Source organism: Rattus norvegicus, chromosome 7 (genome assembly GCF_036323735.1).
Source record: "Rattus norvegicus strain BN/NHsdMcwi chromosome 7, GRCr8, whole genome shotgun sequence".
Classification (NCBI taxonomy): domain Eukaryota; kingdom Metazoa; phylum Chordata; class Mammalia; order Rodentia; family Muridae; genus Rattus; species Rattus norvegicus.
Window position 1 is genome coordinate 97,090,723 of NC_086025.1, and position 1,153,433 is coordinate 98,244,155.

At 42.4% G+C, this 1,153,433-nt stretch overlaps 4 protein-coding genes, 4 long non-coding RNA genes and 2 pseudogenes across 47 annotated transcripts; 6 read left to right on the forward strand and 4 right to left on the reverse strand.

The window, feature by feature from the left end:
• Positions 1–4,936: 4,936 nt before the first annotated feature.
• LOC102548624 (uncharacterized) lies at positions 4,937–28,929 on the reverse strand. Its single transcript, XR_005487610.2, has 4 exons — positions 28,888–28,929; positions 11,070–11,230; positions 9,988–10,049; positions 4,937–8,825 (listed from the first exon to the last, which is right to left on the reverse strand). It is a non-coding gene; the product is annotated as an uncharacterized LOC102548624 (long non-coding RNA).
• A 70,856-nt stretch (positions 28,930–99,785) lies between these two features.
• Positions 99,786–100,921, forward strand: Idh3b-ps1 (isocitrate dehydrogenase (NAD(+)) 3 non-catalytic subunit beta, pseudogene 1; annotated as a pseudogene).
• Positions 100,922–249,236: 148,315 nt separating this feature from the next.
• LOC103692910 (glyceraldehyde-3-phosphate dehydrogenase pseudogene) lies at positions 249,237–250,126 on the forward strand (annotated as a pseudogene).
• Positions 250,127–391,990: 141,864 nt separating this feature from the next.
• Gsdmc (gasdermin C) lies at positions 391,991–419,263 on the reverse strand. Of its 2 annotated transcripts, XM_063263247.1 has the most exons (14): positions 409,553–419,263; positions 406,612–406,674; positions 404,416–404,630; positions 403,616–403,802; positions 402,204–402,366; positions 398,923–399,034; positions 396,329–396,418; positions 396,128–396,151; positions 395,884–395,913; positions 395,643–395,669; positions 394,534–394,673; positions 393,931–394,060; positions 393,426–393,499; positions 391,991–392,899 (listed from the first exon to the last, which is right to left on the reverse strand). In XM_063263247.1, the coding sequence occupies exons 3-14, from the start codon at positions 404,624–404,626 to the stop codon at positions 392,660–392,662; spliced, it is 1,428 nt and encodes a 475-aa protein (XP_063119317.1). In that variant the 5' UTR covers positions 404,627–404,630; positions 406,612–406,674; positions 409,553–419,263; the 3' UTR covers positions 391,991–392,659. The 2 variants fall into 2 exon arrangements, with proteins under 2 accessions (XP_063119317.1, NP_001127967.1); NM_001134495.1 differs by lacking the exons at positions 396,128–396,151; positions 406,612–406,674; positions 409,553–419,263 and having other exon boundaries at positions 392,535–392,899; positions 404,416–404,626.
• On the forward strand, positions 418,566–429,066 carry Gsdmdl1 (gasdermin D like 1). Of its 17 annotated transcripts, none has more exons than XM_063263521.1 (12): positions 418,566–418,632; positions 418,845–418,874; positions 419,261–419,405; positions 419,847–420,144; positions 421,406–421,592; positions 422,116–422,290; positions 424,979–425,084; positions 425,752–425,799; positions 426,362–426,537; positions 426,918–427,059; positions 427,502–427,575; positions 428,209–429,066. In XM_063263521.1, exons 4-12 carry the CDS (start codon positions 419,925–419,927, stop codon positions 428,497–428,499), a joined length of 1,419 nt encoding a protein of 472 aa, XP_063119591.1. In that variant the 5' UTR covers positions 418,566–418,632; positions 418,845–418,874; positions 419,261–419,405; positions 419,847–419,924; the 3' UTR covers positions 428,500–429,066. The 17 variants fall into 17 exon arrangements, 15 of the variants coding, with proteins under 15 accessions (XP_063119591.1, XP_006241704.1, XP_063119587.1 ...); XM_006241642.5 differs by having other exon boundaries at positions 418,568–418,632; positions 428,782–429,066; XM_063263517.1 differs by having other exon boundaries at positions 418,568–418,592.
• Positions 429,067–434,218: 5,152 nt separating this feature from the next.
• Positions 434,219–559,124, reverse strand: Cyrib (CYFIP related Rac1 interactor B). 10 transcript variants are annotated; one of them, XM_039078771.2, is made up of 14 exons: positions 558,948–559,043; positions 520,124–520,176; positions 473,617–473,655; positions 459,681–459,763; positions 458,689–458,771; positions 451,992–452,113; positions 446,915–447,020; positions 446,207–446,343; positions 444,920–444,997; positions 442,767–442,883; positions 441,780–441,859; positions 440,623–440,749; positions 439,289–439,359; positions 434,219–434,956 (listed from the first exon to the last, which is right to left on the reverse strand). In XM_039078771.2, the coding sequence occupies exons 5-14, from the start codon at positions 458,759–458,761 to the stop codon at positions 434,893–434,895; spliced, it is 975 nt and encodes a 324-aa protein (XP_038934699.1). In that variant the 5' UTR covers positions 458,762–458,771; positions 459,681–459,763; positions 473,617–473,655; positions 520,124–520,176; positions 558,948–559,043; the 3' UTR covers positions 434,219–434,892. The 10 variants fall into 10 exon arrangements, with proteins under 10 accessions (XP_038934699.1, XP_017450240.1, NP_001119739.1 ...); XM_017594751.3 differs by lacking the exon at positions 459,681–459,763 and adding an exon at positions 471,406–471,468; NM_001126267.2 differs by lacking the exon at positions 459,681–459,763 and having other exon boundaries at positions 558,948–559,090.
• LOC120093676 (uncharacterized) lies at positions 495,861–510,733 on the forward strand. 2 transcript variants are annotated; one of them, XR_005487217.2, is made up of 4 exons: positions 495,861–496,138; positions 496,354–496,471; positions 497,001–502,117; positions 503,176–510,733. It is a non-coding gene; the product is annotated as an uncharacterized LOC120093676 (long non-coding RNA). The 2 variants fall into 2 exon arrangements; XR_005487218.2 differs by lacking the exon at positions 503,176–510,733 and having other exon boundaries at positions 495,910–496,046; positions 497,001–497,164.
• On the forward strand, positions 519,975–527,542 carry LOC134479920 (uncharacterized). The gene is made up of 3 exons (XR_010053835.1): positions 519,975–521,713; positions 525,160–526,445; positions 526,569–527,542. It is a non-coding gene; the product is annotated as an uncharacterized LOC134479920 (long non-coding RNA).
• Positions 559,125–584,631: 25,507 nt separating the features above from the next.
• Asap1 (ArfGAP with SH3 domain, ankyrin repeat and PH domain 1) lies at positions 584,632–891,801 on the reverse strand. 13 transcript variants are annotated; one of them, XM_039079174.2, is made up of 30 exons: positions 891,141–891,801; positions 856,799–856,877; positions 819,176–819,302; positions 718,192–718,264; positions 693,848–693,993; positions 672,041–672,115; positions 671,439–671,488; positions 666,445–666,574; positions 665,207–665,292; positions 659,905–659,980; positions 658,674–658,760; positions 651,644–651,744; positions 648,473–648,542; positions 635,745–635,832; positions 633,567–633,615; positions 628,110–628,273; positions 627,181–627,314; positions 625,338–625,429; positions 622,135–622,321; positions 621,731–621,816; positions 621,281–621,396; positions 621,091–621,158; positions 619,207–619,314; positions 617,145–617,373; positions 607,796–607,966; positions 599,063–599,132; positions 596,333–596,391; positions 591,121–591,620; positions 589,419–589,541; positions 584,632–587,297 (listed from the first exon to the last, which is right to left on the reverse strand). In XM_039079174.2, the coding sequence occupies exons 2-30, from the start codon at positions 856,855–856,857 to the stop codon at positions 587,223–587,225; spliced, it is 3,399 nt and encodes a 1,132-aa protein (XP_038935102.1). In that variant the 5' UTR covers positions 856,858–856,877; positions 891,141–891,801; the 3' UTR covers positions 584,632–587,222. The 13 variants fall into 13 exon arrangements, 12 of the variants coding, with proteins under 12 accessions (XP_038935102.1, NP_001037710.2, XP_063119599.1 ...); NM_001044245.2 differs by having other exon boundaries at positions 658,638–658,760; positions 891,141–891,228; XM_063263529.1 differs by lacking the exon at positions 891,141–891,801 and adding an exon at positions 890,465–890,910 and having other exon boundaries at positions 658,638–658,760.
• LOC134479921 (uncharacterized) lies at positions 736,452–743,368 on the forward strand. The gene is made up of 2 exons (XR_010053836.1): positions 736,452–736,625; positions 743,051–743,368. It is a non-coding gene; the product is annotated as an uncharacterized LOC134479921 (long non-coding RNA).
• Positions 891,802–1,153,433: the final 261,632 nt, after the last annotated feature.

The following is a 1,153,433-nucleotide window of genomic DNA, read 5'->3' on the forward strand; positions in this document are numbered from 1 at the left end:
CATAGAGCAGGGAAAACTGAACCACAGCATTGCTGAGCCTTAACTCAGGGAGTCATGAAACAAATACAAGAGTTCAAAGACAAGAATATCTGTTATTCCAGAAATAAAGGGGAACTGTATTCATCATTCTAGGATTCATCTGAATAATTTCAGGATAGTTTCTTCAAATGCAAGAGTTATTGTTAATGCTGAATTCCTTATAGAGTGAACAATGAAGATCTTCCACTTCTCTTCAAACAATTCTGCCAATTTCATATTCAAGCTGCCTATATGTATATGCACACATATACATATATATGTGTATATGCCATGTGTGCATATATACAATATATTATATATAAAATATATAAAATCCATAATAAACTAGATAAAAATAATTCTTCATGTTTTAGTAGCATGCATTCATAGAAGATAGATAGATAGATAGATAGATAGATAGATAGATAGATAGATGATAGATAGACTACAGAGATAGAGTGAACAATAAAAATCTTTGTGTTCTTCATGCATATTAACAGATCATTTGTTAATTTCATATCCAAACTGCCAAAGAAAATCAAGGTCTCATAAATGCCACTGATTGCCTGGCTAGCCATGACTCAGACTAGCAGATTCCATTAAATATTTTAATGAAATATTTATGTAAATTTTGACATAATATAATGTAGCCAAACTCCTCTTTTCCCTCCATGACATTAACCAATCTATCTTAGGGTGATTATGATACTCAATCTGCTAGCTAATTAGGGACTAATTAGTCAACTTGTATATTTATGAATGTTTCCAGTTTCTTAATTGCAGGCCTGTGGAGTCCTGGGAAATATTTGTGATTGTCAATGGGTTGAAAAATACCAGGACTTTGGGTTACAAAGAAATGATATTAAAGATTGGATAATAATAATCCTTCAAGTCTTAATAGCATGCCAAAGCATAGACATAACTTTTCCATCCACATTAGTTTATTTTTACAATATCTCATGGAGACGTTATACATTGGAACTTTTCTGAGTCTGCCATTACTGCTTTTGATATGCTTATAACAAATGTTACCTCAAGGAATCAAAGTAATAAGTATTACATTCTCAATAAATGTTGGAAACGTGAGTAGAAAAAGTGAAGATGGAAGTAGGAAGGAAGGAAGGAAGGAAGGAAGGAAGGAAGGAAGGAAGGAAGGAAGGAAAGAAGGCAGGCAGGCAGGCAGGCAGGCAGGCAGGCAGGCAGGAAGGAAGGAAGGAAGGAAGGAAGGAAGGAAGGAAGGAAGGAAGGAAGGGAAGAACAAAGGTCATTGCCAATTGACTGGATTTAACATTCACCTATGAAAGATATCTCTGGAGATATAGATAGATAGATAGATAGATAGATAGATAGATAGATAGATAGATAGATAGATGATAGATAGATAGATAGATAGATAGATAGATAGATAGATAGATAGATAGATAGATAGAATGAAGGCATTTTCAAAGAGGTTGTACTGAGGAAGGAAGACCCATACTAAATGTGGGCTATACCATACCATTATGTCATATACTAAATATAAGGAAGAAAACTAAGCACCATCATTTATCTCTTTTGGCTTCTTGACCATAAACATAATGTGATGTGATTGTTCCACCACAAACAGAGCTGCTTACATTGCCAGGTCTTCTCTACCATGATAAATGTTATTCGTAAACTGTGTGACAAAATAAACACTTCCTTCCTTAAGTTACTCTTTCAAGGATTTTGTCACAGCAATGAGAAAAGTAATTGGTTAATGTAGAAAGCTGGTACAGTTTTGAGGTTAATGTCATAATAAATCTGACCATGCTATCCATATCTTTGGATGACACAGAACCTGTTTCTAGGAAGAAAGTAGATGACTTCAGAGATGCAAAGTAGAGAATTAGAAGGCTATGAGTGGAGTGTTATATTCATTTGATTACACTTCCACATCAGAGTTCATCACTGAAAGGAGTCAGGGCAGGAGCCTGAAGGCAGGAGCTAAAATAGAAGCTATGCTCAACTGTTACATACTAGCTTGTCCCTTGTGGCATGTTCAGCCTGCTTTCTTACAGCACTCAGAATCACCTGTCCAGGGCTGTTTCCACCCACAGATAGATGTAGCCTTGGATATAAAAAAAAAGTGCAATATTCTCAAAACAAAGTTTTTCTCATTTGAAAAAGGAAAATAAGTAAATGTAGGTTTGCTTCATCAGTTTAAAACATCTTTATATTTTTCAACAGTACAATAGAGCAAAAGGTTGAGAAGTCAGTTTCCATATATCCTTCCTTCTTTCCTTCCTTCCTTCCTTCCTAATAGTCTCTTTGGTCATATTTCATGATGGACTTTTGAGGGAGATTTCAAAGAATTTTGGGTATGGGAATGGTAAATACATGAACTGAGAAAAAAGTGAACTTTGGTTCTTTGTCTCTCTTAAAATTTGAATAGTTGTAAATCTGTAGTGTTTGCTAGTATTATTTAATGTATTCATATGCCCATACACCCTGCTTAATTGTAGCTTCCCAAGTTCTTGGAATGGCTAGCATATATTCCAGAAACAAATAGCCTAAACAAGTAAAGGTCTTTTGGGGATCAAAAAGGCAGCTCAGAAAAAAATTTTTTAAAAAAGCATTTGCTGTCAAGTCTAGAGACCTTAGTTCAGTTTCTGGAACCCACATAAAGATGGAAAGAAAGAACTAACTCACAAAAGCTGAATTCTGACTTCTCTCTACATATGATTAGTTTGTGTGTATGTTTGTGTGTTTGCAGGCACACACACACACACACACACATACACACACATACACACACACACACACACACACACACACACAAACCACCACCACCACCATAATCATGCAATCACATGCATGTAACAAGAGTAATAATGAATAAAAGTTCTTTTGAAAAACTACAACCTTTAAAACTTTATCCTAAAAATAAGAGAAGCAAGTGAGTTCTGGCCACACAATCATCTGAGGGGTAGCACTCACACATTCAGAACTCTACAGGGTTCAAGGAACACAGCATAGTACACACTGGGACCCAGCATTACCAATCTGCCACAAGCCACCTGCTCTCACGTTTCTTTGGGTAATCCATATAACATCTTTAATACACATTGTCTTCATCTAGAGAACAGTTCTTACTTTACTTTGTTGCATTAGTAACATAATCAAAGTACATAATTTAAAAAAGAATATGTAATGAAGTCTAAACCATAATATTGTTTAGATAGCACTTTGTTGGAGGTAAAATTCTGTTGTGTAATTCAGGTTTATACTATATTACATGAATTTTATAAGAGAAGTAAACTGATGGGCTGGTGAGATGCCACTGCAAATGAGAGTGCTTGCCATCAAGCCTAACAGCTTGAGTCCAACCTCTGAAACCCACAATGTGAGAGATCTACCATGAGTTGTCCTCTGATCTCCAAACCTGAGCTGTGGTGTACACGTGCATGAGGGTACATATGTACATGTTAACACATACAAACACACACACACACACACACACACACAAGGTAAGTAGGTAGGTAGATGATAGGTAGATAAATGATAGATAGATAGATAGATAGATAGATAGATAGATAGATAGATAGATAGATGGTAGATATAAAAAATTTAAAATAAACAAGCACTTTACTAAAAAATGTTATGAAAACGTGATTTACTCAAGATCACGCATCTTGTAATTATCTGCTTCTGAAGTTACTGTATGTTGTCTAAATTTTCCTGACTTTCGCAAAGAGAATTGGTAATGGTATATGATGAAACAAAGCAAAAAAGAATACATACATACATACATACATACATACATACATACATACGTGTGTATATAAAATCTTAACATTCATATGTAATACATACCTATTTTCCTATTTTAGACCACCATTCTATGTATCCCTACAATATTATAAGCCTCAAATGAAATCAGTTTTGAGAACAGACTAGGCCCATAACAAGTTACTCGTCTTGAATAGGATGTCAGCTTTCAGAGTGGAGCTTGCCTTGCATTATTCCACCCATAAAACAACAGCCTTGACCTGAATTATTCCATTCTAAATACAAGTGCCAAGACAGAATAACTCCACATCTTGTTTATACAAGTAAATAATCACCATCTGGCAGCACACCAGGAGAGACAACTGATAAATCATTCATTCCAGCAAATAATTACCTCTGTAATAAATCTAATCATATCAGAAACAACAGATACATGAGATTATCAATCATATCATGTGAACCCCCCAACATGTATTCATAAAAGGAGGTGAACCCCAACACTGAAAGATAGCACTGACCTATCACCCAGTCAGTCCTTACAAGCCTCATCAAAAAAAACATCCACAGCAAAAGACCCTTTATTTCCATCCCTAGGCTTTAACTTGGGGTTTCTGATACACAGCACACTCAGAACTATCCTCCCCCTGTACATTCATTTAATAACTCTGCTCTATGAACACCCCTGCATCTGTAGACTTTTCCTGTAATCAGGGTTAATTCTCTGCCAGGCTTCAGGTCCACATCTTTGAACTCTGAAATCTTCTTAACAATTTCTTTAACATTCTGAAACACCATACATGCATACACACATACCTTTCTATATATACATATTGTAAGTGAAATGTAATGTGTGATGTTTGCATTAATATTACTGATCAATATTAGAGTAAAAAAATGTAATCTCCTTGTGAATTAAGAGTTGAAGTAACTTGTAAGTCTATTGTTATTTGATAAATCCCAACATCATAGAAAGGCAAAATCATGACTATCTCTGCTTCTGACACAACATACTTACAAATCACCATCCTTATTATTGTTACTACATTACTGTTTTATATTAATGCACATGTATGTCATCATGCAAATAAGTCAACAAGTCCATGCATTTACATAGGTGTGTGTCAACATAGGAATGTGTCAAAAAGTTCATAAAGCTCTTGAGGGAATTTATTAGGCAAACAGCAACACTTTCATTCTTTTCTGCATTTTTAAAGTTTTCATAATACACATGTATTTTATAATAAAGATATATATGAATTTGTTTATGTAATGAGCAGGGATAAGAAAGAGGATACAAAGGGCAGGAGACATAACACAGTGACGGAACTTTTATCAAGCACACACAAGGCCCCATGGGTTCAGTACCTAGTGACTCAAAATAGGAGGGAAAAATAAAAAGGAAAGACATAACAATATCACATGCATTTTAACTGTGAGTCCAAATAACTTCTTTACCCCTTAAGCTGCATTTGTCAGAGTAATCAATCACAGCAGAATGAAAAGAACTCAAAATTAGTATGATTTATGAACACTATTTCTGATATTACTTCATTGAAAATTTAAGAAGATAGTTTAAATTATGTAAGTATTTAAAAAATAAAAACATGGTTTTAATTCTTGAGGTATGCTGGCTTCTGTAAATTTCCTAAATTTCAGTCACTTTGTCTATTGAAGCTCTCTCTTTCATATTCATTTCACATTTTATCCATCATGCCAGAGTCCCTTGTCACTCAGAACTCCAGCTTATCCCATCTCTTGCCTCATTGATCATTAAAATATGCTTCCCAAGTTTATTACATATGGAAAGGTATTTCCTGGTTGTTGACAGATAGTAATGTTCAAATTTCATTGATTAGAACTGATTATATCATCCTTATCTGTAGACCAAGGTCTGCAATCCTCTCTACCCAGGGTTGGTGAGTATTTGCCTTGTCTTTTCATGGTCATTAAAACACAAAAGTCTGTTAACTAGGACTTTAAGGAAGGAGTGCCCAACCAGAAGCAAATTTCCTCCAGGTAGACACCTCACCATATCTGAAGACATTCCTGGTTATCACCATTGGAAGGTACTCTGGCATCTAATAGATAAAGATGATGGCGTTTTATCCACTAAATTTGAGATATCTATTCTCCCTTGCAAAATAGAAGCACTTAGCCAAAACTGTCAAAGCTTCTGAGGCTGAGATACCTTGTGTCCTTTCCCATTTCATGAGCTTCTGAAACACAGAAAGTAAGTAGCCCCTTCTTAATCAAGGAGTTCTACCAAAGAGCCAGTTATCACGGCTCTGACTAATTCACTTTCTAATACTCAGGATCTTCCTTAATTTTAGAGAAATAGCATGGTTTGTTCCATTGTCCCCATAATTCTAATAAGATTGGGTATAGATAACTGAAGTCTATTTGAAAAGTCAAGAAGCCATTAATGTAATTCCAGAGTTTGCTGGGTTCACTGGCAAGGAAAAATGATATGAAAGGAAATCAGTCATAGCTACATGTGTGATTAGTACACCATGTTTCCTATTGTCCAGAGCAAGATCATGATACATAATAAGCCTCTGTGTCATTGTACAGTCTGGAAACTATATTAATTTTGATTCAGAAGATACAATCCAAATGGACTTTCATGACAGATGCTGCCTAGATGTCTTTTGTTGGAATCTGATAGTATTTTTAGTTCAAATCAGGTTCAATCAGGTATTCAAAAGAAATATGTCTATTCTTTCAAATTAGGTAACTATTTTGCTTGGTATGTAATAATTGTTGGTTAAATAACTAGATTAATGTAAAGAGAAAACACATATACACAACCAAGAATTGAACCAAGATATAAAACTTCAGATAGGAATTCAAGTCTTTATATTGCATTTGTGCATTCATGATAACTGGCTTATAAGTTAAATGCAAAATATGCTGAATTAACTAATTATAATTACTGAAATCAGGCCTTAAATAAATTGGGTCAATCATCACTTCTAAGTTTAGAAGTTCATATAGGAGATAGATTTATGAAAATCACAAAATTACCAACTTCCCTGAACTAAAAATAGATAATATTTAATACTTAACACATTAAATTAACAATATAAAAATAATACAAAGTTTATAATAATCATATATATAATTGTTCACATATGGCAAAAATTACTCCAGCTCATCAAAAGATAAGTATTGTCTGTGATCATCTATAAGGTTCTATGAAACAAGTAGTACCTGTGAGATTTCTATGATTTTAATGTCCTGCCTACATAAGAGGACAGGGCTGAACAGTACCTAAAATCTGCTGTGTGTCATTAGCAGGGACACTAAATATTTCTGCATGGTTATACATCTGTCACTCACAAACAAATCTCAGAAACTACATTTTTGTTTTACTTTATTTCAATAAAATATTCCAAATGAGAAAAGGCAAGTGATGGTTAGTATTCTTGGCTTGAAAAGCATCTTAAATCACCTAGGAGACAAGGTCCTGGTATGATTGGTAAGAAATGAAAATGAGAAAGTAAGCAAAACTAATCCCTCCTCCTCCTCCTCCTCCTCCTCCTCCTCCTCCTCTTTCTTCTTCTTCTTCTTCTTCTTCTTCTTCTTCTTCTTCTTCTTCTTCTTCTTCTTCTTCTTCTTCTTCTTCTTCTTCTTCTCCTCTCTCTCTCTCATCTCTTCCTGTCTCTGTCTCTCTTTCTCACTATTTATGTGTATCTCTCTCTCTCTCCTCCCCTTCCCTCCTCCTCTCCTCCCCCCCCCCCGACCTTCCTATGTTCCCCTGTCTATCCTTCTCCTTCCCTGCTCCTTCCTGACTATACATGTTATGTGACCAGCTTCCTCATTCTTGGACTGCATGATTTCCCTGTAATGATGGACTGTACCCTCAAAGCATGAACTAAGTCTGTCCTATCTTAAATTTATTCAATTATTTTGTTATAACAACAAGAAAGGTAACTTGCACAAGGCTGAAAGAAAACCATCGAATCTTTAAATCTTGCACACCAGATAAAGCATATTTTCTTACATCTGTATCAGAATTGTAGTGCTTTAAATGATGAAAACAACCCTCATACATTTGAAACCTACATCTCTTCTAACTCTGACATGATAAGACTTCCTAAATTCCAACCCAATGTCTTATAAGGCCAGGACTGACGTCTAGATGTATTCATTTATGATGTTTGTAAGCATCATTTTAAAAATGCATAGGGATACTCTGAACTGAACAAAGGAATGGGATCACTGATTATGTCCCTCTGTTCTTTATTATGCTTACAAATTTCCCATATTGATCTATATCATGCTAATTCATATAATTTTTGAGCTTTCTAATATTCAGTCCACAGACACACTACCCTTATTTCATTCATTTTCCTGGCAATGAATGGTATAATTGTTTTCAAGTTTTGTTAGTTTATTTTGGTTCTTGTTCTGTATATAAATGTGACAGATTTTGGAACATGGGCAACAAGTATGGGTGAAATATTCTTAGAACTATAATTAATCAATTATAATATATGAATATCCTTAATCATGCATGATATTGAATAATTTATGTCTAAAATTATGGCTGGGGAAACTAAGGAAATCTCTGTCATGGAGTATGTGTATTTGTATTGCTTCACATTTTTTCCAGCACTAATATTATTAGATGTTTTCATTTTGTTATGGAATGGTTCAACATGTCATGGTTTCCTACTTTAGGTATGTATTGACCATTATAATTTCCTCTTCTGTGAATCTCAAGACCATCTCCTCCATTTTGTCCATATGTTTTTAATTTTATATAGTTCTTTATACTGAACACAAATACATTGTTTGCATGGTAAATAATGCCACCAAATTCATTGCTCACCCTTTTCCTAAGGATCTTTCTCAACTTTGTGTAAGTTTAGAGTAACATTCTAGCAGGGAAACCAAATGAAGAACTCAGGAACAATTGCTGGAAAAAAGTGAGGATGAGATTTGACCTAAGACTTCGGAGATATTGCCTCTGGACGGCACTTTACAAATTCTGGATCAAGTTGCTTGCATGAAGAGCCTGAGAGGAGGATTCAAAATCTTTTTGACAGGGACTCCTATAAGCAAGAAAATCAGAATGAAGGTAAGCTGAGTGGAGGGTCAACCTCTGTTTGCCCTCATGTAGAGTTTGCCTGACACACCAACCTTGCCAGAAAGCAAGAGTTAGGTTCCACTGAAGGCTTCTGCAAACATACTGTAAGAAATATCCCATCAGGAATTCCCAAGTTGGGTTATCCTCAGCAAAGTATGGAGCTATGTATCTGTGGATTGTTTGCCATCAAATTGTAGGGTATAGAATGGGCTTCTATCTACCCATTACACAGGAATCAAGTACTGAGGTTATTGCCAGATGCATGGATAACATCATATTTATTTTCAATGGAAGGCAATACTTGCATGCTGACAGAGTTGATGACCACCCTTAATAAGCAGAGAAACACAATGTTCAAACTGTTTTTTGCTGAGTCAAGAACCTGTGCTCTGTGTAATTAATTCCTCTACAAATGGTCCTGTTTAATACCTGCACCAGTAGATAACAGAAGATTCTTTTCTACTCAGTAAGACTCCAGTTGCTCTCTCCCTTTAGCAGAGAACATGGAGGGAAGGCAGGTAGGTAAGTGTCTTCATTCTCCTCCATAGAGCATCTTATTAGCACTATAGAACACCTATCAAAATAGAAAGTGTATCTCTTCCCTGCAAAGAGCCCAGGATCCCAGAGGAGTCCAGCTCACTTTAAATAGTTACCTGTGACAAAAGTGCCCAGCTTCACATCTTTACATTGGGAAAAGCCTCTCACTGCATATGTGACTATTTTGCTAATATCAAGAGATGAGGCTAGAAAGAAATGGTGTCACATACCTGCCTTTATAAACTGAAGGTAACATCAGCAAGAATTTAATCCTGTTACCGTGCCAACATCAGAAGTTGTCATAGAATTTTGACTATGAATTGTTACAGGGAAGATCTGCACAGTTCAGGGAAAAACTGTTTGTCTCTGAGATTAATCTTACAAAGATTCATAGATGCTGCCCATCCATCCCACCACTAATTCCACTACCTGCTCCACCAGGCTTCCAGTTAGGTACTTTCACATATGTTATCTGGTTTAATGCAGCAAGGGATCTAAAAGTCCTTTAAGTACTGTCAGTTGCTTTCTCCCAGGACAATTTGCTCACCAGCCAGCCTGCCATTTGTAAAAGCAATAGACAAAAGACTCACCAGATGGCTTGGGGATCTGAGAGAAGGGAAAGTGTTTTCACACAATATGTTCTGTTGGGTTACTGTAGACAGAAGCATTAAAGCAAGGTGACTGTGATTGTAGAGTTTCAAGGTGTTCCATTTGCTCCTGGCAAACAATGACTCCCAAACCACAACCATGACCCTGAGAGTCAGAACTACTCCTCCCTCACTGAATGACACTCTGTTCTATAAAGCATAAAGGTATGCAATGAGGCTGTGTGCTGATTATATAAACTGTGCTGTTCTGCTTTGAGCCTGGTATTGAGAGCTCCAAGTGAACACTGCAACATTGTGGTTGTAAAATTAAAACAGAACAGCAGAATGGATGGGAAATCTCAATCTAGGTGCTATTACATACATTTGTATATCCATTTCTTAAATTTTAATGTCCTTTATGGTTCCCTGGATAAATAGATTACCTAAGATGAGCAAAGATTGAACAACAATTAAAAAACCCACAGCCTCACTGAAATGAATCAGTGGTCAAGAGCCTAGACTTGAAAAGTGAGTGACTCTGAAGACAATAATAATATAAATTGCTACATATATAGAAAAGTTGTAACAGCCCAAGCTGGTCAGGAAGATAAGAGTAATTTAACACATCAGCTTTTATTGACCATTAGAGTTTTCTTTCTGATGTTCATAAGAACACCTCTGCCTAAGAAATTCCCAGCTCTGATGCCCTCTAACATTTACATTTTAGGTAACTCTTTTGTTTCAGCCTATCTGTATCCTATCAACTTCGCAACTACTTGGCTTCTGGTGTCATACATGAGATTTTTTTTTCATTTGTTCAATTACTCCTTTTTTTTCTATCTTATACTGGAATATGGACTCTTTGACATTCCATAACTTGACCTCTCTATTTTTCAGTTTCTTTATCCACAAAAGATAGAAATAATCTTGTTAATCAATTATGATGTTATTATGAGGGAGGTTTAGCTGTCACCTACAAGTTATGCTTGCCTAATACACCTAATACCCTATTATTTGAGTGTTAGTACTACATAAAGCACCAGAATGTGTAGGCAAGTAGATCAGAAACTCAGGGCCATACTTACCTGCATAGAGGCCAGAATAAGATGTAGGAGACCCTGTTGTGCTAAGAACCACCTTGGCTTGGAGAGGGATTCTGAGGAAAGATGTTTAGGAGTGGCAAAAACTTGACTCAAAGTCAATTGTGGGTACAAGCTGAAGGCCTTTTGTTCTGCTCACAACAGCTCTGAAAGAATAAAAAATGCAGCTAAGAAGTCAGAAGTTTAAAAATGCTATCTCACCCCTAAGAAGCCCTAAATACCTCAAATTCTAGACCCTGCCCTCTACCTGAAAGTAAGTAAAAGGTCACATTTCTTGAGCCTGCTCTCCCAGGAACTAGGTAAAAGGACTTAAGATAAGGCCCTTACATATTCGATTCCCGACTTAGTAAAGATAACAGAAAACTTCCTCCAGGAAGTTAAAATCTTAGAGAACAACCTTGAGAAGCAGGAAGCTTCTAGGAACTAGCAGACCATAAAGTTAAGCAATCTTGAGACAAGAAGCTTCTCCTTGTGTTTTCCAATGATGCCATCCCTGCCCCCTTGGGTTGTGGCTTCTTCCTTTAAATACCCTTTATCCCAGCCTCTAAGGGTCAAACTCCACTGCCCCTGCGTGGGATATGAGTCTCAACCCTAGTGCACTGGTTCCTATCGATAAACCTCATGTGATTACAGCAAGGACGGTCTTGTGTGAGTTCTTGGGGGGTCACGTCATCCCGAGACTTGAGTGAGAGCCTCCCCACTTGGGGGTCTTTCAGCTCTACAGAGATCTTTGTAGATAGCTCTAGGCTCTGTAGTCTGCTCAAGACAGCTCTCCCGCTAGGGAAAAAAAATATTCTAAGAGTTCTTTGGATGAAATAGTTTTTCATGTGTTTTCTGACCAAAGTTAGAAAAGCTTCTAGAAAAGATTTTTAGATTTTTCCAACCAGAGACAGAAATCCTGCTAGAAAAACCGCCAAAAGAGCTGTATTCATTCTCCGAACAGTTCTCCTGGGTAGCTCTCTTTTTGCAGACCGAAGCCCAGTCTTATTTACATATCAATTCAATCATTCACACAGGTTCCTGTTTTATTATCCTATGAATCAGTACTATATGACCTTAGCCCCTTGATTCTTAGAAGGTAGCAAGTACATTTTTATATAAAAAAAAATTAGCAATGAATTCAGAGATCTGCCTGCCTGCCTTTGTAAACACAGAAAATAAGCTAGCTGGGTAGGATCTAACTGAGATTTCCATTCCCACCATACCTGACCCTAAATTCACCCTGTCCCAAGCTGACCTTGAACTCAGGAATCTGCCTGCCTTTGTAAACACAAACAATAAACTTAGCTGGGTGTCATCTTGCCCCAATATCACTAGTCCGCTAATCTTTTCACCCCCTTCTTTTTTTTTTTTTTTTCTTTATTAACTTGAGTATTTCTTATTTACATTTCGATTGTTATTCCCTTTCCCCTGGTTTCCGGGCCAACATCCCCCTAACCCCTCCTCCTCCCTTTCTATATGGGTGTTCCCCTCCCCACTATATGGGTGTTCCCCTCCCCGTACCTCCTTCTTTAGTATCTTTCTGACCAGCTAACTCATAGTGAAGCTGCCTCTGTTTTTTACATCTATGAAGGACCTTATATAATTCATATTTCATAATTATATTTTGCATAGTTGAAATTATACTTTCTTGAACTCAAGTTTTCAAGGTTCTTTCTTACAACCTTAAGGGCTGTCCTGAAGGTCACATCATTTACCATTTTGCTAAGGCCATTAAACACACCCTTGCCTCTGAGACTCATGTTATCTCTGATTATCAGGAAGTCACTAACCTTGGCAAAGAGGACATCCCCCCTCCGCAGGAGGAATATAAAATAAAATATACAAACAAGCATTATAGATAGCAACCACCAACACTCATAGAGGCCCCTTCCCTGCTAGTTCTGTTCCATGGGTGAGAACTGTGTCACTACATCCCTTCCACATGGGTATGCAGGACTCAGCACTGGCTTAGACAAACAAAGGATACTGTCAGAATTAAATATAAGTAGCAATATGAACTCTGAACACAATATCTGCTACACAGTGGCCATGTGCCTTAAGCCAACATTATTATTTAACAGCTATTTTTAAAGATCTACCAGGTATTAGTGAAGTCATCTAGTAGAAAGTCATAAGGATAACTTGGACAGGATTGTCTTTGTCTTTTCCTTGACTCACAGATAGTTAGGTAACAAAAATAAATGCAATGGTAATATTTTTATATTATTATTCTCCTCAAACAATTGACAGAACAAATATATGTGTGTCTATTGATGTGGTTGGTGGTCATTATAAATATTAATCCTTCAGAGAAAATCCTGACATTGTTCTTCTTGACTTAAGCTGTATCTGTACTCTGCTAATGATTGGGTGGTTGTTTGTTTGTTTGTTTTGGGAGGCATTGTTTGTATGCTTGTTTGCTATCTGCATATTTTTATCCTTTCTCCCCTTATACTCATGGTCTCAGAATCACAAGTAGATTTTGTTTTATTGTGCAGCATTAGTATCTCACCTATGTTTTTAACAGGGGCAAGCAGTAGTCAAATCAAGACTGGTCATAGGTGGGAGACTGACACCCTTCTATTCTACCTAGTCATTGAAAGGAGTATGAAGTAATTAATGCTTTGACTGTTGAACTCGTCACCTTTCAACAATACTCATTTGACAGCTCCTAACTTTTATTATCTCTGTTGTTTATTGCCGATCTCATCCAGGTGAAGAGTGGGGTACAGAAAGAACTCTCAAAGCCTTCTTAATGCTACACAGCAGACATGGCAAAGCTATGACTTAAATATTGTTCTACAACTCCAATATCAGTTCTTTTCTATTTCTAGCACTTCAGCTGTATCAGTATTCTGTTGATGATAGCTCTTTTTGCTATCTTCATATTTTTTCCTCTCTTTCCCTATACCCATGGTTTAAGGATCACAAGTAGATTTTGTTTCATTGTGTACTTGGGTACTAGTTATTTTCTCAAGACTTTATGCTGAGCACTAAAAGGTATGTTTGTCATCATACCTAGTGAGTTGACATAAGAACAGAGGTGAGCACAGGCTTTAACAACATAACTTTGAGGTATGAGGTCCTCAGATTAGTCATCCTTTCTGAACTTGCTTTTATTCAGCCCTAACAAGGGAAGGATAATAAGATTTTTATGAAAATAAGACTCAATGTTCACAAAGTGTCTCAAATATAATAAGACATCCAGTAAATGGAAACAGCTGTAATTATCATAATGATCACATTTGACCATATCAGAATTTAGAACAGAATGTCCCCCACAAGGTTCATGTATCTACATATGTGGTCCCCATTTGGTGGTGCTTTGTGGGCAGGTTTAAGAGTTATAGACTTGTTGGAAGTAGTATGCCATTGGAGGTTGTATAATGGGTTTAAAATCCCATGCCAGCTGCAGTTGCTTTCTTTCTGTTTGTGCTTTCTTTTAATGATGTAAGCTCTCAATTTCCTGACTCAGCTTCCATCCTTCCACTCTACCATCATGGACTCTCATTTCTCTGGAACGGTAAGAACAAGTAAATTCTTTCTTCTATAACTTGCCTTGCTTGTGGTGTTTTATCATAGGAAGAGGAAAGTAACTAATACAGTTGTGCAGAGAGTTGGTACTTTTCCAGAAAATCTCTTTAAAAACCCAACGGAATGTGGAAACATTTTGAAGAGAAAGAGAGGTGGGCAAAGAGAGAAGAAAGTGTATACACACACACACACACACACACACACACACACACACACACAAAACCATCAACTAAGATCTGAAACATTTACTTACTTATTGCATAACAACTTATATCCCGACAACTCAATATAAAAGATCTACATTTGTTCCTCAAAAGTTAAAATGACTAGTTTGTTGTAATTTACCAGATAGTATAAAACAGGTCTACAAGATCCCAAACCCAACAAATAGGCACATCCCATATCCGTGGCAATCAGGTGAATATTCACAGGTATTTGAATGGATTGTCTCTATTTTTAAAATAGCATAAGATATACTGGTCAAGTAGATTCCATTGAGACCTCAAAAGAACAAATAGGTGAGAAGCTGATTCTGCCCCAGTTACTGGCTCTCACGAGCTGGGTCCACCAGCACTATCCTGTTCTCAGTCACTCCACTTTAGAAGTGTAACAGCCAAGTCTCCATGATTTCTAAAGTTCTTTTCAGCTCAAACATTTAATGATGATTCTTCTCCCCTCCCCCAAAGAACTCTGCTGGCAATACAGAGCAAAGACAGAGCACATATGTAAGAGTCACTCCGTTTATATTAAATTCCACATTCCTGCAGGGCTACGTAATGTCTGCTGCCCTTCAGTCCACTCCACACACCAGTGTTTGTTTACCGTCACCGGGCCATGAAAGGCTATTTTTAAACCTGGCTTTTCATGTAAGAAGGTTAAAACTCAAACTGAATTTGATTTGTTGAAGAACTCAAATCCACAGGATTATAGCAGGAAGAAAGAGAAATGTTAAGTCACTTTAATTACACTTTGACTCGTCTCTCCCAACTCCCACCCCCATAATTCTCCTAACAAAGATACCATTGGTTAAGCTGACTGTATCCAGGGCAGAAAAGCCTTCACATTGGCTGCTGATAACCAAGGGTCCTTGGGTTGTTTACTTTACATTTTCTTTGGAAACAACAGGAAAACTCTTTCAGAAAGCAGCTGACTGGGAAGGCAGTAAATCCAGAGATTTGCACAGCTGGCTAGAGTGAAGCATCCAGAAGTTTTATTCAGCTGAGATTTTATGTCATGCTCTCCTTTAGCAAATACAGACCTTGAAGTCACACACATGTCAATCCCCAACTTACTAGTAACATGACAGAAAGCCTGAGTCGCTGTCACTAGCATGGATTTTTTTTTTCTTTTCATTTGCTTTCACATGGAATCCATCTGTGGACTCCAGCAGACAACACCAGTTCCCAGAGAGATGGGATTGGTTGGCCATCTCTCGTGGTTCTCCCCCTATTGTTAGTGCCTGGGAAAATGCTTCACTCATAATAGTTTACATATTGCATAGCTCACTGAGGTGTCCAGTCCTAGAGCATTTACTACATAGAGATTTCAACAAGCATGGCAGAGGGTACTGCACTATGTTAGGCAAGACTACTGATGAAAGTGGAGTCTGTTTGAGATGATAAAAACACTCTAGAAGTGACCATACAACTGTGAATATAATAAAACTATTTGGTTGTGTTCTTTAAGTGTTTGTCCTAGTAAGTTAATCACCTCTCTGCATGGCTATTTTTTTAAGAACCTTCTTTACCACCCCAAGTTTAACACAGTGATAAATACCCATAGTTAAACTAGAAATGGACATTCGTGATTTGAGTAAGTGGTGAAAAACTGGTAACTGAGTGAATGGGAGAAAGTAGTGATGAACAAGGAATACCATGTCCCATTCAGGAAAGAAATGGTTACACTGTTGTCTTCTACTTAATTCATAACTTTCCTCCCCCTGTACTCTCAAGTCAGCCTAGTACAGAAGGTGGATATATGGACAGCCAGCAAGTCACAAACCTGAGTATTTCCCTAACATCCTGGCTCATTCTGCACTATCTCAAGGCAAATGCTCAAGGGAAAAACTTGACCTTCAACTCAACATAGCTTCAAAAAGTTTCACCTCTGCTAAAAATTCCCAGACCCCAGCTATCTGGTGAACATGTTGTGTACACCTCACATGCTTGCTACCAGAATATCTTAAAATAACAATGCATGTTCTAAAAACTTCTTACCTTCTAGTGTTCACCAGATACTGGACTGTGAAAAGGTTGAGAGGACAAAGCTCAAAACTAAGATAAGTTGCAGTACGCCATGTGCACTATAAATATTGGCCAAGGTAGTTATCCTAACAGCCATTTAAAGGGAAATCTAATGTTATCATTTGATGAGAAAACTGAAAGAGAATAGTCAAGGAAGTTGTGTAGGGAGTGAAACATGTAACAGTGAGCTTGTTCATTCCAAAGCCAATGCTGTTAGCCCCGCTCCAAATAGTGTGCTTTTCTCTGTGAAGCATTAATCATTGAATAAATTATGGTCAGGATCATGGCTGTATACAGGAACTGTGCTAGATAAAATAATTTTTCATGTTCCCAGACCTACCTACCTACATATATACAAATATAAAAATGTCATCTTTTTTTTTTTAACTTGGGGAGGAAAAGGTTTATTTCACCACACCATTCTACGTCATTCATTGTCCATCATGGAAGTTGAAGCAGAAACTCAAGGCAAGAACCTAGAGGCAGGAACTGAAGCAGAAGTCATGTAGGAAAGCGGATTGCTGGCTTTCTCTTAGTGACCTCCTTGGCCTGTTTGCTTATAAATCCCAGTACCACCTGCCCAGGGTTGGTAGCAGTCACTTGGGCTCAGTCTTCCCACATAAGTCACTGATTAAGAAAATACCCCACAGGCTTACATACAGACCAATGTTAAGGAAGCATCTCCTCAGTTCACACTCCTCTACTCAGATAATTCTAACATATAAAATAAAGAAGAATATAACCAGGAAACCACTCTTGTATAAATATATTTTTCTAAGTTTTGAAACCTTTTTCTAAGTAGCATGTTTCATTGTCTTTGATCATTATTATTATTGAAAGAGACATATTGTCATTCTGCAGCTCAGATTTTTGTAGTCAGTTTTATTCTATTCCAAAATATGTTCCTGATTTTTTTATCATTGGATATGTTTCTTTATTTACATTTCAAATGTTATTCCCTTTCCTGGTTTCCTATCCATAAGCCCCCTATTCCCTTCCCCTCCACCATAAGAGTGTTCCCCCTCCCATCCACCCTCCCTTACCACCTCCCCTGACATTCTCTTGCACTGGGCGTCCAACCTCGGCAATACCAAGGGCTCTCTCTTCCGCTGGTGCCCCAACAAGGCTATTCTCTGCTACATATGGAGCCATGGGTCAGTCCATGTATAGTCTTTGGGTAGTGGTTTAGTCCCTGGAAGCTCTTGTTGGTTGGCACTGTTGTTCTTATGGGGCTTCAAGCCCCTTCAGCTCCCTCAATCCCTCCTCCAATTCCCCCAAAGGGAGTCTCATTCTCAGTTCAGTAGTTTGCCGCTAGCATTAACCTCTGTATTTGACATGTTCTGGCTGTGTCTTTCAGGAGAGATCTATATCCGGTCCCTCTCAGCATGCACTTTTTAGCTTCATCAATCTTATCTAGTTCTGGTGGCTGTATAATATGGGCCACATGTGGGGCAAGCTCTGAATGGATGTTCCTTCTGTCTCTGCTCTAAACTTTGCCTCTATATCATCTCCTACGTTTATTTTTACTCCCTCTTTTAAGAAGGAGTAGAAGCATTCTCATTTTTGTCATCCTTCTTCTTGAGCTTCCTGTGGTCTGTGGATTGTATCTTGGGTAATTCGAGCTTTTGGGCTAATATCCACTTATCAATGAGTGCATCCTGTGTGTGCTTTTCTTTTGGGTTACCTCACTTAGGATGATATTTTCTAGTTCATTCCATTTGCCTACGAATTTCATGAAGTCATTGTTTTTTGATTGCTGAGTAGTACTCCATTGTGTAGTTGTACCACATTTTTGGATTCCAAAATGTCACCTTCTAATTTCTGTCTCTATCTCTCTATCTCTGTCTCTCTGTCTCTCTGTATTGTTCCATGTCTAGGTCTGTCTATGTCTCTGTCTCTGTCTCTCTGTCTTTCTCTCTGCCTCTCTGTCTATCTCCTGTCTGTCTCTCTGTCTCGGTCTATTTCTATGACCCTCTCTCTGTTTCTGTCTCTCTCTGTGTCTTTTGTATCTCTGTCTGTCTTTCTTTGTCTCTATATCTGTCTCTCTGTCTCTCTCTTTCTCTCCCCACCCCACACAAACACAAATTTAAAATATCTTTCCTGCCCAACCAGCTACCATGGAGAGTTGAAAGCAGATGACCCAGCCAAGAGATCTTATCAAGTCATTTTTAATGAAGGTTTCTTTGCTGAATACCAAGCATAAAGACAGAGTCTAAAATGGGCATGGGAAATCAGACATCCTGAGTCACTTAAATTTCTCAGCAGATTCCTTCTTTGTCCAGGCCAAAGGTCACCCTGAATGAAAGCTCCTTCATTGAGAGACATTATATTTCAGTGGCTCAAGGTTTCTTACAGACTTGTACTTGCCTCTCTTTAGTATTTTTTTCAGTCACAATATGCAAAGGTGAGATATATATATGTATATATGCATATATGTATGTATGTGTGTGTATATATATATATATACATATATATATATATATATAAATGATGGTTAGTTATAATTGTCAATCTGACACAGCCTATAACCATTTGGAAAGAAGGCCTCAGTGAAGGATTGTCTCCATTAGGTTGGCATGTGAGCATGTTTATAAAGTATTATCTTAATTAGCTTAATGGATGTGGGGAAAGACCTAACCTATTTTGGGACCACCATCCCTAGGCAATAGGTCCTAAACTATGTAAAACATAGAGAAAGTGAGCAGGAAGAAAACTGCATTCCTTTCTTTCTGTTCTTAACTGTAGATGTGCTGGGCCTAGCTGTTTGAAGTTCCTGCCTTGACATCACCACAATGATGGACTATAGAGAACTTCAGACCAATTTCCCTTATGAATATCGACACAAAAATACTCAATAAAATTCTGGCAAACCGAATCCAAGAGCACATCAAAACAATCATCCACCATGATCAAGTAGGCTTCAGCCCAACATGCAGGGATGGTTTAATATACGGAAAACCATCAAAGTGATCCATTATATAAACAAACTGAAAGAACAAAACCACATGATCATTTCATTAGATGCTGAGAAAGAATTTGACAAAATTCAACACCCCTTCATGATAAAAGTCCTGGAAAGAATAGGAATTCAAGGCCCATACCTAAACATAGTAAAAGCCATATACAGCAAACCAGTTGCTAACATTAAACTAAATGGAGAGAAACTTGAAGCAATCCCACTAAAATCAGGGACTAGACAAGGCTGCCCACTCTCTCCCTACTTATTCAATATAGTTCTTGAAGTTCTAGCCAGAGCAATCAGACAACAAAAGGAGGTCAAGGGGATACAGATCGGAAAAGAAGAAGTCAAAATATCACTATTTGCAGATGATATGATAGTATATTTAAGTGATCCCAAAAGTTCCACCAGAGAACTACTAAAGCTGATAAACAACTTCAGCAAAGTGGCTGGGTATAAAATTAACTCAAATAAATCAGTAGTCTTCCTCTACACAAAAGAGAAACAAGCCGAGAAAGATATTAGGGAAACGACACCCTTCATAATAGACCCAAATAATATAAAGTACCTCGGTGTGACTTTAACCAAGCAAATAAAAGATTTGTACAATAAGAACTTCAAGACTCTGAAGAAAGAAATTGAAGAAGACCTCAGAAGATGGAAAGATCTCCCATGCTCATGGATTGGCAGGATTAATATAGTAAAAATGGCCATTTTACCAAAAGCGATCTACAGATTCAATGCAATTCCCATCAAAATACCAATCCAATTCTTCAAAGAGTTAGACAGAACAATTTGAAAATTCATCTGGAATAACAAAAAACCCAGGATAGCTAAAACTATCCTCAACAATAAAAGGACTTCAGGGGGAATCACTATCCCTGAACTCAAGCAGTATTACAGAGCAATAGTGATAAAAACTGCACGGTATTGGTACAGAGACAGACAGATAGACCAATGGAACAGAATTGAAGACCCAGAAATGAACCCACACAGCTATGGGCACTTGATCTTTGACAAAGGAGCCAAAACCATCAAATGGAAAAAAGACAGCATTTTCAGCAAATGGTGCTGGTTCAACTGGAGGTCAACATGTAGAAGAATGCAGATCGATCCATGCTTATCACCCTATACAAAGCTTAAGTCCAAGTGGATAAAGGACCTCCACATCAAACCAAATACACTCAAACTAATAGAAGAAAAACTAGGGAAGCATCTGGAACACATGGGCACTGGAAAAAATTTCCTGAACAAAACACCAATGGCTTATGCTCTAAGATCAAGAATCGACAAATGGGATCTCATAAAACTGCAAAGCTTCTGTAAGGCAAAGGACACTGTTGTTACACTGTTGTTAGGACAAAACGGCAACCAACAGATTGGGAAAAGATCTTTACCAATCCTACAACAGATAGAGGCCTTATATCCAAAATATACAAAGAACTCAAGAAGTTAGACCCCAGGGAGACAAATAACCCTATTAAAAAATGGGGTTCAGAGCTAAACAAAGAATTCACAGCTGAGGAATGCCGAATGGCTGAGAAACACCTAAAGAAATGTTCAACATCTTTAATCATAAGGGAAATGCAAATCAAAACAACCCTGAGATTTCACCTCACACCAGTGCGATTGGCTAAGATCAAAAACTCAGATGACAGCAGATGCTGGCGAGGATGCGGAGAAAAAGGAACACTACTCCATTGTTGGTGGGATTGCAGACTGGTACAACCATTCTGGAAATCAGTCTGGAGTTTCCTCAGAAATTTGGACATTGAACTGCCTGAGGATCCAGCTATACCTCTCTTGGGCATATACCCAAAAGATGCCCCAACATATAAAAAAGACACGTGCTCCACTATGTTCATCGCAGCCTTATTTATAATAGCCAGAAGCTGGAAAGAACCCAGATGCCCTTCAACAGAGGAATGGATACAGAAAATGTGGTACTTCTACACAATGGAATATTACTCAGCTATCAAAAACAATGACTTTATGAAATTCGTAGGCAAATGGTTGGAACTGGAAAATATCATCCTGAGTGAGGTAACCCAATCACAGAAAAACACACATGGTATGCACTCATTGATAAGTGGCTATTAGCCCAAATGCTTGAATTACCCTAGATGCCTAGAACACATGAAACTCAAGACAGATGATCAAAATGTGAATGGTTCACTCCTTCTTTAAAAGGGGAACAAGAATACCCTTGGCAGGGAATAGAGAGGCAAAGATTAAAGCAGACACAGAAGGAACACCAATTCAGAGCCTGCCCCACATGTGGCCCATACATATACAGCCACCCAATTAGACAAGATGGATGAAGCAAAGAAGTGCAGACCGACAGGAGCCGGATGTAGATCGCTCCTGAGAGACACAGCCAGAATACAGCAAATACAGAGGCGAATGCCAGCAGTAAACCACTGAACTGAGAATAGGACCCCCGTTGAAGGAATCAACGAAAGTACTGGAAGAGCTTGAAGGGGCTCGAGACCCCATATGTACAACAATGTCAAGCAACCAGAGCTTCCAGGGACTAAGCCACTACCTAAAGACTATACATGGACTGATCCTGGACTCTGACCTCATAGGTAGCAATGAATATCCTAGTAAGAGCACCAGTGGAAGGGGAAGGCCTGGGTCCTGCTAAGACTGAACCCCCAGTGAACTAGATTGTTGGGGGGAGGGCGGCAATGGGGGGAGGATGGGGAGGGGAACACCCATAAAGGAGGGGAGGGGAGGGATCAGGGGGATGTTTGCCCGGAAACCGGGAAAGGGAATAACACTCGAAATGTATATAAGAAATACTCAAGTTAATAAAAAAAAAAAAAAAAAGATTTGTTTTGAAGTCTCCTAAAAAAAAAAAGAAATTGAAAACTGAAATATTCCCTCTCCTCCCCAGGTTGTTTTTACTTGGAGGGGGGCACTTTATGACAGCAGCAGAATATAATCCTCGTTATAAAAATTTTAGCAAGACAGGTAGCAAGGTGACTCAATGGGTAAAAGCACTTAGCACCGAGTCTAACTACCTGGGCTTGATCTTAGGATGTGCATGATGTAACAAACTGACTTCAGCGAGTTGTCCTCTGCTCTCCACAAATGCTCCATAGCATTTGCATGTACATACACAGGCACATAAGTAAGTAAGTAAGTAAGTAAATAAATAAATAAATAAATAAATAAATTATTCATTGTTACAAAAAGTGTTCTGATTAAATATTTAGTGGTAATAGTAGTTATCTCTTTTAGTCATTTGTTGAATATTTGATGTATTTACATTTCAAATGTTATCCTGTTTGCTGCCTCTCCTACCCACCCCATTCCCCTTCTCCTGATTCTATGAAGATGATCCCACTCCCACACAACCACTCCAATCTCAATACCTGTCATTCCCCTACACTGGAGAAATTAGCATTCACAGGACCAAGGACTTTCCCTCCTATTAATGGCCAGACAATGCCATCCTCTGCTACATATGCGACTGGAGCCATGGGTCCCTCCATATGTACTCACTGATTGGTCGTCTAGTTCATGGGAGCTCTGGGGGCAGGGGTGGGGAGTGGGGGTGGTTGATATTGTTGTTTTTCCTATGGGGTTGCAAACTCCTTTAGCTCCCAGTCCTTTCTCTAACTCCTCCATTGTAGTCCCCGTGCTCAGTCTGATGGTTAGCTGCAAGCATCCTTATTTTACCATTGGGCCCTGGCACAGCTTCTCAGTAGACACCCATATCTGGCTCCTGTCAGCAAGCACTTCTTGGCATCATCAATAGTGACTGGGTTTGGTAGCTGCATGTGGAATGAATCCCCAGATAGGGCAGTCTCTGATGACCTTTGCTTCAGTCCCTGCTATACTCTTTGAACCTGTATTTCCTGCCATGACTATTTTGTTCCCCCTTCTAAGAAGAACTGAAGCATCCACATTTTGGTCTTCTTTCTTCTCAAGCTACATATGTCCGTGAATTGTTTCTTGGGTATTCCGAGCTTTTGGGCTAGTAGACATTTATCAGTGAGTGCAAGCCGTGTGTGTTCTTTCGTGATTGGGTTACCTCACTCAGGATGATATTTCTTAATTCCATCCATTTACCTGAGAATTCTATGTAGTCATTGTTTTTATTACCTGAGTAGTATTTATTTGTTGAATATTTTATGTATTTACATTTCAAATGTTATTAATGTCTAAATGTACCACGTTTTCTATATCCATTCCTCTATGAAAGGCATCTGGGTTCTTTCCAGCTTCTGGCTATTATAAATAAGGCTGCTATGAACATAGTGTTATTGTGAACATAACACTATGAACATAGTGAACATTGTTATACGTTGGAGCATCTTTTGGGTATATGCCCAGGAATGGTATAGCTGGGTTCTCAGGTAGTACTATGGCTAATTTTCTGAGGAGCAGTTAGATTGATTTCTAGAGTAGTTGTACTACCCCGTGATCCCACCAACAAAGGAGGAGTATTCCTCTTTCTCCACATTCCCACCAGCATCTACTGTCAAACTGAGTATTTGACCTTAGCCATTCTGACTGGTGTGAGGTAGATTTGCATTGTTTTGTTGTCTTGATTTGCATTTCCCTGATAACTAAGGAGGTTGAACATTTCTTAGGTCCTTCTCAGCCTTTCAGTATTCCTCAGTTGAGAATTCTTTGTTTAGCTCTGTAGCCCATTTTTAATAGTATTGTTTGTTTCTCTAGAGTGTAATTCTTTGAGTTCTTTGTATATATTGGATATTAGCCCTCTATCAGATGTAGGATTGCTAAATATCTTTGCCCCATCTGTTTGTTGCCATTTTGTCCTATTGACAGTGTCCTTTGCCTTACAGAAGCTTTACAATTTTATGAGGTCCCATTTGTCCATTCTTGATCTTAGAACCTAGGCCACTGGTGTTCAGTTCAGGAAATTTCCCCTGTGCCTGACGCTTTTCCCCAGATTCTGCTCTATTAGTTTCAGTGTATCTGGTTTTATGTGGGGGTCTTTGATCCACTTGGATCTGAGTTTGGACAATGAGATAAGAATGGGTCAATTAGCATTCTTCTACATGCTGACCTCCAGTTGAACCAGCACCATATGTTCAAAATGCTGTCTTTTTTCTACTGGATGGTTTTAGCCCCTATCAAGTGACCTTTGGTGTGTAGGTTCATTTCTGGGTCTTCAATTCTATTCCATTGATCTACCTTCCTGTCTCTGTACCAATATCATGCAGTTTTTATCATTATTGCTCTGTAATACAGGTTAAGGTCAGGGGTGGTGATTCCCCCTGAAGTTCTTTTATTGTTAAGGATATTTTTCACCATCATGGGTATACTGTTATTCCAAATGAATTTGCAAATTGCTGTTTCTAACTTTATGAAGAATTGAGTTGGTATTTTGATGGTGATTGCATTGAATCTGTAGATTGCTTTTGGTAAGATATGGTCAATTTTAAAGAAGGTACCAGGAGGTGATGAGAAGATGGTATATTCTTTTGTTTTAGGATGAAATGTTTCATAGATATCTGTTAAATCCATTTGGCTCATAACTGCTGTTAGGTTCCCTATGTCTTTGCTTAGTTTCTGTTTCTATGATCTGTCCATTGATGAGACTGAGTTGTTACAGTCTCTCACTATTACTGTGTGTGGTGCAATGTATGCTTTGAGCTTTAGTAAAATTTATTTTATGAATGTGTGTGCACTTGCATTTGGGGCATAATAGTTAAAATTGAGAGCTCATCTTGGTAGATTTTTCCTTTAATGAGTATGACATGTCCTTCCTTATCTTTTTGATAACTTTTAGTTGAAAGTTGACTTTATTCGATATTTGAATGGCTACTTCAGTTTGGTTCTTGTGACCATTTTCATGGAAAACTTTTTTCCATTCTTTTACTCTGAGGTAGTGTTTGTCTTTGTCACTGAAGTGTGTTTCCTGTATGCAGCAAAATGCTGGATCCTGTTTATGTATCCAGTCTGATAGTCTATGTCTTTTTATTGGAGAATTCAGTCTATTGATGTTAAGAGTTGTTAATGACCAGTGATTGTTGCTTCCTGTTATTTTTGTTGTTAGAGGTGGAATTATGTTTGTGTGGCTATTGTCTTTGGGTTTGTTGCAAGGAGATTACTTTTTGCTTTTTCTAGGGTATAGTTTCCTTCCTTGTGTTAGAGTTTTCCATCTGTTATCCTTTGCAACGCTGGATTTGTAGAACAATATTGTGTAAATTTGGTTTTGTCCTGGAATATCTTGGTTTCTCCATCTATGGTAATTGAGAGTTTTGCTTGATATAGTAGCCTGGGCTGGCATTTGTGTTCTTTTAGGGTTTGTATGACATCTGCCCAGAATCTTCTAGCTTTCTTAGTCCCTGTTGAGAAGTCTGGTACAATTCTGATAGGTCTGCCTTTATGTGTTACTTGACCTTTTTTCCTTACTGCTTTTAATAGTCTTTCTTTGTTTTGTGCATTTGGTGTTTTGACTATTATATGATGGGAGAAATTTCTTTTCCAGTCCAATCTATTTGGAGGTCTGTAGGGTTCTTGTATGTTCATAAGCACCTCTTCTTTAGATTAGGGAAGTTTTCTTATACAATGTTGTTGAAGATATTTATTGGCCCTTTAAGTTGGGACTCTTCCCTCTTTTCTGTACCTATTATCCTTGGTCTTCTCATTGTGTCCTTGATTTCCTGGATGCTTTGGGTTAGAGCTTTATGCTTTTTGCATTTTCTTTGACTATTTTGTCAATGTTTCCTATGGTATCTTCTGTCCCTGAGATTCTGCCTTTAATCTCTTTTATTCTCTAGGTGATGCTAAAATCTATGACTCCTGATCTCTTTCCTAGGTTTTCTATCTCCAGGACTGTCTTTGTGATTTCTTTATTGTTTCTATATCCATGCTTAGATAATGGATGGTTTTGTTCAATTTCTTCACCCATTTGGTCGTGTTTTCCTGTAATTCTTTAAGAGAATTTTGTTTTTCCTCCTTTAGGGCTTCTACCTGTTTGCCTATGTTCTCCTGTATTTCTTTATGAGAGTTATTCATGTCCTTCCTAAAGTTCTCTATCATCATCATGAGATGTATTTTTAAATCCAAATCTTGCCTTTCCAGTATGTTGGGGTATCCTGGACTTGCTGCGATGGAAGAACTGGGTTCTGATGATGCCAAGTAGTCTTGGTTTCTCTTGCTTAGGTCCTTGTGCTTGTCTCTTGACATCTGGTTATCTCTGATATTAGTTGTTCTTGCTGTTTCTGACTGGAACTTGTCCCTCCTGTGTGCTTGTGAGCATGTGATCTTAGGAGTGAGAGAGCTCCTGGGAGACCAGCTCACTGTGGGCAGGTTTTGGGTCTGGATGGCTGTGGGATGGCTCCAGCTCTGGGTGCAGAAGGGTCCCTCCCAGACTGCTTCATGTTTCCTGTGACCTGTGCGGTCCTGGCGGGTCTATCTTTTGACAGTCAGCGGAGAGAAAGAGAGGTCTCGCCTGTGATTTTAGGAGTGAGAGCACTCCTGGCAGACCAGGTCTCTGCGGGCAGGTTTTGGGTCTGGAGGGCTGTCGAACAGCCTTAGCTCTGGGAGCAAGTGGAGACCAGAAGGGCGGGTTATTTATTTCAATTTATATTTTTTAATTTAGTGATTTCTCTGTGCCATAAACTCAGTGCTAGAGCACTATTCCCATAGAGGCTTATTGAAACAGTCTGAGCTTTCCTGAGCTCTTTACAAATCTACTCCAGATGCCACTAATACATAGCCAAGTTCAGGATCTTTGGCAATATTTATCTCACCAGAAAATAATTATACAATTTTAGAAAAAGAGTAATCTAGCCCTTTGTTCTTCATGGCGGCTTGATTACTACTACTGACTAATCATCCAAAGACAAGCCAAACAGGAAGAATAAGAGGTGCTTGGTCCACTTTGATGAATCTAGCACCAGCGAGAAAATTTGTCTAATCTTACCAGGGAATATCAGTGTTGGCATATGTTTGGTATGCAACTGTGATTATATGGGTACTTATGAGAATTAAAGTACCCTAGCACTACGTCTTTTAGCTTTCTTTTCTCAGACGGAGGTCAGTGATAGTCATAAGTGGATAGTTAGTAATTCTATTTTCTCTCTCTTCCATTCATTCTGTCTGGATAAGAGGGTATTTTGATTGAGAGATTTTTATGAGACCTGACTTTTGTCTGTTATCTGTATATGCAAATAAAGACTACCTTTGTACTTGTATTAGCATGTGAGTGGCAGAAAACCTGGGCTACTGAGTATAAGAAGTTCTATACCAACTGCAATCCTAAATCTCCAACTTCATTCTAGCCTTGACCAGATGACCTTCGCCTGAGGCCAGTCAAGCACTTATCAATTATATTCAGTATGGTTTCAATTGCTATTTGTTCCCTATGCAGAGTCCTATGGGTGAAATGAAAATTGGTTGGTGTGATTTTTCAAACAGTTGGGTTAATGACCGTTGGAGAATTGAAATTTCACCCTTCAACTATACTGCAAATATTGGATAGCATTTACAAATGCTTGTGAGAGCTGAATTAGATGCCCATGACTTACTAAGAACCAGCAGAGTTCTCCGCTATAATGAAATATAAAATAGAAGATACAAGTAAGTGATCAAAAACCCTAATTTTGGTTGTTCTTTTAAAAGAAATTCAGGAATTTCAGTATATTTATATTTGGTGGTAGCATCAAATATCCAACTTTTGAACTGAGTGATGAAAGCTAAATTTCAACAACAGCTTTATTTGAAGAATATTCTAGAAAATACAAAGACTACCATGTGTAACCTTTTAAAATATCAGCTTCAAAAGAAAGTAAGAACTTTTCCCTTCCATCTATCACTATATTCCTGAAAATCTTTGTAAGATGGAGTTGAACTTTGATCATTAATTTAGATTAGTAAATCTGAATAAATGTCCAAATTGAAGAACAAAAGAAGAATGGAACTATGCCAGAAGTAAATGCCCAGAGAAAACACATTCGGACCAGGATCTCCTAGAATTTTGAATTCCAGGTTCCTAAAGACAGAATTTCAATAAAGTCTTCCAATGACTCCACTGAGAAGATACTATAGTCTGTACTAATACCTCCAAGTACTAAGGCTAGCACCCTTGTAAACATACCGTGGCTCAGGCTCCACTGCTTAACTTTGTAGATTGTCTAAAAAGGAAGAAAAAAGAGAAAGAAAATCCGTCACTCAAATGCTACATGAGCAGAGATTGTTAAAATGCTAGAATGAAGATAGTTGATTAATTTAGGAGAAATTTCTATTACAAAACTACAATAGCCACTTCTCATGGCCAGTCTGTTCTACTTTAGCAATTTAGCACTTTACGGTTACTAATAACTGTCATGGTGACCAGAACATTCATATCCCCATCATGAGACTATTTCTCTTGGCACAAGAAATCATAGTTATAGAGTCTGGTAAGCCTGCAATAGGATTTTCAAAAACTACGGGTGAAATGATTAATGGAATGCCATGAAGAATGCCAGGCTCATCCTCTCTTGTGGGACATTTACAACAATGGGAACAAAATGGCCAACATACTTTACCACCTTACCAATAGACTCATAGAAACAACCAAAATAATCAAAGGCCATTAACTACATATTATCTCCTGGACAGCATTTCCCGCTTCATTTCCAGTGTCTCTTCAAATAAGTCATGATCACATCTTGTTCGGCTAGTAGTTGGAACTAAACATTCACCAAGCTTGTAAAAGTATGAAAATGACCATTGGATAATTTGTAAAAAAAAAAAAAAATTACCATTGCAGAAATTACAGCATTCTTTTTTTATTCCTTTTCTCTTTTAAATTTTTCATTACATATACTTGCTTTACAGGGCACTAAGTTGTATAAGGACATTTTCATAAAAATACATAGAGTATGTGGGGCATGTTATTCCCACACCTGCTTCCCTCAACTTTCTCACCCCTTCCACTTCCTATTAGTTCCCCTTGTTCCTCTAGACCAGTGGTTCTCACCCTTCCTAATGCTGCAACACTTTGATACAGTTCCTCATGTTGTGGTGACCCCCAACCATAAAATTATTTTGTTGCTACTTCATAACGGTAATTTTGCTACTGTTATGAACCATAATATAAATATCTGATATTCAGGATATCTAGTATGCAACCCCCAAAGGGTTCATGACCCACAGGCAGAGAACCACTGTTCTAGAGTCTAGACAATTGCACAATAATCATTTCTCATGACCAGCCTCTCCTGTCTCATATGGCTTACTACATTATTTCAAAGGGATCATGCAATTTTCTTTTTACAGCCTACTATAGACTCAACACTTAGATAATCTGATTTAGCCATCACACAAGAATTTGAGACTAGTTTTGTTTATTTCTCCGCTTATTTGTACATAGGGTCTTAAGGATAGAAAATGATCCAGCCCAGTGAAGACAGCATTAAACGATAACATGAAGATTCTATCAACTTAAGTCATTTGAAGCACATTTAAGACAGCCATTGATAATTCATTCTCAATACCATCAACTGGCGAGGAACAATTACTCATAATTAGGCTGTGAATGGTTGTACACACCTTTAATGCTAGCACTAGGGAAAGATACGCATATTTGTGTTGGTTTGAGTTTAGCTTGATCTATATCAGTGAGTTTCAAGACAGTCAGAGCTACATAGTAAGACTATGTCTCAAAAAAACCAACAACAACAACAAACAAACAAATAAAAACTTAATTATATTTTACCAGCTTACTAAAAATTCTAAGAAGCTTGGACTGGGTATGTCAGACAGTATGAGCCACATGGTTTCTCAAAAAAGTGGCATCATGTGAGACAGGGTAAGCCAAAAGATTAAGAAAAGGGTAGAGTTGAATGGGGAAATACTTCCTTTCCTCAAATGCTAGAGCACAAAGGTCAAACAGTCATATGACACATAACTCACACCCTGCTCAACATACATAATAGAACAGTGTTTTTTATAAGCCCAGATATAACACAAATACCTTTCAAAACAGATCAATGAATAATGATTTACAATCAGTCATATTTAACAGCAAGGGAGACTATATTCACCATGCCTAGATTGAAAGTTGAATCTATAGGGCATTGAAGAGACTCAATGTATTGATCTTTCTCATAGGAAAAAAATGATAAATGAAATGAAGTAAAGTTACTGCCTGATGAAAATCATCTGAACCCAATTTAAGTACTATATCTTTCTATGTCTGTACCTCCTTTTTCCTTTCTTTTCTTCTTCCATCTCCCTTTCCTTTCTCTCTTCATAGGCATGTGATTTAGAGATGATAGATAAATAGATACATAGGTAGGTTGTAGATAGATAGATAGATAGATAGATAGATAGATAGATAGATAGATGATACATGATAGATATATGCTAAATACATGATAGATGATAGATAAACAAATAATAGATTGGTGTAGATAACTAGATAGCTATAGATAGATAAATAGATAGACATGATAGATAGATAGATAGATAGATAGATAGATAGATAGATAGATAGATAGTAGATAGATAGATAGATTGATTGATAGAGTGATACATGAGAGATCCACAATATTGGCACTGGAAAAATCATTATCCAGTAATCTTCACAAACATTGAGAAAATGTCTTTTCAGAACTCCCCATAGATGATTCCTCCTAAAAACCAACAAACATTCCCAGGTATTAGCAAGTAAGATCTGCAAGTAAGATATTTAAGAAATAGTCCATATTTGACTCGACCTCTAGACCCACAGTTCCTGAGAATTATGTGAAGGAAGTATTCTTGCTCAATCATGTTTCTACCATACCATCAATCCCACAAATAAAGAGAGGAACTCAGCCAGCTCATTCTACCCACATATGCCTCAATTCTGAACCCAGGGAACGAGAAGTTGGGCTTCAGACTCATTTAGTGCTTCCATGGGATGCTGGAAGCAACCCCATGGAGGCATGACTACCTGGTCATTTGCTCAACATGTAACAAAAATTAGTGGATGTGTATGCATCCATCTGTACACGTGGAAACTGGTAGCTCGTTTAGCAGGCATTTGCAGGCATTAGCAGGTCCAGTGTTTTCCCAGGCATCCTGCTAGCAACTCCGGACATAGAGAGTAAGAAAACAGTCTCTGTCCTCAGGGAGGTCAGTGGCAAGTTGAGCAGATGATGGTTAAAACAGTGATTGATGGCAAAAAAAAAAAAAAAAAACCCTGCAAGACCATGTGGAAGTCTAATGACAGAATTATGCAAAGCCACAGCAGGAAGGGGAACACCAAGTAAAGATATCACAGCTCTTGCCAAAGGTGTTGTGTATGTGGAACACTCTAAGACATGCAAACTTTCCAAACTGTTGGACTATTTAGCTCCAAACTCTTAAAGCCTTGGGAGAAATGCTATCTCCCCCCACCCAATCCCCCAGTTCAAAATGGAGTCAAGCTCTGCTTCACAACCCTTCCCACAGTTACACTTCTTTGGTACTACTCTGCCCAACTGCTTCGCTCGGGTAAGGACATCATTGACAGAAGGAAAAACTGCAGACTTCAAAGTAAAGCAGCAAGATTAACACTATTTGCCTAGATTGCAACTATGTCCATGTGTCCAGAAAACTTCAAAATAACCTCTAAAGTGCTCTACTGTTAAAATGAGAGACTACAGAGAGACTGAAGGTTTTCCTACATTCCGACAGCAACCAGAACATAATATAAGATGCTGCTATTTATAATATAGTAGCAAAAATTGAACAAGAGATGTCAGATTTACATTCTGATACTTCTGATGGTAACAATAAGTTCAGTGATGTTGAACAAGCAGGCCCTGTGTGGGGGTAAAAAATAGCACTCTGCCCCATATAACTCCAAGCAGACAGTGCCATCTCAAAGAGATATGTAGATAAAGTCTTGTCTTAAATAAATTACATTTTTAAACCAGGGTTTACTTAAATGTATTTATATTTCAACTTGGTGAACAGCCTCCAATTATCATTGTTATTAAAACCAACATTATACTTTCAGTTTTTTAAATATTTATTGTTTTTTAATCTATATTTCAAATATTATCCCCCTTCCTGATATCCCCTCAGAAAAAAAACCCTATCCCCTCCCTTCTCCCCCCTCCTTCTATGAGAGTATTCCTCCACCCAAGGAGTTCTTACATCTGGGACAGACAGAGATAGTTCAAAACGAAAAGAAGCCATTCAAGCCTTCAATGGGAAATGAATCTAACTCCTTTGCAGAGAATGCAGGCCGTGACTTGTGGAATATAAATGATGACATGCCATATGACAATAAAGACCCCAATGTGTGAAAAGAAATATAGGCATGGTAAACACAGCATGGTCTATGGTGACAAGAAACAAACAAAAGAAAATGTTTTTTTCCCACCAGTAATGCAAAGGTTAATTGAATTGTAATGCATAAGTACAATGGAATCCTCTGTGACTATGTAACACATGGTTGGTCTTTGTCTTAATATGAAAGAAAACATTAATAAGTGTAATGTTTTATCTTATTTACCAATTTATACATATGACAGGTTGGATTTCTGAGCAATACACACAATGATAATAGAGATGCTCATCTCTCGTCTCTCTATCTATCTATCTATCATCTATCATCTCTCTCCCTTCTATTTCTCTCTTTGTTCTCACCGCTGTATCCTCAGCATGCTGAACAATGCCTGGGAGGAAGTCCATGCATAGTAAGTATATCTTCAGTGAATGAATCAATTTAGAATGCTACCTTGTGTCCAGTGCGTACTAAATTCTTAATGTTACAGGTCACTACGGAGATGGCAAGAAAAAGAAGAAAAGCCTTACAAGGAGAAGAGATAGATCGTGCAGCCTGTGCTGTCACAATCTGCCAGAGAAAACTGCTTTCCAAACCTACAGCTGAAATGCTTCAGGGCCCGGGTTGAACTTCCCCACTCTAATGCTCTTTCCTAGAATATGGCTCTATTAAAAGACTTAGCGAGTCAGCAGCACAGAGGATACTCCATTTCCTCCCTGGGTCCCCATTCTTGAAAGGTCAGGCCCCACTGACTTCCCATTTCCCATCTATTGTCACAGTTCATTGTTCTTCCCCCATCACAAGGGGTAAGCAGGACAATTACATTACTGGCCTCGTACAACCAGCTTTTCAACAGAGAAAGATCAGCCTGTCTTCTCATGTGTGACTCTGTCACATAACCAGCCGGGTGCAAAGAAATTGCTCTAGGTTTTTGGTGGTGTTTCTTTGTTTATAGATAAATTGTAGGCTTACCTAAAGCTGCAGATTCCTCATAACAGCCCTGTAAAATGGACAGCACAAAAAGTGAGCCCTACTTTTGCCTGCCAGCAGCCCTGGAAGATAGAAAGCTTAGAGCAAGACAGACCATGACTCGAATCCCAGCCATGCTAACTCCAAAGTACAGTCTTTAAACTTGAGCCCACCTGGGGTTGGGGATTTAGCTCAGCAGTAGAGTGCTTGCCTAGCAAGCGCAAGGCCCTGGGTTTGGTCCCCAGCTCCGAAAAAAAAAAAAAAAAAGGAAAAAAAAAAAAAAAGAAAACTTGAGCCCACCTTTATTCTAGATTTGCAGTCTCAGTGCAGTTCTTCTCCTATCGCTGATGGTAACATGGAAAATCTCCTTTCTGGAGACAGCAAGAAGAGAATGTAAGACTTGGTGGACATGAGTTTTCACATGTAACAGAGACAATTGCAACTGCCTGGTCAGGACAGACTTCTACAGACTTAACCCTGGGAGCCTATGTAAAAAAGAAGATGTCTAGGTAAATCTCATATGGTCAAACCACAATGTAATAAGAAAAGTCCCTTTATTCCCTTTCTGGGGTAGAATAGCAAGGCTGATTAATGACGTAGAAGAAAGAATGAGACATGACCCAGGAAAGAAACTGACTAAGGTCATCGGTGCCTTGAAACTTCAGCTAGCCTCTGGAAACCAACACTCATTGCATTAATTTTGTTTCTTCCTAGTTTTGATCCCCTGTAACATTTAAATTATCTTGGATTTTCAGTCTAAACTATATTCTAGGAGGAAAGGTTTAAATTACTACAACTAACAAAGTCTCCATAGGTTCATATATAAAAAGCAGCTTAGAATCAATCAAGTAAACCCATAAAGACTTAGTAGCTAAATAAATATAAATTTCAAATTCACAAAATTTTTAAAAGTTCTCACCCAAACACACAGAGACTAAGACACCAACTAAAGAGCATACATTGGCATACAGGTGCTGGGCATGATGTGGAGCACCCTCTCAGAGGCAAAGAGGTCGGGAGAGAAGGTGACAAACTCTTGGAGGACCAGGGAAGGGGGCAGCATTTAGACTGTAAATAAGTAAAGCAATTAAAAAAAATAAATAAAAACAATGAAAAATGTTCTCTCCCTTTTGTATTCAGAAGGATGCAAGTTAAAATCAAAATGGCATTGCTTTGTCCAATTAGATTAGTTTAAAAGCAGTGTAAAAGCCACAGTGCTATTCAGAACACAAAACTCATAAAATGGCCTTTATTGGGTGCTAACTATGTGTTATGAGCTCCCATAAATGCTCTGCATATATTCTCACAGCTTAATCTCCTCACAGCCGTGTGATACAGCTGCAGTTGTCAAGGCTAACTTTAAGATGAAGAGAAAATTACCTATGGGCTAAGGGCTGAGTTTTAAAATACAAGTGACCTTTGGCCCATTAACTGTAATTTTAATGTTTATATACTACATACATAAGCCATAGATAAGGCTTACATCAAAATACCCTCTAATTAGCAGTTTATAGTAGTAAATGTTATAAAGTACTCCAAACAAATTTTAAAATTGCTAATATTTATTCAACAAAATTTTATGAAAATTCTAAAATGCTGTTAAGAAACAGTTTTAATAACACCAAAAGAGGATGGCTTTATCTAACATCGGTGAAAGGGGAGGGAGGCTTAATGCCCCAGCATAGGGAGATCCTAGAAGGGAATGGTGAATGGGTAAAGAAGCACCCTCATAGAGGCAAAAGGGAGGAGGGAGAGGAGGGATGGGATGGGGGGTTGTTGAGGTGTAACCAGGAAGGGGGAATATCATTTGAAATGTAAGTGAATAAAATGATTAATTAAAAAAGACAAAAAGGAAAATAAATTAAAAAAAAAAACAAATTCAAGGGGAATAAACAAAATACCCATCCTTCATCTACCACACCATGTTACACAAACATGCCACACTGTCTATAGTCTACAGTATTTATATGCTTGCATATGTTAATCAATGTTTAGTTTTTCAGTCTATGCAATGAATGGTAACATAATTGAAACTATGAAGTGATAAGGAAGTTGATAAATACTTGTTAAACTATGCGGGCCTCTACCAAGATCTGTGTGATTCCGGGAATAAACCTATATACTGAAAATGATTAGAAAATATAGCTAACCTATAGCTAACCATCAAAAAAGCCCAACCCAATCAAAAATGGAACATAGAACTAAACAGGTTTCAAAACAAAGGAATCTCAAGTAGCTGAGAAGCACTTAAAGGAATCTTCCAAGTTCCTAGTGATCAGAGAAATGCAAATCAAAACAACCCTGAGATTCCACCTTATATAAATCAGAATGGCCAAGATCAAAACCTCAGATGACAGCACATGTGAGGATGTGGAGAGAGAGGAACACTCCTCCATTGCTGGTGGGATTGCAAACTGGTATAGCCACTCTGAAAATCAATCTAGAGGTTCATCAGAAAATTGGAAATAGATCTACCTGAACATCCAGCTATACCACTCTTGAGCATATACCAAAAAAGATGCCCCAAAATGCCACAAGGGTGCAAGTTCCATTTTGTTCATAGTGGCCTTATCTATGATAACCAGAACCTGGAAACAACCAGATGTCTCACAACAGAAGAATAGATACAGAAAATGTGGTTCATTTACACAATCAAACAATGGAATACCACTCAGCTATGAAGAACAAAGGCATCCTGAGTTTTGCAGGCAAATGGACAGAACTAGAAAATATCATCCTGAGTGAAATAATTAAGACCCAAAAGGACATACATGGTATGTACTCACTAATAAGTGGTTATTAGTCAAAAAAGTTCAGAATACCCAAGATACAACCCACAGAACTCAAGATTAACAAGCTGAAGGGCCCAAGTGGGGACACCTCAATCTCACTTGGGAGGGAGAAGAAAGCAATTACAGGAGGGGGAAGGAAGGGGAGAGCCATAGGTGAGAAAGGAGACAGGGAGGGGAGAAGGAGAATATGGTCAGGTTTGTGGAGGAGAGGGGAACAGTACTGAAGCCATGAGAGCCAGCGGAAAGAATGGAAACAGGCAACCTCAGAAAGTAGGGGGTGGAGGGACCCTCCAGAATTTACCAGAGACCTATGAGGTGAGAGACTTGGATGAAGTGCTCTACAGTAGAAAGGGGGAACTTGTAGAGTTCCTCCAGTGGAGGGTCAAGACATCAAGTGGAGAGATGGAGTTGCCATCCCACAGTCAAAAACTCTGACCCAGAATTGTTCCTGTCTAAAGGAACTGCAAGGAGAAAAACTGAGAAAAGCCTGAGAGAAAGGAGGTCCAGTGATCAGCCCAAATTAGGATCCAACTCAAGGGGAGGCCCCTGGGCCTGACACTGTTGATGATGCTGTGGTGTGCTTGCAGACAGGAGCCTAGCATGGATGTCCTCTGAGAGGCCCAACAAGCAACTGAAAGAGTCAGATGCAGATACTAACACCTAACCAGTGGACCCAAGCCTGGGACCCCTGTGGTTCTAAAGGGAAAAACTGGAAGAAGCTGAGGAAGAGCAGCAGTCTCAACTAACCTGGACCCTCAAGTTGTCCCAGACACTGAGCCACCAACCAGGCAGCATATACCAGCTGATATGAGGCCCTCCACACATATACAGCCAAGGACTACCTGGTCTGCCCTCAGTGAGAGAAGATGCACTTAACCCTAGAGAGACTTGGGCCCCAGGGAGTGGGGAGGTCTGGTTGGGTAGGAGTAGGGGACATCCTCTTGGAAATGGGGAAGAAGGAAGTATGGGATGGGGTCAGGAGGCAGACCAGACTAGGAGAGGGATGAAGACTGGGCTGTAAAAAAGGACTAAAGAATAAAAAAAAATTTAAAGAAAGAAAATATAACTATAAACTACAAAAGTATTGATCCAGATGTAACTAGAGTTGCCTTCAAGTAACAGTGGAAAAGAGGATAAGTATGTTAAGAATAATTTTATTTTGTCAGTATGTGTGTGTGTATGTGTGTGTGAGAAAGGGGGCAGAGAGAGAGAACAAGATACACATGTGCTCACGTGTGGAGGTCCACAGACCTATGTGTGTGGGCATCAGAGTTCAACATCAGTAATCTTTCTCAGTCACTGTCCACCTTCTTTCTTGTGGCACTCAATTAACTCAGAGCACAGTATACTATATTGGCTGGCCTGCAAGTTCAGGGAATTCACCTTTCTTTACCACTACCATATCCCCACGCTGCACCTATTGCTGAGGATTTAGAGGTGCGATGTCCCCCAGGCCCTCATTCTTATCCTGCAAACACATGAGCAACTGAGCTGTCTCCCCAGCCCTACAGGATTCATGTTTAAAGTGTGAAATGTTTGAAGTGGTGCCATGTAGATATCACTCACTCTATCACTGTAACACTGTGGTATATTTGTTCCTTGTATTTCTAAAATGAAGTATAATTAGCATATTAATGCATCTTCCTATTCTTATAGCGGGCGCGAGGTCTTTGTACTAACAGATAGCACTAGGGAGATCTGGAACATTAAATTAGCAGGTTTTTTTTCTCATTGGAAGGGATTTACACCTGTTTCTGCCTGGAAGGTTGGGAGTGGATGCTGTTAATAACCTTGTGATCTTAGCTATCGGTAGAGTCAAGTTTCATTTGAATCTCCCAGGCTGTTATATTTATCTTAGACTCCTGAGTATTCTGTCTCAGCCATTAGAACTCATTCTTATGAAAGAGGTCCCATGTACCTTACAAAAGAGTCTACTCTATGCTTATTCCAGATTCTCCTCCCTAGACACTAATACTGAGATCATTCCTCAGTCACTAAAACTGGTTCTTACGGAAGAGGTCACAGGTACTTCGCAAAAGGCACATACTTTGCAAAGAAGTTTCCATGTAGTCATGCCTTAAGCTTTGCTGTGATAATTTTCTGGCAAGGCAGAAGCTTTCAGAACACATTATTTGCTTTTTCCTGTGCTTAAATATGTCAAGAATAAAGTGCTTGGGGTCAGACTCTAGAAGTTTGAATAAATACCAGCTAGTTGAGTTGTGTGGAACTTTATTTCCTTATTGTTTTATGCAGATCATTCCTCTACAGGCCATAGTGCTATCAAAGTCCTGCATGTCCTATAATTATTTCCAAAATTATACATGTCATATGAATGTATGTTAATAGAGTTCCTTTTGGATAACTTTACTGCCTCATGGTAATCCAACAACATGACAATTTAAGTATTCATTTCTTTTTATTTCATTCATTTTACAAATTTTACAAATTTTTACCATTGAATACATAGCTAAATTTGGAGTTGTTGGGTTATAAATAAAAATATGCTAACCACATGGTGGCATATTTCTGTAATCTTAGCAGTAACTAGTAGAGGCAGAAGAATCAGAGTTCATGAACATTCTTGTATATACAGATAGTTCAAGTCTACCGTGAGATGCATGAGAAGATTTCCTCTATCTGCATTACAGAATATATACTCACGGCATCTACATAAGAAGTACATTGACTATTCTCTACGCTAATCAGCTTTCTGTACTTCTTCACACTAAAAGAAGGCAGATGGCTCACAGCTTCTCCTCTCAAGCAATCTGTAAAGACTAACTACTGCTTTGACTCCCAAGGCATCAAAAGTTCCCAGGAAAAGACCTGGAAAGGTCATCCCAAGTCAATAACCTATCTCTAATCTGGGTAGCTAGGACTGCAAACATGGGTCATGGGTGGCTGAGATGGGTTTAGTGCGTAAAATGCTTGGCACACAAGTTTAATTGCCTGAATTTGGATCTCCAGAATCCACATAAAATCCAGAGGATGTTGCATAAGTGAGCCTGTAATCCTAGCACCCTTTGCATGGAGATGGGAGGCTGAGACAAGAGAATAAAATGATGTTATTGGGACAGCTCACCTCACTTGTTCAGGGAGTAGAACCCTTGTCTCATACAATGTGGAAGGTGAGAACTCAAATCTCAACATTGTACTTGGACCTTTACAAATGCTGTGGTAGACCCCACCCTCACACAAATCACAAAGACACGCTAAGAAGAAAAGTGAGTCAGATACTCATAAGGAACTCTGAGGGGCTCATTTTATTATGGGATGGCAAGGCAGAAGCCTTCAGAGCACAGCTGTTTGGATGCCAATAGAAACATCCATTTAGGGCACAAAAATTCTCTCCATCCTCCTCATTACTGAAGATGACCCAGCCTTCCATTTTGGCTTTCCCTAATGATCAACATCAAAATCCCCCAATTGAAGGCTCTGCTTCTTGGTTTTTACTTGGTAAGACCCCCTCCACCTGAAACTTTCTTGGTATCATAAATTATGGCAGAGATCACTGAGTCCCAGATCCACAGAGAAGAAGGAAAAATAAAGTTCAAACAAAGCCATAGTAATACATCTAACCTGAAAACCTCTTTCACCAGCTAAGCAATTGTAGACAGATGGCCTTTTCTGGGTGATATATAACGTGAAAGATTTTATCTTGGAATAAGGAAAAATAGGAAGTTGTTGACATGTGGCCTTTTCTAAGCCTGGTAGCCTATGTTCTAGTTTCAGTGAGGGCATGTAACAATTATGGTACTTGTCACTTTAACTGCCAACCAGCCACAAACAGAAACTTTATTTTTCTGAGTATATTTCATAATCTAAGCTTCCAGTTGAGGATACATATTAAAATAAATACAGTAATTTGTGGCCTCAGCACGACCTCAGCACTTAGACTCAGCTAAGCCACAGATTCACAAAGTGACCTTAGCTAAATTAATTTTTAGCTTCTCTTTCTATATCTGCACAAGGCCAATGTTTAATATATTATTTATAGAGATTGATAAAGCTTAAATATTTTTGAATTATTGACGCTCATCAATACATGTTTCGGGATAGAAATAACCATCGCCATATCTACAGATGATGATGTTAAGCACAGTATTGACTGGCAATGAAGACAAGTATATATTTCATAATAATGCCATTCTGTGTAGTTACATGTCTGTGTATCTATTATTTCATTTGTTCAATCAATCAACCACCATGAAAGGTAAATACACTATCGCATTCATTTAATGATTCAGGAAGCAAACATGGAGAATAATGGAAGAGGAAGGATCAGGAGCCTGGTATAAGGTATCTGAACAATTTTCATCAGTCTAACAGAGCTGCAGGATACAAGCTGTAGAATAGCTTTAACATGTTACTCTCTGTTATAAACATGACCATTTTAAAAACATGTCTCATAATAGATGTTAATTCCCTTTTTTAAGTAAGTAAAAAATAGGGCTTTTAAGGCACATGAAAAAGTCATAAGTACAATGTATGTGTCTGTTTTTTTACCCATCCATTAAAAGGTCATAGTAGAGCAAAGAGAAAGACTTTCTTCCCACTGATACTACATGCAGATTATCATGCAGGGAAAAAAATCTCAGATGACACATTCAGAAGACAGCTTGAGTAAATTCTAGCTCTGTTACTTTAAAAGTGGTTTATGCATGTCTATATTATCTTACATTATTTTGCTGAGCAGACTCTGCAAGCAGCAAGCTTTTCCATTGCTACAAGTATGATATATTCTCATTCAGCATCTTACTCTTGGTCCACATTAATAATGTGGGCTTGTAAACAAAATGGTTTCAAAATTGAAAGCATCCTATTATTTTGGAGTTATATTAAAGTATTTCAATTTATCTTATCTAGTAAAGTATTTCAATTTATCTTATCTAGTAGCTTTAGATTTTCACTAAAATACTATTTTTCAGATGGTTGGGTTTATTTTTAATTAGGCATAGATAAGACAGATGCCAAGCAAATTGTTTACATTCAGCACTGATATACCCAGCCTTTTCTGGGTCTCTTTTTCTGCTTTGGGTCCCTTCTGAACTATAAAAAAATTAATGGCTAATTGTCAATGACTTTGTTATTTATTGTTCGAGTGGTCTGTTGTTGTTGCTATCGTTGTTGTTGTCATTATTTTGGATGGTTGGTTGGTTGATTGGTTGGTTGGTTGGTTGGTTGGTTGGTTGGTTGGTTAGTTGGTTTTGATTTTGCTTGTGTATTAGGTCCTTCATGGCCTTGGTAGGATCAAAATTCCCCTGGGACATAGCCAACAAGCATGGGCCTCCATGAGTGGTCAATGGCAGCTGTGGGCATAACAAGCTGTGGGCTTGTTTGTATAATAATGTACATATTTTATGTTCCTCCTTCAAAAAATGTTCCCCCTGTTAATGTTAATGAGTCTATGCATTAATCAGAGATGGCCCAAGTCCAGGAGGCAAAGGTGAAGCTAATGGTTCATCAAAATAGTAAACTCTGTCAAGACCTTCTTGACAGCCCTTAAGGCTGTGGAAAATAACTCTAAAAACATGAGTTTAAATAGATATAATTTCTTAATTATGCAAAATATAAGGATGCAATATGTATTATGAGGGTCTTCATGAATCTAAAGGAACAAAAATAGCTGCAGTGTGAGTCAACTTATCAGAAAGGTAATAAGGAAGGAGATAGAGATTAGAAGTGGTGATCACAGGAGATCCTACCCAGCTAAGCTTTTCTTTGTTTCTTCCTAAAAAGTCAGACAGATTCCTTAGTTTGGGGTCAGCCTGGAACAGAGCAAGGTTAGGCCCAGATATGGTAAAAATGGTAATTTCAGGGCAGGGTACCCCCCAGCTAGCTCATTATCTGTGCTTAACAGAGTCAGGCAGATCTCTGAATTCTTTTGCAATGTTGAAAGAAAATGTGTGCTTGCTGTCTACTAAGAATTTAGGGGCTGGTGTCACATTATGCTGATTCATAGGATTCAAAAGAAAACCTGGACTAAGTGACTGGATTGATATGTAAAATAAAAGACTGAGAGTTTTTAAGAATAAAAGGAGAACTGCTTGGGGAAGGGTCAGGGGTAGAAAATAGAGAAAGATCTATCTAAAGATCTCTAAATAAAACAGAACTTAGAAAAATCAATCTACAGAACTGTCTTAAGTGAGACATAGGTCATCAGTTTGGACCCACAATTTGACTTTTGAGTCATTTGTTTTCACCAATCTCAGACACCCCTTCTGTCAGAACTCCTCTCCAAGCCAAGACTTGTTCTTTGTACTTGTGGTGTGATAGTTTGGCAAGTTTAATAGGATTTACCTGAGTTAGCTCACCTTAGCTTCACATGAGGTTAACCTGCTTACATGTGCACTAGTAGTACTTTGGCCACTGATAATCTTACTTGGATGTCTAACAAGTAGCTGCCTGTTGGCAGAGGTGAAGATCCTAGTTTTTCCAAGAGCAGTAAAATAGGGAATCATCCCTACACCATCACTTACAAAATATCTCCATTTATCACATTGGATACTGCAAATTGTTCACAGTATGTCATGATATCTGCAATAAATGGAGGTCTGATGAAACTGGTTTTTTCCTTTCTTTTCTCATGGAGAAAAATGTTGATTCTGCAAATAGGAATATTTTTATTATCTTCTCTCCCATTTATATCCCCTTTTATTTGTTTCTTTTCTCTTATTACTCTAGCTAAAACTTTGAGGACTATATTAAATAAGAGTGGAGAGAGTTGGACACCCTATCTCATGATAGACTTTTAGAGGAATACACTCAGTTGTTTCTCATTTACTATAATGTTGGCTATCAGTTGTTCACACAGCCATTATTTTGTTGAAATATTGTGATGGTTTATATTGTCAAATTGACAAGACCTAAAGATAACTTTGAGACAAACCTCTGAGCATGTTTGTAAGGGAGTTACTAGATTCAATAAATTAAGCTGAGATACCCACCCTAAGTATAAATGGTGAGTGGCACCATTCCACAGGTTTACAGACCAAATTATTAAAAAAAGACTGAACACAAGCACTCATTATTCTTTGCATGCTGACTGTGTATATATTGTACTGATTGTGGGCTGAAGATGCAGCTAGTGAGATTGGGGGGCAGGATAGATTTTGTGGAGAAATGAAGTAAAGGCCAGATGCATATAGATAAAAGAACTCCAAATACAGGAGGCCAGAAAAGAAACTCAAGAAACATTATACTTAAAACACTACATATTCAAAACAAAGAGAAGGTAGTGAAAGCAGCAAGAAAAATATAATATTACACATCACATATAAAGGGAAATCCATCAGAATAACAACTAGTTTCTCAATAGAAACTGTGAAAGACAGAAGAGAGAGCCTCTTCAAATGCTAAGAGACAAATCTTGCTACATTATGGAAAGGAATCCAACTTTATTTCCCCCATGCCTAGGGAACTTGCGTGAGCCATAATTCAACAGTAACGGATTAAATTTTGGTGGGGGAAATTTCAAGACAATATAGCATTCAAGCTCTGTCATAGCTATGGCTCATTTTCTTCATTCCAATCTAGAGAGAGGGGGAGAGAGAGAGAGAGAGAGACAGAGACAGAGACAGAGACAGAGACAGAGACAGAGACAGAGAAACAGAGAGATAGAGCAAAAATCTATAAAGAAGACCTCAGAAGATGGAAAGATCTCCCATGCTCATGGATTGGCAGGATTAATATAGTAAAAATGGCCATTTTACCAAAAGCAATCTACAGATTCAATGCAATCCCCATCAAAATACCAATCCAATTCTTCAAAGAGTTAGACAGAACAATTTGCAAATTCATCTGGAATAACAAAAAACCCAGGATAGCTAAAGCTATCCTCAACAATAAAAGGACTTCAGGGGGAATCACTATCCCTGAACTCAAGCAGTATTACAGAGCAATAGTGATAAAAACTGCATGGTATTGGTACAGAGACAGACAGATAGACCAGTGGAATAGAATTGAAGACCCAGAAATGAACCCACACACCTATGGTCACTTGATTTTTGACAAAGGAGCCAAAACCATCCAATGGAAAAAAGATAGCATTTTCAGCAAATGGTGCTGGTTCAACTGGAGGGCAACATGTAGAAGAATGCAGATCGATCCATCCTTATCACCCTGTACAAAGCTTAAGTCCAAGTGGATCAAGGACCTCCACATCAAACCAGACACACTCAAACTAATAGAAGAAAAACTAGGGAAGCATCTGGAACACATGGGCACTGGAAAAAATTTCCTAAACAAAACACCAATGGCTTACGCTCTAAGATCAAGAATCGACAAATGGGATCTCATAAAACTACAAAGCTTCTGTAAGGCAAAGGACACTGTGGTTAGGACAAAACGGCAACCAACAGATTGGGAAAAGATCTTTACCAATCCTACAACAGATAGAGGCCTTATATCCAAAATATACAAAGAACTCAAGAAGTTAGACCCCAGGGAGACAAATAACCCTATTAAAAAATGGGGTTCAGAGCTAAACAAAGAATTCACAGCTGAGGAATGCCGAATGGCTGAGAAACACCTAAAGAAATGTTCAACATCTTTAGTCATAAGGGAAATGCAAATCAAAACAACCCTGAGATTTCACCTCACACCAGTGAGAATGGCTAAGATCAAAAACTCAGGGGACAACAGATGCTGGCGAGGATGTGGAGGAAGAGGAACACTCCTCCATTGTTGGTGGGATTGCAAACTGGTACAACCATTCTGGAAATCAGTCTGGAGAATCCTCAGAAAATTGGACATTGAACTGCCTGAGGATCCAGCTATACCTCTCTTGGGCATATACCCAAAAGATGCCCCAACATATAAAAAAGACACGTGCTCCACTATGTTCATTGCAGCCTTATTTATTATAGCCAGAAGCTGGAAAGAACCCAGATGCCCTTCAACAGAGGAATGAATACAGAAAATGTGGTACATCTACACAATGGAATATTACTCAGCTATCAAAAACAATGACTTTATGAAATTCGTAGGCAAATGGTTGGAACTGGAAAACATCATCCTGAGTGAGCTAACCCAAACACAGAAAGACATACATGGTATGCACTCATTGATAAGTGGCTATTAGCCCAAATGCTTGAATTACCCTAGATGCCTAGAGCAAATGAAACTCAAGACGGATGATCAAAATGTGAATGCTTCACTCCTTCTTTAAAAGGGGAACAAGAATACCCTTGGCAGGGAAGAGAGAGGCAAAGATTAAAACAGAGACTGAAGGAACACCCATTCAGAGTCTGCCCCACATGTGGCCCATACATATATAGCCACCCAATTAGACAAGATGGATGAAGCAAAGAAGTGCAGACCGAGAGGAGCCGGATGTAGATCGCTCCTAAGAGACACAGCCAGAATACAGCAAATACAGAGGCGAATGCCAGCAGCAAACCACTGAACTGAGAATAGGACCCCCGTTGAAGGAATCAGAGAAAGAACTGGAAGAGCTTGAAGGGGCTCGAGACTCCATATGTACAACAATGCCAAGCAACCAGAGCTTCCAGGGACTAAGCCCCTACCCAAAGACTATACATGGACTGACCCTGGACTCTGACCTCATAGGTAGCAATGCATATCCTAGTAAGAGCACCAGTGGAAGGGGAAGCCCTGGGTCCTGCTAAGACTGAACCCCCAGTGAACTAGACTGGTGGGGGGGGGCGGCAATGGGGGGAGGGTTGGGAGGGGAACACCCATGAGGAAGGGGAGGGGGGAGGGGGATGTTTGCCCGGATACCGGGAAAGGGAATAACACTTGAAATGTATATAAGAAATACTCAAGTTAATAAAAAAAAAAAAAAAAGGGTGATACTTGGCAAGAAAGTGTGCTTGGACTAGTTTAAAGTTGTAAATAATAACAAATAAAGAGCAAGACCACAACACATTAAAGACTGTAAATTGTGAAAAAAAAATCTATCCAAAAGCAAACAGTCTGAAAGAGTTCTCTCCTTCAAAATAACTATTTGGGTAGACAAAAGCCATGGAAAGTGAGTTCCAAGGATTCTTGCCCTGGCAGGAGATCTTAGTAGCTGCATCTACATGGACTAGTTTTATAGGCACAAAACATACAAGAGTGAAGTAAGTAGACACAGACTCTTGTGACAGGTACCAGAAGCTGTTGAAACCAGACAATGTAAGGTATAGTTAGAGTCCCTACAAGGAAGCTGTAAAGGGTCATTTCATGAAGTCACACAGGTGAAAGATAAGTTTCAATAGAGACTCCAAGATTTGGTAGATTTTGAAGCCATGGAGCAGATGCTGAGGAAAACTGCCTACAAGAAGTGGAGCTATACTAAGAGGTGTTATATGTGTGATGGGTAGCTTCCGTAGCTCTTGGAGTCCAGGTAATTCCATCATGGGTCCCTGAAGTCCAAATAGACCTATGAGAATGTATACTTGTTCTGCTAGGTTTCAGTTTTCCTTTGGACCCATCTTTCCTTGTTATGGCTTTGTTTTTCCATTTGGGAGTTGGAATGTTTACTATGGGTCACTGAATATTGAAAGTATATGATTTGCTTTTTTTTTTATACAGGGATACACCACCAAGAGGTTGCTTTCAGTCTAAAAGGAGACCTTGGACTTTTGAACAGTTCTGGAATTGATAGAGACTAAGAGGACTTGAGAGGTTGAATTGAATACATTTGGCATTTTGAGATAGTGATGAGCAAATGTGAACAAAAGGTAGAAATTCATGACTTGAAAATTATTTCCTTAGATACAAAGTTGACAGAGAGTGGACAGGTCATAGCTAATATGGCTTGTCAATTTGATAGACTTAGAGTGACCATGGAGACAAATCTACAGGCAGATCTGTGAGGAATTTTGTAATTAGATTATCTTAGATGGGAGACCCATGCTGAATGGGAAATGTGTCAAAGGTCTTCTCTACCTTGATTATCTTTTGTGGTTTCTACCCTTCAATCTATTGTTGTGCTGCATTTCAAAGAGTGTATTAGTTTACATGTATGGGACCAACCTTGTAGACCTGGAATGAAACCAGATTCATCTTGGTATATAATTGTCAAAGTATGTTCTTTAATTTGGATTGCAAATGTTTTAGTGAGAACTTTTTATACAATTTCTTGAGTATTCTTCCATTTCACACAATTATTTGTCCAAGAATTAACCTAAGTTATGGACAAAAGAACTATCAGAAAAACTAGAAAAAAAATAAAAGGGAAGGCACTTCGAATCACTCCCTCAAAAATCATCTTGAAAAATACCACAGACAACCAGATAAAGTTTTGAATATCTATGGAAGAGGTAACTCAGTATCTACTTTATGAAACAGTATTTAATTCACTTTGGAATCAATCAAAAATACTTTAAAAAAAGCATCTGCTAAAAGTATGACACTCTTGGATATCACAGAAGAAAACATAAACTATCCAGAGTCTCTGCCCTCACAAACTTGTATTCTGGTATGTGACACACATGATGAGCAGATCAGTTGATAAATATGTAACAAGAAGAAAAGAGAAATAAGACCTGCAGCTGTGAATGAGCACTTACAACCCCACCTCTCAGATCCACCTGCCTCCCAGGAGGTCTGCTCTAACCTGGAGCAGAGAGGAGATCCCTGCCCAACCTCCTTTCCTTCTAGGATCCCACCAAACCCAGCAGCCTAGGTTCTGCACTGCCCCAGCTGGAACTCCATCTTCCTCCTGATCTACACCTCCACCTGCAGTCCAGGTTCAACTTGTTGCCCTCCAACATCACCTTGAAGAAACTTCTGCAAAAGTGACCATGTAATTAGATATAGAACACACCTCAACACCTACAAAAAGAATGAAATAAATTCCTTCATTCTATCAGGTCGCCATGGAATAAGGTTGGACTTCAACACAACAAAAGCAACAAAAAGCCCACACACTCTTGGAAACTGAACAACTCTCTACTCAATGAGAACTTGGTCAAGGGAGAAATAAGAAAGAAATTAAAGAACTTCTAGAATTCAATGAAAATAAAGGTGTGACATACCCAAGCTTATGAAACACAATGAAAGCAGTACTAAAAGGAAAATACATAGCAGTAAGTGCCTTCATAAAGAAATTGGAGAAATCTCATACTAGCAATTTAAGAGTACACCTGAAAGCTGGAGAACAAAGAAAAGCAAACACACCCAAGATGAGTAGACAACAGGAAGTAGTCAAACTCCAGGCTGAAATGAATCAATTAGAAACAGAGAAAACAATATAGAGCATCAACAAAACCGAGAGTTGGTTCTTTGAGAAAATTAACAAAATAGACAAATCCTTGGCCAAACTAACTAAAAGGCAGAGAGACAGTATCCAAATTAACAAAATCAGAAATGAATAGGGAGACATAGCAACAGAAATTGAGGAAATTTCAAACATTATTAGCCTATACTCCACAAAACTGGAAAATCTAATTGAAATGGAGGACTTTCTAGATAGATACCACTTACTGAAGTTAAATCAAGATCAGGTAAACTATCTAAATAGTCACACATCTCCTAAAGGCTAATATCCAAAATATATAAAGAACTCAAGAAAGTAAGGAAGTGCAGATTTCTCATTTCTTTGGAAAATCAGTTTGGTCAAATGATGTTTTGCTGGGGCACACAGGTGAAAGAATGTCTTGCTAAAGGACACATGTGAAAGAATATTTTCCTGAAGCTGATACAGGTGAAAGGATCTTTTGCTGTAGAGGACACAAGAAAGGACACTTGAAGAGGGAGTATAAATATGACCCCCCACAGACATTGGGAGAGGAGCATTGGTTTGGTTTGCTCTGCATTGCTAATCTTCCCTAAGGACACACATGTGTTGGTTCACCTTACATAGTGTGGTTGAGCTCAGCTTGTGGTAATGCCAACATTAAGAGAAACTCTCCAAAGAACTTCTGCTGACATTCCTGTGGCTTCTTGCCACTTCCATGGCCTTGCCTCAGGCCAATGGTCAAGCCTGGCAGTCTCTTCAGGATTGAATTTTAGTTGCTGGTTTGTGCATGGTGTCTGCCTACCGAGAGGACTGGACTAAAGCTGCTGATTCATATTTTGGTGTTTACTATGGTACTGAACTGCTGACAAAAAGATTGAGCTCCCCCCAAAGAACTATTGCTAAACAGGTCCACTTCCCCCCATATCCTAATAACCTTTATTTTCCACTGCCTCTGATGGGTGGTGGGCAAGAGGAGAGGTTGAACATTTACCAAAAAGACTACAAAAAATTTAGGCCTACAAGTTAGTTTCCAACAAACCAATGAACCCAATTAAAAATGGGGCACAGAGCTAAACAGAGAATTTTCAACAGAGGAATCTAGAGTGGCTAAGAAGTACTTAAAAGAATGTTCCACCAGGGGAAGGGGAAGCCCTTGGTCCTGCCGAGGTTGGACCCCCAGTGCAGGGGAATATGGGGGGGGGGCAATAAGGGGGATGTATAGGGAGAATACTCATACTGGGGAGGGAAGGGGAGGGAATGGGGGCTTATGGACAGGAAACTGGGAAGGGGAATAACATTTGAAATATAAGTAAAGAAATATATCTAATAAAAAATTTTTTAAAGTATTTTAAAAAAGAATGTTCAACATTCTTAATCATGGGGAAATGCAAATCAAAACAACCTTGAGATTTTACCTTATACCAACCAGAATGTCTAAGATCAAAAACTCAAGGGATAGCAATGCTGGCAAGGGCGTGGAGAAAAAGGAACTCTCCTCCATTGCTGGTGGGATTGCAAACTTGTACAACCACTCTGGAAATCAATCTGGCTGTTTCTCAGAAAATTGGAAATAGTTCTACCTGAAGACCCAGCTATACTGCTCCTGAGTATATACCCAAAAGATGCTCCACCATACCACAAAGACAAGTGCACCACAATGTTCACAGCAGCCTTATTTGTAATAGTCAGGAAGTGGAAACAACCCAGATGTCCCTCATCGAATGGATACAGAAAATGTGGTTCATTTACACAATGGAGTGCTTATCCAGCTTTTAAAAACAAGAAATCGGGGTTGGGGATTTAGCTCAGTGGTAGAGCGCTTGCCTAGCAAGCACAAGGCCCTGGGTTCAGACCCCAGCTCCAAAAAAAAGAAAAAGAAAAAAAAAGAGTTTATAAAAACAAGAAATCATAAATTTTACAGGCAAATGGATGAAACTAAAAAATATCGTCCCAAGTTAGAAAACCCGTAACCATAAGGACATGTATGGTCTGTATCCACTGATAAATAAATAATACCCATAAAGTACAGAATTCCCATGATATGGCCCATAAACCCAAAAAAGTTAAAGAAGGAAGGCCTAAATGTGGATGCTTGAATCCCACTTTGAAAGGGGAACAAAAGTTCTGGGAGGTAAAGAATGTGAAGGACTTGGGTAGGAACTGGGAGAGAAATAGAGGGGCAAGATCAGGTGTGGAATGAGACAGAGGGGAGGCCCATAGGGACAGGAGAATGAATGGAAAATGCAGCTGCTTGGGGTGAGGGATTGGGAGGACTCTCTATGCAGTTCTAGAGACCTAGGAGAGGGAGGCTCCCAGGAATCAATGCAGGTGACCTTAGCAGAGATGCCTAATCGTAGGGACATAGATCCTGAAGAGACCATGTCCTGTAGCCAGGCAGAACCCCCAGTGGAGGATTGAGGACACCATCCCACCCACAAAACCACAAGGAATTGTCAACCAATAACCAGCCCAACTTGAGACCCATCCCATGGGTAAGTACTGCTCCCTGACAATATTAATGATACTCCATTATGCTTACAGACAGGAGCCTAGTATAATTGTCTTCTGAGAGGCTCTACCCAGCTGACTGAAACAGATACAGATACCCACAGCCAAACAGTGGATGAAGGTCATAGACCCATATGCAAGAGTAGAGGGAATGATTGAAGGCCCTAAAGGGAATAGGAACCCCACAGGAAGGCCAATAAATCAATTAACCTGGAGCCCTCAGAGCTCTCAGAGACTGAGCTACCAACCAAAGAGCATATAGGGGCTGGAACAAGGTCATGGGCAATAAGTAGCAGAGGGCTGCCTTATTCTGCCTGAATGGGAGATGTTCCTAATCCTGCTTGATGCTTGAGGGTGGGGAGATACAGGGGGCACCCTCTCAGAGGCAAAGGGGCAATGGAGGAGAGGTTTGGGAGGGGGCAGCATTTGAGATGTAAATAAATATTTTTTAAAAAAAAGAGAGAGAGAGAGAGAAATAAGTCGTTATACGAAAGGATAAGGGCTTTCATGGGTTAGTCAAGAAATACCCCCTGCCAAGAAATTTAAGTAGAAATGTCAACTTCAGAGAAGGAATAAACTATACTTAATCTTGGAGAGAAGCACATTTCAAATGGAATGTAAAACAGACATTAAAATCTAAAATGAGAACTAGTTTGGATTTATTCAGTGGGGAAAAAAGAAATCTGGTGTAGACAGAGTTGCAGGGATTTGTTAGATGGGCTTTAGTTGAATCAAAGACAAACTTCTCGTGACCCCTAAGGGTCTGGTATCTAATGTCACTTGCATACCTCACTCGCCCAGGAGATCTACTGAATAAATGAACTGGTGCATGAGCACTTAACCCCCAGGCTGATTGGCTGAGTGTTTTCATTCCTGGAGGTAAGCAACGCAAACTAGAAGAATGATCGAACCCCAGGTTCCCAGAGCCTTCCCCACTAAGCCCAGTGCTCACCCTCTATCAATAACCCACACACACCAATAACCCATCTTGCTCCTCAGATCAGTGTCATGCAGAAACATTGAACACGGTTTTTATTCCTCTCACATACCTCCATTGTGGACACTATAACTACATCAACATATTCAGGGCATCCTCTATGACCTTCCTGCCTTGTTGGAGCCTGGCTGTCCTCTGAGTGCATCATTTCTACAGTTGTTCCATGGACATTTTTTTTCACAGTTGTGAAGCATGTAAATAATCGTTTACATTCCCTTTGTGCTTGTCTTAAGGCTGAAAATATTTGCTTTGATTACTCTCTACTAGTTTCTGGCTTCTGTCAAACTCATAATTGTTGCATGTCATTGGCAAACAATTTGATACACAACAGTATTTTTACTCAAATTCCAACCCCTGCCCTCACTTGATACCTCCAATAACATCATAAGTAAATTCCCAAGAAACTGGCTTCTCAAATGGTTAAAGTCCCATTTCAAGTTGCTTCCTGTGATGCCCACTGGCTGCTAACACTTAACCATCCTTCTATTATGTAACTCTATGACCGCAACATCTCTTACTTCTTGATGAAACTTCTTATTAACCTTACAATATTGAAATTTGTTATAAGCTCATGCCAGTTCTTCCAGTTGTGTGCCATTTCTCCTCACTAATTCCCTACACAACTCATATTTGCCACCATTTAAATACACTTTGGGTGAACCAATGTCCCCACACCCATGTCTCTTTCTTTTTTCACTAGAAAAAAACATTCATTTTAAACTTATTTCCTTGTCCATAAATGTACAGGTGAACGTTTCTGAACTTAGAGAAAGATTAATAATTAAAATCTCTGTAAGAAAAATAATTCCAAATGAGCAACTTAGAAAAATTTTAATACAGGTAATTTTTAAAAAGCTTTGAGGAGCACATTGGAAACACACAAATAATCAAGAAGTATTAGCAACATCCAAGATGGTTTTACTATCACAAGGCCTAAGAGGAGATAAAAGACAAGTAGTTACACAAAGTCAAGATTTCCTTTAAACACACGATCTGAGCTTAGCTAGAGTGAACCCAATATGGATATACTTCCAACTAAGGGGTCAATTGAATAATACTGTAAACAAAAGAGATAGTTAACATAGTCTCAAAGTCAGTAACTAGAAACTTGAAAATGGGCCATTAGGGGCATAGTACCAAGCAGACCTAACAGAAAAAAAAAACAAAAAAACAAAACTCTAAATTATCAACTAATCAACTACTCAACTGAACCTTGGAAATACCTGTACATTGCACTGATTAATACTTTCTCCAACTTCCTCCTGCTTTCCAGTATGAATTCAAACTTTCACTATTGTCTTTAAAATCCCACTCCCTGTCCTTTTCCCCACTTTATCATTAGCAGGGGCTAGCAAAAGCTGTAAGAGCATTTTCAGCTTCCTTTATCTGAATCTGCAAAAGCTTTGTAAGCCTCCCCTTCAACTCTACCAGCCACCTTAACAATGTGTTCCTCTCGTCGAAGACCATTTCCTATCCTGATCTTCTGGATTTTCCTTCTTCTCCACTGGGAATTTTTACACTGTCAACAACAAGCTTTCCCTGTACATGTAATCTCATTCCCTGGGACCTTTCCCATTAGTATTTGAAGATATACTGAAATAGCCCATCTTTGAAAAGTAGTATTGCAACCCCATTCACCCTTCCAAGAAAGACCTATTATCATTCCTATTCATAAATGACCTTTTCAAAGATTTGTGTAAATTTCATATGCACATGACCAAGGACATGATGCCATCCATGCTTCTGAGATGGACACATTTGGGAAGAGGCATAGAGTGAAGAAACAACCATAGCTTCACCAGTGGGGGAAAGAATATGTGAATTATATGAATGGAACACAAATAGTTTGATCTGGAAATCCACTTTTCTTCATACTTCTAAAGATAAGAAAGGAATAATATTTCTGCCATGACTAGTAGCTTTGAAAGTCACTCAGTTATATATATATATATATATATATATATATATATATATATATATAACTGAGTTATATAATATTATATATATTTCCATCACCCTGTCCAAGTTGCTTTTCTCATCCCAAAGGGAGCAGAAATTTCAGAATTCTTCAGGCTTTCTGCAACTGAAGAGTAGTGGTTTTGTTGCATTCCAGGGTATAAATTTCATTTGCCTAATACCTCACATTTTAACAAGACAAAACCAGGAATTCCTTTCTACAATTAGACATCCCTACAACTAGTGACAGTTTCTGGGCAAGAGAGCATCAGCTACCCAGCTTGGCAACTAACCTGCTAGCCATTCCTGCAAGAACCCAGGTGCATACCACTTTGCTGATTTGTAAAGGGAAGAATTAACTATAGTCCCAAAAGACTTCTGTTAATGTAGATGCTATTACAGTAAAGTTCCTATGGTAACATGCATCATGACCTAGAGTGCTATCTAATGTATATAGACTTTACAGGTAGCAGGCAGATATTCAGAGATATACATTGAACAGTGAGAGTATGGGTCAGCCCACTGACTGCTTCCTAATATCAATCATTTCCCCATACAAATCCTAAGCAATGTAATTTTCCCTTCTCGTGTGTGTGTGTGTGTGTGTGTGTGTGTGTGTGTGTGTGTGTGTACAGAAAACTTAAGTCTCCTGTTTGCATTCAGATTGTATAGGGAGTTGAATAGGAAACAGTGTTATAGGACCCTTTCATTTTAAAGATAAAGATTATAGAAAAGCAATGACTTGATCAAGGTCACATGGTAGTTTTAGGATTGATATTATAGACTCATCAGCCAGGGCTTTCTCCTCTGCCTCAAGCTACCACCTTCATTTGACCCACCCCAACAGTTGTAAATGTGCTCACATTTAGAATGTATTCTTCATTCTCATAAATTATATTTAATAGCTTTTATAAAATGGAAAAGGTAGTCAGGAAAATGACCCAGGTACCATAAATCTGGGACACATCTCAGGTGCCAGGGGCACAGCAGGCAGGTTAGCAAAATGTGCAGGCATCATTCGAGCTTAGTGTTTAAAGGGCAGTGCTTGCCTTCAAAATTTTAGGTTCTTCTCTTAATGTCTTAAGATCTGCCATCATTTTAACCATTCCTGTCTAAGCCTCTTCAATCTTATTAAAATATTTGGCCATATTAAAGTCACATGATAGTAGCCCATGATAAATATTTCTATTCCTCTGGCCTGATTTATGAGAACCAGCTAGTAAATAGTCTCTGATTCAAACAGTGATTAACCATTATTCATGAAGCAAAATGAGCCTGTCCTGTCACATAATAAATTTTATGTAATCTTATCTTGCTTCATTTTTATACCAAGTTCCATCTTCTTCTATCCCAGCACAGACTCAGAAGTGGTGTTCAGAGAAACTGAAAAAGAGACAGGCCTTTGCTGCCAAACATATCTCTCTGCAAAATGGTGAGGATGACTCAGAAAAATGCAGTGACTAGCCGACATTCTCATCAGAACACTCTTGGAAATGGTCATCAGGGAAAGGATGGAGGTTTGCCATTGATTCCCTGAATCAATTCAAAGCAAGCCCTTAAAAGGCAAAGACTGGCAATTATGGAAACAGAGGAATTTGACTGTGATGTGAGCCCCATGTTTTTGAAACATTGGTGGTCATTTGTAACACTTTCTAACCGTACCCATGGCAAATCCAAGAAGAGAATCATCCCCTGCAATGATGGCTATTAAGAGTCGTATAGTAATTCTTCTTTTGCCATGGATTTCCAGTCACTGATGTCATCAGATTAGCCTGAAGACTCCTCAAAATAAAGTGCTAAAAATGTCTCCTGTTGTGACTCTCTCTCTCTCTCTCTCTCTCCCTCTCTCTCTCTCTCTCTCTCTCTCTCTCTCTCAAACACACACACCACAACCTTTCATCTCATCTTACTGAACCTCATCCCATTGCCCTCTGCTATTGTTGTATGCAAAGCTCCTAGTACACTGACCCCTACTCTCACAGCCCTTCCTTCTGCTTCCATAATTCTTAGCATACCTCAAAATGCATCTTTGATATCACCTTTTATGGAAAGGTGGCCCTAAGGCTATCCTTCCCTATGTCCTTTCATCAGCTCTTCCCATAGCACACTGATAAACACATTACCTAAGTAATTTGTACACATGTAGGTTCACATTTAATGGGGCCAAGGTGAAGGTCTGCATCTTCAGGTGCTGACCAATATGTTCATACTTTGAGTACCCTGCAGGGAAAGACACTTCTGCTGAGGTTTGATTGCACTCCTTGACTTTAGCTGCTCCAGAATCCCTTTGCAAATGTTTAATTACAGGGCTAAATAGGTCTCCCTGAAGTCAGAAACAAGAAGTCTTTCACTTACAAGTAACAGAAATTCAGTTGAATCTCGAGAATGAACCAAAAAGAAGAGGGTGGGTTGGACTCAGTTAATCAAAACAAGAAGTTCAGAGCTTCAGACACAGCTGGACCCAGGTATTCAAACAATGCTGCTAATACTTTTCCTCCATTGACCCTGTGTTGTTCAGTCTCATTATTAAAAAATGAAAGCAGTAACCCTAACTACGTCAAGGAAAGACATATCTTCTTTCCCAAATGAGCACATAGGGTAAACGCACAATTACTCACGTGGCCATGGAAAGGATTCAGACCACCAGGCCCCATATGATAGGAGACAAAAACTGATTCTTAGAAGATGTCCTCTGATCTCCACATGCACAGCAGACCATGTGCTCCCAATCTCCCAAAATGTGCACACACACACACACACACACACACACACACACACACACACGCACAAATAGATCAATGGCAGATAGATAGATGGTAGATAGGTAGGTAAGTAGGTAGGTAGATGATAGATAGATAGATAGATAGATAGATAGATAGATAGATAGATAGATAGATAGATGATAGATAGATAGATAGATAGACAGACAGACAGATAGATAGTGTAAATTTTAAAATATCAGTAATCAAAAAACATGAATCCAACAACACAGACATATCTATGAAGCACGGACACCTGAAGTGATAGAAAACCTATTACAGGGAAAAAATTCAGTGATGGGTTCATTGATTTAAAGAATGAACAATATGAGAGATTTCCAAATCAGAGGACATAAGACCTGGGTGTAGAAGAATGACCATTAGTCCTCATCCAGGCAGAAATCACATTGGATGCCTCCTTCAAAGGAAACTTTATTAATAAAGCAAGTGAATAATAGGAAAAGCCTATTCCATATCCAAATAGCTAAGCTTCATGGTACCAAAACTGGGTGTGACTGAAAGATCTATATGAACTGAGATCATGAAAACGTAATGATAGTAAGTTAAGTGTCATCTCATCTAAAGATCTTATTTTCCTAATGAGAAAGTAAAGTGAGACCCAAGAATATTAAATAATGATTTATTTAATTTTTCTGACTATATTAATAATTCATCTGCTTATTCCAAAATAGCCTATGCTATCCAGAGATACCAATACCAGTCAGAGATCAGTTAGATATCTGTTCTAAGAGAGACTGGCTTCCTTCGAACCAAGCTTGCTACCAACAATGGAAGCCCCTCCGAAATATATCTGTGAACTTTCTGTAATGACTGAGGGAGGAGTTGAGAGTAGAAAAACAATGTCAGAAGTTCTGGAATTGACAGGATTGCAGAAGTAAATAAGAGGTCACTTCAGCCCTGTAGTGGAAATTGCTATACAGAATTATTATACTTTCCTTCGGAGATAATCAAAGATCCCAAAAACTATGGTTTGAATTGGAAAATAAGGGGATAGATGATAAAATTATGTAAGTATATTAAATTTGTTGGATTCAAACACATTAAGAACACTCAATCATACACAACTGCATATAGGCATCCATCCATGCACAATGGTTATGTATTATAACCCTGAATCCAGATGTTTTGGATTCAAATGCAGCCTGAGTGCTAATTATGTGACAAACACTTAACCTCTTCTGCCTTAACCCTTCATGTAAACAATTAAATAGATGCATTTTCAAGTGATTGTGATAATTGAGACCCTGCATGCAGACTTGTTTAGAGCTGGTCCTATAACACAATAGGACCTCTAAGTGTTTGCTGTCATAATGGCTCTGCCTTTCATTCACTTCAAAAATTCATTTCCCTTGAGTGAAGGTGATGTAGGTTTCAAGAAACTGCAGTTTTCTAAGCCATTCAGCTTTAGCTTGTCTCCTGGTTTGAGGATGCAAACCCCTGGGGCTGCAATCTTCTAGTCCAAAGATAAACTGTAAATGAAAACTCAGGAAAATCAAGGTTACTTCAGATACATATGACTTCTAGGTAAAGGAATGTTTCACTTTCAAAGCATTACTTCCATAAACTGTCTGTGAAGTAGGATGATTACTGAGAAGGACCCTGGATCAGGAGTCAGAGATTTATAGTCTTGTTCCAAACTGGCCATGGTCACTTTCTATGATCTGAGGCGAATCACTCATTTCTGTGCCTCATTTTCTTCTCCTGTAGAAATGAAGATAATGTCAGTACAATTTCTCCCTACTGGGGATGTCACTAGGGCCAAATTAATGTAAAATTATGTTGAAAATAAAGAAAGAAAAGAGAGACAAGAGAATGAAGATAGGGGGAAAAGAAGGAAGGGTTCAAAAAGAGGAGGAAAGGCAGGAAGAGAAAGAAGAATGGAGAAAGGGTAGAGGTGTCAAGGACAAGGACGGAATGTTGTCCAGAGCCAGTTATCAAGGCTGATGTGAGTTCTAATTACCCATGAAATCATTTCCAAAGATGATTATTGTAATGTAAACAGAAGAGTTTTTTTTAACTGTTGATCTAACACTGGTGGGGTTGCAGGAGCATTCCAAGCTCTAGTTCTCTGTGTCCTTCAATGAGAAAGTTGTGAGGGTTATGTTCTCTGTCTACTCTTCCCACCACTCCCACCATTCCAATAAAAGGAGCAAGTGCAGGAAAATCAGGCTTACATTTTCCCCTCACAGAAGCACTGTTTGTCACTGTTTTGGAGCCTATAAGGAAAACCCTCCCCAAGTTAGGGGTGGTGTGAGATAGCCCAATCCTGCACAGGCAGATAATACTTTCCAGCACCCTCACCTTCCATTTCAAGGGCAAAGTGTCCAGAGTTAAGGCAACTTTCTCTTTCTGGAGCCAGAGACACCTACCTGAAAGGAATGCTGGGAAATACTAACTAGAAGGGAGAATGCTATAATCCTCTGCTCTCTTATATGAAAAGGAATGATTAATATCAGTTAACATTCATGATTGTAGTCTTCTATCACATTGCTATTAGTTAATAATAACATCACTGTTTTATTATGTACAATTTGTAATTTTAATTATCACTAAAACACAAAAGTGGATTTTAAGTTATTACTTTAATATTACAAAATGACCCCGATTCATTAATTTATCCAAATCTCAAAATGTCCTGGCGTTTGGTTTGATTATTAGAGAAGTTAGATGCTCAAAGAAGAGGATGTTGATGTTCAGAGAGGTAAAATAATCTTTGAGACCTGTTTAACTTTAAAGAAGTTAAATATGAGCTCAGTATTTGTTTTAAATGTTTTCCCCCAAATGGCAAACTAGTTAGATTATCTCTGTCTGCCATGAACCAACCCCATGCCATAATAAATCACCCTTACTCCATAGAAATATACTTTGAAGGTTTTGGATGTGTTAAAGGTTATTTACAACCTTACAATGCTGAGTACATGTAAGAGAATATGCCTCCCAATCCTTTCAGATGTCTATGTTCTCAGGATACAGCACAAGTCTGACTAAAGGTGAACTAATTATTGCCTGTTGGTAGAGATCGCATTTATCCAGTAGATAAAAGGCCAGATTTGATAGGAAAATTAAGTTATCACAGGCTGGTCAGAAAAGTAGCCTTGCTGAGGTCAACAGGAAAGAGACACACCGAGCTCTGTGTAAATTATCATTGTGCTTACTTTAGGGTCTGCACCATAACCTTTGTCTGTTGGGCTTGACTTTTACCCTCAGACTTTGCTTTTCTTGGCCCAATGGCCCCCACATCCATCATCCTCACTTCGGAACAACATGGCCATTCCCTATTACTGTCCAAGGGTCTGGTCCTCTTGACCTGGGTGAATCCATTGGCTGAAGTTTATTTAAAGGTCTATCCTTGGTCTCCTTCAACAACAAAAAGAACTAGCCTGTGGAAAGCCCTCAGCAATCAGAGGATTACACTCTACTAAGTTGGAAAAAATAAAATTGTAGGACTCAAACTTCTGATTAGAAAATACAAATAATGAACTGCGGTAAAAAAGAAAACAGTTTCTTGAACCAGAGAAAGCAGGTTTACTAATTTAATTATGCACTTTCATTTTGTATATGTAAGAGCTACTTTTGTTGAATGCTGTTTCATAGACAACCCTTTTACCCATCTCATTTTCAAATGACCCACATCTAACTACACATTCACTCAGTAAATATGTTCTGAGTAACTACTATGCTATAAGCACTGAGCCTGGGGTGTGTAATCCATTTAGTTCAGTGACTATCGGGAAGGAAAACTTCAGAACACAAAAAAAGTTGGGGAAGATGCTCTAACATGTAGGAATTAAGATGAGATCTGAGACATGAATAGAATTTAGTTAGGAGGGAGGAAAGGAGGAGGAGGAAGATGGAGAGAGCATTCTGTGTAGATAAAAAAGAAAATGTGGCCATTATATGGTAAGGAAGAGTAAATGCCCCAATTATGACACAGGAAGGACACCAGGATACCTTAAACATGCAAAGTAAAGGATACAGGGCTGTAGAAGCAAGCAACAGGTTTATGGCAAAATGAGAAAGATTTCATTTTATCCTTAATAATCAAAGTATAAAAAAGATTATGCTTAAGATGCTAGTATTAAGTTAGAATTTCAGAAAGGTCCCTCTGGTTAAATCTATATATTGTTTTTTGAAACAAAATAGACAGATAATGACACAAAGAGCTGAGAAGTAAGAAGACAGACAGATCATGCTAGAAGGGATGGAGATAGATTGAAGGGAGCATATTTGAATCTCATTGGGCAAAAATAGAGCAAGATTTGATGAAAAAGATATCATGAAAAAGTTAGAAAAAAATCCAGAGAGAAGGCAAAAGGGACATCTGAGGACTAGAGCTAAGCAACTGGGCTATTGGTGACTTCATTTACTAACTTTGAATATACTAGATAAATATGAAAGTTGCCAGGGACTAAACCACCAACCAAAGAGAATACAGTGGGGGACCCATGGCTCCAGTTGGATATGTAGCAGAAGAGTGCCTTATCTGACATCACTGAGAGGGGAGCCCCTTAGTCATGAGGAGGCTTGAGGACCTCGGGGTAGGGAAATGCTAGGGTGCTGAGGCAGGAATGGGTGGACAGGTGGGCAATCACCCTCCTAGAGCAGGGGCAAGGGATGGGGGCGTTGTGGGGGAAACTTAGGAAGGGGGATAACATTTGAAATAAATAAAATAACCAGTAAAAAAGAAAAAATAAAAACTAAAAAAGGATGCTTCAGAAAGGGTAGATGGAGGACTGTGGACAGGAGGAAAAATGATCCAAGTTAAGCTAAGTGCAAATGACCTGGAGTAATAGATATAGTCACAATTACCCAGAAGTGACAGGTATGAGTTTTCAGTTACTGGGAGTTCAGATCCCAGAGACCCTGGCTTCTTGCTTGCTGTCTGTCACTTTACGGCTGAACCATTTTTCTGCCTCTGCCTTCCCTTAGTACACTTGATCAGCCATTTTCCCACTCTGCCAACTGCCTGCTCATCATTATGAGAAACTTCTTACCCTTTCTTCTGCCTATATCTGCTTCCACTGACATCCATTCCCTGGGCTCCTGTCCTCCTCTCTTCTCAAAGAATCATTACCCATAAGGAATGTACCCAGACATTTTGGCACGAAATAGTGACGGTTAAATCTGAACATTTTCTCTTACTCTCCAAGCTCCACCAGCCTCCTAGAAACCGGCTTATGGTTTTAAAATGTTTACAGGGCATGGTGTTTTGCCTACTAGGCTTTATGGTCTTCTCCTACTCAAGGGCAGAGGAACTTTGCTTCCCTGTGAATCCCCATAGCCTAACATGCAAGCTATCAAGTAAAAATCACCTAAAAAGACTTATCTATGGGCTAGAGTGGTAGTTAAGCGAATGAAATGTCTTGCAAGCATGAGGACCTGAATTTAATCCTCTAAACTCATGTTTTTAAAAGAAATGGGTCAGGTGATACATTTATAATCCTAGAAGAAGAGAGGCAGAGATAGGTAGATCTGTGGTTCTCACTAGACTGTCAGTCTAGTTTATTTGGCAAGTTCTAGACCAATGAGAGCCCTATCTCAAGGACAATATGGGCAGCTCCTGAGAAACAACACCCAAGGTTGACTTCTGGTCTCAACATACACATATCTACCTGAGCATACAACACACACACACACACACACACACACACACACACACACACACACACACACACAGAGAGAGAGAGAGAGAGAGAGAGAGAGAGAGAGAGACTTGACTGAGACTTATCTAAATCCAATCCTGCAAGACCCCAGACTATCTTTGAATTTCAAAACTCATGTCATATTATCTTGTATTATTTGGTATGGCATCATAAAATACTGAATTATATTACATAGAAGGCAAGAATTAGAACTTTTAGAACTTATGTCCATTAGTAGTGTCAATTATTTGTCCTTGATGTAGTCTTCAAAACATTGAGACACTCATTTGTTCATTTGGATCCACCAGAGTCAATAAAAAGATGCTACAGGCACTACTGTATCTAAAAAAGATTGGATGGCTTTCAGAATACAACTCCTGCCTTTTCACTTCCTCCCAAGAACAATCATTTCCACGACTAGATTCAAAATAGCAAGGGATTGTATTATATATTTCAAACAGATAAATCGCTTTTCATCATACCATTGCCTCAGCACTCTTGCATCCAGCTCTCATTTCAGAGTGGAAAGAAAAGAGTAGAGAGATATAGGAAGCTACATGTTTCTTAGAAGATGACAGGTTCTTGGTAATTGCAAATTCAACAGATAAATCATAGATTACTCTAAGACATCTCTCAATCCAATGTCATTGTAATCATGATTGATGCACACCATTACAGAGGCACCGATTTTGTGCCTTTAAAGGCTAAGAACAGCCAGGATCTGGCTTTCCAACTTTGTTCTGATTTCTGACCAGCTCCACATCTCTAGAAGCTTAATTTCCTTGCACACCAGCTTATAAAACACAGCTGCTGCTTCTCCCTTCCACCACTCTAGATCTCTCATTCGTTTAATACTTTCTAACCCGCCTAGTGCTGAACACAGTTACATAACACAAAGAAGACAGGCTTTGGCTAGATGGGGCAAGTCCTTTTTCCGACTGTGCATCCCCTGGGATAGGTACATTAATCTCACAACCTCTGTTTCTTCAAAGACTATAAAGATATGATGACCTCTTCTCTCTTGACCTCATACAGATTGATGAAAGTCATATGGGACCACATTTAGCTTCACAAATATTATTGCTACATATTTAAACACTCTGAGGTTGTACAATATTAAGGTGTTAGAAATATTTACATATCAGGAGTAATAAGAGCATAGACCAAAAGCCAAAGGCTGGCGACTCGTGGGAACCACCCAGCCAGAAGATGTGTTTAATTTGGCCTGTATGGTGTTTTCATGTATTGGAGCCAGTACTTAAAAATAAATATATTTTATATTTTTGAAGAAAGAAATGAAAAAGAAAAATAGAATTCCAGTGTCTCTTGGAACTTAAGAGTTTTTGCAACAGAAGTTTATTCTCCTAAGCAGAAACACTTGGCTAGAGTGGAGTAACACCTGCCCTTTCAGATGAGAAATGAACTATACAGTTTGTTATAGTCCTTGCCTCTCACAGCTTAGTGTGCCTTCACACATGCCCAGTCACTCATTTCAATTTCTTGGTGTGGGTCCAGACACTAGCATTCTTGTGACATTCCTGCTGTAGCTGGAATAGTCAAAGTGAGAGAAATCCTAGCTTGGAATTATGCCATTTCCATAAGATGCCCATGTAACTGTGGATACACAGTTAGCCTTTCAGTCTTCACACTTCTTGATATAAATACAAAATAATCTGACATATAGATTCTAGTGAGTTAAATGTAATATTTATACAACTTTAGATATATGTATTAGATATATATTAGTCATTTAAAGATGCCATATTGTTTGAATTGGTATTCATATCATAAAACTGTTAAAAGGAAGGTAGCAGCTAACAGTAGAAAAGTAGGAAGTGGGGGAAAGCCATTTCAGTACAGACATTATCTATATGGAATATTACTTACTTGCTGCTGGAGTTGAAATGTGTAATAAAATAAAATTAATTAGCAGCACATCACAATAGCCAGGCTATTTCTGGAAACTTTCAAACTTTGATCTGTGATTATAGTGCACATGTGTGTGCATGTGTGTGCATGAGCATGTGTGCATTGCGTATGCATGTGCATGCATGCATGTGTGACAGAGAAAGAAAGAGAGTTTCCCATCCGCTCTTTTTGTTTTCTCCATATGTCATGGGGTTTTGTTTTTATTAATCTGACAATGACTGTCTGTGCTTCCGTCATTGAGGATCAATTTAGATATCTATGTTCTATGAAATCTGCTCTCTGTCGTCCTCACGTTAGATTATCTGCTTCCTCTTCCTCACCCCCACCCCAAAATTCTCCAAAATCCTTAGCAGCAATCACAGAAGGCAGTAAGCTATCCTATCTTCCATGTCTCATTCTACATGGTGAGGCTTGGAGGAGCAAGGACAGTGGCCGGAAGTGTTTTTATGCCTAGGTCATAGTAACAAGATTTCAGTCAATAATTATTTTACTAAAGTGGTTTTCAGGTGATCCAGAATTAACATATTTGGATGAAGCAGCCTATTTTCCAAGTTATAGGCAGACTCTGTCCAATCAGCTGAGGATAAAAAAAGATCCATCTCCCCTTAGGAACAAGGCTGATAGGATGCCCTGCTAACTGGGTTTCCCCCACAACTGTGACCTACAATGAGGACTCACAGAGAAAAAAAGCAAACAAGTAATTGGGTCATGAAATTGGAAATGAATCTTGTTATGGAACAAAATTCTGATTGCATGAAAGGTTAAGTGGAAACACTTGTAAAGTTTCCTCCATATTAACAACCTGAGACTAGACACCCCACTGAGAAGTAGACCCCTTCATATTCTGCCTTCATTTTAGCTATACATGCAACTCTCTAATCTTGCTCTGGAGCTGAGCATAACTGTGAAGAGAGAATATAAGCATAGTGTCTCCTACGCTCCTATACTGGCATAGGCCCTGATACTTTACAAATCCATAAATACGTATTTCAGCCACACTGGTTCACATTGCACTGAATTACCCATTTTGTTCATCTCTAAGTATATCAAAGGACCCTCCATAACTCCTAGGTCTTCTAATAAATAGTTAGCTGTTTTTCTCATTTGTCATATTTTTCATAATTGTTTTTAATGCAATGTATTGATTTTTGCAAAGCATTTTTCATAAAAATCTTTTCTGGAGACTCTAAATGCCAGCCCCAAGTAACATTAAAATATTATAAATGGGGCTTGGTTTGAGAGTGATTTTTTTTAACTAATTGAATTGTGATTAAATTAGTGGAAAAAATCAGAACATCTAAATTGAAATTTTCAAACTTTAAAAAATTACATAGGCTAAATTAATTTCCATTTGCTCATTGTATCACTATTCAGAAAATACTACACTATCTCAGGGCATTGAACAGTATGGACTCTGTAAGATATTAGCATTAATCAATCTCTTTCCTTGAGGAAAAAATTAAGATCCAGGGTTAGTAAGAGTCCACCCTTACATAATGTTAGTCACTGCTATGTGCTTTAAATAGATGAACTCATTAACCTTAAAACCAGCCCCAGGAGCTCACCAGGTACTATAACTTTCCTTATTAAGGAGAGTAGATAAAGACACCCAACTTAGACAGCCTGTGTGAAGTCAGACAGCTCAGCCACCTAGCCAGCAAATCCAAAGCTAGAACACTAAAGGAACCTGGTCCCAAAATCTATGTCCCTTGCACCTAGTTCTCCATTTTCTCCATTTGCACAAGAAACCCCCATGCAAAGGTCTGCTGTCATGAGTAGATTTGAATGTCATTTGTCCCTAACTTAAGCACCTTGGGATCAGCAAATAAAAATCCCCTTCACCCTTTGCTTAACATCCAATGTAGTCTTTCTCTCTTCACCTGCCATGCATGTGTAAATTGTATTGCCTTTGCAGCCACAGGTGAAGTCCCAAGCCCAGTTAGCATGACCACACTGAAATGGCAGGAAACTCCGAGGGAGGCCAAGCTGGATTTCTAACAAGACACACCAACATGTGGCCTCCGGTCCTCCTCTCACTAGGAGCCTCTGATCCTCAGGCATTCCAAAGCTCAATTTCAAATGATTCGGCAATTTTAATTGAAAGGCATTTTTATCCTCTTTCAAAAAGAACTAAAAGTTAATAATGAAGAGAAGCCTGTGGGTTCAAGGACTGTTCTATCTCTGTGAGACCATTGAAAGTCTAAAATGTTTCCCAGAAAGACCCATTTGCTCGGCTATTAATATACTTTATTATTTTTCCACTATGGCAAGAGTCTAGCATTCCTCTCACTGGTATTTCTCTTAAGTGGAAAAAAGAGAAGTCATTATCATTTTAGCCATCAAAAATTCTGCTTTTCCTAAGATGAGCATCTTTAAAAAGAAAGCAAAGGGAGGCTTGGCTGAATTAAAAAAAAAAATCTAACTGGTATATGAGAGTTAAATCATGGGCCTGTTGTCGCACCTATAAAACTGAATTAAAATCATAAAAGACAAATTTATAAACTTCCCCTATGAAATGGTGCTGAATAACAGAAGTGTATGAAGTACTTAGGGTGGGTGGTCTTTGTTTAATTTTAAAGCTTCATAGAAATGAGGAGCTGAAATCTTATTATAATAAGGACTTTTAAAAGTCTTCCTAGCCAAGATTGGCAAAAAGGTTCAGTAGGTGGCAAGCACGTGTGCCCAGGACACACACACACACACCCCACCACCACCACCAACAACAACAACAACAACCAACAGCTATCTAATTGGACTTAATGACCACTCAACAGAAGAGAAATCATGTCTAGTACTGGCAACCTAGTCAGCTTCCCAGGGCTAGTGAGATCATACAATTTGAGAAGAATCTGCTCCTGCCACTTTGCTAGGCCAGCATAATTGCTTATGCATTCTAAATCTTATCGTTATTGCCCACAGATAAGCACAGCTACTACCCCTCATCGAAGAAGCCTGTCTTTACAGAACTGAAGGCCATTCCAGAGAACCACAACTGGAAACAAGGCAGAGATCAACTAATGGTGAGAAACTCCGACCAAATGGGTAAAGCTACAGCACAGCTCCTGTGCCCATGGCTTGGGAAACGTTGAAGAAGATTGTCAGAGCCAGAATACCAGGAAGTCTGCTGTGAAATAGTCTCTCCTAGATATAGCTGCATTAAAAAAAAAAGAGGGAGAGAGTAATATCAGGGGAAATGATAGCACACGAAGGGAAAATTTTTGCAGAATTGCACCCCTAGACAAAGGAATACAGGCAACTCTTGAAGAGAATACAATCTCTTCCAGGGACAAGTTCCCTATTGTCTGTCTGATGCCTAACAGTCATCCCTTAGGCCATATAGACACAAACAACAAAAATGGGCTCAGTAGTTGTATTTATAAGTATTTGTGCGTGTACACACATATGCTCACACACAAATATGTATTATATAAGAATAATAAAAGAGCCTATCGGGAAGTCCCACACCCGCGGATCCCGGACCGCAGCAGCTCTCTGCTCCCAAACCCCGTGGGAGAGAGACCTCACCGCCTGATCAGGTGGGCACTCCTGAGGCTGCAGAGCGGAGGAGACCACCAACACTGCCCACCCCTGCCCACATCCCTGGCCCAAGAGGCAACTGTATAAGGCCTCTGGGCTCCCATAGGGGAGGGCCCAGGGGCGGCAGGACCCCTGCGCCTGAGACACCGCCGGAACCTGAAGGAAACAGACCGGATAAACAGTTCTCTGCACCCAAATCCCGTGGGAGGGAGAGCTAAACCTTCAGAGAGGCGGACACGCCTGGGAAACCAGAAGAGACTGCACTCTATGCACATCCAGACGCCAGAGGAAAACACCAAACGCCATCTGGAACCCTGGTGCACGGAGGCTCCCGGAAAGAGCGGCGCAGATCTTCCCGGTTGCTGCCGCCGCGGAGAGGACTTAGGCAGTACCCCACGAGCAAACTTGAGCCTTGGAAACGCAGGTAGGACCAACTTTTCCCCTGCAAGAAACCTGCCTGGTGAACTCAGGACACACAGAGGCAAAATTCCTCTAGGACCGGGCACTTCCTGTGTTTACCGGAAGTCCCACACCCGCGGATCCCGGCCCGCAGCAGCTCTCTGCTCCCAAACCCAGTGGGAGAGAGATCTCACCGCCTGATCAGGTGGGCACTCCTGAGGCTGCAGAGCGGAGGAGACCACCAACACTGCCCACCCCTGCCCACATCCCTGGCCCAAGAGGCAACTGTATAAGGCCTCTGGGCTCCCGTAGGGGAGGGCCCAGGGGCGGCAGGACCCCTGCGCCTGAGACACCGCCGAAACCTGAAGGAAACAGACCGGATAAACAGTTCTCTGCACCCAAATCCCGTGGGAGGGAGAGCTAAACCTTCAGAGAGGCGGACACGCCTGGGAAACCAGAAGAGACTGCACTCTATGCAAATCCAGTCGCCAGAGGAAAACACCAAACGCCATCTGGAACCCTGGTGCACGGAGGCTCCCGGAAAGAGCGGCGCAGATCTTCCCGGTTGCTGCCGCCGCGGAGAGGACTTAGGCAGTACCCCACGAGCAAACTTGAGCCTTGGAACCACAGGTAGGACCAACTTTTCCCCTGCAAGAAACCTGCCTGGTGAACTCAAGACACAGGCCCACAGGAACAGCTGAAGACCTGTACAGAGGAAAAACTACACGCCCGAAAGCAGAACACTCTGTCCCCATAACTGGCTGAAAGAAAACAGGAAAACAGGTCTACAGCACTCCTGACACACAGGCTTATACGACAGTCTAGCCACGGTCAGAAATAGCAGAACAAAGTAACACTAGAGATAATCTGATGGCGAGAGGCAAGCGCAGGAACCCAAGCAACAGAAACCAAGACTACATGGCATCATCGGAGCCCAATTCTCCCACCAAAGCAAACACGGAATATCCAAACACACCAGAAAAGCAAGATCTAGTTTCAAAATCATATTTGATCATGATGCTGGAGGACTTCAAGAAAGACATAAAGAACTCCCTTAGAGAACAAGTAGAAGCCTACAGAGAGGAATCGCAAAAATCCCTGAAAGAATTCCAGGAAAACACAACCAAACAGTTGAAGGAATTAAAAATGGAAATAGAAGCAATCAAGAAAGAACACATGGAAACAACCCTGGACATAGAAAATCAAAAGAAAAGACAAGGAGCTGTAGATACAAGCTTCACCAACAGAATACAAGAGATGGAAGAGAGAATCTCGGGAGCAGAAGATTCCATAGAAATCATTGACTCAACTGTCAAAGATAATGTAAAGCGGAAAAAGCTACTGGTCCAAAACATACAGGAAATCCAGGACTCAATGAGAAGATCAAACCTAAGGATAATAGGTATAGAAGAGAGTGAAGACTCCCAGCTCAAAGGACCAGTAAATATCTTCAACAAAATCATAGAAGAAAACTTCCCTAACCTAAAAAAAGAGATACCCATAGGCATACAAGAAGCCTACAGAACTCCAAATAGATTGGACCAGAAAAGAAACACCTCCCGTCACATAATTGTCAAAACACCAAACGCACAAAATAAAGAAAGAATATTAAAAGCAGTAAGGGAAAAAGGTCAAGTAACATATAAAGGCAGACCTATCAGAATCACACCAGACTTTTCGCCAGAAACTATGAAGGCCAGAAGATCCTGGACAGATGTCATACAGACCCTAAGAGAACACAAATGCCAGCCCACGTTACTGTATCCTGCAAAACTCTCAATTAACATAGATGGAGAAACCAAGATATTCCATGACAAAACCAAATTTACACAATATCTTTCTACAAATCCAGCACTACAAAGGATAATAAAGGGTAAAGCCCAACATAAGGAGGCAAGCTATACCCTAGAAGAAGCAAGAAACTAATCGTCTTGGCAACAAAACAAAGAGAATGAAAGCACACAAACATAACCTCACATCCAAATATGAATATAACAGGAAGCAATAATCACTATTCCTTAATATCTCTCAACATCAATGGCCTCAACTCCCCAATAAAAAGACATAGATTAACAAACTGGATACGCAACGAGGACCCTGCATTCTGCTGCCTACAGGAAACACACCTCAGAGACAAAGACAGACACTACCTCAGAGTGAAAGGCTGGAAAACAACTTTCCAAGCAAATGGTCAGAAGAAGCAAGCTGGAGTAGCCATTCTAATATCAAATAAAATCAATTTTCAATTAAAAGTCATCAAAAAAGATAAGGAAGGACACTTCATATTCATCAAAGGAAAAATCCACCAAGATGAACTCTCAATCCTCATCTTCGATTGGTTTATATACAAGTGTGCAATTTCTAGGCTTGAAAGTAAAATGATGCTATCTGGTGCTGGATAGAGGAGCCTTATTTTTTATTATGGCAGCTTGCTATTTTTGTAACATGGTGATTTGGTTGAACACAATAAAGTACAGTAGTAACTGATCTCCCCCTCTTCCTGGATGAGTGAGGAGATGATTAAATGTTGATGTCAGCATCCATGAGCATATTCAGATGAGCTTCTGCTTCTGTTGAAAAGGATGCTGTGTTTGATTGTGGTCCGAAGCTTTGAAGCACTACTTGGCATCTCCTTCCTTGGAGGTCTCACTGTTTTAACATAACAGATTTGATAGCTTGTTGGTAAGGTGAGGTCCAGCTTGTCTCCACTAGGTCATCTTCATGTGAATCCGGTGGTTATACGGTTTTGTTCTAGGGATATTTCATTTTTTTAATAACGGTTTTAGCTGACATTCATGGAGAGAATGAACCCTTAGAAGTGTGCCACTAGTGAAAGGAAATCCTGTCTAGAGTATGTTTCTTTACAAAGCTGTATCACACCATCCTTTGGGCCCTCTGCTGGAAAAGTAGAATCAAGTCTCAAATAATGCCTTTTAAATTGTATCCTCTAGTATTATAGATGTAGGACAGTACTGTATCATACCTCTGTGGATGTAAAATAGCTTGTACCTGCTTTATGATACGTAGTAGTGACCGTGCTTTATCAGAGCTGTTTTTAATGATGTTGCTCAGAATGTTTTCTTTCCAGATGATGATTGAGAAGCTAATTTAAAAAAAAATGGTGCCAGGTACCACAAGAGTAACAGAACTGTGCTGTTTTCTCGGGTTTTGTTTTTTTTTACTTTTTTTTTTTTTTTTAATGGAGTGTGCTGGATGTCTCTACAGTTTTGTTCAGATGACTGCAGAACCTGGAAAAGCTGTTGCTGCTGTTGTTGCATAACACACTGCTATTATTGGTCTTTTTATATAAATATAAATATATATATACAGATATATAATTTGAATTTTTTGAAACTTTACCTGTGCTGTCAACTTTCGAAAAAAGTATCCCCGTTTACTGTGTTGAGTTGGCACTGTACAGAAATTAACAGCCATATTGGTCTAGAAATGTTGAACTTAAGTTTTTTCCATTTGTACAGGGGTAACACACTGTATTAAATATGTAAGGTCTTATATACGTGGGTTTGATTACAAAAACTAATAAAGTATTCTCTAAATTAAAAAAAAAAAGAGCCTATCAGCCTATCATTTGGGAGATGTGGAGAGACTCAAAGGAGGGTATCTGGTAGGGGCAGGGGGGAAAAAAATGAAGGGAGAGTGTAATATAACTTATCTCAGTTAAAAACATTTAAGAAACAAGAAACTGAAAACAATTAATCTTCCTAGCATACAATATCTCACATGGATTCTCATAGCTGCTCTCTCTTTTCTGGGGTGCAAATTCCATTAAGTCAGCAAAAACACTACCAACTCCACGGAGCCTAGAAGTTTATAGTAATCGATCCTTAAGCTGAATGAATAATGAATGATTTCCTTTCTTTTAAAGGCTTCCCTGCCCTCTGCCTCTCCTCATATATCCAGGATATAGTAGGGCGGGTGTGGGTGTTGCTATCCCAATTAGGAAATTCTCCCCCGATCCATGTGACCTGATCGGTGCTATCAGTCTCTTCGGGTTCCCATTGTGGGCAGAGCACTTAGGAGATGTTAGTGGGTATCCTGATGAGACATGAGGCCTTTCCAACTCTAAAGCCTAAGGAGGATCACTGCAAGTCTGAGATCGAAAGGGTGAAAGGTAGGGCAACAGGGAAGGTACAAGAGAGTAGAGAGAAAGTACATCCATTTCCCCTTTTCCCCAACTAAAGCCCTAAGTTCTTGTCACAGTTGCCATTTATTTCCCTTTCCAAGAGCAGTTCAATTTTGTTTGCTAAGACTTGCTGTCATCTCGAGAGACAGAGGTCTACACATTCCTGCTGCGTTGGACATGCATCAGAGACCCACTAATGGAGCACAACCTCAGGGCAAACTATGATTCTCCATGGATAGCCACTACCACTTCATCCCCAAAGAGGATCCTTGACATGAGTGACCCAGGTTCTTCTCAAAGTCAGGCAAACTCAGCTTGTAAAAATCTCAAGTGTCCCTTGCAAGACTCATTTGCCCTTTCCCTGACCCCCTGGTCTGCATTTGCCCTTTGATACTTGGCCTTGGCTGGGTCTTCAACTGGGTTATGTGTCAGGGCATCCTGACCTAGTAGTCATCACAGCATCCCAAGAACTCTGTCTGAACCATCTGGGAGCATCTCAGGGTAATGAGCTTTTAACTGAGTATCCATGAGCTAGATGAAACACCTAACTCACAAGCAAAGCTGCAGGTACAGTGGAAGGGCAAGACCCCACCCCGAACACCCTGGAGACAATCGGCTTCCATACACACCTTTGCCTGGCTCCCAACGAAACCTCACCCTTGAGGTCAGGGAGAAGATGATTGTAAGGGTAGTATGGGGAAACCAGGCAGTAGTGAGACAAACTGGTGGCAGGGAGATAGAACGTTTATTTAAAGACAAGAATTCAAAAGAAGAAAAGGCAGAAAGAAAGACTGTAGCCTCTGAGTTCAACCAGATGATTCTAATTCCCACTGTGCTTATCTCTGTCTCCATCTTTTTCCACCGTTGCGTCCCAGAGCACAGTATCCAACTCCTTGCTCCCTTCCCCCACAGTTTACACCCTTCCACTGCCAAGTCGCATCTCTGGGCCAAGTAGCATGCCCAACATAAGCTCCTTCCAGGAAAACTCCATGCAGGTCCAGACCTTGGGAGCTCTTACCGATAATAAGAACCGTTAGCAGGCAAAGGCGCGTGCCCAATTAAAAGATGGCTTTAGTTCCAAGAGGAATACTCTGGCAAAGTCCCAAGTGCTTCAGAAGCCCCTCCCTTCCCTCTCCCACCTCAGCTTTGATGCTCTGATTATCCTATTGTCAGATCAATAGCCCATCTGCTCCTTGGAGTAGTCTAAGGCGTCCTGTGTTAAATTAAAACAGATAGGATCAATCCGCGGTTAATTTCTCCCAACCAAACAATTTATCTCTCTTTTGGATGCTTGTGGAGGGTGAATTATATAATCCTGACACACCATTAGAGCTCTCTGACCAAAGAAAGCCCACCACAATGCCTGCCTGCTCTCTTTATTAGCGACTCAACAGTGTGACAAAGGCAGAGATTTATCTTAGTGTTATTCAGAACCAGCTTGAACCTTGCAAAGTCTGCCAGGGCCCTGCCAGGGGAACAGAATCAGGAATATCATTGCATGTTAATTATCATGGAGGAGGAGCTGGATCCAAATTTGATAAGCTAAACATAAGCTCCTATTTCTGAAGACTCAATTGCCCCACTGAAGAGCAATTCTTTTCTGTTTAAGGTAAAACCTCAGACATCTGGCACAAGAACGTCAAGGGAAACAGGATTTAAGCCCAAGCTGAAATACAGTGAGGATAGGGAGCGAGGACTTATTTTAACAATAGGCAGTTTTTACTGGTACTTATACATAATAACCTCTTTAATGCTGAGCGAAGTAAAACATATACATGGGGAATAAAAGAATAAGGGACCCTTGGAGATGACATAATAAATGAACACTCAGGATTAATAACCATGAGGCATATGGAGTGAGACTATGAGCAGCAAAGCTGTTACCCTTGAACCTCTGTTTTCTGTGCAAACCAACTAGGCAGACATGTACTTAGCTCCCTAAACCAGAAGGCCTAGACATTCCCATGACACGCTGAGTCAAAGGCAAACTCCTGGTGCAGCAAAGAAGCTAGAAGTTTCTGCTTCATGGCTTGGGCCAATGTCCATACACTTGATTAGCTATTTTAATATTGTTTTTGATATGGATTGAGTCCAAGGAATACCTGACTCCTGACTGATCTTACCTTCTTTCCCTATATTGGGTTTGTTGGGTTTCAGACCCACATGGGCTGCTGAAGTGCTGATTTAACATAGCAAAGCAGACCTAGATCCAGGTTATCCAGGCCTTTCTCAGGCTCTATTTAGACAGGGCATGTCTAGCAGACTATGAAACCCATTTTTTTCCCCAGAGCTGAGGACTAAACCCATGGCCTTGCTAGGCAAGGCCTCTACCACTGAACTAAATCCCCGACCCTGAAACCCATCTTTTAATTGGGCACAATGCCTTTTGCCTGCTAACAGTTCCTTCCATCCCAGGGCTGGGCTTCACCTCTCCAGGAAGTTCCTCCTTATATAGTCCGAACATTGTTGTCTCCTGAACACCTCTGCATTTTCTCTCTCTCCCTGCTTGCAAAAGCTCTTTCTTGCCTTCTCTTGCCCCTCCCTTCTGTCTCCACACTCCCCCACAGGGCAACTTCTTTGGCCTTGTTCCTTGGGACCAGTGAACCTGCCCAAGATCTGCTTCCCAATAAACCTGTGTTTGTACTTTAATTTGGCTTGAATTGGCTCATTTCACCAGCAGAGAATAGCATCAGTATTTATTTATTTGTTTATTTATTTATGATAGTTTGATATTAATTTTCACTATATACTACATACTATATTCAGACTCAGGATCCTTCTGGTTCACTTTTGCACATGTTGAGATTAGGGGTTTGTGCCACCATGCCCAGCCTAAACTCCTTAGACTCTTTTTTTCTTAATTGAAAAAAAATTACATGCCATATATTCTGATCATGCTTTCCCCTCTCCCAACTCTGTCTAGATCCTCCCATCTTCCAAGCCTCCCAATTCCATGCCCTTTCACCTTTTGTCTCCTGAATTTACACTCTTGACTCATTCCTGAAAGAAAAGAGGAACACTGAGAGACAATTTAGAAGATTTAGAGAAAGGAAGACAGATCTAGTCTGTCGTTTGTAAGATAAATCTAGTGCACAGTGGTTATTCTCTTTGGAAATCATCTCTGCCATGGGGTGAGAGTGATAATAACCAACCAAAGTCCTCTAGTGACTTACAGTATGTCGGGCACTATTTTAGAACTTCAAATTCCAATATTTTACCATGGGAAAAACATGACTATAAAACCTGATGAAGAAGGTAGGTAATAGAAGATGGATGAAGGAAGGTATCCTTGGCCAGATACACACAGAAGGCAAACCACTTTCTCAAAATTCCAGAGTGGAGGGATTGGAGGGAATGTTCAAACCTAAGTCAGAGTCAACACTGGTGCTCAGTTAGTCTCTGTATTATATGCCAGAAATGAGACTAGAAGACAAGAATCTTGCTGAGAAAAAAATACAAGTGAGGTCTCTTTAGGAGTTATTGCTAATACTACAGTCCCCATCCTGGAGAGCAAAGCATCCTGTCTTGCAAGCAAAGTCTCCAAGATGCTGGGCTGATACTCAAATTCTCCGGATAGTATAACCAATCGAGACATTTACAGTTACTACCTTGCCTTCCCCAGAATGTACCCCCTCTTTATTCTGAATTCACTTTAATGAAGCACCCTTTTATAATCTAAGTATTATAGGCAAGGAATAGCCAATCACAGTGTTTCTGTTCAGTTTAGGGCAAGGGCATAAGATGAGGACCTCTAGAAACATTTGGAGTTTGTCTGTGCTTCAATCAAATGCACTAGACTTTTCTGTTTTAAAGAATCTCCCTTTCAGGGAAGGATTTTGTTACTTAGAGCAGCAAGAGTTTTATGAGGTAAAACTATATAATTCATAGATGGGAGAATTAAGAATAGTTAAGATCAATCTGCTGTGATCTTGAAGCCAAGCAAAAGCAAGCTGGTAGTGAGCAGGATTCATCTCATGAAACATCACAAAAAAATTGTCACCTCATTCTACTCATCTTTAATACAAGAAAACACTTCAGAACTGTCTGAAATTGTTGTGTTGTATATGTGTGTGTACATATACACATATATATGTATATATATATATATATATATATGCTTAAATGATCAACTCTGGCAAAAGCTCAGCAGTAAAAGTGGCAGCAACCTTGGTAAGGAAAGAAGAGTCACAGAGAAGGATGTCATGGATTATAGCCAGAAAACAACAGAATGCCAAAGCCTGATTAACACATCTGTTAAAGGATGCCTTCCAGGTATGCCTTTTTTTCCTAAGAAGTTAGGTCACTAGGAAAACACACCCATACTAGTGATTTTTTTAAGAGAGAAAATTTAATGTGGGTGATTACTTTTAAAGTTTCCAGAACCCAGTGTGGTCTGATCCATAACCTATAATTATAACTTATAACCCCAGCATTTAGAGCCTAACACAGTGGGTCTAACCTATAACCCAGCATTTAGGAAGCAAAAACAGGGGGATTATGAATTAAGATTCTACCCAGAATTTGTAGCAGGCCTTATCTCAATATAAAGTGAAATATACTTAAATAAACACATAGGGCTGATCATATAATACAATGAAAATATGACAGGAAAAAATCTACCCTTGGGCTGGACAGAGGCAAGAATCTGGGACTATTGGAAAAAGGTTATTGAGAAACCCAAGATAAAATTCACAGACCACATGAAGCTAAAGAAGAAGGACAACCAAAGTGCAGATGCTTCAGTCCTTCTTAAAAGAGGGACCAAAAATATTCATAGGAGGAGATATGGAGATGAAGTTTGGAGCAGAGACTGAAGGAATGGCCATTCAGAGCCTGCCCCACTTGGGGATCCAGCACATGTTCACATAGCCACCAAACCCAGACAATATTGCTGATGCCAAGAAGTGAATGCTGACAGGAGTCTGATATAGCTGTCTCCTGAGAGGCTTGGCCAGAGCATGACAAATACAGAGGTGAATGCTAGCAGCAAAGCATTGAACTGAGAATGAGGTCCCCATTGAAAGAGTTAGAGATAGGATTGAAGGAGCTGAAGGGGCTTGCAACCCCATAAGAACAACAATACCAACCAACTAGACTTTCCAGGAACTAAATGGCTACCCAAAGAGTACACATGGACAGACCCATGGCTCCAGCTGCATACATATACATATACAGCTGCATACAGCAGAGGATGACCTTGGTGGTCACCAATGGAAGAAGCCCTTGGTCCTGCAAAGGCTAGACCCCCCAGTGTAGGCAAATATCAGGGCAGGAAAGCAGGAAGGGGTGGGTGGTTGGAGAGGGGAAACCCTTATAGAAGAAGAGGGAGGGGGGATGAGATAGGTGGCTTATGGATGGGAAACCGGAAAAGGGGATAACATTTGAAATGTAAATTTAAAAATCCAATTAAGGGGAGGGGGAGGGGGATGTTTGCCCGGAAACCGGGAAAGGGAATAACACTCGAAATGTATATAAGAAATACTCAAGTTAATAAAAAATAAAAAAATAAAAAAAAATCCAATTAAAAAAAAGTCATTGAGAAGTGACTCTAAGAGGTAAGATCTTTGTGAGAAAGGGAATATGTTAAGTTTTGGAATCTTAGAGGAAGGGTTCAGAACTGGACTCCACTCCTCTAAGGAAGGACAAGCCCAGGCTTCCTCTGGTAATGGAAAACAGAAGTCTGGAAAAAACTAGAAACTGTGACTTAGTGCTGCTAAGGTCATTGTCACCAACAGGCACAGCAGCACACTGAAGGCAAAGTACACCTAAGTCTTGTGTTCTTGCCCTTTGGTCCCTCTCTCATGCCCTCATGAGTAGAAACTGACAGAAGGTTATTAGCAGAGGAGTGCGGCCAACAGAATACCAACTTGTGGCTTTGGAGCTAAGAAGCAATCCTTTCAAAATCAGAGTACACCTTCCCACCCAACGTAGCACGCCTGCGAAGCCATGTCATTATTCCAAAAGCCATCACACAGGGCAAAATAATACTGTCGACAGCTGACAATTATTGAATACGTGAGCTTTGCACAGTACAGTTCATTCCTTCTCACGGCACTAAATGCAAAGAGCAACAGCATCTCCATTTGTGGACATGAGAAAACTGAGGTCACAATAGCTTCAAAGTTACACAGGTTTCAATCTCTTTGGCTTTGTCCTGTACATGTAATTGTCGCATACAACTATTCTAATTTGCCTCTATAGTCATTGATTGAAAATCCAGGTCCTTCAGTCTCCCTCCTGAAAGCCTATATATTTGTGTGCACAAACTATCTCAGTAATGCCTTTCAAGTCTTTATTTCATGAAGGTTCCTTTTCCTCATTGCTAGTCACTGCATACTGGGTGGTCTGAAGGACATGTGGCTTATGATCAATGACCATACATATTTGAAGATGTTAAAGAGTAACACACATCTCTTCTTCATGAGGTGCTAAGAAAGCCAATGACCCTGGGTTCTTTAAACCATTATGTCTATCTGGATGGAATGCTCTCAGATACACCAAAGCACACACACACACACATATATATATATATATATATATATATATATATATATATATATATATATATATATATATGTATATGTATATATATGTGTGTGTGTGTATATATATATATATATATATATATATATATATATATATATATATATGGTCATTCCAACCCTATGACCAGTGAAGGATCATAGATCAGTTCTATCCAAATCCCAAAGTCCTTTAATTCTGCTGTTTCTTTTTTAGCCATATCATCAAGCATGATTTCACTAAGATCATAACTAGATGGCTGAGGGGCTTGAGTGGCCAATGTCAGGAATACTAGCTCTGTAGACTTGGGCTGCAGTATATAGTACACATGCATATAAAGACCAGCTCAGCCTGAGAAGCATAGGTTTTGGGTTATTTCCAATGGTTTGTACAATGGATACATGTCAAGTAGACATGAGCTGACCCCATGATAAGCCATCAGATGGCCATAGGAGAAAAAAAGACCAATAGGTCACAACCTACAACCAATTCATTCCAGGTCACAGAGACCAATACATCATTTAGACAAGCCATCTGACCTCTGTGCACCTCACTTTGACCCTTTCCAGGACAATGCCCTTGTTATTCATAGGGGATTGGAAGAGTGAGTTTTAGGCCTACACCCATATAACCCATAACTTGATGCAACCAATGTTAACTTTTTTGCTTAACTTTTCCATAAAAATAAAGTCCTTGGGTTAGTTCTATTGATGTGAATCATCAAGTCTATCACCACAGGAGATGTAAATGTGACTGTAAATGTTTCCATTCCTTTAAAATAATACACACACACACACACACACACACACACACACACACACACATATCACCACCACCACTACCACCACCAGGTTAATATCCTTGGTGATAGTAGAAAAGTTATTAACTTTTCCCAGCTCTCTTTAATCCATATGTGAATTCAATTTTAAATATTCTTCAGAAACCTGTTAGGTAATTATGTAGTCTATGTGGACTAATAGACAAAAACAGAGTCTGTCTAGTCATTAAATCAACCTCTGTTCTTTGCAATTAGGACAGAACTGCATATGAAAGCACTTGATGATCTCATGGCCCACACAGTACATTGTAATTATTCAACTTAATGGATTCCCATAACACCTTGTTTGGCTGTTTTTTATTTTTTCAAATCAAAACCATTTTTAAAATTTTTAATTAGATATATTTCTTTACTTACATTTCAAATGTTATTCCCCTTCCCAGTTTCCCATCCATAAGCCCCTCCCCCTCCCCCATATAGGTAATCCTCCCATACATACCCCTTACTGCCCCCCATATTCCCCTGCACTGGGGGTCCATCTTTGGCAGGACCAAGGACTTCCCCTACCACTGGTGCCCCAACAAGGCCATTCTCTGCTACATATGCAGTTGGAGCCCTGAGTCAGTCCATGTACAGTCATCAAAGCCATTTATATATTTATTTATTTTACAAATGTTGAGAACCTCTTTCATGCCAAGACACAGATTTTTGATTGGGCAGATGAAATGCTGTGTGGCATCAAGACACTATCTCCCATGCCCATGGACTTTATGTCTTCACGTTATAGAACAATACTCTAGAAAGCCCCACATCTCAGTAAAGAGCCATCCTTCCTGGTATGTGACATTTACTGGAAAGGCATAAATAAGTGTATATTTTCTCCACATATCTATTCAAGTCTAACTTCCAATTAATTTATTAGGATTACTTTTAGGATCATGGGTGAGGAGTTATTTACAGGAGGATTGAATATTCAATGGCAGCTTAATCAATAAGAACCACCATAGTATAGGCGATAACTCAAAACTCTGCATCCCTGGAGTGCATGGCCTAACTTGTATGTATCTTCATTGAATAACCTCCTGATTTCTAGGAATTGTTTCCAGATCGTAGAATCTTGAGGAGGAACCTTGTGAATCTTAGACTGTCTGAGTTTCCCACATCTAATGAATTTCATGATCTTCCTAAGCGTTGAGTGTCAGTCAAGGTAGCTTCCTGAGTCTCATGTACCTCATTTCTTTCCCTGGTAGATAATTTCTTTAATGACAAAGATGTCACTGCTTAGGCCCCTTATAGCATTGTGGTCCATACTTTGAACAGTTCTTCCCATGTCTCACTTCCATTATTTCTGCTACATATAGTCTTTCCAAATGGGGAAACCCCACTATCCAACAAGAACATGTAGCATCATGAATTTTCTCCCCACCCCCATGACTAGCATAAAGTCTCCTACATAACACATTTCTTGCATGGTTTATATATTAATCTGATTTTCACTCTTCCAGCCATGATCAAACTGACTTACATATTTAATATCACCCCCAAGTGCCCTCAGAGCCTGGAATTTCACCATGAAGCAGAAAAATTAATTTTGTAGCAGCATACAGACCAGTTTATATGTCCAATCCACATTTCTTATTTTGCTCTACCTTCTTAGAACATACAAAGGACAATTGGACAGAGAAAAATATGTAAGACTCAGTGGGGACAGGATGCTTGCTACTCTTCAATTAAAGTGAGAAGAGAGGGGAGCAGGCTAGCTGTATGTAGCATATGAAAGTCACCCCACCCCTTCCAATGGACTTTTATGGTAGTTTATCTGCCTAGATAGAAACAACTGTTTATGTCACGGTAAAAAAACAAAATACCATGGCATTAGCTATGTAAGAAGGAGAGATAAAACAAAGGTGAAAATGATCTGGTCAATGATTTCTCAAAAGAGAAATATAGGAGACTAAAGGTATCTGTAGAATTCACATTGGTTGGGCTCACATCCCTCTTAGAAGAAGGAAAGATGTCATGACTGAGGTTGTGTTAATGAACTTGACATGTATGAGATAGCCAAGTATTCATGGTCCAAATGGAATCAGTCTACAAAGTATTGAATATAAGAATTATGTAGAATTCTAGAGAAATATATTGTTATGTCAATAAAGCACTTATGTGTCTACATACATATATACTTTATTTCAGATAGTTCTAGCTAGGCTAATGTATTAGTCATCTCTCCATCCATTATGGCAACCAGCTGATATAGACAACTTAAAAGGCAGAAGTCACTACTTAGGCTCCTGGTTTCAGTGGTTTGATTCTGTACCTGGCTGGTTCTATTGATTTGAGGAATATATGGAGACAGAACATCATATCAGGTGCTTATGGCAGAAGACTTACTCAATGTCTGGAGGCAAGAAATCAAAGAAAGAGGAGAAGGTCCTGTGTTCCCAATATCTGTCCCCAATAACTCAAAGTCCTCCAACCAGACCCTATATCCCAGTAGCATAATAGTACAGGGACCAAGGCTTTATAACATGTCGAACTTTGAAGAACACTGAACATTCAAATCATAGAGCTGACAGAAAACTTAATCTTAGTTTAACTTAGTGGCTTGAAAAATAAGAAACAAGCAAAAAAGTATTAGAAGAGGGGGGCCTGACAAGGGCTGGAGAAGTGAGAGAGGAGTAAGAGAGTGGATGATATAGGGGGAGTGGAGATATTGTATACTTATATGAAATTTCCAAAGAATACATTAGTTAAAAATATACAAATAAAAATGAAAATAAAGCAAATATGTTAGCAACTTGTCCACATGAGTACAGTCTGTAAACAACAAGGCTAAGAAAAAAACAGCACAGACAAGACAGACAAAATTCTCATCTAACCCTTCTCTCTATCATTGTCCCAGGGAAATCTGTATTAACTCCTGTATTCAATGACCATTTATCAAGACATACCTTTATGAAACTTTGAGCTTGGGGAGCTTAAGAGGAAAGACAAAGCCATGGCTGCCCCTGCCTACTTGATAAGTTAACACATACAGGATATAATCCTGTCCTTCCCTAATGATTAAACTCCCCAGGCAGGGACATTCACAGACATAGAAAGATTGATATGATACATCCAAAAAATAAAAAAGGCTTCAATTGGCTGTCAGAACTTTAATTAAAACACTTATAGATCAACTTCACTGCAGCAAATTGTCTGTGCCACTATTACTATAGCAAGATGGATGATCACTGAGAAAACAGACAAGAACTCTCCCCTGGACTAATGTGTAATTTCATAGCCATTGATTTTTTTTACTTTAAAAATTCTTCCCTGGCTCTTGGGAATTGGAACTTGTTCTGGGTGACCTGGCAGCAATGTTACTTTTTTTTTTCTTTTGCAAAAGAAGAAAGCTATTTCCTAAACCCATTCATATTTTATCTTCATTGCCTTGATTCAAGACAAAGCTTAAGTTGTACGTAGGAATATTGAGGGTCTCAGAAAGTAGCTACTGTAGGCAATAAACAGTGAGGAGAGGGTGGAGTAGGGAGAAGGGAAACATACAATGAGAAGGAAAGGTCAGAGGATAGGAATGAAAAAGAAATGAGCAGGAGAAATGGGGAATATAACTTAAATACTTTTATGATCACCAGGAAAATCCAAAAACAGACCAAATTACAATTTCAAATAAAAATTACAAATTCATTGAAGGTATTATTTTTAATCATGTATTTTATTCACTGAACAAAATTTTATTTAATGTTTCTGATGTGCTATATACTAAGGTCATATCATAAACCCAAGGATAGATGTATCTTTTGACTACAACAGACCAATTACCCATACCAATTTATAACAATTTTCACAGCATGCACAGGACATGTGCAAACCTAAACCACACCAGAGCCCAGCATGCAGAAGGAATTGGGCATGAGTTCAGTACTACTGGCAATTCTTAATTGCTGGGAGATGAAAGGTCAATTTTCTCTTCTTAGAGCTGCTGACAAGTCATCCAGAAAAAGACTATACATCCAAGAATACTTGGGCAGCACAGATTGGCCTTGATGGTGGAAAAAAAATAGTTGGGAGAGATGAGAAGAGGGTGTGGCTAGGAGAAGAGTTGGGGGCATGAGTATGATCAAAACATGTTGTTCACCTTTCCAAAATGACTAATAAAATAATAAATAAACTAGTAGGCAAATTTTGTCCACAAACTCATGTTCTGTGTATGACATTTTATCACTGCATAAAATATCTTTAAAATGATCCTAACTCCTAATTTCAGAGCTTTGAGTCTGTGGTACTTGACACCATTGACTACAGCCATGGAGGCGGGAGCACGGCAAGGGCTGCTACTTGTTGCATGACAGTCAGAAAGCAGAGAAAAGAAAAACAGAGAAAATGAGGCAAAGTACTTAAGGTCCAGCCCCTAGTGACCCACAACGGGGTTCCACAGCCTAAAGCCTTCAGAACTACCCAACATTGCATCACTAATTGGGAACCAACCACTCGCAATACATAAGAGTTATAATAGGACACCTATTATTCAAAACCTAATAACCCACAGTACAGATTTTTAAAAAAGTTTATAAAAGCTGTTCAAGTTTGTGAAGTAGATATATCACTCTAGCGTTGACTATAGTCAAAGATGTATAGATGTAGTTACAAATAAATGTAGTTGTCATAAATAATGTAAGCAAAAGCATTGGCTTCAAGGTAGAATAAAAGAATTTCTCTTCACTCTTGCTCATGTGCACGTATCAACAGTTCCTCATCACTATGTCCTAAGATGACTTATCCTGGTACAGCCCAAGTAATAGTACCATATTTCAAAGTATATAAGATACATCACTTTTACACTATCCAGTTAAAAAATGTATGAGATATGAAGAAGTAGGCCAACTCAAGCATTGACAAAATAAGAGAAAGAATTAGAATTGATGTCATACAATGGTAATCTTTGAATATTAAATGTGTTTCAGATACTTTTGGTCAGATGTATTTATGTGCAACATTGACGCATCACAGATATCTTCTCTGTTAGGTGATATTGTAGTCACCATTTTATAAATAAGCAAACTGAAGCACACAATAATAATCTCATAATAATCATAGTAATAATAATATTAATAATAATAATATACTGTATCATAGGTATAGCCAGCAGAATAATGTCCCTTTTTCTAAAGATTTGCTCAACCTAATACTCAGAAGATATTGATCTTTTAGAGAAATGACATAAGAAATTATGATTTCAAATAGACTAAAATTTTTTTGTAAAATTTTTTAATTAGCTGACTTTAAGATAAATTTGAGCTGGGGAGATGACTTAGTATGCCAAGTGCTTGTTGCACAAGTATAGGGACCTGAGTTCAGATCCCTAGAACCCACATAAAAACTAGGCATGAAGAATGCTGGGAGGTGACCCAAGAGGATCCTGGGATCTTGCTGGAGAGTCAGGGTAGCCAATCAGTCAGTGAGAGCCACTATCTTAATAAGTAAGGTAGAGAAGCATTTGAAGAAGACTCCAGCCTCTATACATGCCATCTTGTACAGTGGGCATCTTAGCAGAGATTAGATTTTCTTGAAATATCCAGGTGAAATATCATTGTAAACTATGTGACCTTTAAGACATGGAGAAGATGACAGAGAGATAGAATATGAGAAAGAATCACTGTTAGTGACATGAAAATGATGAAAGGGGTATATGAGGAAAGGGATGTAAAGACCTTTAGAAGGTAGGAAACTCAAAAATTCAGGCTCTTGATCATGTGTTGAAGACTTGATCCAGAATTCACCAGTAGTCAAAAGTAGTCTTGGAGCATGAGGGCTCTGGTGCCTAGAATGGACTAGTCCATTTATAGATTCTCAGTTTACTAAAATCTTAGGGGCAGGGTTTGTTATGAGAGAGATATTCCTCTTTAAGTGTGGCTACCATGTGGTGGGTAAAATACTTATTGCCACAGATAGATGTTTGCCTCCATCTAGGCCCATGAAGAGTAGATCTATGTAATGATGGTCTAAAACCATGAGTCACAACTAATCCTCCATCAATATCTCTTCTTCTTGGGTATCTGGTCAAATGAACAGAAAGCATATCTGGGAAGATCTACCTCAGATTTCTAGCTTACAGGATGGAAGGTGAAAATTCCAGGTTGTTTTGACATCAATAAAGTTGTGGTAATTTATACCATCAGTCATAAAAACCTAACATAGTAATGTCTGACCATTGGGGAAACTAACCCCAGCCATTCATAGACCCAAAGTGGCATCTACTTACTGAAGAGTGAAATAAACCAGTGACTGGACTATCTAAGAAGCCAGAAGTCTTGGAACAAGTGGGACCAAGCCCAAGGCCTGGAAACCCTGTTACTGCAAATCTGTATTTAAAGTCAAAAATTGAGAGTCTAGCGTCCTTACCAATAGAAGCCCCACAAAACCAACCTAGGAATAATTGAACAGGTAGACCAAAACAACTTTCATTTTCTTCCCACTTTTGTTCAATCTACCCCACCCTATGACAGATAGAGCTTCACCAATAAAATTGCTAACACACATGCCAATTATCTCTGAACACGTTCTCCCAGACACATCCGAAAGTATACTTTATGAGTTTTATATATATATATCTCTTAAATCAGTCCGTCTGATAAGATACATCAGCCACTACTCTCTAACCTAAATTTAAGCAATAATCTGCTATGTGATGCTTACCCCTGCACCATCTCTTCTTTAGGCTGTCCTTTTCACAGCACCTAAAGGAAATCAAATCATTTTACTATTTGATCCAACCCTCCTCTGTGACCTCACCATCCATCCCTGATCAGTGTGCAAGCTTTCTTAGCCACTCTGATCACCTGATGAGTCTTTGATGGGACACATACACCTGAAGCCCTGTGCTTTTCATTGTTTTTCTGGTGGTGGGCACATGTTTTTTCTGTTTCACTGTAGGCTTTTATTTTTCTACACTTACTTTATTTATGGTTCTTTAGTGCTTCAACCTCACTTTTAGGGCACTAGCCAAAGGTAGAGAAGAAAGAAGGTTAATAGGACAAGGGGCTTTTGAACCTGTTTAGAAGTAGTTCTTTGGGGTGATTCCAATCTTTGTTTTCAGGATGCCAGCAGTCCAGTCTAATAGCAAACACCAAAAACAAATCAGTAGCAGCACTCAATACAGCTGAACCTACGAAGTTTGACAAAATTGTCATGAGTCAGCAGAAATGACCAGAATCAGAAAGAATACCATGGGAAGTTCTTGGGCACGTTTCTCGCCACTAAGTCACAACATGTGAAGATCATCAAAGCATTGCATAACAGAGCAATGCAAGCGCATTCTCTCACTGTTTTATTGGGTCCCATTTATACTCTTTCCAAAGATTGCACGCCTTCTCAAACATCCAGTCCAACAAAATTTCACATGCCCTCTCACGTGTCTGTTTCAGCAAAACATCCTCTCACAGCTTCCAGGAAGACACCACATGATACAACCGAGTTTCCAAAGAAACCAGAAATTTCCACTTCATTTCACAACTCTTACCTTTTTTAATCTAGATTTCTGCTTCAAAATCACTCAACCTAAAAGCCCTTTTCAGGGTTATCCTGTCTAAGGAATTAATTTCTTTCATCCAATCGTTCTGCCTTGTTTACCTTCATCTCATTTTGGTGCCATGGACATCAACACACAAATATAAACAAACATGGAGAGAGATAGAGACACAGAGAGATAGACTGGTTTATTTAGGAAATTGACAGGTCACTGTGAATGGGGGAAATCTAGAAGGCCCTACCACTTAGATGAAGGGCTTCAGGCAATCAATGGCCCCTGAGAGAAAAATTGGGCTTCTTTGGTGATCAGCTTTCTGGTAAGTTATTCAATCCCAAGTAGTTAGCCCTAAACATATGGGCATGCAAACAATATTTAAAAAAAACTCAGTAAAATAATTAATGAAAAGTCAAGAATCTAAGAGGAAATAGGAGAAGTCATTGGAAGGGGAAAGAAGAATAATTTAAATACAGTACACACATATAAAATTCTCTAAGAATGAATTTTTACTTTTAAAACAAAAATATTAGAAGACACAATGGTGAGGACTGAGTCACAAGTGTTGGGCTTGCTGGCAGGCTAGAGATTCAGAAAAGTAGTATAGTTTAAACATCATCTCCCTTTAGCAACCTGCCTTTTTCCTTAAGGCCTTTAAACTATTGGATTGGATCTACCCAAGTTGTGGAGGCAATCTGCTCCTCTGAAATTCTAATTCTTTGGAGGGTACTCACAGCTGAAGAAAATACCTTCAATACATGTAGACTATTAATTTACTGAAGCCTAGACACCATGGTCTAGCCATATTGACACATAGCCTTAGCTATCTCAGGGCATTTTATGTATTTATTTCCAGCCTCTCCATCAGAAGATAAGCTCTATAGGAACAGGAATTTATCTGTCATAGCCACTGTGATTTCTCTATTACCTGTAAAAGTGTCTGCATAAAAACCTGTACTCAGCTGGTTGCTGCTGCCGCAGACAGCTCATGGGCAGAACCCCACGAGCAAACTTGAGCCTCGGGACCACAGGTAAGACCAACTTTTCTGCTGCAAGAGACCTGCCTGGTGAACTCAGGACACACAGAGGCAGAATTCCTCTAGGACCGGGCACTTCCTGTGTTTACCTGGAGTCCCACAACCGCGGATCCCGGCCCGCAGCAGCTCTCTGCTCCCAGACGCCGTGGGAGAGAGACCTCACTGCCTGGTCAGGTGGGCACTCCTGAGGCTGCAGAGCTGAAGAGACCACCAACACTGCCCATCCCTGCCCACATCCCTGGCCCAAGAGGAAATTGTATAAGGCCTCTGGGTTCCCGTGGGGGAGGGCCCAGGAGCAGCAGGACCCCTGCACCTGAGACACCGCCGGAACCTGAAGGAACAGACCGGATAAACAGTTCTCTGCACCCAAATCCCATGGGAGGGAGAGCTAAACCTTCACAGAAGCAGACACGCCTGGGAAACCAGAAGAGACTGCACTCTGCATACACATCTCGGACGCCAGAGGAAAACACCAAACGCCATCTCGAACCCTGGTGCACTGAAGCTCAGGGAAACGGCGGCGCAGATCTTCCTGGTTGCTGCCACTGCAGAGAGCTCGAGGGCAGCACCCCGAGAGCGAACTTGAGCCTCAGGACCACAGGTAAGACCAACTTTTCTGCTGCAAGTGACCTGCCTGGTGAACTCAAGACACAGGCCCACAGGAACAGCTGAAGACCTGTACAGAGGAAAAACTACACGACCGAAAACAGAACACTCTGTCCCCATAACTGGCTGAAAGAAAACAGGAAAACAGGTCTACAGCACTCCTGACACACAGACTTATAGGACAGTCTAGCCACTGTCAGAAATAGCAGAACAAAGTAACACTAGAGATAATCTGATGGCGAGAGGCAAGCCCAGGAACCCAAGCAACAGAAACCAAGACTACATGGCACCATCGGAGGCCAATTCTCCCATCAAAACAAACACGGAATATCCAAACACACAAGAAAAGCAAGATCTACTTTCAAAATCATTTTTGATCATGATGCTGGAGGACTTCAAGAAAGACGTGAAGAACTCCCTTAGAGAACAAGAAGAAGCCTACAGAGAGGAATCACAAAAATCCCTGAAAGAGTTCCAGGAAATCATAAATAAACAAGTAGAAGCCCATAGAGAGGAGTCACAAAAATCCCTGAAAGAATTCCAGGAAAACACAATCAAACAGTTGAAGGAATTAAAAATGGAAATAGAAGCAATCAAGAAAGAACACATGGAAACAACCCTGGATATAGAAGACCAAAAGAAGAGACAAGGAGCTGTACATACGAGCGTCACCAACAGTATACAAGAGATGGAAGAGAGAATCTCAGGAGCAGAAGATTCCATAGAAATCATTGACTCAACTGTCAAAGATAATGTAAAGCAGAAAAAGCTACTGGTCCAAAACATACAGGAAATCCAGGACACAATGAGAAGATCAAACCTAAGGATAATAGATATAGAAGAGAGTGAAGACTCCAGGCTCAAAGGACCAGTAAATGTCTTCAACAAAATCATAGAAGAAAACTTCCCTAACTTAAAAAAAGAGATACCCATAGGCATACAAGAAGCCTACAGAACTCCAAATAGATTGGACCAGAAAAGAAACACCACCCGTCACATAATAGTCAAAACAGCAAACGCACAAAATAAAGAAAGAATATTGAAAGCAGTAAGGGAAAAAGGTCAAGTAACATATAAAAGCAGACCTATCAGAATCACACCAGACTTTTCGCCAGAAACTATGAAGGCCAGAAGATCCTGGACTGATGTCATACAGACCCTAAGAGAACACAAATGCCAGCCCAGGTTACTGTATCCTGCACAACTCTCAATTAACATAGATGGAGAAACCAAGATATTCCATGACAAAACCAAATTTACACAATATCTTTCTACAAATCCAGCACTACAAAGGATAATAAATGGTAAAGCCCAACATAAGGAGGCAAGCTATACCCTAGAAGAAGCAAGAAACTAATCGTCTTGGCAACAAAACAAAGAGAAGAAAAGCACACAAACATAACCTCACATCCAAATATGAATATAACAGGAAGCAATAATCACTATTCCTTAATATCTCTCAACATCAATGGCCTCAACTCCCCAATAAAAAGACATAGATTAACAAACTGGATATGCAACGAGGACCCTGCATTCTGCTGCCTACAGGAAACACACCTCAGAGACAAAGACAGACACTACCTCAGAGTGAAAGGCTGGAAAACAACTTTCCAAGCAAATGGTCGGAAAAAGAAAGCTGGAGTAGCTATTCTAATATCAAATAAAATCAATTTTCAACTAAAAGTCATCAAAAAAGATAAGGAAGGGCACTTTGTATTCATCAAAGGAAAAATCCACCAAGATGAACTCTCAATCCTAAATAACTATGCCGCAAATACAAGGGCACCTACATAGGTAAAAGAAACCTTACTAAACCTCAAAACACACATTGCACCTCACACAATAATAGTAGGAGATTTCAACACCCCACTCTCATCAATGGACTGATCATGGAAACAGAAATTAAACAGAGACGTAGATAGACTAAGAGAAGTCATGAGCCAAATGGACTTAACAGATATTTATAGAACATTCTATCCTAAAGCAAAAGGATATACCTTCTTCTCAGCTCCTCATGGTACTTTCTCCAAAATTGACCATATAATTGATCAAAAAACAGGCCTCAACAGGTACAGAAAGATAGAAATAATTCCATGCGTGCTATCGGACCACCACGGCCTAAAACTGGTCTTCAATAACAATAAGGGAAGAATGCCCACATATACTTGGAAATTGAACAATGCTCTACTCAATGATAACCTGGTCAAGGAAGAAATAAAGAAAGAAATTAAACACTTTTTAGAATTTAATGAAAATGAAGGTACAACATACCCAAACTTATGGGACACAATGAAAGCTATGCTAAGAGGAAAACTCATAGCGCTGAGTGCCTGCAGAAAGAAACAGGAAAGAGCATATGTCAGCAGCTTGACAGCACACCTAAAAGCTCTAGAACAAAAAGAAGCAAATACACACAGGAGGATTAGAAGGCAGGAAATAATCAAACTCAGAGCTGAAATCAACCAAGTAGAAACAAAAAGGACCATAGAAAGAAACAACAGAACCAAAAGTTGGTTCTTTGAGAAAATCAACAAGATAAATAAACCAAGATAGATAGCCAGACTAACGAGAGGACACAGAGAGTGTGTCCAAACTAACAAAATCAGAAAGGAAAAGGGAGACATAACTACAGATTCAGAGGAAATTCAAAAAATCATCAGATCTTACTATAAAAGCCTATATTCAACAAAACTTGAAAATCTGCAGGAAATGGACAATTTCCTACACAGATACCAGGTACAGAAGTTAAATCAGGAACAGATAAACCAGTTAAACAACCCCATAACTCCTAAAGAAATAGAAGCAGTCATTAAAAGTCTCCCAACCAAAAAGAGCCCAGGTCCGGACGGGTTTAGTGCAGAATTCTATCAGACCTTCATAGAAGACCTCATACCAATATTATCCAAACTATTCCACAAAATTGAAACAGATGGAGCACTACCGAATACCTTCTATAAAGCCACATTACTCTTATACCTAAACCACACAAAGACCCAACAAAGAAAGAGAACTTCAGACCAATTTCCCTTATGAATATCGATGCAAAAATACTCAATAAAATTCTGGCAAACCGAATCCAAGAGCACATCAAAACAATCATCCACCATGATCAAGTACGCTTCATCCCAGGCATGCAGGGATGGTTTAATATACGGAAAACCATCAACGTGATCCATTATATAAACAAACTGAAAGAACACAACCACATGATCATTTCATTAGATGCTGAGAAAGCATTTGACAAAATTCAACACCCCTTCATGATTAAAGTCCTGGAAAGAATAGGAATTCAAGGCCCATACCTAAACATAGTAAAAGCCATATACAGCAAACCAGTTGCTAACATTAAACTAAATGGAGAGAAACAAGAAGCAATGCCACTAAAATCAGGGACTAGACAAGGCTGCCCACTCTCTCCCTACTTATTCAATATAGTTCTTGAGATCTAGCCAGAGCAATCAGACAACAAAAGGAGGTCAAGGGGATACAGATCAGAAAAGAAGAAGTCAAAATATCACTATTTGCAGATGATATGATAGTATATTTAAGTGATCCCCAAATTTCCACCAGAGAACTACTAAAGCTGATAAACAACTTCAGCAAAGTGGCTGGGTATAAAATTAAATCAAATAAATCCATAGACTTCCTCTACACAAAAGAGACACAAGATGAGAAAGAAATTATGGAAACAACACCCTTCATAATAGACCCAAATAATATAAAGTACCTCGGTGTGACTTTAACCAAGCAAGTAAAAGATTTGTACAATAAGAACTTCAAGACACTGAAGAAAGAAATTGAAGAAGACCTCAGAAGATGGAAAGATCTCCCATGCTCATAGATTGGCAGGATTAATATAGTAAAAATGGCCATTTTACCAAAAGCGATCTACAGATTCAATGCAATCCCCATCAAAATACCAATCCAATTCTTCAAAGAGTTAGACAGAACAATTTGCAAATTCATCTGGAATAACAAAAAACCCAGGATAGCTAAAGCTATCCTCAACAATAAAAGGACTTCAGGGGGAATCACTATCCCTGAACTCAAGCAGTATTACAGAGCAATAGTGATAAAAACTGCATGGTATTGGTACAGAGACAGACAGATAGACCAGTGGAATAGAATTGAAGACCCAGAAATGAACCCACACACCTATGGTCACTTGATTTTTGACAAAGGAGCCAAAACCATCCAATGGAAAAAAGATAGCATTTTCAGCAAATGGTGCTGGTTCAACTGGAGGGCAACATGTAGAAGAATGCAGATCGATCCATCCTTATCACCCTGTACAAAGCTTAAGTCCAAGTGGATCAAGGACCTCCACATCAAACCAGACACACTCAAACTAATAGAAGAAAAACTAGGGAAGCATCTGGAACACATGGGCACTGGAAAAAATTTCCTGAACAAAACACCAATGGCTTATGCTCTAAGATCAAGAATCGACAATTGGGATCTCATAAAACTGCAAAGCTTCTGTAAGGCAAAGGACACTGTGGTTAGGACAAATCGGCAACCAACAGATTGGGAAAACATCTTTACCAATCCCACAACAGATAGAGGCCTTATATCCAAAAAATACAAAGAACTCAAGAAGTTAGACCGCAGGGAGACAAATAACCCTATTAAAAAATGGGGTTCAGAGCTAAACAAAGAATTCACAGCTGAGGAATGCTGAATGGCTGAGAAACACCTAAAGAAATGTACAACATCTTTAGTCATAAGGGAAATGCAAATCAAAACAACCCTGAGATTTCACCTCACACCAGTGAGAATGGCTAAGATCAAAAACTCAGGTGACAGCAGATGCTGGCGAGGATGCGGAGAAAGAGGAACACTCCTCCATTGTTGGTGGGATTGCAAACTGGTACAACCATTCTGGAAATCAGTCTGGAGGTTCCTCAGAAAATTGGACATTGAACTGCCTGAGCATCCAGCTATACCTCTCTTGGGCATATACCCAAGAGATGCCCCAACATATAAAAAAGACACGTGCTCCACTATGTTCATCGCAGCCTTATTTATAATAGCCAGAAGCTGGAAAGAACCCAGATGCCCTTCAACAGAGGAATGGATACAGAAAATGTGGTACATCTACACAATGGAATATTACTCACCTATCAAAACCAACGGCTTTATGAAATTCGAAGGCAAATGGTTGGAACTGGAAAATATCATCCTGAGTGAGGTAACCCAATCACAGAAAGACATACATGGTATGCACTCATTGATAAGTGGCTATTACCCTAGATGCCTAGAACAAATGAAACTCAAGACGGATGATCAAAATGTGAATGCTTCACTCCTTCTCTAAAAGGGGAACAAGAATACCCTTGGCAGGGAAGGGAGAGGCAAAGATTAAAACAGAGACTGAAGGAACACCCATTCAGAGCCTGCCCCACATGTGGCCCATACATATACAGCCACCCAATTAGACAAGATGGATGAAGCAAAGAAGTGCAGACCGACAGGTGCCGGATGTAGATCGCTCCTGAGAGACACAGCCAGAATACAGCAAATACAGAGGTGAATGCCAGCAGCAAACCACTGAACTGAGAATAGGACCCCCGTTGAAGGAATCAGAGAAAGAACTGGAAGAGCTTGAAGGGGCTCGAGACCCCATATGTACAACAATGCCAAGCAACCAGAGCTTCCAGGGACTAAGCCACTACCTAAAGACTATACATGGACTGACCCTGGATTCTGACCTCATAGGTAGCAATTAATATCCTAGTAAGAGCACCAGTGGAAGTGGAAGCCCTGGGTCCTGCTAAGACTGAACCCCCAGTGAACTAGACTGTTGCAGGGAGGGCGGCAATGGGGGGAGGGTTGGGAGGGGGACACCCATAAGGAAGGGGAGAGGGGAGGGGGATGTTTGCCCAGAAACCAAAGAATTATTATTAAGTATTAAATAAATTTAAAAAACAAAAAGACACGTGCTCCACTATGTTCATCGCAGCCTTATTTATAATAGCCAGAAGCTGGAAAGAACCCAGATGCCCTTCAACAGAGGAATGGATACAGAAAATGTGGTACATCTACACAATGGAATATTACTCAGCTATCAAAAACAATGACTTTATGAAATTCGTGGGCAAATGGTTGGAACTGGAAAATATCATCCTGAGTGAGCTAACCCAATCACAGAAAGACATACATGGTATGCACTCATTGATAAGTGGCTATTAGCCCAAATGCTTGAATTACCCTAGATGCCTAGAACAAATGAAACTCAAGATGGATGATCAAAATGTGAATGCGGGGTTGGGGATTTAGCTTAGCGGTAGAGCGCTTGCCTAGCGAGCGCAAGGCCCTGGGTTCGGTCCCCAGCTCCGGAAAAAAAGAAAAAAAAGAAAGAAAGAAGAAAAAAAATGTGAATGCTTCACTCTTTCTTTAAAAGGGGAACAAGAATACCCTTGGCAGGGAAGAGAGAGGCAAAGATTACAACAGAGACTGAAGGAACACCCATTCAGAGCCTGCCCCACATGTGGCCCATACATATACAGCCACCCAATTAGACAAGATGGATGAAGCAAAGAAGTGCAGACCGACAGGTGCCGGATGTAGATCGCTCCTGAGAGACACAGCCAGAATACAGCAAATACAGAGGTGAATGCCAGCAGCAAACCACTGAACTGAGAATAGGACCCCCGTTGAAGGAATCAGAGAAAGAACTGGAAGAGCTTGAAGGGGCTCAAGACCCCATATGTACAACAATGCCAAGCAACCAGAGCTTCCAGGGACTAAGCCACTACCTAAAGACTATACATGGACTGACCCTGGATTCTGACCTCATAGGTAGCAATGCATATCCTAGTAAGAGCACCAGTGGAAGGGGAAGCCCTGGGTCCTGCTAAGACTGAACCCCCAGTGAACTATACTGTTGTGGGGAGGGCGGCAATGGGGGGAGGGTTGGCAGGGGAACACCCATAAGGAAGGGGGGGAGGGGGATGTTTGCCCGGAAACCGGGAAAGGGAATAACACTCGAAATGTATATAAGAAATACTCAAGTTACATTGAACTGCCTGAGGATCCAGCTATACCTCTCTTGGGCATATACCCAAAAGATGCCTCAACATATAAAAGAGACACGTGCTCCACTATGTTCATCGCAGCCTTATTTATAATAGCCAGAAAATGGAAAGAACCCAGATGCCCTTCAACAGAGGAATGGATACAGAAAATGTGGTACATCTACACAATGGAATATTACTCAGCTATCAAAAACAACGAGTTTATGAAATTCGTAGGCAAATGGTTGGAACTGGAAAATATCATCCTGAGTGAGCTAACCCAATCACAGAAAGACATACATGGTATGCACTCATTGATAAGTGGCTATTAGCCCAAATGCTTGAATTACCCTAGATCCCTAGAACAAACGAAACTCAAGACGGATGATCAAAATGTGAATGCTTCACTCCTTCTTTAAATGAGGAAAAAGAATACCCTTGGCAGGGAAGGGAGAGGCAAAGATTAAAACAGAGACTGAAGGAACACCCATTCAGAGCCTGCCCCACATGTGGCCCATACATATACAGCCACCCAATTAGACAAGATGGATGAAGCAAAGAAGTGCAGACCGACAGGAGCCGGATGTAGATCGCTCCTGAGAGACACAGCCAGAATACAGCAAATACAGAGGCGAATGCCAGCAGCAAACCACTGAACTGAGAATAGGTCCCCTATTGAAGGAATCAGAGAAAGAACTGGAAGAGCTTGAAGGGGCTCGAGACCCCAAAAGTACAACAATGCCAAGCAACCAGAGCTTCCAGGGACTAAGCCACTACCTAAAGACTATACATGGACTGACCCTGGACTCTGACCCCATAGGTAGCAATGAATATCCTAGTAAGAGCACCAGTGGAAGGGGAAGCCCTGGGTCCTGCTAAGACTGAACCCCCAGTGAACTAGTCTATGGGGGGAGGGCGGCAATGGGGGGAGGGTTGGGAGGGGAACACCCATAAGGAAGGGGAGGGGGGAGAGGGATGTTTGCCCGGAAACCGGGAAAGGGAATAACACTCGAAATGTATATAAGAAATACTCAAGTTAATAAAAATAAAAATAAAATAAAATAAAGCAAAAAAAAAGAAATACTCAAGTTAATAAATAAAAAAAAAAACCTGTACTCAATAAATGTGTTGAATACATAGTGACACACTGCTTATCCTCAGAAAGCCAACTTCCCTGATAGATTGGGGAATCAACTAAGGTGGTACGTAAGCTAAGCTGGAGTCATGGAGCTGGCTCATTCTTCCTAAGTGGAGAGGCATAATTGAAAACCCCACCTTCACCATGCTCATGTCCTCCAAAGCTACAGCAATTGGCTCACTGTTACAGGTGCTAGAGAGACTGGGCCACAGTGGACCCCTGGGTGCTTGAATACTTGGAGCAGTGAAGAGCTGAAACATGTGTTGAGGACAATGAAGAGGAGTTCACAGTCCCTGAGAAAGGTTTCACAGAGGAAGAACATAGAGCAAACCCACTGAGTACACTGAAAATTCTGCCACTCGTCAGAGATAGCTCAGAGCTTTCCTGACAGCCCAAGGGCACTGTCCATAGAGGTATATATGTTGTGTATTGACAAATACAACCACCAGAAAAGCACAAAAACCTGTAAAAGCATAAAAATCTCCTGCATAAAGGGGATTTATAAAGGCCATCCAACTCAATGTCCAAAAGTGCATATACCACATAAAACCATCATAACACATTACAGTGTGAAATCTGTTATATGCCTAACTGGCAAACCACCCTTAAACCAGTGCTTTAAGTAGACAGCTAATGAGAAAAATGCCTGGAGCTTCTCTCTTCACCTTTGCTCTCCTTTCCAATATCTGAAATAATTCTCCTTTAACAGCCTACTACACATTTGACTGTGGATTGTACTTTATTTATAAATCCTGTTTTCCTAACAGCCATAATTTCTCTGTTTCCATTTTGATCCTAAGGTTGGAATCAAGTATCATGTATGAAAGTGTATGACCTAGGGTCTAATATGTAGTGAGGGCCTCAAATAGTATGCATCTTCAATTTACCCAGACCTCTCTAATCCCATAATACAGATTGTATGACAGGAGCAGTAATGATTCAAGCCTACTCTATGACATCCTTTCTACATACTTCAGTCCTATTCAGAGTGTCACCAGTTATGGCTGAGAAGTCTAGCAAGCATCTCACGCTGCTCTGAAACAAGTGAGTCTCCATCACACACACGCCATCTCTGAAATCACCCATCTCATTCAGGTGTTCTTGCCCAAGCTATAGGAGTAGAACACCGCTAGGAAGATCGCTGTCACATCTGTAGTCAGTGTTTTAGGAAAGAGGGGTGTTATCCACAATCAGTGGCTCCCTGAAACTTCCAGAGTTCAGGGACTGGAGGAAACACTGTGTTCCATCCACTAATGGATCACCAGGCCAAAAAGATGTCATCACCAGACTTAGATCACATCTCCTACCACTGCTGGGAGCTTCAAAGGGTTATTTCATGTCTCACATATTTCATAATTAAAATGAGGTTTAAAAAATATGTTTCATTGCATCAAAATGAGGGAAGAAAGTAAAAGTATGCACAAATAATCTAGAGAAGAGATGGCAACCAATCTCTATGCACTTTCTGCTCCAGGCAGGACAAAACTGAGCAAACTGAAACCCAAGTCCCCAGTGTCAGCAGATAGAAGGTGTAGGCGTTGGGTCATGTAACTGATGCTCTTCTAAGAACTTCAAAAGAACGATAACCTGTCTGTTGGCCACACAGCAAAAGTCAAGGATGTGGCCAGTAGGAGACTCTTAAGTAGAACACAATTATGTCATCATCTAACCCTAGTGATAAGAAGCACACGGTGTTGGCTTAAGTCATTAGCCCATAGTAGTCTGCTATAGGAACCTATGCTAATTTACCATGCTGTTCCTCCATGGGACTCAGTGATAGAACAGAGACTGGTTCTCACAGATCTGTCTTGTCCCAAGTCTCCCACAGTCAGGCAGAGAAAGTTCACAGGCACATACATGCACCAGTTTGCTCTTTTATTCCACATAAAGAAAAAAAGAATGCAATATAACTAAAGCAAACTGGGCTAATTACTCACCCATCTATAAAACAGACACCCAGAATTTCCCATTCAGTTCAGGTTTGCCAGTTCTTGCTGCACAATTGAACTTTCTTCCCACTCACCATCACTGCACCCATCAAGCTAGAGCCAGGCTGCACCTCTGTGGATCTCTAAGGCAAAACCAGTTTCACATATGTAGCCCCTCATTGAATCACGGGTAAGAAAGTTGACTAACACCAACCCTATACATTTTACTCATGGACACCCAGCACAAAGTTATACTAGAGTGGATCCAAAGCAAACAACCACGCACACACACACTGGGAGGAATATCAACCTGGAAGCCAAACAAAATAGGGGAGAAGTCAGCACCGGATGCTAAGTTAACGATGAAAGACCTGAGCTATGGCTCACACCACTTCACGGCCCAAGATGTGAGGGTGGAGGGTGCCTTTCCTGGGACCATGCTGCCTGGAGACAGTGTTGGACCAGACCTCATGCACACCCTCAAGGAAATGTTCAAGGCTGCTGCTGTCCCTGTAGAATTCAAGGAGCACCACCTGAGCGAGATGAAGAATATGGCTTCTGAGGAGAAGCTGGAGCAGGTGCTGAGTTCCATAAAGGAGAACAAAGTTGCCATCATTGGAAAGATCTATACCCCAATGGAGTACATGGGTGAACTCACCTCCTATGATATGCAACTGAGGTGAAAGTTAGATTTGTTTGCCAACATAGTCCATGTGAAGTCACTTCCTGGATACAAGACTCAGCACAACAATCTAGACCTGAGATTTGAGAACAGACAGAAGGGGTGTATAGCTCTCTGGAATATGAGAGCACAAAGGGTGTCATTGAGTACCTGAAGATTGTCTCTTGAACCAAATCTCAGAGGAATGCAAAATTTGCATTTGACTATGCTACCAAGAAAGGGCAGGAAAGGTCACAGCTGTCCACAAAGCCAACATCATGAAACTTGGGAATGGGTTGTTCTTGCAGTGCTATAAGGAAGTTGCTGAACTGTACCATAAAATTAAGTTTGAAACAATGAACATAGCATGCAGCTGGTGCAGAATCCTTACCAGTTAGATGTACTACTGATGCCCAATTTCTATGGGAACATTATTGACAATCTAGCTGCTGGCCTTGTTGGAGGAGCTGGTGTGGTTCCTGGTGAGAGCTACAGTACAGAGTTTCTGAGATGGGTGTTCGGCAACCATTTGCCCAGGCAGTGGGCAGGAATATAGCTAATCTCACAGCCGTGCTGCTGTCAACTTCCAACATGCTGCGGCATCTCAATCTTGAGTATCACTCCAGCATGATTGCTGATGCAGTGAAGAAGGTAATCAAAGTTGGCAAGGTATGGACTTGAGACATGGGAAGCTACAGGACCACAACTGACTTTATCGAGTCCGTCATTGGTCATCTGCACCCCCCGTGTCGGCTAGAGCCCTTTCTCCCTTCAACTTCAAAGAACCATGCTTTGTACTCATCTCCTCAGTCCAATAGATCAGAAGAGAACATCTAGACATTAATTTCTAGACTATAATTTCTTTCCTGAGAGAGGCTGGGTTGTGCTGGGGGCTAGCTTTAAGGGCACCTCACAGGATAGGTTGTTGGGACAAGGCCTAGACTGCAAGATGATGATAACTTTTCCCCACAGGAAAAGTTCACTGAAGCTGTCATTGCTGCCCTGTCATAAATCCTACATATGCCCATATAAAAATACTCAATAAATACACATTTTAAAAAGGTGAAAAAACCAAGGTACATGTATTTATTCAGACAAGGTCACATAGAATTAAGAAGTAAGTGCAAACCTTGACCCCAAGGTCATAATTCTCAGAGAAAAAGAGATCTAGAGAGAATTTAGAGTAGTGGTTCTCAACCTTCCTAATGCTGCAACACTTTAACACAGTTCCTCATGTTGTGGTGACTCCAGCCATAAAATGATTTTTATTACAACTTTATAACTATAATTTTGCTGCTGTTACAATTCTTAATGTAAATATCTGTGTTTTCTGATGGTCTTAGGCAATCCCTGTAAAAAGGGTCATTTAACACCTCCAAAAGGGGTTGCAACCCACAGGTTAAGAATTTCTGATTTAGAAGCTTTCTGCTCTTGACTGGTAGATAATTGCATTTCTGTTTCATTCACTTATCACTGAACATTAGTTTTTCTTTTAGGTTATACTGGAACCAAAGTCATGTTATCAGTGATTGTAACTATCATCAGTGGAAATCACACTGCATTGCTCCCTTTTCCATTGTCATAGTAAAATACTTGATCCTAGGCAACATACAGAAAAGGAGTACATTCACCCCACAGGTTAAGAGGCTGAGAGTTCAAACAGAATAATGGTCCTTTGCCAAGGTTCTCCCAGCTTCATGGCCTCATGATAAGTGGCTTCAGAGTAGGGGAGCCATGGCAAGATAAGGAGCCAGAGAGACAAGGATGTGGCTTTTCCTTTTCTAATGTTCCTTTCACAACAACAGGGGTAACACAAGAGTTATCTTACTTTCTTCCAAGGCCAGCACCCCCACTCAAATCTAAGAACCTATGACATTCCAACAAATGTCCCACTTTACCATGTCACCACAGTAAGGACCATGTTTCCAAAACTTCTGCAAACCAGATGGATCCATGACATAATGTACAGGTATTGTCACATCCAGCTATAGTTCCAAATTATCACAAAATACCTTTCATATTCAGAACTACAATAATGACTAAACTCGTTGTTAAATTACCTGATAAATCTACATATTTCTGTCACGAGTGTTCTCTCTTAAAAACTGTTAATTTTATTTAAATATGAAATGATTTGCATTGTATTTAAAGTAGATAGGTAACAGTAGGAGATGTGTTATAATGCATAAAATCTCATATTTGTTACAAAGTAATTGATATTGCTGGGTAAAAATATTAGTCTTCAGTCTTAGTCTTCACCTGACCTCCAACTTGTTCCAGTGTTCAAACTTGTAACGCAGAGAATTTTTGTAAAGGGGGAGGCTGTGAGAAGCATACTGATCTATGGAAAACATAAGGAAGTTTGGAGGTGGGAGGCTAACGCATTTGTATTTAGGCTAATGTCTATATGGTCAGGATTAATGGCTTTTTCCGAATCCCTGAATAGAATTCCGACATGAAGATAATGCAAATTATTTTCTTGCTGAGCCTAGGCTGACACAGTATGTGCTACTTGCTGCTGCTGCTGCTGCTGCTGCTGCTGCTGCTGCTGCTGCTGCTGCTGCTGCTGCTGCTTGGAATGCAGAGAAGACCACTGACAAGTTCTCCCACTTCAACCCATTAGCCAAGTAGAAACTGGGCTTTCCATTCTATTCAGTGCCTATGACTACCTAGGCAAACTGAGCAGTCATTGTAGATAATGGATTCAACAACAGTGACCATGCATCACAATTACACGGTGTTTTAGTATTACCCTCAAGCATTAGTATCTCGAGGCCTTCTAGTATACCTTAAAGCAGGAGTCAAAACATCAAATGCCCTCATGGTCTAAACAGATGATGCAAGTGAATGAGGATGACATCAGAGGCTTATGACTCCTGGTAAATTGCAGTGCAACTTGGGAATTCCAAAGTCCTTGCCACATTGCCCACCAGCCAGGATTTTGCAGACACGCCAGCCTGACTCTGGCACACCAAGTAAACATCGTTCTACAAAGACCTTCCTTTTGAATGCACAGTCTTTACAGGTATTAAGAATTGCATCTACAGATGAAAATCGGGTTCAGAGAGGTGACTCATTAATCTCAGCCTCACACAGCTGGTGAAGCGTAGAGTCAGTCAGACTGTACTGCAGATCTCAGCTGGTCTCACACAAGTATGATCTATCTGTCTTTGGGTCTCACTTGCTAAAATGTTCCTCAGCAGTCTGTTGAGAACCATTGCTGGCTTGATCTGGTTATCTCCAGCCTCTAACTTTCTCACTGAGATGTGTTTAACAGCTTTAAAATAGAACCAGGGTAGCACTGAGTCTGGGTACCTGCCCCAGCTGCTTAGCTTGCCTCTGGGATTTGAGGCCCTAATCAATTGATTTCATGCTCTTCCAATGCCCAGAAGCATATACTCTGACATACACCAAAGAGCATCGCAGAGCAACATTGATTTGTTTTTGCATTTGCCCAAAGATTTTAACAGGTTGATCTTAGTAAGCTGAGGTCCCCCTCCTTCTCCTCGCTCATGGAAACATCATCATGACTTGCCGGTTCTTCTGGAAATAGCCACTTGCCATAGTGATAAATCTTGGGTTTGCTCTATAACCTCTGATGCATTTCGCATTTTCCCACCAAATTCCACTGTCCAAATTTGGAGTCGCAACTTGACCACAAACAGATACGATTTCAGTTTGTGGGATTTTCCCAGCTTTTCTCTGCATTATGGCTGCAAAGCCTGTACCACCAGCTGTGTAGGAGCCAGCCCTCCAAAAAAGGCAATTGTACTCTGTGATAGAATCGCTGCCTGCTCTGCTCCAGTGCTGCTGCCAGCTCTGCTCCTCCTGCAGCCTTTTCAGGATTCTGTGGCTGCTTCCAGCCCCTCCGCCCACTCACCAGCTAATGATGTAGGCCCCTGGAGCAGCTCACAATCCTTTAAAAGCCCCAAGGAACAAAAGGGAGGAAATGAGGCTTTCCCTTCTTCCCTACTTCCCTGAGACTCTGCTCTTACTTTCATCACACAGACCCCATTCCTCTCCACTCATTCAATCCAGAGCTGTTTTCAAATGATCTATCATGTCCCAGGCATTTATTTTAGATCTTGGAGAAAATGAACTAAGTAAGACAGGTGTCTTCTGCAAGATCTCCTCAAATAGCAGAGAAATAGATAAAGGGACGACATGGAAATTCAGCAGTTTTCAGAGCATAGAGACATTGCAGAATATCATGATGCATATGTACATGTGTATGTATATGTGTGTATACGTTATGTGTTTGTATATATAATGTATTTGAATGTGTATATGCATATGTATATATGTTACAAAGATCCAAAGTCAAGTCTAACTTGTAAATTACATGAGTATCAACTCAAATAATTCTGAGTCAAAAATTTATTCTGGCAGTAAACATTCAATCTCAGGGATTGTAGAATTCTCTTATTTTTCATTTATTGGCCCCTATATCCCATGCAGTTGACATGTCACAGCCCCTTTACCTTCCAGAATGCCTTTCAAAGCAAACTATTATTTCATCACTGAAGACCTTATACTTTCTTCATGCACCACTTTAAATAGCCTTGCAGTGTTGCAGCAGTGTGCTGGTCTCTCTATTTTAAGGAAAGGAAGCTGAAGTTCACGGAGGTTAAGTGACTCTCACAAGGTTGTAGAGAAAGTCAATGGGCCAGGCTAAACTGCCTCTCTCAGTTCCAAAAGTTGTGTTGTTTCCATGATGTAGCACTTCTGCCTTCCCTGGGAGACACTTTTACTCCATACATACCCTTCCACCCTTTCTGCTCTTGGTCATGAGTCTTTCTATTTGCCATGGGAGATTTCCTGCCTGTCTTAGGGCTTCTATTGCCGTGAGGAAACATCATGACCAAAAAGGAAGTTATGAAGAAAAAGGTTTATTTGGTTTACACTTCTGTACAGCTCTTCGCCATTGAAGGAAGTCAGGACAGGAACTCTAACAGCATCCTGGAGGCAGAAACAAATGTAGAGACCATGGAGGGTGCTGCTTACTGGCTTGCTTCACATGGTTTGCTCAGCCTGCTGTCTTATAGAACCCAGGACTACCACCCAGAATGGCACCACCTACAATAGACTAGGCCCTCCCTCATTGATCACTAATTGAGAAAATGCCTTCAGCTGGATCTCACGGAGACATTTCCTCAACTGGGAGTCCTTTCTCTCTGATGATTTTAGCTTGTGTCAAGTACACACACAAAAACAGCCTGGACAATAACCTACCCTACCGATGTATACCAGCAGTCCTCAAATTGTTCTGTTTCACAGGGAAAAGAAGGTTCAGGATCAGGCTTGTCTAGGCTAAGATTTACCCTGATTCTAAGACAGGCTTAAAGATGTCATTCAACCTTTCCAATCTTACCTGTTGGAGTCTACAAGGTCACATTCATTTTAGAAATAAAATAATCTCTTTGTTTAGAGTGTTGAATAGTTATCCTGAAAAACAATAAGTCCTGGACAAAACGTAGCCATTGATGTTGATATAGAATTATCACAAACATGTCGTTTCTGAATATTCTGTATCCAGCAGTAAACAAGAGAATGAAATGCAGTAGATTAGAGAAATCTCCTGTGCTGTGAGCACCTTTTCTGAAGAAGGCTAGTGGTCACATGGTCGGCACTCAGAGCTACCCTGTGGTCTGTTCCCTCGATGGCTTCTGGATTCTGAGTCATCTTTATACCAAAAATATACACAGAAGGAATAACGTGATAAGTTATTGGCTCTACCAGAAAGCCTTTTGAAAGAGAGTTTGGAGTTTAAAGAAGGAATGGAGTTCTGAAGCCAAAGTTCATGCCAGATAAGAAGCAAGCCTGTAGGTCAGCAGTGCCAGAATCTGAACCAGAGATCCAAATAGACAACAGTAGAGGAGGACAGTTACAGAGAGAGGAGGAGGAGGAGGAGGAGGAGGAGGAGGAGGAGGAGGAAGAGGAGGAAGAGGAAGAAGAGGAAGAGTGGGAAGAAGATATGGAGGAAAAGAAGAATTAATAAACAGGACATGGGAGAATGAGGGGGGAGTATCTATGACATCTGGAGCAATAATTGCAGACAAAAGAACTACAGTGCAATTGCTGTGCTGGGATTTGAACCACTCTAATCATGACCATTGGCAGCCATAGATCCCTCTGCCTTCTGGGACTGAGCAAGTAATAGAAATGAAATTTTGGTGGACAGAGAGCCAGTATCAAGGTAGATAGCATATAGTCATTAAAAAGGCTCAGCTGCTAATGTATTTTAGACAAATGATATTGTGTGGGAACATGAGCCAAACATGTCTGATCTTCTGACTTTTCAAGAGAAGCCAGAAATCCAGTTATCCATGGGAAAATTCCAGTGGTTTAATGTTGAGAACTAACAAACACACACACACACACACACACACACAGAGAGAGAGAGAGAGAGAGAGAGAGAGAGAGAGAGAGACTCAACTATGGGGCAGATTTAGCCTCCAGGCCTCCCAGTTTGAAACAATGGGGGAGAAGGGGTGTTTTTAGTGCAATGTCAAAAACTCTGTTTTTGAGCAGAGACAGGAAAGCAGAGAGATGTATTATCAGTGTTCCAGTGATGAGAGCACTTAGAGGCAATTTCTAGGAGCAAACTCCAAAGGAAAGAACTCATCAGGGGATATAAACCACTTTATGAATCCAAGGAAGAGACATGTATACCTCTGATTAAAATGGAGTAAGAGCAGCCAGGTTTCCTGTCCCAGCTGAAACAACTGAAAAAACAATAAATGGATTGGAGGTAGAAAGAGATACAGGGGAGACCAAGAGGGAAGGGAAACAAATAGAGACAAAGGTAATGATACATACATATCTACATACATATGTACGTACATACATACATACATACATACATACATACATACATACATAAGCAGATGCCATGGTGAAACATCATTTTATGTGGCAATGTGATAGGTTTATTTTTAAAGTAATAGATTATAAACACCCTGTCTTATTGTCTGTTTCCTGCTCAGGTGTGAACTGAGCACCTCTGCCCCAGGTGTCTCTACTGTCATAGTGATTTGCCCAAGTACTTGGGACCAGGTGACTACAGACCAACTCATCTGAAACCAAGAGTCAAATAGCCCTTCTTCCCCCTTAAATGAGTTCTGTTCGGTATTTTGTCATTGAGATGCGGGAGTAGTGAACACATGAGATGGATGGAGTTTCTGCTATGGATACACAGACATGAAAGTAGAGAATGGCAGCACATGCTCCCCATATTCCCTGTTCTTTCTAAAAGGATTCTCCATGTGGAAGCTGAGGAAATATAGGTATCCCTCCTCTGGACCTGGGCATCCTTCTGAAAACAAACCCGATCTTTGCTGCTGTTTCTCAGTGCCTCTCCCATCTCTGAAGACCTGGGGCTTGTTCTAGGGAATAATAGAGCAACTAAGCATGATGCATCCTGTAGAAGCTTTCTCTCTGCCTTCCATTTCCTTTACTCAGGTTTCTACATGATGGTCATATTAAACCATCTAAAGCTGATAACAAAATTACCAGTGTTGTACATAGCACAGTCTGACCTCGAAGTAGTTATGTAGTCGAGGTTGACCTTTAAATTCTGATACTCTATCTGCTGCCTCTAGCTTCCGAGTATGACGTTACAGGTATGTACCACTGTTGGAATGCAGTCCAAGAACGGAGTTGTGTGAGAATTCCGAGGGCTTATGAAAAAACTCCGGGAATACAAGACAAAAGAGTCTTGTGATCTCAGTTTCTTTAAAACACAGAATTGTTCTTGGAATGTGTTTTCGTGCTCCTCCCAGGTGTAGGAGACAGGAGTGAGTTTACCTCAGCCATTGTTATTTATATGCCTCTATCTATGGAAAACCATGCATGGGCCATGTGGCTTGTCATTGTGATTGAACACCTTACTCCCATGATTCTTTTGAACCCTCAGAGTATAAATTGCCTGACACTCTGAATAAAGTTGGCTATTGCATGAGACTTTAGTCTGACTAATTTTTAGGCCCCACTCTCCCAGGCTCACATTGCCAACTGGGTCGGTAAACATACCACCACATGCAGTGTTCGCAGTACTAGGGATCAGAATATTGGGAATCTAAGGCCATCACTCTGACAATTGAGCTACATTCCCAGGCCAAACAAATAACACTGAGTTAAAAAAAATGGATTTTTTTCTCTCATGATGTTTCTTGTAGAAAACGTCGAGGAACTCTTAAAGTCACTGATTTAATAATTCACAGTTCATAAGGATTACCCTTCAGCCATATTAGTTCTGATCTGTACAAGGTGATTAAACACATTGCAAGGACAAGAAAAATTGTTTTTGACCTTTGAGAAATGAAATTTAGAATTCATTGTTCTGAATCGCCCAGGTAAATAATTATTACACAGTAGTAAATTATGTGATTGCATTTAATCTGGGCCTAAGGTCAGGAAATACTGGAAAACAGAAGCTTCTGAGTACGACGATGGCAAGTGAGAAGCAGCAGGAAGAGCCAGCAAGGAACAGTTCTCAGGAAAGAACTGAACGTGGTGCAGAGGCCTTGAATTCGGTCCACTTTCAGCTATTACTTGGAGTGATGGTGAAGATACAGCACATTACTCGAGGCTTCCAAGTAGAAGACCAGAGAATTCCCAACTGTATCCAAGGAATGTGCTCTCAAATCTATCTAACAGAATGAGGTAAGTGAAGTTCACATTTAGTGAGAATAAATGAACGTGGCTAGGTGGTGCTCCATTTTGCAGCTTCCGGTTAGAGTTGTACCTTCAGTGAGGCATTGCCCTTGCTGGATTCAAGAAAACAGAGTCAGATTGCCTGCACTTAAATCTAAACTATAGGCTATCCTCTGCCCTTGACCTTGAGTTCTCCCACCCTTAGTCATAGTGCCTTCCTAACGAGGTTATATGAAATTCATAAAAAGACACACTGAAAGTACTATAATGGCATTAATTACAATACCACATTTCAAGACCAGAAGTTAGGTCATCCGCATAAATGAGCTTCTCAGAAAACAAAAGGTAATCTTCATACTTTTGTAACAGTTTTCAAAAACACACCATATGTTAAATACTCCACAGACTGAAACTGGATGTAATAATACAATATTTAAGATAAGAAAGTACAGGGATTTGTCTAACTTTGCTTCGCAGTAGCCAGGGTCCCTGAAGAAATCTCAGGAAGCCTCTGGGTACAGTTCGATGCCACGTTAAATTATGCATACACTTCTCAAAGCTGACAGAGGAAATATTTGTGAAATATGCTCTGCAAACCTATCTACCAACAAAAATCACTATTGTTAATTTTTCTTGATGATTTAAAACTATTATGTAAGTAGAGTGGTATACCGTAATACGATAAAATTTTACCACATGGGTAAATGTGAAAAATAACATTACCCTTCACCTGGAGGGGAGGCTTCATGCCCACCTCCTCTCTTCAATGCTGGGGTTTTAGCTGCCTGGAACTTGAACAGGAAGTGTTTTGCTTTGTTTTGTTTTAAATCATCCAACCATACACCATCCAAAAATAAGCCTTGTTTATTATTTGGGTCTTTGTGTTTTGCAATGATAGAATGGTCAGGTCTTAAACATGTTCAGCAAGTACTCTGTCCCAGAACTATACCCTCAGCCCCTAAAAAGGTTTTGTTTATTTTGGTTTTGGTTTTGTTATTGAAAAATGAAAGAGAATTCCAGAAGACAACCTAACTTACTGCTACCCCTTTTCAAAATCAGTACAGCCTCTAACTTCATTCCAAACACCAACAGATAATTGTAGCTTTCACCATCATCAAAGAAGCTTCTTATTGGAATGGCTGAAGACCGTCAAAGAAATTCACATCTGGTCACATATATCATGATTGGTCAAAATGGACAGAGCAATAGTAAGGCCCCAACTCTATAGCAAACGCTAGTACCTAAGGCTCAAGGAATATCAGGGAAGAGGGAGTGGAAACATAGTAAGAACCAAAGGACCAGGACTCAAACTGTGATGGTGTATTGTTTATAGATAACAGACAGGCTCCAAACAAGAAAACTCAACAATATGGTCAACAATATGGTAAACAAGACCAAAGCAATGGCAACACTAGGTGACTTGCCAACTGAATGGATGCAAAGCTACAAACAATGGCTGCTGAGAAAGGCTATCTTCTTTCCACAGTTGAATCCTCTAACAGGTTATTCAGTCCTAAACAATTTTTCTCATTACACACATACATATACAAACACACACACATACATACATACATACATACATACATACACACACATATGTACATGCATGTAGATGAGCAACGCTAAAAGACTGATCAGGTTGTATCTAAATATACATTTGTTTGTATGTCTGTGTGTGTGTGAGAGAGTATATATGTGTGTATTTGTGTAAGTGTGCATGTGTGCATATGTGTATGTGTGTATGTATGTATATGTGTATGTCTGTATTTATGTGTGTATATGTGTGTATGTATGTATATGTGTATGTCTGTATTTATGTGTGTGTATATGTGTGTATGTATATGTGTGTCTGTGTGTATGTAAAAGAAGAAGAGGTCATAAATTTTTAGGGGGGACAAAGTTGGAATAAAGAGAGAAAGGAAGCAGCAGCTCTCTGCTCCCAGACCCGGTGAGAGAGAGACCCAACCGCCTAGTCAGGTGGGCACTCCTGAGGCTGCAGAGCAGAAGAGACCACCAACACTGCTCACCCCTGCCCACATCCCTGGCCCAAGAGGAAACTGTATAAGGCCTCTGGGCTCCCGTGGGGGAGGGCCCAGGAGCGGCAGGACCCCTGCCACAGACACCGCCGGACCCTGAAGGAAACAGACCAGATAAACAGTTCTCTGCACCCAAATCCCGTGGGAGGGAGAGCTAAACCTTCAGAGAGGCAGACAGGCCTGGGAAACCAGAAGAGACTGCTCCCTGCACACACATCTCGGACGCCAGAGGAAAAAGCCAAAGACCATCTGGAACCCTGGTGCACTGAAGCCCCCGGAAGGGGCGGCACAGGTCTTCCTGGTTGCTGCCGCTGCAGAGAGCCCCTGGACAGCACCCCACGAGCAAACCTGAGCCTCGGGACCACAGGTAAGACCAAATTTTCTGCTGCAAGAAAGCTGCCTGGTGAACTCAAGACACAGGCCCACAGGAACAGCTGAAGACCTGTAGAGAGGAAAAACTACACGCCCGAAAGCAGAACACTCTGTCCCCATAACTGACTGAAAGAGAGGAAAACAGGACTACAGCACTCCTGACACACAGGCTTATAGGACAGTCTAGCCACTGTCAGAAATAGCAAAACAAAGTAACACTAGAGATAATCTGATGGCGAGAGGCAAGCGCAGGAACCCAAGCAACAGAAACCAAGACTACATGCCATCATCGGAGCCCAATTCTCCCACCAAAACAAACATGGAATATCCAAACACACCAGAAAAGCAAGATCTAGTTTCAAAATCATATTTGATCATGATGCTGGAGGACTTCAAGAAAGACTTGAACACACTTAGGGAAGCACAGGAAAACATTAATAAACAAGTAAAAGCCTACAGAGAGGAATCGCAAAAATCCCTGAAAGAATTCCAGGAAAACACAATCAAACAGTTGAAGGAATTAAAAATGGAAATAGAAGCAATCAAGAAAGAACACATGGAAACAACCCTGGATATAGAAAACCAAAATAAGAGACAAGGAGCTGTAGATACAAGCTTCACCAACAGAATACAAGAGATGGAAGAGAGAATCTCAGGAGCAGAAGATTCCATAGAAATCATTGACTCAACTGTCAAAGATAATGTAAAGCGGAAAAAGCTACTGGTCCAAAACATACAGGAAATCCAGGACTCAATGAGAAGATCAAACCTAAGGATAATAGGTATAGAAGAGAGTGAAGACTCCCAGCTCAAAGGACCAGTAAATATCTTCAACAAAATCATAGAAGAAAACTTCCCTAACCTAAAAAAAGAGATACCCATAGACATACAAGAAGCCTACAGAACTCCAAATAGATTGGAGCAGAAAAGAAACACCTCCCGTCACATAATTGTCAAAACACCAAACGCACAAAATAAAGAAAGAATATTAAAAGCAGTAAGGGAAAAAGGTCAAGTAACATATAAAGGGAGACCTATCAGAATCACACCAGACTTCTCGCCAGAAACTATGAAGGCCAGAAGATCCTGGACTGATGTTATACAGACCCTAAGGGAACACAAATGCCAGCCCAGATTACTGTATCCAGCAAAACTCTCAATTAACATTGATGGAGAAACCAAGATATTCCATGACAAAACCAAATTTACACAATATCTTTCTACAAATCCAGCACTACAAAGGATAATAAATGGTAAAGCCCAACATAAGGAGGCAAGCTATACCCTAGAAGAAGCAAGAAACTAATCGTCTTGGCAACAAAACAAAGAGAATGAAAGCACACAAACATAACCTCACATCCAAATATGAATATAACGGGAAGCAATAATCACTATTCTTTAATATCTCTCAATATCAATGGCCTCAACTCCCCAATAAAAAGACATAGATTAACAAACTGGATACGCAACGAGGACCCTGCATTCTGCTGCCTACAGGAAACACACCTCAGAGACAAAGACAGACACTACCTCAGAGTGAAAGGCTGGAAAACAACTTTCCAAGCAAATGGTCAGAAGAAGCAAGCTGGAGTAGCCATTCTAATATCAAATAAAATCAATTTCCAACTAAAAGTCATCAAAAAAGATAAGGAAGGACACTTCATATTCATCAAAGGAAAAATCAACCAAGATGAACTCTCAATCCTAAATATCTATGCCCCAAATGCAAGGGCACCTACATATGTAAAAGAAACCTTACTAAAGCTCAAAACACACATTGCACCTCACACAATAATAGTGGGAGATTTCAACACCCCACTCTCATCAATGGACAGATCATGGAAACAGAAATTAAACAGTGATGTAGACAGACTAAGAGAAGTCATGAGCCAAACGGACTTAACGGATATTTATAGAACATTCTATCCTAAAGCAAAAGGATATACCTTCTTCTCAGCTTCTCATGGTACTTTCTCCAAAATTGACCATATAATTGGTCAAAAAACGGGCCTCAACAGGTACAGAAAGATAGAAATAATCCCATGCGTGCTATCGGACCACCACGGCCTAAAACTGGTCTTCAATAACAATAAGGGAAGAATGCCCACATATACGTGGAAATTGAACAATGCTCTACTCAATGATAACCTGGTCAAGGAAGAAATAAAGAAAGAAATTAAAAACTTTTTAGAATTTAATGAAAATGAAGATACAACATACTCAAACTTATGGGACACAATGAAAGCTGTGCTAAGAGGAAAACTCATAGCGCTGAGTGCCTGCAGAAAGAAACAGGAAAGAGCATATGTCAGCAGCTTGACAGCACACCTAAAAGCTCTAGAACAAAAAGAAGCAAATACACCCAGGAGGAGTAGAAGGCAGGAAATAATCAAACTCAGAGCTGAAATCAACCAAGTAGAAACAAAAAGGACCATAGAAAGAATCAACAGAACCAAAACTTGGTTCTTTGAGAAAATCAACAAGATAGATAAACCCTTAGCCAGACTAACGAGAGGACACAGAGAGTGCGTCCAAATTAACAAAATCAGAAATGAAAAGGGAGACATAACTACAGATTCGGAGGAAATTCAAAAAATCATCAGATCTTACTATAAAAACCTATATTCAACAAAACTTGAAAATCTTCAGGAAATGGACAATTTCCTAGACAGATACCAGGTATCGAAGTTAAATCAGGAACAGATAAACCAGTTAAACAACCCCATAACTCCTAAGGAAATAGAAGCAGTCATTAAAGGTCTCCCAACCAAAAAGAGCCCAGGTCCAGACGGGTTTAGTGCAGAATTCTATCAAACCTTCATAGAAGACCTCATACCAATATTATCCAAACTATTCCACAAAATTGAAACAGATGGAGCCCTACCGAATTCCTTCTATGAAGCCACAATTACTCTTATACCTAAACCACACAAAGACACAACAAAGAAAGAGAACTTCAAGCCAATTTCCCTTATGAATATCGACGCAAAAATACTCAATAAAATTCTGGCAAACCGAATTCAAGAGCACATCAAAACAATCATCCACCATGATCAAGTAGGCTTCATCCCAGGCATGCAGGGATGGTTTAATATACGGAAAACCATCAACGTGATCCATTATATAAACAAACTGAAAGAACAGAACCACATGATCATTTCATTAGATGCTGAGAAAGCATTTGACAAAATTCAACACCCCTTCATGATAAAAGTCCTGGAAAGAATAGGAATTCAAGGCCCATACCTAAACATAGTAAAAGCCATATACAGCAAACCAGTTGCTAACATTAAACTAAATGGAGAGAAACTTGAAGCAATCCCACTAAAATCAGGGACTAGACAAGGCTGCCCACTCTCTCCCTACTTATTCAATATAGTTCTTGAAGTTCTAGCCAGAGCAATCAGACAACAAAAGGAGATCAAAGGGATACAGATCGGAAAAGAAGAGGTCAAAATATCACTATTTGCAGATGACATGATAGTATATTTAAGTGATCCCAAAAGTTCCACCAGAGAACTACTAAAGCTGATAAACAACTTCAGCAAAGTGGCTGGGTATAAAATTAACTCAAATAAATCAGTTGCCTTCCTCTATACAAAAGAGAAACAAGCCGAGAAAGAAATTAGGGAAACGACACCCTTCATAATAGACCCAAATAATATAAAGTACCTCGGTGTGACTTTAACCAAGCAAGTAAAAGATCTGTACAATAAGAACTTCAAGACACTGAGGAAAGAAATTGAAGAAGACCTCAGAAGATGGAAAGATCTCCCATGCTCATGGATTGGCAGGATTAATATGGTAAAAATGGCCATTTTACCAAAAGCAATCTACAGATTCAATGCAATCCCCATCAAAATACCAATCCAATTCTTCAAAGAGTTAGACAGAACAATTTGCAAATTCATCTGGAATAACAAAAAACCCAGGATAGCTAAAGCTATCCTCAACAATAAAAGGACTTCAGGGGGAATCACTATCCCTGAACTCAAGCAGTATTACAGAGCAATAGTGATAAAAAACTGCATGGTATTGGTACAGAGACAGACAGATAGACCAATGGAATAGAATTGAAGACCCAGAAATGAACCCACACACCTATGGTCACTTGATTTTTGACAAAGGAGCCAAAACCATCCAATGGAAAAAAGATAGCATTTTCAGCAAATGGTGCTGGTTCAACTGGAGGGCAACATGTAGAAGAATGCAGATCGATCCATCCTTATCACCCTGTACAAAGCTTAAGTCCAAGTGGATCAAGGACCTCCACATCAAACCAGACACACTCAAACTAATAGAAGAAAAACTAGGGAAGCATCTGGAACACATGGGCACTGGAAAAAATTTCCTGAACAAAACACCAATGGCTTATGCTCTAAGATCAAGAATCGACAAATGGGATCTCATAAAACTGCAAAGCTTCTGTAAGGCAAAGGACACTGTGGTTAGGACAAAACGGCAACCAACAGATTGGGAAAAGATCTTTACCAATCCTACAACAGATAGAGGCCTTATTTCCAAAATATACAAAGAACTCAAGAAGTTAGACCGCAGGGAAACAAATAACCCTATTAAAAAATGGGGTTCAGAGCTAAACAAAGAATTCACAGCTGAGGAATGCCGAATGGCTGAGAAACACCTAAAGAAATGTTCAACATCTTTAGTCATAAGGGAAATGCAAATCAAAACAACCCTGAGATTTCACCTCACACCAGTGCGATTGGCTAAGATCAAAAACTCAGGTGACAGCAGATGCTGGCGAGGATGTGGAGAAAGAGGAACACTCCTCCATTGTTGGTGGGATTGCAGACTGGTAAAACCATTCTGGAAATCAGTCTGGAGGTTCCTCAGAAAATTGGACATTGAACTGCCTGAGGATCCAGCTATACCTCTCTTGGGCATATACCCAAAAGATGCCTCAACATATAAAAGAGACACGTGCTCCACTATGTTCATCGCAGCCTTATTTATAATAGCCAGAAGCTGGAAAGAACCCAGATGCCCTTCAACAGAGGAATGGATACAGAAAATGTGGTACATCTACACAATGGAATATTACTCAGCTATCAAAAACAACGAGTTTATGAAATTCGTAGGCAAATGGTTGGAACTGGAAAATATCATCCTGAGTGAGCTAACCCAATCACAGAAAGACATACATGGTATGCACTCATTGATAAGTGGCTATTAGCCCAAATGCTTGAATTACCCTAGATCCCTAGAACAAACGAAACTCAAGACGGATGATCAAAATGTGAATGCTTCACTCCTTCTTTAAATGAGGAAAAAGAATACTCTTGGCAGGGAAGGGAGAGGCAAAGATTAAAACAGAGACTGAAGGAACACCCATTCAGAGCCTGCCCCACATGTGGCCCATACATATACAGCCACCCAATTAGACAAGATGGATGAAGCAAAGAAGTGCAGACCGACAGGAGCCGAATGAAGATCGCTCCTGAGAGACACAGCCAGAATACAGCAAATACAGAGGCGAATGCCAGCAGCAAACCACTGAACTGAGAATAGGTCCCCTATTGAAGGAATCAGAGAAAGAACTGGAAGAGCTTGAAGGGGCTCGAGACCCCAAAAGTACAACAATGCCAAGCAACCAGAGCTTCCAGGGACTAAGCCACTACCTAAAGACTATACATGGACTGACCCTGGACTCTGACCCCATAGGTAGCAATGAATATCCTAGTAAGAGCACCAGTGGAAGGGGAAGCCCTGGGTCCTGCTAAGACTGAACCCCCAGTGAACTAGTCTATGGGGGGAGGGCGGCAATGGGGGGAGGGTTGGGAGGGGAACACCCATAAGGAAGGGGAGGGGGGAGGGGGATGTTTGCCCGGAAACCGGGAAAGGGAATAACACTCGAAATGTATATAAGAAATACTCAAGTTAATTAAAAAAAAAAAATCAAAAAAAAAAAAAAAGATTGGCAAAGGTAGACACTAAAAAAAAAAAAAACAAAAACAAAAAAAAAAAAGAGAGAAAGGAATGGAAGTAATGTAATATACTACTCAAAATTCTCAAATGTATAACATTTTTTATTTAAAATGATAAATAAACAGACAATAAAAGTGATATCTGGCTCATAAGGATAGAAAGTAATTAAGATATCATAAAATTGGGTAGAAAAAAACATTATATTTAAATTATGTAAATTTAGTACAATAAACTAAGCAGAATGGAAATAAACAGTTGAAACTAGATTTTCCTTACCTGCAAATTTTGCTAATCCATGAGAGACTTGTCTAAAGTTTGAAAAATGGATTACAAAATACACTGAAAGAAACCCTTTTAAACATTATGCCATCCTTTGTCAGACAGATTAGCGTAATTACTTTTTTCTCAACCCACAACCTCCTTATTCTAATACCTCCTACCTGCATTGTTATGACATTTGAACTTGCCACTGTTTAGAGATTTTGTGTGTTCTAGTAAAACAATGATTACAGTCATGCATGATATTAATACTGTAAAGCATCTCTGACCAATATCTTTTTACATGTGCATACAGGTATGTATATCTGCGTGTGGGGGAGGCACATAAGTGTATGCAAGTTACCTACTGTGTTTGCATGTATCTGTGTGTCTGTGTCTGTATGTATGTCTGTGTGTCTGTGTGTCTGTGTCTGTATGCATGTCTGTGTGTCTGTATCTGTGAGTGTTTATGGGTAAGCATCAGGCTGCCCTCAGGAGTCTTCCTCCATCATTATTTATGATATTCATAGAGCTTGCAGACATAGGCTATTCTTGGCAGCCAGCTTATTCTGGAGATCCCGTCTCTGCCTTCAGGGTGCTAGAATAAGAGGTGACGTGGGTTGTCATACTCATGAACCATTTTTGTAGGTTCTTCAAATCTGAATTTGTGTCCTGCATGCTTGTGAGGCTAGCTAGCACTGAAGAATAGTCCTAGGCCCTGAGAAATATCTTAAATACTCACTGTGCGTGAGTGACCAGTCACTCAACATGCTGATGAATGAAACAGAAAGCAGGGAGGAATATCAGAGCGAAGCCAGTATTTCACAAAAGGTGGTCTGTGATCTTTTCAGCTTTCTAGGAAATAAGAACAACTACAAATGTGCGTGTTTCCCTGCGTCTTGCTAGCTGAAAACTTTCTGTTTGGATTTTCATCAGGGAGCAAACCTTCGCCATGCCTTTTCAAGAAATTCGCCTTGATATTGCCTTCTAAGCATTTCTAGTCCTGAGGGTTTCTGCCTCTTGTTATGAAAAGGGCAAATTGGCTGATTATCATCTTCTTGCTTTGATATTCATTTGCTCAGACTTCGTTACCGAATCATCTGGCACTCACTGTTGTTGAACAAAGAGTGGAAAATGGTATGCCTGGAGACAGGAAAATCAGGAAATATAAACTTATTTTATAAAGCTGTATTATCCCTGATGTGAGACAGAAAAGGAGGAAGAAAGAGTGAATGGCGTTAAGAATCAGGAAAATGTAGATCCCAATCCAGTGTCTGCCCTGACTCACAGGAGACTTGCCTTTTTATTTTTTTTAACATTAAGATTTATTTAAAAAACAGAAGTTAGCATCTTAAAGCTTCTAATAAACAAACAACCAAGAGTTTACATAGGCAATACACTCTAAGGATTTGGCAACATTGTTGAGATTTGTTCTAAAGCATTTCGGATACTGAAAGATCATATGGAAATCTATAATGAACACTTTTGTGTCTGAGGTGCTCTAAGAAAGTATAGACAGAAACAGTCCTCAAGAGGCACCAAGAAGTTGATTCTACTCCAGCTCCACCATAAAATGCAGCATGGGCTCAGAGGGAAGCAGATTTAGTCATCACAAAATTCTTGATCATATCCTGAAATAGTAGGACTCCTAGATCACATGTTGATGGACTAAACATGGGACCAAATATCTTTATTACCACATGGAAATATTTTAGCAATGGTAGTTCTTAGACTCAAACAAAAATGGGTATTCAATGATAAACATAATGAGATATATCTGATCATATCTATAGAGTTTACTCACTTTGTAGGTTGTGGGGTTGGGAATATTCACACAGATGATCATTCATGCCTATGTGGAGGTCTGAGAAAATATCTGATGTCTGGATGTCTGGCTTTACCATTCTCCTCCTCATTGGTTTTTTAGACATGAGACTTGCCTTTTTAACCCTCTGTTTATTCATCTGTAAAATAGCAATCCTAGTTACACTGGCAGGGTCTATAAAACTGAGGTTTTTGTTTGTTTTTTTGTTTTTGTTTTTGTTTTTGTTTTTGTTTTTCGGAGCTGAGGACCAAACCCAGGGCCTTGTGCTTGCTAGGCAAGCACTCTTCCACTGAGCTAAATCCCCAACCCCTAAAACTGAGTTAATATACATGAAGTTTGTGGGTCACTGCTGAGTGCCAAACAAGGGGTACTTGCTAAATAAGGACAACAATTATTTCTACTTACCTAGGTTTTAGCCTTGTTGCATTATCCAGGTTGGTTTACCAGTAACAGATTAAAAGCAATTCCTCTAAAAATAAACTTCTTTGAATATTCTAGTTCAGGACAATAGGAGTATACATATAGAAACTAAATAGGTCATCTACTTTACATGAGTGGCATTCACATGGGAGAGACTGTTATGAGACATATTCACTTTTAAACTGGAAGGACCTTGAGGACTCATCCAGTGATCTCTAATGTGGTTCCCAATTTTTGACACCACCATATTCAATTAGCACCTTCATAAGCATATACTTGGGGCCCCAATTCAGAGTGTCTACTTAATATATCCAAAGACACATGTGATTTTTTTTCATTAATTACAAGTTAGTGCTGATGCCTTTGGCTGGAGAACATAGCATGAGAGTCACTGATCTTGGTGGATGCTTCATAACATTTGCTATATATTAGAACCATCTAGAGACAAAGTTATAGAACCTAAAGGATGCCTTGCCCCAATTAAATCAAAACTTCTACATGTACATTTAACAAAAAGCCAGCTCATTTTCTAAATGAAACATCAAGACTTTCTCATTGATTAAGGACAATGTCTACATTCTGAGTCTCCTGTCTTCCACTGACGGTTTTTGTTGAACACTGACTCTCAGAAAAAGTGAACTAAAATGTAGATGATGTGATAAGTTTCTTTATTTGGAGAAACATCAATAGCATATGTCATGAACATACTAGTTACATTTGAACACACATATTATATATGTAATAAATCATTAGCAATGTTGATGGCTTAAAGCAACAGTTACTATCTCCCAGCTTTTTGAGTCTGAAGTTATATCCAGACTACCTTAGAGTTTGGCTAGAAGAATGTGCACTTATAAATCCATTCTGATTTCTGTTAGGACGGGTCACATCTTCATTTGCTGTCATTAAAGTCATAATGTCTTTTTCACACATACTTCTTTATAGAGCAGCTCTCAACATAATACCTGACTTCCTTTAGAAGGACCTGAGTGCAACATAGTGGGGAAGAAAAACCTAACCCACCTTTATATTTGGAAGTAATATTTCATCTCCCTTGTTCATCAGAAACACCTCACAAAGTCCAGCCCACATTCAAGAAAAGAGGATTATACAAGGCATGTGAACCAAAGGCCAAGAATCTCAGTAGGATTTTGATGGCTATCTGTCACAGCAGAACTACAGGAATTTAAAAGAAAATACTCATAGTAAACCACAGTGCTCTCAGAATACAGAAAATAATATAGAAGCATTAAAGTGAACTCAAACCTTCAGAGGAATGAGTTCCCCCTCGGTTATCCATGTCAGTATAGAAACGAAGGAACCAGAAGGGGCAGAAAGGCAAAGAGCTGAACAAGAAGAGAAGCCAGAAATAAAGATTTTCCTGTGTATTTCCCAGGGGCTTAAAGGAAAAGAACTTCTGAAAAATCATTACAAAGGTGTAACATGATGCTTTACTGGTATGGAAGGAGCGAGTAGAATATTGAACAGACAGAGGGCAACTGTACTATTCTTATTAAAGACATTAGAGAAATATGTAAATATTTAATCTTATCCAGATGACGAGGCTGGCTGAATAAATGGAATACATATAAATTCAGTCTTAAATCTTGATGAAATTATACCATACCTAGATATTAAAATAATATGCTACACAAGAACAAAGAGACCATTTTCATATAAGTGAGTTATTTAGTTGGTCCAGGACAAGTTCACAACTAGAACATGGTTGTCCTCTGTTTGAGCTCAATATTTTCTATCTATAACTGTACCTATTACCCAATAATACACAAACAGTCTCAGAATAGATCACAAGCACTCTAGACAATGGACTCCCTCTATTTTAATCTTATCTCCCAGAAGCATAACAACTGAGTAGATCAATGGATCAAAAGAAGCAGTGGGCAGCTGAATTTTTTAAAATATGAATAGAAGATGAGGTTTTAAGCCAAAGAAAAGGCTTGGAAATTGAGAAGAGGAATTGATATGATGGATTTTAGCTTTAAATCAAGAAGACATTAAGTCTGAAGTCTTCAGACTGTTATAATCTAGGGGATAAATGGCATAGACATCTGAAAGAACTCACAATAGCTGGAGTAATTGGCCAATGATGAACATATTGATGTATCTCTTTGATGCAATCTTCAAGAGAAGGTCAGTTTTAAGGCCAGCTGTTAGAACATTGGAAGAGGAAAAGAAGTTGAAGATATTTATTCTCACATCTACCCATTGTGTTTTAAATGTCTGAAAAATATCTCATGAAAATAATTATTTTCAAAGTCTGAAATTAATGATAAAACTCTGGTGCTTAGAAAGGAGATCTGCCCAGAGAACTTAATCTTAATGATATTAACACATGAGAATATTGGCTATATAAGTTACCATTAATGGTGTCTTTCTGAAAGATTTGTAGAGGCTGCAAATGAATTCCTGGGGGGATTACAATACACAAAAGTGTTGGACACTTCCAAGGTTAAAACAGAGAAAGATTTTTAGGGGAAATGGCTGGCGAAAGAGTCAGGAAATCAGAAAAACGTGGTATTTCGAAGTTGAAAAAAGGTCAGTGGAAGGGCTTATGGTCTCTGTGAGAGAAACAAATTAGTTTGAGTTAGAAAATCATACACAAACATAACAATCTGAATTCAGCTACCAGATGCTCATGTGAGACACTGTGAGCTCACACATGTACAAGGTTGGGTTTTGTTAAAAAGATGAAGAAGATAGAATGTCGATTTATGAAAGTAAGAATGAAATGTTAGCTGAGCAAGTTGGTAAGGATGATGAAAACAGGTGAAGCTTTGGAAGGAAATGATAGAGACCAAGAATAAAAACTGGAGCATGGAATCCAGAGTTCTCAATTTAAGAAGAAAAAAAAATGGCCATAAGTATGAATGGTGGGGAAAGAGCACAGAGGGAAATTAGAGTGAAGAACACTATAGAGCGGTAGATTAAAACATTAACTTATCCTGTCTTTAACCTGGGCTCTGTGTTTATATCTGTAGGGTCTCTCCTCGGAGTAAAACTTCCAAGACTTGGTAGAGATTCCTGACTTAATCACCTCCCCCAAAGAACAGTTGATAGTGAGATGAAGAACATTTATCTAGTGGAATTTACAATACATAGTCTTTCAGGATTTTGATATTGTACAACAATTTCCTTTGAGACTGAAGCATCCCATCCTGCAGGGAAGCTCTTTATAGCTACAGGAAGTCCTGACTCTGACTATATTCATTAGGTCCCTCCCTTCCAGAGTACCCAATAAAAGCTCAGAGTCCCTCTCAGACTAGTAGAGATATACAATGTCCCAGAGAGTAAAATCTGCAAAGAAGGCTCTAAGGCCAGATCATCTGCCTAAAAGAAGCAGCTAAGCTACCTGGAAGAGATTTAGACCAACTGAGCCACCTGGACAGGACATTCTCCAACCTGCTGAGCTGCCTGCAAGTTTCCCAGATTTTGTGAGCTGCCACCCATGCTGAAGTGGACTTTAGTGATGCAGTTGTCTTTGAGATATTCCTGCTCTTGTAAGTAACCCCTCATTCATATTCCTATAAGTAACCACAATAAAATACACTGGTTCACCAAGTTGGACTTTGGTGGTATCTATACTTTATCTGTCAATGGGCTCCCTATATGCGGTGAATTGATGTGTGTGTTGAGTCTTCCCAGGAAAAGCCTTGTCTCAGTCTTTCCATCTGGCAAGATTTATCATAGAGAAATGGTTTCCTGTGGAATGAGTGCCAGGGATGGTGGTGGTGCACTTTGCCCTGGTTTGACCCTCTGCTAATTTCTATATTTATTTATGGCTAAAATGCCCTGATGCACAATAGAATTGAGTTAGAGAATCTATCCCATGTGTACAAATGTCAGAATCCTTATAAGTATAATCATCTACAGGAGAGAACAATGGCAAATCATTTTTTGATTAGACCACTCTGGCAACATCTCCTGAGTATTGTTTATGGAATATGGGTGAAGTTCTATAGCTGGAAGGTAGGAGGAAAGTGCTTCCATATTTTTGGCTAGAGCTTGAATTATCTCTTTTACCTCTGGAAAATTAGAGACCAGAAAGTTAAAACTGACTTACACAAATATTCAAAACACATCATGCTTAACAAGCTTACACATCATGAGTCTTCTGAATTCATTGAGACCAGGGATCATTGTCGACCAGGCAAGCCTAGAAAACTTAATTGACTATATCAAATATAAAGGCAAAACTGCAAGACAGTATCCCCCCATGAAATAAACTAGAATCTTTAATCCTAGAAGCCCAAACCCTTCACATTCCTTGTCTTCATGAATATTACACAGGTGATTCTCCCCCTCCCCCTCCACGGACATACATGGGAACAAGATGAGTATCAGTTGACTCTCATCATGGCTTCCTCCTTTCTGAACTTCTTTCTACCCACTCTCTTATCAGTTTGCCTCAGTCCACCTATCCAAGCATGGCTTACATAAAAGTACCTTATGTACTTTTATGGGATGTATAATCTACCATTTTCCTCCTCAAATCATCTCTGGGTATATAATCATGATAAAATATAAGGAATTTTCCAACATCTTTCATCACCTCTGTAAGTTGACTGATACCTATTGCCAGGCAGAACTCCTAATCCAACACAAAAGTAATGAGGGGGCCATCTTCATTCAGTGCTAATAGGGCCCATGGGGTATGAATAAGAATATTCCCCCATAGACTCAGAGACTTAAACACTTGGTCCTCCACTAGGATAAGGATAGGGAGATGTAAGAAGTATGGCTTTGCCTGGAGTAGGCTTTGAGAGTCGAACTATGTGCCAAATGAAGATTGCATTCTCTCTGCTTCCTGCTTTCAGTGAGAGATGTGGGCTCTTATCTTCCTGCTGCGGCCACCATGGCAGGTTTAGCTGCTTTCATGGTGCCTATGCCAATACCAACTGTAACCCCTTATAACAATAAGCTCAAATAAACAGTTCCTTCTATAAGTTGCCTTGATCATGTTTTCTTTTCCTTTTATTACAGTATCAGCAAAGTAACTAAAAAAGAGGCCAAGTCAGGCACTTGGATTTCCACTACTACCTGGCAATTATTTGGTGGCTGAGAGTGTAAGAGGGGTGTAAGACAGGTGTGGACCCAGTAGCATGTGTTGCCCCATGTTTAATTCTGGAGGAGAAAATTAGCAAGAACAATGGCTTCCAGGAATAAGACAGTTCACATTTCCTTCATTATGAAGCAATTTTCAGGGCCAGAGAGATGACTCCACAAATGAAGGTGTTAGCCTTGCAACTCAAATCAAGTTTGATCCCCAGAACTGACGAGAGAAAAAAAAAGTTTAAGTGGATTCCTGAATCTGTACTTCAGCAATCTGGGAGAAATGATGTGAATTGCCCAGAAGCTCATGGACCAGCTAGTAGCAGAACAGAGGTGGAAGTCATGAACTGACCTTTGAAAATTTTCCTCTGACCTCTTACAAGCATTGCGTGTAAATTCCTTTGAGTCAGATACTGGGAGAAAAGCAAAAATGTGAAAGGATACAGAGGTAACTAAGCCACTGCATATATCATGTGTGTTTCATTCCTGACTTCCTCCAGCCAAGTGTCACATCTGCATTTTCCTCTGAATGAAGGGATTGCTACTACATGTATCCAAGCTATATGTCAGAAGATCAGGTAACAGCTCCGTTGTGATTGGCAGCTCATATTTGGACCCTTAGTCATGTGTTTAGCCTTTCCCAGGGCTTAGTAGCAAGTTGAGAGTGGTTGGTGTCAAAGAATAGTTGTTAGCAAATGCTTTGTGATTCTTCGCTGGGGCCTTCTAGACCATCCATGCTACATCCCTATTTGTTACCAACATTCTCTTTTCATTTAGATTCTATTCTTGCATTTAAACTAACCAACCATACTAGCCCATTGCTCCTTCACAGGGAAGGTAATGGGGAATGGAAGAAACCTAGAATTGTCATGTTAATGAAATTCTCCACATGTCATAAGAAATTAGTAACAATGAAAGGACTCTCCTGCCTACCAACCTTAAGTCTGATATATAATAAGCAAGCAGTCTACATTAGAACAAATGAGTGTATAAATGAACATATCATTATTATCATTACAAAATATTGAACATTAATGCCATAGAGATATTGTATAGCTGGTTATTCAGTTAATTCTCATGCATTTTAGGCAATATAGAATTCTACTCAATAAAGGCATATAGAATAGCTAAACTTTAGAATCAATCTATATGTCCATTATCAGGTGATTGTCATACAGTCATACTGCATGTGGCATGTACGCATATATACATAGTGGAAAATGAAATATTATTTGGTCCTAAATAATTAAATCATGTCATTTATATAAAAAATTGATAGAACTAGAAAAATAAGTAAACCAAGTTAGACTCAGAAAGACAAATATCATATCTTTCACATGTGTTACCCATTAAAAAAAATGAACGTAGAGGGAACTATTAGAGAAAAGGGGGGAAGATGGTAGAAAATAATGAGGCTGACCGTGGCTTTGAAATGCTTCATTACAATGTCCCAACAAAACCCACTATTGTCTAAAATTAATATCTACATATTTTTTGATCACTTGGCACTGAGCCCTTATCAAGTTCCCAACATGCATTTAAATGCCATTTGTCCATTCATTCGGACATCATAGGAAATTCTACAGAGGTGAAAGTGAATATTAACCAAGGCTTCAAGAGACCAATAGTCTGGGGAACAGAACATCTTGGGCTTGTTTGGCCACACAAGCAAAACTACACTCTGAGCTCTGCCCTGCTTCGCCATACATCATCTCTCTCCCTGACTCAGTAGAAGTCTTCATCCTTGCTAACCTTGCTAACCTTGTCACCAGTCCTCTAACACAACCCAAAATCCAGAAGGAGGCAAACTGATATTAGAGTGCTCGTTTGAAGGAGAAAAATGTCACTTTATGTGACTCTCAGAATCAATATTAATAACAAAACCAAACAACAAGAATAATGGATATATGGATGTGAAAAATATTAGTATCTTTATTTCCATATATTCAGGGCATGGCAGTGACACTTACGATAAGATAAATGTGAAATGAACAGGAAGAATAGTGACACCATGTCCAATCACACATTAAATACAAATAAGGCCTAGTGTGTGTTAGCATAGGAAATCCTTGAACATCTCACTTTTCCCTTTTTTTGCTTGGCAAAGAGAGAGATTAGGGTATAGTAGGGGAGTGAGAGACAGAGGAAGAGCAGAATGGGTAATAATTTAATTGACACAATTAGATTTTATCACTTTTTTTCCTCAGTAGATTTGGCTTTGTATGGCAAGCTTGGCAGTTACTATTGGAGTCACAATGACAACTACAAATTCTGTGTCCCTGACTTCCCCTCCTCTGAGTTCAATGAGCATCCTTGTTTTTAAGCATCATGGACCAGAAAACTCGCATTCATTCATTCTTCCCATTTGAAACACAACCTCACAGTTAGTGGTGCTTTGTTAATTTATGCTAAGTGGTAGTCTGAAAACAAAAAGTCTGTTAGCATTATAGACTCCCTGTAAAAACTGTAGAATAAAAACTGTGTATAATTTCAAAAATATTCAAAAGAAGAAGACAGTAAAAGCAACCACAGACTCAATTACCTTCCCTGTGAAACCAAGGCAACTTGCCACGTGTATTTGTTATTGCTTTGACACTTATGTTTCTTGATTTGCAATAATATTAAATATATAATTTTACAATCTTTTATCAACTATTCCAACTGGGCATCTTCCAATTTAATTATAAGTCATTCTGTTTTTTTAGAGATAGTGTGGTTTTACACTAACAGAATGCTACTGCTTATAACCAACCATTAAACTGAATAGATATTTCCATGCTTCAACTATTAGAAATGAGCTGTGATTTTACCTTTGCTCATAAACTCTTCTGCATATGGGGCAATTCCAAAGCTCATTACACACCAAGTTACATGTCTACTATTTATCTGTTGAGTCTTGAGGGCAGACATTCATTTTCCACATCTGTTCGCTGGTGTTCGGAATAAAGCCTCAGCAAGCAAGCAAGAGATACTCATGGAGACAATAAAATAGCTGTCAGTTCCAGTGCCATGCAGTATCCTGCTGCTCTTAATAAAAATGTAAAAAGTAGTACTTGCTCATGCTAAGGATGCAGAACAAACATGTCAATGGTTATCAGGGACTTTAAGGACATCAACTGCTGAGGCAGGCTTCTGAGCTGATAATGAAATGATCCAGTAAAGACATCTCACATGTCCCTGACAGTGTGTTACTATCCATTCCTAAGAAGTTATTATTCTAGGAATGCCTTTCTAGAGCACAGTCACTCGAATTCTACTAAGGCTTTTGTCAGTGTTTCTTATTCAAGCCAATGAGCCAGCAAAGGAAGTTTGTTAACATGTCCACACACCCCCATGGCCTGACCCACAGATCTGGAGATCTGTTTGCATACCTGTCACCTGGCTTACCTACTCATGTCCTCATCTCTACTGTGAATGCATTAAAGAAATGAACCAAGTCTAGCTGGTCTCTATTTTTACACTACTTAGATAGAACCTAGAACATAGTGCATACATTTCTTTTTTTTTTAACTTGAGTATTTCTTATTTACATTTCGAATGTTATTCCCTTTCCCGGTTTCCGGGCAAACATCCCCCTAATCCCTCCCCATCCCCTTCTTTATGTGTGTTCCCCTCCCCATCCTCCCCCCCATTGCCACCCTCCCCCCAACAATCTAGTTCACTGGGAGTTCAGTCTTAGCAGGACCAAGGGCTTCCCCTTCCACTGGTGATCTTACTAGGATATTCATTGCTACCTATGAGGTCAGAGTCCAGAATCCAGGGTCAGTCCATGTATAGTCTTTAGGTAGTGGAAGCTCTGGTTGCTTGTCATTGTTGTTCATACGGGGTCTCGAGCTCCTTCAAGCTCTTCGAGTTCTTTCTCTGATTCCTTCAACAGGGATCCCGTTCTCAGTTCAGTGGTTTGCTGCTGACATTTGCCTCTGTATTTGCTGTATTCTGGCTGTGTCTCTCAGGAGCGATCTACATCCGGCTCCTGTCGGTCTGCACTTCTTTGCTTCATCCATCTTGTCTAATTGGATGGCTGTATATGTATGGGCCACATGTGGGGCAGGCTCTGAATGGGTGTTCCTTCTGTGTCTGTTTTAATCTTAGTGCATACATTTCAAAACTGAACTCAACTTATAGGATTCCAGAATCTTTCATCTGGTCAACAATTATTTCCTGAGCCTCTGCCAATTACATAGCTTTATGCTACCTTGATACAGTTATATCAGGACAGAAGAAGAAATTAAGAAATGGCCATCACAGGATACCATTATATGCACATGTTCATACATACATATACACACATACATACATGTATGTATACTGTATGTATATATGTATATGTATATATATATGTGTGTGTATATATATATAATGGAAATTAAAATTTAGATTCCATCTGGATGAAATGGTGAAATTCTTCAAAAAAATTTCTGGGATAAACTGCCTCCCAGATTCCTCTACAGATGATGCCCATAAGACCACATGCTTCGTTCCTTTATTTCACTTGGGCACTTGAAGCTCAGCATGCACTACCAGGAATCAACAGCTGTGATTGCCCCTTGTTCTGTGGGACTGTGTCCTGTTAGCCTGATTCACTGGTCAGTGTAACCGATTGAATTTGGATCCCACAGGTTGCCTGTTTGCTTTTGAGCTGGCTTCTCAAATTGCTCTCATTTGGATAAGTAGCTCCAATTTCTTTTCACAAAGAAAAACCCCAGAAATACACTAACGCATACATTTGTGACCTGAAAGGGGTAAAATAATGCCATAAGTAAACAGCAATGCTGGGATCAGCTGGGATTTAATCAGCCACGTAGAGACAGGCAAATACTCAAGTACTATTTCCTCCAGGGACCATCCCTTCCACAAGTTTTCATTTCTTCTCTTTCCTGCCCTATCATCACAATGTCCAACTATGAAGAACTTCTATCTGAGGGACCTGAAAGACTATGTGCCAACCTAGGGTTTCTTATTCAAAAGTCACACCAAAGCAGCACAGAAACACAGAGGAATAATAGAAATGTGCAAAGAGGAAAGAAGCTTCTTTCCCTGGAGCCTGGTTGCGGCCTCTCAAAAGCTGAAAGTCAGGATCCCAGAAGGACTGACCACTGGACCAGGCCTTTCTCTCTTCCCTGCTCACAAACTGTCACTTTCTAAGAATCTCACCAGAAACTTCTTTCACATCCCTAGTGGCTCCAGGTTTTACCTTATTAGATTCTAATCCTGTCCAAGTTACCTCAGAAGAAACCTATCCTCTTACTTTCCAAAAATAGAGAAAAGAAAAAGAACAAGCGTATCGGTAACACTTTGAAATAGAACTTGTATCAAAATAGTACATAGATCTATTGGTAAGACATTTAATTATGACTCTTCCTTAAGAAGTCTTTGTCCATACTTGGGTATTCATACTTAGTTTTTCCTAGAGAGACTCTTTATTTTAATTTTATTGCTTGAAAACCATACTAAAGATACCTTTTAATAAACTGTGAGTCATCTTTGAGCCCATACCCATGCTCTCAAGTGTGCTTTTAAATTTTGCTCAAATGCTTTTGTTCCTATTTTATAATAAAGCCCTAATTTTGTTTTATTCTACATAATCCTAAAATTATTTTCTGAATGAAATCCTGCTTTGTCTGAATCAAGCTCCCTACAGGCTACTATGATGATAGTGTTCAACAATGTGTCTGTCCCCTGAACCCCTGAAAACACTACTTTGATTTAACCTTAATTAAAGTATGTGGGAAATGGAAATCAAAATGTCAGTCCATCATTTCTTGAGCTTCCATAAGAAAGTGCCTCAAATGGCAACAATTATTTTGTAGTTCTACAGATTAGAAATCTCTATGATTAAAGTATTAGCATTATCTCTTCCTTTCATGGATGGTGAAATATTTTTCTTCTTGCATAAGCACACTACTCTCCTCTTCCAGCTTGCAGCCACCTCAGTCACCTTTTGGTGTGGAGACCATGTCTTCTTCACATCGCCTTCCCTTTATTCTTGTGTACATCCAAACTCTTGTTATAAAGACACCTGTCATACTTCTCCTTGTTGAAAAAGACTCTAGTGACACCATTTGCATCTGACTCTCTCTACAAATTCCTGTTTATAAATAAGGGCATATTCTCAGGTGCTGAGGATTAGAACTTCAATGTAACATTTTAAATAGAAAAACCACAACCTGGCCTAGCCAAAATTCACAGCACAATTCTGAGGATGTATAAGAAGATATAAAATGGCAAGTGTCTGAGGTGTTTGTAAATTTCACGTTAATATGATATGTACCTGAGACAAATAGCTTGAAAAGAGGAGATATTTATTTTAGCTAATGGTTTTAGTGATTCCTGTCCATAATTACTTCACCCTATTTCTGTGGAGAGATGAGGTGACAATGAAACTTGACAGAATGATGTGTCAGATAAAGTTGGTTCACTTCATGGCAAACAATAAGATAAGGAGGAGGGAGAAAGAACATAGTATGGCCATCAAGGACATGACTTCTTTTTTTTTTTTTTTTATTAACTTGAGTATTTCTTATATACATTTCGAGTGTTATTCCCTTTCCCGGTTTCCGGGCAAACATCCCCCTCCCCCCTCCCCTTCCTTATGGGTGTTCCCCTCCCAACCCTCCCCCCATTGCCGCCCTCCCCCCATAGACTAGTTCACTGGGGGTTCAGTCTTAGCAGGACCCAGGGCTTCCCCTTCCACTGGTGCTCTTACTAGGATATTCATTGCTACCTATGGGGTCAGAGTCCAGGGTCAGTCCATGTATAGTCTTTAGGTAGTGGCTTAGTCCCTGGAAGCTCTGGTTGCTTGGCATTGTTGTACTTTTGGGGTCTCGAGCCCCTTCATGATCTTCCAGTTCTTTCTCTGATTCCTTCAATAGGGGACCTATTCTCAGTTCAGTGGTTTGCTGCTGGCATTCGCCTCTGTATTTGCTGTATTCTGGCTGTGTCTCTCAGGAGCGATCTACATCCGGCTCCTGTCGGTCTGCACTTCTTTGCTTCATCCATCTTGTCTAATTGGGTGGCTGTATATGTATGGGCCACATGTGGGGCAGGCTCTGAATGGGTGTTCCTTCAGTCTCTGTTTTAATCTTTGCCTCTCCCTTCCCTGCCAAGGGTATTCTTTTTCCTCATTTAAAGAAGGAGTGAAGCATTCACATTTTGATCATCCGTCTTGAGTTTCGTTTGTTCTAGAGATCTAGGGTAATTCAAGCATTTGGGCTAATAGCCACTTATCAATGAGTGCATACCATGTATGTCTTTCTGTGATTGGGTTAGCTCACTCAGGATGATATTTTCCAGTTCCAACCATTTGCCTACGAATTTCATAAACTCGTTGTTTTTGATAGCTGAGTAATATTCCATTGTGTAGATGTACCACATTTTCTGTATCCATTCCTCTGTTGAAGGGCATCTGGGTTCTTTCCAGCTTCTGGCTATTATAAATAAGGCTGCGATGAACATAGTGGAGCACGTGTCTCTTTTATATGTTGAGGCATCTTTTGGGTATATGCCCAAGAGAGGTATAGCTGGATCCTCAGGCAGTTCAATGTCCAATTTTCTGAGGAACCTCCAGACTGATTTCCAGAATGGTTTTACCAGTCTGCAATCCCACCAACAATGGAGGAGTGTTCCTCTTTCTCCACATCCTCGCCAGCATCTGCTGTCACCTGAGTTTTTGATCTTAGCCAATCGCACTGGTGTGAGGTGAAATCTCAGGGTTGTTTTGATTTGCATTTCCCTTATGACTAAAGATGTTGAACATTTCTTTAGGTGTTTCTCAGCCATTCAGCATTCCTCAGCTGTGAATTCTTTGTTTAGCTCTGAACCCCATTTTTTAATAGGGTTATTTGTTTCCCTGCGGTCTAACTTCTTGAGTTCTTTGTATATTTTGGAAATAAGGCCTCTATCTGTTGTAGGATTGGTAAAGATCTTTTCCCAATCTGTTGGTTGCCGTTTTGTCCTAACCACAGTGTCCTTTGCCTTACAGAAGCTTTGCAGTTTTATGAGATCCCATTTGTCGATTCTTGATCTTAGAGCATAAGCCATTGGTGTTTTGTTCAGGAAATTTTTTCCAGTGCCCATGTGTTCCAGATGCTTCCCTAGTTTTTCTTCTATTAGTTTGAGTGTGTCTGGTTTGATGTGGAGGTCCTTGATCCACTTGGACTTAAGCTTTGTACAGGGTGATAAGGATGGATCGATCTGCATTCTTCTACATGTTGCCCTCCAGTTCAACCAGCACCATTTGCTGAAAATACTATCTTTTTTCCATTGGATGGTTTTGGCTCCTTTGTCAAAAATCAAGTGACCATAGGTGTGTGGGTTCATTTCTGGGTCTTCAATTCTATTCCATTGGTCTATCTGTCTGTCTCTGTACCAATACCATGCAGTTTTTATCACTATTGCTCTGTTATACTGCTTGAGTTCAGGGATAGTGATTCCCCCTGAAGTCCTTTTATTGTTGAGGATAGCTTTAGCTATCCTAGGTTTTTTGTTATTCCAGATGAATTTGCAAATTGTTCTGTCTAACTCTTTGAAGAATTGGATTGGTATTTTGATGGGGATTGCATTGAATCTGTAGATTGCTTTTGGTAAAATGGCCATTTTTACCATATTAATCCTGCCAATCCATGAGCATGGGAGATCTTTCCATCTTCTGAGGTCTTCTTCAATTTCTTTCCTCAGTGTCTTGAAGTTCTTATTGTACAGATCTTTTACTTGCTTGGTTAAAGTCACACCGAGGTACTTTATATTATTTGGGTCTATTATGAAGGGTGTCGTTTCCCTAATTTCTTTCTCGGCTTGTTTCTCTTTTGTATAGAGGAAGGCAACTGATTTATTTGAGTTAATTTTATACCCAGCCACTTTGCTGAAGTTGTTTATCAGCTTTAGTAGTTCTCTGGTGGAACTTTTGGGATCACTTAAATATACTATCATGTCATCTGCAAATAGTGATATTTTGACCTCTTCTTTTCCGATCTGTATCCCTTTGATCTCCTTTTGTTGTCTGATTGCTCTGGCTAGAACTTCAAGAACTATATTGAATAAGTAGGGAGAGAGTGGGCAACCTTGTCTAGTCCCTGATTTTAGTGGGATTGCTTCAAGTTTCTCTCCATTTAGTTTAATGTTAGCAACTGGTTTGCTGTATATGGCTTTTACTATGTTTAGGTATGGGCCTTGAATTCCTATTCTTTCCAGGACTTTTATCATGAAGGGGTGTTGAATTTTGTCAAATGCTTTCTCAGCATCTAATGAAATGATCATGTGGTTCTGTTCTTTCAGTTTGTTTATATAATGGATCACGTTGATGGTTTTCCGTATATTAAACCATCCCTGCATGCCTGGGATGAAGCCTACTTGATCATGGTGGATGATTGTTTTGATGTGCTCTTGAATTCGGTTTGCCAGAATTTTATTGAGTATTTTTGCGTCGATATTCATAAGGGAAATTGGTCTGAAGTTCTCTTTCTTTGTTGTGTCTTTGTGTGGTTTAGGTATAAGAGTAATTGTGGCTTCATAGAAGGAATTCGGTAGGGCTCCATCTGTTTCAATTTTGTGGAATAGTTTGGATAATATTGGTATGAGGTCTTCTATGAAGGTTTGATAGAATTCTGCACTAAACCCGTCTGGACCTGGGCTCTTTTTGGTTGGGAGACCTTTAATGACTGCTTCTATTTCCTTAGGAGTTATGGGGTTGTTTAACTGGTTTATCTGTTCCTGATTTAACTTCGATACCTGGTATCTGTCTAGGAAATTGTCCATTTCCTGAAGATTTTCAAATTTTGTTGAATATAGGTTTTTATAGTAAGATCTGATGATTTTTTGAATTTCCTCCGAATCTGTAGTTATGTCTCCCTTTTCATTTCTGATTTTGTTAATTTGGACACACTCTCTGTGTCCTCTCGTTAGTCTGGCTAAGGGTTTATCTATCTTGTTGATTTTCTCAAAGAACCAACTTTTGGTTCTGTTGATTCTTTCTATGGTCCTTTTTGTTTCTACTTGGTTGATTTCAGCTCTGAGTTTGATTATTTCCTGCCTTCTACTCCTCCTGGGTGTATTTGCCTCTTTTTGTTCTAGAGCTTTTAGGTGTGCTGTCAAGCTGCTGACATATGCTCTTTCCTGTTTCTTTCTGCAGGAACTCAGCGCTATGAGTTTTCCTCTTAGCACAGCTTTCATTGTGTCCCATAAGTTTGAGTATGTTGTATCTTCATTTTCATTAAATTCTAAAAAGTTTTTAATTTCTTTCTTTATTTCTTCCTTGACCAGGTTATCATTGAGTAGAGCATTGTTCAATTTCCACGTATATGTGGGCATTCTTCCCTTATTGTTATTGAAGACCAGTTTTAGGCCGTGGTGGTCCGATAGCACGCATGGGATTATTTCTATCTTTCTGTACCTGTTGAGGCCCGTTTTTTGACCAATTATATGGTCAATTTTGGAGAAAGTACCATGAGGAGCTGAGAAGAAGGTATATCCTTTTGCTTTAGGATAGAATGTTCTATAAATATCCGTTAAGTCCGTTTGGCTCATGACTTCTCTTAGTCTGTCTACATCACTGTTTAATTTCTGTTTCCATGATCTGTCCATTGATGAGAGTGGGGTGTTGAAATCTCCCACTATTATTGTGTGAGGTGCAATGTGTGTTTTGAGCTTTAGTAAGGTTTCTTTTACATATGTAGGTGCCCTTGCATTTGGGGCATAGATATTTAGGATTGAGAGTTCATCTTGGTTGATTTTTCCTTTGATGAATATGAAGTGTCCTTCCTTATCTTTTTTGATGACTTTTAGTTGGAAATTGATTTTATTTGATATTAGAATGGCTACTCCAGCTTGCTTCTTCTGACCATTTGCTTGGAAAGTTGTTTTCCAGCCTTTCACTCTGAGGTAGTGTCTGTCTTTGTCTCTGAGGTGTGTTTCCTGTAGGCAGCAGAATGCAGGGTCCTCGTTGCGTATCCAGTTTGTTAATCTATGTCTTTTTATTGGGGAGTTGAGGCCATTGATATTGAGAGATATTAAGGAATAGTGATTATTGCTTCCCGTTATATTCATATTTGATGTGAGGTTATGTTTGTGTGCTTTCATTCTCTTTGTTTTGTTGCCAAGACGATTAGTTTCTTGCTTCTTCTAGGGTATAGCTTGCCTCCTTATGTTGGGCTTTACCATTTATTATCCTTTGTAGTGCTGGATTTGTAGAAAGATATTGTGTAAATTTGGTTTTGTCATGGAATATCTTGGTTTCTCCATCAATGTTAATTGAGAGTTTTGCTGGATACAGTAATCTGGGCTGGCATTTGTGTTCTCTTAGGGTCTGTATAACATCAGTCCAGGATCTTCTGGCCTTCATAGTTTCTGGCGAGAAGTCTGGTGTGATTCTGATAGGTCTCCCTTTATATGTTACTTGACCTTTTTCCCTTACTGCTTTTAATATTCTTTCTTTATTTTGTGCGTTTGGTGTTTTGACAATTATGTGACGGGAGGTGTTTCTTTTCTGGTCCAATCTATTTGGAGTTCTGTAGGCTTCCTGTATGTCTATGGGTATCTCTTTTTTTAGGTTAGGGAAGTTTTCTTCTATGATTTTGTTGAAGATATTTACTGGTCCTTTGAGCTGGGAGTCTTCACTCTCTTCTATACCTATTATCCTTAGGTTTGATCTTCTCATTGAGTCCTGGATTTCTTGTATGTTTTGGACCAGTAGCTTTTTCCGCTTTACATTATCTTTGACAGTTGAGTCAATGATTTCTATGGAATCTTCTGCTCCTGAGATTCTCTCTTCCATCTCTTGTATTCTGTTGGTGAAGCTTGTATCTACAGCTCCTTGTCTCTTCTTTTGGTTTTCTATATCCAGGGTTGTTTCCATGTGTTCTTTCTTGATTGCTTCTATTTCCATTTTTAGTTCCTTCAACTGTTTGATTGTGTTTTCCTGGAATTCTTTCAGGGATTTTTGCGATTCCTCTCTGTAGGCTTTTACTTGTTTATTAATGTTTTCCTGTGCTTCCCTAAGTGTGTTCAGGTCTTTCTTGAAGTCCTCCAGCATCATGATCAAATATGATTTTGAAACTAGATCTTGCTTTTCTGGTGTGTTTGGATATTCCATGTTTGTTTTGGTGGGAGAATTGGGCTCCGATGATGGCATGTAGTCTTGGTTTCTGTTGCTTGGGTTCCTGCGCTTGCCTCTCGCCATCAGATTATCTCTAGTGTTACTTTGTTCTGCTATTTCTGACAGTGGCTAGACTGTCCTATAAGCCTGTGTGTCAGGAGTGCTGTAGACCTGTTTTCCTCTCTTTCAGTCAGTTATGGGGACAGAGTGTTCTGCTTTCGGGCGTGTAGTTTTTCCTCTGTACAGGTCTTCAGCTGTTCCTGTGGGCCTGTGTCTTGAGTTCACCAGGCAGCTTTCTTGCAGCAGAAAATTTGGCCTTACCTGTGGTCCCGAGGCTCAGGTTTGCTCGTGGGGTGCTGTCCAGGGGCTCTCTGCAGCGGCAGCAACCAGGAAGACCTGTGCCGCCGTTTCCGGGAGCTTCAGTGCACCAGGGTTCCAGATGGTCTTTGGCTTTTTCCTCTGGCGTCCGAGATGTGTGTGTAGAGAGCAGTCTCTTCTGGTTTCCCAGGCTTGTCTGCCTCTCTGAAGGTTCAGCTCTCCCTCCCACGGGATTTGGGTGCAGAGAACTGTTTATCCGGTCTGTTTCCTTCTGGTTCTGGTGGTGTCTTAGGCACAGGGGTCCTGCCGCTCCTGGGCCCTCCCCCACGGGAGCCCAGAGGCCTTATACAGTTTCCTCTTGGGCCAGGGATGTGGGCAGGGGTGAGCAGTGTTGGTGGTCTCTTCCGCTCTGCAGCCTCAGGAGTGCTCACCTGACCAGGCGGTTGGGTCTCTCTCTCACCGGGTCTGGGAGCAGAGAGCTGCTGCGGGCCGGGATCCGCGGGTGTGGGACTTCCGGTAAACACAGAACGTGCCCGGTTCTAGAGAAATTCTGCTTCCGTGTGTCCCAAGCTCACCAGGCAGCTTTCTTGCAGCAGAAAATTTGGTCTTACCTGTGGTCTCAAGGCTCAAGTTCGCTCGTGGGGTGCTGCCCAGGGGCTCTCTGCAGCGGCAGCAACCAGGAAGACCTGTGCCGCCCCTTCCGGGAGCTTCAGTGCACCAGGGTTCCAGATGGTCTTTGGCTTTTTCCTCTGGCGTCCGAGATGTGTGTGCAGGGAGCAGTCTCTTCTGGTTTCCCAGGCCTGTCTGCCTCTCTGAAGGTTTAGCTCTCCCTCCCACGGGATTTGGGTGCAGAGAACTGTTTATCCGGTCTGTTTCCTTCAGGGTCCGGCGGTGTCTGTGGCAGGGGTCCTGCCGCTCCTGGGCCCTCCCCCACGGGAGCCCAGAGGCCTTATACAGTTTCCTCTTGGGCCAGGGATGTGGGCAGGGGTGAGCAGTGTTGGTGGTCTCTTCCGCTCTGCAGCCTCAGGAGTGCCCACCTGACCAGGCGGTTGGGTCTCTCTCTCACCGGGTCTGGGAGCAGAGAGCTGCTGCGGGCCGGGATCCGCGGGTGTGGGACTTCCGGTAAACACAGAACGTGCCCGGTTCTAGAGAAATTCTGCTTCCGTGTGTCCCAAGCTCACCAGGCAGCTTTCTTGCAGCAGAAAATTTGGTCTTACCTGTGGTCTCGAGGCTCAAGTTCGCTCGTGGGGTGCTGCCCAGGGGCTCTCTGCAGCGGCAGCAACCAGGAAGACCTGTGCCGCCCCTTCCGGGAGCTTCAGTGCACCAGGGTTCCAGATGGTCTTTGGCTTTTTCCTCTGGCGTCCGAGATGTGTGTGCAGGGAGCAGTCTCTTCTGGTTTCCCAGGCCTGTCTGCCTCTCTGAAGGTTTAGCTCTCCCTCCCACGGGATTTGGGTGCAGAGAACTGTTTATCCGGTCTGTTTCCTTCAGGGTCCGGCGATGTCTGTGGCAGGGGTCCTGCCGCTCCTGGGCCCTCCCCCACGGGAGCCCAGAGGCCTTATACAGTTTCCTCTTGGGCCAGGGATGTGGGCAGGGGTGAGCAGTGTTGGTGGTCTCTTCTGCTCTGCAGCCTCAGGAGTGCCCACCTGACCAGGCGGTTGGGTCTCTCTCTCACCGGGTCTGGGAGCAGAGAGCTGCTGCTCAGGACATGACTTCTAATGAGCTGATTTTCCTCCACTAGGCTTTTCCTTACAGGCTCAATCACCTTTGCATATTTCCAAAGACTTGAACCAAAACCATGAACACATGGACCCATGTTGACATTTACTATCCAAATTGGAAGGAATAATGTTTAACTTTAAGGATTGATTTCTGCCTTATCCTGCTTTTTTCTTGCCCTCTCTCTCATCAACATTAATAGCTTCTTCTCAGTTATACACTGCACAATATTTTCCTCAAGAATATCTTGTTGTGAAATAATGTAGATTCATACTACTTCATGCATAAGCACACTGCTACTTACATTTTATCAACATATTTATCAGTAGAACACATAAAGATGTAATAGTATAATGTATATGCAAAAATTTTAAATCACATTGCATTTTGAATCTGTAAATTTAGTAATCTAAATCAGTATGGGGCTTAGAGTTAGTACATGATAAAGGTAGATATATAGAACTCACTTCAAGAGAAAAAGATGAAACCTTGTGGCAGCCTTAGCTCTTTGTAGATACTGCATAAATATATTTCATATTGATTATGTTGTCAAGTTCAAGAACCTTTCTTCAGCTAATTCTGTTGAAAGCTGTGACATATACTAACATAGGTAATGATCAAGATTCACAGAAGAAAAAGCCCATGGAAAACTGCGGAAGTGGAGAATTCTTCAAGTCTAAAAACATTCCCAAGATCTAATGAGTTCATCAACCCAACATGAAAAGAAAGGGAACCTAAAGGCCACAGTTAATAAAGACAGAAATTAACAAATGCTTTGGGTTCTGAGAATTGATTGCTCATTGCTGGAACATAGAACTGGAATATCAGTATGGATAATCAATTAGAAAGTAGAACAGGATGAGTCAACTATGCAGAATGAGCAGATTGTATTTCTATACATATATAACAAAAAGAGGTTATAAATTTGAAGTTGAGCAAGCTTGTGTGCATGGAGTAAAATGAAAAGAAGAAAACATTGTAGTTATATTATAATTTCACAGTATCAAAAAATTTAAGTCACAGCCAGGCAATAGTAGTGTGCACCTTTAATCCCAGTACTTGGGAGGCAGAGACAGGTGGATCTCTCAGTTTGAGTTCATACTGGTCTACAGAGAGAGTTCCAGAGCAGCCAGGGAAAAGAGAAACCCTTTCTTAGAAAACAAAATAAAACAGTGAGAATTTATCCCAGAGATAACAGGGAATTACTCAAGAAATAGAAATCAGATATAGATTCATCCACTTGTTCCTCGAGCATTCATTTATTCATACAATAAATACCTCTATTCATTGAATAGTTATTTTAGTTTTAGGTGTTAAAAGTGGAAAAACATAGTCTTTATTCAGCATAAGGTTATAAGTGTAATACAGGCTTCTTCATTGTTCTGAATGGATTAGTTCAAACTCTCTGGACTTTAGATCCTTCCTTTACAAAAACAGCAGTAGATGCTAAAACTCCTTCCTGGGAAAGTCTGACAGATCTGTGAGAATTGATTCTATGGGTGCTTGACAGGAAGCTTTATCATGCAGTGCTTAAAAGGAGGAACTCTGAAGGTAAAGGCACAGTTGTTCAAAGGCGAGCTTCACCACCAATCATTATTATCTTTCACCAAAAACTTAACTTTCCTTAACTTCAATACCTTTGTCTCTAAAGAAAGATTATCAATATCTACTTTGAGGGAATGCTGTATATATTCAGCATGAAAATTATGTGAACTATTCAAAGCAAAGTGTATTCTAAATAGTACAAGACAGTAAGGGCTGATAACCCACATATGTGTATGGATTCTATACATGCACCATTCATATGTGTATGTCTGTGTTTATATATCACATATAGTATACTATAGTTCATTTATACACATGTGAAATTTTATCTTTCATACATATTGACTAATATTTGGGTTAGGTCATTAACATTTAAGATGCATATTAGGAAATTTTTAAAAATCTAAGATTACTGATGTGCACCAAGAGGCCAAAATCACCTTGAAAGAGGATAATTTGTTTTTCTCAAAGAGCACCCTGGGTATATCTTGTTATGTATTGAGAAATGGTTTAGAATGATTTATAAATGGCTGATTATTCAATGAATATATTGCAAATATCCCACGATTGCAAATTGGATTTGCTAGATGCATGCTTAAATTGATATTTTAATGTAATTTAATGTAAATGTTAATATAATAAATATTAATCCAAGACAAACATTGACTAATTTATGAAACTCGACTTTCCAGAAAGATGCAATGATTTGCAATTGCTTAGTACATATGAAATATTTATGCATCATGTTCTACCTGGAGAAATTAAAGTACTCTGTGCCCCTGAGCGATCTTTTCAGCTGAAGACATGGTAATAGCACTGTAGTTGTTGAGAAGACTAGGCAAAATAGAGGCAGAGAAATCTCTCTTATGTGCTACGTGGCCTCAGATCTTCCTTTAGCCAAGAGGAGACAAACATAGGTTTCATAAGCCTATGGAAAAGACTTACACTGGCTGACATAAGAGGCTGATACAACCACATAGCAGTACCAGTTACTTTCCTGGTGCTGTGATGAAATGCAACAGGTGGAAGTACATTAACTCAGGCTTAGTGTTTTAGAGGGATAAGGGTCCATCACTGCAGAAAACCATGAAAAGTGGCAAGCAAGCAGCAAGAACAGAAAAATGAGAGCTCACATCTTCAGCCACAACCACAAAGCAAAGAGAGTGAGCTGGTGACATGGGACTTTAAACTCTCAAAACCCAACCAAAGTGTGGATGCTTCAATCCTTCTTAGAAGGGGGAACAAAAATATTCATAGGAGGAGATACAGAGACAAAATTTGGATCAGAGTCTGAAAGAATGGTCATTCAGAGCCTGCCTCTAATCCTTTTTTATCTCACTTCAGAATGCTTTCTCTCTTGATGACTGCAAAACCTGGAAACAGTATTTATTGACCCAATTTCTGTATCGCCAACCAGCAACAAGACTTGGCTTTAAATCTCATTCCTCCAGACACTATGTTGACCTATGATAAGAAAACTGGACAGCCAGGCCTTTTTTACAGTATTAACAGAAGAAGAAGAAAAAAGGGAAGACTCATACCAACTCTCAGTAAAGTAGACCTTACTGTATACCACGCTTTTATGCACATCACTTACAAAGTGAATTTGCCTACAGCAAAATCTTATTAAACAATGGTATATTTTTTGAATAAGGTACTATGACAATGTGTGTGTATATATATAATATATACTGTATATTATATATATGGTTGATAGCAGTGTGTCTTTTAGAAACCACAATTCAATTCATGATATGGATAAAAGGTTCTGACTGAAAAAGATGAGCAAAAATAACACATATTTTTGGCTGTCAAGAGCAATTCACCATTTCTACAAGAGGGTATGCAATGTCTGTGTGTTTTTTGCATGTTCCCTCTAACATTCTAAAAGCATGTTATTTGCTAGCCTAGACAATGTGCTGAAAACATGGGGTTTATTCTTAATATTCAATGTGAGCAAACATTGTTTTTATTGTATCGTTGCAGTTTGGAAGTCCTTAGTTACTATAGCATATCTGTGCTGTCCATGACTGATACGTGGTTACAATAGAAGTGGAGGCTCAAGATAGAACAGACTGAGAATAAAACAAAAGATGCTTGGCGGCATCCAGGTTAATCTAACTTAAGGAAACTAACCTTTATACAAGGCAAATATAAACAGCTGAGTCTGGGAGAAATTTAAAGTCAAAAAATGTATGTAGAGCAAATGAAAGAATCGGTTCAGTATGAAGAATGATTTCTTTTTATACTACTGGGAAGACCACCATTCAGTTCAATGTACATTGTGACCTGGGCTCATTTAATGCTCACAATAAGCACCATAGAACAAGTGCTTCTTCTAACAGCCACAAATCTTCCAACCTTAACCATAAGAGACACTCTCTCAATGTGTTCGCATGCCCTGGAAATTTATGGAGAATAGAACTATGGCCAAGAAATTCAAGCTGGAAGAAGACTGTGAGGGAACAGAGGAGACATAGAGTGACAAAACAGGATGGAGTATGGAACTGGGGATACTGTACAAAAGAGGGGCCCCTATGCACAGGGAACCAGAAGTAGGGGAATGCCCTTCTGGTAGCTGCCCTCACAGTGAGCTGAAACAGTCTGAAGAAGCAACTTCAGGCCTGAGACCAGAGGTAAAACCAACTTTTCTGCTCCAAGTGACCTGCTTGGTGGACGCAGGACACACGCCCACAGGAACAGCTGAAAGCCAGAGGACAGGAATGACTACACGCCAAAAAACAGAACACTCTGTTCCCATAACTGGCTGAAAGAAAACAGTAAAACAGATCTACAGCACTCCTGACACACAGGCCTGTAGGATGGTCAAGTCACTGTCAAGAATAGCAGAACAAGGTAACACTGAAGACATCCTGATGGTGAGAGGAAAGCACAGGAACCCAAGCAACAGAAACCAAGACTACATGGCATCATCGGAGCCCAATTCTCCCACCAAAGCAAACACTGAATATCCAAAAACAACAGAAAAGCAATATCTACATTTAAAATCACATTGGATAGTGATGATAGACGACTTTAAGAAAGACATAAAGAACTCCCTTAGAGAAATACAGGAAAACACAAGTAAACAAGTAGAAGCCCTTAGAGAGGAAACAGAAAAATCCCTGGAAGAATTACAGGAAAACACAATCAAACAGGAGAAGGAATTGAAAATGGAAATAGAAACAATAAAGAAAGCACAAAGGGAGACAATCCTGGATATAGAAAACCAAAGGAAAAGACAAAGAGCTGTAGATACAAGCATCACCAAGAGAATACAAGCAATAGAAGAGAGAATCTCAGGAGGAGAAGATTCCATAGAAATCATCAATACAACTGTCAAAAATAATGGAAAATGGAAAAAGTTACTGTCCCAAAACATACAGGAAATCCAGGACACAATGACAAGATCAAGAATCACCAACAGAATACAAGAGATAGAAGAGAGAATCTCAGGAGCAGAAGATTCCATAGAAATCATCAACACAACTGTCAAAGATAATGTAAAATGGAATAAGCTACTGGCCCAAAACATACAGGAAATCCAGGACACAATGAGAACATCAAACCTAAGGATAATAGGTATAGAAGAGAGTGAAGACTCCCAACCAAAAAGACCAGTAAATGTCTTCAGCAAAATCATAGAAGAAAACTTCCCTAACCTAAAGAAAGAGATGCCCATAAACATACAAAAAGCCTACAGAACTCTAAATACTCCTCCCGACATAATAAACAAAGTACCAAATGCAAAAAAACAAAGAAAGAATATTAAAAGCAGTAAGGGAAAAAGGTCAAGTAACATATAAAGGCAAACCTATCAGAATTAAACCAGACTTCTCATCAGATACTATGAAAGCCAGAAGATCCAGGACATATGTCATATAGACCTTAAGAAAACACAAATGCCAGTCCAGGTTACTCTATCCAGCAAAAATGTCAATTAACATAGTTGGAGAAACCAAGATATTCCACGGCAAAACCAAATTTACACAATATCTTTCTAAAAATCCAGCCCTACAAAGGATAATAAATGGTAAAGCCCAACAGAAGGAGGCAAGCTACACCCTAGAAAAAGTAAGAAATTAATTGTTTTGCAACAAAACATAGAGAAGACAAGCACACAAACATAATCTCACCTCCAAATATGAAGAAAACAGAAAACAATAATCACTATTCCTTAATATCCCTAAACATCAATGAACTCAATTCCCCAATAGAAAGACACAGATTAAAAAACTGGATACCTAATGTGGACCCAGCATTTTGCTGCATGCAGGAAACACACCTCAGAGACAATGACAGACACTACCTCACGGTAAAAGGCTGGAAAACAACTTTCCAAGCAAATGGTCTGAAGAAGCAAGCTGCAGTAGCCATTCTAATATCAAAAAAAATCGATTTTCAACCAAAAGTCATCAAAAAAGATAAGGAAGGACACTTCATATTCATCAAAGGAAAAATCCACCAAGATGAACTCAATCCTAAATATCTATGCTCCAAAACGAGGGCACCGACATATATAAAAGAAACCTTACTAAAGCTCAAAGCACACATTGTGCCTCACACAATAATAGTAGGAGATTTCAACACCCCACTCTCATCAATGGACAGATCATGGAAACAGAAATTAAACAGAGACATAGACAGACTAAGAGCAGTCATGAACCAAATGGAAAAAACAGATATCTATAGAACAATTTATTCTAATACAAAAAGATATACATTTTTTTCTCACCACCTCATGGTATGTTCTCCAAAATTGACCATATAATCGGGCACTAAACAGGCCTCAAAAGATACAGAAAGATAGAAATAACCCCATGCATGCATCCTATCAGACAACCATGGCTAAAATTGATCTTCGATAACAATAAGGAAAGAACGCCCACCTATACATGGAAGTTGAACAATGCTCTACTAAATGAAAATCTGGTCAATGAAGAAATAAAGAAAGAAATAAAAGAGCTCTTAGAATTTAATGAAAAGGAAGGTACGGGGAGGGAGAGCTAAACTTACAGAGAGGCAGACACACCTGGGAAACCAGAAGAGACTGCACTATGCACACATCTCTGATGCCAGAGGAAAACACCAAATGCCATCTGGAATGCTGGTACACGGAGGCTCCCGGAAAGGGCGGCGCAGATCTTCCTGGTTGCTGCCTCCGCAAAGAGCCCGGAGGCAGCACCCCATGAGACAACTTGAGCCTCGGGACCACAGGTAAGACCAACTTTTCTGCTGCAAGTGACCTGCCTGGTGAACACCAGACACAGGCCCACAGGAACAACTGAAGGCCTGTAGATAGGAAAAACTACACGCCCGAAAGCAGAACACTCTGTCCCCATAACTGGCTGAAAGAAAACAGGAAAACAGGTCTACAGCACTCCTGACACACAGGCTTATAGGACAGTCTAGCCACTGTCAGAAATAGTAGAACAAAGTAACACTAGAGATAATCTGATGGCAAGAGGCAAGCGCAGGAACCCAAGCAACAGAAACCAAGACTACATGGCATCATTGGAGCCCAATTCTCCCACCAAAGCAAACACGGAATATGCAAACACACCAGAAAAGCAAGATCTAGTTTCAAAATCGTATTTGATCATGATGCTGGAGGACTTCAAGAAAGATGTGGAGACCTCCCTTAGAGAACAAGTAGAAGCCTACAGAAAGGAATCGCAAAAATCCCTGAAAGAATTCCAGGAAATCATAAATAAACAAGTAGAAGCCCATAGAGAGGAGTCACAAAAATCCCTGAAAGAATTCCAGGAAATCATAAACAAACAAGTAGAAGCCCATAGAGAGGAGTCACAAAAATCCATGAAAGAATTCCAGGAAAACACAATCAAACAGTTGAAGGAATGAAAAATGGAAATAGAAGGAATCAAGGAAGAACACACAGAAACAACCCTGGATATAGAAGACCAAAAGAAGAGACAAGGAGCTGTACATACGAGCTTCACCAACAGAATAAAAGAGATGGAAGAGAGAATCTCAGGAGCAGAAGATTCCATAGAAATCATTGACTCAACTGTCAAAGATAATGTAAAGCAGAAAAAGCTACTGGTCCAAAACGTACAGGAAATCCAGGACTCAATGAGAAGATCAAATCTAAGGATAATAGGTATAGAAGAGAGTGAAGAATCCCAGCTCAAAGGACCAGTAAATATCTTCAACAAAATCATAGAAGAAAACTTCCCTAACCTAAAAAAAGAGATACCAATAGGCATACAAGAAGCCTACAGAACTCCAAATAGATTGGACCAGAAAAGAAACACCTCCTGTCACATAATAGTCAAAACACCAAACAAACAAAATAAAGAAAGAATATTGAAAGCAGTAAGGGAAAAAGGTCAAGTAACATATAAAGGCAGAATTACACCAGACTTTTCGCCAGAAACTCTGAAAGCCAGAAGATCCTGGACAGATGTCATACAGACCCTAAGACAACACAAAAGCCAGCCCAGGTTACTGTATCCTGCAAAACTCTCAATTAACATAGATGGAGAAACCAAGATATTCCATGACAAAACCAAATTTACACAATATCTTTCTACAAATCCAGCACTACAAAGAATGATAAATGGTAAAACCCAACATAAGGAGGCAAGCTATACCCTAGAAGAAGCAAGAAACTAATCGTCTTGGCAACAAAACAAAGAGAAGAAAAGCACACAAACATAACCTCACATCCAAACATGAATATAACAGGAAGCAATAATCACTATTCCTTAATATCTCTCAAAATCAATGGCCTCAACTCCCCAATAAAAAGACATAGATTAACAAACTGGATACGCAACGAGGACCCTGCATTCTGCTGCATACAGCAAACACACCTCAGAGACAAAGACAGATACTACCTCAGAGTAAAAGGCTGGAAAACAACTTTGGAAGCAAATGGTTGGACGAAGCAAGCCGGAGTAGTCATTCTAATACCAAATAAAATCAATTTTCAACTAAAATTCATCAAAAAAGATAAGGAAGGACACCTCATATTCATCGAAGGAAAAATCCACCAAGATGAACTCTCAATCCTAAATATCTATGCTCCAAATACAGGGGCACCTACATACGTAAAAGAAACCTTACTAAAGCTCAAAACACACATTGCACCTCACACAATAATAGTAGGAGACTTCAACACCCCACTCTCATCAATGGACAGATCATGGAAACAGAAATTGAACAGAGACATAGACAGACTAAGAGAAGTCATGAGCCAAATGGACTTAACAGATATTTATAGAACATTCTATCCTAAAGCAAAAGGATATGCCTTCTTCTCAGCTCCTCATTGTACTTTCTCCAAAATTGACCATATACTTGGCGAAAAAAGGGGCCTCAACAGGTACAGAAAGATAGAAATAATCCCATGCGAGCTATCGGACCACCACAGCCTAAAACTGGTCTTCAATAACAATAAGGGAAGAATGCCCACATATACGTGGAAATTGAACAATGCTCTACTCAATGATAACCTGGTCAAGGAAGAAAGAAAGAAAGAAATTAAAGACTTTTTAGAATTTAATGAAAATGAAGGTACAATATACCCAAACTTATGGGACACAATGAAAGCTGTGCTAAGAGGAAAACTCATAGCGCTGAGTGCCTGCAGAAAGAAACAGGAAAGAGCATATGTCAGCAGCTTGACAGCACACCTAAAATCTCTAGAACAAAAAGAAGCAAATACACCCAGGAGGAGTAGAAGGCAGGAAATAATCAAACTCAGAGCTGAAATCAACCAAGTAGAAACAAAAAGGACCATAGAAAGAATCAACAGAACCAAAAGTTGGTTCTTTGAGAAAATCAACAAGATAGATAAACCCTTAGCCAGACTAACGAGAGGACACAGAGAGTGTATCCAAATTAACAAAATCAGAAATGAAAAGGGAGACATAACTACAGATTCAGAGGAAATTCAAAAAGTCATCAGATCTTACTATAAGAGCCTATATTCAACAAAACTTGAAAATCTACAGGAAATGGACAATTTCCTAGACAGATACCAGGTACAGAAGTTAAATCAGGAACAGATAAACCAGTTAAACAACCCCATAATTCCTAAGGAAATAGAAGCAGTCATTAAAGGTCTCCCAACCAAAAAGAGCCCAGGTCCAGACAGGCTTAGTGCAGAATTCTATCAGACCTTCATAGAAGACCTCATACCAATATTATCCAAACTATTCCACAAAATTGAAACAGATGGAGCACTACCGAATACCTTCTATGAAGCCACAATTGTTCTTATACCTAAACCACACAAAGACCCAACAAAGAAAGAGAACTTCAGACCAATTTCCCTTATGAATATCGACGCAAAAATACTCAATAAATTTCTGGCAAACCGAATCCAAGAGCACATCAAAACAATCATCCACCATGATCAAGTAGGCTTCATCCCAGGCATGCAGGGATGGTTTAATATATTTGAAAACCATCAATGTGATCCATTATATAAACAAACTGAAAGAACAAAACCACATGATCATTTCATTAGATGCTGAGAAAGCATTTGACAAAATTCAACACCCCTTCATGATAAAAGTCCTGGAAAGAATAGGAATTCAAGGCCCATACCTAAACATAGTAAAAGCCATATACAGCAAACCAGTTGCTAACATTAAACTAAATGGAGAGAAACTTGAAGCAATACCACTAAAATCAGGGACTTGACAAGTCTGCCCACTCTCTCCCTACTTATTCAATATAGTTCTTGAAGTTCTAGCCAGAGCAATCAGACAACAAAAGGAGGTCAAGGGGATACAAATCGGAAAAGAAGAAGTCAAAATATCACTATTTGCAGATGATATGATAGTATATTTAAGTGATCCCAAAAGTTCCACCAGAGAACTACTAAAGCTGATAGACAACTTCAGCAAAGTGGCTGGGTATAAAATTAACTCAAATAAATCAGTAGCCTTCCTCTACACAAAAGAGAAACAAGCCGCGAAAGAAATTGGGGAAACGACACCCTTCATAATAGACCCAAATAATATAAAGTACCTCGGTGTGACTTTAACCAAGCAAGTAAAAGATCTGTACAATAAGAACTTCAAGATACTGAAGAAAGAAACTGAAGAAGACCTCAGAAGATGGAAAGATCTCCCATGCTCAGGAATTGGCAGGATTAATATAGTAAAAATGGCCATTTTACCAAAAGCGATCTACAGATTCAATGCAATCGCCATCAAAATACCAATCCAATTCTTCAAAGAGCTAGACAGAACAATTTGCAAATTCATCTGGAATAACAAAAAACCCAGGATACCTAAAACTATCCTCAACAATAAAAGGACTTCAGGGGGAATCACTATCCCTGAACTCAAGCAGTATTACAGAGCAATAGTGAGAAAAACTGCATGGTATTGGTACAGAGACTGACAAATAGACCAATGGAACAGAATTGAAGACCCAGAAATGAACCCACACACTATGGGCACTTGATTTTTGACAAAGGAGCCAAAACCATCCAATGGAAAAAAGATAGCATTTTCAGCAAATGGTGCTGGTTCAACTGGAGGTCAACATGTAGAAGAATGCAGATCGATCCATGCTTATCACCCTGTACAAAGCTTAAGTCCAAGTGGATCAAGGACCTCCACATCAAACCAGATATACTCAAACTAATAGAAGAAAAACTAGGGAAGCATCTGGAACACATGGGCACTGGAAAAAATTTCCTGAAAAAAAACACCAATGGCTTATGCTCTAAGATCAAGAATCGGCAAATGGGATGTCATAAAACTGCAAAGCTTCTGTAAGGCAAAGGACACTGTGGTTAGGACAAAACGGCAACCAACAGATTGGGAAAAGATCTTTACCAATCCTACAACAGATAGAGGCCTTATATCCAAAATATGCAAAGAACTCAAGAAGGTAGACTGCAGAGAGACAAATAACCTTATTAAAAATGGGGTTCAGAGCTAAACAAAGAATTCACAGCTGAGGAATGCCGAATGGTGAGAAACACCTAAAGAAATGTTCAACATCTTTAGTCATAAGGTTAATGCAAATCAAAACAACCCTGAGATTTCACCTCACACCAGTGAGAATGGCTAAGATCAAAAACTCCAGTGACAGCAGATGCTGGTGAGGATGTGGAGAAAGAGGAACACTCCTCCATTGTTGGTGGGATTGCAGACTGGTACAACCATTCTGGAAATCAGTCTGGAGGTTCCTCAGAAAATTGGACATTGAACTGCCTGAGGATCCAGCTATACTTCTCTTGGGCATATACCCAAAAGATGCCCCAACATATCAAAAAGACACGTGCTCCACTATTTTCATCGCAGCCTTATTTATAATAGCCAGAAGCTGGAAAGAACCCAGATGCCCTTCAACAGAGGAATGGATACAGAAAATGTGGTACATCTACACAATGGAATATTACTCAGCTATCAAAAACAGTGACTTCATGAAATTCGTAGGCAAATGGTCAGAAGTGGAAAATATCATCCTGAATGAGGTAACCCAATCACAGAAAAGCACACATGGTATACACTCATTGATAAGTGGCTATTAGCTCAAATGCTTGAATTACCCTAGATGCCTAGAACAAATGAAACTCAAGACAGATGATCAAAATGTGAATGCTTCACTCCTTCTTTAAAAGGGGAACGAGAATACCCTTGGCAGGGAATAGAGAGGCAAAGATTAAAACAGACACAGCAGGAACACCCATTCAGAGCCTGCCCCACATGTGGCCCATACATATACAGCCACCCAATTAGACAAGATGGATGAAGCAAAGAAGTGCAGACCGACAGGAGCCGGATGTAGATCTCTCCCGAGAGACACAGCCAGAATACTGCAAACACAGAGGCGTATGCCAGCAGCAAACCACTGAATTGAGAATAGGACCCCCGTTGAAGGAATCAGAGAAAGAACTGGAAGAGCTTGAAGGGGCTCGAGACCCCATATGTACAACAATGCCAAGCAACCAGAGTTTCCAGGGACTAAGCCACTACCTAAAGACTATACATGGACTGACCCTGGACTCTGACCTCATAGGTAGCAATGCATATCCTAGTAAGAGCACCAGTGGAAGGGGAAGCCCTGGGTCCTGCCAAGATTGAACCCACAGTGAACTAGATTGTTGGGGGGAGGGCGGCAAAGGGGGGAGGATGGGGAGGGGAACACCCATAAAGAAGGGGAGTGGGAGGGGGATGTTTGCTCAGAAACCGGGAAAGGGAATAACACTCGAAATGTATATAAGAAATACTCAAGTTAATAAAAAAAAAAGAAAAGAAAAGAAAATGAAGGTACAACATACCCAAATTTATGGGACACAATGAAAGCTGTGCTAAGAGGAAAACTCATAGCTCTGAGTGCCTGCAGAAAGAAACAGGGGAAAGCCTATATCAGCAGCTTGACAGCATATCTAAAAGCTCTAGAACAAAAAGAAGCAAATATACCCAGGAGGAGTAGAAGGCAGGACATAACCAAACACAGAGCTGAAATCAACCAAGTAGAAATAAAAAGGACTATACAAAGAATCAACAGAACCAAAACCTGGTTCTTTGAGGAAATCAACAAGATAGATAAACCCTTAGCCAGACTAACCAGAGGACACAGGGAGTCTATCCAAATTAACAAAATCAGAAATGAAAAGGGAGACATAACCAGAGAGCCAGAGTAAATTAAAAAAAATCATCAGATCCTACTACAAAAGCCTATATTCAACAAAACTTGAAAATCTGGAGGAAATGGACAATTTCCTAGAGATACAGGGTACCGAACCTAAATCAGGAAAGATAAACCATTTAAACTACCCCATAACTCCTAAAGAATTAGAAGCAGTCATTAAAAGTCTCCCAATCAAAAAGGGCCCAGGTCCAGACGGGTTTAGTGCAGAATTCTATCAGACCTTCATAGAAGACCTCATACTAATACTATCCTAACTATTCCACAAAATTGAAACAGATGGATCAGTCCCAAATTCCTTCTGTGAAGCCACAATTACTCTTATACATAAACCACAAAGACCCAACAAAGAAAGAGAACTTCAGACCAATTTCCCTTGTGACTATCAACACAAAGATATTCAATAAAATTCTTGCAAACCGAATCCAAGAGCACATCAAAACAATCATCCACCATGATCAAGTAGGCTTCATTCCAGGTATGCAGGGATGATTTAATATATTGAAAACCATCAACGTAATCCATTATATAAACAAACTGAAAGAACAAAACCACATGATCATTTCATTAGATGCTGAGAAATCATTTGACAAAGTTCCACACCCCTTCATGATAAAAGTCCTGGAAAAACAGGAATTCAAGGCTCATACCTAAACATAGTAAAAGCCATATACAGCTAACCAATAGCTAACATTAAACTAAATGAAGAGAAACTTGAAGCAATCCCACTAAAATCAGGGACTAGATAATGCTGCCCACTCCCCCCTACTTATTCAATATAGTTCTCAAAGTCCTAGACAGAGCAATCAGACAAAAAAAGAGATCAAATGGATACAGGTTGGAAAGGAAGAAGTCAAAATATCACTATTTGCAGATGATATGATAGTATATTTAAGTGATCCCCAAAGTTCCACCAGAGAACTACTAAAGCTGATAAACAACTTCAGCAAAGTGGCTGGGTATAAAATTAAATCAAATAAATCCATAGCCTTCCTCTACACAAAAGAGACACAAGATGAGAAAGAAATTATGGAAATGACACCCTTCATAATAGTCCCAAATACTATAAAATACAGCAGTGTGACTTTAACCATGCAAGTGAAAGATCTGTACAATCAGAACTTCAAGCCTTTGAATAAAGAAACTAAGGAAGATCTCAGAAGATGGAAAGATCTCCCATGCTCGTGGATTGGCAGGATTAATATAGTAAAAATGGCCATTTTACCAAAAGCGATCTACAGATTCAATGCAATCTCCATCAAAATTCCAATCCAATTCTTCAGAGAGTTAGACAGAACAACTTGCAAATTCATCTGGAATAACAAAAAACCCAGGATAGCTAAAACTATCCTCAACAATAGAAGGACATCCAGGGGAATCACTACCCCTGAACTCAAGCAGTATTACAGAGCAATAGTGATAAAAAAAAAAAAAAACCCAAAACCTGTATGGTATTGGAAAAGAGACAGGCAGATAAACCAGTGGAATAGAATTGAAGACCCAGAAATGAACCCACACACCTATGGGCACTTGATTTTTGACAAAGGAGCCAAAACCACCCAATGGAAAAAAGAAAGCATTTTCAGCAAATGGTGCTGGTTCAACTGGAGGTCAGCATGTAGAAGAATGCAGATCAATCCATTCTTATCACCCTGTACAGAGCTTAAGTCCAAGTGGATCAAGGACCTCCACATCAAACCAGATATACTCAAACTAATAGAAGAAAAAGTGGGGAAGAATATCAAACACATGGGCACTGGAGAAAACTTTCTGAACAAAACACCAATAGCTTATGCTCTAAGATCAAGAATCGGCAAATGGGATCTCATAAAACTGCAAAGCTTCTGTAAGGCAAAGGACACTCTCATTAGGACAAAACGTCAACCAACACATCAGGAAAAGATCTTTACCAATTCTACAACTGATAGAGGCCTTATATCTAAAATATACAAAGAACCCACCAAGTTAGACTGCAGGGAGACAAATAACCCTATTATAAAGTGGGGTTCAGAGCTAAACAAAGAATTCACAGCTGAGGAATGTCAAATGACTAAGAAGCACCTAAAGAAATGTTCAACATCTTTAGTCATAAGGGAAATGCAAATCAAAATAACCCTGAGATTTCACCTCACACCAATGAGAATGGCTAAGATCAAAAACTCCAGTGACAGCAGATGCTGGTGAGGATGTGGAGAAAGAGGAACACTCCTCCATTGTTGGTGGGATTGCAGACTGGTACAACCATTCTGGAAATCAGTCTGGAGGTTCCTCAGAAAATTGGACATTGAACTGCCTGAGGATCCAGCTATACTTCTCTTGGGCATATACCCAAAAGATGCCCCAACATATAAAAAAGACACGTGCTCCACTATGTTCATCGCAGCCTTATTTATAATAGCCAGAAGCTGGAAAGAACCCAGATGCCCTTCAACAGAGGAATGGATACAGAAAATGTGGTACATCTACACAATGGAATATTACTCAGCTATCAAAAACAATGCCTTAATGAAATTCATAGGCAAATGGTTGGAACTGGAAAATATCATCCTGAGTGAGGTAACCCAATCACAGAAAAACACACATGGTATGTACTCATTGATAAGTGGAGATTAGCCCAAATGCTTGAATTACCCTAGATGTACAGAACACATGAAACTCAAGAAGGATGACCAAAATGTGAATGCTTCACTCCTTCTTTAAAAGGGGAACAAGAATACCCTTGGGAGGGGATAGGGAGGCAAAGTTTAGAACAGAGACTGAAGGGATGCCCATTCAGAGCCTGCCCCACATGTGGCCCATACATATACGGCCAACAAACTAGATAAGATGGATGAAGCAAGAAGTACAGGCTGACAGGAACCGGATGTAGATCTCTCCTGAGAGACACAGCCCAAATACGGCAAATACATAGGCAAATGCCAGCAGCAAACCACTGAACTGAAAACGGGACCCCATTAAAGGAATCAGAGAAAGGACTGAAAGAGCTGAAGGGGCTCAAGACCCCATATGAACAACAATGCCACCCAACCAGAGCTTCCAGGGACTAAACCACTACCCAAAGACTATACATGGACTGACCCTGGGCTCCGACTGCATAGGTAGCAATGAATAGCCTAGTAAGGGCACCAGTGGAAGGGGAAGCCCTTGGTCCTGCCAAGGCTGGACCCCCAGTGAAAGGGATTCTTGGGCAGAGGGCGGTAATGGGGGAAGGATGGAGAGGGGAACACCTATATAGAAGGGGAGGGGGAGGGGCTGGGGGATGTTGGCCTGGAAACCAGGAAAGGGAATAACATTTGAAATGTAAATAAGAAATGCCCAATTTAATAAAGATGGGAAAAATGGAAGAAGGGGGAGGAGGAGGAGGAAGAGGAGGAGGAGGAAAGAGGAGGAGGAGAAGGAGTAGGATGAGGAGGAGGAGGGGAGGAGGACGAGGAGGAGGAGGGGAGGAGGACGAGGAGGCTGAGGAGGAGGAGGGGGGAGGAGGAGGAGTGGAGGAGGAGGAGGAAGAACTCACAAATGGAAGTGGTGTCAGAACAAAATCGTAGAAGTGAGAAACCTCTGAGAACATCCAGAATAAAATGCTATCACTGTGATCTGGGCATCTATCTGTGTTGGAAATTTTCAATTGATAATGGACAAGTTACTTACATTTCTTTAAGGATTAAAAAATATTTGCGAGAAACAGACATTGGTTGGTTACTCCCATAAGCTTTGTGCCACTGTTGCTCTAGCATATTTTTTTTTGCAGACGGGACAACATTGTAAATCAAAGGGTTGGTATTTACAGTTCTGCCTAATATTCTGCCTGTACTACAGAAACTAGAATGTTGGGATGAAGGTTCTATGTAGACACTAGCTAGACCTCTTCATATTCAATGAGTTTTGTGGATGTGTTCTCCAACAATAGGGAACTGTCAATTTGTGGAGAGGAACCTATTATTTTAGCAAAGCAGTCTGGGTTGTTTCGGGATTTCTATGGTACCCCTTTAGTCAATGACAATTGAATGTAATCTCATTCCAACACTGAAAGTTTTGTTTGGTACAACGAGGACTCTGTCTCCTCCATGATTTCTCTTTATTAGGATCACCTTCAGATAATGTTAATACTATAAGAAATGGCTAAGAAATTTAATTTACAGAGGGAAAGTGATTAGTTTGTTCCACAGTTTCAAGGATTGCATGTCATTGGCCTTGATGCTATGACTTTTACAGAAAAGCCTGATCAGAATACATGGCAGGGTAGTAGGTGCCTCACAATCTCTCTAAAAGCACTTCCTTAAATACCTGAAGACCTCCCAGTTGGCACTACTCTTGAACAAATCAAACAAATGAGAGAGGTGAGTTAGGAAGTTAACTCCATAACTTCACAATCATGCCTTTAAGCCAATGAGAGACATTGAACTCAAGATTAAAATCTTGAGCCAGATAAGCTATACCCTGATTCCTCACTCAAATATGGTGAAACAAGTGTTTTAGTTTGGTTTGGTTAAAATATTATTACTTCTGTGAGAATTTCATATATATATATATATGAAATATAAAATTATTTAATTTAACCTAAAAATGCAACTACTGACAGAACTAAAATCAGTACCTTCAAAGGATTTTTCTACTCCTGTGGTTATCGCACCATCATTTGAATTAACCAAGATATGGAATTATCGTAAGTATCCATTATGTTCATGATGGGAACAACAGATATGTTAATTGCCATAAACCAGGCATAGACAAATACCACATGATGCTATTTAGATTGGAATCTAAATGTTGAGCTCTTACAAGTAAGGAGTGAAATTGTGCTAAATGCTATGGGAAGAGGGGAGAAAGAGAATGAGAAGATTTATCAAAGGGCACACTTCTGGGTAGACAGGAAGAATAGGTGTGACAATTTGTTACATAGTAGGGTACTCTAGTCATTAATACTTTACTACATAGCTCAAAATAACTGAGAGTAGATTGCAGGTTTTTTTACCATTAAAATGTGATGAGGCAGAGACATTGATCTGATTTTTTTTTTATTAACTTGAATATTTCTTATATACATTTCGAGTGTTATTCCCTTTCCCAGTATCCGGGCAAACATCCCCCTCCCCCCTCCCCTTCCTTATGGGTGTTCCCCTCCCAACCCTCCCCCCATTGCCGCCCTCTCCCCACCAGTCTAGTTCACTGGGGGTTCAGTCTTAGCAGGACCCAGGGCTTCTCCTTCCACTGGTGCTCTTACTAGGATATTCATTGCTACCTATGAGGTCAGAGTCCAGGGTCAGTCCATGTATAGTCTTTAGGTAGTGGCTTAGTCCCTGGAAGCTCTGGTTGCTTAGCATTGTTGTACATATGGGGTCTCGAGCCCCTTCAAGATCTTCCAGTTCTTTCTCTGATTCCTTCAACGGGGGTCCTATTCTCAGTTCAGTGGTTTGCTGCTGGCATTCGCCTCTGTATTTGCTGTATTCTGGCTGTGTCTCTCAGGAGCGATCTACATCCGGCTCCTGTCGGTCTGCACTTCTTTGCTTCATCCATCTTGTCTAATTGGGTGGCTGTATATGTATGGGCCACATGTGGGGCAGGCTCTGAATGGGTGTTCCTTCAGTCTCTGTTTTAAATTGATCTGATTTTTAACTAGGACCTTCACCCCTAGTGAATAGAATTCGTGATACTAAGAGAACCTCTGTATGCTACGAGAGAAGAACAGTAATCACTGGCATCCCCCAGATACAAACCCTGTTACCTACAACATCGATCTACCTACAACCTACAGGTATAATTGGGGCACAGAGTATAGGAGTAACCAACCAATTTTGATTGAATTTAAAGCCCATTTCATGATATTCCTGACACTGATAAAGTGACCAAGAACCTAAGACTAGATAGGTCATGGGCCTAGGGGAAAACATAATACTATTGCTCTGCTAAAGAAACATAGCAATAGCAATAAAATGATACCCTACTATCCCCACAGATAAGTACATAGCTCAGCTCTTATCAGAGAAGGTTCTGCTTACAGCAGATGAGAATTAAACAAGAGATCCACAGCTAAACAGTGTGTAGAAAGTGAAAGAGTTAGGAGCACTCAGTCCTAAAGAGATGTCTTTATTAAATCCCTGCCCTTCAAGACTCAGAAGGCAAAAATATTTTAAGAGCCAGAGATGGTAGATGACTCTAAGGAAACAGTATCTTCCAGACATAACAGAATTAATGTACATATGAACACAGAGACTGGCAGCAAACACAAGACTTGCACAAGTTCATGCCAGATGTGGTCTGAACACTGAGAGAGGGGAGATCAGGGGTCCCACCTTAACAGAAAGCTCCATGTTCTCTAACATACCTGTGTGGGTCAATAGGGTCTCGTTGTCAGGTTGTATAGGGTCACCGGTAGCATTGGCAATTGCTCTCCACTGTAAAGAAAATCAGCCTCTCTGTCTGGGAGTAGATAGCCAACAAAAAATAAACTAGTTTGTCTGTTTGTTTGTAGGCTTTCTGTTTTATTCTATTCTGTTTTCAATTTTTATCTTATTTATTTCTTGTTGTATTGATTACAGTTTGCTTTTATTTTCTGTGAAATTTTCCTGAAGAGAGAGAGAGACAGAGAGACAGAGAGAGAGACAGACAGAGAGAGAGAGAGAGAGAGAGAGAGAGAAAATGAACGAGAGAAAGAAAGAGACAGAACATGATGAAGTTGGATGGGTAAGAACTTGGGAAGAGTTGAGGAAAAGGAAAAAATGTGGTCAAAATGAAAAATATTTTAAAGTGATAATGACACAAGACAAGTATGAAGATCAAGCCACACTAGACTACATAAGCACGTCCCAGGCCAGCCAGCATCTCCCAGGCATCTTCCAAAAAGGGTAAGTGGGAAAATACCTATTAACTTAGCAATTGTGTCTTAATGAAAACAATTGTTTTACCAAAGTGAGGAAATTATGAAATCAGACCCCAAAAACTAGAAATAGAAAGATAAAATTATGAGAGAAGCCAAGCACAGAAGCAGGGGCTGTAATCCCATACTGTAAAGGCAGAAGCAGCAGGATCCTTGGAGCTCACTGGCCAACAAGTCAAACCAAACGAACAAGCTCCAGGTCAGTGAAAGATCCTTCTCAAAATATAAAGTTGAGAGTAACAGAAGACACAATCGTCAACCTCTGGTACCCACAGTATTGGTCTATGCATGTATGTATGCACATAAATGGACATATTCACATAAGCCATGCAAAAATAAAGTAAAATTATTCAAAAAATATATTTACACACCATAAACAGAATACCTTATTTGTTCTGTTAATTGCCAGATGCTGGGCCATCATTTCATGCTTTCTACTATAAATAATTCTATATATCATTAATTTTTTTACAGGCCTTTCAAGATTTTGTGTCCCTTGTTCCCTGGGCCTTGAAGAATTTTCATAATTATTTGTATTGCAGATTATTTTTCCTACACACTTTATGGTGAAAAGCAATTGACAGTGCTCTCGGTGACCTTATACAACCTGACAATGAGACTCTATTGATAAAGATACCACACACTGGTGTCAGAGAACATGGAGCTTTCCATTCAACTGAAAATATAGCATTCCCAAGTCATCTGTAACATCCCATACTTACATTTAACTACATTCTAAATATCAGATATTCTAAATATTTAGAGACAATCCACAGATAAGTGTAGTCCTCACCACTTATCAGGGAAATCATAAATATAAATAACATTATGTATGCTGAGCAGGCTATAATTATATATTTAGAAATACATTTATATGTATGTAAAAAACAAACATATGTATATATGTATTATGTAATAATGACTAACGTAAAAGAGATCATGAATTTGAAAGAGAACTAGGAGGGGTATATGGGAAGATTTGGAGGGAGGAAAGAGAATAGAGAAATGATGTAATCATATTCTAAGCTCAAAAAAAACTTTAAAAGACTTTTAAAAATTAAAAAATATCATATTTACAAGAAATATATCAGAATATATGTGTATGTGTTTAGCTTATTATCTACTACACTTATTAAGAAAAACATTGTGTAATTTTTCTCTCTTTTACTGTGTGTAGGGCAGTCTTGCCAAAGAGTGGAAGCATTAATGTGTTTACAAATGAGTGGATGAGTCAATTAATTGACTAAGACATAGCAGTCAACAAAATGAGTTGCTGCCCCTGTCCTGGAGCTTTAAATCCCATGAGTTGTGAAGTAGACACCATGGGCCACAGGCCATGTGCATAGGACCTTCTACACAGTGAGTTCAACTTCACTAAATTAAATTAATCAGTTAATTAATTAATTAATTGCATCTTGGAAATTCCCACAAACCTTTCTTCTGTTAAATAAACAAAAAATTAAAGCATATGAAAATTAAAGCCACGGTGCTGAGCAATCTAGAAGGATCTTCCTGCATTTTCCACTTCCTTTTAAGAATGCTTTCTCTTCAACTTCTACTTGGTTTCCTTCTGAATGTTGGTCCTATTTTAATCCCTACTTCTGTCTCTATTTGACCATAAGTGACAGTTTCTGCGGAAGAGAGGAAATGGTACTGTGTAGAAACCCTGTGACTGACAATGTTCTCATGCCCAGTTCTGAATGGAGACTAGATGGCTGTGTATGCTGACTGCAAATAGCTGTCTATTGTACTTACTGCTCACTTGCAATCTAGAGCAAGATCTGAAAAACTGGCATGGCCTAAATGGCTTCCAGTACCCAAGGAAATAGAGTTAAAAGTAGAAGGTGGGTCCATAGAATGAGGAAAATAGTTAGATTAACACACACTCGTGCACACACACACACACACACACACACACACGCACAAGCACACATGCCTATGCACACATATTGTCCTCTGTAAAAGGCATAAGCATTTACATGTGGCCAAAATAGGAAAAAATCCTGAGAGCTTAACCATCACCCCTGTTTCAATGTTGAAGTCACATCTAATGCTATTCATTCTGACTACTAAGTCTATGTTTCCCTTGTGAGACAGAATAATGTATACAGTTAACCATTCTATTCATTTATTCCATCTTAAAATAACATAAAAAGTCCTTCCAGAGTAGGGAAGACAGTATATGAGTAAGAGGTAGATAAAAGCACATTTTGTGAAAGCAAGAATACCTGAGTTCCATGCCCCCAACCTAGGTAAAAAGCTATTATACATGGCCACATGAGCCTGTAACCCCAGTGTTTGGAGGGGCAGAAATAGGTAGGTCCCAGAAGCTCACAGGCCAGCCAGACTACTAAATTTCATGTTCTTCATATTCTTCTATAAAAGACCCTGTCTCACAAAATATAGTGAAGAACCATAGATAAGATTCTCAATGTCATCCTTCAGCCTCTACATGCGCATTCATATGTACACACACAAATAATATAACATGCAACACACATACCCACACACACACACACACACACACACAGTCACAGAATTCTGCCAACTTCAGGCACAATTATGGATTGTGACCTTTAAGTATCAAATTAGAAACAAGTTGTCTTAACAGTTTGTCTTCCACTAAATTACAGTTAAACATCTCTTGTCTAAAACATACACTTCTTTTCAAAATTACCTGAAAGCCATCAGAGAAGCAAATTACAGGCATGTGACTCTATCCAGAGGTTGTAGTGATGGAATGCTGGGCACCCCCATGACACTCTGATCTGCTACACTCCTTACTCAGAACATGACCATTTCATTTTTATTGGCTTGTTGTCTTTTTCACTTAGAAGTAGGGTCTCACTCTGTATGCCGAGCTGCTCTAGAGCTCAAACAATCACCCAGACTGCCCTCAAACTTGCAATAATCCTGCACGCACACACTTCTGCATCCCAGTGCTGGAATTACAGCTGTGTACTACTACAACTAGCTAACAATTCTTCAACAGGGAATAATGCTACAAAATAAGCCAAAGATGCCAGGCTGGACTGGAATTCAGCTATTCTTTTGCTCCGCCCCCTGATTCAACATTATTATGAAGGGGCTAAGTCTGGAAGAGATACTGGCATCACACTCAGTGTGAAGCATCTAACGGCGCCTAGATCTTTCCATGTGTAAGGACAAATTGATCTGATGTCTTCTGGCCTTTTCCTTCAAACAGACCATCAGCAGTTCTGCCTAGCTCCATTCTAACAATCTATCCCTTAAGGAGAATCTCATGGAGAGAGAATCTGCTTACTGTCTATTCGTGCAAATACTTTCAGTTAGCTTTCTACAAAAATCAATATTGCTTGCCATTGGTCTGGTTATGCTTTGGGAGTAGTACCCAAAAGCTATAAAAATTTACTATGTAATATCTCAACATGATGGGTGAGTTATTCTCACTATATATTCAGATAGGTAGGTGGCTAATTCAAATAAATTTTCACCATTAACACTTTAAAACAAACAAACAAAAAAGCAAGCGTCTACTTTGACATAGATCAGTAAACACTTCAGTATTAGTCAGGAAACCCTTGTGCAACATCAGGCATTGCCTATGATAGCCAGTTCTAACCTCTTAAACTCAGATATCAATATGTGGATAAGTAACGAGAGTTTATAAAAAAAAACATAGTAAATGTTACAATTCCAAGATATATGAGAGGTTAAGGAAATGACTAAGTTGGTAAAAGGCTTGCATTGCAAGAACAAAGGCCTGAGTTTGATACCCAGGACCTATGATTAAAAAGACAGACATAGTAGTGTTCATAATACCAAGTGCTGGGGAGACAGAGATAGCCAGTCTAGCTTATTTAATGAGTTCCAGTCCAATAAGACACATGGTCTCAAAAATAAATAAAAAGTAGACAGTGCCTGAGGAACAATACCCAATTCCTCTGGCCTAAAACACTCACACACATACATACATGCATGCATGCAGACAGACAGAGAGAGAGAGAGAGAGAGAGAGAGAGAGAGAGAGAATGTGAAAATGTGGAACACTATAGAAATAGCAAAGAGAAAGTAACTGACCTTCTATAATATATGGAAGAGTCAGAATCAAGAGGTTAAGATCCTCCTTCCAGCAGAATAACAAACATGCATTATTTTCAAAGTTCACTGAGGATCCTTTGGATGGATCGATTAGACTAGCCTGTAGTGCTGCTCTTCAAAAAAAAAAAAAAAGCATTAATCCATGCGTTGCTATAACAGCATTTTATAGATGTTATTGAAGTCCATAATCAGTTAACTTTAAGTAAGAAATATTTCCAATATAATTTTTACAGGCAGAACTCTGTAGATTGAAAGAAACCTGGTACTCAGGCTTCCTTCAGAAAAAGGAAATTTTCAACTATGGGCACTTCAGCCAACGTCTAAAAGCTCCAATCCTTTCTATCTACTACAAATTCAGATAATTAATTCTAATGATGTGCATTCATCTATACAATACCTACAGATTCATAAGCCAAAAAAATTGCAATGGACTCTTTGTATTTATTCCTCATAGTCCTGCTCCTCTTAGAAATGGAGTGTTTGTGAAATGGGACTCAAAAACTGTAGAACTAGCTTAGAAAGTGGGCAATGGGCAGGGACAGGAATAATTGTAAGGACATGGGGGCATAGACCTATACAGCTTTTAAATGGGTGTGAATAGGCATGTGGATCTTACTATAAATACTCCTGGTGCAAACTTGGAAAGAACTGAAAATATTTCCTACAAACAGGAGAAAAATCTAAGTCAATAATCCACTCCAGAGCATAGCCATGTTTTCATGATACAGAAATTCAGAAGTACAGGACCTGTTTTAAGAGAAGGCTCTCTGATTCAGAGGGGGAACCTACACCTAAAAGTGGACACAAATTCAAGTCAGATATAGTCAACAGAATTGCAACCTAATCTGAGATGGGTCCATCTCTTGGTGTGATGGTGACCACTGTCTCAACCTAGATGCTTACTAAGGAGCAGAGCCAATATTCACTAGAAGGGATCATTCCAGGCTCCTATAGTTGTTCACGTAATCATGTAGGCTACCAGTATAACACAAAACAAGATAGACAACAACAAAACCCACCAAAGTCGGTACACAGTGTTCTGTATTAATGTCCTAGTACAACACACTTCTGAAAACAGGAAACACTGAGTAACCATTATATTATAGCTTCTGAAGATGAGTTCACGCGCAGTATAAGTAGATTCTCTGCTCAGTATCTCACAAGGCTGAAATCAGTAAGGCTGTTTTCTTAGGTGGGGTTTGAGTTTTCTTCCATACTCATTCTGTCTCACGGTTGTAGATTACAAGGATCAATCTTCTACCTGGCTACTCATCTCTTAGAGACCATGCCTAAGCCCTCCACGTGATACTCTCACAAATTGGCATCTTATTTCTCCAAAGTCAGCAATAGAATCTCTATTCAGTCTGCTATACAAGATTTTTGCCATAAGGAGTAGCTATCTTATCCTTATTGTTAAGTATCCCCGATACAACTAGAGCTCATACTATGAAAGGAGAGATTATACAGAGAATATATAGTTGATGGATATGAAGAAAAAATTTTAGGGAACAATTTACAAATCCTGCTTATCAAATGACCCAACCATTGATTTTTTAATTCTACAAATAACTTAAAAAATAAAATGTATAACAAAATAAACAATTTAATGAAAGAAAATCTAATAGAAATTTCAAATAGGACTGGAGAAATGGTTCAATGAGTAAAATATTTGCTGCATACACAGGAGGACCTGAACTCAGATCCCCAGGATCCTTGAAGCAAAAGAATTAGACAGAGTATTGATGAAAAGCAGAGAATAAAACAAAAAGAAAGTAAGATATATATTGCAAACTAATAAACTGAAGATACACATTGTCAGAATGAATTTAAACTATATAAAGAGTATAAGGAATATTTTAAGAGAAATTAAGGTTAAGTAGATTTGAACTACTTAAAGATCTAGCATTGTTGAGAAGGTGATAAGCCTATGAATTTATATTAAATGTCATAAATATAAGACTGATATAATATAAGGCTTTCCCAGTTACTTTTCTCCAAAAAAAAACAGCCAACTCTCAACTATGTGGGAGAGAGAAAGAGAGTAGTAGGCTGTTTCTGGAGAAATTGCAGACAAGCATTTCGCAAGCCAGAAAGCATCTATAATGTCTGCAGTGGACTGTGTCTTGTGAACCAGACACTCTGGAAGCTGAGACAGAATTCCATTGACACATAAAACCCCATTCTGCTAAAACTTTCAGGCTCTGGTCCTTGCTGCTCAGACTAGTGCAGCCCCACTGACTCGAGCTGACTTTTCTCTCCATATTATACCCCATGTGAAAAAAATTAAGATGATCATATTCCCCCTTGACCTTTTGACCTTTGCTCTGTTTGAGTAGAACAATAAGAATGCAGAAACAGTCTGAGACAGGAGACTTACATTTTTGTGAGTGTGGCATAGCAAGCCAGCTGTGTAGAAATAGCTGCTTGATCAGGTACATTAATGTGACTGCTATAGGGAAAATAGTACCATGAGTTGTTTTGTAGACTGTGTGGTGAGACTTAACTGAGAAAATCCATGTGAGGCTGTCATCAATGTCTTTGACCCAACCTGTCTCTTACAAAGCCAGCAGATTCCTTCCCCGTGTTCCAGATATCTCTATCAGGTAGGTGAGAAGTTTACAGAGCCACACCCATCATCTCCCTGCAAAGGAAGGAATCCAATCAGCATATCTAAAATTTGTAGAGCCTTGAAGCCATTCTGAAGACTGTTGGTGCATTGGGTGAAACTGGATTTCCAGTAAAGACCTCCGTGACAGAGTACTGCCCACTCTGAGACACTAACTACTCCAAAATTGGACTGAGCTTGCCATCTAGAGGACACCAGGGGACAGACAGGCCCTGCAGGGTCTTCAGTAGACCTGGCACCGAAGACAGACAAAGCTCCCTCTCTAAAGGACATTCGGTGAGGGTTTGTCTGTCCAAGCATCATAAGGGCAGAGCAAAATGCAGCCTCTGCCCTTGGTGGTCTAACATGAAAATGAGACCCACTTTCTAGAAGGATGAAGAAATTTTCGCTCACAGTAAATGAATTTGTCCACTAATAAATCACAGTGCCAGCTAAGGTTTCTCTCTGAATTTAATCCCAATTTTCTAGAAGTTCAAGATGAAGGGGACATCGGAAGTCCCCACCCCTTCATCTCGTAGTCACCGGAAGGTAACGCCAGCCAGCTGAGACCACACAGCTAGCAAGTAGCAGAGACAGACATTGGAGTAATTCTGGCAATGCCTGTGTCAAGAGACTGACCTGTGCCTGATGCAGCCAGATGCTGCTATGGGAAGTGTGAGAAGAAAACAGAGCAGGCAGAGTCCCTGGCTGTGTGAGTTTCAAGGGCTGAGTTTTAGAAGTCAGAAGTATTCGTAGCTTGTGAAGGCCCTCATTTGCCAATGATGGAACAAATGAGGAACTTTGGCCTCTGGCCTGGATTCACATAGCTCTTCTCACCCTATAAATCCAGTGAGGCTGGAGAAAGTTTCTCTGACTGTATATACGCTTACAAAATATGAATCCTTTACCTTTTGAAAGGTGCCAAGGTGGCTACATACAATTTGGGGCATTTAAACTCAAAAGAAAATCTCTTTTCCAGAAGCAAGTCTGTAAGCCAGAATCCTAAACATTCAACCAATGTGTATCCTATTCAGATCAGTGCTATAGCCTGCCATTGCATTCACAGTTAGTTTACAGCTAGATTCACAGTCGGAAAGCAAGTGTGAATTCTGCATGTGCCGCAGTTAAGCAAAGCACCAAAGAGACAGTGATGGACAGGAAATTCACAGCTGCTATCCTCATGCATCTTACATAGTTAGGAGACTTTGAGAAATGTACCAAAATGGCGTCTCTGAGTAGACACCTAGGATTAATTAATTAATTAATAACGAACTGAAACTAAATTTGTGATTGGCTTTTCTACTCACTCCCTATGTGGTCACAGCACCTTTGGTATTATTTTCTTAGAGTCTCCCTCAATGTATTCTTTTCATTGGTTTTTTCCCATCTTTTTTAAATTTTAAATTTTGATTAAAAAAATTATCTATACACATGGACAATCTCCCACATTTTCTAGAGTCTAGGCAGTGGGTTTCAAATTTTTTCATCAATCTGTCAGTTTTAAATATGACTGACGAAAGCACATTTAGAAAGTCTTTAATTTGTAATGCACGAGGGCCTAAGTATAGTTAGTTGAGATCAATAAAAATTTTGAAGTTACATGCTTCCATCCAAGCACATCATTGCAAGTCATTTGTCATGTGTTGCACAAGAAGTCTTGTCAGAAGTGATGCAGGGTGTCGGTTAAGACAGAAGAGCCTTTCCATAAATAACCATAAGACACTTGTGGGTTCTGAGGAAGGGGCGCATCTCACACTAGCTGAAAGAATCAATGAGGCCGGTCTTCACTGAAAACTGAAGTCTGGCTGCGTTTATTAGAAATAGCTCTCCTCTGTGGAGGCAGAACTGGCAGGCAGGCAGGGAAGGATCCAAAGATTGTGTCACAGCTGAGAAGGAACCTGCCAGAGTACATTCAGTTTCCATATACATACATGAAGCATTGAGTAATTGCTTCGCTCTCCAACTTCATTTAAAATGAATCCAGTTTTAGACTCCAAGCCATAAAAGTTGCACCAAACCTTTTTGAACCCATATACTCAGAGTACTTTACATCACTCCGTAAAACTTCAGCCGACTCACATTTTGAGCTTGACAGAACTCCTCAAGTCCTGAAATATTAGCTACCCCATATTGGGAGGGGCCCATATTTCTACTTTTTTGTACACTAGTTAATGCAACCAAACGTTTAGATGTCATGAGCTCCTTTGATGTATTCAACACTGAGCTATGCACTGTTTCCCAACGATCTCTTTGACTTAGTATGAAGACATTATTAAATCGCTCCCTTTCAGTCATTGAGAGGAACGTTAACTAGGTCATTTGGTTAGGAGAACCCAAGTAAGGGGCAGTAGAGCCAAGCATTCATTGCTTTCACAATGCAGTGCCTGACAGAAACTGCTTAAAGGAGGGAGGATTGTTTGAGCTCTTCCTTTCTGAAAGTTTAAGTCCACAGTGATTGTTAAAAGCATGGCAATGCCACCCATGGTAGCAAAACTCCACAGAGATCTCTAGCATTTCTATGGCTAGAGGGGACAAGGATCACGAGATGGGGGAAAATCCAATGCAGAATTACTGAGACTCTCAGAGGCGTACAGCTTATCTATCGCTCTGTTTGTAAAGCCTTCTGTTTTCTTTCATGCATTCCTATCTAAGTTGTTACTTTTTTGAAGGAGGTTGTGGGTAGGGGTTGCCACAGAAGCCTTTTTTTTCACAGAAGCCTTTTATGTCCCTCTTTCTCAACCGTAAGTCTGTAGTCATCGATACCACTGCAAAAGTGGGTTTCTTGCCCTTTGTAGTCAGCGGCACCATGGATCCTGGACTTCCACATGGTTTCCAGCCTACCCAGCACGTGCCATGATCCTCAGCATGGTCTCTGGTGGCAGTGCAAACCACGGACAGGGCCCTCTGCCAAAGGGAACTCTTAAAAATTATGATAGGGATATTAAAATGTAGCTCTCCACAATTGATGGCTTCTGGTGGGGGTGCAAGTGGGTAAGGACTTTTTTTTTTTTTTGGTTTTGGGTTTTGGTTTTTGTTTAGTTTTTAAGGGCCTGGCTGCCGGGAGTTTGACTCTGCTACAGTGAATATATGGGCAACACTTTTCTTTTTGATGGGGGTTAGAGGTGTCACAAAGCTGGGGAGATGGACTTGGGAGCACTGGAAAGTGAGTGTGATCTGGGTACATGATGTGAAATTCCCAGATATTCAATAAAAATATCACACTGGGACAAAAATAAAGGCCTCCTGTTTTGAGACAATACATCCATTTTTCCACCCTTAAAGAGTTCATGTTTTGTCCTCTCCTCAAAGAAAGATGGTCTTAACAAGAAGATCCTTCAAGGCTGAGAAATGTATGTCACTTTACTGAGATCGTTTTAGGATACAAACGGATGTGAACAATAATTTGACATTGTTTTGTATTACTTGGGAAGGAATCAAATGCTGAAGACTGGGTTTTGTTAGTATTTTTAAAACAAAGCATGAGAAAGAGCTACTTTCTATAGCGAAATCTAGGTTTTCAAATGTTCCCAGAGGACTAAAGGAAATGGCTCCCTGGACCCTTATTACACTGAGAACTCAAAGCATCTCCAACAGAGAAGTACTTCTTCCAAATCCTTCAAATAGCCAGAGTTAAGCCTCTAGACCCTTTTCTCATTATCTGCATACAAGAAAGATCCTTTCTTATGTTTTTGAATGAATACATGTTGATTTTCTGCTAGGTGCATCATACCATTAAAACCAACAAGAATTTGTCATATTTGTCGTATGAATACTCTCCCATCTTAAGCATTTCCTCTTTTAATCGCCCTATGTTTAGCACGTGACAGTCTTTATGTAATCAACTTACATATATTCTACCATGATCTTTACCATGAAACTCTGTTAAATAATTTCTAGGCCCCTCCTTCAAGCCAGTCCTCCCATCGGCCATCAAAAACACACATCCTTAACTCTTAAGTGACAAAGACAATGCTTAGAGAAAAGAATAAGATCACATAAGCAAACAAGTAAGAAGGCTTGGACTGGGAACTGTCTAGATTTGCCTATAGCAAATTCTGTGCCTTCTCTAGCTAAACTCAGGGACCATGAGCACTCAATTCTGAGACAGTCTTTCATGATGCATGGAGTAGAAGAGCAGATATAGATATATAGATAGATATAGATAGATAGACAGACAGACAGACAGACAGACAGACAGACAGATAGATAGATAGATAGATAGATAGATAGATAGATAGATAGATAGATATGAGAGAGAAAGAGAGAGAGAGAGAGTGATTTTTTACACAGAAAAAAATGTGTTGTGGTTGCACATGCACGTAATCCCTCAAATGGCAAGTAGGAGCAGAAGAATCAATGACTTCGAGGCCAACCTCAGCAACCTACTGAGCTCAAGGACAACCTCGGCTACATAAAAACCTGCTAAAAAGAAAAGAAGAATAAAAGCAGATTTTCATGTACACATTCACTCACTGTGTGAGCTTGCTTAAATGTAAACCCTGCTACAAAGATTCTTTATTTTTTTCTATCTAAAATATGAAGTATTATGGGAGTTATGGCTGCAAGGATCCTAAAAGAGTCCATCTCTGGGTGCTGTGATAAGGAAGGAAGCATAGGGACTGACATCTCAGTGTGGTTATGAGTGAAACTATGAGCAGAACTTTGGACTCCAACCTGTTTCAGCATTTCTCCAGAGTGTCTCATCCTAAAGATACAATGCTATTTCTGTCTTACACTTGACATTTAGAGTCATCTTAGCTGGTCTGCTTATGATAAATTATGTAAAATAAAGCGTTAAAAGTCAATCAGTATGTGATTATCCCAGGATGAACTCAAATGGAGAAAGGGGAGGGGGAGAGACATTTCTGGATAAAGCAACATCAGTATGCAGGGTCAAGAAAAACCTCCAGACTGGTATCCTCACAGAAAGGACATCTATCAGTATGCCTTGGACTAACACCACAAGGGAAGAAGAGAAAGAATAAATTATTTCTAGCATCTGTGAAGTGGCCCTTGCTAGAGTAGTAGTCCTATAGTGGTGACTGTGATATGATTCTCATTTCAGTGAACTTATAGTCTAATGATGAAACTACAAAGGGAAAAGGTCCAAATGCTACACAATAAGTATTGTGATGTACATGAGTACACAGTGGTTTGAAAGTCACAGAGAATGGGTTTATAATCCATAGAAAGATAGCTGCTAAGCTGTCTTTCTGGTGGTTGAGTAAGGCTGGTAAAAGACCTAAGAACAAGAACAACATTAAACACATTAGGACAAGGAGATGTCTCAGAGAATAATGGTTCCTAGATCTAAGCCTGATCACCTGAATTCAGCACCAGTGGCCCACATGATTAAAGGAAAGAACCAACTCTCATAGGTTGTCTTCTGACTTCCACAAAAACATTGTGGTACATGCATAGGATCACACACACACACACACTTTTAAGTAAATAAATAAATAAATAAATAAATAAATAAATAAATAAATAAATAAATAAAATTTTAAAATAAAGACATAGTACCTTAAGACAACAGAATGGCTTGCCTTGGATACAGCCCAGAGTTCTACGTGGTAGAACTCTGAGAGAAAAGATGATGGTACAAAGCCAACTGGAGTAAACACAATGTCCAGGTTGTGTCAAACCTTGTAGTTCTGTCTGTTATTTGGAGTTTTAGCCTGAGGATGAAGAGGGTTATTGTCTAAGAGAATAACAAGATAAGTTAAATGCTTGAGGGAGGTCAGTATGGTTAAAATGAAATGGTATGTATTAGAAATTGATTAGACATCTAATGGTAAGCCTGGAATAATAGGAATAATAACTTTTAAGTTCCTGATGTGGGCCATTAGTACCAGAATAGGATAAGCAAGAAGGTCAGATCTCTCCACTTCTAATACACGTCCCAGCAAGTGTAAAAGCCCAAGGTTCATAACAGTGTCTTTGTTGATGCTATTACAATAAAATTCTACTGCATGAGCCTAATGGGAAGAGCTCATTTGAATAACTAGACTAGGTTGTCACATTACTCTTGCTAAGTTTAGATGGTATCATATTGACTTCGAATACTTAAACGCAAATCATGACGTGTCAAACTCAAGCACTATATCCTGACCAAGTCTATCAAGAGAAGGCCATAAAAGGGTAGGGGTAACTTGTTCCACAAGAACTATTACATTTTATGGACCCTTATATGAAACCCTCTTCTGATGACACAGTCAGATTTTTTTTTTAACACAGTCAGTTATTAAGGGACCCTGAGAGCAAGGACTTCCCAAAACACAGTAACAAGCCAATTTAACTGCATGCAGAACGTGTCTGGCTACAAGAGCTCTGACACTTGCCAAACCTCTAGAGTATATTGGAACCATCTTAAAGACTTCTGCATTCCTGCAGGACTCCATACCCTAGTAATGCTGAGTTTCTCCAGGGGATGATAGCTTTGGGGTCTTGGGTTTGACTCAATTTATTCCAGGACTTGGATTCATTTTAAACAAGTTAGAATCCACGTGCCATGTTCAATTAAAGGTTTTGTGAGGCAAAAGAAGACGAGCTCAGCCACCAAATATTTGGGTCTGGGGAAGCTTCTTCAGTGTTTCCAACAGGCCAAGTGTGATGTGGTGAGACTGGCTCCTGTCAAAAGCAATGAGGGAGGCAGCAATGGACATTGGGAAAATTAGGCCTGGCACCAGCCTAAGCCACTGAATATCCAAATACACGGCATGTAAAGTGTGGTTTGAATATCATGGTCTGGGGAGCAATGAGAATTCTGGGTAGATTTTGGGTAAGTATGAAAAGTGCTTGAAAAGACCAATCAAAGTAAAAATGAATAATGGTAAAATGCTCAGATAGAGGACAGGAATAAGCACAGAAACCACAAGACAGTTTTATTGGTTTTCTTATTAAATGTATCCATTCAATGACTATCTACCCAGACCCCAAACTTTAAAAGCACAAAGATCCTGATGCTGGTGAGCAAAAATAATCAGAAATTTCCTGAAAACATTTATTTTCAGGATTACTGTTAGATAAGAAAAACAAAGTTTGGAATGTCCCATGCATCTGATTTTCAACTTTGCTTGGTTATTGGCAACATTTTTATAACTGTGGTTATTATCATTAACAAACAGTTCTTGACACCCTGAAGATTCCTGGTCCATACTTGGTAGGAAAACAAATGAATGTCTGCTTACCGTGGGATGCACAATGTGTTAAGAGTATAAATATTCCCTTATAAATTGCAAACAAGGGGTTGGGGATTTAGCTCAGTGGTAGAGCGCTTGCCTAGCAAGCACAAGGCCCTGGGTTCGGTCCTCAGCTCCAGGAAAAAAAAAAAGCATTTAAAAAATAAATTGCAAACAACCTCCATTGAAAATAGGGATTTAGAGGGTTAATACACAATACATTGATCTTGAAGCTAGTGAGTAGAAAAGCTAAAACTAAATTCTACCTTAACATTGCAAAAAAATAGAATCTCAAACATCTCTCATGGAATAATGTGTTCTTAGTTGAGATAAAGATAGAAAAAACAGAAGACAGAAGAAAGTCAAGATGATACTAAATGGAAGATCACAAAAACTCCTAATATTGGACTGTGACAAAAGAGGGGATGCTGGCCAGAAGGCGAGGCAGGGTCAGCTCAGAAAGCAACAGGTAACCCTCGAGGCAGACTCACAAACGTGAAGAAGTTGGGTTATGGCTGTAATGATCAACTTCCTTGCTGTTCATTCCTATCCAAAAGGCAGACAAATCACTTGAAGGCTAATGATGCTTTGGGATAAATGTGCTATATGCTCCATACTATACTAAGACTGGGCCACAAACATTCACCTAAAAGGAGAGTTGGCCTGTAGGCCAATTTTAGATTACTAAATATTTTGTTAAAAAAAAAGTATTAGAACACACCTAAGACTATTCATTTACATGTCACTCATGGGTGATTTCAAACTATAAAAAAGTAATTGAATAGAATGATAACAACAATGAGGTCTCTGGAGCTGAAATATTGACTGTGTCTTTTACAGATATTTGCCAAATCCCATAGTAAAGTTATAGAAATATATGAACATCTACATGGAAAACATAAGTCCAGTTTTCTTTCTACCGTGTATAAAATCTATGAATGATTTGACTTGGATTCAAAGTAATAGACGTTTTCCATAGCATGCAGCATACAATTAGTATGCTAATTCAAGATGTCTTCATTTGGCATCTCTGTTATTATAAGAAATAATTTGTGAACCTTGATTATGAGAAGTTCATAGATCGGTGGAAAGACAAAGATCCAGAAGGTTCCTAACAAAGTGAGAAGGGATAGAACCACCCTATGCCTACAGTGTTGTAATGGACAAATGGAGTTTCTACTTCAGGTTACGGACTCAGGGACAGTCTTAAGATTGAGACAAGACTTGGATGAGTTTGAAATGTAAGTAGGAAAGGATTTAGAAGAAAAGACAGGAACACAGAGAAGGGGGAACCGACCAATATTGCTGTAGCTTAGAGAGTAAGTAGAAAGTACCAGTAGGCAGAGACTAAATCAGCAAGCAATCTCACATGTCACACTAAGGAATATACACTTTCTCTAGTGGACAACATTGAACCATAAAAGGCCATGGTCATTCCCATCTAGGATAAGCTGGACAGGGCCCAGGAGAAGAGAAAGAGAGATGACTGAGCAGCTCTTCTGACGATCGGGTCTATCTAAGATGAATGAATGAATAGATGAATGAATGATCACACAGATGACTGGTTCTGATAACTCCTGCTGGGGTTTTTTACTCACATGAGAAAAGGGAAGTGGCTTTCATATCCCTTTCAACTGCTATCCTCACCCCAGCCCCCAGCCTTCATGAATGGTTTCTCTCTTGCACGCATGTGTATCTCTTCCTCAATTGCCGAGATCTCAGAACTGAGCCTTGCTAACTAGTTAACGAATTTACCATGCAAGGCAAGTACTGAGCAGACTAAATCAGAATCCCCAAGAAGCTCAGGCAGAGAACGAAAATCAAGAAAATATATTTTAGACCAAAAGAGAAAAAAGAAAGAAAAAAACCCATCAATTAGAACTATTCTGAGATTGCTCTGACCATAGAAGATTGAAAATGAGGGTGGGGACAAGCAGAGACCTGCAAAGAGGACACAAATGCTTACCCTATGAAGAAAATGATAGTGATTTCAGATAGATCACAGTAACTTGGACAGCAGTATTCATTTTCAATTCACTCACTTGCTAGATGTTAATATACTAAGTCATAATTCAATGCATTCCTTCAAAAACCCTTGGCTTAATAGAGATAGGTAGAAACCACTTACACACACTGCATTCTAACAGCTGCAGGGACATGAACTATGGAGAACATGGCACCATACTCAAAAGCACAGGAAGCCTTGACATATAAGGTAATACTCAAGAAGAATCTAGAAGAGAGATCAAAACCACGAAATAAACAGCTGATGAAAACACAGGTATATGATGTGAACCTGGCCTTGCAAAGAAACTTGATCAAACATGCTTTCCCCAGCCTCACCTCACCTCGAGCTGATGTCTTCAGTTAAAGATCACTTTGCCTTCCCTCTGTGATCAGAAAAAAGCCTCAAGAGGTACCTAAAGGCTAGTGAGCATATGCCATCTTCAGACAGAAGAAAGTCCCCATTAATCAGCATATCAGAAGACCTGTAACCTGAATCTTATTAAAATCAAAAGCAAAGGGACAGGGTCACTCTCTGAAAACTTTCTCAATCCCCATTCTGACATTACAAGCTTGGTCACTTAATGTGATCAACTACAGGGGAAGCTAAAATCCCTTTCTTAGGTTTGACACTTAACTTTGCTCTGTGACCTTAGGGAAGAAAGAAACTCCATGACCCTAGATTGCTTAACCGTAAAGGGATAAAATCTGCAATAGCTCGGGCACATAATTCCCAGACTCCGGAGGGGAAATCCAGAAAGGGTATAACATTTGACATGTAAATAAAAAAATATCCAACTAAAAAAAACAACCTATATACTTATCAGAAAGAAATTAAATACAACATTTGTAAGAAGATGGGACCAGAGTCTAACAGATGATGAATGAACATGAGCTACCCTTTCACGTCTCCTGTCCGCTAATGGCCTTGGAGGAGTTCAATACATATATACCTTGCACAGAACCAATGCTCGGCCTCCACATAACCTCACTGTCTCTACTGAAAGTTGATAGACTGATAATCACAATGTTACTGGGTCTGGAGTATTTGGCCTGTTTCCTCATTTAACTTTCACAACTCAGCAGCAAGGCAGCTACAAGTTATGTCTCCCCATTTAAGAGCTGAAACCTCTACAGCCCAGAGAGCATCAGGAATGTTCAAGGTCACATAGCTATTTAAATGCAAAGTGCTGTGTCTACTATGACACCAAGACCTCCCATAGACAGCCACTTGCAAAGAGAAGCCGGTGGTGATTCTAATCCTCTCAATAAAACGGACCTGAATGAAGCCCTCAAATCACACTAGGTTACATCTGCCACTCTCTCCCAGGCCTTAAGCGCTTTGCATATGGAATGTCTTTATTCAAAATGGTTTGACAAATCAAAAGAGGAATTTTCTCACAATGTAAAAATAGAATTTTTAAAAGAGAGAACACAACTTCAATTTTAACAATAGGCTTTCTTCGTTTTATTTACACTGAAAAAGAACAAAGTCAAAGAACAAAATTCACTAATTAAAAAGAAAATCAACTAAATGAAATGTGGGGCAGTTAAAGTCATCAAAATGTCCTGTTTTCTTAGAATTGGCCACTTTGGGGAGGTTTTGCACCTTTTTTTAAACTTCCAGATTTCATACTTTCTGTTCAGCTTTTGCAACTTCCTAAGAGTACAGCTTGAAAAAAAAAAATAGAACCTTGGTCCCCATGTATCATTTCAAGCCATAAGGCCTCTTGCAGGCTGGTTTCAGCTCTTCCATTGGATATTGCTGCTTCTGGCTTCTGAGTGGTCTTTGGATGGCCAGTGTTGTGCATCCTTAAAACCCATGCCAGTTTAGTCCAATCATAATGGCTATTATCATCAACCTACAGTGTTTCCAAGAAACTCCCCAACAACAAGAAGGGAGAGGAGAGAGGAAAGAAGGAAAAGAAGGAGGAGGAACAGAGAAAGATATATACTCTAACTTTAACATTGAAAATTACCAATTAGAATAAAGATTTTAAGACAAGGTCTTACTAGTAGCTCTGAATAGATGGCCTAGAACTATTTAATCCATACTGGCCTTAAATTCATAGAGGTCTACCTACATCTCTTCCACCATGTCCAGACATTTGAAAACATTTTAACTTAAAGATGAACATACGTACTCACAAGACAGCATGGCGTCAGCACAAGCCTGAAAGACAATCCAAAGAACACAGTATATAATCCTCACTGACTGTTTCCGTCCAACTAGATTCTTAGTTCCCATGGATATAAGCCTGGGGAGTTTTATGGTATACTTTTTCGTGGTGGTCTTTCTCCTGGAAAGGAGATTGCTTATCTTCTTAAACTTACTCTTATTTCTGGAAAATGATGTATTTATTCATGATTCTCCTGTATGAGTACATTGTTTGGGGTGTGTGCACATGAGTGCAGTCATACGCATGCCATGTCAGACATACGGAAGCCAGAAGACAGCTTTCAGAAGTTGGTTATCCTGTTTCACTTCATGTTTATAGTGATGTGTCTCTTGTTTCTGTGGTCCTGTGCACTCCATGCTAGCTGACCTGCAAGCTTCTGGTGAGTCTATTCTCTCTCTCTCCCATGTCAACACTGAATTCTAGAATTACAGATGTGAACAACTGCATCTAAACATTTTCCATAGGTTTCCAGAATCATACGTAAGTTGTCAGGCAAATCAGCAAGCACTCATCTACAGAGTCATCATCCTAAGCATCTACTGAGTGTTACCCACTATGGTACAGAACAAAAGACATTATTTCTACCAAGAGGTTTTGTGGCACTTTCTACAATGGTGCTTCCTAACCAATACAAGGACACAACTTGAGACAGCTGTGCCAAGATGCCAAGTCACTTAGTGTTGGGGAAGAGTAGACACACTGACCTGGAGAAACCTCATGGATGGTCAAATCTGTAGTGAGCAATTTCCTGTTGATTGGTCTCCTCCATGAATGCTTTGCTTTGGGAAAGGTGGGAAGAACTATACAAAGATTTTGCCATGCATGGGGATACTTGCCCCAACATCAGAAACCCAACTTTCATGCTTTTGAAATCTTCCGTCTATTTTTACAGTCTTTTTTTTTCCCCCCTATTTCCTTCCAGTTTATTGCCACATCTTGCTGTCTCGGGTGTTCCTCTCTTCTTGCTGTCTGTTTCTAGTCTTGTTTCAGCCATAAAAAGAAAGCAGTTAAGCAAAATTCTCGATTTACTTAGCAAACATTCCTTGTGTACCAGTTCAACACGAGGTAGTCTTGGCTCTTGCGGAAGAAAAGAAAACTAAAGAGACAGAACGTTGCTGCATTCTTCCACGAGATCAAAGCCAAAAGCCTGTAAGTAAAATTAGAGTGAGTGGGTCCTAGCGTTTGAAACTATTGCTTCACGGATGTTAACACAAAGCCCAGTGGAGACATCCCAGGATTTAAGCTGAGCAATGAGCATCTTCCACACATCTGGAAGTAGACTGCAATGACTGACGTCACACAAACCCTAAAACAGGACTGACAGGCTCAGCTCCATCAGCCACTGATTCTAAGTTGTTTTGTCTTCCTCAGTCTGGAATTCCTCCCTTTAAAAATACCTCCCCACTGGGTTACTGAAAAATTAGCAGTGTAAACACAGTCTTGGTTCCAAGTTTAGGTTTGATAAATGGTAATTTTATATACACAGGATGCCCCTCGTCTTATGCTTGGAAATTGGACCATTGGCAATAAGGAAAGAAAGTTTTACAAAAACATGGGTTTGAATACCAATACTGAAGTGTTTGGAGACCTGACGGAAGCTCATCAAGTTTATCATCTCATAGTCAGCCGCTCCTACTTGCACCTATCTTGCCTCTGTAGTGCTTCTAAAATGGCATGAGCTTCTTATTTGCCTCTGCAAACATATATGTATTTTCTGTCACATAAAACTGAAATCATTGTTTGAACATTAGTCCCTTCCCAAGCTTCATACTCAGAATAACTTCATGGTTTCCTAAGCAACTGACAACATTGAGCAGAGTCTCTGACACAGGTTGAGAGCTTGTACAAAGTCAGTTCTGGTCTGTTTCCCTTCTCTGATCATATATTGACAAACTTCTGAATATTCTCTGACTCTCTGGGGTTCCTGTTCCCAGAGGTGGAACCAAAAGGAAGGCAGCGTGAGTGGACACAAGCAGAGTTCCAATCCAGACTGTCCCTCTGTGACAAGACACAACTCTATCTTTCCTGGGTACTCTCATTTTTTATCTAGAAATGAAGATAAGATTGCTTATCATACAAAGACATTCTGCAGATTGAGGAAGGAAATGTCTATGGCCGGCTTAATAGTATGCCTAACATATAATGGCTATTCAATTAGTATTGGCTTCTTGATACATCATTTTGGTCAGACATTCTGAGTCTCAGTTTCCCCTTCATTCAGTAAAATAAGGATGACATCACCTGCCCTATAGGTTTGATATGGATTCGATAAGATCATGTTTCTGAAGCATCTATCAGAGGATCTGTACCATGCTAAATCCTCATATCCTGCTGCTTTTCTTTCACCCACAAAACTGGATTTACACATCATGATCTAATCTGTCTCTCTCTGTCTCTCTCTGTCTCTCTCTGTCTCTCTCTGTCTCTCTGTCTCTCTCTCTCTCTCTCTCTCTCTCTCTCTCTCTCTCTCTCTCTCTCTCTCTCTGAATGTGTGTGTCTGTGTGTGAGGGAGAGAAAGAGAGATGTACTTCCCAAAAAGCCACTGAATATTTAAAAACCATGAGAAAAGTCCTTTGTAACACAAACGCCCTCTGGAACTATTTCCCACGTCAAAAGGTTTGAGGGCCACATGGCTGTGGTCATTTTGAGAAGCTGAATATCCAATCAAGGGTTGAGAATCTGCAGAATGCTAGGCAGTCAGTCGTCACTCACTGGCAAGGAGGCCATGCATCACTGAGTCATGTGGGAGATGAGCAAATGCTGGCCAGCAGAAAATAGCAGCATCAGATAACGCCCAGAGGCATTCTTGACAATGGAGTTTATTATCAGGCATGTGAATGAAATGGGGAGTGCTGTCATCTCTTCCTGCCATTTACTGAATTTTCATTGACAAAAAAAATTAGAGAGAGGACTTTTGTTGCCAACACACTGCCCTTTGCAAGCCTGCTAGGACCCAAGCCCTGTGAAGTTGCACTTCATGTTTCAATGAAGCAAATCTCTCCCAATGAGAGGAAAGGTTACTTCCTCCATCATGCTCCCCTGACCACTACAGTTCTGCCAGATCCTGTCATGTGCTACAGAGAGAATTCAAAGCAGAAAGCAGAGCTGCCGGGGGAGGGGGGGGAGCCACTTCTCCCTCTTACCAGCTTCTGAATCTAAATGCAAGACCAGAGTCTTATCCAGCATCATGATCAAGACCCTGACTCTGGTTCTGACTCATGAATGAGGCTAGTGATGGAAGTCTATATAAGGTCCTGATACAGTCATGCTTGCTGTGGTGTCTTGACGGCATTATCTCAAGCCTGTTCTGCAAACAGTGTTAGCAGACAACACAATGAATGATGGGATTGCAACTCTGCCTAATTACAGTCCATCCGAAGCTACCCTCTGATCACCACAGTGAAATCTGGAGGCCTATCTTAAATAGCCAAGTAAGAAAACTGAAGTCCTTTTCCCTGGACTAAGATCTGCCTCTCCCTAGAAAAAGAAGATCTATCTGCCTAGAATCACCCAGTAAAAAGCAGAGCTGAGGGTATAGCCACCAGGGTTGGCAAAGTCTGTCTGGAATCACCAGTGAACTGAAATATACTAAGTAGCAGAGTAGAAGCACATAGAAATTATTTCTTCTGCTCCATGGAAGAGGAAACATTCTGGTTCATCAGTGGTTTCCCCACACTGCAGGCTTTTTCACAGCAAATATCTTTATCCCCATCGATGATGGTGACATGCATAATGTCAGCAATAACAATACTTCCCACTCTTTGTTGGACTGTCATTGTCCAACTGAACATCATTCTCAAGGATTTACATGCAGTGTAAATGCCAGCAGATCAAAAAGAAGGAATCTAACCTTAAAATGTATATCTCTGAACCCCAGGCTGATAACCAGCTGGGGCAAGATCTCATACCGACATGAAGCCCCTGACAACTTTCAGAATGAAAGCGTTGTGTGAATAATCTATCTTGTATCACATACATACAGCAGTACTGCTCTGCACGAAACTACACATAAGGTCACTCTAGTAACTCACCAATGGTGTTTCATTTGGGTAAAACAGTACAGTTAACCATATGTGGAGATTTGTCTATGCATGGCCCAGGGTGTGGCACCATTAGGAGGTATGGCCTCTTTGGAGTACATGTGTCACCGTAGGCGTGGACTGTAAGAGACCCTTGTTTAAGCTGCCTGGGAGCCAGTGTTCTCCTGTTTGCTTGGAGGTTGTTATGTTCAGATCCCAAGTCTTAAGGAGCCAATTCCTTATTTTGGGGATAGTAAGCATGGATGAATAGAAAGTCATGCATCTTCAGTAAGATCCCCTCAGTAAAGGGATATTGTGTTACACTTATGGCAAGGGTATATTTAGATTTAAATCTCCCCAAGCTCACTGAGCCTCCTAAACCCATGTTTATCCTCTGCAGCCAATAAATCCCTTCCTGTTTTTAAAACTCTGGATGCTTTTTAAATTCTCTTTTCCACTCTGGAAAAAAATTTTTGCCTGATTAATTCCTACTTATCTCCAATTACCTGCTTACATTTCGCTATTCTTCAAAGGCCTTTACACACACTACTCTAAAAATAATCTGTTGATATACCAATCATTGCATCTTTCTTGACGCTAATAAAATAGCTCATGTGTGCATTTCTTTGAATGGCTTATTTTAGTTGATGTAGAATGTTATGTGAAAAAATCAAAGCAGAGACTACAGTTCTTTGATTCATATCTACATCGTCATGTGCCATTGAAAGAAGTTGAGCTAAATAAGCATTTATTATATGCCACCTAACCTTTATATCAACCCTGGGACATAAATGTACAATTATAATTACAGGCAGGTAAACTGTGATCTTCAAAGCCTGCGCAGGGTGCATCAGATCTGAGGGCAATGCTCTTTGTGCTACATAAAAACCACCTCCCAAAGACTTTTAAGTGTGAGCTAGGTTTTCTCTGAATCCTGCCAGGTATATCCCAGCAAAAGTGGCTATTAGCAATGGTTCTCAACCTATGGGCTGTGACCCCTGAGTGAACCTCTCACAGGAGTCACATATCAGATATTTTATATAGCAGATATTTACATTATGATTCATAACAGTCGTACAATCTTAGTTATAAAGTAGCAGTGAAAATAATTTTATAGTTGGGGGTCACCACAATATGAGAAACTCCATTAAAGGGTAGAAGCATTAGGAAGGTTGAGAACCACTCTCCTAGTGTAAGAGCAGTGTCAGGTCCCTCAAGTTTTAAGGCTATGAGCAATCTCTAGATGCTTAGATGGACTTGGATGGATGACAAAACCTTTGGCATAGAATCCACACTGCCAATAGACCCAAAAACAGACCCTGATCTCTCTATTTGCCTCTCTTAAATTTGTGACAGAATATCTATAGGTATTACTAAAGATTACACATATTTACCTTGAAACCATTTCTTAAAATTTTGCCCTAACACAAGGTCAGGTTTGTGATACATATGAAAGAAATAATAGGTATTTTTATGATGGTCTACATTGCCACTGACACTGTATGGAAAACTTGGCACCATAAATAAATATATAAAGGAAATGTATTTCCCATGGCTAGATGGCTTGAGTGGACTCTTCAAAAGCTCAATCCCATCAGAATGGAAATTTCTGAGATAGAATTTAGCAATAAGAAAGTAGTTTGATACAGAATTAATCATAGCTGTGACTGTAAACTTAGAGTAATCCATGGGTAAGGATTTGACATTGAATTCATACCAAGCCTGGTTCCGAGAAGCCATTTCCTGACCTTCTGTAGCATGGGTCCCTGTACACCTCCACTGGGTTTCCTCCTGCTTTCTCTGAACAGCCTTTTTTCCACTGGTTAATTTCTTCCCAGGTGTGCTCCTTGTTGGGAGGTCAAGGGAAGCTTACCACCTACCCCTGGGACAGCCAAAGACGGAAGAATCTTTCCAGAGAGTGCGTCTTAGAGGAAGGAAGAACAGATGTGAGGCCTGGCATGGACTACTTTGGGTGCAGAAGAATCAGGTGTCCCTGACACCTGTTGTGGTGGGCAGAATCTATCAGCTATTATTGTACAGTGATCACATGTCAGGAATGACAGAGGACCCAGTTAGCTTAGAAGATATTTTGCCCATTCTATCACCTAGATAAAGTGGTCTAGACACAAGGATCCTCTTGACACTAAAAATAGTGATCCAGGAGTTGTGCTCAGTATTTTCAAAAGCCAAATATGTTTTAATCCTGGTACCTTTCTTTTGCCATATGTGGGTTGTTGGTATACACATATATATGCACATGTTTATATGTGTACAGATGCAGGTGTGTGTCGTATACATGTGTGTGAAAGTAAATAAGTTCATACATGTGGGAACCACAGGTAGATGTCAGTGTCTTCTTCCGCTCTTTTGCAGCTTATATGTTGATGCAGGATCTCTCACTTGAATCCAGAGCTTGCTGGGTGACAGAGTCTACAGAGACAGCTTGCTCTGGGGATCCTATCTCCACATCCTGAGTTCTGAGACTATAGGTGGGCATTACATCACAATGCACATCTGGCATTTCTTGTGAGCAGTGGGAATCAGATTTTTGGTTCCCGGACATGTACAGGAAGCTCTTATGACTAAAGATGTTGAACATTTCTTTAGGTGTTTCTCAGCCATTCGGCATTCCTCAGCTGTGAATTCTTTGTTTAGCTCTGAACCCCATTTTTTAATAGGGTTATTTGTTTCCCTGCGGTCTAACTTCTTGAGTTCTTTGTATATTTTGGATATAAGGCCTCTATCTGTTGTAGGATTGGTAAAGATCTTTTCCCAATCTGTTGGTTGCCGTTTTGTCCTAACCACAGTGTCCTTTGCCTTACAGAAGCTTTGCAGTTTTATGAGATCCCATTTGTCGATTCTTTTTTTTTGGGGGGGGGGGTCTCGAGCCCCTTCAAGCTCTTTCAGTGTTTTCTAAGATTCCTTCAACCAAGATCCTGTTCTCAGTTCAGTGGTTTAATGATGGCATTCACCTATGTATTTGCTGTATTCTGGCTGTGTCTCTCAAAGAGATCTACATCTGGTGCCTGTCGGCCTGCACTTCTTTGCTTCATCCATCTTATCTAGTTTGGTGGCTGTATATAATGGGCCACATGTAAGGCAGGCTCTGAATGTGTGTTCCTTCTGCCTCTGTTCTAAACTTTGCCTCCCTATTCCTTTCCAAGGGTATTCTTATTCCCCTTTTATTTTTTTTTTTATTAACTTGAGTATTTCTTATATACATTTCGAGTGTTATTCCCTTTCCCGGTTTCCGGGCTAACATCCCCCTCCCCCCTCCCCTTCCTTATGGGTGTTCCCCTCCCAACCCTCCCCCCATTGCCGCCCTCCCCCCATAGACTAGTTCACTGGGGGTTCAGTCTTAGCAGGACCCAGGGCTTCCCCTTCCACTGGTGCTCTTACTAGGATATTCATTGCTACCTATGGGGTCAGAGTCCAGGGTCAGTCCATGTATAGTCTTTAGGTAGTGGCTTAGTCCCTGGAAGCTCTGGTTGCTTGGCATTGTTGTACTTTTGGGGTCTCGAGCCCCTTCAAGCTCTTCCAGTTCTTTCTCTGATTCCTTCAATAGGGGACCTATTCTCAGTTCAGTGGTTTGCTGCTGGCATTCGCCTCTGTATTTGCTGTATTCTGGCTGTGTCTCTCAGGAGCGATCTACATCCGGCTCCTGTCGGTCTGCTCTTATTTGCTTCATCCATCTTGTCTAATTGGGTGGCTGTATATGTATGGGCCACATGTGGGGCAGGCTCTGAATGGGTGTTCCTTCAGTCTCTGTTTTAATCTTTGCCTCTCCCTTCCCTGCCAAGGGTATTCTTTTTCCTCATTTAAAGAAGGAGTGAAGCATTCACATTTTGATAATCCGTCTTGAGTTTCGTTTGTTCTAGGGATCTAGGGTAATTCAAGCATTTGGGCTAATAGCCACTTATCAATGAGTGCATACTATGTATGTCTTTCTGTGTTTGGGTTAGCTCACTCAGGATGATATTTTCCAGTTCCAACCATTTGCCTACGAATTTCATAAACTCGTTGTTTTTGATAGCTGAGTAATATTCCATTGTGTAGATGTACCACATTTTCTGTATCCATTCCTCTGTTGAAGGGCATCTGGGTTCTTTCCATTTTCTGGCTATTATAAATAAGGCTGCGATGAACATAGTGGAGCACGTGTCTCTTTTATATGTTGAGGCATCTTTTGGGTATATGCCCAAGAGAGGTATAGCTGGATCCTCAGGCAGTTCAATGTCCAATTTTCTGAGGAACCTCCAGACTGATTTCCAGAATGGTTTTACCAGTCTGCAATCCCACCAACAATGGAGGAGTGTTCCTCTTTCTCCACATCCTCGCCAGCATCTGCTGTCACCTGAGTTTTTGATCTTAGCCAATCGCACTGGTGTGAGGTGAAATCTCAGGGTTGTTTTGATTTGCATTTTCCTTATGACTAATGATGTTGAACATTTCTTTAGGTGTTTCTCAGCCATTCGGCATTCCTCAGCTGTGAATTCTTTGTTTAGCTCTGAACCCCATTTTTTAATAGGGTTATTTGTTTCCCTGCGGTCTAACTTCTTGAGTTCTTTGTATTTTTTGGATATAAGGCCTCTATCTGTTGTGGGATTGGTAAAGATCTTTTCCCAATCTGTTGGTTGCCGTTTTGTCCTAACCACAGTGTCCTTTGCCTTACAGAAGCTTTGCAGTTTTATGAGATCCCATTTGTCGATTCTTGATCTTAGAGCATAAGCCATTGGTGTTTTGTTCAGGAAATTTTTTCCAGTGCCCATGTATTCCAGATGCTTCCCTAGTTTTTCTTCTATTAGTTTGAGTGTGTCTGGTTTGATGTGGAGGTCCTTGATCCACTTGGACTTAAGCTTTGTACAGGGTGATAAGCATGGATCGATCTGCATTCTTCTATATGTTGCCCTCCAGTTGAACCAGCACCATTTGCTGAAAATGCTATCTTTTTTCCATTTGATGGTTTTGGCTCCTTTGTCAAAAATCAAGTGATCATAGGTGTGTGGGTTCATTTCTGGGTCTTCAATTCTATTCCATTGGTCTATCTGTCTGTCTCTGTACCAATACCATGCAGTTTTTATCACTATTGCTCTGTTATACTGCTTGAGTTCAGGGATAGTGATTCCCCCTGAAGTCCTTTTATTGTTGAGGATAGTTTTAGCTATCCTGGGTTTTTTGTTATTCCAGATGAATTTTCAAATTGTTCTGTCTAACTCTTTGAAGAATTGGATTGGTATTTTGATGGGGATTGCATTGAATCTGTAGATTGCTTTTGGTAAAATGGCCGTATTTACTATATTAATCCTGCCAATCCATGAGCATGGGAGATCTTTCCATCTTCTGAGGTCTTCTTCAATTTCTTTCCTCAGTGTCTTGAAGTTCTTATTGTACAGATCTTTTACTTGCTTGGTTAAAGTCACACCGAGGTACTTTATATTATTTGGGTCTATTATGAAGGGTGTCGTTTCCCTAATTTCTTTCTCGGCTTGTTTCTCTTTTGTATAGAGGAAGGCAACTGATTTATTTGAGTTAATTTTATACCCAGCCACTTTGCTGAAGTTGTTTATCAGCTTTAGTAGTTCTCTGGTGGAACTTTTGGGATCACTTAAATATACTATCATGTCATCTGCAAATAGTGATATTTTGACCTCTTCTTTTCCGATCTTTATCCCCTTGATCTCCTTTTGTTGTCTGATTGCTCTGGCTAGAACTTCAAGAACTATATTGAATAAGTAGGGAGAGAGTGGGCAGCCTTGTCTAGTCCCTGATTTTAGTGGGATTGCTTCAAGTTTCTCTCCATTTAGTTTAATGTTAGCAACTGGTTTGCTGTATATGGCTTTTACTATGTTTAGGTATGGGCCTTGAATTCCTATTCTTTCCAGGACTTTTATCATGAAGGGGTGTTGAATTTTGTCAAATGCTTTCTCAGCATCTAATGAAATGATCATGTGGTTCTGTTCTTTCAGTTTGTTTATATAATGGATCACGTTGATGGTTTTCTGTATATTAAACCATCCCTGCATGCCTGGGATGAAGTCTACTTGATCATGGTGGATGATTGTTTTGATGTGCTCTTGAATTCGGTTTGCCAGAATTTTATTGAGTATTTTTGCGTCGATATTCATAAGGGAAATTGGTCTGAAGTTCTCTTTCTTTGTTGTGTCTTTGTGTGGTTTAGGTATAAGAGTAATTGTGGCTTCGTAGAAGGAATTCGGTAGGGCTCCATCTGTTTCAATTTTGTGGAATAGTTTGGATAATATTGGTATGAGGTCTTCTATGAAGGTCTGATAGAATTCTGCACTAAACCCGTCTGGACCTGGGCTCTTTTTGGTTGGGAGACCTTTAATGACTGCTTCTATTTCCTTAGGAGTTATGGGGTTGTTTAACTGGTTTATCTGTTCCTGATTTAACTTCGATAGCTGGTATCTGTCTAGGAAATTGTCCATTTCCTGCAGATTTTCAAATTTTGTTGAATATAGGTTTTTATAGTAAGATCTGATGATTTTTTGAATTTCCTCTGAATCTGTAGTTATGTCTCCCTTTTCATTTCTGATTTTGTTAATTTGGACGCACTCTCTGTGTCCTCTCGTTAGTCTGGCTAAGGGTTTATCTATCTTGTTGATTTTCTCAAAGAACCAACTTTTGGTTCTGTTGATTCTTTCTATGGTCCTTTTTGTTTCTACTTGGTTGATTTCAGCTCTGAGTTTGATTATTTCCTGCCTTCTACTCCTCCTGGGTGTATTTGCTTCTTTTTGTTCTAGAGATTTTAGGTGTGCTGTCAAGCTGCTGACATATGCTCTTTCCTGTTTCTTTCTGCAGGCACTCAGCGCTATGAGTTTTCCTCTTAGCACAGCTTTCATTGTGTCCCATAAGTTTGGGTATGTTGTACCTTCATTTTCATTAAATTCTAAAAAGTTTTTAATTTCTTTCTTTATTTCTTCCTTGACCAGGTTATCATTGAGTAGAGCATTGTTCAATTTCCACGTATATGTGGGCATTCTTCCCTTATTGTTATTGAAGACCAGTTTTAGGCCGTGGTGGTCCGATAGCACGCATGGGATTATTTCTATCTTTCTGTACCTGTTGAGGCCCGTTTTTTGACCAATTATATGGTCAATTTTGGAGAAAGTGCCATGAGGAGCTGAGAAGAAGGTATATCCTTTTGCTTTAGGATAGAATGTTCTATAAATATCCGTTAAGTCCATTTGGCTCATGACTTCTCTTAGTCTGTCGACATCACTGTTTAATTTCTGTTTCCATGATCTGTCCATTGATGAGAGTGGGGTGTTGAAATCTCCCACTATTATTGTGTGAGGTGCAATGTGTGTTTTGAGCTTTAGTAAGGTTTCTTTTACGTATGTAGGTGCCCTTGTATTTGGGGCATAGATATTTAGGATTGAGAGTTCATCTTGGTTGATTTTTCCTTTGATGAATATGAAGTGTCCTTCCTTATCTTTTTTGATGACTTTTAGTTGGAAATTGATTTTATTTGATATTAGAATGGCTACTCCAGCTTGCTTCTTCTGACCATTTGCTTGGAAAGTTGTTTTCCAGCCTTTCACTCTGAGGTAGTGTCTGTCTTTGTCTCTGAGGTGTGTTTCCTGTAGGCAGCAGAATGCAGGGTCCTCGTTGTGTATCCAGTTTGTTAATCTATGTCTTTTTATTGGGGAGTTGAGGCCATTGATATTGAGAGATATTAAGGAATAGTGATTATTGCTTCCCGTTATATTCATATTTGATGTGAGGTTATGTTTGTGTGCTTTCATTCTCTTTGTTTTGTTGCCAAGACGATTAGTTTCTTGCTTCTTCTAGGGTATAGCTTGCCTCCTTATGTTGGGCTTTACCATTTATTATCCTTTGTAGTGCTGGATTTGTAGAAAGATATTGTGTAAATTTGGTTTTGTCATGGAATATCTTGGTTTCTCCATCAATGTTAATTGAGAGTTTTGCTGGATACAGTAACCTGGGCTGGCATTTGTGTTCTCTTAGGGTCTGTATGACATCAGTCCAGGATCTTCTGGCCTTCATAGTTTCTGGCGAGAAGTCTGGTGTGATTCTGATAGGTCTCCCTTTATATGTTACTTGACCTTTTTCCCTTACTGCTTTTAATATTCTTTCTTTATTTTGTGCGTTTGGTGTTTTGACAATTATGTAACGGGAGGTGTTTCTTTTCTGGTCCAATCTATTTGGAGTTCTGTAGGCTTCTTGTATGTCTATGGGTATCTCTTTTTTTAGGTTAGGGAAGTTTTCTTCTATGATTTTGTTGAAGATATTTACTGGTCCTTTGAGCTGGGAGTCTTCACTCTCTTCTATACCTATTATCCTTAGGTTTGATCTTCTCATTGAGTCCTGGATTTCCTGTATGTTTTGGACCAGTAGCTTTTTCCGCTTTACATTATCTTTGACAGTTGAGTCAATGATTTCTATGGAATCTTCTGCTCCTGAGATTCTCTCTTCCATCTCTTGTATTCTGTTGGTGAAGCTTGTATCTACAGCTCCTTGTCTCTTCTTTTGGTTTTCTATATCCAGGGTTGTTTCCATGTGTTCTTTCTTGATTGCTTCTATTTCCATTTTTAATTCCTTCAACTGTTTGATTGTGTTTTCCTGGAATTCTTTCAGGGATTTTTGTGTCTCCTCTCTATGGGCTTCTACTTGTTTATTTATGTTTTCCTGGAATTCTTTCAGGGATTTTTGCGATTCTTTCAGGCATTTTTGCGATTCCTCTCTGTAGGCTTCTACTTGTTCTCTAAGGGAGTTCTTCATGTCTTTCTTGAAGTCCTCCAGCATCATGATCAAAAATGATTTTGAAACGAGATCTTGCTTTTCTGGTGTGTTTGGATATTCTATGTTTGTTTTGATGGGAGAATTGGGCTCCGATGGTGCCATGTAGTCTTGGTTTCTGTTGCTTGTGTTCCTGCGCTTGCCTCTCGCCATCAGATTATCTCTAGTGTTACTTTGTTCTGCTATTTCTGACAGTGGCTAGACTGTCCTATAAGCCTGTGTGTCAGGAGTGCTATAGACCTGTTTTCCTCTCTTTCAGTCAGTTATGGGGACAGAGTGTTCTGCTTTCGGGCGTGTAGTTTTTCCTCTCTACAGGTCTTCAGTTGTTCCTGTGGGCCTGTGTCTTGAGTTCACCAGGCAGCTTTCTTGCAGCAGAAAATTTGGTCTTACCTGTTGTCCTGAGGCTCAATTTCGCTCATGGGGTGCTGCCCACGGGCTCTCTGCAGCGGCAGCAACCAGGAAGACCTGTGCCGCCCCTTCCGGGAGCTTCAGTGCACCAGGGTTCCAGATGGTCTTTGGCTTTTTCCTCTGGCGTCCGAGATGTGTGTGCAGGGAGCAGTCTCTTCTGGTTTCCCAGGCTTGTCTGCCTCTCTGAAGGTTCAGCTCTCCCTCCCACGGGATTTGGGTGCAGAGAACTGTTTATCCGGTCTGTTTCTTTCAGGTTCCAGAGGTGTCTCAGGCAGGGGTCCTGCCGCTCCTGGGCCCTCCCCCACGGGAGCCCAGAGGCCTTATACAGTTTCCTCTTGGGCCAGGGATGTGGGCAGGGGTGAGCAGTGTTGGTGGTCTCTTCCGCTCTGCAGCCTCAGGAGTGCCCACCTGACCAGGCGGTTGGGTCTCTCTCTCACCGGGTCTGGGGGCAGAGAGCTGCTGCGGGCTGGGGTCCGCGGGTCCAGGAAGCTCTTTATCCACTGAGCCATCTCCCCAGCCCCTCCCTCCTGGTGTGGTGTGGTGTGTGTGTGTGTGTGTGTGTGTGTGTGTGTGTGGTTTTAATTTTGCAAATGTCTCTTCAATTATTATATATTACTTTCCTACTTGTATATCTTCATAATTATTAATCTAAATTAAAAGATGTTTGCCTCCTGATAAGGCAATTAAAATGTCACAATTAGTAATAATAATTTGAGGGAGAAAATGAGAATGGAACTCTCATGGGGAAAGAAACAAATCCATTCTCTAGTCTATGCCGGCTGATGGCACCTTACTGTATAAACCGGCAATCCGCTCTCATGGCTTGTAGAGTAAAAATTTAGTTCGTGCCTATAGCCTAAAAAGCCCAACGTAATCTGTTCCCACCAGCCATTCAATCACACGTCCAGCCGTTCACCTCCTTACTTATGGCAATAGGCTTCTAGAATGGGACAGCTTATTTCTTTGTGGCAGATTTACAGAGCCGTCTCCTCTTCCTAGAACAATCTCCCTCTCCTCTACGTGTGAGTAATGTCTTTATCCAATCAAGTCTCAACTCCAATACCAACTCCTCTGGAAGCTTTCCTTTGTCACCTGATGGACTCTGCCCATAGTTTCCAGCTTCTCTAAGATATTTAATACTCTCTGAAATTATTATTCTTGTTTATTTTTCCAAACTGCTAATGACTGCATTAAAAAAAACAACTAACATAGTTCTCTTATGCATATATTAGGCTATCATACATCAAAGATTTTTTTTAAGTCAGCGAGGCAACCATGAAATGTATAACCAATGCTTACATACGGATACTGAGATGAAACTAAAAATGCATGCAAGATAGGCAGAAATGCTCAATATCCACAGTGTGAAAAATCAATTGCATCCCACCAGATACAGTTTGCATTCTGTAGACGTGATTTAATTATATAACTACTGACTTTTTACAAGTCAAATTATCTGTCGTTATCAAATTAAGCCATAAAAAATAAACAAAGATCCATTCAAATAACCTCCAAAGTCTCCATGTTCGAGGAAGGATATTCATTTATCTCTCCTGTCTGTTCTCAAATCACACACAACTAACTCTGTATTATTTATAGGAATAATACCTGCAATTTGTTTATTTTCTCTTTTTCCTACTCTGTGTACTCTGGACTACAGATTTCATAAAGGAGACTTTGCCTTTAGCATTCATCAAGGTTACCCACAAAGTCTCAAGCATTCTGGATATTTAAGAATATTTGGGGGGGAGGATGGGGAGGGGAACACCGATAAGAAAGGGGAGGGGGAGGGGGATGTTTGCCTGGAAACCGGGAAAGGGAATAACACTAGAAATGTATATAAGAAATACTCAAGTTAATAATAATAAAAAAAAGAATATTTGTTGGTCCTGAACAACTGGAGCAGCGGCTATCCCAAAAGTTGTTGCCTGTCTGTGGGATATGATCTTCTAGTTGGGCTGCTTTGTCTGGCCTCAGTGGGAAAGGAAGCACTTAGCCCCTCAGAGACTCAATGAAAGTAGGGGGATGCCCAAGAGGGCCTCCACCGTCTCAGAGGAGAAGGAAAAGGGGGCGTCAGAGGGACTGATTATGGGAGGGTGTGACTGGGTAAGAGGCAGCAAGTATGATGTAAAGTATATATAATATATGAGATATATATGGGATGAAATGGGTTGACCTACAGGAACAATAAAGTACAAGAAATGTCACACTTGGAATCAAAATGTACAAAGAAGAAAGTAAGAAATGGCATCTTCCCCTTCTACGTGGCGGAATAATTAAAGGTTCTATTAGAGTCTTCTAAAAGCATAAAGCAGAGTGGGGTCCTGGGTTACCAGTGAGAAGCTCAGCTCTGTCACCTCTCCTTTTTATAGGGGGTCTGTGTGTTGTAGAAGCATCACCTAATTCACTAAGAGCTTACAAAAGAGAAGAATTTACAGACAATCTGGATAGTAGAATTGAAGAAGTCAGTACTTGGCTGAGAGTTGGAGGCATTTTAGAACTCACTATGAATGCCTGGCTAGCAATTGTGAGAGCCCCTGTGGTGGCTTGTGGGATATCACCATGAGCGCTGGCTTCTTCAGAAGCTTTGGTGTATTGGGTTTGAGCTGTTTGTGTCATCCTGATGTCACCTCCAGTGCCCTTCCTCCCAAGTGCACATTAGGCCTAATGCCTGAACAACATTCATTTTCCTAAAATACTCGGAATGGTTCTGTTTTCTTGACCAAATCAAACCAAATGGATCCAAAAGAATTTTATGTACATTAAGAAAAAAATGCCGTTCTCTTCTGTCCATCATCATCTGCTTAACACCAATAGTCACAAAAACAAACAGGTTTTTAAGTACAGGTTTTTCCTCTATTGTATACATTGATAGCAAACTCACCAACTCAAGTAATCATCCCCTCTCAGACTCCCAAGTTACTGGGACTATAGCATATACCAGCACACAAGGCTTACAAATATAAATTTTGATATTAATTTTTGCATCTTGAATATTTTATGTCAACACCCTACAGTTATTGGGCATTGTTATCCAAACCCTACATATGAGGCACCTAAATCAATGAAAACTTATTTGCCTAAAGGCATAGGGCTTTAAAAACTGGAAAAATAGAGATGGCAACCACACGAAGTTAGCCCCTCCTAGAACTCTCTCATTAGACTATAAAATATAAGCTATGTTTAATTCCATTACATTCTACCTTCCCCCTATGTCATGGGATCTTTTTCCCCTAGATCTCAAGGACTGGCTCTTAAGTAACATCTCTGTATTATCCCATGTCTCCTATGGAGCTGACCTACTAGGAAGCCTCAATAAATCAATGTCAAGTGAGTAAAGAAATGTATGCATGCTCAAATAATGAGGAAAGGAAGAACAAATGTCTCCTATGTAGTAAGACTACATTTAACTAAAATAAACCCTGAGAGAAAGCAATGAAAACAGTTAATTTTCAGCTTCTCAGAAACTGCCTTGGTATTCTAAGCAAGTGTCCTCTCAACTTTATCCAACGGTACAAATCTGTGGCACATTAGGTAGTAAATTTGATCCCAAAGAAACTATCAGCATGCATGGACCATTGTTCTGATTAAACACAGTCTGCCAGAATTAAAACACCATAGGCTGTTTGCAGAACTCCTTGGTTTTAATTAGAAGAACCTCATTTTAATAGCAAAGATACAATGTTTTCAGCAGGCTCCTAGGAGTGACAAATGTAATTAGGCCATAATACAGTGTGGCTAATCTGCACCCACTTGTGGAAATTGCACGCTGATCAATTAAAACTGCCCAAGTTAATTCCTCAAAGCCTCATTTGGTGAACTGAGGCAGGCAGTTTTCATCATGCTAGCCTTAGGGAGCAATCGTCTCACCAGATCCTGACAGAAAGGCAAAGAACATTTCTTACCAGCTGATTATACAAGAGCTGTAAGTGCAGACATTCCTACAAAGCTACCTCCCTCCCTCCCCCCATCAACCATATTTCTCCTACTGTTTTACAGACAGGCAAACTAAGCTTAAACTAAAACCTTCTTCCGACACATATCTGGTATACAGCAAAGTTAGACTAAATTCTATACTTGTCTAATTTCCAAGATTCTGCTGTCAGTGAGTACGGGTCAGGTCTACATAAGCGCATGGCCTTGGTGTTGTGTGTAGTAAGATATAGCTTTGACTTTTTTTTAATTAATTAACTCACTTTACATCCTGATTCTCTCCAACTCCTTCCAGTCTCACCCTTATAAATCTCATACGTATTACCTCCTCTTCTCCCCAGAGAATGGTATCACCGACCCTAGGACATCACTGTACGACTAAGTACATCCTCTCCCACTGAAGTCCAACCAGGCAGTCCAATTATAGGAAGGGGATCCAGTGGTAGGCAAGAGAGTCAAAGAGACAGTTTCCACTCCAATCATTAGGGGACTCATATGAAGACCAGACTGCATATCTGCTACATAGGTGTAGGGGGCCAATGTCCAGCCACTGTGTGCTCTTTGATGGGTGGTTCAGTCTCTGTGAGCCCCCATGAGCCCAGGTTTGTTGACTCTGTAGGTCTTCTTGTGGTGTTCTTGACTCCTCACTTCTATCCCCAACTCTTTCACAAAATTCCCCAAGCTCCATCTGATGTTTGGCTATGGGTCTCTGCAAGTGTTTCTATCTGCTGCTGGATGGAACCTCTGAAGAGGCAGTTAGCTAGATTCCTAATAGTGTCAGGGACTGGCTTCTTACATGGGATATGTCTCAGGTTGGGTCAGTCATTGTTTGGCCATTCCCTGAATCTCTGCACCATCACATCTGATTAGCCTTGTTGATAGATACCGTAGATCCACCCACTTTGTCCATAGGAAATGAAAAATAAGTAAGACTCTAGAAGGAAAAGAGGAGCTATAAGATGCTAACTCAGGCTATGTAGTGGTCATTACTGAAGTATCAGAAATAAGCAAGTAGCACCAAAAGTGTCTTAGTGTTAATATGAGTCATATAAAGAGCAAGTGTCATACCAAGACAAAGCCAGCATGGGATCTGTGAAACATGTACAAATGTTACAGGTTTTCATTATATCCCAGATCTCCAGAACAAAAAAGCCATGTGTGGAACACAAGATTTCTAAAAAAAATTAGAATCGAGGCATTCCCACACTGAATACAGGCAAACACTACCTCCCCTCAGCTTACAGTGTTACAAGACCATTGCTATGAAGAACCCACTCTCCAGCCCCATAACTTGTTGATAGCTGGTGAGAACCAGCTCCTTTCTGAGTAGAACAGAAGACACTCTTACTTACACTGCTCTGTGTCGTCACATGCACTGCATAATGTAAGTTCATGATTTCATAATAGTAAATCTAAATACAAAAAGGACTTTTCTACAATTGAAAATAAGCTTAGACAAATCAACTTAACTCTATGCTATTAGATTCATAATCACACAAAGAAGTCTTCCTGGGTGCATCCTACATCCACAGTCCTTGGTACATCCTTGCTGGGATCTACTACATGGCTAAGAAGAGCTATACAAAAATTTGAACTAAATCTCATTGCTTACATTAATTCTCACATTGCCCTTTTGAAACTATCTTCCTGGGAAAAGATCTTTACCAATCCTACAACAGATAGAGGCCTTATTTCCAAAATATACAAAGAACTCAAGAAGTTAGACCGCAGGGAAACAAATAACCCTATTAAAAAATGGGGTTCAGAGCTAAACAAAGAATTCACAGCTGAGGAATGCCGAATGGCGGAGAAACACCTAAAGAAATGTTCAACATCTTTAGTCATAAGGGAAATGCAAATCAAAACAACCCTGAGATTTCACCTCACACCAGTGCGATTGGCTAAGATCAAAAACTCAGGTGACAGCAGATGCTGGCGAGGATGTGGAGAAAGAGGAACACTCCTCCATTGTTGGTGGGATTGCAGACTGGTAAAACCATTCTGGAAATCAGTCTGGAGGTTCCTCAGAAAATTGGACATTGAACTGCCTGAGGATCCAGCTATACCTCTCTTGGGCATATACCCAAAAGATGCCTCAACATATAAAAGAGACACGTGCTCCACTATGTTCATCGCAGCCTTATTTATAATAGCCAGAAGCTGGAAAGAACCCAGATGCCCTTCAACAGAGGAATGGATACAGAAAATGTGGTACATCTACACAATGGAATATTACTCAGCTATCAAAAACAACGAGTTTATGAAATTCGTAGGCAAATGGTTGGAACTGGAAAATATCATCCTGAGTGAGCTAACCCAATCACAGAAAGACATACATGGTATGCACTCATTGATAAGTGGCTATTAGCCCAAATGCTTGAATTACCCTAGATCCCTAGAACAAACGAAACTCAAGATGGATGATCAAAATGTGAATGCTTCACTCCTTCTTTAAATGAGGAAAAAGAATACCCTTGGCAGGGAAGGGAGAGGCAAAGATTAAAACAGAGACTGAAGGAACACCCATTCAGAGCCTGCCCCACATGTGGCCCATACATATACAGCCACCCAATTAGACAAGATGGATGAAGCAAAGAAGTGCAGACCGACAGGAGCCGGATGTAGATCGCTCCTGAGAGACACAGCCAGAATACAGCAAATACAGAGGCGAATGCCAGCAGCAAACCACTGAACTGAGAATAGGTCCCCTATTGAAGGAATCAGAGAAAGAACTGGAAGAGCTTGAAGGGGCTCGAGACCCCAAAAGTACAACAATGCCAAGCAACCAGAGCTTCCAGGGACTAAGCCACTACCTAAAGACTATACATGGACTGACCCTGGACTCTGACCCCATAGGTAGCAATGAATATCCTAGTAAGAGCACCAGTGGAAGGGGAAGCCCTGGGTCCTGCTAAGACTGAACCCCCAGTGAACTAGTCTATGGGGGGAGGGCGGCAATGGGGGGAGGGTTGGGAGGGGAACACCCATAAGGAAGGGGAGGGGGGAGGGGGATGTTTGCCCGGAAACCGGGAAAGGGAATAACACTCGAAATGTATATAAGAAATACTCAAGTTAATAAAAAAAAAATAAAAAAAAAATAAAAAAAAAGAAACTATCTTCCTCTGCACAATAAATAGCAAGGCTGTGTCTATTCCAACACACTGCTGATGTTTTAAGAGACTAGGAGATCTGATCATAAAGTTAATATTGAAGAAGTAATAGTAAGTGAACATGTATTTTTATTACTTGTATATTTTCTCTTGTTCAAAAGAAATAGCATATTAGCAACATGATTGCAATTAACAACTAACCCTAACCCTAACCCTAACCCTAACCCTAACCTTAACCACAACCATAAGCTTAATCCTAACCCTAACCTTAACCCTGAGCACTATTGACTAGCACCTGGGTTTTCTGAAAGGCTGGATTGAAGAAGATTCAAGATGGGCCGAAAACATATTGTCAGGCTCAGAAGAAAAACAGATTTTTGGGTTTTAATGGGTATATCCTATGGACACATGAATTAGCTAGATGGGGCATGTGCTGCTAAAACCCATAACAGTAACAGGCTAAGAAAGAGTTGTAGATACTGTAGATTAGACTGCTCTGGCTCAGCTCTGCCATGAACCATAATGAAGGTCTAGAAAGAGAAAAGCAAAGCAAGAGTTGAGGCAGTTATTAATGCAATTTTGTCTTTTGCAAAATGATAATTGAGAAGTAGTCACTATGCTCTTTTCAATCGAAACTGCATTTCAAAGCAAAGACTCCCTTAGGATGGAGATGTATGTCTTATGGAAGAATGGAATGCAATAAAGGTTGAAGGTTAGAGTCACAAAGGAGACTTCAAAGGAGATCTTTGTTCCAGACCTATAGGGTAGTTCTAGTGGCACAGAAAGTAAACAGTAGGCTGGGGGATAACTGATAATGTGTCCAAAATGAGGCAATGTAGACTGGACCTGAAGGATGGACAGAATGGGCCAATAGAAGGATGTGGGAGAAGAATTTGTCGTTTAGAAAATTTATGCAAAGAAGTCCACAAAAGTCTGACAAATCAGCATATTGGCAGGAACTGACATCCACTAACCAGGGTCCACACAAAAACTAGAAATTGATCCAGGAAGATGGATTGTTGTATAATGATGTTTTCTGTGCAAGCAGGAAAACCTGTGTTCGAACCCTAGGACACCTGTAAAGGTGAAAAGAGAGTACTGATTCTGCTAAGTCATCTTCTGACCTCACATGCGTGCCTATACATACCCACCATACATGTGCAGACACACACACACACACACTTAATATAATTTTTAAGTTGAACAAAGTCAGATCTATCCATAGAAAATCCCCTTGGTGGGAGTGCCGGGTCCGAAGTGATGGCTCGTTAGTTAAGAGATTAATTTCTGCTCTTACAAAGAACCTAAAGTCTGCTCCCAGCACCCACATGGTGGCTCACAAACATCTGTAATTCCAGTTACAGGGATTCTGATGTCCTCTTTTGATCTTCATAGACATCAGGCATGAAGGTGGTATACAAAGAAACACATAGACAAAACATACATACTCATAAAATAAATATTTTTTTAAACAAAAGAAAGAAAACGTCTCTGGAAGGCAGCTAATAACTTATATTTTACAGTAAGCCTATCAGAGTCAGCTCCCTATAACTATGATTAGATAATTGTAAGAACAATGCGCATCTGCAGTCAAGGTTATTCACCGTATGCTCTGAGATGCTCCCACTCGGAAAGACCCTGGAAACTGCAGTAACTATGAGAGAAAGAACAGTCCTCTGCACCATGCAGCTCCCAGAGAATCACATAGCACATTCAGTAGTCAAGTTGCCATTGTTAACATTGACATTAAATTTATTACTCTCTTCAATGGTGCCCCTTCTCGTATAAAACATTTATGTGGTTGGCATGTGTTACAGGGTACATGTGAAGATGTGCATGACAAGGAGTGGAGGACCATATGAGCGCATAGAGGAGAAGGCAAGGCTCATCCTGGAAAATGTTTACTCTAAACAAAGAAATGTCAACTTTGAGGTGAAGCAAAGCCATTGGATGAAGTTACAAGTCATTCACAGCATAAGAACTTTGCCTTCATGGTGAAGAATACCCTGGTGGCTATGGAGTTTTAGATGGACATAAGGATGTACTCAAGCAAGGAAACTGTTGCCATCTTTTGTTTAAATCTGGCCTCTTTTACAGTTTCTCCATGAGAGAACAAGTATCGCATGGTATTTTAGATATGAAGGGGGAAATTATGTCATCTTTCAAATGTTGTGCACAAAAGGTGGCCTTGCATGATTTAGATTATCCAACCACAGAAAGCTGGTGGGTGAGAAGTAGCTGGACTCCCCTGGGCAAATTAAGGAACAATGTGGTATTTCTTCCCTGTGACTGACTATAATAGTTGAAATTATAAATGGAGTCAGGAAGTGGTCATTCACTCCGACCCACCTGCAGTTCATTCAAAATAGCCAGTGCTTGCTAAAATAAACCTCTACATTCTATTCTGTCTATTTAGCACTATTTACTCAACAAATTTTATTAATCTTCTAATTGTGTCAGAGAGAGAATGTATGATAGGTGCAATTTCTTAGCCATAGAAGTGCTTAATATATTTTGACTGATAATAATTCTATTGGTATAGCAAAGGCTCACTAATAGAAATTTAATATGCAATAGAGAGGAGGATGAAGGATAAGAATAAATAAAGGAAAATGGAAATTAAAAAGTTCTTCAAGTCCCTGCACCCAAATCCCGTGGGGAGGAGAGCTGACCACCCAGGAGTACAGACATCCTGAGACCTCAGGACAAACTGCCATCTCCACACACCTCTGTCCAAATCCCTGGTCCAAGGGGAAACTGCACAGTGCCTCTGGACACAGGGATATAGAAACAGACAGCCGCTGGTAACCACAACAGTTCTGGTTTGCACCCAGGACCGAACTGAACCGGCCAAACAGCTCCCTGCACCCAAATCCCATGGGGGAGAGAGCTGGACCCTCAGAAGTGTGGATACTCCTGAGAAGTCAGAGAATACCCTCTGCCCACAGTCCAGACCCAACAGAGAATCACATAGTGCCAACTGAGCCCACTGGGTGCAAAGAACCTACAGGAAATCAGGGGCAGGACATTTTGATTCCTGCCCACGCCTAGAGCTGGAAGACAGTCTCCAGAAGCACTGCCGCACCTGAGAGCAGAGGTAAGACCCACTTTTCTTTTACCAAGTGACCTGCCTGGTGGATTCAGGATACACAGAGGCAGAAGTCCTCTGGGTCAGGGCACTTCCTGTTTCTGGCTCTGCCTGGAAGTGAACTGATACCATCCCACAGTTCCCTGCACCCAAATCCTGTGTGGAAGAGAGCTGACCACACAGGAGTGCGGACATCGTGAGACCACAGTACAGACTGCCACCTCTGCACATCTTGGCCCACATCCCTGGTCCAAGGGGAAACTGCACAGTGCCTTGGAACAGAGGGATATAGGAATAGACAGCCACCGGTACCTGCGGTTCTAGTCTGTGCCCAGGAACTAACTGAACAGGCCAAACAGCTCCCTGTACCCAAATCCCGCAGGGAGAGAGCTGGACCCTCAGAAGGGTGGATATTCCTGAGAATTCAAAGGAGACTACCTTCTGCCCACAGTCCAGACCCAAGAGGGAATCACATAGTGCCAATTGTGCCCGCTGGGTGCAAGGACATAGGAACAATCAAGGGGCAGGACGCTTTGATTCCTGCCCATGCCTAGAGCTGGAAGACAGTCTCCAGGAGCGCCGACACACCTGAAATCAGAGCACCTGTTCTCAGGAAAGGCTGAAAGAAAACAGGAAAACAGTTCTACAGGAGTGGTGACACAGAGGACTACAGCAAGGGCAGGGCACTCCCGGAAACAGAAAGACAAGCAAACACCAGAGACAACCCAATGGCTAGAGGCAAACACAGGAACCTAATCAACAGAAACCAAGACTACTTGGCATCATCAGATCCCAGTTCTCCCACCAAAGAAAATACTGGATATCCAAACACACCAGAAAAGCAAGATTTAGATTTAAAATCAAAATCACATTTTTTGATAATGATGGAAGACTTTAAGAAATACATAAAGAACCCCCTTAAAGAAATGCAGGAAAACACAAATAAACCAGTAGAAGTCCTTAGAAAGAATTATAGCAAAACACAACTGTACAAAGCTTAAGTCCAAGTGGATCAAGGACCTCCACATCAAAGCAGACACACTCAAACTAATAGAAGAAAAACTAGGGAAGCATCTGGAACACATGGGCACTGGAAAAAATTTCCTGAACAAAACACCAATGGCTTACGCTCTAAGATCAAGAATCGACAAATGGGATCTCATAAAACTGCAAAGCTTCTGTAAGGCAAAGGACACTGTGGTTAGGACAAAACGGCAACCAACAGATTGGGAAAAGATCTTTACCACTCCTACAACAGATAGAGGCCTTATATCCAAAATATACAAAGAACTCAAGAAGTTAGACCGCAGGGAAACAAATAACCCTATTAAAAAATGGGGCTCAGAGCTAAACAAAGAATTCACAGCTGAGGAATCCCGAATGGCGGAAAAACACCTAAAGAAATGTTCAACATCTTTAGTCATAAGGGAAATGCAAATCAAAACAACCCTGAGATTTCACCTCACACCAGTGAGAATGGCTAAGATCAAAAACTCAGGGGACAACAGATGCTGGCGAGGATGTGGAGAAAGAGGAACACTCCTCCATTGATGGTGGGATTGCAAACTGGTACAACCATTCTGGAAATCAGTCTGAAGGATCCTCAGAAAATTGGACATTGAACTACCTGAGGATCCAGCTATACCTCTCTTGGGCATATACCCAAAAGATGCCCCAACATATAAAAAAGACACGTGCTCCACTATGTTCATCGCAGCCTTATTTATAATAGCCAGAAGCTGGAAAGAACCCAGATGCTCTTCAAAAGAGGAATGGATACAGAAAATGAGGTACATCTACACAATGGAATATTACTCAGCTATCAAAAACAATGACTTTATGAAATTCGTAGGCAAATGGTCGGAACTGGAAAATATCATCCTGAGTGAGCTAACCCAATCACAGAAAGACATACATGGTATGCACTCATTGATAAGTGGCTATTAGCCCAAATGCTTGAATTACCCTAGATGCCTAGAACAAATGAAACTCAAGACAGATGATCAAAATGTGAATGCTTCACTCCTTCTTTAAAAGGGGAACAAGAATACCCTTGGCAGGGAATAGAGAGGCAAAGATTAAAACAGACACAGAAGGAACACCATTCAGAGCCTGCCCCACATGTGGCCCATATATATACAGCCACCCAATTAGACAAGATGAATGCAGCAAAGAAGTGCAGGCCGACAGGAGCCGGATGTATATCGCTCCTGAGAGACACAGCCAGAATACAGCAAATACAGAGGCGAATGCCAGCAGCAAACCACTGAACTGAGAACGGGACCCCCATTGAAGGAATCAGAGAAAGAACTGGAAGAGCTTGAAGGAGCTCGATACCCCTTATGAACAACAATGCCAATCAACCAGAGCTTCCAGGGACTGAGCCACTACCTAAAGACTATACATGGACTGACCCTGGACTCTGACCTCATAGGTAGCAATGAATATTCTAGTAAGATCACCAGTGGAAGGGGAAGCCCTTGGTCCTGCTAAGACTGAACCCCCAGTGAACGTGATTGTTGGGGGGAGGGCAGTAATGGGGAGAGGGTGGGGAGGGGAACACCCATAAAGAAGGGGAGGGGGCGGGATTAGGGGGATGTTTGCCTGGAAACCGGGAAAGGGAATAACACTCGAAATGTAAATAAGAAACACTCAAGTTAATAAAAAAAAAAAAGAATGTTAAAAAAAAAAAGCAAAACACAACCAAAGAGGTGAACGAATTGAAAATGGAAATAGTAACAACAAGAAAGCACTAAGGGAGACAAACCTGGATATAGAAAACCTAAGGAAGAGACAAGAATCTGTAGATACGAGCATCACCAATGGAATACAAGAGATAGGAGAGAGAATCTCAGGGGCAGGAGATACCATAGAAAACATTGACACAACAGTCAAAGAAAATGTAAAATGCAACAAGCTCCTAGATCAAAACATACAGGAAATCCAGGACACAATGAGAAGATCAAAGCTAAGGATAATAGGTATAGAAGAGAGTGAAGACTCCCAACTTAAAGAGCCAGTAAATATAGTCAAAAAAATTATAGAAGAAAACTTGCCTAACCTAAAGAAAGAGATGCCTATGAACATACAAGAAGCCTACAGAACTCCAAATAGATTGGACCAGAAGAGAAATTCCTCCCATCAGATTATAGTTAAAACACCAAATGCACAAAACAAAGAAAGAAAAAGGTAAAGTGACATATAAAGGCAGACCTATAAGAATTCCCAGACTTCTCGCCAGAGACTATGAAAACCAGAAGATCCTAGACAAATGTCATACAGACCCTAAGAGAAAACAAATGCCAGCCCAGGCTACTGTATCCAGCAAAACTCTCAATTAACATAGATGGAGAAACCAAGATATTCATGACAAAACCAAATTTACACAATATCTTTCTACAAATACAGTCCTACAAAGGATAGTATATGGAAAACTCCAACACAAGGAGAGAAACTGCACCGTACAGAAACCAAGAATATAATTTCCTTGCAATGAAACAAAAAGAGAGACAAACAAACACAATTCCACCTATAACAGTGAAAATAACAGGAAGTGACAATCACTATTCTTTAATATCGCTCAACATCAATGGACTCAATTCCACAATAAAAAGAGATAGACTAACAGAATGGATACATAAAGAGGACCCAGCATCTTGCTACATGCAGAGAACATACCTCAGAGACAAAGACAGACACTATCTCAGAGTAAATGGCTGGAAAACAACTTTCCAAGCAAATGGCCCAAAGAAACAAGCTAGAGTTGCCATTCTAGTATCAAATAAAATTGACTTTCAACCAAGAGTCATTAAAAAAGATAAGGAAAAACACTTCATATTCATCAAAGGAAAAATCCACCAAGATGAACTCTCAATCCTAAATATCTGTGCTCCAAATGCAAGGACACCTACATTCATAAAAGAAACCTTACTAAAGCTCAAAGCACACATTACACCTCACACAATAATAGTAGGAGATTTCAACACCTGACTTTCATCAATGAACAGATCATAGAAACAGAAATTAAACAGAGACATAGAGAAACTAACAGAAGTTATGAACCAAATGGATTTAACAGACATTTATATAACATTCCATCCTAAATAAAGAGGATATACTTTCTTCTTAACACCTCATGGAACCTTCTCCAAAATTGACCATATAATCAGTCACAAAACAGGCCTCAACAGATACAGGAAGATAGAAATAATCCCATGCACCCTATCAGATCACCAGGCACTAAGACTGGTCTTCAATAACAACAATGACAGAAAGCCCACATATACATGGAGGTTGAACAATGCTCTACTCAATGACACCTTGGTCAAGGAAGAAATAAAGAAATTAAAGACTTCTTAGAATTTAATGAAAATGAAGGTATCTTCACTCCCAAACGTATGGGACACAATGAAAGCTGTACTAAGAGGAAAACTCACAGCTCTGAGTGCCTACAAAAAGAAAAAGGAAATAGCATATGTCACCAGCTTGACAGCACACCTAAAAGCTCTAGAACAAAAAGAAATAAATAAACCCAAGAGGAGTAGAAGGCAGGAAATAATCAAACCCAGGGCTGAAAACATCCAAGAAGAAACAAAAAGGACTATACAAAGAATCAACAAAACCAGGAGCTGGTTCTAAGAGAAAATCAACAAGATAAATAAACCCTTAGCCAGACTAACCAAAGGACACAGAGAGTGTCTCCAAATTAACAAAATCAGAAATGAAAAAGGAGACATAACAAAAGAATCTGAAGAAATTTAAAAAAGCATCAGATTCTACTACAAAAGCCTATAGTCAACAAAACTTGAAAATCTTGAGGAAATGATCAATTTCCTAGGCAGATACCAGGTACTGAAGTTAAATCAGGAACAGATAAACCATTTAAACAACCCCATAACTCCTAACGAAATAGAAGCAGTCATTAAAGGTCTCCCAACCAAAAAGAGCCCAGGTCCAGACAGGCTTAGTGCAGAATTCTATCAGACCTTCATAAAAGACCAATACTATCCAAACTATTCCACAAAATTGAAACAGATGGAGCACTACCGAATTCCTTCTATGAAGCCACAATTACTCTTATACCTAAACCACACAAAGACCCAACAAAGAAAGAGAACTTCAGACTAATTTCCCTTATGAATATCGACGCAAAAATACTCAATAAAATTCTGGCAAACGGAATCCAAGAGCACATCAAAACAATCATCCACCATGATCAAGTAGGCTTCATCCCAGGGATGCAGGGATGGTTTAATATACAAAAATCCAACAATGTAATCTACTGTATAAACAAACTCAAAGATAAGAACCACATGATCATTACATTACATGCTGAGAAAGCATTTGGCAAAATTCAACACCCCTTCATGATAAATGTCCTAGAAAGATCAGGAATTCAAGGCCCACATCTAAACATAGTAAAAGTCATATACAGCAAACTAGTAGCTAACATCAAACTAAATGGAGAGAAACTTGAAGCAATCCCACTAAAATCAGGGACTAGACAAGGCTGCCCACTCTCTCCCTACTTACTCAATATTCAAAGTCCTAGCCAGAACAATCAAACAGTGAAAGGAGGTCAAAGGGATACAAATTAGAAGTTAAAAAAATCAATATATCATTATTTGCAGATGATATGATAGTGTACTTTAGTGATCCCAAAAGTTCCACCAGAGAACTACTTAACCTGATAAACACCTTCAGCAAAGTGTCAGGGTATAAAATTAACTTAAACAAATCTGTAGCCTTCCTCTATTCGAAAGATAAACAGACTGAGAAAGGAATTAAGGAAATGACATACTTCACAATAGTCCAAATAATATAAAATATTATTATGTGACTTTAACCAAGCAAGTGAAAGATCTGTATGACAAGAACTTCAAGTCTCTGAAGAAAGAAATTGAGGAAGATCTCAGAAGATGGAAAGATCTTTCATGCTCATGGATTGGCAGGATTAATATAGTAAAGATGGCCATTTTGCCAAAAGCAATCTACAGATTCAGTGCAATCCCCATCAAAATTCCTACTCAATTCTTTATAGAGATAAAAAGAGCAATTTGCAAATTCATTTGGAATAACAAAAAACCCAGGATAGCGAACACTGTACTCAACAATAAAAGAACTTCTGGGGGAATCACCATCCCTTACTTCAAGCACTATTACAGAGCAATAGTGATAAAAAGTGTATGGTATTGGTACAGAGACAGGCAGATAGATCAGTGGAACAGAATTGAAGATCCAGAAATGAACCCACACACCTATGGTCACTTGATCTTTGACAAAGGAGCTAAAACCATCCAATGGAAGAAAGATAGCATTTTCAACAAATGGTGCTGGTTTGACTGGAGGTCAACATGTAGAAGAATGCAAATCAATCCATTCTTATCACCACATCAAACCAGATACACTCAAACTAATAGAAGAAAAAGTAGGGAAGAGTCTCCAAAACATGGGCCCTGGAGAAAATATCCTGAATAAAACATCAATGGCTCATGCTCTAAGATCAAGAATCAACAAATGGGAACTCAAAAAACTGCAAAGCTTCTGTAAGGAAAAAGACAGTCATTAGGACAAAACAACAACCAACAGATTGGGAAAAGATCTTTACCAATCCTACATCTGATAAAGGGCTAATATCCAAAATATATAAAGAACTCAAGAAGTTATACTCAAGAGAGCCAAGTAACCCTATTAAAAAATGGGGCACAGGGGCTGGGGATTTAGCTCAGTGGTAGAGCGCTTACCTAGGAAGCTCAAGGCCCTGGGTTCAGTCCCCAGCTCCAAAAAAATAGAACCAAAAAAAAAAAATGGGGCACAGAGCTAAACAAAACATTCTCAGCTGAGGATTATCAAATGGCCAAAAAGCACCTAAAGAAATGTTCAACATCCTTAACCATCAGGGAAATGCAAATGTGAGATTCTATCTCACACCAGTCAGAATAGCTAAGATCAAAAATTCAGGTGACAGCAGATGCTGACGAGGATGTGGAGAAAGAGGAACACTCCTCCATTGTTGGTGGGATTGCAGACTGGTACAACCATTCTGGAAATCAATCTGGAGGTTCCTCAGACAATTGGACATTGAACTACCTGAGGACCCAGCTATACCTCTCTTGGGCATATACCCAAAAGATGCCCCAACATATAAAAAGACACGTGCTCCACTATGTTCATCGCAGATTATTTATAATAGCCAGAAGCTGGAACGAACCCAGATGCCCTTCAACAGAGCAATGGATTCAAAAAATATGGTGCATCTACACAATGGAATACTACTCAGCTATCAAAAACAATGACTTTATGAAATTCATAGGCAAATGGAATGAACTAGAAAATATCATCCTGAGTGAGGTAACTCATTCACAGAAAAACACACTTGGTATGCACTCATTGATAAGTGTATATTAGCCAAAAATCTTGAATTACCCAAGATGCAATCCACAGACCACAAGAAGCTCAAGAAGAAGGATGACCAAAATGCCAATGCTCTACTCCTTCTTAAAAGGGGGAAAAATATCCATAGGAGGGGATATGGAAGCAAAGTTTAGAGCAGCGACTCAAGGAATGGCCATTCAGAGCCTGACCCACATGTGGCCCATATATATACAGCCATCAATATTAGTTAAGATTGATGAAGCTAAAAAACGCATGCTGAAACGGACCAGATATAGATCTCTCCTGAGAGACACATCCAGAACATGTCCAATACAGAGGTCAATGCGAATAGCAAACCGCTGAACTGAGAACAAGACCCCCTTGGGGGAATTAGAGGAAGTATTGAAAGAGTTGAAGAAGCCAACCAACCAGAGCTTCCAGGGACAAACCACTACTGAAAGACTATACATGGACTGACCCAGGGCTCCAACTGCATATGTAGCAGAGAATAGCCTTGTTGGGGCCCCAGTGGAAGCGGAAGCCCTTGGTCCTGCCAAGATTGGACCCCCAGTGCAGGGGAATGTGGGGGGAGCAGTGCAGGAGATGTATGGGGGGAATACCCATATGAGGAGGAGGAGGGGAGGGGATGGGGGCTTATGGACAGGAAACGGGAAGGGGAATAACATTTGAAATGTAAGTAAAGAAATATATCTAATAAAAAAAATTTAAGAAAAGTTCTTCAAAGTATGAATTCACAATAAGCTCAATCAATACTGCCACTCTTGATCCTTTGACAACTCTTGGCCAGTCAAATAATTACATAAAGGTTAATGTTTTAAGGTGAAAGAAAGTGTTCTCTAGGACAGTATCTAAGGGCTTAGAAAAAGTTGCAATGATGAAGAAGAAAAGTGACTTAATTTTAGTTGAAAGGAAAATTTCTTCTGCTTACTGTTGCTCATTTATTCTTAGGTCAAATTTACCTAAGTGCTTTAACAACTGGACCCCAGTAAGCTAACTATAGATCTTGACTTCTTCCTCTATTCCTCCAAATCCAATCCCCTAGTCTCACCCTCACATCTATAGCAGACCTTCTTATGCAGCCTCTCTTCACTCTCTGCCCTCATTCCCAGGGTACTAAGCAGATCCTATGGAACACCCTGCTCTCCTCCCTCCTGTGGACAATCTCAGGCTCCTTTCCAAGCCCATCTCCATTCTGAAATGTCAGCTCCCAATATGTAGGAATACGTTTTACTTTTAAACCACTAGTGTCCACACCTATCAGGACCCCAGAAGAAGTTCCTACTAGGTAACACACAGTCATGACACCATCCAACATATTGGAGTGGGAAAAAGAAACCAAGGAACAAAACACTTACCCAAAAATATAAGATCAGAGATCAGCACCTAGAGTTACAATCTTCCCAAATCGAGATGCCTAGACACTAGAATAAAATACAATCAATGATGGCCAAGACAATATGTCTCCCTAGAGGCCAGCAACCCCACCATAGCAGGCCCTGAGTACTGCAAAGGAGCTAAAGCAAAAGACAAGTATGATAGACATAAATGTGACAGAGGTTCATGAAAAGAATATTAATAATTCCATTAAAGAAATCTATAAAAACACATAGAGAGGAAGGAAATAAATATAATAGTTTATGACCTGAACATGTAAATAGAATTAATAAAGAAAACACAAGCTGAGGAAAACATGGAATTGAAAGACTTGGGAAATCTAACAAGAACCTCATAGACAAGCCTCACCACAGAATAGAATCAATGGAAGAGAGAATCTCAGGCGTTGAAGGCACAATCAAAGAAAGGGATAGCTTAGCCAAGGGAAATAATAAATCTAAAAATGTCCTGGCACAAAATATCCAGAAAATCTGGGAAATGATGAAAAAACTAAATCTCTTGTTTTGTCCTGTTTAGCTGTCATCTCTTGGAGGCCTGGTCTTTACTGAAGAAGAAATAGAGAGAGGAGCGGATCCAGGGAAAAGGAGATATAGGAGCTGCTAGGAGGAATGGAGGGAGGGGAAACTGTAGTCAGGATACATTGTATGAGAGAAGAATCTATTTCTAATAATAATAGTAACATTTAAAAGAAAAAAGAATAATAGTAATAGAGGAAGGAGAACACAGGTCAAAGGCACCAAAAATATTTCCAACAAAATCATAGGGAAAAAAAGCATTCCTTAACCAATAAAAGGAGGTGCCTATGAAGGTTTAAGAAGCAAACAGAATTCCAAAGAGACTGGAACAGAAAAAAAGTTCCCTCAACACAAAATAATCAAAACATTAAACATACAGAACAATAGAAAAAATAAACTTTGAAAAGCTAAATACAAAACAATGAATAACATCTAAAGGAAGATTTATTATTAGAATTATACCGGTCTTCTCAGTGGAGACTCTCAAAGCCAGAAGGGCCTGGAGAGATGTTCTACAAACTCTAAGAGACCCATATTACTCTACCGAGAAAAACTTCAAATCACAACAGATGGAAAAACAATATATTACACTAATAAACAAAATTTAAGCAATATTTGTCTATAAATCCAGGCTTACAGTAGAAAAATCACCACCCATGATTAAGGAGGCTTCATCCCAGAGACACAGGATGTTCAACATGCATAAATAAATGTAACTCATCATATAAACAAACTGAAAGAAAAACCACATGATCATCTCATTAAATACAGAAAAGGCCTTTGATAAAATCCAATACCCCATCAGGATAAAAGTTCTGGAAAGATTAGGCATCTAAGGGACATATCTAAACATAATATAGGCAATTTACAGCAAGCCTGTGACCAACATCAATTTAAATGAAGAGAAATTCAAGCTAATTCCACTAAAAAAAGAAAGAAAAGAAAAACAAGAAAAACAAGATAAAGGTTGCGCACTCTCCCCTTATCAATTCAATATTTGAAGTCTCAGCTAGAGCAATGCAACAACTAAAGAAGATCAAAGGGATTAAAAATTAAAAAGACAGTGAACTAGATTGTTGGGGGGAGGGCAGCAAGGGGGGGAGGATGGGGAGGGGAACACCCATAAAGAAGAGGAGGGGGGAGGGGGATGTTTGCCCAGAAACCGGGAAAGGGAATAACACTCGAAATGTATATAAGAAATACTCAAGTTAATAAAAAAAATTAAAAAGAAAGCAGTGAAGGTATGTTTATTTGCAGATGATACAATAGTATACATAAGTGACCCTAACATGTCCACCATGAAAAGCCTATAGTTGATAAACCTTTTCAGAAAAGTAGCTGAATACAAAATTAACTCATGAAAATCAGTAGCCCCCTGACATAGAAATGACAGACTGAGAAAGAAATCATGGAAACAACTGCTTTCACAATAGCCTCAAGAAAAACTATATAACTTGGAGTAATTCTAACCAAGCAAGTTAAAGATTTGTGTGTGATTAAAAAAAAACATTGAGGAACTGAAAAATGTATTAGAAAATGAAAATATCCTCCATGCTCATGGATTAGTAAGATTAATACAGTAAAAATGGCCGTCCTACCAAAAGCAGTCTATAGAGTCAATGAAATTCCCATCAAAATACCAGCAAAATTCTTCACAAATCTAGAAAGGAAAATTTTTAGTTTCATATGGGAACACAAAAGTCCCAGGATACTTAAAACAAGCCTAAATAATAAAAGAACTGCGAGATATATAACTATCGTTGATTTCAAGGTGTACTACAGAGCTGTAGTAATAAAAACAGCATGTTGTTGCCATGAAAAGAGACACATTGATCAATGAAATTTAGTTGTAGTCACAAACCCACATGCTTATGGACACCTGTTTTTTATGAAGAAAAAAAGGCCAGAAAGACACATTGGAAACGAAGACAACATCTTCAACAAATGATGTTGGTCCAACTGGATGGCAGCATATGAAAACTAATCCACACTTTTCAACCTGCACAAAAAAAATCTTGTTGATCAAAAACCTTAACATAAAACCAGTTACAGGATACACACGAAACCTGATAGAAGAGAAAGTAGGGGAGAGCAGTGAACTCATTGACACAGGAGAAGACTTTCTGAACAGAATACAATAAGCATAGGCGCTAAGATCAACAATTAATTAATTAAAGCTAAAGCCTACAGACTGGGAAAAATAACTTTTACCAACTACATATCCAATAGAGGGCCAATATCCAAAATATATAAAGAGCTCAAAAAACTAAACATCAAGATATTAAGGAACCCAGTTAAAAACTGAAGTATGCATAGCTAAACATTAGGTGGAGAACAAGCCTAAATTGCAGATTTATATCACACCTCTACCCTCAGGGAACTCAAGGAAGACAAAAATAATTGCAGGAACCAGAGGGGTCAAGGACACTAGGAGAGCACAGCACAGAGAATCAACTAAGCAGGGTTCATAGGGGCTTACAGAGACTGGAGCAGCAACCTACATGGGTCTGTGCTAGGTTCTCTGCAAACATGTGTGGTTGTTAACTTACTGTTCTTGTGGAACTCCCAACAGTGGAGTGTGGGTTTCTCTGACTCCTTGGTCTTTTCTTGGGACTCTTGGGTTGCCTTACCCAGACCTGAATAGAAGGGGTTGTGCCTAGTCTTATTGCAAACTATTATACCATATTCTTTTCTGAAAGGAAGCAGAGAAGGAGTGGCTCTGGGGAAAGGTGGGAGTGGAGGGTACTGCAAGAAGTAGAGGAAAGGAAAAGTGAGGTTTGGATATATTCTGTGAGAGAAGAATAAAATTAAGTTAAAATTAGAAATGTGTACATACCTAAACAGAGAATTCACAAAGGAGAAAACTTAACTGCCTGAGAACACTTAGCAATCAGGAAAATGCAAACCCTATTTTGAGATTTCTTCTTAGCCCATCAGGATGTATAAGATCAACAAAACTAATGACAGCTTATTATGGCAAGGATGTGGAGTAAGCAGAACATTCATCCACTGCTGTAGAATTGAAAACTTGTACAGCAACCACGGAACTCAGTGTGATGGTTCTTCAGAAAGATGGGAATCAATCTACCTGAAGACCTAGCTATACTACTGTTGGACTTGTGCCCAGAGGATGATTTTTAGTACCACAGAGGCTCTTGCTCAATTGTGTTCATTGACCCTCTATTCATAAATAGCCAGAACTTGGAGACAATCTGGAAGTCGCTCAACAGAGAATGGATAAAGAAAATGTAGTATGTTTATATAAGGAAACATTCTAAGTTGTAAATGAAATGATGACGTTCATAGCTAAATGGATAAAATTTTTTGAAAGTTGTAAGGTATAACCCAGCCCCAAAAAGATAAATATAGTATGTATTCACTTATATGTGAATATTCGCTGTTAAGAAATGATAACCCTGCTGAAAATCATAGGACCACAGAGTTTAGATATAAAATAAGGGACCATGGGGTACATTTTCCTAGGAAAGGGAAGTAAAATTGATATTGAGGAATAGATGGAACAGTGCTGGAAAGGGAGGATCAAGTTAGGAGTGGGAGAGAAGATGGAGACAAAGGAGGGATATATAGGGATATATATATAATATTCTTCATATATATATTTGCATACCCACACACACAGTTTAATCTAATTGACAAATACTGATTGAGACAAATTCCCAACTGAACATTTCTTGTCACCAAATGAATCTTCCAGTACTGGAACTGGGTTACACACAATTGTATTGTTAGCCAAAGTAGTCCCATGAGCGTCTGCAAATAGCCAGGCTGTTGCCAAGACTATAGGTTGTTCTCCACAAACTGAGGCCACATTGGTAAAGACAACACCCACACAACTCCCTGAACATGAAGAAGTAGAGCCAATATAGAGCCTTCTATATGGTGATAATGTCTTTGGTACAGGCAGATACCAAAGGAGAAATATAAACACTAACTATAAACACTAAATATAAACACTAAGTATAGCCACAAACCCTCTGACCTACAATGGTATCCTGCTTATAAGATATGCTGATGCAATGGTGGCACAAGGCTTATGGGAAAATAACCAAATTAAGATTTGACTTAAAGCCCACTCCATGAGATGGACCTCATACTTGACCCTGCCCAGTTGACTAGGCATGAAAGTGGATGACAGCCCAGAGACATAGGTTAAAACCAAATGCTAATGTTATTTTACAAAAGATTCCAAGTAACAATAAGATTCTCATAATGATCTCTTGCTATAGTCATAGATCAGTGCCTTGCTCAGCCATCATCAGAGAAGCTTCCTCTTGCACCAGATGGGAACAAGTACAGAAACCCACAGACAGACATTATACAAAGTCAGAGATCTTGGAAGACTCAGTCCTAAACAGGATGTCTCCATCAAGTCCCATCACAGAGAAGAGAAAAGAGAAAGTGTGAGAGTCAGAGGGGATGGAAGACACCAGAAACAAGGCCCCTAAATCAACAGGGCTGACAAGTACATGAACTCATGGAGACTGAAAAGGCCTGTCTCAGGTCCTCTGTGTATATATCACAGCTTTCAATTTAGTTTTTTATGGGATTCCTGAGTGTGCACACAAGGGGGTCTCTGATTCTTGTGCCTTTTCATGGGCCCTTTTCCTTCTCTTCTTTTTTTTTAATCCAATCCTGATTTGCTCATTTTTTGTTTTATCTTATTATATTGGATTATATTTTATTTTATTAATAAAAAAGAAAAATAAGAATGGGGGTAGAGTTTTATTCAGAAACAAAAAAAGACTGAAATTCTGTTGATAGCAAGAAAACTGGAGTTCATATTAAGAGATATCAGACTAAGAAAAAAAGTAGTTGCATGTTTTATATTACTTATGAATTCTAGATATTTTACAAACACATGAAATCATGTATGTGTATATATAAGATATGATATGATATGATATTATATGATATGATATGAAAGTGGCACCAAGATTGGGGAATTAACTGGAATAGAGGGAAGGAAGGAAAAGGATAATGAGGATATATATGGCTCCAGTACATGATATTATTGTATGAAAATGTCTTATGAAGCTCATTACTACAGCAATGAACATATGCCCATTGAAACTTTTAGACAATAAAACACTGACATGGATATTGAATATGTGGACATAGGTTAATAACTGATTGTTAGTAAAATCTAAAATGATACCTAGCTTCTTTAAATGTTAAACAACTTACAATATGACCAAACAATTCCACTTATGGGTCTCTACCCAAGAGAAATTAAAATGTGTATGTAGAAAAAAAAGAAAGAAAGAAAAAGGAAAACTATGTATGTGTGCTCGTGACAGCATCATTCAAATATCTAAAAATCGTAAGTCAACAACAGCAGTATACAGTTTTTATTTGGATTTGTTCTTCTGGCTGATTTGAATACCAGTCTCTCTTAAATTGTGCACTTGTCTCAACAATATCTCATTCAAGACAGTATATCAAAAACCTACAGTAGGCTGGGACATAACTCATTCTCAGAGCACTTACCTTAAATGCACAAAGCCCTGGGTTATGCATTTAATCCACAAAACTATTGAAAACACAGACTTTCTTGTCACTGATATTATTTTATAGATACCTGTCCTGCAATGCCCCTGTCCTTAGCCTCTGCCCTGGTTCTTCAGCAAAGTTTGTTGGCCTTGACTAGGAAACCACAGCAACAGCATCTCCTCAATCTGGTTTAAAATATTTGCTTGGCGGTTTTCCTGGAAATTGTCAGTTGATCTTTGGTGAATTGATTTTCACCAACTACGTGTTCAGTTGATGTTTTTTGGTGAACTGCTTTTCAACAGATTGCTTTTCAGTAAGCTGAGAGCCACTAAATAGCTATGACTCTCCTCATGTGTTCTCTCCCTCCTCTGAGCTTCATTCTCAGTCATGGAAACCTGAGTCCATTGACCGCCATGTGTCATTAGCATGTGAAGCTCTCAATAGGTTCCAGACTTTGAGACCTGACCTTTGTCTGTTCAGAGTTCTTGGCGGCTGGGTCACAAGAAGAAGGACATAAGCTAGATAGCATGAGGTTTCTGTAGAGTAGTGTCCTTTTCTTCTCAAAGTTATCCAGAAGGGTGATGTACAAATGCACACACACACACACACACACACGCACGCACACATAAAATTTTGCTAACACAGGAGCCACATGGGGCCGTCCCAAATTGCTTGGCAGACATTCCTTGTAGTGCCTTCCAAGTTCTTCAGTGCCAACAGGCATCCTGCATATCACAGTCCAAAGGAAATGATTTTTTTAAATGATGGAATATCAACTACCCCCTGAAATGTGAATAATTATAAAGAATCCCATCACTTGGTATAGGAATTTTTTACTCTTACATCCAAATGGCTCTTCCAATTTGACTATGGAAAGAAAATGAATTTCTATTTTAAACAGACCCCAGATCAAATTCCCCTTCTGTTTCTTCCTTTTAATATTACTTGGGCTGCCTCTTAACCTTTCTGAACATCAGTGTTCACTAGTCACTAATGAATGTATGAAAACGTCTAGGTTTACAGATTCCTGTGATATTCAAGCAAGCTAATGTATGCAAAGTTTTCTAATATCTGTAGGCATACAACATGTATTTTCCTTTCTCCTTCAACTCCTGCCTTTGCTCTGCAGTACATGGGACCTAAAGGTTTGAATGTGATGTGTCTGCCTTCAAATGCAACCCCTTTCAAAGGAGCTACCAACACTGAAAATAATCTGTGACCACAGGCTCAAATAAGGTTCACATTGATCAGTCACTGAGAACCCACGAAGAAAGCATATACCACAGGGGGCAATAAGCAACGCTGAAAATAGTTAAAAACCCAAATGAATTTGCATCTGAAATATCATTTCCCTTTGACATTTTTTGAAACTCTATTTCCCTTGTGGCTATATACATTCCTCCAGAATTCTACTGGAAATTTCCTTTCTAGACCTTGCTATTCTTACCATGCAGTCTCTCGGGGGAAATAGCATTGATCAACTGCTTTACTGACTCTGTTCTCTAACTCCCAAGACAAGGAATTTACAAAAGGCAAAATAGTGTCCCAGGTAAAGAAACTTAGGTGAGAAATACTGAGTACGACTGAGATTCTCAGGATTTACCCTGGAATTCTCTAAAGTGTGTATCTGAGGGAAGAGAACCTAAAGAATAGAAACATTTAGATTGAAAATGTCAAGATAGTACAGTTCGTAAAGAGCTTGCCTTGAACTAAAACTAGTTCAGTCCTCAGAATCCACGGAGCTATGTGTTAAGGCATGTGCTTATAATCCCAACACTAGGCAGGAGACTGGGAGCAGGCTGCCTCACCTAGTTGGTGGGTTCAAGGCTAATGAGCACCACATCTTAACAAAAGGTAGACAGCAACTGAGGAATGACACCTAATGTACTTTGGCCTAGACACACACAGAGACAGACAGACAGACAGACAGACACACACACACACACACACACACACACGTACACACACACACACACACGCACACACACACGTGATGTCAGGGAACAGAAGACCAATGGGAAATATATAAAATATAGTTTGTACTGCCTACCTGGGGGATAAACCTTGCTAGAACACACAGACAGTAAAGCCCAGATACCTTCCATGTGCTTGTTTGAGTTTAGTTAATACCTTCTGCTGAAAGACACTTAAGGACAAGCACTGAGCCCCATACCTTGCTTTTTATATTACCATATTTTATTTTACATGATTTTGTTTAGACCTTAGATTTCATCCAAGACTTCCTGATTCTTAACTTCAGCGTGAAGAAGCAAACATTAAACTGGGACCCAAAAGATGAAAATGTTCATCCCTATTTTAAAATATAAAAGTAGCGGGGCTGGAGAGATGGCTCAGTGGTTAAGAGCTCTTCCAGAGGTCCTGAATTCAATTCCCAGCAACCACGTGGTGGCTCACAACCATCTGTAATGGGATCTGATGCCCTTTTCTGGTGTGTCTGAAGACAGCTACAGTGTACTCATATAAATACAATAAATAAATATTTTAAAAAATATATAAAAGTTGCATTATTCTCTATAAGGCACAATGCTCTGGGGTGTGTGATAATGATGCTGAAAACCCACTAGGGGTTCACCACATTCTAACATGGTGATAAGTACTTTTAACATAAATTAAGTTATATGCATTGATCATGTACAAGTAAGCCAGAAGGCGGCCAAGGTAAATTAAATCAATCAAGCACAGATAGACAAATGCACTAAGATCGTGTTTATCTGTAGCATTTTTAAAAGCTAACCTCATACAAATAGAGGGCAGAGTATGTTAAGCAGACACAGTAAGCACCAGACAAATGATATGAAATGTCAGGTAAACCAGAGGAATACACTCAAGAAAACTATTATGCAACCTGGTAACTAACTGCATTGGTCACAAGAGCTGACAGTAGATATGAACTCTTATACAAAGATAATGCCTACATAGGGTAAAGCATATTAACACTTATATGATGCCATCATGCAATTATATATATATACACAAATGTAGTATTCTACATAATTATATCAGATATATAACCTACATAACTCATTCTCAGATCTTACCATCTCAGATCTCACCATTGCCATAGTTGGAAAACCTTCCCAAGCACACTAGGCAATCTCACAAGGTTCTGTGCTGTCCTGGCTTTGGACAAAGCACTGCAGCAAAATATCTGACACATTCTGGGCCAGTGTGACCCTGAGCTCCCTAAAGCAAAGGACATCAGTTTCACCTGTCACTTGCTACATCTCAGCTCATGAAGGAAGAAGGAGAACAGGAGTAATGGCAACAGGAAGGAGGGAATAAGGAAAGGGAGGTCAGAAGTGGATATATTTTTAAAAGATGAGAGTTCTTTAGACTGCCAGCTTTTGCTTCTGCCTATTTCATGGATATATTTTGTTCTGTTTTGAATGTGTGAGCTATGATGTTTGTGAGTGGGGCAGGGCATGGGTGTAGGGCAGAAGTCAACAATTATTTTTCTTTTGCTCTCCACCTTATTTTCTGAGACAGGAACTCCCACAGAATCTGGGGCTCACCAGCTGTTTAGTCAGCTGGTTAAAAAGCCTTTGGGAATTCTCCTGCCTCCACCTCAAAGTGTAGTCTCTGCACATCTGGCACATGGATTCTGGTGATCAGAACTTACTGAGTCATTTCTCTAAGCCTTTCATTGATATTAGCAAATCTAAGGTCCCAGTGCTTGTAGTAATAAGCTCGTAACTCTTCAGAAAAAATATGTTGATGGGCAATGCAGTCCTAGACACCACACACACACACACACACACACACACACACACACACACACACACTCCTCTCTTCCATTACACCAATCCATTTACTGCCCAGGAAAGTTGCTGATGAGATATTTCTCATCGAGTCATGCATAATTGGTTTAATGTTTCAGTCTCCCCAAAGCATTTGCATTTTAATAGGGGACAACATTTTATTAGCATTAATGTTAATTATTAAGTAAAATAGCTTCATTTTTATAGCACCTTAGACTTTACAAGGCACATTTACATATAGCATCAAATTTATGTCCACAAAGGTGAGAAGAGGAGCAAGTTCCTATAAAGAGAAAGAAAGTTACCTTGAATTACATCTTTTCTCTGTGGCAAAACCCATCCCTTTTACATGAGGGGGGGGAGGAGAGACATTTAAAATGAGATATCATTGGCAAACGAAGAAAAATTCTCAACTCTATATCATCTGTAGATTATTAAACATCCCTATACTTTAATGTAGAATTATACATCATTATTATTAAGAGTAAATAGTGGTCATTGTATCAATTTTACCTCCAAGGGGAAATCCTGATATAATTTTCTTATTGGAAGAACAAACAAATCACTAAACAAATCCCATTCATGACTGCTGAACTTTGGGACTTTGTCCAACTTGTGATTTTTGCCCCCTACCCCTTTTTTTCTCTTAGTTATAGTAGTGATTCCCTGGAGACGAGAAAAATGAGATTTGGCTCTTGTCTTGATTCTCTGGGTCCAGTCATTAAAAGCATTAAACAAACAAACAAAAAAATATGATGTTACCTGTGGAGACTCTTGCAGAGTTTACCAATGGCTATGGAGAAATTGCAATATGTTGAGAGCTTAAAGATAGGAAATGCCAACCAGAAGACAGATAAGATATAATCAAGTTTCCATCTAGGGGAGCCAACAATTACCATATATAAAAGTAAAATAAATCTGACAGTCTGTGCCTTGTGTCACCTTCCAGCCATGACACGGCATTTCCAAGCTCATGATTAGCATTGCCAAGCAGTTCGAGCAAAGAAACATGCCATTAAAATTGCTTTGTAGTATTTTTAACTATGTGAATGTGTATAGGGTGGGCAGATAGGAATTTGTATGTGGACGGAAATACTCACTAAATCCAGAGAAGGGTGTCAGGTCCCCTAGAGCTGGAGTTAGCCATGTGAGCCCTGGGAACTAAACCCTAGTCCTTTGAAAGAGCTGCAAGTGCTCTAAACTGCTGAGCCATCTCTCTAGCCCCGCAATTAGAATCATTTTGAATAAAATGTTCAGTATTCATTCACTAGGTAGTCTGAAGAATAAGAAAGAGAAATAACAAAGGAAGAAATCAACAATAGAAACTAATACAGAGGTGGTTCGTTTACTAAATTTAACATAGAATTTTTAAAGTTGAGTTAATGTGCTCAAAAACATCAAGAGCAGGCTACAGAACACTATCAGAAAGAGAAATCTATAATAAAGACTCAAACAGAAATTAAAGAACTGAAAATACAATAACTAAATTCCACAATGATTAGATATAGTAAATTAAGGACAGCTCATACAAAGACTGGTGGTCGGAGGTACATCAATAGAAAACTTCCACTCTGGTGCCTGGGGGTGGAAATAGCAGAGTACTGAAAATCCAAACAAAAGGATAGAGGGGAAAATCTATAATGAAGAATTACTATACAACAGATAATATATCTCTAATACTATAATAAAGTTTCTTAAAGGAAAGAAGTAGTCTTAGAGATAAGACAGCTTCTTTGCAATGACAAAAAAGAGGATGCATACCTAAAAGACCAAATACTCTCCATGTACATGCACAGAAGGGCATAGGATTGAATTGTAGGAAATGATGGAACTATCAAGAAATAGACAAAATAATAACCATGGCGGAAAGTTTACCAAACTTCTCTGTAATCATCGAACACACACAAAAGCCCAGTTTCCAGTTTCTTTGCCTAAACTCCTTGACTATGTTAGTAATGAATTTACCAGTACCGTGCGTGTCTGAAAGGGGACAGTTATCTACACTAATAAATAGATATTTATTTAACTCCACATATAGCAAATATCATTCTATCTTCACTTGATTAAACTTTTTGCATTTTACCTACTCGGTATTTCCCATTCACAACCTCTTAAAGATCAGAAACATACCCTGAGATTACTAGAACAATAGCTACAGTAACAATCTTTGTTCTTTTTTTTTAATTGGATATTTTTCATTTACATTTCAAATGTTATTATCCTTTCCAGTTTCCAGTCCATCCCCCTCCCCTTCTTCTTTAAGTATGTTCCCCTCCCAACCCATCCACTTCACACCTCCCCACCCTGACATTTCCCACACTGGTGGGTCCAGCCTTGGCAGGACCAAGGGCTTCTCCTCTCATTGGTCCCCAACAAGGCCATCTTCTGCCACATATACAGGTGGAGCCATGGGTCTGCCAATGTGTAATCTTTGGGTAGTGGTTTAGTCCCTGGGAGCTCTAGTTAGTTGGTATTGTTCTTACGGGGTTACAAGCCCCTTCAGCTCCTTCAATGCTTTCTCTAATTCCTCCAACAGGGACCTCAGTTCAATGGTTTGCTGCTAGTGTTTGCCTCTGTATTTGTCATTCTCTGCCTGAGCCTCTCAGGAGACAGCTATGTGAGGCTCCTGTCACCATGCACTTCTTAGCTTCATCAAATTTGTCTAGTTTTGGTGGCTGTATATATATATATGGACTGAATCCCCAGGTGGGGCTGGCTCTGAATGGCCATTCCTTCAGTGTCTGTTCCAATCTTTGTCTGTTTATCCCCTCCTAGGAATATTTTTGTTCCCCCATTTAAGAAGGACTGAAGCATCCACACTTTGATCGTGCTTCTTGAGTTTCATGTTGTCTGTGGATTGATTCTTGGGTAATTGGAGCTTTTGGGCTAATATCCACTTATCAGTGAGTAAATACCAGATGTAGGTTTTTTTTGTTCGGTTGGGGTTTTTTTTGTTGTTGTTGTTGTTTTGTTTGTTTGTTGTTTGTTTTTTGTCTTTTGTGAATGGGTTACCTCACTCAGGATGATATTGAGGTTTTCAAAGTACTCCATCGTGTAGACGTACCACATTTTCGGTATCCATTCCTTGGGTTAAAGGGCATCTGGGTTTTTTCCAGCTTCTGGCTATTATAAATAAGGCTGCTATGAACACAGTAGAGTATGTGTCTTTGTTATATATTGGAGCATCATTTGGGTATATGCCCAGGAGTGGTATAGCTGGATCCTCAGGCAGTTCAATGTCCAATTTTCTGAGGAACCGCCAGACTGATTTCTAGAGTAGATGTACCAGCTTGCAATCCCACCAACAATGGAGGAGTGTTCCTCTTTCTCCACATACTCGACACCATTTGTTGTCACCTGAGTTTTTGAACTTAGCCATTTTGACTGGTGTAAGGTGGTAATCTCAGGGTTGTTTCGATTTGCATTTCCCTGATAACTAAGGATATGGAACATTTCTTTAGGTACTTCTCAGCCATTTGATATTCCTCAACTGGAAATTCTTTTGCTTTGCTCTGTAACCCATTTTTTAATAGAGTTATTTGGCTCTCTGGAGTCTACCTTCGTGAGTACTTTGTATATATTGGATATTAGCCCTCTATCAGATGTAGGATTCTTTTCTGAATCTGTTGGTTGCCGTTTTGTCCTAATGACAGGGTACTTGGCTGTACAGAAGCTTTGCAGTTTTAGAAGGTTCCATTTGTCAATTCTTGATCTTAGAGCATAAGCCATTGCTGTTCTGTCCAGGAAATTTTCCCCAGTGCCCATGTGTTTGAGGCTCTTCCCCACTTTTTCTTCTATTAGTTTGAGTGTATCTGATTTTATGTGGAGATCCATGATCCACTTGGATTTAAGCTTTGTACAGGGTGATAAGAATGTGTCGGTTTGCATTCTTCTACATGCTGACCTCCAGTGGAACCAGCACCATTTGTTGAAAATGTTCTTTTTTTCCCCACTGGAGAGTTTTAGCTCCTTTGTCAAAGATCAAGTGACCATAGGTGTGTGGGTTCATTTCTGGGTCTTCAATTCTATTCCATTAACCTACCTGCCTATTTTTATCACTATTGTTCTGTAATAGAGCTTGAGGTCAGGGATGGTGATTCTCCCAGTTCTTTTAGTGTTGAAAAGAGTTTTAGCTATCCTGGGTTTTTTGTTATTCCAAATGAATTTGCAAATTGCTCTTTCTAACTCTATGAAGAATGGAGGTGGAATTTTGATGGGGATTGCACTGAATCTATAGATTGCTTTTGGCAAAATGGCCATTTTTACTGTATTAATCCTGCCAATCCATGAGCATGAGAGATCTTTCCATCTTCTGAAATCTTCAATTTCTTTCTTCAGAGACTTAAAATTCTTGTCATACAGACCTTTCACTTGCTTGGTTAGAGTCACACCAAGGTATTTTATGTTATTTGTGACTATTGTGAAGGGTGTCATTTCCCTAATTTCTTTCTCAGCCTGTTTATCCTTTGAGTAGAGGAAGGCTACTGATTTATTTGAGTTAATTTTATACCCACCCACTTTGCTAAAGGTGTTTATCAGGTTTAGTAGTTCTCTGGTGGAACTTTTGGGGTCACTTAAGTATACTATCATATCATCTGTCAATAGTGATATTTTGACTTCTTCCTTTCCCATTTGTATCCCTTTGACCACCTTTGGTTGTCTGATTGCTCTGGCTAGGATTTCAGGTGCTATATTGAATAGGTAGGGAGCGAGTGGGCAGCCTTCTCTAGTCCTTGATTTTAGTGGGATTGCTTCAAGTTTCTCTCCATTTAGTTTGATGTTGGTTACTGGTTTGCCGTATATGGCTTTCACTATGTTTAGGTACAGGCCTTGAATTGCTGATCTTTCCAAGACTTTTATCATGGAGGGATATAGAATTTTGTCAAATACCTTCTCAGCATCTAATGTGATGATCATGCACTTTTTTCTTTCAGTTTGTTTATATAGTGGATTACATTGATGGATTTCCATATATTGAACCAGCCCTGCATCCCTGGGATGAAGCCGACCTGATCATGATGAATGATCCTTTTGATCTCTTCTTGGATTCACTTTGTGAGAATTTTATTGAGTATTTTTGCACTGATAGTCATAATGGAAATTGGTCTGAAGTTCTCCTTCTTTGATTGGTCTTTGTGTGGTTTAGGTATAAGCATAGTTGTGTCTTCACAGAACACATTGGGTAGTGTTCCCTGTTCCTATTTTGTGGAATAATTTGGAGAGTAGTGGTATTAGGTCTTCTATGAAGATCTGATAGAATTCTGGACTAAACCCATCTTGTGCTAGGCTTTTTTGGTTGGGAGACATTTAAAAACTGCTTCTATTTTTTAGAGGTTATGGGACTGTTTAGATGGTTTATCTGATCCTGATTTAACTTTGGTACCTGGTATCTGTCTAGAAAATTGTCCATTTCATCCAGATTTTCCAGTTCTGTTAAATATAGGCTTTATTAATTGGATCTGATAATTTCTTGAAATTCCTCAGTTTCTGTTGTTATGTCTCCCTTTTCATTTCTGATTTTGTTAATTGGGATACTCTCTCTGTGCCCTCTGGTTAATCTGGCTAAGGGATTATCTATACTGGTGATTTTCTCAAAGAACCACCTCCTGGTTTTGTTGATTCTTTGTATAGTCCTTTTCATTTCTACTTGGTTGATTTCAGCCCTGAGTTTGATTATTTCCTGCCATCTACTCCTCTTGGATGTATTTGCTTCTTTTTGTTCTAGAGCTTTTAGGTGTGCTGTCAAGCTGCTAGTGTATCCTCTTTCTAGTTTCTTTTTGGAGGCACTCAGAGCTATGAATTTTCCTCTTAGCACTGCTTCCATTGTGTCCCATAAGTTTGGGTATGCTTTGCCTTCATTTTCATTAAATTCTAAAAAGTCTTTAATTTCTTTCTTTAGTACTTCCTTGATCAAGTTGTAATTGAGTAGAGTGTTGTTCAGCTTCTATGTGTATGTGGGCTTTCTGTTGTTTTTGTTGTTATTGAAGTCCAACCTTAGTCTGTGGTGATCTGATAGGATGCATGATTATTTCAATCTTCTTATAACTGTTGAGGCCTGTTTTGTGACCAACTATATGGTCAATTTTGGAGAAGGTACCATGAGGTGCTAAGAAGAAGGTATATTCTTTTGTTTTAGGATGAAATGTTCTATAGATATACATTAAATCCATTTGGTTCATAACTTCTGTTAGTTTCTCTATGTCTCTATTTAGTTTCTGTTTCTATTATCTGTCCATTGATGACAGTGGGGTATTGAAGTCTCCCACTATTTTTGTGTGAATTTTCATCAGTGTTTTGAGCTTTAGTAAAGTTTCTTTCATGAACATAGTTGCCCTTGCATTTGGGGCATAGATGTTCATCTTCGTAGATTTTTCCTTTGATGAGTATAAAGTATCCTTCCTTGTCTTTTTTGATAACTTTTGGTTGAAAGTCAATTTTATTTGAAATTACTACTACTCCAGCTTGTTCCATCAGACCATTTGCTTGGAAATTTGTTGTCTAGCCTTTTGTTCTGAGTCTTTGTCTCTCAGTTGTGTTTCCTGCATGCAGCAAAATACTGGGTTCTCTTTACATATCCAGTCTGTTAGTCTATGTCTTTTTATTTGGGGAATTGAGTCCATTGATATTAAGAGATATTAAAGAATAGTGATTGTTGCTTTCTGTTATTTTCATTGTTACAGGTATAATTATGTTTTTGTGACTATCTTCTTTTGGATTTGTTGAAAGATTACTTTCTTGCTTCTTCTAGGGTATAGTTTCCCTCCTTGTGTTGGAGTTTTCCATCTATTATCCTTTGTAGGGCTGGATTTGTGTACAGATATTGTATAAATTTGGTTTTGTCATGGAATATCTTGGTTTCTCCATCTATGGTAATTGAGAGTTTTGCTGTGTATAGTTGTCTGTGCTGACTTTTGTGTTCTCTTAGGGTCTGTATGACATCTGCCCAGGATCTTCTGGCTTTCATAGTCTCTGGTGAGAAGTCTGGTGTAATTCTGATAGATCTGCCTTTATATGTTACTTGACCTTTTTCCTTTACTGTTTTTAATATTTTCTTTGTTTTGTGCATTGGGTGTTTTGATTATTATATGAGGGAAGGAGTTTCTTTTCTGATCCAGTCTATTTGGAGTTCTGTAGGCTTCTTGTATGTTTATGGGCATCTCTTTCTTTAGGTTAGGGAAATTTACTTCTATCATTTTGTTGAAGGTATTTACTGACTCAGTAAATACCTATATCTATTATCCTTAAGTTTGGTCTTCTCATTGTGTCCTGGATTTCCTGGATGTTTTGGGTTAGGAGTTTTTGGCATTTTGAAATTTCTTTGACTTGTGTCAATGTTTTCTATGGTATCTTCTGTACCTGAGATTCTCTCTTCTATCTCTTGTATTTGGTCGGTGATGCTTGTATCTGTGACCCCTGATCTCTTTCCTAGGTTATCTCCCTTTATGATTTGCTTATTGTTTCTATTTCCATTTTTAGATCCTGGATGGTTTTGTTCAATTCCTTTACCTGTTTGGTTGTGTTTTTCTGTAATTCTTTAAGGAATTTTTATGTTTCTTCTTTAAGGGTTTCTACCTGTTTACCTGTGTTTTCCTATATTTCTTTAAGGGAATTATCTATGCCCTTTCTAAAGTCCTCTATCATCATCATGAGATGTGATTTTAAGTCCAAATCTTGCTTTTTCAGTGTGATGGGGTATCCAGGTCTTGGTGTAGTGGGAATACTGGGTTCTGATGATGCTAAGTAGTCTTGGTTTCTGTTGCTTATGTTTTTGTGCTTGCCTCTCAAAATCTGGTTATCTCTCGTGTTACCTGCTCTTGATGTCTCTGCAGCCTGTCCCTCCTATGATCCTTGTTGTGTCAGAACTCCTCAGAGTCCAACTCTTTCTGTAATCCTATGATTCCAGGATCCTGTAGTCTTGAGAACCTGATTGTTCCCAATCTCCTGGGAGTCCAGCGTCTTCTGCAATCCTGTGATCCTGGGCCTTTCAGAACACCTGGGAGTTGGACTTTCTCTGGGTATTATGGGAGTGGGTACAGAGCCTGCACCCAAGGTCTGCACAGGGCACTGGTTGAGACCGGAAGGGACCCATGCACCTGGCTGGGCAGGGGTTCCTGTATCCCTGGATCCTGGGTAACCCAGTTACTCTGGGTATTAGGCCAGATGTTGTAGCCTTCTCACCTCTGATCCCTGGGCATGTTAAGAGGACCTGGGAGTTGGGCTTACTCTGGGTATTGTGGAACTGGGTGCAGAGCCAGTGGCCAATGTCTGCTAAGGGCACTGGTTCAGGCCAGAAAGCTAAAATGTTTTTAAAGGACTATGACACATAATAAATAATATTTAGAAATTAAGGACAATATACAGGAACCACTAAAATGGTTCAGTGTGTAGGACATTTTCCACTATGGCTGAAGACCTGAGTTCCATCCTTAGCATTCACATAGTAGAAGGAGAAAAACCCACTTCTATAAGTTGTCACCTGGCGTACAAACACATTCACTCACATATTCACATATACTCTCACATACTCACACATATGTAGTCATACACACTTGCACGCACATACACACACATATACACACAGTCACAGTCATACACACTCAAACATATATACACATTCACACGGTCAGCCACACAGAGTCACTCACAAACATACACACAGTCACTCAAACACACACACACACACACACACACACACGCACGCACGCACGCACACTTACATAGTCACGCACAGTAACACACAAGTCGCACACATATGCACATTCACATAGTCACACACGGTTACATACACAGTCACTCAAACACACACACAACTAATGATGAGAAAGAGAAAAAATGGAGAAAGAAATGCACTTTTAGAGAACAACACATAGAAAACGCCATGACTACAATGCTCGTAGCTCTTTAGTTACTTGAGGAAGCCCACACATTCTGTTCTGATCTAACTCAGGACACCTCGTTGAATACTTAAAAAGAAGCAGAACGTGAAGTGAAGGGATATTCTGCTTTGTCCTTTAACTCGACTGTTGCTGCCTCCTGGCAGTTGGGGAGCATGAAGGAGTCAGTGCCCACCCAGAGCAAGAGCCCCAGTTTTCCCTTCATCAGAATCCTGCTGCTCCTTCTGCGGACAAGCTCCCCACCCCCACCTCCATCCCTACCGCCACCCTCTGCACAATTGTTTGACTGACAGAGAGATGCGGAGGAGCACGGGCTGCTCGGCAGGATGAGTCCACATGCACGGCTGCCTTCAACTCCCAGCCCCCAAGACTATCTCCTTGCAACAGTACCCAGTCTGGAAACAAGACAATTATTTTTTTCTAGGAGGCTTGCAGAGAGTAGAGGAAGAGATCTGGAAAGGGGAAGGGGAGTCAGGCGACAGGAGACCCACATAGTGTGGTTCCTTTTCAGGAAGCAGCCCGGCTGGATCTCCAAGGGCAACTCATGTTTTCTCAAGATGCATTTTCTTTGAGGTCCCCCACTCCGGATACCCCAGTGCCCTCCTTTCAGCCCTGGCCTTTGCATCACCACCAGCCAGGGGAAGGAGCCGTGGCACAGCAGTGGTCACAGTTCGCTTGGATAAACTCTACCATAATCTTCAGAAACCTCAATGCACAAGGTGCAGGGGAAGATTGGAGGAAACTTGTTTTTCCGTTGGTTTCTCTGTGACTGCTGTGGTTGGTCATTCCTAGAACAGGAAGCTGGGGAAATTTGGGTAGGAGACATTATTCTGACCAGTCAGGTTTCTTAACCAGTCTAGGGTACAACTGATTAGGAAAAGCTTCACACTTGCATAACCTCCTTCCTGGAGGGCAGCTTCCCATGAAAAGGTGAATGGACTTCTGGCTTGCTTGGAGACACAGAAGGCTCTCTTCAGCTGCCGGGCTCCAGCCCACCCCCACCCCACTTGTAGCTCTTAGGGCCGGAAATGGGACCTATCCATTCACTCACCAAGTGTTTATAGACTGTCTTTCCTACTAGGTGTTTGGGAAACCTCAATAAACAAAATGAAGGACTCTGTGCCAAGGGATTTATATTTTAGTACAGTGAGAGAGTAAATGGAAATAAATAAGTCGATTCGATGCCGTATTAGAAGGTGCTAAGAGAAACTTTTTAAAAGGCAAATGGCCAGGGTGAGAGGCATTGAAGTGGGGATGGGGAAGGAGCTAGGCAGCCATTCTGGACCCAGTACAGGGTCAGGCTCCAAGGAAAGGGAGCCTGAGCCGAGTGGGCGAGGACAACTTATGAAGGGCCGATACAGGCTGGATGCAGAAGCAGCCTCTGTGTGCCAGGTAAAAGCACTGTGAGCACCAGAAAACACAAGGATAATGTGTGGATAGAGATTAAGGAAAAAGGGGGTGTGGTTTCACCGGGTACTGTGAATACGTAGCTTTTTGATTATGTAAAACAGTGGCCATTGCTGTTCTCTAAGCAGAGTGGATGGTGTTCATCCTAGAACCTGCTCTGAAGCGGGAAGGGAGCAGAGAAAACTGCCATGTGCGATTAACAGCTGTTCACACTGGAGACCCCTGATGTTTCCCAGTACAGCCGGACAGCCTACAGATTAACCCCACCCTCGATGGTCTGGAAAGGTATATGGAGGAGAAGAGAAAACATGGCAGGAATCACTCTACAGACTCAGAAAAACTTCAGTATTCGACCTTGAGAGGTTTGCCCTGGGAATAGTTTTATGGTAAACTGTTCCCCTTCCCTTTCCTCTCTGTATTTGTCTTGTGACCAAAGAGACAGATTCCAAAGACCTCTAGAAGGGTGCACTCTATACCCACCAAATATGGCCCCTCTAAGCTGGTGGTTATGCTCGCACACTCCAGCTCTCTGCCCAGGCCACCCACACTGCCTTATGGGGTAAAATTCCTCGTTTAAAAACACAGACACAGAGCACTATTTTAGGGGAATTCTTCCAAGGCTGTCCGTTCATTTTGAGCAAGACCCATAAGCTTCTGAAAGAGGAGGGATCTTGTTCTCAAACTCTGAAAGTGACAGGGAAGATAAGGTAAGCACACACACAGGAAAGTCACCAAGAGAGCTGTTGTCTCTTTCCCCAAATTGCAAACAAATGAAAGCAAGACCATGAGGTTGGAAAAAAATGTACTGACTTGACCCTCCCCGCCCCTCCAAAAAAAAAAACAATCATTGGCCATTTAATTCTAGAGAAAGAAAGCTATTTAGAGATAGGTCAGTCCCGAAGTCAACCTGTGTCCCACATGTACAAGCGTCTAGCACTCAATCTCATCACAGCCACTTGCGGGGAAGAATAAGCCCGGAATTGCAAGTCTCGTGCAAATGACGCTAGTCCAGGGAAGCTCCTTCTGTTAGCATAGCCTGATGTAAGTACTAAAGCTTCTAGAGCATCCTGGGGTCAGGTGCTGGCTACAACTCACTGTCTAATCATCATCCACTCTATCTCTTATGGAGCTGCAGCCAGGAACTTTAACAAAGGTTGGACCCTGAGCCCTGCCAGAGTTTGAGAGAAAAATCTAACACCCAATCTGGCTTCCATGAGAATCTACAGGATACCTCCTGCCCAGCCCAACCAGGGGCACTCAGATATCAAACTGGAGTGAGAGTGAGGGGTGGATCTACCATCTGTTAGAAAGACTTGTCTTTGGGACATGGGCGTACCATCCTTTATTCCCTAACCACTTGTTAGATGCTCCCACTGGCCTAAAGGATGCAGGAACACCCAGGATGTTCAGTCATTTGCACACCCCCACCCTCCTCAGCAGGGTTCTCCATCTCAGTACATAATAAGTACCTTTCCTGGGGGAAGCTCCAGCATTTGCAATGATCAGAGATGAATAGAGCTCCCTGGACCCAGAAGGAAGTAAAGGAGCAATTCACTAGATCAAGCTGCTTTTGTCCTCGTTTGTTCATCCGTGCGTTCATTCACAGAAAAGGACAGAATTTGGCATCTATGAGGCTAAGTGTTTAGAAGATCTAAATGCAGCTAACTTACCTGACGTGCCCGGAGGGCACTCGCAAAATCAAATTCTGATCATATTGAGGGAGCGTGTGTGGTGAGGAGATGCATTTTTCTGAGCCTCAGTTTCCTTGTTTGCAATAGGAGGACAAAATACCTTTGTGTTATCTGGTACACCACACAAATGTCAAAAATGCTATCAGTGTTTAAGGCTACAAAGCATGATTTTAAGACCTGACTACCAGCTCCTATCATATGCTCTCAAGGATGTGAACCATTTTACAGAGGACTTTTTCGGGGGTTGGAGGGGGAAAAAGGAAAAGTCTTTCCTTGCCCTGTACAACTCAGAACAACGGTAGGAAGAAGGCAAGAAGCAGGATGGTGGACTGTTCACCATCAATGCAGACAAGAACCATCAAGATGAGAACAAACAGGCCCTGATGTGGGAAGGGAGGCAGAAGTCAGCCTTGGGTCAAGTCTTCCAATAGACTGCTCATTAGCTGCAGAGGGAAATTCAGAACCTTTGCAGCAGAGGAGCCTGGCAGAAACTACCTTAAGCAAATAGCTTACCTCACCAGTACTGAGGGAAGCTGGCATTCTGTGTATCCACTGTAATGCTTGAAAACCCATAGCAGCCCTCCCACGATGCTGGGGCTGGAAAGGCAAGAGCTGAATCTAATCACAAGGAGCCATTGGGGAAATTTGGCTTGAGGAAGAGTCTCTAACATACCTCGACCTGTATGCTTCCAATGTAGTACTGTCACAAAAGACAGGAGGCTCTTCTGGGCTTAAGGAGGCTAACGATGCTCAAGTTCAATGTGGGACACAATTCCTCATTTTGCTGTGTAACAAGCACACATTAGTAAAACTCACATGAAATTCACAGATCAAAAGAAGAATTTTTACCTCACTTTAATAGTTGAATTTGTTACAGCCCAAGACGTGAATATATATAATTATATATAAATATATATTATATAATTTATATATATATAATTAAACCATTTGGCATTATGTTTAAAATGTATTTTATATTATATATGACATTTATGTATATGATATGCATTTAAGCAGACTTGGTCAGTTGCATTGGGAGAATTATTTATGTTCTCCTCTTGGTTTTATATTGTCAGTATCAGCAAAAGGAGTATGATGTAATCCCCATCCTGACACACACACACACACACACACACACACACACACACACACACACACACAGGACCAGCATGAAGCATACCAGAGTGAGTGACCTGGGTTGAGTTTCTGCAAACCCATATGTCATATGGTCGCACACGCCTTTCTCATTTACCTTCAAGGTTTCCAGGCTCCGTGGTAAGATGAAAACGATGCTAAATGGACCCAGTTACTCACTGATGACTTCCCATAACTACCCGTCCACACATATCTCTTAGGACCCACATTATTCATGGGCCAGCAGAGTATCTCCTCTGCTATTATACATCATGCTACCACAGGTCAGTCATGAATAAGCCAGGGTACGGTTTGACCCCTCAAACTGTCTGTTCCCTTTGTTGACCTGGACTACTCTTGTGAAATTTAGGTCATGTGGTCAGAACCTATCTGTCCTACAGGAAATAAAGACTAAAATAAAAATCAGTCTAGATCAGACTCCTGCCCTTTTTGGAAATTCATGGCTGGACCATCCCAGTGAATGGACACAACATTGTCCTCCACACCCAAACGGACCCAGGAACTAAATTAGAAAATGGAGAAAAAAAGTTGTTTCCTCCTGTTAGCTGACTAGGACAATCTAAAGAAAGTGCAAGAGCGCCTCCTTCTGCCAGGATTTGGAATTGTTTGACTCACCCTAAACAGTTCAGCTTCAAGATGTGCAGCCTGAAGGCTTGAAATCAAGCCTCCTGCTCCAGAGCACACATTTTTTTCAGACACTATACCACGGCTTCCCTTAAGCCAGTTCTTAAAACTTCACCTGCATTGCCTCGCTTCATCCCTTGAACAGTCTCAATAGCCTGGCAGAACAGCCATCCCTGTACCCTCTAAAAGACGATTTAAAATCAGCCATATAAAATGGTGTATGGTGGAGTGACTTACTCAAGGTCAGAAAGACTCTCCTTTAAAGTGGCGCCATCTTTAAAATATGACATTCCCCAAAGGATCTCTTCTAAATCCCCTTGTACACATAACAACATAAGCTGTATGCTGTATCTCCTGGTGGACTGGAGAATGAGAACGAGGTATGGAAACAATCCAATGTGTGTCTTTGTAAGCCCATCCATTCATGAATGCTGTCACTTGGGTCCCATGAATTAACAGTTCTTCCTCTTCTCTTGCTGACAGGTGCCAGGATGGAAATGGCTATCATATCTGAATAAAATCCTCTGGATCATAAAGAACATAGATCCTCCATCAAGGTGTCAAGGTTCTCAGGTGGGAAACATAGAAATCCAATGGGATGTAAGAGCTGCTGGTTCAGGAACCAGTGGCTATGAAGACTTAGATATAAAGCCCCAGAAGCACTTGTACCAACTGAATGGTGGCTTCCTCAGAGAAACTATTAAAGTGTCCTCAGCTTTATACATATGAGTGTGTTTGTCTGTTGGACATACAATCAAATACTGTTTCTTCACATTTGTGTTCTTTCATCTGGATTCTCAAATGACAACTGAGTAGTGGAGACAGATTTTGGTTTTCCCAAGTCGGCCTGGTATGATGACCAAAACGGGACATTTTGTCCTTTGACCAGTTGAGAGGATCATACAAAGAAATCAGCCAGAGAATAAGACCAGAAAATGGAACCAAAGTACCTGTCAGTCTAAGGATGTGGTGGTGCTACGTGTACTCCAACTGGAAGTGTTATGGTCCCACAGGAATTAATATGAGAACCTATAAATACACGCACATGGCTCTTTTCAAAGAGGGGCTCTGGGGTTGATGGGGGACAATGGGTTTTCATGTCTAACAATCTGAGTTCACAGTGGGAACCAGCTATTTTCCTAAACTTCCTGAGTTTGTCTATCTGCCTAAGGATCATCTTTCTAGGGCAGATGATGGCACAACTCGTCATTCCTTCAACATATAGTTTCAAAGGGTAAATTACTGGGAGAAAAGGAAAAGTCAGGAAGGCCAAAGTAGGACAATCAGGAGCTTGTATTCCACAGGAGGAAGATGGTGGGTACCTTCAGCCCCACATGTTTCTCAAATCCAGACTATTCAATATCAAATTGTTGAAAGGCAATTTGCATGGACTCTGCTCTGTGATGGCTGGGTGCAACTTGAAAGAAAATGTAACTCTGCTGTGGTAGGTTTGGTCATTATGAACGTTTAAAATACAGGGACTCCAGAGAATCTAAAACTATTAGGTACTGGCACTAGAACAAGAGAACTTCTGAGTATCTTAGGAAAAGAAATCTATTGATCAGTTCAGTTTTAAAAGTAAATTTGGGGGGGCTGGGGATTTAGCTCAGTGGTAGAGTGCTTACCTAGGAAGCGCAAGGCCCTGGGTTCGGTCCCCAGCTCCGAAAAAAAGAACCAAAAAAAAAAAAATTAAATTTGGAAGAAATAGAGAAAGCAACATTCTTGCCATTTGAACATCAAGATTCAGCCTCAAGTCTACTACCGTTCATGAGTATGATCTTGAGCAAATGTCTCAGGCTCAAAACTGTCATCAGTAAAGTATGCGCAATGTTACATGCAACTGGTCACAGCTTGTCATAGAGACCTGGTAAGACAGCCGTCATTACCCCTAGTTCACAACAGAGGAAACTGATGTTCAACAGGTTAAATGAGGTTCCACACCAATAAGCCAGAACCCAACTATAAACACAGGTACTGTCTTGAGTCTATCACATCCCTTGTTCATACTGATTATTAGTTTTGATACTATTGCCTGAGGACACTGGAGAGACAAAGCAGTGGTTGAGAGCAGGTACTGATATGGAAGGTGGTCTGAGTTCAGTTCTTAGTAACGGGGTCAGGTGTCTCACAACTGCTTCCTGTGCCATCATCTCTGGGTGATACAATAACTCTTCTATCTGTACACTCACATGAACACATACACATGTTGATGTATACATGTACACACCGGCACATGCACAGACACACACACACACACACACACAATAGATGTAAACCTTTAAAAAATTGTAGAACTCAACCCATTCCCTATCTCCCACTCACTAGCACTTAGCACAGAGTTTAGCATATAGTAAGTCTGAAGGACAAGTTTGTTGAATGAGCCAATCCAGGAGCTAATGAATGGTGGAGCTAGTAAACAGCTTCACTGCAAATCCTAGTGAGCAATTATATGCCTTATGCTTGGAGTATGATTATCTTCTGTTCCTAAGGTCACAAATCTATTCCTCCAAGCTGTCTGTGGATGTTGATTCAGACACTGATGTTGGGAGTGTGGGAGGGGGGCAGTGGAACTATAATACACGCACGTGTGCAAAGCAGAGGGCACACGAAGATAAGACACAGACAAAACCCATGGTCATCACATTAACAGCCATCTAGATGGATGCCAAGCACCTGTCTCTGGAAACCCTGAGAGCTTTCTGGGCAGTAGCCTCTCCACTTGTCAGCTGACAACTCTTATTTTGAATTGCCTGTGGGAATACCCTTGAAATGCAATTCTAGCCTTTTGACCTTCAGCCTTAGATGCAGAAAAACCACCAAGCTGGCAATTGGGTCTATTCTCTGCATTTCCAAGGCTCTGGCTTAAAGGGAAACATCAGAAAACTTTGGGATCAAATAACCAATGTGATCAGATAACCCTTCATTACCCAAGAAATGCCACCAATGGCCTGTCCCCACCTCCGCATGCTGCAGAAGGGCTGTCTACACAACTCAGGCCTCCCAGACAGCACCCAGATGCTGTCTGTATTCTGCTTATCCTTTAAAGGCCTTTATGCTCTGCCCAGCGACGGCTTTCATTCTAGACTACATTCTAGACTTTCACTCTGGCTGTGAAAGTGCAAGAATAGTTAGGCCCTCCCCGTCTCATTCTTATGTCACCCCTCTCTAGATCCCTGCCTGGGCAGAGACACTCTGCGACTCAACCTCTGTAAAATAGGAATAATAGCCCAGAGGGGCTCAGATGAGTACCCCAAGTGTAATGGCAGAATGCTAACCACGGAGTTTATTATGTTGGGGTTGGCAAACAGTGGCATAGTTAAAAAATAAGTTTAATTGTAGACTATGTATAGGGAAGCGAGATTAAGTTCCACAGAAAATATAAGGTCATTTAATTATATTTCTTTTTCAAGACCCAGCTAAAACATCCTTCTTCAGAGCCCCTGAACCTCCTTCTGTATAACCTGTCAGACTCTCCTCTGAGCCTACGCACTCCATAGTTCCACAGAACACACTCGTTATCAGCTGTTCATCAAGCCATTGTACAATCCCAAGGAAGATATAGATCAAAGCAAGGGCCAAGTCTCACCAATCCTTCCAGCTCTGCCAATGAGTATAAATGAACGGCCTGTGCTAACCAAAACTGTTGATGTGAACTCCTAAGTAACCCACACGAAGTGGTTGTTGAGTTCTACCTGGCACTCCAGGTTGGTTGGTTTGTTTATTTGTTTGTTTGTTTTGTCAAAATAATAATATTGAGGCTTAGAAATGAGTATTAACTCTCCTAAGGGAAATAGTGTCAGAACAGAGAACAAATTAAGATTCATCTGACCCAAGGCCAGTCCTCTTTCCATGGAGTACAAGATATGAAGTATCTTCTCTGGGGAAGGTTCCTTGGTTGAATTTGAATTTCTTTGGGTTTTAGAACTCTGGTCATCAGGCTTGGCACTGAGGGTCCTTACCTACTGAACTATCTTACCAGCCCTCGAATCTAAAAAGAAGCCAAAATAATTTCACAGCAAAAACATGACCCATCCAGTGTCAGGACAGATGTGTTTGTTATAGTATACATGTATTTACTTTTATCTGAAACTCACATTTAACCGGATGTCCTAGAGGAACAGATAACCAGACCTCTGTGAGATAGAGCAACCCAGGTGAACGGCAGAAGCGTCTTGCTTGCTGGCCAGATGACCTCCACATCTGGAGGTAGTACAAGTACCACTAGATAAGGCACGTGCAGCACTAAGGCCTGCCATCAGGCCCAGCCCAGCCCTGAAATTAGAATCACATGACCATCGTCTTTTAAAGTGTTCACATCCAACTTCTAGGATGGATACTGTTGTTCATCAGTTATTAGGGCACACAGAAATGACACCCAGCCACATCCTTGTAGTTACAAAGTTTTAGAAACAAGATGTGAAAAAAACCCAGTTCTTCTGTTAGCGTCTGTCTTTCTTCTGAGTCAACTGCTTAAGGTTCCTCTGGGGATCTTCATCATGATAACTGGTATCAATACCACAAGGAGATATAAAGCCATGGGCTTTGTGCTAATTCCTGAAACAGCTTCCTGACACCATGTTGGAGGAGGGGTTGTCCATGGGAGCAGGAAAGACTATCCCACATGGCCTTTCATTGCATCTGAAGTATCTAGGTTGCATGAAACTTTCCAGACAGGGCCCTGCCCCTCTTCCAGTCCCTCTGGGTAGTTAACCCCTGGACATAAACTTGAACAACCTGTGACCTCACATTTGACCTACTCCAGGGACCACTGTTGGCTCCATCTCTCTTGGGCCCAAGCCAGAAGTAGTCTGTGGAAAGACAAGAGGGTTGGACAAGTTCGAATAGAGGCCCCCTCCAATGGTCACACCCTCACACGCCCCCCTCCCCAGCCTCAATTCAGTTAAAGATTGCAGGAAGTGGTTTGTCCGTTTAGAAGTCATCGCAGCCCTGAGGCCCTTCTGAGAAATGAACTTGCAGTTCTCTAAAGATAGATTGTGCAAAACAGAAGGTGGTAGCCCCCAAGGACCCTCCAACAGCAGCTCTCTGGAGACTGAAGAAACCATCTTGGGGCCTCCAGGCCCACCCCACCCCTTGGAGCAGCTGTCATCCCTGAATGGTCCAAATCAACACCTCAGTCTTGGGCAAAGCTCAGGTTTCTGAATACCCAGCTAACAAATTTTGTTCTGAGGAGGCAGCATTTAAAAAAAAAAGAGGGGGGGTAGAGTAGTTGAAGACTGTGGGGAGGAGGGTTCTCAGCTGCACCTGTCATTCATTTTCCATGGATTCCAACTGTAATTTCAAACGGCCCCTGGGTTGTCTGAAGCCATGTGATTTGACACGAGGTTAACAGAGAGTTTAGGCCCTACTCCAAACACCATGGTTTTCACACCCAGAACAGGTGACAGGATCCAGAAGAGTGAGGTGAAGTGAAGAAGGAGACATAGCTCCCTGACAGACAGGTCAATGAGCAAGTAAATAAGTGTTTGGGTTAGCCTCTGGGTAGTGTGAGAATCAGAGGCGATCCACTCAGAAATTGAAATTTTCTAGCAATCAGATAGGGCTGCCCTTGGGAAGAGCAAAGTGGGCCATGTTTCATTATACTGTTGTTGTCTTACTGTGGACAATGAGTAATTGCTTCAGAAAGAGAGTAAATACGTCAAGAAGGGCTAAAACGGCTGGAGTCAGCCATGTTCCCAGTCTATTATTATAAGCTCTCTGCTAAGAACTGTTCCTTTTCTTTAAAATCCCTCTGTATTTCTTCCTGGCTGGTGTGTTTTCTCAGTACTGGGAATACAGAGCTCAGTGCCTAGGGTGGAGAGGAAAGGAAAGATGGGGGCAGAAATTATATATTGATTGCATAGCATGAGTCTGCAAGGAGTCTGCAAAGTCGCCTGGAGAGCAGGAAACTGAGAATTTGAACCTAGAAGGCAGCTAAGCTGGGTTTAGAAAGGCAAATTCACCGGGCAAAGTGAACAAGGCTGCTTCCACTGTAAGAACGCAATGCACACAAAAGGCCTACTGGCCTAACATAGTTCAGATGAGCTCTGTAGTTTCTCAGAAGCAAGGAATGTGGGCCACAGTGGCATCGAAGACACCTAAAGCAATGAGGTTCCAGTGGACAAAGATCTAACACGAGTTCCACATACCCAAGTGGGCAGTGTGATTCCACCTGGAACCCTGTGGCAAGCGGGCACCATGCTGGGTTGTTGGGAGCTTGGAGTCCCACCAATCAAATTTCTTCTAGCCAAACAGAGCATCAGCATCATTGCTTCGCCCCACCCCCTGGAGTTCATGATTACTTAATTCATCCTGCCCACCCCAAAGCCCAACCCCAGGTAACCAAATGGAAGTGCAGGACATGCTATAAATCTCAGCTGTGTCCTATCTGTCTCATGCCTACCACCTAAGGTATCGTCAGCCCTTGAAGCCTACAGCTGCTCCTGTTCACTCAGCCCTGCCAGTTCACATCAGACACTCTGATTTCTATCTACAGTGATTCTCAACCATCATACGGCGGTGACCCCTTCATACAATTCTTCATGTTGTGGTGACCCCCAACCATAAAATTATTATGTTGCTATTTCATAACGGCAATTTTGCTACTGTTACAAATTAAAATGTAAATATTTTTGGAGATAGAGGTTTGCCCAGGGGATTGTGACCCACAGGTTAAGAAACACTAGTCTAGAAGCTCACGTTGGCTTCTCCGCTCTTCATTCATCCATCCTATGACGTACCCTAGCTTCCTAATCCAAAACATTAAGCACACACATGTTCAATTCTTGCCTACCCAGACCCCAAATTAACTATTTCCATCTATTCTCCCTCTCTATGTCAGAAGATGTATTAATTTCTGTTGTTGCCATGAATAATTCCTCTGAAGCTAGTGACTTAAAAAGGCACTAATTACTCTCCTACAATCCTGATGAACAGAAATCCCAAATGAGGGGGGTGTGAGAGATGGGTCAGCAGTTAAAAGCACTTGCCCTGCAATTGCGAGAACCAAAGTGTGGATCCTTATTTCCATGGAACAAGGTGAGCATCCCAAGCGTGCCATAACTCCTCTTCCAAAGACAGCAAAGACAGGAGGAGTCCTTAGACCTGTTGGCTTCTAGACTAGAAAGGTTCAGGAAGAGATCCTGTCTCAAAAATGGGTGGAGAGCTTGAACACCTCTCCAGACTTCCACACGTGTGCACAGCACGTGAATCTGCAACCACACAGACACAGATACATAAAAACATACAAATAGGGGTTGGGGATTTAGCTCAGTGGTAGAGCATTTGCCTAGCAAGTGCAAGGCCCTGGGTTCTGTCCCCAGCTCCAAAAAGAAAAAAGAAAAAGAAAAAAACACACAAATAATATGTATTTCTGAAATAAATCAATTGGAGATGAATCATATGAACCTAACAACCAGTGCCAGCAGGGGTGGGTGCTCCCCTAGGAGGATCTGGTAGAAAACCAATATCTTACTTTGGGCCTCTGGTGGTTTCCAGCTTTCCTTGGCTGATGGTTACATGTCTTCAGGCTTTTTGTTCATTGATCTACTACCTTCTGCTCCCTTACCAAGTCTCCTTCTGTGTCTTCCTTTCTTAAGGAAACTTGCAATGACATTTAAGGCTTGGTCTCATAATCTAGAGTATCAGTCCTTTAAGATCCTTAATTTAATCTTATCTCCAATGCCCTTTTTACCCATAGGTTCAGAGGTTTTGGAGATGAAGACCTAAGCATGCTTGGGCAGCCATCTCAGCCTTCCTTGGAAATGGAGCACCCTTCTTCATGACTATCCTCCACAACCTAGCTTCAAGATCCCTGCTGGTTTTGGCTCTGCATTTTTTCCCATTCCCTATAGATTCTTTGCCTTGAGCCTAAAATATTTTAAGTCTATTCTATATTAAAATTTAACCACTAGGATTCTAACAGTACCTCCAAAAAAATCACCTATTTCTACTCTGTTTTTTTCTTCTAGAACATAGGGAAATTTTTTCCTTCACTTCTTGTCTGCATTTCTCATTTCCTATTCTCAGGCCAGACCATTACAATCTCCCTTTTTTTCCACGTCCCTCTCTGCATGGACTGTTTGAACATAATCTCCAGAGACTACAATGCTAGCAAGACAGTGACCACCTTTCAGTCATATTTGAACTGGACTACACAGCATCAGACTGTGTTGAAAATCTTTTTTCCCACTTCTGATCATGTTTTGCTAATAGACCCTTTCATTTGTATTCACAGGCTCCTTTCCCTCCTTTCGCTTTCTCAATACTTGAATTAGTTTCTTGGCTTTTCTTCTTCCCACTGACACTATGCTTGGGTGATATAATCTACCCTGAAGGATTAATTTCATTTTGTGGCGGAGTGTGAGTGGGTGCTTATATGTCTCATAATCTAGAATTAACCAAGAGGTCTCCACCTTATTGTTTTAGAACAGAGTCTCATTACCAATACCTTACCAACCAGCTAGACTGGCTGACTAGTGGGTTCCAGGGATCCATCTGCACCTCGCCCTCCCGGGTGCTAAAGTCATAGGTGCACAGCATAACACCCTGCTTTTCTGTGGGATGCTGTGGGTCCGAACCCAGGTCCTCATGCAAGCACTTTATCTGCTGTGCCATCTTCCCAGACCCATACTCTCATCTTGTAACAGCTACCTATATTCTGGTTTCTCCACCTTTCCAACTCTAATGGGAAACACACGCTTTTTTCTTTTCTGCTAAATCTATATGTGTGTGTATACATCATATATGTACATATATATAGTGCATTGCACTTACTCACTGACTCACCTCTCACATCTCTCTCCTAACTTGTACTCAATTTTCCACTCGACATCTCCAGCATGATACACCGCAGGAACATCTTACGCTTCCGTCCTCCTGCACTTCTCATCCCTGTCAAATCAACCCAGCCGTCACTCCTCCTTCCCAATCTCTAAGTCTTTCCAGTTGTTTTCCTTAGTTGACTATCCTATTGACCTGATTGAGGGCATCCTACAAAAGCCCCAAACAAAGCTAGCTTTATTCTGCTCACCTCAGCCCACTGCTGGCCAATCATCCTCAGCCCTGAGAGCCGTTTGTTTGATCTCTCTGCTTGAGAAAACCTGACTGTCTCACATTATTTTTGGGTTGCAACCAGACTGTAAGTTCTGCATGCAAGACTACAATCCACGCCAACCTTCCTTTAATCCCTGCAAAGGACGGATGCTCTCTGCTTCAGACCATGGTACAGGATGTTTTCTCATACTTCTTTGATGGTAACTCTCTCTGAACCTTAAACATCAGCCTCAGGCATCACCTCTTCTAGGAAACTGTCTCAAATCCCCAGACTTTACCCTGAATGCCCACTACACAGTGTACATTTTTTCTGTTGATACCTAACACACACTTTCTTTTCTGCTAAATCTCTTCTGTGACACATATACATATATGTATGTATGTATGTATATATATGTATATATGTGTATATATATATTTTTGGAGGAATGATGAATGACTGGGTTGATTTGACAACCATTTGGGAGGACGGGCAAGTATAAGAGAAGTGTAAGATGATCCTGTGTATCATGCTGGAGATGTCGAATGGACAACTGCACATATATATAGTGCACTGCACTTACTGTCTCACCTCTCACATCTCTCTCTCCCATTTCTTTTATCCCCATCCTCCCAACAGGCCCCTTTCCCACATCCATGCCTTTTTTTTTTTGTGGCCCTTCTGTGTGGCCACTGGTTTGGAACTATCCATTGGAGCCTGCTGAGCTCCCAGTTGAATATACAGCTAAAGACAATGACTATCCCTCCTGCACAATCCATCAGCTCAGCACACTGTTGAACTGAGAAAGCCAAAAATCATTTAGACAAGGACATCCACACATACCTTTCTCTCAAGTCTCTGCCCTTTCTTCTTCTGCAGAAAAAAAAAGCAAAAGAGCATCTACTCTACCCCAGTTTTTAAAACTTTTTCTTTAGCAGTTTCATGAGTCAATACACTTTCTTAGTGAGTTTTCTGTTGCTAATAACACAGTTCTACTCATTTGATGAGCTACAAAAGAAGAGAGATTGGTTTGAGCTCACGGTTCTGGTCCAGGTTTAAAAAGCAACATCTAGTGGTTGTCCTCTTGCTGGGCAGTCTCAAGACACTGCAGAGGATCAGTGGGTCACAGACAAAAAATACACAGAGCACGTTTAAACAGCAGTTCTCAGTCTACGAGTTGCAACCTAGTTGGGGGTGGGGGCAAACAAGTTTTTCATAGGGATTGCATGCCAGAGATCCTGCATATCAGATATTTACATTATGACTCATAATGGTATGAATCATAATTATGAAGTTGCAAAAAAATAATTTATGGTTGGGTGTCACCACATCATGAGGAACTGTACTAAAGGACCACAACATTAGAAAGGCTGAGAACCACTGGTCTTAACCAAATTACCTTCTGTAGCAGACCCACTCTTAAGATGGCCCATTAACTCAATTCATCCTGTGGATGGCTAACTTTTGTTGTAATGTTGACTGGACCTGGAATCAACCGAAACCATGGCCACTCCTAAAAGGAAATAAATTGATCAGGTTATATAAAACAGGAAGACCCATCCTGAATGAGGATGGGACCTTCTAGTGGTAGCCCAGACAAAAGTACATAGAAGAAGGAAATTTTTGCAGCATTTTTTGTAGCACAGAAGTGTGCAAAATGCCTATGTTTCCTACATTTTTTTATTGAGGTAAAGTACACATTATATAAAGGGTGTCATGTTATCTACTCTTACGTGCAGCTTAGTGATATTAAATGCATCCTATTACATTGCAACCATCACGAGATCTTCAAGACTCTTCATTTCACCAAACTCAAGCTCTATGGCCTTAAACAATAATTACCCTGTCTCTCTCACTAGATGCCTGACAAACTGCTTTCTACTTTCTGTCTTTATGATTTGGACTGCTTCTGGGTCCTATCTTTACATTTAAGGACATAACACATGTTTTTTTTTTTTTTTTTTTTTTTTGGTTCTTTTTTTCGGAGCTGGGGATCGAACCCAGGGCCTTGCGCTTCCTAGGTAAGCGCTCTACCACTGAGCTAAATCCCCAGCCCCATAACACATGTTTTTCTGAGGCTGGCTTGCTCCACTCAGCAGGATGTCCTCAAGGACCATCAGTACCATATACATCAGCATTTTTCCCAGTTCCTTCCCGGCTATAGGCTTCAGACACAGACCGACTTGCTCATTTACCCTTTGCTGCTTGGGCTCTCGGCACCAAAGCTAAGAGTTCAAACTTGAGTCATTAGTCAGGGCTATGACTTGAGTACCTTCTCTTCTCAGAGTTTTAGACCTGCATCTCCTACAGTCCATGCTCTCACCCACTTTGAGTTAAGATTTTGAGGATGACCCTGGACTTGAACTCATCTGTGTATTGTCTCTATTGAAGAACAGACAGTGGCCAGCATATAGAGGTTCAAGTAATACTTTTGTTTTGCTTTATAGTGATCCAGAACCGATACACACACTTAGTAGTCTTGTCTTGAATTTCAGTATGCCCTTGTACTAACTAACATATACACTAAGTGGTAGGTGATTGTGGTACAATCCTCTTTGTGTGCTGGGCAATGACAATGAATGGCAACTTGAAGTTCACCTGGCCTTGGAAGATTAACAGCTGCTTCCAGTGCCCAAGGTTGTTAAGCTATAATGCTTAGTGACTTTGATTGCTAAATTCACTTTAACTTACTGTATTTTCAACTTATGGTGGATTTTTAAGTTTAAGAACATCAATAAACCCTCCTGGACAGAGAGTGGAATCCTCTGTTGCATGGGCTAGTTTGCCCCTGTTCAAAATTTCTGAGTCAATATGGGGTTCCAATTTGGGAGCCATGGTATGCTCTAAACATCTCTTTTACCTCGTGCAGCAGCCATTGCCCTCTTTGACTTGCATCTCTTAACATGCAAACTATATTCCAGGGCTGGAGTAAGGGGAAATTAATGCCATGTTTCCTAAGTGGTGCTGCTCCCAGGTTGATGCTCCATCCCACAAAGAGGAGCTAGGTAGAAGGGAGCTCCCAGTTCTAGAAGCACGTGCCCTTAACTTGGCCTCAGCAACAGATATCCAGGATCAGAATGAGAGCTGTTGTTGCCGTGTACCCATGCCAACCTGAGCCATACACACATCCTGAGGAACATAGTCCTCTAATTTAAAGTAAAGAGGAACGAGAACACTGGCTCTGGGTGGTACCAAACTGTGTCATACCCCACTTTTCAGAGCAGGGATGAGAAAAGGTGTAGGCCTTGCTTCAACAAACAGACTCTGAGCAGTTTTAAAATGTTTTCTTGAATAAATAGTTCTTCATTTGCTGTTTCCCCTCTGAGTCATTTCTTTTTTTTTTTTTTTTTTTTTGGTTCTTTTTTTTTCGGAGCTGGGGACCGAACCCAGGGCCTTGCGCTTCCTAGGTAAGCGCTCTATCACTGAGCTAAATCCCCAGCCCCTGAGTCATTTCTAATACTTCAGCCGTATGGAAGACTGTCCGCATAACTTCAGATGGATAAGGTCCCTGGAGCTCGTTCCTGCGTCTTTCTAGCATCTCTTCTTTTTTTCCTCTCAATACTCACTACCTCGACTGTCTCATCTAAGCACGTGGCTTGGTATCGCCTATACTTAGATGCAAATCTCAAGCCTGACAGCCTCTCCTGAATGGCTGGCTCCCTTGTCAACTGTCTCCTCTCCACTTGGATGTGAATGAGCATCAAATGAATAAATTCTCTACACTATTCTGCTACTTTGCACAGATTTCTAGACTGTGTCTCTATCTTGCAAGAGTGCCATTGGCAATTCCAAAAATCAAATTTACCTGGCTGGAAAAAAAATCCTTGGCCTGATTCCACAGTTTACAAAGGCCTGTCAAGCCTATTGCTACATTTGAATCTCTCCAAACACTTTAGGAGGTTAACACTCCTGGAATTACTGAGCTCTCACAGGGCTACACTCATAGACAAGAGTAATGGAGAGGCCACTGCCCTACAAACTCCTACTCTAGTCCTTGCACAGACATAAACAACATCTCAGCATATGAGTGACACCCAGCAAGCCATGAACTCTTCCAGCAGGAAAAGCCAGCAATTGCCAGTATGCAAATTGGTTTTGTCTTCTAGGTTTATGCTTTGACTTGCAGAGTCATCTAACCTTCCAGAATCATGACACCGTGCAACTGGCCACACTTAGCATTAAGAGATCAGTAGTGTCACCCATCGCTCCAGGGCAAGTGCTCCAGAGGCATTTCCTCCTTCTGCTTCTTCTTTCCCCATTCTCGATATTCAAGGGTCATTTTGTTATTAAGACTAATTTTCCAAGAGGTCACTTCTTTCCTGAAGGCCACTGGGATTCCTTCCATTTGAACTATAATTGATCTTGCTGTCTGACTACTTTAGGGACTAAAAACAATAATGTGTTTTTGTTGTTTTTCTTACTGACCTCATATTAAAACATATCATCCTCCAAAAAAAAGTGATAATATAAACAAGGCCAAAAAATGTGGCAGAAAAATTAAGCAATTGCTTTCAAATCATGTAATCACCCTGAGTATTTATATTCTACATGTAAGCACATATATATATATATATATGCATATACATAGCATGTAGCTAACAGGGTCTGCTATACAAGCATGAACACCTGAGTTCCAACTTCTAGCACACACACAAGAACCTGGGTTTGGCAGACCACGCCCCTGTCACTCCGGCTTTGGGGAGCCTGGGGATTACAGAAGCTCACCAGCAGCATTCCTCCAGGTCCAATGAGAGATGAAGTTTCAAAGGAATTATACCGAATTATACCAAATGAGAGAACAGGACACCAGCCCTATGGCCTCTGTATTCACACATGTACACCCTGGGATAAACATATGTACAAATAGTATACACAGAGAAAGTTAATATACTTTGCATCATCTATAGCACCCATTACACAGATGGGCCCTATTGTTTTCTTTTTTTTTTTTTTTGGTTCTTTTTTTCAGAGCTGGGGACCGAACCCAGGGCCTTGCGCTTCCTAGGCAAGTGCTCTACCACTGAGCTAAATCCCCAACCCCCCTATTGTTTTCTTAATCTTCATGATTAACATTTTTTACACTGTAAGTAAGAAGAATTAAAGTGAGTGTCTATCCAAAAAAATCCATTTTTTGTTTCCACATCTTGATTTTTTTCCCTTAGTATTTATTGAATTTTTTTAACCTTAAGCCTTATCCAGGTCATAGGTTCAATTAAGTTAGAGTCCATTAGTCTGATACTACTTAAATTTTTCTGTCATACAAAGTGATCCCTTGAAAACTGTAACCAGATCTCTAAGTTTCCACTGATAGTCTACATTAGAAGTCAACTCTCCGAAAGGGCTAAAGCTATCTGAGCACAGTATGGTGTGGGACAGTGAAAGGCACCCTGGTTCTGGGATTGAGGAGGCTTGAACCCTGGAGACTCTGAAGGAACAGTAGGCGTTTCGCCTGACTCCCAAGAAACCAGGCCGGTCACTACCCATAGCCCTCCATAGATTTGTGACCATCAGTGAGGGTAATGCCCCAAGCCCCTCCACAGGTAGAGGATGTGACCACAGGTCAGTAGGCTCAAAACAGATCTCCATTATAATGAGGTACCTCAAGGCCTGGAGGCTTAGCCAACGAATTTCCCTTCCCAGACGCTCTTCCCTGCAAAAGATACTTAATCTCAGGCCCATTCTGAGAAATGGGGTATGGTTCTACTCATCTACTTTCCATTATGACAATAAACGCCTTGAAACCATAGACTGCCTCTTTTCATCGTGATACACCGTGGGGAGCCACAGAGAAGGCCTTCACCTACAAAACTGCCATCTCATCTCCCGAAAAAGGCCTCCCTGTGCCCCAGCAGCAGCAGCCACCAAGCTCAAACCTACCATGGCAAGCCAAGAACTACCCCTGTGGGACCACCCAGAACATCCCCCTCTTCCCCTTTGGGCCTGGGCTAGACCCAGCCCTGTGGGCCCCCACTTCATTCTCAGCTCTTCCATGGCATCCTGGCGGTGCCCAGACGTCCAAGAGCCCTGGAACCAGACGACCCTGGCCTCCATGAAGGCCCAGGGATCCCCGAGCCAGCTCTGTGTTCCCCATGCCACAGACTGCACTTCCCCATCCCAGGGATGCCCTACAGCCTGACACCCACCCAGCAGTAGTGTGGGGTAAGCGTGGTCAAATTTCCCACGTCCAGCCTGCCTGAGCCCTGTGGCAGAGCAGACACAGGACCCCACTAACCTACAGTATGGCATGACTTTAAGCCCAGCAATCAGGAGGCAGGGGCAAAATGTATCTTCATGAGTTAAAAGTAAGCCTGGTCTACATAGTGAACTCTAAGAGAGTCAGGGATATGTAGAGACCCTGTCTCAATTTGATAGACACTAGTCATATGTATGTCTACTTAAATATTTTTTTAATTCATTCTCTCATATATTACATCCCCTCCCTCCACTACCACCATCAGGCCCTGCCTTCTCCCTCACCATCCACCCCTACTCCATTTCCCTTCAGAAAAGGGTAGGTCCCCAGGGATATCAAGCAAACATGGCATATCAAGTTGCAATAAGATTAGTCATCTCCCCTCGTGTCATGGCTGGATGAGGCAACCCAGGAGGAGGACAAGAGTCCAAAAGGCAGGCAAAAGCATCAGAAATAGCCCTCTGTTAGGAGCCCCACCAAAACACAACTGTAACGTATATACAGAGGCCTAGGTTCGACCCACACAGTCTCCCCGATTGTTGGTTCAGTCCCAGCGAGCACCTAAGAGTCTAGATTTGTTGATTCTGTGGGTTTGCTTGTGTTATCCTTGACCCTTCTGACTCCTACCAGCTTTCCTTCCCTCTTCACCAGGATTCCCAAACTCTACCTAGTGCTTGGCTGTGGTTCTCTGCATCTGTTCCCATCAAGTTTCTAGATGAAGCCTCTCTGATGACAATTGGGCTGGGCACCAATCTGTAGTATAGCAGGATATTGTTTGGCATCATTTCATTGACTTTATTTTCCAGTCATGTTTGGTTCTCTCTTAGATCTCTGGACCATCCAGGCCCTGGTTTCAGAACCTCTATGCATTGCCAGGGGTAACATTAAATAAAGTGAAAATTCAGCACCTCACTCAAACCTATCTTAAAGGCAATTAGCTATAATAATTCTTTATCAAATTAATTGTAAGCAAAGCAATCATAAAGTATGGGGGAGTGTTAGAAGAAGTCTGAAACAAAATTGCTTCAAAACTAACTACCTTTAAGTTGCTGATCCATTTAAAGAAAATGGAACAAGAAACAGATGATTCTTTATAGACATTGCTCTGTTTGTTTTTACAAGAAAGATAGAACCAATACAAACGTGGCCTTAAGTCAACAGATGAGTAAGTAACCCCCATATAGATATGCACTTAAAATTCTAAAATAGGGCTCTCTGCTCCTTCCTGTTCCAGAGACAGCCGCATCTTATCATGCAGTGCCAACCTCATCTCATAGACAAGATGGTGAAGGTCATGGATGGACAAGGATGGTGAACGGATTTGGCCGTATTGTGCGCCTGGTTACCAGGGCTGCCTTGTCCTCTGCATCTGGCAAAGTGGAGACTGTTGCCATCAACGACCCCTTCATTGACCTCAACTACATGGTCTACATGTTCCAGTATGACTCTACCCACGGCAAGTTCAACGGCACAGTCAAGGCTGAGAATGGAAGCTTGTCATCAACAGGAAGCCCATCACCGTCTTCCAGGAGTGAGATCCCGCTAACATCAAATGGGGTGACGCTGGTGCTGAGTATGTCGTGTAGTCTACTGGTATCTTCACCACCATGGAGAAGGTTCACTTGAAGGGTGGGGCCAAAAGGGTCATCATCTGTGCCCCTTCAGCCGATGCCCCCATGTTTGTGATGGGTGTGAACCACAAGAAATATGACAACTCCCTCAAGATTGTCAGCAATGCATCCTGCACCACCAACTGCTTAGCCCCCCTGGCCAAGGTCATCCATGACAACTTTGGCATCGTGGAAGGGCTCATGACCACAGTCCATGCCATCACTGCCACTCAGAAGACTGTGGATGGCCCCTCTGGAAAGCTGTGGCGTGATGACCATGGGGCAACCCAGAACATCATCCCTGCATCCACTGGTGCTGCCAAAGCTGTGGGCAAGGTCATCCCAGAGCTGAATGGGAAGCTCACTGGCATGGCCTTCCATGTTCCTACCCCCAGTGTATCTGTTGTGGATCTGACGTGCTGCCTGGAGAAATCTGCCAAGTATGATGACATCAAGAAGGTGGTGAAGCAGGCATCCGAGGTACCACTGAAGGGCATCCTGGACTACACTGAGGACCAGGTTGTCTCCTGTGACTTCAACAGCAACTCCCACTCTTCCACCTTTGATGCTGGAGCTGGCATTGCTCTCAATGACAACTTTGTAAAGCTCACTTCCTGGTATGACAATGAATATGACTATAGCAACAGGGTGGGGGACCTCATGGCCTACAGGGCCTCCAAGGAGTAAGAAACCCTGGACCACCCACCCCAGCCGAGCAAGAATACTGAGAACAAGAGAGAGGCCCTCAGTTGCTGAGGAGTCCCCATCCCAATTCAGCCCCCAACACTGAGCATCTCCCTCACAATTCCATCCCAGACCCCCATAATAACAGGAGGGGCCTGGGGAGCCCTCCCTTCTCTCTTGAATACCATCAATAAAGTTCGCTGCACCCTCAAAAAATCTAAAATAAATAAACAAATAAACACACAAACAAACAAACTGTGCATTTCCTGTTAAGTGGGTATGTTTTAATACGTTTTGATTGATCTATCAAATACATGTTATGTTCATTCTAAAGGCAGGTTTCTCATTTCGAATATTTTCTCATTCAATTGAATGACTTGAACAACTGAGTGAATGAAAAAGTGAATGTTGATTCACAAACTATTGAGAAAATGAATAGATAAATAAAATAGGAAATTCTCCTAATATACATCCAATTTTATATCCCACAGCACTGATCAGGGAAAGCAGTGTTTGCTCTTTTGTTATTGGTCCTATAACTTGCTAAACCATATAATAAACAAATTCAGAGATGGGTTCTTTTAGTTTTTTCTTTCTTCTAAAGCTCCTGAAGTTCTTTTCTCATCTCCCTATTTGTTTCACCTGTGTGCATGGATGAAAGACTCTGAGTGAAAAAGCCCAATGAGGTGAGAATATATCCCATGGAACTCCCATTGAGGACTTTGCTGAATGGGCTTACACCCTCCACACTCAGATGGCCATCTTTGTTCCTCCCAAGGAAACTGGACACCCTTAATCCAAAAAGAATGCAATGCTGATCAAAACAGGAGAGGCAGGATAGGGCTGCAATCCTTTATTTTTCAAAGAGCATTCAGAAGAGAGGAGAGGAAATCTGTAAGTAGCTTGCCCAGATCTCCTGAATGCAGAAGTGAAATCACACTAACACCTGCCTCACTTACTCACCATCACCCTGATGAACACAGCAAGAGTCTGTTGGGAAGAGAAACCTGTGCAAAACTGCAAGCGAAAGAGCTGGGGTAGAAGCAATGAAGTTTTGATATTGCCTTACAAAAAATAAATATGCTTTTTAATAAACCTCGAAGCAGTGCAGCAAAAGAGGACTTGTGATTGGACAGAACGAGGCTTAAATCGCAGATGAGATGCCTGGTGTTCTAGGTCCCCGAGCATCTTTGAAATTCTGTTTCATTCTGTATTAAATGTATATAGGAAGACCTTTGTGGTAAGCATTATAGAAAATATAGATATGATATGCAGAGCCCCACCCCACAATTCCACAGAAGTTAACATTTCTTGATTTGCAGCTAAGACTTTTATTTCAGTCTGGACTCCAAGTGCTACCAATTGTTATCCTGGGGTTATGATAACCAAAGTGGATAGATCTTCCAAAAGTTTAAAAACTACTATCCAAAAATATACAAGAAACTCTTCAAGAGAGTGGCACTGGCAAAGATTCTCTGAATAGAACAGGAAATACTACCAAGAACTGACAAACAGGATGGCATTAAACCAAAAGGCACAGTGAAGGAAGCAAAAAAGGATAAGATAGAGCCTGAAAATAGGAGGAATCTCTGGAGGAATTCATCCAGAGGAAAACGACTATCCAGAATATATGAAGAATTCAAAAACTATAAAATATAAGGAATAAACAATTCAATCAATTAGTGGGCACATTAATTGAACTACTTCCTAACAGAAGTACAAATGGCCAATAAGGTCATAAGCAAATGTTCAGCAGGTTTAATCATCGGGAAAGTGAAAACTACAGTATGCTGAGATTCCAACTCACTCCAGTCAGAAGGGTCATCAAGAAAATAAAGCCCACAAATTCTGGTGATGATGTGGAGAGGGGAGACCACTAGTTGCTGTTGGTGAGAATGGAAGGACAGCCATTATGGAAATTAGTATGGAGACTCTTCAACTAAAAATATAAACTGTATATAGTCCTGCTATCCCACTCCTGGGAATACATTCAAAACACTCAAAGGAATATGTAAACTGAAATGACAAGGGACAACTTCACCTGCATCAAGTTCTACAAGGTTGATTGATGGTTAGAGTTTCAGTGAACATTTTGTAGGCCATGAGCCAGATCACCTTAGGCTATCATTTGCCTCCCTTCGGAGCTTCGGGCATCTTTTAAGAAGAATAAAATCATGTCCTTCGCAGGAAATGGATGAAACTAACAAGCATCATTTGAAGCAAAATGAGACAGACTTGAAAAGATAAGCATTGCATGAATTATCTCACCTCTGGAATCTACAGAAAGAAAATAGTAAAGATGCCATGAAACCAGAATAGTAAGTACACTGAAAACAAAGAGAACCAGGAGGAGAGCATAGCATTAGGGAGATAGTGAATAGGAGTGGGTGCATTTATTAAAGTACGCATATGCATTTTTGAATCTGAAACCCATAATTTTGTTCAAGTCAATGGTTCTATTTTTTAAAGACATAGATAGGTCTCTTCCCTTGAAAGATACATTTAATCTCTTTTAATAGGTACATGTATGTGGTGCTGCGTGTTGCTTGTCTACTCAGTCGACTGCCAACTAGACCACAAGCAACAGGAGGAAAGAGTCTCATCTGAGATGATGTGCTGTTGGTTGTCATCTGGGGTACCCCTCACTTACCAGTGCCACCTTCTGTCCCTTTGTCTTCATGACAAACTGGGAACAGAGCCCTACCTGAGAAGGGTCTAGAAAGCAAGGAAGATAGAAGCCACCATCTTTATATTACTCAATTTCAGAAGAGCGAACCATCATTTCGTAGCATTGAATTTACTGCAAGTCAGTCCATCCTATGGAGATGCATAAGATGACTGTCAAAACTCAGGGCCAACAAACCCCATCTGAAAATTGTGCATGCCACAGACACATAGTTCAAAACCAATTTTTTCAGCTTTTGATATCCTCTTTTATTCTGATAGGGGGGTAAATTTTTAATTAATATTTTAAGAATTTCATACATTGTATTGAGATCATATTTGTGCCATTTTTTACTTCAGTCCATTGAGTTCTATCAGTACTGCTTCTACACTCTCAGGTATGTGACCATCAACTACAGCATGGTAGACTTACCAGGAGCCACACCCTTTCTCTCACTTCTGAAGAAAAAAAAAACCTGACTCAAATGGATCAATGACCTCAACATAAGACCTATTACTTCAAACCCAATAGAGGAGAAAGTAGGACATGTACTTGAACTTATGGACATAGGAAGACCTTCTTAACAGGGTCCCACCGGTGTAGGCATTAAGACCAACAATGAACAAATGGGATATCATGAAACATAAAAAGCTTTGGTGCAGCAAAGGACACCTTTATTAGCAAGAAGAATTAGAAAAAATTTTCCTACAGAATCAGGAAGATCTTCCCTGCTAAACATCTGCATATACCAAGAACTATTTAAAAAAAAAAAACTAAACAACATGAAAACAACTCAGTTTAAAGATGGTGCATGGAAATTAACAGAGAGTTGCTCAAAGAAATATAACCAAGAAACAGTCAAACAAATGTTCGTCATCCTTAGCCATTAGGGAAATGCCCATCAAAATCACTTTGAGATTTCATCCTAAGCCAGTCAGAATGGCTATGGTTTAAAAGAAAGGCAATGGCAAATTCCAGTGTGGCCATGGGGAAAAAGGAACACTTACCCACTGCTGATGGGAGTGCAAACTGCTGCGGCCACTGTGGAAATAAACATGGGATGGCCTCAGAAAGCTAGAAATAGTTCTACCACAAGATCCAGCTATATCACTGCCAGGTATCTACCCAAAAGCATCTACATTCTACTACTAAGATACTTACTCGACCATGCCCATTGTGGCTCTGTTCACAATAACCAGAAACTGTCCAATTTGACTCATATCAAGTATACCATAAGGAAGAGGGGAGAAGGAGGGGTTCTGATTTATTGGTTCCCCAGACATCCCTTACTACCTCTCCTAGGCTCCTCCCACATGGAATCACATGCATGCAAAGCTGCCTTCCTCACTCTTGTCTTCCCTACCTCTTTTCTCACTGAAATGAAAGAATGTCCAGTCAATCTAGAGGCTGAGATTGCAATGTTAATTTCATTATTCTTTATAGGCAAAAATGTCTTAAAATAATAAGGGGAAAGGGGAATTGTGAGCTCCAAACCAGCCTAGGTAATTTGTTCCATCACCTCTACTCCATAAGCATGCTCAGAAAACTGGATTCTTCATGGGCAGGAAGCAAGAATCATCCAATATGGTGGTGGTGGTGGTGGTGGTGGTGGTGGTGGTGGTGGTGGTGGTGGTGGTGGTGGTGGTTGTCAGCTATCATACCTCATTCCCTACCAGAGGACATTGCCTCTGGCTTTGGACTGCCCAGACCAAGACCTTTCCTTCCAGTCAACAGATGTTGCCTAGGTTTACAGTAATAGGCATATCACATGCCTCAGTTAATTACTGTTCTGGGTGAAATGGCTCAGGCCTCTCAGTCCAGCTACTTAGGAAGCTAAAAAGGAAATCACTGGAGGGCAGGAGGCAGAAGACAGATTAGGTAACACCAGAGAAGAGTAGAAAGGGAAAAGAGGAGGAAAAAATGAAGGGAAAAAATGCTGGCAGTAAAACAGTGGGACTCAGCTGATTTAGTTCCCATCACCTCCACACACACGCACCTCCCTCAGAATCCCTCTCAGCATCCTCTCAGAAACATAAAAAGTGCCAAGGTAGAGACTGCATCATCACCTCCACTGACTTTACTGAAAACCAACCACTCCTTTCTCAATTTGCAATTGTCATCTGCCACCCTGTTCCCAATCCTTTGATATGGACTATTAGGTATGTGAAAAACTATGGGATAATGTGTGCAGAGTCAAGAAGAGTCTCTGATCCCTTTCCTCTCTCTTTACTACCATTGTGATGGTTTGAATAGGAATGGACATCATAGACTCATGTGTTTGAATGTCAGACAATAGGGAATAATGCTGTTAGGAGGTATAGCTTTGTTGAAAGTCATGTGTCTCTAGGGGGTGGACATTGAGGTCTCAGAAACTCAATCTATACTCAATGTGGCATTCTTTCCCTACTATCTGTGGATCCAGAAGTAGAACTCTCAGCTATTCTCCTGAACCACGTCTGCCTGCATGCCACCATGCTCCCTGCCATGATGATAATGGACTAAATCTGTCCTTTAAGCCAGCCCCAATTAAATGCTTTCTGTTCCAAAAGTTGCAATAGTCATGGTGTCTCTTCACAGCAATAAAGTCCTGACTAAGACATAGAGACCCTCTCTTCATTCTTTACCTAGAAACACTTCTGATTCCAGGTCACAGGGATCACAGGTACCAAGAACCATTTTGGATATGTTGACTCTGAGATGCCCTGAGCTATGCCCGGAGAATGTATTAAGTGTTCAGCAATACTGAGAGTGAGAGATCACCCAGGACCAAGCCATGACACATGACACAGTGACAGCTGCCTTGACTTCCATTTGGTACAAATGATAATGGTGCCAAGGACCCCGGAGTGCAGCCAGGGAAGGACTCCCCACACTGTCTTCTCTGCCGTGGAGACACCAGGTTGATTTGAATCCCTAGCTCCGTTTTGTCAACACCACAGGCTTTTCATTTGACAGCCACTGTTCATACAACACGTATGCTCTTCCCTCTGACATAAATCCTTGCTTAAAGAAGCAAAATAAGAAAAGCCCCCATCATCCAGGCTCTGGAGCTCTAGACAATAACAGGAGCGTGGCTGCCAGTGTCCAGTGAAGGACCCACTGTGCCTCTGTGGCCTCCTTATCTTCTATCTCCTGCCCGCACCATGGTGCTTGATTTTCCTGCATGTTTTCATGACTTCTCCCCTACAGCTGCTTTGACAGAATTTGCCGGCTGCCGGCTCATGCAAACAACCCTCTTCTTGTACTGGATGCCTCTTGTCTTCACTCCAGGCCGCAGGGGAGAGAGCAAGTCTTTGTGGCTTACCTTCAATAGCTCTCTGAGTCCAAAGCCCTCGTGGGCGCTGGCAGGCCAGCCGGCCAGCCTGTGAATAGAAGATGTTGTTCTGCTTCTCTTTGCAAAGCCGGCCTCTGGGCAACAGAAATGGATCCACATCCTCAGCCTGGTAGCTCAGAGAAAGATTCATGGGTGAGCTGGCAGATGGCCAACTATGAAGATTTTTTTTCCTTGGTGTGTGGGCACACATTCAAGTCCCTTACAAAATGCTTCTAGAAACCCTGGCCCCACTGGGGTAATATTGGCATCCCTGCCGTCCCTGACTCCTTCAACACCACCTTTAACTCCCTGTAAGTATTATTGTGGCTCATTCTGCAGTAGAGGAAGCAGTATACAAACAGACAAGTGATTTCCACGTGGCCACTTAGCTGCAAAATTACAACTAAGTGTAGGGCCACAGACAGTTTTAGGGATGCTCAGAGCCCCTAGAAAAGACACTTAATTAATGTATAAACCACAGAGAAGACAATGCACTCCCTCCAGCCTGGACACTAGGGGTTATGTCTTCATCACCTAAGGAAATAGGGGGAAATAACTGTGTCCCCTTTTCAGGCACAGGTCCCTCCTCTGAGCATCTGATAATCTTCTAGAAGAAAAAGGAGTTGGTCATGATGCTGATATGTTAAGGTGAATTGGCCCTGCCCCTTTAAACCATACTTTCTGTACCTAAGCATTTCTAAAATGTTCAACTTGGCCTTCACTGTACAATGTAAAGCAGACCCAGGACGTTACCCCAGGAACAGGTAAGAAAGGCTCAAGAACTACATGACTTCATTAAGCCAATTCTCACTGTCTGCTTTCCCTCTGGCAATATGGGGTTACCAACATCACCACCTAGGGTATCAAAATGATTAAATGAAAGAAAGCAAGGGTTGTGGGAATAATATCAGCCTTTTACATTGTCTCTGTCGCACTGTTGCTATCAGAGTCCTGGTAGAAGGCTCAGTAGTATAGGAGAAACTATCATACAAAGCACCCTGGTGGCCCAAAGTAGTCATTGTCAACTCCCATTAGTCATATAATAAGAACTTTATGCTCCCTAAGAGGAATGTCATGTTCCAGAAACCCACACAGCTTCCTCATGTGCAAAGAGACTGGCGATGATGAGAGACCAAGAGAGGCCTGGTTGACAGTTATTGGTGAATGCTGTCAGCATAATGGATGAGTCACATTGATGTGTTTTATTTGATACATAAGTTAAAAGCATTAAGGATTTTAAAGTTGGAGCCCTGTATAGAGGCAATGATCGAGGAGACTGGAGTTCCCCTCCCTATGCATGACAGGCACTGTCTGCTGCCTCATCAACCCTGCAGCTCATGGTCAGCTGCATGTGCTATTATGATTTGACTGCTGTGGTCCTTTTAGGAAGTAGTGTGTTCATGTATCTTAGGAGAACACTAACAGCTACAAATAGCAGATCTCAAGCATCTGCAGTGTGGAATTTCATATCAGAGAAAATGATGGTGGTTTTCTCCAGCATGGTTACTCAAGAGCTCATGTTTCTCCTGTCTTGTGGTTTTGCCAATGTTTAGGCCTTTGACATCCATTCTCTCCTTCAACTAGAGACTCAGGAAAGGAGTGACTTTTTTGAAAGGAGCTGTTTCTTTAAAAGCATGATCCTGTGGCTGAGAGACAGCTCAGTCAGTAAAATGCTCACCTTGCAAACATGAAGACATCTGTTCAATCCCCAGAATGTAAGTGAAAGAAGGACGGAAGGAAGGAAGGAAGGAAGGAAGGAAGGAAGGAAGGAAGGAAGGAAGGAAGAAACAGCCAGGAATGATAGTGTGTACTATAGCCCCAGAGTTGGGGAAGCAGAGAGAGACAAGTGGATTCCCAGGGCTCACTGGCTGATCAGTCTGGCATACTTGATGAGTTTTGGGTTAGTAAGAGACCTGATCTCAAAAGAAAAGATGAATGGCACCTGAGGAATGATGCCCACAGTTGTTCTCTCTCTCTCTCTCTCTCTCTCTCTCTCTCTCTCTCTCTCTCTCTCACACACACACACACACACACACACACACACACACACATACACACACACACTGCACCATAGCCAAGAGAAGACATTACTCATATCCATCCTCTGCACCCTTCAGTTTAAAGAACAAGCCCCATGGATCCTAGAGATACAACATGCTTGGGAAGACACAGACTCCAGCAGCTAGCCACCTCTGCACACACCGTAAGCGTGAAAGGAGGATGTTTAGTTCTGGGTTCCATCAATCTCTGCCACAACCCTGTTCTATGGAAAGCACGTAGCTAAGCAACACACTGAGACCTATGAGTTCCTTACACTCACCAGCTGTCCACATTTATAGCCCATTCTTACTTTCCAATATCAGAACTGTAATCCCAGGAACAGTTGGTCTTGGGAATGATGCTACCAAGTGAGCAGGTCTTCACACCTCTATCAATGTAATCAGGAAAAAAAAATCCCACAGGTAGGAAGAAGCCCATCTCCCAGGTGACTCTAGATACGATCAAGTTGACAACTGAGATTCACCATCACATAGTCTCAAGGGACTTTCGATCTAATCAAGGCCATGAAAGTGGGATACAACTTAACCCAAACCAAAACTAGGGGAAGAGCTAAATACCTCCTTGCAAGCCACCTACTCAGAAGTGTGGAGAAAAGAGAGTGAGTGACAACGTACTGCACATTGATTTTTTTGGTGTATAGAATCTTTCAGGCTTCTACCTTGCTCTTCTCCTCCCCCAACCACAGATCTTTAGCAAGGTAACTAAACTGAAAATCAATCAGTAGAATGGTCCTCAATCTAGTATACCTAATATCATCATTAAAAAAAAGGACTCGAGACATACACCAAAGAAAAACACGGGGTTATCTGCAAACTCAGACAGGCTACTTATAAGAAGATGAACCAGGGACTAAAAAAGACACTTGGTGGCCAAGAGCAATCACTGTTTGTACAGAATACTAGGGTTGGGTTCCCAGGACTTGTATCGCTCAGCTGGTAACCAACTGTAACTCCAGTTCCAAAGGTTTGACTCCTTCTTTTGGTCACTATGGGCACTTGCAGCCACATGGTAATACAGACAAGCAGGCATGCACATACAAATAAATACATATAAACATTTTAAATATATATTTAAAAAAATGAAAACAGCAACCGCAACCTTGCCAATGCCTTGGTCTTGGATTTCCAGCCTGCAGAATTAGAAATGTCATTTGTCTATGCCACGTCGAGTGTGGTGCTTTATTATAGTCCAACCTTAACAAGCAATTCAATTCACGTGTCCACCTCTTAGCCATCCTGGGTGCTCATCTATCCCGGAACTAAAGGCAGAAGAAAGAGGAACACATGCTTGTGAAGTACTTGGACTGGGATTCTTCTGGGATTATGATTCTCACTTTGTGCAGGGGGAAAGGGAGATTCAGAAAGACAAGGGGAGAGACAGGTCTGAGAGTTAGGCCATTTTCCATAAACACCACCTTTCTAAGCTACCCTCAAATTTGGCCAACAGGCTTATTAGGGGAAAAAAATCAAAATGTAGACTGTGTGTAGGTGCCATGGAAAATCCTTTTTAAACATCATACTTCTCAGTGGCATCGAAGTTACTGTAACAAACACGATACTATTCCTGAACAAAGAGAACGTAAGAAAAACTGTTGGGAATAGGACTGCAGACTAAATAACCACGTTCCTAACCTTTTTAAAGCCAAACAGCCTACAGAGATATCAAATTCTACTCATGTTTCTACTTTTTCCACCCAAGTTGGCTTTGTAAGTTGTTGGTTTTATCAAAATTGAGTCAGGGTGTGTTCAATACAATGTTGAATTCATTGGGGAAGGGGGGGGAGCAAAAGAAAGCCCTGGCTTCTTCAATACTGGGAGCTTACAAAGACACACAAACCATGAGGAATTCCAAGGACTTAACTCAGAAGCCGCTCTGCAAATGCATGGCTTGAACAAAGAGCCAATGTTCCTTTCAGAAAAGAGTGCGGGACTGATTTCCGGCATTTTCTTTAAGTCATTAGGACCGTGCCAACAAACAAACATATACTGGTCCCCAGAGAAAGACTCTCATTCAGCACAACTTACAAGAGTTTGATTATTGGGACAGGGGTGCTCCATGGCACGTGCCTCGCCAGCCTGCCCCCAAATGTACAGATTTGCTTAAAGGGCTTTATTGATGGTGGCTACAGACAGATAGAGCCTGTGGGGGAGCTGACAGCCCCTGGACACTAATGGATTAGTGTCATCCAAACCAACACACTGTCCTATCAGAGACAGCTGAAGACTCAGCCTTGTTCCTCAGGAATCTGTTTCTTTAAACATGCAAAATATAGAACAGCACACTTGTGTTTAGTAGGCTTGAAATTCCCTTCACCAGGACAGTCAAAGGGTTTTGAAGACTTGGAATGAAATGTCACTGAGTGATCTTAGATGATGTAATGTTTGGATCTTTACCCGGATACATGTTTCAGCTTTTAACAAACATGAAAATGAACAGTGTCCCCAAAACACTAGGGCATTGGATGAAGGATGAAGCCCTTTCCAAACTCCAGCTCTCCACACATCATCTAGGTGGCTTTGATAACCTCTTGGCTATAGACCCTCCATCTTTCTGTCAACAGTAAAAATAGCATAAATGTACAACAGCATAAAGTAGCATTGTGTATGGCTCATTCAGAGTTAGCCCAGTTGTTTTCAACCTTTCTAATGCTGCAAACCGTTAATACAGTTCCTCATGCCCTCATGTCCTCATGTTGTGGTCACCCCCAACCATAAAATCATTTTTGTTGCTACTTCACAATGGTAATTTTGCTACTATTATTAGTCGTAATGTAAATGTCTAATGTGCAGGCTATCTGAGATGAGACTCCTATGCGGGTTGTTACCAACAGGTTGAGAATTGCTGTGCTAAAATTTGAAGGTGAGGTATCTCCTCAGACATGTCTACATACTTGAGCCTTCACTGATCTGGAGAGGTAATGAAACCTTTAGAACATAGGCTGTAGCCAGTAGATGGAGACTGCAAAAGGCAGGCCTTTAGAGTTATAGCCCAACCCCGATTTCAGCCTGAGGTCTTGGCATCCCAGTCAGTGCCATGGGACAAGCTGTTACTGTAAGTTCTTCCAGCATGAGCACCAGTAACTGTGCTTTCCCCACCACAGTCAGTAGGCAAAGGGATGCTAAGCTATGCTTGAGAAATCAGCATTTTGCAAGTAGAAACCTGCATGGGCGAATGGTTTGACCTGAAGGCTGTGGGATAGGCTTCGAGGAAGTAGTATTTGAATTGAAATGTGAGGACATAAAAGATGATGAAATTCACGTGGAGAAAGGGGTGGCAAAACTCCCCTGAGCATGAAGAAGGGTTCATCAGAGGCAGATGTTTATGGGGATATGGGAAAGAGCAATTATCTGTCTCCTCTGGGAAGCAGGCCAACCCCAACTCACACTTCTTCCAAGTACCCCACCTTCACCTCTATCATAACAACAGTTCCACAATACACACACACACACACACACACACACACACACAACATACCATCGTAGGCTTGGAGGCAGCTGAGGGTTAGAACCTCATTTTTCTGCTTTTAAACCAGCACATAGAATATTAGGCACTTATACACCCTGAAACAAAAGAGACCATGAGATAAGACAATCAGCTGCTTTGGTGAGTTGAGTTAGGCTGGAAGAAGACACTGTGTTTAGAGTGGCGCTATTATCTGAAGTTAGGAATGTGGGAGTAGAGGGCTTCCCTGGAGAGATTCAGATAGTGACGTTGGGCATCTTCATGAGTGGGACAGATGGTGTGCCAGGGGCACACATAGCTTGGAGGTCTAGATCCGGGATCACTTAAATGAGATGGTAGTCACATGCAAGTGCAGTGTGTATCCAGAAAGGGCTAGAAATAATAAGAACAAGCATCAGAGCCAACGGACAAAGAAACGTTTCCCAGAGAGTCTGCAAAGAGATCTCAAAAGATGACAAGACTCTGCCATTGCTGAGGCAGAGCTGAGAGAAGAAGGAAAAGCTGGCCCACAACCATTCCAGAAATGTTAACGGAAAAGGCAGTCTTTGGGAGGCCTATGTTTCCCAGGCTCCCAGCCCTGGTTCAAAACGTTATCTTCAAACCACCATTTACTCCCAAGACCCTTCTCCGACCCTCGTCCTTCCTCTGCTATTTATGTTGCTGCTGTGGTTTTCCTTTCTGACCCTTCTCATTGAAACTTTGAAAGAAAAGGGGAAGAAAGCCAGGAAGCCTCTCACTGAGTCAGGGTTAGCAGTAGGTGACAGCTTTGGCCCTGTGTGTTCTCTGGGGAGACAGCATGAGACCATAGGAAGACCAGAGGGTTCACTTCCTACCCATGACGTAAACAAGTCCGTAACTTCTTAGTGCCCTTGTTTCTCATTTATTTGTATCAAATGTATACACACACACACACACACACACACACACACACACACACACACACCACGTAAACATACAAATTTCCATTCAGTGTTGTGCCCGGTGCAGTAAGATTGTGAACATGAAAATCTCCCGTCATACCTAGTGCATACTACATACGCCATAGATTTGTGTTTCTGCCCCTTTGAGCAAGGTGTACAGCTGTCCAAAGCTACAACTGTTCCAGAGCTCTGTGCTTTCACAAGAAAAAGAGGACAGAATCAAATGTCACTCATCTTACATGTTTATTGGGAGTATGAAAAAAAAAAGGCTCCTTCCTGGGCATTTTTAATGTAAAAATCTCTCAACTTCTGGGTTTTTTTTTCCTCCTTGCTTGATTCTCTTACTGGAGAAATCAAAAGCAAAAGAGCTAGAATTCCTGTGTTGTGATATGCCTAGGAGATATTGTTGTTGTTGTTGTTGTTGTTGTTGTTGTTGTTGTTGTTGTTGATGTTGTTGTTGTTGTTTTATAACCAACCAGCTTCCCCTTCCTCCTCTATCCCAGCCCCTCCTCCACTTTCCATCTACCTGCCCCCTACACATCCACTCCTCTTCAATTTCCCTTCAGAAAAGACCAGGCCTCCCAAGTGTATCATCCAAACATGTCATACCAAGTTGCAGAAAGACTAGGCACCCCCACACACACACCTCCTCTCAGGGCTGAACAAAGCAACCGGTGTGAGGAAAAAGATCCCAAAAGCAGGCAACAGGATCAGAGACAGTCCCTTGCTCTCACTGTTAGGTGTCCCACAGGAAGACCAAGTCACACAACCTTAACATATATGCAGAGAGCCTATGTCAGTCCCATGCCGGCCAGGAGATGTCTTTTAATGAATGCATGAATGGATGGATGATGGGAAGTCAGGAGGATGGATATTGTCCTAGTTAGGGTTTCTATTTGTATGATAAAACACCATGAACAAAAGCAACATAGGGAGAAAAGGGTTTGTTCATTTTGTTCCCAGATGCACATTAGAGTGTCTCACTGAGGAAAGTCAGGGCAGGAGCCTGGAAGCAGAGACTGAAGCAGAAGCTTGATGGAGTACTGGTTTGCTTCCCACAGCAAGCTCAGCTTGCTTTCTTGTATAGAACCAGGGGGTGGGGGAGCAGAGCCCTGGACCCTCCCATGTCAATCACTAATCAAGAAAATGTACCATAAGACAATCTACTACAGGCATTTCTTTTCCAATGGAGGATCCCAAATGACTTTAGCCTGTGTCAAACTGACATAACATTAACCAGCACAGATGTGACATGACTAGATTCCTGCACACACAGAATCGCCATTACTCAAACGGCTTCAAATACACCATGATCTCCTGAGAAACTAGAGCCACAAAAATAGAATCTCAGGGGTCTGAAGACTTCGAAAAATCTTTGCTCCTTGTTTTGTGCACTCACAAACTAGACATTCTTGGCCAAGTCCTGTTTAGAAATGGTTGTGTAGCCTGAGAAAATTGGATTTGACTTGCCATGTAGAATTCTGTTAACACAGTTATATAAACATAGCTCTTTATTAATCTAAATTACTGGCCTTCAGGCTGAGTTTATTTTATTTGCACACAAGATCTTCCGCCCCTGGGAATCCTGGAGAACAAGTGTGTCCCAATGAGAACAAGACTTTTGTGAACCACTTAGGAACAGGCCCTCAGGAGGTGCTACATAAACAAAATGTAATGAATTGCCCCAGCACCCGTCGAAAATGAACAATTCATAATGTGCCCCTGAATGGAACCAACAGGCTCTCTTGTCAAACACTGGACTTTGATGTCCTTTTCATTGGTAAGGAAAGAAAGAAAGAAAATAACATTCTTCTTAATGACTTTTTTTTCCATAAAGAAGAGAGAGAATGTACGTATCCACTACCAAGCCAAGAGCACCCTCCCCGAACACTTTTGATAAGACACCATGGACATCTAAATAAAACTTTCTTGGCTGAAGAAACACTCAATTGATACAATTATAGTATTCTCTGACAATGTTGGAAATCATAAGCAATTTAAAACAATAGTTCTAAATACCCAGTAGATGTTGTAGACGTAATAACAGAACATAATAAAAAGGTGTCACCAGCATCTATTTCTCTCCAGAAAAACACTACATTGCAATGTCCTATAGGCCCACCTCACGACCCACAGTGCAAGTGCTGGTGTCACCCTCATTTTCCAAGTGAGAGAATTGAATCTGAAAGAGACAAATTCCCCATCCCAAAATTACACAGGAAAACGAGTGGTGAAAGCAAGTGTTCACAGGATGGGATTCTGAGCCAGTGACATACCATGCTGCTATATAGGGCACTAGACAAGAAGTGCCGGAGGATCCTTTGGGTGCATATTCTGCCACTAACTAGCTATACGGTCCAGTGCAAGTGACCAAGAGACCAGTTCTCCCATCTCCCAAGCAAAGCCTTTTCGTTTTCATTCACCTGCTCCTGTTGAGGTTCTGTGGTTGCAGAAACAAATCTGTGTCAACAAACATAAGCAAAAGAGAGATGGAGAGGAGGTCGGAAGAGAGGAAAAGCCATGAAGGGAAGAGTAGGAAGAAGGATGTATTAGTGTGATACTTGAGTGCCTCACATACTAGACAGAAGGCTGGGGACTGGAGATCTAGGTTTAGAACAATATATGTCAGGACAGGAGTCACAGAAGATCCGCATGCAAAATCTGCTAACCCACTGTGTTCGGGTGCTACACTGGGGTGTGTGGTAAGCCTGTCTTAGTAACTTTAGTGACTAAGTAACAGCTGCAGCTGTGCTAAAATGCCTGGAGCAGAGCAAGTTAAAGATATGCCTTGTTTTGACTCACAGTAATAGTCATGACAGGATGGTCACAGCGCAGAACAAAGCAGCAGGTACCATTGCGTTCTCCATGCAGAATCAGAAGGTAACCAATGCTGGGGCTATCACACTTCCTGAATCCAGGATCTCAGCCGTGAAGCTACCTGGGTATTCCTACCTCAGTTAAAGCTAATCAAGACAACTGCTCACAGACATGCCAAGGAGTGAGTCTAATCTAGATAACCCCTCCCTCACAGGTGTGCCTGGGGACTTGCCTTCTAAGTGACTACAGAATCAATTGATAATTAACGCTAACCATCACAGTTTTCCTCCCTTTTTATGCTTCATTTACTTAGTGTGTGTGCATGTGCATGTGTGTGCACATGTGTACATGTGTGCACCACAACACAAGTATGGGTTGCAAGGATGGAACCCGAGTTATCAAGCTTAGTAGTAAGCACCTTTACCTCCAGCCAGCCCCTTCTTTTTTTTAAGATAGGGTTTCTTTGTGTAGCCTTGGCTCTCCTAGAACTCACTCTGTACAGCAGGCTAGCCTCAAACTCATTTGCCTGTGCCTCTCAAGTGCTGGGATTAATAGCGTATGCTACCACTTCCTAGTCCCTGAGATGTAAAGTCCCAGATGGGCACAGTGGTGTGGTTCTTCAATCCCAGCACTCAGGAAACAGAGGCAGTCAAACTTCTGTGAGTCTGAGGCCAGCCTTGTCCACACAGTGAGTCCTCAAACAGCCAGAGCTTACATACTGAGACCTTGTATTAATTAATTAATTAATACCCAGTAAAAATTCCATTTGACCCTGCATGAGTTCACTGGGCAGAGCAAGGCACATGAGTTATAATCCAACTGATGCTAGGCAAATAAGGAGTGGACTTCCCAAGAAGTGCATACTGACAGGAGCCTATATATAGCTGTCTCCTGAGAGGCTCAGTCAGAGCGTGACAAACACAGGGGCAAATGCTTACAGCCAACCACTGAACTGAGAATGGGGTCCCCATTGGAGGAATTAGAAAAAGGATTGAAGGAGCTAAAGGGGTTTGCAACCCCATAAGAACAACAATACCAACCAACCAGAGCTCCCAGGGACTAAACCACTACCCTAAGACTACACATGGACAGACCCATGGCTCCAGCTGCATATGTAGCAGAGGATGACCTTGTTGGGCACCAAAGGGAAAAGAAGCCATTGGTCCTGCCAAGGCTGGATCCCACCCAGTGTAGGGGAATGACAGGATGGGGAGGCAGGAAGGAATGGGTGGTTGCGTGGGGAACACCCTCATAGAAGAAGGGGGAGGGAAGGGGTTAAGGGGTCTATGGACAGAAAACCAGGAAAGGGGATAACATTTGAAATGTAAATTAAAAAATATTCAATAAAAAAATTGTAAAAAGAAAAAAAATGAGTGGGCTTCCAAAGAGAGGAAGGTGAGTCCTGTTAGGAAGTTATAGATTTTTGTTTACAGATCCACTATGACCTCAAAGACCAATTTCAAATGAATGTGTTGGTTTTCAAAATATATAGGAAAGTTTGAATTACAACTAATTTATAGCATCCTACATTCTGGAAGTGACTGTAAGAAAGGGCAGTGGAGGCTACAGACACTGCTGGTTTTCCTTCCATTGTCCCTCACAGTACAGCTGTGCTGGGTCTCATTACAGCAGCTCAGCCTAGGTCAGGAGAATTTACACCCACAGAACCCCAAAAGCATGTCAACCTCAGTTCCACTTCAGCAGAATGCCAAACTCTTAGATAAATTAATCACACTCCATGGACTCCTTGACTTGGTTCCTCCTATTGAAGGGAATATGGAGACAGAGACATAAGGTAAATCATTCAGATGGCTTCAGCAATATTTCATGTGACTGATGATATCAGTCTGAATCAGGTCAAAAAATAATAGGACTAGAGGAAACAGAGCTTATAAGAAGGATCTGGAAGGGGCTGACATGACAGGACCCAATGAGCTGGTGAGTAAAGCAGAAACTCTGGAGATGACCTTGAAACTTGTGATGCAGGTGCTCCTTGGAGAATGAAATGTCCATTAACCATGGAAGTTCACACACAGTTGCTAGCCTACAAGAGCAGATAATGGCGCCGGATTAAACACACTGAATTCAAGTCTTTGGACATATCTCCAGAAGAGACATCAAGAAGCCAAATGGATATAAGAATATGAAAGTAGTCCTGGAGAGATAAATCAGTAGGTAAGAATGCTTGTGATCACATCATGGAGATCAGAGTTCTAATCCCCAGTACCCACGTAAAAAGCCAAGCATGGCCACACACACCTTACCCCCTGTGCTGGGGTAGCAGACATGACAGGCTAACTGGCCACCAGCCTAACTCCAGGTTCAGTGAGATACCCTGTGTAAAGGGATTAAGACTGAGGCAACCGAAGTTTAATCAGGAACAGATAAACCATTTAAACAACCTCATAACTCCTAACGAAATAGAAGCAGTCATTAAAGCTCTCCCAACCAAGAAGAGCCCAGGTCCAGACGGGTTTAGTGCAGAATTCTATCAGACCTTCATAGAAGACCTCATACCAATATTATCCAAACTATGCCACAAAATTGAAATAGATGGATCACTACCGAATTCCTTCTATGAAGCCACAATTACTCTTATACCTAAATCACACAAAAACCCAACAAAGAAAAGAACTTCAGACCAATTTCCCTTATGAATATCGACGCAAAAATATTCAATAAAATTCTGGCAAACCGAGTCCAAGAGCACATAAAAACAATCATCCACCATGATCGAGTAGGCTTCATCCCAGGCATGCAGGGATGGTTTAATATACGGAAAACCATCAACGTGATCCATTATATAAACAAACTAAAAGAACAAAACGACATGATCATTTCATTAGATGCTGAGAAAGCATTTGACAAAATTCAACACCCCTTCGTGATAAAGGTCCTAGAAAGAATAGGAATTCAAGGCCCATACCTAAACATAGTAAAAGCCATATACAGCAAACCAGTAGCTAACATTAAACTGAATGGAGAGAAACATGAAGCAATCCCACTAAAATCAGGGACTAGATAAGGCTGCCCACTCTCTCACTGCTTATTCAATATAGTTCTTGAAGTTCTAGCCAGAGCAATCAGACAACAAAAGGAGATCAAGGAGATACAGATTGGAAAAGAAGTCAAAACATCACTATTTTCAGATGATATGATAGTATATTTAATTGATCTCAAAAGTTCCAACAGAGAACAATTAAAACTGATAAACAACTTCAGCAAAGTGGCTGGGTATAAAATTAACTCAAATAATTCAGTAGCCTTCCTCTACACAAAAGAGAAACAAGCTGAGAAAGAAATTAGGGAAACGACACCCTTCATAATAGACGCAAATAATATAAAGTACCTCGGTGTGACTTTAACCAAGCAAGTAAAAGATCTGTATGATAAGAACTTCAAGCCTCTGAAGAAAGAAATTGAAGAAGACCTCAGAAGATGGAAAGATCTCCCATGCTCATGGATTGGCAGGATTAATATAGTAAAAATGGCCATTTTACCAAAAGCGATCTACAGATTCAATGCAATCCCTAACAAAATACCAATCCAATTCTTCAAAGAGTTAGACAGAACAATTTGCAAATTCATCTGGAATAATAAAAAACCCAGGATAGCTAAAACTATCCTCAACAATAAAAGGACTTTTGGGGGAATCACTATTCCTGAACTCAAGCAGTATTACAGAGCAATAGTGATAAAAACTGCATGGTATTGGTACAGAGACAGACAGATAGACCAGTGGAATAGAATTGAAGGCCCAGAAATGAACCCACACACCTATGGTCACTTGATTTTTGACAAAGGAGCCAAAACCATCCAATGGAAAAAAGATAGCATTTTCAGCAAATGGTGCTGGTTCAACTGGAGGGCAACATGTAGAAGAATGCAGATCGATCCATGCTTATCACCCTGTACAAAGCTTAAGTCCAAGTGGATCAAGGACTTCCACATCAAACCAGAACACTCAAACTAATAGAAGAAAAAGTGGGGAAGCATCTCAAACACATGGGCACTGGAGAAAATTTCCTGAACAAAACACCAATGGCTTGTGCTCTAAGATCAAGAATCGACAAATGGGATCTCATAAAACTGCAAAGCTTCTTTAAGGCAAAGGACACTGTGGTTAGGGCAAAACAACAACCAACAGATTGGGAAAAGATCTTTACCAATCCTACAACAGATAGAGGGCTTATATCCAAAATATACAAAGAACTGAAGAAGTTAGACCACAGCGAGACAAATAACCCTATTAAAAAATGGAGTTCAGAGCTAAACAAAGAATTCACAGCTGAGGAATGCCGAATGGCTGAGAAACATTTAAAGAAATGTTCAACATCTTTAGTCATAAGGGAAATGCAAATCAAAACAACCCTGAGATTTCACCTCACACCAGTGAGAATGGTTAAGATCAAAAACTCAGGTGACAGCAAATGCTGGCAAGGATGTGGAGAAAGAGAAACACTCCTCCATTGTTGGTGGGATTGCATACTGGTACAACCATTCTGGAAATCAGTCTGGAGGTTGCTCAGAAAATTGGACATTGCACTACCTGAGGACACAGCTATACTTCTCTTGGGCATATACCCAAAAGATGCCCCAACATATCAAAAAGACACGTGCTCCACTATGTTCATAGCAGCCTTATTTATAATAGCCAGAAGCTGGAAAGAACCCAGATTCCCTTCAACAGAGGAATGGATACAGAAAATGAGGTACATCTACACAATGGAATATTACTCAGCTATCAAAAACAATGACTTTATGAAATTCATAGGCAAATGGATGGAACTGGAAAATATCATCCTGAGTGAGGTAACCCAATCACAGAAAAACACACATGGTATGCACTCATTGATAAGTGGATATTAGCCCAAATGCTTGAATTGCCCTGTCCCGCGCTATCTTCTCATCAGCAAGAACACGCGCAGACACCAGGATCCTTCTACAGCAAAGCGTTTATTACATCTTGAAGAGGAGAGACCCGGGGCCCAGAAAGGCGCTGCTTATAAAACCCTAGCACGGAGCGTCCACGCCTGATTGGTTGCTTACCCATGATCTCACTGGCACGCCCCAGGGTGGGCAAAGACTTGGCTTGAACACACTCTTGCACATGCGCACACAGCTAGCTTCCTGAAACGAAGTCGGGCTGGCGCAGCGGAAGCCAGCGCCATCTTGTGATGGCGAATGTTATTGCGGCTTTCCACATTGCCCTAGATGCACAGAACACATGAAACTCAAGAGGGATGACCAAAATGTGAATGTTTCACTCCTTCTTTAAAAGGGGAACAAGCTTGAAGGGGCTCGAGACACCTTATGAACAACAATGCCAAGCAACCAGAGCTTCCAGGGACTAAGCCACTACCTAAAGACTATACATGGACTGACCCTGGACTCTGACCTCATAGGTAGCAATGAATATCCTAGTAAGATCACCAGTGGAAGGGGAAGCCCTTGGTCCTGCTAAGACTGAACCCCCAGTGAACGTGATTGTTGGGGGGAGGGCGGCAATGGGGGGAGGATGGGGAGGGGGACACCTATAAAGAAGGGGAGGGGGAGGGATTAGGGGGATGTTGGCCAGGAAACCGGGAAAGGGAATAACAATCGAAATGTAAATAAGAAATACTCAAGTTAATTTAAAAAAAGTGGGGGGGGACAAGAATACCCTTGGCAGGGAATAGGGAGGCAAAGTTTAAAACAGAGGCAGAAGAAACACCCATTCAGAGCCTGCCCCCACATGTGGCCCATACATATACAGCCACCCAATTAGATAAGATGGATGAAGCAAAGAAGTGCAGGCCAACAGGAGCCGGATGTAGATCTCTTCTGAGAGACACAGCCAGAATACAGCAAATACAGAGGCGAATGCCAGCAGCAATCCACTGAACTGAGAACAAGACCCCCGTTGAAGGAATCAGAGAAAGGACTGGAAGAGCTTGAGGGGGCTTGAGACCCCATATGTACAACAATGCCAAGCAACCAGAGTTTCAAGGGACTAAACCACTACCTAAAGACTATACATGGACTGACCCTGGACTCTGACCTCATAGGTAGCAATGAATAGCCTAGTAAGATCACCAGTGGAAGGGGAAGCCCTTGATCCTGCCAAGACTCAACCCCCAGTGAATGTGATTGTTGGGGGGAGGGCGGTAATGGAGGGAGGATGGGGAGGGGAACACCCATATAAAAGGGGAGGGAGAGGGGTTAGGGGGATGTTGACCCGGAAACCGGGAAAGGGAATAACAATCGAAATGTAAATAAGAAATACTCAAGTTAATAAAGATAAAAAAAATTCAAAAGATTAAAAAAAAAGATTTTAAGAAACACACACACAAAAAAAAAAAAAAGACAGAGGCAACCAAGGAGGTCACATGACACTTTCTCCAGCCTCCCTACAGGTCCACATGGGTATGCATCCCTGCAGGCACACACACACACACACACACACACACACACACACACACACACACACCAACAATATGAAGACTAGCATGGAGTTTAAGGGTGAGATTTGGTAGAATCCCTAGGAGCATTGGTTTATGCCATAGTTTTCTTTCACTATGGAAGGAAAATGGAAATTGGCAGTGGATCCCAAAAGTAAATAGGAAAAGAAACCCGCAATGCATATGGAAAGGAAGAATGAAGAAGGTCTGAATGGAAGAAAGAGAAAAGAACCACTGACACCCAGTATTAGGAGAGAGTCATCGGCCTTGTTATCTGGGACCCAGGGTAAGGAGGAGAGTCAGTGAGCAATCCAGGTGGCATGTTCACTACATAGTCAGATACCGGGGGTGCCAACAGCATACGGGGCAAGAATGACCACAGAAAAATGAGGTGAAAAGTTGGATATAACCTTGCTTGAAAATAAGGAATAAAGAGTTTATGCTTATGGATAAGGAACTGGGATCAGGGTGAAATAGTCAGAATGCTTTATTGCACATATTTAGGGTACACGACATGTTGTTTGCTATGATACACAAGGTGAAATTATTACAGTGTTCAAGCAGTTTTCTCACCTTTTATAGCCACTGTTTTGCTGTTACTATAAAACACCTTTAAAAAGTCTACTCTTGGCGCATAGGAAAGAGGAGGAAACAGGAAGAAAGAGGTCAGAGGAGACGAACTCTCATTTATACGTGATGAGGAAGGTCCAGAGGTCTAAAAGTCCTGTCGAAAAAAGTGCTTAGGAAGGAACTTAGCGGAAGATGCTTGCCCAGCCTACCCAATTACATCTTCAGTATAATCCCCGGTGCTGCAAAGCAAAGCTGTGTGCATACAGAATAACTGAGCAGACTGCAAGACTGAAGGCTTCTTAGAAAGTCAAGAACAAATTCAGGGGAAGCAGCTGGGAGGATTCTCCAGTCACCTGGAAGCATCGACTGTGGCCATCTCAGCCAAGGGCTCTGCAAGTCAGGCAGACAGGGTTGAAGTCTGACCTCGAAACCGCTTGTCTATAAAACAAAATTTCAAATTCTTGGTGCCTCAGTTTCTATCTGAAGATGAGTGTGCAAATGCTTTCTCCCTCCAAAGACGGGATTAGGACTAAATGCAAATTATATCCATAAAGAAACAAACCGTGCCTGGCTAAGTACACCTCCCTTTGCTGCAACAGTGCAGGGGGGTATAAAAGTTGGGATGACTAAAACTGTGCAGAGAAAACAGGATTGAATTAATTTAGAAGATAGTCGTAGGCTTCACAAGTCATAGAATTCTGCAGTCGGCTAAATTCACGGAGTTTGTCCTATTAGCGCGAAAGTAGATAATTGTGTTGTAATGGGGATTTAAGAAAGATGGGATCGCGGGAGCAGAGACCTTTTTCAGTATTTGTTACAAATTCAGATTTTGCATAACGAACGTGGATGTGGACTGAGGAAGAATGAAAAGGCAACCAAAGCCCTGCTTTTCTCAGAACGACTGTGAGAAACAAACTGAAACTTCATCTGCAAGTCGGGCCATTATGTGTGGGGCCTTAGCAACCTCTATGCCTGGCTCTGCGGGGAGATGTCCCACAGCTGCTGAAGCACCGGCCACAAAACAGAAGAGCCTCTGGGAGCAAAGGGATAGCTCACGTCTCACTCTTCTCTCCACAAGAAGGTCCAAGAATCCTTGGTATTTTATTAGGGAGGATCAGAATGTGGTGTTTGTGTGCATGTGGTATGTGGGTGTGTATGTGTGTGTGTGTGTGTGTGTGTGTGTGTGTGTGTGTGTGTGGTGTGGGGTGGTGTGTGTGTGTGTGTGTGTGTGGTGTGGTATTGGGTGTGTGTGTGTGTGTGTGTGTGTGTGTGTGTGTGTGTAAACAGAATGCACATTGCATTTTCCCTAACTCACTGGGGCTGCTGAATACATGTTTCCTTCTGTTACATTAGATGACAATAGCAATTTCTCCATGTGTCTGTCATTACAAACTGGGGGTCGTGAACTAGGATGCTGAGAGCCTCATTAGCAGGAAGTGCTCAAAATATGTCACTTTGTTTGAAAAGATAATAGCTCATCATTTGCCATATTCATTTTCAGGGCAATGTACTTGATTAATGATAAAAATGTATAGGGCGCATATGTATTTAAAAGCTACAGCGTAATTTATATCACAAGTTAAGTAGCTACATCTAAAACATGCTAGAAGGGAACCTCGAGTGTGCTCACACTCCAGGGCGAAGCTCCATTCTTATCAAGAAAGAAGATTCTTTTAGTCAAAAATAATAAGAAATAAGTAAAAAACTAAACAACAACAAAAAAAAGAAGATACACAAATTCTTCTCAACCTATGCTCGTGCTCAACACCTACAACTCCATTGCAAGATGAAGGTACTGTTAAAGATTCAAAATGAATTTAATAGGATGAGAGGTACGGCTCAATGGTAAAGCAATTAGCTGGCATGCACAAGGTTCTGGGTTCGATCCCCAGAACTGTATAAAAGGAAGAAAGAAAAGCAGAAAGGCGGGAAGGAGGGAGGGAGGGATGAAGTAGGGAGTATACATTAGGTTACTAGCCCAAGAAAAGACCAAAATTGTTTCCTACCAAATGCAGTATAAATTCTATGTAATTAAGGTTGAAAAGAGATGTCAAATTGCAGTAAGTCAGAAACTGTCTGTTAGAGGCAAAAGGTGAGACGTCTTGTGAAGGCAGGAAGACGTAGAGGATGGAGGAGCAGCTGTTTGTGTGGTAACCTTGGGACTGAAGCTTGGTCTCTGAACTCTTTGTGTCCTTCTTGTTTAAAATAGTGTGCACCCTAATGGTTACTGTCAAGTATCCTATTAAGAGCCTATCTGGAGCCATGGTGGGAGCCAGTCCTAAATGATCCTTAACAGCAAATGGTGGCCATACTTGCCTTTTCAAGGTGTTCTGCTCTCTTTGGGATGTTCCTCCTGGATGGAGAGTCTGGCAGACTCAAGCACAAAACTTCTAGATACACTGGAGATGACTATTTTTCATCAGAAGGTAAATCCAGATGAGAATCTTTTCCACTGCTCTTTCCTAAAGATGTCTCCCTTGATTAAAATAGAGACCTTGCAAGTAGGTGTTCCTCTTTCCGCCCTTAATGGCAGCTGCAGCGAAGGCAATTACGGGGTAAAAGTGGGGGATTTAGGAATTGGGGAAATGAGAAAAGCTCTTAAGTAGCTATCATTAATATTTTTTAATTTAAAAATCTAAGAGCATAGCAGAGGCTGGGGGCAGAAGGAGGCCTGGCAACAGCTGTCAGCTGGGAATCTGATATAAGGTAATGTAATCAGGTCAGATTTACAAAGTCCATTCTGTTTACAGCAGGGGATAGGACTTTCTGAGCCCCCATATCCAAGTTCAGAAATATATAATCTTCTGGACAGGAACCTGAGATCTCAGCCACAGCCACTTCATTCAGCAAGCTTTGACATGGATCTGACTGTTTAGGGCGTTCTCTTTGGTGGGCCAGAGCAAGGAAGATCATTGTTCAGAGTACACACTGAGCCGCTGCCAGCCCGCACCATGTAATCATCATGCTACGAAAGCAGGGGGATGATGCAATGGAATTCCAGCAGGATGGGGTAGCAAACAAGAAAGGAAAACACTCCAACACCCCAAATCTTTCTAAGTCAGTACAGCAACTGGAGGATTTAGCACAAAATTCCTACCCATGGGATGATGGCCAAGCCAGGAGATAGTGTAATTACAGGAGATAAGATGTGGAAAGAACGAACGAAAGGAAAGAGGCCAAAGCTACAGATGGCAGGAAACAAAGAAAAGCACACAATGATGTTTCTGTGGTGGGGAGAATGTCAGGATTTAAGTGGAGATATTTGTAAAGACCTGTACTCCTGTGTGTTTCAATTCGCATGGATGTGCGTACAGATGGCATTTGGTTGTTTTACTTAAATCAGCAAACATGTAGATTGAGCCTGTTCTGTGCCAGGCTCTGAGCCACAGCAGGACATAGAAGAAAGGTTTTCAGCTCACCGGTATTGACATTTTGAACCAGATAATTTTTTTCTTATTAAAATAGTCGAAGTAGACACTTCTCCATGAACTGGTAAGATATTAATCAAGCAGTATTCCTGAATCTGCCTAATAATACCAGTACCAACACGCATGTCCTAACGAAGCCATCTGTGGGAATTGTCTAATCTCCCTGGGTAGGGAACACAACATCACACTGATTGAGAATCACAGGAGACTAGTAACTAAGCCACAAGCAAAACAGTCCCACATTTGCCCTTTAGGGTTGAACTTACGTTTTGTAGCTGATTCTGACACTCACTGCTTTGTAACCATGGTAAAATAATTTAAACAATTCTATCTTCAGCACCCTCCTCCATAAAAATGAAAATAACTGTTAAAGGACTAATGAGAAGCTATATCTAAAACATTTATTATAGGTCCTGGGCCAGATTAGGAATATAATAAAAAGTGATATTTCTAAGGAGCACATAACAAGTATAGTTTTCACAGGTTTCTCTTGTAGATATATTCAATATTCATTCTCTATTACTAAATCCTATTCTACCACTGATATTCAAATCAGTTAACCCTCTGTTGCAGCTTGAATGAGAATGTCTCCATGGGCTCTTATTTCAAAACTTGGTCCCCAGCCAATGACATTGTTTGAGAAGGTTATAGAAACCTTAGGAGGTGAAGACTTAATGGAGGAAATAAATCCTAGGGATGGGCTTTGAGGGGTTAGAGTTCCCTCTGCTTCCTGTGTACTGTTGGAATGTGATCTCTTAACTTCCTGCTGCCGCACCAGACATCTAACCTTCTGGACCTGTAAGCCAAAATAAACTCTTCTCCCAATGGCTTTGGGTCACTTTATTTTATCACAGCAACATAAACGTAATTAATACAACTTTGAAATCCCATACCCACAGGCTAATGTCAATCGTCTCATCGTGATCATCTGCCTTCAACACATCTTCCTTCCTCTTACCAGTGTTTATTTCTTGAATAAAAACTGAGCCTTTCCCTCGATGCATGGCTCTCCAATACTTTGCCATTCAGTCCTCCACAATTCAAGATCACCACAGTTGCTTGAAATTAGCTCAATTCAAACCTCCAGCCACCAGTTGCTTGAAGCTTAGTTCAATTCCAACATCATCCCCAAAGGTTTTCAAGATCTTCACAAATAGAGTTGATTCCTTCCTCGGATGCAATCAATGCTCCCTTTTGTACTTGTACAAGTCCACAAAGCAATTCATAACAATCCATCCCTTCCAAGAGTTCTTCATGACTGCCTGTCTTCTTTATTGTGAGAGAACGACTAGGCTGGAGTTCAACCTTATTATTTCTCAGTGCCCTACTCTGCCTTGGTAGAGTAATTACACATCATATGTAAGGAAAAACAGACAGGACTTGCATGGCACAAGGAAGATGACTACAGGATAAGAACTGATCAAAGTAGACACACAGACAAAGGAGACAGATAAGCCATGGTTGTTACCATGTCAGAGCCATAGTTAACCAGAATCTCTGGAAAAGGGCACCAAGACCCACTTTCATTTTAGTTCCTCAGATAATTTTAATATCAGAAAACTATAACCCTACATAATATGTGAGAAGGTTTATTTCATTTGGGATATCCAAGTCTCATTTGTTAGGCCAAGTCAATGCCTGGAGCATTGCCTTGAGAAGGCTTCTGAGGCTCCCTTGGGTCTCAACAGAAGAGAGCACAGTGATTGATTGGCAAGGTCTGCCAAGAATAAGTAAGCAGGAAGCTGCAAGAAATCATGCTGCTAATTGACATGCTGAGATGGATGCATTAATCAGAAGGAACTAGCTGGATATAATGCCTATGCTATACATAATATATGCACTATATATGCATGTGCAGCTATCATTTCTATTTTTCTTTTTTTTATTTTTTATTATTATTTTTTTTATTAACTTGAGTATTTCTTATATACATTTCAAGTGTTATTCCCTTTCCCGGTTTCCGGGCAAACATCCCCCTCCCCCCTCCCCTTCCTTATGGGTGCCCCCCTCCCAACCCTCCCCCCATTGCCGCCCTCCCCCCATAGTCTAGTTCACTGGGGGTTCAGTCTTAGCAGGACCCAGGGCTTCCCCTTCCACTGCTGCTCTTACTAGGATATTCATTGCTACCTATGGGGTCAGAGTCCAGGGTCAGTCCATGTATAGTCTTTAGGTAGTGGCTTAGTCCCTGGAAGCTCTGGTTGCTTGACATTGTTGTACTTTTGGGGTCTCGAGCCCCTTCAAGCTCTTCCAGTTCTTTCTCTGATTCCTTCAACGGGGGACCTATTCTCAGTTCAGTGGTTTGCTGCTGGCATTCGCCTCTGTATTTGCTGTATTCTGGCTGTGTCTCTCAGGAGCGATCTACATCCGGCTCCTGTCGGTCTGCACTTCTTTGCTTCATCCATCTTGTCTAATTGGGTGGCTGTATATGTATGGGCCACCTGTGGGGCAGGCTCTGAATGGGTGTTCCTTCAGTCTCTGTTTTAATCTTTGCCTCTCCCTTCCCAGCCAAGGGTATTCTTTTTCCTCATTTAAAGAAGGAGTGAAGCATTCACATTTTGATCATCCGTCTTGAGTTTCGTTTGTTCTAGGGATCTAGGGTAATTCAAGCATTTGGGCTAATAGCCACTTATCAATGAGTGCATACCATGTATGTCTTTCTGTGATTGGGTTAGCTCACTCAGGATGATATTTTCCAGTTCCAACCATTTGCCTACGAATTTCATAAACTCGTTGTTTTTGATAGCTGAGTAATATTCCATTGTGTAGATGTACCACATTTTCTGTATCCATTCCTCTGTTGAAGGGCATCTGGGTTCTTTCCATTTTCTGGCTATTATAAATAAGGCTGCGATGAACATAGTGGAGCACGTGTCTCTTTTATATGTTGAGGCATCTTTTGGGTATATGCCCAAGAGAGGTATAGCTGGATCCTCAGGCAGTTCAATGTCCAATTTTCTGAGGAACCTCCAGACTGATTTCCAGAATGGTTTTACCAGTCTGCAATCCCACCAACAATGGAGGAGTGTTCCTCTTTCTCCACATCCTCGCCAGCATCTGCTGTCACCTGAGTTTTTGATCTTAGCCATTCTCACTGGTGTGAGGTGAAATCTCAGGGTTGTTTTGATTTGCATTTCCCTTATGACTAAAGATGTTGAACATTTCTTTAGGTGTTTCTCAGCCATTCGGCATTCCTCAGCTGTGAATTCTTTGTTTAGCTCTGAACCCCATTTTTAATAGGGTTATTTGTTTCCCTGCGGTCTAACTTTTTGAGTTCTTTGTATATTTTGGATATAAGGCCTCTATCTGTTGTAGGATTGGTAAAGATCTTTTCCCAATCTGTTGGTTGCCGTTTTGTCCTAACCACAGTGTCCTTTGCCTTACAGAAGCTTTGCAGTTTTATGAGATCCCATTTGTCGATTCTTGATCTTAGAGCATAAGCCATTGGTGTTTTGTTCAGGAAAGTTTTTCCAGTGCCCATGTGTTCCAGATGCTTCCCTAGTTTTTCTTCTATTAGTTTGAGTGTATCTGGTTTGATGTGGAGGTCCTTGATCCACTTGAACTTAAGCTTTGTACAGGGTGATAAGCATGGATCGATCTGCATTCTTCTACATGTTGACCTCCAGTTGAACCAGCACCATTTGCAGCTATCATTTCTAAATGCATGCATATGTATTTACCATTACTAGGACCTATCATTTTAAAGTCTGCATCGAACTCTAAGCACTTGTGCAGGCAGCTAATGAATATCCCTGACATGGGATCTGGCCTCAGAGTATGGACAACTGAGAGAACACAGACATTAACAATAATAATCACACAGATAGATCATCATTTAAAAGTAAAAAAGAAAATTAAAGGATGTCCCATAAATCTTGACAGAGGAACATTAAGCCCATTTGGAGAATCAGAGATAGTCCCCCCAAGGAAGCAACATTTGGGTTAAGATCTGACTGATGAGCGGGATTTACCAAGAGGAAGAGTGGGGGACAAATGTTCTTTTTAGGCTAGTGGCCAACAGGAGGGGGAAGGGTGGGAACTGAGGCTCCCACACAAATTGCTGTATACGCTGGGAAAGTTACTTTAACTCTGTGAGATATGAATGCAGGGTAAATGAGCTGTGGCTGAAACTAGATCCCTCATGCCACATGCTTCATCTAGTACCATAGCAGGTAGGAGTCCTGGTACAAGGAAAAGAATAAATATTTTGGAATTAAAAACAAACCCAGGATCCAATCTTGACTCTGCCATCCACTAGCTATGTGGCTTGGTCAAATAAGTTTATTGTTCTATACCTCTATGTTCATATATGAAACTAAAGGTCGAAATCTACTGTGGTGGGAAGACCGAGGTAGTTAAGAGCTGGCCCTCTGGGGTTTGACTGCCCACATCCAAATTTTGATTCCACACTTTATAAGTGTAGCTTCAGGAAATCAACTTCCGTCTGCCTCTGTTTCTTCATTTGTCCGATGGAGGGGATAAATGAGTCATTGGTAAAGATTCTCTGAGGCAATATAAGTAAGAGGTTTATCATAAAGCCTCTCATTTAAAAAAACGGACTTGGAAAATACAGATTCTCCTGGGGACTGCTAGCTTGAAGTTTGCTCCACAGTATGGTTCACACGGAGCAGAAAAACAAGGAGGAAGTGGACATGAACTCCCCCTCCTAACCAAGAAGTGATCTGCAAGTGACACTTACTTACAAAGGAAAATTAATCTTCTGCAGTGGGGTTTCACTGGTTATCTGAGCCACACTTCAAGGAAAGCCATGCCCAGGAGTAGATGGCCAGCACAAAACAAACTCATTTTTGCCTTTTACTAGGGGTTGTGTGTCCTGGGGCTACTTTGCAAGTTCCAGGTCAGTGAGAGACCCTTCTTCCAAAACAGGTGGACAGGGCTTGAGAAACAATACCCTAAATTAACCTCTGACCTCCTTGTGTACACACACACACACACACACACACACACACACACACACACAAACAACTGCCGAACCTTAAGAACAGACAGCTTCATCCCCCCCATCACTTGAGCTTTCTTCCCACCCATATTATCTTTTCCAGAAACAAAGCCAGTCTCCAGACCACTCCACCCCCTACACAAGCACAGTGATGCACTATGTCAGCTCTCTGGTTTGAAAATGATGGGTTTTTTTTTTCATTTCTACTCTAAAGAAAACACCATCTAGAATTATAGTCACAATACTCCTAAGTGAAGATGTGATCACTTTTCAAAGTGTGCATGAGTCTCCCAGTCTACATAGCCAGCAGATACAGCTTCTGAAAGAAAGAGAACAGGACTTTAGTGGCACTCCTCTTCTGAGGGAGCTTGATTTGGATAGCAAGAGTGTAGTATTTTCAGCCTTACTATACAACTGTCTCCAAATCACTTCCCTTCTCTGAAATTCATAGCCTTCACCTAACAAAGACTTGAGCTGGGTGATTACTCAAAAAACACTTGTATATCTACCATCTATACTGGGCTTGAAAAGTTTGCTGCAAATTCTCACTACAAACTACTAAGCTTCTATCTCTGTTGTGCATGGTAAGTCTGAGTTCCAATCCCCTTCTGTGTGGCAATGCACCAACTCCTAAATGAACTGCCTGTCCTGAAATGGCCACCCATTTTCAATTTTATTACTTTTCAACTTTTCCACACACTGCTCATTTCTGACTCTGTCTCCAGATCATATAAGTGCTTCGCTGTCTAAGTGTTAGTACACGTGACTTCCTGCAAAGGATGAGGTGGGGGGGTACCACTTGGGGAGCTAGGGCTAACCTGAAACTCCTGCCTCTGCCCCCACAGCCACCACCACTATTGACTTTACCTCCTCCACTCCCCTCCTCCTCTTCCTACTCTTCCTCCTCTCCCTTCTCCTCCACCACCACCCCCTCCTCCTTCTCTTCAATCTGATTTCCTGACAGACAGTTGCTCAGAGGTTAAAATGTGTCCTCTCCTTACTTAGTCATTACAAGGCAACTCAAGCTCCCCAGAACCGTGGGTAAGATGGGCATGGCCCCTCAAAGCCCAACCTGTTTTCATCTCTTCACAAGGACTCTTAACACAGGTCATTACAGGGGATTAGACCTCAGGGTTCAGGGATTCTCCAAGCTGGGTCACCTCCCGCTAGGCCCTCCTCTTTATCATTTCCCAAGATTGGTGGGCGGCTGCCTTCTCCCCTTCTGGTCTGATCTCCTACAACAAAGAGTCTGATTAAAAGGGAAAAGGAGGGGAGATGATATTTAAAGGGGAAAAATGCCCTTTCTCAGCTCAGACAAAAGATGAGATTAAATGATTCAGGCGGAGGCCCCTCTAGGTTGCTGAGAGTGCTTCTGTGAAATTAATATACTTCCCTATGCCTGCTGAGAGAACGGCTCCCCTCTTGCTTCACATGCATGAGAACGTCAACCCAGGATGCTGGGTTGACATGTGCTTGGTGTCAGTGAGAGAAAAGACTACAGAAAAGAAAGGCTCTAAGCCCTTTGTCCTGCTCCAGTCACCCATGGGGCTTGCTTGGGGCACAGGTACTCACCAAGCAAGCTGATTTGACCATTCTTGACAACTTGGGAATGGAGGCAGTCACCTAGGAATCTGGATGCTAGCTTTGTCATCTGCCACTGGAGCAGAAACTCCACCACATACCGTCTGTGTGACCCTCAGCAAGTCACTTAGCCTCTCTAAGCCTCAGGGTTCTTCATCAGTACCTCTCTTACCCAGTTACTAAGGGAAATAAGCCTCACAAGGGATGGGAAGTGATCAGTTTTTAACTAGGGCATTTGCTCTTCCTTCCTGTTTCCTCTGTTCATTTCCACTTGGCATTGGCTTTTCTCTGTCTACAGAATACCTAATGGTACCTGCTCTGACAGGAGGTGTACTGTGCCTGGTTGTGTATCCATTTGCCAAGAGCAAAAGTATCAAGGTAAGCATTGTCCAAGGCAAGGAAATTTTAACTGTGGCAAGCTCAATGGGAACTGGGGACTTATCAGGGAGAAGGAGGGGGTTCAGCAGGAGAGGAAAGTTGGCTGAGAGAGGGTGAATATGTTCAAAATGTGAGTGTACATATATGCAATTATCAAAAAATTCAATTAAATGTCTAATGAGTAAAGAGCCTGGAATGGTGAAGCTGTAAACACAATGTGCCCTCCCCTGAGTGTTTAGACCATGCCTTGGACTGTCCTAGAGTGAAACAGTCTTTATTCAGACAAGTTTTGCATGCTACGATGGCAAAGCTGGGATCAGGATAAATGGCAGGTGACTGCTGCTACTCCAAGCTCTATCAACACTAGCCTGGTGACAAAGAACCAGATGGTCATAAATCATTACATTAAAATATGCAGTTTTTAAAAAACTGTTTAATATGAGCTGTTTAATTTGAGCTGTTTAGTTTGAGCTGTTTAATTCATCCTCAAACAGGTACAGGTATATCCTCGTGCACGTGTGTACATGTGTGTTTATATGTGTGTGTGTGAGAGAGAGAGAGACAGAGAGAGAGAGAGAGAGAGAGAGAGAGAGAGAGAGAGAGAGAAAGAGATATGCTGGGTCACATGGGTACAGAGGACAGAGAAGAACATATAGTGTCCTGTCACTCTCTACTTTATTCAAGACCAGGATCTCTCCATGAACCTGGATCTAGGTTGGAGGCTAGCAAGACTCAGTCCTGACTCCACCTCCACCATTTATTGCTGGGAGTTATAGGGGCACACTAGCTTGTTAAATGGTCTTCATGCTTGAGCAGCAAATGCTCTTATCCACTGAGTTATCTCTCTAGCCTCTGTATCATATATTTAACTAATAAATATAAAAGGTATCTGGAAGGGATTGCCATTCAAAGCAAGATAACAACTACTCAATGAGATTTCTGGGACACTTGGGAATGAAATATTAAAGTACAAATATTCTGAAAAATAGATTTTTCCCTTTTTGTTAATGTCTCTATGTAGATCAGGCTATCACAAAACTTGAGATCCATCTGCTTCTGCCTCTGCCTCTGCCTCTGCCTCTGCCTCTGCCTCTGCCTCTGCCTCTGCCTCTGCCTCTGCCTCTGCCTCTGCCTCTGCCTCTGCCTCTGCCTCTGCCTCTGCCTCTGCCTCTGCCTCTGCCTCTACTGCCTCTAGAGTACTGGGATTAAGGCATGTAACCCAGCTATGCCTTATGTTTTATTAAGACATTTTAAAATATATACCTAAATGGTATGGCTATGTTTCTCAGTAAGAGGGTCAGAGATGCTCTTGGCAAAAATAAATGACCTCAGGTTAGTTTGTTAGCCGGGTATATCCCTCTCCTTAAACTCCCCCTCCCATGTTTCTCTTGGTAAGGGGACCACACCCAGATTTGTACACCACACTTTCCCTGCCTGACTTCCTAAAGGGATGATGAGGAAGAGGAAGAAATAGCCTAAGGTAAAAGATCATGGTACAGAGCATCTCTAGTGGATAACTGGCTGTATATAACCTGAGTAGTCAAATATATATGTGTTTCAATATATCTTTATTCATTGGATTTTGACTGTTATAACAGTTATAGTTACATACTCATTGAGTAGCTGTTATCTTGCTTTGAATGGCAAGATAACAGCTATTAACAGTTATAATTTAATTACATCCTGGAAAAATAATTAAAAGCAATATAAACAGGAAAACTCATGAATGAGTTCCAATACTGAACCATCATTAAAAGTCCTGCTATTGAAGAATATTTGAGATGGAAACACATTGGTGATATTGTTAAGAGGAAAACATCAGGGTCAGAAGAAAGATACCTGCCCCAGCCTGTAGCCCATAGGAAGACACACCCAAGTAGCACACATGACTACAGTGAACAAACATGTGAGGGGGAGATGGGAGAGATGGAATATACAGTGCCAAGCAATTCCTCCATTGTGGAGAGAGGTGGTGGGACTAGAGGCATGATGACAGCAAGGAACAGGCAGGTATGAGGAGCCCAGGTAAGCACCCGAGCCATGGTGACATCCAGGTCCATGATGCATGGGGAGGCATGCCTGGGCTCATGGTCATACTGAAATCAGGGTCTGTGTCGATGCCTGAGGCCCATGTTACCACTAAAGGCCATACAGATGTTCCTATTCTGGGCTGCTGCCTGAGGTCCTGTTGATGTCTGAGCACTCTTCTGAGTTGGCCCCAACCCTCACCTGGGCAGCATGGGAGAGATGTCTCTGATGTCATGAGTGAGGGAGAGTTGACTTTACCCCTTACCAACCCCAACAATGGCACTTAGGAGATCTGGGCCCACCCCACATCTAGGAAGCACAGTAAAGCTTGTCCCAGTGGCAGTCATGGTAAAGCTTGTCCAGAGGGTGTGTGAGAGAGCGCAGGAGAGCTGGCCCCACCTCACACCTGGGCCAGTCACCTGGACAAAGTAGGAGAGCTGGCTTTGGTGGCACAGGCACAAGAGAGCTGGTAGGCTGGCCAACTCAGTTTCTACCCAGGCCAAGATCCAGGGCTTTCAGTTGGCCCACCCCAACATCTAACCCACCTATGAACTGCTGAAACACACAAAGGGCTGGTCCTACAGAACCAAAGCTGCATGGTCTCCATGACACAGAGCAACAAAAGGATGTCCAAGAGTCCTAGTGAGGATCCAGTATTGAGAGTAGCAGAAGCCAGAGGCCTGCAACTAGACCAATGACCAATGAACTACACCGCAATGAATATTTGTAAGTAAAACTATTTGGGCAAAAGTGTATACCGTGTGACACACCACAATTTCCATAGTGAGACCTTTGTTTGTTCATTTGTTTGTTGTTTATTTTATTTTTTTTTGTTTTCTTTTGCAGGGGAGGTTTCAAGAGGGGAGGGTGGATAGGAAGGGATGGGGTTATGAGAAATATTGGGTTGCATAATAGGAAATTCAGAAGAAATCAATAAGAAGGTTTTTTAAGAGAAAAATAACAGATAACAGAACAACACATATTCTATTGGTGAAGAAAAGTCTATACTTTGCTAATGTAAATGGATCCTCCAATCTAGTGTGTGGAGCTTAACTACCCTCACTCTTGAACAAGCTGGGTTTAGTTGTTTATTTCCAGTGATTAAGGTTTGAAAAGTGAAGTGTGGTTTTAGGGTTGTTTGTAATTAAGTTAGGGTGGAAAACTAACAACCAAGAATAAGTCATGGTAACTCAATGTGCCCCTTCCATGACAGGGCTCAAAGGACAGGCCCCCTCTGAGGATTCTGCCTCAAGACTCCTAACACCAGTTGAATCATGAGACAACAGCTCAGACATTCCAAACTAAGGGACATTCTATCAAACATGTAACTCATACTGCTCAAATCTGGCATGGCTGTTAAAAAGGCAAGAAAGAATGAGAAGCTGTCAGAGAACAAAGGAGACTAAAAAAAAATTTTAAAAATTAAAAAAAAAAAAACTAGCAAGATCAGTAAGATTGGATCCTCAAAAAGAATTTTGGCATTCACCAAAAGCTAGTCTCATTAATTAATGATTTTAACTCCTTAGTTTGACAAATTAACCTTGAGGACACAAGATGGGAACAACAGAGAAAGTTGCATAGAGGGTAAACAGAAATGTCACCTTAACATTTTCCTAATAATGTAAAATATTCTAAAAATCTATTTTAACCAACTTTCCAATTATTTCTAGATACTACACTCATCTATCCTTCGAAATTTTTTCTTTATTTTCTGGAGTACATGTGAATTTTTTGAACTATGGAAGCAATTCATTAACCAGATCTTAGCTGGGAAACCCTCTGCTGCATTTCAAAGAATTCTGTGAATGCTGGCAGGAATCTACAAGGTAATTGTACAACAATGGAAATTCCGTACTTTTATTAATTAAACAGTGGGTACAGGTGATCAAAGTTCTCTTCAATATTTTATCAATAAAAAGCTAATAAGTTAGTTGCTTCCCAATGAAAGAAAGTAGAACTCCAGTGCCAAATACCTCTACCAGTTGGAACTCCAAGCTGAATTAATGAGGTTAGTTTGCAGGAGAAAAACCAAGGTTTGGGAGCTAGTTGAGTGTTTAGAGTGTTTGCTTTTAAGGTAACATAGGACCTGAGTTCAGATTTCAGCAACTAAGTAACACCAGGAGTGGCCGCACATCCTCCAGCAACCCTAGCAATGGAAGGACTAGAAAGACAAAAGAATTGCTAAGGCTTGCTTCCCAGTTGCCGCCTATCTGGAAATTGTGAACCAGGTTCAGAAATCCACCCTGTTTCAAATGAATAAAGCAAAGAGTGATAGAATAGGACATCTCCCATCATCCTCTGGCCTCCAGGTACACACACACATCTGCATACACACACACACACACACACACACACACACACACACACACAATTTAAGTCGGTCCCAAAAATCTAAAACGATAGCTTAGCAGTCAGAACACTTATTGCTCTTGCAGATAAGAAGCACGCACATAAAGAGCTCATAACCTCCAGTAACTCTAGTTTCAGAAGACCTGATACCCTCTGTCCTCTTGGGCATTTTCATGCACAGATTCTCATACAAGCAGGAATAGAGAGATGGCTTGGCAATTAAGGGCCCTGCCTGTTCTTTCAGGGTACCTAAGTTTTATTCCCAGCACCCAAATGGTGTTCACAACCATCAATGTCTTCAGTTCCAGAGTATCCAACCTTCTCTTAACTTCCAAAAATACCAGGCATGCAAACTGATGCATAGGCATACGTGCAGGCAGAAGATCAATACACATAAATAATAAAAATAAACAAAATAGAATAAAAATAACTCACACTAGTACACACAGATATGCATAAGTTAAAGAACAAATACTGGTGATGTCCTGCTCAGCTTTAATTGGAATACACAATGCCTTTCTGTCACTCACACAAGGCATTTTTGAACCTCCATTTTAGCCTAAATTGTTGAAGTTGAGTTTCTGCCACTTCTTACTCCAAAGCTCCAACATTGGTTCTCATGTAGGGAAATTCTTCCTCCAGATTCAAGGTATGGGGAGGCCTGTGAAGGTACATTTTCCTTGTCTTTAACAGGGTCATGTTCAATGCAGATAAGGTTGTACTTTCATTAACTGATGACTTAACTTGATCTGAAAGGGGATGCATTGAATTGAATGGAGTCAAGCAGACAAATAATGAGTTCAACATAAGAGACATTAAATTATCATTAGTTGACATATTGCTATACCTACAGATCACTGCACTACTCAACACTCGTAAGAGATGCTTCTTCTTCAGTATATGATAATGAACACAAAGACCTACAACTGGACAATGTGTAGAAAGTGAGAGACATTGGATCAGTCATTCCTAAATATAATATCTTTATCAGACTCCTCCCCTCAAAGCTCGAGGATCTGTACAGAAGAGGAGACCAAATGATTTTAAGAGCCAGAGTAGTAGATGACATTAAGAAAATAATTCTTTACAATCACAAGATTGGTGCATTTATATTCTCAAAGCGACTGTAACAGCATGCAAAAGACCTGCACAGGTTCAAACCAGACAAAATCCCAGCACTAAGAAGGGAAAATGAACACAAAGATCCTCCCACCCCTAACCAAGAAGCTATTTGCAATTGATATATGCTGGGAAGTAAAAAATCAGTTTTCTCTAATGGACTATCACTGGGTAGGTCAACCAGTCTTAGTCAGAGTTTTACTGCTGTGACAGATACAATGACCAAAGCAACTAGCATAAGGACAACATTTTAATTGGGGCTGACTTATAGGGTCAGAGGTTCAGTCTATTATCATCAAGGTGGCAGCCTCCAGGCAGGCATGGTGCAGAAGGAACTGAAAGTTCTACATCTTCATCTGAGAAGACTGGCTTCCAGGCAACTAGGATAAGGTTCCTAAAGCCCATATGCACAATGACACTTCCTCCAACAAGGCCACACCTCCAAATAGTGCCACTCTCTGGGCCAAGCATATTCAAACCACCACACAACCATATTTCAGAGTAGGCCTCTTAACACAAAATAGGCAGTGTATGTGTGTGTTGTTGTTGTTGTTGTTGCTGTTGCTGTTGCTGTTGTTGTTGTTGTTATTGTCATTGAAGAGAAAAAGAACATAAAATTGTGTGGGTAGGAAAGAATGGAGGATCTGGAAAGAATTTGGGGAGGGAAAACATTGTGATCAAAATATACTGTATGAGACCCGCGGATCCCGGCCCGCATCAGCTCTCTGCTCCCAGACCCGGTGAGAGAGAGACCCAACCGCCTGGTCAGGTGGGCACTCCTGAGGCTGCAGAGCGGAAGAGACCACCAACACTGCTCACCCCTGCCCACATCCCTGGCCCAAGAGGAAACTGTATAAGGCCTCTGGGCTCCCGTGGGGGAGGGCCCAGGAGCAGCAGGACCCCTGCCTGAGACACCCCTGGAACCTGAAAGAAACAGACCGGATAAACAGTTCTCTGCACCCAAATCCCGTGGGAGGGAGAGCTAAACCTTCAGAGAGGCAGACAAGCCTGGGAAACCAGAAGAGACTGCTCCCTGCACACACATCTCGGACGCCAGAGGAAAAAGCCAAAGACCATCTGGAACCCTGGTGCACTGAAGCTCCCGGAAGGGGCGGCACAGGTCTTCCTGGTTGCTGCCGCTGCAGAGAGCCCCTGGGCAGCACCCCACGAGCAAACCTGAGCCTCAGGACCACAGGTAAGACCAAATTTTCTGCTGTAAGAAAGCTGCCTGGTGAACTCAAGACACAGGCCCACAGGAACAGCTGAAGACCTGTAGAGAGGAAAAACTACACGCCCGAAAGCAGAACACTCCGTCCCCATAACTGACTGAAAGAGAGGAAAACAGGTCTACAGCACTCCTGACACACAGGCTTATAGGACAGTCTAACCACTGTCAGAAATAGCAGAACAAAGTAACACTAGAGATAATCTGATGGCGAGAGGCAAGCGCAGGAACCCAAGCAACAGAAACCAAGACTACATGGCATCATCGGAGCCCAATTCTCCCACCAAAGCAAACACGGAATATCCAAACACACCAGAAAAGCAAGATCTAGTTTCAAAATCATATTTGATCATGATGCTGGAGGACTTCAAGAAAGACATGAAGAACTCCCTTAGAGAACAAGTAGAAGCCTACAGAGAGGAATCGCAAAAATGCCTGAAAGAATTCCAGGAAAACACAATCAAACAGTTGAAGGAATTAAAAATGGAAATAGAAGCAATCAAGAAAGAACACATGGAAACAACCCTGGATATAGAAAACCAAAAGAAGAGACAAGGAGCTGTAGATACAAGCTTCACCAACAGAATACAAGAGATGGAAGAGAGAATCTCAGGAGCAGAAGATTCCATAGAAATCATTGACTCAACTGTCAAAGATAATGTAAAGCGGAAAAAGCTACTGGTCCAAAACATACAGGAAATCCAGGACTCAATGAGAAGATCAAACCTAAGGATAATAGGTATAGAAGAGAGTGAAGACTCCCAGCTCAAAGGACCAGTAAATATCTTCAACAAAATCATAGAAGAAGACTTCCCTAACCTAAAAAAAGAGATACCCATAGACATACAAGAAGCCTACAGAACTCCAAATAGATTGGACCAGAAAAGAAACACCTCCCGTCACATAATTGTCAAAACACTAAACGCACAAAATAAAGAAAGAATATTAAAAGCAGTAAGGGAAAAAGGTCAAGTAACATATAAAGGGAGACCTATCAAAATCACACCAGACTTCTCGCCAGAAACTATGAAGGTCAGAAGATCCTGGACTGATGTCATACAGACCCTAAGAGAACACAAATGCCAGCCCAGGTTACTGTATCCAGCAAAACTCTCAATTAACATTGATGGAGAAACCAAGATATTCCATGACAAAACCAAATTTACACAATATCTTTCTACAAATCCAGCACTACAAAGGATAATAAATGGTAAAGCCCAACATAAGGAGGCAAGCTATACCCTAGAAGAAGCAAGAAACTAATCGTCTTGGCAACAAAACAAAGAGAATGAAAGCACACAAACATAACCTCACATCCAAATATGAATATAAAGGGAAACAATAATCACTATTCCTTAATATCTTTCAATATCAATGGCCTCAACTCCCCAATAAAAAGACATAGATTAACAAACTGGATACGCAACGAGGACCCTGCATTCTGATGCCTACAGGAAACACACCTCAGAGACAAAGACAGACACTACCTCAGAGTGAAAGGCTGGAAAACAACTTTCCAAGCAAATGATCAGAAGAAGCAAGCTGGAGTAGCCATTCTAATATCAAATAAAATCAATTTTCAACTAAAAGTCATCAAAAAAGATAAGGAAGGACACTTCATATTCATCAAAGGAAAAATCCACCAAGATGAACTCTCAATCCTAAATATCTATGCCCCAAATACAAGGGCACCTACATACGTAAAAGAAACCTTACTAAAGCTCAAAACACACATTGCACCTCACACAATAATAGTGGGAGATTTCAACACCCCACTCTCATCAATGGACAGATCATGGAAACAGAAATTAAACAGTGATGTCGACAGACTAAGAGAAGTCATGAGCCAAATGGACTTAACGGATATTTATAGAACATTCTATCCTAAAGCAAAAGGATATACCTTCTTCTCAGCTCCTCATGGTACTTTCTCCAAAATTGACCATATAATTGGTCAAAAAACGGGACTCAACAGGTACAGAAAGATAGAAATAATCCCATGCATGCTATCGGACCACCACGGCCTAAAACTGGTCTTCAATAACAATAAGGGAAGAATGCCCACATATACGTGGAAATTGAACAATGCTCTACTCAATGATAACCTGGTCAAGGAAGAAATAAAGAAAGAAATTAAAAACTTTTTAGAATTTAATGAAAATGAAGATACAACATACTCAAACTTATGGGACACAATGAAAGCTGTGCTAAGAGGAAAACTCATAGCGCTGAGTGCCTGCAGAAAGAAACAGGAAAGAGCATATGTCAGCAGCTTGACAGCACACCTAAAAGCTCTAGAACAAAAAGAAGCAAATACACCCAGGAGGAGTAGAAGGCAGGAAATAATCAAACTCAGAGCTGAAATCAACCAAGTAGAAACAAAAAGGACCATAGAAAGAATCAACAGAACCAAAAGTTGGTTCTTTGAGAAAATCAACAAGATAGATAAACCCTTAGCCAGACTAACGAGAGGACACAGAGAGTGTGTCCAAATTAACAAAATCAGAAATGAAAAGGGAGACATAACTACAGATTCAGAGGAAATTCAAAAAATCATCAGATCTTACTATAAAAACCTATATTCAACAAAATTTGAAAATCTTCAGGAAATGGACAATTTCCTAGACAGATACCAGGTACCGAAGTTAAATCAGGAACAGATAAACCAGTTAAACAACCCCATAACTCCTAAGGAAATAGAAGCAGTCATTAAAGGTCTCCCAACCAAAAAGAGCCCAGGTCCAGACGGGTTTAGTGCAGAATTCTATCAAACCTTCATAGAAGACCTCATACCAATATTATCCAAACTATTCCACAAAATTGAAACAGATGGAGCCCTACCGAATTCCTTCTACGAAGCCACAATTACTCTTATACCTAAACCACACAAAGACACAACAAAGAAAGAGAACTTCAGACCAATTTCCCTTATGAATATCGACGCAAAAATACTCAATAAAATTCTGGCAATCCGAATTCAAGAGCACATCAAAACAATCATCCACCATGATCAAGTAGGCTTCATCCCAGGCATGCAGGGATGGTTTAATATACAGAAAACCATCAACGTGATCCATTATATAAACAAACTGAAAGAACAGAACCACATGATCATTTCATTAGATGCTGAGAAAGCATTTGACAAAATTCAACACCCCTTCATGATAAAAGTCCTGGAAAGAATAGGAATTCAAGGCCCATACCTAAACATAGTAAAAGCCATATACAGCAAACCAGTTGCTAACATTAAACTAAATGGAGAGAAACTTGTAGCAATCCCATTAAAATCAGGGACTAGACAAGGCTGCCCACTCTCTCCCTACTTATTCAATATAGTTCTTGAAGTTCTAGCCAGAGCAATCAGACAACAAAAGGAGATCAAGGGGATACAGATCGGAAAAGAAGAGGTCAAAATATCACTATTTGCAGATGACATGATAGTATATTTAAGTGATCCCAAAAGTTCCACCAGAGAACTACTAAAGCTGATAGACAACTTCAGCAAAGTGGCTGGGTATAAAATTAACTCAAATAAATCAGTTGCCTTCCTCTATACAAAAGAGAAACGAGCCGAGAAAGAAATTAGGGAAACGACACCCTTCATAATAGACCCAAATAATATAAAGTACCTCGGTGTGACTTTAACCAAGCAAGTAAAAGATCAGTACAATAAGAACTTCAAGACACTGAGGAAAGAAATTGAAGAAGACCTCAGAAGATGGAAAGATCTCCCATGCTCATGGATTGGCAGGATTAATATAGTAAAAATGGCCATTTTACCAAAAGCAATCTACAGATTCAATGCAATCCCCATCAAAATACCAATCCAATTCTTCAAAGAGTTAGACAGAACAATTTGCAAATTCATCTGGAATAACAAAAAACCCAGGATAGCTAAAGCTATCCTCAACAATAAAAGGACTTCAGGGGGAATCACTATCCCTGAACTCAAGCAGTATTACAGAGCAATAGTGATAAAAACTGCATGGTATTGGTACAGAGACAGACAGATAGACTAATGGAATATAATTGAAGACCCAGAAATGAACCCACACACCTATGGTCACTTGATTTTTGACAAAGGAGCCAAAACCATCCAATGGAAAAAAGATAGCATTTTCAGCAAATGGTGCTGGTTCAACTGGAGGGCAACATGTAGAAGAATGCAGATCGATCCATGCTTATCACCCTGTACAAAGCTTAAGTCCAAGTGGATCAAGGACCTCCACATCAAACCAGACACACTCAAACTAATAGAAGAAAAACTAGGGAAGCATCTGGAACACATGGGCACTGGAAAAAATTTCCTGAACAAAACACCAATGGCTTATGCTCTAAGATCAAGAATCGACAAATGGGATCTCATAAAACTGCAAAGCTTCTGTAAGGCAAAGGACACTGTGGTTAGGACAAAACGGCAACCAACAGATTGGGAAAAGATCTTTACCAATCCTACAACAGATAGAGGCCTTATATCCAAAATATACAAAGAACTCAAGAAGTTAGACCGCAGGGAAACAAATAACCCTATTAAAAATGGGGTTCAGAGCTAAACAAAGAATTCACAGCTGAGGAATGCCGAATGGCTGAGAAACACCTAAAGAAATGTTCAACATCTTTAGTCATAAGGGAAATGCAAATCAAAACAACCCTGAGATTTCACCTCACACCAGTGAGAATGGCTAAGATCAAAAACTCAGGGGACAGCAGATGCTGGCGAGGATGTGGAGAAAGAGGAACACTCCTCCATTGTTGGTGGGATTGCATACTGGTACAACCATTCTGGAAATCAGTCTGGAGGTTCCTCAGAAAATTGGACATTGAACTGCCTGAGGATCCAGCTATACCTCTCTTGGGCATATACCCAAAAGATGCCCCAACATATAAAAAAGACACGTGCTCCACTATGTTCATTGCAGCCTTATTTATAATAGCCAGAAGCTGGAAAGAACCCAGATGCCCTTCAACAGAGGAATGGATCCAGAAAATGTGGTACATCTACACAATGGAATATTACTCAGCTATCAAAAACAACGAGTTTATGAAATTCGTAGGCAAATGGTTGGAACTGGAAAATATCATCCTGAGTGAGCTAACCCAATCACAGAAAGACATACATGGTATGCACTCATTGATAGGTGGCTATTAGCCCAAATGCTTGAATTACCCTAGATGCCTAGAACAAACGAAACTCAAGACGGATGATCAAAATGTGAATGCTTCACTCCTTCTTTAAATGAGGAAAAAGAATACCCTTGGCAGGGAAGAGAGAGGCAAAGATTAAAACAGAGACTGAAGGAACACCCATTCAGAGCCTGCCCCACGTGTGGCCCATACATATACAGCCACCCAATTAGACAAGATGGATGAAGCAAAGAAGTGCAGACCGACAGGAGCCGGATGTAGATCGCTCCTGAGAGACACAGCCAGAATACAGCAAATACAGAGGCGAATGCCAGCAGCAAACCACTGAACTGAGAATAGGTCCCCTATTGAAGGAATCAGAGAAAGAACTGGAAGAGCTTGAAGGGGCTCGAGACCCCAAAAGTACAACAATGCCAAGCAACCAGAGCTTCCAGGGACTAAGCCACTACCTAAAGACTATACATGGACTGACCCTGGACTCTGACCCCATAGGTAGCAATGAATATCCTAGTAAGAGCACCAGTGGAAGGGGAAGCCCTGGGTCCTGCTAAGACTGAACCCCAGTGAACTAGACTGGTGGGGGGAGGGCGGCAATGGGGGGAGGGTTGGGAGGGGAACACCCATAAGGAAGGGGAGGGGGGAGGGGGATGTTTGCCCGGAAACCAGGAAAGGGAATAACACTCGAAATGTATATAAGAAATACTCAAGTTAATAAAAAAAAATATACTGTATGAAAAAAAATTAAGTAACATTAGTTGAAGAATTTTTTTGCCCCCCACCAAAAAATAGGGACTAGACATCTGTCCATATTACCATGAGGTAGGAGTGTCAGTTGCTTCATTATTCTTGGTGTCTGCCATATGGTTGGCCGAGAGATGCAACCAGCAATCTGGTGATCAAAGAATGAAAGAATACCTGTAGCTTGCAACAAATATATTATAGGTTGTTGGGCGTGTGAGAGTCACTGGCATCCCAACTGTAACTAAAGCCAAGAACACATCCCAGTGTTCTCCTTCAGCTCCTCTTAGCTGACAGGTAGAGTGACTCATTAACTCCCTACCCCCTCCCTCATCTAAGATAGCATTAGATTCACCTGACCCCATTAATGGTATGTGAGTGACTATTGTGGTTTGAATATGCTTGACCCATGGAAAATTAGGAGGTGTGGCCTTGTTGGAATAGGTGTGGCCTTATTGGAGGAAGTATATCACTCTGTAGGCAGACTTTGAGGGTGTCTAGGTTCAAGTTCTGCCCAATGAGGAAGAGATCTGCTGCCGTACTGGCTGTTTGTGGAATAGACCCTCCTCTTAAATGCCTTTGGAACAAGATGTAGAACTCTTGACTCCTCTAGACCTAGTCAGTCTGCATGTCACAATTCCCAACATAATGATAATGGACCAAATCTCTGAAAGTGTAAGCCAGCCCCACTTAAATGTTTGCCTTTATAGGACTTGTCTTCATCATAGTGTCACTGCACAGCAATAAAACCCTATCTAAGACAGTGACATAATGGTATTTAACTGTATAAAGAGCCACAATCAGTGCTATAGATGCCTGCCATTAGGCAAAAAACAGAATGATGTTGGACTCACTGAGAAATCCATGAGGGGAGGGGAGCAGCCAGAGTGAGTAAATAGATGGTATGGAGGATCAATCTAATACACACAATAACACCATTCGTCTGAGGTCACAGAGACATTCTTAAGAAGTCTCCTTCTAGAAAGCACAATAATCTAGAGTTAAGCAGTCTACATTGTGTTTCCATCCACTACGCACAATACTGTCTGGTTAATGCTTATTGATCAACTGATGTTAGCTAAGTATTATGTTCCCACGCAAGCCTCTCAACCACACTATGAATCAGACACTGCCATTCCCATATTCTAAAGAAGAAACTGAAGTACTGACTAGTTTGCCTGTGGCCAACAAGATGTTGAGTGGGTAGACCTGAGATTGGAATTCAGAAATTACAGTAAGTATACATACTCTCTGATATAAAAAAAAAAAAACATAAGCATTAAAATCTTCTGCGGTAGTTGACAATTCACCAATCAATACTCTTTCCTCACAAAGCTACAGGCTCTTTTGCTTAAATGAGCAACAACTAGTGTCTCGTGAACAGCATGTGCTCAATGAGCAGTTGGGAGATGTAAGCTGCTTAACTTATACGTTTTAATTTCTTATTCATGAAAAATCAACATAGCACTGATAGAACTTAAAGCAATAAAACAACTCAAGCTTAAATTGCTTATTTTAGCATGTAGATTGTTTATCTCTATGTTGTGGAGTCCTAGAACTCTATCTATACCTTACTGGGGGTGGGGGTGTTGGTTTAGTTGGTAGATTGCATGCAAAGGGCCTTAGTTTAAACCTCAGTACTATAAAAACAAGGTGTGGCAGCACATGCCTAGCACTTGGGGAGAAGGAGAGGGATAGAGGCAGGAAGATCAGAAAATTAAAATCATCTTAAATTATAGTGTGAGAGGGAAGCAAGCCTGGGCTGCATGAAACCCTGCCTCAAAAAAGACAAGTTATGTGATATGTCATCAAGACAAAGAGACAGGATAAAAAGGTTCCTTCCTACTTCAGCTAATACATGAAACCTAGAGATGAGCCTGCCTAATCGAATCATGTATCGATAATCACTGACCATGCTAACATTCATAGCCAATTTTTCATTTTTACTATGTTTCAACTTACAATCCAAAATATTTTTTGTGCAATATATTTTGATTACATTCTTTCCCCTCCATCGACTCCTTCCAGATCCTCCCAACCTCCTAGGTCATCCAACTTGCTGATCTTTCTCTGTCACTTTCTCAAAAGAAATCAAAATCAGAACTGAAGAAACAACCAAAAACAGTAATATCGAAAAACAACAAATTAAAACAAAAAGGACACAAAAATAGAGTTCTCCTTGTATTCATAGAATATATGTTGATCAGATTCTTTCCCCTTCTACATAAAAAGAAATTGTCCGGCATGGAGATATGGCATAATGGTTAAGAAAGATGGCGGCTCTCCAGAGGACCCATGTTCAATTCCCAGCACCCACAGGTGGTTCACAATCATCTGTAACTTCAGTTCTGGAGAGTCAGACTCTGTCTTCCAACCTTCTTAGGTACCAGGCACACACAAAAGTAAAGCACCCACTGGGTGCAGGCAAAGCACCCAGGCATGTAAGAAAGAAAATTATAATGGGAAAAAGAAAGGGTTGCTAATGCTACAGTAAAATTGGACCTTTGTAATATCCCTTTAATTTATTCTGATTAATTCAGTTGCTTAGGAAAAATGAGTATTTGGCATGCCAAAAGTAGGTAATATATAAATGAAATACATATAAAATAAAGTTGGCTGTGACAGAAGTTGGATGAAGAGGCTGAGCGTGCTGCAGCTCTCTCCACACAAACCTCCTAAGGAGAAGGTCAAGAACTGTCTGACAATCTGCCTCCCTCTCTCTTCTTTTTTTTTTTTTTATTAACTTGAGTATTTCTTATATACATTTCGAGTGTTATTCCCTTTCCTGGTATCCGGGCAAACATCCCCCTCCCCCCTCCCCTTCCTTATGGGTGTTCCCCTCCCAACCCTCCCCCCATTGCCGCCCTCCCCCCACCAGTCTAGTTCACTGGGGGTTCAGTCTTAGCAGGACCCAGGGCTTCCCCTTCCACTGGTGCTCTTACTAGGATATTCATTGCTACCTATGAGGTCAGAGTCCAGGGTCAGTCCATGTATAGTCTTTAGGTAGTGGCTTAGTCCCTGGAAGCTCTGGTTGCTTGGCATTGTTGTACATATGGGGTCTCGAGCCCCTTCAAGCTCTTCCAGTTCTTTCTCTGATTCCTTCAACGGGGGTCCTATTCTCAGTTCAGTGGTTTGCTGCTGGCATTCGCCTCTGTATTTGCTGTATTCTGGCTGTGTCTCTCAGGAGCGATCTACATCCGGCTCCTGTCGGTCTGCACTTCTTTGCTTCATCCATCTTGTCTAATTGGGTGGCTGTATATGTATGGGCCACATGTGGGGCAGGCTCTGAATGGGTGATCCTTCAGTCTCTGTTTTAATCTTTGCCTCTCTCTTCCCTGCCAAGGGTATTCTTTTTCCTCATTTAAAGAAGGAGTGAAGCATTCACATTTTGATCATCCGTCTTGAGTTTCATTTGTTCTAGGCATCTAGGGTAATTCAAGCATTTGGGCTAATAGCCACTTATCAATGAGTGCATACCATGTATGTCTTTCTGTGATTGGGTTAGCTCACTCAGGATGATATTTTCCAGTTCCAACCATTTGCCTACGAATTTCATAAACTCGTTGTTTTTGATAGCTGAGTAATATTCCATTGTGTAGATGTACCACATTTTCTGGATCCATTCCTCTGTTGAAGGGCATCTGGGTTCTTTCCAGCTTCTGGCTATTATAAATAAGGCTGCAATGAACATAGTGGAGCACGTGTCTTTTCTATATGTTGGGGCATCTTTTGGGTATATGCCCAAGAGAGGTATAGCTGGATCCTCAGGCAGTTCAATGTCCAATTTTCTGAGGAACCTCCAGACTGATTTCCAGAATGGTTGTACCAGTATGCAATCCCACCAACAATGGAGGAGTGTTCCTCTTTCTCCACATCCTCGCCAGCATCTGCTGTCCCCTGAGTTTTTGATCTTAGCCATTCTCACTGGTGTGAGGTGAAATCTCAGGGTTGTTTTGATTTGCATTTCCCTTATGACTAAAGATGTTGAACATTTCTTTAGGTGTTTCTCAGCCATTCGGCATTCCTCAGCTGTGAATTCTTTGTTTAGCTCTGAACCCCATTTTTAATAGGGTTATTTGTTTCCCTGCGGTCTAACTTCTTGAGTTCTTTGTATATTTTGGATATAAGGCCTCTATCTGTTGTAGGATTGGTAAAGATCTTTTCCCAATCTGTTGGTTGCCGTTTTGTCCTAACCACAGTGTCCTTTGCCTTACAGAAGCTTTGCAGTTTTATGAGATCCCATTTGTCGATTCTTGATCTTAGAGCATAAGCCATTGGTGTTTTGTTCAGGAAATTTTTTCCAGTGCCCATGTGTTCCAGATGCTTCCCTAGTTTTTCTTCTATTAGTTTGAGTGTGTCTGGTTTGATGTGGAGGTCCTTGATCCACTTGGACTTAAGCTTTGTACAGGGTGATAAGCATGGATCGATCTGCATTCTTCTACATGTTGCCCTCCAGTTGAACCAGCACCATTTGCTGAAAATGCTATCTTTTTTCCATTGGATGGTTTTGGCTCCTTTGTCAAAAATCAAGTGACCATAGGTGTGTGGATTCATTTCTGGGTCTTCAATTATATTCCATTAGTCTATCTGTCTGTCTCTGCACCAATACCATGCAGTTTTTATCACTATTGCTCTGTAATACTGCTTGAGTTCAGGGATAGTGATTCCCCCTGAAGTCCTTTTATTGTTGAGGATAGCTTTAGCTATCCTGGGTTTTTTGTTATTCCAGATGAATTTGCAAATTGTTCTGTCTAACTCTTTGAAGAATTGGATTGGTATTTTGATGGGGATTGCATTGAATCTGTAGATTGCTTTTGGTAAAATGGCCATTTTTACTATATTAATCCTGCCAATCCATGAGCATGGGAGATCTTTCCATCTTCTGAGGTCTTCTTCAATTTCCTTCTTCAGTGTCTTGAAGTTCTTATTGTACAGATCTTTTACTTGCTTGGTTAAAGTCACACCGAGGTACTTTATATTATTTGGGTCTATTATGAAGGGTGTCGTTTCCCTAATTTCTTTCTCGGCTCGTTTCTCTTTTGTATAGAGGAAGGCAACTGATTTATTTGAGTTAATTTTATACCCAGCCACTTTGCTGAAGTTGTCTATCAGCTTTAGTAGTTCTCTGGTGGAACTTTTGGGATCACTTAAATATACTATCATGTCATCTGCAAATAGTGATATTTTGACTTCTTCTTTTCCGATCTGTATCACCTTGACCTCCTTTTGTTGTCTGATTGCTCTGGCTAGAACTTCAAGAACTATATTGAATAAGTAGGGAGAGAGTGGGCAGCCTTGTCTAGCCCTGATTTTAGTGGGATTGCTTCAAGTTTCTCTCCATTTAGTTTAATGTTAGCAACTGGCTTGCTGTATATGGCTTTTACTATGTTCAGGTATGGGCCTTGAATTCCTATTCTTTCCAGGACTTTTATCATGAAGGGGTGTTGAATTTTGTCAAATGCTTTCTCAGCATCTAATGAAATGATCATGTGGTTGTGTTCTTTCAGTTTGTTTATATAATGGATCACGTTGATGGTTTTCCGTATATTAAACCATCCCTGCATGCCTGGGATGAAGCCTACTTGGTCATGGTGGATGATTGTTTTGATGTGCTCTTGGATTCGGTTTGCCAGAATTTTGTTGAGTATTTTTGCGTCGATATTCATAAGGGAAATTGGTCTGAAGTTCTCTTTCTTTGTTGTGTCTTTGTGTGGTTTAGGTATAAGAGTAATTGTGGCTCCGTAGAAGGTATTCGGTAGTGATCCATCTGTTTCAATTTTGTGGAATAGTTTGGATAATATTGGTATGAGGTCTTCTATGAAGGTTTGATAGAATTCTGCACTAAACCCGTCTGGACCTGGGCTCTTTTTGGTTGGGAGACCTTTAATGACTGCTTCTATTTCCTTAGGAGTTATGGGGTTGTTTAACTGGTTTATCTGTTCCTGATTTAACTTCGGTACCTGGTATCTGTCTAGGAAATTGTCCATTTCCTGAAGATTTTCAAGTTTTGTTGAATATAGGTTTTTATAGTAAGATCTGATGATTTTTTGAATTTCCTCTGAATCTGTAGTTATGTCTCCCTTTTCATTTCTGATTTTGTTAATTTGGACGCACTCTCTGTGTCCTCTCGTTAGTCTGGCTAAGGGTTTATCTATCTTGTTGATTTTCTCAAAGAACCAACTTTTGGTTCTGTTGATTCTTTCTGTGGTCCTTTTTGTTTCTACTTGGTTGATTTCCGCTCTGAGTTTATAATTTCCTGCCTTGTACTCCTCCTGGGTGTATTTGCTTCCTTTTGTTCTAGAGCTTTTAGGTGTGCTGTCAAGCTGCTGACACATGCTCTTTCCTGTTTCTTTCTGCAGGCACTCAACGCTATGAGTTTTCCTCTTAGCACAGCTTTCATTGTGTCCCATAAGTTTGGGTATGTTGTACCTTCATTTTCATTAAATTCTAAAAAGTTTTTAATTTCTTTCTTTATTTCTTCCTTGACCAGGTTATCATTGAGTAGAGCATTGTTCAATTTCCAAGTATATGTAGGCATTCTTCCTTGATTGTTATTGAAGACCAGTTTTAGGCCGTGGTGGTCTGATAGCACGCATGGGATTATTTCTATCTTTCTGTACATGTTGAGGCCCGTTTTTTGACCAATTATATGGTCAATTTTGGAGAAAGTACCATGAGGAGCTGAGAAGAAGGTATATCCTTTTGCTTTAGGATAGAATGTTCTATAAATATCTGTTAAGTCCATTTGGCTCATGACTTCTCTTAGTCTGTCTACATCTCTGTTTAATTTCTGTTTCCATGATCTGTCCATTGATGAGAGTGGGGTGTTGAAATCTCCCACTATTATTGTGTGAGGTGCAATGTGTGTTTTGAGCTTTAGTAAGGTTTCTTTTACATATGTAGGTGCCCTTGCATTTGGGGCATAGATATTTAGGATTGAGAGTTCATCTTGGTGGATTTTTCCTTTGATGAATATGAAGTGTCCTTCCTTATCTTTTTTGATGACTTTTAGTTGAAAATTGATTTTATTTGATATTAGAATGGCTACTCCAGCTTGCTTCTTTTGACCATTTGCTTGGAAAATTGTTTTCCAGCCTTTCACTCTGAGGTAATGTCTGTTTTTGTCTATGAGGTGTGTTTCCTGTAGGCATCAGAATGCAGGGTCCTCGTTGTATATCCAGTTTGTTAATCTATGTCTTTTTATTGGGGAGTTGAGGCCATTGATGTTGAGAGATATTAAGGAATAGTGATTATTGCTTCCCTTTATATTCATATTTGGATGTGAGGTTATGTTTGTGTGCTTTCATTCTCTTTGTTTTGTTGCCAAGACGATTAGTTTCTTGCTTCTTCTAAGGTATAGCTTGCCTCCTTATGTTGGGCTTTACCATTTATTATCCTTTGTAGTGCTGGATTTTTAGAAAGATATTGTGTAAATTTGGTTTTGTCATGGAATATCTTGGTTTCTCCATCTATGTTAATTGAGAGTTTTGCAGGATACAGTAACCTGGGCTGGCATTTGTGTTCTCTTAGGGTCTGTATGACATCAGTCCAGGATCTTCTGGCCTTCATAGTTTCTGGTGAGAAGTCTGGTGTGATTCTGATAGGTCTGCCTTTATATGTTACTTGACCTTTTTCCCTTACTGCTTTTAATATTCTTTCTTTATTTTGTGCGTTTGGTGTTTTGACAATTATGTGACGGGAGGTGTTTCTTTTCTGGTCCAATCTATTTGGAGTTCTGTAGGCTTCTTTTATGCCTATGGGTATCTCTTTTTTTAGGTTAGGGAAGTTTTCTTCTATGATTTTGTTGAAGATATTTACTGGTCCTTTGAGCTGGTAGTCTTCACTCTCTTCTATACCTATTATCCTTAGGTTTGATCTTCTCATTGAGTCCTGGATTTCCTGTATGTTTTGGACCAGTAGCTTTTTCCGCTTTACATTATCTTTGACAGTTGAGTCAATGATTTCTATGGAATCTTCTGCTCCTGAGATTCTCTCTTCCATCTCTTGTATTCTGTTGGTGAAGCTCGTATCTACAGCGCCTTGTCTCTTCTTTTGGTTTTCTATATCCAGGGTTGTTTCTATGTGTTCTTTCTTGATTGCTTCTATTTCCATTTTTAATTCCTTCAACTGTTTGATTGTGTTTTCCTGGAATTCTTTCAGGGATTTTTGTGTCTCCTCTCTATGGGCTTCTACTTGTTTATTTATGTTTTCCTGGAATTCTTTCAGGCATTTTTGCAATTCCTCTCTGTAGGCTTCTACTTGTTTATTAATGTTTTCCTGTGTTTCTCTAAGGGAGTTCTTCACGTCTTTCTTGAAGTCCTCCAGCATCATGATCAAATATGATTTTGAAACTAGATCTTGCTTTTCTGGTGTGTTTGGACATTCCATGTTTGTTCTGGTGGGAGAATTGGGCTCCGATGATGCCATGTAGTCTTGGTTTCTGTTGCTTGGGTTCCTGCGCTTGCCTCTCGCCATCAGATTATCTCTAGTGTTACTTTTTTCTGCTATTTCTGACAGTGGCTAGACTGTCCTATAAGCCTGTGTGTCAGGAGTGCTGTAGACCTGTTTTACTGTTTTCTTTCAGCCAGTTATGGGGACAGAGTGTTCTGCTTTCATGCGTGTAGTATTTCCTCTGTACAGGTCTTCAGCTGTTCCTGTGGGCCTGTGTCTTGAGTTCACCAGGCAGGTCACTTGCAGCAGAAAAGTTGGTCTTACCTGTGGTCCCGAGGCTCAAGTTCGCTCACGGGGTGCTGCCCATGGGCTCTCTGCGTCGGCAGCAACCAGGAAGACCTGCGCCGCCCCTTCTAGGAGCTTCTGTGCACCAGGGTTCCAGATGGCCTTTGGTGTTTTCCTCTGGCGTCCGAGATGTGTGTGCAGAGAGCAGTCTCTTCTGGTTTCCCAGGCTTGTCTGCCTCTCTGAAGGTTTAGCTCTCCCTCCCCCGGGATTTGGGTGCAGAGAACTGTTTATCCGGTCTGTTTCCTTCAGGTTCTGGCGGTGTCTCAGGCAGGGGTCCTGCCGCTCCTGGGCCCTCCCCCACGGGAGCCCAGAGGCCTTATACAGTTTCCTCTTGGGCCACTCCCTCTCTCTTCTAATCTTCCAGTTAGGTGAAGCAGATAAACTGATCTTTTCTAGAAGATCAGAAGACCTACCAGGCAGGCTGTATCTTGTTTGTCTCTGCATTCCACAGCACATAGCGCTCTGTCATGTTCGTACTGACTCCCTGAGAATTTAAAGCATTTGCTCTCTTTTTATATACTTTCTAGATTCCTGAAACATCACATCGTACCTAGAACATGAGACATACTTAACAAATGTCCGTTTGATTAAATTAAATTGACTCACCAAAAGGACCGTGTCGACGCTGGATTTATGTCTAGTATTTTTCCTTCAAATTTCTTAAAGAAAAAAAAGGCTAAACAGGGCTTGCCTAACATTCCACACCTGAACTGGGTGTAAACAAATCAACCAGGGCTAACTCTAAAATGTTCATGAGAACCACAAGTAATGAGTATCAGCCTCCCTACTTAGAGAATGAAGAGAAGGCAGAGGAGGTTAAATATGTTTTCCAAGGTTATAGAGACACTAAATGACAGAGACAGATTTGGAATGATGGTCTGGGTAGCTGCAGAATCTGCATACTATCCCTTCCAACTAACTTATCTTCTCTCTCCAATGTGCAAATGCATGTAGGCATAGGATTACTCACATGGCACTGAACCCCTTTTACCTATAAGAAGTCGAGGCTCAAAGATACCACCCAGGGTCAAAATCAGTCATGCCGTGTTTACTCATTCATTAAACCAATTTGACTATCATTAATTACCATTGTGATCCTGTGCTGGAGGTTAGAGGAGGGAGATGGCATAAGGGCTGACAAATGTTCTTGTGAGAAACTAGATAGTACCTAGTTTAGGCTTTAGGCTTTGCAGTCCAAATGGTCTTTTTCACAACCACACAGCATCCCCTGTGTGAGCTGAAGTGGGCCCTGATACTTTGCAATGAGATCAACCAGGCCATGTGCCAGTAAGACTTGATTTACAAAACAGGTACGCTTGATTTGACCCTCAGTGGTTTACCAACCCCAGAGATAAGACTCTTGGAATGAGTAGAGATAGACAGAAGTACAGAAATAACTGTATGCAGTGTGAAGGAAATAAAAGAGTGTAGCAGGGTAAAGAAAGACTAAAAGGTAGCTTTAGATAGGACAAGGGAGGACATGATGCTTGAGATGGAAACTGAACAATAATGAACTGGGGGAGCATATCAGAATGCTGAGAAAATGCTCGTTCAGTAGTTGGAAGAATTAGACCAAAGTGCCTAAGGTGGGGTGTGTGTAAGGAACAAAAACAAGGCCACTCCATCTTAAACAAGAATGGTACAAGGCCAGTTCAGGTTGCATCTGACTTGAAGGGCACCAAGAAGAGGTTGGTTCTTCTCCATGCAGCAGAAAGCACTGGGAGAGTCTAACAGCACAGTTTCATGTAGTACATTTGAATACATTAACTCCAGCAACTGCAAGGTGAAGGGATATCAGAGACGCAAAGCAAATGGAGAGACAATAGAAAGGTTCTATGCATAGGGACACAGTAAAAGAAGGCTAAGATTTGACAGTAACTGAACCACAGGGAGTTGCTGGGGCCTGTATATAGAACGAATAATGACTGAGGACCCCAGGCTGTGTTTGGTTTCATGTATGGATCCAGAGCAACTGCTGAACGTTGGCAAGCATCCATCATCAAAGAGAGTGACACCAACAGAAAGCACTAGTGACAGGGATGACCCTAAATGCCCTACAAGGTGGTTCGGGAGAAGCACGGTGGTGCCTGACAGGTAGCTCTTGCTTTGACACACAAACCAGTCAAGCAAGAACTATTCTAAGTCAACTCTAACTTCAAATCACCAAGACGACAAACTGCAGGGAAGCTAAAGTTAACACAACCTAGCAAACACTAGAAATCCCTCCATAACGACCACAAATGTAGATTTTTAAAAAAAAATGTTTGTAATGAAAGTGAATATAAGACACTTCCTTTTCGAGAAATGTGGAGACACAGGACAGAGAGGCAGCCTGAGGCTGTCTGAGGAAATCAGTCAGCACTCTAACGCTCCAAACGGCTGATGCCCAGGCCTTGCCTGCAAGGGGCTTGAAGACTTTCACCCAAGAGAGAGGCATACTTTCTGTTCTCACTATCAGAAATGCTGTCAGGCACATAGTAAGAGTTATGTAATAGGAAGCAATAGTTTCCGGCCATTTCTCCATCCTTCTGTTATATAAGAATCATGCCAAGATGAAGTGGCCAACGTCTAAGCCACAGAGATGCAACCCTGTCAAGTAAATTTATAGTTCAGACTTCCTTTTCTTCTTCTTGTTCTTCTTCTTCTTCTTTTTTTTTAAGCAAGTACTCCCCCACCCCTGGGTTCCCTTCCTTCAGGCTTTCCCAATATGCCAGTTTCCAAGCTGGCTTTTATTTTCCTCATTAGATGGACCTGTTCCATTCATAAAAAAAAACTTTCATTCATTCACAAATGTACTCATCCATGCGTTTATTCATCCTACCCACCAGTCATCAAAAAATTATTTGATTCACCAGGCAACAATCATTTCTTACCATATACAAGATGTACAACTATGTGGTTGAAGAAAATAAGCTTCAGATGGTGAATCTAGGTCTTCTAACTAGGTAGCCTGGGACAAAGGGCTTAAATCTTCTGAGCGTCATTGGTGATGCGAGCTAGGAAAAACACCCTAATCGGCAATTGTGGGAGGGTTAGAGACAATGAAGGCAACACATCTCCAGAACTCGTGTTGGGTTTTTTTTAAATGTGAGCATACATTTGATGTCAAGATAGCCGAAATGAAAAGGACAAAAGTCTCAGCTCTTAGGGGACTGCAGTGGTGGCTCAAGGCTTAAGAGCATTCACTGGTCTTCTCGAGGGCCCAGGTTTGATCCTCCATGCTCACCTGACAGCTAACAAGCATTTCTAACCTCAGTCTCAGGGGATCTGATGCCTTTGGCTGGCCTCCCTGGGCACCAGACACAATGGCATACACTCATACATGAAGCAAAAGACCCGGGAACATACACACACACCAAAAAATAAATTTAAAAAATGTTTTATATCTATCAACAAACTAAGTACCAATAAGCATCTAAGAAAAAAACTGATCTCAAACATGATAATAAAAGACTACCTCTAAGTTGGAGGAGAAGAAGGCAAATAGATTCCCCTCATCATTTTTATTCTGCACTTCACTAGAGGCCATAGACTGTGTGTACCATTAGGTAAGAAGAGAACTAAAGAGTAAGTATATTTAAAATGAAAAAAATTACAATTTCTTTACAGATGACTGGGTCATACGTGAAGGGTGCTTACACAACTGCTAAGCTGAGAAACTTTTGAATTAAGGAATGGGTTTACTGGGGGTAGAGGAGAGCAAAGTGTTTTAAATCTTGTAACAAATTGTACCTCTGTATGTCAGCAACAAACAGCTACAGGTGGCATTTTTACATCAATAATTGCATAACATAGAACATGAGGGACCCAGAGCACTGGGTACAAACTGTACATCAAAATTGCCATTAAAAATATCTAAATGAGTCCACAACTAATGTTTATGGACTGAAAGACTCAATAGTCTTAAGATGACCGTTTCTTTGAAACTGATGAACAGAGCAGCACAATTCCAACATGAATTTGGTGGAATTCTTTTACTAATCATTCCATTTGTTTACATCTCAAATGATATCCCCCTTCCCAGTTACCCCTCATCAAGCCCCCCATCCCACATCTGCCCTCTCCCCCTCCCTTTTGCCTCATGAGGCTGCTCTACCACCCCAACGCTCCAGCATTCCCCCTACTCTGGGGCATCAAATCTCCACAGGACCAAGGGGCTCCCCTCCCATTAATGTCAGACACGGCTACATATGTATCTAGAGCCATGGATCCCTTCCTGTACACTCCTTGGTTGGTGGTCTAGTCCCTGGGAGCACTGGGTGCTTCCACCAGTCGACATTGTTCTTCCTATGGGGTTACAATCCCTCTCTGCTCCTCCAGTCCTTTCCCCAAGCTCAGTCTGATGGTTGGTTCCAAGCATTCACATCTGGTGCTGGCAGAACCCCCCTGAGGAACAGCCACCCCAGGTTCCTGTCAGCAAGAGCCTCTTGGTAACAGCAACAGTGTTGGGTTTGGTGTCTGCAGACAGGATGGATCACCAGGTAGGCCCCGTATGGCCCTTCTTTCAGTCTCGGCTCCAATTTTTGTCCCTGTCTTTCCTTTGGACAGAAACATTTCTGGGTTAAAAGCTTTGAGATAGGTGGGTGGCTTCATCCTATCATGCCTATCTACTGGAAGTGGTCTCTACAGGTTCTATCTCCCCCTTATCTGCAAATTTTGGCTAAAGTCATCCCTGTATTTTTAACTAGAGGTGGTTTGTTAAAACAGGGAAAACATGACTGAAATGGGAATGGATTAGCAACTTGGAAAAAGGCCTGTGTTCAAAATGTCCCTGGGAGGGGCCTAGGCAGATGGTTCCGAAGTTAAGAGCATTTGCTACTTGTAGAGAATCAGAGTTCAGTTCCCAGCACCCACATGCTACCTCCCAACAGTCTATAACTCCAGTTCTCAGAAACACAATGCCCTCCTCTGACCTCCATGGGAAGTGCATACACATGGTGTACTTACACGCATGCAGAAAAAATTTTCACACACTAAAAACTAAAAGTAAACAAATATCTTTAATCCTCCTCCTGGGATTATTTGTCATGCAAATTGACAAATCTATTCTAAAACGTTTTTTGGGAAAGTCAAAGTGCCTAGAATAGCAAAAGCAATATTGTCAAACAGAACATAGTTGAATGTGAATATAAACAATACCTGAATTAAAGGATGGTGGGAAATTACAATAACACGGTATTAGGTGAACATAAGGATAAACATAAAAATCTATGCAATAAGACAGGTTATCCCCTCATAAAACTGCAAAGCTTCTGTAAGGCAAAGGACACTGTGATTAGGACAAAACGGCAACCAACAGATTGGGAAAAGATCTTTACCAATCCTACAACAGATAGAGGCCTTATATCCAAAATATACAAAGAACTCAAGAAGTTAGACCGCAGGGAAACAAATAACCCTATTAAAAATGGGGTTCAGAGCTAAACAAAGAATTCACAGCTGAGGAATGCCGAATGGCTGAGAAACACCTAAAGAAATGTTCAACATCTTTAGTCATAAGGGAAATGCAAATCAAAACAACCCTGAGATTTCACCTCACACCAGTGAGAATGGCTAAGATCAAAAACTCAGGTGACAGCAGATGCTGGCGAGGATGTGGAGAAAGAGGAACACTCCTCCATTGTTGGTGGGATTGCAGACTGGTACAACCATTCTGGAAATCAGTCTGGAGGATCCTCAGAAAATTGGACATTGAACTGCCTGAGGATCCAGCTATACCTCTCTTGGGCATATACCCAAAAGATGCCTCAACATATAAAAGAGACACGTGCTCCACTATGTTCATCGCAGCCTTATTTATAATAGCCAGAAGCTGGAAAGAACCCAGATGCCCTTCAACAGAGGAATGGATACAGAAAATGTGGTACATCTACACAATGGAATATTACTCAGCTATCAAAAACAACGAGTTTATGAAATTCGTAGGCAAATGGTTGGAACTGGAAAATATCATCCTGAGTGAGCTAACCCAATCACAGAAAGACATACATGGTATGCACTCATTGATAAGTGGCTATTAGCCCAAATGCTTGAATTACCGTAGATGCCTAGAACAAATGAAACTAAAGACGGATGATCAAAATGTGAATGCTTCACTCCTTCTTTAAAAGGGGAACAAGAATACCCTTGGCAGGGAAGAGAGAGGCAAAGATTAAAACAGAGACTGAAGGAACACCCATTCAGAGCCTGCCCCCACATGTGGCCCATACATATACAGCCACCCAATTAGACAAGATGGATGAAGCAAAGAAGTGCAGACCGACAGGAGCCGGATGTAGATCGCTCCTGAGAGACACAGCCAGAATACAGCAAATACAGAGGCGAATGCCAGCAGCAAACCACTGAACTGAGAATAGGACCCCCGTTGAAGGAATCAGAGAAAGAACTGGAAGAGCTTGAAGGGGCTCGAGACCCCATATGTACAACAATGCCAAGCAACCAGAGCTTCCAGGGACTAAGCCACTACCTAAAGACTATACATGGACTGACCCTGGACTCTGACCTCATAGGTAGCAATGAATATCCTAGTAAGAGCACCAGTGGAAGGGGAAGCCCTGGGTCCTGCTAAGACTGAACCCCCAGTGAACTAGACTGGCGGGGGGAGGGCGGCAATGGGGGGAGAGTTGGGAGGGGAACACCCATAAGGAAGGGGAGGGGGGAGGGGGATGTTTGCCCAGATACCGGGAAAGGGAATAACACTCGAAATGTATATAAGAAATACTCAAGTTAATAAAAAAAAATAAAATGTAAAAAAAAAAAAGACAGGTTATCCCAAGGTAGATATTTGATATTTAACCAACATGCATTGTAAAACCCAATAACAAGAGAATAGCCTTTTTCAACATTGGTGCTAGAATAACTGGATGTTTTTAAGAAAAATAAAATAACATGCTGAATTTATAGGAGTCTTAGAAGAGTATACATGAGACATTTTTATAGCATTAGGCTACAAAAAGATTTTCAGGAACAAGAAAAACATAACATCAAGAAAAGTTGCATTGATGTTAGATCTCATCCGAATGAGAACGCTTACTTTCCAAGGTATCAGCCTACAAATGAAATAGCAAGTCTGTTAAAACAAACAAACAAACAAACAAAACACCCTCCTACATCTGACAATGAACTTGAATGCAAAACATGCAAACAACTTTGCAGGTCAACACTGCACCAAACCCCACAAAAGAATGAGCAGAGCATTTGCATTGCCACTTCACAAATTAAAACCTACAAATGGCCAATATGAGGGGATGGGACTTTAGCTCAGTGGTAGAGCGTTTGCCTATCAAGCCCAAGGCCCTGGGTTCAGTCCTCAGCTCTAGAAAGGGAAAAAAAAAAGACAAAAATCACAAAAATGAATGGCCAATATGCACCTGTAAATGTACTCAGAAATAAGGTAGCATGCTTATATTAAAATAACAATGAGACACTATTATAGATCCATTAGAGCGCCTGAAATTAACAATATTAACTGGTGCCAAGGAAGTAAACTGCAACCTCACGCATTTCTGGTCAAAGCGTAAAATGACATTGATACCTTGGAGCACCGTCTGACACCATAAAGTTTTGTGCATGGTCCTATAAGCTCCACTTATAATAGACAGGAAAACACGTGTCCTTCCTCAAGTGAGGAAGCCGAACCAGAGCCATAATGAGGAATGAACTATGAGTCAGGCAGTGGGAAGGATCTGCACAGCGGGAGAAGTCAAGCATGAAGAAGCAATGCCTCACAACTTTATTAGGATAAATCACTGACGAGGTTAATCTGTAGAGACAGATGAGTGATCAAACAAGACGGAATGACTAGGAAGGGAACAAGGGATCTTCTGAAGTGATGGAAAAACTCATTGGATGATACCATTAAAAAAAAAAAAAACAGATGAATTCTTACATGAAAATTTCCCTGAAGGAAAAAAAAGTAGGTTTTAAAAGAAGGGAAAGGATGTTTGGTATGTTAGGGCATTGAGCCCAGGTTCTATAAATTTCTAATCCCACAGCTTCAAGAAGAACTGAAAGGCCTATACGAAAAATTTAATCTGGTTGAAAGTTCAACCACAAAAGTCCTCTAAATAGACCCCAAGAACATGAACTGTGATAAAGCACTGAACTCCACAACGTCTGCCACAAAACAGCTCACTCAGGAGGAAGTTTTGGGAAAGAAAACTTCATAACATTAAAGGCAGAGGTAAGACAAGAAAAGGATGATGTGAAGTCAAGGGCCAGTCATAGCAAGCAGCTACCATCACACTAAGCAGATGCTCAACAGAAACTTTAGTTGCAGGTGGTGGGAAAAGAGCTGCTTTGAGCCATGGCCTGTCAGACCAACAGCAAGTGGACCAAATGCCCTGACTTCTCTCCCCGATCTGTCCTCCTCTGACCTCTAAAGCAACTCGAAGCCAGAGAGCTTGAAACTCAGATGACACAGCAGCTAGACTCAGCATCCTAAGGCAGAGCAGGTGACAGAGGGCAGAAAATAGATCTTGGAGACAAACCAAGATTCTCCGACACAGATCCAAGACGTTTGTCAGAATTCAGTGGGCTGAGCACTGGCTTACATTTTATTAGTACATATGCCTGTATTACTGGGGAGAGTAATACAATATTTTAATAAAGCAATTGTCCATCTTTTGTTTATTGACTCTGTCACAAAAGCCCCATGAGCGAGGAAGATTGAGGATTGTGGCCTCAAAATAAAGCTTATGGAACATGTTGGAAATCCCAGTACTTGGGAATCGAGTAGACCATATCTCTCAAAACTTAAAGCAGAAAGAGAAATGAGAGGAGAAGGAAGGGGAGGAGAAAAAAAGAAAGGAGAAAAGGAGAGAGGGAGGAAAAAGAAAGCTCAGAGAAAGGAATGGCCAAGACCAAATACCAACAGCCAACAATGGAAGGAGCCACACATCCTGATGCCCACAGAGCTATCCAACCTGATCGATTTCCTCCTGATCAGACTAAAACGAAGAGCTGAGTATCCCACAATCATCCTGCTGTGTCTGTTTGCTCAGTGACACCAGAGAATCTCTAAGAATGGACAAAATAGTCAAATGTCTAATCTGCTCATACTACCCTACATCTTGACCTACATGATGATCAGCATGCTAACTGTAAAACATACATCTGACTAGTTCACACCTCTAACCCTCCTCTGTGCCCCCACTGACATAGAAGGCCCTCTGTGGTTTAACCTCTGTTAGCACCTCCAAATATGTTGATCCCAACATTCTCTGGAAACTATGAGGAAGCCAGAACTCATGACCCAGAACTGCCCTACCTACTGTCCTTTCCATAACTCTTGTCTCTTGGCTGCTCTTTTCTTTCTCAGGTGCTATGCCCCTCAAACTAGAGGGTTCTGCTCCACCTCTTGAAAGCAGCTACCTTCGGAGACAGTAGTATTAACTATACTTCACTAACATAGTTCTATCAAGAGAAATATATTTCAACCCCAGTTTACTGATGCATACCTGTTATCATGATACTTGTGAAGCTGAGGCAAGAGGGTTGTCATAAGCTTGAATCTAACTTGGGCTGTCAAATGAGACCACATCTCAAAAACAAAAGAGAGGAAGAAAAGGAGAAAGGGATGGAGGGAGGGAAAGAAGAAAGGAAGCAAGGAAGAAGGAAGGAAAGAAAGGAAGAAGGGAAGAAAGAGGAATGACAACATCCAATTTCTTATTTCTTTTTTAAAGTGTAATTAAATACCTTATCTATTTTGGCAGAAAAGGTGGTATTATCTCTTTTAGCTTTGTAGACTGAGACTGTTAGGTGTACTGTAGACTGAGTCATTGATAAGGGACATCATTCATTTTGTTCTAACAGCCACACTCATTTTCTGGGACTATAATGCACCAATACCCATGCTCAAAATCTCAGGAGGCTGCTCCTGACTGAGGCTTCCCTATGCACAACTAACTGCTTCTGTCAGTATTGGGTCCAGTCTGATCTTACAGACCTCATGCCCTCATCCTTTTGACTTTCAGCATTTAATCTTCTATGTCTTTGGAAACCAGGTTGCCAAGTTAGAATTGTCTTAAGGAAGAATGAAATTCTGTGCCACAGCCATAAAATAGTTTTACTCTGTAGGTTTTTTCACAAAGGTGACTTTGGCAAGGGTTTTTTTTCTGTCCATTTCCTCATCCTTAGTTATTTTTCACACAGCTGATAAGTAACTTCTGTACAGGGAAGGTCTTATCGATGCTCCAGTAAATTACTGGGTGGGATCCTAAGTGCTGTATCACTAAGCTCCTGGGACTAATGTTCGAATCTGCTCACATAACTTAGGGGCACTTTCCAGAAGGCCTTAGCCTCTGGGCCTCTCTCTTTCTCTTTCCCTTCCTTCCCTCCTCCCTCCCCCTGCTCTTCCTCTCCCTCTTTGCCTTCTTAGCAAAACTGAATTATTTCAAGACAGTAACAACTTTGGCATCCTTCAAGAAGGAGCCGTTCTTAATCAGAATCTGCCCTACCTCTGAGATTTGTCTGAGTTTGTTCTCTCTGATAGCCCAAAAGTGACATCCATCGATCTATACTCCAGAGACCCCACATTAGACAGCACAAAGGTATCTTCCCTGGAAATAGTAGGCGTGGGCCTTCAGTAAAACTTGTTAGTAGTGATTAATTCTACCGGGAATGAAGAAGCATTGGGACTCAGTTCACTGGAAGAACACTTGTCTACCATAGGCAAGGCCCTGGGTTCAGTCCTCGGCATTTCATCTAGTGATATTGGTTGCTTTGAGTCTTAAAAGAGCAAGTAGGCAGATGTCTTCCAGGTAAGGGTTTTTATTCCAAATGAAAGCATCTCCATGAAGAACACCACAGACCATTTTAAAGATAAGCACAGTAGAGTTCTTCATACGGGACCATGCAGACCCACGTGAAGGGGTGAACTGTTTTCAGAATTTGAACTTTTTTTTTAACATGAGCTACAAAATGTATTTCAAAAGTCATGTACAAAGTGTTGTAAACTTCAAATATAAATTATGGGTCACACCAACTGCAAAGATGTTCAGCGCACACATGAACAAATAACGTGGTACTCACATCTTCTGTTTTAAACAGTTTTATTCTTGCCTTCTATTTTCTAATTCTAAAAAAACTCTTTCTATAATTTTCAGCATATATGTGTGTATTAGTAGAGCCTGTGTGTGCGTATGTGTATGTGTATGTGTATGTGTATGTGTATGTGTATGTGTATGTGTATGTGTATGTGTATTAGTGGAGTCTAAAACTTTCAAAGGGTCAGAAAACAGAAAAGCCAAATAACTTTAGAGGAAAAAAAATTGATTTGCCTGAATTCTCAAAATTGTAGGAGCATCATTATCTAGGAAATAAAGATTAAAGATATACTCCCTAATCTTAAAAAATTGAGAGAATCTAGGCTGACAGTTCTCCCTCCAAGAACCAAAACCATCTAACAAAAAAAAAAAAAAAACCCCACTGGGCACGAGAAGCTTTGTTTGTGAGTTGTTAGTCAGGGTTGTCCGAGAGACTCCCAAAACATTACAGACTATTGCACTTGCCTTTGATTACACTCCAGAGGTCCCTATTGCTAAAGAAACCATGTACTTCCGACACAGAGCCCAGAGGCTCTTGAACTAGAATTAACCTGAATGCTTCCAAAGGAGGGAAATAACTAACCATCCGACGGAAATATGTTGCCTATGAACCACTACAAATGCCACCATGGTACAAAACCCTAAGAGCACAGTAGTGGCATGATTATCTTGGTAGTAACCAACAGCTCTCTAATGGGAAAGCCCAATCAACAAGAATGAAACCATACCTGGTCTGAAAATTTAACCAACTACCGAGAAAGCTAGTAAAGTCATGAATCTTGAAGACAAACCTACAACTACTAATCTGCTAAACCAGCATAATCCCTAACAACATTTCAAAGCTTTATCCTTATATACTCAGATAAGTACAGTCCTCCCCCCTCTCACTAAGGACTTTCTCTTTGCAACAAATGAGACAGAAAACTACAACAAATCGAATTCAGACATGCGGAGCCCAGTCCCAATGGATACATCTGGAAAATAACTAGCATACCTAAGGCTCAATAGCATTGCAAAAGGAGGGGTTGGAAAGATTGTAAGAGCCAAAGGATCAGAGAATTTGCTGTGAGAGTGTGTCTTCTAGTAACAACTGAAGTTACTTCCATAAAATCTCACCGATATAACTACCTTAAAACGAACTGAACAAAGACAACAACAATAAACTTGTCAAAGTGGATGGGTGTTGGGGGGGAGCTGAGGAGGCCTCAACATACACAAATAACTATGGGCAAATAAGGAAGCAGAAGGTAGGAGAAATAGTCTTACCCAAGGAAGAGCACATCAATTGATTGTCCAGTGTCAAATAGTCAGCCTAAAAACATATACATACATATATGCATGTAACAACAATTAATGGGGAAAGGGGGCATGGATTTGAAGAAAGCAAGAAAAGGGTATGTGGAAGGGTTTGGAGACAAGAAAGAGAGAGGGAGAAATGATGCAATTATAATCTCAAAAATGTAAATAACAAAAACAAAAACAATTGAGAGTATCATATCTACCTAGTAAGTGTTAAAGCTATCCGCTCTAGCAAATCTGATAAAAAGAGACTTTATAAGTCATGAAAAAGGCCAAAAAGATCGGTTATTTGCTCAAAGTTATGAAAAATGGCAGAATAAAACTTTTAACTTTAATTCTCAGTTCTGTTTTCTCACCTGGAGGCCATTTGGGCTGGGAAAGAATGGAAATAGGAGAAATATAAAGAAAAGAAGGGGGTTGGGGATTTAGCTCAGTGGTAGAGCGCTTGCCTAGGAAGCGCAAGGCCCTGGGTTCGGTCCCCAGCTCCGAAAAAAAGAACCAAAAAAAAAAAAAAGAAAAGAAAAGAAAAGAAGGGCTCCGAATCTCATGCTGCTTATCTTACAACTGCCTTGATCTCTCCACTCTCCAGCTGGCTTCTCAGAGAACCATAGCATGCAACCATCAGTGACCACACCTAAGTATCTTCCCCCAGTATAACTGCCACTAAGCAAGGCTTAAGAAGTCATCACCAATGGAAGTTTGCATGACTCATCACCCCCGTATTATGATGAACTCTTCTTTTAAGAGCTAGGACACAAGCAGTCATCTTTGTGAGTTCTCTCTCCAAGCCATATATCATACAGGATTTGCCGATGAAAGCTGTCACCTAGGTTGAGCTTCTGGCTTAGGTAAATTGACCGAAGATGCTGATGTCACTGTTCTTCATGAGACAACCTGTTCAGCCCTTACCCCATCACTGCTTTCAATAACAGCATCAGCTTTGGGACCCTTATTTTGAAGGAAAGAAGAAAGGAAGGAAGGAAGGAAGGAAGGAAGGAAGGAAGGAAGGAAGGAAGGAAGGAAGGAAGAAATATTTGTTATAGTTTCCCAAACCATGCCAGTATCTCAAAGAAGGATGTATGCATGCCTTTTTGGTGTCTGATTTCTGCTAGTGTTGTTGACTTTGAACAGTTACTGATTCATTCAGCCATGTTTTTAAATAACTCCTCTAAGAGCTTGGGGTAGATTGGTAAATAAACCTGGCAAAAATCCCTTACCTTGAAGTATGCCATAGGACGATAAATGCTTAGAAAACAAAAATAAAATAGGGGATAAGTCTGGGATAAAGAGCCAGTTGTAATGTTAATTAAAGCCAAATAGGTTTCATTGATGAGCTGGTGTTTGAGCAAACCCAAATGAGGTCAAGGTTAACCAAGTGCATATGGAGGTAGAGTATCATAAGAGTGGGAACAGATGCTGAGGAAGACCCCAGAGGGAAACAAATCTGAATTGCTTGAAGGACAGAAGCGACATGTGTGTGGTATGAGAAGAGAGCCTGCGGGAGAAACAGAGTTGGATGAGGTCAGAGGAGAGAGCACCTGGGTCTCATATGATCCGGTCAGCCATGCAGGGTTAGCAGCTTTGTGACAGTGTGACATGGGAAGGTGTTTCTTTAAAATATTCACCCTAACTGCCACTGAAAAACAGACAACAGATTGCAAGAGGTAACCCAGAGACCATGTTGTCATGCCAGTGAGAAATGATGATGACTTTGGCCAGTGTCAGCAGTGGGGGATGGGGAAGTGGCCAAGTGTTTGGTATCTTATCCCTCACCCACTGTCTGTGGTACACAGTCCTAATTTAGAGATATTAAGCAATTAAGAACTCTGACTGTGCTCTTCCACAGGTCCTGAGGTCAACTTCCAGCAACTACATGGTGACTCACAACCATCTGTAACGGGATTTGATGCCCTCTTCTGGTGTGTCTAAAGACAGTTATAGTGTACTCACATACATTAAATAATAAATATTAAAAAGTGATATAACCTATATTTTAATTTCAAGGAAATAGAGTAATTTAAAATTAATAACAATGGTTTCTTGAGATTAAGATTGAGGATGAGAGAATCCTAGAAGCATCTAACAGTTGAAGTCCCAGCAATAAGAAGTTAAGAAAAGGAGAGCAGAAGAGGGACCAGCAAGGCCTGGGTCAGAGTGCAGCATAAGATATTTCAAGTGAGGATTCTATGCTGGCAGTTGAATGTATGAGATCAGGAGAGAAATTTAAAGCAGAAACACAAATTAGAGAGTCACGGGACACAAATAATCAAAGCCCAAAGCCTAAGTGAGAATCACTAACAGAAGGTATGCAAATAAAAAATAAAATTAAAATCCCAGTGAGGAATCTTCAGTCTGTCTGCAGAAGAGGCCTGGGAGGAAAAAATAACAACACAGCAGACTGAGAGTTTCGCAGGGCTGTATGACAAAACAATGTAGAGAATGAGAAAGAGCCAAACTGGATGTGTTTGCACATGAGAAATGCCCTACTTCTGTACTTGTAAAATAAGTGTATCCGAAAGGGTTCATATCTGAGCTTAGTCGGCAAGTAGTGACATCCAGAATAAGAGTGGGATTAATTTGGAACTAACCAAGCAAAGAGATGCTCAGGAGCGAAAAGAATTAGAGACAGAAAGATATGAGACCCACATAAAACACTACAGTCTGTATCATTTAAAGTGTTTCTTCACAAGCCGCACCTTGTAGGAAAGGTTGGCCGTGGTTCTTTAGAAGTCAGCTTAATTGCATTGAGAGGTGTTACCAAGCAACTCTGCTTTGTGTGGCCCATTCATTGATTCCTACAGTGCTGCAAAAATCTTCCTAATAATACTGTGTCCCAGTTTTCCAGCTGTTTAATAGAGGTGCCAACTTGAAGACACAAGATGCCAACCCCTCATCAAGTGTGAAGCCAGGCCAGACATAAGACTTATGTGTCAGCTGCTACCAAACTCTAAATTTTTTGAAACAATGGATTTGTATTTATATGTGTTTGTATGTATGTATGTATGTATGTATGTATGTATGTATGTATGTGTGTGTGTGTATGTGTGTATGTGTGTATGTATGTATACATAAATGTATGTATGTACAGGTGCCTACAAAGGCCAAAAGAGGTTGTCGGACCTCCTGGAAATGGGAGGTAGTGGCAGGACTGAGCTGCCCCACGTGGGTGCTGGAAACTGAACTGGGGTCTTATGGAAGAGCAGAAAGCACTCTTAACCACTGAGCCCCAAAAAACTCAATTTCTAAATCTGCAAAAATACAAATTAAGAAAGTCAGCATAAACAATAGACAGGTAGCCCAGTTGGCAGGCTCCAAACCTCCCATACTCAGCCAGGATCCCCCCAGTCCTAGAACTCATTCATCTTTCCTGAGGGAAGCAGGGGACTGGGGAAGCCACCCAATAGTGACAGTAGCTACAACGTGCCATCCCTTTTAGGTTTAAAATTTGTGTTCACATCTCACACATGAGAATTAAGCTAAATGTTGGGTAGCCAATATGGTTGACATCCTGTTCTCAGATGAGGAAGCAGAGGCTCTAGGGAAGTAAAAGAACTTCCCTGGGACATAGTTAGGAGTGGCTCAGCTAGACACGAAGTCCGGTTCTCCAGATCTGTATGTAGTCATCTGTGGTTTGTGTACCTGAGGGAAACAACAAATAAATAAACAGTAAGAAGCCTGCTTCAGGAAAAAAAACAACTACCTAAGGAGAAATCAGGCAACAACGGGGTGGACAAGGCTCTGAGTTGTACAAAGGAATTCATATTAGGGGACAAGAAGAGAGAAGTATACCATGTCCAACTGGAGCTCAGAGGGAGCCCAAACTGCATGTTGCCATCTCAGGAAGGACCAAAGAGCACTAACCAACTCTACATATTAGCTTAGGGTGGTTACTGGGATGTGGAACTTCAGACTTAAACCCAAGAACATTCCAGACAAAACAGGCTAAGGCAGTCCCTCTGGTTAGCCTTCCATCAGTGTCAGCCTCTAAGCTATGTGAGCCTGAGGCAAACATCCTTCCCTCTTCAGGTGTTGCTAATAGGAGGTAAGAGCGTAAGCCAGGCAGGCTTTAAGAAGAGATTTAAATGGAAACACCCACAGCAGACCACCTGGTTCTGAGAAGGCACTGGCGGGGGGTGGGGGGGGCAGCTATTACTACTAAGGTGCCATGAAAAAGGAGAAAACTGTAATTTTCTCACCACTCCTTCAACATGGTCTTCAGAATTCTCCCAGAAATGATTCTCCTAGGGCCCTGGTTTGCAGCCAGCTGTTAGGGATCTCTGTAAACAGCGTAACTTTAAGAAGCTAGAGCAGCCCTGTGCAGCACAGTGAAGCCCCAGCTGTGGGCCCTTCGGTCATTTTACTGTTGCTTAGAAGTTTCTGTAACTCAAGTCTCTCATACTCTAGATAAACCTCACCAATGACACGGTGTGTGTCTCACAGAGACTTGGCCCTGGGAACAGAAGGGAAGCCAACTGAATTTCCTTACCACTGTCCTTGAAAGTTGGAACTCTTCCCTCTTTGTTCCCAGACTGGACCCACAGCCCTTGCCCACTCATCCCTATCACATTCCCAGGAAGTGAAAGGGGCCCTGGATTGATAAGCTCCCCTCGCACGCTAGCTCTAAGGGCCCCTCCGTAAGCACTATGAACATTGCTTTAATTTTCAGAAGTAACTGACCTAAATATTCACAGCTTTTTAATAAACAGGAAACAATGTAAGTCCTATACGACCCCCCTCCCTGTTCTCTCTCTCCTTCTCCCCCCTCATTTCCTCCCTCTCCTCCTTTAAAGTTCTGTATTTCTCTGTACACACCCCTCCCTAAACCCATGCTGTGTCAGGGTCCATTATCCATTATTTGTTCTACTATTGTGTAATAACCTATGCACCATCATCCTGAATTCAGAACAACTCTGGAAAAGGAGAAATAATGCATCATCCATTCATCCATTAACATGGAAAATACTAGAATATTTAAGAATCCCTCTGCCTATCAAGAAAACAAATAGCCGAGTTTTAAAATAGGGTACAGATCTAAACAAAGAATTCTCAAAAGAAGGAGCTCAAATGGCTGACATCCTTAGTCATTATAAAAATGCAAATCAAAACTACTTAAAGATTTTAGCTTACACCCACCAGAATGTCTAAGATCAACAAAGCAAATGTCGGGCTTCTTATGCTGGCAAGGATGCAGAGTAAGGGAAACAGTGATCCATCACTGGGGTGACTGAAAACTTGTAGAGTCACTCTAGAAATCAGTGTGGTTATTCCTCAAGAAGATGAGAATCAATTTACTTCAAGACCTAGCTATACCGTTCCTAGGGATATGCCCAAAGGATGCCTCATCTTATCACGGAGACACTAAGCAACTGTGTTTGTTGACACACTATTCATAATAACCAGAAACTGGAAACAACCTAAATATCCCTCAGCAGATGAATGGAAAAAGGAAATGTAGTATGTTTACACGATAGACTATTACTCAGCCGTTAAAATATTGAAATTATAAAAGTCACAGGTAAATGGTTAGAACTAGAAAAAAAACCTGAGTGAATTAATCCAGAACCAGAAAGAGTTGTATTCACTTATAAAGAGATATTACCTGTTAAGTCAATAATAACCAAGCTATAATCCATAGAACCACAGAGGGCGGGTGTAGATTAAGGAGCTAAGGGTGGAGTATGGCAGATAATTGTCCATAGAAAATGGAAATAGAATAGATAATTATGAATACATGGGAGGAGGGGAACCGGAATGGGAAGATCAAATTGGGAGGAGGAGGGAAGAGGGGAACAAGGGAAGGAATACAGAGACAGCTAAAATTAAGGGCCATTTGAGAGACAATATAAAAACCTAATATAGTAGAAGCTTCCTAAAATATATACAATACGAAGTAATTTAAATAAAATTGCCAAATAGTAGGGGAGGCAGAACCCCAACCAGACATCTCTTGTCACCAAACGAAGTTTCCAGTATGAGGAATGGGTTACATATAATTGAGTTATTGGCCAAAGGGGATCCATGGAACTCCCAAATAACCCAGGCTTTTCCCAAGACTGCAGGTGTTCTCCACAAACTGACACCGAGGCCCCATTGCTGAAGACAATGCCTACACAACCCATCGAACACGGAGAAGCCGGGCTGGTGCCTACATAACAACTTCACCCCTTGTGCTAACTTCTTTGGTACAGGAAAGTACTCTCCATGTTACCAAAGGAGAAACATAAACACCAAGAAACCACAACAAACCCTTTGATCTACAATGGTGTCCTGCTTGCAAGATGTGCTAGTACAATGATGAAACAAGGCTTGTGGGAAAAGCTATCAAGAAAATGGCCCACTCCATGAGAAGGAACTCATACTGGACACTGCTTAGGTGACCAAGAACCTGAAACTAGACAGCCCTGAGACCTAAGGTAAAACTAAATACTACTGTTCTAAAAGAAAGAAAGTGAGGGGGGAGGGGAGGAGGAAGGAAGGGAGGGAGGGAGGGAGGGAGGGAAGAAGGAAGGAAGGAAGGAAGGAAGGAAGGAAGGAAGGAAGGAAGGAAGGAGTGGCAATAAAATGACTCCAACTGACATTCTGCTATATTCATGGATCAGCACCTTGTTCAGCCATCATTAGAGAGGTCTCCTCCTGCACCAGATGGGAACAAATATGAAGACCCACAGCCAGGTATTATACCGAGTGAGAGATCCTGGGATACTCAGCTCTGAAGAGGCTGTCTCTATCAAATCCCTCCTCAGTGCTCAGGGAATTCTGTGGAAGAGGAGCAGAAAAAGTATAAGAGCCAGAGAGGGGATGAAGAACTCCAAGAATCAAGACCTGCAACAGGATCACACACATGAGCTCAGAGACTGAGGCAGCGTGCACAGGGCCTGCACAGATCCTAGATGGAGTGCTAGAGCTAAAACACAAATGGATACACACCCCATCCTAACCCAGAAACAATCTCCAATTGACAGGCACTTACAAATGAAAAGTAAGTTTTCTCCAAAGGGAAGCAAACTCCTCCTAAGTGTAGGTCACATGCCCAGCAGTGGATGAACAAAAAATGAAATCGATGGTATCTTTGAAGGTCCCTTGTCTTGTAATGCCATGTCAGGGCATTTTTTTATTTTAAGTTATTTTTCTAATTATATTTAATTTATATTTTTCATCACTTTTTAACCCTAAAGGTCATATAGATGATAGATAGATAGATAGATAGATAGATAGATAGATAGATAGATAGATATTTTAGATATATATGTATATACATATATATATATAAATTGTGTGTGTGTATGTGAAAACAGTTTTGTGTTTGTATGAGATTTCTGAGTGTGCCAACGAGTGGGTCTTTGCATATATGTCTCTTGTACCTTTACTTGGGCTATTTTGTTTGTTTGTTTTGACCTACTCCGATGTATTGGCTTTTGTTTTATTATTAGTTCTTAGAAGCCTGTTCATTTTGTAGTGAGAGACAGAAAGGAGGTGGATCCAAATGGAAGGAGAGGTGAGGAGGAACTAGGAGGAATAGAGGAAAGGGAAACCATAATCAGGATATATTACACAAGAAAAAATCTATTTCAACAAAAGGGAAAATTTATACATATAATATAAACTTTATATTATAATTCATAATACATAATTCTATATAATATATTGTTCTTTGGGATAACTAATTTAGTCTTACAAACCTACAAAATACATTGTTACTAAAGTTATTTAAATAAATTTGCTAAGAATATTTAGAAGGGGGCAGAGCTAGCCCCTTGTCCTTGGTCACATGGTAAAAAAGGACTCTCTATTTCTAACCTGTAAAAAGAAAAAAAAATGCTTCTGCCTAAGTGCTAATGAGTGTAGTCTTATTTTTGGAGGGACGGAAACTATTCTCAAATTAATTATGATGTTTGAGCATGTCTGTCAAGTACACTAAAACCCGCTAAATTGTGAGCTATAAATGAGTTACAGAAAATATGAAATATATCACAATAAAATTTCATTTTTGTTATTCCATTATTTGTTTTCCAGTCAGGGGTCTCACTGCTTAGTTCTGAAAAGCCTGAAACTCTCTCTGTAATTTAAGATGACTTTGAACTCACAGAGAGTCACCTGCCTCTGCCTCCTGAGTGCTAGAATTTCAATAATTTTTTTAAAAAGAGAAAGAACACTGGAGCCTGCCCTGGAATCTAGGTTTGACTCCTGGACACGCAATCTGGCATCTGTTAATGTGCGTTTTCCATAACCCCTCCCCCTTCTGTTACTGCATTTCCTCCTCTGCAAATTGGGTTAAAGCAACATCTTCTACAAACAGGCAATTAGGAAGAATTATTTTTAAAGTAATTTAGCAGTTTGTAGGATATACAAAGCAATGTGTAAGGATAGTGTGCTGTTTTCCCTCTGTATTAACATTGTTCGGTGTTGGGGATAAGTGCCTGATTCACAGGAAGTAAAGATGATTTCCCGTCTGTAATTTGGCCAGGTACTAGCAAGGACCGGAATGTAGGACGTTCCTGCTGGCAAGTTTTAGTCAATCAGAAGACATGAAGGTTTCCAGTGGTTTGGTTTGAGTTCTAATCATCACCTTGTAACATGGTGACCCTAAACAGAATTCCTTCACATCTACTCCCAAGATTTGGTTGTCTTAATCCAACTCATAAAACAGACAGTTTCAGATCTTTTGAACTCAGAGGGTTTGTTTCAAACATGAAATAGTAAATGTTGTGGATGTCTTTTTGAAACTGCCATCTGTCGCTCTCAGGAATGGGTTTTGCCCTAAAGACAGTCCAGGTGTCTCTTTTGCAGGTAAACCCCTCTTCTGCATCTTCCTCCACTCCTACTCACACATCTGTACATTAAACACCAAAAATAGTTGAGGACTGACACCCGCCCTCAAGGAAAGGAGTAACTGAAGTCCCGGGCCAGCTGATCTCCTTCTATGTGCACAGGCTGGGGTATGAAGTCCTAGCTAGTGCTGTTCCTTTCACTTTGGCTCCTTACTGGGACAGGAAGGATAAATTCAGGCAGCAGCTGCCGGCTCATCAGGCTGTCTGGAAGATGGAGGTAGAACCCAGCCAGACAACCATCAACTCTGAAAGCCTCTACTGCCATCTACCGACCTGTGGGGGAATTGATTGGGAAAATGCCAAGAAAGTGAGGTCCTCACAACTGAAGAGAGTTTTATTAATCAATTCCTGTAGCCCCCTTTCCTCCCACTGAGAAAATCCAAGTCAGCAGAAGTAAAAGGCTTCTGTGACTCCATACCATCAGCCATAGCAGCCTATCTCCCCTGGACCCGGATTGGCTCTGCCCACCTACACTTTTTCTATTTGAAAATAGAGCCGCACTAGCCTGCAAGAAAGAGCTTCTGCCACGTCCCTTTCCTACAAGTCTCATCTCCTTGTGCCCTGCAGCCCAAGACTGGGCCTGCATTAATATTAGCCTTTCATCCCAGAACTCAGTGCCACAAGGCCAGCATTGCCCTTCAAGGACAAGGTGTGAACCGTTCGTTTGAAAGTATTTGCTGGGTTTTGTATTTTTAGAATATGGCGATACCAGGTTTGTTCACACACTTAAAATCCCAACACTTACGAAGCTGAGCCACCAGGCAGGAATATCTTGGGTTTGAGGCTAGATTGGGCTAAAGCAAGACTCTGTGTGTGTGTGTGTGTGTGTGTGTGTGTGTGTGTGTGTGTGTGTGTGTGTGTGTGTTGTGTACATGTACTGTGTGTCTGTCTGTGACTGTGTATCTGTTTCTGTGTGTCTGTGTGTCTGTATGTGTGTCTGTCTGCCTCTGTGTCTGTCTGTATGTGTCTGTCTGTCTCTATGTCTGTCTGTATGTGTGGCTGTCTGCCTCTGTGTCTGTATGTGTCTGTCTCTATGTCTGTCTGTATGTGTGTCTGTCTGCCTCTGTGTCTGTCTGTATGTGTCTGTCTGTCTCTATATCTGTCTGTATGTGTATCTGTCTATTTCTGTGTCTGTCTGTCTCTGTGTGTCTGTCTATCTGTATGAGTGTCTGTCTATTTCTGTGTCTGTCTCTGTGTGTCTGTCTGTCTGTATGAGTGTCTGTCTATTTCTGTGTCTGTCTCTGTGTGTCTGTCTGTCTGTATGAGTGTCTGTCTATTTCTGTGTCTGTCTCTGTGTGTCTATCTGTATGAGTGTCTGTCTATTTCTGTGTCTGTCTGTCTCTATGTCTGTCTGTATGTATGTATCTGTCTGTCTCTATGTCTATCTGTCTGTATGTGTGTCTGTCTATTTCTGTGTCTGTCTGTCTCTGTGTGTCTCTGTCTCTGTGTCTGTCTGTCTGTATGTGTATCTGTCTATTTCTGTGTCTGTCTGTCTCTGTGTGGCTGTCTCTGTGTGTATGTGTCTGTCTGTCTGCGACTGTGTGTCTGTCTGTCTGTCTCTGTGTGTGTGTGTGTGTGTGTGTGTGTGTGTGTGTGTATCAGAAAGACAGGCTGGTGAAGTGGGAGGAAGAGAGGAAAGAAAGGCATAAAGGAAGGGAGAGAGGGAAGTAGACAGGATGGACCATATTTATTATACTTTACAACATACTTTGAAGTTTTTGCCATTTACATGTAAAGTATATTATTGATTGCATTTTAAGTGACCCTGTTTCCCTTAAAATTGATCCATGTTTAAAAGAACACTGACTTTCAAAAATAGGACGGACAGAAATACTTCACCAGAACAAAAAATCTACCATAAGAAAAAATACCCTGAAATACAGAAAATTAAAATGTTATAATAAAATTAAAATAAAGCTGTGTATAATACCTCTTTCTCCTACTTAAAGGAAACATTGTTTACTAATGGCAAAGAAAGGCCTCCCTCTCCCCTAAAAGTAAAACAGATGTGACAAAAAAAATACACCTTCAGGCAACTCAGCCTCTGCCCCTTACGCAGGCCATTTCACTCATCCATTTTCTCTGTTTCTAGACTCACTACTGAGCTTAGGGAAAAAAGAAAAAAAGGACTCCCACCGGGATCCTTCTGTATTGTAAGTCGTAAACCCAGGGACTGTGGGTTCTCTGCCAAATTGTGACAGCATCCTGCTCAGGGATGTGCCCAGAAGGCACACTCACAAATGACTAAGAGCAGCAGGCATTTCTGTGCATCGCTCCAGCGTCACTGGTTGGCTGGCACATCTGTCGGAATGGAAGTGTGGAAATGTCATCTCTTTGCAAATCCCGCCCCCACCCTCCTGCACACCAGCCTCCGCTCCCCTTTTCAGCTCCCTGCAGGTGAGTGTCACCAGGCTACTTGCTCAGAACAGACTTTGGCAAAATCCTAGAGCAGATGTGGGGTCCTTGCCCCAAATTCACCTGGCAACATCCTCTTGTATCCCACTGACAGCTGCATGGTTGAGTGGGGCTATCTTAATTAAACAAAGAAGGTTAATGAGCAATTGCTCCTGAATGTTCAACTTGTGTGTCTGGTTTGAAAAATATTCAGGGGTCTACTTAAATAATCAGATGGAAACAAACTAGTTAGCCAATCACTATTTAAAACAGAGCATCACCTTCATAACCTTAAAAGAAACATTGTTTTAAAACCAATTACCACATCTTATAGTCAATTAAAACATTTTAATCAAAATAGAAGCAAAAGAAGAAGTGAAAAATAGAAAATGGGTCTATTTTTGTTCTTTCATTTTTTTTCTTTAAATTCTGGATTTCATTTCTTTGTCTATTTTTAATGATTTATTTTAAGTTTATGTGCATTGGTGTTTTGTCTGCACGTGTTTCTGTGTGAGGGTGTCAGATCCCCTAGAACTGGAGTTAGACAGTTAAGCTGCCATGTGGATGCTGGGAATTGAACCCAGGTCCTCTAGAACAGCTACTGTTCCAAACCACTGAGCCATCTCAACAGCTACTGTTAAGCCCTGTCTGAATGTCTTCCCCCATTCATTGCTCTGGTTTTTCAATTTTATACAAAAACTGTTCTATACGAACCATCCCACTGATCAATATTTGTTTAAGGTAGCAATAAATCACAAACACCTTTCTATCCTTCTGAGCTCCTATGTGACATTTGCACTAAATATACAACATGCCATTTACAAAAAGTGGAAGCCATTTGAAGAAACTGGGTGTGGAGGCACATGCCTGTAATCACAGCACAGGAGACACAGAGGAATAAGAATCTAGAGTTCAAGGCTACCTTGAGTATAAAATAAGTTCAAGGAAGTCTGGAGACACCAACAGGATCATGTGCTCAGTGTTCTGAATGTTAGCCATTCATTTGCATGTTCCTGCAAGTGTGTGTATATGCATGCATGCATGCACACATGCATGTGTAGGCCAAAGGTCTTCCACAGGTATTGGTCCCTGTATGTTCTGACACCAGCTTTCTCACTGAGACCTAGATCTTGCACATTTAGCTAGATAGGCTGGTCAAAAAGCCACTGGAATCTTCCTATCTCTGTTCCGCTAGTGCTGGGATGACAATTATGAACCACCATAGATATAGAGATCAAATGCAGATCTTTGGGCTTGAGTGGCAAGCACTTTACTACCTGAGTTGTTTCTCCAGCATCAACTTATTAGTATATGTTAATTGAACCTAGTCCTGGGACTCCATGCGATCTCGCCATACATGCTGTGGCATACACTGATCAAATGCAGCCCCCTTTCCAATCCAGCCCCCACCCATTCAGGTCTGGGCCAACTGATGGTCTACCTTCAGATTGACTTTTGTGGCTTTCACACATGAGAGAGGACATACTCTACTTGTCTTCCTGTGACTGGCTTGCCTGAGTTCCATACAGTTGCTGAAATAACAGGATGTCGCTCTTTCCTTAGGCTAATGGTGCTCTGCTGTACACATACTGCGAACATTCTTTATCTATCCATCCATTACTCTGCACTGCGCTCAGTTCCCTGTCTTCGCAATTTTGAGCAGTGCCATGGTAAGCCTGAACATGCAGTTGTGCCGTGTCTACTGAATATTCCCAGTAGCTGGAGTGGCCAGATCACATGGTAGATCTATTTTTAGTTTCATAAGAAAGTCCATACTGTTCTTCATAATAGCTGTATTAATTTACATCCCTACCAACAATGTCAAACTTGGTCAGATATGGCTTCTTGCCCTGTCAACAATCTTTTTATGGGGGGGGGGGATTATTATTATTCATTGGCTATTTTATTTACATTTTCAAACATTGTCCCTCTTCCTGGTCTCCCCTCCATAAACCTCCTGTCCCATCCCTCCCCTTTTCTCTAAGAGGGTGCTTCCCCACCCACCTACCCACTCCTACCTTATCTCTCTAGCATCCCTCTACACTGGGGCAACAAGCCTCCACAGGACCAAGGGCCTCCCCTCCCATTGATGCCAGATAAGGCCATCCTCTGCTACATATGCAGCTGGAGTCATGGACCCATCCATGTATATTCTTTGGTTGGTGGTTTAGTCCCTAGGAGCTCTGAGGAGTCCAATTAGTTGGCACTGTTGTTCTTCCCATGGGGTTATAATCAATCGCCTTCAGCTCCTTCAGTCCTTCCCCTAACTCTACTACTGGGTTCCTCGGGCTCAGGCCAATGGTTGGCTGTGAAAGTCTGCATCTGTCTTAGTAAGATGCTGGTGGAGCCTCTCAGAGGGCAGCCATACTAGGCTCCTGTCTACGAGCACTTCTTGGCATCAGCAATAGTGTCAGGGTTTGGTGTCTGTGGATGGGTTGGCTCCCAAGGTGGGGTGGTCCATTTTTGTCCCTGCGTTTCCTTTAGACAGGAACAATTCTGGGTTAAAAATTGTGAAATGTGTGGGTGGCCCCATCCCTCAACTGGGGACCATGCCTATCTACTGAAGGTGGTCTCTTCAGGTTCTATCTCCCCCTCTGTTGGGTATTTCAGCTAATGTCATCCCCATTGGAACCTGGGAACCTCTTGTTTCCCTGGCCTCAGGGACTTTTTAGTGGGTCCTCCCCATCTCTGTGCCCTACCTTCCACTGCTACATATTTCTATTCATTCTACTGACCCTCTAGACTTCTCTCCTGCCTCTCCTGTCAACAATCTTAAGTGCCAAGCTTGGAAAAATAAAAACGAACACTGAGCTGATGTCAAGAGATCTGGGCTGTATTCACACCTACTCAATTCACCAGCCAAAGAGTCCTGGCTACACGACACATTTTATCTGAGCCTCAGTTTCCTAATCTGTACACTGTGATTATTGCAGCCTGCCTTGCCAAATCAGAATTGAAACAACAAAAGAAATAATTGTGCTTTGTACAATCTTGGGAGAGCATCATGAATGCTGTTGAAGATCCACCAATGGTGAGTCTTAACACTTTGAAATTCCTCAAATAATTATAAATAGGGAAGGGAATGCTGAACCCAGCTAATTTTAGAAATAGAGAAACTGGCTTCCTGAGAAGTTAGACAGCTTACTAAAAGTTTTCACCATGAATTGGGAATCCAGCGAAAGCTAGAAGTCAGTGTTCAGATTCACCCGACATCCCTGATATAATACCCTCTTAGCACGATAGCTCAAACGTGTCCTCGTAAGCAGGTTAAAGACAGTCCAGTTCCTTCCCATTAATATCCGTTCAAGAGAGATAAACTAGATGCTTACCACTTACCATTCCAACTCTAACATTTGCTGTAAACTTCTTTCGACTTTGAATGCTTCTCTTTGTCTCTTACAAGAACAAGGGCTTCTTGAAAGAGTAAGGAAACGTGAATTTGAGCTCAGTGTTTGCATATGCTGGTTGAGTTGCATGCAGCTTTCCCTCCTGCACTCCCCCGCCCCTGATCTAAAGTGGTCTGGAGAATTGATCACATCCCAGGAATTTGGAGAGCTGCCTAGGCTGGGAAAATCAGTTACAGAGTCACAGAGTGACATGTGTTGCCTGTCACATGAGAGTCACTTCCAGCTTGGAACTGATCTCAAATTCCTGCCTTCTGAATGGTGTTTCAGATGCCTGTGGGCAGTCACCAAAACAGAAGGAAGTCAGGAGGAAGGGACCTTCCAACACCCTGCCCAAGACCCACAATCACACAAAAGGAGGTGGGGAGTCTAATCTAACACTTCACCAGCCCTTGCCTGACAACAAAACTCTCAAGTTCAATTTGTCCTCAGTGGAAATACTGACTTAACAGCACAGGGAGTCTAGAGCTCCATCCTAGCACTTTTTTAAACTACACACACGGTGTACATGACGGTGGGTGGGTTCCTTGTATATAAGCCTGTTGAATGCTGAGGACCTTAGAAAGTTTTGCCGGCCTCCACTTGACTCATCTGATCCATGTATATACAGTGTCAAAGGAGAGGTACTGTTTCTGTGACAGCCACAGAAACTGTGTTCGGAAGTTGAAGAAGGTGTTCAAGGTCAAAAACTAGTAGAAGAGGAAACCAACTTAACCCAGCACTGAATGACTCTACATCCCAGGCTCTAAACAAGTTGGGTAAATGAAAGCAAAGTGACTATAAAATAATGAGTTAGGCTTAATGGTCTGGCCTGTTTTATCGAGTCCAAGGCCCTGTCACACAAGAATATTTCCTTATCCATTCATGATATACCCCAAGACTTCCAGGATATCTGAGACTGAAGACAGCCCTGAGCCTCATATGCTAACAAATAGTGTGAGCTCTCAATAACCAACCCAAAGACTCAGATAACAAATGAGCGAATAATTGTTTGGTTGCATATTGCACGAATGAGTGGGTAGTATGGCTATGCTAAAAGCATTCAAATTCCAGGATGGGTGGAACAGGGACCACCATACTCCAGGCTGAGAGATCATTCAGTTGGTAAAGTTCTTACCTCCCAAGAATAAGAACCTGAATTTAGCCCCAGAGAACTCATGTGATGCTTCATGCCTACAATCGAGCAATGGAGAAATGCAGGCCAGTTCTCCTGGCCTATATGGTGAAGATCCAGGCCAATGAGAAACCTTGTCTGTAATAAAACTCAGAATGCATCTGAGGACCAATACTCAGAGATGTTCTGTGAGTAACACATACATACAGATACACACACACACACACACACACACACACACACACACACACACACCACGCACGCGCACACACACACACACCAAAAAGAGTATACAACTCAAAATGAATGTACTTTAAAACTTAGAAATTATTTCTGGAATCTTGCAGTTAAACCTTTCAAGCTGTTACAGACCATAGGTAAATAAAACCACGAATGTGAAATTGTTCATGGCTATGTTGTCTGTTGCAAGGTTTTATGGTTGCAATGACTGGAAAAGTCTTCCTTAGCTCAGAATATCCTATTACCCTAATTCCTATCCATTGGCTTCCCACACCCTCCTCTGAGAAGCCTGTCTCAGACCTTGTTCCCGTGAGAGACATCCTCTGTCCTCACAAAGGGATCCTTGTCTGATTTCAGTTCTTCTAATTGGAGTTTAAGTAAACTGTTTCTTGCTCTAACCCAACCAAAAAAAAAAAAAAAAAAGCATGATTGTCCTCTATTTCATGTTACCCTGGCAGTTACAATACATGCTTAGATACTGTGGACGTCCAATGTGATTCAACTTTTTCCTAAAACCCTAGGGCTTCAAGGGGCTCAGAGAAGTTTTAATTTATTTCATCCTTCCTTCAGACAGGGCCACTCTAAATCAGCAAAGCACAGAAGCAACCTGTGAGACCCACAGTGAGACTATAATTTATTAACATTATAAAGGGACAGGGACATGAGACTATTGTCTTATAGACACCCCACCCCACTTTTCTGACACTGACTTCACTGTTACATAAATATCAAGGAATACAAACTAGCTCCCAGTCCCTACAAGTGTGGTGGTGGGAGTTAATAACTACCTCAGACAGACAGACCAGAACAACCCTCTACAGGCGAGATGCACTTCACACACAGGTTCCCTGATGATTACTGCCTGTTCCATAAGCTCTCTAGGCGTTCCCCTAGGTCTTTGCAACAGGCAAGCAAAGGGGGGAGCATTGGCATAGCTTAGCCATCTACCAACCATATGCCATTGGCAGGTTCCCTCCATGTTTTCCTGACCCCTGCCCTGGATTTAATGATGCTTTCCCAAAGGTAGGTCTACAGCCTAACTCTCTGAACCAGGGAATGGGACTTTCCCTTCTTGTAAACAGGGTCTTTGTGGATATTGTCCTGTTTGCAGATTTAATTGTGTTAAAGATCTTGACATTAGGTTACTCTGGGTGTTTTAAATGGCCCTAAATCCATTATACAAGCCACTCTTGGCAGAGACACAGAAAGAGGAGGAAAATTTACCATGTGGATAGGGTAAAGATGTGATTCTGCTACAAGTCCAGGAATATCTAAACAGGAGAAGTGAAGATTAATTCTCTCCTTTGGGGCCTTCAGAATTGCTGTGGCCCTGCCCACAGCTTGATACAGATTCTGACGCCCTGTACTGTGAAAGAATACATTTCTTCTGGGGTTTTTGTTTTCTTTAGTTTTTTATCAGTGTTGTTTTTGTTTGTTTAAAGCCTCTGAGCTCCTGACCATTGGTTTCATATCCTTAGGAAACAATGTCTCCGATGTCATGTGGTGTCAAGCACAGAACCCACCCATGAGCTCATCTTTCATCGTTGGCTGTTTTCACCTTTACTGTGCTGAAAGCAAACATAAGCCCCTCCTCATTGTCCCTCTTCCTCTGAAGGATGTTTGGGTTTGCAACGATCTGCTGAAGAACACGCTTATACATATGACCGGTGAACATTTTTCAAGATGATAGCCCCAAGTGTTACTCCAAAGCTATATTGAACCCAAAAGCTTAAAGCACCTTACAACTGATTCTGGTACGAAACAAGGCTGATATTCAACCAGGACATACTGAGAAATGTCCATCTGACATGTTCTGTGATGGAATCATATGGTTCAATATTGTCACTGTCATCCCTGAACAGAGGCATGCAGAGAAATGTTCGATGTTGAGGGTAAGCAATGCAGAATGCTCACACTCTGTTGGGGTTGGAGGGGAGGTCTTGTGCACATGTTGCAACATAAGAAACATGAATGAAAGCAGGGATGGCAGGGAAAAGTCACAGCACAGCACCCTTTTGGTCTAGATTCCTTCACCCAGAACGGCTCCATTCATCCGCCTGGGTATGTGCTTCTTTGGAGAGAAGGGAAAATGAAAGCCCTATAATTATACTTTTAAAACAATCTTAACAAACTTGTAAAGTAAAAGTTTATAGGATGAAAATTGAGGTCCACAGTAATTTAGCGACATAAACAAAATTACCCTGTCAGTGATATTCAACTGACTGACAGCCATGACCAGAACCTCAGATTCTGTGTGTTTATCTGTTGCTTCGGCAGACACAGCCTCAGTAGTCTAGCCTCACTGCCTTGATCTTACAGTGATAGTACGTTGGTCCCCAGAACTCCTATTCAGGTACAACAGCATCATATTCCAAAGAAGTTCCACACCTAAGACAGCAGAGGATGTCAGACAGGGTGGTCAGAGCCCCTGCAGGAGGTGTGGTCTTCACCAGGCCCGGTTAGCCTAGCTTCCAGGATGTTGCTGTGGTGTCCTTGCTAGGAAATCTTGTGCTAATCAGATCTTCCTTCCCACTGTCCCTTTCCCTTCCCAAGCACTAACAGCCAGGCTTTATCTGACTGAGAAAATGTCTAGAGCATAGGGCCGGCCGTTGAGATAGTTCTCAGAACACAATAGTAAGGCACATGTTTTCACAGAGAAGATAGGAAGGAGGCGAAAGAACATGTTGACTACCAAGATGCTTCTAAGAATGAGCCTTTATCTACTCCGACCCAGCTCCAGACGCTTGGACTGGTGTCACTACTGGTTGATCGAGTATTTGTGTAAAGTCAAAAGTGATCCAGAGGTAAGAATGCACAAATAGAAACACCAATAAGAGATTCATCTGTCAACCACCACAATGATCTACCAGTGAAGAGCAGGCTTGGTGACACACATCTGGATTGCCAGGACCTGGGATAGGAATTCAGGAGGATCAAAAGTTTGAATCTGGCTTAAACAAGATGGCCAGATCCTGTCTCAAGCTGGAGAGATGGCTTAGCAGTTAAGAGGAGTTGGTTCTCTGCAGAATGCCACACACAATTCAGTCGCCCACATGGGGCAGCTTACAAGAGCCTGAAACCCCAGCTCTAGGGGAACCATTGCCCTCTTCTGGACTCTAGATACACAAGCACTCATGAATATAGACACATATGCATAACTTAAAACAAATAAATCTTTTTAAAAATAAATATACAATATACAATCAATATATTTATATATATGTAAATGTAAATATACAATAAATTGCTGGAAATCAAACGTGTCTTACCAAAACCCTATTATGGAGGGTTCACTGAACTTACTCAAAGTCGAATGTCTGTATGGAGTCTTCCCTGAGGGAAATCTAATTCTATAAACAGGGTGCTTTGCATTGCTTACAAATGAAGTGGATACAAGATCCCAATAAACATCCTACAGGGGGAAAGGAAAGAGGGAAGAGTTGCAAAGGAAGAAAGCAGGGGAGAAGGAAGGAATAGGGAAGGGAAGGTTGAGGAGACAGAAAAGAAAAGTAAGAAAGGTAAAAAGAGGATATGAAGTAAGTACTACAGGGTGAGGATGACCAGACAAATAGTAGATAAGTAATCCCCAAAAGTAGGGGGTCAGCAAGACAATTAGCAACATTAGGCTTAACTGTACCCACTATCTACTGAGTCCCCACCACCTGATTCAGGGATTCCTTTTTCCAAAAATTCCTTTTGCCTCAAGGCCTGAGTAAATAATAGCTCCACTTCATGGAACAATAAATAAAAACTTGAGCTGAAACAAAGGAAGACTAAGTGTCCTCTCCCGGAGGACTTCGGCTCTGGGACAGCATGGGCCAGGGAAACTCTGTTTGACTCTAAGTCCTGGTGTTTTTTGACCATCTCCAGCCATGCAGCACAAGGAAGGAGATCATGAGAAAACTCAAGGGAAAATGGGGATTTTGGCAGACAAGAGCATCTGAAATCACAGGCAAAAAGAAAAGGCAAATTCAGGACCAGTAACAGAGATGGAAGTTTCTGGAATGTGTGGTATATACTGAATGCTTACTATTCCAGCGCCGTTCTGAGAGCCTCACATAGATCATCTCCTCGTGCCCTAAGAATAATGCTGTGAAGTTCCACGCAGCACCCTTCCAGAGAACAGATAAAATATTTGAGGCAAAGAGAAGTTAATGAAGCCACCCAAGATACATAATTAGTCATAGAGGGAGACTGGAAGTCTACGTTCTTAGTCATGTTGTGCTTAAGGAGGCTTGTCATGATCAGAGTGGAAGAGCTGGTCGCCCAGAGCATCCCTTCAGATGGCCAGGTATCTGCATTTAATCCCTCCGCAGAAAGGAAAATGGAATTATGGCAAAGTAACTGTTCTTGAGGAAAGAAATACCTGGCAGGCAGGTTTCAAGTGTTCTCAACACAAACAGCCGACAAATGTCTACAGGGATGGATTCACCTCGTTCTGAGCATTGCACATCGTGTACATGCCGCAAAATGTCACTCTCTTACCCCAGAAGTGTGAAATTACTATCCACTAGTTAAAGATTCGAAATAAACCAGTGACTAAGGAAAAATCAAAACAGCGAGCAGAGAAGTTGTCCACCAGAAAAAGCCCAGCTATGTCAGCCACAACATCCTGCTCACCCCTCTGAGTTTTCTGTATGCTTCATGGTCACGGCCAGCATGTGATCGTAGTAGAGGGTCTTGGGCTAGGAGCTGGCTTACTAGATACAGTGCTTGTTCCCCAAGCAGGGAGACCAGCGTTTATATCCCCGGGACTTAGATAAGTTGGTCAGGCTTGTCTGCCTATAATCCCAGCTTTCAGGGGGATATTATGGGGTGGGGGTGGGGGGGCTCCTGGGGCAGGCTGCTATCAAGACTCAGATCCCTAAATCACAAGCTCTGTGTTCTGAGAGATTCTGCCTCAATAACTCAAGTAGAAAGTGATTGAGGAAGACAACTGCCATCAAAATCTAGCCTATACATGGATGTACATGCATGCATCCACATAACATGCATCCACATATACACACATGCATACCACACACACACATATATACTCGAAAGGAAGGAAGGAAAGCAGGCAGGCAGGAAAGAAAGAAGGAAGAGAGGGAGGAAGGAAGGAAGGAAGGAAGGAAGAAAGAAAGGGAAAAGGTTCTTTGTGGAACTGTGGAAAGAAGGGGATGGCTGATAGGAGAACAGTGGCATTTGGAAAGAGGTGTGATATCCACAGATAGGCTCGCAGCTGGCCAGTGGGAGAGAAATCATAGGAAGACTGGATGCTAGAGGAGCAGACTCTACCCTTGGAAGTCAAGGTCAGTCTGTCTCCTGTTTGTTCATCACCTTCTGCATACTCACAGCAGAGGAATTCCTAGCCCCAGGTGTTCCTGAGGAGAAGGTAGGACACAAGGAGCCCCTTCTCACAGGAATCCAACTTAGGAGTTTCCAAACTCTATTTGGAAATCTTCAAGAAGTTCTCTGGATTGCTGGAAGGTAGCACCTACCTATCAAAATGAGACTTATTGTGTCAACTCTCTTAACTCCACCCACCCCACTCAAAAACCAAGAGCAGAGCTATGTGGATGTGTGGCAAAGAGTATGAGTTTGTCAAGTCTCGAGCAGCTCTCTTGGGTAATAAGATGCAATGCATCTTGGGAGGACAAAGCCAAAATAAGACTGGCTAAGACACAAAAGTAGAGAAAGACAACGGGCAAAGAAAACATAGATGTCATTTCCAAATTGAAGTGAATGGTTTCCTCCTCCCAAAAAGGACATTTAGGAATTTTATTTGGAAATTTTATAGATATTCATATTAAAAAGCACTTTGGAGACATGTTCATTCCCAAGCACGCTCAGTTTAAGATTAGAGTTCAAGAAGGAAAAATGGCAGATACATTTTGAACATGCTTAGCTCAAAGTCACAGAGCACATGTTTAAAGGTTTAAATGGCAGGAGCATTTTGGAGCATTCTCAGTATATGTTCTAACGATTGTGGACAGTAGCAAATTCAGCATTCCTCACAAAAACAGTGAACATCTCTAAGCATGCTGAGTCTGAGTCATAAAGGTGGTAGGCAGAGACAACATGCCCTTGGGCTTGCTCAAGACGAACTATACAATTTTAGCTGAAAATGAAAAGAAAAGGACACTTTGATGGTATATGACATATGAGTCTGTCCCTACAGGTGCCTGACACCCTTGTAAATAACACACAAGCGCCCAGTGGCAGATGAGAGAAATTGTTTTCATGTCACACAACCAAGAAAGAAAGACTCAAGTCTGGAGACTGCCTTTTCCTTTTTCCTGAGACAAGAAAGTGGGTCTAGCTTCCCAATTTCACGGATGAAAAACAGTCAAGGCCCTGAGACTTCGGGCAAGAAAATGATAGAGCAAGACAATAATGCAGATCTCAGACCCCCACCTCAGCATGTTGCCTCCTACTGGACCATTTGAGTGCATGCAGGCTTTCCCCTCAGTAGATGGCAAGTCCCTTGCAGAAATGGGTCCAGCGTCCCTTCTGACATCTCTACTGAGACCACTTCAAGGGTGGCCCCTGGAGACATTCAGTGTGGCTGGCTTCTTTGTTGGAAGAGCCACTTGTAAGAAGCCATGTCTGTCTTTGACTTCAGCACTTCACTACTGTCCTTCCTTGATCCTACTACAGAAGTAGAGTATTAAGCCTACATGGCAGATCGTCACCAGTTCCAATAACAAATTTAATCCTTTGCCTCTTTTAAAGCTTGTCTCAAATGCCATCTTCCAGGGAAGTATTTTGTATTCAACTCGTGATGCTCCCCTGGGCCTGCTTCCCCACACCCCTCAGCCCCTCCCACTTATGGTGTCTCCTCCACAGCGTTATGCTTTCCTTGAGAACCTCTCAGGCACCTTTATATCTCTAATAAATGCTGGCGAGCAAACATTTAAAGAATACATGAGTGAAGAATAGCCAACTCAGTCAATGAATAAATAAATACAGAGATCAAATGACATGGAGGTGACATGTGGGAACACAGGGGTTAAGAGGCTCCAAATTCTAACCAGAGCTTCAGCCCTGAGTTTTGTGTGATCTTGATGAAGTTGTTTCTCTTCTCATGGCTTTCTATCCACTCACTCCTGGGCACACAAAGATACCCAAGGATCCCTACATCCCACCACAGAGATATACACACACTCATGTTTATAGCTGCACTATTCACAATAGCTAAGAAGTGGAACCAACCTAGATATCTACCGACAGATGAGGAGATAAAGAAAACGTGGGATATACGTGCCATGAAATTCCACCATGACAGTAAATAAGATCATAGCATTTCCAGGTAAAGGGATGTAACTGAAAGTCATCATTACATAAAACAAACTAGGCTCAGAAAGCCATATTGGGCATTTTATCATATATACAAATGCTAGACTTCAATGTACTTCTATGCAATATAATATATGCATATATAATGTGTGAGTATAGGTTATGAAACTAGAAAGGAGACCATGAGAGAGGAAAGAAATCTTAAGGAGGATGAAAAGTAGCAATAGGATGTGGGGGACATGAACACAATAGGGGGTAACTGGTAGGAGCAAGGCGAGCAGCAGGAGGGGCGCAGAGATAGGTGGGGGAGGGGGAGAGATGGACCCACAAAGGCAAGGCCATAATAAAGCCTATTATTTGTATGCTAATTTTTTTAAAGAAGCTAATGTGTTTTTCTTAAAAGAAGGGCTCAGACTTGAATCGTCACAACACCCTGTTCAATTCTGTGAATGAAAGATGTCCTTGGACAAACCACATTAACGGATGTTTTGTGTCCCTGCCTGAAAACAATTAGCCTCACCCAACTTTTATCATCAGCTACAGACCCCTCTCCACCTCATCTGCACCAGAAACACCACTGTCTCAAGATAGACCTCCTTTGGGTGTTGGCGAACAAAAGTGACTGTCACATCTGGTCACTCTCCCCTGACACAGCCTGTCCTTGGGAAGCACGAATGGACTGTGAACACTTGGGCCTCTTAAAGGCTAAAAAGACAGCCTCTGCTCTCTCAAAACGATTGTGCAATTCCATGCTGCTATCAGGACTGACAAGAAGACCACTCCTAGCCCTGGACCCTTCAGCTAGGTTCAACTCCAGGTCAAGTCAGGGGCCCCCAGCAGCTTAGGGGCACAGGAAGAAATTCCAGGACGTTGCCAGAAGCTAACAACAGTTCACAGCTGTTCCCCGCTGCCTCCTGCCGTTCACCCAGTTTAGAGTGGGGGTCTTTGCACAAATTTCATCAGAAGGATGCCTCTGCCTCTGGGTCAGAGCACAGGACAGGCCATGGAGAAACAACAGCCCCTTTGTTGCTGTCAGCTCCTGCACAAAACCTTGACAGAGGCCTCCCTCTTCCTGGATCTCTTGGGGACCTTGACAACAGTTAGACTGCTATGGCTAGTCTTATATAATGACTTTAAGTCTCCCCTGAAAGCTCAAAGAGGGTCTGTACCTTTGCTCTGCAGTTTCTCCTGGGGCACATGCTACAGAACTTTCTTATCAAAGGCAGTTCTTCATCAGGGCACTGTTGAGCTGTAAGCAAAGACTCTTAGAACAAGAGTCACTTGCCATGCTTCCTGTCTACCTTCTTTGTTGCACAGCCCACCATATGTCACCTCCCTTCCACCGTGTCAGACTGCTGGACCGCTTTCTATTCATCATCTAGGGCTCAGCTTTTAAGTCCCCAACTCAGAAATGCCTTACCTGTCCATCTTTAGCAACCAACATACGCCCTTCCTTCTAAAATATATATATTCATTGATTCTGCTCTTCCTTTGTGGACCCCATCACACACAGCTGACATTTGCGCACGTGTGTGTTTGCACAGAGGGCATGCCCCCACTGGGACTTTAGCCTCATGATGGTTCACATAGTACCTGGTACACAGTCAGGGATCAAGGAATAGTTGTGGGAAAGAATGCATAGATTCAAAAATGACTTAATCTTCAGAACACTAGAAGAGAAAACGTTTATATTTATAAACACTATGAAGTCCTTAGTGCATGGTATCTCAATTGTTTCTTTTCTTCTCCTCTCTCTCTCTCTCTCTCTCTCTCTCTCTCTCTGTGTGTGTGTGTGTGTGTGTGTGTGTGTGTGTGTGTGTGTGTGTGTGTGTGTGTGTAAATCAGAGGATAACCCAGGGCATCATTCTTCAATTACCTACCAACTTTTGAGTCAGGGCCACTCTTTGGCCAAGAACTTTCCGTCTTAATAACACTAGTCAGCCAAGGAACTTAGGGGTTCATCTGTCTCTGCCTCTGGTCTGTAACCCACCTTGCCACTGCTGAGATCATAACCCGGCACCCTATTCCCAACTTTCTCTGTAAGAGAATGGTTGCCAGGTAAGCATGTAATCCAGTGAGCCTTAGCTCTTATGTAAAATAAATGCAGACTGGAGAAGAGAGATGTTTGCTCTCAAGAAGATGACAGGACACTGGGGGAAACAGTTAAGGCCATCGGAATTGCCCACACAGCATCCTCAAGGAAAGCTCAAATGCAGAAAGAACATGAGGGTGTACACTGAGTGGCAGGGACTCTGAGGTACAGAAGCACTAAGGTCTCTGTTCAAACTACGGATCTGGAAGGCAGCAGAGCTCGGATCCAGATCTTCTGACTCTCTCAACAAAGGTTTTCTAGTAGGCTTCCTCCTGCCCTTCACAGTGTGGATGGCTTGGGATTCTTGCATCTGGCAGCAGGTGAATGCAGAGCTCTGGAACTCCACACCTTGCAGGAGAGCCTCTGCCAGGGACATGAAGTACTTCAGAAACCTGTTCACTCGTCCACATTAAGGGTCCTGAGAAGAAAGTTGGGTGACAGCTGCAGGGTTCATGATAGCCTGGCTGAACCGTCTTCACTTTTTTCCTGCTTCAGGAATTTTAAGGTTTGTGCTGCAGAGGACTTCTTTAAACCATGCCAGGGGAGAGTGTATTCCATTCGTACTATCACAGCAGGTCTGCCCTGCTGGGTAGTATCTATTCCCCCAAAGGAAAGAGAAGCTTTGACTTAGTGGATACAACCCTAGTGAACCGAAGCTCCCTGAGCTACGAAGCCCAAACTTTGCATTCACAAAACCATATCAGCATGAGTTACTCAAATTGACGCTCACTTTCTTAATCTCAAAGGTGGATCCTTATAGCTGATGTAAAGGCCAAATAGGACAAGTCATCAAGCACCATCACCATTGTTACCTCCATGGCAGCTCTTATAACTACCTTTTGGTTCCCTGGCTTTGAACTTTCATTTTCCTCCCCTATTTCTTGTTCTCTCTCTCCCCTTCTTCCTGTTCTCCTCTCTCTCTTCCCCTCCCCTTCCATCCACCCCCACACAAACACCCCTCTCAGGAGTACCAAGAATTGCACTTAGAGCCTTGAAGAGCTGCACATCAAGCTGGCTTTGAATGTGCAATCCTCCTGCCTCAGCTTTCTGAGTCTCCAGGATTGTAACTCCTATACCCAGACATACCATCTTTCCTGATCTTTATCTCCTTCTACCATTTCTGGCCATTTTCTCTCTATCAAGGTCTTCTAGACTCTGACTACCTTAGATACCAACTCCAAACTCCTTGTGCTCGGCATATAGCAGGGCCCAAAAGGAAGTGTACCCCATGTTCTGGCAGAGTTAATGAAGAAAAACCGGAGACTAGACAGTGGCCAGGAAGTCTCTGATGTGATTCTGTGGAAGAGATGGGATGGGCTCTGATCAAGACAATAGACAGGGAAGTCATTGCTGGAGGAATCGGCTGAGAGACATACCTGAAACATGACATCCAACACTGAGAGAGAGACACACCTGAAACATGGCATCCAACACTGAGAGACATACCTGAAACATGACATCCAACACTGAGAGAGAGACACACCTGAAACATGACATCCAATACTGAGAGAGAGAGACATACCTGAAACATGACATCCAACACTGAGAGAGAGACATACCTGAAACATGACATCCAATACTGAGAGACAGACATACCTGAAACATGACATCCAACACTGAGAGAGAGACATACCTGAAACATGACATCCAACACTGAGAGAGAGACATACCTGAAACATGACATCCAATACTGAGAGACAGACATACCTGAAACATGACATCCAACACTGAGAGACAGACATACCTGAAACATGACATCCAACACTGAGAGAGAGACATACCTGAAACATGACATCCAACACTGAGAGAGAGACATACCTGAAACATGACATCCAATGCTAGGCAATGAATTTAAACCAGAGGCACCAGAAAGAGCCCAAAACCATCTCTGAGGCTTCCAGTTCTGACGGTTGGGCTTGAGTATCACAGGTCACAGAGATTCGGAAAACAGGAGCAACACACCATGGCAGGAAGAGACAGTGACTTAAGCTGCTTTCTCCTCTACCCATGTTTCCCATGTCAGCATGGGATTGAGATGCCCCAGGCAGGCACACATATGTGTACACACACACACACACACACACACACACACACACACACACACACACACAGAGGAAGGCATTCACGGGTGTTGCTTGGTGCTTGCACAGTGGTCCTGGGAAATGAAGCAGCCTCCACTTCCGAAGCAATGCTGCCCAGCTCCCCACACCAGCTTCACCACACTTCACATGATGTGAAGTGACCCATGTGACACCCAGGAAGTGTCTAAAAGGTACACAGAGCAAATAGACCTAGGGAGGAATCGAGGTGTCCACATCAGCACTGTGGTTTGCAGCCATTTGGCATGAGCATATTTGGTAGATGCTAGACAGGAATGATTTCTTTTTTACTAATGCCAGGGTTATCTGTGTACCCTACGCTCCAAGGAAGTCAAAGCAGGGAAAGGTAGCCTCGAGTTCCAGGGCCAGCCTGGGATACAGAATGAGATGCTGCTTCAACACCCAACTACACACACAGAAACAGGCAGGGGGAGAGGAAAAGAAAGAGAGAGAAAGATATGCATACACACACAGACACACAGACATATAAATATGAACCATTTAAAAAAAAACATGAATTACTGAGGTCAGAAAAAGAATCATGGGTTCATACAAATTTAAACCTAAGTTAAATATCATAAAATATTGATATAGAATAATTTGTGAATAAAGCAAATCAAAAAGAAAATGTCGTTTATGATCCTATCCACCAAAGTAGCAAACACTGCTATTGAGGACACACTTACTTTTTAAGTTTCCCTTTTTTTTTTTTTTTTTTTTTGAACCAGGATTGTGCAATTAACAAGCCCAAGTGTGGTCTCACTATTTTAAAAATCCATAAGTTAACCAAATAAGTGAGGTTCACACAGGAGAGGAGGGAGGGAGGAAAGGAGGGAGGAGGGAAAGAACAAAGGGAAAGGGAAAAGGCTGGGAGGGGGCATCAGACCTCAACGAAGCTAACAGAGGCCTGAGAATAGGACAAGTCTGAGAAGGCTCTGGTTTCGTTCAAATTTGTTTTAAATATTACCTAAAGCTTGGAAGTACACAAAGCCTTTTGCCAATTTTTTTTTTTTTAAGAACAGAAAAAAAGAGCGAGCTTGTTTTTTCCAGTTCAAGACTTTCCAAAACTGTCCTTGACGTAGCAACAGCTCCACCTGCTGGACATGAATGGTATCATTACAGACTACAAGGCAAGGCAGGTTGGCAAACCCAGGATCCCAAAGATGTGAAAGTCTGTGGGCCTCAGCTCAGCCCCATATGAAGACCTCATCCAGATGTACCTTCACCCCCGCTCTTTCTTCAGTGGCTACTTCATCACCTCATGTGCACCAAGAACTGAGTATTGAACATTCCCAAGAAATAGAGAGGCCTTGGCCCCCACTGAATGCCAGGTGGTACAAATGGGACTCAAACTATTTTGTAGCAAAACTGCAAATTGACATGAGACAAATTCATCTCCACACCAATGTGGTAGGTTCAGACAGCCCACAACATGCTCACAGCATGTTGTGTGTCCAGCACCTATATCCAACTATGCAGTTTTTAATATAATAGTTTATTAATTCATACATGTTTACAATGCATTTTGAACATATCCCCCCCCCGCTTCTCCTAGATGCTACCTCATCCTTCAAAATTCCATGTCTTCATTTTCTTTCCTGTTTATTTGTGTGCTTTGTTTTGTTTTTTATAATACACTCAGGCAAATCTGTGCGGTCTGTATGCTCGTGAGTGTGAGGCCATTAGGCATAGTCAACCTAAGAGAGACCACTCTTGACTCTCTGTGAAGCTATTACCTGATAAAAGCTATGCACCTGTGGGTCTCATGAACGCCTCCCCAGTCTGCGATAGAAATGTTGACTGGCTTGATTCCGTGCAGATCTTGTGCAGGCAACCAAACTGCTGTGAGTTCCCGAGTGCAGTGGTCCTGGAATGTCCAAAAAATAGTTTCACTCCAATCCCCCAACCTCTGACTCTATTATTATTATTATTATTATTATTATTATTATTATTATTATTATTATTATATTTCTTTACTTGCATTTCAAATGTTATTCCCTTTCCTGGTTTCCTGTCCATAAGCTCCCATCCCCTCCCTCTCCCCCATACGGGTGTTCCCCCAGTTCATCCCCCTTACTGCCCCCCATTCCCCTGCACTGGGGGTCCAACCTTGACAGGACCAAGGGCTTCCCTTTCCACTGGTGCCCCAACAAGGCTATTCTTTGCTACCTATGCAGTTGGAGCCCTGGGTCAGTCCATGTATAGTCTGTCGGTAGTGGTTTAGTCCCTGGAAGCTCTGGCTGGTTGGCATTGTTGTTCTTATGGGGTTGCAAGCTCCTTCAGCTCTTTCAATACTTCCTCTAATTCCCCCCAAGGGGGTCCTGTTCTCAGTTCAGTGGTTTGCTGCTAGCATTGACCTCTGTATTGGACGTGCTCTGGATGTGTCTCTCAAGAGAGATCTATATCCGGTCCCTTTCAGCATGCATTTTTTAGCTTCATCAATCTTGTCTAGTTTTGGTGACTGTATATATATATGGGCCACATGTGGGGCAGGCTCTGAATGGCCATTCCTTGAGTCGCTGCTCTAAACTTTGCTTCCATATCCCCTCCTATGGATATTTTTTGACTCTTATAATCTTTAGTGATGATCTATCAATCCTGGAGAGGGGGTATGATATAGAGCCTGTTCATGGCTAAGCACTCTTCAGACACTTGTTCTCTACCTTTTAACCTGTTGTGAGTTTCCGCATTAACTTCCATTCACTACACAAAGAAACTTCCCTGATGGGGTCTGAGAACCACACTGACTATGGGTACAGACATACAAGTTTAGAGGACTGTTTGATATTATATCTACTTAGAAAAATAATATCTGTAGGTTTGCCCCTGGAGCCTTTAAGATCCCCAACCATGGGTTCTTAGCCAGATTTACAGTACTAGACATGTGTTTTTTCCTGTGCAGTAGGCTTTAAAGCCAATGAGAAAGTGGTTGGTTACCCCCATAATGTTCATACCACTATTGCACCCATGGGCACATCCTGCTGTGCTAGTCATTATTGTAGTTCCCATGTGTGGGAAACCATTGATGACTTTTGTGTCCCAGCAGCCCAAATTGTACCTTCCAATACTAAGAGAGCTAGCCAGCATAGAGGAAGGTTCCTGATCAGAACCATCTTGATCTCTACATACCCTGCATCTGAAGTGTGAGGTGATGTCAGAAATGGAGTCACCAGCAAGTTCTGGTGGACAAACAAGAATGATGACAATAGACTATCATTCCAGGAGCAGGGCATCTCCAGGACACTTCTGACTAACATTGAAAGGGAACTGTCTCACACCAGGCACTGAGATTTTTATTTGATAACCTATGACTTTGGGGAAGAGAATTAGTCCCTCTGTAGAGTAATATCAATTAGGAACCAATGTCCTCCACTGCCCTGGCCTCCCATCCCTCTCTCTCCTTGAACCCCAGTCCCTCATATCACCTGCTTTCTACTATTCTCCCACTAAAGTCTGTCTTCTCATCAATGGTCGATTTCTAATTTCCTGGCATTTGTAGCACTCCTTTATGTCCTTACCAAGCTCTCCACATATGACTGAGAGCCTGTGGATCTCAGGATCTTTCTGGATCTGTTACCTCACTCAACTCACTGTTTTCCAGTTCCATCCATTTACCTGCAAATTTCATAATTTCATTTTTCTTTACAGCTAAATAAAATCTCATTTCCCATAAATACTACATTTTCATTACCCAGTTATCAGTTTATGAATATCTAGGCTGTTTCAATGTTCTCATAGCTATCAACATAGATGTTCTCTGACACAAGAAATAAGAGTCCTTTGAAGATACACAGGAGGGTTTGGGTTGAGTCCCAGGACTGCACCAACAGTGCATGAGCATTCCCACCCCACCCCACCCTCTTCCTCCTCCCTCACAAGCATCTGTTGGCCTCTGACTTCTCCATCTTATTTATTCTGGTTCTGGAAAGATGACATCTCAAAGCACTTTAAATGTTCATTTCCCTAATGGCTAAGGATGGTAAATGCTTTTTAAAATATTTCTTAGCCATTGTATTTCTCCTGAAAACTCTGTTATTTTTCATAGCCCACAGTTAATTGCTTCATTTTTTTCTTTCTTGGTGTTCAGCTCTTGAGTTATTTGTATAGTCTAGATGCTAATCCTCTGTAAGAGATATAGCTGGCAAAAAAAAGTTATTAATTCTCTAGGTTCCCCTTTTGCCCCTTAGCCAATTAATACTTTCCTTTGCAGTACAAATTTTAATTCCACAGGTTTCACCTGTTGATTGTTGGTCCTATTTCCTGGGTAATCAGAGTTCTGTTGAGAAAGTTCTTACCTCAAGGCCCTGGGTTCAGTCCCCAGCTCCGAAAAAAAAAAAGAACCAAAAAAAAAAAAAGAAAGAAAGAGAGAAAGAAAGAAAGAAAGAAAGAAAGAAAGAAAGAAAGAAAAAAGAGAAAGTTCTTACCTGAGCCTATCTCCTGAACTGAACTCCAGAACTTTCAGAATTTCTGGTCTACCATTGAGATCTTTTATCCATTTGGAACTGATTTGTGTGCAGGTTAAAAACTAGAGACCCAGTTCCATTCTTCTACGTATAGCTTTCCATTTGACCAGCACCATATGTTGAAGATAATGTCTTTTCCCCAATGTGCATTTTTGGCCTCTTTGTCCAAATCAAGTGGCTGTGTGAGAGTGGGCTTGTGCATGGGGTCCCCAGTTCTATCCCATTGATCAATGTGTCTGTTTTTATGTCACTACAATGATCTAATTATGACAGCTCTGTGTAGAACTTGAAAACTGGGGTGGTGATACCTCCCATAGTGTTTTTATTGTTCAAAGTTGTTTTGCCTAGTCTGTGTCTTTTCTGTTTCCACATGAAATTTTAAGTTTTATTTTTTCAATTTCCATAAAGAATTGTATTGGGGCATTGCATTAAATCTGTAGATTTGCTTTTGGAAGGGCAGTCATTTTTACAATATTAATCCTACCAATTCCTGAGATGGCCTCACTATTTTCTAGTTCCTATTTTGGTTTCTTTGGTGTTTTGCAGTTTTTTCTTTATTCCGAGAAAAAATGTAGGCTACTGCAAACGGAACTGTTTTCCTGGCTTATTTTTCAATCTTTGCTATACAGGAAGGCTACTGGTTTTTCTATGCTAACTTTGTAACATACCACTTTGCTAAGAGACTTTATCAACCTAGCATGCAATCTTAACAGTAATTGAGTTGATTTTCTAACTACCTGCCTCTTCTCCCAATTTCTTAATAGATTGTAGACTTTGAGTAATGGAGGAAGTGTAATTAACCAGCATCTTCAAGCTTTATTCCCTGGAAAAGGGTATCTATCTAACAAAGGCCAGTTAATACTGTCATAGGATGCTAGGGGACTTTTCAGAGCCCCTCTGAGAGGCTATTTCAAGTGAGAGGCTTGTCTTCATCCCTTCCTCACATATGAGACCACCAATGTGCTCATGAGCAGCTAAAGCCTTGTACCATTTCCTCACTTGGACCTTTAGCTGTAGTTCTAGGCGAGACATATTTCATTCTCTTTCTTTATTCACGTGGACTGCCAACAGATAGCCCCAGAAACCAATGAGACTACAAGATTACCAAGCAGAAAAGAAGGTAAGAGTCCCTAAGCCATAGGACTGGTTTCATATAAGCACCAAGGCTAATAATTGGGGACAAATGGCAGCTAAGCAAACAGATGCTGGCCTAACAGCTGCCTCTAGCAGAGGCCAGGGGAGGAGGGATATTACCAAGCAAGAAGATGGCATAAACAAGGATGAGAGAAAAGAGAAGAGGGGGTCCTCACTGCCCTCTATATTGTAGGACCAGAGGCCAGGAGTCAGCTTCCAAAACCAGCCACAGCCATGACATCACCCTTCTCCCTAGCTAGACATTCCACTAACCAAGTGAACAGAAAGGGGTTGGGGTTTCTGTAAAAGAGAAAAAGAATAATTTGCTGCTAGTAAAGAGGCACGCAAAAATGCCAGCTAGTATACCACTAAGTAATAACACTTATCTCTAACATTCTTAAGTCCCTTTCTCTCATCAGTAAAGACTGTCAAGTCAATGATGGTTGGTGTGCTATGCTTTCATTAGCACAGAGGGTCTATTTAAAACCAGTGAAGTCAGGCCTGGATAGTCACCACAGCAGACAGCTGGCTCAGTGCAACAGACTCATGCTCTACCCTCCCGGTGTTCACAGCCATGGTAGTGACTTCTTAGTGAAAGCTTAGGGACCAGACAACCAGGGTCCCTACCTGCCTCTTCCACCTTAATCCTTGAGGACAGGTTACTTCATCTATGTTGTGGTCCTTCATCCAAAAGATGCAGATTCCAATAGCACTGCCCTCACAAGAGAAGTGAATGCTATGTGAGGTCCCAGCAACTAACTTACAGCTGAGCCAGATGCATGGCAGTGCTTAATAAATGTGCATAATAATCAGGCTGCAGGTCCAAGGGGTCCTCTTTGTTCTAAAGCAATAGCTATGCTGAACGGCACAGACTACAGATTTAACAGGGAGGAGAATGCACTGACTCAAAACATTGCTTAGCGATGGTGATAAGCTGAAGAATGCCTTCTTAAAGATGCCTGGGTCCTGATTCCTACAATTTGTGGATGATGTTTTATAGCAGGAAAAAAAAAATACCTCAGGTGAGATTAAGACCTGGGTAGGTACGCTGGGTTACTTGGATAAATCCAATATAAACACAAGAGTTCATGTAATGGGAAAACACTGGATCATAGTCAAAGACAGAAGAAGGCAATGTGATCATAGAGGTTGAGTGAGAGAAGGACCCACCCATGATGTGAGGCTAAGAGTCACAGAATGGATGCACATCTAAGGAAATGGGGATAGGGAACGGGTGTCTTTAGATGGATGTGGTCCTACAAACACCTTGACCTCAGCTATTAAGAAGTCATTTTGGCCTCCAACTATATGAGAATGTTTAAGTTGTTATAATCCACAAAGTTAGTGACAGCTTTTCAAAGCCACAATTAGGAAACAATCCCAAAGTTGCCTAAGAACATAAATGTGTCTCTTTTGTACACATCTCTTTTGAAAGGCAGCCTGACAGAACGGAGCGAGCAATGGACCTGCTGTAAGAAATACCTGTTTATATTATTTCTTCCTTTGCATACGTGGCCAGACTTCTCAGAGTCTCTAAGTGATCCATCTGTGAAATGGAACTAAACATGATCACTTCAGGCATCCACTGCAAAAGCACACAGAAGATACTCAAGAGCTGTAGAATTCTTTCCATGAAGGACGCAAGGGTGGCTTTCTATGTCTTTCCTCCATAAAGCTAGTCATTACAGACCCAGTTCCTGAGCTTTGGTTAGTGTGCACAGAGCACTCTCCATTTCTAAGACATGACTTCTAGCTGCTTTTCAAGGTCTGTCTGAAAGATAAGGTCTGCTATGACCCCCAAGAAGTAATGCTTTAGTTTCCATTGTCATCCCTAATAGATACAACTCACCTCATCACTCTCCTCCCATCCTCATTCATGAGTCAGAGGTCCCTACTGATGATGCTATTAGCTTAAAGCCACTTTGCCAGGAGTACACCAGCTCACCACTCCCTTGCTCTACTCAAGTGCTATAGATGCCCAGAACCTTTCCTTTACCCACTGGGAATAACATTGCCATCATAGTTGCTACCAACAGCAATGATAGCAGGTAAATGCTGGCTACTGAGTGCTGTCCTTGGGACTGTAGATGGGGACTAGGGTTTCTTTTTCATTCTTCTCATTTTTTTTCTGGGATGGTGCTTTCCAAAGTTGACATACTGGAATTATGCAATAAGAGATTCAGCCAATCACTATTCCATTGTGGAAGGAGAAAGTCTCATAAGGCCCAACCCCTTATGAGGAGGCACAATAGGCAGTTAATAGTCACTTTCTTCAATGCTTCAGAAAATAACCTCTGACCCATGCTCATGCAGACAACCCTAATTGAACTCCCTGGGTCACATAACTACACAAGACAGACATGAGAGTAGGAAGGGTTTGTTGGGGAGACGTATTCCAATGGACAGGGAAGGAGGCTGGGATAGGATACAGGAATGAGAAAACGACTAAAATGCATGCTATGAAATTGTAGGAGTACGTGTGAAACTGAGAGATCCTATCTCCAAAAAGCCAGAAGCAGATGACATCTGAATAAGACTGGCCAAGGTTGTCCTCTGACTTCTTCATGCATAGAAATAAATAATAAAGAGAATAAAAGATAATTCTTTTATTCTTTGTTCCAGAGACATTTCAGTCATCAACAATGGTAAGTCTCCTCCCTGCTCCACCTCTGCCTCTGCTCCGGCTACAAAAGGGAGCAGCACAAGCCTTATTCAAACTCTATGCTTCAAGGAAAGACAAGACAGAGTTAATGAGGCCAGAATATGAACTCTCACGGTGCACAGCAAAGCAAAGGGAGTGTGGTATAGTAGAAACTGAAGGAGAAAAGTCAAGGAGGACAGCCAGGGGACAGCCAAATCAGACCCAAAAGGAAAGCTGTCCCTCTTGCTCCTGTTTTGGACTCTATACATAGCCACCGAATCGTTCATAATGAACTTCACCTGTGCATTTTCCAAAGGTTCGAAACCGCTAAGATGCTGTATGTACACGCATCATTCAAGCTCGCTGAAGAACCTGTTAAGATGAATGCATCACCTTCCTGGTTGCTGCCGCTGCAGAGAGCCCCTGGGCAGCACCCCACGAGCGAACCTGAGCCTCGGGACCACAGGTAAGACCAAATTTTCTGCTGCAAGAAAGCTGCCTGGTGAGCTTGGGACACACGGAAGCAGAATTTCTCTAAGACCGGGCACGTTCTGTGTTTACCGGAAGTCCCACACCCGCGGATCCCGGCCCGCAGCAGCTCTCTGCTCCCAGACCCGGTGAGAGAGAGACGCAACCGCCTGGTCAGGTGGGCACTCCTGAGGCTGCAGAGCGGAAGAGACCACCAACACTGCTCACCCCTGCCCACATCCCTGGCCCAAGAGGCAACTGTATAAGGCCTCTGGGCTCCCGTGGGGGAGGGCCCAGGAGCGGCAGGACACCAGCCTGAGACACCACCGGAACCTGAAAGAAACAGACCGGATAAACAGTTCTCTGCACCCAAACCCCGTGGGAGGGAGAGCTAAACCTTCAGAGAGGCAGACAAGCCTGGGAAACCAGAAGAGACTGCTCCCTGCACACACATCTCGGACGCCAGAGGAAAAAGCCAAAGACCATCTGGAACCCTGGTGCACTGAAGCTCCCGGAAGGGGCGGCACAGGTCTTCCTGGTTGCTGCCGCTGCAGAGAGCCCCTGGGCAGCACCCCACGAGCGTACTTGAGCCTCAGGACCACAGGTAAGACCAAATTTTCTGCTGCAAGAAAGCTGCCTGGTGAACTCAAGACACAGGCCCACAGGAACAGCTGAAGACCTGTAGAGAGGAAAAACTACACACCCGAAAGCAGAACACTCTGTCCCCATAACTGACTGAAAGAGAGGAAAACAGGTCTACAGCACTCCTGACACACAGGCTTATAGGACAGTCTAGCCACTGTCAGAAATAGCAGAACAAAGTAACACTAGAGATAATCTGATGGCGAGAGGCAAGCGCAGGAACCCAAGCAACAGAAACCAAGACTACATGCCATCATCGGAGCCCAATTCTCCCACCAAAACAAACATGGAATATCCAAACACACCAGAAAAGCAAGATCTAGTTTCAAAATCATATTTGATCATGATGCTGGAGGACTTCAAGAAAGACATGAACACACTTAGGGAAACACAGGAAAACATTAATAAACAAGTAGAAGCCTACAGAGAGGAATCGCAAAAATCCCTGAAAGAATTCCAGGAAAACACAATCAAACAGTTGAAGGAATTAAAAATGGAAATAGAAGCAATCAAGAAAGAACACATGGAAACAACCCTGGATATAGAAAACCAAAAGAAGAGACAAGGAGCTGTTGATACAAGCTTCACCAACAGAATACAAGAGATGGAAGAGAGAATCTCAGGAGCAGAAGATTCCATAGAAATCATTGACTCAACTGTCAAAGATAATGTAAAGCAGAAAAAGCTACTGGTCCAAAACATACAGGAAATCCAGGACTCAATGAGAAGATCAAACCTAAGGATAATAGGTATAGAAGAGAGTGAAGACTCCCAGCTCAAAGGACCAGTAAATATCTTCAACAAAATCATAGAAGAAAACTTCCCTAACCTAAAAAAAGAGATACCCATAGACATACAAGAAGCCTACAGAACTCCAAATAGATTGGACCAGAAAAGAAACACCTCCCGTCACATAATTGTCAAAACACCAAACGCACAAAATAAAGAAAGAATATTAAAAGCAGTAAGGGAAAAAGGTCAAGTAACATATAAAGGGAGACCTATCAGAATCACACCAGACTTCTCGCCAGAAACTATGAAGGCCAGAAGATCCTGGACTGATGTCATACAGACCCTAAGAGAACACAAATGCCAGCCCAGGTTACTGTATCCAGCAAAACTCGCAATTAACATTGATGGAGAAACCAAGATATTCCATGACAAAACCAAATTTACACAATATCTTTCTACAAATCCAGCACTACAAAGGATAATAAATGGTAAAGCCCAACATAAGGAGGCAAGCTATACCCTAGAAGAAGCAAGAAACTAATCGTCTTGGCAACAAAACAAAGAGAATGAAAGCACACAAACATAACCTCACATCCAAATATGAATATAACGGGAAGCAATAATCACTATTCCTTAATATCTCTCAACATCAATGGACTCAACTCCCCAATAAAAAGACATAGATTAACAAACTGGATACGCAACGAGGACCCTGCATTCTGCTGCCTACAGGAAACACACCTCAGAGACAAAGACAAACACTACCTCAGAGTGAAAGGCTGGAAAACAACTTTCCAAGCAAATGGTCAGAAGAAGCAAGCTGGAGTAGCCATTCTAATATCAAATAAAATCAATTTCCAACTAAAAGTCATCAAAAAAGATAAGGAAGGACACTTCATATTCATCAAAGGAAAAATCCACCAAGATGAACTCTCAATCCTAAATATCTATGCCCCAAATACAAGGGCACCTACATACGTAAAAGAAACCCTACTAAAGCTCAAAACACACATTGCACCTCACACAATAATAGTGGGAGATTTCAACACCCCACTCTCATCAATGGACAGATCATGGAAACAGAAATTAAACAGTGATGTCGACAGACTAAGAGAAGTCATGAGCCAAATGGACTTAACGGATATTTATAGAACATTCTATCCTAAAGCAAAAGGATATACCTTCTTCTCAGCTCCTCATGGTACTTTCTCCAAAATTGACCATATAATTGTTCAAAAAACGGGCCTCAACAGGTACAGAAAGATAGAAATAATCCCATGCGTGCTATCGGACCACCACGGCCTAAAACTGGTCTTCAATAACAATAAGGGAAGAATGCCCACATATACTTGGAAATTGAACAATGCTCTACTCAATGATAACCTGGTCAAGGAAGAAATAAAGAAAGAAATTAAAAACTTTTTAGAATTTAATGAAAATGAAGATACAACATACTCAAACTTATGGGAGACAATGAAAGCTGTGCTAAGAGGAAAACTCATAGCGCTGAGTGCCTGCAGAAAGAAACAGGAAAGAGCATATGTCAGCAGCTTGACAGCACACCTAAAAGCTCTAGAACAAAAAGAAGCAAATACACCCAGGAGGAGCAGAAGGCAGGAAATAATCAAACTCAGAGCTGAAATCAACCAAGTAGAAACAAAAAGGACCATAGAAAGAATCAACAGAACCAAAAGTTGGTTCTTTGAGAAAATCAACAAGATAGATAAACCCTTAGCCAGACTAACGAGAGGACACAGAGAGTGCGTCCAAATTAACAAAATCAGAAATGAAAAGGGAGACATAACTACAGATTCAGAGGAAATTCAAAAAATCATCAGATCTTACTATAAAAACCTATATTCAACAAAATTTGAAAATCTTCAGGAAATGGACAATTTCCTAGACAGATACCAGGTATCGAAGTTAAATCAGGAACAGATAAACCAGTTAAACAACCCCATAACTCCTAAGGAAATAGAAGCAGTCATTAAAGGTCTCCCAACCAAAAAGAGTCCAGGTCCAGACGGGTTTAGTGCAGAATTCTATCAAACCTTCATAGAAGACCTCATACCAATATTATCCAAACTATTCCACAAAATTGAAACAGATGGAGCCCTACCGAATTCCTTCTACGAAGCCACAATTACTCTTATACCTAAACCACACAAAGACACAACAAAGAAAGAGAACTTCAGACCAATTTCCCTTATGAATATCGACGCAAAAATACTCAATAAAATTCTGGCAAACCGAATTCAAGAGCACATCAAAACAATCATCCACCATGATCAAGTAGGCTTCATCCCAGGCATGCAGGGATGGTTTAATATACGGAAAACCATCAACGTGGTCCATTATATAAACAAACTGAAAGAACAGAACCACATGATCATTTCATTAGATGCTGAGAAAGCATTTGACAAAATTCAACACCCCTTCATGATAAAAGTCCTGGAAAGAATAGGAATTCAAGGCCCATACCTGAACATAGTAAAAGCCATATACAGCAAACCAGTTGCTAACATTAAACTAAATGGAGAGAAACTTGAAGCAATCCCACTAAAATCAGGGACTAGACAAGGCTGCCCACTCTCTCCCTACTTATTCAATATAGTTCTTGAAGTTCTAGCCAGAGCAATCAGACAACAAAAGGAGATCAAGGGGCTACAGATCGGAAAAGAAGAGGTCAAAATATCACTATTTGCAGATGACATGATAGTATATTTAAGTGATCCCAAAAGTTCCACCAGAGAACTACTAAAGCTGATAAACAACTTCAGCAAAGTGGCTGGGTATAAAATTAACTCAAATAAATCAGTAGCCTTCCTCTATACAAAAGAGAAACAAGCCGAGAAAGAAATTAGGGAAACGACACCCTTCATAATAGACCCAAATAATATAAAGTACCTCGGTGTGACTTTAACCAAGCAAGTAAAAGATCTGTACAATAAGAACTTCAAGACTCTGAAGAAAGAAATTGAAGAAGACCTCAGAAGATGGAAAGATCTCCCATGCTCATGGATTGGCAGGATTAATATAGTAAAAATGGCCATTTTACCAAAAGCAATTTACAGATTCAATGCAATCCCCATCAAAATACCAATCCAATTCTTCAAAGAGTTAGACAGAACAATTTGCAAATTCATCTGGAATAACAAAAAACCCAGGATAGCTAAAGCTATCCTCAACAATAAAAGGACTTCAGGGGGAATCACTATCCCTGAACTCAAGCAGTATTACAGAGCAATAGTGATAAAAACTGCATGGTATTGGTACAGAGACAGACAGATAGACCAATGGAATAGAATTGAAGACCCAGAAATGAACCCACACACCTATGGTCACTTGATTTTTGACAAAGGAGCCAAAACCATCCAATGGAAAAAAGATAGCATTTTCAGCAAATGGTGCTGGTTCAACTGGAGGTCAACATGTAGAAGAATGCAGATCGATCCATGCTTATCACCCTGTACAAAGCTTAAGTCCAAGTGGATCAAGGACCTCCACATCAAACCAGACACACTCAAACTAATAGAAGAAAAACTAGGGAAGCATCTGGAACACATGGGCACTGGAAAAAATTTCCTGAACAAGACACCAATGGCTTATGCTCTAAGATCAAGAATCGACAAATGGGATCTCATAAAACTGCAAAGCTTCTGTAAGGCAAAGGACACTGTGGTTAGGACAAAACGGCAACCAACAGATTGGGAAAAGATCTTTACCAATCCTACAACAGATAGAGGCCTTATATCCAAAATATACAAAGAACTCAAGAAGTTAGACCGCAGGGAAACAAATAACCCTATTAAAAAATGGGGTTCAGAGCTAAACAAAGAATTCACAGCTGAGGAATGCCGAATGGCTGAGAAACACCTAAAGAAATGTTCAACATCTTTAGTCATAAGGGAAATGCAAATCAAAACAACCCTGAGATTTCACCTCACACCAGTGAGAATGGCTAAGATCAAAAACTCAGGTGACAGCAGATGCTGGCGAGGATGTGGAGAAAGAGGAACACTCCTCCATTGTTGGTGGGATTGCAGAGTAGTAAAACCATTCTGGAAATCAGTCTGGAGGTTCCTCAGAAAATTGGACATTGAACTGCCTGAGGATCCAGCTATACCTCTCTTGGGCATATACCCAAAAGATGCCCCAACATATAAAAGAGACACGTGCTCCACTATGTTCATCGCAGCCTTATTTATAATAGCCAGAAAATGGAAAGAACCCAGATGCCCTTCAACAGAGGAATGGATACAGAAAATGTGGTACATCTACACAATGGAATATTACTCAGCTATCAAAAACAACGAGTTTATGAAATTCGTAGGCAAATGGTTGGAACTGGAAAATATCATCCTGAGTGAGCTAACCCAATCACAGAAAGACATACATGGTATGCACTCATTGATAAGTGGCTATTAGCCCAAATGCTTGAATTACCCTAGATCCCTAGAACAAACGAAACTCAAGACGGATGATCAAAATGTGAATGCTTCACTCCTTCTTTAAATGAGGAAAAAGAATACCCTTGGCAGGGAAGGGAGAGGCAAAGATTAAAACAGAGACTGAAGGAACACCCATTCAGAGCCTGCCCCACATGTGGCCCATACATATACAGCCACCCAATTAGACAAGATGGATGAAGCAAAGAAGTGCAGACCGACAGGAGCCGGATGTAGATCGCTCCTGAGAGACACAGCCAGAATACAGCAAATACAGAGGCGAATGCCAGCAGCAAACCACTGAACTGAGAATAGGTCCCCTATTGAAGGAATCAGAGAAAGAACTGGAAGAGCTTGAAGGGGCTCGAGACCCCAAAAGTACAACAATGCCAAGCAACCAGAGCTTCCAGGGACTAAGCCACTACCTAAAGACTATACATGGACTGACCCTGGACTCTGACCCCATAGGTAGCAATGAATATCCTAGTAAGAGCACCAGTGGAAGGGGAAGCCCTGGGTCCTGCTAAGACTGAACCCCCCGTGAACTAGTCTATGGGGGGAGGGTGGCAATGGGGGGAGGGTTGGGAGGGGGACACCCATAAGGAAGGGGAGGGGGGAGGGGGATGTTTGCCCGGAAACCGGGAAAGGGAATAACACTGGAAATGTAAATAAGAAATACTCAAGTTAATAAAAAAAAAAAAAGAAATATTGTAAAAAAAAAAAAAAAAAAAAAAAAGATGAATGCATCACTCTCATAATGTAGATGGTGGTAGATGCCCAGGGATACATGTGTCCAATCCTAGTCGAATCTTGGATCCCAATCGTATTGGCCTGGCCCCAAAGCTTGTGCTCTTCCCAGGCATTGCCCACTGTGGTAGCTGCTGCCAACTTCCCCTCCCCATAAAGTGGCAGCCAGAGCCAAGAACATTTCCAGGGTCTCTTCCAACACAGCTTGAGCTTTGGGTGGTCCAGGAATACTTAGTTTTATCCTGGAACAAATGGAGAACTGGAAGTAAAGGTTCCTTTTGCAAGCTGGAAACAGCTGGTCCCAGCTGAGGAGCAGGAAAAAACAATCCCCTCTTGAGGAAGGTCTTTCTTTGACAGAAGGCCCCACTATCACAGATTCTTGGAAGGAGGCCAGAGGGGTGTGCTGAAAGTGGGCACGGGTGTGAGAAGGATAGATGAAGGATGCTGGGCAGCTGCTGGGGGAGGCCACATAGAATTCGAGACCTATGGGATGTTTTGGGGGCTCTGAGATGGAACTAAGGCTAAGATATAAGCATGCAAAATCTTCGCTGCACATAGAAGCGGGTGGGAGAAACAGATGTTCCCAGAGCATCTACTGTGAATTGCAAGCCTCAGACTGTGAGCTTGAACCAACGCATCTGAAGCACCAGAGGCTCTTCAAGGTCAAAGTCTCTTTACTCCTAGCCAACAGAACACCTGCAACATTGCTCAGCACAGTGTGGGTATGAACCAAAGTCCAGTTCTGTGGTGTGCTTTGAACTAGGCTGCACCACCTTTTCCTAAAGTGTCCTAGCTTGTCCTGCTCCTTCCAGGTTCAGACTGGAATCCTTTAGTGAGCATGGTAGCCCTTGATCCCTTAGTCTAGAGTCCTTGGGCTGAAAAGCACTAAAGCCATATCACGTGTGTTGTGTGTGTTGCATGCGCAGGCACATGAAGAAGTCAGAGGACAACAACCTTGGCCAGTCTTATTCAGCTATCACTCACTTCTGGATTTTTGGAGGTAAGATCTCTCTCATTGACTTAAGAAACTTCCCAATTAGGCTAGGCTAACTGACCAGCAAGCTTCAGAAATCCACCTGTCTCCACCTCCCTAGCCACCATGCCCAGACTTTCCTACAGATTCCTGATACTTAGAAGGCAAGCGCTATATAAACCGAGCTACTATTCCAGCCCCCTTCTGTGAGGGCAACAATAGCACATGACCCTTCTTCCATCAGGCATCTAGGCCAGCTCCCAGCATCTCCATTTCAACACCACATTTGGTATCAGAACCAAGTTTAGCACCTCACAAAACACCTGACGATGAGGTCTATCCTGTAGCCTCCTAGTGGAACTGTGCATACTGGCATGTCTGATGCATAAAAAAAAAATGTCTTGTCAAAGGATTATTTTAGATGCTTAGATCCCAGCCTCTCTCTCATCCCTCTCTTGGCTCAACTCTTATCTTTTCCAGCTTTGGTACCTTTTCCCTCCTCTACCCTGCACCATCCTGATCCACATTGAACCCAAAGAACTTCATTTGTCCCTTGTCTGCTGAAGGTCCACAGCCAGAGAGAGGATTCTTAAGGCGTTCGGAAGTTCTCAGGAGCCATGTATATGGCTTGGCTAAAAGAAGAAATGGAATCAGGGCATTTCAAGGTTTACAAAGGAAGGAGGGCAGAAAGTTGGCTTCTAGAAGGATGCCATGGCTTTGAAATACCAAATCTTAGATGAAGAGTTTGCGTAAGTTGCAGATAAGTGTGGTGACTTATACCTGAATCACTGTACTCAAGAAGTGGAGGAAGAAAGATCTCCAAGTTTGCGGCTAGCACAGGCAACACAGTGAGCTCTAAGTCAGCCTGAGCTAGAGAGACCCTGTATCAATATACAGAAACTTTTTTTTAAGTTTGAGAATTGTGCATTCTGCTACATCCTCCCTTTGTTTAAACATGTGAATGCTTGAATTTCACTGGGATGAGAGGGGACAAATGAAAGCTTTCACCCTGTAGCCCAGCTAGGTCCTTGTCTCTTGTATGCTTCAACTGTAGAAGTCAGGTTTTACTACTGATGATGCTTTGAAGACTATGAATCATTTTTTCTCAGTAAGACTAAGGAGGAAGGGACCAGGGAAATTTGGTTAGAGAGGAGTACCAGGGGTCCAGTGACTCCATGAAGGATTCGGAACATAGTCAAGCCCTGCTGTGACTATTCCTGCTGAGATGGTGCACGCACTGTACAGCACACAGGACATTGGTGGATGCTTATGATCAGGAAGGTGGAATGGTATACACATAGGAACTAGTAACAATCCCCCAAGGAAAATCTTGCCTGGACTTCTTCATGTCATGGATTGAAAACTGAGGCTCAAACAGAAGCAGCCTGCCCAGATACAAGGGCCTGGCTGATAGTGTAGAGCCATGGAAACAAGTCCATCCTGTGGCCCACCCGGGGCTCTGTCTCCTGGCCATGCTGTTCCCAGCATTACACATTTCCTTTACAGTACCTGGCTTCTCATTCATCACAAGGCTTCAAGGGCTTCTGTGAGAGGCACGAAATTGCTCTGCTTCGACCTGCAATAAATCACCCATCTAATGATCTCCAAACTCCTCACGACCATCTGCAGGCAGCCCTGTGCTTGCTCACTTGGGCAATAAAACAGCTGAAGCTGCTGTCCTCCTTGAAGGAGGGGGTGGAAACCAGGGAAAAAAAATGAGCTGAAAAGGGGTAGGCTGTGCTTCTATTGCTGGCCCTTCCACACTCCCTTTCTTGTAGCTCTTTCTTTTTTCCCTCTGCTCCTTCTTCCTCCCCTTGTCCCTTCCATGTCACACGTTGTGACACTAGAAAGTGGGTGTCATCTTTGGCCCTTGTCTTCTGTGGAAGCTGCTCGTTTCCCCAGCTTTCTGTAGCTTGGATAGTTCTTGGCTGCTTCTGGGCCAAGCTTCAACCATGGAAGTCTTTTGGCATCCTTAGGTCCCGTCTGTCTTGATCCTGGTCTTCTCCCTCTGCACTGTGCTGCCTGGGTCTTCATCACTGCTCTTGAGTCTCAGGAGTTCCTCTCCCCATCTGTGGAGGGCCCCATCCTCTTCATGGTGTCTAAGCTGAGTACTTTCAGGACTTCATACAACTTTGTTTTGTTTTTCTTTTCCCCGCTCTACCTTCCCTTCCCAAGTCTCACCTTTCCTCTCCCTCATATCCACCTCACCTCTGCCTCCCCTCAGAAGAGAACAGGCCTTCCAGGGACATCAACCAAACATAGCAAAACAAGCTATAACAAGACCCGTCACACTCCTCTCCTAAGGGCCAGACTCACACCAATTGTCCCCCCTCTGCCTCAGTTTTCTCCTTTATAGAATGATAGAGCTTTATTTACAAGATTATCAAAAGGATCAAATAAATTAGTACATACATTGAATGCCATACTGAAGACACAATGTAAGCAATTAATGGTATTGATGGAATGCTACAGCTGCCAAAAAAATGGTTCTTTGGTCTGCATTAATTAGAATATAATTACAATGATAGTGGATAGAAGAGTCCTTATGTTACCCCACTGCTCAGCCTACAATGCAATTTCAGGGCTAAGAAATCTTTGAGTAAACTGAAAGTTGTTCAGAAGAGACAGATTGAATAAGTTATCCCCTCTCAGATGAAAGGAGACCGAAGGCAAGATAGCTAACCCTGAACCTGGAGGAGTAGAAAAGAGGGGAAACAAGAGTTGCCCTCAAATATACAAGAGGTGATTTTTTCAGTGTGTGTGTGTGTGTGTGTGTGTGTGTGTGTGTGTGTGTGTGTGTCCAGGTCCTGGTTGGATGTTTGGCATTTGGCTTGTGCTTAGAAATGTCACCTAATGCCCAACAAATAACTGTAATCAGCAAACATACATTCGTATGGACAGACAGATATATGATAGTAGAAATCAGAGTAATATAGAATGGAAACAAACCAATGCATACATTCCAATGGACACACAGACAACCTGTTTCATCTCTATAATGTTAGTTGTGTATATATATGATGTCGGGGATGATTACTTTGTAGTAGACAACCAATGGGGGCTTTTTACTGGTAAGACTACTTCTCCTGCTCTCAGAATTCTTTAGTTACCTGTAATTTCCTGTCTAACTGAGGCCCTTGATGGTTCCCCACCCATGTTAGCATGCCTATTGGTGTCACCCTTGCTCACGTCATGTTAAGAAGCCACGTTGGTAAGACTTCATAGGTTTTGCTCCTCTGACTCCATGCTAGCATACGTATTGGTGTCAACCTTCCTCAAATCATGTTAGGTAGCCATGTTCATGAGATTTGATGGGTGTAGCTGCTCTCACATTTATAGGAGATGCAGTCTTACTGCAGACTTCCTGTTCCTCGGGCTCTTACACTTTCTGCTTCAGTGATGTTCCTCCATGGTCCTTCTTCTGACTACAGGTCTATCTAATCTTTTGATATTGCAACAGGACATTATCATCTAAAGAGTTCACATTCAAGAATCAGGCACAGAGGGGGGGCGGGGAAAAAAAGAATCAGGCACAGAGTGGGAAAGAGAAGGAGGAAGAAGAGGAAAACGGAGGACTGAGAGGAGAGGAGAGAAGGGAGAGATGGGGAGGAGTAGGAATAGGAAAACAAAAGTCACAATATTTTAAGTTTATGATTTTGTATTGGGCCATATTCATAGCTGTGCTTTTATACAGTGTACATGACTTATGGGTTACAGGTTGCATATGTCTGGTAGACATGTATAGCTCCCACTCTAAAACTGGAGGTAAGCCTTTAGTAGATGCTCAGCATATATCTATGTCCCTCATCAACCATCATTTTTGGCATAAATGTTTGATTAATATAGGAAGTAGCACAAATAAGTTGCTGTGATGGAATGGGATAGCTTGGTAGTTTGTGCTCCCTGGAAGGGTATTACCTTCATTGGACCTCCAAAGTGAAATTTAATCCCAATGCCTACCTTGTGCACAACCCATAGATCCACACCCTAATGCCCACAAGCATTATGAATGCCCAGTGTAAAAGACATACTCCACATCTCTCCTTTCTTGTATGCATGCTCCACTGTTCCATAGAACACACCTAGGAAAGGATCTCAAAGATAAAAAGACTAATAATTTCCAGACTGTGGCCACAGTGCTTTGAGCCAGATGTGAAGACTGTCTGTGTGATACATAGGTCACATGTTCACAGAGTTACGTCCATCTCTATGCCATTTATGCCAAACATGCTGGTTGATGAGGGGCACAGCCCAGGGAGTGGTCCTTGAAGTAGAGCTCACCACTCCATGCAAAGTTAGACAGCTATGTCCAGTTGAAGAGTGGATATTGGCTGCTTGTGGGAGCCTCTGTAGCAAGGAGGAAGAATTCCTGTCCCTGCAGGAAGAAAAGTAAGAGACATTCTGTCTACCCGGTAACTTTGAAATGAGTTTGGGGAAAGAGGCAGGAGGAAGAAACACGCCCTCCAAAGCCTGAGCAACCTTCTAGGACTAAGAGAGGGGAAACAGCCGAGGCTGCATCCTCACGATTACCAGAATTCAGAGGTCCAAGATGCCACAGTGAGAGACAAAGAAGAACCTCTTCTGTCATTGATGAGGATTGCCAAGGAAACCAAAATAGAGAGCCACTGGGGCTGACAAACGTCAGTCAGCACTAGCAACACATTACATGGTATGGCCTGGGCCTGACCTTAGTCAAGGAGGGATGTAAATTTGAAATGCCATAGGCTGTGGTTTGGATCTTAAACCCCCCCCCCAAAGTCTCTTGCACTGAAGGCTTAGTCTAGTACAATGATGGTCTTGGATCAGGAGGGCTCAGAACTCATCCACAGCTTACGCAATTGCAGATCCACAGCTGAATGGACTCCTGGGAGGCGATGGAGACTTTAGGTAAAGTGGGACCTGTTGGAGGAACAAGGTCACTGAGGCTGTGCCTATGAGGGGCATGTTTTGTCTCCAGTGTGTGCAATCACTCCCACACTCACTGTCTCTCCCTCTCTCCTTCCCCTTTGCTCCCTTCAGTTCCTGGACTGCAGAAAATGAATAGCTCTGCACCATGATACCTCCCGTCAGGACAACTGCTTTCCTACTAACAGAAAAGCAATGGAATGCCCAGGAAATGAGGCCGCTAAGACCATGAACCGAGGTAACTCCTCCTTTAAGCTGTGTTTCTTGTGGCCCTTGTCACCGAGATGGAAAGCTGGCTAATACACCATCCTCAAAGCAGAGGAAACAGAGAAATCCCTTCTAGAGCACAGCGCCTTCTTCAGCTGTGATGAACCACTGGTTTAATCTCCATTTGCCCTCCTGGATGTGGAAAGTTTCCCAACTCCAAACCTACTGGCCAAATGCCCTTGTCTAGTTACCTTATGCGCCTCAGTTTCACATCTGAAATTAGAAGTACAATGTCTTAATGCCTGCTTCATAGAGGTGTTTTTCCCATTGAAAGAGGTACCCACAGAGGAAAGAAGTGCTGCCTTTTCCCCTCCTTGTACTTTCCCCTTGCTCTGCATGTCCTGTCTTCCTATCCAGAATGCATTCCCTGTGCTCTGAATCCAATAATCATTACAACTCTTACCCATCTATAGGGCTTCTAGTTCCAGTTCTTAATAATGTCTCCTAATGGTCAACAATAATGTAGGGCTTGTTTCTGTCCCACACATTGAAGCAATTGGTCCCATTTGGTTGGCTGAATGCTATAGAAAACAGCAATAAATAACCCAAGACAAGTTTCTAAACTCGTAGGTATTTGTCTTCTTAGGAGAGTCCACAAACTCCTGTCGCAGCCTGCTCTACAACCTTTTTCTAAATCTACAGCCTCACGGCCTCATCTCCTCTCCCACCCATCTTTAACTCCCAACTCCACACACCTGTTTTACAAGTTTCTTTTCAGAAAAATATGCATCTCGGGCCATCAAGATAGCTAAGTGGATAAAGGAGCTTGTTGCCAAGCCTGATGGCCTGAGCTCAATCCCCAGAGCCCACATGGTGGAAGAGCAAAGCCAACTTCTGTAGCTTTGCTACACACTCACACACACTCACACACACAGACACACACACACATACACACACACACATTCACACACACAGACACACACACTCACATACACACACTCACACACACATACACACACACACACAGACACACACACTCACACACACACATTCACACACACAGACACACACACTCACACACACTCACACACATTCACACACACTCACACACACAGACACACACACTCACACACACAGACACACACATACAGAGACACACACACTAACACACACAGACACACACATACAGAGACACACACACTCACACACACTCACACACACAGACACACACACTCACATACACACACTCACACACACATACACACACACACACACAGTGGCATGTGCACTGCCATTGTCAAATAAATAAATAAATACAAAAAGAATTTGTCTAATGCTGATCTCTTTCCCATGATAGGGCTCTGCATGTGTTCCTCCTTCTCTCTGGAGTTCATTTCCTAACTTCTGGGCAAGCCTAAATCTCCCTTACAATAGAGATCTCAGTTTAACTGTGCTGATGCTTAACCACTTGGTCCCAAGTTTCCATGACAGAAGAAGTTATATCTTCCTTGCTCATCTCCAGACAGTAGCATCATGCATAATTCCCAGCTGGTGGTTGATAAATCAAATGAATAAAAACATGAAACATACATGAAATAAATAACTTTTCCCTCTTCTGCATGTTGCTGTTTTCTGAGTGTCTTGCCAAGGCAAACAGCATCTCCTATAAGGACACAGGCAGAATAAGAGTTACAGATTTCTTTTTTCCCCAACCCACTAAGCCATAAAGTACAGTGCTTGTATATAATACTCAAAAAGCTGTTTGATGAACAGTAAATAGTTGAATGGATGAGCGATTGGGCACGTATCCGAAACTTGCTGGACTGAAAAGTCGCCTTTGAACGTAAAGGAAGTACCATATCCTCACGACAGCAAACATGTGTTCTGCGTTTGTCAGTGATGGCCGCTTGCTCAGTCCCCCCACATGGTTGTCACCCATCAGTCTGATAATGGGATCATAAAGGAAGGGGAGTCAGGGTCCTGGGCTTTGTCGGAGTCATCAGCTCAAAGCCCCTCTAATGGGAGTTCCTGACTCGATTGGGTGTGGAGAGAAGAGAAGAGGTGATGAATGGCCCAGACACAAGGAAACTCAGATACTTGCCTTTGTTCTTATCTCGGGAAGAAGGCAGCATCCAGGCACACAGAGTCACGATGAACTAAGAAACTCAAGAATGTCTCTTGATAAATGTGCCCTGGGTACATGAATGAATGCCTCTGCTGTTGATTACCTTTTAAGTGAATAGGGTCAAAGGTTGGCATTAACCCAAGGCTCATGGGGTAAGATATTCTTTGTGACCTGGCAGGAATTATTACCAAGGGCAGACCAGGCCAGAAGGTTCACATGGCTAATGAAGACAGGGTCACAGGATTGAGGCCCCCCTGGAGACCAGTTATCTATGGGCAGAGGAAAAATCTGCTTCACAGCCATATTGCATGCCCTAATGCTAGGCAACTGTCTTGCAAAACCAGGTTTGTTCAGCATAGGAAACTCTAGTGTGGATGCCTTAGCTCGAATACCTCATCCACGTATGAACTACTCAGTCTACCTTCACTGGATGTCGCTGTTGATGTGAGGACATGACAGTACCCAGGGCTTGCTGAGTGCTTCCTCTGTTCTGAAATCTTTGCAAAGATTTTCCTCACATAATCTCCACATGCAGGAGTAACCATCTACTTTATAAATGAGAACCCTGGAGCTTCGAGTTAACCAGATCGTGTCACACCCTTCCTCCTATCTGTGCCTTGGGCATGCGGTCACTCTGTGAGGTGGAGTTTATGCTCCCTCTTTTACAGATGAAAAAAAAAACTGACTATGGAGATTTACTGTCCAATTCAAGATTACCCAGCTTGGTAGTGACAGATCCTGGTCCCAAGTTCAGCCGTCCTCATTCTCTACCATTTGCTCTTTGACTGGCACATTAATTATATGGACTTTATGGTTAAAAGGTGATGAGTTCAAAACCAGGAGAACAAGTTTAAAAACTTAAAGAGGAGGCTACAAGATGTAGAAGAAGAAACACATCTTTCACCTAGAGGGGTCTTGCTACAAGTTTGAGCTTCATCATTAACTAAGTGTTTCTGGATGGGTTATTACATAGCCCTGGTCATAATGAGTTGGCATTGCTAAAGCTTTAAATGCCTCACCCAACTTAGTCACCACAGCAACCATGTGAAATGGACAGCAGTAGTCCTGTTTTATGAGCACAAAACCTGAAAGGCAAAGTCTAAGTGTCTGAGCTTGAGTCCCTGGGCTGTGGCTCCAACCCAAGATTCTCTGTCCTGAAGAAGGTCACTGAGGACAAGGATGACTGGGAAGCAGAGCCTTTCGCTACTTCAGTCACTTCTAGTTTTCCTGGTAACTAGGAAAAGGACAGCCTAAGTAAAACCTGAAGTCCAGTTCCTCCAGACCCTTCTAGAATTTTCTTCTAAATTATCCTGCCAGGACACAACTGTAGACCCAAGAGCCTGGCATAGGGAAGGAGAGGTGACATGGATGAGGCTGAGAACGTCCAGCTGGCAGTGAAGGAGTAACCAAGGCTAGAGTCCAGGCAGGGCCCCGACCTCCACACACTGAAGCTGATGGGCTCCTGTCAGGGACATCAGGGTGAGGATTCCTGCATCTGGTGGAGAGCTGGGCCAGATGACCTTCTGTGCACCTTCAGCTCTGCAATCCCACCGCATCGGGCTCTCACGCTCTTCTGTCCCCTCTGGGATCATCACAAGGCGTCTATGGGTTAAACAGAGGTACCCCAGGACTGCTTAGGTGATAACGCTTTGCTTCCAAATATGGAGACGGCATGATCCTCTGGAATCTGAGCTTGCCAGAGATGTCTCTGGCCATAACTCCCGTACAGCAGCAAAACATATCCTGAAATCCAGCATTCTGCAGGCATACGTCTGCTTTTGATGGTGATGTGACAGGCTACAGGAGGCGGGAACCCCCAGAGCACTGCCAAGTCTCTCGAGGATCACGGATGGAACAATCTCAGCCATCAATGGGGCCTTGTAGCTTGGGTGGAAAGAGGGGAACACCCTGCCTCAGGAATGCACCCTCCAGAGTGCCGAAGTGAGCCACTCTGCCATTATGAAACCCCAAACACTCAGGGTGTGGTGGGGCTTTTTAAAGCGTGCTCCGCTCCCACTGAGGAGCCTTGAAATGTGGAGTACATACCACCCAAGGCTACTAAAGGCCCAGACAGCTCGGACAGACACATGAACAAGGAGCCAATGAGCGCGGGGCAGACTGTCTCAAAGAAATAAACATGTGGCTAAGGTATTTCCATAGCCTGTAAATACTGTCTTTCAGGGGGTTCGGAAGGAGACCAAACAGCCTACCCCCACTATCCCCTGAGAAAAGAGTGACACTGTATCTAAGGAGGGATCAGCCAGGCACCAAAGCCAGATTTCCCAGCCACCCTCTAATTTATAGGCCATAAATGATGGGGGCTGTGATCTATTGCCCCTGAGTCGGAGATTTATTCCAACCAAGAGCACACACAGGGCCCACTGATATAACGACAGGCCCTGGGTGGGGAAAGGTCGCATTTTCACTGAACACTAAGTAAAGATGTTTGCAATAGACAGTCAGAGTAAGAGGCGATTCCAAACGTCACAGAAACTAGCACGTGTTCCACAGCCCCACCAAGGACACAGAGAAAGGGAAGAATGGCCGCATGCTGGAACCAAAAAAAGACAACCTCCATCTCCCCAAATTCCCCACGATTCCAGGTGTGCACTGACTTTTCACTCTGTTTCAGTCCCATCCAAACCTGCTTTCAAAGGAAGGCATATCCATCCTACCAGGATGTCGCTGGAATATTGTCCCAAGACCGCTGTGAATAGAAGCTGCAGAAAGCTATGTTCAGTGAATGGAAAGAAGCAGTCTATGCCCATTCATTCATTCATTCATTCATTCATTCATTCATCTACCTGTCTTAACTATGCTTCTTGAAGGGAACCGGTCACAGAGAAAAACTATCTGATGCCCAGTGCTTGGCAAGGAAAGAACTTAAGATTGTTTTCCTTTCTCTGTGTATGAATTTTGTTGTTACCTGTATGTGATAAACAATACTGGCTTTTCTATTGTGGTCATAGACATTTTTATTTTTGTTTAAATTTCCACACCAAAAAAAAAAAAAAAAAAAAAAAAAAAAAAAAAAAAACGCCTAGGAAGTCAGATTAAATAAAACAGTAAATAGAACAGAGGCTCTGTCGTCGTATTCACAAATGCATTTCATTGTACAAATGTATAAGTTCTCTGTGCCCTTTCCATGTAGACCGTAGGTCTTAGAAGAATGTGGGAAAACTATTCATGTTTGGGGCTGGAGAAAAGCTCGGAAATTAAGAGCCCTTGGGACCATAGGACAAGGTTCGCTTCCTAGCATCTTCACAACAGCTCAAGGGAATCTGCAACTCCAAGACATCCGATACCCTCCTCTGGCCTCCACAGCCCCAGGCATGCATGTGATCTACAGATGTCCATGTGGGAAAGCACCCACACACAGAAAATTTTTAAATTTTAATTTCTAAATATTTAAGCAGGATTGAAAATAATGGCACTTTGAAAATAATCCCATTAAACAAAGATTTACTGATTGGCAACAATTCTACAGGATAAGGTTCAAAGCAAAGGCCTTCATAAGTTAAATTATATTTTCCCAAACATCTAAAAAATTTCTTTCTGTTCCTCTCTTCGTTTTTTGTACTGGTGACAGATACAATATAATTTTTTTATTTTGTAATTAGACATGATTATAGGTTGTATATCTATCCTGATCTGACATGCCCTTCCTTAATAATTCATACCTGGAACTCTAATCCTTGCTATTTTAGACTGGTGTTTAAGAACCTGTGGATCACAATCACTTTGGGGATCACATATCAGATAACCTGCATATCAGATTTTACATTACAATTCATAACAGTAGCAAAATTACAGTTATGAAGTGGCAACAAAAATAATTTTATGCTTAGAGGTCCCCACAACATATGAAACTATATTAAAGGGTCACAGCATTAGGAAGGTTAAGAGCCACTGGTTAAGAGCACATCTATAGTAAAAGATAAATAAATAAACTCTTGAAAGGGGTAAGTGAACAAAAATGAAGCCAGAATGTAGCCCCTAATCTCATGTCATTGTGCCTTCCTCAGGAGAAATCTACTCAGCATGGTAGAAGTAAGAGAATTGGGAGTTCAAAGCCAAGGTGGGCTACATAGAAAGACCCTAACTCAAAAAGAAGGGGGGCTAACAAGATGGCTCAGTGAGTAAAGGTGCTTGCCGCCAAGCCTGATGACCCGATATCAGTCCTTGGAATTCATCTGAGAAGGAGAGGACTAGTTACTACAAATTCTCTGACCTCCAAATAAGCATATGGCACATGCACCCCACCCCAAATACATCATTCATGAAAAAGGTGTAAAAAACGAAAATGAAATTTAGGTATACAGAGACACCAGAGATGAGCACACATTGAGAAGAGACACATGAAGACAGAGAGGACTCAGGGAGGTGACATCTGTTAATGCTTTGGTCTTAGACACTGGGCTCTTGCTATGGTAGCTCTGACACACTGACACAGTCACTACCTTGAAACATGTGTCTTGTAAACACACTTCAGCCAAGGACTGGCTGGTACCTGCAACTGGGGACACATGATGAGCATGTGGACAGGACATGATGAACTTTAATTAGCTACTTTTGCCCATGACTCTCTAGCCTAAAAATTAGTTCATGAGACACATTTATAACCACGGGTGTTTTCCTATAGAATCTCTATTTTATAATCAATATAGACACATGGCAATATCTGTTTCAATAAATTCTGTGTGTGGAACCTTAAAGCTCCTCCCTATTTAAAAAAAATGACTTAAAATTCAAGCAGTCTTGTACTATGTCAGCCATGTCAGTGGTTCATGTGTTCACCCTCTGCTTAGAAAATGAACTCATCACAGCATATCAAGGTCTTAGCTAACTTGTATTTTAAATAATTGCATGTCTCTCACAGACAATGAATGCTGGTCTCACAGAGAATGTTGTCTTACAGAAATCGATTCATTCTTATGAGGAGGTTGTTACAAAAGAGCAAATATATTATACAAATACATAGCATCCAAAACCATAGCATTGACTGGCAGTCTCCCAAGGTTTGCATGACTTGAGGGTGACATCATCTGGGCTGTAGGATGACACCCATGTTTTATATGAAGTCAGAAAAAAAAAAAGCAGCTCCAAATAGAATTGAAATATCAGGCATGAATATTTTAAAGTCTAGAGAGAAAAACACTAAAAAAAACCCACAGGGTGATAACCAGTAAAGCAATAAATAAATCAACTTGTCATCTAACTGGAAAGTAATAGGATTAATTAATTTATTTCTATTAAAAAACGATCTGAGATTCTAGGGAAACCAAGGCCATTTGAGTTTGAAGGAAAAAAAAACCTATCAGAAAAGAGAAAGCTAAAGATAGAGAACCTATTTTTAGAGGTTTTCAAAAGCTCTTCCTCAAGTATCTAACTAATTAGCATTTTCTGAGGAATCTATCCAAAGCCAGGGAGGTGGGAGTAGGGTATAAAAATGTTTATAGGAGAGAGGGCTCAATCTTCACTCCAGGTTGGGTTTTCTGAGAGATCGGCACAGTATGTACATGGTCTTTTGGTGCCTCAGTGGTAGGAACAGTGAGCCCTAAGCTGAGCTCTGTTCTGGTGCAGCATAAGAAGTATCAAAGGCAAGCAAGCAGTCAGAGATCCTGCTTCCAAGAAGCTGCACTCAGAGCACAGCTGCAGATGGGACTCAGGTCACCAGGCATGGTGGCTAATTCTCTTACTCACTGGGTCATCCTGCTCACCTCAAGATGCTTACATTTGATGAGCTTTATCAGCCCAGGTGATAAAAAATCTTCATTGTGCAAAGTACAAATACTAACAAAAAACTACCAGCCAAAAATTCTGCAACCAGTAAACGGTTTTAAAATAAAGACTTTCCCAAACGCATAAGAGCTAAATAAAACCATCATGAACAGGACTACATCAAAAAATTTACATTCAATCAACAGGAAAGATAAAAATGTCATTCTATACATTTCTATATAGTTACATAAAATTGCTGGGATTTGTGTAACACGACAGTAGAAGTAGACAACAGGCAGTAAGAAGGAGATGGAGGGATAAAAAGGAGGGTACAGGAGGTAAGTAAGATATACCCAAAGTATGTTATTCTTACATGAAAAACATCCTTTTGAAATTCACTACCATGTGTGATATACACCAATTGAGAAAATAGCATTAATAATAATTTTAACGGTTTCTAGCTGGCCCCCAAACCTCGCTGATCCTGGCCCACAGCTCCCTGCTCCCAAACCCCCCGGGAGAGAGAGCTCATCACCCAGATGTGTGGGCGCTCCTGAGACTGCAGGGCAGGAGAGACCACCACTTCTGCCCACCTTTGCCCACATCCCTGGCCCAAGAGGAAACGTATAGAGCCTCTGGGAACAGGAAGATAGGGGAAGTCAAGCTGCAGGAGCCCTGCAATCCAGACTGCACCCAGATCTGAAAAGACCTGGTCAAACAGTGCCCTGCACCTAAATCCCGAGGGAGGGAGAGCTAGATGTTCAGAGGGGCAGACACGCCTGGGAAACCAGAGCAGACTACTCTCTGCCCACATTTCTTACTCTAGAGGAAAATGCCTAGCAACATCTGGGCTCCCTGTGCACAGGGACCCTGGAGAAGGAGGGGCAGGCCCTTCTGGTTGCTGCCCTCACAGAGAGCTGAACCCCAGCCCCAAGGAGCAAATTCAGGTCCGAGACCAGAGAGGAAAACGTCTAATGCCATCTGGGTCCCCTGTGCACAGAGACCCTGGAGAAGGGGAGGCAGGACCTTCTGGTTGCTGCACTCACAGAAAGCTGAAACCCAGACCTGAGGAGGGACTTCAGGCCCGAGACCAGAGGTAAGATCAACTTTTCTGCTCCAAGTGACCTACCTGGTGGACCCAGGACACACGCCCACAGGAATAGCTGAAAGCCAGTGGACAGGAACAACTGAAAGCAGGACACTCTGTTCCCATAACTGGCTGAAAGAAAACAGGAAAACAGGTCTACAGCACTCCTGACACACACGCCTATAGGACAGTCAAGCCACTGCTAGAAACAGCAGAACAAGGTAACACCAGAGACAACCTGATGGCGAGAGGCAAGCACAGGAATCCAAGCAACAGAAACCAAGACTACATGGCATCATCGGAGCCCAATTCTCCCACCAAAGCAAACACTGAATATCCAAACACACCAGAAAAGCAAGATCTAGATTTAAAATCACATTTGATCATGATGATGGAGGACTTTAAGAAAGACATAAAGAACTCCTTTAGAGAAATGCAGGAAAACACAAGTAAACAAGTAGAAGCCCTTAGAGAGGAAACACAAAAATCCCTGAAAAAAAATCCAGGAAAACACAATCAAACAGGTGAAGGAACTGAAAATGGAAATAGAAACAATAAAGAAAGCACAAAGGGAGATAACCCTGCATATAGAAAATCAAAGGAACAGACAAGGAGCCGTAGATACAAGCATCACCAACAGAATACAGGAGATAGAAGAGAGAATCTCAGGAGCAGAAGATTCCATAGAAATCATCGACACAACTGTCAAAGATAATGTAAAACGGAAAAAGCTACTGGTCCAAAACATATAGGAAATCCAGGACACAATGCTAAAGATCTCCCATGCTCATGGATTGGCAGGATTAATATAGTAAAAATGGCCATTTTACCAAAGGCGATCTACAGATTCAATGCAATTCCCATCAAAATACCAATCCAATTCTTCAAAGAGTTAGACAGAACAATTTGCAAATTCATCTGGAATAACAAAAAACCCAGGATAGCTAAAACTATCCTCAACAATAAAAGGACTTCTGGGGGAATCACTACCCCTGAACTCAAGCAGTATTACAGAGCAATAGTGATAAAAACTGTATGGTATTTGTACAGAGACAGGCAGATAGACCAGTGGAATAGAATTGAAGACCCAGAAATGAACCCACACACCTATGGTCACTTGATTCTTGACAAAGGAGCCAAAACCATCCAATGGAAAAAAGATAGCATTTTCAGCAATCATGCTGGTTTGACTGGAGGTCAGCATGTAGAAGCATGCAGATCGATCCATTCTTATCACCATGTACAAAGCTTAAGTCCAAGTAGATCAAGGACCTCCACATCAAACCAGATACACTCAAACTAATAGAAGAAAAAGTGGGGAACAATGAAAGAGTGTCCTTCTTTCTCCACACATGGGCACTGGAGAAAATTTCCTGAACAAAACACCAATGGCTTATGCTCTAAGATCAAGAATCAACAAATCAGATTTCATAAAACTGCAAAGCTTCTGTAAGGCAAAGGACACTGTTGTTAGGACAGAACAGCAACCAACAGATTGGGAAAAGATCTTTACCAATCCTACAACAGATAGAGGGCTTATATCCAAAGTATACAAAGAACTCATGAAGTTAGACTGCAGGGAGGCAAATAACCCTATTAAAAAATGGGGTTCAGAGCTAAACAAAGAATTCACAACTGAGGAATGCCGAATGGCTGAGAAGCACCTAAAGAAATGTTCAACATCTTTAGTCATAAGGGAAATGCAAATCAAAACAAGCCTGAGATTCCACCTCACACCAGTCAGAATGGCTATGATCAAAAACTCAGGTGACAGCAGATGCTGGGGAGGATGTGGAGAAAGAAGGACACTCTTTCATTGTTGGTGGGATTGCAGACTGGTACAACCATTCTGGAAATCAGTCTGGAGGTTCCTCAGAAAATTGGACATTGCACTACCTGAGGACACACCTGTACCTCTCTTGGGCATATACCCAAAAGATGCTCCAACATATAACAAAGACACATGCTCCACTATGTTCATAGCAGCCTTATTTATAATAGCCAGAAGCTGGAAAGAACCCAGATGCCCTTCAACAGAGGAATGGATACAGAAAATATGGTACATCTACACAATGGAATACTACTCAGCTATCAAAAACAATGACAAATGGATGGAACTGGATAATATCATCCTGAGTGAGGTAACCCAATCACAGAAAAACACACATGGTACACACTCATTGATAAGTGGATATTAGCCCAAATGCTAGAATTACCCTAAACGCACAGAACACATGAAACTCAAGATGGATGGCCAAAATGCAGATGCTTCACTCCTTCTTTCAAAGGGGAACAAGAATACCCTTGGGAGGGCATAGGGAGGCAAAGTTTAGAACAGAGGCTGAAGGAACACCCATTCAGAGCCTGCCCCACATGTGGCCCATACATAATCAGTCACCAAACTAGATAAGATGGATGAAGCTAAGAGGTGCAGGCTGACAGGGACTGTTTGTAGCTCTCTCCTGAGAGACACAGCCAGAATACAGCAAATATATAGGTGAATGCCAGCAGCAAACCACTGAACTGAGAACGGGACCCCTGTTGAAGGAATCAGAGAAAGGACTGAAAGAGCTGAAGGGGCTTGAGACCCCATGTGAACAACAATGCCAACCAACCAGAGCTTCCAGGGACTAAGCCACTACCCAAAGACTATTTGGAGACCATGGACTGACCCTGAGCTCCAAATTCATAGGTAGCAATGAATAGCCTAGTAGAGGCACCAGTGGAAGGGGAAGACCTTGGTCCTGCCAAGGCTGGACTCCCAGTGTAAGGGATTCTTGTGGGGAGGGTGGTAATGGGGGGAGGGTGGGGAGAACACCCATATAGAATGGGATGGGGAGTGGTTGGGGGATGTTGGCATGGAAACCAGGAAAGGGAATAACATTTGAAATGTAAATAAGAAATACTCAATTTAATAAAGATGGGGAAAAAAAGAAAAATAATGAAAGTTACACAAAACTTTGGTTTTTAAACTGAAAAAAATAATAATTTTAAAATTTATCCCCAAAGAAGTCAAGGAAAGTGGAGTAAATAATATAATGTTCCAAGTTTTTTTTAAAAAACAGCAGCAAAATAACAAACTTAAACATATCATCCCACCACTCCCATTAAGTATAAGTGGACTAATCTTCCCAATTAAAAGGCAGAGGTTTTCAGAATGTGAAGAAAAAAAATCCAATTGTATGCTGCCCATAGGAGAAACACTTAGACACAAAGACAAATGCAATAAAAAATCGTGTAAATCTACAACATGTTAATGCTAATCCTTCAATAATGGAGTGGCTTATTATACCCAAACAAAATACCCTTCAGAGCAAAGACTGTAAAGGTCATTTCATAGAAATAAGATACTTTAGAATAGAGCAATCCCAAATGTTGACCTACCTAATAATATAGCCCTTTAAAGTATGGGAAGCAAAAGATCATTTAAACTGAAAGACAAGTTTTTTTTTCCATTGCATTCTTTATATATATATATATATATATATATATATATATATATATATATATATATATTTTATTAACTTGAGTATTTCTTATATACATTTCAAGTGTTATTCCCTTTCCCGGTATCCGGGCAAACATCCCCCTCCCCCTCCCCTTCCTTATGGGTGTTCCCCTCCCAACCCTCCCCCCATTGCCGCCCTCCCCCCACCAGTCTAGTTCACTGGGGGTTCAGTCTTAGCAGGACCCAGGGCTTCCCTTTCCACTGGTGCTCTTACTAGGATATGCATTGCTACCTATGAGGTCAGAGTCCAGGGTCAGTCCATGTATAGTCTTTGGGTAGTGGCTTAGTCCCTGGAAGCTCTGGTTGGTTGGCATTGTTGTACATATGGAGTCTCAAGCCCCTTCAAGCTCTTCCAGTTCTTTCTCTGATTCCTTCAACGGGGGTCCTATTCTCAGTTCAGTGGTTTGCTGCTGGCATTCGCCTCTGTATTTGCTGTATTCTGGTTGTGTCTCTTAGGAGCGATCTACATCCGGCTCCTGTCGGTCTGCACTTGAAAGACAAGTTTTAAAATCAGCAATTATGACTCGTGATTTTAATAACTAAGACTCAATAATTGATAGAACAATAGAATAATTGACAGAAGAATCAGGATGGATGTAGAAGACTTGAAGGACACTATCAACCAACTTGACCTAATTGACATTTACAGAAAGTACCACTCAAGCTTCAGCATAGCACACACTTTTTCCAAGCAGGCATAAACACTGTGCTCTGAGCTGCAAAATAACACAATACACTTTAAAGGATTCAAGTCAAATTTCTGTAGATGATAGTAAGTTGATAAGAGTCAGAACAGAAACTCAGTGGTGCCAAATAGAGCTTTTGGCTCCTTACAATACTCAAATCCAATCCTTCACAGCAAGGCTGTGGTGAGAACAAAGTTGCCCCTGGGTAATAGTCATGTTTACCAACACCCAAGACTATAGGAAGTGTTTGCAGTGTTCTGATACTAGTACATAGCACCTAAATTTCTTTTTATTAGAATAAATTCTTATTTAGATTATATATTAAATGCTAATAACTAGTTTCCCTACTACTAAATGTACTTTATCACCTTTTCAAATATATCATGTATAAATACATTTATAAGAATAATTATGCAGACAATGTGAATGTTATCTTACTTCCACATGTGCTTTATTATCTAGAATGCACATATTCACAAATACCATATGCACACATGCAAAATGCTACCATAAGCACAGGTCATCAATAACAGACTTAGGATAGTAATGCCAGTTCACACAATTTTAGCTTATACCTTTGAAAGCAATTTCATATATATCTGTTCAGCTTCTCCGCCTACAGTGAATGTACAGAAAGAGCCAAGTGTCTTCCATAGTCAGGAAGATTTGATTTCAATCCTAGCCTGGTCCACTGTACAAGCTGAGTCATAGATATAAAGAAAACAAACTCAAGCAAGCCTAGTATGGACTGACACAGAGGCCCCAGCTCCCAGGGGATCAGGACCACACGTGTCCACACACAAACAATAGTATTATGGGAAACTTCTTCCATTAATGCCATTGCTTCCGCTAGAATCCCTTTCGTCAACCCACGAGCCATTTCCTTAATGACATACTGCGTACCCCCTCAGCAATGCCACTCACTCCACTACATTTTAATTGCTACTTTAGAATGTCACTTCTCCTATGTTTTTTGGGTTTTTTTTGTTTGTTTGTTTGTTTTTTTGGAGCTGGGGACCGAACCCAGGGCCTTGTGCTTGCTAGGCAAGCGCTCTACCACTGAGCTAAATCCCCAACCCCTACTCTCTTTTTTCTTTCTTTCTTTTTTCTTTTTTTATTGGATATTTTGTCTACATTTCAAATATTATCACCTTTCTGGTTTCCCCTCTGAAAACCCCCTACCCCATTCTCTTACCCCCTGCCTCCATGAGTGTGCTCCCCCACCCTCCTATCCACTCCTACCTGTCTCCTGCCCTGGGATTCCTCTACACTGGGGCATCAAGTCTTCACAGGACCAAGGGCCTCTCTTTTCATTGATGCCATATAAGGCCACATATGCAGCTACATATGCAACTGGAACCATGGGTTCCTCCATGTGTATTGTTTGGTTGGTAGTTTAGTCCCTGGGATCTCTGGGGGGGTCTGGTTGGTTGATATTTTTGTTCTTCCTATAGGGTTGCAAACCCTGTCAATCATAATTTTCCTATGCAATGGCCAATAGAATTTGGGGTTATACATTACCAACTTGTAACCTCACTGTTAAGAAGGTGCCATGGGATTGCAGACTGGTAAAACCATTCTGGAAATCAGTCTGGAGGTTCCTCAGAAAATTGGACATTGAACTGCCTGAGGATCCAGCCATACCTCTCTTGGGCATATACCCAAAAGATGCCTCAACATATAAAAGAGACACGTGCTCCACTATGTTCATCGCAGCCTTATTTATAATAGCCAGAAACTGGAAAGAACCCAGATGCCCTTCAACAGAGGAATGGATACAGAAAATGTGGTACATCTACACAATGGAATATTACTCAGCTATCAAAAGCAATGACTTTATGAAATTCGTAGGCAAATGGTTGGAACTGGAAAATATCATCCTGAGTGAGCTAACCCACTCACAGAAAGACATACATGGTATGCACTCATTGATAAGTGGCTATTAGCCCAAATGCTTGAATTACCCTAGATCCCTAGAACAAAGGAAACTCAAGACGGATGATCAAAATGTGAATGCTTCACTCCTTCTTTAAATGAGGAAAAAGAATACCCTTGGCAGGGAAGGGAGAGGCAAAGATTAAAACAGAGACTGAAGGAACACCCATTCAGAGCCTGCCCCACAGGTGGCCCATACATATACAGCCACCCAATTAGACAAGATGGATGAAGCAAAGAAGTGCAGACCGACAGGAGCCGGATGTAGATCGCTCCTGAGAGACACAGCCAGAATACAGCAAATACAGAGGCGAATGCCAGCAGCAAACCACTGAACTGAGAATAGGTCCCCCGTTGAAGGAATCAGAGAAAGAACTGGAAGAGCTTGAAGGTGCTCGAGACCCCAAAAGTACAACAATGTCAAGCAACCAGAGCTTCCAGGGACTAAGCCACTACCTAAAGACTATACATGGACTGACCCTGGACTCTGTCCCCATAGGTAGCAATGAATATCCTAGTAAGAGCACCAGTGGAAGGGGAAGCCCTGGGTCCTGCTAAGACTGAACCCCCAGTGAACTAGACTATGCAGGGAGGGTGGCAATGGGGGGAGGTTTGGGAGGGGAACACCCATAAGGAAGGGGAGGGGGGAGGGTGATGTTTGTCCGGAAACCGGGAAAGGGAATAACACTTGAAATGTATATAAGAAATACTCAAGTTAATAAAAAAAAAAAAAAGAAAGAAAAAAAGAAAAAAAAAAAAAAAAAAAAAAGAAGGTGCCATGGATGTGGTTCCATAATTCCAGCAAACATTCCATGAATGACAATTATGGTTTCAGAACAACATATGCTGAGTTCTCCTATTGGTCATATCTAGTTCATTGATCCCACCCTTGCTGGGGGTTAGAAAAGACCCCCCCACCCATCCAAATCACAATGGCTAAAACTGAAGTGCTGCCACTCCAAACTGAGAAGGGAACCTGATAGGCAAAAAGGAAACGAAATAAAATGGTCTATCTATCCAGCATGCTTCTGTGTGGGACAGGGGCTTGAGAAATGTACGCTGATTCCTGGTGGAGATAGGTCGAATCCCCGGGGACCCTAAGGGATGACAGGAGCATTCCCAGTCTCCTAGGAGACCAGGCCCCTCTCTTGTAGCCACAGCCTCCTACAGCCTCCTACAGCCCCTTGTAGAGAAGTCTGAGACAGATCAGTCACATAGGGCAATGCCCCCGAGCCCCTCCTCCACAGGTCCCATATGCCCAAGACAGATCAGTCAAGTAGAAGCAGGACCACACCCCCGTATATGTAGATGAGGTGTTCCCAAGCTCTCAGGCCAAACGAATAGGCCAAACCTGCTGTCAGACCCTAATCCATCCTGAAACTGTATTTAAGACTCCTATTCAGAAGGATTAAAGGTGTGTAGAAATTACTTCATAGTCTGGGAGCTTCCTTCTGTCATAAGAGCTCTAACACCGCCACTTGAGGAAGAGATCTGCTCTCCCAAAATCACAGCCAGAAGCTAGTCAGTCTCCTGCTGGCTCAGCCCGGCCAACATTCTTCAACAGCAGTGGTAGAAATGGTGGTAGAGCAGCACCAGCAGCCGAGGCAGTGGAAGCATTTCCCTCTCCCTGCCTGAGTTCTCTCACCTCGTCTGAACCCACGCACCTAGCCAGATCAGAGATCTCTGTGGAAAGCCTCCAGCACACAGGCCAACACTTCTGCTGAACTTATTATTTGCAATATTACTCTGCTGTATGTCCCGTCAGCACCTTTGGCCATTTTATTCCCTTCTCAGGAAACTATGAGTTTCCCACTCAGGTAAATACTGTTTTTGCAACAGGAGTAAGAGGGAAACAGAAAGAGACTGAGTTTTGTGGAATAATCAGAACGGCCAGAGGAAGAGTTACAGTTTTGGTTTCTCTCAGGGGACACCCTGGGTTGGTATGATGTAGCAAGTCTACTATATAGGTACCACCCAGTATGGAGATGCCCAACAAAGTTTCCAGAAAGATGGCTTTGAGCAGTTCCAAGGTTCCCAGGTAGCTATCGAGATCACCACCTCACCAATTAGAGTCTGGCAGCTATGTGAATTTGTCACCCTTCTTGTCAGGAGCTTTCTAGGCTGTTATACCTGGAGACCTGAAATGCATCTCTTTTATTTATGTCTGTGTTCCCAGGGCCTAGCTTGACAAATCGTCCCTTTCATATTTATTACTGAGCAAGGGACAGATGTCAAACATTAGCTTTTTTTTTTTTTCATTTCAATGGGGCTTAGTCTGGAGTCTTGCATAGTGCACATGCTTAAGAGACTTTTCAGATTTAATTTATTGAAAAAATCATTTTTAAAATGATATTTATCAAGCTACTATAAGGCAAAGGACACTGTCAATAGGACAAAACAGCAACCAACAGATTGGGAAAAGATCTTTACCAATCCTATATCTGATAGAGGGCTAATATCCAATATATACAAAGAACTCAAGAAGTTAGACTCCAGAAAACCAAATAACCCTATTAACAAATTGGATACAGAGCTAGACAAAGAATTCTCAACTGAGGAATATCGAATGGGCTAGAGACACCTAAAGAAATACTCAGCATCCTTAGTCATCAGGGAAATACAAATCAAAATGACCCTGAGATCCACCTCACACCAGTGAGAATGGCTACAATCAAAAACTCAGGTGACAGCAGATGCTGGCAAGGATGTAGAGAAAGAGGAACACTCTGCCATTGTTGGGGGGATTGCAAGCTGGTACAACCACTCTGGAAATCAGTCTGGAGTTTACTCAGGATATTGGACATAGTGCTAACTGATGACCCAGCTATACTACTCCTGAGCATATACTCAAAGATGCTCCAACCTGTAATAAGGACACATGCTCCAATATGTTCATAGCAGCCTTATTTATAATAGCCAGAAGCTAGAAAGATTCCAGATCTCCCTTAACAGAGAAATAGATACAGAAAATATGGTACATTTACACAATGGAGTACTACTCAGCTATTAAAAACAATAACTTCATGAAATTCAAAGGCAGATGAATGGAACTAGAAAATATCATCCTGAGTGAGATAACACAGTCACAAAAGAACACACATGGTATATACTCACTGATAAGTGGACATTAGGCAAAAAGCTCGGAACACCCACAATATAACTCACAGACCATATGAAGCTCAAGAAGAAGGAAGACCAAAGTGTGGATGTTTCAGTCCTTCCTAGAAAAGGGAACAAAATACCCACAGGAGGTAGAGGGTGGGAGGGACTTGGGAGGAAGAAAGGAAGGGGAGGGGAGAGGGGGGGAAGATCAGGTATGGGAGGAGACAGGGATGATATGCAGAGTGTCAGGAAATTAAATGGAGGTATGTAGCCACCAGAAAATCCCAGATGCCAGGAAAGCAAGAGTATCCCAGGACCCACCAGGGATGAGACCAGTTGAAATGCCCAATAAAGGGGAGGGAGAACCTATAGAGACTATACCTAGAAGTTAGGCAAGGACCCTACCTAGTTGGAGGATGGGGTCACCCACTCATCTCCAAAATTTTAGCCCAGAATTGCTCCTGTCTAAAGGAAATACGGGGACAAAGTGTAGAGCAGAGACTAAAGAAAAGGCCACATGGGGTTGGGGATTTAGCTCAGCGGTAAAGCCCTTGCCTAGGGAGCACATGGCCCTGGGTTCGGTCCCCAGCTCCAAAACAAAAGAAAAGAAAAAAAAAGAAAGAAAGAAAAGGCCACAGACTGCCCTTCCTGGGGATCCATCCCATATGCAGACACTAAACCCAGACACTATTGCTGATGCCAAGAAATGCTTGCTGACAGGAACCTGATATAGCTGTCTCCTCAGAGGCTCTGTCAGAGCATGACAAATACAGAGGCAGATGCACACAGTCAACCATTGGACTGAGAACGGGGTCCCCAATGGAGGAGTTGGAGAAAGGACTGAAGTAGTTGAAGGGGTTTGCAACCCCATAGGAAGAACAACAACATCAACCAACCAGACCTCCCAGAGCTCCCGGAGACTAAATCACCAACCAAAGAGTAAACATGGAGGGACCCATGGCTCCAGCTGCATATGTAGCCTTATCTGGCATCAATGGGAAGAGAGGCCCTTGGTCCTGTGAAGGGTTGATGCCCCAGTGTAGGGAATCCCAGGGCAGTGAGGTAGGAATGGATGGGTGCGGGGGGCGTAGGAGGTGACAAAGGGTTTGTGGAGGGGAAGCTGGGAAAGGGGATAACATTTAAAATGTAAATAAATAAAATATCTAATAAAAATTTTAGAAAAAAAATTAATCGTATTTTCTTTTTCTGAGCCCATGGATGTTAGAGAGCACTGTGAACTGAGCGCTGCCTGTGTCCATGTCTTAAAACGCTCCTAATCTGAACCTGTGAATGTTCCCAAGCATTATCTTTCCGTGCTACTCTGATCTGAGCACCAGGCTCGCTGAGGCAAACACCAAGGACATTTTGAGAAGCTGCTATCCTTTCTCAGAAGGGGAGTGTGGCATTCTTTGCTCTCGTGGGGAGAAAGGCTTGCTTCTGCGCACATCTGTTCCCACAGTCTAAGTGGATTCTGTGTCTCCTACAGCCTCCCCACCTTGATATCCATCCTCAGCGCTGCTAGGTGGGCATCAGAGCTCAGCACCCAGCAGTTTGTCTGCTGCTTGGGAAACCCCAGGAATGTTAATGCTATTGAACCACTCTGCTCAAATACTCCCAGAGTGAGGGGGAGCACAGCTCCGGTAGCTAGGCAACCATTACAACCACGGAAGGATCTCCAAAATAGAGACGGAGCACACACTTGAAACCAGCACAATTGCACTGTTAATTTGCAACTGGTTGAGTTGCAGCTTTACTCGGTTGGATGGTCTATTGCTTACTTGAGAAAACATCACTACCCAGGTCTGTTGATTTCTACATAAACTCCCAGTCTCTTTGATCCTCATTGTTCGTGACTTCCAGAGTCCCAGGAAAGAAAACAGAGGGGGGCATTTTGACAATGTTGCGCCTCTTAGCAAATATTAGGTACTCAACAAATATTGATTGAATGAATGAATATGTGGGCACATGGCTTTTCGACGTATATGAAAATGTGCGCGTAGACCTAGATGGTGATTTTAAGGAATGTTCACAGATTCCTTGGTACCTCCATCCTTTCAAGAGATGAAGCTTTTGTGGAAGCTGCCTCCATGCCCTGCTCCTAAACCATCAATAAATGTGGCTGAATCATAAAGGATCGATTGCCCTCATCCTGGAGAGTCATCTCCAGAACACCATTTCTGCCTCAGTGAAGCCTTCAGCTGGCTTTAGGCTCCGTCAGTGTCTGACTACACTTACCTGGAAAGCCGCAAGCTAGAACCACCCAGCAGAACCACCCTCAAATTCCTGACCCATCGACAAAAAGAGATATAAGACAAATGCCTGTAACCTTAAGCCACTGTGCTCTCTGTGCCTCGTCACACAGCAATTAAGACAGTAAAGACGTCCTGCTTCCTTGTGGAGACGAGTTAGGTCACGAGCGAACCCTTGAGGACAAAGGTTCTGTTTTCTTGTTCACCTGACCTGGTGTGTTCAACTTACCCTGGGAACAACTAGCTTAAATCATTATGGAGATCTGTATGTAAGTACTTCTCACACAAAGGAAGTGCAGCTCATTGGGTAGCATGGCCATCTTATTAGACATGCTGGAGAATTCCTATTACCACCCCACAAGCCTCCTCCTTACTGGAGCATCTAGGAGTTAGACAGGTTCCCTGGTAGGCAGACAGATCGGGAGAGGGTAAGGAAGAAGCTGTCCATCTTAGAAGGTTGCCATCTTTCTTACCTAGCCATGGCCCTTCTCCCAATCTTCCTGCCTACCAAGGAGACTACGTTTAGCTTCTTAGAGCTACAGCTAAAGGAACTCAAGGCTTGACCTGTGCAAGCTCAGGGCAGCTGGCAAAGGCCCTGCTTCTCAGAGGACTAGGAATCACAAAATGGTATGGCATGCCAATCCTACTTGGGATCACTTAGAAGTCGTCACTGTGGCAACACCGTCAACCCAGCTCAGTTTCACAAAGGCTGACCAGACAGCCTCAGTACCTTTCTGATCCGCACTTCTTGAACAAGTCTTTATGCTTCATGTCTTCACGTGTGAGGGGTGCGAATCCCTCTTTCAACACTCATATCCCCACAGTCTCTCTCCAGCCCTTGTCAGACAAGATTATCTGCTTCAGGACTGGCTGCATGCGCATCCTCACATACCAAACAGTGAGCTGAATCGCAAGCCATTGCAAAGTCCACTCACCTTCCAGCAGATAGCGTGTGTCTGCTGCATGCTGTGAAGCATCCAGGGAAAGTGGGACCTAGCTAGGATGTCAGTCACTCATCGCTCCTCCTGAGGGAAGGACATTTCTTTAAAGTATGTTCAATTGCCCGAGGATACCTTTAAAAAATTAACTTTCAACACACACACACACACACACACACACACACACACACATACACAAAACTAAATTCAGTGCCCCAGAAATTAAGCAATTCTGTCTTCTACCCATTGCTTCTGCAGCTCCCTGTTGACCTCAATATTAGGTTCATAACAAGCCTCATGTTCATCCATGCTTAGTGAGCCTCAGCAGCACTGGGTGCTGTGCTGGGTTCTCCTGGGTGCTGTGCTGGGCTCTCCTGGGTGCTGTGCTGGGTTCTCTATGCTTACTACTTATCTTATTTAACCTAGTAGAAAAATGGGCTACAATGTAGTTAGTTCAGTGGTAGAACACTGGCCTAGCATGTTCAAGAGAGGGAGAGAGAGAGACAGAGACAGAGACAGAGGAAGAGTGATTATGAAACTCAGAAAATTTGACTCACTTAAAACCTGTCTCAAAGCAAGCCATCACCCATTCCCAGACCCAGGTCCTTCCCAGCCTGCTCCTAAAAGGCAGTTCTTCAATGTTTGACCAGCCTTCGTGTTCCCACCAAGATATTTAATCTTGGCATTTTTGCCATTCGTGCTTTCTTAGGTATCAACCATGGTTCTAAGGGTTTTAGAAGGCTGTCATGGCTGGCTAAACTCATTGAGAAGTATTTTCCAACTTACTGCAAGGCAGTTAAGACTTCTAGCTGCAATCTTTGCCCAGCATGAGACAATCTGATTTATCACATAACCCCAGAATAGTTCCAGCATAAGCAGCTGACATTGCACCAAGTCATATTTTCTAAAATATTGAAAATAGTTCCAGTTTCCCCATAACTCAGGTTTTCCCTTCAGAAAGGTTCGAAGGAGCTAACACAAGCAATGCAGTGTTTAAGAGGGAGAGCCTACTTGAAGATGGAAAAAGAGACCAGTGTTAACAACTCCTCTGTCTTGCCCAGTTTCTCCAGTCCCATTCCACCTTAACCCGACAGGGAGGGGAAGGAAAGAGGTTTAAGAGAAGATTGGGGGAGGGGAGGGTGGCAACAAGCAGCTTGCTGCTGGACAATGCTGCCATCTGCTGGCGGAAATTGGAATTTCACCACACGATCGTGCCAGTCTTTCCAATGATCAACCACAATGATATAATCAATCTTAAGTACCCATAAATTGCCTTTAAATCGCCTCCAGGCCAGTCTAGTGTCATCAGACTTGAGGGTCACAACTGGTGCTCCACATCAGATCTGGGAACTATCTTCAATAAACCAATTGAAAGAGGCAAATTAATAGTAGAAATCAGAAAAAGGATATTTACTCAACACCGAGAAGAGGAACAAAAAAAAAAAAAAAACCCAAGCAGAGCCCCCAAGTCTGCTTTTGGGACCCTGAAGTGAGGGTTTATTTAGCTTACTGGTTACAGCCCATCATCGGGAAAGCCAAAGCAGGAACTCCGGGCAAGAGCCTGAAGGCAAAAACCAAAGCAGAGACCACGGAGGAGCGATGCTCGCTGGCTTCCATCCCCTGGCTTGCTCACCTAGCTTTCAGACAACCAAGCATTACGTGCTCAGAAGTGGCCCTGCCCACAGTGGGGTAGGCCCTCCTACCTCAATTAGCAATCGAGAAATGTTTGACACGTGCCTACAGGCCAATCTGATGGAAGCAGGTTGTCAGTAGAAGTTGCCTCTTTCCAGGAGTGTCAAGTTGGCAAGCAAGACTAACCAGTATGCTGCTTTCCAAGTGTTTGCTTTTAAAAATGACACTCTACAGGGCCTGGGCAAGGAGAAAGCTCCAATTTCTACTTAGTGTCTGCTCCCTTCCGGTGTTTCTGTACTGTCTTAGCCAAGGCTTCTATTCCTGCACAAACATCATGACCAAGAAGCAAGTTGGGGAGGAAAGGGTTTACTCAGCTTACACTTCCAAGTTGCTGTTCATCACCAAAGGAAGTCAGAACTGGACCTCAAGCAGGTCAGGAAACAGGAGCTGATGCAGAGGCCAGGAAGGGATGGTACTTACTGGCTTGCTTCCCCCCTGGCTTGCTCAAATTGCTTTCTTATAGACCCAGGACTGCCAGCCCAGGGACAGCACCACCCACAATGGGCCCTCCCACCCTTGATCACTAATTGAGAAAATGCCTTACAGCTGGGTCTCATGGAGGCATTTCCTTTACCCATGTGCTTTCCAGAGCTACTTTCTAATTGGCTATCAGTAAAACATACCCCATGTCCTGTCTGCTGGAAGCCTGTGCTGATTTGAACTGGAATGACTCCCATAGGCTCATAGATTTGAATGGTTGGTTATTCGGGAGTGGCACTACTTGAGAGGGATTGGGAGGTGTGGCCTTGAAGTGGGTGTGGCCTTGTTGGAGGAAGTATGTCATTGGAGGTGGGCTTTAGGATTTTAAAAGTTCAAGCCAGACCCAGTATCTCTCATTTTCTCTTCCTTTTTCCTTCAGATCTGGATGTAGATCATCTGTCATGTGTGCCTGTGTTCCGCCATGCCATAATGATAACAGACTAAGTCTTTGAGACCGTTAAAGGGCAGCAATTAAATGATTTTTTATAAAGGTTGCCAAGGTCGTGGTGTCTCTTCACAGCCATATAACACTTACTAGCCAGAGCCCCACCCACACCAAACTCACATGTGCAACCTCTTCAGATACTGACTTTCTCACACAGCCCTTGCAGTCAGCAAAGCCACACCACATTGAGCCTCAGAACTTGACATTCGGAAATGCAATTTTTGTGGACATGTTCCATTAGATAGTTGTCCTGGATTAGAAAGAGGCCTAAATCCCCAAACCAGTGTCCTGGGGAAGGAAGGACAGAAGGAAGTCAAGACTCTAAAATGAAGGACATGCAAAGATACAGGCAAAAATTATAATGATGTAGCCACAAGTTGAGGCATGCCAGGATGGCCAGTAATCACCAGAAATTAGGAAGAGACAGTGGCTGTTCTCCCTGAAAAGTGCAAGGTGGCACCCTGACTTCTGGGACCCAGAGCTACAAAGGAATATATCTTTGTTTTAGGCCACTGGGTTTGTAGTAATTTGGTGGGACAGCAAAGTGGTGTAGCCAATCTGGAAATCAGTGTAGAGACGCCTCAAAAAGCTAAAGGAAATCTACCTATGGCCCATCAGTTCTAATCCTTAGAGATGCCCAAAAGACTCAACACCCTACTCAACGGATACTTGCTCAACCATGCTTATTGCTGTTCTAGTCACAAGAATAGAATCAGCCCCAGACAAGCGCTGCCCAGTGCCCCAGGGCCCCGGCACAGGCTGATGCCGCTACAATAAACAAATACGTGATGTAGAGGTGGGAAAGGTAGAAAAACAGAGCAGGGTGTCCAGTATGGAAGGAGGTGGAACTGGAGATGTGATGGAACTGGACAGGTGAGAGGGCTGAGGTGGATGCGCTGTCGTTGCCCAGACGGGGGCGCGGGGCAGTGCTGCAGCCTGGAGATTATGTGGATGCAGACTCAGCCCCTGAACCTGCTGCCTGGCTGCAGGATCCCCCTGGCTCTGGCAAGGATGGAAGCCCGAGATGAAGAAAGGTTTACTTGCTGAATTGGACCTCCTCAAAAAGCCATTGTGGTTCTTGAAGAGACTGTGTTGGTGACTGTGGTCCGTGCTGCTGCCCCAGGATTCCATCAAGCCTGAGATCCATGCGAACGTATGTAGTCTGAGAAGCTGCTGATGCCCTGAGGCTTTGCTCTCTCAGGGGCCATCCTGATGTGAGTGATAAATGTCGCCACCTGAGGCCATGTTGAAGTTCATGGCGCCTGAAGCTGCTCAGGGCCGTGAGTGAGGTGGTGGTCCTGATACAGCCAAGGGCTGTGTTGATATCTGTGGCCCTTGTTATCATTAAAGAGGATGCAGAAGTTTTGCCCCCTGAAGTCATGTTAATATCTATGGATGTTGGAGAGCCAACCCTGCTGCCCCTAGGAGAGCTGTGTATGTCCCCACCTCCACCCCACCACCCCTGGAGAGCTGGTGGACAACACATTGGGGGGGGTACTGGTGGAGGACCCCACACAGGAGAATCCCCCCCCCACCTTTTGGTCCACATCATGATGAGGATACAGGCAGTAGCATTGACACAGGAGGGCTGGCCCCACCACTCCCTGGTCCACAGCACACTGAGGCAAGCAGTGGCATGGATGTGGGCATATCTAGCCCTGCCCCTGGCTGGCAGCCATAGGGTTCTGCTCAGGTGAAGGCTTCTGGTGCGGATGCAAGTAGAGAAGACTCCACTTTCTGGGGTGGGGGAAGAGGGGTCGCTGGCCACTAACAATTTGACCATGCTCCAGTGAGTAACCAGACAACATGAAATGGATTTGTTTTTTTCTTTAGGGGAGGGGTTTACGGAGGAAGGGGTAGACATGGGAAGACTGGGGGTTTAGCGCAACTCGGGTGCATGATATAAGATTCCTAAATAATCAATTTAAATTAAATGTCCTTCAACTGATGGATGGATAATGAAAATGTGGGACACACATAGTATGAGAGGCTATTCAAGTGTAAAGAAAAATAAACTCATGAAATCTGAAGGCAAATGGATAGAACTAGAAAAAAAATCATATTGAGTGAGATAAGCCAGGCCCAGCAAGACAAAGACGGGAACACGGGATGCTCTCTCTCATGTGAGCCAAATCTTCAGATGAGACTGCATGTCCCAGAGCAAGTACAGAAACCAGGAGAGTAAAAGGGACCCCCGGATGGGGGTGAGGGGGCGTGCAGTGGAGAGTAATACAGAGGGAGACAGCAGGGTATGAGTGATCTGGGAAATGGAGAAAATGGAGCAGCTCTAATTAGAAAGGGGAAGGGAAATAAACACAGAAGAAGGGAGGATAAAATAAGGATGCCTAAAAAGGTACTAAGAAATCATACTGACCACAGGGACCCCAGTGGAGGTAGGGGAAGGACTGAAGGAGCTGAAGGGGTTTGCAACCCCACAGGAAGAACAACGATATCAACCAACCAGATCCCCCATCCCCGCCCCCGCCCGAACTTCCAAAAAGTAAATCACCAACCAAAGAGGGCATGGACGGACCCATGGCTCCAGCTGCATATGTAGCAGAGGATGGCATTGTCTGGCACCAATAGGAGAAGAGGCCCTTGGTCCTGTGAAGGTTTGTTTCCCCAGTGTACAGGAATGCCAGGGTGGTGAGGTGGGAGTAGGTGGTTGGGAGGGGAGCATCTTCATGGAAGCAGGGGGAGGAGGGATAGGATAAGGGGTTTATGGAGGGGAAACCAGGAAGGGGGATAACATTTGAAATGTAAATAAATAAAATAACCAATGAGAGAAAAAAGAAATTATACTACTCACTATCTACTTAAAATATCCCCCAATTTATTTCTGATGCCTTTTAAAGTTATTGACACCCAGAACAACTCAAAACGCACACAATTAAGTAAATGTAACATTTGTATTCTTTTATATATAGGAAAATGTCTAAATCTTTAGCATACTATTTGAGAAGTTTTGACAGATAACTTCATTCTTTTTCGTAGACACGGATATAGCACAGTTATTAAACCCATAAACTCAAAGTGGCACAAGACCAAGCAAGCCTGAGCCCACCAACATTCCACATGGATGAAGAAGGGGCCTGTAAGGCCCTACCCTCCCTAAAACACCATAGCCTGTTAATGCTGCTGGGGTGGGGGGAGGTAGCCTCTGGAAGGTTAATAATCCCACACTCATGCAAACAACCCTAATTAAATGCAGCAAAGCATCAAACAAAAATGTTGAATGAGAAATTGTTGGGAAGAAGGGATTTGAAGGGTTGGATTAAAAGAGACATTGGGGGAAGGTGGAATCTGACTTGAGTATATTATTTATATAATTGTGAATGAATAGTACTTTAAAAAAGAAAAAAAAAACATTGCATCTTTATTCCCACCAGCCTAAAGCATGCACTGAAATCACCACTCTTGTGAATGCTGATAGTGCAGTATCTCCAATGTATCTAGGACTGAGGCCGGGCTCGGAGGAAGATTTAGGCTTCCACCAGTTGCTGTAAACATGACAGGATCCCGTAAAGAGCCGACAGGGGCATCTTGGCTTCCAAATCCCAAGTTGACCTGGGACTATTCGGCTCCATCTTCAGACCACACCCCTTCAGCAATTCGTAAGTAATGGCCAAGCCCTCACCCTGGAGTGGGGCGAGAAGCTGAGGCTGGAGTGTGAAGGGAATGTTCCAGGGATACTTGAAGTTTGGCTCTAGGATGCTCCTTACCTAGAACAAAAAGTATCAGATTGAGCAAACCAGGCTCTGACCCCAGAGTGGGAAATCTTCTGTCCCAACACCCAGGATAAAGAACTAATAAGCAAGACCTGAAGCACTGTGCATGGGTTCCTTACCTATAACATGGTAATCATACAGCCTACGCTGCACAAGACTGTCATCTGCATGTGTATGTGCACATGTATGCATATGTATACACACTTTTGTATTTAGAGGGAAATATACAGGGAGAGAAGAGGCAATTTACAAATGGTAACCGTAAACAAAAGGTGTAACTGACTTGTATCCCCTTACTTCCCACAAACATGCCTTCCTAGTCAGCTAACATAGACCTAATGGGTCTTGCTTCCATAAATGCAGAGATGCACCTGATAATGCAGAACCAACCTGCCTGCTCCCCAGAGGGTTCCTGACTCCCCTCCTTGTAGAAACCTCATTGCTTTGTTCTAGAATGTTCTTTCTGTCCCTGCTTTCCTCTTCCCTCTCCCTGGACTGTCAGCCCCTGGGAGTTTCTCACCAGCTCTCTTTGCTGCAGGAGGATCCGCATCTCCATAGACTGGGCCAGCAGATCGAGTTGGGTATCACTCAGCACTGGGGGGAAGGAAACATGAAGAAAACGGATTTTCTTCTTACCATGAACTAGGAAATCCAATGAGAGGAAAACTCAGACACAGCAATATGTCCCATTAGACTTGAAGGTCAAACGCACTACTCAAGAAAGGTCTCCTACCCTGGAGATGAGCTCTAGGCCCGTAAGTGACATGACCCAGAGCCTGAAAGTCTAAGGGCTGAGGCAGGAACCACCTTCCACCAAGGATGTGTTAGGCGATTGGCGACTGCTCACTTTCTAGACCTCAGACTCTATCTGTGGTCCATTCGCTGTTATCACTCTGAGCGTTGCTGGCTTTAGAGAGAAGGGTGATTTGAGAATGGTCACGAAAGTTCAAAGGCTTTGGGGAGATGGCAGCCCTCTGAGGACCAACATGAGGACTCTCCCCACACTCCCCTCAAATCATTCTTACCCATTAGGGCTTGAAGGAGATAAAGAATGAGTCCCTTTAGGTCAATCCATGGGGTGCTTGAGTTCTTTCTCAGCTCATCTAGGATTAAGCCAGCTGGGCCATCCATGTGCCCCAACTGATCCAACTCCAGCTGCAGGAGACAGGTGTTCTGTTAGTAACATCATTCTCAGTGCTGGGGACTGCATGGCTGTATACATGCTGAACAAGTACTTTTCCACAAAGCTACACCCTGGGCTCCTTTTACCCTTCATTTTCCTCATTCCTGTGACAGGGTCTTGGGCTGTTACCCAAGCCAGCTTTGAACTCACTATGAGAAAGACCTTGAACTTTCAACCCTCCTTCAAGTAGCTTTAGCTTCCCATATCTGGCTCAAAACTATTCTTGTGTAATGTGCCTATTTCTGGAGGAGTTAAGTACCTCCCCATGGGGATGCTGAGCAGAACTAGGGGGCCACACTCTCTAACCCTCCACCATGTGCATGGGGCCAGAGTCCCTAACCTTTGATGTCTTTCTCAGTCTCCTGGGCATCACATACATCCCTCCTCCCTTGTGTCTTGGCATCCCTGTGTCCCAAACATTTCTAGGAAGCTATTGATCTCTCACCATGTTTATCAGGTCAAACAGAACATCACTGTCACTGAGCATGGGCAGGAGATTGGAGAACACAACATCTTGAACATCCTTTGAGAGCATAGCCAGCTGCTCTTTGCGTAGGAAAACTTCCTTTTCTAGGTACTTGAAATCTGCTCACAGACAGCAACACCAATCAGAAAGTGAGGGCAATTCTTCAATTAAATATCCCTAGGATGATAAGTCCTTCTGTACCATGTCCAGCAGCTAAAAATGTCACCAGTGACAGCCTGCTTGAGCACCCCAGGAGGCGACTATCACAAAGCTAGAAACCAGGCAGCATTGGCACTCTGAAAGGAGGGGACACAGCACGGGGGTGGAGGTAGAGATGGAAATCTGAACACTGGCTATTGCAAATGGGAGAGAAATGACCAAGTATTCGTTTCTGAGATCTATCAGGAATGAAATGTACTGCTGGGCTCTCGTGGCAGCAATCCTCGGTGTTCATAGATCAGTTTCCAATTGTGATAAAGAAGTATGTGGTGAGAAGTCAATGCGTTTGTGGTTCTTGGGCACCTGGCACATAAGAGCTACGCTGATTGGTAAGTGTCTCTGAGGCCCATAAAGACTCAGTCAAGCACTGCATTTGAGGATACAACATCTGCTACATCTCCTACTCGCGATCCATGACAGTGGGCGGGTGCCACAGTGAGGCACATCTGTGTAAGTCTTTCACATATTGCCCATGCTGGAGCATGGTCCCAGTTTGTCCTCAGTGAACATCGGTGCACACAATTGCACATGTGTGGATTCAACTAACTAAAAGAAAAATGTGGAAGTAGACCTCCATTTTTTTTTATTCAAAAGTAAGCTCTCATTTGAGTTCCAAGCCTATGGTTTCCCACTAAAAGCCCAGGTTTTCTCTTTTAAAACACACACACACACACACACACACACACACACACCCCACACATACACACATACACTACACAGACCACATGCACACCACACACACACACCACACATACACACATACACCACACAACACACAGCACACACACACACACACCACATACACATACATACCACATACATACTACACACACACACACACACACACACACACACACACACACACTCACCTAGATGGACGGGCTCCTCTATACGTCCTAGAAAGAGAAACACAAGCTGTTACCTTTCTTCATCTTCCATTTGCTCTTGAGACACACGTTGGAGATTCTCTCCTACCATCCCCTCCTTCCTGCTCCAGTCTATGCCTTCACCACATTGGCCTTCCATAAACTTTCCCATCCCATAGGAACCAGAGCGAGGGCTTGTAGCATCACCCAGCTCTCCATTCCCAACCCCACCAGACACACTCACCAATTGGAGGGATGTAATCTATCCACGAGCCTAGAAAGAGATAATATATTAGCCCACCCAAGAACTAGTGTTTGTCCTTATGTTCCACATATCCCTCCCCCTACCCAACCCCTTGTGCTGAAGACCAGATGAACCCCTTATGTCTCAAGACCTTAGGTGAAGACAATCAGGTGGGATTTTGCTATTCGGCTGTCTGCATGAGGATGCAGGTTGGACTTTCACAGTCCTGGAACTATTCACTCACCTAGTCCGTTTGCTGAATATGGCACTGGAAAGAGAAAGTGCAGGTTTACTCTCCAAAGCTTACTCTCTCCATTCTTACCCTGACCTCTGACCTTTCCAACTCCTCTATCCGTCCTTGCTTTTCACCTTGCAGTTATGCTCTTTTGAGGAACTTCCTAAGATAAACCCACCCCCAGGTAGATCCTGTTCAACAACAACATACCTATCTCCATGGTTTGACTACGTGACGACATTCCGAAATTAAATATTCCTGGAAAGGTCTTCTTCTTAGCATTAGCAGAAAGGAGAATGGCTGAACGGAAAAGAAACTCAAGTTAAGAGAGGTGAGGTTACACTTGCTAGAGTTCTTCCCACACTGCATTTAAGGACTCCCAGGCCAAACACCAGGAATGGGGTCAAGCGGAACATCAGCCTGTGTATCCTTGAATGTTTTCACAGGTGCCCTGAAACTTGCACTTTATTATGTTTGTTTATATATTGTGTGCACGTGCATGCATCCCTTAGAGCACACACAGAAGCCAGGGACACCTTTGGAAGTCACTTACCTCCTTCCAACATGAGGGGCACAGAGATAGAACTCAAATCATGAAGCCGGGCAACAAACGCTTTTACCAGCTAATTCATCTCACTAGCCTGACACTTAGATCTTAAATAAACACTTTACGTGACCATTACATCCTCTGACATTCAAGAATTACTCCATGAGGGCTGGAGAGAGATCAACTGTCAAGTGCTTTGCAGCTCTTGCCAAGAACCAAAATTCAGTTCTAGAACCCACATGGCAACGCCCTCTTCTGGCCTCCCTGGACACTGCATGCACTTCGTATGCTTACATGCAGGCAAAACACAAATACACACAAAATAAAAATACGCAAATAAGTACTCCATTAGGTAAAGCAGACTGTTTTCCTCCTGCCCTGTCATACAGGCCTCTTGTTAGCCTTCAGTTACTAGCTGACCCTTCTTTATCCACTCTCAATCTGGTGATCTCGCATTGTTTTGCATTCACGTTCATGGAGTTATGCTGAGGTCTAAAACTTTTGCCTAACAACAAATTTCAAGCATTTGACCCCTGAAATGAGCCTTTGGAAAAAACAAAGATGACAGCATTTAATGTGTGAACTAAAGAAAGTTAAGACAAAAAGCAAACTTCGAAGAGTGTCTGCAAGTCACATTCTGAGCACTAGGGGGCGAGCACGGCATCTTGTTTATACAATCAGGCACAGAAGGGAACCAGCAGGGTCAATGTGCTGACTAATGAGCACAAATTTAGTCCTCATAACAGACCAAAAAGGACTTAATAGCTGCCATATCGCTGCCAAGCAGCTTCAGAGAAAACTGGCCTTCTCGTGTGTAAGGGAGAAACGACAGTGTTGTTTCTTTCCGAAGCTGAAGAGGTAGAGGAAGTGACCAGCAATACATCCGGCTCCAATCTGTCTTCACCGCTTAGGTTCACCAAGCACTTTGCCTGACCTGTCAGTAACTGGGCTCTGCACCTTTAGAGCCCCTTATCCCAGAGCCCCCTCCAATTATTGCTTCCTCTCACCCACCTAGTCAGCTCCCCTAGTGTCCTCTACATTTCCTGTCCTCCCGTGCACACATCAACCTTTAGAGTTTATCCTCCAGGAAGCACCGCACCCCTCCCCTCGGATTCAGCCTCCACAAGTATGGCCTTGGTTCTCTAGGTACAACATCTGATCCAATCACATCGTTTATTTGTTTTATTTTGCTGTTAATATTTTGAGTAAAGGGTTCGTTGTCTTTCCCCTCTGTAAATGAAATCACTTTTCATTTACCATGATCTGTAACCATAAGGCCACCCCCCCAGCCTCCTCCCCCAGACATTTTAAAGGCATCTCCAATCTTGTTCCCCTTTCCCACCCTGTGATTCAATCAGGGGTGCCATAAGAATGTTGACAATTTCTGTAGAAGCAATCAGCCACTAATTGTACTTACTATATGGGAGAGCCCAGCTTCCTTGTCTATTGCAGATGACTAGAGGATTGACTCCAGGTCTTTGCCTTGACTAGAATTTACAAGGTAGATACTGCAGGAGTGTGTGGGGGCACACACGTGTGTGTCATGTACATATGTGTGCAAAGCATAGGCGCATGAGTGTGTACATGTGAGTGTGTGCCTATAGGGCATTGCCTCCTGTCCGAGGATCTGCCCTCCACACTGAGGAGTAACTTGGAGCTCTGAGACCTACTCATGTTGTGGCACTCACATCACACACAGGTACATGCCTAACACAGACACTTATACCCCATGGCAGAGTCTGAATTGAATGTGTGTGTGTGTGTGTGTGTGTGTGTGTGTGTGTGTGTGTGTATGAGTAGTGTAGTGTGGTGTGTATGTGTGTGTTGGGGTATGGTACACCTCAAGTTGAGAGTCTTGGAAAAAATTCTATGCCATGTTCAGGCATTCTGTCTATAGCTTCAGTTGTGTTGTACTTCTGTTATTTTAAGGAGCTGTAATGTGGGTTTATGGGTCATCTGGTCAACCTGGTGACTCCCTACTGGGCTTCTAAGAGTGACAGGACCTTGAATGGCTAGAGATGAATGCCTAGAGATGGCTGGGATTAGCCTGGACTTCACCCAGCTAAAAAGTACCTCCATTTGAATACTCCAATCAGCTCCCTTCTTTACCTCTGCAACTTCAGCTTCAGTGTTTGAGGTTGGAAATGCTTAGAGGTGACTGAGGATGATGGGACAGGTGCCTGGGACAGTGAGGAGAGTGAAGAGAAGAGGAGGTCCGTGTCTTTGGATACCCGACCAGGCCCCCACCACTGCTCACCACAAGTGTTATTCTCAATGACCAATTGCTTCTTCTTGTAGGCCAACACTGCACCCTTTGGGATAGGTACTAAATCTGTTGTTTCCCTTTGCCACTGTCCCTGGGCTTCACCCTGGGGAGACAAAACAACCTTAGGGATTTATAGTCTCAAAACACCATTAAATGCTTGAATTACCCTAGATGCCTAGAACACATGAAACTCAAGACGGATGATCAAAATGTGAATGCTTCACTCCTTCTTTAAAAGGGGAACAAGAATACCCTTGGCAGGGAATAGAGAGGCAAAGATTAAAACAGACACAGAAGGAACACCCATTCAGAGCCTGCCCCACATGTGGCCCATACATATACAGCCATCCAATTAGACAAGATAGATGAAGAAAAGAAGTGCAGGCAGACAGGAGCCGGATGTAGATCGCTCCTGAGAGACACAGCCAGTATACAGCAAATACAGAGGCGTATGCCAGCAGCAAATCACTGAACTGAGAATGAGACCCCCGTTGAAGGAATCAGAGAAAGAACTGGAAGAGCTTGAAGGGGCTCGAGACCCCATATGTACAACAATGCCAAGCAACCAGAGCTTCCAGGGACTAAGCCACTACCTAAAGACTATACATGGACTGACCCTGGACTCTGACCTCATAGGTAGCAATGAATATCCTAGTAAGAGCACCAGTGGAAGGGGAAGCCCTGGGTCCTGCTAAGACTGAACCCCCAGTGAACTAGATTGTTGGGGGGAGGGCGGCAATGAAATGAACATAGTGGAGCACATGTCTTTTTTATATGTTGGGGCATCTTGTGGGTATATGCCCAAGAGAGGTATAGCTGGATCCTTAGGCAGTTCAATGTCCAATTTTCTGAGGAACCTCCAGACTGATTTCCAGAATGGTTGTACCAGTCTGCAATCCCACCAACAATGAAGGAGTGTTCCTCTTTCTCCACATCCTCGCCAGCATCTGCTGTCACCTGAGTTTTTGATCTTAGCCATTCTCACTGGTGTGAGGTGAAATCTCAGGGTTGTTTTGATTTGCATTTCCCTTATGAGTAAAGATGTTGAACATTTCTTTAGGTGTTTCTCAGCCATTCGGCATTCCTCAGCTGTGAATTCTTTGTTTCATAGCTGCATTTCTATGTAGGTCTGTATTCTCTGCTAGCGGTTGGGGGAGGCTGTTTCTCCTCATTCCAGCTCTTGTCTCCATCAGTCCATGATGGAGTCCATGATGTCTTCTGTGTCTTCTGTCCTGTTACTCATTATCGTCTGGGGATTCTAAAGGTACCAACTACTGAACACAGCAGCCCTGCAGGGTCTGAGAGAGGACATGAAGCATTTGTCCTTCTGAGTCTGGGCTACCTCATTCAGGATTATTATTTCCAGCTACATCCATTTCCTGAAAGTTTCATAATTTTACACATCTTTGCAGGTGAATAAAATTCCATTGTGTTTATTGCCACATTTTCACTGTCCATTCATGAATTACCTCTATGTTCCTTTACAATGCTTTATGGAGCTGAGTGTACCCACCCTTGGTAAAAATATGATGTCTTAGAGTTTCCATTGCTGTGAAGATACACTATGCCCAAGGCAACTCTTACTAAGGTAAATACTTAATTAGTGCTGGCTTACAGAGTCAAAGGTTTAATCCACTATCATCATAGCAGGAAGCACGGCAGCAACCAGGCAGACATGAAGTTGAAGGAGGCGAAAGTTCTACAGGTTGATCCGAAAGCAGCCAAGAGAAGACTGTCTACCAGGCAGCTAGGAGGATCTCAAAACCCACCCACACAGTGACACATTCCTCCAACAAGGCCACACCTACTCCAACAAGGCCACACCCCCTAATAGTCCCACTGCCTGGGACAAGCATATTCAAACTACCACATATATTTAGGATTATAATGTCTTTGTGTTGGACTGTTCTCTTGATCTGTGTGAACTGACATTCTTTCTTCTGACTATTTTTGGATTAAAGTCTATTTCATGAGATTTTACTGTGGCAATTCCTGTCAGTCTACTTCTCTTTTGCTTTGAATATCTTTGCCTGACTTTCACCCTAAGACAGTTTCTATCTTTAGTGGTTGAGGTATGCTCCTTGGAGACAGAAAATTGGTCCTGTTTTTTTTGTTGTTGTTGTTGTTTTGTTTTTTGTTTGTTTGTTTGTTTGTTTTTTTTTTGGTTCTTTTTTTTCGGAGCTGGGGACCGAACCCAGGGCCTTGCGCTTCCTAGGTAAGCGCTCTACCACTGAGCTAAATCCCTAGCCCTGGTCCTGTTTTTTAATCTAGACTGCTAATGTGTGTCTTTTAATTAAAGAGTTTAAACCACTAATGTTCAAAGTTTATTGATTTCTGTCATTTTGTTTACTTTTATGATGTTTGTTTAATCACTGACTGAATGTTAGTTTTTGACATCACTACTTGTATATTCTTACCCCTTTCTCCATGCAGAAATATTCTTCTTAGTCTCCTCTCTAGGGCTAGTCTGGGAGTCATAAATTTCTTTCATAAGCTTTATTATGGGAAGGTTTTCTTTCTCCTTTGATTATAACTGACAGTTCCACTCAGTATAATTATCCAGGCTGGCATTCGTATTCTTTTAGGGCTTGAAGTATTTTCATCTGGGCTCTTCTTGGTTTTCAAGTCACCATAGAGAAATCAACTATTATTTTGATGAGTCTGCCTTTATATGGGACTTGGTCCTGGATCATGTGAATCACATGTGCTTGAAGGTATTGAAATCTTGCCCCTTCAGATGTTTATTATCACAGCCAGGCATGGTGAGATAGACCTGCAATCCCAGCATTTGGAAAGTGGAAGCAGAAGGACCAGGGGTTCAAGGCCAGCATAAGCTCCAGACTCAATTGAATGCAATCTAGGCTACATAAGACCGCATCTCAAAAAAAAATATCTGTTATCAGATGATCATGGAACATGGATTAACGGGTATGATTTAGTAAAGGTGTCCCTGTGTTTTTCCAGCAATGAAATTTGTGTGTGTAAATAATACAGAATCCTTACATTTCCGTTTCTACAGCATCTGCTGCTTACTCAAAACAAAACATGGTACCAAATAATAATATCTATTTTGGAATTTACTGGCCCTATGTATTAAAGCATTATAATCAAGGACATTAGAATACAATGTAAGATCAGGAGTTAGCATATACTACATATAAGCAGTGGAAAATAATGACCCCATCCTTCTGACTCCTAGAAGCTGGTCCCCAGAATCCCTCGAAAAGCAAGAGTACACTAGCTGGACTAGCTATCATGTCCTCATCCCATACCTTGACCAACTGGGAGACGAGCGCTTTGCCTGAAAGGTCAATACTGCTGCTGCCTTGCACCACGGTATCCTTGGTCACTTCAAAGACCTCTGTCACCACATACAAGTTGTTCCTTCCCATCTGGCAATCTGTCACAAATGACAGCTTCTTATCCAAGAGTTTCCTGAAGATGTAAACCAGAATAGAAAGATCCAAGTGGCTAATTTCACAGAAACAGAGACCAAATCATGAACAAACAAACAGAAAACGTGAGACAACCTTTAAAAACAAAGAGATTGAGTCCGCTTTAGGCTGGGGATGTGTGCTGGCCATGGAGTGTGAGGACATGAAATGGGGTCCCCAGATAGCATGTGGTTATTGTTAATAATATGGTACGTGTGCTTGAAATCTGCTAAGACAGTAGGCAGTAAATGTTCTTGCCAGAAAAATAGCAGTTACTGAGCTAGCAAGATGGTTGAGCTGGCTGCTGGCTGGTTGATGCTGCAGACTCTGAGGATCTGAGTTTGATTCTCAGACACACACAGCAAAAGAAGAAATCTGACACCTGCAAGTTGTCCTCTGACTTCTACATGTGAGCCATGGCATGCATGCATGTGCATGTACACACACACACACACACACACACACACACACACACGCGCGCGCGCACACATGCACACACAGAGAGAGAGAGAGAGAGTAAACAAATGTAATAAAATTTTTAAAGAATGGTTACCTGAGGGAGTGATAATATGTTACTGACTTATATGCATATATCACACCAAAATGCTGCACATGAAACATACATTTCTACTTCTAAATTATATGTCAAGAGAGATGGGATAAAAAATTCAATCTAGGGCAAAGTGGTTAAGAGCACTGAATACTCTTCCAGAGGTCGTGAGTTCAAATCCCAGCAACCACATGTTGGCTCACAACCATCTGTAATGGGATCTGATGCCCTCTTCTGGTGTGTCTGAAGACAGCTATGATGTTTTATAATAAATAAATAAATAAATAAATAAATAAATAAGTATAATTTTCAATCTAAATCCATAAGCACTGGAATGCTGATTGCTTAAAGGGACTGTTACCGTCTTTGTCATAGTTTAATCAATATTCTAACAGTCATGTCTACTGATTTGTTCCTTGTTACATGCCCATCCTCTGTACAACAAACAGAAAGTTCTATCATATCAGAACCTTTGTCTGTCTGTCTTGTTTTCCTGCCCCCATCACACTAATAGAGCCGTCATGGGTAACTACCCTAATGAGTCGTGGACTATACATCATTATTTCTTTTTTTTTTTTTTTAAGGAGAATAAGCTGAGTTGTCATCCACCCGAGCAACAGAACCTGCTTGCTGCCTCTTTGCCTGTAGGAGCACGTCCTGACACCTGGCTGAGCTACCCTTTCACCCCCAGGGGCCTTGCCTGTTTTGGAGACTTTCCAGTTTCGAATCCGGGATGCTCCTACTCTGAACCTCGATGTCATATCCACAGGACTGAACAAACTCTGCCGATGCACCTCCGTCTGCAATGGTGGCTTTGACGTCCACATCAGCCTTCCATTTCTGGGACGTGATGTGTTTGAGGGGCATGGGAGCTGACACTTCAGTCTCTGAAGAGGAAAGGCCAAACAGGTTTAGCTCAGAATCCACTGTGGAATAGCTGCTCTGGAGAATGGGAAAAATAAGCGTAGCTCCCCTCCTCCTTCAAATCTTTGTCAAGAAGCTAGCTAATAATCAATATCTGAAATGTAAACTACCACAGAGGGCAAATTCTGGAACCCATGAAAGCATGGTATTCATCCCAAGAAAGAAAAATATCAACTGCGCAGTATCTAGAAGTGTCTGGAGAGCATCTTTGCAAGCAGAGAATCCAGCCCCAGGGTACCTTGCTGGAATAGAAAAACACCTGGAATTTGAGAGTAGACTGACCTCAGTCTGGATCCTGATTTTACCAGTTTGAACTATGTAACTTCGAACAACTTTTAAGAACCTCAATTACTTTTTTGTAAGATGGGTATCATAGCTCTATTAAAAGAGGCTCTTGGAAATATTGTAAGATCAAATGCACAGATGGGCCCAGGATTCCTAAAGTCCCTTCCTTGTCCTTTGCCCTTAGGCAGAATGGCTCATGAGCTACCTGTCTGGGCACCTCGTAGACTCTGGGAAGCTGCAGCACTGAAAAATGCTGATTTTCACATTTTTCTGCCCCCTGACTGACAATACCTGGGACGGGAAAATTGGGCTCCAAGATCTGCAGAAGGGAATATCCGACCGGAGTATCTTCAGATTTAAAGAACAATGACTGCGGAGTCTTCTGAAGTATGTCAAACTGGCGGAATTTGGTTGCATCTGACAGGCATCTGACTGGCCTCAGATCTTTTCCTTGAAGCTTTTTGACCACATCCTTGCTAACCTGGTCAAATGTGTAGAGCATGTTGCTAGGATTGGACAGAAGGAAGCACAAAGTTTAGTTGAGAAAAGAAAGAGCGTAACCGACTCTCAGTAACTCGTGATGTCTTTCATAAACCACCGATGTGTGCGAGAACCCCCAGGTCAGCACACAGCAGAAATATACACATCCAAGTTATCCTGGAACTACTCCCAAGGGCCAGACTACAGACTTGACCTAGATGCCCGCCAAAAGATGAATGGGAAAGAGGCTGGAAATGTGGCTCATAGGCTAAAGTACTGACCGCTCTTCCATAGGACTCACGTTCAATTCCCAGCTCTTACATGGTGGCCCACAACCATCTGTCACTCCATTTCCAGGGGATCCTACAACCTCTTCTGACTTCATCAGACACCAGGCACTATTCAGACATACTTACAGGCAAGACATCCATACACATAAAAATAAATAGTATTTTTAAAGATGAATAGAGAAAGAAAATGTGGTATATATGCATAATTACATTTTATTCATCCATAAAGTGTGAAATTACATCACATACAGGAAAATGTATGGAATTCAGGATCATCGTGCCAAGTGAAATAGACTAAATTCAGAGACACAGATATTCCATGCCTTTCTTATACACATATTCTATATCTTATGATATATATATATATGTATATAAAATATGTATATATAACTTATAAAATAGAAATGACTACTTTTCAGAAAGATAGGGGCTTTGGGGTGGGTCAAGAGAACAAGAAATGGTGATGGGCAGACCTGACGAATTATATAATATGCTGTATGAGAATGCCATAATAAAATCCATTATTTTATGCTAATTTAAAATAATAAATACAAAAAGAAGAAATAAAAGGACTAATGACGTGGATAGGCATTTATCTAAATAATAAATACAATCAGTGGGTTCACGCCCTTCCCTAGCACGCATAAGGACCTGGGTTCAAGACCCTGTGCTACCAACAAGAAACACAAATAATCAATAAGTATACAGAAAACGTCACCACTAATCATAAAAAAAGTTAGTCAAAATCACAATGAGGTATTACATTTCCCAAGATGCTATTGCAAAAAGATATAAAGGCAGTGACTGTTGGGATTAATGTAAAAATTGGAACCAGGTACACTATGAGAATTTAAAATTTTATTTCTTCTACAGAAATCAACTAGGTTTCTCAAAAAAAACCTTAAGATTAGAATTGAGGGCTGGAGAAATGGCTCAGCGGTTAAGAACACTCACTGCCTGCTCTTCCAGAGGTCCTGAGTTCAATTCCCAGCAACCATATGGTAATTGGTCTGATGCCCTCCTCTGGTGTGTCTGAGGACAGCGACCATGTACTCACACACATAAAATAAAAACAAATCTTAAAAATAATCTTTTTTTTAAAAAAAAGACTAGAATTGAAGACAGTATCTCAACACCACAGTGGTAGCATACTCATGATCATTGCAGACTATGCATGAAGGCTAAACAGTCTAAATGTCTGTCAACAGAATGAGGGAAATGTGAAACTTACTGTGGACTATAATCAGCCTTAAAGAAATTCTACAAAATGCAGTAATTTGATAAATCTATTTTTATTGGATTTTCATTTATATTTCAAATGTTATCCCTTTTCCCGGTTTCCCATCCATAAACCCCCATGTTCTCCTCCCTCCCCCTCCTTCTATAACAGCATTCCCCCTCCCAACTACCCACCCCTTCCTGCCTCCCTGCCCTGACATTCCCCTACACTGGGGGTCCAGCCTTGGCAGGACCAAGGGCTTCTCCTCCCATTGGTGCCCAACAAGACCATCCTCTGCTACATATGCAGCTGGAGCCATGGGTCCATCCATGTGTACTCTTTGGGTGGTGGTTTAGTCCCTGAGAGTCCTGGTTGGTTGGTATTGTTGTTCTTATGGGGTTGCAAGCCCCTTCAGCTCCTTCAATCTTTTCTCTAACTCCTCTGATGGGATGTCAAACTATATGTCAGTCAAGAACGCACACACATGATTCTACTTACCTGAATTATCTCAATCTTTCCAAGACCCAGAGAGTACAACAATGCTGTCTACCAGAGAGAGCTCTGTAAAGAAGGAGAAAGATGTTAGTAGTCAATCAGCTTAGTGTTTCCTTTGCACAGATGAAGAAACTACAGATCTGTTAAGAAGGGTTGGATCTGTACTCTGTTGAAGGCAGAGCTCATACTATGTATTACCACAATATATTAAATATTACAGATAAAAATTTCCACACAACAGTCATAACTCTGTATAACTAGGTGTTCTAGGTTCTGAATAGATATCAAAATCTTCAAATAGCCACACACTTCCAGTAACATCTTAGGTTGTCCATAGAATGCTTAAAAAGTTATTGTATTAGTAATTTTTTAAGTTGCTATGAAAAAATGCCTAAACATAAATGACTTAATGGAGGAGAGACTAATATTGACACAGGATTTCAGAAGGGCAGTCACTTGAGCTCTGTGCATTTTGACAGAACATCATCTGTGCTGGGAACTGAACTAGGATCCTTTGGAAGAGCATTGTGATGGTTTGTATATGCTCGGCCCAGGGAGTAGCATTTTTAAAAGATGTGGCCTTATTGGAGTAGGTGTCACTGTGGGTGTGGGCTTTAAGACCCTCTTCCTAGCTGCCTAGAAGCCAGTATTCTGCTAGCAGCCTCCAGATGAAAATGTAGAACTCTCAGCTCCTCCTGCACCATGCCTGCATGGATGTACCATGTTCCAGCCTTGATGACAGAGGACTGAACCTCTGAACCTGTAAGCCAGCCCCAGTTAAATGTTGTCCTTATAAGAGTTGCCTTGGTTATGGTGTCTGTTCACAGCAGTAAAACCCTAAGACAAGCATCAAGTACTCTTAGCTGCTGAGCCATTTCTCCATCCCCTAAATATTTTCCTTTTTTATACATATGTGTATGTGTGATATGTGTGTATGTATGCATGTATGTATGTATGTATGTATGCATGCATGCATGCATGTTTGGGTGTGCAGGGACACATATTTCTATGAATGTTCATGTAGGATGGTGTCATTATACAGGTGAAGGCAGGTACAAGATAGAACTAGGGCTGTCATTGGATGAGAAGGAAGGATGGGCAGGACAAAAGTTTTAGAGAGGGGAGGAGACTGGAACAAGAGGAGAGGAGCAGCGGAGAGAACATGGAGGTGGATGTTAAGATTCCTGTCTCTGCACATTTATAAGTTGTTATGAATATTCTTAAGGGATGGATGTGTACAGTGCTTTGTATGTCTAGATGAGCAAATTATATATTATCAATTGGATCAGATATTATTGTGTTGTGTGTTCTTTCATGTGACAATTTAAGTTTAAGAGAGTGTGTGGTGGTTAGACACGCTAGCCTACCACAAAATTGGGGTATGTCTGGCCTGGTGGCAACCTGTCTTGGGAACCAGATGGGTAGAGAAATTGTTGCCAGGCTCAAAGAGTAACCATCAACAGTGTGATATGGGATGGAGCAAAGCAGGTGAGATGCTTTGCTGACTGAGATGAAGATATCTACCAGATATCTTGGGTCACTATGATGCCGGACCTAGTGAGGGATAAAAGACAACATTTTCTATTATAATTTTACTGCAACATGTTCACCCACATGTGTGCATGTGAAGGTCTGTGGTTGGTATTTAATGACTTGTTCAATCACTCCTTACGTTCTATATTGAGGCAAAGATCCCCACCATGGCTATTCTGGTTAATCAGCTTGCCCCAGAGGTGTCCTATCTATACCTCCTGCATGGTGAGATTACAGGCTGACACCTTGCCTACTGGGTTTTACATGGGTCCCTAGGATTAGAAGTCTAATCCTTACTGGGGCAGTAGAATCTAAGACCTTCAATCCCAGTACTTGGGAGGCAGAGGCAGGTGGATGTTCAAATTGGAGCCCAGCCTGGTCTACAGAGTGAGTTCAAGACAGGCAAAACTATAAAAAGAAAAAGTCTGATCCTCATATATGTACAGTGGGTGTTATACCTGCTGAACCATCTTTCCAAGCCCTTGTCTGAATATGTTCATTCAATGGTCAGTTTATTCCAAAGCTATGGGATCCATGAATCCATAAGGCCAGTTGCACTACCAATGAGCAACATGGCTCTGCTACACAGAAAAACTCTTTCCTGAAAACAAAATCCCAACAGCAAAGAATGCAATTACTTCTGAGGCTATTCATGGCAATGTTCAAATAAGACATATCTGCAGCTTATACACTAGGGTGAAGACCCAAGATTGCTACGGAATTTTTTACAAACGTAGTGATTGGTTTTATGCAGACCATGGGAAAGGGGAGGAGTGCAGAGGACTTCAGGGTCCCTAGATTGAGCAACATGACAGAGGTGGTGCCTTTGCCCTGACACCATTTCCAAGAAGAGAGAGAAATTGAATTTCTATCTCAGCACATTGACTTTGAAAGCCAGAGAAAGATTAATCATACATACACGCACAGGAGTTGTAGAAACTGTCATGGAGATAAAATGTGTGGGTGGAAATCGAAACTTTGGTTGTAGATATTCATGAACTTGCATATGTTAACAATACTTTGCAGGAAAGTCTAAGTAAGATTAACTGGCTTAAATCATTCTCTTTACAGTAAAGAATAAGATTTCCAATGACGAGGAACTGAGCTTTGAACAATACAACTATAATAAGAACTGTCAACAATCATAAAAAAGGCTTCAGGGGACCATTTTCAACTATGTCTCCAACACCAAACCTGAACAGAGATGTGTCAGAGACTGGTCTTTGCTCTTCCATACTCCCGGGAGCGCTCCACTATTTCTCTTATGGAGAACTTAAAAAACGCTTCCTTCCCTGCAGGTAACATTACTTAGGAAAACCCATCAACTCATTTCACAAACCAGCCTGAAGAACTCTGTCTCACCACACAGCCTTCTTTCCTTACCTACTCCCTCATCCCCATCAGCACTTACCAGGTGGAAGCCGGTTTTTCTCTCTAGAGAAAGTACAATTGAATGTGACTCCTTAGTCCTTGGACCTTTTAATCTAATATAACTTGTACGAACTCCAGGACCAAATCAACGTGATTCTCTTCACTATGTTTCTCTCCTTTCAGCAGGTCCAAGACAATTTTCAATGCAGTGTTCTGACCAGGTAAGCACAGGGATGCACTCTTTTCTCCAGGAACTTAGCTCTGGGCTCAGAACTTGTGTTCAAATCCACCATCCAAAAGAGTATGGATCTGCATCAGAGAGCATTTGCAGGTGAGCCTGGAAGGCTCTCCTGGCTCAGAAGAGGGAGGATTCTTAGGAAACAGTGCACCTCTCTCTTTATAAAGAAAACCAGTTGAACAAGTCTGATTTATGATTGTCAGGAAATGGGTTTGGAAGGACTCACCTTCTGGTGAACGTGCTGGGTGTGACATGTCTGCAACGGGAGGATTCACGGATGTGCTGGCACTCCAAAAGTTACTTCATTCATTGCTATAACCAATGCCTGTCAGAAAGCAACTCCAGAAAGGAAAGGCTCGCTTCAGCTCATTTTAAGTACAGAACTTAACTTCGCAAACAAGTTGAGCACCAAAATATTAATTCACTTGAGAAAAACAAAATCAGGTTTACATTTAAAAAGCTTGAAACTCACTAGAAATCTCAAGAAATCATTGTGAGAATCTATTTATATTTTGACTGAGAAAAGTTTTTTTTTTAGATTTATTTGTTTTATGTATATGAGTACAGTGCTGCCATCTTCAGATGTAAGAGGGTATTGGATCCCATTATAAGTGGCTGTGAGCCACCATGTGGTTGCTGGGAATTGAACTCAGAACCTCTGGAAGAACAGTCAGTGCTCTTAACCACTGAGCCATCTCTCTAGCCCCAAAAGTTTTGTTTTTGTTTTTGTTTTTGTTTTTTTTAAGAGAAGTAACTTTTTTTTGCCACCAATGATGCAATGACAATGACTCTCATACAACTATTGATAGAAACAAACCATGAGAATATCTTTTTTCTCTCTCTCTCTCTTTTGGATATTTTTTTATTTACATTTCAAATGTTATCCCCTTTCCCAGTTTCCCCTACAGAAACCTGTTATCTCCCCCTACTTTTATGAGGGGGCTCCCTGACACACTCACCCACTCCCTTCCACCTCCCCACCTTGACATTCCCCTACACTGGGGCATGTAGTCTTGACAGGACCAAGGGTCTCTCCTCCCATTGATGCCTGACAAGGCCATCCTCTGCTATGTATGTGGCTGGAGCCATAGGTCCATACCTCTATACTCTTGGGATTGTGGTTTAGTTCCTAGGAGCTCTGGAGGGTCTGGTTAGTTGATATTGTTGTTCTTATACGGTTGCAAATCCCTTCAGTTCCTTCAGTCCCTTCTCCAACTCATCCATTGGTAACCCTGTTCTCAGTTCAATGATTAGCTGCAAGCATCTGCCTCTGTATTTGTCATGCTCTGGCAGAGTGGCTCAGGAAACAGCTATATCAGGCTCCTGTCAGCATGCACTTCTTGGCATCCACAATATTGTCTTGATTTGGTGTCTGTATGTGGGATGGATCCCCAGGTGGGGCAGTCTCTGGATGACCTTTCCTTCAGTCTCTGCTCTACACTTTGTCTCCACATTTCTTCCCGTGAGTATTTTGTTCCCCCTTCTAAGAAGGACTGAAGCATCCACACTTTGGTTGTCCTTCTTAAGCCTCATGTGGTCTGTGAATTGTATCTTGGTACTCCAATGTTTAAATGTACCACATTTTCTATATCCATTCCTCTGCTGAAGGACATCTATGTTGTTTCCAGCTTTTAAAATGTGGGGTACAAAGCTTAACAAAGGATTCTCAACTGAGGAATGTTGAATGGCCGAGAAGCACCTAAAGAAATGTTCAACATCCTTAGTCGTCAGTGAAATGCAAATCAAAACAACTCTGAGATTCCACCTCGAACCAGTAAGAATGGCTAAGATCAAACACTCAGGTGACAGCAGATGCTGGAGAGAACGTGGAGAAAGAGGAACACTCCTCCATTGTTGGTGGGATTGCAAGCTGGTACAACCTCTCTGAAAATCAGTCTGGAGGTTCCTCACAAAAGTGGACGTAGTACTACCTGAGGACCCAGTATACTACTCCTGGGCATATACCCAAAAGATGCTCCAATATATTACAAGGACACATGCTCCACTTTGTTCATAGCAGCCTTGTTAGTACCAAAATTACCTAGAGAGTTAATATCGTAAGCTTTAAATTCCTCATATACAAGCATGCCTTAAGAAAATAATCAAGGGGTTGGGGATTTAGCTCAGTGGTAGAGCGCTTGCCTAGGAAGCGCAAGGCCCTGGGTTCGGTCCCCAGCTCCGAAAAAAAGAACCAAAAAAAAAAAAGAAAATAATCAAAATATTAACAAATATTTAGGTATAATATTCATTAGGGCATAATTCAAAATACTAAAAATTTTCATTTTGTAACTGGATTTTGACTAGTTACACATTTCTGTAATGGTGCCTGTCATAGTCATTGTCCTATTGTGTGAAGAGACACCATGATCGAGGAAATTTTTATGAAACTATTTAACTGGGGCTTATGAGACAGTGAGGTGGATTTCAGATACAGTTGAACAGAAGCAGGTATGAACTTCACTGATATTGGACCTACTCCTGGATATCTGTTTTCTTTCTTAAATTTAACTTATTTTAAGTTAATGTAATAACACACACCTTTAATCCTAGCAATTAAAGACAAAGGTAGACTCAGGAAGAGCTCTATAAGGTTAAGGTCAGTGTGGTTCTACATGGTGACTTCCAGACTAGCCATGGTTACATAGTGAAACGTGGTCTCAAATGCATATCTACCCAGTCCATATGTGTGTGTGTGTGTGTGTGTGTGTGTGTGTGTGTGTGTGTGTGTGTGTGTGTGTGTACGTATGTACAGCCATCAAACCCAGGCAATATTGGTGATGCCAAGAAGTGCATGTTGACAGGAGCCTGATATAGCTGTCTCCTAAGAGGCTCTGCCAAAGCATGACAAATACGGAGGCAAATGCTAGCAGCCACCCATTGCACTGAGAACAGGGTCCCCATCGGAGGAGTTAAGAGAAAGGACTGAAGGAGCTGAAGGGGCTTGCAACCCCATAAGAATGATACCAACCAACCAGAGTTCCTAGGGACTAAACTACCACCCAAAGAGTACACATGAACAGACCCATGGCTCCAGCTGCATATGTAGCAGAGGATGGCCTTGTTGGGCACCAATGGGAGAAGTCCTTGGTCCTGCCAAAGCTGGACCCCCAGGTGTAGGAGAATGTCAGGACAGGGAGGCAGGAAGGGGTGGGTGGTTGGGAAGGGGAACACCATTACAGAAGAAGGGGGAGGGGGAAGAGGATGAGGGGTTATGGATGGGAAACCAGGAAAGGGGATAACATTTGAAATGTAAATTTAAAAATCCAATAAAAACTAATGACTACATAATTCTAATAATATATACTATTAGAATATATAATTATAGAATATATAATTATAGAATAAATAATAATATAAGGTAATATCAATAGAAATTACATTTTATTGAGCAGTTTAACAGCAAAGAACATTTAAATATATGTATATAGTGATGTGCAGCTTTTATATGACCTATGAAACAATTAAATGTTTGTCTAAGTTAGTTTCCAGCTAAGTATTAAATTGACAGAAATAGAAAAATACACACACACACACACATACACACACACACACACACACACACACACACACACACAAAGCGGAAAGACCTAAACTATGAACGCAACTTAACTTTGAAGTTAAGTTGGCTTTAATACTATCCCTATATAACCCACTTTCTAAAATAAGTTAAATTTAAGAAAGGAAACAGATATCCAGGAGTAGGTCCAATATCAGTGAAGTTCATACCTGTTTCTGTTCAGCTGTATCTGAAATCCACCTCACTGTCTCATAGGCAAGCCCCAGTTAAATAGTTTCATAAAAATTGCCTCGATCATGGCGTCTCTTCACACAATAGGACAATGACTACGACAGGCACCATTACGGAAATGTGAAGCTCGTCAAAATGCAGAGACTAATCAACCATGCCATGCTCATCCACAGTTGGCACACCTATAAAACAACCCCAACACCCAAAGGCTCAGGGAACATCATGGAAGAAAGAATGGAAAGACTGTAAAAGCCAGAAGATCAGGAAGTCTGCTGTGAGATTTTTGTCTTCAGGAAATGAGAGGGAAGCTATATTTATTTTAAAAAATATCTCAAAATTAGAATCACCTAAGCCATACCTACACACTGGCAACACAAGCTGGCACTGCAGTGTGGGTGCAGCAGAAAACTCTCACAAGCCCCTACGAGTACATGGAGAATTAGAAACAACTAATGTCTGCTGAAAGGAGAGTGGGTCTTCTACTGGGTCAAACCACTGATAGGTCATCCAGTCCCAAGTGGTCAACCCCAAGCACATACACATACAAGCAACACGAAATGGACTCAGCAGAATGTATTCACATATAAATATGTGGCCAGGTGTACAACAATAATTACAGGAGAGCTCATGAACTTTATAGGGAGTGCTAACCCTGGAGGGGTTGGAGCAAGGAGAGAGGGAGTTGAAGATAATACAAAGTATCACATGTGAAATTCTCAAAAACATTTAAATATAATTTTTTAAAATGAAGGGTTTGGGTATCTATTGTTGCTTGCTTTCAGGTATTGAAGGTAACTGAGGTATCCTAGTTTGCTTTCTGTTGTGTGAGAAGCACCATCACCACAAGAAACTTGGGGAGGGAAGGATTTATTTCATCTTATACATCTAGGTTATAATCTGCTTTTGAGGGAAGTCAGGCAGAGACTCACACAAGAACTTGGATGCGAGAACCATAAAGAAATGCCACTCAGTGGCTCACTCACTTCCTCATGGTCCACCTACATAGGTATGGTGCCGCCCACCATGGTCTGAGCCCTTCCACGTAATCAGTCAACAGAATTGGTCACTGAGGTGGTCACAGGCCAATCTGATCTTGCCATCCCCCAACTGAGATTGCCTCAGATAACTCAAGATGACAGCTGCAGCTAACCAGGATGCTGAAGCAGATGAAGTTAAACTGTGGCAGGGCCAGCTATGCAATAGAAAATGCAAACAGATACGAATTAAGGCAGCTGGGGGCTGAAGAGACGTTCAGTGATTAAGAGCATTCGATGCTTTTGCAGAGAACCAGAGTTCAGATCCCAGCACTTTCACTAGGTGGTTTACAACCACCTGTAACGCCAGCTCCAAGAAGTTGGATGCTGTCTACCCACCCCCTCAGCCCCTCATGTATACACACCTACCAAGACATATATACAGAGACATCAGTTTAACACACAAGGCCCAAGATTAGAGCAGCTATTGAGATAATAGATATAACCCATTTTCACGAAGAAGATCCAGAGATCCAACTTTAAAGGTGCCCATCAGTGGTTCATTAGTCAGGGTTCATAGAGTCACAGGACTTATGGAATGTCTCTATACAGTAAGGGAAATTATTACAGTCTGGAGTCCAACTAACCCAACAAAGAGTAGCTGTGAGTGGGAAGTACAAGACTCTAGCAGTTGCTCAGTCCTACAAGGCTGGGCATTCCAGCTGGTCATCGGTATGAGCTAGAATTCTGAAGAAGAACAGATGTGCTAGCAAGTAAGTGCCAGTAGGCAAACAAGAAACCTTCCTTCTTCCATTGCCCTTATGTTGCAAAGGTGTGCACCAGATTAAAAGTGTGTATCTACCACGCCTAGACTTAAACTATTCTTGGAACTTGCTCTGTGGCAGGCTGGCCTTAAACTCATAAATCTACTTGCCTCTGTCTCCTGGAGTTAAAGACATATACCACCTTGCCTGGGCCCAAGCTTGTCATAGTCACTATGCCTCTCCATCTGGATCAAAAGCCTGTGTCTTTCGGCCTCAAAATCTGGAGCACAGGTGTGCCCTCCATTTCTGGTTTGCAGCTCTTTCCAAATGTAGTCAAGTTGACAACTGGGAATAGCCATCACAACTGGGATGGTGGTGTTTGGGCTTATCTCACGCCTGACTGTAAAGAAAATGAGTGCTTATGACTCCTTTAATACCAGTACTCAGGAGACAGAGGCAGGCAGATTCCAGAGTTCAAGATCAACTTGGTCTACAGAATAAAATGGCAAGGGCTACACAGAGAAATAAGAAAAAGAATCCTATGCGGAGAAAGAGGAACACTCCTCCATTGTTGGTGGGATTGCAGACTGGTACAACCATTCTGGAAATCAGTCTGGAGGTTCCTCAGAAAATTGGACATTGAACTGCCTGAGGATCCAGCTATACCTCTCTTGGGCATATACCCAAAAGATGCCCCAACATATAACAAAGACACGTGCTCCACTATGTTCATCGCAGCCTTATTTATAATAGCCAGAAGCTGGAAAGAACCCAGATGCCCTTCAACAGAGGAATGGATACAGAAAATGTGGTACATCTACACAATGGAATATTACTCAGCTATCAAAAGCAATGACTTTATGAAATTCGTAGGCAAATGGTTGGAACTGGAAAATATCCTGAGTGAGCTAACCCAATCACAGAAAAACACACATGGTATGCACTCATTGATAAGTGGCTATTAGCCCAAATGCTTGAATTACCCTAGATGCCTAGAACACATGAAACTCAAGACGGATGATCAAAATGTGAATGCTTCACTCCTTCTTTAAAAGGGGAACAAGAATACCCTTGGCAGGGAATAGAGAGGCAAAGATTAAAACAGACACAGAAGGAACACCCATTCAGAGCCTGCCCCACATGTGGCCCATGCATATACAGCCATCCAATTAGACAAGATGGATGAAGAAAAGAAGTGCAGGCCGACAGGAGCCGGATGTAGATCGCTCCTGAGAGACACAGCCAGAATACAGCAAATACAGAGGCGAATGCCAGCAGCAAACCACTGAACTGAGAATAGGACCCCCGTTGAAGGAATCAGAGAAAGAACTGGAAGAGCTTGAAGGGGCTCGAGACCCCATATGTACAACAATGCCAAGCAACCAGAGCATCCAGGGACTAAGCCACTACCTAAAGACTATACATGGACTGACCCTGGACTCTGACCTCATAGGTAGCAATGAATATCCTAGTAAGAGCACCAGTGGAAGGGGAAGCCCTGGGTCCTGCCAAGACTGGACCCCCAGTGAACATGATTGTTGGGGGGAGGGCGGCAATGAGGGGAGGATGGGGAGGGGAACACCCATAACGAAGGGGAGGGGGAGGGATTAGGGGGATGTTTGCCCGGAAACCGGGAAAGGGAATAACACTCAACAATCGAAATGTATATAAGAAATACTCAAGTTAATAAAAATAAATAAATAAATAAAATTTAAAAAAGAAATAAAATTAAAAAAAGAAAGAAAAAGAATCCTAGAAAGGGAAGGCAGAAGGGGTCAAGTTCAGAGGATGTAACAGGACTTCTACATAAAGAAAAGTTTCACCAGGTAGAGGACACTAAAGATGTGGATAGAAGTTGTAAGTCTTAAATGCCTGTTTAACACATCAACGCAGACCTGGCTGTCAGGGTTCCCAGCATCCTTTAGTCCTCACCTGGCATACCACCCCCACTTCCCCAGAGGAACTTCCCTGTACTATCCAGCCATCTTGTCTACCCACCCTTTTTCTACCTTTTGCCCTCTTGGCTGCTTCACCTGGCTTCTGCTCTCTCTCTTCCCTGCCCCCTCCTCACATGGTTCAGGGTAATGTCCACTCTGGCCTCTCCCAGATGTTGTTGCATTTGGCTATGCTCTCCCTCATATCTACAATAAACTCCTCTTCCATCAGAAGTTTTACAAGATGAGGAAGATGATGATATTGTCATTCTGTTTCATAAGGTTTAAGAAGGTGGGATGGTTATAGAAAACAAGCTTTGGTGGCCTCGCTACTTTGGATAAAAATGTTTTCTCATGAGCACAAATAAGCAGCAGCTGCATATACACATACAAAATGATCACACACTGCAATCACATGAGTACATCTAACCATCGAGAGAGGCAAAATAAAGACACTCTTATCTCTGCAAACAGTGTGGGCCTTCGGTAAGAGTTTTCTTATAAAGGGGAGGTGTAGTTTGCTCAGTTTATCTTCCCTATCCCTTCTGGATGAATGAATATCTTCTCTTTTATAGCTTGGCTGAAAACTGCTTTGCAGTTGGGTGGAGAAAGATAAGGGGTCGGGGGTGAAACTTTGTGTCTCCGGTGTGGTTCCCAGACCCAGTGAGCACAGAAAATGAAAACAGCCTGTGGTCTTTGACAGACTAGAGAAGCAGTTGGTAATTTTGTGAACATAGGTTAGTATTTTAAAAATCGTAAGCCTGGAATGAGCCAGGTATGAGGGTCCCGTAAGGAATAATGATAAGTCAGTAAGATCTGGAGTGGACGGAGACAGACTCCATGTTTTAGAAGGGCTGAGAGCTCGGTATTTTGCATTGGTTGAACTAGTGTGTCAAGAACTGACTGTAGGTGAAAGCAGTCAGGGGGCGTTGGGAGGGGGAGTGTGTGTTGGGGAGTTGGGCTGCAGGATAGAAGCAATAGCTGGTTCCAAAGGTTTGCAGGCCTAGAGGCAGGAGTGGAGTGGGTGCCCATAGAAACATAAAGGCTAAGTAAGGATGGTGGTGTTAATGTCTCCCCTCAACCCCTAATCGGATGGGGAAAGCAGAAAGAAGCTGAGAGTTTTGCAGCGTCCCTGAGCCTCCATAGGTATCAGAAGGGAAGAAAAACATAGATTGAGAAGCTGGGTGTTGCCATCCTGTAGAAGAGAGAACTGGGGGTGGGGGGGTGGGGGAGGAGGTATGGCTGGGAAGAAAGCCGAAAGCGGCTTTATCTCACTCAGGAGGAGCTGAAGTCTACAGTTATCTGGCAAAGGGCTTTATGGATACACCAGGGGCAGAGCTGGAATCCTGCAGTCCAGAATGAAAGTCAAGAGTCCCACGTGAACAGAGCGGTCTTGCGCAGGCGCAGTGGCCTTGGCATCCGGTAGGTCAGCTGGGTGGCACCCACCAGCAGCCACCCCGAGGTACGAAGCTGAGGGACGTGTCCCAAGGCTTCAGGTTCCTCCTTGCCCTGCTGCCCTGGGTTCTCTGAACACCAATTCAGCTTGCCTCCTCCCTCTGCGGCCTCCCTGACTTGGGCTGACCTGCAACCCTTAGTGTGACCCTTGCGCTGCCCAGGGAGTGTCGCCATTGCCCTGCACTAGGACCCAGATTCCTCTCCTCCTGTCTCTTCTAGGTCCCAGGAGGGCGATGCTTGAGGACCCAGGTGCTTTCTCTTTACTGAAACCCTGCTACCACAGAAATTATCATTTAATACTGTTGGGATAAAGAATATAGAATATAGCATCCTTTTTTGTATTGTGACATACTTAAAAGCTTTTATTTCCCTTCTTTCTGTTTTAAAACAAATCAGACATTTTTCTAAATCCCTCGAAGTGACAGTGGGACCTAGGAACTGCCCCAGAAAAGAGGGGTGGGGCCAGCACCTCCAGCAGTCACCAGGGCTGGGTGTCAGGCTCTCTTCTCCAGCCTCCCAGTCACCCCTAGACCAGCTCCCACCTGCCCTAGTTTTTTGGGGTTTTTTGTTTTGTTTTGTTTTTTCTTTTCCTCGCTGCAGCCCAAGGCTCATCCTAAAATCAACGCCCTGCACAGACAGGTGAATCCCAGAGCCCACCTCAGGGAGGTCCTGGCTTCAATGTCAAGAAAACCATGATACAACGCAACTGGAGATAAGAGGAAACTGGAGTCCACCTTAGGTCCTTCCGCACAGGAATTTGTACAACCACAGGGAAAGCAAGTAGGATTCCTGCTCCCCTCTCAACCCAACTCCTCCCTCTGTACAGCATGCCTGGGTCCCCAATGTCTTTGGGAAAGAAAGAGGGGCGAGAATGCAGAGCTGTAGTGTATGGACCTAGGCCTGCCACCGAAGGTCTTCACAGTTATTAACTGCGTCCTCATAGAGATGCATGGAGGAGGCATTTTCTAAATATGGCTAAACCACCACATTACACAGCACAGAGGGATTCAGTCGTGTTTCCAAAAGAACAGCCCTGAAACCCAGAGAAGTATGTCTGTGGTCCTGAACTTCTCAGAGTTCAGCATTGTATGGTTGGGTAACCTGAATGATGTTTTGGGCTAGCTGTGGCTTCCACTCTAAGACGAAGTTTGGAACCTAGCTGGATCTGGTGTGACTCAGGCAGTCAGCCTGGCCTCCCAGTCTTCACATCTCTGTTTCCAGATCAGGCCAGCTTGCAGCTATCACGAAGGGATCCCATATCCAGCCCGGGATGATATTGTCCCTTGCCTCTCAAGGAGCATGTCATCTCTGTTCTTGAGGAGCACCAAAAGCCTGGTGAGAGAGCTGGGCAGGAAGGGTGAGCTGGTGCCGGTAGACAGCCTGAACAGTTCACAGCGCCTGCGCCCCTTCTGCCTGGTGAGGAAGAAGCACAAGCATTCCCTCTGGCCTTGGGACACACCCCTCATCCCCACAGACTTCTCCCTGCTGGATGTGCTGGAGCCTGGCTGCCCTGACCCAGGTATCTTCCGAGAGGCTGCTGCAGAGTGAAGTGGGATTCCCAAGGGAGGCAGATGAACGTACTGAGACACTGAACAGGCCTCTGCCCTGGTACCCAGAAACCCCTGGGTGAGGCTAGCAGGAGCATGGCTCCCATAGTCATGTCACGTGGCTGTATGTACCAGAGAAAGGCTCTTTTGTTCCTGTGTTCCCTCTTGTAATTTAAGCAAATTATTATTGATTTTTATTAATTTCCTATGAGTGCAAAGCAGTGGGTTTCATTATGGCATTTCTTTTTTAACAGATTCTTCGCTTTACACTTACTTGTTCTTTGTGGATGTTGTGTGGTGGGCATATGTGTGCCGCAGCACTGATGTGCAAGTCAGAGGACAACTTTCAGGAGCCAGTTCTCTCCTTCCACCATGGGTGTCCCAAGGATCAAACTCTGGTCCGCAGAGTGGTTCTTCCTGCCATTTCACACACACATATTAATTTGTTCATATTTCTGTACCTTCCCCCAGCCCTCCTCCTCCTCTTGCTGGTCCCCTTCCCCCCCACGACAGTGCTCCTTCCACTTTCAGGTCACAAAGATGCCCGTACTCCTGCTCTCCCCTTCTCCCTTTAGATTTCTTCCTCTTCCTACTTTCATGGCATATACATACATACATACATACATACATACATACATACATACATACATACACAATATATGCACACTTAGGCAATTATTTTAAGACTTATTCTGTGTGTGTGTGTGTGTGTGTGTGTGTGTGTGTGTATGCGCGCGTACACGAATGTTCATCTGTGTGCATATCACGTGAGTGCAGGTGCCTTCAGAGGCCAGAAAAGAGTATAGATGCACCTGGAGTAGCAAGCAGTTGTAAGCAGGCCAACATGGGTGCTGGGAACCGAATAAGGTGTTCTGGAGGCAAGCACTCTCATGACTGAGAAATCTCTCTCACCAACAGCAAATTATAATTTAATCCACTATAACCGCTACTATGGATTCCAGGCCTCCTGTGCCAGAGACCACATTGCCAAATTGGCCTTTCATCCTCAAATTCCCCCTCAAAGAAAGCCCCAATGCTGGTTCTTCCCTGCATGTAGATGAGGGTATTGAGACTTTGAGAGCTCAGTGACTTTGGCGCACGGCACTCACACAATGTATCGGTGGTGGCAGCCATTTTGAGACCTGACTGAGGCCCAAACTGCACCATGAACCATCCTGCCACCTGCCTCCTTCCCTTGCCAGACACCTGCAGCTTGTGCTTTTCTCTCTGCAGAGGTGAACCACAGCAAGCCCATCTATTCCTGGGAGAAGGAGGCAGAGGGATTGACAGGAGCTGTGAGCGTGAGTGCTGGGCTGCAGAGCCAGGTGACTGGAAGCGGCACGACCACCTGCCTCTCTGCCTTGGCGGTGCAGACACTCTGGGTCTCCCCGTTTACCTGGGAGATGCTTCTTGAGAAAAGGTGAGAGCCAGGGAAGCTTTGTGGGCAGCTGGACTCCCAGTACTCCGAGTATTAGGGAAAAGCCAAGGGTGCCACCAGCCCACAGCCTGACAAGGCACATGAGACAGTAGACCTATGGGAGTGAGCCCTGGGCAACAGGGAGTGGCGGTAACTGCAGCAAATCAGAGACACCTACCTGAAGCTGATTGATCCTCAGTTGCTGCTAGGTCTCCCAGGTTAGCAATCTGGGTCCTTTTCATCCATTTTAATATTATCTTCCAAATTTTAAATCTCATTCGAGCCCATGTTTGGATATCTGAAACCTTGAAGAAGACTGTGCCTGGCTTTCCTCAGTTTCCTCCTTTTTCAGGTGACCACCACTCACTTTAAGCAAGCCGGCCTCTCTCACCCCCACCCACACAGGCCAATACATTGTTTCTCCCCTAGCTACTGACATAGTACAAGGAGCACTGAGCCAGGAAAGACTGCCCAGCTGGACAGATGCCCCTCCCAGCTCTGATCTCTGCTTCTCTGCACCCTCCAGGAAACTGAGGTCGCCTAGGCCCTCGTTCCTCCAGGAACTACAGAGCCGGAAGGAGAGGGAGAGCCTATATGTGGTGACCGAGGCTGTGGAGACCCTGCAAGATACCATACTTCAGAGCCACGACCAAATGCGAGGAGCCGGACAGCTGTCCCTCCTACAGCTGGGCCATGTTCAGGTGTGCAGGATGTCAGAGTGGGCACATGGTGGGCAGTGAGGTCGGAATAATGAGGAATCAACCTCATGAAGATGCTCTACCTAGAAGTCTCCCTATCCTGAAGGGGAATGCAGTCCTTGGAAAATGAAACAGTCTCAGCTCTGCCCCCACATATTCTATTGAGGTTTCTCACGTTCACACCCCAGTGTCCCCTCTTTCCCTCTGTTTTAAAGCAGAGTCTTAGTATATTGCCCAGTCTGGACCCAAATGACCTCCTATCTCTACCTCCCAGGTACCTGGTGCTACAGATGCAACACAGTGTAATCCCCTACTCCTATATCACTGGTCTGGAATAGCACAGAAATCAAAAGCACAGCATGCGTCCTTCACAGTAGATTTGCACACCTGGTTACAAACATCCATTCTTAGGTCGTTTACTTCAGCCTCTCACACAGAAAGGCTGGCTTCACAGGAACATCCTAGGTTCTGGGGCTCACTGCCTTCCACATATTAGCTGCAGGCCCAGGTGGCTGATCCCCTGAGCATCCCCACGAACAGGTAGGTACCACTTTCTGCCTGTAAGCACTCAACAGACCTCATCCATTCATTCGGATGATTCAGGAGTGGCATCTGTCAAGTCTGTTTCCTTACCTGAGGAAACCAGAACACAAAGAAGTTCCTTGCTGAGAACCACACTGGCAGTAAGAGGTGGGGTTCAAGTTCAAGTCTGATATGTGTTTTCAATGCATATGTTTGGTTGAGTCAGTGAACAGAAGCATAACCTGCAAATGCTAATTCTAATCAAATACATTCGTTCTAAGCACGTGCTTCAATCACCTGTCTTCTAATCACATGTTCCTGAAGCAGAGTGACAGTCTTCTGACGCAGCTTATGCAGTGGGGCAGACAACTAGGACAAGGACAGTATCTTGCAATTAAACATTTATTGCTGATATTGTTATGGGGTCCAAGTTAGACCCAACCCAGCTCAAACACTAGGTCAATGCAGAAAAGAAAGGTTTATTTAATAAAGCCACAACTGATGGATCAGGGATGCAGAGCCAGAATGTTACAGAGCTTTTAGGCTTCAAAATCACAAAGATCTGTGCCAAGTCAGTTACATTTTCCAACAATCGGGATCAGGGATATTGAAGTTTCTTAGAAACATTTATTTGTGGAAAATGTATCCTGTTACCATTGGTTGGTTTATTCAACTGTGGCAGGGTAACTTGCCTACCTTTTATGTCTCAACTTGTCTACCAGGATGCTAGTTACCCGGACACACATCTCTTTCTGCCAAGTCCGATGTCAGTTACCCAAGAAGGTCTTGGGAACTTAAACTTTACTTGACTCCTATTCAAAATGGAAGTTGTATTCAGAATGGCTTCAGTTTGGTCCTTCCTTCTTATAGTATCCTAATACATGAAGATACTGAGTGTCCTAAGACTGGGTTCTAGGATAAGGTAAACAGCCTTCCCAGATTGCTGAAAGTAGGTTTTTTCCCAGCACACGGCACTTTCTGCTACAACCCAGAACCCCAGAAGACCAAGACTTCCAATTCTTTGCTGGCAAGTGAAGGGAAATTAAAAAGTAATATTGACCCAATAGAAGAAAAGCATTTTCCCCTTACACAAAAGTCCACACAGGAGCCAAAGATTTCCAATGGTAGATGACAGTTTTTAGGGATTGGTTCTTTCTGTTTTTCCATTCTGTTATCCAATGTGTGCCTTTCGCCTTGTCTTGGTTAGGGTTTTACTGCTGTGAACAGACACCAGGACCAAGGCAAGTTTTATAAATGACAACATTTAATTGGACTGGCTTACAGGTTCAGAGGTTCAGTCCAGTATCATCAAGGCAGGAACATGGTAGCAACCAGGCAGGCATGGCGCAGGGGAAGCTGAGAGTTCTACATCTTCATCTGAAGGCTGCTAACAGAATATTGACTTTCAGACAACTGGGACAAGGGTTTAGAGCCACATCTACAGTAACACACCTACTCCAACAAGGCCACACCTCCAAATAGTGCCATTCCCTGGGCTAAGCATATTCAAACACACCTCATGTGTCAACATGGCTATAGTATCTACTTATATACATTCCACACAACAGAACAGGAAAGTGGGAGCAGCACCCCCCCCCCAAACTTACACAACTCTGTGTGTATCCTGTCAGGCTATGTGGCCACATCTTGCTGCAAGTGGTGGCCTGTATCCAGGACAACAATGACACCTGATGAAAATGTAGTTTTATTACAGGTGCTGTAAGGGGTTCTTTCCTGAGGGAGTAGGCAGAAAGGCTGTGACAATGGACAAAGATCATGAAAGCCTAGCTTCTAGGGCCAACTTCCTCCCATACCTTTACTTCTTTAAGCCTTGGCTGCCATGTGGAAAATGGGAGAGAGGGACTTTGTGGCCATGTGGAATAGACCAGCCATGCCCCAATGCCCACACTTCAGCATTTTCTGAGTGTCCCTGAATCAGCGTAACATATTTAATAGGACAGAGGAAACACCGTTTACGCAAGCAGTTTGCGTTCTTGCTGCACATAGGGTTCTTGCTGTCTGGCCTCACCTCCACCTACCTGTGAAGCTAGCCTTCCAGGAATCTTGTCATCAAGACCCTGGTAGTTTTCCTATCTGCTTCCAAAACCGATTCCTGAAGCTTCTGGAGGCTGGAGGCCTGCTGTCTTTTCTCCCTGCTCCCCGTCACAGGTCCAGGGACAGAGCCATGTGGACACAGAGAAGATGGTGAGCATCCCACAGGGCAGTGTTCTGGCCTACAGGGTTCTGCAGCTAGTGGTGGAAGAAGATGGCTGGGGTAAGCCTATTCAGCCCTGTACCCCACCTCCCCATCCCCTACCATCTGGCAGAGACTATCAAGCAGTGAGGAGCAGAAAGAAGTCCCACTGGCTGGGCAGTATGCTGGTCAGGCCACCTAAAGACTTGACTTTTAAGGAATGCTGCTGAGGTCATGCTGGGGAGGCCTAAACCCAGCTAGTCCCTGCCTGCCCTGATGTAGGGCTGAATTTTACGAAAAGGGCCCTTGTTACCCCATTGGAACAAAGTCTCTCTGCATATTTGCTGTCAGAAAATAAGCAGAGACACAGTGCACCTTGCTGCTCCATCCATGTCCCAAAACAGAGACACATCTGGAAACTGCCTGGACGGCACCAGCTCTTGGCACTCACTCTGGCCACTGGATCTCTTGGCTTGGCCTTGGAGTGGGAGAAGAGGGCAAATGGAGGCCGAGTCTTTGTCCCCATGGGAGGGAAAAGCATGGGTTCAGGGGCCAACCATTGTCACCTGTTGCCCTGGCCATGGCACTCTTTGTGGCAGGGCTTCGGCTGCTTTAGGGTGCTCTGTAAGGTAACCCTGCAGAGTCCCACCCCCGCTATGCAGCATGGGAGATGCAACCTCTCTGACCAGATGTCCTGCTTCTTTCTTCTTTGGGTTTGTTTGTATTGCCCTGGCTCGGCCACATGCAGCTGTCCTTTACTTCCCTGAAAGAAAGCTCTGCAGGAATGCCAGAGTAGGTGAGCGACTACCAAGGTTGGTGACTGCCATGACATGGTTCTGTGGTCTCCAAATGCTATGTGGTGTCCCCAGGTCACTGTGGAGGACTCTACCTGGAATGGTAAAGTGAGTCAGAACTGCCGAGAGGAATGTGTGGCAGAAATGCCCATTGGAGACTCACGATGTTCTAAGCCCTGGTCCCCTCTCCTGAATACAGGAGTGCTGCTTAGGAGCCTCAGACCCAGAGCAGTCTAGCAGCCCTGGAAGAGAAAGCTGGGACAGACTCTGCTCCTTCTGTAGGAGCACTGTAAAAGGGGGAAGGGAAAATAGGAAGGCAGTGAAGTGACAGGTAGGAAGGCTGACTGAGGTGTGTGATTGGCTGATTTGGACAAGACAGCATGTAAATGTCTCGTGAAGGTGCAGAGAAGGGAATGGGATAAGTGTATATGGCACATTTCCTGTGAGAAAGCTGCACATGGTCGTTCCTGTGCCACTGGATTTCCTGGGGAAGCTGGGAACACAAAGGACCCCTGAGAAGGTGACTGGCATAAAGCTAAGTGGCTGCCCATCTGGTCTCTACAGCTATAGCCTTCAGCCAGGAATCAGGAGAAGAGTCTAACTTCTACAGCTTGCGGGACCAAGCAGATAGCCAGTTGCAGGACCTGGTCACATTATCCTCAGAGCGACGGGCCACATTGCTTGGTGCCCTCCAGGAGCTACTACGGGATCAGCAGGCACTCCAGGAGCTAGAGGATACGGTGATGGACCTACTTGTCAGACTTGGGAAAGATTCCAGATCTAGACAGACAGGGACAGGGCAAAGTGGGCAGGAACAGAGCATGGTGGCATGTTCACAGCTGACAGGGCTTCACTGAGGCTCTCACACACTCTTCTGAGAATGTAAGGCAGGGCGCTGTATGGACTGGCATGCCTTAGAGTCTGCTCTGTGTCAGACACCAAGTCCAGACTCCCATCAGCCCACCCAGCTAGGAGGAAGCTGGTTCAGCCAAGTTCTAGCCCAAATCCAGCCTCTTTGCATACTAGTGGCTTCCCAGAGGCAGGAGCGACTCTTTGAACGGACAGAGGCTTGCTTTGAATACAAGAACAGGGGCCTCTTCCTAATACCCTTTTCCTGCAGCTGGAACAGGCTCTGGACACAGGGCTGCTGGCACAGCTGGAGGGCCCTGGAGGCTGTGTCTTATGCATCCTCCAAGACTCTACAAGCAACTTGTCATGCTCGAAAGGCAGGGCTATCCTCTATATTCTTGGAGCCTTAGCAGGTAAGAGTAGGCGTCAATGACTGAAAGCAGATCCTGAAGGGAGAACATGAGGGAGGACCCCATGCTAAAGCTTGGGCTGCTAGAGCATGGTGCCTTGGGTCTGCACTAACAGTGTGAGTGGCCTTAATCAAGTCTTCCCAGATGCTGGTTAATCACTGCTGCTCAAGACCACTATCAGTGGAACAGCTTGTACATGTGAAAACCCTCTGTGCCTGACATTCATTGCCAGCCCTAGGTAGACTGCTCCAGGGAGATGTAGTTTCGACCTTTTAGAATCTTTTGGGAAAGATAGTTCCAGAGGTACCAGAACTAGCAGTTTCTCCTCACCAAAGGACTCCTGAGGTACAGCCCTCTCTCCACCATAGTCCACAAAGAAGGACACAATACAGAGCTACCTGGGACCTCCTCTACATGGTAACCCCCCCTCTCTTATATCTCACAGCACTGAGTGAACCCCAGCATTGCCTGCTGGCCCAGTCCATAGAGAGACAAATCCTATCTGAGGAACTGGAGCTGGTGAGATTCACAAACAAAGGAGGGGGGGTGGAGTGCAGGGAGGAACAGGTCGGAGAAGCTTTGTAGAAAGATCTGATTGACATTCCCACAACTCATTTGTGCAGCCCCTACTCAGAGTGGGCAGTCTCTGGGTCTGGCCTTGCAGCCTGTAGCTCTAAGCAGTCTTCCTGGGGATCCCACTTTGTCCGGCATCCTGAAGTACTTTACACGCTCATTTCACCCATGTTCTCTGCCGAGCCTGAGAATGAGAAGGATAAGAGTATGTCCCATCCAACTGACTCCTCCATGGATGATGGACAGTATTGGAATGAGCTCACACATTGCCTGTGGAGGCAACTCTTGAAGTTGACAGCTAGTGTGGTAGGCAGCCTGGCAGGTCAGCAAAGGCTGGAAGGCCCTGGGGACTGCTACGGATGCTTCACTGCAGCCAGCAGCAGTCAAGGGCAGTGTGCATGGGAGTAGAAATGGGGCTGTATAACCCCCAGGATCAAGGGCAAGAATGCATAAGCATAAACCCCCAAACCACAACTTGGCTGTGGACAGGAAGCACAGCCCCTGGCTGCTGCTTGAGGGTAGATGCCACCACCCAAGGCCTAGGCAGTCCCTGCTGTCCTTCTGAGTGGTTTCTTGCAGGTGGCAAGCATCTTGGAGCACAACTGTAATCAGACGGAGGAAACAACCTCTCCCCTCCCAACAGGAGTACTCTGTGCCCTGAAGAGTGAGGATGAGGTCCTCATCCTAAACCTGGTGCAGGGCTGTGGGCTAGAGCTAGAGAAGTCTGGCTGCCAGCTCCCCTGGGACCCTACAGTGGTACCTCAGCTTTCTGCACTCTATGCATGCCTCACAGGGCTGCAGCTACTGACTGACCCAAGCCCTGGGCTTTCTAGGACAGTGCCTGAAGAGGAAACACTTATCTGTCCCTAAGGTCTCATCCAACCTGACTCCTGGCAGCCTGGGATGTCACTAACCCTCTCTAGTGGTCACAGCTGATGACAGGGTTTCACCAGGAAAGGCCCCACACTACACTTAAGACTGGTTCCAGACATCGGAAACACCTATTCAGAACAAGTATCCTGAATCAGGATTCTGTCTGAGCAGTGCAGGCTGGCTGCAGAACAGTTTGGCTGTGTATCTTAGGTAGCATAGTCCCCTCTGTACTCAGGTAAAATCAGCCATTGTAAAATGAGATTTGTGGTCATTCCCCAGGCACAAGAACTTTGTAAAAGTATATGTGACATGCTTACAAGAGTGCTGTTATTGTATGGTGGCAAGGTGAGACCACAGGGAGAAGTAGCTCTTCAGGGTAACACAGGACAAGCTGTCCTGCCTTGCGTTTCCTGCATTGGCCTCCTTCGTTCCATCTGTCACATGACAAAACAGAACAAGCTGCTCAGGTTCCAGCCCATTGTACCAATGACTATACAATGTCAGAGCATGGGATCGAGTCAGTTGAATAAATAAGACCAGGCTCTTCCCAGTCTTCCTTGTTAATTGTGCAGTAGCTGAGTCACTCACTGAGTCCGGCTTCTCCCAACAAGTTTCTTCTGTGATACTATTTCTGGTAACACCTACATCCTCCAACAAGGGTGCCCCGCACCGTGTGTGTCTGACTTTTACAGAGATGGAAGTCACGGATCAGAATAGAAAAGTGGCTAGAACTTGCGCTATGGTTCATCCTCTATCTGGGCTATCCAGCTGTCTTCCTATGTACTTCTTGTTTTTTCCACAGGCCCTCTCATGCCCTTGTGGGTTGTCCTACTCAATCTAATAACCTCAACCCACTTCCCATTTCTACCCATCCTTCCAGGCACCCAAGCCAAGTTTATTCTCCACTTAGGCCCTCACTACCCCAACATTCAAATCACATCCTAATCTTGGTTGTTTCTCACATAGATTGCCAGCAAACTCAAAATCAGTTTTTGCCTCAATGATACCAACTGCTTAACTGGCCCCTGCTTCTGTTTCCTGTCTCTTCTTGGGATAGCTGGAATGAAGCCTTTCAAACAGATCATATCATTTCTTTCCTCTGATGCTTTAGATGCACAACCTGTTTCAAATGGCCTCAAAGACTCTCTGTTCTGCTCCATTCCTCTTGGCTGTACCTCCCTTCTTCCCCTTAGCTTCAGCTTCAAACCTACTGGCCTCCTGTTGCAGCTGTTGGCTGCCTTCCCCAGGGTCCGTCTCCACAGAAGGCTGCCACAAAATAACTCTTTAAAGAGCCCTAAGTTGCAAACTGTCTTTTCAATTGTCTCAAGCTATCTCAAGATGCCTTTGGCATCTTCCATGGTACCATATACTCTAGTGTGTTAATGTCAAAGCACTGGGAATATAGCAGTACCAGACCAATTCCTAGGAATGGAGAAACTGACCACTGGAAAAGCAGAGATTGAGCAAGACTCACGTGATCACTTCCTTAAATCTGTTGGGTAATAGATGCCAGAGGGTGGTAATAGGAACAAACATCATTCTACGAGATGAATAGCGCCCGGGACAGCACCTATCAAGCAAACCACAAATATCAGAAACGGCCTATTTAAAGCCCAACTATCCTCAATAGCAGAGGTCCCAACCATTCATAACCCCAATTTCAAGGAAGCTCATGTTCTCATCTGGCTTGAGTATCAATGTACATGGTACACTTAATGCAGGCAAAAACACTTATACACATAAAATCCTTTTTAAAAACAGAGTTGAGTCAGATAGGAAAGAACCTGATACCTTAAAATTCCAAACACGCCAAACAAGTGGACTCACCCTTCTTTAGAGACTCGACTTTCAAATGTAAACACCTGTACCTTGGTATGGTGCGTGCCAGAAATACTAACTCTATAGTAGCACCAAAGCAGCACCAACTCTCAAGATGCTCACACTACTTATCAAAGAAATGACAGTCTCAGTGACATTAAAGTGGCTCTAGGGATACACAAGGATCCCAGGCCCACCTGACTTACAAAAGCTATATTATTTTTTCCTACATTATGGATAAGCCTTAGGACTTCTCAGAAAATGATCTCCTTATAAGAAACTCCCCTTTGTCATACTAGGGCACAGACTGTGGCTATGGAAGGGTACACCTTACTCACCTAAAGATGGTTTGTTAACATGTTCCATGAAGCCACATCTCACTTCCTGGAACTTGCCACTTGGAATGCTGCAGGAACTGGGCAAGTAGCTCAGTGGCAGAGTACTTGCTTAGCATGCAAGATCCTGGGTTCCACCTCACCAACAAAATGTTAAATTTTTGAAAACTGTGTTTTAAAGATCTGGTGAGATAGGTCACTAAGAGCACATACTGCTTTTGCAGAGGACCCAGCTGGGCAGTTCCTAACTACATCTCTAGTTCTCCAGTTCTAGGGGACCCAATGCTTTCTTTTGACTTTCCCAGGTACCAACACTCATTCATTCATATATATGAGTGTGTGTGTGTGTGTGTGTGTACATACATATACACAAATTAAAAATCTTAAAAAGTTGGTTTAGTCCCAATAGCTAATTACCTGCTTTGGGAAAACTATCATGCAGAACATTTTATTCATCAGTTACAGGTTTTAGTATGAGTTCTTTCAGATTGTATTGGTCTAGCCACTAAGTAGTGAGAACCAGTAGTGTACTCTAGAATGAAAAACCTATGCTCCTAGACAGGATACCAGGAGGTAAGGTAAAGCTACGATGGTCAATAACACTGAGCACCCTTGCCTGCAAACATCCCACGCTTTGACTAGATGACCTTTTGTGGCCCCTCTAAAGACATATTTGTTTCCTGTTTGGGGACAAGATACTTAACTGAAGGCACACCAGGTAAAAGGCAAAAGCTGAATGCACTCTAGCTCATTGAATAAACCTTGTAACTTCACCAGGTTACTACCTTACTGACAGGATCTTTCAGACTTCCTTGTGGCCTGGGATCAGTCAATTCTTCCTGTGCAGGGCTACCTTGGTTCTCAAGGTTATGAATCCATAGGTCTTTCCACTGTTGACTGTGCTTACACACTCAGTTGAGGTCTATTGAATTTCTGGCATGCCAGTTACTGAAATCTCAAATAGAACCAGAATGGCATTTCAAACAAAAAAGTACTTCAATTCAGAAACTTGAGATTTGAGCATACAGATGCCAACTATCTTTCATAAGCCTAACATACTTGCAGTCATCTTGGTGGCTCAGAAAGCTAATCTAAATCTTTGTGAAGTGAGGAAATGGAAGTTGAAAGCACCATGCACCCATGACAGGGATTGAAGGGAAGGATGAAGGCAATCATGAGTGTGCTTTGGCAGAAGATATGACAGCTTACTATACCGGTTTGAACCACACGGTCTAAAAATAGGCTGGGATATATGCTGTTAGAAACATCCTTTAAGAAAACCATAGAGGAAAAAGGAGGCAAGCTTCAGAGTATTATCTGCCCCTAGCAGAGCAGTGTCAACTTCTGTTCAGTGGACAAACAGACCCTTTGCTTAGCCTTTGCTGAGGCTGGTGTGCCGTGTCCAGTCACAGAATCGTTCACTCTGAAGGCAGTTTCGTAAGCAGAGACAAAATGCAGAACATACCAACATGCCCCTTGGATTATGTGAATGGAAAATATCAGCTCTGAGGTTGAGCCCATTCCCCAGAAGCAGCTCCTCCATCACTGCAGTGTGCCCCTATTACTCCAGGCTGTCAAATAAGTCTGCTCTTCTCTCAAGGAAAGGGCCTGGTAAATCCTGTTCAGAGCCAGTACATACTTAGCTTCTGATGGCCACACAATCTCTGTCACGATTCAATTCAATGCTGCTACAATGAACTAATAGCCATAAATAATATATATACACACAAATGAGGAGACTATGTTCAATAAACTTTTATTTATGAACACTGGAGTTTGAATTTCATATACTTTTCTCATGCTACAAAATATTTTTCAACTTTTAGAAAAACATGTTATCCTTTATTCCCCCAACGTTTTAAAAATCATTCTTAATTCACAGATTGTGTAAGTACAGAGGGAGGTGAATTGGCCCACCAACTGGGCTACTGACCCCTAGGCTAGAGTTAAAGATTTTTTTGCCCACTTAATCTTCAACATGCAGAGTGTGAACCATGTTACCTGAAAAGGCCACAGCAGGATTACTCCATCTATCTCATTTATCAGGATTCACGCACTCCATCCAATTACTCACTTGGCAGATCTCCATATTTAGGAACTATGCAAGATCCTTGCTTGGGGACACTGAAGAAATATGACATGGCTCTTCTCTCAAGTTCTCAGTCTCTGCAGCATCTAGACATTGTGACTTCTCATGAGTATCAGAGAAGATAGAAAAGTGTAGTGATATATCAGGCTGTTTTGTGAGACAGTTGTATTCAATGCTTAGGTTGACTGTAACAATTTACCACAAACTAGGTGGCTTAGAATAGAAACTTATTTTGTCATCATAATAGAAGTCTGAAATAAAAAGAGCAGCAGGGTCGGTTCCTTCCAGAGGCTCTGATAGAAAGTGTTCCATGACCCTCTTCTAGCTTTTGTGGTCCAGGGAATTTCAAGACATGGTGTTTACCTTTGCCTCTATCCTCCCAAGACCTCCTCTGCATCTGTTTCCCCTTCTTTTCTCTTAAAAGAACTTGTCAGTGGGGTTAGGGCCCACTCTAATCCAGGACGATGTCATCCATAGGTCCTTACATTCACCCGAAAATGTCCTTCTTCGAAATGAAGCCATATGTATGTACAGGTTCCATACAGACATTACCTTTTGTGGAGTGCACTATTAAACCCATTATAATACTGTTAGAAGACTCCTAGAAGACATGGCCAATGTCATGTAAATGGTTTTTGGAGGAAGTAAAAGAAACTGATTTTTGAAAGATGAAAGCTGGTGTTGGTCAGACAGACATGAAGGAGAGAAAGAAGACCAGGTTCAGTTTGTCGGCAAATCAGTTAGGAAGCAACACCACATGAACAATCTGTAAACAGCAAGTAATTGAGCTGGAGCACAGGGTGTGAAATGGGACATGAGTAAGCAGGAGGCCACAGAAGTCAACAGGACTTTATCACCAGGCGGGCGCTCCGATGGAGAAGATCCAGAGGGCAGCTTGTGATCATCTTCCATGGTTAACCACTTTAACTGTATCACCTCAGATCACCTTGTGATTAAACCACTGACAAGGCTGAATTAGACAACTTTCAAGCAGCTTCTCTCAATCAAGATAAATTTCACTGGCTTGGGCTTTATGATATTAAGTTGAAACACACGGTCACTTCCTACCACTAGTGAGATCACAGTCTTTCATTTATTTCCTCTGGAAGTATTCTTAGTGCTCACTGTCCTCCAACGTCAAGGGTTCCTCTTGCTTTTGAGACACCCTGTGCTTCCTGCTGCCGCCCTTTTACTCCTGAAACTGAGAGCTGAGAAAGTATGGTTTCCCCTCTATGACTATGCTCACAGAGATTAAATCAGAACAGAAGTCAAGTTAATGACACAATCACTGGTCATCTTATACACAACAGCTTTAAAAACAGTTCAACTTATGTACATAGACAAAGGTAAAGAGAAACAACCGAAAAAGACAAAGCTATTGCCTAAGAGAAAGAAAAATTATGTAATGTGTATATGCATTCCACAGAAATATATACAGGGAAAACTTCAGAAACCTCAGTAAACCAAGCCACACTTAGAAAAAGGAAAGCTGAATTTTATTTTATCAACAGCCATTCTTAAACATGAACATGCATACGTAATAATCTACGCACACATCACAGTTTTTAACGTTAGTTAATAAAGGTTAAACACACAACATACAAACTTACAAAAAAAAGTCAAAATGCAAACTTAAAACTTTAAACAAAAGTCTTACTAATTTAAAAAAAGTTTGTGTTGGGTACCATTTGTACAACACAGTTAATTTAAACATTTTCATTTTGGCTGCACATGAAAAAGCGGCAGTAGAAAATAAATTTATGAGGGTTTTAAATAGCAGAATAGGCAGTTTTGCCATGCAGGAGAAGCAATATTAAATATTAGTTTTCAAAAAAAATCCACATTTAAAAATATTTAGTTCAAGTCACAGAACTTTTCTCAGTAGAGACCTCAATGCAATGCGTAATTAGCTGCCTTAGATGGCCTGTTTTGAAAGGACAAAATCCCTTTCAAAGTATAACTTTACTGATTTTGGCACAGAAAAGAAGTCTTAAGAACAAGAACATGATTAAAAAAGTGGGAAGAGGAACAGAGGAAAGAAACCAAAGCAAGAATAAGGAAATTTAATGGCATTCACTAGGACTGTGCATTCTCGGTCACTAAGAACACTGTGTGCTCCATCCGCGGCAGGGGCTTGCACCACAGCTCTTACTGCAGCATGGACCTAATTTGCTTGGAGGTAGTCTCATCGTTCAAATGTTTTGTTGTGTACCTATACAAAATAGAGTGAACAATGTTAGGAAGTAAAAAGTCTGCATGGGCTGTGTAATATGCCCAGATGAGTAACTGGTCAATCAATCTCACAAACTCATGCCTTAGGATGGCAGTTTTAATCCTGATCAGGCTCACACCTCGACTCTCCCGCATCCAACAGGAGCAGCCGGTTGCTGGTCACCTGGTTATAAGTACCTCGTTGAAATGATTAGCCAAAAATCTGAAACAATTAGCTACCTCTCATTGATAGGACAATGACAGATAAAATGACAGATCTATCCCACATATTAGCAAATTATGGCTCCTGACCCAGATACAGACTACTTTTGCACAGTATGTGAATTAAGTATATACACTCTTTTTAGGTTTTTTGATCACTAAGGGAGAAAAACAAAATGATAGACACAATATTCAGTTTTAGTGTATGAAATTCAAATTTTAATGTTCACATAAAAGTAGTATTAGAAGGGGAAAAGAGTGGGGAGTGAAAATAACCATTGGATGCATGTATGAAATTCACAAAGAATAAAAACATATTTTAAAAAGATGCATCAAAAAATACTAAGTTGGTTCATGATCTGAGGATTCCTTCTTGACATAATGGTAGCTATTCTAGAAAACAGCCTTCGAAGTCTAAAATTTTACTCACATCCCTTACAGTTTCATTCTATGTTGTATAAAAACAGTGCCCTGAAATACTTACATTCTTTAGGTACCTTATTTCCAGGTAAGTGCATTTTGAATAAGCGTGTAAGTCCAAACTCAAAATGAATTCAACAAGATGAAATATTCGAGTTTACAATTAAACCCTGACACTTTAAATAATACTACAGCAGCAAGCTAGTCTCCAATGTCTTCCAGGAGTTACTACCCAAAAGGAGAAGGAAAACTGGGTGCTATCTTTACAGAAGGCCTAGGAGGAGCAAAGTGTAAGAAAGAGGCTAACTAACTAGCCCAGGGTTGGGCTCTGGAAGGCAAAAACAATGAAAAAGGAGTGACAGGATGCTGAGTAAGAGCTGGGGGAAGCTACAGGACTTTCAGCTGAGGAGTAAATGAGATGCCTAAAACTGGATCTGATCAGCAGCAACAGACAGAGAGGTTTGCAAGGCTTGGATGTGGAATGTATTCAGAAGATAATTCAAATAGGTTGATTTGGCTTATAAACATTTCATACATAATTTTCAAAGACTAAATCATTTTAAGAATATATATTAAAGAAATTTAAACAGCTGCTCAGTTTATTCCAAATAAAGTTTAAAAGTAAAAATCCTATCTGCAGTCTTTGTAATGGTGAAGAGACAGATATGTTTATCACACACCTAGCATAAACTATGTGTTTCTCAGCAGTCACTTCCAAACTGTTCTCATTGAAGAGATCCTGTAGTGTCTGGTACATAATGAGTGTTCAATAAATAGAGGGAAGTTAGGTGTGACACTGGAGAGGAAAAGTCAGTGGTTCCTTCCTAAAGCTGCGACCCTTTCATACAGTTCCTTGTGTTGGTAACCCCCAACCATAACATTATTTTCACTGATACTTCATAACTGTAATTTTGCTACTGTTAGGAATCATAATGTAAGTATTTTTGTGAATGAGAGGTTTGCCAAAGAGATTCCAACTCACAGGTTGAGAACCACTGCTAAAGAGGAATATTTAATGAAATGGTAGTGATGGGGCAACTGTTCTGTTTTATGTAGATTCACAAAGCATATATGGCCACATATTGGCCCTACTTGATATCAGGAAATAGATGTCACCTATTTCTATGGCTTCTTTCCCCTTTCCTTTACTGAAAATAACTAAGGAAGATGAATATTTAGGTCTCTACCTCAGAACAGTCAGCAATACTTACACTCCCTGGGACTATCTGTGTGTGCTGTGCTCCTGGTAGTTTTGGCATTCCTACCATGCAAGACCATGCCAGAGTTACTGCATCACCACTTAGCAAAGGCAACAGCACTGACTTTGAATGAGTGAAGCACACAGGGTTTACTACTATCCTTTGAGTACAAAACCCAAGTCCCCATTCAAGTGCATGCGGCTGACTTCTCTACTGGAAAACAATTGCTGCCTTTCTCTGAAGTTCAGCAAAGAAGCAAGTACTGGAGCACTACACCTGAGTTCACAACTCCTTCTCCCTCTCATTAATAAAGAGTTCATCCCAGATCTCTATAAAAAAAAAATTCATGACTCATTGCTTCCCCCTTTTAGCATACTAAAAGTAGAGGGTAGTGCATAAATAATTCAAAACACATATACAGATATAATTCCATTCAAAAATCTTTTAATTTTTAATTTTGTAAGAAGTCTGTTTGGCTTTGGTTGTTATGAGAAAGCGTATGGCTGTGATGTTTTAGTTTCAGCAGTGTTTTACAAAGTACTAGTCAGGGTATTTATTTAAAATGAGAGAGCCTGAGTCGCAACTCAGATATAAGAAAACAGACTATAGAGGTAATGGCCTGGAACTCTACATGTTTACAACCTATTCTGAAACACACCCAAGATCAATACGCAATAAATCAGACTGGGATATCAAAAGGATATCAATTTCAGGAATGAAACCCTACATCAACTCTGGTTCCTCAGAATCTGCACTACTTCTGGGTTCATGTGATAAGAATGGAGATGCAAACAGTGCCCACAACTACCCGTACCATCCACAACTCAGGTAAACAGAGGTCTCACATTCAAGACTATACTGGAAATCCACGGTGATAAGAAATGGTACTCATGACTTCCATAAGCATGACCACTAGCATTATAAAGCCCCAGAGAAAAAGTGAGAGCCAGATGCAGAATATGCTTACTATGAACAAACAAGTTCAAAAATTTTCCTTAAAATTAACAGGATACTTTTGCTTTCTCCAGCACTGCCTCCTGTAGAAACACTTCACATCAGTCCTGTACTCAACACTAAAAGAGTGTTGAGACTGAACTAACCCCACACATCAGTTCTAAAAGCAGCACTGTACTTCGGGGGGTTCACTGCTCTTTAGCGTGCTTCCTTGAAGGTAATGTAAGAAATACTAAAAGCCTGCAGAGCCTCCTTTACCTCTAAGCTGTTTTGGATTGCTGAGATAGGCTCTCTCTCACTAAGGAAACTAGGTTGCCCTCTTGGGTTTAAAAGGTATATTCCAGGGTTGGGGATTTAGCTCAGTGGTAGAGCGCTTGCCTAGCAAGCGCAAGGCCCTGGGTTTGGTCCCCAGCTCGGTGGGGGGGGGGGGGGGGGGGGGGGAAGAGGTATATTCCACCATACCAGGCTATTTATGCCTAACTTTTAACAATACATTTCATAATAGATTTTCTGATACCCACTGACTGCAGAGATTGACCCTTCAGGAAACAAAAATAAAAAGGTTAAAATATTACAAAAACAAAAACAGGCACACAGACACAAATGATATCCAGAAAGGATATAAAGAGGCCCATGCCCTACAAAGCTAAATTTAAAATGTAGTTTGCAATGCAAAAGAAAAAAATTTCTAAACACTGGGTGTGTGGCTGCAATACCTTGATAGTACATGGATTTAATTAAACTAAGTTTTTGTCATTCTAATGTTCATTTAAAGTAGCTCTTCTTTATTCAGGCTGAGACCGCCTACGCAGCATAAGAGTTGTGTGAAGCTGAAATTAATTGACATTTTGCTTTATGATATAAATATCACGACATAAATATTTCTATGTTCATATTATTTCTTGCTTAAACCTCAAATAATAAAGTATAGAAAATTAGCTTCTAGGTTGTGAAGTCCTTTTAAGTTGATTCTGTGCCAGTATGTTATAAAGCAAGAAGGTATTCACTTAAAAGATGTCATGAAGCACAGAAGCTTCAGTAACTAAATCAACAAAGATTCCTCAAAACACAGATAATGCAGACATGGGATCATGAATACAGAAATGTCACCAGGTTACTCAAGAGAAAAGGAACTACTATAGAACGCTGTATTGTTCTATCATCAGACCAGCAATTAGATTGAGCTATGACTCTCTACATGTGTAAGGAAAAACCCACTAGGAAGCTAGACATGGTCAGACCACATGGTTTTTCTTTAAAATTTCCAATGTTTGTGAATCAACATGCATTAAAGTTAAAAGAAGCAATCCTGCTTCAAAGAGACAAACAGTAGAGCAAAATGTTGAGCCAAGAAACAAAGCTGGTATTGTCATCTGTCTACACATAGTCTTCAATATACAATACTATATAGATCACTGCTTTGAAGCAACATTACCAATAAGCACAATCTCCAGCTTGAATACTACTGAAGTATCTCTTAGGTGTTATTCAAACACTGAACAAATATTGTTCTGCCATGCTTAGGTTCATATACATACCTGAGAGCATTGAGAAGACCTTCTACACTATTAGGAGGTTGATCCTTAAGAACTTTGATACAACCTTTCATCTGAGGAGAAAAGAGAAAAAGTATCACTTTTTAAAAATAACATTCATTTAAAAGAGGCAAAACTAAAATTGGAACCTTAACTATAGAACTGAAGAGACCATATACTAGAAATGCTAACTTACTCATTCTTTGGGGTGGAGCTGGCAAATGTTAGTATTTTCAGTCTCTCAGTGAGGCAAAACTTTCTGGAAATGCAACCAGTCAAAATGAAATCCCACTTCCACTAATGAACTAAGAGGAAAAGATACTATACACCAGTTGCAAGGATAGAATGGCTCTGCTGCAGGAAAGAGGAGTTTCCCAGGTAGCCTGTGACAAGCAGAGGACAGATGGGAATCCTGTAGAGCTGAGAGGGAGTTAAAGAATCCTGAAGTCCAGATGAAGGAGGTAAAACTGACTGACGGGGAGGCAACAGGCACTTCTACAGGGTACCCAGGGGGAGAAAAACTCAATGAAGAGCTTATTTCAAGATCAGCCTGGTTGTTGAAAAAACACACCATAAATTTGAAAGAGGTGTGGGTTTAGCCTCATACTCTACCACTTCCTAGCAACTATATTACTTAATCTCCTAAAGTGAAGCTGCTGTAGTGAACAGAAAACTCTAGGACCATGTTTACAGGCACATGGGAACAAGGTAAAAATTCTGGGACATGCTTACCACACAAATAAGCTAATGCTAACTCATTTTTCTTTATATAAAACAGAGACATATGAAAGTTACCAATCCATAATTGAGATCTAAAATGCTAAGAGCCTGAAGTAATAATTATCTGATAATCCCCACCAAGTACTAGGTAGAATGTTCAAGAATAAGCAGAGAAATGAGAAAAATCACTTCTATTCTAATAGGAACTTCCATTCTCAGCAGATAATGAAAGTAGAAAGTAAACTATTATGAATAGGAAAAGGAAGCAATATTAACAACAAAACAAAAAACACTTTCTTAAATAAGCACCAATGTTGACTTTTAATATATGGAAAAAATCTTATCTTTGCTTATTAGGCAAAGGATATGAAATTTTATGTAATCATTAGAGATACTACAAAGAAATACTCAACATTACCATTCACTATCAGTAACATCATTCAATCATCTAACATACCCACATACTAGCCAGCAACCAGAAACACAGGACAGTGGAGAAAAAGGAATTCCAACCATATCACCAACCCTTGAGTCCAGCCTGTTATTCTTTAAATAAAACCTATTGATTTCCATGCATGAGAACAATTTGCAATCACATAAAGCAATAGGTAACTTACATCAATTTTAGAAGTTTTGGCAAATGCTCCCACTGGATGGACGTGGTCATAGAGTATTATGACACCCACCATTACCCTCAAGCAGAATGATACTGTTTCTTCATTGGTAAATCTGCTTCTATATTCCCTGGAGGGCAAAAGATTTGGGTGGGTGAGGCACATCGCAAACTCTATGATGAACTGACTACACCCACACTTGATACTACTTGGATCTCTGAAAAGAATGTCAACATTATCTCTTCTGTACAAGGCCCTTAGGGAGAGGAAATGGACATGGTGAAGTCTTATGACCCACATATTGTGGTCTTCACATTTGTACCCACCATGGTATTATATTACCTCTTCTACAATTTCAGAGAAAGCAAAAATCATCCTGAAATAAGAGTTTGGGAATGGATACTTAGCACCATGAGAAAAGCTACTTGCTCAATGGAGCAGGCAGGTTTGCTATTTATGTATCTCTATTATATTACAGGATTCGATCACATTGTTTCACTTAGAAAAAAGAAAATGGGACTCTGATCTACACAGACTACAATGTAGCAAAGCAGCAGAGCAGACTCAAAATGAGAACACTGATCCAGCAGGCGGTGGGCTAGCAATATGTATCCCTTTACTTCTCTGCATCCCATTTTCTTACATAAGAGGAAAGAGTGGGAGGAGGTGCTTGTCCTCCCGCCCCTTGAGTTCATCAGTGACAAACATAGTGCACAGGAGAGCACTTTGGGAAATGAGTGATGCAAAAACAAAAGGTCTTAATAAAAACTATCTGGTGCTGACAGCAAAAGCAATCACATGTACCACAAATGCCTTCAGATAAATCAGGTCTGTGCAAAAACAAGGACAAAACTAAAGTGTGAGAGAATGTGGCGAATGAAATATTAAAGCCTTCTGAAAGGAATCTTCCCTGGACCCTCAAAATCATGAAACTCCTGTTCTGATGGGAAAGCAATTGAAGTGCCCATAGTCCAACTCTATGTTTCAAAAATAAAGACAATAAGCTGCCAAATTATTTTGGCTTTGTTTATACACTCAACATTTGATGGTCAGGATAAGCTTCACTTCTTTTTGCATAGAGACATATTTGGGTTTGGATATGCTTTAGAATATCAGTCACTGCAGCAGTGCTGCTGAGGTGAAACACAGCTCATACTCACGGCGTCTCCAGCATGACTCTGCATACACTTGCCATGGTGCTTAAGCAGTCTGTGGTATTTTCTATTGGCAAATTTTTATTCTGTAAGTGTACAAAGAGAACAAAAAGAGCAAGTAAAAGGAGAAAAATGTGACACTTAAAAATAATTTAAAACTTTATAGAATCCCAGAAACCAGCAAATGATCTGGCTCCTATTTCTAACTTCCTAAACAATGACCATGATTCTAATCACTGTTTGATGATCGGTGATAGAGCCATGTACAAAACAGCCAAGACCTTGTTGACTTTAGAAGAGATTTCTGTTGGGTGGGTAAGAATAAGCATAACCTTTCAAATACAAGAGATGAGGGGCTCAGAGGTAAAGATTAACCTGAAGGGAAATTTTATTTTATTTATTTCATTACCTCTTACTTATGGTATATGGGTATCTCTTGTGTACAGTGGAGAACTTGTGGTAGTCTGTTCTTTCCTACTTTATGAGTCCTAGAAATCAGACTGAAATTATCAGGCTTAATGGCAAGCCATGGAAAACATTTAGTGAAATAAGAGTAGAAATAAAAATCGGTAAGAGGGCAGCCGTCTGATTTGGATGTAGCAAGAGCAGGGCGTAGGTCTTCCTTATCATCATATACTCTAGAGGATTCAGCAGAATGATCTGTGGATCAGACGAAAGCAATGCAGAAAGGAACTTAAAGTTATCATCTCTGAGATTAAAGTGATCATCTCTGAGATTTCTGCTCATTATTAGTGAAGAAAACAAGAAGGGGGGTTATAAAAGGCAATCAGAGCACACTTAGGCTACGTGATCACAGCAGTCCTCAAAGTACCTCCGGAGTGACTGCCAAGCAAATGGGCAGCTGTAGACCTGTGCAGGTCCCATTTAGGGGTGCAGGCTAAGGGTAGCACTTGGAACACAGGACTGCTGAAGTCATCCCCTCCGCAGTGAGTGAGACAGCATCCATGCGGAGAAGGAGCCCCAGCAACTCACCTCTGATACAAATTTTGTTGTTGCGTCACTTAAGGTTTTCAGCATTGGGGTGGCCTCAGCATAAAACAAAGACATCCGATTTGCCAATTCATTATTTACTTCATTTTCTCCTTCTGCCTGTGTAGAAATCACTTGACATTAATTCACGCATTATTAAACCAACTTAGTAAATACCTTTAAAATTAAGTTCAGACCTTTGTATACAAATACCACTCAGCTACTCTTTAAAAATAAAGAGACTGAAGGGGCTGGGGATTTAGCTCAGTGGTAGAGCGCTTACCTAGGAAGCGCAAGGCCCTGGGTTCGGTCCCCAGCTCCGAAAAAAAAAGAATAAATAAATAAATAAATAAATAAATAAATAAATAGACTGAAAATAATATTTAGCAATTGTTTAAAAAGAAAAACTATCTAGTCAAACATATTAAATACTATTATGGAATTGTAATACATTGAAGGGACATCTTACTACACAAGACTGTTTAGAAGGCTCTGGAAGACGTGAGGATGATTACGAAGTTATACTCCTGTCTTCCAGTACGAACAAAAGGATCTACCCAGTACCGTGATAAAATACAGGAAACAGCAGAAGGGGATCTCAGACTAGAAAATGAGGAGGATTGATGAAGACTTGGCCTTTTACAAGTGATGATGTAAATATAAATGAACAAGATATTTCTATTGGCAGAAGGAAAATACATTTTTAAAATGACTTAACAGAGCACATTTTGACCCATTCAGTGTAATAAGTACAGCAAGAAGTGAAAATAAACATAGAAGTGAGACTGTAGAGAGTCTTAAATGCTACTTTTAAGTTTAGCATTTTCCTTACATATAGTGATCCATTTAGGGTATTAAATGGAGTATCAAGTATATGTTTAAAAAAAAAAAAGAAAAGAAAACCAAGACATAATAGTAGGCAGACAGTTACAAAAGGTCAGAAAAGAAGATGTTTGCTACAAATTAACTGAAAGAGAGAGGAAAACAGGCTCTGAGGTGAACAGAAAAAAAGATGAGACACAAGGCAAGGCAGGCAGGAATGTGAATCTAAGCGATCTCACTGAGAACTTCTGACTTTGTATATAGCTATCAAGAGAGTAAGACAGTTTGAGAACTCTTTAAAGTCCCTGGCCTCTTGTGTAGAGGCAGATGGCAAAGAAGGCAAAAGGCTGAGTATTATTCTTATTTATCAAGTGGGAATTAAAAACACAAACAAAACAGACATTATAATCAGTTTTATACAAGGTGGTCTGTATAAACCCAAACTGTTGTAAAGAACAGAGAAATCCTTTACCTCCAACCTGGCCCATTTTAAAACAATTTCAGAGATTTTTCAGTATCAATAAATACATAATTAAATACTGCCTTTGAAACTTAAAAATTTCTCACTGACCCTTTATCACTCTTTACACAGCTCTAGTACATTTATATGAAACTAACAATATGAGCATAGAGTTGTGCTGTGATTTTTCCTAATTTGACACCAATTACCATATGATGGGCCCCCTAAACACAAGTATCTTCATCTGTAATTCCAAGAAAGTAGAAAAAGCATACTAAACACTTTGGGAGGATAGAAGAGATTAGCAGCCCTAAGGAACTAGGAAAGAAGCTATGATACCAAGGCACAAGCCCAGAAATGACTTTCTCATCAGTATGAGGCAGTTAATTTTCTCATTCTGGGTCAATTTTCTTCAGGATTCACCACTGTAACAAAAACTATTCATGCAAAATTTTCTGTTCAATTAAAATAATAATATACAAAGAGATTTAAAGTATCACTGATATAAAGGCAAATATGCAATTTTATTGAATTGGTTGTAGAAATTAAAGGCAGTAGAAAAAAATAATATATTCTGTATGGTTTGCAATAGTTTGAGCTTTCCTTTCATATATGGTTACTGATAATTACAAGCTTTAACTTCTGAATAAGATGGAGGCAGAGGCTGATGGATTTCAGGGAATTCCAGGCTAGCCTGGTCTACATAGTAAGTTCTAGGACAGTCACTGCTATGTAGAGCTCTTGTCTCAACAAACAAAACAAACAAACACATACAACTCATCTAATGAGTGGGAGTGTAAATGAATGAACAAAGGGAAGAATAATATCAAGTTATTCTTACCACCACTAAACCTAATTCATAGCAAAATCTTACCGGGACGTTATTAATTCTCATACGACTCAATGTTCTTCTATAGTAGCTGAAATCATTTTGTATGGCAGGATTTGTCATCTAAAGAGGGAGGACATGTAGGAAAGAACGCTGTAATGTATGACAGATGACTGCTATGTTATCAAATGCTAATGTAAGCGAGGTAACAGTCTAGTTTAGTTTGAACTGGTGACCTAACGTTCTCGTGTCACTTTAGCAACTCATATATACTCATATAAGCCATTAGTACTTTTCAGTGCACTTTTTACCTTGGAGACAAGGTCTCACTATATCTTCCACACTGACCTTGAATTCAGAGACTGTTGGGCCTCTGCCTTCTGGCTGCATTCACATAACCATAAAACCATAGACTGTTTTCCAATTGTGGGCATTATGAATTCCTCCTTTTCAATAACTTTAGGTAATACCTTGAGAGCTTGCTTATCAAAACACTGATATTATAAAACCAAACAAAAAATAAATGTAAGGGTACTTGTTTTGAATAAAAGAATGCATATACGGCCCACAATGTATTTATATACAAATATGCATGTTCTTTATATTTTTTACTTTTGTGCCCAAAAGTATTAATAAACACTTGTTTATAATACTTATGAAGTAACACAGTTAGAAACATAACTCTTCCATTTTCTAGAAGAGGCACTCAAGATCTTGAAAAATCAAGTCTCATAATTTGAACTCAGGACTTTGATTAAAAACAAAACAAAACAACACAAAACAGTGCATGCCAGGTGGCGGAAGTGCACACCTTTAATTCTACCACTCAGGAGGCAGAGGAAGGTGGATCTCTATGAGTTCAAGGCCAACCTGGTCTACAGAGCAAGTTCTAGAACAGCCAAGGCTGTTTCAGGACAGAGAAACCTTGTCTTGAAAGAAAAAAATGGGTTTATTTTGACTTGTCCCATATTGCAACATGGGATGTATAGGTCTAAATATAATAAAAGACTAGATGATGAGATGAATGGGGAAAATAAAAGTAAGTGGTGGGGAAGGGAGAGAAAAAATGTTTTGTATAAAAAGTTGAAATAATTAGACAAACAGAAATTTAAAAAAAAACCAGAAAGGCAGCTCAGGATTTACTTTCTGCTTACAAATTCACTGGACTACAGTGAACACCAACTCCTAGCTGCCCCTTCAAAAGAGCTGCCATTTCCAAACGAGCTATCCAGTTGGGCAGAAATCATTTAAATATAGGTTTTAAAAGGTTCCTCCTCATACTATTTAGTGAAAAAACAAGAATTTCATAAAAAGTTTATCAGCAAACTCTACCTTGAGTTCATCAAACCGGAGTGTGAAGTGAAGAATCTCTGCAAACTGTTTAGCCAGAGCCTGCTCTCGCTCTAGATGCTGGGTGGGGGAGTATGGTGTGCTTGTCAAGGCTCCCAGAAGGCCTCTTAATGCTGCTTCTAATGAAAAGAAGATGAAAAAGTTGTCAGGAACTTCATATCAACCCACATTCATATACTCTCCCTCCGTAACCAAGACAAATCTACACTTTACCACTATCAATGCTACACACACACACAAACTACTACCGCAGTAATATTTAGTTTAATGAAAAACTTTAAAAGAGCTAATTCTGTCATAAACTCAGATTTGAAATGTCTGATAATATCTAGTCCTAAGGGTTAGGATGCCACTCAGTGACAAGCACTTACTTGCCTACCAAACACAAGGTCCCGGATTCTAGCCCATGGGGACTCAAAACAGCCTGTCATCAGGCTAATGTAGTTTCTTATACTGAGCTCCTTAAGCATGAAAAGAAGTCAGATCTCTAAATCACAACTTGCTGAGGAAAATAGTCTAAACAATCAAAAATTATGAGTACAGTATCATGTGCTCATATAGTCTGTTGTACCAGCACAATTGATACACAGCCAACTTCAGTACTATAAACAAAATCATCTAAATAATTCTAGATGTTAATAAGCATGTTTTCTTACCAGGAAAGTAAAAATGACAAAGTTTTAAGCTTACCTAATCTCTGAGAAAATTCGTAAAATTTCTTTAATTTGCCTACTAGTGGCACGACTGCACCCCATGCCTTCTCTTGCAACTTCTCATCGGCTGGATGCTGGATTGCCTTAAAAATCCAAGAAACAAAAAGTTAAGATTTATAAAGTTACAAGTCTTTTTTTTTTTTTTTTCATTAAGGCAAAAGTTTTAGCTAGTGAGGAGATATAGAACGACTGACACAGAAATTCCAAGTTTGGACTCTCTTAAATTTACAATTTTTTTTCCTCCCAATAGACAACAGACAATAAAATCAACATTGTTTATTAGCTATATTACAACTTGGTATCATTTAGAGCCACAACAGGAAAATGTTCTATACTGTTTCTTCTATTGTAGAGACACTCTTGGTACATCTTCAGGAAGAAACAAAGTAATAAAAATACCAACTCTGAGAAAGGGCCAAGCTGTAATTCAACTTGCATGGTCCATACTAGCTCTAAGAGATCTGGCCAACAGGAACCTAAATAAACCTGAAAAATGCAATTTAGAAATATTGCAGATACTCATTGTTTAGAATTAAATGCTTTTCTGGATTCCAAATCTTTTTCAGGCTTTCCTGAGTAAGATAATAGGAAAAAAAATAAATAAATGGGAAAAAAAAAAACAAAAACAAAAACAAAACAAACCAGCTTCAGATCTGAAGGGAAGAAAGCAAGACAAAGCTGGGGCTCATGACTATACACAGACCTCTGTCAGTACTAGAAGCCATTATGCCATCTCTTCTGGGTATGGAGTTACTCCTAGGTGAAAATTCTCTTACTTTTACCTTCCTTTTGCCTACAGATGCTTTCTTAAACTAGTTTTTCCTCTAACAACTTGCTCTGCTTTCTCTAACATTTTAAATAACCCAAAGTTACTATATCTGAGAGACAAACTCTGTAGCTATGTCAGAAGCCACTTGTAAGAATCACCAGGCACGACATGTTTAGGTCCCCACAGGGCACTAGTACTGAATCTATCTATACAAAAACAAAACTCGAGAAGGCAAAATGAAATTAAACTCAGATTTAAAATTTTTATGAATAATGTAGGTGCAAATAAGTAAATAAATGGGCTGTGTGAATAATTTACTATATGTACTTAAACATTTTCAAAATCATGGTCCTACTATGTAGCCCAGTCTGTCCTTAAACTCATTATCCCCCTGCCTCAGCCTCCCAAGTTCTGAAATAATAGGTATGTGCTATAACATCTAGCTGATATTTTCAAAATTTGAGTGTTTTTACAATTTTCTGAATAACTCTTAGATACAGAAGGAGCCTAAAGCCAATATTATTCGTGTTAGAAATACCATCTATTGGTATTTCTGTTGGTATGCCATCTATGGTATTTCTACCATCTATTGAAATATCATTTATTGCAACATGTAATAAATAATCCTAATTTCATATAAACATAAAATTTCCAACAATCTTTGATAATATGCTAATATATCTAGGGGGAAGCCCAGACTCAGTTCATCTTATAACAAGTAATGTAAATTTGTTTTTTATTCAGGAAACAAACAGATAAAACTACACTTTCACTGATTTCCTCTTAAGCATCCCAACTTCTTTTATGAAGGTCTAGGTACTAATGCATGCCCACAATACACAAATGTGCCTGTAGATGCTGTCCACTGTCTCCATTGAGTGGACTGTTTCCTAGGATCCATTTTGCCGTATGGAACTGAAGAATACATGTTTCTTCATGGCTAACATCCTATGAACCTAAGTGTCTGCTTCTTTCACCTGGCATTTCATATGCACTGCTGTTTGTAAGGTTTTGGGCCAGTATTTATAACAGCTCAACATACAAGCTGACACTCAGTAATGTCAATGGCAACACTATCTTAAAGTAAGTACTACAACTCATTCACAAATCTGTTAAAACTTAGGGCAGAATTCAACACTAGTGGAGGTCCTTATTCTCTCACAAGAGGTTTATACTAGAGAACATGTCTTTATTCACATTACTCCTTTTAAGGTTGTATGTTTAACGTACTGATTTACTTATATGTATGTTTTGTCTGCATGTATGTCTGTGAACCACATGCATGGCTGGTGCCTAGAGGCCAGAAGGAGGTGTTGGACCTCGTAGAACTAGAGTTACAAATGGATATGAACCACCATGTGTGTGCTGGGAATCAACCCACAACCCAGGCCTCCTAATTGCTGAGCTATCTCTCATCATATTTATTCCATTTTAAAGTCACATTTTATAAATGTTATTTAATGCATATTCAAGTCCATATCCTTAACAAGCTACCAGGAAGCAGTTTGTCAGTACAATGCTACACTGTTTACATGGAGTTTTATAATTTTATTACCACAGAGATGTTGCTAGTTGTTTCCATTTTATTATGGTGAGTTAAGGAGCCATTATTTACATTTTTTTCTTTTTTGAAACATACAGATACAAGTACCTCATTTAAAAGTACAAATAATTTTAGGTTTTGTTTTTGATACAGTAACCTCTATTATGAAAAGACCTCTTGATAAGCATTTTACAGTGTCAATTTCCACTGACTTAATAGGCTGTTCTTGTCACAAAACAAAAATTTTCTGTTGTCTGTTTTTCATAGGCCACCAATTACAGTTCAAATAGTTATCAGTTCTTTGCAACCTAGCATGTACTCAGCACTGTCCTTTCATGTGAACTGCTTTCCTACTATTCAGAAACCTAATTACACCTATGCATACACACATTTCTTAAAACTTCAACTGCCCCAACACTGCCTACAGCTGTCCAACCTACAGGTAATATGCTCCTAGTTTTCCAGATCACTTATTTTATTACTATTTTACTTATATACTCCTGTATTTAATTTCCTTTTGTTATTTGCTTTAATCGAAGATAAGGTCTTACTCAGTAGCCCAGGCTGGCCTGAAAGCTGAGGGCACTCTCCTGCCTTAGCCTCACAAGTGCTCAGATTTTAGGTATGAGCTACCACACATAACTTCTTTGTCCTTAAGTCCTTCACTACATAGATAGTGATGGCACAATAAGTTACATTAAGTCTCAAAGCCTGAAAAGGTCAGTCTCTTACATGGCTTTATATCTTCCCCCCTCATACTTTTATGTTCTTAACTGTTATATGGTTATGTTTTTGCTTCCCTACACAAGTCTTTAAATACACACACACACACACACACACACACACACACACACACACACACACACACTAAAGCATTTGTTTACTTTTCCACACCAAAAATTACGGGATAATGTGAATTATATGTAGCTATAGTCCTGGGAAATCATCTCTGCTGCCTACCTAGGACATGTTGTGGAGAACTCCCATCTTTGGCCATGGTATTTAGAGTTTCTGGCATCATAGCCTCATGCAGCCTTTCTGAAATGACCTACATAAACTTCCCTACTATATCATCCTCTCTTTCAGAAATTAACTCCATCTAAGCAAGAAGTCAATGAAGTGTACATGAGACTAGGGAACAAGCCTTTCCCACACAAACAGAGCATCCCTTCTGATGGAAAATTACTAAACTTTTTTCAATCTTCAGAGTTCTCCCTATAGGAAGAAAAATACAAAACAAGTGTCTTTGTAGTGAATGAGATTTATTTTTTCTTCATTTACTGTAAGAAGTAACTGGGGGGGGGGTAACTATGACATGATAAGATTTTATCTATATTTAATCAACATTAAGATAATATCAAACTCATTTTAAAATAATATGTGAATCCTTGTGACTTATAAGAAAAGAACAATTTACGGAGTAGTTAGTGAAGCTATTTTGTTTTCCTTCTATGTCTGAGTTTTCAAATTATATTTAAATGTTTTCAGCATCTGATTTCATAGTAATAGTCACTCTTTCATTCACAAAAATGTTAAGATTTAGAAGGATAGCAGTATGTTTCGTCCACAGCTCCAGTATTTATTTCCTCAAAAGCTTACACCTTGCTAGGCACTGAATATATAAGTACCTGGGATTTGACACTAGAGCTGACAGGTGAGTGGTATAGACATAAACACCAAGTCATTATGTTTTGAGGTTCCTGAGCACCATAAAAGGCAAATGTGTAAAGTACTAGGAACAAAGAGAACGGGAAATAGGTTACTGACGTGTAAAGGAAAAAGGAAGGGCACTCCACACCAAAGGTGAGATCGTGCTGCAAGACAGGTTGGTCACAAACAGGAAAAGACTGTGAGTCATTTCAGTGTCCCTCCTCCCTAAACACTAAAGAGCCAGCAAGTAACCACATTTTACTTTGAGGTGCTACTACTCCAGATGTCAGAGGACAATCAATTGGGAGTCCAAAAGACTGGTCTTTGATGACCTCTGTACTACTTGATACTGAGAATACAGAAGCAAGGGCAGGAACAAGACATAAGCATTGTCCTATGTGATGAGAAATTCAAGTCTAGAGGCAAGAGAGTTTGAACACTGTATGGAGTAGAGTAAATACATCCAGAGGGGAGAAAAGCAAATAAAGGTGTAATTAAGAGAATCGTTAAAAAGTTAAAGTTCTAGGCTGGAACTTGAGAATAAAGGGAGAGTTGGTCCTGGAAAGAAGCAGGGGAGTTTCAGTTTCTGAAAAATAGAAATACAAAAGGGAGACCAATTCAGAGAAGAGAACAGAGGGTAGAGAGACACCTCAGTTAACACCTTCCTTGTAGCATAAGACTATTAAAGAAGAGGCAGATGGGGAGGGTGTTGGAGGTGAACCATCTTGGGTGGTTTTATATTCTCCCTTAGAAACTTAGGAATTGGAAGAATAGAGTGGGAGGTGGAAGGGTGCTGGAGAGGGAAGCCAAAAAGTAATATTCTTTCTCCACAAGAGGAAATCATAAATAAATAGTTCCCAAAGAACCCAATTTTCATGTGTGACTATAACAAACAGAAATGTTATTAAATCACATACGAGTAGGTAGCACTTCCCCTTTGTAGCACTGTAACCACTTTTGAAATAATGCCAAGTGGTCTTTGAAATATAACACTTCCCAGGACAAGTCGAGAAAACAGTAGAAATTAAGCAAAGGTAACAAGTAGCCGATTGGTCTTCACTGACAAGTGCCTATATAAATTACAAACTTTACCTCTCGTATTTCGTGGCCAGCTCCTCTGTATGACTGCAAGTCCTCCAAGATGCCTTCTGCATCTTTTAACACTACATTCACCTGATTATATATTTCCTTCTCAGACTCTGTAGGCTGGGCATCTAAATAGCATGAAAGCACAAGAAAATTTACAGTGGCATAAATATTTTAATACATGTATTAACTAAAAAAGCAATTAACAACCCGATTTCCAAGGGATGAGTTAGACTTTATTCAATATAAATTTTATACTTTTTAGAAGACACATTTAAACTAATTTCAAATTGATACAAACTATTAAAGAAGCAAGAGAAAAGTAAATGTTATTTTTTTTATACTGTCTACATTTTTAAAATGTTTAATTTAAAAATTATGGTGTTATATTGAACCAACTTGAGAATTCTAATTAAAATTTAGACTGGTACTACTTATAGTTTTGGTTTTTTAGATAGTCTGACTACACAGCACAGACTGGCCTATAACATATTATGTACCCCAGGCTGCCCTTAAACCTGTAAATCTTCTGCCTCAGTCTGAATGATGGGATTACAAAAAAGCCCACTGTGTTTGATATGCTTAATAATCACATTCTTGTACTGCATGCCTCACGTCACTAAAGAAACAAATGAAGCGTTGATATTTTATTTTAATGCAATAGAAATGAAGTCTAACTATTAAAGCATCTTTGTCATCTATACTGTTCATTTCAGTGTTAACAACTGAGGTTTGCTAGGGGTCACTTTAAAATGTCTGATCAACTGGGATCATATGAAGTTATGCGAGAGGATAATATGATTAAGATCAAGCCTATGGCAGTATTGCTGAGCTTCTCTATTGGTGTGTATGAGGGCCAAGGTTCCTGTGCAGGAGTTCAAACTACAAAACTACTAGAGAACTCCTGGGCAGCTGAAGGGGTGGGTTGTTGACGTGGGGGAACTTTAAGCTACATGAGCACTGCTGAAATTCTGAAATGATAAAGCAAAAACTGACTTTCTACATATCTAGGATGGAGAAGCAAGAAAACAAAGGAGTAATCACAATTATAGATATTATAATCAGGGGTTCAAACATACAAGCATCTTTACCACTAGTGATGTTAACTAGAAAACATATGTTAAAAGATGACAAAATCTGGGTTTCTCTCTACCAGACAAAAGGTAACAGAAATCTCATTTTTAATAACATGTTTCCTCTAAAGGTAATTCTTTTTAATATACTCCTTTCTATTTTGAGACAAAAAGAGTGGACTGCTCAAGCAAAGAGGTTTTCTTTCATAAGTCTAACTAGAGCATACTCAATACTACAAGTGAGATATTGAGTATGTAAAATAATGCCTTAAGAAGGACTATGCTGGCAGGATTCCCTCCACGCTAACATGTTATTTTTTGAAGAAAGAGAGCTAGTCCAAATTTAAAAGATGAATTCAGGTATTTCTCAGCAGACTCGCTGTTTATCAATTAATATAAAACTGCCTGCTAGGCTTTATGTCTATTGGTCCCCTTACTTAGAAAATTTAAAAAGAAAGTTTTATTTCATACATGAGAATAAATGTAAAAACACCTTAAATTCTATCTTTATTTTATGTTTGGAGTAAATAATGATTTAGTTCCCCCTATTATCTGCCAACTAGTCAATAATACACAACACGATTAAAATGAACAATTACAGTACCCAAGTTTAAATTTAACATACATATGACAGCACTACAGAAACAGTAAGAAAACAGTGTGGAAAGCCAACTTAAAAATGTATTTAGATATGTGTTCCCTTAATTACTCTTTAAAAATAAAAATATAACAATTAAAAGAGGAGCCAATAGATATATTAAAAGATGGTGTTCAAAGTTACAAACATTCTATTAAGAGCAAATACTGAATTATAGATAAATGTGTAGGTTTATAAATATCAGGATGTCATTTAAGCAGTACTGTTTCCATATATAGCCAGACCATACTTTCAAAGCAATAATTAGGCACACCACTTAAAAAAAAAAGCACACCCATCACTTTTATACTTACACCAGATGCAGCATAGAGAAATACTTTGTACATGCAAAAATGAAAATTCAGTTCTTTCTCATATGGATTGTGGAACTACAGACACAACATCAATAGACACACAGTTTGAAGTTATGAGATGGGATTTCATGACAAAGGACAGTATTTTATCTATCACACATCGAAGGCATCTGTATCAATTGAAGGCTAAAATATATATTTTTGGTGTGGTCACTAGGCTAGTGACATAAAAATGTGACACTGAGTTTACATACAAACGAAACATTATCCAGGAGATTTAAATAGACCTTGTAAGTAGTTAATAAGTAGTAATGGTTTAATGAGTACCAAGAAATTTAAAATAAAGGAGAAGAGTCAAGTTTCCCCAAGAGGGAAAACACCCAGCGCCACACTGATCAAACACCTTTGAGACTGTCACAGGGAAGTCACACTCATAATTTTGAAAGCTGCTGAAGACTGCTGTAGAAATGAAGACAGACAGACAGACAGAGCAGACAAGTAAGCACTGCTTACTGAAAGCAAGTCATGCAAAGGGTAAAATACTAGGGAGGAAGAAAAGACTATAAAATAAAGCATTTCTTTTTTTTTAAAGGCATTTTCTATATAATGCAACCAAGACTTGTCACTTTGATTTTTCATAGCTTTACTTTTCCAAGGAAAACACACTACATAGCCTGTTAACAAAATGATACATCACTTGAATGTAAACAATGTATCGACTGAGGGAAGACATAGTCATTGCTCATCAGGCTTAAATGTATGTTTTATTAAATAGAAACTAAGACATGTTCCAATTGCTCTTATTATTTGAAGGCAAAATTAAATATTTTAGTCATATCATACCAATTTCCTACCAGGTAAAAGAATTCCCTAGAAAATTCTAGCAAAGAATCACTGAAAGTAATCACTAAAATAGGAGATAGGGATTTTTTTTAATATGAAAGGAGAAATAAAAGGGATCAACATAAAAATTACAATTATGATAATATGAGCTTTCAGCTCCAACCTTATGATCATTTACTCATTAAGTACTTAAAGCCTATCTACCTAAGTTCCTCAAGTAAGGAACCAAAATGCATACTGTACCTCACTGGCCCAGTACTTAAAATAAGCTCAGTACCTAGCAGACTTTTCATAGAATAAGGCAAAAGATATTGAAAATATGCAAGAGATTAACTGGAAAAAAATAACACTAGCCTTAAAAGTGCGTACTAATTTTATTTTTTAAAGAGGGAAGAACAGGTAACACAAAAGATTTGAGAAGAAGAAATGTATGACTTAATGGAAAGGCACTCTAGACAAGCAGCAAAAGGAGATTCTATTTCCTGCTTATAAAAAAAAATCTCTATTTTGACTTGTTACAATATACATAAATATAGTAGCTTAACAAATACTAATCTTCTAAGCTGAGAAGGGGCACAAAACCAAGTCCTTCTGTTCTATGAACCAGCATTGTATTGTGTGTTGTGTGACATAAAAGTTGCTACAGACTTCCTAGAATAAGCTATTAGTTAACAATCTTAACATCAGGTAACTCTAAGGATTAGAAGCTATACAGTGCTGACATTTTGATATGTTATTTTAAAAATATGCTGTCATTAGCATATCTGCTGCCAAATAGTAAGGAACAATTCTGAACTTATTATCTTAATAGACCGTAAGAGGAATTCCTGTATTTAATGAATATGTTTTGCTGAGCACAGAATGGTATCTAACTTAAAACCACTGTGCAAGCTGTTGCTTCCTTCCACAGTAACCTTCCTCACTGAGCTGTAATTATTTGCAACCTCCTCCAATACCCAATTTCAACTTCATCTTACTCAACTCTTACCTTCTGATCTACGCCCTAAATGTGAATATGTAATTGAGATTCTGATTCTTCACTTCTCTCTATTCTACTAGACAGACTAAGGTTCCCATGGCAGCAGTGAAACAATAGCCTTTCATATCTAGCCTACTGTTTGGTATACAAGAAGCGAGCTCTAAGTGTACATGGACTCAAGTGTAAACCTGTAAAGGGCGTATGGGTTAAGGAAATAATGACTTTGACACAGTTTTCATTTATATAATAAATTATTAAGTACCACAAAATTATGTTTAAAAATGCATGGGATTATATAATTTGATATATTCTGATGCCCAAAAGCTAAACACAGAATGGCATCTGTCTTAACACCACTGTGCATGTTTCTTTCCAGTGTCCTCAGAGATTATATACAAAATTATGTTTGTGTAGTCCAACTCTGAAAGTTTGAGAAGCTGGGTCCAACCAATAAGGATGACTGGAATAATAGATCTAAATTATTTTGGTGACCTGAATATTATTCCACACCTAGAAAAATAGGATAGCTCTAACTACTTGAATCATATAATGTGGTTGTATTAAAACAGCAAAAAAGGCTTGGCAGATCTGGTACATAGTAGTTACCAGTTAAAGAGGAGTTATCTAATGGTCTTTATAGTAGCTTGATGATAAAGTTCCCAAATTCAAAATTGGGTATTTCTTTAAAAAGAGGAAAAATATGTTTAAAAATGTATAAGATAAAATTAAGATTCTACAAATATCAGAAGCCAAAGAAAATGTACCTCAGCATCTAAATTCTAATAGAGGAACAAACTCTAGCCTGGTACACTAAGGCCTCTTTTACGGTATTAGCAAGTAGCAAAGCCAAAGTTCTATATTGGATGATAAAAGCAACAAATATCATTTAAAATGACTTGTGCTGGAGAGTTGACTCAGTGGTTAAGAGCACTAACTGCTCTTCTAGAGGACCCAATTCAATTCCCAGCATCCACATGGCAGCTCAATGCTATCTGTAAACTTCAGTTCCAGGAGGAGCTGATACTTCAGTATATACCAGCACCACACACGTGTGCACAGAGGAAGGCAAAAAACACACTTCTTTTTAAATATTAGCGCTCCTTCAAAGTTTACTTTTAAAGGTTTATACACAGTTTTACACTATTGTTTTTGTTGTTGTGATTTGAACCTTTCCTACCACTATAATAAGTATTAAAAATGTGAAGATAATGATACAAATGTCCCACCCCAGCCCTGCGACCCAAGATCTAGTAATCTTTTCAAGTTCTACATTTAAATTATGGTTCATACTTTAACAAAACAGAATGTTAGCTTTATAAAAAGATCAAGTGCCAAGTCTTGAACAAGATCTTGACTATATAAAAGCCAAGATTCTGCAAATGTAAGACATTTGGGACAAAGAAAAGACAGAAGAGCAGAAAAATATAGAGGACCAAGTTTCAAACAGAGCAAATAAACTAATACAGCTTTAATGTAAGTTGCCTCATCTGGAAGAACATTCTTTAAGTCAGCAGTCTGCTTAACATCCTCAAGCTGATTAAAATCCATGCTGAACATGCACTTAGAACAGCACCGTCCAATTGTTGAGAAGGGTCAAGAAAACTAATGTCCATCTGATTCACTTTCCCTAAAATCCCAACAATTTTAATGGTCTTGATTTTGGCCTTCCGTCTTTATTAGCCTACGCACAGTACCCAAACTGTAACAGATTTTTGTACAAATGTAATAGAAGTAGGAATATATCAGAGACTACAAAGTATTCTACAAAATGAAAATATGCATGTATGTACATATATGTGTATGTATGTATGTATGTATGTATGTACATACGTATGCATTAATTATTACCCTGGCTTAAAGGATAAACTGTGGAAATGGGTGGGTCATAAAATAGAATGAACTATATAAAAACTAAATTGAACGTGAAAAACAAACAACTCTCTTTTCAAGATATTTGCTTTTCAAAATCAGAAAGTCTGAAATTTTAAGTACTTTTAAATCTGTTCATATATAACAAAACACACAACTTACAAACATCTCTTCACCCTTTCCTAACAATTTTCTAATTATCCATTAAAATAGCAACATTCACACTATAACATCAATTTAAAATCATTTTTCTCAATTTAACAATCAGACAAGCTGAAGCAATCTTGACAGCCAAAGCCAAAGCAGAGCATGCACAGAGCTCAATGGCACTTACCTGCCACTCGCAGAGCACAGTACAATAAGTCATGCAACACAGAACAGATACAAGGCAAATTACTTAAAGGTCTGTGAACCTATTATTTTTCTTTTTATTCAGAGTCAGAATAAAATGAATTTCTGAAATGTACAAAATCATTTTAATTTCTTAAATTATCTGTAAAAATTACATAATTTAGGTTCACACTTACCTTTTAATAGTATGCCCAAATTACTGAGCTCTGAATAGCCTTCATGAACTGACCCAAGTTAAAAATACTTTATATCACATAAGGAAAATGAAACCTGCTCCATTTTTTCCCCTCAACTGTAATACAATTTTCCCTCAAATACTGCTTTTACTAGCAGATATAGAAGTAGTAGGTTTTTTCCTTAATTTTTTTCATAAGTGTTTTCATTATTATAGGGCTTAAATAATAAAATAATTACCAATTAAGAGACACAATCTACTGGAAATTGAAAGAGATACCTTATTACTATAATTTTTTATAAGATGATTCAGTTCTAGAAGGCACCAAGTTTTAAATCAAACAATTCATAGCTCAGTCATGCAAAGCAGTTAAAAAGGTGGCAAAGTGGAAACATTCATTAGTGCAAGACAAACGCAGTCTACTGCAGGCAAGGAGAAATAGATATAAAATCATCTTCTCACTTTCAAAATCAAGGAAAAAATTTGGCCCCTGCTCAAGGTCTGTGCATGTCAAAACTTTAAGAAGATTCCCCATGTTAAGGTACCTGTCAAGACAAGAATGAGAAAGAGAAAATATCCCTTTATAAAAAGAACATCTGAAATTGACTTAAAGAAAAAATCGTAACAGGGAAAATGTTCATTAGGCCATGAATTCATCCTTCAGGTTACCCAGACTGTGCTCTGGCAGACAGCAAACGGGTTCTCAAGGTGTTGATGTGTAGGACCTAGAGGTGAAATATGGTTTTTCCTGTACATAATGGTACAACTGTTGCTCTAATTCTTCTCAAAATTCTCCCAAGACAAGTTTCATTAATGGCCTTATAATGAAAAATTCTTTAAGTATTCCAATAGTGCTAGTATTCTGAAAAAAAAAAAACTTTGATCAAGAATTATTCACATGAAACTTTCTAAGTATAGCATTGAAACAGTAATTTATTTAAGAGCCAAATATTAAGGTTTGGCCAAAGCTCACCTTCACATCTCATTTTAAAATGTAAAAATTACTTCCTTTTATGCCAATGAATAAAGCAGGTATTTCTCAGCAAATCTGATTTGTGAAATTTGTGGAGGCTATTTAAAGAATTCATTTTAGATATGCAGCACAGATTTCATTTCTTAAAGCAAATTACTATAGGATGATGAGTGAACAGACTTTGGCATAGTCACTAAAGCATACTATTAGAATATTCATCATAAGGCTACTTGCTTCATGGACTAATGAAAGGACACCACTGGCTACAGACTCAACATGATTTTAGCAAATGAGAAACTAAAGAATTATACATATGATGGTGATGTTTGCCTACAATTAAGGGAAAAAAATCATGCAACCTTTGCTTGATTCCCCATGTTTAATTAACAAATATTCTGGCTGGCCTTCACTGTGGTGTGAGTATAATTAATCTTCCACCTTTACCATTATGCACCAGCTGTGAAGGGCTAAGGAGACTTACTTTCAAAGTCCAAGAAAAAATGTGCTGCATTGTGGTCTATGTCCCTGGTTAGCACCTTAATGAGATTACCCATGCCAGCAAACCTAAAAATAAAAATGGCAACATCATTTAGTTCCAGTAAAGGGCTGAGGAAGAGGCCTGGGGTTCAGCAAGGCTGGTTTGCTCAGAGATGCCAACAGGTGCAGGTTCTCATGGCTCTCACATTGGTAACTTGGGACACAAAGGTTCACTCAGTGAGTTTATAGCTCCTGTCCCCCTGGTTTTACATATTAAAAGTTATATAAGCAAATGGGGAAAAGATATTTTACATATAAGTTCCAATAATTACACTTGATTAAAAGCTAAGCTAATGTTCTTTTTAAAGACTTCTGAGGTACATATTCTAAACTTAAATTAATAGCAGTGTTTTTTAAATATGTAAATATCCAGACCATTATTTTTAAATTAATGAAGGTTTTGTCCTTCAAGTTGAATCAAATCCTATTAGATACACAAAGAAGACAATATTTAAACCACTTTTAACTATTAGACTGAAGGTTATCAATAAATTGACCACTTAAGAAAATTACTATACAAATCACAATATTTTTCTCCTCTAAGAGTCACTGTCATCTCTTAATAGAGTGTTCAGCTGTATGCATGTCATGTGACTGAAAAGTTAGCCCAGCAAACACCACATACAAAACCAGCTACTTGTCCAACTTAGTAAATTCACAAACAAAAAACAATGAAAAAACACTAGCCTACATCTTGCCCAAGGATTTGCCATGGCTCTGTGAAGGAAAAAGGTGGTGTTGAAACCAGGATCAAACCTAGAAGCTAGAATAAACAGAGACCTCAAACAAAGATACTGTCAGAACCGGTCAAAACCCCCTTCCCCTCCAACTATAATATTCCTTTTCCTCTGCTAAACTGCACAGACAATATTTACATGACACAAAAATTGAAACTAGTATTTCCACCATGGAAGATACCTTATTGCTTACTCCCATTCTAAAACCCTGAACAGAACTAGAACTTTAGTGCCTATCCTGACTCCTGCCTATTCTCAACACTGGCTTGTGTCCCTGTCAGCTTCCCATGGAGGATACAAGTATACAGTGTTTATTGCAGATTTTTATTAAAGGCCAAAGTCAGTAAGACAAAAATATTTTGTATAAAATGTTGAACTATACTAAGTACTAAATTGGTTCTATTTCTTTCAAATAATATTCCTTCCAAATCACCCCCTCCTTTTCTTCAGTAGTGTATACATATGTACATATGTGTGTATTTGTGGAGGCTGAAGATTAGTGTCAAGCATTTTCTCTTAACAGTTTTCCAAACTGGTTTTTGTTGTTTGTTTGTTTGAGACAGGGAACCCACTGAAACCAGAGCTTATGATTCAGCAAGGCTGGCTGGTCACTGAACTCCAGGGACCTACATCTCTCTTCTTCCTCAGTGCACAAATAACAGGTGCATACTTTTATAACAAGCTTTTATGTGAATGTAGGGAGTCAAACTCACCCTTAAAGGCAAGCATTTTACCAACAGAACTATATCCTCAGCTTTACCTTTTAACCTATACTATTTTTATCACACTGAACATCATGTTCAATAAAATGCTCAACATTCTGTTTTGTACAATGTTTCATGAAAGTGGATTCAGTGAGTTAGAAGAAAACATCTAATAGTTCACTGTAATTACACTTTTTACAATGTATAAGATAATTACAGTGAACTATTATTAGATGAGGTTCACTATAGCCTTGGCTACCAGGCATTAACTATGTAGACTGAGATAGCCTTATACCAAGATTTCACACCCAAAGAAAAGTTAATCATTTTCCTTCAATCATCAAATCCAAATTACCTCAAACTGGTCAGGAGGAAGAGCAAAGGGGAGTAAAGTGGCTCTATTCCTTTTTGACACAAAATAGTAGTGGTAGTTTGAATGAGAATGTCCCCAGCAGGTTTAGATATTTGAATACATGTTCTGCAGTTGGCAGTGCTGTTTGGATAGGCTTAAGAGGTATCCTCTTACAAGAGAAAGTATGTCACTGAGGGTAGGCTGTGAGGTCTGAAAGCCACATAACATTCCCAGTTTGCTTTCTCTGCCTTTTACTTTCAGTCCAAGATGTGAATCGTCAGCATCTTGCTCCAGTTTGTGCTAACATGCTTCCCCTGCCATGATGAACTCTTAACCCTCTAGAACCAAAAGCCCAAATGAACCCCTCATAAGCTGCCTTGGCCTTAATGTTTTATCACAGCATCAGGGAGGTAACTAATACAAAGGCCTCCAACTTATCAATAGATTTCAAAGCTCTAAGTAGAATAAGGCCCATTTCTAGCCCATTTGTGTCAAGAACGTTACCTGACGGCATTTTCAGAGCAGTCTTCCTGTCACACCACCATCATCAGGAGGGAGAAAGAAGGGAGCAATATGTACACCATGCCACCTTCAGGGAAAATGTTGGAGCTAGCTAAGTTTGTTTTCCCATGTCTCCTTCTACAAATCTGCTGGTTTCCAGCGATCACACCTTAATGTGGGCCTACACTCCTCAACACTGCAATATACCTGGTCTTGACTTCCTCATTCCACACTGTGATAATGTAGGATTTCTTGTCTTTTACCCCCCCCCCCAAATGCTTACTTTGAAAATGACTGCTTATCTGGTATAGCTCAATCTTGGCACTACTGGCTAGGTAATTCTTTTGTTACTGAGGGCTACCTCACACAGTGGCATATCTAACAGCATTCTGGGCCTCAACCCATTAGAAATCAGTAAAACTGTGCATGCCCATAAAACCACAATGTGGTAATCAAAAAATGTCCCACAAATGTCCCCTTAGGGCAAAATTATCTCTGGGAGAAAATGACAACTGTTGCCCAATGTCTATATTCAATGACAGCTAAGGGTGTCTCCAAAGAGTGACAAGTGTTTCTCAGGAGGCACAAGTACTCCTGGTTGACAGCTGCAGCTTTCAAATACATGACCATAAATACCAAAACATGCTCTGAATAGCTATCCCAAAGGGTGACTCCATAAATGAAAAAAAAATTCTCCTCAGACCTCCCACCATTCTCCCATGCAAGAAATTACCTTATTCCATCATTCACATGCAAAATGCAGATGTTTCCAGTCTATAACCTATTATTGAAGGGATGGAGCCAGTGGACCCCAGGAGCTTGCTGACCTAACAGGGCTTACATGATTCGTGTGAGAGACTGTCAAAACTAAGGAGAGGGATAATGGAAGATACTCACTATCTCCCTGACTCCCCGTGTACATAAGTATTCATACCTAGCACCAATACCCAAATATATACACTTTGTGATGTCGCAAATCTTAATATTGGATTGAGTGTCCTTAGCTCAATTTTCTAGCCCTTCTTTCCATGTACGGCTATGCTTTAAGGTGAGAACTTCTAAAATGGGGCAAAGAAGTCCATGTCCACTTGCTTTACTAGTAACCTCAGGGTCCTCTCTTTGCACCTATTCCTAAGCCAAGTCTCCTTCCAAACATTGGCTCTGCATAGCTCAGAACCTCCTGTCTGCTCCACTACAACAAAGCACCATGTTTCCTATCTTCTTTACAACTCAGCTGCTAAGTATAAATAATACTGTCTGCCATCAGTCTTCCCCATTTTTTCAACTCCCAATCTTCTAATCCATTCCTATCTGCCTCTTAACATCTATCATTACAGTGAAGCTTTCCCCATCAAGGCCACTGAAACTCGATTCTTGAGAAAATTTAAAAGGCAATTCTCATATTTCAACCTCCAAAGTATTTGACTAAGTTTATACTCATGTTTTTTTTTTTTAAGATTTATTTATTGAATGTATGAGTGCTCAATCTGCATGTACACCCCATGTGCCAGAAGAGGGCGGGCACCAGATCCCATTACAGATGGTTGTGAGCCACCATGTGGTTGATGGGAATTGAACTCAGGATCTCTGGAAAAGAGCAGCCAGTGCTTTTAACCTCCGAGCCATTGCTCCAGCCCCGTGCTTTCATATTATACATTCCCCCAAGCTTCCTTGCTATTTTATGGTTTTTCTTTCTGTGTATTCTCCCATTAAGATACATGTACCATTCGGATACACTTATTTATTTAGCCTATCTTAAAAAAAAAACAAAATTTATTATTATTCTCTTTCCTTTCACATTACTTCCTTGTTTCTCCTTTGCAGGAAAATTCCTTAAAAGCAGTTTTCTGTGCTCATCAGCTTTGCTTCCTCACCAATTTCCATTCTGTTAAACCTAATCCACCAAACTCTGTGCCAACTCCACATTACTAAACTGTTGTGACAAAGTCACCAAATAACCGCTATGCTCCCAGTTTTCAAGTCCCACCTTACTTATCACCGTCAGAAGCAGCTAATATACTGACATTATCAATACACTTTTTGTCACTAGCTTAACAGATGTACAGCTTACTGCTTACTGCTCCACCATCCTGGCCCTTGACAGCACTGCTTCTTGCTAAGATTATTTCAATGACCCTACGTGGTCACCCTGTTTCTACCCTTTTTGTCCCTGACAATCTCTTATTATAAGACAAACCACAGCTCACAACAAAGTACTAAGTGTTCGCTATAGTAGATAATACTCACCATGATTTATTAAAGGTACAAGCCAAGATCAAAATATTTTAATTTCAGTATGGTAAAAATAATTAAAATTGAGAAAGCTGACTTTTTGTTTCATGTATCTCATAATGTGTGGCTCATGTAAAATGAGTTTATTTGTAAAACTGCACCCTTGAACTGCTTCAGATACATGAGTGACATCTTTCCTATGGTGATATCTAGTGGGTACACTTTTGATTTTTATTTTAACTCAACTTTAAAATGAAGAACCTTAATTCAACTATAAAATTTACTTATAAAGCTATGAAACCGTGTATAAGAGATATGAGAAATTGGACTAGAGAGATGGATCAGTGGTTAAGAGCACTGACTGCTCTTCCAGAGGCCCTGAGTTCAAATCCCAGCAACCACATCGTGACTCACAACCATCTGTAACGAGATCTGAGGCCCTCTTCTGGTGTGTCTGAGGACAGCTACAGTGCAGCTTAAAAAATAAGAAAGAGGGGTTGGGGATTTAGCTCAGTGGTAGAGCGCTTGCCCAGCAAGAGCAAGGCCCTGGGTTCGGTCCCCAGCTCCGAAGGAAGGAAGGAAGGAAGGAAGGAAGGAAGGAAGGAAGGAAGGAAGGAAGGAAGGAAGGAAGAGAGAGAGAGAAGAGAGAGAGAGAGAGAGAGAGAGAGAGAGAGAGAGAGAGAAAGGAAAAGAAAAGAAAAGAAAAGAAAAGAAAAGAAAAGAAAAGAAAAGAAAAGAAAAGAAATCAAGAGATTAGTATATGGAAGTAGAAGTGAACCACAACCATGGTACTATATCAGACTTTCATAGCATCTGAGCTTAACTAGAATGGCCCTCAGTCATCACAGCTAACAGAGAGAATGCAGACAAGCAATATAAGAGTATTCAGATTGCTGTGAGGGAAATGCTCATATTGTTCTTTAAAAATATCATTAAACTATAGTTTTCCAAATTCACTTTCTTTTCATATCTATCTATCTATCTATCTATCTATCTATCTATCTATCTATCTATCTATCTATCTATCTATCATGTACACAGTGTTCTATCTGCATTTATGCCTGCATGCTAGAACAGGGCCCACCATGTGGTTGCTGGGAACTGAATTCAGGACCTCTGGAAGAGTTCTCAATCTCTGAGCCATCTTTCCACCCCAAAATTCACTTTCTTAAACTTAACACTTTTTAAAATCATAAATGAAATAATTACATAATTATACTTCATTTCAAGAACTTAAAGCATGGCCAATTATTACTATTCATGTCATGAATATTCAATGTTAATAGCAGTCTTATTTTAATACCAAAATATCATCCTTAATGTATTTGAAGTAGCATTTTGCTTAGAATTATGGCTTTCTTTGTATGTTATGTTCCAAAATAAATATATGCTAATAGTTTTGAGGATTCATCCGAAACGCAGCCTTTTACAATGACTTTATTCTAGTATGTATTCCAAAGTTGTGCTGTTCTGACATAAGGGAAGGAACAACAGGAGTGCTGCTGACGAAGTATAAAGGCGTCTGGCCACTTGGAGAGAGTTTGGTGCTCAGTACAAAGTACATGTGCTATGTGCATCCAAACAATTACAATCCAGGACACATAAACTAACGCTAGCTACAAACTCCTTAAATGAGAAACAACACAGAGTATGGGAATTAAGCCAGGAAACTCCATGTGATGACATTAAAAGACATATTACATATAGTACCTATTTGGAGGGGAATAACCAAAACACTGGGTAACTCAAAGGTTCCATTAATGTTCTAGTTCAATTATTGGTATACTCAAGGAATTCTCTTATTTTTAGATTACGCAAATAAGGTATATGTTTCTTTTGTATTTACTAATAAGTAAAAGCATTTAAAAATATGGTCCGTCACTACAGAGCACCTGAGTTTCAATCAAATATGCCTAACCCTCCCTACTCCTAATACATATGCTACAAATCATAGATGACTTATTTGATTTAGCAATACATAAAGGCTCAAATGGTTCTATATGTATTATATATTATCTGGTACTGCTGATAGTTAATGAAAATCTAAAATTGAGGGATTCAGAGACAAATGGAGATACCAGACTGACAGTGTGAAATGAGCAAAGGAAACCATGAACAAAGAGGAGTATCTAATCCAGTCTCAGTACGGTTGGTTGAGACTACCCAAGAGAACTGAGTCTTAATTCTTTAAGCTGAGAAATAACTGAAAATACACACACACAAAATATATGCCTTCTTTCTGTGTTTACACAACCTATATAAGACACTTCTACACAGCCCAGTAGTTTCTGCTAGTTATGCCAATGGAAGGCTCTGGAAAGTAATGAGAAGGCAGAAGGAAAACAGAAGTAGCCAGACAGGACAGGTTAGCAGTTGCTAAATAGTGGGAACAGGGTGATGGCAGCATCCTGTCTTTAATTTCCCTTTTTCTGTAGATGGAGTCAATAATGAAGACTGACCCTACAGCTTTGGGTGTGCTAGACAAAAACCCTACCACTGACTTATCATAACCTCAGTGCTCTTGTTATTTTCTGAGAAAGGGTCTCACTAATTTATCCAGGCTAGTCTTGAATTTGTGATTCTCCTGCCTCAGCTTCCTGAATAGTAGCTGAAATTATAGGGCTATCTTGGCTTTCTTTCCTTTTCACTGCTCTATTTCATCTTGTCTGTCTTTGGTTGTTCCAGTCTTTCTAATATCTTTGAATACAATATAATGTATAATAATTATAATGTATAATATTCAATGATTATATTATTGTATACAATAATTATTATATAATTATATAGTTCTCTGTATCATATTCTGTTCTAAAAAAATTCCCAGGCTGATGTTTTCTTAACTCAATGCTAACTGGTCTACCACTATTTTTCTTCCTGAGTTTTTCTAAAGTGCCTCCCCACCCCCACCCCCCCGGAGCTGAGGACCGAACCCAGGGCCTTGCGCTTGCTAGGCAGGCGCTCTACCACTGAGCTAAATCCCCAACCCCTTCCTGAGTCTTTCTAAATAAGAAGTTCTGTAATAATAGTTTTGATGCCTATATAATAGGCAACTGCTTCCTCATTTAGTCCCTAACATTTCTCAACTTTGCTCATGTGTTGTTTATAGTAACAGCTCAATTTGTCACCTTTTCTTTGTGCTCAGTGCTAAGTAGTAACTCTTCAGAATTAGTCTTTAATTCTGTGTGGTTATCAAATTCTACAAAAATCATCAGGTGGGTTGGGGAGATATCAGTCACTAAAGTGGTTGCCAAACAAGCATGAGGGCCTCAGTTTGAACCTGTAGTTCTTTGAATAAGAATGGCTCCTATAGACTCATATAGTTGAATGATTACAGAGTAGCATTAGCAGGTGTGGCCTTGCTAGAGAAAGTGTATCACAAGAGGTGGTTTTGAGATTTCAAAATGCTCAACCCAGGTGCAGTGTCTCTCTTCCTGCTGCCTGTTGATCCAGATGCAGAACTCTCAACTACATTATCCAGCATCATATTTGGCTGCATGCTTTCATGCTTCAACAATGACAAACAATGGAAACTTCTAAATGTAAGCAAGCCCCAATTAAATGCTTTTCTTTTTTAAGAGTTGCTTTGGTCTGGTATCTCTTTACAGTAACAGGACATTGGCCAAGTCAGGTCCCAGAACCCACATACAAAAGCTGGGCACAAAACAGGTAGATCTGTGGGACTAACATAGTACACCCTACCTACCAAGCTCCAGGCAAATGTGTGCCTATTCTAAGATTCGGAGTGGATGACATCTGAAGAGCACCATCTGTGGTTGAACTCTGGCCTTTGTGTACTCATATGAACATGTACCAGCACATACTGATTAACACGCACCCCTTTGATTCCCACTCCTACAGAATCCTAAAGAGATGTTTATTTACATTTACTATATACTTTATTTGGGCAGAACTATGTTACTTTACAGTATCACCTACACTGTCACTAATCTAAGAATACAGTAAATTATTTGAGTTCCTTTTCTATTGCTAAACCATTTTTTAATTCTCTAGGATCAAACCATTTCTGAAGTGTCTATGGTTAGATTCTCTTAGATCTCTGGATCTTTATATACTTTTAGATTCAGTTCATATTTTTGGTTCTTTGTTCTAATCTGTTTACTGAGACAGGGTCTCACTAGATCGCCTAACCTGGCCTCTAACTCAGGATCCTCTTCCCTTAGACTCCTACATTATCATGCATGGCTCTCAATTTGGCTTCCTAGCATTCTGCTTTAGATTATAAGTAAGATTGGTCTGTAATTTCTCTCTACACTTGAATGGCATTTTTACCAGGGCTATTTTATACATAAGCTCTTTGTATCCTTTAGAGTGGTTTATAAACTACAAAACATGTTAGTTCCTCAATGACAACGAAGTTAGCCAAAACTGTAGGAAGTATTCATCTTTTTCATGTTTCAAACTATTCTATAGCAGACATACTCTCAACTAATTCAACAAATCTTTATTGAATTCATGAACTTTTTGATCAAAAAACTTATTTACCAAAAATGCAAATACATAAATGAGGATTACCCCATTAAGCAGTATAAATTTACCTGTGTTACCTATGAAATTATAACTCAAATACAAGCTCCACAAAGATTACGTACGGCAACCAAGAGCAAGGCTGGATAGCATGTGTTTATTGCTAAGATACTAAACTGGCAGAGACTGAAAGACTTTTCCATAAAGCTCTTTCCTATCACCCAAACTCATCATCTTCAATAGTGGTTCGTGGGGCTGGGGATTTAGCTCAGTGGTAGAGCGCTTACCTAGGAAGCGCAAGGCCCTGGGTTCGGTCCCCGGCTCCGAAAAAAAGAACCAAAAAAAAAAAAAAAAATAGTGGTTCGCATGTTTGTAAACATTACAGCAAAGGCCCAAAATAAGTAACACCAACATTATGAATAATAACATTCTTTTTAGTTTTTGCATGGAGAATAGGGGCTATAGAAACATTACTGTCCACTCCACACTAACATTCCCTGCCACTCCCTTAGACTTCTTAGGAATAAAAGAGGGAGGAGCTCAGAAATCTGCCAGCATTTCCCAAGTAGGAATAAAAGTCCAGTGAAACAGTGATCTTTAAATTGTTTACACTTTCTTCTTCTACTCATAATTTCTATTAAGAGAGTATTCTACTAAGTCATGTGTCCCTTATTTTCTATTTGGATCCAGGGCTAAAACCTTAAGTTCATATCCCTGTAAGGACTAAGACACATCAAATGGTTTTTACATTTGGTTACCAATAATCATGAAAATCTTACACCAGAGAATGGGAGTCTCAATTACAGCCATTTTTACCGTAGTTTGAATTTCCCCTATAACATCCAAGTAGGTATCCAGCCACTGTTTAAATGTTCTTTGTAGACCTAAATTTTAGATTTCAGCCAATTTTTAGTGGGGGGAAAAAGAAATTAACTAGTCACTGAATATACAATATGACAGAAATTCGGGCCTCACAAATATGAAATCTGTATACTAGGCTGAAATCACTCCTGTGCTAATTTTTCTTCATTTGTTCTAATTCTAAGTGGCCATCAATAACCAAATCTTTAAAAACAGCCTTCTAACTATTTAATAGAACTTGAGATATCTTCAATTACGTGAAAAGGAAGCTGAAAGATTGTTACCCCCATTAGATTATTACACTATACTCACAGAGGTAAAATGTATTTATCCTAACTAGTAATTATGAGGGTTGGCTTCTAACGAGCAAAGCTTGTATGTTTAGGAGATACTTAACATAAGGAGTTTCTTTAGCACTGAAGACTAAAGGAACAATGGAAGTGGACCTTTCCATGGGGTTTTAGTTATTAATTGTCTTATCCAGTGTCATACTACTAAACAATGGTGTAATGGGTAAAATTGAGAAAAATCTCACATTTCTGAAATTACTAGTACTAAAATTTGTAAATTTGTAAAATTTGGCATAAAGATATTTTGCAAAAATAATTATTAGAGGATACAGGTGCTTAAAAAGTTTTTAAATAGTACTTAGTGGTCTTTCCTGGGTCTGGCATAATGAAGCAAGTTAGCACAGGAAAATTGGTTTCCATATTCTTATGCTTAAAGCTTAAAAACCATTCTCCTAAATATATCTCTTCCAGGCTCATAATCGAACAAAATACAAAATCAAAAACTCCACATATTTTCTCTGCTTGGTAATTTTTAAAATTTCTACTTATGTTGGTTTGAATATGCTTGGCCAAGGGAGTGGAACTATTAGGAGGTGTGGCCTTGTTGGAGTAGGTGTGGCCTTGTTGAAGGAATGTCACTGTAGGGGCGGGCTTTGTGACCCTCCTCACAGCTGCCTGAAAGTCAGTAGTCTTCTCCTGTTTGCCTTCAAAACAAGACGTAGAACTCTTGGCTCCTCTAGCACCATGCCTGCTTGGATTCTGCCATGCTTCCTACCTTGATGATAATGGACTCAGCCTGTAAGCCAGCCCCGATTAAATGTTGTCCTTTGTAATAGTGTCCTTGGTTATGGTGTCTCTTCACAGTAATGGAAACCCTAACTAAGAGGGTACTTAAATAATCTTCCTCTATACTTATGAATCATTTCTCTTACAATGCTAACTGGACTCTGGCAATGGCCATCATTACAAGGTTATGTTGTCAAGTAGGTGGTAACTACAAATAAATTCATTGTTTTTTTCATTATACCAGTTTAAACAATACTGCCTTACTTCATTTGAAGAGTACAAACAAACTCCCTGGGTAAATTTCATTTTATTTGAGATAGGATTCACTATGTAGCCCAAGTAAGCCTCAAATTCCAAGGCATTTAAAGTAACGATGTAAATTTTGGTGTTTTTATTTTTTTTAAAGGCAAATTTATAGACAAACATTTAAAAAGTATTTTCTTAATGACATAGAATTTTAAATCGTTTAAAACCACTATAAGACCAAATGTATTATGCATATAGCATATGAATTTAACGATGTCATTGAGTATTACAGCTTTTAAAGTTGTAATAACACACATATATCTTAATACATCTTATATAGCATGTAAGTTAGACATACTTATAAAGACAAAGTCTAACTCATTTATTGCTTTAATATTCCTACCATATGTCCAAAGTTGCTGGGAGGGATAAAAGACAAAAATACATAAATAAAAGAGGAGAGAAGCATGCATACCAAATAAAGGGTGAAATGCTGGGGAAAACTCAACTCCTCAATCTTGTGAAAGGAACCTGAGAACTAGAGAAATTCAGTGATTTAGGCCAAACCAGCAACTGGTGGAACAGTAGTGTTTCCTTTAAGAAACCTGGAACTGCAGTTTGTAAGAACATCTCTAAATGGAGTACTGAGGCCAGGTCACACTTACAGAAAGAACTCATCACCATCATACAAGCAGCCCCTTCAAAATCAATGTTGGTGGTGCTTTTGCAATCAACCAAACCGCCATTAGATCTCCATTCCCTGAACCTGCAAATGCCTATCAAGTGCTCTTTTCTAAAACATATTGTTTCTGTTGTTATTAACCTGCAAATAGAATTGCCTTCAAAGCCTTTTCACACACTTCTAATCTATACTAATAGGATATGTCAAAGGAATGGCCATATACCCCATCTCTTTAGGAAGACAAGGTCTCTCTATCTGTAACTTAGGCTAGCCATAAACTTGCAATGCTCCTCTTTTGTCTCAGCCTCCAGAATGCTGGGTTTACAGTCTTTACAACCATACCAGGCATCTCTTCTTTTTTAAGATCAGTTATATAGGACCAGGAAAACTACACTCACTGAAGGAGGATGAGAAAGGAAGGAGGATGTGGTTTCTCATTGTTCTGGAATCCAGAGAGTGCAATATCTATGAAACTGAACAGGAAACATTTTACCAAGTTCTACATGAAAAATAAACAAGTCTTTTAATGAAGATTATAGTCCACAAGTTATAGCAAAAGTAGTTTCCATGAACTTGTTACTAATTAAAATTACAAATATTTTCATTACAATTATATGCATTCAATAGTTAACAGTAGTTAGCAGTTATTCTAAAGCAGTGGTTCTCAACCTTCCTAATGCTGTAACCCTTGAATTTACTTCCTCCTATTGTAGTGACCCCAATCATAAAATTATTTTCATTGTTACTTCATAACTGTAATTATGCTGTTACGTATCCAACTGTAAATACGTGTTTTTCAATGGATTTAGGCAACCCTGTGAAAGGGGTCACACGCAACCCGTAGGTTGAAAACTGCTGTTCTAAAGCTTATACTCTGGAGAAAGGACAGACAGATTAGCCTACCATCAATCTACATATTTGTGACAGTATTTCAATTTAGCTGAGTTCCTAACACGATCATGGTTAAGAACCAGTCCTGTTGGACAGAGGTCAGAGGCTTGTAGAGATTACCAAAGATGCCTTTAATATGCCAACCTGGTGACAGAGATGGGGAAAATAATGACAATTCTGAGGGGTCATCATGAGGACTGTCATATCCACTCTATAAATGTTTTCCTTTCTAACTTAGAAGAGGACAAAATTTTAAGATAAAATATTTATCTTAAATATTGTAAATATTAAACATTTAAATATTAGAGATTTTAAAATACCTTAAATTCTTAAGATAAAAATAAGATTTTTTACAACAGATTTTTAACTTGAAAACCACAAAGTACATCTATAAAACTAGAATTTTTAAAATATCTATAAATTTTTGAAAATAAAATATTGGCAAAATAATCAAAGGACTACAAATATTTATGTACTCAAGACCCTTTAATGCCAAATGTTTGCTTAGTATTCATTACTTCTAAGGTTTGCTATTTAATATGTATAGGTACCTGCACATATGCATGTTTGAGTGTGTACCTGGAAGTCAGAGGACACCTTGTCAAAACTAGTCCCCTGCTTCTCCCATTTAGGTTCTGGAACTCCGACTCAGCTTCAGACTCAGGGCAAGTGCTTTCACCTCCTGTGCCAGCTCACTGAAACCTTCAGATATTTTCCTTAAAGGACTAAAACTAGTAACAAGATAGAATTCTTCTTTAAGATAATGTATAAAAATATCTATCTTATTCCCAATGGATGGATAACCAATTGTCACCCTCTCACTTTTTATACTACTAAACTTATATCTTGAAGTTTTATTGATCAATTCTACTGGTTATAGAGAAAAAACAGAGAAAGGAATCCAAAAGAAGACATATACCTCTCCTATTTGAAGAGCTGTCCGTAAAAGTTCTAAGATAGAAATTATACATTATCTAAATATACTTTTAGTAAGTTTTCTATTGACTTCAGTATATAAAAAGATCTTTTCCCTAAATGACATTTTCTTAATAATAATGTAGGTTTATATTTCACTTGTGTCTCAACAATCATTACCCCCAAAGACATATTTACCTTCAGCCAGTGCTGGTGATTCTGTCCTCGTCCTTCTATCTGTTTAAAGAAAAGAAAGGGAAGAAGAGTCTAAAACATCATTATACTTTCAATAAGTCATTACAACTGTAAGTACCCAAGTTCCTCGGTACCACATATAGAGCCCAGCATAGTGGTTTATGACTTATCATCCCCGAATCAGGAGAAAGGAACAAGATTCCTCCTACCTCACTGGCCTGCCAGCCTACCCAAACTGCTTCAGGTTCAGTTAACAGTTAAAGACAGACACACATCACACATCACACATCACACACACACACACACACACACACACACACACACACACACACACACACACACCATTCTCATTCATATTCTCTCTCTCTCTCTCTCTCTCTCTCTCTCTCTCTCTCTCTCTCTCTCTCTCTCTCTGTCTCCCTCCCTCCCTCCCTCCCTTCCTCTCTCTCCCTAGCACCACCCCCCACCTCTGGTGAAGAGTGATTGCGAAAAATACCTAACTTTGATTTCTAGCCTCTACACACGCACACACACAACCACCTACACAAAAAAAAGTACATATATTACATATACACGCCACACCATACATTCATGAAATGTTGCAACACGTCTATTTCCTTAGATGAATCCAACCACTGTATATGAAGGGCCGACTATATGAACATAAATAAACAATCCAACAGTAAGGGTTTAGCATTCAAGACATTCAGTATTCCAAGAACATAACTCAATTCTCATCAGAGTATGAAAAAGGTTAACAAGAGAGAGACCACTGGAAATTTCTCTGTATCTTTATCACAGGGGCCAAAGGGACCTATTTGTACTTCTTACCATAGTTGAAGCTCACCTGGGTGAGAAAGTCTTCAATGCCAGTCTTATTTGAGGTGTTAAAACACACATTCCAAGCTAACAGCCCATCATTTGCTACTGGCAGATTTGGCAAAACCAAAGTAAGCCATAAGGTGCTTTCAAGTAGGTTTTACCACTTCAAAATGACTGTATTATACTTTTGCAACTAAGAACACCTGTTAATCATTGTAACTGCTTAGTTCATGTATAAAATTATCTGACTAATATAGCTGCTGACTTTTGTGTGAAAAATTCTTTCCCTGATAGTTTGTTTTATAACTTGGGAGCCCTGGATTTAAGAAACACAATTTCCATGTAGTATTGCTGGATAGTAGCATCTTGAAGACATGTGGCATTGTATTCCCAGATGGCAAATGATATTATGCTTAACATTGTCCCCTACATGCTGATATGTCTGATTTTTTTAAAAATGAGTCAACAGATGGAAGCAAAAATAGCAAAGAAAGTCCATTCATCCAAGTCTTCCAGATCAGTTTTTTGTTTTTTGCTTTAAAGGGCTGGGGTGGGAAAGAGAAGGGGCTCCAAGGGACAGTCACACTTTACATGTCCCAAACTGAACTCTCTATTTTTACTACTCACATTTGATCTATTTGAAGCAACCTCTATCTCAAGTGACAACTAAAGTCATGGGTTCCTTTCCACTTCTTTCTCTGCACTCCATGTCCTACTCTAAAAGCCTTATCCCATTAGTTGTATTAAATCTACAAACTTCTGAGATTCTACATAAGTCACAAAAGTCAGCAAATACAGAGCTGTGACTACTTTAAGTAGAAGTGCTAACTAGGGCAAGCACACATTTTTATGTTTTATCCAATAGTAAGACAAACAAAATACTCTGCAAACTATCTTTAGCTATTAATCCATTGATTTGAAACCTGTCTTAGAACTTCCCACTATCTAAAATGTATTACAGTATTAATTCTAAATCACTCACTACCAGCTGCATATGTGAGCCATTGGTGATCAAAGTCTAACATCACTGTGGTTATCCACAAGAAAGCTTCTTGGATCAATGTTATTAATACTAATGGAATGAACAGCTTTTTAATTTTTCTTGCAAAAACATGCTACTTTCCCTAACAACTATTGCAGCTACCCAGAAATAAGTGGCTTCTTGGCTAGCCACTTTAATAAACCACAGAGACAAACCAGAACCACATGCATAAAACCATGAGGAAATTTAAAGTCATACTGTCAAGCTCTTAATAAACCAATACCCGATAAACCACCAGCAATTATATTTACTTTTGGAACAAAACATCAAGTCATAAATAATGCTAGGCAATACTTGAGCAATCCAAGTACCACTTAGTATCTACAAACCAAGTATTAAAAATCATTTCTGTTGCCTCCAGCAAAAGTTAAGATATAGAGTTGTGACTTGAGAGCATTTGGTCACTGTATTAGAGCTATGCAGTTAGTATTCAATAAATAGCTACATAACCTAGGTACAAGATAATACCTAACTGAACTGAGTTTGTTCATGGTTCCCTTGGCATATAGGGAAATAACTTTCAAAATCATCTTACAATCAGAAAGGAGCATTCAAGATTGATTAATGGGCTACTGACGAGGTTCAAAAAGTCTGACAATAAATACTATAAAATATTCTATACTTCTACAGAGAGAAGAGTCAAATTAACTGGAGTGGTTTGAATGAGAACAACCCTAGTTGGTAAAACTACTTGGAATAGGAGGTGTGGCCTTGTTGAAGGTGTGTCACTGAGGGTGGGTTTTGAGGTTTCAAAAGCTCACACCATTCTCAGTGTGGTCCTCTTTCCTTCCTGCTCTCCTTCACTCATGCTTGTGGATCAGATGTAAACTCTTAGATATGGCTACAAAGCTAAGTCTGCCTGCCACCTTTCTCCCCACCATGAAAGTCCTGGACTGTACTACCTTCTAGAACTTTGAGCCCCAAATTAAATGTCTTCCTTTATAAGTTGCCTTAGTCATGGTGTTTCAACACAGCAATAGAAAAGTAACTAAGATACTAACCTATAAAAAATTTTTATACAAAATAGATGAGGACTCCTATAGGTTGTAATGTTGGAGAAAGGGGGAAAGTAGAAAAGATTCTATATATTTTAATATATAGCCACTAAAAACAATCAAAGTTTATAATGTGCTTAAACCAAAACAGAGACAAGAAACACAGTGATGAAGATTGTGCTCCCTAGAATCAGAACATAATTTACTATGAAAGTTAAAATATAAGGTAAAAATGTATTCTGAGAAATTGCTCTAAACAGTGCTCTGGCAAAATTAAGATAAGAGTGTAGATTTATAGCTAGAGGTAAGGCATGGGAATTAGGAGGTTGTAGAGAGACTTTCTGATGCCTTGTCTAAGGTGAACTTTGAAGAACTGATAGGTATTAGAAAAGTTGGAAAAGGAAATAGAAGTTCAAGAATATTCTAGAGGAGGAAGGTATTGTGATTTATAATACAATGAAAGATTTCTTTCATAAGCAGTATTAGAATAATCTCATGGAAAGCTGGGCATGTAGCTAATCTAAGTTCCATGAGTGCTTGTCTGGTGTCTTAGGGTTTTCTATTACTGCAGTGAAACACCATGATCAATTTCAAGTTGGGGAAAGAAAGGGTTTATTTGGCTTGATTTCTACATTGTAGTTCATCGGTGGAGGAAGTCAGGTTAGAAACTCAAACAAGTCAGACACTTAGAGAAAGAAGCTGATAGAGAGGCCATGGAGAGTTGTTGCTCATTGGCTTGCTCCTCAGGCGTGTTCAGCACGCTTCCTTACAGAACCCAGGGCTACTAAAAAGGCTGGACCCTCCCCCATCAATCACAGATTAAGAAAATGCCCCTCGGGCTTGACTACAGGCTTTTTCTCAATTAAGGTTCTCTCTTCTCCAATGACCCTAGCTGTTGAGTTGACATAAACTAGCCAGCACACCTGGCACATATGCAAGGCCATGAGTTGAATCCCCACTACTGAATAAACCCAGTGTAGTGGTGCAAATCTGTAATCTCGGCACTCTCAGAAGGTGGAGGCAGGATAACCACAAACTCTAGACTTCATATAGCGTTTGAGGGGGGCCTGGGTTACAGGAGATCTTGTCTCAAAAAGGGGGAGGGAGGAACAATTCCATCAATAAATGGCTAATGAACTAGTATAGCTCTAAAAAGAAACACAAATGACTAATATATGTTTGGAAAAAATGTTCAATGCTCTTAGCTGTCAGAAAATGCAAACTAAAACTATTTTGAGAATTAGGAAGTGTTGAAGTTTTTAAAGTGTTGAATATCCTTGGCCATCTGGCCATCAGGGAAATGCAAATTTAAATTTAAACTACCCCACCCATTCCCCATAGACTGGTTAATTAAAAAATAAAAAGACAACAAACACAACATCCCAGGTAAGGATGAAGGGAGAAAGGAACATGCATTTAGTACTAGAATGGAATAGAGAAAAATAAAAGTATGATATTTGCATGAAAATCAATTTGGAATGTTAAGCAAAATAAGCTAGACTCAGACAAAGAACACATTTTCTCTATGTGGAATGGAAAGGGGAAAGATAAAAATGGTACCTTAAGAGACTACTTGGATTTAATCTCTGGGACCCAAGTGATAGAGAACCAAATCCCACAAATTTGTATTAAAATTGGAACAAGAAATCGATGTAACAAAAGCTGAGCAGTTATCTGCACAGAGATAAAACATCATGGAAAAGGTCATAGACAATGAGGCCATGTCTATAACCTAAAGAGGCAATCATGATAGCAAATGACATATATTAATAGAGTCTCCCAAATTCACATAAATACTAAAGACTTTTGTTTGGTTGATTTTGTTTTTTGAGACAGGGTTGGGCAGCCCTGGCTGTGCTGGAACTCTGTAGACTAGGCTGGCCTTGAACTCATAGATCCATGCCTGCCTCTGCTTCTGCCTCCTGAGTGCTGGATGGAATTAGGTTTGTGCCACCACTGCCCAGCCTAAAGACATTTTTAACCAAAATTGCAAAATGATTTTTTTGAACTTAAATTCTGAAATTTATATCAAAAAATTCAAGAGCAATCAAAATATCCAACAAATCAAGTATGTCAGCTTGACCAAATAGTTTCAGGATACAAAATAATCTATAGTAGACATCATGGTACTGGTATGAAGACAAACTAGCAACACAAAGAAAATACAATATTGAAAAACAGAATATACACCCTAGGAACAAGCACACACTCACACATAAAATAGGCTGGAAGCATGGTGCTCACACATGTAGATCCCTGAAGAAAGGAGACTGCTGAACAGATTTTTTTTTTTTTTTTTGGTTATTCACGTAAGAAAAAAAGTGCCTATACTATATCATAAATAAAAATAAATTTCCATGAGATTTAATCCCACGGGGAAATCTCAACTTTTGGAATGAAATTCAGAATACTTCTTTATGGTCCCAAAGTAGATACAAGCAAAGTGCTCACCCTATCAGTGAAAACACTAACAAATTTGATCAAACTAATTATCAAGAACTAATGTAGTGGCCCACAGCTAGAGCCCACAGCAAAAAGATTGAGTTTAAAACAGTCTGGAATACAAAGTGAGACTGTCTCAAAACAAACAAACAAGAACTGTTTAACATTTTAAAGAAACCAAATAGTAAATCACTGAGCTATAAAATACAACACACATACCCACGGAAGGATTACTATCTAGTATATGAAAATCCCTGCTAAATTTTGGTAGAATAAAGTTGATTTTCAAAATGAACCAGTTTTTAAAAAGTTCTAGATATGCATAATACAAATAGAAACAGTATCTTTGGTTTTTGACATATTTACAACCGTTAAAATGAATAAAGAAATCTGACATTAGACAGTTCCATGGTTAAGAGAACTTAATTGCTCTTCCATAGGAGTTTAGTTCCAAGCACCCACATCAGGCTGCCTGTAAGAGCAGTTCCAGAAAACTCAACATTCTCCTCTATCCTCTTTAGGCTCCTGCACTCATGTAGCATAATACAGACACACATGACAATATCAAATAGCATCCAACTGTGATTGTAAACTGTCATCAATCATATAAACTGTGTCATTGTATTAACTAAAAACACTGCACATCTTTTGACAATTTTATGCTCAGCTTTGAGTGTTTATAGCCTCACCCCATTTGTAGTTAAACTCCCTGTTTTCCTGGTATGCAGACAAAATGTGGTCACCAGCTTCCTGCTCCGGTCATCTGCTGCGACTATTATGGACTCTTTCTTCTACAAGTTGGTTTTGGTTGTATTATTTTATCACAGCAACAAAAGTTAAATAGAGTGGTTGTAGAGCCTTGACAGGGCAGATGGATTTTGAAGAGGCAGGATCAATTTTTAATGGGTAATAGATCTGCCCCATTAGTTTGACTGCAGTGACAGTATCATGGAGTGGTTACTGATAGAAGAGCTCAGTAAATTCTGTGTTTCATATGCTGCCTAATGTTCGTTAATTAAACAAGTGATTCAGGAACTAAATACATCTAAATCTGCATAAAATAACAATTCTTAGTCTTGCCACAAACAATTAAATTCTGAGTTGTTTCTAAGAATTCCCACTTTTCAAGCTAAAGTGATTATAATGTATACTAGTGCTTATAGTCTGTCACCCTTCCACAGAGGTTGCCTAAGTTCATTGGAAAACACCAATATTTATGTTACAATTCATTAGAGTAGCAAAATTATAGTTATGAATAGCAACAAAAGTAATTTTATGGTGGGGGCCACTACAACATGAGGAACTATATTAAAGGGTTCCAGTATTAGGGAGGCTAAGAACCTCTGGTTCTAGAAGACCTCATTCTAGAGACTGATATGACCATCTATCTCTAATAGTTGAAGCTACTGCAAGTCTGAAAATTCATCTCCTCCTCATGGAAAGCAGCACCTTCCTTTTTTGTCCTTAAAAGTTCAACCTAAAGCTACTTCCATTTCCAGTAGGCCTTGCCCTTGAACTCCAACCACCAGAGAACTGAAATCTCTGCAATTCCCAAGCAGCCTCACCCAGCTGTATGGTTATTCTTGCATCTATTTTTCTTGTCAGTGCTCTTTACTTGAGTAGGCAAACCCCAAGTACTAAGTGAAAACACACTGACTCTTCATCATGACACAATACCTGACAGAAGCAACTAAACATAGGAATTTTTTTATTGTCCCTCAGTTTTAAATGGTGAAACTCTGAATGGCAGGAAGTGCATGGTGGCAGACGTGGCTTGTCTTCGGCATTGGAGTTCACGGTAGCCAGAACTCGGATGACAAGCCTGAGTTGATGACCCTCAATTCTCAACCCCGCAGTGACCCACCTCCACCAATCTGGCCCCACCTCCTGGAAATTCCATAACCTCTTCAAAGAACACCACTAGCCTGGGATCAGTGTTCAGTCTGTGGAAGGCATTTTACATTCAAAGCACAACAGTCACATTATTGAAGAAAGACAAATTCATGAAAATTATCTAAATTTGTTTTTCAAAAGAGCACAAATCTACTTTAATTGGTTTACTCTCTATTAATTTAAATTCTTGCAGGGTACAGCATCACATGGATTGTGTCCCATGGAAAGAGAAAGGATGCTTGAGAACTGGGCACCATTTATGCCCCTGTCTCCATGAGCTACAGGTCCCAGGATTATTCTTGTTTCGTTGGAAAAAGCTGTGTGTACCGCTTCAGACACCCCTTATTTAAGCAATACTGGCTTTATACTACAACCTTCTAGACATAGTTGCCTTCAGAAGTCCTGTTGCCAGCAGGAATTCATAGGCCTCAAATGACAGAAGAGCCTTTTTATCTTCAATATTTTTGTACTCTATTCAATATATACTTATAACAAAGGGTAACAGCATTGATATAAAGGTGGAAAATGTTTGACCTAAACTTTGAAATCACCTAGATCCCAGTCTGAATTCTTTATAGTACTGGGGTTAAAACTCTAGGACTCAAAAATGCCAGGCAAGCCCTACACCCATGAACCCCAGCCCTAATGCAATCTAAATTTTAGTTCTGACAACTGCTACCTGCAACACAGGACCACACAGTTCTGAAACATAGGTTTTCTAATATGGAAAATGGAATTAATAGCTTTCTTGTAGCACTATGCAAGAATTAAATGAATTAGTGCTATGAATAACAATACTGATTAAACATTTACTTTTTTGCAGATGCTGGAAGTTCCAGAAATACACAGGTCAAAAATGCTCCCTCCAAAAAAAATTTTTACCCCAAAAGAGTTACTGTTGAAATACACACACACACACACACACACACACACACACACACACACACACACACACACATGTATGTATATGTTCATAATAATCTACCAACACTTGTTCGGTAGTTTGGATAGGAACGGCCCCCATAGGTTCAGATTTGAATGCTTGGTCATTAGAAAGTGGCATTACTTGATAGGGATTAGAGAGTATGGCCTTGTTGGAATAGATGTGCTAGAGAAAGTGTGTCACCAGGGATAGACTTTGGGGCTTCAAGTGCTCAAGTCAGGCCCAATTTTTGTTTTTGTTTTTGTTTTTTAAATATATTTTTCCTTCCCATCTCTATCTCTTCCTACTGACTGCAGATCCAAATATAGAACTTTCAACTCCATCACCATGTATGCCTGCATTAGGTTGTGCTTCCCACCATGATGACAATGAACTAAACCTCTAAACTGCAATCAAGCCCCAATTAAATGTTTTCCTTTTTAAGAATTGCTGTGGTCATGGTGTCTCTTCACAGGAATAGAATTTATGACTAAGACAACTAGACTAATGGAACAAACTACAGTTATAACAAAGTTAGAAAACAAGACAGTATTAAAGTCAAGAACATATTCCAAATATAGACTGAGTTTGTTACATCACTCATGAAAATGTTCTGTTCTTTCTGATGATGTTGAAATCAGAATCCATTTATTGTTACTGCATTTCCTAAAGCACAATGTCTGATACTCTGCAGACTCCAGTATGTATACATATATGCTGAATGAGTGACTAAGCAAACATGATAGAAAAGATGAAGAAGTGTGGCTTATCTATGCTTAAGGCCACAAAGACTGATCGTTCTGCTAAAAAGATTTGTGTAGAAAAATGAGATAACATATACGTAAAAGATAACTGACAAAATTTGGACAAACATGCAATTTCTATTATAAATTAATGTAATAAAAAAAACCTTAAATTGAAATAGTCCAAGTGTCCACAATGGCTGTATAGGTGCTGGTTTTCCCAAACTGCCAAAATAACTCAATTGCCACAATCACTTTGCAGAAATACATAATTTATTACTGCAGGTCTTGATAGCAATCGAAGTAATGTTTTTTTTTTAATGTTTAAAATGTCATGTCTCAACAGATATTTTACAGATGATTTAAAATTAGTCTACAGGTAATCTAGGATAAGAACAGACAAAATGGACTCAGGTATATATATATAAATAGCAACAAAATAAAATGCCTTGTCACATAATCTAAAACACAAAGTGCTCAAAATTCAACAAAGTCAATATGGGTTCTCCAATACACCAGATGCAAGGCAGAGTCAAAAATTGCTGAGTTAAAGAAAGCCTGCCCTCAAGATGTTCATGGTCTATGAAATGACATGTAAAAAGATTGCTACAAAACACTGTAATTAAATAAAATGCCACGATAGAGCTCTGTGGTTTAAACTGTATGGGGAGAGAGATGAGAAGTAATTTAATCGTGTCTAAAGAGTGTCAGAGAAAGCTAAGAAGCAAAGATTTCTGAGTTTGCCTTGTGTTAAAAAAAAAAAAAAACATAGGCACTAACAACTTCTAGACATTTTCATATGCTTCAAATTTAGTAAAATAACTTTTTAAAAAAAGTTTTGTATTGGAAAAGAACAATAAAAAAAGAAAAAGAAAAATATTCCCTGCTAAAACAGGCATTTTAAACACCATTCATTTGATTATAACAAAGGGGTACTTGATGAAATGAAACTTAATTCGTAAAGAAACAGGTATGCTAATCTAGGGCAACAAAGAATTCAAAAAACAACGGAGGTTTCTCAATATCACTGAAAAACACAAAACCACACTAATTCCTCCAACTTCTCCAACTCTATCATCTCATTTTCTGTGCCTGAGTCTTCTATTTGCCCTCTTTTGTTTTTACTTGCTAAGAAGTAAGCACCCTGATTTCATATTTTGACTAAGCTGAAATTGTAAATCAAGGCAGGAGACACATTCAAATATAGCTATGCACTATATCAGGCCAGGAGTATAGCCTGTAATACTAACTGGAAGGAGGCTGAGGCAGGATGATTCAGTTCAAAGCCAAGCATTCACGATGAAACTGTATCTCAAAAATTCATATAGTAAGAAGGGAAATATGGAGGAAAGTGGTGATTATGCTAAGTGGACAAAGTAAAGATCAATTATTAACATTCCATCATTTTTAAATTTTTTAAAAATTATTTTATTGTATATGTAGAAGTGTTTTTCCTACACATACATTTGTGCACCAAGTGTGTGCCTGGTACAGAGAGAAGCTTGTAGAAGACATTGGGTCCTCTGGAACCAAAGTTAGTAACAGTTGTGTACTATGTGGGTGCTGGGAACAAAGCTTGGGTCCTCTAGATGAGCAGCCTGTGCTCATTAAGTGCTAAGCGTCTCTCTTACCCTTAATCCATCAATATCTATACAGTATTATAAATTATCCATTTATTATTAAGTTAACCAACCACTTCCTAATCTTTTTTCAGACAAAGTATTTTCAAGCCCACAGTCAACTATATACAGTCAAGCTAATTAGGAAATAATTGCCAATGTTGACTAATGGATTATTTACTTATTTTTTTTTTGTACTAAAACCTGAAACTAGTGTTAAAATGTGAGTTACATAATTTAATGATAATCAATAGCTTCTATTCAGATAAACATTAACAGTCATTTTTAGAGTGCCACCTGCCCTCTCCTATGGCTAAGCATCTGGGTCCAAGTTTTTAGTAAACAAATATTCACAGGCTCTGAAAGTATTATCAGAGAGAAAGACTTTTGAGGAGAGACAGACTGAAGAAGATACATTTTTAAGTAAGAGCTGTAACAAACAAGCCCGCTCCTCATGACCTGCAACTATTTGAAAATTAAATAACCACAACACTGGAGGAACACATGCCCCCAACACAACATTTTTTTTTTTTTTTGGTTCTTTTTTTTCCGGAGCTGGGGACCGAACCCAGGGCCTTGCGCTTCCTAGGTAGGCGCTCTACCACTGAGCTAAATCCCCAGCCCCCCAACACAACATTTTTAAAATATCAAAAAAAAAAAAAAAGTTTAAAACTTTCCAGGTACAGAGAAAACAGACACATATTTTAACAAAGTCAGAACCTAAGAACAGCTGGTAAGTTTTTCCTGTTTGTTTTCTTCTTTTGAGACAGGGTTTCACTATGTTGCCCTGGCTGGCCCTGGAACTTGCTATATAGACCAATCTGGCCTGGATCTCAAAGATCAGCCTGCCAGTGTTGTTGTTGTTGTTGGTGGTGGTGGTGGTTGTTGTTATTATTATTATTTTTTTTTTTACAAAGTGCTCTCTCTATAATAAAATTGTTCCTTTTATTCCACAATTCCAACTTACCCAGAAGACAATAATGAAAGACTTTCCATCTCGGTTCATTTCTTTAATCCCCTAATTTAATTTATATGCTTTCTCATATGCATTAATGAAATTATTTTTATTCTTCAAAAGTATTCCTAATCTCCAACATTCAGGATATATTTCCTATCAACAAGTAGGACAAGTATCATAAGTCCTAAAATCCATTTCTGGTTCTCTTTAAAAATTATATGGATGGATGCATGCATATATATATTAGCTCCCTTAACACCTCACCACATTTTTAAGTCTTTTTTTTTTTAATGTTATTATATATTATATTTATGGTACGTGTGTACCCACTCCACAGAGTATGTGTGGAGGTGGAGGACATCTTGGGGGGGGGGGGGAGTCAGTTCTCTCTTTTCATTATCTGGAACTGGGTTCTGGAGATTAAATTCAGATGGTCAAAATTTGGAGGCCAAGAGCCTTTAGCCTCTGAGCCATCTTAACATGTCTACACTTTATTTCTTGAGATAGAATTTCTCAGTGAATCCGCAGTTCATTAAATCAGGTAGGTTGGCTGGCCAATCAGCTCCTGAGACTGGCCTGTCTTTGCCTCACCAGCACTAGAGTTAGAGATGCTCGACATCAAGGTGTTGACATGTGTGTTAAACTCAGGCCTCATTCTTCACATTGCTGTCACTAAACCAACTAAGCCAAGGCTTGCAAGGTGTTTTACAATTCACCTGAGTAAGGGTCATCTGTTGGCTAAATCCAAAACAAGAATTTCACTTTCATATCTTCTTATGCAACACGTTTCATGTGTAATCTGGAACTAGATGTGGAGCCCACACTTTTGACCCCAGCACTCACACAAGAGAGCAGTGGATCTTTCTGCATGTGAAGCAGCCTGGTCTAAACAGTGCGTTTCAGGCCACACAGACCCTGCCACCAAAAAAAAGGAAAGTAATCCCACAAAAGTAGCTACTGTTAAGACTTTGCTTTGTACAAGTTTGTCATGGAAAAACTTAGTTTCAACTTTAAAACAACATACAAAGCTGGGTATATAACTCTTGTCCATTGTGGATAAGGCTTTGGGTGGGTTTGAGCTGCAACAAAAATTAATTAAGTACAAAAATATTTCACTTACATAATTTTATTATACAAGTTTCCTAATTAATTTAAATATATCTTTTCAAAATTCAAATTTCTAGCAAGTCAATGTTATTGTAGTTTTTAACCTACCCAGTCTTGTCATTCTTCAGGTCCCAAAACTTCTAAAAGCTTCCATTTACGAGAGTAAATTACCTTTTATGATAGTAAGTACTGTTTCTACATCCTTTTAATAATGTTTACAGCACTGAATATGATTTTTAAGTTACATATTCATCATACGAAATACTATGTAAGAAAAATTCAAACAGCAGGAGAGTTTCTGATAGCAGGATTTGACCTCCCCAGACTATCCAAAGTCCCTGTTTCTGACCTTATCTTAAGCTATATCAGGGCTATGGGATTAACTCATAAAAGGCCAAACATCGAAGGCTTTTTTTCCTTTATTCACATGTTAAACTGAGCAAATTGAAGTTGTTCTCATGATAACAAACATTTATAGACCCTTTGGCCCTATCGATACTTCTTGTCACCAAATGCATTAAAAAAGATGATACAGTACTAAACTCAGAGCAGATGTTTAAAAACCTATGTTTGAAACTGGACTTGGGGATTTGTTTTGTTCAAGCTTCACACAGGATGTTATTCATTTTATTCATACAATACACATTTGAACATTTGTTTTAAAGTCATCTTCCCAAAAGTAAAATAAGAAAACCTACTTTCACTACCAACAAAAGATACACCCAGTAATTAATCTCATAAGTCAATATCTCAAAGAATTACAAGGGTGTCTAAGAAAAACAATCAGATCTCTTTTAAAGCGGTCAGTAAGTGTATTCACAAAAAAGAAAAAGTCAAAACCCCAGAAGATCAAGTGTGGGCAAATGTGCCCTGTGTGGAATGTGAAGAATGTGTGTATTCACATGTCTTGAGTATGTCTGTACAGATGATTGGGAAGATGTTCACCCGGTGACTATCAACATGGTGGTTTTAGTTTTCTATATTGTTTTAATAAACATGATCACACGGTTTGACAAGAAGAAAGTTATTGCCTGGCATGGTGTCAAGTTTATATTCCCAGCTACTTGTGAGCCTATAGCAGGAAGATCATGAGTTCAAGTACTATCTAGGCATCTCTTTCAAAATAAAAAGTAAAAAAAGAAAAAACAAAAAACAAAAACAAAAAAACAAAAGGGAGCTAGGAACACAGCTTAGTGGTGGACTGGTTGGTAGCAGTGTGGGTTCCTAGATTCAATCTTCAGTCCTAAAAAAAGGTAGACAAGAGGAGACTATTGTTACTGACTATTAAAATATGGTAGGAAAAATTATCATTATCAGGAAAAGGGCATCCAGATGGCTCAGTTACTGAAGTGCTTGCTATTTAAGTCTGAGGACCTGAGTTTAGAGCCCCAACACCCACATATAAAATTAACCTTTGTAATATGTGCCCATGATACCAATCCTAGAGAGACAGATCCCTAAAATTTGATGGTCAGCCAGTCTGACAAGTTCCAGGACAATGAAAGATTCTCAAAGGTAAGGTAGAGAGTGATAGAAGATATTCAGCTGCAACCTCTGCAACCTCTAGCTTAAACATAGAGATGAAAAAAAAAAATATATATATATATATAAACAATAGTAGCAGTCATATGGTACTAACAAAGATAGAGATCAACGAAAACAATTCTTGTGAAAATGTTTTACTAGCACATGTTAATTACATAATAAATGGGGTTTTTTCAGAACATTTCCCTACAAGTACACATATATTTCAATCATGTTCACCCCTGCTACCCTTTTGTCGTCCTCCCTATATACTCTCTGGTCCCTTCTTCTTCCTAAATGGTCACCCTGCTTTTATTTATCTTTTTATTTTGGTGATCTAATGGCACCTTATCAGGTGCTACACTAAGCAAAATGTCTCTCCTTCTCCACTAACTATTAACTGTATAAACATCACCATTTCTGTTGCTCTGACAAAACACCAAGACCAAGGCAACTTTTAAAAGAAAGCATTTAATTTGGCTCATAGCTTCGCTGTTAAGAGGCCACAATGGTTTAAAAAAAAAAAGGGGGGGGGGAGTAATGGTAGCATGAACAGCTGAGAGCTCATATCTGAATCCACAACTAAGAGGCAGGGACACACTAGAAAGAATCTTTTGAAACCTCAAAGCTCATCCCTAGTGACACACACACCTCCTCCAACAAAGTCACATCTGCTAATCCTTCTAAAATGGTTTCACCAACTGGAAACCATGAATTCAAACCTATGAGCCCACAGATGCCATTCTCATTCTAACTACCAAATAACTCAAAAGAGACCACTAAAAAATTTTTAAAAGCCACAAACTGAGAGAAAATACTTAAGAAATAATGTAACTGATAAAAGACTTGGGTCCATAATGTAAGGACCATTAAAATTCAACTGAAATACAAATAGTTCATGTACAAAGTATATTTCAATGAAACTGCTTTTTAAAGAGTAATTTAGTGAAATATATTCTTTAAGATCATTGCTGAGTTGGGTAAATAAAACAATTTTAAAGCTTTTTTATTCTTTTTCAAAGACAGAGGCTGGTCACCCACTACAATTCTTAATAAATACATATCTATCAATGCAAACAGACCCCTACCAGTTCATACTACATACCAAAGACAACAGTGGCCAGTTGCCAACACCACTTATATACCATAATGGAATAGGCACATTTACTTCAAAGGATGCCAACCCAGGTTATTTGTACTTGTTTCTACATACTACTCTATAGATACAAAGGGAAAAAATTAACTATATCCACATTTTAACATGGAAATCCTAATTATCAAAGACATGATTACCAAAATACTTTAATCCTTGATTTTGACGTACCTACATTTCCCACTAGCAACTTACAGCCATCTCTGACATAACTAGACTGACAATTTCAAGTATCTAAATTCATGAACACTTTGATTTAAATGAAGTAAATGAAGTTAAGTATTTTACTTTTGGAAATAATGTATGATGTGTTGTAAGACATTAACTATGTAAGACAACACAAACTTTGAAGGTAATTAAAAATCTTCATTGACTAAAGTTAACTTGTTTAGAACCAGGAATGGTAGCTAGTTCACATGTGCAATCCCAATACTTTGGGAAGCTGAAAAGAAGAGGACGACTGTAAAGTCTGAGAACAGCCTAAGCTACACACTGAGTTTCAAGCCAACCTGGGCTACAGAAAATTAATTAAACCTGTATCAAGGTCATACTTACAGGTTGATATATATCAAGAAAATGAATAATCAGGGCTGAACAGATGGCTCAGTTGCTAAACGCATTTGCTACTCCTTCAGAAGACCCAGGTTTGGTTCCAGGAGATCTGGTGCCCTCTTCTGGCTTCCACATATATGAGGCAAGAATGTGGTACACATACAAATAAAGGCAAAATATAGATGAGGCAAAACACACATTAAAGTAAAAATAAATAAGCCTCAAAAGAAAATGAACTCCAATGACAATGTGTACTGTTCTTATATGCAGGAACCTTTTTTAAAAAGCAGATTTACCAAGACAATTTACATATATATGTAAGAAAATTAAACTATGTAGCTAACTTTTGCATATTTTGAGGAGGTACCAGCTGTCCTTTACTATACCATCTTTCTAAGATTTCTATACAGTCAACAGCTATGAAAATAAAAATCCTGTCCCCTTCTATAGGACAGGACTGCTTTCAGTCCTTTGTATATTTGATAACGTATCCCTCCAGAACAAAACAAGCCCCCTATGAAAGATCTAGGTTTCCTAAAGGCAAAACTTAACTAAAGTATTAACCCAACGTTTTCAAGTATTACCTAGCACTTTATACTCTGCACAATAAAGCTCATAAATTATCATCACTACTGATAATCTAGTTACTACTACTGCTTACTACAGAGGATATGCTAGAGAAGGACGCAAGACTTTTGCAGCTTCCACCAGCATTCATAAAAATGTGAATGGAAATTTAGAAACTTGAAATAAGGTTTAATCTCAGACTAATGACTTTTAATATTAAATTTTGGCATTGAGATTACAATGCTGCCAAGAGCCAGGACTTTCTAAGAGAAAGAATAAAAGTTCTGGGGAATAAAACAGCATCCCAAAATCCAAGAGTGACCCTGGTAGTTGGTAGGGAGATGATTAAACACTTCTCTATCCGCCTACCCATACCACTGTCCTACCTGTTAGCTGAATCAATGTTTTGTAACCACATAAAAAGAAGTGAACTAGAAATGTGATACAAATTGTAACTTGGCAACTTTCTCCCATCTTCACTGATGGAAAGGATACATAATGAAATAATACAAACAATGAAATGATACATAATAAAAATGGGTCAGGTCAGAGCTGGGTTTTGCAGGGCCAATGGACCTCCTAAGCTAAAGTAAGGATAAGGAAGAGGGAATCCTTCAGTGAACAGTCTTTAACCTTGCACATTACTGCCACACAGAACAAATATTAAGATTCTAATATGATCTCTTGTCATATCATATTCCCATGCACTGGCCATTTATCTGCCTGGCCCATTTCCCAGGTCCTACCTTGGAAAGCGATACACACAGGACGGTTCACCTTGATTCTAAGACTGGAAACCCACATAATGTATTAGCACATAAGTCACTGTGCTGAAGTTGACAAAAACTAGAGACAGGTGTGAAAAGGGACCTCAACAGAGGAATTGCTTCCATTAGACAAAACTGGCCCATGGGCATGTCTATGGGTCAATTTGTAGCAAGCCCACTGTGAGTAGTGCTATCCAGGAGAAGGTGGTCCTGAGTTATATAAAAAGAAAAACTAAACAAGATATAGTAAGCAACTCATAGCAGAGCTGTTCTCTAATTCTAAGTCCCTGCTTTGGCTTCCATGGAAGGACAATAACTTGTAAGCCATATAAATTTGTTTATACTCCAAGCTAGTTTTGGTCAGTATTTTATCAGGGGAATAGAAAGAAAACCAGAACACTCATATTTTCTACTTTTTCTATTTTCTATAAGAAGGGACCACAATTGATTTTTTTTAACTGTTATATTGATTTGTACTATTTGGGTAAATTAATGGCCATTTATATACCAAGAATTATGCCATATGTCAAAGAAAAGAATTAATATTCAGCTTCCTCTGTTGTGCGAAGATATATAAAACACACCAACAACCATGTTGCCAACCTATAATACCAACACTAGGGGGGCTGAGACAAGATTTCAAATTGAAGACCAACCTAAACTACACAATTAGACCCTGACTTTAAAGCGGGGGTGGGGTGGGGGGATGGGGGGTGTCGAGAGACAAAGAGAGTAACCTACAACAATAATGTCACAGGGTTATAAGGAAGACAGGCATTTCCATTTTACTGTTTTAGAAGTTTGTTCAGAGATAGTGTCATGTAACCAAAGCTGGCCTTGAACTTGTAATCCTACCTCCACCTCTCAAATGCTAGGATTATGGGTGATTTGGTACTCCCATTTTTATAATCTCAGGATCTTCCTATTTCAAACTAAAACTTAAATGTCATGGTTTATGTCCACATACACTGTTTTGTAAATCCATTGTACAATTTTACAATGGAAAGAATCTCTAAGTTAAAAAAAAAAACTACAGATGTGTACTTCAAGGGACTAAAGCACAAAGGTCAGTAGTAGAGCATAGGCAGAAACTTGTGTAAGGCACTGGTTTTAATCTCAATCAGAGAAAGGAAAAAGAGTGGCATATGATCACTCAAGACCTAGTTAAATCTCAGATTCATTTATATGAGTGCATTCAATTCTCTATTACCCTTACTAAGAAGACAGAGGTGGCACAAGTAATCCCAACTAGTAACATGTAGTATGTCATAATTCTTTTTCTTAGCAAATGATATCCAAAAATGCTTATTCTAACCTACAATTAGGTATCATTTGAATCACCAGAAAGCATGCCAACTGATGACTAGAAGAAGTGTTCCAGACAGTTATCATTCCAAGATTTAACATATGCCACACGGTGCACTAGGTAAAGTACACTAAGTAGAAATTACTGCAGGGGAGAAAGAATGCCAATGTTCAGAGCTTCAGTATTCTACACAATACATACTACTGAATCTTTCCCCTGAGGAATATGTACCTGATCAAAACAGCTACAAAAATGGTTTTGCATCATGTTTTCTAGCTAAAGAAAAGACCCCAAGAGTGTATTTTTACAAACCGGCCATTCTCACCCATGACTGTATTATTCATATGTGAAGACATAAAAAGTGTAGGTACATCTATTCTGTATGTTTGTATGTGTATTTATAGAGTATGAAAACTTTAAGAATGGTTTCCTTGTTCGAAGTTTTTACAAATGGCACTGATTTGCATTCTATTTATTTGCTTGAGTGGAAAGGGGAGGAAGTTGTTACTGGTAAACAAGAATGTATACACTCCAAGGAGAAGATAGAACAAGCAAACATTATCCATCTGGCTGAAAAGTTGAGATTTCTTGTCTGAAGAATACTCTCTAAATATTTAATGTAAATACGACTTCAAACTAATACCTTAAAAATGTATTTAGGGGTTGGGGATTTAGCTCAGTGGTAGAGCGCTTGCCTAGGAAGCGAAAGGCCCTGGGTTCGGTCCCCAGCTCCGAAAAAAAAAACAAAAAAAAAAATGTATTTAAAGACTGAGTCAAAACGGTATTCTACCTAGAAGCCATCTGAACAAATAGTCAAAGCTCTTTGAGCCTTAGTTTCCTGATGTTGATCAAGAATGAATTACAAGTTAACCCTTGTCTTCCAGGGTTGTCACCAAGCTAACTTAGTGGGTATAAGGCAGCTGCTCAACATAGCAGCCTAGCACCTGACTCCTCATCTGTCAGCCAACCATATCAGTATTTATCTAACAAGACTGTTTTATAATTAAACCATGTCTTAGAGTACTGCCTTGGCCTAAAGAAGCCTAAAACAAAGTGTTAGCTACTGGTAACATATCGGCACGACTACTCCAAAACTGAGTTACCACTGCACTGTTGGATTATGCCATCTTTGCTATGTGAAAAAAAACCTTTGACTACTGTTCATGAATGCTAGCAAGATATATGTATCAAATACCCATTTGATTCTTTTTTTTTTTTTTTTTTTTTCCGGAGCTGGGGACCGAACCCAGGGCCTTGCGCTTCCTAGGCAAGCGCTCTACCACTGAGCTAAATCCCCAACCCCTCAAATACCCATTTGAAATAAACAAATCCAGTCTATAAATTAGAACACAAATAACACTCTTCTTTGTCCCCTAAAGATCTCAAAATAACCCAATATTGCAAATTCAAAATATTCAGTACCCTTGAGAATCTGCAACTCAGAGCAATCAACATCTTTCTCTAAAACTTTGTCAAATAGTTACAATAGTTTCAAAGTGCTGTTACAGTATAGGATGCCCAAAATATTAACAATTCGTACACTATATACCCAGCAGAAACTGCTAAGATGTGCTATAAAAGAAAAGGATAACCAAAAATAATAGACAAAATATAAACACCAACACAAGTGTTTTCAAATAATACAGTCCTTTGCTCTCCTTTAACAGGGAAAGAGAAAATTATAGGCTCTAACAACTGAAGCATCCATACTTAGTAAGACTGATAATCCCGGCATTTCCCTAAGGAGACTAGGAGTAATGTGAAAAAACATCACTCTGCACTTCTCCATCAATTACTGTTTACTAAGTAGAGATAAATGGTTATTTCAACTGCGAGTCAAACAATCTTGAACATGGTACCATTCCACACACATTATGTTTAACCTATTTTCAGAGAGCTCAGAGAAATTAATTTTTAAACTCCATTAAATATCACTTATACTATATTAGAAATCAACTGCCTTCACTCTTTGCTGGGACAACCAAAAGCAACTTATTAACCTAGCTGTCCTTGATCAAATGGTCTCTTTCTTAGTAAAGAAAAAAGTATACTCAGCTCAATTATGTGTAACACTACAGAACCATCAGCATTTTACAAAGCAAGGCTTTCCTCCCAGGCAGCCACCATCACTACTGATGCTATAAGGGATTTTCTAAATCATCTAGTAAAACCACTCTGAAAAAAAAAAAGAGTTAGAAATCTGATTGCTGGGACAAATGAGATCGCTCAAGCCCGGCTACTTTAGTTCAATCCCTGAATCCCATGGCTAAGGAAAAAAGAAAATCAACTCCACAGAATCACAGTCAAACTCCTGCACTTTCACACACAAACACATCAATTCTTTCCTTTTTTTTTTTTTTTAAGAGAAATCTGTAAAGTGGCTATTCACAGCCTAAAGTGAGGGGGGGGGGACCTCCAAGCCCAAGAACAACAACAACAACAACAACAACAAAAACAAACAAACCAAAAACCAAAAACCAAAAACAAAACAAACAAAAACCCTAGTTGCTAAGAAAGGGCAAAGTATTAGAAAATGCTGCTGTTGCCATTACAGGGTGGCATGGCTGCAGTTATATGTGGCATGTGTGCTCGGAAATGAACTGGAGTTCACCATAATGGACTATGAAAGTCACAGTGCAAAAAGTGCTGTTAGTTCATTTTATAGATGCCGACTTGGCAGTTTCAGTTAAACTTTACAACAGACTATCAAATACGCTCCAACTACAGTCATTCTCATCACTAAGCTTCTGTTTCCATTATTAAACACAACTAAAGAATTAAAAGGATCTGTGTGTTTTTTTCTTGGGATATACTAATCTAAAACTATGTGCAATAAGGTGCCAAACACAAGTGACAAAAGTTGCTTTGGTTATGGGAAAGCACTCTTATAGAACATCAGTATATCAAACTGCAAGACTCAAAGAACTCAAGATTGATTGGCACATTTTTCTGCAGCAGGGCTCAAAGGTGTCAAAGTCAGTACACTTCAGGAAAAGGGAGAAAGTGTCAACGAGTCAGAACACTTGGCTTTATCCAGAATGGCATTCTGTGGTTCAAGGGTTCAGGCATTCCAGCAGTATTTGGAAGAGAAGATACAGGAGTGTAAGTAAGTGTTGTCAGAGACAAGAAAAAGTCCCACTAACAGTACAAACAGGTAATGCTGCAAAGCAGGCATGGAATCACAGAAAAGAACACTTTTTGACTCATTTTATGCTCAAGAGAAAAATTAATGTACCAAATACGAGGGAGGCGGTGTGGCCCAAAGAAGCCACGAGGTTACACACACACCCCGATGGCCAATCTCACGAGACTCTGACAGACATAGATTTGGGTAAGTGTGTGTGTTGGAAACACACTAAGACCACACCCTAGGATTGAGTATCTGGACTTTAAACGCCGGGAATTAAAAGTTAAAAGGTCTGGTCTCATAGGTGAAAGATGCAGCGATGGTAGCAAAGACACGCAAACCCTCCACTGGCGCAGGGTGTCCGGGCAAAGCGTAGCGTGGTCCGAGGACCCGGTGAGGGCCCCGGGAGAGCTGGCCCAGAGAGAAGGGGCGCCGGGGTACGGAGGAGCCTGGGAGCCGGGCCATAGCGGAGCACCGGGGCAGAAAGGAAGGCAAAGAAGCAGGGGAGCCGAAAAGCGCCCGGCACCGGGCCGCTGGCTCCCGCACGCGCCGCGACCCGGGCGGAAGAGAGGACCCCGAGAATGAATGGGCGGAGGCCGGGCCCAGGGAGGGCCGGGAGCGCGCAAGGCGGCCGCGCGGCCCGCCGCGGCGCAAGGGGCGTGAGGAGACGACCGGCCGGTCACTCACCCGCCGCGAACTCAAGCACTCGGCCGCGCTTCTTTCAGCCGCCGGAGGCTCCTCACGGCGCTAGAGGGAGCCCCGGGCCCGGAGCGGGCGGCGGCGGCCGGACCGGGAGCCCCTCCGCACCTGCCCCTCTGGCGGAGCGGCGAAGAGCTAAGCGACGGCGGCGACGGCGGCTTGGAGTGGGGAGGGCAAGAGACCCGGATGTACAGGGTAACGGCGAAGGGGGAGGGGGGAGTGCCAGGAAGTGAGGGCGCCGCGGACCTGTCCGGCCGTGCGCATGCGCCGCGCGACCGCTGCGCAAGGTAAAGCCTCGACCGTCCTCTCCGCCCTCTTCTCCCACCCCTCGAGAAAGGGGCGGGACGCGGCCGGAGACAGGTGGTCCGGCGCGCCCCAAGGAAAGCTGGGGGGCGCGGCCAGGCCGCACAAGACCACGCCCTCCCTTAAAGGGGCAGCACCTTCGCGGGAGGGAATGTCGGCGGTTGCGAGGGTCTTAACTGTGGCGGTGAACAATTTACAGGTCAACAGGCTCAGAAAGAGACCAAGGCTCTGAGCTAAACCCAGGGAGACGCCGCATTCCAGCATCCCGCACCTGAAGAGGCCTGGCTCCTGGCAGCAAGCCTTTCCCCTCGGGCCTGGTACTGAGCGCCTCTCGCGCTTCCAGAGGCAGCTCTGGCACTAGGCAGGATCCCCAGGGCCTAGGGAGAAACACCGTTATCGCCTGAGATGCTATCGCAGAGACGCCCTTGGGAGGTGTTAAATGATCAGTCTGGGAACAGAAATGAGACTCCACTTGATAACGTGGCTTTCCACGCACAATCTTTGAAATAACTCAGACCCTTGTTCTGGGGTCGATTCGACAGAAACGTCGAGTGGGCTCCGATTCTGATGTGATGTAGGGCTACGACACTTAATTACTTCTCTAATCCCACTGTCACTCTTGGAAAAATAAATGCTCCTTCCCCTTCTGTACACACACACAAAAAGGTCTCATCAGCATTAGCACTGAAATATAAATGATTAACATAGTTACCTCTCCCATGACTATATTTAGTTTGCTGAGCACAGCACTAAGATAGAACTAAAGAGAAGAGTTTTGGGCATTTTGGGGTTAAGACCCCAACTGAAAATCCCATGGAAGTATGGACTCTCTTTTTTTCTCCCTAGGAGGATGCATATGAAAACACAAATCTTTATACGATGATTTCCGACTCATGAACTTAGGGACAGTTGGAAACCCTAATCATAAACCCTTTACTCCGGAACAGAGATCATTTGAGAACCACCGGCCTTAATAAATGTAGCCAGTTAATCTGGTGTCTTCTACTGTATGTAGTAAGCCTTTGTCTTGGTCAGTCCGTCTGCCTCTTCAATTTCATGAAGACAATATAGTATGCAATAGAGTCAGGAGAGCCTGGGGGGTGGGGTAGCATACATTAAGGGCAAGAATCCTACATCTCCGATCTTATACTTAAGGAGGCTTTGGATTAGACAATATATTGGGGGTTTTTTAACTTTTTATTAAACTGAATGATAGAACTATCCTCACCATCCAATAAGGCTTGGCCCATTTATCTGACACACACTGGCATTCATTAGCCCATATAACACCATGTATCTGACTGATCCCTCAGACATCAGTTCAGGGCAACCACACAGCAACTGCAGAAATCTCTCCCATGAACATCCAGTTTAGCTAGAACATCTCCAACCAAAAGGAGCGCATCACAGCAGTTGTCAGCTTCTTGTCTGAGGAACCTCAGACTTCACACTGCTATCTTCATCCACTGGCCTTAATGCTATCTGTGGGAATCAAAAGTGGACATTGACCTGAGGTGCTTATACTCCGAGAAGAGTTGGCTAATTACTAAGAACAATAGGTCAAGTCCTGCTGAGAGCACGGAATGCTCCTTTCAGAGCAGCTTCCCCTTCATCGGCCCAGGACCCATTTCTGGACATAGTGAGAACATAAGCAGGCTCCACCATAGCCCATGTGCAGAAAACTGGCTCAGGAAACAAGCCCCCTCCCCCTACAAGAAAGGCTAAATTTATTCTTCCACAGCTCTTTCTCTGTCCTTCTGCCTAACCACGATCACTTTTCATTCAGCTGAGGCCAAAGGTTTAGAAGTTTTAGGTTACAAAAGCAAGCAGAAGGACACCAAGAAGATGTTTGCGAAAGAGGGATGGCCAGTTAGAGACGTTGCAGTCATGGCAGCTACCTCAGATCTCTGGAATCCTAACACTACTTACACAGCGCCAAGCATTGTACTCAGCCTTTGACTTGCATTTCCTCCTTTGCTTTTCATAGACATCCCATCTGGTACTGTTTTCATGTCCGCTTTGTAAATGAGGAATGTGGGGTTCAGTATGTGACAGTTCCAGGATTCGAACGCAATCTGTCAGCTCCGAGATCTGTCTGCTTCGCCACATATACTACACTCCGTCTACGTTCTCAAATTTCAGAAGATCCCACTGCTTGCTTTAAATGCTGTTTTCTTTTACATTTTTATGATTAGATCCATTTTAAAGCATGATGATGATAGAGCTAGAGAGATGCTCAGCAGTTAAGAACACTTAACTATTCTTACAGAGGATGTGTGTGTGTGCGCGCACGCGTGCGTGTGTGCATGTGTATGTGTGCAAGTGCATGTATCACTTTCTATTACCCACATCAGGCCACTCACAACTGTCTGTCATTTTACACTTCTAGGGAATCTGATGCTCTTAGGCCTTCACAAGCACATGTATACACACAGGGTTACACATGCATATGTATATGTACACATGCACGCACACACATGAAAAGGAATAAATCTTTGTACTGTTAAGATAAACTATTCTGTTCCATCAACATTTTGACCTATCCCCTCTCTCATATCCCTGGAATCACGGGAGGGTCTGAGGGAGGGTCTGAGGTAGAGAATACATTGTCCCTCTTTGAGGTCTCTGGAGGTTTCTATGAGAGAGCAAGAGCTTCGCAATGGTAACAGAGAATGTTGCAAGGTATGTCGTAAGAACAAGCCAACTCTACTTGGAACAGCTCTGAAGGTCTTGCCAAAGCTGGGGCCTTTGGAGTTGGTCCTTAAGAATTGAGGAAAGAAGAAATAAAATCTTAAAAATAAATAAAAGAATTGAGGAAAGGACAAGAAAAGGGTGCAGCAAGGGAGCAAGAGCAGTCTGGGAGACAAATGGGGTAGGAGAGAAGGACAATAAGAAGCCAAAGTCATGGCAAATCTTAACACAGTGACAGGAAAAGAGATACTTGTAACCAAGGGAGAAACAGAATCTGATATATTTCCTATCAAGACCACTTGGAACACGATGTCCAAATGGGCTCACTATGGGAGACAATAGAGGCCAGGAGGCCAGCTGAGAGACTCTGGAGGGGCTTAGTCGTAGAACACTTGGCTGGCATGTTCAAGGTCCTGTAGATATCGTTCTCAACCAAGGAAAGAAAAAATGCTAAAATTAAGATATGCAATCATGTATTTCCCTGAGTTTATATGACTGACTGAAACTGGGGTCATAGGAAACAGGAACTGTAGGGACACTGAGCAAAGGGTTCTTAGCTGAGGACATCAGTGGATGGTGTCACCATCAGGTCCCAATTACCTTTACCCAGTTTTCATGCCTCTTCTCCAACCTTTATCCATGCAGACACACACTGCTTTAACTGTTATCTTGAGATGAACATAACTATTTCCCAAGCCCTTCTCCCTTCCCCACAGATGCACTTAGCACTTACCAGCTATAGAGCATTTCATCACACTGTAATAGCCCAGTTCCCTTCCATTGCTGTGTCCGCATCCAACAGCCAGCTAACCCTAGACCCGCTCACAATGGGGATTTTTGCAAGGGCAGTATAAAGCCAAGAGAAAGAGTCTTTAGGTAAAGGGTTGTGGGAAAGTGTGGCCTCAGGGCCAGCAGACTACAACACTCCCTAGGGAGAAAAGGCTTGTACAACTGAATTACATGTAAACGTTGAACAACTCTGGGGGTGCAGGGGACATACTGACAGATAGTTCCCCACAGAAGCCGTTGTAAAATGTCCTCATCCCATCGAGTTATTCTTTCCTTTCATTCATTCATTCCCCCCATGTGCATTCTTGGGAAGCACAGGGTAATAACAGAGCCAAAGCCACTTCAGAACTCTGGATTGTGCAGCTCTAGATGTGCGTCAGGTTCAATACCTGCTCCAGGACTTACACAAATTCAACCTCTTCCAGCGTCAGTTTCTCCAACAATGTCAAACAGTCTCCCTTCCTTCCTGACAACTTCCTGATTCTTGCCACTGCACCCAGCATTTCCAGGCAAGCCCATGGCGGGGAGGAGGCACATATCAAAGTTCAGAGCCCGAGTACCAGTGAACGAGGGCCATTCGTTCATATCTCCAACCTCTCACTTCCTACCTGGCCTGGGGATAGGAACTTAGCTACTTTCCAGGAATGGCATGAGCTCTCAGAAATACTGTACAGGGAGACACTTTCTGACCCCAAAGAGTTTGTCCTTATGGCTGCTAAGGCAGCCATCTCGGCTTCTTTTTTTTTTTTTTTTTTGAGGATGAATTGTGACCACATAATTCCCTGGATTATAAATGCTGGGTCAGAGTCTAAACACATTTATTGTCTTTAAGCTACATCACCCAGTTTCCTTACAACCCACAAGGCATGCACACTCAGAATGTGTAAACCCACATTCTGAGACCAGCTTTGCTCAGCTTCCCATTCTCTGACATTCAGGGACTGGGCTCATTGTCCCACAAGGCACTCTTGTGCAGCACTGGCTCACAGCAGAGCCAAAGCCACCTCACAATTCCGGTTGCAGCCAGGTGAGATTCAAACCGTGCTCTATAATCTCTCCCTTCCTCTTCCCAGGATAAGCAAACAGGGAACTTTCAAGGTCAGAGGTCCTTCCAACCATCTCCTCCACAGCCAGGGCTTCCAAGCAGAGACTCCATGATCCTCTAGTGGATGAGGAGCCAATCAATATTTGATGAGAACAGTGAGGCCCGGGATACAGCTGGAAGCTCATTTCACACTGGAGGAAGATATCGCAACTGCCATTTCAAAAGAACCGAAGACGAAGCCACCCAATCAAACTCAAGACCTTTTCGCTATTTAGCAAAACATTAGCCAGTCCCCTGAAGCCCCTGAAGTCCTCATGGCCAAGCTCCCCTTAAGTTAAAAGTATGAGTCCCGGTCACATTTCCAAATGGAACACATTCTCACAGAGGAGGTGTCGAAGGCTCTTTTTCCAGCCCTCTTAGTGAACTACATCAAGGAAAAAGGACCCCATCAGCCTGCATCAGCCCTGACATCTCAGAACCGCACATCCGCTTTCTCTCCCCATGGCTGTGTCTCAGTTCTTGGCTGCAAAGATTCTTGCCAGACCCCTTCCTAAAGATGAACCCCTACTTTCCCTCATTCACCCTCAGAGCACTTAACTTTCATAAACTGTCATTTTTAATGTTTCTCAGCTTAAAAAGGAGAGGAGGAGGAAGAGGAGGAGTAGGAGGAGGAGGAGGAGGAAGAGGAGGAGGAACAGGAAGAGGAAGCAGGCTCTGCCACACTGGTACTACCAGGAGCACTGCAGTCCCTGCTACAATGCCCAACTGCTAGAAGACTCCCCACAAATATAAGGCATGATTCACCAGAGGGCCGGGCAGTAACTGAGATGCTGTGGACCTCTTTACCGTTTTTTCCCACTCCAATGAGTAATATGTTGATGGAAAGAAAAATTTGAAAATACATATGAGCAAAAAGAAAAATATATAAATATTCACGATCCAACCACCCACAACATATGGATACCCTTCCAAATGCTATTACATATCTATATAATGAAAGTGTATTTTTGTAAGAATGTCTCATATCTGAATACTGATCTGCTGTGTTCTACCTCACAGCATATCTTAGCTACCCCTCCTCAATGACTGTACTACAGTTACACCACTGTTAGGGGCTATATAATAGCTCACCATATAGACACGGCAATGGAATATGTAACCAGCTGAGTCTGAGGTAAGGTAAACAAGGGCTTTCTTCAGTGTCACAGAAAGGAAAGGCATCACCGCACCTATCTCCTGACAGGCTTCCCACCTTCTCCCCTTGTTTGTATTGCTTCAGCGCTGTATTTCCACACAGCTGTGCTCCCTACCGCCCATTCACCACCTGGAGCTATTAGCACCCCAAGGAGCAGACTGGAACTGGGAAAGCTGAAATTCGAGGGGACGATGGCTCAGAGTTCAGCATGGGAATCTGCTGCTGGGACAGGCGACAGCAATGGTAAGCACATTTTTTGTGCCAAGATTTTAATTGGAAAAAGATGGAAAGATCTCTGTACACACTGTCCTTTCCCCTTCTAAATCTTCTAAGCCAAGGCAAAGCTTTTCCTGTGAGGGGTGGGCTGGCATGGGAGCTGCTGATAGGGCACAGTGAAGTCCCAAGCCCACTGCTCTACCTACAGACTAAGTGGCTGTCGGAAAATTCAAGAGGCACGCTCAGAATGTGCCTCCCTTTGCCACAAACACGCCTTTCCACCCAGGGTGCGATTCAGCAGCACAAAGGACTGCTCACTGGGCCTTTCAACCCTGACAATCACAGGCCCTCCACCAGCAAGGACATAGGCTTGGGGCGGTCACCTTTAGGAAGGGATGTGATGACATGAGATCTGGGACAGCAGCAAAGTAACAGAAAAGAAAGGCGTCTGGGTGGGCCGTTCAGTTCCAAGCCTCACTCCGCTGTCATCCCAAACCCTAATCTCTGCTCTGATATATATCCATCCACCTTTGTAGCCATAAGCAAGAGCTCTGAGCTGTGGAGACGGCTCAGTGGAAAAGAGCAACACGCTTGGCAACCTGAGTTCAATTCCAGGTACTGACAGAGTGCAAAGTACTGACTCCTCCCAGGTTGTCTTCTGACCTCCACGCATACTATGCCGCACTTACGTTACACACACACACACACACACACACACACACACAATATAAAAACAAGACATAGCTTTCCCTATAAACGAAGGAAATCCCTAACTGTAGCCAGGGCCACCTATTTATCAATGACATTTTAAAACATTTTTAAATGCATTTTAAGAAATATCAATGCTGGAGTTGGGGATTTAGCTCAGTAATAGAGCGCTTACCTAGCAAGCGCAAGGCCCTGGGTTCAGTCCCCAGCTCCGAAAAAAAGAAAAAAAAAAAAAGAAATATCAATGCTTACACATAAATAAATAAATAAATAAATAAATAGGGGAGAATCATGTGGTTTGACACATGGTGACAGGACTACTGCCACCCAATCCTGCTGCTGTACAAACAACAACTGACACCCATTTCACATTCCAGCCTTCCAGCACCATCATGAGGATTCGACTTGGGCTCCACCAAGAAACTCAGGAACAAAGAGTTCATCTATCTGCAGGAAGCTTCACTGTGCTCACTTTCTCCTTTTCTTTCGGCTCGAATTTAACCAAATCCCTCAGTGTCCAGGCTCCATTTGTAACCTAACCTTCACCCTACCAATAGCCACTCTGCCATTCTGATGATTGGGACCAAATGGGAGTGTCAATATTCAAACTGTCTTCGGCCTTAGGGAAGAGAACAGCAGTTAAACACAGTAAAAACTCAACAGAAGAGGAACGATCCACACTCAGGCGGGTGGTACCAGCTCATGGGTTGGGGTCTCATACTGAATACAAAGGAGAAGCTGCAAGTTGGGCAGCAGCGATCACCTCCGCTCCCCGACTGTGGATGAAACTGGCCGTCTCAGGCTCTGGCTACTGTGAGATCCTCACCACAGTGGACCGTGTCTTCAGCCTGTGAGCCTTCCTTCTCAGCTAGATATTTTGTCAAAGGCAAAAAGTAACTAAAAATGACGGTTTCTGACATTCCCAGGTTCGTGTTCAGACTTGGAAGGCTGTCGACACAGGCTGCGAGTCAGTCTGGGCTCAGCCAGGCCTGAATGTTTTGCTCACCTGAAAAGAGAGGGACGTGCAGACACTTGCTGCCAGAGACACAGCACAGTCCCTGGCACACGGAAGAACTCAGTCAATGGTGGCCTCTCCTTCTTGTCTCATTAACTGTGGGCTTACTAATTTCACTCAGGTGTGCTGGTGTAAAGTGCTCTTTGCAGCACTATTCACAGAAATAAGAATAAGCTGCAGGAAATGGCACTGTAGCACTCTAAGCAGAGCTTTAGAACGAATGAAAACTATCTTAACTACCAGGTCTCGAGCAAGGCATTTCTTTTCCTTGAATCTGTTTGTTCATCTCTGAGTAAAGGGTTTGTCCTCGGTGACTCACACATTCTCTGTGCATATAGTCCTGACATTCCAAATACACTATAGTGCGCTGACAGCAAGGATCATATATGGTTACTAAGTACACAGGAACAGAAGATACTTTGTAATTCTTCATAGACATACTGTTTTCTCCACATGTTGATACCTCCTGAGAAAGCACACCGAGTATCTACTGTCTCTCTCCATGAACTCGACCTACATGTGTAACACCTGCTGTGGTCTGGTTTGTCCCCTAAAACAATGCCTGACACATAGTAGGAGTTCATTTGCTGATTTAAAATTTCTGAGTATTGGGGCTGGAGAGACAGCTCAGTGGTTAAGGACATCCCGCTGCTCTTGCAGAAGACCCCAGTTAAGTTCGCATCACCCACATAGAGGATTTCAACTGTCCAGAGTTTCAGTTCCCAGGGATCCACCACCACCTCCTGACCTCTACAGCACATATGCAGTACATATAAATACATGCAGGCAAAACATTTCACACACATAAAATTTTCAATTTTTAAAAAAGTTTTATGGTTATTGGGAGGTGGGAAAGTAGCTTCCTTACAAAAGTGCTTGCCTAGCATTAATGAAGCCTTGGTTTCCAACCCTAATACCACATAAACTGGGCATGGTGATGAATGCTAATCTAATCCTAGCACTCAGGAGGTAGACGGGAGTATAAGAAGTTCAAGGCCATGCCTTGCTATAATAAACTGAGATCAAGGCCAACCTGAACTATCTGACACCTTAACTCAAAACAAAAAAATGTATGACTATGAAGTGAAAAGAATAAAGGGCAAAATTGTCTAGACCACAGGATGCTATTTCTATACACGATCTCTGTCCCGATCTGTGGGGAAGGACCAGAGAAGTTAAAATCCTGTGATAACAGGGTGGGAGTAGGGATGAATCCTTTAATTTCTTGAAAGGTCTGTTGTTGTTCAAAGGATGGCAACTGAAATGGGAAGGCTGTAGGCAGGACAAACACAGACATGGCCAAGGGATACGGAAAGAGCTGGAAGGAAGCACACGGCAGTACAGAGAGCCAGCAGCCCAGAGAAGACTCCTGGCTGGTAATCTATTAATGGAAACAGGATCACAGGGGAAGAGAGAAAAGTAGGTAATATGACACCAGTGAAGAAAAGCCAATTTACCTGAAGGTTTTAATTACAAGTTAATATCTATTAAACCATTCCCAGGTGCACACCATTTCTCCCCATTAATTGCCTTGGTCAATGGACGCTTCAGTGACTCTATGCACAAACATGCACTTGGGGCTGTCACATGGTAACTGTTCTGAGTCCCTACGTGCTTTGTGACCTACTGCCGCAGTTGCCATTGATTGGCGTCTCACAGACAGAAGCTCACTGATGAGCTGCAGCTATTTCTTTAAACATGTAGCCAGCACATTCCAGCCTGTGTCACACACTGCTGGGGGTCACCCAGAATTACGAGAAGTAGCCTTCCCTTCCAGGGATGAAAGATACACTATTCACTCCAGTGCAGTGCTTTGCAACCACAAATACTAAAGATAAAACATCCTGTAAACTTAAAAAGTGGGAACTGTTCCCCCAGCTTCAAGAAGTCGGGCGGAAGGAGAAGACCCACAAAGGCCTCATCCTACGTTTCCTTAAGACACAGTCATGCTGTTTGTCAGCTGGATCTTGATGCTTCTCTAGTGCCCCCTTACACTTGGGACGACATGCTTGCTGCCTTCGACACCTCCAGCCCCCACCTGCCTGAACCCTTTGCCAAGTCCAGCAATTATGTTGAGAAAACCAGGTCAGATCCCTTACTGTGCATGCTCTCAAAAGCCTCGGTGCTTGTTGACAGTCTTCTACTACTGTGATGGTGTGACGGTTTCTTGAACACTAGGAGCTTCCTGTATGCAAAGGCCATTCCATCTTGCTAACCCAGTACTCCTGAATCAGCACTGACTCTGGTATAAACCCCGACACAAAGCATGTTCCCGGCACAAAGCTGCAGCCATAGTCAGGGGCATATGTGGTCAGCAGTGCTGACTTACTCCAGTCTGGGAGCTAATGTCACTCCAGTCCTAAAACCAAGAGCTCATTTAAGCACCACAGAGAAATGAGTTGAATAGCACTCACAAGTAACCTAAAGGATTAGTCATTAGCTCTAGACACTGGTATGTGAAATTCATAACTTTGAACAGCATATCAGGATAACTCATAGACAAGCTAAAAATATAGGCGAACTTAGCTTCTCACAGTTACTTTTTCAAGTTAGAGATACTGCATAAGGAGGGGAGGATATCAATATGGTCTATGTCACAAAGAAGCTCAACTTGTTTAGCTAGCTCCCTCTCTAAAACCCTGGTACAGGTTTCATGTTAGAGCACAGACACCAAAAGACTGCATCCCTTCCTCAGCTGCAAAGGAGAAGAACAAAACCTTTAGCCTAAGCCCTAGGCCTGCCTTGACCCATGAATTCAGAGAAAATTCTATCCATTTCTATGCTTAAGATTTTTGTGTAACAGGTCACTTGTTTTGTGTGTGCCAATATCTTAGTTTCCTTTCCTGTTGCTGTGAAAATATGTGCTGACAAAACAAACTTAGGGGTTAAAGGGTTTATTTCAGCTCACAGCTCCAGGTCACCCTCCATCAAGTAGGGAAGCCGAGACGGCAGGAACTTGAGAGGAATGGTCACCTTACATCCGCAGGCAAGAGCAGAGCATGCTCTTGTGCATGCATGCCTGTGCTAAGCTTGCTTTTCCACTGTAACAAACTTCAGGACCCATGCCTAGGGAATGGTGCCACCCACAGTGGGTGGGTTTTCCCTCCTTAGATAACCATCTTCATATGTGCCCACAAGCCAACTTGACCTAAACAATCCAGACAACAACTCTTCACTGAGACTCTTTTACCAGGTGACTTTTTCAAGCTGACAAAACTAACCACCGTAGCCTACTGGGTTTCCATTGAACTCCCTAATTTTTGAAGGCAAGGAAAGTCATCTTTAATGTTTTACATTTTAAAAAAACTGAGGGCCCAAGGTGTCAAGAAACTTGTCTGCTGGTTATGAGGAGCACAATCCAAACCACCCATCCCACTAGACCTGGGATCTAGGCCATGTAGCTCACAGATGCTCATGTCTACACTGCCAGAGAACAACAGAGTTTATGATCAAAACTCCCTGAGGCATGAACAAGAGTCCTGTTTTGTTCTTTCTCTCTCTCTTTTTTAAAATAATTACTAATAAGCAATGTGCAACTCTTGGTTTGGTATCTGGTATTATTTTTGGGGACAAATTTGGGATGTGGGGGGGGTCCATGAAATCATCTTTATCTAGCCCTTCGTCACACGAATGTCTTTCACTGAAAAAAAAAAAAGTTAGGAGATGTGTCTGTTGCTTGATAAAACACACAAGGGGAAATGCCCATTTGGTGGACTTTCCCAGTCTCCACGGAGGTAGGAAATAATGCTGTCCCTGAGGTAACTCTGAGCGAGCTACAGCGCTCCTGTCTATACCATTTCCTGCTGCTGTGCTTTTGCCCAGCTCTCCTGCTCTCCCAGGAGCACCTTCCCTAGGGCTCTCCCACCACCCCACAGAACTCTTACATCAAAGCTCCAGTCAGAACTCTACACACCTTGGATAACCACGGCTCTTTTTTACACTCGACAGTAACCCACGGACCTATCTATGCCTCCCCATCCTTCTGGTAGCGACTATATGAGCTTCACAGAGCACCAAGACATGCACTGAGAAAAGTGCTGCAAAAACACGAGGCAGTGTTTTACTAATTGATTTAACCTGGTTTCTTAAGACGTGCACAGTGGTTTTCACAGAAAAATCAACCGGACTAAGATTAATAGCCTGGTTTACTGTGCTCTTTCCTCCTCCCAAGCCACAAGTCAAAATAAACTCGCCCTCAGTGCACAACTTTGCAGAATATGGTCTTGAACATTGACGCCTCCATCCACTGTGGTTATTAAAAGGATGGCTGTATCCACCAGGATGTGAACAGATTATTCTGTGGTAACAACGGAAACCTTAATCTCGGACTCAAGATGACCGCAGTGGTCTCTCGGGGGCAGGGAATAAAGACAAGTGCCCTTTACCTGCCAATCAGTCAGCTCCTCAGACATCAGACTGAAGGTACATTGGCCCTCCTTTCTTCTCCAGCCTCCCACAGAGAACTAGGACTAGTGGGAACATCTATAAAAACTCAGCAGATGGCCTGGCCTAGAGACGTCAGCCATTACCATTGTCACTGTCATGATCCCCATTCCATAGAGAATAATCCCCAGACCATAATCATGGTATAGTCATCACACAGCACTGTTGCAGACTCTGTCTGCAACTGGAATGAGCTGAAGAGCCTAAAAACTAATGACTTTGGCTGGTGAGATGGCTCACTCAGTAAAGTGCTTGGCCTACAAGCGGGAGGACCAGAGTTCGATCCTCAGCACCAACATTAAAGAGCTAGCTGGTGTGGTGTATGTGCTTGTAATCTCAGCAACAAAGAGACAGAGACAGGTAGATCCCTATGGCTCAACCTGCCAGCCTGGCTTAATTGGCAAGTTCTGAGTCAGGTAAGAGACTCTGCCTTAAAAACCAAGGAGCACAGTATCTAAAGAAGGATAACGCCCAAGGATGATCTCCACAGGTATACACACCACACACACATACACACACACACACACACACACACACACACACACACACACAGAGAGAGAGAGAGAGAGAGAGGGAGAGAGAGAGAGAGAGGGAGAGAGAGAGAGAGAGAGAGAGAGAGAGAGAGAGAGAGAGAGAGAGAATGCTTATTCCCAAAGTCTATAAATTAAGCCTGCTAATATGTTGTCTCCATCTTTGAATTTAAAAAGCTCTGTGGTTGATTCTAGCCTGCAGACAAGTCTGGAAACCAAGGTTACAGAAGCAGCAAGACTTCTCTTCACATACATACACACACATACAAATTGACGTCTCAGGCGGGTAGGTGGGTAGGTGGGGGACATCAACCCCCGGTCTCTAGGAGCTGTGGTTACAACAAAGTAAAGACAGGTTCTGCTGTCCTGGGTCAATATGAATCCCACACCTAATGACAGCCATTACAGTCAGTCTCTAGCTAGGGTCAACAAGTTTCAACAACCTTTTTGAAAGATAAAATGTCTACCTGACATTTAACCCTAAGCCCACCCACAGGCATTTCTCACACCCTGTGTTACTTGACACCTTTTCTAGGTCCCGCTGAACCATTCCACCGTGTTCAAGGTCATCGGAATTCCAAAATTACAAGGATGAGAACGGAGGGAAGGGAACCCAGGGAGAGGAGGCCCACCAATGGCTGTTTATTAGGAACAGGGGTTGCTGAGCTTTGAACTCCTCTTTGTCCATGACCCAGAACAGTAAGCAAAGAACGTAAGGGAAACACAGGTAGGTAAAGCACCATTCAGTAAAAATCTTGAAGAGGGAAAACGGACACAAGAACTCAAAAAAAAAAAAAAAAAATAGGAGACAGCACCTAAGTTACTGTTGGAATCTTTGTCAACTTAGCACCAACTCCAACATGCCTGACAAGAAGGAATCTCAACTAAGAAATTGCCTCATTCAGACGGGCCTATGCCAGAGGTTCTCAACCTATGCATTGTGACCCTTCTGGGGGGTCTAATGAGCTTTTCACAGGGGTCACATATTTATCAGATATTCACCTTACAATTCATATCAGCAGCAAAATCACAGTTATGAAGTAGCAACAAAAACAGTTTTATGGTTGGGGGGTCCATCACAACCTGAGGAACTGGATTGAAGGGTTGCAGCATTAGGAAGGTTGAGAACCACTGGCCTATGGGTATGTCTATGAAGTATTCCCTTAATGGTTAATGTAGGAAGGCCCAGGCCACAAAGAGCTATACCATCCATGGGCAGGAGGACCTGGGCTGCATTAAGAAAGGTACCTGAGCAAGCCAGTAAGCAGGATTCTTCCATGGTCGCTTCTTCAGCTCCTACCTGTCCCTGCCTTGGCTTTCCTTGCTTAGAGATGGCAACCAGTAAGCCAGCCAAACAAACCCTTTCCTCCCCCAGCTTGCTTTCTGCTCATCACAAGAGAAAGAAAACTGGGACATTTACAAAACCTCATTCCTCAGGTAGTCACCACCAACCATTTGGGTCTCCACTTTTCTTTCATTTCTCTTGAGATAAGTGTGTTTCCTGGGGTACAGAGAGGTAAGTAAGGGGCCTCTGAACAAGCAGGTGCCCTTTCACCTGTCCACTATGTTCAGGGCAGGCACGCTCCACACAGAGCACACAGCACAGAGCACACAGCACGCTTGTATCCTGCACCAGCACAAAGTGATTTCAACAAGTCAGCTTCCTGCGCTGTGGGATGTTGTCTCTGCAGTATCTGGAGAAAAGCAGAAAACCCTGCTGTTTGCCTTTGCTTTGGCAGTTTAATTCAGGACTCCCACTAGCTTTATGTAAACTCTTTGCCAACATGAAAAGGCAGTCTGCATTGTTGGAGGCACAGTTTACTTGGGCCCGGGGGAAGGAGGCATTGTATAGATTACATAATGGTTACTCTATTGCTTAAGAAAACAAATGGCAGCCTCCGGCAGAGAAGTTTAAAAAAAAAAAGAGAAAAACCCATTTGGGTAAAAGCATCTGAGGCTATATCTTCTGAATCACTGTGAGTTCAAATGGCTCTGCTTTTCTTGGGGGCTCACCCAATTATCTGTTACTTCCCGGAACCTGGGAAATGAGGTTTCCTTCCATCCACAGTTGCCTAACCAAAAAAAAAAAAAAAAAAAAAAAAGGCAGGATTCTCCTAATAAAAGCTGGAGATGCAAAGCCTTAACTGCACCCAAGGCCCTGCTTATTGTGAAGAGTCATTAGAAACCCCTTTTTAGGGCCTCTATTAAGATTCTATTTTCTCTGCAAACTATCCCAAAAGGGAAATAGAGTGGAATCCACAGTCCAGACACATCCTGCTGGCTTCCTAGTGCCTGAAGGCCAGCTGTACCCTAAGATTCCCTACGCTGGTTTCCTCATCTGTGAGGTGGAAATAACTGACCAATGGAAAGAGGTGTGCTTCGAGTCACTGTGAAAGTGCAAAACACTGAGCTTTCAAAACAAACAAAACAAAGCACCAATGTGCACTTGTTAGCAGAATCTGCCCTGAGAAACAGGGGACCTCCCTGGCACAGTTTCTGTTTCCATTCTTGCACGGAAACCGCTTGGAGACTGTCACTGCCTCTTGGTCACATCTCTTCCACACAGTCTTGTCTTCAATTCCAAAGGTGGGTGCTGAACCATCTAAGACAATGCTGTCCCCTCTGATTAGTCTGAGAAGCGGACACAAGTCCTGAGAGGACCCAGCCTGAGAGAAGAGTGGAAATCCTGCTCAAGAACTCTGCAGAGCAATGGTACCTCTTTCAACCCGAGCTGCTGTAAAGGACAGGAGGCTGAGAATGAAGCTAGGAGTCAGATGTGCAGAGCCCTAAGCATCGCCAAGGAAGCAAGCCTGATCAAAACGTGCCTGGAGCCCATGCCATTTCCCGCTCCTGTCAATCACTTCATGGTGATTACCCTGTTTGAACTGGGACTTCAGTCAGTTGCAGCTCAGCACACCACACCTGATGATCCATCCTGAATGACTCACTAAAAGGATGGGCAGACATGTAAGCGTACTTCTGTTGATTTAACTGAAATTCAGGTTCTCTCAGAGGAGGACACCAACAGGTCTTGGTCACCCTGGAACTTGGGCTTAACAGCTTTTCTGTACAGAGGCCTTCAAACAAGTAATTTTTTTTCCAGTAAATGAATGGGAGAAAGAATCAAACCACCTGGAGTTTCAGAAGCATTTAAGGCCTCAGGCCCTGGCCTGGGATCTTTTAAAAGAAGTCCCAGGTGTAGAGAACCATAGAGACCCGGGACCAAGCTGTAAGTCCAGCCAAGGCCCCAGCTCCCTATTCTGCACAGTGGGGTAACTATTCTGGTCTCCCTGGGGTTGAAGGAGCCATGTCATGGAACAGGAGAGGCCAGACCCACAGAGTGTATTACCCTCCCTTTCTGCAGCTGACCTTGTTCCTGACCATGTCTCTGCTCTGAGACTCAGAAACCAGGGTCATCATATGTGTACAATGGTGGGCTTCACAGCTCCAGGAAACTGGGAAGAGGGAAAGTGTGCTTCAAGCTCCCCATTCCACCATACACACCCATTCCTGTTAGGAGCAGCAACCCACAAGATTATGTGCATACATTAAACAAGATCTCCCAGCTTTCCAGATGTACTGTCTGACCAGGAGTCCTGGGCTGGTTAGTGTGGCTGTCACCATCACAGCCCCACATTGCTAGAGGGTTGACTAACAACCAGAAAGGATGTGGAACTCAGGTAAACTGAAACTCCAGGGAAATGAGGGTTTCCCTCATTCACTCCCTCCCACCCCCCGCCAAAGCACCAAGGAAATCTTTCCTGAGTATTTGACCAAGTAGCTAAATGAGTGGACAATACAGAAGGCAAGGAGATCAAGATTCTAGGATTAGATCCTGAAGAAACCCTGACAGATATGGTGCAGCCTGCCAGGCAGACAGCAGCCAAGCCAAAGACCTAGAAATCAAAGGGAGTTTGTAAGCCTGGCAGAAGACAGAAGAACCCTGACCCCCAGGGTACCCACACCTCTAGACATAGCCTCTTTCTCTGACAAAAACAAATTATCAGGATGAAATAAGACCTGGGTACAGTGGTGTACACCTGGAATCCCAGCACTCAAGGGGATAAGGCAGGAGGACTTCAGAGAGTGCAAAGGCCACACAGCCAATCTCAAAATAAACAAGCATATAAACACCTAAATTTCCAAAGGCCATGTAACTTGGGAAAAAGACTGAAAGGCATAAAGGCATATCAAGATATTAATTACAATTAGTCCTAGATAGAAAGCTAAAAAGACTTTCAGTGCACGCATCTGTGCATACGTGTGCATGTGTGTGCGTGCACACGTGTGCGTGCACGTGCGCACATACATGTGGAGGTCAGAGAACAACTTGCAGAACTTGGTTTTCTCCTTCTACATGTGTGTCCCAGGGACTGAACTCAGGTCAATCAGGCTTGGCACCAAGTTCCTTTAACCACTAAGCCACCCAACTGACCAGCAAAAAAAAACATGATTTTTCTAATAAAAATTAAAGTGAGGTGAGAACAAAGTGTCTCTCCAGCACTCAGGACACAGAGTAGGGACCCAACTGTCACTCCTGCCCTGTCAATGCCCTATATACACCCAGAAACAGCTATCGCATGTCTGTCTTCCTCACGTCTCCTGGTAAATATTTCAGTTAATTTAATGGCTAGATTTCAAAGCAGTCTCCCTCTTCTTTACAAAGCTCCATCTGTTAAGCCCACAGCACGGACCGAACAACCAGCCCTCACTCCAGCTCTCCTCTGCTCATTCCTCTGTCCATTCACTCATCCAGTAAACACTAATTAAAACCTGTCTCCTTGGACTTCCTTTGCTCCTGCCTACCCATCATTCAAAAAACAGTCCACAGACTGCCTCGGGGAATGAGCCCCTGGACTTATTCTCTGTCCCCGTGCCCCAGGAGACATTCAGAGACCAGCCTACCTTCTCCAGTGGCCGAGTGTTTGTCCTAGAATGGCGAATCAGATTACAGAGTACACTTAGCAACAGGGACTGTTTGGGGCACGTGCATGTTAGCCAGAGGGACAGTAAACTCAATTCTGTGACTTCCAGCTGGATTATAAGGAAGGTGACCTTTCTAAACCTGTTTGAACCGCTAAGCACTAAGTGATCTGGAAAGGAAATGAGTTTCGTCCAGAGATGAAAAACTATGTCCAGACTTGGCAAGACTTTAGGCTGCAGATTTTTTATGCCTCAAATTCTGTCTTTAAACTTTTCAAGTAGAGAGACAATCAAGCCTCCTTTCCCCAGAAGCCAGCTCAAGCTGGAGTTGTCTGGAGATGGAAAGAATCTCAAGAAGGGAGGTCTGAGTTCCCGTGAGCACAGGAAGCAGGTGGACCCCAAGCACCTTTCTTGGCTCACAGTCTAACAAGGAGGTGGCCACCCTTTCTTTCCTACAGCTGGGCAAAGCCAGTAAGAATACAGTCAAGTTATTCTCCACAGGGCAACTGGAGCCTGGAGGGGGCGTCAGGGAAGGATCTCCCAGGGCAACGCTACTTAAGCCCACTCCCCGTCTCCACTGAGGCAATGAGGACAGCATGACTGTCTGAGGGAGTCAGATATCACTGCTGATTCACACCCATCTTCCAGTAAACTAATACCCTGCCTCCCAGCCTGCCGCGTAGGCAATGATCCACCAAGAGCTTAATGGAACCAAGAACTGGAAACCACATAGCCAAGTGAACCACCACTGGGAACCTGCAGGCAGGGGATGTGACACTCTTAGCTGCATCTCCACCGTCAGCTGACGTTGCCACCCCCATCTCCCGACTCTATAAGCCGGCCGCCATCCCTGTCTCCTCACCTATTTGGGTTACTGTTCACCAGATCACAGACAGCGTCATAAAGATGTATAACCCACTTGGGGAACTTCTTTCCAAACCGTAACCAGGGAGCACCAAGAAGAGAAACCTCCGGTTCTATAAAACAGCTCATGAGTTCGACATGTGGCCAACCGCAGCAACAGCGACAGCAATGAAAGCCCCTCTGGGAACATTTATTTTGCTAAGAAAGGTCATGAATGTTCTTTGTCAGTGAGCAGAAGTCAGTGTCTTTGGGGCCTTTGATGATACATCCTGGACAGGCGGTGGGTGGATCAAATAAGTCTAAAAAAGGATGACACAGTGGGACAAATTCTCACCCCTCTTGCTTGCTAAATACATTGGGGATTCATTTGTTCCAGAAACAAGAGTTTTGACTTTCCAGAGCAAATAGACTACAAGTTGAGACAATTAATGACAAAATACCTCCGAGTAACCCAGGGGGTGGAGGGCGCCAGGGATTAGCGGCAGGTGGCATGGAAACGAGATACCTTCTGAACCCCTTGGATGGCTAAGCAGTGCCTGTTCATAAAACCCCACTAAATAATGCCACCAAAATTCATCTACTGCATGCCAGGACTTGACACAAGTCAGTCTATCTCTCTCTTTCTCTTTCTCTTTCTCTCTCTCTCTCTCTCTCTCTCTCTCTCTCTCTCTCTCTTACACACACACACACACACACACACACACACACAGTCATTTTGAAAATGGGATTCACAGATACTTATCACCTACTTACAGATCCCTTGGAAATCCAGGCAGAGTCAGACACTGAGGAGAACTACAGTGGCATATGTACTGGCTAGACTGATGGCACAGAAAAGTGCCTAGCACTTAGTGCTGGATTCCCACTGGAGACTTGCTGACTCCCTCTAAAATTGGGAAGGGCTCTCGTGTGCAAGGCTCCCTAAGCAGTTCTGTCTTGTCCTCTGTGGAGCCCAGCCTGTTCTTTCACTTTCAATCTGCCTACCTCTCCAAGGGTTTGGATTATCAGCATGTACCTCCATGCTTAGTCCCAAGTACACTTTTAGGTACAATTGATTCTTCATCAAACAGCAATATGTGACCAGACATGGTGGTATCATGACTTGTCTGATGCAGGAGGATCACTGGTTCTGGATTGTTCTCGGATACACAACAAGTTATAAATTAGCCTGAGGTATAAAACTGTCTATAAATAACAGTAATTTAAAAAACTTCAAATGCATATAAAAGGACATGGCGTCAGGTGTCACCTACCTACAGCAGATTTCCAGTTGTACTCTAAGCAGAGCCAAGAAAGTATCCATGTTGTGTATGGCGACAGCTATGGAAATATATTCGTGCTCCTCTCTTTTCCATAGATATGAATGCCTACTTTTCTGAATATTGCTTTTCTTACAACTCAAAATTAAATCCTGACTACCTTATAAGTTGTTGGTTAGCAAAGCCCCAAAGAATATAGACTCTTGCATGCTTACTGGAACTAGATCTAAGACCTTATTCCCGAAGACACCACACACACACACACACACACACACACACACACACACACACACACACACACCCCACCCCTTGGTTGCAAGACAGAGAAATCAAGCTGGAACTAAGAGCAAGCTCCCTTCCTACTCTCTAGCTTTATGATGATGGAGGGTGCTGTACAGGCCACTGGAAAAGAAAGGGAACCATTGGCCCTGTTCTGCTGTGAACCCTACCAATTACATTAACCTGTCAGGCAAGATATGCAATGGTGGCACAAGTGTCATGGGGCACCCAACTGTTCCATGACTAGATTTGAGACCCACTGCACAAGATGGAGCTCATAGCTGATACTGCCAATCCCATCAAAAACCCATGGCTAGGGAGGCCGTAAACCCTGGGAGGATGAGGACTTCAACCTAGTGTTTAGCTAAATGCATATGGTGTCACACTGTGAGGACTATGCCATACCTCTGCCCACATTCACAAAAGGCTGTTTTCCTGTTATGTTTTTAAGTGCAGGGGAAGAAAGAAGGGCAGAGCTCTGCTCCCGTCCCATTGTCTCTTCTTGCCCCTATGAATCACCCGTGACATTACTACTTCCTGGAAATTCCACTCCTAGGTGCACAACTCAGAATCAGAACTTAAAATAGCATGGACATGTGAGCCAATGACATGCTGAAGCCAGCTCACGCTGTTTCAAGAGACCCAACCATGGCCACAGCTTCTCAACTCCAAGTGTAGAGACATTACATTGCTAGCCTGGAACTGGTCACCGTGGGAATATTTACACTATAGAAAGCAGCAAATACAGGACTAGTCAGTGGCTTTCTGGCTATTCCTTCAGAGGATCCGGGTTTGACTTGCCAGCACCCACATGGTTGGCTAACAACTGTCTGTAAATTCCAGAGGATTTGACACACTCTCTGGCCTCTGTGGGTGTTACATGGTATGCAGACAGACATACAGGCAAAACATCCATACACATAAAAAGTAAAATTTAAAAGTAAAGACAAATCTTTAAAAAAGAAATCATCAAATGCTACAAATCAGTCTTTTCCCCTTTTCTTAGGGAGACTGCTGTAAACATTGGTGAACACATCAATATATACTATGGTGCAAACCGAGGCTCTCTCTGCCACCCTTCCCTGCATGTTTTACCCATGATGCTCACCTGCTCCCAAATTCTTAGATCTCAAAGATTACAGGAAATCTCAAAAGACATTTAATTCTTATGTTTCCTAGAGTGGTTTTTCCTTAAGTCCCACTATGTGGTGAAAAGTACTGCCCTCTATGTCTCTTCACTATTCTTCCGTATCTAGATCCCTTTCCCACTTGGTGATTATTCTTAATTCTTGCTGGGGCCAAATCCCAGCTCCATCCTTACCGGTGCAAGTGTACAACCATGAATAACAGGATTTCACTACACTCCTTGTCATCTATAAAATAGAGGTGACAACTGGACACAATGGAAAGGCCAATGGGCTGTGGGAAGCCCAGCTCCAATGGACACATCTACGTCATTGGCTCAGGTGACACTGCAGAGGAGAGGCAAGGAGGTGTCATGCTTGAAAGTCGGAGTACCAGAAAGTCTGCTGTGTGACTCTTAGAAAGGACTGCTGAATAAGACCCGAACAACAACAATACCAAAAGACATGTTAACATGGAAGGGGGAAAACCTCGTGACGACCCAACCCCTAGACAGAGAACTACAGGGCTCTAATGTCTGCTGAGAGGGAGAATTAGCCCTCCCAGGTTTGAGCCCCTGACTGGTTATCCAATACAAGTGGTCAGCCCTGACCATATACATAGGATGAATAAAAACAGACCCAGCGGGTTCTATGTATTTGTCTATATGTTTGTAACAATAATAAACAAAAAGAGGCTATTAAGTTGGGACTGGAGAGGGTATTAGAAGGGATGAAAGGAGGAAATGATGTCATTATATTTTAATTAGAAATGTAAAATAAACAAATAAAAATACAGATGGCCATGATAATGCCCCCTCACAATTTGTTCTGAGGATTGAGTGAGTTGAGCCAAGAACTCAGAACGGTGTCTGGCACACTTAGTAGTGGTTAATATTGTATGATAGTTCACTTCCTCCCTATAGCTAGTCATTCCTTAAACCCTTCTGTTAGATTTTAAATAGAATGACTCTCTTCATTTCATTTCATTTTGACTGGTTTGCTCATTTTACTGTTTCCCCCTTGCTTTAGTTTTTATTTGTAGGTAACATTCTTTCAACTCATGGTAAACTTCCAGGTAGTGAAGTTTTCTAGCCCCATTTTCATAAAGAAATAAACATTTCCTTTAAGGCTCCAGGATGCTCAATTCCACCTTCTATCAGGCCTTACTTCTAGACTCACTGTAGAACTAAAACCCCAGTCACTGGTATCTTTGACTATATGTGTCACAGCTTTTGCTCACACATAACCACTGGCATACATGTTCCTCTGAATTTCCGGTTGATTTTAGAATGTTTTGTTAATAGACTCCCCAAGACCCAATGCTTTTATTTCCATCAACTCTACATTTGTACTGGGAAGTATTTGTGCAAATAAATCAGCCTGGTGGATCATCTCAGCACAAACTTCCAGGTCACTAAACCCACTCATTCATGTGTCAGTCCGATTGGCACTGAAATTCTGGTTTACAGGCTGTTCATAGAGCTTAGTAAGTGTTAGCACTTTCCACACCAGCCTTGTTACTTGAGTTCAATCCCTAGAACCCACATTGAAGAGAATGGAGAGAACAGGCTCCAAAAGTTGTTCACATGATAATGTCCCCTCCCCACTGAACAATAAATGTAAGATTTAGGTTTAGCAGCTAACATCAGAGTGTAATAGACAAGCTGAAAACTTCGAAGTGGTTCGAAAATCCCATATGGCCTCACACTTGAAGACTAGCTGACTATCTTTTATGACATACAACATATGTCTTTCTTTTAGCACTGGACTGAATGTCTTAAGCGAAGCACCATATGGAAGAGGTGGTTTGAATTTAGGGGGCATGCTGTGTGGTAATTACAATCTTTAAATACAGGAGACACTTGATGGCCTAAGATGCTCAAATCTTAAAAGGCACCGAGAAGCAAGACTAAGAGAAAGAATAGCAGACTCAGGCCTCCTATCCATCCCACTACACTCAGAGGCCAGCCAGCATGGCCACCTATGCTACTTAAGGTGTTTTTGCCTTCAGTTTGTTTTATTGAAAAATATACTTGCATCTGTCTAAGTTAAAAACACGGACATGATAAAGATCAGCACGGTGCTGATCAATCAGGCAATTCTAGGGAGTTTCCTAGCATGATAGAAATACTGTCTCCTGATGTGGGGCAGCTAACGTAGATATTACCTTAAACATGTATTCGGCTGTAAAGAGTAAGATTTCTGTATAGTGGCTCGCATAGCTCCATGAAAAAAACATTAAAGGATGCCTGAGTAGAGACTGCCATGGGCCACTGTGCTGAGGGCTCCATACAACACAAAGCTGGCCAGCCATGTGGAATTTGCTGAGGAAACTAAGGGGGGTGGAGGGGAGAAGTCAGAAAATACACAGGTACCCTGCCAGCCAGGGGGCACTTGAGCTCCAGGAGAATGGTTTTCCCACAAGCGCCCTCAGAGGGTGGCGACACAAATTACACTGGTTGACAGCACTAGCTTGCAAGTCAGGTGTGAATACTGACTCTGCCTTCAATGACAGAGTGACCGGGCAAGGTCCTTCCTTCCCATGAGCTTGAGCTTTGTAGAGCTGCTGTGAGAGCTGACCTGGGTAATGTCTACACACAGTCTATGTCCCAGAAATCTTAGCTGCTATTGTTACCTATGACAGGAAGTGTAGAAGTATCACCTCGCCTCCAAAATTAGTTATTTAAATTACTAATCTGACTCAACAGCCTTCAGATTCTCAGTGTTCATAGGCCGAAGGAGACGATGCATTATGTGCTGTCACTTCCATGGGGCGGGGACACTTCTACTGAAGTGAAAGTCCCCTCTGTTGTTTCTTCCAAGTGAGAGTGAGCAGCACAGGGTCTAGAGCCAAGTGGCTAGGCTCCCATACCAGCTCTGTTACTTACCAATGCGGCAGCCTTGAAAGGATTACCCAGATTCCGGGCCTCGGTGCCTTCTCCTGTAGGAAGAGTGACAGCAGTGATTAAAGGAGCTCCAGCATCATGATGAAAGCCACTAGTAAATCCTGGCCTTGACTGTTAATGCTTCCCTTTCACTACTAGTAACATGGTCTGAGAAGACGACTTGTAAGTGGACATATCATACCGAAGCATCCCGTCTCTTGGCATGGTACCATCAGAGGACTGTCATCTACAAAGACCATGCCCAAGAACTATGCAAGTGCTGGGCATGGTGCCCTGGATCCCACTACTTGGGAGACAGAGGCAGGAGGATTTCTTGTGAGTTCAGAGCCAATCTGGTCTCCACAGTGAGTTCCAGGAAAGCCATAATTTTGGGGTTTTGTTTTTGTTCATCTGATTTTGGGCCCTGCCTCAAAAAAACTAAACAAGGAAAATAAAACAAACTTCTGCAATCAAGTTACAAAAATGAACATCACACAGATACGTCATGTTTGGACTGGAGAGATCATTCAGTGGTTAAGAGTGCTTACTGCTCTTGCAGAGGATCCAGGTTCAGTTCCCATCACCCACATCAGGCAATTTACAAGCAACTATTACCCCAGTTCTAGGGGACCTGACACCCTTTTGGTCTCAACAGGTACCTGCACATATCTGATACACAGAAACTCATGAAGGCATACTCCTTTAATCTCAGTGCTCAAAAGGCAGAAGCAAGTGGATCTCTGTGAGTTCAAGGACACCCAGGTCTACACAGTGAGTCCCAGACCATCAAGAATTAGAGTGAGACCCTGTCTCAGAAAGAAAAGCAAATGAAATAAGACTCCTTAAATGTCACATTTTAAGTTAAGTTTACAATTTTGTATTGGGCTACATTCAAAACTACCCTTGCAGTATGTAGCCCATGGATCAAGGTTAGACACACATAGCTGTGGTGTTTCTCAAATACTTCTCTCACTTAGTGCTGAAAATAATCTAGTCATCAACAGGAGGAGGAGGTGGTGGGGAGAAGGGAGATGGGGAGGGAAAGAGGGGGACAGGAGAGAAGAGATGGGGAAGGAAAGGGAGGGATAGGAGAAATGGAGATGCGGAAGGAGGAGCTGACTCTGAGAAGTAATTTGCAGACAGTTGCATAGAAAGGGCAAAGCTGAAAACATCTGTAACTAAGGACCATTTAGGCTGGACTCCATAGACTCAGAAGAGTGTGGGGTGGGGCCATGCTGTCCTCTGAGATTCCAAGTTCTAGGAGAGAAGGTCCTAGAATTCTGAGTGGCTACAGAAGCCCTGGTTCCAGAAAAAAAAAAAAAATGTTCAGTTCAACTTGACTCAGAACTGATCTCAGTCATTCTGTCCCTGAACCATTTCCTGTTTGGGGTTTCTGTTCTGCACAGAGAAGACGAAAACATGCACAGTGCCCTCAGACTTCTCACTCTCGGAAATGAATCTCTTAGATCAGAAGCTTATAAATCAAAGAGAGTTTTCAGAAAACCAGGGTTCAACAACATCCCTCTTAACACGTGACCAGCATTCAGCTTGAAATGGAGGCAGAGGTGTCTAGACACACTCACTGCCAGATAGGTGAGCAGAATGAGTGCCCTTTTCTAGGATCAAATCTTCAGCTGCCTGGGAGTTTTCACTTAGCTTTCCATTGAGTTCTGAAAATAGCGGAAGCCACTTAACCCGCTTCATTTTACTCACAAAAGGTGTGGGGCCAGGCCTCATTGTCTCTGGAGACTACTGTCTGCTGCTGTCACCCTGTGTGCTTAGCCAGCTCTGCTTCTGTTCACAGGGGCAAGTGCTTTCCCCCTGTTCTGGTTGTATGCTTTAACATTCTCTTTTAAACTCATCACAAATGGCTTAAAGAAAGAGAAGACTCATCTGAAAGGCTGTCTAAGCCATGCTCACAGACATATCTTCCAATGTGTATGCACACATGTACATAAACCATATCACACACAGATGGACACCATATACACACACCCTATACACCTCACATTCTACAAGCATACCTGTATACCACACTACATGCACGCTGCACACATACAAGCACAATATCCACATAACACATTACATGCCATACACATGTACACATTCATGTACACAAAACATACCACATACATGTACAAATGAAACATACACCACACAACTATAAACCACATATATACATATATGGAACACACCACACATACAATGAATATACATCATACATAGTTCACTTAAACATAACCTATCACAATATGAAAGTATACATGCATACACATGTATACCATACATACACATACCACATACATGCATCATACTACATACATGCATCACATATACAACTTATATACCCCATATATGTATATAAGACAGAAAATACACACTACAAATATGCCACACATGCATACATATACCCCACATATACTCACCCATGTCATAGGTACATACATAATATACATACATATATACCATATGCAAATTACACATGTAGATACATACTACACACATAGACACATAACTGTCACTTCTCCTATCCCTCTTGTTCTGATTCTTGGACAAGAATTTTTAGAACAGAATACAGGGAGAAGCTCTTTACTTGGGAAACTTTTTAAAGCCTTGCACAAAATCCTAGAAATGAGAAAAGACATGGGAACTCTCACTGCGTCTTGGCTTGCTTTGTTTCTAAAAACAGTAAGGAAGCTGACCACCGTATATCTTAGGAGCAAACCCCGGACACAATGCCATGGCAGAAGGAGGGTGGTATCTGAAGACAGGTGACTGACAATCTCTCACTCCCAAGTTTCCTGCAAACAGAAACTGGGGTATACCACAGACTCACCACAGTTTCCAGAGTCACCTAACTTGGGCCAAGTCCCCTGCCCTCTTTGAGATCTAACAGACTTTGCTACAGTGAAGATACAGAAGGTCCCTAAGCACTCACGGTGCCAGAACTGTGGCTTCAGAGGCCACACACTGAAACTTACAGCCACCCAGGGCTCTCATATCAAGAGCAAGTCCAGTTAAAATGGCCAGAGGGTAGGTACAAGGACAGACGTGGGCAGGCAAGGGTATTCCATTAACTCAGCCTGATAAGTGTTGAGGACCTGAGCAGAGCTTCCCCAAGGGGATTCTATCCACAATGACAGCTACAAGCAAGCCCCAGCTGTCCAGAGGCAGGAGAGTATCTAAGCAGAGCCAACAGCCCTTATTGTTGACTCTAGTTAGACTTGTTGCTAGGCCATTTGCAAGAGGGAGTCAATCAGAGGGCAGAGACTGGACATTAGGGGGTCACTTACCAGTGAAGCCCACCTAGCCCACATCAGGAACGGCCAGCCCTGGATCTCACTAGTCATCCAGTCTGGCTTACTTGGTAAGCTGAGGCCTGAGACAGTGAAAGACCTTGTCTCAAAACACAAGGGGGTGGTGGTGTCAAGATGGCTGAACACGATGCGTGCTGCCAAATATGATTTCAGTTTGATCTCCAGGACTCACATGGTAGGAGAGAGAGAACTAACTCCCACAGACTGTCCTCTGACCGCCACATACGTGTCTCCACACACATATCAGAGCATAAATGAATATTTTTAAAAATCAAAGTGTGGGCACAAAGGCATTTGCTACACAAACCTAAAGAACACACATAAGGTAGGAGACCTGACTCAACAGAATTATCCTATGATTTCCATTCTTGCACCAAGGTGCTTGTTGGTTCTGTCTGTCTGCATGTCTGTCTGTCTCTGTCTCTCTGTTTTGCTCATAAGAAAGAGAGCCAATGAGAGGGTTCAGTGGGTTAAGATGCTTGCCACCCAGCCTGACAACCTGAGGTCCACCCACGGTGGAGGGAGAGAACTGACGTCTACAAATTATTCTCTGACCCCTACACACGTGCCACCCCACCACACACAGACACAGACAGCCTCTTAGCAGGTGAGTCACCTACAGGATGTCTCTGATCAACACAGCAGAGGAAAGTCAGACTATAAATTAACCCGGCAAATTCTGGAGCTGAGACATTTCAGGAAACGTTTTGCCAGGCTGTTTCTCGTTCCATAATTATCCCGACACTCCCCACACCCCACTCAATGGGAAACAGACAAAGGGAAGAAAAAAAAAAGAAAGAAAGAAAACAGGTGTTGGGTGTATTCCACATGGCACCACAAACTCAGCTGCCGAACTTCACAACAGTTGCTTACTGCTGAGAAGTTTCGGGTGGAACTCTCCTCTGCGAGTGAAGTAACTTAGCTGGCTTGTCCAGAGTTTTGATATGCTGCTGCTGGGTGCCAACCCTACACAGGTAAATAGGATCCCAGAGGAGGAAGCCCCAGCAACCAGATGGCCCTGCAGCTCCCTAGGTGATCCCCATGAGCAGCTGGGCCTGAGAAACACCAGGCAGGCTAACTCATTAGCCCAGGGAAGCCCCTGGGAAATCTTATCTGCAAGTGAAGAACTCTTTGTAATTAAATAAAATAGCAGATGTAAAAGTACCCAGCAGTGCCTGTTACCCAAAAGACAATAAATGTTAATTAAACAGGCAAATATAATTCAAATAATTACTCCTTTCCCCCCCCCCCCTCCGAGAATTCATCCTGCAACTTTATTGGCTTGTTTATCACTTGAGATTTTTTTTTTTGGTGACCATGATTCATTCTATTCCTGATAATAAAATTATAAACTAACACCCATAGTCCTGCTCCATTCCAAGAACCCTGTCAAGGAGTCCTGGCAAACCCGGCAACCCTGGCTCACTTCTTTCAGCTGTAAAACTTTCCCCAGGATCAGGGCTAATAAATAGTAACTGTGCGATAAACATTCACGACTTAGAACGAAGCCTTCAGATTTATTTTCACTTGGAATTCACCATCATTTTTCTAAATGAGGCTGAAACGCGCTCCACAGGATTAAGAGGATGAAGTAATAAAGTAGCAAGAACGCACAATAAAAGAGCCTTTTAAAAGCCTAAAAGACACTCATGAAAGTTAGCTGTGTTCGAAATTTTGGGGGAAGAAAATCACTTTTTTCTTTTTTTCTTTTTTTTTTTTCAGAGCTGGGGACCGAACCCAGGGCCTCTACCGAACAAGCGCTCTACCACTGAGCTAAATCCCTAACCCAGGAAGAAAATCTCAAAGCCATGGATGTACAGGCGTCCATCCATTCGAGGGGTGTGCACTTAACACAGAGTTGCTGAGTTACCTGGAAGCAACATCACAATTAACTACTGCCTTTCATTCTTCTCCTTGTAGCCTCTGGGAGTCTGAATGGCTTCTAGCCTTTGGGTTTGAGAAGTCTAGAAAAGTCTGTCCTGAATAAAAACAAAACAACAAACAAAAAACAGAAGCGATTTCTGAGTCTGAAGGAGGTTTCACTATAAACAGAACATCTCCATGTCTGGCTGCCCTGCTGGGTTGAATTACTCCCGCCCTATGTGCCAAGCAGAGGGGACCTTCCTACAAGTCGTCTGAGCTAGGCATCACTTCCCTTCCCTGTGCCTCCTCTCCCACAAAATCGTCACTCCATGTCTTAAATTAACAAGACTCAAAAACCCCACCCAAACATTAGGGGTCGTATAAAATGATGTCACAATCTCTCTGGAAGAAGGGAGTGGCCAACAGTGACTTCTGAGGATGAGGTGAGGTCATGGATGGCTACAGGGGTCTGGTGCCCAGGGAAGTTTACACATTGGTTACAGTACCACACAGTGAATAGGCTCAAATGAGAACACCCACAGATAGGATGACAGTGGCAGCCTGAACACTCGTCCTCAAAGCCAGTGAAGAGAACAGCTGTAGACAGTGGTAGCTTTTAAAGGTTGTCTCAGCTCCTGTCAAACACTTCACCCCTAATCTTATTGCCATTTTCTATTAGCCCCTAGTACCCATCCTGACACTTTTAATTAGATCAAAAGTGCCCTCAGGGCAGACATCTTGTTCGGGTAGTCACGGAAGTACTAATCTTAATTTTGATAATATCAGTATGTTATATAGCTAGACATGTTCTAACTCACATTTCATTTTCTATTCTGACCAGCTAAGCACTAAATTGCTAGTATGGCCTGCCTGAGGAGAAGCTCACACAAGGGATTCAAATTTGTCTTGGCTGCTTTGAAGTTTTGGATAGAAAAGCTGCAATCGAAGGCTAGGGAGATGGCTCAGCCAGAAAAGGGCTTGCCATGGAAGCATGAGGATTTGAGTTCAGTCTCCACACTCACATTAAAAGCTGAGCATAGAAATGTGTACCTCCAGCTGGGGTGGATGGGAGAGAGGTGGACCTCAGAGGAATGCTGGCCAGACTGGCTCCAAGTTCAATGAAAGACGCTGTCTCAAAAGATAAGGTAGGGGGCTGGGGGTTTAGCTCAGTGGTAGAGCGCTTACCTAGGAAGCGCAAGGCCCTGGGTTCGGTCCCCAGCTCCGAAAAAAAAGAACCAAAAAAAAAAAAAAAAAAAAAAAAAGATAAGGTAGAGAGCTATTGAAGAAGACACTTCATATGACTTTCTATTCTTGCGCACACATGCCCACAAATGAACACACACACACACACACACACACACACACACACACACACACACAATCTGAGGTCTCCTCGCATTTGATATCCTCTGACTCTGTAATTTGAGGACATTTAGACAAGAGCCTCATTTGTAAGGCTAAAGAAAAAAAAAAGGCCCCAGCATACATCTCTCAGATGGTGGAGGACACTAGAAAGACCTTGTTCAAACACAAAACACAGCAACAGGATTCCTAAATGATCTTTTCCCCTTTCTTCCAAGCACTTAGAGAGTGCAGTCTTGCATTCATACTTTTCCCTGAGTCAGGCATGGTGGTACATGGCCTCCTCTCATGTAGGAGGTAGAAGTTAAGGCAGGAAGAGCTCTGTGAGTTTGAGGCCAACTTGATCTACATAAGCAAGATCCAGGCCAGCTAGGACTACACAGTGAGACCCTGTTTCAAAACAAAATAAAATAAATACATTTCCCATAATTTCAAGATCACAGGCATATACAAGTGTTTCTAACGAGGCTTCAGCACAGTAACCAATCTGCCTTTAACCCTGAAAGACCAGTGGTCCTAAGAAGAGGACAGCAACTAAACTGCAGATACTTAACACATTGGCAAATGTTAAAAATATGCATTTGGGAGCCTTAACTCAACAATCTGTTTAACCTAATAATGTCAATAGTAACTGTACTTCAATGAGGTTTTGTTTGTGGTACTGGGAATTGACTCCAGGGACCATGCATGCTATCCAAGTGTTCTACCAACATCCCTCAGATCTTATACAAGGTCTTATTTTAAAAAAAAAAAAAAAACCAAACCAATTCAACCTTCCTTGGTTTAATGAACACTCTAGGGTGCGGAGGAGGCAGTTAAAGATGGCAGTGTATTAGTACACACTGAACAGACACGGAGAATCCCAGAACCATCCCAGTCCAACCCCAATCCTGTGAGATGAACTATGGTGGGGACAAGGGCAAATACCTAGCCAATGAACAAAGAGCGACAGTGTTTCTGAATTAGTGGAGAGCCACCTATCAGACGTCTTCTCAGTATACAGACCGGATGCCTTTAAAGGTAAATCACTGCTAACCTGGGAGATAGAGAATGTGCCTTTGGGGACCTGGTTTATAGATGAGGGGCTCTGAGGGTTAGGTCCAGCTGACGTGTTTCCTGGCTCAGCAGCTCTCACTTCCAAGCCCTTCCACCTGGTGATCTCCCGGGTTTGGGGTCTCGATGCCCCCAGATGGGTGAACACCCAGGGTTCGGTCATGCACTGCACTGGGCCTAGAGCAGGCGGTGAGCACAGTCCTTCTTGTGCCTGGAGCTCTGAGGACAGACAGTAAGCAGTGGCCTCCACACGCACACTGTGTGTCGTGGAGCAAGAGACCAAGCTATTACAGACTCTCCCGGCTTTGGCAAAGCAAGTCCAATCTGGCTGGCAGGTCCCTTGTACAATGGATGGCAACTGGATCCCCCAGCCTGCTCAGGCCTTTCAGCATCTCTAAACACACTCCCACACACAGACCTGAGTCTGGCCTGACACACAGCTCCCGGGGTCAGCGGTACCCAGCAGCACTTGACCCTATGATGAAGACTGCCTTCAGCTGACCTGCCTGTGTGGTTACAGACACTGGAACACCGCCCAGTCAAAGAACAGAAACTTAAATTCCATCCCATGACACTCACGGTGTGTGCACATGAACATCCAATCAGGGTACAGGGCGAGGAGCTCTGGAGTCAGGCACACCTGGGTCCAGCCTGGGATCGTGTAGATCCCGGCAGCACGCGCTGTCTCAAACAAACTTGTTCCTTCGCCTGCCATTCTTTTAAGTGCACTGAACAATATTCAGAAACCAGCTGGTCCATAGAGGAACTTCTAAAAATAGGACTTCTTGACATGTAGCTGAACAAAATTCATGAAAAAAAAAAGTCATACTACAAAAAGCTATCATTCGAGCATCAGTTGGATCAAAATTCCAAATCCCTGTCCATTTTAAATGAGTCTCCACGGCCAGGGCTGACTTCTGGAGCTCACCACACCTTGTTTTTTTTTTTTTTTTTGTTTTGTTTTTTTTTAATCCCCGGCCTTCATCTTACTGCCACTGAGTTTCGTCAGAAGACACCTAGTCATCGTCATCATGTATATAATAAACATGACTCACCAAGATGGGGAAGTTAAATATGGGCAATCTGTGCACACCAGGCATATACACACCGTAATGAAACCATAAACATACCCTACTGAATAAAACTGAGCAGGACTCCAGATGGGACAGGGGCAGGGTTATCCAGAAGTGTGCTCCTCAGTGGGCCATGAGGCCTGGGGCTGGCAGGGGACAGTGCTTGCTGAACAGGTCCATCGGCCTGCAGAGGGTGCTACCCTGACCCCACTCTGTGCCCGGCAGGGTAGTGGCCCTCAGGAGCAGCTGCATGCTGGGAATCTCTCTTGGGCCAGCACTGAATATGGTGCCTTGGCAGAAATGGCTGGTGGGGCTCAGGAGAAAACAGCAGCTGGCCTGAATCACCCAGGGACCATTTATGAAACACTATACTGCAGACCTGGGGATCAGGGATTCCTGGGGGATGGTGCCACACAGCCAGAGCCTCTCCCTCTGAATGCCAATGCCACAGCAGCCATTCAGCTCAGCAACCAAGCTGGGGAAGACCTCCAATGAAGAGAAGCATTACCTCTCTTTCCCAGTGACTTCAGGGACAACAGTCAGATGGCTGCCTTGGGGCAATCTGCTTCCCTCCCTCCCACCTCCCCAGGCCTCAGAAGCTTGTGCTGAGCTAGTAGGGAAAGTGCTTCTTTCCCACCAAGCCCTAAGCATCCAAAGTAGGCCCATGTCCTGCCACTTGGGAAATCGCAGTAAGTCAGTATTGTGATGCTACCCTTGCTTCTGTGAGAAGGAAGCCTGCTCCGCTCCACACAAAGCCACTGCTGCCCACTCACCTCTCTCTCAATACCTGTTTATCTCCCTTTTACAACAAGTCAGTATAGAAACCTCATTACACATTCCAGGAGTCTAATTTATTACGATCCACTCATGTTCAAAATGCACCACATGTAGAGGTTTTGACATAGATGCAGAACCCCACAACCCAGGGGTACCATTTAGTAACTGGGTTACACAGGAAAAGATTCTTAACCTCTCTGGGCTCAGTTTCCCCTGCCATGAAGTGGTGATGCAAATAAAGATTCGATAAAGACGATTAACTGACGTCATTCAAAGGGACGGGGCTTAGACTGCAGCCAGTGGGAGCAAGTACTAACTGCTGGTAAATACGACAAGGCCCATTCTCCTCAACCCCAAAAGACAACTAAAACCCGCCCATGACAAAGTCTAATGTAGAAATCAGGCACAGCTAAGAGCTGGGAATGATAAACTACTAGAAGTCATGTGAAGAGGATGCAGGGATGATGTGCATCCTGGGTAGGGCACAGGGGAGCTGAACACGTCCATCACACTCCTCAGAACACCTTGTCACTTAAAACTCACAAACTGTTCGCTCCTCCAGTGCTCTGTTGCTATCTTCAGACACAGTAACTGAGGGGTGCCTCTCATCTGTGGCTATGTGAAACTGTACTCCTTGCCTGTTTTCTGATCTGGAGTCTGGCCACACGAAGGCCTATTTTCTCCCTTGCCTTATCCTTCTCGTTGCCCCTAGCCCCATACTCCAGGCAAGTTGACCCTTGCCACTCTCCCAGCTTTTCTCTCGGGTGCCTAGTCCCTCCACTGGCACTGATGACCAACCATATGGCCAGAGGCACCTCATATTCCCCCCAGTGCCCAGAACTAATGAGGAGAAACCATTTTCATTCTCCATTCAAGACTTTCATAATGAATGTCAAATATTTGTTCATTGTCCAAAGCCCATAAAACTGAACTGGGCAGGGCAAAGGGTGGGGGAACCCACAAAATAAATGGATGCGAATAAAGCATGGCTGGCCGGGGCTGGGGATTTAGCTCAGTGGTAGAGCGCTTACCTAGGAAGCGCAAGGCCCTGGGTTCGGTCCCCAGCTCCAAAAAAAAGAAACAAAAAAAAGCATGGCTGGCCAAGGTGGCCCCGGTGTCATCTGGGAGGGGAGGACAGGAGATCCTGAACAGGGCAAATACCCACTTAGGGCTTGAGGAAGCAGCCCATTACCAGAGCAATCAGCTCCTGACATCCTCAAGGATCTCCCCAACCCACCAGACCTACAGAAGGTCCATTCTGCAGAGGGCCCTCAGAAGTCCTTGAGGGTTCATTGTGAGGTATAGCGAAGGGAAAAACATTTTCTTCCCAGCCACGTGGTGCTTTCCAACTAGCAGGAAGCACTGCCCTCAGCTGCTCACCCACACTGGCCTGCTTCCAGACCAGCTGGGGAGGGAACACTGCCTGCGGAGCCCTCCCCACTTACCCACATGCCCTCACACTTCCCAGCATCCAGCAAGGAAAAGCCACAGGCTGGGGCAGCACTTTGGTTTCTCCCTATCTCGTTTCTTCTCTTCTCTTTCCTCCTCCTCCTCTGCCCCCCCTCCCCCTCCCTCCTTCTCCCCCTCCCTCCCTCTCTCAGCTGCCATGCAGCAGGTAGTGCACGCAGCATGGATGTGTAGACAAGAGAACTTGTCAGCCTTCCTGGTCGGCACTCCAGGGCACAAATTGGGGAACTGGCAGGAAGAGGGAAGAAGAGACTGCAGAGGTCTGAGGAACAGTGATAAGAGAGAGAAAGGAAAAAGAAAGGATGGTTCAGTGTTCAGTGGGTGACGGGCTGCCGCTGCCACACATTCCCCACTTCCTGTCCTGGCCCCGAGTCAGGTCTGACACGTGGCTTGCCCGGAAGGTGGGGCCCTAAACATCCGTCTTTCATTAAGGACCTGACTTTTATCTTTTCCTCGGTGTCTCTTCTGTCACCTGTCTCATGATGTAAATCCTGAAGTGGCTGGTGCCGCTTACACCTGGACATGCTCAAGGCCCTGGAATGCAGCCTGAAAAACCATCATGGAGTACTCCTCTCGCTCAGCCCCACAGCTCAGGCCCACAAACCAAACATTTTCCTAGCGCTGGGAGGTCCTTCTACCTCCAGGCATGACACCTGGAAGGAACCGGTTTTCAAGATTTTCATTTATGGAGCAAATCCTTTGAGGACAAAGGTGACCCACTCAGGATCTACCTCTCTTTTCTCCGGTTAAAGCACTAGGTTCTCCCAGGGCTCTCCACTTTATAAGGACCTTCTACACCCACTCTCTCCCTCCAAGTGCCTCAGGGCCACCAGAGCTTTCCAACACCTAGCTCACCCAAAGGTCCTGAGTTCAATAATCTTTGTTATGTAAATCAAAGCAAACAGCAACAATGGTTTTTACTATAGTAACTGGAAAAAAAAAACTGTGCACTGTTACAGTTGGAGCCCTTAAGAAAGAGCCTATGATACAGTGCTTGGGAAAGTGGGCCCTGCACCCACTTAGCACAATAGAGCAGCCCTGAGGTGAAAGGGGGGTAGTATGTGCGTGCTGGAGAGCAGACCATGCCCCTTGGCGGCAGCTGAATTTGGTGATTGGCTGGAGTGGTCCTGGAGAACCTGCCCTGGTGATGCAGACATAGGAGAGCTTAGGCTGACCAACCAACTCAGCTACCTCCCAGGCCCAGACCCAGGGCTTTGAGGTGGTCCACCCCAATATCTACCCCATCTACAGGCATCTACCACATGCCTATCCTGCAGATACAAAGCTGCGATCTCCATGATACAGGACAACAGGATATCTGAGAGGAGTGCATGCGAGGACCCATATAGATATGGAGCGGAGACCCAGGACCAGACCAGTGACTCGGTGCAATGTGTGTTTGCAAGAACAGACAGATGTGTGACACATATGACACACTGCAGCTTCCAGGACAAGACTTTTTTATTTTATCTTATCTTATTTTATTTTGAGGGGAGGGTTGTAAGGGACAAGACATGAATGGGATTGGGTACATGATGTGAAATTGATAGAGTCAATAAAAAAGTTCAAAAAAAAAAAAAAAAGAGCCAACGACTAAAACTCTTGACCCTGAGCAGTTAATCCAAAGACCCTTGGTAACGTGGCGCAACTATCCCTGGGCTTCATGTATCCAAGTCCGGCTTCAAATTCTGTCATTGCTAAGGACACCCTTGTACTTCTGACCCCACCCCACCCCTGCCTCCATCTCTAAGTGCGGTGTTGCCAGGTACACACCGAGTTTACCCAGGTCAGTGAGACAGGACCCAGGGCTTTATGCACGCTAGGCAAGCATTGTACCGAGCCTTCCACATGCTCAGCCTCAAACTTTCCCATTTACAGATGTCAAGGCTGAAATGCCAAGCAGTGACGTCACCTCCACAGACAGAGGCCCCAGTCTGTCTTTCCTTCTAACACCTAGAAATGACCGTATCTTCATTTCTATGTATTTAAACTCAAATAACAAACACCCATTTAGAACTGTAAGGCACACAGAAGTCTGCTATGTGTCTCCTCTCTGGATGGCATCTCATGGGGCTCTGAAACATGGCGTCTGTTTACTGGAGATGACGGTAACCCTTCTTGTCTTGGGCCTCATGTGGTTTCACACTCTCTGCCTTATGGGCAAACGGCCCATCGTGGGCAGCTGTGGGGGTGTTTTGGAAAACTGTCTAGCATTTCCCAGACCCTGCAAGTTGCCACACTCTGGGTCACTATGTCTTCTTAGTATCTCACCAGTCAACCAAAGAGCAAGGTCGTGGAGGCTCTAGACACAGCAAGGAGTCTGAATATCCCCTGTTCCTTTACTCACTACACACTCACAGCAGGCGTGAAAAGACTGAGGACAACCCTGTGCACCACAGGGTAGTGACTTCCACACAACAGACATGTCTCACCGACAGGATACAGACAAAAATGTGGGGAGACCCTTAACACACGCTCAATTAAAAGGAAGCCTAATAGCTGGGCATGGTGGCTCCCACTTGTAATCCCAGTATTTGGGAGACAAAGGCAGGAAGATTAGGATCTGAACCATCCTTAGCTAATAGCAAATTAGAAGACCAGCCTAGGCTGCCCGAGGCTCTATGTCAACAAAGACCACCCACTATCATTTAATGCATGTGAACTCTGGGTTGACAGCTCCAGTGCTGGTTGCCTGGTTACCTCAGGGTGAGGGAGAAGATGGGAGAGGAACTAAGCACAAATGGGCATAAATGGCAATGGATTGAGGAGGATGCTGTGAAATGGTATAATGGGTCTGTCGCATCAATCGTAAGGTGACAAAATGTCTTAGAGTGGGCAGGCTCTACTATGCGTCTCCCTAAAGCCGCTGTAGGCAATTATTGCAGATTATTGTTTCACAGAGCTGAACTCTAAGTGTCAACAGACCACAGTCTCTAGAGGCTGAGTACTGGGAGTAACCACCCCCTTGCCTTTTCTAGCTTCTGACAGAACAACTCCCGGAGACATCCTCCCTGGCCTTTGGCTACATCTGCACACGTTCTCTGACCCTGACTCCTGGATGTCTTCTTAGGACTCTCATGATTTCCGAGGTCCAGAGGATAATAAGACCAGCTTCCTACCCAAATGCCCCTCACTCAAGTCACATCTGTGAAGCCCCAGTGGCCATGTAAATAACCAAACTCTCTGGTTTTGAGGATGAAGACAAGGGCAATCGTTAGGCCACTATTCTGTCTAACATTCACCACAATAAAGCTGTCATAATACCAAAAGCAAAGCCACAGACAGAGTTCGGGTACAGCACACCTGAGTTGATCCCACCACCAAGGATGCCTACGGTGGAGCGGGGCTGCCCGGGGTAGGGGTGCGGGTGGGATATGAATGACCCAAGGATGACCTTCTAAGTCTAGGGAAGATTGGGGAGAGGGGGATGACTCTGGCCAGGAGGACCTGAGGAACTGCTGCTGTGTGGTCAGCTCAGAAGATGCGGGGAGAGGAAGGGGTTGGAGTCCATACTGATTTAAATCCCCTCTCACACGCACATTCACATACAGTCAGGTCTAAAAACCAAGAGAAGTTTTAGGCTTACACAGATCTAAATCTCTCAGTGATTTGAAATCCCATTTCATCTGTTACTTTAAAGAACCCACACGAAGGGAATCCAGAGACATAGAATTTTTGCAAACACCCTACCACTCCATGCTTTCTCAGCAAGGACTTTCAGAAGACAGCAGGTCCTGGACCAGCTGCTTCATCAAGGCAGGAGGGAAAACACAAAACAAAAGCACAACTTACTCCCTGTCTTTGTGGCACCTTCTGGGGGCTGCTGCCTCTCCAAGCACTTGGTTCTGTACGCTATACCCTACGAATGCCCAACACAAAGCAAGTGCCAAGGAGGAGACCCACCAATGCTTGTCCCAAGACTGTACGTATGTTCAAAGATTGGTCATGAACATTTCAAAAAGATAAATGGGGTTCTTTTTGTTTTTTTGTTTTAAAGATTAGGTCTCCTGGGCTAGAGAGATCACTCTGTGGTTAAGAGCACTGGCTGCTCTTCCAGAGGACCCAGGTTCAGTTCCCAGCACCCACTTGGCAGCTCATACCTGTCTGTAACTCCAGTCCCAGGGCTTCTGACACCTTCGCAGACATACACACAAGCAAAACACTGATGAAGATAAAATAATAAAATAATGTCAGTAAACAAACAAACAAAAAGACAGGGTCTCACTGTGGTCCTAGCTGGCCTGAACTCACGATATAGACCAGGGTGACTTTCTATGCATAGAGTCTCTGCCTGCCTCTGCCTCTCCGGTGCTGGAATTAAAGGTGTATGGGCACCATGCCTACCTATATACATACACTACATGTAGTACATAGAGACATGCATACATACATGAGCAGATATAGTGCTGGGATACGGTGGTACATGCCTTCATTCTCAGCATTCTGGGGGAAGAGGCGGGTGGAGCTCTGTGAGCTCGGGGCCAACCTGGTCTACACGGTAAGTCTGGACAGCTAGGACTATGTAGAGAGGTCCTATAACAACAAGCTAGGGAAGTGCCTAAGCTTAGCCCAGTGTCCACCTCCATAAACAGCTGTCACTCAGGAGATCTCTCTCAGCAACATAGGGAGTTCAAAGCCAGCCAGGCATACACGAGAACCTGTCTTACAAAAGTAAATTAAAAGATCTGACCTGCAAGGAGGCCTATGAGAAGTAGAAGAAGGAAATGGAGACAGAAGCAGAACGAGGTGCACACAATGCCAGGCAGAGGCTGATGGGCTGACCCAGAAGGAAAGGAGTGGGGAATGGGGTGGCTACAGACTGTGAGGAAGAGAGAAGCAATGGGCACCGTGGAAGGCAGGCTGGGCTGCAGGATCCTGGAGTCTGCCTGGTGTTTTAGTGATAACAGGGAGCTACAGAGAGTTTTAGGTCCAGGGAAAGCAAGAGCTGACTGGTCCTTTGAAAAGATCTGATGAGAGACAGGAGAGACAGCTCAGTGGTTAGAGGACTGGCTGCTCTTCACAGTGCTCTGGGTTCAATTCCCAGAACCTATATGGAGGCTCACAACCATGTATAGCTCCAGTTCCAGGGGATCTGACGTCCTCTTCTGGCCTCTGACAGCACCAGGAATGCATATGGTGCATTCCTACATAGTGAATATATGCAGGCAGAACATACACAGGAAGTAAAGGGCATGGGGTATGAAGGCGCATGCCTTTAATCCTACCTGGGAGGCAGAGGCAGGCAGATTTCTGAGGTCAAGGCTAATCTCACCTAAATAGTAAGTCCAGGACAGTAAGGATTACAGTGTGAAATCCTGTGTCCAAAATAAACAGAACCAATAACAAACAAAAGATCTGATGGGATCTGAAGAACAAGCTAACTGTAGGAAATGTCCCTCGGGTGTCTGAATTAGACCCACCTTCCCATCCCCTTGTGTGTAGAAGCAGAAAGCCACCAAGACTGGGTGTCATTCACTCATCCGTCAAAGCTACGTCATGAGAGCAATATGCAATTTCTCACCCATAGTGTGAGAAATGCAAGCAACAGAGACACCAGGCCTGGCCTTCTAAAGCAGGAAATCCCCATGTCCCCGGCCAGCTCAGCCCAGACAAAAAGTATGGAGTCCCAGCATCCCCTGCAAAGGAGGCAGCGCCCTGGAGCCCCGAGTGGCCCCCTAGCCAGTCCCACATCCACCTCTCTTTCACACTGTTTATATCTTCTCTCCAAACAAATTCAAGGCAGTTTATAGGAAGGCACTCCTGAGCAGTATAAAGTGAAGAAGGGGGCGTCGGCGAGGCAAAGGGGAAGAAAGCAGATGAAACCTGAGAGCTGCCAACCGCTGCTGTGACCGAGTCCCAACGAGGCCCTGAGCTTCCTGAAAGCCAAAGTGAAAAGAGATGAGGGGTGAGAAGAAAGAGCAAGTTCTCCTCCATGACCTGGGCATCCCCTGGCGGTCATGAAGGATGGAGCTGAATCTGCTCTGGGCGGGCATGGCCGCAGTGCTCACGCATACGGACGGATAGGCCCCTCGGTCACTCCACACACTGAGAACACAGTCTCTTTCTTGCCCAGGTGCCTGCACCTGACTCCAGTACTGAGCAGCACAAAGACATCAGTGTTGAGTCGTGGGCGTCCCTTCTTCACACCAGTAAAGGGCCACAGCTCCGCTGACTGCAGGCCCCCACTGTAGTTCAAGTGAATGAACTTTGCTGTCTTACTACAGGCCACAGGGCGTGGGTGCCTCCCTCTAACCCAGCGTTCACATCACTGCAGAGGTAGTATTTTTCTAGAATTTGTGAACCTGACTACATCACTGTTCCGTGCTCTCTGGAGCCATCTTGTCCCACCTCCTCCCGCCGGCAGGTGCCACATGCAGGATCACGAGAGACTGGAGTTATCTCCCTTAGCCTCTGCCCCTGACAAGCTATCTGGTCCTGATCTGCTGACGAGTAGTTTAAGGAAGAGAGAACCCAGGCCAAAGTCAGTCAGCATGAAGTATTCTCACTCACCAGGCTCAGGTGTACAATTGACCTAAGCCAGTCCAAGGAGAATGAGGAAAAGAAACAGATCTGAGGCCCGGAACTGCTGTGGCCATTTTATGACTCTGAGGTAGGCAGCCTGAAGATGAAGCTCACACAAGAGGTGATTGCTGAGAAAACATCAGAGAAGTAGACCAGACTCACATCAAACCAACTGAAGCCTCTCGTACGCTAGCCACGTACGTATGGAGTATGTTCCGTGCCTAGCCTGAGTTCTAGCAGACGCACATACTGTCAAAGGAATAAAAGCCACTCGGCAAGGGTGTGAGGGTGAGCGAGGGTCAGCCAAAGCTCACAGACCAAGTCAGAGCCAGCATCTGAGAAGGAGCCACAACCACTCCAGTGCACACTGACTACGGACACTAGGGCACCACACGGGCAGTGTCAGCACCACAGAGACCAGTGTCCAGCACAGCCCCCAAACAGAGTCCGTCTTTACTGAGAGAAGAGTCTACAGCCCCTGACGCAGCTTCTGCCTTCCCTTTCTGACTCTGCCGCTCCCTCTCTGGTTCACAAGCTTCCTGCATGAAGAACCTTCTTATTATTCATCCGCCTGCCCACCACCGGCTCAGGAGACAGACCCTGTCTAGGCCAGCAGTCCTGAGAGCAACCCTATCACCCCAAATACGATCCACTGTGGCCCCACATGCTTGCCTGCCCTAACAATAACACAATGGCAGACAGCAGAAACCAACCAGGACCGCTGTATGGACAGCCCTGGATGTGAGTTTGCTGTGTAGACAATGAGAAATCCCCCAAACCCAGAGGCCAGCTGGAGAAACACACTTGAAAACTGAGCAAGAGAGAGCAGAGGAGAGCTTGGCTTCAGCCCAGGCCACCATGTATCCACCTAGAACAGAACCACCTCTGTGGGCTCTTGCCAAGATCACCCTCAGGTGGTCCTGCTTTAGGGCCTCATAGCCTAGAGTCTGCTGGGGAAAATGTGTTCTGGTCTACCTCAGTTGCCTGCTAGGAAGCAGCAAGATTCACACATAGACACTCTATGCCCCTAAATATAGAACACATCCAAGAGACACCCCAATCCTCCAAACTTAAAGTTGATAGACACAGACCCATGAGCCCCAAGTCACTGCTGACAGGGAAGGGAGTAAGAGCAAAGCCTCTGTGTGTCTACACCACCCAGAGCCCAGTGTTGACAGAGGAAGTATTTCTCCATCACTCACCACAGAGACCAAGCATGAAGCAGAATTTGAAGTTCTGGCTATTTCAAAACACCTCCAGTGGTATGAAAAGATCACTTCCAGAAAGAGCCTCTCCTCTGACCTCCAGGGCAGCTACTTTCTGGAGAACTTAACTGCTGTTACCTACACACAGTTCACGTAGCCATTCTTCCTTTCTTTCATTCTGAAAATGATGCAGGAGTATTGGGCTGCCATGCTGGAGACTAGGGTTTCACAGAACTGGGCGCCATGCCCAACCTCCAGCCTCTTAGTGGTGGCAGAAGGACTAAAAGGAGGTTTCCTTTGCAGGGATGCTGATTGCAATGGAGGGTTACCCCACTTCTCTGCCTTCACATCCCAGTGAGTTACCACCTACTCAGTCAGCAGCCCTAGAACCATGGTCCCGAGGACAAGGCTACGTGGCTATACAGAAGACCCTCATAGGAAAGGTTGATGACTGGGTAGGCTATAAATGGCAAGTCCTGGGCAGTCTGTGTGCCAAAGATTGGGGTTAGGGGGTCCTGAGGTAGAGGGTGTCCCAAAGCCCAGTGTACTGGAGGCTCTGGGACAGCATTTGTTAGGTGCTTCCACAGCTCTCATAGCCACACTGCTAAGGCACCACATCTTCCTGTTTATAAAACACTTTTGCCTCCATTTCTGATGTACTTTGCTAAGACTGTGTAAAGCTGGGAATACATGACACAGCCCTGATGCCACTGACACCATTTGTTTGAAGTCCTCCTTAATAGGTCTTCCCCTTTACCCTAGACCTAGTGCCCTCCAGTCCTCCCAAGGCTGGAAGACCCCTACCACTGCCCTCCAGTTTTCCACTGAAGCATCCTGATTTGAGGGGATCACTCACTCACCTGGACCAGACACTGCTGTAATCCCAGGCCCTCATGCAGTAACATGGGAGATCATGAGAAACAGAAACCAGCAGGAAAGAACAGGAAGACTCTGAAGGTATAGCCCTTGTATGCTTGTTCCCTCCCTCCCTGAGTTTACAGAACAGGAAATGTGTCTCAGCTTAGAAGACTTGCCCAAGATGGTTTTGTTAGCAAAATGGCTGAGGTGCTAATATCAGACTCCAGACCAACTCTCCTTCCAGCCAGCACTGAGGGTCCCTTCCCCCAGGGATCAAAGCCATCCACCTCCTGTGATCAATTTACTGTTGGGGACAAAACGCATCCGTAACCCTCCCCTGAGTACTTTTTAATGATGTTCTGCAAATTAAAAAAAAAATGGTGCTGGGATCAGTGGCATGTGTGTATCCTAGCATTGGGAAGCTGAGGCAGAAGGATCATGAGTTTGACCCTGGAACCCACATGATAGAGAGAGCCAACTCCCATGGGCTGTTCTCCCACCTCCACAGGCATGAGCATGCACACACGACACACTCATACATGCCATGAAATGTTTTAAGATTTATTACCTGTGTAGGGGAGATGAAGGGGAAGGGGTCAGAGTGATTGACAGGCAGTATATGTCTGTATGGTAAATCGGGCCCCTGAGATGCCCAGCAGGTAAAGGCACTTGTACAATCCTGGCACTCAAGTTCCATCCCAGAACCAAGGTGCTGGAAGGTAGAAGGAAAGAACTGACTCCAAAAGAATTGTTCTGTCTTTCATGTACATTACATGGCATGTGTGCCCCCCATGTGCCATATATATACATGTGTATATATATATATATATATATATATATATATATATATATATACTATACATATATACACACACATACATATACTATAGTAAAAGAAAAAAAAAAAACTAAGCTTGCTGGAAAGTGGTGGCACACACCTTTGATCCCAGCACTCAAGAAGCAGAGGCAGGCAGGTCTCTGAGAGGAGGCCAGTCTGGTCTACAGAATGAGTTCCAGGACATCCAGGGCTACTCAGAGAAACCCTGTTTTTAAAAAAAAATAATAAATAAACTTTTAAAAATGAATACTGAACAAATGGACAGAGCCCGGAACCTGCCAAGTGAATTAATTACTCAAGATGTGGCTTCAGCTGACACAGGCACACAGCCTGTGGAGAAGGCAGAGGGCACATCCTTCGGTCCGCCAGAATTCCCACAGCGGGGTGGGGCTCTCGTCTCCCCTGCTGTCAAGAGTCACCCAAGAAGAGAAACAGTGCCAACTTCCCTTTTGGCTGCTGCAGCTTCCTAATTAAAGTTTGGGATGTGTGTTTATTCAGGGTCGATAAACACAGACCCACAAAAAAAAAAGTGTTTAAGAGAAAGCAGATGAAATGTAGGGCAGAACTAGCTAATAAAATCAGGAGATGCTGTGAATTTTCAATCCTGACAGCATAACTTGCAAGAGGCTGAGGCCCAGGAGTGAACTCGGTGCTATGTTGCCAGGGTAAATGCAAACCATCACTTCCTGCAAATTAATTGCTCCCTGGCAGGAGATGTATACAAAGTTTCTCTGTTCTGGGCCAGGAGGAGGATGCAGCCAATGTGGCTTCCTTCGCCGGCCTGCCACCAGGTGGTCCCCTGGCATGCCAAGACAGCATTTCAAACTCCTATAGAACTGCCTACGGAGGAAGAACTCATGTTAGGACCCCCAAAGATGAAGCCACGAAAGAGTCCAAAAGCTGAGGCCACCTTATATCTAGGGACCTCAGGCTCCTGACAGGACCCTGTCCTAGGTAACAGCGAGGGTCCTTCACAGAGACTGCCTCCCACAACATTGGTTCTTCTTCATTCCACTCTGAGGCAGCATGGAGCACTACTCTTCTGAAACATGTGGCTGTGGCCTAGATTGCAATGAATGGCCAAGAAGTCCAGGAGCCAGGAGGCTGAAGGATTCCCCAAGGACAGGGATGGCTTCCCAGACATCAAAGGGAGCTTCAGAGGGGTGGCGCCCAGGGCCGGCCTTAATGAAACCATAATGAACAAGTTTCCACAAATAAAGACAACAATGAGAGGGCAAGCACAAGGCCCAGAAAACAATCAATGCCTTTGATTAAGCACTGATGAAATTCCCCATCACTGCTTTCATCCCGCTCCCGAGGGCTTTCCTTGGCTCTGTGATGTATTCAGAGCAAACCATCTTGAATATACATTACTCCCCAAGCCACTGAACACAGGGTTTGGCTCTGCTGATGCCTCCCAGCCCCAGGCCAGGCAGCAGTGTCCCAGATGGCCTCTCACGCCAGACAATAGCCACCCCAAGATGCTCAGCGAGCCATGTTGCCTCGTTTCTATACAAGCCCATTTTTCTCAGCCTGCCCACCACCAGCCCAGCTCTGCTGGGGCCCCCAAACACTTCAAGGGACTTTCTGGCAATTGTCTGGGATTTAATTCTATAGTGAAGTAGCTCCCTGTTCATCAAAGCCTCTCTGGCTTCCAGTCAAGGAACTACGGAAGGACTGCTACTATGTCTCTGACAAGATCCACCTGTAACTCATCAAATGCCATCTGTGGTCACACCAGCTGTTCTCTATGAACTGCAGTTCCCAGCACGGACCTTCAAAGTCAGTTCCTTTCTTTATGATCTCCTCCCCAATCCTCCAGGTAGTTTGGTTCCACCGTTCCTGAGTGACTTTGGCAAGCCCTGAGCATGGCTAGAAGTACACAGGGAGGTTCATCTGTGTCTGGCTACATATATACCCTTCATGAGCAGTTTCCAGATGAGTTCCTGTTCACAGCTCTATTTTAATTTTTTTTTACTGTAAAATATCTAAGACATACAAAAACCATGTGTAAAAATATCATCTCTTACATCCACCGCCAACTTAAGTTAAAAAAAAAAAAAACCAAAACAACAAAGGATAGTTCCCAGGTAGCCAAGTCATAGCCCTCTCTCTCTCCCCACCCACCTCTCTCTTCTCTACCCTCCACCACATACCCTCCATCTACCATGTCCCTGCACTTCTTGATGTTTTAGTTGTGCACACGATTGGGATGAAGCTCTGTTGGCAGAGTGCTTGCACAAATCCCCAGGTCCAATCCTTAACACCCTACAAAACATGAATGCTAGTTACTTATTCAAGGATGAGTATGGTCCTATGATGAATGGCTCACAATAGCTGGCTCGCTCTTTTCTGTGCTGTCCAGGACCCAAGCCTAGAGGATGATGCCGCCTACATTCAGGGTAGGGCTTCCCACTTCAATTAACCTAACCAAGATAATCTCTTAGACAAAGCTTGTTTCCTAGGTGATGTCAATTTCTGTCGAGTTTATAGTCAACTCAAACATTACAGCAGGTATAGTAGCACATCTGTTGTCTCAGAGAGTCAGAAGTTCGAGGCTACCCTTAGTTACATAGTGAATTTATAAAGCCAACCTGGACTACATAGGATCTGAGGAGGATGACAATGACGACAAAGACTGCAAAGGTCATTGCTTTGTTATAAATTACTCACCATTTTAGCAGTTTATATGTGTCCACAGCAATATGTCCCTGAGTCTGGGACCATCTGAAGCTAGCATCTGTCTCCTCTGCTTAATAACTGTTATCCTTGCTGCTAACCCAAGCTTGGGCATATCTTCATACTTGATTATAAACATGGAAAAAACAGAACATGGAGTGCAGACTCGTCTCCACAGCATGGGTTTGCCCCACCCATGACCCCAGGCCATATATCACTCCTAAGATCTAAGAAAGGAGAAGGGAACATGGGGACTTCCACCATAATATCTACTTCCTTCTGAATATCTCACACTATCCTAGAAGCCTGAGAATTTCTAGGTCCCAAGAACAACACCACTCAGAATCTACCTCAAGGACCAGCACTTAGAGAACTTAGCAGAGTTCCTTCTGCATGGGGGTTATGGATGGGGAGGAGGACAGGGGCCGTCAGGACCAGCTATCAGAAGGCAGAAGAGTCCTCATTCAGCAAGGAGACACGTCTACTTCTGCCCCATCCCACCTTGACTTTCAGTTCCCTGAACAACACAGCTCAGCTCCATGTGGCGTCTAGGATCTTAGGAGGAAACCTAGTGTCACACAAAGGAGAAAATGCTCAAATAGGCAAGGGACAGGGAGGAGTTAGGAGAGGGTCGACAGCCACCTTGTGGACAGGCTAATTTTGAGTACCAGGCAGTCCACAGGACTTCAGAGTAAAGAGGAAAATATTCCTATCTCCTTAAAATGTTCTTCCCACTAAACTGTGGCTTTGCCATTACTCTTCAAATCTCCCCCCATCCCTGCCTGTAATTCACATGGGGACCTCGACAAGAGCCAGGCCTAAGGAAATACGTCCCCACTCTGGCACAGACCAGCCATGAGGCTTCCAACAAATCTTTCAACTTTCAATTTTCTAAAATGCTTCCTCAAGTACTCGTGAACCGTGGCCCCCTGTAAGCCTGACCTCAGTGGTGTTTACTAGAGTGGCGCCAAAACACAAGCACACACTGTGGATATGAGCTGCTCTGTGATGCTTGCTTCTAAGCCCCTTTTGGACTCTTGGCTTCCTTCTTTCTGTTCTTAAGATTGGGGACTTAGTGCTTGGTCACCACCGAGAACACAGGCCAAGAAGCTCATTTTCAATTCAGTGCTGACAACACTCGGCTCAACTCAAACCTGGCACACCGCATTCTTCAGGCACGTCTATTCATAGATGCCTGTTCCTAGAGCAAACTCTCAATTATTCACACTACAGAGGACTCATCCCATGTGTGAGACCCATGTGGCACTGAGGACACTGAAAGAAAGAACAGAAAGACTCCCCTGTGACAGACACAGCAGCCACACCCTATGGTGGGCAACATAACAGCACCCTTGCATATAGTTGGAGGCGGGCGGGGACAGTAATTAAGGGCCTCCTGTGAGGAACACACACTCCACCTCATCCCCGTCAAGAAACAACATTCAGAACCAATAACCCAGCTAACGATAGTGCGATAGTGCGTGTGGCACAGGCAGAGCTGAGGCTCGGATGTGCCCAGCACCCTCAGAGATGGACAGACTCAGTCATTAAGCCCATCTTGGTCCTGCCTTGGCTTCCGAGGCTCCCCATGACCAAGCCACGTTGCAAATGCTTCCCAGCAGATGGGCAGCCAGCAGGGGTTTGCTGAGCTCATGGAATTCTGCAGTTTGGGTAGGGATGCAGTGAGCTGCTGATTGCTGCTCTACTCTCCACCGTCTGAGTTTTCTTTCCACCTTCCATCTTCTTCCTTGAAGAGAGGGGAGCTTGCCCGACTCAGCTCAGGCATGGCAAGCATTTCACCATTCGTTTCAGCACAGCCAGGGTCATCTCACTTCCTCTCAAAGGTGCTGAAGACAGAGCACAAGGCCAGGAGAGACCAGCAAACAGTGAGTATAACTACTACTTTCCTTCTTGATGTGACAAAACACCTGGGAAAAGCAATTTAAGGAAGGCAGTGGGGGTGAGGGTGGAGGTGGGGGAGGGGTGGGGGAGGGGTAGGAGGGGTGGGGGAGGGGCGGGGGTGTTCTGCCTCACAGCAGGCAGCTCCCAGAGTCATGAATGGATGTCAATGCTGGTGCTATCTCAGCCTATAGCACAGTGCCATCCACATTCGGAAGAGGTCTTCCCTCTTCTGTGGAGGTGACTTCAAGGACATGCCCAGAGACCTGTTTCCTAGGCCATTTCAAGTGTAATCAAGTTGACAATACTAACCACCCAAGGGCAAAACAGGGGTTTTTCTGGATATGGGATAACTCAATACCTCCTCAGGGTCCTAACACAGGAGCTCTACCACAAAAACACATACACGTGAAAACAGTAAGTCTATGGCAGAGACGTAGCTCGGTGTAGAGCACGTCTACCATGAGCACGGCCCTATCTATCCTACAGGGAAAACGACAATGACAACAACGTGTGTGTGGTGTCCTACTCTGTGACCCCAGCACTGAGGAGACTCAGGATGGAATCCAAGGTCAGCTGCACAGTGAATTCCAGGCCAGCCTGGAAGACATAGTGAAACTCAAAATGAATAGAAAGAAAGAGGAAATAAAAGGAGGAAGGAGGGACGATCTCAGAGGAGGCTGAGATAGATATTTAAAAGGCACTAATTTGAACTGTCCAACCAAAGCAGAAATGGAATGTGTACACTTGTTCACCGTGTGTACACTTGTTCACCAGACATAAAGTAGGCACCCAGAACCTCGGCTGCTCTGTTCCATTCCTTTAAATAAAAAGGTCCCACCCAACAAACACAAGGCCCCGAAGACAACCTTCAATACTGGAAAACGGAAATTTAAAATGTCTGAGGCATTTTTAAATCCGATTATTCCCTCTGAGACACAGGCAGAGATGACAAGTGGGCCGCATGACAGACACAGAAGTCTGAGAAGATGCCATTTAAAATACCATGGAATGTCTGGGAATTTGCAATTCCACACAGCACGGAATGGCCCCTGTGGGGGCACCTTCAGCTGTCTCCTCCTTCTGGTCTGCTCAGAAAGGCATACATACACATCCCCAAACATCCCAGAGCGCAGAGTCCTGGTGCTGGAGAGACACCTGAAGGCCGAGGTCACCGATCTTGCCTGCCACCCAGCCAACTTCCTTTCACCTTGGCTCTTACAGACAGAAAACCCTCTGCTACTGTTTTGTCAGTGGCTGTCACTCCTTTTTGTCAAAAAACAGTTTCTACATGATTTTAAGACCGTTACTGAACCGGGTACCTCTAGATTCCATCAATCCTACCAGCTGCTCACTGGGAAGAAGCAAAGTGATTCTAGAAAAGTCCCCCATGAAATGGAAACGTCTGCGTAGACCTAGGGGAGGCTGACCCAGGGTGGCAATCATTCAAAACAGACCAGCTGTCTGCTCATAGTGTCACCAGACCTCAACGAGACTAAGTTTCATATTAATTGGAATGCTGGGCCAGAGAGAAACGGTGCTTGCCACCAAGTCTGACAATCCAGGACACACACACACACACACACACACACACACACACACACACACACACACGTTGACACACAATCACATAAAATAAGTAAAAATAAATAAATGCAGTAATTTTTGACTGACGGGTTTTTACCCTGGAAATGGTAAAGTGCTGGGATTCATGGAAAAGGAGAGGAGAGGCCAGGGGATGGAAGAAAAGGGGAAGGGAAAAAGAGAACAGGATGCAATCACATGACTGAGAATATGCAAAAACCAGAAATTCATTTGGATTCTCAGCCCCGTCAGACCTTCTGACACCATTTGTGTGTATTTCCCTCAGGCCTTTTCCTACCAAACACTGACAACTTTTCCATATCCTCTGTGGTCCTGACTCCCAGAAGCCCCATGTCCATTCCAACCTTGTGGCCACAGGTGACAAGACTCTGGCCCTGTCAGACACTGTCATCACTATTCAAGATGTACAGGTAACAGCTGAGCCCAAGGTTTCCAGACAACATTCTTCCTGTATTTGCTACTATGTCCTTAGGAGACATTCCCAAAAGTGAGTCAGCAGACCAAAGGTTCTAACAATGGTTAGCTCCTGATATCAGTCCCTGCAGTATGCAGAAGTGTCATTCCAAGACACTGCCAGAGACCAGCAAGAGAGCCTCCATACACCGACACTATTCACAGCACCAGGTCTTTCTCTACCAACCAACTCAGGTGATCCTTGGTGCTCCCCAGCTCTCCTTCCTGCCTGGAGACCCACAAGACATTGGTGACAACTCCAGAAGATGGACTTAAGAAGATGCCCTTCCTCAAAGCCACGTAAGGTGGGAAAGGGGGATACAAAAGACCAGGCTCCTTGTTTTGTGGAAAGTGTTAAGCTAAAGAGGAGCTTACTCTGGGAGAGAGAAGCGTTCAGGCCACACTCCCCATGGTGAAGAGAGGCCAGGGAACATTCATTCAGCCCTTCGGAGGGGAGGTCAGAAGGCAAGCCAGGAGCATACACATGGTCTCCCCACTTCTGAAACTCCAAACTGCGTCTCTAAGAAGTTGCTGGAACAAAGCGTAGTCCTACTGGACCGGGACCTTGGGGACCAAGCGCAAGTGCCCCCTATGCCACTGCTTTCAGATCAACTCCAAGACGGGGAGAGAATAACCACATACTCACTGTGTGACACAGACTTCTTCATTCAAAAACATGAAGTCAAGTCTTGCCTAGTCCAGAGAGGTCACTCCTCTTGTCCCCTATGTCCCGCACCAGATAGCCAGAACCCCTAAAACCTTCCTGAAAGACCATCAGACTCCAGCCCTGGGGTAACAAAGGACAGGCAGAACAAACCAACACAACCCACCCTGGGTTCCCGCAGAACTCAGCACACACGGCACATGTCCTCAGTGTGTCGCAACGGGCAAACCTTGCTCGCTTAAGCCAGTTCAAATGCACTCGGACTAGTTGTTTGTTTGTTTGTTTGTTTGTTTGTTTGTTTGTTTAATTCTTTCTATTCATTAAGAAACCTTAGTGGGTGGGGATTGTGCTGTGACTCAGCTGGTCGACTACAGACCTAAAACACCTGAAGCCCTGAGTTCTACCACCCAAGAAACTGAGTATGGTTGAACATGGGTTATAATTCTAGTACTCAGGGGTGCAGGCAGAGGGATCAGCTCTTCAAGGCCATCCTCACTACACAGTGTGAGCTGCAGACCAGCCCGGGCTACATGAGACCCTGCAACAGAGAAAAAAAGGGGGGGTGCTATTGACTTAGCTCAGTGGTAGAGCAATTCTTACCTGAGTTCAATCCCCAACATCAGGAAGGAAGGAAGGAAGGGAGGAAGGAAGGGAGGGAGGGAGGGAGGGAGGGAGGGAGGGAGGGAGGGAGGAAGAGTAAATTTGGAACAGTGATAGGTAATTGACATAATAACATCCTACAGCCCCAGATTCTATGCCTAGCACCTCAAAATAAAGAAATATGAACAAATACAATGGAAACTGCAAACAGCACATACATGTATTCTTGTTCATATGTGACATGTATTCATCTGTACTTGCTTTTTTTTTCATACTTGGTGCTGCTGCTGGTGTGTGTTCACGTATCTGTCTGCGTGTGTTTATGTATGTATCTATCTCTGTGTATGTGTCTATGTGCACAGAGGATACCAAGGATTCTACTGTCCTCTTTCTGCCTTATTTCTAAATCAGAGTCCCTCAGTGAACTTTGAACTCAGCTAGCTGCCAGCAGGCCCCAGTGACCCCTCGTGCTGCCCACGGTGTGTACCAGGACACACCCGGTTTTTCACACAGGTGCTGGGATTCAAACTCAGCAGCACCCTTTCTTCCTCACTGACCCATTTCCTTGGTTCCCAGGTGCTGTCCCCAAGTGTGTCCTGTCTCCTGCAGCTCAATCCATACATTCAAGTGTGGAGCTCACTCCGCAGTCTCTGGTCTCAGCGCTGTGTGCAAACCATGTGTGGGGAGGACTAGGTAAGAAATCATTGTCTCTGTCAAGTTTTGCCTGCTGGGCCGACTTCCACTCTTCCACGGTGAGGACGTGACTCTCGTTAGTCAGGACTCCTCTTCTTTGGTGTGCTGGGTCTTAAGCGAGGGCTGTCCGTTGGAGGCTATTAGAAAACCAGCCTGTCTCAAATAACAGCAGACAATAGTACTCCAGGCCGATGGTCACACATAAGACTGCTAGCTTCATACGCCACTTCCCCAGGACAGTCTAGTCAAGGGAACTGGCTTTTCCTGTAGCCATGCACTGGCCGCATGACCCTCCACAGGGCTTAGCCTGGGAACTCATTTATGATTTTCAAACTCCTGTATGATACTGGGAAACTTGCATCACCTCCCTGGACCATGGTCACATGTCTGAACAGGTACCACTCTGGAAGAGAATCAGAGTGAGGCCCACTAAGAGGGATGGGGTCACACTGTGTGGGGACACTCTCCTCTCAACACTGGGACAGTAGCCCCCAGGGTCAGTCCCCTCCCAAGGGGAAGCACTTCCTCTTTCACTGTCTGGCCCAAGGCTTAGGACTTAGTCATCCTATTTCCTGTGTGGGCAATGGCCTGATAAAGGCTGGGGAAGATACCTGGTGACCTTTAGGGTTTTTCCTATCTCAGGCCGATGGACCAATCCCAGCAATGCAGACTCTGAGACGTCTGTAAAGGGTAATGGATCAGTCCAAACTGTCAAACCACTGTTGGGCATCAAGGACCAGGCTTCAGCACCTCTTGAGAGTGACCTTTAAAAATAAGGATACTATCCCTGAATTAGTGGCCTGTGCTTCTAATCCAAGCACTTGGGAAGCAGTTTGAGGCCAGCCTTTTCTACATAGTCAGTTCCAGGACAGACAGGGCTACACACTGAGACACTGTCTCAAAAACAAAAAACAAACACAAAACAAAACAAAAAAATTAAGTTGGGCTTCTGGGTTTGGGGGGTGTAGATCAGTTGGCAGAGTGCTTGTCTAGCATGCACAACGCCCTGGGTTCCGATCTCTAGCACCCCATAAAGTAAAACCTACAGAGTGAGCTGAGCAGCACATGTCTGACATCCCTATAGTTGGGGGTGGGGGTGGAGACAGGAGGATCAGGGGATTAAAGTTATCTCAACTACAGAATTTGCAGTCATCCTGAGATACATGAGGCTATCTTTAAAACAATATTTTAAGTGGGTGTGGGAAGATGGCTCAAACAGTAAACTCCCTGACACGTATGCATGCATGGACTTCCAGAACCCCACCAGTGCTACTTCTGTAACCTCAACACTGGTGAGCAGGCACAGACAGAGCCTCAGCTCACTGGCCAGCAAGTCTAGCCATTTAGTGAGCTCCAGGTCCACTGAGAGACAGTCTAAAACATAAGGGGGGGGGGGGGACAAGAAAAACACCTGATGTCAACCACAGGTTTACACACACACACACACACACACACAAACACATGCACATATACCACACAAACACATATATACATCACATACACACACATATATACATATATATGTACATGTATATATGTGTGTGTATGTATAGATATAGATATAGATATAGATCCCAAAATAAGTTCATTTAAAAATCATCTTTTGAAATATCCTGGCCTCCCTCCAGGCAGGTTTGACACACCCCGGACGTGAGCAAAGGGATGAAATGCTGCCGAAAGAACACATACACAGACAATTCCGGCAAGTTCTAGTGGCGAGTAGGTGGAGCACGAGTGTATAAAGGAGTGTGTATGAATCCCAGACCTGCCTTCTGAGCGCAGACACACATGGACCTGTGTACAAACCCCACTATCCACCACTCAGATTCACACACTCCCACCAGAACCATGAGCCCTTCTTTCTCTGCCCTTCTCACCTGTGAGGGGTGATTGTCACAGGCTGTAGAGACACCAGTATGTGACCACACTGCAGTTACAAATCCCACCAAATCAACAAAGTGTCAAGAGGAATCCTAGAGGCTAGCGAGTTAGCTCAGCAGGTAAAGAACCTTTGTTTGATCCCTGGAACCCACATTTAAAACATAGCAGACACCAAGTGTCGGCACTGTTGCTGGTGCCAGGAATCGCTTGCGTACAGGAGCCTAGTATGGCTGTCCTCTGAGAGGCTCCACCAGCGTCTGACTAAGACAGATGCACACACAGCCAACCACTGGACTGAGCCTGGAGACCCCAATGGAAGAGTTAGGGGAAAGGCTGAGGGAACTGAAGGAACTGAAACCCCATAGGAAGAACAACTGTATCAAGTAACCGGACCACCCAGAGCTCCCAGGGACTAAACCACCAACCAAAGAGCCAGTCCATGGCTCCCACTACATATGTAGCAGAGACCTGCCTTAGCTGGCATCATTGGGAGGGGAGGCACTTGGTCCTGTGGAGGCTTGATGCCACAAAGAAGAGGATGAGAGGTGAGGCATGTGTGTGTGTGTGGGTGGGTGGGGGAGTACCCTCTTAAAGGCAAAGGAGAGGGGGACGGGATGGGGAGTTTACAGAGGGGAAACTAGGAAAGGGACAAATTTGACATGTAAGTAAAACAATAATCAATAAAGAGTTAGAATATGGGGAAAAATGCCAGGAGGCAGAGACAGGCAGATCTTTGAGGCTCAGTGGCCAGCCAGCCTAGCCAAATTAGGGATAATTGTGAAATTACACCTCCTGTGATTCATACCTGTACAGGCACAGGCACAGGCACAGGCACAGGCACAGGCACAGGCACAGGCACACACACACACACACACACGCACTCACACGCACTCACGCACGCGCAAGCACTGCCACTACTCCAGCAGTCTTATTCCCATGGTCAGTTCCCCACCTTTACCAAAACCTTCTGCACATCAATTAGCCCAGCCATAAGGAACCCAGGATTGGTGAGCCACTCACAGTCATAGCCAACCTAGGAGTGGGGTACTCTCTGACTAACTATTCTCCAGGAGGCTGGGGAGAAACCCTCCCAGGAAAGCCGCTGCTCCTGGTGGGGTATCCATACTTCCTGAATTACATTTACGGGTCTCTGGAAGGAGGTGAGAAAGAAGTGGGCACCAACGATGACGTGGAATGTCTGAGCTCCTGCCCTCCTTATTAGGCTCTATGCTGTCTCGATTTTTAAATCCAATCTGCCTCACCAAGTGACTAGGAGACAGGCTACCCAAACTCAAAAGGCAGAATACACATGCGCTACACGCTATCTGCTATCCGAGAGCTTTCACCAGAGCCGCCTTCCTGGTCCCTGGCACCTGAATGAAGATAACTAGGCTGGGCTTGGGTCAGCCAGAAGAAACAAACCCAAACTCCCTCCTCAAGCCCCATAGGGACTTGTGTGAGTGGCCACCAGACACTGTCTGTTCCCCCACGGGAGAGCATCGCGGGCATGGAGCAGGCACAGCAGCTACTGGCTTTATTAGTTTGTTGAATGGCAGGAGAGATCTCAGGCCTCCGTCATAAACAGGTGAGCTGTGGACACGTGTTCAGGAACGGCTGGAAAACACATTTCAGAGCACACAGGATCGCCGTCCGATGAGTCACTCCCTTCGAAAGCCTCTTAGATCTGCCTGTATTCCTGCTGGGCTTTGGTGCCCAAAGTTACAGAACAGTACAGAGGAGCCTGGTTCAGGAAAGCAGGGCGGACACTGCGGGATGGGACCACCCAAGTTTCACTTCCACGCTGTCTTCTACGTCCTACTTCACTCTGGTTTTGAACACAGCTGGGGCTGGGGAAGATGTCAGCAGTGCAGACCTTCCTCCTCCCAGGTTCCCAGGCTCTGAATCCTAGCCCTGGGGGCACTGTACGAACCAGGGACTCAAATGATAGCAGCACCTGGATGAGCAACCCCCAGCCTAGCTCATGGAAACGTTTTTCAAAGAGCTACAACAGGCTGAGAAATGGGGACTGAGGTGCCAAGCAAGGTCACACAACTTGCAAGAAGATAGCATTCAGTCAGAGTCAGGTCTAACCCAGGCATCCCGGCTGCACTGACTCGTTTCTCACTCCACCACCGGCCCCCCTCGAAGATGCTAACCTCTTCTGCCGAGCATCTGGTGGTCCGTAAAGTCACCCATCAGATAAGAACATTAATTCACAGCCATCTCTGATCTACAAGAACCTGGCTTTCTGTCTGTCCCCCAGAAGGGGGCATTGCTAGAGCAGATGCTTTACTAGGTATAGGTATCCCAAGGAATCAGGGACATCAGCGCAGCTTTCTCAGGCACCATTGTGTTCAGTGCCATGATGTGACCTGCCCACACAGTACAGTGGCAGAGCCAGGGTCCAGTTTAAATCCTAGAAATTCAAAGTGGTCATACAAGGTCAATGGCATAAGACTCCTAGCAAATGAGTAAATATGGAGCCCTCCCTCCACTGTGTCCCCCTTACCCTAATCATATACCACAGGATGATTTCAAAGCTATTGCTCTTTCCATCTTGGGAACATCAGGGGCAGGGGACAGCTAGGACAGTGGGCCAGAGGAGAAGCTGAGCTTTGCAGCCAGAAGGCCTTGACTCATGGCCCTGACTGTGCCTCTTGAGAATGTCTTCTGCCTCTAGGTCCTCACTGCCTTGTCAGTTTAAATGAGAGGACAGGGTTGAGTTGTAACTCTAGAAATTCAAAGAGGTCCTACTCAGACTCTATGAGATCTACAATCTGTTTACACTCTCTCCACCCCACTCCCTGTATCAATCATTGCTAGACCTTCTGGTTTCTCCTGAGCTGAGAAGACCCTCGCTGACAGGTAATCTTCCTTCTCCATCAGTCGCTCCCACTCTAGTGTACTGTACTAGACCGAGGTCTATCCTGGGTCTCAGCATTTAACGATGTGTTTTCAACACGCCTGCCTCTGCTACTAGCTGCCTTGGGAACCTACAGGGTCACGATTCAGGTTTGCATCCCTGTGGCCTGGACAGTGAGGTGGGAGGGATGCCAAGTCTGTGTGGCTCACAGACCAGAGGCATCATAACCTCTCAGGCAGCCCAGTTTTCTCAAGGGTTGTAGGCTAAGCCCCAAGTGACTTGGCCACACTCAAGCCTGGAAACCACTCCTCTCAGATGAGTTCTCTCAAACTGCAGGCATTAATAGGACTCACTACAGCCATTCCCTAAAGAGTCTAGCCTTAGGGAATAGCATAGGAAAGAGGGCAGAAGGTACGGAAGAGCAAGTGGATCGGGTAGAGTGCTGGGGAACACTGACTTCTGGACATGATGTGGCCTAGACCTGGATAAGAGTGGGCCATCAACATCCTGCCATGAAAGGGGAGAAGCTCACACAGCCCCACCTCTCACTGAATGGGCCGAAACTACAGGCAGTTTAAGATTGTGGGAGGAGGGAGGCGTGCTGGTTCTCCAGTATACAATCCTAATTAAACTGACCGGGTCACTAAAATGAACAAAAAGACCTTTAAGTGTGTATCTGTGTGTGTGTGTGTGTGTGTGTGTGTGTGTGTGTGTGTGTGTACGTACACATATACAGACACACATATGGAAATTTCATAATGAAACCCATTACCATGTGTAATTAATACATAATTTTTTTTTTTGGTTCTTTTTTTCGGAGCTGGGGACCGAACCCAGGGCCTTGCGCTTCCTAGGTAAGCGCTCTACCACTGAGCTAAATCCCCAGCCCCCATAATTTTTTTAAAAAAGAGATTGGTCTAGTAACCTTCTGGAACCTTCCATGGAAGACAAACTGGGACCTCAAATGCATATACTCTAAAGGGTATCAAGGCCTGGGTTCCTTCACAGCCCTTCTGAGTCTCAAGGATGCCCAGTCAGTGCTCACACACTAGCTTTAAATCCCGGCACTGGTCCTTGTCCCTCGGATGGAGCTGTCCTCACCCTGTCACCCCACAAACAGGGTGATACTCACAGGTTCTTCACCCACATTCCAAAAACACATAGCTCTTGCCACCAAACAGAGCCTTTCTGAACACACTTCCAGTTATTTTAAAATTAGCCCTGCAACTCCTTTAATAGTTTCAGATTATCTTAAATAGTATAAAACCCACTCTCGGCCACATTTCTTCCAGCAGACTTCATGGAGTTCGATTATTTATATATTTACGAACAATATTCACGGAGCAGATGGCAGTTAGTAAGCCTTCGACAAGTGGAGGGGGAAATGAATGGGACAGAATGCAAGCTGGATGACTCGTCCGTTTAGTCTTCCCGACAAGCTCTGATAAAACCATCTCCCATTCAGTGGAAGCCCGCACACCAGCCGGTCAACAATTGGATTAAAATAACACTCTTGGACTTCCAAGTGCTTGCAGACTCCAGATCTTTCTAGGAATAGCCTGCCAGTCCAGAGCTGCTTCCCAAGCAGAACTAGAGGGAGGCAGGATGGTGACATCAGGTGAGGACAGAAAGAGCCTCACAGAGAGGAAGCAAAAACATTTACTGAGCACCTACTGTGTGCAGTACTGTTACATCAACCTCTGTGTTGATCCCAATGCCACCTCCAGATGGCCCACATAACTCTCTACGCTACAGATGAAGGGGGTCCTCAGAGAGAGGGAGGACCTTGTCCAAGATAACACAGCCTATAGGCAGTACATGTGGGCAATCTGGCCCCCAAACCCACACCCTCAGTGCCTCTGGTTTTAGAAAAAGATGGTAGGGGATAGGGTGGTCAGGTATAGGTAAAAGTCATCTTTTAACCAGAGGCCATCTAGCCTTCTGGTCTATCTGAAGTCTAAATTCTAAAGTTCTACTAACAACAATTTAAACTGAGTCCACTTGAGACACAGGGGAAGTCAAGTCTTGGCTAAAAACAGGAAGAAGATACTCGGGTTCTAGAAGATAAGGGAGGGGTGGAGGGGTGTCACAAGCACATAGAGGATGGATGGGTTGAGAGAGAACCAGAGAGAGAGGTGGGAGTAACATGCACTGGGGAGCCTCTTGTATCCGGGGCTATGGATACACAGAGCTCACACACTGTCTTCGGCAACCTATGAAAAACATCCCCCTGTTAGGGAAGTTAGTAGTCCTCCCTCCCTGGTCTCCTCCCGCTTTGTCTCTGGAAGTTTCACTGCAGTTAAAACAGAGAGGGGCTCCGGTAATCGTTTCTCTAGGTAAGACTGCCACTGCTATCGTCATTATTGTCCTGTTCTCGGGGCTTCCGTCACATAACTGAGGCAGACTCAAGAGCACAACTCATCTGCCCATTGTATAGATAAGAACACTGCACAGAACCTTCGATGTGCATGTGCGAGCAAGAGAAAAATGGGTTTAAATGCGGATCCTACGCTTTTGGGTACCCAGAGCTATGGGCATGAGCTGGAAATAGCTCACCAGTTTGCAGGCAGGAAAAGGGGGCTTCAGGGTGATACGGACGTAAGCCTACCTGCTGACCACACAGATGAACTGATGTTACAGGTGTTTGCTGTGTCAGACAGCGGCTCACCACATAGCGCAGGCTGGTCCTGAACCAGTGATCTTCTTGCCTCAACATCCCCAGTGTTACAATATAGGTAGGCACCACCACACCCAGTTCATGCAACCATTTTAAATCTACACAGCACAGCCTCTGGTGGATTTGTTAAAGATAGCCAAGTGCCCATACCACCAAAGCCACAAGAATGGTGGTCTCTCCAATCAAAGAGATGGCAGAGATGATGACCATGTGGCCACAATCTCCTGTCATCAGTGTCTCTTGGCAGCCCTTTCTGTGCAAGAGATTATTATGCAAAAAAAAAAAAGAGAGATTATTATGCAAGGCCTGCCAGGGACTAGGAGCCTTGACTTTTTACTTCAGGGAGAACCAGAGAACATCAAGGTCACTTTGAGGCCAGATGTTGACCTTGAGATGTAGGCAGAGCACAGAGGACAGAGCACAGAGGGGGAGCCATCACTTTCTTATTCATTCTGTCAGAAAAACAGGTACATCTTTCCCAGTATACACCAGGCACAGATGTCAAGGAGACACAAAGGCATTCAGAATGCAGAGGACCACCAGAAGCCCAGGCTAGTTTTGCAGCCCCAAGGCTTAGCCCATGATCCTGCACCCACTCCCCTGGCTGAGAGTCCTGGCATCCCTCCAAGTCTGGCGGAAATGGAAAGATTCTCTCTTGCCACACAGGTGACTGCAGCCACCATGTGCATTAACAAGAGATGTGTAACGGTGTCTCTGTGTGGAGGAGCTTGCCTCTCTATAGGAATGGAAGTGAGCTGAACACGGTGACACACACCTGTGGTCTCAGAACTCAGGTAGTAGAACCTGGAACATTGGCCACAAGTTCTGGGCCAGCCTGTGATACACGTACGAGTCCGTCTCAAAACGTCAAGAAATAAACAAAACAAGTAGCAGTTGCTCTCAGGCTTATGGCTGGCCTGAGGTGGGATATCATCGCCTCCTCCAAGGTCTTCAGAGACAAGCACACAAGGCTTTGGATGTGAAAAGGGAGAGGGAGGAATGGCTGTCAGACAAAACAACATTTCCTCAAATTTTCCCAAAGTGCACAAACATCTCTCTCTCTCTCTCTCTCTCTCTCTCACACACACACACACACACACACACACACACACACACACACACACATACACACTCATAATCTACAGTGTACTTATTACAAAGTGCCTCCCAGGAAGAAAGCCTAGCTAGTTGACCTGCTCTGCAGGCTCCACCACAGGAGAAAAGCCACCTCTCCCCAGCCTCCTTCCCAGTTACATGGAGCCTGGGAAATCATTCCAGCTGGCGACCCTGCCAGCCACCTCCACTGTCATCTGGCCATAGCCAAAAAAAAAAAAAAAGCTTCCTTTTTATCCACACTGAATACAACCCTCCAAGAATAGGGAGAGCCTCAATCAAAATCAGAGTGGAAGCTTCTTCAGAGGGAGTTACTATTTCCTCCAGGGATCCGTGGATTTCTGGAGGTTGAGGTAACAAAATATGGCTCTGGTGATTATGGGATGGAAGTTAAGGGCAAAGAAGGCAAAAATGAGGAAGCCTATGGGCTCACTTCTCAAAATTTACCAGCCACCAATTCATTTCACAACTATCTATAGGAAGCCTCCCTGCACTCCCTGCACGTGTCTTAGGGGATGAAGGCATAAAAGGGGAGGTGACATTCCCATCATGTACCTCAAGGCCAGGAAACCTAGTCCCATTTACTGCAGGTTGGAACTCAAAGCAGCCCATTTTACAGACACAAGGAGCCGAAGACCCAGAGAAGGTAGACAACTTGCCCAAGGTCACAAAGCTAGTGAGTAGCAGGACCTGGAATTAGACAGAGGTGCACATCCACGTGACTCTCCCTGCTGCGCCACCTTCACACTCAAGCCCTCCCCCACCCCTCCATTTCTAGCGGCAGGGTGGGGATCAGAGACAACCCCCTAGGGCTCTTGCCTGCAAAGGAAGTCCGGGTTCCTCTTTCCTCCCACCCCAGACACAAGACCCACATTCAGAGGACACACGGGTTCCTTCCAGACCTACTGTGTGTGCACGACCCCCCGGAAAGCCCTGCAGGCTGCAAATGCCTCCATCTCTGAACACTAAACTTCCATTACAAAAAAATAAAAATGATAATGATGATGACGATGATGATGAAAACATAACGGGCAAAGAGGAAGTGCTGTTTAAACGCCGGCGGGGGTCGGAGCAGGAGGAAGTCAGGCTGGTGCAAGTCTATTCGCCCTTTTGGTTCCTCAATTCAGTCGCCTGGCCTGGAACACCCCCACCCCTCAAATGAAGTTAGCGGAGGGCAGCTCCGCGCCCGGGTCAGGCCCTGCAACGCTCACCTAGCCTGCAAGAGGGGTGTGCCCGGGGACGGCCACTCGGACCCCGCACCCCAGCCTCGGAGTGCTCGGCGCCTCAGGCGCTCCCTCCTCCCTCCCTGCAGTCGGGTGGACCAAGGCGGCGCCGCAGCGGGCTCCCGGTCCGCCCTGCACGTACCTGGCTGTCCGACGGGCGGGCGAGCGGGCGAGCTGGCGGCGGGAGCCTGCGGTGCACACACGCCGCTTCCGGGTCGGCGGCTCGCGCGTCCCCGCCGCAGGTTCGCGAGCGGCCCCGCCGCAGCGGCAAGCAGCAGCAGCAAACGGCGGCAGCAGCGGCCCGGCCCCGGCGCGACCAGAAATCGCTATAAAAGGAAGAGGCGGCGAGGAGGAAGAGGAAGCGCTGTTTACCTTCACAGCCCAGCCCGGCGCCGCACAAAAGGAGGACGCGGCGACGCGCCGCCCCCCGCGCCCGGGCCCCGCCGCAGCACGGGCCCCGCGTCACTGCGCCCGGGACCGCCCCGCGCCGCCCCCGCCCCAGCCCGCCCGGTGACCTTGGGCGAGTCCCGGGCGCTTAGGCCCGACCCCCAGGGCGCCGGGGCCCCGCGGACCCTCCCTCACCTGGGATGAGGGGTCGAGATGCGCTCGGCTCGGGCGCCACCTGCCTGGCTGCTCCTGGACCGCGGGAGCCAGGCAAAAACACCCACAGGGTCCAGTGGTGCAAGCCCACGGGGACCAATAGAGCAGAGGCGGTGCGAGATGGGGATTTGGGCTACCCACATGGTCGTCCCAGGACTTCTAATTTAGTGAGGAGAAAACTCCCCAATTGCCACCTCCTTGTGATTTCCATTTTGGTTGGTGCGGGAACCTCTGTCCTTCCCGTTGGCTAGGACATAATTAAGGGGCACCCCACACACACCTCCTTTACTCTTCTGCTGTCAAGTTCAGGTCATCGTTATCTTGCTTTTCGATCAGATTTTTCAGGAATATTTAGTGTTCCGTGAAATATCGTTTCCCTGACCTCTAACATGGTACCAAAAGGGTTCCGCCCGCAGCTTTCATCCCTCCTTCCTCTCATTCTTATCACCCCTCCAGCTGTGCTTGGGGTTTGGAGGTACAATATTGGGGACTCATTTACCTTGGTCTATTTCATCTTTAACAAAGGTGTGTGTCCAGATTTTTCCTTAACCTGGGCCAGTTCTGGGAGCTTGGGGTGCTGAGGCCGAATCCAATTTTTTTGGTTGTGAGGGAACCTCGTGGTGCCCTGTAAAGGCTACTCTTCTGATGATGGCTTGCTTGCCCTGGAACAAGCAAGAAAGGATGTACCGCCCAATTGGCACAGCAGATGGAAGGGAGGGCAGAAGTCCTTTCTAGAAGTTTCGGGAGAATTGCCTGGGAGGCCAAGGGCCTGAGTTCAAGTCCTCCCTTACCACTGTACTTCATGGCCCTGGGCCAACATCAAAGCCTGCCAGAGTTTTCCGTGCCCTTGGCTCTGAAGGAGGGAGCGGATGCCATCTTAACAGGGTGAGAGGTGATCTGAATATTGAATCAATGGTCAGTTATAAACCTGAGGAGACAGAGGAAGAAGGTTCAAACCCGGCACAGCAGAGAGCATGTGAAACGGGTGGGCTTCAGTCTGGATGTGCAGAATGAACCAGGTGCCCGAGGGGAGGCCCACCTCACTTAGCTCTCGCCACAATCCACCAAGTAGCCTGCCCAGAGTTATGCACGAAGAGGCTGAAGCAGGGACAGATGGCATCAGCCTGAGGTCATACCTACCACATACCAGAGGAGCCAGGCAAGAACCCAGGTTGTGTCACTGAAACCCAAGGACTTGCCCAATCTGAGCCATATGAAATGGAACAGACAGTAATGAGTCCCTGTACAGAACCTAGAAGGGCTGTCACCATTTCAGCTACTACTATTGGAATAAGGGTTAAAGACTCAAGGACTAAAGTTTTCTAGGAAGCCAGGGGGTGAGGTGTCTTCAAACAGCTTAGGGCAGTTGGAGTGCAAGCCTGGGTGTGGACAGTTGACAGGGAAGAAGAGGGGAAGAGAAGAGCATGGTCAGGGGACCATGCCTAGCCGGTGTTCCACTGAGTTCAAAGCTTGCCAGGATGGAGTTCAACCGGTGTGTCTCAGAAGTCTCTGGCCTCAGGGAGACTGAGTCTTGCTTGTTCAACCCGACCCTGATATTCAGGTTCAAGCAAATGGAGAGCTGGAAATAGTGTTTTGGGGGCTTTTGGCAAGTCTGTGGTGGCCTGAGATATCAACCCTGACAATAAATAGTGAACTCCAACATCTTGTAAGGAACACTGCCTGCTGTTCCCAGCGATGTGGGCACAGGCGAGTCCTGCAGCCCCTGACTGTAATTCCTCCATCTGTAAACGGTATGATAATGTCACCTTCCGGTAAAGGACAGACTGACTCCCTGGGATAATGAATTTTACACGATTTGCCAACTGCAGTGCCATCTTTTTATCTTAATATTAAAATCTGGATCTCATGGCATCTTTCGAGCAAAAACTTGTATTTCCTTTGTGTAAGCATTTGCAGGAGCGGATGCTGCCCTGTGTAAAAATCAGCATTTGTAGGGGTTGGGGATTTAGCTCAGTGGTAGAGCGTTTGCCTAGCAAGCGCAAGGCCCTGGGTTCGGTCCCCAGCTCCGAAAAAAAAAAAGAAAAAAGAAAAAAAGAAAAAAAAATCAGCATTTGTCTTTCTGGGTTAGTGGTTTGCAGTTAAAGACATTCTGTATCCCAAAGCAAACTCAGGGAAAGCCTCTTACCTGTTTGCCTGGCTTCCCACCCTTCTGGCCATTCAGATCCCAGAGACAACATAGAAGCTGCTAAACTAGATGGACGCTGGACAGATGCTGGGAGTCCGGGGGACACTGCACATGGAAGATGCCTGCAGATGGCTCATCAGCCCCTCAGGCCGGACGTCCTCAGTGAAGTAGAAAGCTCTGCTGTAGCATGAAGCTAAAGCTGAAACAGTGGTTCTCATGGAAAACACGAGGAACCGGAGCCTTTCAAAGCTCAGGAATCCGAGATGTGAGGCCAACGGGGCCGCGGAGTGAGGTCTTGCCTCAAAACCACAAAATCTGTGGGATGTGGTGGCACATGCCTTTAGTCTCTGTTAGTTTGACAACCTGTTCTACATAGTGAGTTCCAGGTCAGCCAGAGCCACACGGTGAGACCCTGTCTCAAGAAAAACCCAACGAAATAACCAAACAAAATGTGTCCCTGTAAGAGCTGCTGGGGGCTGCTAGACTAGGGGTTGGAAAGTGGGAACGTGAGTGTGTAACGTGTAGAAGGTTTCCTTTGAGGTGATAAAATAATTCTTTAATCAAATCCCAGTGATGGATAGACACAAAGGTCACACAAATTGTCTCTGAATGGCTTTCAAATCTGGGCTCTGTAGATGTTACATGAACTTTGTTATATTACAATATCCCGTTTATCTGCAACCAGACTACAGAAATGGACGAGTGTGGGAATCCAGGCAAGTTAGGTGTGGTGAGTCCTTGGGAGGAGTCACTGCCTTTTACAAATAGCTCCATAGCAGTGGAAACTAAAACAAAACTTATGAACTCAGAATGTATGGCATTATTATGTAACGGAGTTTGTGTTTTTAGGAAAGTAAGTATGAAATACCATTCAGATACTTAAGAGAGATTTTAAGCCAAATATTGACTATCAATTTGTTTTGAAACAAGTGCTTTTGTAGCCCAGTCTGTCCTTAAATTCATCAGCTAGCCAAGGATAGCATCGAACTTCTGATCCTCCTAGCTGCAAGGGAAGTATTTAGTCATGCTCTACCTCAGGTGTCTTCGTGTGAAATGGGCTGAAGCTGAGACCTACAGCAAGGTATTGTGGGGGACTGTGGGGTGAGGAAGGTAAAATTTCACTTGGAAGAGGCCTCATGATGGTAGTGTGGCTGTTGTCACTGTAAGGTAGATGAAGTCTTTCAAAGTGTGGGTCCATAAGGGGAACAAACGGAAGAAGTTTGTAGAGTACATTGGTGACCTGGGCTGCTGTGACAAGGGTGACAGACAGAAGCCTGTGTCACGCTATGGTGGACATGCAGTAGTTCCCCAAAGGCACTGCAGAGCAGGTTTGGCTCCAGAAACTGAAACTAGAGAGAGAGAGAGAGGCCACTAAAGTTGTGGTCAGTGACTCCATTGACGGACCGGCCCACAGCTGAAAGTGCTAAGAGGCCAGTTTCAGGCAGTGGGAGGGTGGCTGGCAGTGTCTTTGGGTGGATCTTATCCTCTCTCTGACTGGCACTACGATACCTTACTTCAGGCCCATGACTTGAAATCTATAAAACCATGGCCAAAACTCTTCCTTCCACCATGTTGACTCTGCCCTGTATTTGCCCACAGCGATGAGAAACAGTGACAAATCTAAACACCTGAGGTTTCTTTCTCTCTTGTTCTCAACCGGAGTCTGAGGTCGGGATGGACATCAGGTTCAGGAGAGAGCTTTATTCCAGGTTGCAGACTCCTGACTTCATGTGTCTTCAAAGGGCAAAGGGCACTGCCTAGGCCTTTCTCCTAAGGGTACAAATGCCTTTACATGAGGGCTCTACCTTGTGCCCAAATAACCTCCCAAAGATCCCACCTCCTTGTGTTGCATGGCATTTGCAGTTAGGACTTTAATGTATGGGTTTGGAGGGCCACGTCAAGATTCCATCGATTGCAAAGGAGATCTTAGAAGTGTCCGTGTCAAGAGCTGTGATGTTGGAGTAGACATGACCATCTCCTCTCCCTCTCTCTCCTCACTAAACTCTGAAGACATGAGGTGGGAAAAAGAACATTTTTCAGGGTATGTTGCTGGCACTTCAGAAAATGCCAACTATCAAAAAGGGCAATGAAGAAACTGAGCCTGGTGTGGTGGCACATGCCTCTAATCCCAGCACTTGGAGGCAGGAGCACACATCTCTGTGAGGTCAAGGTTAGCCTGATCTACCTAGTGAGGCTTTGTTTCAAACAAACGAAGTAGAAGTCCTGAGCATGTCCCATAGGTGTCCCTAAGACCTCACTCCCTAAGGAAAGTGAGAAGCACGATTGTTCTCAAGGAGTTTGCTGTGATTTTTTGTTAGGTATGGAAGATTTGCCCAAATGGAGAATTTCTGCTGTTCAGAAAAACTCACTTTTGAGGATGGAGCTCAGTCTTGCCTCAGGTGATGTGAGGGATCTTGCGAGATATTAAATGGTTCTATGTGATAAGGAACAGGTTTCTTCCACTGGTAACCCTTCCCTCTGAGTGTGTGTGTGTGTGTGTGTGTGTGTGTGTGATGTGTGTATATGTATGTGTGTGATATGTATGGTGTGTGTGTGTGCGTGTATGCAGATAATTTCGGAGCCTCATATGAAGAGCATAAACCCTATGCCACTGAGATACACCTCAGTTCCCTGGAGTCAGAAATGTAGCACATCTGATGATACCAAGTCTAAGATTTTCTTCATCTTTGTCCTTGTATTACCTAGATAATGTGAGTGATCTCAACGTGATTCCACTTATACAGAAGCTGTCCATAGTTAGTATTGTGTACTATACCACTGTGTAGACTTAATAAGAATTCTTGAATTTGGGTACCCACAAGGGTCCTAGAGCCAACACCAAGAGACAACTACAATTATATGTACAGTTACATATGTGTGTGTACATGTATACACACACACACATATATATATGTATGTGTATATATATATATATATATATATATATATATATATATATATATATATATATATCCCAGCACTTGGAGGCGGGAGCACACATCTCTGTGAGGTATATACATGTACACACACACACACACACACAAACTATTGTGTCCTGGTGCAAGTGTATCTGGGATGCTGTCACAGTCCAAGGGCCTGAGTCAGTGGCTGTGGGTAGAGCCCTGCTTCAGAAGTTTTCCAAGATCTCCAACTGCAACCCTGGGGTTGCTCACTTCAGTGACACTTCTGAGATATCTATGGTGCTGTGTCTGCCTGCCTGCCTGGCTGCCTTTCTCTTTGAAACAGAGAATCATGTAACCTAGGCTGGCCTTAAACTCAGCGTGTAACTGAGGGTGACCTTGAGCTTCCCCTCCTCCTGCTTCCATCCTGTTTATGTGGCACTGAGGATGGTGACCAGGACTTTGTGCATGTTAGATAGGTCCTGTGCCCATTGACCTACATCCCAGCTCAATGACTTCTGCTCACTGCACTTAAGGGCTGTGGATTTTCTCTGCTCCAGTCTCCTCTGCCTGACATCTGCAGCCTGTGGAAGGCTGTCCCTCATTCAGGCCTGTCTTCACCATCCCCACTTGTGATGCTCATAGTTTCCACTCTGACGTCTCAAGGATGCTTCCCTCATGGTGTCAACATAAATCCCAGAGTGTCTGCTCCCCACACCTGGCTATCTACGCTCACTTTCCTTGCCTACTCTACACTCATTTTCCACAGGATCGTATCTCACAAGGTAAGCACTTTTAGGCATCCGTAGGTTTCATAGCCAGTGTCTCTAGTGACCCCACTCAGCAGGCCAAGGTGGAGACACAGCAGGGCATGTCACTAGCGCTTGCCTATAATAAGCAAAAGGAATCAGAGAACGATTTAGAGGCACTGAATGAGGGAGAAATACATTTTGGCTCTTCAGATGCCTATCCACCACCCAGGGGTCTCATTATTATCTCCACTATGAAGATAAGGAAACTAAGTTTGACTATGACATGATCAAAACGCTGAAGAGCTTGCTAAAGACACAGGTCCTCAGGGTCTGTCCATCCATACTCTCGACCTCTGGATCTAAGTGGGCGCCGGAATCTTTGTCTCCACAGTCCAGGGTATTAAGCTCTCAGTCTTGACATGCCAGGCACAAATGCTATCACTGAGTTATATCCCCCTGGCTATTTGGAGACAGTGCATTGCTGTGTAGTCTAGGTTAGCACTGAACGGCCAATCTTCTTGCCTCTTCCTTCTGAGTGCTGGGATTGTAGGCATACTACCGTGCCTACCAGGAATCTGCAAGTTAATGTGTCTGGCAGAGTAACTTATATTCACTGCTAAGGTCAGCATATATGCTCTGCCCTGTGGTTTATACAGTGATGTGCCTACCTCAGAGTTGACAGCTTTGGTAAGTAACCTCACCCAGCTATGTGGGAGCTGCTGGCCAGAAGGAAGCCAGGGCTTGCCCATGTTCCTCACACTTGGGTATACATGACAGTTACTTTAAAGCTAATCATACTGTAACAATGGAAGAGTCCCCTGACCTGACCCAACCAACACAGTTCCATTGGGGGACTTACACTTTCAACCTGATTCTTGGGGGCGTCATGATCAAACCACATTACTTACTAACCAGGATCACAACAGTAGTGAGTCAACAGAAGCAGATTCGGGTGTCATTTCTGTCCAAGATAGGCTAAGCAACAAGTAGATTTATCCTTTAGCCCTAAGCAACTGGGGAAAAACTCTCATGAACCAGGCGTCAGGGAGGTACAACTTGTAAATCCTAACTCTAGACATAGGCAGGAGGATCAGTGCCAGGTTTAAGGCTAACCTTATTTACTCAGTGAGTTGTCATACAATGAGACTGTCTCTAAAAACCCAAACCAACAAATAACAAACACAACCCCCAGCCAAACATACAAACATATATATGAGCAGGTGTGTGTGTGTGTGTGTGTGTGTGTGTGTGTGAAAATATCCTTTCAGAAGGTGAACTGTGAGTACAGAGGTTACCCAGCGTCAACTGCATTTGATTTATTTATAAAGCAACTTCTATGCTTTAGTGACGAGCTCCAGCCTGTGTCCCCAACTTCTTGTGGGAGGTGATCCTTTCCGTGCTCTTCCTGATGTCCTTAGGTCAAGCACAGTGGTGGCTCTGATTATCCTCAGCCGTGTCTGCTCCTCTGGGACCTGGACAGTCAGGAAGTCACACCCACCTTTGCACAACTCTGTGCAGCACTGGTCTGCAGAGCAGCTTCTGCGACATCCCTGGAAGGAAGATCCAGTGACACTTTCCATTTGTTTATAATTAAAGGAAGTCCCTTTGGAAGAGAATGTCCTATAACCACCAAGGCTCTTGACCCTGAGCAGTCAGAATGGGTGACATTTTGGACAAGGCTCTCTGCCTGGGGAGAGGAAGGGTTGGTGACTCCTTGCAATGGGCATCACAAAGTATCATAGCAGGTGCAGGAAGAGGACAGACATCACCACTGTCCTCATTAAGTCTGGAAAGATATAACCCTGCAGCATCAAAAGTACTCCTGAGCGACAAGAGGGGCAAAGGGAGTCTTTCCACTGGGAAATTTTCAAGGCCACTCCTTCCTCACCTCTGCTTTCAAGAAAAGCATTTGAGCTAGGCATGGTGGTGCACACCTGGGGAGTCAGAAGCAGGTAGGTGGATCTCTGAGTTCAAGACCAGCCTGGTCTATAGAACAAGTTCTAGGATAGCCAGGGCTACACAGAGAAACCCTGTTTATGCAACGAAGGAAGGAAGGAAGGAAGGAAGGAAGGAAGGAAGGAAGGAAGGAAGGAAGGAAGGAAGGAAAATCAATAATGGCAAAACAAATATTTTAAAAACATTATTATGTTTTATTTAGTAAAGTTAAGTTTAATGTTCCAAGAGGGAAAAAAAAGAAGTGAACCCTTCTAAGTTACTCTTCTGGTGACATCAAGTAACAGAAGCCACCATCATACCAGAAATTGCAGTACTGAGGTACTTTCTGTTCCCCACCCACCCCCCATGGACTGTAAGCTCCGAGGAAACAGGCGGTGTACGGCTACTTCTCCCCTTGCCACGATAAAATACCCTGACAGAGGGAACTTATGGAGGGAAGAGTTTATTTTGGTCATAATGCAGTGGACGGCATGGTAGCAGGCACTTAACCCAGCTGGTCACATGACATCCACAGTCAAGAAGCAGAGAGAGATGAGAACCAGTGCTCTCCTCACTCTCTCCTTTTAATGCAACCCAGGGCCCCAGAGAGTGGTGCGTCTTCCAGAGTCAGCCTCTCCCCACATCACCTGATGTTGTCAGTCAAGATCATCAATCACAGGTACAGCTTCTGGCTTGTCCATGGTGGGTCTAGATTCTGTCACCTGAGAATCAACCTTGCTATCACAGGTGCATAGCCTCTGTGGAATCTTCAACTCCCAGAATAGGGCTTGGCCCCATCACAGGCCCCGTGAAGTCTGGGCTACTCCAGGATGATGGCTCTACCTGAGGGAGTAGCCCAGACCACAGATCTTACCCACCCAGCTAAAGTGTCCATAAGAAAGAGGGCAGGAGAGGCCAAGCTGAGCACAGAACCCAAGAGGCTGGGTGGGGATGACATGGAAGGGAACAGCAAGAAGAACTTCCTGCCTTTAGCTTAGGCCTGGGAAACACAACCGGCTGAGTCTCTCATTTACTAAGCTCTGAGAGTGTCGGCATGCTGACAGAAAGATGGGTGACAGAAAGTTGGTGTCCTGCAAGATTCTTTCCCCTCTGGCCAGCTCCAACTTCCTTTCCCTGCTTATTGTACCTTCTGCTACATTTGCAGCCAACTTTCTCCCCTACCCCCTTTCCATCCACCCCACTTCAGTGGGTAGGAGAAGCCCTACAGCCTCTTCTGATACTCTGTTGTCCCTTCCTCCTCCAAGATGCTCATGTCCCTAAGTTGGGGATTCAGTCACTCCCTGGTATCCATAAATAGTATCTTTTCTAGTAAGAATCCTCCCCAGCCAATTCAACCCAGCTGCCTTCCTCAGTCTTCCGTGGACAGCTTTATTGTGGGCTACTTGGCCCATCAACAGTGCCTCTGCAGGGTGTCCTCCTTATCTTCCCTGTCAGCATGGAGGCCAGAATGTCTGCCGACCAAGTGTGGGACAGCTGGCTAAGGCACAGAGGTGAGCAGCTTCAAACTTGTTAACTATGACCCACTTTCAGGAAGGGTTAGATCTAGAGTGAGTAAACTCTCACCTTCGAACTACACATCCCTTTAAAAGGGTTCCCACGTATACAGTGTAACCCCAGGTTAGCTCAAAACTTGTAGTCTTCCTGCCTCAGCCTCTTGAACAGCTAGGACTATATGTATGTGACATTACAAAGAGCTAACATGTTTTTACCTGTTACTTATTATTTAGTTCAGTTTAGTCTGCTGTGCATAGTGGCCCACACCTTTAGACAGTATACAGGAGGCAGAAGCGGGTAGATCTCGGTGTCATTTGAGGCCAACCTGGTCTGCATATTGAGTTCCAGGCCAGCCAGGATTACTTAGTTAGACCATATCTGAAGAAAGAATTTAGCTGAGCACAACGTTGTATTGTCCTGATGGACTGCGCATTTCCAAGACTTGGCATGCTCGTCAGTGTTGGTATTCCTGGAACCTCCTACGTGTATGAGAGGACTTCCTGGGACATGCTGTCAATCTGGTGTAGGCATGTGTTTTGCTGAATGGGCTCTCAGAGTCACAGGGAAGGTCTGTGTGGTTCTGTCCCATATCCCTGGAACCTGGGATATAGTAGCTACACAGCAAATGCGCATCAAAACAAAGAAGGCATATACAGCCACCCAATTAGACAAGATGGATGAAGCAAAGAAGTGCAGGCCGACAGGAGCCGGATGTAGATCGCTCCTGAGAGACACAGCCAGAATACAGCAAATACAGAGGCGAATGCCAGCAGCAAACCACTGAACTGAGAATAGGACCCCCGTTGAAGGAATCAGAGAAAGAACTGGAAGAGCTTGAAGGAGCTCGAGACCCCTTATGAACAACAATGCCAAGCAACCAGAGCTTCCAGGGACTAAGCCACTACCTAAAGACTATACATGGACTGACCCTGGACTCTGACCCCATAGGTAGCAATGAATATCCTAGTAAGAGCACCAGTGGAAGGGGAAGCCCTGGGTCCTGCTAAGACTGAACCCCCAGTGAACTAGATTGTTGGGGGGAGGGCGGCAATGGGGGGAGGGTTGGGAGGGGAACACCCATAAAGAAGGGGAGGGGGAGGGATTAGGGGGATGTTTGCCCGGAAACCGGGAAAGGGAATAACATTCAAAATGTAAATAAGAAACACTCAAGTTAATAAAAAAAAAAAGAAAGAAAGAAGGCACCAGTCTAGGAGCCTCGGGGCACTAGGAAGAGTGGTCTGAGACTGAGAACTGGTAAGAGCCACAGAGGGGTGGAAAGCAATATTATAGTTCCTACTTGTCACCAGAAGCTACCTGAGAGCCTGCTCTTCTGTCAGTCCTGACTACAGGCAGGCAGCTGCTGGGCTGGCCCTTGCCCTGGTTGGGGAGTGTGTGTGTGTGTGTATGTGTGTGTGTGTGTGTGTGTGCATGCGCGTGTGTGTTAGAGAGAGAGAGAGAGAGAGAGAGAGAGAGAGAGAGAGAGAGAGAGAGAGAGAGACTGCTATGGGCAAAGCCACCAGTGACAACTGCTGATATTGGGACAGGAAGACTACAATCCCCAACCCTGGAGGAGGCCAGGCACCCAAGCCACCCCTGACCAAGAATGTCTATTCTCCAGCTGTGTGACCTAGGGAAAGAAAAGAGTCTTGGCATGGCCACATTGTAATCAGAGGAGAGCTTATCAAACAGTGATAAAGGGGCACGGTGACATCAAGAACAGAGCTGACCATGATACTAGAAGTTAGTGTCATGTCTCCAAGTTAGAAAAATTGGTCCCAAGCCAAGGAATGGGAACAGCTTCGAGAAGATAGAAGAACGAGCTAGATGAATTCTTGAAAACCTCCAAGAGCTGCCCCCCTCCCCCGCACCTTGATTTTAGGCTTCTAACCTCCACAGTCATAAGAAATGTGTTGATTTAAACCGCATCTGCTTACTTTGTTCCAGGGGCCGTAGGAAACCACCCCCAAGCCATGGGTCTGATCTGTAACCCAACCTTCACTGTGCAGCTGCTGGGTGCTCTCAGGAAGGTTAGAACACCGCCTTGCACACAGAATGCACCTACCACGTCCCTCAGCCTCCCTGAACCCAGACACTTGCAGGCACAGGCAGGGCCGCACCTAGGGTCCAACTCTTTTCAGGGGGTTCACGTGCCAGGGTCTTCCTGGCCCCCTGGGTCTTTCTCTCTCCCTCAGTCATACCTTAGAGTTTCCAGGTCAGACTGGCATAGACAACAGCCTACAACTTTGCTTCCCTAGGGCACAAGGAAGGGCAGGGAGCTGACTGGAGGCGGGGTGGGTGGGGTGGGTGGTGGAGGGGTGGTGGGGGGGGTGGTGGTGGTGGTGAGCTGTTCTTCAGAGGAAGGAGTCCTAGCTCCCAACTTTGCTGCTTTGATTAAGTTCAAATGAGCATCCAGGCAAAAATAGAGAGCCCCTTCTCCCGCTCCTTCTGCAAGGCAGGGTGGAAGGTGGGCTCTTCAGTGTTGGAAGAACAACAGCTTATCCTTGGGCTCACAGAGGTGCTCGCTCCCTGCGGTACCAAGGCCCGGACAGAGCATGCAATCCCTGTGTCCAGTGAAGGAAGTTGGCTGGGAGATGGAAAGGCTTGTTCAAGGTCCAGGCTGGTCCTCAGGAAGGGGTAGAGCTGGGCTCCACTCTCTGTCATCCCACTACTCTGGGTTGGTGATCCCCACACCTGGGCCCCTTTTCTGTGACTGCTTCAGAAGCTCCTTCCCAATGTTCTTTCCTCCCTACCAGACTGCAACAAATAGAATTAAGTTTTTTTTTCAATTTATGTTTTGTTTTGTTGAGATGGAGACTTATACTCTAACCTAGGCCAGCTTCAAACTCACTACCAAACTCTAGGAAATCCTCCTGCCTCTGCCTCCTCACTGCTAGGCTTACAGTTTATTTATACCAGGGCCACCAGGAAGAATCTGCTTCTCCTGGGCTTTTCTATTTGGTTAGGGTAGGAGGAGGACAGGGTTCAGTGGCCCCGCCTACCTGAAGATATCTCTTGAGGTCTCACCCTGTGCTGGGTCAGGCCAGCGTACTTGACACCCATTAGGAGCTTGCTGACTGAGGTGAGGCAGCATTGACAGGGCACTAAGCGGGAAAGGCAGAGGCAGGGCTTACAGACACCACATGGTGGGAAAGAGGCTGCGGAGGGCTGTGAGCGACCTGCCACAGCCAGGAGAATCTGGAGAGGTCAGTGCTTAGGCACCAGCCACTTCCGTCTCAACTTCTTCTCTCTTCTCATTCACATGCTCATGCTGTTTCCGGTAAGTTAAAAAAAAAAAAAAAGAAAAAGTGTGAATGTCACCTTACAAAGAACAATTGTGAGTATCTACTCGGCCCCTGGGAGTTGGTGTAGGAAGTAGGAGCCCTCACTGACTCAGCAGGCGTCCTCTACACCTGCAGATGCAGAAGTTCTGTTTACCTGTATAGGGTTTGCATCTCCTGGATGGCCATGCTGGGTTAGGTACTGGGACCAACACCATCAAGTGAACACTTGAGCTTACTGTTTAGCGGGGCAAGAATGGCCTCTTGGCTCTGAGCCTGGCTCCTCTGTGGCATCGCTGGGGCTCTACCCTGCTGGAGGTGTGTGAGCAGGGGCATCCTGCCTGCCCTGAGCTTTCTCTGAGCAGAGACGATGAGCTGCCCAGACACCAGTACTTCTGCCTCAAGACCATGACTCTGAAACTGACTCAGAGTGGGGAGGGGGTTTACCACCAGGACCTGAGGACCAAAGAAGAGGAACTTGAACAGTTTCATTTTTACTCTTAAACCCACAGCTCACTCATTCTTACAAGAGCCTGCCTGTGGCGGACAAACCAACTTATTACGGGAAGTCAGGTCCTGAACCTCCAGACCCTTTCTTTTCTCTAGGTCTGGAGTCCTACCCCCATGTCTCCTCTACCCAGATCTCTCTGAGGCCTGACGTAGGGAACAGCACATCATGCATTACCAGCCCCGGAGGGCACCGGAGGCATAGGATAGCCAGTCTATCTGTCACCTTAAAAGTGTGGTGGCTGAGGGCTGGGGATTTAGCTCAGTGGTAGAGCGCTTGCCTAGGAAGCGCAAGGCCCTGAGTTCGGTCCCCAGCTCCGAAAAAAAAAAGAACCAAAAAAAAAAAAAAAAAAAAAAAAGTGTGGTGGCTGAGACTTCACCGGAGACTAAGAAACCCTTCCTGGGGTCAAAAGGTCATTTCCCCTGACTATGAAAGGCAAATTCGTGACTTACCTTTGGTTTCAGTGGACAGGAAATCTCATAGGCATTCCACACAGGTGGAAAACACTGTCTGTAACTTAATAATACACGAGAAAGTACGGTATCTCCCCATTTTCCCTCCTCATAGTTTTGGGAGATCAGGTTCAAGTTTATTCCCTAAAGGCTGGGAGAAACCAAGCATGTCCTGCAGGGATAGGGTGTAGGACTGAGTCGGCTGTGACAGGCTGCTTGACATAGGTACCCGGGCAAGAGAGAGCAGATTCTTACTGGGCCTCAACTTCACTCCAGATTAGATGGCTATATTTTATTTTGAAAGTGTTGGTAAAGAACCAGGCAGCATACACGAGCTGGTCCAAGGCTCCTGACGCATATACAGTAGTGGACAGCCTGGTCAGGCCTCAGTGGGAGAAGATGCGCCTAACCTTTGAGGCCGCAGAGAGTAGGGAGACCTGGCAGGGGTGGGAGACATCCTCTTGGAGACAGGGGGAGGAGGAATGGGATGAGGAAATGTGGGAGGGTGCACAAGGAGGAGGCAACAACTGGATTGTAGAAAAATAAAAATAATTTTAAAAAGTGTTGTTAAAGGGGCTAAGGAGATGGTTTAGGTAGTAACTGAGCCCAGGTCCCCAACACCCAGGGAAAAAGCTAGGCATGGTCACAGGTAGCTATAACCCTAGTACTTACAGGTGATGGCAGGTGAGTTCTTAGAGCTTGCTGAGCAGTTCATCTAGTTAATCAGTGAATGTCAGGTTCAGGGACACTGGCTGAGCTGGAAAGTGGGCATGGTGCATGCCTTTAATCCCAGCACTCAGAAGGCAGAAGCAAGTTGATCTCCATGAATTTGAGGCCGACTCAGCCCACACAGTGAGTTAGAGGCCAGCTTCAGCTGCATAGTGAGACCTTGTTTAAGAAAGAAAGAAAGAAAGAAAGAAAGAAAGAAAGAAAGAAAGAAAGGAAGGAAGGAAGGAAGAAAGAAAGAGAGGGAGGAAGGAAAGAAGGAAGGAAGGAACACACACAGACACATACAAACACACACACACACACACACACACACGGGGGGGGGGGAGAAGAGAGAAAAGCTCAGTAGAGAGCAATAGAGATACTTGTTAACCCTTGTTCTCCCACCCTCAAACACACACATGCACATAGGTAGACATGCACATGTGCACACACGTGTTGATGAAATGTGTACATAGCTAAAATGCTCCCACTTTTTTCTTTCGTTCCCCCCACCACCACCAAGGTCTTGCTATGTAGCTATAGCTGGCCTGGAACTTACTATGTAAACCAGACTAGTCTTGACTTTTGACAATCCTCCTGCCTCCTACCACCCAGTTTAGAGAGGTTATTCTTCCCACGGGACACTTTAAGTTCCATGTCCATCCTAGGAGGTCAGTGGTAGCTACCATGTTCATTCGTTTGTTTTCTTTTCTTTTCTTTTTTTCGGAGCTGGGGACCGAACCCAGGACCTTGCGCTTGCTAGGCAAGCGCTCTACCACTGAGCTAAATCCCCAACCCCCATTCGTTTGTTTTCTAGACAGGGTTTCTCTGTGTCACAGCCCTCACTTGACTCAGAACTCACTCCGTAGACCAGGCTGACCTGGAACTCAGAGATGCACCTGCCTCTGCCTCCCAATCTTCTGTTGGTTTGTGGCTACTACATTTCTTTGACAAGAAAACATCAACGAGTTACTGGGAAAGTAGCTTTCTAATTACTCTCTCTAGCACTTCAGGGTAGCTCAACATGTGGCCCCTCCATGCTGTTATAAGGCAGGAAGCAGCCCCATCTCATGCTAAGCAGATCTGGCGTCATGTAATTGGACTTCTAAGAACAGACAAATGCCTTTTCTTTATAAATTGCCTGACTTCAGGCATTCTGTGACAGCTACAGAAAAAGAACCATTGCGAAGTTCATGGGAATCCAAAGCCCACATCTTAAGCTACTCCAACACAGTACTCATTCCAGGAGTGGAACCAAGGACCCCTGCACAGGTCCTAGATGGCCTGCCCAGCCTCTCAAGGCTGTGGAGTTTATGGCTCAGAAAGTTCATCTTTCTGGAGAGGGAATCAGTGGTCTGAAGAGAACAAGAGAAATGCAGTCTACAAAAAATGGCAGAAAAATAATTTGTCAGTCTTCAAACTGATTAGGACTTAATGTCTAGAATAGAAAAAGAGAAAAAAGCTGGCCGTGATTGTAGTCACAGCACTTTGAAGGCTAAGGCAGGAGAAGCTCCATGATTTTGAGGCCAGGCTACGTTATACAGTCCCATCTCAAAAAGCCAAAAAACCAACCAACCAACCAATCAACCAACACCCCAAATCAAACAAGAACCCCACACCACCAAGCCAGAAGAAAAGCAACAAGTCAATTAATAATTCAGCTGAAAAATTTTAACATGGGTAAAGGATCTGAAAACCTCTTCCTTCAAAGATCTGCAAATGTGCCCAGCATCATAAGTCTTCTGGGAAATGCAAATCAAAACCACCGTGAGAGATCACTGTACCCTTTTTAGGATGGTGCTATAAAAATAGAAACCCAGTGTGGGTGAGGACACCGAGAAATGGGAAGCCTCCTGCATTGCTGCTGGAGTGGAAATCAGGGTGGCTGCTTTGGAAAACATCCTGACAGGTCCTCAGAAGGCCACACATACAACTACCCCACACCCCGAACTCTATTTCAAGGCACCATAGATAAACACACATAATAAAGAGAGAGAGTCCATGCAAAACATCATACACGTATTCTAAGCAGCATAGTTCATCAGACCCCAAAACAGGGCTCAGAAAAACAGACAAAGAAACAAGCAAACCACCACCAGCAAAAAAAGCCCGACAGAGCGTAGCCACAGACATGGTGGAAGATTATTTGGCAAAGAAAAGAGAAAGCTGAATATGACTGTGTGCTTCGGTAATCCCAGAGCTGGGAGGAAGGAGCAAGAGGATAGTTGAGTTTAAAGTTAGCCTGAAATGTATAACAAGACTCTGTTTAAAAAAGAAAAAATAATTGGAATGCCATGGATCAACCTAAGGGATGGTGTATACCAAGGGAGCCAGTCACAGAAGTGTATGTACTGTAAGATATGACATTCCCTGAAGAGATCAGCTATGTGTCTGTGACTGGAGGAAACAGGAATGACTGGCTGCTTATGGGCCTAAGGTATCTTTCTTGGATGATAAAAACGTTCTTCATTCAATGGTGGTGATGGCTGCCCAACTCTGTGAAAATACTAAACCCACTTAAAGGCACACTGAATAAACCGTCTATTAATTATATTGCAGAGAAGCTGCTATAAATTATTAAAATGTATAGGCTTGGACAGAGCAGGGAGACGCTCAGTTCCAGCAACAAAGCTTTGGATTTGAATCTCAGCACTGCATAAAACATGTATGGTCAACATTTGTAATCCCAGAGTCCGAAGCCCAAGGTCATGCTTGGCTCCATAGGCAGTTTGGGGCCAGCCTGAGCCAAACACGGTAGTCTAAAATGAACAATTGTGTACGTTTTAGGCATACGCTTGGTAGCCAGGAACTGGGCAAGAACAGACTCAACTCACTGGGTGGTGGTGGCACACACCTTTAATTCCAGCACGTGGGAGGGAGAGGCAGGCAGAGGCAGATTTGAGGTCAGTTTGAGTAACTTCAAGGCCAAGTTTGGTCTACACAGTGAGTTTCAAGACAGCCAGAACTAAAACACAGAAACCCTGACTCAAAACAACAACAACAAAATCGGGGGGAGGGGGGGAGGCAGAGAGAGGCAGAGAGAGGCAGAGAGAGGCAGAGAGAGAGAGAGAGAGAGAGAGAGAGAGAGAGAGAGAGAGAGAGAGAGAGAAAGACCAAGCTCATCTCAGTGGTCTTATGATTCAGATTTATTATTTGTCTATTCATTCTTCATTCATTCATTCATTCATTCATTCATTCATTCATTTTTATTTAATATGTGTTTATTTTGCTTGCATGTATGTCTATGTAACATGTACATGCCTGGTAGGCACCGTTGGGGATCAGAAGAAGCCATTGGAGCCCCTGGAACTGGAATTATATACGGTTGTGAGGAATTGAACGCAGACCCTCTTCCAAGAGCAGCAAGTGCTCTTGACATGGAGTCATTTGCTAGCCGCAGACAGGTAAGATATTGAGGTCTAGCTTATGGAAGCTGGCACAAGGCAACTTTTGACAAAGGACATTATTTTTATGTTCTATTAGCTATTTACCAATATTCCTATATGTTAATTGTACAAAAAATAATAGTTTCGTGATGATGTTTACATATATGCATACTTCCAACAGTCTTTTCTTTTCCCCTCTTTCCCTACCATACCTCCAGTTCTCTTTCTGGTCTTCAAATCTCCTCTCTTCTTAGCCTAGCGTTCAGAGGCATGCCCTAGTAACTTGTCACATCTATGGTAGTAATGGAGCTGTCACAGGAACGGGCATTGCTACAAATAAGGGTATCTTTTAAACATCATTTTGCCTTTTTAGATAGAGTCTTATTATATAGCTGTTCTTGCCCTTGAACTTGGGATCCTTTTGCCTTAGTCTCCCAAGTTCCAGGATCACCTGGGTGCCACCAAACCTGGCTTAAAAACTGCCTTGAGGGTTGGGGATTTAGCTCAGTGGTAGAGCGCTTGCCTAGGAAGCACAAGGCCCTGGGTTCGGTCCCCAGCTCCGAAAAAAAAGAACAAAAAAAAAAAAAAAAAAAAAAACAACAAAAACTGCCTTGAAATGAAGTTTATTTTGTAGAACTTCATAGATACATGCTGTATTTGCATCATTTTCTCTTCCCTTTGCTCCTTCCCTCTTCCACGTTCCCCTGCTTCCCCTCAGAGTCCCAGCATCTTTTAATTCTTATTATTTATTCATGTATGTTTACATAAAATAAATTGTATATATAAATGAATAAATATACGAATGTAACCTGCAAGAGATAGTCAGACAGTTACCAGCATATCCTAGAGAATAGCATAGGCCAGACAAGAAAGGGCAAGAAGCTTGATTTTCTTTCTTTTTTAATATTTTTAGTGGGTAGTTTATGCATTTGCATTTCAAATGTTATCTATCCTCTTTCCTGGTTCTCTCCTCTCCCATCTCCCCTCCCCCTGCTCCCCTTCACCCCCACCCATCCCCACCTCAACACCCTGACATTCCCTTACACTGGGGCAACAAGATTTGACAGGACCAAGGTCCTCTCCTCGCAACGATTCTTGACAAGGCCATCCTCTGCTACATATGTGGCTGGAGCCATGGGTTCTTCCGTGTGTACTCTTTGGATGGTGGCTTAGTCCCTGGGAGCTCTGGGGAGTTTGGTTGGTTGATATTGTTGTTCTTCCTATGGGGTTGCACAACCCTTCAGAAGCTTGATTTTTCAAACAGAACAAGCCTCCATGACTGGCACCTACACAAATAGATCAGTGTCTGTACCCCGAGCCTTGACCCTTGTGGTAGTTACTCTATTCTCCCACATAACCATGTAATTCACAGATCGTCATTTGGATACATTAAACACCTTAAAATCTATTTCTTTTGATCTGGCTTCTTGGACATGGTGCCATTTGTGAGATTTGGCATATGGTTAACACATGGTTGTAGACCGACTGTTCACTCTTTTCTTTTGTGTGTACATGTGCATGTTTGTGTGTGTGTGTGAGTGTGGCCATGCGTGTGTGGCACAGTGCACATATGGAGGCCAAAGGACCTATTGAAAGGAAATTATACGAATTTAAGGTTTAAAAATATAAAATTAAAAGAGTAAGCCCCAAAAGCCACAAACTCAGGAGCAGCAGGCCATAAAGATAAAGAAAAGAAATACAAGAGAACTACTTTGCTTATCACCCGGTGTGAGTAACTGTTCTTTGTTCTGCCCCTGTGATGTTTATTTAAGCCCCTACTTGGGCTTTCCAGCCATTGCGTCCTACAGAGAGCACTCCAAGAAACCGGTGGCCCAAGCCTAACCAGAGGTGTTTCAAATACAGATGCTTCATCAATTTTGACAAACTTTTAAAAATAATGAGGACCTGAAGACCCTACCCTTCTCCTGATTTAGTAGCTCTGTTCCAGGAACCAGGGGGCCATAAAACCTTCTGGCTTCCCGTCCCCTTATCTCCTGGAGCCATAAAACAATCCTGTAACTTGTGGTGACTTCACCTTTGACATCCCCCATCCCCTGGGCTCACAGCCTCTGCCTTTAAATGCTCTTTCTCCCAGCCTCTTGGGACACCTCTGTCTCCCGAGTGGGATACGTGTCGGCCCGGAGATCTCTGTAATAGGTCTCCGTAATAAACCTCGCCTTTGCTTATTACATCCAAAATGGTCTCTCTGTGTCTCGGGTCCGCGATTTCCCAAGACTTGAGTAAGGGTCTCTCTGCGTGGGATCTTTCACTATCAATCCAAACTTCCCATCTTGACACAGGACCTCTTGTTTATAGCTTTCTGCAGCAGTCTAGCTGGCCCATGAGCTTCTGGTTCCCCAGGTTTTCACTCCTGCCTTCCTGTAGGGACACGCTGGAATTGCAGACATGCCTCTCTGCGTCCAGCTTTCACATGGATCCTGTGTGGTCAGGCTGCTGTGACAGGTGGTTTACTCAGAGGGACCCCATTCTAGTCTGTTCATTCTCATTACTGAACACATCCTACAGATAGTGGCATCTTCTACTGTGGTGCAGACAAGGGTGGGCTTTCTAGGCTTGGGTAGAGAGGCAAAGTTGAGGCCACAGGGACAGATTGGGAAGAGCTAGCCCCGGCACATCCACTGGTCTTTCCTTAGGCTGGCATAGCCATGAAGAGAGTTTCAGAGGAGCAGTTGACTGATAACTGAAGGTAGAGTCCTTGTGGCTGAAGTATTTGTGTGTGTGTGTGTGTGTGTGTGTGTGTGTGTGTGTGTGTGTGTGTGTCCGCACACACAGGCTAGCCTTGAACTCAAGATCTTCCTGTCTGAGCCTCCCTGATGGCTGGGCTGCCAGGCCTATGTCACTGTCCCAGTTGAGGCTTAAGTGGTTCCCGCTGAGCAGGAGCTAAGCTTGCACTCTCAGACAATACGCCCTTTGCATCTTTGTTCTGCAGCTTAGGGTTCCATAAGAGGTCCATTGTCCTGCTGCCTGTTTCTGTGTGGGAGTCAGCGCTATGCGGCTTAAGCATGTCGAGCCAAGTGCAGCGGGGCTCCCTGACATTGACCTTCCATGGGGGTGAGGGGGGTTCCACAGGCTTCTGATGGGGCAGCTATATGCCTTTCCTTCCCCCTCTTTAGCAAAAGGTGGCCCAGGGAGATGCTGAAATGTGGGTACAGGTCTTTCTCCTGTTTCCTGGCACAGGACTTCCAAATTCCTTAAACTCAGAAGTGACAAGTGTCTTTTTTTATATGCTAATGGTTGTTCCTAGCCCCCCAAGGCCCTATGGAAAGCCGAGAGCAAGATAAGAGGGTTCTGACTTTATAGTTCCCACGTCCAGCCACAAGGGCAGAGGACTGAAGGGTCAGGTGAGCCTTAGGAACCATACTGTTCCTCCACAAACCCCTAAAGGGATAGAGCTTCAAGGAAGGAAACAGCACCTGGCAGTGGCTGGAGGGTGGGAAGCTGACCTGGTTTGGAAGCCCATTTTCTTTCTTTTTTTTTTTTTTAACAGTTCCATTTATATGAAATTTCTTTTATTACTTATTTATTTTATTTATTTTTATTAACTTGAGTATTTCTTATTTACATTTCAAATGTTATTCCCTTTCCCGGTTTCCGGGCCAACATCCCCCTAACCCCTCCCCCTCCCCTTCTTTATGGGTGTTCCCCTTCCCATCCTCCCCCCATTACCACCCTGCCCCCAACAATCACGTTCACTGGGGGTTCAGTCTTAGCAGGACCAAGGGCTTCCCCTTCCACTGGTGATCTTACTAGGCTATTGCTACCTATGAGGTCAGAGTCCAGGGTCAGTCCATGCATAGTCTTTGGGTAGTGGAAGCCCATTTTCTATAACCTTACCTCATTCTACATATACCTCCGGCTTGTTCTGTGCAATGTCCTCTATAAAAAAGGGTTTCCTTGAATTAGTTCTATGAGCATTCTAGCAAGATAATTCAAGTGGAGTCTGTGGGAACCTCAATTGATAGCCACTGTCAAGCTGGTGAGTCCTGCTGAGGACTGGGGGAACCAGCCCTTCCCTATGGGAATCTGTCAACATCTTTAGGTAGAGGTGGCGTCAGGACTGAGCTGTGCTGGCTGCCTCCTGCAGCAAGCATCTTGGGAGGAGAGTCTAGCCTGGTGCTCTCAGCCTTCCTGCAGAGGCCCTTCGAGCTACAGACCATGCCACCCACTCTTGGCAATTGGAGGATTGCCAAGCGATCACCAACTGCAAGTTCAGCACTCAGTAGATCTCTCACTTGTCACCCAGGAAGGTGAGGCAGATTCTTCCCACTTCCTGTCTTCATTTGGGAAACAGTTCAGTTGTAGGGCCACTGTTTTCCCGTTGGCACAGAGGAAAGACCTAGAGCTTGGAAAGATTAAGGCTCAAGCCCCGGGTGTTTTCTTGTTTGTTGTTATTTGTTTGTTGTTACTGTTTTATTCCCAGGGCTTGTCATCCCAGAGCTCAGGACGCAGAGGCAGGGCAATCACCTCAGATTTGAGGCGGGCCTGGTTTACACAGTGAGTTCCAGGTCAGCCCTGTCTCAAACAATATGCAACAAAACATAGCTGAACAATCTCTCCTCATAAAAATAGAAACCCCAAAACAAAAGCCAAAGTGGGAACTGTACCCCTGTCCTGATCCCCATCCTTCAGAGTCTAAGTGATATTACCAAAAAAAGGAAAAACAGATCCATTCAGGCCCATAAACTGCCACCCTGGGGCTGGCCAGAAGATGCACTGCAGGTGACAGGAAGTCCCGGGGCTTTCCCTGGCCTACAAAGAATAGAGGAAGGCAGTGGGTGGCCCTGGAAGACTCCTTTCCAGCTCAGTATCGCACCACATCCTTATCAAAGGAAACTTGAGGCTCTTGGGGCTTAAGCAACCTGTGCTGGCCTCTCAGTAATGTCTGTGGACACAGTTGTTGGTATGTGGCCATGGCTGGGATGAACTGGGCCTGCGGAACACCAATGTTTATGTCCTTTTCCATGTCACTTGCACCACAGTAAGTGCCGACTCCACGATGTGCAGTGCTTACACTGTCAAAAGCAGGTCCCTGTGGAGAGTCCTGTACAGGGCTCCAGGCCACTCTCCCTTTTGGTGACAATCCTAGAGTTAAGACTGGAGCTGTAGTCCTGGGGTGTGTGGTACATGGGGCTCACCTGAGGACTGGGTTTAAAGTGCTGATTCTTGGCTCCCTCCTGTGACGCACAGTTTCCATGGACAGAGTCTGGGAACCCAGTTCTCTGTTGAGAAGCCCAGAAATTCAGAGCCCAGCCAGTCTATTTTCAAGTTATGGTGCAGGTGACACATTTATCCTTTGCTTTCTGATCTGCTTGGAACTGTAAGTTGGCATTTGAAACCCAACAAAGGCATCTCCCTTAGTAGAAGCAAAAAGCTTTCATAGTACCTGGCTAGGGTTTACTGGGTGCTAAGACTTAGGCAAACAGCTGTGTTTATCTGAGCTTTAACTCCTGTTTTCAGGAACTTACACTAGGAGGCTAGGTTCAAATCTACCCTCCAACGCCAGGAACAGCTTGATTCTTACTAAAGTGACATTTTAACCCATGAACCAGCGTCATCTGTAAATATACTGAGAATTCAGCCTCAGCACCATTAACCTGCAAGAGTAGAGACTTCACTCTCTAGCATAGCAAAGATGACTCTGGAGTCATCCTTCTGTTTCTGGACTATTCGCTTATTGCTGCCTGCTCTGGCTGTTTTGGGGTACCAGCCTCTAGCTCTGAAGCCTGAAAGTTGAATCTGTAATGGCCACCTCCTTGGTGCCATACCCTTGTAGCTGAGCCCACATTTGTACAATTCATATATTTTATTCACTTGCCTAAATTCTTCTTGCTCTGTAAGAGCTGCAGGGAGAACATGGAGCTACCTTTGCACCCATAGGTCTGGTATTCTCTGGCCACAAAGGAAATGTCTAAGTCCGCTTGGTAGGCTCCTGTTAGTATACAGGTGATGTCATCCTCATCTAGGCTACTGGCCCCTGAAGTCAGGCTGAGTGTATACATCAGCCTGACACCCATGCATGCTGGCACACACTTAACATGATACTCGTGATGGAAGTGAGCCCATTCAATAAGCCCATGACACAAAACTGGGGGAGAATAAATATATTCTAGACATGAGAACCCACTGAGGTGGGCAAAATAAAAGTTGAATGTCGTTAGTTTGTCACCACCCTGTGGCCCCCTCTGGGAGTGAGGAAGACTTACAAATGGGGGTGGGCAGGCACAGGCTTAGAGTAGAAAAAGACAAGGGTAGGAGCACTGTCATTGAAGTCACAGGACTTGGGCTGTCCCTGTCACACTGTGTGGCCTGGAGGGGATCACTCCAGCTGTGCCGAAGGAAGCTCACTTCACAGAAGGTTGTACATGTCTGAAGGAATATGGACTGTCTGTACTGAGCACTCAGAGACCCAGGGTGTGAACACTCCAGTTTCTAGACCATTCCCCTAGATATGGCTGCTGCTCTCTAGAGGTCAGCTGTTAAGTTTGTGTGTCACAGGATTAAAACCATAAGCCACCAATGGGAGACTGCATTTCTATCACAAGGCAAGTTGGCTATCCTTGGATCCTGGATTGTACGAGTCACTGTTTCCCTCTTACAGAACGATCCGATAGGGATTCACAGCCGTCCCCATCAAAGCTGCTATCCGTGGGTATATAGCATTTATCTCCCTTTATGAACAGACAGGAAATGTACTAGCTTTCAAGAAAGGAAACTGCAACATCTTCCTGACGAAGCTTTCTTCTGCTCCCAGCAAGCTGATTAGAACTATGTCACAAAGCCTCTTGACTGTAGAGATCTCGAGAACAGCCTCAGAGCCAGCACTGCTCCTGTGGACTCCTGACTCACTGGTTTCCAGCCACGGATCTTCAGCCCTGCATATATTTCCCAACACCTCACCTCCAGGTTCCCCAGGCTCACAGAGGGGACAGTAGGTGCTGCAGACCGCATCTGTTTCGTCTACCCAGCTTTGTGGCTGCACCACAAGTGACAGCCATGCAAGACAGCCAGATGTAGTACTCAGCACAGTAATATACGATCCTGGCCACAGGAAGAGGCGCAGAGTTAGAGGTCTGCAAACTATCTCCTCTGGGTATGCTGTGTCTGCTGCCTTGAATGTTCAGTAGCCGTGAGGCTTGCAAAGACCCACGGGAGATCCTTTACCTTCATCATGGAGGAGGGACTCATGAGGCTCCTCCCTAAGCACATACAGGTATTTTAGGGTTGCTGGGTGAGATACGAGGTGCTAAGAGTTCTTAGTGGTACAGCTGCCTATAAGCTGCCCATGCCCCCATAAGTGCCCTCTCATGGAAACTCCCGTAAGCAGCACCAATTAAACACCCGCATTCATCAAGATAGACTTGGAGGAATTGTCTGGTCTGCCCGTAGAGCCACACCGGGGATGAACAGTTGTTTGTGTCCCCATGAAAGCTTCACACACTGTGGGAGTGAGGGGGGACTCGGGCGAGCCTGGAAGGCCACACACTGTTATGTATCTAGAACGAGCTGGGACAGCGGCTCATGCCCCACCTCTGCCTGAAACCTGCATCATCTGGTTGGCTGGTTGGTTGGTTTTCAGTCAGAAAGTAGTGGACAACTCACAGAATGGCCGTTTCAGATGCTTGGGATCAACTGAGAATATGTTTATTTAAAAGCAATCTTAAATATTAAAAAAGTAGAAATTAACACATACAGTACTGAGAAACTCACATCAAATACATGTGAAATAAAAAGTGTACTGATGCTCCATGGTAACTCTCGGGTACGAATGTGGGATTTAACTAGTGGCAGGCATGACTGGGCTCCTATATTCCACGTCCAGGTAGTAGGCAATAAAAAAATAAATAACAATGGCTGTCCAACAGGAAAACAAGACACACTGTTTGCAGACATAACTTTTCCCTTCTAGGGGGGAAAAGGAATGGATTTGATCTTTCTTTCTTAAGGTTGCATACCTTCGAAATATTATGTCATGTCCAAAACTAGATAGTGGCTTACCCCGTCCCAGAACAAGGTCAGATTTAAATTTAACAAGATCACCAAAGGAATGTCTACCTAGTTTTCCTATGTCCCACAGTACAACGGAGTAGAGAGAACTCAAATTCCTGATGGGAAACAAACGGAAACCAGAAAAGAAAGGTATGAACACACATTTGTGAGTCCCTGCAGCAGAACAGAGTAACGACTCTTCATCATTTTAGACAAGGAGCTTGTTTGTTTAAAAACAGCTTATGTTCAAATCAGCAGAAGACAGCTGAGACCCCCACAACGCAACTTTAACGGCTCTTAAGAATGTGTGAACAAAATGGCACATTGGGCAATCACCACATTCCTGAAACCATTATGGCCTCTAAAACATGGCTGTCAGGTGCTGCTGGCCACACACCAGCATGCTGGCAGGCACCTTTGCTCCTGGTTTGGTGCGGTGGATGCACAGGTGCCCAGAGACTATGGAAGCAATTGTTCAAGATCAGTTCCCAGTAATAGATGATAGAGTATTTTGCAGGTTTGTCCTGCAAGGTTTATTTCTTGGGTGGCTATTCAGAGATCTCACTGCAACCACGTAGGCAGAACTGAGTTAGTATTTACTAAGCACTGTGGCTATGAGAGGGCTCTTCCCACAGGCTTCATGGGAACTGTGCTTCTGTGAAATCAGTGTTTTTAATTCATTGTGAGGTTGTCTGCTTAAGAGTATTTGTCTTCTGTGCTGTGCTCAAGATGAACTTAAGCAAATGGAGCATGGCATGACAGCACACCTCAGAGTCACAGCAGTCCTGGAGCCAGGGGCAACACAGCTAGGCATCCTTTCCCCAAACTCACTCTGAGGCCAAAGACGGAAACGCAATGGGCTGAATGGGCTGAGGGAAAAGAATCATAACAAAGAAAAACACAAGCGACAACAAACCAGAGACAGACAGAAGACAATCGGACAGACAGAGATGGCTTGCAGAGGGCTTCATCACAGTGCGATTCATAGCAGCATCCCACAACTCGGTTATACACTGACCTGAAGGGCATGTGTCCACTGGGTAAGCTGAGGGTAAGGAGAGTACTCTAGCATTGGAGTTAAGGAAGAGGAGAGGGGGGAGGAAAAGCAACGTGTGGTGTCAGCACCTGGATTCTGCAGGAGAAAACGGGAAGACCAACTTTATAGTTTTCCAACTTGTATAGTAAGGGTTTAATCAAGAACAAAATGAAGAAAACTATGTCAAACTGACCCCTTAGATGCTTTTCAACACCATTGGGGGTGCTGTGTCAACACCATGTGCAAACACTCTGGAAAAGGCCAAATGAGTGACCAGAAACAAGTATTGTTGCAACCTTGTAACTTCTGCTTTAATGGCAATCAAGTTTAAAAATGTACAGTTCACTTCTTCATACTGTTTGTTCCTTTATAAAAGGCAGAATTCAGGTAAGCGTCTAGATGCATGCATAACGTAGAGGCAGATATTTTCTGGCAGTCCTTGGTTCCTGAAAGTTGGACTTCCATCAGATGTGGTTTTAAGCTTTTGTCAAAATAGTCATGAAGGATATGTTACTTCTGCATAATGAGGTAATATCTCAGGGGTGGCCACTCGCCATAAGATGTACAAATCCACTCATCTAAACTTGCACGAGGCTGCATATGCTGTAAAATGCTGCAGAGGATTTTGTGTCAGTGAATATTTGCTGAAGGAATAACACAATTAACTGAACACTTTTCTGTAATAAATACCAAAGTAGGTTTTTGTAGCTGTAAACTGTGTACACAGATAACTACAGGCTGGCTGGCCAGGGGGCTAACCTAACGTTCCACCCGGAGCACAGAACCCACCTCTGCTAATGTTGCATGTTCAGTAACGCCACTGAGAATACTGCATTGTTAGAAGTCAGTTCTGCACCCTTTGACAGCTGCTGGAGACTCTTCACCTGCAAAGCCAGCAGTTCCTATACTCCTGGTTTTTGTTTGCTCATAAAACAGCACAGAGAGATGTAAGTGCTAGATGCCAAGGATGGCTTTGGCAAACCAGTAAGGCGCACCAGGTCCCGAGGTTACCCTAATACTGGTGAAGGCAGAAGGCCACAGGATATTTACAATACATACTATATTCCCCTCCTGAGTGGCCCTTCCATGAGTTCTTGGTCTGTAACAGCAGCTATATACATGTTGTACACAGGATTACATGGAGGCAGCGGTCTGGCATGAAGGGTGTGGACGGACAGAAGGTTCTGCTTTTTGCTAGTCAGACAGGATGTGAACAAAGGACACTGGAAAGACACCCTTCCTTTCAGGCTGTCCTTCGATATGCCCAATCTGTAGGAAGAAAGAAGTAGTTAGGAGATGGCTGGCAGCATCCAGTGACGGGTACTGAATAAGGGCCCACCCTGTGTCAGCCTGTAGGCCTGGGTGGCAGCAAGCTCACCTGGCCTACCCTACAGTGAACCACAGTGTCTGATATAAGAGACAACACAGCAAATCAACAGCACCAAAGAACAAGTCCTCGGCCTTTCAGAGGTGTCAGCACTTCCCATGGTGCTGTGCGGAGATGGGATTACTGAGCAAGGCTTCCACGGGTGTCAGGCTCCAAGCCTACACACTTGTCTCATGGATAAACCCAGACAAACCTTGATAAACCTCTTGCTCTTAAAACTTGGTTAAAAAAAGTCCCTCTTCAGGCTTGTGTGATTAAGATTATACGAGGACAATTGTGCACACAGCGAGGCCCTGTGCTTTCTGGCTACTGCAGATGTCCTTAGTGGTCTGAGACTGACAGTGGCCTATGGCAGTTTTCCCATTTGCAGCATAACCTGCAAGCAACAGTTACTTGCAAAACTTCCCTAATTATCTCCATGAGATCAACGCTAACTGCACTGAGAAGCATTCTGTTGTGGGCTCCCCATAGAAAGCACAGCAAGAGCATGCGCGCTGGCTGTAAATGCCCACTGGATACACAGAAGGGAGCACAGAGAGCTGGGCAGAAAGCTGGGTAGGCCAGCTTTCCGGTTCCTTCTCTCAAGAACCCAGAGTAGAGTGTGGTATGGACTCAAGAGCTGTGCCTAGGCCCCCATGTTCCCAGTCTCTCTCCTACCAAGCTTAGTTAGTTCTGTGCCCAGGTCTCCTGACTATCAGGATTTTAAGTTCTTTACTAGGGTGAGTGTGGGTTGATGGCTCATAGAATTTCGTTGAGGCACGATTTTGAAGTCATAAAAATGTTCATTTTTCTTCCGAGAGTCTCAGCTGGAGTCACTGGTTTCTTAGCAGTGACTATGGTTGTCACTAATGGATCAGTGTAGTGACATTGACAGACTGAGCTCTAGATACTAACACCCCCTCCACGGGATACAGGTTTACAGACAGAAGGAGCCTAATTCAAGTCCCCAGGACTACTAACTGACACCACTGGGGGACCTGGGACTCTGAGTCACTGTCCTAAACTGGCCTTTTAGTGTACACTGGGAGCAGACTTGGCTCTGCCAAAGAACAGTCTCTGAGTATTCCCATCTCATCCAGACTCAAGAAAAGCATGCCCTCGGGGTTACTTGACCTCAGCACCGATGACGTGCTCTGCTGGAGAGCTTCCCTGAGCACCGTGCGGTGCGAGTGGTACACCTGACTTCTACTTGTTGTATGTCCGAGTTCCCAGGTCCTGATATCAAAACATGTCCTGATAGTGTCTAAGGGCCTAGGGTGGTAAAACCACCCTGACCACTGTTGAGGAAACGACTTTAGTCAAAGCAAAGCCTACAGTTCTTGCAGGCCCAGGAGAAGAAAGCCGAAGGTGTGTGTGCTCATGTGCAAGCAAGTGAACGTGTGTTTCTGGGCAGTCACTGGTTCTGCTGGCCCAACCACGAACTGCAGGTCACTTTCTGGCTGACAGACATGAGCCAGAAAAAGGCAAAATTCACGCTGATGTTGAAAAATGGAAACAAGGATGTGTTTGTGGACACAATTGTGACTGGGTCATTCAACATTCTAACACTGTGAGGAAGCTACTGTGCTCTCTTTACTAAAGATCTGAGGACTGGCTAAGGGCTGGGCTTGCATGGGGCCTTAGCCTTTTGCCTCCTGGCTCAGAGAATAACAGAGGTGAGGGCGGCAGTTCATGTTCACAGCCAGGCCCGCCCTGGCCCGACCTGGAATTAGTTCTGTGGCCATGCACTGTGACCTAAGTTCTTGAGCTTGAGTTTTGTAACTGAACTAGAAAATACAGACAAAAAACTAGGCTGTCATATGGCATCATGGGGAAAGTGTAACATAAAGTTCTTGGTCCATTTTCAAGGTAAGATTGTGTCTTTGTAGCATAAACTTAGTGACGGGGCAGATGTGAATGGCCATGGGGTGAGTCATGCACCTGCCTAGCAGGATCCTCACAGCCACCTAAGGAGTGGAGGCTGGAGAAATGAAGGGGTCAAAAAGACAAACACAGGTACGTACCCACCACTCCTGGTCCTCTTCCCCAGTGACAATGATCACTTCACCCTCAATAAATGTGAGCTCATCGTCATTGTCTGCCTGGCAGTCATAAATGGTCTTCACACGCCTCACTTTATTTTTCCCCTGCAATAAAAAAAGACCAGGTTTGAGTGGAGAGCATATAGACAGAACAGCACTCTGCACAAGGCCAGGTGACTTCTCTTTGTCCAGCCTAAGCTATTCTGTGTGTGCGTCTAGAAAACTGACACACTCCCAGGGAACTGTACATCTCAGGCTGGCAGAGGGCAACCAATGCAAGTAGCAACCACGACTCAGCTTTCTTGAAATGCAGGAAGAGCCTATCTTCCCGCTGTCCACCCTGCCCCCAGCATCAGCTGGCAGAAATGACAGCAGAAGCTATAAAAATTGTTCGGAAACGACATAAAGCAAAGGTGCAGCTTCTGCATGTTGAATGTGCAGCACAGATGGATTTCTTAGTGTCTCATGCAAATCACCAGGGAAGCCCAGGAAGAGCCTGTCTAAGCACTTGTGATTCTGACCAGTACCTTTGGCTGGACTTCCAGTTCTCTGAAGACAGGAAGATGGAAACAGAGTCAACACCTTCTAAAGAATACTTTTAGCACCCAGGTAATTAGATCATTGGCAATAAGAACAGCAAGTTATCTCTAAGTGCTCTGGGCCAAATGTCTTTTCCTTTCTGTCCCTGGCTTTTCTGATGATCCTGGTTCTTTCCTGAGCTTCTGGGGGAGGGGCTGGGACATGTGCGGTTGAAGATCGGTAGAAGCACAGTAGCAGGCTCTCATCTCAGTGCTGAGACTGAGAAGGTCTGAGATGTGCTCACTTGGAGGGAGTTTTAAGTAGAATACTATCACTAATGCAGGCAGCAGGAGCTGGACTTCTGTGCACAACAAAAACACTAGAGCAGCCATCAATAGAGTCGAGGAAGGCTGGAAAGGATGGTGAGCCAGCAGTGGGCTCAAGTCCATGGGAGGTTTGACGTGCAGCACTGGTACAATAAAGTGACCCAACAGAGGCGTCAGACACAGTATCTCCCTTAATCTGGCCTGCCTGAGTGTCCTCTGTTATATCTTCTTGGAGTATCACACTTTCATAAGGATTGTGTTGGTAAATTATAGAGTGGGACCCACTGTGTGAGAGGATGGAACCAAACCGCACGAGGCTCTCCCTCTGGCTCCAGTGGGAAGACACAGTGAGGAGCATGCGCTTAGAAGCTACTCAGAACTCACAGACAGAGATGGATTCTGTGGAAGAGTGAGTTCAGCCTTCAAGGCTCCTGCGTCAGAGGCGAATGTACACTATGTAGACACAACACGATGCTCACTAGCCACTGTGCTAGTATCACATAGGCCCTTCTTGGACTGGCGGAATCAAACCCAGAGAACAGAAGTTTTAGATAGCAGGCAGTTACATCAGGCATTGGAGCCAGGTCCAAATGTTCGTACCCACCAGGTTCCACACTGCCAATGCTTCAGTAGGTGGGAGAGTAAGTGTGGGTCACTGCTCTCCTCCTGTGTTGGAGCACATAGCCTCCTCCTACCCTTGGGAACTGCAGTCCAAGGATGCTGCTTAGTGTTGGAGTACAGAGCACACCTATAGCTCTGGGTACACTTCCCAGCATCATGAAAGGAAAAGCGCACAGACAGAGCCTTGCGAGAAGAGCCTGACACTAGTTCCCACCTACCGTATTGATTTTTCTGGGCAGTGGTACGGGTGTCTCTGGCAGCGTGGGTGTGAGGTCGTTGGAGTCCTCAGATGCTTGCTTCTGGATGGCATCTCTGGACTGCACATTTGGAGACAGATCCCCAGTGTGTGACCTCTGTGTGACCTCTGAGGGTGGCTGCACCTTGGCCGACAAATCGCTAGCCTGAGACTTTGCCAGCAGGTCCCCCAGCTGTGGCTTGGGGGGAAGGTCCTTCATCTGTGGCTTGGGAGGTAAGTCTGAGAGCTGTGGCTTGGGGGGCAGGTCACCTAATTGGGGCTTAGGGGGCAGCTCTCCAGGCTTAGGCGGCAACTCTCCAATTTGGGGCTTGGGGGCCAGTTCCATAGGCTTTGGGGGCAGGTCTCCAAGTGGTGGCTTTTGGGGTAACTCCGACAACTGTGATGATTTCTGAAAAGTCTCAGGTGGGATGTTAGCTCTGTCGAGGGAAAGATGATGGCTGGTCTCTGTCTTCCTTAGTGCCACTATGGGAAATGATGACAAGAGAGGAGTCAAGGCACAGAGCAGATGAAGGGGGATGGCATTATGGTCATGAACAAAGGGCAAACACTATCAGAGTACTGACCTGAGTGAGCGCTGGGGAGGAGCAAGCCCAAAGCTGGCCCTGGGCAGGATAAAGCTGGAAGCTGAGAAAGAGCTACACTACAGCTCACAGCTCTGGGCTTTCACTAAAAGCCAGTGTGTGTTGCCCACATCAATCCAGAATTAAAGAACACATACTATGCTTACATAAAGAAGACTTCCTTGTATGCCAGTCTAACAAATTTAATCATTTAAATTTTTTTAAATGTATTTCCTCCTAGATTTTTGTGTTGTTGTATTGTTTTCCTACACAGGTTTTCTCTGTGTGGTCCTGGCTGTTCTGGAACTCTCTCTGTAGACCGTGCTGGCTTTGAACTCAGAGATTTTACCTGCTTCTGCCTTCCAAGTACTGGGATTAAAGGTGTGTGCCACCATGCTCTGTTACCTCCTGTATTTTTCCATAGGTATAACTTCTTAAATATATTACTTAGCAAAAGCATTTGCCATCCTATTTAAGTTTAATAGAAGTACAGCTACACAGAAAAACTCTGTCAATAAACCAAAAAACAAACAAGCAAATAAAAGTACAAAGTTACTTGTGAAGGGGCATGGCATTCGATTCTCCAGCTGTTTTTATGTCCCCTCACTGTACATGACTCTCTCAGTACTGGCCAGGGGTTTCTTCTGTTGCCCACCCACCACCGTACCCTGTTACGCTCTGCTGACACTCATGAACTGATGAACATATCACACCACACTCACTGACTGCTGTTGTGTAAAACTGCGTTTGCAGCTTGATGTGCTTGGATGTTTCTAGGTCAACGTCTCCTATTGTCTAACAGCTGCACCCTACTCCACATCTGGAAAAGGCCACTCCCTGTACAATCATCCTGTAACAATGTAGGAATTGAAGTGTAACACTTGTGACACTCTTAGGACATTTTAGCTCACTCTGCTCACTCCCTCACTCCTGTGTGTGGTGGTTTGAATGACAATGGCCCTCATAGGTTTATATTTGAATACTCTGGTTACTAGAACTGTTTGGGAAGGGTTAGGAGGTGTGGCCTTGCTAAAGGAGGTGTGACCTTATCAGGGGAGGTGTGACCTTATTGGGGGAGGTATGTTCTTGTTAGGGGAGGTGTGTCTTCTTAGGTTTCAAAAGCCAGCACCAGGCTCATTGTCTTTCTCTGCCTGCGGTCTATAGACCAGAATGTAAAACTCTCAGTTACAATTCCAGCGCCATGCCTGTATGCCTCCTGCTATGATGATTACGAAGTAACCCTGTAAAACTGTAAGCAAACTCCCCAATTAACTGCCTTCTTTTATAAGAGTCACCACGTGTCTCTTCAAGAGCAATATAATAGTAACTAACACACCCTGTATAACTTTGGTCAAATTATGCAACTTCTCCGAACTTCAACTTCCTCACCTGTAAAACTCTTTCAAAGGATGATCATGAGGATGACATGAATTAGTCAATGAGAAGAGTTTACTGTGAGGTCATGACTGACATTAGTGTCCCACAGGGGTGTCACTGGTATTGTTACTAAGTAGGGCTGCGTGAGGCCAAGTAAGACCTGTAGTCTTATGACTCAAGTTCTTTTCTTGGTATGGGAGCTGGGCACTTTGTGCTCATGAAGGTACACCAATGGTGCTGCCTTCACCCTGTAATGTGTTTAGAAAAAGTATCCTCAGAAGAGAGAACCAAGGACAAAGAGGAGATGCCTCAGTGCTACCCACTGTCCAGCAGCCATGCCCCTCTCTGAAGAAGTGAACCCTGTTCATGGGCTGCCCCATATGACATGGCTCAAAAAGTAAAGGTAGGGGCTGGAGAGATGGCACGGTTAAGAGCACTGGCTGCTTTTCCAGAGGAACCAGATTTGATTCCTAGAACCCACATGGCAGCTTACAACAGTCTGTAACTCCAGTTCCAGAGATCCAAAGCCCTCTTCAGGCTTCCACAGGTACTGTACACACATGGTACACAGAGAGACATGAAGGTAAAAGACTCATACACATAAACAATTAAAACTAAAACAAATTAAATAAACCAAAACAAAATTAAAACTAGACTAGTCATGTTCCTCTCTTGGAGACATAGTCCAGGACTGGGATCCATGGCGGCGCAGGGCTCTGAAGAAGTGGTAAGAGGAGCCACATGGGCCTGTGCTGGGAGAGTGTTACAGAGGTATTGAGAAACTGCGGCAAAGGAACTCAGCCTAGACAATATCAAGTGTGACCAAACCATTAGTGTGCCATGTGGGACCCAGGCTATGGCTGAAGGAATGGACCTTGGTTCTGATAAGAGCAGCTACAAGCCTCTTGTGTAGACTGGTGGATCATGATTCAGAAAATGCTTTGCCAAAGTTTGATCTGCATCTGGTGACAGCTGACAGAAACCCAAAGAGAGAGGGGAACACGAGAAAGGAACAGTGGGAATGCAAAGAGCAAGATGCAGATGCAAGCCCTATGGGCTCTGAAGCCTTGATGGTGCAGGCACTGCAGCTTACGTGGCCTGAGCGTCTCTCTCCTCAAGCTCCACACGTGCAGTGTTGTCTTGATTCTGAGGTAGTATGGGGGAGACAAGGTCATGAGGGTGGGCTCCCATGACTGGATTCTGGTGGCCTTATACAAACAAACATATTCTCTTCAGCCACGTGATGTCCCAAGTCAGCAACAAGGTGGGCTTTCCCATCAAATGCAGCTCCTAGACTTTACACTTCTGGAACTGCGAGCCTAAGTGTGGCACTTCTCTTCAAAGGATACCAGCCTCAGAGATTTTATTTTAGCAATGATACATATAAAAATAAACAGAAAGACTTTAATCTAAGAGTTAAGAGAAACTTCATTTTGTTCCTTATTAAAAAAAACCACTTATGAGACAATTGAGGTGAACGAACTTTTTTGATTTTTTTTTAAAGATATGAACACTGGATTGCACACAGGATGACAGGATTTTTGGTATCTGATGTCGAATGACCATGGATTTCTAGGTAGGGAATCAGGCAAAAGACTAGGGAAATGCTCTTCAGCATGGAAGATAAGCCCTGGAAGGCTACATTATACTTTGGTTTTTATTTTTGCATTTTTTAGCAAATTATGGAGAAATTTCAAACAGTGAAAATACTGACAGAGAAAGTGGGGATATTCTGGGGAGCATAGATCAGGATAGGAGATCTGGTAAACAGGGCTGTGTTCTGATTGGAGACTTAGAGGACAGTGATGCCGGGGGTGCCAGGAGTTGGAGTATAGACCTACTGACACACAGGCTGGTGGGGCAGGGTGGTAGCTGGGGCAGGCTTATACCCTGAAGAAACTGGGTCTTTCTTTTTCTTTGAGGACAGTGTTAAGGGAGGGTGACACTTGTGAGGAGCATCAGGCAGCAGGGGACTGCATGAGGCCATGGTCAGTGACTGCCATTATGACTCTTCCTGTAGGCCGGGTCCCAAACTAGAGCACACACAGGGCCAGCCACTGAACAAGTTGCATGGAGGACGGGTGAATGTCAGGGAGAGTTTTTTCTGTTGGGTCAGGAGGATGGGGAGACAGAGACAGAGTGGCAGCAGCCACAGGGGGACTAAGAATCTTTTGGGTTTGAATCTTGGGAAAGCAAGCAGTAAGGCAGGTACAATTATTCACTGGTCATTATGAGAGACAGGGCAGAATCTGGGCAAAAACGGTAGGAGCCACCAGATATTGTGGCTGCACTCGGGACAAAGTCTGAAAATCACCCCGACTCTGACTGAGACAGACTGCCTGGGTGAGCAGAGGAGCCAGCCTTCCTGTTCTACAGTCAGTAGCCCTGTGAGACTCTGATGCTGCTACAGCGCCATCGCAGATGTGCACTGGACGGAGAGCTCTGCAGAGGGGTGCACCTTTATGTCCCTACAGTAACCTCGAGTTGCCCTCTGCTGAAGCACGAAGCTGGGGCCAGTTCTGTTGTGGACACTGTGCATGGGCACTGACAACTGGAGCCATCCGAGCTCCTCTGAGCATTTACCTGGATCTAACGCAGGCCTGTTGGGCGGAGGCTTTCATAAGGACCTAATGAAGTAGGAGCTTCAGAGGGGGCTTCATGATTCTAACAGCAGGAGGAGCTTTCTCTGTGCACCCATCTGTGTGGTAGTAAGAGGCTGAAATGTCGTTTTACAAATGAAAACTGTGGTCAGGGTTTTGGAAGACTTGGTCAGAGAGCCAAGTGTGTGCTTGGCAAAGCAGCAGCACTGCAGACACTGCTTTCCTGTGCTTCCTAGGACAGATGCCATCCCAGGAAAGGCTGCCTGTGCTACCGCCTTGTGAGGGGCCATCTGAAGCATGACCTCACCCTGTCCTTACACAACCTCAGCACTACAGACGAGCACTCCCTGTGGGTAAAGTTAACGAGTCATTTGCCCAAGGTCTCACAAGGTTTGAGTGGGGCAGCAGTACCCAAGGGTTAGCAGTGTCTTCTGAGAAGGATTATTTTCTCAATGAAACTACAGTCTATATTGACAGATTGGGCTTTACTTTCTTCATTTAACAAATATATTTGTTGGGTACCTCCATACTGCTCTAGACAACTGGGACACATCAGCAAATGAAAGGGGCAGTACTCTGTCCCAGGAAAGGTAGTGACACTTTACAAGCATGTGGATATGAAGAGGAAGAGTCTTACCTTTCTGAGGTAGTTTAGGAAGCACTCTCGGGCCAAGGGCAGTCTTAGCAGAACTGGTGCTGATGAACAAACAACACTTGTTTAGCATCTCAAAGTGCCTAGGATTCAGGTTAACCACAATCACTTCAAAGTTATCCTAAGGACTTTCTTTCTGTTTTGCTTTTAAGACAGAGTCTTAGTCTTATTGTGTTGTTCTGGAACTTACTATGTAGAGATCTACCTGCCTTTGCCTTCTCAGGGATGGGATTAAAGGTGTGAGATACCATGCCAAGACTTCAACTTCTTTACTAGGGTTGGAGAGGTGACTCTGAAGGGAAAGGTGTGGCTATGTAAGTGTAGCATCATAGTCAAATCTTGTCTTCTGAATTCCACAAGCCCAGCTTAGCATGCTGTCCCTCCCCCTTCTGTCTGTCTGTCTGTCTCGAGCTTGTGCATGTACACACACACACACACACACACACACACACACACACACACACACACACACCCCTCTAATCCTATCAAAGACAATCTAACAAGAGACTATGGTATCCTTTTTACACGTTGACTGGCCCAGGAGAATACTTGGAAAGGTGAGGAAGAGCCAACCAAGTTGCTCATTTTGAAGCTTTGTTTGGAGGCAGGTGATCATGTGTGAAAGCTCCGGGCACTGCATACCGTGAATGCACACAGAAGTACTTCATCTCATGTCACTCCATAGGCAGCCCTCATCACTCTCCCTTCCAGAGAACAGACTTTATGATCATTGATGGCAGTCTAGCCCTGCCCTGTAGTGGCCTCTCTTTGGAGAACATGCAAATAAGTAGGGGAAGTAACACCTAAGTCCCTGGACCACGTCTGCATCATGATGTTTGAATAATCAAATGTGACATCTGTTAGCGGGAAGTCACTACTTCCCCTTCACAAGAGGCTGAAATGCTCCTCAGGGGTCCTAAGGACCTTGTATTCAAGGAGCAAGAACAGCCAAGTACCTGGCATGCATCTCTGAGAATCCCTCATGGACCTCAGGCCTCATCCCCTGTCCCCTGGTGTCCAAGAGTTGGCTGACCTTTCTTTTTTTCTTCCAACCTAACTACCAAACAAAAGGAGTCAAAGAGGATATGACAGGAGTTCCTCTTTCTGCCTGGGTCTTAAATTCCCTACTCTTTCTAGCTCTTGGGCAATACAACCTTGTTCTGTTGGGGGCAGGGAACAGCCATGTTCAGAGGAAGCTACCAGGACATGAGAAACAGTGAATAGAAGAGGGTCTGACTTCCATTCTTGACTGTGTTTTCCTCATGTTTTGCCTTAGCATCCTCTTGGGGACGCACAGCTGCCTGATCAGTCACCCCTGAACACAGTTAAGACCAAAGCCTAGAGGATCACAGAGTCCTTTCAGGAAGTCCTTGTACCAACACTGCACAGGGGTGGCTGATACCATCAGAAAACACACATACTTACATTACAATTCATAACAGTATCAAAATTATAGTTATGAAGTAGCAAGGAAACTAATTTTATGGTTGGAGTCACCACAACATGAGGAGCTGAATTAAATAAAGGTCGCAGCATTAGAAGGTTGAGATCTGGTGTTCTAGGATGCTTTGGGTGGGTGGAGGTGGGAATGGGTCTAGTTCATAGCAACTTGATCCTGCTTTCAAACACTTGTGAGCACTTTAAGTGCCCTCTCTGCAGATAACCCGTCTGACTGCAGCAACAGGAGGAAGAGTAAGAATGAAGCCAGGCTGGAGGTGAGTGAAGGACTTTGACATCTCTGATCATTTTAATGTTCTGTAATTTGGCTGATCTCACTGGGCTAGAGACTAAGAGAGAGTTTAAAAGAAGTGTGGTTTTATTTATTTATTGTTTTATTCAATCTTTGATATAGACTCAAAGCTAGCTAGTCCTGCAGCTGATTCTCTCTTGCCGGGTGTGGAGATGGCTCTCTGCATCCTGACTGCATTTTTAGAGGAAACAGAGGTAAAAAACCCCATCCTGAGGAATGTTTCCAAAGTACCTACTTTAGTGCATTGAGAGGAGAAAGAAACACTACTTATAGCTTAAAAACAAACAAACCCTTTTCCCCCTCAAAACACACACACACACACACACACACACACACACACACACACACACACACACACACACGTTCTCGTTTTTTTTATGTTAAAAAAAACTTTCGACTTAAAGTTGTTCAGTTAAAAGGTGAGAAATAGGCCAGGCATGGTGGTATACACATTTAAACTCAGCATTAGGAAGGAAGAGAGGAAGGTGGATCTCTGTGTGTTTGAGGTCAGCCTCAAACACATAGCAAGTTCCAGGACAGCCAGGGCCACACTGTCTCAAAGACCCTGTCTCAAAGGAAAAAAGAAAACAGAAGAAGAAAGAAAAAACAATCTGGTTATGTTGGCCTATAACCCCGTGTTTTTGAGAAGTTGGGTTGGAGGAGTACCACAAGTCTAGGCCAACACAGGCTACAGTGTGAGACTGTGTCTCACAAAACAAAACAAAAAGAGAAGACTCACTCTCACAGTGTCCAGATCATTCTACAACAACTGTGGCCATCAGGGCCTGGTGTTACTGCAGGGAGATGGCTGTGCATATGGGTCTGTTCCAGGCAAGGGTGCCCAACTTCCCTTCCTAATGTGCTGCCAGGTGCTGCACTGAGTAGTTTTGGGAAGCCCTAGTCTGTCAGTCTGCCCATAACAACTATGAGCACAGCAGGAGAGAAAGGTGGGGGAGGTGGCTCACCTTGCTTGCTGAGATAGTCCCTCAAACTTGTTTGCTGTTTTACTTGAAGATGATGGGCCCACATCGTTACCTACAAGGAAAGTCAAAAGTTGAATCTTCAGACATGGACATGAGAGACATTGGAAAACAAACTGGCATTCTGAAGGTTCCAGAAAGCATAAGAAGACCTCAATCAGAATAGTGTGTACTTCCTGTGTTAAATCAGTGTCTGGGCTGAGCTTTTACTGCTAGCCAAGAACTATGCTAGGGTGAGCAGTCTGCCTCCTGGTAGGTTTTTAAGATCAGAGGAACTTGCCGATGTCCAGAGGCTAAGGATCTGGTCCTTGGCCTGGAAGGACAGATAAAAATCGATAAAACACCAACTTTATCTAGAACAATACTGTGACCTTTTAATACAGTTTCTCATGTTGTTGTGACCCCAACCATAAAATGACTTCTATTGCTACTTTATAACTGCAATTTTGTTACTGCTATGAACTATAGTGTAAACATTTTTTGAGATAGAGGTTGGCCAGAGGTGTACGGACTCACAGCCTTAGAACTGCTAGAGGTCTAGAGGCAGTTACCAGGCAGGGATAACACACTCAGCTCCCAAGTGAGGCCCATGTATGGGTGGGCTGCTGACAGCAGCACCACGGGCACCTGCACAGTGGATGTCCACTCAGTATAAAACTATTTAACACCCACTATGCTATGTGCCAGGAATGAATGCAGAGCAAGAAGAATAGAAGCTAAGACTATGTGGCTACTGTCACAGTGCTTAGGGTCTGGCTTGGGGATTTACATAAGGAATGATTTAGGACTATGGAATAAGACAGAACTAGGCTGGGTGCTATGAACATGAAGAAACAGTTATCGAAAAACCCAGCTGGTAAGCAAGGACATGGCATGTGGAAGAGGGAGAAGAATTTCTACCAGGGTAGCATCCAAACTAGCAGAGCCCAGGAGGATAGATGTGCACTTTGTGCAGGTGGTCAGAAAGCTGGTCAGCACGTAAGTGGGGTTTTCTGTGACCACTGTGCAGCTGGGAGAGGTGCATGGCAGAGCTGGGTCTCAGAGTTCCTATAGAAATCAGGGGACAAGAAATAAATAACTATTTCCCACTTCACGATGACAGCACAACATATGTCAAATGTTCTCTCCTGTCAGCTGTCATTCCACACTAAATTAGAGACTGGCATTCTAGCCCTCTTTTAAAGAAAAGGAAATGAGAGACTTAGTTTATGAATCACTGCAGGTTCCAGGGCTATGGTGAAGCCAAGAATCCTGACCACAGCTGTGTGCTCTACTTGACCTCTACCCGGAGAGTAGCACAGATGATATCACCTACCATTCACGGCGTACTTATCACAAGTGTGGTAACTGCCAAGTATGTATAGGTAATCATGTTATGAGAGTAACGCAATCACCTCTTAAATTTATATATAGACAAGAACAAAGGCCCAAGGGGAAACAGCAGGTGAAGGGTCAGGTGAGATACATAGCCAGGGGCCCTCTCCAGAGTCTAAACTCTGAACCACCTACTCTCCCCTCAGTCCAAATGAAACTATCCTATCAAGAGAGAATAGCAGAGTTGAAACCAGGTCTCATGAGCAGAATGTTCTATAATGCCAGAACAATGAGGCAGGAAGAAACAAACTAGAGTGGTTTTGACAGTACCACCAACTTGGAAACTGATTACTGCTTAATGGGAATGAGATGCTCTTTAACCTTTGGTGTATTTCCAGCAGCACACCGTCTAATAGAGGCCTTCCCTGGCAACTCTCAGAAACCTTCATGGGGGATCTCCTCAAGGCAAGCATTTCCTCAGCACTGTATTTTATGCTGAGCCCACAGTCCTGGATACCAAGCCTTTTTGTGAGCCACAACAATAGAATGCTTGGGGAATACAAGCTGTTGTTCCCACTAATTCCTTTTCTATGTGAAACCATTTCCGACAAATGACTAATTCAATTATACAGAATTTGACCGTAGCAAGGGAATGTCCTTGGCTCCACTGTAGTTCTTCTGCTGTTGCACAGATGAGCATCAGGCCATGCTGGCAGTGGCCACACCCCAGGCCTGCATGTCCAGAATTCTCATTTAATGTCTCTCTTTGGCCACCCTCCCCAACACTTGGGTCAATTCCTGTATACCTAAAGAACATCCTCCTGGCTGACTTGATCCCCCTACACTCTTCTGGGAAGAGATTAAGGGTAAAGATTTGGAAGCTGTACGAGTTCAGTTTTGGATTTCAGGTGGACCACTGATCTGGAATGAGCTTGGAGGATGTTGCTCTTTCTGATGGACCTCCATCTCTTTATCCACACAATGGGAGTAACATTTATGCCCATTACAATAGAGAACATTAGAAGAAAGGCCATGGGTTTCTGTAGGAGTATGACAGAAATAGTAATTATTCTCCACGTCCTTACAATGAAATGTGATGGGATCTATGCTGACATAGTCAATAGGCCAGTACCCCAGTGACAATAACTCTTTCCGTGCCTTTGAAATCCTACCTCCCACACAGGGTCTGGAACAGTAACTAATGTCTCTTACTGCAAAAAGACGGCCAGCAGGCTTCCTGAGAGTGACTTCTCAGACCGGGGTGGGAAGCCATCTGTAGTGGACAGACATGAGTCCTGTCATTCTCATAGCTAGGTAAGGCTGACTAGTGTGTAAGTAGAAGAAATGAGGTTTAGAGAGATCTTGAAAGATAGTATTACAGAGAAGAGAAGGGGAAAAGGCACAGAGGCTTAACCCTTTCCTGTCCCACTGTGCAGCTTGGAACGTTCTGGGTATGTCAGACAGAGGCAGTAAGAAGCCTGTGCTCAATTGCTGAACAGGCAACTGGAGAAACTATGGCCAATTCTCAGCTTTACTCACCATTCAGCCTAGAAGCCACGGGCTGAAGTTTTGAGCTAGTCATGGGAGCACATAGGCTGCAGGGATCTTTTGGAACAGTGCAGTAGGATGTGAGTTCAGAAGTGAGTTCAAATGCCACTTCTGAAGTTATCAATTTGTGATCTTTTACATGTAATTTAGCTTCTCTGTGCTTCATTTCCTTGCCAGCAAACTGGGGTGACATCATTCTATCTTATGGAATGAATCTGAATGCTCAGCACAAAAATGACTGGAAAGTGATCTGCTTTATATTCAAAAAAATTTATAGAAGAGGAACAACTCAGAGTCTTAACCCACTTCCTTGAGGCCTTCTGACTGACTATAGGACATAAAAAAAGCATGCGGACTTTAGGTCTCAATGGTCAGAGGTGATCACTGGAGGCAACTCTGTCCTGATTTCCTTATCACTTAAATGTATGTGCTAAAGCACACGTAGGTTTGTTTTAAAGCAGGTAAGTGAAAAAGGACGACGTTCAATGAAATGCAACTTCCAGGATCATAGGCTCCCCACCGATCTTCTACTTGCCATTGGTTGTTTTCTCGTCTCGAGCCTGCCTCAGAAGACAGATGGCTGAACTCACCACCAAGCAGGACTTCAGTCATGTGATGCACTGGCTATTCTGGGCACTGGGGACACTAGTTCTGGCAGGAAAAAAGCCTGGAAGGGTTCTCCTTGCTTGGACAAGGCTGGACACAGCAGAGAGTGCTGCTACGGGGGACAAGGAGGCATACCAGTGAGGGGAGTGTTGGACAGTCCTTACCTCTGGCAAGGACAATGCCTTTACCAGGCCTCTGATTCTCAAGCAAAGAGACAACGGTGGTAAGGAGGGTCAGCCAGATCATATTATCTCCTGCCCCTTTCCAGCCATTCCACACAACAAGAGGGCAAGACAGTCTGTGGACAGGGTGAGGAGTGCACACTCTCATCACACTGGCTTCTCACATGCTAGCCGTGAGAACCAGGACAACTTAACCTTTAGTATAGAATCCTTACAGCCCAGGAAACAGTGTGTTCTCTCCTGGGGACTGTGGGCAGGAATCAGCTATGTTAGCAAATGCAAAGTCCTGCACTGGACGGAGTGTCGGAGAAGGTAACACGCTCTTCTGTGAGGCAGCTGTGCTCAGGTTATACCCCTGATACTCCTTGCACGTGTGCCAATGGCTAGCAGGCAGGTGACTGGCTCCATTCCTTTTCTCTTGCTCCTTCCTGAAAGATTCCCACAATGATATCTTTGGTCCATTTCCAGCCATGGGTTATGACCTGATGCTAAGGGCTCTGAGAGGACTTCACTCTACTCCATTCATCTTCTAATGCCAAATTCAAGCTGTCTCCTTCTTAAACTGCTTATCCCTCCTCAAAGTCTACTGTGGGGTGTGGTCAGACTCACAGACGGAACTCATCACAGATACCAGCGAAGGCAGGTTCTATCAGTCACAGCTATCTATTAATGAGTTAATGTCAAAGGTTCCGAGTGAAAGAACATGATGAAGAAATACTCAGCAGTAAAAGCTTCAGAGTGTGACAGGTAGCCGGGTGTGGTGGCACATGTCTATAATCCTACATTGGAAGGATGTGACTGGAATTTTCCAGGTTTAGGCTAGTCTGTGTTATATAGTGAAACCCTATTCTGAAACAAACCAACCCCATAAAAAAAATCAAACAAACAAAACCCAAGAACCCCTCTTCTGAAAACTGCAGCAGCAACAACAAAATCCAACCCAAATCAAAGAACAGGGAAATGCTGCCATACTGTAGTCAGTCAGAGGCTAAGACTGCTGGCTACATGGCTGTGTAACATATTCTTTTGAGGAATAAAAGGAGCAAGGGCCAAGGGAAGAGGCATCAGACTTGGTGGGGGTGGGATGAACTGTTATGGTGGGATGTGGGATGGATGTGAGTCTTTGAGCATTACACAATGGCCACCTAAAGGTACCAAATCCGCGCTTTGAGAAAGATATCTCAGCCTGTAAACGTTGGCCAGGGAAGAATAAGGATCTGAGTTCGATCCCTAAACCCTTAAAAATTCCCTAAAACTGGATGTGGTGGTACCCTAGGAATTATAGTGTTGGAGAAAAGAGAGAAGGAGAGAGGGAGAGAGAAGGGGAGAAAGGGAGAGGGGGAAAGGAGAAGGGAGAGGGAGGGAGGGAGGGAGAAGGAGAGGGAGAGGGAGAGGGGGAGAGAGAGAGAGAGAGAGAGAGAGAGAGAGAGAGAGAGAGAGAGAGAGAAAACTGATTGCTCCTGGGGCTTGTTGGCCATCCAGCTTAGCCTTCTTGGTAAGCTCCAGGCTAGTGACATATTCACAGGCATGCCTGCATAGTTAAGAGACCCGAATAAGCCAAGGAATATTGGCAGTCCCCAGAAACAAAGAGAGGTAAGGAACAGATTATTTCTCACTTCCTAGGAGGAGACACGACTCTACAGGATGTTAGGCTTGCGGCCTCTAGAACTGTGAGGATAGGCTTTGTTGTCTGCAAAATCTGAGTTTGGGGCATGAATTATAGTAGCCAAGGACACATAAAGCTCCATGACACACATGAGGGAGTCTGGGGATTGGCCATCCAGCAAAACAGCAGGCGGAGTACAGGCAGAGTTGCAAACAGTGGGTAATGCTTGTTGAGTGCTCTCTGAATTCCTCATCCTGTGCTTCATGTGTTTTTCTCACATCACCTTTGTAAGAATTCCGTGCATAAGACTAGTCCTTATTTTATTGTTAGAGAAACCGAGGCATTGAACAAGGAACATATACTTATTAAAAGCCACATGTGGTGGCTCACACCTGCAATGCCAGCACTCAGAAGGCTGAGGCAGCATTGCTATGGGTTCAAGGTCAGCCTAAAGTATAAAGAATTACTGTGTTTCAAAAAACAAAACAAAACAAACAAAAAACAAAAACTATGTGGACACTGTGATACCACTACATTAGGAGCTATAGAGAGATGGTTCCCTGAGAGGGACAGACAAAGAGGCAGGAGCATTGGGATGACCCTCCCCTCCTCCCAGCCAGAGGCAAACAGAGTGGAGTCTCTGAAACAAGTCCCAGAACAGGCCTTGAAGGATAGCTAAGCATCAATACAGCTAAGTAGGGGAATAGGCATGCTAGACATTGTGAGAACGTGTCATGATCAAGACCCATTGGAGGGGAGAAGAGGAGAGGGACCCTGCTGCGCCTGGAAAGGCACACAAGTAAGATGGCTGCTCAGAACATCCTTAGCTATGTCTACCCCAGGGACCCCACCTCCAAGGGCTGAGGGAAGAAGGGGATCCAGAGGAAAGCTAGAGAAGCTGGGGCACTGGGAAGAGAGATGCTTTCCAGAGCATGACTGACCTCTGTGTCTGGCTGCTGACTACACAGTCTGACCCCTGCCTTGCTTTCAGCATCAACAGCAGACAGGGGACAGGGTCACATCCTGAGCATCGATCACTCAGCAGAGTACACATGCCAGGAGCTGAACAAATTTCCCCTGATAATCATAAGTCCAGTTGTGTACCTGCAGTGTGCCAATGCTACTAACCCATGTCTGTACACATATCTATCTCCCATATGGGCACACCTACCACCCACAAACAAGCCCTGAGTCAACACTTCGGTTCTCTGAGTTCTCACTACAGTCCTGCCATTTGGAGCAGTGCCACAATTTTTGTCACATAGGGCTGGCTGAGGCCTTATCTGTGAAAGGTTCTAATGCTCCCAGCTCACTGGCAGGCAATAATGTGTATAATGTGGTAACAACTGAGTTTCTTTTGGAAAAGGCCTGAACTCTACCATTATTGGAGATGGGATGAAAAGTCAGGTGTTGGATAACACTCGAGCTGGAAAAGAGAAATTTAACGCATTAATTTGAGGGATGTCTCTGTTTCTAGAAGGAGCACAGTAAAGCACACAGGAAGCAAGCAAAGGATCAAAAACTCAGTGAACCCTGGCAAGAATATTCGTCTGTCGGATAAAGTCCACAGGGAGAGCCTGTGGCTTCTGGGGAATGTTATCTAGGCAAGGTTCGCTTTTTGGGCATTCTGAAAGGCTTAAATGCAATTTCCAGGAGCCATTAGTATTAAGGTTGGGTGTGTGCCTATCTTAAATTGTTTGCCTTGATTACTTCTGATTCATGCAGACCCATCTCGAATGTGTTCTGTGTTGAGCGTATGTACTTACACACTTCATTTTCTAGCATTTCCACAGAGTTTGGTCAACATACGCACTTGATACTAAAGGAACTGCACTCTGTATCTGAGGTCCTCACTGCACCATGAGCTCCATAAGAACAAGGACTTGCGAAAGCTCAAGCAACAGACCCAGACTCGGCAGGTGTCCTGGCTAGGCCTGCTGGGCCACAGCATGAGTGGCTGCAGTATAGATACATATTTGTGAGCACACCTGTGCTGTGTACACACGCGTCCTGTGGCATTTGGGCAAAATTGTGTGGGACAGTCTTAAAGTGTATATTCTGGCTTTTACCCAAATCTAAAAAGAACTATTCAGATAGGCTTTGAGGAATCCTTTAAGACTATTAAGTTGGATTACCCATTACAATTTTTTAAAAAGGCAGGAAGAAAAGTCCCAATGAAATCCACTGTTGGGAAAAGATAACTAGGATACCCACTTGACAGAGAGCATCTGTGTGGGCCAGGACCTTGCTGGGCTACTGGATGATGGTGACCCAGACACCACTCCCAGGGCAGTAGGCAAGACTCGAAGTATGGGCTGTTCATTGTTGCTGTTAGCAGTACTTTTCCTTGTCTTTTGGTAGACAAGGTAAGTTTTGCAGCCACTGTCAATCAGTGATTCAACTGACTCTGGGTAAGGCTATTCATTCTCAAGAGATTTCTGAATATCCAGTTTGGGCCAGGCAGGATTCCGCCCAGGTGAGGACAGAATAGACGAGGGTGCTTTTACTCATGGTACTCTCATTCTAGTGAGGTAGACAAACATGCAAAGAACTTAACTCTGATAGTGTTCTGGAAGACAACGGACAAGAGCCAGGGAGGCAAACAAGTGAGCTTGGTCTTCCAAGGAGAGGACAGACCAGGGAGTGTGATGGCCTTGGACAGGGCATGGTGAGGTTTGGAGGTAAAGGGCAGATCCCCCTGCTTTGATATAAAGAGCCTGAACTCATCTGACCCTCAGCAGGAAGTCAGAAAAGGGGTGAAGAAGAGCATCTAGGATAGGATCTCTGTTTTATAAGGAAGCTGTTCTGGTTATCATAAAGGAGCATACTGTTTTTGCTTTTATTTTTCTCTTTTTTTGGTACTGGGATTGAACCCAGGGGTACTTGTTCGTGTTAGATAAGCTTCCTAAATCTATTCTTTTGCTTTTCTGAGTTCTGTGAGATTCAGAATTCCAACCTAAAACAGTTGCTATTCTCAGATGAGATTTAATATATGCTCAGTTCCTATTATTATATTTCCCCTCCATATTTGTGGGTAAAAATATTCAGGAACATATATGTATAAAACATGAACCCATTTTTTAAAATCATATTTACGCTGCATTAGATATGTAGTCTAGAGAGAATTTAAAAGTATTTGTGGTCAGGTTACACAAATGCCTATGTCACTGTATACGAGGGATGGGGCACCTGCAGATTTGGTGTCTGTATGTGTGAGTTGTTCTACAACCAGCTCCCTGATGATATAGGAGGGCACTTTATTTACTACTATAGTTTTGAGTAGCCCCAGACATTTTTGAAAATGTTCCCTGGCCTTAGAAGACAGGCACAATGTTAAAGTCCACAGCCAGTGTGTGTGCAGTTTGGATGGTTTTCCTAATGTGCAAACTGTCCAGTGCCCAGTGGAGTCCCCCCAACTATTGGGCTCTGGGCAGCTTTGACTCTGACTTTAGGAAAACTTACCCCAAGGAATTGCGCCTTTGTTTGGGGGCCCATGAGGTAGTGGGCTGGGAGGGTCAGACAGGGTTCTCTTGTGTCCTGGTGGTGGGGGAGGAGGCCTCTTCTTGGATAGGGTGGAGCTGCCACTAGAGGTCTGGGTGCCTAGAGGGAGTGTTGAAGGTGGGCCAGTTGGACCTAGAAAGGAAATTGAATGGGGGCAGGAGGGTTAATCCCAGTCTCACAGACACAGAACAGCCAGTTTGTAATTACTCATCAAAGTGTGGTACAACATGGGAGTCCACCAGCCCACCAACTCACAAACAATTTCAAAACTGTTTGTTGGAGGAATGCTCAGCCCTAATGGGGACATCTGTATCATAACCTGTCCTCTCCCAAAGCTCAGCCATCAGTGTGGGAGAGGGGGTGGAATAAAGGTAAGAGCTAGAGGCAGCGGATGAGTACAGAAACTGCTTTCTGGACACAGCAAGGAGGTTGCACACAGGAATTCCCAGCAGTTGAGGTAGCATTCCTAAGACCGGTGCAAGCTTTGGCCAGATAAGATTACAGCATGAAGAGGAGAGGGCACGAAGTCCGCCCCAGCTAAAGAGCTGCTGGCAGTTGACAGCTGCTGGGACTGAGTCACTTTTCTTTAAGGGTGTGTTCCCTGGTGGACTGTGACCACCATCTAGTGGAGGTCATACATCCGAGAATAAATGTACAAATTGTACCTGCTGGGGAAGTGGGGGAGGGGAGAAAGGACACAAAGCAGAATGGTTACGGAAGGGCAGATGGATCCGGGAGAAACCAGGGAGAAATGAACACGATCAAAATACATTGTATGAAGTTCTCAGGGAACTCAAAAAGAGAACACAGGAAGAATTCAAGCGATAAGTAGATGAGAGGTGGAATTTGGCTAAAAAATTACAACGAAAGAAAAAAAAATGAATATTTTTAAGGAGCAAAATACCAGTCAAGCCAGGCATGGTGGTATAAACCTGAAATCCCAACCTCTTAGGAGGCCAAGGCAGGAGATCATGGACTTCAAGAATTGCATGTTCAGCCAGATATGTGATGAGCATTCATTTAAAAATCAAGGCAGAGGGAAAACTAAAAAAAAACTAAACGGTCATCCAAATGCTACCCAACACAGAGGCCAGGGATCTAGGCCCTCCCTCAGATGCCATGGTATAAAGAAAGCACACACATTTTCAATCAGCAACTCACTAGAAGTTACTAAATCTACTTAGGCGGAAGGCATAAACCACGCTGCCACCAAGAGCAAGAGAGGGACAGAGGTGTGTTGAGCTCGCCGGTCAGTGGCCCACAGTTAAAGTACTCAGTCAGCAGAGGTTCTGCATTCTACTACAGTCTTTCTTTCAGTCAGAAAACAAGTTTCAAAAAAAAAAAAATAACAAGAAAGATCTAAGATGACCTAGAAAAACAACTCCAAAACTTCTTTTTGTTCTAATTCTGAATTGTTCTGGAAATCCCAAACCATCTGTTGTACTTGAAGTCTGAACGATGGCTAACAAAGCCGGTTTTGAAGCAGTGAGTTCCATATACATTCTTGACGAGAGGCTGCGTGTGTGTCAGACGTGACGCTGGTCACCTGGATGGGTATTTCTCTAGAGAACACTCCCGCTTTAACCATGTCCACCAACAGGTGCTTCCGTACACATGTAGGAGTGGGGGAGGGGAGGGGAGCTAGCAACACTGCCATAGGAGCTGTTTATACTCTGTGTTAAAAGAGCACAGGTCTTCTTCCTGTGTAAACATCAGATAGTTTTAATTATGAGTTAATGGTTAGTACTACCAAGGATTAAGTCATTAATTCTCAAACGTAGCCTGGCAGGGCAGCACACAATGGTCATCTCAATAAGGTAGTGACGCACATTAAGGTAATGACCATAGTTGTAGACTTGCTTGTTTACTGATGTGATACAAGATAGCAGCTTTATGGTTACTGTACACCAATCCTATTCACAGTGTGACTTACTTTTAGATGCCATTTTCACACTAAGGAGGTTGTACTACAACCTCAGTCTTGTATGGTACTTTGTACTTTTCAATTGGGTCTGAATAGGCTATTCCCTTTGACTTTCAATATAATCCTGTGAGATATGGGTTTAGTACGGTTCTGTCATGTATCCAAGGAAAGGGGCTTGGCATGGCAGACCCCACAGAATAGGAAACGTGGATCTGGGACAAAGCAGGTTTAGAAATGGCAGAGGCACTTGTCTAGCAGTCAGCCCTGGTGGTTCCTGAGGTCCAGGGCAGCATTTTCTGCATTTGGCTCAAGAGGAAAACAACAACGTAGGAGGAAATGGAAGCAAATGCAGAACAGATAATAGACAACAGTGAGTTTCTCTTGTAAACTCATCTTTATCACCATCTAGGGATTGTCTTATGAAGTGCATGTTGTGAAAGGTCACATAAGAAAGCTCCAAACACTGAAGTAAAATGCTAATAGCGGTGTACTGTATGTAAGAGACTTCAGGGACGATCTCATGCAAGTGTCACTAACCAAGCAGGATCCATATCCAAGGGTCTAGAGAGTTGGCCAGAGATGGTAAGAAGCTGTGCTTAGAGCACCCTGATCTGACTGAAGCCCAAGCTCTCAGGCCTGACAGCAGCTTGCTCCGACTAATTAATCCTCTCTGGATAGGATACCCACATGCACAGTGGCAATCTCTTCACTTCCTGCCCACTTTAAAATATTTTTATTAATTTTTGAGAATTTCAATACAATGTATTTTGCTGCCCTCATTTTTAGGGAGGATTTTTTCTTTAATGTGTATCTCTTCCCTGGAGTGATTGCTGTTAATGTCTAGACTTCAACAAGGTTTCCAGAGACTAGGATATCCTCTTTTGTATCAGTGACGGTTCTTCCTTCTCTGCCTATATGCTTTCACAGGGGAGATGGTACTGCTTTTCTATGTCCCAGTGCTGGTGCCTGATAATCTGGGCACATTCAATGCATGCCCATGTGAACAATTCATGGTGCAAGCCAGCAGGATGATTTCCCAGTATTTTTCACTTTTGGGTTTCAGTAAAGGTGAAAACCCAGGTCTTCTACCTGGAGACCAAATAAAAAGTACAACTTTCAAAGTTCACAGAAAATAGCTTGAAAAATTACCTTGATAGATTTTTGAAGGTTTGTTTATAACATGCTTTATAGAAGAGTTAATGACTGATGCTTTACTCAAGTAACTCTCGTAATATGGATAAAAATTCTATCATTTCCTAATGGCTTTCCCTTTATCTTTTTAGTTAACAATGTTGTTTATGTTTGTTGCACACACGATGCTGTTTCGAAACACGTAAACATTGTGGAATTATTCAATGAGCCAATTAACATTTTTTACCTCATATACTTATTATGGTAAAAAGTCTCAAAATCCACAGTCCTAGCAGTTTTCAAGACTACAGTCCATTATTATTTGCTATAACATGTCCTTTTACAGATCTCTTGAATTTATGTGGCTGTTCTTAAGTAGCTGATCCTATGGGTTTTTATAGTATGTTAATCACAGTAGGTGAAGCCAGGCACCGTGTAATTACAAAGAACTCTGGAAGGAAGGAGCTGCCAGGATGCTTTCCTGTTTGTTGATTTCTATACAGAGAATAGCCTTAGATTTTCATCTGCCCTTCAGTCCCTCTCTGATCCTGATAAAAGTAGTGGATTCAAAGAAGTTAGGGTTGGTTCTGTAACAATTACATAAGCACACACTATGACCTCTCCCCATCAGGATTTCTTCTGCTTCTTTTTTCATACTATACAGGCCAGGTGACTTGACCCTAGAGCCTGTGTTAGTGGCCCTTGTAGAAGACAAAGTTCTTGCTCAGCCCAAGGTGCTTTATGTAAGGTGTTTAAAAAAGAATGTGGCACATCACAGCTTCCATTCTGAATGCCTATTTTAACTATAAGGACACTGAGTTGTACAGATCTTGTGTCTGGTTAGTGTATGTGATGTTTTTATTTGCAAGGTTTTTTTTTTTTTTTAATGAAGCTTTAACAATAATAAAAAGTACGGTGGCAAACTGAATAAGGGCCACAACAACAAAATACAGCAAAGCTAAGTATAAACATAAATCTGCTGTGATTTAAAGGCAAAGGCAAAGGTCATAAGTTGTTATACCGAGGCATTCCAAGGGTTATCTCAGGAGCTACAAGCCCCAAGAAGCAGTAGTCACCAATGTATGAGTACTCCTCAGGCTTGTAGCACTCAGCCAGTGGAGTCCTTCCTGATGGCAAGCCACAGCAGGAAGCCGAGGGGGGTCTCCCCATCTCCACTTGTCTCTTGGACTACAGACCTCTCTGAGAAGGAGACAGACGCTGTGTATAAAATGCTTCCCCAGCTGTATTTGGTAGAACTATTAAAAACATTTTCTACAGAGCTCTTCAGCAAGTGAACTGCCACTTCCTTGTGATAGGTGGTTTGGCTCATTTGTGCCCACTCCTTACTTTAGCTGTCCATTTCGGGGATGTGCTTACACTTATTCTTTCTGTTGCTTATATACTTAATAACCCGACAGACCAACCCCTCCCTGCAATGTGCTAAGACAATGGATCCATAGCTCCTGCCCTAGAGTTTTCAGTAGGGCAGGATGAAATGGAAACCTTGTCCTTCAAAGCAGAAAACTCAGCTCTCCTCCTGCAGCGCCCCCTGCTGATCTGATGGTGCATTTCACGCTTTCTTTCTTTTCTTTCTGTGAGTGCAGAAGGCCTTCTTCAGTCTCCCCGGTATTCCTGCTCTGAAACAGCTGTTGCACTCAGTGGACACTGTGCAGTCTCATTTGCTTGTCACTTGACTGTGTGGACTCAAAGCAGTGCCACAGCGAGGCAAACACCAAATCCTTACCTCTGGCAACTCAGCAGGGTCAACTAAATTATAGGATGACAGACACAGGGCTAGACTAGTCCTTATAGAGTAGGAATCCTGGGGGTCTCCTTGGATAGAGGAAAGGGAGCTTCCTGGACAGGGAAGGAAGCTTAAAAAGCTTTTAAGGATATGTGGCTGCCCAAGCCGTTATGGTCTGGGCTGACTCAGATGGTAGTCTGATCATTTTTAATTCTTAAACTATAGTTTTTGATTCACGAAGGTGTGTAGTTTTGTCACCTAAACTGACGGCAAGGGCTGTCATCAACAGCATCAACACTGGCTTGCAGGACTAGGCAGTATTGCTTCTGTAGAAGCTGCTGTTGTAGCAGACCGAGGCTAGAGTCTGTATGAGACAGGAGGTCTCCATCATAGCAAGTATGCAGGAGATGCAGGGTTAGTACGCAGGAGATGCAGGATTAGTACACAGGAAAGGCAGGATTAGTACTCACATGTATTCATGTGCTATTTAGAGCAGTAATATTTCTGGATTCTAGCACACCAGTTGTTCCTGCTTCTAAAAGCTTAAAAACTTAGTTCTTCAAACCAAGTTCTGCCCCTTGAGGTCTTTACAAAGTTTAGTCTTTACAAAGTTTCTTTCAGTCAAGAAGCAGGTAGGTGTCAGGCCTTGATATGGTACATGCTAATCCAGCCAGTGAGCAACTTCACTCCGGTTGGTAGTTCCCTGAAGGCTCCTGAAAAGAGGCAGTGGCAGAGAGGTACCAAAGCCAGGCAGAGAGAGCCAACCTTGATGGATCACAGAGTGTCACGTGCTGTGCTGAGTGGGTCCTATAGTTTTCAATCTTGTGAGAAGTAGTGGCTCTGTGGTGGGTATACATTTTTGCCAGTGACACGCAAAAGGCATGAAGAGGAACAATGGCAGGCAGCCATGCTTCTAGACTTTAACATTATTGTAAACCAGTTAAGTTACTCAACCAAGCAAGCAAACAGTATGTACCGGCAAGTACCTGTTCTGGGAGATGGGCTGTGCAGCTATGTGGTTCCCCATGTTCCTCCACTCTAAGAGCAGCTGCAGCACGACCCAACAGACCTAACAGTAGCATCTCTCCATATACTGTCTCAATGTGTTCTGAGGACAATTCCATTAGACAAGTAAGAAAAACACAGACCATTTCAATCAACCAGGAAAGAAGACTTGAGGTGACTTGCCACTGCCGGATCCAGCTCTCCTGCTGCAGCACTGTGTGATCTGTAGGGAATTCCTTAAGTTTCCTAGGGCTCAGTTTCTCTGTCTTTATAATGGGATACAAGTAGTGCTAGTCCTTTAGTATCCTTAGCTTTAAAGATACCAAAGTTCTATGATAGTATTCAAATGTAAAGATTAAAAAGTAGGAAATCCTGGTGAGCCTGAGGTACTTTTGTTTAAATAAGGTAGAGGGCTGCTGATCATGAGAAAGACCTATACACTTAGCTTTGACCCTTTCAATGATCCTCTCTGGCCTCCTTTGTGCAGAGGAGTCAGGCATCGGACTGCCTGAGCTGTAAGAGAGTGAATGGGGCTGAGATGCTGCATGCTGATTCACTAGGAATACTCGAGTACAGGAGGTGCTGGCTGATGGTAATTTAGATCAAACTTCCCTGAATTTTGATGAGGTCAACTGGAGGGTTCTGGAATCTTCCTGTGCTGACCTCAGAGTTTGTTTTTCTTGCTGCCTTTTGCACTCCCCTTATTTGTGGGGGACTTTGTCAGAGGTGTCTGTTCTGTCCCAGGAAGTCATCCTGAGGTCCCTAAATTTGTGCCTGGAGGGTTAGTTTGTGCTATAAGCAAGGACCAGGGATTTCCTTGCTGTGGAGAGAAAGAAATGACAATCCGAAGGATGACTGATTCCAGATAGCTTTGTTCTCAAGCAGATAGCTCTTCCAGTTAGCAGAATAGATTGAAAAAAAAAATACAGGGACCACAAAACACAAGGACCTCTGCACAGGGTGTCAGCTGACTGTTTAACAGTGGCCTCTAAGAATCAGATTCACATTGCAAGTTTCCCACATGTAAGGGCACACCAGCCCAGCTGGCTGAGGGCAGCTATGGTTCAGTGCCTGGGAGCTGTCATTAGAGCCTGACTATCTGTGTCAGCAGCAGACAGTCCAATGCTCTGAATCTGATGTCCCACGATACGCTGCCAGGAGGAACTCAGCAGAGCAAATCCTATTCTCAAGCATGGGCTTGATTTGTAAAAGGGAGGGAGAGGTGGTCTATCCTTAGTTAACCACGGTTGCCATGGCCAAACCTCTAAGCCCCTGCTTCAGCAGCTGAACCACTGAATAAATGCAGCTTTGTTTTCTGGGTGTTCAGTAAAGAGTGAGCTAGAATTTATTCAATGCGGGTGAGTGATGCCTGGCACTAAGCCAGATGGTGAGCTCTATGGTTTTTTCACGTTCCTGTGAGATAAAATTACACAAGGAGGCTACAAGGGGTGGGGGTGGGGTGTGTTAAGTCTTGGGTTCTGGTGTCAACAAAGGCTCTCTGAACAGGTGCAGGCTCTGTCTGTCAAGACAGGTCACCACAAAACTAGGGCACTGAAAAATCAATCCTTGAGATGCATTTTTCTGTCACTTTCAGGTCTGGAGGTTCATTCCTGTCCTCTTGTCAGAAGCATGATTTGCTGGGGAACATGGTTTTGCAGAGGGGAAATCAGCACAGGGCTCACACAGTATAGATTTGTAGTTCAATATGTTAACAGTCTGTCTTTAAACATGTGTTCTAGTAGACTGTGCAGAATGGTAAGAAACACTTGGCTTACCCCCACTGCTGTAAGCAGTTGTCTTTGATGAGAACTGCTCATGTTAAAGCCTTATTGTGGCGTTCCTATTATTTTTATGATCTACAAGGTCATTCAGGGTCTCTCTAAGAACACAGCTCCCATTTGTAACACTATTTCAATGGAGAATAAGCTGTGAAAAAACAGTTTTGAATAAAGCTCACATTGGCCAGAAAATAGCACCAGTGTGATTCAAATAGGCCTGTCATTGTATACCACCAGGCGCTGCAAACCTGCGCTAACTTGGGCTGAGCACACTGGGAGAATCCCACATTGGGGTTCTCTGGCAGCTACGGCTTTCAGCACCTCTCAGCTATAGCCCTAGCCTTTCTGTGCCTTAACTTGACCCTCTACGCTGACCTCCAGAGCTGCACATACTCGAGAGAGGACAAAGGGCTACTGTTTGTAGTAATGGAACAGGGACCATCTCCATTGGCCTGATGCTGAGCTGGGAAGGTATCTGACAATACGGGGAGCAAGAGTAGCCTAGGCCATCCTCAGGTCCTCTACGAGCACAGGACTGTGGATTTTGAGATGAGGACTTGTATTACCCACCTCCTCTGGAGGCTTTGGAATGAGGAAAGAGTGGTATGTGACCTCCATGAGGCAAGTGCTTCACAAATACTATCAACTACTGTGACACCCCATCTCACTTTGAAGTTAGGGTCTCATGAAATGCTACAATGATAATGAACTCCTGATCACTTCATCGTTTCCTGTACCAGCCAACTAAGTACAAAATGGTGGATACTGCTGAGGTAGTGCTGTTGCTTTTTTTTAAAAAATATTTTATTTATTTTATGTATATAAGTACACTGTTGCTGTCTTCAGACACACCAGAAGAGGGCATCGGATCCTATTACAGATGGTTGTGAGCCACCATGTCGTTGCTGGGATTTGAACTCAGGACCTCTGGAAGAGCAGTCAGTGCTCTTAACCACTGAGCCATCTCTCCAGCCCCTGTGCTGTTGCTTTTTTTACTTAATCATAATAACAATCCATATGGTAGGAAATCCTGCAAGAAGAAGGAGGCCACCACATGACAGAGGATTGTGAAGGAGGCTAATAGCACAGCAGGCATTCTATTTCATACTTTTGAGGGGGATGTAATTGATGCAAATGTATAAAAGGAAAGGGAAATGAGTACTGAAGTCATTAAAAGAATAGAGTAATTAGACTCAGAAACATGAAGGTTGGGTTATATAGAAAATACGATTGTGTGATTGTGACATGCAATTTTACACAATACTGGGGATCTAACCCAGGGCCTCGTGTTTAAAAGACAAGTTTTCAACCAACTCCTACCTCTTTAGTCCAGACAGTCACATGTTTAACACAGAGGTATCTGAGTACAGAGAAAAGTAGCGTTTCAAGAACTAAGAACACACTCCTGTTATAAACAGCACAGGTGCTAGAGACACATGGCTCTCAGACTGGGTCTCAACTACTTATTGGCTGTGTGACATTAGAAAGTCACTTTACCTTTTTAGTTTTAGTTTTCTTTTCTGGAGGATGAGCATAAAGAACATGTAATTCACAGGAAGTTAATGCAAGGTAACACACCTACAATACCCAGGATACTACCTTTTGCACTCTGGTGCCTGAAGAATGACACGGTCCTGATTTTGGGCTGTCCCTGACAGTATCCTGCCACTTAACTGGCAGACTAGCAGCTACAAGGTCAAATCCACAAGCACTCCCCAAGCTCCATACCTTTCCCGGCATTCCTAGGCGGTAAAGGGGGAGCCTCACTGGTGGGTGATGTGGGCAAATCTGTGCTCGTAGAGACGAAGATCTGGTTGGTGAAGGCTCCGTAGGAGAGCCGCTGTTTGTCCCGTGGAGTGCTGAACCCTGGCAGTGCCAGCTTGTCCTGTGGTGAGATGCTGGATGAGTGGCAGAAGCTCTGTGGTCTGGGTGAGCGCTCCTTTTTGATGGGGCTTGGCTGGTACAGGAAAACAACAGATGATATGAGATTCAAGGGCTGTCCTTGAGGAGTCCAGAAGACCCCTGCAGAATGGGTTCAGGAGGTCATCTGGTTCCTGTGGCTCTCAGTGTGGGATGTGGTTGGCCATCAACACAACTTCCCAGCAGTGACACCGTGAAGGAAAGACTTCACACTTCCTACATACCCATCACTAAGTCCCAACAATGCTCGACAGTTAGGGATCAGTAGGACATTCAAAAGTGGCAGGTAAAGTCACAGTTGCAATCTGTCTTTATTAAAAAAGAAAAATCTCCATGCAAAGGACCTGTCTGCCTTATTTGAACAGCATCCCCCTCAACCTATGATTTGTTGCATGAAGTCCTTTTCCCTGTACAAACCTTTTATCCTCACCCTTCTTCCACACCTGGTTTTGAGGTGACACCCACATGCTAATGGCTTGGAGCTCTACATCCCACCCACATTCTTGGGCTGCAAACCATTTCCAATTGCTCACATGGTGTTTTACATATTGTGATGGCTTGAACACTGTCCAACTCTACCTGTGGCAGTTACCCGTCACCTGCATCCCACGTATTGCATGGAAACCTCAGATGGACCCTCTAACTTAGTCCTAGCAAGGTGCTCACTGCTCTTAGTGTAGCAGAACAGTCCTGATTCTTCTCTCTCCCTCATCTTACTGTATACACTACAGGATGGCTGGTCAGAAACTCAGTTCTGCTAATAAATGTTCGCTGGCCTCTACTGCATGGGTAAATATAAAGGCTGAACCTGCAAACCTACTGGTGACTCTGCAGGGGACTTTTTCCCCTTCCCTATGAAGATGCTTCCCACTCAGTGTGAGTTATTCTGTTCCTCTCTACTTTTCTCTTGCCAATACCCACCTAGTCTCAGAAATCCATCTCTGTGGCTGCTTACCTGATGACACTGTCAGGGCTGACCAAGGCTGAGGAGCTAGGTCTCAGGAATTCCTACACACTTTTACCAGACAGTCACATTACCATTTGAATTACCATTGAGAGTAGTCCGAGGACCTCTATCTGAGCATTCCTTACATCCCACCTGGCATACATTTGATGATAAATATGGCTGAACATTCAAAGATAGTTAAACACCACCTACAAGAGTCACCAAGACCTGGGCTTAATCTTAGAGACAGTCTCTATCAGCTAGGAGGCTTGAGAAAAAAAGATGCCAAGTCCTCTTTGTGTTTAAGTTTTCTCTGGGACCAATCACCACATCCCTGTGAGATTCAAAAGAGACAATCTGAGATGATGGAACAATATTTAGCTCTAGTTAGACCACATCTACATCCTTCAAAAGTGACAATGATGGGAATTTATATGTAGTTTTTCACATACTTAATTCTACAACTTGACCAGGTTATGGCGTTGCAGTTAAGCATCAGTGTAGATATAGCTTTCATTTTAAAGGGGATTACAACGTCAATCAGTAGCATTTGAGCTGCCCTCCAAAATGTCAGTGGGCCTCATCCCGTCAGCTGAAGAGCTTAAGAAAAGTAACCAGGGTCCTCAAAGAGCAGGGAGTTTGGCTTTTAGACCCCCTTCAGCCTCAACTCTGCCATGTCACCTGCTGCTGGATCAGCTACTGCTGGAACTTGCAGCCTGCTAGCTTGCCAGCTCCACAACTTCGGGCCACTTCCTTCCAATGACTCTCTTCCTACATCTTTCCCATTGAGTCTATCGTCCAGCTATTACATGGTCCAGCAGGGACCAAACTGCTTCATCGGGTCAGAAGGCCCGCACCAATGCACCTCACGGAAGGTGGACGGTGGTGCGGCACTCTGGAGCATGCATGCGACTGTGCACTTACTTTGTCATCCAGGTCGTCATCGCTCTCATCCATCTCGTCCTGTCGAAGATTCCACTCGTACTCTACATGGACATGCGGGTTGAACTTCCCAGACTTAGCTTGGGAAAGCTAGAGGAACAGCCAGGGCACAGCATTACTGGAAATGCTCAAATGCTCCACCACTGCAGCATAGCACTGAGTCAGACCCCAGCCCTCGTCCGCAAATGATCAATGACTCGGCCCAGTGGGCACAGTTCTAACCAGACAAGTTGGGTGGCCACATGACCAACCCAGGGACTGTGAACACCTATGCACAGTGGAACTTTTCTAAGTCTGACTGCATAATTTTTTCCAAACTCAGAAGTTTCCCTACTGAAAAGATCCTCAGAAGTGCAGGTTATGGGTTGGAACATACAACCAAGAGGCATCATGTTTCAGAGGAAGGGCTAAGGTTTGAGTCAGTCTGTTCTTTTTTGTTCATGAAGTATGTGCAGAGACAATAGCCTTAAAGGACTCCACAAAACACAGGGGCTGGAGAGGAGGTTCTTGCTGCACATGACCTGGGTTTGGTTCTTAGAACCCACATGGTGACCCACATAGTAACTCTAGTTCCAGGGGATCTAATGTTCTCTTCTGGTCTCTACAGGCTCCAGGCACAGAGGTGGTACATGTACATGCATATACATAAGATAAAATTAAATACATCTTAAGAGATAGCAGGAATACATGATACAGCCAATGATGGCAGTGCGAGTCCTGGCGCTAGGGAAGACTAGAGTTTGGAGCAATCCTCCTCATTCTCACGTTTTCTTTCTCCTTTCCACTATAACTCCCCCTCCCCCCACCTGCCTGCCCCATCCCACAAGGACTCAAGAAGAAACAAAAATATCAAGGCAACAAAAATAACAAAAAGTACAACTTCTAGGTGTGGAGAAACTCAAACTCGATGGAGTATTCTTTCTTTCTCTACCCTGGTTTCCACTGTGCTAGGGCCTGTAGCCTCTGAACTGCAGTTACTTTTTCTTATTGCGGTGCCTCCCTAAGGAGCTCAGGTTTGCTTGAAACTTGTGATCCTCCTGCCCAAGCCTCCTAAGTGCTCAGATTACAAGCATGTCCCACTAGTCCATTAAGTGAAAGCTTAATCCGCAGCACGAGGTCTTAAAAGGGTAGAAATTTAGAAGCGGTACTGAGATCAGGGCCTCTGGGAGGTGATGAGGATTAGGTAAGGTTATCAGGAAGGAGCCATAATGTCTGAACATTGGTGGCTTTAGAAGAGGGACAAGAGCAGGAAACATAGGTACTCCCATGTCTCTCATAATGGGATTAACTGTGAGAGGAAAAAGGCCATCACAGATGCAGCCCCTCTATCCTGAACCGAGTCAACATACACCCGTTCCTTACAACTTGCCCAGTCTGTATATTATGCTGTCAGCAACAGAGAGCAGGCATGATGCTCTGTGGCTAAGAGAATCCTGTTCATGTGAAGGTCCAGGAGGAGATTAGGCAAGAACTCGCAGGGCAGAGGCAGAAAAGGTGAGTGTGCAGAGAAGGCTGGGAGGCAGGAGGGAGGGTGCTTAGCTTGCAGAGAACCATTACACTCTTCCCAGCTCCTACAAGTGACTGTCTAAAGAATTCTCTACATTAGCTGAAAAGGAGCCTGGTGTCCTGGCAAACACAAAGCATGGTCCTAATCCTCAATCCGATAGGGGCCTTGGGTCTTTGATGTGACAACTGTACTCGGAAGGCAGAGCTGTGGCTTCACCACCTCTTCAAATGCACTTTAGCACTTATCTGTATTTCTTGCTATTTAGAAACAAAATGCTCCATCTTCCCCCAATTCCATCCTCTCAGAATAACATTTAATGGCCAGGATGTCTGACACACGTCCTTTCCTAGTTTACTTACCAGATCTTCGCACTGCGTAGCTTTGAGTCTCTTTGCTATATCCAAGGCAGTTTCTCCATTTTGGTTAACTGAAACAGTAGAAGAATAAATGCAGTAATTATCTAGGATACTACTTCAGAGGCAAGAAGCGGTGATTAGGTAGGATGTTGAGCAGTCTCGGTCCTGGGATGCCTGGAATGGCCGCACTCACCAATGTCCACTGTGGGCTTGCTCCTAAGCAGCAGCTTCAGACACTCGGGCTTGCCGTACATGCTGCAATAGTGCAACACCGTATTCCCCACGGACGTCTGCTTATCCAGGTTCCCACTGAAAGATCGCAGCATTATTAAAAAGACTGGGTGACCACAGGCCCTCTGTCATCTGTGAGGTAAATGTCTTAAGAAGTTCTTCAGATCTTAAAAGCAGTTTCTAAGCTCTGTGTTTTCTATGCTTTTCTGACAACTAGCATATCAAACACATACCTACGGGCACACTATAAAGCAGGCAGAGTTAAGGGGAAGCAACTGGGCAATCACAGTCGACACAGGTATTTTAGCCAGCTAACCACAGAGAACTCTTGAGTTTGGAATAGGTCTTGCAGAGTTCTGGTTTGTGCTAGTAATTCAGTCAGTTTATTCAGATGAGAAAACAAAAGCCATACCAGTTTTGGACAAGGAAATCCACCAGATGGAGAGACGTCTGGTCTGCGGTCCTGACAGCAAGGTGAAGAGCTGTCTCCCCAAGCTCCTGAGGAAGGAAGGTGAATATGAATTTGGTGATCACGTCTCTAGCAGCTTCACTGCCAAGGAACCTCAAGCAATTATCAAGAACATGACTATGCTCCAATTCCCTAGACAAGCTCAGCTAATGTACATGTATCTCATTAAACTGAGTCAGAAATGTACAACCCCTCATTTAAACTCTGTTTCTGCTGTGCAGCCTGGGGCTGGCCTCCAATTTGTTTCAGACTCTGCCACTTTTTCCAAGTGCAGAGATCACAGAAGTGTGCCACCACAGCATGCTTACTTTTTGCTTTTTAATCCTCTGGCTTCTCAGAGTCATTACCTGCCCAGGTTCTAGCAGTGGCTCCATTAACTCCACTCCCTCTGCATAGACTTGGATTAGTGCAAGTAAGTCCCTGGACTTGATGGCCTCAAGCAATTCATTCAGCTTTGCTGAGGAAGAGGCACAGGTCTTCCTGGAGAACCGGTGGTCAACATACTTTGCAGTGATGTACTCTTTCCGTACAGTCCTGAAACAAACGAAATGGTCAGAGCATTTCTGCTTTTCAAGAGCTGAAAACCATTTCTGCTCTCCCTTTCCTTAATTAAATGTGCTTCATTTCAAACAACAAACAAGGTTTTACATCAAGTCCTACACACAGATATGCTGATATGTGTGGGTAATACATATAATAAAATTAATGTGCAACAGAGATAACGGACGATTTCTTTTCTACATAAGAGAAACATTCTATGAATATTTCAAATTCACAACATAAGTGGGAAGATTTTAAAAGTTGAGACAAATTAAGCTTCCAGAGCTTCATGAAGAAGATTTTACTTTTTTGCTCTAACCCCTTTTATAGGTGAAAAAACTGAGGCTTAGAAAGGCTCTACTGAATCTACCCCATAGGCAAGAAGTGTTACAAGGATGAGGTGAGTCGCCTTCCTGGTGGAGACTCCTTCAGGAGCAGGAGCTGGAAATACCAGGCCTGAAGTCTGAATGGACATGTGGTGCTCAATCACTCTCACCATGGAAACTCAAGTGGTCCTGGGAGACTGAGCCTACCTTTCAGCCCCAAGCTGAGAACAGAACCTCAATGCCCACTCTGTCACCTACAGAAGAAGACTGAAATGGAAGTCAGTTCAGGGCAAGCCAATGAGAGCCAGAGAGAAAGAACTAGGATTAGGTGATGCCATCAGACACTCAAGAAAACTTCTGTCTATCTGTAACTCTCCTACTTATCTAAGCTAATTAGTAAAAACAGGAAGTTTGGGTTCAAATAGTTTGGGTTCTATAGCATGCCGGTTATGTGATACTATGAAAAGTATTTAAACTTTATGAACTTCAGGTTTTTATAATTTGAAAATGGAGACATCTATTCACTGGCACATTAAAGATTTATATATTGATTTTTAATTCACATATATGCCCATCTGAGTTTACGTGCATCATATGCTTGCTTGCAAGTTCCTGAGAAGGACAGGAGAGGGTGTTGGATCCTGGAAATGGAGCTACAGACAGTTATTAGCTCTCTGGTTGTGTGTTTGGAACTGAACTCCTATGGCACACTTCCCACAACCATGGTTCTGTAAGCCACTCTCTGACCTATTTGGCAATGTCTGCCCTCCCTTCTAGGCCCAAGGCTTTGAGGGTGAGGTTCACAGTGTAGTTGGCTTTGCTATTTCCTCAGCATAGAATGAGAGCACTGTAAGCATGTGCACAACTCAACAAAAGATCACTGCTGCCAGAGGCCTTCTGGGAGACTTAACTTCATGACTGCAGACTGAATGTGCCCTGTAAAAATTTTAATACTTGTGTAAATCTGGTATCCATGGAAGCATTGGCCAAATATTTAGACTGGTGTCCTTTCTCCCTGTATAGAGCCTTCCCAACTCTGTGACTTAGAGTTAGCCTTTCTTCCTATATATCCTCAGCACGTAGGGGCTGAGGTAGAGTCTTTACCATGTACAGGATTCAATCTTGACGACTCTCCAATTTTCCCCCCCAAGTACTGGGGGTGGAATCCAGGGCCTTGTTCATGCTAGGCAAGCATTTTACCACTGAGCTATGTTCCTAGTTCCTCTCTACTTATTAAAGTATAAGTTCAGTTTTTAAAATAAATTGATTTATGTAGCTCCAAAGTAAAACCAAAGTTTTATCAAAAAGTGTTTATTAAGAAGTCTTGCACCTGCTGCTATGCTAGACCACTTACTTTTTGTTTGTTTGTTTTCTCTGTATAGCCCTGGCTGTTCTGGAATTCGCTGTATAGACTAGGCTGGCTTCAAACTTAGAGATCTGCCTGCCTCTGCCTTCTGAGTGTTGGGATTAATGGAGTGAAACACCACTGCAAGGCAGACTACAAACTTCCTAGTTACTGTTAAGTTCCTTAGGCAAAGATAAATTCCAACACATGTGATTGAGATCTTAGGCTCGTGTGTTGAAGAGTTAGTCTCTTGACAGTGACAGTAACATGCTATTGACCAGGCCATGAGGGTACTCACCCTACTGATGGGTGGATGCACGCATGGCTTCATGGTGGGATTCACTATTAGAAGGTAGGGGCTACATGGGGGTAGTGGGTGGCTGTAGTGTGTCTATGAAGGGTACAGCTTGTCCTGGGTCACTTCTTGCCTGCTCTACTTTCTCACTGCAGTTCCCTCCCCACCACCTACTGCTGCCTTGCTTCTTTCTGCCTTACTCCCCTGGTCCACAGCAATGGGACCAGCTAACTATGGACTGAAACACCTATAGTCTTTCTTAGTGAGATAAGTATGCAGAACTATGTATGCAAGTGTGTTTGGCTTCTGAGTAGGCAGTGCAGGAATGAGTTTAGCTATGATTGAGTTTCTGAGTCTGGAAGTAGGTCTAGGTCCAGAAGGTATGTTTCTTTTCCCCATTACCCATCTTGTCCTTTCCCAGAAGGCAATCTGCTTTCTACTGTGCTTTGCTTTTCAAATTTATCGACTGTCTTAGAAATCACTGTTTTAAAATCTGCGTAGTGTTCCATCGTCTGGTAGTCATAGGCTCTCTTTGTCCCATTACTATTAATTTTTTTTTCTACCACAAAATAGACATTAGTTTCCAGAAGAGGAAGAGTCTGGTCCAGGGTTAGTAGATTTATACTTCTGGTAAGGTGCTTGTTTTTTTGTACTCCCACTGAAAACTCACTAGACAAAATATCAGCCTCCCCAGACTTTGCTGAATGGGTATCTGTATCTGAATGACTTCTCTTGCCATTGCCTTGGCACAACTATTACCATTTTACCAAAGCACAGCGTGACCCCGTACGACTATCCCCATGATCTGCTCCACAAAGCTGGGCCTCAGAAGTGGCCTCCAGGGAAGGTACTGCTGAGAAGAAACTTGTCTACTGCAGACACATCTTAAAATATCTTTCTAGTGCTCTCTTGATAATGGGGGGGAAGTAGGGCAAGGGGAACACCATGTTGCTAGCTGGTTTTTGTTTTTTCTGTTTTTGAGTGGGGGAGGAGAGGAAGATAGACTAGTAAAGTATTCATATACTCAAAATTCAAAATACTTACATATCACTTGAAGGGGTGGGCTTTGGTGAAGGGCTGGGTAAATTTGCTTCCATAATATCATTAAAACTATTGTTTCCTACATTCTTGGCCAGCTGTAATACAAACAAACAGAACATAGTAAACTCTCTATCTACCACTGGTTAATAGACTCCTATTACTTGCTTCTAATATATATATATATATATATATATATATATATATTTTTTTTTTTTTTTTCTCTTCATCTGACCCTGAGTATATAAACTATTCCTTTTTCTGGAATTTCTGGAAATTTCCTAGGCATTTGTTACATGCCAGGCACTGAATTCTGACCTGGAGCTAGAAGTGGTAACAATGCTCGTTTCTCAGAGGTGTTCAGACTCTAGTGGGGTTGGGTGATGTCAAGACAGTCAACGATGTCTGCAGATACGATGTGATGAATGTTTGAAAGGAGCAGGACCCAATCCCCCCCCCCCCCCCCCCCCCGCCACCCACCTAGTTTCTGAGGTCAGACAGACCGACCTCCATGTGGGAACCTAAATCATGAACAACAGCTTTTCAAGCACCAGTGCAGATCCTTTTAATATTGACTCATGTTACTTCTGGTGGGAAGAAGAGAAAGTAGGATTGCTGTCTTCTTGGGTACAGATTAGGGTGCTATAGGTTCAGTAGAGAACCAGCCTCAAACATTTTGCTTCTGGACCCATGATTGTTTAATCTTTGTGTCCTTCAGAAGGGCCTTTTGGCATCTGCATACTTCTCATTCAAGAGGTCTTTAGGTAAAAAGTCTTGGGTTTATTGTACAGTGAGTGTTTAATATTTGGATTTTCTCATTTCTGGCACTGAGACTTGGATTTCATGTTCATAAGTAAAGTACCATGCCACAAAAATGCCACGCCAGCCCTTTTGTACTGAAGGAGAATGTGCTCCAGGGCTCTTTAGGACCGAGCCTTTTCTCTGTAACCCAAAGTGAAACAGCACAATGTCATACTTCCTAAATGTGTTCCTCACACAACACAGGACACTGCCATCAGTGGCTGATTAGGGGACAGGAGCACCAGCGGAGTGATAGCTGACTTGCCCTGTCGGTGCTCCTGTGTAGACGAGGCTGCTGCTGAGATGGGTCTACTGTTCTCAACCCCAGTTCATTCATGTGCTCAAGAGACACTTCTGTCTGAGCTGAAACCAGCTCCACTTAAACAAACCTCAGTCTTTCTTACTGCAAGGTCTCTGACAGGGCTAACCTTACTCAAGACAAGGACCTATGGCCACAGGCCCAGTTGCCTTCCCATAATGCTTCATGACCAGAGGAACTCTGCAAAATGTTCTACTTTGACGGAAAGGCAGGAAACATATTTAAGTATTCATATCCTTCATGTCTGTCAAATCATAAGCAGTTTATTACCTTAGTAATGTAAGTCAGGCTAAGGCGAGCTGGTTTTGTGATACTAGCTAACAAGTCAGATCTACTTTTACAAACATCCAGGCAACAAAGGTTAAATTGGGAGAAGCTTTGCAGTCATTAGTTTTAACAACATAAACCACTAGGTAATTTACACACATGCTTTAATTACCATTGTATTGGATTCTTATGGAAACTAATTCCTAATGAAAAAAGTAGCCTGGAAGAAGCCCTTTTCATAGGAATGAGCTAGTTCCATTGCAGTTCACTCTTTTTCCTTAAGCAGGAAACAGAAATAAGCAGTAATCATTATATATTACAAGGTTAAAGTCTAAGTGTTCAGGCAAATCCATTAAATTTTATAATTATTTTTAACTGTTAAAAATAAGCACATCTCTCTAGAGTAATATGTTAAGTACCGAGACAATAAACCTTTCTCCTAAAGCACAGGGCAGGACTTACCAAGAGTTCAGAAGTTCCTAATTTGTCTAGTTCCAAAGACTGAATGCGAGAAATATGAACCCCCATTTCCCTATGGATTCCGGAACATTCTATACAGGTCAAAATACCCAAGTTGGTGGAAAGCCATGTGGGTTCTGTGGAAAAGATTTGATGAAACAAGACATGTCATTCAGATTGCTGGCTACAGAGGTCACCCAGCAGTCAGTCTTGGTAAGAACCAGCTCAAGGGAAGGGTTGATATAGGAATTCAGGGTTTGTGCGTTAATGCAGGGGCCCTTGGATCCCTTCAATACTCAATTACCAATCAAAGTCAAGACCTTTGTCCTTATAACAAATTGCTTCAATCCTCTTCCCAGAGAGCCCATGGAGCAGTCTGAGGCCTTGTGCCAGGGTTCCCTTCTTGCCCCAGTCATAGATGGGGTTGAAGGCCTGAGAAGCTCAGAACCCTATAGCCACTGTGAGTAGCTCTAGCCCATCATTCTGGTTCAATCTTCAGAAGCACCAGGTTTGCATTTCAACTGTAAGCAAATCACTTTTATCCCCTTACGGACACATATGCTGTGAGGACAGGGGTAAAACAAGCACATCACCTAGTAAGAGTGAACTGAATTAACACTATTCTAGCAGGGCATGGCAGACTTGCACTTACTTCATGAGTACCATGTTCTGTCCTCATCCCCTTAGTGATCATGGAGCACACTCAGGGAGAGGCACTCTGTCAGGTGACTGTCTTCATAGAATGGGTTGGAAATTACCAAGGTAGGGAAAACAGAGTAGGGAAGAGCAGCCAGTCAGGGGAACCTTCATGCTCAGAGCTCATGCTGTATGTGTGTCTAAGTCGGCCCCAAAACTCTAAGGAACTCAAGCAACCACCCCACTGAAGGCTACAGAGAAGAGGCTCAAGAAGCTGGTGTGTACAGGACAAATACCTGATGAGCCACAGTCACAGCAGATGTCATTCCCAGGGAGTCGCTGTACATCCTCAATGATGGCTTTGGTCAGATCCTCCAGGCTATTCTCCCCTGTGCTCTGCTCACCACGGAAGGCCATGGTTAGGGCCTCTTCTTTGCTATTCGTCAGTACTGATATCCACCTGTGGTCAAGATACCAGACGAAGGTAGCCTTCATAAGGGCGTGGCCACCATTGTCTTCCTCCATTGGAAACACACCTTCAAGAGGAATTTCCAAATCCCTCTTTTCTCTCAAGTGACAATAAAGTAAGGAAAAAATGAAAAGGTAAGTTGGAAGATAAGACATGGGTTGTTTGAGTACATAGGAGGTCCTGGGTTTAATCACTAGACCATAAAAATTAAAAGCAAATAAAATAATGGAAATAAAATAATGAGAAGCAATGTATAGGACAAGTAAGGAATGGCTGGAGTAGATGACATACAGAGATGGTTGAGTAGGTGACATACATACACACAGGGGGTGGTGATGAGTAGAAGACAGAGAGATGGCTGGAGTGGATGGCACACAGAGAGATGGCTGAGTAGGCAACACACACACACACACACACACACACACACACACACACTGTGGGGGGGAGGAGAGAGGGATGAGTAGATGACACAGAGGATGGCTAGAGTGGATAGCACACAGAGAGATGGCTGGAGTGGATGACAGAGGTCACAGTGATACCCTGTAGCAGATGAAGGGGATGCTTCACTGAAGAGGATTCATATACGGCACAAGCATATAAGGACGATGAGAAGCAGTGACAGGTGGAATGTGTTCAATAGAAGGTATCTGCTTTCTGGCAGCCTATGGCTGCAAGGACATTTAACAGTGAAGACACTGGGGAAATTAACAGTAGCCATAGAGTTTATGCTTGTGAGAGGGCTGTATGACGTGGAAGCATGGCACATAAAAAGGCAGCTGTGTTCAATGTGAAGACCCTCCACAGGCTCACATTCAAGCACTTGCTTCTAGATGGCACTGCTGTTATAGGAGTAGGGGAAGCACTGGGACACCAGACCTGCCACCACACGTGGGTCACTGGGGTTAGGCCTTGAAGGTGGTACCTCTTCTCTTCTTCTGATCTGTAAGATGTGGTAGTTCCTACTACCACAGACTGTTGGTCATCATGCCTTTTCTGCTATAACCAACTCTTCCTCTGACCCAGGAAGTGAAGAAAGTCTCTACAGAGCTTCTGTTGAGTATTTTGTCAGTAATGCTGAGAGTAAAATCACAGCAGCAGGAATGACTATAGTGAGACATAGTATGAACTGAACAAATCCTTTGTTTCCAAGCTATGTTTTTTCAGGTATGGAAAACCTGAAAGTCCAACAAGCATAAAATATACCAATTCAAATGGTCTTTTGACATTTATTTATTTATTTGTGTGTTTTTTACGTGTGTGGTCAAGCATTCCATGGCTCATGTGTGGAGGAAGTCAGAGGACAACTTGTTCCTTCCAACATGTAGGCCCTAGCAGACTAACACAGGCTGTCCGGCTTGGTGGCAGGTTCCTTTGCCACTGAGTCATCTAGCTGGCTCCATCGATTTTGTTTGAGGGCACAGGAGAACTGTTCAGACTATGTTTTATGAAATAGTGGTGAAAACCCTTTTAAATATTATCAAATTTAAATATATTATCCATTATGCATTTGTGGGTTTTTAGAAAAATTATTATTTTTTTTTTCGGAGCTGGGGACTGAACCCAGGGCCTTGCGCTCGCTAGGCAAGCGCTCTACCGCCGAGCTAAATCCCCAACCCCTTGGAAAAATTTTTAACCAAAATGTCCTTATGTTTTGATTTTTTTTTCCACTTTACGGAAAAACTCATAGGAGGGTTACATGCAATTTCCAAACAATAAAATCAGCTTCTATTATTTTCATCAATCAGAGAAAGAAGTCCCAAATTTGCTTTTCAAAAACAAAACAAAACGAAAAACAAACAAAACCATGGCCAAATCATTGCCTCTTTATAACGAGAACAGTTACCGTTTGCTCTTTTAATAACACAGAGGTTCAGGCCTGAGTCTCTTGTTTGGATGAAATACGGGCTGGCAGAAAATGAAACAACATACTACCCTGAAAACTATGTAGTAAATGCAGCAGCAAGAGATTTAAAGGCCAAACCAGGTGCTGGGTGATGCGTTTGCAAGGCATGGACTTGACTCTAGGTGGCGCTCACCTTCAGTTTATTTTGATTTTTATGACTCCACATTAAATGATGAACACTTGGGAAAGTCTAGGAGTGAGTGGGACATCCAATACACTTTAAAATGTTAGTCTTTGTGCTAACTTAGTCTTAAGTTACAAACTTGAGACTTTTTTTAAAATCACTTATTTTTTTTTTTAAATGTACATGAGTACACTGTCCCTCTTTTCAGACACACCAGAAGAGGGCATTGGATCCCATTACAGATGATTGTAAGCTACCATCTGTTGCTGGGAACTGAACTCAGGATCTCTGGAAGAGCTCTTAACTGCTGAGTCATCTCTCCAGCCCTAGAGACTGCCTTTTCAAAAACGTTTGAAAATTATTTTAAAGTGTGTGTGTTCATGCATACATGTGTGTGCAGAGAAGTCTGAAACCCTGGATGTGGAGTTACAGGTGGTTTTGAGCCCCCGATGTTCTGGGAATTGCACTGTGGTCTGGAAGAGCAGTACATACTCTAACCCTAGAGCCGTTCCTCTAGCACAGCTCACGAAGTGTGTGTCAGCAGCACTTTATCCCGGACCCTTACTACATCTCACAGCAAGTGTAGGCTTTGCCTTGCATTCTGTCTGTGTGTCAGGCACTATGACACTTGGATATCTAATGTGCTTCAGTATCTCTTAGCCACTTGATTCACAGTTTTAAAAACAGAATCCTCCAAGAGCCTGTGCGTTAAAGTACTTTAAGGTTAGAAGTCAGAAAACTTCTGTAACTTACCCAAGGTTTTGAGTTAGACTGGCTTACACCAGCACGGTCTACATTTTCAGAACACCGACCATTATGCCATGGGCTCAAGGCTTTCCCGTAGGCTCATGACTTAAAAAACAGTTTGCCATAATAAGCAGGGAATGTATATCTAAGGACAATTAACTAAAATTTCAAAATGTGCTTAGAAGAAATAATTAAAATCTGGTAAAATAGAATGGAACAGGTATATTTCAAAAGGGCTGAGAATATAGTGACCGTGAAGGTACATTTATTTGGCTTTGAGACAAAGTTTCATCTGCCCCAGGCTGATCTCAAACTCACTGGGTAGCCAAGGATGACTTTGAACTTCTGATCCTCCCGCTTCCACCTCCCAAGTGCTGGGATCACAGACATGCACCAGTAGACCTGGCTTGTACCACGCTGGGGGTGGAGCACGGCTTTATGAATGCCAGGCGAGCGCTCTACCAAACGAGCTGCAGCAACCCCAGCCCACCGCAAGACTTCTTTTTTTAACTTTTAAATCCTTTTAAAGTAACAGGTAGACTAAAAAAACTGTAAGAAATGATACAAGCTACAAAACTAGTTTTGAGTTTCTAAGATAAAAACACACTGCTATGTGCCAGCACAGTTAGTTATACGTTCTATTTTCACTCGACGTTTTGTGAGATATATAATCCTTAACTACTGCTGCCTCTGCCTGAAGCTGAGGCCAGATCATCTGTCTGAAGAAACAGATCCAGTCTCCAGACTTCACACTGCAACTGCTGATACCTGCCCCTTCCTTGGTCAGGAGAAATCTCTTTCACTTCACAGGACAGTCTGACAGGGGAAGGAAAGTCACTGTAGTCATGTAAAGCTGGAGGTGACAAAGAGCAGAAATAGAGCTCCTCTTCCCTACCAGCGTGCAAGGAGATTCAAAGCATGAACGGCCAATCACATCAGCCGATGCCCACGGGAGCCTCGTACCTTGAATGCCGTGCTCCACAGGCAGGAAACCTGCACCTCACAGACATGGATGAACCATCTGTGTGTTCTAAGATATGGAAGGCTTGTGCTTGAGACAGAAGAGAAAGAGACCAAGTGGTTTCCTAGCTTCACCCACATTCCTCATTTGTTTCCTACTTACCGCTTTGAGGACCAGGGAAGGAGAAATAGGAAGATGGAAGTGGTATTTCAAGGTAGTTGAAACGCAAAGTAGTTTTCCTAAGACTGTGACACCAGCACTGAACCTCTGTGTGCTCGCTCGCTCGCTCAGGATGAGCATTAACAGGACACAAGGTACCCTCGGCATAATGTGATGTCAAGAAGAATTTAGAATTACTCTAAATCGGGAGTGGGGTTGGGGCTAATATCCTGGCACCTTCCTTTCTTGTTCCCAGTTACTGCAGTCACCAGCTCAAGGCTGCGGTATCAAGCCATAGTCTCCTCCACCGGCCAGGCAGAGAGCACGTCACTCACTTCTTCAGCTCGGGCCAGGTTTACCTTTCTGTAGAAAGCCATCTCTGGGCGGTTCCCTAGGAATCCAAGTCTGTCCCCGGCACGTGGGTCTCTTCTTGGTCCCTGAGCTGAGAGCCAACACCATGTCATGTGGTCTGTCTGTCTGTCTGGTTCTCACTGCTTCCTGTAACTCTTGGCAGCTCGCTGGGCTTTCTTAGCTCCTCTGCTCTCTCTCCCACCTCGACTTACTTGTTCTCTTTCAGAGTCTGAGATCAGGCAGAGTACAGTACTCAGACAAATAGGAGTGGGAGGAGTGAGTGAGTGAGTGAAGCAAACGGCTCTGAACAGAGTTCTGGGGCTCTATGGCATTAAGGAATTACTGATGGACAATGAATTTTGGTAGTTCATTAAACTTGGTCTAAATTACTTGTGAGAAATAAAAATGTAAGCACTTCAAAATGGCTTAAGTGGGTGCTTCCTCACCGATGAAAACAGCCAAGAATGCAATACACTACCGTTTGAACTCCAGGCCACCGGAGGAAGAAAGGAATGAAGCTGACTTCAGGCTGCATTCCCTGTGGTGTGTGATACCCAACCTAGCTCTTCCCACTCACATGATTCCCTCTGACTGCGCCGTGCTTGTCCAGCCAGTGTCTCCCTTAGAGCTAGCCTCTTCTGCTTCTCTCATAAGAACAGCTAAGCATCTAGGCAGTACCCGTGAACATCCCAAATGACTTAAAAATGTGACCAAACACCAAGCAAGACACCTAAATACAGGGGAAGCACAATCTTAAGATGAACAGGGCTCAGTGATTATTCCTAGCATCCCTAACTGGCTGTGCATGGATACAGACCAGAGGAACACAGAGCCGTGTGAAGAAGCTACAGGCAGAGACAAGGGGGCAGCAATCCTAGTAGTACTGAGGCTGGAGCTGAATATCCCAGGCGGGCAGGACTGATGGAGAGAAGAGCCAAGTGTGAAGGCCCAGAGACAGGAAAGAAATGTGACAAGCCACTAAGGTAGTTAATAATGCTTTAATTTCAAACCACTGCACCGTCATTTTAAAAGTACTTACGCTACATAGTCCTGCTCGTCTTCTGCCTGAAAGTGATATGTTCGATTATCTAAAACACAAAAACACAACATCTCAGAAAGGAGGAAATCTGTGAGCATGAATAGTGCAGTTTTAACGTCTCTGCAAAAACACAAACTCCATTATGTCTCAGCAGCTTAACTATTCACTTTGTTAGTATTATTTTCCTTAGGTACAAAGGACTAAAATAAGGTCACAAATACCATGCAGATGGTAGGCATTTTTGTTTGTTTGCTTGGGACAGTTTGGCTGTGTATAATACTCTTGACTTAGCCTCACTGGCGTGACTGTAGGCATGAACCATCACACGTGGATGATACTTCTCTTTGAAAGACAGATTGAGAAAAAAGAGGTCCTATCTAACCCAGAGGAGTTTCAGTGGCGAACTGGCACAAGTCAGTACTTGCTATTCAGAGAGGTTTGCTATTCCTTCTAGGATTCCAACTGCAGCAGGGAAGCAGCCCTCTCGGCCCGAATGGGCTGCTCTCCAGCTGAATCAGGCTCCAGGGAAGGCAGGTTTAACTTGTGCCTTCCAAAGAGGCATGACATTGATACCAGTGGACAGGATGTTCATGAGGGAAGTTCATCTTAAAAACCCAGGACTGTACAAGTGCTTCAACATATTTAGCTGGCATGACACAGAACATGTCACTGCTCCAGGCAGGCACTGCCACTCAGCACCCTTAGAGAGCACAGTGTACTTTAGGAAACAAACATACAAGTGCAGTAATACCCACCTTACTGCTGGCTGAGCTGGCCCAACTCACCCAGCCTTTTTCTTCTGTAAAATGGGAAAGTGATGACTTTTTCTAAGAATTAACAATACTGCACAAAATGCATCTGGCAGATTTAAAAACTCAATATAAGTGATGCCTATTAATAGCCGAATCATAAAGTAAGTGCCATCAATGATCTGAGTAATCATGGAAATTCTAGGGTCTCTGAATTGTGCAGAGGTGCTGCAGGAGACTCTGCCTGCATCTGAGGACCCTCCCAAATGAGTCTGTCCTAGGACCCGCATAAAAATCTCAGGGTCAGGACTGTATACAGCCTGTGCTTCTGTACAGGTCATGGCTCCCAGTTTGCCATGCTGGGCTTTGAGTTCACATTGTTATACTTTAGGAGAATACAGAGTGGCTCTGCTCTATCCTATCTGTTTGGTGTTTGAGGTCTGGGCATGGAACTTAACATGTGCCAAAGTGCTTTCTACAAAGCTATATCCCTCTTACTGTTGTGCAGAAGGAGTCCCCTTGCCTGCAGAGTGAGTCAGTAAGTGCAGGCTAGCAACACAGTACCTCCCACTGTCTGCTGAACATACAGAACATGGGATACAGGCAGAGAGCTGGTGGCTGGTCTTACTCCCTCACCAAGGAGAAAAGCAAAGTGCCACACAGTGACAGTGTGAGGGGTGTGGCGACAATAGTTCAACGAGGTTCAAAACAACAGTTTGAAGCAAGGGGGTTGATTTTCCCTTCAAGAGCTTGATTTTGCAAGGATGTAATGGACAAAGCAGACATGTTGCAACAGTGGTGTACCTGCATTCCTGCACCTACACCAGTGCTTCTTAACCAACAGGTGCGAACTACAACTTCAAAGTGTCTGAGTTTCACATTGAAACTTGTATCTTTACAGATCAGTAAGTGACATGGCAACACAATTAGAAAACATGTCTGAGGGGCTATTAGAAACAGTTCAATGCCTGAGCCTAGAGTCTTACTGTTTTCTGAGTTTGGGTCCACTATGCATTCCTGGCTGACTTGGAGCTTGGTGCACAGTACAGGCTCACCTTCAACTCATGACATCCACCTGTCCTTCTGAAAGTTGTGCAGCAGACCCATCTGTTTACTTACATTCTAAATACATCACAGACACAGCTAAGCTATCACAATGCAAACTCAGAGACTGGAAATGGTGCAAACCCATAGATCTAGTGATATGAGAAACTGATGCAGGGTTGCTTGAGTTCAAGGTTAATTTAGGGGACAAAGTAAGATTCTGCCTCAAACAAGGAAGCATGCAAACAGATGGATTCTCAGGAGTCTCCCTAAACAAGCTGGAGTTAAATCTGAGGAGCCCCACTGAAAACTTTTGGTTCTTAAATACCTAGACCTGTAGATGTCAGAACCACAGTGACCAACTGGTTTTAAAAACAGGACTCACGTGATATCAGGTCAAAAGACTTCTTGTCCTCAGCATTCGGTTTCACCTGGCAGGTGAGGAGGTTTAACTTAGCAGGCTGCCTGTTGGACTGTAAAAGGGCAACATGTTACATACACAGCATCTCCACTCAATGCTTCGGTGCAGCATGCACTCAGAACACCTGCTCAGTGACAGAGGGACACAATATTGGCAGGGAAGAAAACAGACATTCAACCTCACTGCAATAAAACATCAGGCCTCTAGTTTCTGCCCTCACATACAAGCTAGTAGACAGTCTTGACAGACCCCATTAGAATTCTGACTTCAGTAAAGAGGAAAAAGAAGTAGTTATCCCACTCGATGTTTCTTAACTGTACACAGGCATGCTGGAGGTCAACCAGAATGGAACCGAGAATAGTTGGACATTGTCAGGCACGCAACTGGTACTTCTAAGCCCATATCTTACCATGAAAACCACTGACTTGTATTTTCATTCATTAATACAGGATGACCTCTGCAACAGTTACCTCACTGACATCCTAGGCATTTGTCAATACTGGTTGCAATATAAAAATTACTTAGCCTCAAAGTGTAGGAATAATTATCACTGTCTAGGCATTGTGTAATGAGCCCTAATATCTGATGAGAGCAAACGTGCAGTAAGGATTTATATCATGTACTAGTAAATACTCAGTCACACATTTAAAACAGACCCTACAAACATCTAGAAAGTAACTTAAGGGGTTCAGTACCCAATCATTCTGGCCCCCCTGCCTGTATTTGCCTAGGTCCCATGCTTCTTGCAGACATAACTAAAGAAAGAATTGTCAAGAGTGTCTGAGCTCAGCTATTTCTGCAAGAGAAATCTGTGGAACTTTCTGGTCAAACCTGAATGGCTGCTTCATATGATAATCATGACCTAAAAAAAGACCCAACTGCCATTCAGGAACTTCACTTTTAAAGGACTCGGAGGGAACAGTGAGAATATTCTGTAAACCGCTCTGAGATCTAAGCATCAGGGATGGCACTGAGCAAGATATTTCAACACACACTACATCTCCCCTAAGCAGCAGGCCCTGGAAAACAAACTGTTCCTTGTGTGTGCTCGGCATTGTGAAGAAACCTTCCCTCGCAAAGATCAGACACAGAGAACGATGGATGCCCTCAGTGCCAGCTGAAGTATGGGAGCAGGGGGAGGGCAGGGGGAGTTCACAGTCACTGCATCCACCTTTGATTGACAACTGGGGACAGTCCTGAGAGTTGCAGCTAGGAGGAAGTGATGGTGCTGCAGGATCATCAGCTGAGCCCAGGCTGGGAGGGGAGGCAGGAGGCGCGAACCTGTGAGTGTTTCTTATACAGATCTGAGTTTGGCTTGCTGACTGCCTACAACCTGGGCCCCATCTGCTGTGGATCCTACATCTATCATTCTGGAGGTTGACAGTGTTACCATTTCCTCTATGAATGATTGTGGCACACGACAGCCTGTGAAGGCTGGAAAGGAAGGAGGGGACTTTGTCTATTGGTGAGCCTTTGAATATTATGTTGTTCGGAATCTGGCTTTAAGGAAGGCTGTAGAATGCTCAGGGGAATCAAGGGATGATTAAAGGGGTGGGAAAAGGAAACTTTTAAGATGGGATAAAGGCATCAATCACAGTTCAGAGGAACAAGAGTGGGCATGACCTTACCGCTGTCTGAAAGCACATAAACATTGTCATTGGCAAGGGTGGGCAGCTGTTTTCCATATGTACCAATGGGGAAAAAAATACTGTATTCAAACCATGTAAGATTTGGGCCAGACACATGGAAGAACTTCCCAAGCTTAAATTGATTAGGTATAATAAGAGGTTTCAGGATTTCTTTAAAACAATATTTTAAACCAATGTTTAGGACTCTTCAGTAGAGAAATTTGGTTTTGAAAGTTTAAGAAACATTTGACATGTTTAAGAAACATTAAACATGGCAGAAAGGTAACACAATAATTTTTTCATTCCAAATCTGGTATTCCAAGGTGCTTCTTAACACCAGAAACACCCAGCAATAGATGTAAAATCTTAAAGAACCAGTGAATTCAGTATTAGCTGCACACAGGTAAGTCAACCAACATCACCCTCTTCTCATTGCTAAGTTTTCATTGGTTTAAATATCTGCTGGACAACTGCATATAAGGGCTTTACACAGTTTACTCCATTAGCAATAATACTTGGGTGTTTATCCTACAGAATGGTCAGCCTGCCACATCAACACAAAGCTCAAGGGACAGGGCCCATCTTCCCTATACTGCACATATTCTACCCCAGGCTGAGCTGCAATAGGTGTAACCAAGAAAGGGTGATATGCCCAGTGCTGAGTAGAGGGACAACAGAAAAGGTTTAGGGCTGGGCCTGGGGAATGTCGCACTCAAGTCCAAAGAGCTTTAGCAGAAGCACAGAAATTACTATAGTAATAATGGTAATTCTAGCTGTTTCTTTAAGTTACAAAATTTCAAGAACACTTGACATTTAGACTAAATTATAGGTATACTGATGAAAGACGACAATCTTCGTACAGATTAAAATTAGAGCAAAACTAAACAAGTTGGCCCAGCTGCATAGTGGTGGGACAGTTTGGGAAGGAAAGTGTGTTTATACTGTCCCCACCAACCCCAGTCCTTCACGAGACAGCCTTCCCTCACACCCGCTGCTCTCTATGGCTCTCATCACTATTTGTCTCCTGTCTTCCTTTCAACCAATGGTGTGCTACGTGCTTAGTATATAGCAGGCACTCAATCTAAGTACTACATCCCAAGAAGTTCACATATACTTCTAGTACATCCTAAGAAATGCTTTTAGTTTTCCTTACTAGGTGATGTGAGAGAGAGAGATGTTAAGTCCCACCTCTAGTGTACTCAGTAAGGCAGTGGCTGATGGATCAGAGCCTCCAATCTTCTACTGCACTGTGCAGGCCAGCACGGAAAGAAATAGTGGCAGACCTATGGGAGCAGTCGTGTATCTGATTTTCACCAAAATTCCTAATTCAGCTTGATAAAAAAGACACTTTAGAGTGAGAAATAGTTTCTCACTCACTTGATGGTTACTAAAGCCTCTTCCCTATTGTCTTTAAGTGCATGTGAAAAGCAGTGCTGTTCCCGGCTGCTTACATAAGAGCACACTGGCTGTTCAAGAGTATCTGAGTTTTGGGGTGTGTACCAAGGACTCAGATGAAGTGAGCCACACCTTGCAGTGAAGATCCTAGCAAACCCGAGTGTCAACAGACCAGCTGAGAGGGGAGGCGGGGGGGGGGGGGGGGGGAGAGCAGCAGGTGCAAAAAGCCTGAAGCACAAAGAGGGGCGGGTGGCCTGACTCCTGAACAGAGAAGCACTCTGGAGTCCCAGCATGCTGCTGAAGGAAGATACTCAGAGCAGTGGCCATTCAGAGCTTCACTCGGGTGGATGGTGGATGTGGAGAGTAACGCAGATGACCAAGAATGAGCATCTGAGTTAAAGGCATGGCTGAGGCTGGAGACTCCAGATACGGCCAAGATTCAAAACTAAGCTTTCCACTGAGGCCCTGGACGATGAGTGGGGACAAGGGCTCCTGAGGGGCTTCTCAGGAGGAACTTCATTTAGGAGTGCTGCTTCAGACCCTGCTGCACACCTGTCAGAACTGAAGAGTTTACAGCTTGGCGCTCCTAAATACCCCGGCGTGGCCTTTTACAGAGTTGCCTTTTGTTAAAAATAATAGAAAGTCACTCAGGAAAAGCCGAGATACTACACAGGAGAAACTGCACCTGGTTGTCACCATTTTATACCCTCTGCCATTATTTTGATTTTAACAGGATTTCTCTGAGGAGCATGATTTTTATTTTTCAATAAGCATTGGTTCAATTTGTATATATTGTTCTTTTTTTTTGGTTCTTTTTTTCGGAGCTGGGGACTGAACCCAGGGCCTTGCGCTTCCTAGGTAAGCACTCTACCACTGATATATTGTTCTTAAAAACCGCTTTTCAACTGATACTATACTCATCTAAAGGCAAACACATTCAAGTTTCTGATACAAGAAATGTTTCAACTAAGGAACCCCTGGGTACATTCCATTCCTGCCTGACATGCCACTTGGGTAGATGAACATCAACTTGCATGCAGAATTGCACTGTCAACTCCATCAGTCTCTGCCTCCAGAAAACAAACAAGCTCACTCATGGGTCCTGCAGCGGCTCGGTATGCACCATGGTGCTGTTTGGGACGGAGCTGCAGAGTTACTGGCACAGACCTATTCTCTGTCAGCAGAACACAGCTGCTGAACTTGCTCAGAAAGGAGATTGCAATTCCAATCATTCTGCTGAACTGCTCTACATCATAAACAAGATGAGGATATTATTAATTACTTAGGAAATAAGCCTGACCCCACCAGGCTGAGGTAAAAAATAAAATAAACCTCGTAGTACTTCCTCAGCCAGTGCTTGGAAGCAGAGATGCTGAGACTGTCGGTCACTTCAGAAGCTCCACCCAGTACTAGGTGCCTACTGTCTCTAGGGGAGCGCGAGTACTCAACATGTGCTCAATGACTGCAATAAACCCCTGGCAAGACATACGGTGCATGCCAAACACCTGCCCCAGAGAGAACTACCAACACAATTCCAGCATAGGAAAACCACTGGCTTTTGAAGGGTATCTTGGGTTGAACAAGACAAAACTTTTTCTTATGATCCCTTAAATTCCAAGAACTCCATGAATTGAGTGTGAGGAGGAAATACAGGCATAACCTGGTGGTCATGCCTTACTTGGCACACTGCTCTTCTAAGAAGCATGGCATACTATGCTATTGAAGTCAGAACACTAAAGTAGCACGAGAAGCTGGCAGCTGGCTCTCTCCACATCTCCTTTTATGTGCTTCTTCCACAGAGACCCTGATGGTGTGACCACTCACTGTCCAATCCCAGGTCCTGTACTAACTAATCAGTCACAGACTTCCACTATATGACTCACTGGTTGTTCACGTGCAATAAAGCAGACACTGTTGGCTGAAATTATCCCTAGAGTGGTTCTTCTCTCTTTACCAGCCCACAGGCTTGTGGTGTTGTTGGGGGACACCCTGGTAATGACAGCATAGCTACTGTTCCTGAATCCAGTTCATTGGCAAGGCCACTAGGGCCAAGAGGATGTGGCATGCTGACCTATGTCTTACGGGACCCAGTTCAGAGGCAAGGCCACTAAGTGTCAGGCAGATGTGGCATGCTGATCTGTCTTACAGGGCCATCTCGTTCTACTTCCTACACTGCCTCCTGGTCAAGGTCAGACCTGAAAAACTTGCCAAGAATCTTTACTGGTTCTTTTCTGGCTCTTTCTGCCCTTGAAGAGCCAGCTTGTTCGTTCTGCCTTCACACCATGCATGTGTCTATTGAGAAATCCCCCATTCTTAGCATGTCTAGATCCCAGACTGTTACTCTGTGATCACAACCAAACCCTATCTCTTCAAAAACTGGCTAAACAGCTCCTTCTGGAGGTCTTAACTTTCCTTCCTACTGTAACCAATGGAACCATTTCACAGAAGGTATGTGTAAGGAAAAAATGCTTAAAAGAAGACATTTTTGTTTTGTTTTCTTTTTTTAAAAACTTTTATTAACATAAGGTTTGTCCATGTAGTCCTAGCTGTGCTAGAACACTTTGTAGCCCAGGTTGGCCTCAAGATCAGAGATCTACCTTGATTCAGCCTCCCAGTACAGGAATTAAAGGCATGTTCTCCTCACCCCCACCCCACTCCTGGCTTAAAAAAACACAGTTTCGGTGGATCTCTGTATTGAAGAACCCTGTCCCTCTGTTTTGGGGGCCGTGCTACATCCACTCTAGCGTCAACACTAAGTATATAGTATATAGTATATAGTATATAGTATATAGGATATAGGATATAGTATATAGGATATAGGATATAGCTTGTGAGGCTGCTAATAAGAATGTTGCTGTTACTGTATTTGATGAAGTCGCTTCTCTCTTTAGTGTTTCAGGTTTTATGCCCATTTTTACAAACACAGAATGAGTGTTGCTATTGCAACTTATAGAGTGTAACTCAAGCAGGACAATGGGTCTCTCTACATAGCACTGGCTGTCCTGGAGCTTACTAGGTATATAAGCCTGGCTTTAAACTCTCAGAGACCTACCTGCCTCTGCTTCCTAAGTGCTGGTTCTAAAGACATATTCCCCACACCTGCCTAGTAGGAAAAAAAAATTTAAACTCACATATCCTGTAAAACTATAGTAGCTGTTTCAGTTCATGCCTTCTCACCCATCAAGCATTTATAAAATCCCACACCTTCTGTACGGAGTATCTGCATGAACTTGATGATGAAACACTTAGGCTATAGTTATTATTATTACTTTTATAGAAGGCTCTCACTACATTATATCCACAAAGTAGGCAGGGAGTAGCCCTGGCCAGGACCTCTGCAGGCTCCTGTTACCTCCCACACCAAGGCAGGCCTTTGGAGTAAGGATATCATCCTGCTGTCAGGTGTGTAGTGTCATGTTCTGGCATAGTTTACATAAATGGACTCATTTAACTCTTACAGCCACTCAACATGTCCTAGTTCACTCTGCAGCTGTGATAAACACCAAGAAAGACTACTGACAACTCGCCATGGGTTCCAGGTACATGTGGTATACATGCACAGACACAGGCAAAATACTTATAATAAACATAAAATAAGCAAATTTTAAAAAGGGGGAAAAGGGATGTCAAAGTGTAGCATGGTGAGAGGTACTGCCTTGTGCTGGAAGAGACCTGGAAACTGTTCAAATGGACGAGAAATCAATAGGAACAGAAAATTAAAGTACTATGGGTTCAAGAAGATGCAGTAGGCAGTTACTTTTATGGCTGTCTCTTTTTGTTATCCAGGAGCCATAAACAGTGACAGTGTTCCAAGAATCTTCCTTAATGATGCAAATTATCTACACCAGCTTCCTGAAGTTCCTTCAACATGATGTCTGGGCTGGGCATTTAGGACGGAGCTTTCCTCTGTTCAAATAGAAGATCACTTCACTGTAGCAGGATGTACTCAGTTCTGGCTGAGGAGGTAGTTGCCCTTCGTTTTTGTATCACAGTATCCTGCTAGCTTCTTTTACAGCACCTTCCTGGGTTTACTCTGAGCTTCAGGAGTGCAGGGGCCACCCTTTTAATCAATGCATATAATACCCACCCAAGTACTTTAATGAGGAAGTTATGTAACTGAGAAACTAAGGCTCCAAAAGATTAAATAACTCATCCAAGTTCTATAGCTTGTTTAGGGTTTAGCCCAAGTTTAACAGGTAGCAGCCCAAGTTTGTCCCCCTAGAATTTACAGTGCTGTTTTCTGATTTGTTGGAAGAAAGAAAAACAATTCTCTCCTCCCAAGGACAGACAATGGGCACAAGTGTAAGGAAAGGGGAGCCCAGATCAGGCTGAGAAAAAACAATGCCACAAACGCCAGCCATAGAAGTTAAATCCATTGCAGTGAAGATATCAATTATCTTGCAGGCCCACCTTACTTCTTCTATGTGTTGCCAGTGCACACAGTAGAGCCCTGGCTGGAGAATGTTGTCTTGGGAGCCCTGGACAAGCCTGAAAGACAACAGTTCTTGGGAACTGTCCACTCATGCAGAAAGTCCAAGGACAAAAAGAGAGTGACACCCACTTCTCCTCTAGTAAAGTGTCCTGGGAGTAGACAGAACTGCTGTCAGCTCCCACCAGGTAGAAATTTAAATTCTAAGGGTAAAGAACTGTGCCTCCAAGTGGCTTTGTAAAGTATGCTTAGAAGTAAAGGGAGAGCAATACAGAAGAATTCTGATAAACTCAGTTAACACCATGGAGGCAGCAACACACCAGTCAGATAAAGGAGTACTGACAAGAGCAGCTGACATTTACTGAGCACTAGTTCTGCCCCACATCCTGTCCTAATGGCTCATAATCAATGAACTACTTAATCTTTACAGCCATCTATGAAGCAGGCACAATTTATGGCTCCAATTTATACAAACACTTGTCACTAGAGATCTAGTGTCAGAGAGGGGATTCACTCAGAAGGTCCACCTCCACGGTTGTAGATGGTGCAGTCCTACCTCAGCTCACTGAGATAATGATAACCAGCAAGCTTAAGGAATGCCTACTGCCATCCAGGCTTAGCTCACTGCCCAGCACTGCTTCCAGGCATGGTACAGGAGAGGATGGGTGAAGAGGCTCAAGCTCATTTAGTTGCAGCTGGATTCACGGGGCTGCACTCTTGTTATTGGCAGAACTTTATGGGTCTCTCGCATGTGTTCTAGCAATAAGTAATTCCTCTACACCAAGCCATACTCTTAATATCCCTCAGTGGCAAACAGAGAGCCTCCTGGCAGTGGGCACACACATCACCTTCAGTCACTCAGCTTGTTCTAGTTCTGCAGGAGTCCTGACCTTCTGGAGCAAAGCCCAAACCTTCCTGATAGACTTCTAGGTGATATTAAGGTAATTTTAGGGCTGTCTAAAGATAAGGGTGACTGTTAACTTAATAGCTGTTTCAGTGCAAATCTTAAGGGAGTCTGAAGGCATTTAAAGACATAAAATATCATGCACATAATCTTCAGATTCAAACAGACCTTCCTAAATCCCCCTCCGACCGAGTAGTCCCTATCCTGGCACTATAGTGATCCAATGATGAGGGACAGTGTGCCACCCCAGAGAAGTTCTATATATGATGGAAGAGCAGAACTGGGAGCTTGAAAGTTACAAACTGCATGGAGCCAGGCACGGAATATAGTCTGAGTCTTAGCCATAAAATGTAGTTTAATTTAAAAACATCCGCTGAAGAATGTAGTAAGACACACATATAATCCCAGCTCTTACAAGTATAAGTCAGTATTATGTACCTGAGGTCAGCATGGGCTATAAAACAAAGTCTTCCCACAAAGGAAAAAAGCTGTGTTGAGCACTGACCACTGACGATTCACTCAGCTAAGCACAGTGCTAGCTGCTGGCACTCCAAAGATAAAGGTTGCGCCTTCCTGCTTCTCATCACCTGTGCTGTGAGAACTGAAGACAGCAACCCCTGTCCTGAGGGTGTCTTGAGGACTAGTGGGGCTCTACTCTACAGGTATCGGTTATTCTGTGAATCCATACCCGAGTAGGTGCACTGTCTGTGTCCCTTACCTGTGCAAAACCCCTGTCTATTGTTTACCCAGGACACTACTGGTTTTGATTTTCATCCAAATTTTATCTGACTAATAGTGTCTTTCTGTGGGGCAGGACTGTGATGTAGTTGCCAGCAGAAATGTCTGGACTAAAGAGAGAAAAGTGGGTCACAGTAACAACGGGAGGGAATCAGAATCAGGGAAGGGACTTGTTTTTTTCCTTCACCCAAGCTCTATGTCAGTAGACTTCAGTAACACCATCTGAAAAGGCAGCACTAATAGCAGTACACTGTGAACCTCCCACATGCCCTGCCCCCATCTCTTTTAATCCTCATGAGTTTTTTGAGTCGAACACTTTTTCAAGGTCACAGAGTGAACAACAAACTGGGATTCAGACGCCAATCTGACAGATGTCACTGTCTATTAGCCACCAAAACGTGTGGCCAATGTGTTATTTGATGTTAATTAGAATACACAGAAAACAGTTGGCTTGGCCACAGTAATGTCTTTTGGCAGGAAAAGAAAGAGAAGGAGAGAGAACTGAATTTTCATCTTTAGCAAATTGTTCAAGGTCAAATAACCAAGGAAACAGTGCAATGATGCCCTCATCACCCATATGGTCTCCTACCAGAAAGCCCTCCTATAACAGCAAGATAGAGCATGGGAAAGCCATTGTGTAATCTGTCAAATGTCTCCTGATGATGACAGAAAGAGCTCTCCTGTAGAAGGTACAAGAGTACACGACATCAACCTTTCGCAAATTGCCAGAAATGTCCACCCTAGTATATATATGTGATGGTGTGTGGATTAGGAGTGTGTCCACCTCTGTAACTGTGATGCCCAGGTCTGCACATGGAGAATGGTAGAATGATGACTGAATAAGCAAGTATTGGCAGGACAGCATATTAGCTATATTCCTTGTTCCTGTGACGAAATGCCTGACTCAAGGGAACTTAGGGTAGGAAGGTTTTACTTTGGCTCCTAAAGCATGGCTGTAGGATGTGAGGCAGCTAGTCCCATTATAAACACAGTGATGAACAGAGAGATGAATGCTGGCTCACCTGACTTCCTCATTTCCTTCTTTTCAGTCAATCTGGGACCCCTAACTCTATGGGGGTGCAACACACGCTTAGGGTGGGCATATCTTTCTCAGTTAAACCTCTCTAGGAATACTCTTACAGATGTAAGGGTAGAGGTGTGTCTTCTAAGTGATTCTAAATCCAGTCATACAGACAATGAAGTTCAATCATTACAGACAGCCTTAAATTAACTACTAACTTGTGAGGCGGATTTCAGGTATCTCATGAGTGGGTTGGTTACAACTGTCATCAGGTAAAACACATAATTCTGCAAGGATAAGGGACAGAGACGATGCAACTACGCCACTTCCATAAAGAACAGCGATCTCTTAGATGCATGTGATACTCTTGAGTGTGCTAGGAACCTGCAGTATGGCAAGGTAGTCATGGCAAGATGGGCAGTGTCCAATGTCATGACTCAGAAAGACAGTGGGTTCTGTAGAGTGAGCCAAGCAGGGCAAAGCGGACCAAAGTCCCATACACCTACATTTGTTTTCTAACTTTGTCAGTTAACAGCCAAGTCAGCCCTCCTGGTGCTTTGGTTTCTTCTTTTTAAAGTCTTTTTTTTTTTAAGATTTATTTATTTATTTTATATATGTGAGTACACTGTAGCTGTCTTCAGACACACCAGAAGATGGCAATGGATTCCATGACAGATGGTTGTGAGCCACCATGTGGTTGCTGGGAATCGAACTCAAGACCTCTCTGGAAGAGCAACCAGTGCTCTTAACTGCTGAGCCATCTCTCCAGCCCCGTGCTTTGGTTTCTTCATAGATGAAATTAAGGCTGGGATGCTGTGGGTTATCAGGATGACTAAGTGACTATATTTTACGGAGGAGTGGTACTTCTTTTAATTCTCAACTAAAATGGACTAGTGAAATAATGCACACCCACCCCTCATCTATAAACTAGCACCATAATGCACACGCATTCCTCATCTATAAACTAGCACCATAATGCACACACATTCCTCATTTTATGTATCCTGTTTGCAAATGACTATGTGTCTTAGCTTGTCAGGAACATCACTTAACCCAGGAGGATTGAACTTTAACTCATTTTTTTTTCTCTCCAAGCAGAGGCTACTGGGTTAAGTTGTACATGTATTTTTTTAAAAACTCTTGGTACACACTGATGGTATAGAGTTGAGGGAAATCTAGATTGTTTCCGGGTTCTGGCTGTGAGCATAGTTGAGCAAGTGTCCCTGTGGTACAGTGGGCATCTTTTGGGTGTATGCCCAGTGTCTTGAGGTAGAGCTACTCCTAATCTTATGAGAAACTGCCAAATTGACTTCCAAAGTACTTGTACAAGTCTGTAATCCTACCAGCCGTGGAGGAGTGTTCCCTTTGCTCTATAACTTCACCAGCATGTGCTGTTGCTGGAATTTTTGATCTCAGCCATTCTGATAGGTGTACGGCAGAATCTTGGAGTCATTTTGATTTGCATTTCTCTGATGACTAAGGATATCGAACATTTCTTTAGGTGCTTCTCAACTATTTGAGATTGAGAATTCTGTTTAGCTCTGTATCCCAGTTTTTAACCTGGTTATTAGGATTGTTGCTGTCTAACTTCTTGAGTTCTATTTTGGATATTAGTTCTCTGTCAGATGCAGGGTTATTGACGATTTTCCCCAGTCGGTAGGCTGTCATTTGTCCTAATAACGGTATAGACTGTGTAATTTCCACTTCTGTGTGATACATTTCCCATTATGGCCTTTATCCTCCTTGAGAATTAAGATGATTTTTTTTAAGTATAAAAATGCCAAACCAGAAAGGCCCTATTTTACTAGTACACTCTAACAACATGACTGAAGATTTTTCATGCAATGTTTCCTATTACTTTTTCAAGCCAAAAACAAAAAATCCTCTACTATCTTTGTAGTTTGTAGGTTTTTCAGGATAACAACTAATTCTATATTTCCCAAAGATCTTATGATTATAAAGTCAAGTCCTATACGACTTAGGTTGAAGGGCAAACCAAACCAAATCAAATCAAAACAATCAACCAAGGCCACCATGAGACAAGAGAAACCAGTAATTGTGAAGGACCATCCTAAATGACATGGCCCAAATTTACAAAGTACAGGAATCTCATCTGTGCTGGCTAATTTTATGTCAACTTATACAAGCTAGAGTCAGGAACTCCAGTTATGAAAATGCCTCCATAAGATCAATGGGAGAAGGCCCAGTCTACTGTGGGTGGGGCCACTCATGGGCACCATTGTGGTCCTGGTTTCTGTAAGAAAGCAGGCTGATGAATAAATTCCACAAGGAATAAACCTGTAAACAGCACCTCTCCATGAGCTCCACATCAGCTCCTGCCTCCAGGATCCTGCCCTACTTGAGTTCCTGTCCTCACTTCCTTTGACGATGAATTGTTACGTGGAATCAGAAGCAAATCAAACTCTTTGGGTCAGGCTGTTTCATCACAGCAATACTAGTCTTAGCTAAGACACTGTCAGAAATTCATGCTGGTTACGTCAGTTCATTTGCCCTGGAGCTGAGGAGGCTAGAGAAGAAAGCATGAGGACAGATAAGGAAAGACTTGGGTTCACTTACAGTTGCATGTGAAATGGTCAGTATCCCATTCTTGACAGCACACTTCCTTCTTTGCCACACTTTCCGGATCCTAGGGAGCAAGTCAAACAGAACTTGATATTGTACATGATTCACTTGGAGTGTGCAATCATGTGGCAGGAGGCAAAGCAGTAATTATGAAGAGTTCTCCCCAGATAAAACCAGCTTCCTCCCCAAACTGCACAAAACAGAAAATCCCAGATGTCTGTTATTATGCCAGGCAGAAAGAAGGAAGTTCAGATAGGCAGGCATGTAGAGAGAAGCTCACGGTAGAAATGTTTTTGACAATGAAAAATGGAAATGACAATGGAAAAAAGAAACAGACTCTAGTAGCAGAAAAAATACATTTGTTACAGTTCCTACACAGAAGTTCCCTTCTCTAGGATGGGGTGCAGAACCCCACAGGAGATAGTGCTAATAAGAATTTTTAGCCACATCTCTGATTCTTTCCTAAAAGGCCTTGCAAGTAGACTGCCTCCATAATTAATAAATAACGGAGTTTAAACTTAAGACATCAACTATGCAAGGAACAGTCAGGTGCTGCCTTAGAATATGGAGAAAAGAGATTAGGGCTCACATGGTAAGAATATTCCATATTTGGGGAAGAAAGAAGAACTTTCTTCTTGCGGGGGGTGGGGGGTAGTGGTAACTAGAATCCTCCTCTGGAAAATTTAACCTTGTTAAGACCATTCATAAGTAGACGTGACACACTTTGAAAAATTTGAGCAAAGGATTAAAACAAAAAAAGGCTGTTTCTTAAATAGCTCCCATCAACATATTTTCACAAAGCCCTAGGCACAGGCATAAGGCTAGACATAGGTGGACCTGTGTGCACTCCTGCAACCCACCCTCCACATACTCCTCTTCACCTCCCAATAAACACACACACTCGCACATGCATGCATGGGTGGGGCGAACTCGAGAACAAGAGTGAGTGAGCCATGGATCTGCATTGCTTGGGATCACAGCCACCAGGTCCACAGGAGCAGGGACATCCTGAGCAAGGAAAGAAGTCAGGCCTTCTGCTGCCTTATAAGAGTAGCACCAGGAGGCCACTGAAGGTTTTCTAGGCCTATAACCATATTCTGTCATGCTTCCTCCCACTTCTTAAGTCCGTCTGGTAAGAATACAAAACATTATTTGTGTGTTATTTAACTACTAGAAGGAGTTTGCTCCAAAGCATGCTGCACAGAGGGAAGGGAAAACCTACATCATTGGATTACATGTAAACTGAACATACAAACAAAATCCTAGTCTCTTAGGGAAGGAATAAGAACCATCATCTGAGAAATTGTCCTTAATCACAGTCACATGATCCACTTTCTTGTACAAGGACCGGGACCATGCTTGATTAGAGGAAGCACCTGTCAGTCACACCTGCAGCGGCTTTACTCAAGTGCTTCTGCGATTATTTCATCTCTCTCACAGGAGCCTGTTAAGATCCCAGCAAGACACTCCTTGCCTAGCCAACACCACTTAATCCCTCTCTACCAACAGACTGCTGACCTGGAGGGATCAGTTCCTATGAGGTTCATTCAATTTACTTAAAATTTCTTTCATTAACCTTTCTTATTCACATATATTATGGAAACATAATATAAAATAAGTTCTCATATTTTCTTACACAGTTATTAGAGCCAAGGAAATTAACAAAGGCTCTTATCTTTTTGGCTGAGATAGCTAATGAGGTGCTCCTGGTCACAGAGGAAAGAGGACATTCCGAAGACATCCCCTGCCTAGGTGTGGGCAACTGCACCTGCCCTTTGTGAACTCTTGACAGCCCCACCTTGCCCCTGGGAAAATGAGCTCATACAAGTAAGAAAGTATCGGTGGGGCTTCAGTCCGTGTTATCATGTGGCATTCTCCTAGCAAAGCTTTATGGTTTTGCTCATGTACCTTAACCTCTTAGAGACTGTCTATCTGTGTTATCTGTATCATGATGGTATCTGAGACTGCTCTGAGAAAATATACACAATGGCTCCTCTAAGTGCCTTTGAGGCATAAAGTTTTAAAGTTATTTAAAAAACTAAAATTGTTTTTTCTTATTTTACAATAATTTTTAAGTAACAAGTATTGTAAGATTGGGTTAAAAATTACTAATGCAATTTGTAGGAAAATGAAAATCACATAACATACAAGTGCTTACTCTTAGCAAGAGGGTCTGTCTTCATGTAGAAGGATTTCACTATTTTTCTCTTCCCTAGAAACCATCAAAAGCAACTCTGGATTATTAGTACTTATCTCTCACATATGAAAATAAAACATTGATATGCTTTCTTTGTTTCTAACTCTAAGATAACTCCCCTGTGCTCCCTTCCTTACCGGCTCTCTCTGGTACAACCTGAGCACAGGGCGTTGGCCATGCTGCCACCGAACTATCTCCTTTATCTTTCTTCATTTCTGCCAAGGCTGCATGACAGTAAAGGCAAGTTCCCTTAGCCGTCTGCTTCAGATGCTAGAATGTTCGCTATGTGTGTGAGGTGAATGTTTGAAGGGGGAACAGACCAAAATAAAGGGGTCAGGACAAGCTTGTGCCAGTTTATGTCTTGAATGCGTCCAGAGCAGTCAAAGGCAGTGTGGTCCTTTTTGACAGACACAGGTGAGATGCTGGGTGCTAAGCCAGAGCACCCCGGATGAGGTCTGGGCTCTCTCTCACTGTCAGTTCAGTCCTGTGTGATGGGCATAGGTGAGGAAGAGGCCCAGCAACATGGAGCAGGTGCTCACAGAGAACACCGAGGGTTCAACTACACACGACTCACAAGAAAGCTTCACTGAAGCAGCCGAGATGACAAGAGGCACATTATTTTTAGTTAGAAAAGGAAGGGTATGTGTTAGATTGGTTGTGACAGGGACAATGTCATAGGATACTAGCAAGGTTGGGGTTTGGGCAGCCAGGTGCCGTCTCAAGGAGAGAATATGACAGTGATAAAGCAGAGCTGAGTTTCTCTCTTCTCAGTTTTCCAAAAGTGCAAGTCACAAGCCAGAGGTGCTACCTGGATGCAGAACAATCAGGTTAGGTCAACTATTTGAGCAGAACCAGCTCAGAAAGCTTTTTAAGTATGTTTTCTCAACAAGAGCCTAGACACAATTCCAGGGAGAACACTGCATGGGCGTGCTTGCTTCACAGTGGCCTAGCCAGGGCTGGACACATACCCGTCACTCTTCTTCAGCAGAAAGCCCTTCTTTTCACTGCCATACTCCTTGTTGCCCTGGAGCTGATGCATACTGTAGCCACCTTGCCGGCTCTGAGAGTCCTGGAAGACAGAAGAACAGACTAGCAAATGTCGGAGACTGCTCTGTTGGGCCACTGAGCCTTTGCCTGCTGGTCTGCCAATTATGGACTCTGGGAGCTGTCAAGCCCTACCTTTTATTTTAGCAGAGGAAGCAGGACACGTCAATATTTGCCACACACGCAAAGCAAGTCCTAGGCAGAGCCTAGAATCCAGGTCTAGTTTAGTACTAATTCAAACATAAAAGAAACGGTGCTATGCTCAGCCCCTGTTTCTACTTGCAGCAGGAAGCAACAAGAATGGCTAAATGGGAACAGAAGGCAGGGAGTGTGCAAGCTCACAGTGCTCTTCCCTCTGCTGTACCTGGTCCCCTATACGTGTGTGCTAGAGTCCTCTAAATAAAGGACATCTTCATTAAAAAGATTTCAGAGCAGGGTATTGGCAATTAGCATACAAATCTTGTAACTAACTATACACTGAGCATCTATAATTAGAATATCTGAATTCTGATACCTTTTGATTATTGAAATGTACAAAACAGTCCTGGATTTGAGAGCAGTTTAGACCTCTTGAGTTACCCAGTTGGGAAACTATGCAAACATTCCAGAAAAGGAATAATCTGCCTATGGCACTCTGTGAAACAGACCTATGCCAACACTTTTAGTCTGAAATCAGCGTCCTATGGCACGAGAAGTCTAGGACGTGACAAAGCATGCATACTCCAGCAATGGAAGCAAGCAAGCCTGGTTTCACTTTGGCACTCCACTGGTACCTAACTACGGACTCTAAGGACAGGAAACAAACAATGGTCATAATATGAGAATGCAAGAAGTAAAATACAAACAAAATAAACGAACAAACATTAAGTGGAGCTGCAGCATGAGAACACAGGTCTCTAGGCACACAGTGGGACAACGTATTCTCACAAAATGTATTAACTTACTCTTCTAGACTTCAATCAGGAAGGGCAAAGCAACACAGAAAAAAAGGCAGAACATTTGAAAATAGTTAATTGTGTTAAAAACTTTATCAGCCGTAACTTTAGCAGTTTGTAAACTATACATAGAAAAGACGATTGTAAAGATATACTAGAAAACACATCTTGATCATAATAGACTTTGGATGATAAAACAGTAAAATACTTCTATATCGATCAAGTTTTACGTATTTTAGCTTATGTGTGGTTAATAATAGTTAACCATGATTAAGGATGATGAGGTAAATGTTAACACCATTCAAAATGTGGGAGCAGAGAGAACCAACGTCTCATTGAAACCAAAATAAATTGAATACTCAGAAAACCAGAGCCACATATTGTGATGTCCTCTGTATTCTTGTTTCCCAATTGAAATGTGTGTGTACAACAATGCCAAGCAACCAGAGCTTCCAGGGACTAAGCCACTACCTAAAGACTATACATGGACTGACCCTGGACTCTGACCCCATAGGTAGCAATGAATATCCTAGTAAGAGCACCAGTGGAAGGGGAAGCCCTGGGTCCTGCTAAGACTGAACCCACAGTGAACTAGTCTATGGGGGGAGGGCGGCAATGGGGGGAGGGTTGGGAGGGGAACACCCATAAGGAAGGGGAGGGGGGAGGGGGATGTTTGCCCGGAAACCGGGAAAGGGAATAACACTCGAAATGTATATAAGAAATACTCAAGTTAATAAAAAAAAAAAAAAAAGAAAGAAATGTGTGTGTATGTGTGGATGCACCCACATACGTAGGCACCCATGTGTGTGGAGGCTAGAGACCACTGTCAGGTAGGTGTCTGCCTCAATTACTCTCTATTGCATTTTTTGAACAGAATCTCTCATTAACCTGGGATCTATCACCAATTTGCTAGATTAGCTGGCCAGCAATCTCTAGGGATTTTTCTGCCTCCAAATGTCCAGAGGTGGAATTATGGGCATACTTGGATTTTTTATGTGGGAGCTGGGGTTCAAACTCAGGTCCTCATGATTATACAGCAAGCACTTTATTCCTCTCGCCAACAAGACCATCTTTCCAGTCCCTGAAGAGAGGGTGGTATTATGTCCAGTTACAAGAAGTAACTGAGATTTGATGGTACAGAAGGAAAGAGCTACTGTAGCCTCTGGATATTTATCCACGGCTTGTGTTCAGCAAACAGTGAAAGTCAGGAGCTTCTCTTGACATTCAACCTTTCTCTAGTTCCAACAGTACTTGGAGGAACACTGCCAGGAAAATATTGCTTTGTAAAGCTATTCTACAGCTGATGTGAACGCTGTGTTCAAAGACATGCCCCAAGCATCTCCTCTCCGAGGGCCAGAGAGACTTGAGATCCCAAGCATAAGACTGTCTAGAGGATGCTCCTACTCCGACCTGGTAGTCTGTGCATGATGAAGGGAAGGGGTTGCAAGTAACACTCTTCTGTCTGTCTGTCTGTCTGTCTTCTTTTCTTGTTTTCCAAGGATACTTTTATTTTATTAACATTTATTTTATCTATGTGAGTGTGTTGCCTGCATGTAGTCTGTGTACCATGTGCATACCTGGAGCCTTCAGAGTCTGAAGAGGTGATAAGACCCCCTGCAATTGGAATTGTGAGTGGTTGTGAGCTACCATGTGGGTGCTGGGAATCGAACCTGGGACCTCTGTCAGAGAAGCAAGTTCTCTCAACTGCTAACTCATCTCTCCATCCCTATTAGTCACTTCTTCCTTAATGTAAGAAAGTTTGTTTTCAACAAGCCAGATTCCTTCCACGAAGTTGAACAAATCAGCTTATCTGGGGTAGGGATGTAGGGCAGAATGAGATCTAGGGGTCTCTTGCAAAATTTATTAACATTTCTTTTTACATTCTTTTATGTACTCATGTACATATGTATATATGTATTATGCATTTATTTAGTGCGTGTGTGCATGTGTGTGTGCGTGTGCGTCCGTGAGCGTGCGTGCTCATGTGCACGCAAAGCAGGAGGATCATTTCCAGGAGTCAATCTCTCCTGAAGGTTATCAGTTCTGGTGGCAAGCACCTTCACCAGGTGAGCCATTAGATCTGCATTTTTTGACTTTCTGTATAATTCCAGAAATTACTTATTAATGACTTTCTTGGGTTAATAAAGGCATATAAATTAGTTTTACTGCATTGAGAAATAATGGCCATTCAGCTTACTTAGTAGAAGGACTTTTTTATTTTTTGCTTTTCTGAGACAGGGTTTCTCTGTGTAGCCCTGGTTATCATGGAACTTGCTCTGTAGATCAAGCTGGCCTCAAACTCAAGAATCTGCGTGCTTCTGCCTCCCAAGTGCTGAGATGACAGGCTTGTGCCTCCATCACCACCTGGTGCACAGTCGCAGTATCAATAAATGAAAGGATGAATTTAGTTTTGAAAAAGTACTGCAAAATTATCAGCACTACTTATAATTTGATGCATATAACTGAAGAATGACATAGGTCTTGAGTTCTTTGATAGCATGAGAGAAATAAACAACATATTCAGGAAAGAAAAATGCCAAGTCCTAAACTCATTTAGGCAAAAACATGCAACAGCGAAAATAAACAATGAACTTGAAACCTTTGGGTAATTTTATGCCAAGAGCTAGGAAATGTATCTACCTCACGGAATCTACCTTACTGATTTCCAATTCGACCTCCTATACCCTAGTAGAGATAGAGAAATCACTTTCTTTGAAGCCACAATGACATGTGATATGCACTGTTAGTCTGTAAAACCTCATCCCTCTGAACTGAATGTAATTCCTATTCACTGATTTAATGGGTTTGTGAATGTTTTCGGTATTCAATTGAAAAGCAAACCTTTACCACAGAGCTTCAAGTTTACAATGGCAGGTGTGGCTGGTGAGTGCCTGAACTCTGGGTAGTGTTTGGCACACTGAGGAGAGAGGGAGGAGCAACAAGCTGAGTAAGTCAACTTGCATCCACATCATGAAAGGCCCATTAGTTTTCAGATACTTTACACTTTCAGATACTAGACACACAATGTATAGAATCACTGTTAGAAGAGTTAACAGAAATATTCACACAGCAAGTAGTTCTTCTAAGTTAGGCTACTTCATAAGGTGAAGATCAGTCATTTCACTGAACATTTTAGTAAAAACCCGATGCTTTAACCTGAAGGAAAGAATGCGCTTGCTTTCCCAGTACCTGGGACCCGCTCACAGCCTAACTCTTTAACAGTTGCTAGGTTGTTTTCCCTTTGCACTGGTTTATTTGAGTGCCCCTGTGTGCTGCAGTCAGAGGACAACTTGCAGAAGTTGGTTCTCTCCACCACACGAGTCCAGGAATCGAGCTAAGGGTTATCAGTCTTGGTGGCATCTTGTTAGACTATTTGGCCCCCTAAAATTCTTGAACTTTCTAGTTAATTGTCAACGTAATACTATCCTGAACCACCTGGGGAGGAGAGTCTGGTGAGGTCAGCTTGGCCTCTGGAAGGGCTCATGTTTATTGGATTAACTGAGATGAGAAGAGCCACCCACCCTGGATGCCCCATGCCCACAGCAGGGATCCTGGAGAGAACCAGAGCAGAGAAGTGAGCTGAGCACTGGAAAGCACTCATTAACTCACTGCTCTCTGCTCCTGACTGTTTCAAGTCTCTGTACTGACTTGCTTGCAATCATGGACAGTAACTTTGAACTGCCTATAATATATATATATTGCTCTTGTTAGGGTGTTTTATCATAGCACCAGGAAGCAAAACTAAGATGGTTTCTTTAAATCAAGCCATGTTAGAAACTGGCAAAAGGTTAATTAGGTTAGATGATTTGCTGGGTGCTTTTCTCATGAAGTATTTTTGATTACTTTGCACTCTTCTGAAATATTAGAAGAGGACAAGAACTCTCTGGTAGATATTATCCTTCAAATTCACTTGGTAGATAGTTTCTATTACCTCAAAGTCGCTAAAAATAATTACTTGATATGTTATTTTGCAATAAGAGGTGATAGCATTAGAAAGGGGTGGGTAGGCATGCTGTGAAATGTTAATTTTAGCTATAGAACACTTAGGAGGAGTGACAATTAAAACCCATTAATCAGCTTCAGGTAGAGTTAAATACCAATCACATCATGCTCATTTCACCTCCCAGATACTCCTTTTGTTATGAAACTTTGCTTCTTCACAAACCTGAGCACAATATAGCAATACTTATATAAAGCAAAATGAACCCCCACCTGCAACCCTGGGGTAACAACACAAAGGTAAGAAATGGTTTTGTGGGAACCAGTAAAGCCATCACAGCTTTCTTTAGACACATGTTTAGTCTTTCCCCTTTCCATTTGGGCCTTTCTATTGCTTGTACACTTAAAAATCATTCAAGATTACTTCTCTTAGGGTTTGCATGTCAGCAGAGAGTATCTGTGCTTCAGCTTCCAATAAAAAAAACTTTCCCTGCTGAAGGGCTTTGCAATGCCATAGGAAGAACAATAATATCAACCAACCAGATCCCCCAGAGTTCCCAGGGACTAAACCATCAAGCAAAGAGAATACATGGCTCCAGCCGCATCTGTAACAAAGGATGATGGCTTTGTTGGACATCAATGGGAGGAGAGGCCCTTGGTAATGTGAAGGGTAGATGCCCCAGTATAGGGGAATGCCAGGGCGGGGAGGAAGAAGGGAGTGGGTGTGTGTGGGAGAACTCTCATAGAAGCAGGGGGAGAGGGGATGGGAGGGGGTTTTTGGAGGGGAAACCAGGAAAGGGGATAACATTTGAAATATAAATAAATAAAATATTCAATAAAAAAAGGAAAAAACAAACAAACAAACAAAAAACCCCTTCCCTTGAGATGGTCTCAGGCTCCTGATCTCAAGCACAGTCACAGCCTGAGTCTGCAGTGGAGATCATGCCTCCATTCACAGATGGTCATAGGAATCGGCCTACTCTGATGGGGCCAGGAGAGCAGGAGACTAGCTACCATTAAGGTTTGCCAAACTACCAAACATTTGTAAAACCTGAACTTGGAGAGGAAAAAGGAAAAAAAATATTTGTAAGATACAGTTACAGCCTTAGAAAAGGAAACCCTTAAAGGCTACAGTATAAGGCCAGTTTCTAGTGCATTCTGGGGGATGGTGATAAAAGGAGGGTGCTTTACCTTTGGCCACATGAATCCATTCAGAAATTTCAGGAATTTAGAAAACAGTGATGTCACTGTTGGGCACTATCATAACAGTTTGGGGACTGACAGAACAAATACATCTTTTATATGACCATTAAACACTGCATTTAAATACTGCATAGACAGGCACATTTGACTTCCGTGTAACAAATGACACTATACCCTCTTTAATGAAGGGATCTACACTTAGCACCCAGACTACAGCAGCCACACAGCAGGTATCAATGTCTGGAAAAATCACATTTGTAACTCAGGGCCTGTGAGTTTCATTAATCTAAATCCACCACTCATTCTATACTATTAACATCTAGAGACCATCTTAACTGAATTTTCTTGATTCTGGGGCAAATTTGGAAAGGACTTTTATCAAAATATTTCCTTAAATCTCTGGGTAAAATGAAAGACCATTTCTGGCCTCCCAGAATGATAAGCATGGTCTGAAGAAGAGAATTATGAGGTGGGCTGCTTGCTTTAAAGGTTAACATAAAGAAAAATCTAAGGCTACAAAGTAGTAGACTCCAGGGTACCATTTATTTATGAGGAGGTGAAAGAACACAGTTTCTTCTTTTTTGAGACAGGTTCTCACTATGTAGACCAGGCTGGCTCTGTAGTCAGAGAGCTCTGCCTGCCTCTGCCTCTCAGTGATAAGCCTTAGAGGCCTGTGCCACCTTGCTTGGTGGGAACACAGCGTCTATACTGGGCATCACTATAGATACATAGTTCTATCTTTTACCTCATCTGTCCCCACACCCACCCCAGTAGGAAGTTATCAATGTGCCTGTTTCACAGATTGAAAAACACAAAGGGAATCACAAGCAGCCTCACTTACACTGTTAGCCCTGCTGGGAACATATAAACCACCTACTTCTTTCGGATCAAGCTGCAGAGAGGATTTTATTAGGTCTCGGAGTGCAGTTAACTGTTTCTTTTCTTCATCTTGGGTTTGCTTTATCTACGAAAGAAAAAGTCAGACCTGTTATTTTATCATTCATTTTAAAAACAAAGCTTAATTATCCAAATATACTACTCACCAAACAATTCAATTTCATAGTCATAGTAAATCTTCCCATTATAGTACTCATACTGCCTGGTACATAAGAGACAGTCTAATCTTGGAAAAATACCCAGAGTTTAGAATTAGCAAGTTATGTACCAGGCATTATTATTAAACAGTACATAGTGACCCCAAAAGCTCTCAATCTATTTAATAAGGTTAGAAAATAATGCTTGTAACATTTATTTCTAGCTTTTGAAAGGATGGACAGAAAGAATGCCATGGTAAAATTATATGGGTCAGAAGAAAATCCTATGAATGACTGAGACACTGATCACCAAAGCATACACCAAAGTTTACATAGAACTGCACCAGGACCAGGATTCCTGCTGCTTATTTCAATCACTTGGGATTTAACTATCAGTGATCCATGTTCAATAATTGAAAAAACATAGGTATCAGGCTGATAATGAATAATCTGAAATGTATGGAAGTAGTACTGTTCTATATTTTCTTGCAATTTGGAATATTTGCATATATATATGAATATGGTGGGGCAAAAGTATAAATATGTAATCAACTTGTTCCACATAGCCTCAAACACACAGGCTAAACATAGTGTCCTACTATATATAGTTTCTGGTATATATGTACACAACTTTTTTTGATTGTGATGTGGCTATGTGTGGAATTTTCTTTCTATGCTGTCAAGCCAGTTTGGTCTTCAGAGTTTCAGATTTTAGAGCATTTCTCACCAGGGATGCCTGTTACTTGTAATTCTAAAACCTTTTCTAAAATTAGGTACTCAGATTCCTAATACAGTTTCTTTTAATGTTCATCAGTCAAGTTATTTCCAAGTTACAATTATTCCATCTCTAAGTATGTACACATACCCCTCCCCTTCTGAAGTTTACTGTTTCATTTCTTATTTGCTCCTCCCACTCTTCACAGCCTGCAGAGGTAAGATGCTAAGATGAAGGCTCTCTGCCAGGTTTACACTGACCTATCTCTGAGCTAATCTGCATAATCCCCTTTCTGATACAGACTTCAAACAGATGGATGCTTCTTAAACGTTAAATGCACATGCTACATAGGGACTTACATTATATAAGTCAGCAGCCAGCTTTTCAATGTACTGTTTCAGTTTATCAGCTGTTTTCAAGCCATCCTGAAAGAAACTACAGTGGAAAACAGTGACTCACCAGCAGTAAAAAGGAGGAATATAATTATGTGCAAAACCCGAGGATTCTTGCCACCTCTCTCTCCCCACACCTTCTCTAAGTAGTTTCCATATAATAAACATGAAGTCAAGTTCAGCACTTGCATAAAGATGTGTCAACAAACAAATTTATGGCTACTATTTGAAGTCACAGTCAGTGCAGATAACACTTGCAGTCCTCACTGATGTCACATGTGTTAACATCCACACACAGATCACTTCCTTGTGGCTGGACCATGTTTGAATCAAAGAGAGAAAGAAAAACTAGCTCCTGGCATTGAGAAGTCCAACTGCACACTAGAGAGTCAGGTCGGAGGCGGCGTGTGCTGACGTACAGGTTTCAGTGTGCCAAGGGTCTGGAAAGCTGCATGCTACACTGCATGGATGGCAAGCTGCATAACTCCCCTATGATAGCAAGAGCTGACAACTGAAGAACCTTTAGTACGAGCTGAGCACTGACTCACAAGTCCCTCTGTTGGCTTGCTTCTCATGGGCCAAGCACTTCAGCTTCCTCTCCACGCTGTAGAGAATGCACAGCGAGGCTTTATACCTTACCAGGTCCACACAGTGGTGGGATTCAGATCCAGGACTGCCTGATACCAAGTCTATACGCAAAGCTGCAGTGAAGTGAGTTCTTATCTTGAGCAAGTGAAGCTAGTTCTTATTGGGGAGGGGGAGTTCCTCAGGACCCTCCCCTGGGGTTCAGTTTACAGAAACCAGGGCATAGGTGTTTGGTACCCCCATGCTCTACTGCCCCTTTCTCTAAGTCTTGCCCTACCCCATGGGATTATTTCCCCACAGACTTGTGGTCTGCCTTGTGTTCTCCAAACAAGTGACGAGGATCATTTCCCTGCCATGCCACAGTGGTCTTGGTGCAATGTAGATGCCCTAAGGAGAAGGATTTTTGAGTCCACTTTGGGATCTACACAAAGCCTCACATCCTCGTTTTCCAGACTCTAAGCCAGGCCCCAAATTCCTGTATCTAATATTGGGCTGATACTTTCTTCCACCCTACAATCTTTAACACTGTGGAAAGCACCACCCTATTTAACTATACAGACATTTCAACAATTTCAAGCAGAGCTACACTAGAGTGCTATATTAGACCCACTGCTGAAGAGGTTTTAGATGTAGATGCTGGGCGCCATCTCATGCTCATCAAATCAAAGTTTCTGGTATGCCATCTAAGGTGTGCACCCTCGAGTAAAAGACACCAGCTGCAGCAATGGCTGTACCACATTCTAGTTCCTAGCTTGCGTGGGCACTGTAGTAGTAGTTGGGGAGGCTGACTGCAGATCATAGTTGTTGCAGGTTCAAGTTCACCTATGTAGGTGAGGCAGAGCAGAGAAAGATGAACAATGTGGAGAAGGGGTATAGGGGCTCTGTTCTCTTTTCCTTTCTCCACTCAGCCCGTTGTCAGCGACACTCACTTTTAGGGTAGATCTTGCCATAGTTAACTCTCTCTGTAACATCCCTCAAGACACAGCTGGCATGGGTCAGGGGTAGGGTGGGGACTGCTAATTCCTGGGTGATTCTAAATCTGGTTAAACTGAAATTGTAGACAAACCATTCCAGATACTTTTTGTTGGTAAAATTCAGTCTTAAGTGTGATTATTTTTATTTAATGTATATGAGTACTCTATCTGCATGTACACCTGCATGCCAGAAGAGGGCATGAGATCCCAGTATAAATGCTTGTAAGCTGGGAATTGAACCCCTGGAAAAACAGACAGTGCTTGTAACAGCTGAGCCATCCGTCCTTCCCTGTGATTTTTATTCTAGTTATAATGCACAACCATCATGTAATTCCAGAACATGTCCATAGTCCCAGGAAGAAACTACTCACTTGCCCCTTCCTACTAATCACTAATCTGATGTCTCCAACTTTTCCTAGAGAGTTCACAATACACATACATGTAATCTGCCATGTGGTCTTCTGTATCTGGCATAATGTTTTATATGTTCATTTGTGTTAAAAGTATGCATCAATGTTTCATTCTTTCACATGGCTAAATACTATTGTACTGTATGGATATCCCCCATTTGTTTAACTTGAAAGGTAAACATGTTTCCAAGTACTATAAATAATAGTTACATAATATTCATTCATCTACTTTTTCTTATGTACATACCTATGTTTGGCTCTTCTGTGTATTTATTTTAAAACTTTTACAAACAATTGTACTACCTTACATTCCTACCAGTGATGCATGGGTTTGCTGTTTTTTTCATAGCCTCTCCAAAACTTACTTCCTATTTTTATTTTAATTATAGCTTTCCCAGGCAATATGAAATGGCGTTTCACTTCTGATTTTTATTTGTCCTTCCCTAATGATTAATAATGCTGAATATTTTATCATGTGATATTTTCCAATTATATATCTCTTTCAAAAAAATGGTTGCTCAAACTCTTTACCCACTCAAAAAAAAATCAGAGTATCCTTTTGTTGTATTCTTTGTACTTCTGTATTCTTTATTAGGTAAGGGGCTTGCAGATGCTTTAGCCCACTCAGTGGGTTGTCTTCCTGTTTTCCTATCAATATCTTTTATAAACAAAGCTTTGAATTTTGATGTTTGACAAATTTGGCTTCTGTGGTTACTATGTCAGTACTGACATATGTTTAAGCAACTACTAAACAAGTGCCCCTATGGACAAGTTACTGATCATTCTGAAGTAAAGTGTCCTGACTGTGTGATATCAAGGGGAAATCACATTGAAAACCGGTGAGCCCAGACATCCTGGACTGTACATAAGTTCCTGGGGGTGTTACTTGTTAGTATAATCTGTTATGATGAAAGAGGAATGCTTGTAAACGCTCTTGACTCTGCAGATCACAATAAATCCCGGAGTAAAAGAGTGGGTGGTTTGTTTAGAAAGTAGGATGCTATTGGCAATGTACACGGTGAGTGAGCAGCGATGTGGGTGAGCTGGAACAGGTAAGGACAGCTAGTTTCTGCTCTCTTTCCAATGTAAACACTAAATCCATACGGAGGTGCTGTGATTCCCCAAAGTATTGTGCAGCAAACTTCCTGGTAAGCACTGGCTGGGTCTGCTGAAAACCATCTGGGAACTGGAGTTGGAGCTCAGAAGAAATCTTTAAATAAAGATGTGAATAGAGAATGCTTTACAGGGCAACACTATGCATATTAAATATGGGTTGGGAGGGACTGTGATAGCAGGAAGAACCTCTGGAGGCAAACCTCCTTAGCTTCTTGATGTTGTGTTCCAACAATAGGGCAACCTAGAGACAAAGCCTGGGATTGGTCAATCCCACCACCTGATAGCTCCGAACCTCAACTCCTGAGGAGCTTGTCCTATGTGTTTGTCCTGCCAATCTCTCTGTGCTCTAGTGAAAGCCTTTGTTACCAGATCCCAAAGTCCACCTGCCCTCCAAGGCCCATCCCAAGTCCCATCACCTTCTTTCAGCTATAGCCACTGCCCTCCTTAGCTTTTTGCAGGAGTCTCTCCTCCTCTTGGTGCCCATGGTGCATGTCATGGAATGCCTTCTGACTATCAGGTACCCGACTGCCAGTATCAGGTGACAACCCCTAGAAGGCAGCTCTGTTTGAATCTAACTTCAGAACCTAGCAAAGCACCCAGCCTTTGGGAAGAGGCCAGTGAATGATTATGGGTAGAAAAGCAGAAAAAGAATAAAGCAACTTTTTTGTTTTGCTGCATCCACTTTAAATAATGCCACTCTCACTTTACTCACAGAGGCTAATGTATACACTTTATGGTTTGGGAAATGCATGCCTGTAGACCTCAAACTCTTCTATCCAGACTTAGGAATTAAGAAAGATTTCTAAAATCAGGTGAAATTTGCAATCAAGTGCTGCAACTCAGAAGATTCAGAGATTCATCTCTTTTGGTAAAAGGTTTGCAGATTAAATGTTTCTAAAAAACCTGAAGCTGATCAAAGACAAAAATATCACCTTAAATTAAAATCAGGGATCACTGCAGCTTACTTTAAAGTTTGTAACTGCCTACTATACCATAAAGGCAAACTTAGCACAGGTCCTCAGGTCAGAGCTTCTGTAGACATTTCACCTTATAACAGTGAATATATTGAATATATATTGAAATACATTCTTTCCACTTACAAAGCACATTTATATAAGAGAGAATTTACCTTGAAAAAGGTTAACAACTTTAAATAAAGATTAATTTGGTCCTTTGTAAAGAGAAATACCCTAACCATAACATCTATCAATGATTCCCAATACCACAGCTGCCCCATCGGTATGTATTTCAAAATGCTTTATTTTATTTTATTCTCATATCCTCATGAAGAACTGGAGGTGCTGGTTACAAGCTCTAACCCCAAATGACAGATGACACTGGTATTCAGTGAGAGGACTGTTGCCAGAAGGGATTTGAACTTGCCCATTAAGCAACTCAAAGTCTGAGATTTTTTTAAATGTGTCATTGCACACGAAGGTCCTCCTAGACCTGGTGTTGTTGAACAGATAAGACAGATCAGAAAGAATTATGCATTTGTTGGTTTGAGAGTATTATTATCTAGTTCAAATGATCTTTATTTGCTCTAGGTTATGAGAGTTGGTGGTGAGCTTTGGACAGGACCTGGCATTCTCTCCTCTGTATATCAGCTAACAGACGCTAACGGTGCGTTCTCACACAGGCTCCAGCTGGACACTTGGCCCAGTAAATAAAGAAGATGAGCAATCAGACACTGCCATGGACTCACGACAGAATGGAATCACACACACTGAAGGTGCTGTAGGGCAGAGCCATGTTTGTCTCGGGACAGAGCACTTTCACAGGAATCTTTCTACAGAGCTAAGCATCTAAAATGCTCCAAGAATTAAAGTTTGGATAATGAATCCCCACCAAGAAACTGTGGGTGGGAATACATGGTAAAAAGTAACAGGGAAAACAAAAAGAATTGTGTACGGACAGAGGTGGTGTCAACAGAATGGTCTTGGGGACAAGGGCTTATGCACAAGCTGTGGAGAAGACATGGCTTCAGACTAATCAAACAGTTGTTTATTGTAAGCTGCTAATTTATACAAAATGCTGGTGATGGAAGACAATAATACGGTTTCTCATCTATTTAGCTGTTACTATTGATAGTCACTAAATGAAAGAGAATCAAGAGAAGATCAGTGAAATGAAGGGGCCCAGTGAGGGTTGCTAACGACCACTGATAAGTAATGCAACACTTACTTGCATTGTGCATGATAATACTTTATGAGGTTCTGCAGCAGGTCCACACCCTTTTTGGTCTTGATTTCATTAACTTTAATGAGATACTGTGGAGAGAAAGTAGATTTTCATGTTGACAACTCCAGACGGGCCTCTCAAGTTCATGTGGAAGCATTGCTAAACCTGCCCAGGTAGGTGAGCTTTGTTTAGGGAAGGCTGTTGGAGCTCAGTCAGTGTGCACAAATGCAATTAGTGTTAGCGTTTGTTTGCTAACTCCTTTACAAGACAAGAATGAAACACAGCAAACACACTCCATGTCATGATTGCTTTCCCTAGTGCCGTGGCTTTCAAACATATTCACACAGTCCTGAGCGACAGACTGCTCTCTGCAGAAGACAGGTAGGAGAGCAGTCCTTCAAGAATGTTCCATGAGACACTGAAACTTTAAACGAGGAAATGAATCAGAGGAAGAAATCTCTATTTAAAAAGAAGCAAGTCAGAAAAAATAAAAATGAGGTGCTGTAGCTAACCACAGTGCTACTCACTGGCTTTGGTCTTATCATTGGCCCAAATCTTCTACTGACAGACACTGTGCTTGTCAAAGTTAAGAAGGAGTCCGTACATTGAAAAGGTCAAGGACCCATAGGTTTATGAGGAAGAAAAAGATACAAAAGACCCCCACCTCAAAACAAAAAACAACAACAAAAAAAAAGGTGGGGGTAGGGGTGAACTTAGAGGAGAAAAACTTAAATTACACACTCTCCATTAGGGTTTTATAAGTCAGAAAGTATCTCCATTACTCAAGTTGCCTTACAGTGAGTGCTAAAATCAATGGGGTACAGGTTTTGATGGGATTTCAGTTTGAGAACCACAGCTGTTAAGTTAAAGGCAGCATGCTTTTTCTGCATTTTTCCATGAGCTCAGACTTCCTTAGCTTCATCTAAACTTTCACTCAGGCTGGATCCATGCTTTAAACAACCACATGCTCCAAAGCAGTACTACGCACCCATGTTACCTCCCACCAGGACTCCCCCCAGTCACTCACAAGCAACATTAAGGTTCTCACCAATGAATCCTGATTTGGCTTAAAGAGGCCCATAGGACCAAGGGCTCAAAATATGAGACAACAGTGCAATGTCGGATCCCAAAGGGCTTGGAGAAAAAGGGAGATTAGAATCCTTAGGAAACAGTCCCCCCTCTAAGCATCAAACCTAGCCTGCTGAGGAGCAGAAGTTTAGTCTGGGAAGGTCTGTTCTTACTTCACACATCTGGAGCTGAAAAAGCCGCCGTTCCTTTTCCATTTCTTCTGCAATCTCAGCTCCTGTTATCTCTGTTCGGATCATCCCGTGCTGTTTTGCGTGCTCTCTTTTCTCCTTCTCGATTTTTGTACTGCAACAAAAGCACATGCCACACTAAAAGAAAGATAACCCACAATACCAAGTGTGAACCTGAGAGCAAACTTGACTCTGGATGATGCTGTATTAATGGGTCCACTAAATGTGGCATATATACCCCGGATAGAGTGGGGTGGGTGGGGTAGGCTGTGATTATGGGGCAGTTGTGTATGTGTATGCAGAGAGTAAATGGGAGCTCTTATTATCTCCCATGCAAAAACACCAATTTTGAACTGAGGATGTAGCCTGGGGTAGAGTGCAAGACCTTGGGCTCAACCCTTGTGAAGCAAAGCAGTTTTAAAGATGAACACCATTGGTGTCTTTCTCTTACTCAAACCACTGAAAGTTTAACTTCTAGTTAAGAGGCAACATTTCTTAACATGACAGAACCAAATCATTAGTAGAAATGTGAGTTCAAAGGGAACAAACATATTGTGTGAACTTCATCTAGGAAGCTTATACTTCCACTCAGAGTTTAGACACACAGTTCTTTTTATATTTTGGTTGGCAGGAGTAAATTTGAACAGTTTACTTTTTCTTAAGTAAATGACTTTTTGATGAAAAAGAAGCAGAAAGTTAAGAGACTTCTGATTTATTTAAAGACAAAGTATAAACAGATTTTGGTCAGGACATTTAAAAACTAGACAAAAAGTGTCATATTTCACTACTTGTCATGGAACTATAGGAGAAATGCCTATATCTAATTTGGGATTTTCAGTGAGGAGGAGAGGGTTCCATGAACCTCCAGGATGTGAAGGTAGGCACACATTAACCCTATAGTACCCGAGGGTAGTGATGCCTGCTCTCTGGTACTCTTAAATACACTTAACTTGAGATGGACTTCAAACTTCGGAAATATCCTTGACTTTCCAACTGTGACAGCAAAGACTGACTGATTTAAATTTTCAGTTGTAGTGGATGTAGAATGGGGAGGCAAATGCAATAAAAGGTAAGTAGCCTTGCCTATACACAGACACGGGGAACCAATCTGTCAACCAATGGTAAAGCTATGGCAAACTTGGTGGAGACTCACTCTCATCCATCAAAAGCTGCACTAGGCAACATTTGGGCCATGTGACCTTAGCAATCAAAGGAAGGATTTTAGTGGAGAGAGTTAAATCTCAGCTTTCTCCACTGACGTGGTTGGGGTGAGGAGAAGCATGGGAGACAGATGTGACTAGCTGTCTGGTTCACTGTGGTGACAACACCTGACAGGAGTTTACTCCCTTTGCCTCTGTGGACTCACAGTGGCATAGTAGTCAAGGGGTGAACAAGATGAGATCATCTAGGACAAGAAGAGCTGAAGACAATGACAGAAGAAAGAACTTGCCTAATATTTAAAGGCAGAGTTAAAACAGGAGTAAGAATGAAGGCTGTCCTCCATGGGGAAGAGAAGGAGGGAAAACCAAAATCAGGATATATTATGTGAGAAAAAAAATCTTTTCAAAAATAGAGAAAGAAAAGAAAGGAAGGAAAGGAAGGAAGGAGGAAAAGTACAGGAAAGACAGAGGAAATGCAGTTCTGGGTGAGAGAGAGAGTTGGATAGACAGTTAAGTTTCCGAGATGGTCCTCCTTGGTGAGCACATGTAAGGACGGACAGAGTTAAAGTTATCTAGCCACAGAGTTTTAACTCTGACATCTGCCTGGGCACTGAGCTTTCTGTTGCCTCACTAAATAAGATCTCATGGTGATTTCTAGAGCTTTTGAAATGAGAGGGACAGAAGCTGTTGTCCTTTGGTTTAGAACACTGTTTACTTCAACTTTCTGATGTTCCTTACTTCAAACTAAGGTTTTCTTTTTAGCTTAGATTCTCTCTTTTGAATAGATCCTGGCTTTTGTAATTAGAAAGCAAAACAAAACTCTACCTTTTAAAATGCCACTCACTATGTAGAGTCACCTGGAAGGGGTGGAGGGAACTGTAAGCTTTCTGGACTGCTAACAAGAAAGCTATACTGCCATCCTAAAAACCCCAAAGGAGGCTGCTTCATGGCTGTGAACTCTAGATCTTACCTCTGCTTGGATCTACAAGCTCGAGTGATCATGCTCAACTACCCTTCAATATTGTAAGGGAAATTTATAAAATCAAACTCTCATTCTGAAGATGCTAGAATAAAGACAAAATGTGACCTCTTTTACAGTTGTTTGATGGGAACCACTAGAGTTAATACAGAGGACTACACCAGAAAAGACGGTTATATAAACCTGCTGCTGATGCAAACATTGCCGGAGGTGGAAAGAAGGAACTGGCAGATAGTAGATAACAATTACTGTAGTGGCAAGTGCAAGGTATATACCGAATAGAAATACTATTAGTGGGTCTCTAGCATCTACTGGCTAGAAGATAAATGCTCATAAAAGGTTCATACAAAACTAAGCAAATGAACTGAGGCAGCTAGTCATTAAAAAAAAAAGTAAAAATCTACTAGAAGAAAGGAGAGTCAATCATAATATACCAGTTAGATAAAAATATAAACACTGACAGTTTATCTAAAAACTGTTATTAACCAAGCTGGAAAATGGAGGTAGCAAGGTGATGGCTGCTAGTACAAAGGGGTTAAATTTACACACGCCAGAGCAATATGTTCCAGATAGGCCAAGGAACAAGAACAAGAAATATTGTGATATAGAGATAGGCAAACTGGAAACCAAGAGAAAGGGTTGGAGGAAAAAAGTAGGACTGGCAGATCAGGACAGTGGGCAGAGAAAACTATGCCAAGGGGTGGGTATGGGCAGGGAGGTGCACTCACTGCTTACTTAACTCTCTCCCACTCCATGGCTGATAGGGCCTCACACCACTAGGAAAGCCCAGTTATTGACTTTAGACTTGGACAAGTGAGAGATGCTGTGTGGGAGTCTGGTCCTTTCTAGAAGGCTTTCCACTCTATGATAAACATCTACAATGTTTAAGGCACTGCTATTGGGAGCTTCTACAACCTGCTGCTGTAGTCTTTGTTGATATAATACATTTGGTGCTTTAATTTAAATTCATATGCTATTTTGATAAAAATAATGATTATTATAACACTAAATGCTGAGAATGGTGGTGTATGCTTGCAATCCAAAGCTTGTAGCTGGTTTGAACTACACAGAGAGTTCAATGCCAATCTTAGCTACATGGTAAGGTTGCCTCAAAATACCAAGAGCAGGGGAGTAGCTCAGGGTCAGGGAGCTTCCTTAGTTTGTGCAGGACTCTGAGTTTGCTCCTCAGCACAATATAAACAAAGAACAATAATTAAGTAATGACTCTGCAGAGAACTACTTCAATACATTATTTTGTGGTCACAAAAGCTTAAGTAGTAGTTAACTTTTATGTAAAGGCCATGAAAAATAAAGTATCATGGCTCAAGATCACAAAACTGGTAATGGTGCTCAAGTCCACAAACTTAACCACACTCCTCACTGCCTCTTGAGTTGTACAAGCCATAGAAAGTGGCTAGGCTTCTTGGTTATTTGAAAGGTAATAAATTAAACATCTTTGCTTTTGCAGTAAAAGTATAGATTCATGCAGTAAAACAGTACACTGCACGGACCCACCCCAGTGGGCTGGAGCAAGCGTTAACTCTCTGTGTAAGGCATTTTGTTTGTGGTTTTAAAAACCAAATGAGCTCCCTCTTACATTAAGAGGAGAAATACTGCCCTCTTTCCTATCATCAAACTCCAATGAGAAAGAAACCTATTTTAAGAAAGAAATGTATTGACAGGAACTTATTAAAAACAAAACCAAACTCAAGTCTTATTTGGAGGACTTAACAACAGAGACTACTTAACTCACTGTCTCACAGGCCATCTCACTGGCTCTCCATGAGAGACAATGAACTCAACACTCACCCACACTGGAGGACCACCATACACACCTTTTGGTTTCCAGCTGCATTTCTAACTGTCCACACACACGACGGTTTCTAAGGCAGTGCTTCTACAACAACGCACTATTATACAAGTTTTACAAAAACAGTTTGGGAAAAATACACGTGATCCCCAAGTTATTCTGCTTCTGTTCTCATTAGGCTGCTATTGCTGTCCACAGAAATGGCTTTCACTCTGCAAACTTATACCTACATAAGCTTTGAAACAGATATATTTCCTCCCACTGTCTGCTGTTACAAGCCTCTCAGAGAATAGGAATAAAGGGACTGTGTGTGGTACATGTGTCACTCCAGCAACTAGAGACAGGGGCCAGAGGATCATGAGTTTGAGGCCAGCTTGGGCCTATGATCCTCCTGAACACCATGAAAATCCCAGAGTCAACTTCTCTGGCTCCAAGTTGTAACGCTCAGTGTATGGGTCAGACCGATCCAGCATGAATGCCAGCATAATGGGCTAGTCTACAATTAGACTTCAGTTTCCTGACGACAGAGAGAGAGGTACACATTCATGAGTGATGTGAGGGAGTCATGCTTGTAAAACACATATTTGGTGTCAACCCTGGCAGAGAAAAACGGTATCACAAACATCAGTTAGTCTTTGATTATTAACTAACTGTTGTACTACATAGAAATGCACATGGTTTATAGTTATGTGATATGATAATAAAAGAACATTGTGCGTTTCATATACTTCCAACCTGACAGTTCATACCAGCAACCAAAATAGTGCCTGTGATTCCACAGTTAGGACAGGCAGTGTAAGGTTTTCTAGGTGTTTAATTCTTTGAGGCATTGTCTTACCATGTAGCGCAGGCAGCCCTTGCATTTACTAGAGCCCAGGAGCTTAGCCTCCAGAGTGCTGGGATACTTGTGTGTGTGGCTTTTAACTGGATCATTGGTAATATTATCGGGTCTCTGTCTTGTTCTCGACTTGTGGAAACTCATGACAATGACCATAACATAAAGCTTTACATGAAATAAAACAGCACTTACAACTTCGTCTCATAATCTTTCCAGGCTTTGTCAAATGGCTTCTTGAGATCCTTAGAAAAGAGAAAACGAGAAAATGAAAACTGTTATTCATTTTGCCTCCAACAAATAACAAAAAACCCAAACAAACCAAACCAAACCAAAAAACCCCAAAAAACAAAAAAACCCTCTGAACAAAACACAACTTCCTTTTGGAGATCTGAAACCACATGTGCACTGTTCACAGGTGAGAAGCCCAACAGAGGTGGGAGGGTGAGCTCTCCTACACCTATCAAAGAAACAAGAACCAGAGCTGCTCAGAGCCAGTCTACCAATAACCCTGGGAGGCCAGACTGGGCCCAGCTTCACCCCCTTCACCCCCATCCTCACCCCTACTGGGGAATGATCAATCTTTCTCAAAGGGCCTAGCCTTGTTCCTAGTCAGTACCATTATGTGAAATCGTAACACTTTTTCTAATGACAATTTTCCAATATTTTGTGCTGAAAATGTTCAGAGATCTTCAAATACAAGTACTACTATGACTGTAAAAAAAAGGGAAGAAACAATTCCAAATAAACCCAACTCTTTCAACTGGAGACTGAAATAATAATTTCTGGCCACTTACTCCTTTGACCCCCTTCAGGTCTCCTTTTAACAAGGAATCCAAGGTGAAGATCACATTGTGGCTCAGACCCTGGAGCTGAAAAATCAACATAAAGAAAAAATAGGAGACAGTTAAAAGGAATGCACAATAAACAGTGAAGTCTCTTCCTGTGGACTCGCGCACCCACCCAGGGCTTAGTGGAGAGCTCTATGCCTGTTGTATGTCTACTGTATGCCTGCTGTATGTCTACTGTATGCACATGCCGTCCTCTTGCTATGTAAGCCCCGACCCTGCAGCTGAAGGAGTGAGAGGGAGAGGTGACGTGTAAGAATCCCAGCTGGAAGCAGAGCTGCAGTGTCATCCCAGAGTGATGCGCTGAGACACTGCTGTCACATACAGATGGGTACAAGTGACTGCAACTCATTCCAGCACTTTCAGAGCAACTTCTAACGAAGTCGCAAGTCTTGGTTTGACTTTTTTTTAGTCACCTGTCAAGAATATGGAGGGACGTGTGTAACTGGCTTTTACTGTTTCCTGTTTGTACTCCTATGGTATGTACTTTCCCTGTGATTATACTTATCTTGCATGAGACTGGACACTCACTGATGACAGGGACCTTGGCTGTTCTGCTCACAGCTGCACCCTCAGCTGCTATAATTATTATTATTATTATTATTATTATTATTATTATTATTATTATTGACAGGTCTAGCTATGTAGCCCATGCTACCTTTGAATTCAATCTTTCTGCGTTGGATTACAGGTCCCTAGGCATGAGTCACAACACTCAGCTAAAACATCTTCAAGGGTTGGGGAGCAGGTTTTCTCTTGCTCTGTAGCAGTAGTCTGTACTCTGACACAGTACAGAGATGTCTAATGAAGAGGGAGGTTGAGCTGCTGCCCAGGGGGAGGAAAGCAGCAGAGGAGCCGAAGGATGGTTTTAAATACAGTCAAGAAGACCCTGGTAATTCCCTAAGAAACCTGAGCTGGCAGAGCTCTGCAGAACCAAAGCACAGATAGGTTTTGGGTCTCTTCCTTTAAGAACATTTTCCTCCCATGTAAGTGTATCTACCTGTCAGCATGTCTACCTATCCATCCAGTCCTCACTGATGAGAGAAGAACCACACATTGTGCAGGCAGGCAGAGTGGAGGGACTGCATCCTATTGCCAGCAGGTGAAGACAGAGTGAGCCAACACAAAGGCTCAGTGCCAGTTTACAGACACTTGGTGAGTGCTGAAAAATCGCTCATTTTTTTAAAATGCCAGTTATGAATCTTAAAATGAGGGGGCAGAGAAAAGAAATCCTGTCTTTTAGCTCTGTCTTCTCCTAGGGTGTCTCTGTTGCTCACACCTTGGGTTTCCCAGCAGCTCTGTCTAAACTTCCACTGGCTTTATATTCAAGGAAGGTTTTCCAGTATATACCACCAGAGGGCGTAGGGTTCCTGTCCAGGCAATTCTGTGTAACAGAGACAACTGAGCTTAGCAAGCAGGCCAGATTGCTAAATTCTGAGTGTCTATGAGAATCCACAATAATGGTTTTGGAAAGTAGGGCAAAAAGACCTCTTAAGAGTTTATGTATTTTAAAAATCAAAATCAATCTATCTATCTATCTATCTATCTATCTATCTATCTATCTATCTATCTATCTATCTATCTATCATCTTATACTTTCACTTCCCTCCCTTCCTCCCAGTCAGCCCCCTCCCTTTTCCCACCACCCGCTCCTCCTTTTCTCTTCAGAAAGGTCAGGCCTCCCACGAGTATCAAGGCTTCCTGGCATATTAAACTGCAGCAAGACTAGGTGCATCTTCTGTATTTAAGGCTCCACTTAGAATTTATAACTGTGGTCTTCAAAAATAAAAAGGTTGAAAATGCCTTGGGTATGACAGAAGAAAATGAAGATCCATACAACTCAGCCCTCTGCCCTAGACACTAAACTGGAGATATTTTGCTCTCAGTTCTCAATTTTATTCTGGAACGTAAGCCCCCAGGACCCTCTGTCCCAAGCCTCTTAAGAGATAGTGTAGCTGATGCGGTGAGGTTTGGGTCCAACTTAATTCCTTGCACCAACACTTCTGCTAGTAACAATGCTGGCACCAGCTTTACTCAAAGGACTTCCCATCTCCCACCACTCGTGTGATTCTCACTTCCTCAGGTGTTTACTGTCCATTTCCCCAGTGTACACAACAGCTCCTTGACAGCAGGAGCTGTGTGTCCATGGTCATGTTTCCAAACCTAGACAGTGTGCTATACTGATTTGCTGCTCCAGCAGGACTTGCAGAAGGTATGAAATACAGCACTGGGTGCCCAAGGTTCCCCTCCTATGTGGTTCTTCATACTGGTGGAAACAGTGTTCCCAACAATGGGTGCTGGCTTGGGAAATTATAGCATTTATGAGAATTTTTTTATTTATGTGATATATGGGGGAATAAAAAGTACTTGCAGATGGCAAGATTTACTTTTACGAAGATGGGGAAAAGGTTGTATGTGTATATTATTTCTATAGAAACACAGAATAATCTGGTTACTGCCAGTGCTCTGAAGGACACAGGGGTAGAGTGGATGCAGGAGGAAAAGAGGTTTTATCCATTGTTTTTATTATTATCATCATCATCATCATCATCATAATAATCATCATTATTATTATTATTATTATTATTATTATTATTATTATCATTATCATTATGCGGCCAGAGAGAGAGTTCAGCTGTAAATGCTTTCCTTATAAGCATACAGTCCTAAGTTTGGTGCCAGAACCCATGTCAAAAAGGGCAGATGTATCTGGTGGCACACACTTGTATCTCTAGTGTGGGGAATAGGAGAGGAGAGACTCCTTAGAGCTCTGTGACCACCAGCTGAGCCTACGTGGTGAGCCCTCTGCTAATGAGATCATTCCAGTCTCACCAAACAAGAAAGCATTTGAGAACAACAGCTGCGGTTGCACACAGGTATGCATATGCATATGTGCACATATTTCACAGACATAGTCAAACATCCTTTAAAAATAAGTAATGTACCCTTTGCTCAAATTTGAAACAGTGTTTAAAACAATATGGAAAACACAGATTAAAAACACATTTCAACGTCCAGGCCTAAATATACTTTTCATCAATGTCTTAAATCCTTGTGAATGAAGCAACAATGAAAGCTTGCTGCTGCCTTGACACGGAGGCTGCATTACAGAACACAACGAGAATTATAAAATCTGTGGTTAGTGCTAAAGGTGAAGTTTCTTCTGAAGAACAAGTCTCTCCAAAGTCTATGCTCTAACCACACTGAGTAACCAATGTCATCATTGTGGTTAAGCCCTGGGTTGAGGTTCTGCACTGATGGAAAACCCCAAGAATTAAGAATTTCATTGTGGTCATCTACACGCTTATTCTTGGGGAATAATAAGAAACCAAGCAGACACTACACTATAAATTTAGAAATCTGGATTTTCCCCAGTGGTTAAGCTCAGGAAAAGGCCACAGGAAAAATACTAAAATTTACCAACTCTATCCAGCTCCCTTCCCAGGAAAAAGTTCCTTCCCTTGGTTACAAGTAACTGGGAACTACCTGAATGGCACCAGGAAGACAGCAGAGATGAACTGAAACAGAGACTGTTTCTCCTTGGAAATCTCAATGAAGAGAACATCTGTTCCACCAGATATCTTAGTATGTTGCTCTGTGACAGGCGAATTATATTTTAGTCTTAGGATTCCAGAGTCTTCCAGTATTTTCGTTTTCTTAATATTTCAGAAATCTTGGCAACCAAAGCAAGTTCTATCAAACTGTAAGTGTTGTCCCACTGGCAATTCAGTGTAGTCACCACAGAATCCTAGGACTACAGGAAGAGACTTCTTGCTGTCACTGCCATTAGCCTTTAAAAGAGGTTCTTAGGAGAAGTGTACTATGGATCATTTTGATGGCTCCTGAGTAAAATGCTATTGATTATTCTGCATCAATTTTCCCAACTTTCAAACAAAACCCAATTAGTGCAAGTGCTTTCAAATGATTCAAGTCCACAAGAAGCAGAAGTTCTGTTCTGAGGCAGGAGGCTTGCCAATTAGAGGTCAGTGTGAGCTACACAGCAAGACTCACTCTCAAACATACACACAATCTACAGAAAACCCAAAACTATTTGTATTTCCATCTTATTAAGCCAGCAGTATGTTAAACACCATTTCAGGGATGATGCTTGCTTACATTAAATATACTAGTTAGTGTTCCTAACAATGACTGTTCCTTACGAAAGGACTGTCGTCCGCCAGTCCATACATCCATCGTACCCTTCCTGGAATTTGGAAGAAGTTAGAAAAGGAAGCTGAAATATATCCTTTTACACTGCATTAGGAATTTCTAAAACACATACTTGTAATTAATACAGGCTTCTACAGAAAATAAACACTTATCCCTCATAAACTGCTCTGATGTTGCATCAGACAAATGACCCATTTCAATCCTACCTGAAGATGACTTAAAAAACAACTCTTACTCTGTGCAGAAACACATATATTCTGTTTTGGTATTTTACTCCTTCATACAGATTTCCATAAAGACACCCTCTTGCCTGTCTGTCTATTGATACAGTACTCTACGCCCCCTTCAGAGGGTAGGCTACTGAGGGGAGAGGCTCTTGGGATGACCACAGCAGGTGGACAGGAGCAGTACAGGCCACAGTGCCCAACCCAAGCCCCCTGCTGGACTCAGCTGTGCCCTAAGAGCTCTGAACTACTGCCCACTGGGGAAGGTCACAAGTTTCTCCTTTTCTCACCTCGGAGTGAAAAGCAGTCCAGCTCTACAAATGGGCCCTCCCACATGCACATGGGGCTATGTTAATTAACAAGGACATGATTTGCTTGCATTCGCCATCTCTAGCTAATTCTGACAGGCTCTCTCCACTGCTCCTTGGTTCTCTCTCCTCTGCAGAAAGAAACAATTTCTCTCAAAGCAGGGTTAATGCAAATCTGCTGACTTGCTCAACACTTTGGAAAATCCAATTAAAATAATGAGCCAGCTCCCACAGTTAAATCGGCAATTCTCTGGTATAACTTAGGTTTTCTGTCTAGAGTGTTAACTCCTTCACACCCTAGGCAGTTACCAAACGTCTTAAAGCTATTTGAAACGGGTACCTGGAGATCATCATGCTAAGTGAAATAAGCCAGCACTGGAAAGACAAATTCTGTGTCTTTTCTTTCATATATCAAATCTAGATTTAACTTTTCTCTAAAAGGAAAGAAGACAACAGAGGGAAAGAGAACACGTGACATGGAAGCAGAAGAAGGGGCCATTTGGGGGAGAGAAAGGGGAACAATGGCAAAGGGGAACCGGACGAGGCGGTAGGAGGATGCAAAGAAAAAACATGATGTACACATATGAAAATGCCACAATGGTATCACCATTCTATTACACTAATTACTTTAAAAGAAAACTCAATGGAAAAAGAAAATTTAAAGAGTTGATCTCTAGGTTGCTTTCCAGAATACTGTAACACAGAGAGAACACAGACGCACGTGAACAGCACTACCATGAGCGACTGGTTAGCCTTTCTGGTGCCCCAGTATTTCCTTCAACTAGCCAGTGCCAGTGCAAACGGTCTGGGGAGCTGAGACGAAGGAAGAGAGGGTGCCAGTGAGGCACCCCTGGAACTCACTCATGTTACTAAGTTACTGATAATTCAGTGCGACTGCGATTCTGTCAACCTGACTGGATTGGAAAACACACAGATTAGTAAGGCACATCTTGTGTCTGTGATACAAGCAGACCATGAAGGCTCTATGAATGGGTTACTCCCCGGACAGATGCACTGTCTGATGGTATTACTGGGAGATCGTGAGATGTTGATTTGGGGCCCAATGGAGGAAAATTGACAGATTCAGCTTCCAAAGCTGTTTCCTTTCCTGTAAACAGTAAGCTTGAGTTACTGTGAGTCCATGGAGCTGGCCGCTTTGAAGAACAGCACCACAGAGCTTTTACATGATGATGCTTGTTGAAACATTAAACATGAAGCCAAGAAAGAGGTGTGGCTTTGAAGTCTTCAAATTCTTTATGACATTATTTTATAACCCAAATGTTTCAAAAACTAAAATTATGCAATATAGATGCAAAGGACCACTGTTATCAGCTGTTACTGACATGTCAGATTAAGGTTGTTCTTCATTGCATAGGCAGTAAGGGGAAACAGGGAGTGTTTGCTCATGGTCTGAGGGTACTCCTTCCTCCAGAACAAAGTCTATGCTACTTTATCTGCCTGGGATTGGGATTTTAGGGGTTTTCCTCAGCTTCCAGGGTTCCCTAGGCTTACCTTATCACATTTAGCTGAGTGTGTTCTTGGGCAAATCACCCCTGCTTTACCCTTTTACAGGCCTGGTCTCCTCCTCACTGCTGAGGTGAGAATGATAAAACCAAGTTCGCCTTGAGGGATTTATGTGAGATGCACTTAGTGGATTGAAATGTGTGGAGAATGCTAGTCAGAAGATGGGCTCAATTAACCAGAACTAGGTTTATTTTCTTAAAATTTGTAAACACACATTTGGAAGGCTAAACAGTAATGGCAGAGAAAAGGATGACGAGGGAATTACGGATCCAAAATACTGCTCGAGAGTACTGCACCGCACGCTCTCCACGGTAAACCCTGTGGTTTGGCTTTTCTGTTATTTCTTCAAGGCCATCTCTTAAATAACATGGCATCCCATTATGCTATGCTGCATCTAGGCAGAATGGCCTAAATTAAACTCTTGATTAAAATGACAGAGGATACTGTGCTTAGCCTTTGCTATCTAAAGTCACTGGGGTCGAGAGAACTATAAAATGCGTCTCAGTCTCAGTAGATTGATGAGGGTAGGGTACAAGCTCAGAGAGGTTAAGTACACCTGACTAAGGCTAGAGCATGAATGAAACAGATGGTCAGGTTATTAAAGGCAATCTGCTTTACTCCACAGACCATTCTCATTTCCTCTGTCTTGCTATACTCATTACAGTGACAATCAGGGCACATCATTTCCTGTCTGAAACCCATTCCTGCTTCCTGCTAGCTGGAGTCAAGTTCAAACTCCCAAGTTTAGATCTGGCCCGGCCAACCCTTTCCCTTGTGGCTATCCCCAGATCAGCACCATCTGCCCTGGACAGGAAAAGGCTTTTATGAGTCCTGGGCAGCAGAGAAGGTGGCAGCATGAACGCCTGGTCCTGAGTAGGAGCACTCACCACACAAGCAACCTTTCCCGGCCTTATGTGTGCATTCACTCATTCTTCTCCAGTCCTCATTTTCCTTTCCCACATTCCTGTGCTTCCACTTCCTGAGTGAGACTCAGTTCAATCAGCCAATAGTTGATCACTAACACACGTTACAAATCAAATCAGCATATAAAAGCAAACCCCAGTATGACAGCAAGTTTGAAGGAGAAGGCTGTATCTTTCACATGCAGTAGGGAATTCCAGAACTTGGGTGAGGTGTTCTGATTCTGTCCTGGACCTGTCTGCTACCTGAAAATGTATCAGAGATGGACTCCCAAATCCAACGGACCAGAGTCTCTTGAGGATGGAGCCCAACAGCCCAAGTCTTAGTAAGCTCTCCAAGTGAATTAAACAAGAGATCCACTCTCTGAGTCTTAGTGCTGTCCACAGCAGAAAACCCAAATTCCCGTTGAGGAGGGAAAGTTTCCAGCCAGAGAGGAATCACCTTGCCTATGGTCTCAGGTACAACTGCCCCGGAGAAGGAACAGAGGTCATAGGCTACTAGAGAATTCTGAAAAACCCAAGGTCTGATGATGGCATCTGAGAAGACTGAATTCTAGTGGGATTCCAATTTTCCTGGAACCATTACAGAAAGAAAAGGGCAGTGTGGCAGAATATAAGGGATATGGAAATCCTTAACTTAAGACCATGTGATCAGTAGGTATGATTTAACATGTCCTCCCGGGGAAAATGAAGTGCTGTTTGCCTCTTACCCCACAGGAGAACAATTACACCAGAAGGGCAGAAGTGGAGATCTCTGACATTTAAGACAAACGAGAAAGCAAGAGGACACAGCCCAAACACTTGGGTCTTATCTTGAAAAGTCATCTTGGCACTTAGAATGATAGTCAGTTTCTGACCAACGTTTAGACTTTAAATTTAATTTCCATGCATGTCATTTATAATTTGCTATGTGTGACTTACAACAAAACCATCCTGTGAGGGCGGTTTACATTTTCCTTGCCTTCTAGGATGTTTCTATCACATGTCCTATTTCTGTTTTACAACAACTGACTCTAGAGGACCACAGTATAATGTAAGATACCTCTATGCTGGCACACCTGTGTGTGTGAGAACAGAGCTAACTGCTGCCCTGGGAATCCTCCTTGGATGTTCTAAAACATTTCATTTGACCTTCATGGAAATGTTCAGGATTCAAAAACTTACCAAAGGGTGAATGTGTGGTACATTCTTGGGTGGATATTGCTCAAGGGCATCCATGCACATGAGGAATCTTTAGGTTATAAATCTGGGCTCTCAGCTGCTTCCAAGAAATCAAATAATGTCTCCCCTACTCATGGAAACCCCAAGGCAGGAGGCTGTGTAAAATTTTGTCTCTATGTCCATCTTTTTCTTCCTCTGTGAAATTAAATAATTCTTTAGAATGAGCTATCAAAAATGTTTCCTGCAAGCATTCTTAAACACAAAGGGACAATCATGTCTACCACAGAGCTTGGCATACAGGGGGCACCTGGTAAAAGTTGCTGAGTCAAGGGACACTTTAGAAAGTCTATATTTTTAATTCTTACTTTAATTTACATTTTGGCCTCACTGTAGTATGCGATATAAACCACTGTTGAATGCTATTTAGTGCCTCTTCTAAGGGAAATAGTCTCTACCAGCTTTTAAAAATATACTCTCAAAAATATCCACTAAACTATTTATAGTCAGGACAAGGGTCCCACTGGCCTGAAGATGCAGTCTGGATGGGTGAGTGAGAAAATGAGTGATCTGCCTGTGGCCAGGCCTGTGAAGCAGCAGAGCAGAGGTCTGAACTCAGTTACATCCATCTCTAAAGCTACCGCATTTCTGCCAACTCTCGGCACACACAGTGGAAGCAGCGAGTCAGTGGGCAGTCTCTAGGAGCAGATGTAGTAAGATGCTACTTGAAGACTGGATTAGAAAGGCAGTTCTTCATATATACTCATAAAGGACCAAAAGGAGCAAAAGAAAACAAAAACAAAACTAAAACAAGAGTATAGAAAACAACTTGCTGGAAAACAAACATGCATTATATATTAAATGTAATCGGAAATAAAATCAAGAAGGGGAGAAGCAGAACGAAATTAAGAATAAACACAGCTAAAGAAATGGATCACCTGAACTAATATTTTAAAATTAGCATTTAGATTAGCACTTCTAAAAGTGGTTCAATAGGAGGTTCATGTTTCTTACATGAGAAAGTCAGTGATCAAGTAAGTTTTGGAAGGACTGAATTGGTTAAGATTCTTCATTCTCATGTCCCTAAGCTTTTAACACACAAACGTGTACTGCAAGTCTCCTTGAGCAACATTAATGCTTCTTAGAAAGAACTCTCACCAAAGATCAAGGCTAAGGTTTCCATCTCACTCACTTTGACGCTCCTGCCTAGGGACAGGACATCGGACAAATACATTGGCCATGGCTGCTGTGTAAAGTTGGACAGGGTATGGTATACACAGCCCAAAGCACCAGCCCTGAACACACAGTGGAGCCTGAAACAGCTCTGTTCCTCTTGATAATCTGTGCCCAGTGTGGTTGACAGAAGCCCACAGGAAGGGGCCCTGACTGACGATATTATCTCCCATCAGTCAAGTGAGAAGTGGCATCAGTCTTATCTGAGGCAATGACAGAGACAACATTGCCCATCAGGAACCCAAAATACAATTTAACCTGAAGCACTTAGGGAGAATGAGAAAATCTAGGTAAGAGGTTATTCCTGGGGTGAAAAATGGGCAAGAAAGGAAGAGGACAAAGGGTCAAAGGAATGATGTAGGCCAGAGCTTCATGGAATTCTCTGAGCCATGGGACACATCTGCATTTCCTTTTCACAATACACCTATAACATCTGGGCTAAGAAAAGAACTCTGGGAGGCTTCTGGGATGAAGATCACACAGACAGAAAGTTAATTATCTGAGTGCTGGTCTTATCTTGTAACATCTGTGTTACTGCTTTAACTGTTCTTTTAAATCAACAGAACTTTTAAGTTAATGGTAGATGTACAGCAGCGAGAGCCATGCGTGTATTTTCAGAGGCAGTGCCGAGTGCTGTGGAGGACAGTCTAGGTTTGAAGGGCTCTTACAACTGCCGGAGGTGTGACTCCATTTCCCTGCAGTTAACCAGGGTTGAGCTAGCGAGCAGAGACAACAGAAGGTGAAGCTCGTCAGACACTCGTTCTTCCCTGGATTTTCTGGTCGTCTGGGGCTAAGATGGAGGAGCTAAGATACCTGGAGAGCTCTGAAGTCTACCTCAGCCTACCTCATGTCTTCTCCATGCCAAACCCTGCTGAGGACGGCCATGTGCCTGACTCCCTGATGGAGTCTTACGTGAACCAGGCTCCTTCAGAAGGCATGTGACACGAGGAGGAAACTCACATGTACTACACTCACGACGGTGGCACATACTCACTAACCAGGTCTAATACAACATGTAATGTGCTTCAGTCAGTCCCTACCACAGCATAAGCAAAAGTTTCCATAACGTTAAATAACAGCAATGCTGCTGGCTTAAAGACTGAGGATGAGACGAGGCTAATTAATCAGTTATTTAACTAAGTTAAAGACAGCCTCTCTTACATTGCCCAGAGTGGCTAGTATTGAAGACTTGATACTGCAAACAAAAAACAAACGAAAAACAAAAAGACATACCGACAAGCAAGTGACAGCAGGCCATTTTTAATGTCACTCTGAACAAATCTCTAGCAAGTGACCAGGTTCTTTCCTCCTTCCTTCTTCTGCTATGGACCCATAGCTTTAAAGCATGCCTTTCCTGGTTCCAGATGCTGTTTTTCAAGTATACCTTGAGTTAAGGATCAGTTCTCTATGATATAGTGTGTACACACTCTTGATCAAAGTGTTACCTGCCACATGCAAATGTTACAGGCTGAAAATTCAATCCTACTTAAAAATCACTATCTGACTTTCTATTTAAAATATTTTTAATGTGCAATAGCTCTTACTAATTTAAAATTCAGCCTGGATTACACATGACTTCTGTACACTGCATACATTTATTACATAGCAACTGTATACTGATGAGAGAAAATTCCAAGACATTAGTTATGGTCTGGCTACAACTAGCTCATGAAAATGACTTTCCAATTTTATTTATATGTCACAGAGAGGTAGCAAGCTTTCAAAACACAAGGAAAAACTCTAAAAGCTTCTGAAATGAATATATGATGTATGTTTTGTTGACACTCGTGCCTTCCATGATAGACTGTGTTTCACTGTAGGTAGCTCTGCCTTGGGCTGGAACTCATCACCATCTTTGATTTACTTGATTTCATATGAGCATTCAATGTCTCACTGCAAAGGGAACACCTGGGTGGCATTATAGAAGAGATGGCACCTACACCATCCCTATCTAAGATACAAACCCCGAATCCTAAGATTATCTAACTGTCAGGATCTTGGACACAATGTAAAAAAAAATATATATATATATATATATATATAAATATATTGCAATTGCATATATATGAATCAGTATATCTAACTGTATAAAAGGAATATTACATTAAAATGTCAAATTATGTAATAATCTTTACTTTTTGAATTTTTCCATATTCCTGTTTTATTGTAGTAAACACATGTAACTTTCATAATAAAAAAAAGAAACACCCCAAATCCTTTCCCTCTTGCTCATCCACCCACACCCATGTGAATGTCCCACATTGCTAAATGGTCATGAGTCACATCAGGGCATGAGGGGGGTGGGGGGCAAGAGAGGGTAACAGTACAAACACCAAAGCCGTTCAATTATGTATTATCATTCTGCGAAAAGATGAGAAGGTATGTGGGGAGCCAGAAATAACGGGTACATCTGTAACAAAACAGAGCATCAAAGGCAAGAGGACAAAGAAATCTGTTGTGAGACTGTGTCTCCGAGAAATGACAAATAAGCTTCCTTAACAACACGGCTACCTCACAAGACCCGATATACCAAGAGCTGTGCTAACATGGAAGGGGAACCTCGGGGTCTCCACCTCTAGACAGAGAACTGGTCTACAGGGCTGAGACCGGGAAACAGTGTCCCTGGGAATGAGCCCTTATTTGGTTGTCCAGTACCAAGGGGCAGGACACAGAGCAGTAACAGTGAACAGAGGCTAGGAGTCTCCGTGTGTGTGTGTGTGTGTGGTGTGTGTGTGTGTGTCCAGGACACAGGGGAAGGGGTTGAAGAGAGGGATGGGAAGGGAAATTATGTAATTATATTTTCATTTAAATGAGAAAAAGACGAGATCTTCAAAAAGGCATTAGAGTTCAGGATATTCAGCAACCGCCACTGGGCATAACTATCCTTTCTACACTTTTTAACATTTCAAAGAAAAGTCTCAAAAATAATGTGATAAAAATCTAGATTCAACATGCATGTTTTCAGCTATTTTCATCTGGAGAGAAAAGAAACTGAGAAATAAAAAAGAAAATAAAACAAAAAGCAATCCTTAACCCAAACCACAACACTCTGCAGTCAGACAGTGTAAACAGGCAGTGCTCTGCCACTGCGGAACTTTCTGCGGCTCCAGCAGCTCTGCAGCAGAAACTGCCCTTCATGGCTCAAGGACGAGCTGCAGGGCTGTGGAAAGGCTAGGGCAGAGAAGGGACCAGGGGCACCAAGAGTCCTGCCTGGACTAGACACCCTCTGACCACAGTCACTACTGTTAAATAAGGTTTGCAGACAGACTGTAAGACCACTGCAGCAAGGACTTTGAGGGCATGGCATTTAAATGGCGTCCTCTTAACCACAGAGAATCTCTTCCCCAGAGCGATTTTGCCTTTTGGGAACTTTAAATGTATCTGATGCTTCATGTCCTTTGCTGGGATCACATGACCAGCCAGCACTGTTCACCAAGCAACCACTGTATTATTGCTTTCTTTTCAAAGGTTAAAATCATGAGCTTAATCTTGATACTGTATATTTAATCAAACGAGCAACAAAACCACAAGCAGCTAAATTCAAGAGCAGTCTACTTTTATCTAGCTATTGTAAGGAGTGCATTGTAAAAGTAGTCCTTCTTGCTAATATACTGAATTTTAAATGGGCACAGTGATGGTAGGTATCCACACCACCACAGAAGAACCGCATGGTACATAGGTGCTTTACATAACTTCTGAAAATCCAACCACAACATGAATTTGTAGAGGGCTCGGGTGTGCATTTCTCACTGATAGGTCCTGCCTGCTTATCCCCGTATTTGTACAGACCCTCCATACATACAATACATACACTGAGAGTGACATGGCCCGGGTTGATCATCAGTCTCCTTTTATAAAAGCGACGAAATCAGGATGTAGACATCTTTCCAACACATGGGAAAGCAGCTGTTGGTAACCTTTTCTTTCCTAAAGCTCTTGTATCTTGTCACAGACATGTTAAACATCCCACCATGTCCATGTTTCTCTAGTTCCTCACCACTAAGAGGCAGCATTTCGTAGATATAAGACACCTAACAGACCAACTTCTGGAAGCAGTGTAGATCCCTCCATCTTCTCAGAATGAAAACCACACAACTGATGTTAGAAAAAGAAATTTACCAGGAGGGAAACACTGGCTCACAAAACCTAGGGAAGTGCAAAGGCAGAAGGCCGAAGACACACCCCAGCCTCCTTGAGGCACAATGGAGGCCAGTGGACTTTGGTTCTGTACATTTCTTTACAATGACATTTGGACATAGTGATATTTTATTAAACATTTTTGTTCCTCTAGATTATAACTTGATGCCTAGACTATGATTTATATTCCAAAAAACTTAAACTCACAAAAATTTAAAAACACAGTATAGAGAGGATCCTGTTTATTCTTCAACTTTTCTGGTAGCAACAACAGCTTACATATTATTTTATTAAAATCTAGAAACTGAAACTAAGATGATTACACTACAGACCTTATTTAAATCTCATCAGTTCTTGTATATGCTTGTTTCTTAAACAACAACTATATCTTTGCACATATGTCTAAGGAAGGTGTAGTTATTGGTCTCTGTAAAAAGTCCAGTGCTTGACTTGGGGCCACAGAAAAGATGCCTCTCTGCCTGGGTTTGGTAAGCAAGGCACTCAGAGGCAGCAATACCTGTTGATTAGATGGTCCTACAGACAACTCCTGCTAGCAGACCAAGAAAATATCTACCCGATGCTGGTTTTCTAAGAGTTAGGGACCCTTCCCAAAAAGATTCCAAAGAAAAGCACGGTCCAAGCAGTGTTGAATCTCAGAGCTCTGCAAGCAGCATCTGACAGGGCAATGCATAGTGAAGCTGTGGGAAAAAAGCCAAAGCCAGTGGCAGATTCAAGGGAGACAGAGGTGCCAGCACAATGTCACGCTTGTCAGAAAAAGCTACAGTTTTCTTAGGCAAAGACAGCCCAAGAAAAGTAACCATGTGAACTAAACCAAGTCCAGTGTAAAATGATTATTTTTATGGCCACTCACCAGGAACAGCATCACCATTTTCAAACAGAAAATATTTATTTTTATTTTCTGAATGAAATGAAATAAATTAGGTCTTACAGAATTTCTTTTTGATCTTCCTTAGACTTCTATTCTATGAAAGAAGCGAGGACATAGCCAAAAAAAAACAAAATAAAAACAAACCCAAAACTTGGACTGAGTAAGTCTAATGAAACAGCAAGACCAGCACTTTTGGTTTGGGAAAGAAAATCCCTAGAATATACAGTAGCAGAAGGAACATACACAGAGTGGTAGAGACAGCTGAGGTAGAGACAGAACAATGGGCTCTAGATGCTTTCTAGCAGTGTGAACCAACATCATCTCAGCATGATTCAGTACTCTTGGGAAGATACCTAATACAGGACAGCTAGGCACTGTGGTAAGACAGCCACATATTACTTTAATAGTTACTTTTCTTGTCACTGATATATGATACTTGTCAGAGTGTACTTAAGAAAGGAAAGGTTCAGTTCAGTTCGGAAGAGCATAGAGCAGCCTTTGAGGAGGGCATGGTGGAGGTCTCTGAAGAGGACCTTAGAGCTGGGATGCCTCACGTCTTGGCTAATGTCAAAGCACATCTGTTCTATAGGAACGTGAGAGATTCATGTGACAAGTTGTACCCCTGGGAAAACGGCTTCCTGGGTTCTCTGCCAGTTATTAACAAAGGGAGGGTGAGTCTTACTTCACTTTCTTTTTTGGTACAGGCCCGTAGCATCCATGCTTACTAATCTATAAGCAACTCCCACAGCAAGTGGCGAATAATACCCAGAAGGAAGAGGAAATGAGGTTCAAGTCATTTAAGAGCTAAAGAAACATCGTGGGCTTGTTAACCAAATGTCTTTTTTCAAGCGTTCAAAACGATCAAGTATCTTATGTTTAACTGTTTTTTGTTTTTTTTTTTCAGATTATATGATATATTACTTATGACTTATTTAATGGCAAAACCACCAATTAAAATTAAACAGTCAGGAAAACAGATTTATGCATGTTTTTAATACAAGAGAAAACATTCTGACTATCTAAAACACCCAGGTTAAGAGACTGTAAGAAGGCTTTTCTTTTTTTTTTTTTTTTTTTTTTTTTGGTTCTTTTTTTCGGAGCTGGGGACCGAACCCAGGGCCTTGCGCTTCCTAGGTAAGCGCTCTACCACTGAGCTAAATCCCCAGCCCCAAGAAGGCTTTTCAAATAGGTAGTATTCTTCTACTGTAAGTTGTCTGCATCAACTGATTTTATGACAAGCTTACCAGGCAATGACACAGAGGCCCATCTGATATATAATCCACCCAAGGTGAGGACATTTCAACTTAGGCTCCAGATCCTTAGGGGATGCAAAAGTGCAATGCTGGGGGAGGCAGGAGGAGATACAATGCCTCTTCTCCAGCACAGGAACTAAAATGGCAATAAATCACATTGCTGTGGTCCCCTACCTCTTAAGACTTAGATGATACTTGATTAAATCAAATCAAGGGCAAATGTGACAGTTGTTACAGAAATACTTTCGCAATGGTCAGAAGAAGCAAGCTGGAGTAGCCATTCTAATATCAAATAAAATCAATTTTCAACTAAAAGTCATCAAAAAAGATAAGGAAGGACACTTCATATTCATCAAAGGAAAAATCCACCAAGATGAACTCTCAATCCTAAATATCTATGCCCCAAATGCAAGGGCACCTACATACCTAAAAGAAATCTTACTAAAGCTCAAAACACACATTGCACCTCACACAATAATAGTAGGAGATTTCAACACCCCACTCTCATCAATGGACAACAGATCATGGAAACAGAAATTAAACAGAGATGTAGACAGACTAAGAGAAGTCATGAGCCAAATGGACTTAACAGATATTTATAGAACATTCTATCCTAAAGCAAAAGAATATACCTTCTTCTCAGCTCCTCATGGTACTTTCTCCAAAATTGACCATATAGTTGGTAAAAAAACGGGCCTCAACAGGTACAGAAAGAGAGAAATAATCCCATGCGTGCTACCAGACCACCATGGCCTAAAGCTGGTCTTCAATAACAATAAGGGAAGAACGCCCACATATACATGGAAATTGAACAATGCTCTACTCAACAATAACTGGTCAAGGAAGAAATAAAGAAAGAAATTAAAGACTTCTTAGAATTTAATGAAAAGGAAGGTACAACATACCCAAACTTATGGGACACAATGAAAGCTGTGCTAAGAGGAAAACTCATAGCTCTGAGTGCCTGCAGAAAGAAACAGGAAAGAGCATATGTCAGCAGCTTGACAGCACACCTAAAAGCTCTAGAACAAACAGAAGCAAATACACCCAGGAGGAGTAGAATGCAGGAAATAATCAAACTCAGAGCTGAAATCAACCAAGTAGAAACAAAAAGGACCATAGAAAGAATCAACAGAACCAAAAGTTGGTTCTTTGAGAAAATCAACAAGATAGATAAACCCTTAGCCAGACTAACGAGAGGACACAGAGAGTGCGTCCAAATTAACAAAATCAGAAATGAAAAGGGAGACATAACTACAGATTCAGAGGAAATTCAAAAAATCATCAGATCTTACTATAAAAGCCTATATTCAACAAAACTTGAAAATCTGCAGGAAATGGACAATTTCCTAGACAGATATCAGGTACCGAAGTTAAATCAGGGACAGATAAACCAGTTAAACAACCCCATTAACTCCTAAGGAAATAGAAGCAGTCTTTAAAGGTCTCCCAACCAAAAAGAGCCCAGGTCCAGACGGGTTTAGTGCAGAATTCTATCAGACCTTCATAGAAGACCTCATACCAATATTATCCAAACTATTCCACAAAATTGAAACAGATGGATCACTACCGAATTCCTTCTATGAAGCCACAATTACTCTTATACCTAAACCACACAAAGACCCAACAAAGAAAGGGAACTTCAGACCAATTTCCCTTATGAATATCGACGAAAAATACTCAATAAAATTCTGGCAAACCGAATCCAAGAGCACATCAAAACAATCATCCACCATGATCAAGTAGGCTTCATCCCAGGCACGCAGGGATGGTTTAATATACGGAAAACCATCAACATGATCCATTATATAAAGAAACTGAAAGAACAAAACCACATGATCATTTCATTAGATGCTGAGAAAGCATTTGACAAAATTCAACACCCCTTCATGATAAAAGTCCTGGAAAGAATAGGAATTCAAGGCCCATACCTAAACATAGTAAAAGCCATATACAGCAAACCAGTTGCTAACATTAAACTAAATGGAGAGAAACTTGAAGCAATCCCACTAAAATCAGGGACTAGACAAGGCTGCCCACTCTCTCCCTACTTATTCAATATAGTTCTTGAAGTTCTAGCCAGAGCAATCAGACAACAAAAGGAGGTCAAGGGGATACAGATCAGAAAAGAAGAAGTCAAAATATCACTATTTGCAGATGATATGATAGTATATTTAAGTGATCCCAAAAGTTCCACCAGAGAACTACTAAAGCTGATAGACAACTTCAGCAAAGTGGCTGGGTATAAAATTAACTCAAATAAATCAGTAGCCTTCCTCTACACAAAAGAGAAACAAGCTGAGAAAGAAATTAGGGAAACGACGCCCTTCATAATAGACCCAAATAATATAAAGTACCTCGGTGTGACTTTAACCAAGCAAGTAAAAGATCTGTACAATAAGAACTTCAAGACTCTGAAGAAAGAAATTGAAGAAGACCTCAGAAGATGGAAAGATCTCCCATGCTCATGGATTGGCAGGATTAATATAGTAAAAGTGGCCATTCTACCAAAAGTGATCTACAGATTCAATGCAATCCCCATCAAAATACCAATCCAATTCTTCAAAGAGTTAGACAGAACAATTTGCAAATTCATCTGGAATAACAAAAAACCCAGGATAGCTAAAACTATCCTCAACAATAAAAGGACTTCAGGGGGAATAACTATCCCTGAACTCAAGCAATATTACAGAGCAATAGTGATAAAAACTGCATGGTATTGGTACAGAGACAGATAGACCAATGGAATAGAATTGAAGACCCAGAAATGAACCCACACACCTATGGGCACTTGATTTTTGACAAAGGAGCCAAAACCATCAAATGGAAAAAAGATAGCATTTTCAGCAAATGGTGCTGGTTCAACTGGAGGTCAACATGTAGAAGAATGCAGATTGATCCATTCTTATAGCCCTGTACAAAGTTTAAGTCCAAGTGGATAAAGGACCTCCACATCAAACCAGATACACTCAAACTAATAGAAGAAAAACTAGGGAAGCATCTGGAACACATGGGCACTGGAAAAATTTTCCTGAATAAAACACCAATGGCTTATGCTCTAAGATCAAGAATCGACAAATGGGATCTCATAAAACTGCAAAGCTTCTGAAAGGCAAAGGACACTGTGGTTAGGACAAAACGGCAACCAACAGATTGGGAAAAGATCTTTACCAATCCTACAACAGATAGAGGCCTTATATCCAAAATATACAAAGAACTCAAGAAGTTAGACCGAAGGGAGACAAATAACCATATTAAAAAATGGGGTTCAGAGCTAAACAAAGAATTCACAGCTGAGGAATGCCGAATGGCTGAGAAACACCTAAAGAAATGTTCAACATCTTTAGTCATAAGGGAAATGCAAATCAAAACAACCCTGAGATTTCACCTCACACCAGTGAGAATGGCTAAGATCAAAAACTTAGGTGACAGCAAATGCTGGCGAGGATGCGGAGAAAGAGGAACACTCCTCCATTGTTGGTGGGATTGCAGACTGGTACAACCATTCTGGAAATCAGTCTGGAGGTTCCTCAGAAAATTGGACATTGAACTGCCTGAGGATCCAGCTATAGCTCTCTTGGGCATATATCCAAAAGATGCCCCAACATATAAAAAGACACATGCTCCACTATGTTCATCGCAGCCTTATTTATAATAGCCAGAAGCTGGAAAGAACCCAGATGCCCTTCAACAGAGGAATGGATACAGAAAATGTGGTACATCTACACAATGGAATATTACTCAGCTATCAAAAACAATGACTTTATGAAATTCGTAGGCAAATGGTTGGAACTGGAAAATATCATCCTGAGTGAGTTAACCCAAGCACAGAGAAACACACATGGTATGCACTCATTGATAAGTGGCTATTAGCCCAAATGCTTGAATTACCCTAGATGCCTAGAGCAAATGAAACTCAAGACGGAGGATCAAAATGTGAATGCTTCACTCCTTCTTTAAAAGGGGAACAAGAATACCCTTGGCAGGGAAGAGAGAGGCAAAGATTAAAACAGAGACTGAAGGAACACCCATTCAGAGTCTGCCCCACATGTGGCCCATGCATATACAGCCATCCAATTAGACAAGATGGATGAAGCAAAGAAGTGCAGACCGACAGGAGCCGGATGTAGATCGCTCCTAAGAGACACAGCCAGAATACAGCAAATACAGAGGCGAATGCCAGCAGCAAACCACTGAACTGAGAACAGGATCCCCATTGAAGAAATCAGAGAAAGAACTGAAGAGCTTGAAGGGGCTCAAGACCCCATATGAACAACAATGCGAAGCAACCAGAGCTTCCAGGGACTAAGCCACTACCTAAAGACTATACATGGACTGACCCTGGACTCTGACCTCATAGGTAGCATTGAATATCCTAGTAGGATCATCAGTGTAAGGGGAAGCCCTGGGTCCTGCTAAGACTGAATGTGATTGTTGGGGGGGAGGGCGGCAATGGGGGGAGGATGGGGAGGGGAACACCCATAAAGAAGGGGAGGGGGAGGGATTAGGAGGATGTTGGCCCGTAAACCGGGAAAGGGAATAACTCTCGAAATGTAAATAAGAAATACTCAAGTTAAAAAAAAAAAAAAGAAATATTTTCACACAACCAATCACATACATGGTCAGGCCCAACAATGTGAATGTAGTTAAGATATGGTGATACCCAGACACAGTGTGGCAAAGAGACTCTGCTGTCTATCTGCTTCTGTCTTCTTGGGTCAACATCTTTAAAGACCTTACATTTAAGGTTTCTTCCCGCCATACACGTTCCATAAACCCTATAACCTTTTTCTTGAAGGTATGTAAGGGGTTGGCAGTGGGGAGAACTGTAAAAGGGGATATGTAGAATTATGGGAGACTCATTATTTCAAGAACCAAGACACATGGGTGTGTCTGTCCAGTGCAGGCAGAGTATATTTCCATTGCCTGTTCAGCACCGAAAGCATCCTTACTCTTTAACCAATTTTCAAAAAAAAAAAAAAAAAAAAAAAAGGGCTGCACACACAGGGACTGCACAGGTCTATGTCAGATGGCGCTCAGGAGCTGAAAGGAGAAAAGGATATATCTCCCCATTCCTACCCTAGAACCTCTGCCAAGAGAACCTCACTGAGAAACAAATCACTCTTAGGTGGGCTGCACGCAGAGCAGTGATGGCAACAGACAGAGAGCTTAACAACAGCTTGGAGCTTGGAAGTTCTTTGTCTACTGGTGGCATCTCAGGGCTTTTCCTTTTTTGTTTTTTAAATTTATCTCATTTTTAAATTTACTTTTATATATTTTCTTCTTTCCGTTTACCCTATCGGTCATTTGCTTATGTATAATGGCTTCCAGCTCACTGTTTTTATGGGATTCCTGGGTGTGCTAATGAATGTCCCTGCATCTATACCTGTCTCTCAGGCTTTTCTTAGGCTCTTTTCCTTCTGTTTGTTTTGTCCTATTCCAATGACATGTTAGTTTTGTTCTACCTTATTTTATTATTATCTCTTAGATGCCTGTTTATTTTCTGATAAGAGTAAGAAAGAAGATGGATCCAGACAAGAGGAAGGTAAGAAGGAACGGGGAGGAAGCAGGGAAGGGAAACCATAATTAGTATATATTGTAGGGAGAGAAAAATCTATTTTCAATAAAAGGCAAAAAAAAAAAAATCCCAATACAAAACAAAGTCTGCTAACAGTTACCTTAAAAGAGTTAGCAGTGTAGAATGTAGAAGACTGACGGCTCTTTCCCTTCAGTATAGCCACCATGCTATCAGTTGGCCTAAAGATACAAGGCTAGAGATGTGACCCTGAAACTTGTAAAAAACGTGACCTCTGCCGGACTGCACAGCCTGCTCTTTGACTTCCCGCCCCAGGACTGAGGACAGAGGTGAGGAACAGTGGATTATTCTCTGTACACCTAGTCAGGCTAGAGCTCTGCTTCTGGATGGAAGCCAAGACTCACCAGATTTTTCAGCAGCGTGGACAGTTCCTTTGTAAGTGTAGAAAACTTGACAAAAGCAGTGCCAAGGTCAGGGTTGTCTCTGCTTAAAAAATTACTTCCAAACTTATCCAGAACTTGTGCATAGTTTTCCTCATTTTGTACATGATCTGAAAAGGAAGCAAAGAAGGGGCGTGAGTGACTATTTGACACAGTGAGGAGTTCTTTGAATGTGGATCACTGGAACCTCTTCTAAGGAAGGCAGAGAAAACCAGCATCGATTCTTTACTGGACATGCCCAGAGGCTGGCAGTACACTGAACTCTCTTTCCTTCTGAGACAGGGTCTGATACACTGTTCAGGCTGGCCTCAGGCTCTTGTGCTGTGATTACAGGTGTGTGCCACCATATCTGGCTGGCATTGGCGCTGTCTGTCTGTCTGTCTGTCTGTCTGTCTGTCTGTCTGTCTGTCCCTCCTCCCCTCCCTCTTTCTTTAAGGAGCACTCCTTCTTCCTTCATAGCACTCACTCATTTATAGCCCAGCTCACTCACTTCAGTTGTTTAAGGGAAAAATTCTTCCCACATTCACCAGCAATTAAGAAACTAAGAAGAAATTTGTCATTAGAAAACAATCTGCAAAATCTACTTTCTTTCTACAAAAGAAAACCTCAAGAGTTCTAGCATGTTTCTTGCTCTGAATCTAATCTCGACTCCTTTATTTTGTTTTGTGCCCTAGGCCTACAAATAAGCATCTGTAAACTTTTCTTTTTTGTAAAATCATCTCTAGGTACACAGTTTGCATGCTTGGATCATAATTACAATAACGTCAACGACAAAAACATCTATGCTTTCTACCTTAGTTGGCGCACAAAAATTATTCACCTTCTATTTACGGATAAATTTCCCCCAGTTCTTTCTTTCAAATCTAGAAATTGAGGCCAACTCTACAGGAATTGGTGTGATGCACATCGACATTTCTCAGTAGAGTGGACACACAAATAGTAACTTACCCCCATGAAGACCTGTCCTGTCTTGCAGGCTATCATGCTCTCTTCATCATCTTCTACCTCATGGCTGCTCCCCCTCCTCCCCTTCCCTGTCTGACCATATCGAACTGAAAAGCCCCTCCCCGTCCCTGGGACTTTATTATTATTTTTCTATTTATGCTTACTATTTGAGATCTCAAGTCTTATCACTTTAAGTGCTTTCCAAAATGTTAAGTTGGTACCTTGACCCCTAAAACATAAACTTACGCATCCAGCCACCTATCTCCATTAGGGTACCCAATCAAAGGCTACATGGACCCCTCGGTCTTCTTCCTCAAGCCTTTGTCTTCCTTAGGCACTGGCAAACAGCATTAGAGAAGAGAAGCTGCAATGGGAAACCTGTCAAGCCATACTTGGTTTTTTTCCCTCACACGCCACTTACCACTGAGAATCCCACCTTTAAAGATATATACCCCAACCTGAGAATTTCCCATTATCTCATGCTAATCATCACCTACCTAACACTAGTGCTTTCTCCTGGTCTCTTGATGGCTGCTCTTGCTTTGTTACTAAAGCAGCACCCTGCATGGCCCTATTGGATTATGTAGCAGATGTTAACTCCCGCCACACGCCTGGCCCTTGTCAAGGCACCGCCAGGCTCGTCATGGTCTGTATAGGCATATGGGGAGAAGTGCAGGGCCTTCCCACACCCTGGGACTAATGTACAGAAGCTGGCCTCACTGCTGACTGAGTTGGAGGTGATACTCCTTGCATGTGCCAGCTTTTTGAACGTTCTTGTCTACCTCAAATCTCTCTATCCCTCAGTTTTGGCATACAAAGATTCTGTATTTGAGTGGAAGCCCGCAGCTCATGCCTAGTATTTACTACATGAATGAGTAAACAAGTATCTGTCAGAGTCTTAGGCCTTTCCTCCATTAGAAGGAACCTTCCCTTGCCTGTAAGTCCTGCACTAACATGCATGGTTTTGTACATCATCTGTGTACATGAATATTTGTCCATAGGAGGCATGGATTGCCTCTGTCACCTCTGTATCCCCACTCAACAGACTTAATAATACTGAAGATTTTCCAGAGAGCTGGACTTAAGGCTTAGTAAGAATTTGTTAAGCCTTCTGAAATTTCTTAGGCTGCTTATTCCTAGGTATTCAACCACAGAAATGAAATGCTTTACTTTAAGCATTCTTCAATAACTGTACAAGAGCAACAGGCATTCAAGAACACCAGCCTGGGAATGGGTAAGAAGTATCACTGTCATTCATGAGACCAGATGAAGCTCCCAAGACTTCTCATCACAGCATTAACATTCATGATGCCCGCAGTGGCGATAAGCATTTATGGCTGAGATATTTTTAAAAGATAAAACACATCTCTGACTAAGCCTCAGAAAAACAGAAAGACCATCTCAGCTCAACAACAGGCCATGCATGTCTGCCCTAAAGCATAGATCTACCTGGGTCACAGAAGCCCACACCCCACTGAGAATCCCACCTAATGCTTCCTTCTGCTTTAGCAAGCCAGTGAGAAACAATGAAGTTCATTTCAATGCACCCAGAGAAAGCACCTCAGCAGTTATGAGAAACACTGGCACACAGGCTTTCAGTTTGTTTACTTGAAATTATAAAGTGAAATGTGTGTAAAAGTGTAAATGAATAGAGTATCTGATACTCACTACCCAGATTAAGAAAGGAGTTATCACAGACTGGTTCTAGTTCCTGGGCATCTCATGAAACTGCAATCGCCTCTCTTCTTCAGCATCTATCTATTCCCCCCTGAAATACAACTTCATGCAGAGTTAGGAAGAATTATGAGAAGCCTGGCAGATGAGCACTGATGACTCACTGAGAAATCACATGAACTGAGCAGAGATGGATCATGGGAGGAGGGCACTGATTTGTGTTGAGAATGTTCTCTGGCTTAACTGCTTTCTCTAAAATACCCTATATTCTCTCCTCACCAGATCTCTGCAAAGTGGTATAGATGAGAGGCAGAAAGCCAGAATGAATAAGCATAAGCTACGTCAGAGATCCGGAAAACCTATATATTGCCTGGGTGTGCATATGTATGCATCGATGAGTGTTTTTCCAAACACAGTGATATGTCATATGTACAGTATTCTTGTATAGATACAGATATTAAACTATAGCAGTATAGTAAGTTGAATTCGGTGATAATACTACTAAAAGGGGGAGCCGTATAGGCCCAAAATAAGCTGGCCATTGCTACCTCAGAGCTGTTTGTAATATCTCACAGCAAAGGGACAGGTCACATGCCTTTTAGCTTATTGAATTATAAATAAACTATTGGGGATAGTTTACTGAAGGCACCCTCCCCCAGCCCACTCTTCCTCACAAAATACTACTACCTCTGTATAAAACCAAGAGTTTTCTAAGAAGATTTTTTTCAGTATGTAACAAGTCTGAGAGGAAGTGACATTGCTCTGGGGAGGAAATATTACAGGCAGAGCCCACATTTGAGGACAGTTGGCCAAATGAATGCGCTATCACTTTAGGCACACATGAAAGAAGAAAAAGTATAAATGTTTTAGCGGACATCACCACAGAAATAGGTCTGTAACTAAAGAGACCATCTAAAACCACAAGAAATGGTCTGATCACGCCAAGAGATGCGGGAGCATGAGGAAGTTTTCTTTTATGATCTGTACTAGAAGAATTAGAAATAACAAGACAAGAGAGAGCAGTCTTGGGCTTCTAAGACAGTGAATTATGGGAAGGAAGAGGTAAAGCAGAAAGACTATTTTGGTGAAGTTCACAATTTATAGGCCTTTTGGGGAGGTGTATAAGCTTGAAAGGCTGAAGCCCTCAGACATATTAAATAAGCCCCTTCCCTGTTGATTGGCATCTCTGACAATCTTGTTTGCAGGTCCCAGACACTGAATGTAGCTTAGAGGAAAAGCTCTTCCCTGCTCAAATGCAAATTTGAAGTGAGATGAACTTTCATTCAATGCCCATGTGCCATTATCTTGGTCAAGTGGCCTTCTCTAAGTCACACCTGAAAAATGGAGACATCAATGGAATTTACCTCAGACAGTTAATCTGTAGTAGGCTAGTATAAGCACAGTATGTAATAACGACAACAGTGATGGTGGTGCCATCGCTGCCCACCCTGCTCACTGCAGCACAACTAGTCTTGTATCTTCTGGCCAGGTGGCACAGGCATCAAAAACACTCTGAAATCAGAAAACCAAGAGCTCACACCCTGAGAGTTGGGAGTGCCTCTGAGTTGTACTGCAGTTCCACTGCTTAAGCACACCTTGAGGACTTTCTCAATAATTCACAAATGACAGTGAAAACTGAGCAGACCTTTCTCTGAGGGCTACTTACTTGTGGTAGAACTTACCATACTTCCAGACGGGTCTGCCAACCCAACCTTTGGCAACTGGTATTTATCAAGCACTGAGTATGTAGTGGGCTCCATCACAGTAATACCCTAAGACCCGTACAACAGTCCTCCAAGGCACTATTTTTTTATATTCTTATTTATATGCACATGTATGTGTCTGCTCATCTGTGTGTATATCATGTGTGCAGTGACCACAGAGACCAGAACCAGGTGTGGGATTCCCTGGAACTGGAGCTATCAGGTGTGAACTGCCTAATGTGGGGCCTGGGAAACAACCTCAGGCCTCTGCAGAAGCAGCAGGTGCTCTAAACTTCTGAGCTAGGCTCTCCAGACATTGTTCCATAGGTAAATGAAGGTAAGAGATGAAGCCAGGATTGGAGAATAGCTAGATTTGATTTCAAACACATCCCTGTCTGCTGACCCAACAGTTAAGACCGTCAGACATGCCGGACATTTTATGTACAGAATCCACCACATAAAAAGCTTAGGTTAAGCACCAGGCACATCAACAATGCAATAGTTACAGTTAGTTGGAATTAAGGTTTCAGATGAGTCAACGTGCGAGTGCTATACTAAGCTTCTTTTACATCAAATCATCCAGTGTCCACAATTATGGACTATTGTTATATCCTCATTTTAAACACGTGAAAGGGTTGGGAGAGGCTAAGCAGCTTTCCTAAGGTCATACAGCTAATAAGAAGGCTGGCAGGACTGAGGCCTGGTCCTGCTCTCAACCACTTGTTGTCCCAGCTGAACTCTACTGCATCTGAGGATTTCTAATTTGAGCCAGATGCCAAGTAAAGGAAGGTCCTGGAAATTAAGTATCATCGTTCCAGTCTTCACTGCCTGGTTCTGGTCAGACAACTAGACTCTAAGTACCTCAATTCCCTCATGTATAGAGGAGGTCTAGTAAGACTCACCTGGCAACTCACTGCTAAGTTGTCATAATGAATGGGAGAGATTCTTTAGAAGAGCAAAAAAGCCACAAAACAAAACAAAACAAAACATCAGGCTTCTTTCTGTTTACTGAGTATAAGGGCCTCAAGGGACATCACCAGAAGCACAACCACTAATGTGACCGAAGCACTTCTTGGTAGAAAAGCACATAGAACATAGACAGAGTCCCTACTCTGGTCCTCACTGGCCATGTGACTTTAGAAAAATAACTTAAGTTTTCAGGGTGTCCAGTTCACATGTGAAATAGTATGTCTATACAATATATTTCTAAAAGTTTTACATTTATGCCAATAATTCTGAGACTGAGTTGAAATGCCACTATTAATGGGTATCAGATCAGTATACATATGTATACTTTGTAGAACCCTGGTATATGTAAGATAGCAATCAAGTACCACTGTCTAGTTGGCATGGTCACTGTAGGGAATTAAGGAGGAATGGCTGTACCTGGCACCTCCAGCATCCGGCTTATGAAGTGTTTAAGTACTATTACTCATTCCAAAGTGAGCTTCACCTTCATGTCTCCCATGTCTTCTTTCTTGGAGAATCTGGCCTTCCTTCGGGGTCTTAATTTTCTTCTGTGCAGAGAGTCTAGAGCAGTGCTTCTCAACTTGTGGGTTGTGACCCCACAGGGCTCACATATCACGCATAGTGTATATCTGATACTAATATTACAATTTGTAACAGTCACAAAATTACTGTTATGAATAACTTTGTGGCTGGGGGTCACCACCTCCTGAAGAACTGTATTAAAGTACAGCAGCACTGTTGAGTAACAATGGAATAAAGTAACATGTTTATCATCTTGTGAGCCACAGATTAGGTACTGCAGGAAACCCTGGTTATATGCATGCCTATATGGAACCTACGGTCGACCCAAATGTCTCTCCCCTGAAGCCACCACAGTTCCAGGCCTTGGTCTTCCTCATTTAAAGTCAATGTAAGGCCACCTTTCACTTACTCTTCATGGCTTTACTGTATTTGTGACTTATCCAGTGCCCAGTGCTCACTCTGGCGACAGTGAGTGCTCAAAAAGGCTACTGTGTGTACTGAACAAGTAATGTTCCTTCTCTCAGAAAAGGCTCACTGGTCAGTGCCAGGCACAGTAGCTGGAATCCCAAGGCTACATAAGCTGCACTTTGGAGCTTCATTGCAGTGTTGGAACCCAGGAAAAGGACCTGTATACAACTTATACCATGACTGTACCATTATAACCTTAACTGCTTGCTTTTAAAAGGTTTTAATTCACATGCAACTCTAGAGATACAAAGATAGGAACTGTAACTTCCTATTTCTTTCTGTGTCAACACATACAAAAATACGGGCACTTTCCTTTTATTCATCTCACTTTTTAAAAAGCCCAATAAGGAATTGTGCATGAGACACCATGGTTTCCTCTTTTCCTACTGAATACAGACCAAGAGATTGAACGTAAGCACATCTTAATAATTATGTCAACTATGGCTGTTTCACAATGAGCTGGGAGCTAGTTACATAACAATTCCTCTAGCAAGAATCTTTTAAGTTGTTTGCAGCTTTCCCCAGCAAAACCAACACTTCAATAACAACTTCCAAACACAAGCTTATCCAGGCTGCTGCTCTGTCTCTGGAAAGATGCACATAAACACAGGCTTGCAGGGGTGTGGGCATATGTACACTCCAGTACTGCCATGTTTCCTTGGAGAGAGGCTGACTGCAGCAACCACATCTCCAACAGCAATGCCCATATATCAGCGACCTTTCTCTCAAAAGACATTAGCACCTAGAAGCACTGTCCTTAGTTATTACCTCACAGGCATGAAAACTAGAACCTCAGAGAGCCTGTTTTCTGAATTTAATGTCTGTTAATAGTTCTTCCTCTCTTTCATCTACCTACCCTAGTTCTCTCCAGTCTGCAAGAAGACTGCCTTCTGCAGGGGTGGGAATGAGGCTAATGTTTGTAATATGTGTTGCTAATTGTGATGTAGAACTTCAGGTTTTCATTCATAATTCCTCCTTGATATAGACCATAAATCTAGAAGGTCTTGTGTCTGACACAGGTGTAGAAATTCAGTTTCCTCATTTTGTTGTCAGAGTTGGCCATAAAGGAACAGTCAGACCTACCCAGACAAGAGGAGGGGTCCTGCTCATAGCCTGGAGGGAAACAGTAAGAAGCCAGAAGACTTGCAGAGCTAAGGAATGCTGGTCCCTCCCTTAGTTTATTAGCAGTAGGCTACACCCTTGAGGGCAAGATTGTCTGGGCTTCAGTCACATGCCACCAAAGACAGGGTTTGGAGGTCTTTCAGCTAGCTTAACACCAGCAGATTCCTGGAGGATGAAGAACTGGAGGGAGTAGGAAGGTCACATCCCGTTTTCTGTAGTCACCACCACCACATCTCCATCTGGAGGCTTTGTAACGTGGTTTACAAGACACGGGTCACGTTGGAGTTTTGGAAGCTAAGCAAACTAATAATGCCCAAGGAAAGTGCTGTGGGAATCGCAATTCACAGGCCATGGGAACTGCCTGCAGCTTCTGGGATCAGTCAGAACTCCGAGGCAGTCCTGGGAACGAAGCCCTGGTGTGGGAGTGTCCAGGGATGAGTCAGATAGGAGGGATATGCCCTGAAGTATCTTGTATTGCAGGACCTGTGTTGTATGTAAGTATGTAAGAGGAGGATCTCAGTTTGATCTTCTCTTATATGGCAAACAAACAGCATTTTCTCAGTCTTTATTTTGTTCACAGTATGCTTTGCTGTATAGAAAAATTTAAATTCTATCTAGTTAAAGATATCAATTGAAATCCAAAATATGACTGGCTTCTACCATCTGTTATTAACCCTTCTACTCTTTTATATTTAAAGACAAAACAAAACAACAACGCTGAAGGGCTAGAAAGATGACTTGGAGAGCATGTTCCTGGCTTTCATTCCTAGCACCTATATTAGGTGACTCTACCTGAGGGGTAACCCAATGCCTCTGACATCCACAGACACCCTCACAAAGACACATATGTACATATAATGTTTTAGATGATAAAAAATTAAAAAATTAAAGCCATTAATCCAAAGTCATATAACTGTTTATAAAGCAAAAGATACATCTGAAGTATTTATTCATTTTTAGACTGGAGGACTCAACTTGGGGCCTGGCATACTGTAAGCAACCAACAAGCTAAATTCCCAGCTCTCATGCTTTAAAACATGCTTAAACATCCCAATAATTTAATTTACTGTCTTTTTGATAATAACTCTGCAAAAATTTGTATAGCATGAGGAATAGTAGTCACCTATATGAAAATACACTATTTAAAAGGGTTTATACAAGTCACCCATTTGGGATCTGATTACCAAGACACACAAGGGAAACTTGGAGGATTCGTGAGATGGTAACTAAGCAAACATTTGATGATGAGTAGCTGTCTAATAACCAGGCACGGACTACGAACATTCAAGGCAGACAGTAACAACACATTATACAGGCATATAAAGTACATAGGGTGAAGAAGCCTGTATTTGGCTTAATGGTCAGTATCACAGTCACTGTTTATTGCTGTGGAAAGATAGCATGGTCATAGCAATTCTTATAAAGAAAAGCATTAACTGGGGTTTGTTTACAGTCTCAGAGGATTATGTCATCACTGTGGTGGGAAGCATGGTGGTGTACAAGAGGACATGGTACTGGGAAAGTAGCTTAGAGTACCAGCTCCAGATCCTCAGGCAGCAGCAAGAGTGATGCTGAGCCCAGCTTGGGCTATGAAAGCCTCAAAACCCACTGATAACCCCCACTGCCATGGCGACACACTTCCTCCAACAAGGTCCTAAACCTTTTAATTTTTTCACACCCTAGTGACCAAACATTCAAATATATGAGCCTATGGGGGACGTTCTTAGCCAAAGCACCCCAGGCCGGGATCCATATCACCTGTCTCTAGGGCTTTGGACTCTATGGAATGTACAGAGCTAGATGGACAGTGCTAAAGCACTACCATCTACTCATTTCTATCATCATACTGGAGCACAGGTCCTTTTTGTCACACCAAACCAAAAAACTAGAATGACCTTATCCTGGACCTTGAAAAGGCTTTATTGGAACTTCACTGTGGGCATGTTATTAATAAGAGTTAGTTATTCTCTTCCCTGGACACAGTGTTAACTAATTGGGATGTGATCGTTACTTAATAAGGAGAAAGTCAGCTTGCTTCCTTGAGCCTCAGTTTCTGCATCTGTATCCAAAGAATCATGCATAGGTCAGATTAAGGCAAAGGCAAAGTGCTAAAGGAGAAGTGTTAATGTGTGTGTCTGCGCACACATGACTTAAGGTTACCATTGCTGTGGTAAAACACCATGACCAAGACTTGGAAAGGAAAAGGCACACACACACACACACACACACACACACACACACACACACACACACACACTCACATACGTCCACACATTTTTAAGAATGCCTTCTTCCGTGCTATTTGTGGTGATTCATTCCTTTAATATTTCTAGGCCATTTAAAAAATTTCCTTGTTATAGTTCCCACAAATTCCCAAGAGTCTGCCACAGCCCATGCTGTGAGATTTAGGAGTATGAATATTCCTGAATTCTACAGTCGTTTCAAATCCATCATTCAGCAGTGTCCAAGAGTGACTGGTATTCAGCAGTTAAGTACTCCGGCCTCACCCACAGGGCTTCATCTCTGAGACCTCCTACCTGACAGAAGAAATACACGCTCTGGTTTGCTTATGGCTCTCTAGGTAATGACAATGCTTTGAGATCAGGTCCCTAGTAAGGGGACAACTGCTTCTGCTCCTACCTCAGCCTCTATAGCATGACTAGTCAAAGGAGGCAAGACTTCTTTTTTAATCAACATGTGTTAAAAATTGTGCCTGCTACATTTTGCTATTAATCTACTAACTTTTATTAAAAACTCACTTCAGGATATAAAGGTAAATTAGGCTATTATGTTTTTGATCTTATGCACACTTCTTAATTATCCTACACTTTAGCTTCTTAATTTATAGATTATGTACAAAAGACTTAAAGGCGAACCGGATCTTACTGCTTTTTTTGTCCTGATAAACGGGATGCTGTAAGACAGGGCTTTCAGGCTTTCCCACTCACAATGGACTCCTTTTGATCTGATACATTTTTACATGACTCTGGGAATACAGGTATACAGTACAGGTATACAGGACAAAAGTTTACTAATGACAAATCCCAAAAAATTACCTAAAGTAACTATTTGGCCTATATATAATTTTATAATTACAACATTTATACAATAGTAGCTGTATGTACCTTGTAATTTTACAGAAAAAATGAAATCGTGATTACCTATTTGATACTGAAGGACAGAGCACAGACAACACTTTTCAGAGCTCATCAATAATTTCATTTTCATTGGTCAATGATGAGTTTTGCTTCATATGAATATAGATGCAAAATGGCAGAAGTATATTTACAGTCATATCAGAAATTGTTAGAAATTCTGTCCTAATTTCTTTCAAGCAAAGATTTAATTAAGCAATTTTTTAATGAAACTCATGTCAGCAATTCAAATAGCAATTTATAAAATCAAACATTCTAACTGTACAATCCAAAGATACACTGATTTGACATTTTCCTGTTGAGCAATGATGGTAGGAAAATATTCAGAGTCTTTGCTTTTTATAACTAAAGCATTAGGTTTTTATAAGAGCAGAAAACATATATTGAATATAAGAGCAACGAAACATATAGTGGTCTTCAAGATGAGCTGGAGCATTTCAGGTCGTATTTGGTGGCACTGCACGACATGACAGAAGTGTCCACACAAAAGTGCCCATCTGTGTGCCTACAACTTGGGCTACAGTGAAGTGCAATGCAAAACATGAGTACAGACAGGAACACCTGGGACCCCTCACATGCTGCATTCTGAATTCAATTTTGGTTGCTGTGCATTAAAGAATATTCTATCATTGTCAATTTTTCCACAATCCCAACATGGGGTGTCTCAACCCAGTTTACGAAAATATGGAGAGGCAGAACCAGACTCGAGCACATACTCTCCAGATGTGATGCACTGCAGACTATTTTTGAACACACACCCTGTCAGTTAGGCATGTGAGAGCATGCACTTGTAGTGCTGCTCCCTTACTTAATAACATGTGATGCTTTACCCGTTCAAAATCTCTGAAAGAGATAAGATTCCAGCGAGTCCCAGGGAGAACACCACATGGAGAAGTTAAGCCCAAACCAGACAGTGCTGCCCTGGGTCTGTGCTATCCTTAGAACAACTTTACAGGAAAATTGAATCACTGCCACAGATAAAATCATTCAAAAGTGTGGTCACAGAGCAGCTTGGCATAAGAGGTCAGATACAGAAAGACCAAGAATATTAACTGTATTTTTCCAGGAGGATCTGTTCAAGGCTTCAAAAGGTTGTCCTTAAAGATACACAGGGTCTGGAGAGACGGCTCAGAAGAGAACAGGCTGCTCTTCCAGAGGACCCAGGTTCAATTCCCAGCACCCACACAGAAGCTCACAACCCCTGTACCTCTGGCTCTAGAGAATCTTCCTGTTCTAGCATTCTCTGGTATCCAGTAAGCACGGAGCACACACACATTCTTCCAAACAAAATAATGCATGTAACATAACAATAAATGCAGTTATTATCTATACATGTAAAAAAATAAAACATATTAAATTTCCTCAACATAGAACTGATTTTGTAGTCATGTGACTTTTCCTTTTCAACCACACTATTAAAATTTTAATTTATTTTATCTATTTATGCCTGATAAAAAGATCATAATTAAAATTAGCATTATATGATGTTTAGCCAAACACTGGAATTAACTGCCAACTCTATTTAAAACCTACTTTATGCTACCTCTGAACATTTGAACAAAGTGTCTAGAAAAGCAGCTGAAATAAAGTTGCTTGCTTTCTAGCCACTGACAAATTTAATATTTTACCTTTAAACTCTTGGATGAATTTGTGAGATCTATAAATATTTCTTTTTTTTTTTTTAATTAACTTGAGTATTTCTTATATACATTTCAAGTGTTATTCCCTTTCCCGGTTTCCGGACAAACATCACCCTCCCCCCTCCCCTTCCTTATGGGTGTTCCCCTCCCAAACCTCCCCCCATTGCCACCCTCCCCGCATAGTCTAGTTCACTGGGGGTTCAGTCTTAGCAGGACCCAGGGCTTCCCCTTCCACTGGTGCTCTTACTAGGATATTCATTGCTACCTATGGGGACAGAGTCCAGGGTCAGTCCATGTATAGTCTTTAGGTAGTGGCTTAGTCCCTGGAAGCTCTGGTTGCTTGACATTGTTGTACTTTTGGGGTCTCGAGCACCTTCAAGCTCTTCCAGTTCTTTCTCTGATTCCTTCAACGGGGGACCTATTCTCAGTTCAGTGGTTTGCTGCTGGCATTCGCCTCTGTATTTGCTGTATTCTGGCTGTGTCTCTCAGGAGCGATCTACATCCGGCTCCTGTCGGTCTGCACTTCTTTGCTTCATCCATCTTGTCTAATTGGGTGGCTGTATATGTATGGGCCACCTGTGGGGCAGGCTCTGAATGGGTGTTCCTTCAGTCTCTGTTTTAATCTTTGCATCTCCCTTCCCTGCCAAGGGTATTCTTTTTCCTCATTTAAAGAAGGAGTGAAGCATTCACATTTTGATCATCCGTCTTGAGTTTCCTTTGTTCTAGGGATCTAGGGTAATTCAAGCATTTGGGCTAATAGCCACTTATCAATGAGTGCATACCATGTATGTCTTTCTGTGAGTGGGTTATCTCACTCAGGATGATATTTTCCAGTTCCAACCATTTGCCTACGAATTTCATAAACTCGTTGTTTTTGATAGCTGAGTAATATTCCATTGTGTAGATGTACCACATTTTCTGTATCCATTCCTCTGTTGAAGGGCATCTGGGTTCTTTCCAGTTTCTGGCTATTATAAATAAGGCTGCGATGAACATAGTGGAGCACGTGTCTCTTTTATATGTTGAGGCATCTTTTGGGTATATGCCCAAGAGAGGTATGGCTGGATCCTCAGGCAGTTCAATGTCCAATTTTCTGAGGAACCTCCAGACTGATTTCCAGAATGGTTTTACCAGTCTGCAATCCCACCAACAATGGAGGAGTGTTCCTCTTTCTCCACATCCTCGCCAGCATCTGCTGTCACCTGAGTTTTTGATCTTAGCCATTCTCACTGGTGTGAGGTGAAATCTCAGGGTTGTTTTGATTTGCATTTCCCTTATGACTAAAGATGTTGAACATTTCTTTAGGTGTTTCTCAGCCATTCGGCATTCCTCAGCTGTGAATTCTTTGTTTAGCTCTGAACCCCATTTTTTAATAGGGTTATTTGTTTCCCTGCGGTCTAACTTCTTGAGTTCTTTGTATATTTTGGATATGAGGCCTCTATCTGTTATAGGATTGGTAAAGATCTTTTCCCAATCTGTTGGTTGCCGTTTTGTCCTAACCACAGTGTCCTTTGCCTTACAGAAGCTTTGCAGTTTTATGAGATCCCATTTGTCGATTCTTGATCTTAGAGCATAAGCCATTGGTGTTCTGTTCAGGAAATTTTTTCCAGTGCCCATGTGTTCCAGATGCTTCCCTAGTTTTTCTTCTATTAGTTTGAGTGTGTCTGGTTTGATGTGGAGGTCCTTGATCCACTTGGACTTAAGCTTTGTACAGGGTGATAAGCATGGATCGATCTGCATTCTTCTACATGTTGCCCTCCAGTTGAACCAGCACCATTTGCTGAAAATGCTATCTTTTTTCCATTGGATGGTTTTGGCTCCTTTGTCAAAAATCAAGTGACCATAGGTGTGTGGGTTCATTTCTGGGTCTTCAATTCTATTCCATTGGTCTATCTGTCTGTCCCTGTACCAATACCATGCAGTTTTTATCACTATTGCTCTGTAATACTGCTTGAGTTCAGGGATAGTGATTCCCCCTGAAGTCCTTTTATTGTTGAGGATAGCTTTAGCTATCCTGGGTTTTTTGTTATTCCAGATGAATTTGCAAATTGTTCTGTCTAACTCTTTGAAGAATTGGATTGGTATTTTGATGGGGATTGCATTGAATCTGTAGATTGCTTTTGGTAAAATGGCCATTTTTACTATATTAATCCTGCCAATCCATGAGCATGGGAGATCTTTCCATCTTCTGAGGTCTTCTTCAATTTCTTTCCTCAGTGTCTTGAAGTTCTTATTGTACAGATCTTTTACTTGCTTGGTTAAAGTCACACCGAGGTACTTTATATTATTTGGGTCTATTATGAAGGGTGTCGTTTCCCTAATTTCTTTCTCGGCTTGTTTCTCTTTTGTATAGAGGAAGGCAACTGATTTATTTGAGTTAATTTTATACCCAGCCACTTTGCTGAAGTTGTTTATCAGCTTTAGTAGTTCTCTGGTGGAACTTTTGGGATCACTTAAATATACTATCATGTCGTCTGCAAATAGTGATATTTTGACCTCTTCTTTTCCGATCTGTATCCCCTTGATCTCCTTTTGTTGTCTGATTGCTCTGGCTAGAACTTCAAGAACTATATTGAATAAGTAGGGAGAGAGTGGGCAGCCTTGTCTAGTCCCTGATTTTAGTGGGATTGCTTCAAGTTTCTCTCCATTTAGTTTAATGTTAGCAACTGGTTTGCTGTATATGGCTTTTACTATGTTTAGGTATGGGCCTTGAATACCTATTCTTTCCAGGACTTTTATCATGAAGGGGTGTTGAATTTTGTCAAATGCTTTCTCAGCATCTAATGAAATGATCATGTGGTTCTGTTCTTTCAGTTTGTTTATATGATGGATCACGTTGATGGTTTTCCTTATATTAAACCATCCCTGCATGCCTGGGATGAAGCCTACTTGATCATGGTGGATGATTGTTTTGATGTGCTCTTGAATTCGGTTTGCCAGAATTTTATTGAGTATTTTTGCGTCGATATTCATAAGGGAAATTGGTCTGAAGTTCCCTTTCTTTGTTGGGTCTTTGTGTGGTTTAGGTATAAGAGTAATTGTGGCTTCATAGAAGGAATTCGGTAGGGCTCCATCTGTTTCAATTTTGTGGAATAGTTTGGATAATATTGGTATAAGGTCTTCTATGAAGGTTTGATAGAATTCTGCACTAAACCCGTCTGGACCTGGGCTCTTTTTGGTTGGGAGACCTTTAATGACTGCTTCTATTTCCTTAGGAGTTATGGGGTTGTTTAACTGGTTTATCTGTTCCTGATTTAACTTCGATACCTGGTATCTGTCTAGGAAATTGTCCATTTCCTGAAGATTTTCAAGTTTTGTTGAATATAGGTTTTTATAGTAAGATCTGATGATTTTTTGAATTTCCTCTGAATCTGTAGTTATGTCTCCATTTTCATTTCTGATTTTGTTAATTTGGACGCACTCTCTGTGTCCTCTCGTTAGTCTGGCTAAGGGTTTATCTATCTTGTTGATTTTCTCAAAGAACCAACTTTTGGTTCTGTTGATTCTTTCTATGGTCCTTTTTGTTTCTACTTGGTTGATTTCAGCTCTGAGTTTGATTATTTCCTGCCTTCTACTCCTCCTGGGTGTATTTGCTTCTTTTTGTTCTAGAGCTTTTAGGTGTGCTGTCAAGCTGCTGACATATGCTCTTTCCTGTTTCTTTCTGCAGGCACTCAGCGCTATGAGTTTTCCTCTTAGCACAGCTTTCATTGTGTCCCATAAGTTTGGGTATGTTGTACCTTCATTTTCATTAAATTCTAAAAAGTTTTTAATTTCTTTCTTTATTTCTTCCTTGACCAGGTTATCATTGAGTAGAGCATTGTTCAATTTCCACGTATATGTGGGCATTCTTCCCTTATTGTTATTGAAGACCAGTTTTAGGCCGTGGTGGTCCGATAGCACGCATGGGATTATTTCTATCTTTCTGTACCTGTTGAGGCCCGTTTTTTGACCAATTATATGGTCAATTTTGGAGAAAGTACCATGAGGAGCTGAGAAGAAGGTATATCCTTTTGCTTTAGGATAGAATGTTCTATAAATATCCGTTAAGTCCATTTGGCTCATGACTTCTCTTAGTCTGTCTACATCTCTGTTTAATTTCTGTTTCCATGATCTGTCCATTGATGAGAGTGGGGTGTTGAAATCTCCCACTATTATTGTGTGAGGTGCAATGTGTGTTTTGAGCTTTAGTAAGGTTTCTTTTACATATGTAGGTGCCCTTGTATTTGGGGCATAGATATTTAGGATTGAGAGTTCATCTTGGTGGATTTTTCCTTTGATGAATATGAAGTGTCCTTCCTTATCTTTTTTGATGACTTTTAGTTGAAAATTGATTTTATTTGATATTAGAATGGCTACTCCAGCTTTCTTCTTCTGACCATTTGCTTGGAAAATTGTTTTCCAGCCTTTCACTCTGAGGTAATGTCTGTCTTTGTCTCTGAGGTGTGTTTCCTGTAGGCAGCAGAATGCCGGGTCCTCGTTGCGTATCCAGTTTGTTAATCTATGTCTTTTTATTGGGGAGTTGAGGCCATTGATATTGAGAGATATTAAGGAATAGTGATTATTGCTTCCCGTTATATTCATATTTGGAAGTGAGGTTATGATTGTGTGCTTTCATTCTCTTTGTTTTGTTGCCAAGATGATTAGTTTCTTGCTTCTAGGGTATAGCTTGCCTCCTTATGTTGGGCTTTACCCTTTATTATCCTTTGTAGTGCTGGATTTGTAGAAAGATATTGTGTAAATTTGGTTTTGTCATGGAATATCTTGGTTTCTCCATCTATGTTAATTGAGAGTTTTGCAGGATACAGTAACCTGGGCTGGCATTTGTGTTCTCTTAGGGTCTGTATGACATCAGTCCAGGATCTTCTGGCCTTCATAGTTTCTGGCGAAAAGTCTGGTGTGATTCTGATAGGTCTCCCTTTATATGTTACTTGACCTTTTTCCCTTACTGCTTTTAATATTCTTTCTTTATTTTGTGCGTTTGGTGTTTTGACAATTATGTGACGGGAGGTGTTTCTTTTCTGGTCCAATCTATTTGGAGTTCTGTAGGCTTCTTGTATGCCTATGGGTATCTCTTTTTTTAGGTTAGGGAAGTTTTCTTCTATGATTTTGTTGAAGATATTTACTGGTCCTTTGAGCTGGGAGTCTTCACTCTCTTCTATACCTATTATCCTTAGGTTTGATCTTCTCATTGAGTCCTGGATTTCCTGTATGTTTTGGACCAGTAGCTTTTTCCGCTTTACATTATCTTTGACAGTTGAGTCAATGATTTCTATGGAATCTTCTGCTCCCGAGATTCTCTCTTCCATCTCTTGAATTCTGTTGGTGAAGCTTGTATCTACAGCTCCTTGTCTTTTCTTTTGATTTTCTATGTCCAGGGTTGTTTCCATGTGTTCTTTCTTGATTGCTTCTATTTCCATTTTTAATTCCTTCAACTGTTTGATTGTGTTTTCCTGGAATTCTTTCAGGGATTTTTGCGATTCCTCTCTGTAGGCTTCTACTTGTTCTCTAAGGGAGTTCTTTATGTCTTTCTTGAAGTCCTCCAGCATCATGATCAAATATGATTTTGAAACTAGGTCTTGCTTTTCTGGTGTGTTTGGATATTCCGTGTTTGCTTTGGTGGGAGAATTGGGCTCCGATGATGCCATGTAGTCTTGGTTTCTGTTGCTTGGGTTCCTGTGCTTGCCTCTCGCCATCAGATTATCTCTAGTGTTACTTTGTTCTGCTATTTCTGACTGTGGCTAGACTGTCCTATAACCTGTGTGTCAGGAGTGCTGTAGACCTGTTTTCCTGTTTTCTTTCAGCCAGTTATGGGGACAGAGTGTTCTGCTTTCGGGCGTGTAGTTTTTCCTCTCTACAGGTCTTCAGCTGTTCCTGTGGGCCTGTGTCTTGAGTTCACCAGGCAGGTTTCTTGCAGGGGAAAAATTGGTCCTACCTGTGGTTCCAAGGCTCAAGTTTGCTCGTGGGGTACTGCCTAAGTCCTCTCTGCTGTGGCAGCAACCGGGAAAATCTGTGCCGCTCCTTCCGGGAGCCTCCGTGCACCAGGGTTTCAGATGACGTTTGGTGTTTTCCTCTGGCGCCTGGATGTGCACAGAGTGCAGTCTCTTCTGGTTTCCCAGGCGTGTCCGCCTCTCTGAAGGTTCAGCTCTCCCTCCCACGGGATTTGGGTGCAGAGAACTGTTTATCCGGTCTGTTTCCTTCAGGTTCCGGCAGTGTCTCAGGCGCAGGGGTCCTGCCGCTCCCGGGCCCTCCCCTACGGGAACCCAGAGGCCTTATACAGTTGCCTCTTGGGCCAGGGATGTGGGCAGGGGTGGGCAGTGTTGGTGGTCTCCTCCGCTCTGCAGCCTCAGGAGTGCCCACCTGATCAGGCGGTGGGGTCTCTCTCCCACGGGGTTTGGGAGCAGAGAGCTGCTGCGGTCCGGGATCCGCAGGTGTGGGACTTCCGATAAACACAGGAAGTGCCCGGCCTTAGAGGAATTTTGCCTCTGTGTGTCCTGAGTTCACCAGGCAGGTTTCTTGCAAGGGAAAAGTTGGTCCTACCTGCAGATCCAAGGCTCAAGTTTGCTCGTGGGGTACTGCCTAAGTCCTCTCCGCTGTGGCAGCAACCGGGAAGATCTTCGCCGCTCTTTCCGGGAGCCTCCGTGCACCAGGGTTCCAGATGGCGTTTGGTGTTTTCCTCTGGCGCCTGGATGTGCACAGAGTGCAGTCTCTTCTGGTTTCCCAGGCGTGTCCGCCTCTCTGAAGGTTCAGCTCTCCCTCCCACGGGATTTGGTTGCAGAGAACTGTTTATCCGGTCTGTTTCCTTCAGGTTCCGGCAGTGTCTCAGGCGCAGGGGTCCTGCCGCTCCCGGGCCCTCCCCTACGGGAACCCAGAGGCCTTATACAGTTGTCTCTTGGGCCAGGGATGTGGGCAGGGGTGGGCAGTGTTGGTGGTCTCCTCCGCTCTGCAGCCTCAGGAGTGCCCACCTGATCAGGCGGTGAGCCTATAAATATTTCTTAAATAATCTAGCAAAATGAAAATTTAGAGACTACTAGGTGCTGATTTTGTCTAAACAGCACTACATTTCCATCCTAAAATTATTCATCAGCAATTCTAATGGAAAGGAAACAGGAGGGAAAGAAAACAAGACAGCAACAAGTGTTTTCTCTGCTGCGGTGAAAAGGTGGAGCCAGTTTCCACCAGCCTCGCTTTGCTTCTGAAGGAAGACTTCCTTGCTCACCCTGGTCATCACACTACAGACTACCTTTTCTACTAAAATGAAGGGATTTAGAAAGAGTCGCATTTTACAGACTAACAGCATTACATATTTCTAGGGGGTGCCATATGTTGTCAGCAAGTTAACATTTATTCCAAAAATATATATTGGCAAACATTTCTAAGAAAATCACCATACAATAATAAATAATAAAACACATTTCAGTGGTGTATAGAGATATGTCTCAGTCAGTAAGGAACCTATCATGCCTGAAGCCATAGGTTAGACCTCCAGGCAGGTGCAGTGCTATGTCCAGTCCCAGTGCTTGGGAAGTGGAAGCAGGAGGATCAGAAGTTGAAGGTCATCCTACACACCTAACAACATAACTGCACAGGGAGTTTGAGATTATCCTGGGATGCATAAGACCCTACCTCAAGAAAATAAAGAAAAGTAAGATGAACCTTTCAGTCTGAGATCTAATAATATAAAGATCCTGGGTCTTTACTCCAAGAGAAAAGGATAAACAAGTACATTAAGGCCACAACAGAGCCTGTCAAGAACAGATTCCTGTTCCTGCACAGCTTGTAGAATAATCCATCTGTTCAGTCTACCTACTGATCGAGTCTTCCACGTTATGAAAACACAGTATGTATCACTGAGCTCCCCTTTCTGAGGTCGCAGCTGAATTATAGCATTCATGCATGTGCATGGCCACAGGGGCAGCAAGGCTACCAGCACTAAGCCGGTCAGCTGGGATGGCAGGGCGAGCAGATGGGTTTGCCTATGTGGCTGTCAGCTTATGCTTCTGATGGGAGGTCTCTCTCCATCACGATAGGTGAGTGGGTACCTACCTTCTCCAAATATGGTTACAAAGGCAGTACTGGGTCCCAGCAGCCCGTGAGGAGACCCAAGCAATCTGAATTTATCTCTACACTTCTAACCACAAGTACAATTTTTATGTGATCCCCATCACAGAACCACAAAAAAAGACCAGAACAGGGCAGGTTAAAGCTAGCGCTCTGATGAACTAGCCTTTGAAATCACAGAGCGTTGTGTCAGCACTGATTCAAAAATGAAGAGTTTCTAAGTCTGGGTCACACTCAAGATGGGTGAATTATGCTTGATCTTTGTGAAAAAAATCAAAGAATTGTAACAGACTTTAAATCCTTTCCAGTGCTTAGGAAAGGGTCAGCTATTTTAAACAAATTACCAAGAGTAAAGGGGGTGAGGGAGACAGGAGCTGCATGGACTAAATGACAGTACGTCTCACAGACTAATAAATTAAGACATTAAAAACACAGAAGGAACAGGAAAATGGCTAGGATTGCTTTCTCTTGGTCTAAGACATTCACAGGTTTTGAGTTTTGCTTGTATTTCTACATGCCCTAATATGCATCAGAGATATGAGAGAGAAATCCCCAAAGTGATTTCCAAAGGCGTGTCTTCCATGAAGATAATGATTTTCAAAAAGTAATTTTTATTATTCTACACTGTTCAGTAATCAGTACTGACAGCTTATGTGTAAAAAAAAAGAACCCATTTTATAAACATGATCCTTCGTAATCGTTGAGTACTTTTCAATCATTTTAGGAAAGTGAGTAGCTGGTAATCTCCAATCAGAAATACAAAACTGTTTCTTAAATCTGTGAGCATCATTGAATGAGATTTCTGTTGCTTAAGCGCTGTAAAACAATAATGAAAATACATAGGGAAGATCACCAGTGATCAGACTTTTGTGGCTTCTCAGGATGAGGCCGAAAGCATTGGGACTGACCCCAGTTTGGACTGCTTTTTGAATGTATCATGGAAAGATATAAACCACCACTGTTTTCCTCACTTAACTGAATTTCTAAAAGAATAAACGTTGCCTCTAAAGGATTAGTGCTGCCCAAATACCCTGACAAAAAGCTTGCTGTATTATCTTGGCTTGTGGTTACAAAGGCAGTACTGGGTCCCAGTAGCCCGTGAGGAGACCCAAGCAATCTGAGTTTATCTCTACACTTCTAACCACAAGTACCATTTTCATGTGATCCCCATCACAGAACCACAAAGTCAACCCACAGGTTGCACTGCCCATAGTTTAGTGATTCCCTCCCTAATATTCATGATAAACGAGTATTCACAGCTACTTTCAGGCAGCTTTCCAATGAAGAACCTGTCCAGCCAACATACGACGAGCAATTTTTATGTACTTCTCAAGCCCTGTCACACAGCAGGAGAAGGCGATGAACACTGTGTGTGCAGTGAGCAAGGCTGGGGCCACAGGCCCTCACCTTCCTCCTAAGTATGGTACTCTGGGTAGGTTGTCTGGCTCTCTAAGCTCCATAACATGTTGGCACTTACTTCACAGGCTTGTTTGGCTTAGTCTAGAGTATAGCATGAATGCATAATGGCCAATGCTATGTCTCTGAGAAGTCGTCCCTTAACAATCTGTCATACTACCTCAGATCCCCAGAATCTCCTTCTGGAGTCAAATATTGTCTTTGAGCTTAACAAGTGTGGCAAAGCTACATTATTCGTTTTTTTGAAAACTGTGTATAGTGTATTCAGTAGCGTCTAACTATATACGTGCTGTTCTTCATTTAGGAATCCCATTCACTTTGTTTTTCCAAATCCCAATAAGGTTCCTGAGCGTCATCTTATACATCTTGTGTATTTTATTGTCACCTACAGCCTGAAATCTAAGGTAGCATTTGAGGCATCATAGTAAGCTTAACCACATAAACACCGCCCAGGGAAAAACAAAACAAAACAGAATCAGTTCCTCAAAGCCTGTGGCTTTGCCGGTTACTCTCAAAAAGCTACTCCCTACAAAACTCCAGGCGTTTACCAGGATGAAGTCAGAGACAGAAGGTTGTAAATTAGGTTTCTCATTATGTGAAAACTTAAACCAACATACGGTCACTCCAGACTGAGAAGACTGTGACTGCTCATCTGAGATGTTACGTCTGCAGTCAACGAAAGCCCTCACCTGTGAGGATTTCGTGACTGGGTCGTGTGAGGTGAGAAGACCCACCTAAGTCTGGTCACACCGGCTGGTGCCAGCCCATATAAAAGAAAGCGGAAGTGGGAGCTTCTGCTTTCTGCCTGGTTGCCCTCGATTTCCATGGAAAGCTTCATCTGCCCTATTACTGAGGCGTCCTTCACAGGTACTGGAACCTACTTCTGTATTCAAATACAGCAGAGACATTCAGCCTCATGGCCTAAATACCTACAGGATTCTTGACATTTCCATCAAGAGACAACTACTGTTGAGTTGAATTTACTGAATTTCCACAACAGAATACAGAAACTAGGTACACAAAGTTCCCTCAACAACTCTTTAATAGCACCACAAACTGTAAGCCACTCTAATAAATCTCTATTAATATAAATATGTTTATATTAAATATAAATGTTTTCACTCATTTTATCAGTTTTGTTGATTTTAAAAAACTGACTTATAGGGGAGGGGCTAGGGGGATGTTGGCCCGGAAACTGGGAAAGGGAATAACAATCGAAATGTAAATAAGAAATACCCAAGTTAATAAAGATGAAAAAATAAAACCACTATAATTATATTTACTTGTATCAGATAAAAAAAAACTGACTTATAAACAGTCATTACTTACTTGTGTTATTTAAATATTGTGTCATTTTCTTGAAATATAGAGAAATGAGGTAGTGGTATAAAACATGATGATAATGTTGTACAATGTTCTAAGGTGTGGGGAGGAGGCTGTCAAGAGCAAGTTTTCCCTCAGACTAGTGATTTTAGTTCTGAGGGTGTGTGAGGAAGGCAGTTCTGGGGTCAGGTTTTGCCTTGCTCACACTTCTTTCAGCTCTATAGCTGTATAATAATAATAACATTAAGAAGAACACTGAGTTTACTGAACTCCGACGATATAATACAGAAATGAGGTCCAAGTCTTTAATAGTACCATCCCATGTATAGAAAGCAGGATGCAGTTCAAGGTGGTTTTGTTCACTGTTCAGCTTCAAAGAACGTACTCTTTCCTTCGTAGTCAGCCATCTTCCCCTTCCAGGCTTTCTGTGCATTAGAGACACTGATGTATCAGTGAAGTGACTGTCTGCAAGTGAGTTGTGGCTGCAAAATGGTATCAAGGTGACTCAGAGACCTTGAAACATTTGTCCCAACCCTTTCCTGGGGAGCTAGAACCTACTAATTCTTGTAAGTGCCCACTAATTTAATTAATTTGGATTAATCACATAATTAAAATTCTAAAATATTAATATATAAATAATATTCAGGTATATAAACATAAAATATATAAATAATATGATATCATAATTAATTAATTATTAAGGGGCTGGGGATTTAGCTCAGTGGTAGAGCGCTTACCTAGGAAGCGCAAGGCCCTGGGTTCAGTCCCCAGCTCCGAAAAAAAAGAACCAAAAAAAAAATAATTAATTATTATATAACAAATATTGTTAGAGAGTTACAGAAAGTCTCTGGATCAATGTTAAAACATTAAATTTAGTTAACTAAGTTCTCTGGCATCATTAAAAAACCACAGCGGGCATTCAGTGAAGGTAGACATTTCCCCCCTCACTCGCCTGCAGGGTACATTGCCAGCACTGGTTTTCAGTGTGTACAGGCGCACTCAAGAAGGAAGAGACTCCTGCGTGTTACTGGATCACAGGCTGACAAAGCACACAAAGAGACTGTAAGTACCTCCTGACAACCATCGGCCACCATTCTACTGAGTTCTTAAAAGATATTAACACTGACTTATACTACAGAAACAATGACAGGCTTTGGCTGAGAGAAGAGACAGAAGGGAGAAAAGGAGAGAGGCTCTATTCTTTGGCCTCCTTCCCTTTTTCATCTGTAAAGATCTTTTGTGAATATTCTACAGTGTGACAGACAACTCGGAACATTATTAATGCGTTATGGGAGCACTTGGTAAGAACTTACCTTGACCAGAATTATATATTGCTTTCACAGATTTCTTCACTTTCTGGAGGGCTGTTCTATCTTGGTCTAGAGCCTAAAAGAGAAAGAGAGGAAAGGGGTGTTAAAAAACTTTGGTACATTAAAAAAAATGCACTCCCAGCTCCATGTCTTCTGGGGAGCCCCAGAGCGGCAGCACACTTAGAAACAGCCGGCCGGGCCTCGCTTTGCATACAAATGTAGGGTCATGCGCAAGGCTCAGCGCTGTGTGAAATGGTCAGTCTGGTAGCCTGTCAGTAACCATCCAAAGAAATTGTATTGAACCTTAAGAACTGCTTCCTTCTCTCACACGTTCCTCGCCTGTGAAGGGAGAAAAAGTAGGATGACACCATAAGCAGGGATCTACACTGATCCTAGCATCTGTTGTAAATACACCCAGAAAAAAAAAAATCTGGTGAAGTATAATAAGCAGGAATGATCTTTTCATAGTGCTTTTGAAGTTGATAATTTCTTTAATTAAAAAAATTCCCAGTTTATTAAAATCAAAGATGAAACTGATGATTAAGCTGAATCCACCCTGCCTTAGCCTCTCACGTGCTGGAGTAACAGGTATGTATGTACTACTACACCCAGCCACTGGCTCACGCTCAATAAGCAGAGAGCCAGGACCACTTGTCACTAACAGACGATAGCTTGAAAATCGCTATGCTCATAAGCGCTCTTCTGACCAGTGCCTCAGCCATTGCAAATGTCATGTGTGCTGTGCCAAAGAGGTCAGGGCATGTTTTCCCAGATGGTTTTAGGGTAGAGGTAAACCTTAAGTATTGGAGAGGTTTGAAAACAGAAGGAAGATAACCCACATTTAATAAATACTTAGTACAGAGTTCACATGAATTATCCCACATGATTCTCAGAAATAATTTGTAACATAAATACTACTATGTCTATTTTATAGGAAACAAGTTTAGAAAGGCCATCATGTCTGGGGTGACACAGCTGGAATGTGAACAAAGACTTGACAACAGAACCTTCCCTCCAACCCTGCCCAGTTCTAATCTGTAACAAGATGAAATGAAAAACTGCAAGTAATCACTGGGAGGGAGGGCAACCCACCATTTTCTAGAGAAGAAACCATTAGTACGGACTGTCAACATGATGGGATTTAGAATAATTAAGAGACAAACTGTGCGTGTCTGTCAGGGTTTCTAGAGAGGCCTAAGTGAGGGAAAGTCCATTTGAAAGTAGGCAGTACCACCCTGTGGACTTTGTTCATGGGCCGCCTAAAAAGCAGAACTGGGAGCTCAGCATTCATCACAGTCACTTCCTGGCTGCAGGCACCCTGGGCCCAGTTGAGGGATGTTCTTCCCACAATCGACTACATTCCCTCAAATGTTGCAAGCCAAACTCAACCCTTCCCTTCCTTCATCTGTTTTTGTCAAGAGTTTTGTCACAGCCACAAAAAGTAGCTAATACACTGCTAGTACAAGAAAACGGAGAGACTGGGCAGGAGTGTGCACTCTGATGAACTGTGTGAACGACATGCCATCAGCAGCATATACTTTTACATAGATATTACTGATTTTCCTCCAGGAGGAAAAAAAAGCCCTGGGTGTGAGAAAACGATCTATCTCATGTCCCACATCAAGAGGAGAAATAGCTTATGTGTTTTTGAGAGTGCTCCCCATCGCCGTGGGAGTGTGCCTGTGTTTTCCTCACTGTAATTTCAAAAGAGGAGACAAGATGTACTCTCAATTCACCTGGCAGTTAAGCTCCAGGGTCTATGCAGACAGAATCAGTTCACACACTGTAATGCCTGTGTATATTTGGAGTTATCAACTTCAACAAGCGAAATATGAGGAAGATTTCAAAACATAGTATGAGACACCATGTAGTTTGCGGTGTGTGTGTGTGGGGGGGGGGTGTGCTAAAGGGAGAGGCAATGTCTCAGAATTCATTTTAGATGTTTTCCCAGCTCATCCGCACAGGCAAAGAACTCCAGAGTACAAATTCATGTACTTTCAAAGGTTTTTAAGAGCATTTCATCTGTCAGGTACACCCACAGCTAAATCTGAATGATGCTTTTTTTTTTCCTTGAAACCCTTGTATTTTTTTTTTTTTTGGTTCTTTTTTTTTTTTTTTGGAGCTGGGGACCGAACCCAGGGCCTTGCGCTTCCTAGGCAAGCGCTCTACCACTGAGCTAAATCCCCAACCCCGAAACCCTTGTATTTGGCCAGTGGCAAAGTGGGAGCAGCCAAGTAAAAGTATTTTTATGAGTCCCACACTGTAGAGAGCTGGATAGATGGTGCTGTCCTTCAGTTAAACCAGGTCCCCTTCAGAAACAACACCTCTAGATGTGCTAAAAAGTTCCATTCCCTCAAGTGCCAAACAACTGCAGAAACTGCCTGTGAAATGTCACATGTAAAGTCAGATGAGGGCTAAAAGAAAAGCGGTACACATAGGGTAGATTCCACAGCTGCAAAGCGTGTGACAAGATACGTGCCTGCATTTCTTACTGTGCATCTGAACCTAACCACATCACAAGGGCAAGAGCAGGGTAAGACAGGAGGGGTGGGCCAGTAAGCAGCACTCTGTAGCTTTTGCCTCCAGCTCCTGCCCTGATTTCCTTTGATGATGGATTGGTATGGAAATGGGCCAAAAAACCCTTCCTTCTCCAAACTGCTTTTGCTCACAGTAGTTTGTCAACTAAGACACCTACTCTTGCAGGTTTGAGAGAATTCAAGATGACTGTGGGAGCACATGAACCATGCCAGAGGCAGATCTGCCCCTTCCACTGAGAGAATAAATTCAGTAACCACAAAATAAACAAAAACCAGAACAAGTCTGAAAATATTTATCATTTCTAACAACTGGAATTAATTTTTATGAACTCATACAAGCAATATGCACTAGTAAGTGGACATTATGTGTTAGAACAGAGACCCCAAAGTGAGTGAGATGTAGTCAGTTTATTTAGGATATACTTTGGAATAGCAAATTCAGTTTCACGGACACTGCAGTACCTGCTGTGTGCTAGGCATTCCCCATGGCACCTTGACCTTCAGCTCTTGTGCATGGATAACGACCCTTCCTTGTCCCCGAGCTGAGCAGTAATGGAGAGAAGGAATCGGGCATCAAAGACAAGCCAAGGCAGCAGGCAAAGCAGACCCAGGAGTCGAGCAGCAGGGACTGCATTCGCTGAAGTGAAGCCTAGGGGCTGTGACTCAGCTTGTGTGTCACCTGGCAGGTAGGGAAGGTTCAGTTAGGAAGCAGCAGCTCAGGAGACCCGACTACAGGGGAGGAGACACATGGCAAGAGCAGCTTCTGGGAGAAGACGCAAAGATGTTATCATTTGTTAGTTTCAAGATTAGTAGGAGTCAAATGAGGCCGCTAAAAGAGGGAAAATTATCAACCTAAAATAAAAGTTGATTTGCATAATGCACCCCAAAAATGGAAAGTTGATGTATCAAACACAAATAAAGGCTTTAAGCTGTTTATCTCACTGTTGGAGACTATTAAAAGAATTTAGAAGATTCCAGCTCTCCAGATATCTAATAGTCCTTGTTGTGCCTACAGCGATGGTTGCTCAGAGTGGGTGGGATGTGGCCTAGAGATACATTTGTAGGTAGTACACTGCTAAGTTCTGGGCCCCAACTTGATGACTTACTTCACAGTTCAAAACTCTGGCAAAGTTTCTACAAATCATTTTCAGTGACAAATTGTGGACAGTTCCAAAGAGCTATCCCATGCCAGAAAACAGCCACCAAGCGAACATCAACCTTCTACACCGAAGCAAGGTGCAACACAGAGCAGTAACTGTAGGCATCAGTTAGCCTACAAGGTAGAAACTGAGGGGGAGGACAACAAAGACACGAGTGAGGTCAGCTATTCAGCAGGTAATACAGCGTGCTTTGCACTGAAAGTATCTAAAACTACAAGTCTGCAGAGCCTAACCCTGTGACAATGATGTCTCTCTTCCATGTGCAGATTTAGAATCCCAGGTTTTATTCTAATCCCGTGTAAGAAACTCCTTCTAAACTAAGACAAATAAAACAACATGGTGGGGGCCTGGGTAGTATATGTAGTATATGTAGAATCATTTCCTGAAGGCTCATTATGGCCACAACAGACCCAAGTCTCATACTACCTTTCAAGTCAGTCATTTCTGTGATGGATCAATAATAAAATGATTTCATTTTCCCTGGTGAAGGCCAAGAACATATTACCATGGAACAACTACTGAGGTTGCAAAGGAAGCCTTGTACAAGTCCTCCATGAAACAGACCAATGCAAACTGCATGGAGTGAAGAGCCTGGCCCCTCCCTTCCTGTCCACTTCTACAGACGGCACTGCAACCCCAAAGAGGGCAAGAACTGCTGGAGCAGCAGGAGTCAGCCTGGGCCAGTTGTCTTATCTAACGTTCAAACCGCACTGCCGTTTGTGTAGACTGCTGAATCCACCAACTTGAAGAGAGAAAGTAGGACCATAGATCCTCTTCAACATCCTTGAAGGTAATTTGTCACCAAGTTCCGCCTGTTTGTGGACTTTATAAAGAGAATCAAATCCTAGTTAGAGGGAATGGCCAGGACTGAACTCTCAAGAAATCTCACTCTCTGCACTGGCGGCCTACCTTGTGGGACACACTACCTAACGTCTCATCACCAGCAGCAGTGTCCACAGCTGAGGAGACCTCAATGTTCTAGCAATTCTACCAGCTGCTTAGGGCAGCACAACTTAGTCATGGAGCTGAGACCTACTGTAAAATGAAATGTGGTGCTGCTGTGGCTGTGAACACAAGAAAAGAGGCCATCTCGACCTTTGCACTTCCTGTCTGGCTATCACTTATTGGCTTGGTGATGACAGTAAGCTTAAGACCAAGACACTAAGTGCTGTTCTTGCTGCTGTGTTCACACAGCAGGTTGAGGCTGCTTTTCCCCTCCCCAAGGGACTCAAATTCTTATCTTAGCCCAATTTGCCTTTTGTGCTAGCTAGGTTTTACAACAATTTGACACAAGCTAGCATCATCTAAAAGGAGGTTACCTCAGTTAAGCAAATGCCTCTCTAAGATGCAGGTATAGGGCATTTTCTTAATAATGGTGGAGAGGGTAGTCTATTGTGGGTGGTGCCCTCCCTGGGTTCTATGAGAAAGCAGGCTGAGCAAGCCATGGGAAGCAGGCCAGTAAGCAGCACCTCTCCATGACCTCTGCATGAGCCCCTGCCGACGGGTTCCTTCCATGTTTGAGTTCCTGTCCTGACTTCCTCCAGTGATGGACTAAGCCAAATAAACCCTTTCCTCCCCAACTTGCTTTTGGTGGTGATGTAGTTTCATCACAATAGAAACCCTAGCTGGTACACCTTCCTTTTCCAGACTTATAACAAATGCTAGTATGTGTTATATACATTACCTTACTCAGCCTCACAGTTAATGTACAAGGGGGTTTCCACCACCTCTGCTTTACAGACTTGAAGAAAACTGATGCCCAGATGACACTCAATTGTGCAGCTTGTGAAGGAGACAGGTCTCTTTGAAGCGGAAGCCTAGGCACAGCTGTAACATTGCCTGTGAACTTTCTGACCTGCAGAGAGTGTCAATCAAGAAGGGAACTAGTGGGAGGTAGGGGGACTGGACAGGGTAAAGGGTGGTGAGTATAAATAAAGCACTTTACATGCATATATGATAGTATCATAATGACACTACTATTCTGAACCATCATAAGAAATGGGCAACAACAATTCAGTCATCAGGACAGTAGCAAAATGGTTCCAGAAACCCTTTCCTTTACCTTTTAGGTATCTCTGTGATGAAGCCTAAGGCAGACCAAGATTGGTGGTCTCTTGAGAGTCCCAAGCCTTTCTGAGACAGGGAAGGGTAAGGGCTACAGTTATATAGCAAAGTGTTAACTGGTGCTCACTGGGACTGCACTAGTTGGTTGGTTCAGACTTGAGCTGCCTATGAAACATGTCTATATTTAAGTTCATTGCTAAATATTCTCCCTGGCATAAGGGTATTAGTTAAAAGGACAGTGGGGTTTGCCTCTTGACTCAGAACTGAGCATTCTTTGGGCGTCAGTGACAGAAGCACCTCTTTGACAGTGGCCACCACATTCATTAAAACTAATGCTGTCAGGTGAACTGAGCACTTGCTCACAGAAAATAGATTTGCCAATACAAACTAACAAAATAGCACTGGAGATACACAGGTTTCTGAAAAGCAATTGGTGCTTTCAAATACTGACTTGCTGAAAGAAATCACTGAATAACAGTTAAAAACGAAATAGAATTAGTAAAAGAGAGAGAACATTTCTACCTTGGCATTTCCCATCTAGTTTACAACCACAGACAGGTCACTCGAGATTAGCCTGCACAGAGGAATATAATGGCATCTGGATGACACCTACAATAGGGATCCTTCACTCAATGATCTGCTACCCCAGATGCCAAGTCTACATCTAGAAGTCCAGGTGCCCAGTAAAGACAAGACTTCTCCATCAAGATGTGGTGAGGCAGAGAGCAAGTGTGTGCCAACATTGTAAGGAGAATGTTTGCAGTTAGGCATCAAGGAAGCCTGTCATCCCAGAAAGTAGGAAGTCCAAGGAAGACTGAGAGGTTAAGGTACTCAGCAGGAAGCCACTCAAATTCCCTCTTCTTGAGCTCTTTGTAACAAGCAGGACAGAAAATGCTGCCATGACTATTTCAACAGCACTGCCTAAGCCTTCTTTTGGCCCTTGCCTTACAAATATATTTCCCCACTATCCAGCTAGGTCCATTAACAGCCTCTTGATGGCACCCATAGTCATCCCATCCACCTTTGCACCAAGGTGTAAATGTTCCTAAAATGTGAATCAGATCATGTCACTCAATGGCTTTTTAGAGAATATTAATTTCTCTAGAAGACTGAAAGAGAAATCCTCTATAGCTGTCATTATGATGTGATTAAAATGTCTTTTAAAATATATATTTATATATGTATATGTACACATACACACATACACATAATTTTTTGAGACAGGATTTCTCTGGGTGTAACCCTCACTGTCCTAAAATGCTTCTATGTACACTAGGCGGGCCTTGAACTCAAGAGATCTGCCTGTCTCTGCTTTCCGAGTACTGGGATTAAAGGCACGTGCCGCTACCACTCAGCTTAAAATAATTCTTGTATACCCTATCACAAGGTTGATTATCTAAAAACTTTAGTCCTTTAACAATATCTTCTAATTCTCACCATGCCTATTCTGCCTTCAGAATTTCAAAAAGACCCAATGACATGTTTAACTCCCATAGAAAATAGGGGAGAAATAGCACATACTCATGGTAATTTCCTGTAGCCTTGCAAATTGTACATTTAAAAAATTAGTAGAATATTGTGTTTCAAGAGCTCCTGTCTGGGGCCAAGAAGAAAACTGTAATCACAGCAATTACCTTGTGAACCTCTAATTTCTGCTGGAGCTGCAAACTTTCGAGTAGCATACCCACCCACGAGTACCATGGTTCTTTCATCTAGAAGCAATTTCTGTTCCATTCTTGGAAAATAATAATTATAGGTACAGCAAGGTATTTAAGGGGAGAAAAAGTCATGAAAACACCATTCCCATGCTATAAAACACTGAGAGTTCCGAAGGAAGTAAAACCTTGACCAGAACAAGGCTCCCCAGTTTGTATGTGTCAGGAGCTACCCCAAGAGAACATGAGTTTATGCCGGAGAACAGACAGTAAATTCCTGAGCTGGTTAACCTTTAGCGACCCCAGGTTCTGGGATCCTACAGTGTTCTAGTAAATACACTGTTTGCGTCTTGACCCAGTGCTTGAACACATGCTGCAATAGCTCATACTCACTGAGGTTCAGTCAAGATGACAGCAGGATGGATGCTGTCCCATGCCAGAATTTAACTACAGCGTTTAGGGACTGTCATATGGAGCAACACTACCTAGGGTCAAATTCCACCTGCACTTCCTACAGGATTGGCTCGCATTAGACAGACCCTGCGCTTCAGTTCCCTTATCTGCAAAACACGAGTGTTTATAGAAGGCAATTTTGAGTAGATTAAGTGAAAAATCAAAGCAAATAACGTGCTTTTAATGATATTTGGAACAAGTTCTCAGCCAATGTTATCTAGAATTGATGGTGAAAGGCATTTTGATTTATTTACCCCAAGTTTCGCAAGGGATGAATAGTTGACAAGAACATTTTTTAACGTAGATGGTGGAGCTACCACATTAAATCCCCTTTCAGCCTCACTCTTCCTTAGACTGCTGACTTTACTAGGATATATACAATGGTTTACTGTAGGGTGAGATGAAAGAAGGCGACAACTTCAGCCTGAGTTTTCATGCTATACAGCACCACACAGAGAATATACCTCTGTGTATGACCATATGTGAACATTGCAATCATACTCAAAACACATTTGAAGACACACTATAGTGGTTTGAAGACTACTATAAAAACAAGTATATTCTGAATACTATTCATGCCCACAGCATGATGGGACAGGCAAAGTAGGGGTTGGCATGAAGCATGCCCAGGACTGCCTGCTGTATGTATGCTCTAAGACAACCCTGTACAGCACCTCAAAGGCATTCCTGGGTTGGGAATGAAGCCCAGTGGCAGAGTGCTAGCCTACATGTTAACGCCTTACATTCAATCCTCAGCTTTTGGGCACTACCAAGAAATTAGTGGGCTTTAAAGCATTAGCAACTAATCTAATAACTTTAAACTTAGAATATTGGCTAACATCAAATGGTGTTAATATTACTTAAAATACAAAGTTCTGCACATTTTCTTGTCACTTTTAGTTACTCATTGATTTTCTCAGGCTTGACAGCAAGCTCCTGACTCCCCAAGTCATCTTGTTGGCTAAAAAAAAAATAGTTTCAGTTAATGTTAAGCACAGTCCCACTGCTCTAAAAAACCACTTTCCTTTTTTGCTGACCTCCTCTCTTAGTAAATATACAGAGTCTCTACTTAGGTAAGCAATGTCTTACATGTAGCCTGCACTCAGCTTTTCTCCCTTACTAGTAGGTTGCAAATCACTGTGTTTTTCTGTCTGGGTGTTACCCACTGAGCAGGTGAGGATGGCCTTTCATCCCTCTGATAGTCTTCTGATTCTTACATTCCTGTTGAAAGCTAGGGTAATCTTCCATGTTTTGAACGATTTTTATATTTAAAGTTTAATTTTCAACATGAACATTAAGCAAAAAGTTGCTTCTACTGAAGACACTCTCAAGTTGTGCACTTGTGTTTTACACATGATTATGTGTGGGTACCAAGGGTATTTGTTATCATATTAATAATTCATGATGTCCCTAAGTTATTATATGGATAAAAAGTCTGAAATAAACATCACAAAGATCTAGCTAATCCTCTGGTAAATTACATTTCATTGCAATTTAGGACACTGGTTAACTTAAAGTGCAGTCTTCTTAAAAGGGTTCAAAGGCTAATGTGAAATGCCTGCCCTACCCAGCACGGGACAGCTGGTTCTCAGCATGCCTCTCTCAGATAATGCTCTCTAAGGATCAGCTCAGACACAATGCCTGACTAGGAGGAGGCTTTTCCCAGACAGGGGACCCTGAAATACTGAGTTACAGAAGACCGAGATGGACGGACGCTGTAGTCCTTGCTCAGAAGGACTCAACATCATTCACCACTGGGTGCTGTTTCCTTAAAGGTAAAATCTTCCCCTTTGCAGTTCTTAAGTTCTCTATTAATCAAACCTTTGAAATCAAATCCTACTTCCTCAAGATGCACATTAGCATGACAGAAACTAGATCCCACTAAATGTCAGGATTTTCATTTTATGGAATGAGTTCTTTTATAATGTGCACAATCATTCTTAGGCCCTGATATGTGTGCAGACTATTATATTAATTGATGTGTGTACACATCCATATAGCATTTCACACAAAAATTTTCATCCCTACTCTGATGATTAATTCACTTGACAAATGTCCCCAGTGGGACACAATATCCAAGAGCTAGAAGTGCAGGGGCAATCTATGACATCAGGGGTTACTAACGGGCCACCTTAATCCCATTTATTACTAGGTCTCTAGACACAAAGTGTTTGAAAACATGAATGCTCTTTTATTGTATGTCATATGAGAATGTAAAGAAAAATGCAACCACTCAGAAAGGTAGTCGATTTTAGAAAATGTTTAATCTTAAGATAAGATAAAGGAAGACTTTCTTATTATGTTACACTTTGTAGACTGAGTTATATTGTAAAGAGGGGGTAGCCTTCCTTTCAGTCCTTTCTCTGCAGTTATGAGTGAAATTAAAGGCTGTAAATGATTTAAAAGTGGCTTCTATTTTTGATACTAAGAGTGGAAAATGGAACCCCTCTACTTAAGGCAGTTCTAGTTTAGTTAGGGAGTATTCTTCCTGCAAAGCTTTAACTTTATGGTCCATGCTCCGGTTGAGGTAATGGACTCCATGTTTGGAGAACACACTCAAAAGCTTAAGTGGCCTAGGAACTTCTCAATGTTATCTACCTACTTTGGTGTCACTTAATACCATGTCAAGTGATTCAGCACAGTAACCCTCTTAAGTTATTCCACATCTCAAAAGTGAGCCTGGAGTCCCTTCACCATCCAATGATGTGTGACAGACACAGACAAAGTTTATGGTCCAGCCTCAATAATTATACATGGTTTGACTAATGTTTGCAAAGGTCTACAGGAGGAGCAGTACTTGTTACTAAAGTTCATTCCCCCAGTGCAGGGGAATAGGGGGGGGCAGTAAGGGGGATGTACGGAGGGAATACCCGTATGCGGGAAGGGGAGGGAAAAGGATGGGGGGTTATGGACAGGAAACTGGGAAAGGGAATAACATTTGAAATGTAAGTAAAGAAATATCTAATAAAAAATTAAAAGAAAAAAAGAGTCCATTCCATATTTTTTTGTTTGATAGTTGTGGTAAGGCATGAGGTTAATGGATTTTATATACTTAAAGTACCTTTAATTTAAAAAACTACAACTACCTCCTTGTTCCCAAGGGGGATTCAAGCTAGTGATATTCAAGCTAGCTTCTGAAAAATGCTATATTATTTACATAGACCACATGCTAGTTCTTGTGGTTATTTTAAATCTCTAGGTCTCCTGTAACACCCCAAACAGTGTAAATGTTACATAAATAGTTATTTGAACAGATCATGGTGGCACGGGCCTGTCATCCCAGCTACTGAAGTAGCTGAGGCAAGAATATCTTCAATTAGAGGCCAGCTCAACAAAAATAAACAGGATATACATATCAGTTTATATCCAAGGCTTCCCCGTCCCCAACCCAAATTTCACTTCACATACACGGAAGCTGAGGGTACAGAACGCCTCACTTAGATGAATAGTTTCTCAAACCCAAAAAGGAGACTCAGCAGGTTACAAGCTCCGTACAACACCTTCTCTGAAAACGTTCTTTCAGCATAGGATGGTAACACTCCTACAATCTTAGTGCTTGTAGACTGAAGCCACACATCATAAGTAAAAGGCCAGCTTGGACTAAATGATGATTTCTATGCCAGTTTGGGCTATACGATGAGACCTTGCCTCAACAAAACCAAACAACTATTTCTTGTTAGTATGGTGGGGTTGCATAGCCTAGATTGGGTTTGGACTCTGAGTGTCAGGCATGTGTTCTAATCCCTTGGGGATTCAGGATCTTTTTTTTCCCCTTTGAGTTGAGGGTCCCACGTTGCCCAAACAGCTTCCCGTGCCGCTGAGAATGGCCTAGGAATCAATCCTGATTCTTCTTCCTGCCTCCACCTGCTGAGTGTTCAGATTCCAGGTGTATATGTCCACACTTGGTGGGATCAGGGTCTCACTCCACTTTTTAGCACTGTGAAGGTGTACATACTAGATGACCCATAAACTAACTGCACCTGTTACTTCTTTGACTGTAGTCCATACATGGCCGTCTTTCTTCCAGTTCTTTTCTAGTCTTAGTACAATAGTTTCTGGCTCTTCTGATAGATTTGTAAGAGACACTGATTTGTCTCCTCTTAACATTCAGAAATGTCTCTGCCTCAATTCTGATTATTTCTTACTTTATTTCCTCCCAACATCAATTTTGGGGTAATTACCAAGGAGGTCTTTTTCCTATGTGCTCTATCCCCAAATTTCTAGAAAGCACTTGTGTCTTTTTTTCTCCGATTCCCTTACCTCACCCCCACCCTCATTCTTTGAGCACTAAATAGAGGATAGGAAGTTCTGAAGAAGAAAGAAAAATCTCCCCAGAGATTTACAAAACCCACAACGTGAACTGACTACAGAAACAATGGTCTGTGTAACTCAGGATCCTGACCTGATGACTCACTCGCTAAACAGGCTAGAGTTTCTTCCATGCCTTGGGATTGCTTAAGATCAGAGAATTTCCCTGGGGATTTTCCCAAAGCCTTCACTTGCTCCCCACAAGCTTCAAACAATTTCTTATTTTCCACTCCCATTAAAACCTGTTCCCCTTTCCAGCTAATAGTAGGGGTAATTTCTCTTTAAGTTCTACTCTGGAGAGAAAATCCTGCAGTGGACGCTTGGATACTTAAAATTCGCTTTAAACCTTTGCCAGCTCTTGTCTGTGGAACAACAAGGACTCTGCCTTGGGAGCAGGGTCTCCCAAACCCCATTTACTTCTCATAGCAAGGGCAGTCAGGCAAAACTGAAGCAGAGCTCTACTAGACATGCTTTCCTCATGGGCTGCTTGACTACTCTAAAACACCGTGCAAATTCACATAACGCAGAAATGCGGTTCTGTACTAGACGGCACAATCAGTGCTCAGTGTCTGCTCACACCTGCTCACTAATTACCATGCACCACGGCCTCCTGTGACTGGAGTGCACTTTAGAATTTGTCATAGAGTGGACAGAGTCGAAGATTATTTTTATTCACATGTCTTCACTTGAGGAAGACAATGTACTATGCTGGATTCGCTCTTACTCCAATGACTGTTTTACGGGGCAAGATTTCCACAATTTCTGCATTTTTTTGGGAAAGTTCTCCTGAGGATAAAGATATATTAAGGCTTTCGCAGTAACCCTATTTATTTATTAACTATCCTAAGAATTAGTTTCATAAATAACGTACAACTGACTTCTCTCTTAAAAAAACTAAAAAGAGATAATCGATAAAATACCTACCCCCTCTTCCCTCCCAAAATAAGAAAAAAGGTCTGGCAGGACAGCTCAAAAGTTACACCCACCAGCTCCTTCAGACAACCCGGTTGGAATCCCAGAACCCTATTTCAGTGCATAGTTGCAATTCCAGCCCCCAGGGGATCTAACACTGCCTTCTGGCCTTCTTAGGTACTGTACCCATATGATGCACAGACAAACACTCAATTACATAAAATGGTGGGAGAAAAAAATAAAGACAAACATTGTTCACTCACAGATCTTCCACTTTCCCCTCAGTTCAGCAGGTACTTTCAATGTCTCTTGCATTTCTCCAACATTTCGAGGTCCTGCATTGTAAAGTGTATGTGCTACTTAGCTTTAACTGTCAACCTGGCACTGCCTAGAGTCATCTGAGATGAAAGCTTCAATTGGCCAGTGGGCAAGTCTGTGGGAGAGTACTGACACATACTACAGGTGACACCATTTTTGGGCAGCTCACTATGGGTGACACTATTCTTGGGCAGGTAATCTCAGGCTGTATAAGAAAATGAGCTAAACACAAGCCTGCAAATGGAATTCTGTCAAGACTTCTTACCCTGACTTCTCTGAATGATGGACGGACTATAACCTTAAAGTATAAGCCAGATAAAGCTTCTTGTCATATTTTATCACAGCAGAAGGAAGGGAACCAGAGCAGTGTGTGGTGGTGAGAGATTTTCCAGTGGGTGTGTACTCTGTGCTTTCTCTAACTCATTAAGCCACTCTACTCTGACTATGGGGCTACTAGACCAGGAGCTTTGGCCAGCAGGTCCTCTGCAATCAATGAAGTTCTTTACATTTGATGATAATTAGGACTCGGTTGAAATGGGAAAACTTTAATTTCCAATAGTCAAAGGTTATCTGCATTTTATTGTACTACAGAACTAGAAGAATCTTATGTATGGATGACATAGCCTAATTGTCATATTTATTTACAACAAAAGCAAAAACCAAAACCCTGAGAATCTAAACGACTTGCCCAAGTACAGAGTTTGGACTAAATGCAGAGCTGCCTCTTACTCATGGTGTTCCTATGAGGAGGACGGGAAGGCAACTCCAGGCTCCAATGGCCTATGAGGGCATTTGGTTCCTCAGAAGCTCAGTAAATGGGAGGGCAGATCCTGTGATAACCCCAAGTGCTTAGCAAACATGGGTCAATTAGGTCTCTAAGAGGATACAAGCTCCAAAAGCAAGTTTGGGAAGGACCAGAGAAAGAGGACGGTGGGAGGCTTGGAGGAGCCTAGGGGATCTTTAATGGTGAAAGAGGTTGAGATGAGGTCATGGGTGGGGAGAGCCACATGCACGTTGGTGTGGTTAAATTGGAATCTGGTAACCCCTTAGGCGGAAGAGCCCTGGGAAATTTATGTAGTGGTGACATGTTCAGTTCCTGCTTTTAAAGAAACTGAGGCAAGAGTGTAGTGAGTGTGAGGCCAGACTGGGCTAACAGCAAGTTCCTATCTTAAAAACCAACCAACCAAATGTGTTTGGCCATATGGAAGGGGGCCAAGTCACCGACAAGGAGGGACCTGAAGGGACCAAGATTATAGTCACAGGATCTCATCTTACCTGAAATCACTGATGCCTGACCTCCACTCCTACTAACTAACACATTCTTAGTACTGTATTTACAGAATAAACACTTGTAGAATAAATAAAATATGTTTAGCAGCCAAAAAAGGACAGATGAACTTTATTACTTTAAAAATTCAAATAGGAGTAACCTCAAAACACTGTAAACCATCATAATTTTCTCTTAATACTCAGCATGTAAAGAAAAAATGTATTTTATACTCTATTTCTAGAGCTGCTAAATAAAACTGTACATGTGGGGTATTAGATATATTAAACAAAGTTTCTGTGTGGTCCTTTTCAGTAGGCACTTAGGATAAACATCAATCCTTTATTAAATAAAAAAGTCACTGAATGTTAACTGGAACCCCGAGTTCTACAAGTATCTGCAATATTTAAACTAGAAGAATGTCCCACTTTGCATGACCCACACTGGAATAAAGGCGATCATAAAGTTTTGAAAAGACTTACAATAGGCAGCACTGAACACTGTCCCCCCTTCCAAATTTTAAGCAAACAGCTCCTGAAACACAACTTTATCTTCAGATACATTATTAAGTGTTTTGAACTTTTTTATTTTAGCAGAAGAATAAACATAGGCTCATTTCAAGGCCCTGACCACAGGATTTCCTTAAATGATGCACTAATGACAAACACAAACCAGTGGAAGGCTTGACTCACCATACCAGACTTTGCTACATTCCAAACACAGATCTGCTTCCTATCAAGAGAGAACTAGCTCCACAAACAAGTTTCCTTTAACCACTTGTCTTGTGAATATTTCTGCTTTTGTGTAACATGTAATCAAAGGACAAGACCCCTATCCCCAGTGTTAGATGTGTGAATAGGAATAGCTCCCACTTACTTGTCTATAGTGCTTGATTACAATTAGTCTGAAGCTAAAGATGAAATTTTTAGCTTCGAAGACTTTTCCTCTGGCTGCACTGCTAAGATCACCAGGGAAGACAGGCTGACCCAGCAACCTAGAGATGTCTATCTCACTGTTGAAAAGGGACGAGCTGGCCTATCAGATCCCACTGCACAAGCTCGAAAGAAGGGGTGGGAAATATGATGTACAAGTCATAACTGGTGTTGACCAAGTGTTGAGGAAGAAACACCACTATAAGCAAGAAACAAAGAAAAGAAACAGATACAAGTCTATGTAGACAGAAAAGAAGAAATTAATACAAGAAAGGGACTACAACAGGGGTCAGGAGGTAGGAAAGCCAACAGCCCTCCTTCTGAGGGAGCTGACCTGAGCCCTACCTAGCTCAGGAGGTCCAAGTGAAACAACCTTCCTTATTTCATGCACAACCTACACATCCCTATACAGTGAGGCACACTGATCTCTGCAGGGCAAACATACAAGGCTCAGTAAGGTCTATTACAAAGCTCAGCTGACCTTCAGTAAGCTACTTGAAGTTCAATTACTGATTCTGAGTGCTTCCTATGCACTTGGCACAAGGAAACACTATCTAACAAGGCAGGCATTCTCAATTATTTTAAAAATGAGGAATCTGAGGCTCAAGGGTCACATCTTAACAAATGTGATCCACAAAAGCTTTTCTTACTCTACTACTTTGTGTTGGAGACAGCAGCAGTTATGAGAGACCCCATGAGAACTGATGAGAAGGAACAACACAACTGGACAGGGAGAGAATTCTTAAACATGATGGGGACATGGCATGGTATGAAGGCCAACAAAGAAAGAGTGTATGAAGTGCTTGGTGTTATCTCCAGACAGGAAGGGACTTGAAAACATCAGAGATGGGCTTAAAGCATATAGATTCACATCAGAAATGGAAATCAGGCAGCCCATCACACAGTGAGAAGGGGTGGGAGGGATTAAAGTATAGATACTCCTTCAACTTTTTACCTGGTAGAAAGATGTCACTAAGACCTAGACACAATCCTGTGATTCCCAGCCCTTAGTCCCACTGGCTCAGCCTTCACTCATCAGTCTACAAATGGTAGTGGTGTAACCAGGCAGCTGAGAGACAGTATGGCGCCTATCATCTTCTCTAAAGACCTGGCTAAAGCAACTAACGGGCAGCCCGTTCTATGGTGATGGTTCTTACTGGACAGCTGTGCCACACACCGCTGACGAAGCAACCGCCAGCATCAGACAGCACCACAGCGTTGGCACTACACTATTACTGTCTTAGCCTCTTCCTTCTGGGAACACATGCCAAGGAGATTGCTCAGTTGGGAAAAAAAAAAAAAGGCTAATGACTCAGATGTGGATTAGAGCAGTGCTGTTTACTAGCCAAAATTTAGGCAATCTCCAGAGAGCTGGTAACACAGAAATGATTTGGGAAAGTAACAAACAGTTCCATACAGTTCCATATTATGCTACTCAAAAAACTATGGAAAGACTACAAAACCATAAAACAATATAAAGCATGAAGGCAAAGGCCACAGTTTAAAACAAGAAAAAGGAAAAACTTAAAAATTATAACTAAAAATAGTTGGGTTAGAGGCATCACGGATGATCTGTTCTCTCCAAATATTTTTAAAAATCCAGTATTGTATAGTATGTTAATCTTGAAGGGAAAAAAATGAAAGAAATTCAAGGCCTCTTGATCACTCTGTACTTTAAGAACCATTTACAATCGCCACAAAATTACACTGCTGTGTGTTGAGCTGAGTTCTTTCCCTGAAGCACTCTCACAACAATTTGCCAATGTTAGCTTACATTATGCAGGACAAGAGGAATATCAAATTACTTAACACGATTCAAGAAACCTGAGGGAGGAGGAGGAGGTGGAGGAGACAGAATAGTCAAAGGCACTTAAGCCACTAACAAAAACAGCACTGTGGCTCCTACATAAAACCATTATTGGCCTCCGTAAGTCATTATCAGTCCAATAATACATTTCTGTTTCAGACTTTAAAAAGTGTACTTGAAACCAGAACGGGCCTTGAATTTCAAACACACAGAACTAAAGGAATGCCGCAGAGGGAGAATTAAGGCCAACTAAAATTGGCCTTTTGTCTAGAAAGCATTCTTCAATGTTAGGGGGAAAAGCAGAGGCTGGCTCGGCAGTGGATGAATCTGAAAGTAAAATCTGAGACTTGCAGAATCACCCACTGGCCAAAGCAGATGTCCATGATACAGCTTCCACACAAAACAGTTATTGTGAGAGTGGACTGTAGGTAAGAAAACTGTTAGCAAGATGCTCTGGGACAGACCAAACAGCTAGTGACATGTGCTTACAGGTCAACAGCAGGAGAGAAGAAGAACATTAAACGTGCATGCAAACACACCAAACTATGTTACAAAAGCCGCCTCTCAGGGGTCCCTCTCCAAGACTCATCTTGCTGTGCTCAGTATAGAAACATAGATTTTTTTTAAAACTGTGTGACTGTTTGCCTCATTTTGTGAATCAGGGATCCTCATGTCCAAGTAAAGAAAGGTTTCCATCCTGGTAATAGGTGGCAGCATCAGGGTGCGAAGTGTAGGCTTGTTTTACATCACCCGGATACACACTAGAGTCATTGGGTAGAAAGAGCCTCAATTGAGAAAATGTCCTCACCAGACTATGGGCAAAGCACACAGTGGGAGGTGCCACCCTGAGGCTGCTGGTCCTGAGTGCTATAAGAAAGCAGTCGGAGCAAGCCAGTAAGCAGTATATATAGCCTTTGCTGCGGTTTCTGCTGGCTTTCCTCAGTGATGGAGTGTGACCTGAGAGTTGTAAGCTGAAATACGCCTTTCCCCAACACAACATGGTGTTTACTACAGCAACAAAAAGGTAACTAAGACACGGGGTAAGGTTCTTATTTTTTCCCTAACATTTCTTTCTTTATTATGTGTTTGTGCCTGTGTGCTACATCTATCCCATGGAAATGAAAGAATACTGTATACAGATTGGTGTTCTCTTTCTACAACGTGGGTCCTAGGAATGGGACTCAAGTCTTCAGCCATCTCACCCATTCACTGATTAAGGTTTTGCCTTCTCTGGCCACCTTCGTGTTTCATGTGTCCTAGAATCACAGCACATTGACACATTATGGAAACTATAGGCACTCATCAAACATCTCCGTGAAAGGCCTAGACCAAGCCATTCCCTGATTTGAATTGACATTTTCCCTTATTAGACCAATTAGGGGTGTGTGTGTGTGTAGAATTGCATTAAATTCACATTAGGACTGATATTGTGACCTCCAGCCTATCTAGACAATTCCTGCAGCCACTTGATGATGCCAGACACTAACATTCTGTAACCAGGATCAGTTGTGTGAGCAATGGTAAAAAGACAGCTCCACTTGTCTACAACGTTCACTAGGTGACTAGGTACAGAGCTAAGTATCTCACACGTTCAAAGCTTTTCACATTGGTATTTTATTCTAGGTGCATAAAAATTGTCGTTTGAACATAAAAGAATCATTTAATTAAAAAATGCAGAGGGACACAATTATACAGAGCCCACATGCTTACCTCATATATTTCTGTAGAAGGTTATTTGGTTCTAAGTTAAAACAAAAAAGTCCTCCAAAGAAGAGGCATCTCAGGAAGGAAGGTGGTGTTTTTCTCACAGTGGAAGCTTCTGGTAAATACAACTTTTGAAAACTCTTGTCTGTTCAGTCTGTTCAAATTAGGTTTTCCTAGTGAGTTGTACTAATTTCATGTGCTTTCCAAGATCTTTCCTGTGTCCCGTCCTCAATGGGTCTTTCATGCCAGAGCAAACAGCAGTCACACGCACAGCCATATGCTAAGCAGTATCTTTCCAGGCACCTAACACTGCATTCTGAAGCCCATCCTGCCTGGGTATGAGAACTGCTTCTCAGTCCCAGGAAAGCCTCATGTCCATCAGAACAGCCTGCTCAGAACAATCTTAGTTTCCTGTGGGCTACTCTCAGGTGCCTTCCTTTACTGTTCTTCAACTCAAACTTTGAAAACAGTATCTGGAGGGAGCTCCCTGATGTGGTTAGATGGGCTGAGCGGCAAGCTCCAGGAATCCTCTTGTCCACTTCACAAATGCTGGGACGACAGGCACATACCAACATACTTAGTTTTGTACTTGGCTTTTAGTGTGGGGATTCAAGCTCAGCTCCTCCTGTTTGCACAGCAAGCATCTAGTGATTGCACCATGTTCCCAGCTGCTTTTTTGCTGTTGCTGTTTTGGGGTTTTTGACAATAAAGTACTGGTCATCAAGATGCACTATTCACATACCAACCACATCACTTGTATGCCTTGTAATTTCTAGGTTTTTTTTCCTTAACAAAAAAAATTATAGCTCACATAGTATGGGTAAGAGGAGTATTTCATGCACCACATCACACAGCGCAGAAAAGGAAAGCAGGCACATTTCTTCCATGTGCACACACAGAGCTCACACTTGAGCTGCCCACCTAACTGCAGTTCAGAGCAGCTCACATAGTCACATTCTTGCCTCACTTGTCTCCCTGCATTCTTTAGGAATATGAGCAAAGTCCAAGTTCTAGTGTTAAGTTATGAATCAGGGTGATCGCTTCCTAGTCTAAACATTGCTTTCTTGGGTGGTAGGTCACAGGTTAGAAAACAGCCTCCAGTGAAACCAGGCACGATCATTCCTCTCCATAGCCTCCTTTCCTGTTGGAAAGGATGGGGGAGATTCTTATATCGGAAGAAGGAAAACCAAGAATTATTTGTTGGTCTGCTTTGAATATACCCCGTTGGCTCATGTTTTGAATACTATTCCCTGCTGGTTGTGCTTTGGGAAGTTTGGTGAGCTTTTAGCAGATGGGGTCAAGCTTGGAGACTTGAGTCACTAGGGCAGGCATTTGAAAGCTATACCTGGTATGTCTACAGTCTCATTGTCTGTGCTTCCTCAGTCACAGGCTGCCCTGCTATACCTCTCATGAACTGAAAACCTTCCCTTATTGTTTCTTATTCCTTTCTTGCCTTTTGGTCAAAGCCACACAATAGTAACTAACACACTATACAGTTTGGGTGCAATAATGCACAACTATCCAATTATACATCTGACTTTCCTTTTTTCTTCTAATTTATGTTATGCTTCCTTGTTCCAGCTGGCTAGAGTAAATATTCTCTGTCCAATTCAAATGTATATTGCATCTAACTACATCATATATTTAAAACAAAAATTACACACACACACACACACACACACACACACACACACACACACACACAAATATATATCTCCATCCCTTTCCCAGGTATGGATTGAGAGCTATGTACAAATAATAGTTTTTATTAGCCTTGAAGAGTAGATACCAGGCTAATATACTCAAAACAATATTTGTTAAGCTCAGCCTCCTTCTCTTACCCTATCCCCAACTTTTCTGATTTGTTTTGGTGTGTGTGTGTGTGTGTGTGTGTGTGTGTGTGTCCGTGTCACTAGTATAAAGTCCAGCACCTTCCATATGGTAGGCAAGCATGATGCACCCACTTGCAATTCCTGAATCTTACAAAACAGGCACCTTACATGAGCATTCCAAATTTCTAGACAGTTGCATGGTAATAAATGAACAGCTAAAAAATCATGCTAGATTTCATTCAAAGAAATTAAGCAAAGGAATGAAAGAAATCTATATAGTATCAGTTTCCTAGGAATATTATCCCTTTTTCTAACATTTAGAAAACTCAACTGAATTACACTGCCCACTGTATGGTACTGTAATACATCTGTTGGATTTCAGCACTGCCTAGGTCTTAGATATAAGAAAATATAAGTTTAGACCAGAGCAGGTAAAGACCTGGTGGGGTAGCTAATGCCACAGTCAACCCTGGCATAGGTGCCATACTCACTAGCACGATTGTGATGGGGGGAAGCCTCCCAGTTCACAGCTCTGTAAGTTGTTTCCTTGACTTCTTGGCACTTCTCTAATCTTACCACTCAGCCCCACAAAACTGAGGTGAAGGGGGGAAAAAAACCAAGAGACACATATAAACATCAAGTAAATCCCCCAGCTAAGGATTACACATGAGAATTTTAGACTTAAAAAAGAAACTGACAAAAATGCATTTTGTGATTGTGCATTTGCTTTATCTTTTCATTTCAAATTTTAATATCTGGGTATTATTATTATTATTATACACAATACTTATTTTTGTTTTCAAAACCCCAGGGCCAGAAACAGAGAAGTCAATGAAGTTTTAAATGTGCTATAAAAATAAAGCAATAAAACACAAACAAAAGAGGAGGGGGAGTGTTGCCTTTACTCTTTCTGAAAGCACAGCTGTAGCTGAAGTATGCTGTTTTAGAGTTAGTGCTTTTCTGAATCCCCCATAATAAGCTTTCCCGACAGGCCAAAGTCAATGCCAAACAACACTCATCTTTCTGGCAACGCTAAGAGGGCAAGCTAACTCAAAAAGCCAATGGGAAACGGTGTTACCAGCAAATCAACAGATTTTAAAAGTTGATTTTAGTGGCATTACCACTTCAGAATTAACATTAGGACATCTGTACTTGATCTTTCTTGGAAGAAAAGCATCAAAACCAATGTAGGTCTGGGCTACAACTCTGTAGTAGAGTGCTTACCTAGCATGGGTTTGCTCTTTAACACTGCTAAGTAAAACCAACCAATCAACAAACCAAATAAAAGTAACATGTAGAACCACTCCATAGAAGTGCCATGGCAGACTACATTAGGCTTTGTTTCTTCTACTCAAGGGGACTTATAGAGGGAGTGGAATAGGCACAAAGTGGTAGGAGGGGAGCAAAGGACTGACCCAGGAACAGAAACTAGAAGAGAAATAAATTGCTTTTTTGGTTTGCTTGTTTGTTTTTAAGACAGTCACCTGTCATGATGTGGAATCTCAGTTCAGACGAACAGGAAGTGGTCATAAAGGCAAAGACTAAGAACCTTGTATCTACTTGCTAACCAGCACTGCTGGGGAGCCTCACTGGGCTCTTCCATACCGAGAAAACCTGGCTTAGAAGGCTAGAACCAATGGTAACAGTAAGCTGGGGCAGTTACTGTGCAGAAGACATGAACACCCTTTCCACCAGTCTGTACTGGGGCCCAGGTGTTGGCACATTTTTAAGGCTTGCCAGGTGATCCACATGAGGCAGCAGGAGCCAAGAACACTGCTCGGTGTGATCATAGTTGACACCACGAGCTTATCTTACTATTCTGATAAGAGAGCTCATTCATTCTTATTCCTCCAATCCTTGAATCCCCCACTGGATAGTAGGGGAAGCCCCGGCAGAGACTTAGCTGCTACAAACTCTGAAACGCTGGAGGGCCTTTTTTATTTGAGTCCCCACTCTCAATGCAACAAGGAAATGTGTGTAGTGACACTCTTCAGGTTAAACACCTTGGGAGGAAGGGTCACCTCCTTTCTGCCCAGTGACAACGAACACTTCTCTACTTGCACTACATACGTCCCCAGTAGGAAGTACCAGGTCTAACTGACAGTGGGACTTGAGACTACTAGGGGACAAGCCTTGATGTGTTGGGGATAGAAGGAGTGACAAGGAAGAAGATGGCGGTCAACTGGCTCTTGGTGGCAGCACTCCATGGAGGAGTCTTGTGTTGACAGAAATGTAGTGGTGAGAATGCTAAATTCTTTTCTTTGGTAGAGAGACAAGAATATCTAGGTGACTGAAAGTCAGGCTGCAGAATCAGAAAGCAGTGGTTCTTTGTCTGAAGCCTTCTGCGGGACCACTCAATCTACTGTCAATCCTAAATGGAAAGACAGAAAGAGATGCCTAACCCCTCTTGTGCCACAGGCTGTCATGTGATATGGCAAATTAGACTTTCTTCTCATTGTCTCCCATGGCATTCACTGCCAGGCACATACTTTTGAGCTTTAATACTTAATGAGAGTATTTTATTTCATCCAAGGCTGACTGATCAATGAGGGCTCATTTTTTTGGGAGTCTTATTTCCTTTATTTAGCAGAGTACCAGGCACAGCGCAGATGAAGTTAAATGAAGGAATCTGTGTTTTCGTATAGAGTACTGCCCCCAGAAAGCCCCCATCAATCCCACCAGTACATGATCTGATTGGTTCTTAGTCATAGTTACTGTCACTCTTATTTCCGTCCTCTTGTAGAAGGCCGATGGAGGATGAACTCCTTTTCTTCCTCCTCACTTACCGCACTAGCCTGGAAAGAGGCTATCTAGTGAGGCTTGTGCAGCAAAGTTTCTGGATACCATGGCTCCACAGTCAGACTGTAGCTGGGGGATCTGGGCTAGTTCTCTGATCTTCTTAGGCTTAGTCACTTCACCAATACCGTAGGAATAAGTAACCATGTCCACATAGAGTTTGGGTGAGAATGCAATGAGAGTATATAAAGCTGCCAGCATCCAGAAGGCACTCACAAAGGGCACTCCTTGTTGCCTTCTAAATGCTTTGAGGCCCACAGTAGGAAATTACATTATATTCCTGACCCCAGTTGAAGGAAATCACTGAAGAGTGAACAAAGAAAGCCTATAGTAGGGCTCGCTGCAGATCAGAGAGCAAAGGCAGTCCACTAATGCATTTACTAAACAGTCCTGGAAAACAGAAGTAATATCTTTTATGTGGCAGTACTTAGGCATATTCAGAGGGAAGACTCAGGGTCAATGCCCTCTCCATTCCCATCTCCCTGAGGACTCTCCTCACGCAAAGCCTGGGAACCAGAGAGCACTTTCCAAATAGGGTTCCTGACACTGCTAAAGGATCACCCACAGAAGAAAAGTGTCTATTACAGGAACCATGTGAGAATCTAGACAGAACTGCTTTCTTGGTTTTTTTGGTCTGATTCTCCTTATAAACACTAGAACTGTAAGCTCAAAGTACCCTTCAAGTCATATTTATAAATGTGATGGTGCTGAAAATGACTGCGCCTTATGAGAGGCAACTTCTGCAACAGGAGTCAATCCGGTACCACAAATATACCTTTATGCTAGCAATGTAACACAAAAGAACTCCAGTAAGTAGCTAATTTGGCATTGATGATGGAGCATGAAGTCCCTAGGCATTCGAAACTCCCAGAGCAAGGATCCCTGTGTGCTTTGAGGGTATGTGCATGTATGTATGTGTACATAGTTTCAATCATTAGTCTCTTTTATTTGTGTGATGTTTAGAAAGCAAGCTCATATACAACTTGAATTTGTTTTATTACTGTGACAAAAGCTAGATTTGTATGCATTAAATGACCTCTCTAAAATTATATAGCTAGTAATTGCTAAAATCAATACTTCCACTGTTTTTTTGTTTTTTTTTTTTTTTTTGGCACAGCCAATTATGCACTACAAGCAAGCAAGCTCCCTAGACAGCTGATGTCCTCTGCCCCTGAGAGAGCCTGAACAAGAGAGGCTGGCATGCAAATCCTGCACAGAGTCACCTCATGGCATTCTGTGGAAGCAACCAGGCCACAGCTGAGAATATCTAAGGGGGCACCTAACCCACATTCTGACCAGATTTATGATGAAGAGAGACAGGCCCAACCCAAATTAAAGAAAATGAAGTACACAGCCACTGACTGTGTAAGTTCAAAATGGAAATATGATACAGTTCTCCTCAATGCTCTGTGACAGCACAAGTGACCCTAAACTGACAGGAAACCGAGTCCACAGAAGCCAAGCAACAGCACTGGAAATAAAGGAACTACAGTACACCATTGGCCCTGAGGGTCTCCACAGACACAGGGAGCCCAGTTGCCCCGAATAAAGGGACAGAGGATCCTGCCTGTTGTGAGACCCCACCTGGAAGAAACAGTTCTCTCAGTTCCTCAACCATGTTTTTCTCTAGGTGAAGCCTACTTGGCTAACAGTTAAGTAGCTAGTGATTCCCATGAGAATCACTCTTTTCAAACACAGACACTGGACCTTGCGGAGACCTCCCAGTTGACAATGTCCGCATTGACTTTGATGCCCACTCTGGCTGAGGACAGCAGCCCATGGTAACCAAAGGAAGAATGAGGACAGAGGAGCTGCAACAGGGTCAGGAAAAGGATCCAAAGTGTGTCTGTCTCATCTTAATCTAGCAACGTGGATCTAGTAAGAGCCAGTTTGTAATGCTTACAGTGTCTAAAAGCGGAAAACCACTCACAATCATTAGCCACCCAACTCACTTGCTATGCAGATCTTAAGACAATAAAAAAAGATAAAACAGATGAAATTGAGGTTGAAGAATCAGAAAATTTAGTTCAAATCCAAAACATTAATTAATTCTATTTTTACCACGTGTAAAAATGTCTAGGTGTGCTTAACTTTAAAACTGGGAGCAAAAGCGCGAAAATAAAAATCATAAGATGTTGACGTTGTGTTCTCATGACAAAAAAAAATATATTCAAAATCAGCGTCACAGAACTCAGAATCTAGCATGGCACCCAAGAGGCTGGTGAGGGGGAAACAAAGGAAGTACAGGATACAGAAATAGCTTTCAAGTGCCTTAGGAGACACCACAGACAGGCAGCCGAGAGCTTAAGTTCTCAAGTGATTTGTGAGTGTCGCAGGAGTTTCCACATTTGTCCTCAGGTTACATAAGTGCTCTGCAGCTTCTGCTGTCTCATGAGCATGTCAGCGTGTGTAGGTCCATCACACTGACCTCAGTTGGGTATTTTTCTGACCATAATAGTGCTCTGAAATGTAGGAGTGCTGCGAGCCAGGAGCCTCACCTGAACAGCAAGAGGAACCTGAAGCAGATGAGTGCTCTGTGAGGGAGAGGATTCCCTCCCCTTTGGGTGCACTGAGAGCCTAACACTATAGACCATGGAGAAGTCAGCCATGGAAATTAGCACAACACCTCCTCCATCTCAGGGTTGGTTCATGCTACATGACAGTAAATAGCATGAAGGAAACCTTACCATACACAAGCCTCATGTGACATATAGTTTCAAAAGACACTTGAGCCTGGTCTACAGGAGGCATCCTGCCAAGCACACAAAACTGAACGACATCCTATACCCTACCTTACTAAACTAGAGGGGCGTGGCAGCTAGAAACCACCATTCCTATACTCAATGGAGAAAAAGAAACTAAAACACAAGTGAAACCATAACGCTATTTAAACAACCACCCAACCACCCTGTGGTTTTAGACATCAACAATGTCAGTGAAAACAAAGAAACTACAGACCCACTGGCTTCTGTTCCATTAGACATACACCAAGGCAACAGCCACCAAGGAGGAAACAAGTCCTCTCGGAGGACACTTCTACAGAAGCCAGTATTTCTTCTTGTTCCTTTTCCGTACTTAACACTGGTTTTGTACGTAGGGTACATCTTAGACTTAGACACATGATAAATGAGGTTATGGATAGAGGACACAGATGTCTGCATATTTCTTACAGTATTCGATCTTCTCTAAACATAAGCATAAAGGCCTGCAACAGAGGAGAGGCCACTCAGGATCTATGCACCCTACCTACTAACCACTAACTAGCAACTACATCGAACCCATCTTGTTTTCTTTGTTTTTAATATTTTCTTTAAGTCTTCTATGAATATCCTCCCAGTTAAGAGGGCACTACATATGTTCCTGAAGTTCTTTCCCACTAATTTGTCATTTAAAACATTCTTTAGATATAAACAGTGCAGGAATTCTCAAACCCCTTTCACACACAGGGTCGTTGAGCTAAAGGAGTGAGTGAAAGTCATAGCACTAACGAAGAATGAACAAGTCTGATATCTCTTAGCCCATCAGCCTCTCAGGGAAGGGCAAAACCTCCAAATGTCAAGCAGTTACAGTGAAACCGAGGGGAAACCTGAGAGAAGTACATAAACCCCACACCTTCCTCTAAACACTCTGGCTACTGCAGACCAGAAGCAAATGGTGGAATCTGAACTTACTCTTTCTCACTGCGCTTATGAACAATAGTCCCAGGATGAGAGGTTTACCAACCATAGCTCTGACACAAACTGCCTGTCTACAAGGCCTATCAGCTCTCTCTCAACTGCTAGGCAATAAGAAGGCTGTGTCACAGTTTGGGGTGGGCGGCTATGAGTGGGGTGTAGTTGTGTCTCAATGGCAAATGTTAGAAATCCATGCCTGTGGGATTGTTTAACCCACTCTTAAATGGTCATGGGGAAGTGTCATTCCACTAGCATGCATAAAAGGTGCATGGTGTGGTAAAGTCTAATTTGCTTTTGTATCAAACATGCAGGTTCATTTAAGTCTGGCTGCTTAACAAACAACTGTGCAATCTTAAATACAAAACCAATCCCTCAGTTTTAATGCCCTTTCTATAGAACGCAGTGGTTTGACTGGATGATTCTTACATCTTTTTCAACTCATATTCTCTTAAGAGTTTAGAGACATAAAGGGCAAGCAGGAAGACCATGAGATGTGATGTGCTCTAAAGAGCAGTTAGGGGCATCTATACCGAAAGCACACCTCCTTACTGAACCAGTGATTGACAGACACCTAAGGTCTGTGTCTCAGTTCAGTACTCTGCATTGTTACTGAATATCTCATCTGGAGTTTGCATGCTCCTTATTTTATTTGACCATAAAAAAAAGGCAAAGAGGTGATTTTCTTGCCTACTTTGCTGACAAGAACACTGGTCCACAGACATCAGGAGTCCTTTAAACGCATGGCAATGCCCAGGCAGAGCGCAGCTAGACTTGTTAACTGACCAGACACTGTAGCACTTTTTCCCTGGTTGTCTGATTCTTACCTTCTTTGTGCCTTGTCTGGAGGGATGGATTTCAAGGAAGCCAACCAGGATTAAATGGTGGTTTTGACTAAGAACACAGGTTTAGAAAAGCGGTGTGTCACATGACTGACTCAATGTAGTTGGCAATTAACATGTGATTCATCAATACAATCACACAATTGACTCTCCCAACTTTGAGCTGTAGCATTATTTATGCAAGCTAATAAAAGGCAAGAGAAAAAGAGGAGCAATCCATACATATTCATTAATGATCCCATTTAAGAAAGAAAATGACTAACAAAATGAAAATCATCCAGGTACTTAAAATTTGGAACAATTAGCTGTGAGGCTGCTTAGAGTGCCAACAGGGATTTTAATTTTCTACTTTATAATTTAGCCAAGCTATGTGTAATGGTTCTTTGCTGTAATTCCAGCACGTGGAGGCTAAGGCAGAAGGGTTCTGAGTTCAAATCCCGCCTGGGCTAACATGGTTAGGAAGGAGGAAGGGAAGGAGGGAGATGGAGTTAACCACATTTCTATTTCTATTGACACTTAAATATAAAAAAGGGAGTGGAAATTTGTCATTCTCTGTGTGGAAATTTGTTATTCTGTTGTTCTTGGGCATTAATAATCACCTAACTTGTGACACAGAGGCTGGGACAACCACTGACTATGTCATTTACAGATGAGTAATCAAGTAACAGTCCACACATTTTTCCAAGTAACGAAGACGTTTGAGATATACGGTATGGAAGCACACTCCACATACTTCACACATACCGTCAGGTAGAAGAGCTTGGGGCCAAAGCCTGCTGCCATGTGACACTGGACAAGTGATTTCATCTCAATGATTCCAATTATCTCATTTTTGCCAGTGTGAGGATACATAATCAAGGATTATTACTATTATACATAGAATATCAGGCCCTACATTTCCCTAGTATTCCTGGCTCCCTCCCTGCTCCCAAGTTCACAAATCTCCTAACAGTCTATGTTCTTACCTTTACTACCTGCCTCCCAAGATAAATGACTGATTGGTAACTTGACAAATTTGATTTGATCACACAGTCAAAGCAGAGCTATTTAATAACCTGCAACTGTGTGGTGTTTTAGGAACCAAAGAATCAATTTGATTATTAAGTAGAGAATTAATCATTTTTGGTAATTTTACCAAAGAGGAGATGAGAAAACACACATGAAACTAAACTGTGGCTGCATATAAACTTTATTTGTATTTAGCTATTGATCTTTCCTTTATGAGGGATCAACACAGCACAATCATCATCAGCCTGCTTATAAAATCATCAAATGGCTTTGACGCCTCACTGGAATCTGGGTATGGTCCACCAAGTACAATAGGACTGGTATTATCTACACCCCTGCTCTGCTGCCACTGCCAATCATGCTGTGAGTGGGAGTGACTGTGAGCTCTTGTGAGCTCCCCTTAGCAAACTGAAACACCAGCTAGCTTAACTGCCCACTCCTTTCTATAATATCAATATAGCTTAAAGAGACAAAGGCCTAATCCTGAATGCAACCACATGAAAATTCAACTGGAGGCTTTAACTGGAGGCATAAGGTCTACAAATGCTTTGGGGGAGAGATGAAATAATTCACGCACATTTCCTTTACCACACACTTCCTCAGTGCTTGTCTTGCTTTAGGTGTTAGGAATATAAAAATATAAACACACATTTCCTGAACTGCAAAAATTCATAGGCAGAGCAAATGTGTGTGCACTGATGGTACCAGCCCAGGGGACAGGCTGTACAGAAGACACAGCTTGGAAATATGTATGTATGTATGTATGTATGTATGTATGTATGTATGTATGTATGTATATATTATATATTTATGGATAGGATCTCACTCTATTCATGATTATCTCTGGATATAGAGCAGGATAACCTTGAGCTCACAGAGAGCCACCTGCCTGTCTCCCAAGTGCTGGGGTGAAAGGTTTTTGTCACCATGCCCACCTGGCCTAAAGATACAATTTAAATAATGCTCAAAACCTTTAGCTTTTAACATCAAGCCTGGGTTCAAGCTACTTGTAGGACACCGTTTTATCTCTGGTCTCCATTTCTACCTTAGAGGGTAAAGCTGCTGTTACCAGGAGTCTATGAAATAGAGCAGTCGAAGGCTCCCTAGCCTCTTCCCGCCCTTCTCTGCAAAGCCCAAGGCCTACCTTCATGTTTCTGTGCTCTGTGGGAGTCTCAGAGAGGCTGAGATATTTTGCACTGTTTGGTGATGATCATATTAAATAATTAAGGTTTTCAAAGGTTGCTACTGGTAGGCAGGGAAGCATACACACCAACTATGTCACTCAAGCCACAATTTCAAAACCTATTCCTGATCAGGTAATTATCAAGAGTATAAACACCCTTGGGATCTTTTTTTAAAGGATCTCATCCCCTTTTCATGAGGTTTTATGAAAACTACAGAAATTACAATGTGAAGACATAAGTACAACATAGACCACCACAACAAGAACCAATGGGCCGCATACAAATCAAGTGTGTTCCAGATATTGGAAGATGATGTTAGAAACAGTTTGCCCTATTGGAGTAGAAGAGGTCATGACAGCAGAGAAACAATGGTCTTGACCATTTGAAGAAAATCACCATTAATTAATCTGACTGAAGTTCAAATGACAATAACTAGGCCAAATTGGGCAACACCCACAAAACATCTGTTAGCTCAACATGGCAAGTTGGCCACATTTATGAGTGCTGCAGGTACTACTGTAAGAAAGAAGAAAAGCATTCCATGTGGATTGCAGAAGTAGGGATCTGGTGGCTGGCAGGACAGGCTTCTGTGAGCATCCAATGGCTCCAGGAAAAAGAAAGGAGCCGTGGGACTACTGCTCCGGAGGGAAGAAGAGACACATCTGTTAGAAACAGAAGTTAAAGGTTAGTGGTGCCACCTTCTCATATTAGATGGAGGATTTCAAGAGAAACATCCAGAGATGTTATGCTGCAAGGTGAGCTGTGTGTAGTAAAGAATACAAGTGAGGGGATGGGGCTGAGGAAGAGTCCAGGTAAAGGCAGATTGAGGAAGGCAAGTGCCGACACTGAACAAACTCAATGGCTAGCTTGGTTATGTTTGGAAAACCCATGACAATGAATTACATAGACACTGATACAAAGCACAGCTGTGAGGAGTAATGGGGGATGGGGCTCAACTTGTCAAATTGTCAATTTTTCAATTGCTAATAAAGCATGAAAGATCTGTGGAGAAGCAAAAATCATTTCCCACTATAAAAAATAAAATGATATCTCCTTTGGAGGCAATGGGACTCACCTCTTATATATCCATTAGTGGGAGCGGATGGTGGCCCAAAAAAGGATGGTGCTAACATCTGTGAAGGAGAAACTTGGGGACCTGACACCCCTTCTAAGACCCAAAAGAGTTAGCAAATCCATGTCTTGTAATCGTGTTCCCACTGACTCCATGACACTGTGTACTTCCTTGACTGCCAATATGCAGTGGATTACTTCAGGGAACAGCAGGCCAAAGAGCAAGGAAGACCTGGCGACCCACACTCATTTTTCTACAGTAAGCACGGAGGGGAGTGTTAGCAAAACAAACACCAAGCTCTGCCTGCGATGATCCCAACAGGTGACCTTCCCTGAAGGACTTTCAGACTTAAGAAAAGAAGTGTAATATTCGACAAATAGTATTAAGTTGGACTCAGTGCAGGCCCGTGGCACAGTGATCACAATTCCACAAATGAAGAGAAGCTTACACACTTCAGCCAAAATAAAATGAAGCTCTTGTCTTCCACAGGCAGCAGCCAGAATTTCCTTATGGACATCAAGTGCTTGATCATGCCTATCAGGGAGGGTTCAAGTCACTGCTTCCTGCTGAATGTCCTGATGAGAATGTTCTAGCTGAGAAGGAGTAGGAGCAAGGACCCCAGTATCAAGTACAGAAGAAAATATTGAGCTCAAAGCTTACTGGCAGAGATATAGTAAAATCTGGTACCTGTCCTCAATTAGAAAAACCACTGCCTGTTCAGGAAGCTTCTGAAATCTCCTGTGGACTGTTTTTTGCAACTTGTAGTTGGTGAGTAAACTGATAGTCTTCTTTTCTCTGTATCAAATCTTGCCCGCCCAATTTTATTACCCTATCCTCTACATCCTCCCTTGCTGTGACAGGCTGCCAAATCATGGAGATGTGGCTTGGAAGTAAATGAGGCTCTGATGGAGTCAACTCATGATCACACAAAGAGCCTCACAAGTAAAAACAGTTCGTCTTCTATAGACAAACAACAATTTGCAGAGGAGCTGAAAGTATGAGTTGCCAAGTTACCATTTGAGAAATCCAGTAATCTCCACACTTCCCTCAAGGCTTGCCTCTACTGAACTGAAAAGGAACCTCTGCATTCCGTACATACGTCGCCCTCCAGATAGAAAAGAGGAAGACTGGTATGAAGGAGGAAATACAACAGGGGAAGCTTAGAGTGCGTGTCAGAATCTCTTAGTGTTAGAAAAACCCCAGAAAGACAAGGAATGACACCCAGGAAAATGCTGGGTGTGGAAATGGACAACTGCTCACATGCACACACGGAATGCAAGAGGTCCATGAGAATGATTACTTAAGACTTCAGCTAACTCTCTCCTCTGCCTCCACACATTCCCACTCCAACACTGCAGTCCTCATTAAAGGAATGTCATCTTCTGAAGTCCCTTTTGTCCCCCAGCTGTATACCCTCAGAAGAGAACAATAAAGAGTGGCCGAGACACTATATAACAGTGATACTATCTTCTTGTCTCCCATGAGGCCCCAACAAGAAAAGACGAATGGGAAAGGTGACAAATCAGAGTGAATCAAGACAATTACAAATGGCAGGAATCAATGGGGCAACATTCACACCCCAACAGGGCAGCCAGAGCTCCCATTTTCACAGCAGAAGGGGATTTGTTCATTTACTTATATGTTCTGTCATCGAAGCTCCTGTATGTTTGATTTCTAAGGGAGAAGCCTGGCCATTTCCAAGTATTCTGTAGCATTCTACTACATCCAGTGCTTATAAAGGGACAGTAAAAAAAAAGATAAGCTCCAGACCTTGTGAGTTGATTGTCAAAGGCAGATCCAGAAGTATATTTTTCCTTCTAGGCTTTTTACAAAGCTCTTAAGAGAAGCCAGGCTCAAAATTTGAGACCCATCTCCTACTTTTCCTCTCCCTTCCAGATGAAATTCACAAAGGAGACATCAGGTAAACAGCACAGAAATGCAAAGAATGAAGTCATATTTGCAGTCACTTAACATACAGGACGAGCCTGTAAGTCAGGCTACATGGGTATTTTGTGAACAGGACTCTTCTGGGGCTTTGCAGCCTGTCTGGATTGATGGGTAATAAGGTAGACTGGTCAGCTTTATAATCAAAGCAACAATGATCTGCCACCCTCCCCTCGTCTATTCTAAAAGAAAGGCTTGCAGAAGTATGAGCTGTCTAAACTGGGGTTTATGGAAAAGATGAACAAAGGGTAAGAAGTGGACATGGTTTTCAAGTTGTAAAGGGTGATTTCATCAAGATTCAGTTGCTATAAAATTCCACTCCTAGGCCAGTCTTCTCCCACCCACAGTCTTCCTACTGTTGTGCACAAGTGTAGCTAAGAAACGAAAGACGCTGATGGAGCATTTCTGAAATCTCAATATGGGAACTTCCAATCTGCTATTGAGTTTTCTTTCTTTCTTTCTTTCTTTTTTTTTTTTTTTGGTTCCTTTTTTTTTTCGGAGCTGGGGACCGAACCCAGGGCCTTGCACTTCCTAGGCAAGTGCTCTACCACTGAGCTAAATCCCCAACCCCGCTACTGAGTTTTCTACATGAAATACATAGTTTTATTAGCTAATAAGGAGAGATGCTATTATTTCAAAAGGAAACAATATATATATATATATATATATATAAATAAATATAAGAGATGTTTCCTTCTATGACGTGAGCAGCTCAGACAGGGAGAGGGTACTATGACTTAAGATATTTAGCAAGTCTAACAAGTGAGAGCAATGAGTCCTAGGCAGTCCTGCTCAACAATGGCCACTCTGACTGCACAGGAACATCCTCATTCCTAGGCTCACAGTCTTATCCAAGGCAGTTTAGTCTCTGGCTCCTTCCTAATTCTTGTGCCCAACCCCTATGTTCCAGCTAGTTCTTGAAATGAAGAATGGTCACAATGGTCAGGTCAACCTGGCACAAGGTCCAGCTATGACAGCCAGGTTCAGAGAAAGAATGACATTTCCAGCCCATCAGTCCAGGGCTAAGAAGAGATTTGAAAACCAGCTTTGTATAAGGCAGCCTCAGGGTCACCACCCATTATCCATCACTGGGCCAGTTTCCTTGGATTACTTTGATAAGTGACCATATAGCTCAGAAGACTATGAATGCCTCTAGCATAAGAAACTCCCATTGCCCTATCTTCTGGCACAATGCTGGATGTTTAGATACCTATGTCACAAACAAAAACAGTTACTGTGAAGTTCATGTGGATTGTTATAAAATATCTGGGAAAAAACAAACACACAATTAGCAGAGGTGTCAGCTATGCATTAGCCATGGAAAGGCTAACTATAGTACTACAAATGAGCTCACAAGATAGAGTTCATGCAGAGCTCTAATTCTGTGGCCACGGGTTTCAAAAAGGCCTCTAAAAACACTGTGAAACATGGCACTATATATACACTATTATATATAATATATTATATATAAAGAGAATATGTTTATGTGTATATAATAATACTAATACCAATCTAATAATAATTCCATTAACCATATTTCATGGAGGTATCAGGAACATTTGTGCACCAAACCCACACTGTGCTATATTTAAAAGGTAAATTTACTAAGTTTAGGAACTGGTCTATATTAAAGAGAAAAAAATCCATCTAATGAAAGAGAATGTTAGGGGTGTGTGTGTGTGTGTGTGTGTGTGTGTGTGTGTGTGAGAGAGAGAGAGAGAGAGAGAGAGAGAGAGAGAGAGAGAGAGAGAGAGAATATGAGAACGCACCACTGCTGCCATCTGAAATCCCAGCCTTGCAGACTTTAATGGGAGGTGATCATTCTTCAAGCTCATCACCTACCGCTCTACGAAAACACAGACCTGTCAATACCAACTTCTTCCTGCTTCCTTGGAGTTACAAGGAAGAAGGCTTCTTAGAAGTAGAGGTTTACCTGGTTGAGCTCCAGATAAAGTAGAGTATGTCCCTGGGTAATTCTATTCATAACAGTTACCCTGATCCTTGTGAAAATCTTTCTGAGTGGAGGCACACAAAGCCCAGGCTAGGGAAGGGAACAGGAGACCTAGTATCCAACCCACTATCATTTTACTGGAGCAAAGTTCTCAGAGGGTCAGCTGAGATGGGAACAGGGGTGTACATGCCTGTGCTTATTCAAAATGCTATCTCAACATCCTGGCTTTCCTTCCCTCTTTGTTGCTGCTACATCTCTTTTGCTGTGTGCTGAGAGGCAGCTACTTGCTTATCAGTTGTAGCAGCTCAGCTCAGCTGGCCTTCTACCTCGGCAGCAGCACAGACCTGATTTATTCACTCTGGCTCCCTCAACACTGCTCCTGTTGTCTGTCTGTCTGAATCACTCATATTCAGGCTGAACACAGAGTGACTGACTACATAACCAGTTTAAGAAGAAAGACTATGACACTTCCAAGGCAGCTAAACTTTGCTCTCACATACTTACAACCTCCCTTTGCTTGAGGCTGCTGTAAATATCTCAGGCTGAAGTCCTTTCCCTAACCTCTGCATACAGTACAGTATAATACCTTTCAAGGTTAACTGACCAGGTTAGAGAAAACACTGAGAATTCATACTGGTCACTCGGGAGGATAAAAACAAAGACACACACACCCCACCAAGACCTAAAAATCTCAAGGGACTGACCTGACACAGTATAATTAATGACGGACATCTGTGGGTAAACACATTTCCCTTAGAAAACTGCATTAGAGAAAGAGAGAGCAATTGTCTATTTTCCCATCTGCAGCCTTCTTATTGTGACTGTTCCTTTGCTACTGGACAGATAACTGGGGCCATGTAGGAGCTCCTCTGGGTCCTAGCTGTGGGCTATAACCTAGAGAGACACTGCTGGTAATCTGCTGGCACAGTCAAACCATCCTCTACAAGTCCCCAGTTCTGCTGCTCAGCTGCATCCATTAGTTGCACGTAGAGGTGAATTTAGGTTCTGAGCCCACTACCAAGAGATAAAGTCAAAAGAGAGCGGGAAGAAAGCACACACATTTACTTTTCCCCTTAAGAGCCCATAATCCACAGGAAGAGAGGGTGCACTCAAGATCAGCCTTGACTTAGGTAGCTGGCACTTGTTACCCAATCATCTAACTTGGGCAGGCAAAGACTGAAGCAAAGCATAACTGGGGAAAAGGGCACACTGTACAGTTAGCTAAATGGGCCAATGGGGCCAATTAGTTAATGCAAAGAACCACTGAACTAGGAACTAAGTCGTGGGAGACTAAGTAAATATTCCTATTTCTAGATGGCTAGGACGTCACTGCTAAAATGTGAGGTTTCTTAAGCAATCACTTTGTTCTAAGGATGCTGGGTTCTTAAATAAATGTCAAAGAGCTAGTGAATAAGTATAGGTCAATGATTCCCAACGCTGTGACCTTTTAATGCAGTGCCTCCTGTTATGGTGACCCCCAACCATAACATTATTTTGTTTCTACTTCACAACTGTAATTTTGCTACTGTTATGAATCATAAGTATTTGATATTTAGGATATAAATATATTATCCGCAGGGGTCAGGTTGAGAACTGCTGGTATAGATGGCTATGCATAACCAAACCAATGCTTTACAACCCAGGGCCTGGCAGCCATGAGAACCTAATACGGACAGTTACACCAATGTTTTGATTAGTAGGAAGACCCCCAAGTGACAGAACAGAAAAGAACTCCTTTTCAAGGGTCAAACATTATTTCTGTCCTAGAAATGCAGCCATGGGTTAAGCATTTCTTATATAAATTTACTTAAAACATCAAATTATTTTGTTTTTCCCCTGGCAACTCAACTGTGCTGTTCTTAAGTGTGAGCTCTATAGACAGCAATGTTATGTTGTGATGTCAAAAGGTTAGACACTCCTGGAAGCATGATACCTTTTACAAATGCTGCTCTTTTGAACCCATTCTACATTCTACAGTTAGAATAGTATGTCTACAAAGCAAATCAGAACATGCCAGTCCCTGTTTCAAATTCTAGGAGGTTTGCTTTCTGTTGCTCTGAGGTTAAAGCCCTGGTGTTCTTCCAGACTTGGTTAAATCCTCTCCCCAGCTAGCTTGGGCTGCAACACCACTTTCTTCCTTAAAAAAGGTAGGTTCTTACTCACCTCTACTCTGAGCCCAAGATAAGATCTCCATTCCTCTAGTGGGTCTCCTCTAGTACAAGAGTCAAGGCTGTGTACCCTGCCCTGGCCTCACAGACTGACCTGCAGTGAGCCCATCATGACACTGATCATGCCCCACTGTAAATCACTAACTATATGCAGAGCGGCTGCAAAGCAGAAATCACGTGTTTACTTTGGGACATCCTAGTACATGACAGCATGCAAAGCACAGTCTGTGTACTTCAGAAGCATAAACAAGTACCTCTCAATGAAATGAATGTTGAGGACAACAGACAATAGGTAAAGGCAGCAAACTAAACCAGAAGGCACCAAGGCCAGGCTGGGTGTCCAACAGTGTCTCACTACCTCTGTTTGTCTGTCCAGAGGCTGAGAGAGAAAGCCAGCAACTGGGGGACACAATGACAACAACACAGGCTGTGCCCACTCCGCTCTGAAGGAGCAGGGCATGGAAAACCAGAAATCTGTCCAGAGTTTCAAGTGTGACAACAGAAGGCTGCCTGAATGGTGCATGTGTACAGAACAATGTCACAGTGGCATACACGCAATTGGGGGTGCTAGTGACTGGGACCACTCACAAGTCCTGTCCTCACCCCCTCATCTGGCATGGCTCTTTCTTCTCCAATCTCTTTGCAAACATCGCATATCCAGGTATGTGCTTGACTAGAAACCCATGTGATGTACACACTAAGCTGCTGTCATTCCCTGCAAGAAGACAAAGTCAGACTACATGTTGAACATAAAACAGTGCAGAAAATGCAAAAATATTTAGTATTTAAATAGACAGACACCAAGGAATTGGTGACTTGGAGAAACTTTTTAGAAAAAATAAGCTGAAAAAATCTAATGATTAAATGAGCAAAGGCTCATTGAAAAAATAAATGATTAAAAACAAACTTAAAAATGTTACATTTCAGGACGAGAAATTGTGCATGCTAGAGAAAAAATGAAAGCTTACATTAGATGAGTAAACAGTATAGACTACTGTGGTTCTTTTTTTTTTTTTCTTTTTTTTTTTTTCTTTTTTTTTTTTTTTTCGGAGCTGGGGACCGAACCCAGGGCCTTGTGCTCGCTAGGCAAGCGTTCTACCCCTGAGCTAAATCCCCAACCCCCTGGTTATTTTGTTTAAAAAAAATTCTGATCAATGGACCAGAAATTCACTGAAGGACAGTTGTGAAATGAGCCGCATATGCAGGATGTGGAAGTTACTTAGGCCAGGAGTCAGGCAGTTCCTTGGAAAACAATTCAACCAAAACAAAACCTGAAAAACAAACAAGCTTTAACACATACAGTTTCTTGGCCCAACACTAAGAAGAGAAAAATTCACAGAGGAGCACTACATGCATCACTAAAGGTTGACAAGTTCCCAGAATTCAGTGAGCAGACCACAGAAAGCGACAAACAACAGATGTGGCATTCAACCTTAATTAAGTAAGGGATCTTATAATCAAACCGGTTTATGACACTTAAATGAGATCATCATCATGTGTTTCTCCCCTTAATGAAAAGGAAGGCAGGTGTGGTGACACAGGCTGGTAATCCCAGTACTCGAGGTAGAGACAGGACTGCCACACGCTCATGGCCAGTCAGAGCTATAGGGCACAGTCCTGTCTGAAATGGAGGGAGGTTGGAAATTTTATATGACTGGTACTTTCTGTGTGTTAGGAGGTAAGAGTCCTGTGCTCTGAGCAGCTCAAGGCAAGCATACTCTGAGAGCTCGGCTTGGGCTCTAAATTGAAATTACACCTGCTTCCTTAGAATTTCTGGTTTACCTGCTGTAAAACTCCCAGCGTATTCACAGTTACCCAGCTAGATACACAGTAGGCAAAGGCTGAGAACCCCATTGTTTCTCACATTAATAGAAAGTCCTTATTATCTGGAAAAGATTGTGAAGATGAAGAAACAGACCCAAAGGCTAAATCAGAAAGTACCACCCTAATTTAAAAAAGGAAAAACAAAACTTTTTTTCTTTTTTCTTTCAAAACAACTGGGTCCTTAAAAATAGAGTCATGTCTTCAGTTAAGACAAGGAAGAGGACCTACTAACTAATCCTTTACTTCCTGTCTGGTCTAGGTTTCAGCAGAACATCAGTCACAGTGTGGATCAATGTCTGCCTGCACTCCAAGACCAGTAAGAGCCTTGCCCCATGCCACCCCGCCTCTCCCCATCCCTTCCCTTCTACTCCCCTCCCTGTCTGCAAAGCAAGTAGTGTGCTAAGGCTAAATCAAAACAATCTGACTAAGCTGTAGTAGACCTTCTTAGTACAGAAATCCACGCCCTCTGATGCATTACAAGAAATGATGCCAAAAAAGCTCATTAATCCAGATTTTACTACGTGAAGAACAGCCATCCAACAGCACTGGGTACTGTACTCAGACCTCTATAAAGGTACAGAAAATTATGGGGCTACCTTCCTCACTGTCCTTTAGGTAATAAGAACCAACACTCAATCTTGGAAAAAAACCCTCATTCTTTCAACATGCTCATAGACCTGTCTTGTTTGCCCTGGTTTTCTAACTATTTTCCCATGTCAACAGTATGTGTGTGCACTGTTTAGCATATTCCACTTGCAGATTTCCCAGGCACTCGCTGCCCAGTAAGGGTGTCGCAAGGTATCTGCAGTTCTAAAGCAAATCTTGCACACAAGATAAATGTCAAAGAAATGGAATGACTGGGTCAGAGTTCTGATGAGAAGATTTAACCTCTATGAAGGCAAAGTCCCTTCCAAATCACAGAAGACCACACCACTTGGCAAGAACTCAAATACTAGAAATTTCCCAATTTCTATGATCTGGGGATCAACATTCTAAAAACCACAGATGTGTAAATAAATAATTTGCCTACAGCTGCTGTCCAACATTACATACAACATGTGCACAGAATTTTAGAAAACCATGGCTTATCTTTACACTTTAACCAATGAAACCAAATTGTACCAACCGAAATCAAAAACACTCTCTCATGTGGTAGACACAAAACTAAATAAGGCTGGTAAGAGTAAATATTTTAGGGGTGTGTGTACGTCTACAGTGCACACTGCTACAAATAGCAACCTCAAGAGCTGACAGATATGAGAAAAGCGAAATATGAAGACACAAAGTCCCGCAAAGTAAATGCTGGCATTTAAGCTTGCACTTCCAACTATTCCTTATGGCAAACAGAAGAACACATTGAGAGGGCAGGTCACTAATAGGTACAGAAAAGAAGAAGCAGCTTCTTCATCCAGATCAGCTGCCATCAGTGAGAGGAAGGAATTGATGGCCACAGGGAGATGACCAAAGGTGGCAGACAAGCCTCTGAGCCAGACACCACCTAGAAGAGAAAAGGTGGGACACCTAGGGTTTCATTTAAGGCAGCAGGCTTAGCTTTGTAGAGCTAAAGCACCTGGGAGATGTGAATCACCAGACTGTACCCCTGCACAGTTAGCTTCTGGGATTAGCACATCAGAGGGAGAGAACAGAGGACATTGGGAATGGAAAACAAACTCAAATTCCTCAGGCCAGGGTGCAAGGCTCCCTCAGCAGTGTGGTTCTTTTAACATTGGCAGACTCTGTGTGTTCAAAGTCACGGAGCTAAAAGGCAACGGATTCCAAGGAACGCTGTGGTTCTGCTTTTCATTTTTGAGGTGCCCATGATCAAATCAAGACAAGACCTGTGTGAACGCTGGGCAAGCACTTTGCAACAGAGTTGTACAACATTTGTTCCACATTACAAAAAACTTAGGTCACCACAGAAAAGATGTATTGTGTTTTTATTAAAAATTAAAGAATCTACACACAATACAGAGAGTAAGTACAGGCATAATACCCGAGGTGCCTGTGTCTTCAGAAGGTCCAGACTCGAATCCTGCCTGTCTTTGACCATTCGCTATAAATAGTTGGCCTTCTGAATGCTGTGATTTTAAGTATGTGCCACAGAACCTAGCTTTAAACTGTATCTTCACTTACAAAATGGACTTTAGATTACATTTGCCCCTGAGATTGCTGTGAGACTAATGGTTTCGAAGCGAAGTGTCTGCTTAAATATTTCCCCTACAATATCTACAACAGATTTAGGTCAGAGTTTAACAATCCCCACATAAGTGATATTTTGAATGGGATGACTCATTGTTAGGGGCATGTCCTGTGTACAGCAGGGTGTGTTGCACATATCTGAGCTGGCAGTTATCAATATCATTCTTACAACTTTGAGACAATCAAAAATGGCTCCAGGGATATACTAAAAGATGTTTTAATTAAATGAATGGATTAAACAAACTGATACACTGTGACGATAGGATTTATTTAGCAATAAAAACAAATGAGCTATCAGGCTAAGAAAAGACTGAGTGAAGAGGTCAATTTGAGAAGTTCTTCTGACTCCAATTATATGATGTTCTAGAAAAGCCTAACTATGAGACAGTAAGGTTGGTAGCTGCTAGGGTTGGGAAGGGAGATGAATGAACAGTGCACAGAGGACTGTTAGGGCACTGAAATCAATACAGGAAAATAGATACTTGTCAAAATTCCATGGAGTGTACATCATCAAGTGGGTGCTAAACCATGGGCTTTACTTGGTAGCAATGTATGGTACTGGCTCATTAGCTGTTACAGATATACCACACATTGACACATTGTGTAATGGGAAGCCATGGTGGCAGTATGGGAGGGAGAAATCAGTAACATGAGGATTCTGGATTTTCAGTTCAATTTTCTACAACTCTAAACTGCACATTCAAAAAAGCTATTAATAAATTTCTGAATAAAGGGAGAACTTTTTTTTCTAGACAACACTAAATGTTGTCCCAGAAAGGGAAAGGCAAAAGTCACCCCACCTCTGTTGAGAAACACTGCAAGGATTATCACCTTCCCTCATCTTTCTGCTAAAAATGAAAATTAAAATAAATGTACTTTTATGGTGATTGCAATAAAGCACCTTGCACAGTTGCAGTTTCAGATAGGAATATCCAACACAGAGTTGCACTTAAAAATCTGACATAAGTCAGTTTAAGAAAGGAGCACCAGTTTCCTCTCAATTCTTCTCCAATCTGCTATTATATACACATTAGAAGATGATAAGAACAGTTTTAATTCATAAATGTGATCAAGTCCAGTAGCATCCCAAAGCCTAGCTTAACAGGTCAGGCCCACAGACAGCCTATGGACATAGCATCTGTCTCAGTCTGTTTAAGACAAGCTCATGCTTAGTTCTGTCATCCTTCAAATGTCTGAGGATGTCTCCATCTTAATGCGGAAGTGTACCTAACTGGGGGAGAGAATCTTACCTGTCAACTGAGTTCCCACCTCCTATGCTAGACCTTCACATCCATTTCCCAGCACGGACAGAGGGATCTTTGTTAAATGGAAGCTCACCAGGTTATCTGTCCTTCCTCAAAATTACAACAAATAAACTCCAAAGACCCCATATTCGCAAGGCAAAGGCTCAGTGTACCTGGTCTTAACCACCTTTCCAGTCCCTTCCTCGTACACTTGGGCTACACCCTCTCCTTGTTTCCTGAACACACCAGCCATGCTCCTGCCTCAGCCTTTGCACTGCTGGTCCTCTTACCCATAGTGATTTCCATCCAAGCATTTGAGTCCCACTCGCCTCCCCCTTCCACCATCCCCTTCCTTACCCAAGCTTTTTCTCCATAGCACCTTTTACCACCTAATACACTATTACCTGAGTGCTCATTTGTCTGATTTCCTTAGCCTGCACTTTCACTGTTTTTAGACAATCTCCACCTTACGGAGAAGCACAATATGGCAGATCATTCAGTTACTCGGTCATGTAACCATTCAGCTCCCATTTGTCAGTGGGAAATTAGGAGAGTTGTGTTAGTGCAGGTCCAGCTCAGCCCCACTCTGGTTATTCATCAACCATTACTTCTCAGACAGCATTCACCAGTGCCCTTTATAGCATCCAACCATCATCAGGGCACACCGTGCACCGTCTTCATTAACTTAAAGTCTGGGATCAAGAAGACCAGGTTCTAATTTACACTTGGTTACTCAAGTGACTATGAAGTTATACTAGTTATGCCTGATGCTTCTCACCTGAATAGTGATGACAGTGATACCAGCCTGAAAGGGTCCTTAAGGAGGTGGAAGAAGATTGAAGCCTAGGAAGGTGGCTGTCCCACAGGGAAGGTGGCCACAGCAAGCACTCCTGAGCTATCAGCTCTTGTTCTAAGTACTATTATTTAGCAGGCGACCCCTCACAGATTTGCTGTCTGTTTATGCAAGTCATTGGAAATGAGTGTATACCTTAAGTGATTCCCTTTGAGCAGCTACTTGGATAATGGCTTCTTTTTTAATGCCTCCTTCCCCATACTGACAACCTCTTAGCCTTTGATAAATGCTCTTTTTTTTAAGCCACAAAATCAATTCAGAAGCAAAAAGAAAACCTTATCCATCCTCATTAGCACAAAGCCCCCAGGGATCCGCATGGTCAAAGGTCTGAGTAGAATCAGTCCTTCATCTCCACCTAAACTTTTTACTCCAGAGACCCAGAGACAGAGAGGTCAACGGCCTCAGAGCACAAAGGGAACTCACAGCTTTTGCTCAAGATTAAATTAGCAGATGCAATGATGAAAGGGCCTGGGAAACCATTTGGTTTATATATACAGAAAGCCTTCAGCAGCCACATGTACCTTAACATTTATTCATATTCACCACGTGTTTGATCTCTGAGGTCCTTTAAAATTGTAGTCTTTTATGCCAGATATAGAAAGCCAAATGGAACAGGAACTGCAAGTCACTGTAGCCAGCTAAGTTTGCACCAGTGTCCTCCTTGGACTAGAACACCCATGTCTGTCTGACTTTTGTCATGCCTGCACCTCAGGATGAACCTCAAAAGTCATTTGCTCCACAAGGCATTCTCTGGGCAACATCATCCCTATTCCATCAATGGCCCTGTTTGGCTGAGTGATTCTTCAGCCATAGTTTTAAAAGACATGGCCGCACAGGTGGGCTTAATAACTCAGAATCTCCCACCCCTGTCTTGGGAATGATGGGGGTCAGACACCCACCACCATGTTCAGCTGCCTATTTGGTTCCTTCTTAGCAGTCATCAGTACTTGAGTTTACCTACACATCTCCTTACTTTTCTCTGTCTCTCCTATGATGTGCCTTCTACACACACACACACACACACACACACACACACACACACACACACACACCCTTACTGTATTCCCTATCACCTTAGAACTGCTATCAAACACTGAGCACTCAATTTAATAGCTCTTAAATAAAGAGATAAACCAAGTGTTCAGGAAATAACATTTAACTAACTACAAGCTAAAAGTATTCATCTTCTTTGTGAAAAAAAAAAAGATGGTCACAAAAAAAATGTATGCTCTTGATCTATGGCTTGCCTAAGGTCTGGGGATAGGCTCAGAGATTTAGGTCCAGGTAAACCACACCAAGCAGACCAGTGATGTCCACTTCTGCATACAGTGGCTGACAGAACCTTCTCTGCCACATGCCTACAGTGATTATCTTGGTGTTTTTCTGTCACCACTCAACAGGGAACTTTCTCTTCCCTGCTGTAAGTCCCCTCTCACTCACAGGTTACATGTTTCTCACCCCTCACTTGAGCTTCTAATAGAAAGCACGGGGCCACACATCTCCAGTTCCAGTTCCCATGCTTTAATTTCTCAGACATGAAACCATGTAACTTAGGAAAGTTGGTGTCAAAACACCAGCTGGAAATCCTAATTGAAAACAGGTATTTATGGCTTCAGAATGCTATTGTTACAGTAAGCTGATTTTCCTAAAACATTTGTTAAGCTTTTGTACTAAGAGACACTTGAGGGGAGTGTCCTTTGCACAGGAAAGCTTCAGTGAGCAGCTTCCTCCTTTACAGTTGCCTCTACTTTCTGGAGTAAAATTGAATAAACAGTACATTTTTAAAGCCAACAGCACAAGTTTGCTCCTAGCATATTACATTCTTGAATATGATTGTAACGACAAGCACTTTGCTATAATGAGAGAAAAATCTGAATCTATTCTTTTAATGCTGAGGACCAAACCCAAGGCTATGTGCATGCTGTGGGTGGAAGCCCTCTCTCTACCAATGAACTGCACCATGTCATTAAGTTAGAGGTAACCTATGAGTCATGGCTTCAAAATTGTATTCCAAAGATGAAAGGTATTTCACAATGATATTCAGTTGTTTAGTTTAAAGTATAAGATATTAGAGTATTTTCTCTTGGGGCTAGAGAAATGGCTTAATGGTTAAGAACACTTGTAGGGAAGGAACACCCATTCAGAGCCTGCCCCACATGTGGCCCATACATATACAGCCACCCAATTAGACAAGATGGATGAAGCAAAGAAGTGCAGGCCGACAGGAGCCGGATGTAGATCGCTCCTGAGAGACACAGCCAGAATACAGCAAATACAGAGGCGAATGCCAGCAGCAAACCACTGAACTGAGAATAGGACCCCCGTTGAAGGAATCAGAGAAAGAACTGGAAGAGCTTGAAGGGGCTCGAGACCCCTTATGTACAACAATGCCAAGCAACCAGAGCTTCCAGGGACTAAGCCACTACCTAAAGACTATACATGGACTGACCCTGGACTCTGACCTCATAGGTAGCAATGAATATCCTAGTAAGAGCACCAGTGGAAGGGGAAGCCCTGGGTCCTGCTAAGACTGAACCCCCAGTGAACTAGACTGTTGGGGGGAGGGCGGCAATGAGGGGAGGATGGGGAGGGAACACCAATAAGAAAGGGGAGGGGGAGGGGGATGTTTGCCCGGAAACCGGGAAAGGGAAGGGAATAACACTCAAAATGTATATAAGAAATACTCAAGTTAATAATAAAAACAAAAAAAAAAACAAAAAAAAAACAAAAAAAAAACAAAACAAAAAACAAAACAAAACACTTGTAGGTCTTGCGAAGGGTCCAGGTTTGATTCTGAGCACCCATATGGTGGCTCAAAATCACCATAGCTCCAGCTGCAAGGAAGTGGATACCAGCTTCTGACCTCAATGGATAACAGGCACACATGTGGTACATATACATGCAGGCAGAAACCATATATATATTTTTTCTTTTAAACATTTAAAGGAATGTTTTCTCTTGAATGATTAAACATTTCAACCTCACATTAAAAAGTAACCCAACTCCGCATTATTGGTTAAAATGAGATTTTTGACCACAGGCGGACACCAGGGATGAAACAGACTATCTAACAAATAAGAAATAAATCAAATAGACTAAAATCCACATCAGATCTTCATGGTTGTGTCTTAAGAACAGTGTCACAAGTGCAGCGCCTTTTGTTAAGTAGCACAATGTCAATTTTGCTAATTTTAGCAACAGAAAGATCCTAAAACACGGATACTCCAGAAGTAGTCTTCTCAACAAAGTTTCAGTTGTTAAACAGTTTTGACAGATACAAGATGAAACTCTAATCTCCAAATACCTATCAAATAGAAGCAGTGGGTGTGTGAAACGACAGAGAGGCATCTACATGGAAACAGAGGCAGCAGGATGATGCCAGTAACAAGAAACGAGTGTGAAAACTACATTACTTGAAACTGGAGTAAAACAACTGTGTGATTCTGTTTTACCAAGACCCCAGCTTTATCAGCCACAGGGACAAGGCAGAGTTGCAGTCAGTAACTGTTCTGTGTCAGCTTCCCACCCGCAAAATGAAATCTCACTATTTTCCACAGTGGGAGAGGTGCTAAGGACAACTAAAGGACAGGACCACATGAGCTTATCCCTACAAATGATGGAATAACTTGTTACAGGTTCAGGTGAGACACTGTGGAACAGAAAATCATCAGAAGTAGTAGCTTCTCTGTGCCAATTAAAAGGATTGTTTTAATTAAACAAGACTGATTAGCCACATTACTTATCTAATAACATTCATTCACCCACCAACCTCTCCTTGACCCCAAGAGTCATCAAGTAGATAGGGCAGATGGGGGACGTGTGTAAACTTCATGGTGATGGATGCGTCATGAAGTGAATTAACCACAAAGGCAATTAAGTCATAAAAGCAGGAATAGAGATATTAACAGACAGAAGGCTCAGAGGATCAGCTCTGAAAAGATTTTATTAGCCAAACCACAAAAGCCTGCTAAAAATACACCCACAATGTCATGAAAAATAGGTCACATGACATAAATTTCATCATAGAATCGGATTTCCCTTAATTTAAAAGAAAACAAAAGTCTGAAAGCTTCCTTTGGTAGGACCACAAGGCACCTGTCAAAGGACTCAGTTTATGTTCTGCCCACCCAAAACTGGCAGTAAGTTTTCTTAGTAACAAGATCACCCCTTTCCTATATACACTTGAGCTTTACACAAATCAACGCCTTCACGTGATGCCAACACCTGCAGATTATACTTTACTTGAGAATACACCATAAAAGTTTGGGTTGAAAGACCAACTTGGGCCAGGGATAGCATTGCTTTGATATTAAAAGATGATATTGATATTTATTTTCCTTTTAAGTTATTGCTCAAGCTTAGTACAGGCTGCTGCCAAGAGGACAGTCATTTCTGAGGGAGGGGATGCCCAGGGTAGACTGTCAGAGTGTCTGCCTGCAGGAGGAAGGAACTTCAGACCTAGGAAACGAAGCAAGGCTTCTGCTCTTCCACACACACAGCAGAGTGTCAGTGACCTGAGTGAGGCGATGTGGGTGACGGAGTAAGTGATGGAGCCATGAGTTGTGTTTAGGTTCACATTCCCATATTTTACCCTATGTTCAAATTTCCCCAGTGACTGGTTTTTTTTCTTTTCTTTTTTCTTTTTTTTCCGGAGCTGGGGACTGAACCCAGGGCCTTGCGCTGGCTAGGCAAGCGCTCTACCACTGAGCTAAATCCCCAACCCCCCCCATGACTGTTTTTAAATTAGTTTTTCTCCCACACACATATTTTACTATACATAAAATAACGGGTTTCATTACAGTATTTCCATGTGTGTGTACTTGTGCATATATGTATATATTTGTGCATATGTCTCTTCGTCTTTAACTGTTCTGACTCATGCCCTCTCTGGCAGCTTCCCGCTCTGCCCCACAGTTCCAGCTGCTGCCTTTGCCTCCTCAGGCCTCCCTCTGATTCCATGTCACATGCACGCCACCACCCTCTCTCCCCTCCCTTAAAACCTGTCCCCTTCTCAGGGTTCTCTCTTAAGCTGTATGACACACACACACACACACACACACACACAAACACACACACACACACAATTTAAAGTCTAGATTCAATTATCATACTTTATATAACTAAAAGTACCTACATATATTGAAACTTTAGAATATCTAGGCATAGTAGGCCATGCTGTGATCTCAGCAGATGGGAGGCTGAAGAAGGGGGTTCTGAGTTCTAGGTAAACCTGTACTATATCACGTGTAGTGTATTTCTTTAATGCCAGAACTTGGAAGACAGAAGCAGGAGACCACTGCCAGCCTGCTATATAAATTGAGTTCCAGGCTAGCCAGGGACACACAGTGAAACCCTGTCTCAAAAGGAGGCTGTTATGATGGCCCACCAGACAAAGTCACTTGCCAACAAGCCTGTTGACTTGAGTTCAACCCTGTGAACCACATGGTAGAAGAAAAGAATTCACTTTGATAAGTTATCATGAGCTGTGGCATATACTTTTACATACATACATACATACATACATACATACATACATACATACACACACACACATACATACATGATACATACATACATTCAGGAACCAAATATAATAAAAATGTTTAAATGAAAGAAAATGGGGACAGAGTGATGGATAGATGAGAGGACATGAGAATGAATATCCCCTGTCCCAAAGAAAAGCTACATTGACACTGTGCATGCATCCTGATAATTTTTAATGCATATGAATTTCCCATTTATTAAGCCATTATTTTTAGAAGACAAAGTGAAGGAGGACACTTAGAAGTCTGCCTGCCATGTGGCCAGCCTGAAGCGGGAGCCACTACAATGTGCAAGTGTGTGGTGGACAGATGAAGGGAAAGAGAGGTTGAGTGGTTTGAGCACTGTGGAGAAGTGGAACTGGAGCCTCGAGGGTGGAGAGGGATGGCCTGACAGGAGTGGCCTGCCCTGCCCACCGCCGCTGGCTCAGATCCAGGGCTTTGAGCTGGCTCATCTCGACTCCACCCATCTAGGAACTGCCGGAGCTCATAAAGGGGCCAGTCCTGCAGAACCAAATCTGCAGATCTCCATGGCACAGGACGACAAGAGGGCATCCTAGAGAAGTCCTGGTGAGAATCCAGTATGAATGGTGTAGTGGAAGCCAGAGGCCTAAAACCAGACCAATGATTCAGTGCAATGAACACGTACAAGTATTTGCTATGTGTGGACAAAAGGGTATCCTGTGGAACACACTGACACATTGCACCTCCACATGAGATGTTCTTTGTTTGCTTGTCGTTTGTTTTTTATTTAATTTTATTTTTAAAATTTTCTTTTAGAGAGGAGGTTGCAAGGGTAGAGGCCAGATAAGAAGAGACAGGAAGACATAGTGTTGGATTGCGGTTCATGATGTGAAATTCAGAAAGAATGAATAAAAGTATATATATAATTACAGATTTCTTATTATTTGAGAGAGCAATCCTCTTATATCAAGGGAACCTAAGACAAACTCAATGATTAAAATCTATTTTAGTGTAAGTCAAAACACCTCCAGATAACAGCAAATCACTGAAGCAATGGCAAGCTAAATTCAAACCACAAGGATACACACTATACTTCCTCCAAAGAAGAGGTCCAAATTAGTCTTGAACTTCACTGGGGTGTGTGGAAGCACAATTTGCTTTTCTCACTAAATTCTAAATGCACACTGCCCAGTGCAAAGAGCACAAGTAGTGTGCCTAAAGGTGGTGGCTGTCACTGCTGCAGGAGAGTGCTCCTACCTCTGATACCAACAGCACCTTTAAAAGAGCAAGAACATGACTCAAATCTGTACTATATTTCACTCAATACACCTAAGCAGAATGCAACAATACTCAAGGAAGGGTGTGGGTTGACATTTTGTTTTAAAAAGGAACACTACAACCCACACCTACACCTCGGGGACAACACCTATCTTCCTTTGAGAGCCAATGTCCTCTTTGTTAGAAATGTTTCTAGCACTAAAGCATACAGGTTACCCTGAAGACCATTAAAGTGTTTTGTCCTAAGTGTTCTAAAGACATGTCCAAAAGGTCTCCTGAAGGTAAATGTTAGGGAGCTGAAGGGTAAAGCAGGGTCTTAAAACAGGCGACACCTTATACCTGTCACTTTTTTTTTTTTTTTTTTTGGTTCTTTTTTTCGGAGCTGGGGACCGAACCCAGGGCCTTGCACTTCCTAGGCAAGCGCTCTACCGCTGAGCTAAATCCCCAACCCCATACCTGTCACTTTTAAGACAATTCTTATGTTCATGAATCCAAAAGACCATCACACAAAACACCAGGCACTTGTAAAGGCCATCAGTAACCAGATCCATGTTGGCATCTTGCTTCTACCTCAGTTTAGTTCCTTCAAAAAACAAGCTACATTCCGAGATAAAGCTGACATAAACACACTAGGAGCATCTGTGCCTCTGCCTCTAGTCTAGGGAGGGAGTTTTCTCTCAAGCACAAAGCTCGCTATTCTAACTATCCTTCTGGATAAGTGTTATCAGATCATGTAGGGCAGCATAAACCTAATCAGAGTTAGAATGAAATTAAGTGGTGTGGATTTCTTAATTTACAGTACTTGTGTGACAATCAAGTCACACAAGTGACTGTATTATTAGTCTTCCTCAATGTTGTGAAATGACATCGAACAAGAAAGATCTGTTTTTATATGAACAATGCCAGAAATGCTTCTTCCTCTTTCTTCCATATAGTGCTCTACTTGAGGGGCATTCATGCCTTTCTGCTGCTCTCCTGAAGCCACTTCGTCCTAGGAGAGTAGGACTCTAGTGGCCAACTCTCCTTCCCTTGGGGAGTGTGCTACTCTCCTCCAGTTCTCTACCATAGCAGAAGTGTGTTGCAGTCTCAGAGCTCAGGACTAGAACTACCACCTGCAGAACAAGCTCAACGTGTAAAGTGGATGGTCTGCATGGCCTCCGCTTGTTCTTCTCTTTTTGATGTATTACACAATTTAGCCCACAACCCACGCAGAGTGTGGCTTCCTCCAGCACCAGCAAATAATCATTCCTTCCTCATGGCACATTTTTAGTGAAAAAAAAAATCACAACAAAAGCAAATGTTCTAGCTCAGGGCCACTTTCACAGTTTCAATTTTTATATCTGAAGTAATGATGAGTTATGATGAAGCCTAAGGCCAAAGCGGCAGCATTAACGAGGAGACAGATGATCTAGACGATCACCCTGCCAGGCTACCTTATACTTTACTTCCTGCAATATGCAGTCCCTCCATGTTTCATGTTCCAGACTTTCAGAAATTAGACAACATATGAGAGGCCAGAGCACCTTGCCAGTACTACATCAAAGTCTGAATCTAAACCCGCAACTTGGCCAACCCTTAGCTCTGTGTGTGAGGAATACACAGTGAAGTGGACGAAGGAGGAAAGCAGAGACCAATGCAGGGGCAGCCGAACTCAGTTGAGATGAGGACAAAGAATCCCAGGTCTATGTCCTTGTGGCCAGCCTGACCTGAGGGATAGTCATGCAGACTTCTCGTCCTTGTTTTAAGGGACTGTACACTACTGTCAGTTTTCATAATGTTCTGAATGCCAACTCCAGACAATTCTTAACTTGCCAAGTGGCTTGCCCTTCAAATATAGGTCAAGTTCAGATGGCTTTAGAAGGCCAATCTATAGACCTTTGGGATTCTGAATAAGAGCAAAGAACTTCCTATCTTTGTAGAAAATGAAGTGTTCTTTTTCCTGACAGGAGACCCTAGGTGTCTTAGGATTTCCACTGCTGTGAAGAGACACCATGACCAAGGCAACTCCTATAAAGGGCAACATTTAATTGGGGATGGCTTATAAGTTCAGAGGTTCAGTCCATTATCATCAAGGTGGGAGTATGGTAGTTTCTAGGCAGGCATGGGCTGGAAGAGCTGAGAGTTCTACATCTTCATCTGAAGGCTGCTAGGAAAAGAATGGCTACCCAGTGGCTAGGATGAGGGTCCTAAAGTCCATGCCCACAGTGACACACCTACTCCAAGGTCATACCTCCTAATAGTGCCATTTCCTGGGCCAAGCATATACAAACCATCACACCAAGCTTATCCGCTGCTACCACTGTGGAGCTCTTCACAATAAACTAATGTGATCATATGGAAGTCACATCCTCTCAGGACCAAAACGACTAGAATACATGTCGCTAAGAGCCCTTCCAGAAGTAATACTCTATCATAGCATGAAAGCGAGGCCCTGTCCTAGTGTAAGAGGAGTTAGAAGGTAACTCAGATTCTTCACAGAGTTAGTACCCAGCCTTTGCTTTAGACTGAACATACATGCTCACTCGTCGTTCCTGAAAATGCTTCAGTATTAAGAGCAATGCCGAGTAAGCTGAAACCTAAGTTATCTGTGAAAAAAAATCAGTCAAGAATCACTTAATTTGTAGGTTCCTGATTTTATGCTATATCTTACAGCTTCCCCCAAAGCACATCAAATAGACAGTTTGCAGACAAAGACTAATGTAGCTGAAGTAAACTTACACATAAAGAGGCTGCTGGGGTACAATACCAACACTGAGCAAATGAGAATGAATAATCCAGGCATGGGAGCATTTGCCTGTATCTCCAATAGGTGGGGTGGAAGATTTCCATCCTATAAAACACACCAGCAGACCAATGAAGTAACTTTGTGCAGCAGTAGGAACAGCTATTATAGTATCAAATGCTCACCTAATAATATTATTAGGTGTTTCCCTATTATTTTTCCTCCTAGAAGTTCCTCAGTCAGAGGATATATTGGGGGTAGGGCAACAGAAAGCAAGTGGTTTATAAATACCTGAATCCACTGGCTGATGTAAACTTCAAAGACAGAGAACATGAAGGTTCTCACAAGGTTCTTGAAATAAATAAATACCGTCCCACCTCTCTAAAGCAAGAGAAAGGCTAAACTAAACCGGAATCTGAGGAAGAACTGCTTGTGGGAAGCAGAGGCATGAGGGGTCAAGTTAAACATCAAAGTCACTGCAGATAATGCATTAACTCTGCATGACAACTCCCTTAACTTTCTTAGGAGAAATGAAGGGAGCAGGGACTTTATGTATTAAGCAAAGCCATGGAGTTTTATTTTGGTATTGATCTAATAAATCAACATTTGAAACTACTGGGGAAACTTAAGCCTTCATTGAATCTGTAATGATATTAATGAATTACTGTTAGTTTTTTTTTAACAGTACTAATAAAAAAAACTGTATTTACTTAGAAGCATTCAGAATGTCAACAAAACAGCCGCCATTTTTTTGCAATTACAGAGTGGTATTCAGTTAACAGAACAACAATTACCTTCGTATAAGCTGCATCAGAGACAACTGAAGATGGAAAAAAAAAAAAAACCAAAAGGAAAAAAAAAACAAAAACAAAAAAAAAGAAACCAAAAACCAAACTACTGTCCCCATATATAACTAATTTGTGCTGTGCACCAACAAGAACCTGCTTTAATTTCCATGCCAATTTACAACCCCCAGACTGTACCAGGCAAGATTAGTGGCTATTGAAAATACCACCAGGACAGGGCTAGCTAAAGACACATTCGGTAGTGTGTTAACTATACAAAAAAAGACACTGTACAGTTTAAAAACAAATCTTATACAGCCTTACATTTCAATTTTTTTCTTTAAAAGGAGTGAGTTGTGTACAGGGGGGTTAAATGCTTTATAGATAAGAAAAAAAAACTGCGCTAGAACCAACTTATTCATCATCATCATCTTCTTCATCTTCATCTTCCTCTTCTTCCTCCTCTTCCTCATCCTCTTCATCCTCCTCGTCATCTTCCTCTTCCTTCTTTTTCTTGCTCTTCTCAGCCTTGACCACCCCCTTTTTCGCTGCATCAGGTTTTCCTTTAGCTCTGTGGGCAGCAATATCCTTCTCATACTTCTCCTTCAGCTTGGCGGCCTTCTTTTCATAGGGCTGCTTGTCATCCGCAGCATACTGTTAGTTTTTTAAGTGTGGTAGTAGCAATGTACTAGAAAGAGCTCTTATTTTTACAGATGCCCACTGAGCTTCATCAAAAAAATTGTATGATGGGCATTGCTTGAAATAACCTAGTGTGAACACGAGGAAGCATTGAGTAAGGGAAACAATATGTTGATGACTATTGAAGCTCGATGCTGAAAATGGGGGCTTACTAACCCTCCTGTCATTCATATGGTTTGAAAGCTTCTAATGAAATATTGTTTTAATTCCCAGTATAAAGAAAATGGAGAAATCAAATTTAACAAAATGTCAGTTATAACTGACATATATTGCAGGTGTTCAGGACAGGCTCTGCCCAAGTCACCAAAGGAATGAAGAAGACAGACATGGGGATCAGTAACAGCCGGGGGCCTCATCGTTTAAATGTCCAGATAAGGGAACCGGTATAACCTACCCCCAAACACACAGCTCTTTGTTCTTTCCAGACTTTAAGACTCAAGATCTTCTGGATCTTCCATAGTGCTTGCTTCAGAGCTAGAAGAATGCTCCTGGACTCAGCTTGATTGATCTCTGGCCCCCAGAATGTGGCCAGCAGCAGCAGCAGCTTCAGCACCAGCTACAAAATCTCTCCAGCTGGTTAAAATGGCTTAGAAGGTAAAGCCACCAAGACCGATCTGTGTTCACTCTCCAGAACCCACACAGCAGAGAGAACTGACTCCTGCCAGTTGTACTCTGACCTCCATATGAATACCATTACACTATATACTACATACACACAAATACAAAAATGAGAAGGAAGGGAGGGAGGGAGAGGAAGGAAGGGGGATGCAGGAAGGTAGAGTCTCAGGCTGGACACTTGGCCTGACTATTTGTCCCTTGGTGGAGGCCAATAACCTGCTGTACCAAGCGCATTGGGTGAGTCTAAGGGATAACAAAGTCTACGGACCACTGGGCTATTCTGCCTATCCGAAAAGGGATTTCTCTATCTCAGTAAAATACATGGGCTGGCTAGAGAAAAACCTACAGGGAGCCAAGGACATGATGAGAAGGGCTGGGTACCACATGGGTGTAGGCTGTACCACGCACTCCCCCGTGTGTCATCGATCTCGGTGGCCAGACATTCCAGATGCTACTGTGATCTCAACGTGCAGGCTAGGAAAATAAGGCAAAGGGAAACTAAATCCTCGTGATACACTGCTGCAACATGGGGGTGTGATTCCCAATCTGTCTGTGCCTAAAGCAGATGCCCAGCTAGATTGCAGACAAGGCCTAGCACGGACATTCGCCTGGTAGAGACAGTAGTTTGGCTTGTTCAGCTTTTTAGTCAGACCCTAGGATTCTGGACTTCGGTTTGCCTCTATTACTAAACCAAAGAGACTAGGGAGGGAGTACCACAGGAGAACATCAAATGCTAGGTGTCCAGTACATTTGATCCAATTATAGCAGCGTCAGAGTCACAGAGGTAAGCCAGAGAACGAGCACATACCTACTTAGGAAAGAGCACGTCCTGGGCAGGTATGGACACTATGTTCTGAATCTTCTCCTTCAGAGTTCCTTTTCTGGATTTTCAAAACAAGGTTTTCTGTGTATCCCTAATTGTCCTGGAACTCTCTCTGTAGACCAGTGTGACCTGGAACTAGAGATCCTGCCTCTGCCTCCTGAAGTGCTGGGGACTAAAGTTTGCCAGCATGCCTGGCCTCCCTTAAGAGTCTAATATAATAGGTTTTCATGGAAGAACCAGGAAGGCATCATCCTTAACCAAATTCTCTTGGAGTTGTAGGACACTTTGGGAAAGGAGGCAGGTAGTCTGAAGGACCAAGTGATTGAAGTCCACAGCAACCCAGTGAGCAAAACTCCCTATGGTCTATAGAAACATCAGTAAGGATACTACTCCACACATATCCACTGTCTGCACCAAAACAATGTGACCTTACACTGAAATGTTTTAAAGGACCACTTCCTTCTCTAGCTTTGTTGCCCTCAAAGAGACCATATGTAAATTTAGTTCTCCTTCCCCCATCTCCTGCATTAAATAGGAAACTGCTATTTTGATTTGCAATAATGGGTCAGAGAAAATAACTGTTTTAAAGTAACACTTCATGCAAATTTTCTGTAGTTATCTGCAGCCATAAACTGGCCTTCTGGTATTCTGAAACTCTAGTAAATGTCAAAGCAAGCAGCTACAATATGAACACAGGATACTCACTCCTTTTGAAAGCAGAACAATTGTACTCAACTGTCTTAAGAGGACATCAAGAGGTTTCAGCTAAAGAAAAACTTACTTTAATGCCCAAAGCTAACAACTGAAAACAATCAAAGCTCAAGCAGTTTTGCCTTAAACACTGTTTACATTCTGCATGAACTAAAAAAAAAGCCCATGATTTTCCACCATGAGCTCAAGCTATTTTAACAGTGTGCAGAGGAAGACAATGGATTTCCCACCACTCTACACCCTTAAAGAGGGGTGCAAAAAGATGCAACCTCCCCAGCTATGACATCCCTAGCTCTTCTCTCTCTCTCCCCTTCAGATGGCCCTAGAGAGCACTGGCATAAACAGTTCTACACTCTGCCCTTAGATTGGTAGGCAGCCACTAGGCATTAATCAGTGTCTCAGGAAGTCAATTTTAAAATACAAGTACTCCATGCAAATGATCATTATCAATTTTAGAAAAGAATGAGTCACTCTCAATTTGGTCAGAAAAGGGTCATTTTTCAGAAAGGCCATTTGCAAAGCTCTCTCCCTAGGTCACAAAGGTAAGCATACTTCTCCACTCAGCCTCACACATTAATTCTTCTAAGTAGCAAGACCTTTCCCACTGTGATATTCTTGACCATTTCTCAGCCTCCAAACCACTTTTTATGAGGTACTCAACCCACTGAAAGGGGGTGGGGAGCATTTGTTCAGACCAGTTGTATTGTCACGATGCATAGAAATGCTTTTATGGCAGTTTACTTAGTACTCACTCTACACAGTCTATCATGCTCATCTTATAGATGACGGAAACAGAGGCAAGTGGAAGTAACCAGTGAACCGGTACCAAGCTCTGATGCTATTCATGCAATGGGGAAGTGGTCCCAGCAATGGTCCTGTGCTAACAGAGCTACTGATAATAGGCACACTAAGCACCAGATCTAGTCTAGCCTAGCCCCAAGCAGCTTTGCTGGCTTACAGCAGCTCTTTCACATGCTACCTGTGCTTTTTTTCCTCCTTTATGAGGGACTGAACCTATGTTCTCTCTACTACCCTTTTCTTTTTTCTTTCTTTTTTTGGATATTTTTTATTTACATTTCAAATGTACTACCCTTTTCTTTTGCATAACTTTCAGACATGGTCTCACTATTTTGCCCAGGATGACCTTGAACTCACTTTGTTGCCCACATGCCTCTGTTTCGGACTCCTTGGTAGATGAGATTACACTAGGACTGCAACAGTCTCTTCTTAATGGGAAGAGGTGCTTCCTGCCATCCATCTTTCCCTTCTAAGGTCTAGGACACCAATACTTTAATGACTTTTCCATCTACCTGGCACTTGTTCCTGCCCAGCATTGCTCTTGGAAATTCTGGGATCTGTCCCAGTGACATTCAATCTTGACTTCATCCCCCCTTAGTGGAGTGCTACTGAGTTACCTCCTCTCTTCTCCTTGACAATAGAATTCGGTTTCTACTAGGGCACTTGCCACTGGGTACAGAACTGTATTTCCCAGCCTTTCTTATAGCCACATGGATCAGTCAGTTCCAGCATTAAGCGATTCCACTAACACGGTCCAATTTTGCTTTTCCAATCTATTTAATTTTTTTTTTTTGAGACAAGTAACCCAGGCTGGCCTTGAATTCACACCAAGTCACTCCTAGCCTACTGAGGGCTGGGGTGGCTTTTCTGTTCTTTCCAGAAACAGCATGTCATGAGTGATAGCTGAATCTCTGGCAGCAATCTTAAGCCAATGAGTGAGGATAAGAATGGAAACTACGCACCAAGGAAGGTAGAGGAGACAAAAGCATGCTGACAGAGAAATGGCCTCTTACACTAAGGCTTCAGTTCACTTCAGGCTCTTTCTGTGATATGCAGCTCCATCTAACCCCAATTAAATCAAGCCAAAAATAAAATAAAAAATGGTACAAGGTCTCCAGCATGACTCATTAATTGCCAAAGAGACTGGGTGGCGAATGTTAATAAAGAGCTCTCAGTGTACGATCCCTGGGGTGGGGGGTCCTGCCCTCATTCGGTTCGCCATACACCTCCGGATGATTACTGACTTTGTTTCTGGCTTCCCAGCAACTGCTTTCCCTTATAAATCTCCATAACTGTCCATAACATAATCTTTAGGAAAGTATCACAGGTATGTTAAAGAGAAAAAATAAAACTAAAAACAGTATACAGTGGTTCTTCTGAGACTAGCTCAGAAGAATGGGGCATTTTATTCCTCACTCGCCTGTTCCCACATCAGCAAATGCCACACAGCCAAGATGCTGCTGCTGTTCTCCACCTCTCAGCCATCTGCTGAGAAGGAATGGCTTTGGCAGGGAAAACAATCTTAATTCTCTTAGCCTCTTCTCAGTGAATGTAACCACTCTGAGGCACTTCAAGAAAAGGAGTGAGGGTTGTTCACCTCTGAGTCTGAATAGGCCCATGTGGTCTGTGAAGCCCTTCTGGAGTCTCTTGGCCCAAATCAAGCCAAGCCCACCACTGACACCTCTATAGAAGCCTGCATAGGCACTGACAGGACACCTGCCTCTATCTGCTCTGTTGCAGTTGGAAGTCAGTTAACTCCACTGTGAGCTTTGAAGGTCTGGGGTCCTGCCTGCCACACTGTTTTTTTGTCACTGGAGCTAATGCTTTCTGGAATATACCAGATGTTCAGTAAATGGTCCCTATACAAATTCATGAAATTAAGTCAGGAAGCCACCCACGGAGTTCTACATATATTCCTAAGACATTACCCCATCCTTTTAGCATCATTTGCCAACCCAGGCTGGCAACTGAGAACCAGGTAATACTGGCTAAAGAGAGGCAGAAGAGGTCAGAGGTCACCTTCCTCTGATAAGCTGTATAGGTAGCAAGAGCAACTCTGAGATGACAGGAGAGGAATCACAGCAACGCACAGCAACAAAAACTGAAGGGACAAGAGAAGAAGGAACACTGGATCTGCTGAGGAAGGGCTGCAGAAATGGCTGCTATACTTCTAAGTCACTTCTACAGAAATGCTAAAATAAGGAACAGGAAATTCTTCACAAATGGTTGTATAAAAATCACCCACTGGTGGTTTCTATGACAAGACAAAAACAGAAAAGCACTTTCTAATAGTTTGATGGAACTGTGGACCAGATGGTGTTTTCTGGAGACGAGCGTTTGCTGTGCTGTGGGGTTAGAGGGAAACACATTTCCAGGAAGATCTCCTTGTGTTCTCAAAACAATGGTGTGTCTGTGTCAGCTGGTGAAACAACCTGGCCAGGGATGAGCCACATGGCAAACTAAAACTCTCATGACTCCCTTTAACTACCTCTCTGTCCTTTCAACATACCACCCTGGCTGATCACTATAATAGCCATAGAGGGTATATTACCACCTGCCTTCACAACCTTCAAACCTTAAAACTGATATATGCCAGAGAGCATGGTTGAAACCTTTTCCATGTCTCAGAAATAAAAGAACTGTTCATAGGCCAGGTAGTAGTATACACTTTTAATTCCTGCACTTGCGAAGCAGAGGCAGGTGAGTTCAAGGCTAGCATGGTCTACAGAATGAGTTCCACGACAGGCAGAGAAACTCTATCTTAGAAAACAAACAGAAAGAGGGGTAGTGTGGACAGACAGACAGGCAGGCAGGCAGGAGAAAATAAAGAAGGGAACTGTCCATGGAAATGGGAAACACCATCAATATAAAGAAACATTTTTCCCAACAACAATTCGTGGACCCTGTACTACCCATCAAGAAAGCTATAAGGGGAACTCTGAAATACAGATACAGAACTGAAAGCTGGGTGCTGCACCATTTGAATAAAAATTGTAAGAACATTGACAGCACTCATTAGATCCTATGGAATAGGATGCCACTGTTGGTTTGCCAAAGTGTTTTACAATGTTCACGTCCTCTGTAGGAAGACTGTGGGTACTTGGAAAAGAAACATCAGAGGAAGATGAACACCTTGGTAGAAATGCTGAAAAGATGGCAAGCAAACCCTGTGCAGTCAGAAACAGAATGGTGCCTTCACTTAAGTCACTGTGGCACTGACTCACATAGTCGGGAGCAGCCTACAGCTGCTGCTAATTTTAAGACAGCCCTGTCTGTCCTATATGAAAATAAGACTAAAAAGGAATAATAAAAAAAAATGTTGAGGAAAATGCCTGGCACTTATCTAGCAGACTGTTGTACTGTGAATGAAAGGCGATGAACCCAGATCAGAGGTAGTGAGGTCTTGCCCCAGGCCCTGGAGAGGTAGTGGGCGTTTTCCATGTGGGATGTGAGAACACTGCACAGTCAAAAGTGAGCAAATATTCTACACACCCAGGCATGGGATGTTACAGCTTACTCTCGCCGTGAAGGCAAATTGCACTCATATCCACCAGGGGGAACATTAACTCATGTAACACAGAACATGTTTTGTGGGAAAGCCTTAGACCTCGCATCTCAATTTCCAAAATCCCTTCTTCCTAAAAGTTTGCTAGAAAAGTGAGTAGAGAAACACTAAAAACAAACAAAACAAATAAACAAAAAGAAGGAAGACTGGAGACATTGCTCAGTGGTTAGGTGCTCCAGAGTTCAGTTCTCCACGTACATAGCAAATGGCTCACAACTGCTTTTAACTCCAGTTCCAAGGGCTCAGGCATGCATGTGGTACACACACACACACACACACACACACACACACACACACACACATTTTTGTTTTAAAAAGCTGAAAAGGAATGGAGAAAAGCAACATTAATAACTAGAATAAAAATAAGTACACTAGCACAAGCTGGGGTAAATGTTTCTGGCAACTGAGGAGACAGCCACATCACTAATGGAGAAGGCAGAATATATAGCAATATGAGGCACACTTGTACTCCACACATCCTTTATATGTCATGCATAAAATATAAGCTGTCACTATGTAATTCACAAAAGGATATTTTTATATGCTCTCATCTCATAGAATTCTCAAAAACATGTCAATTGAATTAAAAAAAATCAGGCACTATTTCACACCAAGAAGCTAAATTTATCATGCTTTTCAAAAGGTTTCATAGCAAAACATGAAATAATTAGCCTGGCGTGGTAGTGCATGCCTTTACCTGGGCACTCAGGAAGTAGAGGCAGGCAGAGGCAGTAAGTTCCAGGACAGCCAGTGCTATGCAGAGACTCTGTCTCAAACAAAACAAAACACAAATGAAAAGAAAGTATTAGTGAGCACTTGTCACACACAGATCTCTGAGGTTGTTGATCATGAGGAATAGGGAGAGCTGGACTCATATCTGTAGTGCCCACAACACGGAAGGATCTTATGAGTCTAGCTGGACAACACTGAAACGCTCTCTCAAAAGGAAGTGGAGGGAGGACACAGATTAAGACCTGACTCTTAAGATTTAGAACCCGAAAAGACAAGTATGTCACTATCAGGAAGGGAAAACTATGGGGAAAACCAAGCCAAAAACAAAAGTAGAAAAAAAAAAACCAAAACAACATAACCAACTTAGACTTAGCTTTCTCTATAGTACCAAGGGCAAGGACCTTTTGTTTTTAGTGTCCCTTAGTATACGGTGACAGAAACAGGACTGACTTCTCAGTTACTACCAGACTACTCTGAGAGTAGAAATCACCTACGGAAAACAGTAAAATTATCTGCACAAACCCCTGACTAGGTCAGCAGACATCAACACCACTGCCCTAGTTCACTTTGCCAGAGAGCGCAAAACATCCAGTCTTCAGCTTAAGGCACTGGAACAACAGGTAAATAAACAACCGGCTAACTATCTAATTCTAAAAGGAATTACAAAAATTCATGTGAGATAAAGCAAGAGTACTGATTTAGAAAATTTCAAAGTTCTGTTAGCTATAAGACAGTAACTTGAAGCTCTGGTACGTTACTCCATCTTATCCTAGAACAGCAGTTGTAAGATCTTAAGGGGCAGTCAAGTCAGGGCGCCGTTCACCAGCCAACGCAACCTGTGCATGATATCTTGCACTTCTGTTGCAGAAATATTACTAATTCTCAGTTCTGAGCTTCGAGGTGTTTGATCCAGCATGAAAGCATGTGGTAGGCAATAAGAAGCAGGCTTGGGCAGGGTCAAGAGAACAGTCAGTGAGTGGTGAAATCAGGTCCCATTGTAGTCAACAGAGACATTAATACTGGGAGCTCATTTGCCACAACTGCAAAACAGAAAACAATCTTAACAGAGTCATTCTGCAGGTGCAGTCCAACTTGTCAACAATTTGTGAGGCTTACTATCGAACCCCAAGTATCTACCTGCCTCTGCCTCCTGATTAATGAGATTATAAATGGGGGGGGGTGTCACTATACCTGCCTTAAAAAATGGGTTCTTAGTAGCATACCCAGGTTCCCATGCTTGCATTATCAACTAAGATATCCCATCTCTAAATATTTAAGCTTTAAGTATTTTATCTCCAATATTTTACCCATGTTTCTTATACTCCTCTAATATTTCATGACTTTTTAAATATAAGAAATAATTCATAGTCATTTAAAATGTCAAAATACATCTATTCCCTCTAACTTAAATCTGAGTAAAACTGATATCCCAGAAAAACATAGTATGTCTAATAATTTTTATCCAAGGCTGGAGAAAAGGCTCAGTGGTTAAGAGAGCATTCTGCTTTCCCAAAGGACTCAAGTCCAATGTCCAGCACCCAAGTTGGGCAGCTCACAAGCAACTTGGTTAAACTTAAGCTCCAGGGAATCCAACAGTCTTTCTGGACTGAAGGAACACCTATACTCAACATTTATATAACCTCACATAGACATACATATATACACATATAATAACAAAGTTATACAAATAAATCTTCAGTTAACAATAATCTTTCACTATCTCATAAACCCCAGAGAACTCATTGCTTACTGGGATATGTAAGGCTTTAATGATCATAAAACATACCCTAATGTCCTGGTAGATAAAACGAAGTAATAATGTAAAGCATTCAGCACTGTGCTTGGCTTCCAACAGATGATCAAGAAGCTAAGCCTGGTTTGGACTGGCCTCTTGTCAAACATGCTTTCAAAGTCTGTCCGGAGCCAGGCCTGACCGCAGCTGCAAGTAACTGAGTAACTGTGACTCCATAGCAAAAGTAAAAATCAGGGCTGTACATATAGACCACGGACATAAAATCTGCCGAGCATCCAGGAGGGCCTAGGTTCCATCCCCAGTAATAGGGAAAACAAAGCCACTGGAAGAGAAACTTTAATACTGCATGAAGGATACAACTGCAGCTCTTCATCTCTCCGATATCTGCTTAAAAGAAAATGAGGCTGAGGAGATAAAAGGAGCTGCAATTATCAATACAGAGAAAACAGCATCAGTGAGACATCTTAAAGATGCTACAGTCGATGACAAAGTTTCTAAAAACCTGAGAGGAGGTGGGTTACCAGGTAAAGACACTTGCTACCAAGGCTGATGACTTGAGTTTCATCTCCAGGACACACATGGTAAGGAGGGGAACTAACTCCCACAAGTTGTCCTCTGGTCTCCTCAGAATGCTTTTCTCAACAACAACAACAACAGCAACAGCAGCAACAACAAAATGTTAATTTAAAAAAATGGAGAAGCAAAAATGTTTACTCTCATGTTAGTGCCTCTTTACATCTGCATACATTTTATGGTGTCTGGGATAAGAAAATGAAAATGCTGTCCATAACCTGATTCTTTGTCTTACATGTGGGTAAATTATAATTTACTGCATCTGCTAAACACTGGTATCTTGCTCCTTGCTGAAGAGATACATTAACCCATCCCATGGCACTGCTGTTTCTTTATCATTCTAGGCTACCACACATACCCTTCAGGATACCTCCCAGATACATAGAACTGGAGGCAAAAATCTCAGAAAAGTATTATGAACCTTTCTAAAAATATTTTCTCTTGTACTTGATGAAGTCTGAACTTATATAAATCATATTATTTGGACTCAATTCAACCTAAAAAGTATTCATTGAGCACTTGCTATGGCACATTATTACCCTAAGCACTGTGAACAGTCCTTGCCTAAGTGAGTTTATAACCTGGTAGGAAAGATGGCTGCTCCTATAAATAAGTAACAAAGAAGAAAGTGTAACAATGGCAAAGAGATTCAAAGACAATGCTCTAGAGAAGAGCAAAAGTTCACTTTCAGAACAGGAAAACCGAGAACATTCCAAACCTATAGCCTATGAGGTGGGGCGTTACTGTAAAATGTTAACAGGGTCACCTCTACACAGGCTTCCCAAGTAGTTTTTGAATAGCCAAACTCCATCATGGCAAAAATACAGGAACTGTCGACATCTATGTTGACACTGATGACAAACACACAAATAGGAGCAAACACTGGCATGGCTGTACACTGCACAGAACTACTGCTGTCGATGTTAGGCCAGTGCAGGAGCCTCCATCTTCTGGGTGGTCGGATGGTCTTAAGACACGTTTCCTAGCACCACAGCAAAGGAGCTGCTCTACTATTATTCTACTGTGGCAGGAGCATCACACCCTGGCGCTCTGTGGGGATATGGCTGAGAGAGGGGAGTAGAAACCTTGATATTTTAAACACCACCTTCAGAGGCTAAAGCCAACACTGACAAGTGGGTAAAGGCAGTACACAAGCCCTGACTCTCAAGGCAAAGGTTCCATTTTGCTAGTCACTTGTAAAGTAGAAGAAAGTGAACATTAAAGCCACATACTATAAGATTCATGTTTCAGTAGAACATTTCTACTTCCCTCTATTCTCCCTAATCCCTATCTTTAACCATAATGTTGGACTCAGATGTGGGGTGGTGGTGGTGGTGTGTGATACTGTACCAACACTAGGCATCTATGTATGTACATGTGCAAAGTACACCAGGCTGGGCACTAAGCAAATGCTCAGTAAACAGTAGCTGGCTTCCTGTGAGGCCCTTTGATTAGTGGAGAACAAGGCACAGAAACACATCTCTGCTAAGCTGCCTAGGCAAGTGGATAAAGAGGAGGGTCTCCCTCTCTGCTTTTCCTTCAGAGCTGCCTGGGCGCTTCTGAGGATGCCACTCCCCAGGTATCACCCTCTTCCTTTAGAGGCTCAAATATGTCAGATTACTCCTCTCCTGCCTGCCTCAGCAGCTCTGTTAGGTACCCAATAGCCAAATCCTCTGAGTTAAACAAGCATTAAACAAGAAGCCTACATTCTACAGGGGGCTGTATGTGTCTAGTTAGGAACAGGAGCCCAGTTTGGGCACAGTGCTCCCAGGTCCTGAAGGGAAGAGCACTGCTTTGCTCTACCCCAAGCTGGCACACTACTGACCTTTTCTGAACATCCAGAAATGTCAGGCTAATTTTTTTCTCTCTCTATTGTAATAAGAATAGAAGCCTTTGGGGTAAGAAAATAGCAGATCTGGGAGACTGGCCTAATGCACTTCAGGCTGCCTTGGAGGTGTGCAGACACTTGAATTTAGTAACTGGAGAGCTGGTTCTTTTTATCAGTGACTTTTTTTTTAGTTGCAGGTTACAGACTTTCACGATAATCTACGTTTTATGTATTATTGTGCCAAAGAGGAAACTGAGGCACAGTGAGGTGAACTGTCTTGAACAAGCGCTTGACAAAGCAAGCACATCAGGTAGCCAAGAGCTGCCAATACACGCATCAAAAACTCAGATGTGTTCAAAGGAACTTGTTACATCCTGATTTCGCTATGTGTCAATACAGGAAGTATAACTCATAAGATTAGTAACAGTATGAAGTCTGTAGTTCTATAACCCCACACAACTTATGAAAGATCAAGTGTTACAGCATCTGTTTTATTTAGATGCTTATTTATTTAGAAACTGCTAGACAGTGGTGGTACAGGCCTTTAACCCCAGCGCTCAGGAGGCAGAGAGAGAGGCAGAGGCAGGCAGATCTCTAAGTTTGAGGACACATTGGTCTACAAAGTGAGTTCCAGGACAGCCATGGCTACACAGAGAAACTGTCTTGAAAAACCAAAAACCAAACAAAAAGTCTTAAACAATCAACTGCATGGCTATACCTTAATCAGTTCATTTTTATAACACTTATTTTGAAAACAAAAGCATATCTTTGCTTCCTTAGAGAGTGGCAGTAGAATGTTCCTCATCTACTGTAAGAAGCAAAAGAAGGTTCTGGTGTATAGTCCTGAGTTCTACAAGAGCCGAGCAAAGGTGATAGAATCCTGTAACACACCTGTTTACAGATGGGACCCCAGGTGGTCTCTGATAACTCTGTTTGCAGGCTAATGGAGACGCAGTGTTTCTTATCCTAACTCAAATATTTTCATCAAGTGAAGAAACAGAATACCCCTAACAGGCTGGGTGGTGTAGGGAGAGCCAAGAAAACAGAAGCAGCAGGAGTTAATGAGTGGGTTTGCATTCTTCCCTTTTCTGAAAACTCAGGACTTTGCATCTAGCTTTTTTTTAGGACCCAATCTGATAATTTCCCTTTAAATGACAGAAGAACTGAACGAAATGGAGAATTGCATTCTTGAACTGTCCAAGACAAACAACTGCCTCAATAAAACCTCAGGTAACATGGAAGTGAGGTCAACTTCAGTACACTGTGAGAGAAGATTACCACTGCCCCAAGCATAACTGCTTCGTGACCTGGGTAGCTACGCCACAAACATTCATATTAAGATTCTGGTACCATTTGTTAGATTTTTCTTACTCTATTGGCAAAGTTAACGAAGCTTGACCTTACATGAAATTTTACAGACTCAAATCCTGTAGTTTCCAAGCAAGGCATATGGGGTATAAAAAAAAGCACAGCCTTTCATTACAACTTCACCACCAGAACACACCAACTAGCTACTGCACACAAAGCAGAATTATGTGTTATAACTACATGAAACATTAAGTACCACACGCTGGGCATGCCAGGAGCCCAAAGTTACAGCTAGGCTAACACACTTCCAGCACTGTCTCTCTACACCGTATAAAATTATTGAGATAGATGCTTTCTCCTTCCCTTGTAGATGACAAAACTAACGCTCAAAAAGGTTAACTGATCTCAAGCCCTGCAATTAGTAACAGTAACCTCAAGAAGCCTTATACGGTGTTAACCCCACTACAGACTGTGGAGAAATGTGTGCCAAATGAGGAAATGAATGGGCAAAAGTTAAGTAACTTTCAAGGGGCTGACTCGGAGATCTAGGAAGGTTAAACTCTACAGCATGTAGCCTTCACTAGCTATCTAAATTCCAAAGAGGTGCTGCTAGAAACCAGTAAAAGCTTAAGGGTGGGGTGACATATGACACTGATACAATGGGTCAGGGTCACTTCTCAGTACACATCATCCTTCACTACCAAGGACTAGGGGATGAGAAGCCCCAGCTCACAGCACAGGAAGGAACTAGAGTCTGCTTTGACAAGCTCACTATCAGGGGTCTAGCACTCGTGTATCTATGGCAAAGCCTGCTGCGTCTATTCTCATTCCGTTTTATAAAATTCTTTCTTCATCAGAAGCCACCACTTAAACGTAAAGATGCTGACATGCCTTAAGCAAATTTCCATGCATATAAAATATATGTCTTCGACAGGAGCCGGATGTAGATCGCTCCTGAGAGACACAGCCAGAATACAGCAAATACAGAGGCGAATGCCAGCAGCAAACTACTGAACTGAGAATAGGACCCCTGTTGAAGGAATCAGAGAAAGAACTGGAAGAGCTTGAAGGGGCTCGAGACCCCATATGTACAACAATGCCAAGCAACCAGAGCTTCCAGGGACTAAGCCACTACCTAAAGACTATACATGGACTGACCCTGAACTCTGACCTCATAGGTAGCAATGCATATCCTAGTAAGAGCACCAGTGAAAGGGGAAGCCCTGGGTCCTGCTAAGACTGAACCCCCAGTGAACTAGACTATGGGGGGAGGGCGGCAATGGGGGGAGGGTTGGGAGGGGAACACCCATAAGGAAGGGGAGGGGGGAGGGGGATGTTTGCCCGGAAACCAAAGAATTATTATTAAGTATTAAATAAATTTAAAAAAAAAGAAAAAAAAACATATGTCTTCGTACAAACCATGAAGACCCTGGTATACATAAATGTAAGACACTACACTCGAGTTTCATTTTCATCTTCCCTCAAAGAGGCTTGAGCCGCCTACTGGATACTAATCACAGTGAATTAGCAGTGTGTCCTTGAGTCCAGCAAAGGATGAATACCCGAAACAAGTGAATGCAAACATTCACTTTGAAGTGTTAAGATCACCAGACAGCTTATGAGCTAAAATATTCTTTTGGGATAATCCCGACATGTAAGAGCAAAGCATAAACTTAATGTGTTTCTCCACAGCATGCCTCCCAGCCCTGGGATTGGAAAATGATTCCAGAAGCTCTCCAGAGATGATGAGCATGGTGCCTCCTCCAGAGTCCTTTTCCTCAAATCTACTAGGAAAGCCTTCAGACTCACAGAGCACACTGCAGCTCGTAAGTGCTGCATCTTCCAGGGCAGCTGTGATGAGTAATTCCCCCTACACTCTGGATCCACTATCATTTACTATGGACATGTGACTGACCCTAATTCTACAGTTGGTAAAACACACGGCCCCGCCTTTGGTCTGTTTTCCAACATCTTTACCAGGGCCCCCAGTGTGGCTTCATGGTGGTCAGGTCAGTTCCCTGCTGTTCCTGAATACTACATCCTGGCCACAGCAGGGGCGTGCCTGGGTCTTGGGCCAGGTTTCTTCAGCAGCCCCAGGAGCCCTAGGCTCCCCAGAAATGCTCCCCAGTACAACGTGTAACAGGGCAGAGAGCAGCTAAGATTTTATGCTACTTCTTACCTAATTATAGGGCTCCTAGGTAACTGTAGCCAAAGAATTCAAAAGAGCCAATATAAACATGGCCTAAAATAGTGAAGTCACTTAAAAATCAGCAAAAGTGGGGTGACGACTAAATTAAGTTACAACACATTAACAAAATACTGAGTATTCATTAAAATGTATAGTTAAAAAGCGTCCAGAATGCAATGTTACATACAGATACCAAGTAGACTGGTATGGGGAGGGGAGGAATGGTGACTAAGGGATTGGAAGAAAACTGCTGATGGGTTTGAGGCTTGATAAGATGTTCTTAAATTAACTGTACAACTCTGCAAATATGCTAAAAACCATCAAACGCTATGCTCTGAATGGATAAAATATAACTGCAAATAAACAACAACACAATTATCCCCGGAGTCATCGTGCAAAGGACTCGGGGAAGAGCAAAGGCTTTAACTCTTTACAATCATCTCCGTTTTGCAGAGCAGAACAAAACACATCGATGTCTGTTACCTTCTAACTCTACTCTTGCCACGGCCACAGTAGAAATGCTCACAGTACGCTTCAAAGCTGAGACGGTCAGAAGTACTTCAAATATATTCTCACCTAGCTTCATAAAAACTCCGAGTCTGGGGGCTGGACAGATGGATCAGCAGTTAAAAGCACTTGCTGCTCTTCCAGAGGGACCCATTTTGCTTTCCTAGTACGCTCACCAGTGTCCATTAACTTCAGTTCCAGGGGATCTGAACCCCTTTTCTGATCTCTGTCTGTCACCAGGCATGCACACAGTGCATAGACACACATGCAGACAAAACACCATACACATAAAATAAAGACTGAGTTTGAGTCCTTTAGTTTTACGAATAAGACAACATCGTTTAAGTTAACCCAGTACACACAATCAATACATGGCACAGCAGGTACTAAAAGCAAGGACCATATGGACAAAGCCTAGAGTCTTAACTCAGCTTATTATAACAGCAGCTAACGAACAATAAAAGCAGTGAAGGGACAAGCAATGACACTCCCACTACTGTCTATACAAATGCAAACTAATTTCAGGAATAAGGGAGGAGAAATTATTGTTAGTTTGCCCTCTGAATTGGAAGAAGTGCCCAGTGTCTGCCCTCTGACATATGTAACAACACTTGAGCCACATAATAGTGCACCTAGTTGTTTCTGTGGGCAATATGGCCAATGTTAAGACACAAAATCGTTAAAAATAATTTATCCATTACAGCTCAGTATATTTACAGGTGTGTCTTCCTTAGAGATCCAGGAACTTCCTTGAGTGATGTGAATTGGGTGACACCTGCTTAAGTATCCTCACTGTGGTCCTAGCAACACTCAGAAGCACCTTAACTATCTCCTGCCAATGGGTGGCCAGTTCACGTGTGTCTCTTGCTTGCATGGGAACCCTGCAGCTGTTCAAAGTCTAGCCTTGGACTTAATCTCCAACTGCTGCCTGACTGAGCAACACAATATCCTCTGGAACATCCCCAACTCCCAGCTCCACCACAGCTCTGGACTGCCCTTTCCTTCAAAACATGACACTCACTTGTGGTGAAGCATGGGATAGAGCATCCATTGCTAAGGATGCTACAGAGATTCATAGTCCTGACTTGGCCTCTTTTCCCTAAGACTCTATCTACACATGTCATATCCTCCATGGATTGCCTTGGTTTGGGGTGAAGATCCTAGACTTTGGAATTATTACTTTCATTTTGGAAGGGGTTACTGTATAAGACATGAGGTTAGCTGTTTAGGTGAGGTCAGCTATTTAGGTGAGGTCAGCTGTTTCAACTCTATCACCCATAAAATATAGAAAATGAAGGGGAGAGAAGGGCTGGTTATACAACTTATTCAAAATTCCACAAATGACAATGGCCTCCTAACTTGTGATCTTTTATGAAACATGTTTCTCGGCCATCGTAAATGTGCAACTAACCAAAAACTTCAAGTGGTCTCAGGCTTTTTTGAAAATCCTTGTATATTAAGAACAGGAAAAGCTCTGAAATAGGAACCATTAGGAAATCACACAGCGATTCTAGCAATGAGAAGGCGCTGACTATCCCTACGCTTTTTCCCTGGGGCAGCCTCAGTGTCAGCCTCTGTTCTCCATGGAGGAAAATCCATGTGGTTTAGTCAGAAGCTGTATTTATTAATCACATACAGCAACAGTCTTATTTGTTCAAATAATTTCTTAGTCAACAGACTCAGCAGCTTTAACTCACTACTTCCCTTCTACCCTGTGCCACAAAGGGAGGGATGATTGGTGTTACAGCTAGAGTCCTGGTTCTCAGGGAGAGATGCATATAATCTAATTCTTCAATTTGTCAAAAAGGACATTTTCACTGCAGCTGGATCCAGCTGGAAATCTCTCCCACACATATCCACCCCCCCCCCCCAAAGCATAAAACTCAGAAGAAATTTAATGGAGAAAAATGCACACACATAAGGATTGGTTGGTTTTATCAAACTAAACTGAACAAGCAAAGTCAATAGTACTGCCATGAAGATACTGATCCACTCTATTCATCTATTCAGTACGCACTCCTGTTGATGTCTGGTCTTGCTGTGTACGCTATTTCTAAGGACGGGCCCCCAAGACCTGGAGTCTGCACATAAACCCAAATGATGCTATATGACCTTGCCCCAAGTTATTTCTGATTGGTATATAAAGATGCTAACAGCCAAAGCTGGGTAGAAGAGATATAAGTGGGGTTTAGGATTCCCAGAGAACCAGAAGGGGAGAAGGTGGTGAGGAGAAGCCGCATGGGATAGGTGAGTAATGAAAAAAATGTGGCCCTGAGGGCTGGCCAATTGGAGTTAAGGGCAGCCCAGATAAAACATAGTAAGTAATAACATGGGGTTAGCGATAGGAGAATTGATTCTAATAGCACAAAGGGTAGATATCTGCCCAGCTCTTGTGCTGTTTAAGGCTTATTGGAAATATAAAGGGTGCGTGTGTCTTTTATCCAGGAACTAAGGGATTAAAGTCAGGTTAGAAACCTGAACTGGTATTAACTTTCTACACTACATTCCCATTCCTCCCTGGACCTCCCCACCTCCAGCCTTGGCTGGACCTGAGATGTTCTACTTATACCCACTCCCCACTTTAGAATCCACAGCAGAAAGGACCTCCAAAAGTCTTCTCAGCTAGTAATGGTGGTTCATTATCTGCTCCTAGAACAACCTGAACTAACATCTCACCACTGGTCTACACTGTACAGCTAACTCTGTATCTGCCCTATTGCCTTAACCAGGTATCAGTTTTATTAATTCATTTGCCACTCTTTCTTTCTTGGCACCTTCAACAGGCTGAGTACACAGCAGGCACTCAATATTGGATCAAATTAGCCTGAACTAGGACCAACCTGAGCCATTCCTAAGCATTTAAGACACATCCAGCCAAAGGGAATCTGTCCTCTGGGGAAGGTTAATGATGAATCACCCTTTCTATTCCCAAGTTAAAATTGTGTATGTATGTAAAGTGGGACGACAGTAATAGAAGATTCCAACAAGTAATCCACATTTTACTTTATGCTGTCTTATGGAAATTCTACTTGTCTTTACACACAAACCTTCTGGAGCCTATAAAAGTACCTCAAATGGGAATTTTTGCAAGAAGTCAGGAAGAACAGTCTGAATTCAATTGCACAGCATTCTGGGGTATTCCTGACAGTATAAAGAACTTACTTCTATTTCTAACCTTACATTTTTTTCTTTTACGTTTCTGATATTTTGTGCCCAGAAGGAACTATACCCTCATTTAGACCTGGGTTTAAAATCTTCCTCCTCACACAAATCTTTCCAATGCATACTTTCCCTTGCTGCAGAACAGGGCCAGTAGTTCCCGTGTGCATGGACAGAAGAAATGGAACCTAGCAGGCACATGTGAAAGGCCAGCTAATCTTAAATCTCAGGACTGTGGGCTCTGGAGGAATGGCTCTGTTTCAAGAGCAAGGAAGGCCCCATCAATTCGACCACACCCTAAAAGGTCAGCTGACTCTACACTGCTGCTTTGCTTTTAGGGCCAATGTTCTGAGCTGTGATAAAAATGACAAACCAGGCAAGCTATCAAGGGAGGCTGCCTGCAGAGGAAGAACACTACCTCTGGGCTAGCTGACTCACCTGTCACCTTGGTCAGTGTCGCTTCCTTTATTTTCTTTGGCAGCAGCTGAAGAAAACGGGTCCAGAGCGCTAAACAATCACAAAAATTGCTAGCACTTACAGCCTTCATTCCAATTGCTGACTCAAAATGCTCAATTTGCCAATAAGTTCCTTCTATAAGAACATGAATCCAAATCTTAGAAATTAGCTTTCAGACGTGGAAGTTTAACTCGGCCTGGAAGTTACCAGATGCCTTACTTCTTGCCTTTATCAGTGGGAGTTTCTTGCTCTCTGAGCCTTGGTTCCCTCATTTACAACAAAACAGGAGTTGAGTCACTATCAGGCTTTATGAGGAAACTATAAAACAAATAGGTGGAATGATGAACAACGGTGACCAGACCTAGTGAAAATGTGTCCAACCCTCAAGATTTTCGAGCTATCAACGCAAGCACAGTATTTACAACATACATCTACATGTACTGCACAAACATACGTACAAATTCACACAGTTCATCATACAGAGAAGGATCAAGAACCCACAAAGGCTGGAAAATCAAGAGACAGAGGCCCAACTGGAATACCACAGCAAGGATTCTTTCTGTGTTGACTCCTAGCCTGGGTTTGCTTAGTCAGCGCCATGGAATCTAGAGACAATGACAAAATACATAGAATAGCAGAGTTTAGGAGGACAACAGAAGTCTGCTGCCTTCAAGACTCTATGATGCTGCTGTTGGCTTAGGCTCACAGTAAATATTTCAGGGCTAATATCTGAAATTTCACATCCGACTGCTGTTGACGAAAGCTGCTTTGGCTGACCTCTACTGTCAACTGAGTGGTGCTTCTGCCCAGGACACCATCCTTGTGTCACCACAGGTCCACAGTCAATCCGCATAGGTGAATGAGAAGAGTGGAAATAAATTCTTTTTTCTACCCAAGCTGAGAAAGGAAACCCAATTTTACTCAAACCCATATATACCACCTACACATTAATATCCAATCCCATTTCAAATTGAGCATCTGCTTTTATGCTGGTTTCTGTGGCTACGTAATTCTACTTTATGGTTTATTATTTATTGTCAAAACAAAAAATACACACTTAATTTCACCTCAAGATTTAGAAAACTCATAATTCCAAATCCCCAATGGAGTTCAACAACAACAGGAACGCTTTTGGAAATATTCCAGAATGCAAAAGAAGTTTCATTTTTTTTTTAATTTAATAAACTCTGAGATTTCCCCCCTTCTCGTCGGCTGTGAGTAGAAAAGCCTACTTCCCTAGTTCAGTCGAGGCTGATTCAGTTTCTAAGTTCCTTACCACTTCTTTCAAAAAAAATGATGGCCTTTATTAAATATTTCCTACCTGGAAGGAGATGCCTCCTAGCTTGCTCACGGCCTCTCATACTGGGACTGCACATGCAGCTTGACAGGCCGTTTCCATGTCACTCACTAAATTATTTTTGGAAGTGTTTTGTTTTCATCTCTGTTGCTATGATAAAAACTCAGGCCAAGAGCAACTTAGGCGAGGAAGGAGTTTACTTCATCGTATCCTCCCAGGTTACACGGTCATCACTGAGAGTCAGAGCAGGAGCCAGAAGGCAATACTGCCTACTATTCCACACATTTTCAACCAGGGAACTTACTGCCAAGCTTGTACAGTATAAACCACTGAGGACCTCTGCTTGCTGGCCTGGTCTCAGGCTTATTTATGCTTACCTAGCTTTCTTACACAGTCCCACATCACTTGCCTAGAGATGGTAGCCACTCACAATTGATAAATAAGGCAATCCTAGAAATATAACCACAGGCCTTTCTGATTTGGGAAAGTCCTCAATCTGGGCTTTCAGATGGCTGTGTCAGGTTGGCAATTAAAGTTAACTAAGGAAATATGCATGTTCATTAAAAAATTTAAATTTATAGTAGGCAGAAAATGTTTTTCTTTTTCCTCCTGTGCTGAGGTATGAACCTGGGACCAGAAGCACCCTGCCACTGAACTAAATCACCAAACCTGAAAAGTGATTTAAAAAAACACTCAGGAGAGTGGGGCCCTGCACCTCACCTGGGTAGCACAGTAGAGCTGGCCCTGGTGCAGGGGGTTGGGTGAGCAGGCCTTGAGAAGGTGAGTATAGGATAGCTGGCCCCATCCCTTGCCAGCTGCAGCATTGGCAAGGGCTGGAAGAGCTTGCCTTTGTGGTGTGAGTGCAGGAGAAATGGGAGGCTGAACACCTCAACTACCACTCAAGCCAAGATCCAGGGCTTTGAGTTGGCCCAACCCATCTGTGAATGAAGGAGACCGTTCTGCAGAACCAAAAACTTTGGGATCTCCATGACACCAGCAACAATAGGATATCTGAGAGGAGTTATGTGAGGACCCTGCATTGATAGTACAGCAGAACCAATGACAAACTGCAATGAACATTTGCAGAGTCAAGCTGTTTGGGCAAAAGGGTTTACTGTGTGACACACTGTGATACACTGCAGCTTCCACACCAGTACATTTTTGTTTGTTTTGTTTTTCTTTTTTCCTTTATGTTTTTTTCCAGAGGGAGGTTGCAAGGGAAAAGGATAGATACAAAGGAATAGAGAGATGGGTTCATGATGTGAAATTCACATGGGGTGCATGAGATGAAATTCACAAAGAATCAATAAAAAGTTGGGAAAAAAAAAGGAAAAGAAGAAAAGAAAGTCAGGTATGATGGCATGCCTATAACCTTAGCACTCAACAGGGTAAGGCAAAATTACTTTGAGTTCAGTGCCAGCCTGGGCTACATACTGAGTCCCAGAACAGAGTGAGATCTTGGCTCAAAATTAAATAGGCAGGGACAGACAGATGGACAGACAAACAGAAAATAGTAAAATGGAGATTTGTTTAAGGTACATTCCTATGACAGAGAAAAAGCACAAACCAGTTCAATCTTTCACTCTGAACTCTGTTCACTCTCTGTACCCTATTGTTTTGCCAAGTGGCTCTCACAACTTGAGAGGAAAAACCTGAGGGGAAAACAGAACTCTTTATGTAGTCTAGACCTTCTTACTGTCTCCTTGTTTCCTAAGCACTCATCTCTTGGTCAAACAAGGCATTATTAAAACAGTTAACTTTCTAGTGAGTTACTCAACAGAATGTTAACTCTGGTTATCTTCAGATCAAAGGGTAGCTTTACATTTTCTTCCATATTTCTTTAGTAAACAGTTGCAGCTATAAAAATAAAAATTTAATTTAGGACATTTCTCATTATAAAACAGGTTTTTGGCAGATGAACACAATAGCAAAAGGTTAGCACTCTCACTGACTGTATTGTAATGCATCTCACAAAACTACAACCGTGAGATGCATTTATACATTCATGGAAACTACTGGAAGGCCCACGATGCGCAATGCTGAGTTGGATGCCATGCCTGCCCTACAGTGTGCAGCATCCTGGGCACAGGAACAATATGTGCAGTGAGCATAGCTAGAGCAGCAAAACGCAATCAAGAGACAAGATAGCAAAAAAGAAATGAAAGAAAGGAAAAATGGTCCCCCTTTTTTGTCCAATCCTGGTAGAGAAAGACAAATCTGTTTTTCTAGTACAGAGGATGAAGGGACACATGAGAAGCAAGTGCCTATGGTTTGCATTGAGACTCTTAGAGGAAATGGAAGGAAAGGGGCCCTCAGTACAGCTGCGAAGGAGAATGGACACTATTCCACAGCCCATAGAAGGCTGCTAAGGCTCACACAAAAGAAGAAACACACTCATTTCCAAATTTAAAAAATCCAGGGCATCGAGTATGTTTCTGGGTAGCAGAAAAGGAGCACATGAAATGCTGTCGTCAAAGCACCTTCTCATTTGTTACTAAAGTATTCTACCAGTTCCCAGCCTCGCAGAAACCTGATCTGTCACACTCAAATCCAGCCAGAGTTCAAAAGCCAAGATATATCATCTACTCTTTACCGTTTAAATGACAGAATGCCAATAACATAGCCACAAAGGATGTCAAGCTATAAAGCAGAGTTATCTCAACACTTACTCTACAGTTCCTCACAGCCATGCTGGGGCTTAGAGATTACTTTCACTGTAATGCGGTACCAAAACAAACATTTATCTGATAATGCAGAAGACTCAAAAACCAAAATTAATGAAAGGACCTGATATATTTCAAGTGTGCAGAACTTCCTTTCACACGTCTGCAGCCATGGATCGAATCACATGTCATGATATCAACATTAAAAACATTTGGAAACCCTGGGAAATGTTGACATCTCACTCCAATACCAATAGCTCTGTGTAATGATGTGAAAGAGAAATGTAAGTCCATCATCTCACCAACAGGTACCCGTGTCACAAATAAGCAGCCCCTAGATTATTCAAATACATGTCCATCCATCAAACTTCCCGGCCACAATATCAAGAGTCCCCTCCTTTCTTCACTAGGTTCCTTCGCTTCCTGCTCATTGCTGCCACAGATATGAAAAACAAAATGATGCTCTACTGTCCCCCAGAATTAAGTCCAGAGAGCTGGCACACAGTTCCTGTCCCATGCCTTCCTCCACCGTAAGCACTATCTTCCCCAAACTACTATTTTAAATCATGTTCCATTTCTGTTCATTGGATAATACTGATCATGTCCGTCACCTTATAAATGACCATTATCTAGACAACTAAGGTATACGAGACCCAAGTTAGGCATTTAAATATATCAATTCATTTCATTCTATCATTCAGTAATGCGCCAGTATACTGTTTCTATTCCACCCACCTTTACTAGCAAAACATCACTGTACTCACGTATATCCCACTATGGAAAGGCTAGTCTAAACCAGGAACCATCTAAGTATGGGGAGTGTAAAATCACCCTGGTAGGAAAAGAAGAAATGAAATGATTTGAAGGCAGGTTCTGGGCCTGGCTTTGCCTCTCATGGTTGCTGTGGATAAAATCACATCGCCTGTGTTTCTAAGGCGATGTCCTCTAAAGGTAACATGCAGATCACATACATACACTCCAGATGACTTTTGGGTTCCTTGGTCAGGCAATGGCAGGGAGGGTCAGTGCATGAGAAACTTTTGTGAGCACATCAACCACTTTGCTGGTTTGAACCTAAAGAAGTTAGCTTCTATGGAAACATATGTTCTATGGTACTAGTGAATCACATAGTTGCAGGAACTTTAAATTTTTTTTATAAAAGTATATTCTCAAAGATACCTTAATAATTACAAGATACAATTAATTGGCCACAAAGTTTCCAAGTGAAACACAAGTCAAGGCCAAGCTGTAAGTAAAGGAGACTACCCTACTCCAAATGCTATCTGGGTCACTGCCACAGATCCACCACCTGGGATTAAAATAATGCAAATGAATGTCCAGAAACAGTCCTCTCTCTGAAAGCAACCAGATGAGTCAGAGTGGGCGTTTACTGTGGGTGCTTCATGTGGGCAAGAGGAGAAATAGGGCAGCAGGAAGGAGTTTTCAACATCTCTCAGGAGATCTGATAGGAACTGAAGGAACCCACTTGAAAGGGAAAGGTCATCATGCTGATGTTAGTCACCCAACAGAGCAACAGCTGGATCAATCTATCATGGAAGGATTCTATAACCATCAAGAGTCCAGGGAGAAAAGCCAGAAGGATGTTAAACTCCAAATGAAACATAAGAGGACATTTAAGAGAAACCATTGCAGGCCACTTGCTGGCTGTAGGCAACAGTCTCTAAACTCAGATAATGATGTGTACAGGCTCTGGACATACAACAGAGCCAGAGGACTAGGTACCTTCAATAAAACATCAGTAATTAAACAGCACAACTGAAAATTAATATGCAATAAACAGATTATTATGGGGAATTGCCCTATTACTGAAAGGTTTGAAAGCTGCCCCTGGGTAGCCTGAAAATGTTATCAAATACAATGGTTTATTACAGCCAAAGCAAAGACAAAATGCACAGTTTATCTATCAAAGACCACAACTGGCAGCAGAGAAGGAAGAAACTCCACATTTCTTCTATGAAATTACTGGCTATTAAAAATGAACAAAAATAGTTCTTAGCCTGCCTACCCCCATCCACATAGATGCTACCATCATCTGTACATGATGGGCACCCAGCTCCAGGGAGATGAGCAGATGATCGGAGCCACTGTAAACTGCACTCCAGCAAGCTGTCCTGATACAGGGTGGGACAACACCTGAGACTGAGTCAGGGGAAGGTAGGATCATGGTGGCTCTGCTCTCTCTGACTTCTGGTTCAAGAGTTATGGAAAGAGAACCAAGCTTCAGAGAATTGCCCAGTTCAATGGGCACTCAAGCTGCCTGGTCACAGTCCCTACAGGCCTACTTTACTACTCAGTTCATACAGCAACACTATCTAAAACCAAAAAATAGAGACAAAGAAATAGATGCTCTACTGATCCCCATCAATGAGAAGCCTCTGTAGAAATGAAAAATTATCCCTCTCCCCTGCTTACTCTAGACAGTCTGGCCCCCCATCCTCTCACTGGAATCACCACAGAATAGGAGCTACTACAGGACTTTTCCCTAGATTCTATCTTCTTTTAAGAGCAAGGGTCCCAAAAGGGGGTCAAGGGGCCAGAAAACTAAACAGACTAATTCTTTAGCAGTGACAGGCTAGTAAGAAAAACTCATGCTAGGTGAACATTTTAAAGCAATGGAGACCCATCTATAACAAACCTGTATGAAAAGAAAAAGTAGTAATAATTCTAATATTAGTCATCAGACAGCAATTAAAATGCACCAATCTGAATTGTCACTAAAGGATTCTCCACCACCCAAAGATTCATTTTGTGATCTGTTTATGTGACTTATGGAAAGATAAAGCATCCCCCCCCCAACCCTCTAAAAACAGATATAATGATAACACACACATTGTGGTTGTACGGGCACCCTGTTGTAAATACTTGAAATTGACAGAGCCAAAAGTAAGCCAGCCAGGCCGCACTCAAGAATATAAGTCAACAGAGACCAAAAAAGCTCATAACTTAACTGAAATGGAGGAAATATGTAATGGTCTCTCTCTGATAGAAATTCTAAATGTACCTGGAAGGAATTCAGGAATACGTTCATAAAAGTCACATGCCAGATTTATAGCATGTTGCATAGCTGTCTTCTCCAAGAAGAGTTAATACAATCCCCTGTCAGCTGTGCTGACTGAAGTATTAATCCTGGAGCCAAAGCAGAAAAGCTTGAGACTAAAAGAGGGGAGACGACTCCTACAATGACAGGGTCCCTCCCCAACTCTCAGGCTGATCCATAACAGAAAAGGGGTAAGTGAATTACTAACACGTTCATTCAACAAATATTTAGTGAGCTACACTTGCTCATTAAATAGGAACGACTACAAGCAACCAGCACAGGCAAGAATCAGCAAGACATGGTTATGTAGCTTTCAGACAAAGACAAGACTGGAAACCAGCAAGAAAAAAATGAAAGGTGCTGAGTGTGATTGATGTTTGCCTGGGGCACAGGCCTGGGCATCCCAGAAAACCCTACTGACAAGGATGGCAGTGTCAAAGTAGGTAAACACTGATCCTCAGCGCCGCCTTCTCTGTGGTCTATGCCGCTACTCATGTCAAAGGGAGTGAGGACTTTAAGCCAAAAACAAAGAGCCCCAACTAAGGAAATGTAAGGAGGAATGGATTGAGGGCAAGCTACAAAGAGACAGGAACCAAAGGGGTAAGGCAACATGGAAGGAGCACTGCTACCATGAAAATTATATATCATGCAGACAAGGGCAGAGCTGCATTGTGGGCAATTTTAAGGTCTTCTATTTAAAACCCACAGAATAAAACTGCAATGTCCAACAATTCCTTTCAAGGGTCTCACAAAAGAAGTTGAAGAACTGCTAACTCAATTCCACATTTACTTTCACTGAAAGCAACACTTGCACAGTATTTGTGCAAGATCCCTACTCCACTATGCTCCAGTCCATCTGTTTTCAAATTTCTTACGGTCAATTAAAACTACAAGTCTCAGGCTTGGGAGATATCTTAGTCGGTACTGCCTCACGAGCAGGAGGACGAGTTTGGATCTGCAGACTTCCTGTCAAACACTGGTATGTTGTGCCACCTGTGCTCACCCCTGCAAGCATGAGATGGGAGGGGGAGACAGGCAGATCCTTGGACGCTCATAGGCCAGTTGGCCAGGCCTACTTGGCTGAGGACCAACCAATACTATCTTCTAACCCCACAACCTCACGTCTGCACCACATGCACCAATGTACACATCCATTAAAATAAAAAATGAAGACCAGCCAAGTTCACTTCATCTGTAGAACAACTATTTCCTAGTATATAGGAAGGGGAGCAGCTCAGTGAAGTGCATTGGACATTTAAGCCATCATGACTGCCATGCCCAGTGTCTCTTCAGTCAGGGAAATGGCCTTTATTTTTTTTTGCCCAGGTAGGCCAGGCACCTGGAAAACTAATGCAAACCCGATTCCTGGGAGAAACCTCTACGGGCTGACAGTGAAGTATAAGATAGTTAACCGGAGTTGGCTCTCTTCTCCTATCATGTGGGCTCTGGGAGTCACACACAGGTAGTCAAGCTTGGTGACAAACTAGTGCTTTACCCAGTGAGCAATCATGCTTGGCACTGTTGTTGCTTTTTAAAGTGAGCCATATCTACTGATATTTTGTGTAACAGAAATGAAAACAGAAAATGTTCCAAGTCCAAAACACATTTAACAAGCTGTCAGAGAAGACACCATCACTCATCACACAGCCCATGGGAAACTCCAGTGACAGTAAGTGAAATGCGTACCTTGGCTTCGTTCTGAAGGCACTGCTAGCCTTTGGAGGCCTTAAACTTTGGACCTGAGAGAGAACCCCAACACCATGCTTCCAACACTTCCAATAGGGGAGATGGCAAACAGCCAACCGTCAGATAAGCCCAGGCCAGAACTTGTGTTTGCAAACAAGGAAAGGCTTGGCACATCAACAGAGAAATCAATGGCACAAGCTGGTAAAAAGATGGGACTAATTCCAAAGTATTTTAAAAGATGTTTATATGTTTTCTACCTTACAATATTTATTTTCTAAAAGTTTGATTTACAACTTTAAACTACCATCTGAACTCTGAATGAATAGTACATGTGTCAAGTAAGATTATGAAAAACATCAACTGATGAAAACTGGCAATTAGGTTGATATCCTGTGCCACAGCCACCTGTCTAGGAGTTCTTCTTACAGATAATCAATATAACACACTGCTCTTCCAGCACTGTCCCAGTATAACAAAATGAACTGAGTCCAAAGGGAACTCCTGTTGTATGTTATACATTTATACTGTCCACAATAATTAACAATAAATAAAAGGGGGCTGTATATAATCCTGTCAGAAAGTAAAAGTTGGTTATGTGTAGAAGTCAGTGAAAGAGTTAATTATGAAAATAAAATTAAAATACTAACAGCTGGATCATCCCAGTCAGCGTGTCTCACTGGCTGTCCCCCTGCACTACTGTAATAACCTTCCAACTTTCCTCTGTGGCCAGCTTGAAAACTCACCCATTCGCTAAGACAGTCTCTCTTCTAAGTTAGAGCAGAGAGCAGCCAGTGACACACCCTTTCTCCTACAATCCTGACTACATAAAAGGTGGTGGCAGAAGACAGTTCCTCATGGGAGCAGTCTTAGAGCCCACAGCTGCCATTTAAGTTCAGCATTTACCATGGGACAACAGAATGTAAAGAATTGGGTCCCACAAAAGTCTTTTAAAGACATATTCACTTTAGAAATGAAGAAAAGGCTCCAAGGGCTGAAATGGCTAGTCCTAGATCAGGACTAGGAAACAAAGGTCTAAGGAGCTCTTTATTTTGTCCTACACTTATTCACACAGAAGCACAGAACAAATAGCACTTTGACACTAAGGTACCTATTTACAGGGAATAGGAGTAAATAGGAGTAGAGGCCTAACCACAGAGAAGTTAAGCAACTTGCCCCAAATGGTATGTTGTGCTATGTGATAGCACATTCAACAGCTCCTACCTTAACCAGTGGCTGTGAGGTTTAAACGAGTGGGCTGAATTAACCACATTAAACAAGCATTCAATAAAAATTAGCTGCTACAATTAAAGTACTGAATATATATATAAATATATACATAAATTTATATATATATAAAACTTTATATATATATATATATATATATATATATATATATATAACTTTATATATATAAAAATTCAACAAAGAAGACCCAGTAGCAACAACAATGAGAATGGCCCCCACAGGTTCCTATGTTTGAATGCTTGGTTCCCTGTTGGTGGAACTATTTGGGAAGGACTCAGAGAGGTGACCTTGTTGGAGGAGGTATCTTACTGGCAGTACCCACACCGTTAAAAGTTACCTAGTTCTCCCTCCGGCTGGATCAAGCTATAAGCTCTCTGCACAGTTTCAGTATTACACCTGCCTGCTTTTTGTCATGCTCCCTACCATGAAGGTCATAGACTCTAACCTCTAGAACTTTAAGTCCTCAATTAAATGCTTTCTTTTATAACTTGGTCATGATATTTTATCACAGCAATAGAAAAGTAACTAAGATATCTTATCCATTTTTTATAAGTACCAAAACAATTCCGCCAAGGGGACTCAATGAGCTTATTGGTACAACTTACTGGTACTATGGGTAAGAGCAGTCTCATAGAAGCATGAACACTCCCAAAGCAAGTTCATGACTATAGAACTCTCACTGTAACATAGGTAACAAGTCTCCACAGTATCACACATGGAATCCAATGCCCCCCCCCCAAACAACCCAGTTAACCTTCCATAATCTAGCAGTTTCAGAGTCCCTGTGACCACATGTAATCGGGGACAGAATTATATACAGCTAGATGGTAGGTATACAGGGAGTGGGGAAGGGACTGAGATCAAGTGAGGGTCCAATGACTCTTCCCATACTCCGCTATGAGGAAACATCAAGAACCAACTAGCTCAGTCTTGAGGCTTTCTACAGCCACTCTAATGAAAAGGATGGCTGTATGCCAAAGGAAGATGGTTTATAACAAAACCTACATAGAACTTTTCAGTTCAGCTCCTAGGCTATAAAAGAAAATGTGCATCCTGTGCTACATCACCTCCTAACCACCTGACATGGCTGAGCCTGGTTTTCTGCAGCTCAGTGCTGAAGCTCCCTACCACACCGTTGACTCTTGGGGAGAGCCATCAGACTCTGGCTAGGTTAGTTTGCTGCTCCAAGAGATCATAAACCGCATAAGAGTTCATTCCTGGGCTGGAGAGATGGCTCAGCGGTTAAGAGCACCCAACTGCTCTTCCAGTGGTCCTGAGTTCAATTCCCAGCAACCACATGGTGGCTCACAACCATCTGTAAAGAGATCCAATTCCCTCTTCTGGTGTATCTGAAGACAGCTACAGTGTACTTATAATAAATGAATAAATAAATCTTTAAAAAAAAAAAGAGTTCATTCCTTGGCCATACCCCCGACGGCAGCTGTTGCTGAGCTCTTACTACAGAACAGGTGATTCAAAATCGAAGCTGATGGTTCACATTCAAAATTGCAAGGCTGGAGTTGGAAATGCACTCTAGGCGGTACAGTGTTCACCTACCACGCATGGAGCTCTGGGTTGAACCCCCAACATTTCATAAAAACCAGTGTAGCTGCACACACCTTAATCCCAGTTGGAGATGGTGGCAGAAGGATCAAGGGAACCCTTGGCTACAGAGCAAGCTCAGGCTCAGCACAGGATACACAAGGACCTTTCTAAGGAAAAGAAAACCACAAGGCAGGGACAGAATGATGGAAACACCTGCACATTACTAAGTGCCTTACCACCCTATCCATCTGTGTGAGCTGAAAATCAGTCAAGAAGAGTACATTTGACGAGATGGCAGGCTGTAAGTCTCAAGCTCGAGGATGCCTCAGAAGGCTGGACACATTCTAGTGCAGCAACTCTCCTTTAGAGGAGACACTAAATCTCTGCCTGTTAAGCTACTTCACCTAGACTCAGCAACCTACCAGCACCCACTCATCCTTGGGAGAATGAGTTGACTTCTTTAAACTATCATTTCTTCAGTAAGACAATACACACAAAGGTTCTTTGTAACTGAACATGTCACATAAAAGCGCTAGAAACCTTTAAAGCAAACAACAACGACAATAAACCAAACCAAGCCACATGCCACAGATCGGGGCAAGTAATTCTGTGCCTTGTGGTGAATAAGTAGTTATGGGTGAGCAAACTCAAGCAGTAGTTTTGAGCAGATCAACAGACGCAATGAAGGAACTAAGACAAAAAGGGGATCAGGAATGGGTGGGAACCAATATGAAACATAAATTCAATATGGTGTCGCTTCTTTTTTGCTTGGGAAGTTCCATCTCACTGGCTTTTAGAACTTTTTAATAGAGCTTTGTGTGTGACAAACACACACACAGACACACAGACACTCTCTCTCTCTCTCTCTCTCTCTCTCTCTCTCTCTCTCTCTCTCTCATAAAATCAATCTCAAGGCTCAAAAACAAGACCGATCACTTAAAACATGGAATATACACTGGTGATCAGTAAGTGGTTAAACCAATGTCAGTACTAACTTCAGGAGCTTTAGTCTGCTCTGTGCCCCTAAGGTCAGCAGTCAGTGGTTGTGAATTCAGGGTTGAGGAACAGTCTCAGTGATCTGGAAAATTAGGCAGTTGACCTTATGACCTCTAAAGACTCCCTCTAGCCCTATAATTCCAAGGCTGAATTATTTCTCCACAACTCAGAACATCCACCTAATACTGTCTCAGTTTTTCCAGACCCTCCCACTATGCTCAGGGCTCACAACCAGCAGAGGGGGGGGAGGGGGGAGGAAGGGAGGGAAGGGGGGAGGGAGCGATCGCCCGTGTACGTGTTTCATTTATTCATTCAAATGCTGTTTTCAACTGTGTGTCAGGCTTTGGAGACAAACAGGAATAGTAAAAATCTTCTTGAAACAGTAACTGGATAGACCTGGGAATAAAAACTCAATCTAGTGGGTCCACAAGAGAAAGACCTAGAGACACTACTTAGAGAAAGGAGAGTGCTCTCCCACACAGCTGTGAGGAAGAATGGGTTTGTGTACAGCAAAAGGTTACTTCCCAGGGAATGAAAAGCTACCAACTCCTGTGAGGCAGAGGACAGACTAATAGCAATTTAGTGAACAAAGAGTCAAAAAAGGTAGGCCCTAGGGAAGTAAGGACAGCAGCTTCATCAATAGACACACATTAATCTACACTGGGTAACAATTTCTGCTGGGTGGGGAGCCCCTCCTCAATGCAGTCTTCAGACTAGAAGCATTCTAGAAGAAAGAGTAGAAGTAGAAATTAATGATCTCATTAGTAAGGGTTTCTGGCATTCATACTCTTGTACCTGGTTCATAAAATACATGTGGGCATATATTTAAACTATGAAGTTAAAACATTTTTCATATCTACTTTTGTAACCTTCTATGATACGTAAGGCAGCAATATGCTATCAGAGAGTCAAAAGACCTGGTTTAACCTCAGCTCTACCATATAAGACTTGGACAGACTAATCTTTTCTAAGCAGCGATTTTCTCCTTATACAATATAAAGGACTGTTAGGTATTTACAGAAAGAACTTAACACAGCATTAAGTTCCAAAGAAAAGCTTAATAAACACTGGCTATTAAGAAATAACAGTTCCTGAAGACTGGAGGCTGTTCAATCATTTTGATGATTTGATGCCAAAAACTTTCAGACCAAAGAAATGCTACCTGCTTTACTTTCCCTTTGGGGATAAGAGTTAATGGTTGTTTGTGTTTTAGAGTTAATCTGTATTTAATGTGACTTTTATCACGATGTGTAACAGGGTCTAACAGATCAAATTAAGTCACTCAGTCAAGTGACATCCTGTGTTACAGCAGAAAGTAAAATGGATACGAACCTCCCACCAGACTGCTCCAGAGGGGAGCAGACATAGAACAACAGGAAGTTTGACTGGGTACAGGCAGATGTCCACCTTGTTCCCCAAGTGTCAGTATCAACAGTCAATTCATGCTTATTCCCAGTTAAGCCCACATCAAACACCCACAGTGTCTAGGCACACAGCGTGCTTGCCTGAGCAACAACTGTGGAACCCTGGGTGGGAAGCTGCAGAGAGGTGAAGAACAGAGACTGGGAGATTTGAAAGTCTGACAATCTTAGGTTCCATCTTGGTTCTTTCCCTTCATGATGTAGCTGGAGAAAGGAAGCTGCCCACTGCTAAGCTTCCGGTCACTCACCATCTGAAAAATTAATGAAGCTCACTCATCATCTGAAAAGTTCATAAGTTTTTAATACAGATTTGTGATTTGCATCTCTGCAAGTCTATTTCCACAACCGTTGAAAATTACCAGAGGAGGCTTATAGATTAATTAGTGCGGCATCTTTAGCTTACCATTCATTTCAGTGTTAGATACACACTTATGTCATAAGGCTCTTTCATGGATGACTGGCTTGGCGAACTTTAAGAAAAGTTCTGACATCAAGAAGGAAGACAGGAAAGGCATTTGTTTATGAAGTTATTTGTTGCAAATAGAAATAGAGAGGCTACAGGATCCCAGAATCAAAAAGGAGCCAGTCCCAGGGAGCTTTGCATTGGTTTCTATGTGCTTGGTGCTGAGACGCTTGGCGGCACTCTGGAATGCCAACACTTAGAGGTAGAGGAAGAAGGATGAAGTTCAAGGTCTGAGGCCAGCCTGGCCTACATGAGACATCTCAAAAAAGAACAAACAAACCTAGGTGTGGAACTGACTCCCAACAAGAGTGTGCCTTGACTTACAGATATGCCCTTTAGTTGATACCCCACCAGGAAAGGTGCTCCTGAAAACACACTCACAGAGGGGCCTGACATTTTCAGAGGCCATGTCAGACTTAAGAGTGGTTCTCTGAAATGTTTGGAATGAAGAGTGTACCCTCTGTAAAAACACCCCAAATGCTGCAAACTCAAATGTTACCAATTCACCTGACAAGGTGAAGCCAGTCTTGTATCCAAGAGCCAAGGCTCAAGAACAAAATCTGAATTGCAATTTGGCTTAAACAGAAAAACAAAACAAAAAATACTGGGTCAGCCTTCAGAAAGACCCATTAAAGTAACCTTAGTTCCCTTCAGTTATGTTTCTCCTCCTGGAAATGCTGCCAAGTCTATAAGCCCTGCCCCCAGGCCCACCCCTTACTTTCACTGAATGGAAGTGATGTCTCAGAACAAGTGGGACTGCAGAAGGCACTCACTGCACGGTTGTGGTACAGGTGTTTCTTCAAGGGTTTACATACTGGAACCCTGGTCCTTGGCATAGTGATGCTGAAGTGACAGAACTTACAGGTTCTGTCCTTGAAGAGGATTGTCCCAGGACCCTGAGCTCATTCTCATGAGACTGTACCTGGCCATTCTCTTTGACTTCTGCCAATCTGATCTCTCTTCTTCCTGCCCACTCTGATGCCATCCACTTTCAGTCTTCACCAGAGCCACGTTGATGTGGCACCATATGCTTCACTTCTAGAACTATGAGCTTAATAAATCTTTTTCCTGCTTAAAGATAACCTGGCCCCTGGTGAAGCTCACCTAGTACTTACTGAACCCATGCAAGGTACTCGGTTCAATCCCTACAAATGCAGCCTCATGTACTTTACTTTAGTAGCAAGAAATGATTTAATATTGAGTTTTCAGCCAGAGAAATGTCTTGTTGATTTAATAATCAGAAGCAAAAATGTTTAGACAGCAAGGCAGATCCACTCCTTATTGTCCATGCAGAAGAGCCAGAGAGTTAATTTGTTTGGAAAACATCAGTTCCTTCATTAGTCCCTTTCACTCCATCTCTGAACTGCTTCCTCCTAAAAATAACTGATGTTAACTGTCTAGATTTCAACACCTCCCATTCAGCTTAAAGAAATCATGCCTTCATTTTCCACTCCCAGACACCAGAGTGTGCAAGTGTGTGTTATGTTAATGCTGTGTATGTACGTCACGTAGCATGTATGAATGTGTATGTGCGTGTGTGTTTCCACTAAGAAGAATGCTGAGCATGCTCTCTGAGTTACTGGCACTCTGCTGCGATACCACTAACAACAAGCAAGGTGGGTTGGCAAATGGGATCAGGTTAGGGCCATGGAACCCAGACTGGATCACTGTCTCCATCAAGTCCTGGATGATCCGAGGAGGGCTGGGAAATAGCAATCCCAAGATCCCCAGAACAGAGCTAGCACTTGGAAAGTGACTGGTGGGACAGCACGATTAATTTAGACAAAGTGTCACACATCAAATTTAGCATGATATTCAAATTGGCTGTGCACAACCTTCAAAAACTCTGAAGGCGCCATGCAATCAGTAGACATGGCCCTCTGAAGGCACCATGCAATCGGTAGACACAGCCCTGGTCCAAAGAAGAAGATTTGGCTGCATTCAGAAACCTTTATCTGCTTTCACAAATTAGAAATCAAATGATCACTGCTATAATTTTAACCAGATATCTGAGTGCCAACAAGGTTTAAAAAGGGGCTTGGGGGAGTGTCACTAGACCTGAGGTATATGTGATCTTTTAAAAGTAATGCTAGTAGGTCATGCCCTAGGAGAATCTAGTACTGCCACTTTTCTAAACCAGTATCGTTTCTAATTTCATTAATACATAAGTACAGCTCTCACCCCTCATCAAAAAAACCTTCTTTTGGCAGCAGATAGAAACCGAAAGCTACAACCAGTCAAAATGCAGAGCACAACGGACTGTGGAGTGCCAGCCCGATGGATACAATAATAACATTACCCCTACATTTAAAGTCCAGGGAACACACAGAAAAGGGAGTGGGAAGACTGCAAGGGCTGGAGGATCAGGGTATCTTATATGAGAGTGTATGGTCTATAGGACAGTGAAGTTACAGTCATATTGTTGGGACAATATAGCTGCCTAAACATGACGTGAATGATGACAACCACAGCTGACAAGCCAAAGTGCATGGGCAAGCTCATGAGGTCCCACTCTTAGGTGAAGAACTACAGACAACAAATTACTACTGAGTGATGAGTATCTGTCTTCCTCAGGGACGAGGCCCCCAACCACAGTCAGCCCTAAACACACCGATAAAAGCAACACTAAGTGGGCTTAACAGGCTGTATTTATTCACATATACACATGGGACAATAAAATAACAAGAGAAAAATGTAATAAGAATGGCTAGAAGAAAGGATAAAGACAAATATGAACGTGAGCTAAAAAAACAAAAAACCACTGCATTTCATCAGTCCATCATGAACAAGGCATGACTACCCAATCCATTTATTGCCCCAGGAATATTAAAACAACAACAGCAGCAACAAATAAGCAAGTGAACCTCAACAGCTTGATGTAGCAAAGGCCCACTTTCTATTGGCTCTATTTCACATGGCTAACACACACATGGCACTTTAAGATGAGTCTGAGGGAGAAAGGGCATGAACTAGCCAAATCATCTAAGCCATAAAACAGTGTCTAGGAGCCACTCAAAGTGCTGAGGTAAGTAGAGGATATCTGCCGAATGACTAACACAATGCCCACGGCAGACTAGATGCTTAATTGTAGTGGTTTTGTTTGTGAATCTGATTTTGTTCCAATGCTTACATATAAAATGCAGAAGCCTTGGGGCAGCGACAGTGTTATTTGACTTGGCACTGTTCCATGTTCTGGGAGGCAGTGCGCTTACTTGCTTTGCTGTGAAAAATATTACTATTATTAAAGCAGGAGCAGCTGCTGGGCCAGCAGTGAGCAGCTCTTTTGATTTGCACTCTGTGGAAATAAGGAGTATCTAATTTTATGTAAATGCTACTAATGTGAATAAACATCACAAGAAAAAGGAAATGAAATTCACGAAAAAAGAAATGATTAATGGAATATAAAAGAAGCCCCCACCCCCATATCTTAAAAAAAAAAAAAGTAGATTTTCTTATTTCTACTGTGTAACTGGGCCGTGAAGAAGCCCTTCCATGGAAGCAAAGCCATTAGTCCTTGTTTTTTCTTCTCTGTCTTGGTTACTTCACGTTGGGAGAAAGCCGATCAAGCAAGCAGAAACTTTGCTCTGCCCAGCCTTCCACCCATCCTGGGTAACTATAGAAAGATTACTGAAAGAACACCATGGCATCACTTTGGATTTGATTGCTGGTCTTTCTTGACCACGTCAGCAAAGCTAAAACTGGGCAGTACAGCCCTCTAACCACAGCCTTCATGTATCCCAAGTGAATAGAGTAGAAGGGTCAATGAGAGGTAAGACTTGCAGAGCAAAGTAGAGAAAAACTACTATCTTCCAAGTGTCACAGGGTACAAGGCACTTTACCTACCTTCCATTAATTACTAGTTCTCCTGACACAAGGCCCTGCTGTCTCCATTCAACTCTTACTTAAATAAAAACATAGAGAGGAGGCCAGGAAACCTGGATCTCTGCTTTGCTGTGTCAGCTGTACGATGGGGGTGGGGAGGTGCTCCTGGCCTCTTCCCATTCTTTAAGGACCATCATGAAAGGTCGAGATTGTCACCCTGAACAACCATCCTACCCGAAGCTGACCAAACCAGAGATAATCCACTGTTCTAAGCTAGGCCAATCTGCACTTCCCCATGTAATGTGCTTTTCCCACAGTTGGGCACAAAGATAACTGAGTCTTTCTAACAAATCCAAATGCTGTTTAACTAGTTCTATTTGTGTTTTCCATTGCTTTATACAAGTGCCTATGAGGGATGGGTAGAGACTTGAAATTTACAAAAAGGCCAGACGCACCTTTGTTTTTTGGGCCCCAGCAACCTTCTCCACAAAATGACTGGATGATCTCTAGTTATTTTCCTAGCTATTTCATGAGCTCATAACATAAAAAAAATTATCACCATACTTATTACAGTCCACTGCATGCCTGGTTTGTTCACTAGGGCTGTCCTAGCCGAAACCCCTGGGGCACAGATGTTACAGAATACAAGGTATTGTTACCAGTTACTATGTTAATAACAGAGTCCAGAAGAGCTTATATTTTCCTCACATCTGGCAGGAGAAGAAATGGTCTCCATTAATGTAGCCAACTCTTTGCTTTCTGCAATAGTTGGAACCAAATTCTAACTGTTTTGTGGTTCTTACCTCCCTGAGCCATAAGGCTCTGATTTTGTTTTCCTAGCTTCTGGGTGGCTAAATTGGGTACTGTCTTATCAAAGGGACACATATTCCAGTTCTTTGGGGGAAAATTATACCGTAGCCTCAGCATTAAAATTCAGTTCTTATGTAACTGACCGCAAACAGCACCGTGGCATGGGGCTGCTCAGTGCCCAGGCCCAGGAAGAGTCCACTGTGAACTCATACATTTACTTAAAACAAGTAGAGTCATATGGCTCTTAAGCCAAGCCACCCCTACTCCAGATACAATTAAAATTATTTTACTGAGATGACAGCAACTCCATGTCTTGACGAAACAGAAAGAAACTCTAAAGCTCCTGCCTCCAAACCAAAACAGAATCACTTGTGGTCTCAGTGCTTCAAGCTATAATCAGCAAAGCACACTGTACTCCAGGGAGGACCAAGGCATATGTGCCTCCCCCAAGAATGGACAAAATCAAGTATCTGCGTTCATTAGATAACAAAACAGCTCATTATCCCAAACTCCAACATCAGTGTGGCCCAGAATTTGATGCATCAATGAAGGGACCCTGCGGATATGTGGAAGTAAACAAATTAGTGATGACTGGCAACACTAGGGCCACAAGGCTGCACAGGGAACCCAACGAGCCAGTCTGAGTCAGAGGGCAACACCAAGCACTGGGCCCCTCACTAAGGGGTAAGAATACAGGCACACTGAGCGACAACTTATTTCAGCTCAAAATGGCTATAACCATGAGCCACAAATGGTCCAAATCTTTAGTTCTACCCTGGTCCCATCTGTGCTGCCACACCCCAGATCCTTGAGGCACAGAGTCAGCACTGTCACCTGACCTCTTTACCACCTCTATCAACTGTCATCCTGGTGCCACACCAGCAATACAATGCGCCCATAGGAAATAGCAACAGTCCCGAGGATAAGAGCCATGGCCACGCACTTTACATACACTGACTCACTCTTCCCGTAAGGAAATAAGAGACAGAGAAAGCTTCAGTGACTTGACCAACAAACATTCTGGAAATCAAAGAGCTGATGTTATCCTGGCAGAGTGTCACCTCCATCAATCCATTGGTAAACTCTCCGTCTGGTTACTTACCTACTAAGGAATGTGTAATGACAATTCTGGAATTTTGGTTTCTTTAAAAACACAAACATATTGTCAGAATATTTTTTTTAAATCCCAGGTATTCAATATAGAGCCTCTTCAGACTGTCCACAGCAGCTGACTAAGATTTGCCTCATGCTCTAGCAGGGGCATGATTTTGCCAGCTGCAAATAGTTTCTGCAACTGTGTGGATTCTGGGGACTTTTCAGAGAATATATAAATGTTAGAGCCCTGAAAGGTTTAGTTGGTTGATGAGTAGTTGTTGTTGGTAGTGGTTAGTTAAGTAGGCAGAGGAGGAGGCAGAGGAAGGAAGAAAGAAGATAAAAGAAAAAAATGAGATATCCTGATGGCAAACACCAAACTTGCCCCAAGGAACTCACCACCTCCAATCAGCAGGAAATAGTCTAATAACATTACTTCTTTCCCTTATCCCTTTCCCCCTCTTCTATCTAGTGTTAGGGGGATGAAAGGTTGGAAAAGCGTGGGGAAGGGTGGAAGAAAAAAAGAACCCAGAAAGTAGCAAAAGACCAGCTACAGGAAGTTAGGGCCTCTCCCTGGCCTCCTTCCCCATGGGAGGAACACTGACTATAAAGGTGATGAGTGCCTCCTGGGCATTACCTCCTTTTCTGTTCAAAAGGATACGATTTATCAAATGAGGAAAGACTTCAGTACTATCACCAGCCCCATCACTTACTCATCGTTAAGTAACCTGGGTAAGAATGGATATACCAGGAAATCCTCAAATGACTAGGTGATGTATATGGAAACCAACACTCAAAGACCCCACACACAAGGCACTTTGCAAATGCCTAGACAGTCTGAACATCTGACACAACTGGCTTTTGATGGAAGCCTCTTAACCCAGAATTAAATGTGCCATGGCCTCACATAACATGTTTTTTAGAGACCATCACTTAACATGGTGAATGGTATGTGCAAAATGAGCTTCCTAACTTCAGGCTTATTTCAGGCTTTCTCTCTAGAAGTGCTAGAGACTAGTGCTGGAGAAGACTCCCCCAGCAAAGCACAAAGGAGTCAAAAGCCCTGAATCCAAACCCTTGCCTAACTAAGTTCCTCATCTTTAGACCTCAGTCTCCACACTGAAAGTAACAGGACTGACAAAAACCTGTGTGAGTCCCCATAACTCATCAGCTTTACTCCAAAGCTTTTATACAGAGGTCCAAGTGTTTGCTAGTGAACAGTAAGCTGAGTAAGATTAACTCCACGTTTAGGCTGCTGGAACTGGCAATCCAAGCACAGGATCAGTGAAAGATTATCAGCACCAGAATACCAGCCTGATGAGTTAAGAGTCCAAACCAAGTGCACAATAGCATGAGAGTTGCTCATAATTACTAGGACGGATGTCCACCAACCTTTCTGTAACACTGCAACTGGTTATTGGATATTCAACATGGCTTTCAACGAGCCTCTTGGGTTTAGAGTCTCCACACTGCCAACACCTCAAACTGGATATTACTCAAGTTCCCTTTTAACTCAACTATATAGAGTGATTCCTTAGCCACTGTATATATAGTATACCCTGTAAACCAGGAGGCAGTAGATGGCCAGGCAGCTCAAGAGCAGACAAGCTCTAAGAAGCCTACTGCGGCTACAACTTCTGGTTGCAGTTCTTCAGCCAGAGCTGTGAAGGTTCACAGGCAAAAGGCTGGCCAACAGTTCCAGGGTAAATATGGCAGGATAGAAGTAAAAGTCATGTTTTTTTTTTTTTTAACTGATCAACAGTACAGAGGAACACTATTGGCAGTCCCATGTATGACCATAATGAAGGGACATTTAGGGACAGGTCTAAGCAGACTAAAGCAATTGGCTTCCTTTCTTTCCTAGATTTCCTCCCTTCTCTAGATTTTATTTATAAACTATGAAATATATAGAAAATAAATCTGGTTTTAAGTTCATATATTGTGTATTCAAAGTCCAAGTCTGTTGCCTACCCTACCAGGGAATCTTAGACATTTAGCCTCCGAGCTTTTACACATGTGTGAAAGGATAATACTAAGAACACCAGTGAATTGGCCTTTTAGTATGTGAAGAGGAAAACAATGTTTTTAAAGTAACAAAGATGTTTATGAGGGCTTATGGCATTAGTGTGGAATACTGGGCTGACGGATCCACACCTTGCTGGAGGGAGCTTGAATCTGGAATACAAGGTAAGCTGCATTCCCTGTTTCTGTAAGCAAACAGTCATTGACCTTTGCTAGGTTCTGAGAAAACATACCCTAATTACTCCCAGACGGATCAGAGGCTTTGGCTCCAGAGCCTAGACTTGTACAAAGGATACTGTATCACAGGGAGGATTGTCTTTTTTGGTTTATCTTCAAGAGGTCAGGAACAGACCCAAATACATTTTCTCTACTTGAGGGAAAATGGCCCACAGGGACTTTATCTAAACCCCCCAGAGAAGGGCTTTGCCGATGTTTTTGTCTAAAACTACATATTTTTTTTTGAAGGTGACTGACTAGTTCTTGAATACATTAAGACCTGGCTTTAGAATTCCTAGGTGTGAGAGTCCACAGATCAGCATTAGAAACCTAATCTTACTTATCAAAGGCTAGATTTGCAGACATCAACAAGAAAGACAAAGCTCAATATTGTGATCAAAACTTCAAAGAGTAGAGCAATGCTTACAGAGGAAATCTGACTGGCGTGCAAGACTATTCTACCATTGATACTCTAAGTCTCAAGTTCATTTCTGACTGGCTGTGAACCAAATACACACACACATACACATGAAATATATAGTTATCTATAAAATGGGACTATTAACAGTAATAGGACAAATATTAAATAATAGTATGTATACATGGGGGGGCACTAGAGAGCTGTCTCATTGGTTAAGAGCACTGGCTACTCTTGCAAAAGACCTGGGTTGGTTCCGAGCATCCCTATGGTGACTCACTTTCCTCTGTAACTTTAGGTCCAGGCGATCAGAGGCCCTCTTCAGGCTTCTTCAGGCAACAGATGCAAACATGGTGTACAATATACACATGCAGGCAATCACTGATAATTATATATATACATACATATATATATATATACACACACACACATATTAGCATATAGCAGGAATATCAATAGTTAACATTTGTTGTTACTGTTAATATCAAAGAGACCTCCGGTAACCTTTGATCAAATGATTCTACGCCTTCGAAAACACGTCTCCAAGCCAAAACCACACTGGCATCCAGCTACCTTAGAAAGGCTTTCAGAGGGCACCTTGCAGACACAGTTACTCATCTCCAATCCCCAAGCCTAATAGTATAATGCTTTTGATGGTGTGTGCATTGACTGGATGGCAGATTGCAGTATTTATATTGCTGTCATGAGTGTTCTATATTAATTCTCCCATCTATGAACTTAACCTTTCAGTCCTACTAAGAGTTATTTTTTTTTCCCTTCAACATCACAAGCTTCCAAATAATCACCCCAGTACCCCAGCAGGGCTTGGCAACTGGGACTGCCACACAGATGCTCCTTGAAGATGTGTTAAGCAGATGCTGCTCAAAGGTAACTTATGTAAGTGTTCACATTTCCGTCTGAAACCCTTTGAAGAAACCATTATACTTAAATCATTATTAAGAATTACCTGGAACATGGGCAGGAGGAAAAGCTAAACTTCTAAGGACCTCAGACACCTCTTCGTGAGATCAAAACTGTGTTATGTGACAAAAGTGAAGCCTCATCTATGCACTACAAAGTCATGAAATATGACTTTACGGACATTTAGAATGTGCATTTTAACGTGGTAACTGTGTAAAGAATTCCCTAACTCCTTTATTTACTAATGAAACCTCAGAGAAAAGTCTCAGTAAGTGGAGATAAGAGCTGTCCTTTTCCCTTCATACAGGTCTATGTATAGACTTTACCCAGAGGACACATGTACTACACAACTGACTACAAGTGACTGTGTATCCCATGTGCCTAAAACTGGCCTTATTTGTAGCTGAAGCTAAAGAATTGAGCAAATATTATCTCCATCAGCACCAAAGTAAAACGCTGACAATAACCAGTAACCTTGATGAATATGTGTTTTCCCTTTACCTGAGGCCCTAAGTATTGGCCACTCCTAGTCTTTAAAGGGAGAACGTATCCCAGTGTCTTGATCCATATTACTACAATGCCTGCTTGCTTCTTTCTCAAGAAACCCTTGTCTTCTAGCCACTTACCCATAGCTTCTAAAGGGTCACAAGCAGTGCAGCATATACCAGTACACTCTGGTTCCTGAATAAGCAAAGTATTGGCTTTGTGCTTGGAAAACACTTACAGGCCAGGATGAAACCTTAGCTGGATCCCAGCTGATCCATTCCTGCCTCTCAAAGGCAGCCACTTGTGTCCCAGCCAAACCATTACTCTCTGAACCATATGTGTCCCTCAGCCCTAACAGGCAAGCCTTGAAGTAAGCTTTTAGCCTCTTCTTTCCATGTATATCTGATTCATTTCCCAAAGTGCATGTCCCAAGGGGCTTTAACTATAAACAACAGCATCTGCTCCCCATGGTGTACTGTTTGACAGGGAGACACAACGAAAGGGGAAAGTGTTAACCCCAAATTAATCAATTTGGTGTTGGAAGCTTGGCACTCTTAACAGGTTTTTGGTTGAGCCTCATGTGTGCTAATTAGTAATATAAACAGCAAAGTCACAAATGAACAGGAAATTCTTAAGTACCAGAACTCGGAAAAGACCTGCTTCCACACAGAAGTCCAAGCTACCCAGATTACTCCCTATTCTAGAGTCTCCACATCACAAAATAAACAAACAAACCAACAAACAAACAAAACAAACTACCCAAAAATTCTAAGAACAACCACAAAATAACACAAGCCAAATTCTTGCAATTTCCAAATCTCTCACTTGTGAAGCATATACAAACAACATTTCCTGATATTCACAAAGTTTTCCTTTTATTCTGGAGCAGTAAATTGCACCCCCTATACACACAGATACTACAAAAAAAATATTTTTTTTTTGAGTCAAGGTCTTCCTCGGTATCCTAGGCTGGGAACTCACAGCTCGGTCTCTGAGTGTTGGCATTATAGTGCATGCATGTCTAGTGCAGGTCCCATGCCCTAGCATTTTATGAAATAAGGTCTTGCTGTACAGCCCTGGCTAGTCTGGAATCCATTTGAAAGTCCAGGCTAACCTTAAGCTTGTGGAGAATCCTCCTGCCTCTGTTGACCAATTGCAAGATTACAGGTATGTCCCACTATACCCAGCCCATTTCTGAAGAGCCCGGTTATGATCCACTTAAGATGTACCTCCAGTTACTGGGATGTTTTAGAATCAGGAGTATATCAATGTATTCTAATATATCACTTTCGAACTTTCTAGACTGGTTCCAATTCTCTCAAGTTCAACGATCTATTCTTCTATCTAACTGTAACACACACACACACACACACACACACACACACACACACACGGGAAGGGGCAGATGCTTATATGACATTAACTATTCAAAAAAGGTGCTTCCATTGCACAGATAGCCCCCACAAACAGCACCCCAAACACCGTATCATCTGCTGCACAAACAGCATACAGTAACACTATCTGAGTGTGCAGAAAGTTACAGTAACTGACAGCTCTATTAGCAGGCATGGAAGAAATGATCTGACAGAAAAATAACCCCACGGTCTGACCAATGTTAAACCCTTTAGAGGTATATCCACTTAGAAATGGAAAAAGATGACCCTGCACTCCTAGATGAGCATGCTTCAGCTTCTTCCAACTATATGAAGGGCAGAATTCTTTTGAGGTTGAATGCCTGGCAACTCTGTTTAATGCCTGGTATTAACCATCAAGCAACTGACAGGTCACAGAGGGGAGGGGTACTCATTACCTCTGGCTTTCCAATACACCTAGTTAGGTAGTATTTCTCCATCCACTTAAACATTCATTTCCATCACTCAACAATGACTCCAGAGAAAACTCTAGAAGCAACCCTTACTGGAATAAAAGACTAGTTTATAGCACCTGGTAGGTGGGCAAGATGGGACACTAGAGACAACAAAATCTCCCACACCCAAACATTTCCATGCATCCAAATACCAGTTCTTCATACATTAGACAACTTGACTACCAAAGCCAGTTCCAGGCAGAACTTTAAGATTCCCTATATTACTGAAGGCTGGCCCTAGGGGCCCTAAATAAAAAAGGAGCTCCCTGAGCCTCAAATAAACCGAGTGCCTAATTCCCATGGGAAAACCCTCTTCCTGCCTATACTGTTGTGTTCAGCCTGATGGGAGTGATATTTTGTGCACTGAGAAATTGTGCTGAGTTTCTGGGAAATTGCCTTATTTTCGCCGATATGTCACAGGCTTTTATGTAGCCGTAAACATGTACTTACATGTTTCTCCTCACCCACCCCACACCAGCTAAAGATTTAAAAGAAATAGCTTTGCCCTTGCCCCTGCCCCTGGACATCCATCCATCCATCCTGATAGGCAGAGCAGTTCTTTCTGCAGCTTCTAGTCCCATCTACTAGTCAGATCAGCTCTGCAGACTGCATTGAGTGTCCTGCGGATCTGGTGCAGCAGAGCCTTGAGCCCTAGAGAACCAAAGCCACTGGAGCAAGGGGAGCTGGGCGGGGACCTGTTTGTACAGACCTCTTTCCACTAGGCTTTTGCTCACTTTAGGCACAGGGGACTAGCAGTCACAGGCCCGGGGATGGCAACAGTCTCAACTGAAGTTCCCTTTTATTCCTTTGGGTTTTTCCACAAGCCCTTATCTCTACAGCTAAGCCTGCCTGGCCCCGCTGGGCTGCGGAGAAGTGCATTCGCGGCCCATCTCCAAGTCTCTAGCTGGTGACCTTGGCCACGCAGCCTCGCCTTTCTGCCCTCGGTGGCCTGACGCCATGTACTTCGCGGGTTAGGAAAGGGTCACAATGATGTGGAAGCGCTGAGCAGACTGCCTGGCACCCAGACAGGGTGCAAGACAGAGAGGATCTATCTCTCCTCTACTCGCGTGTCCAGAGCTTGCTTAGTCCTTCCCCACTTCAGTCCCCCAGCTTTCAAGCCTGCAGGATCTGGGAAAGGGCGGCCAACCAGGATCACAGGGGCCGGGGGCTGCCGGAGGGGGTGTGGCTCCCCGAGTCCCCAGGCTCCCTAGGGCCCCAGCCCACCCAGTTGCCAGGCCGCCGCCTACCTCCTCCAGCAGCGTGACGGTGTTCCTGCAGTTGTGCAGCCGCGTGGTGAAGCTGGACGTGGTGGGCGAGTTGTAGTCCTCGGTGGTCTCGGCGATGAACTCGGACACGGAGATCTGGTCCGGCATCCTGCCGCGGGAGGGACGAGACACAAGCGGGGGCGGGCGTGAGTCACGGCGCAGGCTCCCGGGGCCGCCGGGCGGCTCATGAACGCCACGCGCGCAGCCCGACCCGCCGCGGCGCCCGGCCTGGCGCGCGAGGAGCGGAGCGGAGAGGAGCGGAGCGAGCGGCGCAGCGCCCTTCAAACTGCGAGCGGCGCGCGCAGGCTGCGGCCGGGGACGCGCCTCCCCGAGCGCACGCAAGGGGCGGCGGGGCGGGGCGGGACGGGGCGGGGCGGGGCGGAACGGACCGCTTGGCGGAGCTGAGGAGCGGCAAGGCCCGACTGACTGGGGAGCTCGCTCCCGCGGCGCGGCGGGCGGCGCGCCCGCGCCAGTCACGGGAACAAACACGGAAGTGCTCTGCGCACGCGCCGCGCCCGCCCCGCCCCTCTCCCCCGACACCTCCCGGCCCGCGCGCGGCCTCCACCTCGCAGCCGCCCGCGCTAGTGCTCGTGCCTGTGGGGCTCCGGAACCGCGCCCCACACACACACTCGGCCGCCCCCAGAGCGGTTACTTCAGCGAGCTGGTTACGCGAGCGTTTTTGCAAGAGAGGGACCAAAAAAAAAAAAAAAGTTGTTCGTGTTCTTTTTTAGTCCCGAGTGGGTGCAGGAAGCGAGGCCCGGAAAACCGTCTCCCTCCTGCGCGGGCCGAGGAATGGGGGCGCAGCCCTGATGCCCTCTGAACGCCAATGCTGTGCCTTGTGCAGAGGAGACAGGAAGGGTTGTTTTAAAATACTTTCATCTGTCCATGTGCAATTGGGTTTTTCCTACCCCAGAGGACCGCTGAGGATCAGGAGATGCAAAAAAAGTATTTTTCAGGTGCAAATGCTCTTCCCTGCTAAGCAGGAACTAAATTTCTTTGAGAAAAGTACCTATTCAGCCCTATCAAGATGTCTAGTGTTGTTAGTCCAAAATACCCGTTTAATTTCTCACCATTCACTGGAAGATATTGAGAACAGTACAACAAAAACCACCCTTGGGATTGGCCTATAGGAGCCGTTGAAAGCTTGTGGCTGGTTTCTGTGCAAGCTACTTTGGAAGGCGAGCACTGTGGCCCACTCAGACCTGCCTGCTTACCATCGGATATAGCTAGAGGTTGTGTTCACTGGCTTTTCTGTCCACGTGTGGCTCGGGGACCCACTGTAAGGACTTGTCTTTCATGGGGAACCGCAGGAAGGGGAAGATTGCATGTCAAAAGGAAATAGTTCGCCCCATAAACTGACAAGTTCTGAGATGAGGGATGTCAGCAAAGGCAACATTCCCGCTGTCTTGGAATTTGCTCTGCAGCAGAGGATCAAACCAATAGGCAATACAGAGAAGTAGGAGATATATGTATGAAAATGACAGAGCCATACATAAACCATGCTCAGAGAAGGTTCCGCCAAAATGAGCAGAAAAGAATGAATAAACCGCTTGGTACCCTCTTGGCTGAGAATCTTGGGCTGCCAATTGCCTCCCATGCAAGTAAAGACAGGGACACTCACTCAGGAGACTGAGTAAACGTTCATTGAGGGGGGGTTGCTTCCTGCATAGGAAAAATGGTTTAAAATGTGTGCTGTTTATCGCCCTGGCCTGGCCGAGTTGGGTCTGCACTGTGCATCTGTTGAAGTTCTTACCAGTGCTTTCTAATGCAGGGAAGTGTTTCAGCCTGCTAAATAAAGGAACTTGCTAAGGGAATGAGCACAAAGAGACACTTCCCTGGCAAAGTGTGAGAAAATGACCCTTAGAGACATTCCTATTAAAAACCAGCGAATAAAGAGGTAAACATAAAACAAGAGTACTTTCTTCCCTCAGAATTTTAAAAGTTTGCTTTGGGATACCTGGAGGGTGAAGCTCTCAGGGAGAAAATAGGCAGGAGGAGATTGGCAGCTGACCATCCAGGCCTGCAGGGACACTGGTTGCCATGGTTGCAAAATGTAGCTTTTGAGGTATGAACAACCCAGAAGGGAATCCAACCTCACTTCTCACAGCATCTAGAAAATTCTCTAAGTTGGAACAAATATGACCCTTATTAGCTTGGACTAATTAAGCTCCCTGAGCCTTGGTAATCTCATGCTCTCCCATAAAGTACCAAGAGCAAACCAGTAAACACTGGGACTTTCCTCCAAAAGCCAGTCTGGGTTTTGGTATTGGCAAGTACAGTATCTCTCCTCTCCCCCTTCCCCCAACCTTCAGAGCTGTCATCTAGTACCTGCCCCTTCTACTGGGCTGGTAACACTCCTCTGAATGGGTCATAAGTAGTAAATATGAATGAACTGTTGTTCAGAGCCTAGACTTAGTGAAAAAGTGTGTCTGTTTCCAGAGGCCCTGGATTCCAGAGCCTTCTCTAATACAGATACCTTGGGTTTGGGCGACATGACTTAAAATAAGAGGGTAGGTATGTCAAAAATGACCACACAGAGCCCTGCCAGCGGGAGCTGATTTCTGCGTACACCTGGCTCTGAAGATGAAAAGGTAAAGAGTATTACAGCAAGCTAAGCTCAGCAATAGTAAACAGCCAGGGATTTCTCTCCTGACTGAATTCACCAGAGAGCGCAAACCACCACCATCCAATGCTGTTTCAGTTTCCTCCGAAGATTATGTTATGTACCTGCTCCTCCCCTGCCTCCTCCAGCCAAGAGAGGAATATATGAACAATGCGATATTGTGCTCTGGTAAGTATATCCCTCCTTAGACTGCTCTGCAATTAGAATTTCAAAGCTTCGCACCTCAACCCACCATTTCTGGGGTTCATGGACCATAATCCTCTTTAAATTTGAGACCATGCCCTAGTGCAAACCATCTGTACCTCCCGTTCTCTCAAATACCCTGAACACCATTCCTGGATATCTAAAAGCAAATAGAGTCTGGCGTGGGCAAAGCTGAAAGGCTGGGTTTCTTTACAGGGAGCTACCCAGAAATACACACTTATCCTCTCCAAAGCCAGAAAAAACACGTGCACATAGACTCGAGCTTCTGTGAACTCAGCTTATATAAAGCAAGCACCATCCACACTGTCGTCATTATAATCCCCCTCAAAGACTGTTTATTACCCCAGGCCTCTCATTCTGCTAAGCACTGCTCCCAGCGGCAAGAGAGTCGTCCTGCAAGGGTGCTTTGTGTCCTTGAATTGAAGCACCAAGAGGTACAAGCTTGTTCTGGACAGCATTAGCAGGGCTGACCACTGTCACCTGGGAATTGACTCTGAGTCATATTTCCACTCACAAGCTTCACTCTCCCATCTACTATGGAACCAAAGGAGCTCGCTTGCAGGATGACTGACAGCGGTCCAAACTGGGAGAACTGGAGGTGGGTAGTCAAAGGTGCTCTCGAAGCCTGGAAACCCATTGCTACTCTGAGCCACAGCGTTAGCCAGCCACTGCACTCATCAAATCCCTTGTGGGACCAGCAAAGGAAAAATGCTTCAAGTTTCTGGAACTTGAGTTTCTCCACTCTGCCCCTGGCCTTGTTTTCTCGTGTGTAAAATCAGGGCAATCAGATTGTTAGTAGAAATGAGAAAAGATGCAGGTAAAGATGTTGACACAGAGTTTATTCTCTTTGAACGTCTCTTGTATGAAGCAGGACTATAAATGCATCTCCGTTCATTCCGCAACTCAGATATCTCTAAATTAGTTACCTGGAGGATGGGAGGAGGTAAGAGGGAGGAACGACTACACTCCCAGAATCTGGAATCCCGGATGTGGGAAGAAGTAGTCTTTGGAAGATTTGCTTATTCTTGTAAGAGGCCAGACTTCCTAGTGATCAGTCTAGATTTTGGAAGTTAAGTGAACAAGAAGGTCAAAGAGGATCAATTCCAGTCAGGATGGGAAACAATCATTGAGGGCCACCATGAGATGGCCCAGAGAGTTAAGTCCTTGCCACCAACTCTTGACAGCTTGGATTCAATCTGTGGAACCCACGGTAGGGGTAGAGAACAGCACTCTCAAATTGTCCTCTGACCGCGCACATACACAGCCACATATGTATCTAGACATACAGAAACACACAAATAATTTCTTAGAACCAAAGGTCAAACTAAAGAAGGATGTTTTAAGCCAGACAACTTCTAGGGGATATAACAAAGAATTCCATTCTCAGGAAGGAGCAATGATTTATGAGTGACTTTCAAATGTGAATGACTTGGGCTCATATCTCTGCCACACATCAGCTATCAGACCTTATTAAAGTGATTCACTTCTCTGAGTCTTGGTTTCCATAACTGTAAACACAGAAATGGGACACACACACACACACACACACACACACACACACACACACACACACACACAACCTGTATGTGGAGATAGAAATTCTGGTATTTCTAGCTTGTGTTCCCTTTTTGAACCCTTTTGGCAACTTCATATGCAAGTTTTAATTATCCAAAGTTTACCATGGAGAAAACCAAGACTGGAGTAAAGGTCAGGACCCTACTACTTAAGCACCCATCCCTAGCCAGGCACTGCACTAGTGCTCTGCATGTAGTGACTAAAACCTTCACTTAGTCCTAAGGAGCAGCCACAGTAACAGGAGCAGAAAAACAATGAAATCAAACTACAAGATTTTACTCTTGAGCCTTGTGGGCCTGCAAAATTGGTCTCTTTTACTGTATGGCCTTAGATAGTGATGCTATCCTGGATGCACTATTCCATCACAGGTACCTGAGGAAACCTTACGCAGTTCACTTGTTAACTCAGATCTGTTTTCTATCAGCTTAAAGAAATACTGCAGGGAGGGAAAGTCCTCCCCAGGCAACAGTGATGTGTCTAACTACGTGTGTTATTCTATTAGGCTCATGTTACCATATTCTCCCTGAAAGAAAGGCGGTTTTCTTCGCGTTCTTTCTACAAGTGTTTCCCAAGTGCACTTGTACAATTTCATGTAATATATTTCTAAAGCCTGTTCTATTTCTGATTGTGCTTAACTTAATTTAAACATGTCACATAAAACCGCTAGAGTGTTCTCAGCAAGAGCAGAACATGGTTTGTTTGGAGACAAAAAAAACCCTTCTATTCTACCTTTCTGTTTCCTACTGTTCTCTCTAAAGGTGTTAGGAGAGAAAAAGCATGCAGAATACTCAGAACCCAAAGCTCAAAGCATGAGTATCAAGTGAATGAACGGAGGACTAGATTTCTGTCTTGCAAAAGAGGGCTTATGATCAACAACTACAATCCCACCGTGCACCTTGGGTTGCAGTCAGGATCCCATTTAACTTGGCAATTATGTACAGTGGGCAGAGGCTATTCCCAACTTACCTACAGGGGACACTGAAGCTCAAAGGTCACCCTGATGGATTCTGAAACAGGCCCTGGTGGTCAGCCAGTGTTCTGCAGGCCCTGGTGGTCAGCCACTGTTCCACAGAGTGATCAGAGACCGTGAGAGGTCCCAGAAGCCCAGGAAAATTCCCCTGCCACAGTTCACATGGGTTTCCCTCCTCTGTGAGTCCAGTTTCAAATGCAAGCTTGACTGGTGTTGAAAACAGTTCCTGTCTCTATTGATTAGGGATTAGTCTGCACATGAGTATTCTCAACAACAGCCGGATCCCTCTGTCATAAAACATAGAGCAATACTAGCTCAGTTCCAACAGACTTCAGATTCAGGTACACTGTAAACTTCCCACAGTGACAAGTAGCTCAGTAAATGTTAGGGCTTGGAGAGAACTCAGATCTTCCTATTGAGTTTCCTATACTACCAAGTTCCAGATTGTCAATGCCCAGGAAGCCCTGTCCTTCTCGGTCTCATCTATGTCCCTCAGGAATTAAAGAAAGGACAGGATCCTGGTGATGCAGGCTTGACATTGTATAAATAAGCACTGTCCCCTGAAACCTTCCTAAGAACATAGTGATCTGGCACGTCTCTAGCTGTGAGAACTGGAGATACACAGTCTGCTCAAGGTGAACAGGTAATGAGTTGACTGATGCTTTTCAATCTGTCTGACTCCAAACCCTGCAGGTCTTTTTTCCCTACAGAAGGTTCTGCCTAGTACAGGTCCCTGCAGGCTTCCCATAAATGTGTTTTGAACTATACTGGTTCCTTTTATTTTTTTTTATGAGATACATCATTTCCAATATAAGCAAACCAACCTCCAGAGAAGAAAAATTGTGGTGTTTTATAGGATTCCTAAAATCTAACACTCTATAGAAGTCTGGGATCTTAAGCCTTTATTGTGTTTCTGCAAAAGAAACACAGCCCTGAAAAAAAAAAATGGCGAGCTATTTATATGAGATCCCGGTTTCTTCTTATCTTGGGTGGACCGGTTTGGCTTTAACTTCAGCAGATAGCACTTAGTCGCGCCCACGTCTGTGTTATCTCAAAGGAGAATACACACCTTTTAGGGCCTCCTTCCCTGGCTCCTTTTCAAATATTCTCATTTCTCCGGTTACTCTGTGAAGCCCTGGAGAAAGCACAGGAGGCACACCCACTCGCCCTTGGAACACTCACGGTTAGAGCACCCCAGCTCCGGACGCTTACACGTTATGACCTGAAGCATGGAAGGATGAATGACAGTGGAGGAATGAAGGAGAAGAAAATGTTGCTAAGGAAGTAGACTTAGGACTGGAGAGCTGGAGAGAGTAAAGTTGCTTCCAGTATCTATCATCACACATCAGGCGCCAGAGACAACGTAAAGGAAGGGTGATCTACTTCCCAATTCTGTCATTTTCCAGACAAGGGAAATGATTTCCAAGCAAGCAGGTATGTGGGAACTCTGAGGGCCAGATGTCCTGCCTCCCAAGAGTTTCCTACTTCTCCATCTTCCCTTCCCTGGCTCCACGTCTAAGGAAAGAGTAAAGACCCTGTAGTAAGACGCTCCCATCTCTCATGCAGAATGACGGTCTTAGCATCAAAGTATCAAGGAATGCCAGGGAGCATGTGTCTGCTATTAATAACTATAATGAGGGCTAGGACTATAGCTTAGGGGTAGGCTTTCCCATACAAACACGGTTGGGTGGTAGTGGTGCATGCCTTTAATTCCAGCACTTGGGTAAGGTGGCTCTCTTAAGTTCCAGGTCAGCCTGGGCTACACACACACACACACACACACACACACACACACACACACACACCAAACAAACAAACAAAAAAGACTGGTCTAAAAAAAAGAAGCAACACACACACACACACACACACACACACACACACACACACACACCCAGTATAAATATGGCATACCACCACTTAAGTAATGCCTATAATTTGAAACAGAATTCTAACCGACAGTCCTCACCTCCTGTTTCATTCTCTCTTCCCCATTTTATTAGCACCACCTCCCTTTTCTTTCCTGTTCCCTAAAGCCAATACCCATACCATCCCCTACCCTTCCTTCTTGGCTATCTTAACGTGAGTGACCCATGAGTGATCTTAACATGTGTGATCTTTTCACAATCAAACTGCCCCTTCTCTCATCCCAAGGGGACCCTACACACAGAGTGCAGACCGCGTGTCCCCTTTGCTCTTATGATTAGTACACGGTGTGGCCATTTCGAAAGAAGGGATCACACTGCCTTCCAGGTACCGCAAACATTTTCCAGTGGGAGTGGTGGTGTTAGGTTGAATCCCAGAAGGCCCACATTTGTCTTGCTATTCCCAGTCCATAATCTTCCCATGGTGGGACCTGAATTCAGATAACCTGGGTGCCGGTGCTGCTGCTTGTTACCTCAGGCAAGCTACTATTCCCAGTTTTTTAACCTTCAGAAGGAGGATTATGACAAGACCTCTTTTGTAAGTGTGCTGGAAGGCTTAAATAAGATTATCCGTGCAAGGTTCTCAGTGCTGTCCCCAATATGCAGCCACCGTTTATCATTACTGAAATTCTATACAGGCACTAAGTAGATTGGGCAGGGCTTAAAAGCATGCATAAGACAGAACCCATCATGGAGAGACTAACAAGGAACTGTTTAAACACACCAAAAAGTCGATCTTAAAATGTGACTAGGCATAGGTGACTTGCATTTCTACGTGTCTGATAAACCCAAACTCCAGGGTGTAGTGGGCAGGGGGAATGTGTGTTTATGTTTTATATGTGTGCATGATGTGTGTGACAGTGGGCACACGTTTCACTCATGTGTGTCACAGGGCACATGTAGAGGTCAGAGAACATCTTCTGGGAGTCTACCTCCCCCTCCAACTTGAGTCAAGGTCTCTCTTGCATACTGCAGGCTCACTGGCCCCTGAGATTTTTAGCAGGTCAATTCTCTTGTCTCTACCTCCCATCTTGCCATGGGAGCTTTGGGACTGCAGATGCACACTAACATATCCGGCTTTTTGACCTGGGCTCTGGGATCAAAACTGAGGTTACCATGTGTACGGGGCAAGCACTTTTACCCGCTGAGCCATTTTCCTGCCTGAGATCTGGCTTTATATACTGTCTGTTATGAGTTGCTACTTATCGGAAACACAACTCAAGAAGAAACGACTTAGTAAAGGCAGCACAGAGATGTTTGTGCAAAAAGTCGGGGAGGCTGGCCCTTTCTCTTGGCCATTTTTTTTAACCTCCTTTGGCTTTTTTTTCCCCCTCTGTGGTTAAGACCGGAAGATTAGGGCAGATACTTTTTGAGGTCCCTTGGGCCACAACATCTCATAGCCCAGTAACAGCATTTGAAAACTAAGCCTAAAGATCAGAATGCTATGGTTGTGTTCACGGGCTACTGAGAAGCCAAGAGCTGCTGGCAGGCCATCATTCTGGGCCAGTGGGACCTTCTAAGGGATGTTCTCTATTAGTCACTTTCTCGTTATCTTTTCCAGAAAGGTGACTTTACCTACAACATATATGAGCCCGCATAAGATGACCTGCATCATATCAGAATTTTAGCAGTCCAGTCTTATGAAATACAGGGTGCCGCTTCATTTAAAAAGAAAAATTGCCCACCCACTGCAGAGTTTTCTTAGCATATGTTACTGGTTAGCAACTTTCTCAAGTGTGAACACTCCAAATCACACTAGGGGTGCTAATTAAAAAAAATGAAACCTTTCTAATTGTTAACAAAGCTTCTGAAAGGTGGATCTAGCTTCTGTTTCAATTTTTTTTGTAAGGTTTTATTTTTGGAAAATTAGTCCTTTCGTTCTGGCCTTATAGGTGTAGATGCATCCTATAAATTAACTCATGCAATTGCTGGGTACTGGGGGTGCTGGTTTGTGTACACGGGTTCAGGTGTGCATGGCACGATTCAGAAGTGTTCATGTGTTTGTGGGTGTGCATAGAAGTCAGGAGTCAACCTTGAGCACAGTTCCTTGGGAATGATCTACCTTAGGTTTTGAGACAGTCTATCAGGGGGACCTGTGCTCATAGGCTAGGTGGTCAGCAAGCTCCAAGAAGCTTCCTGCCTTTGCCTTTGTAGTGGTGTGGATTAAAAGCACCACACCACCACACCTAGCCTTCACATATGTTCTGGGGACTGGACTCAGGTATCCATGTTTATTCAGCCATCTCCTCGTCCTGAAATTGCTATCTTTTTTTTTTTTAAATTGCTATCTTAATAGGTGGCAGAGACCTTACTGCTGTTGGATGACTTCCAGAGGTTCATTTCAATCTCTTAGGGATTTATTTATTTATTTATTTATTTATTTATTTATTTATTATTGTGTAAGTGTGTGTGTGAGTGAGCAGACTTTTTGTCCAATCTTTAGGTTTAAGAGCTATCTTTTATTTACTCTCAACGAATTTGAACATCTTAAAATCACCAGCAGTTCAGACAAAGCTTTAGAACACGGCTTACAGTTCCCATCTTGCTCTGTCTACACCCCTTTCTTTCAAGCAGTCCCTCTCTCAGATCCCATGTGACTGAACAGCCACCACGAATCCCTGAACTAAAGCAACTCTTCCCCTAAGGTCCTGCCATCAGCCGCTAGAAAAGGAGCTAATACGAGGACAGAAGAAAACATTTGTAAATCTTATCTGTGACAAGATATCAGAGTCTCTAGAAGATGGAAACTCTTGACACCCCAAACAAAAAGACAAATATTTAATTTTTCAAACCATCTAAGGAGTTGAATAGCCATTATCCCAGATAGACAGTAACCTCAAAGAGATGTCCCACATTAGTCCCTGGGGAACTGCACCTCAGAACCATATCTGTCCTGCTCACCGGGATGGCCACAGTCACAAGTGCTGCTGAGGAGGAGAAACTGGGACCAAGAGGAGTTGCCAGGACATAAACAGACACAGCTTGGGCGCAACCTGGGGTTCTGTACCACATGACTCCGCAATCCTGTTCTGTACGAACCCAAACGCTTTCCACACACCCTTTAATCCCCACAACCCCCTATAAAATAGCTATTCCTTTCTCCATGGTTAATGGGTAGGAAATGGAGGCTCAGAGACGTCAGTTGTCAGGTCCAGCATTCTTCAATCAGTAAGTAGAGAGCTATAACATACACACAAGTCTGACTTCAAAGTTCACGCCCCTTTCACCTCTTACATTGCACAACACTCACTGCAGTGATAATGCTTCCCTGGGCGTGCAATCAGCTACCCTCTACCTGGCCTTTCTTTCTTCACTAACGGGGCTCCAATTTGATTGGTCCACCTCTCTCAAGGCTACTGTGAGAGGTAAGTATTATGCAGGACTTTGGGGGAAAGTGCCTTATTAAGGAGCTATGCTTCAGAGTGTTATTATCTAGAATACACAAATAATATCTATCAGGATTAAACACCAAGAACAACTGACAATAAGTGTGCTAATAAACTATTTTCAGAAGAGACAACATAAATGCCCAATATATACACATATATTATGTATTATATATTATATGAGTGTGTGTGTGTGTGTGTGTGTGTGTGTGTGTGTGTGTGTGTGTAATCCAACGTCCTTACCTATCAGGGGAATGCAAACTAAACCACTGCAATTCCATCCCGCTCCAGCCTAAATGGTTATCACTGAGAAAACAACAAAAGTTGCTATGGATGAAGTAAACATATATGAATAGCTGGGAGTGTCAACTAAGACAGACACTATAGAAATTGATGTGGAGGTTTCTGAAAAGATTAAAGCTACAGTTACCATATAATTCAGCTGCACCGCATGCCCAAAGGACTCCACAGCCTACGGCAGATACCTACTCATCCATGTTCATGGATGCCCTAGGTCACAACAGCAAGGAAATGGAACCCATCTACACCTATAAGGCCAGAACGAAAGGACTAATTTTCCAAAAATAAAACCTTACCAAAAAAAAAAAAAAAGAGTTGGATCATGAGAATGTGGTGCGTAAAAACAAAGTGAAACTTTATAAAGCTATAAAGACAAATGAAGTTATGAAACTTGTGGAAAGTGAGGAAGTTATTAAATTTGGAAGGTAATAAACTAAGCAAAGTATCTCAGACTCAGAAGGCTAAATATCCCATATCTCTCATATGCAGAGCCCCACACTAAACGCTTGCATTTATGTGGGTTTGAGTATGTGTATAGACTATGAAACTAGAAAACAGACCAAGAAGGGAGATTCAAGGGTATTGAGGAAGGGGGCAAACAGCACACGAGCATGAAGGCAGAAAGCGAGCTACCGAGGTGGGGAAACTCCATAGAACACCTAAGCCTTTGTAGGGTAATCACGTAATCTTTACGAACTACTCAAGGAATCTTATCATCCATTCCCCCTTTCCTACTTCCAACTGTCCTTCATGCAGATGTGATGGCTGGCATTCCAGCAGCCATTTAAAATCATGAGGCAATAGGCCAAGGGACTAGAACTATGGGAACAGAGAAGTCTGAGTTTCCTGGTAACCATGGGATAACATTACCTGGCCTTGGATTCTCTCTAAACTTCTCTGGCTTGATGTGGGTAGAGGTGGAAGGGTTGGGGTAGAGGCTGGGGTAGAAGAGATATACAACTAATTGCCACTGCTATTTGGGTCCTGTTTATATATAATTTAAATGCAATCTTAATTCACAAGCTAGGCCTACATGCATGCTAACCCAACCAAGAATGTATGAACACAGCTCATCTCAGAAGGGGTCGAACTAAATTGTTTTACCAGAGTCATTTTCCCAAGGTGTGCTCTACGGTTGAGCTTTATGATGAAAGCCTTGGGATTCTACTGGGTTATTTTGAAGACACTCACTAAGGCCTGTTTTGCGGAGTTACAGAATTGCCGAAAAGATTGGTCTCAATTCGCCATGCACGCACAGTACATTTTGTATGCACTTAAATTCCATCTCAGCAATTGCTTCAGAAAACCAGCCTCCAAGGAGCCAATGAGCTCCCATAGAGCCAGGTCCTGAAGAAGCAAATGTATTTATCCAACCTTTGCACCACTGCTTAAGGGAGCGGAGGCAGGGCGGATTCCAAACACAGTAAGATGATTGCGCTCAAAGACTTCTACACTTTAAAATCAATATTGGCCCAACATTTTCAGTAGAATCAGGTTAGATCTCAGAAAAGCAGCAGCAGTTTTCCCACAGAGAAATAGGATCCCACTTTGGTGATTTGCTTAGCTGTTTACTTACGGCCGGGGTGCTATTTATCAACAGTGGGTTATTTATAATCCAACAGCAGGCTGGTAGGGTATTAGTGGGTCAAGAACAGCTTTTCCTTCCTTGCCTATCGCACGTTCTTTAGAATTCAACCCACAATGACATAAATAAGGATGAAATATTTGAAAAGAAGGTCTTTGCACACAGATTGCCCTCCTCTGGGGTGATACATTGGATTTCGTGCATATAAAAACACCTAGGGCTGTTGACCAAAGTGAGTGCTAGCTAGGTTAAAGTCTCTCCCAGGCCTGCAGACCCCACAGGTCTCCCCCATTCTCAGTTTCTCTCACTTGCCATGTGTTTGTGATGTCCGGGACCTGATTTGGTGTTACAGAAGAGACGTCCCTCTGGATTTGTGAGTGTTTCTAGAGAGGCTCATGTGAGGAGAGAAAACCCACCATGACCGTGACAACACTAGCCCTTGGGCTATCCTAGACAGAACAGAGAGGAAAAGGCCGATTGAGTACCGGCGTCCATCACTCCCTGCTTCCTCACTGTGGATTCTATGTGATCAGTGTGTATCTTGTAGTCCCCAGCTCCCAAAAGATGGAGACAGGAGGTTTCTGGAGACACAACTGGATCTGCTCTCCTTGTCATGACCCCCTGACCTTCAAACCTGAGCCCAAATTAATCCTTCCTTCCTTAAGTTGCTTTTGCCAGCAACAAAGTAACTTATACACTGACTCGTTGTATCAGAGTAGACAGAGAACAATAATGAGAAGCCACTACAGTGAAAAAGGAAAATTAGTGCTGACCACAAACTAGAGATTTGCTAATACATGACCCCTACCTAAAGAAATTCTGAATACACGGGCATGCTCATGAGAACACACCATTCTACTCATCCTATCCTGGTGTCAATGACCTCATGAAAACATGTCAAGTCTTTGTGACTTATAAAGAAGGGCTTGAGTCCTGATGAGATGGTTAGGGTACAGTGCTACATGTAGGCCTTTTAGAACCAAGGAAAACATAAAAGAGATACGGAATAATTTCATCATGGCTGCTGAGAGATTGCCTGGCATAGAACACAGGGCTCAATTTTGTTCAGACATGAATCCTCATTGCTAAAGTGTGGCTAATGACACCTAGGCACACATTTAATACTAAGAGGCATGTGTGCTAAGATTCACAGCAGTACTACACACACACACACACACACACACACACACACACACACACACACACACACACACCCCACAACTTTATAAAGTCTTTACGAAAAGAATCTGCAGCTTCAGAGAGCTGGGAAGACAGTTCAGTTGGTAGTTCAATTCCCAGAACCCATGTGTAGAACCCAGACATGACGGCATGTGCATGTAACCCTAGCACTGAAGAGGCATACATGGGAGGCGCTCTGGGGCTTGCTGGCCAGCCAGTGTAACTAAGCCCTAGTGTAAACCCCACCCCTTACACTGGCCTTACAAACCCCAAGGCAATGAGAAACCCTCTCTCAGAAAATAAGGTGGACTTCTAAGGTGTGACACTTGAGGTTTACCTCTGTCTTCCACAAACATGTATACACATGTAAATCACTACACACAGAGTGGGGGAGCGGGGAGAGTGCACACAAGTGCATTCTAAAACCAGACCAAAGTATTCTGGTCAGCAAATAGCCCCATACTCTGAGACACTACAGGAGCCTGGCACCTTGCCTTGTCAGACCCACGCCAATGTTGACTTGATTCTAACGCATGTCTATTTATAACAATGGCCAGCTACTACCACCTAGTCTACAGGTGAGAGAAGCTAAATCAAGAAGAATATTAATATACTTAATCCACGTAGCAAGAAAGGGACTCTTTCCAGTGTCTCTCATTTTATCTTCTGCCCAGCCCTGAAAAGAGAGGCAGTTCTGAGAGGCCGTGAGGCCTACTCATCTTCACCCAGCTACCAAGCGCTTGCGTCCATATTGGAAACTATTTCTGGCACCAGATTCAAATCTGCCTCAGCCATAGAGCAACTGAAGCATAGAATTGATGATGAAGATTCTCCACAGACCTGGAATAGATTTGATCTGGGCAGCCCGGTGAACTCAGGTGTTTAAACTCCAGATCTTCCCATTATGAAGGGTAAAACTGCCAAATCGAAATCCCATAGAATACAGCCTGCTCGCTCTTCAGAATGCAAGAAGGCATTGAGCCAGAGCCACGCTTCTGCAGAGAGGCTTCCTCTGAGAGGTGCTCTACTGCTTTGCATAATCACTTTTCAAAGAGTTGATCTACCTGTTGTGTTTAATGAGTGTGGGTTCTTGCTTCACTCAGAAAGCTGGCGAAGCTCTTCAGCGTTTGCTGCGTGCTGGGGAAGCAGAGCAGACCTTAAAGTCAGGATGAGCACACCTTACACGGTGCTGGAGCTTGACCTGGGAATTCACGGGGAATTCAAAAGGAATGCCAAACATGCATCTCTCCACATTTTCACAGAAAGAGGATAATAACTGCACCCATATTAACCCAAATTGAGGTGGTGGAACTGTTCAGAGCATCCATCTACAAAACCTCCAAGGTGAACTGTGGAAGAGAGTCTGCCGTGAAGTGTCAAAGCCGCCTTCCGACATCTACACCTTGAACTAAGAACTCAAACCAGGCCAGCTGCCTTGCCCCTTTCCCGACTGCAAATCTGCTTCCTCATTTCCTAACTGTTCAATATACTGGCCTCAACAGACCTCAGGCAATGTCAAACATGGTTTATGGCTATTGACTTGCATTCAGTCTCAGGGACAATCCTGGGTCATAATGCACTCTCTCTCTGATTAACTATCTACTGGTTACTGCAGAAGTAGATCATGAATGAGAGGACTCAGGAGAGTTAGCTGAGAAGAGAGACCTCAAGGTGCACGACGTGGCCTTGGGTGGATGAGCAGAAGAGGCAGGAGGAAAATGATGGCTGGGAAGGAGAAAGAGGAGTGGAAAGTAGCAAACAAGGGGAGAAAAATAAGGGGAGTGGTGTCTTAGTCAGTCTATTACTATAACAAGACATCATGACTCAGGCAACCTACAAAAACCAAGCACTTAACCAAGCATTTGGTTTGCGATTTTAGAGGATTAAAGACCACGATGGTCTTTCTAGTCCTTCAGACAGCAAATGTGGGATCAAATATGTAAGAGTTAGCCTTGACACTGGTGACAAGTCTGGCACAGCTGAATTGGGCCAAGAAAGGTGTTGTCACCTGGAGACATCATTCAGGCCCACACAGGACAGTCCAAAGTGGACTCTGCATCACAGATGATTTTCTAGCCTTTGAGCAATTCAGGCAAAGACTGCTGACCAATTGAGACTCAGTGAAGCCAAGAAGTTGTGGATATTTTTTGTAGACTTCATAAGACCAACACAGCATCTACCTACTTGCTACTTAAAGTAAAAGAAGAGGAGGAAGAAGAGGAGGGGGGAGAGAGAAGAGGGAAGGGGAGGGGAGGGGAGGAAACCTTGCTCTCCACATTCACATTCAAACTGAAATGGGACACATGATTATAAAGGTTGTCTCAGTGCCACTGAAAAGGCTAGGCCAGGCTGCCCATTTGGGATGCTGCCACTATCCCCATGAGCAGCACATGGAGAGACAGGCACAAACACTCACAAGTAAGAATTCCTGTGAGCATGCCCGTGTGTGAGCAGACCCTGTAGACCGTCTCTTTACAAAAGCTGGCTTCCCCTCCATTTCCTCACCCTGCCCAAGCCTCTCTTGCCTGTTGCTCTCAACACAACAAGCTACAGGTATAAAAGCTAGAAAAAGCCTGAGCTCACCAACAGCCAACAAGACAGAACATGTGGCAAGGCAGGCCCTGTCTACCTATACTGGCCTCTGGCTCCTCAGCTTTTGCCTGGGTTGAGAGACTTGACTGGAAGAAGAACATTCCAGAAGGGTTGTCTGCAGGATCCAGCCTTCCCCATACAACCTCTCTAAGTCCCCCTTCCGAGAGTTACCTCCTCCCCCTTGAAATTTCCACAGGGGCCAGGGATGCCCCCATTCGCCCTTACAGCTTCCCTCCCTCCTGCCTCCCCGCTCTTCCTGTAGCCAATTTCTTCTCAATCATTACTATTTTGAGTGTGCCATCTGTTTCCTGCTGGGACCCTGACTGATACAGGGAGGCAGCCCTATAAACAGACAATTATGGTATAATGTAGAACAATAAAAGGTAATATTGTTCCTCAGCAACCTCAGAATGTTGGAATCTGATTGCTCAAGGTGTATGTCCGGGTACCAGGACTTAACTATCTCTGTTTACCTCTTTAAGTTTCAGTTTGTGTCTCTGAGAAACAAGCTTGTGGGGGTGTTTACATAATAGCTATGGAGTGAGGAGAAAACACACACAGGGTATCCCGCACTGAGATGAGGCCTCCATCAATGCGAGGGGACACCCAGCAGGAAACCTCTCATTAACTATGCAGTTCGTTGAGAGGGGGTACCTGTGTCTGTCAAGTCACAGGAGTGCTAAGAAGACTAGGTAAGAGGGACACAGAGAAAGGGACTGAGCAAGAAGAGGAAAGGGCACGGGGACCTAGGACCACACAGAGCAGATGACGTCAATCTGTTTTAAGAAGAAAGTAGTTAGCTCTTGGCTCATTCACAGTGCACAGCATTAGCTATGTGTGCAGTGCACAGCGGGTACAAATACACGGGAGACTGGAATGTACATCAGTATGAGGTAGTGCAGACAGGTCAGTGTGGGACAGCAAAGGACCAAGAAGGAAAGATGAAGAGAGGCTAGAGGTTAGGCAAGGCACCCAGGGGAGCCTTGAATATGCTGCAAAGAAGCATTGTCTCTGTTCTAAGGTTGTCAGTGGGCACCGACAAGTTTGAAGCTGAGATGGTTCAGACTGGCTCTGACCAGGGTGCAACATGAGTACAGTGGACATGTTCTGCACACCAAAGTCTGTTGCCTCTGTTTCCCTCCATCCTTCCAAGACCCATGCCAACATACATAATGGCATAATTCATAATTCTTCCCCTGAGTTCTCATCTAATATCATTAATAACTGATATATATATATGTATATATATGCATATGTCGCCTTTGTCCCTCCTTCTTGTCTGAGATTTCCTATAACCCTCCAAATCGTGGCTGACAAGTACCTTTCATGTATAGATAAGTGGAATCACTGGAGGGCCAAATTCTTTCAGGGTGACAGTGCAGTTCCTCTTTCAGGAGCTGTGAGAAGGAAAGGGGCTGCAAGAGGCCCTAATCACCAGTAGCTAAGGGCTTAGTCCATCTTGCCTGTACTAGTCACTTTTGTACTGATGTGACCAAACTTCCTGATAGATACAACCTAAGTCAGGATGGGTTTATTTGAGCTTGCTGTTTCAGAGGGCTCAATCCACGGTCATATGGCCCTGTGTGTTTGGATAGAGCATCATAGCATAAAACTCATGTCTGATTCCCAGAACTCACTAAGTAGCCAAAACCCACTGTAACTCCAGTCCCAAGGGATCCAATGTCCTCTTGTGATTTCTTCATGCAGCAAGTACACACACAGTTCATATACATACAGGCAGGCAAAGCGCTTGTCTTAGTTAAGGTTTCTATTCAGGGATGAAACACCATGACCAAAACTTGGGGAAGAAAGGGTTTATTTGGCTTACACTTCCACAGTGTAGTCCATCACTGAAAAAGTCAGGGCTGGAACCCAAAGGCAGGAGCTGATATAGAGGACATGGAGGGGTACTGCTTATTGGCTTGCGCAGCCTGCTTTCTTATAGAATCCAGGACCTCCCATGCAGGGATGATACCACCCACAAATGGACTAGACCCTCTCCTATTAATCAGTAATTAAGAAAATGCCCCACAGGTAAGTCTACAGCCCAGTCTTACAGACATTTTCTCAGTTGAGTTTCCCTCCTCTCTGGTGACTCTAGCTTATGTCAAATTGTCATAAAAGTATTCAGTACAATGTTCAGATACATAAAGTAAAATAATATAAATAAATAAAAATTTTAACACACAGGGGGTGAGGGAGGGAGGGAGAATTAGAATGAATCACAGTGTACTCTGTTGGCTTTAGAAAACTGAAGAACTATCTGGTATTTAAAAACAAAAACAAAAACAAAAAAAACAAAAACATGGTGTTAGGAATAAAATACAGGTTTAACACCCATAAAAACTGTGCTTCATTGTCTTTGGGAAACACTGCCTGCCCTATTCCTTCTGAGAGACATTCCCTGAACCCCATGACCTGACTAATCCAAGAGGACTATGCTCCCCTGAGTGGCTCTGCCCAACTGACTCAACTTCTGACTCAACTGTCCTCCTGGGTGTGTGTACAAGAAGGATGTCACACCCAAAGCTGTCACACGCATTATCCCTGCTCCTTGACCTCAGGCTTAGAGGTCCAGAGACCAAACATGACTCGTTGAGGAATCTGTTGCTATGCTCGCTCACCCCTACCCCCTAATAAGCATGGGCAGCCAGCCTATGCACAGTAATATAGTGGAGAGGTGGCCCCTCTTCTCCTCTACTGAGCACCTACTTATTTATTGAACAGTCTGAGGCTGGGTCCAATAAGAATGGTGGCCTGAGTCAAGTCTCTGAATATGAGAACATATTTGAGAATTGATCCGAGGCAGACAACAAAGCAAGTAAGATGGGAAGAAGCAATTCTCAGATATATTAAATGAACAGGGTACAGAGATGATAACCAGGGCTCACTCCACTGGAGTTCCTGGAGGATCCTATGAAGCACACCTCAGGTAGAGCCTTTAGGGACAGGGAAGCTGGAGTGCTTTCTCTTCCACTCTAGTCCCTAGTTGGCTAAGTACTGCTCCTGGGCAGTTAACTCCAGGAAGCTCTGACCTGGACCATGTGCAGCCTAAGGTCACCAAGAAGATTCCTTGGGAAAGAGTAGCTGTTGAAGCCTTGGGTACAAGGAGCAATGTGGGCCCAGATGATCCAAGTTAAGCACCTGGTAGTCAGGGACTCTCCCCACCAGACAATGTACCAGGTCTCAAGGGAGGATCTTGGGCCAGTCAAGAGATAGCTATTACCAAGCAAGTAAAAACAGCAACTCCAAGTCCCCCCCTAGCACAGTGCTGTGAGTAACAATGGAAATCAGACTTTGCTAGGTATGTAGTTCAACCCACAGCAGCCATAGGAGCAGAAGAAACAGACAAGATTACTTCTAATAATGGGTTACATGTATCCAAATAGACGTCCACATGCCATCAGTAGAACATGTCTACATCTGTTTTGTCAAGCAAACTCTTGGAAACTAATATATTTTATACTTACATCTCAAGTTGGACAAGTCACGTTTCAGGTTCTTGACAGGCACTTGTGGTATTATTGGGTGACAGTGTTAGAGCACCATTGAAGAGGACCCAGTGGCAACGACTTTCTAAAGCACTGAGAACAAAATCTAAGTCTCACAGATGGTTAGGCCCTGACCTCACTTTCCAAGTCTTTGACTTTTGTGACATCATAGCCCTGGGTTTTACACACACACACACACACACACACACACACACACACACACACACACACACCTTGAGCATTTACACATGCTATCCCAGAATACCCTGCACCCAGATCTCGGCCAACTGACCCCACCATCCTTCAGGTCTCCCTCCTCCCTACCCTGGCTCCTCCCATGTCAAATGCTTCCTTCTCTCTTTGCCCTGGCTTATTTTCGTAAGTTACATACCATCAGAAACTATCTTGTTCCTTTAATGTTATTTATAGATTTTCCTGTCTTTCTTGCTGGGCACTCAATCCCCAGCTTCTGTAGCAATGCCTGGAAACCAGCAGGTGCTTTATCAATATTTGCTGAATAAATGAATAAACAAGTAACCGCTCTGGAGAATGCGGCACACAGGACTGCCCAGACCCACTCTGACACCACCACTATGACAGTCTCATTGGTGTGGTGTGATCACTAATGCAGGCTTGCTTGAGAATGGGAAAGAGGTGAAGGGAGGAAAGGAAGCTGGAGGGGACAGGAAGTGGCTACTTTAGCCAGAGACCTTCACAGAGGAGCCAAGCCTTGGAGAATATGAATGCATGGTGGATAGGAAAGGGACGTGTATGTGCAAAAACCCAGGCAGAGAACAGTGTAGCCAAACGCTGTCACCAGCCTCCCCTACCTACTAACCCCCGCCCACTACAGAAGGGCCCACAAGGTTCCTTATTCATTCTTTGCTACAGAAATGGCACTGTGCATCAATCTGGTCCGTAATCCACTTCTTTCTCACCTTAGTGGGCAGATTGCTCACTTCTCAAACCTCTCCTCACATGGACTGCAAGCTGAGAACAGACGCTCATAGCCAGTTGGGCCTGAGATTCATCTCTATCCCATACCCTCTATGGGAAAAAGATTCTTGGCAGCACACTGAAAGTCAGGGGGCTTGGAGCACCAATCTACCAGGAGTGAACATGGGGAACTTGCCTGGCTGAGAAGGGAGCCAGCAGAACAGAGGGCAGAGCACAAAGGGCCTACATGTGCCAGCCAGTGCTAAGTACGTCTAGGAAGTGGTGGGTTTGCAGCCACATGTGGGAGATAGTACAAATCTCAGGTGTATAAATGGGAGCTCATAGGATATTAGCTTGTTCAAGGCCATAGAGCACAGAAGGGCTAGAGAATCTTCCTGATAGGCAGGCATGTAGGTACCACCACCAAAGGAGAAACCAGTTCCCAGTTTCTTCAGTGGTATCCCTGCATCCAGGAGGATCTGAAGTCACCATCCTCCTGAGAGACATCGAATAGATGTATATAGATTATGCTATAGATGGTTATAGAATAGCACCATCGGCCATCTCCCTGTGAGGTGACAGGACTCTCTCCCAAAGCCCCTCAGAAGTTGGGCACCACAGGCAAACCTGCAGATTCCCTGGTTACTCTCAGGACATAGCTATGCCCCCTGCATAGAATTCAAAGTGAAGACTTACCCTTTGTGACATGACCATGAGTTCTTCTATTTGAACTCCAAGTCAGGGAAGCCGAAGCCCCTGGAGTTAAACATGCTATCAATGAGACAAGTCAACACCTCATCCTTTGCTAATAGCCACAGAAAATTACAGCAATTCAGGGGGTGACAGCCCCTGACCAGACAGACACAGAGATAAGATGGAATGACTTCATCATGAGGAGGGAAGGGCTTCTCTGATGAAGACAAAACTCTAGTTGCTTTCCCCTCTGCATGAGACAGACCTGCTCTCAGCAAGCAGCAATGACAACTGCCCAGGTATAAAACGAAGTTAACAGCCCTGCTAAGGAATTTACAACCGGCTGTAGACAAGTATTTGTCATGTGTTATAATTCTTATCTTCCAGCTACTACTCAGAGACCTATGGTTGTCAGCAAAGGGGAGCAGACAGAACACAGGAAGTCGGGTGTGAGTTGCAGATATGTACCTCTTATCTGAAGAAAACAGGGCAGATCTTACATCTGTGAATGAGTCCCCATGCCTTATGGATCCATTCATTAAATCCAATGACCAAGTGCCAGTCTAATCACTGGCTAGAACCAATGGCAGAGCAATAAGCAAGACAGATGACACCGACCTTCCAGAGGTCATAATGTACTGAAACAGAGACAGAAGGTGAGTGGGAAAAGCAAGATGGTGCCACACATTTATATGCACTGTGGGAATTAACAGGAGGCTTGATGGAGCCATAGGAAGCAAACAGCATAGCCTCTGGGTGTTCTTGCTAAAGCTCTATACCCAAGAAGCTCCAGGACTGGAAAGAATAGACTTTAATAAACCAAGAGAACTCTGCTCTGGCTAAACCACAGATAAACAAAGACGCACAGGCAGGACAGAGTGGAGCAAGCAGGGGAGTTACACAGGGACATGGGAAAGGATTCTTTAGTGTTCGGGGCCTGCCCTGCTTCCACACACCTCCTGTCCCCTTGGATCTGTAGCTTGTCACATCGGATTCCTGTCCACTCTCCCCAACAGGGTGGCTGACATCAAGGGGCAGAGATCTTGACCCACATTTCAGAGGAGACAATAGGTCCAAATTCTGTCTTTGATCCCATACAATTCACAGAACAAGAGAGCTCCAGCAGGAATGGGTAACAGCCGCAGTCTCTGACCACATGTACACCAACCCTGGAGTGGTTCCTGAGGAGAACGGGGCTATCCTCAGCTGATGGATGTTTGTCTGAGGTTATTCAAAGAGCCACGCAGACCAGAAGCTCCTGAATACAACCTCTCCCTCAACTCTGAGAACGGTCGGGTGATACTGGACTGTCCTCTCAGACTTTTCCATCATCGAGTTCACAGTGATTGAAAGAAGGCTGGGCATGTGACCCAAATTGGGAGATCCAATTCAGAGACTATGGGAGAGCTTCTGGAAAGCAAAGCGCTCTCTCTCTCTCCCTCTCCCTCTCCCTCTCCCTCTCCCTCTCCCTCTCTCTCTCCCTCTCTCCTGGGGCTGCTAACCCAGTAGCTATAAGGCAGGTGCTTCTGGAAGCACATGAAGATTAGGCCTATCCCCCATTTCCTGTCTCCGTCTCTGGTGCCTGGTCCACCATGATGTGAATAGCCCCCATTACATATGCACCCACCAGAGATGCTGTTCCAGCACGCACACCCTCCCTGCCACGGTCGACCTAAACTCCACAAACCATAAACCAACCCGTTTCCACCAGCTACCACAGGCACAGTAACACAAAAGTAACACAGACATGAGGGGGAGAGACTTGGTGTGAAACAGACAGAAAAGAACTTGAGAACAAACTGGAATCCAGTGGTTGCCAGGCCGTTTCCCCCTGAACCGTCACGTGAACAAAACTGCTTAAGCTGACCCAAGATGCTGTGAATGTTAATCAACAGAACTTGGTATTGACTATCAGACAAACCACTGGACATGTCTGAGACTTCCAGACAGACTTATCTGAGGAAGGAAGACCAACCCTGAGTATGAGTGTCTCCACCCCTCGGGTTGGGCATTCAGACTGAACAAAATTCACCCCTCTTGGCTTCCTATTGGTGGACACAACATTACCAGCTGTCTCTCATTCTTGCCACCATGCCTTCTAGGCCACAAGACAAATCAACCCTTCCTTACTTTCTTACACAGCCTTTGTCAGATATGTTGTCGAATTAAGGAGAAAGGTAATATTACAGTTGGATCTAAAACTGCTCACACACACACAGGTAACATGCTCCCTCACAATTAAGACTGCAGCTCTCTCCACCTCAACTTGGCCATTCCATCCTAAGAACCGAGTGGGACTCATGGGAACTCACACAGCAACCTGGCTGACTTTCTTAGGACCACTGAGCTAAGACCTGGGCCTGAAGCCTGGTAGACACACGCAGTACCCTCTTATCTGAAGGTAACTCCATTCCCACTGTCTGGAAGTTTCTAACACAGCTCAAAGCCAGCTCACCTCAGCCAGGAGCTTCAGTTCCAGAGCCTAACGGTTAATTATCTTACTGTTAATGAAAAGGAGAAGCGATGAGCTGTGGCCCAGCTCACTGCAGCCAGCCGTGTTAATGATCTGTCTGCAGTTCCTTTGTAAACCGTAAACCTCCCTTTTCAAAAGTTCTGTGGCTTGGCCAAAACAGTCACTCTCGATTTCAGCTTAGCACACACATTTTGATTCTGGAAGTGATGTCACTGCTTGAGTTATTAATTTGCAGGAAAACCCATGTACTTGGTTAGAATCACCAAAGACCCCCTTTCAGAAGGACACTGTACAGTTTGTTCTTGTAAACAAACAAACAAACAAAATTCCCTACCCAAATCTGTACAATGCATTGATTAACTTTAATATGGACAGGCTATCTAAAACTGCTGTTTCCCTTGAGGTGTCTTAGAAAGTCCTAATACTTCAGATGACCAGCAAGGACAACTGGGAGAACCAGGACCAAGGTCCATGATGAAAGCCCAGGTTCCATCTAATTGTCAGTCACTTGGAGATACATATGAATATTTTCTCACCAGTGATAGACTCCATAAAGAACAGGCCTAAGATCTGACCGTTTATGTTCATGCTTGACTGAGCAGGGGTTACCAGATGTGCCTATCCTACATGTCAAGTACTAGTAGATATGCACCCAGTGGGTTTGTCTTATGGTGGGGATGTCAGACATACACAAAGATAATAACTCGGATAACTAGGAGAAAACCACAGGGAGGAAGCTGGGGAGATGGACCAGCTGGTGAGGTGCTTCCTGTACAAGCACGAGGCCATGACTTCGGGTCCTTGACATGCACGTACAAAGCTGGGTGCGTATCTCCTAGTGCTAGAGAGGCAGAGACAAAAGGCTCTCTAGACAACAAGCCAGCAAAACCAGGCTAATTAAATTGGTGAGCTCAAGACTCAGTGATAGATCTGATAGATCCTATCTTTTAAAAAAGGTGGAAATGGGTTGAAGAAGACACCAGACATTGACCTCTGGTCTCCACAACCAAGTGTGTGGACATATACATGAACACACACGCACACACACACACACACACACACACCACTCATAGGCACATATAAAGAGGAAAAAAGAAGAGGAAAGAAAACACAGAGGGAACAGCCACAGAGAAGACAGGCTATAGAGTAGGTAAAGCACTGTCTGAGGGGCTTTCTTTTTTTTTTTTTTTAAAGTTTTATTTTATGTATGGGAGTACACTGTAGCTATTTTCAGACACACCAGAAAAGGACATCAGATGCCATTACAGATGGTCATAAGCCACCATGTGGTTGCTGGGAATTGAACTCAGGACCTCTGGAAGAGCAGTCAGTGCTCTTAACCACTGAGCCATCTCTCCAGCCCGAGGGGCTTTCAATTCAACTAAGATATGGGGATCTGAACACCAGGATTCCCGTGTCAGGGGATACAGAGAAAGGGGCTCGAAAGACAGAAGAGCAACATGAAGCAGAAACTAGACAGGCCAACACTTGTGAGAAACACAGAGGAGGCCAGTGAGTATGTTTAGAAGCAGGGTAGGGGTGTGGGTCTACGCAGCACAGCAAAGGGGCAGGATTCAACACAGCACACTTTAATGTCATGTGGAAACAAGAAGAACCAGCCATAGTGGACATGACATCTGAACATCCCTGATCTGAAATGCTCAGGGCCAGGTGTGTTTGAGTTTTCAGATTTTTCTTGATTTTGATATTTGCATATATGGAAGGAAATACCTTGGGGATAGACTCAGGTCTAAACATGAAATTCATTTATGTTTCATCAACATTTCATAGACACAGCCAGAAGGTCTTCAAATGTTCTTAATACCTGCACAAAATCGTGGCGTGGAATTTCCCACTTGTGGCATCACGTTCAAGGCTCAAAGGCTTTCTGATTTTGAAGCATTTTAGTTCTGAGATGTTTTGAATGGGATGCTTAACCTTCGTCGAGTTGGAGGGGCCCGCTGAGAGTTAATGTTGCACTTGGGCTATGAGGTCTAAAACTTGGAGATAGAATGTGGAAGTCACTGTGCTACAGACAACTTCAAAGGCATGCCAGGATTGGTTGGAACAAGGTACACTCAGAAAGAACATACAGGAACCAGAGGACATCCAGGTGGGTGTGGACTATGCAAACTCAAGCACCACTGTTCTCAGAGTGGGCAGCTGGGTCAAGTGACTCTTGGAAGCTCAGCTGACTGTAAGGTGAGAGTCACAGAAGGCATGAGGTTTACCATCAAAGGGCTTTCCTTAGAGTCTGAGATATGTGAGAATTACAGGCTCCAGGGTCAACCACCCACAACTGGGTTCAACTCCTGCCATCTACCAGCACTGGGCTCTTAGGCCATTTTCTAGACCCTATGCAAATACTTATTCCGTCTCCTCACAAGGTTGCTGTCTGGCTGAAAGTAAACCAACAGCGAGTGCTTAGAAGACAGAGAGCAATGCTTGGCTCGTGCCGTGCACATGTTAAGTACCTGCTGCTGTGCTTTTCCTGTTCTAATTTATGCCAAGTAACAACTGCATACTTGGCATGTGTTTTCTTAGGCGAGGGACAGTGCTACACCCACTTGATGGATTAAGAAAGGGGCCTAGAAATACCAAGTGAGGTCTCAGGTGGACTCAGCATTCACAACCAGGTCAGTACTGAGTGCTCTTAATTACTGCTGGCAATCCCATTTTTTGATGCCAAGATGTCTGGTTAAAGGGCCCGTGTAAGAAAACTAGCTGACTAATGCATTAATTGTGCTTCATCTTGCCTGCCCACAGGTAATCATTTGCTTTTACATTAGTGCTAGCATGTCTGACAGAGATGCATATACACTGTGTCATAAGGCCATTTTGCTGTTGTGCAAACATCAAACTCACACAAACCCAGATGGTATGTCAGTAGGCACTGGCCATGGCCTCCAGAAGCAGTCAAGAGGCACAATAAATGTGAGATGTGCAAGCCTGCTGTAGGCCGAACACTCAAGATTCTGTGATGGCAGAATGTTTCTCTTGGTAATAGTAGGTCACTCTAAAATAGTCATAAAGAGTGTAGTAAATATATAAACAAATAGTGCAAGCTTCATTATCTCCGTCTAGTAGGAAGCACATCATGGTATGTGCTGTTCTTTAACACGACTGGCTATGCAGGGGGTCTGCTTACAGCATCAGCACCCACACGTGCATGCACAGCACAGTGACAGGATGTGACAATCGTAACATGCCCTACTCTTACAGGACCACCGTTCCATATCCCATGTGGTTGCTCAGAAACTGTTAATGCAATATATGACTCCAGCTAGTAGAAAAGCAAATCTTACCTTGCATTTCACGAAAAGATACAGAAGTTGAGGGCTAGGAGGCACTTCTCAGATGGCCCTTGTATCTGACTCACATGCGGTGATTACGTGCAGATTCCTGGCTCTACTACAAACCTAAAGAACCAGACATACCAGAGGGAGGCACGGGAAAGCCTCTTGGTCACTAGCTCCCCAGGTGGTGCAAGGCCCACTCAAGCCTGCAAGAAGGCAGAGGATGTGTCTGTTTGCTGTAGGATCCAACACAGCAGCCACAAATATGGCTCGTTCAAATGTAAACGTAAATTCATTAAAATTAAACAGATATTAAAAATGCGCTCTCTCCATCCATTAGATGCACTGTAAGAACACATGGCTAGCAGATGCAACAGGCCAACGTGTCTATGATCGTAGAAATTACGGGAAATTCCTTCCAGACTAAGCATTCTGGGACTCTTAAGTCAGAGTTAAATTCGGAATTTCACATGCTTCACACCAAGGCACAAAACTCAGTCAGCATTTGCTGCCTTTTTTCTTCCTCCATTCAAGGCATAAGAATGTATAAATTATTAGCCCACTAGGATATATTATCAACCCTATTATACTGGTCTGAAATCACCTATTTGCATATTTATTTTCTCCAACACACCCTGAATGTCTTGAAGGCAGGAAGCATACAACAATTACTTAGGTCTATTATTCTCCATGCCTAGGGCTTAAATAAATGGCCAGAATTACTTAATTGGTCTAGACAACATAAGAGAAGTAAGAAGCTGGCTGCTTTGTTCCAGCTGAAAGCCTCCATACCTGTGAGAATGGCTACTATCATGAAAGCAGAAATTTACAAGGAATGGCAATGAGTAGGGAAGCTAGGAGCCCTTCCCTTCGCTGGCGGAAACGCCATCCGTGTGTCTGCTATGGAAAACAGCAGAGTGGCTTCTCGAGACAACTAGCATAGAATTACCACCCAACCCAGCAATCCACTTCTGTGCATACACCCAAAAGAACTAGAAGGAGAGACTCCAACAGATATTTGTACATCCCAGTTCACAGCGAAGTTACTCAGAATGGGTGCAAATAACCCACTGTCTGTGAATGAATGAATGGTGGATGAAGAAAAGATCACCACACGCACATGAACACAGGAACGCGTGCGCGCGCGCGCGCGCGCGCGCGCACACACACACACACACACACACACACACACACACACACACACACGGGGAATTCTGGCCATTCTGGAACATTAATGAGTCTTGAAAACACTATTTTAAGTGAAATTCATCACAAAAAAGAGCAAATATCATATAATGCTGTTTATACAAGTTACCTTGGATGCACAGATTCATGGATAGAAAGCAAACTGGAGGTTGCCAAAGGTTGAGTGAGAAAGAATGTGGAGCTAGCATTCGATGGATACAGAGTGGCAAAGGCTGGAAGGCTGTGTCTGTTTGCCTTTGGCTGTTTTACAGTTGCACCACCAAACCCAGGGCCTTGCGTGTGCCAGGAAAAGTGCTTTCCCACTAAACCACACCCCAGCCCCAGAAATTCAGTTTTGCAAGCTTCAGACATTCTAGAAATGGGGAGTGGTGACAGTTTTACAGCAGCGTGACTGCACTTATTAGTAGAGAAGTATGTCCTTAAAAACAAGTGACCATTTTCTTATGTATAATTTACCACAATTTAAAAGTTGTAATCGTTTTTTTTTTTTGAAAAAAAGCATTGACTGGTACCAGCCCGAGGAAATATGTCGAGTGTCACACCTTTGAGATGTGAAAGAATTTTGGTTCCATCCCTGTCCTGTCATACGTTGGGTAGGTACTGGGACAGGAGGAAGGTAATGGCAAGATGAGACATGGCGGTGTTGTCATAAGCCTGGCCTGTCATTTTTCTTGACTCACTTGCCTCTAACAGTCTTCCCCAGTGGCACTCAATTTAGCTGGTCACTAAGAACTCCTCCTCACAAAGGCTTTACATAGTGGGGGGCTCTCTGATAATAGATGTCTGAGAGCCAGGTCAAGGCTATGAAGGCTGAGCCTGAGCTGCCCTCCCCAGTGCATAGTGTTTGCATTCTACTTCCTGTGGCTACCTATCTCAGGTTCCACTTGGCTTCTCAGCTAACGTTTGCTGAGTGACAGCAAGCTAGTCCCTTCAAATAAGACACTGAGTAGGGAGAAGATGTGTGTGTTTCCAATCTTTCCCTAGGAACAGTGTGCCGTGGCTTAAGTAGAGGATCAGTAGCCATTAACATTTAGTAAGCTCCTAATACATGTCAGATGCTAGGCCTGAGCTTCATAAGCTGCTTCCCATCTAATTCTCAGAGCAAGCCAATGGCTGAGGGACATGACTGATTGCCACTGTCCTGTCCCTACCCTCAGAGGAGGAGCCTGAGATGCACAGGAACTAGGTCACATCCCTCAGAATAAAACTCCTTACCTTTACACAACAGTCCAGACGCCATGTTATTCTCCTAACTTTAAAAAGTGATCATCAGGAGGCTGGAGAGATGGCTCAGTGGTTAAAAGCCCTGGCTTGCTTACTATGTATGGGTCAGGGAATCCTTTCAATTCTCAGCAACCACATGGTGGCTTACAACCATCTGTAATGAGTTCTGATGCCCTCTTTTGGCCTGCAGGTATACATGCAGACAGAGCACTCATTTACATAAAATAAATAAATAAATCTTAGAGGTTGCCGGGATGGCTCAGTAGTTAAGAGCACTGGCTGCTCTTCCAGAGGATCTGAGTTCAATTCCGAGCACCCACCTGGTGGCTTACTACTATCTCTAATGGGATCTGATGCCCTCTTCTGTCATGCAGGCATACATGCAATCTCATTGCTCGATCTGTTTTTCACCCATTGCAGGGACAGCCTTTTACCTGGTTTGTAACTGTAGCCCATTTGAAATGCTGCTCCCCCGGCCCCTCCCGACATCTTTGTGAGAGGTAGCTTTCGGTGTTAATGAAGGGGGATTTGTGCTGGTCAGTCTTGACTGCTGACTTGATTATGATTTAAAATCAGTAGGAGACAGACTTCTGGGTATGTCTGTGGGGGAGCTTCCAGATTGGGTTAATGGAGGATGAAAGACCTCCCCTAAATGTGGCCTTCAGAACCATCCCATGAGCTGAGAACTTGGACTGAACAAAAAGAAGGTGAGCCGAGAGCCAGCATTCATCTCTCTGCTTCCTGACACAGATGCAATGTGTCCACAGCCCCACCCCAATGCTGCCGTGCCTTCCCCACAATGAGGGCCTGTGCGTGTGACCTGTGAAATCCTTCCCTCCTTAAGCTGCGTTTATGAAGGACTTTGTCACATCAACAATTAAAGTGACTAATACACATTCCTGAGGGAAGTGATGGCAAAATGCTTTGAGGATGAAAGTCCCAACAGTGTGAACTTGGGCCTTTTGGGCCTTTACTATGGGACTTACACTGAATAGGGCTAGACTGATGACTTTTGGGGCTGGGGGTGGGGACATAGTACATCTTGGCATATCCCAGTGCAGGGAGCTAATGCTTGCTTACTATGGGCCAGGTAATCCTTCCAACATTGCTTGATTCTAGCTTCCCTCACAAAGACCCCTAGCATCAAAGGACAGATAAGATGCCCAGGGCAGACTGGCAAGGAAATGTGCCCAGGTCACACAACCAGCCTGCATTGTCGGTAGGGAATCTACCAGCCTAGGAAACCACACTGGTGACAGCAGCTAGGGAGGAGCCCTCCTACCAGCATGGAATCCCACAGGGACTTCCTGCTAATGCATGAGGGAACATTCACCAGTCAAGTTCCCAGCTAGAAATCAGAAACACCCATCCAAGTGATCAATGGTGCCTCTCTCCAGATGGACGTGTACCCTTTACCTATAAAGACAGCACTGAAAGAGGGTAGGGTGGTAACCCAGATGTCAGAGCCTCACACCACATCATGAATGATGTTGTAATATGCTGTATTGCCCCATAAAAGTTAAGTCTCAACTATCAGCATTCATGAATGTGACCATTCATTTGAAACCAGGATCTTTAAGCTGTGCGTGCTGCCATTCACCTGTAATCCTAATACCTGGGAGGTAAAACCAGAAAGACCAGGGGTCCAAAGGCCAAACTTTAGCTCCATAACAAATTCAGGGCAGCCTGGGCTAATAAGACCCTATCTCAAAAAGCAAATAAACATACAAACAAACAAACAACAACAACAAAAGCCAGGATTTTTGCAGGTAGAATCAGGTATACATTTAGGTGAGGCCACAGGGAAGCAGAAAGCACCCTAAGTCTAGCATGACTGCAGTTCTTACAGGAAGGAGAAAAGACTTACTCTGTTGCAGAAACAGGTAGCATAACTGCCAGCCCAGAAGCACCAAGGTCAGACAGCAAATTCAGAAGCTGGGGGTAAAGCAAGGAGGGCATCTCTCTGCAGGCCTCAGAGACTATGACCTACTGACCCCTGCCTTCTGAAATGCAGAACAGGACCATCTCTGTTGGCTAAAACCAACCTGCGGGGACTTCAACAGCCCGAGGAAGCTCACTGTGCTGTCCTACCTCTGAGTTCCAATAAATGGAAGCGTGTGTCAGTCATCTTCGTATCCCAGCAGCTGGTACAGTTCCTGCCACTTCACGGTGGGTCTCAGTGAGTGGAGTGAGCAGGTGAGAAAAAAATGAAGGATGGAGTATTTCTTTTTCTTTTCTTTCTTCTTTTTTTTTTGAGAAAACATCTCTTTTTAATTTAATTTTTACTTCATGTGCATTTATGCGTTTTGCTGTTTTTCCTGCATGTATGTCTGTGTGACGGTGTTGGGTGTCCTGGATTTGGAGTTGCAGGCATTTGTGACCTGCCATATAGGTGCTGGCTATTGAACCCAGTCCTCTGGAAGAGCAGGCAGTGCTCTTAACTACTGAGCCATCTTTCCTGCACTTTCAAGAGGTTGCTCGGAAGAATCTTAGTGACACAGCACTTGCTTCCACACAAGGAAAATCAAAACAGAAGCAAGAGTCTGGGAGGTAGAACCAAATCTATGCTACTAAGATCCCTGAGAAAACAGGACTTGGTATATTTTATATATACACACATACACACATTCACACATACACTCACACACAAAATACACATTCACACACATATATGTACACACACACATACACATATTTACACATACACACAATAATGCATTCACACAATATGTACATACTCACATGCACACGCACACACACACACAGAAGCAGAAGGGGCTTTGCTGTGGGAGGAAGAAGTCACTGTGAAGAGAGGTGAGGAAGAATGGAGGGGGGGGTAGTCTTGTAGTCTGAAAATGACCATTATACAGGGAGTTTTGTATATGAAAATGCCTGAATGAAACCCATTATTACATATGTTAACAAAAAGAGAAAATGTAGGCTTTTGAAGCAACAACTGAGCATAAGTGATGCTCACAGAGGCTTGGCCCTTGGCGCTTCTCTCTTATTTCCAGGAGTCTGCACAGGGCCCAGCATGTTGCAGCTTTCTACTTTCTAAAAGGGAAAGAGAGAAGGAGGGTGGAGAGAGGGAGGGAAGGAGGGAGGGAGGCAGGGAGGGAGGGGGAACAGGATCATACTTTGCCTGCTCTCAGTTTGGGGAGAATACTGTAACTGAGGAACAGCCAAAACTGAAAAGTAGCCTAAGGAATTTTAGACGACTTCAATTAGATCGAAAGGCCCTTCACAATGGAACTTACAAACTGTTTTTCTATCACGCGTTTCTTTTTCTTTCCCACCCAGACCCCTAAGGCATCCTGACCCTTTCAGCTATGTTAGAAATGCAGAGTTGAAAGGTCAGTCTTGTGTTTGGCTTCTGGGACACGTTTCCTGCCCATGTGCAGCACACATTCCTGACCCCCTGCCCTGTGGTCAAAAAGGGACATCAGCTGGATGCAGGGAAATTCAATTCAGGCTAGCAGCCGGCAGCAGGACAGCGACAGAGTCTGCTCTGACATTTGGAAGGCAGAGGACTTTCCCAGGGCTTGGCTTTGGACGGTTGCAAGCTGAAGTTAGGTCATTTGTATGTACGGAGGAAAACCCTAGAAGCAATGCCAGCTGGTTTCTGAATCCCCCTCGGTCCAGTGGGCTGCTTTCCTGCCTTCCTGGGGTCATCACAGTGTCAAACAGGGACACTCTCGTTCCTTTCCCATCACACTTCTCCAGCCATGACACCTGCACCGCCGGGGGTGGGGGCGGGGGGATGATCTTATTCATTCGCTCCTTCATTCACAGTCTTGACTAATTTAGGAAGTCTCCACTCCTATTCTTGCCTTTTCCACATTGAATTCTCAGCTAGGGTGCAGCCTGCTTGGAGTGCCAGGCAGCTCCTAACTGTGACAGCGACAGACAAGACAAGAAAAGCTGACCCCTTCCGGGGTAGAGAAGGCTGCTTTATATGGCTGAACATGGGCCACACGTGGCCGGACTACCCGCAAATGTGGGAAATTTTCTCTACCGGTCAGTCACTCAGTGGACTGGTTAGGCTGGCTTCCAGCCCCACCCTGTGGCCCCAGGGCATCCCTGAACCTAATCTGAAGACTCTGGTGCTCATCTCTTGGAGACAGCGCTCCACAAGACAGGCTGCATCATCTGCATGTGCCCTGCATCCCAGTTCCTAGGTCCTCGGGAATATGCAGGAGATTTTGTCCCTTCACTGAGAGAAGGAACTAAGTAATAGATATTCAAGTCTTCGGATCACAGTCCAGAGCACGAGCTTTGCAAGCACCTGCGTGACGCCACTCAGGTCCCATCGCTTGGCAGCTGAGGTACACGTAATGTGTGCACAGGGACACACATGTGTGTACATCTGTATGTAGGCCAGAGGTTCATGATTTAGTCTCCCTCAATTGCTCTCCACCTGAATTTTTGAGTCAGGGTCTCTCACTAAACCCGGAACTCATAGTAGAGATAGATTGGCTGTGTCTGCCTCCTGAGCACTGAGGTGACAGACATATGTGCCACTACGCCTGGCCTTCTCATTTGGTTTCAGGAACTTAAACTCAGACCCTCAGGCTCACACAGCACACACTTTACCAATTAAGACATCGGTGTACCCTTAAGGACATGTTTTCCTAGAGTAGAAGTTAAACACACAGAACCGTCTGTCTTAAGTGGAATTTTACACATGAAGAAGCCAGCACTTGCACCATGCCTGTCACATCTGCTCCGTTCCAGCCACTGTCTCCCTCTTGTCTTCAGAATGGAGGCTTACTATACACTGAGACTCAAAGGCAGGAAATCTATGTCAGGGCGCACGGGGTATGAGAAGTAGCACTGCACCAGGAAGTGGAAGGCATAGAGGGAGGAGCCACGGCACTGATGGAAGTGTCAGGACGGTGAGAATGGGAGCAGTGGACGCTACAGCAGCAGCAACAGCAGTGGTGATAGTAGGAGAGGCAGGAGAAGGCAGGCGTGCATGGTGGAGGGGCGACTGGTCGTTAAGCATCACCACAGACTGAAGACACCAGGCACAGGGCTAGGGCTTGCTTCTGCTCATTCACTGTTCACAAGAACGCTTAGTGGAGCTGTATGGATGGGCTTCACAGATAAAAAATGCTGAAGTCCAGAGGGATCAGGAGATTGTCAACGTCACCTGAGTTGTGTCCAGCAATTAGGACGCCAGCAGTCTGGCTAAGAGAATATCTTCTCAGCAGCAGTCACTGAGTGAGAAGTAGCGTACTCAAAGATGGGTCTTCTAGGGTTCCTTCCCTCCTTCTATGCTAACAACACAGGCTGGTGAGCATACTCTCACTGAATAAAGATTATATTTTAACCAAGTTTTTTTTGCAACTAATTCTAAACACAGGATTAAACTTTGGCCAACAAGATACATGCAGAAGCAGCATATACCCTGCCTTTCTTCTTGGTTTGTTTGTTTATTTGCCTCTGGTCTGATGGCCAGGGAAGAAGCAGCTGGCATGGCACAATAAGAGCCTTGGATATGGGAAGTCACACAGCAGAGAAACAAGGAAAGACCTCACAGATCACTGCGGTTCGCTCTACTATCTGTGTCTAAACTTTTAGAAAAGAAAGTGTACACTGTATTTTTTCTCATATGTGTGTGCGTGCGTGCGTGCGTTTGTGTGTGTGTGTGATTAATGTCAGGAGTCCTTTCACCAAGTGCTTACTTAGTCTTGGTAGTCAGCTTGTTCCAAGGATCCTGTTTCCATTTTCCAAGGCCAGAATCACCCACAGAGTACCACACCCACCTAACACTCACCTGGGCTCTAGGATCTGACCTGCAATCCTGACGCTCTCACAGCAAGTGCTTTAACTGCTGAGTCCATCTCCAGCCCCATTTCCTATGTTTTCAAAGCCCAGGGCCCCTTGGGTTTTAGAGTATTCATAGCAAAACCTAAGTCCAACAATGCCACGACTTCTTACAACTACAGTACAATTCATAATGCCTTAAGAGGATACCTACAAAATTAATACCACTTTGTAAGGTACTCTTGACTTCACAAACAAAACATAATAAAACAACGGGATTTGAAAAATCTATTTGTAATAGATGAACTATGAAAGCAGGCACCTACAGCCTTGTTTCCTCGGAAGCAGGCTCTTGTCACCTCATGTCTGGGTCACATCCAAAGCCTCAGTTTTGATTCCTCGCTCACTTCTCCCACCCATTCAGAGTGTGTGTGTGTGTGTGTGTGTGTGTGTGTGTGTGTGTGTGTGTGTGAAGCATGTACCTGCAGATACCACAGCTTTATGCCCAACGTCTCTTAATGAATCTGGCTTATATTTGTCTAGATTGGCTGGCCAGAAAGCTTCAAATAAATATCCACCACCAACACCAACACCACAACCATCACCACCACCACCAACAAAATCACCACCACCACCACCACCCCCCCACCGCCCCCCCACCCCCCCACCATCACCACCACCACCGCCCCAACACCACCACCCCACCACCACCACCACCAATCCTCATCCGGCCAACCCCCATCCACCTAGCGCTAGAGTTGCAGACTCATACTACTTTGGTCCTGCCCAGCTTTTATGGGTGCTGGAGATCTGGGTCCTCAGGCTTGCACAGGGACCCAATTTTACTAACTGGGCCATCTTCCTAGCTCTCCATTTAGAATATTTTTGCTTATCCAACCATCCTTAAGATTTGTTTTTAGCCTATAAAGGAAATAATTGTTGCATTCTGTGTACCTACCTTATCCACACACTTGATTGCGTAACTTTTCTAGCCTGTGCCAAAAAAATCTGAAACATAAATGTTTATCCTGCCCCTTTCCTAGATAAGAGAGCAGAAGTAAGAGATAAGGTCGATGGCTCAACTAAGATCATACAAACCTGAACCCGGGCCAGGAACCAGCCACTCCCGCCAGTACTAGCATGCACTCCTCTCACAGCACTGACTTCCAGGCCACACCAGTCACAGAAAACCAACCCGTGCCAGTCAACCCTCATGATTTTACACACTTCTTGATGCACTTCCTGAGCAGTCAGACTTATAATGGACCACTAAAGCTGAACTTCTTGGCCTCTCCTTATCCGCCCCAATTCTAGGACTCAGTATTCCCAGCTGCCAAATTGGTAAACCTTTCATAACAGAATGATGTAGACTGGGGGGGGGGGGCACAGGGCCAGAGAAAATGACTTAAAATCCAGCTGGGAGAGCTATTTGCCAGTGCAATCATTCCTACCCAGCAGGACAGATGGGTGGACAGGATGTAACCATCTCCAAAGAAGTGCAACTGACTAGAGCAGTATACAGAATACAGTATACAGTATACAGAACGTTCCCGACCACTTTCTGATACAATTCCTGCCCCTCCCCCTCTCCCTCACCACGCACTTCCTTAGGACTAAACTCAACAGGTGATGAATCCGAACGGTGTGGAAAGGCTGACATGGAGCACAGTTGGTTGAGTGCTTGCCTACCATGCAGGAAGACCTGGTGCCACCCCCATCAATCAGGCATGGCAGTGACGCCTGGAACCCCTGCAGTGAAGAGGTGCAGTTAAGAGGAAGGATCAGAAGTTCAAAGTCAACCCCAGCTACTTGTTCCAGTCAAAACCAGCCTCGGGCTACAGGAGATCCTGTCTCAACAAGCAAAGAGGGTGGAGATGGCTTGGTAGGTAAGGGTGTTTGTTCCTGGGTCCAAGAATCTAAGCTGGATTCCAAGAATCTACGTGGTGGAAGGAGAAGACCAACCCCAAAACTTATCCTCTGACATCTACATGTACGTCATAAAATAACACATGCATAAATTAATAAATGTAAAAAAAAAAGAGAGAGAGAGAAATTTTAGAGGTCTATCGTGCCCCAAATACCAAAAGAATTGTGGTCATGGGTGTTTGTACTGACGCTGCTTCCAACCCACCCTGCAACATCAGCATGTTCCCCAGACAGAGTGGGCCAGGGACCACTCACCGATTCCATAGTGAATCTCTTGAGGAAAAACTGGAGAGCCGGGAGGCTGAAGATCTCATGTCTCACATCCGAAAATGACCTGAACAGTGTAGGGAGAAAAGGTGACACAGTCAGCACGGGGTTGGAGGATGGGGTAAGCAAGAAAGTCTGTATCCAACCAATGGAGGCGGAGTCCTCATTAGCAGGGCTCTGGCTCCCCAGAGTGACCAGTCGGCATGTGAGGGTAGACAGCTAGCACGCGTCACTCCCCACGGTGGGGCTGACACCTCCATCAGAGCAGCTCCGTGCAAGGCTGTTCAGGAACGTTCTTGCCTTCTATTTCTGGCTCAGCTTTGGAGAGCAATTTACAAGTCATTAACTTCCCTAGGCCCAGGCTCCTAAAACATGAACTAACAGTGTGCGGCAAGTATGATAGACAGACAGACAGACAGACAGACACGTTCAGCTGTGTGTCTCCTGGAAAGCAGAGGAACCTGTCCCGGGAAGAAGGCAGATGACAATGAGACTACATATCTCAGGACAGCCCCTGTGAAGCTGGGAAAGGACTGGGATTAATGCAAGCATACTAAAGCTTAATTAATCACTGCACGTACTGAGCGCAGGAAGTCTATAACGGAAGACACTGCACAAGGAAGCAGCTTCAACATTTGTAAGATAGAAGGGAAAGAAAGATGGGTCTGTAAACTACCATGAACCATGGGGCCTGCTTGGTGCTTCTCCTGGGTCACTAGCTCAGAGATCCCCATCCAAGGCCAGAAACTCTAGACTCCATCCTGCCCACGTAGGGGCACTGCCCACTTAGCTGTGGCCCTAACTCCTCTGATGCCCTGGACCAAGCCCCCAAGTGTGGTCATCTGAGCTACTGCAACTGACCTAACCTCAGTACTAAATCAACTCTTCCACAATGAAACCACTCTCTCCCTTCCACTCATTTTAACATACAAAAACAGGGGGAGGGAGGCATGGAATCCATGTGAATTCCACGCAGCTCCAGTCAGCATCAAGCACTGTTGACAACATCAAACTTCCACACACTGTTCAGTTTCCCAGTAGTCACAGATGGTGTTGGTCTTTTAAAAACCCATATGCAAGTAAGACTTACATCTTGGCTTTTTTAGAGAGGGTCTTAATTACATGTATATGAATATGTCTGTATGACATATGCAGAGGAATACATGTGCTTTCAAAGTCCAGGACAGAAGGGGACAATGAATTCTTTGGAGCAGGAGTTACAGGCTGTGAGCCTCCAGGTGTGGATGCTGGGAACTGAACGTAGGTCCTCTATGAGAGCAGTAAGAGCTCTTAACTGCTGAGGCATCACTCCAGCCCCAAGATTCCATCTTCTTATCAAGTTGATGTGCAGGATAAAATTTTTAGAAATCTGATGGTGTCATCTCCCACCTCTCCACCCCCAGTGGCTTCTTGGTGCTCTGGAACAAAAGCTATTTAAATGTGGGTAGTCTCTATGGGGGCAAGGCAAAAGCTAGCAACAGTAAGTTTCTGAACACCCAACTATCAAGGGTGAACTACAAACCGAGTGCACAAGGACGAACCTAGCAGACCTCACCCTTGTCTCCGTGTACGACTTTTCTTCATCCTCAGCTCTGATCATGCAGTGGGCACGATTTGCACTGTGCAAGCCCTCGCACTGATGAAGGCTCCTAATACACCTCAGCTCGGACAAGGCTCCTGTACTCTATGAATGACAGCAGGCTTACAGAACTATAATGATTTTTATTACGGAAAACAAGGACTTCGCTATTTCCTGACAGTCGTCTCTCAGCATGTAGGCATCAAATTAGCCTGTCTTTGGAATTAGAATGTTTGACTTTTAAAAACTGCTCAAGTTGCTGATTTGGGTTTCAGAGAACAGGTTGCATGAATTTTGACTTAGGATCAGGACGGAATGTCCATTGATTTGAAATGGTCAAAATATTCTATTTTGCACCATGTACCCATGAGAAACACCATTTTTTATCAGATATATTTCCTTATTTACATTTCAAATGTTATTCCCTTTCCTGGTTTCCTGTCCATAAACCCCCTATCCCTCCCCCTCCCCCATAAGGGTGTTTCCCCCCATCCACCCCCCTTATCACCCCCTGCCATTCCCCTGCAATGGGAGTTCAGTCTTAGCAGAACCAAGGCTTCCCCTTCCACTGGTGCCCCAACAAGGCTGTCCTCTGCTACCTACACAATTGGAGCCCTGGGTCAGTCCATGTATAGTCTTTGCGAAGTGGTTTAGTCCGTGGAAGCTCTGGTTGGCTGGCCTTGTTGTTCTTATGGGGTCGCAAGCCCCTTCAGTTCTTTCAATCCCTTCTCTAATTCCTCCAACGGGGGTCCCATTCTTAGTTCGGTGGTTTGCTGCTAGCACTGACCTCTGTATTGGACATGCTCTGGATGTGTCTCTCAGGAGAGATCTACATCAGGTTCCTGTCAGCGTGCACTTCTTAGCTTCATCAATCTTATCTAGTTTTGGTGGCTGTATATGTGTGTGTGTGTGTGTGTGTGTGTGTGTGTGTGTGTGTGTGTGTGTATATATATATATATATATTCACATATGGGACAGGCTCTGAATGGCCATTCCTTCAGTCTCTGCTCTAAACTTTGCCCCCCATCCCCTCCTATTCTTTGAGTTGATAATTATAAAACTGAAGCATGGATGAGCTCTGAAAAATACTAAAGATGATCTCTTTCAGTCTCAGGTATTCAGGCAAGACTTATTCATGTAAAAAAATAAACAAGTATATCCATCTCATTAGTATGCATAATTGATTCCTCTTTAATAAATGGTCATTTAAGACTAAATATATGGTTTTTGCCTGTATATATACTTTATAAGCCTACAAGAAAGAGGTTGTGTTAAAATTTCTCACATGAAAGAAAGTTGTGCATGAACAAAGTTTTAAAAGCCCTGCTCCATGAAAAGAACAGAAATCACTGAAATGGCACTTGCTAGCCTCTTTGGCCTCACCTTGCCACCAAGCCTGACAACTTAAATTCAAGGGGCCTACGTGGGAAAAAAGAACCAGCTCTCCCAAGATGTTCTCTGACTTCCATCAGCATGCAATGGCATGTTACATACACACGTACACAAGTGCATGACTAAATGTAAGAAATTCTTAAAAACTAACTGGGCAGCATGCAAACATGAGCTTAGGACACCGATGAGTATGGCTACAAGTCAGGAGGAAGAAATGAAGCCTTGCACGCAGACAGCACAGCCAGGATGACAACTGTCACAGTGATTCCTGCAGTGTTTCTTCCCAACTGGTGCCAACTTCACCCTTTCGAAAGTCCTGCAAGCCAGCTAATGAGCCATCTTTACAGAAGAGAAAAATCAAGACTCGGAAACAAAAAATAATGTGCCCGAGTCAGGGCATAGGAGAGCCAGGTTCTGGACGCAGGCTCAATGGCTTGCCCTGGGAAGGTAGCTTGGTTGGTAGAGTGTTTGCCTAATATGCACGAAATGTTGGGTTAGATCCTCGGCACTGTAAATGAGGTGTGGATGTGCACTCTAATCTCGGCACTCTGGAGATAAAGGCAAGAGGATCAGAAAGTTCAAGGTCATCCTGGATTGCATGAGGAATCTGAGGCTAGCCTGGGATACATGAGACTCTCTGAGGCTAGCCTGGGATACATGAGAGTCGCCAGAAACGTTAATATAATAAAGACATAAATAAACTGCAGCCATACTTCCTCTAAACAGTCTTCCACAAGCTGCTACAGGAGTCCCATGGCTCTTTGTCCATTCACCTGCCTCAGCCTTTGACACCAGAATCCCATGTGTATAAGTTGGCCTCTCAGGCTCTTAGGTCCTTGTTTGTGAAACAGAGCCGTAATTCCAGCCTGGGCCCACATCCGTGCACACTATGAACCTCCAGAGATGAGTGTGAAAGAGCTGTGTGAGGTGTGACACTCCGATGCCTTGGTGATGACCTCCTAAGGTGGGGTCAGCATCTATGTACAGGCCAAGATGGCTCCCACAGTGCTCTGAGCTAAGCACACACATTAAGACCATGTTACCCTCTGAGATCGATTCTGTTTCAGAGATCATTTCTTTTCAGAGGGGTCAAGACACTCAGAACTCACTCCTAGTACTGTAGAATAGTTAAAATCTAGGTTCCAGCTAGATCACGGGTCCCAGGGCAGAACCCAATACTATGATTCTTCTATATGGACACAGCATTAAACTACTTCTGCCGCCCCTACCCCACGTTCTTTGCCTTATGCCCATATACTAGTTTATCTCTCAAACATCATCAGAGAGCCTTCTCTTTGTAGTATATACTGGTTAACAGAGACACACAACCGTCAACAAGCAGAAAATACAAGACCAAGAAAGTGTGCTCAGTTCTACATGGGACATCGATACCACATTCCCTACCCTACGGACCTGGGACTACCATAAGTGCCAGAAGTAGCAGATGTCTGCAGAAAAACAGGCTTCTGCTTTCTGGACATGAAAAGGCAGCTGCACACATGAACTCACACTGATTCTGACAGCATGACCAAGTATAAGCAAAACCAAGTTAGCTGAAAGCCCAGCATGGACAAAGGAGGGGCTCATGAAGTCCCACCCCTAGCTGAGGAGCTACTGGCGACTGATGGCTACAGGGAGAAGGAAAGTAAGTTTTCTTCAAGGATATGGCTTCTGAAAGGCTACTCGTGGTCCAGGATATGGACCTATAGTAGTGCACATAAAGACAATACACACACACACACAGTGTGTGTGTGTGTGTGTGTGTGTGTGTGTGTGGCTGTGGCTGTGGCTGTGGCTGTGGCTGTGTCTCTGTGTGTGTAAGAGTGAGCACATGAAGACATGAAGTTGGGAAGGAAAGGTACTTGGTGAATAGAAGAGGAATTAGAGGGGAAGGAATTCGAGGTTTGAGCCAAATACCTTAAATGCATAAAATTCTCAAACAATAAAAATAAGACAGACAGGCAGGCAGACAGATAAGCAAGCAGACACTGGATGCTGTACAATAGTGAGATTGTCTTGCTAGATCCCGTACTCTTACAATAAGACTTATAATTAGAAGTGCACCTGAGTTAGAAGCCACAGTGGGACTCTGGTGAGCTATTTAATCAATATACACCTCATGTTTTTCATCCTCAAAATCAAGATTATTAAAAAAAAAAACCCTACTCCAAATTGCAATCAACAAGATAATGTGGTTAAAACACTGAGTGAAACTTTGGCTCCCTGGGAACTTCTCGGTGCTTAGAACTAGCAGTGCTGGCAGCGCCTGAAATCAATGCCCTAACTGTGCTACAGAGAAATGTGCTCAGGAGTGAATGCAAGTCATCCTACAAGAGCCTGGAACTCACTCCAGAGGGCCTTCTGAAGACTGGATAAAACATTTCAGATCTTGCTTCTGAGGGAAAGAGAACTGAGGCATTTACTTAACCAATTTCCATCTGTCCCTGGAGATGGTTCAATGATGCAGGAAGCATCTAGTGAACACACATTGGGAGAAATCAAAGGCGTAAGCGGGGAAGCAATGGGTGTCTATAAATAGGTGCTCAATAAAACGTGTGGCGTGAGTTGAATAACATGTTCCTCTCAATAGCTATCACCTTGCTGTCCCAGAGATAAAAGGCTTAAAACAACTACCTGCTGAAGTAAAGTGGAATTCATCTGCATCAAGGTGAGTAAGCAGGTTGCTATGGGCATGGTTTTAAGGTTAGCCTGTTAACTCTGTGGTATATGCTTTTCCACTGAAAGTCTGTCCTGCAACGTACAGTCTGTCAGTCGGGATAGCTACCCCTGAGGTCACATAGGAGTAATGGGTATGAACCATATGGCACATAAACCTTTCTATTGTGGTTGGAATGTGAAATATACCTCCCACCAACACACACACACACACACACACACACACACACACACACACACACACACACGCACGCACGCACATGCACACTCATGTGTTGAGTATTTGAGCCCGGGCTATTGACAATGTTTGGGAAGCTGGTAGAAACTCTCAAAGATGGGACCTAATTGGAGAACGCTGGTTGCTTCAGGCATGCTTTTGAAGTACACGCCTAATCCCAGGATCCCCTTTGTCTTCTGTTTCCTGTATCTCATGAGATGCAGAAACTTCTCTGTCACAATGCTCTGCCTGAGAACACAGGACCAAGAACGAGGAACTACACCCTCTGAAACCATCAACCAAAATAAACTCTCCGCCCTGAAGCTGTTCATAGCAGGAAACTAACACCCCTCTCCAATGCCAGTCCTCGAAGAGTGGCTGAGTTTTATCCCACAGGATCCTCACAGACACTGGACTCACATCCTTTCAGAAAGGATGTTGTGAAACTCTGGAGTCATCTGCAGCTGGCTACAAGCTCAGACAATTGCTTCCTCTCATAAAATCATGTCAAACACTTTTTCCATTTACCAATGTGATTTTTTTTCCCTGTGCAGTGTGGGAGCTGTACTTAGACAAAACCAAGAGCCTAAAGAAAAACAAGTCAAACATATTGTTGTGCTATTATTTCTTTCCGTCTCTTAGCAGCTCAACTTGTTTCTTCAGTGTGAAGCTCCAATCCTTCTAGGAAGCATTCCCAGAATCTCCTAGTGCAATAGTTTATCCTTTCTGAACTCTGTGGCATCTATTATGACGGAAACAATCCCTCCATGGGTAGAGTGATGGTCAATCTCATGTGCAGCTTGACTTGGCTTAGAGCTGCCCAGGCAGTGGCAATCACGTTAAATTTGGATGTGTCTGCTGAGGGTGTGTCTGGGGCGAATGGGCCCCATCCAGCCTGTCCAAAGGCCTGAATGAAGAAAAGACCAGGGGCGAATTTTTCTCCACATGAGCTGAAATCCATGTTCTTCTGTCCTGGGATATTGGTATTCCTTGTTCTTGGGCCTTCTGATTCCAGTTAGGACTAACATCCTTGGCCTCCTGGTCCTCAGGCTTCCAGACTCAAACTGAACCACATCAGTGACTTTGTTGGCTAACCCGATCGCAGATGGCAGATCCTGAGACCTCTCTGCCTCATTAAAAGATAGTGCACCCTGATTCAAGCAACACCTGCCTGCCCCTCTTCTTCCCCCCATCTACCACCAAGAGACAAGCTTAGAGGTAGCCAGGGAGTAGCTCCAAAATACAGCCCTCAGACCAGCATGGGTAGACAGGACATGGGTGAACCAACCCACAGCTCCCCCAACACAAAGAGGCCCCTAGGAGAACGAGGCACAGCAGGGCAAGATTCCATCTATGGGGACCATGTCATCTCTGTCTGCTTCATGCCTTCGTCTCTCACATTTATGGCCCCACATTTCCACAGCTTTTGGCTTCAGGCAGAGCCTGCCCAGAGATGGTAAGATGACAGTTACAGTGCAGTGTCGCTAGGAAGGAAATGGTCATAAAGTATGAGAATTGCCAGTGCAGGGCAGGTGTGTGGTTGAGGAGAGGGAGGCCCCCATCCTTCCCTAAGGGTGCTTGGCTGAGGCTTAGGAATGGCTGGATAAGGTCTGCCAAAGAAGAATGCGAATTTCATGTCTAATCTTTTACACGGGCCCTTGTCAAGGTTTGTTTGTTTGTTTGCTTGCTTGTTTGTTTAAATGACTGAAGCTGTGAGTTGCAAGCAGTTCCCTTGCTTGATCGATAGCTGTCAGTTTTCCCTCATGCCTGGCTGCAGTGTCAGCTACCTAGGGCAGAAACAGATGAGCACCCCAGGCTGAGCAGGGATGTTGGCACATCAGAACCACTGGTGTTCTCCTCCTGCTTCCCAAGTCCTGCAAGGCTGTGAATGACATCGATGCCACTCCTAGAGGCCTGTCGGGGGCCGTGGCAACTAAAGTTCAGCCCCACTGTTTTTACAGGAACCACTAAAGCTGTCCAAACAGACAATCCCTTAATAGTCCCTGGAGTGTTCATCCTGACAGCTGGGGTTGTTTTAAATGCCTTGGGAATGAATGTTCAGGGACACTGACATAGTGACTGATGCCCAGATAAGACCCTGAACCAGTCCCAGATGCCCCTGAGACATTTTGTGGCAGTCACAGGAACTATCACAACTGTCATGGTGGCTATTCCCTGGCTATGTTCTGGGAGACTTTGCCTGTCACAGAACCATCCGCTGTGACTTGAGACCTAGCTTTGTCAGGACAACTTCAAATGACTCTTTACGGCTCCACCACAGCCATCCAACAGTCTCACAACAATCCTCAATCTGGTGGGGGCTTCCCTAGCCAGGGCATCGAGGGCTTACATACAACTGTCTACAAAAGCAACAGTGCTGGCATCTGTCCAACAGAGTGTCCTTCTGTCCACCTTCCTGTGTTGTCACCACTCGTGGTATTGCAGCCCAAAGTCTATTAAAGCCTCACTGAGGGTTCTGTTGCCTACTTGTGGTCTTTAGCTTTACCACACGAAAGTGAGCTGATAACACAAATCACAGACAAATCCCAGGGTTGCCAGCCCCACGAGTGCCCAGTATTCAGCACCAGTATTGAATAGTTCCAGAAGCTGGGAGCAGGGACTGTAAAGAACTGAGCCTGAGGAAGAGTTCCAGAGAGCCATCCAAACTTAGTGCTTCCACCTACACTAGGAGCAGAGGGTTCCAACACGCAGAGCTCTATCATGACCCTCTGAATGCTACCTAGTTACTGTACTTGGAGCTCAGCACTGGAACACTGAATGCAGGGGAACCTGCCAAGTTAGGCTGAGAGATGCTGGCACCAAGGGAGCTTCTATCTAAATGAAGCAAAAGACCCACAGCCAAATAGGTGATAGGACACATAACTGTCACTATCGTGACAACCCAAACTAGGAATGACACCTGCAGCCAAGAGTCCTGACTTAGCAGCTTATCACCAAGATCAGCAGCATGGACACATTTCATGTGTCTGCTCATCCTGTTGGTGTCCAGTGACCCTTGCCCCAGTGACAATCAGAGAGGATGCTGTTTCCAAGACGTGCGAGTCACTTTCCAGGAACAACACCTTAGTGTCCCTAATCCTTCACTTAGTCCAAGGACAGGAAAAATGGGGGAAGAACTTACATGGGAGGTTCTAGTTCCCTTGGAAGCCTTGTGGCTGAGTGATCTCTAGCAGCATTCAGGCCTAGGTGTCAGCCACGCTGTCACCTGCAATCACTGTTCCTCACAAAGCCCAGGGCAGTGAGAAGTACCACTCCAGTTCCATCTTGAGGAGGCAACAACAACCCTCACATCTTAAATAACCATTTTTTAAAATAAAAAAGCCAGCATGTGCTGCGTGACAAGTATGTGTACCACACGCCAAAAATTTACTTATTTAGTTTCATAACAACCTGAGAGCAGGCGTCATTGTTGCTCCATCTCACCGGGAAGGAATGGGCTAAAACAGGATAAGCATCTTGCTAGAGTTTTTATGAGTAACAAATGAAGCTTAAGTGTCCCAGTCAGCTGACAAACTGACAAAGCCTTGTGTCATCCAACAGGAGAGTCTCCAATGAGGAACTCCCAGATCAGACTGGTTTGTGGGCAGTCTGTGAGGGATTATCGTGTTTGTTAACTGATGTAGTAGAGCCCAGCCCACTGTGGGCAGAACCATTCCCTAGGAAGTTGATCCTAAACTAATTAAGAAATGTAGCTGAGTAGAGCCCATCCTATAAACTGGTTGCATGGTTCCTATTGTACTTCCTTAGCTATCAAGTGATTTCGTCAGAGGTAACGCTGTGTGGAAGAGCAAGCAGGCCCGCCTGCCTTCATGTTCCTGCCTCAATTTCTCTCAATGAAGATCTAAAATCGTAAGATGAAATAAACCCTTTACTCTCATAAGTTGATTTTGGTCAGACTGTTCTTATCACAGCAACAGAAATAAAACGAGAACACCTAAATATGTCTAAAGCCTTTCTTTCCTGAAATTTCAACAGCCTTTCAGAGCAGGAATGGCCTCAGGAGAGATAACTCCATGGCATATGTCTCCCACTAGGAATGTTAGAAGCAGAAACAGGAATTTTAAGAAGCTAACCAGACCAGCCTCGCGAAAGCTCATGCCTCATCCTGACAGCAGCCACCACCCAGCCACCCAACTTGGCTGTATTCTTCGTACCTGCCTTTTCCCTCCATTCTCTGATGGCAATATTTTCACAGGTTAGCACGTCTGAAATAGAAAGTGCGTTCCTGCCAACACATTTTAACTTGTGCTTTCTCTGCCAGCACTGTTAGGGCATCAATAATGCATTCTGTAATCAAAGGAATCCCAGAATCAAAAGAAATGAAGTATGTCTATGCAGCATGCAATACCATTTACTTAAAGCCAAGCACAGACGTTAGAGGACAGGCATGGTGAGAAGCAAAGGCAAATGCTTCCTTCAGCTCCTCCAAAGAATCATGCAAAGCAACCTGGTCCCACATGAAGACTCACCCATATGCTCCCACCTCTCCCACCTTCCTCATCTAGCTTCAGGTCATAAATCCTAGCCATGGCATTCTTGTATATCTGCAGGGCTAATGAGAAACGAATCCCAATCCCTCACCCTGCTTGTTCACACAGAACATGTCTAAAGAGTACCCTTCGCACGGAAGAACATGGACAGGCTAGACATCCGATTACCGTTTTGCCAGATCCATTCATTTCTACACTAGGTGGCAGATGCTAGCAAGGTACCATCTGAAGCTGGGCGCTGTCTTCTCATAGAAGCCACACAGGTCTACCTACAGTTGTGCCTGCCTACAAAAGCAGAAGCTACTCTAAAGCAGAAAAACGATGCACGCGACTGGATGGAGTAGCTCCATGGAGCTGGAGGAGAGTAGCATCAGGATCTGAGGGGGAATAGGAGACTCTCAGACAGATAGAGAGGAAGAGGATCTAAGTGGACCCATGTTAAGGGCAAGGCCACAGCCTAAAGAAACTGTACATTGTGGGAGTGTGTGATGTTCTGCCTGGCACAGTGCTGCTCCATCCAGAAGTGTATAGCAGTAGAGGTTTGTAATTTCAAGTCTGCTCCCATCTAAAGCTATGACCATAGGCAAACGAGAAGGTTTGCAATTAGGAAGTTCTCAACAGAAAGTGAAAGTTGAAGGAAGAAGCTTTGGACTCTGGGGACTGATATACCAGAGTCCTGCCTCTTCCCTTACCAGCCTCAGGTAAGCATCTCACCTTGCTGAACTGGGTGTTTTAATTTTTAAAGCTCGCATAAGAGTAGCCTCAAGGTAAGCATAGGACCTCTGCACCTTGCACTTGGGAAGGAGGAGTATGAGGACCAGAAGTTGAACATCACAGTCCTCTGCTATGTAGCCAGTTTGAAGCCAGACTGAATGCAAAAGTCCTTGTTTCAAAATTAAATAAACAAACAGGTCAATTTACAAAAAGCACCTTCAAGCGCTTGCTGTGAACCAGACCTTCTGGAAACAACATGGGTAACTGATGCTTCTCTTGGTATCTTTTGCCCTTCTAGCCTCAAAATGGTACAAACTTGGTCTTCCAGGGATAAGCCAAGATCTCTATCTGTTTCGCATGCTGTTTTAAAGTTTCATCATGGCACATGGGAATGTTCTGCTGCTGCAGCTAGGACTACGTCCATTTCCATAGCTCCAAGGATGGCGGTCAGTAGCACCTATTATTGCCAGATTACATTCCCCGAGTCAATGAAAGAGGGGGCGGGACAGAGACACTTCTGCATGAACTGTTAAAATGGGAAGGCGGCAGAAATACCTTTTGTATTGCAGGCCTTAATAATAATGCGTAATTAATTATTTATTAATATGTACATATAGACAAAATATATACAATTACATATATGCATGTGTGTGTGTGTGCGCGCGCGCGTGTGTGTCTGTGTGTGTGTGTCTGTGTGTATGTGCCATACTTCCTTCCAGCGTATCTTCCTATGCTGATTCAATGTAGTTCCAGGACTACTCCCTGGGCCATTTGGGGTCACCTCCATAGGAGGCCAAGCTGTGGATATCAGGGTGCCACCTGAAAATGAAAGGCTGTTGGAAAAGCTCTCTGGCAAGCAAGATAGAATTGTGGGGAAAGCAATCTGTCACTTCTCTCCCACTTCCTCTCCAGAGAAGCCTTCAGGGAAAAAGATGACCCTCAGCCAGGACTGTGCCTGGCCCAGTGCGTGTTCAGTGAATTGATGAATTAATAAACCAAACAAATATCTCATGCCAAGACTTTCCCAGCAGAGTCCAATTCCTAGTCGCCAAAGGATTAGCAACACGTTATCAGGATACTGGTTCCTACAAGCCTCTTGCTTGGCAGTTATGTGTGGTATGAGGTGTCCTGACAGGCCCCATCTTCTAGAACCTGCTGCAAACCAAAGTTCTCTTAGACATTAATCCAGTCTCCTCACTTTCCCCAAGATCTTATCCCCAAATGACAAAGAATTAAAAGCAGTTAATCAAGACAGATGTATTTTGTCCCCAAGGGGACAGCTATGGCCGTGGCTACCAGCCAAGAAAGGGTTACTAGTTCCTTGGGACCTCAGGTGCCAGTGAGGAAGCAAGGGTCACACCACCTCTATCTCATGAGCTGTATGAGGCTTCTCGAGAGGAGAAAGCGCAGCAGAGACACCCTATCCTATTCCAGTATCTCGACAGCCTGACCCAATGGGTACCCTGCTCCTCAAAATCCTGAATGACTAGGACTCAGATGAGTCACTACATGGCAAAATGGGAGAAGCCAGGTCTGGAATGCAACTCAGTTAGTAAAGATCTTGGCCGCACGTGCGTGAAGTTCTGGGTGTGGTATCAGATGTCTGAAGGCAAAAGGACCAGGAGTTTACAAACGTGCTGGGCTACAAGGCAAGCCTGAAACCCACTCTCAAAGAAAAGAGGAGAGAAAGACCCCATGTCAAAACAGAGGTCACCATTCCCAAGACAGGCATGTGCACCCCGATATGAAGTGCAAAGGAAGGCACACAGCTGTGGCAGGGCCTTGCCCCAGGGCCAGCTGCAGAAAAGCAGCTGGGCACTTTCCAGATTCCCTCAGGGGCCGCGGCCGAGGACTTCATGTGCTGGATCAGGACATTCCAGCGTCAGCCTGCTTCCTCTGCAGAGTTTTCCTGACTCGCTCTGGCAGGAGATGCAGGTTGGAAGAACCGCCCTTCCTCGAACCTCCCGCCTCCATGCTGTGACTGATGTGGAAAGGGGTGGCCTGGCAAGGAGCGAGCCTGGAAGTCCAGCTTTGCAGAAGGTAAACCTAGACATCTCGGAAGAGAGGATGGACAAGCATTGCCTTATTGGAAACAGAAGTGGAACTTAGGGACTGACAACTGACCCATAGGGAGTAGGAGAGAATGAAACTTCAGCCAAGGCACCATCATTCCAGTGCTCTTGGGAAACGGTCAGGGAGAATCCCACCCCCTACCCCACCCCTCTCTCTTGGTTAGGGGAGACAGGGATTTTCTGGAAAGTTTGCTTCAAGTGGGTTACTAGCCTTTGGGTGATATCCAAATACAACACAACAGCTCCAAGGAGAAAAGGCCTCTTATCAGACAGATCTGGTAAAACCCGGCATCTCACTGTACATCCAGTCTGGAACCTTCTTTGCAATCTAGCAGCACTACGTTATCCATTCCATGTGTGCCCAGATAGTGCGTGGTACAGGCTTAGAAAGTGAATGAAAACGTACCCAAAAGAAAGGGAGGGAGAAGAGGGAGAAGAGAGAATGAGAAAGAGAATCCTCTTTCAGTAGCATTTGTTTTAGAAAGTGTCTCTAGTGGACATGATAAAGGGGGGAATGTCCCACATAGCTAATCTCACAACACACTTCAGCAAGAGGCCAACACTCACAGACCAGCCATTAGCCGACCTCAGAACTTACAGAGGGACTCTCTGGTTACTAATGGTCATAGTCAACAAGAAGACCTACTAAGAGATGGGAGGGTGTGGAGAGACTGAAGATCGTCTTCCAAACTCAGCCCAAGTCTCAGCTCTGCCCAGGGCTTCTCCATGAAGCCTACACCTTTTCCAGACTCTGCCAGCCATTCACTCTCTGCCCCTCAAAATCACGTATCCACAGGAACCCCAGGCTGCTGTTCTGGAGGTTGCACTGCTCCATTCTTGGCCATGCCTTCCTAAAGTTCTTTGACATGGCCAGCAAGTAAGGGAGAAGCAGCTCAAAGGCATGAGTCATTACAGACCTGCAAGTAAAACACCGTGACACACCACCTCACATCCATTAGTTTGGCCACAGACAAGAAAATGGGCCAACATCAAGTCTTGGCAAAGGTCTGCTGGCTGGTGGGAATATAAAATCACTCAGCCACTTTGCAGAGGTCTGACAGCTCCTCAAAAAGTTAAAAATAGTTACCTGATGACTGAGCGATTCCACCCCAAGCATATGCCCCAAGGAATTGAAAATATGAACTCAAATAAACACTTGTAAATGAATGTTCATAGCAGCACTTGCCATGACAGCCAAAAAGTAGCAACAGCTTAGATGTCCATCAGCTGGTAAATGAATAAACATTGCAACCTACCCACACAATGGAATTACTGAACTATAAAAAGGAATGACGGGACATGGCGGTTCAAGGCAGCCAAGGTTACCTAGCAGGAATGTATCTCAAAGAAACAAACCCAAAACAAACAAACAGGCAAATGAAATGAATTCTGGCACTATACCATACCATGGGGAGATCTTTCAATGTTAATTCTAAAACATGCTGAATGAAAGCCAGACATGAAATCTTACATGGACAATTCCATGCACGTGAAGCATCCAGCAGAGGTGCATACATAGAGAAGAAACAACTGGTGGTTGCCAGGGGATGGGGGTGGGAGGGGGGGTCGACCATGAGGCATTGTGGCTTCCTTTGTGGGTGATGAAAACATATGGAACTACATAGAAATGATAGTTACACATTATGAATGGACTCAGTGTCACCGAACTGAATGCCTCGGTAAGATTTATGGTTAGTTTCATGTCAATTCTACACTGTGTGTGTGTGTGTGTGTGTGTGTGTGTGTGTGTGTGTGTGTGTGTGTGTGCCAACACTTTATGAAATTATAATTCAAGGGAGATGTGTGTCCCCCTACAGTAATAAAACAGCCTATTGCCTAGCTTATGGACTAAACGGCAAGTCAGTCCAATGCTTTCCTGTCTCCTTTAAGCCAGTCATGTTCCTTGCAACCTAAAGCTTGGAATGGACAGTACCCTTGATGGCTTCTCTGCTGTGTGACCTCAGAAATATATCTCACTTCTCTGAGTCTTCACTTCTTCGTGGCTCAGTAAACAGGGCTGATGATACCATCTCCATTGGGTTAGGTTCAGACTTATTATGATGGCTCCTACGAGATTGTTAGGTGGAGTCCCGAGGGTGACTTCATTCATTCCTTGTAACACAAATCACGACTGTCTCTCTCGGTGGCAGTATTATCCATCTGGTAGAACTGGGTTGGGCTCACATTGGGAATGGCAGCTGTGTCACCAGCTTGCTGGAACCCAAACTTGGGCTGTGTCACTCAACTGTGACCTTGGGAGAAGAGCTGCTCTGAGATTCAATTCACTCACGGGTGACACAGGAATAGTTAGGAGGATGGAACATATCAGTATCTGGAACATATAAGCTGCTATTGTCATGGTCAAAGAACATAAATACAGAGCCTAGTTGCTTGCATAGCAGAGTTCAGTTTTCTCAAAGTCCATGGCCTCCCTCCTTCCTCTCCCACAGTAACTGCTTACAACGTATCCTTATTACTGAGAAACATGACAGTGAATTGGATCAGGTAGGACTTTAGCCCCCTCTAAACTTGGAGTTAGATATCTATGGTCACAAGCCTCACTTCCAAAGAGTTGTTTCTCCACACCTAACACCTCCACTCTTTGAACCAGGTCTTACTTGACTGGGTTTTGCAGCCATCTCTCACCAAGTGTTCTGGGCACACCACCAGACTACATTTCCCAGACTCCTTTGAAACTGAGGGTGATTATGTGTCTGAGTTCTAGCCAGGGAGGGTGGAAATGGGGTAAGTCGTTAACAGGCTTTCAAGAAATGGGTGTGTCTTCTCCACTTCCTCCTCAGCCGAGGAGTACACCGAGGGAGAAGCTGTAGGACCACAAAAGCAGAAGAGGCCTATGTTTGAGTATGACTACTAAAGGAATCAAAAATATCCATCTTGAAGAAGAAAAACTACATTTTTTAAAAACACTGTAGGGGCTGTTGGGTGTTGCATATACTGTTGCTTTATTACTCTAACACCATGCTAGTCAACTGAACTGAATTATGCAAGGTTTCATGACTATCCCCACAAATACCATATCTGAATGCCTATTTACATCAGAACCTGTAGATGCAAATACAACTGTAGTAGACTCCGTTCTAAAAAGGCACAGAATACTAAGGGAGACAGGAGCATCATAGACAACAAAAACAGTCATGAGAGTGTGTGAGGCATTTAAAGAAAAGCTTGGCCAAGGAAGATACACCGAGGAGCAGATAGAATGAGGTTCACTCTACAGGAGCCAGGCTGGTGAGGAACAGTTCCCATAAGGTAGGTATCCCAGCTCAGGACAAGGGATATCCTTCCCTGCACCCCAAGTAGACCAATATAAAAGACATCTAGAGCGGGAGGATCAATCTGAGACCAAGAGTCCTGAAGGGAAAGAAAATGAACGGACGGTGCACCAGCTGCTGTGTGGAGAAAGGGAAAGACAAACTAGGAGCAAAGGACAATGACTTTCAGGAGGAGGGTGGGGCAGAGTCATCAATAGGTGCCTGTGGCAGTTTGGGAACATGTGACTGTGTCATAGAGAAAAGCCGAATGGCTTGAGCCAGCACATTCCAAGGAAGGCTGGTCTGAGGATTCCAATTGTTAGCCTTTCCCGGCTGTTGCTCTTTGGCCCGTGTGATTCCCACGGGTGTTTTCCTGGCCCTCCCTGATCTGCAGTTCCTTCTAGACTCACTCCACAGTCCTTAGAAGCACTCAGAACTCCTTAGTTGGTCTCCCTAAAGTCTCTCTGCCTTCCACATTCTACATATTCTCAAAGCTCTCTCTTTCATGAGTCCGCTTCTTAGGGAGGTCCTATCTACACTACCCTGAAGAGGCCATGGTCACTGACTGTCATGATGACAAGTCACACAAAGGTACACAGAACCACAGACAGAATCAGAGAGCTGGAGGCATATGTCTTGGATTTGAATAAAAGCCAGTTGGGGACTTTGAATATTTAGTAGCAAGGCTCAAGCCTAGTTTCTCCAGAATGGCTTCTTTCTACTGTTCCTAATAAAATGATAAATGATGGTGGTGGTGGTGGTAGTGGTGGTAGTGGTAGTGGTGATAGTGGTGGTGGAGGTGGTGATGGTGATGGTGGTAGTAGTGGTGGTGGTGGTGCCAGTGATGGTGCTGGTAGTAGTGGTGATGGTGGTGGTGGTGATGGCAACAGTGGCGAATAGAGCCTCTAGTTCCCAAGAGCCACTTTCTAAATGATACTGAGGGCTCAGTGGTTGAACAAGCAGTTTGTTTTCACAGCTGACAGCAAAGTCGGGTCTAGAAACCACATCAAGGTACACTACAGTAACAGACAGAAGAACTAAACTACTTCAACTGGTTTGGGTCATTTTGCAAGCATGATTGAAGTACACACACACACACGCGCGCACGCACGCACACACACACACACACACACACCATTTACTAGTAAATTATGTATTAAACTTCAGAATGCATATAAAAAAACGTTATCTTTGGCTGATCAACTATACACAGAGAAGTGTAACTGATCATGAGGATGTGTATATCCTCAAAATCCTGCTCTAAGAACATGAGCCAGTCAGCTTCCCTGAACAGCACATTAGAAGACTTCATTATACATGAAAATGTGCCTTATCTTTTACCTATGAACTCCGACTCCAGGAACTCATCGAAAGGAAGCATTTGGACAAGTGTGCAAGCCAAAAAAAGTAAATAGCCTATACATCCGTCATAAAGAGTATTTGACTATGACAGCCCCACGCCTGTAATCTCAGCACTGGAGAAGAGTTGGTAGACCATCCTGCAACACAGAAGACCCTGCTTCAAACAGTAAGTGAAAGTAATAGTAAGTATGACCTGAGGTATAAGTGAAGGGTTGTATATTGTCTCCTATCACTGTAGTCAAGCATCCTGTAATCTATAAGCTCACCCAAAGAAGCAATGCCTATCGGCACTATCTGGATCTTCAGCTCAGGAAACCTAAATGTCTCCTTTTGCAGCCTGCCTGTCAAGTGTCCCCTCTGTCAGCCACATACATGCCTCTCTCAGCCACACCGACAAGTCCTGGAGAGCACTCCACTCTCTAAGAGTCCTTCAACAAGGCTGACTCAGGCTACACACATCTCTGTATTTGTTCTGCCTTTCTAAGGGCCCAGGGCCCACTTTGGAACTAGAGGATTTTAACAATTTAATCTTCCCAGGGACTTAGTGGGATCAGTGCTGACACTAGCTGGGAGTGATACCATGTCCTGGTCAGCAGGTGATAAAAAGGACCAGGTGGATTCACTCAGTCACTTTCTAAGGACCTAGCAGGTGGTGGGCCCTGAGATGGCACCACACTTAGGAGTGGATCAGAGTGTGTCAGCCTCATGAGACCCAGCAGGAGAGAGAGACAGTGACCCATCAACGTGGCAGATGTGTTGATAAGGTCTAAATTCTATCTCAAGGATCAGCAAATGGTAGTCAAATCAGCCACATAATAAACAGAAAGAAAGCTGTCACCAATGCCTGGCACTAAGCCAGACATAAGGATATGTAAGACAAGGGACAGCTGGACACAGTAGCAGCAGAGGCATAAGGAAAGGGACATTTCAGATGGCCAGGTCAAAGGGGAAACATCTTTGCTGCTCTGCCTAAGGGCCATTTTTAAGCCATCCAGACCACAGGAGCTCTTCTCTTCTCCCTTGCACCAGCTTCTCCATGATGATCTCTGAAACTAGCAAACAATGAGAACTTGAGAGTTTTCCTCCAATAAGAGCCATTCTGGCCTTCTAGAAGCTTTTCTTTCAGGTACCCAAACTCTTCTTGTGCTTAGGCCTGATGTGCAATTGTCATGATCATTTTCAGCGTCACCTCTACCATGGTTGTCCTCATCACCACCATCATTATCATCACTGTCATCCATGTTTGTTATCATCATTGTTACAGTTGTCCTTCACACCTGAATCAGCATCCTCATTACCACTGGGGTCATTGTTATCACCACCACCACCAAAACCATCACCACCATCACCTCCACCACCATCACCTCCACTACCACCACCATCATCACCATCACCACCACCATCACCATCACCACCACCATCACCACCATCATCACCATCATCATCACCATCACTACCACCATCATCACCATCATCACCACCATCACCATCACCACCACCATCACCACCACCACCATCACCACCATCACCACCACCATCAACACCACTACCACCACCACCATCACCACCTCCACTACCACCACCACTACCATTACCACCATCATCACCACCACCACCACCACCACCATCACCATCAAATCATCATCACTATCATCAAAACTATCATCACCATATTAGTTTTCTAAGTATGACATAATAAATCACCAAAAACTCGGTGTTTTAAAACAACAGAAATATATTCCTTCACAGTTCTAGAATTCCCAAATCAAGATGAACAGGGCCATCCATGATCTCTTTGATGCCTTTAGGAGTCTTCCCTTGTCTTTTCTAATCTGTAACAGCTGCCAGCAGTTCTAGTTGAGAGATACACCCCTCTAGCTGCCAACGTCTGAGGATCCGTCTTCTCTGTTGTCTTCTTCCAACTCTTTCTTTCTCTCTTTCTCCACTTCCCAATCATACTATCCTATTAAACGCAATGTCTGAAGTAGGGTTCCTGCTGACATGATAAAATACCTCGACCAAACGCAACGTGGAGGGGGAGGGTTTATTCCATCTGACGCTTCCAGGTGATAGTCCATCACTGAGGGAAGCTGGAGCAGGACCCTGGAGGCAGGAAATGAAGCAGAAGCTATGGATGAATGTTGCTGACTAGTCTGCTCCTCTTGGCTTGCTCAGTTTGTGTTCGTAGACACCCAGGACCACAGATCCAGTGACAGCACCACCTACAGTGGGCTGCACATCAATACTGATTAAGAAGATGACCTGTAGGCTGATCTTATTAGCATTTTCTCAATCGTGGGTTCCCTCCTCTCAGATGTCTCTTGATGAGAGAAAGAAAGAAAGAGAAGAGGGAGGTGGGAAAGAGAGAGGGTGGGGAAGGGGAAAAGAAAGAAGCCGGACACACTCAATGAATTCATTTTAACTTGATTTCCATTGGAGAATTTATTTCTCAATAATTTACAACCTGAGAGTCTAGGAATTAGGACTTTAAAAGTACATTTTCGGAAGGGCATGACACCCTGTAACAATCAACAGTCATGAAGGGAGCTACCATTTCCCGTTCCCGGGTCCCCAGGTACCAGGCATGTGCTCTCCACATACACTTTCAGAGAGTTCTGACCACAGCCCAGAGAGCACAGATCTGCTCTTCTCCATTTGAAAGAAAACAAACCTGAAGCTCTGAGAGGCCTCAGAGTTTTTTTTTTCTTTTTTTCCTATTAATCTTTATTGGTAGCTGCCATGTGTCCTGTTCCCTCCCTCCCTCCCTCCCTCCCTCCCTCCCTCCCTCCCTCCCTCCCTCCCTCCTTTCTTTTCCTATCTCCTGTTTCGGCCCTCCTTCCTCTGTATCTTTTCCCTTTTCCTCTGTCTCTCCATCAGGATAAGGACAGAGTATGAAATTGGGGTTTGGAAATTCCTGCTCTGCACTTACTTAGAGGATATCGCTAAAACTTAGAGATAAGCTTTTACTTAAGAACACCTACCATCCAGATCACACCAGAGTTCTTTTTTTTTTTTACATTCTTTTTTTTTACTTTTATTTTTTTTTTATTTTTTATTTTTATTAACTTGAGTATTTCTTATATACATTTCGAGTGTTATTCCCTTTCCCGGTTTCCGGGCAAACATCCCCCTCCCCCCTCCCCTTCCTTATGGGTGTTCCCCTCCCAACCCTCCCCCCATTGCCGCCCTCCCCCCAACAGTCTAGTTCACTGGGGTTCAGTCTTAGCAGGACCCAGGGCTTCCCCTTCCACTGGTGCTCTTACTAGGATATTCATTGCTACCTATGAGGTCAGAGTCCAGGGTCAGTCCGGCCTCAGAGTTTTTTTTCAGGTCATTAAATAGCCAATAAAAGCCCAGGCTGGGACTCACGTGGCCCGGCCATCAACCAGTCAAGAAGCTGTGTTTCTGCTGCTCACTCCACTGACATGGCTGCCATTTGTAAATGCTCCACAGAGCTCCTTTCCTCACACTGGAAGTTTAAAATATCCTCACTGAACTCAACTTACCCCAGCCAACTCGAAACTCGTTTCAAGAGGAGAACATTCCACACATTCATGGCTTGTCCATTAAGATGCTTTAGGAAGAAAAGAATTTTTGAAGAGCAACACCTGTCTCTTTCACTGCCTAATTCATACACCTCCGCTGACACAAATATCTGTTTTTACTGTTTCCTCTGACGACTGCCTCTGGGGACTAGCCCACCTTCAGCACGATACACCAGGTCCCAGGACCCAGGTGACCTGCCGCTAAGAGGCAGCAATGATTGCCAGGTTACAAGGTGGCCATGAGAAGAGCATGGGGCTTAGGTTTGCCTTCCATTTTTATGTGAACATCCTTCAGTATCAGGGCTCAAGTCCGAGTCCTTGGCAACAACTGACAAGTTTGTCAACTTTAGCAAAACAGGGGTTGCAAACTCTCAGGCAAAGAGGCACAGAGGAAGAAGCCATCAAAGACAGACTACACATCTGAGGCACCACAGGGTGAGCGTGTTGCTGAGTGCATGGAAAGGCTCCTGGGTCTGATGGTGCAGGAATCCAACTGCTTCCTCTTTACCTGACCTTCCCCTCCCTAAGCATGGGGTGCAGACCAATGCGCGTTTGGCAGGAAGGTGGCCCCATGTGAAGCTTGAACCACCACTAACAGTCAGTAGTTTGGACAAAGAGGCGAACCTCCACTAGCAGTGGTTTGGATGAAGAAGTGAACACTGTATTAGGAAGTGGTAGACAGTTTGGGGTTACCACATCGTTGCCTGGAGCAGGGAATGTAAGGCGAATAGAGCAGCTGGGTTGGGGGCGGGGCCGGCACCTGAAGTCCTCTTATCATAGTGATTGGTTGTGGAGAACAGCAGAGAAATGCAATGTAATGAGCATTCTGCAAGCTGTCTTTCTTCTCAACCTAGGAAGCCAGAATACCAGGAAAACCACGTCACAGCTCCACGTTCTGTGTCCTTACAGACCCTCACAGCTGCCAGTGTGGGCAAAATATTAAAAAAAAAAAAAAAAAAAAAAAGAGGACACAGGCTTGCTTTCACTGGGACCAGAAAAAACACTCTTGGAAATATAGATACTGGGGGGACCAGGAAGCCAAAGAAGCTATGGTCTTAAGAGACACAGGCATGACACCGACTCACCAACTTAGCTTAAAGGCTCACCATGGCTCTGGTCCCCTACTCACACCTCTATCCAGTCTCCATGACAACCTTGTTGCGTGTCCATCCATCTGCCCGCCCCCACCTCTGTTCCAACCCACACCTTCCAGGGCTCCTGTTGGGCGTGGGAGAGACCCTCTCCTGGGACCATAGCACCTATGAAACAAGCTGGGCATGGTCCTACACACACAGCTCTAACCCCAGCACTCATCGGGACAGGCAGGAGCATCAATGGGCCTTTCTGACTGCCAGCCTAGCTAGGGGGAAAAAAAAGCAAGCTCCAGGTTCAGTGAGAGACCCTGCCTCAAAGGAATGCAGGAGAGAGAGAAAGAGAGAGAGAGAGAGAGAGAGAGAGAGAGAGAGAGAGAGAGAGAGAGAGGCCTGATGCTCTGTGCAAAGGAAAAGGGAACCATATACTCATATGTACATAGACCACATATATCATACCTCCCCCTTCTCTCTCTCACACACACACAGTGTAAAACATAATACCGAGCAAGTCTTCGTTTGACCTTCCCTGTGAGGCAGTCAGGTACCTTTTAATAAACACACCATGGTACCACATGTACCTGCATGACCACATAAAGCACACTGGATTACTCTCAGTGCATATATGTCTCCACTTACACAGAGGGTCTCAGATGGGCACAGATGGGGCTGAAGCATCATACAACTTATACTGAAAGAAAAGAGAGAGAAGGAAGAGGGAGGAGGTGTTAGCTGTTAAGGTACTTAGCAAGATAACCGCAGCTGGAAGAGTCAGAGAAGGCCTCACAGAGAAAGTGCCTGCGAGTCATCCTTAAAGAGGCAGCAGCATTTGGGGAAGTAAAAGGGAGGGAAGGGAAAACTCAGGGTGGAAACTCAGGGTGAAGACACAGGCCTACACAGCACAGGGGAGACCTTCAGAGCCGCACTAACAAGTGTAAGTTAAGAGAAGGAGGAGACCAAATGTCATGTGAGATGGCTCACGTCCATCAAGTCATTAGTTAAGTTTGAGCTTTTGTTTTTCTGTGTGTTTGTTTTAAGACGGCAACTCACTATGTACACCCACCCACCACCCACCCCCCCACCCCCGCCTAGCAGCTCCATGTCACAGAGCTCCACATACCGCTGCTTTTCAGATGCAGGGAATAAAGGCATACATCAGCATACCTAGTTGGTTAAGGGAAAAGGCACATGGCTATTGAAGTGGATTATTGTAAAATGAATAAAATATTCCATGTTTTGTTCCTCCCATCCTTCTGCTTTGATGTCTTTAATATGTTCTCCCTAAGCTGGCTACCCATCTCACTGTCCCAAGGGTTGCATGTGATAAATAATTCATGGTAACACGAAATTTGTTAGCTTGTTTGGAGACTAGCTTTAAGATCACCGTGTAGACAAGGATAGCCTCCAACTCCTGGTCCTCCAGCCTCCACCTCCCAGTGCGGAGATTACAAGCAAGCTCTTCTACACCAGGCTGGAGAATGACCGTTGGGTTTCATGCTAAGCAGCACTCTAGCAACCTAGGTATCCCCAGTTGTAAATGTCCTAAAACTGGGACAAGATCTGTCACCAGCCTCACACCTGAAACACTGGCCAGAATCATGTCATGAGCCCAGACCTAAACCAATCACTGCCAAGGGGACAAAGACCATGGTGCTGATTTATCCCTGGAGCCTCACTTCCCTCCTGAATAGTCCTGGAATGCAGACTTTGACATCAGTGCTTTGTGAACAAGAAAGGGGGGAGGGAGAGGAGGAAGAGGAGGAGGAGGAGGAGGAGGAGGAGGAGGAGGAGGAAGAAAAGAGAAGATTATACTGGGCATGCGCCGATGTCTGGATTCCCACCCACTCACTGACAAGACATCTCCATCCATATAGCATGTCTTAAGAATTCCAGAATAGTTAATAATGAGTGTCAGCTCAACAAGATCTGTAATCTTCTGAGCATGGTCATTGAGGAAGTTTTTATTTTAAGTTAATTTGGGCTAGAAAACACACTACCTTTAAAAGGTACCATTCCATGGCTACCGTATTAGACTTAAAAGGGGGAAAGTGAGCTGAGCACCAGCATTTATCTCCCTCTGTTCTGTGACTGTGGATGCAATGGGACCAGCTACCTCAGGGCTCCTGCGGCAGCGCGCTTTTTGTGCTGGCGGACTGTCTCCTCAAAGCATAGCCAAAATAAACCCTTCCCTCTTCAGATACTTGTTACAGAAACAAGAAGACTTAATTAATAGACGTTTCATTACTACAACAGAATGCTTGACTCTGGAGCATAATGAAAGAAAGGGGTACATAAAGCCCTTCAGTTTTGAGAAGTTCAAAAACGTAACATTTGTATCAGCCTGTTTCTGGTGAGGGCATCATGGCGGGTAGAACATGCTGGCTGGCAATAGTGATAGCATGTGTCAGAGCAAGCAGCCTCATTTCTGCTAGGAGACAGAGAGAACTGGGTGGAGCCTGGCCGGCTCCCTTTATAACAACCCTCGTGAGGCAAGGAAGAAGCACCTTTCCTGGGCAACTGCTCACCCCACCCCTTACCTTTCCCCACCCTACCCATTGCCCCCATGACGTCCCACTCCTAAAATGTTCCATCATCTCCCACAAACACACCGAGAGGATCAAACCTCTGATGCACAAATTAAGCCTCATCCAAGCCACAGCACACAGTGCAGTCTACAGAGAGCCCACACCTCCACCCCTCTGCCAGTCTATTTTAGGCCCGGGGAAGTAACTGTCCTGTGAGAGGAAGCTTGCTAAAGGCTATTACAGGAAGGTCTATAAAGATGTTGCTGTTTGAGTTTCCACATGAAGGGTTCCGTGATAGTGGGGGGGGGGCAGGAAACAGCGGGGACAACTGAATTCCAGAGGCAGCCCTGAACGCAGTGTTATTTCAGCTAAGAGCTTTACATTTTTCCTTGAGCAAATAATACAACACTTAGACCTTTCCCAAAATAGCTGGCACATGCCTACCACAAGGATTCGATCAACCTTTTCTTAGGCTGGACCCATCCCCTTCCTCAGTGGCCACTTATGGAAATCTTCCCCTGAGCTCAGATGGCACCCCTCCATTACCAAGCTCTCTCTGATCATGCCCCTGGAATGACACTGTTGGTCCTGCAAGCTCAGGGCTGATATCTGCCAGCTTCCCTATGGTGACTGCTGGAGGGACACGGGTCCAACATTACACCTTTCTCTTCTGTCCACCTGCCGAGTACTTGGGTACATAACTTCTGACTTTCCATTATCAGTCCTCACTGCTCGGCACACAGCAAAACAGGCAGGAAAACTCTTCCCACTGATGAAGCCTCCCTGTGCTTCCTTTCCCTAACTGATTAAGCAAACGGAAACTCTTGCCTTGCTTTTTGTCTTGCACCAATCATGTGCCGGGGCTCAGTCCCTTTCCTTACATAATGTTTTATTGGACACCCCACGGCCCCCCAAATATCCAGTGAGACTTTTCACAATTTACAGAAAAGGAAATGAAAGTTCAGGAAGGCTAAGAGAAAGGCTAAGGCTAGACCCTGAAGGGCCATATGAAGAACCAGGACGGACTCACGTCCTTACACACATATAGAGGGTGGAGTACTGAGCTCAGTGTCCTTGAATGAAGTCTTGTCACTGATGAGTCACAGGACCTTGAGGGAGCTAGTGTATCTCAGTTATCCTCGTAATTAGAACACCTTCTCTCTTTGCAGGGTTATGATGGAGGGCAAATGACTTATAGAGAGAAAGCGCTTTGGGACACTGCTAGACAAACATTCACAGGAAAGAAACATCATCAATTATCCTTGCCTCCATGCCCAGGGGCTTCCCATGCCACCATGAAGAATGTGTTCCATCACCCAATCACCTTAGGCAGGAAGATGGACCCGCACAGAGGAGAGGCCACTAGAGTACACGAGGACCCCAACTTGGAGGAACAGACCAGGACACCAAAGGGTTAAAGCTCACAAAAACAAATAGATCCTATCTCATAGTGACTCTAAATGGCAGCCCAGCACTCGGTTGTGGAATCCCAGTGGAAGTCACAAGAGCTAGCTCAGCTCCCCAAAGCCCAGCTGCTGACGTACACCAGCACATAGCCTTTATTTGATTGAAAAAGCTCTGAAATTAACCAACACAGTCCCCATGTCCACTGCCCTATGGTAATCCTGTCCTTGGTCAGCATCAGTCCTTAGACTAGAATGCAGAATCCCCAATCTCAATTCAGTAAATTTTTATTATGTTCTCTCCTTTGTATCTAGCTGTTTTCCTTCTCCCTGCTCCCTCCCTTCTTCCTTATGAAATAGTTTTCCTCACCACTAGTCAGTGTTAGACACTGAAGCTTGCCGGGTCCCTGAACCAGGTTTCCTCCTTTACCAACAGGAAGTAGCTACGGCAGATGAACGCAGGAGCAAGCACAGTAAATACTGGCACTCTGAGTTCAACCTTTAAAACAAAGCAAAACAAACAAACAATACAGGTTTGCACATAGCCCAGGCTATCTTCAAACTTGCTAAGTGGCTAAGGAGACCTTGAATTTTTCTGCTTCCACCGTCCAATGAGATTACGTGTATCCACCACCATGCCAAGCTTCTAGGGTACCACAGATCTAACCCAGAGCTTTATCCATGCTACATAAACACCCTACCAGCTACATCCCCAGCCCTAAAGCCAACCTTTTATTGCTAATGTGTTAATAGAGAAACGTTTACATTTTCATGAATGTTCTTTGTTTCCGGTCCAGAATGAATTAAGCAACCTGGCACCTACCAGAAGGAAAGGAAAGCTGAGATCTCTTTACAGAGCCACAGCCCTGTAAAGGTCAAAGTCTTCTCTGGAAAAACAGCCTGAGTGTTTCTTTCCAACTGTCCAGAGAAGCGACGAGAAAGCCATAGGTCAGTGGTTCTCAACCTTCCTGATGCTGGGACCCTGGGATACAGTTCCTCATGCTGTGGTGAGTCAAACCATAAAATTGTTTTCGTAGCTACTTCATAACTGTAATTTTGCTTCTGTTAGGAATCATGATGCCAATATCTGCTAGGCAACCCTTGTGAAAGGTCGCTCCACCCACTAAGGGGTCTCAAGCTACAGGTTGAGAACCACTGCCTTAGGGTCTGGAGCACGGTGAGCATGGTTCCCTGAACACTCTGGGTATGCAAACCCTCTTATACCAGGAGCCTCGTGACCAAATGTTCAGCCCAGAATCTCTGGCAGAAAGTCAGGGGCCCAAGAAACATTGAGGGCTGCTGCAGAAGCATAAAGCCTCCCTGTAGAGACGGACCCTTCTGGTACACAGGATTAGTGAGGGCCCCCTGGAGCCCAAACCACTGTGCTTCCCGAACACACAACAAATAAAAGAAGTAAATCATCTAGAACAAGCATCGCGGGTCGGTCTGAAAATGGCTATCAGCATGTTTGAAATGATGTAAACCAGAGAGGCAAAGCCCAAAGGAAGGAGTAGGATCCAAGGATAAGTGGCAAGGATAAGAATTTGAACAGTAAGCTCTTTTCAGTCTAGGCCATCTCCCTAGCCTTTCAAACACGATCTGACAAAGAGCCAACAGGAATTTCTATGAGTGACCCAAAGAGTCATTACAATTGCAACCTTAAGGATGGAAAATTCTAGAAGCAGGACAACATGGCTGACCAGCATGAGCGGGATGTATCTCGACCTTCTCTCCGCTCAGCACTGCACAGAATAATGGGGTCCCACTCCTTCCGCCCATCCCCTTCAAAATGATCCATGTTCCGGGAAAGACAGTGAAATGAACACCTTCTCTCAAGATAGCTGCAACAAAACCACCGTAAGGTCACCCTTATGTTCTTCCTACATTGCTGCAGTGGACTCTGTACAGTTAGTGCATAATAGAAGGGGCGGCTGGATCCGGAGCAGAGAGCTCAGGGTCTACTATGCTCCCCTCAGGCAACCATTTCCTCTGGCCCTCCTGTTTCAGTAGCCGTTTCAGGCATCTGGGGACAACAACTACACAGCCTGGCTAAGCATCCTTTTTTATTCTACTCCAAAAGAGAAACTGCTTCGGTAAAACACACACACAGGATATTACACACACACACACACACACACACACACACACACACACACACACACCACCACCACCACCACCAACAACAACAGCAAGCAAACTCCATGCTCAGATTTGAACAGGGAAGTGCAGGCATTCCAGTCCGGTTGCCGTTCCTCTTCCTGTCCTGCCCACACAGATCCAGAAGAGCCTGCTACTGCAGAACTAGTGTCACATCTGGAGGAAGTACCATTGGGTGTGCTCTTTTTCATCCCAAACTAGACTCCAATTGGGCCCCGGGCAAGGCTGAACCTGCTTACTCCTGTTTTTCCAAGTCTGTGTGCACCTTCACACTTCCTGGCTGGAGGCAAAAGAAGAAGAGGAAACACCAGAAACACCACAAGGCTCCTGGTGGTTCCGGGGCGGTGGGAGGGGATGACAGAGAACTTCAGGTAGCCAACGCCCTCGGCTCTGAAGCCCTGCGTACTGGTGGCCAACAGAGCGAATGTGGATCTCCAAAGTGCTCATGGCCTCAGGAAAGCATCTGGTTTCCAGGAGTATGTGGGACAGGAGCCCATTTTCTCTAACTGAAAGCCTGCTGAAATCTGGTCTTAATTACCCCCTAACAGAAATGTGGCTGCACAGCACATCATGGCTGAGTCCCTTGCTCTCAGACAATGAGGCCACCTACCCATGCACCACTAGCAAGCTGGGCCCACTGTTAGTGTTTTCCCCAAGGCACAAACAGATTCGTCATGAGCCAACACAGGATCTCTTCTGACCTCTCTTGTGCCTTTGTGAACAAGTCTGGCTCATACTGGGAACGCTCGATATGACTTTGGAACCAAGATTTTAGCTGTACAAAAGAGGCTTCGTGAAGTGCTAAGAAATGAACTCTAAGCCAACTTTCAATATGAGATTCAGTTCCTTGCCTCCCGCCTCCCGCCTCCCGCCTCCCGCCTCCCATTTTAGAGAGAGGATGTGATGACAGGTGAGCTGGGAGGACTTTTATAACCGATAACTTCATTCACAGCTGAGGAGGGATAAGAAGAGTTGGCATCTCTGGGCTGAAAGGAAACCATCAGGCCTAACTCCCCACAACAAAGTACAAAGGAAGGACTAAACACTCATCACTAATGTCACAGGAAATGTCCTTGACCTGTCTTCCTTGCTGGGTTAGCAGTCTCTCCCCTGACTAACCACAGCACCTCCCCTACAAATCCCAGAGGCATCCTAAGGACATGATCCGTTATGTGGGAAAAGGGACTGAAGGCTGCAGACAGAAGCAATGCTACCAGGTAGCCCATCTTTAAATAAAGACAGTGGAGCTGGGGATGTTAGTGCTTGTCTATCAGGCATGAAGGCTTGGGTTCTATCCACAGAACTCCATAAACCAGATCTGGCAATGTCTACCAGTGATCCCGATTTGTGGCGCTGTCCACCAGGGATCCCAATTGTAATCCTCAGATTTAGAAGGTAGAAGCAGAAACATCAGAAGTCCAAGGTCAGCCTTCAAGAGTAGCTAGGAGAAAAACAAGACAATCTAGAGAAACCAGCTGAGATTACACAGCAGCCCAAAGCAAACACTTAGAGGGTTTAAGTAGGAGAGAGAATTCAAGGTAGGGATCAAGATGGCCGTAGGAAACCTGATCTGGGCATTGTTGATTTGGAAGACATGAGCCAAGCACATAGCAGGCTTCCAAGGCTGGGGAAAAACCCAGCCCTCTTCAGACTTCAGAAGGACACCTAGGCTTTATAACATTGAGGTCTCTCTCAGACCTCCAGAACTGTGAGAACTATTGGCTAAACCATGATGTTTCTTTTTTTACTGCAGCAACCGATAAACTAATACACTATCACTACACTTACCTTTAAAAAAATCCCACTTATTTATTCACATGCCTGTTGCCCAAGTCAGTAAGAACAGCTGACATTGCTTGAGCCTATATTTGCGTTTAGCATTTAGTATTTAGGGCCAGCCTGAATGTTTCATAGGCATAAAATATGAAAAAAAGGTAACTTCAGTTCAATGGGATAATGAGGGTTCTCAAGGATGCGAGAGTGGGCCAGGAAGTTAAAAGCATCTTCCGGGAGATAAAGACATGGATGCAGTGAAGAAGATAAGTGGGAGTCAGCCTATGAGAGAGGAAGAACATGCCAGGCAGGGATAAGGGAACAGATGCTCAGGGAAATGACACAGCAGGTCCACGGTTAGGAAGCGCTTCAGTGGCTCCGCTTCAGGCCGGGAACAATATCTCCAGCCTTGCCATCTTGTCTTCTCTTCGTTTAAGGTCCTTTGCCGTCCTATAGGCCTGAGACCTTCCTATGGAGACCAGCATTAGTGCAGTCAGTACCAAGCCTTTTCCTACAAACATAACTGTATTTTTTTCCTGTCCCCAATATGAAGCCACTGTGCCCAAAGCTGCTCGAGACAGAGTCAGAGGACTCATGTCTGAGTCCTCCCTCTCCCTATCCCCAACCATGCCACATCATCTCTCTAGACACCACTTGGGTCTACTCTATCACCCTTTCCCGGAAGAGCAAAGCAGCAACCTAAGGCAGCTTGGCTGGATCTTCTCTTTGTTTCTGTGACCCACTCTTCATGAAGCAGACTCTTAAAAATGTCAGAGTCTACTCCTGAGACAAAACTCAGGAATGGTGGGAGAAGCCAAACTTTGTGAACTGGGCTCTAAAATACTTCTCATCCTCACCTTGCGGTATTCACCTTGGGGCTCCTGACTCTGCTCACTCCCTGGAGCCCTCCTGTGCACAGAAGACTTTGTATATTCCCATCCATTTCCTCCGAATGTCCTTCCCCTACAGCTCGGCCTAGCTACTCCTCTAACTTCCAGCCTCAGACGTGGCTTTCCCTGGTAAACCAAGAAGCGACACTGCACTCACATCCTCTTCTTCGCTCTCTGATTTCCTGGGTAACTTACATCCTACAAGTGTTCATTCTTTAGAAGTTCCCAGCTTCTTCCCAGATGTCCAGGTCCTCTATGGAATGCCAGCCCCAGGGGGGCGGGGCCTCATCTATCCTGTTCATCACCATCTCAAGGGGACTCCATGCAAGGCTTAGCCGTAGAGCAGGTGTTCCATGTATGTTTGTGGAATTGATTAATTAAATGAAAGAGCATAATCCTGACAATGAAAGATGAGGCTGAAAAGAAGAGGCCTTGAGAACAGGGTGCTATTCATCTTTGTATGACTAGTACCTCCCACAGAGGAGCCACTTAGCAAATGTTTACTGCATACAAGAATGACTCAATCCACATGAATTTGAGAAAGGCTGTCCTTTCTGAGAAAGACTTCCAAGGAGTTCCCTCTTTGGGGGACCCGTGTGTGTGTGTGTGTGTGTGTGTGTGTGTGTGTGTGTGTGTGTGTGTGAGAGAGAGAGAGAGAGAGAGAGAAAGAGAGAGAGAGAGAGAACATGTGCACATCTGCCTGAGTACACATACCAAGGAGTGAACACAGGATCAAATGGGGTCTCTCACTGTACCTAAAGCTAGGCCAAGGCAACCATGCTGTCTTCACCCACTCACTCAGTGGGTGTGGATTTACCAGGGCATCTAGCTTTTTACATGCATGCTAGAGATTTGAACTCAGGTCTTTATGCTTGTACAGCAAACACTCTTCCCCACTGAGCCATCTCCCTAACACTCTCTTGGTCCTTCTTAGGAGGCAACAAGTCGAGAGCACGCAACAAGTGCTTAGTGTCACTGTCATCATCGCTTATGTAAGGATCATTTGTGCAGATTTCTAGAAAAGCCCTTGGAGCCCATATCAGATACACCAGTGAGAGAAAAAGAAGAGGGGAGGAGAAAATGTAAAGGGACCAGGAAGATCCCATCAGACACAATGAGACCTTGGTAGGGAAAACCCACGAAAAGCACAGGTACAAGGGGCTCTCGTTTCCCCTAGACCGCAGCCACCTGGGAACAACATGGAGCAGCCAGCTGGGAGGAGGGCCCAGACTAGGAAGGCTAGGCTTGAATGCACACATTCATCTCTAGCCTGCAAGGCCTGCATTGGTATTGAAAATCTATCTGGCTGTGGTTGGGGAGGACTGGAGAGGTGTAAGGAATTTCAATTTCCTTCACCAAATGGCAAGCTTGTGAAAAAGTCCTTTCTCTCCAACATTATCACATACTAAAAATGAAAAGCCAGCCACTCAGCTTTCAAGAAGAGGAAACTAGGTGGGCTGCCTGGCTCAGAGAGAGAGGAGGACTCAGAATCGAGACTTCTGAAAATCTCAACAGCACATTCTATGTCAAGACAGTGCCGGTTTGGAGTTTGTCTGTTTGAAACAAAAAAAAATGGAAGACTAGAGAAAAGCAATTCCCCATATAACAACTACCACTATACATTTCAAATCCATTTGGTAGCTGAATCCCAAATCCACTTGCATCAGTGAACAGAAATTGGACAATGTCTTTTCTTTTTCTTTCTTTTCCTCTTTTGCTAACTCTTAAAATCATCCTTCGAGTACTTAAAATCATTATGCATTCTAAACAGTAATTTTTAAACTCCTAATCTCAAAATATGTTCTTTGAGATAACTGCATGTCTCTAAAACGGCGGCAATAACAGATAAGAGAACAGGAGAAGGTGCTAAAGTGGAGACCGTTGAGAGACACAGTAACACTTGTGGCTGGCAGATCACAATCTGGCATAGTCACAGAGGCCAGGCCCCAGAGTTTATAGACTTGGAAGTTAGCTATTCCCAGCCAGGCCACCAAGTAGTTGTGTCCTTAGACAAAACAGGTCTCTTTCTGAAACTCTTCCACATTAAAAGAGAAAACAGTTGTTTTCCGAGATTCTTTTCTTCTATGGCCCCCTCAGCCCCATTCCCAAAGGCCTTCTAGTGGCCGAGCAAGAAGACCTGGCCACTCAGGCTAGAACAGACATGAAACTGGCCTAAAAACTAAATTCTGTGTTTTACAGTCTCAAAACATTACTCAGCAATCCTGTATCACTGCTATCCTAGAATCAATTCTGCTAAAACAACCTGATGGAGTCGATACAAGGAGGAAAATGGTCTTTTGCATCAGTATGCTAAGGGTAAGGTCAAGTTAACTTGGTCTAGACTTAGCTAAGCCTCTCCTTGATAAAATGAACCCGCCCTACGAGGGCGCGAGATGATGTATCTGGATGAATTAAACAGTAGAAAACCAGATACCAGCGAGTTTCTCTTTTTCCCCCCGTTTCGTTTAAACTTACTGTTGCTCTCATAAAAAGCATCAGGTTCCAAAATTGTACAAGCGGAAGACACAAGGCACTTCTCGGTTCCCACGGGGGATTACCACCCCCATTCCCGGCTTCTTTTGCTTTTAGTGGTCTGGGGCCTGCCTGGCAGCGCCATGTCCAGGCCGGGACCCACGCCGAGGGGAACTTTCCTCCGCTGCGCCAGAGACAATGCGGCGGCCAAAGCCCGCGCCTCCCCGCCGCGCGGCTCAGAGAGCGCCCCGGGATAACCGGGAAAAGTGCCGGGGAGGAGAAGGAAAGCGCCCCAGAGGGCCGGGAGAGCGCCCGAGGGAAGGGAGAGCCCCGATGGGAGGGGAGAGTGCCCGGGAGGACAGAGAAAGCGCCCCAGCGGACTCCGAGAGCGCCCCAGCGGCTGCCCGGGCCTCCTCCCTGAGCTGGGAGCCTTGCGCCCTGGGCGCACGCCCCCAACCGGAGTCGCCTCCGCGGAACAGGAGAACGCGCGCTCCGGCGCTGCGGCAGCGGAGTTCCCGGTCCGCCCCGCCAACCCCTGCAGAGCCGGCCGCGCGCCCCGCACGCCCCCGGCTGGTGCTCTGCGGGCAGACGGGGACACCCGGAGCCCACAGGGGTGTCCGGGTGGCCGTGCAACGCCCCGCCGCGCCTGTTCCCGCCGCCCCGCCGCCTCGCCACTCACCGGGACCGGGCGGGCCGCTGGGCATTATTCCATCACGGGCGCGGCGAGGCCGGGCGAGGCGCGGGAGCCGAGCGCGGCGCAGGAAGGGGCGGGTGACCATGTGCCGAGGGGGAGGAGGAGGAGGCCGGCGACGCGGAGCCGCTCTCTCGAGCCCGCTCGGCGGCGACGGCGGGCGCGGGCTGCAGGAAATCCAAACACTTCAGCAGGAAATCGGAATCCTGACTAAGCACTCCCGGCCCGCCGCTGCCCCGCGCCGGGGGCTCCCGCCGCGCTTAACCCTTGGCCAGCCGGCACACTTCAGGGCTCAGGAGTAGGACCGTGCAGGAGGAGATGCATGGGGTGGGCCTCCTTGGCCACAGAGAGCAGAGGTGGGGCTTATCAACAGAGAACCTTGGCCTTGAAGTGGGGCTTGCTAAAGCTAGGACACCAGAAGACTGTGGCCTCTCCCATCCCGCCATGACTTCTCCTAGGCTACTTTCGCCTGTTCCTTCCCGTCGATTTCTATCTTTTTACCCAGTGCCTGGAGGGAAAACCGTTTGGGTCAGCACACCACACTGATGATCTGGCATATCGCACATTCCGGTCTCTGAAGCCTGGTTGGAGAATGGCCTTTTCCTCTTTCCTGCAAATGATTCTTCCTTAAGCCTCAGTTTCTCAAATAAGAAAGGAGTGTCATAGTCTTCATTTGAAAACAAGATGCTTAGACAGGGATGTTGGCAACATCGGTGATACCCATGCTTGGGTATTGCTGCAATCTAGAGACTTCAGAGAAAGGAGGCTTCTAACTTGTAGGGTGTGTATTCTGCATGTCTGTGTGGACCTACACAGCTCAGGGGCAGGTCTGGCCTAAGGGTGTCAGTTTCTCCTTAATTACAGGTGATTGTTTTTCTTTGAGTCTTGTCTGTAGAAGAAAAGGTCAGCCACTGCATAGACCCTTTTCTGGTGAAATTAGAAATTCACCAGGACTCACAAGATTTGAGATTTTGTTTTTAACCTGAGGGTGGGAGACTTCGGGGAGGGCATGTTAATAAGCCTTGAGATGCCCCTGGAGGTTTAAGAGAACCAGCAGGGGAGTCTGGGCAGCCATTGGGAGTGATTCATTGTGGTTTCCCCAGGAAATGCCACATTTTACCTGTAGGCTGCAGTTTGGTGGTTTTGCTTGAGTGTTTCAGATTCCTCTGACTCCGAGATTTAGAGGAAGGACCACGTGCGTACAAGCGAGAACTGAAGTGAACATGCTGGGAACTGAAACTTGGGTACCAGCTTGTCTCCCAAGGACGAACAGACCTGTGCTTGGCAGCCAAATGCATGTCTTTTCTCCAACACTTTCACTGGTTACAGGTCACAGGAAAAACTCCAAGCTGGGCTCCAGGAACCCAACCAGGGATTCCTGTCCTTCACCTACCATCCTATCTACATTTGGGAAAGAACCTCTACCGGTCTGAAGTTGACAGATAAATCACAGAGCAGAAGTTGGGCCCTCACAGTTCCCCTAACCCTTTGATCCACTTGGGTCTGGCCCCCACACCGTCATCGCCATCACCTCCCCCAGCATCCCATCCCAGAATTCTTGACTGTCTCTTTTGTTCTGACTCACAGTGCCGAATTAGCACATGGGAGCCCCTCAATTAGTACACGTTGGATGTGAGGGGCATAGACTAGAGATCCAGATCTATCTGTCATCCAAGCATGGCAATACACTCTCTCTCTCAGCTCCCTGAATCCTTCACTCAGAGACTTGACGTGGATTGTTCAGTGTAACAGAAGAAGCGCCAATGGGCTCTACTAATGGCCCTGAGAATTTAACGCTGTGAATAATTAGGACTGTCAGTTGATGGAATGTAGTCTCATTGGCACATCAGCAGTTAATTATTCCCTCCTCCGTGCTTCCCCCCTAGCATCTCTGTTCATTAAAGGTCCTACCTATTTGGCCAGGGCATGGTGGCACATGCCTGTAATTCCAGCTTACTTGGAAGGATGAGGAATTCAAGGTCCTGTTTAGATACACAGGGAATTTGAACCTAATCTAAGATACTTGAGACCCAGCCTCAAAGACCAAAAAGATTACTTGTTGTATTCGATGCTGTATTAAGTGGTAAGCCTTTCTGCAGTGAAATGAAGGGAAGACTCCACATTAATGACCACTTTCTCTAAGCAAGGCCTTGGGACCAAGGTGAATTTAATCCGTTTAACATTGATCAGGGGACACAATAGTTTCTGGGCATGCATTTGTTCTCCAAAAAGACAAGGAAGAAATTGCCATTGAGAAGTTAATAAGAGATAAGGTGTCATCAGGATCAGGCCATGGGACTGTATGGGTTTGGGTACGGGGTACCAAGAAGTTGAGTGACACTTTCTGGAAGTGGCCGGGGGGCAGGGCTTAAAGTATTCGGAACAATGAGTGTGTGTCTAGGTGACAGCTGGCTCTAATAACCTGGACTCACTTCTAGTAACATCTGCAGCTACCCTCTGTCCCCCTCCGGCACACATCTCTTTGCTTGGAGTTTCTTCAAGGTAGTAGGATCTGCCTCACCTAGTACCCTATACCCCTAGGACAATTCCCCAGCCCACAAGGGGATAAAGTCCTCTGTTCTCTAATGGGGGCGGAGGGGCAGGTCTAAATGATCTCTAGATTGTTCTCAGAGGATCATCATGGGATTGAGTCCAGTGGCCTCCAGCAGTAACTGCCTTAACCCATCCTCTCACTATTCTCCCCCCCCTCCTTTGTTCTTCCTGGGTTCACTTCCCCAGATGAAGTAACCGCACCTAACTCCTGGTCTTCAGGTTTGCTTCTGGGACAACTCAATTCAAAACAGCAATTATCTACACATCCATGGTTACTGACTGTCTGGGCACTCCCTATGTGAGTGAGCCAAGACAGCAAAACAGGCCTCATAGTTGGGTAATACTGGAAGGTTCTGCATCATTAGAAGAAGGGTGCATGTTCAGTACCAGAAAACAAAAAGACAAAAACATTTTTGCACTACTTTATAGTTAAGGAAACTGAGGCATCTGAATGTTGAGAGACTTGACTGAGGCCAGTTAGTGAGTGGAGGAGCTGTAGACGCCACACTCTTTGCTACCCATACTGCCTTTCCTGGCGTTTGAAGCCATGGGTACCAGCTGTAGCTGAATATATCCTTAAATAGCAGGAAGAAGGAAGCAGGAAAAGACCAGGGGGGTCAAGGGAAGAAATTACTCCCAAAGAGAAGAGATGGCCAACATTCATAAATATCCCAGAAAATTCAGTGTAGTGAGGACCAAAAGGTGAGTATGTATTGCGTTGGACAGTTACACAGCTACTGACTTTTACCAGGGCTGTGTGGATGGAGGAAAGGGATTGGAAGCCAGATTGCAGTGGGTTGAGGGATGAGTGGGAGACTGCAAGTGTAGACAACTCTTTTGAGAAATGTGGCTGTCTAGCACGTGGGAGGCAAAGGTGGAGGCTTCTTAAAGATGGCCAGGCATGCCAGGATCTGTGGGTGACGGGAAGGTTCTGTTGGAGCAGTTGCAGTTACAGAGGCAGAACTGGGGGGCCACACGGAGGAGAGTGGGATGGGGCAGTCTCTGAACTATTGGAAAACCACTTTGTCTACTGGAGGCGAAGGCCAGTTGGTGGTATTCAGACCATCATGAATCTATCCTAGATTCACAGACTGGGAAGTAGGTGGGTCTTTAAAGCTCTCCTAGTTGAATTCCTTACGAAATTCGTGATCTGGACAATTAAATGAGGTTGATATAAAACGCCTCCAACCTCATGACGAAAACAGAATAAGAAGCTATTTTAGCTCCAAGTATGTTAGTGAATCAGGAGCAGTGAGGCTAAGCAAAGAGTTAGGAGACAGCTGGCACTGTATGCTGGCTGCTGGGGGTGCAGGGCACACTAGGAGGGACAATGTTGCTCACCTGTGAGGAGGAGGAGGGGGTATTTTTAACCATCATAAAGAGCAAGAAGGAGAAGGTTCTGAGGAGGAAGATAATGAGTTCCTGTTTGTGCTTAGTGCAGAGAAGGCGGTGTGAGTGTGGGTAAGAGACTCAGGCTTTGCAGGGCTGGGGTAGGGGCCAGGCTTGAGGGTGGAGGGAGGGGAAGGTAAAGGAGCCTGCATAGTTGGTAAGAGGGTGAGTTGGCACCTAAAAAGGCAACGCCCCATGCCAGCTCCTCACTGTCTTGTTTTGCTCAGGTTTCATTCTTGGAGCCATTGGACCAGTTCACACCTTATTATAAGGGGCTTCATAAACATTGAAGGACGACGAACAATATTCCTGGCTGCAATCAACTGGATGTCAGCTACAAAGCCTCGTCGGAAGGATCAAAGCCGTCACTAGACATTGTCCAATGTCTCCTGGCAGCAAAACTGCCTCCCAGTCGGAAGCTTTATTCTATCAACTTTTTCTCATTCTCAGATAATCATAGAATTGTTAGAAAGTGAACACTCTGGGGACTGGGGAGATGACTCAGTCAGCAAAGTACTAGCTACTCAATCCTAAGGGCTTGAGTTTGATTTCTAGCACCCATGTAAAAAACCTTTCTTGACATCCAAGAACTAGGGATACAGAGACAGGAAAATCTTTGGGTCTGCTAGCCAGCAGGCTGGCATAACTGGTGACCTCCAGGTTCAATGAGAGAATTATGTTAATAATTATAGTTATTATTAATATCATTAATAATAATGGAGTGAGATTGAGAAAGACATTTGATGTCAACCTCTGGCTTACAGAGAGAGGAAAGGGAGGGAGGGAGGAAGAAAGGGAGAGAGGAAGAGAGAGAGGGAGAGGGAGAGAACACTTGAGCTGGGCATGGTAATGCGTGCCTGTACTCCTGTTACTCTACAGGTCGAAGCAGGAAGAGTATAGGTTTGAAGCCAACCTGAGCTGCATAGGGAGACCTTGTCTTAGACAAAACAACAACACAAAACAAATGTGGTAGCACATGCCTATAATCCCAGTTAACATCATCCTGGCTACACATGGAGTTCCAGCCTGGGCTACTTGAGCCCTTCCCCAAAAGGAACCCCTCTCCCAATAACTCAGAGAGAGAGAAGGAAAGAAAGAAAGAGAGGGGGAGAGAGAGAGAGAGAGAGAGAGAGAGAGAGAGAGAGAGAGAGAGGAAGGAAGGAAGGAAAGAAGGAAGGAAGGAAGGAGGAAACTTTGGATAGAAGCATTATGTTTCCAGTTCAAAACCTGCCTTTATTGTCTTCTGGACTTATGCATGCATGGCCTTTCAAGACTTTGTTCCCTTCTCTGGACTTAAATATTTTGCAGTTTGCTTTTATCTGTAAAATGAAGTTTCTGAGAATGAAATTAACAATTCATGTAAGTACTGGGTTCAGGCGGCGAGCTGGTCTCAGTCAGCAATTGCTCCTCTGAGCAGTATTTAGGCTTTTGATGTTACATCCAGTAAACATTTTGAAATTGCAGCCTATAGATACTGACATCACAGACATATTGAAGGTAAGAGGACATCCTGGAGGTGGTGGACATTTGCATATAAGCTGCAGAGAGAGAGAGAGAGAGAGAGAGAGAGAGAGAGAGAGAGAGAGAGAGAGAGAGAGAGAGAGATTGGAGCCTGAACCCCAAGGAACAACTCCATTTACCAAGCAGGTGGAGCTAAAGTTTGTAGTGTAGCTTGAGTGATTAGAAATGTGAATGAGGAACTAAGTGTGAGTTTTTCTTCAAGACAAGATAAAAAGTACCCCTGACCTTTGGAAAATATGTGTGAAGCATGTCAAACGATTGTCACCTTCTGGAATCACGTCCCCATTGATAAAGGAATGAGCTGTCATTGAGTGCCCACTATAGTTGGAACCTACATTTATGATATTAACAACCATTTAATGCTCACAACCCTGTAACAAAGCTATAAGGGAGGGACTACTTGCCACCCCCATTTATATGAAGAAACTGAAGTATTATACAAAGGGAGGGTGAGTTTATCAGGTAGGACTGGAGGAGAGTCTGAGCCTTAATTTCTTGTTCCGTGATAACCAGAGGGGAAGGTCATTTAGCTCAGAGTTCAGGGTCCATCTATTATAGTGGGGGAGTCGAGGCAGTGGGATCTTAAAGCAAATGCTCACAGCACATCCATACTCCACTGAAATCAGAGAACCATGAACGCAGGCTGCAGCACCTTATCCCCACATGTAGGGTCAAGGATCTCAGCCAGGGCTTTGGTGTCAACCAGAGTGGGTAGTGATCCCCATCTATCATGCAACCAAGAGAACTATCAGGAAATTCCAGATTCTCTTGAGTTGACAGCTATCCCTGACCATCATAAATGGCCTCTCACAAAAAGAGATCAATATGAGGAAAGGAAGAGGCCCAAAGGAATCTTTGGCTCAAGAGTGTGATGTAGAGTCTGGTTGGCAGCACATGCCTGTAATCCCAGCCCTGGGGAGGCCTACCTGGGCTATGAGGTGAATTTGAAGCCAATCTGAGCTTGTATCAAGACTGTCTCCAAAAGACAAAACATGAGGGTGACACAAAGTGTTGGGAGGTAAAATATGGTGGACATCCCTTTGGGGAAGAGGGAGACCCAGCATTGCTGCAGTAGAGCCTTAGACAAAAGATAAGCCAGTCTTACAGACTTAGGGTCAGTATTTTGTTTGTCTTAGAATTTTCATTTAAAAAAATTCCACTGACTTTAAAAACATCTTGATGATTGAGATGGTTTGTAACTTTAATTTTTTAAAACCTATTCTTAATGATGTTTAACCTCCCTTTTAGTCCACCACCCACCAGAGGTAGTAGGAAAGAAAGGATATAGAACAAGTGGACCTGTTTAGAAAGGTTCTTTGGAGCAACTCCCATCTGTGTTGTCTGGAAACCAGCAGTTCGGTTCACCAGTTAGCAGCAGCAGCTCAATCCACTCTCAAACACTTCACGGGTACACCAGCAGTCCACTTAGGTAGAGTCAGGATAGCAAAGGTGAATCAGCAGCAGTGTCACGACCTAGCAGAGACAGCCAGGCCTCAGCCTCTGCTCAAGTTTGAGGGAGGGACACCAGAAGAAGTTTTCAGCTGTGCCTCTCTCAGGGAAGACCCACAAGTGTTCCACAGCTAGCTGTACCAGCAAGAACAAGCTCTCTCTCCCTATCACTGCCTATCTAGTCCTATTTATAACCTCCAAAAATCACTTGTCCTCCATGTGTCTTGCCTCGGCACATGCACCTGTCTCAGTTGACAGCACTCTGCCAATTGCCCAGGTCTGTGGAAGCAACAGAAAAAGCCTTGACATATGGGCAGAAGTTTTTTGGTGTGTTTCTCTCTACAGAGTCCCAACAAATTGAGCTCAATTACACAGTGTGAGGCAGACCAATATATGCATGCTCTTAGCAAAGAATCCTGCATCACATGTCCTTTCATGTGCTTGCGTTAGCAGAACATTCTTTCTCCTGTGTCTGCCTCAGCTAAACGTTCCTTCATAAGTCTGCCTTAGTCTTTTACCTGTGTTCACTTTGACTAAACGTTGCCTCACGTGTTTGACCCAGCAAAACACCATCCAAACGACTTTTCAAAGAACATTTAAGTTTCCACTTCAATGGTTAATATAGTCAACTTGGCAGGCTCTAGAATCACTAAGAGACTGGCCGTAGGCATGCTTGTGAGAGATTGTCTAGGCTAGGTTAGCTGAGGTCAGAAAGATCTACTTTAATTTTGGGCAACACTATTCCATGGGCTGGGATCCCGGATGTCATGGTTTGAATTTGTTTCATCCAGGGAGTGGCACTAATTGGAGGTGTGGCCTTGTTGGAATATGTGTGTCACTGTGGGAGTGGACTCTAAGACCCTCCTCCTAGATGCCTGCAAGTCAATGTTCTAGCAGCCTTCAGATGAAGATGTAGATCTCTCAGCTCCTCTAGCACCAAGCCTGCCTGGAAGGTGCCATATTTCCTGCCTTAATGATACTGGACTGAACCTCTGAACCTGTAAGCCAACCCCAATTAAATGTTGTCCTTATGAGAGTTGCTTGGTCATGGTGTCTGTTCACAGTAGTAAAACCCTAACTAAAACACTGGACCACATAAAGAATGAGAAAGTGATCTAACCACTATGGTTCCTCTCTGTTTACTGATTCTTTACTGCTGATTCAATTTAACAAGCTATTCCCTAATGCTTCCACCATCGTGATTTCTCTATCGTGATGGACCTCAAACTCAGACAAAATGACCTCTTCCTTCCTTCCTTCCTTCCTTCCTTCCTTCCTTCCTTCCTTCCTCTCTCCCTCCCTCCCTCCCTCCCTCCCTCCCTCCCTTCCTTCCTTCCTTCCTTAAGTTGCTTTCGTTGGGGGTGTTGTATCACAGCAATAAGAAATGTAACTAATACAGTCATTTCCTTTGTTAGCACCCTTTGGGGTATCAGACAAAAATGCCAAATTCTTTCAGCTTCTTTGACTTTGCTGCTTATGACTTAATTTCTAGCCTGGGGTCATTCCCTTGTCTCTTAGCCAAGGCGAATGCAGTGATCCTGCAATGGGGAACATTAATTCCATGAGAACCCAAAGGTTTCCAGGAACCCCTTGACTGATGGATACACAAACCCTATCAAGTGTCCTCTTCAAGTTTTACGTTAGGCCAAATGGTAATGCTTGGTGAAGAGCCAACACTTTGGGGGATCTGAGGGAAGGAAGTGGGTTAGCCCACACCAACCAACAGAAGTGAATGGTTAAGAACCTGCACTGACATTAGTAGCTTCAGCTTAAATTCTGGCTCAGTTACCTACAAGCAGTAGAATTTCACATCACATCTTAAAGTTCCTGAATGAAAAAATGAGATCAACAGAAGCATCCCTTTGATATGGCTGCCAGGAAGATAAAAAGGACTCATGTAGCCCAGACTGCCTTCCAACTTGCTATGGACCAGAGGCTGACTTTGACTCTCAACTTCCAGCCTCTCTATTGTTGAGTGACAGTTAAAGATTCAGTTCTGACGGTTTTACTATGTCTACCAAAGTTTATGGGTTGGAAGTGTATTGCCAATGAAACAGAGTCAAGAGGCAGGCCCCATGAAGAGGTGATGGGGCCATGAGGACTGGGGCTTTGTAACTAGATGAAATGTCAGTCATTATTACAAGAATGAATTCCTGATGAGAGCAGCTCTCATTTTCTTCTCTCCCTACTCCTTTCCCTCCCCACCTTTCACCCCCTCTTTCTCCTCCAGCTCCATGTCTGGCCTCTGATTTTATATGTAGTATGACTTTGAACTTTTGATTCTCCTGCCTCTACCTCCAAAGTTCTGGAATTGTAGGTATGTGCTGTTTTGCCTGGTTTCCTGCGTTGCTGTCAAATGATCCCAGGACTTCACATATGCTAGGCTAGCACTCTATCAACTGAGTTATATCCCATCCCTAACTATGCTTCATAAATTATCCAGGCTCCAGTGTCAACCATTTTGTTACAGCAACACAGAACACACCAAGATAATAATATCATCATTTAAAAACAGTTACTAATTGTTTTTCAGGCTACCGAGTAATAAAGATGGGAGATAGGATTATTAATACCTCAGAGGAGAACGCAGAGCAAGTTTGGTTTTATTTCTATTTCTCCTTGTTGGGAGAGCAAGGAATAGTGTCCAGCAGGGAGGGGACAATGAGAACCATGTAGAGAACAATGAGTCACCTAAACTGGAAATATTTGCTAAACATCCTCCAGCTGGGGGTTGGGGATTTGGCTCAGTGGTAGAGTGCTTGCCTAGCAAGCACAAGGCCATGGGTTCAGTCCTCAGCTCTGAAAAACCAAAACAACAAACCAAAACAACAAACAGTAAAAACTAAGGTAATGGGCACCCATCCTCAAGCAGGGTTTATGAAGTCAATAAATGCTAATGACTGGAGCCATGCCATACATAGGCTTAACTGGCACAGCCCAAACAGACCCTACATCATGAGAATGTCTTCCCCATCATTCCATTACTGCAACGCCTTCTGCTGAAGCCCTCCCTGGAAGGACCCTGGAAATGAACTCTCAGTGACATTTCCTCTGGAACTGCTGAGCATTGGAAAAATGCTTTCTCTTCTTAGGTTGTTAATTTTAAAGGTTTCCTTTCCAGCTATAATGGGTCCTTGTGACAAAAGGATTACACAAACAGGTCATGGGAACAATCACTTAAACAAGTGTAGCTCTTTCCGTTCTCTGTGAAATTAACAAAGGCTTCACCTGGGAACCCCTGGTGGCTCAGAGGAAACCATCTCTGACAGTTTTTATAGTGACAACTTCCCTTCTTAGGCATTCCTGTTGTTCCCTGAAATCAATGCTGGTCAATCTATACCATGGCATAGATCACCTCTCTCCTGTAGCCTCCTAGGGCGGAGACTCTGCCATTCACCTGTGTGTCCCAGAGTCTGTTAGAGTGCCTGGCCCATAGGGTGCTCTCAGCCTGTGGCTCAGGAATAAACACTAAGGTGTCTTGCAAAGCATCCTGAGTCAGCAGAGAATGGAAGGGACCTGGGAGCAGGCTTCTCTGCCTGGTCATTAGAGTGGAGGGGACTGTGCTGCTGGTAAAGATGATGATGATTGGCAGTGACAATGATGACAGTGATGATGACATGATATGAACATCTGAGACTTATGAATGCTTACCCCCTATGCCTTGTAGCATCCTAATGACAAATGGTCTTTCCCAATGATTATCTCATTTAATCTTAATGTTTATGAAACTAGAATCTTAATACATTTATCAGTCAATGGAACCCATCTGTGTTTCTGTTTACTATTCTTAACAGACTCTCTTCCAGCAGATTGAGCTCCAGGGACAAAAACTGGGCATGGAACTTAGAGATTCCAAATTTAAGGGGACGTTAGAAGTATCTGATCCTGAGATTTACCTTTAAAAGGTTATTGATTGATCATGTGCATATGTGTGCCTGTATGAATTTATGTGCGAATGTGTATGCAGGATCCATCCCTCTCCCCTGGAACTGGAGGAATAGAGTTGTGAGCTGTCATGTGGTCGATGGGAACTGAACCCAGGTCCTCTGCAAGAGCAGTAACTACTTTTAACCACTGAGCTGTCTCTCTGGCAGCTGTCCCTCTCTCTCAAGTTATTTTTGAGAGAGGGAGAGGGGAGCAGGGAGAGAGGAAGAAGGAGGAAGAAGAGGAAGAGGAAGAGGAAGGGAATGAAGGCAGGAAAGGAGAAAGGAAGGAAGGAGAAGAAAAGAGAGGTAGATCAGGTCTCAGTGTAATTCTAGCTCTTGGGAAGCTAAGGATGGCTCTGAGTCAATCAGGTCAGCATGAGCTATACAGTGAAACCTTGTCTTAAAACTAAAAGCATAAGAGGAGGAGAGGAGAGGAAAAATAAAAAAAAAGAGAGATATATCAGAGTTTTAGACATATAATGTGAAATGACAGAGCCCCTGGAGTCTGGACGTACTGTCTGAGAAAAAGCAGGAAGCAGCTCCCTAGTGCGTGTGTAAATAGCCCTTAACTGAACTCAGTGCTGCTGTCGTTACATCTAGCCAGGCTGGAGATGGCTGCGAGGTTACTGTTGCAGAGATGTTTACAATTCTGTGATTTAACTCCAGACAGGACTTTCGGTCTTTAGATTACGTATTCCACTGTAATTGTAGCTGCTAGGAAAATGCCTGGGGCCATTTCAGGGAGTGAGAGATGAAGAGTTCCCCTCAAAGCTAACTGTTGCCATTCTAGAATTAACAATAATTAGATTTTTTTTTAAAAATTCCCATGCAAGTTGGGAGGAGAAGACAGGTATGAAGGATTCCATTTTAAAAGACCCCAAGGGGGTTGGGGATTTACCTCAGTGGTAGAGCGCTTGCCTAGCAAGCACAAGGCCCTGGGTTTGGTCCCCAGCTCCGGAAAAAAAAAAAGACAAAAGAACCCCAAGACCTCTGTCTTCAGGACTAAAATAGAAGGTTTTATTTAACACGTGTTCAGCGAGCACCTACAATGTGCTAGGAACTGTCCATGGACTCTGGGAACTCAAAGTCAACTTGGGGGAAAAGAGACTATAGTGGAAAATAATGAAAATGAATGAATAAAAAATCATAATGACTGCAATGTTACCAGGAACAGTAAATGCAGGGAGTGAATCAAAACCAGGGAAAACGTTTCTGAGCTGTGATAACTAAGAATTAACTAAATACAGAAAGAGAGAGGAGTGTTTCAGAACAGTGCTTGCAAAGAGCTTGGCACTCAAGGGGAGTGTATCGGTTAGTTTTTCCTAAGTAACAAACTATCTCCAATCTCAGTAATGTGAACACTGCCTAGCCCTTGTTTTTGTTGATTGGTAATTTGGGCAGAATCAGGTGAGTGGTCCTCATCTGACTTCTGCTGGGCTTACTCATCTTGGTGGCTTGAATGAGAATATTCTTCACAGGCTCAGGTATTTGCATGCTTGGCTCCCAGTCTGTGGTGATGTTGGAGGAGATCTAAGAGGTATTGTCTTGTGGGAGAGACTTCTGTCCCTGGAGGTAGGCTTTGAGAGTTAAAGGATTCACATCATACTCAGTTGGCTTTTTCTGCTTCATGCTTGCAGGTGAGTGTGTAAGCTCTCGGCTTCTTGTTCATGCCACCATGCCTGCTGCTTGCTGCCATGTCTCTGCTCTGCCATCATGCATTCTTGCCCCTCTGGAACCATAAGTCAAAATAAATGTTCTCTCTCTTAAGTTGTCTTTGGTCACGGTGTTTTATCACTGCAGTGGAAAAGTAATTTATACATTCGTACATTTGTGGTCCTCTTCCAGGCCAGCGAGGTGGCACATAGCTGTTATAGACTGCTTTTCCTCTAGTAGGGGAGTCTAGATTGTTGATAAAATCAACAGGATTCTGAGAGAACCACAAGAGGCAGCTGCCAGGATGTTCACAGCCTGAGGTTAGAACTCACATTCATTTCTACCATGTTCTATTTGTCGGTGTCTTTTCCCAAACAATCAAATGAGGGGGGGGGGGAAGGAGGGAGGGAGGGAGGGAGGGAGAGAGAGAGAGAGAGAGAGAGAGAGAGAGAACCCTGGAAATGAGAAAGACTGAGACTAGAGATAGACCACAATGATAGAGTGCTTGCCTAGTATGTTGGAGGATGTGGATTTGATCTCCAGCACCATGGAAAGGACTTCCCCAGTACACAAATCCAGGTACAAACAGTAGGTGTAAACAGAAAGGGAAACAGAGCATCCAGGATGCTCTTAGCATGTGCATTCCAGGGAAGGCTTATCAGATGAGATTGGAACCAGCTCTTCTGCCTAGAGCGTTTGGTAGTTCTTTGGACACTTCCCCCTACATAGTGAGGCCAGGGAGGTTTGTATAAAATGCAAACCCAGCAACTAGAGATATGGCTGAAGAGTTAAGAGCACTTACTGTATGCGATGCACAGAAGCTCACAGAAAAAAAAAAAAAACATAAACCTGAATGTATAATACTTCCCGATGCTGTCAAACCCACTTGCTCTTTAGAATCACCAGGCAAGCCTTTTCCAGAGCTAGACTCTTCCCTTCACCCTGGAACCACTGAATCCAACATTTCAGCTTGGAGAGCTGGGGGGAAGATATGTATAAAAGCAATCCCAGGGAGTTAGAGGTAATTCAAATCAGCTCTGTAACCACTGGCTGCAGGGGAACCCAGATGCAAATTTTTTATTGTTGATCTCACCAGCTCAGACTTGGCTGTCTCTGAGAAATATTCCTCTTCTTCCCTCTCTCCCTCTCTTCCTTCCACTTTGTCCTCAGAATGAATGTGTACCCTTCACTGTGAACCCACTCTGTACTGTATTCTGGGACTGAATTGTTCTCTTCTTCTTTTTTTTTTTTGTCCAGGATCTAACCATGTTGCTGTTTTTGTAGAACCTGGCCTCTCAATGAGTTTGAGGCCAGCCTGGTCCACATTGTGAGCTCCAGGACAGCCAAGGGTACACAGAGAAACTCTAACTCAAACAAAACGAAACACCAAAATACAAATAAATAAATTAATTAATAAATTAATTAATTCCTAAGTATCTGGCACTATAGACATACACCACTACACCCAGTCACTGCCCTGGACACTTTATATTAAATATAGTACTAAAATATTCTACTTCTTTGTCATATTCCTAAACCCACTCTCCCCACTTCTTTCTTCTACTCCAGGTCAGTTATGAGGTCCTGGAGGGAGATACTCACATATTAATATTGCTGTCTATTGGAGAACCTTTACAGAGTTAAGGCAAATAATATGTGTCCACAGATAAATGAATATGAGAAACACAGGACATACCAAATGCAGGATTATTCAGTCTGAGAAAGGGAAGAAAACATGATGCACTACACTGTGAGTGGAACCTGAAGCTTTATCCTAATAGAAATAAGATTTATAAGAAGAATCCACCATGGTTAGTTTCTGATACAGCAGGTAGAATAGTGGAGTGGGGACTAGGAAATAAAGAATTGTTAATGGGCACAGGGTTTCAGTTTTGCAGAATGAAAGATTCGGTGGTGGAATGGTACTGAAAGTCACACAGCAGTGCAATTGCACATAATACCTTTTTTTAAAAAGTATATGTGATGTGTCGGGGTGGCTGTGAGGAGAGGAGGGAGAGGAAACTGCAGTCAGATGTAATATGTGAGAGAATAAATTAATTTAAAAACAAAGGAAACAGAACTAACAAGAATCAAGAAATATCCTTTATGATGATCAATTTAAATTTTATGCATTTTGCTGTAACTATATTAAAACTAAAATAAAACTTGAGCCCATGAAAGATTGAACACTCACCAAGTAGCTCTGAGCTTGGGAAACTTTACTTGCATAACAGTTCTGCACACATGCGTAGAGACCCTGACAGGGATCAGCCAGATGAAGCTGGGACGTGATTAGCCCTCTGCCTGACTCTCTAGATATGACCCTCTTCCATTCTAGGCCACTTTTCTTTTCTTTCCCCCGTTTTCCCGTCTTTATTAAATTGTGTATTTCTTATTTACATTTCAAATGTTATTCCCTTTCCAGGTTTCCAGGCCAACATTCCTGTAACCCCTCCCACTCCCCTTCTCTATGGGTGTTCCCCTCCCCATCCTTCCCCCATTTCCGCCCTCCCCCCAACAATTCCGTAACTGGGGGTCCAGCCTTGGCAGGACCCAGGGCTTCCCCTTCCGCTGGTCCCCTCACTAGGCTACTCATTGCTACCTATGAGGTTGGAGCCCAGGGTCAGTCCATGTATAGTCTTTAGGTAGTGGCTTAGTCCCTGGAAGCTCTGGTTGCTTAGCATTGTTGTTCATATGGTGTCTCGAGCCCCTTCAAGCTCTTCCAGTTCTTTCTCTGATTCCTTCAACGGGGATCCTGTTCTCAGTTCAGTGGTTTGCTGCTGGCATTTGCCTCTGTATTTGCTGTATTCTGGCTGTGTCTCTCAGGAGCGATCTACATCCGGCTCCTGTCGGTCTGCACTTCTTTGCTTCATCCATCTTATCTAGTTCGGTGCTCTGTATATGTATGGGCCACATGTGGGGCAGGCTCTGAATGGTGTTCCTTCAGTCTCTGTTCTACACTTTGCCTTCCTATCCTCTCCCAAGGGTATTCTTGTTCCCCTTTTAAAGGAGTGAAGCATCCACATTTTGGTCATCCTTCTTGAGTTTCATGTGTTCTTTGCATTTAGGGTAATTCGAGCATTTGGGCTAATATCCATTTATCAATGAGTGTGTTTTTCTGTGATTGGGTTACCTCACTCAGGATGATATTTTCTAGTTCCATCCGTTTGCCTATGAATCCATAAATAATTGTTTTTGATAGCTGTGTAGATGTACCACATTTTCTGTATCCATTCCTCTGTTGAAGGGCACCTGGTTTCTTTCCAGCTTCTGGCTATTATAAATAAGGCTGCTATGAACATAGTGGAGCACGTGTCTTTGTTATATCTTGGGGCATCTTTTGGGTATATGCCCAAGAGAAGTATAGCTGGGTCCTCAGGTAGATCAATGTCCAATTTTCTGAAGAACCTCCAGACTGATTTCCAGAATGGTTGTACCAGTCTGCAATCCCACCAACAATGGAGGAGTGTTCCTCTTTCTCCACATCCTCGCCAGCATTTGCTGTTGCCAGAGTTTTTGATCTTAGCCATTCTGACTGGTGTGAGGTGAAATCTCAGGGTTGTTTTGATTTGCATTTCCCTTATGGCTAAAGACATTGAATATTTCCTTAGGTGTTTCTCAGCCATTCAGCATTCCTCAGCTGTGAATTCTTTGTTTAGATCTGAACCCCATTTTTTAATAAGGTTATTTGTCTCCCTGCAGTCTAACTTCTTGAGTTCTTTGTATATTTTGGATATATGCCCTCTATCAGTTGTAGGATTGGTAAAGATCTTTTCCCAATCTATTGGTTGTCATTTTGTCCTAACAACAGTGTCCTTTGCCTTACAGAAGCTTTGCAGTTTTATGGGATCCCATTTGTCCAGTCTTGATCTTAGAGCATAAGCCACTGGTGTTTTGTTCAGCAAATTTTCTCCAGTGCCCGTGCGTTCGAGAGTCTTCCCCACTTTTTCTTCTATTAGCTTGAGTGTATCTGGTTTGATGTGGAGGTTCTTGATCCATTTGGACTTAAGCTTTGCACAGGGTGATAAGAATAGATTGATCTGCATTCTTCTACATGCTGATCTCCAGTTGAACCAGCACCATTTGCTGAAAATGCTATCTTTCTTCCATTGGACATTTTCGGCTCCTTTGTCAAAAATCAAGTGACCATAGGTGTGTGGGTTCATTTCTGGGTCTTCAATTCTATTCTACTGGTTTATCTGCCTGTCTCTGTACCAATATAATACAGTTTTTATCACTATTGCTCTGTAATACTGCTTGAGTTCAGGGATAGTGACTCCCCCAGAAGTCCTTTTATTGTTGAGGATAGTTTTAGGTATCCTGGGTTTTTTGTTATTCCAGATGAATTTGCAAATTGTTCTGTCTAATTCTATGAAGAACTGGATTGGAATTTTGATGGGGATTGCACTAAATCTGTGTATTGCTTTTGGTAAAATGGCCATTTTTACTATATTAATGTTGCCAATCCATGAGCATCGGAGATCTTTCCATCTTCTGAGATCTTCTTCATTTTCTTTCTTCAGAGGCTTGAAGTTCTTATCATACAGATCTTTCACTGGCTTGGTTAAATTCACACCGAGGTATTTTATATTATTTGGGACTGTTATGAAGGGTGTTGTTTCCCTAATGTCTGTGTCAGCTTGATTCTCTTTTGTGTAGAAGAAGGCTACTGATTTATTTGAATTAATTTTATACCCAGCCACTTTGCTGAAGGTATTTATCAGGTTTAGTAGTTCTCTGGTGGAACATTCGGGATCATTTAAATATGCTATGATATCATATGCCAATAGTGATACTTTGACTTCTTCTTTTCCAATCTGTATCCCTTTGACCTCCTTTTGTTGTCTGATTGCTCTGGCTAGAACTTCAAGAACTATATTGAATAAGTAGGGAGAGAGTGGGCAGCCTTGTCTAGTCCCTGATTTTAGTGGGATTGCTTCAAGTTTCTCTCCATTTAGTTTAATGTTAGCTATTGGTTTGCTGTATATGGCTTTTACTATGTCTAGGTATGGGCCTTGAATTCCTGTTCTTTCCAGGACTTTTATCATGAAGGGGTGATGAATTTTGTCAAATGCTTTCTCAGCATCTAGTGAAATGTTCATGTGGTTTTTATCTTTCAGTTTGTTTATATAGTGGATTACATTGATGGTTTTCTGTATATTAAACCATTCCTGCGTAGCTGGAATGAAGCCTACTTGATCATGGTGGATGATTGTTTTGATGTGCTCTTGGATTCAGATTGCAAGAATTTTATTGAGTATTTTTGCCTCAATATTCATAAGGGAAATTGGTCTGAAGTTCTCTTTCTTTGTTGGGTCTTTGTGTGGTTTAGGTATAAGAGTAATTGTGGCTTCGTAGAAGGAATTCGGTAGTGCTCCATCTGTTTCAATTTTGTGGAATAGTTTGGATAATATTGGTATGAGGTCTTCTATGAAGGTTTGATAGAATTCTGCACTAAACCCGTCTGGACCTGGGCTCTTTTTGGTTGGGAGACCTTTAATGACTGCTTCTATTTCCTTAGGAGTTATGGGGTTGTTTAAGTGGTTTATCTGTTCCTGATTTAACTTCGGTACCTGGTATCTGTCTAGGAAATTGTCCATTTCCTGCAGATTTTCAAGTTTTGTTGGATATAGGGTTTTATAGTAGGAGCTGATGATTTTTTGAATTTCCTCTGATTCTGTTGTTGTGTCTCCCTTTTCAAGGAAAATTTTGATTTTGTTAATTTGGACACACTCTCTGTGTCCTCTGGTTAGTCTGGTTAAGGGTTTATTTATCTTGTTGATTTTCTCAAAGAACCAGCTTTTGGTTCTATTGATTCTTTGTATAGTCCTTTTTGTTTCTACTTGGTTGATTTCAGCTCTGAGTTTGATTATCTCCTGCCTTCTACTCCTCCTGGGTGTATTTGCTTCTTTTTGTTCTAGAGCTTTTAGGTGTGCTGTCAAGCTGCTGAGATATGCTTTCTCCTGTTTCTTTCTTCAGACACTCAGAGCTGTGAGATTTCCTCTTAGCATAGCTTTCATTGTGTCCCATAAGTTTGGGTATGTTGTACCTTCATTTTCATTAAATTCTAAAAAGTCTTTAATTTCTTTCTTTATTTCTTCCTTGACCAGGTTATCATTGAGTAGAGCATTGTTCAACTTACATGTATATGTGGGCATTCTTCCCTTATTGTTATTGAAGACCACTTTAGCCCATGGTGGTGTGATAGGATGCATGGGATTATTTCTATCTTTCCGTATCCGTTGAGGCATGTTTTGTTCCAGATTAAATGGTCTATTTTGGCAAAACTACCATGAGATGGTGAGAAGAAGGTACATCCTCTTGTTTTAGAATAGAATGTTCTATAAATATCTGTTAAGTCCATTTGGTTCATAACTTCCCTTAGTCTATGTCTTTGTTTAATTTCTGTTTCCATCATCTGTCCATTGATGAGAGTTGGGTGTTGAAGTCTCCTACTATTATTGTGTGAGGTGCAATGTGTGCTTTGAGCTTTAGTAAGGTTTCTTTTATGTCTGAAGGTGACCTTGTATTTGGAGCGTAGATATTTAGAATTGAGAGTTCATTTTGGTGGACTTTTCCTTTGATGAATATGAAATGTCCTTCCTTATCTTTTTTGATGACTTTTGGTTGAAAATCAATTTTATTCGATATTAGAATGGCCACTTCAGCTTGCTTCTTCAGACCATTTGCTTGGAAAGTTGTTTTCCAGCCTTTTACTCTGAGGTAGTGTCTGTCTTTGTCTCTGAGGTGTGTTTCCTGTAGGCAGCAAAATGCTGGGTCCTCATTACATATCTAGTTTTTTTAATCTGTGTCTTTTTATTGGGAAATCGAGTCCATTTTGATGTTGAGAGATATTAAGGAATAGTGATTGTTGCTTCCCCTTATCTTCGTATTTGGAGGTGAGATTATGTTTGTGTGCTTTTCTTCTCTTTGTTTTGTTGCAAAACAGTTAGTTTCTTGCTTTTTCTAGGGTGTAGCTTGCCTCCTTGTGTTGGGCTTCACCATTTATTATCCTTTGTACGGCTGGATTTGTAGAAAGATATTGTATAAATTTGGTTTTGTCATGGGATATCTCAGTTTCTCCATCTACGTTAATTGAGAGTTTTGCTGGATACAGTAACCTGGGCTGACATTTGTGTTCTCTTAGGGTCTGTATGACATCTGTCTAGGATATCCTGGCTTTCATAGTCTCTGGTGAGAAATCTAGTGTAATTCTGATAGGTCTGCCTTTATATGTTACTTGACGTTTTTCCCTTACTGCTTTTAATCTTCTTTCTTTGTTTTGTGCATTTGGTGTTTTGACTATTATGTGATGGGAGGAGTTTCTTTTCTGGTCCAATCTATTTGGAGTTCTGTAGGCTTCTTGTATGTTTATGGGCACTTCTTCCTTTAGGTTAGGGAAGTTTTCTTCTATAATTTTATTGAAGATATTTACTGGTCCTTTCAGTTGGGAGTCTTCACTCTCTTCTATATCTATTATCCTTAGGTTTGATCTTCTCACTGTGTCCTAGATTCCCTGTATGTTTTGGGCCAGTAGCTTTTTCTGTTTTACATTATCTTTGACAGTTGTGTCAATGATTTCTGTGGAATCTTCTGCTCCTGAGATTCTCTTTTCTATCTCTTGTATTTTGTTGGTGATGTTTTTATTTATGGCTCCTTGTCTCTTCTTTTGGTTTTCTATATCCAGGGTTGTCTCCCTTTATGCTTTCTTTCTTGTTTCTATTTCCATTTTCAATTCCTTCACCTGTTTGATTGTGTTTTCCTGTAATTCTTTCAGGGATTTTTATGTTACCTCTCCAAGGATTTCTTCTTGTTTACTTGTGTTTTCCTGCATTTCTCTAAGGGAGTTCTTCATGTCTTTCTTAAAGTCCTCCATCATCATGATCAAATGTGATTTTAAATCTAAATTTTGCTTTTTTGGTGTGTTTGGATATTCAGTGTTTGCTTTGGTGGGAAAATTGGGCTCTGATGATGCCATGTAGTCTTGGTTTCTGTTGCTTGGGTTCCTGCGCTTGCCTCTCACCTTCAGGTTGTCTCTGGTGTTACCTTGTTCTGCTATTTCTGACAGTGGCTAGACCATCCTATAGGTCTGTGTCAGGAGTGCTGTAGACCTGTTTTCCTGCTTTCTTTCAGCCAGTCATGGGAACAGAGTGTTCTGCTTTCAGGTGTGTAGTCCTTCCTGTCTGCTGGCTTTTAGCTGTCCCTGTGGGTGGCAGCCAGAGGGCCTGCCCGTACTTCTCCTGGGTCCCTGTGTGCAGGGGACCCAAATGGTGCTAGGTGTTTTCCTCTAGAGTCATAAATGTGGACAGAGAGTAGTCTCCTTTGGCGTGTCTGCCCCTCTGAAGGTCTAGCTCTTCCTCCTACGGGATTTGGGTGTAGGGTGCTGTTTGACTGGGTCTGTTCAGATTCGGACACAGTCTGGACTGCAGGGCTCCTGCAGCTTGACTGCCCTAGGCCACTTTTCAACAAGCCATTGCACACTGTTCTTGCTCTATTACCTAACTGGTCTCTTCCCTTATGCTTGTCTCAGCCTCAGATGCCACGGATGATGATCTCTGCCACACATAGACATGGAGGACTCAGTCCTCAGCCCAGACTTCTTCCTTGGGCAAAGAAAATAGAAAATTCAGCCAGTCTCTGTTCTTACAACATTTTATGGTTTGCATCCCATCTTCTGGAATGACTCAATGTGAATACAGCCACATAGCCCCTTCTCAGACACTTCAACAGGCTCTGATTGGTCCTCCCTCAGTGTTGCCTGGACTGCTGGATTCCAACCCAGGAGAACAGCTCTCCTGCTCTTTCACACTCGCTGGGTCTGCTCTCTCACACCTACACTACCAGGGGCCATATCTACCCAGTTGCCCTGGCTAGACCTCTTAGCTCTGAAATCACATCCTCTTAAGACATGGCTCTCAGAACTAAATTAATTCTCCAGAGGGGTATAAACAGGTAAGTGTGGGGTTGTTTTTTCTGTGTTGTACATCCAGGTTTGAAACATAACTGAACCCAGTACCTCCTCCTCCCCCTCCTCCTCCTCCTCTTCCTTTTGTTTAGTTCTATACTCCTCCTCCCACCCACCCATCCACTCCCACCTCACTGCCCTGGCATTCCCCTACACTGGAGTATTGAGCTTTCACAGGACCCAGGGCTTCTCCTCCTATTGATGCCAGACAATGCCATCCTCTGCTACATATGCACCTGGAGCCATGGGTCCCTCCCCCATGTATACTCTTTGGTTGGTGGTTTAGTCCCTGGGAGCTCTGGGGGGTCTGGTTGGTTAACATTGTTGTTCTTCCCACAGGGTTGCAAACCCCTTCAGCTCCTTCAATCCTTTCTCTAAGTCCTCCTTTGGGATTCCCATGTTCAGTCTGATGGTGATCTGCAACCATCCTCATCTGTATCAGTAGGGCTCTGGCAGAGCCTCTCAGGAGACATCCATATCAGGCTCCTGTCAGCAAGCAGTTCTTGGCTTCAGCAACAGTGACTGGGTTTGGTGGCTGCATATGGGGTGGATCCCCAGGTGGGGCAGTCTCTGGATGGCCTTTCCTTCAGTCTCTTTAAGTACACGTTTTGCACAGCTCTAAGTAAGCACAAACCTGTGTCCCTACAGCCTAGGTTGTCTGTGACCTCTGCATCACACCTTCTGTGTTCATGGAGCCATTTCTGTTGCTATAATATCTTTTCAGTAATAGTTTGGGAAGTTGATAATTCGCATATGCAGCCAGTGCTCCTCTGGCCTTCACTCATTCACAGTCAGGACTCAGCCTGCTTCTGCTTGTTTGCCTCAACAGGAGCTCACCTCCCTGCAGCCCCTCTCAATCGGACCCAGTTATTTTGGGACCCTAAGGGTGGTCTCCTGTGAGTTCTATACAGGTCTTCCTGGTTCCTACAGCACACATATGGAAACCAGAAGTTATCTTGTGGGAATCAATTCACCCTTCTACCATATGAGTCCCAGGAATAAAGCTTGAGTTGGCAGACTGGAGCTAACTACCTTTAGTTGCCTGCCTGTTTCTATTCGTCATGATGTAATAGTCTGGGTGGTAGGTAGTGATAAGAATTGATATAAATGTACTTAATGTCACTGAACTCTGCATTACAGACCTGCATCTGCCTCATCTGGGTCCTAATCTCTGCTTTTCCCCTCTCTGTGGCCCTTATTTTTGCTAATATTTTGTATTTGACAATTTCTTTTATGCTATACTATTCACATGGAATACAAGCTCCACAAAGGCCGGGATTCTTGACCCTCTTTCATTTGGATTTTTTTCTTCTGCTTTTCCTGGCATTTACTAAGCACCAAGAATAGTACCTGTTACACGGGTGGTGCATGGGAAACGTGTGTTGAGGGAATGAACCATCGGTTGCTAGGAATCCTTGCTAAAGAAGGAATGGATAGAATGATTCTTTCACCTGCTTTATTTGGCACCATTTTCCATTTAGGCCAATTTTATTTCCAGCCAAAAGAGACTAACCACTGCCAGTCATTAGGTTATAGTGGATTATAATTTGCCTTCATTTTTAATCAATTCTTTAGGATATATGATAAGTACTACTCTTATTTATTTATATATATTTATTTATTATTTTATGTGCTTTGGTGTTTTGCCTGCATGTATCATCTGTATTGGGGTATCAGATCCCCCAGAACATGATTTACAGACAGTGGTGGGCTGCCATGTAGGTGCTAGGAATTGAACCCAGGTCCCCTGGAAGAGTGTCAAGTGCTCTTAACCTCTGAGCCATTTCTTCAGCCCTAAGTGCCATTTCTAGATAAATGCAAAAATTTGAGAAATCAATTCAGAAAATGAGGAATGCATATAGATATATGTACATATTGTACAAAAACTATTCCATAATAATAATTATAACTTGGCCTATTTATCTTTAATTTTGTTAAGTTTTGCCATATTCATACATACAAGAGGTGGTATATATGATGCTTATGATTTTATGATAGCTTTCTGAGGGGTTTAACTTTTCAATATGAATTTTCCCCTCTTATATTGTTCACTTTTTCTTTTGGCCAGAATTTATGGTACATATTTTTCCTATTTTGTTTTTACATTTCTGCATTTCTTAGGGGTATCTTTTATAATCAGCATGTAGTCTATCTTATTTTAAAGCTCTTATCATTATCTTTTCATCTGAGTATTGCAGAAGCCATATCTAGTATAGCTATTAATGTATTTAGAGTGTGACCAAGCATGTGTGCTTAATTCAATTCACAATTTTCAGGTTGTGAATAGTGGCCACTCACAGTGTTTTAAGCTCCTCTCTAGCCTCACTGCTATTACTAGAAAGCAGAGCTGTCTGTTACTAGACATTTAGACTGCTGTCTGGTACTAGAAAGCACAGCAAAAACACAGTAATAATTTAGAGAAGCATAAATATGAAATATTTTCCAGGAATCATCTGCAGATTCACAGCTGCTGGTGATGCCAAAGCCCAGAGACATGAGAGCCATGGGTACTTCAGCACTGAAGGGCAGCTGCAGCTGCCCATCTAGGAGTCAGGAGCAGCCCTGAGCAGGTGACAGTGACCTCATAGGTTTGACAGAAACCAAGAGGCCTTGTTTCCTAATGCTTCTCTGGTGCGGTTTCTGGGTTCCATACCTGCTCCTGGAACAGAGACAACTCCAGAGCAGAAAAGAGTAGATTCTATGCACCTTTCAAAGTGTGACAGTAGCCACTTTGCAAGCAACTTGTCTCCCTTGCCTGACATTCATTAAACTGTCATTGTGTGTGTGTGTGTGTGTGTGTGTGTGTGTGTGTGTGTGTGTGTGTGCTGAGTGAATGAATGATCAATCCAAGATACGCAGCTTATAGAACGTTCTGTGTTCCTCACTATGCTGCTGGCTGACTTGGAGTAAACCACTTCATCTTGAACTGTTCCTCTCGCTTGTGTGACATTGCTCACATCCCTCTCATACAGAGATAAGAAGTCAAAAGGAATCATACAATGAGAAAACCATCCAATTTTTAATTCCTTTTTTTTTCCAGATAAAGTCTAAAGTAACTCAGACTGGCCTTGAACTTACGAAGCAGTTGAGGATGGCCTTGAACTTCTGATCCTTTGAACCACACCTGCCAAGTGCTGGAACTCCAGGTGTGCCCCAGCACATTTGACATATGCTGTGCTAGGTATCAAACCCAGAACTTGGTGAACACTAGGCAAGTACCCTACCAACTGATCTACATGCCCAGCCCCCTCCTTTTAATTTCCAAGTTATTCTATTTATTTCATAGGGAGTATGTTTTCTATTAGAAAACTGTTAAGGCCTCTTCAACACTGCCTAATCTCGCCTTGTCTTTAATGTTTCATTTGTAACAATAGGTCTGAGCTTCAGTACCTCATATTGAATAGTTACAATTTAACATCATTGTTTCATGTTCATTGCGCTCTGTTCCCATAATCACCTTTTCATTCATGACTGGTGATATTATTTGTAATACTAATGTAACAATTCTCTTGAAAAATAAGTTTACTTACAGTTTTAAAAAATAAGCCCAAGCCAAGTAGTCAATAGTCAGTGATGATGCATGTGATATACAATGAGAATGAAAATGGATCTTGGGATGCTATTCAGTGTGTACACTGTAGAGTATTTGCCTTAGCATCTTCAGGGCTTCATGGCTCACCTTCAGCAACACACACACACACACACACACACACACACACTCACACACACACACTCACACACTCACACACACACTCACACATACATACACACACATACGCTCACACACCCACACCCACATACACACTCACACACATACACACTCACACACACACTCACACACTCACACACACACCCACTCACACACACACCCACTCACACACTGGAAGATGGTCTATGCCATTTAGAGTCTGGTAAAAATTTGCCAGAATATCTGAATCCCCTCTTTGAAAGAAAATATCAGAACATGTAAGCACATGTTGCCAAAAGCAACAGCCCTCTCATTCTGTGGAAGCCAACGTGGCCTGTCCCATGTGGACACTGGAGGAGGAGACCTGGGCTAATTCGCTAAGTGCTCACGGGGTCTCACACGTATTTGAAGTGATACAGAGATCCCAGGGTAGGAGAGATGATTCACAGTGGTTTCATGAGAGTTAAAAGTCCCCAGTAAATATCTACTAGTGATCTGAATTTACTGTACTTAAGAACACGCAGAGAAATCATTTTCTAAAAGGCGTGAACCAGCATAACCATAGTGGTGTCATTTATCTTAGCCCCAAAAGAGAAATAACCCAAATGTCATAAAAAATAGACTGGGCAATACATTTTTCTATTAGCATAAACAGAGAACTTTACTACAAGGAGGGAAGGGAAGCACAAAGGGAGGAAAGAAGGGGAACTGAAGTATAAATTACTACTATGATAAGCAACCATGCATATAGATATTAAAAATGTAATGAGAAAAAAATCCCTCAGGTACGAAGAACATAAAGGGTAGATATTGTTTCTTTTTACCTTTGTGAAACTCAGTAGGAGGCAAACTAATCTATGATGAGAGAAGCCAGAAAAGTGACGAGGTGTTGACCTACAGAAGCCTGAGGAAGCCTGAGGATGTGAAAAGTATTCTATAGTGGTTACTTATAGACGACCTACATGTGTAAAACTTGCACATGAACTCTTTACTTTTCTTCCTTTCTACTTTTCTTTTCTTTCTAAAATTTGAGAGCTGGTCTCATGTAGCCAAGGCCGGACTCAAACTTGCTATGTAGTCAAGGATAACCTTGAACTGCTAACTCTTCTGTTCTCCCCTCCCAGTACTAGGATTGGAAGCATATGCCACCATGCCTACATTTATATAAAGGATGGGGCCTAGGGTCTCATGCATGCTAGACTGGCACCCCAACAACTGAATTTCACCCCTAGCCCTTGTACATATACAAATATCATAAGTTGCACCTTAATTAAAGAGAGAACTAAGCCTAGGATCATTGCCTGGTCCAGGTTGGCAGCCCTGCCGTCTACACTCTAATTAGGCTATTGCTGTGACATGTTCCTGGCTGTGTTTCCAGCAGTCCAGCCTTTCTTGGCCCTTAGCTGCAGTAGGAGCCAGTTTTCCCAGCCTGGCTGCTGATTCCTGAACAGCCTGCCTGCACTGCTGCCAATGGATTCTTTGTATGCTCATATTGGCCCAAGCCAGCCTGTGCCGTTTGCAGTCAGGTCCCCTAAATGCCACATTAAGGAAGAACGGAGGGCTGGGTGATGGCTAGAACCACCCAGCTCTGTGGTTCCCCAGCAACTCTCTAAAGAGCTGGCCAACTTCAAGGTGTTTTCATTTCAGAAGGTGTCAGAGTCATCATATTTACCTGCCCTCTCAAATATAGTATTGTGAGACGATTGTGCCAGGATCTGTGAATTCTTGAAGTCCACTTCAGTACTTTTAAAATCACCAGATTCTTCCACTGCTGCTCTTCTCACCAGGGCCTGTTTTGTTGGCCATCTCAGGCTCGACATGCAATCTCTGCAAAGGAGGGCCAAATAAAACAACAAACGTAATTGCGTTTAGTAAATTGGAAAGAACCAGAACACACAAAAGACATTAGTATTAGTTTTTAAAAGGCCAAGAAAATTGGTGCGTGAAATGCTCAGCTGGTTTGAAACATTAACAGCAGTTAACACGATGCTCTCCAATGCTGTCTAATTGCGAAAGCAATAACTGTCTTGAGAAACAACTATCAAAAAAAAAAAAAAAAAAGAAAAAAGATGTGACATTTTAAAATGTATACAAGTCAGGACCAACCACACCACAGTGTTTATTGTAGCGGAATCATTATTTTGGCTTAATGGGGCACTTTGAAATTCTAATTAGATCTTTAGAGTCTGGCAAAAATAAAAGCACATAATGAAATGAAGTTAGCAGGTAGACAGGAAGATAATATTACATAAGGAAATGCTTTCGGTGAGCAATCTCTGAATCACAATGTTCATAATTGTGTAATTAGATACTTCAATTTAAACACGGAATGCAATACATTTCGCAAGTATCAAACAGAGCACCTTTCCTTGGCATTTTCAAAGAAATCTATTAATGAGACTTTGATTTTTTTTTTATCTCCAGACACCTAGTTTTGATCAGTTGATAAGCTGATGTTGGCAAACATTTCTTTTTATGTTGAAACATGAGCATTTATGGTACAGGTTGTCTTTCTGGTCTTTTGTTCACCATTTCCCTAAGTCTAGTGTTCTAAAGCACTCCTGATACATCTTAGCCTGGGAATTCTGGAGTTTCTTAGTGGCCATATTAGCAGTGGATGAAGAAGCTACTCATAGGGTGGTTGAGACATCATTGAGGGCTTTTATCAACAGACTCTCACACTTTCTCACCCATTGCTTCAGTGTCAGAATCTTGGGCTAGTGTTCTCTCTTTAGAATCAGAACAAATGGCTTCCCCACCTTTTCCTCCTGTCACCTTTGTTCATACGAGAGATAGCCGATTCACATATACATTTGGTACAATTCTACAAATGGCACATCTCATCTACCTTACAATTCATCAATGGGGGCCTTCCGTCACCCTTGGTTTTGTGCCCTATTTTGTCATATGGAGGATTGAATTCCTAGAACTTCACACATGCTTGGTAAGCACATTCTACAACTGAGCTACATCCCAAGCTCCAGGATATTGTTTTCAATACAGTGTCTAGTTCTTTTTATTGTGAAGATTAGAAACTACAGCAGGGATGTTCTCTAAGCACGATGGGTAGTAGCAAAAGCAGATTCAATATTAGCTAGGTCTTCGGTCCCAGTACAAAATGAACACATGAAACCCGTTCAGAAATGACTTAGAACTTCAAGAGGATGACATTAGGATCAGTGGATACAGGAATTTGCCATCAAGTGAGATGATTTGTATTCAGTCCCTGGCCACTCAGGGTGAAAGGAGAGAACAGACTCCTGCTCTCTGACCTTCACGTGCATTCCATGGCACTTTCTCTCTCTCTCTCTCTCTCTCTCTCTCTCTCTCTCTCTCTCTCTCTCTCTCTCACTGTCTCTCTATGTCTCTCTGTCTCTCCCTCTTTCTCCCCTCTTGTTCTCCACACAATCTAAATAGATAGATAGATAAATAAATGAATTAATAAATAAATAAACAAATGAAGTGATTTTTTTTTTTAAAAAAGAGGATGACAGTGGAGCATGAACTCAAGCATAGAGCCTTTATAGGCCATCTCCAGAGCCTGCCTATTCAGCAAGCCAGCCTTGATGTTTTCAAAGCTTCACCAACTCTGTTAAAAGTAACCAAGGGCTCAGCATGATGGGACCCACTGGGAGGCAGAGGCAGGAGAATCAGGAATTCAGAGTAACCTTTGAGAACATGTCTGAGGGGGGGTCTTGGCAGTTGAGGACTATCTCTTTTCCTTGTTAGTATTCTAAACCAAAGAGATAACCCTATTTGTTGGGTAGATTGTGATTTAAAAGCCAGATGAATTTTAGATGAAGGCTGAGCTGAAGATTGTGGAATAGGCATAGGCACAGTGGACAGTGGTGTTCTTGACTCTGAATCTAGAAGAAGGGATTTGCTACCAGTGGCTCAAAAAAGGGGACATTCCTTTGACCTCTTTTTGTTGTCTAATTGCTCTGGCTATGACTTCAAGTACTATATTGAATAGGAAAGGAGAGAGTGGGGAGCCTTGTTTAGTCCCTGATTTTAGTGAGATTGCTTCAAGTTTCTCTCCGTTTAGCTTGATGTTGGCTACTGGTTTGCTGTATATTGCTTTTACTATGTTTAGGTATGGGCCTTGCATTTCCGACCTTTTAAAGACTTTTATTATGAAGGGATGTTGAATTTTGTCAAATGCTTTCTCAGCATCTGAGATGATCATGTGTTTTTTTTATTTTCCCCTTGAGTTTCTTTATATAGTGGATGACATTGATGGATTTCTGTATATTGAATCATTCCTGCATCCTTGGGATGAAGCCTACTTGATCATGATGGATGATAGTTTTGATGTGTTCTTGTATTCTGTCTGTGAGAACATTATTGAGTATTTTGGCATTGATATTCATAAGGGAAATTGGTCTGAAGTTCTCTTTCTTTGTTGTTTTTTATTTTTTATTTTATTTTATTTTTTGCGGTTTAGGTATAAGAACAATTGTGGCTTCATAGAACATATTGAGTAGTGTTCCTTCCATTTCTATTTTGTGGAATAGTTTGGAGAGTATTGGTATGAGGTCTTCTATGAAGGTCTGATAGAATTTAGCACTAAACCCATCTGGTCCTGGGCTATTTTTGGTTGGGAGACTTTTAATGAGTGCTTCTATTTCTTTAGGAGTTAGGGACTGCTTAGATGGTGAATTCGATCTTGATTTAACTTTGGTACCTGATATCTGTCTATCATCTAGATTTTCCAGTTTCATTAGGTATAAGCTTTTGTAGTAGGATCCGAAATTTTTTTGGAAATTGGAAAGGAAGTAAAAATATCACTATTTGTAGATGATATGATAAGTGACCCCAAATAGTCTACCAGAGAGCTCCTACAGCTGATAAACAACTTCAGCAAAGTGGCTGGGTATAAAATTAACTCAAAAAAATTAGTAGCCTTCCTCTACTCAAAGGATAAACAGGCTGAGAAAGAAATTAGGGAAATGACACCCTTCACAATAGTCACAAATAATATAAAATACCTTTGTGTGACTCTGACCAAGCAAGTGAAAGATCTGTAAGACAAGAACTTCAAGTCTCTGAAGAAAGAAATTGAAGAACTCAGGAGATGGAGGACTCTCCAATGCTAATGGATTGGTAGGATTAATATTGTAAAAATGACCATCTTGCTGAAGCAGACTACAGATTCAATGCATTCCTCATCAAAATTCCAACTGAACTCTTCAGAGAGTTAGAAAGAGCAATTTGCAAATTCATTTGAATAACAAAAACTCCAGGATAATGAAAACCATTCTCAACAGTAAAAGAACTTCTGGGGGAAACACCATCCCTAACCTTCTGCTGTATTACAAAGCAATAGTCATAAAAACTGTATGGTATTGGTACAGAGACAGGCAGGTAGATCAATGGAATAGAATTGAAGACCCAGAAATGGACTCACACACCTATGGCCACTTGATCTTTGACAAAGGAGCTAAACCATCCAGTGGAATAAAGATAGCATTTTCAACAAATGGTGCTGGTTCAACTGGAGATCAGCATTGTAGAAGAATGCAAATTGATCCATTCAAAATCAAAACACCCTGAGGTTCCACCTCACACCAGTCAGAATGGCTATGATCAAAAACTCAGGTGACAGCAGATGCTGGTGAGGATGTGGAGAAAGAGGAACACTCCTCCATTGTTGGTGGGATTGTAAGCAAGTACAACCACTCTGGAAATTATTCTGGTGATTCCTCAGAAAAATGGATATTTTACTACCTGAGGATCCAGCTATACCACTCTTGGCATATAATCAAGTGATGCTCCAACATATAACAAGGACACATTTAAAAAAAACAAACAAACAAGGACACATTTTCCACTATGTTCTTAGCAGCCTTATTTATAATAGCTAGAAGATGGAAAAAACCCAGATGCCATTCAACAGAGGAATGGATACAGAAAATGTGATACATCTATACATTGGAACACTACTCCGCTCTCAAAAACAATGACTTCATTAAATTCATAGGTAAATGCGTGGAACTAGAAAATGTCATCCTCAGTGAGGTAACCCAATCACAGAAAAACACACATGGTATGCACTCACTGATAAGAGGATATTAGCCCCAAAGCTTGGAATACCCAAGATACAATTCCCAAACCACATGAAGCTCAAGAAGAAGGAAGAACAAAGTGTGGATGCTTCAGACTTTCTTAGAAGGGGTAACAAAAATACTCACAGGAGGAAATATGGAGACAAAATGTGGAGCAGAGACTGAAGGAAAGGCCATACAGAGACTGCCACACCTGGGGATCTATCCCATATACAGCCACCAAACCCAGACAATATTGCAATGCCAAGAAGTACATGCTGACAGGAGCCTGATATAGCTGTCTCCTGAGAAGCTCTGCCAGAACCTGACAAATACAGATGTGGATCCTCACAGCCAACCACTGAACTGAGAATTGGGTCCCCAATGGAGGAGTTAGAGAAAGGCCTGAAGTAGCTGAAGGGGTCTGAAACCCCATAGGAAGAACAACAATATTAACCAACCAGACACCCGGGAGCTCCCAGGGATTAAACCACCAACTAAAGAGTACCTATGACTCCAGCTACATAAGTAGCAGAGGATAGACTTTTCAAGCATCAGTAGGAAGAGAGGTCCTTGGTCCTGTCACAGCTCGATGCCCCAGTGTAGGAGAATGTCAGGGCAGGGATGTTGAAGGGAGGGAGTGATGTAGTACCCTCACCGAAGCAAGGGGAGGGAGGATGGGACAGTGGGTTTCTGGAGGGGAAACCAGGAAATTTAAAAAATTAAAAAAAAAATTTAAAAATTTTTAAGAAAAATTTTAAAAATCCAATAAAAGAACAAAATTTAAAAAGTAAGACAGGAGAGAGAGAGAGAGTAAGAGAGAGAGAGAGAGAGAGAGAGAGAGAGAGAGAGAGAGAGAGAAGCGATGTTCTTAGGAGGCACAATGCCTTGCCTGTTAATATTTCTGCTACAGCCAGTAGCAAAGCAAAGCTGGTCCTTCAGAGACGGACATGCCTACAGAGGAAGAGAGAAAGAAGGGCTAACTTCTGTATACCAGTCCCTGCTACCAAGGCTCACTAGTTGGAGTCATTACTTATATTTTGGGAGGAATGCTAAAGAGGCAGCGAACACCTGGCCATGCCCTTTTGAGTGTTTCTGCTGCATGCAGGAGACTCTTAAAATGGCTCTCCCAGGTCCAAACACCTTCCGTTATCCAAGTTCTTCTATCAATTTTATACCTTGGGTGCAGGTAGATTCAGTGGTTTGTTTGTAAAACACAGAAGTGATGTAAAATCTATGATTAGTTGATCACAGGTTGTGATTTCATTCTTTACCCCCTCCCCTCCTATTGTAACCACTCAGATAAAGTCCAGTTGCAATGTTATGTGATATTTTATGGAGAGGCTCATGAATCAGGGAACGGAGGGACACCTCTGGGCAATGTCCAGGAAGAGAGGAGGTACTCATCCCAACAACTTCCAAGGAATCAAATTCTATCAGCAAATACTTGAAGGAGCCTGGAATCAGAGCCAACTGAATACCCTGAAATGACTGTGCCATCCAAGGACATGTTGACGGTACTAGTTATTTTCTTGTTGTCATGAAACAATACTTGACAAGAAGCAGCTTAAGGAAGGAAGGAACAGTCTTTTTGGCTTACAGTTTGAGGAGATACACTTCATCATGGAAGAAAGGCATAGCTTGTGCAACTGTAAGGTGGTTGGTCAAACTGCACCTGCAATTAGAAAGCAAAGAAAGTTGAATTCTGCCCCTCAGGTGCTTGTCAGTGATCCCTGCTCTTTTTCTTCCTTTTATTAAGTCTGAGCATTCAACCCACATTTAAAGTGGGTTTTCCTTTCTCAATTAAACCTCTCTGGAAACACCCTTGAAGATACAGACACACCAAAAGTGATTGCTTTGGAATTAGATGGACAAACACACGTTGGATTTCATGGTCAAATGACACGTCAGTCTCCGGGGTTATGCTTGGTTATGAAGTGGCTTAATGAGGGTTTCTATGGCTGCAATGAAACACCAGGACCAAAAAGAAAGTTGGGGGAGGAAAAGGTTTATTTGGCTAACAGTTCTTATCATTGAACAAAGACAGGACAGGAACTAAAACAGGGCAGAAATCTGGAGGCAGGAGCTGATGTAGAGGTCACAGAGAGATGCTGCTTACTGGATTGCTTCTCATGGCTTGCTCAGCCTGCTTTTTTTATAGAACCATGGATCACCAGCCCAGGGATAAATAGTGCCCACACTGGGTTGGGCCCTCCAGCCAGTCACTAATTAATAAAATGCCTTATTGCAGAAATATTTTCTCAACTGATGTTCCCTCTTTTCAGAGAATTCTAATTTGTGTGTCAAGATGACCTCAGACTAGTCAACACATTTAGGGATTCTTTTCTAATGACTTGAAGCTTCTTCTCTGGCTCCAGACTCTAGATCAGGATAAAGTAACCCATACTGCAATACAATGGGAATTGGAAGGGCCCTTACCTTGTACCTTGAAACCCTTACTGGTCATGTCAAGGTGACAGTGGAGACTAGCCATCAGAGCCTCTGTGTGAAGGTGCCTTCTCTTCCTCCCATCTCCCTCCACTGTGAGTTGCATATATCACAAATTTGCCAAAATTTATTTAAAATGAAGGTACATTATTATATTGTTTCAAAATAAACTATGGGCTCAGCCAGTCTTTAAAACTCAAGTCTCCTTTTTCTCTTTTATGCACTATTTCTGTTGGCCTTTGTGATGCCTGGAAACCTTTCTGGTGTATTTCAGCTCTTTATAACACAACCGGAATCCACTAGAATAGAACCAACAGTCTCATTATTGATCTTTCTGATTAACTGATTGCCTAATTCTATGTTCTCTCTTCCCATCTATTTTTCTAATAAAAAATTGCCCTGACCTTCCCCAAAGCTATCGAGACACCTCCATCATTTAGGTGAACACTAGATCTTCCAACTTCCACATCCAATGCACTTCTCAGTTGAGTCCAAACCAACATGGCCAATTCTGACCTACATGTGAAGGAGAGGAAGTTGCTGATTAAAGAAGAGACCAATGCACAGGGTTTAAAAATATCAGGTATATAAAAAAAGCTTATAGCAACAGTGGCCCATGCAGTCAATCATTCCAAAAATACCAACTGGACATTTTTCTAGGAGGACAAGGAATTGAACTAAATGATATTTAAGGACTCTCCTCAGGAGAAGCAGACCATAACCAAATAACAAAAAGGAAAAAAAAATGTGTGTTGCCTTGGGTATTGAATACGTGCTCTGAAAATAATTAATCTGGAAAATGTTGAGAATTGTTGCAATTTAAGATCAATTGCTTCTGTGAGGGTTTCTAAAAGAGGCCAGGCCATGGTGGGGCCTTATAGACCATCAGAAATCTCTTATATGCTGATTATTGAATGGAGACACGTAATTTGGGCAAGTCACTCACCCCTGTACTTCAGTTTCCTCCTCTGAATTATAATGGTACCCACCTCAAACAATTGTATACTTTAGAAGAAATCATGAGGGTAATGATAATCCTGATCCTGATCCATTTATTCTTCCTGTGCCTGCTATATATCATCAATTTATGTAGCACATAGACATGCACACAGCTGCCAATATTATAAATATTTAAAGGAGGCAAATCGAACAGAGAGTATTGGTGTACATCATCTTAGTTTCTTTGCCTGTCGGTTAGAAATGCTCTGACAAAGCAGTTTAAGGCAAAAAGAGTTAATTTTGCCTCACAATTCAAGAGTGCAGTCTACCTACGTAGGGAAGCCAAGGCCACATTGCATCCATAATCGGAAAGCAGAAAGCAATGGGTATTTCTATTTAGTTCATTTTCTCCGTTTTAAGAAGTTCAGAATTCTGGCTAAGGAGTTATATCACCTACTTTGGGCTGATCATGCCATCTCAACACAATCAAGATAATTCCCCACAGGTCCAGGGGTCCATCTTCCAGGTGATTTTAGATTCTATCAAATTGACAGTTACCATTAACCATTGCATATGTAATTCTAACACTCAGGAGACTGAAGCAGAATCATGAAGGATCATGAAAATAGACAGGGACAAAGAAGATTGGCAGGTAGTATATCATATTTTAGTGCTCCCCCCATCATAGAAACTGTTAGAACCTGGGCCTGATTCACTGAGGGCCCATGGAACTGCTACCAGTTCATGAGTTATTATAGATCACTCTTTTGTCTGTCACCTCATAGCTTTACATGCCATCAGAGTCTATAGTGTTCAGTTGATATGAGGTTATTTGGCTAGAATGAAGTCCCTGAATAGCGTGAAGAAAACCTGAAGCTGAACAATCAACAGCACAGTGGCCAGTAAGAGTACAAAGATAAAAGACATGAATCCCACTAATTCTCACTGTATTGCCAACTAAATTTTCTTACTCTGAGTTGACGTCAGGAGCCAGAGAGGAAGCTTAAAGTCATTAGAGACGTTTCCTTCATCTAAAACAGATGCAGATATCTAGAGTCAAACATTGGATGAAGATTGGGAACTCTTATGTAAGACTTGGGGGAAGGACTGAAGGCTCCAAAGGGGGGTGGGAACCCCACAGGAAGACCAACATAGTCAACTAACCTGGACTCTTGGGAGCTTCCAGAATAGGAGCCACCAAATAAAGAATATACATGGGTTGGAACAAGGCCCCTAGCACATATGTAGCAGCTATGCAGCTCAGTCTTCATGGCTGCCTTGTCTGGCCTCAGTAGGAGAGGATGTGCCTAATCTGGGAGAGACCTGATGTGCCATAATGGGGGGATACCAGGGGTGGTGCACCCTCTCAGAGGGGAAGGAGAGGGAGGTAGATGGGAAGGACTCTGTGAGGAAGGGACTGGGATGAGGAGAAGCATTTGGAATAGAAAGAAAGAAAGAAAGAAAGAAAGAAGGAAGGAAGGAAGGAAGGAAAGAAAGAAAGAAAGAAAGAAAGAAAGAAAGAAAGAAAGAAAGAAAGAGAGAGAAGGTCCCTTCATGATAACCTAATCCTGGGGAGTGAAGTTTCCCTGAACCATCAAATTCATTACCTGTGTTTAGGTCATCTAATCCAGAAACAATGCCCCTTGGAAGATGATTAGGAGAAAACAAAAACAAAAACAAAAACAAAACACTCAAAGAAGGCTTTGAGATCTCAGGAGTGTCATGTCTCTTTCTGAGAAATATCTGAACTCAGTTTCCTTCTATCTCAACCAAATTAAACAGAGTTTCCATGAAGCATTTGATGTAGAGCTAGTCATTGGAATGTAAAGTTACAATGGAAAGAGTCCTTGCCCTTGAGGAACTTGCTGTCTGCTAGGTGAGACATCCATCCAAATGACAATGATGCTCCCTGACAAGTGTTACGAAAGAGGCAGGAGTGAAGTGGTATGGGGATTCAGCTAAAATGGGATCATCCCCTCTGCGTGTGCTGTGAAATATCATCTGTGAATTAGTAAGGAGTGCTAATGTTGCAAGATACCACGGATTGTGAGCTGCACTCTGACTCAATATCAGTGTCATTGTATCCGTCGTCAGCTTGATACACCTGGAGAGAGGGAACCTTAATTGAGGAGTGTCTTTATCATATTGGCCTATAGATGTGTTTTCAGGACATTTTCTTAATTGGTGACTGGTGTAGGAGGGCTGAGCCCACTATGGGCAGTGCCATCCTTGGACAAGGCACCTGGGTTGTATAAGGAAGCAAGTCAGAGAAAACAAGCCAGAAAGCTGTGTTCCTTTGTGTCTTTGCTTCAACTTTTGCCTTGGCTTCCCTCTCATGATGGACTATATATAACTTATAAGCCAAATAAACCCTTTGCTTCCCAAGTTGCTTTTGGTTATGGTTTTATCCCAAGAACACAGAAACCAATTAGAATGTTGTGATTTGAATAAGAAATGTCCCCTATAGGCTTGTGTATATGAATGCTTGGTTCCCGGATGGTGGCGATATTTTGGGTGCTTTACCTGATGCAGCTTTGATGGAAGCAATCCATCACTTTGGGAAGGCTTTGAGGTTATATAACTGCACCCTAGTTTGTTTGCTTTCTCTACTTCATGTCTGTAGTAAAGGATACGAGCTCTCTGTTTCTGCGTCAGCCTCTATGACTACCTGCTGCCGTGTCTCCCCACCATGATGGACTCTCAGTCCTTTGGAATTGTGAACCAAAATAAATTCTGTCTTCTCTAAGTCAGTTTTGGTCTGTGTTTTAAAATGACAACAGAGAAACAAATACTTAGCATAATTAGCTTTTGAATAAATAGAAGAAGGTACAGCCATGTTAAATGGTCATAGCAGTTGTGAAATGCATTCCAACCACAGAACACAGCCACACATGGTTAGAACTGCCTTTCTGCTGTGTGGGGATTCCTATACTTGGGGTGAAGGATGCTGGGAAACTCTGGATCAGCCTCAGTAATGGGTGCTACTGTCTTAAGGATCCCATTTAGAACTTAACAGATATCTGTGAAGAGAAAGGGCCTCCTAGGTAGGCAGTAAGACAGGCAACCCACATTAGAGAAGGGAGGTACCCCATGATGCCCTCTATGAGAATATAGCCACAGTTGCAAGAAGCTTATAAGAAATATCTCCATTAGGTGGAGGTATGGATGGGAAAGACCTCTTAAGAACATTCTCAGGCCGTATTGTGGTTTGGATGACAGTGGCCCCCATAAGTTCATATGTTTCATACTTAAGTGACCAGTTGTTGAACTGCTTGAAAGGATTAGGTCAGGTGAACTCGTTAGAGTAGGTACATCTTTGATGGAAGAGGTATGCCACTGAAGGTGGGTGCCTCTGTCTCTCTCTCTTTTTCTCTCTCTCTCCCTCCCCCCCCCTCTCTCTGCTTGTGGTTCAGGACGTAACTCAGCCATTTCTCCAGCACCATGCTTCCCTGTAAACTCTCATACTCTCCTCTATGATGGAAATGGACTAACCTGCTGAAACTCCAAGCAAGCCCCAATTAAATGCTTTCTTTCATAAGACTTGCCTTAGTCATGGTGTCTCTTCACAACAATGGAACAGTGACTACTAAGAGAGGCTGCTAACTTGTGTGGGGACCAGTTGTGGTTTTGCAAAATGGAAATATGCGAGCACAGGCCAGAGTGCTGTGATAATGGAGGACAGTTGGTCATCAGCAGGTTCTTTCCCTGTCTAGCCTCTTGCCTTTCAATAACTTCAGAATGGATATTTAAAGGGTATCCATTTGAAGAGTCTGAGGTTGTTTACCTGTCTGGAACACCAAAATTTTCTTACCAGCCCTGGATGAAGGGCAGCATTCAGAATAAAACAGACAAAGCCATTAGCATCTAACAGTTGCAGGCTCAGAGAATGAGAGAGGCTGCAAATTCAGAGCCGCCTGGGTCTCCAGAGCAGATGGGGCAAAGTCAAAACAGAAAGGTAAGTAGCAACTGAGGGATCCTCTTGTGAGGGCATTGCAAGCACAGGTGACCTCCTGCCCTGGGGTGGAGCAGAGCTAATCAAGAGTACAGGACCATCCCCATATATGTACTGCTGTACATTTGTGTGTGTGTGTGTGTGTGTGTGTGTGTGTGTGTGTGTGTGTGTGTGTGTGTGTATTTGAAGCTGAAGGAATTAGGGAGAAAAGATAGAGAAGGAGCAACATATGGGCCCAAAGGTCATCTTGGTTCATAGCTTCCTGGAAGCTATATTTCGTAAAATGAGACCTTTGGATAAAGAGGAGATGGCCATGGCACTGAGAAATCACACAGGCTTTGAGTTGGGTCTACATTTCAGCACTGGCAAAATGGCACAAGTGACCTTGGGGAAGTTTACCATTGATCATGTGACCTTTTATAGACTCAAAGTCCCCTGGTCTGTACCACCTATGTCTTAGTGTTTTACTGCTGTGAACAGACACCATGACCAAGGCAAGTCTTATAAAAGACAACATTTAATTGGGGCTGGTTTACAGGTTCAGAGGCTCAGTCCAGTATCATCAAGGCAGGAACATGGCAGCATCCAGGCAGGCATGGTGCAGGAGGAGCTGAGAGTTCTACATCTTCATCTGAAGGCTTCTAGGAGAAGACTGATTTCCAGGTAGCTAGGGTGTGGGTCTTAAGCCCACACCCACAGTGATACACCTACTCCAACAGGGACACACCTTCTTTTTTTTTTTTTTTTTTTTGGTTCTTTTTTTCGGAGCTGGGGACCGAACCCAGGGCCTTGCGCTTCCTAGGCAAGCGCTCTACCACTGAGCTAAATCCCCAACCCCAGGGACACACCTTCTAATAGTGCTACTCCCTGGGCTGAGCATATACAAATCATCATATCCTATCTTTTGAACTAAGCAAGATAGGATCTTAATTTCATTATGTTAGACACTAGGCCCACCCCTAGTACCTATTTCAGAGCATGTAACATTATATAGCAAACTCTTAGTGAGAAGTAATTTGTTGTGTATCATTGTGATAATTACACTAGCATATTTATATTAGCACTCATTTTTAGACCATTGTCTCAAAACAAATCTTTTAAAATAACAGCAATGAACAGTCAGCAGACCAAAAGACCCCATCATGAATTTACAAGTAAAATGGGTCTCCCATTGAAATTGAAGGGCAAGTGCAAAGGTCCAGCCAGACTCTGGTGTTGATCTCTCTGGGTTGATTTCTCAACCAATGAATAGAAGTGAAGGTTCTCAAAGCAGATTCTCTTGCCATCAACAAAATAACTCGCAACCTAGAGGATCAGGGATAAACACTAAATCCATATCCCCAGGAAACAGAATGTTCTCCAAGCATACTCAGCTAGGATTTCCTTACTGTTCCTGTCAAGGTCCATTCCAGTGCCCATGATGGATGCATGGTAGGTACTGTCTAAGTCAGCATCAATGGATAAGTGAACAGAGAAAATACTGCTATTGTTTATGCATCCATTTCATAGACACACTTGACCCAGTCAAGATTTCTTAGCCAGAGGATACTCCCAGCCTGCTCATATAGAGTCCTTTATCTCCCTGGAGAGGATTTGGTTTTTCAAGCAATGGTCCCTTAAAATGTACGAAGGGTACAAAAAGGAGAGACTGGGTTCTAGAAGGTAGAATGTCAGGAGGGTAAGAAGAAAGACCTTCCCCTCAAAGGGAAAGGGAAAAGGACATGGGAGAAGCTAGGCTGGTCTCCACGATAGGGATGGGGAGGAATGGGGTCAGGAGAGGAGAGGATGCCAGGAGGAAAGGCAAGGTGTACGTGTGCACCTGTCTCTGGGGCAGGAATGTAGTGTTGGTGAGCAGCACGCCAGGATAATACCAGAGCATGAGGGTATTTGGGAGGGATGGGGAGGAGCTTGGGGGGAATTCCAGTGAGTTCTGCATCTCATCTTTTTCCTGGAGGATTGGGAAAGGGATTGCCTTTCATTATGTTAGCTACTGGTCCATGTGTCTTTCTATTTATTTGTGCCCAGAAACAAGCCCCACAGGACCCCAAATTTACAAGCTAATGAGTTACAGCTAATGAGCATTCGCCACATGATAGGAGCTGGGTGCGGGAGCAGAGACAGACATAAGTAATGTAGACACATGCAGAATTGCTACTGATGGCATTCAGCGGGGCTTCCCAGAAGAAGCCCATCTGAGAGGGGCCAGAAGGAGAAGAGTCTTTGAGGAGTTCGTAACCTAAAATAAAATATAAATATGTGTCCATATGCAAATTGATAGTAACACAAGATGAATATGTGTCCTTATGCATACTAATGGGGTTTATCTAATGAGCATGCAGATAAGATGCACGGTTAACAGAGAGGAAGGAGGGACTGAATCTGTTTCTGAGACTCCCAGGTGACATGATCCATCATCTGTGACTGTGTACGGTTTATCAGGTGAAGACTGTGAAAGGAACAACAGATTCCAGATAGAGGGAACAGTGTGTGTAGCAATGGGGAGGCTCTAGTCCCTTGGTCCTGTGGGTCGACTGCAATTCTTCAAGCCTGACCCTGCCCTGTCCATGTCTGAGTGATGTTCTCCTTACGTTTCCATGGTGGTCAGGAGTGTCCCAGAGTGTGACTCAGTGGCAGGGCACCTACTTACTTCGTGAGGAGGAAATATGGCACAAGGTGAAGTGAACTCAGAAACTGAATGGGATTGGCTCTGCATTGATACCTGGATGAAGGCTCTGTGCTCTCTTATAGGAAGCAGTTCCTGAGCTCAGTGGAAGCTTCTTGACGCAGGCCTTGAAAGCCGTACACATTTGTGCTGTGTTTGGTTCTGAGTTCTAGCTTCTGGTCATTGGGCTAGTTAACATGAAGAGCATGTAGAGGAAGCAGGTAGGAACTGTTAGGTGAGATAAGATTGAGCTGGGTCCTGAGCCTGGGGACCCAGGCAAATGGGGATGACAAAGAACCCTTCTCTGGCCAACTGTACAAGGGGAATTCTCTGACTTTAGGGAGCTGGGGATTAAGTGGGAGCATATTCTCCTGCTGTACCATGAACCAGGAATTGGCTCTGTTCTGCAGTTGAGAACTCTGAGACCTGGCACATGGTAAGTGCTCAGGACATGGAGACGTTAGCAGCAGCATCAGTAGCCATCATCATCACCCTCGGCATCCCAGTCCTTTGCACTTATGTGAAAGGGACACAGGCAGGTGGGTGGTTTCTGACTGCTCGTTCCCCAGTACTTGACAGCAGTATTGACCCATCGAGATCTTTGGAGGAGGTTTGCTCTGAGGATGGTGTGATGGTTTGTTTATGCTTGGCCCAGGGTGTGGCACTATTTGGAGGTGTGTCACTGTGGGCGTGAGCTTTAATACCCTCATCCTAGCTGCCTGGAAGCCAGTCTTCTCCTAGCTGCCTTCAGATGAAGATATAGAACTCTCAGCTCCTCCAGCCCCATGTCTGCCTGAATGCTGCCATGCTCCCACCTTGATGATAATGGACTGAACTTCTGAACCTGTAAGCCAGCCCCAATTAAATGATGCTTATAAGAGCTGCCTTTGTCATGGTGTCTGTTCACAGCAGTAAAGCCCTAACTAAGACAGATGGGTTCTTCCTTCCTCTGTTTGCTGCTTTGGAGAAACCACTTAACCTCCCCATGTCCCTTCACCTGAATAAAGGGGACATGATGACACTGGCCTAATGAAATTATTTGAGAATCATAACTAATGCCTGGTCTGTGTTTCTCCTCCTTTGGCAGTGATTCAGGGGTCCATCTGAAGTCAGCCTGGAGAAGAATGGCTTCCAGGAAGCTAGGGTGACAAGGCAATGTAACAGGCGACGTTTACATTGCTTCTCTATTCCTGGATTTCAAAAATGCTTTCTCACTCCCTTCCCTGAAGAGCATGACCTGAGAATTGCTGTGGTAACTTTTTCCCAGGAAGAGAGATATTGAGAGAAGGGAAATATATGAGCAGTGGTTAGGGTCTTTGGCTATGGATGTATGATGCTTTGTGACTTTGAGTGTGCTATTTGGCTTCTCCAAGCCTCAACCTTACAGCTTCAGAATGGGGATGGTCGAGGCACAGGATAATTCAATGGCTGTGATGGCAGTGTACAATTGATTCTACTCTCAACCACCTACTGGATGAATGGCACCATCTTCGGCCAGGTTTCTGGAGTATCTGCCATCACGCATGAGGATGACTTAATTATCCTGTTGGCAGGGGAGGCGTTTGTGACATGTACTATTATGCTACATTCTCAGAGATGTCGGTGAGAGGATGTTTGAAGAGACAACTTCTGGCTTCTTTCTTCACCTCACTCCAAGTCATTTTCCAATTGGACTTGTTTTCTGCCAAGATTTCTAAAAATAACTCTATTTTCAGAGAGAATGGACTGACACAATCTCCCCCAAAGAGACAAATTACCCTGCTTACAAACCACTCAGGGATATGTTCAAGGTGGGTGTCTGACAAGAATCCTGCTTGTTCCGGCAGAGAGGGATTTGGCAGAGGACAGGTGAGACAGGCATCAACTCCACCAACTGTATTCAAGCAACACGGCCAACATCAATCAACTTCCCCGAGATGTGTTGGGCATTAGAGTTACACAGTGTGATCAAGAAGTAGTGCCTACAATCCAGGAAACCAGTCATGTATGTCCATGTGGTGTGTGTGTGTGTGTGTGTGTGTGTGTGTGTGTGTGTGTGTGTGAGAGAGAGAGAGAGAGAGAGAGAGAGAGAGAGAGAGAGAGAGAGAGAGAGAGAGAGAGAGTCCTGCGTAAGAGAGCACATATAGACACATACAGGTCATTGAAGCCAAAGTCTAAACAGGAGCATGGAGGAGTGCCTGCTCGACAAGGCCATACCTCCCTGACTGGGAAGGAACGTTTCTACTTCTGTCATAGTTTTTCAGAGCTCTCGATAATTTATGCTATCAATTAGTGCTTTTTTTTTTATTTCTCCAAATGTCAGACCTCATTTGCACTCTAGCTTGCCTCCAAGATATGTCAGCCAGGCCTTCAAATGAAGACTTGTGCTCATTCCTCTGGCAAACTTTTATTGGGTTTTTGGTTTTTACAGGCATATGGTTGGAGATTAGGAGGAGTTCTAAGGGGGACAGAGAGGAGAATGTCATCGTGCTAATCCAAGGGGAACTGGTGAAGACCTAAACCTAGCTGGCACTGATTATGGGGAAGAAGGAGGGGCACAGAGTTTGAAGGATCTGAGAACAGATTTGCGTAGGGAGAGGGAAGGAGTCTAGACTGTGTCCCCGGCTCAGCTGTGGTGCCATTGGATCCCTGATGACTTTTTTTTTTTTCTGTAAGTGGACCTGTGTTTTTATGGAGCCACCTGGGTGACTTCTTAGTGCTTCTGGGTCTTCTGGGGATGGAGACAAGTAAATTGGTGTGCAGATATGGGATTACTTAGCACACACAGGAGGAAGATAGCGATGTTTCTTTGTTTCTTTATTCTTTCTTGTGATAACATGGAAGGCATTTCAGTTTGTATTTCATGAGCATGGCACCTTTCTGACTTCTGATCTTTGTTTTGAACAAAACAAATACCCTAAATGCCACATTTAAAAAATATATATATCAGTTTTTTATACCAGCCCCATGCGCCTACCACTGTGAGGGTGCTCTGCAGGCCTTCTCCAGCATTGTTTTCTGTGTCCCCTGAAGCTGTGCCAAAATAAATAATCCCTTTTTAAAAAGTCAAGTTCTTTTTGTAAAACAGATTTAGTTATTGATAGTCCCCTACCACCCCTGGCAAGCTATCCTGAAACTCAGTATGTAACTGAGAATGACCTTTAACCTTTGATCATATTGGCTCTACCTTGTAAGCGCTGGGATTATGGGTGGGTGTTATCATGTTCAATTTAGATAGTGCTAGGGATTGAGTTCAGGACTTTGAGTGTTCTACTACCCAAAGTGCATCCCCAGACTACATTTACTTGAAGAGGGAGACTGGAGATAGAGCTCAGTATTTCACGTTTTTAAGGCTTTAGTTAAATTGACAGTACAACCAAGGAAACAGCAAATACAGATGGGAACACACTGCAGATCTCACTGTTAGACACTAAAGGTGGTAGGGTCAGGTGAGTGGCTTATTCTAGTGTTCTTGGCCTAATTATAAATAATAATTTAATTTTCACTCAAACAGGTTGATGTTTTCACATTCTCTAATGTATTAGGAGAGGCTAATATAGCCATAAGAATTTCTAAACAGAGAGAAAGAGGTGGGGGAGGGAGGAGGAGGGGAAGAAGGAAAATTGCAGAGGTGGGAAAGGAAGAGGGGGTTTACAACTTACTGTAGAGGGATTTGTTTGTATACTGTACCATTTCACTAGAGTCTTGACTAAGCGGTTATGAGTCATTATGGAGGAGAAAACTAGAGATGGCTGAGGGCAAGTTCGTTATGGTTTGAGTCTGAATCAAAACTATCCTTCAGAGGCTCATGTTTTGAGTACTTGGTTCCCAGTTGGTATGCTGGGTTTTTGTTTTGTTTTGTTTTTCGAGGCAGGGTTTCTTTATTTAACCCTGGCAGTCTTGGAGCTCGATCTGTACACCAGGCTGGCCCAGAACTCAGAGATCCATCTGCCTCTGCCTCTGCCTCCTGAGTGCTGAGATTAAAGGCCTGTGGTGGTGCTGCTTTGAGAGGCTGTGTCACCTTATAGAGGTGAACACTGGCTAGCAGGGTAGTAATTTAAGAGGGTTGTAGCTCAGCTGGGATCCAGCCTGAGCTCTGCTTCCGGGCCACTGTGATATAAACCAGCCTCAGCCACATGCTTCCACCACTATGGAGGCACTCTGCATGGCTCCCTTGGGATATGATTTTCTGTGTCCCATGAAATTGAGCCAAAATAAATAATCCTTTCATTTATGTCTATTGTGTATTTGGTCAGTTATTAGAAAAGTTGCTAATAGAGATGTGAAAGACTTACATGTGCCCACCTCATTAGCACTGGTAATGGCAGCTTGCCCCGTGAGTTAGGCACTGGCTAAGAACCACCTGCATACTATACTTTTAGGTTGTCTTTGCTATATCTCCAGGAGGTAGGACTCTGACTTGCTGTAACTAGGCCATCACACATTTGGCAAACAGAGGTCTAGGATTTGCACTCAAGCTATCTGACATCAGAATCTATAAAATCAGCACCTATGCCCTCCTAGGCCTCTGATATGTGCCCTGCAAGTTTGGAGCATTAACTGAGTACCTATTATGATCTAGGTATGTGCCTAGATACAGAAGCAACAAAGATTAAAAAACAGGCAGGGTTCCTGGCCTCTGGAACAGCAGAGTCTGATGAGCAAAGAGAATAGACATATTCAACCCATGTAACAATCTCCATGGTCATGGTACAGGCAATGGTTAGGGGAGATGTCTTAGTTAGGATTTTACTGCTGTGAACAGACACCATGACCAAGGCAACTCTTAGAATGACAACATTTAATTGTGGCTGGCATACAGATTCAGATTCAGTTCAGTATCATCAAGGCAGGAACATGGCAACATCTAGGCAGGCATGGTGCAGGAGGAGTCGAGAGGTCTATATCTTTATCAATCAACCTCTAAGAGAAGACTGACTTTCAGGCAGCGAGGATGAGGATATTAAGGTCCACAACCACAGTGACATACCTAGTCCAACAAGGCCACACCTCTTAATATTACCACTCCCTGGGCTAAGCACATACAAACCATCATGGGAGGCATAAAGTGGGGAAGGGCTAATGAGTTTGGCAGGAACTCCCTCAGGAAGAATGGCTGAAATTTGCCTTAATGGGGAGTAATTAGATGTATGTGTGTATGCAGAAGTTGGGAGAACAGGATCAGTTGGAACAAGCCACTGGTAAACAAGAATATGGCAGGTAAATTGTCATAGAGTCTGGCAGGAAGACAGAATAGAGACATCAGAGGGCACTGTGTTTGAAATACCCATAAGACCATTCCCATCCCTAAGTCCATCCACTGTCTGGTGACAACTGGTAAGGTGCCCATTCACACGCTGAGCAAGCCTGAGCCAGCAGCAGTCCTGCTAATGCAGACTTCACTCTTGTACACACCCAGGACAAAAAATAGACAAAGTCAATCCCTGGAAGCCACTAGAACTCAAGTCCAATCAGCATTACAAAACATAGAGATTCTATGACAGTTGTCATTTCTCCATTCACCTAATAAGACCCTTACCCGTTATCTCCACCTTTTCAGCATTAAGTCATCCTGCAATGAGAAGGGGTAGTGCAGCACACCCAGCTGTGGCCATCCAATTATGGTGAATCCAAGGAGGTGACATCAGACAGCAACTTGCCAGCAACACCCATGTACACTCAGTTTGGTAGCCTTGGCAATGCTCACCTTTGGAAATGACATTGGCATAGATTCCCAGTCACTTTGAACAGAGTGGCAAGCATAGTACTGGTTAACATGGACTTGGAATTTCAAATTATTCCCAGGTATCTGTACTGACTGTCAACAGCACTCATTTGGCATTGATGAAGCAGCCCCATGGTCCATGGCTTTATTTTTTGTGGAGGGCTGGTTGGAGGTACAGAAATGAGGCACACGGATGAACAGGGTGGTGGAAGCAGCCAATGGAAGCTGACCTGGCAGGGGAGAGAAAGAAATGTAAATAATTATGAGATGGACAGGCCTTGAAGGTCTTGAATTAAGACTTGGAAGGACTTGGAGGTCCTTGCTGAGGACCTCCAGACTTTGTGACTTTGAAATGCAGTGGTCCAGGCCAGGGAGTTAGCAATGACTTTTGGATAGTTCTACCAAAACGGAGTGGCCAATAGTTTACCCAGCAAATGTGTACTAGTTTAGGGGGGACAATTCTTCTATATGAGAAATATGTTGGTAATAGCAAAGATGACAAGATACATGCTCTAGTGGAGTTTATGTCCTAGCCATGAGGAAGGGGGGAAGATTGAAATGTAAGAGAACCAATAATCAGGAAAAATTTGGATAAACGTAATGAAGGAAATCAAACAGGTTGATGCAGGATGATGGTGCTGCCTCTTATTGAGTGTTCAGGACAGGCCTGAAGGATAACAGTCACGCTTGAAGGATTTAGAGAAATAGGGGATTGTGACAGGCAGCCATATGTGCAAAGGTCCTAAGACAGAAGTGAGAGTTGGATGCCCTTGATGCAGTGCAGGGAAGACAGAGTGGAAGCAGACCAGGCTGACGCAGGTGAGGCTAGAAAGTGGGCAAGGCCCTTAGAGTGTTGAACGAATTGGCATTGACTGTAAGCCCAAGATAAACTGCTGAGCGTGTTGAATCCAAGGGATGAGTAGGTTAGCCCTGTGAAGACAAAACCAGAAGAGGCTCATTGCAGAAAGAGAGAAAAGTGTGGTCACACTTAGGACTTGAGAAAGTCACATTTAGGACTTGACTGTGGGGGCATCCTGGGCCTGGGTTGAGGTAACCCGTGGATGACTATGGTGTTCTTTGTCTCTAGAAAGCATAGCCAGTGAGAAATGCACACTTCAAATGCTGTCCCAGAACAAATACAAAGAGTCACCCATGACCGTTCACATCCATCTGCACCCATGACAAAAATGCTGGGACCTTCAAGCTTCCTCCTGATGGGATGAGAGATACCCTGGGCATGAGCATCTCTGAGGACACAGGACCTCAAGAGCCTTTAGCTCCTCTTAGAATTTAGATTCATCCGTACTGGTATCTGCATGGCTGCTACTCACAGTCAGCTGTATATGCACTGTATCCTGAGGACACAGTGAGGAAGGTGGGGAGGAGACATGTGGGGTGAAGTTTCTGCTGAGACATTGTGCATCATCTAGAGAGGGAGCTCACCCTGGGCCAGCCTGTGCATCTCTCATGAGACAGCCCAGCATGGAGGATGGCTACAAAGCAAGGGACTCTAGGGTGTTCGCTCTGCCCATTTTCTCTCAAGAGAAAAGGGTCTGAGAAGTAGCAATGCAGAATTTAAGATTAGCTAGTTCACACTAGATTTGCTTCCTTCCACCCTGCTCCCTTTTAATCACAATCCTGGGCTCCAACTAGTTGGTATGGGCTTCATCCCAGAAGTCCAGAAAGAGAATGTGGCTCCAGGCAGGACTTCTCTGAGTCGTTTGAGTGCTACATATAGCAATGCCTTTCTCCCAGGTTAACTACTTGAATAGACAGATTAGCATCTTCTCAACTATTACAGCTAGCAGAGACCTTGAAACTCAGTTCTCAGTACTGCCCATGTAATGCAGCATCTTTTGAAAGGAGGCTTCCGGAGCAAAAAATTGAAAAGTCACCTGAGGTAAACAATGGACTTGCTCATATTTTAGCCACGTTCTGTAACCATTTCTTACTTGTAACCAAGCACATTCTGACTGACAAAGTATCCTGGGACTCTGGGTATTTCAACCATCCTGAGAAGAGTGAAGGACATGCGTATGAATACAGAATGAACATTTTCCCTTCCTACTAGCTTTTCTCCTTAAAGCTATGACTCTTCTTGGCAGGTGGATGGCTCCCAGCTGACACCTTTTGATCACGGTTCTTCTTGCCATTATTTTCAACCCTGGTTTTTAAAGATAGTACTGACACTGCCAGCCAGTTCTCAGCCCACAGTCCTGCCTCTGCTTCCTGAGGGCTGGGACCACAGGTGCGCACCACCTCATGCAACCCTCTGTTTGTGCTGTGGTTGTAGAGTAAGGGTCGGGTGTGTCCTTGCATTAGAACACAGGGATGACATACACACCAGAGAACAGTGTTATCAGTGGGTTCTTTGATGACAGTCAGGAGTGCTTTGTACACAGTAGGTGTGCAACACATACATGTGCATGAACGAATGCATGGTATTTCATTTTTTCCCTCACATCTTGCTTTGATCCCTGTTATCACAGATGAGCATTTGAAGATGAAGTCTTTCTCTTTTGTCTTTCTCCTTCTTCTTCTTCATCATAGGGTCCTATTTTTTTCCAGCCACAACTCAGCCAGACTTGAGTGCAAGGGCCACTGAACTGTGTTTCAGCTCACAGATGACGGAGGGACTGGCTCTGTTGCTCTCTAGCCTTTGGGACTTGGGTGCTCCCTCTACACATTCATCATCCTCAGGGATTTCTCCATCCCAGGCAACCTGCAAGGTCCCATCATAGGAAGTGCCAGGTTTAGGAGTGTCAGTTTCCACCTGAGAGACAGTTTCCCATCACAGATCGAACCACTGGGTGGGTAGTAATGTAATATAATGAAGGCATAGCCTGTGGAGCTAAGTAGATCTGGGTTCAAATCCCATCTCTAGAGACAAAATGTTCTCCAATTATTTGGGTAGTGGGTGTAGTGGTAAATGTCAACAATTCCAGTAACTGGGAGACTGAGATGAGAAGATCATGCACATTTAAGGTTAGCCTGGACTATGTAGTGAGTTTGAGGCTAACCTGTGCTACATAGTGAGTTTGAAGCCAACTTGGACTACCTAGCAAGTAGTCTATTATATATCAAGAACTTATCTCAAAAAAAGTTAAAAAAAACAAGTTGCTGAATTTGGTAAATTTGGTCTCATCTTTCTAAGATGAGGGAAATAAGCTATTGTGTCACTCTGGATGGCTATCGGGTAACAGGAATTATGGGTGACAGGGACTCATGAATCTTCTTATCATTGACCTCAGGCTTAATTCTGCTACCAATTATAGTGCTTGCTGGCTTTGGGGACCCTAGGAAGCTCCAAAACCTTCTCTGTGCCTCAATTTTCTCACTAATAAAATAGGATAAACCATGCCCCCCACCCACACATGCTCATCACAGGACTACTGTAGAGGTTCACATAAGCAGAGCTCTGTGAAAGCTTCTGAACTAGTTTACTTTTATGACATAAAGAGGGAGATGTTGTGAGCAGCTGCATAAATGTCTGAGAACAAACAGGGAAGGGATGAGGACATAGCTCAGTGGGAGAACACTTGTAGTACTGTAATTAAGGTGGGGCAAGCACTCAATACAGTGTAGGAAGCAGGCCGGTTTCAGCAATGATGGCAGCATGGAGTCTGTAGCATGAAGCACAGCAGAGATCTGCTTTGGCATGGAGAGGACTGAGAAGGATGGAACCCACCAGAAGTCACTGTTCACTCAGTTCACAGGTCCATGGGTTCAAACATCACAGAGGCTGGTCCTGAGGACCTTTCTCAGGGTGTGGTCTGTTGGCAGTAACTCTGCAGCAAAGGAGACAGACAGAGCTTTAGGCCACCCCCCTAATCCCCTCCCTGCGAGGGTTCAGTTGCCTGAGCAGGAAGGTGGGAATTCTTCTTGCATCTGAATATAAAGTAGGTGCCTACAGGAAGGGCTCTGCCATTAACCAGAAGTTATGTGGGCACAGGCAGAGCCATGTTTAGGCTAAGCTAGCTCCCTTGAGTGTCATCCTGAAAGGGTTGCCTGAACCCGAAGGCAGCCTGGATGGGAGATCTCAGTTTCAGTGGCTCCAGGAAGCTGGGTCACAGAGCATAGGCTCCCTGGATAAGGGAGGAGTCTTTCCTGAAGGAAGAGCTTTCAGCCTCTCTCTGCCAAATCCCTTGTCTCCATGGAAATGTCAGAGAGGCCCAAACAAGAGGTCAGCTTCCTTGGGGAAGGGTAGGCCAACAATGGTGGTGAGATGCCTGCCTATAGTGTCTCCATTCTGATCTGAGGCACACCCGTGAGCTCCGTGTCACCAGGTCCTATATGGGAATGTCAGTGGCCAAGGGAGTTATATGTTTGCCCAGGCAGCCCAGAACAAAACTTGGAAACTCTGAGATCTTCTGAGACCTGGGAGTGACATGACTTGTCTAGGCTACATAGATGTCCCATAGATTAAGATCAAAGTCCCATCTTTCTTACCTTCAATTAATCCAGAATAACCTTCCCTCCCTCCCTCTCTTTCCCCCCTCCCTCCGTCCATCCCACTCTTCTTTCCTCCCACCCTTTTTCTCTTTCCTCTTGCTAGCAGTACTGCTCCAGGATCCTAACTTGCTGAATATTTGCCATGTATCAGGTCCTAATCTCTTTCCATACATGACCTTGTTACTTCTCATTTCTTGAAGGTACACATAGCATCTCTGATTTATACGTAGGATAATGATCTTAGGAACTTGAATATAATGAAAAAAATCCAAGAGCTGGTAAACAATCAAGCTGTTCAATTGGCCTTGAGCTTCTGTCAGGGGACCCAGACCTAAGAAATGTCACTTCACTTTTGGGAGTCTTCTGTTCCCTTGAATGTTCCCTCACTGACCCTCCCTTCTTTATCCACAGTGACTACTAATCTCTGTCAGTTTCTGATGTTTAAATGCACATCTTGTTGGGGAATGAGTCAGCAAGGAAAAGGCCTTGGGCCCTTCTCAAAATAGCTGTCCAGATTAATAGGAGAGTTCTGCTTTGATTGCCAATGTAATATCGATGCTGCTTGCAGAATGCCAAGGGACTCTAAATAAATAAAAAGAAGTTAGAAAATAAACCCTTGCATGTTTCTTTTGGAAACTGTTCATGACCTCATCCACTTACCCATCGATGATTCTGATGGTTTCTCCATCAATTTGTTTAAGAAGAGCGGTGGGAGCTATCTCCTTTACTTTCCAATTTCTTGTATGGTTTTGCATCTTACATAGCAGTTTAGATGTTGGCAGTAGCTTCCCTGGTTTGAACGGCCTGTTCCTTGCCCTGCAGATATCTCATCACAGTATGGGGCTGCTGACTGGCTGTGGCAGGCTGACAAACCTTAACACTGATTTCAGCGAGTGCTTGTCTAGTGCTGTCAAGGTTCTTCTCGCCAGGCTTGACCTGAGAAACAGCAGGCTTGTCCTCAAAGGCCCCAGCATTCCAGTTATGAATGTTACCAACCATTTATTTTCCTTTCCTGGTGGTACAGGGGCACAGCCACAGGGGCCAACAGCCAGCCAGAGTGTGGTCCAGGCTCTGGGAGCTTGTTGAATCACCCCTGGTGGGATGTAAAGGCAATGATCCTGTGGTATGGTTTAATAATCTGTAGTGCCCAGTGCAATGACAATTTGTATAGCTGCTTGAAGGCCCTTGATAACGGCAATTCCTAATAACTGATGTCACTGTCCCCATGAAGCGGTTTCCAGACCAGGAGGTGGGCTGATCCAATATTAATAGCTCTCTTTGAACATGAGAAAGCAGATGGTCAGTGGAAAACTAGGAGTTGGAACTGAACTCCAGTGAGCCTTTTTGGTGAAAGAAGAGACATCCTGGGCTCAGGGAGTACCCTGGGCAAGGGAGCTATCCTAGAGCTGGAAAATAAAGAGAAAGTATCTCCTCGTAGCTACTGAAGTCACCTGCTTTGCTATTTTTCTGGGCCAGGTTTGTTTCCTTGTGTTCCCTAGCATCATCTCTCTCCCTATCCTATGTGCAAAAATACAAACACACACACACACACACACACACACACACACACACAGAGAGAGAGAGAGAGAGAGAGAGAGAGAGAGAGAGAGAGAGAGAGAGAGAGAGAGAGATGCTTAATGTAATCCTGGAACCCTAGAAAGTCTCATTAATGTTTGTAACACGAGATATACCTCTTATTATATATACCAATGTTGTTAGTTGGTAAAAAACAAACAACCCAAACAATCCAGAGATATAAGAACTAATAATGAGGCAAATGGTTACTAGGTATAGATATAGCTTTATAGTTACTAACTGTACTGGCTGGTTTTATGTGTCAACTTGACACAAGCTGATGTTATCACAGAGAAAGTAATCTCCCTTGAGGAAATGTCTCCCATGAGACCCAACTCAACAAGTGATCAAGGGGGAAGGACTTAGCCTGTTATGGGTGGTGTTATCCCTGGGCTGGTAGTCTTGGATTCTATAAGAAAGCAAGCTGAGCAAGCCAGGGTAAGAGAGCCAGTAAGTAACATCCCTCCATGGCCTCTGCATCAGCTCCTGCTTCCTGACCTGCCTGAGTTCCAGTCCTGACTTCCTTTGGTGATGAACAGCAATGTGGAAGTGTAAGCTGAATAAACCCTTTCCTCCCCACTGCTTCTTGGACATGATGTTTGTGCAGGAATAGAAACCCTGACTAAGACACTAACCTAGAATGTTTAATTAAAAGTCATCTTCAGCAATCAAATACAGCATGATGTCTGGGTGACAAAATCAGTCTCTTCTAATATAATAAATAGATAGAATGAAAAAATTAGTTGAGAGTAACTACAAATTACCTTTAATATCAAGTCATATTCCCATGTATATGAGGGAAATAGGTATAGTTCAGTGATAAACACTCACCTGATACACAGACCTGGGTTCTAACCTTGCAACACACACACACACACACACACACACACACACACACACACACACACACAGAGAGAGAGAGAGAGAGAGAGAAAGAGAGAGAGAGTGAGAGAGAGAGAGTGTGAGAGAGAGAGAGTGAGAGAGAGAGAGAGAGAGAGAGGCTATTTAATAATGAAATGAGTTGAACTCTAGTATTAGAAAGAAAACTCAAACTCATGGCTTACCAGACTGAAGGTGAGAGAAGCTATTTGACTTTATAGGGCCTCACACTACTGCCTGGGGTCATAGGAATTTTTGCCACTTCCACCTCCAAAACAGTTACTTAAAAAAAAAAAGCATGCCCAATATGCATAAGGAGAGACAGGCAGGGAGCAGAGCCAGGGTCCACCTCCATAACTGTGTCTAGATTGCTTAATGTCCCTGGCCTGTTTTTCCTTGTCCGGGATATAGTAGTACTCTTCTCTTGAATTGTGTGTCTTTGGCCTCTTGCATAGTCCAACTTCTCACTGCATCAATTTCCAGTCCATTGTCCCCTACCTACTGGGGCATGTTGAATTGTGAGATAAGAAAAAGCAGCGATGAAGTTCAGGGCAGCCATGCTGAGAGCCACCAGCTTGCACAGCCAGGCTAGAACTGAGATCACAGTCTCAGTGGTTTCCAGTGGATAAGAGTCACACCTATCAGGTGTTGTTGACTTCTTTTTCACATGCTCCTGAGGCAGGGACAGAGGAGTCTTGTCCCCTCCCTGCATGGGTGAAGAGAAGCCTCAGAGCAGTAATTATAAAAAGGGTTCGATTTAGAGAACGTGGCTGATCTTGCCCATCAGAAGTGGATATCAATATAATTATCATATTTTGGAGTAAGTTCAGCTATGTGGTTTGATAATAAGTGCCATTTTATTAGGAATATCAGGACAGAATTCTTGAAGCCATGGCTATTCCTAAATATTAGGAGCATTTGATCTCTGCTCAAAAACCGTTGTTAGGAGAACCTGTCTACCTGCTTTGCAACACAGATGAGCAGAAGACACCCAGAGGCCCTCCTGCAGACGCCACAACTTGCAAGTATGTGGTAGAGACATGGGTGACAAAGAGAAGCTGAATGTGTTGGCACTATGAAGAGAGGAAGACTGGAGAGGTGAGGGTGGAGAGGAGCAATCTGATGTGAGTAGCCTGCCCTGCCACCTGAGGCCATGGTGAAGGCCCATGCAGCTCTGAGAGCCATGTATGGGTTCATGGCCATGTAGCAGCAGGGGTCTGTGTCAATGTTTGTGGCTCATATTACTACCAAAGGCCATGCTACCTGGAACAATGTTGATGTCCAAGGGCTATGCTGAGCTGGTCCAGTTCCTCACCTCTGAAAAGTTCCCAGAATTCCAAAAGTCACACAATTGCAGAAACTATCAGCAGCTGGCAAAACCACACCTCTGTTAGAGAACAGGACAAATCATAGTCAGCTGCTGCAGACAGTCTGAAGCAGCCCCATAGCCCCACACTTGGGATTAAAATGAAAAAATATTATTATAATATTTCTGTGTTTTTTAAAGAAACCAAAATTCCAGATTTCTTACCATACCTACAAGTATCCCCCAGAAGTGCTAAGTCTTTGGCTGCTTCTATTCATATGAGGGGATTAGCAGCTGTGCCTTTGGTCTCCTCTGGTTGAATATCTTGCCTATAAAACAGGCTACCTGTGCTAGCCCTCCCTTTATCTGAATGGGAGAGGTGGCAAGGGGAGAAGTCTATGGGGGCATCAAGAGTGCATCACTTCTCAGTGAGCCTGGTGGATGCGGAACTGAAGACATTTCTCAAGTGCCATAGAACCCCAGAAACAAAAGGCAAGGAGGCAACGTGAGGCCAGAACCATCTCAAAAGATGTTACAATGGAGTAGACCTTCCAAGGCGAGAACTGGACCACAGAAGACTTTTCCTTCTTGGAGATGACCATGAGCAGCTGTAGAGATATGAGTGGAGCTCTGAGGAATTGGTCAGGATTTATGATGCATACTGGGGCTTGTTGTATCTTAACTAGGAGAAGCTCCCTGGAGTCTCATGCTGGGGGCTTGTTTGATTGGCAGCTAAAATACTGTTGGGAAATGACTGGGTCATGAGGGCTCAGACCTAACCAATTGATTACTCCTCTGATGGATGCATAATCTGATGACATGAGATTACTGGGAGGAGGTAGAAAGAGGTTGGGACTAGCTGGATGTGTGTCACTACTGTGTACCTTAGAAAAATAGGATTTGTTCCCCCTCTTTCCCTCTCCCTCTCTCTTCTGACTCCCACCCCCATCTGCTACCAGGCTGTCAAAAGGTTAGTGACCAGTGACCTTGTTCCTTCAAGTCCTTCTTGCCACTGGGGTGCCTTGCTTAAGTGTGAGAGTCAGGCAAATGTGGGGTGAACCTTCTGAAGTCATGAGCCAAAGGAAATCTTTCCTTTTAAAAATTGTTTCTGGAGGTGCTGATAACAGTGATGCCAACCGAAGTCTGCCTGATACAGGGATATGAACAAGCTCTGCACAAAGCCCACAGGGATATGAACAAGCTCTGCACAAAGCCCACAGGAGTCGCAGAACTCACTCAGCAGGGGTGTGAGCTCAACAGTGTGTGCCTGTGTGGTAAGACGGGTAGCAGGTGGAGCTGGGAACCTGGGAGCATCACTGTGGAGCAGGGAGATGAACAGACGTCAGGACAGAGTAGCCAGAAAACATCAGCAAGACTGTGGCACAAACATTCTACCATGACTTCAGACAGCTCGTCCTCCCAGATAGACTGACCACTTATTTGATTAATGGTTTAAGAGGCTAATGCATTTCTCCAGGGTGGGCCTGCTTCTAAACACTAGTTTGGCTAGGACTTTCACATTTTTCCTGTCTCTCAGCAGACAGTATTCTCTTGGGACAGAGATAGTCCTTTCCCTTCCCAGGGTAATTAGTGGGATTGACTTTCCCAGTGGAAGTGATTTGGGCTGACTTTTTTTTTCTCGTTTTAGATTCTTAATGGATATTGCTGTTTCCCAAATGCTGTTTTGGCCGGGATCTTTTTATAAATAAGTTTACATGTATACACACATATGTATTTGGAGGTACACATACGTTTGAATCAACTAAATTGATATCTATTGAGTCTTGATCATGTGCAAATGGCTCATGTGCCAGGCAGTGGGGCTTGGCCAGATGCCCTGCAATATGTCTGATGCTGGGATCTAACAACAGGGCGTGCAGAAACAGATGGGTCTCAGGCAGGGGTCTCCCCAAACACAGGATTATAAGAGCAGCTTTCAGCAAACTGTTTCACACCTGGTAGGAAATCTACCCTGGATCAGGGAAAGCCGAGAAAGCCATTGCTCATTGCTATGGTTTGAATGCAGTTTGTCTCAAAAATTCATATATTTACGATTAATGGATTAATCCATTTACTGAATGAGTTGACAGGTTAAGGAATCAGATTGTGAATGGGTTGTTCTAAAAGCCAGTTTGGCTAGGTCTCTCACACACTTACGAGAGACTTCCTCCATCCTAGGATGCTGCTACCCTGCCAGCCAAGGAAGCCAGCAATAGATGCTGCCTGTTGACCTTTGACCAGAACCATGAGTCAAGATGAGAGCCCCGTAAGGACTCGTCAGTTTTTATACTGTTACTAACAGAAGACAGAGTAACAGGCTCATATTCTCTGGCAACCTTCTGCAAAGTTAGAGGTGAATAAGCCTCCAATTAGTGTCCCAGTATTCCCAGAAACACACGGAGGGGCACTCGACTTAAAGGTACCAGCCTATGAGGATGCTGGTCATCCTGCGATGAAATCTCAGTTTTACTGCTCTGTTGACTGAACTTGCTTCAGCTCACATTTATGTTCTGTGCCCATCTTAGTTAGGGTTTCTACTGCTGTGAAGAGACACCATGACCACAGCAACTCTTATAAAGGGAAACATTTAATTGGGGCTGGCTCACAGTTTCAGAGGTTTAGTTCATTATCATCATGGCAAGAAGCATGGTGGCATACAGGCAACTGTAGTGCTGGAAAAGGAGCAGAGAGTTGTACATCAGATAGGCAGGCAGCAGGAAGAGATGGCACACTGGGCCTGGCTTGGGTATTGAGACATTAGAGCCCACCCCAAGTGACACTTTTCTTCTAACAAGGTTGCACCTTCTATTTGCCACTCCCTATAAGCATATATGGGAGCCATTTTCTTTCAAACCACCACAATACCTCCTCCCTGTTTTTTTCACATGCTGTTCTCAATGTCTTGATGCCAGAACAGGGTGATGTTCCTGGCACACAGAGCCTCCTCTAAAGAGGTCAGAGTATGGAGTGAGGTTGCCACCAGCGAGAATGGTTCAGTCCTGGAGGCCTGAGCTGAGGGAGGGCCAGGAATGAAATATAGGGTTTGAACACAGGGAGGCTGAACTATAGGTGAAGAAGAGTTTTGAACAAGTTAGAAATTATTTAGATGTTAAGTGTAACAATTTTGGAAAGAATAAGGAATCATTCTGTCCAGAGTCTGATCCTTTTGCAGATTTAAAAATGTATCTTTTGTTAAAACTTTATTTTGTTATACCATGCAGATTATAGAGCATTGAAACTAGTCACAAACCCATTGTTTTGTACTTTTATATATTTAAAAATTTTTAATCTAGTTAAGCACAGTGAATTACTCCAAAAATAATCAATATTTGGTATAACTACCATGAATGTGAAATTTTCTATATAATGTTTAGAGATTTAATTTTATTTTTACATTTGATGTTTAGCAAAGACAGCTTTCTAGGCAGATTATGAGTGTCCACTGGAGGCACCTAAAGCCTGATAGCCCCTTTGTGGGAGGCTATTAGAAGATTTTGATAGCTCCATCAGTTCATGAAAGATGTAGGCATCTTTGATGTGATATCAAAGTTGGCATTCTGGTTTCTCTACCTAAGTTCTCTAGTCCTGAAATATTGGAGTCATCTGGTGTTTCCCATATGTCAAGTTTACCTTCTAAACACTTCTGGAATTGGTTCTCAGCTCTCAATTTTCCTCTACTAGAAACTGGATCTATAGATCTGATCTCAGTACATCCTCCACACTAAAGCCTGCAGAGCCATTCAGAAGCCACCCTGTGGGCTCAAAGGGCGTGTACCAAGCCTCCTTTCCATGATCCCCTCCCACTCCCCTCCTGCTTCCTAACCCTTGCAGGGTTAGAGCTATTTAACTGCTTGAGTAAGGTTAGCTCTTGGCTGATGGACTGTTTTGTCCACCATGAGGGCTCCGGGGATAAGGCTGTGGGATAAGGCTAAAATTTATCAACAGTTTAGGAGTGGTTCCACATTTGAACAAGTAGTTTGGATTCTGAAGGGTATTTGGTGAATTTCCATCTGTGTTGAAGTCTTCCTTTTGTTTCACTGGCTTTCTTCTAGTTGCTGGAACTTTCCACGTTGCTGTCAGTCAAAAGGTCCTCTCTCCACAGCTTTTGTTGTTCTTTAGATCTCAGCCCCTATGTTCAGTCCAACAGGGAAACCTGTCCTGTGGCCTTCTCCAGAGCTGGGTCTGTGGTTTGTTTCCTTCTTGTTTTTTTCCCCTCCTGTTTATCTAAGTATTTTTGGCTCAACATTCTCTGTATTTGGTGGTTACACATATCAGTCACTTACTGTTGAAAGAATAAAATGAGAACTGAGTGGTTAGGTTGAGTTTTTATTTTAAAAGGGTATCAATATGTTCTTTCCATATGCATATACAATGATCCTTGATCATCCCATCGTGACCTCTTCTACACTTCTTATGCCCCTCTTTCCTTTCACATCTCTGTGTGATGTGAAAATGGATCTTTGTGGGGTCATTTATTTCACGTAACATGTTGATCTCTAGTTCCATCCATTTCCCTGCAAACAGCCTACTTTCATTCATTATGACACAATTAAGTTTCATGATGTATGTTTACCATATTTTCTTTATTAGCTCATCCATTGGTAGTCATTAAAGGCAATGCTTTAAAATATTTGGTGTTATTCACGGGTATTGTGCATGCTGTCCCAATCTCTGTGAGGTTATGTGTGCCCTGCTGTGTCTAGAATGCTCTACTTTCTTGTCATTGCCCTCCACTTCTGGCCCTTACAGTGTTTCAGTCCCATCTAGTACCGTGATCTTGCATGGGCACACACCCAAAGTATGTATGTGGCATAAAATAGACTTTATGGGCTTTTAAAAAATAAGGACACAAAGTTAGATGGCTATGGAATGTGGGGTGGATCTGGAAGGATTTCGGGGAAAGTTGATATGTATAAGCAAATATAATGTAAGCAATTCTCAAAGAATTAATACAAATATTTTAAAGATATTTGATGCTCCGTGTTCTACTGGGAGTTTGTTTGTTTTGTTTTTGCATTATAATTCTTTGTAGTCAATTTGCCCAAATAATAGAAAGCCCTTGAAGACACATGCCTAACTTGTCACCAGGAGACCTGGCTCCTGCCCATCCTACATCAACATGTCTCTTCACTAGCTACCCAGTCTCTCATATTCTACTTAGAGAGCAACAAGAGGCCAAAGAAATAATTGTGTCCACATCCATGTTGCTGAACCAATGAGTTTGTTGTGGTTACTTCTAGAAGGAGTAGGAGTAGGAGGATAGGTGACCCAAAGTCAGCATCACTGCATCACTGACTGAGGTGATGGATCAGGTGAGTCAGGAGAGCTAAATTACTGGAGTTTCCTACACAACTTATAGGCAGCTCCACCCAAAGCCTCTTTGCTCAGCAATTGTTTGCTGTGTCTATAACCTCAGGAAAAGAGCCTCCTTAGTCAGACCTTACAGAACTTTCTGAGTCTTATAAGATTCTTATTGAGTTTCTGGAGCCTTGTAACTCTCTCAACTCTATTAGGGAGAAAATGTTTTAACTAGTTATAGCTATCTAGCACAAATACTCGACACTCAAAGTTATCTAGTGGCAACTTAGCTGAGGGGTATACAAGTATTCATAGTAAAGTCTGCAGTGTGAAGTAGAATCAGACCATCTGAGTGAACAGAGAAGTAAGGGTAGGCATGTAGTGCCTAGACTTGTCAATTAGCTGGGAGCGCTAGCCAAGAACTCTGTTTATTGAACCTGTATCTATGTCTTGGAGTGCAGGGATGAATAATGCAGAATGGCCCCCACCCTCATGGAGCTGATGGAGAGAGCCACGCCCTAACCAGGTGTGCACAGGGACAAAGTGCAGCTCACACCCTGACGAGTTTGGAAAAGAATTAGGATGGTTTGAATAGAAACCAGGAGTAAAGCTATTGAGGAGGATGATCAGTGAAGGCTCCTTGGAGGGGAAAGGTGACATTTGAGCTGACGATGAAGAAAGAAGGGATGAGGACTCAGTCAGAAAGGGTCTGGAATGAGAGTCCCAGCCTGATGAAAGCCATGTCAGTGGAAAGGACGAGAGCTGGGAAAGAATCCATTTTGTGATCTATAGAAGACAACCACAGCCTCTGTTTTCATATGGGGAACCTGCGACAGTGCCACCTATTTCAAAGCCTGCCGCTGTTGTTGAGATTAAGAATGTCCAACTTATGAGAGGCTTTGTCTAAGAAGATACTTTTATCTGGTCCAGGAAGCAAAGTTGATGATGCAGGATACAAGTTATACCTTGGACCTGTTGATGGCATCAGACCCACTCACACATATGCACACACACATGCACAAATGTACACACATACATGTACACATACAATGTTCAGGCTCCTGTGAGCATAGAGCACCTGCACTAGGTTTTGGCTGTGGCTGTAGGATCTCACGCCCAGGCGGCATTGCCTGGAAGAGAGTGCAGAAGTTGGCATTTAAGACTCCCAAGAATTCAGTTCCTTTTCCCAGAATTCTGTGGGAGGAGCAGGCTGTCAGAGACACAGAAGGAGGGGGGCGAGGTAGTAGGTGGGGACTGAGCTTCTAATTAGCATAGTTGTGTGGAGCTCTGAAAGCCTCCTCCAAAGTTCTTTGTACCTGCAAGGAGAGGCCTGTTTTCAGTCAGGGCTTGAAGGTGGCATGGATATCAAGCTAAGAATTGAACATAAACTGAGAGACCCCTGCTGGGAAGCAACAAATGCTTCCTTGGAAAACAGAAGAAACCAGGAGAAGGCAGGTAGAAAAATGAAGAGGCAAAGATAAGCAAGAAATAGAGACTGATTAGATGGTGTGCTCCACTGGGCATCAGTGGTGCTAGATACTCTACAGGGCATCAGGATTCAGGTAGCTTTCTGTACCAGGGTGCTAAGACAGTGCAAGGATGCTAGCATGGCCTTAGACCATGGTCCTCATCAGAGCAGCATCAACATTTCATTATGGAGATTAAATATGAGTATCTGACTCTTGTCTTTATCTCATACCCCATGTCTGATCTAAAAGGAAGTCCCTATCAGTTTCTACAATCAAAATTGAGCCAAAGCCTGACCAGACCATGTCTCCCTGCCTGCCCCACACTTGAGCCTGGCTGGTTTCAGCCTCTACTGTATGTTCTCTGGTGTAGTTAGGGGGCTCCTTGCAGAGCCTCAGTTTTTACCCTTACTGTTTGCAGTCCGTTTTGTTAGCCAGAGTGACCTGTTTTCAGGTCCACTAAGAAAGGTGACTTGCAGAGTCATTTGCAAAACTCTGTGAGTGACCCTAGTGACAGCTCTACAAGCTCACAGATTTCTCAATACATTTGCAGAAGCAAGTACTTTGTCTTGCAGTTGGTTGAGACTATGACTCCTTTCAATTCCTGTTTTCTTCCCTTGTGTCTTTTGATAGTGCTCAAGTGGCCTCAAGAATCTGGGGGGACAGATACAGGCTAAGAAGAACTGGGTTTGTATTTTTGTTGGGCAGGGTATATTTATGTGCTGTGCAATAACTCTTGTGTGTAGTAACTTTTTGTTCGATGGTTCAGGATAGGAAATAAGTTTCCAGAAAAATCCATGCTTTGCGTGCTGACTAAGATTTGACAGTTGCATGAGAGTATCTTACAGGGCCCAGCCTCGGAAGCATAGCATAATGTATCACTTCTACTGATGCCACAGAAGATGCTAGAACATTGGTAGCATTCCATGCTGAATAAAAAGGGAAAACAGACAGTCAGCTGATGGCCAGCCTTTGCCTTTCTCTATTTTTAGGTTCTTCTGGCATGAGGTGTCTCAGCTACCCAGCCGTGGCATCATTAATTCCATTCTTGCCTTCCTCACCACGATGGACTAACTGTATTTATTCTCTCAAGACAAAGCAAGCAAAACTTTGTCCTGTAAATGGTGTCTTGTCAGGTGTTTGATCACAGGAACCAAAAAGTAACCAATGAATGGCTTTTCTCTACCGCTGGTGGTTCAGTTATAAAAGCAAATTCCTTTCTTTGAAGCTAGTTTAGGCTTAAATGGTTTGTCATTTATGTGAAGCATAATTCTCATTGACATCTTTTTTAAGCTCTAGTTTCTCAACTCTAAAAATGGAATATGATAACTTAAGAAGTTAAATAAGATTTGAATGAGATGCCTTGTGCAAAGCATATGCGTGTATGTGTGTATGTGTGTGTGTGTCCATAAGTATATGTATATGAGGGCTCCTAAGATACAGAAATTATCTTTGCAAATGATGGCTACTTAAAGGTTTATTTATCTACTTTTTATTTATGTGCATGCCTGTTTGTATGCACACTGTGCCTGTAGTGCCTGTGGAAGTGAAGAGCCTCAGTTCTACTCTCACTGTGTACAGTCTGGTTTGCTAGCCAGAGTGACCTCTTAAGCCCCATTGAGAGAGGTGACTTGCAGAATCATTTGCAAAATTCTGTGAGTGGCCCTAGTGTAAGCTGCCACATGGATGCTGGGAACAAACCTGGGTCCTCCGTAAGAGCCATGTCTAGTCCTGATGACTAACACTTAACAGTTTATTATGATATGAAAGGAACTAGTGGCAATGGATGTTTGTATATTTTTAAACTTTTAGAACTTTCATAAAATTGAATTCACTAATACTGAAAATTCACTACAAGAACCCCTTTGAGTCTTTTGCTTGCCTCATAGTCTGATGGAGGAGGGTACACAGATCTGTTTATCAGATGTAGCAGAGGTAGGTTTGGGACACAAGAGTGTGTTGGGATGTGCAAGTACCTGCAATTCTCTAAGTTTCTAGGAATCAGTAATGTTGAACACAATACTGAAATAGACATAGATATTTATGACATGAAAAGTATGTGGGGCAGAGGGAACTTGATGGATTCAGAGGGACAGAATATGATGAAGTGGAGGGGGAGACAGACTGTCATACTACCTAGGCTACTGGTTCTTACAGTAGGACCCATCAAAATATTATCAGGAAATGGATGACAAGTATAGACATCTATAGACAGACAGGAAATGATCTCTTCAAGAGAACAAAAGGGTTGCTAATCAGTGTGTGTTGTAATTAATGCTTATTGATCATCTTTGCACCAGACTATTGTCTCTGTGGGAGCAGAGACTGGCTCTGTCATAAAGACTGCTGAATTTAATTTGTGCAGAGCACAGACTGATAACCAAACTGGTATTTGATAAATAGCTGTTGTGTTGTAAGGGCACAAGTTTACAAACGAAGCAGTATGTTACAAGGGCCCAGGAGTTGCTCTCACTAACGGGCTGAAGAAGACTGAAGTCAGGATCAGCCTCATGACAAAATTCTGTGAGTGGCCCTAGTGTAAGCTGCCACACAGATGTGGGAGTCAGTACAAGTTGAAAGCAGGAAGCTGCTAATTGATAACTAGTTGGGATTTTTAGGTGGAGACGGCTAACTATGAGTTCAAACACAGTGCCTTTCTGAGTGTGAAGGCTAGTATGACTTCCTTGATCAGAGTTAATCCCAGAAAGCTCAATGGAGGTGGTATTGGAGTTGGACCAAACTAAGAGTGGGTAGGGTTAGTCACTGAGTGAGTGGGAGCAGAAGTTGACTGAATGGCAAAGTCAGGAGAGTGGTCAAGCATGCCCAGTGAGAGAATCTCCTGATTAGAACTCTGAGAAAGAGGGAAGAGATTTTATTTCAGTCTTGAAAACTAAAGAACTTGTCAGTCATGGATGGAAGAGGAACATGTGGGAAACCTATCACCCCCTGGGAAACTATTGGCTACCAACAGAAGCTGGGCGAGAAGAGGTATGGGCTTTAGTTAAGTAAGCCTACCTACCATGCTCACCATGCTCAATAGGTACCATGCCCATTCTACTTGAATAGCTCTGGTTAAACTCACTGGTTTGCAAAATGAAATAAATGGATTTTAATGTAAGAAAGGGACTTGTGGAGAGGAGGTGAGGATTCATGGGGCTGGGAAGGAGATAAGAGAGGTGGTGGGAATTGAGGTTGATAGGTGACTTAGAAAGGGGTTGAGAGAGGGTGGGGTAGATCTGGGGGACTTTAGGAGAAGAGGAATGAGTAGGATTGAAGATATTATATGCACACAGGAAGTTAAAAAAGAAGTAATAAAACATGTTTGTAAAGATTTATTACATTATTTACATGCATAAATGTTTTGCCTGCAGGTGTATGTACACCACGAGCATGCCTGGTGTCATAGATGTCAGAAGAGGGTGCCAGATTCTCTAGAGCTAGGATTTCAGATAGGTGTAAGCCATCATGTCTGTGCTGGGAACCAACCCTTGGACCTCTGCAAGAGTTAACAAATATTCTTAATCACTGAGCTGTCTCTCCAGTACCCTAAAATATTTATTTTTAAAAGAGAGAGTGTGTGTTAACTGAGAGTAAAAGAATTACTTATACACATATGTAAAATCATCAATGAATACATTTAATCAAAACAAAATAAATAGTGTATCACTAAAACCCCCAGAAAGCTGAAATCTGGGTCTTTTTCTCAGTCCTCTGAGTTCTGTATTTCAGTGAGTGTCAGTAACACATGCACCTCGAGTCTGTAGAAACCAGAGGTTACTTTCATTTCTGTTAGGACTTGATAAAGGCAGACTATTGTGCAGAATTATGACTAATTGCTATGGCTTTGTTTCTATTTATGTACTTTACCACTAAGTAAAGCGACAAGCAAAGAGGTCCTGCTCAATCACAAAGCCAGCACGACACTTCCTGATGTCAGCAACTGTGCTGCTTGGCATTTGCTGTGATGAAGTCACAGAGTAACAATGCCTGTGTCTGCCGCATCAGAAAGAGGATGGCCTGCTTTCGATGCAGCGGAGTATGTTGGAATGTATTTTATGATGTTCATCTGATGAACCAAGCATAGAGGTGGCCTAGTCTTTACTAGTCATAATTAACGCCACTAAGAATAAGAGCATTTATACCCGCAAATAGATGTAACAAGAGAGGAGCCTTTCAGCAGTACATTAGTAAAGATGTAAAAGAAAAAAATACAGAACCAAAGAAATGATATTAACAGCTATATAAAGAAAAAGCCACTCACAAAGAAAACACCTCAGAATCGCAGTGGACCTCTCAGCAAAACCCCTCAATGTCAGGAAAGCATGAAAAAAAAACCCACGTATTTTAAGCTCTGAAAACAAATACTTTCTAACCATGATTGGTGTGTATTGCAACTTTTCTTTTTAAAATGAAAGAAGAATACTGGCAAGATGGCTCTGTGTGTAAAGGTGCTCGGTGCCCAATCCAAAGTCCCGAATTTGAGTTTCAAGACCCACACTGCAGATGGAAAGGATCGACCTTCTCAAGTTGTGCTTTGACCTCCACATGATGCTCTGGCATGCCCATGCACATACACGAGTACATACATATACACACAGCATACTAATAAATAAATAGAGAAAGAAAGACATTTTAGACAAAGGAAAAACTTAAAGCAATTCATGACAACTAAGCCTTCAACATAGAAGATATTTAAAGGAATCTTAACCGTGGAGGAAGAGGGACAGTCTTAACTATGGAAGCACAAGAAGGAAGAAATTTCATGAGAATGACAGATGAACAAAAATTGACTATGTGAGATCCTACCATGCCCTACTCAGTAAATACATAACCTCTAATACAAATAAGAGAGGAAGGGGAGAGCAAATGCCAATCCATTTATTCAGAAAAATAACCAACAAAACCAAAGGAATTAGCAAACCCCTCTTAAGAAAAATACTAGCTGCAAATAGTCTTATCTCTCTAATTAAAAAGAAGCCCACAAATTAGATGCTTTGATTAGACTCTGTTGCCTATCTGTTGTCCTAAAGAAATACATGTTATGGGCAAAGGCACAGAGATTCAGAATTCAAGGGTGGGAGTCAGTGCAATGAGGAAATGGAAACTGTAAACATGGCAGTGTGGCTCTTCTGTGTCTAACGAAGTAGGCTGTGGAGGAGGGAAGCTAGATGGGAATAGCAAGAGAAACTACTAAAACTACGAAAATACATTGACATTGAACAACATTCTCTCCAAGGACCAGTGAAACATTGAAGCAATCAGATAGGGATTTTAAAAAATATCCTGGAGTCAAATGAAAAGGTTCTGAAATCAGAACCTTTGAAAAATAATGAAGAGTGCTAAGAGAGAGGATAATAGCTATCAGTACCTGTACTAAAGCATTAGGAAGGGGCTGGAGAGATGGCTTAGTGGTTGACAGTGCTTACTGCTATTGCAGATGTTCTGGTTTGTTTTCAGAACTCATACCAGATGGCTCATACCAGCCTATAACTCCAACATCCACTGCCTTTTAGTCTTTATAGGTACCTAATGACATGTGGCACACATAAACTCATGTACACACACAGACACACACACACACACAGACACACACACTATCTTAGTTAGGGTTTTACTGTTGCGAGCAGACACCATGACCAAAGCAATTCTTTTTTTTTTTTTTTTTATTTTCGGGGCTGGGGACCGAACCCAGGGCCTTGCGCTCGCTAGGCAAGCGCTCTACTGCTGAGCTAAATCCCCAACCTCAGCAGTTCTTATAAGAATAGCATTTAATTGGGTCTGGCTGACAGGTTCAGAGGTTCAGTCCATTATCATCAAGGCAGGCATGATGCAGGTGGACCTGAAAGTTCTACATCTTCATCTGAAGGCTGCTAGTGGAAGACTGACTTCTAGGCTTCTAGGGTGAGGGTCTTAAGCCCACCCCCACAGTGACACACCTACTCCAACAAGGCCACACCTACTAATAGTGCCACTCTCTGGCTAAGCATATACAAACCATCGCACGCACATACACATAAAAATAAACATTAAGAAATATAAAAGAGAATTGAAATCAATAATTTAATGATAAGCAATAAAGTCTTAGAAAGACAAAGACAAGTCAAAGCTGAAAGCAGTAGATAAGAAGGAATAATAATGACTGGGAACAAATGAGGGGACGGAATACTAAAAAAGCAACAGAATCAATGAAATAAGTGCTTGGTTCTTTGAACAAATAAAAAATAAGAAACTCTTAGTCAAGCTAAAGAGAGAGCAAGAAGACTGAACTTAATGAAATTAGAGATGAAAAGGAGACATTTCAGTAGAAGCTAATGAACATCAGAGAATCACTGTATTAGTTAAGGTTTATATTGCTGTGAGGAAACACCATGACTGAAAAAAAGTTGGAGAGGAAAGAGTATATTTGGCTTATACTTCCACATTGCTGTTCATCACTGAAAGAAGTCAGGTTAGGAACTTAAACAGAACAGGAATTCAAACCAGGATCCTAGAGGCAGGAGCTGATGCAGAGGCCATGGAGAAGTGCTATTTACTGGCTTGCTTCCCCAGCCTTGCTCAACTTGCTTTCTTATAGAACCCAGGACCACCAGCCCAGGGATGGCACCACCCACAATGGCCTGGGCTCTCCCTCACTGATCATGGATTGAGAAAATACCCTACAGCTGAATCTCATGAGGCATTACTTCAATTGAGGCTCCTTCCTCTCTCATGATTCTAGATTGTGTCAAGTCGACACAAAATAAGCCTGTTAAAAATCACTGAAATACTTTGGAGACTTACATTCCCAAAGGCTGGGAAGCCCAGGTGATAGGATAAATTTCTAGATTTATGTGGCCTATCAAGATTACATTAAGATGATATGAATAACCCAAACAGTTTTCCAATGAGCAATGTAAAATGGTGTCTTACATTTTTACTGCTGTGATGAGTCACCATGTCCAAGGCAACTTACAGAAGAAAGAACTGTTTATTCAGGGCTCGCAGCTTCGCATGGTCAGTCCATGAGTATCATGGTAGAGGATCTTGGCAGCCAGCAGGTAGGCATGGGGCTGAAGTAGTAGTTGAGAACTTATATCTTGATCCACAAGCAAGAGGTAGAAAGAGGGGAAGGAGGAAGGAGAGGGGGTAGGGGGAGGGGAAGAAAGAGAAAGGGAGAGGGAAGAGGGAGGGGGATTGTTAATTGAGAATGACATGGGAGTTTGAAATCTCAAAGCCCACCCTTAGTGATCTACCTCCTCCAATAAGGCACACCTCCTAATCCTTCTCAGTTTCAGCAACTGGGAGCCAAGCTTCCAGATATATGAGCCTATTGGGGAACACACATTCCCATTCAAATCACCACATGTAGTAATGGTTTCCAAGAAAGAAATGCTCAGTGTCAGATGGATTCACTGCCTAAATTCCAAACCTTTAAAGAATACCTAACTTCCCCCACGATCCCAGAAAATAGAAAAGGAGGGACGCTATGAAATTTATTCTATGAAGCCAGTATTATCCTGATACCAAACCCAGATAAGGACAAGAGAAAACCAGAGACTAATTTCACTGATAAACATAGTACAAAAAAATCTTAATATAATACTTGCACAATGAATCCATTGCCACATTAAAGAGATCATACATCATGGTCAAACTGGTTTCATGGTTCCAGGGATGCAAGGATGTCTCAAGACACTCAGATCAGAAAATATAATGTAGCAAGTTATTAGACTCTGGGACAAAAATCACATAACCATCTCAACAAGTGCAGGAAGTCCCAAGAACTGGAAATGGGTTACATGAAGTTAGAGGCCTTCTGTACAGAGCAGGAACCTGTCAACAGAGTGAAGAGACACATAGTGGGAGAAAAATGTGTGCTAACTATCCATAAGACATAAATTTGTATATTGTAAATATATTAAAGCTTATAAAAATTAAATTCCAAGCAAGTAAATCATCCAACCAATAAATGGGCCAAGGAACTATATACATAGTAATCAAAAGAAGAAATGCAAATGGCTAAGAAATACTTAAAGAAGTATTTTCTACCTTTCCCCATTAGGAAATAGAAAATAAAATTGCTTTGAGATTTTATCTCACTTCAGATGAATGGTTCTCATGAAGAAAAAATAATTACAACAAAAGCTGGTGAGGATGTCGGGGGGAGGGGAAAACCCTATTCAGTGCTTGTGGGAGTGTAACCTCATGCTGCCACATGGAAATCTGTGTTGGAGATCCTAAAAAGCCATGACCCCATACCACTTCCAGGTGTGTACTCCAGAAATTCTAAGTCAATATTCCACTGATATAGTTGAGCATCCTTTTCCTTCTGACATATTTATAGCATCTAGGAGCTAGGACCAGTGAGACATTCATCAACGGATAAGCGGATAAATAAAAAGGGCTGTAGATACACAGTGGTGTTTTATTCAGCCATCAATTAGAACCTCATTGTGTCATTTGTAGGAAAATGGATGGAAATGGAGATCATCACGCTGAGTGAAACAAGCCAGACTCTGAAAAACGAGGTACCATTTTATTTCATATGCAGTATAGAGGTGTAAATGTGTGTGTTACACACACACACACACACACACACACACACACACAAGGGCTATTTAGGGTAAAAGAGGATCAACAGAAGGACAAAGGAAGGTATTTACAAAATGGATATTAACAAACTACAATGACATTTTTGTTTGAAAATGATATAACGAAACTTATTTTCTACTTCAACTAGAAATGTACAAAAAAAGACAAAAGTTGACTGGATTGTGCTATTTGGCCAATATTATAAATTTACTAAAATTCATGGAATTACGTCCTTAAGGTAGTAGAATTTTATGGTATGTCCATTATACCGGAAATAAGGATGTTAATGCTCATAAGCTGTGTGACAATGCCTCCCTGTGACTTAGTTTCCTCATGTATAAAAAGACAGTTCCCCTCAGGTAGTAGAGGTGTTCTGAGAATTTGGAAGGGACAATATCATGAGCTGGCATATGGTATGTCTTTTATTGTTAAGATCAGGGTGTGCCGTACAGTGTTACTTCTTATTGTGTAAAGCAGTGATTGTTTTCCAAACTGTGTTTTACTTGAGAGACTCTATTTTATAAACAGATTTATAGTACATTTGGAGGAGGATGACTGGTGGATTGGTGAATGGCACCCATGCCACTCAGACTGACAAATAACCCATTAGTGGAAGTAGGACTGGTGCCATTCAGTAAATTGATCAGGATGACTGAGACTGTACAGGTAAACAGTTAAATTAAAGTCACACCAGGGCAGCCAGACCCAAGAACATATTAAACACACCAGACTAAGGCAAGGGTGTGACTGGCTCACCTGGACCCCATAAAGAGGTGGACCATGTAGCACTGTGATGGGAATAGCTCCACCTGTCACTCTGACCACCCACTGTGTGCATCAAAGACCAACAGGTGGAGAACTCCTACCACCCTGCTGAGATGTGGCCTCTTCATTTGCTGTTTGTTTATCCCCCTGTTTACAGCCCTGACCTTTTACCTCTGCAGTTGTAATCAACACTACAATGTTGCTTTTAAACTTGTCACATTACTGGGTTCTTGGTCTTATTAATAATAAACACAGACTCTGAGGGAAATGTGAAGACTTCTAATTTGTGAACAATTCTAGGAAAGAAGCTGCATCTGTGGAGGTTTGTGGAGAGTTTTGAATGTTGTAGATCAAGAGACCAATTCCAACTTACCTTGGTTTGTCTTTATCCCTTCAATAGCTATCCTCTGCCCACCTTTGTGTTGGACCTAACATCCCATGAGTAACAGATAAAAATCCTTGGGCATCGGGGCTGGGGATTTAGCTCAGTGGTAGAGCCCTTACCTAGGAAGCGCAAGGCCCTGGGTTCGATCCCCAGCTCCGAAAAAAAAAAGAACCAAAAAAAAAAAAATCCTTGGGCATGTGTGAATAGATGCTTAGTTTCCAACATGCAAAGGTCCAGCAGTACTGTCAGAGAGCAACCAAGGCCTGTAACACAGTTGGTCCCATTTTGCTATATCCTGCCTAGCTGATATGCCCACCAAGGTATTTGAAAAGTATCATGACTTGTGGCTTAAATTGTTCTTTTAGTATTAAAAAGTTTATGGACTTGCTGCCTCATTGAAATTTGGTATCCGGAAGGACCTAATTCTGTGTCTTGGACCATGGCATTCATTACTTTAGAATAGAGCATGCGTTTTATTCCTTTCAGGATGTGAGCTGTTTCTTTTCCTCAATGAGTTTGAGAAGACCAACAGGGCAGACAAACAAAATGTCCACAGTTGCCGAGAGGAGGGAGATAGAGAATCAGAGGGCAAGTTATACCTTTTGAGCTAGGGCCCAAGAAAACTCAGCAAGGGAGGTTGGCTAGTATGTGGCAGAGGGGAGGTAAGCCTTAGAGAAAGAGAGGAGAAAGCCCTGAGTGTCAGGAAAGCTTGGGCCAGCCTCCAAAAAACAGGCCAGGAATCTGATTTCAGAGTGGATTCCAGCCTCTCAAACCCCAGGACTAAGGACTGCACAAGGAAGATGTGTTTACAAGTAGAAATGAAGGCAGTTTACCAAAAGCACTCCCAAGAATAGCAGTGGGCTCGTGAGCTGGGGGTGAAAAGCCCCAGAGTGCTGGGTTACAAGATGTCTAGCTCTTTACAGGAAATTCCCACAGTACCTGCCTCTCCTGTTTGTATGTGGGCACTTTTCTCATGCCCTGCTGTTTGTTAGATGGAGCCAGATGATGAGACTTGTAGTCTTTCCTGAGAACTGGTTCTTCCCTAGATTAATCTTGGTGGTCAGCTGACTCCCAGCTGCAGTTTCTTCCTTGCATCTTGGTTAGAGAGTTTTCTGTCCCTCCCTTCCTTTTCTTCCTTTATCTCCCTTCTCCTACCCGCTCCTTACATGTAGTTCAGACTGGCCTTAAACTCCGAAGATGGCTTAGAACGTCTAACCCTGCTTCCTCCACATCCAAATACTGAGGTAGTAGGTATGAGCCGGTGGGATTGTGATACTGGTTGCTGGAGATGCAACTGGGGCTTCTGTTCCTGCTAGGCAAGCACTTCACAGACCTAGTAGCTATAACCTCAGCTACTAGATGCTATTTGAAATGCAAAATCCAGCAGCTCTTCCCCCTCAACCCAAGCCCATTCTTTGGGATGGGGACAGACACAGGCACTTGGGGGCGGGAACTATATGTGTTTTCCTTGAATTTCAAAGGAGAGAAAAAAAAAGAAATCGAAATTAAATCCAGCAATTAAGTTCTAATTGCACAATTACTTCATTTTCTGGATTGGTGCCAAAGTTGGGAGACTGGCTCCCTCAAATGCCCCCCCCCCTTTTTTTTTTAACAAACTGGAGATGTCTGAAGGGAGAGAGGGATCAGATCGTTTACGGGGACCAAGAAACAAAGGTACTTTTTAAGATTAAGAAATTTTGCCCAGGACTTGATGCCAGTGTTCTGACTGGCAGGGCTGTGAGTGAGCCTAGAACTCATTCATTCTCTCATTCTCTCATTCATTCATTCATTCATTCATTCATTCATTTTCTTTCACATTTCCCTATTTGCTAATTCTAACAGGGTTACTGATCAGCACAAGGCTTTCTGCTTGGCTTTAAAAAGACTTAAGGTAGATCTTGGACTCAAGAATATGTGGCATTTGTAAGATGTTTAGTGCTTATTGAGCACCAACTATGTGACAAGTCCTGCAACAGGTTATTGTTAAACCCATAATGTCCCTCCAAAGGGACCATTTTCAGAGAATGAAACTGGTACTGAGAAAGGGTTAAATGTCTCTTATTTCCAGTCATGTGGCACATCATCTTGGGAGCTCTAGGAATTTTAGATTCTGAAGCCTATGACCTTTTCATGACCTTTAGGTAAGAAATAATGTCTTCCAGAGAAACACAGCTGTACCAGGAGGCATGGAAACACAAACACCAATATGGCTGGATCCACTCTTTCCTCTCAACCAGGACCCTAAATGCATTAAATGAAGAGGAAACTTGCTGACGTCACCCACTGGGGATGATGACAGGCTTGGTGCCTCTGGCAGGAGCCCTGACACTTCTGTTGAGCAACTGGCACAGTCATGGGGTGCCCTGACTCACAGCAGCTGAGCCCTGCTGCATCACGGAGTGTGCCCAAATCATTCACACTCCAGTGAGCTGCCAAAGTCAAAGCCTAGCTTGAGAGGGAAATGCCACATTCTACTTTGCAGCCAGCTCGAAAGCTCCAGAACTCCAGCTATATTTTTAAAAAAAATCAAAAATCAAAATCAAATGTGGGCAGAAGAACCACCTGCGCTATTCACCCAAACCCTCCAGGCCAGAACCTTGGCTGGAAAGTAGAGGGAATGTGAGGACTCCCTGGCGTTTTCAACATCATCTGTTGTGGCTTTTCCAGCTGCAACTTATGTCCAGTCCCATGAACTGTGTCCCCACTGGCTCTGGTCCTCTCTAATGCTTTCTCTGCAAGTGATTTCTTTAAGCTCCTGTTGGTGAACACCCTACCCTACCCAACTGCTGCCTCTCTAACTCACATCCTCTTTCCTATGACTTACTCAAAGGCTCAGGGGTTAAGACAATGGACTGAGCCAGAAATCCCTAGTTTGAATCCATAGCTCTGTGGGGACTTTGACAAATAACCTCAGTTTCTACATTTGTGTACTTGATATATTGTACTGGTTAGTTCCCCCTACCCCAAATTGACACAGTTCCTTTTGGGGAAAAAGGAACTTCAGTTGTCTCCATAACATTGCATAACATTGGCCTGTAGGCAAATCTGTGGTGAATTTTTTTTTAAACTAATGATTGATGTGAGAAGGTACAGCCCACAGTGGGAGGTGCTACCCATGGACAGGTAGTCCTGGGTTGTATAAAAAGGAAGTGGAGAAAGCCAATGTCGTGGATCACCCTGGTTCTGTTTGCATTTTGATGCTAATTCCACTTCTCCAAGAGGGGCTGCCTCAGATGAGGAGTGGGTCATAGACTCAGGTGACTTCATGTGAACCTTCTCCCCATTTTAACTGGTAAAATAAAGGCTAGTGCCTTTGATTGGGCAGTGGAAGGGAAAGTTGGATCTGGAAGTGTTAGGGAAGGAGAGAGGAAGGAGGAGAGGAGGGAGAGAGAGGAAGACAGAAGAAGAGGAGATGGAAGGAAGATGGCGCACTTGGTCTGGAGAAGCCTCAAGTAGCAAGGGACCCCATAGCTGGGGAGTAGAGTAGTATAGTGGTGTATCTGCCCAATCTAGGTGTGCAGCTTATAAATACTATAACTAAGTTGTGTTTTCCTTGTATGAGCTTATTGGGGTTGAAGATTTACCACAACAAACCATGATAAACAAGCTAGTGAGCAGTGCATTTCCATGGCCTCTGTTTCAGTTCCTGCCTGTAGCTTCCTGATTTGAGTTTCTGCTCTGACTTCCTTTCTTGGTCCACTATCATCTGTAAGATAGAAATAAACCTCTTTTTCTCTAAATTGCTTTTTGTCACGGTATTCATCACAGCTATAGAAAGCACACTAACACATGGATCAGGACCCATCTCTAAGGTAGTTCTTGAACAGATGATCCAGCGTGCCCTCAGTGTGCAAGACTCATGCCTTATACTGAGGCTATGATGACAAGACAGGGGTTGTGGGGAGGCCTTCATGAAGGCTTTGACAGAGCTATTTATGCACAGGCTCAGGGCTGTGCCTTGTACTAGTAACAGCTGGGTAAAGTGGCTCTTTTGATTTGATTTGGTTTGAGACAGGGTCACACTATATAGTGTGGGCTGGCCTTGAACAAGTTAATAATTGAGATTATTTAACTTCATTCTCCTTAATGTCTGAAGTACACACATCCACCACCATGCCTGGCTAGTATATTGGTTCTTAAGATTATGCCCTGCAGGACTCTGAACACATCTCTCTCAGGTTCATGGTCTTTGTTCTGGTACACTAGAGCACATTGATTAGGTTTCTTTTGCACAGGCGTGAGCACCATGAATACACCGGTGGTCTTATGTGGCCCTACGTTCCTAGTGCCTGCTCAGCAACTTCCTGCTTTGTTGCCAGGCGTGACTGAAGATAGCCACTCAGCAGCTCTCAGCTCTTTGTTTATAGAGGTGGCTGGCAAAGTAAGGTTCAGCGTGATGGGTGGAGGAAAGAAGTCATCACAAGACACTTGTTGAATTTTCCCATGGAGCTCACTTTGGTAACGTTATTTCTGTCTCTTTCTTGAACAAGATCCCAGAAATGTGATGCTGGATCAAGTCTTTAAAGAACAGGATGTTGAGGGGAGGGGTATGGGGATGGTGGAGCAGAAAGTAAGGGGGAAAAAGGAGGTGACAGAGAAAGGGAGAAGGGACAGAAAGAAGGCTTTTCTATATCAAACAAGGCATAATGCAAAGTCACCTGGTCCAGACGGCCCTGGAAGGATAGCAACTGCTTTCTTCTATACTCCAGCTGTTAATATCCCATCTATCCCCTGTTGCAGCCCTCCCTTGTTCTTCCTGGGGCTGTATGTACGTCTTCTCAATGGGATCCTGGCTCATCTTTCAACCTATAGGCCATAGAGCCGTTCTATGATGAGTGTCTAATAGCACGATGTCTCAGCTCTGGTCCTCCGTGCTTCTTCATACTCCTTTGAATGAGGTCTGTACTCCTTGGAATTGCATTGAAGATGCTCTGTGTCTGACTCTTGCCAATACCTAGTTTTGGCCATTTTTTTTCCCATTACAGCTATGCCTCATCCATTCTGTTCAACTTGTCTGCCCTATGCCTTACACTCTTGGTGCTTGGATATTCTACCACCCTTTCAATGTATCACTTGGTTCTTCCCTTCTTGGCAGACACCTCAGTTTTCAAGACTACCCAGGCGCCACAGTCTTCTCAAAGCTTTCCCAGACTCCCACATGCCTGCCCCTTGCATAATTATCCACTGGAACCAGTACAAAGCCCTTGCATGTTGCCAACAACACTTGAATGCTCTTTGTAATAACAAGCAGCCAAGCCTTGCTAGGTGCCAGCACCAGGCTAAGAATTTTACATCATAGTTTATTTGAAGTCTCTGAGCCATCTATGAGAGGGGTGCCATTACTATAATTTACAATTTGAGAGAGAGTGACTAAGGGTCAGTGAACAAGAGAGTGAACTTGCCCAGGATCACACAGTTGGTTGATTCAGAGTGGGCATTGGAGTCTATGTTTGTCTCACTTTTGCCTCTTTAGGAAGTCATTGAGTAGATGGAGTTGGGGTGTCAAGGTTTTGCCAGTGGCTTGAAATGGTGCCTCCCTTTCATTTGTCTTAGCAACTGGCCTTGACCCTTCAAGGCATCTAGGGGAGCAATTCGTGGGTGTAATGATGTTCTGAATCCACCAACTTGGCCAGGTCTGGGTAGAAGATGAGTGAAGGTGACTTTGTTTTTTGCACAGGAGATACTTGGACTTTAAGGAAATAGGCAGTTAGGGCAACACTAACAAGAAGCCTCTAAGAACTCCTGGTTGCTCAAACTATAAGAAAGCAGAGGATCTCAACATGGCGCTTGTCTATCTGGGTGGATTGATTTCCCAGGGATGAGCTCCTGGAGGTGGAAACACCTTAGGGTTGAGGAATCCCCTGTCTCTCCTCCTACGCAACAAAACAAAACCAAAGCAAACAGATACACTGTTTCCATTCACTCAAGGATGCCTGGAACTCCCTCCCCCTGGGGCATGCTCTAGCTTTTCACTCTTCCAGACTGTGCTGGTTTGTTTTAACTGTCAACCTGACACCATCTAGACTCACCTGGGAGAAGGGCCTTTGGGAATGTCTGTGAGGGATTTTCTCCACTGCATTAGTAGGAAGACCCATTTTAATTGTGGGTGGGACAATTCCCTGGACAGGGGAATCTTATACTCCATGAAGAGGGGAAATTGAGCTGAAAACTGGCATGCATTCCTCATTCTCTGCACTTGACTGCAGATGTCATGTGACTAGCTACATCAGTTTCCCATTGCCTTGACTTTCCACTCGGGTGTCGCATGGAATTGTGAGTCAAATACACTCTTTCTCCCTTAATTTGCTTTTGTTGGGATATTTTTAAAAGTCACAGCCATAGGAATGAAGACTAAGATATAGACGTTTAAAAAAAAAAACTCAACATGTATGTACGGTGTAAAATAATTTCAATCAGGACAGGGATATTTCTTTCCACTGCAAATCCTGAATTTGCTAAACCAAGAACAAGCACAGCTGGTAGCCTGTATAAAGTTTTCTAAGTTATTTTTAAGAAGTAAAATCATATGAACAGTCTCAATATAATCATGAATTAAAATGGTCCAAATCACAGGAAAATATTGAGCATACATTCTGTCTTTCCTGAATGAAGTATATTTTTAAGTAACTCTCAAAGCCTTATTGAGGAAGGAAATGGAGGTATTTATAGAAAATTTTAGTTAATAAGCATAAAAGCAGTGTGTTATTGTCTGAAAGCTTATGTTCTCACAATCTTGCCGTATAACCTAGGCTGGCCTGGACTCCTGCCTCGATTTTATAAGGGCTGAGTTAACAGCTGGGTACACCATTCAAAGCTTCATATGTTGGAACCCCAGTCCTCTAAGTGAAGGGATTAGAAGGTAGAGCCTTTGGTGGAGTGATTGTGTCGTGTGGATGGAACCTGAGTGAATGGGAGTAGTACCTTTCTAGAAGAACCAGAGTCTCTGTGCTTGACCGGCTATAAACTGCTGTAATCATCTTTATCTGTGGCAAACGAACCTGCCTTGATAAGGGACAGAGCTACTATTATCTGAAGGACAAAGGATAAGTATTTGGAATACAGTTAGAAATTAAATTGGTTTGGGAAAATGGAAGTAGATGTCTTTCCTCTAGGGTCTGTGAGCTCTCTAGTGATGAGTAATTGACTGGGTTTATAGTACCCATCATGAATTCCTTTTTTTTTTTTTTTGAGTCAATGTTAAGTTCAGTTAGAATCTGTCTGTTGGTTACCTCCAAGACCAAAGTGTCACCATGCTTCAGAGAGGATATCTTGCCAGGCCATTGAGTAGTAAGCTCCAGCTGATACAATGACAACACAACTCTTATATCTAAGGTTCAGGGAACACTGCAGAAAGTGGGGGACGATAAGAGTTGGTGGACTAGAGCATCTGTGAGATTGTGTCTTCTACACAGGACAGGGAAGATGCCCCCAATATTTTTGCCTAAACAAGACTTGAACAATGACCACACCAGTTGACATGCCAAAGTGAATGGGGGAAATCTCTTGAGGTCCCAGCCCTCGACAAAGAGCTATAGGCGATCAATGGCTACTGAGTTCTTCAGGGACATGCATCCTAACAGTCTAACCAATTCAAATGATTAGGCCTTAATAGGTTTACATATGAACATACATGTTTTACATACATGTGTGTGTGACAACAATTAAAGAAGAACTTCTGAATTGAGAAGAAAGGGACACAGGAGGAGTTATAGGGATGAAGGGAGGGGTAGAAATGTTGTAAATAAACATGTTGTAAAAATAATGGTGTATAACAATCCAAACAAATATAAATTTTACATAAAATTAAGCTATTTTATTTTTATTTTTTTTCATGGAGCTTATCAATTTTTTTTTATTAACTTGAGTATTTCTTATATACATTTCGAGTGTTATTCCCTTTCCCGGTTTCCAGGCAAACATCCCCCTCCCCCCTCCCCTTTCTTATGGGTATTCCCCTCCCAGCCCTCCCCCCATTGCCACCCTCCCCGCAACAGTCTAGTTCACTGGGGGTTCAGTCTTAGCAGGACCCAGGGCTTCCCCTTCCACTGGTGCTCTTACTAGGATATTCATTGCTACCTATGAGGTCAGAGTCCAGGGTCAGTCCATGTATAGTCTTTAGGTAGTGGCTTAGTCCCTGGAGGCTCTGGTTGCTTGGCATTGTTGTACATATGGGGTCTCGAGCCCCTTCAAGCTCTTCCAGTTCTTTCTCTGATTCCTTCAACGGGGGTCCTATTCTCAGTTCCGTGGTTTGCTGCTGGCATTCGCCTCTGTATTTGCTGTATTCTGGCTGTGTCTCTCAGGAGCGATCTACATCCGGCTCCTGTCGGTCTGCACTTCTTTGCTTCATCCATCTTGTCTAATTGGGTGGCTGTATATGTATGGGCCACATGTGGGGCAGGCTCTGAATGGGTGTTCCTTCAGTCTCTGTTTTAATCTTTGCCTCTCTCTTCCCTGCCAAGAGTATTCTTGTTCCCCTTTTAAAGAAGGAGTGAAGCATTCACATTTTGATCATCCGTCTTGAGTTTCATTTGTTCTAGGCATCTAGGGTAATTCAAGCATTTGGGCTAATAGTCACTTATCAATGAGTGCATACCATGTATGTCTTTCTCTGATTGGGTTAGCTCACTCAGAATGATATTTTCCAGTTCCAACCATTTGCCTATGAATTTCATAAAATCGTTGTTTTTGATAGCTGAGTAATATTCCATTGTGTAGATGTACCACATTTTCTGTATCCATTCTTCTGTTGAAGGGCATCTGGGTTCTTTCCAGCTTCTGGCTATTATGAATAAGGCTGCGATGAACATAGTGGAGCACGTGTCTTTTTTATATGTTGGGGCATCTTTTGGGTATATGCCCAAGAGAGGTATAGCTGGATCCTCAGGCAGTTCAATGTCCAATTTTCTGAGGAACCTCCAGACTGATTTCCAGAATGGTTGTACCAGTCTGCAATCCCACCAACAATGGAGGAGTGTTCCTCTTTCTCCGCATCCTCGCCAGCATCTGCTGTCACCTGAGTTTTTGATCTTAGCCATTCTCACTGGTGTGAGGTGAAATCTCAGGGTTGTTTTGATTTGCATTTCCCTTATGACTAAAGATGTTGAACATTTCTTTAGGTGTTTCTCAGCCATTCGGCATTCCTCAGCTGTGAATTCTTTGTTTAGCTCTGAACCCCATTTTTTAATAGGGTTATTTGTTTCCCTGCGGTCTAACTTCTTGAGTTCTTTGTATATTTTGGATATAAGGCCTCTATCTGTTGTAGGATTGGTAAAGATCTTTTCCCAATCTGTTGGTTGCCGTTTTGTCCTAACCACAGTGTCCTTTGCCTTACAGAAGCTTTGCAGTTTTATGAGATCCCATTTGTTGATTCTTGATCTTAGAGTATAAGCCATTGGTGTTTTGTTCAGGAAATTTTTTCCAGTGCCCATGTGTTCCAGGTGCTTCCCTAGTTTTTCTTCTATTAGTTTGAGTGTGTCTGGTTTGATGTGGAGGTCCTTGATCCACTTGGACTTAAGCTTTGTACATGGTGATAAGCATGGATCGATCTGCATTTTTCTACATATTGACCTCCAGTTGAACCAGCACCATTTGCTGAAAATGCTATCTTTTTTCCATTGGATGGTTTTGGCTCCTTTGTCAAAAATCAAGTGACCATAGGTGTGTGGGTTCATTTCTGGGTCTTCAATTCTGTTCCATTGGTCTATCTGTCTGTCTCTGTACCAATACCATGCAGTTTTTATCACTATTGCTCTGTAATATTGCTTGAGTTCAGGGGTAGTGATTCCCCCTGAAGTCCTTTTATTGTTGAGGATAGTTTTAGCTATCCTGGGTTTTTTGTTATTCCAGATGTATTTGGAAATTGTTCTGTCTAACTCTTTGAAGAATTGGATTGGTATTTTGATGGGGATTGCATTGAATCTGTAGATTGCTTTTGGTAAAATGGCCATTTTTACTAAATTAATCCTGCCAATCCATGAGCGTGGGAGATCTTTCCATCTTCTGAGGTCTTCTTCAATTTCTTTCCTCAGTGTCTTGAAGTTCTTATTGTACAGATCTTTTACTTGCTTGGTTAAAGTCACACCGAGGTACTTTATATTATTTGGGTCTATTATGAAGGGTGTCGTTTCCCTAATTTCTTTCTCGGCTTGTTTCTCTTTTGTGTAGAGGAAGGCTACTGATTTATTTGAGTTAATTTTATACCCAGCCACTTTGCTGAAGTTGTTTATCAGCTTTAGTAGTTCTCTGGTGGAACTTTTGGGATCACTTAAATAAACTATCATATCATCTGCAAATAGTGATATTTTGACTTCTTCTTTTCCGATCTGTATCCCCTTGACCTCCTTTTGTTGTCTGATTGCTCTGGCTAGAACTTCAAGAACTATATTGAATAAGTAGGGAGAGAGTGGGCAGCCTTGTCTAGTCCCTGATTTTAGTGGGATTGCTTCAAGTTTCTCTCCATTTAGTTTAATGTTAGCAACTGGTTTGCTGTATATGGCTTTTACTATGTTCAGGTATGGGCCTTGAATTCCTATTCTTTCCAGGACTTTTATCATGAAGGGGTGTTGAATTTTGTCAAATGCTTTCTCAGCGTCTAATGAAATGATCATGTGGTTTTGTTCTTTCAGTTTGTTTATATAATGGATCACGTTTATGGTTTTCCGTATATTAAACCATCCCTGCATGCCTGGGATGAAGCCTACCTGGTCATGGTGGATGATTGTTTTGATGTGCTCTTGGATTCGGTTTGCCAGAATTTTGTTGAGTATTTTTGCGTCGATATTCATAAGGGAAATTGGTCTGAAGTTCTCTTTCTTTGTTGTATCTTTGTGTGGTTTAGGTATAAGAGTAATTGTGGCTTCGTAGAAGGTATTCGGTAGTGCTCTATCTGTTTCAATTTTGTGGAATAGTTTGGATAATATTGGTATGAGGTCTTCTATGAAGGTTTGATAGAATTCTGCACTAAACCCGTCTGGACCTGGGCTCTTTTTGGTTGGGAGACCTTTAATGACTGCTTCTATTTCCTTAGGAGTTAGGGGGTTGTTTAACTGGTTTATCTGTTCCTGATTTAACTTCGGTACCTGGTATCTGTCTAGGAAATTGTCCATTTCCTGAAGATTTTCAAGTTTTGTTGAATATAGGTTTTTATAGTAAGATCTGGTGATTTTTTGAATTTCCTCTGAATCTGTTTTTATGTCTCCCTTTTCATTTCTGATTTTGTTAATTTGGACGCACTCTCTGTGTCCTCTCATTAGTCTGGCTAAGGGTTTATCTATCTTGTTGATTTTCTCAAAGAACCAACTTTTGGTTCTGTTGATTCTTTCTATGGTCCTTTTTGTTTCTACTTGGTTGATTTCAGCTCTGAGTTTGATTATTTCCTGCCTTCTACTCCTCTTGGGTGTATTTGCTTCTTTTTGTTCTAGAGCTTTTAGGTGTGCTGTCAAGCTGCTGACATATGCTCTTTCCTGTTTCTTTCTGCAGGCACTCAGCGCTATGAGTTTTCCTCTTAGCACAGCTTTCATTGTGTCCCATAAGTTTGGGTATGTTGTACCTTCATTTTCATTAAATTCTAAAAAGTTTTTAATTTCTTTCTTTATTTCTTCCTTGACCAGGTTATCATTGAGTAGAGCATTGTTCAATTTCCAAGTATATGTGGGCATTCTTCCTTGATTGTTATTGAAGACCAGTTTTAGGCCGTGGTGGTCCGATAGCACGCATGGGATTATTTCTATCTTTCTGTACCTGTTGAGGCCCATTTTTTGACCAATTATATGGTCAATTTTGGAGAAAGTACCATGAGGAGCTGAGAAGAAGGTATATCCTTTTGCTTTAGGATAGAATGTTCTATAAATATCCGTTAAGTCCATTTGGCTCATGACTTCTCTTAGTCTGTCTACATCTCTGTTTAATTTCTGTTTCCATGATCTGTCCATTGATGAGAGTGGGGTGTTGAAATCTCCCACTATTATTGTGTGAGGTGCAATGTGTGTTTTGAGCTTTAGTAAGGTTTCTTTTACATATGTAGGTGCCCTTGTATTTGGGGCATAGATATTTAGGATTGAGAGTTCATCTTGGTGGATTTTTCCTTTGATGAATATGAAGTGTCCTTCCTTATCTTTTTTGATGACTTTTAGTTGAAAATTGATTTTATTTGATATTAGAATGGCTACTCCAGCTTGCTTCTTCTGACCATTTGCTTGGAAAATTCTTTTCCAGCCTTTCACTCTGAGGTAATGTCTGTCTTTGTCTCTGAGGTGTGTTTCCTGTAGGCAGCAGAATGCAGGGTCCTCGTTGCGTATCCAGTTTGTTAATCTATGTCTTTTTATTGGGGAGTTGAGGCCATTGATGTTGAGAGATATTAAGGAATAGTGATTATTGCTTCCCGTTATATTCATATTTGGATGTGAGGTTATGTTTGTGTGCTTTCATTCTCTTTCTTTTGTTGCCAAGTTCTCTTTGCCATGTAGTCTTGGTTTCTGTTGCTTGGGTTCCTGTGCTTGCCTCTCGCCATCAGATTATCTCTAGTGTTACTTTGTTCTGCTATTTCTGACAGTGGCTAGACTGCCCTATAAGCCTGTGTGTCAGGAGTACTGTAGACCTGTTTTCCTGTTTCCTTTCAGCCTGTTATGGCGACAGAGTGTTCTGCTTTCGGGCGTGTAGTTTTTCCTCTCTACAGGTCTTCAGCTGTTCCTGTGGGCCTGTGTCTTGAGTTCACCAGACAGGTCACTTGCAGCAGAAAAGTTGGTCTTACCTGTGGTCCCGAGGCTCAAGTTCGCTCTCGGGGTGCTGCCCACGAGCTCTCTGCGGTGGCAGCAACCAGGAAGATCTGTGCTGCCGTTTCCGGGAGCTTCAGTGCACCAGGGTTCCAGATGGCGTCTAGTGTTTTCCTCTGGCGTCCGAGATGTGTGTGCAGAGTGCAGTCTCTTCTGGTTTCCCAGAGGTGTCTGCCTCTCTGAGGGTTTAGCTCTCCCTCCCACGGGATTTGGGTGCAGAGAACTGTTTATCCGGTCTGTTTCCTTCAGGTTCTGGTGGTGTCTCAGGCGCAGGGGTCCTGCTGCTCCTGGGCCCTCCCCTACGGGAACCCAGAGGCCTTATACAGTTTCCTCTTGGGCCAGGGATGTCAAAATTAAGCTATTTTAATTTAATTTTTTCATACAGTATATTTTGATTATGTTTTACCCTCTCCCAACTCCTTCCAGATCCTCCCCATGTCCCTACTCACCCCACTTCGCGAGAGAGCAAGAGAAATAAAATCTTTGAAAAGGGAGACGCAGTGAGCTAAGATGCCCCTTCAACCACATAGAGGATTAGAAGCTTGTAAACTTTGAGTTGGAATGTAGCCCCTCATTGGTTGCTGACTCTGTGAGCATTCTGACCTTTCTCTTCTCGGCCCCTGGAATAAGAAGCACGTTTCTGTCTGCAGGAGCTCATAGGCTTGAGGGTCACAGGTAGTCTAATCAGTAGCTATGTGGTGACATGTGAGACGTGTGCAGCATCATGCCTAGCCCAGGGCATCTGCTCAATAAGTTCCTGCTACTTCAGTATTGCTGCTATCTGCCATGGGTCCTTACCCTCACTCATTCTCACCTGCTGGCTTCCATGTTTACCCCTCTTGCTCTGCAATGTAAATTCACCTCTGGGGTTCTTCCTTTTAAGCTTTAGATTTTTGTTTACTTTCTCTTGTAATTAATTCTCAGAGCTTGGAGGCATTTATTTATTAAATTATGTATGCTGCTGTCTTATTTAGTCTTTGGGGAAGAAGAGATTCTTCCCTCCCAATGTATGTCCCTCCAGCCTCTGGCACATGAAACATTTAACATGGATCAGGCATTGCAAAAGGCCCTTCACACGCATGGTCTTTAGAAACTCAAGATGGTTTTTGATTAATGTTTCAGGAACCAAATAGCTTCCTTTGGGGCAAATGACCATAAGAAAATCTTTAACCTTCTGGATAATCAGGTTTCTCAGCTGTTAAATGAGATAACGACAGCCTCCCCCATTGGATGATCACTAATTCATCGAGGCATGTCCATATAAAGATATATCCAAGTCCTATCTCTTAATATTTCTTGATTTGGAAACACAGTCTTTTTAGATGTCAACATGAGACTCTGTACTAGTTAGTATAGACCCTATGTTCAGTGACTGATGTCTTTGTGAGCCAACTGAATGCAGAGACGTGGACATACATAGAAAGAAGAAGGCCCTGTCAGGATGGGAGCAGAGATTGGAGTGATGGAACTATAAACCAAAAAATTCCAAAAGCTGTAAATGTAACTCTGGTGCTTTTCTTCACCTCTTTTGCTTTCAAGTAATGACAGGGCATTTCAATGGCCACTCTAGCCCATTTTAGCTCCTGAATAAATGACACAGAGATCTGATATTTTTATTAATAAGCTGCAGACACTAGGCTGAGGTGGTTCTAAGCTATTTTGACCTAACTATGCTGCCTCTTTCCCAGCGATGTGGTAGTTTACCTGCATCTCGGTCTTTCCATGGCTTGTTCTGGTCCATGTGTGTCCTCATGGCTGCTTTCTCATTGAGACCTCATGGTGAGTCCTCCTGGTCCTTCTCTTCTTTCTCCTTCTATATCTCTTCCTCTCTCTTTTTGCCTGAGACTCCCACCCCAACACTCTCCTGGGATCAGAAGTCCCATCCTATTCTCTTCCGCTCTGCCATAGGTTGAATCGGCTCTTTATTAACCAATCAGAGGTGATGGAGACAGAAGACACTCCAAATATGATAGTGCCAGCTTCTGGGTGACAACCAGATCTCTGGGCACAGCAATCAGCATCTGAACACGCACACACACACACACACACACACACACACACACACACACACACACACACACTAACCCCTCACTTCTCCTACCTCCCAGCTTTGTAGCTGGTCACTTTCGTTCTCCATGGGTTTTCCTATTCTTATTACTTCATGCAAGTGCAATCAAAAGACTTTTGTATGTGTGCTGCTTTTTAAAAATTTGCTCACCAGGATGCTTTCGAGGCTCATCTGCCCTGTAGCATTTACTACATTTCTTTATCAAGATTTTAATGTGGCAAGGTAGATGTAGCATGAAACTTTCCATCTTCAGTGTGTAGTTGTGATAGTAAGTGAGTTCAGACTTGTGCAAACCGTGCTCTGTATCATCTATCACCAGATCCCTCATCTTACAGAACACAAGCTTGTCAACCCACGAGTCCCTGACAACTGCCCTCTGCCTCTATGAGGCTGACTGCAAGCATCTCACAGAAGTGCAACCACACAGTGTCTTCTTGTGACTGACTTATCCCACTTAGCATGACGTCATCCACTTTCACCCAGGTTGTAGCATATCTACATAAAAGAAAACATTTATTTTAAAACCTGGATATTGAACTGTATATATCCATATTTTATTAACCTATCTACTCATGAACAGTCGGTCACTGCTTCCATTTGGACATTGTGAATCATGTTGCTCTTGACAGGACATGAAAATCTCTTCAAGATGGCACTTTCAATCCTTCAGTGTAAATATTCAGAAGTGGAACCATTGTATGCCCTGGTAATTTTTTTTAAATGATCTCCTGAGAAATCACTGTTTTTCATGGTGTATAAATTTACATCCCTCCTACAATCCAACTACAAGCTATGGGGATCCAGTTTTTACAGATTCTTCTTGTGGAAAAGAAAATTTGTTTTTAATACATTTTACTTTTTATTATTTATCATTGATTTATAGTATGTGCACATATGTACACACTATATTATTGTGAGTGTGTGTATGTGTGTATACACATACATGTATGTTCATGTAGGTTTGAAGACAACTTAAGGGACCTTGTTCTTCTATCACATGGGTTCTGGGAATGTCTGTTTCACAGCCTTCTTTAGTGAAAACACTTCTTTTTCTCCGCCGAGTGTGCTAGACACCCTTGGCCATAAAAAAGCTTTATTTCTGTGACCTCTCTTCTTCTTCATTAGGTTACAAGTCCATTTTTATGGCAATACCACTCTGTTTTGCTGGCCTAGCTTTATGTTATTCTCTTTGCAGTAGAACATCCCTCTGCATAAATGTATCTCATTTGATTTTTCTATTATCGTTCGTTGGGAATTTGTGAGAATGAATGGTTTTTTAGAAGAGAAGTCAGTTCATGCCTTTGTCTCCTCCTTGCTTTCTCCCACTGTTCTTCTGTCATACTTGGGACCAAATATGAAGTCTTTCCCATGGTTCTTTTTGATTTATATCTTTTCCCTGATGGCCACAGCATTCCTCAGCCAGCTCTGGCCTCTGGTTGTCCCTAGGGCATGCTTGAAGTCCTTATAGTGTGTTCACTCTTCTCTAGCCTTCAAACTCTTTCCCAGGTGGCCTCCTGATATATCCTCATTCCAATTTGCTAAAATGTGCTCTCACCACCTGTCTAAAAGTCTCCTCCAGATCTTTTATCTGGTTTTCCACTAAATGTTCTTTTATCCACCGCTATAGAACCTTCATTAGCATAGAAGTTTCACAAAGGTCGAAGCTATGTCTTGCCTTATTCTCACAGTACCTCAGCCTCTAGCAGAGTTATTTGTACCATCATGCTGAGGGGCTGTAGGTGTTTTCCTCTTCCCTGCTTGCTCATGCTAGGTGGCTTAGGAGGTTCTGACCCCTGAAAGAACAGACAGAACACATGCTTTCTTTTGGCCTTTGAGGAACTTGTAAGACAGCTGGGTAACCCTGAATATTTCCTAGTTCTATCAGCACAGGGGACAGGGGTGGGCAGAGGGAGGAGGGGACAGAGGAGAGGGAAGGGGCAGAAGAGAGAGAGAGAGAGAGAGAGAGAGAGAGAGAGAGAGAGAGAGAGAGAGAAAGAGAGAGAGAGAACTTAGTAGGCGAGGTGATGCCATAGCATATCCTTTCCAGGGTGAAGAGCTCTGATCTCAGAGCCTAAAGATTTAAGTGAAAGGTCATCTGAGTGAACATGTACTTTGTTCATGGGCTTAGGTACGTCAGTGAACCTCTCTGAGTAGCTGATTGCTGTAAGAAGAAGGATTTGATGGGCAAGCCAAAGATTATTAGTAACGTTCAAGTCAGTTCCAATTATTCCTATCAATTTTACATATTTATTTCCCCTTGATGATTAATAGTACATGTGTCTTCTTCTGGCACAAGCCACGGAAGCAGGACTCTGCTTTCTGTAAATACAGAAGGCTTTCTTAGAGGGATGCTGGGGAGCTCCTATTGGGGAATGCTGTAGAAAGCCTCAAAACTGAACCTTTTTGGCTCCACAAGGGCTGAAGAAAAGCCTTGAATATCTGATGGTTCTAATTGATCTCAATGCCTACTAACTGGTCAAGGTAAGGAAGATCCTTTAATCTGACAATCCCACAAAGGGCGGCAAAAGAAAACCTGAGATACAGTGACCCTGAAAACGAGCAATACACACTGGTCAAGGAATGCAAGAGATACTGTTTCCATTATGGCTCCCAGGGTCCTAGTTTTGATTAGGACTGTGGGAGGCCAAAAGCAAGAGAAATCACAACACTGAATGTTTCTGATCACTTTTTTACTACAGGTACAGCAGCGGGAAGTTGGGCTTTGGTGGGTCTGTGACTTCTAAAGATGGTTGGGTTGGTTCACAATACATTTGCCTAGAATTCTTGGCTATTGCTATGACTAATTAGGAGACTTTGTCCATGTGAAGTTCAGGGTCAGAGCATGCTGTCACCCTTCCCAGCTTTGGTGCCTGCTACCCACATTCCCCTGGGAATGAGGATTTTGTGCTGAGCAGGTCTGAGTGGTTTGCTACCCTCTCATGCATTTTCCTGTCTGGGACGCAGAAGCCACTTCTGAGTCATCCTTCTGTGATGTCACCGTGGGACAATGGTGAATAGCTGCTGCCTTTTCATTTTCCAGCTCATGTCCTGAGATGAAAGTGAAGGGAAGAGGATACAGGTACATCTCTCTTTCCTTTGTGCTTACCAATCTTTGCCTGGATGTTATTATAAAAATATCCCAGTGGCTGCTTTCATGATTAGGAAATGAACAAAGTCTTTTTTGTGGACAACTGAAAAAAGAAAAGATAACAATATAAAGAAGAAAAAATGCTCCTTTTAATCTTATCATGGTTCCATTGTGTAATTTGGAAGATTGGCTTTATTTCATTTCAATGTACACACACAGTGTGCTGGCTGGCTGGTTGTTTTTTTTGCCAGCATGATACAAACTAGACCAGATAGAAAGATAAAGCTGCAATTGCCTCTTTTAGACTGTCCTGTGCATCTATCAGTAGAGCATTCTTGGATTAATGATTGATGTAGGATGGTCCAGGCCAGCCTGTGGATAGTGCTATCCCTAGGCAGGTAGGTCTGGGATGTATAAGAGAAGTAGTTGCACAAGCCAGAGAGAGCAAGCCACTAAGCAGCATCCCTCCACAGTATCTGCTTTAGTTCCTCTCCTGATTTCCCTTAGTGATTGACTGTGACATCGAAGTATAAGCCAAATGACCTCTACTCCCCCAGATTATTTTTGGTCTTGGTGTTTATCACAGCAAGAGAAAGACAACCAGGACATATACATCAGCTTTTCTAGTTTCTGTTATTTACAAAGTTAATAGCCAAGATAACGCTCTGATATTTTGTGTAGAACTTCTTCAGGAGGAAGGAATTAATTATGTAGATGTGGAAAATCACACTGGAGGCTGTGATACATCATGGTCCAGGCATGTCCAACCTGCAGCCCATGATGTGGTGGAAGATAGCTACGAATATGGTACAACACATGTGACTCTCTGTGGTGATTTGAATGGCTCCCACAGACTCAGATATGTGGATGAGTGGTCCCCAGTTGGTAGAACTGTTGAGAGGATTAGGAGATGTGGCCTTCTTGGAGGATGTGTGTGTGGGCTTTAAGGTTCTAAAAGCCTACACTGTTCCCTCCCAGCTCCCTTTCTTTCTGGCTCTTGCTTATGGATCAGAAGTAAGTATTGCTCCAACTCCATGTCTGTCTGTTTGCTGCCATGGTTCCCATCATGGTGGCGGGGGACTCACCCTCTAAAACTGTGAGCAAGCCCCAAATTAAATGCTTTTCTGTATGTGTTTCTTTGGTCGTGATGTTTTTGTCATGGCAATAGAGTAATGAAGATGTCCTCCGACATCAATAAGCAATTAAGAAAATATATCATAAAAAAGAATAAAAAACATCTCATAGGTATGTTTACCTGGTAGAGGAGAGTCTTCAATTGAGGATCTCTAATAAGTTACTTCTGTCCGCTTAAGCTTAGTTTCCTTATCTGTAAAATGGGCAGCATTATAGCAAGTTATGTAGAATTTTAGGGTGCCTCTCTCCTGGTCTTTTATTGGAGGACCAAGACTTGAGACTCATGCTTTGCTTTAGTTGTGACTTCTTCTCAGCAGACTCCCAAGGAACACACCCTGTGTAAGGCACAGGGCAGAGCAAACAAGCACTACTTTCTCTGTAGAGGTGTAGACCACATGAGCTCTGCTCTTGAAGTTCACACATCCTAGAAGTTAATTCTGGCTAAACAGCTACAAGTCCACATTAACTGGCATGTTGGCAGGATCCTCTCTGAGAGGGAGAGAGATGTGGAGAGAACATATTTATTCTGAGTCCAGGATGAACTAATGGGGGCTGGGGTCCCATTGGCTGCCAGCAGAAGGCTTGGCAGAGAGAAAAACAGTAAGATGCTAGGCCTTCCTCTCAGAGAGTCCTTAAAGAAGTGAGAGGGGCTTGCAGAGCCTACTGTGCCTTACTTCAGCACGGGAGGTAAGGAACCACAGGAAGCAGTGCTTATGTGCACGCACTTTAAAATACATTGCATTTTTTGCTTTATCTTTACAGGAAAATTGAGCAGAAAGCCTGAGTCCTACTCTATCACTGTACCCTAGTGCCAGGTTTACTCTGTTGCTACCTTCTTTGATTAGGGTAGCACACTTGTTACAATTGATAAGACAGTATTGAGCTGTCATTCTCACCAAAGTCCATACTATCTATTGGTGTTTGTATTCTCATCTGTTACCAAATATCTGAGAAAAAGCAACTCAAGGGAAGAAGGGTTTATTTATGCCTACAGTTTGAGGTTATCTTTATTCCATCATGGTAGAGAACGTGTGGTGGTTAGAGTGGGCCTTTACTGTGGTGGCAGGAGCTTGCTCACATCTGGGCAGATGAGAATGCAGAGGCAGGGCAGGAACCATGTCTGGACTATAAAACCCCAGAGATCCACTTCTTCCAGGCAGGCCCACCTCATAAAGGATCCAAGACCTCTCCAACACATCAGTATCAGCCAGAGACCAAGTGTTAACACACGACTCTTCAGAGGGCAGTTGACAACCAAGCAACACAGTGTTAATTCCTGATGTTATTGATTTCAGGGGTCTTGGCATGTTTGAATGGCCGACATCCATCCATTCTCCTCAAATTCCCTTTCTCTCCTCTATCGAAGCTTCCCATCATCCTCTAACTCCTGTCAGCCTATACCATTGCACAAACACTTTTAATGCCCCATTTCCCTGTCAATGAGCACATGAACTATCCTTGGTGTCTGAGATCTGATCATCCATTCTGAGTTCCTCAGAGAGAACTGAGGTCAGAAGATTTGCTCCCTGCTCTTCTGCACCCTGGACCACATAAAGGGTAATAATACCCATTCGTGTTTTTTTTTTTTTAAATAGGGATTGGATATATGAAGATTGAGTTACAAATCTTCAGATGTTAGTCATCTTCTGAGCCTCTAATTTTGGTTTTTGGTAAGTCCACAGGAAGTAAGTTAGTATATATTTTAATATGGCATGGGTTTGTTAAGCAAACCTTGGTGCTTAAAGCTGTTTTAAAGGATGGATTTCTAAAGAAAAAAAAAGCTATTGACCATTGCTTGGAATAAAGTAATGTTCCATTCCAATGGGCAGTCCCTGAGCCTTGTCCTTACCAATGCTCCCCAAAGTCCACTAACACTGTCATTCATTTCTTCCTGGATTCACCTTTGTCTGCTGTGGCGTATTGACATCTGAGTCATGGTTGGTATCTCTCTCTGTCTCCTGAATACTCCATTTAGTGTTATGCCTTCATATCAGATTTTACAGTCACACTGGGCACCTGTGTAGCTGGAGACAAATTGCTTTATAAGTGCATGGATGAGACCGCCTGATCAGGTGGGCACTCCTGAGGCTGCAGAGCGGAGGAGACCACCAACACTGCCCACCCCTGCCCACATCCCTGGCCCAAGAGGCAACTGTATAAGGCCTCTGGGTTCCCGTAGGGGAGGGCCCAGGAGCGGCAGGATCCCTGTGCCTGAGACACCGCCGGAACCTGAAGGAAACAGACCGGATAAACAGTTCTCTGCACCCAAATCCCGTGGGAGGGAGAGCTAAACCTTCAGAGAGGCAGACACGCCTGGGAAACCAGAAGAGACTGCACTCTGTGCACATCCAGAAGCCAGAGGAAAACACCAAACGTCATCTGGAACCCTGGTGCACGGAGGCTCCCGGAAAGAGCGGCGCAGATCTTCCCAGTTGCTGCCGCCGCGGAGAGGACTTGGGCAGTACCCCACGAGCTAACTTGAGCCTTGGAACCACAGGTAGGACCAACTTTTCCCCTGCAAGAAACCTGCCTGGTGAACTCAAGACACAGACCCACAGGAACAGCTGAAGACCTGTAGAGAGGAAAAACTACACGCCCGAAAGCAGAACACTCTGTCCCCATAACTGGCTGAAAGAAAACAGGAAAACAGGTCTACAGCACTCCTGACACACAGGCTTATAGGACAGTCTAGCCACGGTCAGAAATAGCAGAACAAAGTAACACTAGAGATAATCTGATGGCGAGAGGCAAGCGCAAGAACCCAAGCAAGAGAAACCAAGACTACATGGCATCATCGGAGCCCAATTCTCCCACCAAAACAAACATGGAATGTCCAAACACACCAGAAAAGCAAGATCTAGTTTCAAAATCATATTTGATCATGATGCTGGAGGACTTCAAGAAAGACATAAAGAACTCCCTTAGAGAACAAGTAGAAGCCTACAGAGAGGAATCGCAAAAATCCCTGAAAGAATTCCAGGAAAACACAATCAAACAGTTGAAGGAATTAAAAATGGAAATAGAAGCAATCAAGAAAGAACACATGGAAACAACCCTGGACATAGAAAATCAAAAGAAAAGACAAGGAGCTGTAGATACAAGCTTCACCAACAGAATACAAGAGATGGAAGAGAGAATCTCGGGAGCAGAAGATTCCATAGAAATCATTGACTCAACTGTCAAAGATAATGTAAAGCGGAAAAAGCTACTGGTCCAAAACATACAGGAAATCCAGGACTCAATGAGAAGATCAAACCTAAGGATAATAGGTATAGAAGAGAGTGAAGACTCCCAGCTCAAAGGACCAGTAAATATCTTCAACAAAATCATAGAAGAAAACTTCCCTAACCTAAAAAAAGAGATACCCATAGGCATACAAGAAGCCTACAGAACTCCAAATAGATTGGACCAGAAAAGAAACACCTCCCGTCACATAATTGTCAAAACACCAAATGCACAAAATAAAGAAAGAATATTAAAAGCAGTAAGGGAAAAAGGTCAAGTAACATATAAAGGCAGACCTATCAGAATCACACCAGACTTTTCGCCAGAAACTATGAAGGCCAGAAGATCCTGGACAGATGTCATACAGACCCTAAGAGAACACAAATGCCAGCCCAGGTTACTGTATCCTGCAAAACTCTCAATTAACATAGATGGAGAAACCAAGATATTCCATGACAAAACCAAATTTATACAATATCTTTCTACAAATCCAGCACTACAAAGGATAAAGGGTAAAGCCCAACATAAGGAGGCAAGCTATACCCTAGAAGAAGCAAGAAACTAATCGTCTTGGCAACAAAACAAAGAGAATGAAAGCACACAAACATAACCTCACATCCAAATATGAATATAACAGGAAGCAATAATCACTATTCCTTAATATCTCTCAACATCAATGGCCTCAACTCCCCAATAAAAAGACATAGATTAACAAACTGGATACGCAATGAGGACCCTGCATTCTGCTGCCTACAGGAAACACACCTCAGAGACAAAGACAGACACTACCTCAGAGTGAAAGGCTGGAAAACAACTTTCCAAGCAAATGGTCAGAAGAAGCAAGCTGGAGTAGCCATTCTAATATCAAATAAAATCAATTTTCAATTAAAAGTCATCAAAAAAGATAAGGAAGGACACTTCATATTCATCAAAGGAAAAAATCCACCAAGATGAACTCTCAATCCTCATCTTCGATTGGTTTATATACAAGTGTGCAATTTCTAGGCTTGAAAGTAAAATGATGCTATCTGGTGCTGGATAGAGGAGCCTTATTTTTTATTATGGCAGCTTGCTATTTTTGTAACATGGTGATTTGGTTGAACACAATAAAGTACAGTAGTAACTGATCTCCCCCTCTTCCTGGATGAGTGAGGAGATGATTAAATGTTGATGTCAGCATCCATGAGCATATTCAGATGAGCTTCTGCTTCTGTTGAAAAGGATGCTGTGTTTGATTGTGGTCCGAAGCTTTGAAGCACTACTTGGCATCTCCTTCCTTGGAGGTCTCACTGTTTAAACATAACAGATTTGATAGCTTGTTGGTAAGGTGAGGTCCAGCTTGTCTCCACTAGGTCATCTTCATGTGAATCCGGTGGTTATACGGTTTTGTTCTAGGGATATTTCATTTTTTTAATAACGGTTTTAGCTGACATTCACGGAGAGAATGAATCCTTAGAAGTGTGCCACTAGTGAAAGGAAATCCTGTCTAGAGTATGTTTCTTTACAAAGCTGTGTCACACCATCCTTTGGGCCCTCTGCTGGAAAAGTAGAATCAAGTCTCAAATAATGCCTTTTAAATTGTATCCTCTAGTATTATAGATGTAGGACAGTACTGTATCATACCTCTGTGGATGTAAAATAGCTTGTACCTGCTTTATGATACGTAGTAGTGACCGTGCTTTATCAGAGCTGTTTTTAATGATGTTGCTCAGAATGTTTTCTTTCCAGATGATGATTGAGAAGCTAATTTAAAAAAAAATGGTGCCAGGTACCACAAGAGTAACAGAACTGTGCTGTTTTCTCGGGTTTTGTTTTTTTACTTTTTTTTTTAATGGAGTGTGCTGGATGTCTCTACAGTTTTGTTCAGATGACTGCAGAACCTGGAAAAGCTGTTGCTGCTGTTGATGCATAACACACTGCTATTATTGGTCTTTTTATATAAATATAAATATATATATATACAGATATATAATTTGAATTTTTTGAAACTTTACCTGTGCTGTCAACTTTCGAAAAAAGTATCCCCGTTTACTGTGTTGAGTTGGCACTGTACAGAAATTAACAGCCATATTGGTCTAGAAATGTTGAACTTAAGTTTTTTCCATTTGTACAGGGGTAACACACTGTATTAAATATGTAAGGTCTTATATACGTGGGTTTGATTACAAAAACTAATAAAGTATTCTCTAAATTAAAAAAAAATAAGTGCATGGATGAGAACATCAAATGATGTATCTATAGTGGGAAATAATAGCATGGTTTCTCAACAAATGAATGCTAAAATGACCATGTAGTACAGCCTCTGATTCTGGGACACACATCTAAAAGCATCAAAAGTAGCAATTTAGATATGGGTGCACTCCAAATTCATAAAGACACTACCATACTAGTCAAAAGGTGGAAGCAGCCTGGGCACCTGTAGGAAAATATTTGGTGTGGTACTTTCAGATTTCAGCTTGATACAATCTAGAGCCATATCAGAAGGGAATTTCAATACGAGACTGTCTACATTAGCAACCTAATGTAGACATGTAATGGCTGCATCTATGGGGCGGGTTGCCTTGATTTGTTAATAATGTGGGAAGATACAGCCAAGTGTGGGTATCACCATTCTCTAGGTAGGGGAATCCTGAACCATACATGTGGAGAGTAAGCTGAACACTGATGAGCATGTATTTCTCTCCATTTTTGACTACAAATATGTGATGAGACTAGCTGCCTCAAATTCTTGCCTTGACTCCCTTGAAGTGATGGTAAGCTAATATAATCTGGGATGGTAAGCTAAGAGAAAATCTTCCTTTCTGAAGTTGCTAAATTTAATCATAGCAACAGAAATGAAACTAGAATGTATGGGTAAACAGAATGAGATAGATCCTTACCGTGGAATATTATATATATATATATATATATATATATATATATATATATATATATATATATATATATATATATATATATTTGGTTCTTTTTTCGGAGCTGGGGACCGAACCCAGGGCCTTGCGCTTCCTAGGCAAGCACTCTACCACTGAGCTAAATCCCCAACTCCGGAATATTATCTTTAAAAAGAGTGAAACTCTAGCAGATGCTACACTGAGGATACATCAAGAACACTTTGTGGCTCTGCTCAGGTGAGAAGCCTGGAAACTGAATGAACCAGGAGCTTGGTGGAGGCGCAAGTGTGGGAATTGTTTTCTTACTTATTTTTCAGATTCAACAATTTATTCTTGTAAGAAGCGTCTGCTAATTCTGTGCACTACACAGTTTCTATTTGGAGACATTTCCAGCAGACCATCTGATGTGACTTCTCTTTGAGGTGACATCAAGGGGCAAAATGATAACCTGACTTGTTTCATCAAGAAACAAATGAATCACCAGGGTCAATGTGTGGTCTCAACACAGAGTAGAAGGAGGCTTTGAAATAGTTTTCTGAGGGATCAGTATATGGTAAGCATTTGATGAGGACAGTTGTATCTTTTGGATGTGAAGATGAATCAAGCCAAGCTATAAAATGCCCAAGTCTAGCTGTAGTCTGTTATACATAAAGATATAGGCTTCCATTGCTGTCTAAATACCATGGGCAACTTCCCATCCATGAATCAATCCACACAGTTTTCCCTGCAAAGTCATAAAAATGACCACCCATCATACCACTTTTTAGTATCTGCAATAGTCAGGCAAACTGGTGGGGGGCGGGGAAGAGAAAAAGAAAGAGAGAGGGGGGGGAGGGAGGGAGAGAGAGAGAGAAAGAGGGAGGGAGGGGGAGAGAGAGAGAGAGAGAGAGAGAGAGAAGAGAAGAGAAGAGAAGAGAAGAGAAGAGAAGAGAAGAGAAGAGAAGAGAAGAGAAGCTGCTTTTCCACAGGCCCAGAATTGTTCAGGTTTATATTCTACATCTTCTCTAGACAATCTCCTGTTGATCAAGAAAGTAAAGATTTGCAATTGAAGAGACTTGTGTCAGATGCCTGCAGAAATAAAAGAACAGAAGACTCAGAATGTATGATTACACAACACATGCCAACAGGAAACCTATGCAATAGGGAAGAATAATCTCAAGAGGGAACTACAGGTGTTTGTACATTCATGTGACGTGACATACAGACAGGGTACATCACCAGAGAGTTTGAGGTAATAGAAGACAGATGGCTGAACACTCACAGAATAAAGGGTACAACAAATACCATGATTCATTCATGTTGGGAAATACATGCAGGCACCTCAGTTTCTCATTGGAAAACATTGGTCAGTAAACAACATGCCCACCCCTGAGGCCAGGAGGTGGCATGGCCTAGTTCACTGTGGGAGGTGCTATCCCTGGGAAGAAATAACAGTATAAAAGAAAAAGGGACCATGATTTCAAGAGGGAGCAAAGTACATTGGAGGGAGGAGAAGGAAAGGGGAAATGATGCACTTAACATTTTAATTAAAGAAAGAAAGCAGCTCTACCAAGTCATGGGGAGCAAGCTAGTAAGCAGCATTCCTCCATTGCCTCTGCTCTCAGATCTTGTTGTACTTGATTCCTGCGTTGGCTTCCTTTAAGGGTTGATGGTGATCCTTTTCCTCTAAGTTAGTTTTGGTCAGTGTTTTATCACAGCAATAGAAACCAAACTAAGATAATCTTATTGTTGTTGAATATTTGAATTATAACCAGAAAGCCCTTACCTATTCCCAGACCATAAAAGAACATACACATCTTTTCCCTTTAAACTATCGCTTCACTTTTAACAATATGTAGATGTTCAATAATTTCATGTCTGCTTTTATGCGTGAGATGTGTATCTAATTTTAACTCTCTCAAAATGGCTACCCAGTTGTCTCAGCACCATATATTAAAAGTCAATGTTTCCTCCCAAGACTATTTTTTAAACACACTTACAGAGCAGTTAGCTTGGCCAGATAAAATGCTTGGCTCAAATTTTGGGTTAGAGTGTACTGTCCAGGTTTATTTATCCAAGTTTGAGTGACACTGACCTCTGGTTGGCCAGCAAAAACCCAGTTGGTCATACCAGGCTGGTGCTGTGATGACAAGTTCTGCAACAGGGCAAGACCATGTGGTCAGCTCGGCATCTGGATTCACCTCCCCCTCCCCAGGGCCTGTGGATTGATTCCATGGTAGCTGTCCAATTCCTTGCCTGTGGTTATTTCCACATGTTGAAACATCACCAGCTGCTCTTAGCCCCAAATTACTATGCTGTGCTTTTCCTTTGGCCTTCAAAAATGCAAGGCATCCTCCTAAATGCTAGTTTCAAAGTATGTTTTGCGTTATTCTTATTCTAAATCCAGATGACCACAGTGGTGTAGCAAAGGGGTGAGGGCATCAGGAGAAATGCCCACATGTCTCTTGGTGTTCTTTTCATCTGTCTGGATTGGTGTTTGGCTGAAGAAATCAGAGGTGTTGTATGTCTTTATGTAATAAGCACATATTGAATGCCTACTGTATTCTACTGAATGCCTACTAAGACTAGTTCTTGCCAAGAATTAAGGTATGGCCCTGGTCCTTGAGCTTGGACCCATGACCTAAAGAGGCAGCCTAGATAACAGCTCTTAGGGAGAAAGTGTTAACTACTGCAGAAAGGATAGGGTGTGGTTTGAGATATTTTTCAAGATGGTAAGGAAGATTGGAGAAAAGCTTTCTAGATAGTTCTTTATAATAGTAATAATAGTAGTAAGAATGGATTCATTTATATTTAGAAGCCTTTTCATTCCTACCAACTAACCTGAGCTTCAGCCTATTACCACTTTGTAGGTGTCCATACTAAACCCACTTTGAAGCAGAGGAAACTGAGGTCTAGGGAAACAGATGCTCAAGGCGCTTCTGATTCCAGTATCCTCCCTCTGTCAGAGTCCCTCCTGGGTGTTTTGCTCATTTTTCCTAGAATTTGAAGGAAGATATAAGCATATCTGGTCTGCATTCTTTGGGGCTGTGATTTATTTTCTCTGATGCTGTGGAATGCTGTCTGTCCTCCAGGCACAGCTTGGACATTGCCCTCTTGAAATGTCAACATCTATAATTACTCAAATGAGATGTTTGAACAAGACTGAACTTGTTAACTTTCCATCATGAAGGGGACCTGGGTCTCACAGGAACTCCCCCATACAGAGGAATGTGTACATCCTTAATAGTTGCTGGAGTCTCCAAGAGATTCTTCTCTTTAATAGTGTACATTGTCAACTCTTCACTCTCTCTGGTAAGTAATTCTAATTAACTGTTTCATCAAGCTAGAATTGAGTGGTATTGTTATTGTTGGTATTGTTTGCTTTTGTTTACTTTTGGTTTTGTTTTTTATGTTATTGGTGTTCTACCTGGGAAATACAGATGCTTATTGATCTCCCCCACAAAAGTTCGTACAACACCTGCCCCTTCCCTCTTCCGAGTATGTATAGATCAGTGTAAATTTCCCTCCCATTCCTTTCCTCACACATCCCTTGTTTGCACTTCTTTCCCCCTTCTGTTCTCATTTCAAAAGGGACATCAATACTCACAATAAAACCATCTTCAGATGGCTGAACACGTGACAGGATGGGAAATGACAAACACCACCCCATCAAGGATGATTATTGTAATTTTCTCCACTGTGATAGGCTCACAAAGACCAGGCAACAACAGCCAATAATAGCAGTACACTTTAGTAGGTTGCTATGAGCCTTTGGCTCTGGTAGGGACTTTAGATAGAAAATGTTATTGAGGCATGGGACAAATCAATAAGGGAGCATCCCGACCCTTGTTTATAGTGTCAAGTCATGTCAATGGGACTAGAGTTCAGCATGACACCAAAGGTTGTTCTCTAGAAATAGTTTGGATGAGAAACAGGGAAACAAGCCTTCATTTCTTCACGCTCTCTGTCCACCATTAGCTTCACTTCCTGATTGTTTATTTCTATTGACTCTGTCTGTTTTAGACATCCAGCCCCTGCTTGACTCCTTTCTGAAGCAGGGTTAGAGACTGGCCTTGAAGTTCTTGTGAATGTTGGTCCCCTCCTTGCTCAGGCCTAGTGAGAAGCTCAGCTGTTACCTCTCTGAGCTGCAGCATGTATTCTAGTGTGTTCTTACTAGAGCATGGAGGCCCTAGCTTGGAGGGTCAAGATGAAGTGATGAAAGGACAAAGGAGGTGCATTGTGGATTGCGTTGTCTTTCTTATGAAACACAGCATCACTGCTTCTGCTTGGTCCTGTACTATGGCTGTCCTCCACTAATATCTAGTATACATGGTTGTTTTTTTTTTTTTGTCATTTCTTAGAAAATGTAGGCTGAGTCTCTGGACATGTGAGGTGCTTCCAATGTGGTTTGCAGTACTTGCTCTCTGGTGAAGAAGGAGAAGCAGTGAAGGGAACTTCTGCTGTGTTAGTAAGAACTGTATGGATTCAAGAAAGAGAAGTTGAAGTGGACCCAGATTAGCATGGAGGGGTATTAATGCCAGTGTCGGAGGATGTGGAAATTCGGAGGAGTAAGTTAAGTGAGATCATCTCTTATGGTTTTTCTGAAGCCAGGATCCCCATGTGCCCCTCCCTCCTTTCACCTATCTGTGTTAGGGCTTGCTGTTGGGTGTCTATACCAGGACCTTCATATAGAAGTGAAGAGATCAGTGAAAAGAACTTTTCCTCCAACTCACAATTTCATCTATCCTTATTTCTGGCATGGAGCCTAAGCTGAATCACTAAGTTTGCTGCTGGTATAGGGGATTGGAAGAAAGGGCAATTTCAAAGCCATGGTCCAGTCATAGGAGGAACCTAGCATCCTAACTCACCTAGAATACTAAAGGCTGAGGTCAAGAAATGAGTAGTGTCTTGCCTTTTTTGGTGCTGACTAGCTAGGAAAAGTTCCTACATAATCCTCTAGGAAGAACTATCCCATAAGTTCAGCCACCAGATGCCATACAAGTCCGTCCTCTCTCTCTCTCTCTCTCTCTCTCTCTCTCTCTCTCTCTCTCTCTCTCTCTCTCTCTCTCTCTCTCTTTCTCTCTCTTCCATGCCACTAATACACAATCCAAGTACTTAGTATGTATCAGGGAGAGGAAGGTTGACTTTTGCTCATATTAGCTCAGGCTTTGGTTTAAAACGCTCCTCTCCCTGTAGTGTCCATTTGTGTAGAAGCTTTATATATGTGTGCCATTGCTGTGTAATGAATCACCACCCCCCATACTTAGCACTGAACATTGAACTTAGCTCCCCTCATCACATAATCCTATTGGTCAGTGTGATGGTCTTTCTTGCTTGTCAACTAAACTATATCTGGAATGAAGTACAATCCAGAAATGGAGGACAAGCCTGTGATCTGGACTTTGAGGCTAGAAGATCCAAATCTTGAGGTGGGATGACACATGCTTTTGCTTGGCATATGCATTTAATCCAGACCTTGAGGCACACCTTTATTCTGAACCCTACCTTCTGCTGGATACCTATATAAAGACATTGGAAGAAGGAAGGGCTCATTTGTTCTTTGCCTGCTTGGACTCTCATTACCAGCACATCCACTGGAGCCTACTTCTTCAGAATTCCAGCCTATACAGAAGGCCAGCCGAAACACCCAGCATTTTGGGACTGAGCAACTACTAGATTTTTGGACTTTCCACTCACAGCTGGTCATTGTTGGGTTAGTTGGATTGCAGCCTGTAAGTCATTCTAACATATTCCATAATATATATTCATATATACTTATATATATTCATATACACACACACACACACACACACACACACACACACACACACACACACACACACACACACACACACACATATATATATATTCATTGCATTAGTTCTGGTACTTTACAGAGCTCTGACTAATTCAGCCAGGAATCTGGGAGCCACCAGTTGGGATCCTGCTGTCCACTAGGCTACCAGGCGGGGCTGTGGCTGTGGCTTGCCCACATCCCTGCTCTATCTACAGACCATGTTTTCTAGGCACTGTCCTGGGTTTGATCTTTGCTTATAAATTTTTTCTACCTTTCAGGTTTGTTTACAATCTAGGGAGATGAAAGCTTTCGGAATCATTAAGCCCTAGCTCCATTTTTTTGATGGCCCATTCCCCAGTTTGGCCCTCTCCTCTCACATTTTATTGTAAGCAGTAGGAAGAAGCAGGATGGATTCTTAATGCTTTGCCTGGGAAGATTCTTAAGGAGACATTGCAGTTTGCTGGCTCTACTCTACTTCCTACATAACTACAGCAGAGAGTGTTGCTGAGATTTCTGCTGAACCATCTCTCAGCTTCCAGTAAGGTTTTCTTTGATTCCTATGTTCTTAAAGTCCAAAATTCTGTACTCTTCAAGGAGTTTTTTATTTGTTTAGGTGTCTTTGAATACATGTTTGCATGCATTTATGTATGTATGCATGCATGTGATAATTGTTTTTTGAGACAAGGTCTCTCCCTGTACCTGGAGCTCACTGATTGGCTAGACTGTCTTCCAGTGCTAGGGTGACAGGCATGCACTACAAAGCCTGGTTATTTATATGAGTACCAGTGATCTGAACTCAGGCTCTCATGCTTGTGTGACAAGCACTTTGTTCATTTGTGTTCATTAGCCCTAAGTGTGATTTAAACACTTCTTAGTATTGCTTAAACTTTTTTGCCTTGTTCTAAGGTCAATCCCACATTCTAGACTTTTGTCAGGTAAACACTCCACTCTTACACCTAAATCTGTTAGTTGTTTACTTCTGTACAGCTTAGAGTAAGCATTTTCTTACAGGTTCTGTGGGTCGAGAATCCCCGTAGCTTAGCAGATGTTTCTGCCATCACGTCACTCATGAGAATGTAGTCAGGTTGACATTCAGGGCTCAGTCTCATCTCAAGATTCAACCAGAGACTGGGAGATCAACTCGTGTGTTTACAACTGTGACAGAGGGCAGGCTGCATCCTTTTACAGGCTGTAGGACTGAGGCCCTTAACATCTCATGGGGTGCTGGAGTTAGAGCCTTAGTTCTTCACTGAGCCATGCAGGCAGGCCTCCACACAAGACAGCAGCATGATTATCCTAGCCTGAGCAATTGAGGGAGCACAAGATGATATTTAATGTCTTAAATGTAACATCCTGTAGCTAAGATTTAGTCAGTTAGAGATAAGTTATTAAAATCTGGCTATAATGGTAGGTATATACATATAATCCCAACCCTCGGGCTAAGGCAAGAAGATCCTAAGTTTGAGGTCAATCTGGGACCTTTCTATGTATCTATCTATGTATTTATGTATCTATTTATGTATTTATATATCTATCTATGTATTTATGTATCTATCTATGTATTTATGTATCTATCTATGTATTTATGTATCTATCTATGCATTTATGTATGTATGTATCTATCTATCTATCATCTATCAATGATCTATCTATTATCCATGTATCTATGTATCTGTCTGTCTGTCTACTATATACTGGCTAACTCAAACTGCATAATGAAGTTCAATAGATGTGGAGGTGGGACAAGTAGGTGTAGTGATGATTGGACTATAGAATTAAGGAGGTGCAAGTGGGAGGATCAAGAGTTTGAGGTTATCTATACAGCTACATAATGAGTTTCAAGAACATTCCAGTTAGAAATAGTCAAAACTAAATAAGAAAACAAGTCATTAGTCCAGGCCACACTCAAGGTGAGGGAGTTACCTAAAAACCTTAGTAGTGGAGAGAGAATCACTTGAAAAACCTTTGAGACTGCACACTTAAATGAAAACATTTACAGGCTTGGTATTTACTGAGCAACTACTTCATTCTACACATTCTTCTAGGTGCTTGGGACATATTAATGAGAAAAACTGACAAAGATGACTCTGGTCTCATGGTTCTCCTGGGGGAAATTATTATGAAGGCACATGTGAACAAGATATATTTGAGGAACTTCCAGAAATACGGTAGAATGGAACTTGGATATGTACTGGGCATGAACTACAAAGAGTCCCTTACTAGGCTGTGTGTTTGGATTAATAACATGAGTAAGGAGAAGTTCTGCGGGTACAGTCATATGGTATGATGGGCTCCAAGACTATCAATAGGACAAGGGTAGGCGGTAGCTCCCATGAGAGATGATGGTGCCCTCCTCCTGCTTAATGAATTAAATGTGGGACTGTACAGGTGAGTAATATTTAGAAATCGAAAGGAATGGCATACTTGTCAGATGTTACAACTTGAATGAAACTTGGAAACATTATACTAAAAGAAATATGTGAGTCACTAGAGACCACATTCTGTATGACTCCATTTGTATAAAATGCCCAGAATGGACGAGTCATCCATGGAGATGGAAAGTAGATTAGTGGTTTTCTATAATAGCTGGAGAGGATGGACGTGGGGGATGACAGCTAGAAGATACTGGGTTTCCTTTTGGGGCAATGAAAAACACAATCTTAAATTGATAGGCCCAACTATACAATTCTCTGAATATAATAGTAACAAACTACATTAAATTGTACATAGTCAAAAGGTTACTTGTATTGCATGCGATCAACAAAGATGTTTTAGAAACAGCAAACAGTCTGGGGCTATAGCTCCGTTGGTAGAATGCTTGCTAAGTGTGAAAGCATCCTGAGTTTGGCTCTCAGCACAGCATGAACTGGATGTGGTGGGATTAGCCTCTGATTTCAGCACACAGGAGGTAGAGGTAGGTGGATGAGGAGTTCAAGGCCATCTTTGGCTGCATAGCAGTTTAAGGGCCCTGTCACAGTAAAAATGACAGTGACATCAACAACTATACTAACACCATCCCAAAACCCTCCTAAACACAATACGGAACCTAAGGCAGTTCTGCTGACTCTGAGACCAGTTTTTGGAGTCGCTTATCCCTTGCTGCTCATGGTTAGGTACCTAAACCTTTTCAGATTCTGATCTAAGTACAATTTCCCTCCATTTCCTTTTTGTCTCTTCTTTCCTATTTTTATGGGAATCTCATTATCGCATTTTTTATCCTCTGTCTTATTTGCATTTTTTCTCTACTTCAACCCATTTGGGGCTCCTGGTAGTTTGTTCCCAACATCACCTATGCGCCTAAGCCAGTGTGTCTAATCCTCCACTTATGACCCCAGAACCGTGGAGATAGCGGAGATAGGATCCAGAGCTTGCTAGACAGCAGCCCAGCTACATATTCAGGGGGAGACCCTTTGTGCACACACAGAGAAACCCAAGTCTTTCAGCAATATTGAATTTCTAGTCAAACTCTGCTACCCACAATCCAGAGAGTGACACTGCATGACTATTACTAGCCACCATCAGGTTCCATATCCAATGAGCATATTTTGTGTTAGGTTTTATCCGACAGCACTCTGAACAAAGCAAACAAGTTTCACATCTTTGCAAACATTTGCAGCCTAATAGGGACATGAACAAATATATAAGCGTATAGAACAGTCAGCAAGACAAAGGAAGCACTCACAAACACACCAAACACAGCCTCAGATGCAAATGACTAGGGTTAAACCTAAGATTGGCTGGGAAAGGACAGACAGATGTGCAACCAGAACATTCTCAGCAAAAAGAGGAGTTCAGGTGCAGGTCCAAATGTGAGAAAGCATATGTTGTCCTCTAAGAAACAGAATGGGGTCAAGTCAGTAAAAACTAAGGGAAGAACAGAGGCCTGGTTAGAGACTGTGAGCTGTCTCTCATGAGCTCGTGGGTGCTGTGAAAGCATTTGGTCAGGAAAGCATCATGGCACCATTTTTGTCTCAGACTGCTCCAAATCAGCAGGGATTGTCTTGGTCTACTCTGGACAGCTGTAATGGAATCAGAGATTTCTTTTTTATAGATCTCAAAGGTGGACAGTCCAAGGTTGAGGAGTTCATGTCTGTTGAGGGCTGGCTGGGTATGCCATCTTGCAATGGTTAAGAGGTATGCAAGAGGCAAGAGCTTGACTTCAGCTAATCTGATTGGTCCATCAGATCCAAACTCAGGTGGCCATGGTTTTATATACTGAGCCCCTTTCTACCCACAAGGATGAGGTTTTTTCCTTTTAGTTTGCTCTTCCTTATGGGTTCACTTTACTGGGTCTCTCTCTCTCTCTCTCTCTCTCTCTCTCTCTCTCTCTCTCGCTCTCTCGCTCTCTCGCTCTCTCGCTCTCTCGCTCTCTCTCTTTCTCTCTCTTTCTGTCCTTCTTTCTTTTAAGATATCAGGTTCTTCTTTTTTAAGATTTATTTATTTATTATATATAAGTACACCGTATCTGTCCTCAGACACATCAGAAGTGGGCATCAGATCTCATTACAGATGGTTGTGAGCCACCATGTGGTTGCTGGGATTTGAACTCAGGACCTCTGGAAGAGCAGTTAGTGCTATTAACCATCGAGCCACCTCTTCAGCCCTTACTGGGGGTTTCTGATGGTAATATTTTTCCCTGTATCAGAAATGCTAAGAGGGCTGGAGAGGTGGCTCAGCAGTTAAGAACACTGGCTGTTCTTCTAGCACTTGCTGCTCTTCCAGAGGTCCAGAGTTCAATTCACGGCAACCACATGGTGCCTCATAACCATCTGTAATGGGATCTGATGCTCCCTTTTGGTGTGCATGAAAACAGCATACTCATATACATTAATCTTTAAAAAATGCACATGAAGGTGGGGGGAGAATATGTCATGAGGGGGAAGTCTGGGGGTTAGAGGGAAGAGTTGGGGGAGAAACGAGCAACATATATTACATGTACTATGAAGCTGTCAAAGAGTAAGTATAAATATTCTTAGTTTTCTAAACAACATACTAGCATACTGCTGCCATCTTTTAGGATGTTGCTACCAGAATAAGCTTTCACGGTGAGACAAAATTAGCCTCCAGTTCTGCCCTCTGTCTTACTTGCTTGTATTGTTGATTCATTTCTTTGAGCCTCAGACCTCTTACTAAGAAATGGGAAATCATATTACCTGCCACACAGGTTTACTGGAAGGATTTCATGAAAGAATTCACTGAAGGTTCTTAGCACAGGGGCTGGCACACTAGGCTAGTCATTATTAGCATTATCAAAAGAATAATAAAAGCTACCTCGCCTGCCAATTAGATGCATGACAGATGGTACTTGCATTTATTATTATTATTATAAAGGAATGCTGGGGTTTTATTGTAATCACTCTGAGGCTGATTGACAGGAAGCGATTCTCTGGGGATTTAGAGAAGTGTAGCCAGTTCTTGGAAACACACCCACCTGATAGTTTCCTGGAGGTGGTCCAGGAGTAACTGGTTCTTCCTGAATTAGGCTCAGAGAGAGAATACTTACAGAGCGTCCCACCCAGGACATCACTTTCTGTCTCATGTTGTCTTAGGCAGATTGTAACCTATCACTTGTTGAAATCATGGTTGAAGGTTCTTTAGGAGTTCTTTTCTCCCCTCAGTCTGAAGGATGAAGAAATAGACAAGGCAACATAGGGCATTGCAGGGTGGAGGGTGCCCATACTAAGGCAGCTTTTTACTCACAGGAGGCTGTTGTGAAGTTCCATCCAGACTCCCTGGCTGGGTCTTGGTAACAACATCTGGAACTTACTCCAAGGGGCCTGCAAGATGCCTCTTGGAGAAGCCCTTTCTCCCTGTCTTCAAAGGCTGGCCTTTAGGAATATGGACACTTCTGTGAGCCAGTTAAGAGCCAGGAGGTGAGCTCAGCTCAGAATCTCAGGGATTCAGGCATTTGGAGCAAGGGAATCTATTGGCTCTTTGTGTGTTGACCTCTGGATTCTGACCATGGCCACCAGTACCCCTTCTGTGAGTAGGCCTGAGACCTGACTGCTTGGAGAACGTGATGAGAGCTTTTCACATTCTAGAATCTAGGTGTCAGGGTCAGGAATGTTGCTATGCCCCTTGTACCTGTGTACTGTGATCAAGTTACACCTGGTGTCCTTATCTCCAAAACGACTTCACTCCATGTGAATCCTGATATGTTTGGATGTAGTTCTATCATTTTGACATTTGTTTTTATTCTTCCACGTTCTATCACTTGCCATCTTTTGAATCATTTGCACATTTTTCTCTATTTCTTTTTTCAGTGCTGGGGCTGGGGCTCAGGGCTTTGTATTCTCATACTGAGCTACCCAGCCCTGCATTACATTTGTTTGCTTGTTTTTGAAGTCTTCTGGACGGAATCATGTCACTTCGATTCATATGCTAGAACGTTAACCTCTAGCCTGATAATTGGAGATGACACATTTGAGATGCACTTTGATTTAGGTGAGGTCACGGGTGGGCCCTCTTAGTGGGAATAGGGCCCTTGAAAGAAGAGGTATGAGGTGGAGGAGGGAGGGAGCGAGGGAGGAGGAGAGGTTGTCCTCTCTGCTTACACACCAAGAGGAAGCCATGTGAAGACAGGGAGAAGGTAGTCACCACAGCACAGTATCAAAACTTTTACCAATCCTATTTGCTTCCTCATCTTAGATGTTCATTCTCCAGAACTGTGCAAAATGTTCCCAGTCTGTAGTCTTTTGTTTAAGTAGCCTGAGCAGACCAAATAATATTTTCTCTATTTTCTACCTTTAGTAGTTACTCTATAATTGTGATATTTACACTTAATATCTCATTAAATCCACATTAAATCCTTTCCATATGCATCTCAAAGGTCTTTCTATCCTTCCCCTTTTATATTGTGTGGTCAAATGTATTTCATGTACAAATTTTGAAAATCTCAGCTGCCAAGATTAATCAGCTTTGCTTGTAACCCTTGTATACAGCATTAAAGAAGAGATAAAAGTCATGTATAGAATTCGTCATTTCCCCTGGCTGTTTCCAGTACAATTTATTTCTTAGTATTAGCTGTTTCTGATTCATCTAGTCAGGAAAATAGTCTTTTCACATGAAAGGAATATAAGAAGGGATCTATAACTTGTGACTGCAAGTCAGACATAGCTACATGAAATAAGCACAATTTAATTGAATGTACTGTTTTCTGAGAACTGTATACTTCTATGAAGACAAAAGAATGTCATTCTATCAGCTCTTAGAGACTGAACCATGTTTCTTACCATATCCCCAAGTAAAGTTTGTACATGGGAGAACTCAGCAGTTAGAGTGGGGTCTTCAGGCTTTTGTTAAGGGAAGAATTCAGTAATGGCTTGTGAGAATTTAGGCTGTTGTTCTCTTTAAGTTCTGGAAGGAACATTCTTTATCTATTAACATTCATAAGTAGTCTTTGCTAAGAATCTAGGCTGCCTGGTTCCACATCTCCCTCAGTAGACGAGGCCAATGGCAACAAGAAGAAATCCTCAAGTGACCAGAGGCTCTTCCAGTTGTCGTGATGAATATGAGGGCTTCAGTTCAAAGGACCAAGGAGCTTCAGACCAGATGACACCACCAGGGACAGCTTTGATGGTTCCAACCTCTGGAGGACACATTATGATCTTGGTCCAAGACAGATTTCTGTTCCAACTTCTTATCTGACATATGGTCTGCCAGCACAGTGCTGGACTTCATGCCAAATTAATCATTTCAGCCTGGAGGCCAGCCATGAGGAAGGAATTCTGGATGGAAACCACTGTTAACACATGGACTGTGCCTTGTACAAGGAACTGTATTTAAGCATCATAAGTTGGCTCTTGGCTATGATATTGAGACCCATGGGCATAAATAGTTTTACCAAAACCTTCACCAAAATCAGGCGGCCCTAGCTTCTCAGCACATGGGACTTAATGACTTAAAGGTAATAGCTTAAATACAATGACTTAAAGATCTAAGTATTTATTACCCCATCAACGTCTGAACTCTAAGGTGAAAGGAGGTACCCTACAGCATCTGTAGCTGGCAGTATATTTCACACTAAATCTAGATGAACTGCTCCAAGCTACAGGGCCAATGGCTTCTCAGGGTCATTGGGAAAAACTGGAAAACTGCTGAACTGACCTCAGTTATGGAGCTCATGTCAGCCTTCATCAATGGGCGAACTTGGGCATTCATAGTCTGAGAACAATGGAGCTCCCACCAAGTGAATGTTGTGGCGTGTCTTCCAATGCCAAAAAGCTCCACAACCAAATGGCAAATCAACATTTCACTCTTTTGATGGCAGTCTTCTGAAATAATATTGTGACGTCTCTTTTAACTCTGTCCATTTCTTTCTAGAAATATATTTTGCCTATACATACCACACATACATATATACACAAATATACATACATAATACATAGATACATAGATACATACATAGATACATACATACATACATATAACCTTTTAGAGGTTCTTCCTTTGCTTGTGAGATTTTCAGGTGAATCACTCTGTACATATAGATGGTCAGTCTACACTCTGGGAAACTCCTTTTGGCAACCTGATTTGATGCTGAGTCTTGGATTCCATTCATATATAAATGGATGTGTCTGAGGACTTTATGAAATAGCCCTGGCCTCATTATCATTGGTAATCTGTCTTTAAGTAAAGCCATGTGGATGAAGCTGTTTCTACAATTTCTCACTCTACGTTCATGAATGGTGTGGAAGTACTTTTCTTTCCCAGGTAGCGGCTCAGAGGTGGAAGAGTAGCTTGGCCTTTGACGGCCCACATTCTTCTGTCTTGTGGCTTTGCAGAATCCTTCATGTGATCAGGATGGCTTTCAGAGCTTCTCTGCAGATGGACTGCCTCCACACATCCGTAAATACTGGTGGTCTGCCTGAAAATGAGCTTGTCATTGAGGAAAACCTAGGGGAGGAAGATGGAGCTATAAATAACTTTATGGGGGTTGGGGATTTAGCTCAGTGGTAGAGCTCTTGCCTAACAAGTGCAAGGCCCTGGGTTCGGTCCCCAGCTCCGGAAAAAAAATAACTTTATGGTTGGTTTCAGTAATAATTTCAGTATAGTCATATAACAAATTACCACACACCAAACAGCTTAAAATAATGCACATTATGTTTCTGTTGGTCAGGAGACTGGGTACTTCTAACCTGCAAATGGAAATGTAGAAAATGAATGCTCAGGGATTTACAAGGCTGTACTTGAGGTCTCAATGAGGCTGTGCTATCACCAGAAGTGTGGATGTGGTGTAGCAAGCACAACCAGGTTGTCAGCAGAGCACAATTCAGTGTTTTGTTGGCTGTTGACTGAGTGCCATACTTAGGTTTTGGAGACTGCTCACATTTCCTATCATATGGCCTCCAGATAAGCTTTCACAACCTAGCAGATGACTTCATCATGACAAATGATTTCAGCAATAGGAGTGTCTTCTTCACTGAACAAAGTATACCCAATCATCAAGACAGTTCCATCCTTTTTGTACATTTTAAGTTTTATAGATTCTGCATGAACTCAAGGGGCTTGTATGAAGACTTTGGGGGGCATGTAAAGGTTGTTTTTTAAATGTCACCTGGACTATGAGACGATGAACTGCTTTCCCATTACTAGGTGTAGGAATTTCAGTGTCCCATCTTGCTTTTCCCAATGTCGTTCATCTGTAAATATCAGCTAATAATTTGCTTCGTGTTCACATTGCAGTTTCTGGGAAGGTTAACTGAGACCACACTTGTGCAGAAGATAGAAAACTAGGAGGTCATGGTATATTAATGATAATAAGCTTGTTCCCCAGATGAGGTCTTATAATATAAGTAGTTATTGTCCTTGGAATTGGCTAAGTGTTGGTTTGCATAGATTTCCTGTCTGCCTGCCATTTACATATTTAGATAACAAAGGACTGTGTTTATTTTTATAGATGCTTAATCAATTATGGTAATTGAATATATATATATACATATATATGTAAAAAAGTTTGGCAACTGAACTCTCGAGGGCACTTTTTCTAAATGATTTAAACATCATAAATACATATTATATAATTTTGCATAATCTCTTTTGCCAAACAAATAAAGGGCTAGAGTCATGCCATGAATTGAGTCAAAATAGAAAACTTCCAGATCTACAGAATGACTCTGAGACCCCAAGAGAATGAATTCTCTACCTCATTTTTATCAAAGAGGGGGATGAGTTACAAAATTCTTGTGTTTTAGATGGAAGACTCTAAAAAACCAAAATGATAAGCCACCTTCAGATTGAGGGTTCCATCTATCTATCTATCTATCTATCTATCTATCTATCTATCTATCTATCTATCTATCTATCTATCTATCTATCCATGATGGTGTACATGCATGTGGCATGTGTGCAGGCATCCATATGCCATGGTACACATGTGGAAGTAAGAGAACAATTAGAAGGCAGAAGTTCTCTCTTTCCACTAAGTGAATACTAGAGACAGAACTCAAGTTGTAAGGCTTGGTGATAAACACCTTTATCCACTGAACCATCTTGTTAGACTCTCCCCACACCCTTAATTTTTTTTTGAGGACTTTTTGTTATAATAAGTATGTCTAACTGTTACATGCTGCCATTTCTCTTCCCAATGACACAGAATTTCAGCAGGTATTGCAAAAAAATATTGTGAGGCCTAGTCTCAAGAATTATTTTCAACTAGAAGAGCTTCCTAGAGGGGCCTATGCAACAGAGACTGGTAAACAAAAACACCTGAAAGTAAGAGTTCATATACTTGTCTCCTTGGCTTTCCTTTGAGTCAGCTCTGACATTTAGTTTTGGCTCCATAATCCCCTAAGGGCAGGATATAAACTCCTTTGAAACCATTTCACATTTGAGCTCTTTCTCCTGTCCAGTGCTTGTTGGGTCCCTTTCTTGAAGGTGCTGATCCCGAAGATGCTCCCACCCAGTCCCCATCTCCATGTCTGTTTACTTCCCAGGAATCCTGAGCTAAGAACCATCTTTAAATTGTCTTCATCATCAAGCAACAGCAGACCAGCCAACAAGTAGGTTGAATAATGTAGCATCAAGCTTGACTCCAGCACTAGCTCAAGAACGTCACCAATGATCCAGCACAATTCCATTCTTCACTGTTATCACCAGAAAGGGAAAAAAAGAGAGTTAAGCACGTTAAGCATGGAGGCGTGGTTTCGGTATCTGAATCAATGGCTTCATAGCCCTGAGTTTTTTTGATACTTTTTAAATTAAAAAAATAATTAAAACTGTTCATAGTGATGCAAGCCTGTAATTTCAGTAGTAAAGAAGGAAAGGCAGGAAGAACATTGTTATGAGTCTGGGGTCGGTCAGAGATTCAACAGGCTTTTATTCATATACTGGCACTAGGCCTATACCTGAGACCCAGGATTCCCAAACGCAGAGCCCAGCCACCTCAGGAGCTTCTAAAGGCGAAGAGCACAAAGTTACATTCTGTCTGTGTGCAAGCTGAGGGTCGTCACTGCAAAGCAAGCTTTTGTTTACAGAAGCAGAAACAGCTGTTTTGTTAAAGTTATATAAGACTAGGAGATTACAAAATTAACCCGTAGCAGCCCTTAACGTTTGGAAGTCCAATTTTGCTTTATAGTTCTCCTAAGTACAGAGAATTTAAACTTTTTTTTTTTTTTTATTAACTTGAGTATTTCTTATATACATTTCGAGTGTTATTCCCTTTCCCGGTATCCGGGCAAACATCCCCCTCCCCCCTCCCCTTCCTTATGGGTGTTCCCCTCCCAACCCTCCCCCCATTGCCGCCCTCCCCCCACCAGTCTAGTTCACTGGGGGTTCAGTCTTAGCAGGACCCAGAGCTTCCCCTTCCACTGGTGCTCTTACTAGGATATTCATTGCTACCTATGGGGTCAGAGTCCAGGGTCAGTCCATGTATAGTCTTTAGGTAGTGGCTTAGTCCCTGGAAGCTCTGGTTGCTTGGCATTGTTGTACTTTTAGGGTCTCGAGTCCCTTCAAGCTCTTCCAGTTCTTTCTCTGATTCCTTCAATAGGGGACCTATTCTCAGTTCAGTGGTTTGCTGCTGGCATTCGCCTCTATATTTGCTGTATTCTGGCTGTGTCTCTCAGGAGCGATCTACATCCGGCTCCTGTCGGTCTGCACTTCTTTGCTTCATCCATCTTGTCTAATTGGGTGGCTGTATATGTATGGGCCACATGTGGGGCAGGCTCTGAATGGGTGTTCGTTCAGTCTCTGTTTTAATCTTTGCCTCTCCCTTCCCTGCCAAGGGTATTCTTTTTCCTCATTTAAAGAAGGAGTGAAGCATTCACATTTTGATCATCCGTCTTGAGTTTCGTTTGTTCTAGGGATCTAGGGTAATTCAAGCATTTGGGCTAATAGCCACTTATCAATGAGTGCATACCATGTATGTCTTTCTGTGATTGGGTTAGCTCACTCAGGATGATATTTTCCAGTTCCAACCATTTGCCTACGAATTTCATAAACTCGTTGTTTTTGATAGCTGAGTAATATTCCATTGTGTAGATGTACCACATTTTCTGTATCCATTCCTCTGTTGAAGGGCATCTGGGTTCTTTCCATTTTCTGGCTATTATAAATAAGGCTGCGATGAACATAGTGGAACACGTGTCTCTTTTATATGTTGAGGCATCTTTTGGGTATATGCCCAAGAGAGGTATAGCTGGATCCTCAGGCAGTTCAATGTCCAATTTTCTGAGGAACCTCCAGACTGATTTCCAGAATGGTTTTACCAGTCTGCAATCCCACCAACAATGGAGGAGTGTTCCTCTTTCTCCACATCCTCGCCAGCATCTGCTGTCACCTGAGTTTTTGATCTTAGCCAATCGCACTGGTGTGAGGTGAAATCTCAGGGTTGTTTTGATTTGCATTTCCCTTATGACTAAAGATGTTGAACATTTCTTTAGGTGTTTCTCAGCCATTCGGCATTCCTCAGCTGTGAATTCTTTGTTTAGCTCTGAACCCCATTTTTTAATAGGGTTATTTGTTTCCCTGCGGTCTAACTTCTTGAGTTCTTTGTATATTTTGGATATAAGGCCTCTATCTGTTGTAGGATTGGTAAAGATCTTTTCCCAATCTGTTGGTTGCCGTTTTGTCCTAACCACAGTGTCCTTTGCCTTACAGAAGCTTTGCAGTTTTATGAGATCCCATTTGTCGATTCTTGATCTTAGAGCATAAGTCATTGGTGTTTTGTTCAGGAAATTTTTTCCAGTGCCCATGTGTTCCAGATGCTTCCCTAGTTTTTCTTCTATTAGTTTGAGTGTGTCTGGTTTGATGTGGAGGTCCTTGATCCACTTGGACTTAAGCTTTGTACAGGGTGATAAGCATGGATCGATCTGCATTCTTCTACATGTTGCCCTCCAGTTGAACCAGCACCATTTGCTGAAAATGCTATCTTTTTTCCATTTGATGGTTTTGGCTCCTTTGTCAAAAATCAAGTGCCCATAGGTGTGTGGGTTCATTTCTGGGTCTTCAATTCTATTCCATTGGTCTATCTGTCTGTCTCTGTACCAATACCATGCAGTTTTTATCACTATTGCTCTGTAATACTGCTTGAGTTCAGGGATAGTGATTCCCCCTGAAGTCCTTTTATTGTTGAGGATAGCTTTAGCTATCCTGGGTTTTTTGTTATTCCAGATGAATTTGCAAATTGTTCTGTCTAACTCTTTGAAGAATTGGATTGGTATTTTGATGGGGATTGCATTGAATCTGTAGATTGCTTTTGGTAAAATGGTCATTTTTACCATATTAATCCTGCCAATCCATGAGCATGGGAGATCTTTCCATCTTCTGAGGTCTTCTTCAATTTCTTTCCTCAGTGTCTTGAAGTTCTTATTGTACAGATCTTTTACTTGCTTGGTTAAAGTCACACCGAGGTACTTTATATTATTTGGGTCTATTATGAAGGGTGTCGTTTCCCTAATTTCTTTCTCGGCTTGTTTCTCTTTTGTATAGAGGAAGGCAACTGATTTATTTGAGTTAATTTTATACCCAGCCACTTTGCTGAAGTTGTTTATCAGCTTTAGTAGTTCTCTGGTGGAACTTTTGGGATCACTTAAATATACTATCATGTCATCTGCAAATAGTGATATTTTGACCTCTTCTTTTCCGATCTGTATCCCTTTGATCTCCTTTTGTTGTCTGATTGCTCTGGCTAGAACTTCAAGAACTATATTGAATAAGTAGGGAGAGAGTGGGCAGCCTTGTCTAGTCCCTGATTTTAGTGGGATTGCTTCAAGTTTCTCTCCATTTAGTTTAATGTTAGCAACTGGTTTGCTGTATATGGCTTTTACTGTGTTTAGGTATGGGCCTTGAATTCCTATTCTTTCCAGGACTTTTATCATGAAGGGGTGTTGAATTTTGTCAAATGCTTTCTCAGCATCTAATGAAATGATCATGTGGTTCTGTTCTTTCAGTTTGTTTATATAATGGATCACGTTGATGGTTTTCCGTATATTAAACCATCCCTGCATGCCTGGGATGAAGCCTACTTGATCATGATGGATGATTGTTTTGATGTGCTCTTGAATTCGGTTTGCCAGAATTTTATTGAGTATTTTTGCGTCGATATTCATAAGGGAAATTGGTCTGAAGTTCTCTTTCTTTGTTGTGTCTTTGTGTGGTTTAGGTATAAGAGTAATTGTGGCTTCGTAGAAGGAATTCGGTAGGGCTCCATCTGTTTCAATTTTGTGGAATAGTTTGGATAATATTGGTATGAGGTCTTCTATGAAGGTTTGATAGAATTCTGCACTAAACCCGTCTGGACCTGGGCTCTTTTTGGTTGGGAGACCTTTAATGACTGCTTCTATTTCCTTAGGAGTTATGGGGTTGTTTAACTGGTTTATCTGTTCCTGATTTAACTTCGATACCTGGTATCTGTCTAGGAAATTGTCCATTTCCTGAAGATTTTCAAATTTTGTTGAATATAGGTTTTTATAGTAAGATCTGATGATTTTTTGTATTTCCTCCGAATCTGTAGTTATGTCTCCCTTTTCATTTCTGATTTTGTTAATTTGGACACACTCTCTGTGTCCTCTCGTTAGTCTGGATAAGGGTTTATCTATCTTGTTGATTTTCTCAAAGAACCAACTTTTGGTTCTGTTGATTCTTTCTATGGTCCTTTTTGTTTCTACTTGGTTGATTTCAGCTCTGAGTTTGATTATTTCCTGCCTTCTACTCCTCCTGGGTGTATTTGCTTCTTTTTGTTCTAGAGCTTTTAGGTGTGCTGTCAAGCTGCTGACATATGCTCTTTCCTGTTTCTTTCTGCAGGCACTCAGCGCTATGAGTTTTCCTCTTAGCACAGCTTTCATTGTGTCCCATAAGTTTGGGTATGTTGTACCTTCATTTTCATTAAATTCTAAAAAGTTTTTAATTTCTTTCTTTATTTCTTCCTTGACCAGGTTATCATTGAGTAGAGCATTGTTCAATTTCCACGTATATGTGGGCATTCTTCCCTTATTATTATTGAAGACCAGTTTTAGGCCGTGGTGGTCCGATAGCACGCATGGGATTATTTCTATCTTTCTGTACCTGTTGAGGCCCGTTTTTTGACCAATTATATGGTCAATTTTGGAGAAAGTACCATGAGGAGCTGAGAAGAAGGTATATCCTTTTGCTTTAGGATAGAATGTTCTATAAATATCCGTTAAGTCCATTTGGCTCATGACTTCTCTTAGTCTGTCTACATCACTGTTTAATTTCTGTTTCCATGATCTGTCCATTGATGAGAGTGGGGTGTTAAAATCTCCCACTATTATTGTGTGAGGTGCAATGTGTGTTTTGAGCTTTAGTAAGGTTTCTTTTACGTATGTAGGTGCCCTCGTATTTGGGGCATAGATATTTAGGATTGAGAGTTCATCTTGGTTGATTTTTCCTTTGATGAATATGAAGTGTCCTTCCTTATCTTTTTTGATGACTTTTAGTTGGAAATTGATTTTATTTGATATTAGAATGGCTACTCCAGCTTGCTTCTTCTGACCATTTGCTTGGAAAGTTGTTTTCCAGCCTTTCACTCTGAGGTAGTGTCTGTCTTTGTCTCTGAGGTGTGTTTCCTGTAGGCAGCAGAATGCAGGGTCCTCGTTGCGTATCCATTTTGTTAATCTATGTCTTTTTATTGGGGAGTTGAGGCCATTGATATTGAGAGATATTAAGGAATAGTGATTATTGCTTCCCGTTATATTCATATTTGGATGTGAGGTTATGTTTGTGTGCTTTCATTCTCTTTGTTTTGTTGCCAAGACGATTAGTTTCTTGCTTCTTCTAGGGTATAGCTTGCCTCCTTATGTTGGGCTTTACCATTTATTATCCTTTGTAGTGCTGGATTTGTAGAAAGATATTGTGTAAATTTGGTTTTGTCATGGAATATCTTGGTTTCTCCATCAATGTTAATTGAGAGTTTTGCTGGATACAGTAACCTGGGCTGGCATTTGTGTTCTCTTAGGGTCTGTATGACATCAGTCCAGGATCTTCTGGCCTTCATAGTTTCTGGCGAGAAGTCTGGTGTGATTCTGATAGGTCTGCCTTTATATGTTACTTGACCTTTTTCCCTTACTGCTTTTAATATTCTTTCTTTATTTTGTGCGTTTGGTGTTTTGACAATTATGTGACGGGAGGTGTTTCTTTTCTGGTCCAATCTATTTGGAGTTCTGTAGGCTTCTTGTATGTCTATGGGTATCTCTTTTTTTAGGTTAGGGAAGTTTTCTTCTATGATTTTGTTGAAGATATTTACTGGTCCTTTGAGCTGGGAGTCTTCACTCTCTTCTATACCTTTTATCCTTAGGTATGATCTTCTCATTGAGTCCTGGATTTCCTGTATGTTTTGGACCAGTAGCTTTTTCCGCTTTACATTATCTTTGACAGTTGAGTCATTGATTTCTATGGAATCTTCTGCTCCTGAGATTCTCTCTTCCATCTCTTGTATTCTGTTGGTGAAGCTTGTATCTACAGCTCCTTGTCTCTTCTTTTGGTTTTCTATATCCAGGGTTGTTTCCATGTGTTCTTTCTTGATTGCTTCTATTTCCATTTTTAATTCCTTCAACTGTTTGATTGTGTTTTCCTGGAATTCTTTCAGGGATTTTTGCGATTCCTCTCTGTAGGCTTTTACTTGTTTATTAATGTTTTCCTGTGCTTCCCTAAGTGTGTTCATGTCTTTCTTGAAGTCCTCCAGCATCATGATCAAATATGATTTTGAAACTAGATCTTGCTTTTCTGGTGTGTTTGGATATTCCATGTTTGTTTTGGTGGGAGAATTGGGCTCCGATGATGGCATGTAGTCTTGGTTTCTGTTGCTTGGGTTCCTGCGCTTGCCTCTCGCCATCAGATTATCTCTAGTGTTACTTTGTTCTGCTGTTTCTGATAGTGGCTAGACTGTCCTATAAGCCTGTGTGTCAGCAGTGCTGTAGACCTGTTTTCCTTTCTTTCAGTCAGTTATGGGGACAGAGTGTTCTGCTTTCGGGCGTGTAGTTTTTCCTCTCTACAGGTCTTCAGCTGTTCCTGTGGGCCTGTGTCTTGAGGTCACCAGGCAGCTTTCTTGCAGCAGAAAATTTGGTCTTACCTGTGGTCCCGAGGCTCAGGTTTGCTCGTGGGGTGCTGCCCGAGAATTTAAACTTTTAACATGAAGTTAGCCACCATCATAATGTTAACCATCACAATCATCTGTTTAAGACCAACCTTGGCCACACACTAAAACTCTGTTTTGAAAGAAAAGGTGGGCATGTGCTTAAAGTTTCTACCTAATTGCTAGGGAAGTCAGTGCAAGCGCAATAACATGACAAAATGCTTTTTCAAAAATTTTAAACTATTAATTATTTTATTTTCAGTATTGTGTATGTGCAGGGTGTGTCTATATGGGCACACATGGCAGGGCATGTGGGTAGTGCCCAGAGAAAACTATATGGAGTCAGTTCTCGTCTTCCAAGTCTATGTGGGTTCTAGGGATTGATTTCAGGTTGTCAAATTGGCAGCAAGCATCGTTCACTGTTAAGCAATCTCATCCAGCCTCTAAAGACTTAAAAAATTGAGTGTGCTGTATCTTTGCATTGTTCTCTCTCTCTCTCTCTCTCTCTCTCTCTCTCTCACTCTCTCTCTCCCTCCCTCCCTCCCTCCCTCCCTCCCTCCCTCCCTCCAGATGGAAGCCAAATTTGACACTGAGTGGCTTCCTCAGTTCCTCTCCACATTATTTCCTGTGACAAGGTCTTTCAGTGAGCCCTGAAGCTTGGCATTTTGCCTAGGTTGGCTGGCCAGCAGGTCAAAAGGGTTTGCCTATCTCTGCCTCTCAGTGCTGAGGTTACAAATGTGTGTCACTGTGTCCATCTTCCCCAATGTTGCAGGGGATTTAGAACTAGGTCTACCACTCCATTCACCAAGCCACCTCCCAATTAAATGTCATTTGTAAGGCTTGCTTTGGTCATGGTGTCTGTTCACAGCAGTAACACCCTAACTAAGACACCAGATAACTTTTCCCTTACTGAGGCAGGCCTTTCTATTGGTGGTGTTGCTGTGCTGTGTATCCAGGTTAACTGACTTGGGAATTTTGGGGCAGTTCTTTATGTCTGCTTCCCATCTTATCACAGAAGTGCTGTGATTACAGAAGCTCACTGCACTCTGGCTTTTTGACTTTGGGAGATTGAACTCAGATCACCAGGCTTGTGCAGCGTGTGTTTTTCCTGATGACCTATTTCCCAAACCCCTAATACTTCAGTTTTTCAGTCCCAAGCTTCTTGTAAAATGAACCAACAAGATATTATTCCTTTCTCTGAGGGTCAAGAAGCCCAATGAATTCCAGAAACCACAGATAATACTGGCTATAAAACATTATGCTTTTATTCCATAAACACATGTGCATAGCAACGTATGCCCTAACTAAATACTTGCTATACACTGTGGCCATGCTTTTTGTAATTTGAGATGTAACAAAGAAATGAGTGTGACTTTCTCTTTGCTACTTAGATGATCCATTCTTGCCACATATCTTGTGACCTCCATCTTCTCTCTTTCCCCTTCCTTTTTAATACAGAAATGTCACCTTTTCATCTGAAGGAAGAATTTTCAGATTCCATTTGGTGCATGTGTACTGATAGCATCACACCTCCTGTGTTTGGGGGCTATTCTTAAGTAAAACAAGGGTTACAGGGAAACAAATACTGTGATTTGATGATAATAGAAAGGCTGGATAACTGAGAGAATCTCGAGGTTACCAATGGTAGCAGATCTAATGTGGGTGTGGTGGCTGAAGGATGATTCACATCCTGGGTAAGAGAGTGGGACACTGAAATTTCACCATGCGAATGTGGACATTGCACACACACAACTGAAAATGTGTGGATTGTTTATTTCTGAAATTTTTGTGATGATTGCAGAATGCAATCTGTTGCTAATATAGGAACTGTAAACGGCTGCTAATCTAAGAAATGATAGAAAGGGTGAGGGAGCAAATTTCTGGTATATTTCATTAGCACGTTCAGCAGCGTGGTACTGCACATTCCATCAGAAACACATACCAGACAGATGCATGGTAGAATCTCCAGTTTCCATCTAGAACATAGCCATGTGATGGTAGTCTACCTTACTAATGATGCCAACCAGATCTTCTCCACACAGGACCTGGTTAACAGGAACCTCAGCAAAGCATCGCCCCATGGCCTTTCTTCAGTTGCCACTTAGGGCACGGGAACTAAATATTCATGATGACCAGATCTGGCCTGCACAGAACTCTTTAAACAGAGCTAATGGATTATTGATTTTCTCCAGTCTTGCACTGAGCTGTAAAAGCATCAGTGTTGAGACTCAGGAAAGAGATGGGAGTTTCTTTGTAGAAAATGTAAGAAAAGGGAATTATGTCAGGTGCTTATTATTATATTACATATAATATAGATAAATATGAATAAAATAATTGTTACAGTTGGTTATCTGTGAGTTCTAAATCCATGTATTAAAGCAAATGCTGCTAAAATATTTTAAAAAATTATGCTAGCACTATAACTGTGCAGCCATTTTTTTTGGTCAGCATTCTTTACATTATAGCACTTTATAAATATTTATGTGGCATTTACATTGTATTATGTAAGCAATCTAGATGCAATTTAAAGTATACACAAGGATATGTACATTGCATTGTCTTGTATAATGGGGCTGAGAATCCTAATCTATTCATAGGAGTCCTGTAGTCACCCTCCTTTGAACATGGAGTGCTGACTATATTTTTAGATACTCCAATAAATCAAAGTGATTTAATTTTTCCAAATCTTCTTCTGCTCTCATCTTTCATCATAGTTAGTTTTTAGATAGAACAGTCATAGCACTAGACAGTGGTTCTCAATATGAGTTCTATGTGAGAAATATCAGTGTAGCTTTAAAAATATATATATGTCAGGATCCATCATAGGGAATCTGCAAGTGTGAATTTGAACGTATCACAATGATTCTGGGGTGTCTTCAGGTTTTAGAAACATGCAAACATGAGCACATACCCACTCTCACCCTGTCTAATGGCTGCTTTTAGTAAATGCAATGGCCAAGTCAAATAAATAGAGTTTCTTTCAATTTTTGCTTTGGATTAAAGGCATTGAAGTCTAAGTACTATTTCCCCAATGATTTATAGTTTCCTATAGGAACATTTTATACATTTTCTTCTTTTATATGAAGATTCAGTCCTCATTACAGTCCTCTTGGCTCATAATCTAGAGCATGCTGGGAAACTATTCAGGAAACCTCCCCTTTCTATTCATTAGTTGGTCAGCGCACTCAGCACCTGTGATGTTCACGCACCTATTCAGAGGAGGTCTTTTTTCTTCAATCTAATGGAGACATCTAGAATTGTACCTCACTGAACTTGAAAATTCAAAATCCTTTTTAGTTGACAGTAGGGATCAGCAGTTTTGAAATGTTCCACCATTTCACAACTTTTTGACACTGGACATGGCACATGATACTTATAAAAATAGATTTTGCAAATGAGAGAAAATGTAATGTTTGTCTTTCTGAGTCTGATTTATTTTGCTTAACTGGATATCCAATTCCATTCATTTCTTTGAAAATAATACATTTTCTTCTCCTTTATTATTTAATAGTTTAATAAAACTCTACTGTAAATATATGCTGCATTTTCTTTATGCAGCTGCTGGTTAATAAGCATTTAGGTTAGTTCTATATTTTGGGTATTTGGACTAGTACCATTGTAAACATGGATTCACAAACATCTCTGTTGTAACCAATAGTTTAAAAATGAAGTAGCATATGCAATCACATTGATTTAAATATATTAAAATATCTTTTAAGTGTATTAGTATTAGTAAGGGGTTTTATATCATTAATGATGAACAAAGATCTCTTTCTATAACACATAGTTGTACAAATGCAAGTGTTGAAGGCACTTGTTCAAACATACCTGGAATCTGCTACATTTAAACTAAGAGCTTCCCAAAGGCAAAAACATATCTAATTCAACATTCACTGTTTGACAGTTAATGGATGTCACTGAAATCATTACTGAAAGAAAATGGGATATGGACATTAGGTGAAAAGATATTGCCTGCTAGGTTTGCACTGCCAATCCCAGGAAGGTGTATTTCTTGGCATGTCTGCCCAGAAGTTCATTTCCTGTCTCAGAAGACAAGTGCATGTGCAGAAAATCGTTCAATACAAGTACAAGACATTCACTCACTGTTCGGATAAATGAAAATAATGTAAACATGGTACTTTAGTGCTAAGTTCACTGAATAGAAAGCAGATCAGGACTGGAGGCCCCACTCTCTGTGTCTCTGTCTGTCTGTCTGTCTGTCTGTCTCTCTGTCTCTCTGTGTCTCTGCCTCTCTCTCTAACTTTATATTACTACCCAAGCAAACCCACTAAGCATTATTGGCATTAATATACTCCAGCTTGGGAAAGTAACTTTCTTGCTGAAGGCATGTTTTCTTGTTTCTGCTTTTTGGTGGGAGAGTTTTCCCTTTTGAAACTATAATGGTGCTTTCATAAGTCCAGCAATGTTTAGAGGTAAGGCCTAACCCATCTTTCTTTTTGAGACATTGTTTCAAAAAGGAGTGAAATAAATAAAATCTAACTTGATTATTGGAACCAATCAATCTCATCCACTTAGCCTTCTAAAGGAAACATGGAATCTCTTTCAGAGATTACTTAGCTGTGCAATGCCACTTTTTATCTCTCAGCACCATATTGGATACCAGGGAAATCATGGCCATTATGGCAGTATTCTGTCAACTTGGCAAAATATAGAATCACCTAGAAGACAAGCCAGTGGGGAATTTTCTAGACCAAGGCTAGCTTCTGAGAATGAATAAAAATCAACATGCTCTAAGTACTTTGCATTGTCCTCCAGATAGCTCAGATCAGATTTGGATAATCCATATTATCACCTCTTGAATAATTTCTCAAGTGCCTAAAAAACTGAACACAGTTTACATGGTGATAAATGGGAACATAAGTAAATATTAAAACAAATGAAATAATCTTTATGACAGAAAGTAACAAAACTAGACCAACCTATAAGTAACCAACCAACTAACCAACCCAACCTAATCCAACAAACATCTCAAACAAGTCAACCAACCAATTAATCAACCCACCTACTCACACACCCACCTGACCAACCAACCAACTAACCAATCTTTCAGCTAACCAACCAACCAACCAGCCAAAGTAACCAACCAACCAATTAACCAATGCAACAAACTAATCAATTAATTGATCAATCTTCCAGCAACCAGACAACAGACAAAAAGGCTCAGTCAACAGAGAGTTTGTGTTAAGATGATTAGTAACTTAGACTCTAATCACATCAATGATCAGTAATTACATTAAATGAATGTCAAGAGAACAGATAGTCTAAACTACAACAACAACAGCAACAACAATAGCAGTAGCAGCAACAACAGCAAAACAGTAACAAAACTCTTCAAATCTCAAAAGATTTCAGAATTGATAAAACATGAATCCCAGACGTATAATTTCCAGAGTCACATTTTAAACAAGACTGGACCCAGCAAAAGAATGAACAGGGAACAAACAGAAAGTGGCCTTGCCACTATTATTTTAGACAAAGTCAACATAAAAGGCAAAAGAATTACAAGTGACAAGAAATTGTAATAAAAATAGCTGTTATGTGTCAGTAACACTTTCAAATTTGCACACACTTAGCATAGTCTTAAATATATTTGAAGTTAACTCTGACAGAACAGCAATGGGAAGTACACAAATTTTCTACCAGATAGAAATGTTAGCATGTGTTTCTGTAAATAACACAGAAAACAATAATTTCACAATATTTTGTGTACAGAGACTATCAAAACATTGTGGTTTCCTTTCGAGTATGGTTGACTGAATTTGCTTATTTATTGATGATATTTCAGGAAAGTCTGTAACTAGTAAGATCGTCATGCAATTACTTTTGAAAGAATAAATGAATGAACAGAATCAGGGAAGATTTTTTTATGGGCTTTCTTTGGTCTTTATTTTGTCTCCACACGTCTTATGCCAAGGCTCCACTAAAAGTATCTTGAGAAACATTATCCAACTGGGAACATTATATTTTGACTCTATGTGGACTGGCATACACTTTAGATATGTTTTTCATCACTGTGAGAAACACCTAACATAAAGAACTTAATAGAGGAAAGTTTTATCTTGGCTCCTGATTTCAGAAAGATTCCAGCCCATCGTGGTGGTGGCCATGTGCTTCAGAGGTTCTCCCACTGTGGTAGAGCAAGAAACAGAGGACACACTGGCAGAACCAGGGCCAGGGATAACTTTCAAAGGTCTACCAAAGGACTTCTGTCTGCCAGCCAGACTCCACATACTAAAAGCTCCACAGCCTTTAAAGTAACTTTATAAGCTGGGGAGCAGCCTGTGGTTGACATTGCAGATCCAAACCTTAATAGCACTGTGGACAGTAAGAATATTCCTTTTAAGTCGAGCTCCTGGAAATGTAAGCATTCAACCACAGGATGTCATTGCACCAAATCCACCATGCATGAATCAACATCTCAACTTAAGATGACTCTCCAAAATGCAGCACTTATTTTCCTTCAAACATCACAAAAAGAGGCTAGAGTGGAAGATACAATTTTAATCACTGTGGATAAAATACCTTACTCAGCACACATACAAATCCATGGAAAGGGCTTATCCAAATGAGAAGCCCTGATAGTTATACTGGATTAAATTCAAAGTAAATCTGACTTTTCCTGGTACATTGTAGGAGTCCATAAATACTTGTTGAATGGATGTTAAAAATGAATGATTGACTCCCAATTCAGTAGGGACTTCCTGCTCAACCACAGGCCAAGCCAGCATGAAAACTAAGGATGCTACACACAGATGTTCTCCTGTTCTTCTTCCTCCTTGTTCTTCTTCCTCCCCACCTTCCTCCTTCCTCCTTTCTTCTTCTTCTTCTTCTTCTTCTTCTTCTTCTTCTTCTTCTTCTTCTTCTTCTTCTTCTTCTTCTTCTTCTTCTTCTTCTTCTTTTCTTCTTCTTCTCTTCTTCTTCTTCTTCTTCTTCTTCTTCTTCTTCTTCTTCCCCTTCTCCTCCTTCTCCTCTCTCTCTCTCTCTCTCTCTCTCTCTCTCTCTCTCTCTCTCTCTCTCTCTCCCCCCCCCTTTAGACCCAATCCTTCAGGCTTGTCTCTAGTTCTGCATCAGCTGCAGCTACCATTCTTCATGACCTACATCTCTTGTGGATCCAACGTTTCTTTCTCTTCTACCTCCCTCCCCACAACAAGTAGGGAGAGGGAGGTTAGACCTCCAACATCAGTACATATTCCCTATGAACACTCCAGCCGAACAGGTCAGTAAAACAGGCAACACACGTTCTAAAAATCCATATAGGAAACAGAAACCACGGAATAGCCCCCCTTCCCCAACAAAGACAAACCAAGAAATCAACATCTACACCTATAATCACCCAAAACCCAGACACCTAGATGCCAGCTTAAGAACATAATAAAAAGATCGAGGGTAATAGGTCTCCACCAAAGTGCAGCCATTCTACCTCAGGAAGCCTTGAATATTCTGACATAGCAGAAGCACAAGAAAAAGACCTTAGAATCAACTATATAGAGATTATAGAGGTCCTTAAAGAGGAAATAAATTAATCTCTTGAAGAAACCAATGAAAACACAAACATTGGAGGAAATGAATACATCCCTTGAAGACTGCCAAGGTTCTAAGTCCTATTATTGATAGAGTAGCAGAAGCTAGAGTTCTCATGATCAATGAGTCATTGCAATGAACATTTGCAAGCAAAATATGTGGGCCAAAGGGTGTGCTGTGGGACATACTGCGACACACTACAGCTTTCACAATGAGATTTTTCTCTCTGTTGGTGGAGGGCTGGGAAAATGGACAGATAGATGAGTGAGATTGGGGGTGCATGGTATGAACTTCACAAATAGCCAATAAATTTTTTTTAAAATATCATGAAATTTGCAGGCAAATGGATGAAACTGGAAAAAAACCCATCCTGAATGAAGTAACCAAGACCCAGAAAGACAAATATGGTATGTATTCACTTATAGGTGGATATTAGTTGTTAAGTAAATGTTAACCAAACTATAATCCATAGACCCAGAGATATTAGATAAAGAATATGGGTCTAGTGGGGGACATATGGTCTCCCTGGGAAGGGGAAGTAGAATAGAGTTTAAGGGCAGACAGATGGGGATGGGAGAAGGAGGGATCATGTGTGTGAGAGGAGATGGGATGGAGAGAGTGTAGGGAGAGATGGCTGGAGCTGGGAAGGCATTTGGTATGTAGTGTGGAAACGTAGAGTGAAAACTTCCTGAAATCTATGAAGGTGGTCTTAGTGAGGGTTCCTAGTTTTAGGTGATACAGAGTTTCAACTGCACATCTCTTCTAGTTCAGCAAAACTTCCAGAGGAGAAGAACTGGGTTACACTCAACTGATTTGTTGGTCACATGGGTACCACAGAAATCACCAAACAACCCAGGCTGTTGCTAAGACAAAGGGTTGCTATTTGCAAAGTGTCCCATTGCTAGGGACAATAATCACACGACTCAATGAATTTGATGGAGCTGATCCCTACCTGGAGCCTTCATCTTATGTTCTAGTCTCTTCGGTGTACGAAGTTACTTTGTGGACTACTGAAAGAGAAACGTGCACACCAACCCAGTTACAAAACCCTTGACCTATAGTCTGTCCCGCTGCAAAATATGCTAGGGCAGTGGTGGCTCCAAACTTATGGGAGTAGCCAACCAATGTCTGATTATGCTGAAGGTCCATTCGACACAAAAGGAGCCCATACGCAAAATTGGTTGGGCAACCAAGAACTACCGGTCTGTGCCGGGTTAGTGGAGGTCTTTGGCCTGGCCAGGTAGGCACGTTCAGACGAAGGGGAAAGAGTGCATGTAGGGAGGGGGAAGTACAACCACTGCAGCTGCTCCGGTGCCACTGCTTCCCTTGGCTGTTGCTGTTGCTCCAAGATGCTGCCCTGGCTGTGCTGAGCTGAGTTATTGGAGGACTAGCTAGCAAGTGAGGCACAGGGGAGTGTCTAGCAGTGAAAGCTTCGGTGGGAGAGCAATCTCTTCCCAGGAAGTGTTACAGCTCTTATATGACAGATGCTCTCAGGCAATGGAGTAATTCTTACACGCCTTACTCCTCCTGCATAGGATCTTATACACACTTTTGTGCTGGGCCGGCGTCTAACAGCAGGTACTTCCTATTGGCTTGGTCTGAGATGTTAGGGACGTCTCATTTACATGCAGAGGGGCTTACAGGTGCTGCTCCTATGTGACTGATGGTCACAACTCTCTCTGTAGGGGGTGTGACTACATGACAGGGGCCTAGTATGTGGAGCAGGTGAAGCTCGTACTATCCCTTTGGGTTCAGGGCTTTCAACTAAGCTCAACCTTACCAGGCTTCCTCTCACGGCCCACCGCCCTCATGGCCAACCGCCTCACAGAGACTAGGTAAATTGTAGACCTAGGGAAAACCAAACATGACTGGTATAAAAAAATCAGTAAAATGATTTCTAATAGTATTCTGCTATATTCATAGATCAGTCATCATCAGAGAGGCTTCTTCTGGCAGCAGATGGGAACAGATGCAGAGACCCACAGTCAGATATTGTGCAGAGAGAGAGTCTAAATTGGAGATATCCATCAAATTCCTCCCTTTAGAGCTCAGGGAATCCTGTGGAAGAGAAGGTAGAAAGATCGTAAGAGTCAGAGGGGATGGAGGACACCAGGAGAACAAGGCCCTCTGAACCAACTAAGTAAAGCACATATGAGCTCACCGAGACCGAAGAAGCAACCACAGGGCCTACATGGGTGTGCACCAGGTCCTAAGCAAATATATTATATCTATTAGGTTAGTACTTTCATGGGACTCCTGACTAGAAGCCTGTTCTTTTCTAATGAGTGACAGAAAGGAAGTGGGTCTAGAGGAGAGGGGAGATAGGGAGGAACTGGGACAGGAAAGTGTAATCAGGATGTATTGAATGAGAAAAGAATCTATTTTCAAAAAAAACCGGGGAGGATGATTGAAATAAGCCCCAAGTCTTTACAAGTTAGGGCAGATGCTAGGCATAGACGGTTGGTATAGCCATCAGGTCAGTACCAGGTGGCCGCTGTCAGTAATCATTTCAATGGGATCTCAGACTGTCTTTGTTTAAAGAAACTACCTCCTAGGGATGATTTATCTTTCATATATAATTAAACTGTCTGAATCCAATTTGGGACCACATGATAGAGCGTGACTTTTGGATTTGTGAACATGCCACGTAGATCCAAATTTAGCTCCTCTATAATTGCAATCTTGGCCCCAAACTCAGGGTAAAATTTGAGACAATTACTTTAACATTACCTAGAATTAACAGCTTAAAGTAACATCCCACTGTGCCCAAGAGCACAGAGAAAATTCAGCTACTTTGCAGTGAAAAAAACAAGCAAACCAAAATCCGTTTTATATTTTGTTCTATTAAAATTGTTTTCATTTCATAATTTGAATAGATTCCCCATTTTATTGAAAATAGATTTTTTTCTCATACAATATATCCTGATTACAGTTTCCCTTCCCTCTAAACCTCCAAGTTCCTCCCTGTCTTCCCTCCTGTCAGAATCCACTCCCTTTCTGCCTCTCATTAGAAAACAGCAGGCTTCTGGGAGAGCATAATAAAACATAACAAAATGAACCACGGACCCAGAAAGATTAGGTACAAAGGAGGGGACTAGGAAGGGACACATGGACCTCTCTGAGGGGAAGATAATAGAATTTTTAAAAATAGATTTAAAACAAAAAATCCATGGTTGATTTTGAACACATGCATTGGCCATTTGGAAAACAATAGTTTACCAAGTTTATGTAGCTCTCCTAATTACTTTTCATTGAATATTTAAAAAAAATTGCGTTTTTTTTTTTTTACAAAAACCCACAATCAGCACCATTCGTTACCACTGATCTGATCATGAGTCACTGTTTATGAGGAGACCATCTGAAACTTTAATATCCACTAAGAAAATTGAATTTCACTCTTGGCAACAAATACGGACAGCTGCTTTTCTAGAAATGATTGGTTTATTTCATTCATCTTCAGTAAAATGTCTGCCAAGTACCCAGCTCAGAATAGTCATGATTTGTTGGTGTTCATTCAACAAAAACTGGCATTCTGTGGAAAGCACAACTATTTCAGCTGGCAATTCAAACGATCTCACAAGCCCTTTCCCTAGGACAGTACTGGACGGTGCCAAGGAGCAGAGTGCTCTACCTACAACTCTCATTTTGTTTCACAAAATATAAAGGGCGTACATTCAATGAAAAATGAAATGAACAGTTTTCATAACGCCATCAGATATGGTCTGACTGGGGAGGTAGCTCAGTCCATCAAGTGCTTTCCTGACAGGCATGGAAGACCTGGGTTTGATCTTCAGAACCCATTTAAAAAATGTGAAGTGTGGAAGCACACACTTATAATCTCAGTGATGAGACGTCCAAGCCACCTCTGAGGGTCTGAGCCATGTCTGAAGGTCAGTGGCCACCAGTCTGGCCTAATTATTGAGTTCCAGACCAATGTGAGACCTTTGTCTCAAGTGAAGTAGACTGATTTTCTGAGTATGATGATACCCAAAGTGGTCTTCTGACCTCTACACAAACTAGCACAGACACTTAAACACAAATAATAAAACAAAATATGCTCTACAGTTCAATTAACTTTCAGTAGTATTTTCAAATGTGTAAGGTGCTTTGCCTATATGAATATCTATGAACTACTTGAGTGCTTAGTGTCTAAGGAGGCTTGAAAGGTGTGACAGATTCTCTGGAATTACAGATTATTTTGAGTTGCCAAGTAAGTGCTGGAAAGTGATCCTGGGTCATCTGGAACAATAGTCAGTGCTCTTAACCACAGAGCCATCTTTCCAGCCACACGAGTAGCATTTAAATGCTCAAAATTTTGTATTTATTATTATTATTTTCTAATGAAGCAACATTAAAGATTGTTAGAGAGATAGGTGTTCCTGTTATGTTCCTACTAAGGGTTCAGCAGTTTAACCCATTGTTGATTTCAAATGTTCAGTGTAAATATGAATGTAGTACAGTGATGAGATTATTGCTGTAGGCATCCTGAAGGCCTTGAGGACCTCTGGGTCATTGGGTCACATTGTAGAAGCCACCACTCTAGAGATATGTGGGCTTTTCTTCTGTCCATAAACAATACAGTTTACACACAAATCTGTGGCCACAATGACCAGGACAGGAATGTCACTCAATTCTAAGTACTTCCTGAGCACATGTTTCCAGGTATACACAGCACATTTTAACCTCAGTAAAATGTCAGTCACAAGAATTCAAGTAGTTTGAAAGCTTAATGACACCCATGGCCTCCTGTGAATGTTTACATGCATATCCATTAGATTAATTATCTGGCTAAACATTCATAATCTGTTCCAAGTTCAACAGGTTCATGGAGAGTGAAAAACATAACTTTTAGGGCTGGAGAGATGACTTAATGATTTAGAGCACTTGTTACTTTGCAGAGGACCTGGTTTCCCAGCACCCACATGGTAACTCACAATTACCTATTACTTCTGTTCCAGAGATCCAAGCCCCTCTTCTGGACTCTGAGAGCACAAGGTTTGCAGATGATGCCTATACATACAGGAAGGCAAAATACCCATTCATATAAAAGTTTCAAAAACTCTAAAAACAATTAAATATGAATGCAAAACCATAACTTTTTGTGACTAAATATTAGTGAAAATTTGTACAGATAAACCCAGTCAGAATTTTATCTTTTGTCCTTTCACCTATAGTAAATCATCACTCCCCTTTTATAACCTTTGGCTAATGGTTTTACAACCTCTTGGAATGTGCTCTAAGTAATAGATGCCTGCTTGCTATCTCAGAAGCAATTAACTCATGACTGGCAGAGAGAACCTTATTGCAGTTTTGATTATCAGAGAGAACCTAATAGCACTCCCACTATAAAAGAGATTAATAAATATTGATATAATTTTAGAAATTCTTAATAGCATCATCATTAAGAATTTTGAGAAGTCAGGGACTAGACAAGGCTGCCCACTCTCTCCCTACTTATTCAATATAGTTCTTGAAGTTCTAGCCAGAGCAATCAGACAACAAAAGGAGGTCAAGGGGATACAGATCGGAAAAGAAGAAGTCAAAATGTCACTATTTGCAGATGATATGATAGTATATTTAAGTGATCCCAAAAGTTCCACCAGAGAACTACTAAAGCTGATAAACAACTTCAGCAAAGTGGCTGGGTATAAAATTAACTCAAATAAATCAGTAGCCTTCTTCTACACAAAAGAGAAACAAGCCGAGAAAGAAATTAGGGAAACAACACCCTTCATTATAGATGCAAATAATATAAAGTACTTCAGTGTGACTTTAACCAAGCAAGTAAAAGATTTGTACAATAAGAACTTCAAGACTCTGAAGAAAGAAATTGAAGAAGACCTCAGAAGATGGAAAGATCTCCCATGCTCATGGATTGGCAGGATTAATATAGTAAAAATGGCCATTTTACCAAAAGCGATCTACAGATTCAATGCAATCCCCATCAAAATACCAATGCAATTCTTCAAAGAGTTAGACAGAACAATTTGCAAATTCATCTGGAATAACAAAAAACCCAGGATAGCTAAAGCTATCCTCAACAATAAAAGGACTTCAGGGGGAATCACTATCCCTGAACTCAAGCAGTATTACAGAGCAATAGTGATAAAAACTGCATGGTATTGGTACAGAGACAGACAGATAGACCAATGGAATAGAATTGAAGACCCAGAAATGAACCCACACACCTATGGTCACTTGATTTTTGACAAAGGAGCCAAAACCATCCAATGGAAAAAAGATAGCATTTTCAGCAAATGGTGCTGGTTCAACTGGAGGGCAACATGTAGAAGAATGCAGATCGATCCATGCTTATCACCCTGTACAAAGCTTAAGTCCAAGTGGATCAAGGACCTCCACATCAAAGCAGACACACTCAAACTAATAGAAGAAAAACTAGGGAAGCATCTGGAACACATGGGCACTGGAAAAAATTTCCTGAACAAAACACCAATGGCTTATGCTCTAAGATCAAGAATCAACAAATGGGATCTCATAAAACTGCAAAGCTTCTGTAAGGCAAAGGACACTGTGGTTAGGACAAAACGGCAACCAACAGATTGGGAAAAGATCTTTACCAATCCTACAACAGATAGAGGCCTTATATCCAAAATATACAAAGAACTCAAGCAGTTAGACCGCAGGGAAACAAATAACCCTATTAAAAAATGGGGTTCAGAGCTAAACAAAGAATTCACAGCTGAGGAATGCCGAATGGCTGAGAAACACCTAAAGAAATGTTCAACATCTTTAGTCATAAGGGAAATGCAAATCAAAACAACCCTGAGAGATTTCACCTCACACCAGTGAGAATGGCTAAGATCAAAAACTCAGGTGACAGCAGATGCTGGTGAGGATGTGGAGAAAGAGGAACACTCCTCCATTGTTGGTGGGATTGCAGACTGGTAAAACCATTCTGGAAATCAGTCTGGAGGTTCCTCAGAAAATTGGACATTGAACTGCCTGAGGATCCAGCTATACCTCTCTTGGGCATATACCCAAAAGATGCCTCAACATATAAAAGAGACACGTGCTCCACTATGTTCATCGCAGCCTTATTTATAATAGCCAGAAAATGGAAAGAACCCAGATGCCCTTCAACAGAGGAATGGATACAGAAAATGTGGTACATCTACACAATGGAATATTACTCAGCTATCAAAAACAACGAGTTTATGAAATTCGTAGGCAAATGGTTGGAACTGGAAAATATCATCCTGAGTGAGCTAACCCAATCACAGAAAGACATACATGGTATGCACTCATTGATAAGTGGCTATTAGCCCAAATGCTTGAATTACCCTAGATCCCTAGAACAAATGAAACTCAAGACGGATGATCAAAATGTGAATGCTTCACTCCTTCTTTAAATGAGGAAAAAGAATACCCTTGGCAGGGAAGGGAGAGGCAAAGATTAAAACAGAGACTGAAGGAACACCCATTCAGAGCCTGCCCCACATGTGGCCCATACATATACAGCCACCCAATTAGACAAGATGGATGAAGCAAAGAAGTGCAGACCGACAGGAGCCGGATGTAGATCGCTCCTGAGAGACACAGCCAGAATACAGCAAATATAGAGGCGAATGCCAGCAGCAAACCACTGAACTGAGAATAGGTCCCCTATTGAAGGAATCAGAGAAAGAACTGGAAGAGCTTGAAGGGGCTCGAGACCCCAAAAGGACAACAATGCCAAGCAACCAGAGCTTCCAGGGACTAAGCCACTACCTAAAGACTATACATGGACTGACCCTGGACTCTGACCCCATAGGTAGCAATGAATATCCTAGTAAGAGCACCAGTGGAAGGGGAAGCCCTGGGTCCTGCTAAGACTGAACCCCCAGTGAACTAGTGTATGGGGGGAGGGCGGCAATGGGGGAAGGGTTGGGAGGGGAACACCCATAAGGAAGGGGAGGGGGGAGGGGGATGTTTGCCTGGAAACCGGGAAAGGGAATAACACTCGAAATGTATATAAGAAATACTCAAGTTAATAAAAAAAAAAAAAAAGAAGTAAGGGGAGGGGGGATGGGATAGCGGGCTTCTGGAGGCGAAACCGAGGAAAGGTATAGCATTTAAAATGTAAATAAAAATATCCAATAAAAAAAGAATTCCGAGAAAAAATTGAAAAAAAAAAAGAATCGACAAATGGGATCTCATAAAACTGCAAAGCTTCTGTAAGGCAAAGGACACTGTGGTTAGGACAAAATGGCAATCAACAGATTGGGAAAAGATCTTTACCAATCCTACAACAGATAGAGGCCTTATATCCAAAATATACAAAGAACTCAAGAAGTTAGACTGCAGGGAGACAAATAACCCTATTGAAAAATGGGGTTCAGAGCTAAACAAAGAATTCACAGCTGAGGAATGCCGAATGGCTGAGAAACACCTAAAGAAATGTTCAACATCTTTAGTCATAAGGGAAATGCAAATCAAAACAACCCTGAGATTTCACCTCACACCAGTGAGAATAGCTAAGATCAGAAACTCAGATGACAGCAGATGCTGGCGAGGATGCGGAGAAAGAGGAACACTCCTCCATTGTTGGTGGGATTGCAGGCTGGTACAACCATTCTGGAAATCAGTCTGGAGGTTCCTCAGAAAATTGGACATTGAACTACCTGAGGATCCAGCTATACCTCTCTTGGGCATATACCCAAAAGATGCCCCAACATATAAAAAAGACACGTGCTCCACTATGTTCATAGCAGCCTTATTTATAATAGCCAGAAGCTGGAAAGAACCCAGATGCCCTTCAACAGAGGAATGGATACAGAAAATGTGGTACATCTACACAATGGAATATTACTCAGCTATCAAAAACAATGACTTTATGAAATTCGTAGGCAAGTGGTTGGAACTGGAAAATATCATCCTGAGTGAGCTAACCCAATCACAGAAAGACATACATGGTATGCACTCATTGATAAGTGGCTATTAGCCCAAATGCTTGAATTACCCTAGATGCCTAGAACAAATGAAACTCAAGACGGATGATCAAAATGTGAATGCTCCACTCCTTCTTTAAATGAGGAAAAAGAATACCCTTGGCAGGGAAGGGAGAGGCAAAGATTAAAACAGAGACTGAAGGAACACCCATTCAGAGCCTGCCCCACATGTGGCCCATACATATACAGCCACCCATATAGACAAGATGGATGAAGCAAAGAAGTGCAGGCCGACAGGAGCCGGATGTAGATCGCTCCCAAGAGACACAGCCAGAATACAGCAAATACAGAGGCGAATGCCAGCAGCAAACCACTGAACTGAGAATAGGACCCCCGTTGAAGGAATCAGAGAAAGAACTGGAAGAGCTTGAAGGGGCTCGAGACCCCATATGTACAACAATGCCAAGCAACCAGAGCCTCCAGGGACTAAGCCACTACCTAAAGACTATACATGGACTGACCCTGGACTCTGACCTCATAGGTAGCAATGAATATCCTAGTAAGAGCACCAGTGGAAGGGGAAGCCCTGGGTCCTGCTAAGACTGAAGCCCCAGGTAACTAGACTGTTGGGGGGAGGGCGGCAATAAGGGGAGGATGGGGAGGGGAACACCCATAAAGAAGGGGAGGGGGAGGGATTAGGGGGATGTTTGCCCGGATACCGGGAAAGGGAATAACACTCGATATGTATATAAGAAATACTCAAGTTAATAAAAAAAAATTAAAAAAAAGAATTTGGGAACTCATTTATTTGTCTATATAGCATCACTACAAGACAGTAATCTTCATTGTTCAACAGAGATCTTTTCAAAAGGGTGGGCTAATACCTACTGATTGTCATATGTTTAATAGTGACAGAAAAGGCATATTAATAGCAGGAATCTTTCCAAAAATTAATTTCTACTGGGCCTTGTCTATACTAGCAAATCTGTTGTGTAGTAAAATCCAAGGCAGAGACTCATCTCAGGAAGATCATTTGCTAGTTATTAACTTGTTCGCTTCTGACAAACAATGACTCTTTCAACCATTTGACTTGACTTTTCACTCATATCCTAAATGCAGCAGATTTTCTGAAGGGAATGTAACCTTGCATGTCTTTAATTCTAGGGAACTTCTCTATGGTTTGGAGAGCAACTGCATGGTAGGCTTGAAACACCTGTTACTTCCTTGGTCATGTTTACTAAAAGGTATTTATTTTTCTAATATTGTTCTAAATGAAATTACTTTCTTGATTTTTGTCTCATCATGTTCATTATCACTATATAGAAAACTATTGATTGATTATTATATATTGATTTTGTGTCCTGCTACTTTGCAGAAAGTGTTGATCAGCTTTAGAAGTCTTCTGTTAGATCTTATGGGTGTGATTAAGTATAGAATAATATTGTTAACAAATAGGGATAATTGAATTTCTTCCATTTCTATCTGTACCCATTTTATTTCTTTTATCTCACTACTATAGTTAAATCTTGGAGCACTATAACGAGTAAGGTTGGAGGGCATGGGTATCCTATCTCACTTCTGATTTCAGAGAAAATGCTTTCAGGTTTCCCCCACTATTAATGTCGGCAATAGGATTGTCATATGTAGGATTCTATTAGGGTGCATTATATTCCTCTTGTTCCTAGTTTCTTCAGGACTTTTAGCATGATGACCTGTCAAACTTTGTCAAAGGTCTTTCTTGTATCTATTGACATCATCATGTGATTTCTGCCCTTAAGTTTATTTATTTGATGTGTTATATTTGCATATGTTAAATCATCCTCACGTCCCAGACCCGGTGAGAGAGAGACCCAACCGCCTGGTCAGGTGGCCACTCCTGAGGCTGCAGAGCGGAAGAGACCACCAACACTGCTCACCCCTGCCCACATCCCTAGCCCAAGAGGAAACTGTATAAGGCCTCTGGGCTCCCGTGGGGGAGGGCCCAGGAGCGGCAGGACCCCTGCCACAGACACCGCCGGACCCTAAGGAAACAGACCGGATAAACAGTTCTCTGCACCCAAATCCCGTGGGAGGGAGAGCTAAACCTTCAGAGAGGCAGACAGGCCTGGGAAACCAGAAGAGACTGCTCCCTGCACACACATCTCGGACGCCAGAGGAAAAAGCCAAAGACCATCTGGAACCCTGGTGCACTGAAGCTCCCGGAAGGGGCGGCACAGGTCTTCCTGGTTGCTGCCGCTGCAGAGAGCCCCTGGGCAGCACCCCACGAGCGAACTTGAGCCTCGGGACCACAGGTAAGACCAAATTTTCTGCTGCAAGAAAGCTGCCTGGTGAGCTTGGGACACACGGAAGCAGAATTTCTCTAGAACCGGGCACGTTCTGTGTTTACCGGAAGTCCCACACCCGCGGATCCCGGCCCGCAGCAGCTCTCTGCTCCCAGACCCGGTGAGAGAGAGACCCAACCGCCTGGTCAGGTGGGCACTCCTGAGGCTGCAGAGCGGAAGAGACCACCAACACTGCTCACCCCTGCCCACATCCCTGGCCCAAGAGGAAACTGTATAAGGCCTCTGGGCTCCCGTGGGGGAGGGCCCAGGAGCGGCAGGACCCCTGCCGGAGACACCGCCGGACCCTGAAGGAAACAGACCGGATAAACAGTTCTCTGCACCCAAATCCCGTGGGAGGGAGAGCTAAACCTTCAGAGAGGCAGACAGGCCTGGGAAACCAGAAGAGACTGCTCCCTGCACACACATCTCGGACGCCAGAGGAAAAAGCCAAAGACCATCTGGAACCCTGGTGCACTGAAGCTCCCGGAAGGGGCGGCACAGGTCTTCCTGGTTGCTGCCGCTGCAGAGAGCCCCTGGACAGCACCCCACGAGCAAACCTGAGCCTCAGGACCACAGGTAAGACCAAATTTTCTGCTGCAAGAAAGCTGCCTGGTGAACTCAAGACACAGGCCCACAGGAACAGCTGAAGACCTGTAGAGAGGAAAAACTACACGCCCGAAAGCAGAACACTCTGTCCCCATAACTGACTGAAAGAGAGGAAAACAGGTCTACAGCACTCCTGACACACAGGCTTATAGGACAGTCTAGCCACTGTCAGAAATAGCAGAACAAAGTAACACTAGAGATAATCTGATGGCGAGAGGCAAGCGCAGGAACCCAAGCAACAGAAACCAAGACTACATGCCATCATCGGAGCCCAATTCTCCCACCAAAACAAACATGGAATATCCAAACACACCAGAAAAGCAAGATCTAGTTTCAAAATCATATTTGATCATGATGCTGGAGGACTTCAGGAAAGACCTGAACACACTTAGGGAAGCACAGGAAAACATTAATAAACAAGTAAAAGCCTACAGAGAGGAATCGCAAAAATCCCTGAAAGAATTCCAGGAAAACACAATCAAACAGTTGAAGGAATTAAAAATGGAAATAGAAGCAATCAAGAAAGAACACATGGAAACAACCCTGGATATAGAAAACCAAAAGAAGAGACAAGGAGCTGTAGATACAAGCTTCACCAACAGAATACAAGAGATGGAAGAGAGAATCTCAGGAGCAGAAGATTCCATAGAAATCATTGACTCAACTGTCAAAGATAATGTAAAGCGGAAAAAGCTACTGGTCCAAAACATACAGGAAATCCAGGACTCAATGAGAAGATCAAACCTAAGGATAATAGGTATAGAAGAGAGTGAAGACTCCCAGCTCAAAGGACCAGTAAATATCTTCAACAAAATCATAGAAGAAAACTTCCCTAACCTAAAAAAAGAGATACCCATAGACATACAAGAAGCCTACAGAACTCCAAATAGATTGGACCAGAAAAGAAACACCTCCCGTCACATAATTGTCAAAACACCAAACGCACAAAATAAAGAAAGAATATTAAAAGCAGTAAGGGAAAAAGGTCAAGTAACATATAAAGGGAGACCTATCAGAATCACACCAGACTTCTCGCCAGAAACTATGAAGGCCAGAAGATCCTGGACTGAGGTCATACAGACTCTAAGAGAACACAAATGCCAGCCCAGGTTACTGTATCCAGCAAAACTCTCAATTAACATTGATGGAGAAACCAAGATATTCCATGACAAAACCAAATTTACACAATATCTTTCTACAAATCCAGCACTACAAAGGATAATAAATGGTAAAGCCCAACATAAGGAGGCAAACTATACCCTAGAAGAAGCAAGAAACTAATCGTCTTGGCAACAAAACAAAGAGAATGAAAGCACACAAACATAACCTCACATCCAAATATGAATATAAAGGGAAGCAATAATCACTATTCCTTAATATCTCTCAATATCAATGGCCTCAACTCCCCAATAAAAAGACATAGATTAACAAACTGGATACGCAATGAGGACCCTGCATTCTGCTGCCTACAGGAAACACACCTCAGAGACAAAGACAGACACTACCTCAGAGTGAAAGGCTGGAAAACAACTTTCCAAGCAAATGGTCAGAAGAAGCAAGCTGGAGTAGCCATTCTAATATCAAATAAAATCAATTTCCAACTAAAAGTCATCAAAAAAGATAAGGAAGGACACTTCATATTCATCAAAGGAAAAATCCACCAAGATGAACTCTCAATCCTAAATATCTATGCCCCAAATACAAGGGCACCTACATACGTAAAAGAAACCTTACTAAAGCTCAAAACACACATTGCACCTCACACAATAATAGTGGGAGATTTTAACACCCCACTCTCATCAATGGACAGATCATGGAAACAGAAATTAAACAGTGATGTAGACAGACTAAGAGAAGTCATGAGCCAAATGGACTTAACGGATATTTATAGAACATTCTATCCTAAAGCAAAAGGATATACCTTCTTCTCAGCTCCTCATGGTACTTTCTCCAAAATTGACCATATAATTGGTCAAAAAATGGGCCTCAACAGGTACAGAAAGATAGAAATAATCCCATGCGTGCTATCGGACCACCACGGCCTAAAACTGGTCTTCAATAACAATAAGGGAAGAATGCCCACATATACGTGGAAATTGAATAATGCTCTACTCAATGATAACCTGGTCAAGGAAGAAATAAAGAAAGAAATTAAAAACTTTTTAGAATTTAATGAAAATGAAGATACAACATACTCAAACTTATGGGACACAATGAAAGCTGTGCTAAGAGGAAAACTCATAGCGCTGAGTGCCTGCAGAAAGAAACAGGAAAGAGCATATGTCAGCAGCTTGACAGCACACCTAAAAGCTCTAGAACAAAAAGAAGCAAATACACCCAGGAGGAGTAGAAGGCAGGAAATAATCAAACTCAGAGCTGAAATCAACCAAGTAGAAACAAAAAGGACCATAGAAAGAATCAACAGAACCAAAAGTTGGTTCTTTGAGAAAATCAACAAGATAGATAAACCCTTAGCCAGACTAACGAGAGGACACAGAGAGTGTATCCAAATTAACAAAATCAGAAATGAAAAGGGAGACATAACTACAGATTCGGAGGAAATTCAAAAAATCATCAGATCTTAATATAAAAACCTATATTCAACAAAATTTGAAAATCTTCAGGAAATGGACAATTTCCTAGACAGATACCAGGTATCGAAGTTAAATCAGGAACAGATAAACCAGTTAAACAACCCCATAACTCCTAAGGAAATAGAAGCAGTCATTAAAGGTCTCCCAACCAAAAAGAGCCCAGGTCCAGACGGGTTTAGTGCAGAATTCTATCAAACCTTCATAGAAGACCTCATACCAATATTATCCAAACTATTCCACAAAATTGAAACAGATGGAGCCCTACCGAATTCCTTCTACGAAGCCACAATTACTCTTATACCTAAACCACACAAAGACACAACAAAGAAAGAGAACTTCAGACCAATTTCCCTTATGAATATCGACGCAAAAATACTCAATAAAATTCTGGCAAACCGAATTCAAGAGCACATCAAAACAATCATCCACCATGATCAAGTAGGCTTCATCCCAGGCATGCAGGGATGGTTTAATATACGGAAAACCATCAACGTGATCCATTATATAAACAAACTGAAAGAACAGAACCACATGATCATTTCATTAGATGCTGAGAAAGCATTTGACAAAATTCAACACCCCTTCATGATAAAAGTCCTGGAAAGAATAGGAATTCAAGGCCCATACCTAAACATAGTAAAAGCCATATACAGCAAACCAGTTGCTAACATTAAACTAAATGGAGAGAAACTTGAAGCAATCCCACTAAAATCAGGGACTAGACAAGGCTGCCCACTCTCTCCCTACTTATTCAATATAGTTCTTGAAGTTCTAGCCAGAGCAATCAGACAACAAAAGGAGATCAAAGGGATACAGATCGGAAAAGAAGAGGTCAAAATATCACTATTTGCAGATGACATGATAGTATATTTAAGTGATCCCAAAAGTTCCACCAGAGAACTACTAAAGCTGATAAACAACTTCAGCAAAGTGGCTGGGTATAAAATTAACTCAAATAAATCAGTTGCCTTCCTCTATACAAAAGAGAAACAAGCCGAGAAAGAAATTAGGGAAACGACACCCTTCATAATAGACCCAAATAATATAAAGTACCTCGGTGTGACTTTAACCAAGCAAGTAAAAGATCTGTACAATAAGAACTTCAAGACACTGAGGAAAGAAATTGAAGAAGACCTCAGAAGATGGAAAGATCTCCCATGCTCATGGATTGGCAGGATTAATATGGTAAAAATGGCCATTTTACCAAAAGCAATCTACAGATTCAATGCAATCCCCATCAAAATACCAATGCAATTCTTCAAAGAGTTAGACAGAACAATTTGCAAATTCATCTGGAATAACAAAAAACCCAGGATAGCTAAAGCTATCCTCAACAATAAAAGGACTTCAGGGGGAATCACTATCCCTGAACTCAAGCAGTATTACAGAGCAATAGTGATAAAAACTGCATGGTATTGGTACAGAGACAGACAGATAGACCAATGGAATAGAATTGAAGACCCAGAAATGAACCCACACACCTATGGTCACTTGATTTTTGACAAAGGAGCCAAAACCATCCAATGGAAAAAAGATAGTATTTTCAGCAAATGGTGCTGGTTCAACTGGAGGGCAACATGTAGAAGAATGCAGATCGATCCATCCTTATCACCCTGTACAAAGCTTAAGTCCAAGTGGATCAAGGACCTCCACATCAAACCAGACACACTCAAACTAATAGAAGAAAAACTAGGGAAGCATCTGGAACACATGGGCACTGGAAAAAATTTCCTGAACAAAACACCAATGGCTTATGCTCTAAGATCAAGAATCGACAAATGGGATCTCATAAAACTGCAAAGCTTCTGTAAGGCAAAGGACACTGTGGTTAGGACAAAACGGCAACCAACAGATTGGGAAAAGATCTTTACCAATCCTACAACAGATAGAGGCCTTATTTCCAAAATATACAAAGAACTCAAGAAGTTAGACCGCAGGGAAACAAATAACCCTATTAAAAAATGGGGTTCAGAGCTAAACAAAGAATTCACAGCTGAGGAATGCCGAATGGCTGAGAAACACCTAAAGAAATGTTCAACATCTTTAGTCATAAGGGAAATGTAAATCAAAACAACCCTGAGATTTCACCTCACACCAGTGCGATTGGCTAAGATCAAAAACTCAGGTGACAGCAGATGCTGGCGAGGATGTGGAGAAAGAGGAACACTCCTCCATTGTTGGTGGGATTGCAGACTGGTAAAACCATTCTGGAAATCAGTCTGGAGGTTCCTCAGAAAATTGGACATTGAACTGCCTGATGATCCAGCTATACCTCTCTTGGGCATATACCCAAAAGATGCCTCAACATATAAAAGAGACACGTGCTCCACTATGTTCATCGCAGCCTTATTTATAACAGCCAGAAAATGGAAAGAACCCAGATGCCCTTCAACAGAGGAATGGATACAGAAAATGTGGTACATCTACACAATGGAATATTACTCAGCTATCAAAAACAACGAGTTTATGAAATTCGTAGGCAAATGGTTGGAACTGGAAAATATCATCCTGAGTGAGCTAACCCAATCACAGAAAGACATACATGGTATGCACTCATTGATAAGTGGCTATTAGCCCAAATGCTTGAATTACCCTAGATCCCTAGAACAACCGAAACTCAAGACGGATGATCAAAATGTGAATGCTTCACTCCTTCTTTAAATGAGGAAAAAGAATACCCTTGGCAGGGAAGGGAGAGGCAAAGATTAAAACAGAGACTGAAGGAACACCCATTCAGAGCCTGCCCCACATGTGGCCCATACATATACAGCCACCCAATTAGACAAGATGGATGAAGCAAAGAAGTGCAGACCGACAGGAGCCGGATGTAGATCGCTCCTGAGAGACACAGCCAGAATACAGCAAATATAGAGGCGAATGCCAGCAGCAAACCACTGAACTGAGAATAGGTCCCCTATTGAAGGAATCAGAGAAAGAACTGGAAGAGCTTGAAGGGGCTCGAGACCCCAAAAGTACAACAATGCCAAGCAACCAGAGCTTCCAGGGGCTAAGCCACTACCTAAAGACTATACATGGACTGACCCTGGACTCTGACCCCATAGGTAGCAATGAATATCCTAGTAAGAGCACCAGTGGAAGGGGAAGCCCTGGGTCCTGCTAAGACTGAACCCACAGTGAACTAGTCTATGGGGGGAGGGCGGCAATGGGGGGAGGGTTGGGAGGGGAACACCCATAAGGAAGGGGAGGGGGGAGGGGGATGTTTGCCCGGAAACCGGGAAAGGGAATAACACTCGAAATGTATATAAGAAATACTCAAGTTAATAAAAAAAAAATCATCCTCACAACTTTTAAATAAGTCAGCCATATCATGGGGTAATGATAGTCCTTTTGATGTACTACTAAATTTAGCTTATCTATTTCATAGAGAATTTTTGTGTTCATATTCTTCTGGATGTTTTGTTGTTGTGTCTTTATCTGGCCACAAAAAAATGAGTTGGGAACATTCCTTCCCTTTCTGTTTTACAGAACAGTTTGAGGATATTGGTATTAGTTATCCTTTGAAGGTCCAGTAGAATTCAGTAGTGAAACCATGGGTATGGGTACATTTTGGTTGGGAATTATTTCTTCTTCTTCTTCTTCTTCTTCTTCTTCTTCTTCTTCTTCTTCTTCTTCTTCTTCTTCTTCTTCTTCTTCTTCTTCTTCTTCTTCTTCTTCCTCCTCCTCCTCCTCCACCTCCTCCTCCTCCTCCTCCTCCTCTTCTTCTTCTTCTTCTTCTTCTTCTTCTTCTTCTTCTTCTTCTTCTTCTTCTTCTTCCCCCTCCTCCTCCTATTATTATTATTATTATTATTATTATTATTATTATTATTTACTTCAAACTCATTGCTTATAACAAGTCTTTTTGAGTTGGTTTTTTAATTTTGGCTGATGCTATATGTCTGGGAATTTATCTGTATTTTTTAGATGTTGCAAGTGATACTGTGAATTTCATTGGTATCAGTTACAAAGAATCCCCTTCCAACTCTTGGTTTATACATTTTATCTTTTCACACTTTCCTTTTGCTTACCTCAGGCTTTGTCAATTATATTTATTCTTTCAAAGCAATTCCTCTTTGTTTCATTGATTCTTGGTATACTGTTATTTTCATTTCTGTTTCATTAGCTTCTTCACTGATCCTTATTATTTAGTTTCATTTAGTGACTAGGCTTGGCTTATTCTTGTTATTCTAGGAGCAGTAAAATCCTAGCAAAGACAGAGGTTGGTACCAGGAGTGAAGTATTGCTGGCATTACTGTGATAGATCTGAACTTTTTTTTTTTGTTTGTTTGTAAGAATGTGGATCTGGGGACTTTGTATTTGAAAAGATATGGAATGTTTTAAGTGGGGCTTAATGAGCCATCCTAGTAGGAATATGAAAGACTTTGTTGCTATGAGTGATTTGAACTGTGCAGTTCTAACCCCAAGAGGTTTCAGAGGAGAGGAATTTCAGTATGTGTTGTAGAGACTGTTTTGTTGTGATATTTTGGTGAAGAATGTGGCTTTTTTTTTTTTTTTGCCCTTGCCTGAAAAGTCTTCCTGAAGCTAAGGTAAAGAGATTTATATTAATTGCACTGACAGTGGAAGTCTCAAAAAAGCTCAGCAGAGACTTTGTTCTCTGGTTAAATCTCACAAAGAGCAAGCATAGCAGACTTAGAAAGGGATTCAAACATTGAAGAAGCACCAGGAAGTTAAATGGAGCTGAATCCTGTGTTCTGGAGATAGCCGATTAAAGAATATAACTTTGGGGCAAGAACCCACCCAGCTAAGATTAAATCTAGGCATGATGCTACACACCTTTTATTCCAGGAAACAGTCATGCAGATTTCTGAGTTCAAGATCAATCTACAGAGCAAGATCCAGGACAGCTAAGCTTAGGCAGTGAAGGAATTGGAAAACAGAAAACTAGTAATAATGTCATAGAACAAGGGGGCCATGTTCCAGCTCCTGCAAGCAGCAGAACTCTGCAGCTTCAGCTTTTTTTCCCCTTACAGCTTTTAATATTATCTCTTTGGTTTATGTTTTTGATATATTGACTACAAAAGATCACATATTCATCAGCTTGTTGGAGGATCCATGTGTGCTTGTGAAGTGTCTTTCAGGGCTTTAGAGCTTTTAAGTCTCCAGTGTAAAAGACAGGTAGGTGGCTCCAGAGGTTCATTCACCCACAGAGCTCAGGCTTTGGGTTATCAAATTCCAATGTCCCTCTCAGTTGATGAGAGGGAGGGCTACTTTTCTCTGTAGTAAGACTCACTTCTTTTTTTTTTCTTTTCTTTTTTTTTTTTTTTTTCGGAGCTGGGGACCGAACCCAGGGCCTTGCGCTCGCTAGGCAAGTGCTCCACCACTGAGCTAAATCCCCAACCCAAGACTCACTTCTTGAGCCCAACTTCCTGCTCCCTGTACCTCCTCAGCTTGCAAGGGGTAGGGAAGGAAGAGACAAGGTACAAGAGGTTGCTATCCACGACTGCCTCCAAGGAGTCTCTACTGGTGCTATGGTAAGTGAGATTCAGGCTCCCTGATTTATGATTGTTCTTGTTCTCAGGTGCTCAGGGTAGTGCATTTTTATACAGCAGGGTTCAAGATAGCACACAGTTACCACCCTCTAAGTTGAGATGAGTGACAAAATGGAATTCCTGTGCACTGCTGGTGACACATCTGTTAGAGGAATCACTATCCCACTAAAGCATGTAAAGACCTTGAAGTTTGTGAGGGTTGTGGGTTTTCCCCAAGGGCAGGACTGCCAGTTATTCCCCACCAGAACCTGGCTGACCTTTAGGATGGGGCTTTTGCTTTTCTTCCCAAAGCCAGGAGCTGAGTGGCTAGAGCTCAGTTCAACGTGCCTCATCTTTTGTTGATTGAGTTGTCTTGTGTCCAGCAGTCTGCATCTGTTCTAGCCTACCCTCTGTAGATTTCTGAAAGGTCTTCTCTTTCTGTGTCTTTAGCAGCTCTAGTTTTCATATTCTGAATCTTTACCATGTCACAAGGAAGCAATTAGACATCTACCATCTTACCCAGATCCGAATTTTATCAAGATCCCCATTTATCAAGATCTCCATATGATTGGTGTGCACATGTGAAAAGTTCCAGTGCTCAAACTCTCTTAGGGATGTTGATAAAATTATAAATACTAGGATGAGCTTGAGAATCAGCTGTCCAACAGCATGTGGATCTGTCCACTCAGGGATGGTCTCCCCTAGGGATAACAAAGAACTGCTGCATGTGAACAATCACTGAATTCAGGTCAGATTATTTACAGCTGACAAGCACCCATTCCATATCAGGAAGTCGAACACACACAAAATAAATATCCCAGTCCTTATCCTCTAGAAGTTGACAGGCACAGAAGTCAACAGTGTCAGGATACTGTAATAATCACCATGACAAGTGATGCGTAGCCTGAAAAGGCACTGGCCTTAAATGCCAGCCCTGCAGTGGTGTAGGCTTAGACAAGTCAAAATTTTGAGCTCGGAAAATGGGATTTCACTGCCTGGTATTCAGGGGTGCTTGCAGGAACCTCACGTTTCTGATGATTTGGTAGTGGGGTTGGAGAAGGGCTGAGATGGAGAACACTATAGCCCTTTCTGATCTGTTACTCAGACTCGTGCATTTCTTTATAATTGATTTAGGCAGGCAGACAAGGGGAAAGTCGATATGGCCAGAATTAGACAGAAACCTCTTGGCAGCAGTGGGAGCTGAAGTTGGAATTAAATGGAGCTATTAAAGAATTTGAACCTAGAGGTCTGAGGAGAGCAGAAGATACAACATTCTTTGTAAACCAACCTCTGCTCTTGGACTTTGTAATAAGAAAGAGATGATCTGTCAGTGTTAATCTGGATCAGTGAGACTAGAATCCCAACTCTTTCTGACTTTGGTTCTGGGGTGGTTGGTCTGTAAGCCTGTTCGGGAGGCATCTGGAATGTGTGGAGCTGTTCCTTTCAATGATGGGTGATGGGTGATAGACCACCCAGGGGCTTCTCTGAAAGGCAACCAAGGAGAAATGAGAGGGAGCAAGCAGAGTCACTGGTGGCAGACTCTGATTCTAGAAGCTTGCTTAGAGGGTGCTCAGGCTTGAAATGGGTGGGGGATGTAGCATGGGGGTAATGTCCAGACACTTCCCCTTGCTTTTTTGTTGTACTTGTTCTCCTGTCTCTCTCTGTTGTACTTAAGTTTATAGGGTAAGCACTTGAGAACAACTCACAAGCAGGAAAAATCGAGTAATACCTGATCGGAAAAAAACAAAACAAAACAAAAACGGTCTCCAAACAGTAAGGCATTGATTACACTTTGAGTTAATTTTTCAGTTTGTACACAGTCTCACTTGGGACCAGGCGTCATTGCATTTAATGCTGCCATCTCTATCTTGTGACTTACTACCTCCCCTTCTCCTGTCTTCTCTTTACTGAAGTCATTCTTCCTCTTCTTTTTGCCTGAGTTGTTTTTTTCTTCTTCCACCTTTCATGTTTTTAGGGTGGAAGAGCTGCAAAGGGAGGAAACTATATATACCTGAAGGGAGAAGGGAGAGGGAGGGAAGAAGGAATGAACGGAGGGATAAGGAGGAAGATACACACTTACAGGAGCCCTCTCTCACTTTATTGTGTTGAGATGTTATTATACTAAAAAAGGTGTTCTGTTTCCTACTGTGTTACCCAAGATCCTCCAGCAAACAAGGAGTGGAATATATACATCTGGATGAAGCAAAGGAGCACATGCACTGCTTCAGATTATGCTTATTTTGTAGGCGATTTACCGAACTGCAATCATACTGTACTAGTATGCAGTTACTTCTTTAAAGAATGCTGTTACCCATCATAAACACTTCCCTGAACCATTATCTCCATTTTTCTTCTACTTTTTTTAAAGTGCAATTTCCATGTGGTAAAATGTATTAATTTTTAGTTTGGTGATTGGTGCCATGTAGTCTCATGTGACTACAACCTATACCATATAGTTGGTGATTGGTGCCATGTAGTCTCATGTGACTACAACCTATACCATATACGAAACACATGAAACACTTCTGTTACCCTGGTGTACTTTCTGTCCAAACTACTCCATCTCACTCTCTGTTTTTTTTTTTGGGGGGGTGGTTTGCTTCTCTCACTAAACATGAATCTTACATCTTTATCCATTTCATTTAAATGTGCATGTGGTCTCTGGTTTTCTTTTGCACTGCTTTTTATAATCATCTTATTGACTTATATAGACTCTAATTTTTACCTAGAATTCAGTTTCAGTGTAAGTTCTCCACATATTAAAAAATTAATTAATTAATCTTGAACAGGGTCTGATGTATCTCAGGGTAGCCTCTAACAGAGAATGACCTTGAACTTCTGATACTTCTGACTTCCCCTCTGAGGTTATAGGTAACTCACCTAGTTTTATTTGGTGCTAAGGATAGAACACAAGACACTCTACCAACAGAGCTATATCCTTAGTCCTTGCTCTCTCTATTTTTTTCTTATATATTATGGTAAGTTTTAGTTTATGAGTTAAAAATAACACAGCTTAGTAGCATGGTCTTTCATTCCCCTCTTTTATCCTAAGCATAATAGTTCATTTAACCTTGTTAAAAAAATCAATGAGCTATGTGAATAGGAGGAATATTTCATAAGTGAATTGATTATTTTCCTATGGATAGATATTTGTTTCTAGTTCTGGACAAGTTTAATAAGGGATATATGAACACTTTTGTAGGGGGGGTCACTATAGACATATGTTGTGATGTATCCCTGTTCATATATGTATGTATACATACATGTTTAGAAAGTAGAATGACTGGGCATAGCAATTGCTGAATGAGTGTATGTTAAACTTTATTAGACACTGCCCAACATTACCCCCAAGTGGCTGTCCCAATTTACAGTCCCACAGAAATGCAAAGCACATTATTATTGAAAGAGTTTCATGCCGGTGCCAGTCCACTCACAAGTATTCTCTTTCTCTGTCAATCTAGTTAGAGTTCTGTGCATGTGCTTCTTTGGCCAGCCATATAAATATCTTCATAAAGTGCCTGTTCCTTTTAATAAAATTATGATGTTTGTCATTTATTGCACAAATGAAATAGTATTTATTTTCTAGTATACATGTCTTTTTGTTTCCAGAACAATGTAACATAGATATTTTAAAATAATTTATGGGTTGCCATAAATTTTTATTATTTTGATAATGTCTTTGAATAAATTAATTTAATTTTGATAATCTCATTCATCAAGATGTAACTCAGGATCATGTCACCTTGCAGACAGCTTTGCCTACCCAAAGTTTAAGAAGGTGATATACTGTGTTTCCTTCAAGAAGCTGTCTATCACTCTGCTCCCAAACCCCATGGGAGAGAGACCTCACCGCCTGGTCAGGTGGGCACTCCTGAGGCTGCAGAGTGGAAGAGACCACCAACACTGCCCACCCCTGCTCACATCCCTGGCCCAAGAGGAAACTGTATAAGGCCTCAGGGTCCCTGTAGAGGAGGGCGCAGGAGCAGCAAATCCACTGTGTCTGAGACACTGCCAGAACCTGAAGGGACCGACCGGATAAACAGTTCTCTGCACCCAAATCCCGTGGGAGGGAGAGCTAAACCTTCAGAGAGGCAGACACTCCTGGGAAACCAGAAGAGACTGCACTCTGCAACATCTCTGACGCCAGAGGAAAACACCAAACTCCATCTGGAACCCTGGTGCACAGAAGCTCCCGGAAAGGGCGGCGCATATCTTCCTGGTTGCTGCCGCCGCAGAGAGCTCGTGGGCAGCACCCCGTGAGCAAACTTGAGCCTCAGGACCACAGGTAAGACCGACTTTTCTGCTGCAAGTGACCTCCCTGGTGAACTCAAGACACAGGCCCACAGGAACAGCTGAAGACCTGTAGAGAGGAAAAACTACACCCTGGGTCCTGCTAAGACTGAACCCCCAGTGAACTAGACTGTGGGGGGGAGGGCGACAATGGGGGGAGGGTTTGGGAGGGGAACACCCATAAGGAAGGGGAGGGGGGAGGGGGATGTTTGCCCGGATACCGGGAAAGGGAATAACACTCGAAATGTATATAAGAAATACTCAAGTTAAAAAAAAAATAAAAAATGCAGCCAAAAAAAAAAAAAGTCTCCCAACCAAAAAAAGCTCAGGACCAGATGGGTTTAGTGCAGAATTCTATCAGATCTTCATAGAAGACCTCATAACAATACTCTCCAAACTATTCCACAAAATTGAAACAGGTGGAGCGCTACCGAATTCCTTCTCTGAAGCCACAATTACTCTTATAACTAAACCACACAAAAAAACCAACAAAGAGAACTTCAGACCAATTTCCCTTATGAATATTGATGCAAAAATACTCAATAAATTCTTGCAAACTGAATCCAAGAACACATCAAAATGATCGCTCAAGTAGGCTTCATCTCAGGGATGCAGGGATGGTTCAATATATGGAAATCCGTCAATGTAAACAAAGTAAAAAAAAAAAGCTACATGATCATCTCCTTAGATGCAGCAAAAGCATTTGACAAAATACAACACCCCTTTATATTAAAAGTATTGGAGAGATCAGGAATTCAAGGCCCATACCTAAATATAATAAAAGCAATTTACTGCAAACCAACAGGCAATATCAAATTAAATGGAGAGATACTTTAAGCGATCCCACTAAAATCAGAGACATGACAAGGATGCCAACTCTCCTCATATCTATTCAATGTAGTTCTTGAAGTTCTAGATAGAACAATAAGACAATAAAAGAGAGATATCAAGAGGATACAAATTGGCAAAGGAGAAATAAAGGTATCACTATTTGCAGATGATATGATAGTATACACAATGACCCCAAAAGTTCTACCAGAGAACTTCTCCCTCTGATAAACAATTTTAGCAAAGTGGCCAGATATAAAATTAACTCAAATAAATTAGTAGCCTTCAAATAATCAACAGGCTGAGAAAGAAATTAGGGAAACCACTCCCTTCACAATAGCCACGAATAATATAAAATATCTTGGGGTAACTCTAACCAAACAAGTTAAAAATCTGTATGACTATAACTTTAAGTCTCTCAAGAAAAAAATCAAAGATCCCAGAAAATGAAGAGATCTCCCATGCTCATGGATTGGTAGAATTAAGATAGTAAAAATGGCCATCCTACCAAAGGCAATCTACAGATTCAATGTAATCCCCATCAAAATCCCAACACAATTCTTTAAAGATACAGAAAGAGCAATTCTCAAATTCATCTGGAAAGGCAAAAAACCCAGAATAGTGAAAACAATTTTAAACAATAAAAGAACAGCTGGGGGAATCTCCATCCCTAACCTCAAGCTCTACTACAGAGCAATAGTGGCAAAAACTGCATTTTATTGGTACAGAAACAGACACGGTGATCAATGGACTAGAACTGAAGACCCACACACTTACACACACTTGATCTTTGACAATGAAGCCAAAAATATACAATGGAAAAGAGAAAGCATCTTCAACAAATGCTGCTTGTCTAACTGTCTGTTAAAAACTGTATAAAAATAAAAATAGACCCATATTTGTCGCCGTGCACAAAGCTCAAGTGCAAGTTTTTCAACATAAAACGAGATACATTCAAACTAATAGAAGAGAAAGTGGAAAAGAGCCCTGAACTCCTTGGCTTAGGGGGAAATTTCCTAAACAGAATTCCAGTGGCTCATGCTCTAAGATCAAGAATTGGTAAATGGGACCTCATGAAACTGGAAAGTTTCCATAAGGCAAAGGGCATAGTCAATAAGAGAAATCGGCAACCTACAGATTGAGAAAAAAATCTTCACTAGTCCCACATCAGATAGAGGGTTAATATCCAAAATATGTAAAGAACTCAAAAAGCTAACTACCAAAAACTCAAACAGCCCAATCAACAAATGGTATGTAGAACTAAACTGAGAATTCACAACAGAGGAATCTCAAATGGATGAGAAGCACCTAAAGAAATGTTCAAAGTCCTCAGTAATCAGAGAAATGCAAATCAAGATTTACACCAATCAGAAGGACTAAGATCAAAACCTGAGGTTAGGACACATATTGGCAAGGATATGGTGAAGGAGGACACTTCTCCATTGCTGGTGGGATTGCAAACTAGAACAACCACTCAGGAAATCAATTTGGAGGTTCCTCAGAAAATTGGAAATAGATCTACCTAAAGACCCAGCGGTAACACTCTTGGGAATATAAAAAAGATGCCCCACTATGCCACAGGGGCACATGTTCCGCTATGTTCATAGAGGCCTCATTTATGATAGCCAGAAACTGGAAACAACTCAGATGTCCCACGATGGAAGAATGAACACAGAAAATGTGGTTCATTTACTGTGGTCCATTGAGTAATGGAATACTACACAGCTATTAAGAAAAAGGACATCCTGAGTTTTACAGGCAATTTGATGGAACTAGAAAATATCATCCCGAGAGAGATAACTCAGATCCAAAAGGACATGCATGGTATGTTCTCACTAATAAGTGGATATTAGCCAAAAAAAAAAAGTACAGAATACCCAAGATACAGTTCACAGAACTCAAAAATGTCAACAAGCTGAAGGGTCCAAATGAGGACCAACTCAGTCCCACTTGGGAAGGAGAAGAAAGCAAGGCGGGAGTGAGGAACCTGGAAGGGAAAGGGGATGTGTGTGTGGGGGGGGTGTGTGTGGTGGTGGGGCATATGATCCGGTATTGGGTTGGGGAAAAGGACTGAAGCCCTGAGGGCCAGCAGAAAGAATGGAAACAGTCAACCTCAGAAGGTAGGGGTAGGGAGGACCCTCCAGAATGTACAAGAGACCTGGGAGGTGAGAGACTTTCAGGACTCAAAAGGAGGGACCCTAGATGAAATGCCCTACGGTGGGGAGAGGGAACTTGTAGAGTCCAACTCCAGTAGAAAGACAGGTCATCAAGTGAGGGATGGGGATGCTATCCCACAGTCAAAACTCTGACCCATAATTCTTCCTGTCTGAAAGAACAGCAGGGATGGAAATATAGAAGAGCCTGAGAAATGAAGGTTCAGTAACAGGCCCAAAGTGGGATCTAGCTCGAGGGGAGGTCCCAAGGCCTGACCCCATTACTGAGGCTATGAGGTGCTTGCAAAAAGGGCCCTATCATGACTGTCCTCTGAAAGACACTACAAGCAGCTGAAAGAATCACATGTGCACCCTACCAATGAACAGAAGCTGTGACCCCTGTGGATGAATTACGGAAGACAGGGAGGAAGCTGAGGAGGAGGGTGACCCTCTAGAAGTACCAGCAGTCTCAATTAACCTAGACCCCGAGTTATCTCAGACACTGAATCACCAACCAGGCAGTATACACCAGCTTATTTGAGGCCCTCAACACATATACAGCAGAGGATTGCTGGGTCTGGGTTTAGTCAGAAAAGATGCACCTAACCCCCATGAGACTGGAGGCCCCAGGGACTTTAGAGGTCTGGTGAAGTGGGTACATCCTCGTGGAGAAGGAAGCAGGGAAGGGGGTAGGGAAGAGGATTGGGATGTGGAACAGTTGGAGGGTGGGCCTGGAGGGGAATAAAATCTGGAGTGTAAAAATAAAAAAGAATTATAAGTAAAAAAGAAGTTAGACTCCAGAAAACCAAATAATCCAATTAAAAATGGGGTATGGAGCTAAACAAAGAATTCTCAACTGAGGAATATCGAATGACTAAGAAGCACCTAAGGAAATGTTCAATATCCTTAGTCATCAGGAAAATGCAAATCAGAACAACCCTGAGATTCCACCTCACACCAGTCAGAATTGCTAAGATCAAAACCTCAGGTGACAGCAGTTGCTGGTGAGAATGTGGAGAAATAGGAACACTCCTCCATTGTTGGTGGGCTTGCAAGCTGGTACAACTATTCTGGAAATCAGTCTGGCGGTTCCTCAGAAAATTTGACATAGTGCTACTGGAGGACTCAGCTATACCACTACTGGGCATATACCCAAGAGATGCTCCAACATATAGCAAGGACACATGCTCCACTATGTTCATAGCAGCCTCATTTATAACGGCCAGAAGCTGGAAAGAACCAAGATGTCCTTCAACACAGGAATGGATACAAAAAATGTGGTACATTTAGACAATGTTGTACTACTTAGCTATAAAACACAATGATTTAAGATATATCTTCTTATCAGCATCTCATGGAACCTTCTCCAAAATTGACCATATAATCGGTCACAAAACAGGCCTCAACAGATACAGGAAGATAGAAATAATCCCATGCACCCTATCAGATCACCAGGTACTAAGACTGGTCTTCAATAACAACAATAATGACAGAAACCCCACATACACATGGAAGTTGAATAATGCTCTACTCAATGACAAATTGGTCAAGGAAGAAATAAAGAAAGAAATTAAAGACTTCTTAGAATCTAATGAAAATGAAGAAATAGAAGCAGTTATTAAGTCTCCCAACCAAAAAGAGCTGCGGGACCAGATGGGTTTAGTGTAGAATTCTATCAGACCTTCATAGAAGACCTCATACCAATACTATCCAAACTATTCCACAAAATAGAAACAGATGGAGTGCTACCAAATTCCATTAAGCCACAACAAAACCAGGAGCTGGTTCTTTGAGAAACTCAAGATAGATAAACCCTTAGCCAGACTAACCAGAGGTCACAGAAAGTGTGTCCAAATTAACAAGATCAGAAATGAAAAGGGAGTCATAACAACAGAATCTGAGAAATTAAAAAAATCATCAGATCGTACTACAAAAGCCTATATTCAACAAAAATGGAAAATCTGGAGGAAATGGACAATTTTCTAGAAAGATACCAGGTACCAAAGTTAAATCAGGAACAAATAAACCATCTAAACAACCCCATAACTCATAAAGAAATAGAAGCAGTTATTAAGTCTCCCAACCAAAAAGAGCTGCGGGACCAGATGGGTTTAGTGTAGAATTCTATCAGACCTTCATAGAAGACCTCATACCAATACTATCCAAACTATTCCACAAAATAGAAACAGATGGAGTGCTACCAAATTCCATTAAGCCACAATTACTCTTCTAACAAAACCACACAAAGACCCAACAAAGAAAAAGAACTTCAGACCAATTTCCCTTATGAATATCAACACAAAAATACTCAATAAATTTTTTGCAAACTGAGTCCAAGAACACATCAAAACAATCATCCATCATGATCAAGTAGGCTTCATCCCAGGGATGCAGGGATGGTTTAATATATGAAAATCCATCAATGTAATCCACTATATAAACAAACTCAAAAGATAAGAACCACGTGATCATTTCATTAGATGCTGAGAAAACAATTTGACAAAATAACACCTTTTCATGATAAAAGTCCTGGAAAGATCAGGAATTCAAGACCCATATCTAAACATAGTAAAAGCAATATACAGCAAACCAGTAGGTAATATCAAATTAAATGGAGAGAAACTTGAAGCAATCCTACTAAAATCAGGGACTAGACAAGGCTGTCCACTCTCTCCCTACTTATTCAATATAGTACTCGAAGTCCTAGCCAGAGCAATCAGACGTGAAAGCAGGTCAAAAGGATACAAATGGTAAGGGAAGAAATCAAAATATCACTATTTGCAGATGATATAATAGTGTACTTAAGTGACCCCAAAAGTTCCACCAGAGAACTACTTAACCTGATAAACAACTTCATCAAAGTGTTGGGGTATAAAATTAACTCAAACAAATCAGTAGCCTTCCTCTACTCAAAGGATAAACAGGCTGAGAAAGAAATTAGGGAAATGACACCCTTCACAATAGTCCCAAATAATATAAAGTATCATGGTGTGACTTTAACCAAGGAAGTGAAAGATCTGTATGACAAGAACTTCATGTCTCTGAAGAAAGAAATTGAGGAAGATCTCAGAAGATGGAAAGATCTCCCATGCTCACGGATTGGCAGGATTAATATAGTAAAGATGGCCAATTTGCAAAAAGCAATCTACAGATTCAGTACAATCTCCATCAAAATTCCTACTCAATTCTTTATAGAGATAGAAAAAGCAATTTGCAAATTCATTTGGAATAACAAAACACCCAGGATAGAGAAAACTATACTCAACAATAAATGAACTTCTCGGGGAACCATCATTCCTGACTTCAAGCAGTCTTACAGAGCAATACTCCTAAAAATTGTATGGTATTGGTACAAACAGGCAGATAAATCAGTGGAAGAGAATTGAAGACCCAGAAGTGAACCCACACACCTATGGTCACTTTATCTTTGACAAAGGAGCTAAAATCATCCAATGGAAGAAAGAGCATTTTCAGCAAATGGTGCTGGTTCAACATGTAGAAGAATGCAGATCGATCCATGCTTATCACCCTGTACAAAGCTTAAGTCCAAGTGGATCAAGGACCTCCACATCAAACCAGATACACTCAAACTAATAGAAGAAAAAGTGAGGAAGAGTCTTGAATGCATGGGCACTGGGGAAAATTTCCTGAACAAAACACCAATGGCTTATACTCTAAGATCAAGAATCAACAAATGGGATCTCATAAAACTGCAAAGCTTCTGTAAGGCAAAGGACACTGTGGTTAGGACAAAACGGCAACCAACAGATTGGGAAAAGATCTTTACCAATCCTACAACAGATAGAGGCCTTATATCCAAAATATACAAAGAACTCAAGAAGTTAGACCGCAGGGAGACAAATAACCATATTAAAAAATGGGGTTCAGAGCTAAACAAAGAATTCACAGCTGAGGAATGCCGAATGGCTGAGAAACACCTAAAGAAATGTTCAACATCTTTAGTCATAAGGGAAATGCAAATCAAAACAACCCTGAGATTTCACCTCACACCAGTGAGAATGGCTAAGATCAAAAACTCAGGTGACAGCAGATGCTGGCGAGGATGCGGAGAAAGAGGAACACTCCTCCATTGTTGGTGGGATTGCAAACTGGTACAACCATTCTGGAAATCAGTCTGGAGGTTCCTCAGAAAATTGGACATTGAACTGCCTGAGGATCCAGCTATACCTCTCTTGGGCATATACCCAAAAGATGCCCCAACATATAAAAAAGACACGTGCTCCACTATGTTCATCACAGCCTTATTCATAATAGCCAGAAGCTGGAAGGAACCCAGATGCCTTTCAACAGAGGAATGGATACAGAAAATGTGGTACATCTACACAATGGAATATTACTCAGCTATCAAAAACAATGACTTCATGAAATTCATAGGCAAATGGTTGGAACTAGAAAATATCATCCTAAGTGAGGCAACTCTATCACAGAAAACCACACTTGGTATGCACTCATTGATAAGTGGATATTAGCCCAAAAGTTTGTAATACCCAAGACACAATTTACAGACCATATAAGGCCCAAGAAGAAGGAAGAACAAAGTGTGGATGCTTCAGTCCTTTTTAGAAGGGAGAAAATACTCATGGGAGGAAATAAAGGGACAGTGAGTGGAGCAGAGACTGAAGGAAAGGCCATTCAGAAACTGATCCACCTGGGGATCCGTCCCATAAGCAGCCACCAAACCCAGTCACTATTGCTGCTGCCAAGAAATGCTTGCTGACAGGAGTCTCATATGGATGTTTCCTGAGAGTCTCTGCCAGAGCCTTACTGATACAGATTAAGATCCTTACAGCTAACCCTCAGACTGAATATGGGGACCCCAATGGCGGAGTTAGAGAAAGGACTGAAGGAGCTGAAGCAATTTGCAACACCATAGAAAGACCAACAATATCAACCAACCACACACCCCAGAGTTCCGAGTTCCCAGGGACTAAATCACCAATCAAAAAGTACATACGAAGGAGGGTGTGATCCAAGGCTCCAGCCGCATGTGTAGCAGAGGACGGCATTGTCTGGTATCAGTAGGAGGAGAAGCCTTTGGTACTGTGAAGGCTCTTTTCCCCAGTGTACGGGAATGTCAGGGTGTTGAGGTAGAAGTGAGAGCATCTTCATAGATGCAGGGGGAGGGGATATGGGAAAGGTGATAACGTTTGAAATATAATTATATAAACTATCCAATAAAAAAGGAACTAGTGAAATGAATTTTCATTACTTTCTATATATTAGACATAGTTTAGGTGAGTTTTATAATTTGCTTCAAGAATCTTTTACTAATGAATTAGAGATTCGCTGTTTATGTAATGATTTATTCACTTTTATGGGTTTGATTGTTTTGTATGCATGTAAGTGTACCATGTATGCTTGGTGCCTGTAGAATCTAGAAAAGGGTGTCAGATTTCCTAGAGTTGTAATTACAGGTGATTGTGAGCTACTATGTGGATGATATGAATGGGGTTCTGTCTTCTGCAACTGAAACAACCAAGCCATTTTTCTAGCTCTTGCTTCAGGTTACATAACGAATCGTATTGTTCTGTATCAGAAGGAAGGTGAGTTGAAGAATTAAGCAAAGTATACAGAACATAGAACATGACATTTTTCTTGGTATCTGGAACTGCTGTTAATCTTCAGAAAACCCATTTGCTTGGCTTTGAATCTTTTCACAGGATATATCCTCAGACCTGGACTTGCTGGAGAAAACTAAGCATTTGCAATAAGCTGGGGGAAGAGCTAGAACTTCAGAAAGGCCAGCTCAGTGTAGCCAGGCTCATGATTCTGTCCAGGCTGTCCTAACAGTGTAGTATATGCCTTGTTACCTTGTATCACTCTGATAAGACACCATGGGCAAGACAACTTACAGAAGAAAGAGTTTATGGAGTCAGATGGCTCAGACGGTGAGGCTGTGACCATCATAGTAGAGAATATGGAAGCAGGGAGGCAGGCATGATGCTGAGGCAGTAGCTGAGATCTTCTATCTTGATTTATAAGTAGAGTCAGAAAGAACTAACTGGGAATGCTATTGGCTTTTTAAGCTCCCCCACCCCAGTGATACATCTTCTTTATCAAGGCCATACCCCTAATCCTTCCCAAAGAGTTCCATCAACTAGAGACCAAGCATTCTAGTATATGAACCTACGTGGATTAGTCTAGTATATGAACCACAGTGTACCAGGCTAAGTACCAGCTCATAGGAAATACCATGATGTTGTCACTGGGTGAAAGAATGAAGGACAGTTCAGACAAAGGCAAAGGTCAGTCCCTGTCTGGAGAGACAGAGTCAGCCATGAGTTGTCCACTTATATTCATACTCATCAAGTAAAAGCACAAACTCAGGAAATGATGGGGATAACCAAGATCAGAGTAGATAGGGTGTGCAGGAGGTGTAGTTCTCCCAGCTCTCATCCTGAGGAGAAGAACGAGGAGAGTGTGGTCCCAAGAAAATTGATCCCTAGGATGGGTAGATTGTGTGTATTCAGGAGGAAAAGATATAGAAATGGAAGCAAAAGCTATCATTGAGAATCCCCCCGGAAAGTGGCCTTAGAGTCATCTTTAGAAATACCTCCCCATTTCTGTCAGTTCTCAATGAAGGCAGTGGGATTAGCCACCAGCTGGGGAGACAACCTGTTTGGGATTTAGGCACAAGCAGGTATGAGTTCACATCCAGCTTTTAATAATATTAAGCTCTGCAAATTTGGTTAGAGAACTTGAATTATATGGCTTTGTTTCCTAGCATGTAAAGGGAAATAACGGTTATTTATTTGCAAAATATTTTTCTAAATAAATAAATTGGTGTCCAGGTAGTCTCTGTTATAATACTGCAATTAACTTACAGGATGCAGAAAAGGGAGCGGGACATTTGCATGGGTGAAGGTGGGATGGTAGTAGCCAGATTGTTTCCAATGTTAGTACAAAGGTCCAAGAAAATAAGTTGAGCATCTCAGGGTCTGTGCAGTTGGCATTGCTAGCTTAGGCATGGTCAAACCCACTGTCATTTTCTATGTATTTCTTTCCTTTATCATTTCATGATGAATTTGGTTGGCAAATACATGATTTTGACCATGAAGTGAAGGTTCTAAGAGTGGCAGATTCTGGGAAAACACTGGTCCAAACAGCTTTGTTAGATCAAGCCAAGCATTCAGTTGGCAGAGGCCACTTCTGTCCCAATCTCCGAGCCTCTTGGCTGCAGTGGTGCTGATGGAGAAGGCTCCATTTGGCTCTACATTTCAGACACACCGAATGAACATCATTAGAGAAATAGGAAAGGGGTGATGGATGACTTAAATGAAGTCACATGAATAGTGCTACTCTCATTTGCATCTGACTCAGGGCAAAGAGGAAGAAGAGCTGAAACGGCCAGCCTCTGGGTGAGGTAATGAATACCTAAGGGTACAGGATGCTTGTCATTGGGGTTGAAGTGAAGTAGGCTAAACTTGATAGGAAGAAAAATCATGGCCTTGCCTCGAGACTAGGAAATAAATCAAGTTCTGTAAACGTAATGACAAGGCCTGAGTGCCATTGGAAAAGATTGATTAATTTGGCTCTAATAGGTGATAAAACCCACATGTGAAAAAGGTGATAAACCAAATGGAGAGAAAAGCTAAAACCTGGTTAGAATAATGGCAGAGTATGACAGCAAGAGTAGACAAGTATATTTAAGAAATCTTTGTAATCAATAAGGGGGAGAAGAATGCTCCATTAGAAAATGAAGAATGTTTGTAATCATCAGGAGGGAAGGAATATAAAAACCACCAAAGAGCACGTACAAAATATTCACCCACAGTATTGAAAAACATGGGGAATGTTTTTATTTTCCCATCAGAATAACAATGAAGTAAAGGAGTTATCGTCATCCAGTTTGGTGTACCTACAAGAGATAGGTTGGCCCAATCCCCGCTACACAGTATGCACTGTCCCACCTTAATGGTGGACGGTTTAGTCACTATCGAAGGCCGTTATATCTAAATACATTGGGCCAGAATCCTACTTTTCAGAATTTACCCTAAAAAGCCATGGAGGGATGCAGAGATAAAATATACTAGGGAATTCATGGTATCATTGCTTATATCATCAAAATCTAGTAACAACCTAATCCCCAATAGCAGGGGATTCATTATTTAGGATCACTGAGGACAATGGCACACATTAGAAGGTTGGTGTGACAAATGTTCTCATTGTACTTCCGAGTCAGAGATGGAGATAGGCTGCACATGTCACTCTTTTTTTTTTTTTTTATTAACTTGAGTATTTCTTATATTCATTTCGAGTGTTATTCCCTTTCCCGGTTTCAGGGCAAACATCCCCCTAATCCCTCCCCCTCCCCTTCTCTATGGGTGTTCCCCTCCCCACCCTCCCCCCATTGCGCCCTCCCCCCAACAGTCTAGTTCACTGGGGGTTCAGTCTTAGCAGGACCCAGGGCTTTCCCTTCCACTGGAGCTCTTACTAGGATATTCATTGCTACCTATGGGGTCAGAGTCCAGGGTCAGTCCATGTATAGTCTTTAGGTAGTGGCTTAGTCCCTGGAAGCTCTGGTTGCTTGGCATTGTTGTACATATGGGGTCTCGAGCCCCTTCAAGCTCTTCCAGTTCTTTCTCTGATTCCTTCAACGGGGGTCCCGTTCTCAGTTCAGTGGTTTGCTGCTGGCATTCGCCTCTGTATTTGCTGTATTCTGGCTGTGTCTCTCAGGAGCGATCTACATCCGGCTCCTGTCGGTCTGCACTTCTTTGCTTCATCCATCTTGTCTAATTGGGTGGCTGTATATGGGCCACATGTGGGGCAGGCTCTGAATGGGTGTTCGTTCAGTCTCTGTTTTAATCTTTGCCTCTCTATTCCCTGCCAAGGGTATTCTTATTCCCCTTTTAAAGAAGGAGTGAAACATTCACATTTTGATCATCCGTCTTGAGTTTCATTTGTTCTAGGCATCTAGGGTAATTCAAGCATTTGGGCTAATAGCCACTTATCAATGAGTGCATACCATGTGTGTTTTTCTGTGATTGGGTTACCTCACTCAGGATGATATTTTCCAGTTCCAACCATTTGCCTACGAATTTCATAAAGTCGTTGTTTCTGATAGCTGAGTAATATTCCATTGTGTAGATGTACCACATTTTCTGTATCCATTCCTCTGTTGAAGGGCATCTGGGTTCCTTCCAGCTTCTGGCTATTATAAATAAGGCTGTGATGAACATAGTGGAGCACGTGTCTTTTTTATATGTTGGGGCATCTTTTGGGTATATGCCCAAGAGAGGTATAGCTGGATCCTCAGGCAGTTCAATGTCCAATTTTCTGAGGAACCTCCAGACTGATTTCCAGAAGGTTGTACCAGCCTGCAATCCCACCAACAATGGAGGAGTGTTCCTCTTTCTCTGCATCCTCGCCAGCATCTGCTGTCATCTGAGTTTTTGATCTTAGCCATTCTCACTGGTGTGAGGTGAAATCTCAGGGTTGTTTTGATTTACATTTCCCTTATGACTAAAGATGTTGAACATTTCTTTAGGTGTTTCTCAGCCATTCGGCATTCCTCAGCTGTGAATTGTTTGTTTAGCTCTGAACCCCATTTTTTAATATGGTTATTTGTCTCCCTGCGGTCTAACTTCTTGAGTTCTTTGTATATTTTGGATATAAGGCCTCTATTTGTTGTAGGATTGGTAAAGATCTTTTCCCAATGTGTTGGTTGCCGTTTTGTCCTAACAACATGTCACTCTTTAAGGAAGGACTTGCTACCATGTGTGATCTATCCTTCAGGGACAAAACTATGGAAAAATCAAGGCCATCCCTTGAGATTACATAATGAGTCAGGTTTTGTAAACATCATGACAATCCTGAATCTGATATGAAAAGATAATGTGAAAGTGCTGCATTCTAATTTACCCTGATGAGTTATTGTCTAAAGTATGGGCATTAGTTCTGACATTTCTGCCAAGCACAGAGTCCTCTAGAACACCATTTATGCCCTAGAGTATAACTTCCCATGAAGATGGCCAGATTGTGTTAAGTCCTTGACTGAGGAAAATCATCTATGAATATTTTTATGTATGTTAAAGAATTTGAGAATTCTGGGTGTGAGAAAACTGGCACAGTTGGTTAAAAGATGAATTATTAACACGACTGAGACAGTGTCTTATGCCAAAGAGATTTAATAATACATCTTTCTGGAGGCACATTTATGACCTTTGCATTCTAGGGTAATAAATCTTGAGATGCCTTTCTCTGTGCCACAGAAGCACACATTTAACATTCCAGACTGAAGATCTCACTTCAGAGAATAAGGTGGACAGATGCGGGAGTCACTGTGCTCAGTTTAACGATGTAGAGTTTGTAACCCTTAGCAGTCTTGCTGAATGCAAAGGGTGACAGGATTTATTTAAGGTGTCCGGTGTAGACAATCATTAATAATATGGTCTGTGATTGATTGCAGGAGTCAGAGAGATGGAGAACACCAGGAAAACATGAGCCACTGAGTCAACTAAACAGGGCTCATATGGGCTCACAAACTGGAGACATTCACGAGCCTGCCATGGGTCTACACAGGTCCTCTGTGCATATGTTATGTCTGTTAGCTTGGTGTTTTGGTGTGATTCCTAACAGTGGGAGCAGGTGTTTCTCTAACTCTTTTCCTGCTCTCAGGACTCTTTTTCCTCCCACTGAGTTGCCTTGTCCAGCCTCGATATGAAGGCTTTTGGTGTTTGGTTGTTGTCTCTTGGACACCTGCTCTGTTCTGAAGAGGAAGTAGAGTGGGAACAGATGTGGCAGAGAGGGGAGGTGAAAGGAAGCTGGGAAGAGTGGATGGAGGGGAAACTGTGGTTAGGAAAAGAAAAGCGCTCTGTCCTTTGAATTAGGGATTTCACAATTCCTAATAAAATCAGCCTCCATTTTGCTTCTCTTCCCCACTCTATTCTCTATGTAGTGGGTAGATGCATGTAGCAAAATGTGTATCATGTATATCTGTGTTACATATGTGTGTATTATACATATGTGTATCATATATGATAACATAAATATTTTATGGATAGGAAAATATTCAAGAGTTCTGGGTGAATATTGATGCAGTTGGTTAAAAGATTATGGATATATACATATAAACATATGTATATATTATAAGACATATGATATACATAACTTAGTATCTGTATTACACTTTGACTACTTCCTCCATTGCTTCTTTCCCCATCTTTTTTCCTCAGGTGTTGTTCTGTAATGCACATCTCCAAACACCATGCCAGTTCTGTCATTGGAAAGCCTAGCTTATGGCGGCTGCTGAGTTTTTAAAAGCAACCCATAGAACTACACATAAACATTAAAAAATTGTATTTTACAGAGGTATGTTAGAAAGAGAAATGGCAAACTACCAAACATTGATGATATTTTTGTTTTGCTAGTGTGAATATGCCCAATTGCCTTTCCTTTGTGCTTTTCCTCTGCTTTTCCAAGTTCCCTGCACTGAGCATTTATTACTTTTAATTACAGGGGCTGCCAAAATGCTCTTCCTATGACTGTATTTAGCAGCAAGGAAAGGTAGCAATGGGGATGGAATGGGCAATATTTGTAAACTGCTGCTGCTGAGGCTGACCACAATAGTTTTTTTCTCTATATATTCAATTCTATCTTATGGGGTACATTATTACCCCTTCCTTTTCATATAGAAGGACGAAAAGGGTAAATAACTTGCACAATGGAGGGAAACAGGGTCTGAAGACAAACTGCATGTCCTCAGCATCTGTGCTTATCTTTGCAGCATTCATATCTTGTTCCCAGGTGACCTTTCTAGGAGATCTTTACACTTCTTCCCTGATAATTCATGCTTAGCTCATCTTTGTCCAGCTCTATGCCCCTTATTTCACTTACAGAACCCGACTTAGCACTGCTTCTATCCAAAGGCCCCACATGCCACCATTCCTATTCTCTGGCTTCCTCTCACTTGGTCCCTGAGTACCATGGGTTCTATGCCTGGGTGCTCTTCCTTAGCCCAGCGTGTAGTTGCCTGCTTCCCTTCTGTGTGTTTAGTTCAGCTGTTCTTTTAATGACTTCCCTTTCTGGTTCCTATCTGAGATTCTCACTTCCCTGCTTGCTCCTTGTAGCTGTTCCCTGGGTTTCCCCATCTGTTCTGTGGCTGCTGGCATCTACTTGACTCTTGGGTTAGTTACTTGTCTTGTTGCTGGGACAAAATACCTATCAACACCAACATAAGGAAGCAGAGTTTCTTTTGGTTTGTGGTTTGAGACACCCTCATTGTCGGGAAGTCATGGTAACAGGAGTAGGAAGAAGCTGGTTACACTGCACCTACAGACTCCAAGAAGGGAGAGATGAATGCCCATACACTGTCAAATTCTCTTCCTCTCCCCTCTGCCTCTCCCACCCCCTCCCCTCCTCCCTTACCCCTGCCCACTTCTCTCTCTCCAAGGAAGGTGATACCCATACTTAGGCCAAGATTTTCCATCTCAGTTAAAGCTCTGTAGAAACTCTGTTACATGCTTAGATGTTTATCACCTGCATGTTATTACATGGCACATCATAATACATACTATACCTCAGTACCGTCTACTAGATCCCAGCATAGTACTTGACATATATTGAGGCTCAATACATTAATCCTGAATTAAAAACGAAAGAAGCTTGGCTTTCATAATGGCTTGAGAGAATGTCCAGGATAGATTCATGCATTTGAATATTTGGAACCCAGTTGGTGGAACTGTTTGGGAAAGAGTTAGAGGTGGGGCCTTTGTTGGACGAAGTGTGACAAGGGGCAGGCTTTGAGGTTTTGAAAAACTTAGGTGGGTGGTGACCTCTGATTTATGATTATGGATCAAGATGTGAGCTCTCAGCTGCCTGTAGAGATAATATCTTGTGTAATATAGAAAAGCATTTATTTTTCAATTAAAAACATTTAACTGGGCATGTGATTTTAGAGGATTAGAGTCCAAGCTGGTGGAAGGAAGAGACAGTTATAGCATGGTGTTTTCTGTAAGTTGCATGTTTTTTCTCTCATACTCCTCCTCATGGAATAGCAACTCTGAGACTTAAATGCACTTAGAAACATCTTGGCCATAAGCTTTGGCTCATTCTCCAACTAGCTCATAACTTAATTATCTTGTTATTTTAATATTTGTATGTCACATGTCAGTTTCCTTTGATCTGTTTTCATGTGTCTGCCCTCCTCCAGTTTCTGGGTTAATTCTGCATCTGGCTATTTCCCAGAATCCTTTACCTCTACCTCTACCTCTACCTCTGTCTCTCCTAATTTTCCTACCTATTTCATGTGTTTGTCCTCCTTCAGTTTCTGGGGCAATTCTCTTGCACCTGCTATTTCCCAGAATCCTCTACCTCTGCCTCTATCGCTCCCAAATTTCTTACCTTCTGATCCAGGCTCAGCTTTTAGCCAAGGTGTTTGTAAGTGTATTTAACTCTCAGAGTTGTTATTCCATGAGCAGGAGCATGGGAGGAAAACCATGTAACCTACAGAAAACACTATATTATAACTGTCTTTTCCTTCCACCATCCTGAACTCTAATCCTCTGAAGCCATAAGATCAATTAAATGTTTTCTTTTATAAGTTGCCTTGGTCATGTTATATTATTACAACGATTGAAGATATATATATATATATATATATGTATATATATGTGTGTGTGTGTGTGTGTGTGTGTGTGTATACTAATTGTATACCACGTTGTAGAAAGAGTGTTAAACTAAGGAATCAAGGATGAACACCATCATATTATACCTTAGCAGGAAAACATGAATGAATGAATGAATAAATGAATGAATGAATGGCTACTCCTCTGGTTTTATTACTTTAGTTTCCAAATTAGTAAACAGGACACTCAAACCTGAGATCTCCCTTGGGGTCACTGTTGCCTGCTAAGAGAATCTGGAGTCCTTGCAAGGTACAGGTGGGAGTTTAAAAAGAGCTGGGAGTGGGGTTAACATTTGCAGAGAATGCAAAACCAAGAGTGAAGCAGAATTAAAATTTCTTTCCTAAGTTCCTAGGAAAAGGGAAAGATATAGAATATTGAGAGTATCTAGATATTGAGATATCTAGAATATTAAGAGCCACTGTGGTTGAGTCCAAGACAAAGTCTGGCTGCCCCAGCAGGTGTTTTTGAACTTGACTTCCAGCTTTGGCTGTGATCAGCAGTCAGTTCACAGTCAGGTGTCCTTTTGAAACAACAGTGACTCCATTCTTCAATGTGACAGCGATGTCATCTCACCAGGAGTCCAAGATTTAGACCTTGAACAGGAAAGCCCTTTGCTTGGTCCTGGACTAACATACATGAAAGCCTGCATACTCATCCTCTAGGCTTATAAACACTCCATTTTAACTCCATTCTAACACACACACACACACACACACACACACACACACACACAGAAGCACACACACACAGGCATGCACACACACGCACCCACACACAGTGTATGCAAATGAGTCAGAGTAAATGTAATATTGAAATAAGTCTTTGTGAACTAATTAAGAGCCATTGCCTCCATTAACAACTCTCCTATGATTATCCTGTAAGCCACATAGCAGCTTAGCTTTCTGGACTCTTCTATTCTATTTGGCTGGTGCACATTTGTTAGTAATCACTGAACAGTATTAATATCTCCTTGCTGCCAGTGGAGCAATTACCTTACTGATCTGAACCTTGTGTATCTGTGTATCCCTCTCTCTCTCAATCCTTCCTCCAAACTAAAGTCTGAGTAATCATTCCACATGTCACTGTTCTATTCTTTGTTTAAGACACTTTGGAGATCTTGCGTTGGCCTTATTACAACATAGTCTTTTTAGTCTGCCTTGTAGTCTCTCTATGACCCAACCCTACTTCTCCAGACTCTCTGAGGCCCCACCAACATCTCCCACGGTGTTCAAGACACACAGATCTTATATTCTCTGGTTCTTCAAGACAACCGTTGTCTCTTCTCTTCAGCTCACTCCTGTCCCTTGTCAGTCCTGTTCCAAATGAATACTCTCTCTTCTCCTGAGGTCTCAGCACTGCTAACTGCTACTTTCCTTATGAAAGTAGCTGGATTCCCTCATCAGATTTTAATAAAAATTAAAATATTTTATTTTAATACATGTACAACACCTGCCCTCAAAAGTGTTCACTCTCTTAGGGGATCCATGTCTGTCAGGCTCACCTTGTGTTTCCACTATTTTCCACAATACCAAGAATACAGAGTAAACTCAATATGAACCATAATTCTCCCATTAGGACATGCGTTTCTTAAAAGTATCCACCAGTATCATCGGTACCATTGTGTGGGGTATAATTTAGTGCTAAGTGAATTATTATTGTAACTGTGAATGGAGATGGAGCTAGATATGTGATAACGGGTCAGTTCCACACTTGTTCTTCACTGATGAGATCTTGAACAGATCACTGTCTGTATTAGGGTTCAGTTTTCTCACCTATAGACTAGGCTATGTGGAAGCATCGCACCAAAGTGGAAGGCAGAAGTATGCTTCGCAGTGGTTGATAGGCAGCAGTGGAACCAGCCAAAAGAGACACGAAGATGATGCAGGGAGGAAATGCCTAGACAAGAACCAGCAGACTGCTGAGAGGTAATTCCATAGAAGAAACAAGAACCAGAATTTGTTTCTAGTGCCCGTTCTCAGAACCTGAGAGCATCTAAGATGCTGTAGGCATTTTGTCTGATAGAAAGATTCATGTGAAGTTGGTCTCATTTCCCTCTTCTCTACAGATTTCTGAGAAGAGCCACTTGCCTGAAATCATACAAGCGCTAAGCCAGAATTATAGCTCATCTCATACAAGTCCTGAGTTTATATTCTTTTCCCTGTCCTGTCCTGTCTCTGGGGAAGGTGACCACAAAGACCTGAAATTCATTCTATGTATGTATGTATGTATGTATGTATGTATGTATGTATGTATGTATCTATCTATCTATCTATCTATCTATCTATCTATCTATCTATCTATCTGTATATGTGTGTATTATACATGTATGTATGTATGTATGTATGTATGTATGTATGTATGTATGTATGTATGTGTGTATGTATGAATGCATGCTAGCCCAGCACCTGGCAGACATGGCATGCAGTTATTAGTCATTGGAGATTATTTGGTCCTCATCATGCTTAGTGCATGTTCTGAACTTATGATTCTGCTAGATCCCACCTAGTTCTAGGATTCAATATGAGAAGATGAAAGGTTACAGCGTGCTTCCTCAAGCCATAATTCCTGTGTCATTTGCATATTTCTATAAGACAAAGTGACCAGCTTCAGCTTCTACAAACACACAAATAATAGTTTGCTATATGACCATCATATTTAAAATCAAAGTTGGCTCCTGCTGAGTCTCAGTGTCCTAGAGCGTGAGAGGTACATTCACTTCTCAGTTGAGCAACTACTCTATAGGTACCCAGGATTCATTATCATTCAGTGAGAGTCAGCACTGTGCCCAGGGCATTGCTAAAGCTGTCCTTACAATGCCTCTGATCCTGGCCGAGAACTAGAAAACAAAGAGAGAGAGCCTAGGTCATTTACTTGTGTGCAGTTGGCCCTGGCCCTGGCTGTGTCAATATCCTTCTTGCTTTGCCTAAGCACAGGCTTAGTCATAGCTCAGTTACTCATCTCCAGGAGACGTTGGGAAGTGGAGATGTTGAAGGATTCTTGCAGGCCAGGATACGGTGCTTCTCCTATAAGTCAGAAACGGACTTGGCAATTTGGTCCAGTTTAAGACGTGAAAGGGAAGTGTTGACACAAGGCAGATGTTTACATTAGTGACCCTTGTAAGGTCCCTGTGGTCTTCGCATGTGCTTGTCAGTTCCATGTGGAGTAGCATTGTGGGGAGGTTTTTGATCTGGAGTCTGAAACTCCATGTTCAATTGTTGCCCTGCTGTTACTAGGTATGGGGCTGGCTGGGTAGGACACTGCTTTCTCTGAGGTTGACCTCCTCCTTGTCATAGGGTTTAATTGAGATAATAATAAAAAGAGCTTTGGTGCGCTATGAATATTTAATTGTTGGACAAATCATGTAAGAAAAAGTGTTGACTCAGGCTTTTGCCACCAGCTGTTACTTGGACAAGGTCACTTCCTGGCCTTTTCCCTGTGTCTAATGTTCTTTCCTTCCCTCCTAAACCCACAAGCAAATATGAGGCATGTAGACACAAACTCCCTATAGGAATACTTATAAAGGTTATTAATGCAGCCATTTTCCATTAACACAAACAAATAGTCTAGAAACATCTGGGGCACATGCATCAGGAATCTGCCCTGTGCTGACATTCCGTTTTCCAACCCAAAGGCATGCTGGACCCACTTCTGTGTCCTTGAACAAAGCAGGAGGGGTCCTAAGCCCGCCAGGACTTCCTCTGCCCCCTCTCTCATTTTCACTCCTGAAAAGCTCAGAGGCACCAGCAGCCAAGTAGCACTTGGGTGGGCTGGTAATGAAAACCCATCCCTGGCTGGGGACAATTCCCTCTCTGCCAACTCTCAGGCCTGTGCATGAGCCTTGATTCGCCTGGCAGAGATTTGTTCTGGGAGCGGCTGCTAGAACCCTAGCATGCAGAAGGGAGGTATATTCGGGCCACACTGTACTTCCTGTTCAGAAAAGGTCATGCATGGGGTTGAGTCCTTCTTCCATTAGGGGCTTGCAGGAGTTTCCCCTTGGGTCCCTGTTCCAATGCTCCGAGGAGCTAAAACAGCATCTGTCAGCTGAGATATGACTCAGCTAACAGAGCTGGTCTCCTGGGGCCTGATGGGCTCTGGATGAAACAAATATGTCTGATGATCCTGCCCTGTGTTGTGGGAGATGGAAAGATGCTGTGTGCTGAACCGTTGGCCCTCACCAGCCACATGCCTCAACCCTCAAAGGCGCTGCTTCAAGGATAGCTCTCACAAATGAGGTCATCTCCAAAGAGGTTCTAGTTTACAGACCCGGAGTCTGAGGCACAGCAAGAGGAAGTGATGTGTGCAGAGTGACTTATTTTGGAGGCTAAAGTTCACTCACCGTTGTGTGGAAGGATAAGGAGGATAAGTGTCAGGCTCACTCCTGGTTTCCTGTGATCAGGTATGGTGTCTGATCAGTCTAATCATGAAGAAGCAGAGAACCTGCCTGACCGCATGTTTTTGGTATGTGTGTGCGAGTGTGGGCTACACAAAGCTAAGAAAAATGCTCACCAGTCCCCTATGAGAAGGGCTTTTGCAGTGGGCTGTGGAGAGCTGGAGAAGAGGAAAAGTTTGAGGGAGCCATGCTGGGGGGAGGAACAAAAGTCAGGAGCCTAGAGATTCCTTAGACATAAACCTTGGATTTTGACTTTTCTGTGAAGTGACTGACTTTGCTACTCTCTCTGGAAATGTGCTGGGGCTGTCAAATCCATCACCCTGCCTGTATACTGTGAGAACTCCAAACAGCTGCCGAATAAAACAAATGACCTCTCCCTGAGACATTTTCAGTTGTTAGCAGCTTTCTGCCTCTGGCTCCATTGTCCTCTAAGTTATCTTCCTGTCTCCCTCTGCCAGTTTCACATCTGCTTCTAGGTGAGTCTCCAGGGAGTACATTTCTATCCTGATACTCTTGCCCAGTGCTTTTTCATAGCTTAGGGAAGCACAAAATATGGGAGGACACAACCTCAGTAGCTTTATGTGTCTTGGACCCCGACATCTTGTCTATAATAGCCGAGTGGAAGATGGCATAGCTGCCAGGACTCTATTGTGGTTGCTAAATTAGTGGAAGCATGGTGAGGCTATGCCCATAAACCCATCTGCTAGCCATCTCTCATGATTCCGGTATCCATGGCAATGCCCTCCTCCATACAGGGATGGTGATGTCAGGTGTGAAGTTTGACCAGGCCCCCTGCACTGGCCCTTCTACTTTCCAATTCTTTCAGTTCTCTTAAGCGACTGTGAAGAACCATGTTTCTGCTTCACTGCTGTGCAGCCTTCTTTTATCATTTCTTCCCATTTTTCTTCCCCCTACCTCTCTAACCACTGGGCTCCCTGAGGTTATGACATGCTATTTCCTCCATCTTATCTTTATCGAACACACTCTGAGTCAGCAATAACTGATTTTCCAAACCTGAAAGTTAGCCAAAAAAAAACCCTTTGTCCCAGATAAAAGGGAAGTTGCCTCGGTTGGACGGAAGAAGGTGGATGGTATACAGAGAGAAGGGCTTATCTTGCCTTTCAGATAACAAGTGGTGGACCAGTAAGCTTCTGCTCTTGCTTGATGGAGATGAAGGGCTTCAGTGGAAGAACCACCCTTGAAATCTGAGGGGCTTGGTTCTGCCTGTTCCCTGACTATAACCTCGTGTGACTTATTTTTCCTTCTTTCTGACTCATCTTAAAGGAGGGATGGCCAAAATGTCCTCTAGGGTTCTGTTTGGCTGTGACTTCCTGTGACCTCTGGTCAAATGAATACCATCTGTAAGTTGAGGCCCCTAAACCAGAGGATGGTGAGTCACAGTTGATTGTTCTGTGACTCTCTCCAGGGTCTGCAGCTGCCCTTGGCTTCTCAGGCAGTAGCATAACCTCCCCCCCCCCCATGCCAACAGCACAATCTGGGATTCGTCCTTTTCCAGATGCAAAAGCCAAAAAGTAAACTGTGTCTTTTTCATGATCAGCCTGGAGCTCTGGTTCCTCACAAACAAGACCACGTGAACCTAGGGCTGTATGGGCTACTGTGCCGGGACATGAAGGCAGCAGTCCGTGCTAGCATCTGGCCAGCAGACCAGGGACACTGAGTGTTGTCTTCAAGACTGAAGTGGAATGTGCTTCAGGGCTGGGCACAAGAGGTGGTCTCTATTCCTGCGTCATAAATCATTGGGGTAACTGGTTTTCCTAGCCCCTCTTATGACCCAGTGTAATGTTGGAATTGAAAGGGTGATGGTGGGGGTTTGCTCTGTCTCTGATCTCCAGAGTCTATAAATCTCTACTTTAAGCTTCTCAGGGGCCATGTGGGATGTGGCAAGCCAAGAAGATGAGAGATTCCATCTTACTCTGTGTGACCTTGGCCCAACCACCTGCATTTTCTGAACCATATTTTCTCATCTACAATGGAGGGAGTTTGAACAGGTCATTCTCCACGGCCTCTCAGTCTGTGTTTGGGGCGTCAGGGATTTTATGAGAATCATGGAACCAACTGTCAGGCCCAGGTCTTCTAATAAGAAGGGCTGCCTTTGAAGACCCTTGTAACCTGGTCTCCCATCAGCTTTATTGTTGTCCCTCCTGCTGGCCTTCTGTATATTCCCTTGTCTAAACTTTTCTCCTCAATATGGCAATTCCTATAAACTTCTATCTCCCTGATTTCTCCTTCTCTAAATCTCTACATGGTAAAACTTTCCTCTCCCTCAAACCTAATTTCTATCCACTCTCTCTGTGAAGTCTTTATAATCTGGTGACCTAATGAATGAGAAATGGTGTCCTCTGGATGTTAATGAGTGTGTCCTCTGTTCTTCGTGTGTATATATCTTGGAATGTGCCTCTATGTGTATGCAGCTCAGATGTGCCTCTATGTGTCTATAGCTTTTCTTGAACAGGGGTCCTTACCCTGTATACTCTAACCATTCTTGCTGTGTTTGTGTTTAAACTTTCCCTTCTGATAGTCCTCAGTGGATTGGATGTTGTGGTGGTTTGTGTGTGCTTGGCCCAGGGAGTAGCACTATTAAGAAGTGTGGTCTTTTTGAAGTAGATGTGGCCTTGTTGGAGGAAGTGTGTCACTGTGAGTGTGGGCTTTTAGACTCTTTTCCTAGCTTCCAAGAGGTCAGTCTTCTTGCAGCCTTCAGATGAAGATGTAGAACTCTCAGCTCCTCCTGCAACATGCCTGCCTGGATGCTGCCATGTTCCTGCCTTGATGATAATGAACTGAACCTCTGAAGCTATAAGCCAGCCCCAATGTAATGTCCTTTATTAGAGTTGCCTTGGTTCTGTTCACAGCAGTAAAACCTTAACTAAGACGGATGGAGTCTTTCTCTTCTCACTCTTTTAACTTGAATTGCAAATGGCAGAGCCTAGGAATCTGTATTATCTTGAGACAATTCTTATATATATCAAAATGGAAAGCAATGCCTAATGCTAACATAACGCACAGAATTGTCAAAAGAACCATGTTTATAGAACTGGCATAATTTTCATGCCAATTATTTGTACTTTTACCCTATTCAGATGTGGAATAGTGTAATAGCCAAGAATAATAGCACAGAACCAATAAAAAAGATCTGAAATTTAGGAAAGTGAAATGATGTACCAAGACCACACCCATGGCAAGTGTTTGGGCTAGGGATACACACCCATATCTCACACCATACTGCCTGACATTGGCCCTCAGTTCTCCAGAGACACTTCCTAAATATGGCTATTGATCTGGAAGAGGACAACACTTTGTCTAGTTGCTCCCAGGGGACTGGACCTCTTTGCTTGCTTTAGAGGAAATGCATCTTAGTGTATGATGTTCTTCAAGTCAAGCCTCAAAGTGGCCTCCAGGATCAAACCAGTGTACGTGTTCTGATTAGGCTTTGAGAGGTGTTTATGTATCAAAAGAACCAAAGAGGGACCTGTGGAGATGGCTTAGTAGAGTTCTTACATACAAGCCTAAGAACTGAGTTTGAGCTCCAGTACCCAAGGGAACAAAAAGCTAGGTATGGTGGTGTGCTTGTATTCCCAGGATGGGAGACAGTAGGCCAGTGACTCTAGTCAGTTTGGTAAGCTCTAGGTTCAGTGAGTGAGCCTACCTCAGAAACATAAGGTAGAGAGTGATTAAAAATCCCTAATATCAACTTTTGGTCTATACATGCAAGAACATACATGTGTACTTTCCCATACATGGGTAACTGTACATATACACACCACGATCACCACCACCACCACCACCACCACCACCACCACCACCATCACCTACAAAGAACAAAATACTAGGTTTTTGGTGATAAACAGTGGTGATCATTACAAAACCAATTCCTTTATATCTGCTATGATAAGTCAGGTAAGAATGGATGGTTTCAGACTTGACTTAGAGGTAGGGCATTTAGTTTTAAGAATCCAGTGAGGTCACAAGCCAGGGAAAGTTCCAGGCCTTGCCCACTTTCATATCTGCAAACTAACAGTAGTGAGGATAATGATACCCGACTTCTTAGGCTCCGAGGCTGAGTCTTAGAAGCCCTCACAAGTTAGGCTCAGTCACATGTCCTCAACAGAAAGACAAGTGACAATGTAATAAAGAGAAAGGAGACTTATTCGATGTGACCACACTGGAAAGAGGATAAAGGGATCCAAACACTCTTCCAACAGCCCAAGTCCATCTTAGGGTCTTAACACAAGGAGGTTTAGGTTTAAATAGAGTGCAAGAAGTATGGATAACTAAGCAAGCAGTTCTGGTTTAGTGTGTCCCTATTCATCACTGACCATCATTGTCTGGGCTCCTGTCTGTCCTGCAAGGTAAACTGACAAATTGTTAGAACCATATAAAAATCTTTCTGGGAGAAAACTTGCCCATCGGACTGGCACAGGTTTTTAGGGCCCCCCCCGCCCTTTTTTTTCCTCAGAATGAGACTCCTGGGGAATTTCCAGGTACCTGAAGACCAGTATGTCTGAGTCTTACATAGTCTTAAAGTCAAGGAGGGAGGGGCACAGAACATCTCTTTAAATTATCTTTGCTCTTCCTGGGGCAGTTACAATGAGTCTGCTCTCTGCAGTCCTGTCCCCCTGCTTTTGATTTCTGTGACCACTGGTTGAAGTCTATAGCATGATCATGGCAGGAGTGTATGCCTTTTTCATACATTATTGCCTTCAATTCCTTCATCAAGGACTCAATGGGCTTGACTGGGGCCAAAGCTAGGAAGTAGAAGGGATGGAATTTGAACCCAAGACTGCTCTTACCTCTATGCAGACTTGCTTCCTGGACCAGCGCTTAGCCAGTCCTCATCCCTGTGCTGAGTCAGTGTGTTACAAGGTTGAATGAGACTGAGGTGTCTGGCAGATGGGCATGGTAATTCCAGGGAGCTGTGACGGGTCTTAGGGTCTTTCGTTCAAGGCTTTATTTGGCGTAGGAACACCACATGTCCCACTGTCTGTCCCACTGTCTGTTCCTTCCTTCATCTCTCTGACCAGGAGAAGAGTTTAAAATTACTACTTAGGCAAATTCAAAACATTGAATTAGTTGGCTACGGCGCTCAGATTTTCTTGCAGAAGGAATGATAGACAGTTGGGTAAGTCTAATCTCACATTGGTTGTTGCATTTATTGCCTCTCTGTGACTACTGCGACATCATCACCCTAATCACCAAAACCTACCATTCATCACCATCATCTCAACCTTCCCACACATGTCAGGATTGCCAGCCAGTACCAGGACTCATATGTCTGTTTCTATTACCACAGCCATCTATTCCATCCATCCATGACTACTCGGAGAGCACCCTAGTCACTTCTGCTACATGACCATCATTCACTAGCTCTATCACCATCAGCAGCACACCATGGCAAATACCAATATTGCTATTATTCGCTACCCCGCCTATCATACATCTTCCATCACTCTGAAAAATCCATTTTGAAGACCCCACCACCCTGTTTATACATTTATGTCTGAATTTCAGTTATTCTTTTAGCCCCAGCCTCGATTTTACTGTGTACTTCTCAATCCCTGTCTGAATCCTACTTCACTGTCTGGGTCCCAGAGCTCTGTCTGTTCCTGACTCCACCCCAAGCCAGAAGCCCTCTTCTGCCTTGCCTTGTTTCTGGCTCTGAATACATTCTCAAATATGGAATTTCTTCTTTTTCAGTTCTGAATAACCTGGCTATTTCCCTGTAGCTATGGAACTGAGTGTCTCTGGGAACCCTGGGGGCTGTTAGGCTTTTGTCCTGCCAGCTACAACTCTATATGGCAAACTTTATCATTAATGATACCTTTGAGTATTTCATACCTGCCAGCTCTTCATCCATATGAGATGCCAGGCAGGGAAGCAGATGACCAAGCATTCTTTTTAGTTCCTACATCATAATTATTGCTTTCTGAGGGAGTTGGTATGAGATGACTTTATCTGATTTACAGAACTCTTTTCTGGTACGTGCTGCTAGTTCATTGCTGAAGTGGAGCAAAAGATTCAGTGGCAAGGTGCCCTTTCCAACTTGCTACTTCTAGAAGCATCAGTTTCTACTTGAGTATCAAAGCCTGGTGGCCTCTACAGGGCTAGACAAAAACTTATATGCTTTTCCAAGCATGAGTCATTGATCTTTTTTGTGACTGTCCTCTGTTTTAAGAACATGGTAATTACTGAATCTGAGAGCACAGCTGTCCTTGGGGTGTGTATCAAACCATCTGGTCCCCAAGATGTTCCTAAGTTACTTTTGTACCCAGTGGGCTTTTGCTTCTGTCTTGTGAATTTACCTGTGCACCCCATCGATTGCCTGCTCATTGTCCTCTATTGTGTTTTTGGCATGTTTCCACTCATTGTTTGATGGCCTAGACAGTCCTGCCTAATGTTGTTGAGGTCATTGCATTAGGCAATATCCCAGGAACAATGATCATGGTGATATTTTTAGAGAAGGCCATGTGAGGCTATGGAAATTGTATTTAGTGTTCAGTATACATGCCTGTGATTCAGATTTGGACTCATCCACTCATGAGCTGGGTAAGTGACCTGAGTCTTAAGGGCCTCAATTTCCCATGAGGCCAGTGAACATAATGGCACTACCTGGAGAGTTATGGTGATTTAATGAAACAACAGAGTATTTGATTTAGAGCAAATCTTAGCACTTACTAGAGCCCTCTTTTTTATTTTTTAAAGTCAATTTAGTTCCTACTCCTCTTGAACTTTTATTATAGCATCTTGATTGGAGAGAATTAAAATGCAGCTGAGATTGCTTTCCTGAGAAACCAAGGGACAATATTTCTCAAGCAATTATCTCCAAAGGAGAGCTAACCTGGGAAGAAGGATATCTACATAAGAGGTGCATAATCAGTCTCTGGGTGACTTATGTCTCCTGTGTACATCATGCTGGGAGGGGGTTGCAGGCAAGCTCTCTCCCCTCTATGTGGCTCTCTCTATAGTTGAGTCCACCTGATACTTTGCACATACCCAGCAGTGCTGTCAGAACAAAGGGTCAAGAGGACTAAGCAACTCCAGCCTATCATTCATTGTTGGTGAACTAACATTGTCTATGGTGTTTCTGAGATCTAGGTTGAATTCTTTACATGTTCCTAGCTGGCTCTCTAATATTGACACGTACCTTATCTCACTGAACCTCAGTTTCTTTGTCTTTAAATGGATCCTGATTACCTTCAAGATGACTTAAATGTCACAGGAGGAAAGATCTGAACCCAAACTGCTTCATAATGAAGGATGATTGCAGCGGATAATGGAAAAGATCAGAGACGGGGACTTCAGATACAATTTTCTGGGTCTGTAACTAGAACAGTTAGATGCATTTTATGGTGTTTGTTGCCTTCCTCGTTAGACTTCTTACTTCCATGTATCATATGTGTAAGGTTTCTCATGTCCAACCTCTGTCATCTTGGATTAGACCCTTCTGGGTCAACCCCTATAACCACATGACATTCTTCCCACTCTGAAGCTACCACTAGTGTTACTCAAAGTCTGCTAGGCTGTGAGGGAGGTATGAGAGCTGAAATAATATTGGGAAGACAAATACCATATACTACTCAGAGTGGCATTTTTAAGGATTAAGGAATTAGCATGATAATACTTCAGCTGGACGTTTTTGAGTATTGACTCAGGCAGGCAGAAACTCAAGATAACCCAACATCATTAGTAGAACTATCTATCCCTGTTGATACATACTTATTACCCTGCTCAGATTTCTCATACTATTCTACTTCCTGCCTGGCATTATTATTAATTTACATGGCTGGATCAATAATGGTCTTCCTTTCTCACTCATTTTCTAACCACCAGACCTGGAATTGTTACTTGCATAGATGGTAAAAAGACTTCAAACATTAGCCTAGAGATTTTCAGATTATGTAGGCAGATTGCAGATAATGCAATCACAGGATCCTTTTCAGAGTGGAATGGAGAAAGTGAAAGACGGTGAAATCAGGAGGTGGAGTGCTGCATTTTGAAGGTGGTAGGACACAAGTCATGAAACACATGGCTACTAAACACTGCAGAGGTGAAAGAAATCAATTCTATCTCCTCACAGTCTCCAGAAGAAGCTAATCCTGCTAATGCCTTTAGTCCAATAATGTGGATTCCAGACTTCCAGTCTCTAAAATACAAGACAGTACATCTGTATTGCTTTAAGGCACCATACTGTGATAATTTGTCATAACACCAATAGGCTGGTTATACAATATAAAAATGAGAGCTACCCTAAAGAGAGCTAGTCACTCAGCTAAGTGCTTTCATATTATTTTACAGAACTCTCACAATAATGGTTGGTGTCTGAAGTGGTTAATATTCCGTGGCAATGGACTGAACTTAGATTTGTGCGGCATACTTATTTCATTTACAGAAAGGACTATCTGAGAGGGAAGACCTACTCTGAATGTAGGTAGCAAAATCTTCTGAGCGAGAGGTCCCTCGATCTAATAAAAGGGAAAAGGAGACAACCAATCAAATACCAGCATTTGCTTTCTCTGCTTCCTCACCAGCCATGGCTTCATGACAATGGCAAACTGACTCTTCCTCCCACTCCTCCCTGAACCTGAGCCCAAACAAACCCTTTTCCTCTTAACTTTGTCAAGTGTTCTGCCTCAACAGTGAGAAAAGTAACCAACATAATGGTAATTATTGCCATTAAAGCTTAATTCATCAACAGTCAAACAGAATAAAAGTGATGTGCCATACTTTTCTGAACACACATCCTTCAGATGAGGGATGAAGCTAGTGTGTGCAGACAGCTGAGGGTGGGAACAAAAACTGCCACTCACCCATGTGTGCTGTCTGCTCAGAGAACATTCCCTGCTCACCTGGCAACCGGGTGTCTGTCTGGGGCTTCCTCAATAGACCAGAGTCCCATTGTTCTGAGTAGATCTCCATCCTCATGCCTGGCTCTGTTCTGTCCCAGAGCTTCCTTGTCCTTTTCATTTTGGCTAGTAAGCAGTATTTCCTCTATCTCATCTTAATAGTCTCAAATTTAAAGCAGCCATTGAGTATGCTAGTTCCTGTGGCTGGCTGTTTTACTGGATTATGATTGTTGTTAAAGGTGGTGTAATCAGTTGTCTTACGTAGGGCTGCTATTGCTTTCAAGAAACAACATGGCTAGAAACAAGTTGGGGAGGAAAGGGTTTATTTGGTTTACTCTTCCACATCACTATTCAGCATCAAAGGAAGTCAGAACGGAACAGAGTAGATACCAGGAGGCATCTGACACTGAGGCCATGGAGGTGTGCTGCTTACTGACTTGCTCATCAGGACTTGCTCAACCTGCTTTCTCTTAGAACCCAGGACCATCAGCTCAGGGATGGCACCACCTACAAGTAGACTGTTGCCTCTCCCATCAATTTTAAACTTAGAAAATGCCTTATAGGGTTGCCTACAACTTGATTTAAGGAGGCATTTTATTTTGTTCCTTTCCTTTTTTATTATTTTATTTTTCCTTACATTACTTATTTATTCACTTTGCATACTGATTGTAACTACCCTCCCTCCTCTCCTCCCAGTCCCACCTTCACTCCCATCCTCATTTCTCCCTCTGAGAAGGGAAGGTCCCTCATGGATATCAATCTGCCCTGGCATATCAAGTTACAGTAGAACTAGGCACATCCTTTCCCACTGAGGCAGCCAAGCTAGGGGAAGTGGATCCAAAGGCAGGTAACAGAGTCAGAGACAGCCCCCGATCCAATTATTAGGAGACCCACATGAAGACCAAGCTACATATCTGCTACCATGTATAGGGGATATAAGTCCAGCCCATGCATGCTTTTTGGTTGATGGTTTAGTCTCTGTAAGCCCCCATGGGCCCAGGTTAGTTGACTATATACGTCTTCTTGTAGCATTCTTGACTCTTTTGGCACCCTTAATCCTTCTACCCATTTTTTCACAGGGCCCCTGAGCTCAGCCTAATATTTGGCTGTGGGTCTGTTTCCACCAGCTTCTGGATGAAGCCTCTCAGATGAAACTTATGCTAGGCTCCTGTCTGCAAGCACAGCAGAGTGTCATTAACAGTGTCAGGGGTTGGCTCTCTCCCGTGGGACGGGTCTCAAGTTGGGCCAGTCATTGGTTCACTATTTCTTCAGTCTCTGCTCCATCTTTATCCCTGTATATCTTGTAGGCAGACTTTGGGTTGACGTTTTTATGGGTGTGCTGGTGTCCTCCTCCTTCCATCAGAAGTCCTGCCAGGCTACAGAAGGTGGTCACTTCAGGCTCCATATCCCCTGATGTTTGGAGTCTCAGCTATAGTCACCCCCATAGACTTCTGGGAAGCTCCCCCATCCCAGGTCTTTTTCTTATCCCAGAGATGTCTTCTCCCTGATTTTTATTCTTTCTCACAGGTGTTTCTCCACTCTTACTACCCCCCAACACCTGATCCCCTACTTTTGTTCCCTTCCCCACCGCTCTCCTGTCAAGTTCCTTCCACCTATCAGCTTTCCAGGTCTATTTCATTTCCCCTCATGAGTGAGATTCAAACGTCCTCCTTTGAACCCTTCTTGTTAACTTCTTTGGATCTGTAGATTATAGTATGGTTATCCTGTACATTATGACTAATATTCACTTATAAATGAATACATACCATGCATGTCTCCTGAGTCTGGGTTACCTCATTCAGTTTGATATTTTCTAATTCCATCCATTTACCTGCAAAGAGCAATGCAATTCTCAACTTCATATGGAAAAACAAAAAACCCAGGATAGCAAACCATTCCTATATAATAGAACTTCTGGAGATATCACCACCCCGAATCTTAAGTTGTACTACAGAGCAATAGCGATTAAAAAAACTGCATGATATCGGCATAAATCAAACAGGTTGATTAATGGAATAGAATCAAAGTCCCAGAAATAAACCAACATGCCTATAGACATTTGATTTTTGACAAACAAGCTAAAATCATTCAATGGAAAAAAAGGAAAGCATCTTCAAAAAATGGTGCTGGTCTAACCAGATGTCTGCATGTAGAAGAATGTAAATTGATCCATATTTATTACCCTGCACAAAACTCAAGTCCAAGTGGACCAAAGACTTCAACATAAAACAGATAAACTAAATCTAATAGAAGAGAAAGTGAGAAACAGCCTTGAATGCAGTGGTGCCAGAAACAACTTCCTGAACAGAAAACCAATAGCTCAGACACAAAGATCAACAATTAACAATGGGACCTCCTGAAACTTAAAAGCTTCTGTAAGTCAAAGGACATTGTCAATAGGACAAAATGACAGCCTAGAGATTGAGAAAAGATCTTCACTAACCCTACATCTGACAGAGGTCTAATATTCAAAGTACATAAAGAACTCAAGAAATTAGACACCAACAAACCAAATAACCCAATAAAAAATGGATACAGAGGTAAACAGAATTCTCAAAAGAGGAATCTCCAGTGACTGAGAATCACTAAAAGAAATGTTCAATGTCCTCAGGGAAATACTAATCAAAATGACTCTGAGATTCCATCTTATATCCATCAGAATGGCTAAAATTTTAAAGAAACTCAAGTGATAGTCAATGCCGGCGAAGATATGAAGCAAGAGGAACACTCCTCTATTGCTAGTGGAAGTGAAAACTTGTACAACCACTCCAGAAATAAAATTGGTAGTTTCTCAGAAAATCTGGAATAGTTGTATCTCAAGACCCAGCTCCAGAACTCGTGAATATATAACCAAAAGATTCTCCACAATATCACAAGGCACTTGCTCGACTATATTTATGGGAGTTTTATTTGTAATATCCAGAAACTGGAACCAATCTAGATGCCTGTTAACTGAAGAATAGATTTAAAAAGTATGTGCTTTGTTTACACAACGGAATACTACTCAGCTATTAAAAACAAGGAGGCATTATCTGAATTGAGGTGTCTTCCTCTAAGAAAGGTAAAAATAAAACTACCCAGCACACAAGAGTGACACAGAGCAGGCAACTTTGCAGTTATTGAGATCTCTATGCACTCTGGGAGGTGGCCATCTTTTAGATGGGAAAATATAGACCAAGTGAATCCTGGAATATTATTGAGTTATTATTACCAGTCATGTAGTAGTGGTGGTGGCGGTAGAGGTTGGATCTAAACCTGGGCAATCAAGTCTAGATATATGGGATCTTATATCACCATGCTTTGGGGACTTGTTCTGAAGGCAGAGTAAAAACCAGTGTATTCCCCAAGAGCACAAAGAAGGTCCCTTGAGCATGTGGTGTATCTGAGGAGTGGGAATCTATAGCTAGGAGGCTTGTGGGTAGAAAAAACTGAAAGCAAGAAAGCAGTGTGTGTCCTACCTGGTTGGGTACTGTTGTATGTGAGGTGTCCCACTCACCTGTGGTGTGAGAAGTGTTTCCTTTTATAAATATGCCCATGAAGAGCTGGGCATAAAACCACTATATGAGTTTGGATTTCGAGTTCCCAAAGCTGAGAACATTTTGAATTCATTATATCTTGGTTTAATGCCAGTATTTTCTCTACCAGAGACACCTATAAATATCTTCCCACGGTAAACTGTTTCAAAATATCATCCTATACAGTGCATTTATTAAGTTACAGTTTTTTGTTTTAGTATATGAAATAATTAGCTTGCTAAGTGGAGCGGGCATGCTTTCTGGCAAACGTAAAACAGGCAGTTTGGGTGAGAAAATGTGGGACATACTTGCCAATCGTTCTGAGCTATTGCACATAGCTGGAATGCCTTATTACTTTCATCATGAGACCCTGTTTGGGAAGCACTAATAGATCAAAGAGAGAAAAGAAGATAAGTTTAAATAATCTTTGTATTTTTATCTTTTGAGTAGGTGGAAATATATATTAGATATTAAGTATCCATAGTGTATAAAGTAATGGAGTGAAATGTCTGTGATCGTGAATTTTGTGTGTCCAATTGGACTGGCTACACTACCTAGGTATTAAATCAAATTCCAATCTAGGTTACCATCTGTAATCTCTTGCCTTCCTGTAAAGCTCACTTCCTCTGACCACATGTATTGGTACCATTAAATTACTTGAAAACAACTTCACAGCAAAAACAAAGTTTTTTTTTGAAATTTTATTTTTTTATTAGATATATTTTCTATTTACATTTCAAATGTTATTCCCTTTCCCGGTTTCCTGTTCATAAGCCCCCCAACCCCTCTGCCTCCCCCACACAAGTGTTCCCACCATTCACCTCCCTTATCCCCCCCGGCATTTCCCTGCACTAGGGGTCCAACCTTGGCAGGACCAAGGGCTTCTCCTTCCATTGGTGCCCAGCAAGGCCATCCTTTGTCTACATATGCAGTTGGAGCCCTGGGTAAGTCCATGTATAGTCTTTCGGTAGTGGTTTAGTCCCTGGAAGCTCTGGTTGTTTGGCATTGTTGCTCTTATGGGGTTCCAAGCCCCTTCAGCTCTTTCAATCCTTCCTCTAATTCCCCCAAAGGTGATCCCATTCTCAGTTCAGTGGTTTGCTGCTAGCATTCACCTCTGTATTTGAGATGGTCTGGATATATCTCTCAGGAGAGACCTATACCCAGTACCTTTCAGCATACACTTTTTAGCTTCATCAATCTTATCTAGTTTTGGTGGCTAGCTCTCTCTCTCTCTCTCTCTCTCTCTCTATATATATATATATATATATATATATATATATATATATATATATATATATATATATATATATGCCACATGTGGAACAGGCTCTGAATGGCCATTCTTCCAGTTTCTGCTCTAAACTTTGCCTCCATATACCCTCCTATGAATATTTTTGTTCCCCCTTTAAGAAGGAGTGGGAGCATCCACATTTTGGTCATCCTTTTCCTTGAGCTTCCTGTGGATTGCATCTTGGGTAATTTGCGTTTTTGGGCTAGTATCCACTTATCAATGAGTGCATATATCAAGTGTGTTTTTCTATGATTGGGTTACCTCACTCAGGATATTTTCTAGTTCCATCCATTTGCCTAAATGGATGTAAATGAAGTAATTGTTTTGGATCGCTGAGTAGTACTCCATTGTGTAGATGTACCACATTTTCTGTATCCATTCCTCTGTTGAAGGGCATCTGGGTTCTTTCCAGCTTCTGGCTATTATAAATAGTGCTGCTATCAACATAATGGAGCACGTGTCTTCGTGGTATATTGGAGCATCTTTTGGGTATATGCCCAGAAGAGGCATAGCTGGGTCCTCAGGTAGTGGAATGTCCAATTTTCTGAGGAACCTCCAGACTGATTTCTAGAGTGGTTGTACCAGTTTACAGTCCCACCAACAATGGAGGAGTGTTCCTCTTTCTCCACATACTTGTCAGCATCTGCTGTCACCTGAATTTTTTATCTTAGCCATTCTGACTGGTGTGAAGTAGAATCTCAGGGTTGTTTTGATTTGCATTTCCCTGATGACTAAGGATGTTCAACATTTCTTTAGGTGCTTTTTGGCCATTTGATAATCCTCAGCTGAGAATGTTTTGTTTAGCTCTGAACCCCATTTTTAATAGGGATATTTGGCTCTCTGGAGTCTAACTTCTTGAGTTCTTTGTATATTTTGGATATAAACCCTCTATCTGTTGTAGGATTAGTAAAGATCTTTTCCCCATCTGTTGGTTGCCAGTTTGTCCTAATGACAGTGTCCTTTGCCTTACAGAACTTTGCAGTTTTATGAGGTTCCATTTGTCAATTCTTGATCTTAATGCATAAGCCATTGGTGTTTTGTTCAGGAAATTTTCCACAGTGCCCATGTGTTTGAGACTCTTCCCCACTTCTTTTTCCATTAGTTTGAGTGTATTGGGAATGGAATCCAAGAACACCTCAAAATGATCATCCATCATGATCAAGTAGGCTTCATCCCAGGGATGCAGGGATGGTTTAATATAGGGAAATCCATCAACATAATCCACTATATAAACAAACTCAAAGATAAGATCCACATGATCATTTCATTAGATGCTGAGAAAACATTTGACAAAATTCAACACTTTTTCATGATAAAAGTCCTGGAAAGATCAGCAATTCAAGGCTTATATCTAAATATAGTAGAAGCCATATACAGGAAACCAGTAGCTAACATCAAACTAAATGGAGAGAAACTTGAAGCAATTCCACTAAAATCAGGGACTAGACAAGGCAACCCACTCTCTCCTACTTATTCAATATAGTACTCAAAGTCCTAGCCAGAGCAATCAGGCAATGAAAGGAAGTCGAAGGGATATAAATTGTAAGGGAAGAAGTCAAAATATCACTATTTGCAGATGATATGATAGTATACTTAAGTGACCCCAAAAGTTCCACCAGAGAACTACTTAACCTGATAAACAACTTCAGCAAAGTGTTGGGGTATAAAATTAACTCAAACAAATCAGTAGCCTTCCTCTACTCAAAGGATAAACAGGCTGAGAAAGAAATTTGGGAAATGACACCCTTCACAATAGTCCCAAATAATATAAAGTATCTTGGTGTGACTTTAACCAAGCAACTGAAAGATCTGTATGACAAAAACTTCAAGTCTCTGAAGAAAGAAATTGAAGAAGATCTCAGAAGCTGGAAAGATCTCCCATGCTCATGGATTGGCAGGATTAATATAGTAAAAATGGCCATTTTTGCCAAAAGCAATCTGCAGATTCAATGCAATCCCCATCAAAATTCCTACTCAATTCTTTATAGAGATAGAAAGAGCAATTTGCAAATTCATTTGGAATAACAAAACACCCAGCTTAGAGAAAACTATACTCAACAATAAAAGAACCTCTGGGGGAATCACCATCCCTGACCTCAAGCAGTATTACAGAGCAATAGTTATAAAAACTGCATGGTATTAGTACAGGGACAGGCAGATAGATCAGTGGAACAAAATTGAAGACTCAGAAATGAACCCTCACATTTATGGTCACTCAATCTTTGACAAAGCAGCTAAAACCATCCAATGGAAAAAAGATAGCATTTTTAACAAATGGTGCTAGTTCAACTGGAGGTCAGTATGTAGAGGAATGCAAATCGATCCGTTCTTATCACCCTGTACAAAGCTTAAGTCCAAGTGGATCAAGAACCTCCACATCAAACCAGACATACTCAAAAACAAAGTTTTTAGAGAAGAAGAAATACTGTCTGTAATTTTAGTTCCAGTTCTGCCTCAGTTTCCAGATGGGAAGTCTATCCTTCAGTCCTTGGACTTGCTAGTTCCAAAATTATGTTAGATTATTCCTTAAGGTCATCAGTTAATTAATCAATCAACCAATAACTTTTATCCTCTCCCCCTAGATACATACATGCACACACACTCACACATATATACACACATGTGCATGTTGTATTATATTATTTCTATGTCTTCTGAGAACTCTGACAATGAACAAAGTTCATTGAAAAACACAACACAGTTACCTGCTTTCCTATATGCAAACTCACTGGGGTCTAAGATATTTAGTATTTGTGGTGATTTTTAGATTCATTTTTAATTAATGTAGTCTGTGTTACTGAATACCTCATGTGTTTGGATGACAGTGGAAGCCAGAAGAGGGAATTAGATTCCCTGGATTTAGTTACAGGTTCGTGGTTCTGAGTTGCTACATGTGGGTTCTGGGAACCAAACTTTGGTCCAAAAAGCAGTATCAAGAGCTCTTAACTGTTGAACCATCTATCAAAGACTTCTTTGTATTAGGAAAGGTTGAGGATCAATAATAAATGGCAGCTCGCCTATAAACACATGACCTCTGGACTTAGATGTGAAATAGATGACATGAAATGTATTCCATTTGATGGAGTCTGGGGCTTAACAATCACACTCAGGGAACATTAGATTTACACAGAGATCAAAATAGCTTTAACACTGGTAACACTAGGGAAAGCAGCTTGCACACAGTGCTCAAATGACCTATACTGGCACAGCCCAAGTAATTGCAGAACTGTTCCCATTTCAGCTTTAGGTGGAGAATGCTACTGGGGGGACGGGATAGAATAAGTAACTAAGGTACAATGCTTTTCCAAGCTGGTCCCTCAGCTTACTTTTTGGTTAAAAAAGACTTGAAGGGAAAAGCTTCCAAATAAGTTCTGGGAAGAGCATTAGAGCTTTGTGCAAGGCACCTTTGGTAAGGCAGAGCTCAGATACTAGCTGAGTCATGGTGGGCAGCTTGCTTCACTTCTCTAGGCCTTGGTTTCTTTAGTTGTAATTTCAGGGCAATAGGAATCCACATATCCAAGATTGCTTTTCAAGTAAATGAATTAATAGATAATGTCATTATTAAAGTCTCTGGAAGACAGCAATCAATTTCATTATGTTGAAAGCAGTGTACTAATAGAATAAAATGATGCACAGATATTTAAAAATGGCTATGAACTACACAAGGCCTTTCAAAATGTTTCATGTTCCCATAGACCAGGCACTAGTCAAAGACTAGAGTGATATGAATGGAAATATTTATTCTGTTTAAGAACTTCAGATTCTTAAAAGAGATATATACTAGATATATACTAGAAATCAATCAATAATGATTAAAATATTAAAGGAGATTAATTCAAGGAACAACACCATGATCATTAAATTTATGTGTCTACTTGACTGGGTCAAAGATGTCCAGATATTTGGTAACTTTATAGTGGAATTCCCCCTGTGAGTGTGTTGGGAGGAGATTAACCTTTGAATTGAAAGACCAAGATACAATTCACCAACCACATGAAGCTCAAGAAGAAGGAAGACCAAAGTGTGGATGCTTCAGACCTTCTTAGAAGGGGGAACAAAAATACTCACTCAGAGGAGGGGATACGGAGACAAAGTGTGGAGTAGAGATTGAAAGGTCATTCAGAGACTGCCCCACATGGTGATGCATTTGATATATGGCCAACAAATCCAGACAATATTGCAGATGCCAAGAAGTGCATGCTGACAGGAGCCTGATATAGCTGTCTGCTGAGAGGCTCTGCCAGAACCTGACAAATATAGAGATGGATGTTTGCAGCCAACCATTGAACTGAGAACAGGTTCCCCAGTGGAGGAGTTAAAGAAAGGACTGAAGTAGCTGAAGGGGTTTGCAACCCCATAAGAAGAACAACAATATCAACCAGTTAGTCTTGTCAAGGTTTGATGCCCCAGTGTAAGGAAATGTCAAGGCAGGGAGGTGGGAAGGAGTAGGTGGGTGGGTGAGGGAGCACCCTCATAGAATCGGGGAGGGGGAGACAGTGAGTTTCTGGAGGGGAAACTGGGAAAGGGGATAACATTTAAAATGTAAATAAAAATGCAATTAAAAAATAAAGCAAAACAAATAAACAAACAAAAAGACTGAGCAAAACCAGTTTTGCTTTCTAGAGGGAACTCCTCGAACCAGTTGAAAGTCTGAAGAGAGTAAAAACAGGAAATTTCACTAGCCTTGGTGTCCTGGAAACTGGACATATGCTTTTACCTTGCTGTCAATTTCAAGGTAAGAAACACTTTTTCTCAGGTTCCCACCTCTGTCTCATGCCAGTGGCTTGAACCCTTTGCCAGGTGAGACAGCAGGTCAGACTAAGGAGGACAGTGTAGGGAGCTAATTCAAAGTGCCAGACTCTGAAGGGGAAAGAAAGACAGTGTTGGACTTAGGAGGGAACTGAGACCACTAGGGAAGGCCAATACTGTAACCTCTAGGGAAGGCCAATACTGAGATATTTTAAGACTGGGTGGAAAGAGGAGAGGGTACATGGGGAGACAGGAATGATCACCATTAGCATTTTAAGTGCCCCCCCCCCCATGGAGTTGGAAGGCTGAATCCTTATCTAAGATCAGAGGGGCCCTGTGACTAATCTTCTGTCCAGTAGGGAAGTCAACTTTTCTAGGAAGGACCCAGGTGGTTGTATGGAGGTTTAGAAGGATGCTGGGAAATTCCTACTCAGTGGTAGGCATTTTGTTCCTCTGAGCAGTGCATGCCAAGTTATCTACTAAGATGAGAGCCAGAGGGTTCAAGGACGAGAGGCATAGAAAGGCTATGGAGCATACAGAAGTAGGGGAGAGGCAAGTGGTTCCACTAGGGAAAAGGAGGAAGGAATACACTGCATATTTTGGCCCCAGAAAAGCTGAAGGCTTGGACAATGTTATGCCCAAGGCCATAGCTTTTGAAGGAAGAGACAAGCGTGATCACCTTTTCCTCTCTCCCAACTTCTTAACCTTTCACATATGAGCAAACTGAGGGCCAGAGATTGTGATTTCAGAAGCATGAAACCATCCACCCATGGAAAAACCTGCCATAACTCCATCTAGGTTTTCAGCCTCTTGACTTGTTTGCTAGTTCCCTGCTACGTGTCCATCTAACAGAGAAGCTTTCCTTTCCTTTTCTTCACCTTGCAGATGAAAGGAAGTGACCTCTGGGCTTCTGTAATCTATGTCTTACTACGGTCAAGATTGGATGCTTTTATTGCTCAATGAGGGGCAGGTCCCTGTTCCCTCATTCTGTCTTGCAAATAAACAGTTCATACTACCCAGACACTACTGAAGCTGCCTGCTTCCCCTGAAGATGAGATTGACTGCTAAGGAGAATTTCAGAAATGCTGACTAGGGAAGCAAAATGTGTGCTGTTTAAATAATAATAAATCAGTGACTGATTGAGAATGTAATCAAGTATAAACACACCCAAAAGCTCCTAATGGACTGTGAATTAATCATATATATATATATACACACACACACACACACACACACACACACACAATATATATATATATATTTTGTGTGTGTGTGTGTGTGTGTGTGTGTGTGTGTGTGTGAAGGGCAACTTCAACACATACATCAAAGCAAGGGCAGACCAGCCTAGAAAGCCTTAGCTAATCAGAATAAGTAAATCTGTTTCAAGGTGACGTGGACTTTATATGAAAAAAATAAAACACTCCTAGGTACCAAGAGCTTCTGGCATTTCTGGCTCAGCAGGCACACATGGAGACATGCAAATACAGTATTTGCTGAAGGGGATGGAAGTTATACTGGTGTGAAACCTTTGTTTCTAATTCTTTTTCAAGCAGAGGAGATTGACCTTTAGTGGTGCCCATGAAGGGCACAACCTAGGTAAATTTATCGTGACAATGTGGTTGTGTTCTTTTGAGAGCATGAGTGGACAGCTGAAGTACACTGTGAGGAAATTCATGCATTGTTCTATTAACGAACTCTATTATATGCTGGGCACCTATGCATGAAGGCATCCATATGGTAAATGAAATATTACAGAGATACGTGGGTCTGTGGTCCTAGAAGAAAGACAGATGAAGATGTATTTTATACACAGACACATGAATATGAGGGGACAGTGCCTGCTCTGTGGGGAGGAAACTGAAGATATAAGGAGGCTACATGGAAACTGTTAATGCGTCAATTCTGCCTATCAGACATGGAACAATGACTGTAAGTCTGCGCTGCTGAGAAGAGACAGGGGGTGACCCTGAGCCTGAACATGTTCCTGTGGTAGGATTTTCTCATGGGATTGTGAGCAACAAAGAAGTGAAATCTCTTTAGCAATGAGGATCAGAGAAGATCAGCCAGGAGTCTAACTCTACTAGAAATGTCCCTTCTCCTGTGTTTATACCCTTCTCCTCTCTCAGCTCTTGAATGGTACCCCCTTATTTCTTCTATGGATGAGAGTTCTCCATGCTATGGGAAAGATGGCAGCAGGCAGTTCCAGTCAAACAATGTTCTGAGCAAAAACCACTCCTTTGAAGGTGAGATTGTTCTCTTTGGTTTTAGTAAAAACCCTAGGGCGGAAATCTGGCCCAATCTAACTTGTGTGATCTTGTCTTATACCAATCAACACTGACAACTTTATAAAATTCTAAGAGTGCTCAGAACCAAAGCAGAAGCCTAATGCTGTGTCTGAAGAGACAATGGTGTGTGGTAGAGTGCCTATAGAGCTTGAGGAGTAGTTTGGGACTTTTCTTTGAAGAAAAAAATTGGTGCCATGGCCAGAGAAAACCAGAGGAAGATATTCAAAAGGCCAATAAAATATCAAAACCTCTGGAAGTCACTCTGGTGGTTCCTCAGAAAATTGGACATAGTGCTACCTGAGGACCCAACTATACCACTCCTGAGCATATACCCAAAAGAAGCCCAACATATAAAAAAGACACGTGCTCCACTATGTTCATGGCAGCCTTATTTATAATAGCCAGAAGCTGGAAAGAACCCAGATGCCCTTCAACAGAGGAATGGATACAGAAAATGTGGTACATCTACACAATGGAATATTACTCAGCTATCAAAAACAATGCATTTATGAAATTCAGAGGCAAATGGATAGAACTTGAAAATATCATCCTGCGTGAGGTAACCCAGTTACAAAAGAACACACATGGTATGCCCTCATTGATAAGTGGCTATTAGTCAAAAAGAAGTTTGGAATACCAACAATACAGCTCACAGACCATATGAAACCCAAGAAGAAGGGAGATCCAAAATGTGGACACTACAGTGCTACTCAGTAGTGGGAGAAGAGTAATCTCTGGGAAGTAGAGGAAGACAGGGAGTTGGGAAGGAGAGAGGAGGGGAAGTGAAGGGGGTAGTTCAGATATCAGGAAGTGGGGTAGAAGTACAGAGGGTCAGGAATTTGAAAGTAGACGTGTAGCAGTGGGGGAGGAGGAATTGGAGGTAGCCACTAGAAAGTCCCAGATGCCAGGGACCCAAAAGTTTTCCAGGACTAAAGGGAGGACTTTAGCCAAAATACCCAACAAAGGGGAGGTAGAACCTGTAGAGACTATATCCAGTGGATAGGCACGGCACCCAGTTGAGGGATGGCCACCCATCTCAAAAACTTTAATCCAGAATTCCTCCTGTCAAAAGAAAATGCAGGAACAAAGAGTGGTGCAGAAACTGAAGGAAAGGCCATCCAGAGACTGCCCCACCTAGGGATCCATCCCATCTGCTGACACCAAACCCAGACATTATTGCTGAGGCCAAGAAGTGCTTACTGATAGGAGCATGGTATAGCTGTCCCCTGAGAGGCTCTACCAGAGACAGACCAATACAGATACAGATGTACACAGTAGAAGATTGGACTGAGCATGGGAACCCCAATGGGGAAGTTAGGGCAAGGACTGTAGGAGCTAAAGGAGTTTGCAACAACCCTATAGGAAGAACGACAGCTCCCAGGGACTAAACCACCAACCAAAGAGTACACAGGGAATACCTATGGCTCCAGCTGGATATGTAGCAGAGTATTGCCTTATCTGGCACCACTGGCCCCTTGGTTCTATGGAGGCTTGATGACCCAGGGTAGAGGAATGCTAGGGCACCGAGGAAGGAGTGGGTGGGCAGATGGGGGAGCACTCTCAGAGGGAGGGGAGGGAGGAGGAGAGAGGGAGCTTGTGGAGGGGAAATCATGAAGGAGAATAACATTTGAAATGTAAATAAAAATAACCAATAAAAAGGGAAAAAGGAGCAGAAAAATATTAAAACCAAATCAAAGTACTGAGACGCCTACTTTACAGAACCAGGCCTATTGAGACACAAAGACATTGAAATGTTTGAGTCCCTTTAAGGTAAGGGCTTTCTAATACTTTCCTGAACTCACAGGATACCCGGAGTCCCAGGAGCAAACTGACAAAGGAGACTCCAGAAGAGGTGAATAATTTCAGAGACCAGTAGCTCTAGGACTTTCCACAGCCACAAGGGTTAATATCTGACTCACTTGTTAGGAGTCCATGCTTTCTTTGTATTATTTTCATCCTTAAGACTCTAAGGTGGGTATACATAGCAAGTAGCGACAATTTGTTCTGTGACTCTATGATCACACTGTAGGAATAAAGAATGGATACTGTCTTCATCCCGCTTTATTCAGGTTGCTATAGCAAAAGTACCATGGCCTGAGGGGCTTGTAAACAACAGTTTCAGAGGCTTCTTCCCCTTATCCAGGCAGGGTGTCTAAGACCAAGATGTTAGCTATCAAGTAAGGCAGGTACCTTTAGGGACAAATTGCTATATTAACATACTTGCAAAGTGCCTTTCCTTTTTTTGTTTTTTTTGTTTTTTTTTGTGTTAAAACTTCAAATAGAACTGAGTATTCCCAGAAACATTTCTGTTATTTTTATCCTTCTCAATGTGTGTTCAATGATCTTGAGCTAAAATGTATCTGCTCTTTGCTTCTTAAACTATGACCTGAAGTTGAGGATGACTAGTAATGTGCTCCTTAACTAAGCGAGCTCAGGAATGTGCCCAGATCTAAAGTGGTTTCCCATATAAATATGCATAGGATCTCTAAATAGAATCCCATAACACTCTTATTTGAGGACATTGTTTTGGAAATAACTCTTGTGCACTCCTTTGTTCAAATATATCCTCCTCCACTCATAGTTTTTGGTTATGCTTCTTTTGGGCTTTGTTCTCATCTTAATATAAACATACAGCAATAGGTCACAAAGACACAGACAGACTCAGAGACTCAGTATCTCCTGAGGGCCCTCTTTCTGGTCACAAATGAAACAATCTTTTTCTAAAAATTAATTAATTTTAAATCAATTTTATTGTTCAGAAACATATATAAAACTTTAATCACATATATTCTCCAGTTTTCTCCTTTTCTTACTTTATCCTTTATGTTCTCAATTTCATGTAGCTGTAAAAACAAAACAGAAAATAAACACGAATCCACTTAGCGCTACCTGTATATACATGAGTGTAGGACCATCTACTTGGAGTATGGGTAGCTTTTCTGAAGTAAATGATTCTTCCTCCCCAAGAAACCATCAGGTGCTGCTAGGGCTTTCGTATGGGTGGAACTTCCTGACCGGTGCTGGGATTGTGGATGGATTGATCTTCTGCAGGCAGTCACAGTCACCGTGAGTTCATGTGTGACACTGCCATGCTGGCTCTTCTGCAGACATCCACTACCTTTGGCACTTATTACCTTTCCATTCCTCTTCTATTATGATTTCTGAGTCTTGGGGGAAGTGAGTGTGTAGTTGTCCCATTTAGAGTTAAGAATGGCACAGTCTCTTATTCTTTGCATAGTGACCAGTTGTGGGTCTCAGTATTAATTATGCCTATACATTCTTCCTATAACCACAAGAGAAGAAAGGGCACAGCATCCTTTTCTGGAGCACTAATTCTATTTCATTCAAGTAACCTCTATCCTCATGGTCTTCTTCTTTCCTAATTGACTCTACCTTTTTAAACAATTGCTATGGGGACTAGGATTCAACATATAGTTTTATAGTGACATGAACATTCGGACGGTAAGAAAGAGCAAAAAGCAAATGAGGACATCACTGTTTAACACACATCCTCTCAGTGAAGAGGTTTCTCATTGGTTTAAAGAAAAAGGCAAAGGAGTTGATTCTCTTCACTGGTTGTATATGGAATCCAAGGACCAATACCGAGTCAGGTTCAAGAGTAAATACTTTGGGCAAAACCAGTGAGCTGTGTTCTAAAAGGTTGCAAGAGATGGTGAGTTAGCCATTTTGAAGTGAGGGCAGATCAGTGCAGTAGGTAGTGGGGCAGATGAAGTTAAATACCAGTGGGCTCTGGAAAGCATGGGACTGTAGTCTAATTATTATCAGCTACAGACTTCTGCCTGAGGTTGGGCTTCTATATGTGCTTGGAAGTATGCTGCTGAGGCGAGCTTAATACACACAAAAAGGGTAGGAACAGAATGGACATATGGTAGATTTTTGTAAAAAAACAAAATAAGGCTGTTAGAAGAATTATCTTCTTGCATAAAAGTCCCCCTTTCCTCTTTCCTCCCACCCCCTAGACATAAAGTTAGTAAATGCTATGCTTTCATTTATAGAGTGGAAACTTACTGGCTAGGACTCACTAACAAAATAAGTTTAGGAAGAAAAAATATAGATCTTGAAAGACTCTTTAAGTTTACCTGTACTAATATCTCAATTTTCAGGGACAGTACAAGGTTTAGTGACAGAAGTGCCATGCTCTCTTCTCTGACATGAGAAGTAGTGCTTAGCAAACATCTGGTAGCTACATCAGTACATGGCCTTATCTCTTGATGTAGGATTCTTGCCGTGTCTTTGCTGTGTGAAGGATGGCATGAAACACAACCTGTCTGATGCAGTGACTCCAAAGCCCAACTACACTCTATGTAGATCCTGGAGAAGTTACTACTAAGAAAGCGTGTAATTATAAAGATAAAATTAGTTCATGCTCGTAACAACATAACATTAAAAGAATGTGCTCAATAAAATTCAGTTAATAATCTAAATAAATAATTAAGAAATAGAGTTCAGAATATGTCCAAAGAAAATAACATGATCAAGCGGGATTTATTGAAGAAATGCAAGTAAGGTTCATTTAATATCAAGAAAAATCACATGATCCATTGCAGCACAGTTAGAGGGGAAGAAAGATTATATCAGTAGATCAAAATCAGCATTTTATAAGTCAGGTAATTTTTCCTTGGGTAGTAGACCTAGTAAGTGCTCAAGCAATAGCTATTATCAGCCTGGTGCCATGTCTGATCTGCAGTGTTAGGTTACACCAAGACACATGGTGTCATGAAGGTGGCTGCTATTTCTTTGAGTATTTTCTGGACTGGATTTCCAAACAATAGAAAAGAAATATGTTGATTTTATATGTTCATCAGATTCCCACCCAACCCTCTTCTCTGGCTCAAAGTTATTTCTAACTTCACTAAGACAACAGTTGGGCCTCTATGAAACAGAAACGAGACTACAAGAATTCAATAGAGCAGCCACTGTGTTTGGCAGATTTTCCACACAGTGATTATTTAAATGTGTTCAGGTTCCCTGGATAGGAACCTTTGTCTTGTTCCACTTTGTCCAAGTGCCAGTAACAATGCCTATGTGGCAGATCTCTGGTTCAAGTTCATGTTAAATTGAAAAGGCAGCCAAGGGTCTATAGTTACTCTAGTTATGAACTTCTAGCCTGAAATTTTCAGGAAAGGGAAGCACCAGGTAAAAAGGAATTTATGATCAGTTTTCAAAAAGACTCTTGTAGAAAAGAGTAAATACTAAAAGGAGTAATCTTAAGGGTGAACATCATGAACCAGCGTGCAAGTCTTCTTTTTAGAGTACTGTGATAGGAAAGACTTAAGGATTCTTGAACGGAAGGTCATGACTCCGCAATAAAGAGATAGTCTCAACACTTTTAAAAGGAAATATATTTGCTACTCATGTTTTATTTGAGATGACTTCAAATTCTTATACAAGTCATAAAAACTGTCTACACAATCCTCATGTTCCCTAGGGGAAAACTCAACTTTTGCTAGTCCTAGGGCATTCCAATGACACCCATGTGACAACTTAGTAAAGTCACAGTTGCAGTCACTCTTTGGTAACATGTCTCATCCAGTTACCTCCTAGGTGGAGGTAACTCCTCGGCCTGCCTTGGCATTTTTAACATCCACATTTTTTCTTTTCTTTAAAATGTAACATTTCTTTACAAAAGTTTAGAGCAGCAAACATGCAAGTCAGTAATGAAGCTCGTTTGTGAGGGGAGTAGAGAGTAGCCAAATTCAAGTTCAGGCTAAGGTTCTGCCTGTGAAAAGGACACTTACACATCTTAAACAAAAAAATCAAGTCTTCTTGGATAATGAGAGTTTATAAAAATGCCTAAGCACACCCCATTGAAGGAATCAGAGAAAGAACTGGAAGAGCTCGAAGGGGCTCGAGACCCCTTATGAACAATGCCAAGCAACCAGAGCTTCCAGGGACTAAGGCACTACCTAAAGACTATACATGGACTGACCCTGGACTCTGACCTCATAGGAAGCAATGAATATCCTAGTAAGAGCACCAGTGGAAGGGGAAGCCCTGGGTCCTGCTAAGACTGAACCCCCAGTGAACTAGATTGTTGGGAGGAGGGCGGCAATGGGGAGAGGATGGGGAGGGGAACACTCATAAAGCAGGGGAGGGGGAGGGATTAGGGTGATGTTTGCCCGGAAACTGGGAAAGGGAATAACACTCGAAATGTAAATAAGAAATACTCAAGTTAATAAAAAAAATGCCTAAGCACCATGGAACATTTATGGTGTAGAGTGTCCTTCTGGCTGGGTACTCTGCTGAAGTCCAGTGGTTGGTTTTAGAAGATTATCCATTTCAGGTAGGAATTCACAGGAGGATACTGGGACTCTTGCACTGTGTTTTATGTGGAAACTGCTGCTTCTTCAACTACTGTTGATGTCAAATCTGAGCACTAGGTAGAGGTGTCTGGCTGTTGTTGCAGTTGTAGTTTTGAGATAGGGTCTGGTTATGTAGCTCAGGTTGCCCCCAAATGTATTATCATACTGTCTTAACCTTTAGAGATCTGGGATTTAAGCAAATTCTTTATGTATATTTTATATGTACATAGTAACTACTTTTGAAGAAGATAACTTGAGAACATGTAAATATCTTCTTCTCTCTAATTTATTTAATTTAATTCTATTTTATTATCTATCAGTACCAATGTGTTTTTTTCCTGAATTAATTTCAGAGGAAGAAATGCTGACTTCCAATTTTTGCAACTCTTTCTAAATTACTAGCCACCATTGTAATGTTAAGAAGACCATTCGGTCTTTCTGATTTTTTCATCATTCATTCATTCATTCATTCATTCATTCATTCATCCATTCACATATTCTTAAGAAGGGGTACATTCTTACTTTGTCCATTAATGAACCATGCATTATTGTTGTTATCTGGCTTTATCTCTATGTACAAGTTGCCTCAGATTTAGCCCATGGGATTTCTCTAAAGCTGGATCTGCCATCTTTTTGATGCACCTCCCGAATTATTTGAGAACTTTGGACATTGGTGGCATTAATGTTAGTATTTTTTACTACCATTCAATACTCCAGATGCACCTTCTGTGTTCTCTGGCTAGCTCCTGGTCTGTGTTTTGTTTAAGGGGCATTCTTCTGTTGAATGGAGACTGCTGTTTAGAAAACAAGGAGTGGTGAGAGGTGTGCTCATTATCACTCGGGTGTCCTCCATTCCAGGCTCCTTCTAGACTCTTCTTTTGACAGTGAGATGCCAGACCTTTGTTATCCTCAAATATTTACTTATATATTCATAGTCCTTCCTTTCCCCTCCCAATTATAGCTATCATCCTACCTTCACTGTGCCAACATTTCACTTGGCCACTTGATCTGAATTCCCAAAGTATCATCTTTCCCATTCAGCTTGCTGAATGGATTTTTGGACTAAATTATTCAGGAAGATAGGAAGACATATAAATCCAGTTTAGGGATGCATATGAGGGGTTGGCTCTGCTCATAAATAGCCAATAGAATCTATATATGTGTAATGTGATGTCATAAATAATGTGTTATTCCTGCATAGTCAATGTAATTGACCACACATATGTGTAATTCATACATGCGCGCGCGCGCGCACACACACACACACAGACACACACACTTTGTTATAGGCATTCTAATAAGCAATTTTGAATAAGCAGATAATTCTACAAATGTTGAGAATAAAAGGACATAATTATGTGTCACAACATTAAATATAATAGGCCCAAATAAAAAGTAAATATTTAGTAGTTATGATGCATGAATATCAAATAAATATTGTATAGCTATGTATTCTGTCATAGAAAAATGCCAGCTATGTAATAGTAAATGAAACGAGTAAGCATGCCTAAGAGAAAATATTGTCTTTCTTTAAAATATATGTGTGCATTAATTAGTGTTTGTGTGTGTGCATGTACACTTGCCCATACTGTAGAGCATGGGTGGAAATCAGAGAACAGCCTCAGGGAGTTAATTCTCTCTTTCCACCATGTAGGCCCTGGGGATCAAGTTCAGGTCATCAGACTCCAATGCAAGCACCTTTACTTGCTGAGCCATCTCTATAGCTCCCCATGTGCATGGTTTTAAAAGTCTTTATAGAGAGTATTTCTAGGTTGTAGAATGTTTTAATTGTTAATGCAGTTTATTTTACTGTTTGGTTACTATAAATTCAAGAATGAACGTGTGTGATACATTTTTTAAAAGGCTAAAACCAATCAGTGGACCCTAAACTCACTCTGGAAAAAATGCATTGTTTCCATAAACCTGAACTAAATTTACTGACAATTTCTGCCAGGCTCACTGCTGAGAATGAAAGATAAAACAGACATTCTAATCTGTAAGACACTGTGGCAAAGCCAAGTGCTATTAAGATTGCTTTTTAATTATTTCATGAGCATCATTGTCATTCCCATCATTGTGATTATTGGTATGAACCCCAGTTCTTGCTAACGACCACTGTTTTCTAGAGTCAGGAGAAAAACTACAAATTCTCTTTCTATTTGCTTTGGAGCCAGAGGAAAGCATTTACATAGCGGATGCCCCAAAGTATCCTGAAATCTGGATGAGAAGGTCGTGTCCCAGCCATTTGCATAATTCAACAGATAACTAGAATCAGGGCTGTGCATAGAGAGAGTTACTACTGGCCAGAATCTACAGTTAGCAGTCCAAGGTCAGCGACCTGGTGGGTTCGGAGCAAGGTCAGGTCTCAGAGGCTGCAATAACTTTTCCCTGTTAGGCTGTGATAGTATATTGTTAATTGCTTTTCAAATGCTGTGACTGGCTTTATTCACACTCTATGGTAAGTCTCAAGTGCAAGTTTAGAAACCAATTAGGAGGCTAAAAAGGATGCTGAGGATAAAATCCACTTTGTTTATATTTTTAGAGATGTTGCATAACTTTGCAGGCTCTAAAAGACTTCATCCAAGATATCGATATCCCAAAGACAAATCTATGAAAGTGTGGGCATAGATGTATGCTTCCCTCCTTTGCTTTCATCCCAACATCAGGGAAGCAAAGAAATATCAACCTCAGGGCAATATGCTTAACACAGGGCATGGAATTATTCTATTTTGCTCACTAACATGTTTCAAGGACCTAGATTAGTGTGCTAGGGGACATAGCAGGAACTTAAAACCTACTGACTGTTCAATAGTCCTCCATCCTACCTTTCAGTGGGGGAAGTGCTAGATTTCTCTTTGGACACACAGGGGCCTTGGTCATCAGTATCCACATTAGAATATGTTCGTAACAAACTGTGTGCTGGACCCACACAAACATGTAAAAGGGATTTATAGGGTTTGACACTGGGAAGTTAGATTCCCTGTCCATAACCTGAGACGGAAGAGAGAAGCCTCAGGGAAGTGTTTAGCATTTGGCCTCTCCGTCTTCTGGGGTTTTCAGATTGCTAACTTGTTGAGTGCTCCTCCTCTTCAGAATTAACAGGCTCCCAGACTGTGCTTTTGAAACCTTCCCACAGAATGCTCCTAAGTATTGAGTCAGTTTATACGGTGGTGAAGTGGCAAATTTCCGGAGCCTATGTTGAAAGCAAGTGGGTTTCCTTTTTTTCCCCTTTAACTATGTCTATTTAGATATAAAATTAAGGAGGCTTCCTCCTAAGATAGTCATAACATTCTTCCATCAAGAATCATCAAAAGCTGGCCTCTGGTCACTCTCTGCTCCTCCTGTTTACTGTTGTCCACCATTGTAACATTCTCTTCTTCCACAAGAGGTGACTAATCTCCTGATACCCAGGGTCTGGATTCCTGGACACAACCCCTGCACTTGCTGTGCTTTCTGCCTAAAATAGCAATCAAATATTTTTATAGTCAACTCCTTTCAGTTAGTACTTTTTCTCTCAGTTCATCCCTGTAACAGAAGGGAGACTGCCTTGCCTTGTGCTCCCAATACCTTCTCCTACAGTGTGAATGCACTAACCTGTGTTGCTAGGTAGGATTCATGCTTAGTTTTCTCTCTATTAGCTCCCAGTGCCTACCCACCTCAGGGCTGGGCATGCTACACTGCCTTGCTCTATATTTACTCTGAGCATTTAACCCCGTCTCTCCCATACACAAAAAGTCCTTGTATTCTAGGACTTTCAAGAATACATTGTCAGCAGCCAGAATACAGCAAACACAGAGGCGAATGCCAGCAGCAAACCACTGGACTGAGAATAGGACCCCCGTTGAAGGAATCAGAGAAAGAACTGGAAGAGCTTGAAGGGGCTCGAGACCCCATATGTACAACAATGCCAAGCAACCAGAGCTTCCAGGGACTAAGCCACTACCTAAAGACTATACATGGACTGACCCTGAACTCCGACCTCATAGGTAGCAATGAATATCCTAGTAAGAGCACCAGTGGAAGGGGAAGCCCTGGGTCCTGCTAAGACTGAACCCCCAGTGAACTAGATTGTTGGGGGGAGGGCGGCAATGGGGGGAGGATGGGGAGGGGAACACCCATAAAGAAGGGGAGGGGGGAGGGGGATGTCTGCCCGGAAACCGGGAAAGGGAATAACACTCGAAATGTATATAAGAAATACTCAAGTTAATAATAATAATTAAAAAAAGGAATATATTGTCAGGGTAGTAGACTTGTTCCCTATTCATTTGGGGTTAAAAAATTCTTTAGTTGAAAATTTATGCCATGCTATAGTTTGGATCTTATATGGTGCACCCAGAGGCTATAGATTGGATGCTTGGCTAGGGTGCTAGTGAGAAATAGTAGATATTTTACAAGGCGAAGTCCAAGGAAGGAAGTTAAGGCATTGAGAAAAATAAGCTTGGAATTATGGAGGTCCTAACCTCTTCTCTCTCTCCACCTCTGAGACACAGTGATATGAGCAGCTTTGCTCGACAAGTTTCCCACTGTGATGGTGTACTGCTACACTAACACAGGCTGAACTCCACAGGCCAACTGCGCATGGGCAGAAACTTCCAAATCTGACACCAAACAAAGCTTGCTTCCGTAGAATTTGTCCATCTCAGATGTCTTGTCACAGTGAAACAGTGCGCATCACAGGTTATGAATGACTTAAGTAAAAGATACTTTATGCAACTTATTTATGAGTTGATATTATCTGTGATCTGGGCATGGAGGCACACATCTTGTAGTCCCAGCATTTGGGAGGTTGAGGCAGGAGGATCCCCATGAGTTTGAGGCTAGTCTGTGATACAGAGCAAAATCTGGTCTCAAAAAAAATCATATACAGAAGGTGTGGCCATGGGAGACTGTGCCCTGCACTTCTGTTGGACAGCATGGTAGATCTGGTCCTGGTAGCCTGGGCACAGGAGAACTGTCTGAGGAAGTGCGAGCAGGAGAGCCAGTCCTACTCCTTGTAAGTAGGAAAGCTGATCCTGCCCTTCACCTTGGCAAGCAGAAGAACTGGCCCTGGTGACACAGATGCAGAAGAGCGTTTGGGCTGGACAACTACCCAGGCCCTGATCCGGCTCATCTATTTGGTCCACCCCAAAAGCTGCCCCATATGGGCTGCTGGAGAGAGTGAAGGGAGCAGCCATGCAGAACCAAAGCCACATGATCTCCTTGACACAAGGCAACGACAAGATACCAGAGAGGAGCCCAGGTGAAGATGCAGTGCTGATAGGGGAGTAGAAATCAGAGGCTTTAAACTAGTCCAATGACTTACTGCAATGAACATGTGCAAGTAAGGCTGTTTGAGAAGTGTATACTGTGTGACACACAATGACACACCTTGGCTTCCATGGCAAGATTTTTTTTTAATATTATTTTTTGTTTTCTTTTGAATGGGGAGGTTGCAAGGCTGGCGGGCAGATATGGATGCGTAGGGAAATGAATGGGATTGTGGTGCATGATGTGAAATTCACAAAGAATCAATAAAACGTTTTAAAAATCATACACATATATTATTAGACTTTAGATATATTAGGTGTCCCAAAACTTGTGGTGAGTATTAAAATAACCAAAGCATACAAGTTTCCTGGAATTTCCCACTAGAGCTATTAGCAGAGAGCGAGCCAGTGTGTCATGTCCTTCCTCCCTACTCCTCCCTAGCTTCTACCATCAAATGCTAAGGGCATCGCCATCATGTGCGGTAGTGGGTTTTTTAGTGATCCTGGTAATATTGTGTGATTTTTACCATCAATAATGTCTTAAAAATTCTATACTCATTTTTCTATAAGGATTCTTCTCATTTGTGGACTCAAAGATAAGCAATCTTGCACTGCATAGAAATGGTTTGCCTTGGCTTTATTTACCACTCTGATGAGGGGGGACCCTTTCTTAGCCTGCGTGAAGAGTTCCCAGTGCTTTCACAACAACTTAATGCTGAAACAGTATTGACCGAGGCTAGGAATGGATACACGGGGGATTCAATGAGGCATCCATCACCTCCCAACAGACAGTAATGACAGCAATAAATATTGGAAGTCTCAACTGAAACAGAGAGATAAATGTAGCGGCCAACAAGGATGTTCGAGATGACTCTTAAGACTACTGTGATCCCATCCCCATTAAGCAGCTCCTGAAGCTCTGCCAGGGAAGTGCTTTTAGACTGCTACAAACTGCTTGGTCTGTTCCTTGCAAAGACCAGAAGTGGCTGGGAATTGGCATCATCTTGAACTTAGCTTTAGATCAATGTCAGGATGGTAGCCCCCTTGCTCTCTCACCGGGACAGCTTGAGTGTGATCTGGGCCATCTCCATAGCTCCCTATGAAATTGCCCCAGTTCCTTTCTGCCACACTTTGCTTCATAATGGGCCTTGCTTGACTTCTCTCACTTCCATTCCTGGGCCCTCATCTTCCTATTGTTTTGTGTCCTGGGAAGTCTTTCCAATAAACATCTTCATATGTGCTTCTGTGTTAGGATCTGCTTTTGGGGAGCTCAATCTATGAAAATGCTTTCCAATGCAAATAGAAAGATGAGCCTCCATCAGGATTACTGACTCAAGTGGTCTATTGGTAGGACCTTGTAAAATTATACGGACGGACTACCAAAACTCTAGAAAACACTAGGAATACTCTTTCCTCTTGTCTTCAGCCCTCATCTATTCACGTCTTCTCTGACTGCCATGTCTGAAGTAGACCCCATTCCCTCCTTCTGCAGTATGACATCTTGTTGCTGTCCTTCAGGCACATGCTACCGTTTGAATTATTGAATCTATCCATGCTTTTGACTTTGCAACCTTTCTGGACCTATCTTGTGATAGGTCAGCTACCTCATTTGTCCAGGTGCCTGCTATATGTTGTGTAACTGGCCCCACCATCAGGTAGAGTTTTGATATTGAATGGATAGAAACTACATGTGACTTTGTCCTTCCCCTTGTCCACCAAAACAGAACTTTGCTGAGGTTGTAGACACATCTTTTTTTTTTAAAATCCAGATCTGATGACAATTATAGAGGATCAATCTATAGAAATCTACCTGGTCCAAATAAAGGAAACAGATGATGCACATGTATTTATAGGGATGCTGAGTCTGGGACAAGCCAGCCAGTCAACAGATTGTGCCTGTCAAGTCTTCATGGAAGGTGTGGAAGCTTTGAACCCAAAGTGTTGTTTTCATTCTTGGAAAACACAAACCTCCTTTTCCCCTGAGTCAGACAATCCTAATATAACTGTTAGGATAGGGGAGGGAAGGAGGGATGAAGAGAGAGAGAGAGAGAGAGAGAGAGAGAGAGAGAGAGAGAGAGCACTTCGGGGATTGTACATTAACTACCAGAGCAACTAGGAGATCTCCTAAGCAGCAGGAATGAGGTTAAATTTTGGAATTTTCAACCCACTTGGATGGAGGGGATAGATTTTATTTATTTATTTATTTGTTTGTTTGTTTGTTTGTGTGTGTGTGCGCCCGCGCGCGTGCGTGAGTACGTGCGTGTGTGTGTGTGTGTGTGTGTGTGTGTGTGTGTGTGTGTGTGACCCTGTATGGGAGTGCCTGTGGAGGCCAGAAAAGAATCTCAGACCCCTTGGAATTATAGGCAGCTTTGAGCTCCTGCAAGTGAATTCTTGGGACTGAACTCTAGTCTTCTGGAAGAGCAGTACATGCTATTAACCTCTGAGCCAACTCTTCATCCTCAGAAAAGAATTTCTTAAAGCATCTTTCATAGAACTCAACTTCTACAGTATGCTAATAGGATTCCACAGAAGCCAAATGTGTATGTTAGTGGCAACATATATTTGGAAAGAATCCTTAATATTTTACAATGTTGTTTGTGATCATGTTAAAGGACACTTTGGAGTGTCTCAGGAGAAATATGGGCATAGAGAAAATCTGAATGCAACTGCCTAGTTGGTCTTCATGACTCTCTTGTTCCCACTTCTCCTGTGTGGGGTATCTCAAAGGCTTTCTCCATCCCTGTGTCTGTTCTTTCCAAAGTCAGACTAACCACAAATTTATAAATAGACTGCTAACTTTCTCACCTATGGCTTCCTAGCAAGCTATCACAACATGCAATGGCTTTAAGCAGCAGTACTCATTAATTTAGCTCATGCATCCACATTGGGGCAGGGCTCAGCAAGGATGGGGCTTCTCTGTCTCATGTAGCATCTGCCAGGGCTGTTGACCTGAGGCTAAGGCTTTGCTTTCCACGTGGCATATTCACGTGGCTGGCAGTCAGTGCTAGCTGTTGGCTGAGATCTCAGCTGGGGCTGTCTGTTGGGTAGCTATATGTAGCCTCCCTATGTGGTGGCTTGGCTTCTTCACAACTCACCAAGCAAGTTCCAAGTGTGTGTTTGAAGACACAGGAAATGGACTGTCTTCAGAAAAAGCCTAGCTTCACTCATATTGGCTCCTATTGCTGAGGCAGTCATATGACTCAGATTCTAGAATAGGTTACATCAGCTTCACCTCTTGATTTGACAAAGTGTTTAGAAGCCATGTTTTAAAATGTCTATAGCAGCTCTGTGATTTGCTCTTAAAATTCCTTTTGCCCATAATATTCTTTCACTCCCACATGCACGTTGCCACCTGGAAAACTACTGATTCTCTAAAGCCTGCCTCTAGTACCACTTCTTCTAAAAACGGTTTTATCCATGCTTTCTTAGCAAGTTGCTTTTATCGCTAGCCTCCTGTTTAACACAGCATATTAATGTTACCCATGTTCTAAGAGGGCAATGAGACATCTTGTTCATTTATTATTCCTGTTTCTAGCAATGAATTAATTGGCTGATTTTCCGGACCAACTGTTATCATATCAACTATCATTTCATAAATGTTTACTGTTTAATGTGCCCTACAAGATGTGCTTTATAAATATTATCTTATGGAATGTTCACAAATAGAGGACTCATGCTATTCATGTTATACAAACAAGACAGTGCCAGGTAGGTCAAGCCAGGACTCCATTTCTACTGCCCCATCTTTATGTAAGACAAGTCCCCCTGAGAATCTGTGCCAATAAGCCAGAGTGAGGTTGCTGGAAGTGGGGCTCATTATCACTCTCTCTCCTCCTCTGGTGTTGGCAAGAGCCAGCAAGGTGAGCGAAGGTCACAGCTTTGCAGCATAAAAGCAGTATAGTGAGCAAGGTACTCACAAGTGAGATGCCAGGTTAAGAGGGAGGTTGAGCTTAGCTGAAGGCAACCAAGTGATGAGAGATGCTCAATGTTCAGACGAAAGATGGCAGGGTGCTGGGGCTGCACCTGAACTTCCATTCTACCCTTCTGGACTGAAGCAGAGTGAGCCAGCTGGATGCAGCCGAGTAAAAAGCTGAAGATGTATATATACATCCACTGGGATCTTCACCTGTCATACAACAGGGGACGGCCTGCTTAAAAAGACAAAGTATGATCCAGAGCCTCTTAAGATATTATCCAACATATATATATATATATATATATATATATATTAACTTTTATTGTCTGAAAAATTTATATATGTATATTGTTTGTTTTGGTCACATAAAACTCCTTTTCCTCCCATCCAGTTCTTCCCTTATGCTGGGCTTTTGGCCAGTTCGATTTTCTGCATGAAGTCACAGCTGCTAAAAGTTTCTGTGTGCAATGGTGTGCTGTCCTTTCAAGCAACTTCCACTGCCTCTGGCTATGACTGGTCTTCCGTCCATTCTATGCTAATCTCTGAGCCTGTGGGGAAGGGATGAGACACGGATGACTCAGAGCTGAGCATGCGATGGAGTTCTTGCTTTGTTTTGTTTTTTAATCTGAAAATTGACTACTGTGGGTTTGTGTTAGCCGCTGTCTAACGAAGAAAGAAGCCTCCCTAATGAGTGTTAATAAGCAGCACTGATCTATGAATCTGAAGATGAGAAGGTAGAGGCAGCTTATTACTATGTCCTCATGGCAGAATATTATTAGGTTCTCTCCTAAGGCCTATGATGTAGCCAGACACAGATTTTTTTTTAGCCTTGTTAACAGTATTGGGTGTGAGCTCCATCATGGGGAGTGAGCCTTAAATCCAATTAGAAAGTGGTTGGCTGCTCCTACAATGCTCGTGTCACTAATGCACCAGTGGACACTTCATGTTGAGCAGTTATCATTATGGAAGTTGGGGTCATCTTAATGCAGGAGGCCTTGAGGGAAGCTAAGCTTTTAAAGAAAAGTTCCTGGGAGTTATAGTGGGGCTCAGTGCAGGGTAATGGGCCAGTGCCTGGAGCTTAGTTTCCAGTATTGAAAACAGCAGGGGAAAAATGGACATAATTTAAAAAGAGCCAGTTGGAAATGGTAGAGTAGAAATGTCAATATGGACTTTGAAGAGAATTTATACAAAAGTAGGATTTTCTATTATCTATCTATCTATCTATCTATCTATCTATCTATCTATCTATCATCTGTGTAAAACAAGCAAATAGTTTAAAAAAAACAAATATGGGACAATAAGATAAACAGTTCATGTTTGTATCATCATAGTTTGAGAGAGAAAGGAACCTAAATTTTTCAACAAAATAATAGCTAATTCATTCTACATGGGGTAAAATAAATTAACTTCTAGGTTGTTTCTGTCTTTTCTGTTGTTGTGATAAAGTATTCTGCGAACAAACTCTTAATACATAAAGAGTTTGTTTTGTTTCTGGTCAATCATGGCAAATAGATCAAGGCAGCAGGAGCTTTGAAGTAGTAGGCTGTTTCTTACATCCACAGTCAGAGAGTGCTCAATTCATTTTACTGCTCAGCACCTTTTGTCCACTTATGCAGTCTAGTAACCTGGCCAGGGAATGGTCCCACCCACAGTGGGCTCATCTTTCTACCTCAATTAATAAAATCAAGGTCACCCTTCACAGTCATGCCTGGAGACCCATCTCAGAGATGGTTCTAGATTCTGTCAAGTTGAAAATATAACACTATCATACAAAGCAAAGAAGCTAAGAAGACGTTGTGTAAAGGAAATTCTAGAAATTTTGTGAATTAAACTCCAAAAAAACTAAAAGAAAAAAATTTTGAAAAAAGTCACTGAGAAACAAGCTTATTTGCTTGAGAAAGTCCGTTAGAGTAGCATGGACCTTTTCACTTGGTCCTGGGCACTTCCGAGAGGAAGCCATAGGCACATCTCTTGCTGAATATTGAAAGAAAACAGCTGCCAGTTGCAAACTGTTCCTGGAGGGATCATTGTTTAGGAATAAAAAGAGGGAAATAAAGACATTCTCAGTCAAAGGAAATCTAAGGGACTCCATTGCCAGTACATGTTCTAAAGAGTGGCTGAAGAGTTTGATCTGAAAGGAAGTGAGAACAGGTTTAGAACTTATATCTCATTATTGCGTTAGCTATTTTCACATGATTTTTAAAAAAATGAACATCAAGATTTTCTCTGCAGTGTGTGGCCAAAGCAAAAGAAACTTAGCTGGTCACCGACCTGAGTATGGTCCTCCACAGGTGCCTCAAGACATACACTTTTTGTGCCAAAACCACTTTGCTCTCCACAACAGGTAATTCTAAATAAGTTTGAAAAGTGCACATTTGCAATTTGTTTATGTTTTCACTCCAGTCATGAGTTATCCCAAAATTTATTGTGATACATCAGGGAAGAAATGGAGATAGTTTAAAAAAAGCCAGTTGGAAATAGTCAAGTAGAGGTGACAATATAGACTTTGAAGAGAATTTACACAAAAGTAGGACTATCTATCATCCATCTATCTATCTATCTATCTATCTATCTATCTATCTATCTATATCTATATATTTATCTATCGTCTATCTATCTCTATATCATATATCTATCAATCATCTGTCATCTATCTATGTATCATCTATATATCTATCAATTATCTATCATTTATGTAAAAGTAGGTTAAGCATATAGGACTGTAGTAATATAAACAGTTCATATTCATATCATCATAGTTTGTGAGCGAAAGGAACCTCTTTTTCAACAAAATAACAATACAACTCAGAAACTACTTGCTTTTATTTTATATCGCTAGTCCCAAAATTGTGTTTGCTGTTAATGATATGAAGAATCATATTTATATAGCTTAAATTTTATTTGCAAGTATGAGGTAAAAGAATAATGCCTGTTTCAAGGCTGGGGCAATATCCCAATTGTAAAGTGGTTGGACTCCTAAAGCCCTTATTGGGATTACTCATTGCCAAGTTTTGACAAGTAAGATAGAAATGGCCATCAGGAGTAGACAGGAGCGGAGAAGCTGAAGCTAGTCCTGGAGATGAATTTCAACCCAGCAGATGAATGCGGGGGAATGCAATCAGTACCAGACCCAAATTTATACAATAAACACTTGGAAGAGAACGCCAAGTTCATAAACAATGGGAGTGACATAAGTCGTCTTTCTTCTCAACTCTTGAGCAGTGAACAGGCAGAGCTGTTACAAGGACTAAACTCCTAACATCTTGTTGAAGACAAGGCACTGTCTGCTTTTACTCTGGATTGTTTTCAAGGATATATTTGTAACTAGCTTTAGAAGATACAGCTTCTGTTTCTAAAGTGAAGGGCAGGTCTCTTTATGGCGTGGAAGACTGAGATAATGTCTTTCTCTGCAGCAAAGGGCATGGTTTTTGTGCTTGTAATAAAAGAATTTGGTTCTCTGAGCACCAGGGGAGCGTCTGTCTTCTAGTACAATACGACAGATATGCAAATGTCACCTTCTTTCATTGTATCACTCTGTAGGAGTTGGGGTGCAGAAAACTGGCTCAAAAATAAAGTGTTTTATTCTCTGAGAGGGAATAAAGTCTTTCCACAAAGGAATCCCCATTCCCAAAAGGTCTGGAGAATATCATGGCAAATTCTGTTGATATTAAAAAAGTATTTCTTTTATACAAAGTATTATGAAAATAGAGGAGTAAATATTTTTTTAATCATTTCATGAAGACAATATTATCCAGATGCCCAAATAAGACAAAGACAATATAAAAAGGAAACTGTAGACCAATAACTTTCATGAATCTAGATGGAAAAAAATTCCTCAATAAATGTTAGCAACTAAAAGTTACCAATATAGAATGATTACATCATAACCAAGTGATATTTATGCTAGAGATAGAAAGTTGGCATGGCATTAGGAAGCCAACCATGCATTTCACTGTATTAAAAGGCTTAAAAATAAAAACCATTTGTGTGACTTTACTTGGGCTAGAACAAGAAAATTTAGTGTGTTGGGTGTTTTAAGCAAAAGAAGTTAATTTTCTCAGAGTTCTGGAGAGTAGGAGTGTGCATAAGTTGCCTTTCCCATGTGATCAAATACTTGTTACAAAAGGAACTTAAGGGAAGAAGGGTTTGACTACAGGAAGGGGAGGCACTAGGAGTGGGAGGTGTGGCTGCTGGTTGCATTACCTTGGTAGTCAGAGAGCACATTGGTCAGGCAGTGGAACAGGCCAAGACATCCTAAGACTTGGTCCCTGTGACTCACTCTCTTCGACAAGCCTTTACTTCCTAAAGGTTATACAACTACCTGAGCAGTATACCCAGTCAAAAACTAAATATACCAACACATGAGTCTAAAACGATTTTACATTTTGCTCTGATTTGTTCAACTTTGGTGGTGACCTGACTTGGGCAACAAGGGAATGAACAAAGCAGACACATGTACAGAAAGCTGGGATCAGGTAGGATGTGTGCACTGATGGATACATGCCAGCACCTGGAGACTGAGGTAGGAGGGTCCTTTCCATGCTCGGGTCATTAGCTCAGAACTTCATCTGTGCCCCATACACATTGTACCCACACAGAATCCAAACGATTGTGCTTGATTTGTTTCTGGTGAGGGCTTTCTTCCTGACTTCCCTTCTATGGCCTTTGTGTGTGTGTGTGTGTGTGTGTGTGTGTGTGTGTGTGTCTATGATTTGTCTTCTTATGAAGACATGTGTGTGAATGTGTGTGTGTGTGTATGTGATTTGTCTTCTTAAGAAGACATGAATTATATTAGAATACAAATACAGTTCTTATGACTCAATTTAACCTGGCTTATTTCCTTAAAGTGTCACATCTCCACACAGCCAGATTGAAATTAGGGCATTGATATGTGAAATTTGAAGGCTCACATTCAGTTTATCATACCATTTGACCATCACAATGGAAACAGAAAAACAGTATTTGATCCAAATCACTTATTCATGATAGAAACTCATGGTGCACAAACATAAAAGAAAATTCTGTTTTTGATTAAGAAAAAAAAAAGTCTTCCACAATATAAAGACACTTGTATGTCAGGAGGCCATATGGAGAAATCCCATGGAGATGCCTCCTGGCCAAACTGAGAAGGGATTTCCAAGCTTTGATTGGTTAGGGCTGATCACAAGGTCCACTCCTGTAACTGAGAATTGAACTTACCTTTTATTAAGGATGTTTGAAAGTGTGAAATAACATGTTTTCATGGGAAAAGTTGACATAAAATCACCAGAAGGGTATATATTGAATGACAAAAACAAAACAAAACAAAACAAAACAAACCAAACAAACAAAACCCCAAACACAAAAAACAAACAAACAAACAAAAAAACCCCCAAAAAAACCCATGGGTCAATTTTAGACATCTTCCAGTTTAGCCTCAGTGATAATCTTAGTAGGTAGCTAAATGTAGCTCAGAACCCCATTGCATCCAAGTTACAGTCTCTGAGTCTTTGTTCTATAACACTGACTTCTCATAAGTGTGGTATGACAGATCCCAAATTCCACCAACTAAGTCCATGGGTATCAGAACCATCAATGTGTCTGCTTCCTGGAGATAGTGAAATATCCTTTGTCCTTTAAACATTATTGGAATAGGGTCTGGGGAGCTTGCTTGGTGAGTAAAGGGTTTGCCAAAGCATGAGGGCCTGAGTTTGGATTCCAGCATCCATACAAAATCCCTGGCATGGTATTGGCATCATAACATCTGTAATCCCAGTTTTGGTAGAGAAAGTTGAATCCCTATAGCTGGTTAGTTAGCCAGTTTAGCCAAATTGGTGAGCTCTAAGCTTAGTGAGAGATTTTGTATCTAAAAAATCAGAGAAGTGACTGAAGAAGGTACCCAAAATCAACTTTCAGCCTCTATGTATACGTACCCCTCCAAACACAGAGAAACATAGAAAAATTACTGAATTATATATGTGCCCATATAACTAAGTGCATTCAAAAAGGCTTAAATATGCTGTTAAGGTTTGAATTTGAAATATCCTCCACAGGCTCATGGTTTGAACACTTGGTCTTCTGCTGGTGACTTAACTTTTGGAGGTTCTGGAACCTTTCTGAGGTGGGTCTATCTGGTAGAAATGAGCCACCAGGAGCAGGGATTGAAGGTTATTCCTGTGCCGTGACTTCTGCCTTCTGTTACCTGGTCTGCCATGATCTAAGGCGCCTTCATGTGCTTCTGCTACTGTGGACTAAGCTGCTGTGCTGTACCTTCCCCATCATGGTGGTCTAAAACACTTGGAAACTGGGAACCAGAATTAATCTCTATGTCATAGTGCACTTCTCTGTTGCTGTGATAAAAAATCTAACTCAAAACAACTCAGGGAGGAAGGGACCCACCTGTCTTACCTTTATGTGTCTAATCACTGAGAGAAGCCGAGGCAGGGACCGAAGTCAATACCATGGAGGAAAGCAGCTCACTGGCTTGAACACCGCCTCACCTTCAGCAACTACATTTCTTTCTTTTTTAAAAAAAATTATTGATTTTTTAAAAATTCAGTTTACATTCCTGTCTTAGTCAGGGTTTCTATTTCTGCACAAAACATCATGAACAAGAAGCAAGTTGGGGAGGAAAGGGTTTATTCAGTTTACACTTCCACATTGCTGTTCATCACCAAAGGACATCAGGACTGGAACTCACAGAAGGTAGGAACCTGGAGGCAGGAGCTGATACAGAAGTCATGGAGGGGTGGTGCTTACTAGATTGCTTACTGTCTTATAGAACCCAGATCAACCAGCCCAGGGATGGCACCACCCACAAGGAACCCTCTCATCCTTGATCACTAATTGAGAAAATGCCTTACAGCTGGATCTCATGGAGGCATTTCCTTAAAGGAGGCTCCTTTTTCTGTGATAGCTCCAGCTTTTGTCAAACTGGCACACAAAAACCAGCCAGTACAATCCTGATCACAGCATCCTTCTTCCTCTTCTCCAAGTTGCACCCTCATAGCTTCTCCCCCCTTCACCCTCAGAGAAGGGGAGGCTGCCCATGGGTACCAACCTGCCCTGGCACATCACTTTGCAGCAGAATTAAGTGCATTTTCTCATACCATATAAATATAGGTGCATTTATTTGCATTAGTTTAACTGACAGGATTCTTCCAGCAAATCTAATGAGGTGAGTTTCTCATTGTCTTTCTCCTCATCCTCCAGAGAGAAACACTGAGGCACAAAATGGTTACTTGACAAGGTCACATATCATGAAGTAACAGCAAAGATGCAAAAATTAAGTAGTCTGTTTCTTTCCTTGTATGTCACAACGTGTCCTTAACTTGCTCTCCTGCCCAGCATGGGTATAAAAACAGTAATTGTAGCTACCTCATAAAGGTTTTATGAGAACTAAGAGAATTAACTTGTTAATTTGTGTTTATAATACTAAAAAAAGGCAACTTGCCATGACGCCTTCCCTTCTCAGTACAGACAAGTCTCCAGTCAGTCTCATCCATTCATTAACAAATATTTCCCAGGGTCTGTCTTCTCATGACACTGAGCTGGGCATTGAGGATATCAGAATGCATTAGGGCAAAGCTGACCTCCAGAAGCTCACAGTCTAAATAGAGAGAGAGGCAGGTGAAGACACAATAACAATATGGTATACAATGAAATCAGAAGGATAAAGGCCAGAGCAGATGGGACTGCAGCTATGTCTAAACAGTAGCAGCACAGCTGTGCCAAGCCTCTTACAGCCCCTGAAGGTCCAGCAGGACATACCATGGGTGATAATGAGTGGAATGCATTTGTTAAGGCAGAGGAAATAGCAAGTATGTTTTTTTAAATATGCAAGGAAAGAAACCATGTCCTATATTTTTGGAGAGGTGTAAAGAATCTGTTGTCACTAAGGAGAGAACAAGAGATGGGAGGGGTCAGTGATGACATGAGCTGACCAAATTGTCAGAAGAGGGAGTCTGTTTAACAGGTATACTGTGATAAACAGAACATCATGGACTCCATTCTGAGAAGGATGAGGAGCCCCGTGGCCAATGGATTATGATGTGTACAGAAGGACAGACAGAAGAACTACTAGGAAAGAAACGAAAGAACCCACCCAGGAATGCATGCATGGGACAAGTTGAAAGCAAACAGTGAGACAGAGCATTCAGCTTGTCCCCTGCTCTCACTCCCTTCCCTGTCTCTGGGATTAACTACTGTACAAAGCACAGTTTGTATCTGTTTGGTTAGTTTTTCACTGCTATGACCACAGACACAACTTAAGGAGGAATATTGGTAAGAGTTAACTTTCAACTCAACACAAGCTAAAATCACCTGGGGAGAGAATCATTCTGAGGAATTACCTACTTTGGATTGGCCTGTGAGCATGTCTGTGGAAGACAGTTTTGATTGTTTTGGGTGGGCACAGCCCATTGTGGGTGGCATCATTCCCTAAGCATAGGGTCCTGCTCAGTGTAAGAAAATGGAACACACAGAAAAAGCAAGCAAGAAAGCAAGCAAAGATTCATGCATTTATTCTCCTTCTGTTCTTGACATGGATACAATGTTTTAGTTTCTTGCCTTGATTTCCCTGCAATTATCAACGGTAGCCTGGAACTGTAAGCCAAATAAACCATCTCTTCCCTAAATTTTTTTGGTCAAGATATTTTATTACAGCAACAGAAATGAAACTAGAACAGGGAGAATCCTGTAGAACTGGGCATTGTTCAGAGCCTGCTGTTTATCCTCTGTTTCTATGTATTGGTCTCAGTCATGAACTTGAAAGTCCCACAGCTTCGACTGGAATAGTAGAATTTTGCCCTAAAATCTTAAAAGCCTATGAACAGAGTCTGGCATGTACATTCTTGATGTGGATATGGAAGGCAACTTAGGTTTGGGAGGTCCTGGGGAGCAGAAAGAGATGCAATTTATAGAGATTCTCTTTCAGTCTCATATTGAGCTCTCTGAGCTGACCTGATCCTATGATGGTCTCTTTGTTAAGAAGGTCAATATACTGAAAGTCTCAAAAATTCCTAGTCCTTTTCTTGTCCTTCTTGCTTGTCCCCACCTTCTACATTCCTCACCCTTTATTTAGCTACCAAGCCACACCTGTCTAATGCTATGCCACACCTGTCCAATGGTGTGCCACACCTGTCCAATGGTGTGCCACACCTGTCCAATGGTGTGCCACACCTGTCCAATGGTGTGCTGCTAAATAATGTTAAACAACTATGTCCAGTACATACATTGTCATTCCTACATACCACAATATACCTAGCATAGCTAATTGAAAACTATAGGCATGAAGCCACTGCCCATGAGTTTGAGTATATAATCAGTTCTCTGGATCCAGAGTGAGCTGGCTGAAGCTGGCTAGAGCCTGTGAATCTAGGCTTTGAGAGCATGGGGATCAGATGCTCCTGAACAGAACATTTACTGGTTGCTCAAGCTGCTTAATCAGGTTCCTCACAGTTTCTCTATCTATAAAATGGGATAATGTGGTTACCGTGCCGTGTGGAGCTGTCAGGTGAATGGAGGGTAAGAGGCTTGTTTGCTCACCTAGCATTCTATCTGTGAATTAATTTCAGTTGTGAACTTGCCTTGATTAAGAAATGCCTGGGGAATGTAGGATGCACACCTTTAGGGGTGTCTGTGAGTGTGTTTCCAGGGAAGATTCACTGAGGGGGAAGATGTGCCTTCGATGTAGGTGACATCGTATCCTGGTCTGCGTCTTAGACTGAGTTAAAGAGGAAAAGAATGAGTCAGTTAGGCATTAGTGTTCTCCTCTTTCTGCTTCATGATTACAGATGCAGTGTGACCAGCTGCCTCCCCTCCTTTGCTGACCACACCTTCTGAATCTCAGTAGACTGCCTGCTCTCAAAGCATGAGCAACAAAGCAAGTTCTTCTTCCGTATGTTGCTTGCTGTCAGGTACTTGACAGCAGCGATGAGTTCAGAAGCTAATGTAACACATAAGACAGCTAACACTAGTTGTTATTACAATGTTCAAAACATACAGCACAATAAATTCTCTCCTTGCAGGTGCTAATTCAGTAAAATTAACTTTTCTAGCCCCCTTCGATGTTTAGATAATTTTGTGACAATCAGAGACAGCAGCAGAGGCAGATCCTGATAGAGTATGCAGGTTCAGCTATAGGGAGACAAACAGATGGAAAGAAACAATTATTACAAATACAAAACAACCTTCTCTTTATTCAAAATTGAATTTCATTTAATGACTGGACAGTCTCCATTCATCCTATAACAACCTAGGGGTTGGGGATTTAGCTCAGTGGTAGAGCACTTGCCTAGCAAGCGCAAGGCCCTGGGTTCAGTCCCCAGCTCCGAAAAAAAGAAAAAAAAAAAACCTGGTAGGTCATAAAAGCTAGCTGCCTGTATTGTGATACCTTAGGTAAAAAGGCAGGCAGAAAAGAAAGTGAGCAAATAAAGCTCTGTTTCCTGAACTGAGGACAAAGGTAAATCACCAAGTGTCCCTTACATTCAGACATCAATGGCCTTTCTGTCTAAGCATCCACAGAATCTTAATCCAATGGCTGGGATGTGGTAGAAACTGGAGAAACATTTGCAAAGTCAATGCAAATATGCACAGGACGTCTGCCTTGTGGTAGGCAGTGTGCCCAGCATGGGTCTTCAGACGTAAAAGAGACACACACTGGCCCTTGAGGACAGTCTTATAATGAAACATGCATAAGACCACAAAAGCCACAGCATAGCAGTGGTGTTAATAATAGGTCTTCAGATTGGAGCTGAGGTAGCATTTCACTTTACCTAGGATTATCTCAGGAAAGTTTATATAGGAGGAACATGTGAAATTGCTATTGAGTTTTGAAGGAATTCAGTAATCAAAGAAGACAGGAGAAATCACCATGCTGGAAAGCCAGCAGTCACATAGTAGGCTGTCTTCTGGGATCAAATAGTAAGGGAACCTTTGCTCTGGAATCCAACTCTCTGGCAATCCCTTTTTTATTTACCAGGACTCATAAGTAAAGCTGGGCCGCCAATATGTGAGTGGAAAGTGGTTGTCAAATACAGGTAACATGAGGTATTCAGTGTCTGTAGGTAATTAAAAAAAAAAAAACAAGCTTGCTTTGTTATCACATGTACAGATCATGATAATATATGTCTCCATGTCCCCTCATCTCTGTCCCTATCCCTAGAAAAACCAAACACTCTTCCTTTTCTTTCTTTAAGTACAACTGAACCAAGCTCTTATACTTAGGGATAGAGAGCTGGGTCAACTGGTAATGAAAAAGAAGGGACACCCTTGACTTACCTTTCGGGTGTCTTATACTATTATCATTCATATTTTAATGCTGTATTTCATAATACTTTTTCTTGGGCTTAGATTCTCCTGACAGTCTTAGTAACCACAATAGTATCAGTCAGCAGTGGCGTTGTTACCCTGCAGAAGCAGCCAACGTCCAAATCTTATCAGATTATTACAACCTTTGTTCGGCAAAAGAGGCTCCTTCCCATTTTGGGGTAAGGGGTGCTTCTCTGTGGTAAGGGTGCTACTTCATGGTGAGGGCACTACTTTATGATGATTCTCTGGTAAGAGTAGGTGCTGCTCCTTCATGAAGGAGTTGCTCCATGGTAAGACTGGGTGCTTCTCCATGATTCTCATTACCACATGAACCTATTAGTTCTATTTCTGGGGAACATACTTGGGAAATGATCCCTTATTTCTACAACCTTTTACTCAGGTTTTTACTTTGGCCCTAGGGTCCCTGACTCCCTCACTCTGTCCACTACTGGCTAGCAACTGGCCACCAACTTTGGAACCACAAACAAAAGTATAAGACCAACTATTAGGGGAAATGGTGCAAGACGAACATGCTTGAGACGGTTGGGGTGCAATGAGACTCTGTTAGAGAAAGATGATTCTAGAGACAGAGTGAAAAGAATTAGGAAGTAGGGGAACTGAAGACCAAGGAGTCCAACATGGAGGTGCAGCACGAGGAGGGCAGAAGTCACACATGTGAGACAGGATCTAGCAACAAGGAACCTGTGAAGAAGGATGGGTTTCTGGTTGGTTTAGCAGTTCGAACGGTATGAATCAGTTGCTGAAAGAAAGCAAGGAGTTGAGAATGATTACCTGGATCCTAGAGAGGGCATAGTATCAATACGGCCTTAATGAAACCCAGCATCCCTAAGTGGGAGCTCGGGATAGTTTGAGTCACTGCCAGGGACTTTGCCTGCAGTCAACTCATAAGTACAGGCTATATGAAGACACCTCCCTGTCCCCCAAGTACTCAGCAAACTGACCAGGCCTGTAGCTGGCCTTTAGCACGGGGTTGTTGACTTTAGGTGAACTTAAATATATGCTGAGTTGAAACAAGGCCTTAATTTTCTTAGCAAGGAGAAAGGACCTGACATTAGCAATGATCTCTTAGTTCCAGACCCACAGGGCAGTAAATCTATGCCAGAAAGTAGAAAAAAATGAAGGAAAGGAGACAGAAACCCAACACAGACTTTCCTTCTAGCGGGGGCTGTTCCCATCTGAGTTCTGTGTATGAATTATAGACAGAGGTAGGCACTGAGGTCTCCAAATTCCAGCTCCAACAGCTGCTCCTCAAAGACATGGATGCCCCAACTTTCCCACACGCCCAGTATACCTTTTGCCCTGCCCTGCTGGATGGAGCTTCTTTGATGGACAGCTCTTCCCAGACAAGAAGATCAGCTTGAAGATATGCATCTCCTTGGAAAGGGAGCTTTGCAGGGAAGCAATTTGCAGTAGCTATTTCTGTCTGTGCCTTTGTGTGGCTGCCATATGAAAGCAGAAGTCCATTAAAAATTCTTTCTCAGTTTAGCATCCTTCATGTTTTCCTTTCAACTCCTGGAGTGCTGCTGCTCTGGTGGGAGATGTTGCAGTGTCTGGCCAGGCCTAGTGGGTCCCAAATCACTGGGTCACAATCAGGTGAAGGAGAAGGAAGCATGGCCTGCTGGGCTGGCCTGGAGAATGTCAGCTCTAGATGTCAGCTCAGTTTCAACTCTCCTCTAGGGTTAGTCTTAGCAAGTAATTGCACTGTGGCAAAGGAGTCTATTGCAGGATTGATGCTCTTTAATGGAACTCAGAAACTACTGGGATTCTATCATATCATTGTTTGCTGCTGCTGCTGCTGGTGGTGGCGGCGGCTTGCTGGCAGCGTGTGTGTGTGTGTGTGTGTGTGTGTGTGTGTGTGTGTGTGTGTGCACATGTGCATGTGTTTAGGGCTGGGCTCATGTTTGCAGAAAGAAGCAACAGCACACAATGCTAACAGACCCGGAGGGGCAATGCACCAGCTCAACAACCACATTTCTCCCATGTAAGACAAAGATTGTGGAAAGTTTACTCTGTGACAAGTACTAGGAATACAGAACTCAGCTGCAGCTCAAGATGGAGAGCTACAGGGGCCAGAAAGCTAACATTCGACCACTATCCAGTGTCTAAGATGTTATATATTATCTAAATCTGCCTCTTCATAGCAATCCTAGTTGATGTTAAGACACTGCACTAAGCCATTTAATTTATATTGATCTTTATCTTCCTTAATTTAGGAGAAAGCCATGCAAGGTCCTCACTTAGAGATGGGTAAACTGAGTCTCAAGGTAAGCCATCACCTAGCTGCCTGATTCTGGTCCTCACATCCTAAGCTTCTGTGGCATATTCTGGTTGCTTCTCAAAATGAGGTCAGTGACACCTTCCATAGGGTCAAACGTTAGCTTCATCCAGTCTCAGCTTACTTTCAAGACAGTCTGATGTACATTTGATGTGCTTGGGAGGAGCCCTGCACATGGCAGCATTCTCTGCACAGCGCTTGTCGTAATGGTTAGTTTGAACCATCAACTTGACACAAGCTAGAGCATCTAGGCAGAGTCCCAGTGAAGGATTGCCTAAACTAGGTAGTTTGCCTGTGGGCATGCCTGTGGGGGATATTTTTTTAAAGTGGATTAATTGAGATGCAGGATCCAGTCCTCTGTGAGCAGTATCATGCCCTAGTTTGAGTCCTGGACTGTGTAAGATTAAAAAAGAAAAAAACAAGTTGAGTTTTGATGCGCAAACTCATTCTTCTCTGCTCTTTGAGTGAATGCCGCTTTGAATTCGCTGTTATCGGGATGTCTTTGCTATGATGATCTGCAACCTAGAACTACAAGTTGAAATCCCTCCTAGTTGCTTTCTGTCGAGGTAGTTCATCATAGTAATAGAAATGAGGCTAGAACAGTGTTTTGGGGGAAAGGTGGCTTTAGGTTTAATTTGACCCAGCCCTTAGAGCTGGTGGCTTCCCCTCATGAATTCCTCATCCCAGCCACAGGGTTCATCCTCTCCTCCCCAACTCCACCACCTTCTTGTTGGTCCTTATATACTAAAGGAAAAATGAAAACCAGGCTTATGGCAGATCTACAACAGCTGGCACTATCATCTTGTCGATCTCTCTCCATGTCGTCAGAAGTTTCTGAAACAGTACAGCTATTAAACATAAATAGTCACTGTATAGAATGTACCTCTCAGCCTCCTGGGAAACAAAGACTATTCTCTTTGTCTGCCACAGAGGTTATTACTGTGAGCAACTAAAGAAGATACTGGACACTAAGTGGTAAACATTCTCACCCCTAATCTTATATCTGAATGAGCCTAGGCCAGGGGAGGTCAGCAATGATGCCTGGTCACCAACACAGAGAAGGCCACCAGGAAGAGGTTGGGTATCCAGGGTCAGAAGCACCTTCTGATCCTGTGGGTGGCAAGGGGTAGTTGGCAGAGATGGGGCTTAGAGCCAGTCTTGAAATCCACTTCAGGCTTTGCTGCTCTATCCACGTGTGGTCTCCCTGCTAAATTGCTACAATGTGTGCTCCTTGGCACCAGCCCTGAAGACCACCCAGGCATGCAGGCAAATGGGAAAGCCAGTCCCTGACCTCAGCGCAAAGTGAGTGCTTCTCACAGCCTGCCAGCATGCCCTGTGGTCTCCCAGTGTGGGGGTCCTCTCTGAGGTGTACCTCCAGCAATTAGAGGTGGAGGGGGGGAGAAATTGCAAGGGCTAGTGCAAAAGGCCACTCCTGAATATTAAGCACAGTCACTGATTTCCTGACTGCTGGGAATGCAGGGGGCCTTCTGCAAATCTGAGCAAAAGAAAGAGATCTCAGAAGGTTTAACCTGCACGGAGTAAGCTTATGCATCCTGCAGTATCATCTTGAAAGCCTTTTGCAAAGAGAGCTCCACCCTAATCTGTTCCCCTTGCTATAAATTCTAACCTGTGCTTTTCCGTTTGCTTTGTGCTTTATTGAGTTGCTGTGCTTCAACCAAGCTTTGCTGGTAATTTAATGATTGTCTATAAAGGCCTCTGGGTGCAACTTAGTCTTTCCATGCTGTCTGCTTATCCCTGACCCCTGGGAGAGCTGTCCTAACCTCATACACTTGAGAGTAAGTGAAGCAATGTACTTAGAGGGAGAGTACACTGCCAAACACCAATTAAGCCATCAGTAAGTGCTTTTTTTTTCTTTTCAGAGGTAGGGTGGGGTTGATTACATTTTTCTTCTCATCAAAATGTTACCTGCCCGAGCTCTTTGAGGAGTACTGTTTTCTGTGAGTGTGACTTTGTGAGTGTGGCCCCTAGGGCAAATCAGGATATTATTTACTCATTAAGCCAGCATGTATTTTTGAGCATCAACTAGAGATGTGTGATCTATATTGGAACAAATGATCATGGTACCACATGGCTATTAGCATATGGAGGTTGAGGTAGAGCGAAGGAGACATAGAAAGTGAGTTCTATGTCCTCAGGGAGGGTGGATGGCCTTTGCAGGGCAGACTTGCAGGATGGATAATGTATATTGAGTTCTGTGTATGTCTGATTCTGTGCCAGACACTAAGAGTCTTTCAGGCAAATAGAACAGGAGGAGTGGAGGCGGAGGAAGGAAGGGCACAGGGGAATTGCAGTGGGCACACTCAAGAAGACGCTATGGATGGAATTAGATAATTAACAACCAGAGCATTGCGATAGTATTGTGGGGACCCTCCCATACTGACAGCCTCAGACACTTGCTTTTTGTTAGGCCATAATGGCTCTTAAGCAATGTGGCAGTATTTTTTAGTGTGGGGATGATTTAAAAATATAGGGACACCTTTTCACCGGCACCATGAAGGAGTACAATATTATAAGGTATTTAATACCCAGGGATGTTTAATGCTCTACCATGCATAGACAGTCCCACCAACAGAAAAAGTAGGTGGAACACCATCTCTGGTCCCTATTGTGGAGTCCTTCCATAAAAGGAATTATTTTCCATGTTGCTGTGACAAAAGACCTGGCTCAAGGTTTGAGAGGGTATGGTTCAAGTGGTGAGAGCATATAGTGGCCTTTAGACTTTGGTTACAGAGACATGTGACAGTTACTTGGTCACACCTTGGCAGACCAGGAACCAAACAGCCTGGACTATAACTGGAGCTGACAATAACACACAAAGCCCACTCATCAACAACCTAGATAGACCCTATCTTGTAAAGGTTCAATCTCCCAAAACAGCACGGTAAGTTGGGGACCAAATATTCAATACATAAATCTATGAGAGATACCTCACACTCAAACCGTTCACATTTCTTCCTGGACCCTGTAGGTCAAAGGGCATCTAGTATAGAGAGCATTCACTTTTAGAAATTCATTTTAGAAATTCAGTATCTCTACAGTCCCTGCAGTTTTACAGTTTAACACTGTTTAAAACTCCTTTGAAGTCTCTTCTGAGACTCAAGGTGATCACCTTTGACAGGTAGCTCCTGTAAAATCTAAAACCAAGTTACGGTTTATAATATAGGACACAGAGCAAACAGTTCTATCTGAAATGGAGGAGTGGAGAGCAGGATTGGACCAGAGTGAGGCCAAAGCTCAGTAGGGAGAACACCATACACCATAGCTTGATGTTTACCATCCAAGACCATTGGCAGAGTCATGTGGCCTCCAGCCACTTGGGAGCACTGCTATAGTTCTACAGCTTACAGTGTACATGGTCTCTCCTTTGAGCTGCTTCCAATGGGTGCCAGCTGCTTTTCTTAATAGATGTCTCCTGTTGTCTTTATGTTCTGGTCATACTAAAAGCTTGACTTCCTCTGCAACTCAGGCTTTACCATCTCGGTTTCATACATAGCTGACTCAGGAACCCCACGTAGGGTATCTTACACACTGCCTATCTCTAGTACTTCTGGAAACTGTGGTACAAACCTCTCTGGCCTTTTAACTCATATTATGCACACGTGCAAAGTTAGTCCTGTGTGGATGATGCCAAGTTCTAATATCAGTTTGAAATATAGCCTGGTCCACCTGGACCACAGCTGTAGTATAGCTTTTGACTAAAGGTCTTATCTGCTCCCAGAACAAATGGGATTATTTCTTTTCTGCTCTTCCCATAGGACCCAACTGAGGCTTGGGCATCTGGCACTATATCTTTTCTAGAGCCCAGTGTAAGGCAAGACACAGTTCAGAGTCTGAGAGAATGGCCGCACGATCAACTCTGGACTGGTTTTCACTGACCGTGTGACATTACATTTGCTTAATCTTTTTGATTACATTTCTTCATAGGTAACAGTCACATCATTAATTATGCCAGTGGTGGAAGAGTTAAACACACTAGTTTATATTTAAAGCACCTATGTGTGGATTAATAACTTTTATTGTGCTATAGGCCCTTTCTTAAGTATATAACGACTTAAGTATATAGTTAAGATTATGAAAGAAACTAATGTTATTAAAATCAGAATCAAAGCTTATGAGATAAATATGGATGTGTTAAGTGTTAAATAGTTGGGTTCAGTGGCAAGTTGACTAAGGTTTGATATTTCAAAGCCCCAAGAAATGCAAACACCTCTTACATATATCTGAGATATGTAACAGAACTTTCATAAGAAGTATGAGATATTCCTGCTATAGTGATACCATAGGTATAAACACCATTAACTCCACTGTGGACACACACACACACACACACACACACACACACACACACACACACTTGACACATAGCCAGGTTTGTCTGTAACACATGCTCCTTTTGTCTCAGCCTCCCAAGTTCTGGGATTATGGCTTTTGACACCATGACCATTTAGTAAATGCCTTTTTGAAGGAGTGGATCCAAGTGCCTTAGATGACATGACTACAAGAATAATTTTCTAGTCAGAGATGAGTGCAGGGACTGATTTCCTGATATTGTTGCCAGACCCAGTGAGCAAGTTCAATGCTGCACAGCCGCTCTTTCGCTTGTATGTACAGATGTGACTCTGAAATGATGATATTGCTTTCAGCTTCATGTATTAGGCTTCTCTGATAGTCTTTATGTAGCAAGTCTTCCCACTCTGGAGGTGGATTTGATTTTTTAAAAAATAGACATAATTCATTCTGATCTGTGTCTTATGAATAAGATAGGAGACGGAGCTCAAAAGCACCATTTTTTTTTTTTTGGTTCCCCAAGTGAAATGGAGGACTGCCTGTGAGGCCCAAATACTAATTTTCTCACTTGATTTATAAGCCAACTATGAGGGCAATTTCCCAGAAACATTCCAAATGTGTCTTGAGCCAAAATAGCCCCATCACAAGGAGCTGGTGGCTTGCCAGGAGACAAGGAGGGAGCTTTAAGGGACCATTTCAGAGAGGTTCGGTGCATGTTACTTTCAGCGACTGCGTGCAGCTTCTTACAATAATCAAAGAAACCCAGCATTTGTAGGAGTTTAAAGGAGTCAGGGACTTTTGTGCTCATTATTGGAACCTAACAGTAATTTTGCAAGATACTAGGAGAGAACATTACTGGTAACTCTTTTTTTTTTTCTTTTTTCTTTTTCGGAGCTGGGGACCGAACCCAGGGCCTTGTGCTTGCAAGGCAAGTGCTCTACCACTGAGCTAAATTCCCAACCCCCATTACTGGTAACTCTTTCAAGATGAAGGGGTAGTATATAAGGGAGTTTGATGTGTTGATCAAGTTCACAGAGTTGGATGAGGGCAGAGCCACCCTTACCACCACACAAACTGTTTGATCAGGAAGACAGACAAATCACACAACTACATGCATGAGAGACCCAGTGACTGAGGATATCCTATTTGAGCTGAAGAATGATGACATGTGTATATCCTGAGCATCTACCCCTTTTACACACTTACTTCTTCTAGGAGGTATAATGGTAGAATGGATAGGGATATAGATTATGTGCCCAATGATGTACATGTTCATCCACTCTGTCACTAGCATTTGTGACTTTGACATATTTTTACATTTTACCTGCTTTTATTTCCTTCTCTATAGGAAAGAAATGACACTCTTATTAAAGTGCTGTGAATGTGGTTCTTCTTTTTGCCTGACTGCCATTTGTTGGCTTAAGTGAAGCACCAATACACCTCTCAAGGAGTGGGAAAATGCAGTCTAAGATGTAGGAGGCCAAAGCTAGGGCTCCCTGACTCCTAGGAATCCAGTCACCTTTGGAAACTTCACTGAAGAGTCTGGAATGAAGGGTTGGGGGTTCATGGGCTTGAGGTGAAGTCAAGGCCAAGACCAAGGCCAGGGATTCTCAGATTCCTGGGCATCCAGACACTGTTGAAAGTCACAGAGGAGCTGACAAAAGAAGAGGTCCACGCTGAGGATGATCCTGGGGCTGGGGGTTCCCAAACTCCTGGACATCCACATGTTGCTGGGTCTCAGGGAGTTGGGAACAGAGTTGAGCTTTTGGGCTAAAGAGCTGGGGGTAGGGGACTGGGGGGGGTTGGGGGTTGGGGGTGAGGATGGTTGGGTGAGTCTGGGAGCACTGAGGGGCCTTCTGTGGAAAGCTTAGGTGCTGCAGTTCTGTAGATGAAGGCCTTCTCCATGCTCCCCATGTTGGTTCTTGATGAAAGAGACAGTCTTTGGTTCCAACTGTTTATTGATTATTCATTGTGGAAAATGGGTGCATACCATGTCCTTAGGGTGGACCAGAGATTAAATACCTTTTGTGGGAAGGAATGTCCTGGAAGGGAAGCTTATTGACTTAACCCATGGGGCCTCTAGATACCTGATTTGTGTGGAGAAGTCTGTTCTGATCTATGTGATCATAGGTCACATTCCTATATAGGGACTGTGGCCATATAACAGGGGCCTGGTCAGAAGTAGATGAAGCTCCTACCATTCTGGGGCTTCCAACTTGCTCAACCTTGCCAAGTTTCCTGGCATGGTCCCACACCTCCTTTTTTTCTTTTTGATAAAGGAGAGGTGTTATTGGAATAGCTGTCTCTTATGCTATTTATAGTAAAAATTTGGGTGGGGTGGGGTGTAAACATCAAGATAAAACACAACATAAGCCAGAGGGGTAGCAAGGGGTTCAAGCTAGGAAGACAAGGGATTACTGAATCAAATAATTGTTCAGTGGATTGAAGTTGAGAGTGAGTTTGTATGGTTTGTGAGAGTATGCCCATTGGTTTTAAATGTCTATATAGGCATCATGTAAGTTTCCCCAAGTTTGGTAGCCAGTAGACTCTGGCAAGGGTTCATCTGTTGCTGGAAGGTCCCCAGGCTGTCAGTGTCTGCTTGTCTCAGAAGTCTTCAATCAGATGATGTTGTCTGGAGAAAGGCAACTTCTTTGTCCTAGGCAGGCCAAGGAGATGGCCAGTTGGGTTGGTCTCCATGTGGCCTGTAGTGACTCTATCCCTTTTGTAGAGATAAACCTGTGGAGTAATCAAAACAGGGTAGGGGAGAACTCCAACAGGATGGGTGATGCATATGTTAAGCTTGTAACAATTTGCTTGGGAGCACATTGGTGGTCTGTTGTTATGGCTTGAAAAAAGGCAAGGGTGTTTGAGGAATTTAGTGTTGGAAGAAACCCCTTAAATGAGGAGTTACCTGTGTTGCAGTAAGGAAAGCCAAGAAAAGAATTGAGAATTTATCTGTTTTGGTTGGCTGAGGAAGGAAAATGTTAATTATGTTTCTGAGCTAGGTGGTAACAGCTTGCCTGTAAAAAAGAAATTGGTTGTTATTTAAGGATTAAATAATGGTTATAAACGTAGTTGGTTTGACCTGTGGGAGTAGATAAACATGACTTTTGAAGTTGAAAAGAAATTTTAGGACAATTTTAGATTAGAAGACACTAACCTTGTTTCAGGTGTTCCTGTTAGAAGGAAAAACATTTAAATAAAGAAACATAAACATTCTGGGTTAAAAGGCATGAACATTGTTTTAGGTGTTCCTGTTAGGGAAAGGACAAACATTTAAACAAAGGAGCGTGAAAAATTTTTGGTTAAGTGTCTCAGGTGTGTTCCTCTCCTCCCCTGACATCCCCCCATCCCCCCAATCCCTGAATTCTCAGCAGCAAGATCTAATCTATTCTTCTTTCTCAGTGTGTTCTTTTTATCTAGGCAGAAGGGGAGGAGCCTGCTCTGCCAGGCCCAGGTTAATAATGCTCTGGTAGGCAGGTCCCCCTCCCTGTTTTTTGCTAGAAGGCAGGGATGTGTTGCTTTATGTACACCTTAAAAGTAGAGCCCTGGAGGGAGTAGAGAGCAGGAAGGTGGGTCAGTGTGGTATCTCTGCTTGAAAACAAAAGTGGGGAGAAGACGTGGTGTCTGCCTTTAGAGTGGGAAGGTCTGAGTCTTTGAGCTTTTGCAGGGATTACTCATGGTCTTTGCTTATTCTGGGGTTCCGATGTGGGTCTGCATTGATCACCACCTGGGATACGTGTCAACTGGGTATGTCCCATGTTGTAGGCACCAGACCCTGTTGTCACTGTGATTAAATATCTGACAAGCAGCAGCTTAAGGGAGGCAGGATCTATTTTGGCTCACAGTTTGAGGAGTTACAGTTCATCCTGGTAGAGAAGGCAAAACACATGGGCAGCTTGTTTCTGTGGTCCTGGGAGCACAAGGCTGCCTGTTCACCTCTCAGTGGTCAGAAAGTAGAACAGGCGTGTAGGCACTCTCCTGTTTTCTCATGTTTAATTTTTATTTAGTCTGGGATGCTCCTCCATGGACAGTTCTACTCAGATCACGATGGACTTTTTGCCTTCAGTTAATCTTTTCTGGAACTGCTGTTACAAACAGGCCCAAAGTTGTGTTTTCTACTTGACCTTGAGCCCAGTGAATTGGAAGCTGACAGTGAAAAAGGCCTACTACATGTATATGAAGCCTATATTTTATTCATAACAAAGATATTGAGCCTATTATTATTTCATTCAACCATCATGTGATGTCAGTGATATCATCCCTCCTTATTATTATAAAAGAGAAAACTGAGGTGAAGTAGTTTGGCCAAAGTTCCCCATATAACATATATACCTATATGCCATAATTAATCTGCTACCTTAAATTATGTTCTCTAATTAGCAGGTGACCAGATAGATTCATATTTTATAGATCTATATAGAAAGACCTACCCTTCAGTGTAGCCCCTACAAAATACATATGAAAGCTAGAGGCAGATATTTACCTATCACCAGGAAGTCTCCATCCCCAGAGGATTACCAAATTAAATGGATTCCTTAAATACAACTGTCTTAAGCAATATAGTTTTAGAAACAAGGATATATTCTTCAAATTTGTGTTTCCTTCATAATTAAATGTGAAGATGATTTACTTGAGGCTTAAGATCCCCAACAGAGAACATGTCTAATGACTTCTATCTCTGTCATCGATGTCTTGGGCTCATGAGATTTATGCTTGACATTATTGATGACAGTGTTGTCATTCTTCCCAATGTGGTTCATTTCCAGAAAGTAATGATTGTAACAGAAACACCCAAACAACTGAATAAACAGCCTCTGATCTGCAAATATATCAACTCAGCCAATACTGAGTTGCTGTCTCCAAGACCATTGCATTCCAAGTCTATCATGTAAGTTTCAGCCATGGCCAACAACAGTATAAAAGTCCATGTTAAACATTCAAAATGAACAGATACAAGCAAAGCTGACTGGAGAAGAGAAGGATGTCTTGGAAGTGAGGAATAGTCAACACTGGCAAAGCATCCCATTTTGTTTACCTACTAAATATTTCTCAGGAACCTCAAAACTAGCCATCTTATTGAAAATCCCAGAGCTACATATGTAGTGAGTCACAGAAGGTCCATTTTTTGTGAATTAAAAAGAAAACATAATTTTTCTTTTCTTCCTTGTCTTGACTTTCTTATGAGTAGGATATAGTTTTTTTTCTTTGTTAAATTTAAGTTTCTCCAGTAAGACTAGTTTAGACCTGCCCTAGCCACACCCATCTAGATAGACTGGAAGAAAGATGCCCAAGCACCTGCTGCTGGAACCACCACAATGATGAACGTGTGACGGAGAGATGGGAAAGAGGGAGTACACAATAGAGAGAAGAGAAAGTGAAGCCTAGGGGTTCAAACACTGTGGAAAAAGGCAGAACTGGATACTCAAGAGCAGTTAGGAACAGGCAAAGATGAGGATGCTGTGATGAGGTCCTGGAGCAGGCTGCTACCAAGGGCCATGTCTGGATCTGTAGTCCTGTTACAGCTAGGGTCTGTCCGTGTTGATGTCTATGGCCTACATTACCACTAAAACCAAGTGGATGTCCGTGAATGATCTGGGGTGCTACCAGAGACCATGTGGATATCTGAGGGTCATGCTGCCGTGGGGTGACATGCTGAGCTGAGTGGCCTGCACTGCTACCTGAGGCCGTGGGTATAGCCTTGGCCCATGTCTGGGCCTGTAGTCTTCGGTATTGATGTCTCAGGTCTGTGTTGCCACCAGGTGGTAAGGCCTTGCAGATGTCCCTGAGGCACTGTACTGAGTCAGGCCTGCCCTTCATCTGGGCAACCCTGAAGACAGGGTAGCTAGTGAGCCAACCTGAGTGTGTGAGCTTGGGATAGCTAGCCCTGCCCTGCTGTGGGGTGGCTTAGGTGAGGGAGAAATGTTCTTTCCCCATCCCCTCCCTGCTTGATAAGGAGGGATAGCTAGCCCCGAGGTCATGAGAGTAGGAAAGCTGGTCATACCCCTCACTGGCTGCAGCACTTAGGAGAGCAGGCCCTGCACCTCTCCTGGGCAACACAGTAGAGCTCTTCCCAGTGACAAAGGTGCTGTCCAGAGCACATGAGAGCAGAAGAGTTGACCCTACCCCTTGCTGGCTGCAACAATGGGTAAGTTAGTCATGGGAGTGTTTGGGAGCTCACACTGGTGGTACTGACACGCAAGAGATCTGTTGGGTTGATTCACAGTTTTAAGTTGGCCCACCACAACATTTATCACATCTGTGATCTGTTGGAGTGCATGGAAGGGCTTGTCCTGTAGATCCTAAGCTGCAGGATCTCCATGGCACAGAGCAATAACAGGAAATTCCAGAGGAATCCTCATGAGGATTCAGTATGGAGAGAGTAGCAGAACTAATGATTCATTATAATGAACATTTGCAAGTTCATATGTGTGGACAAAGGGCATACCGATTGACATACTGTGACAATGACACACTACAGTTATATATATATTATATATATAATATATATATGAATATGTATGTATGTGTGTGTGTGTGTGTGATCTTATTTAAGTTTGTTTTGGTGGGTTGTTGCAGGGCAAAGGGTGGATATGAATGGATGAGGAGATGAGCAGGATTTAGGTGCATGATGTGACATTCATGAAGAATCAATAAAAAGTCCAAAAAAGAAACCAAATTAAAAAAAAAAGATGAGTTCTCTTCAGTGGTGTGTAGCTATATATGGCTATTGCCAGTTTTAGTCTGAGGTCTTGACAATTCATAGCAATTCTTTGACTTCCTTTTGGCATCAGAACTGTTAGAAGGATTCCTTCTTCCATTCGTTGTCTTGGAATTAAGGAAAGACAGAGAAGATCTGATGATAAACAGAAGCCTAGGGACCAGCTTGGTCCCTTTGATATGAAGGTATGGTATAAGCACTTTTGAAGTAAGTTATTGAAAATTGGGGGTCATTTGCTTTTCAGCATAATTATAAAACCTATTACTACTGCAAGGAAAATCCCACCCATATGTAACCTGTGCTAACTGAAGGGTAATTTAAGAAGTCTGCTTTAAGTTAGGGACTCAATGATAGTGTGTTTCTCCAACTGTATATCAAACCTACATCAATAGGCACATCGTCTATCACACATCCATCCACTAATCTGTCTACCTTTGACTCCTTCTTACCTCTGGTTTGCTTTAAAACATTGTTTTTCTTCATCTTGAGGCAAGTTTATTCTGTGCATTGACTACTATAATTTACAGAATAGTATTCCTAGAAGATGCTCTGGGACACTTCTCATGGGCTAACAGACTGGAGAAAAAAATGTCTATTATATTTCAAGGTTTTTACAAATTTGCTTGTCATTTAAGCATACAAGACATGCCAGCATGTAAACAAACAAAACAAACTAGTTTTTCTAGTAGAAAACAAACTAATATGATTTTTTTAGTGTTGCCTTTTATAAGATAATTTTACCACCCCAAATTTTTTATTTGAATTTTGGGGAATTGTGCTACAAAGGACATAGGGCACCTAGTCTTAGTATGGGCTCTTCCACAAGGTATTCTACTCCCTTATTACAACTTGTATCTCCAATAACAAAGTGAGGGGATTGGATTTCTTGGTCACTTAAGACTCCACAGAGCTCTAGAATCTGTAATTCCAATAGTCCTCCATATGTTGTGGAAATGAGGGTGGCATGATGGGAAAGGAATGATTAGGTGTTGCTCCTGGGTACACTGTACAGAGCTTCTGAGGTTCAACACATTCAAGGTTAGGAGGATGATGATGGTGCAGTAGTATCTATTCTGGTTTATTAGGAGGATGGCAATGGTGCAGTGGTCCCTACTCTGGTTTATTCAGATAATGTGAAGACATATGACCTAGCCCAGGATTCCAAGTACTCTCAACATTCCATCTCCTTTTAAAAATGCTGGTTTCCCCCCTTTATCTCTATTCCTACATTTTTTGTCCTTTGAGCCTCTTGGATTCCATCTGCGTCACCCCCGACGACTCTGTGTAGCCTCTGCAGAAGCTCTTTGGTAAAATTATTCTTAGTGGCATTCAGCTCAGCTGCTGGGTCTGGGAGGAGAGTCTGCTACAAATCCTCCCATTAGTCAGGATGCTTTTCATGGCTGGGAACAAAACCCTGACTCAAGCTGGCTTAAACAAAAGAGAATTCATTATTTTGCAAATCAGGAATTCCAGAGGCCAGGGCTGATCTGAATCTGGTTGAATCAGCCATTCAACAATAGAATTCATTGCCAGTTTCCCCCATCCCTTTTCCCTGCCCTGCCATCTTTACCTGGCATCTGACGCAGGTGGCAGTAGCTCCAAGCTTTCCATCCAAAAAAGAACAAGATATCGAGAATAAAGGGGCACATGTTTTTGTGATTCTGTTCTGGAAAAAATGGTATCCCCAAAACTCTGCACTATAACACCTACTTAGAAGGCTTCTCTCTGTGTTTCATAGGTCAGAATTAGGACCTGAGCATTCTTCAACCCATCAACTAAGGAGAGGACAGCATCATTGTAAGACCAGTCACACACATTCCTGGAGCTGGGGATGAGGTCAGCTACTAAGGAATATATTGTGTCAGAGGTAGAACAAAATGTGGGTTGTGTTAGGAAGGAAGAAAAGGAGAAAGACAGAAGGGAGAATGGAGGGAAGGAAGGGTAGATAGATGGAAAATAGAGAGATATAAACAATGGAGAAGAGGGGAGAAAAGGGTCTCAGAGCAATCTGGAATCATTAATCTTCCAAGCTGCAAACCTGAGCAAATAGGAGCCCGATGCTAACTTTTACATCATGTTGTAGTAGTCCCAAATCTCAGGGTAAAACATCTTCACTTACTTCAGAATCTGTGCACACTAAGCTCTAGGAAGAAAAATTATAGAGGGCAGAATCTCACTGTGTTCTGCTTTAATAATTCCACGTGGATACAGCTGATTTCTTTCTTTTAAGACTTACTCCTGACACAGAAGAGCCAGTGGAGGAAGTTTCTCCACCTGTGACAAATTCCCAGCTGGTAGGTTGACTCCAGTACCCTGCATAAACACGAGGGCAGCACAGTCCTTATTTTTATTAACCATCAAACACCGCACTGGTCTTGTAACCCAGACCCACATGTCTATGCTTCTGGCTAGGCTACTGAGAACTAGAAAGGTATGAAATCCTGGGCCAATTATTTTGCTCCTTCACCTTCAGTTTTCCTCTCTGTAGAAGTAGTAGTGATGGTAGTGGTAGTGATGATGGTGAGACAACAGTGACAACAATTATGATGACATCGTCATCATTGCCATAGTTTTAATTACTTTTCTTTTGCTGGGATAAAATGCCACAATCAGCACAACTTGCAGAAGAAAGAATTTATTTGTGCTTGTGGTTACAGAGATTCATGAGGGGGCAGCATAGCAGCAAGAACATAACACATGGAGAGTGGACTGGAAGCAGAGGGAGGATTTTAGGTCAGAAAGCCTGTCACCAGTGAAATATCCTCCAGCAAGATCAAACCTCCTAAGCTTCCCCAAACAGCACCACCAACTGGGGATCAAATGTTCAAATACAGGAGCCTATGGGGGACATTCTTAATCAAACCACTATAGTAATTCTCACTCCCTCAAATTATTAAAAGAATGAGAAAAAAATCATTAAATACCTTCACACAGAGCCTGTGCAGGGCAAGTACTTTATAGCTCTTCATGGTTATTATTTTATGAGTATAAGAATATAGATATTCTTGTGATATTATCTAGAAAACCTCCACAGCAGCCAGTGGAGCCACACTCTCCTGGAGCATAGTTTAGATGCCTTCTTGCCATACTGCAAAGTCTATGTTACAAAACAAGCTAGGATATACTGATGGACCTTTGCTTCACGTGGCTCAGAATGTCTTGAGTCAGTGTATATATGCTGTGTGTGGGTGTGTGCATGTGTGCATGTGCGCATGAGTGTGTGTGTGTGTGTGTGTCTGTGTGTGTGTGTGTGTGTGTGTGTGGTATGGTGTGGTGTGCGCATGCACACATGCTTAGAGCACCACAAAACATTCAGGAGGAAAGTCTAGTGTTAAGAGTTCTGGTCTGTTAGATGAATCAGAATCAGGGACAGGAAAAGGACCTGTGAAAAGCCACAAAATACTTTTGTGTCTTGCAGTCTGGATAACTTGTAGAATCCTTCTCTCTTTAGAAAGTTTTCCAGTCTTAGTTGGAGCATGAAAAGACAGTATGAATGGAATCCATTCATTAAATTCTGTATAGGTTTCCTTGGGTTGCTGTAACAAATTTCCACAAACATGGTTGATTAAAACAACCAATTTATTCCTTCATTCTAAAGATCAGAACTCTTAAATCAAAATATTCACATGAACATACTGCCTTTAAAGTCCCAAGGGCATGTCTTTCCTGCTAATGATGGCTATAGGAATTCTTTGGCTTAAGGACCCATAACATCAATCTTCACTTGAGCATATCTTGGTCCTTTGTGGGTCTTGTCACCTTCTGTTCTCCTGTAAGGATGCTGATGCTGGACTCAGGGGCTCCCTAATTCAGGATGACTTCATCTTGAGATACTTTGCATAATTATATTTGTGAAGGTATTTAAAGGTATTATGTTCATATATTCCAGATGGATGAGGCTTTTGCTTTTTCCCTTTTTTGGTAACAGGTAACAGAACAAGCAAGTATGACTGAATTTAACACTACCAGCAACCTTGAGAACATGAACCACTTAAATTCTCCTGGCAGGTGAGGAATTTGAGCCGCCTCAGTCACTGTACATGTTCTTCACGACAGAGACAAACTTTTCTGCTCCCACTATACAAATGCAGATATCTTGTCTTACTTTTCTCTTGCTGTGATGAGATACCACAACCAAGGCAGTTTGTACAATAAAGCATTTAATTTGGGTTTTATACCAGAGGGTTAGGATCTGTGATCATCATGGGAAGGAGCAGGGCAGCAGGTAGGCACTTGAGCAGTTGCTGAGAGATCACATCTTGAGACAACAACCATAAGGCAAAAAAAGAGCTAACTGGGAATAGTGCAGTTTTTAAAGGCCTCAGAGTTCACTCCCAGTGACTCATCTCCTCTAATAACCTCCCAATACTTGTCAAACAGTTCTGACTACTGGGGACCAAGTATTTAAATGTACGAGCTTATGAGGACTATTCTCATTCAAACTACCAAACACCGGAACCTGGTAAGATCATGTAACTTGTTCAACAACTACTAGGAAGCAAGCGCATTACTTAAATTTAAATTTTTTATATATTAATTTGATGCAGGGAATTAGCTTTTATTCCTTCTGCTGCACTTATCAATATACATTTTTGAGTCATTAACAATTCAAAGATAAGACAATGTCCAAGGAATGAAGGACCTTCTCTCTTCCACTCAGCTTCTGATGAGAATTTCTTATGCGATAGCTTAGATTCCTTGGAGGTTAGAAGTATGGCCACCAGCTGTCCATACTGTAAGAAGTGTGTGCTCAGAGATTTCAGATAGGTGTGGAGCTATGAATTTGCTCCAGGTTAGAGAGAGCGTTCACCTGTAGAGGTCCAGAACTGTCAGCTAAAGACCATTGGAGAGGGTGTATGATCCGTGTAGCACATCTGTGAGTCTTATCTTTTCTACCTTGGTGATCAGAAGCACCGGAAGGAGGAAGAGAACCGTAATTTATTGCTCACTTGTTGCTTGTCATACTTTTCTTTCTTTAATTGCAGTTTGGGTTCCCTACTTTGAGAAAGGATCCTAATTCCTCTGCGTACTACTGCCAACTCCCAATCTCTGCTGCTTACAGTACACTCTCGAGTTTGAAGTGTCATCTGGGTGTATTTGCATTTACCTAACAGCAATGATTAGGTTTTCATATAATTAGTCATTTTTTCAAATTTTCTTTGGGAAAATACGTATCCAAGCTCTTTCGGTGTTTTAAATCAAGTTGTTAATTCTTTCGTTGGAGAGTTCAAAGAGCTTGTTTTACACTCGTCATCCTTCTCAACTGGTATTTTCAAATAAGTGATCCTTTCAGTCCTCAGATATGATTATCACTATCCAAGATCACCACTGAGAATGAAGACACCAAACCAGGTTTAAACATGTGAGGTTGAAAACCAGGTTACTAAACTGTGAGCACAGCAGTCCCCATGTCTGTTGCACTAATTACTACGCTGCTCAAATTGCTCTGCCAGTGGCAGCAGCACATGTTCCTCACCGCCTGCCCAGTGTTCTGGATTCCTGAAGTTAAGACTTGCACACTCAGCCTTCTGTTTTAATATGCCTTTGACAGCTCAATGGCTAGACCACTCCCAAACATCCATGTCGCTAATCCCTCCCCTCCAATACTCCTGAATTATTACTTACTAATATCTATATCCCATCTTTGCTACCCTAGATCCCATCGGGGGGAAACTTGGGGCCACTCTTACAATGGTTGTAAACTCTTGCTTTGCTTCTCCAGCTCTCAAGCCTGATCCTCCTGCTTCTCCAGCACGGCTGCTTCTCTTCTTCCTCTTCTCCTGTGTTTCTTGCCTGGGAATTACCAAATGCGTCCCTATCTGAAAAGCTTTGTTATAGCTTGACTGGTTAAGACCATACCTAGAAGACTCAAGTGGTAGGTTAACAGGTAACTTGGACAGGCTCTTGTAGCTAGAACATGGAGTCACTATAGATCTGTGTTGTGGACTTAGTTTATTGCTTATATTATGTTATTATGTAATTTGGGTTCCCAAATTACACAGCAATTCACATGTAAGGTGCTGTAGATTCCTGTCCTGGGTGTCCTGGAACTCACTCTGTAGACCAGACTGGCCTCAAACTCAGAGATCTGTCTGCCTCTTCCTTGGGGTGTTGGAATTAAAGGCATGTGCTATCACTGCTGGTGTTATAACTCTTCAAAGAAACTGTTATGATTTTAACATAATGTGATCCCCATAGGGTCATAGTCTGAGAGCTTAGCTGCTAATTGTATCAGAGCAGATCACAAATTCCACCTTATACAATGATATATAAAGAATGGTCACAAAGGTATCAGGAGGTTGTAGAGTTTAAGAAGGCCTCACTGAAGGCAGAGGCAGAGAGTTGATACATGTATAAAGAGAGAGTCACTGAAAATGGTTAGATCAAGACATGAAGTTCAGTCACAAAGGTATTGAAGAATCAGAGATAGTTCAAGGTGACTGGAAGTCAAGCATAGTGGGCCCAGTTGGAGTAGTGGCAATTCCAGTATGCTCCAATAAGCAGAGACTACTGAGTTGAGCTGAAGCTTTAGAGATAGTCACAGTCAGGGGTTTAGAACAGTTAGAAGTTCATTCCTGCATTTTCTATGATACATGAACTATGTAGTCAGATGTCAGCTCATGGAGTACCATAGGTATCCACAGCACCATTGGGTATCCTTCCTTTTACGTGATCCAAGTGAGGGAGATGCATCCTTCTTTGGTCTGGTGTATCAACAATGTTATGTAGCAATTTCTTTCTCACCCCTCCCCTGACCCCCAAGAAGGAGGCTTATAAGACTCATGGAGTAAACAACTCATAGGTATCAGGAAGTTCTTGAAACTGATGAGATTTACAGGGACCTCCACAAGGTTATGGAGAATCTCAACAGGGAGTGTAGGCTTATATTTTTCAAAACCTAGTTTGATAAGGGTACTTAAACACTCTAACCTCCCTCCTAGCCTACCAACCACCAGAGGTAATGGAAAGGAAAGATTAATAGGGCAAAAATGAATGTGGACCTGTTTAGAAATAGTTCTTTGGATGATTTCTATCTTCTTTGTCAGGATAGCAGCAGTTCAGGTCACATAAATCAGCAGAAGTAGCTTGAGTGGTCACAAACATGGTTCACAAATCAGCAATGGCAGTTTGATCCAGAAAATTGCAAGGCTCTACCAATGTGCCCAAGTATGTGGAAGCAACAAGAAGCTGCTGAAACAGAAGTTCTTGGTACATTTCTTTATATGAAGTTACAAATGATGATCAGCAAAGAAGGCAAGGCAAACCAATGCCACAGCATTCTCATTTGAAGACCAGCATCAGCAAAGCCCAACAAAGACCAGCAAAGCGTGGCAAGGTAAACACAGTGTTCACTGTTGGTTTATATTTATACCCTTTCCAAACACCATGTGTTCTATCAAGCATCTGCTCTTTGTCCAGGCAGCTTCCAGTAAAACACCATGTATCTGTTCCCAGCAAAACATCTTCCCATGTGTCTACTTCAGCAAAAAATCCTCTCATGAGACAGTTTTCAGAAAAACATCACATGACACAATTGAGTCTCCAAAGAAACTATAAATTTCATCCTCAGACAGAGTTGTATGAAGCATCTCCCTTTCTCGTTGAACTGTATACAAGACATCTTGAGAGTTCCAGAATTGTAGTTTTGCCAGTGATAACCCATGTTGGAGTGGCTCTTGATGTCACTTCTACTCCTGTAAGTAACTCTTTGTCCATATTTGTATAAGCAACACCAATAAACTAATTGGTTCATCAAACTAGACTTTGATAGAATTCTTACTTTAATCATATATATATATATAAATTTTTAATAATCCTTATAAGTTATCTGGGGTGAGTAACTGTTTGCTATCACAGCTTGATTTTCTTGATATGGTCTTGATATGTCCTTGTGTCCATTTGTTGTCTTCATTTTCAAAAAGTTCTGGGTGGTAAATTTTGATTTGTCTAAATAGGTTGTATATCATTTGACTTCCTGTAGTTCAGGCTGGGTAGGTGGTAGTTACCTAGTTTCATAGACAAAATATTAAGTTATTCTTTTGCATTTGTACTAAAAGTATAACTAACTGTTGGTTGTAAAATGGAGTCACTCAGAGTAAGATCTAGCCTGAAATCCACTCTTACAAACAATATGGAGTAACTTTGATCAGGGCAGTAATTTATAGTAGGGCATGACCTGATACCCACCTTCAGTCTCCATTTTAGGGATAGGGTTATACATGAGTGAGATGGAAGGAAAAAAAATACTCACTGGGAGGCATTTTAGACACCACCTACATAGTTGGTTTAAATGATACATATGACCAAAATCATGTAACTAGTACATCACCAAGTCCCCCTTACAACATCACAAGCACCTGGAATAATGGTTAGCTAGAAATCTGAGCACAACGTGGTGCTCAAATTGTCAGATAAAATTAGCCTCCCACTCTCCTCCTTGGAGAAGACAACTTATATCCTTCATGATACAACACTCAGCACCCTCTTAATGAGCTAATCCATATTTGGACCTAGAAATATTTGCCTTGTGCTATAGCCTGCCTCCTCTACCCTATCAGTTGATATCGTTTCTATTCAGAGAACATAGATATCTCTAGCTGCCCTCTGATCCACTCAGTCTCTGAACCATGTGTTCATATGGTAATTTTATTCCTTCCTACGCCTGAAATATTTACTTGGCTTTTCTTCTCCTCTCTCTTCTGTTTATTTCCTACTTACAAGAACAGTAATAGATGGGCATTGTAAATGTCTATTTATAAAGATTTACTTACTGATTATAAAATTGTGTGTGTGTGTGTGTGTGTGTGTGTGTGAGAGAGAGAGAGAGAGAGAGAGAGAGAGAGAGAGAGAGAGAGAGAGAGAGTCTGTGCAAGTGTAAGTGTAGGTGACTGTGGAGTCCAGAAGAAGGTGTCAGGTTTCTTTGGAACTATGAGTCACTTAACATGGGTGCTAGACGCTGAATTTGAGTCCTCTGAAAGAGCACAAAACACTGTGAATGGCTGAGCCAGCTCTCCAGTTTAAAGGTGACCTGATGTCACCTTTAAAGATGTAAATTGGCTCACTAATCTCCCTAAGATGTGTTTAGAAAACTACAGCTTCTCTAGGGACCTGGGTCCTGCCTGTATGCCAACAACCTTTCTTCTATTGTACCTCAAAGACCCTGGACTTTAGTTACCTGAATTTGCAGGCTCATTCTGGTTTTAGAGCCTTTGTATTGTTCTGTCTGACTGAATTGCCCTTCTCCCAGAGTACAAGGCAGCCCTTTCTTATGTTCTGGGAGTCTTCTCTGAACACATGACTAAAGTAGCTGCCTCCCATGAGCCTTTGCTCTAGCCACTTGCTTTTTTTTTTTTTATAATTCTGATCAATTTTGCCTCAGCTCTCTTATTACATTTTATCATCATATCTTGCTGTGCCAATGCTATGACAGCATAGATGTTATTTTTATTGCTACAATTTCAACACAAGAACACATCATAGACGTTTGATGGACATTTGGTGAATGCATGAATAAAGTCTGTCCTTTTTGTGATGGTACTTATGATTTGTGATGGTTTTTGTAGTTGCCTATGCAGCCACTTAGGAAACTTTTTAAAGCTCAAAAATTCCCAAGGCACCTCACAAGTAAGTATTCTAGCTTGTTTACTCTTTAAGTGGGAGGCACAAAGCAGACAAATGTTCCCGGTATAATCTGAACCATGGCCTGGAACAAACTTTTGACTATTACGTTTTTACTCCCTGGTCACACACTCAGTGTGCTGCAACTGGGCACACCAGTCAGGGCATGTGACTCTGACCAAGGCTGTGTCAGCCCAAGAAAAGATGTGTTATAGAAAACATTATCCCTCTGGAACCTCTTTGACCAACTAACTACAATATCAACCAACCAGGTAGTTAGTGCTAGTACTTTAGTAGTCCTGACTATTACAAGGGCAACCAATCTCTCTATGATCGGATTTGAGGTCCTCTCTGCAGAAGTGATTTCATACTCATCTATCAAAAACCCAATCAAAAATCTGTGACTAAGGATGTCGTAAGCCCTGGGAGGAACTTACTACTGTTGCTTAGTTGAATTGACATGGTGTCAGACTGCTCTCTAAGTGTCTGTGTTTATACCTATAGATAAATGCTACTCAGCCCAAATCAGAGAAACTTCTGTACAACAAATGGCGGTGGGTGCAGAGACTTTTGATTGCTCTGGGTGCTTAGACTAAGAGGAATGTGGGTGCTTAACCCTAGACAGGATGCTTCCACCACCATCTGTAAGACTTGGGGAAATGTTGTGAAAGAAAAATGGAAAGAGTGGAGAGGCCAGAAGACAGGGAGAAGGGCGAAAAATGTTATCCTCTAAGCAGGACCCAACTATTTGAATCACATATGCACAACAACTGTAGTTGCCTGCACGGGGCCTGCACTGTGAACTGAGTCTATTAACAGCCATTTATAAATGGAAGAAGGACTCATGAATTGTATCTATTCAAGCTGAAAATTTGGCTATTGGTTAATTCTAGGGGAGGAGCAGTTATCTTTAAAGATGTGCATGCTGGCGAGACTATCAAGTTGTATGAGGTAGTTCCCTATTCATGGTCACACAAACTGCCCTGGTTAAACTCAACAGGCCACAAAATAAAATGAAAATGTGATCATCAAAAGGGACTTAAAGGAAAGAAGTTATCAGGGACGGGGAGGAGAAAAGCCAGGGTTGGGCTGAGATTAACCAGCATGCAATCTATATATAGAGAGAGTTGTCAAAGGACAAATTTAATTAATAGAATGTTAAAAATAAATCCACATAGTGCCAAGCCATTTTTAGTTGGTCTACTGAAAGATGCTAGCTTTTTATCAGTCATCAAATCTGAGGGGAATGTGCCTCAAATCTTCACAAAATATCTACCAGTATACACTAGTGGCGGTTCTCTAAGAGACAATAGAAGGAGCACTGGAGCTGGAAGCCAGAGGTTCCTGTACATCATTCATTCATTCAATTCAGTCAATCATTCATTCAACATATATCTATCCGTTTGTCTCTGTGTGGGTATCAACCATACATCAAGAAATGTTTTAGAATCTGGAAACATAGCTAGAGAAGGTCCCTGTAAGAGACCTTATAAGAGTCTTATAGGTAATGGAGGATGGTGACAAAGGAATAATCAGACAATAAATTTTATTGGGAATTAAAGTAACCTAGTGATGAATGAATGGTTAATGGCTACTTTGGGATGTGTGGCACAAGAGTGGTATGTAATCTGAATTCTGAAGAAGAAGAAAGAAGAGGAGGAAGAAGAAAAGGAGGAGGAGAGAAGATGAAAATGATTAAGAAGAAGGAGGAGGAGGAAGAAGAGGAGGAGTTGAGTTAGGAGTAAGGACCAAAGTCCACAGATGGAAATGAACATGGCTGTATAAAAAGAACCAAAAGATGCCACAGTCCAAAAGTCAGGGCGCAGCTGAGTAGAGAAAACATCAGAGAGGTGTACAGATTTTTGCAAGTTGCTCAGATCTGGACTTGGTTCTCAGTGTAAAGGAGACAAGCTTGGACCAGCAGAGATAGAAAGAAGAGTCTGTGTTCTCTAGGGATCAATGTCAGTTGGGTAACCTGTTAAACAATCTGCCCACTTATTGCTGTCTGCTCATGCAACTGCTGTGAGTTCCTGATTGGGTGAGGATGGGGAGGTAGAAAGATACCGTTATGAACCCATTAGCTGGGATCATGCAATCATTTCCTACCATCCTTAAGCCATTTTAGTGCCCTGACTCCACTTGTCTGACAGGAGTGCTAGAAGCTTCCCATTAAAGAGCCAGTGAATAAGGTAGTTACAGCCAGCACTGTGTGTGTGACTCAGTTACCAGAATCTTTATATTCCCCTCCCCCAGAGAGAATGCTACAAGCACCATCCTCCTTTTGCAGATTAGAAAAGTGAGACTTTGAGAAGCTAAGCAAATTGACTAGAGTACAGGTTATGCCCAGCACAAGATTCTAGTTCTGTCAGTGAGGTGCCAGAGTCTGTGTCCCTGACTGAGGTGTTGCATTTTCTTCATTTTCTTTTAAATTCAGTTTGCAGTGTTTGGAACCTGATAGCATTGAATTCCTTGTCTTCTTTTGCTTGGTTTTAGCTATAGCGAGGCATACATGATCAGCTCAATCGTGGTTGACTCTGCCTTTTTTGCCACAGGTCTGAGCTTGTAGACCTGCTCAGTCAGTCTGGCTTCCCTGCTGTAGTCAGAAACAAAGTATGGTTTCTTCCAGTCCTGTCTTTAGGTACGTTTCAACATCTGCAGCTGTAACAGTAGATAATTAGTTTGTCCCCAAACCGTGCGACAAGATGAGTATTTTCTATGTGGTATTGAGCAGATTTGGTCCACAGTCACAGCAAAGAGCTGCAGGTAGCAGCTAAATTTATATTTCTTCTTTGGGAAAAGCCACACCTGATAATTAAGGCTTTAAATTCCCTGCTGAAAAATGAGTCAACAAATCACCTCGGTCATTAACCAGAGCCAAGGCAGGAGCATGTGAACCTCAGCTTACAGTGATGAAACCACACTGCCTTCTGAGGCGGGAAATGTGGGTTTCAGGGAATGCTCTGCTGCTTCTCCATAGGGATTTTAAAAACAACAGAGAGCAGTTCTGTTCTGGAGGACACTGTGTCTGCATACAGCACACAAGCAGCAGCCATCTTGGATCCTCAGATACAAGACTGGGCAGCAGAAGATGAGGGAAGAGGAGGACGAGAGGAGCCAGGTGGTCAATGCTGCTGTTGAGAATTGAACTAGCCAATTGTCAAACTGCCTTGCTTGAGATTTGGGGGATCTGGGAAATATGTCCCAGTATTGTTTAAACTACTTTGAGCTGGGACTGATCTGAAGCTGTTATCTGAAGTGGAAAGCATGCCAACTGATGTGTTGGGTAGCCGTGAAGAGCAACTGAGGCAGTGGCTATAACTCGTTGGGTTTCTTTTGTGTGTAGTCTGAAAATAAAGTGGTATCAATAGTCAAATATCCTCCAAGTCGGACGTTGCATTGTGCACCATGATGCATGCCTTATCTGGGAGTGGAATGGTGACATTTTTGGTTGTGTATATGTTGGTGTGTGTGTGTGTGTGTGTGTGTGTGTGTGTGTGTGTGTGTATGTTTGGGTGTTTGGTGGATGGGTGGTTAGAGGAACAGAATACAAAAGAGTCAAAGATTTTGACATGTAGCCATGAGAGTGGCGGTTATTAATGTCTCTTGCTAGGTACACGACAAATAACAGTAATCACACCCAGAATCAGTTCCTTCCCATGCCTGCCAACTCATTTAAGGCAGCAGCTGAGGAAACTGTATAGCTTATCTCTTTCCTTTCGATCTCTTTTTTTTAAATAGTATACAGTATAGTTTATTCAGGGCATGGAGAGGGGAGTTGAAGGAGTAGAGACAAAGAAAGGCAGAGGCAGGGAGAGTGAGGGAGAGGGGGAGAGGGAGAGAAGAAGCTGGCTGTGAGCATTTGGAGAGAGAGGGAACAGGAGCAAGAGGGCAGAGCAAGAGTCCTTCCGACCTCTTAGAAATCATTATTTGTCCTTGTGTGATGTTTGGGATGTCATATGTTTTGTTCGTTGAAAATTATTCAACTATATCATAGACTTATTGTTGTATAAAGTATTATGGGCTATAGTTATCTAATATATTCTATATATAATTATACATTATAAACATAAACATATAATGATAGAAAAATAATGTCTTCCTCACAGACTATACTTTCTTACTGTGAAAGAATTCTTAGCTTCCCACTGTAGAAATGTTTACACTGTATAAGCAAGCACACATTTATGTAATGTAGTGCAGAATTAGTATAATAATACTGTCTTGGTGGCTTACACATTCAGACTGAGCTTGTGCAGGAAATGGCATGGTTTCCCACTAAAGGCATTTCCAGCTTGTAGGGTGTAGGGTGGGTTCAGGGATATCTCCTCCCTGCCTCCTGTAATCACTTCTTATAGACAGCAATGCAATAAGAAAGGTTGGCATTTAGGGGATTCTGTGAGCTCTGGGCATATATCCAGGAGATTAGTATTGCCTGAGCCTGGCTCAAAATACCATGACCAAAACCAGTGTGTGTGAAAATGGACTCATGGTAACATCTTTACCATGTTTCTATCATTATATGTTTATAATTTTATCTCTCTCTAACCCTTGAAACTAATTTCTCAACAATGATGGGTAATTTAGAAGTGAATATAATTGTGGCTTTTAATCTGAAAATAAGAGGATAAGTAGGTTCCTCTGCTATCAGGACACAAACAGAGAATGGTAAGGTAGGGAAGCTTCCTTAAGACTTGTCTTCTACTTACAAACTGAGGGGTGAGAGATTCTTTGTCCCATCTTCCTGAAGTGACAGATAGTACAGAAGACATTAGCCAAAAAATATCATTCAAACTCTCTGAAACACTTTATAAAATACTGAAGGCACAGAGCTGCCAAGTTTGACATAGACAGGATTAGGCTATTCCATCCAGTGGACCAGCTCATTCTGCTTCTTGGGGAAAACACTGTGGTTAGTAACAAAAATGGCTGATTCTTCATTACTTTCTTTTTTCATTCTTCATTTCTTCCTTTTATGCCTTGTAGACTGTGCCTCGTGGTTTGGCACTGTGTCTAAGGAGTAGAGCTGTTCCTCAGCCTGTAAATCTGGGCTGGTCTCCTACTGCCCTCTGGGTGAAAGAATACAGTAAAATTGGAGGTGCCCTCAGGAAGCCCCGTGTGCTTTTGTTCTTTTGTTCCTGGTACCCTTAGTGATCTGAGTTCTGTCAGCTTGGTCTAGTCTGCCTGAGGGTGATGCAGGTCCTTCTCAAGCAGCAGGCTCCCACACAACAATTATGAGACAATTGCTCAAGATCAGACTCTTTCCCTGATAAACCTTAGGCAAAGATATTATTGCCTTAAATATCAGGAATGAGCTACATTTCTTTGAATGTGGCTTGTTTTACCGCAATAGAGACAGATTAACCTTTTTTTTTTCCAGAATGCATATTGGTTTTGGATATGTGTCTTTAGCTGAATGGTGGAGGCAGAGATAAAAGGATTTCTGTGAGTTCCAGGCCAGCCTGGTCTACAGAGTGGGTCCTAAAACAGAGAGATACTCTATCTCAGGAACAAAAAAAAGAAATATGTATCTTTTCCAGATGTACACCATCTGTTGAACAAGAAATCAGAAAAAGTTTTGCCAAAAATCTGAGCTAGCAGTAGAATTTCTAGAGAAGCCATGGCGGAATCTGTTTATAAGCTGTCTGTTGGATCCACTGTGAACATACTCATCTCCAGTGAAATCATGAAGGAACAGGCCTTAGCATAATCATGGGACCAGGAGTAATCACAATCATTTTATTCATTAAATAATTAATTATTAAAAATACTCTGTGGTCAGGCTCTGTAATGAGAGATAAAGTTATCAGTTGAAAATATACAACTCCTGCCCTCAAGCACTCTGCAATTTATAAGAAATAACAAGAAAAAACTTAATTACGAAACCAACTCTGACACAAAAATGAAATGTCAGAGACGGATTTGGCAATATGTATCAAAGGCTTTGAGTTATTTTTAGTTTTCGGTACAGTGAATTTTTCCTCTGAAAAATCTATCCTAAAGCAATGATTCAAAATGAAAAAAAATCTTATTTTGAAATGTTCTTCTTCATATATAATAATATAGGAGAACTATGTTAGTCCACATTGTCAAATTTGTTATGATACACCCGCTAGCTAGGGAGTTACATAGCTGTGATCAGGAAGAGTGTATTAAACCTAAGTGATTATGGCATATGCCAATAGGCACAGAATATAAAAGTGTAAAAAAGTATATCTTCAGTAGTATTAATTTGTACTAAATAGTGGTACTATTTCACAAAAGTAAAGGTTCTTAATATTTTAGTGGTTTATCATCAAAGAAGCTTTTTCCTCCCATGGACATAGACTATTATGGACCAATAATCATATCTGGTCAGAATGCAGAGAAATGACTTGGCGGTGCACCCCAACTGCCATCTACAATATAACTCCTATACCTAAGACCCAAGAAACATTGTGAAAAGGGGAAAGGTGGGAAGATCCTAAGAACCAGAGGACCAGAAAGTCTGCTTCTAGCTTGTTCGTGTCTTCTAAATGACAGGGAACTAAACCATGACATCTCAACAACACGGTTCCTTAAACAAGACTTACACAAAGATTATATCAGTTGATATGCCAACATGGATGGGTGACATCTCATAAGACCCCACTCCTAGATAAAGTGCTACAGGCAATTAATAGGTGCTAAAAAAAAGGTAGAATCAATCTTCAAGGACGAGACTCTTGATAGGTGATCCAATCCTAAGAGATCAGTGCTAAACCCACATACAGATGAGCAATGTAAAATGAACTTAGAAATATGACTTGGAGCATGGGTGAATTAAAATGCACTGTTCAGATGCTAGTGCATGAGCTGAAGCTCTTGCTTCCTGGACGTGTCCTTTGCTCAACTCCTTGGCCATGACTCAGAGATGGATGGAGGGTGTCCCTCTGTTCCTAGAACTTTTCAGTCCTCCAAGGCCCCTTTGCCTCCAGATCCTGGCCCTATCACCTGTCTATTACAGAGTTTTATACATTCACTTCTCATTGGCTGGGTTTGTTCTCTTTTTCTGAACTGGAAACACTGACACATACTTGACAGTTTGGGAGGGTGCCGGGTTGTATTTTTTTAAGGATGGCCACACCAGTCTTCACCCCTCCAAATGCATTCCTTCTATACTGTGGACTTGACACATGTGTGCTGGGTGGTGAGATCTGTGTTTCCTTCTCTTAAACTTTGTAGAACCTGTGAGACTACATTGATCATAGCACAAATGATTCCATGGACCAGGTCAGGACAGGAAATACACTAGTACTCTAACTTGAGATGTATACCTTTGAGTTGATCTAAAGCAAGACATGTGTGTGCAGGATCTTGTGGAGAGATCACATGGAAAGTCAGAGTATGTGCCCTGGGTGTTCCACTTCCTGGTACCTGAGTCATTATAGGCCAGGACTTCTGCCTTTTGGCCCATCTGATTTTTAATGAATTAGATATGAATGTTTCCATTAACCCTTGCTCTGTACTCCAAATTCTGCAGCAGACTGATACATTTTGAAGCCATGGTATTTTGGGGGTGGTTAATTATATAGTCACTTGTTGTAGGGCACACATATGGATCCAAAGCATTTAAAGTGTCAAGCTGAAGACTTCAGATGTATCTGAGGCCACTGTGGGGAATCAGACCTGGAGATCCTTGGCATCAGAAGACTTTGGATTCTGACTTCAGGACTTCTCTGTGTAGCCCCAGCTGTTTTGGAGCTTGATCTATAGGCCAGGCTGGACTCCTACTCAGAGATCCACCTGCTTCTGCCTCCCGAGTGCTGGGATGAACGTCATACACCACCACTCTTGGCAGACTCTGACTTTTATAAATCAGAACCAGAAGTTTCTAAGTTACTCCTTGGGAGGTAGGTCTTTTAACCAATTCAAGAGCTACCAGCCCACACAAATGTAAAACTCAATTCAAAACACACTATAAATTGACTCATTTTCATGAGACTGTTTTAAAAAAATGAGCATGTGCCTAATTTTCTTAGGCTTCCAAAAACAATAAGAAAGTCTTTGTGTCAAGCCACGTGTGTGGAAGATCTGTCAGGAGTCCAAATCCTTCTATAACTCAGTTAGTCCAAGGAAAATTCTTTTGTCTCATTGAACCTGGGGCCAAAGAAAACTGCTGGACTCTGAATAACAGTCCCTTGTCATGTGCCTCAAAGAGTAACAGTAAACAATGATCACGGAGTCCATGGGCATTCCCCATACCATCCCTAATAAGTCACCTAGTTTTAAATCTAGGTCTTGACTGTTCTTTACTTCAGACTTTCTGAATACTGAGTGGCAAGGAGAGATGGGGAAAACAATGAACGCCACTTATGCTCAGCTTATTAGAAGTGAAAAAATGGGATGAATGGGGTTTCCGGAGCTGGTGGTACAACAGAGGGGGATGAGAGGATGCTCCACTCTCTCCTGAAGCACACGGAGCTTGCCCCTTGTCATTTGTCACTGATAACATCCCTTTGAGAGTGTATAAACCCAGAGGAAAGCTGTGGGCAGATTTCACATGTGTTCTCTCTCTCTCTCTCTCTCTCTCTCTCTCTCTCTCTCTCTCTCTCTCTCTCACACACACACACACACACACACACACACACACACACTCACATGATACACACAAAACAAAAAACAAAACCACCACCACCAACAGCAGCACCAACAACAATAACAAAAAACAAAGGCAAACCAAAAACAGACAAGAAATGGTGACTATGATAGATATGATTGATAACTAGATTGTGGCAACCATTTAGGTGTGTGTGTGTGTGAGTGTGTGTGTGTGTGTGTGTGTGTGTGTGTGTGTGTATGTATGTATAGGTACATATCATGTTGTATACCTTCACTATTAAAGCTGGGGAATAAAATAAGAGGGAGGACTACAAGGTACCAAGAAACAATGACAGTCATTGGGTGGAGAGGTTTGCACAACATTTTCTGAACATTTGGGTCATTTTGTATATTCACCACTTACTTAACAGACATCAGAAATTCACCATCTTTAGATGAATCATTTCACATTCTACAGTCTGTAGGGGTATGAAGATAAGGTTTCAGTGTCAAATACAGGTGGCAGGTAGGGTGAAATATGTATGTTAAAAGTAGGTAGGATGGAGCGTCATCTGAGTCCCCTGTGCTCAGGGACCCAGGAGAAGAAGGGGGCAGGCCCTTCTGGTTGCTGCCCTCATGGAGAGCAGAAACCTAGACCCAAGGAGCGACTTCAGGCCCAAGACCAGAGGTAAGACCAACTTTTCTGCTCCAAGTGACCTGCTTGGTGGACTCAGGACACACAAAGGCAAAACTCCCCTGGGACCAGACACTTTCGGTTTCCAGCTGGCAGCCAAACCTTGCTGATCCTGGCCCACAGCTCCCTGCTCCCAAACACCGAGGGAGAGAAAGCTCATTGCCCAGATGTGTTGGCAATCCTGAGACTGCAGGGCAGGAGAGACCGCCACTTCTGACCACCTTTGCCCACATCCCTGGCCCAAGAGGAAACTGTATAGGGCCTCTGAGAACAGGAAGATAGGGGCAGTCAAGTTGCAGGAGCTCTGCGGTCCAGACTGCGCCCAGATCTGATCAGACCTGGTCAAACTGCTCCCTGCACCCAAATCCCGTTGGTGGGAGAGCTAGACCTTCAGAGGAGCAGACACACCTGGGAAACCAGAGGAGACTACTCTCTGCCCACATTTCTGACTCTAGAGGAAAACACCTAGTGCCATCAGGGCCCCATGCACACAGGGACCCAGAGGTAAGGGAAGGCCCTTCTGGTTGCTGCCCTCATGGAGAGCTGAAATGCAGCCATGAGGAGCGACTTGAGGCCCAACACCAGAGGAGAGATGAACTTTTCTGCTCCAAGTGACCTGCCTGGTGGACTCAGGACACACGCCCACAGGACCAACTGAAAGCCAGTGGACCGGAACGACTACATGCCTTAAAGCAGAACACTCTGATCTCATAACTGGCTGAAAGAAAATAGGAAAACAGGTCTACAGCACTCCTGACACACAGGCCTTTAAGACGATCAAGCCACTGTCAGAAATAGCAGAACAAGATAACACCAGAGACAACCTGATGTCTAGAGGCAAGTGCAGGAGCCCAAGCAACAAAAACCAAGAGTACATGGCATCATCAGAGCCCAATTCTCCCACCAAAACAAACACTGAATATCCAAACACACCAGAAAAGCAAGACCTAGATGTAAAATTACATTTGATCATGATGATGGAGGACTTTAAGAAAGACATAAAGAACTCCCTTAGAGAAATGCAGGAAAATACAAGTACACAAGTAGAAATCCTTAGAGAGGAAACACAAAAATCCCTGAAAGAATTACAGGAAAACACAATCAAACAGGTGAAGGAATTGAAAATGGAAATAGAAACAATAAAGAGAGCACAAAGGGAGACAACCCTGGTATAGAAAACCAAAAGGAAGAGACACGGGGTTATGGATACAAGCATTACCAACAGAATACAAGAGATAGAAGAGAGAATCTCATGAGCAGAAGATTCCATAGAAATCATTGACTCAATTGTCAAAGATAATGTAAAACGGAAAAAACTACTGGCCCAAAACATACAGGAAATCCAGGACACAATGAGAAGATCAAACCTAAGGATAATAGGTATAGAAGAGAGTGAAGACTCCCAACTCAAAGGACCAGTAAATATCTTCAACAAAATCATAGGAGAAAACTTTCCTAACCTAAAGAAAGAAATGCCCATAAATATACAAGAAACCTACAGAACTCCAAATAGATTGGCCCAGAAAAGAAACTCCTCCCGTTACATAATAGTCAAAACACCAAATGCACAAAACAAAGAAAGAATATTAAAAACAGTAAGGGAAAAAGGTCAAGGAACACATAAAGGCAGACCTACCAGAATTACACCTGACTTCTCACTAGAGACTATGAAAGCCAGAAGATCCTGGACAGATGTCATACAGACCCTAAGAGAACACAAATGCCAGCCCAGGTTACTGCATCCTGCAAAACTCTCAATTAACATAGATGGAGAAGCCAAGATATTCTATGACAAAAAAATTTACACATTATCTTTTTACAAATCCAGTCCTATAAAGGATAATGATAAAGACAACACAAGGAGGCAAGCTACACCCTAGAAAAAGCAAGAAACTAATCATTTTGCAACAAAACAAAGAGAAGACAAGCACACAAACATAATCTCACCTCCAAATACAAAGAAAACAGGAAGAAACTATCACTATTCTTAATATCTCTCAACATCAATGGACTCAAATCCCCAATAATAAGACACAGATTAACAAACTGGATACCTAATGAGGACGCAGCATTTTGCTGCCTAGAGAAAACACACCTCAGAGACAAAGACATACACTACCTCAGAGTAAAAGGCTGGAAAACAACTTTCCAAGCAAATGGTCTGAAGAAGCAAGCTGGAGTAGCCATTCTAATATTGAATAAAATCTATTTTCAACCAAAAGGCATCAAAAATGATAAGGAAGGACACTTCATATACATCAAAGGAAAAATCCACCAAGATGAACTCTCAATCCTAAATATGTATGCTCCAAATACAAGGGCACCTACATACATAAAAGAAACCTTTCTAAAGCTTAAAGCACACATTGCACCTCACACACTAATAGTAGGAGATTCCAACACTACACTCTCAACAATGGACAGGTCATGGAAACAGAAATTAAAGAGACATAGACAGACTAACATAAGTAATGAACCACATGGACTTAACAGATATTTATAGAACACTCTATCCTAAAACAAAAGGATATACCTTCTTCTTACCACCTCATGCTACTTTCTCCAAAATCAACCATATAATCGGGCACAAAACAGTCTTCAACAGGTACAGAAAGATAGAAATAATCCCATGTGTCTTATCAGACTACCACAGGCTAAAGCTGGTCTTCAATAACAATAAGGAAAGAACGCCCACATATACATGGAAGTTGAACAATGCTCTACTCAATGATAACCTTGTCAAGGAAGAAATAAAGAAAGAAATTAAAGACTTCTTAGAATTTAATGAAAATGAAGGTACAACATACCCAAACTTATGGGACACAATGAAAGCTGTGCTAAGAGGAAAACTCATAGTTCTGATTGCCTGCAGAAAGAAACAGGAGAGAGCATATATCAGCAGCTTGACAGCACACCTAAAAGCTCTAGAACAAAAAGGAGCAAATACACCCAGGAGGAGTAGAAGGCAGGAAATAATCAACCAACCTGAAGGCTGAAATCAACCAAGTAGAAACAGAAAGGACCATAGAAAGAATCAACAGGACAAAAAGCTGGTTCTTTGAGAAAATCAACAAGATAGATAAACCCTTAGCCAGACTAATGAGAGGACACAGAGAGTGTGTCCAAATTAACAAAATCAGAAATGAAAAGGGAGACATAACTACAGAATCAGAGGAAATTCAAAAAATCATCAAATCCTACTACAAAAGCCTATATTCAACAAAACTTGAAAATCTACAGGAAATGGACAATTTCCTAGACAGATACCAGGTACCGAAGTTAAATCAGGAACAGATAAACCAGTTAAACAACCCCATAACTCCTAAGGAAATAGAAGCAGTCATTAAAGGTCTCCCAACCAAAAAGAGCCCAGGTCCAGACGGGTTTAGTGCAGAATTCTATCAAACCTTCATAGAAGACCTCATACCAATATTATCCAAACTATTCCACAAAATTGAAACAGATGGAGCACTACCGAATTCCTTCTATGAAGCCACAATTACTCTTATACCTAAACCACACAAAGACCCAACAAAGAAAGAGAACTTCACACCAATTACCTTTATGAATATCGACACAAAAATATTCAATAAAATTCTTGCAATCCGAACCCAAGAACACATCAAAACAGTCATCCATCATGATCAAGTAGGCTTCATTCCAGGGATGCAGGTATGTTTAATATACAGAAAACCATCAGTGTAATCCAGTATATAAACAAACTGAAAGGTAAAAACCACATGATCATTTCACTAGATGCTGAGAAAGCATTTGACAAAATTCAACACCCCTTCATGATAAAAGTCCTGGAAAGAATAGGAATTCAAGGCCCATACCTAAACATAGTAAAAGCCATATACAGCAAACCAGTAGCTAACATTAAACTAAATGGAGAGAAACTTGAAGCAATCCCATTAAAATCAGGGACTAGACAAGGTTGCCCACTCTCTCCCTACTTATTCAATATAGTTCTCAAAGTTCTTGCCAGAGCAGTCAGACAACAAAAGGATATCAAAGGGATACAGATTGTAAAGGAAGTAGTCAAAATATCATTATTTGCAGATGATATGATAGTATATTTAAGTGATCCCAAAAATTCCACCAGAGAACTAGTAAACCTGAGAAACACCTTCAGCAAAGTGGCTGAATGACTAAGATCAAAAATTCTGGCAACAGCAGATGGTGGCGAGGATGTGCAGCAAGAGGAACACTCCTCCACTGTTGGTGGGATTGCAGACTAGTACAACCATTCTGGAAATAAGTCTGGAGGTTCCTCAGAAAATTGCACATTGCACTACCTGAGGACCCAGCTATACCTCTCTTGGCCATATACCAAAAGATGCCCCAACAGATCACAAAGACACGTGCTCCACTATGTTCATAGCAGCCTTATTCATAATAGCCAGAAGCTGGAAAAAAAACCCCAGATGCCCTTTAACAGAGGAATGGATACAGAAAATGTGGTACGTCTACACAATGGAATACTACTCAGCTATCAAAATCAATGACTTTATGAAATTCATAGGCAAATGGATGGAACTGGAAAATATCATCCCGAGTGAGGTAACACAATCACAGAAAAACACACTTGGTATGCACTCATTGATAAGTGGCTATTAGCCCAAATGCTCGAATTACCGTAGATGCACAGAACACGAAACTCAAGAAGGATGGCCAAAATGCGGATGCTTCACTCCTTCTTTAAGAGGGGAACAAGAATATCCTTGGGAGGGGATAGGGAGGCAAAGTTTAGAACAGAGGCTGAAGGAACACCCATTCAGAGCCTGCCCCACATGTGGCCCATACACATACAGCCACCAAACTAGATAAGATGGATGAAGCAAAGAAGTGCAGACCGACAGGAGCCGGATGTAGATCTCTCCTAAGAGACACAGCCAGCATACAGCAAATACATAGGCGAATGCCAGCAGCAAACCCCTGAACTGAGAACGGGACCCCCGTTGAAGGAATAAGAGAAAGGACTGAAAGAGCTTGAAAGGGCTTGAGACCCCATGTGAACAACAATGCCAACCAACCAAAGCTTCCAGGGACTAAGCCACTACCCAAAGACTATACATCGACTGACTCTTGCCTCTAACTGCATAGGTAGCGATCAGTAGCCTAGTGAGGGCACCAGTGGAAGGGGAAGCCCTTGGTCCTGCCTAGGGTGTACCCCCAGTGAACAGGATTCTTTGGGGGAGGGCGGTAATGGTGGGAGGATGGGAAAGGGAACACCCATATAGAAGGGGAGGGAGAGGGGTTAGGGGAATGCTGGCCTGGAAACCGGGAAACAGAATAACATTTGAAATGCAAATAACAAATACCCAATTTAATAAAGATGGAAAAAAAAGAACATTGATGGCAATATATGCTTTAATATACCGTTTGGTTCACATATAACTGGGTAAGTATACATAAAAATATGTACTTATAATTGGTAGGTAAAATAAAAATTGTCTTGAAGAATTACAAAACAAAAAGTAGGTAGGATGATCAGATGCAGGCATACTCAGTGTTTAAGCAGACCACAGATAGATGCTCTCACTGTTATGTGTTGGATGGGAGTGGGTGGAGGAGTCTCTTGGCACTACCAACTGCCTGTGGCTCACTGGAGTTGGGAGAACATGTCAGAGGCCTCCTCAAGATTATAAGCAAGAGGCAGATTTTGAAGAACTTATGAGTACTGGTGAGGAATTTTTCATTGTCTCCTGAGCATACTTGGGAGCTTCTGAAGGGTTTCCTTTAACAAAACACACACCTGTTTTATCCTGAGAGTCACAGTAAGAAGTTAGAGAGAATAACGTTATCTTTAGAAAAGATAACTTGATGTCCTGGAAGAAACTTAAGTTCCCCATCACAGATATTGTGGGAGAGTCTGGATAAACTCTTGTTGATAGAGTGATATTAGACCTGGTGAGTGTTAAGCTTTGAAACCTGTGTCTCTTTCAGCTAATTTTATTCTTAACCTCATTCAGATCTTGGGACCTCATCATGTGTGTGTGTGTGTGTGTGTGTGTGTGTGTGTGTGTGTGTGTGTGTATATATATATATACATATATATATATACATACATACACGCACACATTTACATTCACCTATTAGATATGAAACACTGTATTATGTGCAGTCAGTGCTAATGCAGTATACTTTTGTTGCAGAGAATATGAGGTGCTGTCCTGGAAAGGCAGAGTGGTAAGGATTGCTGTGCCATAATTTGGATGCAGGTCTTCTATGACCATCTATTTCTGGGAAAGATCAGGAGTTCATCTTATCTATCATTTCCCGTATCCTCTTCTTCAGTAACCATGGTGATACCATGGCATCGTTAGATTTTCTTCTCTATTCCCCAGTGATCTCTGATGGTTATATACAGTGATAAAACCTTTTAGTTATATTCTTTTGGAGCGAAAGTGCTGAATGCTTAACGGCTGGTGACCAATCTGGTCCCAGAAGTCAATTAAATCTGAAGTTTAAAAGCATGGAATCATTCTACCTTAGTGTTAAGACTTTGGAGCACAAATTTCTTTTAGCCTCAGTTAGCAAACCTGCTAACCAATGATGGTTAGTAACCATCTAGCCTACTAACAACACATTTTGGAAACCAAGTTTCATCCATCCCAAAGGTTCTGCCATTAATTGTGAGCATCTCACCCTCAGACTCCACTCCCTTACATAGAAAATGAGAGTGAGAGTGCTGTTACCAAGGATATTTTAGGCAGGCATGGGAATGAGTATCAAATGGGGGGAAGCATGTGGTGTGTAGAGTCATATTGCAGGAAGTGAGGCACAGAGCCATGAAGGGTTCTGGTCTTCCAAGTTAAACAAATGTCTTTTTATGCAGAGGTCTTGGATTTTGCCTAAAAGGCTCAATGATAGGCTTTACCCTACAGAATGGGGGCTCCTGCTTAGACCGACCATGTGAAACACACAGCTGACGTGTCAACTGCGTTTGTTTACTAAGGAGGGAAACCTTTTTGTCTTAGTTGCTTTTCTGTTGCTATGCTAAAATAACAGAACCAATGTAACTTATAAACGAAAGTGTTTATTTTGGGGGCTGGCAGTTTCGGAGGGTGAGTCCATAGCCATCATAGTTGGGATCAGGGCAGAAGGTAGGGCATGGAGCTAGAGCAGTAGCTAAGTGCTTACATCTTGACTCACAAGCATGAGAATGTTGTCGACACGTAAGAAACCTCAAAGCCCACTGCCAGTGACACACCTCATCCAATAAAGTCACACCTCCTAATCCTCCCTGAGATGTTTCTCCAACTGGTAACCAAGTAGATAAATATATGAGGAACCGTTGGAGGTCATTCTTTCACACCCCTGTTTTCCGGAGACTGGGACACTTGAAACCTCTTGATCAGGATGCCTCCTCTCTATTCTCAAAGTATCCGAGAGTCTGAATTACTCATTGGAAGTTAAGCAAGTGACTGGCATGATGGGATAGCCTTGGGTCTGGTTTGAGGCTAGAAAAGAAGGGTTGTTTTGCTGGCTGTGTTAGTTGAGCAGACACTTATCCCTAGACTTTCAACTTCTGTACAAAACACAGGGACAAAGGGCAGCTATTGCAGATTGTTGAAGTGGACCAAACAAGCCGTTGCTTGTATGTTTTGTAATATGTAGTAGGTGTTTTAAAGTAGGTGCATGGAATTAGAGCAAAGGGAAATGAGAGAGTAGTAGGAACCCAAAGGGCCTAGGCAGAGAGGGTAGAGCTGAGGCTAGAAGAACCACGGGGCTTGGAGAGACAAGGCATTGTCACTGTGCAAGGATCTTACCGGATTCAGTTTTAAATATTGCCAACAATTGTGATTCAGGTAGTAATGAGGTGGTGCACATGCTAACAATGTAGTCGAATAAGGCTGTTTTATTTTTTTGTGGGCTAAGGTTGACTCTTGAATTCTAATGTGTGCCCTGCTTGAAGCAGTCAGTGTGAAAGGCCAGTGGGAACAGTGTTTGCACAGCAAGAATAAACCCAGAAGATCTGTGAGTGAAAGAACAGAGTGTGGGTCTGTCCAGGGGGAAAGTGTGACAGGTTACCCTGTTGGAGAAAGGGACATAGGGTCAGTCCTGTGGGGCAATATATATTATGGGAAGGTTTTCTCGGGTTTATATAAGAAATTTGCAGACTGGAGAGATCTTCTAGGGAAGGCATGCATGGTCCAATAAGGAAGGTGCAGCCTTGAAATTTATGGCAGGCAGAGGTGTGAAGGATCTAAAGGGGGACAACGGGACTGTGTCACGCTACTCTCTGGTCCTTTGCACCTTTGAGCCTTTCCCATCTTGGCTCTCCTGTCTTCCTCACTTCACGCCTGTGACTAATCAGTGAAGAAATGATCAGATCTATTCTAGGACAGGAAACCAAAGCTAAGACTGACTTACTCAGCCAAGGTCCTAATCCCAGCCACAGCAGAGATTTGCCATGGTCCAGGTATATGGTCCCTACAACACCTACTTCTGAGGGAGCCATCCACAGTGCTGACAGCCTCTCTTTAGATGGTCCAGCAGAGGACTCCATTGCAAACCATGACTGTGGTAGCAGAAACACCCACTTCTAAGACCTGGCAGACTAAACAGAAGTGTTGCTACCTATGGGATCTCACCCACAGTAGATCCATCTGCTTCAAAGAACAGCTGATGAAGACATCCATGTGGCACCGTGGTGCTTGTGTAGAATTGTGCTGAAACCCCAGGGAACACCAAACGGTGACCCCCCAATTATAGACGCCTGAGCAGCAGGTACCAGTCTAGGTCCATGTCCTCAGATGTGCTAGAAATGCAATGATCTTTGCTTATTTCCCCAGGGGAATCTAGTTTTGATTTCAAGCTGTTGCTGGCTAGAGAGGTGATTGCATGATTTCAGCCCCTTTGGGCATTTTTGTCAGGAGATGCAGCTCAGATCCTGCGTTTTGTTGATCTCTAAGGTGCTGAGCAGAGGCATTCTGTGTTGTTATTGCCAGAGGTGATGTTCCCATCTGTGCTTCAGCCCGTGTCCTCTCCTGCCTCTGATCATGAGTCAGTCTCCTTTGGCTAGGGACAGAGAACACATGACTGGTTTTGGCCTCATTCTGCTGTAAAGGAACAGCCATTTCCAGACTCGTTCTGCTGCCTGATGACACAGTGAGACTTGGGGACTCGGTTGGCTTCCTCACAGACACATGCATCCAATGCACAGATGTCCCCTCTGCTTCCAAAGAATTCTGAGCTTTGACCTGTGGGCAATCTCACTGTCACATAGGCTATCCTGGGGCAAACAAAAGACACTCATTTTAATAAATTCTGTGTCCTTATTCCAGTCCAGGCAAACTGCTTCCTGTGGTCTCAGAGAGCCTGAAACACAGTCCATGCTCACTGCACACCACACAGGCCCTTTTGTCTTTGTAAGAGGGTCAGGCTTTTAAAGCAGAGTGCATTGTTTGTTTTTCTTCCCCCTGGGTTATCTTTCTTATCATCCAATAAGCATTGAATGTTTTACCTGCTGCTCAAATGCAGGGATAGGAACACAGGATACCAGGATATATGGAGACCAGAAAAACGAACAAGATGAAAAAAAAAAACCTCTATTGTTAAAAATTCAGCATTAGGGCTGGAGAGATGGCTCAGTAGTTAAGAGCACCGACTGCTCTTCCAGAGGTCCTGAGATGAAATCCCAGCAGCCACACGGTGGTCACAACCATCTGTAATGAGGTCTGATGTCCTCTTCTGATGTGTCTAAAGACAGCTACACTGTATTTGTATATAATAAATAAATAAATAAATATTTAAAAAATTCAGCATTAACTTTGTTCCTCATTGTGCACCCAATT

Bases quoted from the DNA above. Each gene is read 5' to 3' on its own strand.
- Gsdmc (XM_063263247.1), bottom strand. From the start codon at position 404,626: ATGCTCTACACATTTGACCAGGTTAGCAAGGATGTGGTCAAAAAGCTT. The intron at 402,367-403,615 runs GCAAGGCCCCTG...TTACATCTTCAG, and splicing joins CTGGAAAGTCTCCAAAACAG to GAAACTCTTGGATAAGAAGC. The intron at 393,500-393,930 runs GTAAGAATGATT...CCTTCCCCCCAG, and splicing joins TCTCCTTCAAGCCCTAATGG to TGCTGAGTGATACCCAACTC.
- Gsdmdl1 (XM_063263521.1), top strand. From the start codon at position 419,925: ATGTCATCTCTGTTCTTGAGGAGCACCAAAAGCCTGGTGAGAGAGCTG. The intron at 420,145-421,405 runs GTATCTTCCGAG...TTCTCTCTGCAG, and splicing joins GCCTGGCTGCCCTGACCCAG to AGGTGAACCACAGCAAGCCC. The intron at 421,593-422,115 runs GTGAGAGCCAGG...TGCACCCTCCAG, and splicing joins GAGATGCTTCTTGAGAAAAG to GAAACTGAGGTCGCCTAGGC.
- Cyrib (NM_001126267.2), bottom strand. From the start codon at position 458,761: ATGGGGAATCTTCTTAAAGTTTTGACATGCACAGACCTTGAGCAGGGG. The intron at 446,344-446,914 runs GTAAGCTTAAAA...TCTTTTCATTAG, and splicing joins CGAATTTTCTCAGAGATTAG to AAGCAGCATTAAGAGGCCTT. The intron at 444,998-446,206 runs GTAGAGTTTGCT...CTCCCTCTTTAG, and splicing joins TCCGGTTTGATGAACTCAAG to ATGACAAATCCTGCCATACA.
- Asap1 (NM_001044245.2), bottom strand. From the start codon at position 856,857: ATGAGATCTTCAGCCTCCCGGCTCTCCAGTTTTTCCTCAAGAGATTCA. The intron at 693,994-718,191 runs GTAAGTTCTTAC...CTTCCTTTTCAG, and splicing joins AATATATAATTCTGGTCAAG to ATCATGTACAAAATGAGGAA. The intron at 596,392-599,062 runs GTGAGCCACCTC...TTTGTTCATCAG, and splicing joins GGACTATCTCAGCAAGCAAG to CACCAGTTCTGCTAAGACTG.